This window comes from Podarcis vaucheri (genome assembly GCF_965113315.1).
Source record: "Podarcis vaucheri genome assembly, chromosome: 1".
In the NCBI taxonomy this organism is placed as follows: Eukaryota; Metazoa; Chordata; class Lepidosauria; order Squamata; family Lacertidae; genus Podarcis; species Podarcis vaucheri.
In genome coordinates this window covers 45105187-46211342 of record NC_138759.1, presented here as the reverse complement: position 1 = coordinate 46211342, position 1106156 = coordinate 45105187, and the positions used below count along the sequence as shown (strand labels likewise).

Genomic DNA, 1106156 nt, shown 5'->3' with positions numbered 1-1106156 from the left:
TCCCAACAGTGAACCATCTGCTTTTTGCTGGTTGAGAGAATGGTTGCTTCTTGAAAACACTGAAGTGTTGGATAATGGCAAATGAAGTTGATAGACTATAGGGAATTGGCAGAAATGACTGGCAAGATCCGAGACCAGGGTGAAGAGTTGGTGGAAGAAGATTGGAAAAAGTTTAAAGACTATTTATAGAAATATTGAAAAATTAAGGAATGTTAGAAAAATGTTGGAATGAATTACATGGCTTTAGTAGAAATGTCATAAGGAATTAAGTATAAATAGATTAATAGAAAATTAAAGGAAAAGTATGGTAGGAATGTGTTAAGATAATTATAGAACAGAAAACAGAGTAAGCTGGAAAGGAATTGCTGAAACAAATAATAGAAGTGGAATACAAAAAGGGAGGTGTGAGGAAGTCGCTGGAAATAAGAGAATGAAATATAAGATATTGAATGAAATTTGATTTATTTTATTGTTGTTGCATTGTTTTGTTAGTTTAATGTATTGTATTGTATGTGTTTTTTTCTTTCTTTTAGTGTTTAAATTTTTTGGAAAAGTAATAAATATTATTTTTTAAAAAATTGGAAAAATATCTACAATGTATGTTTTATTATTAGTGGTCAATCACAGGTTCTTGGCTCATGAATTGGTTTAAACAATTAGGAAGGAAGGAAGGAAGGAAGGAAGGAAGGAAGGAAGGAAGGAAGGAAGGAAGATATTTCCATTCTAAGCAATCAAAGGCTTTAAGGATGTGCCATTGGTGCTGCCGGTCCTCAGGAGCTCCACACGGTTGTGGCGTTTGCCATCTTGCCTTGCCGGAACTCTCCCAAGGTTCCATTTATTAATCTTACTATCCTTATTGTGAAACAGAGAGGAAGTTGGTCTAGCAGGCAGTGACAGAGCATGTCTCCATGCCGCCCTTTGTGTGTGTGTCTGTGCCCTGCATTGGGGTTGGAGTGAAGTGCGGGGATGAATGGAGCCCACCACACCCACCCAGTCCCTGCCACCGCTGGAGTGACACCAGCCCTGAGTGGCATGATTGTTGCACCCTTCATGCACTGCCCTCCCCAGATTTGAACCTTGCTTCCTTCAGAGGATGTACAACTGACTTCAATATCAAAATCATATTAAGAGTGACTTCAGCATCCTATTTAGAAAGAAAGAACAGGGGCTGTGAGGACCTCATCGTATTATCCCCATGCATTACTTTTAATCATTGGTTTCTTAATGCACCCTAACATTTGATTATTAAAAAATGTTTTATGTTGAACAGGTGCCAGTGGTGGCTGTCATGACAACAGGAGGAGGTGCCAGGGCATTCACAGCTTTACATGGCAACCTGTATGGTCTTCAAAAATTGAATCTTTTAGATTGCATTTCATACATCACTGGATCATCTGGCTCCACATGGTAAGGATGGTGCAATGACAAGTTCCCTTTTGACATTTCTATGGTCCATACTGCAGTGACTAAACAGTGGTCCATATATGGCTGCCCAGAAACTTTTCTGTGAAGGGGAACATGGAGAATAGCCGGTGTGCTGTTAGAAACTTGCCAGGTTTGAAAGTAAGTAAAGTGGTGCTAAAAGCTCACAACACAGGCTTAGCCTATAAATCATCTGTTGGGTCCCCTCCCCCTTTCTTTTCTGTAGAATAGTTTCTAAAGCAGGCATAGGCAAACTTGGCCCTCCAGATGTTTTGGGACTACAACTCCCATCATCCCTGACCACTGGTCCTGCTAGCTAGGGATGATGGGAGTTGTAGTCCCAAAACATCTGGAGGGCTGAGTTTGCCTTTGTCTGCTCTAGAGGGCAGTGCACCATCAAGTGACCAACCAGCAACTGCAGGCAACTGAAATAAAACGTCCATTGCTGTTAAAATGTTTGAAATTTTGCAGACAAATAATTTCATAATTCAGTAGAACTTTTACTGTGATACTGAATAACTAATACTGAAGAAAGGCAGTTTCTTTCTGCGCTCGTAATGCTTGTAGACTGTGCTCCATTTATATCAACATAACACCAAGGAAGGAAATAAGCAACTTAACGTGCTGTAGAGGGAAAATCTCAGGCATTCAGAAACTCAGAGAATAAAGTGCTGGATAGGGTAGGGAATGGAGGGAGGGAGTGGAGGGGGAAAGCGAGGTAAGCTGATACATTACTAGAGCACCAAATGAATTATTAGTCATGAGAGGCAATGAAATTATTGATATATATTATCTGTTACCATAATAAAGATTACCATAATAAAATTAAGATTAATTAAATTAAGATTACCATAATAAAAGACAAAAGTGGAAAGGACCTAACAGAAGCAGAAGACATCAAGAAGAGGTGGCAAGAATACACAGAGGAACTATACCAGAAAGAAATGGATGTCTCGTATACCCCAGGTAGTGTGGTTGCTGACCTTGAGCCAGAAATCCTGGAGAGTGAAGTCAAATGGGTCTTAGAAAGCACTGCTAATAACAAGGCCAGTGGAAGTGATGATATTCCAGCTGAACTATTTAAAATTTTAAAAGATGATGCTGTTAAGGTGCTACACTCAATATGCCAGCAAGTTTGGAAAACTCAGCAGTGGCCAGAGGATTGGAGAAGATCAGTCTACATCCCAATCCCAAAGAAAGGCAGTGCCAAAGAATGCTCCAACTACCACACAATTGCACTCATTTCACACGCTAGCAAGGTTATGCTTAAAATTCTCCAAGGCAGGCTTAAGCAGTATGTGGACCGAGAACTCCCAGAAGTGCAAGCTGGATTTTGAAGGGGCAGAGGAACCAGAGACCAAACTGCAAACATGTGCTGGATTATGGAGAAAGCTAGAGAGTTCCAGAAATACATCTACTTCTGCTTCATTGACTATGCAAAAGCCTTTGACTGTGTCACCACAGCAAACTATGGCAAGTTCTTAAGGAAATGGGAGTGCCTGATCACCTCATCTGTCTCCTGAGAAATCTCTATGTGGGACAAGAAGCTACAGTTAGAACTGGATATGGAACAACTAATTGGTTCAAAATTGGGAAAGGAGTACGGCAAGGCTGTATATTGTCTCCCTGGTTATTTAACTTATATGCAGAATTCCTCATGCGAAAGGCTGGGCTGGATGAATCCCAAGCCGGAATTAAGATCGCCGGAAGAAATATCAACAACCTCAGATATGCAGATGACACAACCTTGATGGCAGAAAGTGAGGAGGAATTAAAGAACCTTTTAATGAGGGTGAAAGAGGAGAGCGCAAAATATGGTCTGAAGCTCAACATCAAAAAAACGAAGATCATGGCCACTGGTCCCATCACCTCCTGGCAAATAGAAGGGGAAGAAATGGAGGCAGTGAGAGATTTTACTTTCTTGGGCTCCATGATAACTGCAGATGGTGACAGCAGTCACGAAATTAAAAGACGCCTGCTCCTTGGGAGAAAGGCGATGGCAAACCTAGACAGCATCTTAAAAAGCAGAGACATCGCCTTGCCAACAAAGGTCCGTATAGTTAAAGCCATGGTTTTCCCAGTAGTGATGTATGGAAGTGAGAGCTGGACCATAAAGAAGGCTGATCACCGAAGAATTGATGCTTTTGAATTATGGTGCTGGAGGAGACTCTTGAGAGTCCCATGGACTGCAAGAAGATCAAACCTATCCATTCTTAAGGAAATCAGCCTTGAGTGCTCACTGGAAGGACAGATCGTGAAGCTGAGGCTCCAATACTTTGGCCACCTCATGAGAAGAGAAGACTCCCTGGAAAAGACCCTGATGTTGGGAAAGATGGAGGGCACAAGGAGAAGGGGACGGCAGAGGACGAGATGGTTGGACAGTGTTCTCGAAGCCACAAACATGAGTCTGACCAAACTGCGGGAGGCAGTGGAAGACAGGAGTGCCTGGCGTGCTCTGGTCCATGGGGTCACGAAGAGTCGGACACGACTAAACAACAAATTATCTGTTTCAGGAATGGGGAACCTGTGACCCTTCGGATGCTGTTGGACTCCAACTCCCATAAGCCCCAGGCAGTCTGGCCAGCTGTCAGGGTTGGAGTCAGTGTCAGTCTAGCAACATCTCTGGGCCGCTGGTTCCCCACTTCTGATCTATTTGCTTCCTGCACACTCACCCATGATGCTAAAACTCTCATTAAGGAGGAGAAAGAACATGCACAATGTATTAGATTAGGAAATGAGCCTGTGTAATGGAGTGCCTTGTTTAGATGTGATAAACTGACATGCTGGTTAATATGTGGGAATTTCTTGTTCATCAAGGGAGCTCATTGGTTGTCCTTGGGCATTTTCTTATCTTTTATGTCATTTATCTTTTCTCCAGATACAGGGTGGAGGTGAGGCTAAATCCCTGATCTAAGCTCGTAAGAGAAAGGGTGGGATTCAAATATAAATCATTCAAGATATAAATACTGTTGTGGTTTTTATTTTTGTGAGGGGGCAGGCGGTGGTTAGCTATATGGTGCCTGAATCTCTTATAATTCCTGGATCTCAATGGAGAACTCAATTGTTGAATTAGCCAGACAAAGTACTGCCTAAGCATGGTCATTATTCTGACAAAGGAAGTGGCCTTGTGCCAGAGGGCAAATGAGTGGGTTGCCTCCCTCACCTGCCTGGTAATGAGAAAGACAAAAGCCAGTGTTTGTGAGTGAGCTGATCTTTGAAGCATATATCCTAGATACACCATAGTCTTTGCTGCCCCTCATTCCAAGGAAAATGAACTCTGCATAAGCGCCTGAAATCCCTGGGATTTTGCACTATTCTGAGACAAGGGTGCCTGTATGATACAGTGGTGCCTCGCAAGACGAAATTAATCCGTTCTGCGAGTCTCTTCGTCTTGCGGTTTTTTCATCTTGCGAAGCACGGCTATTAGTGGCTTAGCGGCTATTAGCGGCTTAGCAGCTATTAACGGCTTAGCGGCTATTAACGGCTTAATGGCTTTAAGAAAAAGGAAACAAACTTGCAAGAACTCACAAGATGTTTCGTCTTGCGAAGCAAGCCCATAGGGAAATTCGTCTTGCGGAACGACTCAAAAAACGGAAAACTCTTTCGTCTTGCGCGTTTTTCGTCTTGCGAGGCATTCGTCTTGCGAGGTACCACTGTATATGGTTTATTTACACATATATGCAACCTAAGCCTACGATGGAGGGGCTCACAGCATTAACACCTCAGAAGGTCTTGCTTCTCCCATAGTCACAGTGTTGGATTCTAGCAGTCTCTCACACTCTCTGGCTTCTGCCTGTTCTAGCTCAGCTTACACACGCACTTACACTTTTAACCCAGCACCTACACAGGGACAGCTTATTCATTTAGAGCAAGTTTCTGGTCTTCACAATCTCTTCAGGCCTTCTTCTTTCTCCTTGGTGCACTCTCCCAGTCCCAGTTCCATACCCAGACAGAGTGAACGAATGAAACTTTATTTGCGTCAGCCCTTGGCCACAGCAACAAAAGAACATTGTGATGCACACAGAACCAAATAAAAAGTCAATTATATAGAACACAGTTTAGGGTCCTGAATCAGCAATCAAATCTATACCCAGACAGCTTACTCAGTCCTACTCAGTCCTTACACTTGGCATGCCTAAGGTGATGGGTTTCCGACACGCCCGGGTGCGAGCGTCAGTACCAGAGCTGCCCTGCTCCTTGTGGCGGTGTACAACAGTATACGCCATCTAATGCCACTGGCTTCATGGCCAACCCGGAAGTCTTTTATTTTCAGTCCCTTATGGTTGCATTTTGTTTATCTTTAGCCATTATCCAGTTTTGGGAGGGGGGGTTGTAGTTTTTTTGGGGGAATATATATATGTGTGTGTGTGTGTGTGTGTGTGTTTTGGGGGAGTGTGTGTGTGTGTGTGTATGTCTTCCTTTTTCCTTTTGCTGACCGCTGAGCTCTTTCCTTAGGCTTTGACGCTATTTGCACTGAAAAATCCCATGGGCGTATCAAATTCCTTTCAAGCAACAACAACAACCCAGCCAACTTTTGCATTGTTTTTCCGGTTTTTCATAAAGAGAATTGGTTTTTTTGTTTTTTTGTTTTGCTTTACTGATAATATTCAGTATGTCTCATAGCAATTTATTTTACACTCCCATTATTTTACACTTTCGGGAAGTCACCATCTCTCAGCCTAACCTGCTTCACAGGTTTGTTATGGGAACAAAATGGAGACAGGGAGAGCCATATACGCCACCTTGGCTCTGTGGAGGAAAGGCAGAATATAAATGAAAAAATGAATAAATAATTCCTCTCCCCTAGGGCCTTATCCAATCTTTATGAACATGCTGACTGGTCACAGCAAGACCTTTCAGGAGCAATTTCAGAGGCTCGCAAGAGTATCACCAGATGCAAGCTGGACTTGTTTTCTCTCCAAAACTTAAAGGAATACAGTGCTGCACTGGAACATCGGCAAACGGAAGGCTACAAAACATGTGTCACTGATCTTTGGGGACTTTTCATTGACAAAGCATTGAGCAACGGGGTAATATATATTTCTGTTTTTATTCATTTTCTATTTTCTGAAATTAAATCTGAGAGATGATGATGACTCACAACATAAAATTTCAAAATGAGAACTCTAAATGCATAATAAAGACAAGAACCAAGAGCAAATACAAACCAATAACCCCATTTAAATGGCCCTGGAATGTTAATCAGTCACTGGCCTGGTTAAAAAGGAACGCTTTTATTTGGCCCCTAAAGATAAATAATGAAGGAGCCAGGCAAGCCTCTCTGGGGAGAGCATTCCACAAAAGGGGAGCTACCACAGAAAATACCTATTCCCTTGTTGCCACCTTCCAGACCTCTCATGGCAGAGGCATATGAAGAAGGGCCTCAGATGATGATTGCAGGGTCCAGGTTGGTTCATATGGGGAGAGGTGGTCCTTGAGATATTGCAGTCCTGAGCTGTTTAAGGCTTTATCGGTCAAAACCGGTACTTGGAATTGAGCCCAGAAACTAAGTGGCAGCCAGTGCAATAATGCCAGGATCGGCGTAATGTGCTCAGACCATCTTGTCTTGATGAGCAACCGGCCTGCTGAATTCTGCACCAACAGCAGTTTCCAAATTTCCTTCAAAGACAGCTCCACATACAATGCTTTTCAGCAATCTAATTCAGAGTTTACCAGAGCCTAGCCAACAGAAGTTGCCATTGGGTTGAATCTATAGCTGCTCCTGAAATTGTCCACCAGTCCTACTGGCTAGCAGAAAGCTGTGTGTGTGATTTCACAAAATATTTTTCAGGCAGCGGCTGAAATTCTCTTAATATTTTAAAGGGCCCCCAAAAACACATTCTCAGCTAATTCCTTAGAGGAATTTCAACCCATCTTTCACTTCAGATGAGGCCTGTTGGGATGTGAACAGGGCCTGAGAGGTGGTGGAGATGAAGTGTTTTTAGATATGCGGATGAAATCAGGGTTAGGGATTAAGCTTGTCTTCTCACCACCCCTTCCTAATATTTGTTACTGCCTATAGGATTGGATTTCCTTGCTGTTTTAATAATTTGGTGTTATTTAAACCATTATTTTTAAAGAGATGCAGCGACACACTCTCAGGGCAGAAGCGTGCCCTGACTCACGGTCAAAGCCCCCTGCCTATATACATGGTACTCAACACCAAGGACAACTATAGCCTTGCAGAATTTAAAGGTAATGTTATCCATATTGCATTTGATTTGAAACTGAAAAAGCTCCCACGGTGACTTGACTTACTATTGACTTTATGATTAACACTTTTTCATATTTAATGTATTTATTTATATGCCACTAAATGCCACAATAGGCATATAAACGTTTTACAAGTATAAAAACTAGTTACATAAGCAAGCATGAAAATCTGCTCCAAAAGATCCCTTTTGTATTGAGGGATCTGTAAAAACAGCACCCCTTCATAGATTGAAGACCTTTAGAATGCAAGGGGGGCAGATTATCACTTCTGTGCCTTTACGTCACACCCTGATAGGTCTTGATCTTGAGAAGAGGTGTTTACCTATCCTTTCAGCATCCTAAGAAAGAAGGTCCCTCTTCCAGCTAAAGCAAGATAAAATTAGTACCTGCTCATGGGACATGAGGTGGGAGCCTAGCTGAGCTGTGTGAGATCTATGCTTTGCATGTCATGGCACCAGTAAGGCCCGGGATGGGGAGGCCAGAAATATCTTCCCCTTCTTACACCAGGAGCCTTCTTTATTTCCAGAGCAGGTCATGTGACCATCCAGAAATGTTTGCACTTGCACCCAAAATGGTGATTCTATGGAAGCAGAAGGCCACCTGATCCCCACTTCTTGGAGGTGAAGTTCAAAAGAGAGCCAGTGTAGTGTAGTGGTTAAGAGTGGTAGACTCGTTATCTGGTGAACCAGGTTCGCGTCTCCGCTCCTCCACATGCAGCTGCTGGGTGACCTTGGGCTAGTCACACTTCTTTGAAATCTCTCAGCCCCACTCACCTCACAGAGTGTTTGTTGTGGGGGGAAGAAGGGAAAGGAGAATGTTAGCCACTTTGAGACTCCTTCGGGTAGTAATAAAGCGGGATATCAAATCCAAACTCTTCTTCTTAGATAGCAGTTCCAATTTGGTAAGGTCAAATTAGCCAAGCCACCATAAGAGAAAGATAGTGGTAACAACTTGGTGACAAGGAACACAGATGACTGCAGGTAGTGATTGGGCGACTGCCCCTTTATTTCCCTGGATTAATCTGCTTTGTTTCCCATGCCCTTGGATGTCCACAAAGTCTAGGGAGTGTCTTGGATATCCTCACTTTTCTGAACAAGAGGGCTCTTGCTTCTTTTTAATGAAAAGGCTGTTGTGCAACAGATCCTCATTATTGTGGCAGAGAGGAGTTCCGCAAACAAAGGATCCAACCCACTATTTATGGTAGCTTCCCTACATCTACCGCTTTAAATAATTGTAGCTGAGTTGAATAATTATCTCAGATTATTTGAAGACAATCTTGTAATACATTTAATTAAGATTTAGCCAAACTGGGGTCCTCCAGCTTCACTGCTCTTTCTGAATGCTACAACATTGGGGAAGCATCTTGGCAGTTTATGGAGGGCTTGTAAGAGGATCAAGAGTACAACAAACCTATCACTTGCAGCGCTAGTATACCCAGGAATTCCCAGTATCTGGGGTGCTTTGTTTCTTCTGCTGAACCCCAGAATGTGGGCATGAACCTTTGCCCTAATTCTGATGGAAGATAATGTCACAACATCACATAGCATCATCATGAAGTCAAAGAGAGTCAAGTCAATGCTATCTGACATCACTTTTGAGCTTTCTAGGAAGGTAAAATGGTGCCCACCAGCTGAGAATTGGGACCACAAAACACAACTCTCTCCTCATTGTGAACTGAAAATAATTTTTCCTCAGTTTTTAAAATATTTTTTTGTATCTGTTCTAATAAAACATTGTGTATAAGGTTCTGCTTTTCTTTCTCTTTTCTGACATTCAGGTCAGGTCATATATCTGCTATGATAAATAAGTTACTCAAAATGCAACAATCACAAACCCAGATTTCACCAAAGCAAACTTTTAATTTGAACCTATAATTGCTTTTGTCCTGTTATAGAATGGATGGAATTCACTCCTTTTGAGGTTGGAATAATAAAATATGGGGCCTATGTTCGTGCTGAGGACTTTGGAAGTAAATTCTTCATGGGACGGCTGATGAGGAAACTTCCAGAATCTGGAATCTGTTACATGAAAGGTGACTTAAATTCTCTACTTTTACAAACATGAGCTGCAGATACCATTTTCAAGATACTATAATGTTAAAAATCCCTCCAATTCCCATTAGAAGAAAAAAAATCTGACTGTAGCATGAAGGTTTGTTTACTGCATAAAAATCACAAAGGCTATTCTACTCTACATACTTGCTTAGCAATAAGCTCCACTGACTTTAGGATAGTGTGAAAGAGTTTAGCTTTTACTGAGGCAAATAATTGCCCAGTTCAGCTTATTCACTGAGGAAAATTTACACAATGTAATTTCTACATCCCTTGCTTACTTCATGTAAGCAACACTTATGTAGTTGCCAATCAGTATGCAAAACAGTACATTCTGGATAAAATCAGAGTGGTGTAGCAAAAACCAGCCTGATTTCACATTAAACTATCCATGCACAGATAAATAATATAAAACAAACAGATGGGCATTAACCCTACATGCATCTTGGAAGTAATATTGCTAGGAGTCTGATCTCATATGCATGCATTTAGTGTGTCTCCCTCAATTTACACTTGTTCCTAAAGGCTTTTATTCTGTTTCCATCTGCTCAACTATCTGCTGTGTTAAAATATTTTTAAATGTTTAGCCTGTTTACTAAAGCAACTCTTCCAAATTTGGTATCATCTATTAATTTGGCACATTGTCACGGTGTCATCTAAGTAATTAGTGAACTGAAGCCTATATAGCAACTAACCCTCCACAACACTAATTCATTCCTTAAGACAACTCCATTATTGTTTTGCCTTGAATATTCACAGGACTAGTAGAGTCAAAGTTTACTGTCAGTGGCTAGAGGAGAACTAACTTTGCTTCCTGGATTGTAATAATAATAGGGGTTGCTCGTGCGTAAGTTGCCGCCACTCCTGGCTATGTTGCCTTGTTAAACCTTTTCTGTCTGGACAGCCCTTCACTTCGTGGCTGTTTCAGTCGCTAGCAGAATCCGTCAGTGGGCGTTTCGTAAACCTTTTCCAGCATAAAAGCTGTTTGACGCCAAGTCTCCTCCTACTCTCCCTGCGCGGAAGTCTTCTGCGCAGGGAGGGTGTGGGTAGTGGAGGACCTGTGCTCTCCCCGCTGGTCTCCGGCGAGGAGTCCTGGAGCCCTCTCGCCGATTCCCCCATCTGCCCTCCTTTATCCCTGGTGTTACGCTGATTTCCTTCCCCAGCTGATGAGCTGCCTCTCTCCCTGCTGGGCCCTTCTCCAGCATCGCTTGGGAGCCTTGCCTCTGCCTCTGGCTCCGATGTCAGTTCCCTGACATGGATTGTATTCGGTAATAGTAATGACAGAGTCAAAGGAAGGTTGCAGGTTGTTGGAAACTCAATTGAAGAATTATCTTCTTTGAGTTAGAGTGCCCAATTCAAACCCTGATAATGTTGTGAAGGACATTGTAAAATGTCATCTTTCTTTGAAACACTTTTAAAACACTGAACCTCAGTTAGTCCTCACACACCTTTCCAAGGGAACCAAGAAAGATGCAAAATGATTTTTTATTTTTTATTGCAAATATCTGGTGTGAGGGCTTTCATACATTGTGCTTTAGGTTATTTTCACTTTGCTTTTAGCTTTCCTGTCATGCCTTCTCCCTCAAAAGGTGTGGCTCACCTGGAGCTTAACATAGGTGTGGCTAATCCCTGGCCGGAAGACCCAATGAGACCAACCCCAAGCAATTTTTGGTGCCCCCCCACAAGACCCCATTACTTTTGGTGGTGACAGCGGAGGGAAAAAAGAAAGTAGTCACAACAAACTGGGATGCAGATCGCCCCTTATGATGTTTGCACTTCTTACTTGATTTCTCCCTCCTTTTCTCTAGGTGTGTGGAGTAATGTATTTTCTTATAACCTACTGGATTCCTGGCGTGCAATTGATTCTTCGGAAGAAGGTCTGTGGTACCTGCTTACCAGGGACAAAGTACAAGATATTGGTTAGTCATCCATGTTTCGTTTTACATTTCGTTATAAAATTTAAAATTCTTCTTCATCCTGTCCCTCCCCATAGTATGCTAATTATGTACTTAATATATTTTTAGGCCATCCTTCCTGGTAAGGAATCCCAGGGCTGCACATTTTTAAAGTGCCTGGGTCCCAAATTGTAGAAAGCTGATTTCAACACTAGCAACTTGAGTTGGCACATTATTGTTATTTGATTATTACCTGCCGTTCGCCAGAACATCCTCAGGTGATATAATATGCAGCATAAAAAAATTACAATCACCACCAGAGTGAGTTCTAAAAATATACATATCACCAGTGCTTTTTTCTGGGGGGATGCAGAGATACGCATACCCCTAAACATTTTGTGAATCTAACGGGAGAAGAAACTAAAATTTTTAAAAATTTTAGTTTCTTCTCTAGCATGGTGAATCATCAGTTCCGTTGCTACCCCCGATGGCGGCCTCATTTCCTGTCACTGTGTTTCCTGAGTCTCAGATGGAAGCGAGCGTTTAATGTGTGAAGCAGCGTGGAATGTGAATGTGTGGTGTTTTGCTGATGAAAGTTTGCCCTCATTGAAAGTTTGGCAGTATTTCAATATGAGTAGGAAGATGTTGGTGCACACAACATCATGGCAATGTGGAAGTTACTGTGAACTGTCAGCTGTGTAATATGATGTAATGCATTTTCTTTGTACTTTTGTCCATTTACTGTATTTATTTTTCCTGTTTTGAACTATTTTTTTAAAAGAAAAAATGCACTGCATATCACAAGTGTCACAGGCCAGGGTTAAGAGGTATGTCTTCAACATACAACAAAAGCTGTACAATGAAGGTGCCATGCACACCTCTGTGAGAAAGGAATCCCACAATTTAGGGGCTGCCACAGGGAATGTCCCTTTCCCAGGTCATCTCCCATGAATCTCAGAGGGAGGTGGAGCTCTGCAGATCTCAACGCTTAAGAGGTTCTTTAGGGAAGGTACAGATACTTGGGGTCTAAATTGTTTTGGGTTCTAAACAGTAGTGTAAGCACCTTGAATTGGCCTCAGAAACAAACTCACAACCAGTGCAGCTATTTTTTAAAGCACTGGTTATATGAATTCTATATGTGAATTCTAAAGCGATCACCAGCCGATAATCTGCTGAATTTTTAAAATAAAATACTGTTTTTATTTATTTTCATGGTACAGAAGATAAATTTTGAGAAAACAATTGTTACAACAGTAAACAGGTAACTTGTCCTGATAAAATGACTTTTATCATGCCTTGTGCTAAAATTTCATTTCTTTAAGAGATTGTGGCCCCTTTTCCATATTTTGAGCCAGTTGAAGTTTTCCTAGGCATCTTAAATTATTAGAATATATATAATTTGCCAGCATGAGAAATAGATTAAGAAACAAAAGATGACAAGGATTTAAAAGAGGACGGGGCATTATATATAGATTATATGGGAAAAATATTGTAACAAAAAATAATGGTAACAGACTGACAAAAAATAACTCAGCAGTAGCGGTCATAATGTGGGATTATATAAGGTAATGAAAAGAATTTAGTAGAGTAAGGAAACACAATTGAAAAGGTAGAAGTTAGGAAACCAAGGAAAGAGTGTAAGGGGAATTAAAGATAACATTTGCAAGAGTCAAATAAACTGGAGGAATAAGTAATGTTACTACTAATATTCTTTTATATATGTCTTTTATTTATGTTATTTTTCCTTCTTATTAGCCTGCATATGACTATAACACAGTATGAAAAGCTGTGTGTGTGTGTGTGTGTGTAGTTTCCTAGTCACCTTCAATGGCACTCCCTAGCACTGCACATTGCAATAATCTAATCAGTAAATTACTAGTACCATGTCCAAGTCTTCTCTGTCCAAAAAGGAGCCATAGTGAGTGAACCACCCAGAACTAGAAAACAATGTATAGTGCATTGGCACCCAGTGCATCTCTTTTGGAATCAGTGTCACATGGTCCCAATAGGTTAAGCCACTAAGCAACCTGGCCACTACAGTCTGCACAACCAGGGTTTCTGGATCATCTTTAAGGACAGCCTCACACACAGCATGTTACAGTAATCCAGCCATTAGATTAATAGCGCATTGGCCAGTGTGGTGCAGTGGTTAAGAGTGGTAGACTCGTAATCTGGTGAACCGGATTCATGTCCCCTCTCCTCCACATGCAGCTGCTGGGTGACCTTGGGCCAGTCACACTTCTCTGAAGTCTCTCAGCCCCACTCATCTCACAGAGTGTTTGTTATGGGGGAGGAAGGGAAAGGAGAATGTTAGCCACTTTGAGACTCCTTAGGGTAGTGATAAAGCGGGATATCAAATCCAAACTCTTTTTCCTCCTCCTCCTCCTCCTCCTCCTCCTCCTCCTCCTCCTCCTCCTCTTCTTCTTCTACTACTACTACTTCACCTGGCTTTATGGGAATGGCTGTAGCTGGTGAACCAGCTGGAACTGGGAAAAGGCTTGATGTGCCACTAAGGTCACTTTGGTCTTCTAGTGACAATGTGGACTCTACCGTTGGTTCCTATTTCCCTCACTGAGCAGCAACTGCAGTCACAAGACATTGTTTTGCATTCCACAGTCAGAGTTACTGTTGGATTCCCACGGGAATGGGAGACTGGATGTGACGTTCACTGGTTTCCTGTTTTTCGCTGTTCTCTCAGTTTCTTTGTTAGAGAGGCGGTTGCTTCTCTGCTCTCACAGAGGCAAGATGCATGTTTGTATTCTCTCAGCATAGAGTGTAAATAAAAATTAAGAATGTAGCACATACTGCTTATCCTTCTGCTGTGTGACGACGCTCTGCTTGGGCTCAAGATAAGACGAGCCTGTATCAGCTTCAGATGGGCCGAAGCTGGTCAAAATCTCACATCTACCACCTCTGGACCTATGTTCCCTCTTTCCAAGGGAGTACAACCCCATCCAGAACACGCTAACTATCTAGTCCTCAGCTACAAGAACCAACCCAACCCACAGGACTTAACATCTTGTCAGGATTAAGCTTTGGTTTATTTGCCCTCATCTAGCACCAATATACTGACAAAATTCTTGTCTAAGCTAGCAGCAGCAAATATATCGATAGATTTTGCAACTTCCATTGCTGTATTTTCAAAGGAAGGCAGTGCAGTTTTATGCCCATAACAAATTAACCCTTGGGAGCAGGTATGTGGTTGTGCACATATTGAACACACGTAAATGGGGATTTGCCTGTAGTGCAGAGCTGATCTCTTCCACTTTTCCCTGAGCTTGAATTTAGATTTATTTGCCGGTCTGGTTGGCTTGGAAGGGTGGCATCATCTTGTTCTTCAGCTCAGGCAGCAAAATATCTTGGGATAGTCCTGATGGTAAGGTATGTAAGGAACAGCCTGCACCCATCATGAGGAATGAACTCTGCACCTCACCTACCTACTTTTATTAGGGTTTAGCTGAATGTGCAGAGACTACCTCTGTACGCATTCATTTTATATGAACAGATACCTGAATATGGCTTCCTCAATATGGTATATATTTGATAAATATACAGCCGTCACATAATCGGGGAAAACCCTGATTATTTCACTATACATCAGTTCATATCATTGCATGTGTTCCTTATGACTGCTTCAGTAAATAAAATTTACCATTTATTCTGACTTGCAGAAGAAAGACCACCTCAGCCACCAAAAGCAGATGAATTGAATACTCACTTGGTTATCCCTGCCAATAAATTCATGAAGACCCTTCGTGAAGTCTTAACACAAAGGATAACAACCTCAAAGTTCTACAATTTCATAAAGGAATTCCAATTAAATGATGGATATATAGATAATAAAAACTTTGCCATATGGAAAGGTACGTGGTCACGGCTTGACTAACCAAGTTGACTGATCTCCAAGTTTTAAATTTTAACTGGGTTGATGATAATTGAGATGAATTTTTTTTAAAAAATTATTTATGCTTTTCAGGTTTATACATTTCACTAATTTGACAATCATTTTAACATTTCAAAACTTGACTTCCTTCTCTCTCTTTCTGCAGTTCTTTAAATTTATTTTTAATATCTTCTGCATATCCAAATTAACTTAGTTTGCTCATTTATTCATCTACTTTAAATATATACTCTTATCAAACTTCAGGTTATTACAACAATCCTGCCAGTGTTCTTATATGTTTACAATTTATCTGTAAATATTCAACAAACCATTTCCATTCTTTTATAAAAAAAGTTTGTTATCTTAATTTCTTATTCGTCCGGGAAGTTTCACTATTACTGCATTTTTCATAAGTTTTTGTATCCATTCTTCCTTTGCTGGGACTTCTGCCTCTTTCCATTTTGGGGCAAGTAACATTCTTGCCACTGTAGTAGCGTACATGAAGAAGTTTCTGTACAGTTTCGGTAGTTCTGTCCCTATAATTCCAAAAGAGAAGCTTATGGGATTTTTTTACAAACATTATTTTAAACATCCTTTTCAGTTCAGTATATATCATTTCCCAGTAAGCTTTAACCTTACTACAAGACCACCACATGTGATAAAAAGAACCTTCTTTCTCTTTACTTTTCCAACACTTATTTGATTTAGATTTATACATTTTTGCCAATTTACTCAGTTTCAGATACCATCAGTATATCATTTTCATATAATTTTCTCTTAGATCATAACATACTGTCAATTTTATATCCATATTCCACAACCCTTCCCATGCGTTCATATCTATATGATGACCAATATCTATTGCCCATTGTATCATTGAGGATTTTACTTGCTCATCCGTTGTCTCCCATTCCAATAATATCCCAATATCCCAATAATATTTTATACATTTTAGACAGCACTTTTACATTACATTCCAGCAGGTCTCTTTCCAGTTGTGATATTGTTGGGGAAGGAGTAAAGGATCTCGAGCTTTGGAATGCAAAGCTCTTTTTAGAACTGCAGACAAATACAGAAAACTGTGAAAGTGTATATTAATCAAAGTAGCAGCTGACTATTAATTGCTAACCATGGTATTTGCCTTTCAGATACTGTTCTAGACACTCTTCCCAACCAGCTGACAGCTACATCAGAATACCTGTCTATCACAGATACTGCAGCATATATAGATATCAGCTACCCACCACTCCTGAGGCCTGAGAGGAAAGTGGATGTCATTATACATTTAAATTATTCTTCAGGATCACAAACATCTGTGAGACATTTTTAGTTTTTGAATCTTTGCTTTCTAGTTTTATATTGATTATGAGCCCTAGAGAAAATGATAAGCATCAGTTGATGTGTTCTTATGTTATAAACACCACTTGGAGGCTGCTTGAAAATAGCTTCTGCTCTGCATGGCAATGACTCCCTGTCACAGTGTAATGTAGCTTTGTCTCACGGGTTGCCCCCATTTTGTGAAGCCGTTTCACACCATTACCAGTTGAAACATGATGAGCTCATACACATACTAAGCTGTTCTATATGGGCTGATCAGAACATGCTGCAGCAGCTGCTACACACAACTTTTACTGAACTGCCTCCAGTTGGAAGCCATAGCTTCTGAAGTCCATAGTTGGTTGGCTTTAAAAAAGAAGCAACTTCAGTTAAGTGTAACCTTATTTTCAAACTCCCCAGTTTCCTTACTCAGCTGTCACTCTAACCATCTCACCCTTGGTCTTCACAATAGTTGGTTTCACTGATAAATTCCCTAAATTGATATTAGGGCAATTGTAAGTATATTTAAAATGACAAAATTTAAATCTGAAGTTGATAAAACAAATTAAAACTTCAGCATTTTGCAGGTCATTTTACTACACGATAACATTTAACTGGCTGCTTGACAAAGCCAGCCCTGCTGGACCTATAATAGAATCATAGAATTGCAGAGTTGGAAGGGACCCCAAGAGTCTTTTAGTCCAATCCCCTGCTCTGGTCAGACCTCACCTGGAGTACTGTGTCCAGTTCTGGGCACCACAGTTCAAGAAGGACACTGACAAACTGGAACGTGTCCAGAGGAGGGCAACCAAAATGGTCAAAGGCCTGGAAACGATGCCTTATGAGGAACGGCTAAGGGAGCTGGGCATGTTTAGCCTGGAGAAGAGGAGGTTAAGGGGTGATATGATAGCCATGTTCAAATATATAAAAGGATGTCATATAGAGGAGGGTGAAAGGTTGTTTTCTGCTGCTCCAGAGAAGCGGACACGGAGCAATGGATCCAAACTACAAGAAAGAAGATTCCACCTAAACATTAGGAAGAACTTCCTGACAGTAAGAGCTGTTTGACAGTGGAATTTGCTGCCAAGGAGTGTGGTGGAGTCTCCTACTTTGGAGGTCTTTAAGCAGAGGCTTGACAACCATATGTCAGGAGTGCTCTGATGGTGTTTCCTGCTTGGCAGGGAGTTGGACTCGATGGTCCTTGTGGTCTATTCCAACTCTATGATTCTATGAATGCAGACATCTCAGCTAAAGCATCTATGGCAGATGGCCACCCAACTTCTCCTTAAAAACCTCCAAGATTCAAGTACCAGTCTGATTGACTAGATGGATTCTCTATCCTTTCTCTCCCTCTCTCTGTAATATCTTATTCTTCATGATAGGCAGCAAAATGAGATAGTCCTTGGAGCAGACTACTCATTAGTTATTAGGATCCACTATTGCAGGGGTATGGCCCCTCTGTTTCCTGCTTTTCACCTTGGTCTTTGCTACTTTCCCACTACCATTGAGTCTTTGTCTTAGTCCTGCTTCCCTTCCTACTCCTGGCTTGCTTTTTGTCACTGTGGCCTTCTGAATTGTGGACATAAGTTAAGTTTTTGTGATTTTGCTTTGCTGCCTGGATTTAGACTTTTTCATGATTCTAAGGATTCATGGGACTAGTCAGTCTATGACGATGATCATACAGTGGGACATTAGTGAAACATGTGGGTTGTAACTAGGGTTGGGTTCAGCAGGCTATGAGTTATTTTTTTGTGGGTTGAGAATTCAGTTCTAGATTCACATCCCACCCCAAGGAAAATCTGGGAATCAAATTTGGATATCGGAGAAAATGTCCTCCCCTTGTCCCTGGACACACACACCTGATATATAGCCAGATAATTTTATTCACATTAACAAAAGGCACCAGCAAGAAGAATATAGCAACAGACAAATCCACAAGTATGCCCCCAGGTTCAAAACTTCCCACTTCTGACTGAGGTCAAATGTGTCCCTGAAAGTCTATGTCTATTGACCTCACTTACAGTTATACCAATGATGCAGTCAGTGAATTGGAGTCCCTATCTCACACTGCCAAGACAAAAACAAACAAACCAACAAACCCTGAGAACATTGCAATATACAGTGATCCAGCAGGTGGCTCAAGCAGTTGTAGTGTTGTGGATTTCAGATCTTGTAGTTTCCAATGGAATCCAGACACTGGGACAATGCTCTAGAATTTTATTGAAAATTCAGACCTGGGAAAGCTGGCCTCCGTAATAAGACAGCATATAGTTTGCACCACCTTTGATGTAAATGTTCCAGGTAGCCAATCAGAAACTGCTTACCAAATTGTTCCATCTTCATAATGCTTTTGGAATTTCCATTACATGAGGACTACCCAATTCAGACCAGTTGGCATATTGTAAGAAAGAACTGAACTGGGAAATGTGATTGGCGATAAAGCCAAATACAGTTATTCCCCAGCAGGGTTCCAGAATCCCAGACACTCTAGATCAGGTGTGGGAACCTGTGCTCCTCCAGATGTTTCTGAATTACAACTCTCATTACCCCAACCATTGGTCATGCTGGCTGCGGCTGATGGGAGTTGTAGTTCAGCAACATCTGGAGGGCCACAGTGCCTTCCCCCCTGCTGTAGTTGATGGCACAGGTTTATATTGGAATGGAGGGTTTCTCTTCTGTTCTGTTTTAACCTCCAGTGCTAGTTCTTCTTGCCTTCAGCCTACTTCTCATCAAAAGTTAATCACGTTCTTCTCTCACTTGTCAACCAGATGAGAATTAGCCAGGCATCTTAATGATTATCTGTATTTTTATTGTTTAAATGGTGTTTTATGATTTAACGGAGTACACTTCCCGATATAGTTCCATCAAAATACTTTGATATACAGTGGTACCTCGGGTTACATATGCTTCAGGTTACATACACTTCAGGTTACAGACTCTGCTAACCCAGAAATAGTACCTCGGGTTAAGAACTTTGCTTCAGGATGAGAACAGAAATCGTGCTCCGGTGGGGCGGCAGCAGTGGGAGGCCCCATTAGCTAAAGTGGTGCTTCAGGTTAAGAACAGTTTCAGGTTAAGAACGGACCTCCGGAACGAATTAAGTACTTAACCTGAGGTACCACTGTACAAGTTAATGCTAAGATAGTGAGTTGGGAACCGGTAAATAAGTCCATAATTCAAGTTTGATCTTTCACTGTGGACTCGCTTAGACAACCATTAAAAAGCAGGAATCTCTCATCTCCAGATCCTCATTTGCTTACTCTTGAAAGATTTATTTATGTAATGTGTGTAAAGCAGTTTGATCACTCTAAGGAGATCAAAATGAATCCAAAGAACACACTCTGCTCCGCTAGAGGAGCAACACCCATTCACGGATTCCCAGGTTTGTCTCCACCTACCTACACACACAGGTGCACATGAAGTCTGCACATCATGGCAGGAAGTGAGGTGTATGGGAAGGTCTCAAACCTAAGCATCTTTGTACCTAAAAAACCAAAATAAATTATTTTAGTAAGGGTGAAGTCTCATTTCAGTTTTTGTCTTATGTCAACCCAGTCTTTACAAGAAGCCTCCAGATACTTTGCAAAGCAAGGAATTCCTTTCCCCAAAGTAGATCTGAGTCATATTAAGGATAAGGATCTGAAGGAGTGCTATGTCTTTGAAGATCTCGAGAATTCAAAAGCACCCATTGTGGTTTTCTTTCCTCTGATAAATGACACATTCAGAAAATATAAAGCACCAGGTAAGTTTGTTTGTTTACTAGCAGGGAGTGCCCAGAGCTGCCTGGGAATTTTTAGAAGTAAAAATATATTGTGGGGTTTTTTTTAAATGGATAGTGTAATGTCTGAGTTTTGACACATCACATCAAAAATCGGGGGAAGTCATACCAAAGTCATCGCCTTCACCTTAGGAACCTTTGTACTGGGTTTAGCAGTGTTATCTTGGAAGGCATCCATTTCTCATTTACACCACCTTTTCACCCAAACAAGGACCCCAGCCCCCAATATGCCACCATATTAACATTGGGGTACCTGTTCATGCAAATACCTTCCCATTTTGGATGGGTACTTTTCCCGTGAGTCACACACTGCAGAGATAGCATATTCATTGGATCTCATTTCAAAAGTGCCACTGATCAGCTTTTGCAAAGAAGAAGGCAGCACATGCAGAGAGTAGTGTCAGTCATGTGATAACGACCTTTGTTTTGCAGGTGTGGAACGCAGCCCCTCTGAACTGAAGCAGGGTGATGTTAATGTGACTGGACCTTTTTCTCCATATGGACTCCAAAGCTTTACATATACAGAGGAGGATTTTGATAAACTGGTGGGCTTGACCAGCTACAATATTCAGAATAATGAAGATTCGATCCTCCACGCTTTGCGAAAAGCAGTAGAGAGAAAAAGACACCAAACAAAATAGGCATTATAGGGAAACCTATCCAGAAAAGATAGATGCATAGCTTTTGCATTAAGTTAATAATAATAATAATAATAATAATAATAATAATAATAATAATAGTAATATATGAATGATAATGTGCTATGTTTTCCACAGATTAGTTTATCTTCACTGGCTTTATTGTTGTTGTTTAGTCGTTTAGTCGTGTCTGACTCTTCGTGACCCCATGGACCAGAGCACGCCAGGCACTCCTGTCTTCCACTGCCTCCCGCAGTTTGGTCAAACTCATGCTGGTAGCTTCGAGAACACTGTCCAACCATCTCGTCCTCTGTCGTCCCCTTCTCCTTGTACCCTCCATCTTTCCCAACATCAGGGTCTTTTCCAGGGAGTCTTCTCTTCTCATGAGGTGGCCAAAGTACTGGAGCCTCAGCTTCACAATCTGTCCTTCCAGTGAGCACTCAGGGCTGATTTCCTTAAGAATGGATAGGTTTGATCTTCTTGCAGTCCATGGGACTCTCAAGAGTCTCCTCCAGCACCATAATTCAAAAGCATCAATTCTTCGGCGATCAGCCTTCTTTATGGTCCACCTCTCACTTCCATACATCACTACTGGGAAAACTATAGCTTTAACTATACGAATCTTCACTGGCTACCTCAGCTTAAAATAGTCTTACTGCACTTTGAAAATGTATGTAGCCAAGTAGTTTGCAAACCATTTGCTCTGGAAACCTAAAAGAATTTGACTTAACTGCTACTCAGGACTTCCCCGTGCCCCCTGTTATGTACAGTGGTACCTCGGGTTACAAACGCTTCAGGTTACAAACACCTCGGGTTCCAAACTCCACTAACTCAGAAGTAGTACCACGGGTTGAGAACTTTACCTCAGGATGAGAACAGAAATCGTGCGCTAGCAGTGCGACCGCAGCGGGAGGCTCCATTAGCGAAAGTGCGCCTCAGGTTAAGAACGGTTTCAGGTTAAGAACAGACCTCCGGAACGAATTAAGTTCGTAACCAGAGGTACCACTGTAATTGCACTATAGAATCGCAAGCACTGGTTTAAAATGTATGTATTTATTTAGAAGTAGTTATAGCCTGCTGAATATTTTTAACAGGTGGGAGTCGCCTAAGCATCCCTGTCAGTGGAAGCCCAGCACAAGGACTTTCGCTTGCAGAAATGGGCTCCCCCACTCCTTCCTGTGCCCGTAACCTTAGCTGTAATTTTGAAGAAGATGGTGGGAGAACATCCAGAACAGCGCACCTGGGCGGAGAGGAGAGGTGAGGGTATCATTCTGTCTAGAGAGGTGAAATACTTGTGCAGACAGAATGACTGGAAGAGCACGGCATTGAATTCCATCTAGACTCTCTCAGCAGTGCATTCCTCACCCCCTCCCCATCCCATTTTTTCTTTCAAACCCAGTATCATTAAGAAAAATGCAGCCTAAAACCAATATAACAGCAATATAAAAGCAAATTGAACATAAAGCAGGGGGCAATCTTATAGGCCAGGGAAAGCAAATAATGAATTTGAAATCAAATGTGAATTTCTCAAATGCTAACTACAGTTAGAAGTTAAAAATAATGCTTTGATGAAATAATAGTTTTTAATTGCATCTTAGTAATTTATGTGTCATAACTATAGATCTATGAGCATACAATTCATTTGGCTAAAGTTTTAAAGTCTGAATAATCATTGGCTAAATATTTGTGTGCCTCTTTTGAAGCAAGTACACGTTTGTCTTTATGAAACAGATTGTAAATTATCAATATAAGGCAATAATTTTTCCTCCAGTAGTTTTACATATGGAGGGATTCTTCAGGGAACTGGTAGCATATTATTTATTAACAATTAAACTTGCAGGCTGCTACTGACCTCAAAACGGTGTCTGAGTTTTTCTTTTTCTTTTACACAAGGCTGCCATGATAAAAAATCAGTTCAGCCACAATCTAGAAACTCTGAAGGGGTAAACAGGAAGAGTATAGTGCCAAAAGATTATGAGATAGAACTGTTCTTAACCTCGGATTTCAAGAGAGCAAGGCTTGCTGGAGTTCCCTAGGGAAAGAATGTCATACTATGGCCTCAGTTCCAAATGCAATTTACTAACTAGATATGCCCAATTGAAAACAGTGCAAGATGTTTCTGAGCAAACGTGCTAATACATTCCCCACAGCCTGTTTCTGGGCAGTACTGAGCCAATACCTCAGCTACTCTCCTGAGTTCCAGATTTCCCTCAAAATATCTGGATGAACTGCTAAGCCCATTTGTAGTTTTCTGCTGCTTCCTTGCTTCCTCGACTGGCAGGAAGGAGGGACTGCACAAGCTGCTTTCACCAACTGGCAGCTCATGCACAAACTAATATCACTCTGTTGATGGTTCAGTTCTATATTATTTATACCACCCACACCAGCGAGCTCCTTGGGTGGTTTTACCATCATTGCTTCTTATGATTACACATATTTTCCCAGTTTGAAACTTTTAGAGAGAGAACATGACAGACTTGCTCTGTCAATAGTTTTCTGTTTTCTTGGGAAATTGGAAAAAAGTGGTCTAATATCAGGGAAGCAGGATGTGACCTTGAGTTTTCACCTGGTGGTGTTGAGGGGAAACATGGAGAATAGCCAGTGTGCTGTTAGAAACTTGCCAGGCTTGAAAGTAAGCAAAGTGGTGGTTAAAAGCTCACAACACAGGCTTAGCCCATAAATCCTCTGTTGGGTTTCCCCGCTCTTTTTCTATTCTGTAGAATAGCCTCTAGAGGTCAGTGCACCATCAAGTGCTCTACTTGCAGACAACTGAAATAAAATGCCTGTTACTGTTGAAATGTTTGAAATTTTGCAGACAAATAATTTCATAATTCAGTAGAACTTTTACTGTGATACCGAATAAATAATACTGAAGAAAAGCAGTTTCTTTCTGTGCTGGTAATGCTTGTAGACTGTGCTGCATTTATAGCAACATAATACCAAGGAGGGAAATTAACAACTTAATGTGCTGTACAGGGAAATGAGGGGCAGGTGGGCCTCATCAACCTGGGAAGATAGCCCATCTAGGAAAAGGAAAACTGATCCTAACTTTCCACTGCCCTGTGGCTATACTTATCTGTGAGAGAGACTTCAGGAGTAAACCCTGATGAATAATCTCTCTTTGCTGCCTTGCAGAACATCTTGTGGAGAAGAAAAGGCCATTGACGAAACCCTGCACAAATCCAGAGTGGTGGCAAACTGTCCAGTCTTGGGCCCCAGGAGAGGTCATTCAGTGCTGCTAATGCAGCAAAAACAACATAGGAAGCAACAGTTACAAGTTATAAGCTCAACCTGATAGGCGTATGGTAGATTTTGATGATGGGAGAGATCATTGTGCCTCACCGGTCAGCTACTCCAATCAATAAGGTGCTGACCTATCACTGTCTTCCTGCTTCAATGGGTTCTGGGAGCTCAAAGAAGCACTAGACAAGTGGACTGGTCTACTGCACGAGGCAGCAAAGAAAAGAAAAGAGATTGCCTTTACTGCTGATAGCACACTCTTCCATTGTCTCTTGAGACAGACGGATGCCAGCAACCACCTACTGCTATGTAGAGAGCAGTAGGACTCTCCCTTTATATTCCTACATCTACACTAGATAAGTGGTGTGAGATTATTTTCTTTGGAATCCACCCAAAGGAATCCAGCCAGACCAGAACATCGATGGTTAAAACGCAAACTTGTTCTTAATTAAGAAACTTCCAGAACAAGGAGTCATTATATAGAGAGTTGCTCTGGTGTTCCGACATAACATACTTGACTGCCCTACGTGTGAGAAATTGCAGTCAAACGTAACTATGAATATATGCTTGAATATGTGCATGAAGGGGTTAAGGTCAGAGAGGTCTATTCCTAGACTCAGCTAGGTCACACCCCCTTACCTTCATGAGGGAGGAAATGGAGCAACTTCTCTTCCTCTCACACAATCTTCACGCCATGTAACTGACCAGGACAGATACATCTGAACTTTCTCCAATGTTTGAACCGCATGTTTGAAACCATGCTCTGCAGTTTGTACCCAAGAGTATTCTACCCGTGTTCTCCTTGCTGCTGCATGGAACAATGCATGAATCAGACCTTTGGATTTAGTAAATAAAGCATTTTAAACTGTACAGTTTGTGATCTGTTCATTGCAAGAGGGATAGAGAGTGGGGGACAAGCGCTGTAAGAAATTAATCGTGATATGAAAGGGGTCTAATAGCCAGTATTCCATGCTAAACTGCTGCTTAATTTTCAGTGTGTTTTTAACTCTGCTTGGGGCTCTGTCCCACTGGAGAGTGTGCAAAGCCCCGCGCTTTGAATCTAGGCACCCAGATGATTCTTTTGTTAATTACCCACACGTGGGTAAGATCTATTTTCCCTCCACACTTCTCATATTCATAACAGCCATCTTAACTCTCACAGATGCTTTCATTATCCCTCTTGCCTCATATCCCCTCAGCCTCTCTGTCTCCCACAGCTCCACTCTCCCCACTATGGCTGTCGTTTCCCAACCAACACTCAGTCATTCCTTCTAACTGTATCCAATATTCCATCCCACTCACCCACTGACAATTGTACTTCTGCTAGCTCTTCTGTCACACATACATGCAGGTTGTCAAATGCGAAGTGCTGGTATGAGAAGGAAAAATACAGGTGTATACAAGGATAATTCCCTGGATGCAGAAGAGGAGATGTGGCTGCCTGGAAGGCTTGCTTAGTGATATAATGCCACAGTTCTGAAATACCCTCATCACTGAAGGCGGAACCAGCTTTGACTATTTTTCAGGATGAACTGAAGACTCTCCCTTTCTGTTAGATCTTCTGAAAGGATCATTATTTGCCTGAGAGTTAATTGGTTGGGAATGGTTGCATTTTGAAGTATATTATATTGTCCCTTTTATTGTTTATTCAGTAAATTGTCATGACCTAGTCTGAGCTTACATGTGATGAGGGGTGGGATATTAATTTCATAAACAAATAATAAACAGGCAACTCAGCCATGGAAAATGGTGGACTGGTCCATTGCAGAATCAAAGAATAATAGACTATAGAGTTGCAAGGGACCCTGAGGGTTGTCTAGTTCAACCTCTCGAAATGTAGGAATCCTGTTCACAGCCGTCCTTCGGTGGCCTCAAACCACCAAACCTCTGGTTAACAGCCAGACACACTGACCCATTATCACACACAAAAGCCCTAACTATAACAATGTTGTCAGCACATGTCAGTCATCTTTTTCTTTTTGAGCTAAAAAGGATCTGAGACTTTGACATGCTTATAGGCATTTTAGTATTTAAAGTAAAAGGCAAAGGACCCCTGGACGGTTAAGTCCAGTCAAAGGCAACTATGGAGTTGCTCATCTCACTTTCAGGCCGAGGGAGCTGGTGTTTGTCCACAGAGAGCTTTCTGCATCATGTGACCAGCATGACTAAACCGCTTCTGCTGCAATGGAACACCAGGACGGAAGCCAGAGTGAATGGAAAAGCCATTTACCTTCCCGCCACAGCGGTACCTATTTATCTACTTGCACTGGCGTGCTTTCAAACTGCTAGGTTGGCAGGAGCTGGGACAGAGCAACGGGAGCTCACCCCATTGTGGGGATTTGAACCACCAACGCTCTGATTGGCAAGCCCAAGAAGCCCAGTGGTTTAGACCACAGCGCCACCCATGTCCCTATTTTTACCTTTACCATTTAAGTCTTTATACCAGCAGCAACCACTCACCCACAAGTGTCCCCTGATCTTTCCCAGGTTCCCAGGATTATTTGGATTAATGACTGTTTAAATTGGTATGATACTGCCTTAAATGTATAGTGTCAATAGGGCCACAGAAGAATTCTCCTTATCTAGCAGGAAATATTTCTAAAAAACAATGGCATTCAGTTTGAATTCATTGTAATGGATTACTATCATAACCTAATCCAGGTTAGGCAGGAGACTGTGCTGCTCCTTTTGACAGTGTCTCAGGTCTAATTTGCCTTTTTGAAAAATCTTTTTTAAAAGAACAGTTAATTGCCATGACATACATTGCAAATAGCAACTAATTAATGTGTTTGAAATCTTGTTTCATGTCACTAACCTCTCCCTCCGCTAAATTGCCTCTGTGTGGGTGCAGGATATCCCTTTATACCAATGACTCATTGGAATTCATGAACTTGGAATTATGAGGCACCTAAAATGATAGGAAGGAAAGTATAACAGTCAAACCATAATTCTCAATGGGACAAGTATGCTAGTCATTTAAGAACCAAAAGGCTATCTAACTCAACATCCTTTCCCCATAGCATCCAACCAGATGCCTCTGGGTTGCTCACAAGCAAAATGTGAAGACAATAACCCTCTATCACCCCTATTCCCCACAACAGATATTCAGGGGGCAAGCTGCTTAACCCTGGAAGCAGCATACAAAAGAACACCTTCTCCCAAGCTCAGAAGTGGTGTGACCACTGGGAGCTGTCTGGCTGACATTGCCCCACGACAGGGTTTTTTCAGTGGTGGTTGTTCTCCAGTTGTGGGATGCCATCCCCGGTGAAGTGCGCCTGTTGGCACCATTATTAACTTTCAGTATGAATTTGTAGAACATTCCGCTTTAACCAGGCCTTGGGTGAGACACAAGACCTATCCACCTTGGAAGACTGGCAGATGCAACTAATAGACTACATGGAGATGGCGGAAATGACTGGCAGAATCCGAGACCAGGGAGAAGAGTTGGTGGAAGAAGATTGGAGGAAATTTAAAAATTATTTGCAGAAATATTGTAAAATTTTTGAATGCTGATGACATTGAAATGAATTGCAGGGGTTCTAGCAACAAGGCAAAATGTAAGATTGGATTAATAAATAGATAAACTAATAGGACATGAGTTTGCTGAACTAAATATTAAAAGGGATACAAGAACGGGAGACGTGAGGGAGTCAGGAAAATAAGTTAATTAAAGATGAAATTAAGAAAGAGGGAAATTTTGTTTTTTTCCCTATATGTGTTTTTCTTTTTTTTTCTTTTTCGTGTTTAAAGTGTGCATTTTTGTATTTTGTAACTTTGTATTTTCTCTGTTTTTGTATTTTTCTGAACTTTTTTATTGTTAAAACTTAATAAAATATTGATTAAGAAAAAATAACCAGGCCTTGGGTGGCTGAAGAATGCTGTTTCTGTCAACCTCGAGATCATTGTTCAGAAGAATGTATTTAACTGTAACTGACTTGTGACAGTGAATTCCATAGTTTAGATGGATAGAGTGATTTTATTTGTGTCTTATGCAAAGCATAGGGATAGTACAGATACCTACAATCCAAAAACTAGTAGCAGATATAGATTCCTGCTAGGACAAACACCAGAGAAGCAAATTTTTGGAGAGCTACTGCAAAAGTGGTTGTCACCTTGCTTGTAATGGCTTTATTGTGGTCTGCCAACAGATCACAAGTCATATCTGTTAGGGTCCAGTCAGGGCCACGGGTGCAGGCAAAGGAGGGGGGCAAAAATCAGCTAAAAATATGTCCGTAAATATCTATTACTGCCTCATAAGAAATGGTTTTAAATAGAGGGTGAATTGAATGGGTGGAAGGGGGAGTGGAGGAGAGGTTAGGAACGCAGTCTGGACGGTTCTGCCAGGGATGCAAGATCATCTATCTACGGTTCTGGGTCCAGTCAGCTCTTGTTCTCAAAAGGTCTCTGGAAAAATGCACTCTGAGATCTCTATACAAGGGACACTGCAAAAGCTAATGTATGACATCTTTCACCTCCTCGATAACACAAATGCTCACTGTGCATTAGGAATCCCCTTTATACTTTCCTTCCAAAAAGGCTGAAGGCATTGTTTGGAAACACAGGGCAGTGAAAACTTTCCTAAAGCAACGAAAGCTAGGTCTAGAAAATACTGTTGAAAATATTGATCTCTCCTCATTAAAACTTAAACCAAGGAGAAAACACTTGACTGGCAGGAATATTTTCATGAGAATCTACCTAAAAAACTCTGTTTCTGATGAAAAAGTGTACCAGGGAAGTCTGTTGTTTAGTCGTTTAGTCGTGTCCGACTCTTCGTGACCCCATGGACCAGAGCACGCCAGGCACTTCTGTCCTCCACTGCCTCCCGCAGTTTGATCAAACTCATGCTAGTAGCTTCAAGAACACCATCCAACCATCTCATTCTCTGTCGTCCCCTTCTCCTTGTGCCCTCCATCTTTCCCAACATCAGGGTCTTTTCCAGGGAGTCTTCTCTTCTCATGAGGTGGCCAAAGTATTGGAGCCTCAGCTTCACGATCTGTCCTTCCAGTGAGCACTCAGGGCTGATTTCCTTCAGAATGGAGAGGTTTGATCTTCTTGCAGTCCATGGGACTCTCAAGAGTCTCCTCCAGCACCATAATTCAAAAGCATCAATTCTGGACTTCCGGAGGCGGCGCGTTCAGCAATGGCGGTCCTCTTCAGTCGCTGAAGAGGGGCTCCGCGGAAAAGGGTCGTGCGCTGCGGCACAGCGACGACCCAGTCAGAAAAACCACGGGTAGAGTGAGCCCGTGGCCGTGGGGTTCGGCAGGCACCAGGAGCGACCTCGGAAACGCAGAAGAGACCCCGTAAGGGGTTTCGGAACGTGGAGGGGGTAGCGGTGCTGTGAATCCATCGCTCTTTCTGCGGAAGCGAAGCCGCGCGGCTGCTGCTGATGGGCGCTGACCTTTCTTCTTTCAACAATTGAATCGAAAACAACATACTCGTGAGTAAGAAACTTGAGACTTCATCTGAACTTAAATTTGGCGAAATTCGGCTGAAAGCGGGAGACGCTAAAAAGGAAGTCAGTCTTCCGGCTCTGTTTAAAGTATTAAGCAAAGACTTTCTAAAGCGGAAGCGTTGAAAGGAATTTAAAAGAAGCTGGAATATACTTTGCAAATTCGGATTTGATTGCTTAAAAGTTAAAGAAAAGTTATACCAGTTTTATAAGCGGATAAAGACTGTGATTCTTTCTTCCATCTATCTTTCTGTGGATTACAAAGTTAAGAAACCCTGCTCTCGATCTGTCTGGATACAAAGAAACATCGGACTGTGGTAACTATAGATAAAAAAATATAAAGTTACACTGGGCTACTTTGTGAGCTGTAGAAAAGGAACTGTTGCATGCACCTTTGTAAAGAACTTCTACTCTCTGCAGTTAAAACTGAACTTGGAAGGTCCCCCCTCTTTTGGATTTTATTTGATTTTCCTTCTTTTCTGCTGGAATTTAATGGTGGAAATTTCCTATCCTTCTTCCTAATTTCTTGGGAGCTCCCCCTGTTGGATTGTGGAATTATTAGTCTCTGAGAACTGCTGTTTGATTTGGAATTTTTATGTCTGGATGTTTACTTTTTTTGGATTGCCTTTCCCATGGGATTTACAATTTGACCTTGACGCTTGGACAGCTGTGGAATGAGTGGTGCAGGAAAAACAAGGGCTGCTAAGAAAGCAAAACAAACTGAACTTTTGCAAACAACTTTGCCTGTGCAGCCACGCAGATCATCTGTTCCTATTGTGACAGGTCTGCAAGAAGGACATCTCCAGCAGCCAACTTTTGGGGATATGGCTGCAGGAGGGCTAGACCCTGTACCTAAAGAAATATTGGATCAGTTGGCAGCGTTAAATAAGAAGGCTGATGAACAAGCAGCTAAATTTGAGGAGCAAGCGGCTAAATTTGATAAGGTGACAGCTACAATTAATAAACTGACAGACCAAGTCGCTCAAAATACACAGGCACTAGGGAATATTGAAAAAAACTACAACAGAAAATCGAAAATTAGCTTTGGAAGCAAATACTAAAGCAGATCAAAATAAAGAAAGGATTGAGGAACTAAGAGGAGAAGTAAGACCACTGAGCAGACAGGTCACTGAACAACAAGCGTACCTGTCCATGGCGGAATTGAAAAACAGGGAGAGCAACCTTAGGCTGAGAAATATCCCAGAATCAGAAAAAGAAGATTTGACTGGTTTTTTGACAACAGAAATATCCAAGTTCTGGGATCTGACAGAAGAGAAGGACTTTAAAATTGTTACCGCTTTTAGATTGGGAAGAGTGGCTAAGAAGGACAAACCAAGAGACTGCTTGATCATTTTGAGATCTAAGCAGGAAAAAGACAATATACTCGGCCTACATTTTAAAAATTCATTGGTAATCCAGGGAAATACAGCAGAAATCTTCAGAGACATACCAAAACAGCTACTGGATTTAAGAGTTACATACAAAGACCTGGCGAGCCTATTGAGGAATAACACAATACCCTACAGGTGGGAATTCCCTCAAGGACTATCTTTTTCCTGGAAAGGGAAGAAGGTAAGAATCAGAACAGCAGAAGAGCAAGAAAAGTTCTTAAACGATCACGGGGAGGACCTCCGGAAAGGGGAAGGAGCCTGGCCACCTCCTTCGTTTGGCTTTAACCCGGTTCCACCTCCAGTCAAAGACGATAAAGGAGAAGCCCCTACCGGCTAATAAATTGATCCAGGATGTCTCTACAGCTTCTCAGCTGGAATATTAATGGCGCAAATTCCCCTGAAAAAAGGAAAAAGATTTTTCACATATTGAGAAAAGAACAATTAGATGTTATTTGCCTTCAAGAAACTCATGTGTCTAGGCTCCACAGGAGAGTATTAATTAATAAGAGACTAGGCCAAGAATTTATCTCATCAGACAAAGTCAAAAAAAGAGGAGTAGTGATTTATGCAAAAGAGAGCCTAGCACCAACGTTGGTGTTTAAAGACGAATTTGGAAGAATTTTGGCAATTGAAATACAAGCACAAGGAGAAAAATTTTTGATAGTAGGAATTTATGCACCAAATGATGGGAAATCGGAATTTTACAAGAAGCTGCAGGAGATAATGCTGGACCATATTGACTATTCTAACATCATCTTGATGGGAGATATGAATGGGGTTGTCTCCACTTACATGGACAAGTCACAAAACCAAAATTTGACCAAAGATGGCAGACTCCCAAAGACTTTCTTTGAACTCACAGACAATATGGACTTGACTGATATTTGGAGAACAAAGAACCCTTTAGGTAAAGAGGGAACATTCTTTTCTGAAGCCCACCTATCTTGGACAAGAATCGACCAAATCTGGATATCTAGAGGACTGGCACCTAAGACTAAAAAAATAGAGATCTGCCCTAAAACCTGCTCCGACCATAATGCTTTGAAAATGGACTTGAGACTTACACCAGCTGGATCCTTCAGGTGGAGAATGAATGACTATTTATTTAGAGATCAGGAGATTGTGAAGCAGGCCCAAAAAACGCTGAAAGATTATTTTGAAATAAATTTGAATACTTCGGTGGAAAAGAGAATAATCTGGGACGCGAGTAAAGCTGTTATGAGAGGGTTTCTGATACAACAGAATTCTATCAAGAAAAAACTTCGGAATGGTAAAAAAGACAAGATCTTGGAGAAGATAAGAGATGGAGAGAAAAAATTGAGACTAAACCCAAAATCAAAAGAGGTTTTAAGAGAAATAAAATTCCATCAAGCACAATACGCGAAACTAATAAATCAAGAAGTTGAATGGAAAATTAAACAGATGAAGCAAAGATCATTTGAATCGGCAAATAAATGTGGGAAGCTGCTGGCATGGCAGCTGAAAAAGAGACAAAAATTGAACTTTGTTACCAATCTCGAGGTCGAAGGAGAATGTATTCAGAAACCAGAAGAAATTAGAAAGTGTTTCCAGAGATATTTTAAAAAATTGTTTACCCAAGGACACCAAGCAGAGACTGAGATAAATCAATTCTTAAAAAGTCATGGCCTGCAAAAACTAACACAAGATAAACAAACAGCCCTGAACTATAAAATAACACAACAGGAAATTGAAAGTGCCATTCAGAATATGCAATTAGGCAAATCCCCAGGTCCAGATGGGCTTACCTCCAAGTATTATAAGACACTGAAGGAGTATTTGGTTCAGCCACTAATGGAGGTATGTAATCAAATTATGGAAGGGAAGGGGGCACCAGAATCGTGGAAAGAGGCATTCATCACTTTGATACCAAAATTGGAATCTGAAAAGACCCAACTTAAGAACTACCGTCCCATCTCACTCCTAAATGTGGATTACAAAATTTTTGCTGATATTCTGGCAAATAGACTGAAAAAAGTTTTAAACGAAGTAATACATAAAGACCAAGCAGGCTTTCTCCCGGGCAGGCATTTGTCTGACAACACCAGGAATATTGTCGACGTTTTGGAGTTATTACAGACAAATATGAACACAAAAGCAGTTTTGATTTTTATAGACGCAGAGAAGGCCTTTGATAATGTATCTTGGAAATTTATGAAGAAAAATTTGGAAGGAATGGGAGTGGGAAGGGCGTTCCAAAATGGTATTGAAGCAATTTATTCAGAACAAAAAGCCAAATTGATAGTAAACAATGTGGTGACAGAGGAGTTTAAAATTGAAAAAGGGACACGACAGGGATGCCCCCTATCACCCTTGCTATTTATTTCTGTCCTGGAGGTGCTGCTGAACTTGATTAGGAAGGACCAACAGGTGGAAGGAATACAGGTCGGAGAAAAACAATATAAATTGAAGGCCTTTGCAGATGATTTGGTTTTGACAGTACAGGAGCCAGAAACCAGTACAAAAAGAGCCTTAGAGTTAATTTCTGAATTTGGTCGAGTGGCGGGATTTAAGCTGAACAAACAAAAAACCAAGGTTTTGGCAAAAAATATGACTTCTTCAGAAGTAGATGGGTTTCAGAAGGAAACAGAATTAAACGTGGTAACAAAAGTGAAATACCTGGGGGTTAATTTGACTGGAAGAAATTTAAATTTGTTTAAAGACAATTATGAAAAATGTTGGTCTGAAATTAAAAGGGACTTAGAAATTTGGTCAAGATTGAAACTTTCTTTGTCGGGAAGGATTGCAGCAGTCAAAATGAATGTATTGCCAAGAATGTTATTCTTGTTTCAAACCCTCCAGATCGTGGACAGAGTGGAATGCTTTGGAAAGTGGCAGAAGGATATTGCGAAGTTTGTCTGGCAGGGCAAAAAGCCCCGAATAAAATTTAAGATATTAACAGATGCAAAGGAAAGAGGGGGATTTGCCCTGCCGGACTTAAGATTGTATTATGAAGCTGCATCCTTCTGCTGGATGAAGGATTGGTTTCTGTTAGAAAACACAGATGTCCTAGATCTGGAAGGGCACAGCAACGCTTTTGGGTGGCATGCTTATTTGTGGTACGACAAGGCAAAGTCTCATAAATTGTTTAAAAACCATATTGTCAGGAAAGCTCTATTCATTGTCTGGACTAAATACAAGGACTTACTTGAAAATAAGACCCCGAGGTGGTTATCACCGACGGAGGCCAAGGCCATTAAACTACGTAACATGGAGAGTGGCTGGGCAAAATATTGTGAGTTAATAGAAAGAGTTGGCGATACTTGGAGGTTGCAGAGTTTCAAAAAATTGAAGGGAAAGGTGCGAGACTGGTTTCATTATGCCCAAATTCTAGAGGTTTTTAAAAAGGATAAGAAAATTGGTTTCCAGGTGGAAAAATCAAAACTAGAGACAGAATTACTTGAACCTAAGACTAAAGTGCTTTCAAGAATGTATAACTTGTTGCTTAAATGGAACACTCAAGATGAGACAGTTAAATCAGCTATGATAAAATGGGCACAAGACATTGGGTACAACATTATGTCTGAAGACTGGGAAAGGTTATGGACCACCGGTATGAAATTTACGGCATGTAGTGCCCTAAAAGAAAACATTATGAAAATGGTATACAGGTGGTACATAACCCCAGTTAAACTTGCAAAGATATATCATCTGTCTGATAATAAATGTTGGAAATGTAAGGAGGCTGAAGGTACCTTTTTTCACCTCTGGTGGACATGCCCGAGGGTGAAGGCTTTCTGGGAAATGATTTATAATGAGTTGAAAAAGGTGTTTAAGTACACCTTTCACAAGAAACCAGAGGCCTTTCTCCTGGGCATTGTGGGCCAGAGAGTGTTAAAGAAAGATAGAGTTTTCTTTTTATATGCAACTACAGCAGCAAGAATCCTTATAGCCAAACATTGGAAAGCACAGGAGCTACCCACGCTGGAAGAGTGGCATTCACAGCTGATGGACTACATGGAACTAGCTGAAATGACCGGCAGAATCCGAGATCTGGGAGAAGAAGCGGTGGAAGAGGACTGGAAAAAATTTAAGGACTATCTACAAAAACATTATAAGTTATATGAATGTTGAGAATCTGTCAAGTTTTCGGGAAAAACATGCTTCAGTATTGAGATTTGTAAATGGTGGAAATTAAGTTAGGACTTTGAAAAATATAAATTACAGACTATATAATTAAATGAAAGCACAAAAACACATAAAATAAGGTATCAATTTGCTGTTTATTTTCATTGTAAAGAAAGCAGGGGATGGAAGATGTGGGGAAGTCCAGTTGATTATGAAAATAGATCTGGAAAAGTGAATTTTTTTTCTTCTTTTATAATTTCTTCTTTTTTCTGTAAAACTGCTTTTGTTGTGTTAATGACGATGTATTTTGACCTTGGAAAAAAAGCAAATAAAAAACTATTTAAAAACAACAACAAAAGCATCAATTCTTCGGCGATCAGCCTTCTTTGTGGTCCAGCTCTCACTTCCATACATCACTACTGGGAAAACCATGGCTTTTACTATACGGACCTTTGTTGGCAAGGTGATGTCTCTGCTTTTTAAGATGTTGTCTAGGTTTGCCATCGCCTTTCTCCCAAGGAGCAGGCGTCTTTTAATTTCGTGACTGCTGTCACCATCTGCACTAATCATGGAGCCCAAGAAAGTAAAATCTCTCACTGCCTCCATTTCTTCCCCATCTATTTGCCAGGAGGTGATGGGCCCAGTGGCCATGATCTTTGTTTTTTTGATGTTGAGCTTCAGACCATATTTTGCGTTCTCCTCTTTCACCCTCATTAAAAGGTTCTTTAATTCCTCTTCACTTTCTGCCATCAAGGTTGTGTCATCTGCATATCTGAGGTTGTTGATATTTCTTCCGGCAATCCCAAGATGAACCCAAGATGAACAGGTCATAGTGGAGAGTTTTGACCAAACGTGATCCACCTGGAGTAGGAACCGGCAAGCCACTCCAGTATCCCTGCCAAGAAAACTCCATGGACAAAGACAACCAGGGAAGTCTAGGCATCTTCAAAATAATATTGTGACAATGTCGATGAGTAAAGGGCCCATCCACCTTTGTCACGTTGTTCTATGAAACTTTGTTTTTGCCTGATTATTTTCCTCAAAATTCACCAGTCTTTTCCCATGAAGTATGGTCACATTCCTCTATTCTATGTATTTTTTTTTCTGTATTTGTTGTAAGAATAAGAATGTGACTGTTTACTTGTCATTTTGTTCTGTAGTACATTTAATTTTCCCATTGATTTTGTGCATGCCAAGACTTCCTGCTTTATGCATGTGACATACTAACATCTGGGTAATCTTGGGCTAATCCATCAGGTTTGTTTAGATATGAGATAGTTTAGATATGAGATACCTCCCTACAGTGTAGGATGCTGGCCAAGATGCAAATCCCATCTCATTATATTGTTGTATGGTTTGCATGGTATGCTTGTTAACACTTGCATTTGAAGTTACTCCATCAACTCTGCAGAGTGATTCAGATATATTTGCAACATTAACATTGCAAACTCTGATAATGTTATTACACATAAGGCAGGCGGGAATGACTCCTAATCATCATAATCAGTCAATGTAAAATGTAAAACAACAGGTGATCATCACCTGCCATGAAATTTTTGTAGTAAAACAGAAGTGGCTTTACATACTTTTTCATTTAATGAACCATGTAATAGGACAAACCCACTGTTTATTCAATAAAAATGTCTTTCGTTTAAGCTAACATAGCTTTAATTTTCACCCTCCCATTCTGATGAAGTAATGTTCAGCTGGTGAAGCTTGTGTCAGTGTGTTAATACAGTGGTACCTTGGTTCTCAAACATAATCTGATCCGGAAGTCCTTCCAAAACCAAAGCGTTCCAAAACCAAGACGCGCTTTCCCATAGAAAGTAATGCAGAATGGATTAATCCCTAAACAGCAATTTAACATGAATTTTAACTATCTAATGAGACCATTGATCCATAAAATGAAAGCAATAAACAATGTACTGCAGACACACAATCAATCAATCAGCAGCTGAACTGGGTTCCACAGAGTCACAAAAACAAAAAGAAAACAAAAAGAGCCACACAAACGCAAAATAAATAGCAAAAACTGACAGACCTCAGTGTAACACTCAAATCGGAAGTGTGGCACTCAAATCGGAAGCATAACACTCAAAATGGAGCACGTTGGGCTTCCGGAAAAAGTTCGCAAACCAGAACACCTACTTCCGGGTTTGCAGTGTTTGGGTTCCAAGTTGTTTGAGTATCAAGGCGTTTGAGAACCAAGGTACCACTGTACTGTGGTTTTCAAACTTGTTCATGTCATGGAACTGTTTCTATATATATATTTAACACCTGTGCTTTTTACTACAGAATCCCTGCACATTCCAGAGGATTCTGGGAGAGAATTGCGGTGTTTGCTTGGTTCACAGCAGGGCAGGAATAGTGAACCTGTGGCCCTCCTGCTGCTGCTGGACAATAACAACCTTCATCATCCCTGACTGTTGCTGGTGAGAGATGGCAGCCAACAACATCTGGAGGGTGACAGGTCCTCCAGCCCTGATGCAGGGGGTTCTCACTGAAGCCCATTATAAACTGTGAGTGTGCCCTAAAACACACCCGGCTCTCCTCTGTGGTTGCCATTTCAGTATTCTTATGAGATCAATAATGCCAGAAGTGTCACCTTCATTGCTAATTTTTCAAATGAAGAAAGCCCTGGGAAGTTTCCAAGGACAAGTCAGATGTTGCCAATACTGAATTCAGTACCCAACAGCCTGGTTGGGTGTAAGGCAGCGTTCTGCATCCCTGGCAACCCTAGGTGATGCTGGCAAGCCCTGGCTGAAATTACTCAAGTTTTATGCAATTAAAGCGAACTACTGAATACATAATCCTAGCTAGAGGATATGCAAATCTGTGAGCTACTTTAAGCTGTTCCGTGGCATGAATGTAAAAATGCAACTAAAAATCATGCTGCATCTACCACAGCACACTGCAATTAAAAATCAATAAGAGATATGCCAAAACCCCCAGCATTTTTCAAGAGGTCCATGGAAGAGAAAAATATGGGAGTGACTGCCATAAATCACCATAATATAAAACAGAATAAATGAAATGATATAACAAACGTGGTGAGAAATGAAGGAAAATGAAACATAAATCAGTAAAACCAACTTATATAAACCTGGCAGTCAAGCCCACAAATGGCATAATTACTTAGTTTGAATCAGAGGTCAGCAACCTAAGGCCCATGGGCTGGAAGTGGCCCATGAGGGTCGCTTAACCGACCCATGAGCTGCCCCTGAACCAAGCTGCCTGCTTGCTGAGTCCCCGCTGCTGCGCTAAACTGCCATGGCGTGGCACGGGGACTCTCTTTTGTGGCTCCAGAAATCGCTTCTGCGCATGCCGAGATGCCAGAAATCGTATCTGCACATGTTCGCAGCGCCAGAAATCGTTTCTACGCATGCCCAGATGATGGAAATTGCTTCTCCACAGGCACGATTTTCGGCATCTGGGCATGCGCAGAAGCGACTTCCAGCACTGCGGACATGTGCAGACACAGTTTCCAGCATTGTCCTGCGCCAGCCCAGATCTCCATGGGAATGATCTGGCCCATGCCCAGTAAGCCTTGCCAACCCCTGGTTTGAATGAAGTAATTGTGTCCCTAGATTTAAAATGGCATTGTATTAGTTTTCAGATTTAGTTTCTGTAAGCAACAATTAAGCATGATAAGATGTACAAACAAAATAACTGAGACTTATAATCCAAGTTTTGCAAAAGTGTTACACAGTTTAGCTCATGCCCTGGCTAGCGCTGTTAAGAAAGTAGCAACTCTTTTCAGTAACTTCTGGATAGCCTTGTTAAAGCAAAATAAGCCTAACTTTTGGCACAATGGTTAATTGGAACAATTTTCAACTGAACCAGCAAGATATTTTAAGCGTACCTATTATCTGTGTATTGGCATTGTTGATACAATGATGCTTTAGACCAGGCATATTTGGACTGTGTACACATTCCCATCTATTCTGCATCCAGCATGCTTCCACCATTGCCTTGTGAAGCCATGTATGCATTATATTAGCCACAATCCACATCTATCCTGTAGTCTCCCAAGAAATACTGCATGTTGATGTGTCTCTCTCCACCTGCCCACAACAGATTAGATTTGTAGCCAAGACATATGAAGACATCCATGCCCCCTCTCCACCCACACGCGTGGGCAGTGGGCAACTTGGAAATGCATCAAAAGTACCGATGCTTACAATGACATGCAGATGCTATCTGAGATGCAGGGTGTGGGTGCTGGATGACCTCCCTGCAGTTTAAGTTGGTAATGTGTACACAACTTCAGTTTTGACTAACTTAAGTTCACTGATTTCAGTGAGTCTTTTATGAGCATGACTGACTCGAATACAAATCTATGTCTGTTCACTGATTTTTAAAGTTTTGTCTGTGCTTTAAATATTTTTGATTCACAACAGGGGTGCCAATTTCAATAAAATATGGGGGGCAGGTAAGCCCCACCCACATAATTGATCACAAGACACAGTGCACACACAGCATTTGAATGGCAATGCCCATCAATGGAGGAGGGCCCTCAAATATTTTATAGGGGACTGAAGGGACCTCGGCCCCTAGGAGTTGGTTCCGATGATTCACAATCTGTCTGTCAGTCTACTAATTCATATAATTGGATAGCTTCATCACCTCTTTTAGATTACTATTGTAAGGTGTCTTCAGTCTGTGCATGTTGTGGGGTAAAAGTTTTAAATTAAACCACAAAATTTATCTCACAGGAAAACAACACCTGATGATTTCATTATCTAGCACAAATCGGGGGAAAGGAGGTGAGATGGCTATGGAGAAACATCTCTAGGCAGAGCCTCCTTCGTAATTAGTGTTCTTTTCTCCTTCTTTTCATCTGAATTGGGTCACTAGAATTAGGGGAAACTGCTTTGAAATCGCTCAGAAAACAGCTGCTACCTGAGGGAGTATTCCAGCCTTGAGAGAAGTTGCTCAAGTTAATTTCTTTATCTAGCACAAATCAAGAGTTCTCAAGTAACTACTGCTTGACTGTAAACAGAAATGGGAGGGAGGGAGATTAAGAAAGTACCTTTCACAACTCCATTCCTCTAGACAATGAGCCTCTTCCTTTTGTAGCTATCTTATGAACTTCCTCTTCTACCTGAGTAGGAGAAAATGGGCTGGCATCTACATTCCTAAAGGGCGGGCCTTGAGTTTAGTTTTTAGATGCCTCCTCAATTACTGTTGCCAGCACAACAGGCTGTAAGGATGTTTCAGGAGCACCTTCCAGCTCAACTGCCTTTCCCAGCTAAACATGCCTTCAATGTGCCGACCAAAACAGCATGCTGTTCCAGTTCATGTCAGGTAGGCATTCTATAAAAGAAAAAAGTATATGGGTCTACCCCCTACCCAACTCTGGATATTTTATTGAGGGTGGTTGACTTTCTGTTATTTGAGCCACCCAAGAGCTGATTTTATGGTTTTGTTCTCAATATTTTCCTTTTCATTGCTCTGTTATAAGTGTTCTCTCTGTTTTATATACCTGTATTTTTCCGTGTATAAGACAATGTTTTTTGCAAAAAAAAAAAAAGTCAAAATTTGGAGGTCGTCTTATATGGGAATGGTGAATGCACAGGGGTTTAGGCTTGGGCTCTGGGGCGGGTGGCCCAGGTGGCCTGATCTCAGGTTCAGGTTGGGGTTCACTCTCTGGCATGGGCATGGGTGGAGTTGCTCAACAACTCAAGTTGTGTCCCTGTGGTGCCCACCCCCTGCGCCAGAGGGTAATGCTCTGCTGCTTAGCACTTCCACCAACCATTCCACCACTGATGTTTAAATATATGGTACTAAATATACTGGTGCTTTGAATATTTAAGAAAATATCAACATTTTTCAGTTTTATGCTTAAAATAATTGGGTTAAAAAAAGGGGTCGTCTTATACAGAAGGGCATCTTATACACGGAAAAATATAGTACATTACAAAACACTACATTGCAGGAATAGCCTGGTTCCCAAGGGATCAAGAACTGGGGTTGTTGTTGTTTTGCCTGCTAACCAGAACAGCAAAGAGAGACAGGTTGTTGTCTCCACCTAACTATGTTGCACTGTGTATCTTGAGGAAGATAGTCAGTTAGCAGAGATGGAATACAAATAGGATGTAATAGAGGTTCTCTGAACAAGACTGTCTGGGAAAGTAGGTTACAAATAAAGTGGTACCTCCAGTTACAAACGGGATCCATTTCAGAGGCCCAGCCATATCCCGAAATCTTTGTAACCGGAGGTGCCTCTTCTTCACTTGTGCGAGGCACACAGAGAGCTTCTGCGTGAGCGCGAGCGGCAAACCCACTTCTAGCCCTATACGGCCTAGGACCCTCGTACCTACGGGACCGCCTCTCCTGGTATGCCCCACAGAGAAACCTACGGTCTGCAAATAATAATATCCTCAAGGTCCCAGGCCTCAGAGAGGTTAGGCTGGCCTCAACTAGAGCCAGGGCCTTCTCGGTTGCGGCTCCAATCTGGTGGAATGCTCTGTCACAAGAGACTAGGGCCCTGCGGGACCTGACATCTTTCCGCAGGGCCTGCAAGACAGAGTTGTTCCGCCAGGCCTTTGGTCAGGGCGCAGCCTGACTCCTTCCTCTGGCAACCTGCACAGAATTTTGCTTAATTGGTTGCCTTCAATTTGATTTAATTAATTTTTATAATGAAATATTTTTAGATTGTGTAACTATTTTACTGTTTGATTATTTGATTGTTGTTAGCCGCCCTGAGCCCAGCTTCGGCTGGGGAGGGCGGGATATAAATAAAATTTATTATTATTATTTATTATTAGGTTTGCCACATTTGCAACCCCAAAGTTACGTAGCCCAAGGGTCCACTGTAGAGTCATTACTGAATGCTTGGAAACACCAAGATTCCTTAGACTTGCCAGTTGGGGCTTTGAGAACTGGGAGGAAAGTAACCCCGTGAGGCCCTGGCTTGGCTTTCATGCCAGAGAAGCAGGAGGGGAACATAAGGCTTCCGTAGAATGTAACATTTCTCTACAGACGCATCAGTTCTTTCATTCTCTGTTTCATTCATTTCTCCCATAGTTTAAATAGAGAGAGTGTATAGGTACCACAATGGTGGGAATCCAGATGGAAAGTTTTAAATGCAAAGGTTTGTTCAAAAACAACAACCCAAGCATTCATGCTTTGATGACTTAGACTGTAAGCCTATACACACTTACCTGAGACGTGGGTGGCGCTGTGGTCTAAACCACTGACCCTCTTGAACTTGCTGATCATAAGGTCGGCAGTTTGAATCCGCATGATGGGGTGAGCTCCTGTCACTTTGTTCCAGCTCCTGCTATCATAACAGTTTGAAAGCATACCAGCACAAGTAGGTACCGCTGTGATGGGGACGTAAACAGTGTTTCCGTGCACTCTGGCTTCCATCACAGTGTTCTGTTGTGCCAGAAGCGGTTTAGTCTTGCTGGCCACATGACCCAGAAAGCTGTCTGCAGACAAACACTGGCTCCCTCGGCCTGAAAGTGGAGATGAGCACCACACCCCATAGTCAAATTTGACTGGAATTAACCCTCCAGGGGTCCTTTACCTTTTACCTTTTATGCACTTACCTGCAAGCAAGCTTCTTGGATTTACTTCTGAGTAGACAAGTGACTGCACTTTAAAACTGAAAAGATGGCATTATGCCAAAGGGAAGGGTGTCATTTACATTCTTTTGACCTTTTCCTGCAACTCAGCATTCCCAGTCAAGAATATGTGCCCCAAATCATCCACTGATTAATTTTTTTTTTTTAAGTGTTGGCTCTCACTACTTGCTAAACCAGGTATTTAATAACCAACACCTCTACTTCAGAATTTCAACATTTATTCCTGTTTGAAGTGCATGCTATTGCAACATGATAAAGTTGTTGGTTTACATACACAGTTTATCTTTTTAAACGTTGACTCCTTTCTGTCCCTTTGCCTCCCTCACAGGACTTCAGTATAAATGCTTATCCAGTGGAAAGCCTGGGAAATGAACCCATGAACCTGTGCAATGAAGTGCACTGTAATTCTCAATACAAGGTACAGTGGGCATTTAGAATTGGGGCAAGGGTGCTTGTATGTCATCTCTGGAATGAAAGAATCAAAGAAGGGTAAAGGATGAAAGCTACTTACCAAGTATCTGAACAGATGAACAATAAGGAGTTTTGGATGTGGGACCTTTGAATTGGTTTGCCTTATTTATATAGTCTCTGCAGATTTTCATCTGTTGCAATTGTCCCATAACTTTAGAATCTGCTGTTCTGAAGTTTATGTGTTGAAACTTCTATTATATTTCAATTTGTGTCATTAGGATTCTTACCATAGTATGATCTGGGCCGTATCCTGTAAGCTCACTTTGGGCACATGTTCGATGTGTACACATGATAAGTTAGTTAAAGTGGGGACAGCTTAAAGGGAGATAAGGGGCTGTATTTCCCCACCGATTTATTTACTCATTCATTCATTAAAACATTTATATTTCATTCTTCTCATGTAAAAAAATCACTCTTCGTATTTTTCAAGATGAAACATTAACAAAACTACACACACAAACCTACAGTGACCAGCAGTTAAAAAACCGTAGAAACATTGTCCGCCACATAAAATAAAACTCTTCTGGAATAAAAAGGTATTCAGTAGCTGGTGAAAAAAACAGTGAGGGAAGAGCAACCTGTACTTCAGATGTTGCAGTCACGAAGAAGACCCTGTCTCTTGTCCTATCTAGCTGGGCTTCCCCCACCCCAGGAGGTTCCCAGAGAATCCCTCTCCTGCTGATCCTAGAGGTCAGGATAGCATGGGAGGACAAGATCCTTAAGGCACCCCAGACCAAAAGATTTAGTGCTTGAAAGGCAATGGCCAACATTTTGACTTGCGCCAAGGAGAAAATTGGAAACCAGTACAGTTGTTCCAAGATTGGTGCAATGTGATCCTATGGTTAAATGTGACCCACCAGGAATTTTGCAGCTGCTTTGGGGACCAATGGACACTTCTGCAACTTCTTCAGAGACAGCCCCATATAGAGTGTACAATTCAGTAACCCAGCATAGATATGACTAAGGCATATGCTGTCATGCCCAGGTCTCATTGCCACTGGAAAGTCTGCAGCTAGAGCTGCCAAGACTGGCGTACCGTTATAGGCTCACATCCAGCAGATGGTCCAGACTCTGAGGTGTTATCTTTTTAAAGTCAGTCTCTAGCCCTTTGACAATGAAAGCTATCAAGCAAACTTTGTAGGCAACCATTCGAAGCTACTGATTTCTGAAATACGTTACTGCGCCTAGTAAGTAAAGTCAGAGCTATGGATGGAATGCTATTGGGAAATTTAGTGTCACACAATTATTAAATAAACCTCCAAATGACTTCAGAACGACCCAGGAAATTCCTTCTTCAGACAATGGAGAGGAAAATTTGACGTTGGGTTTTTTTATTATTATTATTATTTGAGGGGAGGGGAGTCTTTGGTGTATGTCTCAGGGTGCTTCCAGACTGTCACTATTGGGGGGGGGGAGGTGAAATTCAAACACATACTGGCAAATTCAGGTTGCACGATTATTGTTGATTGGGAAGTCCTTCACAACAAGCCCACTTCCCCAAACGATAAGGCTTCTGCAATAAGGAAAGTGTTGGGGGAAAGGGAGTGGAAAGTGTGGAATCACGCTTGCTTTGATGCAACAAATCTTGCATTGCAAACAAATCAGGATGAAAGTTCATTAAATAGTCAACAACAACAATTTCCCCTGCAAATCGGGATGAATGCTCAATAAACAGGTTGTCTGGAAGCAAACTCACACGAGCTTTTCTCTGCATTCAGATAATGCAGGAGGACTTTCTGGTTCATTTTGACGTTTCTTCAAAACTTTCTTTTGCTTGCCCTAGTTGAGATGTGGTTGTTGCCAGTAGAAAACAAATGAGAAATCCAGGTTTTTTGTGTTCAGGTGACTGGGTAGTAAGGTGTTCACTCAAAAGCAAAAGGATGCAACAATGAAAGGATTTCATGCTCTAACTGTTAAATAAATTCTGAACATAAGTATGAAAACATAAAACCTGTAAGTACAAATCAATTGCAGGATTGTTGTTGTTTTTATAATGGTTAAGGAAGTGTGGGTTATGCCAGCCTTGTGAAGTAGCTCAGTAATACTAATACTGCTGTGGGGAACTGAGAGGAAGTATTTATTTAATACACTGCTTGATTGTAAACAGCAGCAGCACCCTCAAAGTGGCTTACAAAAAGATAAAACAAGAAAATCAAGAAAAGTGCACAGTGATACTTTAGAAAATACAAAAGTCAAAATATTAAACAAATTAAAAGTAGTATATGACTCCCTTGTAGCCCATTGTGGTTATGCCTGGAATTGTTCAGGAGAATTGGGAGAGTCTGTGTGGTCCCTGGGCTGCTGCCTGGATGCAGTAGGGGGGTGGAAGATAAGCTGAGCTCGAATCCTGCCAAGATAGTGGCAATGTAGGTAAGTGTTTCAGATAAATTGGGGAAGGAAGGAAGGAAGGAATCATAGAATCGTAGAATCATAGAATCATCGAGTTGGAATAGACCACAAGGGCCATCGAGTCCAACCCCCTGAAAAGCAGGAAACACCATCAGAGCACTCCTGACATATGGTTGTCAAGCCTCTGCTTAAAGACCTCCAAAGGAGACTCCACCACACTCCTTGGCAGCAAATTCCACTGTCGAACAGCTCTTACTGTCAGGAAGTTCTTCCTAATGTTTAGGTGGAATCTTCTTTCTTGTAGTTTGGATCCATTGCTCCGTGTCCGCTTCTCTGGAGCAGCAGAAAACAACCTTTCTCCCTCTTCTATGTGACATCCTTTTATATATTTGAACATGGCTATCATATCACCCCTTAACCTCCTCTTCTCCAGGCTAAACATGCCCAAGGAAGGAAGGCAGGAAGGAAGGAAGGAAGGAAGGAAGGAAGGAAGGAAGGAAGGAAGGAAGGAGATTAGTCTGGCATGTCTTTGTTTTTGAGAAATCCATACTGAATCTTAGTAATCACAGCATCCTTTTCTAGGTGCTCACAGAACGACAGTTGAATAATCTCTTCTAGGACCTTTCCTGGTATCAAACTCACCGGTCAGTAGTTACCAGGGTTTTCCTCCCCCTCCCACCTTGAAGATGGGGACAGCATTTGCTCACTTCCAGTCTGCAGGAACCCCACTTGATCTCCAAGAATTCTCAGAGATTATAGACAGAGTCTCTGAGATGACATCCAGAAACTCCTTTAGTACCCTTGAGTGCAGTTCATCAGGCCCTGGAGATTTGAATTCATTTAAAGTAGCTAGGTGATCCTTTATCATCTCTTTTCCTATCTTGGGCTGCAGTTCCATTCTTGCATTATTAATTCTGATACCACCAGTTTGGGCGCTGCTTTTTTGGGGGTAAAGACAGAGACAAAGTAGGTGTTGGGTGTTCCACCTTCTCTCTGTCACCCAATAGCATTTCTCCATCTTTTCCATGCAGACGACCTACTCCTTGCTTATTCTTCCTCTTGCTTTGAACATAGCCAAATAAACATTTTAAAATTACCGGTATTTTTAACATTGTGTATTTTTACCGGTATTTTTAACATCTCTTGCAAGCCTGAGTTCATTCTGAGCTTTGGCCTGCCTGACCTTCTCCCTGCAATAGTTGGCTACTTATGTATACTCTTCCTTTCTTATTTCTCCTTTCTTTAATTTCTTACACTTCCCCTTCTTACAACTCAGCTCATCTGTAAGCTCCTTATGCATCCACACTGGTTTCTTTCAGTGCTTCCTACATTTTTTTCTTGCTGGAATTGTCTGCCTTTGTGTCTTCGGTATTTCACCTTTAAGAAACTCCCACCCTTCTTGGACTCCCTTCTCTTTGACTATTTCTAACCATGGGATCTCACCCAGTAGTACCTTAACCTTTTTGAAATCAACTTTCTTAAAGTCCAGAGTGCGAGTCCAACTGCACTCAGTTTTTCCTTGCCTTTGTATAATTAAACAGTAGAGGTCATGATCACTTCCTCCTAAGGTTCCCAGTACTTTCACTTTGTCACTCAGTTCCTCCCTGTTAGTGAGGACCAAGTCCAAGAGAGATGACCCCCTTGTTGTTTCTCCCATCTTCTGGGAAGCGCAATTGTCAGTGAGGCAATTGAAGAATTTGTTGGACCTTACATTCTTGGCAGAATTTGCATTCCAACAGATATACCACAGTAGTTCAAGTCACACAACTCTCCTTTTTTAATGTTTGGTAATCTGCTGTTGGAAGGCATCATCCAAGTCTTCAGTTTGGCTTGGAGGTCTATAGCAGTAAGGTGGCTCTTGTTTCCATCTTCTCCATTTTTTACTCTTTTTTTTTTTTACTCTCAATCTGCCTTCCATACACCAAGTCATTGATCTATTCGCAAGTGTACATATCATTTGCATACAATGGTACTCTTCCTCTCTTCCTGTTTGGTCTATTCCATTGGAACAGGTTATACCCCTCAGTTTCTACATTCCAGTCACGAGTCTCATCCCATGAGGTTTCAGTAATACCTATTAGGCCATATTGGCAACCTTGATTAAGAGCTCAAATTCTTCTTGCTTGTTTCTCATACTCTGCATTAGTATAGAGACAACTGAAACCATAAGACTTTCATCCACACACTGCTACCTCTGTTCCCCTCAGAGTGACAGGAATCATTCTGTACACTATACTTTCCACTGGCACCTCAGTGTGTTCTGGAGTTTGCAACTACTGTTATTGCTACTCTGGCCAAGAAATGTCCAAAGTTAGGGCATGGAATTAGTTTTCCACTCCATTTGTGCCCACTCCCCAACTTTGATCTGTGGAACTGGCACTGCTACAGGTGCCACATAATGCGATTCAGCATTTATAAGAAATCATTTTTTAGTTTAGCAGCAACCATACTTCGGAACTCCCTGCCTTAAAAACCCCCCCAAAAAACCCATGACAACAATTAAATTAAGAGCGGTAGTCTCGTAATCTGGGGAACCGGGTTCGTGTCTCCGCTCCTCCACATGCAGCTGCTGGGTGACCTTGGGCCAGTCACACTTCTGTGAAGTCTCTCAGCCCCACTCACCTCACAGAGTGTTTGTTGTGGGGGAGGAAGGGAAAGGAGAATGTTAGCCGCTTTGAGACTCCTGAAGGGGAGTGAAAGGCGGGATATCAAATCCAAACTCTTCTTCTTCTTCTTCTTACACATTCAGCAATTACAAATTAAAGAAACAATACAAAAATAATGAAAGTAAGATCAGAATTAGAGATGGAAAGGCCTGGGGGGAACCAGAAAAATGAGGGGGAACACCAATTTTATTCCTCTTTTTCCTCGTTTTTCCCATTTCCCCGCTCCCCCCCCCCATTTCCCCCGTTTCCCCCTGTTTTATCCTGTTTTCCCCCCAAAGCTGTTTTTTTCCAGAAAAATTGAAAAAAACACACAGTTTGATATGGTTTGAATATTCCACCCCCCCTCATTTCTTCCAGAAAAAAAAAACAGCTTTGAGAAGAAAATGGGGGGGGGGAACAAACACCCCCACCCCAATTTTCTGTCCCCCCCCCAGGCCTTTCCATCTCTAATCAGAATTACAACCATTTGTAGTACCCTAATACATTAAATACTGATATTCAATATATGCCAGATTTGTTTTGGTTTCTCAGACAACTCCCTGGCTAGTGACTCTGTATGTTTTCTGATACCTGCTTAAAATATTTTTATTTATGCAAACCTAATCAGACATTTATATTTTGTTGTGTTTTAATTTCTTTTACTGTTAAGTTGAATGATGTTCAAATGTTTTTAACTGTTTCAAACTGTTTTATTTATAAAGTACTTGTAAACTGATTACTGTAGAGGTTTTACTATAATCAAGTGGTAGATACATCTTGTTAAGTAAAATAAATAAGTATAATTATTCCAGGGATTTATTTTTTATCAGACTTCTCCCCATTAGCTAATGTGCTGCTATTATCTCTTTTTTAAAATAATTTTTATTGAGTTTTTTCTCTTATAACAATATCTGCAATCATTACATTACATTCAAGTTTCACTTTCCCCCTTTCCCTACTGACTTCCCTCAACCCCTGTCCTTGGTTTATTACCTCTCATATTACAATCTGCTGTTTGTATATACTTCCATATTGTCGTACTACAGTGGTACCTCAGGTTAAGAACTTAATTCGTTCTGGAGGTCTGTTCTTAACCTGAAACTGTTCTTAACCTGAAGCACCACTTTAGCTAATGGGGCCTCCTGCTGCTGCTCTGCCGTTGCTGCACGATTTCTGTTCTCATCCTGAAGCAAAGTTCTTAACCCGAGGTAATATTTCTAACCCGAGGTAATATTTCCAGCAGAGTCAGTAACCTGAAGCGTATGTAACCTGAAGTGCATGTAACCTGAGGTACCACTGTATTATGTTCTTTGTTCTTTACAAATAAAATTGCAAATGTTTATTTAAATCCTGCCAGTGACTCTATTGTGCTGCAATTCTCTACATTGGTGTCAGATTTGTACCCGTTGATGAAAAATTAGGTCCAACCTGAGAACCATGAGAGTCCAAATGACACAGAAATGGACTTGAACTGGAAACACCTTGTTCCATGTGCCTGATGAGCCATAGATGGAAGAGATTAGAGACGGGCAAAGTATTGTCTTTCAACTGCAATTCCCCTTATGTAGAAGATTAGTGGCCCAGCTCATAGAGATGTTATGAAGACAAACCAGATAGGGACTATAAATCCCCATTTGAAGTGCTATATAAGTGATAAATAACAATTATGTCAGCAGCAACCTGCCCATCAACTTCACTCAGAACCCCACCCACAGGAAAGAACAGTTAGGAGAAGTGCTTGGGAATGCTTAGTTCTGATGACGAGGATTATGATCTAACACCTTTCCTACAGGGAATGATGAATGGAATTTCATATCTAGAATGGCTAGATATCTGCAGCATTATTTTTTTTTTTAAGTTACAGATAGGTAGCCGTGTTGGTCTGCCATAGTCAAAATAAAAAAATAAAAAAAGCTCATACCAAGAACTAACTGCCAGTGTGGTGTAGTGGTTAAGAGCGGTAGTCTCGTAATCTGGGGAACCGGGTTCGTGTCTCCGCTCCTCCACATGCAGCTGCTGGGTGACCTTGGGCCAGTCACACTTCTCTGAAGTCTCTCAGCCTCACTCACCTCACAGAGTGTTTGTTGTGGGGGAAGAAGGGTAAGGAGAATGTTAGCCGCTTTGAGACTCCTTCGGGTAGTGATAAAGCGGGATATCAAATCCAAACTCTTCTTCTTCTTCTTCTAACTTAGTTGGTCTTTAAGGTGCTACTGGAAGGAATTTTTTTATTTTTTAAAACACACACACACACACACACACACACACACACACACATTAAGGGTATAGGAGGCACCTTCTTTTGGACTTTAATTAAAAAAGAGTAATATCACATGAGAAATTACGTCATAGCTTCCAGCTGAATTCCATGTGACATTTAGAGTGAACAGGAAAGATAAAGGAATTGCATGACTCCTCATAAGATGCACCCGGATATCAACTGGCCAAAGAATGTCCCTAAACCTCTGAAAGCAGAAGACAGGGAATAAATGTCAGCTGAAGCAGGCATCCATCAGTTGTCCAGTTGCTTGAAGCATCAGTGCTGGGTGTTATTTAAAAGTGAAACAAAAGAAAACAAAACAAAACGGTGGGGTATTAAAATGAATTTAATACCCCAAAGAAAAGATACTTCCATAGTGTTGAATTCATTCTTGCTTGTTGTTGTTGTTGTTTATTTGCTTTTGGGTCAAATGTTGTTTGTTTAGTTATAATGGAAGAAAGTGGTCTAAACAGAATTAGCTATTTGGAAATCAGTGACTAACCCTGGAGTAATGGTGGTTAATTCCAGCTTTCAGAGCTTTCATTATTATTTGCTATTGAAAACTGATGTCACTTGGTGATCTGAACATGCCAAGGACATGGAGAATGTGTGCTTCATTCTTTAGCCTAGGCCAGGGTTTGTCAACCTGGTCCCTACTGCCCACTAGTGGGCATTTCAGGATTCTAGGTGGGCACAAGCTGAATCCTCCTTCCATCGAGTGCTGGTGGGCGGTAAGGAAATTTTGCCATCAAGAAAGATGCATTGGTAGGTGGTAGGTATAAAAAGGTTGACTTCCCCTGGCCTAGACAATTACTTATATGTTGTTTTGCAGAATTATTAACCATTGGTTAGCTTGCTGCTCTGCTAGGTACTTGATTATCCAAACACAATTTAATATTCATCCTTTGCTTTTTTTTGCTGTTTTTCAGCAGCTGGAAGAATTTCCTTGCAACCTGCTTACTGTAAGAGTCATACGAATGAGAAACCTTCGCCAAGCTGATGTCTGTGAGTATTCTTCCGTTCCTGTTTCATTTTGCTTTTAGAGTTCACTCACTCTTGATAGTTTGCACATCTAGCTTCATATGCACTGCAGGATTTCATAGCTGACAAAATAAATTGCATAGGAAACTGTATTTATATCAGTGCCCAAGTATGGCTTGCTCATAAACTCTTAAGTTGGGTAAGATAACTATTTGCATTGTTTGTGGGTGGAAAGGAGAACAGGAGAATAAACTGGTTTGCCTGGTTTGCCTTGCAAAAGATCTGGTGAAAATATGGAACGGGGGAAAGCAGAGTGGTAGGGATTGTTTTGGCTTAGGCTGCAACCTCTACACATTTACCTAGGAGTAAATCCCATTGAATTTAATGGGGCTTATTTCTGAGTTGGCATGCATAGGATTGCACCATTAATCACAAACAGGTAGATCCCACATAGTGATGCTAAAGGCATTTGAGTAGTCCCGAAGTTTATCTGAAATGTCCACCAAATTGGTCTCTTTAATATAAGGAGGTTCCTGAATAAAGGAGAAAGAGCCCTCAGATATTCTCACAATCACTTTTCCTCAGAGAACTTATATCAGGTCATGTCCAGGCCAGGATTATCTACTCTGACTGGCAATAGCTCTCCAATCTAAGGATGGGGAAGAAATTCAATGCCATTCACATTTAAAGCTGAATTTATCAAACAGCCTTCAAAATTCACACTTATCTGAATCTTGTGCCATTAGTGAAAATGGCAGACAAACAACATTATATTAGTAGAAATTGCTTGCCAAAATGCTTACATTAGTCGAAACTGTGTACAAAAACATGTTTATTAGGAGAAATTCACACTAAAATGCTAAATAATTTTCCTGAGCATCTTTTTAAAAACTGCAAATTGCAGCAGAAATGGGAAGATCAGGTTTTAGGATTGGGAGAACGAGAAACTGAAATAACAGGTATTGGCAGATCCTTCCATCCTTACCAGCGTCTTAAGCAAAGGCCTTTTCCATCACCTGCAACCTAATCTTTCTTTTAACTGAAGATGCTACAAATTGAACCTGAGGAATTGTGCAGGCAAAGCACATGCTCTGCCATTAGGCTATGTCCTTTATCTCAAGAGAGGGGCTCTCCATGAATAAATCAATCTCTAGCCACCTATATGACAGGCACGAATACTGGCCACTGTACTAATGTGGACCTGAAGCCCTCCCTGCTTTATGGAGTAGTGAACTGTCACATAACCCACAGATCTAAGGGATATCTGAGATGTCAATCTCAAATAACCTAAAGTGGTAATTATGGGCTTTGTTTCCTCCTGCCCTTATGGAGAAGTCACCAGAAGCCTGCATCCAGGAGGTAGTGCACCACACGATGTTCAGCCCAATCATATGGAGATATTCAATCCAGTTCTGCATGTCCCTGGGAGCCATTGACACCAAAAGGAAGACTCTATGCATGGAGTACCAGTTTATAAATGTGACATCACTTGCGTGAGGGCAATGCCCATGTAGAATAATTTAGTTGAATGCTGCCCCATAGAACGTGGAGTTGGAAGAGACCCTGAGAATCATCTAACCCAACTCTCTGCTATGCAGAAATCTTCTGCATGGTGAATGACCATCCAACCTCTGCTTAAAAACCTCCAAGGAAGGAGAGTCCACCACCTCCTGTGGGAGTCTGTTCCACTGTCAAATAGCTCTTACTGACAGAAAGTTGTTCCTGATGTTCAGTCAGAATCTCCTTTCTTGTAACTTGAAGCCATTAGTTCAAGTCCTACCCTCCAGAGCAGGAGAAAACAAGCTTGTTCCCTCTTGCATGTGACAGCCCTTGAGATATTTGAAGATATCTATCAAATCTCCTCTCAGTCTCCTCTTTTTCTGGCAAAACATACCCAGCTCCTTCAAGTGCTCCTTCTAAGGCTTGATTTCTAGACCCTTGATCATTTTGGTTGCCGTCCTCTGCCCATGTTCCAGCTTGTCAACATCCTTCTTAAATTGTGGTACCCAGAACTGGATACAGTACTCCAGGTGTGGTCTGACCAAAGCAGACTAGAACAGTGCTATTCCTTTTACTGGGCCATTCTGTTGATGCAGCCTAGGATAACATTGGGTGGTTTTTTTTTTTTTTGTCTTTGTTTTGTTGCTGCTGCTGCATCACACTGTTGACTCATGTTAAGCTTGTGGTGTACTAAGACCCCTAGGTCTTTTTCACATGTTTTACTAGAGAGTCAGGTATTTTATATCTGTGCAGCTGGTTCTTCCTGCCTAAATCTAGAACCATACATTTGTCCCTTTTGAAATTCATTTTGTTAGTTTGGGGCCAGTTCTCCAATCTTCTGGTTCCATCTTCTGTAACATTAGCTACCCCTCCCAGTTTGATGTCCTCTCAATTCCTTTGTCCATGTTGTTTATAAAGATGTTAAACAATGGCAGGCCCAGGACAGAACCCTGTGGCACTCCACTTGTCACATTTTTCCAAGGATGAGGAAGAACCATTAGTGAGTGCTTAGTTTTGAGTTGAATGTGCTTAAGGACACACAAGTGAGAACCCTGGCTTATCAGGGAGAATTTCCAAGCAAATTCAGTCAAATATATTGAAAAACCCTCTTCAGACTTTTGAGCTAATTGTGCAAAGATCCAAAAGAGCAGTTAGTGTGTCACAATACATCGGAGGTGGACCTTGCATGTGAATTCTGTCCCCACCCCCAGCATAACTCTTCATGCGTTAGGCAAACATCTGAACATTGCTACTGTCTTTATAATTTACTTTAGGTTTCTGAAATAAAATAGTAGTTCACAGGGAACAATGTGCATAGGACAGCATGATATAACCACTGAAAACAACAGTAGCTGCAAATATCAATTGTATCTGTAGGATTTATTTCTATTCTGGACAGGGGACAAATAAGCAAACAAATATGCAGTCTGTTTTCCAATGTTTGTTTTCATTAAAATTCCCTTACATTCCTACTTACAACCCCTCTTCAGACTTTCCCATATGAAAGGCTGACATGCAACCCCCGCCCCCCCGCCCGCATAAATACAGTTTAGGAACTTCTGAATAGATTTGCAACAAATGTATTTGTCAATATATTGGAAATGGTCATATGAACAGGAGTTGCAGTTGGTTTATTTGCATACTGTCAGGGGATGATTAGCTGCTTGTGCTTAAAATAGTGCCCCTTCAGAGTTTGTGCGGTCCCACAAACCTCTGTGTGTGACAGAGCTCCTCAGACATGTCTGCTCTAGTCACTAGTAGAGTCTGACAGTGGCTGCCTGCGGAAGCGCTTCCAGCAAAGAAGTTCCTTAACGGAAACGCGTCTCCTGGACTCACGACGTGGCAGCTTCCGGCGAAGCAAGGGTCTCCCTGCAGTTGCTTCTGACACCTCCCCGCTATTTTCGCTGGAAGTGTCTCTCACCCCTTTCTCTCCCCTGCTGTTTCCTGCCTGGGCTGCTGCGTCTCTCTCAGCATTACTGAGATCCTCCTCCAGAGACCCCTCGCTCCCCCTCCTTGTCCCTGCTTTAGCTGCTGACTCTCTCCCAGTCTTTGGGAGCCCTACCACCTCCCTTTCCTCTGATGTCAGTTCCCTGACATCCACCTCCCCTCCAGGGCCCCCTTCTCCCCCGCCCCTACTCTCTCCTCTGGGCGGTGAGGAGCTGAAACCCCGAAAAGAATCCTCTTCATCTTCAGACGTCTCGAACATTTCCCTCCATCGGTCTTCGTTCCGACTCGCTGAATCCTCCTCCACCTCGGAATCAGAGAACCCCTCCAACTCTTCTTCGTCGGTGGTGGCGAAGTATTCCCTCCGGAACCTCGCCACTGGCTGGGGTTTTCGAGGGAATCTCTGATGAAAAGCTTCAATCAAAACCTCGTCATCTACATCCTCTGCCCTGACCCAGGTGTTTTCCGACTCCGGCTCCCCTTCCCACATTACCAAATACTCTACTTGCTCTCCCTTCCACCTGGAATCGAGAATCTCCGCTACATGGTAGCTGTGTTCTTTTTCCTCCATAGCTGGTCCCCTATTGACCCTCCCCTCTCTGTCCCCTATATACGGTGACAGCAACGACCTGTGGAACACTGGGTGCAACTTCATGTGGTTCGGTAACCGGAGTCTGAAAGCCACTGGGTTGACCTGTTGCGTGACTTCAAATGGGCCCAGTCTTTTGGGTCTTAACTTCTTACAACCTCCTTTAAATGGTAACCCTTGGGTGGACAGCCACACCTGGTCCCCCACCCTAATGCTTTCCCCTTCCCTTCTGGTTTTGTCTGCCTGCCTCTTATATTCCTCCTTCGCCCTGTTTAAATTAAGTTGGAGCTGGCGATGGATCGCTTCCATTTCTTCAACGAACTGTTCTGCGGCTGGAACGCTCCAGTTCTCCCCTTCCCCCCCTGGGAAGGCTCGGGGATGACACCCGTGATTAGCCAAAAAAGGGCTCATTCCCGTGGACACGTTCTCTGCATTGTTGTAGGCAAATTCTGCCAACGCCAGCTTCTCCACCCAATCATTCTCTCTGTCATTCACATAACACCTCAAATATTGCTGGAGGACACCATTAGCTCTTTCCGCCTGCCCGTTGGTTTCTGGATGACGGGCAGTAGAGAAATTCACCTCTACATGCAATAAGCTCATGAGCTTCCTCCAGAACCTGGAAGTAAATTGTTTCCCTCGGTCAGAAACCACCCTCAAGGGGGCGCCATGCAGCCTAAACACATTTTCCACAAACAATTTAGCGGTTTCTTCCGCTGTGACCGCATGTGAGCAGGCTATAAAGTGGGCCATCTTGGTTAACAGGTCTACCACAACCATGATGGCTGTTTTCCCTTTGGACCTGGGCAGATCAGTCATGAAATCTATTGCCACTGCCTCCCATGGCCTTTCCGGCGTGGGTAGTGGTTCTAATAAACCTGCCGGTGCCCGCCTCTCCCCCTTGGCTCGTTGGCATCGGTCACACCCTCTCACATATTCCCGCACATCTTCCCTGACCTTGGGCCACCAGAATTCCCTGGTAACCAGCCACATGGTTTTGTGTTGCCCAAAATGCCCTGCTGTGGGGCTATCGTGCAGTTGCTTGAGTACCTTTTCCCTCAATTCCCCTTCAGGTATGTATAACGCTCCCTTGTAGTACAACGCCCCATCTCTCTCCTCAAAACCCCCGGGTTTGTCTCCCTCCCTCCTGAGACCCCTGAGTTTGTCCTGGGCGTATTCATCCTGCACCGTTCCCTCTACCAGTTCCCTTTGCCCCACCAATGCCGCCCCACACACCCAGCGGTCCTCGGGAATGACATGGGTCTCTTCGGGTGCACCCTCTCCCTCCAAATATTCAGGTTTGCGTGAGAGAGCGTCCGCCCTAACGTTCTCCGGGCCTGGTACGTAACAAATCTCAAAGTTAAATTTGGAGAACTCCTGGGCCCATCTCAACTGCCGTTGGTTGAGCACTCGCGCAGTTCTCCAATACTCTAGATTCTTATGGTCCGTGCACACTTGCACCTTCTGTTGTGCACCAATTAGCAGGTGCCTCCATCTCCGGAAGGCCTCATGAATCGCAAGAAGTTCCCGGTCGTACACCGTGTAGTTCCTCTCAGATTTGTTCAGCTTTCGCGAAAAGAAGGCACACGGTCGCCACTCTGACCCCTCCTTCCCTGGCTGCAGAAGAAGCACCGCCCCTATGGCTCTGTCAGAAGCGTCTGTTTCGACCCTCAGCTTTTTTTGTAAATCCACATGTAGAAGTTGTTCATCCGAGGCGAAGGCCCTTTTCAGTTCCTCAAACGCTCGCTCCGCCTCCCCCGTCCAAACAAACTTCTTTTTACTGCTGAGACAGTCCGTGATGGGCGCCGTCAGGTGGGCGAAGTTTCGGATGAACTTACGATAAAAGTTTCCAAACCCTAGGAACCTCTGCACATCCTTCTTGGTCTTGGGTGTTTTCCATTCCAGCACCGCTTGAACCTTGCCGGGGTCCATGGCCAACCCCTTGTCTGACAAGCGGTACCCCAGGAATTCCACCTCCTTGGTATGAAACTGACACTTCTCCAGTTTCACCCACAGTCTGTTGGCTTGCAGCCTGCTCAACACTTCTCTGACGTCTCTCACATGTTGCTCCTCATTCTCCGAATACACCAACACGTCATCTCAGAAGGCCACGCAATTCTTGTAGAGCAAAGGCCCCAGTACGTGGTTCATGAAGGCTTGAAAACACGCGGAGCCTGTTTGTAATCCAAAAGGCATAACGAGGTATTCAAATGCCCCCAAAGGGGTGAACATGGTGGTCTTCCATTCATCCCCTTTCCTTATACGTATCAGGTTGTACGCCCCCCTTAGGTCCAGCTTTGTAAAAATCTTTCCTTTTCGCACCCTGGTCAAAATATCATCAATCCTGGGCATAGGAAAAGCCGCCGGCTCTGTCACTGCATTTAGGCGCCGAAAGTCACATACCAGCCTCGGCTTGTCCGTGTTTTTTTTATCCACAAAAAACACTGGGCTACCCCCCGCTGCCTTGGACTCTCTGATGAAGCCTCTCTTCAGGTTCTTGTCAATGAACGCTCGCAACTCCTGCATTTCCCTGTCTGACATGGCATACAACTTGCCTACAGGAAGCTGTGCTCCAGGGAGTAAATTGATCTGGCAATCAAAGGGCCTATGCGGGGGTAGTTGGTCAGCTTCCTTCTCGCTGAACACGTCGCTGAGATCAGCATACTGTGGTGGCACCTTCCCCTTCTCCATTACTTCAGTCCCTGCTAGGGTGGCTTGGGCCCCTGCTGACCCCTTTTCCCCCCTGCAGTGTTCTAAGCAATGTGCTGAACCGAAGGAAACCACTCTTTGATGCCAGCCCACCAGCGGATCATGTAAGGCTAGCCAGCTCATTCCCAAAATAATGGGAGCGCCTCCCAAGGTGGCCACATTAAACGCTATCAGTTCTGTGTGCCTTGCCACCCTCATTATCATTGGGACGGTCTGCAAGCTGACTCCTCCTCCCAACAGTTCCCTGCCATCGATCGTGGTCACCTGCAGGGGGTTGCTTAAAGGGATAGTCTGTATCTGATGTTCAGCAGCAAACTCCTTGCTCATAAAATTGCAGGAGCTGCCTGAGTCCAACAGCGCCTTTATTTTTAGGGGGTGTCCATTTTGCAGCTCTAGCGACACTTCAATCACTAGAGCAGGTCGAGGAGCTTCTGGCACGGGCACTTTCACTGCTCTTTGGCCTGGCTGCAGTGCCCTAACTCTGGCAACCAGGCGTTGGCTTTTACCTGCTCCGTTTCTCCCTGCTCTCCCCCCTCAACTGCTCCCACCATCCCTTGCCATTCCTTCCTCTGGGGGCAGACTCTGGCAAAGTGGCCTGGCTGTTGGCAGAGATAGCATTTCCGGGCTCCCTTTCCCTCCTTCTTCGCCCCCTCACTGGGCTTTGAAACTGCGCGCGCGCGGGCTGTTCCGATTTCCATCGGCTCTGCCGGCGGGAAAGCTGGCTCAGGAATGTCTGGAATGCGTAACTCCTTCCAACGTTCCCCTCTCCCTTCCCGCCTCTCCAAGGCTCTTGCCTCCTGGCGCGCTCCAATGGTCAGCGCAGATTTGGTCAGCTGATCCATAGACACCGCCCTGGGGCTCCTGGCCAGCTCGTCCTTCACAGCTGAAGAAAGACCTTCTTCAAATAGCATCTGAATTGGTGCTGCCGCTAAATCCCACCCCAATCTGTGAATCAGCATGGTAAATTCAGTCCAGTACTCACGGACAGATCTGCTTCCCTGCTTGCAAGCCATTAGCTGTCTGCGCACCACCCCTTCCTCAATATCGCTGGAAAACATGATATCCATTGCACGAAAGAATTTCATAGTGTCCTTTAGGATATCGTTGTGCGTTGCCATCAGGGGTCGAACCCAGTCCCGCGCCCCCTTCTCAAGATGCCCAATTACGAAAGCAACTCGCGATTCCTCATCAGGGAACTCATCAAACTGCACATTCAGGGCATATTGCATCTCAGTCCTAAAGGCATGGTAATCCTTGGGGTCCCCCCCAAACTTCTGCACCAATCCTGGTACCTTTCTGGGGAACTGAGTGGTTCTCCCCTTTTTGTCAGCATCCTGAGCCCTTCTCTCCTCGAGCCTCGCCGTCTGCAGCGCAAGTTGGACCTCCAACGCTCGGTATCTTTCTTCCAAGCTTGGACCAGCTCCACCCCCTGCTCCTCCGGCTCCGTCTCCGGCTGGGTCGCTCATGATGCTTTCTCCTGCACAGGCAGCGTACAGAGACTGTCAGACTGCTGTCAGGGGATGATTAGCTGCTTGTGCTTAAAATAGTGCCCCTTCAGAGTTTGTGCGGTCCCACAAACCTCTGTGTGTGACAGAGCTCCTCAGACATGTCTGCTCTAGTCACTAGTAGAGTCTGACAGTGGCTGCCTGCGGAAGCGCTTCCAGCAAAGAAGTTCCTTAACGGAAACGCGTCTCCTGGACTCACGACGTGGCAGCTTCCGGCGAAGCAAGGGTCTCCCTGCAGTTGCTTCTGACACCTCCCCGCTATTTTCGCTGGAAGTGTCTCTCACCCCTTTCTCTCCCCTGCTGTTTCCTGCCTGGGCTGCTGCGTCTCTCTCAGCATTACTGAGATCCTCCTCCAGAGACCCCTCGCTCCCCCTCCTTGTCCCTGCTTTAGCTGCTGACTCTCTCCCAGTCTTTGGGAGCCCTACCACCTCCCTTTCCTCTGATGTCAGTTCCCTGACACATACCTTTTTGTTTTGGGTGTTCCCAAATTAATGGTTTATGTCTCTATGATTTTGGTTTAAGTAGCTTGGCATTAATGTTAGGGTGGATACAACAACACTGTCATGAAGCTTCCTACATTGCTTTATATAATGTGGCCACATTATCATAATAAATGAACTGAGCTGAGATGTAATGAGCCTTGTGTGGTCCTTCTGTCTCATGTCTTCTTCAGTATTGCTGTAAGGAGAAGTCTAGAAGCATTTGTTTCTGTTTCTGTTTAACCACAGTTTGTCCTTTAATTTGTAAATCAACTAACTGTGGTTGATGTAAATGAATCTGAAACATCATAATGTTGTTTGCGGCAGGCCAATCTGAAACCATGGTTTACCATGACATCCAAATGTAGCCAGTGTATTTGAATTACCCATCCAACAACATAAGCCAGGACTGCACACTGTAAAATGTAACACTTTCTTGTTGTCAAGGCCAATGAAAAAGGAATAATGTACATCAATTGGTCACAGTGTAGAGATTTATTTAAATTGTTATCTGTGGTAGCTGTCTGCAGTTCAATTCATTTTATATCTAATAAGCTCACAAATTTGTGTTCTGAACTAGGCAGTTATGAGTTTGGGCAACATAATCAGAAAATTGTTGAATGGTTTCATTCAATGACAGGAGTGGGGTTTGAGATGTGTGCCAAAGTGATCTCACTTCAGCAAAACCATTTAAGGTGTATTTGCCCTGATTTCCAAACCATGTTTGGGCAAATATTGGGAAGGGTGTCTCAACCAAACCCTTTTTCTTTGTCACTTCTGAGTTACTACCATGCAGTGAGGATATGGACAAAATGCAAGCTTTGCAGTTCGTAATGAAGAAATTGAAACTTGTGAGAGGAAAGAATCAGATTTCTGTGCTAATGGCTCCAGATCAAAGTGCATTGAAAGGGACAACAAATGCTGACAACACTACTTATTATGCTATTCTTCTTTTACACAGTAAGCCAGTCTGATTGTTACGTGACCCTCTGGTTACCTACTTCTTCATGTGAAAAAGTGCGGACCAAAACTGTTAATAATAGCAAGAACCCTGTTTGGAATGAAACGTTTTATTATAGGATTCAAAACCAAGTCAAGGTGAGAAATTGAGCTATTCCCCTTTCAGTTGTGCACTGTTCTGAGCTGGCTTTTACAACAAGATAATACTATCACATGTGCATTCTTCTCCTGCTCCTAATACGGTGGTACCTTGGTTTAAGAACAGCTTAGTTTATGAACAACTTGGATTAAGAATGCTGCAAACCCGGAAGGGGTGTTTTGGTTTGTGAACTTTGCCTTGGAAGCAGAACATGTTCCGCTTCCTGTTGAGTGTGCTCCATTTGTAAATTGAGTCCCCCGCTGCTATGGGAAAGCACGCCTTGGTTTAAGAATGCTTTGGTTTAAGAACGGACTTCCGGAACGGATTAAGTTCGTAAACCAAGGTACCACTGTCTACAGGATCCTTTGCCTGTTTTTGATTGCAAGACATCTGCATATGTGTGGATGGGCAGTATCCATCAGCAGGGCAGTGCAAGCAAGGCTTCATTGCTTTCCTGTCTCCCCAACACAACATGCTGCTGCCAGGACTGGGAGGGGCAGGAGCAGTGGAGCTTGGCATGTTGTGGGTGCAACACTGACAACCTCCACTTGGCTCTGTTGCCCAGTCTGCACCATCCTGAGCTCCTGGTTGTCTTGCCATCCCCCCCCTTTGGGGCAGCAGGCCATGGCATTGGGAAGATGGGAGAGCAATGCAGCCCCGCCCATGGCACCCCACTGACTGCTATTGTGTTTGTGCAAGGCATCACTGGAGGGAGAGGCGCAAGGTGTGGGGAACTCAGCACTGTGCAGATACATAATGCCAGGCTTAAGGGAATCCAATCCTCCTCCCTCAGGACAGGCTGCCAGTAATGGAAAAAAACCAAGAAGGTATTTTATTCAATATTCACAGAGATGTAGGACGTTGCCTCTTAGATAATGGCATTGATCTGAGTAAAACCCCCATCCCCTCCATCTCTCCTATTATACGTCATCCCTGCGTCGGCTGATCTGTGCTTTTTGCCTCTGAGCTTTCTATTCTCCTACTTTCCATGCCCGCCAGGTCCTGGGAGAGGGGGGATCTGGAATGCTTTCTAAAGGCTCTGAGTCTGTCAGCTGTTTCTCCCCGGTGGTGCTTCTTCTTCTTCCTGCTTCTCTCCCAATATTTCCCAGCTTCTCCCCTATGCAACCTCTGAACTATGACCTTCAGCAAACCACTCTTGTAAATCTATATTGTCTCCCTCTTCTCTGGGAAGTGCACCATTCCTCCAATGTCCAGTCCCTGACAATACTGGTTAAGTGTGTAAAATTGGCTGTGCTGCACAGCACTGGGCTCTCTCTCCCCTTGCCCCTGTTCCTCCAGTAATCTTCAGTCATGTGCTGTGTTCAAAAGCCAGGGAAGCAATGAAGTCTCATCTACATTGCCACACAACTGGACACTGCTGCCCATAACACTTCTTCTTTGCCTAAATGGAGGATGGAATTTGTGGAGAAACTAGAGTACATATTGCATCTATTGGTTTGTCCACTGTTGCCTCGGACACTGCCCGTCACTAGTGTGTGACCTTTGGAAGGTTGCCCAGAAGTGAATGACACCCTGAGAGTGGAAAAAGGTTTCCTACTCCAGACTTAGAAGACGATTCCAAGTACCTCACTGTTCTTATGGTTGGCATCTGTCTTGGGAGACAACGGAAAACTGTAGCTTTGGGGTGAAGTCCTACCATTGTAGTTATAGTGCCTGATGTGGCTGTACAGAACGATATAGGAGAGACATGGTTTTTTTTGCAGGTGGGGCAGATGAAGGCTACTTTTATAGACACAGATTATATCCTGCATCTAATATATTTAACTGATTCTCACAGAATTTGTTAGAGATGTCTGTCTTTGACGAAGATCTTTTCACTCCAGATGAGCTCCTCTTCACTATATCCTTTGATGTTGCTCGGCTTCCACTTGGTGAAAGAGTTCTCATGTATTTTAAGTCTGAACCACAGGTGAGATCTGAACACCAAGGTGGCTTGTAAGAACAAGATACTGTTGTGAATTTGTGGGCACTAGACCTCTATAATGTTTTACTATGTGTTTTTTAAATGCGTTGTAAGCTGCTCAGAGTGGATGCGGAAACACAGCCAGATGGGTGGAGTATAAATATTATCGCCACCGCCACCACCATTATGTCCGGATGAAGCTAGTGTTCGATTTTAATCAATGCTTGGAGTATTAAGACTTTGTGCTAGACTGTGTGTATTTAGCCAGACCCATGTGTATTAGGCTGTGTGCTAGACACTTTTACTCCCTTGGAATCAGCAAGAATTTAAAGCTAATTAAGCTAGGCTAATATTTCTGTGTTGAGGTGATAGGCTTGGGTGATGAGCCATTAAGAAGAACAAAGGATCAAGGGATTCCTTGTGAGGAAGCAAATCTCAGTATAGCCAGTATTGAACTGGATGAGCCAATGGTCTGACTCACTATAAGGCAGAACCCTATGTTCCTATGTGTGTCCCCCAGCAACTCTGCAATGTGACAATTTTAATTTCAGAAAGAAAGGAATTGTGTGCAACCATTTCTTCTTTTTCCTTTTCTTTCTTCTTGGAAATAGAAACAAGAAGAGCTGGAAATTGAATTTTTGGTGGAACCTGCGTAAGTATGTCAAACGCTTAAATTTTCTACATTGATTTCACTTTTAAAATAACATAAAAATAAAATGTGCATTTATTTCAAATAAATAAATATAATTATCAGGTGCAGAATTAAGGCAAAGGTAAATTAATAATGAGGATCAGAATTCCTGACCTTAGTATACAAAGATACAGGCAGTTATGGAGCCAAAAGAGAGCTACACAAACTCAGAATGTAGCCAGAATTAATTTTTGAATCTGAAATTTTGTTTTTTCTGCTGCATTTCAGTGTTTCCCATTTTGATTTTAAATTTTGTTTGGATTCCAAAGACAATAAATAAATTTTGTTGGGAAATGTTAGGACAAAAGTGTTCTATGTATTAACTCAAAAGCATACTATAGAACGACCTTACTGAAGTTAAGAAGCAGGAAGAATATCTGCTGTAATGATGAATGTGCTACCTAAAATGTTGTTTTTATTTCAAACAATCCCAGTTAACAGTGAGGTGGGACAATTCAAAGATTGGCAAAAAACATTATTGAAGTTTAACACATGGGGGGGGGGACACCAATAATTAAATATAAACTACTTACAGATACAAAGGAAAGAGGTGGATTCTCGCTGCCAGATTTGAAATTATACTACGAGGCATCCTGCCTTTGCTGGCTGTGGGACTGGATATTATTGGAGAACACAGATTTATTAGATCTAGAAGAATATGATAATTGAAGTTAAGAAGGTTTGAGTCTGGTCAGCATTACCTGAGAATCTGATACATGTCCCCTTGAGTTGTGTGATGGAAGAAAGGTGGGATATAAATGTATACAATGCTGCTGAATTAGTTGGATAAAAATGGAAAATTTGGTGAGCAAACTGAGCAAAACTGTTTGGTTGAAAACATAGTTATCGCTAGTAGGTTTCAGCTTTACTCACAACATTATTATCACCAACATGAACATTGCTTGCAAATGTTCCCTTCGTTCCCACCCCCCACTCTTTCTCACATGGGGAAGGATGCCTCACTTCCATCTCCTATAAACAGATGGTTGGTGCTGATCCCTTGCTTGAAGGATACTAGATCCAAATGACCTTTTCTCTCTCTCCCAAAGAGGTGATCAGCACCGATCATCAGATTGGTTAAGAATTATCTGTGCAGGCACAAAGCCAGAATTCACTTGATCTGGGCAATTTTACCCTTTAAGAATTCCATGATTAATAAAAACAGATTTCTAAGACATCAAACCTCCAGAAAAGTTATAATTGACTGTCATTGACTTTATGTGACATGGAGCCATATGGGAAGGGCTTGATCCTGTCAAATGTAAGGAGCCTGGATGGGAAGCAGCACAAGTATTGGCCATCCACCTCTGCTGTATGGTTTTGGTGTTCATGCCTACATTTACCAGACTAGTGTATGCTGGAGCCCTCAAGAAGCAGCAACCATATTGCAACTTAAAAGTAAGAATTGGGCTACAATTTAGGTTCATGGAAGCTAAAGCAGTGTTAAAACTCTAGGGTAAATGGATCTGTTGCATTTTCTTTGAAGGGAGCCCATTATTGAGGATCAGACTGGAAAGAAACTTTTGTTTGCCCTGCAGGTGTAATATTTTATCATTTGAAAGTACCTATACTCTTATATTTGTTTCCTAGGCCTGGCCCACCTGAAACCATCATAACAAATGGCGTCCTAGTGGTAATTTTTTATTTCTGCAATTTATCAATGCTGATAATACCTGTGTGATCTAAGAAACTGTTGGTTCCTAGCTCAACCTCTGAGAGCACTCTGCTACATCAGCCTCAAATGTGTTAAATTTTACTACCTAAAAATGGAGCTGAAGCTTTCAGTAAAAAAGATCTCTCTTCTCTCTTTGGCGATCACGCGTAGCCGAGTAAGATTGTCTTCCATAAACACAGTTTTAACAATGAGTCCGTAAGTGACTGTGGAGGCCAATTCTGGACCCACACATCCTTCCACAGTGGGGACATTTGTTATGACGAGCGCCAACGACTGCTGGACAAATTACTGACTAATATGCTCCAGTGTGGTTATCAAGATTATACCTCAACGCAGGCTTCAAGGAAGGAAACCAAGGCGCAAAATCAACACTCAAGCCCTTCAAGATCCCATTAAGTGGGATTGCTTCCAAACAATTCTTAAGGACCACCTGCTTCTAGTAAAAAATATAGAGGGGGGGGATACAAAATTCCAGAAATTTGAATAACGAATATAAGAACTCTGTAACATAATAACTAAAGCAGATACCAAAAGTCAAAATAACATTTCCACAACATATGGAGAACCATACAATAATATGGATATAATGAAACCCCCTCTATACAGTACATGGGTTGTGCTTATGCTTCTTCAATGCTGCTCTTTAGATAACTAAAATGCTAATATACAATCTTCCTAATGCTCATCAGTCAGATTTTCTGGAATGCCAATGCCAAACACATTTCAGCTTGGCAGCCTTCCTTAGTAGCATATTTTCTTACGCTACGTCTTCTAAGAGTTCAGCCAATTGATATCCAAATGTTGTTTGAGACAGGGTTAAAATTCAACATCTTCAGTAAGTACAGGCTTGCAAAAAATTACAATGATCAGTGTAAAATTATAATGCCCAATAGTAATTGAAGGTTCCTATATTGGCTTTTAACGGTACTCAAGCAAGAGTGATATTTGGATATAAATTAGCTGAACCTCAAGTATAACATGCAGTGTAACAAAAACTGCCAATTCCAGCTGATCCCTGTTAATTTTGTTTTTTGCTCATTTCTGCTACAGTGTCGTGAGGTTTGCGAATTGAAAGCAGAGGTGGACCAGAAGAAGCCCCGTAAATCAAGTGAGTTTATTTGTGTTGTGGTAAAGAAGGGGGATTTATTAACCTCTGATACTGATATACAGACTAAACCAGACCCAATGCAAGCAAGTCTAGCAAATTCTGCTTTCCTTAATCAACACCATGGAAGTGCTTTCTGAAAGCTGAGAAGCACAAGAAGAAGGTAATAGACCCTACATGAAATAAACTGTGATCTTTCATTGGAGGGCAATGCTACATTTCCATAGGGACAGCAATAAAAAGTGGGGGGGGGGAGGACCTTGTAGTTCAGAATGAATGGCTGCTAGAGTATTACAAGCTAGAGTAGAGCAATCATTTTCCTTTACCCTATTGACTTTTGCCTGAAAATGTCATGCTCCAGCTTCCCAAACTCTCCCAGGTTTCAGATTTCAAAACAGCAATTCAGCCCGCTAGGCATCTTTAGCAGGCCTGGAACACCTACTAGACAGTAAGGAGGAGCTGAGGGAAAAGTGGGGCAAAGTCACCTGAGAAGGGCAGTTGGACCACTGCTCACTCAGTAGTGGGTACAGCCCATCTTTATGAGCACATTACAATATTCTAGCCTCTTTGTGGGCATTTCACTAACATTATAGAGGAGAACAAATGAGAACAGCATTGTCTGTGCAGCCCTCACTGTGAGGGTTGCAAAGGTACCTTTGTGCACAAGTGCCAAAGCGTCTGGGAAGTTGTTTTTGCTTTATGAGGTACTTTCCAGTCATTATGGTGCTGATACTATTATTACTTGCAAGCTGAGAGCCAATCAGGCCAGTGCATTATTGCTGTTCCAAAAGGGAGGTGTACTAAAGATGGGATACAGTGACTTGAAGTAGGCTGTCCAGAACCTGGCTGCGTTGTGGGGAGGGGATGAGCAGAATGTTTTTGCTATGCCATACTGGAGTGTGAAGTGGAGGGTGGATATGATGCCTTCCTGGAACAGATGACCAAGCATGCAAAAGGAAGGGAGATAGTAGTAATGGGGGACTTCAATTACCCGGATATTTGTTGGATGTCAAACTCAGCCAAGAGCATAAGGTCAAACAGATTCCTCACTGGCCTTGCAGACAACTTCATTGTCCAGAAAGTGGGAGAAGCAACAAGAGGAACATCCATTTTAGATCTGGTCCTAACCAATGTTGATGACCTGGTTAGTGGGGTAGAAGTGGAAGGATCATTAGGCGCGAGTGATCATGCTCTTCTGAAGTTTACTATACAGCGGAAAGGAGCAGCCAAGCATACTAGGACTCAATTTCTTGACTTTAAGAAAGCCGACTTCATAAAACTTAGGGAAGTGCTGGGTGAGATCCCATGGACAGAAATACTAAAAGGAAAGGGAGTTCATGATGACTGGGAGTTTGTTAAGAGGGAGATACTAAAAGCACAACGTCAGGCAATACCTATGAGACGGAAATATGGAAGGTGCCTAAAGAAGCCTGGGTGGCTATCTAAAGAACTTTTAACTGAGTTAAGATTTAAAAAGGATGTGTACAAAAAAATGGAAAAGGGGGGAAACCACCAAAGAGGAATTCAAACAAATAGCCAGCACGTGTAGACACAAAGTCAGAAAAGCTAAAGCACAGAATGAACTCAGGCTTGCTAGAGAGGTTAAAAGCAACAAAAAAGGCTTTTATGGGTATGTTCGTAGCAAAAGGAAGAACAAAGAAACAGTGGGGTCACTCAGAGGAGAAGATGGTGAAATGCAAACAGGGGACACAGAAAGGGCTGAACTCCTCAATGCCTTCTTTGCCTCAGTCTTCTCCGATAAGGAAAACAATGCCCGACCTGAAGAATTTGGAGCAAATGATTCAGCAAAGGAAACACAGCCCAGAATAACTAAGGAGATAGTACAAGAATACTTGGCCAGTTTAGATGTATTCAAGTCTCCAGGGCCAGATGAACTGCATCCAAGAGTATTAAAAGAACTGGCAGATGTGATCTCAGAACCACTGGCAGTCATCTTTGAGAATTCCTGGAGAACAGGCGAAGTCCCGGCAGACTGGAGGAGGGCAAATGTGGTCCCTATTTTCAAAAAGGGGGAAAGAGAGGACCCAAATAATTACCGCCCAGTCAGTCTGACATCAATACCAGGGAAGATTCTGGAGCAGATCATTAAGCAAACAGTCTGTGCGCACCTAGAAAGGAATGCTGTGATCACCAATAGTCAGCATGGATTTCTGAAAAATAAGTCATGTCAGACTAACCTGATCTCGTTTTTTGACAGAATTACAAGCCTGGTAGATGAAGGGAATGCAGTGGATATAGCCTACCTTGATTTCAGCAAGGCATTTGACAAGGTGCCCCATGATATTCTTGTAAAGAAACTGGTAAAATGCAGTCTTGACTATGCTACCACTCAGTGGATTTGTAACTGGCTGACTGACCGAACCCAAAGAGTGCTCATCAATGGTTCCTCTTCATCCTGGAGAAGAGTGACTAGTGGGGTGCCACAGGGTTCTGTCTTGGGCCCGGTCTTATTCAACATCTTTATCAACGACTTGGATGATGGACTCAAGGGCATCCTGATCAAATTTGCAGATGACACCAAACTGGGAGGGGTGGCTAACACCCCAGAGGACAGGATCACACTTCAAAACGACCTTGACAGATTAGAGAACTGGGCCAAAACAAACAAGATGAATTTTAACAGGGAGAAATGTAAAGTATTGCACTTGGGCAAAAAAAATGAGAGGCACAAATACAAGATGGGTGACACCTGGCTTGAGAGCAGTACATGTGAAAAGGATCTAGGAGTCTTGGTTGACCACAAACTTGACATGAGTCAACAGTGTGACGCGGCAGCTAAAAAAGCCAATGCAATTCTGGGCTGCATCAATAGGAGTATAGCATCTAGATCAAGGGAAGTAATAGTGCCACTGTATTCTGCTCTGGTCAGACCTCACCTGGAGTACTGTGTCCAGTTCTGGGCACCACAATTCAAGAAGGACACTGACAAACTGGAACGTGTCCAGAAGAGGGCAACCAAAATGGTCAAAGGCCTGGAAACGATGCCTTATGAGGAACGGTTAAGGGAGCTGGGCATGTTTAGCCTGGAGAAGAGGAGGTTAAGGGGTGACATGATAGCCATGTTCAAATATATAAAAGGATGTCACATAGAGGAGGGAGAAAAGTTGTTTTCTGCTGCTCCAGAGAAGCGGACACGGAACAATGGAACCAAACTACAAGAAAGAAGATTCCACCTAAACATTAGGAAGAACTTCCTGACAGTAAGAGCTGTTCGACAGTGGAATTTGCTGCCAAGGAGTGTGGTGGAGTCTCCTACTTTGGAGGTCTTTAAGCAGAGGCTTGACAACCATATGTCAGGAGTGCTCTGATGGTGTTTCCTGCTTGGCAGGGGGTTGGACTCGATGGCCCTTGTGGTCTCTTCCAGCTCTATGATTCTATGATTCTATGATTCTATGATTCTATAACCTGTTCTCACAGTGGTCAACCAGCTGCCAATGGGAAGCCTGCAAGCAGGACCTGAGTGCGACGGCACTCTCTGTTTCTGCAGTTTCCGTTTACTGGTATTCAGAAGCATGCTTCCTTCAACTGTGGAGGTAGAACATAGCCCTCGGTTATGTGCCCTGCCTTTTTCCTGCCCCCTTCTTCAACTAATGAGCAAGATGGTTTACCTGAATTCTATCTGCTTGGACAAAAACAATAGACAACAGCAAATCTGAAGGAGGCTTGCAGTATTATAATTTTCTTTTCTCTTTTGGTGGTCAGTAGAACACTTAATCCAAGCAAGTGTTCATGAACATAATGCAACACTTTCCTCCAGACCGAAATTAGTTTTCCAGCATAATACCTGGTAATACCATGGTAGCCCTGAAGACAGGTGCACATTGTCAGATCCATTTAAAGCAGGGATAGGGAACTGGGGCCCTTCCAGTGTTGTTGGCTAATGACCAGGGATAATGGGAGATCCAAGAGCACCTGGAGGGCCACAGGTTACCCATCCTTGATTTAATGACTAATCCTAGTCCACATGTTGGAGAACTTCGCAGTGCACTTTCCTCCTGATGTGCTGAGTGGTTTGAGAGCTAATGCTTTCCCTTTCCCAAGTGGTTTCTTTTAAAATTAAATGTGTTCATCCAAAATTGTTCATTGTGAAAACAAATGCAATGGCAGGTTTCTCTTCATGCTTTGTCCCCTGTCTTTAGAGAAAGACCTTGCGCTTTCAGTGAAAGGTTCCTGCGAAGGCACTCACTGTTTTAAGATGGGTTCGGATGCTCTCATTATACCGCCATGCCCCACTACGTTCCACTATGTCAAGTACAAGGATCCTGCAATGGACATTATGCTACCAAAGAAGACACACTATAATCCTGTAAGTCAACTGATTTTAATAATTGAAACCATAAAAGTTTCCCTTCAGAAGAAAACAGTACAAGGTTTTTTTGACCAGGGTGATCAGGTGGGATTCAGCGAAATTGTTGCATGCACAGAAAAAGATCTGCTGGCACTATGGGACATGAGGTTGAATCCTGACAAGACAGAAGTACTGTTTTGGGGGGACAGGAGGCGGGCAGGTGTGGAGGATTCCCTGGTCCTGAATGGGGTAACTGTGCCCCTGAAGGACCAGGTGCGCAGCCTGGGAGTCATTTTGGACTCACAGCTGTCCATGGAGGCACAGGTCAAATCTGTGTCCAGGACAGCTGTTTACCAGCTCCATCTGGTACATAGGCTGAGACCCTATCTGCCTGCGGACTGTCTCGCCAGAGTGGTGCATGCTCTGGTTATCTCCCGCTTGGACTACTGCAATGCACTCTACGTGGGGCTACCTTTGAAGGTGACTCGGAAACTACAACTAATCCAGAATGCGGCAGCTAGACTGGTGACTGGGGGCGGCCGCCGAGACCATATAACACCAGTCTTGAAAGACCTGCATTGGCTCCCAGTACGTTTCCGAGCACAATTCAAAGTGTTGCTGCTGACCTTTAAAGCCCTAAACGGCCTCGGTCCAGTATACCTGAAGGAGCGTCTCCACCCCCATCATTCTGCCCGGACACTGAGGTCCAGCGCTGAGGGCCTTCTGGCGGTTCCCTCATTGCGAGAAGCAAAGCTACAGGGAACCAGGCAGAGGGCCTTCTCGGTAGTGGCGCCCGCTCTGTGGAACGCCCTTCCAGCAGATGTCAAAGCGATAAACAACTACCTGACATTCAGGAGACATCTTAAGGCAGCCCTGTTCAGGGAAGTTTTTAACGTTTGATATTTTATTGTATTTTTGGTTTCTATGGAAGCCGCCCAGAGTGGCTGGGGAGGCCCAGCCAGATGGGCGGGGTATAAATAATAAATTATTATTATTATTATTATTATATTATTATTATTATTATTTCCTCCTTGCCTCCCTCCTCTGCACCTCCCCATGCCCTAAATCTACTCTGGATGGTGAGGGAACCAAAGAATAGGTTTGGGGGATACAGGAGAAGGAGAGGTGAGGAAGTCATGTTGTGCTACTGGACCCCATTCCGTGTGCATACCCTATTTAGTGCTGCATTCAATTTCACCCAATATTTCTCCTTTTCCTCAGTTTACCTGTTCTTATAGCACCAAAACCAATGTTCTACCTGTCATGTTGAATTCCCTGCCCATGGGAGAGAAAGTACCAATAGTGGAGGTGAGTGCCATTTTTCAGTAGTAGCATTCTGAAAGTATTAAACCAGTAGCAAATAATTCCTAGACTGAGTTGATATGGCAACAATTATGGTGGAAAACAAGGATGGCTCATTACAATCAAACCCTGAGGTAATTCTACCTGCCTCCCCAGAACCTGAGGATTCTGGAAAGCACTTTATAGGTTCCTATTGAAGAGGCGACCTTTTCTTCTTGAAGCAAGCTTGCTTCTGTCCACTCAAAATCCTAGGGAATCCCATGGGAATGGCATAAGACATTCTGGGTGCTTCCACTGTTCTACCTTGTGGAATGTATGAATGAACGAACTCCGAAGGATTAAAATGTAGTCCCTTTTAATAGTAACTTTTATAAGACTTGGCTCATACCAGGGCTGAGTCCAAAGGTTAATGCTTCAGATTATAAACTAACTGGGGCCCAGAGGCTAGATAGTTTCAGTAGTGGTCTTTGTGATAAGGAAGAACCATGGAGATGCCCTCCAGACTCTGTAGCTGCATTGCTGCAGCTTAACTGCTTAGGGCAGGGCTGCAGTAAGATGGCAGATGACATCCACCTTTCTGTACAGCAACAAGTTTCAAGTACTTTTTGTCATCAAGCACTCTGCCTGTTTTCTCCTTTGAGCTTTGACACAAGAACTTTCTGGATTCTTTCTATTTTAGGAAAAGCTATCAACCTCCAACTTTTTTGAAAGTGTACAAGTCTCAGCTATCGCCACAGGGGTGCTGTTACATTGAAATGGGTGGGGGCAATCGCAATCCACATCTGCAAATAAACCTACCCTGAGCAATCTCTCACACAGAGGTCCCCACACTCCCTTACATAGTTGGAATATATAAGGAGGAGAAGTTGAGAATTATGAGATGGATTGAAAAGCAAATTGGGATAGAGGGCATCAGTTACATCACAAAACAAAATACAACCTGGAATTCCTCCTCCCCAAGAGAAAATGATGTGTGCACATACACTTTTTTTGTCTGGGTAACAAAAATTAAAATCTATAGAAGGAAACCATTGGGCCAGAGTATTTTTAAAACAACAACAACACAACAACTGGGATATTAACTCTGTATGTGTCACATTTGCAAGGCAGCAAAAAGTAAGCATGCACTCTCTTGGGAAGGGGGAGGGGCACGCAAAATTGTTTCTCCATCCCATGTGACTATATTGATTAAGTCTCTGAGTAAATGTAAGTGATTTCACAAGTGCATTTTAACATTAACCAGCAGCAAACAGTATTGTGGTGTGCTGCAAGTAGTAAATGCCGCAAGTATGCATGGTCCCACTGACCTAAAGCCATACCCTGCTCCCCGTAGGGAAGCACATCTAAGCCATATTCATGCAAAATTGGCTGCAAGTTGTGGGCTGAAATTGACCTGAAGCCACAGCGTGTCCCCTTCCCAGTGTGAGGTAGGAAAAAGAGAGCAGCTTACATATTCAGGTTGAAAAAATAAAGCCATTTCTAGTCAGTTTTGCATGTGTGCGCTCACCCCATTTCTCCATCAATTTGTGGTTTGTTTGTTTGTTGTTGTTGTTTAAAAAAACTGTACTAAAATCCAAATTTAAATATGTATTTATTTCAATGTATGAATTTCTAAATATATCGTATCCAAAAATGCACACTTTAACATGTGTGTGTGTGTGTGTGTGTGTGTATGTTTGTTTGTGTGTTTGTGTGTGTAAAGGTAAAGGTGCCCCTGACCGCTGGGCCAGTTGCGGACCACTCTGGGGTTGGGCGCTCATCTCGCTCTATAGGCCAAGGGAGCTGGCATTTGTCCGCAGACAGCTTCCGGGTCATGTGGCCAGTGTGTGTGTGTGTGTGTGTGTGTGTGTGTGTGTGTGTGTGAGAGAGAGAGAGAGAGAGAGAGAGAGAACCATAATTATGAGGATTGAGAATAATTATGTTCTGATCTTCACATTAGTCTAGGAGGTGCAGATCAAGTTCATTCACAGTAGAGTTCTCAGAAATTCAGTTCCTTAAGCAATCTGTGGCCACTATGTGGAGCCATTTTCCAGAGTTTTTTTCTTCCTGTGAGAAATACCATATTATCTTATGGTAGCCTGTTTATGTGAAGTGGCTCACCACATAATCAGGACATCTTTCTCCACAACAGTGTAAACATCTCAAAAAAAAAAAAAAGTATTGCCAGTGCTGAAGTAATATTTAATCACAACTTCAGTCAACTTCTGTGTGTGAGAGAGAAGGTGGGGTTTTTACATCTAGTCCTTCACTTCAAACAATTGGAATGAGAGTTGTTGTTGTTGTTGTTTAGTCATTTAGCTGTGTAGTAATATTAAATTATGATTGCCCTATGTGACATTTACTTCCTGCTTTTCAGAAGAAAAAGTACAATTTGCATGTGCAAGTAGATGACTGGTAAGTATCCTTAATGATTAATTTTTTGTAGTGACAATATGAAATAAGTTGCCTCTCATAATTTTGGATGCTCTTATGTGGTTTCCCCCCCAATCAATCAATCAATCAATCATTTATTGCATTTGACTAAAAGCCATTACAAATCCAGTTACAAGTGGTTTTTTGAGGGGGGAAAGGTATTTAAACACCACATTTGATCTTTGACAGTTGCCAGAACATGATTAGAATATTGTATTCTGTTAAGTTGTGCGCGAACATATCAGACAACACAGCGATTCTTCCAAAGCAGCTCTTTATTTGTAAGCTGGAACAGAACTGATCTGAGGAGCTCAGTCAGCCTGCTTATATAAAGCTCCAGAACAATGTAACTGTTGCCATTTTCTAAAACTATCCAATCACTGAACGTCATTTTCGATCCTTCATTTGCATAACTATCTACAGTATCCCCCTGCTGGCCCAGGGTGAGAACTTCAGTACATAACATATTCATTTTATTAGCCTGATAAAGGGAATCCAGGGAATATAACATGCAACACAGGATAATGTTTCAGAGCAATCCTAACACCCCACTTCCTGCCAAGTAAATAATGCTGTCATTTTAAGATTTTTTAGAATGGCATCTGCCATACTTGTGTCTATTATCTTTGACTGAAGCTGTGGTTTTACTGTGAAACTGCAGTTTTAACGGCAAGCTACCTTGTTTATTTATTTATTAAATTTATATACCCTCCTACCCCAAAAGATTTCAGGGCAGTTCACAGAATAAAATACAAGACAAAACAAAAATAAAACAAAAGTAAATCATGTGTGATGTGCAGTCATCAGAAAATAAAAATATTCTTATAAATTTTAAAAGTTATATAAACAATAAAACAGTATTCTAAAAAACCTTTCTGGGCATTCAGTATGCTATTGTGTGAAATAGCCTCAACACACATTAGGCTATGTGTCTATCTATGCCAAATAAACTCAAATAACCCAATTTTATTAATAACGTGCACAGCAAACAACTTACAAAAGCAGGTGATCAAATACTTAGCTGTATAGAAGTTTGACTATGAGCAAGATAAAATAAATGTTATGGAATGGCAGTAAACAAAGCTAAGTGGGGGCTCCTTCCCCCCTCCACCTTCTGCTGAAATTAGACTAAACAGGATTAGGATTCAGCATTAATGCCTGAAAAAAATACTAAGGTTTAATCAGTTTCTCAACAATGTGAAAAGTAGACCAGTTTTAAATATGGAGTCCAGGGGCCAATCTATCAAATAACACAATGCGCAGTTGGGGCAGGACAATAACTGAATTGTCTATGGTTATTTCCCATAATATGATGTTGAATGATCCCAAGCAGTAATCTATTCTGTTATATTTCTGCTTGATAAAATCCTAAGATTTCTCATATATTTGGATAAGATATCTATATATAATGCCTGTGTATGTTCTAGTCATTGTTCCTGCCCAGCAGACCTCGATGTGCGCTTGGGATATGACATATGCCCACAGGAAGAAGAGTTCTTACACAAACGGAGGAGACATGTTGCTCAGGCTCTGAAGCAGGTTCTCCAACTAAATTATGACTTGCAAGATCATGAGGTATGTGAAATGGGATGCTGATTTATGCTAAGGGTAAATTTATTATCATGTGGAATTTATTATCTTGCCACATTCCACCTTTGTAATTGCGAGACCATTGTATTTTATGTTCTTCTTCTTCTTTGGCGATCACTCGTAGCCGAGTAACATTGTCTTCCATAAACACAGTTTTAACAATGAGTCCATAAGTGACTGAGGAGGCCAATTCTGGATCCACACGTCCTTCCACAGTGGGGACATTGGTTTCCAGGTGGGAATTGATCACGGTGTGGATTTGCCAAGCGTGCCTTCCTCTTAGCACATTTCTCCCTTACATCCTGAGTTTGAATGTCTTCAAAGCCCATGACACCTTTGGTAAAGGCTGTTCTCCAATTGGAGCACTCACTGGCAAGTGTTTCACAATTTTTGTCCAGTGCTGGTGTTTTGGTGTACTGGTGCATTCATTGTTTCCAGCAGTTGACTGGGATACAGTGGTACCTCGGGTTAAGTACCGTATTTTTTGCTCTATAAGACTCACTTTTTCCCTCCTAAAAAGTAATGGGGAAATGTGTGTGTGTCGTATGGAACGAATGCAGGCTGTGCAGCTATCCCAGAAGCCAGAACAGCAAGAGGGATTGCTGCTTTCACTGCATAGCGATTCCTCTTGCTGTTCTGGCTTCTGAGATTCAGAATATTTTTTTTCTTGTTTTCCTCCTCCAAAAACTAGGTGCGTCTTGTGGTCTGGTGCGTCATATAGAGCGAAAAATACAGTACTTAATTCGTTCTGGAGGTCCGTTCTTAACCTGAAACTGTTCTTAATCTGAAGCACCACTTTAGCTAATGGGGCCTCCCGCTGCTGCCGCACTGCCAGAGCACGATTTCTGTTCTTATCCTGAAGCAAAGTTCTTAGCAGAGTCTGTAACCTGAAGAGTATGTAACCTGAAGCGTATGTAACCTGAGGTACCACTGTATCTCACAAGTAGCTGCCTATGTTGTATAAAGCATCTCTGGCCATCATTTCACCACCTTAGAATTTCCAAATGGGGTAATGCCACCCACTGCCAACTGTGAATGCAATATTCTAATTCTTGGCTTACCGAATGGTATGTACTATGTATCACTTCCCTAAAAATGTGTGGGGTTTTAAAAAATTTTGAAGGCACATTAACTAAATAAAGTGGATTGGCCACATTCTACAATAGCTTAAGCCAGTGATGTACCGGTAGATATTTAAGTCTCCTGGTACCCACACAGCCAATCAGCCTGTCATCAGGGTTTAAAAAGCACAAGCTGGTTATCTAGGTTTGCAAAGTAACACGCATTGAGCTATGCAAGTCCCAGCTATCAGCTGATCCTCAGGGCTTGAGCTGTGCAAGCCCTAACAATTGGCAGTTTGCCAGGACTAACACTAGCCAAGACCTGTCATTATGGCTTAGGCTATAATCCTAAACACGTTTCTCCACTGAGCTAAAATAGTTACAGATATCTGTGTCAAGCAGGCCAACTTTATTCTTCCAGGGTTTAGCTCTTTTGAAACCCCTTTGTGATAGTGAATTAAACACTACAGTTCCTAAGGCCTATGCACATTTTCCTGAGAGTAAACTCATTAAACTCATTAAACACGGCTTCTGTGGAACCTTCTTCCACATAAACATGCATAGATATGCAGCCTTAAATTGCAACCATTCATCTTCTCACCTGTGTAGAAGGTACGCCATTAATACAACAACTGTATTGTAAGCCGCTGTGTTTTAACTTCCATCCTCCTAAATGTTTCATCCTGCGGTAGTTATATATTGATTTCTTATGCCTGTGTGCCATACAGGTTCCAGTGGTGGCAGTCATGACAACAGGAGGTGGGACAAGGTCATTCACAACAACATATGGCTGCATTAGGGGCCTAAAAAAATTAAATCTTCTAGACTGTGTAACGTACATGTCTGGCTTGTCTGGCACTTCGTGGTAAGTGGAACCGTCATGTGGAGTCTTTTAAATCAATTAGGACTGTTAATGAATGAAGAAATGACATACTGATCACACCTGCCAATACCATAGTGCCTTTATACAAATCTGTGGTATGAACCCAAGTGCAGCACGCATGGATCTCTTAGCCCTGGACTTAGAATTTTTGACTTGTGGAATACAGTGTTTCATATATGTGTGGTTGTGTGCTTACTTTTTCCTTTTTTTTTGCCCTTGAAAGTTTAGGCCACAGCACGCCACTTTTAATTTCATATCAATGCCTTATAACAAGGGTCAGCAAACTTTTCCAGCAGGGGGCTGGTCCACTGTCCCTCAGACCTTGTGGGGGGCCGGACTATATTTTGCCCCACAAATAACCCAGAGATGCATTTTAAATAAAAGTCCACATTCTACTCATGTAAAAACATGCTGATTCCCGGACCATCCACAGGCCGGATTTAGAAGACGATTGGGCTGGATCCGGCCTCTGGGCCTTAGTTTGCCTACCCATGCCTTATAATATCAAGAGATATTATTATTCATAATTATTATCAATAACAGTATGGATGAAAAGATATTATTATTAATAGCTTAGGTCATAAAAATGTTTACGTCTTTTTGTTTTGTTTTTCCCCAGGGCCATGACACACCTGTACAGAGATGCTTATTGGTCCCAGAAAGATCTTGATGAAAAAATAAATGAGGCTAAGAAACAAGTGACCAAGAGCAAGATGGAGATGTTTACCATGGAGCGCATGAAATATTATTATCAACAGCTGAGTCAACGGAAACAAGAAGGATACAATACAACATTTATAGATCTCTGGGGGCTTGTCATAGAGTATCTGATAAATGATGGGGTACAGTATCAAATCTTTCTTTTTGTTCTAAACATTTGCCAATGCTATGAGAATTCTGGAGGAAACTGCAAATAGTACAGGGGTACCAGGGTGGAATCCAATGTAGCATCAATTAAAGCCAGTGTGGTGTAGTGGTTAAGAGCGGTGGACTCGTAATCTGGTGAACCAGGTTCGATTCCCTTCTCCACATGCAGCTGCTGGGTGACCTTGGGCTAGTCGCACTTCTCTGAAGTTTCTCAGCCTCACTCACCTCACAGAGTGTTTGTTGTGGGGGAGGAAGGGAAAGGAGATTGTTAGCCGCTTTGAGACTCCTTAGGGTAGTGATAAAGCGGGATACCAAATCCAAACTCTTCTAAATGTTCCTTCATTGCAAGGAGTTCTTCCACATTCCAAAATCTGTTCTAGGAGTTCTCCCAACCCCCTGGAGTAGATCTGGGAAGGGCACACATGGGGATTATTATTATTATTGTGGGGGGAGATTCCTGTTATGCCAATGGATATCCTTATACTGACCGGACATGGTAGTTGAAAATCGCCCCAGGAGACTCTAACGTGATAAATATTAAGGTTAAATTATTAGGGTGGTAGGCACTTAAAATATCTATAGGATGATCATTCCAGGGTGGAATGTCAATAATGTAAATGCTAAAAGGGGGGGGGGTCAAATCTATGTCCAAAGAACCTTATTAATGTGACATGTTTGCATACACTCAGGATTGCTACTGGTGCCCCTGATCTCCATATATTTCCTGGAATATCTCAACAGAATTTACAATAAACGTGTTGAGGTCAGAGTGAGGGGTGCAGCACAGACATATATCCAGGTTTCATTTCTGAACAAATTTCACTAACCTAAGGCTTGTTGTACCATCACTTCTGTTGGGATAAAGTGTCTGATTTAGCCACTCGTGGCCAGGGGGGTAATCAGGTGATATTAAGATGTTGGTCTGCATTAACAGAAGCACGGTGTCCAGCCATTGAGAAGCAATCATCCCACTCTGTTCTGTACTGGTCAGAGCATCTGGAATACTGGGCAGCACATTTTAAGAAAGACTTTGAAAACTGCAGTGCATTTAGAGGGGGGCAACCAGTATGATGAGGAATCTGGAATCCAAATACTGTGAGGAACAGTTTGAAAAAGCTGGGTATACTTAGCCTGGAGAAGGTTATGTGGATATAGGATAATTAATCACAAATATCCTGTCCTGTACTGTCGAAGATGGGACAGGGTTTGTTCCTCTGTTGCTCCAGACAGCATGACTAGAACTAAATCTCAGTTGTCCATCTGCCAAGGATGCTGCTGTCACAAGATTCCTACCCAGAGCAGGAATTGGACTAGATGAGCTCAGGATTCCCATTCCACTTCTAATATTTTATGATTTAGGTTTATTTTAGGCATTGGTTTAAACACTAAGATGATTTGCCAGTTGTTACTGCATGTGTCTGTTCCATGGCTTTGTAAGTAACGTTTCCCTCCTCCCTTCACAATTAGAAAGATTGCCACAAGCTTTCAGACCAGAGGGAATCTTTGACAGATGGACAGAATCCATTGCCCATCTATGTGACCATCAATATTAAGGACAAATACAGCACTCAAGATTTCAAAGGTGAGGGGAAAGAGTAAGGAAATCAAATAACGTGTTCTGCATTTGAAGCTCTTTGGAATCCATGACATGTGAATGACAAAAATCACATATTTTGCATATCCTCATACGGATAAAATACTGGTTTTAGGCTGAAACTTGACCCATAATATTTACAAAGCCATAGCCTAGAAATTTAGCATTATATCTGGTACCCTAGCCTATGATACGGTCATGGTCGCCTCTTAGTCAATATTCCACTATCTTTTCAGAGCTAATCAAATATTTAAAATACTCAAACGTTGGCATCAAAATCGGAGGTCAGTTCTTCTAACTGCTTAGCATTTTATTTTTAACATTTAATCTGACTTCAAGTTTCCTATACATGTGCAAATATATACACTTGCATGTGGTATATCTGTGAGAAGAACATAGCTCCCTTTTATGCTTGTAAAAAGGCTCATTTGGTCTGAGATGGAAATAGGTGGGTCAAACCTTCTGCTTGTTTTGTGTGATACTGTGGGCAGCTGATTGCAGTGAGTGTTTTCGACTGCTTTATGAATTTATACGATTCTGTGCCATTTCATTACATTTATGCTGCAGCGAGTAAACATCTTGGGGAAATTAGCAGAAAATAATACCCAAGAACCAAACTATTACACAGTTAGGTCCACAAAGCCAATGGCCCTTGCAATACAGCTGTATACTCAGAAGTCCCATTGCGTGGCGATTCCCGCCCCCTCCCAAGGTGGAATAAATAAAGACACAGGACACCAGAATTTATGTTAATGGGCGAAAAATGGCCACAACTTGATTGATTACAGGTAAGAGCAGTATTGGCTTTAGGCATTGGCCCTATCAGACTAACCGGTATAACCGGGAAGGGTTAAGCACCAACAGGGGGAGCCCCCGAGATGCACATCCCTTTGCGCTCCCCGAGGGGTTGCCACTCGGGAGCGCGCTTTAGGCCCTAGCCTCCATAGGTTTCGGACGAGGCGACGCCCCCCGGAGTCCTTTAACGAACTACCCTTCAACATTTGGGGGAGGTGATGGCGTTCCTCCCCCCATCTCATTTGCATAATAATACCCCTGCCAATGCCTAACCCCCCAAACCAAAGGTGTTGTGATGTTTTGCTACGAGGTAGGCGAGAAAACCAAGTGGCTTCCAAAATATAGCCAATTAGCCAAATGGAAAAACTCCTACCAGGCCCCTTGCTGCGCCCAGCCGAAGCCCATAGCAAAGTCCAGATGAGAACCTAAAGGGCGGGAGGGTGGGAAACCGCAGCTGCTGAAAGAAAAGAAAGGGGCGAGCGTGGGTTGCCCCGACCTTAAATGCCCCTTACAAGTACCACCCCTGCCGCCAGCCGATTGGCTGGCGCGGTGAATGATGAATCTTAATGACCCCGGGATTCCCCAAGTCCCGCGGGGCTGCAGCCAGCCCTGCGAGGGTGTGAATGGAGCGTGAGCCTGCAACCCCCCCCTTCGTATGTCAGGAGTGGCTTTGCGTACAATGGGGCTTACATGCAAATAGGTATACAGTGGTGCCCCGCAAGACAAACGCCTCGCAAGACGGAAAACCCACTAGACGAAAGGGTTTTCCGTTTTGGAGGCGCTTCGCAAAACGAATTTCCCTATGGGCTTCCTTCGCAAGACGAAAGCCCATAGGGAAATCTCCGGGACAGCGGGGAAGCGCAGCGCGTCTTCCCCACTGTCCTCGGACCTCCTCCGAAGCCTGGCGGTGGGGCGGAGAGACCTCCTCCCGCCGCCAGGCTTCGGAAGGCTCCTCCGAAGGCTGGCGGTGGGGCGGAGAGACCTTCTCCCCGTGCCAGCCTTTGGATGGCTCTCCTGAATGCTGTTCTGAATGTTGGCGGTGGGGAGGAAAAACCCTCCTCCCACCGCAAGCCCCGGGAACAGAGGAGAAGCGCTGTGCCCCTTCCCCTCTGTTCCCGTACCTGTCCTGAAGGCTTGCGGTGAGGAGAAAAGCCCTTCTCCGCACCGCCAGCCTGGCAAGCGGTTTCCATAGGAACGCATTAATTGATTTTCAATGCATTCCTATGGGAAACGGTGCTTCGCAAGACGAAAAACTCGCAAGAAGAAAAAACTTGCGGAACGAATTAATTTCGTCTTGCAAGGCACCACTGTATATAGGAGAGCACCTTTATGATGTAATTCTGTGTAAGTTCCTTCAGGTTCAGTGCATTAAGTATGTATAGCAGATGTAGGGAGCTTTTGGCTCTCCATATTTTGCTCACCTCCAACTTCAAGTATGGCCAAAGGCCAGGGATGATGGGAGTTGTAGTTCAGTGACGACTGGAGCACACATCACGTTCCCCACACCTGATGTCTAGGGCTTCAGCCTTAGACTTAGAATTAGGGGAGTAAAAAAAAAAATCCATTCTTAAACTAGCCGGGGTACTAGCCAGTGTTTGCTTAACCACTTATTCTCACATAAGGTAAAAGGTAAAGGACACCTGAATGGTTAAGTCCACTCAAAGGCGACTATGGGGTTGTGACCCTCATCTCGCTTTCAGGTCAAGGGAATCGGCGTTTGTCCACAGACAGTTTTCCAGGTCATGTGGCCAGCATGACTAAACCGCTACTGGCGCACGGAGGACCGTGATGAGTGCCAGAGTGCACAGAAACACCATTTACCTTCCCACCGCAGTGGTACCTATTTATCTACTTGCACTGGCATGCTTTCGAACTGCTAGGTTGGAGGAGCTGGGATAGAGTAACGGGAGCTCACCCCAACGCGGGGATTCGAACCGCCGACCTTCTGGTCAGCAAGCCCAAGACGCTCAGTGGTTTAGACCACAGCGCCACCCGCATCCCACGTATTCTCACATAGACTAGCCTCTATGTGTGAAGCTATTTGACTGAAATTTTTGGTTTAAAAGATGTTCTCTGACAAATCATACCTGGTTAATAAGAATCAGAAAGAAACCAAGGGGGTAGGTTGTTGTTTTTTACCTAGTGTGGGTGCAGTACCTGTGTGTTGCCCTCTGGGCTCAACAGAGATCTGTTTCTCTCCTCCTGCTGCACATACAGGCAGATCATGCACTTGGGACAACACAGAGAATGGGAAGCTGGTCTTACATGACCTGCAGAGGCCCATTTAGAGCTTATCCACACTTTCCTTTTGCACCACGCTTTCCAGGCACAAGTCCATACTAGAAAGCTCCATGTCCGAGCTCAGTCGGAGGAAGCATCAATTCTAGTTGTCTGCAGATGGCCGTTTGCTCCACTTGAGCTTTAAAGAGCAGGTTTTTACAAGGCAAAAAAAGGGGGGTTGCTTGAACACAGCATTCTAAGGTACAGACCATGCTTTGGAAAAGCGGTGGAAAGTTAAGTGTGTGTAAGCCCTTAGTTTCATTATGTTTGAAAGTCACCTTCTCTGCTCTTACAGTATTTTATTTCCTCTGATTGTAGAATGGATGGAGTTCACTCCCTATGAGGTGGGGTTCCTGAAATACGGAGCATTTGTGCCTTCAGAAAACTTTGGAAGTGAATTCTTCATGGGCCGCATGATCAAGAAACTTCCAGAAAGCCGAATATGCTATCTCCATGGTAATGTATTTAACTGCCTTATGGGAACGTCAAAGTATTGTGATAACCTCATTAGCAGGAGTAGTTACTGTTGTGGCATCTCTGTTCCCCTTCTGTAGCCAAGGAAAAAGGTTTGAATAATAATAATAATAAATTTTATTTATATCCCACCCTCCCCAGCCGAAGCCGGGCTCAGGGCGGCTAACAACAATAAAACAGTAGAAAAATACAACACAACACAACACTCTAAAATCATTCATTATAAAATTAATTCAAATCAAGCCACTGGCAACCATTGGGCCAGAGCTCCGTGAAGATTGCCGAGGGAGGGAGTCAGGCTGTGCCCTGGCCAAAGGCCTGGTGGAACAGCTCTGTCTTGCAGGCCCTGCGGAAAGATGTCAAGTCCCGCAGGGCCCTAGTCTCTGGTGACAGAGTGTTCCACCAGATCGGAGCCACAGCCGAAAAAGCCCTGGCTCTAGTTGAGGCCAGCCTAACCTCTCTGTGGCCTGGGACCTTCAATATGTTTTTATTTGAAGACCGTAAGTTTCTCTGTGGGACATACCAGGAGAGGTGGTCCCGTAGGTATGAGGGCCCTAGGCTGTATAGGGCTTTAAAGGTTAAAACCAGCACCTTAAACCTGATCCTGTACTCCACCGGGAGCCAGTGCAGCTGATATAGCACCGGGTGAATGTGATCCCGCGGTGAGGACCCCGTAAGGAGTCTCACTGTGGAATTCTGTACCTGCTGGAGTTTCTAGGTCAGTCTCAAGGGCAGCCCCACATAGAGTGAGTTACAATAATCAAGCCTGCAGGTGACCGTTGCGTGGATCGCTGTGGCTAGGTCAGGGCAGGAGAGGCAAGGAGCCAACTGCTTAGCTTGGCGGAGATGGAAAAATGCCGCCTTTGTTATAGCTGCAATCTGCGCCTCCATGGAAAGGGAGGTGTTGAAGATTACACCCAAACTCTTAACGGACGGTGCTGGCACTAATTGCGCCCCCGCAAGAGATGGGAGTTGCCCACCCAATCCCATATCGTCCCAGGATCTCTGTCTTCGAAGGATTTAGCTTCAACCTGCTCCCACGTAACCATCCACCCACAGCTTCCAAACATCTGGTCAGTGTGTCTGGGGCCGAGTCAGGATGGCCATCCATCAACAGATAGAGTTGGGTGTCATCAGCATACTGATGGGAGCCCAGCCCAAAACTCCGGACAAGCTGGGCGAGGGGGCGCATAAAGATGTTGAAAAGCATCGGGGAGAGAATCGCACCCTGAGGTACTCCACACACCAAGGAGTGGCGCGATGACAATTCCCCCCCAAGGGCCACCCTCTGTCCCCGACCAGAGAGAAACGAGTGCGGCCATTGAAGGACTGTGCCCTGAATCCCCACGTCAGCTACGCGATGGTCCAGGAGTTCGTGATCGCCATGTCGAAAGCTGCTGACAGATCTAGAAGAACCAGCAGCCCCGACCTGCCTTAATCCAGCTGTCTACGAAGATCATCTGTTAGGGCAACCAGAGCCGTCTCGGTCCCATGACCAGCGCGGAAGCCGGACTGGAATGGATCCAGAGCCAATGTTTCATCCAGAAACCCACCAAGCTGTTCAGCAACCGCTCTCTCAATCACCTTACCCAGGAACGGAAGATTCGAAACCGGGCGGTAATTGGATAGATCTAAAGGATCTAATGATGTTTTCTTTAAGTGCTGGCACACCACTGCCTCCTTCAGTTCCCCATGGAATGTCCCCGTGCCAAGGGACAAATTGATGATATCCCCCAGGAGGGCCCACACCTTGTCTGGACACGCTCTAATCAGCCAAGAATCTGGTCCATCTTAAAAGAGCATATCAAGCTTTAGGGCTACATCTTCCTGGGGCATGTTTAAATGACTGCTTTTGTCATGCTGCATCCTGAGATAATAATATCATCATGCAACTTGGATCTGCTTGCCCAGCAAAACATCTAGCAATCGGGCTCACCCCCATTTCCTTTTATGCCACACTGTATAGGCACAGGTCCATGTCTGAGCATTTTCCTTTTTCCTTTTGTCCTGCCACTTTCCCCACGAAAACCTGCTCTTTACTGCCAAATTGGAACAAATGACAATCCAAGGAAAACACAACTGCTCTTTCTGCTTTACTTTCTGCTTTCTTCTTTACTTTCTGCTTTCTTTACTTTCTGGCAGAAAGAGAAGGACCAACCACAATGCACCCTCCTTTCTACCTTGACAGAGATAACTCATGGTCATTCTTTATAAACTCTGGAGCTTCTTTCCTGCCTTGAAGAGCATTCAGAGTCAACCCGCTGTCTACTGTTTCCTAGCACCCCCATGCCTAACAGTGAGCTCATCTTAATTTCTGCACAGCTTCATATAAAGAGCAGTCTCAAATTATGCTGCTCTTTGTATATCTTATCAGACTCCGCATTCGAGATTGCAAACCAAAAGCAAGTGTAGACTGATATTTCTGTTAGAATTCCTGCTCCATGACTGCAGTAATGGGATTGTTGTCTATCACATGACAGTATATGTTTTGACTCCACAGAGTGGGAAGTGACGGAGACAAGATGTTTGTGTTACTGTGTTCCGTGAAGTGGGACTATTGTCCCGTGTTCCTTTTATCTTTGCTGTCTGATGCTAGAGAGAGAGGGAGCCATGTTGCAGTGCTCCATGTGTGTTTATGTGTAAATAAAGTAGATTAGCCAAAATGCTGAGTTGCTGAGGTCTGTCATGCAAGGTGCGCAAACTCTGCGGATCCCTCCGCAGTCGTTGGCATTGGTCGCTGTGATGTTCGGGCTGAAGAAAGCTTTTGAAGCACCCGGACGATCGACCAGGAGGGAGCGAACATGCCAGTTGGGCATGTGTCTCTCCCAGGATCCTACTTGAGTGTAGGACAAGCTCCTGACAATTTCATCCATTCAGAGTGTAGCAGTAAAAGTTGTGACTGTGTTGTATCCCCCAGCTTGATTCATTTGCTCAGTTTATAGATGTTAATCTGCCTGCCGGGCATTAAAAACAGAAGTTTAGACTATGTTTTGAGTTAAATATGCTCATATTCATGCATTCATGGTTGACTGAGAAGAACCAAGCAAGCTGAAAATAAGAGTCATTCTCAACTGGTTTGCCTTGAGGTCTTATTTAAATTTATTTGTGTGAACTCACTTTTCTTGTTCCCCATCTCTCTCTATCCCCTCATAGGTATGTGGAGTAGCATATTTTCTTTAAACTTGTTGTATATCTGGAACAGAGTTAATGATTCAGAGGAATTCTGGCACAGATGGACTCAAGACAAGTTAATAGATATTGGTAAGCTTTTCCTCTTCATGCATCTGCTTCCTCCATTTCTCTGCTGTTAAATTGGTTGACCCAATATGCTACTTTAAGAGATGGAGGTTGGGAGTTATTTTTCCTTTAAAAACAACAACCATTGGGTGTCAATTTGGACGCACAATTTTCATTCTCTGTGGGTCTTCCGAATAATTTACTGTAAGCACAGTCGGGGTGTGTGTGTGTGTGTGTGCGCGCGCATCACAGCAAGCCTTCTTTAAATGGGTTGAATAGTGACATGCCAAAACGTAAGGCATACTGACTGTGCCTGTCTCTGATGAGCCACGATGTATTTGATATAGCAAGACTGGAAAACAAGGAAGCCACTAGCCTCATAGCTGTATGCAGTAGCAGCTGGCTACAGTGGGGTGCTGCTACCTCAACTGATCTCTGGCCAGTCATGTTGTTGCTGCTTACTGGGAGGTAGAGGGGTGCAGAGAGTTTGGCATGGTGCTGTGCTGCTGCTAGCGTGTTTGCACTGTGCCAACATTGCAACTGCCTCCCCTTCTACCTCCAAGTAAGTAGGAGATCAGGCGAGTAACATCCTACCATGCCACCTGTTAAAGGTTGTGTGCCCATACCTTTGGATAAAATGTCTTTTGCTTTTGATTTGTCTCAGAGGTGCATAGCGCGGTCCACCTCGGAAGACAACTTGACAATGTATAGTCTTAAAGGGAGGTTACACACCAGGTGAATTGCTGGCATGGTATCTGAGCTGCCTAACCATTTTGACACTTCAGCCGAAAATGTGAAGCCAAAACAATATCAAAGCAATCTGGTTCAATGCTGTCAGTAGTGATGAAGGTCGGAGACTGTTATGCACCTATGTGGACACATGTATGAAGTTACAGTGCTCTGTTAGGAAGCAGATCTCATTAAACTCAATGGGATTTACTTCCAAGTTAATACGCTTAGGATTGGGCCATACGTTGTCTTTTACAGTGTTCTTGCAGCAGGTTTGCTACTATATAGCTGTCTGGTAACTGAGTTGTCTAAGATTCGGCTTAGCAGCAAATCAGAGCATAGTTAGTGACTGCTTATTTTGTCACCTTTTGTATCTTGTTGCAGAGGAAGAGCCTTATTTACCTACAAGGCCATATGAAATAAGGAGCCGTATGTACGTCCCAGCCGGAGAACTTGCCAATAAGCTCCGAGGGGTCTTGACTGATCGCTTTTCTGTTGCCCAATATCACAATTTTCTGAAGGGTTTTCAGATGCATAACTACTACTTGGAGAATGAAAATTTCAATAGATGGAAAGGTAAACAGGTTTATATAGTTGTCTATTGAAGCCACTGTTCAGTATTAGAACACTTGCTTTCCATAATCAAGGACCTCTGCCTGAGCATGGAGAGACACTTCCAGACACAGCTGACGCTGACAGTATGAAACTAGATAGCTCTACTGGGTGCCTTCCATCTGTTTTGGACTACAGTTTCCATTTTTCCTGACCATCATCCATGCTGGTTGGGGTTGATGGGAGTTGTAGTCCAGACTTCTCTAGACTGTTTTAGATTATACTGACCAATGACTTAGTGTTTTGTTTTATTGGTTATATTCACAGTGTTCTATTTTACAGTTTTATTATGATGCCTATAAATGGAATTATTATTAATAATAATACTCAGAAGGTGGCAATGTACAAAATCCAACCTTTCTGGAATTTGATATTCCAAGAAATTAATAAAATAACAATAAAAAAATTGGAAGTCAAACCAGAATTAGCTTTATTAAATATATCTCAAGACACCCATCTGGATTTACATAATAAAGAATTAATAAGCCAGTTATTACAAGCAGAGAGGTGCAACATTACCAGACACTGGAAAGACTTTTCTGGCACAACAATAGACAATTGGTATGATACAGTTTGAGAAACAGCTCTTCTTGAGAGATTAAAAAACAAACTACAGTTGATACCTGGACAGATCAAGAAAGATGGTTGGACCCCAGTGTGGTTTAATTTCATAGTAAAGGTAAAGGTACCCCTGGCCATACGGGCCAGTCGTGTCCGACTCTAGGGTTGTGCGCCCATCTCACTTAAGAGGCCGGGGGCCAGCGCTGTCCACAGACACTTCCGGGTCACGTGGCTAGTGTGACGAAGCTGCTCTGGTAAGCCTGCACCAGCGCAGCACACGGAATCCCCGTTTACCTTCCCGCTAGAAAGCGGTACCTATTTATCTACTTGCACTTAGGGGTGCTTTCGAACTGCTATGTGGGCAGGAGCTGGGACCGAAGATGGGAGCTCACCCCGCCGCGGGGATTCGAACCGCTGCCCATGCGATCGGCAAGCCCTAGGCACTGAGGTTTTACCCACAGCGCCACCCACGTCCCTTTATTAATTTCATAACATACCCCAGTATTCCAGAAAAGGAGCAATCCCACCCCCATCCCCATCAGCATTTGGTTCGATCTTGTTGATCTAAATTAATAATAATAATAATAATAATAATAATAATAATAATAATAATAATACTCAGAACTAAATCCCACTGAGTTCATTTTATTCCCAGGTACCTTGCTGTAGGCTTGCATCCTAAATGCATATACCTAGTAAGAAAGGACAAAGGTAGCAGGCTGTCTTCTGTGTTAGGAAGCTTTACCCACAAATATTTTGAGAGGTCAAAAGAGGGTTGGTGGAGTTCTATGGTTCTGATAGGTTCCAAAGCCCATAGGACAGGAAACCTGGTTGGACTACAATTCTCCACCATTATGGAAAGCAGACCACACACTCTGCTCTAAGTGATATTTGAATTCTCCTTAATCCAGTGCAATTTACTCCTAAGTAAGTGGCATATGACTGCAGCCACATTGTCATAGGTAAAAATGCCCTATGTATTTTAATTTAATTGGGTTCCAAATTAGGCAGCAATATTCTTTTATGATGCCAAAAATATATTTCCTTTCCAGCTACGGTGTTAGACGGATGCCCAAATCAACTAACGGAACATGCAGACTCTATAGGACTGGTGGACGCTGGATTTTTCATCAATACAAGTTGCCCACCACTTTTAAGGCCAGAGAGGAAAGTTGATGTCATTGTGCATCTGAGTTACAGTGCAGGCTCACAAACACTGGTAATAGGTTTTGTGTTGTTTGTTTGTTTAAGCGATATATTTCAGGTTTATGTGGAAACATTGCGACATATTGCCCAAGGTCACCTCTCTAATTAACTGTCTGTAGCCAGAAGGCCACAGATTCCTCACCTAACTATAAATCAGGGGTATCCTCCCAATGTTGTTGCAATACAGTGCCCATCGCCCCTAACCACTGGCCATGTTGGTTGGAGCAGATGGAAGTTGGAGTCCAACATCTGGTGGGTACCAGCCTGGCAACTCCTGCTCTAAAATATCTGAATCTCACCTTGAGCACATTCTGGTGAGAATTTATAAAAGACAATAATATATTTATTTACCTATTTAACAAACAAAAATTACATACCACTTGAATGTAATAAAACTGCTACGAGGTTTATAATAGCATAAAAGATATGGCTGATCACACATCTACCAACCTGCAGCAGGTTTTTTTCCTTTGGGTTGCAGCAAGTTTAAAACATTACCACAGGGTGTGTGTGTGTTTTTAAAAAAACCCTAAATGCAAATTTTATTCTCCAGTAGGTAGTTAGATAGAAAACAATGACTAATGCAATGAAAGAAAATACATTCTGTTGATGGAAGTAAAATCTTATCAAGGCAATTCCTGGGAATTCATCTCACATAAATTTTAGTCTGCTCCTCCTCTTTAAGTCATTAATTCCCAAGCTTAGATAATATTAATTTATAGGATCCATGTGCCAAGGCCCTGTGACCAAGCTGGGGGAAACGAATAACCACACTGGACAAAAGCACATTGGGTTTTGGGTTTGAATAACGCCAAAGCTTCATTGGTTTCAGCAGTGAATGGTTTGGCATAGGCCTTGAGTAAAGCCATTGCTATTCCACTCCAGCACATCTGCTGGAAGTGCATTTAAGCGTAAACCACATCTTGGAAGGGGTGCCTATGACCTACATCAAATAGGGGTACCCCCTACCTGGGGTCTCTGTTGGAGGAGTGGTATGGCCCTAGTTCCCACCTAGGCATTGGACAGAAACCATTCCTCCTGGATCCTTTTGGATACTCTTTACCAAGGAGGGGCAGGCAGGGGCTACAACCTCACTTCCATGCAACTTACTCAATGCCTAACCATCACCCAAGCTGAAATCAGCTCACTGTCAAACCACTCACGCCTGCAACCAATCCCTGATAGCTTCTACGATGTCATTTAGCCAGATTTTGTTGCCTGCTTTTTTCTTTTAATGAACCTGAACACCTTAGTATCATCAGCAAACATGGTCACCTCACTGCTCACTCCTAACTCTAAATGGTTTATGAACAAGTTAAAAAGCAGGGACTCTGCTTTCTACTTCCCCCATTCAAGGAACTATTCATACTGTATTTTTCGCTCTATAAGATGCACCAGACCACTAGACGCACCTAGTTTTTGGAGGAGGAAAACAAGAAAAAAGAAATTCTGAATCTCAGAAGCCAGAACAGCAGTGAAAGCAGCAATCCCTCTTGCTGTTCTGGCTTCTGGGATAGCTGCGCAGCCTGCAATCGCTCCATAAGACGCACACAAATTTCCCCTTACTTTTTAGGAGGGAAAAAGTAAGTCTTATAGAGCAAAAAATATGGTACCTTGTGCTTCCTGGGTATCTCAGTTTTCCACATAGATTTTTTTAGTGGCATGTGATTGCTTTTTAACATACATTTCTTGTCTTCTCTTGTTTTAACTTTCATGTGAATGAAGCCCCTAGAGCAAGCTTGCAAGTACTATATCCAGCAAGGTATCCCATTTCCACATGTTGTCCTTACGGAAGAAGACAAGAAACATCTAAAGGAATGCTACTACTTTGATCAATCAGATGTCCTTGGTTGTCCAATCCTGGTTTTCTTCCCATTAGTGAATGATACCTTCCGTTATTACAAAGCACCTGGTAAGTTATTGACAATAGCTAATAAACTCCACCCTAAGTGACAGTTATATCCAGTGCTGTCAGGCAAAACAATTCCTGGAGGTGGGGAGATTTTTGCTGGACTTTCCCACTACTGAGAAATCAATTAATTCCTCTGAACTGAATTGTTGCAATCTGTTGTAAGCCATTGTGCAAATCATTTGATTGAAAGGCAGCATATGAATCTTAAAAATAAAATATTTAAAATAAAATACCAAATCTCTGTGGTAACAACCCTGAAGTTTCAACCTCTGAATCTTGACTGACTACAACAAGCTCTAAGGCACTGGAATGGATCCAGGGTGCAGACTTAGTCATGCTTAAGAGTAAAGTAAAGGTAAAGGGACCCCTGACCATTAGGTCCAGTCGTGGCCGATTCTGGGGTTGTGGCGCTCATCTCACTTTATTGGCCGAGGGAGCCAGTGTACAGCTTCCGGGTCATGTGGCCAGCATGACTAAGCCACTTCTGGCGAACCAGAGCAGCGCAGAGAAATGCCGTTTACCTTCCCGCCAGAGCGGTACCTATTTATCTACTTGCACTTTGACGTGCTTTCGAACTGCTAGGTGGGCAGGAGCAGGGACCAAGAAACGGGAGCACACCCCGTCATGGGGATTCGAACCGCCGACCTTCTGATCGGCAAGTCCTAGGCTCTGTGGTTTAACCCACAGCGCCACCCGCATCCATGCTTAAGAGTAGACCCACTGAAATCAATTATACTTAAGTTAGTCAGTAATGTAAGTCCCATTGATTAAAATAAAAGCCCTCTAAGCATGACTAAGTCTTTTGCTTCTTCTGTTCATACTTTAGTATGGTCAGAATAAGATGGTGCCAACAAATACTAATCCAGCCTTGAGTGTATGTTCTTATAATTACAATGATATTGTGCATTATTTAATATGCTTTATTAACTTCATTATATTATCTACACTCAACTACTTTGAGACCCTCTTAAGTATAAAGAGATATCCAAGCCTGATAAATCAAATCAAAATAGGGCATTAAAATTGTGGTAGATTTATTTTTTTATATAAAAAAACACAAAGCCAAAATTGTAAATGAACCATTCTAAGAACATTCTCATTGGATTAATACACATGTATGCTTCGGAAATAAGCCAAATATCTAACCATTAATAACTCGCTGTTTCTTTATCCTAGGCGAGAAACGCGATGGTGAAGCAGAGATGGCTGCAGGAGATGTTGATGTTTCCACCTGGAAGACACCATACAATACTTACTGGCTCACATACAGCGATGAAGATTTTGACAAGCTAGTAAACCTGAGTGAATACAACATCTTGAATAACGAGCACCTGATTCTGCAGGCTTTGCGTTCTGCTGTAGAACGGAAAAGGCGGCATTGATGGAGACAGTATAGATTGACTGGGGAGCTTGTGGGGAAGGCAGAAGATCAAGTAATGGTTGGCTAAAGTTACTGATTAATCTGAAGGCTTCAGTGGAATTTATTTCATCTCTCTTATAATGACTGTTTCATATTTCAGCAGGGGCACGGTAAGCTACAAAGGCCCACTTCTGGATATATTTAATAAAAAATTGGGAAAAAGCAGTGTATTTTAAGAATGCATGTTCTGTCTACTAAACACACGCACAATTCTATGGCAGAATGATCAGCACAGGTCAATTTGTTGCACACATACAAACCTACATCTGTAAAGCAAAGAGAAAGGGTTGTTTTAATACCAACATATTTTTTCTAAAACCCGTAGTTTGGCCAGAGATATAAATGCTCCTAAGAGATAGATACTGAAATATAGAATGGGGGAGAAGGTAATATTATGGATATAGTGACACATTAAAAATGAGGGCAAAAGAATGCACAAATTTGCATAAAATTAATATGTGCCAATGTGCATATCTAGGTGTAAATTTAGAAATAATTACTATAATGTATACAGAAATGTATACAGATTTCCTCATACTGGGGAAAACTGTGACCAGTGTGCTTCTTATTCTGCTGTTCAGATGTTAACTACTGATGGGCAGCTCCAAGATCCTTGCTCTTGCTTCTTATGGTTTTTTTTTTTATCTTTGAACTGGGACTTCAAACAGAGGACTGCCCTCTGTAAAGCAGAACACAAAGCCACTGGGCACCCTAGAGGTTGACTTTCCACTCTTCTTAAATGTGCAGCAATTTGTGACAAAAAGAATCATTGGAGGTTCATGCGGTCCTACAATTGCATACCCTCCAACATGTCCCAGAGGAGAACTGGGATATGTGTCTTTTGGGGCCATGCTCCTGCACAAGTCACGTGACTTGTGCAAGAACATGGCCCACCCAAAATGGGACATCCCAGGATCTAATCCAGGCATTGGCAAACTCCGGCCCTCCAGATGTTTGGGACTACAATTCCCATCATCCCTAGCTAACAGGACCAGTGGCCAGGGATGATGGGAATTGTAGTCCCAAAAATCTGGAGGGCTGGAGTTTGTCTACGCCTGATCTAATCAGTAGCCAGGATGGTTTTTGTAATTCTGGGATGTCCTGCTTAAATCAGGACAGTTGAGCAGGATATATGACAGTGTAAACCTGGACCAGGAGAAGATAAGATGTCAAGTAGTGTTAAGATAAAAATGAGTAAAATATTTAAGTGAAATTACAATGTGGACATGAGGGCTCCTCCTACTCATGCAAAAAGCTGACAAAACAGAAGAAAGCCGAGTTTCAATAAACTTAGAGAATTTTTCCTGGGGTGTTCTGCATATTTCTGAGTACAGAAATTTGGACTACTTGCATGCAGTTGCAAGCCAGGCTCTGGTGGAGTATCTTTTCCCACTGTACACTGGAGATTCTCCTTCAAAATAACATGCAAATCCTATTGGGATTTCTGGGACTTGTAGGCAGCAGGAAAAGTTGTTCTACCAAGGCCTAGGAACATCCGCCACCTTTTCCCGTCTAAATGCACACTTTCAGGTGAAACAGCAGGAGCCCATAGGATCGAAGGGAGCACAGTCCTACTTATTTTGCTTGCAATGAGCCTCAAACATAACTGAGTTCACTTCAGTCCTACCTGCAAGCATCTTAGTAGGAGGGCTCAGCTATGCCACTGCCCTGATTGAATCATTGGACCTGATTGAATCATTGGCCCTACAAATCTTGATGTTATTTATTAATGCATGCACTGCTTTATGCCAAAATAAGCAATTTACAGTTATAAAAAACAAATTGCAGAAGCACTGAAATATAAACAACCATAATTAAAGTACACAAACATGCAATAAAACAGTCCCATTAAAAGAACACAGTAATTAAAAGAGGCGACTCTGGTCAAGAGATGAAGGGAATGCCTATGTAAACAGGTGTGTCTTCAAAAGCTGGCAGAATGCCAAGCAGGAAGTGCATCCCATAATGCCAGCACTGCCAGCAAAGAGACCCATCCCTGTGCCAATAGGCTCACTTGGCTCTTGAGACCACCAAGTCCTTCAAGGACAAAGAAGGTTTCAAGACCAATGCAAAATTACATACCTGTTTTCTTCAGAGGGAGTGCAACCCTATCTAGAACAAGCAAAAGCCCCAATTCTTGAACCTGGGACTCACTTACCCCCCCCCAGCATCTCTGTCTTAGCAGAGTTCAGCCTCAGTTTATTGACTCTGCTGCATCCAGAAAAGGATTCACCTTGTGCATAGCATTGGGGACAAATCTGCTCCCTAGCAGCAGTGATTTCACAACGTATCTGCAACACAAATATCATCATGCCACTACTGCAGCACAGTCACAAAATGATTGCACAATAATGACCGCTCCCCGCATAAAACGGGGGGCGACCTTTGCATGGACGTGCACAGCCCCTGGATCTTGAGCGGCTCCATCAACACAGGCTCAGCTTCGCCTTCCCCCAGGTGGGATACCTGGAGGTCTCCGCCTAAATCAGTCAGTTGCCCAATCCCGCCTGGGGGAAGCGTTGCCAAGGAGACCAGGCCAGGTAGGGGAGGGACTACCTGCCCACACAATAGAGGGATGATCTAACTGGGAATCATAATCATGCCACTACTGCAGCACAGTCACAAAATGATTGCACAATAAAGTGATACACTGTGTTCCACAGCTTTTCAGAATCATGCTGCAATAATTAGTGTTTCGGGAAGTAAATTTGGGAAGGCTTTGGGAATATATTTATCAGCAAATGTATCATATAAGACATTTGCTGTGGCAAAACAGGCAACAGGGGACATACTTCTCAGTATGAACCTGACACAACTTCCCAGGTTGTGTTCTCTCCACCTCTCCGATCTAAATACAGTGGTACCTCAGGTTACAAACACCTCAGGTTATAAACACTTCAGGTTACAGACTCTGCTAACCCAGAAATAGTACCTCAGGTTAAGAACTTTACCTCAGGATGAGAACAGAAATTGCACGCCGGCGGCAGGAGGCCCCATTAGCTAAAGTGGTACCTCAGGTTAAGAACAGTTTCAGGTTAAGAACGGGCTTCCGGAACGAATTAAGTTCGTAACCACAGGTACCACTGTAAAAGCAAAAGCATAAAAGTTATTCTCTCATTCTCAACAACTCCAATTATATCCAAGTCCCCATTTTAAATAGTGATTCCACTGTGTTTGCCTAGGGATGACTATCAATTGTTGCTCAGAGGTTAATTTCGCTATCCTTGTCTGATTTTGGATTTTTCACCTAGAGGCTTCACTATACGTTGGACCCAAGAGACCATTTCTCACCCGACAGCCAGTACAAGAAAAATGTCTCTCCCTGGCAGAGAAGGTCCTATGGCTTCTTAGCGATACTAACATTTCGTTGACTCACAAAGTCACCCTTTTTGCTCTGGTGGCCAGAAAGATCAGAAAGAAGACCCTGGACAATATAGCATTGAACTGTAAGGGAGAGATCTAAATAGAGACTATTATTCGTGGCATGGCATCCCTTTATGTGTATTTATTTTTTATTCAGATTTGTCATGGTCAGTGGCTAGTACATTTTAAAAACTACCTAGAGACTTCCCCTGCTGGCAAAGTGTTAGAAAATGTTAGGGAAGAAGATGGTGCAAAATGATGTTCTCTCATTCCTCGCCATACAACACAGTAGAATAAGAAGCCCTGCTCTTAGCTGTGCCCTTGACTGCAATGATATAGACTTGGAAATGGAATTTTCAGAATGACTTTTCAATATTTTTAGACCATGTCTCATGTAGTTTGATTGCAGTATTACTTCAGAACAGTCACTAGTAAGGCAATGCTGGGATACGTTTCAGCAAAGGCTGCTAAACCAGCCTAGGGATGAGTTAGTGCTGCATCATTAGTGATTTCTGGAACTGGAACTTCTTCAGGATGAATGAAATAATACCTGTTCCCTATTGCAAAGGACATAGGCACATGACTCTGGAATTAACCCAGGTTGAGAAGTAGGCAACTGTAAGCATAAAGCTCAGTTTAAGGTCCTGAATCATCATGCAGTATCAACCATCATTCCCCAGAGTAGTAGGCAATTGGATTTATATTTCGGTGCAAAGTGATGTCATAGGTGATCATGGCTTGTGATAATTTAATAGAAAGTCCCAAATGGGATCTTCAGAGGGATACAGGAGTTAGTGTAACCTTTCATAGAATCTTTCATAGAATCATAGAATTGGAGAGTTGGGATCACGAGTGTCATATAGTCCAAACCCCTGCGATGAAGGAATCTTTTGCTCAGCGTGTGGCTCGAACTCACAAGCCTGAGATTAAGAGTCTCATGCTCTAACAGCTGAGCTATCCCAGCTGAGCACTATCCCTGCTAGCTCAAATGAAGATACAGGTGAGCTGGACACGATGTGAAAGGATGGCAGTGGCTGTCAAGCATTATACAGATACCCACAGCGGTGACACGAAAGGCAGGATGCTGAAATGTAGGGCAGGGCTCTGAGACAGAGGGAGGGAGAACAGACAGACATTTGAAGGATTTATAGACCACAGAAAGGCTACAGAGCAAGGCAAGTGAAATAAAGAAACTTGGGGAGAAAACGTCAGATTGAAAGGTGATATAATGTTAAAGGTGAAAGGGAAGGAAACAAGTTAGGAGAGAGTGAAGGAGAAGAATGTGGGGGTTGGGTGGGAGGAAACCACTATGCACCGTAGGGGCTGTGGATGGAAAGAGCTACAAGATGGAAAACAGAGTAGCTTGCACTCCCTGTGATGAGAAGGGTACCTAATCCCAACTGGTGAAGGTCTTACTGGGTGATCTCTGATAAGAAGAGACAACCTGAACTTCCACTTGAGGTGCCATGGAAGATGGCTGAAAATTCCATCGCTCCGGCTCCCACGGGGTAATTAGAGGCTGAGATGGAAGTAATCAGCCTCCCAAAATCTTTCCGGGGTACGGGAGGACACAGTCTCATCCGCGGATGCCCAATAAACCAGTCCCAATTTCGTAAGGAAGGGGGGGCTGGGGGCACTGGATGGAAGCTCCCAAGAGAGTCTGGCTCTCCTATGAGCGCATCAAGTTTCATTTCTTAAGATGAAAAATTGGATTTAAGTTTTGGACATGCTTTGAGCGAGGAGGAAGAAATTCTGCTGCTGCATCGTGAGTGTTGGAGAAGGCCTCTCCCTCCTCAGGCTAATTCCATCCGGCCTAGGGGGCGGGGCCCAGGCTCACCTTCGCCACAGCTTTAAGAGGCCTCATTGAGGCCTGGGACATCGCTGCTGCTGCATCGTGAGTGTTGGAGAAGGCCTCTCCTTCCTCAGGCCAATTCCATCCGGCCTAGGGGGCGGGGCCCAGGCTCACCCCCGTAATAGCTTTAAGGACACTGGTGCTGCTGCAGCACATGTTAAACATGTTTATATATATTTTAAGATGTTTTAAAGGTGTTTTTATTGTTAACTTTGTTGTACCACCGTGAATGGTGGTTTTTATCTATGTATTTTTGTTTTGTTCCGTTTTGTTTTGTTTTGGGGTCGGACATTGAGTGGGGTGGGGATTGGTTTTGTTTGGGCATAATTGTTTTTGGTTGTTTGTTTTCTATTTTTTAAATGGAGGTTAGTATGAGGCTTGGGATTGCTACCGTGGAGGGGCGAGGGAGGTATGGCGGTGGGGGCAGATGTTATAGGCGAAGGGGATCGAGATACGGATATGCTCGTACCCCTTCCAATCTGCGCCCCATCCCGAGGGACGAGGGTAGGGTGAGAAAGGATTACTCACCTCCGTCACTGGTGTTGTGCAATGCCAGGTCTATAGGCAACAAAACCGCTACCCTGCGAGATTTCTTTACCTCGCAGGGGGTTGACCTGGCTTGTGTGACGGAGACCTGGGTGCGCAAAGGGGTAACTGTTACCTTACGAGAGATGGCGCCCCCAGGTTTCTCCGTCCTCCACCAGTCACGGACTGTGGGCCGGGGGGGAGGGGTGGCAGTATTAATCTGGGAAGATTGTTCTTTCAGGGCTCTACCATCGCCATCGATCCCCGGCATTGAATGTGTTGGCCTAGTGTGGGGCTCCGAGGAGAGCTTGGCTGTCTGGCTGGTGTACCGGCCACCTAGCGCACCAGCAGCCACCCTGTCAGGCCTGCTGGAGGCGGTGGCCGGCTGGGCCTTGGAGTTCCCTAACCTATTGGTATTGGGAGACTTCAACTTCCACGCTGATGCCACTCCCTCCTCACAGGCTCTGGACCTGGTGTCTTCCATGGCGACACTAGGGCTCTCCCAGTTTGTTTCGGGCCCCACACATCAAGCAGGCCACACGCTGGATTTGATCTTTGGCGCCGGTATAGATGTGATCATGTCTCCTTCGATGAAGGTGCCATGGTCTGATCACTACGCTCTGAAAGCCAGGATTGACTTTCCACCCCCACCCTGCTTAGGTGGCGAGCCGATTTGGGCTCGCCCGCAGAGGCTGATGGACCCTGATAGATTCCGTCAAGCCTTGCGGGACCTTTCTCCCCCTGGCGACTCATTGACTGAGCTTGTTGAGGGCTGGAATACCCAGCTCCTGGCAGCCATCGATGAGATCGCACCTAAGCGCCCTCTGCGACCCCGCAGAAACCGGGCTCCCTGGTTTACCGAGGACCTTCGGAAAATGAAGCGGGACCTCAGACGGCTAGAGCGAGTATGGCGGGGTGCCCGTGACGGAGCCTCAAGAACATCTTATAGGGTTTTTATGAAAACCTATGAGATGGCAGTGAAGGCCGCTAAGAAGTCTTACTTCTCGGCCTCCATTGCATCCGCTAGCTCTCGCCCGGCGCAATTATTTAGTATAATTCGGTCTTTAACGTCCCTTGAAGGACAGCCAAATTTAAATAACAATCTGACATACAGCTGTGAGGCATTTGCGAGCTTCTTTGCAGAGAAGGTCCTGTTGCTCCGCCATGACCTCCCTGCCAATTTGGATACAATAAAGGAACTGGAGGCCCCTCGACTGTCCTCGGGTCCAGTATTGGACCACTTTGACTGGATATCTCCAGCCGATGTGGACAGATTCCTCCAAGCTGGAAAGCCCACCACCTGTCCTCTTGACCCGTGCCCGTCATGGCTGATTAGAGTGTGTCCAGACGAGGTGCGGGCCCCCCTGGGGGATATCATCAATTTGTCCCTTGGCACCGGGATATTCCCAGGGGAACTGAAGGAGGCGGTGGTGCGTCCGCTCTTAAAGAAAACATCACTAGATCCCTTAGATCTATCCAATTACCGCCCGGTCTCGAATCTTCCATTCCTGGGTAAGGTGATTGAGAGAGCGGTTGCTGAACAGCTTGGTAGGTTCCTGGATGAAACATCTGCTTTGGATCCATTCCAGTCCGGCTTCCGTGCTGGTCATGGGACCGAGACGGCTCTGGTCGCCCTAACAGATGATCTCCGCAGGCAGCTGGATCGAGGCGGGTCGGGGCTGCTGATTCTTCTAGATCTGTCAGCAGCCTTTGACATGGTCGATCACGAACTCCTGGACCACCGCCTTGCCGACGTGGGGATCCAGGGCACAGTCCTTCAATGGCTGTGCTCGTTTCTCTCTGATCGGGGACAGAGGGTGGTGCTTGGGGGGGAATTGTCATCACGTCACTCCTTGGTGTGTGGAGTACCTCAGGGTGCGATTCTCTCCCCAATGCTTTTTAACATCTTTATGCGCCCCCTCTCCCAGCTTGTCCGGAGTTTTGGGCTGGGTTGCCATCAGTATGCTGATGACACCCAACTCTATCTGTTGATGGATGGCCATCCTAACTCGGCCCCAGACACACTGACCAGATGTCTGGAAGCTGTGGCTGGATGGTTACGTGGGAGCCGGTTGAAGTTAAATCCTTCGAAGACAGAGGTCCTCTGGCTGGGGCGGGACGATATGGGATCGAGGGGGCAACTCCCATCTCTTGCGGGGGTGCAATTAGTGCCAGCACCGTCCGTTAAGAGTTTGGGTGTAATCTTCGATACCTCCCTCTCTATGGAGGCGCAAATTACAGCTATAACAAAGGTGGCATTTTTCCATCTCCGCCAAGCTAAGCAGTTGGCCCCTTATCTCTCTCGCCCTGACCTAGCCACTGTGATCCATGCGACGGTCACCTCCAGACTGGATTATTGTAACTCGCTCTACGTGGGGCTGCCCTTGAGACTGACCCAGAAACTCCAGCGGGTGCAGAATGCCGCGGCGAGACTCCTTATGGGGTCTTCGCTGCGAGATCACATTCATCCAGTACTATACCAGCTGCACTGGCTCCCGGTGGAGTACAGGATCAGGTTTAAGGTGCTGGTTTTAACCTTTAAAGCCCTATACGGCCTAGGACCCTCGTACCTACGGGACCGCCTCTCCTGGTATGCCCCACAGAGAAACCTACGGTCTGCAAATAATAACATCCTCAAGGTCCCAGGCCTCAGAGAGGTTAGGCTGGCCTCAACTAGAGCCAGGGCCTTCTCGGCTGCGGCTCCAACCTGGTGGAATGCTCTGTCACAAGAGACTAGGGCCCTGCGGGACCTGACATCTTTCCGCAGGGCCTGCAAGACAGAGTTGTTCCGCCAGGCCTTTGGTCAGGGCGCAGCCTGACTCCCTCCTCTGGCAACCTGCACAGAATTTTGCTTAATCGGTTGCCATCAATTTGATTTTAACTAATTTTTATAATGAAATATTTTTAGAATGTATGATTATTTGATTGTTTATTTGATTGTTGTTAGCCACCCTGAGCCCGGCTCAGCTGGGGAGGGCGGGATATAAATAAAATTTATTATTATTATTATTTATTATTACTCTGCCAATTAAGCCAGCCACTGAGATGCCAAAAAAAAGTCTGAGTGGAAGAAGGATTAACATCTAAGTTGGTATGTTGGAACGGAACGGAAAGGGGGGGGGATAAGCCTCTCCTACTATTGTACTCCTACTATTGTACAAGCTGGATTTCGAAGGGGCAGAGGAACCAGAGACCAAATTGCAAACATGCGCTGGATTATGGAGAAAGCTAGAGAGTTCCAGAAAGACATATACTTCTGCTTCATTGACTATGCAAAAGCCTTTGACTGTGTCGACCACAGCAAACTATGGCAAGTTCTTAAAAAAATGGGAGTGCCTGATCACCTCATCTGTCTCCTGAGAAATCTCTATGTGGGACAAGAAGCTACAGTTAGAACTGGATATGGAACAACTGATTGGTTCAAAATTGGGAAAGGAGTACGACAAGGCTGTATATTGTCTCCCTGCTTATTTAACTTATATGCAGAATTCATCATGCGAAAGGCTGGGCTGGATGAATCCCAAGCTAGAATTAAGATTGCTGGAAGAAACATCAACAACCTCAGATATGCAGATGACACAACCTTGATGGCAGAAAGTGAGGAGGAATTAAAGAACCTTTTAATGAGGGTGAAAGAGGAGAGTGCAAAATATGGTCTGAAGCTCAACATCAAAAAAACGAAGATCATGGCCACTGGGCCCATCACCTACTGGCAAATAGAAGGGGAAGAAATGGAGGCAGTGAGAGATTTTATTGGTTATCTCCCGCTTGGACTACTGCAATGCGCTCTACGTGGGGCTACCTTTGAAGGTGACCCGGAAACTACAACTAATCCAGAATGCAGCAGCCAGACTGGTGACTGGGAACAGCCGCCGAGACCATATAACACCGGTCTTGAAAGACCTACATTGGCTCCCAGTACGTTTCCGAGCACAATTCAAAGTGTTGGTGCTGACCTTTAAAGCCCTAAATGGCCTCGGTCCAGTATACCTGAAGGAGCGTCTCCACCTCCATCGTTCTACCCGGACACTGAGGTCCAGCACCGAGGGCCTTCTGGTGGTTCCCTCACTGCGAGAAGCCAAGTTACAGGGAACCAGGCAGAGGGCCTTCTTCGTAGTGGCACCCGGCCTGTGGAACGCCCTCCCACCAGATGTCAAAGAGAACAACAACTACCAGAGTTTTAGAAGACATCTGAAGGCAGCCCTGTTTAGGGAAGCTTTTAATGTTTGATGTATCATAGTATTTTAATATTCTTTTGGAAGCCGCCCAGAGTGGCTGGGGAAACCCAGCCAGATGGGCGGGGTATAAATAATAAATTATTATTATTATTATTATTATTATTATTTTACTTTCCTGGGCTCCATGATCACTGCAAACGGTGACAGCTGTCACGAAATTAAAAGACGCCGGCTTCTTGGGAGAAAAGCAATGACAAACCTAGACAGCATCTTAAAAAGCAGAGACATCACCTTGCCAACAAAGGTCCGTATAGTTAAAGCCATGGTGATGTATGGAAGTGAGAGCTGGACCATAAAGAAGGCTGATCGCCGAAGAATTGATGCTTTTGAATTATGGTGCTGGAGGAGACTCTTGAGAGTCCCATGGACTGCAAGAAGATCAAACCTATCCATTCTTAAGGAAATCAGCCCTGAGTGCTCACTGGAAGGACAGATCGTGAAGCTGAGACTCCAATACTTTGGCCACCTCATGAGAAGAGAAGACTCCCTGGAAAAGACCCTGATGTTGGGAAAGATGGAGGGCACAAGGAGAAGGGGACAATAGAGGATGAGATGGTTGGACAGTGTTCTCGAAGTTACGAACATGAGTTTGACCAAACTGCGGGAGGCAGTGGAAGACGGGAGTGCCTGGCGTGCTCTGGTCCATGGGGTCACAAAGAGTCGGACACAACTAAACAACAACTATTGTCCTTTGCTTCATTATAAGTTGGCTCCTATGGGTGGGAGTCAATCACATACTGGTAAACTTAGGTTGTACAATTAAAGTTTACGGGGAGGTCTTGTGCAGCAAATTCAATTCCCCCTAATATTTGCCTTTTTGAAATAAAGGAAATCAGTTGGGAAATACAGTGGAAAGTGTGACAAAACACTCTGATACAGCATTGTCCAGCTGATGGGGGGGGGGGATCAGAATGAATAAACAGAAGCACCTTGAGTCAAAACTACAAGCAAACACAGCAGTTATGTAAAACAACAATTAAGGTAAAAAGAAGTTGTGCCAAGTCTGATTTTAGAAATCTCCAGGTATGCCTACTGGTACTGTGGCTCAGGCACAAGTGAGAACAAAACAAGTGATGTGATTTTAACCAGGTATTATGTTTCAAAGTCACATCAACCTGTGATGCACTTCCACACATAGATAATTTTGCTGTGATATTACTCAAAAGGCTGAAGGCAAAACAGATTGTGAGCCATCTCTGCCTTCTCCATCATGTGTCTAAACTCTCCTTTCCAATTCCTGTGACCCGGGATGACTTTGTTATAACCACTCTTTTCAAATTAGCTTTTAAAAGTAAGCTGTAATTGCAATTGCTTGCATGTCTAGAGAACACACTATGTCTCTATTGTGGTATTTGAGGTGCCCAAAACCTGTTATACAGGTATTATCAGATGAATCTGAAGCAGGTGATTCTTCTAATTTTGAAGTTATTGTGCATGCAGAAGTCAAACTCAGATTGGTACATCATCTTCCACACACTCAGTTCTTTGGCCTTGTGATCTGAATGATTAACAAACCCTACTTCTCTAGTTTCATGTAGAATTTGCCAACTGCCCACTCTCCAAATGTACACCTATTTGTTCTTATGTCCTCCTCACTTTAGTAGCTCCTAGTCAGCCAGGACGTAGGTGTGTTTCAGTTAATTACATAGCATGTTCTCCCTGAAGGAGAGGACATGTTGCGGTGGGGTCCGCTGAGTCACCCCTCTGTTGCCAGACAGGGTGGCCCAAACTGACCCCAGGCAATTGATGGGGATGGGGAGGGAGGCTATAGGGAAATAAACAACTATCTGACTTTTAGAAGACATCTGAAGGCAACCCTGTTTAGAGAAGTTTTTAATGTTTGCTGTTTTGTTGTGTTTTTAATATTCTGTTGGGAGCCACCCAGAATGGCTGGGGAAACCCAGCCGAATGGGAAGGGTATAAATAATAAATTATTATTATAAGACTGGAATTAAGAGATTCCTTCCTCCTGCCTGGCACATGCATACAGATACTTTGACATGGAAAGATGACCATCCAGCAAGGGAGATCCATGCATAGAGCCTGGGGAGGTGTGCATTTATAGCATCGGGTGGCGCTGTGGGTAAAATCACAGAGCCTAGGACTTGCCGATCAGAAGGTCAGCGGTTCGAATCCCCGTAACGGGGTGAGCTCCCGTTGCTCAGTCCCTGCTCCTGCCAACCTAGTAGTTCAAAAGCATGTCAAAGTGCAAGTAGATAAATAGGTACCGCTCCAGCGGGAAGGTAAATGGCGTTTCCATGCGCTGTTCTTGTTCGCCAGAAGCGGCTTAGTCATGCTGGCCACATGACCCAAAAGCTGGAAGCTGGCTCCCTCGGCCAATGAAGCGAGATGAGCGCCGCAACCCCAGAGTCATCTGCGACTGGACCTAATGGTCAGAGGTCCCTTTACCTTTACCTTTTTACGTGACTAACAATGTTCATCCTTCCAGACCCTGCTGCTCAGAGCCAGTATGGCATAGTGGTTAGAGAGTTAGAATAGGATCTAGGGTTCAAATCCTCACTCCACCATGAAGTTCACTGGGGAGCCTTGAACCACTTGCCAACTCTCAGTCTAACTTACCTCACAGGGTTGTAAGGGTGATATGGAGATGGAGAGAGCCACCTTGAGTTTCTTGGAGGAAAGGTGGCATATAAGAGACATGCAATAATAAACAAATATAATTAAATAAAAAGGACAGCTCTTGAGGACATAGTTTCAGCCAGTTTAACCCGGGAGAGAGGACATTCATTTCTGATCCAAATCTGTGTTAGGAAAACACATGCATATTGTATTTCAAAAGAAAACTGGAGGGTGGAGGGAGATGCAATAGCGTAGTTTAGAAGGAAAAGGAACACCTGTTCTTAGCAACTTCATTGCACCAGCTCTAGCACATTTAAAGACACTTCACGCTGACTCTTGTTCCGCGTAACAACGGAGGTGGGAGGGAATATTTTTTTGTTTCTGAAACGAGAGGGTGTGTGGCTCTGAATCACTTTTGAAACAGGCGTTTATCCACCTCTGCCAGTTTAAAGCCTGAAAAATGTGTGTGAATATTTACAGTCTTATCCTTGGCTCCATCGAGAACATTTAGCCTGCACAAACTTGCACGGAAAACAATAATGGAAGCATGTGGAAGTTTATCACATCTGGTAAGTGTCATGGGTATTCCGGTTCAGATAGGCGGAGCAAAAAGCAGATTGTGTATGTTCTTTTCATAGAATAGAATCATAGAATCATAGAGTTGGAAGAGACCACAAGGGCCATCGAGTCCAACCCCCTGCCAAGCAGGAAACACCATCAGAGCACTCCTGACATATGGTTGTCAAGCCTCTGCTTAAAGACCTCCAAAGAGGTCTTTCATTATAAAATTGTGGTGCATCTGTTGTTGTTTGTTAGCATATACGCACTACAAAATGACATTGGTTTTGTACCAATTAACTAGGGAATGACAGCAGGAGAAACTTGTTGTGCTCACATTCTCCTGCATGGTGTTCTATAGGCATGTTTCATTATGGGATGCTGGTCTTTGGTCTGATTCAGCAGGGCTCTTCTTATGGCTGAGGATTCTGTTCCATGAGTCTTTCCCTGCCCCCCAAATTACAGTTTACAATATTCCTTGGGGGACAGAAAATGATTGTTCAACCAATTCATGCTTTAAGTCGCAAGGTATTTCACAGTGAAGATGCTTGTTTTTATTTTGGTTCTTTTGTCTTTGTTCTTTTTAGTTTTTATTGTATTTTCTTTGAATAGTGGGGCAGCTGCTCAGCTCAATCAGGAGGACACGAGACTCTTAATCTCAGGTTTGTGGGTTTGAGCCCTTTGATGGGCAAAAAGATTACTGTATTGGCAGCGGGTTGGAGTAGATGACCCTCGTGGTCCCTTCCAAACATTTGATTCTGTGATTTTGTTATCTTTAAAGTCATTAGCAGTCTAGGCATTGTGTGTGAAAGGGTGGGATACAAATCATAAATAAATTAGGATAGTGGGGAATGGGCCCCCCCCCCCCCCCGTGGATAGAAAATACGTAAAGTATTGGCTTTGAGTGTGGCATTTAAACTGCTAAATGGTCTGAGCCTAGGATGCCAGAAGCAGGATCTCCTCTGTGTAGACCATTCTAGCTTTGAGATCTTTTTTCTAGATGACATCAAAAAGAAGAAAAATTCAGAGGCTGTTTTCTAGAACATTTTAGAAGAGTGGGGAGGAGAAAGACTACATACACAACATACATTTAAAGCACTCCTGCAAAAGAAAAAAAAAAGAATCCTGTGAAGGCAGCCCTGTTTAGGGAAGTTTTCATTATTTAATGCTGTATTGTTTTTAACACTCGATTGGAAGCCGCCCAGAGTGGCTGGGGAAACTCAGTCAGATGGGCAGGGTATGAATAATATATTAGTAGTAGTAGTAGTAGTAGTAGTAGTAGTAGTACCACCCATGTGTTTACACATTGGGGCATGTGAACCTGCTAGCTGCCGCCCCTTCTCTTGTCTTGGGAGGCCATCGCAGAGCAGCAACATTCGTGAGGCTTCTCTTTCCTGTCGCAAGCCCTCAGCTGCAACGCAAGAGAGGAGGGTCAGCACCGAAACTCCCTGGCCAGGCCCTCCACGATCCTCCAGAGAGGCAGGCGGGCAGGCAGGCGGGTACTTGATGAAATGGGATCCTGCATATTTAAGAGCCCCTTTGTCTCTGAAACATCCTAAAGCAGTGGCGGGTTTGTCCCACATCGTCGAGTGCTGTGTGCAGTTGAGGAAAGATGGAATGGGGCGGGGTGAGAGAGTGTGGCTCCACATGGTGCTCTTCCCTGAGGTGGAGATGGAACCTGGCGAGGCAGGGGGCGCGCACAAGAGGATTAGCATGCGTGCCAAACAGTGCTGTACTGTTACTCACGGTAACAGTAAAAGGGAGGTCTGGGAGGAAGAGGGGGGTGAGGAGTGAGGAGGAAGAACAAGAGTGAGCTCCCTTTGCTCTGATGAACAGAGGAGGGCCGGATCCCCAGTGTCTGTTTGCTTCAAAGTTCAAGGAGGCCCTCGCGCTAAAGGGGGCCGGTGCTAACGTTGCTACCTCACAGACTCAGATCGGCTCCCCGCAGCAGCCATGAGTGGGCTGCCTGGCATGATGTTCAGATGCATGTAGCGTCCTTGTCACAAGGGAGTGCTTGTGTGGGACAGTTAGTTGAGGAAGAGGGAAAGGGGCCATGTTTAATTTGGGTGCTGCCTTTCTCTTTAAGTTAAAAAACAAAAAAAACCCTGGCTATTCTGCCAAATTTAAAAAATCCACCTGGACAGAAATTTTAGCCCTGAAAAAGAGGACATGTCCAGGAAAAAACGGACACACGGCAACCCTAATTGATGAAAATATATGAGTGAAACGTAGTGGCAACAATTTCAAACCAAGGACTATTTGTTGTTGCGCTTGCCCTGGTCAAAGATGTTTCAAAAACGTTATTTTGAATTATGCCGATGGGAACAAATAGCAAAGATCTGTTGAGTAAAATTACACTTTTATTTGCACTTGCCACTCCTGCGTCTTACTCTAAATGCTAGCAATTTTATAATTATTTCATAATTGAGGCACTAGTCGTTCCTAAGTGCAACAAGTGGATACACTTTCTTCTTAGCAGGGACTTGGAGCTTATCCACCCTTACCTTTCCTGGAGGCTTCCCAGGCACAGTCCATGCTTTAAAGCTCCCTATTTGAGAGCTCTTTTTAGTGCTGAATCAAAGTAATCCACAGAAAACCCAAATTGCCATTTGTTGTGTGGGTTTTTGCAATAAGTGCTCTGGGGCAAAGAAAAGAGCTTTACAGCACAGACCTGTGCCAGAAAAGCATGGGGCAAAATGTAAGTGTGGGTAAGCCCTCAGACTACGGGCACTTCAATCCTATTCCGCACTAGTAAAGGCCGGACAGCCCCGTGGTTTTCCATTGATCTGAGGGCAATGAAACAATCGTTGAGATGGCTAGAGCGCCGGTGGCGGATAACTTATTCCGAATCTGACCGGACACAGGTTAGAGCTCAACGTCGAGCCTACCAAGTGGCGATAGCGATGGCGAAGAAGAATTTCTTCACCGCCTCTATTGCATCTGCAGAAAACAGCAGCAGGAGAACCACTTTTTCAGGTGGTTCATAATTTAGCGGAACCACCTGCAACATCGGGGCCCAGTATGGGCCACATGATCTCCTGCAATGATTTTGCAAAGTTTTTTGCAGATAAAATCGCTCAGATTCGGGAAGAAGTAGACTCCACCGTGGGAGCAGGGCTGGGGCAGGAGAGTGCTAGAGTCCTGTCTAGTCAAATTGCGTGGGATCAATTCCAATCTGTTACCTCCGAGGATGTGGACAGGCTGCTTGGACGAGTGAAACCAACCACCTGTCTCCTGGATCCTTGCCCATCCTGGCTTATAAAAGCTAGCCGGGAAGGACTGGGCGATGGGCTTCGTGGGGTGGTGAATGCTTCCCTCCGTGAGGGAGCCTTCCCAGACCTGCTGAAAGAGGCGGTTATTAAACCGCTTCTTAAAAAAACATCTTTAGATGCGGCCACGATGGCCAACTATCGCCCAGTCTCAAATCTTCCATTCCTGGGCAAGGTGATTGAGCGAGTGGTTGCCGAGCAACTCCAGGCACGCCTGGAAGAAGCGGACCATTTGGATCCCTTCCAGACGGGATTCAGGCCTCATCATGGGACTGAAACTGCCTTGGTCGCACTGGTTGATGATCTCCGGCGGGCTAGGGACAAAGGTGAGAGCTGTTTCCTAGTTCTCCTGGATCTCTCAGCGGTGTTTGATACCATCGACCATAGCATCCTTCTGGACCGTCTTGAGGGGCTGGGAGCTGGGGGCACTGTTATACGGTGGTTCCGCTCCTTCCTCCTGGGCCGTGTTCAGAAAGTGGTGGCGGGGGATGAGTGTTCAGACCCCTGGGCTCTCACTTGTGGGGTGCCTCAGGGCTCTGTCCTCTCCCCCATGCTTTTCAACATCTACATGCAGCCGCTGGGAGAGATCATCAGGAGGTTTGGGCTGGGTGTTCATCAGTATGCGGATGATACCCAGCTCTACCTCTCTTTTAAATCAGAACCAGTGAAGGCGGTGAAGGTCCTGCGTGAGTGTCTGGAGGCGGTTAGAGGATGGATGGCGGCTAACAGATTGAGGTTGAATCCTGACAAGACAGAAGTACTGTTTTGGGGGGACAGGAGGAGGGCAGGTGTGGAGGATTCCCTGGTCCTGAATGGGGTAACTGTGCCCCTGAAGGACCAGGTGCGCAGCCTGGGAGTCATTTTGGACTCACAGCTGTCCATAGAGGCACAGGTCAAATCTGTGTCCAGGGCAGCTGTTTACCAGCTCCATCTGGTACGTAGGCTGAGACCCTATCTGCCTGCGGACTGTCTCGCCAGAGTGGTGCATGCTCTGGTTATCTCCCGCTTGGACTACTGCAATGCACTCTACGTGGGGCTACCTTTGAAGGTGACTCGGAAACTACAACTAATCCAGAATGCGGCAGCTAGACTGGTGACTGGGAGCGGCCGCCGAGACCATATAACACCGGTCTTGAAAGACCTACATTGGCTCCCAGTACATTTCCCAGCACAATTCAAGGTGTTGGTGCTGACCTTTAAAGCCCTAAACGGCCTCGGTCCAGTATACCAGAAGGAGCGTCTCCACCCCCATCATTCTACCCGGACACTGAGGTCCAGCACCGAGGGCCTTCTGGCGGTTCCCTCATTGTGAGAAGCAAAGCTACAGGGAACCAGGCAGAGGGCCTTCTCGGTAGTGGCGCCCGCCCTGTGGAACGCCCTTCCAGCAGATGTCAAAGCGATAAACAACTACCTGACATTCAGAAGACATCTTAAGGCAGCCCTCTTTAGGGAAGTTTTTAACGTGTGATATTTTACTGTATTTTTGGTTTTTATGGAAGCCGCCCAGAGTGGCTGGGGAGGCCCAGCCAGATGGGCGGGGTATAAATAATAAATTATTATTATTATTATTATTATTATTATTATTCTGTGCATTACAATCTAGGGGAAGAAAATTACTTACATGTAATCCCCAGTTGTATAGGAAAATTTGCTCTCATGAGCAGGGCTCTCGTCTCCTAGGGGTGAGATTTCTACAGCCTAGCTCAGGGGTAGGTTGCATCATGATCTCCAGCTGTTCTTGGATTCAAACACCCAACATGGCCAATGAATGATGGGAATTATAGTCCAACAACATCGGAAGGGAACCATGTTGTGTGCAATAGCTGCCTTCAAATATCTGAAAAGGTGTCAACCACTAAGTAGGTGGAGTGAGATTTGTCTTCTATTGCTCCAGGGCAGGACTAGAAAGATCTGTCAGGTATTGCAAGAAAGTCAATTTCAGCTTAACATTACAAGAGGCTTCTTAACAGTAAAAGCTGTCCAGCAGTGGAACAGACTGGGGACATGGCTAGAAGCTGGAGGAGATCCAATATTGAGAGGATTGGCCTGGATGACTTCGAGGGTCCCTTCGACTCTATGATTCACCCCCAGAACTGTAGACAAAACTATGCCCAAACCATTCACTGTTCAAGATAACTCACATCCAATGCCCCACTTCCTTGCATTGGTGTACATACCTGCTCTCAGAATACATTGGATGAGACCATTAATGTTTATACCATTGAATTCTAAAATTAGCCAGAGATGGGGCAGTTGTATGCTTCCCCCAATAGCCATTAAGCACACTTTAATAGTCGTCTATGGTTTTCGCCTGCTCAGTTCTTCTTTCCTCATCACTTTGATTCCCTGCTTTCAATCCACATTTTCATGTTGACTTTTGTACACGATTTGCATGCAGGTAGAAACATCACCTTGTTGTCTGCTTAGTGTAAGAGTGATCAGAGCAAAGAATCTCCGGCGAGCAGATACCCGTAAGTAGCTTTCCTATTCCTTTGTGGTGGGCTGGAATGCAATGAGACTATGGTGCCCAGTAAGGCTTTCACAGGCCAGTCTTTTACAGTGGTACCTCAGGTTACAGACACTTCAGGTTACAGACTCCACTAACTCAGGAATAGTACCTCGGGTTTAGAACTTTGCTTCAGGATGAGAACAGAAATCATGCGGCGGCAGCAGGAGGCCCCATTAGCTAAAGTGGTACTTCAGTTTCAGGTTAAGAACGGACCTCTGGAACCAATTAAGTTCTTAACCAGAGGTACCACTGTACAGTGGTACCTCGCAAGACGAACGCCTCGCAAGACGGAAAACCCGCTAGACGAAAGGGTTTTCCGTTTTGGAGGCGCTTCGCAAGACGAATTTCCCTATGGGCTTGCTTCGCAAGACGACAGCCCATAGGGAAATATCCGGGACAGCGGGGAAGCTCAGCGCGTCTTCCCCACTGTCCTCGGACCTCCTCCGAAGCCGGGCGGTGGGGTGGGAACGCCTCCTCCCGCCGCCGCCGGGCTTCGGAACGTTCCCCACTGTCCTCGGACCTCCTCCGAAGCCGGGCGGTGGGGTGGGAACGCCTCCTCCCGCCGCCGCCGGGCTTCGGAACGCTGCTCCGAAGCCGGGCGGCGGGGCGGGAACACCTTCTGAAGGCGGGCAGGGGCGAAAGTCTTTGTCCCCCCTGCCTGCCTTCCCAGGGGCTTTTAAATCGCCCCGGACAGCGGAGAAGTCCTCCGCTGTCCCGGGGCGATTTTAAAATGCCGCCCGCCAGCATTTTAAGATCGCCCAGACAGCGGAGAAGTCCTCCGCTGTCCCGGGGTTTTTTAAAATGCTGGGGGTGGGAAGAAAAGCCCTTGTCCCCCCCCCAGCCTTCAGAAGAGGTCCGGGGACAGACTGTCCCCGGACCTGGTCTGAAGGCGGTTTCCCTAGGAACGCATTAATTGATTTTCAATGCATTCCTATCGGAAACCGTGCATCGCAAGACGAAAAACTCGCAAGACGAAGAGACTTGCGGAACGAATTAATTTCGTCTTGCGAGGCACCACTGTACTGAAAAGGAAAAGGCAATTACCCTGACCCATGGCCATGCTGGCTGGGGCTGATGGGAACTGGAGTCCAACAACTTTCCAACAGCCACTGGTTCCTCATCCCTGTGTTGGAATATTGATACTGGACATTTCACTTAATATGATGTTGTGAATTTTCTACAAATTCTGATTAACTAAATCTGCATGTTGCACTTTAAATAATCAGGGATAATAGGAGGTGTAATACATGGAAAGAAGCAGAAGTCCCTGTAAACAAAGAATGGATACAAAAACCTATGGACTATGTAGAAATGGTGGAACCTACTTGAAGAATAAGAAATCAAAATAACAAACTTTTTATAAAAGAATGGAAATGGTTTATTGAATATTTGCAGATAAATTGTAAACAGATAAAAACATTAGCAGGATTACATATTGTAATAACCTGCAGTTTTATAAGAGTATATATTTACAGTAGATAATTAAATGAGCAAGTTAAATGAATTTGGATCTGCAGAAGATATAAAAAAATAAATTTAAGGAATCGCAGAAAGAAAGGGAAGGAAGTCAAATTTTGAAATGTTAAATGAATTGTAAAATAAATAAAATGTATAAATTTGAAAAGTATAAATAAAAAAACCTATAAAAAGGAGTTGTAATACAGTGACATCTGGAAGGCCACAGAATCCCGACCCGTGTTCAAACAGAGAATTTTTTGAAAGGATATTTGCCAACATTGGGTATGAATTAATTCTGTACAGATATCAGCCCAATGCACAAAGTGATATATATATATATGAGTGATATATATACAGTGGTACCCCGCAAGACAAACGCCTCGCAAGACGGAAAACCCGCTAGACGAAAGGGTTTTCCGTTTTGGAGGCGCTTCGCAAAACGAATTTCCCTATGGGCTTGCTTCGCAAGACAAAAGCCCATAGGGAAATCTCCGGGACAGCGGGGAAGCGCAGCGCGTCTTCCCCACTGTCCTCGGACCTCCTCCGAAGGCTGGCGGTGGGGCGGAGAGACCTCCTCCCGCCGCCAGCCTTCGGAAGCCTGCTCCAAAGCCTGGCGGTGGGGCGGAAAGACCTCCTCCCGCTGCCAGCCTTCAGAAGGATGCTCCGAAGCCTGGCGGCGGGAGGAGGGCTCTCTGCCCCACCGCCAGCCTTTGGAAGGCTGCTCTGAAGGCTGGCGGCAGGAGGAGGTCTTTCCGCCCCATCGCCAGCCTTCAGAAGGCTGCCCTGAAGACTTGCGGTGGGAGGAGGGTTTTCCTTCCCACTGCCAACATTCAGAATGCCGTTCTGAATGTTGGCGGTGGGGAGGAAAAACCCTCCTCCCACCGCAAGCCCCGGGAACAGAGGAGAAGCACTGTGCCCCTTCCCCTCTGTTCCCGTACCTGTCCTGAAGGCTTGCGGTGAGGAGAAAAGCCCTTCTCCGCACCGCCAGCCTGGCAAGCAGTTTCCATAGGAACGCATTAATTGATTTTCAATGCATTCCTATGGGAAACCGTGCTTCGCAAGACGAAAAACTCGCAAGAAGAAAAAACTTGCGGAACGAATTAATTTTGTCTTGCGAGGCACCACTGTATATTTAAAAAATAGTTGCAAGGTATACAGTGGTACCTCGGGTTACATACACTTCACGTTACATACATTTCAGGTTACAGACTCCGCTAACCCAGAAATAGTACCTTGGGTTAAGAACTTTGCTTCAGGATGAGAACAGAAATCGTGCTCCAGTGGTGCGGCAGCAGCAGGAGGCCCCATTAGCTAAAGTGGTGCTTCAAGTTAAGAACAGTTTCAGGTTAAGAATGGACCTCCGGAGCGAATTAAATACGTAACCTGAGGTACCACTGTATTATATCAGCTATCACACAGTTAAAGTGCTACTTTCTCTCCCAACAGTAAGCCATACTGATTGCTATTTGACCCTATGGCTGCCAACGGCTTCTTCTGAAAGGTTCCAGACAAAGACTGTTCAAAATTCTAAAGACCCAGTCTGGAACGAAACTTTCCATTTCATGGTCCAGAGCAAAGTGAAGGTCAGAAACTGATGGTCACTCCTTGTTGGTATATCATAATCTCACTGAAAGTGATTTCTTGTGAATTTGAAACGTGCCTTGATTTGTAGAAGATCACCAGCTCACAGAACTGAGCAGTAGAGTTCCAATGTTAGTGTCATGACACAACTTGCACAATAGGGCAGTTGGTGTTGCTATGCCTGTTGTGGCTTTGCGCCGATTCTAATATATGCATACAGTCCTTTACAAATCCTATTGTATGTGAATGATTGCTTCTTTGAAAGAATCATCAGTCTTCTCCCTAATGTGTGAGTTTTCCATGTGCAGGGAAATTTGGATGCATGGATGATTTCAGATGAGCAGTCGCTCATGCACATAGGCTCACATAAATATTTGAATTTGCTTCCAGGACTGATTTAAATTTGACAGTAGCCCTAAACAGTGGTGGAGCTTCATGCTCCGGCACTGGGGGTCGGAGAGCAGGCAGGGGCGGGGCTCGCATGCGTCCTGGGGGCATGGCGCGCCGCCGCAGGGGCATGGCGCATGTCCTGGGGGTGTGGCGCCCAGCGCAGGCGGGGTGGCAGCCATGATGGCACCCCACTGGGATCATGCTGCGGGGGCAGTGCACTCCCCCCGCACTCCTCTTCCTCTGCCAGTGGCCCTAAAGAAGATCCCAAAAGTACTTATTCAGGTTATGCACACAGTTGGTTTAACATTTAAAATCTTCATCCCACGCACTGGCTACATGCATGAAATGTCTACACAACTTCATCGTACATCATTAGTGCAAGACTGTTGCATATGAATGGGATGAGTCACTACATAGGGAGATTCCACCTTACATGATTGCCACCTCATTTAGAACAGTCCTTAGATATGCCATAGGTCAAGTGGGGAAGGTGTGGGTCAGCAGTTTCCCAAGGTCCAAAGACCACAGAAGCAATGATGCTGTTGATGGAATACATGCCTATTTTTGAAAGGGCAGGGAATTGAAGGTAAATGTACCCCATGCCTAATTTATATTCCCAATTATCCAACTCTTTTCTAAATTGAACATGTTTGGCCTCTTCTTGCATGGAATTCCATGCCATTGTAAAATGTTTTCCTTTTCGGTCTGGGGTATACAGAACTGTAGAAAAGCTGTACAGTTCTTTTAGCATTTATTTATAGGTCTTTTCTCTCCTATCAGAACATGCTGGAGCTGGGTGTCTTCGATGAGGATGTCTGCCAAGATGAACAACTTTTCACTATTCGCTTTGACATAGCTGGACTCCCACCAAATGAAAAAGTGCTCTTGTCCTTTAAGTCCAATCCAAAGGTCTGTATAAGCAGAAAGAATGTTTAACAGGGCAATCCTATGCATGTTCACTCAGAAGTTCAGTAAAAAATTAGTCACCAATAAGCTGGTTTAGCCCAATGAGAAAGGAAGTACCGTATTTTTCGCACTATAGGACGCACTTTTTCCCCTCCAAAAATGAAGGGGAAATGTGTGTGCGTCCTATGGTGCGAATGCAGGCTTTTGCTGAAGCCTGGAGAGCGAGAGGGGTCCGTGCGCACCGACCCCTCTCGCTCTCCAGGCTTCAGGAAGCTATCCCAAGTCTTGCAAGCCGGGCGGGATGTCCCGCGGGCTCGCAAGGCTTGCGGGCAGCAGCCTGCACCCAAAAGCTGGGGACAGCGGGGAGGCACAGAGCCGCCACCCCGCTATTCCCCGACCTGATCTGGAGGCTGGCGGGGGGAGAAGCAAGCCTGCTTCTCCCCCCCACCATCCCCACAACCTCCAGATCAGGTCGGGGAAAAGCGGGATGGTGGCGCTCCGCCATCGCGCTATTCCCCGACCTGATCTGGAGGCTGGGGGAGGGAGAAGCAAGCCTGCTTCTCCCCCCCCCACCATCCCCACAACCTCCAGATCAGGTCGGGGAAAAGCGGGATGGCGGCGCTCCGCCATCCCGCTATTCCCCGACCTGATCTGGAGGCTGGGGGGGGGAGAAGCAAGCCTGCTTCTCCCCCCCACCATCCCCACAACCTCCAGATCAGGTCGGGGAAAAGCGGGATAGCGGCGCTCCGCCATCCCGCTATTCCCCGACCTGATCTGGAGGCTGGGGGAGGGAGAAGCAAGCCTGCTTCTCCCCCCCACCATCCCCACAACCTCCAGATCAGGTCGGGGAAAAGCGGGATGGCGGCGCTCCGCCATCCCGCTATTCCCCGACCTGATCTGGAGCCTGGGGGGGGGGAGAAGCAAGCCTGCTTCTCCCCCCCACCATCCCCACAACCTCCAGATCAGGTCGGGGAAAAGCGGGATGGCGGCGCTCCGCCATCCCGCTATTCCCCGACCTGATCTGGAGGCTGGGGGAGGGAGAAGCAAGCCTGCTTCTCCCCCCCACCATCCCCACAACCTCCAGATCAGGTCGGGGAAAAGCGGGATGGCGGCGCTCCGCCATCCCGCTATTCCCCGACCTGATCTGGAGGCTGGGGGGGAGCCTCCAGGCTTCAGGAGAGCCCCACCGCCAGCCCCACAAGCTCGGGGGACAGCGGGAGAGGCGCAGCGCGCCCTTCCCGCTGTCCCCCGACTTGTCTAGAAGGCTGGCGGGGGGAGAAGACTGCTCCTCCCCGTCGCCAGCCCCGCAAACTCGGGGGACAGCGGGAGAGGCGCAGCGCGCCTTTGCCGCTGTCCCCCGACTTGTCTAGAAGACTGGCGGGGGGAGAAGCCTGCTCCTCCCCGTCGCCAGCCCTGCAAACTCGGGGGACAGCGGGAGAGGCGCAGCGCGCCTTTGCCGCTGTCCCCCGACTTGTCTAGAAGACTGGCGGGGAGAGAAGCCTGCTCCTCCCCGTCGCCAGCCCCGCAAACTCGGGGGACAGCGGGAGAGGCGCAGCGCGCTTTTGCCGCTGTCCCCCGACTTGTCTAGAAGACTGGCGGGGGGAGAAGCCTGCTCCTCCCCGTCGCCAGCCCCGCAAACTCGGGGGACAGCGGGAGAGGCGCAGCGCGCCTTTGCCGCTGTACCCCGACTTGTCTAGAAGGCTGGCGGAGGAAGAAGCCTGCTCCTCCCCTTCGCCAGCCCTGCAAACTCGGGGGACAGCGGGAGAGGCGCAGCGCGCCATCCCGCTGTCTCCCGACATGGTTTGGAGGCTGGCGGAAGGCTTCCTCCTCCCCCAGTCCCACAAGCTCCCAGAGCGATGCCAAAGCTGCGCGCAGCTTCGGCATGGCTCTGGGTCCCGTTCTGGGGGAGGGGGAAGCTCGGGCTTCCCCGCCCCAGCCCCGCGCCTGGCGGGGGGGGGATAATTTTTTTTTTGCCTTTATTCCCCCCCCACATCTAGGTGCGTCCTATGGACCGGTGCGTCCAATAGTCCGAAAAATACGGTATTATTATTAAGTGGAACTTGTTTCTGAGTAAACATGTTTAAGATTGTACTGTGATGTGAATAGTATTTGTTGCCTGAAATGTCTAAGTTCCAGAATTCACAATCTTGATAGGTAATTAAGTAAAATAACTTAGCTGTAACGTGTGTATTATTTAGGGATAGGGGGGATTTTGATTTGGTTCTTGTTTTAGTATGAACCCACCTAATTGGCACTTTGCGTGGACAGGCGGAGTCCCCAGATCCCGAGCGGTCCCCCCATCATGTGGAATAACGACTCAAGACAACGTGCTATGGGATTAAATTGGCCACAACTTTATTAAATTTCAAATGTGGGTAGACCTTGGCTCAGGCATTGGGCGTTTTCCCTCCCCAGTCCCCAGCCGGGGACCTAGGGAGCATCAGGGTTATCCAGTGTGTGTGGCGGGGATGGGCCGGCTCTGGAGAACATATGTTCAAGCAGAGATAGCCGCCCCCGTTAAACCGCCGCCACAGGGGACAGCAATGACGACCTTTCAGCGTACGGTCAAAGCCTCCCTTCAGAAACCCCTTTAACGGGGAACCCTGGTATCGCTGCCGCAAAGAAGAAGATGGACTAAAGGATTCCGCCCAAGGCCTGATACCACCAAAGTTGTGACGTTTTGCTACGGGAAAGGCGAAACCTGCCAATGCAGGGAAATTCCTTTCCGGCCCTTTAACAGCGACCTTAACGTAGCAGCGCCTGCATACCTGTGAAGAAAAGTTAACCTGCAAAACCTGTGAAGAAAAGTTAACCTGCAAAATAAGACATTAACAGAGGGTGGGTAGGGTGGGAGAAGCTCTGGAGCCAAGTGAGGATTCCCAGGTAAGATCCTCCCTCTATTGTGTGGGCAGGTAATCCCTCCCTACCCGGCCTGGTCTCCTTGGCAACGCTTCCCCCAGGTGGGATTGGACAACTGACTGAGGTAGGCGGAGACCTCCAGGTATCCCACCTGAGGGAAGGCGAAGCCAAGCCTATGCTGTTGGAGCCGCTCCAGATCTAGGGGCTGCACGCGTCCACGCAAAGGGCGCCCCCCGTTTTAAGCAGGGAGCAGTCATTCTGAAACAATACTTGAACCAAAATGCACCTATCCTTTGAAATTCACACTTCTCTGAATTTTGTGAATCAGTTCTCCAGTAAGATATTGATGCAGAAATGTGCATATAGGTAAAGGGGGCATAAAAATGCCTATATTTGTGAAAATAATGTACAAAAATATGTATAATGGGAGAAATCATACAAAATGCTGAAAAAATGTCAACGCTGACAAATTTTCAGCAACGAAAAATCACAGGATAATACAGAAATGGGGCAAAGTAAACATAAGAGTTTCTCATGTTTATGAACAGGTGCACATCCATATCTGTACTACATGTAGTTTGGTTTTATAGTGCTCTCTTGCAATACAAATGCAAAACACACACACACACACAAAACCCATTGCCCCCATCCAGCTCTGGTACCATTCACATGGAAGTTGGCTCTCCTAGCTGGATGAGAAACAGTTTTTCAAGCAAGATGAGGTACATGCAGTTTTCTTCTTTAATCCAGAGTCTTGTGCTGTATGCATGTATACCTTTAAAGAAGCTAAATTTCCAGCTATCAGCTGTTCAGGAGAGGAAACTGGATTCAGTACTTCATCCACCACAGCTCTCCTTCCCCAACAAGAACTGATAGATAGATTTGGGCCTTGGCGATCAGGGAAGTTCAGGGGTGCATAGTACTAAATAAAATATGTGTTTGTGGGAGGAGGGGTTTATCTTGTATTTTTATCTTGTGAACCACACTGAGATCTTTTGATGAAGATCAAAATCTAATAAATCTAATAAAATGACAACAACAACAACAACATACTAGCCAAAGTAACCCATGGGAAATTTAAACTGATTTTAATGGAACTAGGTTGCACCTAAAAAGTTGGTGAGAAAGGAAACATTGTCAAACTAAAGAATTTTGGTATATAGAAAATAAATGGTGATCAAAAGAGGAAAACATGATTATAATTCCCATGCCTTTTCCCAACCTCATCATTCCCCCTTCTAATTTTCCATGACAACTGTCATACGTGTGGCTATAAGGAATTGCTGACAGTATATGTCAGGTCTCACTAGTCTGCAGTTACATACAGTGGTACCTTGGTTTTCAGACATAATCTGTTCTGGAAGACCGTTCGAGTTCTGAAACGTTCAAAAGCCAAGGCACAAAGGGCGGTCTGCAAATTTAATAGAGAAAATTTGGGGGGGGGACCCCAGTGGAAGCCATTCAACTTCTGAGGTGCGTTCAAAAACAGAAGCATTTACTTCCAGGTTTTCGGTGTTTGAAAACCAAAACGTTCGACTTCCAAGACGTTCAAAAACCAAGGTACCACTGTATTTTGTAGTCTAGCAGTGCAGAGTCTGTTATTAAAAGGGTTTAATTCACTGACCACCCTCTTATTTCAGGATCAGGAGGAGCTGGAGGTGGAATTTGAGTTGCGAAACAGGTGAGTAAATTCAGATACTACAGATTACTTAAAGCAACATGCCTTACCCTTCTGATAACCACAATGTAAATCCATAAAAATGAGTTAATTATTAGAACTCAGGGAACATTGTCAACATTTCTCCCAATGACAGCAAAAGAATCATGTATTAATGCTCCAGGCCTGGCCAGCATTTTGACAAAGCCCCATAAGAAATGCTGTATTTTTTAATTTCCTAGGCTACAACAGCAAAGCTATGGTATCTGGTATGGGGAAGGAGAATCAAAAGCAGAGAAGTTGTCAAATTCAAAGCCTTACTGAGCTCATGCCAGCAGACTGGAAAGTCAAGTCAAGTAACCTTTATTGGCATCACATAGGAACATTCAGAATACAAACAGAATAAATAGGCCAGTGTGATCTCGTCGCCATTTCAACAGTACAGGACTGGAAAGTGTATTTTTCTTTATTTTTTTTCTCCTTCTGCCAGCGTTGAAAATAAAAAAATTGTCTGAAGGGAAAATAAGTATGGCGGCAAACTTGCCCTCACACCATTCAAGGACCCCTCTTGCTCTCTCTGCTGTTGAACACTGACAGCACCTCATCAATAGTTCCATTTTCAAGAGGAACATAAACATTTTATTACATGAATGTATATTCATTTATATTCCATTTATTTTTCAGCTTGAGTGTTCCTGAAACCATTGTTACGAATGGAACTCTTGTGGTAATTTTGTTATTTTCTGTCTGCTTTCTTGTACTTTAGATATATAGTGCAAGGGAAACAAAGAGATTATAAATTATATCAAAATTAATGAATTATTATATACTCTCTGAGACAGGAATAGTATAAAACTGAACATAATTTTCCTACTGAGCCATCAGACATCTTCTCCTGTATGGGATGCTTAATTACTTGAGCGTTCAGTTGAAGTTATCATGACCTTTCCAGGCATGTGATAAACCCTATGGATACTTATTTCTGGAATAAGTCCAGTAGAAAGAGGTCTGTTGCAGCCCTAGTAAAAATATATAATCTGAGAAACGGGTTACTAAATGTGACAATATATTGATAAATCCAACCATTATTTTTAATCCAGTCAAGTGTGGGTAATATGTCATTGGTCATTCCTGATAAATTTACTGTCCATTTGGATTTGAGCCTGACTGAATAGGTCCCAGCAGAACCCAGCTTAGCCCTATTGGATGTATTCCCTGTTTCTTTAACCACAGACATTGGGTTTTTGTTCCTTTGAGAATTTAAAATATGGGCAAATATAAATACCATCCATAATACATTTGTCTGTTCTTCATGGATTGAGGTTCTGAAATTAAACATTCCATAAAAATTGTGATCCAGGTGGCAAGCCTATGGCCACAACTTTCTTACTTGCTTCCTTTTTAAAAAAATGCTCTTCTTGTTAAAAAAAATTAAATCAATACATTGGATCCAAACTAAGTTGTGTGTGTGTGGGCTCATTAATTTCAATGAGTTTGGTTGTAAATTGCTTTGGGTTGCCTTGGGCAAGATGAAGCAACTAACAAATTTAATAAATAATAATAATTTTTAAATGGGTTTAATTAAGTGGCGCTGTGGTGTAAACCACTGAGCCTAGAGCTTGCCGATCAGAAGGTTGGCGGTTTGAATCCCCGCGATGGGGTGAGCTCCCATTTTTCGGTCAACTCCTGCTCACCTAGCACTTCGAAAGCACGTCAAAGTGCAAGTAGATAAATAGGTACCGCTTCAGCGGGAAGGTAAATGGCATTTCCGTGCGCTGCTCTGGTTTGCCAGAAGCGGCTTAGTTATGCTGGCCGCATGACCCGGAAGCTGTCTGCAGACAAACGCCTGCTCCCTCGGCCTGTAAAGCGAGATGAGCGCCGCAACCTCAGAGTCGTCTGCGACTGGTACCTTTACTTTTACCTTTAAGTCTGAATTGTAATCAAACACTATATAAAATTATTTCAGAATCCTTGTTTTTTCTGTACTGTACTGTATTTGTGTTTCAGTCATTCAATTTTGAAAGGGATTGATTATTATGCCCCCCCTCCAAATGCTAACTTTTATATGGCGAAGAAAGTAATAAAAGGAGGTTTCAACTAGATTCTAAACTTGCAATGTTCTTCTGTCTTCTTGTATGCCTACAGGCTCGTGAAGTTTGTTGTTTGGAATTTGAAGTAGAGAAGAAAAAAAGACAGAAATCAAGTAAGATTTTCATCATAGTAATAATGTTTTCAACTAGTTTTCAACTAGTAATAATTATTTTGAAGAATGTTTAAAATGAATTAACACCATTGTTTTAAATATATAGAATGCCTAGTAAAACTTACCTAATCTTATATAAAGCCTAGTTCTCTTAAGTTGATATTTCTTCATACTGTATCTTTCATCAATATATTCTGATCATTACATTTCTCCTTCATTAGCCACATCATACACTCCAACTTTTGCAAGGCTAATATATCCCATACATATTTCTCTTGATCCAGCAAGGGAGCTTTGTATATAGAGGCTGTGTGCGAATGAAGATTCACCTCTAAGACTACAAACCTATGCACACTTACTTGAGATCAAGTCCCACTGAACTCATTGACACCTCTGAGCAGTGCTTTTTTATGGTGGTACGCATACCCCTAAACATTTTGTGAATCCAAGTTTGGCCTCACTGAGGGGCAGTATTTCAATACAGTGGTGCCCCGCAAGACGAATGCCTCGCAAGATGAAAAACTCGCTAGACGAAAGGGTTTTCTGGTTTTTGAGCTGCTTCGCAAGACGAATTTCCCTATGGGCTTGCTTCGCAAGACAAAAACATCTTGCAAGTTTGTTTCCTTTTTCTTAACACCGTTAATACAGTTGCGACTTGACTTCGAGGAGCAACTCATAGAACGCGGTGTGGTAGCCTTTTTTGAGGTTTTTGAAGACTTTGGTGATTTTTGAAGCTTTTCCAAAACTTTTCCGACACCGTGCTTCGCAAGACGAAAAATTCGCTAGATGAAAAAACTCGTGGAATGAATTAATTTCGTCTTGTGAGGCACCACTGTATGCGTAGGAAAATGAGAGTACCCCTGAACATTATTTTTTTTAGAGAAAAAGCACTGCCTCTGAGTATACATGGAGAGGATTGTGCTGTGAATGTGCCTTTGCATTCAAAGGGTATTGCTCACCTCCTGGGTGAACGAATATTTATGATGGATGGGAATGCAATGAGCAAGGCAAATTCAATAAGGAGCTGTATATATATTTCACTGTTCATATTTGATTTCCTCAAAAGTATAGTCTTTGTTCTGAGTCTTGTTGTTTAGTCGTTTAGTCGTGTCTGACTCTTTGTGACCCCATGGACTAGAGCACGCCAGGCACTCCTGTCTTCCACTGCCTCCCGCAGTTTAGTCAAACTCATGCTGGTAGCTTCGAGAACACTGTCCAACCATCTCGTCCTCTGTTGTCCCCTTCTCCTTGTGCCCTCCATCTTTCCCAACATCAGGGTCTTTTCCAGGGAGTCTCCTCTTCTCATGAGGTGGCCAAAGTATTGGAGCCTCAGCTTCACGATCTGTCCTTCCAGTGAGCACTCAGGGCTGATTTCCTTAAGAATGGATAGGTTTGATCTTCTTGCAGTCCATGGGACTCTCAAGAGTCTCCTCCAGCACCATAATTCAAAAGCATAAATTCTTCGGCGATCAGCCTTCTTTATGGTCCAGCTTTCACTTCCATACATCACTACTGGCAAAACCATAGCTGAGTCTTATCATGGTGCAATAACAAGGCCAAGTTAACTAACGGAGCAAGTAATATATAAATTAGTGATGTGGATGCCATTAAGAAATCTGATTTTTGCAGAGGCCCACTTTGAGTTTAGCACAAAAAGTTATTGCAAGCAACAGACCTGACATGAACATTTTTCCTTCTTTCTTTCAGAAGGTGAACTATCCCTTATGATGAAAGGATCCCATGAAGGACACCAGGAGCTTAGTTCAGGCCAGTCCTCATTCCACTATGCCAAATATAAGCACCCGACAATGGATGTTAAACTACCGAAGAAGGATCTAGATTATGCCTTTGTACGTTATTCATCAGCCGAACACTAAGGGCTTATCCAGTTGTCCCACTCTTTCTGGGCCTGCACTTAAAATCTCTGTGTCTGAGTGGTTTTGTGTTTTTGTTTGCTTGTTTGTTTGTTTGTTTGTTTGTTTGTTTTGCCCCAGAGCTTTCCCCCATTATAACCTGCAATGGAGCAAACATCCATTCAGATTTTACATGGATTGCCATTGCTCCAACTGAGCTTTAAAGAGTGGGTTTTAATGGGGAAAGCTCCAGAGCATAAAAACAGGGGGAGATGTGCTTGAACATGGAGCTTTAAAGCTCAGACCATGCCTAGAAAGAGAGGAGGAATTGTAAGTGTGCATAAACTCTAATGATAAAAAGGTTCCTTTTTTCATTTATGTTTTATTTCCGGGGGGGGGGGGCAGGGGATTAATTGTGAAAGCCACTCTGAGAATATATATCATGTGTTGTCAGGGAACTGACATCAGAGCGAGAGGCGAAGGAGAGGCTCCCAGATTCTGCGGGCGAAGGACCCAGCACCAGGGGGAGAAGCAGCTCGGTAGAGGAGGAAGGAAATCAGCGCAACACCAGGGATAAAGGGGGGCTAATGGGGGAAGCGGAGGGAGAGATCCGGGATTCTTCTCTGGAGATCAGTGAGGAGAGCACAGGCCCTCCACCACCCACGCCCTCCCTGCGCAGAAGACTCCCGCGCAGTGAGAGGAGGAGGCGACTGGGAGTCAGACAGCTTCTATGCTGGAAAAGGTTTAAGAAACGCCCACAGACAGATACTGCTAGCGACTGAGACAGCCATGTGGAGATGGGCTGTGCAGTCAGAACGGTTTAACCAAGGCAATTAAGCCCCAGAAAGGCGGCAGTTTACGCACGAGTAACTCATACCCATTACATGTGTATACTAAAGGGAGAAGCATACAGTTTTTTAAAAATAAAAAGATACGGATGAGCGGACTTCCCCCAACCCTCCGGAGCAGAATATAAAGGTGTGCAGGAAGATGCTGAAGGGTGGGGTCGCCATATTTCAAACAGTGAAAATCCAGACAGAAAAGTTGTTGAGCACTGCCGACATGGGCTGCCATATGGATTTTCCCGGACATTTTACCAATTTTCGCCCAGCCACTGTATGGCCACCCTACTGGAGGGAGAAGTGGAAACTGAAATCCTGTTCCATAAGTGGAAGTTCTTTCTCCTCAGGTGCAAACAGCATTGGATAAAATCCTAGACATGCAACTTTGCACTCTTTCTCATAGAAACATGTGGGTTTTTTTCTTCTTCCAGGGGCCAAGCTCTTATAACAGGAAAGAAAGATCCCTCAGAGTGGATATAAATTCACTTCCTACAAGCAAGAAAATAGTGCTCGCAGAGGTGAGAGTCAGTTGCTGTCCTCCTGAATATTGCTTTGAATGGATTCTTTTGGAAGAGAAATAGCCATCATTGCTTGCTTCCATAATCTACAGCGTAAGGGGCCAGTTTATCACTGTCATTGTTAATTGTTAATATAATGATTAGGTAGACTGTGGCCTCTGCATCATGGACAAGGCCATATGTACAATGCAGTAAAAAAATATTTCAATTCCAAAGTAAAATTCCAAAGCTATCTAAATCCTTAAGTCTGAATCAATTATTGATTTATGGCTTATTGAATCACTTGCTTCTTATTTTGTTGCTTTTGAGGAATAATGAAATAATGTAAAAGGATCAAACTATGTATCTTTGCTCTGGCACTTTTAAATCTTTTAACATATTGCTTAACAAATATGATAAAAGTCCTATTTTTTTTTAAAAAAAAAATCTAAATTCTGAGTAGAAATTGTAGAAAGAAGGAAGAACTTCCCCTTTATTTATGATTCCCAGAAAGGCAAATTTATCGACCTGTTTCAATATGGGGGTGAATATAAATTTAATCAATTAATTCATGAGTCACTCAGAAGCCAGTTTATTGATTGTTACAGCCTTAATTGGTTGATAGACACTGTTGTATGATTCCATTTGGTCTGCAATATTAAGGAAACCAAACCAATTTACACCTCCTGGATTAATGCACTGATCAGATTATAATTAACCTTCAGATTTCTCACTTCCATGTATTAAAATGTGTACATTGGGGGCAGGGGGGAGTATGCAAAAAGGTATTTTGTGATAAAATGCATATTTAAATTTTAATTTCCATGCAGATTTTAAGAGGGGATCACATCTTAATGTGGAAATGGGATGGAATGGATTTGTGACTAACCACATAGGATACTAACACAGATCAGCAATAGACTGATCCATCCCTGTTATGTTATAAAGTGGGCTGCCTAGCCAATTGAAATAATTGTTAGAAATTATAGCATTTCTTTTTACCCTTTATCTAGCTCTAGTCATGCATAATCAAGATGCTAACATTTACTTAGCTGCTTGAGAACATAGAAGGGGATTTGCATTGGAATGTGTATCCCATTCAAAGTAATATAGCCTGTATAGAAGAGGAATGGGAAATCTCAAATACAGCCCGCCAGGTCTCTCTGTTCAGCCTGTGTGACTCTCCCCAGGCTGCGTACCTCACAGGCCTTATTATCCTCAAGTACAGTATCTTCCTGTACGGAATGTGTTCTGTAACTGTGGTACAGTAATGCCTCTTATCTAGATGAAGGACGGAGAGGGGTGTGTGGGTGTAAATGGCTCACTTTTGCATAATGTAGCCTACTGTACAAAGGCCAGGTCAATTGCTGCATCCGCTGTTGGCTTCTAGGCCATATAGAAGGTTGTTCAAAAAGGTGAGAGGCAATGTGACTCTCAGGCTGAAGAAAGTTCCTCACCCTTGTATCCTCCTTTCAATATTTATCTGAATTTGTGTTAAGATTTATGCCCAAGTAAGTGGAACGTGTGAACCTAAGAACCCCTGCCGAAACAAACCAAAGAACTATCTAATACAGCATTCTGTTCTCACAGTGGCCAATCAGATTCTGATGGGAAGCCCACTCACAGGTGGGGACTGTGCTGTTGTGCTCAGGTGCTGCTTTCGGGCATCTGATTGGTCATGGTAAAAACAGGATGCTGGGTTAGACAGGCCATTGGCTCAATCCAGCAGGCTCTTCTTATGTTCTTAGGACCTACGTGCAACCACATCTCCCCATTTGTGATGCCCAGAAACTGGTACACTGAAGATGGAACATGGTTAAGAGCAAGTGATAGGCTTCCTCTCAAGGAATTCTCTAATCCTCTTTTAAAGCCACACAGGATGGTGGTGAATTCTGGTGCCTCTTTTTCTAAAAGAATAGCACTGATGGTGGCCCATCACTACATCATGTGGGAGTGAATTTCATACTGAATAAGTATTATTATTATTTTTTGTCTTTCTTGAATCTTCCAAAAGAATTCTGTTTACATGCATGCATCTTCAGAACTGACTCAGGGCATCTATGCACCTTGTTTCAAAGGGAGGCAATGCATTCCTAGGAGTGAAATTTGAGTTTGCATTCTGTTTTTGTTTTTTCAGAATAAAAAAATGGCATTGCATGTGAAAACAGAAGTCTGGTAAGAGATCCTTCCTCTGTTGGATAGCTATAATCTTAACTATTTTTCCACTTGTCTGTCTGTTGGAGAAATATTCTTACAGGAGATTAGCCATGTGTTCAGGATATTAGTCATTTGTATGCAGTATGAGCACTGTACCTAACATTTATTGAATAAACAGAGTTTACATCTATATAACAAGAGTCACATTTTATACAGAGAGGGTTGATGGAGCCTATAGCTTTAGAGCTCTAGTAAGCCACACTTTTGTGGTGTCGATCTGCTTAGTCTTTGTAATCGAAAGCACTGATGTGTAAAAACCACCACATAGACCCTGCTGCCTTGTGAAAGCAAATGACTTGATGCCCCGTGAGGCTTCGCCTGCCACACATTTTGTTAATTGGTCAGTTCAGGGATGTTGGCAAGCAGTCTCTAAGCTTGACTCTTGGATGAGTAGCACCTTTTAAAAGTTCTGAAACAGATTCTGAGATACAATATGCCTGTGTTCCCCCTACCACCCTCTGTGTGGCTATTCCAGCCAGACTGACCTAGATGTGCGCTTGGGATATGGCCTTTGTACACAGGAGCAAGATTTCTTGTGCAAAAGGCAGAAGATTGTTGCTGGGGCGTTGAAAAATGTTCTCAAACTAGAAAAGGATCTGCAGGATCATGAGGTACGTGATGCAGAACTCTGGCTATCTCTGCTGTATGAATTATCACAATATGTGGAACAGAAATTGCAGAGAGAGTCTGGGAGCAAGAATAATGTGTGTCATGGTCAGCACACCACTGTGTGCTGTGTGCTCCCATACAAAGTTGCTTTCCTGTTCTCTGCAGTGATTTAGTGTTACGGTGTCAGAGTGCTGCATCTGAACTGGCCACTGTGCGCATGAGGAATAATTCACCAACGATGCCATCTTTTCCAAGGCTTGAGTGAGCGCTGAACTTTCCAAGCAACTGCCCAAAGCGGTATCACATTCATGCCATTATTCATTCATGTGCCCTGCTGAAATTAGCTTAGTTGCCCGTTCTATTTTCTCATCCTCTGAGATGAAAGCAAGCATAATAAAATGCAGGCTAAAAGGGCTGTAGCTCAATAGCATAACATCTGCTTGCATGCAGAAGTTCCCAGGTTCAGTCCTTGGCATTTCCAAGTACCGTATTTTTTGTTCTATAGGACTCACCGGGCCATAAGACGCACCTAGTTTTAGAGGGGGAGAACAAGAAAAAAAATTATCTCCCTCTCTGCGCAGCACCCCTTCAGCAAAGCGGCAAGAGAAACAGAGCCCCTTCCATTTCTCCTCCCGCTTCGCTGAAGGGGCGCTGCGCAGAGAGGGAAAGCTGCGCAGCGCCTCTCCAGCGAAGCGAAGCCAGCAGAGCAAGAGGGATCGGTGCGCACTGATCTCTTTTGCTCTCCTGGCTTCAGCGAAAGCAACACGAAGCCTCCGGAGTCTTCTGGCGGCTATCCCTGAAGCCATGGAGCCTGTATTCGCTCCATAAGACGCACACACATTTCCCCTTAATTTTTGGAGAGGAAAAGGGGTGTCTTATAGAGCGAGAAATACGATATTATTTATTTATTAAATTTGCATACTGGACTCTGAGGTCCAGCTCCGAGGGCCTTCTGGAGATTCCCTCCCAATGAGGTGAGGTTACAGGGAACCAGGCAAAGGCAGAGGGCCTTCTCGGTAGTATCACAAGCAATGAGAGAGGAGCATTAGCTCACCATAGCACATGTATTTTTCTTGCTTCTGACTACTTCACTCAGATTGCTGTGCTGCCTTTAACCCTATTGACCTCATTAGACTGAAGCAGAAACTAGTTAGTAAGTTCTCCACCACTGAAAATAGCAGCCTTGAATCTGCTCCTTTTTTTTGCCTTGTGACATTTTATCGTGTTTTTAATTTTCTGTTGTGAGCCGCCCCAGAGTGGCTGGGGAAACCCAGCCAGATGGGTGGGGTATAAATAATAAATTATTATTAATGCCCTTCATCCAAAGATCCCACAGAGGTTCACAACAGAAAAATACATAATGAGAATTCAAAATACATAATAAAAACGAAACAATAACCTCCCTCCCACAAACGCATTTTAAAAGCCATAGAATGTTATTCAGCCGAAAGCCTGGTTGATGAGAAACGTTTATGCATGGTGCTGAGAAATACTCAATGCAGGTTCCAGGCTAGCCTCTCTGGGAAGGGCATTCCACAAATAGGACTGGGAGTGTCTCCAGTCTGAAACCACAGAGAGAGATACCATGGGCCCATTGAGTTCAGTATTTTCTACCCTGACTGACAGGGACTCTCCAATGGTTGATATGTTTTGATATTCCTGACACATTGGGCATACTGAATGTTTCAATAAACATTTCCACTTTTAGCATCAATTGGAGGCTTCCCATTTTTCCTTTGACTTTTTCGGCTTCTTGTTGTTGCCCCTTCCTTTGCATGTTCTGCTGATCTCGACAACACCAGTGGTGATGACATTTAATAATAGTTATTATCTATCAGGTTTCCCAGGCTTCAGACCCATGTAATGAGTTAAGCATGCAATTAGTAAAGTGACTGTTAAAGTAATTGCTTAAGCATGCACTAAACTCTCCCATTGAAATCAGCAAGACTTAATTAAAAATGAGGGGTTTAAATCAGTAGTCAGCTAAAGTTTTCATCAGTTGTGGCACAGAGAGCAATTTTATTTATTTGATTCATTATACTTTTATACTGCTTAGCCAACTGTGTTCTCTTTGAATTTTAATCAGTGCAGGAAGGAGCAGTGATGATTACTAGGGTTGAGATTTTTAAGAGCACATGACTGCTCGAAACCAGTGGAGCACTAATTAAACATCCCATCAGCACAAGGATATACACTTGGGCAATGGAAGTTTCTCCCCACTCCTTCTCCCATTCCTCCCTTAAATCTGTTCTGGGTTGTTTCCCCCACCCCCAACTCTCTGGACCAGATTGGGGTGTGGGGCAGAGAATGAAGTTGTTGAAAGTGACCTTCCATTCAGGAGTGGTAGCTGTTGTTTTCCAAAATTACAAGTTATATTCCAAGTTTAGATTGCTTCAGGATCTAAAAAACCCCACCCCTACTAAGGTGTTCGTAATGTGCAAATGTCTTCAAACAGAATAATCAGTTCACTGGTTAAAAAGCAGCTTCTGCAATTTATTTTATTGATTGACAGCCATAATTAAAATACTTCAGTTTCTTGTGCATTAGCCTGCTTTTTCACAGCCATCTCTAATTTGTTTTTTTAAAAAAGTAATATATTCCTTACATGCAAATTAATTTCAAAGGGGGCATACATATCATGAGATGTGTGACATGTGTGTTGCATGTCATGATTACATATTTCAGACAGCTGTCCAAATATGTATACAGTCATGCCACACTTCATGTATTACCATAGATGAGATTTTCTATTCAAATTGGTAAAACGTGTATGAAATTGTGGTCTGCGAATAGGCTTATGTAGGGAAGGAGAAGTTGTGAGATGGAGGAGACTTTAAAGAAGGCATTGACCAAAGCAAATGAATGAGAGGGATGTGAGAGAGATCGTATTTTCAGTTAGCCTGGTTATGGAATGCTCTGAACTGATATGCAATGTCTAAAAGAAAAATAGGCTAGCTGTGAAACTGGGTATGAAGCAACTGTTTACTAATATCACAAACTGGCAGAATAACTGCCTGAATAATAATGAAGAACAGCTGATTCATTCTTTGCAGTTTGTAATTTATCTCTATTATTGATTATATTGCTTAATTAATTAATTACCACCTTTATAAAGGCTCTGTGAAGTAGAAAATATTAACAGTGAATTATCAGTTTCCACTTTTGCATCATCAAGCATGATGGGTCCTAACAGCACATTTCTTTCTTGCTGCCAGTCTCTTCTAATCCAGAAATAGATTAGCTGCAGATTTACTTTGCCAGATCCCATCATACCACAGCAGGGAGGCCAGACCCCTCATGGGTTCATGGGGCCGCCATCTGCACAGGGGTCATTATGGTGTCCATATGTGAAATGTCCCTGCATCTTCGTGTGCTCTAGCTTGCTTTTTTATGCATTGCAGGTTCCAGTAGTTGCAATTATGACAACAGGGGGCAGTACAAGATCACTGACTGCGTTCTATGGAAGCCTACGAGGTCTTCAGAAGTTAAATCTCTTAGATTGTGCTACATACTTAACTGGTTTGTCTGGCACAACATGGTAAGGACACAGACATTGGGTTCTATGTAGAGTTATAGAAGTTAGCCTTGTTTGATCTGTAGGTTACTTAACTGCTTGGCTGAACATAAAAGGGAATCACTGATCTATATCAGTATCAAAACTCTGGCTTGCTATTGTTTGTGAACCTTTTCCAGTGTTGTTCTAACTTGAAGACACAGGAGCCAGTAGAGTCATTTACATACTTGGCTGGATCTAGACTTGTTTGCAGTGAACTTGCAGTAGACCCACTGAAATCAATGTTAGAAGTTAAATGTGATAAAAAATAGCATGGCACCAGCCCTTTCATTAAAAGCCATCAATTCCCCAAGAATCTGTAGTGATGCAAATAAGACTAGAATCTGAAGTTGCCAACTAAATGTATTTGTAGGTTTGGAATAGACAAAAGAAAGTTCCTCTTTCCATAACTGTTTATCAATAGCTAGCAGCTATGATCACTAAATAGAAATCCCATGTTGAGAGAGAGCATACCTTTAGAATACCATTAGGGTACAATAGGAGAGCTGTTGGCTTATGGACTTCCTAGAGGCATCTGTCTGGCACCGCTATTGGAAACAGGATGTGTTGCTAAAAGGAACAACGCCCAAATGGATTCCAGGATCAAGCAACATAGCAGCCCTCATCCAAGCAAAACAACTGGAAGGTACCAAACTGTATAAGCTTATGTTCTCACACTGTCCCTCCATGTCTTTCCTTTCTCAGGACCATGGGGAACTTGTACAGAGATGCTTGTTGGTCCAAAAAAGATTTGGATGAGCAAATCAAAGAGGTGAAAAGACATGTGACCAAGTGCAAGCTGGATGGCTTTTCCATAGAGCGTTTGAAATATTACAACAGACAGCTGCATGAGCGGAAAGAAGAGGGACAAAAGACATCCTGTATAGACCTATGGGGGCTCCTTATTGAATATTTGTTACATGATGGGGTACAGTACATTTGTTACTTCCTGTGTTTATTTTTAGCCTGTTAAATAGCACAGATCATCCAGGCATACTGGATATAACTTAGACATTTATAAATCTAGGCCTTTGAGTTGGGAGAGATGCTAGTGTGGAAAAGCTAGGCTGACAGGAACTGAGTTTGAGAGGGTCACTGCTGCCATCATAGTACACTCACAATTTTGTTGTCTCGTGCCCCCTATGGTCAAATAAATTTTTGTGGATAATTGAAAGAATACGGGAAAAAAAACAAAAACCAACCCACAAAGCCTGTTGTGCCAGAGGCAAAAGTAGGGTGAGTGCATAAGGCATGAACAATCATCTTTCACCTTGCACTCAACTGCCTCAAAAAATAATCTGCCTCCAGGCTCAGCATTAAAAACAACAACAAATAAACAAATTAATATGATGCTTAAATGAAACCTTCATTATGCTCAGAGATGTTGCTCCTCAGTATAACAGTCTATTTCTCCCACAATGTGATGCCAGAATCACACTGGACCAGTGGTTTTCAACCTGTGTGCCATGGCACCCTGGGGTGCCTTGAATGATGGCCAGGGGTGCCACGGGCAACACTGGCCTCTGTCCCTCTTTCCTTGCCTCCCTCCTCTGATGCCCTCTCACATCTCTGCCTCCCCAAGGCTTGCACAGTTATTTGTTGCAGCAGCCCTGGCTACAAGCTCCACAGGAGAGTGGTGCCTCTGGGGCTGGCCAGGGGGTCCTGGTTGCCAGAAGCTGAGGTGGTCTCAGAGTAAGCAAGCAAGTGGGTGAGGGAGCCCAGCCAGCCAGTCCGCCAGCCCTTGCTTCTGGGAATGGACAGACAAGTCCCAGGCCCCTGTGGGGCAATGTGAGGAGGCATCTTTCTCTGGGGCTGGGGGAGGGAGGAGCTCAGAGACCAGGGGTGGCAGCAGCGGCTGTCTGGAGTACTCCCAAAAAGAGGGGAGAGGAGATGAGGCTGAGGGAACACTCCATGAGGGTATTTGAAAAAGGGTGAGGGGCTGCCAGTTCTGCAGGCAAGGAATGACCTAACTGGGCTCCTGAGCCCCACAGGGGTGCCGCAGAAAGAATGTAGTTGGTTAAGGGAGCCGTGGACTCAAAAAGTTTGAAAACCTCTGTATTAGACCACTTTCTTTTTCCTGAGCTAATCTTATATTTCTTTCAATCAACACAGAAAGACAACCATAAACTGTCTGATCAGCAGCAAGCAATTAATGAGGGCCAGAATCCTTTACCAATCTACACTGCAATCAGTGTGAAAGAGAAGTACAGCACTATGGATTTCAATGGTAGGATATTTTTGTTTTTTAATCTGTCGCTAGATACTCATCTCCAATTGTTTTTTGTGAGAGAAAAATGAGGGAGTAGGAGTTTGGTATTGCCTCATGATTGGAAAGCCACCTTAACCAACTATGTAAAAGTTGGGTAAAGGTAAAGGGACCCCTGACCATTAGGTCCAGTCGTGGCCGACTCTGGGGTTGCGGCGCTCATCTCGCTTATTGGCCAAGGGAGCCGACGTACAACTTCCGGGTCATGTGGCCAGCATGACTAAGCTGCTTCTGGCGAACCAGAGCAGTGCATGGAAACGCCGTTTACCTTCCCACTGGAGTGGTACCTATTTATCTACTTGCACTTTGACATGCTTTTGAACTGCTAGGTTGGCAGGAGCAGGGACTGAGCAACGGGACTCACCCCATCGCGGGGATTCGAACCGCCGACCTTCTGATCGGCAAGTCCTAGGCTCTGTGATTTAACCCACAGCGCCACCCACGTCCCAAAAGGGTACAAATGTAATAAATACATGAAGTCCAGAGGCAATATGGGTATCATAACCCCACTGAGAATGCTGTCCCTAAAGATGTGTAGAAACATAAGAGTGATCACTCTAGCATACCCTCAAACTGCCCTGATTTTCCAGGGGCAATCCTGGAATTACAAAAGCCATCCTGGCTTCTGATCTGATCCTGGAATGTTCCGCAACTGCTGATCCCGGAATTTCCTCCACAACTGAGCTCAAAGAGGAGGATGAGCCAGAGCTCCTGCCAAGCGACGGCAGATGTGGCTGTGAGGGGAGCATCCTCTTGCCTCTCCATGGCTGCTGCTGCCAACATCCTCCCATGGGCAGCTTGTAGCGGCTGCTGGAGAGCAGGCAAGGAGGAGGAGGAGAGGCTGCTGCTGCTACAAGACCCAGGCCCGTGTGACGCGCTGGCTCTGAGGGGCTGGCTGAGGGCAGGGCTGCCCTGGGCAGGAAAAAGGGGGAGTGGAGCACAAGGAGTCTTGATTTAAAATAACAACAACAACAACAACAACAATGCTTTGTGCATCTGCGTCTAATCTTGCCCCTTTCTTACATTTATTTATTTGTGTGTGTTTTTCTTTTTGTAAATCTACCAAAGAATGAAATAAAACTGGGACAGTGGAGGGCATGTGTTCTGTGTCCCATTGGTGTGGTGGTGGGGGGATGACAAAAATGGGGGGTTGAGGAGGGTCAGTTGGGGGGAGTGAGAAATGTCCCTCTTTTCATCCGAGGAATGTTGGAGGGTATGCTCTAGCTGGCTTGCAGTTTCCACCTAAGGTCTGCTTCAGAGTTGAGGCTTCTCCACACTTACATTTTGCTCCATATTTTCCAGCTACAGGTCCACACTTTAAAGCTCCATGTCTGAGTGCTCTCTTTTTTTGCACCAGAAAAACCTGCCCTTTAAAGCTGGAGCACAACAAATGGCAATTTGGGCTTTCCTCAGATTGCCATTTGCTCCAGTAGAGCAGTAAAGAGTGGTTTTCGTAGGGAAAGCTCCAAAGCAAATAAAAATAAAAATAAAAAATAGAGCGCTTGGACATGGAGCTTTAAAGCACAGACCATGCCCAGAAAGCACAGAGGAAAGAAAGGTAACTGTGGCTAAGCCCTTATAATGCAATGACCTAGTTTGCACATGACATTTAACCAAGCTATGCTTTAATGTGAGCAACAAGTGTGCTACTGCACACTGTGGTTTCTTTGGACAGGGCGAGCTATAAGTTAAGCTAAAGAAGAAAATGTGTCTTAATTCATAGATGGGGAGAGGGAGAGAGGAGAGAGAGAGAGAGAGAGAGAGAGAGAGAGAGAGAGAGAGAGAGAACACTTTGCTCATGTTCTTCTAAATGTGATTGTAACTGCAGAATGGGTTGAGTTCACACCCTATGAAGTGGGGATACTAAAATATGGAGCTTTTGTCCGTGCTGAAGATTTTGGAAGTGAATTCTTTATGGGGCGTCTGATGAAGAGGATTCCAGAGACTCGGATCTGTTACCTGCAAGGTTCTTATTATTTTTGTTTAATAATGAAGTAGCAATAATATAACCGATTTAGCAATCAAGTCCATGTAGTATGGGTAGTAACCGAGCTGTATGATCTGTCTAAAATCGTATTGATGTACATGAGCATGTAGGGTATCTGAAACCCACACCAAAACTGTAATGTATTACCTTTTCTATGAATAGGTCAGTTTAAGGCATAAATGCAAGCTGGAACATAAAAAGGGCCTGCTGGACGAGGCAGCCTGTTCCCACCGTGGCCAACCAGATGCCTGTGGAAAACCTGAAACCAGAACATGAGCGCAACTGCACTCTCCTCAATTGTGATTCCCAGAAACTAGAAATATCAATAAGCTACAACTGCAGCCCAAATTGTCACTCAACCAGTTCCAGTCATTGTTTAGTATTGGTAGAACTAGTCTAGACCATGTGAAACAAAAGGAAAACAGACTGTTATCTTTAATGTTAAGTTCAACAATCTTTGTACAATAGTTCAGGTACCTCTATACAATTGTACCCCAATTGTACGGCCTCGGTCCAGTATAGCTGAAGGAGCGTCTCCACCCCCATCGCTCAGCCTGGACACTGAGGTCCTTCTGGTGGTTCCCTCACTGCGAGAAGCAAAGCTACAGGGAACCAGGCAGAGGGCCTTCTCGGTAGTGGCGCCCGCCCTGTGGAACGCCCTCCCATCAGATGTCAAAGAGATAAACAACTACCTGACATTTAGAAGACAGCTGAAGGCATCCCTGTTTAGGGAAGTTTTTAATGTGTGACATTTTAAAGTATTTTTAATCTTTGTTGGAAGGTGCCCAGAGTGGCTGGGGAAACCCAGCCAGATGGGCGGGGTACAAATAAATTATTATTATTATTATTATTATTATTATTATTAATCCTTAAGAGCACCTTAGAACACTCAGGATGCTACACAGAGATTATCTCAGTAATTCAACAACATTGTAGGGTGGGCCAATACTACTGTCCTCCTATGGGACTGGGAACTGAGGAACAGTGACTACCTAGTGAGTTCATAGGAGAATTGATATTAGAGCCAGGAGCCTTGTAATTCATAGCTCATATGTCACAAGCAGTGAGAGAGGGGCATTAGCTCACCATAGCACATGCATTTTTCTTGCTTCTGACTACTTCGCTAAGATTGCTGTGCTGCCTTTAACCCTATTGACCTCATTAGACTGAAGCAGAAACGAGTTAGTAAGTTCTCCACCACTGAAAACAGCAGCCTTGAATCTGCTCCTCTTTTTTGCCTTGTAGCCTAACAAGATATCGTCAGGTGAATTTCTCTATCCCTACCTAACTTCCTTGGCTGGCATTTCTGGAGTCAGGGAAATTCACAATGCAATGATATCACAGCAGAAAGAAGAGATGCAAGCCTTGTGCTTTTGATGGCTAGAGAATCTCCCATAGCTTCAGTCACTGAGTATTTGTGCATGACAGAGGCCTATACCAGGAGCTACTCTGGGCCACCACCCTGATGTCTGGCATTATTTGTTCAGTGTTAAAATAACTTTGCATATGTTATGTCAGGATCCCTTCCATTGTAACAAATGCTAAGGTAATGTAAATGAAGTAAGGATTGAAACAATGCTTATAATCTGTGAAGGGATAATGGTTTGTCCAATGCTACCAGTGAATTGTGTGGGTGTGTGGCTCTGATTCATAATCACAGTAACGCTCACAGAGTCCCCTGATTAGTGGAAAGAAAGGCAAACATGTTCTGAGTTTACACGCCCACACAACTGAAAGAATACACCCTGTACTTGCCTTAGCCAAGCCATTAAAGCAGAATGGGCAAGCCGCCACAAATAATCTGCTGACACGAGGGTAGGTACAGCAGAGGCAAATGGCGGCAGGGCAATTGATACATTGTCAGCACAATGCCAGGCATCAGAAGACCTGGGTGTCTCAAGACATGGAGCATGTGTGGCCAGTGGTAGCCTATTTAAGGCCAATGAGGCTGCGGACAGGAAGGAGATGCCCAGAGTTGAGCAAGACTGCAGTACTGGAAGGGCGGAGGAGGAAGAACTGCCTCCCCACCCAAGCCTGAGGTTACTACAGGGGTGGCTGTGTGATGCAAAGAGAAGACTGAGCACAGTGCATAGAAGATACAGCACATATGGCAGAGTGTATGGAAGCCCTCCAGGACCCTTGGCAAATAGTTTGCAGCCCACAGTCAATCTCTTCTTCTGACCACATGGTAGTAGAGGATTCCTGCTGTGCCCCAGTCCTCTAGGGCAAGCCTGCGGAGAGTGGGGGGTAGCCAGGCGCACACTTGCCCCAGGTCTTGGGCGGCTAAGTTGGACAGAGGGCCTGCCAGGGGCCTGCCAGACTGCCTGCTCTGGGGCATGAGCTACAATGGCACAAATGGAATTCCTAAAAGCAAGGACCGTTCTGCCTTCATCTTCGTTTCTTAAGCATGCGTCTGTTTGAACATGGAGATTGCAAATGTGTGCTCTGATTAAACAATGCAATTTACTGCAAAAATTAAATAGTATTTTTTCAGTAGAATAATGCTAAATTGTTATCAATTATCCCTCACTGTACAGGCATGTGGAGTAGTATATTTTCCCTGAATCTGCTGTATTTCTGGAATGATTCTCAAAGCCCAGAGGACTTCTGGCACAAGTGGACACAAGACCAAATAGCTGACATTGGTTAGTTATTTTCCTAAGTGGCCTTTGACCTATTGATGGTGTTCTAAACTGATCTGTGAGCAATGAACAAATATTTTGGAACTTTGCTGCCTGTATATTATTAATGTTGGCTCCTTGTAAGCACATTTGTCTAAATGGTTTCAGATTTGTCTAAATGTTTTCAGATTTAGTCATTCTTGTATTAGACAACTGAAGCTCTAAATTGTGTGTGTGTGTTTGTGTGTGTTTAATGTTAAACGATGATTTTGAATGAGGGCTCAAAATGATTTTCTGCCTTTGCTGATTGAGCAGACACTTTCACAAAATATTTCTCTTTTGGAAAGGATTGTAGTTTCAGAAATTTATAAATTTTATAAATTCATCGTTGCTGCTTTTCCTTTGTAGATACAGAGCCTCATCTACCCACTCGACCACATGATCAAAAGACACATCTGTACACCCCTGCTGGACCGCTATCCAGTGCATTTAGAGATGTGCTTACTGATCGCCTATCAGTTGCCCAGTACCACAATTTTCTCAGAGGTCTCCAACTGGACAATGGCTACCTTGAGAATGACAGTTTCCGTAGATGGAAAGGTATTATCATTTGGGATATATATATATTCTAATGTAAAAAACATGCTGCCTGAGCTCAGTCTGAAATTAGAATAAGCACACTGCTTGCCAAGTCTCCTCACTCAACATTCCACCCAAATGTCCAGTCCATGGGTATGTCGTGTTATTGTTTGTGCACATGCTAGATCATGCTATGGACTTGAATGCATTAGGTGGCAGTGGCTGTGTGCTAACTGAGCTTCAATGGGTCTTTGCCTAGTTACTGTGCCCCTCCTATGAGCCCCAGGCAGAGAGGTCAAGGGTCAAGGCTGATGGGAGCTGTAGTCCAATGATATCTGGAGGGCACTACATTGGCTATTGTGTAACCCATTATATAGTGTTGATGCTTTGTTCCTAAATTCACTACATGAGGTGCTGTGCATTAAAGTGTATTTATACTTTTTCGGATTAATTAGCTGTGACCTTACGAACTGCTGTCCTTGTTTAATTGGTGTCTCCAAAGCACAGTAATGGCATAAATCATCTGATAATGAGACATATATAATAGCATTGCATTGATAATAGCAAATAGAAATGATTCTACATTGGGTTATAGCTAGGGTTGCTACCTCTTTTGGGAGGGGCTTGCTCCCATGCCTTTAATAGCAGCTCAGAAATTAAGAAGGTAATATCTTGACTCATTACTTATATCAGTTCCCAGAAAAGTTGCATTTGTTGAATTCGTGCCACATACTTGATAGTGCTTCCTTTAAAGAAGAGCAGAGCTGTAATTATCATATAAATATTCTAAAAAATAAATGAGATTCCACCACCACCACCACTCTTCTCGAAATGGATAGCCACTTTGCAGAATATTCTCTGAATAGTCTCCATCTCCCTCCTACCCCAATGCTTTGGAATGATGCTAGGTCCAGGGCATTTTGTAGGATGCAAAATGGTGACCAGGCTGCCATGCAATTGCTGCCACTGCTATCTACAGCAAGAGCAAAAAATCTTAGGAAAAAAGACAGAAGCTGTGCTATTGCAATTGCCAATGGTTAGCCCCCACACCCAAGAAACCATTGGAGAAGTTCTTTGCCCCAAAATAGGTGGAGAATTTTTAGAAGTCATTACTGGGCAGCTCAGTTTGGGGGCCTGTGTTTATTAAAGCAAAGCCTAGTTCCACCCTTAGGCAAATAATTGAAACTTTAGACAATATTTGGAAAGCACTCAACATCTGAAACTGAAGAAGAGAAGTTGTAGGAGAAAATTTCTAAGTACGGCTCTTCTTTAAAGTTGAGTAGGAACAAAGGAAACTTCAGGTTGGAGAAGATTGCCTCTGTGGCAATGAAAACTCGGGCTTTCTGTTCCACTTAAAACTGATTCTGTTTTGCCATTTAGGTACTATACTCGATGCTTCTTCACCCAATCAGCTGACTCAAACAGAAGAGTACTTGTCACTAGTAGATACTGGATTCTTCATCAATACAAGCATTGCACCTATACTGAGAAAAGAGCGGAAGGCAGACATTATCATACATCTAAATTACAGTGCAGGATCACAGAAGTTGGTGAGAAATGCATCTTTCCCATTTCTGCCCATCTCTATAGATGATGAGTATCATAAATCATGGCTATAGCTAAGTACAGTCATACTTGGATCCCGAATGCCTTGGCTCCCAAACAAATTGGCTCCTGAATGATTGAAACCTGGAAGTGAGTGTTCCAATTTTCAAACGATTTTCAGAAGCTGAATATCTGGCACAGCTTCCATGGCTTCTGTTTGGCTGTAGGAACCAATCAGAAGCTGCACTTTGGTTTCTGAATGTTTTGGAAGTCGAACGGACTTCCGGAACAGATTCCATTTGACTTCCAAGGTACGACTGTATATTACAGTCCAATGGCCCTGTATCCTTTCCCTCCAACTCCTATCTTCCTTCGGACATATCTAAGGCAAGTTTCAGTTGTGGGGGGAGGAGAGAGAAGAGAAAAAGTACTGGAAAGAGGAGGTCTAGAAAAGAAGGTAGGGAGGAAGCTGAGAGACGAGAGCAAGTTTGACTCAGGAAACAAGCTGCAGGAGTAAGAAAAGACTAGGAGAAAGCCCTTGAATAAGTTGGAGGCTGGGGTTACTGTAAATGTCTCTGACTGTGAATCATCCTGCCCTGAAATCTGAATTGCTATGATGTCACAGAATGTTCAGGAGAAACTACTAACACAGAGCCTAAGGACACAAGGAACACATTGTTTCTCGTAGGACAGGCTGTGCAGAGAAGAGACAAGATGAAATAATTTCCCCTGATCCCTCACCTACATATGAGTCCTTTGTGTTACCTCTTAGTAGCTAACATTTCCCCGGGGAGTTTCAAAGAGAGTTCTGGTAGGTGTCTGCTCTTGGAAGGAAATTGTACAGAGAAATGAGTACTGAATTTAAAATAAGCCTTTCCACATTTAGCATACAATTATATTACTAACCACCCAGAGTGGCTGGAGTGACCCAGTCAGATGGGTGGAGTATAAGTAATAATAGTTATTACTACTACTACTACTTTTTTCCACCTAGCCCCTGGAACAGTCGTGCAAGTATTGTGCAGAACAAGGTATCCCATTTCCCAAAGCTGTGATACATGAAGATGACAAACACTTGAAGGAATGCTATTTGTTTGACAATGCAGAGAATCCAGAAGCACCAATATTAGTATTTTTCCCACAAGTGAATGATAGCTTTCGTTACTACAAAGCACCTGGTATGTCATTATTATTATTATTATTATTATTATTATTATTATTATTATTATTATTATTATTACAGTGGTGCCTCGCAAGACGAAAAGAATCCGTTCTGTGATTCTCTTCGTCTAGCGGTTTTTTCGTCTTGCGAAGCAAGCCCATTGACGGATTAGCGGATAAGCGCTATTAGCGCTATTAGCGGCTTTTAGCAGCTTATCTGCTGATCGGATCAGCTGATAAGCGGCTTAGCGGCTTAGAAAAAGGGGGGAGGGGAAAAAACCAGCAGGAACTCGCAAGACATTGTCGTCTTGCGAAGCAAGCCCATAGGAAATTCGTTTTGCGAAGCACCTCCAAAACGGAAAACTCTTTCGTCTAGCGAGTTTTCCGTCTTGCGAGGCATTCGTCTTGCGGGGCACCACTGTAGTATTATTATTAGTAGTAGTAGTAGTAGTACATTATACTTACAAAGTTATATTTTAAAAGGCAGTTCTGTATTTAGTGGTTTATTATCTACGTGTTTACAGATGAGGAGAAAGAGGATAACAGAGGAAAGGGAGACACACAGAAAACCCATTTCCCCCACACATTTTGGAAGCAAATAAATTCCTCTAAAAACCACTAGAGTCAAGCGTCTGTCCTCAGAAATGACAAAATCTGCAGATTTGAACTCAGTTATATATCTTATGAGGACCCACAACTGTGCATCTTCTTTAGCACAGCTAAGGAAGTCTAGCTTCAAAGGAAGTACCGCCAGTGCCAGCCTTACCATGGCAAGTCTAGCTGACATTGGCTGAGCTTAACCTGGCTTTTTGAAGTTGAATGGACCTGCCTCCTAAAAGCTAATCCTTCCCACATTGTTCTCTAAGACCTTGCTGTTAGGTCAGGCCTTTGGAAACTAAGGTGCAGACGATGCTGATCATTGGGCTGCTGTCAGGGCAAATTATATTTAAAATGCTAGCTTTAGATATGTTGTGATGTATTTTAATTTTCATTTTTAACTAGCTGCTTGTTTTAATTATTCTGTATTTTATAATGGATGTTTCTAAAATGTTGTAAACCACCTTGATTGAATCCCAACTCGGGAGAAAGGCGCGCTAGAAATACATTAAATAAATAAAGAAGTTAAATCTGTATTCATGAGGCAGTGTGATAGTCAGATGGATGGCACTGGCAGGTGGCAGAGTTTGCTCATCATCTGGTAGTGGTGGCTACCAGCACACTAATAATTCTCAGGCACCTTGCACCAGGTGTCTTCTTCAACAACTCTGCATTTGTAATGCTCATAAACTTGGCTCACGGAACCCCTTAACCTCCTCGGTTCCTCATTAGACTTATCAATTCCTGAAAATGCCTTGATTATCTCCTTGGATCAGAGGTGTGAGGCATGCTGTTTCATCAAGATCTCACTGTCCTTCATCTTTTTTTGTTGTTTTGTTTTTGGTTGAATAAAACTGTTCTCAACACTATAGCAGAGTTGTAAATGGAACCTCCTCTTCTTCAAGGTTGTCAGCAATGGCCAAACTAGTCACTTCGCAAAATGCACAGTGTGCAACTAATTCTTGTTTCATTCCCCTGCTTTATTTAATGAACTACAGGCACAGGGCCCCCAGATTGTCATCAAATCATCAGCTCCTTTTTCAGCCACGATCCACAACCTTCCCCCACCCCCAGGGATGTCTAGAAGACTTTGGAGGAAAGCTCCCATTTTTATCCTAAGCTTCATAGCTATGCCAAGGAGGACTTTGGTCCAGAGCATAGCTGGAGAGGGAAGGAATACACCTCTTCTCCCTGTGCGCTGTGGTCCTGATGACAATTCTAGATAAAGCTATATAGATAGAGATAGATATAAGTAGAGGGGGGAAAGAGATAATTGCTTGCTATTCACTGCAGAAAAGCCCCTTGTACAATATATGAAGGGTCTTAATTTCCTAGCATTGATGTATCAAGCCTCAATAACAGTACCACTAGTATACAATCCAAGAAATTCAGTTTTTAAACAGTAGTAGTAGTAGTAGAAGAAGAAGAATTTATATACCACCCTATACCCAGAGGTCTCAGGGCAGTTCACAAAGAAGAAAACATGTCTTCAGTCAAACAGAACAATTCCCACAGGAAATCTGTGTGCCTTAGCAGCTGTTGAATATGCATGTATGAACTTAATTTTGGTAAATCCCATTCTTACAGCACTACCTTACTGCAATTTTTTCATAGGTGTTAAACGCTCTCCATCAGAAATGAAAGAAGGCAAAGTCGATGTCTCCAGTAACTGCACCCCTTACTCTACCTACTCCCTGACATTCACTGAGGAAGAGTACGATCAACTAGTGAAACTGAGTGAATACAATATTCTGAATAACCAACGTATGATCCTGGAAGCTTTGCATATGGCAGTGGAACAGAGAAAAAAACTGAAGAAATGCACGAAATGAGATGCTGGAATATGGACCCAAGCTCTCTGAGCGCTCGTAAACCTCACTGAACTTTGGTTTGGGCCAAGGGGTCCTACAGGATAAGCCAAGCAATTCAGGATGTCAACAGAAGTATCTTTTCCCAAGACTGCTTGTGCTTTTTTTGAGTGACTGAGATTCTAAATCAGCATGTAACTTATTTGAAAACTCAGCATCGGCTGTGCTGATTCTCCCAAGTTGGTTGCTGTGAATCTATCTGTACTTAGCAGGATTAAGGATTATTGTGTTCGTATCCTGTCCATGGACTTCCCATAGACATCTGGTTAGCCAAGATGAGAACAGGATGGCAGACTTGGATGGACTTTGGCTCTGATCCAGCAGGGCTACTATTATGTTCTTATCTCAGGAACAAACCAATTGTCATGCAAAACTTACAATATAGCTCCAGATCCCTTATGTAACAGGTACCATCTCTTACATTTCATTTCTGGGTTTGCCCTTACTATTGGACGGGGGAGGTGCTGACATTTAAAAGCAACCTTCAGTGATCTCCCAGCACATCCTTGTGTGTGTTTACTCCAGCGTAGGAGCTTATCCACACTTCCACTTGTGCCATACCAAGAAAGCAGACTGGAACTGTGTGCATGCTGAGGCTCTCAGCTTCTAATCCTGTCCTGGAGGGCCCTCCTTCTCCTGAGGTCCCTTGATGACTCAAGTCTCCTGTTTCTAGCCGCTCCCAGCTCATCCCTTCTGCTGACTGCTCCTCAGTGTCCCACCACCAGGCTCAAGACTCTAAGGTATCATCTTTGGAGCCTTCCTAGGGGGCTTTTGGGAGGCAGGATCCCACTACTCCTCCTCATCCAGCCTGTCCTTGACAACTGCTATAGATGTGGAGTTTATTTAACCTGCCTATTCTGAGATAGACCAATAACAAAAGGAATTGGGTGCCAATGTGGGGCTGCAGCTGCTTTGTAGGAGGCTTTTAAGTGGCAGATTCAGACTGTGCCACATGAAAAGCAGTGTTTTGCATGGGAATGCACAGTGCTTGGCACCATTAGAGTTGCCACCTATCCTGTATAATACAGGATTTTTTTCTGTATTTCAATGTAAAAAGCTGTGTCCTGCATTGATACAGTTTTCTCCTGTATTTCGGGTCATGTGTGTGTGTGTGTGTGTGTGTGTGTGTGTGTGTGTGTGTCCCTCTCTGTTTCTGTCTCTGTCTCTCTCTGCTAAGTTAGGGATCCTCTCCAAATACATGTGCTTGAATGGGTGTGGGAAAGGACATGCATTTAACCTCTGGGTAGCCAAGCACAGAAAGATTTACAAATTTGTGTGTGTGTGCACGTGCGTGCATGCATGCATGCGTTTGTGTTAAATTCCAAAGGGGTCATCCACTTAGGCTGCAATAGATTGTAATGGATTGCTTTTGAGTCACTTCAGCACCAGATTGGGGGGGGGGATCACCCCCAACCACTCCACCCTGCCCTATCCTGTATTTTGCCAGAACAAAGGTGGCAATCTTACAGAACTAATTTGTATGTAACGTTGGAACATCCTGTGAATTCTGGTAATGATTTATGAACGTTGGAACACCCTGTGAATTCTGGCAATGATGTAGAAACACATAACTGAAACGGAAGGCTTGGCACCGTACACACGATTCTGTATCTATAAGTAGCAAATGGCATTTCCAAAGTCAACGCGACTAGATTATTTTAATACTTTATTTATTGACAGCAGCCTGAACTCAGCAGTGTGGCTTGTGCTTCTGCTGCTGCTCTGTTTGGCTTTTGTGGTTAATTCATCAATATTAAAGAAAACATGCTTGTTGGCTCAAGTTATTATTTGTAAGATTAGAAAAATAAAACCTGTTGGTTCAGTTGGATAATAATGATGAACGTAATGGAGCGTATCTAGTTTCTGACTTGAGAAATGCTCTTCCTGCTTTTGGGCTTCTCATGAACATCTGGGAAAACAGGTTGCTAAGCTAAATGGGCCACTGGCCTGAATTAAGAGGGCTTTTCTTATGTTCTTATGAGCAGTACATTTCTAGCAGCTTTCTTCAAGTATTCAATTGCAGTAACAGAGCAACCTGAAAGCTGACTCAGTACTCTGAGTATCACATAAATACTGCCAAATAAAATGGAAGTCAATAAAATCTCTTGGATGCAGCCATGTTTCCAATTAAGAATGCTTAATTATTCTCAGGACAACATGTCCTGTTGTGCAACAGAATCATGCTTCTGTCTCATGTTCATCCATCAGTATCACCTCAGTCTTTCTACCCAGCACAAATGTCTACTCAATCGCTCAACTTTTCCTAATTAAATTTGGCAGATGTCCATCACCCACTATCTGCTAATGAAATCTCGGGGATGCATTTCTTCTTCGATTTTGAAAAGACTATTAGCACTGAACCTAGCAATGCATATGATTGCTTCTACAAAGCTTACGTTGGAGTAGGGTTGCCATGTGTCCGAGAAATCCCAGACATGTCCTCATGTCCTCTTTTGAGGGGCCAACATGTCCATCAGGGTTTTTGTTTACATTTTAAAGGCAATGTCCTGGTTTGGGGTCTTTTTATTTCGGAGGGGGTTGGCTCAGGTGTAAGCAGATTGGGCTTGGGCTGCTCTACATGCCGTGGCCGGACCGAGCCGGGAAAGAGGCACACAGGCGTGACAGCAGCCCCACGCGCCTCTATTCCTTTCTTGGATGGGCAGTGGCTCAGGCTCTATTTTGCTCTTCAAGATATGGCAACCCTTCATTGGTGAGAAAAAACGTTTTCAGCCTGAGGGCCTGAGATTTCTTCTTGCAGGACCAGGCATTGGACTTCCTATACCCCAGCCTGTGTAATAAGAGACCAATAAGACTGGTTTGGGGTCAAAACAAGCCACAACTTCATTGAATACAGATGAAAGAGGTTTGGCTTGGGCATGGGGCAATCGAAATACTTCCGGCCCGCCGGCCGGAAGTGACGTATGGTCAATCCAGGCGGCGGTTCCTAAGACTTACATCCAATAGGGTGACCCCCGCAGGGACTGCCATCTGGGGGAGGAACAAACAGGCTGAGCCCCAGGTGCTGGCTGCTTAAACGAGCAAGGGGCAGATCCGAGGGAGGCCCACAATCAGCTCCATTGGCTCCGCCCCCAGCACAGCCCAAGTCCCAGCCTGCATCCCCATTTGCCAAAGCAGGGTTCAGGCTAGGATCCGGTTCCTGATAGGCAGAGAGGGCTCATGCCCCCTCCCCTATCAGGAAGGGCACAGCCTCCTCCATCCCGCAAAGCCACAGCCCACAAAGGGTGAGTGGGCTTGTGCAAACTTCTGAGGGTTGCATCCTGCAAGTGGTTGGTGGGCAACAATGTTTGGTGGGTGGAGCTTCCTATGAGACTACAAGAAGCAACACTGCAGCCACAAGAAAGCCATCTGCACACACTCTCCATCCTCCATCCAAGCAAGAGGCATCATCAAAGTTCAAGAACCTGTTTCAGCCTCAAGGAGGCTGCAGATGTGGACCAGAGAGGTATAGCCCAGAGAAAGGACTATTGTGAAGAACTGATGTTCCCTTTGGAAATAACTGGTGTTTAATTTGTCTTTGTAGCCTATTAATCTATATTTCAGGAAGGGAATGCTATTGTTGCATGCCACCCCAAACTCCTACCAATGTGAAATTCCAGAGGTTCCAGGCACTCAGTCAGGGTTTGCGTATCCTTTTGGAAGTGAAGCACAGTGGAGACTGTGGTGTCTTTATGATATATGGTTTATTTACACATATATACAACCTGAGCCTAGGATGGAGGGGTACACAGGATTTACACCCCAATAGGGTCTTGTTTCTCCCATATCCACAGCCTTGGATATCAGCAGAAATCAGCCATGGCTCTTACCATCTCTCCAGCTTGCCACCTTTACCACACTACAACACTTGGTGGAATCTAGACACATAAAAAAAAAGTTGTGAAAATGCTTTATAAAAAAATGTTTTGAAAAATGTATTGAATTTGCCATAGCTCACCATTGCCATCTGGTGTCACATTTGTATAATGCACTTTGCAATACAAAACGATTTATTTGTAGCTGTATAGCTGAGTCCCTTTTTCCTCCAGGTCACATCCCAGCCAACTCTAAACCCCTGCTTTAACTCTAAGCTGGAGGAGTGGCCCCATCCAAAGCAGCCTCCCTTTAGCTTTCTTCACAGGCCATCATCTTCCCTTTTATTTTCTTAATGGCTCATAATCCAAGGTGATTACCTCATAAGGAAGCTGGCCTGACTTATTTGGCTTTCAGAATTTGATTAAGTGTCTGGCACCCACAAACTCATAATGACATCAATGGTTATTTTACTTTAGACTGTTGTCCAGTAATTCTGGCAGCTGCTGTAGCCATCATGTGATTCTAGCTACAGCTTGAACGTGTTGGAAAAACTTAAGATTGCTGTTCCTTGAAGTCGGGGATACATTCCATGCACAAAATTGCATGTTGTTGTGTTTATGTGGGATTACACAGCCCACAGTGGGTGGAGTGGGTTACAAATAATGCAATAATGTCAAAGGGAACTACAGCAACTGACATACAGAATCCATTATCATATGGATCTCTTAGATTCACTTTGCTGCAGTAATACATGTACATATCATGTTGATGCAATGATAGGGAAGGCGTCAGAGAGACATAACTTGTTAAGAAGCCTATTTGTGGCGCAGCAGAGGTTTTGGCCCTGATAAAATACAAGAGCTGCCCATCACAGCTGAGAAATTTGAGGTCAAGAAAAAAGCACAAACTCAAATGAACATTTAGATTTGTATTCAGAAAACTAATAGAATTTGCTAAAAGGTAGCATGACTCTCTTAGAGCTGCATCTCTGGTGATAACACGAATGCAGCTCGCAAACTCATGCAGACCAGTTTGACTGGTGAGTATTTGGTGACCTTTATATTTTGCATTTCTAATTTACACAAAGTAGATAACAGATAGATAATGCATATTATGAAAAGCAAAATGTACTGAAAGCAAAAAAGGACTCAGTAAAAAAAGATAAGGAAGAAGCATGGAGCAGCAATGAAGTGGAGGGAAGTCGATACTAAAGACTGACTTAATGTAGCAGTATTATCTGATGTTGAATTATTTTGGATTCATGGTGTGTAGCTTATTATGTCTTCAATAACGTATGGATTAACTGTATAAATAATGAAACTCAATAAAGAATATATGAAAAGAAAGAACAGACAACCATTTAGCTGGAAGAGCCAGAAGGTAAATTGGAATCTACCAGAGTAGATCTCTGGCTTGTTTTCAATAGATTGGCAAGGGCTCCTGGCTCTTATTTATTTAGCAACAGCAGCAACAATAAAGAATATAATGCTGAAATTAAGAAAGCTGGGGGGGCAGGGATGGATTCTCATGTAGACGGACTGTGAGATCCATTCAGTTTTGGTGCTCAAAACCAACCCCTGGGCTCAGGATTGTTTTGTTTTAAAGTGTATTACTTTTGCACTAGACTTCAATCTAGAGTAAAAAACAAAGTTGATCCTGCAAGCCTAAGGTGTGCCTACCCTTGCCTTAAGACACCTCATGTCTCTACAAATGGCTGAAGGAAGTGGGATAAATGTTGTTCCACTAGAGGACAGGAGATCCCACTGGCAAGAGGCACTTAATAACACCAGAATCCCCACGGTACACAGAAAGTTGCACTAGTGTATTCTAATGCAGGGATGAGGAACCTGTGGAACTCCAGAAGTTGTTGGACTCCAACTCCCAGCAGGGCTAGTGGTCAAGGATGATGGGAGTTGTGGGGCAAGAGAGGCCCTATGTCCTTACTTTATCTAAGTAACACATAAAATCTCTCTCCCCCCTTCGCCCGATGATGCCTTTGATAAGTAACTTACAGAAGGGAGGAGATGCTACAGGCTCTGCCTAAGATGCTGGGTGAGGAGACTTATTTCTGGGTGGAGACATAGGAACAAATTAAACTCTCTCTCTTTTAATATAGTCACCAGGTGTTCTAGAGCTGTCTCTCTCGCTGAAGCTTTTAATTATGCTTTATTGGAGAAGTGCATTTCAGATCTCAAAGATCTGAATGTTGTGGTTCAGCCATTTGGAGCACAATATATTGATATGGCATTAAATGCAGCCCACTGAAATGAGCAGGATCCCCCTTCAATATTGCATGCACATGTACTCTGAAGAACTCTGTTATGACCAAAGGGTACAACATTGGGTGGTATGTAAAATTAGCCGAATAGAATTTCCCTTTATGTGGCATATTGGATGGCTTTGTTCACAGTCAACGTTTGATAAATCACACTATTTGGGGAAATGAAAATGAATTTTCCCTGACACCAACCTTGTCATTGTTTTGGCACCAGCCCCCCACCCTTTTTTGTTTGTTTTTGCTTTCACATGGATTTGGGCAGCACCAATGATATGGTTGTACTCTTAAATCTACTTTTAATAATGTTAAGGTGATTTTTTTTAAAAAAAATAATTGATCATAACTCATTTTGGGACTTTCTTAGTGGGAAGCAACATATAAATCTAATAGGTAAAGATAAAAGGTAAAGAATCCCTGGACTGTTTCGTAACATCTACCTAGAAGAGTGGGATAAACTCTGGAAACAACATATTAAATTTACGGCCTGTGTGACACTTAAAGAGAATTTAATGAAAATGTTTTACCGCTGGTACCTGACTCCGGTTAAACTAGCTAAAATGTATGGATCCTGTAACAAATGCTGGAAATGCAAGGAGAGGGAGGGGACATTCTACCATATGTGGTGGGAATGCCGAAAGGTCACAGAGTTTTGGGAGAATGTATATAATGAACTGAAGAAAATGCTAAGATATACCTTTGTTAAAAGACCTGAAGCGTTTCTGCTAGGTTTGGTAGAAAAGGAGATAAAAAAGAAAGACTACAAACTGTTCCAATATGCAACAACGGCAGCAAGGGTCTTAATAGCTAAAAATTGGAAACAAGAGAGCTTACCGACAACGGAGGAATGGAGATCCAAACTATTAGATTATGTGGAGATGGACAGGATGACAGGTAAAATTAGATATACAAAAGATCAGAGGTTTGTTAAAAATTGGGAAAGCTTTACGAAATATCTGGAAAGCTTAAGTGATGAACAAATAACACTAGTAGGTTTCAGAGGTGCTCTGTAAGAGGTAAAGGGTAATGCCAAAAGAAAACGGACGAATGAGAACGACTTATGGCATTACAAACATGGAAACGCGGATATACTGTTTATTGTCATTATGGACGATTCGTGGAACGACTGAAGGAAGTCTTTTTTCTTTTTTTTGGTGAATGATATGAGTTTGATACAGCTTATTTTGTGTTTTGACTTTTGTAAACCAATAAAAATTATGCATGAAAAAAAAAAAAGAATCCCTGGACTGTTAAGTCTAGTCAAAGGAGACTATGAGTTTGTGGCATTCATCTCACTTTCAGGCCGAGGGAGCCGGCGTTTGTCCAGACAGCTTTCCGGGTCATGTGGCCAGCATGACTAAACCGCTTCTGGCATAACAGAAAACCATGATGGAAACCAGTGCGCATGGAAATGCCGTTTACCTTCCTGCAGCAGCGGTGCCTATTTATTGACTTGCACTGGTGTGCTTTCGAACTGCTAGGTTGGCAGAAGCTGGGACAGAGCAATGGGAGCTCACTCCATCACAGAGATTCGAAATGCCAACCTTCTGATCGGCAAGCCCAAGAGGCTCAGTGGTTTAGACCACAGCGCCACCCACATCCCCTCATAAAACTAATAAATCTAAGCTCTTCAAAAAAATTACCCTAATATTCCTGGGGAAAGAGTGAACCTTTGTAGTGCACTGCGGTTTACATAAAGCTGTTATAGAAATATATTATACAACCACATTTGAAATACTGTGTCATGTTCCGGTAGCCTCACCTCAAAAAGGATATTGTAGAGTTGGAAATACAGTGGTACCTTGGATGTCAAATGGCTTGGCTCCTGAACAAATCGACTCCCAAATGCTGCAAACTCAGAAGTTAGTGTTCCGGTTTGTGAACGTTTTTTGGAAGCTTCTGCAACCAATTGGAAGCCGCGCCTTGTTTTTCGAAGAGTTCCAGGAGTCGAACAGACCCCCTGGAACAGATTAAGTTTGTGAACCAAGGTAACACTGTAGTTCAGTAAAAGGCAACAATAATGATCTAGAGCAGCAGTTTCCAATCAGTGCTCCACAGAGCACTTGGTGCTCCACAAAGCATCTCCAAGTGCTCCGTGTAGAGAATGGAAATAAAAATAAATACTTGCCTTTGGCTTCACGACTCAAAATATTTGGGAACCACTGATCTAGAGAATGGAGCAACTCTCTGATGAGGAAAGGTTGGGACTTTTTGGTTTAGAGAATAGTTGAGTAAGAGGTGACATGATAGATGTTTATAAATGGGCTTGGAGAAAGGTCCTACTTGTGCAATTTCCTCTCGTTGGCCTCTGTAAAACCAGGATGCCTGACTAGATGCTCCATTGGGCGATCCAGCAGGCCTTTTCTGTGTTCTTATGATGTACTTATCCTGCCAAGGGCAGAGGAAGGGGGGTGGGGTGGCGGGCTGTTGGGAAACGCCGAGGCATTCATGGTTATAATCAGGAGCCTTACCCAACTCTACTTGCATACCATCCAATTGTCCCTATTTCCCAGGGACAGTCCCAGAATTACAAAAGCCATCCTGGCTTCTGATTGGATCCCGGAATGACTCTATTTACCCCAACAGTGCTGCCACCGCCAAGTTCAGGAAGGAGGATGAGCTTGGCATTTGTCCCAAGTGGTGGTAGTGGCAGCAGCTGTGGGAGCATCCTGTTGCCTCTTCATGGCTGCTGTTGCTGCTGCTGGCCTCCTCCTTTGGGCAGCTTGTGGCAGCTGCTAGAAAGCAGGCAAGGAGGAGGAGGGGCTGCCACGCAGGCTCTGAGGGGCAGGCAGAGGGCCAGAAGAAAGAGGGAGCGGAGCACAAGGAATCTTGATTATTTTGGGAAACGCTTTGTGTGTCCACATCTAATCTTGCCCCTTTCTAAAATTTATTTACAGTGGTACCTCAGGTTACAGACGCTTCAGGTTACAGACTCCACTAACCCAGAAATAGTGCCTCAGGTTAAGAACTTTACCTCAGGATGAGAACAGAAATTGCGCAGCGGCAGCAGGATGCCCCATTAGCTAAAGTGGTACCTCAGGTTAAGAACAGTTTCAGGTTAACAGACCTCCAGAACAAATTAAGTTCTTAACCTGAGATGCCACTGTATTGGTATGTGTTCTTTCTGTAAATCCCAAAGAATAAAAATGTTTCTATTTTCTTTTTCTTTTTTCTATTTCTGCATGCATTTGTATTGGTTACACACACACACGAGAGAGAGAATGAAAAATAAAATAATATAAAATAGGGTCTAAGGGGTTTTCTCAGGCATGTATGCTGTGTCTTGTTGGCGTGGTGGTGGCGACACTCGCCCTTCTTCTGAAAGGAAATGCTTTGTGGGGGGTGAGGGAACAGGACTCAAAATGGGGGCAGGGGTTGAGGAGGGTCAGTTGGGTGAGGAGTGGTAAATCTAACATATGATCTACCACTGAGTTACAGCCAATCCCCTGTTGTTACATTTATGTGCTTCACAATACTGTGACAGGCTAAAATAATAAACATTATTGTAATGTGGCTGTGATAACATGGGAGCGATGGCAAAAGAATACATTTTGTTTCCTGGCCACAAAGAATTGCCAACCAAAGTTTAAGACGAACTGCAATAGCTAACAATAGTGCCAACTATCTTATGGGCCCAGCATTAAATTGATCCTGCGAGTGGCCTTGAAAATCAGAGTAACAAGTTGGACCTGTAAAAAAGGAAAATGTTGCAGTGTAGAGTGCTCCTTTTCATGGAGCCTGCGAGCCCCTTTCCAGGATATTCCATTCCATTTTCACTCCCCCTGGTTTTTGGATTTCCCCCTGCAACAGCACTCAGGTACAAAAGGCAGGGGTGCCAGTTCCTGGGGGTCCCAAACAGCTACGTCCCCAGGAACTGGCACCCTTGCCTCTTGTACCTGAGTGCTGTTGTTGTAACTACATAGATAAGTGTCGGCATTCTCCCTTGAAGATCATAAACAGAATATAACAGATAATTGTGTGGTAGCTGAGGTATGCTGGGGCTTTGCTTCTCAGGTAATTTCAGAATATGTAGTATTAAAATATCCACCCCTCCCCCGTTTATGACCTGCAGGGATTGTTACATGTGACTAACCCAGGCATTGTTACCGTATTTATGAGTAACCAGCCACATCTGGCATTTGAAGTGGTGTGGAGAATTGCAGCAACTGGAGCTTCTCCTTTGAAAGCAATTAGCTAATCATTTAAACAATGTAAAGGAAGCATTTGTGTTTTCTTTCACACTATTACTTCAGCCCTGTAAGCAAAATATTAAAGGCAAGTGAGTAATTAACACAGCTGAATTACTGAAACCAATTGCTCAATTGAATTAACCTAGGGAAAAAATGGTTTCAGGATGACTATTCCTTTGAAAAAATTAGCAAATAGTATGAACATCAAGACAATTCCAGCAAACTGGCCACTAAATAACACATGGGTTTGGATCATGAAATGGAATTAGAGGTGAATAATGGAATATTGTGACTGCTGAGACTATTTTATTTTATTATTTGTTGCAAAAAGTGAAATTTGGTTCAAATTTTGAAGTTCCCTCAAAGCGGAATTGTGTTTCAAAAGAGTTGGCAGATGTCGCTCAATTACAAACGGTGAAGCTGAGTACATATACCAACTGTTTTGAAATAGCCAATCAGAAAGACCTTTATTGATTTCAGTGTCAGTGCAACAAGCATTCTATAGCAAGGCCCTTCAGATGTTTTCTGACCCTGACGCATCTGAAAAGCCTCAGACTCCCCAAGTCCTATCATCTCATAAGATCTTTATTCCCACAATATTTCATATAAAATCATTTTTTGTAATCTAAACTGGCTCCCTTCTGGTTGCCCTTCTATTAGCAGATGAAGATCGGTTGTTTAGTGTTGTAACAATTGTTTTCTAGAAATTTATCTTCTGTAGCATGAAAATAAAAACAGTATTATTATTTTTAAAATAAGATTTTTATTCTGGCAGGCATTTGAGAGCTGATTGTTTAGGAAAGGGCTTTTAATAGTGCTGTACCATCATTCAGCCCAGACACAGGTCCAGCGCCAAGGGCCTTCTGGTGGTTCCCTCACTGCGAGAAGTGAGTTTACAAGGGAACCAGGCAGAGGGACTTTTCAGTAGTGGCGCCTGCCCTGTGGAATGCCCTCCCATCAAATGTCAAGGAAATAAACAACTATCAGACTTTTAGAAGACATCTGATGGCAGCTCTGTTGAGGGAAGTTTTTGATGTCTGAAGTTTTATTCTGTTTGTAGCGCTCTGTTGGGAACTGCCCAGAAAACCCAGCCAGATGGGCATGGTATAAATAATAAAATTGTTGTTGTTGTTGTTGTTAACTATCTGTTTGTTAATAGGTTTTTTAAAATATGGTTTTAATTCTATCAGTGTTTAATTACTTCTTAACTTTTCTCTTTAATAGGTTTTAGCTTTTTGTATTTTATCTGTGTTGTTCTAATTCATGTAAGCCACCATCTGGGGAAAAAGTGGGATATAAATAAATATTATTTATTTTCTAATAAATACAAAATAAAGGCGATAATTGTAATCGCCTTTAACCCCACAATAACATTATGGGAAGTCAAAATAAAAAAATTTCTTCCTGTAGCACCTTGGTCTTTAAGGTGCTACAGGAAGAAATTTTTTTATTTTGACTATGGCAGACCAACACGGCTACCCATCTGTAACTGGAATTATGGGAAGTAACGTTGTGTTTGCACCACTATAAAGAAACCCAATTGGTGAAACTATAAGCAAAATCTGGCCACATAGGCACACCTAATCATTTGTGTAGGTTTAAGAAGGCCAGATGCACATTCAAACACAATTTTTAAGAAATTCTATCACAAATGAAACCAATAGGGGGTATGTGAGACTGAGTGGGTCCTGTGGTCAGCACATCTTTATGGGAAGGAGTGATCTGAACTGTAAGAGATAGGGTGGGAGTGTGTCCTACTTTACAGAGGACACTCCCCCATTTGAAAGGCTGGCAATGGAGAGCCCTTCCTTTGAAGGAGTCCTCTATTAGGCAGGCTAGTCTACCCAAGTCCTGTTTATAGATCAAGAACCTTAAGAAGGGAGAGCAAGCACCACAAAGTTGTTGTTGTTTAGTCGTTTAGTCGTGTCCGACTCTTCGTGACCCCATGGACCAGAGCAGGCCAGGCACTGCCTCCCGCAGCTTGGTCAAACTCATGCTGGTAGCTTCGAGAACACTGTCCAACCATCTCGTCCTCTGTCATTCCCTTCTCTTTGTGCCCTCCATCTTTCCCAACATGAGGGTCTTTTCCAGGGAGTCTTCTCTTCTCATGAGGTGGCCAAAGTATTGGAGCCTCAGCTTCTCGATCTGTCCTTCCAGTGAGCACTTAGGGCTGATTTCCTTAAGAATGGAGAGGTTTGATCTTCTTGCAGTCCGTGAGATGTATTTTATTTCTATTCAAATTAGAGCAATTATTTCTATCTTTACTGCTATGCAGAAAAATTAGAAAATGCAAATCTCTGTTTATTCTTCCTTGGTAATGCATAAGTTATTGGGTTGTTTTGTTTTTATTATGTAGTTTGTGATTTTATGTTGTAACCGCCCTGAGACCTGTGGGTATATGGTGGAATAAAATTTAATTAACAACAACAACAACAACCAGACTTCGGGGGCCCTTAACATGGTGCCACCAATTAATGCCATTCTTAAAATACTTGTTCATGAGCAAAAACCAGTGACCTGCAGTTGTGGAATCTATGGAACATGGGTTTCCCTTGTTCTAGGTCTGCTGACACCACACACACACACCTTTCTTGCAACAGTCTTGTGCACGGTGCAAGCTAAGTGGGTGGGGATTCTTTCTGCTTCTGAAATCCCAAAAGAGGTGGGGCTCTGACTCAGTGTTTATAGCACCTGCTGTACAGCTTTTACCCATTCCGAGGTCTGTAAATATCTTTCACAGCTACATACCAGAAGTACTCTTAATAGCATGTGGCAGGAATCCAGTGGTTTCTACAATGGGATCGCCTGCTGTTTTCCCTCAGGTAGGCATAATAAAACCAAGTGGCTGCTATAGGGGCTCTGAATGTGCTGCACTTACATGTATGCATGCTATTTCCTTTTTTTCTTATCTGGATTGTTGATACAAAGCCAGTGCTTCTTCCATATCACACAAGCCTTTGCAGGGGGGCAGCCTTTCATTAATAGACTGGCTATTTCCACATTATTAGTAACTGTGGCCTGAGAGGTACAAAAAGGGCAGAGTGTAAAGGAGAGCTTTTGTAAATGCAAAACTCAAATGTAATACTGTGCTCTTTATGCAGCGAAGTGAAACGAGTAAAACAAGCAGGGCACATATCTTCAGGGTCACCCTCTCAGAATGCCATTAGCACCTGAAATTAAGCAGGAGACAACAAGGTCGGGCTTTTTCATTACTAGTGTTTTGATTATTCAGTTTCCATCCCTTAGGAAGTTGATCTGGTACCTAACTTGTTGGCTTTTAAGGGACAGGTTAAGATTTTTTTTGTTGTCTCATGCATGTTAAGTGAAATTATTGTTTTCAGATCTGATGGGGAAAGAAGCCACATTTTAAACATTGTAATATAGAATGCAATCCTCATTGGGTTCAGTGAGACTTAATATCCAGATTACTGAATATACAACTTACGCATAACTGCAGAATTATTATTACTGTATTTTTTCCATGTATCAGACTAGGTTTTTCCCTTTAAAAATAATGTAAAAAATTAGGAGGCGTCTTATACATGGATGGGACGCGGGTGGCGCTGTGGGTTAAAGCCTCAGCGCCTAGGGCTTGCCGATCGAAAGGTCGGCAGTCCGAATCCCCGCGGCGGGGTGCGCTCCCGCTGCTCGGTCCCAGCGCCTGCCAACCTAGCAGTTCGAAAGCACCCTCGGGTGCAAGTAGATAAATAGGTACCGCTTACCAGCGGGAAGGTAAACGGCGTTCCGTGTGCTGCGCTGGCTCGCCAGATGCAGCTTTGTCACGCTGGCCACGTGACCCGGAAGTGTCTCCGGACAGCGCTGGCCCCCGGCCTATAGATGTGAGATGGGCGCACAAACCCCAGAGTCTGTCAAGACTGGCCGGTTCGGGCAGGGGTACCTTTACCTTTACCTTTTATACATGGATGCATCTCTTACCCCCATTTTCTTGAATCTGAGTCCCCAAAAATAGGGGGCGTCTTATACACAGGGGTGTCTTATAGATGGAAAAATACGTTATTTTATTTCTTTGTCTCTGAAGAATCTTATAATGGCAGTTGGCTGAACCTTGTCAATAGGGTTCTTTAGGCATATGTCTGGCTGCTTGTTTTCTAATGGGGTCAAATGTTTTTCATGAGTCAACTGATGTGATCTTGGGAGAAGCAGTCACTTGTACTCTCCATCACAGAGACTTCTGTGTTCAGTAAACACAGGGTGGCAATTTGTCCTGCTTTACAGAGGACAGTCCTCTATTTCAAGGGTGGCTGAGTCCAAGTCCATTTTAAAGATAAATAACCCTGAGAAGGTAGAACAGGGGAGCTAAAGTTGCTCACTAACCAATAGCACATAGACAGTGTTGTATTTCAATTTAAATTATAGCCACAGTTTCTAAAATTGCGTCAATATGTCTACATTTTATGCAACTCTGTGTCCTTTTTTGTTATCTATTTAGTGATGAATATGTAGCCACCCGAAGTATTTTTTTTAAAAAATGCAAATGTAACAAAGAAAGAGAGAAGAATGGGAAGGGGGGAATCTATCAGCTCACCCTAAAAATACAGTGACCGCCAATACATTCACCTTAATTTAAATATATGAATTGATATAGGTCCTCCAAATGCCAGATAGGTATCCACACAAAGCTGACATTTATAAGGAAGGTGCTCAAATATAGCAGGCACAGCGGGGCCCTCACACCATTGCATAATAGATGGGTATTTGCAGTGCCTTTTTCTCTAAAAAAATATATGTTTCGGGGTGTTCTCCTTTTCCTACTGATATTGAAATACTGCCCCTCAATGAGGCCAAACTTGGATTCACAAAATGTTTAGGCATATGCGTACCCCCCCCCCGAAAAAAGCACTGGGTATTTGTAATAAACTCCCTTCAAGAATGGGAATTATGAGAAACGGAGGAAAACTTTATCACCCCTCCCACCCAACATTGTTCTTTCTCTTCTTTTTGGACAGATTCTAAATAGCAAAACAAAAACCTCGGGAACTGTAGCTGTTCAGTGGATGCACCAGAATACTGCCCAACAGGATGCTGAATGCAAGGTACTGTTGCATGGAGAAGAACACAAAAGAGTGTGACTTAATGAAGGGTTTGCTTTTATTTTGAGGTATTTGAGCACACTACTTGCAAGGCATCTGCAGCTGGAAGTGTGGAGCAATTTTATTGGCCAAATTCCCTGAGCATTCACACCTTGATTATTTTCTTTTCTTTTTAAATGGTTTCATAATGCATCTGTTTGGAAACAGGTTTCATTTGCTTCCTGGAGTTTCTGGCTGCTTAAGATCGCAGCCTATAAATCTTTCGTTGGAAATCAGTCCGGCTTATTTCCACAAATTAGTGATGTCAGCAATGTTTGTAATTCCTTGACTTGGAATATGAAGCTCAGTTACAAAATATCCACCTTCAATACTAGGATGCACATTACAGAAGAAGTCTCCTGACCCTTCCACCTCCTTCACCTGGTGACATCTGCTTTGGTGGCAGCAGAAGAGAGGGGGGAGGTTTCTTTCTTTTCCTCCTCTGTTCCATCTCTGTCCCCATGGTGCTTGGAGTGCTGCAACTGTACTGGGTGTGTGTGACAATTCTGACCAAATATTGAACACTTAGGCAGAAAAACAACAAACCATCTCCAAATGTTTTTCTCCACATTCTTCATTTTTGCTATCTATCGAGTCCGAGACATTTTGGCACCTGAGGCAAATCACAAAATGGTTCTTCTCCCTTGCCAGCAGAGAAAGGGGTGAGAGAGGATTTATATCAGGAACAAGGAGGGAATAACAATCTACATCAGGAACAAGGAACAATGAATTTTTTTCAGTTCATATAGAAATTTTAAGGTGACAATTGGCACTTGGTCACAGCAATCCATGACTGGGCCTTCTTGGTTGTGGCACTACCAATTTTGGAATGCTCTTCCTAGGGAAAATCACTGAGTCTGATATCCTTTTGGCACCAAGTTAAGAATTTGTTTTTATTTTCCCAGACCTTTTAGTGTCTTTCATTTTATCTGGCATGTAGATTTTCTACTGCTCTGTTATATGTTTATGCAATTATTCTTGTTTAGGAACTATAGGAAGATTTGAGCCTGGAAAGTGGTACACATAGAATACTCATACAAATACTCATAAATTACAAATTGAACCTGCGGTTGTTGATTTTCAGCACATGCACTCTGTGATCCAGTGGCGTAGCGTGGGGGGTGCCAGGGGTGCCGGCCGCACCGGGCGCAACATTGGGGGGGCGCGTTTGGCTGGCCCTTCGCAAGACGAAAGTCCATAGGGAAATCTCCGGGACAGCGGGGAAGCGCAGCGCGTCTTCCCCACTGTCCTCGGACCTCCTCCGAAGGCTGGCGGTGGGGCGGAGAGACCTCCTCCCGCCGCCAGCCTTCGGAAGGCTGCTCCGAAGCCTGACGGTGGGGCGGAGAGACCTCCTCCCGCCGCCAGGCTTCGGAAGGCTGCTCCGAAGCCTGGCGGTGGGGCGGAGAGACCTTCTCCCCGCACCAGCCTTTGGATGGCTGTCCTGAAGACTTGTGGTGGGAGCAGTGGCGTAGCGTGGGGGGTGCACCTGGCGCAACATCGGGGGGGGGGCGCGGAAGAGACTCGAGTGCTAAAATCCACGGGTTAGGGGGCGCAAATTACTTGCCTTGCCCCGGGTGCTGAGAACCCACGCTACGCCACTGCTGTGATCCATTTGGAAATAGTTTTGAAAGGCTCTTAAGGTCTATTCAGTGTACTATTTCGAAGTGGTGACCAGAGATGGGAGTGAGACCTTGCTTCTTCCCCTCTCTCCACAGACATTGTTACCACTGCTGTTGATACCACTGTGAATAAGTATGGTTTACACAGGAAAAGGAAGGGCAATGTGGGGTCTGTTGGGTGCATGGATAGAAGGGTAAACTAGGAATTCTTCTCTAGTGTGGATTTTAAACTGAAATTGTGAGGGGTGAGGGTGCTGATAAGCTAGTAAAGCAACACTCCGGGCTTCGCACCATCTCTTCACAAGATTTATTGTTCAGCTTCAAAGCCGTTTACGAGAGATCAAACACATACATCCATACTCAGCTATCCAGATGAGTCATCTGACTTTCGTCTATGATGCTGCCAACAAGCCCAATCTCGGAAATGACGTTTCCTTTTCGTTTTGCCCTGTGAATGGCTGGGTCCTGCTTTAGGCTCCCCCCTGCCAGTTTCCCCTTCTGACGATGAAGAGACACTGCTGAATGCTGGCTAGGGCTCTCTATATTTGTCTCCCTCCCTCGTGGTTTCCCCTGCAGCTTCCAATTCCTTGACAGAAATGGAGAGAAATTTGGAACCTCATAACGTTCACTTTCTTTGAGATGGGCGTTGTATGCCCAGAAAGCTTATGAATCACAAGCAATACATTCAACACTCGAAAGGTTCATTTGTATATTTTGTCTTGTTCTGCAGAGTACAGAATCACCATGCTATCTGCTCACAGTAAGAATCATACGGATGTGGAATGTCCGCCGAGAAGATTATTGTAAGTATTTTCATTCTTTTACTATGGCTTCTTGTTATTCCAAAATATTGAGCATGCTTGAGCAATAATGTTAACCAAAGTATTACATAACTTTGCTAATGCCATTTATCAGGGGATGATTAGCTGCTTGTGCTTAAAATTGTGCCCCTTCAGAGTTTGTGCGGCCCCACAAACCTCTGTGTGTGACAGAGCTCCTCAGACATGTCTGCTCTAGTCACTAGTAGAGTCTGACAGTGGCTGCCTGCGGAAGCGCTTCCAGCAAAGAAGTTCCTTAACGGAAACGCGTCTCCTGGACTCACGACGTGGCAGCTTCCGGCGAAGCATGGGTCTCCCTGCAGTTGCTTCTGACACCTCCCCGCTATTTTCGCTGGAAGTGTCTCTCACCCCTTTCTCTCCCCTGCTGTTTCCTGCCTGGGCTGCTGCGTCTCTCTCAGCATTACTGAGATCCTCCTCCAGAGACCCCTCGCTCCCCCTCCTTGTCCCTGCTTTAGCTGCTGACTCTCTCCCAGTCTCTGGGAGCCCTACCACCTCCCTTTCCTCTGATGTCAGTTCCCTGACATCCACCTCCCCTCCAGGGCCCCCTTCTCCCCCGCCCCTACTCTCTCCTCTGGGCGGTGAGGAGCTGAAACCCCGAAAAGAATCCTCTTCATCTTCAGACGTCTCGAACATTTCCCTCCATCGGTCTTCGTTCCGACTCGCTGAATCCTCCTCCACCTCGGAATCAGAGAACCCCTCCAACTCTTCTTCTTCGTCGGTGGTGGCGAAGTATTCCCTCCGGAACCTCGCCACTGGCTGGGGTTTACGAGGGAATCTCTGATGAAAAGTTTCAATCAAAACCTCGTCATCTACATCCTCTGCCCTGACCCAGGTGTTTTCCGACTCCGGCTCCCCTTCCCACATTACCAAATACTCTACTTGCTCTCCCTTCCACCTGGAATCGAGAATCTCCGCTACATGGTAGCTGTGTTCTTTTTCCTCCATAGCTGGTCCCCTATTGACCCTCCCCTCTCTGTCCCCTATATACGGTGACAGCAACGACCTGTGGAACACTGGGTGCAACTTCATGTGGTTCGGTAACCGGAGTCTGAAAGCCACTGGGTTGACCTGTTGCGTGACTTCAAATGGGCCCAGTCTTTTGGGTCTTAACTTCTTACAACCTCCTTTAAATGGTAACCCTTGGGTGGACAGCCACACCTGGTCCCCCACCCTAATGCTTTCCCCTTCCCTTCTGGTTTTGTCTGCCTGCCTCTTATATTCCTCCTTCGCCCTGTTTAAATTAAGTTGGAGCTGGCGATGGATCGCTTCCATTTCTTCAACGAACTGTTCTGCGGCTGGAACGCTCCAGTTCTCCCCTTCCCCCCCTGGGAAGGCTCGGGGATGACACCCGTGATTAGCCAAAAAAGGGCTCATCCCCGTGGACACGTTCTCTGCATTGTTGTAGGCAAATTCTGCCAACGCCAGCTTCTCCACCCAATCATTCTCTCTGTCATTCACATAACACCTCAAATATTGCTGGAGGACACCATTAGCTCTTTCCGCCTGCCCGTTGGTTTCTGGATGACGGGCAGTAGAGAAATTCACCTCTACATGCAATAAGCTCATGAGCTTCCTCCAGAACCTGGAAGTAAATTGTTTCCCTCGGTCAGAAACCACCCTCAAGGGGGCGCCATGCAGCCTAAACACATTTTCCACAAACAATTTAGCGGTTTCTTCCGCTGTGACCGCATGTGAGCAGGCTATAAAGTGGGCCATCTTGGTTAACAGGTCTACCACAACCATGATGGCTGTTTTCCCTTTGGACCTGGGCAGATCAGTCATGAAATCTATTGCCACTGCCTCCCATGGCCTTTCCGGCGTGGGTAGTGGTTCTAATAAACCTGCCGGTGCCCGCCTCTCCCCCTTGGCTCGTTGGCATCGGTCACACCCTCTCACATATTCCCGCACATCTTCCCTGACCTTGGGCCACCAGAATTCCCTGGTAACCAGCCACATGGTTTTGTGTTGCCCAAAATGCCCTGCTGTGGGGCTATCGTGCAGTTGCTTGAGTACCTTTTCCCTCAATTCCCCTTCAGGTATGTATAACGCTCCCTTGTAGTACAACGCCCCATCTCTCTCCTCAAAACCCCCGGGTTTGTCTCCCTCCCTCCTGAGACCCCTGAGTTTGTCCTGGGCGTATTCATCCTGCACCGTTCCCTCTACCAGTTCCCTTTGCCCCACCAATGCCGCCCCACACACCCAGCGGTCCTCGGGAATGACATGGGTCTCTTCGGGTGCACCCTCTCCCTCCAAATATTCAGGTTTGCGTGAGAGAGCGTCCGCCCTAACGTTCTCCGGGCCTGGTACGTAACAAATCTCAAAGTTAAATTTGGAGAACTCCTGGGCCCATCTCAACTGCCGTTGGTTGAGCACTCGCGCAGTTCTCCAATACTCTAGATTCTTATGGTCCGTGCACACTTGCACCTTCTGTTGTGCACCAATTAGCAGGTGCCTCCATCTCCGGAAGGCCTCATGAATCGCAAGAAGTTCCCGGTCGTACACCGTGTAGTTCCTCTCAGATTTGTTCAGCTTTCGCGAAAAGAAGGCACACGGTCGCCACTCTGACCCCTCCTTCCCCGGCTGCAGAAGAAGCACCGCCCCTATGGCTCTGTCAGAAGCGTCTGTTTCGACCCTCAGCTTTTTTTGTAAATCCACATGTAGAAGTTGTTCATCAGAGGCGAAGGCCCTTTTCAGTTCCTCAAACGCTCGCTCCGCCTCCCCCGTCCAAACAAACTTCTTTTTACTGCTGAGACAGTCCGTGATGGGCGCCGTCAGGTGGGCGAAGTTTCGGATGAACTTACGATAAAAGTTTCCAAACCCTAGGAACCTCTGCACATCCTTCTTGGTCTTGGGTGTTTTCCATTCCAGCACCGCTTGAACCTTGCCGGGGTCCATGGCCAACCCCTTGTCTGACAAGCGGTACCCCAGGAATTCCACCTCCTTGGTATGAAACTGACACTTCTCCAGTTTCACCCACAGTCTGTTGGCTTGCAGCCTGCTCAACACTTCTCTGACGTCTCTCACATGTTGCTCCTCATTCTCCGAATACACCAACACGTCATCTAAGAAGGCCACGCAATTCTTGTAGAGCAAAGGCCCCAGTACGTGGTTCATGAAGGCTTGAAAACACGCGGAGCCTGTTTGTAATCCAAAAGGCATAACGAGGTATTCAAATGCCCCCAAAGGGGTGAACATGGTGGTCTTCCATTCATCCCCTTTCCTTATACGTATCAGGTTGTACGCCCCCCTTAGGTCCAGCTTTGTAAAAATCTTTCCTTTTCGCACCCTGGTCAAAATATCATCAATCCTGGGCATAGGAAAAGCCGCCGGCTCTGTCACTGCATTTAGGCGCCGAAAGTCACATACCAGCCTCGGCTTGTCCGTGTTTTTTTTATCCACAAAAAACACTGGGCTACCCCCCGCTGCCTTGGACTCTCTGATGAAGCCTCTCTTCAGGTTCTTGTCAATGAACGCTCGCAACTCCTGCATTTCCCTGTCTGACATGGCATACAACTTGCCTACAGGAAGCTGTGCTCCAGGGAGTAAATTGATCTGGCAATCAAAGGGCCTATGCGGGGGTAGTTGGTCAGCTTCCTTCTCGCTGAACACGTCGCTGAGATCAGCATACTGTGGTGGCACCTTCCCCTTCCCCATTATTTCAGTCCCTGCTAAGGTGGCTTGGGCCCCTGCTGACCCCTTTTCCCCCCTGCAGTGTTCTAAGCAATGTGCTGAACCGAAGGAAACCACTCTTTGATGCCAGCCCACCAGCGGATCATGTAAGGCTAGCCAGCTCATTCCCAAAATAATGGGAGCGCCTCCCAAGGTGGCCACATTAAACGCTATCAGTTCTGTGTGCCTTGCCACCCTCATTATCATTGGGACGGTCTGCAAGCTAACTCCTCCTCCCAACAGTTCCCTGCCATCGATCGTGGTCACCTGCAGGGGGTTGCTTAAAGGGATAGTCTGTATCTGATGTTCAGCAGCAAACTCCTTGCTCATAAAATTGCAGGAGCTGCCTGAGTCCAACAGCGCCTTTATTTTTAGGGGGTGTCCATTTTGCAGCTCTAGCGACACTTCAATCACTAGAGCAGGTCGAGGAGCTTCTGGCACGGGCACTTTCACTGCTCTTTGGCCTGGCTGCAGTGCCCTGACGTTGGCAACCAGGCGTTGGCTTTTACCTGCTCCGTTTCTCCCTGCTCTTCCCCCTCAACTGCTCCCACCATCCCTTGCCATTCCTTCCTCTGGGGGCAGACTCTGGCAAAGTGGCCTGGCTGTTGGCAGAGATAGCATTTCCGGGCTCCCTTTCCCTCCTTCTTCGCCCCCTCACTGGGCTTTGAAACTGCGCGCGCGCGGGCTGTTCCGATTTCCATCGGCTCTGCCGGCGGGAAAGCTGGCTCAGGAATGTCTGGAATGCGTAACTCCTTCCAACGTTCCCCTCTCCCTTCCCGCCTCTCCAAGGCTCTTGCCTCCTGGCGCGCTCCAATGGTCAGCGCAGATTTGGTCAGCTGATCCATAGACACCGCCCTGGGGCTCCTGGCCAGCTCGTCTTTCACAGCTGAAGAAAGACCTTCTTCAAATAGCATCTGAATGGGTGCTGCCGATAAATCCCACCCCAATCTGTGAATCAGCATGGTAAATTCAGTCCAGTACTCACGGACAGATCTGCTTCCCTGCTTGCAAGCCATTAGCTGTCTGCGCACCACCCCTTCCTCAATATCGCTGGAAAACATGATATCCATTGCACGAAAGAATTTCATAGTGTCCTTTAGGATATCGTTGTGCGTTGCCATCAGGGGTCGAACCCAGTCCCGCGCCCCCTTCTCAAGATGCCCAATTACGAAAGCAACTCGCGATTCCTCATCAGGGAACTCATCAAACTGCACATTCAGGGCATATTGCATCTCAGTCCTAAAGGCATGGTAATCCTTGGGGTCCCCCCCAAACTTCTGCACCAATCCTGGTACCTTTCTGGGGAACTGAGTGGTTCTCCCCTTTTTGTCAGCATCCTGAGCCCTTCTCTCCTCGAGCCTCGCCGTCTGCAGCGCAAGTTGGACCTCCAGAGCTTGATACCTTTCTTCCAAGCTTGGACCAGCTCCAACCCCTGCCTCTCCGGTTCCGGCTGGGTTGCTCATGATGCTTTCTCCTGCACAGGCAGCGTACAAAGACTGTCAGACTGCTATCAGGGGATGATTAGCTGCTTGTGCTTAAAATTGTGCCCCTTCAGAGTTTGTGCGGCCCCACAAACCTCTGTGTGTGACAGAGCTCCTCAGACATGTCTGCTCTAGTCACTAGTAGAGTCTGACAGTGGCTGCCTGCGGAAGCGCTTCCAGCAAAGAAGTTCCTTAACGGAAACGCGTCTCCTGGACTCACGACGTGGCAGCTTCCGGCGAAGCATGGGTCTCCCTGCAGTTGCTTCTGACACCTCCCCGCTATTTTCGCTGGAAGTGTCTCTCACCCCTTTCTCTCCCCTGCTGTTTCCTGCCTGGGCTGCTGCGTCTCTCTCAGCATTACTGAGATCCTCCTCCAGAGACCCCTCGCTCCCCCTCCTTGTCCCTGCTTTAGCTGCTGACTCTCTCCCAGTCTCTGGGAGCCCTACCACCTCCCTTTCCTCTGATGTCAGTTCCCTGACACCATTTTATGGGTGAAATTAGGATTTCTGAACGTTTAAGTGGTTTTCTCAAAAAATAATCTATACAGTGGTACCTCCAGTTATGAACTTAATTCATCCCAGAGGTCTGTTCTCAACCCAAAACCGCTCGTAACATGAGGCGTGCTTTCTCTAGTGGCACCTCCCGCTGCTGCCACACTGCTGGCATGCGACTTCTGCTCGTATCCCAGGGCATAGGTTGCAACCGGGAGCATCTACTTCCGGGTTAGCAGAGCTCGTAACCCGCAGCGTTCACAAGGGGGATGGTATGTAACACGAGGTTCCACTGTATAGGCACTGGTGGAGGAAGAGGACTGCGGGGGGAACGCACCGCCCCCGGCAGGGTGCCACCGCAGCTGCCCCCCCACCCGTGCCCCGCCCCCCAGGACACGCGCCAGCCCTGGTTGGGAAAGTTGGGACTCCACAGCACCATCTGGTATCACAGTGTTATACTGCATATACAACACATATAAAACACTTTTTCTTTACCAATCTAGTTCAGTCCTAGGTGGCCTTACAAGCCACTATCTCTCAACCTCAATTTCCATTCTATATTATGGGGACAATAATGCCAGTTGAATCACAGGGTTGACTTCTTCGTTTGAGTAATATGTGGGAAATTCTTTGATCATACTAAAGCACTATATTAATTCTAAGAATTGTTATGGCAAAAGTTAATTCAGGAATAATAGGTTCTTCAACTGACATTAACCTCATTGTTGTACACATGAAAAGGGAAAAGTGGATATATAACTTCAGGGAAACTTTTTATGAACCAGGGGTAAAAATGATTTTGTTTTTCTACTTAGAAGTGCATATGTGATGTGCGGACATACTATGTGGGAAGTAATTATGGTAAACTTCGACATGTGAACATAGCCTTTGAAAAACTACAAAGTAAGCTGTAGCTATCAGATGTAGCTAGTAATTCAGTTTTCACCTGTGGGAGTATTATTGCATCTGATCTTCTCAACAATCGAGACAAAGAATGTTTCTCATCCAAGTTAATTACATCTCTAATAAAGGACAACATAGGGACATAGCTAGAAAAGTGTACCTAACTAAAGCTTTAACAAGGCATTTATTTCATGTGTGGTGGATGCACCCAAAATAAATACTACTGTTTAGCATCTTTTTTATCAATAGCCTAAAGTTCTATCTTAACTAGTCAAGTAAGAACATCAAATTGTGGTTTGAGCTTCCTTAGACAGTAATGGCTTAAAACTACTTGTCTGCTTTCATATTCTAAGTGCTCATTGAGGCAGTGTATTCTGTCTTGATATCTGTGAAGGAACATAGGAAATTGTCCTTTACCGAGTCAATTGGTCCATCTAGCTGGCAGCTGGCTGAATGGCTGTGCAAAGTTATAGACAGGGGCCTTTCTAGCCCTACCTGAAAGTGTCAGGGATTGATTCTAGGAACTTTTGCATGCAACAGAGATGTTTACCACTGAGGTATGGCCCCTTCTCTAGGAGGCAGAGCAATGGCTGTCAGTTCACTTGTCATCCTGACAAACTCAAACGATAGTTTGCAAAACCCTTTCAGACTTCAAACCCCCTCAGTTTCTAATTCTGATTTAATGAACAATTTGCTAATTCAGACATCATACTGAACTATTGTAAACTTCACTGGCATGATGTCTGAACTGAGCCAACATTGTGGTTGCTGCTGAATTGGTCTCCCTTCTGAAAGGTACCAACTTAGAGAATTTTTTTAAAATACAAGAACATAATAAAAAATTTACAAATTTATATCCCACCCATCTGGCTGGGTTTCCCCAGCCACTCTGGGAAGAAGAGGAGTTTGGATTTGATATCCCGCTTTATCACTACCCTAAGGAGTCTCAAAGCAGCTAACAATCTCCTTTCCCTTCTTCCCCCACAACAAACACTCTGTGAGGTGAGTGAGGCTGAGAGACTTCAGAGAAGTGTGACTGGCCCAAGGTCACCCAGCAGCTGCATGTGGAGGAGCAGGGACGCGAACCCGGTTCACCAGATTACGAGACTACCACTCTTAAGATATATAAAAACACAACAAAACATCAAACAAAAAACCGAAATATTATATAAAAGCAACAAACAAACCAATAAATCAATGCAGTCGTCCCTTGGTTCTTGAATGGCTTAGTTGCCCAACAAATCGGCTCCTGAATGCCGCAAACCCAAAAGTAAATGTTTCGGTTCATGAAAGTTTTTTGGAAGCCGAACGTACGACACAGCTTTCACTTGAGTGATGGGAGCTCTTGCAGCCAACTAAGCATTTAACCAACACCAACCTGACAAAAACAAACCAGAGGAACCAAAATTAAAACCATTTAAAACATTTTAAAATATCTTTGCCAATTGCTCCAACACAAGAGTTGTTCCAGCAATGTCCCAGCGGCCTCCCGGGAGCCTCTTTTAGCTGTTTAAGGTGAGTCCGGGCTCCGCCTCCTAGACCAGGTGGAAATGGGCCTTATAGCAGGGAGCGGTCTTCCTTCCAGCACTCACAGCAGCAGAATTGTGACAACAGTGCATAAGTTCAGTCTCCTCATAGAAGCAGTGATGGTTTGTTTAGTTAGTTAGTTAGTTAGTTAGTTAGTTAGTTAGTTAGTTATTTCATTTGTTTGTCACGCTTCATCAGAAGATCGCAGGGTGGTTCACAACATGAGAATACAAGATGAGATTACAGAATACAAAACGAAAACAAACCAATGCTCCATTCCCACAAACACATTTAAAAGGCCATGGAATGCTAACCAACCAAACGCCTGGCTGAAGAGAAACATTTTCGCCTGGCAGCTAGAGATATGTAATGAAGGCCTCCCTGGGAAGAGCATTCCAGAAATGGGGAGCCACCACAGAGAAGGCCCTTCTCGTGTTGCCATCCTCTGGACCTTTCACAGGAGGCACACAAATAAAGGTGCTCAGATGGTGATTGCAAGGTTCAGGTTGGTTCAGATGGAAAGCGGCAGTCCTTCAGCAGTTAAGGTACTATCTTGTAGTTCATTTGGAACAGTTTCATTTCGACTGAGTGCCTGGGTTCAAGGCCTAGACCTCTGACCTGAGATCTCCTTAGTGGAGGAGCAGGAGGAGGACTCCCTGCCAAACAGAACTCCTGCACTTTCGTGATCCCTGCCACAGGACTGGAAGTTCCTATATGAGCTGCTAAGATTCCTGGCTGTCTCTCATGCCCTCCTTTATCCACCTCAGGGCCACAGGAGCAAGACAGTGAGCCAGGCAGAAGTTTCAGAGCCACTGCTAAAGTGCAAGGCTAGCTGCATGTGAGGAGGTGGAAGTGCACAGAAACGCCTGCCTGGATCAGGGCCTGACTGAGAACTGGGGAGGGATGGAGTCTACGGCTCCTATATAAACTCCCAGTCTGAGCTACTTCATTGTGCAATAGTCCCAGCCTGGGTGAACAGATGTTGAGCCAAGTCAGATTAGGCTTTCTGAAACAATATGTAAATCGAAGCCCAGCCACCCTTCAGCATTTTCACTTTTCCAAATTCTGCACTGCAGTTTGCAATGTGTTAAAAAATGCTTGCTGTGTGGCAAGGTATGCATGAAAATGTATAACAGTGAAAGTAACATGCAGTAATATGTAAATTAGCAGGCAAATTTGCTTTGCCCAAATATTGGGAGACATTTTTGCAAAAATGCTGATGAATTGGAAGGAAAGAAAGAAAGAAAGAAAGAAAGAAAGAAAGAAAGAAAGAAAGAACAACCCAGAAACTGATGTGAAGTGTGGAGAATTGAACTTAAGAATGGAAAAAATGAGAGAATGAGAAAACCCCAAAATGACAGACTCACCCTAGTACAGCTATCTGACAATATAAAGGAAGCAGTGCTTCTCTTGTGACTAGATCAGCTGGATGCTATCAACTAGGGTAAAGAATTCTTGGTAGTTCAATCATTTAAGGCAAGACAAAATCTCTATAAAAGCCCCACTGCATTTACAGAGTATATTCTTGTGGTTTCATGGTTCTTTCCAGCTGGGTGAGGCAGCAAGTATTGCAAAATGTGCCCTCTTGCTTAAAACTGTATGGGTTTTCAGATGCTTTAGATATTCCCATCTTGCACAACTGGATTTCCATATATGCAGGTAATAAAAAACAACTGCCACCAAGCACATTTCTGCATCTCGCATCTTCATCTAAATCATGACAAGGCTACGAGTTTAAGAGTGCAATCCTATGCATGTCACCTCAAAAGTGAGCCCCATTGAGTTAAATGGGACAGGATAGGATCGAAAAGTTTCAACAGTTCAAGTTATGTTGTAGAGCTTTGAAGCAAGACTACTCCAAGGTAAGTCCTGTTGAGTTCTGTGTGGCTTAATCTCAGGTAAACGGATATATGATACCAGGCTGCAATCAGTATATCCACTTACCTGAGAAGAAGGTCCACTTAATTCAATGGGATTTATCTTCAGTAGACATGTATAGGATGCACTGCTCTTCTTTTTAGCATTAGATACAGTGGTGCCCCGCAAGACGAATGCCTCGCAAGACGAAAAACTCGCTAGACGAAAGGGTTGACGTCTTGCGCTTTTTTCTTAAAAGCCGCTTGAAGAGGCGCAGTTGCGACGGACCGTGCTTCGCAAGACGAAAAACATCGCAAGACGAAAAGACTCGCGGAACGAATTCTTTTCGTCTTGCGAGGCACCACTGTAATAAACACAAGCTCACTGCTGGCTAGTAAGGTTGTTACTGCATGCAGTGAGCCACCAAAACTGTGGTAATTTCAGTGGTCCTTTAGAAATGGCAGTGAAGAGATGATCTCTGGTTAGCAAGGACAACTTCAGTAGTGTGCAGAGGGTAAACCAGATTGGAGTGGGTTCAAGACTGATTGGAAGAGAGAAAATCAAGACAGCAGGAGTGAATTAAGATGCAATGGGAAAGAAGCTCAGCTGGCAGTGAGATGATGAGGATGGGTAAGGCTTTTGAGAAAAGGGGTGTTGAAGAAACAGTGACAAAGATGAACAAGGTAGGGAAAGAGTCAGAGAAGAGAAACAGTTGGGTGATGTGGGTGGGTGATACTCTGAAAGAGGCAGCAGATAATAGGATAAAGATCAGGTGGCAGTTCAGGTGAGGACAGCAGAGTGAGTCTCTCATCATGAGATACTGGGGTAAAAGGGGACGTGGGTGGCGCTATGGTCTAAACAACTGAGCCTCTTGGGCTTGCCGATCAGAAGGTTGGCGGTTCGAATCCGTGTGATGGTGGTTAGCTCCCATTGCTCCATCCCAGCTTCTGCCAGCCTAGCAGTTCAAAAGCACACCAGCGCAAGTAGATAAATAGGTACCACTAAGGCAGGAAGGTAAATGGCATTTCCATGCACTCTGGCACTTGTCACAGTGTTCCGTTGCACCAGAAGTGGTGTAGTCATGCTGGCCACATGACCCGGAAAGCTGTCTGGGGACTAATGCCAGCTCCCTTGGCCTGAAAAGCAAGATGAGTGATGCAACCCCATAGTCACCTTTGACTTCCAGGGTCATTTACCTTTACCTTTTTTACTGGGGGGATAGCAAAGAAGTTAGGGAGATGGATGAGGGTCACTGAATAGAGGGGTAGAAATATTGTGGAAGATGGTATCAGTTTTATAAGTGAAGGTGATGAGTTCCTGGCACAGAAGAGGCAGGTGTTACTGTAGCAGCAAAGATAAGGAAGAGGCTCCAGAGGATTGTTAGCAGGGGTGTGGATCAGGGTGGTGTAATGTTGTTTGGCCACATAAATGACAGAGGATAAGGAAGGACAGCATGAATGTAAAGTGAGCCTTTTGATTTCCTTCATCCTCATTTAGCAGCCTGAAAGAATGAGTAGAAATTACAAAAGAAAGCAGCAAGCCAAAGTTAGGCGCCAAGAGCACAAATTTATCATGCCTACAGATGCAAAAAGGTTGGGGGTTGGAAAATGTATTATTAAACTCATCTGCATCCTGAAACAGGTTGGGCTCAGCAACATTATTTCAGTGCACCCAGAATCTTCTCTCTCTCCCTCCCCCCCATCACCACCACCTGAGGTCAACAAGTTAGAAAGACAGAAGGCAAGCTGAGATTTATAAGATACATAAGAAGGTGGAATGGAGGAATGGGGAACAACATCCCACAGCAACAGAGAGTAGAGCCCTAAATAATGGCTTTTGAAAGCTTCTGAAGCAATAACAGGGAACACATTCTCTCCCAACTGCTTGCCCTTATTGAAACATGGCCGCCCCTCCTCTGCTGCCCTGTCATTTGGAGGCCTCTCTTCATCCCACACACCCTGCTCCAGTGCCAGAAACACAGACCTCTTGCCTAATCCCTGTTATTGCTTCAGAACTTCCAGAGGGGTAGCCATGTTATTCTGTTGCAGCATAAAGAATATAGATGCAAATTAAATGCAAATTTATTAGGATGCAATCCAGTTTTCGTCAACCTGGTAACCTCCGGATGTTTTTGGACTACATTTCCCATCAGCTCCAGGCTATGCTGGTGGGGCTGATGGGAGTTGTGGTCCAAAAATCTGGAGGGACCCAGAACTAGAGCCCACTTTTATCAGATGCATGGAGTGTTATGCTAAACTGGGAGGTATGTTTGTGTGTGTATGCAATATATGTTCTTTTGTGTGTGGATGTGCGTGCATGCAAATACAAAATGTCTGCAAACTTATTATATTATATCTATATCTCAGGTTTTTTCTCTCCAAGGAACTCAAGGTGTTTTTCACACTTCTCCCCCTGTCCATTGAGCCTCACAACACAAAAGGTTAGGCTGAGATGCAGTGATTGACCCAATTTCATTCCCCAGCTTTCATGGCTGAGTGGGGAATTTGACTCCTGGTTTCCCACCAAATCATACACTTCATGCATCTGATGAAGTAGACTATAGTCCACAAAAAACTATGCCATGATAAATGTGTTAGTCTTTAAGGTGCCACAAGACTCTTCTTTGTTACACTTCAGAGAATAATAATAATAATAATAATAATAATAATAATAAATTTTATTTATATCCCGCCCTCCCCAGCCGAAGCCAGGCTCAGGGTGGCTAACAGCAATAAAACAGTACAACAGTACAACACAACTTTGTTAAACTCTAAACTGATTCTGATTTTTACCTAATAATGTGCTGGAACGGAGCCAATCTGTGTGTTTAGTGCACAAACATAGAAAGAGGGAAGCCTGCGTAAACCCAGGGACGAAACTAGGATTTATTTCACCTGGGTCAAAGACCCAGTTTGGCAATCCCTCTCTACACACATTTGCATACACACACAGGCTGAGAGCCTCAATGGTGCCCCTTTGGCGGCTTCCCCCGGGGCAAAATTCCTGGCTAGCCCCACCCTATATAGCTATGGCTCTGCATGATCCCCAACTTCTATTCACAAAGGTCATAAATGGGCACCAAGTAGGTCATTCATTCAGAAGCTTCTTTGGCTAGGAAGGCACTAAGGAGGTCAAAAGAGTGACCACAGCAAAGTTGCAGCTGGATCTTGATAAGATGCGGGTGAGGCACAAAACAGAGCACATTTCCTGGTTGGCAATGTCTGACAATGCCAAATGTGCAACCACAATTCTTTGTTCAAAGGAGGAGAGAATCCTCAGTAGGATGGATGCAAATAGGCAATAAGAGCCTAATTGAACCTGCTGCTTCTTAACCCACACAGGAATTTAGAAAGAGCAACAGCTGTTTCTTTAGTTAGCCAAGAGATAACCTCATCTCCTATATTTCCAGTGGGGTGACTGTGTTTGTCTCCTGTGGCAAAAATAGGACAATCCAAGAGTCTTGTGGTACCTTAAAAACAAGAAAACATACTATGGCGTAAGTTTTTGGGGGCTCGCTTAATCAGAAGCACATAAATAGAGCAAATTGAAATTGAAAGCAAGTAAACACAGACAGTGTTGGGCTACAGCACATTTGAATGACTTAGGTTGCAAGCCTAGAACAAGGTGGGCCAACTCTTCATACCAAGTGGGCCGCAAGTGTACTTTGACACGGAACCTATGGGCCACACACTGCCATGTGGGGGGGGGAAGAGAGGCCAAAATTTGATGCCCACCCCCCTCAGTCCTTGCGCTGCCTTCCCAAAGCTGGCTAAGCAAGGCATTGAGCTTTAGGAAGGAGCCACGAGGCTCTGGCCAAAGTTGGGAAAGCACTAACTAGGCTTTGGGAAGGAGCAGGGAGGACTCTAGGACCTTTGTCAGAGCCCCCATGCCTCTTTCCCAAAGCCCAGCGCCTGGCTTACTCAGCTTTGGGAAGGCAGTGTGAGGGCTGAGGAGAGCGTCAAATCTTGCCAAGGGCTGCAGGACTTGTGGAAGTGAGAGAATTATAGCAATGAGGAAAAATGAATACATTTTTTCAAAGCAGGATCTCCAATAGATGTGTCTCTGGCTTTCTTCCTCTCCTCTTCTTAATTTGCCCACATTGCCTTTCATCATGACTGTTCCTCAATATAGAACCACTGAGATGGGAATTTGAGGGCTGGTGCTTTGAGTATGGCTCTTGCCTATACATTTAAAAATGCAGCTGAAGAAATTAGGTTCTTAATTTTGGATCCAAAGCCTTGTTTCCAAATTCTACACCACTGGGATAGACAGACAGACCCCACTATTGACATAGAAGAAAGTCTACCTCCTTCTTTTTGTGCATATATTTGTGGAGTGGGAGAGGATTTTGAGTGGAAATAAAACTGAAGTTCATGTTTAATTAGATGGGAACATGCAGTGGAATGTTGCTCTAAGGATATTATTTGTTCTGTTTGATTTTATATTTGACATGAGAGGGTAAGTTGTTCATCTGCCTTTTATGTAAGTATAGAATGAGAGTTTGCCTCCTGCTGGACAAAATAGAAATACAGTCATACCTTGGGTTAAATATGCTTCAGGTTGAGCGTTTTCAGGTTACAACCCGCGGCGACCCGGAAGTAACGAAACACGTTACTTCCGGGTTTCACCGCTTGTGCATGCGCAGACGCTCAAAATGACATCGCGTACATGCACGGAAGTGGCGAAATGTGACCCGTGCATGCACAGGCGTGCTGTCACATGTTACGTTCTACTCAGGATGCGAACGGGGCTCCGGAAGGGATCCCATTCGCATCCAGAGGTACCACTGTAATGACCTCTTGAATGAGATTTGCAGCAGTAAACATTGCTCCCCGCCCAGACTTTCTCTCTTTTAAAAATGATTTGCCATACATTTTCAAGAATTAAAATGTGTCAGCATAGTTTTCAGAGCTTGCTTCTCATGCTCATGATTGGGAAACAGCAAAGCAAAAGCAACTAGGCATTGTAAGCAAGAGCAACTAGAGTCAGTCCTGGATTTACAGAAGCCATCCCAGTTTCTGTTTTGGTTCCGGAATGTCCCACTTTCCCTTAGGACAGCCCTATTTTCATCAGAGAAATGTTGGAGGGTATGGTAGGATGTTCCTATTTACATCAGAGAAATGTTAAAGGGTATGGAGTTATGAAGTCCCTGAGCCAAGGAGATAAGTAACTATGCAACCTTTAGAAGACATCTAAAGGCAGCCCTGTATAGGGAAGTTTTAAAATGTTTAATGTTTTATTATGTTTTTGTATAAGTGCCTGGGACAACCCAGTCAGATGGGCGGGGTATAAACAGTAAAATAATAATAATAATAATTATTATTATTATTATTATTATTATTATTATTATTATTATTATTGAATAGGACATCCCTATTTTCATTGCAGAAATGTTAGAGGCTATGTTGTAAGTCATTAACCATGATTTACGAACTGGGCCACTGTTCCCAAAGATCAAGCTCTCCTCTTGCAATAGTTAAGAGACACGTGGTACACCTTGAAAACATTGAATCTGCTACCCCCCACAAGATTGAACTAAATCTTCAGTCTAATCCAGTATGCTAATCTCATTTTGGCCATAATTATAACTATGACTTACTCCATATTCTCCCCTACAGTAAGTGAAACAGATTGTTATGTGACCTTGTGGCTTCCTACGGCTTCATGTGAGAAAGTTCGTACCAAAACAGTGGCAAATTGCAAAGATCCAATATGGAATGAAACATTCTACTTCAGGATCCAGAGCCAAGTTAAGGTAGGATAAAAGATGGTATATGCATAGGTTCCTCTAGGAGAATCATCTCCATGTTGCCCTAGTTATTGATCTTCTGCATCTGTGACCACTTCTTTGTTTCACTGACTTTAAACTATGTACTAAAGAGTCCCTTCTAAATAAACCTAGGCTAGGATCTTGGCTTCTCCTTTATCGCAGCTTCCTTTCTTTTGCTGCCACCATTTTGAAATGTATCTGCTATTCAGATACACATACTGTACGGTCATTATATAATGCAGTGCAATACAGATCTCCACATTATTAGTTGTTCTACACAGGAGTCAGACCAGTGGCCTATCTAACACAATATCACCTACAGTGTCCGGCAGCAAGTAACTCTCTAGGGGTCTTTTCAGTTTTACTACCTGAGATTTTTATTATTATTATTATTCTAACTAGAGGTGCCCTATGATTCAATTTGGGGCCCTTTCTCATGTAAGCGAGTACTCCTGTTTGATAGAGCCTTCCCACAGGTATACGTAGCACACTTCTGTTTCTCCTTTGTAGCCCACAGTTGGACTAAAATAGCCTTCTCTCTCTCTCTCTCTCTCTCTCTCTCTCTCTCTCTCTCTCAGCTTTGTGTTTCCATTATTCATTCATAATACTTTTTAATTTCTGATTCCAGAATGTTTTAGAATTGACTGTATGGGACGAAGATGTTATTCGAGATGATGACTACCGTGTCATTTTTTTTGACATAGCTAAAGTCCCCTTTGGAGAATCAGTTTTTATGAAATTTGAATTGAATCCCCAGGTGAGCAAGCATAGAGATCAATCCTTAACTGAGCTTTCTTTGCATTTCTCGCATATTGTCCTGCCAGGTACAGGTAGGTTTAGAACACTACAACACACACGTAACTGGCTGTAAAGTAACATAACATTATATGTAATAAAACTGTAATTTAATCGTCATATCAAAAAATTGCAAAGCACAGTTCCTGGTGGCAATAACATATATTACTATTAACCTTCTATATGTATTATTGTTGTAAAGTCCAAAGATTGTCAAGTCCAACAATTACAACGTACAGTTCCTGTTGGCAATGCCATTTCATACTGATATCTTCCTTCTGCATTGTCCTATGTCTTGAGAGTGTAACAAATGGAACTACTTAGTAACAACAAGGCAGCTGATGATAGACCAATTCTCAGGATACACCCTTGTTTTGCCCATCGGGCTTCTTCAGTGACAAGGTTTCCGGGAATTTTTTCATTAGGTTTTTTCAGCCGAAAGTAGTCCACAGGAACGCAGAAGTTGCCCATCAGGGATGCTCCGGTACAGTGGTACCTCAGGTTACAGATGCTTCAGGTTACAGACACTTCAAGTTACAGACTCTGCTAACCCAGAAATAGTACCTCGGGTTAAGAACTTTGCTTCAGGATGAGAATAGAAATCGTGTGGCGGCAGTGCAGTGGCAGTGGGAGGCCCCATTAGCTAAAGTGGTACCTCAGGTTAAGAACAGTTTCAGGTTAAGAACGGACCTCCAGAACGAATTAAGTTCTTAACCTGTGGTACCACTGTACAGGTGGTAGCCGTGTTGGTCTGACATAGTCAAAATTTAAAAATTGTCCAGTAGCATCTTAGAGACCAACTAAGTTTGTTCTGGGTATAAGCTTTCGTGTGCATTCACACTTCTTCAGATACTTCTAGACCAAGGATGAGGAACCTATATTCCCAGAACTGTTCTCTTCTCCAAACCATCTTTGCCATGCAACCTAACACCCTCATATGTGATTAGCCTCCCTCATGAAATTGGCACCCTCTAACAATTAGAGCTTCCTACTCATTAGATACAAAACCCAACAAGAAATACCAAGGTATTGCAATATGTGGGACATGTCTGCTCAATGGCCATTCAGCCTACTAAGTCTGCTGATAGGGCTGAAGAGTGGTCAGTGGCAGAGGAAGGGGGTGCGGTAGGTGCGGGCCACCACGGATGTCACCACTGAGGGGGGTGACAAAATGCCGGGCGGCACTCACCGCAAGGCTGCAGAGATGCAGTGGCTTGGGCGTGTGCAGGCTCCATGATACCCAAACAGTCCACCCACTGCCTCCACCCCAGCTGTAGGGCGGCTGAGTGGGAGGAGGCAGGCAGACTCCAGAGGCCCCGTGGTGTGCCCTGCCCCTATGGGCGGCTCACGCCGCCCAAGGCACCTGAGCGGCTTCCTCTGCCACTGAGAGTGGTACTACATATCAAGGCGAGATTACCACATGGACTTAATTTACATCAGGAGACCCTGTTGTTCTCATCATCCGCAATTTAGTTCTATGTAGCTATATACAGTCCCACGCTGAGAAGATTTATAGTGACATATGCTTCATTTTCTAACCTTTATCATATACTTAGCCTTTCAGCTTTGACAAAGAAATCCATCTGAATCCTTAAATCCAAACATTTTATTTGAAAATGCCATCTTTTAAAAAAAGGAAAGAAAAATGTACATACTGTGAAAAAAAATTACATAAACCAGAGGCGGGTTACCTGTGGACCACCAGATACTGCTGAACTACAACTCCCATCATCCCTTGCCTGCACGGTCAATGGCCAGGGGTGATGGGAGCTGTAGTTCAGCAACATATGGAGGACCACAGGTTAGCTGCTCTGAGTGTGAAGAATTTGGGATATTCACTGTTGCTGATGACCTAGACACCAAACATATATGAAAAGAGGAATCTGTAAAGCTAATATATAGGACTCATAGTTTAACAGCAGCAACAAACCTGACCTTATTGTGCACATCTGAACATACAAACATGGGATTTTAAACCTCTGTATTTAAACAAACATGGGATTGTTAAACCTTGCAAATTGGGATTGGGCATCATAGTCAAAAAGGTGAAAACAGACCTGAAAGCAGCAGTTCTGCATGTTTTTTCAACTGCCCTATGGTGTGGTGCAATGGGTCAGTGCATCCAGCTATTAACCAGAAGGTTGGTGGTTTGAGCCCACCCAGAGAGGCTGGGGCAGGATTCCTGCACAGCAAGGGCTTGGACTAGATGACACTTGGGGTGCCTTCCAGTTCTACAGTTCTATGATTCTATGAAAGAAAAAAGGGTGTGTGAGAGAGGAGTGCTTTTCACCAAGCTCTTTTTCTTTTTCAAGTTCAATTTTCAACATTCAGTTTTAATTTATGCAATAAGATTGGGGGCGGTGTTAATCTTTGATCCTATTCCATGCCAGGAAAGACAAATTCTCAATGTCTGTGGAACAACTATTTGCAAAATTTGTGCCATTTATGCTGCATTCTAATTTTCAGACACATGAACAATTGGAGGTTGAATTTGCACTGGAGAATATGTAAGTAACCCAAGTACTGTAGAAACCGATTACTATAGAAGCCTGTCTTCTCTTGTACTATAGAAGCCTGTATTCTCTTGTTTTTATTTTATCTTATTAAGAATAAGGTCTCTTGTGTTACTCAGTGTTTTAATGTTCGCTGGATATTTCATCGGCAATCATTTGTAGCCCATCTTGTAGCCCATTTGTAGATCATCTTGTATGTTGGAGAGTGGGACAGAAATGTTTTAAATCTAAAAGTTACCATCAGAAGCTAGTGGCCATAGAATGAGCCTAATTGTATAAACTTGCTATTTATAAAAATTCAAGGTGATGCAATTCAAATTAGCTATCCATCTCCTTTCCTTGGTATAAGCGAGGAACTTGTTAATGGGAGGAAGTTTTCCTTTCTTTCAACACATGTACCTACGTAGCAAATAAAACACACCTTAGCGTGTCTTCAGATGTCAACTTTGCCTGTGATGATTTCCATAAACTGGTGAGCAAAAGACGACTTCCTCATAAGAACTCTGATTTACATATTGCTTCCTCTTCTCCTTGCACTAATCCTTCCTGTGCATCTGGAGTAGCAGAGACCAGAATTTCTTCCATCAGGACTGATTCCCTCAGATGTCTAGTTTGCAGGTGCCTGGCATACAAACACGATAATGTATTGCTTTAGCTCAAAAGCACTATGGTTGCTGGATAAAAATGATATCAGGGATTTGTACCATTTCATCAGAATCTTCCCCTTGGGTTACTATTGGGTTACTACTAAGAAGAGTATTCAAGCCGCCATACTTAACCTAACAGTAAGTCCCATTGAACTCAGTGGTGATTACATCTGAGTAGGCATGCATAGGATTGTACTGGAAACAATTTTTAAAAAATAGAGCAGTATTATTTTGAAATAATTGCCTGGTGTCTCCTACAAGAACTAAGCTGTCAATGCAAGGCAGAAGTTAGGGATGGGTCATATTGCTACAAGGTTCTGAATTTCCTTGTCCTGGGAATTTTGCAAGCATAAGTAGTGTGTCGTGCTAGAGTCACAGGCAAAGAAACGTGGTGATGACAAAACAGACTAGATTGTGGTGATGTGGCAGTAAGATGATCTGAAGGATCTACGAATTAGAACACTGACCTGATTAACCCAGTCACTTGGCTTTTGTATTTTGAAATCCTCATCAGTAGAGCATGCCTAAAATCTGCTTAATATGATGATTGCCATCGTTGCTGCCATTCACAAGCACAGCCTTGCCCTCTGGCTGAAACCAAACCTTTCCTGTGAAGCAGTCAGAATTTAGGAACTCGTTTCTCGGAGTGACCAGGGACTCAGCTATACAGCTGCAAATGAAACATTTTAAGTTTGTTGTAAAGCGCATTATACAAATGTGACACTAGATGGTGATGGCGAGCTATGGCAAATTCAATTTATTGTTCAAAACTTTTTTTAAAAAGCATTTTCACAACATTTTTCTTATATGTGTGTAGATTCCACCTAGGGGTATTGCCATACCACCAGCCTCCTGATAGTGTTGTTGATGCTACTTACCAAAACTAGGGGGGAGCTGGGCAGTGGAGGGGGTCAGGACTGGAAGAGCCAATCCCATCTGCGCTCACATGCATCCTTGACCTCACTGCTGTCCTGCCCCCACACCATTCTGGTGAGCAAAAGCAATGTCTCTGTTGGGAAAGCAGCAGGGCTGGCTAGTCCCGGGGGGTGGTAAGCAGCAAAAGGAAAAGGGCAAAGTTAAATTCTAAGACATAAGTTGACTGTTCAGCTCTAACTTATGTTTAACAATTGTGCCTTAAATCATTCACATTGTAACATCGTGTGTGTGTGTGTGTGTGTGTGTGTGTGTGTATCTGTATATTTATTTCCTAGATGCGGTCCAGCTGAAACCATCATTACAAATGGAACAATAGTGGTAATTTCCATTTCTTCATGTATTTACTGTGCAGTACCTCTGGGTTGCAGGAACTCTGTAAACTACCTCTACTTAATGTTGACTGAACAAGATCCTGAGTGAGAGGACAATAAGTTTGACTTGTGTCAGTGTGAAAGAGAATTCTTAGATATAGGTATGGTGGAATATTGAATATTGAAATGCAAGCAGCACACAGTGTATGGGAGAAACTGCAGCTTTCTCTCCTCCACCCGCCTCTTTTTCATTCACACTCTTATGATATGCATACCATGGGAGCCAAATCAGATGTTAGCAAATCAGAAAAATAAGTTTTGGGTGGTCAGAACTCAACTTGGCTACAGTAATATTTGAATTGGCTTCCCATGTGAGTTGACTCAATCATGTGATACGTGCTCACATCAGGTTAAATACCAGATATGGAATGTATGCATTGGCCCATACAGATAAATGCACAAACTGTGTCAAAAGAACCGATGTATGGAATAGTGAAATGAATGAATCTCAGTATTAGGACACCATGAGACAGCAAAACCAAGTAGCTGCAATGGACTAAAATCTTCATGACATGAAATATGATGAACACTTCATTGCAAATGTCACCCATCATCTTTTCCTTTCAATGCCATCACTAGGTTTAAAAGAGGTACACACACAAATCCAGGGGGTTTTTGGAGCGACCTTTAAAAGTGTCATTTCTAACCGCCAGAAGTACTCTTTGAGATCTCACTTTGAAAAGCAGTCAGTGACTAGGCACAAGAACTCTGGGATCTGCCTGTGTACATTTGTTAACTCTTCTTTATATAGTAAGTTATGGAGAGGTAATTAACATGGGACTCTCTAGGTGTTGTTAGACAGCAATTCCCATCATATGCCTGAAAATTAGCCATTGTAGCTGGACCTGATGAGAGTTGAGTTCAGTAACATCTGGAGGGTATCACATTATACTATCTAGCAATAAAATTGCCTTCAGGTTTTGGGCAATATTCATAGTGGCTGCATCCCCAAAAAGCCCACTTATAATTAGGTAATTGTGAAAGTGGGCCCTCACATGTCTGAGAATTTAGTTTAGGAAAAAGCCATGTCTTTCTCCTCACAAAGCAGGCCCTGTACCATGCAAGTACTGCTGTCAAGTAATGTCTGCTTGGGGGAGGGGTGTGGTTCACATTTCCTAGAACAATTCCTTAGTCATTTATTAACTTGATGAATCTCCAGAGCTCATAAGTTTAATTCAATCAATTAAAAGCATCAAGTGAGAACATGAATATATGTAGTGCTTTCTTTCTGGGGAGACCCCGGGGTACACATACCCCTAAACATTTTTTGAATCTTTGTACCTTTGTCCATTTACTGTATTTATTTTTCCTGATTTGAACTAAAAAATGGTGATTTTCTTGAGTCAAAATGAGAGTACCCCTAAACATTTTTTTCATTTTGTTAAGAAAAAAAAGCACTGAATATATGGCATTTGGCCAAATAAATTAAGTTTGTGGTTGCATAACATTCATGGCGCAAACTGTGAGATGAAAAATGTTATTCACTACTTTGTGGGTTGCTTCTGTTGCAGTGTCGTGAACTTTGCTGTTTAGAGGTTCAGGCGGATCGAAGGAAACGGAAGAAAAAAAAGAATACGTATTTTAAACGTGAGGGTTATTCCTTCATTAAATGCTTTTCCACGCTGCCACCCATTAGACCGGATGAAAGAGGCCTCAGGTTTGGAGTTCAGGTGCTAGGTCCAGTCTGGAATGGGTAAAATTGCTAGCAAACACACTCAGGCATTTTGCTGACATGGCTTCCACCTTAGATGGTACCATAATATACTTTGCAATGTCAACAGCCCAGACTGAAAGAGTCAAGTTTAATGTCTTCAACCTCTGTCCTCGTGAGCACATCACATTACACCATGGTGTAAACCAAACTATGGTTTAATGTGAGGAAGCAGCTTCCATGGCACACCGATGAAACAAATCCGAGCCTGAGCCTATGGTGTGTTTCTCTCTCAAAAACCATTAAGTAGCAACCAAGGTTTGTTCTTGACTTGCCACCAGAGGGTTGTATGGGGAAAGCAGTGGAGGTGGCAGGGCAGGTGGGGAGCCCATGGCGGTGGTGCCTCAGGACCTCACCCTCCTTAATGGCTGAGCCAGCTCTGGTACCATGTCTCTATAAAATCACTGTTGTCTTTCCTACCTGTTAAGGCTTTAACTTCCTGGATCAATTTTACTGAAAATGCTATAGTCCGAACTTTTTGGACTATAGCAGCATTTGTAAGAGTTTGTCTAATTTATTAAACTCCAGAGTGCCACCTGTTCTTGAAATGCCCATTTCCCCAGATTGGGACAAGGCAGATTTTGATGTAGAGATGAACTGTTAGGCTCCCTGAAATGGTTTTTAAGGTTAGGTTTCTAAGCATACCTATAGTGCGATCTCATGTGTCTTCTCAAAAGTAATCCCCATTGAGTTACATGGACTTTACCCATAGGCAGGAGTGCAGAAGATTAAAGTCTTAGCTGTAGATACATTCCATCTACTTTTCTGGGATCAGGATGTAGAACAAAATGCTAAACAGAGTTAACTGGAACTAAGACCCACTGAACACAGTGTAGCTTACTTCTAAATAAATGTATACAGGCTTGCACTGTCACGATAATGAACAAAACAGCATAAAAAACTTTCACGAAATGCATGTCTCAATCCACATGAAGAGATCTCAGTGGCATGGAAGTTGATATTATTTCTGAGAGGGACGCAAGTGGTGCTGTGGTCTAAAGCACTGAGTCTCTTGGGCTTGCTGATTGGAAGGTCGGCAATTCGAATACCTGCAATGGAGTGAGCTCCCGTTGTTCTGTCCCAGCTCCTGCCAACCTAGCAGTTTGAAAGCACACCAAATGGCATTTCTGTGCGCTCTGGCTTCTGTCACGGTGTCCCATTGCACCAGCAGTGGTTTAGTCCTGCTGACCACATGACCCGGAAAGCTGTCTGTGGACAAACGCCGGCTCCCTTGGCCTGAAAGCCCGATGAGCGCCGCAACCCCATAGTCGCCTTTGATTGGACGTAACCATCCATGGGTCCTTTACCTTACCTTTTATTATTTCTGATGGTTGGGGGTTTTTTAATTAAAAAAAACTGCTGTGCTTCCTTTTTTCAACACTGTCCTCTTTTTCTTTTCTTTTTTTAGAACAAGATGTCAGATGTACATTGAAAGGATCCTTTGAAGGAACTCAAAACATTTCATTAGGCTGTGTCTCCAACTTGCATTTCACTGATCCTTCCCTTTTCCACTATGCCAGGTTTAAGCAAGCAGAACTGGATCTTCTACTCCCAAAGAAGAGGTCACTTCCCACCTTTGTATGTCATAGCTGAGCATGGTAGTAACCTGGATAATTTTAGTTAGTCGTGCCTTTTATTGGGAGAGGTGTTTTAAAAAAGCAATTCTGTTTTTAAAGAGGCAATCTCTTTATTTTCAGTGTTGTTGTTGCAACTCATGTGGCGCTAACGCTTACAAAAACAGGAACCTGACTCTGCCTCTGAATGCACTTCCCACTGATCAAGATATAATCAAAGAAGTAAGTACTCCTCCTCAGCCCCTCTGTACTTATGCTGCAGGGTTCAACAGGGTTCTATTCATTCTCTTATGCTTTTGGACATCTATAGGAAGCCGCTGAGAGCCATCATCCAAATATTTGAAGTCAGGTGTTCATCAGTATGTGAATGGCACCCAGCTCTGTCTCCATTCCATCTGAAGCAGCAGCATCTGTGCGGATGCTGGACTGTGTCTAGAGGTAGTAGCAGGGTGGATGAAGACCAGTAAACTGAGACTGAAACCTGATAAGATGGGGGGCTTTTCCTGGATCCAGGAGCTGTATAGAGGGCCTGTTCCAGATGGAATTGCATTCCTCCTGATAGAACAGGTGCATAGCTATGAGAGGCTATTCCTAGTCCAGCTATGGCCCTTCTTGGTCCACCATAGCCTAACTATAGAAGTACATGCTCAAATAGCATTACATTTAGACTAGGAATAGGAAGCCTTTCCCTTCTGAACATCTTTTTGATAGCCACATGCCAGTGGTGACTAGGGGGGACCAGAGGCAAAGATCGACAGATCAATGAATATAAGCTTAACCTTTGTGCAGCAGACACACACACACACACACACACACACACACACACACCACACCTCTGTCCTCCATCCATTGAGAGCCAGTGGGGTGTAGTGGTTAAGAGCGGTAGTCTTGTAATCTGGGGAACCGGGTTTGCGTCTCCGCTCCTCCACATGCAGCTGCTGGGTGACCTTGGGCCAGTCACACTTCTCTGAAGTCTCTCAGCCCCACTCACCTCACAGAGTGTTTGTTGTGGGGGAGGAAGGGAAAGGAGAATGTTAGCCGCTTTGAGACTCCTTAAAGGGCGTGAAAGGCGGGATATCAAATCCAAACTCCTCTTCTTCTTCTTCTAAGCAAAACGTACAAAAGAACTGAAGCAACCACAGACAGTTTAAACAATATATTATATATTATAATATATTTTTTATATATTATAATGCTATATATTATAAAATACACAGTTACATGTAAAAAACACTGCATTAATATGAAGTTACTAATATCCACAAATCAATATCCATTCATTTTCCTTCTGTCACACCCTCCCTCTCCTCACCCAGGGTCCAAACAAACTCTCAGCATACCAGATGGGCTGGTGGAGTGTGTGGTCTGGGAAGATGGGGCGTGGTTGAGGAGGTGTAGCCTTGGGAGATCTGACCTCTGGGCCTGAGGTTCCCACCCCCATTTTAAACTATTGCAGTGTGATCTATGCTGGTACAGAATGTGACTTCCATGTTATTAGCCAGCAGTACTAAATGTTCGGGACGCGGGTGGCGCTGTGGGCTAAAGCCTCAGCGCCTAGGGCTTGCCGATCGAAAGGTCGGCGGTTCGAATCCCCGCGGCGGGGTGCGCTCCCGTTGCTCGGTCCCAGCGCCTGCCCACCTAGCAGTTCGAAAGCACCCCCGGGGGCAAGTAGATAAATAGGTACCGCTTACCAGCGGGAAGGTAAACGGCGTTCCGTGTGCGGCTCTGGCTCGCCAGAGCAGCGTTGTCACGCTGGCCACGTGACCCGGAAGTGTCTTCGGACAGCGCTGGCCCCCGGCCAATAGATGTGAGATGGGCGCACAAACCCCAGAGTCTGTCAAGACTGGCCCGTTCGGGCAGGGGTACCTTTACCTTTACCTTTACCTTTACTAAATGTTCACGGATCCTCAAGGAGTTACATGGGCTGCCTATTCACTCCTAGTCCCAGTTTGTATTCCAGAGTTAACACTTAAAAGTTTTCTATGCCCTGGGATACAAATATTTGAAGGAATGCCTTTCACACTACCTGCTGATCCATTCCTTAAGGTTATTTAGGGAGGCACTGCCTGTTGTTCCCTCAGTGGGTACAGTTTGTTGTATGACAGCACAGAACAGGGCCTTCTCTCATTTAGAACTCGCTTCTGTTAGAGATCTGGTTGTCCCTCACATTCATCGCTTCTAGGCATCAACTTAAGGTGTAGTTTTTTATTCAGGCCAACAGAAATAGCTGATTTAAGGATTGCTTCCTTTGCTGTAGCATTACCACTTTGCTGTGTTTATTATTTTAAGATGCTGATGTTATTTACTGGCTTTATGATTAATTGCTATATTGTATTTGAATGAATTGCTATATATCACGCTGGCCAAATATTCTTTCAAATACTTGGGTCCCAGGCTAATGTTGTGATGTCATCACATTACGTTTCCCCCAAGTGAAGCAAGCATTGAAAAGTACCATAAGGGTACTATAATGGGTGGAATCCAATACAGTCGTACCTTGGTTTTCGAACAGCTTAGTTCTCAAATGTTTTGGCTCCTGAACTCCGCAAATCCAGAAGTGACAGTTCTGATCTCCTGCAGCCAGTCAGAAGCCGCACCTTGGTTTTCGAACGTTTTCAGAAGTCGAACAGACTTCCAGAATGGATTCTGTTTGAGAACCAAGGTACGACTGTTTAGCATTTTTTTTCCTGTCATAGCAAGGATTCATTTTTGCACCACAGAACTTTCTCTCTCTCTCTTCCCCCACAACCCATGTGCCCCTGTTCTAGGGGGTTTCCCCAAACCCCTGGAGCAGATCTGGGGAGAAGCATGGTGCATGCAGGAGGAAAAGTGTTGCACAAACAGTTGGGTTGCACAAACGTTGGGTTGATGGGGTGCAGTAGTTGAATACTGCCCAATGGGAACAGGAGGAAAGCTTGACATGGGGCTGCTATCTTCACTGGCCTGCATGAAACAAAACCACTATAGTGTGTGGGACTAGTTAGAGAAATGGATGGTCCTGTGGAATAACTGCAACCTTAAATACATGGGAGATGCCCTGCCCACATCCTTCCTAAATATTATCACAATATATAAACTGCAGTCACATTTTCCAGAATATGTTGAGGTCACTTTATAAGTCAGTAAAGGTACTAGAATCACCGACTGCAGAATGAAACCAAAATTATGTACATGATGTTGTGAATTCCAAATTTTAGAGATTGTCAACAATCATTAGAAAGAGTATAAAAACAACACACAGAAACCATCTCCGATTTTTGACATTCACAACAGCATATGCAAACCTGGCATAGAACAGGAAATATATTTTGTCTATTTTTGGAAGTTGGGAAGGCTTTTATGATATGACATAATTGATTGTATTTAAATTCTTAACTTTTAGGACAAAGAAGTTAATTTACACTTCAAAGCAAAGACCTGGTAAGATTCAGTCGAAATAAAATAATGTGGTTTTTGGCTCTTCCGCTTTATCCATTTTTAGAAGATGTGACCAATTCCCCCCCCCCCCGCATATTTACTTCACAGAACATTACCGTAGCTTTGTGAAGCTTAGATTCAAGGAACCAAATTTTGGGCCTTCAATTTCAAGTTGAGAAATCTCCTCTCAAATATTTGTATATAGTTTTGACTTGAAAACTGGAAAATCTTAACATATGCCAAAAGTAAATTTAGGATCATAATGAATATGTTTAGCACTAACACTATGACTTTGAAATTGTACTTCTCAAACCCCTTTACTACTGTTTGAGAGTCATTACATTCAGAATTATAGTCCTCTTCCAATAAAGCGTGTCCTCCCTAAAAGAGGGCACGTGTTGCGGTGAGACCTGGAGACTGACCTCCTGGTTGTGGGTGGATATATTGGATAGCCACAACCCCCAATTGGTAGGTCCCTTGTTGCTGGGCTTAATCTGGCCATGGGGTGCAGTCTAAACAGATCAAGTGACCCAGAGCTTCCTCTTTCGGCTTGTGCATCGGAACACCCGCCCACCTCTCCCTACTTTTAGGGCATTTTCGCAATTGGCCTTCCTATGCTGCCATGTGCCGTCTGTCGTTGGGACAGGGGCATGGCAGGAATTTTCCCCACTTGGCTGATTGGCTGTTGCCATTTGGGTTTCGCCTGCCACGTAGCAAATCGTCACAACTTGTAAGGTTACGGATAGGCTCTGGTTCATGTGATAGGGATGGGAGAACGGTCTCGCCATCCCTATGTGAAGGGTATTCCATTAAAGGAATCCAGGGACTCAACTTGGTTTGGTCAACCCCTGAGAGGGGGTTGTGCCTGTGCCTGAGTCCAGGGGAGCATCGGGGAGTGAACATAGTCTGTTCCTGGGCTTTTCACCTACCTCAGGTGTTCACCCCTGGCTGACCTATTCTGGTGCCCTGCATCAGCACTGCCTGCAAGGGTGCAGGGAGCTAGTCGAACCAGAACCTATGCAACCACTCTTCTGTAATCAATAAAGTTGTGGCCTAAATTCTGCCAAAAACCAAAACTAAAATTTGAGTCAAATGTGTGTTTATTTAGGGGGGAGGTTTCTGGGTCTGAACACGCAATGTGCTCTGCTCACCATTATAGAAGTGGAGGAAGAGTTTTTTGCAACTAAAAAATGTACTTTTAAAATTTCTGCACTATCGTGAGTTGGATTTGAGGTTTTCTGGTTGGAGTTAAATTAACATTGCATCATCTATCAGTTTGGCCACAGCCCAGCATCACACATTATGCAAAGTGGTTTACATTTTTGAGCATCAATGGATGCAGACCTGCCCATTTTCAATAGTGCTTTGCACAAGTATCTGGTTGGCCACTGAGAGCGCAAAATGCCCTGGACCAGTTGGACCTTTGGTCTGATCTACCAGGGCTCTTCTTGTGTATTCTGAAAGTTCTGCTGTATGATACATTTTCACCTGTGTTACAGCACATCGGGCTTAGATGTTCGCTTGGGGTTTGATCTCTGTCCAGAGGAACTGGAATTCCTGCAGAAAAGGAAAAAGGTTGCTGCTGCTGCCTTTAAAAGGGCACTACAGCTTGAGGAAGATCTGTGTGAAGATGAGGTAAGGGGGAGGTGCACATTTTACATATAATTTGATCTACTTCTGCAAGCAGATTAGCTGGCAAACAAACAGGTGTAGCAGTTCTGCACACACATACCTACCTGTGTGCTCTAAAAATCTGGACCCATCCCAGGAAAAAATGTCATCAATCTTTTTCTAACAAAGTTTACAATTTATGCCAGCAGTGAATATTACCTCAATGTGTACTCTCATATCCCATCTTTCCCCCTGAGGTCACTGCTGGGCAAATAAGCTGGGCTAGTGCTGTTTCCCCAAGTCAGCTAAATTCCTTGTGACCTGGATTCCAGGAACAAGACCTGGAAGGCTTTTCCGTTTGCATTCCTTTCTGCTGCTCCCATTGACACGCTGTTTGAAGCTCCACAAATCTATTCTATACCTGCCCTACTGGCTTGCCTGCATGTAAGGGCTCTGCCAAGAACCTGGGAATGGCTCCAGGGAGCAGTGACTTGCACAGAGTTCTTTTTGAAATGTTATGGCTGTAGCTCTCCAGATATTGAAGTACCAGCTGTATCTATATTTTGTAGCAGCTTCTATCCTTGATATAATTATAAGACCCCTTCCCTTTATAAACCATCCTAATGAATGTTCTGCTTTTTTCTATATCAAAACAGGTGCCAGTGGTGGCAATTATGACGACAGGAGGGGGGATGAGAGCACTTACAGCATTATATTCCCACCTGTTGACTCTCCAAAAGTATGATCTTTTGGACTGTGTTTCATATTTTACTGGCTTATCTGGCACAACATGGTAAGGAAATGTGAGCAAAAGAGTTAAGTAACCCATATTTATGTCCACGATGCAATGAAATGAATTAATATAACAAGATGTTCCTTATGCTGCAGCGAGACTCCTTACGGGGTCCTCACCGCGGGATCACATTCACCCGGTGCTATACCAGCTGCACTGGCTCCCGGTGGAGTACAGGATCAGGTTTAAGGTGCTGGTTTTAACCTTTAAAGCCCTATACGGCCTAGGACCCTTGTACCTACGGGACCGCCTCTCCTGGTATGTCCCACAGAGAAACTTACGGTCTTCAAATAAAAACATCTTGAAGGTCCCAGGCCACAGAGAGGTTAGGCTGGCCTCAACTAGAGCCAGGGCTTTTTCGGCTGTATCTCCGATCTGGTGGAACACTCTGTCACAAGAGACCAGGGCCCTGCGGGACTTGACATCTTTCCGCAGGGCCTGCAAGACAGAGCTGTTCCACCAGGCCTTTGGCCAGGGCACAGCCTGACTCCCTCCCTCGGCAATCTTCGCGGAGCTCTGGCCCAATGGTTGCCAGTGGTTTAATTTGAATTAATTTTATAAGGAATGGTTTTAGAGTGTTGTGTTGTGTTGTACTGTTTTATTGTTGTTAGCCGCCCTGAGCCCGGCTTCGGCTGGGGAGGGCGGGATACAAATAAATTATTATTATTATTATTATTATTATTATTATTATTATTATTATTATTATCAACCTTATCATGATGGGGAAGTGGTAGCTACAGTCAACTTTCAGTAAATATTGGTTCCTTTGGAGAAACTTGTTTGTTTTTGAAACTAATACCCTGTCTTTCCGTAGTATAATCAAGTCTAGAGAAATAAAACACAGTATTAAAAACAATAACAATTTAAACCCATTCAATACAATGGATTAAAAGCAGCTTGAAAGACAGTGGCAACATAAAAAAAGTGAGAGCAAATTTTGCAAAATCTCACTGATTTGTTTTTTTAAAAAAAAAAACAAAAAACAACGTTATTGCTGCTCATTTAAAGGAATGCCAGAATGGGATTAAGTGGATGCCTCTAAGGAGGGTTTTTCCAAATCTTGGTCACAACTGAAAAAAGTACTTGTGAGTATCCACTGGCATAGCTCTGAAGGCAGGAGGAAAAAGCAGGTGCCAATGCTTATGTTATTCTGGTTACAAACAATTTTAGGGCAGAGATGGAGAACCAGAGGCCCTCTAGATGTTGAAGGACTGTAATTTCCACCATCCCCATCCATTTGCTAAGCTAGCTGGTGCTGGTGGAAAGGGCTCCAATAACATCTGGAAGGCCACAGGTTTCCCACACCATATATAGGCTTTTAAAGGTCAAAACTAGCAGCTGGAATTGAGCTTTTGAACAAATTGGCAATAAGTATACCTGGTACAAGATCGCTGTAATGTTATCTAATTAATTTGGTTCTAGCCAAAACCAGCTGAAACATCTGGGCTATCTTCAGGCGCAGCTCCAGGTAGAGTGAATTACAGCAATCTAGGTGGATGGATTTTTATTCTTTTTCAAATCTGACTGATCACCAAGTTTGGGATCAGAAATGCACTTCCTTCCTTCCTACTGTAGAATGGTCAATGTTGCTTGAATCATCTCATGCTATTAATTCTGTAGCTTTTTTGATGTAGTTTTGGTTACCCATCCCACTTTTTAAAATGGAAGTGCTGGGCTTTTAACAACTGCATAAGAAGCAGAAATCATTAGGTAAAGCTTTGTCTATTATTCCATATACAAATCTTGATTGTGGTCATTAGTGAAGAAGAGTTTGGATTTGATTTCCCGCTTTATCACTTCCCGAAGGAGTCTCAAAGTGGCTAACATTCTCCTTTCCCTTCCTCCCCCACAACAAACACTCTGTGAGGTGAGTGGGGCTGAGAGACTTCAAAGAAGTGTGACTAGCCCAAGGTCACCCAGCAGCTGCATGTGGAGGAGAAGGGAATCGAACCCAGTTCACCAGATTATGAGTCCACCATTCTTAACCACTACACCACACTGGCTCTCAAAGTAGTGAAAGCTGAGTTATCATCTTTGGCTAGCACAAATGGCCAATCTTTTACTGGGAATGCTCCAATAATTGCTGCTCTCAATACAGTTCACATGGATCCCCCAAACCTAGAACTCAAGTAAAGACATGGCCACAAAGTGTCAAACACCTACATTTCATGTTTCTCCTCTTCTGAACCAAATCTGTATTTACTGTGTTTCTTTCCAGGACAATGGCAAATTTGTATGATGATCCTAATTGGTCACATAAAAATTTAGAAGAGCCACTCGTTGAAGTCCAAAAACAACTGAAAAAAAACAAGTTCCTTGCCAGTTTTTCCCCAGAACGTCTAGCATACTATTCAAAGGAGCTGTGGCAGCGTTATCAAGAAGGGCATCATATCTCTTTTACAGATCTTTGGGGACTTATCATTGAAGCCATGCTACACGATACGGTATTATATACTTTACTCTAAAAACACCAGCTAATGCCTAGTTTTGATTAGGGGTACAATCTAGCAAAAATGAAGCATTTCAAGTTCCATCATACTCAGAGTAGACCCACTGAAATTAATGAACTTAAATTAGTTGTGACAAGCTTAATAGTTTCAACAGCTTTACTCTGATTAAGTCAAATACATCCCAACAGTGTTCAAAATTCTCATTGTTCTAGGCACAATTTTGTGACAGGCAATTTCATTAGCATGAGCAGTTTCTGAGCTCTGGGCGCAGTACGGCGCCTAAGATTTCAGATTAAAAGATTTGCAGAGTGGAAGGAAAAGAGGACCCTTTTCTGCCTTCCCACTTCCAGCTACTGCCTGAAGACTGGAGAAGAGACCCTCTTAAGAATATTAGTGTGGGGTGGGGGTGGGCAGGGGAAGGACTAGACCATGTGAAAAATGAACATAATATTTTAGCTGTAGTTCATTCGTTTTCAGCTTTGTAATCTTGGTATAAAAAAGCATGCCTAGACATTCTGTTGTTGTGCCCACAACCAAGGTTTAAGGTGCCATTTAGCTGCTAGCTTTCATATCTCAGTTTCTAACACTGCATCCCAGTAAGATCAAGTGAGGCATCTGGGCAGGATAATTTTTTTTAGTTACAAAATAGTAGCGTATATCACAGAAGTGCTTGATTCCATAAGAATAAATTACCCAAAGACAGCAATCCTAAATTACTAGTAAAATCCATTTTGTTTTTTCTCCACACGGAAAAGTGCTAGGTAACGGATGGTATTCAATTAAATAATCGCAGAAGTGCAAGAATTACTGCTAGTGGAATAGGACTTCCCTCCATCCCCTAATCTGCTCTAGAGATTGTGGGAACACACACACACTAGAACAGATTTAGGGAGTGGGCAGACAGAGGAGAGGAGGGAACATTACGTTTTGCAAGGATTGTGATGATCATTGTGCTGATGGAATGAGCTGCTTAGTGCTTCATTGAACACAATCCCAACCATGCTTCTTAACATACCAAAATATAATGTCAGATACGAGTGTCAGCTTGGCCCTGGGGTTGTGGGTGCCATCCAGCATGCATGGCTGTAGGAATGAAAACTACACATGGCCCTGGCACCAAAATTTGTGGGTGCCCAGCCCCTTCATGGGGAATTCTGTGGGTGCTTGGGCCCCCAGGGAGTTGGCACCTACCAGTAGGGGCTGAGGTGGGAGCACTGTAAATTCTGCCTGGGCGCCATATTGTGGAGGTGTGGATGGAACATCTATATCAATCCTCATTGTACACTGTGATGTTTGGTGTCTGAAGTCAGAAAAGGATATACGTGCACTGCAAATAGTTGGGTGTTTATCATACATTCGATGCATATAGGAATCCTTCAGCTTTCACGTGTTATCCCACACGAAGAAACTCCATATGGTGCAAGGGTCATGGGGCCACACTGCTCCCAATCACAAGTCTAGCCAGTTCACACTTTAAATGTACAGAGGCCAAGGATGGAACTGGACCAGGCACAACTTCAGGAATAAGGATTGTGGGACAGCCATGCTACCCTTTAATTATGTGGGGCCCATTTGCATGGAATGAAGTGTGAATGGGGGCTTATGAGCCTCCTCTAATCACTCCCATCAAATGATATTGGCGGAAGGGATATCGCTCAGTGGTAACAGCATCTCCCGGGGGGGGGGGAATTCCTGGCATCTCCAGGTAGAAAACCCTGCCTGAAACTCTGGACAGTCACTGCCACTCAATGTAATCAGTACTGAGCTAAATGGACCAGTTGTCTGGCTCATTATAAGGTAGGGTGGCCATATTGCAAGAAGTAAAAAGCACACAAACACACACTTCCTGGTTCTGTTCTGGCAAAAACCCTGACATTTTGTCAATTTTTTGAAATTCCTGTTTGGATCCCGAACTTATGGCAACCATGTTATAAGGCAGCTTCCTAGGGAGGTTTCTCAAATAAACATTTGTTTGTACAGAAAATGTTAGCAATACGCTCTTCACAACTGTGTCCATTGTTTGAGTATCTGTACCTTTCATTAAGAAAAGATTTTTCAATGCAGGAAGCCTCAAGCTCTTTCAAAAACCTTTCATTAATGTTCATTTTGAATGGGGTTGGGCAGAATTTAATTGCACGTATCCCTTTTTGTTTAGAAAGAACAACTGAATCAAAGTAGGCTAACACACTAACTTAACACAATGGTTTGGGCTTCGGTTTAGAGTAAGATGCCATCACTAGAGTATAAATTCTAGAACAGCCTCTTACACCCTTTTCAGCTACATTAATTGCTTCTTTCTGCCTTTCACAAACAGGTAGATCAGAATAAACTCACAGATCAGCAGCGGGCGTTGACTAATGGCCAGAACCCTCTGCCTGTGTATCTTTGTCTCAATGTAAAGGAAAAACTAAGTAATCGGGGATTTAGAGGTAATTGCAAATATTTTATAAATATATGCTTGCATTTAATTCTCAAACAGTAGAACTGAGGACTAGAAAGGCTGGTTCATGTAATTTAGGAATACTAAAAGATACTCTTATGTGGCTTCCTTTTTAGAATGGTTGGAGTTCACCCCATATGAAGTGGGATTTCAAAAATACGGAGCCTACATTCGTGCTGAACATTTTGGCAGTGAATTCTTTATGGGTCATTTGATGAAGAAAATCCCAGAATCACGGATCTGCTTCTTGGAAGGTAATTAATAGGGCAGTCCTATAGACACCTATTCAGCAGTAAGTCCCATTGAGTTAAGAACATAAGAAGATCTGGCTGAATCAGACCAATGGCCCATCTAGTTCAGATTAATTGACACAGGATTGTAGCTAATAATAGTAAAATACTTTTATTTTTAGGAGTATTTGAGTCTTTAGCACAGAGCTCTAGCAGATTATAAATAGTTCTGTGTACAGTAAGGTTCTTTTGATAAACAATCTATTTGCCACTGCTATGAGCACATAAAACCTACTCTATTTAGAATTTTCCTATGTTTGGCTTAAAACACTGAAAGACTAAACATATTTGGGACATATCTGTCTTATTAAAAAGCACATTTAAATTAAGTGTGTGCTTAATTATCATCTACTGTGACCAATATGTATTAGAAGAGCATGCACAAAACATTTCCTATACCTTGTTGCTGGCAAATAGGCACTTCCACATCCTATATGCAATTAGCAAGAGGGTGGGAATGCATTTGATGATTGGACCAAAGACGCAAAATAAATTATGATAGTTCCATAACTGCAGCGTTTGGAGTGTTGCTACTAATGAGCTACATCTGAGCTACTTACTTAGATGTTCTTGATAACCAATAATTTCAAATCCCATCATGTGTTCTGTTCTAATTTACCAGTAGGTGGCTCTGTGTGCTTATACTAAGAAACTATAAATTATAATGATGTAGCAATCTTAAAACATTTTATGTGTTCATAACTAGAACAGAGCAAAAACAACTTCCTGGATTTTTTCACCCTATTCATAGGCAGCAAAAATGGGTACCATTTTGTCAATTATTCTCTGGAGGGATAAGAAATTATCCAGTTTCTAGGAAGTGTGCCTCACCATTAGGTGTGGCATGTACATTGCTTCTTCTCTCTCTCCCCTTCCAGCATTTATATCCTTTTTTTTTCCCCCTTACGGTGGCAACTGTGTTGGCAGCCTGGCCAATGTCCCCAGCTTAGCTTTGTTCCTTAGCACTCTTGGGTGATCTTCTGAGAAGTTTTGGCTCAATTCTTGTTCAAAGTCTCTTATATACATTATCTCAGTATACCCTATCAGTCTTGTAATGTATACCAGTATTAATATATTAGCATAAACAGAAGGCTGAGTAGAGGCTCTTCCTAAAGGTTCATGACTGAGGTGAGATTTGAACCAAGAAATAGACTCGCAGCTCACCCACTTTTAGGCACTATGTAACATGGGCATCTCAAACATGAAAACTACACAAATTATTCCCAACTTCTTCCCTATCACAGGAATCTGGAGTAGTGTATTTTCTATAAATATAATGGATGTCTGGTTTATGAGTGTTAGTACGGAAGATTTTTGGCAGATGTGGACACGAAATAGAATAACTGACCTTGGTAAGTTACTGTTCAATTTTTGTTTCTGCTCTGTTTATTTATGGGGACAGAACATTTATGTACTTTCCTTCTGTAGTCCTATTTATGTGCTATTTGTGTGTATGTTATAGCTGTGTTTACTTGGGAGTAGTGCTTTTAGCCTTGCCTCTCTCTTTTCAGTAACCATCACAGTTGCCCATAAAGCAGCTCTTAACACACAGGCTTCTGCCTGTTCAGGTGTTCAGATCATGCACATAAGCAGGAGCTTGCTTTTTGGGGTGACTTCACGGACAACTGTAGGCAACCTGTGGTTATCAGAAGAGAGAGACCTGATGTCAGGGCAGGGCAAAAAGTAGGAACATGACTATGCCCTACATGTGCACAACACATCAGTGGGCCTTTTGTATTTCAGTGATGTATTTTACAATTCTTTAAGGCAATGCTACAAAACACACCAGTAATTATTAGTGCCATATACAAAATAATCACAAGCTTACTTTGGCCTGGTTTTGGCCCTGGGACTGACTTTGTTGCCCTGCTAGGTGACCTTTACCAGAAAAGAAACAGGATGGTGTGTACCTGTTTGCTCTGCTGTCCTTCTGGGCATTTTCCAGTATCATAGACCACAGGATTTCTCCGGATTGGCTAGCTAGTCTGGGGCTGAGATGGCACTGTATTGTGATGATTCCAGCCCTATCTGGAGCCTGATTCCAGAAAGTGCCTCTGAGGGACTCCATCTTGTCATGGGTCCATCTTGTTACAGTGGTGCCCTGCAAGACGAATGCCTCGCAAGACGGAAAACCCGCTAGACGAAAGGGTTTTCCGTTTTTGAGCTGCTTCGCAAGACGAATTTCCCTATGGGCTTGCTTCGCAAGACGAAAACGTCTTGCGACTGTTCCGATTCTTTTTCGCTTCCCCCCCCTTTTTCTAAGCCGCTAATAGCCTTTTAGCCGCTAAGCCTTTAATAGCCGCTAATCTGCTAAACCGCTAATAGCGCTAATCTGCTAAGCCGCTAATAGGGTTGCTTCGCAAGACGAAAAAACCTCTAGACGAAGAGACTCGCGGAACGGATTATTTTCGTCTTGCGAGGCACCACTGTATCCTTGTGCTGTTCATCACCTACGTTAACCCAATGGGAGCAGCCATCCACAGTTTTGGAGTACTGTCCCCCATAACTCCATCTCTTAGTTCTAGCAGATTCCAGAGAAGTAATGGGGATTCTAAACCAGTGTTTGGGATCTGTACTGGACTGGATTTGGACAAAGAAACTGAGGCTAAATCCAGATAAAATGGAGATACAAATGACCAGAAGAGAGCTAGCCTACAACTGGTGATACACAGAGTTTCTGATGGGATAGCACTGTGTCTGAACAATCAGGTGCATTGCACTGAGATGCTGCTGGACCACCCATGCTCTTAGAGGAGCAATGGTTGTCTGTGGCCAGGAACTTCAGTGCATAGCTTCAGCTGGAGTTCTAGTTACACATTTTCTAGAACAGACAGATCTGGCCAGTTTCACTTCCCTGGGCACATTTTGGCTATCATCTACTGTAATGCAAAGCTCTCTACAGTAGGTTGCTTTTGAAAACTAAGGAAATGGAAGCTGGTGCAGAATGCTGCTGCCAGAGTCTTGCTATTCAAAGCATATAACCATTGCTATTTGATCTGCAGTGGCTCCTGGTGTGTTTCCGGACCACTGGTTCAGACCACTGGTCCTCACCTTTAAAAGTTCAAGTGCTTCAGGTCCGGAATCCCAGAATTCTGCTTTTGATTTAAGATCTGTTGTGAAACATTTGTTCTGTGTGCCACCAGCATCTGAGATATGCAGGCCATGGGCTTCCTCAAAAGGCTCATCTGGCTCCCTCCTTTTTAGCTTTTTGTATGCATTCTGCTTATGATTCAGTTTGATTTAGATTAATACTCTGTTCCTTGGGATCACAGCTTTTTGTTGCATCATGTATCACTGCTGCTTGTTGTTACAATAGCATTTTAAATATTTTAGTGGTGTTATTCTGTTTTTATTGCGGTGGTTCCAAAACACAAGTTTGCAACAAAGTGTAAATCCTATATGGTGCCTGTGTTAGCAAAGACATATTTTTTTAATCAGGTACACTTTAAACAAAATAGTTTTTCTTTTTTTAAATAAAGTATGACAGTGGTAACAGGGACATATTGGTAAAGTATGACTTTGATTTTCTAAGTAAAAGGAACTAAGGACTCAAAACCTCATTTAAAAACAGTTTACCCTATTGTTACTCAATACTGACAATTAGCACAAGGGTGGGGGAACAAGTGAATATTATACTGACTGGATGAGCTTAGAGTGGAATACTACCAACAAAGGTGTTTCCCAATGTTTGCTTCCTGCAACAGTGATAACACATTTGAGCTTAACTCCTGCAAATCAGATAGGGTTTGGGCTGGATCTCATGGCTATTGCTGCCAGTCCAAATGGCTAGTAAATGCTGGCCCTATACAGCAGTGCAGGTTATATCAACAATAGATGACACCTATGACATATGTTGGTGCAGAACAGAGCTGGGGTAACAGCTGTCTACCTACATGATGCAGGCAGATGAAATGTTGCACATAATCACATTAAGAAACCATATATGAAGCAGACCATATATAAGCAGACCAGCTTTGGAACAGTATTTTGGAGTTTTAGGTAGATTTGAGACAAAACCAAACTTGTAGAAAGCCAAGATGGTATGGGGAAATGAAGCACAGTAAATTCCAAGGATCTCATAGCATGGTTACTATTTTCTAACATAGGGAAAAAAATGCATTTCATATGTTGTTCCTTCTACAGAGGAGTGTCCTTGGTATCCGTCAACAGATAAACTCCCTACCCGTATGCAGTATCCTCCGGACAGCCTTGCCAATGCTTTTGAAAATGTCATTATGTGGCGACCAGCAGTTTCGGTGGTCCCTAATTTTCTGAGAGGCTGCCCGATGCACAACGAATACCTAGAGAGCGAATTTTCAAAGTGGAAAGGTATAGCAAGAGCTCTTTTTTAAATGAAAGTTCCCTTGGGTTAGCTTGCTTGGCCAATACCTAAAGCCTTCATATGGTAATCAGGGAGTCTTTAAGGACTGACCATTTCATCTTCTTCCAGAGGGGAAGGACTTCCTGGGTAGGCAACAGAAACTGTGTGCTCTACCCAGTTACTGAAAGGCAGAAGTTCAGAGACCAGAAATGGACAGTCTCTTGAAATGTCATGAGTGGGGAGAACTATATTTTGAGTGCATTTTCTGTTTCTTTATGTTCCCCGTAGGAGCAGCACTGCCCGTTTCTGACCACAAATTCATTTCTTTCAGACTGTGATCTTGATACCTTTCCGAACCAGCTGACAGGAGCTGAAGATTACCTGTATCTGGTAGATAATGCATTTGCCTTTGAAAGCAGCTACCCACCACTCATGAGGCAGGGAAGAAATGTGGATCTCATAATACACTTAAATTACAGCGCAGGATCACAAATAATGGTAAGTAATCTTGAGCACAGCTTCCCCCCCAACACAAATAATGGGAGTGTGCATAACTTATTTGCTTTTGACAGTCGGTTACTCATTTCTGTCCCTATCATACAAAGAGGAAGTTGATGGTCTGTACCCTGTGCCTTCTCTTCTGTTGAAATCATCTTCCTGCAGCTGTTTCCTCCATCAGCAATACCAGGGCTGTGAGAAGGGGAAACTGACAAATGCTGTCTTTCACACATCTTCCCTGTCAGATGGAAGAGAGATAAGATAAATATTCTGCTAGCTTTATTCACATTGCACCACGGCTTCTGTGAGAGCAGTTAGGTCCACCAAATCAGTTTTTTCTCTTCTAGACAAGTTCTGCTGCTTTTTGTTTGCATGTACACAAGGCATATATTTGGAAGTCAGTTCTGAATACACAAATAAGGAGGTGACTTTTGTGTGAGAGCTGTTAAAAGCCTATGCACAGGATGTATGTTCTCAGTCCTGTTTGCAAGAACAGTACCAGCCAAGTTTCCAGACCACACTGAGAAAAACTTCTTTCCCATTCTTTCTTTCTTTCAGTTGCAAGGAAAAGGCCTTTTGCTTTGATACTGCTGCTACCACTGGGACAACTGTGGATTGATTTATTTTATGAGATTTTTATAGCACTTTTTACCAAATGAAAGGTCCCAAAGCAATTAATCCCCTTGAAGACTTACTTTCTCAAGGGCTTGGGGGGGGGCGTTTCTTCTCTTGCCCTCAGCACTCCTTTCTCCAACTCTTCCTCTTATTTACTCAGAACAGAGATGGAAGTTCTGGGAGTTGAGCAAGGTTGAACAAAATTGATATTAATGGGTGGGGTTCTTTAAGGTTTCCAATCACCCTACAAGCTGTTCACATAGTTAAGTCTGGGCAACTAAGGGCACCCTTCTCCCCAAAAAGAGATGGTTAACAATATAATTAGTTTGTTCTGCAGCATAATAGAATCTCAAAGCCCTTTAATGGAGAATTTAAGATGACCTTCTGGTCACAGGTGAAGTGCAAACTCTGCAGTGTCCCATGTTGCTGGGATTGGGGAAACCAGAGATTAAAAAAAAAAAGTCTACGAATTAGGCGTGTGCGAATGCACTTCCAGTCTATCAAGTAATGGCTCCACTATTAAAATCATGCTTGGATTTTATCCCCCTTACATAGCCTCTGGAAAAAGCCGCAGAGTATTTCTCAGAACAAGGAGTCCCATTCCCTCAAATTATACCAAAGGACGATGGTGATCTGAAGGAATGCTACTTGGTGGGAGATCAAGAGGGCCCTGAAATTCCAATAGTGCTTCTTTTCCCCTTAGTGTGTGACACATTCAAAGAGTATAAAGCGCCTGGTAAGTCTATACAAGTCTGATAATTTTTGCTTTTCATTACATTATGATCAATTCTGTTCTTTGACTAAGTTGGAAATCTAAGAGAGTTGTTTCAAAAGGAAAATGAAGAAGCAGGGGTAAGACATGCTTACTACTAAACAGAAGCAGTACACAATTCAGGATACGCCCCCCCCTTCCCCCACCAGTCATATTCTTTGCAACATCGGAGGTGACACTGGGCTGTGCATGTCCCATGCACATGTGGCTTCAAGTGCTCTTCTAAAAATACTGCCACCCCAAAAAGCTATCGAGTTTTTTTCTGCAGTTGTACTTGGGAGATGGGAGATGTCATAGGTCTTCTATGCCAGCATTTGGACCAAAGCATTGATTTTTGAGATAGCACAGTCAGCTGGATGAAGTATTGCACTCAGACCTAAAGACCCAGTTTTAATTCAGTCCGGTCTCAGCCACACATTCCGAAAGAAGATTCGGGCACACTGCTTCTGTACTGAGGAGAAAATGAAATAAAGGGAAGAATAATTACACTCCAACAGAATGATTTTCCAAAAGAGACGCTTTAAAGTCTGTAATGCATTTTGCTGTACAAATTATTGAAGACAATAATAAGCCTTCCCTATTTTCCTCACCAAGATGATATCTTTATTTCTTTCCGGGTTATTTCCCATGTACATATACCTCATGCATGACAATTAACAATTTATATATCTGAAGAAGTGGACTCCTGCCCACAAAAGTTTATGCTGAATTAAATCTGTTAGTCTTTACGATACCACAAGACTCTCTGTGGTGTTTGCTGCAACAAAAACCAGGCTATCCCTCTGAAATAAAACTACCTACTTATATATTGTTTTTAAATCTTAGGTGTGAAACGAAGCCCTGAGGAGATGGAAGATGGTGATATTGGTGATCTTACCAGTTCCTTTGGACCATATGATGTATATACTTTGCGGTATTCAGAAAAGGACTTCCAAAAGCTAGTAAAACTTTGTGAGTACAACATCCAAAATAACATAGATTTGATTTTCAAAACTTTGCGTATAGCTGTGGAACGGAAGAAGCAGCAGAAGAAGAGTTAACAATTTCAAAATCCATGGCAAACCTTTTAGCGGAAAGAGAGCCTCAAACCTCTGACATTGTTCAGTACAGTACTAGGGAGTAATCGGCATTTCATTCCAGAAGGAAAAACAAAGAACTCAATCAAACAAATATTAAAGTCGCTGTTCAACCCCTTCAGGAGGAAATACTGGATATTAGAAATTATTAATGAATACTGTAAGTCATTCTACTTTTGTTCTTCATAGACAGTTCTGTGGCCGTACATTACATTATCATCTTGGAAGCTACTTTTAAGTGCTCTGAACAAATTATTGTAGAAATACACTGTAAAACTTCTTTCTTACAGTGCTATTTATGCTCTACATATCACTCCCTTTCCCAGTGCATTTGAGGTGTTTTATGTATCGTTTCATGGTTTCTGTACAAATTATGTAAGAACAAGTGTTTTGCATAAAATTGTTTTGCTGAAATATGAGTAGTGCTAAATGATTTTTATTAAAACAAATAAAACCAGTTTCTGGTACCTATGCAACAGTATCACTCTGGAAAAGTCTCCATGTGCAGGAACAGGCAGTACTCATACTGTTCTATCTAAGAATCTTCATTGGATGAATCTGATTGGTCCTATGATTTGATAGGGAAGGAGGGAAAGCTGTTCAAAACTGTCGAAGAACATGGTGCTGATCATGTTTTGATGCTGGGGCGGTGGTGGTGAATCCTTACACATCAGTGTTTACACAACAGGATGATGGGGCAAAGATTCCTGGCTACTGGAATAAGGGTGATTTCTTCATATAAAGGTAAAGGTAAAGGACCCCTGGATGGTTAAGTCCAGTCAAAGGAGACTATGGGGTTACAGCGCTCGTCTGGCTTTCAGGCCGAGGGAGCCAGCATTTGTCAACAAACAGCTTTCTGGGTCATGTGGCCAGCATGACTAAACCGCTTCTGGTGCAACTGGACACCATGATGGAAACCAGAGCACATGAAAACACCATTTACCTTCCCGCCACAGTGATACCTATTTATCTACTTGCACTGGTGTGCTTTTGAACTGCTAGCTTGGCAGGTACTGGGACAGAGCAACTGGAGCTCACTCCATCACGGGGATTTGAACTGCCAACCTTCTGATCAGCAAGCCCAAGAGTCTCAGTGGTTTAGACCACAGCGCCACCTCCATCCCTATCCCATCCTCATTCTTTATATAGCACCCAGCGCAACAGACAACCCCCACAAAAAAGTCTGTATCTACACACAGAGACTGAGAAAAAAGAAAGATGAATGATTTTTATTTAAGAGAACTAGTCCTGGGTTTAATGCAGAGATTGCATGGCTAAAATTTATAACATAAAGGGTTTCGTTTTGCGCCTTCAGGAAATCATTTTCTGCATGTACAAAAGCTGCAAGCACATTTCATTAACTGAAGATCTTACCAGCTGGTGCACTAGTAGTTCTCAGAATGCACAAGATTTCAAATAAAAGAAAAGTAGATTTAATTCTACATGGGATGCCTTGTGCCCATCTTCAGAAACAGACTGAATCACTATTCAGAGAGCCAGTGTGGTGTAGTGGTTAAGAGCGGTAGTCTCGTAATCTGGGGAACCGGGTTCGCGTCTCCGCTCCTCCACATGCTGGGTGACCTTGGGCCAGTCACACTTCTTTGAAGTCTCTCAGCCCCACTCACCTCACAGAGTGTTTGTTGTGGGGGAGGAAGAGAAAGGAGATTGTTAGCCGCTTTGAGACTCCTTAAAGGGAGTGAAAGGCGGGATATCAAATCCAAACTCTTCTTCTTCTACTACTATTATTCAGCATTCATATTGCCAGTCCATACTGGATAGGGATGGGAATTGTACTGTACCAACAACAAACTTTTGTTGCAGGAAGATACATCAGCTCTTCCATTGTGGGAAGATGTCTGGGTTCTCACAAGTAAGATAGATAGGATGGCAGGGCATAAAAATCTTAGGTAACAAGGATCTCTTTTACACTATCAAATTATTAAGCATTAATATTAACATTTTTAGATTCAGAACCAGAGCAAGATGCCTAACATTTCACCTGCCAAATCAATAATTTTGGGGATATGCTGCAGTGTTACATTTATGAGATGTAAGGAACTGGTATTCAAAATGAATACAGATTCTGAGATGCCACCATAATTGCAAGCTGTTGTGGAAAACTTTCATATTCAGTGCTAATGCATCTAGCTACAAGCCTTGCAAGAACCCTACAATGCAGGGAAGGGGAACTTAGTGGCCTTCCACCTGTTATTGGACTACTACAACAGCCACCAGCATAATCAATGGTCAGGGATAATGGAAATTACAGTCCAGCATCTCAACAACTACAGTTACCCCTGCTGTAAGGTCAATTATTATTGTTATCCCACATTGTAGGTGTGTAGCTTGGGTACTTCATTAGAGACCCATGCTCTCTGAGGCTAGGAGTGCCTTTTACCAGCTTTGTCTAGTTTACCAGCTACAGGTGTTCTTTTCCAGTGTAGTCCATGCACTGGAAACCTTGAGGCTGGATTACTGCAAGGTGCTCAGTGTGGGGCTGCAGAAGGCACCTGACATGTGACACCATTATTAAAACATCCTTTAGCACCATCAGCTGTGTCTTGTGGAACCCTTTGCCAACAGGGATTCAGCAGGGACCCTCTATTTCCACTTTGCTGAAAACTTTTCTATTCTGTCAGGCTTATGCAGGCAATTAACAACACATCTTTCCATAATAATCAGATCTGGTTTTAAATTTTTTATATGGTTTTCTTTATAACTGTTTTAAATCACCCTGATGGGTTGTTTTTTTATGAATAGTGGTATATAAAAATATTTTAATAACATGAATAAATAAGGGGGGAGGTTTGAGATTGACTTGAAAAGGCCACCTAGTTAATTCAGGGTAGAGGGAAGATTTAAACTAGGAACATCCTTGTGTGTAGCTCAGTCTCTTAGTCACCAATTCCTATCACTGAATGGTTGCAGTTGGTGAATGTACTATGACAAGCTGAGGACTTAACAGGAATTGCAGGGAAGGGCATGATTTAAGTTGCCCATTGTGCAATAGTATGAGATTCTGCTAAGTTCTAGGGTCTAGATAGGACCCAACACCAAACCTGAGAATCTCAGCATGGCAATCCAATTACTGTAAAGCACTGACTGCAGAGATTTGGGGTAAACTGAGCAGGAAGCTTTGGTGTGCATCCCCAAACTTACCGTAAGTTCACCAAGCCTTCCAGGATAAGTCAAGAAGCTACTAGGGTCTTTGGAACCCTTGGAGGAGTTATTAATTAAGCAACTAGGAATTGCTTTTCTTCCAATGCCAATTAATTTCTCTCACCCAGAATTCTTTTTTACTTCAATGTGGCCAATGCCTATTTTGAACTAAGAGAAGGGGTGAAAGCCTTATGGTATACATTTGCTAACCTAATACCCTTTTCCAGGGCATGATAAACGGTCACTCGCTTGATCAGGCTGATTATGTTCCAGCCCATGCTGTTTTTCCGTCTCCCTCCACTCCCAATCTACCTGAACCCTCAACACTCCAGAAAACTCCGTCCTTAGGAGGTTGTTTCGTTTTAAATTAAAAACATATATTATTCTAGATACCTGGGCATCTCCAGACTGGTGGGATTCCCCCAACCAGGTGTATTCTGCAACATGTTACTGATGCAATAATAAGCCATTAGCAGATTTATAGTTGACCATCCACACATCATTCTGCTTTACTAAGTTATGTGATGCTTCCCAATTGACGACACACTATTGCTACCCAGAAGGTCACTCTTGCTCTATGGCGCAACAAAGTCTGGGAAAACAAAACCGGCAGCATTTGTGGTATGAAAAGTTACAGGACTTCAGCAGAAAGCTGTGGTGCATGCTCCAGAATGAAGCAGTAGGTCTGTACCAAAATCTTTGCAGGTGCAAACAGTGCTGAGAGTGGGATCAAGGATAACCACTCTGTTTTACCATCTTGGTTGGTGACAGATAGAGAAATAATGAATGCACAAGAAAAAGGAGCACAAGAAAAAGGCTTCTGGACAGGGACTAGTAAACCTGTCCAAAAATCGGGCAAAAACAGAGGAGGCAGCAATGGCTCCTTATCGAAAGTAGCCCTCTGTGTTTACTTTTCTCTCTTGGTAGTCAATCGAGATAATTATTTATTGTTCATTCCTGTATTCCTCTCTTCCCTCCACAGGGCCCCAGGATGGCTAACCACCACAAAATACAAACACGATAAAAGCAATAGTTACGCTATCAGTAAAATTTTTTATGAATAATTAAAACGTAAAACAATGAAAAATCAAGCTATAACTGCTAGGCTCCTGTCCAGTTTGTCCTATTCTGGTAAAACAAATTACATTTTTAATTACGTCCATCTGGGAGAACCACCAATTTTGAACACAGAGTATGTTCCACAGATGTAGCATGAAGAAGGCCCTGCTCCTTAATGGGACTGTAAACAGACTTCTCCTCACCCCCTGATTTTCATAGCCTAGAGGGAGCACACAGGCAGGGCTGGATTTAAGTTTGATGAGGCCCTTTATATGTCCAGCTGTCCTTTGTCAACAACAAATTGTCACTGTTTTTTTTTGTGTTGAATATATGCTATATAGTAATTTATGGACCTAATAGGTATCTAAAGACATGCAACCAGTCCATGCAGAATGTAGGCACCCTATATATAGAAATGAGCAAACCAGTGATATTTTAGGGAGCAGGCTAGCAGACAGGGCCCATTACTTACATCACAGGAGCCTACACAAAATACACCATTGCTGTATGTAGCTTTTGTTTTATTTGTTTTTTATCTTATATTTTGGAAATGTACATATTTTTTTCCCTTTAATTTTTTGGGGGGGCCCCAAGAGAGTGGTCCGTATAGTAAAAGCTATGGTTTTCCCAGTAGTGATGTATGGAAGTGAAAGCTGGACCATAAAGAAGGCTGATCACCGAAGAATTGATGCTTTTGAATTATGGTGCTGGAGGAGACTCTTGCGTGTCCCATGGACTGCAAGAAGATCAAACCTATCCATTCTGAAGGAAATCAGCCCTGAGTGCTTACTGGAAGGACAGATCATGAAGCTGAGGCTCCAATACTTTGGCCACCTCATGAGAAGAGAAGACTCCCTGGAAAGGTCCCTGATGTTGGGAAAGATGGAGGGCACAAGGAGAAGGGGACGACAGAGGACGAGATGGTTGGATAGTGTTCTCGAAGCTACCAGCATGAGTTTGACTAAACTTTGGGAGGCAGTGGAAGACAGGAGTGCCCGGCGTGCTCTGGTCCATGGGGTCACGAAAAGTCAGACAACTAGAGAGTGGGGCCCTAAGCTATAGCTTGTTTAGCTTATACGTAAATCCGGCACTGCGCACAGGCATCCAGGTGGGCAAAGGCAGCTGCTCATGCAAACTGCAGCTGCTGCCACCTCTCACTCACCTGTGCACTTCCCCTTTGGGTGGCATAATGGTGGGAGCTGAGCGTAGGGAGCCCAATTGTCCCCTCCACCTTGAGAAGCAGACCGCGAGGAAGTAAAGCCTTCCAGCGCAGGAAAGTACTGTACGGAGAAGACAGGCAAGCAGTAGTAGTTGCCCCTTGTCACCATCACTGAGAATTGCCAGAGACCAAGGTTCAAATCCCTAGTCAATCATGAAGCTCACTGGTTGACCTTGGGGGCCAGTCACTGCCTCTCAGCTTAACCTAGCCTCACAGGGTTGTTGTGAAGATTAAATAAGGAGGGAGGAGAGCCATGCACAGCACCTTGATCCCCTCCCCGATTGCTATGCCATCCAGAGAGCGAGTGCCGGAGGAGCCTCCTCTCTGTAGCAGCGACAACAATTATTATTATTAAATATTTATACCCTGCCCATCTGGCAGAGTTTCCCCAGCCACTCTGGGCGGCTTCCAACACAATATTAAAATACAATAACCTATTAAACATTAAAAGCTTCCCTAAAGAGGGCTGCCTTCAGATGTCTTCTAAATGTCAGGTAGTTGTTTATCTCTTTGACATCTGATGGGAGGGCGTTCCACAGGGCGGGCGCCACCACCGAGAAGGCCCTCTGCCTGGTTCCCTGCAGCTTTGCCTCTCGGAGTGCGGAACCGCTAGAAGGCCCTTGGTGCTGGACCTCAGTGTCCGGGCAGAACGATGGGGGTGGAGACGCTCCTTCAGGTATACTGGACCGAGGCCATTTAGGGCTTTAAAAGTCAGCACCAACACTTTGAATTGTGCTGGGAGCCCCTTGCCTTGCTCGCCTCTCCTTTCCAGTCAGCACCAGGGGGAACTGGGCTCATGGAGAAGAGCAAGATCCCTATAGTAACCTCACCATAACGTGGAGCCAAGCCCCGCCCCTCGAAAGCAGCTCTCTTGGGTGACCGAGAGAAAACTGAGTCTGAGGTGCTTCCAGCCTCCGCCCCGCCGACCGAGAGAGGCCGGCGCAGAGCGAGGGCGGAAGGCACGGAAGCGGGGAGGAAGGGCGGGGCTCGCCGTCTGCCGGCTCGGCCTTCCAGTGCGGACAGCGGCGAGGCGAGCGAGGAGGGAGGACGGCGGCTGCGTCCTATTACTATTACTACTGCTGCGAGAGGCGGTCGAGATGTTCAGCTGGATGAAACAAGGCGGGCGCCACCGGCCCGGGGAAGGCGAGGACGTGGTGGAGACGGTGACGGGCGGCCTGAAGGAGCTTTACGCGAAGAAGCTGCTGCCGCTGGAGGAGCACTACCACTTCCACGAGTTCCACTCGCCCGCGCTGGAGCCCGCCGACTTCGAGAACAAGCCCATGGTGCTCCTGGTGGGCCAGTACAGCACCGGCAAGACCACTTTCATCCGGTAGGTCCGGCGCGCGCGCGCGCTCGCCGCCTGGGGGAGACGCCTCCCGGCCTCGCCAGGCGGCGAAGGGCGCGTCACCTCAGGCGCGCACGTCTCCCTTCTGGCCCAAACTGGCCCATCTCTCCCTCAGTGAAGCCCCAGGCGCCTCCTCCTCCTGCTGCTGCTGCTTCTGCTTCTTCTCCTCCTCCTCCTTCTTGTTATTAGTCTAAAGGTGATATATATATATATATATGTACATGGAGGTCTTCTTATAAGGTCCGCCACATGCCTTGGCTGGGCTCCTGTGCCTGCAACCACAAGGGGGAAATCTTTCAGCTGCTCCGTGTCTCCTTGACCTGCCTTTGGAAGTGCAGGAGGGGTGAGGCAACCCTCTTGTCATTTCTGAGCAAGTAACTGAAATATGACTAACTTCCAGGTCATTGCCCCACAATCGTTTGAAAAAGTGACACCTGCCAAAGTTTGTTATATCGTCCTTTATATTTATAGCCTCTCTTTCCTCCAAAGAGCGCAAGGTGGCCTTCGCCATCTGTCCTCACAACAACCCTTTAAAGTAGGTTATGGCGAAAGGAGGTGACTCACCCAAGGAAACTCGAGAGGATTTCGTGGTCAAGTGGGAATTTAAACCTGGGCCTAGTTCAACCATTGCACCTTGCCTATTAATTCCAAAAATGATTAGTAAGTTTGGGTTGTAGGGGTTTTTTGTTTGTTCCTTTGCTGTGTGGTCCACTTGATTACTGTTATCCATCGCTGTCATAAAAGTGGGGAGAAATAAAGTAAGCACCCTGTGAATGGTGCTTGTATGTATATTGTCACATTTTGGAAATGTTTAGATACATTATTGTTTTATGGCAGTATTTTTAATCTCTTCAGTGGTTGCTGAGCTACTTTGGAAGGAAGGGCAGGATGAAAATTCAGTAAACAATTATAACATCCTTGGATCAGTCATGATTTGGAAGGCATGGGGTTATAAACCCCAATGTATGTATGCTGTTGAGGGACGCGGGTGGCACTGTGGGTTAAACCACAGAGCCTAGGACTTGCCGATCAGAAGGTTGGCGGTTCGAATCCCCACGACGGGGTGAGCTCCCGTTGCTCAGTCCAAGCTCCTGCCAACCTAGCAGTTTGAAAGCATGTCAAAGTGCAAGTAGATAAATAGGTACCACTCCGGCAGGAAGGTAAACGGTGTTTCCATGCGCTGCTCTGGTTTGCCAGAAGCGGCTTAGTCATGCTGGCCACATGACCCAAAAGCTGTATGCCGGCTCCCTCGGCCAGTAAAGCGAGATGAGCGCCGCAACCCCAGAGTCGGTCATGACTGGACCTAATGGTCAGGGGTCCCTTTACCTTTACCTTTTATGTATGCTGTTAACTATGATAGCAAATACTTGAACTGGCCATAAGATGTGGAGGTTTGGTGAATTTCAAAAGAAGGGTCAGTAGTAGCGAATGGTGATGGGTTGTCTTGTTTGTCCCAGCCAGCCTAACTGGGCACATAGGTGAACTTGAGAGGCATTCCGCTCCCGTCATCACTGCCTTGTTGTGAATGTGTTGACGATTGTATCTGTGTGGATATGCCTCCCTTTTGGGGCAGTGTGTTGAACTAGGATAAGCTTCAGTGTTCTGTCTGTTCTATTGTTAGGGTCTTGCTGCGTAACTACCATATTCTGTCTGTCTGAGTGAACAGCACAGGCCAGCCCACTAATATTTTTAATGCTTTGTAATCCAAGTATAATTCGTCTTTCCAAATAACATGTAAGATAATGTTCCCATTCTGCAGACTAAGAGTTCAGGTTGAGAGTATATGGGCTGTACTAGCTCTTATTGCTAAACAGTGGCAGTACCGTACTTAATCCAGTCTGTGCCTCCTCACAAATTGGGCATCTTCCCTTGCCATCTATTATGTATTGTGGTGTTTTTTTCCAGTAGTACGCTGAACTGGATCTCTACTTTGATTCAGTTTGCATAGCAGAGCGGTACCTTTCTTTTTGTCATGACATGTAGGGATTCTGGAGCCAAACTAGTCCCGCTTCACAGATGCTTGCATACCAAATATTCCATAAAAGCTGATGCTGTATAATCTCTAATTTTCCTAGATATTAATCCTGTTAGTACTCTCCCTTGCTGTAGTGAATATTCACTGCACACATTCCCTCTTCTTTAGTCCCACATAGCTCATTGGTTAGTACACATGTGAGGGCTCTTTTTTGGTGCATGTGCATGGAAACTAGTCTACTGCATAAAAGTAAAATTCAGATACATTTTCTCTTCCAGCTTTTCTTCTGGCCCTGCCCATCAACAACTTACAAGCTCAGGAAGGTTGCACAGAAAGGATTTTGCCCCATTGGCTGAAAAAGAGCCCCAATGTGTGTACTAACCAATGCAAGATACATTGTCATAGTTCAAGGACATATTCTAGCCAGGTAAATCCACTCAAGAAGGCTGTGAAATAGGGTCAGTGAGGGAGAATCTCAGAGGCTAGAGAAAGAGACCTGGAAGGTCACATTTGGTTCCCATGCTTGAGGCTTCTCATCCCTTGGTTGGTACGTCAGAGTGTAGCCCTTTCAGCATTTTACCTTTCTGACATCTCATTGTCCAGTTATCCTGAGCTTTAATATTTACCTTCACAAAGTCAGTGCTACACCCCATAGGTAAATATCCCAGGAAGTTTTTCTTAATAGGCCTTAACTTGCAAAAAAAAAAAAAAAATTCCACTTGCAAATGTCATCTAGAGGAGAAGATGTGTTAGTATTTTGTCTTGTGACAATAGCACATGCATTACTAACAAATGATGTGGACTTTAGTCATGCCATTATAAATTAGTTAGGCTTTAAGGTACCACAAAACTTTCCAGTTTTGCTTTCAACACCTAAGGACAATTAGATGTAAAGATGTTGAAGGAAAGGGAGGTGGCTAAGGAAAATAGTGACCTTGAGGTTGTAGGTGCTGTTGTGATGGATACAATAAGGAATGCCTACTGCTGTGCAGAAGAGTGTACAATATTGATGACTGAAATTATGTAACATGGGTTTTTTTAAAGTGTCCTTTAAACCACATCTTTGAATTTCTTTACATTCCAAAGCTGTACGGTACACTTGCAGTAACAGGTTTCCTGACTTCAGACCACATCTTTGATTCTGCCATTGTGTTTTTCTACTATAGCTGTGTTTTCTTCCTCAGTGTTTGCCTAGACAGCTTAGAAACGAATATCAAATTTTGATTCAAAACCCTAATAACTAGGTTATTTTACAGACAGAACTTAAAATTAATGTAGAACAAATAATTTTATTTCTGGGAAATTCCCTTCCTTCCTTTTTGCTTTTCCTTGTACAGGAAAAACACAACTGAACAATTTGTATATGTTGCACATTACATTGTATATGCATTATACTATACATTACTTAGTTGCATTCTTCTTTCATTTATCAACACACTGCTCAGACTTATAACTTGTCTGAAATGTTCACTTTAAATTATTGCAAAGGTAACTGTAGGCATTAATGGAATAAGATTTTGACTAATTACGGTACTTTTATTAACAATTTGCTTGTAAGACATTTTTGAATTAGATAGAATGCCAATTTTCCTTACTAGGTTGCAAACAAGTAGACACTTCTTTCACAAAGTGTTTTCTTTTTAACAGATATTCACATCAAACAAAAGTGCAATGTAATTTGTCTTTATTGTAAAGCTATACAAATGCCACAAGATATATGTGAATATCTGGAAAATCTAGACACTCCACTCTATTCTCTTCTAAAACTGCTTTTTGGGAATTTTGACCATTCTTATTTGTTCACTTTTTCATGGTCAGCTCAGGGGAATGATACACATCTGTTGTTTCTGAAGATGACTTAGATGATTTGTATGTAGGTGGGGCATTGAACAACCAGTCAGCCTTCAAAACAACAAAAAAGCATTGTTCAGAAGCAGCAAACTCTTTAATGGCCAGTTAGAAGCCTGGAGAAACAAAATTGTTCTAACCTGGCACCTGAAGGTCATTGGGTCATGCACCAGGTAACTGAGATTAAGAATCTGATATGCCACCACCAGAAATACCATATCCCTTGTAGTTGCTCACCTCTTCTCTCCTCACTCCCTGATTGTACAGAGAAAGGTTAGTTTGTGAACCAGACAGTACATGTTTGGGTTGATTGTGGCTATGCTTCTACCAGAAGGCATAATCACATAAATATTTTCTGGTTTGTTGCATGCGCTTTCCAGTTTATGGTATTTCTCCTCCATTATTTCATGTATGTAAAATGTGGAGAAATGAGTATGAAACAGTTTTCTCTCTTTGACCTTTTTAGTCTGATTGTGAGGCAGAACAGAGAGTGCCCACATTTCGCTGTACTGCTGAGATTTCATGCGCTCCTTAACCTCCTCACTTTCTATTCCTCCTTACTGGTTTCAAATGCCATGTGTTTTATTGCAAACAGGATTTCTACTCTTCAGCAAATCTAGTACCACAGGACTGGTCTTTTCTTTTCTTTTTTTCTTTTTTGCTTGTAAGTCAAAAATAGTTTTTAGCCTGGTAATTCAGGGTGGAGTGCTCATAACAGAGGAAAGAGATAGGCCCTGATGCTCTGCACTGCCCATCAGAACAATTTATGGATTCAACTCACCTCATCCTAGAAGCCCAGCAGTGCAAGTGAAGCATTTCCATATTGCTGAAGCAAGTATGCTTCAGACTGGTTGTTTTCAAATATTTCCCTTCAGGATAAACTTTCCATAGTGGGCCGCAGAACCTCTGCCTGCCTGTCTGTGATGGAACCTCTGTGTATTAGAAATGTTTTCATTGTGCAGCTTTTAATTATGAATAGGAAGATGACTGGTTAGCAACCTCTCTAGAGTGTAATGGATATGAGCAATATTTCTTATAGCTTAAAAGAGTTAGCACAAACAATAATTTAACAATTAGAATAAACCAAAGTACAAATGAAGTTAGCCTCAAGCCCTTTTGTTACATTAAGTTGTTTGTAACTAGCCATAAGAAGTTCATTTCGGTCTATTGACTCTCTTGCCCATGTTGACCACATTCAAACAAGCTTATGACACAAAATATGATAGCTTGAATCAGCTCTTCCTCTGCTTCCTGGTGTCTTTCTTTTTTATTTCTAAGGTTCTGTCTTCAGTTTCTCCTTCCCCTCCTAATTGTCACCAAGTTACCCCCCATCCCCACATCTTTTCCCCACCCCCTTCCCTCCCTTCCTCTTTTACAGCAGTCTATGTGCTTCCTTTCACTTGCCCTTTTATGACTTCCTAGGAGTAGGCATTCCATGATTGACTTATGTGGAGCACTGGTTGAGCTTAACTGGGCCTCTTCATTGTCCTGTGTGAACTAACATTCCACCTGGGACACACCATACCCTCTGCTGCGACTGAGCAAGTGCAGGAAGGCTTGTCTGGCATTACAGATTCTTCCCACTGTGGATTCCCCAACATTCCCCGGAGTGGAGTTTGAAAAGTACTTCTGTGATTACCACAGCAAGGACTCAAGGATAACTCTTAGCACAGTTCTAGTTTGAAGCTCAAATTGAACTGGGCTTCAGGAAAAATTGACTCCATTGAGCTGAAAGAGGATGGGGGTGAGAATGAAATGTGAGCAGAAGACAAAGAATCAATCTTCAGATATCCTCAGGATGTCTGTTGTGTGAACTACTCTACATTTTGCAGACTATCTTAAAATAGCCTTCCTGTATATCACTCTATGCCTTTGAACTTTTGCTCCCCTGATACCTACTGGCCACATAAATCCTTGCTTTTCCTGTGTTAATAATATAACAGAGTGGAGTGGGGAAAATTCACTTTTGTCCGCTTTTATTGTACTCTGCCTCTATTTTTTATGAGCAATTTGCAAGTTGAGAAGGAAGATGGTAATGTGTGTGTGTGTGTGTGTGTGTGTGTGTGTGTGTGTGTGTGTCTACTTCTTAAGGCACTAGGTTCTCAAACCTCTGACATGGAGCAATTTAGTTCAAGTTAGTCCTGTTCATATTTACTTGGAAGTAAGTCCTGCTGAGTTAAATGCTATTAAATGTGTTTAGGATTGCAGCCTGAAATACTGTATCAGAGCACAGGTCTATCTTGTCTAGCATTCTCTCCCCAACATTGGTTAGCCATATACCTTGGGAAGTACACAGGTAGCAGAACTGTTCACACATTACAAGTGAGAGATCAGCTGTTTCAAGTCCATGGTGTTTTTGTTCGGTATCCTTGGTTTATCCTAAAACTTTTAATTAAAAAAAATGGGGGACGGGACGACTAATGTTTATCATGCCATATGGTGGTTAATTAATCCCATAAAGTACTTACATGAGGTGTAATGAAGGAAATGTTTCATATTCTGTATCCATTCCAAATATATCATTCCTAACCATGTACATATTTATCTATATTTTATCTATGTTTATATATTTTTCTAAATGAAAAAAGACCTGTCTTGCTCAGTCTTCTTCCACAGGGAAGATTATTTATTTATTTATTTATTTATTATTATTATTATGTGTTTATTATATCCCACCTTTCTTCCAAGGACCTCAAAATGGCATAAATAGTTCTCCCTCCCACCCCATATTATTCTCACAGCAAACCTGTGAAGTAGGCTAAGAGACAGTGACTGACCCAAGGTCACCCAGTGACGTTCATGGCTGAATGAGGATTTGAACCCTGGTCTCCCAGGTCCTACCTAGCCTGACATATTGTAGAATAGAACACTGAGCACTACACAACATGGGCTCCAACCCCTAAATCGTTTTAGTTGCCTTTTTCTGTACCATGTCTCTTAGAAATTTGTTGATCAGAACTCTTCACAGTGTTTTAAATATGGCTGCACTACGATGCACCATGATACATGAAATTAAATATTCATTCCCTTTCCCAATATTTGAATTTGGCTTGTTGCTATAGCACCCAGAGCTGATGTCTTAGTGAATTGCCTATTAGCACAGATAGCATGTGAAACTGGTTGCAGTATGGTTGCCTAAATGTACCAGGGAGGGTGGGCTGCTTTTTAAAAACAAGAACAAAGTTAATAGAGCACAAATACAAGGAGCTGAAGCTTTTCTTTTATTGACAGTGTGCAACAGAAATACAGAATTTCTGTCCTGCAACAATAAAGAATTCCTCGTATCTTCTATCCTGCCTTTATTTCCCCCCTGTGTAAAGCAGGAAATGGATAGCCCAATAAAATGTTGCTAGGTAATTGTTTATGGATGTGGGTAGTGGAAAAATAATTGTCACATGGTTTATTTGAGAGCAGATTGGAAATAATGCTACTTGGCATGCCAGCTATAATTGAATTCATCTAGCTTTTATTGTGGCTGTCAAAGACTGTTAATTTTTCATTTATGTTACTAAAATAAGTGAATTATATCATTCAGGGAAACGCTGAACAAACATAGTGATTTTTACATGTTTTCTCTTTAGGACTGGCAACCTAGGCAACTGACTAGTCCAATATTGCTATTTGTCTGCCTATTAGTTGGCCATGATCAAATGCTCCATAAGGCAAAAATGTTGCTATGTGGGTGACAACCGAACTTGTTTCTGTAATCAGTCTAACTTTCAAATCTGATTGATTAAAGGGTTGTTGGCTCTTTTGTTCTTATACATAACCATTCTTTTACAAAAATTTGATCAACCAGCTAACTAACCAAATCTCTTTCATCTAGCCGTAGGGCCTAACCTTTTTTTTACTTCTGTACACTCCCATAGATTTTATTTGCAAATAATGGTGAACTTACAAGCCAGCAGCAGACAGAAGTGGAAATAGAGTGGGTGACTCAGTGATGGTGACAGTTGTAGAAATCCCCATTCAGGGAGAGTTGGCTGCTGATCTTCCTACTTACTGTTAGAAGGGTTGCCCTTCATGTTTTGTGTCTCAGTTTGTTGATTGTTTCAATTTTAGTATTCTTATTTCCCATTCCACAGGTATCTGTTGGAGCAGGATTTTCCAGGAATGAGGATTGGTCCAGAACCAACTACAGATTCCTTCATTGCTGTCATGTATGGAGACACCGAAGGGAGTGTTCCAGGGAATGCTCTTGTAGTAGACCCTAAAAAGCCGTTTCGCAAACTCAGCCGTTTTGGAAATGCATTCTTGAATAGGTAAGTAATGGTGGGTGGGAGAACAATTCTTGATGCTGTGTGCAGACTTGTTTTGTTCTTGGGGTTGAATTGCACTCAATGAATACTCCCAAGATGGAGTGCTAGAGTACTGTAAGTATTCATCGTATGAGTTGCTTGTTGGCTGCAGCTATGAAGCTTTCTCCTCCCTCAAAGTATTGAATTCAATGTTTTTAAAAACAAGAAAATCCAGAAATTATAAATTATTGGGCATGATCTTTTAAATATGTGCCCAGCCCTCTTCCATTGATCAGATTGTCCCTGCTGTTTGCTATCTTGGGAGTAGAATATGTCTACATTCCTTAGTTTTGATTAAAATAATGGCAGGTGTGTGTCAGTGGTGGAGAGGCGGCTGCATATTGCATATTTATTTATTCCTTCACCATTTTTCTTTTCATTTGTCTCCTACTCCCATGAGAAATGTAGAAAAATAAGTGATCAAAACAGTTGTGTGTTTTTTTTAAAAAGAAAACTTCTTTCTGTTAGACTAAATTACATTATTAGAATTGCTGTGATGCACATCTAATATTAATGCTTTTAAAGCAAAAGCTCACAAAATGAATGTCCTTGTAGAGCAGGGTTGGAGAATTAGATCCATATGACAGCCTGAATCCCTAGTGCCTTCCTGCCCACCTATGGGCCAGCTTTCGACAGGTGAGTGGGACTAGCATATGATGTCAGGGGTGGGGCAGGCAGACATAGCTATGGATGGCAAAAGGCTTCACAAGGCCAGATTGGGACCCATCTCAGACCTGATTAGGCCTGCTGGCTATGGGTTCTCCAGCACTGCCTTAGAGCACTGAGTAAAGACCAACACAAAGTTTGGGTGCATGCTGAAAGTAATGTGTGGGTTTTTCAGAAAACAATGAGACTTCTAAGTGTAAATAAGAATTTCAGTTTTATCTAGCCCCATGTAGTACTTTCAAGTACAATATTTAAGGGGGACCAAATGCAAACTATATTAGTGCTTAGGTTTCTTTAATAGGCACTCCTCGGATGTAACTGGGGCAAGACTGCTCCACATTATATCTGTACCGTATTAGTAGTTGTCATTCTGTTGTTACTCTGCTGTATTCGCAGTACCCCTTGTAAGTTCTGAATGCACCCATTTAAGTGGTTGAAACAGCTTCTGAGTAGTGATTTCTGGAGGGGTTTGGAAGACCTGCAAGGATGATGACTCAAAACTTTCCAAATAGTAAATGAAAACCTTTGAAAAATGAATAAATGAGCCAAGAAGAATATTATTTGGGGGTGAGAGCCATAAACTACTTCTCTCTTGGCTGTGGGTGAGCCTCACACTATGGAAAGGGCCGTGAAAATATTAGACCAACTCCCATAGCAATGACTCAGGCTTTGCATGGTTTGTAGGTATTTGCTTTCTAGCTTGCCAAATACCAGAGCTGCTCCAGAGCAGATAAGACACCCTGGAAGTTTGAATGCCTAAATACATAAATTTAAGCTCTGTATCTCACTTTGTCCATGGAGTTTTCTTGGCAGGGATACTGGAGTGGCTTGCCAGTTTCTGCTCCAGGTGGATCACGTTTGGTCAAAACTCTCCACTATGACCTGTCCATCTTGGGTGCCCTGCACAGCATAGTTCATAGCTTCTCTGAGTTATTCAAGCCCCTTCGCCACAGCAAGGCAGTGACCAAACTGCGGGAGGCAGTGGAAGACAGGAGTGCCTGGCGTGCTCTGGTCCATGGGGTCACGAAGAGTCGCACACGACTAAATGACTAAATAACAACAATCTCACTTTACTGCCATTAATCTGCTAAACGTTGGCTGCTCTCTGCGGGCATTGGTGTTTTGACTGATAAGCTACATTTTTAGTACCATGTTACTCTGTTTTGCCTGTAGTTATCAGCAGGTACAGCATGCCAATGAGTTCATAATGTTCTTCAGGTTTCCACCACCACCCATTGATCAAGGAGAGCCCTAAAGGGGTTCATTGGTCACCATTGTGTGTGTTTGTTTCTGGCAGCATAAGTAAGAGACTGAGAAAGCTTTATGATGAAGTATTACTGTGAGGCAGATGTTTTCCATACCTCTCTCACTCTTGACGTGGAAACAGAGTTAGAGCTACAAGCTCCAATTCCGCTACCCTGGCAGGAGCAAAGCAACGCTGCTAAGTTTTGTTAGCTTTGCTTCACCCCCTCCTCAGGCCCACGCCATTGCACCCCCACGCCCAATATGTGGAACCAGTTTCTAAACTCTGGTTCTGCTTTTGTGGCATGAGCAATGGGAAAGGGAAGACAAGGGTGGGGTGCATCCTGTTCTCCAAGGGTACTCACACCCCTCTTCGGCTTTGGTTGTTTTCAGTCATTCTCTGTGGGGTTTCTTCCGCTCTCCCAATGCACATAGAAACAAACTTGCCTAGCTCTTTCCAATCAGATAGATGCTGTTAAACATATTGTTACACAGGGCTGCTCCTCACTTGTAAAAGGTTTGTAGAATGCTAATTTTAATAAGTCTATATTAAAACTCCAGACACCTTGCATTTATACTGCTATATGATGTCTTTCCCACTTTTTTACTTTTTTGCTGCCCTTACCCCCTTTCCTATAAATAGCTTAGCTGTATTGCACAGTGCTATCTCCTTATATCACTGCAGTTCTTGTTTTTCTTGTAAAACTTGCTCCTACTTCTTCATTGCTTGGCTTCCAGAAAATTTTAAACATTGTGTCATTGTTTAGCTGGAATAAAAGAGCTCAGTCTTCTCCTAATACTGGCTTCTTTAGCTTCCAGTAATACTCAGCTGAAGTCAAAAGGATTTTGCAGAAAATATGATAGCTCAGGAGGAGGAAAATCACATTCTCTAGAATATGTTGTAAAACATTCCCCCCCCCCCAGTTCAATCTTAAATCTGGTTTTAAAGCTCTTTTTTAAACAATCTGATTTTTAAAAATCTGAAGCCCACACCATACAAAACATCAGTGATTGCATCCAACTTTAGATGCAGTGAGAGGTGCATGCTAACAGGAGGGTGAGAGATTTTTGCCATGCCTTCCTCCTCCTGCAGCCTGGAGCATGCTGCAAAATCTGTTCTTAAGGGTCAGCCAATCCCCCAGAACAGATTTGTGGGGTGAGTATCATTGAGAGCTGCAAGGAGGAGAAGGATTTGCAAAAACTGCCACCTCTTCTCTTCTGTTAGCAAATATCTCTGTTTGAGCAACAGCACAAGGACAACCAATAGGATTGCACCCTAGGAATTATTTTTTTAAAAAAATGGGGGAAGCAGTATTAAAAGTGCATGAAACTAAACAGCATACCTTACTCCACCTGGTATGTTTTGCTTGCTGTGTTTTCTTAACTTGTGCACCAGTGTGAAAAGACTCTCTTAACTAGAATATGGGTTAGAATTTGTCAATAGCCATGTGTGTTTTATAGCTTTTGGCCACTTTTTCCCCTTTCAAGAATGAGGAAGAAATCTTACTCTTGCTTCTCCTTCACTACTTGCTGTGGTTGGTATGTGAGAAATTGGGGACCAGATGCCCACTCCATCATGAACTGATCTGTCGTTTCCCCCCACCCCTTTCCCTTAGCCCATCTCATATTTATTGTAACATTAATTCAGCAGATCCAAGTCACAACTGTAACCAATGATTATTCTCTATGTGGCATGGCTCTTCCTAAAACTACATGAGTTTTGTTTTTGTAGAAGGATGCTTTGATAGGAAATCCTGTGTGTATTGAGATAATGTTCTCAGGAAAGAAACAAGTCCATCTTGACAACTGATCATTTGTACTGACATTGATCACAGAGAAGAGAATGTCTATAATACAGCAAGGCTTTTCTTCTTTTTGTATGGCAGGAAGGTAGTTTAGAATAACACCCCTCACAAATTGCAAGTTAGTGGGATGGTAAGAAGGGTTACACCCAGCCATGCATTCAATGAGCATGAGAAGTGCCCCCTGCATTTCCCATTGCATGGTAGAGTATTTCCATGTGAGGGGGGGGGAATCTCAGGATATTCGCTCTTGGAATTTTACTTTTAGAAATATGGCAGCCCTACATGAAAGAGCCCTTTCTCACATGTATGGCTGAAGGGGAGGTGCTAGTCCACATGACTCCACAACCCCCTCTTGCATTCCTTTAACTTTCAGAGTGGTTTCTTTCTCTGCATATATCCATATAAACACATATATAACTTCTTGTTGTTGTTTAGTCGTGTCCAACTCTTCGTGACCCCATGGACCAGAGCACGCCAGGCACTCCTGTAGCACCCTGCTTGTGGTTAACGCTTACCTGGAATGAAATATTCAACGCAGCAATAGAGAAATTAAAATAATAATTTATTTGTCAGACAAATAAATGAGAGACACAGTGGTATATGGATACCAAAGCTCTGCCCACTCCAGCCCTGATGGCCAGCACTTATATTTCCTCAGCCCAGCCCCCTTGCTCCTCCTTTGGCTGCCTCTGTCCAATCAGCCTGGTTGAAATTCCTATTGGCTGTTTGCTAGAACCAATCATAAAAGATACACCCATTTCCTATTACCTTTTATGGGAGACAAAGAGCTATATTTCCTTCTATCCATAAATGGCAGACAAGTAGCCATATATCTAACATTTGCCTCGACAAGGCACCTTAATTATCAGATCATCTTTGCCCTATTGCCCTATTCACTCCAAAACAGATGGCTCATGGTTTTAAATTTTTATCTTAAACAGAGATCTTGGGTTCACCTTCTCACACACCATCAATGAAATAAGAATCTAACATAAGAATCTAACATTTCTTACTTTCTAAATCCTTTGCATAATTTCATTTAAGCCAATATATTTCATACATAACATATATAGATTTTTAGAAGAAAAGGCCTTTTCAAAGTAAAAAGGAACTTAGTAAAAACAGTTTCCAAAAGCAACCCCTTAAATTTACACACACACCCTTTCAAGCCAGCTGCTGTTTCTATTAGCTCTTGCCCTTTAACCTTATGAAAATATGGCTCAAGTCTAATGGGAGGCACCTAGTATTATTTTCTGTTAAACAATAAATCTCACTATTTACCAACTCTTAATTGTGTTTTTGCAACTTGATTGTATTCTGTAATATGTATGGTCAGTATGACCTTTTGCTCCCAGCCTGTAATTTTACAACCCTGAGGTACTGCTATAGATCAGGGGGGCCCCTTGATCAAGAAGATAAACAACTGCCAGAGTACTCAGCCAGCTGCTTTATGTCTGGCATGAAACACACAAGCATCTGCAAATATATCTTTTAAGCTCATTTTAAAATACAAGCCTTGATCAGATGCCTCATTCCTATCTTCCACTGCCTCAAACTCATGCTGGTAGCTTCAAGAACACTGTCTAACCATCTCATCCTCTGTCGTCCCCTTCTCCTTGTGCCCTCAATCTTTCCCAACATCAGGGTCTTTTCCAGGGAGTCTTTTCTTCCCATGAGGTGGCCAAAATAATGGAGCCTCAGCTTCAGGATCTGTCCTTCCAGTGAGCACTCAGGGCTGATTTCCTTAAGAATGGATAGGTTTGATCTTCTTGCAGTCCATGGGACTCTCAAGAGTCTCCTCCAGCACCATAATTCAAAAGCATCAATTCTTCGACGATCAGTCTTCTTTATGGTCCAGCTCTCACTTCCATACATCACTACTGGGAAAACCATAGCTTTAACTATACGGACCTTTGTCGGCAAGATGATGTCTCTGCTTTTTAAGATGCTGTCTAGGTTTGTCATTTCTTTTCTCCCAAGCAGCAGGCATGCGTATATATATATATATATATGCTTTCGTAGATTTTCACGGGTATAGGAATGCAGGTTTTGGTGTCTTCGGGTGTCTTCCCGTGTAAGAGTCGGGGTGTCTGTGCGACGTTTCGACGAGGTCTCACTCGTCATCTTCAGGCTGGTGCTTTCGGCTTCTTGTTACTGGAACAGAAATCAAGGATTTTCTTGCTTTTCCTAGAGGTCTGAAAACTAATATTAAAATAACTGGGCCCTTTTGTTTTTCTCTGTAGGTTCATGTGTGCTCAGTTGCCCAATCAGGTTCTGAAGAGCATTAGCATCATAGACAGTCCCGGCATTCTTTCAGGAGAGAAACAGCGAATACGCAGAGGTGAGCTTGTTGCTTTGTTTTATCTATAGTAAAATGTATGTCCCACACTTTGCCCGTCCCAGAGAACTTACGACAAACAAAACAACATCAGGTTCTTAATTAAATAAGTAGTGCAGAAAAATAATTGCAGGGACTAGTGACCTGTTTTGCTGTACAGGCTAATCCAGCTAATCTCTTGAGTGCTTGCTCTCTATCAGCTTGGCGACAACATGGTCCAGTAACATTCCTGGAAGTCTCTGGTGCCTTGTTTTAAACTAATGCCTGCTGAATGGATAGGGACCAGGTTTTATTAAATCCATGTTTTGCATTCTGTTGTGCATATGTTGGTATTGCTTTCTATAAGGTGAAAACTCACAGCCCTCATCTTTATACAACTAGAGTTCATTTTTTCAAGGAGACAACAGAATATATACTGGTAGCAGGATAAAGGGTCTGTTTCAATGCTTGACCTCCCAGTTATCATAGTTCCTCCTTATGGAGGCTTATTCAATGATCCAGTTCAAAACAAGCTGTGGTTTAATGTGCAGTGCTACTCTTCCCCAACTCCTCCAGCTGCTGGGAATCAAGCCAGACTCTGGCTTGTTGTGACGTCTGAATCTGAGCTCATGGTTCATTTCTCTCATCCTGACCCAACAAACCAGGCTCATGGTTTATTCTGTTTTGGAGAAGCACAAGTTTCTGTTCCCTTGCATTTTTGTCCAATACCAGGCTGGAGGATAATATTAATTTCAAAACTGAAGCAGAATCTGTTGGATTGTTAAATGCAATGGAGCTCTTAGATGTCAACTCTGTGTGAAAGTTCAGTATTTTACTTGTTGGATCAGTTGGATCTCTCTCCCTCCCCCCCCCCTCTCTCTCTCTCTGTGTGTGTGTGTGTAAAGGGACAGAAACACACACACACATATATATATACACACACACAGAGAGAGAGAGAAGCCTCATTTTGCTTTCCAAAATGAAAATGTTTATTTTAAAGACCACCCAGCTGCTTTCCTTGAGCACTTACATAGTTATCTTCTTCCTACCATTTCCTCTTCTTGGCTGATATCTGATTTGCCAGTGATATCATATAACCTCTCCATCTGTCAGGAAATCTCCTAATCTAGGGTTCTCTCTTTGTGTGTGTGTGTGTGTGTGTGTGTGTGTGCGCGCGCGTGTTTTAGAAGGTCTATTTCTTAATTAACTTAAAAACAGTGACTACATTGGAAGTGATCCAGCCAAAAGTAATGGCAATTTTTTTTAAAAAAGCAATAGGAAAACTAGGTGCATGATTAAATATTACTTTGAAATTCTGTAATAATTGATGACAGAATTTCTGTCAGATAAAAGTTCTACATTTTGTGGTTTAAAATACCCTTTGCATCATCAATGCTAGCATGAACCTGCAAGAAGTCTCACTGAATGCATCTAAGGTATCTTGAGTTTGCCCCAATGCAACATCTGAACTTGCTGTTTTCCCAAGCATTGTAAAATTATGTCCAGACTCTTCTCAAAGTTACCCGTGTTAGAAAATTAAAATTACTTCTAAATAATTCTAAGCAATATCAGATTTTATACCCTCCCCTCTCTTCCCCTCTTTCTCTTTCAGGCTATGACTTCTGTCAGGTTCTGCAGTGGTTTGCTGAGCGTGTTGATCGTATCATCCTCTTATTTGATGCCCACAAACTTGATATTTCTGACGAGTTCTCAGAAGCAATCAAAGCATTCCGGGGTCAGGATGACAAGATCCGGGTTGTGTTGAATAAGGCTGACCAAGTAGACACCCAGCAGTTAATGAGAGTCTATGGGGCACTCATGTGGTCTTTGGGGAAAGTGATTAACACTCCAGAGGTGTTGCGAGTCTACATTGGCTCTTTTTGGTCTCAGCCCCTGCAAAACTCAGAGAATCGAAAGCTGTTTGAGGTGGAAGCACAAGATCTGTTCCAGGACATCCAGAACCTACCACAAAAAGCAACAGTGAGAAAACTGAATGACCTTATCAAGAGATCACGACTTGCAAAGGTAAAATTGTGGGATAAAGCTTGGCTTTCCTTGAGCACTTCTTGGTGAAGTGCCGTTTTTGTTATCTTCTCTGCTTTCTGTGCAGCAGTGGACAGCCTCTGTAAAGTGAGTTGAGGTGACAGTATTAAATCAAGGTATTATTGTTTTACTTTTATGGGAGGAAAGGAAACTTTCCAGACCAACAGGGACCTGTGGTCCTTAACTTATTCATAAATGACTTGGAGTTCAGGATGGACAGAAAAAGATTGCTGATGACAACAATTTTCTCAGGTTGGGGTTCAAAAAGGGATTGCAGGGAACTCCAAAAGATCTCTCCAAATTGGGTGAATGAACTTTAAAATGGCAAATGCCGTTTCAGTGTAAGCAGCTATAAAGTTATGCACATTGGGGCAAAAAAATCCTAACCATATGTGGAGTCTGAACTGGTAGTGGTTTAGCAGGAAAGACATCTTGGAAATTTTAGTGGACACCCAGTGACACTTCTGACCTAGTGTGCAACAGCTGTGAAAGGAAAGGACAGTTTCTCAACCCATCCTCCTTCCTCCAATCATGATCAGCCCCTCAAAAGCTCATCCAGAGAGTCTGGGGCCCTCCTGAACAATCTGGGATGGGGTGGTGGTGAGGGCATGGGAAACATTCCTTTTATAAACATCTTTATCTTAGGATCAAAGTCCAGTTTTGGACAATGCTCCCCACCCCAGTCTCGTGGGGCTTGAAGGGGTGTTGTAGCTGACTGCAAGGGTGCATGGATAAGAGGTGAAACTTTGCTTCCTTGAACTTCCTTAGCTTAACATAGAATCTAAGCCAAACTGTTAATTGTCTAAGTGGCAAACAGAGTTGAAAAGGAAGTTTGAAATGACTTTAAATGGATTCCAATCAATACAGCAGTTCTTTTAGAGCGCCACATTCTTTCTTTCTTTTTGTGGGTGTTTGTTTTCTTTTATAGAAAAGCAAAAGTATTATGTAGCTTCTCATTTTGATGTTGCTTTCCCCTCCTAAGCATACTCTTGAAATTCCTATCATGTTAGAATATTTGAGTCAGTCAGTTGTCAGCTCCCTATCAACTTCAGGGTCTTATCAGCCGCTCTGGTATTCCTTGTGCGCAGTGTGATAGGTCATATTTAAATGCTTTGAAGGCTGAAAGCCTCATCTGTAAAAGCACAATGGGGGCTTTGAAGAAATGTAATTGGTTAAATGAGGCAGGGGGAAATACTATTGAAGGCATTCAGCATTTGACTTCCCATACTCCTTGCATCAAAATCTTGTCATTCTATCATGGATCACATTCAGTAAGAATGTAGAAACTTGCTGGATCAGTGTCATAATTTGCACAAAAATAATATACAGACACCATGTTGTAAGCTCATTTGCACATACTTGATCAATACATCCTAAATGGATCCTCACCTTCATTCTGTTACAGTAGCTCGCTCACTCTTGCTTGCTTGCTTGCTTGCTCGCTTTCTCTGATCTTTGCTTGGTTCTTCTCTATGTTCCTTATGTCTGTATTTGTCTGTCTATGTAGTTAAGTGCTTGATGTTTCTGCTTCCCATTGTATTAGATGGGTGATTAAGTGATGGACAGGAAGATGGGTTGTAGGGTTTGTTCTTGCTAAAGTGAATATTCAATAAACTTTTAAAGTGATTCATTTCAATCAGTTTACTGTCCATGGTAGGTATGATACATAAATAGTAGCTTAATTTTTCATAGACAGGAACTGCTCTGCTTTCCTCATGGCATCTCTTTGTGGTTGTCTTTAAATACAGAGGCAGCAAATATATAACACACACTTCTATTTTGGTTACAAATAGGTAGCCGTGTTGGTCTGCCATAGTCAAAATAAAAATTCCTTCCAGTAGCACCTTAAAGACCAACTAAGTTAGTTCTTGGTATGAGCTTTCGTGTGCATTTGGTATCTGAAGAAGTGTGCATGCACACGAAAGCTCATACCAAGAACTAACTTAGTTGGTCTTTAAGGTGCTACTGGAAGGAATTTTTTTACTTCTATTTTGGTTACATTCAATCCATATCATTGGCCTTGCTCACATGCCACTTTAAACCATAGTTAAACTTAAGTAAGCTATGGTCTGGCTTAGCAATACAGCTGAACCTGGGCAAACAAACCATAAGCAGAAAGCTAAGAACAAACCTTGGTTACAGCTTGTGGTTTGTTTGGAGAAAGACAAATCACAAGCCCAACTTTGGGTGTAACACTAAACCTGACCATGGCTTGTTTCCTGGCAGTCTAGCAGCAGCAGGGGAGGAGTGAAAGGCGCGTGGCTTTAGCCCATGCACAGCTAAGTTTAACTATGGTTTAAAACTGATGTCAAAACCATACATTTTAACTGATAGATTTGTATTATTATTATTATTATTTTTGGAGGGCGGGGATGACAACCACATAGGTTAAATTCATAAAAGGTTTTTGAGCAAATAATATGCTTTCCCTTAAGGAGGCCCTACCTTTCTTTAACGTAGTCATTATCTGCCATCTCAGCCACCTGTATTTGCATTAAGCTGCAAAGCGACATCTCAGTAGTTTTCCTGGCTACCACTTTTTTCTCTCTTTCTTCAAGAGACAGAATGTTATAATCCCTTTTTTTTTTCTTCTTTTGGAGATGGGGAGCAGTTTTTGCAAAGCTAAATTGAGTGTCAATTATATGGAATGTTTAGTATTTGTGTATTTTGTACAATACAACAAACATTAAACTGGTGTCTCTTGGGGGTTTTTCTTGTTCACATCTGTTGTGAGGTAGGAGGCATGAAAATCACTGCTAACTTGAATCACCTGCTGTTCTGTTTTAGGTACATGCTTATATCATTAGTCACCTGAAGAAGGAAATGCCTTCGGTATTTGGAAAAGAAAATAAGAAGAAAGAACTGATCAACAAGCTACCTGAGATTTATATTCAGTTGCAGCAACAGTACCAGATCTCACCAGGGGACTTCCCTGAAGTCAAGAAAATGCAGGTGCAGTACCTCAACAGATGGATAGTTTGTTTACCTCTAATTATTTCAATCACAGCTTTATCATAAAAAACTCTACCAAAAAAAAACAACATAGCTTTATCTATTGTATAAGGAAATCAGACGCTTAATTTGTTTATTCAGTACATTTATTTCCTGCCCTTCAAGGTGTCATGCATAGTTATCCCCCACTCCTTTTTTTAATCCTCACAGATAATTGGTAACCTCGTAGTTGAATCTGGCTCGAAATTAGGACCATGTAGAAGGCACATCAGTGGGATTACTAATAAGGCATTGCTAAGAAATGGCTGTTGTTTCAGGTTTCATAAGCCTGGACTACACATGAGCCAAGCTACACATGATCCTGAGTTGCATATAGTATTTTGCCTTGAAATGGGATTTTTTACTTTACAAATCTATCTTGTGGTGGTGGTGTCTTTATGTGAAACTGAAGTTCTGTGCAGAGGGAGGAGGGGGAAGGCTTTAAAAGCTCCCATCTCCAGTGTTTTTCCCCCTTGGGATCTCAAGAGGTAGTGGGGGAAATCAAAACCCTGTAGGTGCAGATACCAGTACCCGCTCCCTGGGGGACTTTGGGGGAGAGAGCTACTGAAAGGGTAAGGGGTCAAAAGCCCCATTCCCCATACTAGTGTTCTACTTGCTATTGTAGCCTCTGCAGATGCATTTGGTGGTGTTGGGACTTATGGCAGAACTTCTAAGTTTGGCGTTGAAAGGTATGTAGATTATGAGAATGTCACCAGAAAGTTAGTCATATCTCTGCTTCTCTTCAAGTTGCTCAATACCCTTCTGAAACAGAGAACAGCTGAGACAATTGAGAAATGAGTTGCTAACTGAAACTGTCACTCCATGAACAAACAAAAAAAGATGTATCTTTAAGAATATCATCCAGTAATTAAGGCTGACTACACAGCCATTGTTGTGGCTGTATTGTGGTAAGCTGATTTTTTTGCAGGCTGTCCCAGAGTGGCAAGTTTCTCTCTGGATTCACATGCAGGCACCTCTTCAGATCATAATTTGGCCACAAACTGGAAGCCATTTGAAATGTGTGTTATGACAAGCTGTGACTTTCACTAGATAATTCCACTGTGCCAGAACTGCCTGGAAACATCAATTTAGGGTGATTTTGTTATGCAAGAACAGCCCTAAGAGAGCCTCTTTTGTAAAGTAAATAGATAAGTAGGGGTGCAATATAAGAACAGCCCTGCTGGATCAGACCAAAGGTCCACCCTAGCCCCAATTTCCTGTGCTCACAGTGATCAAGCAACTGCCTATGGGAAGCCTACAAGGAAGGCATGAGTATAATAGCACTATCTGCTTATGATCCCCAGGACAATATTTAGAGGCATCTTGTCTTGGTTCTGGGAGTAGTCCTTGGATGGCCATCATGACTAGTAGCCATTGATAACCTGAGCCTTTGTGAATTTATCTAGTCCCCTTTTAAAGCTTCCCAAGTTTGTTGCCATCTCCACATCTTGCACAAGCGAATTCCATAGTTTATCTGTGTCTTTGCTGGTACAGGGTAAATGTTTGTAAGTACATGGTCTTACTGTCAACACTCTGTTGTTTCTCTTCAAGTACCTTGGCTTCCTTCTATCTAAAGCATTTCACAGAACTATATTTTTGTGTTGTTTTTCTATGGTGCAGCCTGGGTAAATATAAACATGGACATAGCTTCCTAAACTATTTGTATTGAAGGCTTCTTTCATGCAACGTTCATTCTGGAATCATCCTTATTCACACTTGACAGATGCCAAGAATTTTATCAAAGAATTGTTGAACAGTGTTCTTACTTGCAATCATTGTTTTTCCATTTCACAGGAGCAGTTGGAGAACTACGACTTCACCAAATTCCATTCTCTGAAGCCAAAGCTGATTGAAGCTGTAGATAATATGCTGGCAAACAAAGTTGCCTACCTCATGACTCTGGTGAGCCAAGAAGAGCGTAACATGCCTGCGCAGAAGGTTCAAGGTGGGGCATTTGATGGCAACACAGTAGGACCATTTGACCAGGGCTACGGGGAAGGTGCCAAGGAAGGAGCCGGCGAGGAGGAGTGGATTGTTGCCAAAGATAAACCTATATATGATGAAATCTTTTACACTCTCTCGCCTGTCAATGGTAGAGTCTCGGGGGCCAATGCAAAGAAGGAAATGTTGACCTCCAAACTGCCCAACAGTGTCCTGGGAAAAATCTGGAAGCTTGCTGACTGTGATAACGATGGCATGTTGGATGAGGAGGAATTTGCATTAGCAAAGCATCTTATCAAGATAAAACTGGAGGGATATGAACTCCCCAGTAGCTTGCCTGTCCATCTGGTACCTCCATCGCACAGAAAACCTTTGCGTGGGGCACAGTGATGAACGCATTCTAAAAATGTTAAAAGTTCAGTACCTGTTACAGTTAAAGATTGTATAACACACTTGAAGGTAGGGTTCTTGTCAAGCATTTTAGGGCCACTTCAAACACTGAATCTGTCCTATATGCACACGAAAAAGCACAGAAGCTATCATGTACCTCATGCACTGGGGAGCGATGCTTAGTGGCAGTTTTCTCATATGTGCATTTGTGCAACATGTATATCTTGTAAAATAAACATGTGTATAGTCATGGCATGTGTCATGACAGGCTCCATATGCTTTCTGGCATTTGAAGTGGTCCTCAGTTAGATGCTGCATTCCGTGCACATTACAGGAACTGGCAACATAGCACAGGGATAAACCTATGTTAATAGATCTGAAGGCCCCTCAGTAAAAGGGCAGCAGGGGGAGTGTTTCTTACAAGTGCCTTTGAAAATTACCTTCTGGTTTTTGTGGGTAAGGTTTTTGACATTTTTTTCCACTGTGTTTACAATCAAAATACTAAACTGGGATTGAGCAGATGTAAAAATAGTTGCAACTATATACTAAACAATACTTTGATAACACAATGCAAAACTACCTTTATTCTTCAAAAGGAAATCTAACATATTACACTTCCAAGGAGGCAGGAATTTGTTCACTAATGATACTTGAAAAGAAAATCCACCTTCTGCAATTCCATTTAGAGATTGAACGTGCTTCAGTTCAGTTTTTTTTTTTTTTTTTTTTTTTTTTTAGCCAAAAATTAAAGGCCTGTCCTGGACTAGGCTTCTTTACAAAGTTGCATTTGTTTGGGGAAGGAGAAAAGGGGAACGTATGCATGGAAAGAGCTTTCATAAGAATATGTAATTGTATTTAGAAAATCAACAAATTACTATATTTGAAAGTTATATATATTTAAATTGACGTTTTAAAACTCTTACAACTCTTTAGCTACTGTAGAGGTTATCACTGTTGTCTCTGTATAAGTAGAATATATATGAAGAGCCCTGCTGGATCAGGCCAGGGGTCCAACAGTGGAACCCAGTGTCAGGACATGAAGGCAATAGTCTCCGCATTGTTTACCTTCACATCTGCTAGTTGGAGGTGTGCTGTTCCTAAACATGGAGATTCGTTTTTAGCATCATGCCTACTAGATAGAACTAGTCTCTATTTATCATAGGCATTTTTCAAGCTATCAAATACAGAGGCCTTTGCCACATCTTGTGGAAATGAATTCCATAAGTTAATTTTTGTTGTAATACTGTGAAGCCCCTGGTGGTTGGTTGGTTGGGTTTTTTTAAGAAAAAGAATAATGTGCATTATATACAAATATTGACACCTCTGTTCACTGCAATGATGATTTGCAAAAGTCCATTTGGAGGGCTTAATCCCAAAGTACGACTTTGCTGAAAACACACCTACATACGTGACAGAGCTACTTTGCAGAATATATATATATATATGCATGCTTGTGTCAGTGGAGGGTGAGGTGACTTAAATTGGTTGATTGTAGTTTGCACAGGTTAAAGTAGTTTGATCTACTAATTCTAAGGCTTTATTTTTAACATGCACAGGAAACCTTCCTGTATATTCTAACCTACAAAGTGTTATTTTCACTTCTTTCATTTATGGACCACCACTAGATTATGACTGCCTTGTGGCATGAAACCTGTACAGTGGAATGCATCAAGGGAGGGCTACAGCAGTCTAGCCAAAAGGCCTGTAGGTGTCCTTTCATGAAAGACAGAGCAAATGAGTCAGTTTCTCCTGTTGCATCAGCAAAGTACTATTGATTGTATAAGTGATTATCACCTGTGGACCCAGTCTGAGCAACAAATGATGTCACCCAGAAATCTTCACACTTTATATGAAACTGCCTTATACACACTACTGGTCCATCTGTCTTAGTATTATCTACTGTTATCTATTCTGGCACTCCAGTGTCTGGGGCAGGGTCCTTCCCAAACTAGTAACTTCAGATCTTTCTAAACTGAGTTGTCAGGGATTAAACTTTGAACCTGCTTGAAAAGCAGAAGGCCCCTCCATGTGTTATGTGGAGATCAGCCTATCCCTATACAGTAGCTGAGAAACTTAAGACTGATGTAATCATCATCTTAGTGCCTCCTGTTAATGCTATAGTTCAGTGAGAAATCAATTAACAAACTAACAGCTCTGTTTCTACTAGGCTTGTGTATGTTCTTTGTTTACAGGCACAGACATCACTCGGGATAAGTAGCATAGGCTAACTTAGTGTTCTTCTTGCTTTCTGGGGCTTATGGATTTCAGAACAGTTTATTTATTTTTTGGCCAGGATTGTGATGGGATAGGGGGAAGAATGGGGAGGGTGATGGGGGGAGGAGAGAAAGGAAAGAAGGCAAATGAGTCAAGAGGCCAGACTTCAGAAAGAAGTTTGTTCATGTTCTTGTTGCACCTTGAGTCTTTACCTGCTCCTGTGTGTTTATTTCGAGACCACTCTTTGACAACGCTTTATTACCTTTTCAGAAGAAAACTGAAGTCACTGAATGCTAGCAGATAAGAGACTGCAAGATCAGATTTTATCTGTTACATCACATATAGGCAGAATATATTATTATTTCTCTTACAGCTAAGATATCCAATTTCACTCCTATTTAATTGACCTCACGTTCTGGAGAAAAGTCTCTCTCTTGCTGCACTATCTTTCTCTAGAACAGTTGTTAGTATTTATCTAAGCATCTGCTTTTCTTGTGCAATTTCCTCAGATCGTTGTTTCTCCCCACCATGAAATCATTTTTCCTGTTATTTATTATCCTGCAGTGATTTTAGAGGTTTTGTAACTGAAATGTGCTGCAATTTCAGTCGGCTAAGTCGAAGCAACCATCTTTTTGTCAACTACAGTGTCAGAATTTTTGAATGACTTTTAAACGTGGTAGAGTTGCGGTTTTAGGTAAAGGCACACAAATAATGAAACTTGTTTGCTTGTTTTGGCTATGATCCTTATTATTTCAAGAACCCGAAGTTTTGATCCATGAGCCTCTTCATGCGGCTTCATACTTGGTGTAAGAATCAGTGGAATATGAAACATGACTGATCTGGACATCTTTTTTCATGCTTCTAGAGTCTTTTGTGAGTTGCCCTTATGCAAATCTCCCTTGTGGCGAGCTCCATCCTACATTTATAACACACACTGCAATGTAATGCAGCCTAATCCTTAGTTTCCAAAGCTAGGCGAGTTGGGCAGCACAGCATGGCCATTAACAGAACCCCTTATGGGTGAGTGTGTTTTTCCGAACTAAAGGATTGCTAAATTGGCTATTGGATCCATAGAGGCCACAGCCCAAAAGGGAGAGCGCTTCTACTTACACTAGAAGGAATACAGTAATTGTTGGAGGGGGCCTTGTATGCCATGTAGCGCTGGATGCAGGACATCCAGATGTGGAACATCTGCAACTGATGGTGGACCAGCCACTGCACCCAGCAAGGGAGAGCTGATCCCTAGAAAAATGTTTCTGTGAAATCCCATCCAGCAGAAATCCGCCTTTCTGAAAATAAATGATGACATGCATCTGGGGTTTTTCTTCGTGCTGGGGTATTTCAGAAACATAAAACTTGATAGTGAATTCGAAACTAGCTACTCACAAATGACATGTTTCCGCATGTTTCCAGGACATATGTGGCCTGGAGGTTTTGAAAAGATGTAAAATCTGGATTTAGAAAAGAATCGTTCTTTCTTCAACTCCTTTTCATTATCACTCAGATATTGTCATCTTCATTATACCTGTTTGTAATTAGTTTTCTTTCCATAGTCTAATAGTTCTAAACATCCTCAAGGATATGAACCACTTTATTTAATCAGAGTTTCTATACCATTATTGTTACATATTTATAGATCCAAGATCAGGTCACTTAAAAAAAAATAACAATGATTGACCAATCCTTATATTACTGTGAAATATTTCAAGTGTCATCAAGAGAATATATATTATTGCTTTTTGTTTGCTAAGGTTCAAATAACAAAACTCTTGGTAGAAATATTAATTTTCTCCCCAAGAGCTTAAATTCATTGGTGTTGCACTTTGATTATCTGCACGAATCATTACAGACGCTGTAATATATTTTTGTATATGTTTATAAGATTTCTCCTTTTTGTGTGTAACAATTCTGGGAAATAAAATTCACTGTTTAATAAAGTTACTTGCATGCTTGTGGTTGGTTTATTCATTTGTCTATTGCTGTGGAGGGCTGCTCTCCAGTGGTTAGAAGGTAGTATTGCAGGAGCTGGACTTGCTATATAAAAGTTCTAGAGCTGATACAAACTCAGTACTGAACTTGGTAATTTGGTATTATTGCATTGTACCTTTTCTGGATTTAAGTTTTTAAAATATTATTGCCAAATTATAGACAGGAAATTGGAAGATTTCAAAATTTTACACCATAAACATATCATTTTCAAACCTTAAAAAAGTGGTTCTTTCAAACCTTGAGACCACCTCCTCTCCCCTCCATGGGTTCCAATTCTATTTTTCCCCCCTGCATCTTTTCCTGTAATCTATTATATAATCGTAAGTATCCAAAATCCATGTTACATTACAAGTGTCATTGTATTCCTGCCAATGATTTCAACTGTTTACAGTGATGTCTCAGATATGTTAGAAAATTATTCCAGTCTTTTAAGAATACTTGGTCTTCCTGATTTCTGATCTTTCCCATCAGTCTAGGTATTTCTGCATATTCCATCAGCTTGGTCTGCCACTCTTCTCTGGTCGGTACTTCTTCTTTCCATCTCTGGGCAAGAAGCATCCTTGCTGCTGCTGTTGCATACCTAAACAGTCTTTTATTTTCTTTTGATAGTTCCGCACCTGTAATGCCTAACAAAAAAATGCCTCTGGTTTTTAAACAAAAGTTATCTTAAACATTTTTTTCCAGCTCATCATATATCATTTCTCAGAAAGCTTTTACCACCCCACATGACCCCCACATATGATACGACATAGCCTCCTTCCTTTTACATTTCCAGCATACATTTGAACTGGTTCTAAACATTTTCACAATTTTGTTGTTGTTGTTTAGTCGTTTTAGTCGTGTCCGACTCTACATGACCCCATGGACCAGAGCACGCCAGGCACTCCTCTGTCTTCCACTGCCTCCCGCAGTTTGGTCAAACTCATGCTGGTAGCTTCAAGAACACTGTCCAACCATCTCGTCCTCTGTCGTCCCCTTCTCCTTGTGCCCTCCATCTTTCCCAACATCAGGGTCTTTTCCAGGGAGTCTTCTCTTCTCATGAGGTGGCCAATGTGTTGGAGCCTCAGCTTCAGGATCTGTCCTTCCAGTGAGCACTCAGGGCTGATTTCCTTAAGAATGGATAGGTTTGATCTTCTTGCAGTCCATGGGACTCTCAAGAGTATCCTCAATTTTCTTCGCAATTTTGCTAGGTGTCAAATACCAACGGTACATCACTTTCATATGGGTATGGAACTACTTCTGACCACTTACTCCCAGCTGCATAATCAACATGCAGTGGTACTGCTCAACTGTGTTCGGATTGGTAGCAGCCACAAACATCAACCTCACACTCAAGGTGGCCCTGAAGGGCACCATAAATTCAAAATGCTAGACTCCTCCTCCACTGGCAACTGCCATCTCATGCTCCAGTTCCGTTGGTCAGCATTTCATGCTCAGGCTGCTTGCCCTTGAGTGAGAACAGCAGGACAAGAACCCTTTTGCAGTGACTCCCCATCCTTCTGGAGCCCTCAGGAAACCACCCATCTTCACTGTCCCAGCTCAACCAGCCCATGATAGTTACTTCTCATTGAGGAACCAGAGGGTTGCCTAGAATTTAGCATACAGTTTGCAAAGCTATGCCTCAAAAGGAAAGCTCACTTATTCCTAGCATCCAGTGGTGAAGGAAGGCTCTTGGGCACCTAGGGCGGTGCGCCCAGGGGCAGGGTGAACTGCCCATGGGGCAGGGCAGGGCGCGTGGCACTCACAGGTACGGGGCATGCTGTAAGGCCTCAGCCGCCCTACAGCTGGGGGGGAGGCAGCAGGTGGACAGTGTGGAGCCTGTGGGCGCCTGAGACAGATGGCTTGGGTGCGCTGCAGGCCCCGCAGTGAATGCTGCCTGCCATTTTGTCACCCCTCTCAGTGGGGACACCCAGGGCGAACCGCACCTACTGCACCACCCCCCTTGCTACGCCCTTGCTAGCATCATCACATTTTGCTTGTGGCTGCATGCAAGAAGAAACCAGAAAGGAAAGTGAAATGCTATCTCTTTCCAGTGAGGTCCGCTGCCATTCACTTATTGTACAATCTTTGTGGGGGTGGAGAAGTATAATCTCTGGCTTATAGGAGCAGAAAGGAGCTAATGAGACAATCAGTTATGTGAACAAGCTATTTAGAAAATGATTAAATCAGATGTATTATGGAAATTATAACACATGGCTGCCCGATTCACAATGCAAGGTTACCAACTGGTGTTTCACAGGAGGCAATAAAAGTGTCAAATCTTGAGGCTTTTGCCTGAAGTAAAGGTAAAGAGACCACTGACCAGTTGTGACCGACTCTGGGGTTGCGGCACTCATCTCGCTTTATTGGCCGAGGGGGCCAGCATTTGTCCGCAGACAGCTTCTGGGTCATGTGGCCAGCATGACTAAGCCGCTTCTGGCGAACCAGAGCAGCGCACGGAAACGCCGTTTACCTTCCCGCTGGAGCGGTACCTATTTATCTACTTGCACTTTGACGTGCTTCCGAACTGCTAGGTTGGCAGGAGCTGGGACCGAGCAATGGGAGCTCACCCTGTCGCAGGGATTTGAACCGCGGACCTTCTGATCGGCAAGTCCTAGGCTCTGTGGTTTAACCCACAGTGCCACCCTTTGCCTGAAGTACTGAGTCACAATTATTGCTTTAAATGGAACTGTAAACAGATTTCCTAACATAGTTCAGGTACAAAAGAGCAGAACATCACTCCACTTATTGGAAACTGGAAGGGCAGCCATTTCTTTGAAGAACGTAAGCCTGTTGCACAAGTAGTGAAAATTAGGGGTAGCTTGTTTTCTTTTGATCATTACTCTCAGGTCCTGCTGTGCTCCATTAACTCCTGAAAATCAGCTGCCTTAGCACAAAATTTGATGAACCTGAAAGAATGCTCAAATTTCTTTGGTTCTTTTTATATGATTGATTTTTCTGTGTTTTTATATAGAAAAACAGTTCTTATATTTATCTGTAAGCTGCTTTGAGTCTTTGTCAGGGAAAAAGCAGGGTGTGTGTGTGTGTGTGTAATGTCTTATTTTATTCACATCAGCCCAAAGAGTCATATTATATGGAATAAACCTCTGGCAGGCTAGCTGCAGCCAATGGCCCAATATTGTAAATTAATTTATGAAATGAAGGCTTTCTAATTCCAACACTTGGTATTTATTTTTATACTTTATAGAATTACCTTTATGGAATTACCTTTGTCATTTACAGCCTTGTACTATGGGCCAGGTAGTGACTGGAATCATCTACTCCAACTTAGCGTGGGAGGTCCATATTTTCTTTATCATGAGCACCTGCCAGCATCAGAGCCCAACTTCCTGTTCTAGTACATTATGTCAGCATCTGAACTGCTGCAGATAGATCATAACCATTCTGCTGAGAACCTTTACCCCCAATATTCTAATGACCTTTTCCCTCTCCAGCCAGGTGTAGAGTTTTCATATAGATTATAAATACTTTCTCACTGTCACAGTATTCAAAGGTCACTTTGTATGCCAGAATAAACCAGCAGTTCTGGAGTAAAAGTGTTTATTCTATTGAAGGGTGTCTTGCTGGCTTTCAAAGGGACATCTTTACAAGGCTGGGTAAGTTTAGACTTCAAGGAATTCCTTGGCTTTCTGTGGATGGGGCAAAATGAGGGTATAGGCGTTTGAGTCATCTCAGAATTGCTTGAAGACAAATGTTATCCTTGCGAGAAGGTACGTTCTTACAAGTGACAGGCGAGATGTTCTAAAAAGAACTGACAGTCCTATTGTATGGTACTGCATGTGCAAAAAAAAAAGTAAGTGAAGAAATGACAACAGAAAGCATAATCATTTTTAGCTGATTTTGGTTGACAAATGATCCAGTCATTTTGCTGGGACCAGAGATTAAGCAAGAGAAAGGCAAGAAGGATAATGTATCTTCTTCAGGAAGAAAAAAGTACTGGGGACTTCCCAAAATGTGCGGGAGCTGGTGAATTTTGGGCAAAAATCCCTCCTTCTGGCAGTTGCCTTGAAGGGTGAAAGGGCTGCTTCAGAAAATTAGATTTCTGTAGCTTTTTGAAAACAGTTAATTCTCCCATTGTGCGGGAGGACCCTTGAACTTGTTATGGAGTCCTGTGTATGAACTGAAAAGTAGGGTCCCAGCATTTTGTCTTTCCAGAAGTACATGTCGCTGGGATATATTTTGCCAGCAAATAGTGACCATGATCATTTAAACAATATTTGAGCATACTTCATAAACAGTAAATCAGGTCTGAGGAGGCTTTGGTTGTGGGTCATCTACCACATCCCCTAAGACCAGATCTGACCACAAAGATCTTTCAAGCACCACTATTCAGTCACTGCGCCATAAAAGTTGGTTGTGGGGAGCCCAAGTACATTTTTGGGTGAACCAATTGTGTCCTGTGTGTTGGATTTGTTAAGTAAGAAATGATGCCATCACACACGAATGCTAATTTTTCTGAAGTTCTGATGAAGCTAATCATCAAAGAAATTATTTTTTTATATAGCAAATATTAACTAACCTAACCAAGTTCATATTACAAATGGGGGGAAGCAAGGGAAATGGCTTTAAAACACAAAGCCTCTCCTTGGTGTACAAATTAGCCAGGCAGAATGCTGGTGTCTTTCTTCAGAAAGCACAATTACTTAGAAACTAGTGCAAGTGGAACCAGAAAAGCAGGCTGCCATTAAGAGCAAACTGAGTTAATATACAGTATGAGGTTTACCAAGGAGTCCAACACTCTTGTGTATGCAAAAGATACCTCTCCTCAAGTAGGGGCCCATCAACAGGAGGCAGCTACTTGTTTGGGGAGCCCTTGCCCTCAACTCAATCTCTGGAACTGCTTCCAAGATCTCTTTGTTAGTAACAGGAAGCTTAGACTGAGCCAGACATTTGGTCCATCTAGCTCAGTATTGTCTATTTCAAGGGTTCCCAAAGTATGGTTTGTGAACCACATTCAGGTGGTCCCTGGCGTGTCTGCCAAAATAAAATTATAAACCATGCAGCTTCTAGTACGGCCTGTTACATACAACAAGCAGGCAAACCATTAAGTTTTCAACCAAGACCCTCAGAAATATTCAAGTGGTCCATGGGGGCAGGGGGAGCTTGGAAACCTCTGGTCTAGACTGGCTGGCAGCATCTCCTCAGGGTTTCAGATAAGTAGTCTTTCTCATTCCTACCAGGAGACGTCAGGGATTGAAACTGGGACTTTCTGCATGCAAAGCACACTACCATTGAGATTGGCCACTCCCCAAAAATGCTAACACTGCATTCTTTGGGTGTAATCTGAAGTTCTTTGTCTTTCAATAAAACCAGGAAAGAGAATAGAAGAAAGGCATGCCCACCCCCACTATTTCTTTTATTTAAAGTTGAAACGCCAAAACTAGTATTACAGTTTGGTTAACACTTTAATCTGAAACCTTTCCAAAATGTATTCAGCTTAATAGAGATCTTCCTTGGTTGTTCTCAGCTTATTAGTTGATGGGTAGCAGCACCCACTTCCTTTTGGCAAGAAATGCATTGCAGGAGGTGTGAAATTGGTTCTGACCAGAGAGGAAGTGAAACGGAAGAACGTGGGCTCTCAAATTTGGCTGGTAGTTTTCTGTTGAATGCATAATCTGGTACACATTCCTTGGCTTCAAGAAGAACAAGAAAGCTCAAGAATGCAAAAGAATTGGCAGCAAGCTGGGGTGGGTGATGCATGGTTATTTTTCGAGGAGTCATGCTGGAATGTTTCTGTGTTTAGGGCACCATGGAGGAAGAATATGTACAAGGACAGTTCAAAAAGCTGCAGGAGCAGCGTATGACCATGCAGAAGAAAACATTCACCAACTGGATCAACAATGTGTTCTACAAACATGGTGTAGGTACTTTCCTCAAGCTCCTTCAGATGTGATCAGCTTAAAGACTTCCTTGGTGGAGTGACAAACAACTCATGGAAAGCCCCTGACAAACTTTATCCATACAATATCATTAAGTGTGAGCTTTAACAGTGTAAACAATGCATTTTGAACTTCCATTGACATCTAAAGTTACCACATTCAAGATGGCTGCAAAACAAACACCAGCCTGGGCAAAGCATTAGTGCAGCACCTGGAACCATTGTGCCTTAGCACAATTTGCTATTACTTAAACATTTCAGTGACTTGACAACTGCAATTTCCTGGTACAGGTAGAATTTCCACAGCTTCTCAAACTCTGTAGGGTTTCAGTCAAGGCCTTTTACCCATTCAGCTGTGAGTCATCAGGTTGTACTTCTTCTCAAGATGTATGTGTCATCCTTAATGCTTTAGTTTACACCAATTACAAGCTAATATAATATTTATGACTAGGCAGTCAATGTTTTAACATCAACCCAGAAGGTATTTCAGCTGTCAGAGCTGGACCAAGACATTTTAATCATTCATTCATTTACAGTAATTCCATTTATTAATTGCTCCCTCAGAAACATCTCAAAGTGATTAACAGTGACCGCACCAATAATGAAAGCAGTAAAAGCAATTCCATGTATTTTAAAAAAACAATTCAAATCCAGTACAGATAAAGACTGCAGTGACAATAAAATCTCCACTTAAAAGGCTTTGACGTGCACCAAAAAGATGCTAGAGGTGGCACCTGTCTGATATGTGAGAGAGAGGTTCACAGTTGGTGCCTCCACACTAAAGGCCTGATTCCTAGTCGTAGGGAACAGACCTCTGGATGAGATGGAATCTGCAGGAGGCCCTCTCCAGTAAAAGCACAGTGACTGGTTGGGAATTATAAGGGGCGAGATCAGATATCCAGGTACCAAGCCTGGTATCAAGGTTTTGCATACATGTGCTAACTGCTTGAACTTAGCCTGGTAGCGAATCGGCAACCAGAGCTACTGCTTTTTGTTGCAGCTTCTGGAACAAAGATTGACTTTTTAAAGTTGCAGTCAGAAGCTCCAAACTGTTGCTATAAATGTATTTTAAACGAAGATTCTGGCAGCGTATCAGCCAATGGATTGAAGGCTGCAAATATTCCAGTCACCCTTTTAGCTGACTAGAATAGGGGATATTTGTCAAGACTCCACAAAGGACACTGTAGGTAAAGGAGTATAGAGAAGTTGTTCAGACCTACCCATAGTTTCTTTCCATGTGAAGTCCTGTTCAGAATATTAAATGATGTGAATTCAGTTGGCCCAGAAGCAAATAATTTCTCTCCTCTCTTCTCTTCTCTTCTCTTCTCTTCTCTTCTCTTCTCTTCTCTTCTCTTCTCTTCTCTTCTCTTCTCTTCATGCCAGTCAAACAGCAATTACAGCACTTGCTTGCCATTATCTATCCTTGTGTGACATCTGTCCATGTCATTGGCTGTGAAATTTTGGCTGAATTCTTTGATGCTTCGTTTGCAGGTGGACATTAGGATTCATGATCTCTATACTGAACTGAAAGATGGCATTTATCTCCTGCAGCTGTTAGAGCTGCTGTCTGCTGAGCAACTGCCCAGACCAAACAAGGGTAAAATGAGGGTTCATTTTCTGGAGAACAACAGCAAAGCTATCCAATTCCTCAAAACCAAGGTGAGAATGTAAAGGTACAATGCAGACTTGTCAAGTTGCAGGACAGTGTGCGGTTGCATATTTATAAATTTATGTTTAATCTATAGTCCGTCAGGTGTCATTGGTACACAAATTTAAAGAAATTCTCTTTAAGAGTAATGTTAATTAACAGTAATGGAACAGTTTTAAACCATAGTTCCATAGAAAGGTTAAAGTCTTCCCCCTATTTCTTTTTTAATGTTGGAGATAGTTGATATATTTTGATAATTGCATGTGTTCTGTGCTTTTCCTCAGCCACTCTTGGCAGCTTATAGCATATCTAAAAACATAAAACATCAAGCATTAAAAAACCTCCTGATACAGGGCTGCCTTCAGATGTCTTCTAAAAGATGTATAATTCTTTATTTATCTCCCTGACATCTGGTGGGAGGACATTCCACAGGGAGAACGCCACTGCCAAGAAGGCCCTCTGCCGAGTTCCCTGTAACTTCGCTTCTCGCAGTGAGGGAACGACCAGAAGGCCCTCGGCGCTGGACCTCAGTGTCCAGGCTGAATGATGAGGGTGGAGATGCTCCTTTAGGTATCCTGGGTCGAGGTCGTTTAGGGCTTTAAAGGTCAGCACCAACACTTTGAATTGTGCTCGGAAATGTACTGGGAGCCAGTGAATTTCCTTTAGGACCGGTGTTACATCGTCCTGGCGGCCACTCCCGGTCACCAGTCTAGCTGCCACATTCTGGATTAGTTGTAGTATCCGAGTCACCCTCAAAGGTAGCCCCACGTAGAGCACATTGCAGTAGTCCAAGTGGGAGATAACTAGAGCATGCACCACTCTGACAGTCTGCGGGAAGGAAGGGTCTCAGCCTGCATACCAGATGGAGCTGGTAGACAGCTGCCCCGGACACAGAATTGACCTGCACCTCCATGTACAGCTGTGAGTCCAAAATGACTCCCAGGCTGCTCACCTGGTCCTTCAGGGGCACAGTTACCCCATTCAGGACCAGGGAGTCCTCCACACCTGCCCGTCTCCTGTCCCCTCAAAACAGTACTTCTGTCTTGTCAGGATTCAACCTCAATTTGTTAGCCACCATCCATCCTTCAACCGCAGATTGGCAAAGTTGACTGGAACTGATGGGAGTTGCAGTTGAACAACATCTGAAGGGCCATAGGCTGACCACTTCTGCTTTATCCATCCATCCCTCCATCTGTTCATTCTTTAAAAAGTTCCCCATGAGTTTCCAGGGCAGGCTACAACAATGTAAAAATACAACATTGAAACTAGTTAAAACAAGTTTAAAGCCTCAAGTTGTAGAAAGTTGTGTTTTTACATTGTTGTAACCTGCCCTGGAACCTCATGGGGTTTATAGAAACAAACTGACAATGGTAATAATTGCTGAAAAGCTACATTTGTGCATTTGACAGGTACAAGTGAAAGTAATTGGACCTGAGAACATTGTAGATGGGGACCGAACTCTCATTCTGGGTTTAATGTGGATAATTATCCTCAGATTTCAAATTGCATCCATCAGACTTGATAAGGTAAAACTGTTCTTTAATAGCCTTTGTGCTCTTTGCTTTGTGAGAATGATCAGCTCTTCTGTTGTTCCAAAATGTCCTTGATCCCCAGCAAACTGAAATTTGACTCTTGGGTTTCTAATTAGATTGAAAGTCTAGTCTAAGTAAAGGATTCAAGTGTTTACATGTGAACAGGGGAAGTGGCAGAGAGAGAGCCTCTTTAAAAAGGTAAAGGGACCCCTGACCATTAGGTCCAGTTGTGACCGAGTCTGGGATTGCGGCGCTCATCTCGCTTTATTGGCTGAGGTAGCCGGCGTACAGCTTCCGGGTCATGTGGCCAGCATGACTAAGCCGCTTCTGGAGAACCAGAGCAGCACACGGAAATGCTGTTTACCTTCCCGCGGTACCTATTTATCTACTTGCACTTTGACATGCTTTTGAACTGCTAGGTTGGCAGGAGCTGGGACCGAGCAACGGGAGCTCACCCCGTTGCGGGGATTCGAACCGCCAACCTTCTGATCGGCAAGTCCTAGGCTCTGTGGTTTAACCCACAGCGCCACCCGCATCCCTAGAGCCTCTTTACTTGAGGGTAATTTAACTTTAACTAGCACAGTAACTCCCACCACCACCACCAACTGTAACATGCATCTAATAATAAGTGGTTAATAAACTGTAGAAAGAAATTGCCTCACTAAATTTATAATCATAAATCCTTACATTTCAGTTTGTGTAAAAAAAAAGGGTTTCATCCTACAGCAAACCTGTGAGAAGTTTTCAAATCTGGATATGTTGTTGCATGGCAGATTTTCAGTTATATATGCAATTGTCCTTTGAGGTTTTTCTCCTTGGTGTGTTTCTAGGAAGAGTTTGGAGCTAAAGCCAATGTCCTTTCTGCCAATGATGCCCTGTTGGTCTGGTGCCAGTATAAGACTGCCAGCTACCCCAATGTCAATGTGAAAGACTTCTCCAAAAGCTGGAGTGACGGGTTAGCCTTCAATGCACTCATTCATGCTCACAGGTAAAGGAGAACTAGGAGATCCTGCAGCAGTAGCTCAGACTTTCCTGTAATTCTTTAATGGAGAAGGTGATCAAATCTGACAAGCTGAATAATTTTTTGCGGACAATATCATGTTAGACAAATGAAAATTATTTATTAATGAGCTCAGAAAAGTTACTAGAGATAGAAAGGTGCTTTTCAAAAAATGTAAATTGGATTCCACAAGGATTGGGATGGGTTGGGATAAAGAATTGGGAATTTCCACAACCTTTGGTGCAGGACTTCTGAGCTCCCAAAAATAGGTTTCTCTCTCACCTAGCCCTTAACATCAGAGGCCAAGTTCATGCCGTGACACCAAAACCCACCTTCCATCATGCAACAAGCTGTTAGGGGCTTGAACTGGGCAATAGGGATTGTTTCTAAAGTTCCGATTTCAGTTTCTCTTCCACCTCCCATGGTGTCCTTTGTGCTTCCTCTCTCTTGCCACCACTTCCCAGGCAGAAAGAAGGGAACAGATGGAACCCTTATGCTTTCAAAACAAAAGAGAAAGAAAAGGGGCCCATTTATTCCCTTGCTAATGCCTGATCAGATTTCCTGATCAGCCTCCGTTGTCCAGAGCAATGAAGGTGGTGAAGGAGATTGTCTGGAGCTCTGCTCCACAACAGCTCCCTGTGTTAAAGAATAAAGTCATTTTTTACAGGAAGGATGTTGTGATGACTGTCATTGAAATGGTGTCATTGTATGCTCACCTACTGGGAGGAGCTGGTCCCTAGACCTGCTTGCCGTAGTCTCACCCCAGCAGCACCCCCAACAATGTGGTCTGACCCAAGACACACCAGGAGCTTCCTAGCTAACTGGAGATTGAACTCAAGTCTTCTAAATCCAGTTGTGGCTCCTCTATGCTCCTCCCAACCTCACTTGCCTCATTTAACTATGCGTACTGGAAATTCCATCAGCTCAACCAGAGGGAGAGATTAGAAATGGCCAACCAACACCATTCTTTGGGCTCTGCTGAGAGACCAGCTTCAATGGAGTCTTCCTCTTTCTGAACCGCTTCCATTTCAGATGGCCATCTGAGAACAGATGCCTGAATCTGCTTGTTTTCCCTTTTCCACCCATTCCGTTTTCCTTATGTGCCATGTCTTTCAGATTGCAAACCCATGGACCAGGGCTGCCTTGTTTTCATTTGATCTGATGTAAGCCTTTTTGATTGAAAAGTGAAGCAAAAGAATTGCTTGAATAAATAAAGGGTAGTGAATGGAAGATTGAAATGAGTATTTCTCAGGCACGCCTGACTTTCCATGCAAGTCTTGGTGTGCACCTCATTTCATTTTCGAAACATAACCTTCCTTGTATGTTTCCCCATCACCCCTTCTTTCATCTCCACAGGCCTGATCTCATCCAGTACAGCTCCCTGAGGCATGACCAGCCCATCATTAACCTAAATAATGCCTTCACTGTGGCAGAGAAGCAGCTGGGAATCTCAAAGCTGCTGGATGCTGAGGATGTGGCCATGCCATTTCCAGATGAGAGATCCATCATGACTTATGTGTCATTCTACTACCATTACTTTTCCAGGCTGAAGCAGGACCAGACTGTCCAGAAGAGGCTCACCAAAGTCAGTGCACTGCAATCACATAAATTAGCATACCCTGTCTCTCAAGTAAATTCTCTCCACAGGAAAAATCAGATGGTGGATCAGTTCTAATGTATGCAATCTGTGGATAATGCCAAGGGCTTTTCACAAGAAGAATAAAAGTCAATATATTCCTCTACATTCAGCTTAAGGAAAGCCCTCCATGATCAAAAGGCAAATGCTTATGCAGTAGGAAAATTCGTTGCAGTTTGTTTCCTTTGTGTGGGGCAAATCTCAGCAGGTTTTCACCACTTTGGGCTCACCTTCATATAAAAAAAAATTCAAGGGCACCATGGAAAGGCAGGCAAGTCCAATAGGATAAGTTCTGGCTGAAGAACTAGGTAGATCTTTGCCAGTGCCAAAGGAGCCAGCCAGAAGCTTTATTAAAGAGGAACCCCAAAATCTGGGATCTCCTTCAAACTGATACCAAAGTTTTGTAATTGTTTTGTACCATTCTGTGGAGCCAAACCTAGCTTGGGTATTGCACAGACCTGAAGGCTTTCACAGATATAGTGACTGTGGAAAGGGACAGAAACACACACACAGTACACATGCTCTACTATTTATTCCCATATATTGCTGCACCGCAGGTGGTTGGACCTTTGGGTCATTTCCAACTCTACAATTCTATGCTTCCATGATATTCCCATTGCAAGTTTTAGAAGAACCTAAGACTAGCTCTGTTGGATTGGACCACTTGCCCATGCTATCCGGCCTCCTGTTCTCACAGTGGCCAATCAGGTGCCTATTGTAAGACTTCTAGCAAGACCTGAATGCAATTGTAATTCAGAAGCATACTGCCTCTTACAGTGGCCGTGTCAGAGTTCTGCTCTATGTGTGCTTCTCGCTTTAATGGTTTTCCTTCCCACTCGGATTCTCTCTCTCAGGGTTCTTTCATGCAGAGCCTTCTCCTTCTTCTTCTCCTCCCTCCCTTCCTAAACAAACACAGGGAGACATGATAATCTCTCGCTGACCTCAGTCACCCTCAATAAGGCAGCTCTGAGTTCCCTAATAGGATTGTGGCAGGGAAGCCTCCCTTGTGTCAAAGCAGCCTCAGTATGCGCTAAGACTAGTGGGTGACCAGGGAGTGCAGAGGGAATCCATGCGGTGAGGTAAATCTCCCTCCCCCCACCCCTCTCCAGTGACCATGCATTTGTTAGGATCCTTCAGCGAGAACTGGGTGCGATGGCAGAACATACAGCACTCAAGGTTGGTGCTGCTGTTTTGCTCCTTCTCCTGCCCATAGCTGGGCTTGCTTTGTTATTTGTGTGCTCTGAAATGGATGCAAGCAGATTAGCACTCATTGGTTTTTGTTTGGTTTCAGCACCTTCCTCATTAACGCAAGGAAACAACTGGGGGCCGGCCGAGGCCTCCTCAAGAGTGACATGGAGTGTTGTCCTGCGCTGTCTGTTGTAGTTTGCTGTAGTTTGGGGGATTTCGCTTTGAGCTCTTTAGAAGCTAGGATTAAGAAGTCGAAACCGAAAATAGCAAATGAAAGGGGGGGCAATGTGAGAAAGATGGTTACTTTTTGCACTCTGGCGATGCTTCCATAGGGTTTGTGTCCGGTGCTGAATGAACATGACTGTCAATCAGTTCACACAAGGAAGGTGCAGGTATTTTATGCTTAATGCTGATACTGTAGTTCAAATTGACTAACAGAATCAAGACTTTCTCTGGTAATGCCGAACCCTGTGCCGGATGGTACCATGTCACAGAGTCCCCTCTCATCATATTCTGATGGGTGCTTCTGATATTAGTTACGGGAAGCAACTACTTGCAGGCCACTATCAGAGAGTTTTGGCAACAAATGCTCTACTGTAAAACTGGATCCACTCACATCAAAGAAGTGCTGCAATTAAACGCGTTACAAACTTTGTATGAGAAATCAGGTTAGCAAAAACAGAACTCCACAGCGCCATCTGGTGTCACAGTGTTAGAATGCACAAACAACACATATAAATCATTTTTTTCTTTGCCAGGGTAGCTGGGTCCTGTGTTTAAATTGAAATGAATGAATCCAAGAGTCTTCAGTAAGGTTGTGGATTCCTAACCAACAGTCAAAAACAGAAAATTGCAGACTGGTGGAGGGAGTGTATTTCCAGATCTTTGTTTAAATAGTAGTAGTCGTAGTAACAACAAGGTTCAGCAGTTGAATTGCAGAGGGTGATTATCAGAGTTTGGTTATTTATGGTAAAACATGTGGTGATAACGTTGAACCCTGCACCTTAAAATCCCAGCAGCACTATTTAGTGAAGTACTTGCCTCTTTCTCTGGTATTAAAATGTATCGTGAGTCCCATGGAAGTGTTGTGGAGGGGCTGAGTGGATCCAGAAAAGACATGGAAGGTGCTCAGAGAGTGGGTGCTGGAAGATCCTAAGTAGGGTCCCAGTTGGCAGCAGGTCTTCAATTCTAGGCTTCAAGAGGGGCCTGATCCTAGCAGCAGTTTGTGGGAACGATCCCCCAGCAGTTTGAGGAAAGGAGATCTGGGCCCCAGGAAGGGCTGTGGTAGTGATGAAAGAGTAGGACAGTGTGGTGTAGTGGTTAAGAGCGATACACTCGTAATCTGGGGAACTGGGTTTGCGTTTCCGCTCCTCCACATGCAGCTGCTGGGTGACCTTGGGCCAGTCACACTTCTCTGAAGTCTCTCAGCCCACTCACCTCACAGAGTGTTTGTTGTGGGGGAGGAAGGGAAAGGAGAATGTTAGCTGCTTTGAGACTCCTTCAGGTAGTGATAAAGCGGGATATCAAATCCAAACTCCCCTTCTTCTAGGCCTCCCCTAGTTGTGCCATGGCCTTGAAGCAAAGTAGGAGACTTCTAGGACTGCTTTTGTTTTCTAGATATATTTGTTTCAAATATTTATATACTTCTATACTTCTGTTCTTTAGAAAATATTGTCAGGTTATTGAAAAAAATAATAACACAGTATATAAAACAGAAAACAGTGAACTCCACAAAATAGAATTCCACTCACTCAACACCCACACAAATTCCACACCCACTAATGCGCTGCTACCTCATTCTACATGACACCTACACTTGCACTCAGACTTACAGGCAAACACACACACACACACACACACACCCTCACTCTTAACAGTTACTGGTTTCAATAATCTTCTGGGTATATACAGAAAAAGACTGCATTACCACACTTGGCAGCCTTTAACACCAGATCTAACCTCATACCACCCACCCAAACACAAATTCAGATTTAGATATGGTTATTATCTGTGGCTAAGGAACAAATCTCTCATCCTCGTCTCAGCCAAAGCCTGGATTGACTGAAGTCAGTCATAAAACTATGCTAGGTTATATGATTAAGTATTTTATTCTCTCCCCCCCCCCTGCAGATTGTGTTCTTCTTGAAGGAGACAGATGACTTGAAGTTCCAGTATGAGCAAATGGTCTCAGAGCTCTTAAAATGGATAAAGCTCAAAGTGGTGGAACTGGACGATCGCTTCTTTCCCAACTCCCTCAAGGAGATGCGTCTTCTCATGGGCAACTTTAAGACCTTCCGCGTTGTGGAGAAGCCTCCCAAGTACCGGGAGAAGGGAATCATTGAAGCCAATTTCTTCCACATCAGAACCAAACAGCGAGCCCACAACCAGCGTGCCTACCTGCCTCCTGAAGGAAAGACACTGAGAGATTTGGAGAAGGAGTGGGTTGCTTTGGAGAAGGCAGAACACAACAGAGGAAAAGCAATCCAGGAGGAGCTCTTGAGGCTGGAGAGAGTTGAGCAACTGGTCCAGAGATTTCTGAAGAAAGCAGCTGTTCGTGAGGCCTACTTGGAGGACATGAGAGGGATAATAAAGAAGCAGAACGACTGGCAGCCTGAGAGTGTGGAGGAACATCAGGCAGCCACAAGAAAGCTTGAAGCCATTGAGGCAGATATGCTTTCCCGAGACCTACGCTTCAAAGCACTGTCTAAGATGGCTTCAGAAATCAAGCAGGAGAACTACCATGGCAAGATCCAGATTCAAAAGAAGTGAGCTGAAAAGTGGCAGTGTGTGGTTTTGGAAGGTGGGAGAAGCAGGAATAGCTTTAAGGAGAATTAGAAGGACACAGAGAAAACAGTTGTGTTGGTAGTATGAATTATGTAGCTCCCCTTTTCAGAAAGGCATCAATGATAGAGATAACAGTGGCAATGGATTTCACCACCATGCTTCACATTCGTGCTTTTGAATAGACAGTGGACTGATTTTTTTTTTTAAAAAAAGAGAAACATTCTGCTTTTTTTCAAATAAGAAGATTTTTCAGATAAAATCTTGGGAGAAAAGCCTTCTCCATGTTTCAGCACTGGGCGAGGCATGTTATGGGTGAAACAAGGGCCTTCTGTGCAGTGTCTTCTCATTGGCAGAATACAAACCTCTTAGAATTGTGGTTAAAGCCAGTGCTTTTTTCTGGGTTTACTCAAGGGTACACAGCACCGGCTCCTTTTTTTCTAGAAGAAAAGCACCGGTTAGATACAACATTTCAGTGCCAGTCATTTTCAGTGGTTTAGTTAAATGAACTAGCCACATGGGAATCATGAGGGAACTTAACAAGGGCCTACATTTTAATTGTTTTCCCTGCATTCCTTGAAATACGTAGTTCTGCTCAGAATCTTTTGATATACCATGTTGTTGTTTTCCCTCCCATCCAGGCAAAATGACATTGCGCATCAATGGCAAGACCTTATGACCCAGCTCCAGAGACAAAAACACTCCTTGCAGGCGATGCAGGAAGGCCTGGTGCTTTTGAGGGACATTGATACCATTACAGAAGAACTAAGAGGGCTGAAGGTATCTCGTGTTATACATTTTACATGTTAACAAGCACATTGTTTTAGTGACAACTAAAGACTGCAATTGATGTCATGTTGTGAAAGAACATCGTGTCTTCAGGTCTGAAAATAGGCACATAGTCATTGACATACCGGGCTTCTTTGTTTATTCAATAAATAATAATAATACTGGAAATAAATAAATAAATAAATAAGACGTAGGCATACGATTGTCAATACAAACTTGATTTTCCAGGGACAACTAAATGAAAAATATTCCACTTGCCAGAATAATAGAATACGGACTTGAGGCTAAGAGCTATAGATTATCAGCATGCACAAAAATCTGTTCATTTTTCCTTTACATTAGGTTAAAAGGCCTGTTTCTTGCAGTGAAAGCCAGTTACATATAGATTATAAAACTGAATCCGTACAGAGGCAGTGCATACAGGCTTAATTTGAGCTTAAGTTTAGCATGGCTTCCAAAGCCAGGAGTAAAGGTAAAGGTAAAGGTACCCCTGCCCGTACGGGCCAGTCTTGACAGACTCTGGGGTTGTGCGCCCATCTCACTCAAGAGGCCAGGGGCCAGCGCTGTCCGGAGACACTTCCGGGTCACGTGGCCAGCGTGACAAGCTGCATCTGGCGAGCCGGCACCAGCGCAGCACACGGAAACGCCGTTTACCTTCCCGCTAGTAAGTGGTACCTATTTATCTACTTGCACCCGGGGGTGCTTTTGAACTGCTAGGTTGGCAGGCGCTGGGACCGAGCAGCGGGAGCGCACCCCGCCGCGGGGATTCGAACCGCCGACCTTTCGATCGGCAAGCCCTAGGCGCTGAGGCTTTAGCCCACAGCGCCACCCGCGTCCCTAAAGCCAGGAATACCTATGACCATATAACTGCCTTCCTTTATCATAACCTATTTGGTCCCACACTTCTGGGATTAGGAGAATTCAGGTCAAAGGGCATGACTTCTAGGCAGTCTAGCAACCAGGCACAGTACATGTTGGAAGCTAAGCACTGTGCTTATTATCGCTATACCCATTTGTAATATGTACTGTATGTGGATGAAATTTGCCTCTTTTCTTTGAGATTAGTGGGCCTTGGATACCATCTGATGATTCCTAGCTGACATTGGGTGATAATTTACCATTGCATGAATGTAACAACTTGATAAACTGTGGGCATCAGTGATATCCTGCCAATAGTGTAGACTCCTGCACTTTAGTGCAAGTCACCATTCCCTTATTCTTCTGATTGTAAAAACTCCTCCCAGAAGTTGAAAGGATTATTAGTTTTATAAGTGGCTACATGCATATTATGGTAAATTTACCACCAGGCAAATAGTCATCCGTAACTTAGCCATTTTCTTCGCGCAGGTTCTTGAGGACGATAAACACCATTTCTATTTCATTTAATTTCCAGAGTCTAGTGAGTTCCCAGGATTGTGGTAAACAGCTCCTGGAAGCCATAGATTTACTGCAGAAGCATAAACTGGTTGCCTCTCAGATCTCTTCCCTTGGGGAAAGGGTCAGGCATATCACTGAAAGAACAGAAGTGATTGTCAAAGGTAAATCGTTCAAGCCAGATGTGCTTCGAGCTAAACATCAGATGCTCCAGCAGCTGCATCAAAACCTTCTGGATCTCTGCAAAACACGGTAAATTTCTTCTTTTTGTGACTCAGTTCTTCCTGAGGAGGCTGGCCAATTCTTTTATTTAAGAAATCCAGGAGTAAAATATCCTAATTATGGGATGTCAGGGGTGTTTGTATGAACCCCCACAATGAACATATAACAACAACAACAACAATTTTTTATTTCTACCCCACTCATCTGGCTAGGTTTCCCCAGCCACTCTGGGTGGCTTCCAACCGAATATTAAAAACAATACAGCGTCAGACATTAAAAACTTCCCTAAACAGGGCCGCCTTCAGTTGTCTTTTAAAAGTAAAACAGTTGTTTACTGCCTTGACATCTGTTGGGAGTTCCACAGGGCGGGTGCCACTACCGAGAAGGCCCTCTGCCTGGTTCCCTATAACCCCACTTCTCACAGCGAGGGAACCGCCAGAAGGCCCTCAGTGCTGGACCTCAGTATGGGGGTGGAGACGCTCCTTTGGGTATACTGTGAAGTGGATAGCTGGTCATGCCCCTCTCGTGCCAGCATGGATACTGTCCCCATTCCCACAGCTGTGAACACTTGGTGTTAGTGAGAAGGGGGCCCCGCACACCCACTGACATTCAGCATTAGCAAGAAAAGTACCTGTAATGTGTATGGGTTGCTCGTGCGTAAGTTGCCGCCTCTCCAGGCTTTGTTGCCTTGCTAAACCTTTCAGTCTGGGCAGCTCTTCACTTCGTGGCTGCCTCAGTCGCTAGCAGAATCCGTCAGTGGGCGTTTCTTAAATCTTTTCCAACATAAAAGTTGTTTGACACCCAGTCTCCTCCTACTCTCTCTGCGCGGAGGTCTTCTGCGCAGGGTGGGCGTGGGTAGCGGAGGACCCGTGCTCTCCCCGCTGGTGTCCGGTGAAGAGTCCTGGAGCCCTCTCGCCGATTCCCCCATCAGCCCCTCTATATCCCTGGTGTTGCGCTGATTTGCTTCCCCATCTGCGGAGCTGCCTCTCTCCCTGCTGGGCCCTTCTCCAGCATCATTTGAGAGCCTTCCCTCCGCCTCTAGCTCTGATGTCAGTTCCCTGACAGTACCCCATGCATGTTCAGCAGTAAGTCTATCAGACTCCCCAACTGAGAACCCTGAGCTCACGCACTGGGGTTTCTCTGCCTTCTGTTTGGATTGGATTTGGATTCTTATCTTAAAGTTATAAAGGAATTAATTCACTGCTTCCTTCGTGTTGTTCAAATTCATTAGGTAAAGATAGTTGCTTTGAAGCAGAATTGAAAGCTGCTTCCTTAAACCCAAGGACAGTGGTACCTCGGGTTAAGTACTTAATTCATTCCGGAGGTCCGTTCTTAACCTGAAACTGTTCTTAACCTGAAGCACCACTTTAGCTAATGGGGCCTCCTGCTGCTGCCGCGCCGCTGAAGCACGATTTCTGTTCCCATCCTGAAGCAAAGTTCTTAACCTGAGGTACTATTTCTGGGTTAGCGGAGTCTGTAACCTGAAGTGAATGTAACCTGAAGCGTATGTAACCTGAGGTACCACTTTATGGATTTTATCTGAAACCAAAGAGAATGCAGAGAAGTGTCCAGGGCACAACTTAAGTATAAATAAATATTTCAAATGTGGCCTACATTGGTGGCTGGTCCAGTTTAGGGAAAGGAAGCCTGATTAATCCAGATTCCAGTATGCTGGAAGTACTAGAAAAAACATGATGTGGCTTTATAAACATTACCAAATGCATCTCTCCCCCCCCCTTTTGGAATAGACAATATCAGCTGGAAAGTGCTTTAAAGCTTTTTGAGTTTTTCCATGAGTGCAAAGAAGAGGAGCTTTGGTTGTCTGACAAATTGAAGCTGGTGACGGCGGGACACTTAGACCGTGATCTCAGTCACATTGCAGCCTCACTTCAAAGCCATAAGGTTAGTGATGTGTAAATTATTGATCGCTTGTGCAGGTTTTAGAGGGCTTTCAGAATTTTCTAGCTGAAATATACTCGGAGTCACGTAGTGATTTCATGCTCTTTATTGCAGCTTGTAAAACAGTGAATGTATTTCCCCCCAGACCTCAGGCTTTATATACATTATCTACACAATGGGTTCCATCTGATTGGATGATTCTGCTTCCCTCCTGGAGCCTGGTTGGGCTGCTCCTGCAGGCCAATCAGTTGTTACATTCTAGGATCCTACCTGCCTAATAGGCTGATTAACTACCTCCTGGGGTCTGATTGGTTTGCTCCTGCAGGCCAATCAGGTTGTTGCATTCTAGGATCCTACCTGCCTATTGTTCTAAGATCCAAGCTTAGTACATGACACTAGCGTTTCTGTTTCTGTTTCTAGTAGCATAGATACTAAAGTATACATTCAAAAGATTTATAACAGTTCTAAAAAGGGGTGGGGTGGGAACTGGTGGTGAAGGAATATGTAAGATCTTAATATTATAAAACTCTTTGTCGATGAAATGGAAAATTGTTAGAGATATGAGGTCAAAGTAACTTACAAATTTACCAATATTGCTTGAAATGTGCAGGCATAATCAGCCCAGAGCCAGTGAAATTGACTGATTATACTGTTCTGTTTCAAGAGGTCTAGGCAGACAATGGTATCACCCTATTTGCCTCCTGATAGGTTTAGCTAGTTTGATGTGACAAGAACAAAGAAGCCTTGAGTTAAGCAATCAAATTCTAAAAGGGACTTGTTTCTTTCTTTCTGCTTTTCTCTTTCTGAAATGTTATTTTATTTGTTTGCCTCCTTAAGGGTTGCGAGGGTTGGATTTGTTAGAAACACTGTTTAATTTGCTTATGTGGAACAGTATATCCCTGTTGTTGCATTTGTGATATGCAAATTGGTTAAAAGAAACCCAGGCCATAGCCAATTTGCCTGATAGCCAAATTCCTACCCAGCCCCGCTAATACAGCAACCACCACAGCCATAGCAAGGTCAAATCAATAAGTAAAATGCAAAATTAATGGAGTGGGTGGGTGGGTTGTGTTAGCAATTTCACACCTCCGAGGCTGCACTTTGTGATTAGTGGAAATCACGCAGTCTGTCTGAAAGGAAGAATGAGAACCGGATACAGTCCTATCTGTATGTATTACGTGATGTACTTTCACTTTTGCCTGTTCTCTCTCAGAGCTGGATGAGAGAGAGCACCATGATTCCTTGTCTGTGTGATATAGTGTAAATAAATACAGTGGTACCTTAGGTTAAGTACTTAATTCGTTCCGGAGGTCCATACTTAACCTGAAACTGTTCTTAACCTGAAGCACCACTTTAGCTAATGGGGCCTCCTGCTGCTGCCGTGCCGCCGGAGCACAATTTATGTTCTCAACCTGAAGCAAAGTTCTTAACCTGAAGCACTATTTCTGGGTTAGCAGAGTATGTAACCTGAAGCGTATGTAACCTGAGGTACCACTGTAGTAGTTCAGAACAACGATGCCTCTTTCTTTTACTGTGTCAAGAGAGGCGGCTAGTGTGCATAAATCAAGTTGGTTTATGTCACTAGAGCACCCTGGAGAAGAACGGGGTGCCTTTTCCAGAGCTATGCTCACCGGAGGACACTCAGAGATTGGGGAGGGGTGCTGCTGATAGCCCAGAGAGTTTTCCCAATATGGTAGCAGAACTGATGAAAAAGAGCGGGTGTCGGGGGCCGGTGCAAACTGTTTAAATCCCTCCTGGGAGCTGAGCTGAAGGAAGCCTGATTTTTCCCTCAGGCCTGCTTCCGAAGAGCCCTGCCCTCAGCACCAGCCGGCCATTGGCCAATTTGGCAGGTTGGCATGGAGCCAGATTTCAAGCTGGGAGAGTGCGCATTTCCAGCATCCCAGCTCTGCATGGGGGGGGGGCAGGTACTGGCTGCCCTGCAAGGCCGTCGCACCCTAAAAGTGGTTAAGCGGACTTGCTGATGTTACATTAGGGATTAGTGTCATAGCTCTGTTTATCTTCTTATTTTCTGCGACAGTTGCTTTGCCAGTTATGACGACCCAGTCATAAGCCAGCTATTGCGACATAGTTAATTCCTCCTGCTGCCTCCAATCAAAGTACTGTATGGCTGAAAACAATGATGTTCAGCTATATTTGATTGCACAGTCAATGTTGGTGGTAGGTATAATACAATTTGCATAAATGATTTCACCAGAGAAGATCACTTGACTCATGCGAGTGGAATGGTGAGATATGTTATTCCTTATAGTTATCACTCCTGAAATAATAAAGTGGATAAAAGAAGTGAAAACAGCATTCAAACTAGCATGACTGGGTTTGGCTTCATGGTGACATCCAGTAATTATGACCCTCTGACTTCCACCTGGCAGGCTTTGCAAGCTGAGTGTGACTCCCACCAACTGATTTGTTCTAAGATCATATGCCAGGGCCGGGAGCTAGGTCAGAAAAACCCTTCAAATCAGAGGAGCATCCAGAAGGAGACTGACAATATCCAGAAATTGTGGCAGCAGCTCCAAGATGAGGTGGCCAGACGTAAAACCAGTTTGGAGGCAGCTTCTCTCATCAAACAGGTATGTTGGTCTGCAGCTCTGTTCAGATTGAACTGAATTGATTATTATTAAGAAGTCTAAACAAGTTCTTAGCCTGTCCATTAAGCTTGGGAGGTCTTGTTATGTTAAAACAGCAACAACAATAGCACAGCCTTGCATCTAAGCACTTGTCTAATTGCCACTGGGATCAAGGAATTGCACACAGGTGAGTGAGCAGGCTAAGAAAAGAGAGGTGGAATTCTTGGTCTCTCATTTGCACCTGGCATAAAAACCAGGAAGGCCACCACCAGCAAGTCGTTGATGGAGGTAGGGTTCTCTCTGCCCCACTTCTTTCACCTCCCAGAAGCCTAGCTGAATTTTTCTCAGGCAAGTCACTTATTTACAAGGTTGCAGTAACAGTAATGCTCAAAAAGAACCAGTCTTTCTTCCCTTTGAGTCTTGAAGAAATTGTTGCTTTCGTTCAGATTTGTTACTCTCCTAATGTGATATTGCTAGTATGTCACAAGCAGGCAAGATATAACAATACAAGTGCCCTATTTCCCCCCTCAGTACTTTGCTGATATTGATGATGTGGAGTCTTGGATGCAGGAGCAACAAACCCTGCTAGCTAGCAAAGATTACGGGAAGGATGAATCCAGTGCAGAAGCTTTGTTGCATCGCCACTTTCGTTTGGAGAAAGAGATAGCTGCGTATTCTTCCGAAATAAACCACTTGGATGAGCAGGCTCATTCTGTAGCAAAGCAGGCTGCATCAGTGGTAGGTAGCCCTTATCCTATCTTTTTATCACATTTCTATTAAGTTACAGATCAGTTTGGCCCAAATATGGTTGCTATTGCTGATGAACCCAAATAAAACCAAAGCAGACGCAGACACAATTTGGTCTGTTAGACTGAATTAAACAATTCCTTTCATCTTCAGTTCCTGTGTTGTGATATTTCCCTCAAAACACCATTTTTTCTTTCTGTAGAATTGTGCCTTCAATCTTCTTATTTTTATGTTTACTCAATGTCCTAGAATTGTATGCTAATCAGCCTACTGTTGTCCCATAATATCTCATACTGACTTTGTAGAACGTGAAGTATTTGTATTTTAAACCACCTGAAAGCCCTATCCTCATAGAAGTAACTCAGATGAGGTAAAGTCGTTTTGAATATTTTGTGAAAACTGTCCTCACCAGCCAGCCTGGAAGTGCTGGAAAATTTCTTTGGGTGAAAATGATAGGAGCCATGGCCCAGTTTTGGGAGCTAATTGGAAGATGTAAAGTTCAGATTTAAATTTTTAACTCTGATAATGTGACTATTTGCTCTAAAACCGTGATAGCAATTTTGTAACATTCTCAGCTATTGTTCTCACATCTGTTGCTGTTTGAAAAATATTCTTTCAAATGCACACACAAAAGTGGCCTTGTCACATCTTAACTGCAGCCATTTTAGAGAATAGCCATTGTATTTCTACTGCAACGTCTGGTGGTTAATTCATTTTTAAAACTCAGAAACACTTTTAATTTGTTTGTTCCCAGGCTATTTAGAGATTCTGGGAATAGCAAAGTAAGATACAACATTCCTATAGTTGTAAAAGGTCTTTGCTATCTTCAGACCTTGCTATCCTAGATGCAACTTAGGCTATGTTCACATTACCATTTACTGTGGCTCCATTGCACTCCTACTGTTGATGCTTGAAGCCAAGAACACATGACACTGGCCACAATCCATATGTTATCCTGTAGTTTGATGTGTTTCCCTTCAAACCAGCTTCCATCTGATTTGAAAACATGAGCTGAGGTATGTACATTTGAGACAGCCATCATGTAAACACACATGAGAGCTTCATGAATAGGAGTTCAGGGGTGGTGGTGGTGCAAACAGGTCATGCACACTGGGGAGAGAAATCCCCACCCCCTCTCTGGTGCACACAGCAGTGTGCAAATGTCTAATGTGTACATGGACAGAAATCGGCATCTTAAGCTAAGGCTACGTATTGAAATAAAACTGAAAGTAAATTTAATTTGAACTTGTGAGCAATGCCAGTCTTAAAAACACAGAAGTCAGTTTTTTTGTATATTTCTTTTGACAGATGGTATCGGTGCCAACAGCAAACACAAAGATCCATGGCAGCACAGTCCAGAGGGTAACGAAAGCGCCAGCAAGTCTTTCTGTGTCGTGCATGTCTGCCCAAACTACGCCAACAAGTCCATTTGGCTCTGATCCTCATTTTGTTACAGAAAACATCTGGAAAGCTCAGAATAAGATTAATTTATTATATGAAAAACTGCAGACCATGGCTGAGGTATCAAGTTTTTCTCATAATATTTTGAGTTCTCCCTCTCTTTTTTAAAGACATAGAGTAATTGTTTATAGAATTGCATTGCAGCCTTTGGTTTCTGTTTTTTTGCTATCCTGGCTCCAGATATGAAAACTTAATGTAGCTTTTAGAGTTTACTCTGCAGAGGAGATACCAAGAATCCTGAAATGTGTTGCCGAAGACTGGTTTTTATATAACTGAATGTGCTAATTGCCCTATTGCAAAACCTCCAGGTGGGCAATATGTGAGAAACCTGACAAATTCTAAAAAACAGCATCCCTGCCAGTTTCCTCCAGTCATGAAGAAAACCAGGTCAAATGGAAAAGGCTGACTTTTTTAAAAAAAAATGCTCAGACTTATAGCAGGGAAATGTTTTAGGGCAACCACCAAGAATAGCTCTCTACAACAAATGGTGCTATTAACAAAGCGTTTCATGTCATTCTTAAATTCATCCATGAGTGAAGACAAATGTTTGGGTATGCTGGCCCAAGCCATTATATCCTGAGACTCTCTTCTCAGTTTCTCCTGAGAGAAGAATTTAATCTGAAATCTATGGACAGTAGCAGAATTTCAAATATATAATGACTCCCATCTTCCACATGTTTCACATTTGACAGTACTAATGCACAAATCTTGGCATAGGACTACACAAATAGCTAACTTTTGGTGATTTGTTGGTGCCTCAGCTCTGAATTTGTTTTTAATCTGTTACCCTCATATACTGCCTTTGTGTTGATATATTTGTATCAGAACATATTTATTCTCATACAGTGTTTGGATACTTATTCCTACAGCACAGGAGAAAAGAGTTAGAAGAAAGGATCCGACTCTATCAGTTCTACAGTTCCTGTGAAGAATTTCGGTCTTGGATGGATGACAAAGAGAAAATTGTCCAGACTATTCAGCCAGCAGCAGATAATGTGGAGACTATGCAGCATAAATACCAGGTGCTGTTTCCACCTACATTTTCCCTGGCATCCTTACTCAGAGTCATAATTTACTTCAGTCTGTCAGTCAGGGTTGAATTTAGAGGAACCATTTCTGATTTTAGGATAAAAACGACAGAGATATGTTATGGGGGGGGGGACTCCCAGCAACTGTCAAAAGCCTACAAGGTTAAATTGAGGGGGAAACAACCCTATTCATTTCAAATTCATTTTGTTGCAGTTCTAATACCTCATAAACAAGGCAGTATTAGGAGCACAGGCTAAACAATTAGCCCTAGAAATGGAGTTGTGCCTTTGACTTGCAAACCTACATAGTACATAGGTCCGTTTTATTGTTGATAACAATAGTTGTTCGGTAGTCAATTGCTATAAATATAGGCACTCTGGAAAATAATCACATGTGGGCCAAAATCCCAGGAGGGTGGTATTAGGCTGCTACCCCTGACCCATGCTGAAAACACTTGGATGGAGCAGAAGTTGAAGTGCGTTAAAACAGTATCAATAAACTCTGAGAAGATCAAGAGGTCTTGAATTGTTTTCGAACCGGGCTGAACTTCTCATTTTTCCAATCTTAAATCCAGTTCTCCACATTTCTGCATAAATGAATTTTTTTTCAGTGTTTTAGTGTGGATTTCTCTTAATAGACACATTTTTAAACCACTCTGAAATTTCCTGTTGGTATAAAACTGTTGTTTGTCAAAGTGTGGATTTTCAAAGGAAACATTATTTCACATCTCTTGCTCACTAAAAAAAGAATGTGGACTATCCACTTGTTTGCTTCTCAGAGTGTTAACAGGAACAACTAGGTAAAAGTGAAGCATCACACCACTGAAGTTAATGTGGGAAGTAAATTAAATCTGTTTGGGAAAGTAACCTGAAGATAATAACCTTGAGAGAACTTCCAGAGATGCCTGTCTGTAGTAGCAAAAACAGAAGTTGTGGCTTCTGAAAGACTAGGAAATTTATTATAGCATGGGCTTCAATTCACTTCATCATAGCTCAGCTGGCAGGGGTGTGGGGGTGGGGTGCCAGGTATAGGGGGAAGAGGGGGCTTCCCCAATATTTTTGGGCAAGGGGCAGTGTCTCTCCCCAAAAAATAAATATTGAGGGGGCTGCCAGGAGCCAGGCAGCAGCTGGAACAATAAATATTTTTGCTTTTGTCCTCTGCGCATCCTGCCCCCACCCAGCACACACCGGGTGGTGCCATGTGATGCATCATGTGGCTACGTCCCCTCAAAGGGGGGGTCAGCGCCCCTGGTGGGTGCTCACACACACAAATGTTGTAATCAGTGCATCAAACAGCAGGGAAATATTTAAAAAGTCCATGACCATTCTTTGTAAACCATTACATAAGCAAAATGACCATTCACAAAAGCAGCAGTTGGTGATCTCAGTTCACGCCTGATACCTGAGAAGTAAACACCCTATTCAGTTCTAATTCAGCAGTTTCATGCTAGAATTTCAAGGGGAGAGACCCTAGATACTGATGTGTAAAGCAGGTTACCAAAGATTCTTTTTGTTAGTTAAATTCTATAACTTCAAAGAGTTAAACAAGAAATTATTGCTGCTGTCTTTGTTGGTTTCTGTTATTCAGAGTTTTCTAACGGAATTGGCTACTGGGAAGAGACAACTGGATGAGATCAGTTGCTTAGCAGATATGTTTTCAAAGAGCAGTCCTGGAAAACAGAATGAGATTCATGTCTATCAGAAAGACATAAATGCGAGGTAAATGGTGGTTCATATATAGAGTTAACCCTGTGATGTCTAAAGGATAAGCTTTACTTTTAATGTAACTTCTGGTTTAGACATAGTGTTTTCTAGAAGGTGGTTGTTTTATTGATGAATTGTTAATTATTTTATTAAATTTAAGTTACAACTGTATTGTTCTTTTTGAGGTGCCTGTTTGCTTGCACAGACGAGAGCAGGCTACAAACTGAAACCACCATCGTGTTTTTCATAAGAATATGATACACATGTTGAGACACATTAACTTTAGAGTAAAATGTCCCTGAACATGTGCAGAGTTCCTTTCTCTCATCATAGTCCAACAGCATAGTCACCACTGCAGCAGCCTTATTTACGGTACTTTTTGGCTCTTAGGTGGGAGCGCTTGGAAGCACTAAAAGACGAGAAGGGCTCAATGCTGATTGGCGTGGCTGACGTGAAGACGTTCCTTCAGGATTGCCAGGACACTCAAGGGCTGCTACAAGACAAGATGGACCGCCTTGAGGACTTAGGACATGGGAACATGCCTACTGTTCTGTCGGCTGAGGCGCGCAAGCTGACAAACTTTGAGCGAGAGGTCTTAGTGCTGGAGAGAAAAATTGAATACCTGAAGAGTGTCGCCAAATCGTAAGAAACCAGCCCTTTGGTGCATTGTAGTCGGTCCTGGGGGCCCTGATTTCAGGGGGATTTAAAGTAAGAATAGGGAGATCTGGTGACTACTTTGGTAGGCGTGTATTCTGTTCTTGCTGGGTAGCAGCAAGAGTTGCTGTCTCTGGGTGCAGTAATGGCTTCCTTCCCTTTTTCAAACAGGTCTTCTACCTTATTGAATTATTAGGAACTTGGATCTAGTTTGGTTGTGGAGAATGAATAATCCACAGCGCTTGTGGTCATTGATAGGATTTAGAACATATCATACAATTCAACAACCCACAGGCACCCCCCAAAACACACACACATTAACTGTGTACATGGGAATTTGTAGAGAATCATGGTACATTTTAGGGAAGTTTTTAATGTCTGATGTTTTATTGTATTTTTAATATTTTCTTGGAAGCCACCCAAAGTGTGGCTGGGGAAACCCAGGCAGATGGGCAGAGTATTAGTATTATTATTATTATTATTATTATTATTATTATTATTATTATTATTGCTGCCCACGTTCAAAGCCCCATAGCATGCAGTATATGGTTCCCTCCTTTTCCTTTTGATGATGATAAGCATTCTGTCCCACCTTTCATCCAAGGAGCTGAGGGTAGCACTCAAGAGAAGGAAATGTTTTTGCTTTTCTCCAGCACATCCAACCAAATCTCCCAGCTGACATTCCTTGATGGATACCGGTGGAATACAGTTCAGGTCATAATGAACTTGATCTGAGCCCTAACACTAATTCAAAAATGTGTCTTGGCTTCATTATACAGGATCAAGGATACCAATCCCGCAGAGAGCAGGGCCATAACAGAACAGGTTGAAGATATGGAGGAGCTCCTGTTATTGCTAAAGTCAAAGGCAGATGAGAAGGGGAAGGCTTTGCAAGTAGCACAGGACCAACAAGCCTTCCTGCAAGACAGCCGTCGACTTCTGTGGTGGGCAGATGCCATGAGAGAGAAAATGGCCAGCGAGGAAATGGGGGTAGATGTGGCCTCTGCAGAGCTGCTGCTAAAGGAACACCAGGATTTGCTGAAAGAGATACACAGTCAAAACCACAGGTAAAGATCTTCTTCAAAGGTGTATGAGTGTGTACCAATTCCATATTTTGCAAGAGAGGCATATAAAAGAAGTCTGGAAAGGAGAAGACCCTGAAGTAGGGTAGCCTATATGGTGTCCTTCATACATTGTTGGACTACAATTCCCATCATGTCTGTGTTGGTTTGGTAAAAGGGGAAAATACTAGATATGGGTATAATGAAAAAGGAGAATTCCCTGGATGCCTAGATCCAGGTTTAGGGCAAGTACTCTTTGGTGAAAGAGCCTCAGCAGAGATTTAAAATCACAGAACGTGCAGCAAAGTAAAATGTGGAAATATAGCCTGTTGGGCCTTTAAAATACCCCTTCAAAGTTGCTTCCAAAGTCCCCCCACTTCCCTTAGAATAGAAAGAGACAACACACTGCATAAGTTAAAAATGGTTTCCTTCAAAGGTTTGCTTCAAACTCTTCAAAGGTCAGATTTGTGTGCTTTTCCATACAGCAACAAGAAAAGACAGGCAGAATAACTTAGGTTCCAATAAGTGGTAAATGTTTCTGCATCAGTTCTGTATCAGGAAGTTTTAAATGTTTGATGTTTTAGTATGTTCTGATATGTGCTGTGAGCTACCCAGAGTGGCTGGGGAAACCCAGCCAGATGGGTGGGATATAAATAATAAAATTATTGTTGTTGTTGTTGTTTTATTATTATTTATTATTAAAATTATTTGGCTGACGAATGAGTGATTTTAATCTCTGGAATACAGATGTTAGCAGAAGGAGTGCTATTTTTAATGTAAATAAGTTTATAGAGTTTTTAATTACCGGGTACATCAGCTTCTTGACACAGATGTGGCATATGCACACAATAAAGATTGATTTATTTGCATCAATGTTCAAAACTCCCATTGTTCTAGGTGCATTTTCAACAGGGAATTTCATTAGCGCAAGCAGTTTCTGAGCTCTGGGCACAGTAGCGTGCCTAAGATTTCAGATTAAAACTGCAGAATGGAAGGAAAGGAGGACCTTTTTCTGCCTCCCCACTTCCTGTTACCCCCTTAAGAATATTAGGGGGGTGGGCAAACCATGTGAAAATGAACATATTTTAGCTGCAGTTCATTCATTTTCAGTTTTGTATCCTTGTTATTAAAAATACACGCCTAGATGTTCTATTGTTGCACCCATAACCTAGGTTTAAGGTGCCATTTAGCTCCTAGCTTTTATATTTCAGTTTCTATCACTGATTTGCATAGAAACACAAAGATGGCTCGCTTAAGGCATGTGGTCTTAACTTGGAACAGCCAGCTTAGACCTCATTGGTGGTAGGGTGGAAATCAGAGAACAAAGAGTTTGGTAACCCTTCCTCCCAAGGTGATATGGTGTGACCTAGCTAAACCTGGCAGGACAGCTTACTCTATGGTCTTAACCCCCTCAGTGTTAACCATGTTGGTTATATGAGGCTAATTTATCCTACATCTTCACCAATTGTTCACCATGCTGGCTGCAACAGATGGAAGTTTTAGTCCAACGATATATGGAGGGCACCATGTTAATTAACCTTTGTCCCATAACATGTTTAGCACTCTTACATGGTACCAAATACTGTTCTACTTGGGAGGGAAGAGCATGAGACCTATGATGGGTATCCTTACTAAACTTCTGGTACTGTATGTGTATATTGCTATGTACATGTTTGAATTGAATGATATTTCAAGAGTTCATTGTATGAAAATAAGTTAGACTCATCAGCAAAATGACATTGAATATCATAACCAAATGCATACTTTATTTACATCATCAGTGCAAGCATTGTATTTAATTCAAATTCCAGAAACTTTAAAAACAGAGTTGTTTCCAACTAAGCTAAACTCAGAGTAGACACACTGAAATTAATGGACCAGACTAACTTTAGTCCACTTATTTTAATGGGTCTACTCTGAGTATGACTTAATTCGATACCACCCATGGTCTTTCCTCAGAAAACATCTTTTTATTGCTTTGTCCTTAATATAGCTATTTATAGATCACATTTCTGCAAGTTTCCAAAAACGAAAATTGAAGACTGAAAAAGTAACAGGTTTCCATGAATAAAGTACTGGTCATTAAAATAATTTATTCTTAAGGAAATATGCATTTTCTTGATGAAGATGTGGTTTTCACTTATGACAATAATACATGCCATTTTCGTGGAACTTTCACAGGTTTAAGCAGCTGCAAGAGTTGGGTCAGAAGATAATGGATGGCCCATTCAACACCAAGGCTTTGGAAATCTGTGAGTCTGTGCAAAAGCTTGCTCAGCAAAGGAATGAGCTAGATGAATTGTGGGTAAAGCGGCGCAAGAAGCTCCAGGAAGATGTTGAACTTCAGAAATTTAACAGAGAAATCAATGGCATCCATGCTGCTCTCTCGAGCCATGAGGCCTTTCTCCAAACTGATAATCTTGAGGTAAATACTTATCGCTACAAAGCTGATCATATTTAAATTCAGAGTAGAAGTTAGTAATTTGTATCTGAGGTAATAAATTATTGGTATAAAAATATTTTATAAAAACCTTTCATGCTACGTTGGATCTCATCCAATATTTAGAGTTAGGATGAGATATAAAAATACCACAACAAATACAAAACACACTTGGTTTTTTGCAGTTTAATCTTGCATATATCTGAGAATGGGGATCATTAAGCCATGCTATTAATCGTCCCCCACTAAAAAAAACCTCAATGTTCTCCTCTGCAGAAAACTGAGACAGCATTTATATATGTATTTTTATATACATCTGTTATACACGCATGAGTTGTATGAGTAGAGAAAATTCCTTGGTTTCAATGATGATGTGTTCTGATATCATGGAACACCTTGTAGTGAGACATTAGCAAAGCCTAAGTTAGTCTAACTGGAAAAACCTAGGCATGTTCACTGACAAGTTTATTGTGAAGGCTGCTTGCTTGCACAATGAAGAAGGCTGAGTTAGAAGATATGCCAGAGATAGTGGCTGTGTTTGAACGTCATGTAAGCAATGGTTTATTGGGGTGAGAATTAATTTAGCTCAGCACTGGGCCTGTATACCCCTCTTCCCCTTCCGTTTCCTGACACAACTGAAAGTAAGAGATCAGAAACTTTTTCTTCTGTTTTTGATTCACCACAGTTTGCCATGTGCTCTGAACCCAACAAAATGTGGTTAACCTTAATTATGGTTTATTTGAAACTTTAAACCATGGTTTATGAAGTTACCTTGTTTCAATTAACTAAGGTTTACATTAACCACAGGTTAGGCTTTTAATATAATGCTGAACTTAGGTTAATCAGAAAGAAAATGAAATGTTCTAGTCTCCTGATTACGGCTGCGCCAGAGGAAGAGAGGGGTCTATGGACGGCCTCAGCCCTAGACTTGCCTTGGTTTGTTGCCATCAAAATAAGCTATAGTATATTATGACTTAAAACATATCTGATGCCATCTCCGAAACTGCTGTAAGAATAATGAAGTTGTGAATTTTAATCTGTTTTAGTAATTTGACTTCTGGTAAACTGTTTTGAGGTTTTTTACATGATCAAACAGTGTATAAATATTATGAAATAGATAAAATGATAAATGAAGGAATAAATATACTTGCACCGTGATGTGGGATTAGGGCTAATTTGAACATCCGTACCCCACCTCCTGGACTTCTCAGTGTTTGGTTGGATTCTAGGGAGGTTGGGAATCTACCCAAAGATCAGGAGAATACAATGGACATGCAGTGCAGAGGAAGGAGAAAGTGAAAATTCAGAATGAGAGGATGTTTACTAATTGAAGAGAAGGCTGAGGGCAATCTTTCAATTCCCCCTGTCTCCTTAACATTAAGAAAAGGCAAACGGCTGCATTCAACAACCTGCTGCCAACCGAATGGTACTGGGAATGTTGTGATGTTGGAGCATAGTTCTTGGGAACATCTTACGTGGGACATGATGACCATCTCCATGGACAGTCTTGCATCCTCACATATCAACGTTCTCAGCACCATTTGCAAACCTACTGCTGAATGCTAAATCACCTGACCACCTCATCCCTCTGTAAATCCTCCACCCACTCAAAAGTGCTTTGATTTTTGTAGGAATCTGCCAAGTTCACAGAAGTTCTCATCACACCTTCATTTGAAGGTTGAAGGTCCAGTGAATGTGGGAGGTGGGGTCGTGCTCAGCCAACGTGGGGTGTGGTCATGCTTGTTTTCCATATCTTCAGGACCACGTTGGTTCTATTCAGAGCCTCCTGAAGCGGCATGAGGATTTTGAACGAGTGCTACTGGTGCTGAAAAAGCGAGTAAATGCAGTCAATGAGCATGGATATCAGCTGGTGGAAAGGGGCCATTTTGCTTCTGACACGTACGTATTTGATTTTCATTTTTCATTTATTTAGATCTGGAAGACAGGAAAGACCAAGGCCTATTCATGCATGATATTAAGAAATACATTAGAATGCCCTTTACATTTTTTGTGTCATGTATTAATGCCATTAGATTTTATTCCTTTGTAAAAGGAATTTATACAGCATTAGCCTGCCTTCCTTTAGCCAGAAAAATCCAAATGTCTTATACTGAATAGCAGAGTAAGCTGTGGATTAATTTGAGTTAGATATTCAGCTATCCTAAACTGCCACAACACCCTGTAGATCAGTCTACTAAGGTACAAAGAGATGAAATGTTTTACCAACTTTGCAAATTATTTCTGATAGAGCTCCTTGCCCACAACCCATGTAATACCTTTTGGAGAAGTTGAATCTCCTCTTATTTCATTTACAGGATTGAGGAGAGAATGGCTGCCATACGAGAGAGATGGAAATTGCTAATTAATAATAATGAACAGAGGAAGAAGAGGCTACTAGCTTCTCTTCTATTACAGGTTAGAGGGCAGTGTATCATAAACCATATGTAGAGAGATTGGAAGGGGTTTGCTTGTTTGCTTTGTTTGTTTGCTTGCTTGCTTGCTTGCTTGCTTACCTAGGTTGGGTATTCTCCAGTTCAGGAGTACCTAACATGGTGGCTTCCTTTTGTTTTGGACTACAACTCCTATGATCTCCAGCTGTCATGGCCAAGGTCAGGGGTGATGGCAGCTGTAGTTCATGACATCAGATTATATAGTGGTTTGCAACCAGTGTGTTGTGACACCCTGGGGTCCCTTGAATGATGGTCAGTTAGTGCTGCGGGCAACACAGGCCTTTGTCCCTCTTTCCTTCCCTCCCTCCTGTTGCAGCAGCCCTGGCTACAAGCTCCCCAGGTGAATGGTGCTTCTGGGCCTGGCCCTGTGGGGCAGGGTGAGGAGGCACCTCTCTTTGGGGCAGGGGGAGCAGTTCAAAGACCAGGTGCAACGACAGCAGCTGCCCGGAGGGCTCCCAAGAGAGGGGAGAGGCAAGGAGGCTCAGGGAACACTCCACAAGGGAGGGTGTTCAAAAAGCTCTGCAGGCAAGGGGTGACATAACTGGGCTCCCGAGCCCCACATGGGTGCCGCAGAAAGAATGGGAGCAAAGAATGGTCAAGGGAGCCATGGACTCAAAAAGGTTGAAAAACCTCTGGATTATAATATTCAGAAAGAGCATATAGTTTATCCTAGAATGTGGCTGGAGTAACACATATTTAAAAGCTTCCCCACAAAAAAAATGACCTGCATGTAGACACTAGCATATCAGGGAGAAGGTTAGGCCTGGATACTGGTCTTTGACATGTTTGCTTTCCACAGCAGATCATTTTTTGACGCAGGGGAACATTGGGTATTGTGACCATTCACTGGTGTTCTAAAGTGTAACCTGAAGAGTTCACCTGGGACCTGTTTTAAAGGATGGGTATATTGTTCTTAAGCTTTCTTTGCAGGGAGTGTGCCACTTTTGTATTCTGCATTGGCATGAAATAAATGCTGGTGATGTTTATAGCAGACTTTAATACGTTAAGGGATAAGAGGCATTGTGGATCAGCAGGGACATATTATCACACCAAGTTCTTGAGGGATTGGCCCAAGTTTGCCTTTAATGCCCACTTCATCATATATTCCAACTTTCTGATAAGAGAGGGTTCACCTAACCTTCTCTAAAAAGAGTATTTTTACCAGTATGCAGCTGTAGGAGAAATTTCAAAATAAGAATCAACCATAATGTTTTTCTGTGCTGTGACTGCAAAGGGTCGGGTTCACAGGAACATCCCAGAATGTGACATTAAACGTTGTAATTGAATACACACTATGTTTAATGCATTTTTGTTTTTATTGTGTTATCTGTAAATATATGTTTTAATGTATCAATATGTACATGGGGAAAAAAGAGATTTAATGCAATTGTAGGAGTTCACTCACGACACTGCTGAGCTCTTGATGTGGATGGAGGAGAAATACAAGATAGCATCAGATGAGTCCTACCGTGAGCCAACAAACATACTACGGAAGCTCAAAAAGCATGAAGCTGCAGAACAAGAAATGATGGCCAATAAGAAGCATTATGTGGAGCTGATGGTGGTAAGGCTGGTCTCATGGAGACATATTGATAGCCAACAATTCCTTGTTTGATTAGAACATTTCAAATTTAAGTAAAACAGTTCTGTGCATATTTCTGGATTCTAATAGCAAACAATCAGGCCTGTGCTCACATGCACAGCACACAGCACTGGATCTGGAATTCTGTGTTTCTGAAAAGCTAGTATTAAATTTTTGTTTTTAAATTAAATTTCTAATATTAAAACTGAAAACGTGTTGGCGCTTTCTGCAGAAGCATAAAACTAGGCTTTCAGGGGAAGCAAAGTACAGAGCCTCAAAGAACTGTGCATATCAAGTATATTGCTTACTTTGCTGTTTGTAATATCACTTGAGATGCTTGCATATAACACTAAAAAGCAGAAATTGAATTTTAAGAATAAAAGAGTCTAGTAGCACAACAGTTACAGCTATGTATTAGGAAGAATGTTCTAAGCAAGTGTTTGTTTGTATGTATGCATGCATGCACTTCCCCATCATATGGTGTTAAGAGATGTCAAAGTTCATGCAAAAGAATGATGGGAAGCAGAGTTTTCTTACAGCAAAACAGATGAAAACAACACACTGCCCTTAAGTTCAGCTTGAATTTCAGCCTTCTGAAATCAGGGTCACCAATGTACAGCATTCTTGGTTTGTTCAGTGACTGGCTAGTGAGCATCGCTTTGCAGTTTTTAGGATACTGGCTTCTTCTGCATACAATGACTTTGACATAAACAGAGTTTCCTGCTTGGCAGGAAAGAGTTTCCTGCTTGGCAGGGGGTTGGACTCGATGGCCCTTGTGGTCTCTTCCAACTCTATGATTCTATGATTGATTCTATGAGAGGCAGGTAGGAGTAACCAGAGCTACAGGAGTTTTCTCTTGACCAAATGCACTGTCTCTCTCCAGGCTGGAAAACAGCTGGTTCAGGATGACCACTATGCTGCAGATTCCATTCAAGACAAAATGTCAGAGCTGAAGAAGAAATGGGAGAAGCTGTACAGCAAGATGATAGAGCGAGGAGACAAACTGAGGCAGGCCGGACAGCAAGAACAACTTATGGAACTTCTTGAGGTCAGGGGCAAATGCCTTTCCGCCAGGAAGGCTAGGGCTGAACTGAGTGCCATTGCCACTGTTCATAAATTTTAAAAGATCGTTGGCCATGTTGGTTGGGGCTGATGGGAGTTGAAACCCAACATCTGGAGGGCTACAGTTTCCTCTTCCTGTATTTAACCAGTGAATAGTTTTAGGTTCTCAAACTAGTAAAGAAAATGTAAAGTAGCGGAATATTTGAGCATCTGCTCTGCATGCAGAAGGTTCAAGCTTCAGTCCCCAGGCAGGGCTGGGATTGTCCCTTGTCTGAAACTCTGAAGAGCCTCTTCCAGTCAGTGTCAACAGTCATGAGCTAAATGGATCAATGATCTGACTCTATATAATGTAGTTTCCTATGTTCCTCCTATGACAGCAGAAAATGAGCATTCGCAGTGCTCATAGCAGATTCGGCACCAAGGAATAAAAACCAAGGTGCAGAGCTTGCTGAATGGTTGCACCAATTCCATCCGCGCCACAGAGAATTTATGCCAGAGGAAAGAGAGCAAAGCGGGGAATCATCCACATGTCACTATTTCCCCTTTAGGATGCTGAAGAGAAGATAGAGAAGGTTGAGAAGAGTCTTCGAGATGCAGAGATGGGCCATGACATGCGTTCTAGTCGCAATTTGCTCAAGGAACACAGTCAGCTGGAAAACGAGATGCAGGGATTGGCTGAGAAAATGAGCTCGATTGTGTTGCATGCCAAGAAAATGGCTACAAACCATTTTGACAGTGAAAGGATTCTGGATGAGACACAGAAGTATTTGGAATGGTGGGTTGCTCTTTCTGTAAACATAGTGCATTGTACAAGGCTTCATTATTCTCCTGTCCATAAGGATTTACTTTTATATCTCAGTTTGATACTGCTTGTTCCACAGAACTCAGAAGACTACTTTAACAATAGAATAAAGCATGAACTTTTTCCCAGCCAGAATTTGCCAGAACTCAGTTTGGGCACCTCTCAGGTGGGCGCCATTGCCATTCTAAGAGAATGAGAGAGGTATTCATAGTGAGTTTTGGCACCTCTTTCTCTAGAAATATAACACTGGAATAAAGCCAAACATAACATAAGCAGGTAATGCAGAGAGAGCTAGTATGGTGCAATGAAAAGAGTACTGGGCTTGGATGTGGTGGAAAACTTAAGAGTCAAATCCCCACTTTGATATGAAGGGATGACCAAATCATTATCTTAACCTAAAGTACTGTATTTTTTGCCCCATTAGATGCACCGCCCCATAGGACGCACCTAGTTTTTATGGGGGGGGGAATAAATAAAAAAAATTAATTTTTTCCCCAGGCGCGGGGCTGGCGCGGGGAAAGCCCGAGCTTCCCCCGCACCAGCCCCCAGAACAGCCTGCTATCTGCAACCCTAGGGAGCCGCACCATCTCCCCAGGCTTGCGGAGAGCTGCGTGAAGCCCGGGCGCACTCTTCAGCACGCCCCAGGCTTCGGAATGCAGGCAGCTCTGCGCCGGGCTCCGTAGGGTCGTGCAGAGCTGAGCGACGCCCGGGAGCGCAGGCAGCTCTGCTCAACCCTTCGGAGCCCGCGTGTCTTCGAGCCAGTCTCCCAAGGGTTGCACAGAGCTTCCTGAAACCTGGAGAGCGAGAGGGGTCCAGGCTTCAGCGAAAGCCTGCATTCGCCCCATAGGACGCACACACATTTCCCCTTCATTTTTGGAGGGGGAAAAGTGCGTCCTATAGGGCGAAAAATACGGTATCTCACAGGCTTTTTTTTGCAACAGTAAAATGCTGATCAGCTTCCCTGTTATTATTAGCTTGCCACTATTCTTTCTTGCTTCCTTCACCAGATTATTAACAGGACACAAACACACAAAAATCATTTTCGTCGAAGTATGATAGGAGAAGTGACTCTGCTGGCTTCTATAATTCATAACATTCCCAACATGCAATTTTGTACTGATTCTTCTAATTAGTTTTGGCAATGTGAGTGTAGAAAGCAAGCTGGGTGCAGAAGATTAAAACCAACATTTCAGAAATAATACATTATTACAGAGGGGAAGATATTTCACTGACAGCTGGATCACTGACCTTTTCTTTGTGACTCATCAATTATGTTGACTAATAAGAATGTTTGCTTATTGAGGGGATCCTTCATTTTCTTGGGCTGAGTGTGTGAACTTCATTGTTTTAACATCTGGTTCACAGGTTTGCCTCTCTCCAGGAACCTCTTGCTGAGAGAGGCCAGCTGCTTCAGGCCAGAGTGGAATTGTTCCAGTTCTACCATTACCATGACATGGAAATGAAGTGGATTAGTGAGCGGATGTCAGTGGCCAGTTCCACAAACCGAGGCCAGTCCTTGAACGTGGCTCAAAGCTTTCTACAGAAACACAAGGTGACTCCTCAGTTCTGATAGCTGCTGTCACAAGTTTACAGCATGTTTTCTATTTCAGGATGAGATGAATAGCTGATTCTCCAACCAGCTGGACGATGTTTCAGGAGACTTTGCTTCTTTCCCTAGCTGTAGGGTTGAGATCTGTAATGGTAAACAAGTGGCAGCCTCCTAATGCCATGGCAACATGCTTGCTTGATTGTTCTGTACTTTAGCAGTACAGTGGTACCTCAGGTTACAGACGCTTCAGGTTACAGACTCCGCTAACCCAGAAATAGTACCTCAGGTTAAGAACTTTGCTTCAGAATGAGAACAGAAATCCCGCGGCGGCGGCAGCGGGAGGCCGCATTAGCTAAAGTGGTACCTCAGGTTAAGAACAGTTTCAGGTTAAGAACAGACCTCCAGAACGAATTAAGTTCGTAACCTGAGGTACCACTGTATGTGACCTCCAAAAGCATAGTGAAGCTGGAGACCACTGGGCAACTCTAGATGCAGAGAGCCTTGTGCTTAGCAGAGAGAGGAACAAGGTACCTTCCAACCTAGAAATATGGCTTTAATGAATTATTTTTGCTGCCCGCCACATTCCAAAAGAGGGATATCCTCGAGCTTATCTGATGGCATATAGGAACTATTCCATAATTGTATCACTTCATATATATATTTAACATAAGTGAAGTGGTGTTTAGAAAGGCTGTTGCTTTTTTTGCTATCTTTTCCTCTGCCTTGAATAATCAAAACTATTAATAATGAAAAAAGAGAGTGCCACCCTGAATATAACAGCTGTGCTTGCCAGAATCACATTGCACTGGAATATAAAATGGCTGTTTCCCTATGTTTCTGGAATTCCCTTTTCCTGCAGACTCAACAAAATATGAGCCATAAGTTTTTGCAGAAGTGCTACGGTATGCATGTTTAGTATTGTTTTTAATTATTTGGTTTTCAGTAACTGGAGGGGGTAATGGGATATTACTACATTAATTGGTATTTTATGCATTTGTTGCAAGTTACTGCTCTTGAAAGCATAATAAATTTTGTGTGCAGATGAATACCTTTGAAAGGAGCTTACATTTGGGTTTTGGACTGGACAACTGTGTTCCCACAGCAGTGTTTTGTAAACAGATGAACAGCAAATGTACTATGCCAACGCATAGAATCATCTGAGGATTTACCAGCCACTGAAAGAGAGAGAGAGCAGAATTAGGGAGCCTGTGGCGTCCCAGATGTTGCTGGACTACACCTTTCATCACCAGTGACATTTGGTTATGTGGCCTGGAGCTGATGGAGTCCAACAAAATCTCAAGGGCTACAGGGATTTATACCCCTGCTATAGACACTCATTTTAAATGGCTTCAGGGGATGAAGAAAATATTGCAAATATGTGCTTAGTGAAAAGTTGGATCATTTACTAGTAGCACTGCACAGAGATTAGCGAGCATAGAATTTGCAGTGGAAATGGAGAAAAAAGAAACCAAATTTCCTTCGGGTAGTTTTGTTGACTTTATCTATTACTTTCCACAACAAAAACTTCAGAAACAATTTACAACAGGAACAAAATGCAGTAATGAAAATATATAGTGTTTTAAAAGCATAGAATAAAAACATCCAAACATTTGGTGCTTGCAAAATGCCCAAGAAATCTAAAATGCCTGGCACCTAAATGATGATAAGTTATCCCTCTCTAAGACTAGAGCTCATGGACATTCTGTGAAGATAGATGTTGGAAGATTCAGGTCATATAAAATAGAGTTCTTCTTCATTCAGTGAATCATTAAACTATGGAACTCGCTTCCCCAGGAGCCAGTGATGGCCACCCACTTGGATGGCTTTAAAAGAAGATTGGATGAATCAATGGAGGATAAGGCTATCAGTTGGTACCAGCCATGATGGCTATCTCAGCCTCCCAAGTCAGAGGCACTAATGCTTCTGAATACCACAGAAGAGGAGAGTGCTGTTGCATCGGGTCCTGCTTCTGGGCTTCCCACAAGCATCTTGTTGGCCACTGTGAGCACAGAATCCTGGGCTAGATGGACCATTGGCCTGATACATCAGGCTCTTGCTCTGTTCTTATGTTCGCACATGGAAGGCCTTCTTGGAGACAACGTTCCATATAGAAAAGGCCTCAATCACCACACTCTGGATCTGGCATGTAGGGAAGGGCCTCACATGACAACCTCAGGATCCAGGCAGCTTCAAATGGGGGAAAGGTGGCCCTTCAGGTATAGGGGTCCAAGCTGAGGACATTACTCAGTTTCCCTAGAAATCTTCCATATCAATGTAATAAAGAATGAAATAATGGCTATTTTCCCCTTCCTACTTGACTGGGTGATCGTGCATTGCCAACATATTTTAGAAGTTACGTGAATAATCTGTTTTTACTTTCTTCTCTCGAAAGATTTAGGTCAGAATGAAACACCTCAGCTTGACAATATTCAGAACGTAAGACACATGTTTAAACTTAGCTCTGGTGTTACGAGTGACAGGAAGCTTTTTTAAATGTTTATGCTTCAACATGACAGCAATTTTAAAAAACCACATACGGTTGAAAAAGGCAGTGCAGGATGGCAATCCCTCTCTAAAATTTCAGAAACCAAAAGACATATTTCCTGATTTTATTTTTGCTGGATAAAGGCCAGATTTAGCACCCTGTGCTAAAGCCAATGTAGCAAATAGAAAAACCCCGATTCTTTGTTAGGAGTTAAGAAATAGGGTAGTAACTTTAATCCATCAAGCATTCAGCTTTCCAGAAAGCCTCTCCTCCTACCAGAGGGGAGGGGTTGTGAGTGGGAGACGATTCCCGCGTCATGCAGGGGGCGCTCCGCCCCCTGCATCAACTCCAGGGCTGGTGTGCCACGCCCCTCCCCGGTTGGATACCCAATAGGGAAGCTCGGCAGGGGCATGGCTTGCCGTTCAAGTGCGGCCGCGCCAGCCATCCCCGCCATTGCACACACATTTTCTTCGAGTTTTATCCTACTAAATGTTGCCTGTCTGTTTCTAACTATCAGTGGCTACTAGTCAGAAAGCAGATCAGAGACAATACGTTCTCAATTGCTAGTTCAAGAGAACTAGCGATCAAGAGAAAGGAAATGCTATTGCTCTCATACCCCAATTGGCCAATGCAGGAAACAGGATACTCGAGTAGATAGGGCTTCGGTCTGATCCACCGGAGCTTTTCTTATGTTCTTATCTTACATGGCAAATGATTTTCACTCCTCTTTTCCCACACATGCTGAAAAGATCTTTCTGTTTACAAATTTATTTCACTTCTGCACTCCTATAACATTTAGACCCCACAGAACTCCAGCCCCACAAAATGTGTGTTTTTCCTTCCACATATCTCCCTACAGTAAGTTCCTTTTCCAAAATTAATTTGCAAGGAGATTCCCCTTCCAAAAATGAATTTCCAGGCATTTGGATCATCAACACCTACATTATTATTTTTAAAATAGTATTTGACCTTTTAGACTTTTGGGGGTTTTACTCCAGAAATAACTTGGTGGCTCTGAAAAATGGAAAGCACCTTCTAAGTTGTTATAAATGCCTCTTTTTACTACTTTTAGCCCTTACCTCTCACCTTTCCATGGCATTTCTGCATGTTTTTCTTCTACTAGGAATTGCAGGTAGAAGTGAATGGTCACAAGCAGCAGGTCTCTAGGGTTTTGGAGATGGGAAGAGCCATGACAGATAGCAAGCCTGTCCCATCTCAGAGAGTAAAGGAAAAGTGCCAGGAACTGAGCAAAAGCTGGCAGGAGCTGGAGGAAGCATGTGAGGAAAGACTCAAGCAGCTACAGCAATCTGTTGCCTTCCATCAGGTATATTTCACTATATATTGATTTCACACAGTTTGCAAGCCATGTACCTTAAGTGCACAAGGTGCCAAAGTTCTATAGGATTTGAATGAACTCTGTGTGTCTGCTGTAACTGAGTAACAGTTTGCAAATGTGGGGTTTCCACTGTTGTCTTTTTAAAATTCAGGAGGACATATTCCTGTTCAAATGAGCCTATAATCTAAAAAAAAATAACAAAAGGGAGACAGTGACAGAAAAGGGAAGTGAAGGCAGGGGTAAACAGAACAGAATCTGTGTTATTACAATCACATATTCTTAGGCTTAGATACAATCTGGAATGGAGATGAAGGGGTTCTGCCAGAGCAATTTCCCTGCTTCTTCCCATTCCACATCCTTCCCTCAGATTTTCTCCAGAAGGTTGTCAAAACCCCCAAAACAACACATGCTGGATAAAAGGAGAGATTACAGAATAATCTCCTTAGCACTACGTTGAATTCCGCCCTCTATTTTGCGTATTTCAACAAGCTTCTCATTTTGCCCACGGAATCGATTGCTTTTTAACTTGTAACAATAGTATTTTGCAGGAAAAGTTTCCCTAGGGAGAAAAATAACAATAACCATTATTTTTATTTTTTTAAATTACAAAGTACTTAATAGATATCTTGGACCTGGAGAGTTGGGTGGCAGAGAAGTTCCCACTGGTAACCAGCAAAGAGTGTGGCAAAGATGGCGCTGCAACTCAAAAACTCATTAAGAAACATAAGGTAATTCTGTGCACAGTCTGCCTCCCCCACCACCCCTGCCCCAATGAATGTAGCAGGTATTATTGAAGAGGTTGAATAATAATAATAATAATAATAATAATAATAATAATAATAATGAGGTTGAATAGTTTCTTTCCTAGCCTGAGGTTACCCTTAAGGATGCCTGCCCAATGGACGCACACATTGTGGAGGCTAAACTTAAAATGGCTCTGTCTTGATCAAGGTATAGCAGGTCAATGTTATATAATATTCCAGCACAGTGAATCAACTGCATGTAGTCCTTCAAAGTGCACCCCAGTCCCCAGAATCTCCCCCACCCTCTCTCCCTTTGTCCTAGGAGAACCCTTGCTGCAGGCCTGTGTTACAGAGCCCTGCTAGACTGCCATATGTAAGATTTCTGCCCCCAGAACCAGTTCTGTAAGATTTAATCATGAAGTGATAATGCCCTTTCCTTAGTTGGAAAACAGCTATAATTCTTCTGGCAATAGCTTAGCCTTTCCAATAATGAGTCATCCATATATTCAGTATATTAATTGGCTCCTGCAGTTTGCCTGAAGGTGGCAAAAATTAAATACGCAGACTGTTTGCTTTTGCCAGGAATAAATCTGCTGGAAAATGTCTGGCCTCAATACCCTTGTTTTAGTCTCAGTCTATTTGATGTTTGTTGAAGCATTTGTTGAATCAAATATAAACTGTATAGAAATACATAATATATAACGTGTATGATGATGAATATAGTATTATCAATAAAACTTCTAGCCTCATATTCGCACCTCAGCTGTTGCTTCTCAACTTTGTATGTTTGGCCTCACTTTGCTTTTCTATTAGGCCCTGGAGCATGAAATCAACATCTATCAGAATTTAGTAATGGAACTAGGCGAAACTGCCAAAACGCTGCCCCTCTCTGGCTCCATCCACTATGATGAAGTTGACGCACCTCAGGAACAAGTTCAGTCACAGATTCAGGAGTTGCAAAATATGGCCATAGCAAGGTAAGAAAATAACAGTCCCAGTTTCTTTGTATGGTGTTTTGTTGGGCTTTGATCTTCTGCCAAACCATGTGAAAATCAATAGCAAAGCTTCTGATCCCTTCAAGAGGCTTTTCAGGCAGGGATGGCCCTGCCATTAGGCAGAGTGAAGCCATTGCCTCAGGCAGCAGATGCTGGGGGACAGTAATTTCTCCCAAGCCCTGCCAACTCGGCTGTTGCCCTCTGTTGGAGATCAGAGCTATGTGTGCCACAGGCCTATCAGATACCCCTAAACTAGCCTGCTGCCTTCGGGTATGCTGGAAGATGTCATCCCATTGACACCAAGTGTTGAAGTAAGATCCAGCTGGCAGTCCAGTCAGCTTCTAGAAAAGGAATGGGAGTGGGGGACATATCATAATTCATCATGGGCCACAAATATCTTGAGCTGGCACTGGCTTTTGATCATGCTTATTATTATTTCTTAAATTTCTGTACCATCCTTCATCTAAGGATCACAGGGTGGTTCACAATATAATGTTGATGAATGCATATACAGTACATATTGTTGCACACTTCCTACTTCTCAGAACAGTGGACAATCCCTGAATCATTAGTACTACTCAGAGTTGGTTTCCTGTGAATGAGAGAGTATTGGAAACCTATAATGTTTTGATTTGTTTTATTTACCAAGTGGAGACAAATAGCAAGCACTCTTAGAAGGCAGCAGATGTGCTTCTCCTCCATCAAATCTCCAGAAAGAGGCATTGTTCCAGACAGAACTCCCAGAAAATATTGGTGGGGTGTGTGTGTGCAGGGAGTGGAAGTCTAACAGGACTTTGTTAGACAGAGGTTGCAGTGTTTGTTTATTTCAGGAAATTATACCCCATTTTTCACTATGTATCTCAAAGTAGCTTACAGAAAAGTAAAAAAAGGTACGATATAAGAAATACCAGTATAATTGCATTGTGATTCATACTTCAGTCTTGGATATACAGCTCAAGTCAGTTCTCTTGAAAATTCACAGGAATCAATTTCCTTAAGTATAACTATGATATTGATATGTATGCAGTGCAAGTTGAGGTTAAAGAGCATATCAACTGACCACTGTACACATTCACCAGACCTCATGGAGAATGTATACATAATACACCCATGAAGAGAGAATTGTGCAGGGGCGCCGACTTATAAAAAATATTGGGGGGGGGGCCATGCTGGTCAAGGAAGGCTCCCCTCCTCCAAAGCAGACCCGATCCAGGCAGCTCCATAAAGCTCCTGGAGAGAGGCGGGGGGGGAGCGCGGAGAGACAATGCCAAAACTCAGGGGGCTCCTTGAGCCAATTGCCAGAGATGAGCCCTGCAGGGGGAGGCAGGGTCCTCTATAGCCCACCCCAGCTGCCCTTCTTGTATCTACAGCCAGTTTGGCAGGGGGCGGTGGAAGGGTCTGGAAGGAGCGGGGACCACCGCGGAGCACACATACCGGGAGCTGGAGAGGCGAGGCCCAGCCGAGAAGGGGCCAGCCCGGAAGGCGCCGCTCCCGCGACGCCTCTTTGCTCCCGGGATCGGGGCCGCCAGCTCAGCGCTGGAGCCGAGGGAGCCCCCAGGCAGGCCTGCGAGCAAAGGCAGAGCCGCCGGGCGGTGGCCGCTTCTGCAAGGCGGCCGGAGAAGCGGGGACCCCCTCCCCTCCCCACGTCCCCCCCACTCGCTCCCCCCTCTGAAACTTTGTTAACACTTCCACGCTGAGCCTCTGACAATAGGGGCGGGCCGAGGGCACGACGCGGCTGGGCCCTCTGGACTCGCGCCCCCCCCCCCAGATGTTGCGCCCGGTGCGGCAAAGCATAATATAACTAATAATTTTCTTAAATTATTGGGGGGCAGAGCCCCCCCCAACGAATTTTTGAGGGGGCTCGGCCCCCCTCAGGCCCCATGGAGTCGGCGCCTATGGAATTGTGCACATTTCCCAGTCAATATGCACAATCCAACAGGCCTAGGAGAAAGTGTATATCTCAACTGAATTTAGTACATTCTCTAGCTATCATGCAAGATCCCCAACAGACTTTGGGGAACGTACATATCTCAACTGCATTTGTATAGTTCCCAGGTAATTTTAGACAGTGGATTTAATGGTCTTATGATTTCCCTCCAGCCCCTTTAGATGGTTCATTTATTTCACTTACTTCAAAATGTGATCAGCCAGCCCAACTGGTCATTCTGTTGAGTGCAGCCTTGGACATCTGCTGCAAAAGTCCTCCTGCCTTGACAGCACTGTTGCTATTATCTATTTCTCTCTCCAAAAAAGGGGCAAAAGGCTGGAGGAGACTCTTACATTGCATGACTTTCTGAGGGAATATGAGGATCTGGAAGACTGGATCAGTCAGCAGAAGCAGGCAGCCAGTTCCGATGGCTATGGGACCAGTTATGAACACGTCCTTGTAAGTTATATTATAAAGACAGCAAGATATATTAAAATGCACCCTGCTTAACAAAGCTTTGTTACACCAATATATTTTGATGGAAACAACTACCTAGCTCTGATGAGCCTTCATAAAGAGGATTAGCTGTAATATCAAGAAGTGAATTAGTTTTGTTAGCTTTCGCAAGCTGACAATTTAGGAATCTAGCAGACTTAAGATGGATTGTGCAAGTGGTGAAACCATTGTGGCTGACTTGTGGTTAATCATTATGCCAAATCCTTTGTAAGATGTCAATGAAGAAATGATACAATAATTTCAGGGATGTTTTTCAAATGACTGAATAAGCCATGCAGAAAAGTACAAACAGTATGCTTGAGTGAAATAAGTTTGAAGGGTTATAATTAACCTGGTTGATAATCCTTTCTGAAACACTCTCGGTTTTTGTTTCCCAACAAACGTTTGTAATTTGCGGATGGGTGGTTTAACCAAAGTTGAAAAGCAGCAACTGCTGTGTTTGTATTATCTTTCACCTTTGAAAAGTTCCACAGGCTAACTTAAATATTTTTTAAAAAACATTAAAACAGGAATATTAAATAAGCATAATCTAAAGTAGCGCTAAAGTAGTATAATCTAAAGGACGCGGGTGGTGCTGTGGTCTAAACCACTGAGCCTAGGGCTTGCCGATTAGAAGGTCGCGGTTTGAATCCCTATGATTGGGTGAGCTCCCGTTGTTCAGTCCCAGCTCCTGCCCACCTAGCAGTTTGAAAGCATGTCTAAGTGCAAGTAGATAAATAGGTACCGCTCCGGCGGGAAGGTAAATGGTGTTTCCGTGCACTGCTCTGGTTCACCAGAAGCAGCTTAGTCATGCTGGCCACATGACCTGGAAAAACTGTCTGTGGACAAACGCTGGCTCCCTCGGCCTATAGAGCAAGATGAGCGTGCAACCCAAGTCATCTGCGACTGGACCTAATGGTCAGGGCTACCTTTACCTCTGCCTTTAAAGTAGCAGTATAAAAACAATCTACCAAAATAAAAAAAGACAACAGCAGCATAAAAGCAATGTAGAGAGATGTGTTTTTTTATGGGAAAATAAAAGTGATCTTTGCCTGGCACAAAAATGACATCAAGGAAGGCACTAGGAGAACATCCCTGGGGATAGTATTCCATAATCAGGGTTCTGCAAGTGATTTCTTTCCCCCTTTAGCCACCCCTTGTCACACCTTAGATCATGGAGGCACCTGACGAAGTGCCTTTGTTGATAGACAGTGACATGTGGAGACAAGTGGCCCTTCAGGTATCCCATTCCCAATTTCTGAAGGGCTTTAAAAGTCAAAGGCAGTGTTCTAGTCATGATAGACTAGCCCGGGCACATTCAGCTCCCAAGAGACTGCAATCTACTCCCAGTATAAAAAAACTGGCAGTTATCTACCCATTGTCATTGGAGAGAGGATTAGCATGCGTGGGGTGGGTGGGTGGAAGGGGAGGATTGCCCAGAGTTATTGAGCTTTTTTTAGGAGGGAGTACCCAGAGTTGTTGAACTTTTTTAAAGGGGGAATGCCATAAATCACTCAACAAAAAATCCACCACTAACCACCGCACGCAGCGCAAAAGCAGATGTCAAACAACTGCCCATGTGATGTGACAGAGAGACAGAGTGAGGGGGCGGAGAGCGGAGACCTTCATTCCCCAGTTTTTTTAATCCCGCGATTGATAAGGATCCCACGATTGACTGCAATCCACCAGGATCACCCGGGGATCTACCTGTTGATTGTGGTTGACCGGTTGAACATGTCTGAACTAGCCTGTTGAACTCCCATTGAACTTGCATTGTGAGATCAGCAACTAACTTTATTTATTTATTTATTTATTTATTTATTTATTTATTTATTTTCAACCATTGGCATGCTCCTTAATCGCAGCAGTCTCTAAGCAGTGCACAGGAGACTCAGTACAATGAAACTTCCCATCTGCTGGAAGAAGAATAAGTAGTAGTAGTAGTAGTAGTCTGACCTAATTGGGGCTGGTCTGACCTAAACTGGGAGGGATTTCCATAAAATTGCGGCCACAATACTAAACACACAGGTCCTGCTGGGTAGAAGTCATGCATCTGAGCCATAGGAGACTACTAACTCACCTGAAGATGTCAGCACTTGGGCAAGGATATATTGGGAGAGAGCAAGGCTGAGCTATTGCTAGATTTAATTGAATGAAAAGTCAGAGCAACACAGAATGTTTGGAACAATGCTGATAGCTAAGAGTGTGTGTCCCAGAACTGTGTGTGTTTCTTCTGCCTGCTCACTCATTGTTTTCTCTGAAAGCATCTTTGTGCCAAATATGAAACGCTCCAGCACCAGATGGAAGTTGCTGCCAAGAGAGTTGTTGCATCCTATCAGCTAGCAGAGGATATGGTGGATCGTGGCCATTTTGAATCCCGGGAGATTCGGAAGAAACAGAAACAGTTGCGGTAAGAGGAGATCTTCTGTCCGCTTGGCTTTCTCTTCCGGCAGGGAAATAGGAAATGGCCACATCCAGATCCTTGCTAATTAAATAATATATAAGAAAGATCTCAAAGACCAAAAGCTTTCTGAAATGATCTTCATCATGGTTTCTTTAACACACAAAGCTGGTCCTTCTGATTTATCACTAACTTGTGAAATACTGATCAGCTGACAGTTGACCATTCCAAAGAAGTGTTTCATTGGCCCTTTAGAGTTGTGTGCATAGGACTGGCCTTGTCCTCTAAGTTGTGTGCATAGGACTGGCCTTGTCCTCTAAGACAGCAGTGGAAGGGAGTCTTCTTCCCAACACCACTTTATGCCTAGGAACAGGAAGCGGTAAGGAAGGACAGAACTAGCTACAGCTGTTGGAGGCTGGAGCTTTCCTAGCTAACTGTGTTACCTTGAAGAAAGGTTCCATTGTTTGGGACTTCTTCTTTAGAGGAAAAGCAAGCAATAGATACTGTACAAAACTATGCATACCAGCCCAGTTTTCATGTATCACTAAGCCAAGCAATGGCTTAGCACAAACAAGGAAAAATGGAAACACTCGGGACATGGGCATGGGTGAGAGGAAACCATGGCTGTTTTCTTCCTCTAGCCTTCCTGCTGCTTCACTAAGCCATAGTTTAACTTAACATGTTGTTCAAACTCAGGCTCATGGTTTAAATATCTCCAGACAAACCATGAACTGTAACCAACCAAGGCTTGTCTTATGGTTCATAGTAGAAGTCGAGAACCTCCAGACCACGGGCCAATTTGGCCCATGAGGCTGTTTTCCCCAAAACCACACCCATTTATCCCACACCTGACATCATATGTGATGTCAGGTGTGGGGCAAGCAGAGATGTGGCTGGATCAGCTGTGCAGTGGAGTTCCCCATGAGGAACCCAATCACGTAGTCATTCCTTGCAAAAAGCAGGCTTGAAGTCACTGCCCATCACCTGATAGGTGATGACTTCAAGCCTACTAATCAGTGGCACTTCAAAGCACCACGCAGGTCTGCTTGCAATCCTGCATGCTGCTGTGAAGTCTCAGTGACCATCACCTGATATAATTATGATGCAAGGTGTATTTATATCATCTGATATAGTTATGAGGAGAGGAGATAAGGAGCTGGCCCATTGACAGATCCCCATTGCTGGATTATAACATGTGTTTGTTGTGGAACTGCTAAGCCATGAGCCTGGGATCAACAATATTTTAAGTTGTCTAAAGATGCTTTCAGCATGCATAAACAACCAGAACCAGCACTGGTTCCATTTCATGTTTTTCAACCTGTTTCCCTCATCAGGAACAATTGGGATGAATTGCTGGAGATGATAAAGTTTCAAGGCGAACGACTACAAGATGCTGAGTCAATACACAAGTGTCTGCAAGACCTGATGGAAGCCCTTGTCCACACTGAGGTTATAATCATGCTAGAAAATATATGGATTGGGTATTTTGTTTCTGCCCATCTACTGTGTCCTATGAGGGCCACATTAGGTGTGAAGAGAAGAGAGTTATGCATATGCATTAGCATAATCTATCCCGGCTTTCCCATACTTGGCACTCTATATGGGCAACTGTCACAGGAGTGTGCTGGTCAGAAATCACACAGTTCAAAAATGGAGTTAACTCTTTATTAGCAAAAACACAATCTCCACAGACATGGACAAGTGTCAGGCCTAGTGAGCAGAGCAGATCATGCCTGGTGGTCTTCCTCCATGAAAATCAGTCAAGACTGAAAGTCCCCATCTCTTCATGGCCGTCCCCTCTTCTCCAGGGCTTTTTCCAAGCAATTGGAGACTGTGCCTGCATGCAGCCAACCTTTCCACCCTTTTCATGCCTCCTTGTTCTGGGAAACAAGCAGGGAGGGGAGCTTGTCACAGCAGGAGGGAGAGGCACCTCTGACTCTTAAGCAGCCTGACTCATCTCTGCATCTTGGCCTCCCTCATCCCACCCTCCTGCTGCTTCAGCTTCAGCCTCTGATTCTGAGCTACTCTCTGCCACAGACTCTCCCAGCTCACTAAGCCCTGTTACCTCTTCAGCTTCTGACACCTCCTCTTCCCAGTCTTCTCCCTCTGACCATGCATTGTTGTCCTGGGCTCTGAGCTTTCTTCCCTTGATGGTTCCCCAGCTGGTTCCTCCCTCTGCGTCCAATCAGGCCATGACAGTAACAGCAACAAAATGTAAAATTACAGTATGATATAGATAGATAGATGATAGATGATGACAGATGATGATGATGATGATCGATAGCTAGATAGGCCATAAACATGTAAAAGCAAAACAGAAAAACAGCAGTCGATAAACTAAATATAAATAAGCTATTTACTCACACACTTGCTCCATGCACATCCCAAGCTTGGTAATTGGTTTGCCTGGATGAAGGTGCTGAACTCTCCCCTCCCTAACCTCGTTCAGACTGGCTCAATTCCAGCAATAGGGCTGGGCTGGGGAACAAAGTGTTTTATGCAGTGGGGTGCTGTGAGGCAAGGTGGGAAGAGTTTAGCTCTCCTCATCAGTGTGCTTCCCTTTATGGGGAAAAAACAGGCACACAACCCAGCCTCCATACTATATGTGAATGGGAACAATATGTGCATAAGTACACCTGACTGTTCTGACACATATGCTGTGGATTAGCTTTGCATTTCCCTATACTATTTGGGACCAATAAGATTGTTCATACCTTACATACCAAACTGGTTGATGTATACTGCATGAGGGAGCAGGGGCAAAGGAAGGTGTTGTGACACCCGGGGCGGGCATCGCTACATAGGACGCATGTGCGGCATCACTCTATATATGATGCATGCGCCATACCTAGTGATGCCGCACATGCGCTGTATAGCGGTTTGCCGCCGGCGTCATTCCAGCGCTGTACAGACGGTGCCAGGATCCCTCCGTTGCCGCCACAGCCGCATATGGAGGATCCTCCATTTGTGGCTACAGCCGCAAGCAGAGGATCCTGGCACTGTCTGTACAGTGCTGAAGCGGTGCCAGCGGCAAACTGCTATACAGCACATGTGTGGCGTTGCTATGTACAGTGCATGCATGCAACGGCGCACGTGCAGTACTTAGCGGTTTGCTGCCGGCGCCGCGATCCTCTGCTCGCGGCTGCAGTTGCAAACATAGGATCCTCCACATGCGGCTGTGGCGGCGCGATGGCTGCTCGCACCACCGCAAGCCCCAGACATGGAACCTGGGTTGTACTGCCCCCATGCCCCCCTGTTGTGACGCCACTGTGAGGGGGGCCTCCTTTGGACACCATCTCATCAGGAGACCCAATCTGTACAATGCAGGGATGATGAATTAGTTTGATGGCCCTTCCCCTTTGAAACTCCCTCCCATTCTCTTTTCGGCACCTGTGCAGATTTTTATCTCTATTCTATTTGGAATTGATTTTATCTATATAATTGTTTTATATGTGTGTCTAGTGCATTCTGAAATTGCTTCAAGATGCTTCATAGGAAGTGATTTGTGAATGAAATAACAATAATATATTTACCCTTTGTTTCAAATAATCAACCCATTAACGGCAAGCTTCCCCATATTATTTCACTAGGAGAAGTCCAAGGCCATCCCTGATGACATTGCTAGAGACCTGGGTGGTGTACAGTCCCAGCTACGCAAACTTGCAACCCTCGAGCATGAACTGTCTGGGAATGAGCAACAGGTAAGATACATAGCAGTTCACAGATGGCAATTGGAAGCCAAAGCCCCTTCTGGCATCTCATAATTTGCTCATTATCTTGTCAGATGGTTCATTCCAAAACAATAACTAGACATTTGTAAAAAAAAAAATAATTAAAAATCTGATTGTCTATCGTCCCATTTGCATGACAAAACTACTGCTTTTTTATTTTCATCAGATCAATGCCACCATTGAGTTTATTGAATTTCTTGTGAAACTAGAATAAAAACACTTGGGGGGGAGTTACCCACTTCTCCACAATATGATTTCATATTGTGTTATTAGGTTAGGTTTTTCAAGAAGGCTGAGTATGAGACTCTCTGGTGCCCTCCCTTCCTGTGCATGTGCTATGGCATCCTCCTTATTCTTTTTTTGCAGCTGCAAGAACTGATTGATGCTGCAGATGGCGTGCTTTGCCGGTGCTCCAAAAGTCAAATGCAGGAGATACAAGAAAAGCAGCAGGCAGTGGTAGAGAACTGGGAGTCCTTGAGGTGCAAAGTGGAGCAATGTAGGGAGCAGTTAGAACAAGCCTGCAGACTGTACCACTTTCAAACACAGGTGAGCATTTCAGTGTGGTAGAAATTGAAGTCAATCTTTCATCAGACTCTTTCCACACTTCTCAATTACACACAAAAAACCCGATTTCACAGAGTTAATAGGTGGGTGTATTAATATATCTAATGCAGTACAGTGGTACCTCGGGTTACAGACGCTTCAGGTTACAGACTCCACTAACCCAGAAATAGTACCTCAGGTTAAGAACTTTGCTTCAGGATGAGAACAGTGGCAACAGCAGGAGGCCCCATTAGCTAAAGTGTTAAGAACAGTTCCAGGTTAAGAACGGACCTCCAGAACGAATCAAGTTCTTAACCCGAGGTACCACTGTAATCTGCATTAGGAGACATGTAAGGGTTGCTTTAGGGGACAGAGAAGATCATGAGGCCTATACATGCTTATATCAATGATGCTCAATGCTTTTTTTCTGGGGGTACTCAAGGATATGCAGTACGGCACTTTTTTCAAATGTTAAAAGTGTGGCACTTATTGTAACAACTTCCTGGTGAGTATCACCACTTTTTTCTTTAAAATAAAAATAAAAAGCACTGGTGTATGCTCTATAGCAAAGGAAATGCAGTGTTTGGCCTCTGAGAATAACATGCAAGTGTTAGACAGGCAGTCAAAGGTTGCACACCAGTGGCAATCAGTAGAGAACACGCATTCATATGTATACAGAGAAAGAAACGGATGGACAAACAATTTTCATGGAGCAAAAGTCATCTCCTAGAAATTTTAAGTGGATCAGAAAAGAAAACTGGATTATCTATTCCCACAACTGCAAACAGAAAATCCCAGAACATCACTGTAAAAATACAGAGATGCACTTCTTGCATATTGTTTAGCAAGATGTGTGTTCTGTGGAACAGCACGTCATGACATTAACATTGGTGTTTATCTGTAAAAAGTCTAGGGACACCCCTTCCTAGTTCTGGCTTCAGAGAAACTGCAAGAGCATACTTTGAGCAAAACAGAGTGACCACAAAAGTTCCATGTAAAGAATGGGATGTCTGTTCCCAGCAGCAGGCTATGAAACTCATCAGTGCCACAAGCAGCCACAGGTGGCTTATTCTAGCTGTCATTTTCATTTCCCATCCATTTATTCAACATTGCCAATCCAAGCTATAGTGGTTAAATCCTACTTGGGAGTAGACCCATTGAAATCAATGGACTCCAGATACTCCCATTGTTTTCAGTGGGTCTGAGCATGGCACAGGTGGATACAATCCATAATCCTTGGCCTTCATCTTTTATTTTTGTCTTGGCTTTCAGGCACGAGACTATTCCTCCTGGGCATTAGAAATGATGAGAGAAATGATGATGGAGGACAAAATTCGAGACATATCTACTAGTGACCTGAAGCTGACTCAGCACCAGCAGCTGTTGGCAGAGATTGAGGCCCGTGATGACATGTATGAACGTGTGCTACAGCTGGGACAAGAACTGCTGCTGGAACAGAAAATGCCAACGAAAGACGTACGTAGGCATAATGTGGACTCATCATCAATGCACATTGCTCACCAGTGTTTCTAGAGGTTGCCTTCCTAACCAGTTATCCCTTTTGTGTATGTGCTGCAATTAAACCATCAGTGAAGATATAATCATAATGACTGAATGTTCCTCAGAGGGAAAATGGGTTACTGAAACATATCCAGATCCAGGTTTGTGAAAACAGAGAGTTGTTTCCTTTTTATAAAAATCTTGAGCCCTAGTAGCATAGCCAAGTCTGACACATAACAAGCATCACTCACACTGTTTTGTGGATTATCATGGGCATTTTCTGTTGTTTTCTTATATCAGATCCAAGGCACATTGCAGGCACTGTTGGAAGAAAAGGACAACGTGTACCACAAGTGGGCAGAGAAGAAGGAATGGCTGGAGAAGATCCACCTTCTGCAGATGTTTTACAGGGACTGTGAGCACCTAGAAAATATCTCAAACTCACAAGAGGTAGGTAAACGGTGGCAGTATGATGGGATGCAAAGAAGAGCTGGATGAGGCAAGCCTTGTCATCTCTCTTGTATATACATACACACACAAACATGCTTGTGGTGGCAATGTTGGACATAAAACAGCAGAATCTCGTGGTATCTGAAAGACTTAACAAATCAGTCACACAGTGCATAATTAAACTATGGAATCCGCTCCATTGAGAAGTAGGGATGGTCACTAACTTGGATGACTTTAAAAGAAGATAAGTCTATCAATGGCTATCCACAATGGCTATGGCTTACCTCAGAGGTGAGGAACCTCTTTTGGCCAGAGGGTCAGATCTCCACACCCCTGGCAGGGGGACAGGGCTGCTCATCTTTCAATCATCACTTGCCCCAAATAGCCTAGTGGGCCAAAAGGGAGGCCTGGTGGACCAAGCTTGGCCCACAGACCAGAAGTTCCCCATCCCTAGTGCACCTCCACTGACCAAGGCACCAAGGTCTTGAGGGCCCCTTTGCCTTTAGCATAAAGCTTGGGGCATTTATGCCTCAGGAAACTTAACACAACTACAACTCTGGAAATGTTGAATCTGACAGGCAGCAGTTGCCTCACCCAGTAGCACCATCCCTAGAAGGAATGGGTCAAGGCTCCAATTCCTAAGCATAATACCTTATGTTGTGCCTATGCATACAACTGAAATCAAGTCCTTGTCCCTGAAACAGAGGAGCCACTGGAACCTCAGAGGACTAAGCTTCAGATGAAGCTGCCTAGGGAATCCTGTTGATTCCAGCTCACATCATCTGTAGTGGAAGTGGCCCAGCAGTGGCTGCAGGGCTCTGCCAGGGAAAGAATAGGAAATCGCCCATGTTTCACCAGATGCCTCTGGTTGGGCTGCATGAGCCCCACTGTTCCTTGCCTTTTCTCAGCCCTTAGAAAGTTATGCGGAGCCTGCAGCCCTCCAAATGTTTTTGGAGTGCAGTTACATCAACCCCAACCAGCATGGTCAGAGATAATACACCTTGTAGTCCAGCAACTTCTGGAGGACCACATTTTCCCAAACCCTCCGTTAGCAGAAACAGCATCCCAGTGATGGTTAAGGGCAGACTGTCTCTAGGGAATGGGGGAGAGAAAATTAATTCAGATTGCATTTAGAGACAAATGTATCAAATTCAGACTTTCCCAAACAATATGAGAACCAAAACACAGCTGTCCTTTGAAATTTGCACTTATCCAAATGTTTCAATGAAGTTCTCCAACCAAACAATGTTTACAAAAATACACATATTAAGAGAAGGTATGCATAAAAATAGATATATTAATGGTGTCACACTAATCAGCATTTACTGATCAGGCTTAGCCAAGGACTTACCTTCAAATGCAGAGCGTTTATTAGATAAAATGTACCTTTTTATGATTCACAGTGGGTGGTGACTTTGAAACCTACTACATCTGTACATAAAAGTTTTCACTAGGTTCAAAGTGAAGTTTTCCCCTCGGGCGAAACATCTGAGGAATTTCAGAGGAAGCCAAAACAGTTTTGATAAAACGAGAAACATTTCTTAGAGAAGCTTTTGCACATTCCAGACTTATAAGTGTGGAACGTTTTGTGGAAAGTTCCTAAACAGTTACGTACTAAGGATGTAATAGTGCATTTGCTCACCGATGCCATGTTTTTTCCGCATTCTCATCTATTTATTCTGTTGCTAATGTATTTAACATACTCATGCCATTGATGCCATGTTAATACAACTCACCATGTTGGACCTTTGCTGCAAAATGCAATGAACACATGGTGTATCACTTAAAACCCTACTTTTCCATTAGCTCTATCTCTGCCTAGGGAATGATGAGGAGTTTATAGAACTTGGATGCTAAGGAGGTCTCACCAAATTCAGTTTGGATCATGACCCAGATCGGTCTGCTCAGTCTAGTCTTATCGTTAGGATCTCATCACAAGATGGTTTGATAGCTGCAACACTGCCTCTGTCAGGTTTATTATTTTATTTTCATTTTACAAACCTGAACTTTTGAATTGGATTGGAACTCCCATGATACTAATGCTATTATTTGCTACATTGTGTAGAGAACCCTATGCTAGACATTAGACTTGCTGAGTTGTGCTTCCTGTCTCTCTCGTGGGGACCTTGCCACCCTGAGATTATTGTTTTATAGAGCCTCGGGGCCCTCTGTCTGGGTTAGGATAACCACCCAGTTAGATGAGGATTAACCTTTTCCTTCCTGACAAGAATCCCCCCAAACTGCTACTTACTTTGGGAAGGAAGCAGCTATTTAAACTGATAGCAGCGGTTAGCTACATAACATGCTCCAAGACTGGTGAAAGGAACTGATGAGGAGTAATGAGAAGGTATGAGGCTCTAGCCTTGCTCTCACACTGCTCTCCTTTGAGACTTCACTAGGACTGAATTCTCAGGATGCTAGACATTTGCCAAGTAAAAAAATATGTTCTTGCACAACTGAAATTGGGGGAAGGGGAACCAGTCCTGGTTATATGACCTTGACTCCTCCCACCCCACATTAGAAGGACCAAGTTGCATTTAAATATTTGCATTTTCTCACTGCATCCACAAAGGCTTCAGGTGGAACTTCCTAGTTACTTTTAGCAGAAAGGTTGATAGTTTTGGTTGGCTCAAGCGATCCTCTTTTTGAAAAACTTTCTGACTCGGCAGTGTGCAATGTGTCATTCTCTGTATTTTTGGTAGGGGGGTGTTGATGGTGTCACAAACACAGTCACATGAATGTGAATAGGTGGTTTTATATATATATAATCACTGTGGATACAAGCAGAGCCCAAGCTGTTCATCATTTTGAACATGGGCCGTGCTGTGCATACCTTGATACAGAGACTACCCCTGCGGTGGTGTATAGTGAAAAGCATTCAGCAGTATTCTGAAAGAGAACTTTTCCCCATTCGTTCCCTGTGCCAGTGTGACGGTATTGACTATGTGCCAGCATCTTAGGTTACATCCAAGTTACTTAAGCCTTCGAAGGATTTCAGCAAGGTTTAGCCTAGGATTGCTTAGTTCTAAAGTAAATAAGAGCACATATGGAGGAAATTAGGCAAACATCTATCTTTTTTATTACTGGCTTTCTGGTGTGCCATTACTTGGAACGGTTGTAGGAAATTCTTCTACGACCTGTTAAACAGAGATCTTGCTATTCTGAGTGCAGATAGGCAGTGACTGAGAGAGGGAGAGGAATACAGCTCTCTTGCTTTTAACAACAGCAGAGCACATTGCGATCTGCTGTTCTCAAGGCAATGGAAGTGCTGGTGAGCTAGGCGCTTAATCCGTTTATCTGGAGAAATTGTAATAAGGTCAGCATCCGTCTTTGGATAGCATTTCTGGTTTGACTTCTGCCTCATCGCTACTAGTTTAGAGACTTGTTCTCGTTCATCTCTCTGTCTGCTTCCTGCACTCTCTTGACATGCTGCAGACAGGATAAATACCGCCAGTTGTGCTGAAGGAATACTGCTTCTCCTTCTTCATTCAGTTACAGATTCTGTATCACTTCTTTTTTGGAGAAATATTTATTTGCTCTTCACCTCTCCTTCACACTCAAGAGAGAATGGAAATTTCCAGTGCCAACAGAAAAAGGATGAAAAGTGTGTTTTAAAATACAGACCACAGACGCGTCTCCAGCTTTGGTCTCCCGAATTTAGGATTAAAACTGCAGGATGTCATGCCCGGACCATCGCAGCAAGACTTCGACCACACCCATCTATATTTCAACTGTGGAAGTTATGCTGTCTTCCAGTCAAGTGACCCCATCGCTGGCCCCCAAATCAGCTGTCTGGGGCAGCCCTTTCCAGAGGATGCCACCAGTAGCAATTTTATCAGACTCAGCCTGGTATTTCCCAACTCATTCATCACCCGCAGATACCTTGCCAAGAAATGACATCTCACCGTCTCACTCGCTATCTTCTGAGGTTTACAGCTCAAGGCTGGATATAGTCTTGGCACATACAGATAAGGGGAATGGTTTCGGGAAAGACAACAGTTGTGTTAATCCTCCTGGCATCAAGTCGGTGTGCCCTGCACTTCACAGAGATCCTCAGTACAATGGTTACAGCAGTGTTGGTACCCAGTCATCGCTCATCTCCAGCAAGCAGTGCTCAGGATGCGACTGGAGTGCTTGTGCTTCTTCTCCTGATCACACTAGTTCCATGCAGTTTGCAGTACCTTTCCCGCCTGCTGCTGCTTCCAGACCTCTACCATGTTGGACATCACGCCTGGATGTTTCTCTGTGTGCAATTCCATCTCAGAGCAAAAAGCTACATACAGCTCTGACACCTTGTAGTTCAGAGCTGCCAGTCCGGCATGGTTACAGCCCGTGCAAAGCTCAGCTTCCAGATCTCCATGCTTCAGTAAAGCTTTATATTTCAACTTGCAGTATAGCAGTAAAGCCATTTAGGACTTCTTCTCAAGTCAGCAGCCATGGTTATTCCAGTCTTTTTTTACCTCGTCGAAAAAACATGTCGTCAGCATCTTCCAGTCTTGCAACAGGTCCTCAGATGACCCATCAAGCCATCCCCTCAAGAAGCTCTGCAGATCTTCAGATTACACAGCTTCATGTCACCTCCACGGCTAAGTGCCCTGGTCTTCCCCAACAAACAGTTTCCAGAGAGATATGGTTATCTCCAACTACAGTGTCTAAAGGAGATAATCCTGTTGGCAAAAGGACTGTGGCAAATGCACATTTAGATCCTGATTTGGTTGTCTTTCAGAACCGTCATTCAACCGGCAAAGAGTTTGGGAGGACCTCCAGCGCTAGGATAATTCCAGATTGCCATAAGGTTTCCAAAATAACCCTTATACTTGCCACCCCTTGGTCATCCTTCCCTATTCAAGTGATAAAGGAATTCAGGAAAAGCCCAGCTCCTTCAGTCTTCATCAGAGCATCAGGTTCAAACACAAGTGTTCCAGTGTTCCAGACAGATTATATTGGCTCTGGCTTCTCACTGTCAATAAACCCTGTTTGCTGTCCTGAATTCCAACCTTTGCAACAATATGATGCGAATTCACAGTCAAAACCTTCCAAGGAGCCAAACACTATAAGGAATGTGGATCAAGATACACTTGTGACAAACATACAGGCACGTACAGCATCCCACAGAACTGGTGAGAATGCATGGTGTCCATCTATCTCTGTAAAAATTGCTTCCTTTGGAGCTGGGCGGAGAGTGGTGAAGATTTCCATTCCATTTTAGAAACCTATGAAAACAAGCATAACCGTGATTTTTTATGTTTAAATTGAATTTAGTATCTGTTCAACTGTTGTTCTTTGTTGCTGTTGCTTTTTTCTGGTAGTGGTGAAGAAGGCGACCCAATGTAATTCTGTTTTGTTTTCCTAAAGTGGAGTTCTTTGTTTCTTCCTATGAACAGCAAGACTGTGGGGGCAGATTCACTCCTTTCTTTAGATAGGTTTGTCTGTGTTCCTAATTTTAGATGCTAACTTGTCAATTGCTGCTTGAATTTTACTTCTTCTAGCTTTCACCAGGAACAAAACAAATGTGGGTTGTAAGAAAGACCCAAAAATATGAGTTTTAAGGGGGAAATATTTGTGTGTGTTTGGTTATGTCAAAACTCAGCTCATATGGCTGAATTTCCCCTGACTAAAATATGTCTTGAAAGCTGGCTGGCTACTGACAGGGTCTCTCATCCCATCAGTTTCTGGTTCTGCCAGCTACCCATTAAATGGTATAATTGAAAAGAAGTCTGGATGCTTTAAAAGCTAAAGTGCTTGGGAAGTTTTCTTTTTCTTTCTGTACATGCTATATTAGCCTGTCAGCCAGCTGAAGAAAGGGGTGTGTGACCTGAAAACCGGTCATTATATAATTGGTGGTGGTGGGTAATTTCTATCACGCTAATCTCATTACTAGCCTGGTTGATGGGGGTCGTTATGAAAATTTAAAAAGAACACCACCATTTTCTTTTGCCTGCTGTGTCCCAACTCCTTGCATATAAGCTAGCATGTTGGGAGCTGGAATTTAAAAATAACAACCCACCTATACCATTGGACTCAGAGTGGCTGCCGGAAAGGTTCAGGATTCAGCTGAAATGATCTAAAACCTGTTGAAAAGCCCCAAACCAAAAGACATTTCTACTCATCCATAGTCCATTGTGTAATCTCATTATGTTTGTCATTGCTTACGAAAAAGGTTGTTTTGTTTGGGGGGGGGAAGTATCACCTGATTTTTCTTATGTCTTTTTCCATAATGTTTTCATAGTGAGACTAGCAGAGAGGCAAAGGGTAGAATTTAATCTTAGGTCATGATTCTGGGGCTCTGCATTCTACATCTCTATACATAGGCTCAAGATGCAAGCATCTTGACATTGCCACCGTGCCGTACCTTGCAGAATATTTCATTTTCCTGGGAAAAATGTTTCAGAAATAAATCTTTTTATGATGACAGAAAAATGTGACTCGGCGTGTTTATTGAAACCTAATTCTGTTGTTGTGGTCCCTGGAATGGAGCAGGGAAAGCCCTGCCCCGTAGCCAGATGCAAACAGCTGTGCTATATGAATGGATGCAGGGAAAGTGGGAAGGAAGCGGAATCTCATTCACTACCCCGTCCCAATGCTCTACACATTCATATGGCTTTCTGCACAGAGACCCTAAAGGCATACAAGCTTTTATGCAGGTAGGCTTTCAATGTGTGGCCTGTACCCTGAAAAAATAAAAGGGCATAAACCCCATGCTCACAGCATATGTGCATACAGTTTATACACTTGCAGGCACTGTGTGTGGAGTGTTAGGTCAGGGCTGACACGCAGGACCAATACATGTGTTGAGTCACCGCCCATCGTTATTTGGAAAGGGCACATGTGTATTCCAGACAAGCACATTATAATCTTGCTCAGCTTGAGATAAAATGGCATCTGAAGGGGGCGAGTGGGAAATCCCATTTATAATAATGTGTAAAGTGCTGTTCTGCGAATATTTGTTGCATTTCACATCAGCTGGATAGTTATGGTGCAAATATTATTTCCATATAGGAAAATGGCAACATGTTATGCAGTCTTTAATCATAGGTACATGCTGATGTGGATATGTTGTGGAAGTAAATTTTAGTGTTTTAAGGAAATGCTTTATTCTGTAGTTTAATTTTATTTTATGTTTTAATGCTTATATTTTAAAGCTTATGTAACTGGTTTTTATGTCAGCAAACTTCTTAGAAGCCTATTTAGGGGCTAAGCTCTTTAATAATAGTAATAAAAACACACATATTTACATTTTAAAAATGCATCTGACAATATCAATATGTGCCTTATTCCACCCTCTATCTGATATAATACTAGATCTGGTGTACAGCTCCTGAGTCTCAGTGAAGTCAGCAAGACTGGATTCCAAGTGAGCATGCACAGGATCTAGCTGAATCCATTCCTGTTACTGAGGACAACTTAGTAAATACATTTTTCTGCATGTCATCAACACTAGCTAGATTTATTACTGCAGACTTGCACAACCTGTGGTCTGTATCAAGCCAAATGCAGCCCACCAACCACATATGGCTGGCTGCCAAGGATTCAATAGATCCCTTGTTTACATTGCATGCTTTTAGGGAGTGCAAAAAGCAGAGACGATATCAAGAGGAGCATAATATATTGCTGATGGACTGTGTTCAACTTGCCAGGCCACAAGCTGTATAAAACTGTACTACTGCTAATGTAGCTCATCTTGTTTTGACGCAATTGTGGTCAAGCAGAAGCCATGCAATGTTTAGTAACAACAGAGATCTGACAGCTTTCAGTGTGACATTTAAAATTCCACAGACGTATAAAGCTGGTAGCGGTTTAGTTTTGCTTAACTAGACCAGCAGTCCATCTGCAATTGACTTTTCCACATACAACTGGAGTTTTAGATGTAGAACTACAAAACATCAGGCTCCAAAGGGCACTTTCATACTGCCATACTTTTGTGTCTATCACTCATACCTTCAGACAGATGCTGTTATGCATCCTTTGAGTCATACGAGTGCAACTTCATGTCCTATCACAAAAGAAAGCAGGTAGACTTTGATAAATAGCAGCAGCTAAATAGCATTTTCAAGCAACAAATCTGCTACTGTAACTTCCAGGCATCCAAATTTCCCTGAGCAAGCAATGCAGCTAAAATGGCCTCACTGAGTGATTGATTTGACTAATAGTGCAATAACCATCCGCAATCTTAATTTTATTTTTAAAATATGCTTTCAGGTTTGTTAATGAATATAGCCTGACAGCTTCTCATTCCTCAACATTCCTTATCCCTTGAAGACCTTTTAGCCAAAAGACAAAATGTAGTACAGTGACACCTTACCATCTTACAACCCTTTTACCACTTGCTGCCATTCCACTGCAGGTGTTATTTGAAGAATTATGCCTTTCCATTAATATGCATCTTCATGTCAGCGTTCCACTGAGCGATGAGAGACATTTCTTGTTCCTCATTTTAAATAGTCTCGGAAAAGAGAAAAAGGTTGTGGTTTTTTTCAAGGAGTACCCAGATGTCCCTACTCTTTCAATGGATCAGACAAATTATGTATGTTCTTTAGAAAATATACAGTATAATCTGAGGTTACTGGAATCTTTTGAACACCTAGCCTTTGGTGACACACATTCAGGGAAGTAACAAGATATGTCCCAATAACTCCTTGATCAAATATAACAATCTTAACCAAAAGTGATTTTCATTATTCACAGACATATTTGAAAAGCAGTGACTTTGGGAGCACAGTAGATGAGGTGGAGCAGCAGATCAAGAAACACGAGGCTTTTGAGAAGCTTCTGGCCTCTCAGGTTGAAAAGGTAAACACTTATACGATCCTGACCTTAAAGGAAGGTGTATTTAGGTTATAGGCAAATGCCCAGTTGGGTTCTTAAGAGTTGGTTAAGAACTGGTTAAGATAATTGAAATAATTTCTGTGCTAAGTGAAATCAGTCAGAATCATGGCTACAAGAGCTGATTCACGCCACCATTTGGGGGATCCGTTTTTTTCAGTGTCTTTGGAAGTTCTTCTTGAGACAAAACGTCTGCTAATTTTTGAGGGAAGACAAAATAATTTCAACAGGTATAGGCCTAGGATTGGTAATAAGGGCGTTTTTCAGCCGGAGCTCAGCTCTGACACCTCTCGGGTAGGCACCATTGCTATTTTAAAAGAGCAAGGGAGAAGATAATGGCGACCTCCAGCACTTATTTTTCTTGAAAAATAGCACTGGTATAAGACATGATTTTTACTGGCACAGCAGCCAGGATGGCTAAAGAGAATCGGCAGTTTCAAATATCCAGCATTTCTGATTCCCTCCAATTTCATTAGGTTGAACTTCAGACTTGCATTTCTAAGGATCTCTTTTGCACCTATATTACCTTCCAGTAGAAAAAAATAATACTTTGTGAACAGGACAGGAACCCTTGATTGATTATGTATATCACATGAACACACAGCTTTGATTTTAGGCTTGTTTCCTTCTCAGGAATTGTCTCTTCAGGAACAATCAAGAAGGCTACAGCAGGACAGTGAACTGGAAAGAAAACAGATCGATCTCAAGCTCAATGCCATGTTAGAGAGAAGAAGATGCATCAAAGATCTCTCTCAAAGTAGGCAAGAAAAACTGCAGATAGCCCTTCTGCTGGCTCTTTTCTACCAAAATCTGTCAGAGGTGAGAATGATGCTATTGCCAAGATTACGTTTTGTAATTCCCAAGTACTGTAAAGCCCATTTCTATTAATCATGTACCCATGGTAGTGCAAAGAATGTGGTACATAATAAAGAGTATTACATTATGAGAGCCACATTTATTTATTGGGGAGAGAGGTCATCCCACAATGCTCCTGTAACATTTTGATAACCATTTAGTGATAGCCATATAGGGATAACCATATAGGGAGGTTTGATAACCATATAGTGATAACCATATAGGGAGGGCCAATCACACAGAATGACCACCCAGCTGGGTTTGGGGGTGTCTATTCCATTAAGTGCATTCACATCATTGGCCTTATCCAGATGGTTATGACCCTTTGGATGAAAAGCAGGAGGCTGAACCCAATGGCTGCTGTATTTTCTGATAGAATGGCTTGCTATGTGGACCAGCTGTATCAGTAGTCTGAGAATTCCATAGATCAAGTATGGAAAAGCTGTGCACATCTCCTCCAGCCCCCATGGCCAATGGTCAGGGATGCTGGGAATTGTAGTCCAACTAGGGACATAATAAGGCATTGTTTTCTGTTCCACCCTGTATTGCCTTCATGCAGCGCTATTTCTGTCCAGCTGCCGTTCATCTAACACAAGAAGCTGGGTTATTTGTCTCAGTGACCAGTGTGGGAAAATTATGTAACCTAGGTTGTTTATAACATTAATTAGGTAAGTTACACTGTCAGTGTGTTGTTCCACCCTGTTCATTTCAGTGTAAAAGAAACACAATGCAAATGTGAAAGCAAAAAAGACAACAAATACCTCTTGTATTTGCTAGATTGATTTCTGTTCTGGACATGAGACAAATAAGCAAACAAGAGCAATATCTGCCCCTGTTTCTATTTTTATCAGAGTTCTCTGACATCTCTTAAGTCCAATAATATGTTGTGGTGTATATGTCACAGGTTCCCCATTCTTGCCATGGAGATATGAAGAAGTTAAAACTTGCCATTCTGAAAGAATCTGTACTTTTGTTAGCACAACCATGGATCGGCTTTCACTTTACTTTTTCATTAAATTTAGCCTGTTTTGAATATGCCCTTGGATTATCAGAACACGACTGGGGTGATCTTTGTCTTTGTTAGTTAGATTGATAGGGAAACCACTGTGTTAAATTCATGTGACTTAAGACACAATGATGTCAGTGTTACATAGAAGGCAACAGCAATATGTGTGAAATACTAACCACACTGATTCTTTGGTGACAGGCAGAGAGCTGGATTGATGAGCGCATGCAAAAGCTGGAGGATCCATCTTTCCAAAATCTTACCAACCTGAGTGACAAAATGAAGCTTCTGCAGAAACATCAAGTATTTGAGGCTGAGATTCTGGCTCACAAGGATCTAATTTCTACTGTTAACACGGTGAGTATTGAATGGAGGTGCTGTGATCTTTAGGTCCTGTAGGGGCCTTCTGCAACTGTCAGATCAAAAAATGGAATAGCCTTAAAACCTTTTACCGAAGAAGAAAAAGATTGAAGAGCCTTGAAATGAAAGTTATTGTTATCCCCCAATGTGTAGATCTCTTCAGGTCTCTGAATTTGCTTGTCTCCATGTACTGAAAATGCTTGGTTACAGCTTGTATGAATAAACAGTAGTTACGGTAATTGCTATTGAGAGAGGCCAGTTCTCTCCCTATCTGCAAAAAATAATATAAAAATAAGTACAAATTCCTGGTTCTACCATGTCCTTGACAAGAAGCAGCAGCTATAAGGAAGCCTCTGGAAATTATTCATAAATAATAATGGCTCTCTCAACAGCAGTTTGTTTTTTTAAAAATGGGGTCACACATTTTTAACCTTATCCACTTTCACAGAGTCATAAATCTATATGGAACTGCAATGGTTGTGTTGTCCAGCCTGTTTCCTGTTGCTGCAGGAAACCTGCTATTACAGGCCCACATCCCTGATAGTTTGGCCCTGTGTCTCCCTGGTGTTGAGCTTTTCTTAGAAACATATGGAAATACTGTGTTTCATCTTTTTCTTCTTATTTAATTATTTCCTAATTACATGAAGCAAGGAGAAGCCTTATTGTGCCAGAATCACCCGAAATCAGGGGAAATCCGTCGTAAGACTCGTTTGCTTCAAGAACGGTGGGAGACACTGAAAAGTGCTGTTGCTGCTCGTGGAAAGATGCTTGAAGACATTAGGGATTTCCTGGAATTTCTGCAGAAAGTGGACCATGTAGAGGCCTGGATCAGAGACAAGGTCAGTGAATTTTACTGGCTAGTTGCAAACTAGTCATTATGTGACTCTTCTGTAGACTATTATTACCATTTTCATACATTTATAGCTAACATGTTTTCTGTAGTTGCAAAGTCTACAGAAGAGTCACATAGTTTTATTTATTTTTGAACATTTCTCTGCAGTCTTCCCACAGCAAATGCATAAAGTATGTTTAGCATGCAGATCAAACATGCACATGCATTTTTAAACACATTCTGGCTTATTTCAGACATAACCTAAACCATGGTTTATGTAACCCAGCAGACTAATTGTTTGTTTTCTGCCAACAAACCATGACTGAAGCCATTCTTTGTTGTTGGCTTGTTTTAACCATGGTTTGGTGTTGCATCTGAACCCAACAACCTTGCTTAATCATGGTTTCTTTGGCTACCTCACAGTAGATCATCTCTTTAACAAATCAAAAAGTATCCGTTTTAAAGTGGTCTCCATTTTCCTTCTCTAAAGAGCTGTCATGTGAATTTTCTGATGGATATGGAGCTTTTTGCCAGCTACTTACAGGAGCATGCTGGAAATTCATTTGCGTTACGGAAAATGGCACCTCTTCCTATAAGTACAGCACATGCATGGAAATCCTTAAGCACAAAGCTTTAATCACAGATAACTGTGACTTAGACTTCTATTGTTTTGGCTTCATAAACCCAATGCCTTTTGAGACAGTGGGGATTCAGTTGTCCTCCTTTGTATTAGCATCTGCATCAAACATCAGGTTCTCTTAATACCTTTACCAGAGCAGAATGTAACACAGCAGATGTAATGTTACCTGATACAATAAAAAAGCATATTGCCACTCTCAGAATGGGAATGACTTATAGGGGACAGAGTGGGAAAATACCCAGGTGATAGGTGATGGATGTCATCTGTTGATACCCTGGACCTGCATTGTGCGTGAGATATTAATGGAATGCTAATTTTACTGTTTTTCTTTTCCCAGGAAGTCATGATTAATATTGGTGATGTGGGGAATGACTATGAACACTGTCTGCAGCTGATGAAAAAGCTGAATGAGTTCCGAGGAGCATCAGGGGTAAGAGATACATTTCCAGATTCACCTTCCTCAGCTGGATAGCATCTACCATATTTTTCGCTCTATAAGACGCACCAGACCACAAGACACACCTAGTTTTTGGAGGAGGAAAGCAAGAAAAAAACTATTCTGAATCTCAGAAGCCAGAAGAGCAAGAGGGATCGCTGCGCAGTGAAAGCAGCAATCCCTCTTGCTGTTCTGGCTTCTGGGATAGCTGCGCAGCCTACATTCACTCCATAAGACGCACACACATTTCCCCTTACTTTTTAGGAGGGAAAAAGTGAGTCTTATAGAGCAAAAAATACGGTAACTTTTCAGCGAGCTGTTCAGACCTATTTGGCTGCTGCAAGTGTGAGTTAATACAATGCTAGATTGGTCTGCGTAGCTCTTGTGTCTACCTGCTTTAGGTTGAATCCACCTTATTTGCCATAAAGATCATTTGGCATAGGTCAGTGTCTCTTACAACATCAGTCAGCTATCCTGTAGCGGGAAGCAACCTACAAAGTTATGGGCCTAGCATATGTTTGCTAAAATTTTAAACTAAATGTAAACTTTATGTGAAAAACCCACCACATATTTTCTACAAGAAAATGAAAATGTGATTCTAATTATCCATCCAGACACTCATATTTAGTTGTATGGTGGAACACTGAGCATTTGACGGGAATTTTGGCATTAAGTTGCAGTCCCGTTACATTGAGCATTTGGGGCTAACAAGGAATTAAACCCTTTCCTGCTCTGTAGGAAACTGTATGACCACCAAGAGTTCAAAGTGAGATATATGCCCAAACCAGGCATATGTGGACTTTCTAGCTTTGTTTGAGACTTATGGGAAGTCCTACCATTTGTGCAGCAAAACTACTTGTTGCACCAACATTACAACAGTATTTCCCACAGCAAAGGCATAAAGTATGTATGACATTACAACCATGTACATGCATTGCATTTTTTAAAATAATCACATACATGAATCTGGGGGCCCTGGCCAGATCAGGCTTCCAAGATGCATGCAGTCTGAATGCTTATAGATGTCAGGATATCACCCACACTTCACGTTTGCCAAGAGAAACGCTGGTCATAACAAAGTTAGAGATGTCTTGTAACTTGAAGTTCAGCCTCTGATGAGCCAAGACCAGGTTATGTGTTATACACATCAGATTTAGCAATCAAGTTAACCATGGCAAAACTCTTTCTTATTTCTAAATATTGTATACCGTTCCTTTATACATTTAATTGCTTGAATATAATTAATGTAATATAATGTGGGTCTGGCAAGATCAGCTTTCAAAACAATACAAGCCATTAGGAAAATATAGTAACACTTTGAGCAAAGGCAGCATGACATGACAGCTGCTTGGTTCATCTTTCTCTGCTGTGACCTCTCAGTTTCTTCATCTCTGGTGCTGAGTCATCAGGACTGAGTTGACTTATAGCTCCCCGGAGCTTTGCTAACTTTGGCACTGAACTGAGTTGAGCACTTGTGGCCAGTTGCTGTGTGGTGATAGTGGCCCATTAGCTGGCTCTTTCAGTTTTCTATGTGTGGCCATCTTTCAGACATAAACAGAGTTCACAACCCCAGTGCATGGCATCAATTTTGACAGAAACAGAAAGTTTGGGAAGAGCCTCAGTTTTCTAGCAAGCAGGGTTTGGAAACAAATGGAACAATCTGAAGCTGGATGATGTTTGCTGGGGCTTCCCTTCTTTTCTTCTTCACTCAGAGTTCTTCCTGTTATCCAAGCATCTTTGGACTATGGGCCTCTCTCTCCTAATGGCAGAAGGAAAATCTGTATTGTGTCTATAACAACCCTTAGAAAGCTGGGATCTTGACAAACTTAAGTTTCCTTCTACAGTGCTTCCCTCTTCCCCAAAAATATTGGAGTGAAAATGCATCTGGCAGTTCTGGGCAGTATGCCAGAACTGTCCCATTTCAACTGCAGGAAATCAGCAGAGCTAGACCAGGCAAGGCTAAACATTTCTTGGTCCCTTATGCCTTCGACAGAAACCTGTTGGCTATAGCAGAACAATAAAATCCATGACACTCAGTGATAAAATAATGCAGGGATGAGGATGGAGATCATTTTTGTTTTATGTCATAATTAGAACAAGGGTACCGGACTTTATTTATTTATTCATTCATTCATTCATTCATTCATTCATGGCTCACCTTTTACATGCATCTCATACTGACTAGCCAGAGTTAAAAAGAATGTTCAATACAGTACAAGGGGAAAACAACTAAATATAACTTTAAAAACTATACAAAATTAACACTTAAGGCAAAGACCTTTTCATCCAGCTGGAAAAGCTTGTCAAAACAAAAATGGCTCCCAATAGCTTCTGGAAAGTAGCATAGTAGGTTCTGCATAGTAAGAGCTGTTCTATATGTGTAGATGCAGAGTATTAATGGGCATATGAGACATCTTCCTGAAACACAACACAAGTGATATCTGCAAGGTCAAATGTGGCTGCCATCCCTCTACACCATATTTCCCATATTTCCCCCCTCCTGCACTGTTGGCTGCCATCACCACCCATGCCAATCTCCAGCTGCTACTTGATAGCCCTTAGCCTACAATAGATATTATTATTGTTTTGATCATTTGATACTTGCTTAGCTATGGAGTCCAAAATGTGAGCCTACCCCAGAATGAATAGTGAATAGTGGTATGTATGTATCGCAGTGCATAAGGTATCAATACTGCTTTAACTGATCCCTACCCACCCCCAAGGCTCTGCTAAACCCATGATTAATGTCTCCTTGCTCCTTGTGTGAGTTTATTGTACTTACTGCAAAGCTGAAAATTTGAGTACCGCAACAGAACAGTTTGGCCTTCGAAACTATGTACTGTTCAGAACTGGATATTGATCGTGATCCAGGAAAAGGTTCGTCACAATGTAATCTGTGTTTGATGTGTTGTAAGCAGATATTTTCATTTCCAGTGTGCATTGAAACAGACAGGAGGTGGTGGTTTCTGAAGAATGTTATTCATGGAGATGATCTGGTTTGTTTTTCACTGTGAAGCGATAATAGCTATGTAGAAAAGAGTGGGCACTAACTAGTCCTACCGCCCTCCTCTTGAAGTGGTTTTACAGGGCTCAAAACTACACAGCCTAATCTAAAATAGGGGGGGGGATTATGTTGCTTGTCTGCTGTGCAATTTGAATTGAGTTGGTTTCTTCCATGTTATGGCAATGCTGCTAGATTCCTCCTTTGCACCTTTGGGCCAAAGAAGACATAACACCATTCACACATTTAGCAACCACATACATGTTTGTTTAGAGCAAATTGCAGGCACTGGGGGCCAATTGAGATCAGGGCCCCAGTAGGAGATGTCAACCCCTCACTGTTATCCTTATCTGGATGACCATTCTCCCCCTCTTCCTGTGCTTGCTGTTTGCAATGGTCCCAATGGGAATTTCCATTACAAAATAAATGGCAATAATGTGGGGGGCATCAAAATAGGACTATAGCAGGGCTCAAAGGGTTAAGGCCTCCCAGCCCTCTGCTGCGATCTTGATTGCCAGTGCCCACATCTGCTGTTTACGCTAAAACGAACCAGACACCATTCATACAGTGACTAATGATGTTATGTCTAGTTTGTCCCTTTTGTCAAGGGTCGCATTCATTCAGAGATGTGAGCAGAACAGCAGAGGTTGTATTACTGAGATACTCTGGCAGAATTACATAACTTTTACTTAATCACTGTTTATATATAAGCTGGCTGTTTCTCTTTGGTGTTGGTCATGTAGGGAGTGACAGTGGACGATGCCCACATCAAAGCCATCAATGTCCTTGCTGTGAGGCTAGAGAGGGAGAATAAGGAAGAGATGAAAACAATATACCAGCGCCGAAAGCAGCTGAATGAGAGGTGTGTGTATGCGAATCTATAATGATGTCCACATGGGGGATGAACAGGACAATCAAAACTGAACAGCTTTAGGGCCAAAGAGGAATTGGTAGTGCCACCTGCAATGATTTAAAAAGAGACAAGACTGATCTTAACATATGTATTTTCACCATTCCTAACTATCCTAACCATACTCTCATAGAATCATGGACAGGTGCTGTTAGAACAAATGTGATGTTCAACTGGGCAAGTTCCTCTGTCCAAAGATTTCATTTTTCCCACAGGGATTGTATTGAGTTTTCAGCTTTTAGCAAAGGGAAGGGGGAATGCAAGAAAATAAAGCTGTGGGGTGAACTACAAGATGTACGCCAAAGGAGAAGTCAACCATCATTCTTAAACCCACGTTTATTCCATAGGATAAATGATCTTCAGTTGTCATCAGTGTCCACTATTAACTCCCAAGTGGTGAGGCTTCCTTTATGACAACATTTCCAAAGCTGTCTTTCACAGCACCCTGCTATGCTTTGAGCACAACCCATAATGCCTTGCTAATTGACCTTGGCAGCCAATTAGCATGCTGGTGCCAGTGGTGTCAGTACTAGGTCAGACTAGTCTCTAGGCCAGTACCTCCAATCTTGGCAGAGAGATATGTGGTGAACAACAAAAGGCAACAAAATTATGAGTGGAGATCAATGAGCATGATATCTTCCTAGCCAGTTACAGGTAGGTAGCCGTGTTGGTCTGCTGTAGTCAAAACAAAATAATAAAAAAATTTCCTTCCAGTAGCACCTTAGAGACCAACTAAGTTTGTTATTGATATAAGCTTTCGTGTGCATGCACCTTAGAGACCAACTAAGTTTGTTATTGGTATAAGCTTTCATGTGCATGCACACGAAAGCTCATACCAATAACAAACTTAGTTGGTCTCTAAAGTGCTACTGGAAGGAATTTTTTATTTTATTTTTTTTTTGTTTTATCTTCCTAGCCATGTACTGTACTTTCTCAAGCTGTTCCTAAGACAGCTCCTTTCTGCATCTGGCAGGTTTCCAGCCATGACCTAAGATAATCCACAGAGCAACTTGGGATTCATGAATGCAACTTAAGTTTCCTTGCAGCTTGGAGACACACAAAAAAATCCTATAGAGAAGTTCTAATAGGCTATAACTTTGCAGAATAAAGCTATTAAAATGTATTTTCTTATGGCTAAAATTAGAAAATTCTGTCTTAGAACAACTAAACTTAGGCCACCAAGCCACCCGTACCAAGCAAAGTTATAATCATGACAGCTTACATTTAATTAATAACTCCACATGTATTCTTCAACTTTTCACTTAACCACTTTTTACATATCTTCATTTCCAATTGTTTAAACGTCTACCTAAGCAAAGCAGGGCAGTGGCTGAGAGGTCTCATAAACCAAAGTGCAGGTTTTGAAAGCAGCTTCTGATTCCCATCTTTGAACAGTGTGATCTGCTCCAATAAAATGAATTTTTTTAATAATAGGTGGAACAGTTTCCATGGTGATCTCAAATCATATAGAAGGAAGTTGGAAGGAGCTCTGGAGATCCATAGCTTGATCAGAGAAATGGACGATATCACCGAAAGAATAAGTGAAAAGGTGATTTCCTTTGTTATCAAATTTCCATTTCTATTATCCCCTTGGTGAGTTCCCTAAAGTGATTGAAATTCCAGTGACCCCAAAGTAGCCACAAAGTAGCAAAATGGCCTATTCTCTAGAGACATCTTGTCATAAGTAGGTTCAGTTTAAACTGAACTTGTTCTGTAAACTTTACAGTGTATATAAAATGATCCAAAATTATTGTTGTTATTATATGTTTATTTGTAAAAAGGGTAAAGGGACCTCTGACCATTAGGTTCAGTCCCTGACGACTCTGGGGTTGCGGCGCTCATCTCGCTTTATTGGCCAAGGGAGCCGGTGTTTGTCTGCAGACAACTTCCGGGTCATGTGGCCAGCATGACTAAGCCGCTTCTGGCAAACCAGAGCAGCACACGGAAACGCCGTTTACCTTCCTGCCAGAGCGGTACCTATTTATCTACTTGCACTTTGACGTGCTTTCGAACTGCTAGGTTGGCAGGAGCAGGAACCGAGCAACGGCTCACCCCGTCGCAGGGATTCGAACCGCCAGCCTTCTGATCAGCAAGCCCTAGGTTCTGTGGTTTTAACCCACAGTGCCACCCACATCCCTTATGTTTATTTGTACCCTGCCCTTTTCCCCCAGAGAACTCAAGGCAGGAGAAAAGTGTCAGCTTCTTCCTGCAATATGGCAGGCACCAATGATGGTTTGTTTCCATTGTTTATGAATAACCAGCCTTTTTACACTGGAGTTTGCAAACCATTGATTCTAGCTTTTTATGGACGCCCATGCTATGAAATGCATATTCCATGACGTCTTATAATACTTAGGAAAGAAGTTGAAGATGCTTAAAAGAACTGAGCTGTGATCTTTTCTTTCTTTCCCCTACCCCCACCACACAAATGTCTTATTTCCTTAAGAGTGCACTGATACAAACACTGGACTATGGGAAAGATATGGAAAGTGTAGAAAACCTAATTCGAAAACATGAAGAAATGGAGAGGGAAACTGGTGTCATTCAGTCCAAGATAGAGGTAAAAAATAAATAGTTTATATCCTGAAATGCGAATAGTAAATACTGTATGGACACATCCATTGACATTTGTCCTGCAGACAATTTTAAGCTAATGCAGTAATCATGTCGCATCAGTTTACAATGGATCATGGTTTTGTAAAGAGGGTCTTGGGGGGCTAGTTCTGTCATATTACGTTCCCAGTAGTTTACTTTGTGATCTTCCATGGATGGTTTCATTACTAAGATTATTTTTCTTGTCTTTCTTTGTGTATTATATTTTGTGACCAGAAAAGTAGGGCATAAATGTCCTAAATCAAGAGTTTTTTTAGAAGGGACCATTACACAGTGTGCTTATACTTCTTTCAGGCTCTGGAGCTAGAATCCTTTCCACTTTGCAAGAGGAATCCGTCTTCCATAACCGACAAACTGACTATGAAGCAAAAGGAAATGAAAAACAATTGGCTACGGCTTCAGGGCCAGACCAAGCAAAGGTAAAAAATACTTAGAACATGGTCACCTCCATCCTGTAGACCTTGTTATCCCAAGAATGGGGAACCTCTAACCCAGGGGCCAAATGTAGCCCTCTAGAACTCTCAGTCTGGCCCTTGGGAATCTCCCTAGGCCATATAGTACTTCTTACCAGTTCTGAGTTGCACTCTTGAATGTTTTTTTTCCTGTCTAGAATGTGACCTTGGACGTTTCATAATGTTTCTTCTTTGTCTGGTGGTGGTATTGTTTGTTTGTTTGTTTGTTTGTTTAATAAATATACCACGTTATACCCAAAGGTCTCAGGGCTGTTCACAGAAAAGAACACAATATATAAAATAAAAGCAATAACCCAATATAGAAACTTGCCTACTGTACAAAGGTATAATTCTGCTCACATTTGCCTCTGGACCCTCCCACTGCTGGCATATAGCCTCCACTAGAAGACTTGGGGTGGTATCCAGGTTCCAGGTTCAGGGGGGAAATTGAGTACCACTCTAGCCCTGCTACCATGAGTACCATAATATGTCTACACCACAAAAGATGTTAGGGGCAGAACTTGGATGGAATGTACATGAGTTGAGTTGCATCTAGGTATGTGTAGTGTACTTTCATATTTCCTTGTTTGTTTGTGTGTGTGTGTGAATGTCGCTAAAGGAGAAAATGTAATTTTATAGGTAACGGATATGCAAGGCTCTCCACACATGGCAAAATATATGTTTTCCTTGCTGCCTTGAGTTCAGTTTGCAAGCTTCTCTATTTACTCTGAACCTGGCTCTATTCCAGCAAAGATATGCTTAGGAATTGTTTCCATGCAAGAAGTACTGCTGGGAAATGCTGCAGGTAGGTCCAGTCAGAACTGCTATTAGATTGTTCTTTGTGTGACAGGGGTGAGAAATTGGCAGCCTCTTACCAGTTGCAGAAGTTTAATTCTGAAATGAAGGAACTCCTGGACTGGATTCAAGAGGTCAAAGGTCGAATGGAGGCTGGTGGTCTTCCTAGAAGTCTCGCTGAAGCAGAAAGTATGATTGAAGAACATCAGGAAAGAAAGGCAAGTATGAATCACATCAGCTGGCTATAGGCATCCTGATCATGGATTCCATTGCCTCATTCAGGATCAAGCTACATAGTATATTTAGCACATAGCCCGCATCTACATATTGTGCCTTTTTCTTACTCAGAAGCAAGCATAAGGAGCCATTCTGAATAAGTACTGTGGGGAGGGGAGATCACTTAGGTACTTATAACACAGCAGTTTGACTTCACCCTCAGAGGCACACTGTCTCTTGAGACAGATGAATGCCAGCAACAGTATTAAAACTTCTGTCATTTACTGCAAACTTTTCAACGACAACAAAAATATATTGACTTGGAGTGGGACCAACTCTATGCTCAGGCTAGAGAATGGATCATTTGTTTTCTATATTTATTAGCTCTCACGGTTTCCTGTGCAGTTTCAGTGACAACTCAAAGACTAATGACTTTCCATATAAATATTAGTATTGGAAGGTACTCTACAGAGCCTGTTTTTGTCCCCAGTGACCTGTAATTCTGGATAGCTGTATTTCTGCACGAACATTTGACATCAATCTACCCAACATCTTTATAGGAAGAAATTGAAGCACGAGGGGAAAGGTTTGGGGCACTCAGCGGCTATGGTCAAACACTTGCCAACTCCGGTCATTATGCAACCCCTGAGATCCACCATTCCCTCACTGGACTTCAACAGGCCTTGACTGAAATGATCCAGATCTGGCAAGAAAAGAATCTGAAACTGCTTCAAGCCGTGGATTTGCAGGTAGGTGGACAAATGGTCTGAGACAGCCAACCAAGACCAGAGCAATTGCTGTGAGGAAACATCTGTCAGTAGCTGTTTCTGGTTGATAGATGGAGAAAGCGGTAGCCTTAGAATTATGGACTCAAAGGGGAAGAAGGAAAGAATGCACTTAAAGAACTGCAATATGTTGCTGCTTTTGTCTTGGTTCAGTGAACTAAAAATGGATGAATGTCAGTTTCTTCTTTTTCTAATCTTAGTTTTCCCCATTTCTGCATGGTTGTTGTTTTAAAGTCCACATGAAAAATTCACATACATTGTTTGTTTAACGCTTCTCTTAATATACACATTTTTAATGCCTTTCCTCTCAAATATAATTCACTTTTGCATACAATTTTCACCAATGCAGATATTTTTGTGTACAGTTTCTTCAAATGTATACATGTGCACATGTTGTTGTTGTTGTTGTTAGGGAATTGTGTTGCAAAATCCAGAAAAATGCAAAATTGTGTTTTGATTTGTTTATTAGCCAAAGTGAAAGCAAATTAAGTAGGTTTGCATTAAAATGTGAATGAGTGCAATTCTCCCACATCCCTACACTAAACGTATCTTCAGCTCAAACTGAAACCATCAGTTAACTTTGATAAATCCTCCTGTTTCAATTTTGGGCAGTGTGTGTCTGTGTGTTTCCCTAAAATGCATAAAACAAATATATTTTGCCAGGCTTGATTTATTTATATTTATATTTATATTTATATTTATATTTATATTTATATTTATATTTATATTTATATTTATATTTATATTTATATTTATATTTATATTTATATTTATATTTATATTTATATTTATATTTATATTTATATTTATATTTATATTTATATTTATATTTATATTTATATTTATATTTATATTTTGATATGGCTTGATTTATAAATGAGCATAGCTGGAACTCACCTTGGTCTAATAGTCGTGTTTATGCCCTTTCACATGGAAGCTATTTTCTCTATTCATAGATATGTAGAAAATGGCTTCTGTTTCTCACTGAGGAGACCATGGCACAAAGCATCCATTGAGGAGCACTCTTTCATTCATTAGTGGTTTACTTAGATAATTGACAGAGCACTTGAATTGCATGTAGAAAGTCCCTGGCATCTCCAGCTAAATGATAAGGTATCAGGACATGTGAAAGACCTCTTCCTAAGACCCTGGAGAGCAGCTGCCAGTCAGAGTAGACATTACTGGATTCAGCAGATGTATCCTCTGGCATAAGACTAATTCCTAATTCCTGGTGCAAGGGGTGGGGTGGAAATCCAGTCACCACTGGATATAGTAATGACTCTGAATCGTAGAACTGTCTGCTGTGCTGCTTTTTAATATTAGCAATGACTTGTATGCTTATAAGTAATGTTAGATCTTCCACCGGTACCTATCCTAAGCATATTTTCTTGCAAGTAAGCCCCATTGTATTTTGTGCTGTCTTGATTTTATTGGGAAAGAGCTAACTATATTTCTCTCTCCCACACACAGACATTCTTAGGTTGTGTGGAGCAGAATGAAAGCTGGCTTAGCAGCAAAGAGGCCTTCTTAGCAAACAAAGACTTGGGGGTAAGAAAAATGAGCTGTATGTTTTCAACTAGAGGGAGAAGACGTTGGCAAAGAGTAGAAAGTGTAAAAACCCTCCTTTAAAAAAACCACCCTTCGGAAAATTTACTTTTAGCTTTTTTGTGCCAAATGCACATGGGATTCCTCACCTTTTGTCTCCTGCTACCATTGGCTTTATTTAGTAGTTTCCTATTCCTCACTCTCTCCTCTCTAACACCGTCCTCCAGACTGCCTTTTCTTTCTAATGCACATGTATTGGGGCAGCCTCTGAAAACACTGATGAATTTCAAAGCCACGTAGTCAACCAGAGCTTTTGATGATACCCCCATGTTCTGTGGTCTTGCATTCAACAAGCAAAACTATCGCGACCCACTGGAAAGTTTAGATCAATGGACATTTGAATCCTGAAATAAAAGCTTCCCCCCGTTTAGACAGTGGACCCTAAGCTCAGTGGAAGAACAATTGCTTTGTATGCAGGAGGTGCCAAGTTCCACCCCGGGTGTATCCAGTTAAATCGACTGACACTGACTAGATGAGGTGAGGTGAACCCTGGGTCCTCCAGGAGTTGCTGAACTACAACTCCTGTCAACTTCACCAAGCATGGCCAATGGCTGGACTGATACAAGGTTGTTTCCTATGTTGCCGATTTTTGCCATCCTCTTCAGGATTCTGTATCCAGCGTGGAGAGCCTGCATCAAAAACACATGCAGTTTGAAAAGGCCCTGGAAACCCAGCTGGAGAAGATTGACATGATGGCCTCACGTGCCCAACAACTGAGGGACAGCCAGCATTATGACTCCGAGAACATCATGAACAAGTGCCAGGCAGTTCTCAGGAGGTAGCACCTAACCTTTTCCTCCCGTGCTGTCTGTAAAATCTCTCCTAGCAAGAGTAGAGAATCTCAGGCTCGGGGGAACCACTGTGGCCCTTCAGCCTTCTCTCTCTGGCCCTGGACTGCACTCACCAGCCCCTTTGAGTGCTTCTGCTCAGTGGGAGTGTGGCCTTGAATTGTGCTGATGCTTCTTGCCTACCAGGATGGGTGATAGAAAGATGTGTGTGTTGGGGTATGTTCTGACTTTTGAGTGGAAAGTGTGTTACATCTGTTGCTCTGCTCATGTTTGCCTCTAGCGCCCCCTGCTATTTGCACGTGTCCCTGGAAGGTTCCCCATGGGGGAATATGGCTGTCTGTCTGAAAAAGGCTGTACGCCCTAAACAGAGACCCATCTTTTAAACGATTTCTTGATTACCTACCACTCATCCTATGGTATTCCAGTTCTTCAGAAGCTCTTTCAGATAAAAGTGCATTTACTCAGCTACCAGTGCCCCACTTTGGGAAATGTACATAATATTTACAGGTGTTCATAGCACTAGGAATGTCTGGGAATATGTGCTTCAGATGTGCTCATTTTTGGATGCTACTCTGTTAGTGACCTTCCTGCCTCCTTGCCAGCCCTGCTCAGTTCTGTGGTTCTTGGATTCTAGTGAGATTATCTGTCCCAAAAGTTAAGCATATATTTTGAACTCATTTTGGAAGTAGATCATGAGAAAGTTCAGTTAACCACCTGTGCCATCTTATCACCAGCAATGTTTCTTCTTCTTCTTAGAAAGGAGAGGCTTCTGGAAGTTGCTTTAGCTCGCAGACGTCTGCTGGAGCAGTCGTGGCTACTGCAAAAATTTCTACGGGATTCCTTTGAGGTATAATCTATTTTATTTGCCAAGACTAACTTAAGCCATGATGTGAGATCCAATTAGCATTGTCTGATATGAGGTAATGTGTGTGGATGCTGGGAGAAAGAAAATGGACCGAGTCGTGGAACACCTTGGAGTGAGAATGGCGCCTCATGGGCTCTGCAAACATGAAGCCTTTCTGCAGGTGTCGGTGATACTCTGTGAAGTGTAGATAACAAGTGAGATAATTCACCCCTTATGGAAACATACCAATGCATTGCATACAAATGATGCCAGGATCAATCCGTTGCATCTCCAGAGGGTTTGATCTTAGGGAGACCACTGTCTGAAACTCCAGAGAGCCACTACCAGAATGAATGCCTGAATGGAGATCTGCTCATGGGAGTAGGGACCTTGTTACTGATTGGGAACCTGCTTGTGTGGACAGAGCCCTTTCTCTGACAGTTGTACGTGTGGGAGCTCCTTCCAGGTATTCGGTGTATATGGAGACGGAGAGGGCTGGAGCCTGCCATCAACCATTTCCACACATTAATTAGTTACAATAACTGGAGGAGAGCAGATAGAGGAATAGTTCTGAAAGAACTCTGGGGGATTTCTTAATTGTATGTCATCCTGGGTATTAATGCTGGAGTGTGACCTACAACATTTTCTTTGTGAGTCCTTTTCCTAAGGGTGCTTCCAGGCAACTTGTTGTTGAGCAGTCACTCTGATTGGTTTGCAAGGAAGCCAGATGATGTTGTGTCCAAAACAAGTGTCATCCCACATCTTCCACTCTATTGCATTCTCCCTTATCACAAAAAAATCTGCTGTTTGGGGGAAGCTCACTCGTTATGCAAGAGCTCCAAATCAGCTTCTGCTGTGCAACCTGAATTTGCTGGTCTGTGACTGAGCCCCACCCAGTAAATACTGTCAGCCTGGAAGTGCTTCCCAAAGTGTGAAGCCTGATGGAGGAAGAAAAGACACTGCCAGCCTTGTTTGCTTGTTTCACTTCCTTGTTGTTTCTCCCCCAAGGTGGCTGCCTGGATGAATGAAAAAAACAGCATTGCTCTGGATGAGAGCTGGAGAGACCCAAGCAACCTTCAAGCCAAACTGCAAAAGCAGCAGACTTTCCAGGCGGAGATTGTGGCCAACAGAAGCCACCTAGATAGTATCAAAGCTGTAAGTGTGAAGAGGGGCTGCCAGAGAAGTCTGGTTCACCAAAGGAATGCTTGGCCATCAGAAATAAAATTACTTGAGCTTAATTATGAGTCCCAAGGAAGATGAGATTGCTTGAAACTGTTGATACTTAAGGATGTAGTTCAGAAAGATGTTGCCCAATTCAGAAAGATGAGCCAACAAGAGAAAAGACTTTGATTTTCTTTGTTTGCAGGAAGGAGAGAAAATGATCCAGGAGGGTCATTGTGCCTCTGATGCCATCCAGTCCAGGCTGCAGGAAATAGATGAGCTTTGGGATGAGCTGCTGCAAAACTGCCATGAAAAGAGAAGGAAGATGCAGGATGCCTACAAGGTGAAGCAAAACACTGGGGGGGGGGGTGACAATAGAGGAAGGGTGGTGTAGCTGTGGACTTCCAGATATTCCTGGACTACAACCCTCGACATCCCTGACCCTTGGCCATGCTGACAAGGTTGATGGGAGGTGCAGTTCATTGCCACCTGGAGAACCACACATTCCTCACCTTTGCTTGATTGACAGGTTGCCAATTTAAAAGTCAAGGTTAGCCAAAGGAAGGATTTGCCACCAGCGGTATAAATAATGTGAACATAATTATGAATCACATGGAAGATAGGGTCGCTTGAAGGTGCTGATATTGAATAATTTGGTTCAGAAAGGTGTTCTCAGGTTCAGAAGGATGAGCCATCAGAAGACGGCTTTGATTTTCTTTATTTGCCAGGAGGAGAGAGGAAAGAATTACTTAACAAATGTGTGGTGTCTATGCTTGCACTCATAAAAGGGCTCTGACGAATCCTCATTTGGTCTCCCTCCCTCCCGCCGCACTTCTAAATGTCTGTTTACATCTGGGTTCTTTCCTCTGGATTCAGGCCTTACGTTTCCTACGCACTGTGGACGATGTGGAGAAATGGCTGGAAGATCTAGAAAGCGAGATGAAAGCCCCAGAAGGCAGCAACAATTTACTGGTTCTGAATGATCTCCTAAAGAAGCAGGAGGAATTGGAAGAAAGCTTTGTCAGCTATAGAGACCAGGTGCAAGGCCTTATCAATGCAGTGCAAGAATTTCAACAAGAGAAGCATTTTCTGGCAGATGAGATTGAAGAGAGGGTTGACCATGTGGTGCACAGGTGCTTGAATAGTTTTTCCTTTTTCCTTTCCTCCTCTCTGTGTTCTTTCTCCTTTCTATTGTCACTTTTTTCTGTTGTCACCCTCCGCTTTCCATCTCTTTATTATTTTTGAATTCCTCATCTTGGCACTTAGGTTTATTATCCCATAATCTTCCTTGTACGTCTCCTTCTGGCAACTCCTGCAGCCAAGTTGGTGCCAAACGTATTGCTCAGCTTTCTTTTGGACCACATCAGTAAAGCTGGGGTGGTCTTGTCACCTGGGCATCCCAGGACCTCCACACACACCGCCCCGGCTTGTCCCCCAGGGAGGTCACTTCAGTGCTGCTAACACAGTGGCTTGGCTTCACCCCTGGAGGCACACTCCATTGTCTCTTGAGATAGACGGATACCAACAACCTTCCTTAATACTGAAGTGGAGGCTTCATTTTGACTCTCCAGGTACAAAAGCCTTAGGGAGCCACTCCAAGAGAGGCGGGGGGTTTTGGAGGCCAGCAGACTTCAGTACCAATTCGTCCAGGATGTCAGTGAGGAGTTGACCTGGATTCATGAGAAACTTTCCCTGGCATCCTCCAGGGACTACGGCCAATCCCTTACAACTGTTCAGAGCTTACAAGAGAAGCACCAGGTAAGGTTCTATAGTAAGGGCAGGGAATATTGGAAATAGAGAGAATGGAGTTTCTCCGTCACTGTTCCTTAACCATATCTTTTTGCTAAAGTATCACTGGCAAGCATGTTTGCTGCCTTCCGCCCCCATCCCCCATGTGCTTCAGCAAGGTGCATGAACACTTCTATTTCGATATAAAAGAGACAAGAAATGAATAGCTCCTTCTGCTGGAGGGAGGGCCTTTGACAAAATTCCTCTACTTCATTCTTTGAGCATTTTGGAATCTCTTAAGAGTGTTGGTGGATGCATGGTTTTGACCTTACCTTATGTAAAAGAGAAAACATCTTCATTTTCAAAATATACTTTATTTTGTTGTATCTATCAGAATTTAGAAAATGAGATTAGCAGCCACAACGCCTTAACTAAAGCGGTGATCAGCACTGGGCAGAAGCTGGTGAAGGGAGGCCACTCTGCCTCACGGGATATTATGGAACAGGTGAAAGAACTGGAAGTTTCCCTGGACAGCCTGAAGGGTGAGGCTCAGGAGAGAAGAAAGAGACTCATGCAATCTTACGAAGCTCAGCATTTCCTCACTGAGGTAAGATAGGACTGGGATCTCATGTTCAGGTTTGATACCTTTTAAAGGATCGAAAGTTTTCTGATCGCTTGGTTGATAAATTATTAGAGCTTGAAGCATAATTAAAACATGGAAGCCATTACCTTGCTAGATTTTACTGTTCTGCCTTTCTAATAATTTGTATTTTATTTTATTGTTGGTTGGTTGCTTGAAACAGTGTAAGTCGATATGAAATTCTTGTAAGGAAATGCCCTCGTTTGCCATTTCCCTGACTTAAATCAACTCCATGTTTCTATTAGTCATTGGATAGATGGGATATGTGTCCCAATATCATACCTGTCCTTTCTCCTCCTCCTTCCCAAGTTTCAGACAAGCAATTTAGATCGGGGCTGCGGCCTGGGATGAGAGTCGGTGTAACCTCCTATCTCCCAGCAGCAGATTTAATCCAAATCCATTGTTTTCATAGTTGCTTTATATTGCTTTTCAATGTTTTTATGTTGCTGTACACTGCCCTGATGTTTTACAGTGGTACCTCAGTTTACGAACTTAATCCATTCCGGAAGTATGTTCTTTAACTAAGGTTACCAGATTTTTTTCAAAGAATCCAGGGACACTTATTGTTCGCTACGTACATGTGAATGCTGAAAAAGCTGTAAATCCGGGAACTGTCCCCAGGAAACGGAGACGTCTGGTAACCTTATCTTAAACTGAAACTGTTCTTAAACCAAGGTGTGCTTTCCCTAATGAGGCCTCCCACCGCCAGTGCCCTTCCACCATTCAGATTTCATTCTTAGACCGAGGTAAAGTTCACAAACTGGGACACTACTTCCGGTTTTGTGGAGTTCATAAACCAAATTGTTCGAAAACAGGACTGTTCTTAAACCGAGGTACCACTGTATATAAATTCTTTTATCAGACAATCAATCAGCCTATTGACACTCCACGGCCTTTAATGAAAGAAAAAGACATTGGGAGAGCCAGTGATGGATATCTCATTTCAGAGAACAGAGATTTCTAACAGAATTCTCAGCACCCTAACCAAACTATAATCCCAAGGATTCTTTGGGAAATGCCATGTGGAATAAATCTAATATAATTTAGTATTTAGCAGATACCGCTCTGCCTCTTTAGGCTATAGCCTTGACATCAAACTAGGCATGCCTAAATGTGTCATTAGAAACTACATCAGGGTTTTAAAAATGCTTTAATAGGCCACAGGCGAGATTTTTATCAGGACTTTAGTACACAGGGAGAAGTAGTTTTAACTTTTCCTCCCCAGCTGCAGTCGCAATAAAAATTGTCCATGTTCTGCAAATGGCACTGATGGGAGCGTTTTTCCTAAAGATGATAAAAGTGCTGGGGGGGGGATTTTTGTCAGTGGTGCAGCAGGGGAGCAAGCAGTTAAATCCTATTTCCCAAAGTGCTATGATTCTGCTGAAAATTGCCCCATGTCTGGTATTATTAACACAGGGCTCATCCACGGCTTGTCCCTTGCTCTAGAAAGCATGGGTTCAAGAGGTTTTCTGCTAGTCCTGTGCTTTAAAGGCATGGGTCCAAATGGTTTTCCATTTGCCCTGCTGCTTTCCCTGAGAAAACTACTCTTTACCACTGAATTGGAGCAAACGTCTTTCCATGGAAAAACCTTTTGACCTTTGCTGCAATTCAGCAGTAAAGAGCAGTTTTCCTGGGGGAAAGTGACGGGACAAGCGGAAGTATGCACAAGCCCATAGTTTCTAATGATGCATTTAATGCCACATCTCATTTAGTCCTTAGTGATTTATGTCACTGTTAAATATAGATTTGTTTTGCTGGGTTGTAGGCCGGGGCCTGTTTCTCATTCAAGTTTGATCGCCATTGCATTTCTTTTAAGCTTTTGGAAGTGGAATCCTGGGTGGCAGAGAGAGGACTGCTCCTGGAAACCCCTGATTATGGGAGGAATGAAGAATCGACTCAGGCACTGCTCCGAAAAGTGGATGCTGCCAAGCTGGACCTGGAAGGATTCAAGCCCAGAATGGAGAAGCTGAGGGAAACAGGAATGCGCCTCTCAACAAGCGACAACCCAGAGAGGTAGGCGAGTCAAACTGGTTACCGATCTTCTTCACACACGTAAATGCATACTGACTATGTGTATGACGTTTAAGGCTGTCTCTCTTTGCAAATTGCGAAACTACAGAAGCGGGCTAGTAGCTCATTAAGCTGAGCCGGCTCTTTGTTCTGGGTGGTAGATCTCAAATGAGCCATGGAATTCTCCCTCCCACAACAGATATAATAATAATAATAATAAATTTTATTTATATCCCGCCCTCCCCAGCCGAAGCCGGGCTCAGGGCGGCTAACAACAATAAAACAGTACAAAGGTACAACATAAACAACATTCTAAAATCATTCATTATAAAAATTAATTAATTCAAGCCACTAGCAACCATTGGGCCAGAGCTCTGCGAAGATTGCCGAGGGAGGGAGTCAGGCTGTGCCCTGGCCAAAGGCCTGGTGGAACAGCTCTGTCTTGCAGGCCCTGCGGAAGGATGTCAAGTCCCGCAGGGCCCTGGTCTCTTGTGACAGAGTGTTCCACCAGATCGGAGCCACAGCCGAAAAAGCCCTGGCTCTAGTTGAGGCCAGCCTAACTTCTCTGTGGCCTGGGACCTTCAAGATGTTTTTATTTGAAGACCGTAGGTTTCTCTGTGGGGCATACCAGGAGAGGCGGTCCCGTAGGTACGAGGGTCCTAGGCCATATAGGGCTTTAAAGGTTAAAACCAGCACCTTAAACCTGATCCTGTACTCCACCGGGAGCCAGTGCAGCTGGTATAGCACCGGGTGAATGTGATCTCGCAGCGAAGACCTCGTAAGGAGTCTCGCTGCAGCATTCTGCACCCGCTGGAGTTTCTGGGTCAGTCTCAAGGGCAGCCCCACGTAGAGCGAGTTACAATAATCCAGTCTGGAGGTGACCGTCGCGTGGATCACAGTGGCTAGGTCAGGGCGAGAGAGGTAAGGAGCCAACTGCTTAGCTTGGCGGAGATGCACATTTGTTTGCATGTGCTGGTCAGCTGTTCCTATTTAACTGAATGGAAGCTGCTGTGTGGAGAGCATTTCTGTGCATAAATCAGAATGCACACACAAGCAGCTTTGAATCACAGTGCATGAATCTTTTTATACCGGTTATATGACTATTATTATAGTGCCTGTGTTCCCTGTATTCCTTTTAAAAGACCCATAACTTGATTTTTTTTTCTCTCTCTCCCCCTCTTCATAAAACACAGCAATTATGAGCCACACTGCATTAGACAATTGTTCTATCTCAGTTGTCTTAAAATGCACAGACAATGGCTTTTAATAATAAATAAATTTTATGGCATATGACCATCTTTTGTAGATTATTAATTCATGCAATACAGTCCATGCTGTCTCTCCTGTATCATTGCTCTCCAAACAGTTCTTTGGGGACTTTTTATTCTTCAATAAGTTGTTTTTTCAGTATCCCGTGTTAATGATCATACTCTAGCAACCTTTTAAGGGAGGTTGGGGCGCATCCCTCATATCATATTGCCTGAATTCACCAATAAATTTATTTTGGTTTGCAAAATACTACTTTTGACCTGTGTTGAATGAGTTAGATAGCCCATTTTCCATGAGCAGGATGCCATCACAGAAACAGAAAAGGGGCCTTTCTTCGTTGATATACACTGGTTTTTCAGCATACATAAATTACAAAGGATTTCAACCAAAATGAAAGCACCTGCACTCATTCTGCAAATCAATACTCTGCCTGGGAGCTGGGCATTTATGCTACTGGTACAGACAATGCATGTTTCACCTTGATGTATTACTAAGCTTCAGATCAAGACTGATACTTTCACTGGTAGTGACAGGGGCTGTGCTGGTGAAAGGTGCAGGATACAGTAATTGTGACGTGAATCAGTACAGATTTCCCCCCCTCTAAGGCTGTTAACTTTTCCCCCCTAACAGCTCCACTATCCTTCCCAAGCTCCAGGGTGTTCTCGAAGAGTATCTCTCTCTCCTGCAGAGAGCAGAGAGCCAGATAAAAGCGCTGCAGGAGCAATATCAACTGCATCAGTTTGAGAGGGAGACCCAGCTGGTGGACGCCTGGCTTTCGAAAAAGCAGAGCACGGCTGAATCAGATAACTACGGTCAGGATTTGGAGGATGTTGAGGTAAAACAGATTTTATCTCTTGCCAAGCAGGAAGACCTTGGCCATTTTATAGCTGCAGACATCACTGTGTCATTGAAATACATTTTAGAGACTGACATATCTCCATAGAGAGCTCTGGATGGCATATGCTGGTCACTTTCAAAAACTGCCCTAGCCATTTCTTTTCAGAAGTGAGTCCTATTGACTGCAGTGGGACTTGCTCCTTGGTATGTGGAGCTAGGGTTGCAGCCTGTGAGCAGTAACATTTAACATTTATGAAAAGTAATGGAATAGCCAAGCTTTTGGCTGTCATCAAACTCTTATGTAGGTGCCAAAAAGAAATCCCCCTTACCTCCATGCAGCTGGACCAGAAAAGATTTGTTTAATAAATAATAATAATAAAATTTTATTTATATCCTGCCCTCCATAGCCAAAGCCAGGCTCAGAGCGGCTAACAGCAATAAAAGTAAAGCAGTTTACATAAAATCACAATCAATTGATTGAAATGCATTCTAAAACCAATTCATTCTAAAATCAATTCAAAATCAAATTAATGGCAACCATTGGGCTAGAGTTCTGTGAGGATTACCAAAGGAGTGGGTCAGACTGTGCCTTGGCCAAGGCCTGGTGGAACAGCTCTGTCTTGCAGGCCCTGCGGAAAGATGTCAAGTCCCGCAGGGCCCTAGTCTCTTGTGACAGAGCGTTCCACCAGATCGGGGCTACGGCCGAAAAAGCCCTGGCTCTGGTTGAGGCCAGCCTAACCTCCCTGTAGCCTGGGATCTCCAAGATGTTTTTATTTGAAGACCGTAAGGTCCTCTGTGGGACATACCAGGAGAGGCGGTCCCGTAGGTTTAAAGTTTGTTTGCTTGTTCTTAAATCAAGTGACTTTCCAAACTCCAGTTTACCACTTCTTCGATATTATACCAATAGTATTGTGCTTTTGTAGGTATTAGAGGTTCTGAAAAAGCTAGAGATATAATTTATCTCCCTATCCTACAGATTTTGGAGAAAAAGTTTGAAGATTTTATAAAGGAAGTAAGATCTCTAGGACGTGCCAAGGTTCTTCTGATAAATGACTTAGCATCTCAGCTCAAAGGAGCGTGTCACAGCCAAATAAGTGATATCCAGAAAAAGACTCAACAGGTCAATGACACATGGGAGAGATTGCAGCAGGCCATCCAGATAAGGGCGGAGGTGAGGTCCTAAACTTTCTGGTGTCTTGACTGATTTGTTACGACACTGCTGTTATTGAAGTGCATTCATACTCTATGAGCCTATTCAGACATACAATTTGTTGTGATGAGTTAATCATCATAATCCAATACCCTGGGCTTTTTGTGACAGTACTTGCCAATATGGAGTACTGTCACCTCTTTTTCTTTTTTCTTTTCCTTTTTGCTGCCCATGTCAGCCATTTTGTGCTGGCACCAATAAGTACCAGCACCTCATTTTTTTATTCAGAAGCTCAAAAAAGAAAAGCACTGCCAATACCCACAAATCACATGGAGAAGCCTGCCCACTGTGCATGTTTATAATTCCTGTAGTCATTTCAACTACCAATAGGGCTGCCAGTTTCAATTGATAATGCATATCACTGAAGAGTAGATACAACTGATTCCTCCATGTGGTCCTCTACAACAAGATGGATCTGCTTGGCAAACCAACCTAACTTCTGAATCTCTGAGCCAGTTCCATGACCTTTAATTTCTTTTTAAAAAAACAAAACGATGCAGGGGCATGGTTTTACATAGGATCTAATATCTAGAGTAAGGGACGTGGGTGGTGCTGTGGGTTAAACCACAAAGCCTAGGACTTGCCTATCAGAAGGTCGGCGGTTCAAATCTCCACGATGGAGTGAGCTCCCGTTGCTCAGTCCCTGCTCCTGCCAACCTAGCAGTTCAAAAGCATGTCAAAGTGCAAGTAAATAAATAGGTACCGCTCTGGCGGGAAGGTAAACGGCATTTCTGTGCACCACTCTGGTTTGCCAGAAGCGACTTAGTTATGCTGGCCACATGACCCAGAAGCTGTACACCAGCTCACTTGGCCAGTAAAACAAGATGAGCGCCGCAACCCCAGAGTCAGTCACGACTGGACCTCATGTTCAGGGGTCCCTTTACCTTTACCTAATATCTAGAGTGACATTTAAGATTGTACCATGCATAGCATTCTAGCTGCAGTTTTCCTGTTTTCATGTCTGCTGCAATACTGTGACCGTAAGGCTGGCATTGCTAACACATCTTTCCCTTCATCAGAATCTCAGAGCTGCTCATGAGGTTCACCAATATGACCGTGATGTGGATGACCTAAAGGGTTGGATGCAGGAGAAAGAGGCGGTTGTGGATAGAGATGATTATGGCTATGACCTGCCAGGTGTGCAGACTCTCCTCAGCCAACATGAGGGACTCGAGGTAAGTGGAATGGACCACCTTGAAAAAACGACATCAAGGATAGCCAAGATGGTGGCCTCCAGATGTTGTTGGGGTCCCATCAGCTCTCTCAAATCCCAGCCATTGTGGCCAGTGATCAGGCATGGTGGGACAACATCTGGAGAGCACCACATTGGCTACCCCTGAGCTGGCTGCATGATGAATGAAATCAAAAGATCCTGAATTTTCCTTTGCAGAGGTTCCAGCTCTTGTACTCTTGTTGTTCGTTCCCTTCCAGAAATAAGTTCTTATTTCACTTTTACAGAAAACACTTCACTACTATGGATGGACAAAAGCAGTTTCTATTTGGTCCACGTCAGTTTTCTTTGTTGGTTCATAAGTTTGTTCTGTCCCATTTCTGCATTATTCCTTGGGGGGCGGTTGTTAAACTGCATGAAGATTTGGATTTTGTGTGCATGTTTTAGTTTGAAGTACACATTTTTGTGCGCAATCTGGCTTTTTTAAAAATAAAAAATCATTTTAACCCCACTCCTAAAGTTGTATTTAATGACTAGCTGGGATGGAAACTATTCGGATAGCCTAATGGAATGGGCTGCTGGGAGACACTGCAGGGAAGGCCACAGGCAGATGGTCTCACTACAGAGGTGATTGAATAGCCTCACTTCCCTTCTCTGCTCTTAATCAACGACCTGAAACTCTGTAGCTTTTTGGGGCTGAGAGCTGTTTTTCAAAATTTGAAGAAGTAGAAAAAAGCAAATGAGAACTGCTCTTTGATCTGTAAATTAGTATGAGAACTGCAAATCAGGCTAGTTTGTTTCAAAAATGTGGACTGAACAAAATCCTTGAGCACATTAACTACACGTTCAGGCTGGTCTCTGAGCTTACGGGCCACCTAAATTTAGAGTTGCAGGCCCACATCTGCCTAGAATTCATGCAATTCCCCTTAAGCCAAGTTAATTGGGGGCAATATTTGTGAGACAAAAAGGTTATTTGCACATTTCCACCAACTTTTTTTATTTTTAGAATTCAGAACTTCTCTAGGTTCACTCCACTTTATAAAGAATTCATATGCAGTTATGAAATAAATAAATAAATAAGAGACACCATATCCTGCAGACTTCAGTTAACTTCCCTTGCTGTGTTCCAGAGGGAATTAGCCGTCATTGCAAAAGAGCTGGAAAGGATCAGGGGGGAGGCCTGGCGTCTTGGCCGCCTATACCCTCAGCCCAGGAGTAACATGATGAAAAGACTAGCAGAGGCAGATGAGTGCTGGGAGCTACTGGACAAGAAGTGTCTGGAGAGAAAGCAGAAGCTGCAGCAGGCAGAACATGTTCAGATCTACTTCAATGACTGCAGAGAACTAATGTACGTACAAGCTGAACAAATGCACAGTATGAAGATCCTTGGATGTGCTAAAGCAATAAAGGTGGAACATTGGCACCGTAAAATCAGTTTATGTCAATGGGACCAATATGCGATTGTAACAGAGCAGTTTGTGTGTGTACTTAATTTAAAATATACATGCTGTTTTTCCAGCAACAAAATAGAGTCGATGGGAAGGCCAGGGGGGCATGGGGGGTTTCCAGGTTTTTCCAAAGATTTGGGGGGGGGATAGGGGGGGAGTGTGTGGAATATTCAAACTATATTGAACTGTTTGGTTTTTTTCAAAAAAAAATTAAACAGCTTTGTGGGAAAAGTGAAAAAAAGGGGGGACTGGGTCCCCCCCCCACAATTTTTCTGGGTTTATTCCAGACCTTCCCATATGAAATCGTTAGAAACAACATAGATAACCGTTTCAACAATAAAAAATGCAATTCATCAGAAAAAACAAAGACAAACAAATAAATAACATGTAAGGTCCCTGCAGCCTGGAGGCAGGCAAATGCTGTCCCCATCTTTAAAAAAAGGGGGGGAGAAGACCAAGGTAACTACCAGTCAGTCAGCTTGACACTGATACCAGGAAAGCTGCTAGAACATTTTAGCACCATTTCGAGCTGCCATAATCCCTCTGAGAATTGTTTGGGTGCACTTTAAGTACAATAGAAAGCTATTGTGTGTGCACTAATGTTGTGAATGAAAAAACTTCCACCTGCCCTTTGAATGAGTGGAATCCCTTCCACTTTTATTCATGGCCAAAATATTGGTGCTCAGAGCCTCCCCTTTGGTTAACTCCTTTAGGGCCTGGGCCAAGGAAATGCAAGCCCTGATTATATCCGAGGAACTGGCCAATGATCTTCTTGGTGCTGAGCTGCTTATTAAACGCCATGAGGAACACAAGCGTGATATAGAGATGCAGTGGCTGAAATACGAAGACTTGGAACAAGCCGGAAACAACCTATTGAAGGCTGGGCACTTTATGTCCATAGAGGTAAGCCAGTGTGGTGTAGTGGTTAAGAGCAGTAGTCTCGTAATCTGGTGAACCCGGTTCGCTTCCCCGCTCCTCCACATGCAGCTGCTGGGTGACCTTGGGCCAGTCACACTTCTTTGAAGTCTCTCAGCCCCACTCACCTCACAGAGTGTTTGTTGTGGGGGAGGAAGGGAAAGGAGAATGTTAGCCGCTTTGAGACTCCTTCGGGTAGTGATAAAGCGGGATATCAAATCCAAACTACTACTACTACTACTACTACTACTACTATTCTTCTTCTTCTTCTTCTTCTTCTTCTTCTTCTTCTTCTTCTTCTTCTTCTTCTTGGGTTAGATATTATTGAATGAACTGATTGAGAAGAAATTAGTTAGGAACAGCAACTCGGGATACTGAAAAGGGCCAAGTAACACATACAGTAGTACCTCGGGTTAAGTACTTAATTCGTTCCAGAGGTCCGTTCTTAACCTGAAACTGTTCTTAACCTGAAGCACCACTTTAGCTAATGGGGCCTCCTGCTGCCGCCGCGCCGCCAGAGCACGATTTCTGTTCTCATCCTGAAGCAAAGTTCTTAACCTGAAGCACTATTTCTGGGTTAGCGGAGTCTGTAACCTGAAGCGTATGTAACCTGAGGTACCACTGTAATGTGGCCCATCTCTCAAATGGTTTGAGCAGGCTACATGATCAAAAACCCTATCCCATAGTCTTGTCTCCGGAATGAATTCTCCCTCTCATCCAGGAGCCCATGTTACCCAGACCAGCAAAGTTGCTATGCCAGGTACCTTCAAACCACCCCTTCCATCAAGGGGAAATATTTTGTCCTCAACCTCCTGCTGTGCCTTCCCAAACACAGCTGAGACATAACTAGATGTTTTAAACAGCATAGCTAACAACTGTGTCCAGTTTGGGTTTTTTTTACAAATGCAGTACTAAGTGCAGGAATACCGATTTTCACCAGGACCTCAGGGCTTCCATCCTCAACCACAAATGTGATTAAAAAATACCCTCCATGCTGCAGTTAGCCTGGGAGGAGACTCTCTTTAGCACTGATTTGCTTCAGGACTACCTCAAAGAGATTTTTTAAACCTAGTTTGCCAATGAGATCTAAAATTACTACAGCACATCTTGCTCTTGTGCTTCCTACATGATGTGGATGTATGGACTTTGGAGTTGGCAGCCTCAGCCACACAACATGGAGGAGCCAACTTCAAGTTTATTCTCAGCAACAGCAGCTCCCAGAGTGAACTTGAGCACATATCACTATCTGCAAGCATTCCCTTCTGTTTGGGCTTATTGCAAGGAGGATAAAATATGGATGTGGTGGGTAAGGTTCTCTTAGGCCTGACTTCAAAAAGAAATAAAAACTAAATTAGTAAATCTCCGATCTTGTGATCTAAAAGCATAAGCTGTGTTGAGCAGAGCAGAAGTGCAACCCGATATGGAGCAAACAGGTCGGGTTTAAGGGCCTTGGGGGCTTCCTCAGACATGTGGTCCTTTTGCAGACTATTAGGAAAGGGGGGAGAGGAGAGAGCTTCATTTGAAAAGCACCCCACGGTCTTGATATCTATGTAACTTCATACACTGACCTTTACAATGATACTCGACTTGCCTTGTGTATAATTTGTAAGGAGATCTGCAGATCATGGGGGTAAGAACATCTTCAGAATTTGTTAAAAGATCCTGTTGCTCTTATGGACGTCACTTTACATACTTTGAGAAACCCCACTGTGTTTCTGTTTCTGTTTCGAAAATAAAAATAAATGCTACTCGCAGAGCAGGAGAACAGATGGGCTTGTCTTATCCAACCAGCAAACCTGAAAGTGCATGGCAGGCCTAGGAGAAAGCATTCTTTGTAAAGAGGATAGCTTGGGCAGCTTGTGTGCCTAAGGTTTTTTTTTTACTGCATGCAATGGTGTGTGTTCCAGGTACATGCAGTTTCACTGAAAAAAATGCTATGTTTGAAATTTGTCTGGGTGAGTAAAGGTGCCCAAAGTCTGTTTTACAGACTTTGTAAAGCAAGGGTGGCTCTCCAGGTGTTGTAGGAATATAACTCCCATCATTCTTGCTCTTCTTGAATCCATTCTCATTTTTAATAGCGTAATCCTGCTAATAAGAATAGCAACACTCAAGCAGACATTTCAACTGGAACCTTTGCAGTGGTGTTTTTTGACAATACAGATGTTTTATCTTTCCAATATCTACTGATATTTGGTTGATTCATTTGTTTAAATCTATCATTTTTTATAAGTAACTTTCTGTGGTTTTGCAAAATACAAAACCATACTTTCCAAATGGACACAAGGGGAGGTCATATATTCAGTCCACCTTTTGAATGCCAAATAAAAATGTTCACTTCCTTTATCTTCCTCCACCCTTCCTTCAATTTAAATCTTGGGAATTGTGAATTGTTCCCTGTTTAGGGAAGTTTTAAATATTTGATATTTTACTGTGTTTTTAATATCCTGTTATAAGCCACTCAGAGTGGCTGGGGGGGCTGGCCAGATGGGCAGGGTATAAGTAATATATTGTTGTTGTTGTTGTTGTTGTTGTTAATTACTACTATTACTGCAGATTGAAGAGAAGCTCTCAGAACTGTTGGAGCTAATGAGAATGGTGCGGGAATGCTGGGACATGAAGAAGGATTTGTACGAGGAAAACTGGGAGATCCAGTTACTGAGAAGAGAGCTGGACCTAGCTGAAGCTTGGATGACAACCAAGGAGGGTTTTCTGTCAGATCCTAGCTATGGGGTGAGTTAGGTTAACATAAACTTAAATGCTGGCATGCTTTTCTGGATACACAGCCTGCTTAGCATAGCACAAGGCAATTGCTAGGCTAATTCCCAGCACAGGGTGGTCTACTCCAGCTCCCTGTGCAAATGTTTCTGCTCCCTACAAGTGCCGTGTGTGTGTGTGTGTGTGTGTGTACACGCGCATGCATATTGCACTGTGCGGTCACCATGTCCTCTGCTGGCATGTGGTCCATGGTCAAGACTGAATGTGACCCATAGACCACAAACGGTTAGCCACCCCTGTCCTACAGCAGGAAAAACACCTTTGGAATCAGTGGCGGAGCTTCATGGGTGGGGCAGAGAACAGGTGTGGGCGGGGCTGGTGTGTGTCCCAGGGCGTGGCGCCCAGTGCGGGCAGAGGAGCAGCCATGATGGCACCCCACAGGAATCTTGCTGCCGGGGGCGGTGCACTCCCCCTGCACTCCTCTTCCTCTGCCAGTGTTTGGAATATATCATGGCACAGGGCTGCAGCTTATGAGTATGTTGCACAATACTCATTGCAACTGATCTGTTGCATAATACTTAGTACAATGGAAACTGTGATTGTAGACTGACTGACTCTTCCGGCCACATGGCAGGAGCAAATGCCCAAATATTATTGCCTCCAAAATGTTCAAGATCAAGATGCAGCCCCTTTAATGAGGAAACTTAAAATGTCACACGAGCCTCGTCAATTTCAAATGAAGCTTTATTCCCTCAACCAACTTTGAACAATTTCAGCCTCTTCCGTTTCCCATCATTGCCAACACTTCTCTCGTGGTATTTCTGTTTCAAATGGTCGCCTCTGTTGATTTGCTCCCATCCCCAGCATTCAGTCTCTGATGTGGAAAACCTCTTGAAGAAACATCAAGATTTTGAAAAAATTCTAAAGGCCCAAGAGGAGAAATTCGCGCAGCTGAACAGAAAGACAAAGGTAATGTAACAGAAGCTGGTGAATGCTTCCTGGGGCAGGCCATGTTGCACAAAGGCAAATTATATCAATACCTCTCATTATCTTTCCCAATAAAGAGTGGGACCCTGTGGTTTCGCAGCTGAATTTCTTGTTAAGATGGATAGCCCTCAGGTATCCTCTGCCTTTCCCCAGGTGTATATAACAGCCAAGGAAGGTCAAGGCAGAAAAGGGTGAATTGAAAGAGAAAACATGGTGAGGAAATGCAGCTGCTGCCAAACACCTTGCTGGGATTTTCCTGCTTTCTCTTTTGTAGTTTCCCAAATAAAATATAGGTACACAAAAGCGTATATTGGGGGAAAGTGTATTTAAAAGTATGTTTAGTGAAAGCATACCAAAAGGTGTTATATGAGGGGGAAATTGCTTACAAATGTGATAATATATTAGGAGAAGGGCATGCAGACAAATTATACTGTGAACATTATTTTTTTAAAAGGTGCAAACTAATGTGGCAACGGAGCAAATGAGAAACCAAAATTGACAGATTTATGTAACACACCCGTATACCCGCCCAAATTATAGCCTGATCTCGCTGGTTTCACCTCAAATTGTATTTGTGGCAGGCAGCCTCAATAGTATCTGTGGCAGGTATGTCCATGGCTCACAACTACTTGTTTTTTTACTTCATTTTCATTCAGGTACACTTTTTGTTTCTTTCAGAGGGAACTGAAACTATTGAAACAAATTGATGCTAAGGAGAGTGGGCAACGAGAAAAAGGGAAAGTGATCAAGGTTCCCTCTCTAAGAAGAAGATGTTCAGACAGGAGAACATCTCACACGAAACATCTTGATCCGAAGCGAACTCAACCATTGCCATCTATTTCTTCGACGGACACATTAAAGATTCCCCTAGAATGTGGTGTGTCTCCTACGCAAAAGTCCAAAGAGAATTTGCACAAATGTGGCCTTGGAGAAGATCTAATGTTGACCGACTCCAGCAATGTCAGTTCTCCTTCATCAGTGTCGCTTAGCCTACAAAATTCAGATTTAGGAACTCAGACTTCTTTGGTGTCCTTGTTACCCTCTAACCTAAAAATCCAGCCAACTGACAGTGATTTGGTGGTACCACACGCTAGTGATTTCAAACCATCAAATATGAAAAACACAAACGATGGCACTCTCTCTGATGTAGAAACCAAAAAAGTGAGGACTGTGCCCACGAGTGAATCATTTGACATTTATCCAACTTTGCCATCCTTGGATTTACCTCCTGAGAGATCAGAAACTGCTTTTCAGGTAGGTTGCCATTTATCTGCGCCCATGGCAACCCCTACACTAAATGAAAGCTACATAAATCTATAATTTGTTTTTTCTATGTTAGAAATTAAAGGGTTAGGGGGGATACTGGACACACCAAATACTCACTGGCAGCTGATAACTCTGTAATACGTGAAGTGGCCCTTAACTATGGGATATTAATTAGTGCTATAATCAAGCATTCTTCCAACCAATTTAAGATCTCTGAAATTGCCTTGTGGATTCCAGGTTCCTGCAAATCAGCAGAGCATGGAGGGTTTCCTAGAAAAGAGGGATCAGATTCTTCCAGGAAGAAGACAGGTAACCACAAGTTAAACTGCCAAGGGAAAGATGAGATAATATATAAACAGAACAGGCAAAGCATGTTAGCCTAATCTTCTTTCCCATTTTGAGGTGATTGTAACAGGGATTCTTGGGTGGGGTGGAGGGAATCAAGAAAACTCTTGATATAATACCTGTGGAATTACCCTTGCTAATCCCCATACACCTATCCCTTCCTGAGATTTCCCCTCCTTGCTCATTTTTTCTTATTCCATGGGCAGAAGGATTTTGCATCAGGACTTTTCCTCTCCTCCCCAACAGTCCCTAAATCTTCTCCAGAAGGTTGGGAGAAACCCCAGAACAGAGGTTGGGGGCATGCAGAGCAGGGAGGGGAGTCCAATTGTGCAATCAAAAGTCATTCTGCTGGTGCAATTGTTTAGTTGAATACTGCTTCACCCATCTTTTACCCAACCTTTCCACATCCCATCTTCCCCCCTTTGCCTACATCCTAAGTAGCCTCATCACATTATGTTCACATCACATTGATTGGTTCACATGACATTGATACAGCTAGTTCCAAAAAAATCCCATTGATTTTGTTTCATTCTCTTACTTACCCTTTTCACACTGATGCATTTTAAAGCTCAGAGAGGATTAAAATACTTCAGATTTTTAACACATTTGGAAATCTCACCTTTGCCCATGTTAATTACTATATGTTTAATAATTTGTGGAGAAGCTTGGCCATTACAACGAGGAAAGGGAATCTGCAGCCTTCCAGATGTTGGATTCCAACTTCCATCAGGCCTAGTCAGCACATCCAATAGTTAAGAACGATGGAGGATGGAGTCCAACAACATCTGGAAGGCCACAGGTTCCGCTATCCCTGCCTTACAAGACTCTCTCCCTGAACTGTATAGCTCAGCTATTGCAAAGCGTATCCTACTATCCAGCTGCATGGTTGAGGCTAAAAACAAAACACTGTACATTAGATGAATGTAATCAGAGTAAAAGCAAACCATGAAGTGATGAATAGCCCCCAGTGATTCAGTAATAAGCAGCACAGTTGATGTTTAGAGGTAATAGGTTTTATGACTTTTGTAGCCAATGTCAAGAGCTTGGAACAGATATTACGTTAAACTTGGAAGACAAAAACTTGACATCTACAGGGATGAAAAGGAAGCATTCCAGGTAATTTGTGTTTCCATATTTCAGTTCTTATTAAAGACTGTGTTATTATTAGTAGTATTTGGTATTTTATGCACTACATACATGTCAAAATGTCTTCTAATTCACACACACACAAATGCTGAAAACCTACATTCCTGGCAAAGAAATATTGAGCAATAGAAATCTGCCTTGAAGGTGAGGTAGTCTTCATCTTTGGTATATTAGCTGGACACAGTTGTAGATGAATATATCCTAGGGCAGCAAAATTCAGAAATCTGTTCCTTTAAAAATAGGAGCTGGGTCATGACCCCAACAATGTTCAGTATTGTAAGTGATGATCCATGGTACAGACAGACAGACAGAGCCAGTAAGGTTATGATACTTAGTTATTTGTTAGTGCAGAGAAACATGATATTGGCATATAACCCTACAGTAGTGGCTTTCAAATTTTCTGCTGTTAATGTTCCCTTCCATATCAGTTTATATGCCAATACACTCCTTTCTGCTAAAGTAGGTTCTGTGGCATATTCAGGATTAGTCCACCTGAAGCTTTAGCCATGCCTCACTGTCACTCCACATATATGGAGAACAAGCCCTGGGAGGTACCAGATGCTCCCCTGCACATCACAAAGGAACACTGAGGGCTTATTGACACTTCCTCTTGCCCCTCTGCTTTCCCTCAGGGAAAGCTGCTCTTTAGTGCTCCATAGGACCTAATGACAATGTGGGTTTCTCCATATTTGTGTTTGCCCCTATTTAGAGTTAAAGAGCAGGTTTTCCTAGGAAAGGAACAGAAGAAGGGGAAACCCACTCAGACCCATGCCAAGAAAGCATGGGTCAAGCAGGAAATCACTTGGACCATGCTTTCTAGGTACAGGACAAGGGGAAGTGTGGATAAACCCTCATAGTGAATGATGAGCAGTTTTTCAAGGAAACTTTTCCTGCATTATTGACACCCCAGCTATACAGGATGAGTAAGTGTTTAAACCAGAAAAAATTGGATTGAAAGTCTTTGGTTATCATCTCTTCTTCTGCCTTGCCAGAATACAACTCCAATTTCATCACTTAGTATTGCTGGAGCCAAGTGTGAGAAGTTGACGGAGTATTCTAGGAAAGAACACGCCTTCAGCCTAAGGTACATCAAGTCGGTGATGCAAAGATCCAAGTTTGGGGCAAGTACTCTTTGGTGAGAGAACCCCAGAAAATCACAAAACATGTGGCAAAGTAAAGCAAGGAAATTTAGGCTGTTAGGCCTTTAAAATCTCCCCTTCTAAGTTCCTCCCAAAGTTCCCAATTTCCCCTAGCAAAGAAAAAGACCACATGTTTGATACGTTAAAAATTGTTTACTTACAAATTCTACAAAGGTCAAATTCATTAGCTTTTCCATACAGCATTCAGGAAAAGTTGCACAGGCAGTAAATATGACTTAGGAACTTTCATCACTGTAACTAAGTTATTGATTCCTCTTCTCTCAAGGTGAGAGGGAGTGACCTCGCTAAGTCTGACAGGACAGTTAGCTCCTTCATGTTTGTTAAATGAGGTTGGTTATCCCACACATCACACACCCAGTCTAAAACATGCATCTCTGTGTCTAGACTCATTTGAATGTCGTTTCCTTTATCCCAACGAAACTGCAGAAATTAGTGATCTTTTTGTATCATTACATATTAGTCGTCCTTTTTTTTGTCTGTATCCTTAACTTTATCTCAAAAGAAAAACCCAACTGAAAACAAAAGAAGAGAATTCTGGGTTTTCCTATACATAACTTATTGGGAAAGGCTACCCCAGAACTCAGTCCTCCTTCAATCTGTGACTTACAGGTTGAGTGATGGATCAGAGTACTACTTCGCAGCACCTTCTCAGAAGCTAATGGAAGACTGGGTGCAAGCATTATGGACTACATTAGGTAAGGCTGTTTGATTCATTTTATGCAGCATTGCCCTATTTCTGCCCATGTGACATTCCCACAAGATGCCTCAACAGAGGTGCATAATTGTACAAGCAAAAGACACACATACTGAAGTACCCCAGAGTCTGATACAACATAGAAAGCTGCCTTATACCAAATCAAACCATTGGTCTATCCAGCTCAAAGAGCAGAAGCTTTACTGACTGAAGATAAGAAGAACAACAGTTTGGATTTGATATCCTGCTTTTATCACTACCCTAAGGAGTCTCAAAGCGGCTAACATTCTTGTCAGGGGTTCAGGAGCAGAGGCGAGGGCAAGGGAGGAAACAGAGAGTGAAGGGGAGGAGTCCGAAGGAAAGATGAGCGATGACGACGACCCGAGATCTCCGAGTCTTTCCAGTGAATCGGAAGATTCACAGAAAGGAGCGCCAGTGACCAGAGCAAGGGAGGAGCTTAGGGGGACACCCCAGGAAGAAGGGACAAAAGGGGGTTCAGAGAGCAGCAGTTGGAAATCGGGGCCAACATCCCCAACAGAGCGCAGTGGGGGAGAAGGGCGCCAGGCATCGGGATCAGGCGGCTCGCCGCAGGGGGGAGGACATGAGTCAGGAGTGGCTACACCTCCATCGGAGAGAGAAGAAACGGTCAAACGGAAAGTGGGAGGTTGGGTGCGCGCGCCAAGTTCAAATGCACAGGAAGGCGGCACAGTAAGCAGCCCGGAAAGGGAGCCAGGTCCTAAAGCCCGCCGCAAGGAGACAGAAGGGTCCGGGGGGTCAGCGTCAGAAGAGTCCCGGAAGGAAGAGACCACGGGGGGCAGAGGGACCCAGAGAAGAACGGTCAGGAGGAAAAGGTGGAGTAAGGCTAGGGTATTAAGTTGGTGTATAGGAGGCGGAGACTCAGACAGAGCTTCGCCGGTCTAGCTTATAAGACGTAGAGTTGCGCGCTACAGCTTGAAAATGGAAACTGTAAATCAATAAAGACTTTTATGCAGTGAATGCTGGCTAGCGTGATCCTCTGTGAGCTCGGATCTGGAAGCAGCTCTGACAGTAAGCTCTGTCTCATAAAATCTTGGCACCTAAAACCTAGTAGAAAGGGGTGAAGACTGGTGCCTACTCACGAGCTCACGAACGGCAGACAAGATGACTGCCGAACAGCAGATATCGGATCTGCAAGAAGCAGTGAGGCAACTGAATGCCGAGGTACTCGCATCCAGGAAGAGAGAGGGGGAAGCAGCCGCCGCCTACAAGGATCTCCAGGTCAGGTTGGAAATGCTTACGAAGCAAGGGAAACTGACACCCAAACCGGAGGGAATTGGGTTGGGGAGAAGAGCAGGCGGTCTAGTACAGTGGTGCCTCGCAAGACGAAATTAATTCGTTCCGCAAGTTTTTTCTTCTTGCGAGTTTTTCGTCTTGCGAAGAACGGTTTCCCATAGGAATGCATTGAAAATCAATTAATGCGTTCCTATGGAGACCGCCTTCAGACCAGGTCCAGGGACAGTCTGTCCCCAGACCTCTTCTGAAGGCTGGCGGGGTAGAAGGACTTTTCTCCCCACCGCCAGCCTTCAGAACAGCCTTCTGAAGGCTGGCGGTGGGAAGAAAAGCCCTTCTCCCCCGCCAGCCTTCAGAAGAGTTCCCGGAGGGCTGCCTAGGCTGTGGATAGCAGCATGCTGCCCCGCGCAAGGGGCGCTCTTAAGCAGAGCGCCCCTCGCGCGGGGCAGACATTCGCAGCTTGGGGAGCCCTGCAGGACTTCCCCGCAGGGCTCTGCAAGCTGCGGATAGGGGCAGCAGGCTGCTATCTGCAGCTTGGAGAGCCCTGCGGGGAAGTCCTGCAGGGCTCCCCAAGCTGCGAATGTCTGCCCCACGCAAGGGGCGCTCTGCTTAAGAGCGCCCCTTGCGCGGGGCAGCATGCTGCTATCCACAGCCTAGGCAGCCCTCCGGGAACTCTTCTGAAGGCTGGCGGGGGAGAAGGGCTTTTCTTCCCACCGCCAGCCTTCAGAACAGCCTTCTGAATGTTGGCGGTGGGGAGGAAAACCTTCCTCCCACCGCAAGTCTTCAAAACAGGTCCGGGAACAGAGGAGAAGCGCTGCGCGCCTTCCCCTCTGTTCCCGGACCTGTCCTGAAGGCTTGCGGTGGGAGGAGGGCTTTCCTCCCCACCGCCAACATTCAGAATGCTGTTCTGAATGTTGGCGGTGGGGAGGAAAAACCCTCCTCCCACGCAAGTCCCGGGAACAGAGGCGAAGCACTGCGCGCCTTCTCCTCTGTTCCCGGACCTCCCACCACAAGCCTTCAGGACAGGTCTGGGAACAGAGGAGAAGGCACGCTGCACTTCCCCGCTGTCCCAGGAGATTTCCCTATGGGCTTTCGTCTTGCGAAGCAAGCCCATAGGGAAATTCGTCTTGCGAAGCCTCTAAAAATCGGAAAACCCTTTCGTCTTGCGGGTTTTTCGTTTAGCGAGGCATTCGTCTTGCGGGGTACCACTGTATCTCACTTCGATGGGAATTTACAACAGTACCCCAACTTCCGAGCAGATGTACAGTGTGCGCTGCAACTGCTGGACAAGGACTTTAGAGATGAGCAAGAGAAGGTGGGGTTTATCATGTCCCATTTGCATGGAGATGCTAAAGCATGGCTGCGCAATTTGTGGAGAGATAAGGATCCGGCGCTCCAAAGTGCGGATGCCTTCCTTAAAGCGATGGATGCGTGCTTTTTATCAAGCATAGACGTGGATCTTGCCCGGAAAGAGGTGCACGGACTGAAGCAAGGGAGGGCCAGTGTAAGGCAGTATCATGCCCGCTTTTTTGCACTGGTCAGTGCCCTGGAATGGGACAGAGATTTGGCTCCAGTCAGAGACCCTTTTGGGAAGGCTTGAGCGGAGCGGTTAAAGACGAAATTGCGAGGGGGGAGAGACCCCGGACCATGCAGGAGGTCGTTCAGAGGGCGCTGACGGTTGGGGTGCGGCTGGAGGAACGTCCATGGAGCAGGGACGAAGGGCGTGGAGGGCGCGAACCAGCGAGAGGGTTCTCCTTCGTTCCCAGAGAAGCAGCGCGTGCGCAATCCACGCCTCCGCCAGGAGGGGGAGCGGAACCTATGGAGGTTGGCGGTGCTAGGGCTCAGTCAGCAACCAGAGCCCTAGCGCCGGGAGCAGTCAAAGCGAAGCCTCCTAGAGGGAACCGGAAATGTTACATCTGCAAAAGTCCTCAACACATGGCGAAAGAGTGTCCCCAGAGGATCCACAAGCTCAATGCAGCCTCTGCAACGGTGACTGCAGCTACTCAGCACGGAGACTCACAGCAGGGAAACGACGGAGTCTGGCTGGAGACAGAGGCACTGGGGCCCAGCCAGACGAGTCAGTGAAGCAGTCCCCAGAGATTTGGCAGCCCACGCAGTGCCGGCCAGATCGTTGGCAAAGAAGAAGCTTGGGCATAAGCAACTGGGGCCCTACCAAGTCGAGGCACAGGTCAACCCGGTGGCCTTGCGGCTGACACTTCCGGAGGGATCCAGGATGCATCCGGTGTTTCACAGATCGGTGCTCACTCCCTACAAGGCTCCTCACAGATTTCAGGAACCGGGAACGGCACCGAGTCCGCTCCGGAGGGGGACCGAGCAGGGGGGAGTACCGCAGGAAGAGCCCCTCAACGAGGTCACAGAGATTTTGGACTATAGATGGGGGGAAGAGGGGGTAGAATACCTTCTCGCCAGAGAGGGCACCCCAGCCAGTGCCAACAGCTGGGTGCCAGGCTACGCTTTGGAGGAACCTCTGCTCAAAGAAGAGTTTCATGCCCTCTTCCCGCACAGGCCCATGCCAGCCGAGTTTTTCGACGACTGGCTTTTCACACCCACGCTTTCCGCCAGCACGTTCATGGGGTTCGACTCGGATGAGGAACCGACACTGGAAACGCGTTCCCCGGAGGGGTCACCCTCGGGATCTGCCTCAGAACCCTCGTATTGGTGGGATGATCGACCAGAGGAGCAGTGGCGCAGGAAGTGGCTGGAGGGTCCAGCTCGAGCGACGGACCCGGGAGCGACCGACGCAGAGACTGATGTGGACGTGTTCGAGGAGGATCTTGGGTTCGAGCATGGCGGCACAGAGATGGAAGAGGAGTTGACCGTCGTCGACGAACGCAAGGAGGAAGAACCGGAAGTCTTCAGCTGGATGCCCGCCACAGGACGCGAACTGTATCCGGCATTCGTCCCCATGACGATGGAGCACCCAGCACCCACACCTGAAGGAGGGGAGGGGGAAAGGGGGGGCTTCGAGGGGGGGATGGATGTCAGGGGTTCAGGAGCAGAGGCGAGGGCAAGGGAGGAGACAGAGAGTGAAGGGGAGGAGTCCGAAGGAAAGATGAGCGATGACGACGACCCGAGATCTCCGAGTCTTTCCAGTGAATCGGAAGATTCACAGAAAGGAGCGCCAGTGACCAGAGCAAGGGGGAGCTTAGGGGGACACCCCAGGAAGAAGGGACAAAAGGGGGTTCAGAGAGCAGCAGTTGGAAATTGGGGCCAACATCCCCAACAGAGCGCAGTGGGGGAGAAGGGCGCCAGGCATCGGGATCAGGCGGCTCGCCGCAGGGGGGAGGACATGAGTCAGGAGTGGCCACACCTCCATCGGAGAGAGAAGAAACGGTCAAACGGAAAGTGGGAGGTTGGGCGCGCGCGCCAAGTTCAAATGCACAGGAAGGCGGCACAGTAAGCAGCCCGGAAAGGGAGCCAGGTCCTAAAGCCCGCCGCAAGGAGACAGAAGGGTCCGGGGGGTCAGCGTCAGAAGAGTCCCGGAAGGAAGAGACCACGGGGGGCAGAGGGACCCAGAGAAGAACGGTCAGGAGGAAAAGGTGGAGTAAGGCTAGGGTATTAAGTTGGTGTACAGGAGGCGGAGACTCAGACAGAGCTTCACCGGTCTAGCTTATAAGACGTAGAGTTGCGCGCTACAGCTTGAAAATGGAAACTGTAAATCAATAAAGACTTTTATGCAGTGAATGCTGGCTAGCGTGATCCTCTGTGAGCTCGGATCTGGAAGCAGCTCTGGCAATTCTCCTTTCCCTTTCTCCCCCACAACAAACACTCTGTGAGGTGAGTGGGGCTGAGAAACTTCAGAGAAGTGTGACTAGCCCAAGGTCACCCAGCAGCTGCATGTGGAGGAGCGGAGACGCGAACCCGGTTCACCAGATTACGAGACTACCGCTCTTAATCACTACACCACACTGGATAAGGGCTGTAGCTCAGGAGCAGTGTTTAAAAACTAATCCTTCTTATTAATTGTCTTTCATCCATATTATGTATTTTTTACTTGGGTTCTACAAGGCCACCATAACAGCCTGCGTTCTCTGCGGAATGAACTTCTAGCCACTACAAATGCAACGAGGCCTCCGATAAAACCTTGGATCTCTGCAGCTGGGAGTTCTGCCAACAAGGAGATTACCAAAAGTCTGCTTCTCAGGTACACACTGATTTTGTATATGTCGGGTCAAATGTTACTTATCCATCATCTTTGTAAAGACTGCAGTAACCTAAGTAACATAGATTGTCTTTTACGGCATAGATATGCCTCTACATCTTATAAACACTCCTATCAGAAATGATGACAATACGTACGGGTCATCCAGACTTCATTTTGTGCCACATTTCTGGGGACAGGTCCATGCTTTAAAGTGCCACATTTCAGCACTCCCCCTGCAGTTCTTTCACTGCAAAAGCCCACTCTCTTCCACTGAATCAGAGCAAACGGCAATCTGCTAAAAATCTGAATTGCTGTTTGTTCCGATTCTTGTTAAAAAGTATGTTTTCACAGGGAAAGCACTGGGTGGGGCAAAAACAAAACAAAACAGACAGCGCTTTAAACGCTGGGCAAAAGGTAAGCATGGACAGGCATGTTGCTGGAAATCATGCTGGTGGAAATTATTAGGATCAGGAATGCCAGTGTCTTAAAACCAGCACTTACTTCTGCCAAATACCTCACTGAAATCTCTGCCCATTCTTTCTCTGGATCAGGCCATCCCCTGCATGACACCTCCACGGGACTTGCGACAAAATGATTGATGGTTCTTTGTTTGGTTTCTTGCCCTTAATATATTTACAGTTAAGGGTGTGATATACTGTAATTAATTTAAACTTGTATTTGTTATCTAAGTTTTCAGCAGAGGAAAGCTAATATCTGTTTAATACTGTTTGTTGATAGGAGAACACCTTCCTTCAAAGTTGCAAAAGGAAAAAAACCTGTTGGAAATCCCCAGGAATCAGGAGAATTGACACAGGATTTTAGTATAATCTTTGCTCAGGATTCTGAAGATTCTGGTAATAATGGGGAAAAAATTCTTTTATTAAAAATATAAAAATACACCTAAGAGGGGAAAACTACATAATATAGAAATGAAAACATGCTGTGTAATGTTGTTGCTGTTGTTGTTGTATGTTTGTTTGTTTGTTCATATTTTTTTTCCCTGACAGGAACTCAGGGCAGCTAACATATAAAAATACACCATATTATTCTGCCATATAGTATAATCCAGTTTACTAATCTAATATTTTGATGATATTTTGGCCATTGACCATAGCAATATGCAAAATTCTTACCAGTCAAGTGCACAGATTAATTGCTTTCTTCATGGTACATACGTAAATTTGATACAGACCTCCTCTGGCTTCCATAAACAGAATTAAAAGCATTATTATTAATCTATTATCAGTTCTCTCATCTTCTTTCATTATGAAAACATTGAAGGTGGTGGAGAGTAATAGAGGTGTAGGATAAATGATTCATTCAATTAGGAGATGAGAACTGTACTTTATCTAGGTCAGGCCTCCCCAATTTATAACCCACTTTGGTGAACAGAGCTCATCAGACGCATACTGTAGCCTGCTAGAGCAGACCTTTCCAAACTGTGTGTCGCAACATTCGTGAGTCATCTGCAGTGTATAAGTGTATTGCATGAACGCTCCCCGTGCTCCTTGCGGGACTGGAAAAGGGTTAGTTTAACCTCTGCTTTGCTAGTAAAACTGAGTTACTGTCTTGTGAAATGATGCATGTCTAAAAAGTGTGTCATCAACATGAAAAGTTTGGAAAGCTCTGTGCTAGAAGCTTGATAAACTTCCAGCAGTCCCAAGTCAACAGATTTTTTCAAGTCCTTATTTGTGACTTGAATAAACCAATAGTGATCTATAAATATTTTTGATGGTAGCTTTACTCAGCCACAGGACCATTAAAGGTAAAGGATCCCTGACAGTTAAGTCCAGTCACAAACGACTCTGAGGTTGCGGCGCTTATCTCACTTTACTGGCTGAGGGAGCCAACATTTGCCCACAGTTTTTCCATGTCATGTGGCCAGCATGACTAAGCCGCTTCTGGCGAAACCAGAGCAGTGCATGGAAACGCCATTTACCTTCCCGCCGGAGCGGTACCTATTTATCTACTTGCACTTTGACTTGCTTTCAAACTGCTAGGTTGACAGGAGCTGAGACCGAACAACGGGAGCTCACCCCGTCACGGGGATTCGAACCACTGATTTCCAATCGGCAAGCCCTAGGCTCAGTGGTTTAGACCACAGCACCACCCGCGTCCTACAGGACCATTAAAGATGTGCTAATAACTCATTTCAGATGTTTCTTCGGTGCACTCCGTGGAGTCTGATCCAGTAACACTGTTGATGTCCAGTCTATCAGAGCACCCTCAAAGCTATCATAAAGCACAGCCTTATCCTAATGGAGGAAAGACAGGAACTCTGGATCAAGGAGTCCAAGGTAAAGTTTAACTGCATTTAGGCAGAAGGGGGCAATTTTCTGGGTAACTTGAGATACAATTATACAATTCATAAACATCAGCTTGAAGGGGTGGTTGCACTCATTTTGTGCATATGTTAATTTCAATTTAACACATTTAAACACACATCCACCCTCCATCTCTGTTTTATCCCTGAGGAGGTGTGGAATGTATCAACTAAGAAAATGATATAGTCCATGGGAAATGTTGGTTAAAATGTGAGATTATAAATTAGGAGGAATCGAGTGGAAAAACAGGGTTGGCTAGGAAATATATCAAATTCTTAGGGGGTTGGAATAATGAACTGAGGAATCTGCTCCAATTACACGCCTCTGTGTGAAATTCCTCCTTGTTCTCATTACATATTTGGCCTTTCCCCAAAACTTAAATTCCTACATTGGGGATGTATGTCAAACACAGACAAATCACCCGCCAACAGAGCCTGCAAGGCATTCAGTAAAGCAGCTCTGTAAAATGCTGTGTCAGTTCCAAAACAACCACTTCTAAATCACCAGAATAGGAGCCAAGTTGATTTAGCAGATGCTGTAGTATAAGGCCTGATAGCCCCTTAGTTTTTTTACCATTATAAATTCTGCTTCTGCTCCTTGAGTAGTGGCAACCCAGGGAGATCAGACATAGAATTTGGCACAGGGTGTCACATTGATGGGTGGTTATTCTTCCAGGAGTGCATTATGACAGCTTTTTAGCGTGATGGGGAAAGGTAATAGCTCAGTGGTATTTTTGCATGAAAGGAGCCCAGGTTCGGTCCCTAGCATAGTCAGGTAAGGCTGAGAAAAAAATCCCTTGTCTGAAACCATGGAGAGCTACTGTAAGTCTCTATAGGCAACACGGAGCTGGCTATTGGCTCAGTTAGAATACAAGGATCCTGACTAGCACGAGATTTTTAAGTTCTCAGGTAGAAGAATTTCCCTTTTCCATTAGGAGGCCTTTTTGGTTGCACCATTGCCTAATAAAGGGTAGTTCCCCAGCAATATATAATAAGGCCATCTCTGCAGTTGCACACTGGTTGTGAAATATGCTTCCTCCTGAGATTAGGCAGGTGCTGACAATGGTTAGTTTTTCAGGAGCCAAAGCTGAACCAAAAACTGAAGTAACCAAGAGCCTAGACACTCTGCAGAACCTGGGGAGAAGAGAGCCAGAGATTGATGTCACAAAGCAGAAGAAAAAGAAAGAGAAGAATGTCTTCAAAAAGCTTTTTAGCAAGAAATAAGAGCAGCAAATGAAAGAGAGTGCTACAGTTCTGTGGATGTGCTGGGTTCTTCTTTTGACTACACCCTATTGCCTTCACTAAGTAAATAAAACAAGAAACAGTGCCACTGTCAATAATTCAGCACCAATATATTTCAGACTGTAAACCATATGGATTGAAAAGCCATAAAAGTGACTGTAGACTGGCTGCTTTCAGCATACTTATTTTTTTAGAGGGAAGTACTGCTAGAAAGGATGACTTAAGCCTCCTTCACATATTAAACATGTGAAAGGGTCTTTGCGACTACAAAGAGCCTCTCCCCACTGCTGGCCCATCCCCTTACATTAGGCTGTTGCCATCAATGGGTTGTGCATTAAAAATGCACTATCGTAAGAGAAAAGCATGAAACTGTTTGCGTTCCTTCATTTTAATGTTTAGAAACTGTTTTCCAGAGAGAACTAGGTTTTAGATAATACATAGAATGGAGACCAAATTTTATACTGATGTTTCTCTAGTTTAAACTAATGGAAAACATTTTTTCATATACCATACCTCTTTAAATAAAACTGACCCCACACGAAGATTTACTGTTGCAACTGTTTTATTATGAAGTTACAGTCACCACATAGTAACTGCATATTTTTTTGTTCTTCCTGAGATACTCTTAAAGCAAAAATAAAAAATAAAAAAATTCCTGAGTTCCTTCCTAGTACACTACATCTACTTCTATTTATTTTGCCTTTATTAAATGTGGCAATGCTTTATTTAAAACACACCAAAAATGTTTAACCTTGACTGCTTTAGAACAAAATTGGTCATACTTTGTCTCTTAAGTCCCTATTCTTTATATTTCAAATTTCTTGACAAGATGATGAAAATACAGTGGTGCCTCGCAAGACGAAATTAATTCGTTCCGCAAGTCTCTTCGTCTTGCGGTTTTTTCGTCTTGCGATGCACGGTTTCCCATAGGAATGCATTGAAAATCAATTAATGCGTTCCTAGGGAAACCGCCTTCAGACCAGGTCCGGGGACAGTCTGTCCCCGGACCTCTTCTGAAGGCTGGGGGGGGGGACAAGGGCTTTTCTTCCCACCCCCAGCATTTTAAAAAACCCTGGGACAGCGGAGGACTTCTCCGCTGTCCGGGCGATCTTAAAATGCTGGCGGGCGGCATTTTAAAATCGCCCCGGGACAGCGGAGGACTTCTCCGCTGTCCGGGGCGATTTAAAAGCCCCTGGGAAGGCAGGCAGGGGAGACAAAGACTTTCGCCCCCCGCCCGCCTTCAGAAGGTGTTCCCGCCCCCCCCCGGCCCGGCTTCGCAGCAGCGCTACGAAGCCCGGCGGCTGGGGCAGGTGTTCCCGCCCCCCCACCCCGCTTTGGAGCAGCGTTCCGAAGCGGGGTGGCTGGGGCAGGTGTTCCCGCCCCCCCACCCCGCTTCGGAGCACCGTTCTGAAGCGGGGCGGTGGGGGAAGGTGTTCCCGCCCCCCCGCCCCGCTTCGGAGCACCGGGAGAAGCGATCTCCCCGCAGCCCCTTGCTTCAAAAGAGGCCCGGGGGCAGTGGGAAGCGCTTCCCGCTGCCCCCGGACCTCTTTTGAAGCAAGGGGCGGTGGGGAGAAGCGATCTCCCCACCGCCCCTTGCTTCAAAAGAGAAGACCCGCTGTCCCCGGGGCAAGCTTCATTTTGCGAAGCAAGCCCATAGGGAAATTCGTCTTGCGAGGCAACTCGAAAACGAAAAAACCTTTCGTTTTGCGAGTTTTTCGTCTCGCGAGGCGTTCGTCTTGCGGGGTACCACTGTATACCATTTCTGGGTGGTCTTGCTTTTATATGAGAGATGCAAATACTTTTGAACCACATTCTGAAACAGTATAAATCATATTACCCCAAATAATTTCTGAAGAGTGGATATAATTTGCTCCAGCTGAAGATCTGGTTTTTAATACTTAATGTTCTGTGGAGACAAAATTCTTCTGACACTATTTAAGGCTCTGACATGCCTACCCTCAGGTTTATAGTAACATCTTCCAGAGCATTCATAAGCAATGGAAACCAGCTTTTTACAGGGTATGTTCAATTTACAGCAAACATGTTGAAGGCTTCCTTTTTAATTATACAACATAACTGTTTGCCATTGCATCCCCCAGCAGGTTTTGCATGCAAAGATAGAATCACCAACTGTGCACTGCTTGGGTGTAACAGGTTGCCTCATCAAAGAACCAGGCATGTGGAATCAGGGCACCTGACATCACAATTCATTTAGAGGTTTTGCTGATCTCTGCCAGTCCAAATAGCGATATTATAGTGCCAATTTTTTAAAAAAATACTACCATTGTTAGAATCAGCTGCCTCGAAGCACCAAAAGAGCAACATTTATTTATTGAGTCAGATTAGCAGTTCATCTATCTAGCCTAACACTGTGAATGCTTACCACAGCATGTCTCAGACGCATTTTCTGAGCGCATCAGGTAGGTGCTATTCCCAGCCCTAGAGTAAGGATACCAGACGTCCCCGGATTTACACATCAGTCCCCATACAAAATCCACTGAAGTTGAAAAGTGTCCCCAGATTCATTGAAAAAAATCTGGTAACCTTACCCTCAATAAATCTCCAATTAAGTGTTTGCAGAGGATACTTAACTCCCTTCTGAATCACTTCTATTGTGGCAAATTTAGCTATAGATTCAGGTTTAAAAGGATCAAATACAAGCAAAAGCAGTCATGTTGTGGACTGAGTTTGTTGAATTTAACTAGCAGATCTGACTAAACACGGAGGCAATACAAGCAAACAAGGCAATATTGCAAATACCGTATTTTTCGCTCTATAACACGCACCTGACCATAACACGCACATCGTTTTTAGAGGAGGAAAACAAGGGAAAAAATATTCTGAATGAAACAGTGGACGTATCATTTTTGTGCTTCATGCTGTGGCCACAGACATGTGATCTGATGGTGAATTTGGGGTGACCCAATGCAAAAATCCTGAGAATCCCTGTGGATCCATGCTTTGTAACCACGTTTTTGCACCATTGCAGCCCCAGGCAACAGTGGGTGCGTGATTTTTTTTGGGGGGGCAGGCTGTAGCCATGGACATGCTATGTGCTCTGATGGGGAATTTTGGCTGACCCAATGCAAAGATCCTGAGGATCCATGTGGATCCATGCTTTGTAACCATGTTTTTGCACCATTGCAGCCCCAGGCAACAGTGGGTGCGTGATTTTTTTTTGGGGGGGGGGACAGGCTGTAGCCATGGACATGCTATGTGCTCTGATGGTGAATTTTGGCTGACCCAATGCAAAGATCCTGAGGATCCATGTGGATCCATGCTTTGTAACCACGTTTTTGCACCATTGCAGCCCCAGGCAACAGTGGGTGCGTGATTTTTTTTTGGGGGGGGACAGGCTGTAGCCATGGACATGCTATGTGCTCTGATGGGGAATTTTGGCTGACCCAATGCAAAGATCCTGAGGATCCATGTGGATCCATGCTTTGTAACCATGTTTTTGCACCATTGCAGCCCCAGGCAACAGTGGGTGCGTGATTTTTTTTTGGGGGGGGGACAGGCTGTAGCCATGGACATGCTATGTGCTCTGATGGGGAATTTTGGCTGACCCAATGCAAAGATCCTGAGGATCCATGTGGATCCATGCTTTGTAACCACGTTTTTGCACCATTGCAGCCCCAGGCAACAGTGGGTGCGTGATTTTTTTTTGGGGGGGGGACAGGCTGTAGCCATGGACATGCTATGTGCTCTGATGGTGAATTTTGGCTGACCCAATGCAAAGATCCTGAGGATCCATGTGGATCCATGCTTTGTAACCACGTTTTTGCACCATTGCAGCCCCAGGCAACAGTGGGTGCGTGATTTTTTTTGGGGGGGGCAGGCTGTAGCCATGGACATGCTGTGTGCTCTGATGGTGAATTTGGGGTGACCCAATGCAAAGATCCTGAGGATCCATGTGGATCCATGCTTTGTAACCACATTTTAAGTGGGGAGGGAAGGAAAAACACAGAAGGCTAAGAATGCAGGAGAGGGCTATAACGTGAGGAAAGGAAGGCAAAAGTTTCCCCCCACCCACCCACACAAGCCAGCCAGCGTGTGCTCTCTCTCTCTCTCTCTCCCTCTTTAAATGGAAGAAAGCATATTTGAATGCTGTGTGTCTCCAAAAACAAAAAGCAGGAAGTCAAATCAGAATTTTAAGCCGAACCTGTAATCTCTCTTCCCTTCACAAACATTGTTCCTCCGGAGCAGGGAGAGGATAGAAGGACGGACGCTCTGCTTTCCCCTCTACGTGCCTGGAGGGGAGGGGCTTTCCCTGCTCTTTGTTCCGTTTGAGCAAACACAGTAACGAAACAGAGAGGGCGGGCAGTAAGACCCTGAGGCAGAATGCAGGAAAGCTGCCACTTCCTCTCTCACGGAGCTCCCTTCTCCCTGAAGCGCGGTTTGATTTTTGCCTCATTTTTCGGCTCCAGGGACCACACATTCGCTCCATAACACGCACAGACATTTCCCCTTCCTTTTTAGGAGAAAAAATCTGCGTGTTATAGAGCGAAAAATACGGTAATTATAATGGGTTTCATTAAGTTATAATACTAAATTATTTTAGCAATGGTGGTTTTTATTCACAGCTGAAATGCATCAGCCCTCTTTAAAATAGGAAATGGAAACAATAGTGATTAGCAAAGGAACAGCAAGAATATCTGTATGGTATGATGTAATTGCTCATAGTGGAATTGATGCAAGAAAGCTCCACTCTTCACAGTTTCCATTGGTACTGAAGTCCAACACATCTCCTTCATTTCCATTAGAGTTGCAGAGGGTCACCATTCAAAGTATTATAAACAAATCCCTGTGACCTCTCAAGTTAACGTATCAACAATGTCACCCCTTGCAATACAATCTCAGCTACTTACTGACTTGGTAACTTTAACTGAGTGTCGTCCAGCCCCATCAGAATCACCTCCTGAAGCTCTTCCTGCTATGTTCCTCGCATTGTTCACAAGCTACAACCCAGGTATGTGACCTTGAACATGGATGGCTCAAAAAATAGGAATATTAATAAATAAAGAAGCCATCTGTTCAAACTAGGCAGGGTGGGAACTACACTTGTTAGTGTTCACTGCAAACTGTATGGTATGACTATGCCTTAGCATAACCTCCAACAATGTAAGTGTTGGGGGCTAATTGGTGCCCTGCTCAGGGTGACAGAATTTCCTTCTAGCCTGAGACCAAATGTTTTTCTTCTTCTGTATAGCATGCTGGATGGCCTGGAGGATGTGGTCTTCGCTACAGAGGATGTTATAGGTGCACAGGTTTAGTAGTCTGTCGAAGTCCTCCGCACTGTAGGTTAAATGGATTGTTTGGTAAGGCGAGTCTTTACCCAAGTTTACTTCACATCCACTCATTTCAGAAGGAGTGCGTTTCACTCCTGAAAGAAAGAAACAAAATAATACCACTGGTAAGCAAACCTTACTTCATTCAGAGTTCTGTACTGCATTTTGGTTGGAAGTGTCAACGCTTGCTAAACTGGAAACAACCAACAGCAACAAAACGATTCCACATTACTCTACCTATTCCATGCTCTCCTTGTTATGCACGACCCAATTTGCTGAGCAGTAAGAAATTCCAAAAGTACTATAGGGTTTTCTTTTCTTTTGGGCAAGACAACATTGCACTTTTAGGGTATTTTTCCAATACTCATTTCTGCAAATCCAAGCAGCATCCCCTTGAAACTTTCATTCAGCCAGCTAAAAGTCCCAAGAAAAGTTTCTCCTGTGATAGCAACAATGCATCTTTGCAAATTCTTTTGTTGTTGTTGTTTGCATCTGTGTGCTCTTCCAAGTATGCATTCATATGCACAATTTACCCTAGCACATACATTATTTTACATACTGCTTGGCTGGGGAACTGCTGTGCAAAATTCAGAGAATGGAATCTTGAAGGGTGACTGTGTTTGGGTTCGCATATTGTTTCAGAAAATGCAGATTACATAAATTGGCCTTTAGGAGCACACTGAATCAACTCCCCACCCCAGCCATAGGGGCAGAGGTAGAAGCCAGGGGCATTCTTTTCCCAGGCCTCTGAAAAGGGTGAAAATGTCCATAGTGAATAAATAGTGTGTGGTTTCTGCAAACAATTTTGGAAATGACACCTATAGAATCTCACCATGGCTGGGGCAAGCTTTGGAGATAATTGCAGAGCATTCCCTCCCTCTTTGAATTTCGTCCAATCTTATGCAGTATGAAGCCCTACTATATTTTGCTATTGGCAAGCCTCCTGCTTGTACAGTTTTACAGCTGCCATGTGAGCCTGTAGCTCAGAAATGTGTTACTGTCTGGGATTCATGTTTGCTTGTCTCCAATTAACAGTTTGGGGCCAAGGTGGAAGACTGCAAATCTTGACTCCGGCATTCTTTCCATATACTCTCATTGGCCTTTTATTGGAAGGAAAGTGGAATCTTATGTTAGGTCCAACCCATTCCCACATTTACAATTTGGAGTGATGGATTCACTACACACAAATTCCAAATTATGGCTATTTAAAAATAGATTGCTTACTTGCTTCTTGTGTTATTTAGCTGCTTGGGAAAGTTGGAAGACACAGCCAGAGTCTATTATGTGTAAACAATAGCTGGCCTAGCACTTCTGTAATAAACCTCCTGCCACAAAACCTATTGGATAACTCAGGGGTCAAAGTTTGACTCTTCCCCAGCCTTTCAGCTATTCCACAACCCAGCTAACTAAATGCCACCACTGCTCCCAATTCTGGGACATATTCGCATAGAACATAGTAAGATGCATATAAATTATGCCAGATATATATTGGGAATGCCAATTTACTACACAGCAAGATACAAAAAAATCAATCAAGCCATTCCTACTTCTCACCCAGGGTGTACACACCCCCCTTCCACCTCTCATCTGGGTGGGGTGGGGTGGGGACAGGTTTTTAGTTATTTCAGAGACCTGTGTTCAGTGAGTGGGTGGGTGGGTGTATAAATCCGCAAACCTCTCTCCTTCCTCTCTGTGTTGCTGGCAGGGGAAAGTGGGTGTATGGGAAAAAAATCCTGGTGGGTGCCAGTTTTCCCCAGAACTCCCTCCAAGTAATGCTATGTCAACATGCACCAACATTTCAAGGGGGGGGATGGCAGGCACCAGCGAGGGTTCCTAGTGATAGAAGCATCAAATGGATTAAACAAAAAAATTAAATGGGGGGAAAAAGACTGAGAAGTTCAGACTAGAGATTGCTATTAAAAATGTATTAGGCAATGGATGCTGAATTTACCTGGTGCCTTGTACTCCTTGAAGGAGGCACATACTAGAGGGAAATAAATCAGAATTGGCGCTTGTGGGTTATCTTCATCTGAGAACACATAGCACTCTCTGGGATTCTTCCAGTCTTCTTCGGTTAGGTCAACTTTTGGAAAAGGAATACTTTGCTGTTCGCAGTATTTGGCTGTCAAACGTATTTGCTGGAGAAGACACAAATCAACACTTTCTGTTTATCAGAATTTAAGTCAATAGTACGGCACACTGAATTAACCCATGATTGGCCACCTAGAGAGGGCTGAAATGTGGGGTGTGAATACAAAACACATAGGTAAAGGTAAAGGTACCCCTGCCCGTACGGGCCAGTCTTGACAGACTCTGGGGTTGTGCGCCCATCTCACTCAAGAGGCCGGGGGCCAGCGCTGTCCGGAGACACTTCCGGGTCACGTGGCCAGCGTGCCAGAGCCGCACACGGAAATGCCGTTTACCTTCCCGCTAGTAAGCGGTCCCTATTTATCTACTTGCACCCGAGGGTGCTTTCGAACTGCTAGGTTGGCAGGCGCTGGGACCGAACAATGGGAGCGCACCCCGCCGCGGGGATTCGAACCGCCGACCTTTCGATCGGCAAGCCCTAGGCGCTGAGGCTTTTACCCACAGCGCCACCCGCGTCCCACAAAACACATACCCGGATACAAAATACAGGCTACTGTTCTATTCTCTAAGATGCTTTGACAGCAATTGTTATAGGAAAATGATATTATTATGATTACTTTATTTATATCACACCCATCTCATAAATTTAAAATTAAAAGTGAAAAGAAGTTTTTAATGTTTGAAGTTTTATTCTGTTTTTAGTGTTCTGTTGGAAGCCACCCAGAGTGCCTGGGGAAACCCAGCCAGATGGGTGGGGTACAATTATTATTATTATTATTATTATTATTATTATTATTATTATTATTACCAAATGTGTCCAATAGGCTTTATGTGTGTGTATTACTTCTGTTAACGAGAGAGAGAACACCCAATAACAACAGCCTTTTAAATCCCAGCCCGGTGACTTTTTTACAGGGACCACACAATTCTTTTCAGAGCCAGTGGGAAAGGCATCACCACTGTGGCGCTTGATTCTTGAATAGCAAGGTGGATTCAGAGGTGGAGTGAGTATACCAAACCCACACCCCTATAACTCCCTGCATTAGCAAGGAAGGGACTCCACTAACTTGTCCTTATAAACCGCTTACATACATACCTGCATCATGTTCCAAAAGCTGATTTTATGACTCTCATTAAATCTACTTCCACCTCTCTTAGGTGTCATGTTTGCTTCAGCAAGCCCCACCCCACCCCCCAGTTTGTATGTGGGATATTCAGATCCAGAGTCAGCATGGCAGTTCCCTTATAAGCTCTGAAACTGCTTTAAAGTAGATCCAATAATTTGTCTACCCTGCCTAATACTCTGACTGACAACAGTTCTCTGGGGTTCCCATTACCCCTTTAGGTAAAGGTAAAGGGACCCCTGACCATTAGGTCCACTTTATTGGCCGAGGGAGCCAGCATTTGTCTGCAGACAGCTTCTGGGTCATGTGGCCAGCATGACTGAGCCACTTCTGGCGAACCAGAGCAGCACACAGAAACGCCGTTTACCTTCCCACCGGAGCGGTACCTATTTATCTACTTGCACTTTGATGTGATTTCGAACTGCTAGGTTGGCAGGAGCACGGACCGAGCAACGGGAGCTCACCCCGTCGCAGGGATTTGAACCGCCAACCTTCTGATCAGCAAGTCCTAGGCTCTGTGGTTTAACCTGATCCTTAACCAGAAACGCCAAGGATGGAACCTGCTGAACTATTGTTCCTCTCCACAACCGTCTCAAAGCTTCCTGGGATGCCACCTTGCTACAGACACTGGGATGGAAAAGCCATATAGAATTCATTTCTTCTTACCTTGAAGGGTGAACTAATGTCATAATTCACCATGATGATGACATCCACATTCCTCTCTGGCTTAAGGAGTGGTGGAATACTGGTGTTAACAAAAAAGCCGATATCTATTAAGCACAGTGATTTGTCCACTGGTGTCAGCTTGTTAGGAGAAGCATCAAGCACAGTATCTGAAAAAAACAAGGTTTAAGGTTTCTTATCAGCATGACCGTGAGAAAGATGATTATGTCAAAGTAACATGGTAGCAGGTATTAACATCCATCACTGGTAAGATTTGCATTGTCTTTTCATAATAATTCACCTTGCTTCTACTGGGTAAACCCAGCAAACTGAGCAGGAGTTGCACAAGAGCACTCCCCTTGCTATAAAATGAAAATTACATAGGACCGTGGTTCCCAAACTCATGGACCAGTTGAAAATTGCTGAGGGTCTTGATGAATTTTCTGCTGGCTGTAGAAAACTGAGCTAGTTGTGAAGGGCCAAAACCTTTTAGGGAACCATAGTTATTAGTTACCTCGCCATTCAAGAAATTCTTTCTGTTGCAAATAGTCTTTATGAAAGTCAAGACTTTGTAGGAAGTTGTGAGTTTCCCCTTTTAAAGGACGATCAGTTAGAATATCATTAAAGATTTCACCAAGTTTTCCAGGCCCACAAGTTGGAGGCTTATAGATCGAGAAATATCCTTCATGTTCTTCACCTGAAATAAAATATTGAGGAAGTTAATTTCTGGAAGCTTTCCCTTCCCTTTCCAGAACATAACACTTCAGGTATTTTTCCACACAACCATGTTCCATTGATAAAGGCATCATCCAACTGGCACACTCTTGGAAAATGAAAACAAAAGCCAATCACTGACGCTTGTAAGTGGGATTCACAACCAAAAGTTGCAGTGTATCCTCATCCCCCTGATAGGGTTCCTACCAGCAAGGCTATACTATAACCTCCGCTCTCAGTTTCATGGTTTTCTCTTCAAACTCGCAGAGCCTTATTCAATTAAATTGTTGTGCTAGCAGAAGCCAGCAGATCATCCTTGTGCTGACAGAACCTTAGCCTTTGAGCTATGTTGAATGGAAGCCATGGTCAACATGGCTCCTGGATGCCACTGTTTTTGCCCTGGAAGGGAAGGGGAAGGAATTGAGGAATTGGGATGTGATGCAAGACTGCCAAATCGAGACTTCAAAGTTTTGTGTCCTCTGTCCTATGAACCAACCTGGCTTGTGGCATCACAGAGGGTGGCCCATAGAAGCAGTCAAAAACATTTTTAAACATTAATTTTAACATTAAGTTAATTATTTATGTGACAAATTTGAGAAGGGAATAAGCATGTTGGGGGAGCTGCATGCAACCCACAACTGTGCAAGCAAGAATAAAGAGGTCAGTACTGGAGCTCTTACTTTTGGCCAGGTCTTTGGCCCATCGATCCCAAAATTCTTCTGTCGTTGAAGCAGTATACAGCCCATCCATAAGATTCACACAGAAGATGTTAGTCCAGATACCTGTAAATCCAAACACATAGAAAAATCATTGTACTAGCCCAAGTTAACCACCAGAATCCGGAGAATCAGTGTCTATATGCTCAGTGAATAAACAAATTATTTGCCTTAGCACCAAGTTATTAGTCACACTACCACAAGAGAGGCCAAATGTTGCTTTATCACTGAAACACAGGAAGTAGATTCAGATCATTACTTTTTCAACCATTTTGTCAGTCTGCTGCTCTTGAAAGTAATTTGTGAGTGGCAAAGGAAAATGAACACTGTGCATTTTTGGTTTGCAATGAAAGCATGAAAGGAATTGGTTGTTCTTTGTTCCATACATTAGTTGCCTCTATTAGCACTGCTAACAATACTTTTAAACAACAGCTGGAAGGAATGCAGTAAGAGCATAATCACACCATGACACACTCAATTACAGGAGTGTGGTGTCTTGGGAAACTGAGTTTGTTCTTTACACAGAGATAGAATCTTGTATAAGCTACATCGTATATCAACAATGAGGTATAACATTATTAAAAATAATATGAGAGATATGCTTGTACACTGGCATCATTTGGTTGTCATGAAGCATTGATAACATTGAAGAACGGAGATGTGCAAGGATGTCAAAAGGCTGATAGGTTTTCTAGTTTAGCTTATGAATAAACAGATCACCTTCCAGATAACAAATCCGGGATTCTGGGATCTTCTTCACTAGCTTTCCCATGAAGAATTCACTATCAAAATCTTCTGCACGAATGTTGACACCATATTTCTGGAACCCTACTTCATAAGGAGAGAAGTCCACCCATTCTGCAAACAAAATGGTGTACAGAAGGTTAAATGCCTCTAAACTTTATAGCTAGTTCACTAACATAAAAAGAAGCAGAAAAGAAGTAAGCAAACATCCTCAGTGGGCATTCTTGGTGGAAGAACTAGCATCATCAGACAGCAAACCTTTGAGTCCCATTTTTGTATCTTAATGTAAAGTCTGACTAGGGTAGTAAATGATGGTCTAAATTAAAAATAGAATAATTTACCCTGCACTGTATTTAAAGAACAAAAGGCCAACTAGCAGAGAGCAACAAAAGGTGTGCAAAGGAATCACCTAAGATCATTCAAGCAAGATTTTGGATGACAAAACACTGACAATTTTATGCAACATCTGGAATATGGGTACAGAAAACACCACCTACAAAAAAGTCAACATGGGATACAAGGTAATTTCTTCTTATTTCACATATCATCATTTGAAATTTTGAACTATTGGTTTTCATTACAATTTTTAAAGACGTTAACATGGAAACAGGCTCAGGTTTTCAGGGAAAGAAAGCAGATAATTCCAAATCAGGGTTAAAGCCATTGAAAAGGAATCTCCTAGAAGCCAATAGGAAGAGACGTATAAATATTATTCACATTAGGACTCTAAATACCAGTTTGATATGACTGTAAGCTTTAAACTGAAAGAAAAATGCAATCCAAACTCCCAATTACAAATTAAGGAGACTCTTGTTTAATTTGACCTTCTGAAGGTCTACTCTAAGAAATGGATTCCCCTACAAAATAGAAGCAACTCAACTGCAAAACCAAATGACATTTCTCTCTGTCTTTAAATGCTCAAAGCATTCAGCAGCAGCATCAAGGATTCCATTCAACAACAGTGAGGTTAGCATGACAACACCTACCTCTGAAATCAAAGGTGCTGACTTTGTCTTTGACATTTACAGCTGTGTAGATAGGCAAAGGGTTCTGGCCTTGATCCAAAGCCTGCCGCTGTTCTGAGAGTTTACTGTCATTAAACTAATATCAAAGCAAATGGAAAAAAACAACATTGAAGCCAATATCTCATGAGCATCCAGTATCAAAAGGATGATTATGAAACCATATTGATTCCCGCCCCACCGCGCCCCCTGCAATCTAATACTGACTTTACTCTCTGCAAGTATATATGCTGTAAGCTGCCCTGAGTGGCAGGGGAAACCCAGCCAGATGGAGAGGGTATGAATAGGTCTAGATAGTTATTAAATCTCATTGTCTGGCCATTTTTTCTGAGTGAAAGGTTAATGTTGGAATAGGAAAATGAGCTTCCTACTGCCCCCCGAAAAGAAAAATCCAATCTAGAAATAGCAGGTGTGCCCATTCCCTTCCTACCATATATGAATCTGTCTTCTATGGAGTCATACCATTGGTCCAAGTGTTCTCTATCCAAACATGCAACAGCTCTCCAGGGATTTTCGAATCACCTAACTATCACCTTTCACTGGATAGGCCAAAGACTGAGTATAGCAGTTACTGCATGGAAATAATGTGATCTACCCCTGAACTATAGGTCTTCTACACACACACACACACACACACACACACACACACACACCATCACCACCACTTCTTCACTGATAAGATAGGGAAAGCTCAAATGCCCCAAGGAATACAACTTTCTCTCCCCGTTTACGTCATAGCACATGACAGTAAAGATGCTTAGTTGCTGTTATGTACCATAAGTCTTGGCCTCTTGCAGGCTCACCAAAAATTGAGCCAAGGGCATTTCACAACAATTTGATGGTGCTTGTTTGGTGCTAGCCTTTAGCAGATGAGTTTAGGGTAGCATGGGAATTGGCTTGGCTTAAAATTTCCCTCCCCACTCCAACGAAGAACATGATTTTCATGTTTAAGATGAATAGAGAAACAACCCCTAGCCCGCCAATCTTTCTATGAGTTTCACTCTGTTCTTTTCTTGTAGAAATGTTTTAGGGGAACTAGTAACTAGTTTCAGAATGGTTTTCCTTGTGCACCATTTCCTTGTGTACAGTTCTTAAGATATGATGGGAGGCAGCAATCCAATGCACATTTACTGGGAGTAAGTCCCATTGAACTTAGTAACGCCTACTTCTGAGTTTATCTGTGGTTCAACCCTGTGCTGATTAAGTCAGCATAAATATAAGCACTACCTTTCAAATGCTGCTTTCAATGCTCTTTTTTTAACTGAACATTTTAGGTAGGTTCCAGTCGTGTCCGACTCTAGGGTTGCGTGCTCATCTCGCTCTAGAGGCCGTGAGCCGGCTCTGTCCGAAGACACTTCCGGGTCACGTGGCCAGCGTGACAAAGCTGCAGCTGGCAAGCCAGCACCAGCACAGCACACGGAAACACCGTTTACCTTCCTGCTATAAAGCGGTACCTATTTATCTACTTGCAGTTTGACGAGCTTTCGAACTGCTAGGTGGGCAGGAGCTGGGACCGAACGACGGGAGCTCACCCCGTCGCGGGGATTCGAACCACCGACCATACGACCGGCAAGTCCTAGGCACTGAGGTTTTACCCACAGCGCCACCAGCATCCCATATCTGAACATTTTATACTTGGGCAAAAATTATTAAAGTGCTCGAACCACTACTCAGGGAGTGCTCTGTGGTGTGCAAAGTTAATAGCACTTGCAAAACCTAAAATATTGTCAAAGGGGAAAAGATGGCTCTTGCAAACAGTGTAACCTAAAGCTGTGTGAGAGTCTTTCATGGTTTTCGTTGACTGGGAAAAAAACTGCCTCCATCCGCAGGGATTTGTCAACAGGTAAGCCCTTGTGACTACAGAGATCCATCAGAGCCCCTAGTTTAGGAATAACAAAACATTTAATATACATACTTTATCATGTAAGAAAGCTTCTTGAACAAGGGCCCAGAGAGCTGTAAAAGATCGATGGTGCCCCCTTTTAACCCTCTCAACCAGCTCCTTGTGATAATACTTCAATCGATCGATGGAAATAATATCTATTTTGCTCTTCAACATGCTGCTTTTAGCTACTTTGATAGCTTCTTCCAAATTTTCATGTGACCAATCAGTATTTCTGTACAAGTCTGTCATAGTCCTAAGAAAGGGAGGAGAAAAAACAGCATTTACAGAACAAGGATGATGATTTTATTTACCGTATTGGCCTCACTTTGCCCCCAAATTCCGACTGTGAAAAGTTAAAGTGTGGCTTATATTAACGACCTTACGGTATGCAGCCAGGAGCGCGGGGCAAAGAGCACCAGGAGCGTGGCAAAGCGCCGCCTGCCCCGCGCATCCTCTCCCCCCAAGGCCGGGAAAGGAGAGAGGGGAAAGGCTGCTGGCAACACTGCACGCCCCCGCCCCCCCCCCAGTATGCAGCCAGGAGCAGCAAGGAATGGACTGGCTTATATTCAGGTATTTTTTAATTTTTTTATTTCCCCCGCTCCAATTTTAAAGGTGCAGCTTATATTCAGGTGCTGCTTACATTCGGACCAAATACAGTATACCCCAGCTTTTTCCCTCCTGACAGGGATTTTTCTGCGGCCTCAAAATGTCTTCATTTCAGGGCGCTGGCACTAACAGGAACTTCCTACCCCCCTGGGTGCCATGGGGACTTCCATAGTGGCAGAGGCTGATGAAGTCCAGCAAAGGGTCACTTCACCTTACCCCAGAGGTGTAGCAAGGTGGGTGCAGTGGGTGTGGTCCGCCCCGGCTGTCACCTCCGAGGGGGGTGACAAAATGCTGTGCGGAACTCAACGTCTGTGAGAGATGCTGTGGCTTTGGCACATGCAGGCTTCCCGCTGCCGAAACGTTTCGCCCACCGGCTCTCCCTCAGCTGTAGGTGCCACTATGGCTGAAGGAGAATCGAAACTCAGGTTCCTTAATTTTGTATCTATTGGCTCACATCGCAAAAATTTATTGGAGTGTGAACCAAAATACACTAGTCATGGGAAATCCCACTGAGGTGTATATTTGTTCCACTGACCTTTAGAATGTAGAATGTTAAATGGATTGTGCCCAGTACAGCTGGGATTCTAATTAAATGTGACATACTTTCCTAACTCCTTACCATGTTGACCCAGAAGCAGTGGTGATATATGAAATGCAATCCAAAAGGTTGAGTTTCTGGAGTGCTAGGAGATGACCATAGAATCCTGACATGGCTCTGACTCCGCCTCCTGTTGCCATAACAGCTATCACGGGGACCTGTTAAAAATATATAAGCAATGGCATCACCAAAAATATAAGTGATGACCTCAGAAACCCAAAAAAATTCATTATAAGACTCTGCTTAATGTGACCAATAATTAGATTAGAATTTCAAAATCTTGGCTTTCCAGCATCCATACAGAACAAAATACTGGTTGGAAAACAATGAAATACAGTATGGTAGTGAACTGTGAATTAAAGGTTATTTTGTTTGATCCCTAGAATAAATTATAGAATGTCCTGCTCTCTTAATCTCATTTGCCCTGTGAGGCAAATCCTGACTTTATAGAGGATGGAATGTGGAACATTGGCCAAGAACAAGGTTGCTCACGGCTAAGGTGGGATTCAGTCTCAAATCTCTCATTTTGGCTCTCACTTTGCATGTGCAAAACTGTGCTATCCTATATGAGTGCAGAGGTTATGGAACAGGGCCCCCACTGAATTTCTGGATTTATTTAAGTTGCAAAGTAGACAGTTAATGGGAATTCACACAAGACAAGAAGTTTGCGTGACATCAGAATTGTAGTTTTCAGGACCTCCCTTACAGTACATGAACCTTCACACTTCACAGGTAGTCCTATGTCAAATACAAATCCATGCCAACAACAATCCCAAACATGTGAGTCACCAGATATCTTCCAAACAGATCATGGGATGCTAAGACGCACCTCGTCCTCAAACAGTCCTCGTCTCATATTAACAAGCTTATTCAAGGCATCAGCAACGATCTTCTTCCTTTTGCGAAGGAAGTCCTGCTCATCAGCACAAAGCTCATATCCCAAACGCACATCAAGATTCTGTGGACTGGAACAGAGTTACAGAGCCATGTCACTGTGGAGCAGATGACAGGTCATTTTTACAGTAGCTGCAATTACACAAGCTTCTATCAACAACTAAGACTCATCAGTCAAATTCTGAACCAGAAAAACAAGACTCCCATTCAAGGCATGTTATTATTTATATGGAATTGCTGTGTTGCCTTGGTGGCCTCCTCTTTTCACACATCAGGTATAAATATAACCTTTAAATGGGAACTCCACCTACTTTTCATATATTATTTGTAGGCCTGAAGTGTTTAATTCGTTTAAAAAACGATGAACTGATAAATTGGGCAGAATATTACATAGATATACATAATTTTAAATACAATTCCAAAGTCCAAATTATGGGAATACTTTTAGTAGGTCAGCAATACATGTTTGTTACAAAATACTGTGCAGGCTTTCAGGTCCTCCAGAACTCTTCATTAGGCTTTGTGGTAAACAAAATGGCAGTGAGCAAGAGGAGGAGGAAGGGAAGAGGGAGGAGAAGGAGAAGGTTGGCTGAATTGTGGATGAAGTCTGTGCTTAGTCACTGAAGGGAGGATATGAGAGGAATTCACAGACATTCAAATGAAGTTCTATTAGGTGCTTTGTAGGGCTGCTGTCCGGGAAGAAGGGAGTATATAATGGTTGATGCCCCATTTTAAAAAAATATAAAATATAAAATCCAGCTGTGCTCTATAAGTTACACAGAAATGAGGCCAGCAGATGTGATCCCACTCACTCACTCACTCAGCCCCATGTGCACTCATTGTAAGGTTTTCAATCTTTATGTCTGTACTAAACCAGATGTATTGACAACCATTGTGTACTTGTACAGACACAGGTCTGCACTTCTCCCGGCTTCAGCTAAGAAAGCTACATATAGTGTGGGTAGAAGCAAGTCTTATGAACTTTAGAATAAACCAATTAACTGTGAGGTACAAAAGTGGGGCTTTCTTTATTTTTATCTTCTTGCGCAAATTCACCCAAACACCACCATAATGTAAACTAAAATACAACCACATACATCATTACACAGAGGAGGACCTCTTGGGAAGCAGACCAGCCACCCTCAAGGAAGCAGGGGTAGCATTAGCAGGGGGAAGGGGGGGGGGAAGGGAAGATTCCTTACAAGGACTCCCGTGGGACATACTCCATTTTAAAAATGGCAACAACAAAGAAGTAGTGCTTTCTATTTCTTTTAAGAGCTTTACTTCTGTTTAGTTTTTAAAATAAAAATCAGAAATATTGGTGCTCCTGAGCAAATATCGTTTTGTGGCAAGATGGGGGAGATATTCAGCATGCAAATGCAAGGAATCGGCTTTAATACAAGGAGCAACTGGGAAGATGCAAATGCACATCACACTCAAATGATGCAGTGCAATTAAGAAATGCCATGGCATGACCTGACATGACATTAGCTGAACCACAGCAGTTCTACAATTGTAGAGACGCCTGCTTATTAAAGAAGCAAACTGTCTCCCGTCCCTTCCTCATGTCCTCAAGGTAGCCAGGCCAGAGCACTTTGGAGAAAAAGCAAGTATCTTACCAGTCAATTACCTTGAGGTACAACTCCAAAGCTCCACCCTGAAATGAAACAATATATGTATGAAAAGAACAAAACCTGACAAATAAAATGGAAAAGCCCTGATCGTGCATGATAACGGATCACAAATGAATCACTGCAGCTATCTGTGCTAAGGAGCTGTGATTGCCCTATGTCTGTTTATGAAAGCAATTATAAAAAACAATTAAAGATGGGAGAGAAATCAAAGTTTGTTTGCATTTTAATGAGAAACTACCTAGTTTACACTTCCCAGACCAATACAAGAACCAGTACAAAATAATGTATGTTTCAGGGGAAAGTATGCACACATTTGCAAATGTAGCATAGAAATATGCATTATAGTAAAGAGATGTGCTTTCAAAAAAGTGTGCATAGGTCAAAATGATATACAAAATTGTGTATCTTAAAAGAGAAAATTGCACTATGTAGCTGATCAATTTTCATGCTGCGGGAATGTGGAGAACTGAATTTAAGATTGGAAAAATGAGAAACTTAAATGGACAGATTTTTCTTTGCTCTGGATTCTGTGTTTTCTTGAAACTACATGGCAGCAACTTCCTTGTGGGGCGGTGGGGAATGCAAACTTATGAAGCAGCCCTTTTTTCCTATTCTTGAAGTCCGATACCAACCACAGAAAATGATTTTCTGCATTGCTGGTCTTTCTTGAGATTGTTTTGGCAGGAATGTGAAGCCAATAAGCTCACATGCTAGGGCTGTCTTCAAAGAGTCAAAACACTGGGATGTGGAATCTTTTTTGTTTCTTACTTCATTTTTGTAACTTAACTCTTCTGTCTCAATACTGTCATCAGACTGATGCATAGAAAAGAGCAGGCCAAAATACAGTGGTGCCTCGCAAGACGAAAAGAATTTGTTCCGCGAGTCTTTTCGTCTTGCAATGTTTTTCGTCTTGCGAAGCACAGTCCGTCGCAACTGCGCCTCTTCAAGCGGCTTTTTTTAAAAAGTGCAAGACGTTTTCGTCTTGCGAAGCAAGCCCATAGGGAAATTCGTCTAGCGAAGCAACGCAAAAATGGAAAACTCTTTCGTCTAGCGAGTTTTTCGTCTTGCGAGGCATTCGTCTTGCGGGGCACCACTGTACACTGCTCTGCCTACCATTCAGGAAGTTGAGTCTCCTTAGTCCCTTCTTCCTACTAGGAGTAATTCTTCTCATCAGTCACATCTAGAAGCCAGAATAAAGCTTCCATTATGCTTCTCTCTATCTAGAGCAGGGGTAGGCAACCTAAGGCCTGGAGGCCAGATGCGGCCCAATCGCCTTCTCAATCCAGCCCATGGACGGTCCGGAAATCAGCGTCTTTTTACATGAGTAGAATGTGTCCTTTTAATTAAAATGCATTTCTAGGTTATTTGTGAGGCATAGGAATTCATTCATATTTTTTTTTCAAAATATAGTCCGGCCCACTACATGGTCTGAGGGGTGGTGGACCGGCCCATGGCTGAAAAAGGTTACTGAACCCTGATCTAGAGGGAGATAGGCATGCTGCTACCTGCCAGAAAACAGGGGTGGAAAGCGTTCAGCTAAGCCACCCCTCGTTCCACCCACTTCTGGTACTGAAAACTGTTAAGTTGTGGGTGAACATATCAGACAACACAGTGATTCTTCAAACAGCTCTTGTTTATTCACAGGCCAGAGCAGAACTGAACTGAAGGGTTCAGCCAGCCTGCTTATATAAAGCTCCAGTACAACGTTACTGTAACAGCTTTCTAAAACTATCCAATCACTGAACGTCACTTTCAATCCCGTATTTGCACAACTATCTACAGTATCCCCCTGCTGGCCCAGGGTGAGAACTTCAGTACATAACAAAAACAAACTCCTAGGCTCAGCATGTGCTCAAAGGCAGCTTATTGTTTAATTCTAAATGAGCAAAAGTAGATACAACCACTCTGACATTTGCCCTGCCCTTGTCTAAATGAGAGTGTCACCCTACTGCAACATATCACAGTTTTTAAAAAAATGAAGATGTCTTCTTACAGTTTGGAAAGTGATATGGAAACACATTAAAAAAGGAATAGAAAAGTTGTTTCGAAGAGCTCTTATTAAACAGAAGCAACACTTGCCTCTAGCACAGGTAGAGTTACTTTGACTTGTTGTCCCACTGGAAGCAATTTCAAAGGCAGAATTAAAGCGTGGCCTGAATCGTTCTTCTCCTCACATGAAATACTCTGGGGAAGAAAAGAAAACATACTGTATAGTTTTTACCCAAAGGTACCAGACGTCGAAACTACATTGAAAAATGAAGATCTCAGATAAGAAGCATACACTGATTTCATGTCATGTTTAACCTGCCTCTCGGCCATAAAATGGGCCTTAGAATGAGTGAAGGGAAGCAGTGGTGTAGCGTGGGTTGTCAGCACCCGGGCCAAGTCAAGTAATTTGCGCCCCCTAACCCGTGGATTTGCGCCCCATAGCCCGTGGATTTAGGCCCCCTAACCCTAACCCCCAGATGTTGCGCCCAGTGCGGCCGGCCCCCCTGCACCCCCCACGCTACACCACTGAAGGGAAGCTATGTGTTAATACAAGGACCACCTTAGGGTTAGCATTCAGCCTAAAGAGAGCTGAGCAGCCATCTCTTTGAACCAGAGGCATTGTCCCGGATTTCCCTTCATACTGTACTCTTATTGTTCACTAAAATATCCTCAACAATGGTTTTGACAAAGGCAAAAGTAAGACCATTACTGGATCATGATGAAGTGCTTTTCAATATAGCACAAACTATATTTGGGCATGTTTAGCCTGGATAAGAGGAGGTTAAGGGGTTATATGATAGCCATGTTCAAATATATAAAAGGATGTCACATAGAGGAGGGAGAAAGGTTGTTTTCTGCTGCTCCAGAGAAGCGGACATGGAGCAATGGATCCAAACTACAAGAAGGAAGATTCTACCTAAACATTAGGAAGAACTTCCTGACAGTAAGAGCTGTTCGGCAGTGGAATTTGCTGCCAAGGAGTGTGGTGGAGTCTCCTACTTTGGAGGTCTTCAAGCAGAGGCTTGACAACCATATGTCAGGAGTGCTCTGATGGTGTTTCCTGCTTGGCAGGGGGTTGGACTTGATGGCCCTTGTGGTCTCTTCCAACTCTATGATTCTATTCTATGATTCTATTACAAATGTATTTATTTGATTTAACTATCCTATTTGACTTTCATAATGGGTTGAATTACTAGATCAAGGCAGAGCACTTTATCATTCTTTGGCTACTGTGCTAATTAGGACAGGTTTGCTAGTTAGACATGCAACAAGTAGAATAACTGGAGATCTTAACATCAATACAATTTGGATTTTCAGGAACTATGGATAGTATCCAACTGTACCACCAGCACAAGAATAATTTCTAGGGCAATGGAACTCCCCCCCCCCATCTCCTATCCCCCATGCATGACACACACACCTAAAATCTGCTCCAGAGGGTTGGGGGAACGCCGAAAACAGATTTAGGGGGCACATAGCGGGGAGGAGAGGGAGGAAATGTTCCATTGCACGAGTAGAAATTCTTGTGCTGGCAGAAATATTTATTTTCAGTACAGTAGAACCTCGTTACATACCACCCTCCTTACAAATCCTTCGGGTTATGAGCTCCGCTAACCCGGAAGTAGATACCCCTTGTTGCGAACTTTGCCCTGGGATGCGAGCGGAAGTCGCATACAGGTGACATGGCAGCAGCGAGGGGTGGGGTGCCGTTAGCGAAAGCGTGCCTCATGTTACGAGCGGTTTCCGGTTACAAACAGACCTCTGGAATGGATTAAGTCCACTGTACAACATTTCAGGATTCTTTAGCCTCAGGCATATGCTCCTGTAATTGCTGAGCACTCCTTTTACTTTTCTAATACTACCTGTGGGTATAGGATAAAAGACAGTGGCTTTTACCTGAATGTTGGCTTTCAGCACTGGCCCCCAGCTCTTTATGCAATGAAAGCAGAAGGAATCTACATCTTCGGACGTCTTCTGTGTCCCTTCATAAGACTCTCGCATGGTAAGCACAACATTTTTCTTGGCTAAAAAAATTAATACTTTAATCATAAGTTACACATTTTTGTTCACAGACAGTTTTTAATTAACCAGTTAAACTCTGTTTAGCATAGTTCTATACAATCCTGATCTGCAGTGCGCTCTCTCTCTCTATGTATATTTTACTGTTCCTTTGCATGTGTGAGAGCAGCTAACTGCATATTTATATGAAACTTTCATCTAAGCTTAGTGAGGCTACGTCAAAAGCCTTGCTATATTCCAGATACATTATACATAAACTATACATACTCAATATGAGTAACATCCACAAATAACGGGTTATCTTTATTTTATTTTATTTTATTTTGGTCTGCTAAACTTCATACTTTGCCTATTAAGAAAATTAAATTGGCCTGGGTTAAAATTCAAGCAAATATTCAAAATCCACCAAAAATGTAACAGTCACCACTCATGATCTGAATTTTAAATTTAAAATCTCACTTTTACCTCACAACTTTAGCACTTCAGATTTGTTAGCATTTCAAATCAGCTATGAAGTAGTGCAAATTTCTCCTAATATATATGTGTTTTTGTGCAATTTTGCCTAATATACACATTTCTGAAGAGCAATTTTCCCTAATAAAATGCATTTTGTATGTTATTCCCAGGAATATATGCATTTTTATTCACACTACACCCCCGCATATACATTTCTTTACATATTAAATGGGTAGAGAACCACACTGCAAAATTTGGAGAAGTGAAAATCTTGATACATTTATCATCCTATTGTATTATATACAATTTATGATGCCATAATGCATTTGTTGATTTTTAGGGTATCATAATACTCTTTGTTTCGTTTCTCTCTCTTTTTTCTTTTGTAAGATACTAATATGGCTACCCCTCTGGAAATAATTGCTTACTAAGCATTCACCTCTTGTCAGTTCTCTCTTACAAATCCTCCCCTCAAGAAACATGAGTTTAGAAACCCATATTTCAGCTCCACCTTTTATGCAGACATCTGAACCTTCAGAAAATATGAGGCAAGCATTCAACATCAAAATTTGCAGATAGAGGAGGATATTGAGGAGACAATTCATTGCATCTCTAAGCTTGACCTAGTTAGGGGTGGTTTTTGTGTGTTTTTTTGCTATTTCTCTCATGAAAATTATGTAAAGTAGATAGAAATAGTAGGCCTGTCAGTTAATTCAGGGATTGCTGGACTACACTGATCATCCCTGACCTTTGCCCATGATGGCTGATGCTGATGGGAGCTGGAGCCCTCAACTTCGAGAGAAGCAAGTTGGTACCCTAAACTTAGTTAAAGAGATCTCAGCCAATTCATAAATTTATATTTCATCAATTACATGAGTTTGCATAAAACTAAAACAATAATTTTGAAGAGAAAAGCATACATATGGCAAATTTAATGAGTCACAGCTGCAGTCTTAGAAGAGGAATTCCCTCCAGTGTGATTAATGGATTAAGAAGCTATTTAACTGACTAAAAGGCAACAGTCATTAGACAGTCGCCAATTAGGCAGCAGGTTTATTATTTTTTTTTTAATATAAATACTTAGAAATACTTTAAAGTAGTTGAATATTTATAGCTACTACTCTTCTAAGATAGCATCTGCCTTCTGCCGTATTTATCTTCTAAATAAACTTACAGCTTACATCACTTAAAATTACAATCTCAACATCAGTAAAAAAATAATACAGTCAATTAAATGTTGCAGCCCTAGTAAACAATATATATTTAATAACATATATTAGTGGTAAAACACTAGCTGGCTACGTGCCTAAGAGAGAGAGGCCAACCTTTCAAAAGCTTCTCATTCTCTTCTTTCTTCACCTTTACTTCCAAGATGGAAAGTTCACGAGCCTATGAAAACAAGGGCACAGAGTAATAATGTTGATGCCTGAATGCTTGGAGGAAAATACAAAGTATTTCTACAATCAAAGCCATCTGTTTATTTCATCCAAGCAATTTGTTTAAGTAATATGATTGCCAGTTATTTAATTGCACCATTCTTGCCATTCTCTAATTTCTCTCTCTCTCTATTTGCTAGCACTTCATAGAATCCCAAAAGGTGATATTCAGTGTTTGTCATATTCAGAAAAGATCCACTGAAATCAATGGACAAGTAATTTATGTCCACTGCTTGTCTCCCCTAGACTTTCAGTATTTGTATTTGGAAATGTATGCTGAAGCACTCTATTGCCCTAGCATGACAAATCCACTCTTTTATTTAAAAAGAAAATGCTTTTTGTGGTTAGGAAAGTGACAGGGGGGGGAATGATTAACAGGGAGACATATGAACGTAAGGGTAAAGGTAAAGGGACCCCTGACCATTAGGTCCAGTCGTGGCCGACTCTGGGGTTGCGGCGCTCATCTGGTTTTATTGGCCGAGGGAGCTGGTGTACAGCTTCCGGGTCATGTGGCCAGCATGACTAAGCTGTTTCTGGCGAACCAGAGCAGTGCATGGAAACGCTGTTTACCTTCCCACCGGAGCGGTACCTATTTATCTACTTGCACTTTGACATGCTTTCGAACTGCTAGGTTGGCAGGAGCAGGGACCGAGCAACGGGAGCTCACCCCGTCACGGGGATTCGAACCACCGACCTTCTGATCAGCAAGTCCTAGGCTCTATGGTTTAACCCGCAGTGCCACCCGCATCCCTCTTGACATATGAACACTATGCAGCAAATAAGGACAAATGCTCTTTATCATTTAATCTCCACATAAACAAATCAAAACAAGAGCTCAATAATGACCAGGCATAGTCTAATCTTTATGTAAGCCTTGTGCAAGGAAATCGCAATGAATGCTCAGTAAAAAGGTCACCTGGAAGAGCCTTCAGTGTGTCTACCCTGAATATGACTTCATTTATTCATCCACCCATCCCTTTAATAAAAATATTTATATACTGCTAAAAATACTTATAAAAAGTATCAGAGCAGTTTACAACAGTTGTACATAAAACCACACAATAAAAGCCATATAAATATTTTAAAATCAGAGATCAGCTTACTATTATGGAAAGATGTACTCTCAATTGCTTGCATAATCCTGAAAGAATTAGATATTACCAAGAGTGTCCTCTTTCCTAAAGAGTTACCATCTCCAACAAGATAGAATAAATAATTATGAATCAAGATAACTTTCAATACAAAGAAATCTTACCACTAAAACACCATTGGAAATCAGTTGCTCGAGAGGTCCTGAACTGGAAGGTAGAGAGGAGGGGAAAGGGTGATTAAATCTGAGCCTGGTAAAGTCGTTGATATTTAATAAAGTAGCATTTTGGAAATGACTGACAAAGAGCAATAGTTTTCAAGGTACTTAATACAGTGGTACCTCCGTTTTCAAACATAATCTGAAAACCAAAAACTCAATAGCCAACAGCTAGGCCTCAGGATCTTGCACTCAGCAGAAGCTGTGTGGCATGTTCAACTTCCAAGGCGTGTTTGAAAACCAAAGCATTTACTTCTGGGTTTATGGCATTCAAAAACCGAAATGTTCGTCAACGGAGACATTCGAAAACTGAGGTACCACTGTACATGGAAGTCTGACCACATAGCTGCTGGAATCCTACCCTACAAACCAAAAATGAAATAGTCAGGCAAATCACAAAGTGCTCTTGTACTATAATATGGAGAAGTTGGGGAGAATTGCTATTTATTTAGTAACTTGCATTCTATTTTTTTATGGGGCAAATTCAAAGTAGTTGATTTAATGCAATACATAAAAAGAGCAATGGGGAGAGGCATTCCACAAATCAGGTGGAGTACTGAAAAGGCTATATTGGTTAAAGATGCTGCTATAGCAAAGGAGAATATTGGTTCATCAGAGGTGGTATCTTGACACTATACAGTATGTGACCAATTACACAAAAATGCAAGGATGTACCTTTCCTATTTTTGATGTATTGTCATGAATGATAAAGAAAGAAAGGTAGTTCATTATTCTCAATATAATATAGAACTACTACCCAAATATGGCAGCGTAAACAAAACCAGAATATTAAGATTCAAATGTAGACAAAACAGAAAGAAGGAATAGTGGTGGAGACATAGTAAAACCACGAGATTAGCAGAAACACACTAGATAACAAAAGAAAAGTAGGAATTTCCAAAAATATACTATTTTTAGAATCGTTTTCTTGCATCTAACAAACCACTTACGTTTCTGCCAACTTGAATTCCACTTCCAGAGATTCATAAGCATGAGGACAATCTTCTTTCTGATAACACAAAAACCAATTACTAATGCTCATTTATCTACTCAGTGCAGTAATTTCAGTCATCAAGGACATAATTGACACTTGCCACTGCACTCCCAAACCCTTCAATCTGGCAAAATCTAACTAAGCACACCTGGAATTCAGGCATTGGAGGTGGGGGAAGAATTTAGACTGGGGAAACAGGGCAGATGAAAGGGATGAGATGTCACCCCCTAGTGAAATTAGTAGCGCTGCACAGCTGTTCTGAAGCAAGGGAAAAGAACATCCACATCATATTATTTATTATTGCTAGTGTTACCTAAAGTCTTTTGGGTTCCCTCAACATTTCTGCAACTGCCTGAGAAAGAACCTCCAAATTCACTTCCATTTTTACTTGGACAAAACCCAGTTAAGTAATTCTCTAAGGAAGTAATTCTCAAGCAGTCAGCCAAGACCTGGGAGTGGGCCATGGGACACCCAAGACATCCTCACCTGTCTGCTCTGCCTGCTAGCTATTCCATGGTTTTTCAGTTCTCTGCATGTTAGTTAGTTAGTTTTAGTTAGTTAGTTAGTTAGTTAGTTTCGTAAATGTGTAGACAATAAATTAACTTTCTGTCCTCACCTCTGGCTTTAAGGAAAATAGCTCAAGAGCTGTTGTGCCAGGCTGGACTTTTTCCAAATCAAAAAAGATAACAAAAAGTACATCATCTTTGTCGGTTAGATTGGCACTACAGACCTCCAGCTGTAATATATTCTAGGAACAGAAGAGAAGGAAGGTTAGAATTGTATAGGGATAGAGTAGAAATTCAGTTCAGGTGTCCTTTAAAACAGAATCTACCAAAGCAGCACATTTCGAAACAATATTCAAACCCAAACACAACTATCCTTTGAAATTTGCACTCACCTGAATTTTACCATACAGTTTGCCAACCAACCAATATTTGCAAAAATGCATATATTAGGGGGAAGTGTGCATGAAAATGAATATCTGGTGAAGATAACTGACAAGAATGCATTATATTAGAGGAAATTGCATGCAAAAAATATGTACATTAGTAAAAGCAGCATATATAGCTGTGTTTAATGGAAGAAATTGACACTAAAATGCTGGTGATTTTTATGAGCATTTTTTAAAAAGAAAGTTTGCAAATTGCTGCAAAATGTGGTAAACTGAATTTAAGATTATCATTTTTCCAAAGTGAGAGAACCAAAATGGATGCACCCTTCCATCCCAAATCACACATGGCGACCCTGCCTCCCAACATCCATACATCAAGCAACATCTGAAAGTACTTATGTATGTCATATATTTACATATTTAGGGACCACTAAGGCAGCTAGTATGTTTGTTTAAAAAACAAAAATTAAAATAATAATAATCTGAATTTGGTAAGAAATACAAGTGTAGATATAACAATAAGAACAGAACCAGCATTAAAAAGGAGGGAGAAATTCAATCATCATTAATGCCAAAGATATACAGAACACCAGTTTTCATTGGAAATCTAAATGCCATTAGGGAAGTCAGAAAATTCATTCCCCATGCTAGAGAGCTGCACAGTCTCGGCAGGAAAGCCAAACCTGGTACTCTCCAAATGTTTTGGACTACAACTCCCATCAGCTTGAACATTCTATGGCTGTGCTTGCTGGGGCTGAAAGGAATTGGGGTCAAAAATACCTGGAAGCACCAGGTCAATGAGCTATTTCATATGCTCACCAATCAGACTCTGCTGGTTGTGGAACCCTGAGAAGAGCCTGCCTGCATCAAAGGCCTGAGAGATCAGGTAGCATCACAGGAGGTGGTGAATTCCTGGCCCCAAACCATATAAGACTTCAAAAAGCACAAGTAATCAGGGCTTTGATTTGGTCTTGGACACAGAGAGGGAGCTACTGGAACAGCATTACAATGATACCTCGGGTTAATAACTTAATTCGTTCCGGAGGTCCGTTCTTAACCTGAAACTGTTCTTAACCTGAAGCACCACTTTAGCTAATGGGGCCTCCCGCTGCCGCCGCGCCCCCGCTATGCGATTTCTGTTCTCAACCCGAAGCAAAGTTCTTAACCTGAGGTACTATTTCTGGGTTAGCGGAGTCTATAACCTGAGGTGTCTGTAACCTGAAGTGTCTGTAACCCGAGGTACCACTGTAATCTACAAAACTGGCTGCAGTCAAAACCAGCAGCAGCAACTGAAGTTTCCAAGCCCTTTTTAAAAGGAAGCCCCATGCAGCAGAAGTTGCACTATACACCAAACTGAATTTGGACTGCTGGAATACCAATATTGGCTTTAGAAAGGTATGTGCATGCGTGGTCTAAGCTAAACATCAAAGGTAAAACAATATCTCTAACATGAGCATTTCCCCCCTGTATTGCATATCACACACACACACACCATCCACTTCCAACTAAAAGGTATAAACTCTACCCCTTGTCTCATTTTCTGCAGCAGTACCATTCTGACACTCTAAAACGCAACGTACCATAAGCATATAACAAGCCTTGACTCTGCAGAATGACCACTCCCCGCATAAAACGGGGGGTGACCTTTGCGTGGACGCTCGCAGCCCCTGGATCTGGAGCAGCTCCATCAGCATAGGCTTGGCTTCGCCTTCCCTCAGGTGGGATACCTGGAGGTCTCCGCCTACCCCAGTCAGCTGTCCAATCCCACCTGGGCGAAGCATTGCCAAGGAGATCAGGCCAGGTAGGGGAGGGATTACCTGCCCACACAATAGAGGGAGGATCTTACCTGGGAATCCTCACTTGGCTCCAGAGCTTCTCCCACCCTACCCACCCTTAATTAATGCATTATTTTGCAGGTTAACTTTTCTTCATCGGTTTTGCAGGTTAACTTTTCTTCACAGGTATGCAGGCGCTGCTACGTTAAGGTCGCTGTCAAAGGGCCGGAAAGGAATTTCCCTGCATTGGCAGGTTTTGCCTTTCCCGTAGCAAAACGTCACAACCTTGGCGGTATCAGGCCTTGGGCAGAATCCTTTTGTCCATCTTCCTCTTTGTAGCGGCGATACCAGGGTTCCCCGTTAAAGGGGTTTCTGAAGGGAGGCTTTGACGGTATGCCGAAAGGTCGTCACTGCTCTCCCCTGCGGCAGCGGCGTAATGGGGGCGGCTATCTCTGCTTGAACATATGTTCTCCAGAGCCGGCCCATCCCCCCCACACACACACTGGATAACCCTGATGCTCCCTAGGTCCCCGGCTGGGGACTAGGGAGGGAGAACGCCCAATGCCTGAGCCAAGGTCTACCCACATTTGAATTTAATAAAGTTGTGACCAATTTAATCCCATAGCACGTTGTCTTGAGTCGTTATTCCACATGACGGGGGGACCGCTCGGGATTTAGGGACTCCGCCTGTCCACGCAATGCCAAACACAGAATCACCTGACATAGCTATTCTTTTGCCGCAGGCAAAGTGGCTGGTGAATATGTTGGAGAACTGCTCCACACACACAAACCAAGATGGATCCTGCTGCATGGAGAGAAAAAGGGGGGGATCTACTGATTCACAGGAACACAGGAAGCCACCTTATATTGAATCAGAACACTGGGCCATCTATCCCTGTGCCAGCTACACTGACTGGCAGCGGCTCAGCAGGGTTCCAGCCAGGGAGTCATTCTTTGTTCTACGGGCCGATGCTGGAGACTCAACCTGGGTCACTGAGCATGAAAGGGAGATGCTCCACCACTGAGCAACAGATCTTCTGAGAGTCAGAAGAAGCGTATCCACTGCAGAATCTCTGAATGTGTACAAAAGGCTGCCACACCTAACTGTTACCAGATTCTGGGAGGATTTAAAAGGTTGGATTACAGGTATAGGCAAGCCTGGAGGTTATCTTTAGTGGGAAAGCTTCCATATGAATTGAAAGTAATTATGGGACCAGCATGATTAGCTGGTGGGAGAGTGCTATGAATTTAGCATCTTTGATGATGACAAAACTAATCTCCACCTTCCCATTAAATGAGGGTTGAAGTAAACTGCTCTGTTGTTAGAGTCAATACAAGTTGGTATGTATTATGACTTGCACATACCAGCTGGGGGCATTCTTATGACACTTGAGACCAAAGTGTCTAATGACTAGGGAGGGCGGATTTAGTTTTGTTTCAGGAAAGCTAATACTCCCGGGGGGGGGGCGGTTTAATCCCCCCTTCCTCCATTTAGGGTGGCCACTTATGCATTGTCCAAAATGTACTCAATATAGATAAGACTGAGACATTGTTAGTTCCCTAGACCAGATGAGTAGGAGGTTGTCTGCTCTTGATGTGGTTACGCTTCCTCTGAAGGAGAAGGCTTGTAGCTTGGGGGTATTCCTGGATCCTTTGCTGTCGCTTGAGGCTCAGGTGGCCTCAGTGACCCGGAGTGCCTTCTATCAGCTTCGGCTGGTGGCCCAGCTATGCGTCTATCTGGAAGGGAAAGCCTAACTACTGCTGTCTATGCTCTGGTAACCTCAAGGTTAGATTACTGCAATGCATTATACGTAGGGCTGCCTCTGAAGATGATTCGGAAACTTCAGCTAGTGCAGAATTCAGCAGCCAGGCTGCTCACTGGAGCAAGACAGTTTGAGCATATTACACTGATCCTGGTCCAATCGCACTGGCTACTGATTAGTTTCTGGGCCCAATTCAAAGTGCTGGTTTTGACCTATAAAGCCTTAAACGGCTCAGGACCGCAATACCTCAAGAACAGCCTCTTTCCATATAAACCTACCAAGACCCTGAGATCATCTTCATCTGCCTTTTCCTCAAGAGGTCCAGAGGATGGCAACACAAGAAAGAGCCTTCTCTGCCGTGGCTCCCCATCTGTGGAATGCTCTCCCCAGGAAAATTTGCCCGGCACCTTCATTATACACCTTTAGACGTCAGGCAAAAATGTTCCTTTTTAACCAGGCCTTTGGTTGATTTGTGGGGGGTATTGGGTTGTTGTTGTTGTTTTGATTATTTACTTTGTGGTTTTATATTTTGATTTTATTCTGTGAACCACCCTGAGACCTCCAGGTATAGGGTGGTATATAAATTCAATAAATAATAATAATACCACCAAAAAAAAAGGCAAAAGAGGACACTGACTTCCATAATTTTTGCATGTGGCGATTCATATGTATAGTTGCAAATTTATATATAATTACTATAATTTAAATTTAAAAAACAGTACATGCTACCCTAGTGTGAAAGACTTGAGAGCAGGTGAGCTGTGTGGCTACTTAGTCTGCTCCCCAGGTGTTTGCAACTTCAAGGCCCCTAATGCTCCCTTTTCTTAGTGTCCTTTATCTTTTTCTTCCTTAAAAGAAAGGACCCCTTCAAAATAGTCCTCTGTAACGTAGAGCACATGGGCACCACTTGACCACCATTCCTGCTCGGATCCCAGCAATTATCAGACCTGCCCTCAGCCGATGATAATAGTACTTTTAAGCCCTGCATGTGAAATGTGATTTACGGTACCTTGCTTGGCCCTAAGCACAAGCTAAGCACAAAACTACCTGCACACAGGCATTTTTGTCACACAAGCACCCCTGCATTAGAGGCAACAATTTCATTTTTCCTGAACGTTCCTAAATCAGACTTGTTTGGAAAAGCCATTTATTTTATCTTATTGCATAATGTTTTATGTCTTTATCTGCCCAGCAGGTTTTCCAAACAAGTGGTGGCATGTTGAATAGCTTACCTTACCTTGATCTCAGTTTGGATTCTAAAATAGAATGTCTCATTCCAGACTGGTTTATCAGAGTTCTTCATAGTTCGGGTTCTAAATTTCTCAGGCGATGCTGTCGGCAGATGCAAGGTCACGTAGCAATTAGATGGAAACACTGCAGCGAGAAATGGAAAAAGCTTTTTAACAGTTGTGACTGTATATTCAACTGTGTCTTAAGCCTTAGGGGCAAATATGGGGATGCCACGTCACTTTGTATGGGACAAACTGTGGGAGGGGCATCTATTTCTGAATATATTTTTGCAGTGGAGGTCTGAGCTGGAATATATCTGTGATATAGGGAACAGAAAAATTTGGTGGTGGTGGTGAAGCCTCTGGCACCAACTAGATGACCTAATGTGATGTTTTAGAACATAAACCAATATTCTTGCAGTTATAACACCTAGTACTACTCTTACCGATATTGGTACATAATGCGGGTGGCGCTGTGGTCTAAACCACTGAGCCTCTTGGGCTTGCCAATCAGAAGGTTGGCGGTTTGAATCTGCATGACGCGGTGAGCTCCCATTGCTCTGTCTCAGCTCCTGCCAACCTAACAGTTCAAAAGCACACCAGTACAAGTAGATAAATAGGTATTGCTGCGGCAGGAAGGTAAATGGTGTTTCCGTGCACTCTGGTTTCCGTCACAGTGTTCCCTTGCACCAGAAGCGGTTTAGTCATGCTGGCCACATGACCAGGAAAGCTGTGTACAAACACCGGCTCCCTCAACCTGAAAGTGAGATGAGCGCCACACCCCATAGTCGCCAGGGGTCCTTTGCCTTTGCCTTACATAATATCGCTGTTCAAATTGTTGCAGCTGAAAGCAATGTCTAGTGTTAGGAGGCCTCTTTCTCACACCTGCATTGTGCAAAATGCACAGGCTACACCTGTGCAAACTGATGAACAAGACCAAAAAACTGGGTCCTTTTGACTGAAACATCACCAGTTCTGAGCAAGTGCAACAATGGGGGGGGGCACTGTGCCATCAGCAGCAGAAAATATATTGAGTGTGGGGCATAGAACGGCAGAGTGCATTTCAGGGAACGGGAAATGTTACATTTCTGAAACAGAACTATATATTTCTCATTCATGATACCATCCTAAATAACCCTTGAAAATGTATGTCCTATTTATTTTGATGGCAAATTTTCAATTAAGCATACCAAAATTACTTAAGGGGATAAACTGAATCATGATAATTAAGAAAAGTGAGCTGAGTGTGTGAAAAATTCCCTTACCTCCAGTGGTGACAGTAATCCAGCATTTAGGGGTGACAGACTATTTCTTGGGAAGAGAGTCCCACTGGCAGTGCCTATGAAAGTTTGTAGGGGTGCAGGATCATACCATGGGAAAGAGGCTCTTGCAAGATTGAATGTATGCATGGATGTGAATTCTGTTCCACCTAAAACACTGGGGACATGTTCAGTAATGTTTAAGAACTGGATGCCAATTCTCTTAAAAAGGTAAAGGGACCCCTGACCATTAGGTCCAGTCGTGACCGACTCTGGGGTTGCGGAGCTCATCTTGCTCTATGGGCCGAGGGAGCCAGCGTTTGTCCGCAGACAGCTTCCGGGTCATGTGGCCAGCATGACTAAGTCGCTTCTGGTGAACCTTCCCGCTGGAGCGGTTCCTATTGATCTACTTGCACTTTGACGTGCTTTCGAACTGCTAGGTTGGCAGGAGCTGGGACCAAACAATGGGAGCTCACCCCGTCACAGGGATTTGAACCGCCGACCTTCTGATCGGCAAGTCCTAGGCTCTGTGGTTTAACCCACAGCGCCACCTGTGCTCTTTCAGATCTTTTGTTATTTAATCCAATCCAAGATTCCTTATTCCTACATTGCTATTTTATCCAATAATCTTGCTGCAGAGTTGGGCCCAGTGGGGCAATGAAGGATGCACAAAACTTACATGAAATTCCTGAGGGGATGATATTGGCTTTTATAATTCTGACAGACACCATGGAAACTGGAAACAGTTGTTTCTGCAATGGAAGGAAAGCCAGTGAACTTCACATGAAAAAAAAATTAGTAAGAATTCTGGATTTATTCCCACATGACAGAGATCACCCAAAGCCACAAACATTGCCCATCGGGCCCCGCCAAAGCTTCTTTCTCATCCCATTCCCATTTCCCTAACACTGCTGGACACTTCCCTTGGAAACCTTAGAAACTTCTGATTAGTGAGCAGATGATGAGTAATGGTGAACAAACTTCCCTTAAAGGCAGATGTGATCTTGCCAACCACTGCAATGCAGAGCCACAAGGAAGTGCTGGGTGTTGTTAAGTGTTCAGGCCCAAGAGAATGCAGGCCGTAGATGAGAAGGCTAGCTCAGTAGTCTGGAAGCACAGCGGTCCACTCTGTTGATCAGTCTCAGTGATATGTGACTCAGACAGAGAGAAGGAAGTATATTAGAAACATTTGGGGTATTGGAATTATTATGTTACATAACCCAAAACCGAGATGGAGGGAAGTCAACTATTATTTGTGTTAACCGATGTTTGTCTTCTGGTTTGTTTATATTTTCTGTTTTGGCTGATGTTTTTCTTTTTTTTTTCATTGGTGTGTTTTGTGTATTTTTATTTTTGTTGTTGTTGTTTGGCATAGAAAATCAATAAAAAGATTTTTTTTAAAAAAAAGAAACGTTTGGGGTATTAGATGGGTCCTGTGGTGCCACCTGACCAAGAGCATTCTGGGCTGTTAGAGTGTCCCAGTTGGCTCTGACTGGAGTTCCCTCCCAAAAAAACCAATAGCCCTACTTGATTAATGCAGAAACATGACAAGGATGAGCCAGGACACATACCTTGCTTGAAAAAAATGTGCTCTCTAGAATATTAGCCAAAATCCTTTGTATGTAACACCCAGGAATGTCTCAGCAGACAAGTCAAAGTGAAATAGTTTATCTTATTATGTCCCTTATGAATGCCTCCATGTTGTCTCTGCATGAACAGAGAGCGAGTTTGCCTGTCAATGGCTTCAAGGCTTGAGATGAGAATGGGCTAAGGGCCATTGTCAATGGCTGGCATAGTAAGGCACCCACTAAGGGTGGGGACACCCCACAGGAGGCCCACTGACAAGGGGACCGCCTGGACCGGGACCTACTCTTCACCATGGCTACCATGCCTCTCACTATGACAAACAAATAACAGTATTGATGCTGAGGAGGAAATGTAGCAGCTGCTGCCTGCTTCCTCATCTGAAAAGGCCAAGCAGGTGTAACAGTGATGAGGAACAGCAGGTGGCAACAATGAGAGTGAGGAGATAGTCTCACAGAAAGAAGGGAGTATTGAGGTGTTTTGGCCAAGCTTCCCCACCACCAAAAGAACCTGCAGCAAGCAAGCACTGACTGGGAGCCCTGTGAATGTGACATGGGTTCAACTGAAGCTGCTAATCAGAGGAGGGGACTAGAGGCCATTACAGCTGGGCTCATAATCATCCTGACCTAGGATGGTAAAAGAGGCTAGTGGACCAATGTGGTACCAACAGAGAAGTATAAAGACTGCCAGAGTTGAGAGCCCATGTGGTGTGGGGGTTAACATGTCAGACTAGGACCTGGGAGACTCAGGTTGCCATCAGCCATGAAGCGTATGGTGTGACCTTGGGTGAGGAACCATTTCTCAATCTGGGCAAGAGTCCTTTCCAGGGCCGGATTTAGATTTGATGAGGCTCTAAGCTACTGAAGGTAATGGGGCCCTTTATATGTCCAGCTGTCTTTTGTCAACAACAAATCGTTGCTGTTTTTTGTGTTGAATATACGCTATATGGAAGTGAAAGCTGGACCATAAAGAAGGCTGATCACCAAAGAATTGGTGCTTTTGAATTACGGTGCTGGAGGAGACTCTTGAGAGTCCCATGGACTGTAAGAAGATCAAACCTGTCCATTCTGAAGGAAATCAGCCCTAAGTGCTCACTGGAAGGACAGATCCTGAAGCTGAGGCTCCAATACTTTGGCCACCTCATGAGAAGAGAAGACTCCCTGGAAAAGACCCCGATGTTGGGAAAGATGGAGGGTACAAGGAGAAGGGGACGACAGAGGACGAGATGGTTGGATAGTGTTTTCGAAGCTACCAGCATGAGGCAGTGGAAGACAGAAGTGACTGACGTGCTTTGGTCCATGGGGTCACGAAGAGTCGGACACGACTAAACAACAACAACAACAACATACGCTATATGGTAGTTTACGGACCTAATAGATATAGCCTACAGGATGGTGGACTAGATGGGCTACTGGCCAGATCCAGCAGGATTATTCTTATGTTCTTATCCAGACAGCCTGGTTCCAGACTGTCTGTGGCCTTCATACCTTCTGACATCAACCTGCCCACACACATCTTCCAAATAAACAGTTTGTGCAATACAAAGATGACAGACAGTCTGACCAGTGTTTCTGGATGAGATTTCATTAAAAAGAAATTATGAATTGTGGCTCTGCTGCATGGCTTCATTTACATGTATTTGCAGTTGTGTAATTACAAACACATTACTTTAAGAGGTGGTGGGTGGGCGAGAGAAAAGCATACTCTAAGAACAATCTGTTTGTGTTCCTTCTTTAAGTTCAATCATGTCCATGGGCAAAAAGTGCTGCAATATCTTCTTCAGGATAAAGTTGAAAGAGAGTTGGAGTTATGCAAGAAATCCCTAGATTTCATTGGCATTCATAATGGTGAAACTTAGATATTGGATCTAGGCAGAGCTATTTTTTCAGCAGGAACTCGCCAGGACTTAGTTCCAACACCTCTCAGGTGGGCATCATTGTCACTCTAAGAGAATGATGGAGGTGTTTGTGGTGAGTTTCAGCACAAATAGGCAACTAGGTTTGCTGGCTTGGGACAGGGTTTCTAGTGGGAGGGGTGTCCCTTCCTGATACAATTCAGGAACTTTGGAGTGGCCCTGATCCAACTTGAGACAATTCAGAACTGAGATGACCCAACCCTATCAGTGGCCATTTACAGCAAAATCATGGGTTGAACTGAAGGCTCCTCCACACTTCCTCTTGTCCAGCTGCTTTCGCCCAGGGAAAACCACTCACTAGCGCTCAGTTAGAGCAAAATTGCAATTCAAATTCTCTGGATTGACTTTTGCTCTGATTTAGTGGGTTTTCGCTGGGAAAGGAGTGGGGCAAATGGACAACTGCTCAGACACATGCTTTCTAGACGCAGGACAAACAGAAGTGTAAGACAAGCCCTGAATCAGTCTAATTCAGTTCAGGATCCAGAATTTAGCCGAAGTGGAATTTAGCCAGCCCCAGTTTCTAGAGCAGGGATAGGAAGAAGGTAGACCAAGATCTACTGGTCGGTCTCTTGGTGGTTTATAGTAGTTTGACAATGGTTTTTGACTCCCAATTCTTTTACAACAGCAACAATAAAGCACTTTCCACCTAAATTTTGCTGCTGCAATGAAGCTTTCTTTCTAATCCAGAGTGGATTTTGGGGGGGTGGAAGGAATGTGAACTCGATTCACATTGATAGGCTCAAAATCTGCTCAGAGGAACCCTGCACTCTGATTCTAACTGTATGTCTTATGAATCTGACTCTCTGGTTGGTAGAAAGAAAAACAAAGTAGATCCCTCACTCTATGGGTATTATGTTGGTGCCGGCTTGGCAGGGCCTGATATGCCTAGCTTTAGATCTTGAGTTGATTCCTTGCAAACACCTAAACAACTGAATGGAATAGTTCACATTGTCTTTAACTGAAATACCCTTTGACCTCCCAATTTTTCTTCATACAGAAATTTCTCTAGCTTTTCTATGAGAGTATCCTGTTTCAGAACCCCAGGACAATCCAATGAGAGTCAAAGGGAAGCACTTCTTCCAACAACACACATTTGGGCTATGGAATCTGCTGCCACAAAACATAGTTCTGATTCATAAAAAAAAAAAAAAATCAGCATTCCATCCTTTTATTTGAAATGGTTCCCAGCGATTCAAATTATGAACGCTGGAGTCAAAATGGCAACATTTAAGTCTTCATCTTATTGTTTTGAAATTTATCCAAAAGTTGAGTTACATTTTAAGAGCCCTTCAACATTTCAAAGTCAAGATTTTGATGTCAATTCCAAAATTCAGACAAAAGCAGAATTATTGGAAACACAAAGCACAAAAAGGCTCGATCTGATGGGAAAGAGGCTTACTTGTGACGTCTTGAAGTTAGACAGATATATACATAGTGCTTATATAAGGCTTTACGGCAGGGTCTGGTTCTTAGTCTAAAGAATTTCAGTTGATGACACCACACTAGTTACTTGCCCTCATTTAATCACCATTTATAACTCTAATGAGCTGTTCCAGGCAATTATGTTATTACTTTGCACAGTCATCTACATGCTTCTATTTCTTGCATGTTTTCATTTGCATATACTCTGCTGCTACCCTCACTTCCTTATACATGCTGTCTGTTGAGCAATCTTAGGAAACCTCATTTCAAGTTCCCTCTTAGCAAACATGGCACATCTTTCCACATTCTGAAACTCTCAAGATTTCTCTTCCCAGACTTGTGTCTTATTTCTTGCCTCCAATAATTAATAGCATACTGGCGAGTTCTTATGAGCTGATTATTAACTGATCTCTGTCTACTTCACCACCTTCTTCATCCAGAATTCTGGTTATTGGACTTTACTCTTATTACTATTGGTAATATTACAGCTGCTGTCTGATTTCCTATGTCTGATCATAGGTCTTTTGACCCCAGCCTTGTCCACTCTGTCAAGCAGCAATTCTTCAGAGCCTCCTGCAGAAGACTTTCACATCACCTGCTACCTAACCATTTAATTGGCAATGCCAGTAACTGAACCTGGGACCTTTTACATACAAATCATGCATCCCACCACTGGGCAACTGGGCAACTTCCTTACACACTAAAAAGGCAAAGTTGCATTTTAATACTGTAAACAGCACAAAGAACCAGTAGGATGTGCTGAATCCAATTAAAAATGTTGAGTCTCTTTTGGCAAAGTTAAAGCCTATTAATGCCCATTGATTTTAATGTTTAAAACCAACCTCATTTTTAAAATGTCTACCATTTGCATCAATATACCGTAAAAATATTCAGTGCCTCAGCTAAGCAGTGCACTTTATTCATTATGACTAAAATAAAAAAATTCCTTCCTGTAGCACCTTAAAGACCAACTAAGTTAGTTCTTGGTATGAGCTTTCGTGTGCATGCACACTTCTTCAGATACACTGAAACAGAAGTTGCCAGATCCTTCTATATAGTGAGAAGGTGGGGAGGGGTATTACTCAGAAGGGTGATGGGAATCGGAGATTGGCAGATAGCTGAGATGAGCCTGTTGACGACTCTTAACGACTGTAATAGGTCTTACAGGAAAAGGCAAGGGGTGAGAAGGTGAGAAATGGCTTAGTCATGTATAATGAGATAAGAATCCAATGTCTCTGTTCAGACCAGGTCTCTCCATTGTTTTAAGTTTGGTAATGAGTTGCAATTCAGCAGCTTCTCTTTCCAGTCTATTTCTGAAATTCCTTTGTAGTAAAACAGCTACTTTGAGATCTTGTATAGAATGTCCTGGGAGATTGAAGTGTTCTCCTACTGGTTTCTCTGTTTTGTGATTCTTGATGTCAGATTTATGTCCGTTTATTCTTTGGCGTAAGGTTTGGCCTATTTGTCCAATATAGAGAGCTGAAGGACACTGTTGGCATTTGATGGCATACACAATGTTAGACGATGAGCAATTAAATAGTCCCGAGATGGTATGTGTGATGTTGTTGGGGCCAGTTCATTATGACTGTTTTTCTAGACTTGAATGACAGTCAGCACAACTAGATTATTGTGCTTAGTTTTAGGGTTCTGGAGGAATTGAAACAGCAGGGGCAATAAGTACTGGTATTGAAGGGGTCCAAGTTCATTTTTAAACATGAACACCCTTCCTCCCCCACCCCCAATATGCTATAGAAGTTTTTTCACTATGGAAGGCTACTTTTTGAAGCTTCAGGTTGCTCCCATTTACCAATGTATTTTTTTAGTCTCTGGCACAGATCTCTGAAACAGGAAATGAGACAACTTGGCAGTTAAAAAAAACACCCCCAAATTACTAATCCTTTCTTCTGGCTGCAGGTACCTTCTCTAATATTCATGAATGAGCAAATTCTTTTTGAAGGACCAAGATTTTAAAACTGAAAAAGTCAGGTCCCAGATATACAGATATCTATGCTAAAAGAGCAGCTACGCTGATGATGCAAGAGAGGATTGCCATTGTCTAATAAACACATTTTATTCTGCTTCTGATAACTGGGGGCTAGTTTGAATACATAGTAAATTGATGAGTAGAATCTTGTTATAGACTATTTTGTGGAACAGCCATTTTTTTGTTAACTGCATTTATATCCCAACTTTTCCTCCAAAAGCTCGGGATGGCGCACATGGTTCTTTACACCCCTCTGTCCTCTTTTAATCCACACAACACCCCTGTGAGATGGGTTAGTCTGGGAGCCAATGACCGGCCCAAGTTCACCCAGGGAGCTTCATGGCCAAGTGGGGATTGAACCCTGGTCTCCCAGGCCCTAATCTGGCACTCTACACTAGGCATCCCCAAACTCAGCCCTCCAGTTGTTTTGGGACTACAGCTCCCATCATCCCTAGCTAACAGGACCAGTGGTCAGGGATGATGGAATTGTAGTCCCAAAACAGCTAGAGGGCCGAGACTGGGGATGCCTGCACTACACCATAGCTATTATTTAGCAATTGATCAGGAATAAGCAATTTCAACCAAGCCAGGAGCTTTCTGAACAAGCTTGGGCTTACTGCTAACAACAATTTTCATCATCGTCATGAAATGAATATTCTACAAGCCCTCAACATGGTCCATAACAACATTACATGAAGAAAGATCAAAGCAGCAGTGAGGTTGGGGGGGGTGCAGACTCTGCACAATGGTCCTGTTAGTATACCCACACAAGCCCAACCTCCCTGTCACTGCCACTCTAAACACAGATACACACAGAGAGAGAGAGACACACACGGTAATCAGGAGCTTATATTGCTGCAGCTCCAGCACCACTGAGCAAGTTGTTCCAGATGCCACTATCCATGCACAAGAGAGAGGAACTGGCAGCCTTGGGGGGAGAAAAATAAAATAAAATGGGGCACTCAAAAACAGGCCAGAAAGACTGAGCATGTTAACTGGCCAAAAATGCTGGCTGACTTTGGCGGAGAAAACGGAAAGAAGCGGGAGGGGGGGGGGTTGGAAAGAAATATCCCTGGAAGAGGCTGGTTGGCTAGCTGGCACCCTGAACAGGAGCCGGGGCTGGCAAAACATTTTGCAGCCCAAAGCAAAGGGTTAACTGGCTCCCTGTCTGCCCCTCCCCTCTACACACACAAGCCAAGGTACATAGCACCCAAGTTCTTTTGGGACCAGAGGCAGAAAATCCTACAGGTGCATCTGGTTAGTGGGGTAGAAGTGGAAGGATCATTAGGCGCGAGTGATCATGCTCTTCTGAAGTTTACTATACAGCGGAAAGGAGCAGCCAAGCATACTAGGACTCAATTTCTTGACTTTAAGAAAGCCGACTTCATAAAACTTAGGGAAGTGCTGGGTGAGATCCCATGGACAGTAATACTAAAAGGAAAGGGAGTTCATGATGGCTGGGAGTTTGTTAAGAGGGAGATAGTAAAAGCACAACGTCAGGCAATACCAATGAGACGGAAACATGGAAGGTGCCTAAAGAAGCCAGGGTGGCTATCTAAAGAAGATAAAGATTGTTAAAGATTGTTAAGGAGCTACGCCCACACATCCAAGAACAGATCCTCACCAACACACCAACAGAACCTCGACCAGGAACTTTCTATCTTCTACCTAAAATACACAAACCAGGAAATCCAGGACGCCCCATCATTTCAGGTATTGGCACTATTACAGTGGGTGTCTCCGGTTATATGGACTCTGTGCTCCCAGCTATGTACGTGACACCACAGATTTTCTGAAGAAAATACAATCTTTAAATAATCTTCCCAACAATACTATACTAGCTACTATGGATGTGGAATCTCTGTATACCAACATCCCACACAACGATGGTTTACAAGCTATAAGGAACACCATTTCAGATAAAACCACAGCGGACCTTGCCACCAAACTCTGCCAATTTGTCCTTACCCACAACAACTTCAAATTCGGTGGTGACCTATTCCTTCAGATCAGCGGCACAGCAATGAGCACCCGCATGGCCCCACAGTATGCCAACATCTTCATGGCAGATTTAGAACGTTTCCTAAACTCCTACCCACTCAAACCTCTCGTGTACCTGTGATACATTGACGATATTTTTATCATCTGGACACATGGTCAACAGACCCTGGACACCTTTCACCAGAAATTTAATGATTTTCACCCCACAATCAACCTAACAATGAATCAATCTATGCAAGAAATACATTTTTTGGACACTACTATAAAAATACAGGATGGGCGCATAGACACCACCTTATACCGTAAACCAACTGACTGACAAACATATCTACATGCCTCTAGCTACCATCCCAAACATACCAAACATAGCCAGGCACTACGTTACAGCCGCATCTGTTCCAATTCTACAGACAGAGACTCTCACCTAAGAGATCTACAGCAAACCTTTTTAGAACTAAAATACCCAGCAGATGAAGTTAGACAACAGATCAACAGAGCCAGACTGATACCCAGAGAGAACTTGCTGCAAGACAGACCCAAAAAAGAAAACAACAGAACACCTCTAGTCATCACATACAGCTCCCAAGTTAAAACAGTACAACGCATCATCAGAGATCTACAACCTCTCCTGGACAATGACAGTTCTCTTTCTCAAGCTCTGGGAGGAAGACCTTTCATTGCCTACAGACAGCCACCCAATCTTAAACAACTCCTAACCCACAATAATACTACAACCAGACTTAACACGGACACTGGCACCAGAGCCTGCAATAAACCCAGATGCCAACTTTGCTGCCACATACACCCAGACAACACCATTACTGGCCCCAACAACATCACACATACCATCTCGGGACTATTTAATTGCTCATAGTCTAACATTGTGTATGCCATCAAATGCCAACAGTGTCCTTCAGCTCTCTATATTGGACAAACAGGCCAAACCTTACGCCAAAGAATAAACGGACATAAATCTGACATCAAGAATCACAAAACAGAGAAACCAGTAGGAGAACACTTCAATCTCCCAGGACATTCTATACAAGATCTCAAAGTAGCTGTTTTACTACAAAGGAATTTCAGAAATAGACTGGAAAGAGAAGCTGCTGAATTGCAACTCATTACCAAACTTAAAACCATGGAGAGACCTGGCTTGAACAAAGACATTGGATTCTTATCTCAATATACATGACTAAGCCATTCTTCACCTTCTCACCCCTTGCCTTTTCCTGTAAGACCTATTGCAGTCGTTAAGAGTCGTCAACAGGCTCATCTCAGCTATCTGCCAATCTCCCATTCCCACCACCCTTCTGAGTAATACCCCTCCCCACCTTCTCACTATATAGAAGGATCTGGCAACTTCTGTTTCAGTGTATCTGAAGAAGTGTGCATGCACACGAAAGCTCATACCAAGAACTAACTTAGTTGGTCTTTAAGGTGCTACTGGAAGGAATTTTTTTATTTTGACTATGGCAGACCAACACGGCTACCTATCTGTAAAGAACTTTTAACTGAGTTAAGATTAAAAAAGGATGTGTACAAAAAATGGAAAAGGGGGGAAACCACCAAAGAGGAATTCAAACAAATAGCCAGCAAGTGTAGACACAAAGTCAGAAAAGCTAAAGCACAGAATGAACTCAGGCTTGCTAGAGAGGTTAAAAGCAACAAAAAAGGCTTTTATGGGTATGTTCGTAGCAAAAGGAAGAACAAAGAAACAGTGGGGTCACTCAGAGGAGAAGATGGTGAAATGCAAACAGGGGACACAGAAAGGGCTGAACTCCTCAATGCCTTCTTTGCCTCAGTCTTCTCCGATAAAGAAAACAATGCCCGACCTGAAGAATTTGGAGCAAATGATTCAGCAGAGGAAACACAGCCCAGAATAACTAAGGAGATAGTACAAGAATACTTGGCTAGTTTAGATGTACAGTGGTGCCCCGCAAGACGAATGCCTCGCAAGACGAAAAACTCGCTAGACGAAAGGGTTTTGCGGTTTTTGAGCTGCTTCGCAAGACGAATTTCCCTATGGGCTTGCCGTTTTCGTCTTGCATTTTTTGCAAGTTTGTTTCCTTTTTCTTAACACCGTTAATACAGTTGCGACTTGACTTCGAGGAGCAACTCATAGAATGCGGTGTGGTAGCCTTTTTTGAGGTTTTTGGCAATTTTCGAAGCTTTTCCAAAACTTTTCCGACACCGTGCTTCGCAAGACGAAAAATTCGCTAGACGAAAAAACTCGCGGAACAAATGAATTTCGTCTTGTGAGGCACCACTGTATTCAAGTCTCCAGGGCCAGATGAACTGCACCCAAGAGTATTAAAAGAACTGGCAGATGTGATCTCAGAACCACTGGCAGTCATCTTTGAGAATTCCTGGAGAACAGGCGAAGTCCCGGCAGACTGGAGGAGGGCAAATGTCCCTATTTTCAAAAAGGGGGAAAGAGAGGACCCAAATAATTACCGCCCAGTCAGTCTGACATCAATACCAGGGAAGATTCTGGAGCAGATCATTAAGCAAACAGTCTGTGAGCACCTAGAAAGGAATGCTGTGATCACCAATAGTCAGCATGGATTTCTGAAAAATAAGTCATGTCAGACTAACCTGATCTCGTTTTTTGACAGAATTACAAGCCTGGTAGATGAAGGGAACACAGTGCATGTAGCCTACCTTGATTTCAGCAAGGCATTTGACAAGGTGCCCCATGATATTCTTGTAAAGAAGCTGGTAAAATGCGGTCTTAATTATGCTACCACTCAGTGGATTTGTAACTGGCTGACTGACCGAACCCAAAGGGTGCTCATCAATGGTTCCTCTTCATCCTGGAGAAGAGTGACTAGTGGGGTGCCACAGGGTTCTGTCTTGGGCCCGGTCTTATTCAACATCTTTATCAACGACTTGGATGATGGACTCAAGGGCATCCTGATCAAATTTGCAGATGACACCAAACTGGGAGGGGTGGCTAACACCCCAGAGGACAGGATCACACTTCAAAACGACCTTGACAGATTAGAGAACTGGGCCAAAACAAACAAGATGAATTTTAACAGGGAGAAATGTAAAGTATTGCACTTGGGCAAAAAAAAAAATGAGAGGCACAAATACAAGATGGGTGACACCTGGCTTGAGAGCAGTACATGTGAAAAGGATCTAGGAGTCTTGGTTGACCACAAACTTGACATGAGCCAACAGTGTGACGTGGCAGCTAAAAAAGCCAATGCAATTCTGGGCTGCATCAATAGGAGTATAGCATCTAGATCAAGGGAAGTAATAGTGCCACTGTATTCTGCTCTGGTCAGACCTCACCTGGAGTACTGTGTCCAGTTCTGGGCACCACAATTCAAGAAGGACACTGACAAACTGGAACGTGTCCAGAGGAGGGCAACCAAAATGGTCAAAGGCCTGGTAACGATGCCTTATGAGGAACGGCTAAGGGAGCTGGGCATGTTTAGCCTGGAGAAGAGGAGGTTAAGGGGTGATATGATAGCCATGTTCAAATATATAAAAGGATGTCACATAGAGGAGGGAGAAAGGTTGTTTTCTGCTGCTCCAGAGAAGCGGACACGGAGCAATGGATCCAAACTACAAGAAAGAAGATTCCACCTAAACATTAGGAAGAACTTCCTGACAGTAAGAGCTGTTCGACAGTGGAATTTGCTGCCAAGGAGTGTGGTGGAGTCTCCTTTTTTGGAGGTCTTTAAGCAGAGGCTTGACAACCATATGTCAGGAGTGCTCTGATGGTGTTTCCTGCTTGGCAGGGGGGTTGGACTCGATGGCCCTTGTGGTCTCTTCCAACTCTATGATTCTATGATCTCTCGTGAGTAAAAATGAAACAATAATTAATTATATAAGGAACTATTTGCTGCCCTTCCATGCCACCCAAACACAATTGCCTAAGCATTGCCCAAGGGAGGGTGGTCTTGGCAGCAGGAATACCATACTACCAAGTTTGCTGAGGCACAAAGTGAGACGCCGTGTTTTAAATTAGCTGTGTTTTCTGAGAAGCCAGTAAACTCTGGCAGCAAAGATGTCTAGAGGCATCATCCGTCTGCATGTGTTCTTGCTATACAATTAAGCTTTGGTAATAACAGCACTATGCAAATGTGTTTTACAGTAAGCTCTAGTCACCCTAGTTATGTAACTCTTAAACTATGTGTTTGCAACAACAAAATCAAAGCACAAAAATACGTTTTTTTCCTTAACGTGTTTTCTTTTTTTCATGTCCTTCCCACGCCCAGTGGCTAAAAGAGGGGAGAGTGTGGCCTGCAGATGCATTTGCTTCCCAGTTCTTCCTGTCTCCCACTGCTATCCAGTCTGCTCCTACATAGCTTCTCCTGTCACTATTCCCTCCCTAGTACATACTCTGAATGGCTGCTGAGCCACAGCATCCTGCACCCTCTGCTCATAAAAGTACAGGGTTGATCCTCTTGCAGATATGCTTCAGGAAACAGAGGGCGAAGTGCCCACTTCCTTTGCAAAGAGGGAAGCCTGCTTTAGTAACCGACTTTCTCAACAACAAAACCACACTTCTTTCAGTTACTGGCAAACGCAAGCTTAAGTGTCCCTGACTACTGGGCACTCGTTTCTTTGTGACAAGGCATAATGCTGAATGTGGTGCGCATTGGGTCAAGGAGCAGTGGAGGAAAGCGTTGCTTATAAACCCTTTGGAGCAAGCAAGCATGCAATTAACTCCATCCATGTCTCCAATGGCTCGAATCGTATATTTAAAATATATATTAAGGCACTGTTCCTACAGCAAATGACTAATGCGGGGGAAGAGCTTGGCCTGAATACAATCCATGTCTCTTTGGACAACAACTCTGTCTGGGATCAGTGGCGTAGCGTGGGGGGTGCAGGGAGGGGGTGGCCGCACCGGGCGCAACATCTAGGGGTTAGGGTTAGGGGGCGCAAATCCACGGGTTAGGGGGCGCAAATTACTTGCCTTGCCCCGGGTGCAGACAACCCACGCTACGCCACTGTCTTGGATATTCACAGATATTAAGGGCATCCAAATGTGTGTTCGTTTGATCAGGAAATATGCTTATGGGACCTCACCTCCTCCAGGGCCAGGCTCTGTGGACATCACTTCCGATAGCTTTACAGCAGCAGTGCTGGTCCACATGTGACTGCAGCATCCGAAGCCTGCTTTCCCCACTTCTGCCCACCCAAATCCGTTTTGCAACGTGGTTGCAAGAAATGAGCAAGCAACAAATGAACATTATAAAGTATCCATGCAGTGCATTAACATGAAACAGTTTGCCTGAAGCATTAGGGGTAGGGTGGGGTTTTTGAATTGCTGGTGGGTCTATTTGTGGGATTCAGTGTGAAGGAGAGAGCTGTTGGGCTCACCTGAAAGGGGGGAGGTGTTTAAAGGAACATCTGTACACACCCAAATAGATCATGAAGTCTTTTCTAGGTAACTACTCATTAGTGTGCTGTAGCTCCAACGCTATAAACCCAGCTGCTGTGTCTCAAAAGAAGAGAACAGGGACTCAAATACTGACACTGCTAATAATAATAGTAATAATTAATAATAATAGTTATTATTATTATATTTATTTATTTATTTATTTATTTATTTATTTATACCCCACCCAAGTGGCTGGGTTTCCCCAGCCACTCTGGGCGGCTCCCAACAGAATACTAAAAAAACAATATAATACCAAATATTAAAAATTTCCCTAAACTGGTCTGCCTTCAGATGTCTTCAGGTAGATGTTTATTTCCTTCACATCTGATGGGAGGGCGTTCCACAGGGTGGGCACCACTACCGAGAAGGCCCTTTGCCTGGTTCCCTGTAACCTCACTTCTTGCAGTGAGGGAACCGCCAGAAGGCCCTTGGAGCTGAACCTCAGTGTCTGGGCTGAATGATGGGAGTGGAAGCTGGTATACTGGGCCAGGCCTTTTAGGGCTTTAAAGAGTTGTTGCTGTTGCTGTTATTATTGCTGCAATGGCATGTCCTATTCTTTAGTTCCGTAAAGGACTCCCAACTGAGGATGCCAAGGTAACTCTGATAAGCACCTTTAATCCACATTTGCCTGATCCAGCGAGGGTGACTTATGTAAGGAAGCCTCCTTCCAACACAAACACCTTGCGACACACAGACAGTGTTCCCAGTGGAAATAAGCACACGACCCAACATCCAGGCTTGTGTGCATGGCGATCCCTGTTATATTACATCGATCCCCTCACTCAGCATTGCCAATGATCAGACCTGACATTCCCGTAACTGGATGGGAGGGGAGTTTGGAATCCAAGAGATACCCACACCAACCAGAAGGGTGCTCAGTACTGCAAGTATTCTCTGTTCAGCACATATGTTCTTGGAAGTCTTTCTATATGTTGATGACTTGCAGTACACATGTGCACATGAGGATTCAGAGCATGGGGCAGGTATGCATCGATTCAAAGAAGATTCAAAAATACTTTCTATCTCATCCACATTCTTCGTTGTCAGTGTCCTCCCTGACCTCTTCCCCAAGTGTTATCTTCTGTACCTAATCTCTGATCTGCAAAACAGCAATCACCACCCAGGCTGCTCCCGACATGTCTTGCTGCTGGTAGTTACACCATTTTCCATTTTAATAGCATCCTGGTGCACTTAGTGCTAGCATTAAAATAATTTGTTTTTAGGCTAATTAAGATGGAACCGTATTACTTTTGAATTCATATCCTGATTTTCTGTTTGACTGCTTTTGCTATGTTTGCAACTTTTTCATGTTAACAGCCACCATCAGTGTGGTTTTAACTACAGAAAGCCAGCATACAAATAAAATGATAGTATAATGGCTGGATGGATAGGATGGGGGCGTTAATTGGGTTCTTTTTGTTTTCATTATGTATTTTGTGTTTTTATATTGTGATTTTATGTTGTGACCACTCTGAGATCTGCGGGTCTAAGGCACTATACAAATTTAATAAATAAAATAAATAAAAATATATGACCTTAGATCTAGGGTATTGCCACTGTGATTACAAGATGCTGGACTAGATAGATCTTTCGTCTTGATAATGAATGAAATGGTGTGCATCCAAAATGTGTCAAACTGGCAACCATAATTCCTGCTAGAATTGAGAAACTAAACTGCCAACAGAATTCCGCAAGTAGGTTCTGCACATCCCTAACATGAGCACATGTGATCCCCAGTTGTATATCTTCTCTAAATGGGTAGAGAAAGACTGACAGAGAGAGAGAAATGTCAAAGCTAAATGGCCTTGAAATGCAAAAGTACAGCCAGTGACAAAAGCTTATGACATAAAATTTGGCTGTCTTTAAGGTGCCACGAGACTTTTTGTTATTTTTTTCCTGTAGCTCCTGAACTGTCAAATTGTCTTCCTTTTCATATACTTTTTAAAAACAACATGTTGTTAATAAACCCCCTGCTGCCATTGTTAATAAATCTAATAAATGTGTATTAGTTTTAAACAGTTCCTTTCATTTCAAACCAAATCCCATGCTTGTACCATTCTGAATCAAATGGTGCAGAGGCACACCTTTATCTCACAGAGCAGGAACCAGTTGCTTCATTAAAACTCTCCCCGAAGCAAAACCATGCCTGCTACTACATCAGACATACATTCCAAAAGTTGTTTGAACATGGGCATTTTCAGACTATTCAGATCCAGGGAGGAGTTGGGTACACCCCCACCCACCCCACTCCCCAGATAAAACAAAATATAAAGATAAAACAAATTGTGAGAAGTTATTTTCCTTACCTTCTCGGCTGCGGTCCCCATTCTTGGGAAGTCGTAGCGCCACTGTCATCAGCAATGCTTAACAACAGGTTAACAGGCAAACTGCATTCAAAGGTGTTGCTGCTGCTCCATATATGTCGCCTCTGAACTCCGCCTACTATGGCCCTTGGGCAGGAAGGAACAGTGTATGCTGCCAGCATGTGGAATACTTGAAACACACAGACTTTAGTGCCATAAAGCCAGATGAAGTAATTTACATTTCCTGAAACACAAGTCCTTCCTCTTTCAACAAGCCCTCTAAGTCAGGGCGGTCCAACCCCCAAAGACAAAGTGGGCTGCAAGAGTTCTTCAAGACAGAACCCACAGGCCACACACTGAATTAAATTTCCATATTGTTCATGAAAGTGTTTTGCAATGTAGTTAATATTATTTAATATACACAATATGTTTAAATATATATAATTAAACAAATAATAGATTCAATATATTTATTCATTAAACAAATGGAACACACAAACTCAGGGTGGTTCCTAGATAGATAGATAGATAGATAGATAGATAGATGATAGATAGATAGATAGATAGATGATAGATAGATATAGATGCACTACATGAAAATGCAGGAGAACCCAAGATTGGGGTGTGTGAGAGAATCCAACCCCTGAAATCCCAAGCAGGGAGATCCGAATGCAGACAAAGTGACCCCCAAATCCATGGTCACCACATCCCATCTCTCCCCACACTGTTGCAGTTTGGAATATACCCTTCCCTGTCCACCGTGAGTTTCCTTGTCCTTACCTATACAGTGGTACCTCAGGTTAAGTACTTAATTCGTTCCGGAGGTCTGTACTTAACCTGAAACTGTTCTTAACCTGAAGCACCACTTTAGCTAATGGGGCCTCCTGCAGCTGCCGCGCCACCGGAATACAATTTCTGTTCTCATCCTGAAGCAAAGTTCTTAACCTGAAGTAATATTTCTGGGTTAGTGGAGTCTGTAACCTGAAGCGTATGTAACCTGAAGCTTATGTAACCTGAGGTACCACTGTATGTGTTTATGTGTGCTTTTGATGTGAGAGGCATTAGAGGTGGGGATCTTAAAAATCCCCCCCAAAAAAATCTAAAATCAGAAGCCCTCGTTTGCCCCCACCAGGCAGGTTTTTCTGCACAGCCAAGATCTACCTACCCTGATCACCTCAAACCTCTGCTGCTGCTCCCTACCTCACTGCTCCCCGTTCTCCAGCAAACCCCTTGACCCGTGCACAACAGAGACAATGAGGAGCACCCCCAACTCAAAAGCAGTGGCAGCATCACTGCTGGGTCTCTACTGCTCCGGGGACATGAGGGCAGCTCTTGCCTAGCCCTCTGCTCCCTGGCACTGATGGTTGCAAGCCAGTGCCAGATTTAGGGCAGCGCGACTAGTTTCCCCACACAAGACATGCTGAGGGACATGTGTGAAGGAGGCATGAGGGACCCAGGAGCCACTTCCTGTTTCCTAGACTCCTTGGGACTGCCAAAAAAAACGGAGTTTGCATGTTGCATGTGGCCCAGTAATCCAGTAGGCACATCTCTATTGGATTTGAATTGGTTTCATACATGTGTTGTTATTGTTGCTTTAGATTATGTATGTGTGTGGGTGTGTGGTTTTTTAAAATGGTTTTCATATATAATTGTTCTGTACACATTTTGATTGTATTTTAAATCAGTTCATGGCTCCACCCGGCCATGAAGCTCGCTGGTGTCCTTTGGCCAGTCACTGTCACTCAACCTTCCTCAAAGTTAGACTGTTGTGAGGATAAAATGGGAAGAGCATAAATAATGTTCACTAGCTTGAACAGGAGAGGTGTGGTATAAATATAGAAATAAAGGTGCCTCGTTGGAGGCAATTAAATAAATGAAGCATTGAATGTTCTTCGTTCATATACACTGCTTTATGTCATGCAAGCCTCAACAATGTTTACATAAAATATATACACCAATAGTAACAAAATAATTGAAATATCACAAAATACAAAAGATACATAATCTTTCATAACAATTAAGCTACCAGAAATATTTTGCTAAGCAATATTGCAAAATGTGTATTCATTTTCAAATTCTCTATAGCAAGCTGTATGGTGTTTTTCACATGCTGAAGTGTTCTTGGCAATGTAACAGATAAAGGCGTAATATGTATGTGCTCCAGCAAAACTCCCAGTGAACTCTGTCACGTGGCTGGGTTGTTTCACATTTTCCTTTGGCATCTCTGCTCAACAGAAACATAACTCTTTAGAATACGTCTCTGTGTTATTCTCAGTATCACAGTAAATCGGATTATTTTACAATGATTCCCCTGGTCTACTCTATTAATAACATGCACATGTATCGTTCTTGGAGGCTTTTTTGTCTTCACATTTGGTATATCTCCACCTTTAAAAATAATAATTCTATATGTATCTTAGCTGCCAATTACCTCAAGCCTTTTCCTGATGTGTATTAGTGAGAACATACTGGGGAGGGGAGAGCAAGCGTAGAGATCTGTCCCAACCTTGATCTATGTGTTCCATATGCGCATACACACATGGGTCACATGACAGCCTGATTTGCATGGGCTACGTGATTTGCATAGCTGAGTAGCTGAAGCTGGGCAAAAAAAAGCTCCTTTTGCCGTGGAAAGAAGCCTATATCACACTTATACCGAAAACTGAGTCTGAAAAGACACAACTTAAGAACTATCGCCCCATATCCCTACTTAATGTGGATTACAAAATCTTTGCAAATATCTTGGCTAGAAGACTGAAAAAAGTTTTGGCAGAGGTGATACATAAAGACCAGGCCGGCTTTCTCTCTGGAAGACATCTATCGGACAATACGAGGAATATAATTAACATTCTAGAAAAGCTACAGGGGAACATTAACACAAAAGCAGTCTTGATTTTCGTAGATGCGGAGAAAGCCTTTGACAACATTTCTTGGAGTTTTATGAAGAAAAATCTTCAGGGGATGGGGGTTGGACAAAACTTTGAAAATGGTATAGGTGCGATATATTCTGAACAAAAAGCTAAATTGATAGTAAACAATGTGGTTACAGAAGAGTTTAAAATAGAGAAAGGAACACGACAAGGTTGCCCAATTTCCCCATTGCTTTTCATTTCGGTCCTGGAGGTTTTGCTAAACATGATTAGAAGGGACCATTTGATTCAAGGTATCCAGGTCGGAGTTAAACAATACAAACTTAAAGCTTTTGCAGATGATCTCATTATGACTTTACAGGAGCCGATATCCAGCACTAAGAGGGCCCTAGAAGCAATCCAGGATTTTGGTCAAGTAGCAACTATGAGAAATGCTGGTCAGAGGTGAAAAAAGATCTAGAAATTTGGACGAATCTGAAGCTTTCCTTGCTGGGTCGAATTGCTGTTATTAAGATGGATGTATTGCTGAGAATGTTATTTTTATTTCAATCATTGCAAATTATTGATAAGATGGACTGTTTCAAGAAGTGGCAAAGAGATATATCTAGATTTGTCTGGCAGGGCAAAAAGCCCAGAATAAAATTTAAGATCCTTACTGATGCTAAAGACAGAGGGGGGTTTGCCCTGCCAGACTTTAAACTTTATTATGAGTCAGCAGCTTTTTGCTGACTGAAGGAATGGCTACTTCTTGAGAATACAGATGTTTTGGATCTTGAAGGGTATTGTCAGGGGTTCAGGAGCAGAGGCAAGGGCAAGGGAGGAAACAGAGAGCGAGGGGGAGGAGGCAGAAGAAAGGATGAGTGATGACGACGACCCGAGATCTCCGAGTCTTTCCAGTGAATCAGAAGATTCACAGAAAGGAGCACCAGTGGCCAGGGCAAGGGGGGAGCCTAGGGGGACACCCCAGGAGGAAAGGGCCAGAGGGGGCTCAGAGGGGAGCAGTTGGAAATCGGGACCAGCGTCACCAACAGAGAGCAGGGGAGAGGAAGGGCGTCAGGTATCAAGCGCTGGCAGCTCACAACAGGAGGGAGGGCACGAGTCAGGAGTGGCCACACCTCCATCGGGGAGCGAAGAAACGGTCAGACGGAAAGTGGAAGGTTGGGCGCGCGCGCCAAGTTCAAATGCACAGGAAGGTGGCGCAGTAAGCAGCCCGGAAAGGGAGCCAGGTCCTAAAGCCCGGCGCAAGGAGACAGGAGGGTCCGGGGGGTCGGCGTCAGAAGAATCCAGGAAGGAAGAGACCCCGGGGGGCAGAGGGACCCAGAGAAGAACAGTCAGGCGGAAAAGGTGGAGTAAGGCTAGGATATTAAGTTGGTGTACAAGGGGCGGAGACTCAGACGGAGCTTCGCCGGTCTGACCCATAAGACGTAGAGTTGCACGCAGCAGCTTGAGAATGGAAACTGTAACTCAATAAAGACTTTTACTAAATGATCGCTGGCTAGCGTGATCCTCTGTGAGCTAGGATCTGGAAGCAGCTCTGACAGGTATGGTAACATATCTGGGTGGCATGCATATTTATGGTATGGCAAGGTAAAAGCACATAAGGCATTTAAAAACCATATTGTCAGGAAAGCATTGTTTAATGTCTGGACAAGGTACAAAGATTTTCTGGAGAGTAAAACCCCAAGGTGGCTATCACCTATGGAAGCGAAAGCTTTGAAAAAACTCAACATGGAGGCTAAATGGCCAAAATATTGGGAAATTTTAGAACAGGAAGGTGACAAACTGAAATTGCAGAGTTATGACAAACTTAAAGAGAAGGTGCAAGACTGGTTACATTACTTTCAAATAAGAGAGGTTTATAACTTGGATAAAAAAATTGGTTTCCAGGTGGAAAAATCAAAGTTAGAAACAGAATTCTTAGAACCCAATGCTAAGATACTTTCAAGAATGTATAATCTGCTGTTGAAATGGAATGCTGAGGAAGAAACAGTAAAATCTGCAATGATAAAATGGGCACAAGATATAGGATATAATATTATGTTTGCTGACTGGGAGAAGTTGTGGACCACCGGGATTAAATTCACGGCATGTAATGCCCTAAAAGAGAATATTATGAAAATGATGTACAGGTGGTACATGACTCCAGTCAAGCTTGCAAAAATATATCACTTGCCCGATAACAAATGTTGGAAATGTAAAGAAATTGAAGGTACATTTTTTCACCTTTGGTGGACGTGCCCAAGGATCAAGGCTTTCTGGGAAATGATATATAATGAAATGAAAAAGGTATTTAAATATACTTTCCCGAAGAAACCAGAGGCCTTTCTCCTGGGCATAGTTGGCCAATCGGTGTTAAAGAAGGATAGAACTTTTTTATGTATGCTACAGCAGCAGCAAGAATTCTCATCGCAAAGCATTGGAAGACACAAGACCTACCCACCTTGGAAGAATGGCAGATGCAACTAATAGACTATATGGAGATGGCGGAAATGACTGGCAGAATCCGAGACCAGGGAGAAGAGTTGGTGGAAGAAGATTGGAGGAAATTTAAAACTTATTTGCAGAAATATTGTAAAATTTTTGAATGCTGATGACATTGAAAGGGGTTCTAGCAACAAGGTAAAATGTAAGATGGGATTAATAATAGATAAACTAATAGGACATGAATTTGCTGAACCAATTTTTAAAAGGGATACAAAAATGGGAGACGTGAGGAAGTCAGGAAAATAAGTTAACTAAAGATGAGAAATTAAGAAAGAGGGAATTTTTGTTTTCTTTTATATGTGTTTTTTTCTTTTTCTTTCTTTGTGTTTAATGTCTGTATTTTTGTATTTTGTAATTTTGTATCTTTTTCATTTTTGTATTTTTCTAAACTTTTCTATGGATAAAACCTAATAAAATATTATATATATAAAAAAGCTCCTTTTGCTTGCATTCTTTTCAGGCCCTCTTTCTCTCTCTTATCCCTGATATACACCTGAGACTGAGCAATGCCTGCATTCCATTCAGTGTAACCTCCTTCCCCATAGGCCATGTTCCATTTCCCTGTATCCCACACCGCTCTCAGTTGCCTTGGCTCACTTCCAAAATCCTCACATTATCCAGGGTGTTTGCAGAAAGACACTTAATACAGTAAGCAGTCCTGAGGTCCCATAAGTGGGTCGCTCGCAACAAGTTTTTTATTTTCTTAATTTATTAGATTTTCCCTGGAAAGGGTAAATTCAGATTATTATTACTATTGGGGGGGGGGGAGTAGTGTGGGTTGCCATTCTGATAACAACCATTTTATGTGGATGCTGCAGGAAATCTTCCATGCACAAGGTGCAATGATCCCACTGGAAACGCTAGCATGGAAACACCCGCAATTATTTTTCCTCGTTAGGCTTTTTAAAAAAATGATGGGAAACCTTTTTCTTCTTCAGATAGTCACTGTTCTGCAGCATGTATTGTAGTTAAGTTGGCATTTTTGGTCCTTAAATTGGACTTTGCACCTGGATTTCCATAGAGATCAGCTACCATACTTTTCCTATGTAGTTGTGCCAATTTGCTGTCATTATTAGACATACGTAATTCTTTTGTGAAGAAGACAAGCTTTCTCTGCCTTCGGTGCTTCCTTTTGCTCCATCTTCTTGGAGCAAAGTGGACATTTTTCTGGTCCCCAGGCACTTCCACCAATGTTTCTATGTACAGTCAGTTCCCCTGCCAAACTTTGCTGGGCACACCATTTGAATGGCAATGCCTATCAACTAGGGGCAGCCCCCTCTAATATTTTATTGGAGGTGCCGGAGGAACCTCAGCCCCTAGGAGCTGGCTCCTATGAAGAGGCTGCAGGAGCAAGGAAGGCAAAGGAAGGGAGGCATTAGGAAGCCAACACGAGGAAAAAGCAAAGACTAGGATGGAAGAGAGAGGCTGTGAGACAGGGAATCATGTGACAAGGAGGAGAGGAAATCAGGAAGTAAAATGCAGAAATAGAGCAGGACTTTAATTGCAGGTCCAGTGCTATAGAAAAGCTGAACCAAGCAAGCAAGCCTAGCTACACTGCAGGGAACATTCCAGAAGGATTATTCCAAACAAGCTGTAAACAGCATTTCCAGTCCTCATTCACCATACAAGTATATCCAAATTGGCTGACTAAAAGCCACCCAAAACAAGCAACAAAGTTGAATGGAAAGAGGTTCCACAGAGTCTGCTTTCTAATATATGAACTCTGTTTGTGACTGAGTCGTGAAGGAAGAGCCATAGCTCAGGGGTAGAGCACCTGCTCTGCCCATGAAAGGTTCTTGGTTCAAGCCCTGACACCTTCAGCTGAGAAAGCAGAGCCCTGTCTGAAACCCTGGAGAGATGCTACAACCCAATACGGACAGTACTGAGCTAGATGAAGCAAGGTCTGACTCAGTATAAGGCAGCTTCCTACGTGCCTCTGGGGGTATTGCTCAAGATGAAGATAGGGGAGGGTGCAGTGGTAATACAGGTTCCTAGCCACATCTGTCACAAGTTTCCTTTCTGGAATAGCACCAACTTTTATAACAACCTGAATTCTAATTAGTAAAGCTCTTAGGTCTGCAGTTTAGGTGTATATTTCATAGTGCAATCTATGTGAGAATTGTCATCATGTGCTCATTAAGGAATGTTCTTCCGCAGAAAATGCCAAACATAAAAAGCACCATTATATCCTTATAACAATTTACATCAACGGAAATATAGTCATACTCAGTGTGGACGCACTGAACTCGATGGACTTAAGTCAACTTTATGCACTGATTTCAACAGGTCTACCTGGGTATGATTTAGTCAGATACAACTCAGTATGTGTAGTGCTGTGCTAATTGCAAATTATACACAATCCTATGTAACTGAACTTTAACTGTCCTCACACCAATCCAGAAAAGGAGAGGATACTTGGAGTGAAAGTGCTTAACTCCCCCCCCCCAAAAAAAAATCTGTTGTACACTCCAAATGGCTTACTATTTATACCCCCTTTCCCCTAGTTGGCTTCTTACTCAGTACAGTATGTATTTGGGAGGGAAACTCATGAGTGAAACAGGGTGGAGGAGGGAAATTTGGAGCAGAGAAGTCAACAGGTTAAACACAGAGAGGAGGAGGAGAGAGAGCTGCTGCTTTTCTGTTCCCAGGACCAACCAAGTAATTTTTTGCAGGATATGTCAATTACCCAAGGCCAGCTAATTTATTTTGGGCCTGGAGCAGAAAATCTCATGAGCAGCTCTTCCCTGCATTCTTGACCGTCAAAATACAATAAAAAACAACCTAAACATCTAACAATTTGCTGCCTTCTCAATAAACTCCACATTAGCTCGTTGAGGTAACCACTTCACTTTGCCTAATCTACTTGCTCCTCATTGCCCTACCTTGGCCATAGGGAGGCAACCAGGGGTTCAGTATTCATTTGATTCTGCTGCTTGGACTCCAAATCCTATCACACAAATAGCCTCCTTCAAAATCTCAGCTTTATTTTTCAGTTTCATAACTGCAGATGGAAAAAGGAAATGAGAGTGAACGTTACTGCATGGAGTCTGAACTTTGGCACAAAATTTGGTTTCCTAAGAATCATGGCTTTCCCCCCTCAGAAAATTTAAATACTTCCAAGTCCCACTGATTTCAAACAAGGAGTTAAGCACATGCCTCACTATCTCCAGCTAAGGACTTTAGTTGCCATGTGGGTTTCAAGAAAGGTCTGAAAGCATGCCAACAATGTCTGCTGAAATCTCACCCAAGATGGGCTTGAAAAGGGTTTCCTGCAGAAAGGGAAGATTCCCCATTCTCCCCACAGGGCTGTACCATATCTTGTCTGTTGCCAGGGCTGTTGCCCAGCCTTACCAATTTCACTCTTGTAATTTGAGCAAGAAGGTTATGAACATACAGAACGGATCACAGCACAGAATATGTGGCATCTTTGCGTATCAAACCTTGTTTTTTGTGGAGATTCAACCTCCTCTTTTCCTCTGAAAATGCTCTCCCTCCATGCTCTTTTTCCAGATTCTTGTAGGAAGTGCTGACCTTCGAAGTACAGTGTGCAAAGAGGATTCCAAGGGCCTGTGCTGCAGCAGAACTATCTAGATCCCTAAGGATTTGTTAGGATCCCCTTTTGAATATTTAGTATCAAAAATAGAAATCTAGGTTGCATCTCAGCAGGATATAAAACATTTGGTGATGATTACGTAAAAAATAAAACCAAATGAAATGCCTCCTGAAGAAGATCCTAGGAACTGCTGTTTTAAATGTGCATTTAATGCTTTCTTTTGAAATGTTAATATTTGCTATGTTAAATGTGCCTTCTGTACTTGACCTCCTTTGTAACGTTCTATTTTGAAGTCTTTAAGATAATATTGTAGTTTCCTGTTAATTATGACGCTTTGAATGTATTTGACTTTCTTCAGCAACATTTTATTCTGGATTGTTTTGTGTGATGTTTTAATGTAGGTTGTAATCCGCTTTGAGATTTTTTTCTTAAAAATATAAAGCGGCATAGAAATAAAATGAATAATTGTAATAATAATTGTGATAATAATACATGAGGTTACTGGCATCAGCAGCGTAGCGTGGTTTACAATGAATTACCTATAAACTACCGGTAAACCCGATAAAACAGCAGCAAAAATACACGAGACATTTAGTCAGCTGTTGTAGCGGGAATGCTCAATCTTTATTCATGTTTCTTGGATTATGGAATATGATACAATAGGTTCCTTAAGAATATACTGTAATCCAGCAATTATCCTATTATGCTGTCAAAAGATAGTTAACCTTAATTATCACCAGGAAAAAGCCAGGATTAGCTTAGATATTATACAGACACCCTGATTCTAAACACTGTTCAAAGAAATGGAAGAGGGGGCTTAATTTTCTCAGACTGCTTTGAGAATGAAGACATAAATGCCTGTCAGAGCAATACAGTGGTACCTCGGGTTACATACGCTTCAGGTTACAGACTCTGCTAACCCAGAAATAGTGCTTCAGGTTAAGAACTTTGCTTCAGGATGAGAACAGAAATCGTGCTCCAGCGGCACGGCGGCAGCGGGAGGCCCCATTAGCTAAAGTGGTGCTTCAGGTTAAGAACAGTTTCAGGTTAAGAACGGACCTGCAGAACAAATTAAGTACTTAATGCGAGGTACCCCTGTATATACAAATGCCCAGGCAAGTGAGTATAGAACTGCAGCCTGTAACACTCGGTTCTCTCCATGATAAGAAAAAGCATCATGTTACTTTCTGGGGAGAAATACTTCAAAGAAGTGCCATGGTCAGATCACTTCCTGGTGCAACTGGACTTCTCCGCGACCATTCCCCTCTGCAGGGAGGTGGGACCAATTCGGATGGTCCGCCCCCGCCACTTAATGGATCCAAATGGTTTCCAGAGAGTGGTAGGGGATGCTTTATCCCATGTTGGTGGCCTTTCAGCTGATTCCCTGGTGGTCCCGCTGGAATGCGGAGTTAACCAGGGCTATCGACTGTCTGGCTCCGAAGCGCCCTCTCCGATTGCATGGAGCCCGGACAGCCCCGTGGTTTTCTTCGGAGCTGAGGGCGATGAAACAATCGCTGAGACGGCTAGAGCGTCGGTGGCAGAAAACTCACTCCGAATCTGACCGGACACAGGTTAGAGCTCAACGTCGAGCCTACCAAGTGGCGATAGCGACGGCGAAGAAGACTTTCTTCACCGCCTCTATTGCATCTGCAGAAAATAGTAGCAGGAGACTCTTTCAGGTGGTCCGCAATTTAACGGAACCACCTTTACCACCGGGGTCTTGTAAAGACCCCAAGATCTCCTGCAACGATTTTGCAAAGTTTTTTGCAGATAAAATCACTCATATTCGGAAGAAGCTAGACACCACCGTGGGAGCAGGGCCGGGGCGGGAGAGTGCTAGAGCCCTGTCTGGTCAAGTTGCATGGAATCAATTTCAATCCGTTACCCCCGAGGATGTGGACAGGCTGCTTGGACGCGTGAAACCAACCACCTGTCTCCTTGATCCTTGCCCATCCTGGCTAATAAAAGCAAGCCGGGAAGGGCTGGGCGATGGGCTGTGCGGGGTGGTGAATGCTTCCCTCTGTGAGGGAACATTCCCAGATCCGCTGAAAGAGGCGGTCATTAAACCGCTTCTTAAAAAACCATCTTTAGACCCGGCCAGTATGGCCAACTATCGCCCAGTCTCAAATCTTCCATTCTTGGGCAAAGTGATTGAGCGTGTGGTTGCTGAACAACTCCAGGCACGCCTGGAGGATGCGGACCATTTGGATCCCTTCCAATCAGGGTTCAGGCCTCATCATGGGACTGAAACTGCCTTGGTCGCACTGGTTGATGATCTCCGGCGAGCTAGAGACAAAGGTGAGAGTTGTTTCCTAGTTCTGCTGGATCTCTCAGCGGCCTTTGATACAATCGACCATAACATCCTTCTGGACCGTCTAGAGGGGTTGGGAGCTGGGGGCACTGTTATACAGTGGTTTCGCTCCTTCCTCCTGGGCCGTGTTCAGAAAGTGGTGGTGGGGGAGGAGTGTTCAGACCCTTGGGCCCTCACTTGTGGGGTGCCTCAGGGTTCCGTCCTCTCCCCCATGCTTTTTAACATCTATATGAAGCCGCTGGGAGAGATTATCAGGGGGTTTGGACTGGGTGTCCATCAATATGCAGATGATACCCAGCTCTACCTTTCTTTCAAATCAGAACCAGTGAAGGCGGTGAAAGTCCTGTGTGAGTGCCTGGAGGCGTTTGGAGGATGGATGGCGGCTAATGGATTGAAGTTGAATCCTGACAAGACAGAAGTACTGTTTTTGGGGGACAGGGGGCGGGCTGGTGTGGAGGACTCCCTGGTCCTGAATAGGGTAACTGTGCCCCTGAAGGACCAGGTGCGTAGCCTGGGAGTCATTTTGGACTCACAGCTGTCCATGGAGGCGCAGGTCAATTCTGTATCCAGGGCAGCTGTCTACCAACTCCACCTGGTACGCAGGCTGAGACCCTACCTGCCCGCGGACTGTCTGGCCAGAGTGGTGCATGCTCTAGTTATCTCCCGCTTGGACTACTGCAATGCGCTCTACGTGGGGCTACCTTTGAAGGTGACTCGGAAACTACAGCTAATCCAGAATGCGGCAGCTAGACTGGTGACTGGGGGCGGCCGCCGAGACCACATAACACCGGTCTTGAAAGACCTACATTGGCTCCCAGTACGTTTCCGAGCACAATTCAAAGTGCTGGTGTTGACCTTTAAAGCCCTAAACGGCTTCGGCCCAGTATACCTGAAGGAGCGTCTCCACCCCCATCATTCTGCCCGGACACTGAGGTCCAGCGCCGAGGGCCTTCTGGCGGTTCCCTCATTACGAGAAGCGAAGCTACAGGGAACCAGGCAGAGGGCCTTTTCGGTGGTGGCGCCCGCCCTGTGGAATGCCCTCCCATTGGATGTCAAGGTGATGGACAACTACCTGACATTCAGAAGACATCTTAAGGCGGCCCTATTCAGGGAAGCTTTTAATGTATGATATTTTAGTGTTTTTTGGTTTCTGTGGAAGCCGCCCAGAGTGGCTGGGGAAACCCAGCCAGATGGGCGGGGTACAAATAATAAATTATTATTATTGTTATTCAGTTGTCATTAAGAAATTATCTGAACTGCCAAGCTAATGTTACCCAAAACTAGTGAGCTTCCAAGTGCAGATGAGGCTGGGATCTGGACAGCTGCATGTTCTGGGAGTTATGCAGTTTATCACACATTTGTTTTATTTGCGAACTTGAATCAGATCACCATATTGGGATTTCGTCTTTGCAGAATTTGTGTTATTTTGTGGCAGAATCTGAGTTTATTTTAACATAGGGGATGCCTGACCCCGCCAGCAGTTCCTGTACTAATTTTTAAATTGACATTCCTGGAGACATACACTTGTTTTCTCCACAGACTCCTAAAGCTATCACTTTTATTTGACTTTGTTTATTCATTATTAAACTAACTGGCTGGTGTTTTTTGTGCCAATTGCCTTTCTCCTTCATCTGCTTTCAAATGAAATCTCGCGCTTCATCTTACCCCTGTGAAAAATCATCAAAACCAGAACAAGATGATGTCAGAAACAAACAGAAAAGAAAACACATTACTGGGACAAGAAAAACAAATAACCATAATCTTCAAAAGCAGTTCAGCCAGTCATAGGGCTGCCATACGTCCGGATTTTCCCTGACATTACTGGGATTTCAAAGGCGGAATTAGCATCGAGGGGGAATTTCTGAAAGGTGATGCTTTGTCCTGGATCTTAGGCAAGTAAATCAAAAAACTGTACGTTTTATGGGTCTTCCTAAAAAAGCTCAACAACTTTCTGGGTGTCCTGGTTTTTACTTTTCGAGATATGGCAACCCTAGTCATGTTTTGAGAAGAGTAAGTGTTCAAACACGTATGACAGACGTACTAATGACTTATAGCTCCCTATTTGATGGCTCAACTAGTATGGAAATATCTCCTGTATTAGAGTTGTCAGCTTATAGCCAGAAGGGATTGGCAAATATTTGTGAATGCATGGAAGCTGTTGATGCAATTACAGGCAAGACAGACTAATATTCCTTTCACTAATTATTGGAACTGGAAGCATCTGGCATATCAGCAGTACTGTATTAAAAAAAATGGGTCAAAGGGATTATTACTAAAGATAATTGTCTTGGCAATGAGGAAGTATCATGCTGGATTTGAGAAACACAACTGGAAATTATACACATTTCTAGATTCAGTGATGGAATTGCTCTGGCAGAGATGAGTGGCCAGTGTCATATGTAGGAGAGCAGGAATTAGGAACTGCACAAGCAGCACAGGATCCAGTGTGGTGTAGTGGTTAAGAGCGATACACTCGTAATCTGGGGAACTGGGTTCGCGTCTCCACTCCTCCACATGCAGCTGCTGGGTGACCTTGGGCCAGTCACACTTCTTTGAAGTCTCTCAGCCCCACTCACCTCACAGAGTGTTTGTTGTGGGGGAGGAAGGGAAAGGAGAATGTTAGCCGCTTTGAGACTCCCTAGGGTAGTGATAAAGCGGGATATCAGATCCAAACTCTTCTTCTTCTTCTTCACCCAGTTTGGGATGACTCCTCTCCTCCCACAGAAACCCTGTAAGAGACAGCCTGCAGTGTTCAGTGAGTCCCCCTGACCTCTGGAGATGCTTTTCAGGGAGGTATGAGGGCAACAGTGGAGAGGGAAACTTCAGTGTGCAGTTGCGAGTCTTCCACTCACAGAACTTCGGATACAGTCCCATGACAATTATCAAGCTGATGACTAGAAATGAGAAATGGTGCTTGTTGTTGACTGGCTAGTTATTATAAGTTACTTTGAGGTCATTCACATAGAACAATAGGATGAGTTGGCGGGTGTGCTATATGCCTGAGTTCCTCTGAATTCCTGGATCCAGCAAGGATTCAATTGTTGGAATAGCCAGGCCAACTTCTTGTTAGTGGGTTGTTAGGACAACAAAGGAAGTGGTTCTGCACCAGAGGGCAAATGCGTGGGCCTCCTCCCTCCACTGGCTGGTAGTAGTGTGTGAGAGCTATAAGTTGAGGTGTGTGAGCTAGAAACAGGAAGCAGGCTGAGCAGCTGACAGACAGAGTCATGCCTGATTTCTGCTGGGATCCAAGGCTGTGGGCCATGAGAGAAGCAATAACTTAAAGGTAACAGGACCCCTGACCATTAGGTCCAGTCGTGACCATCTCTGGGGTTGTGGTGCTCATCTCGCTTTATTGGCCGAGGGAGCCGGCGTATAGCTTCCGGGTCATGTGGCCAGCATGACTAAGCCGCTTCTGGCGAAACCAGAGCAGCGCACGGAAACACCATTTACCTTCCCACCAGAACGGTACCTATTTATCTACTTGCACTCTGAGGTGCTTTCAAACTGCTAGGTTGGCAGGAGCAGGGACCAAGCAATGGGAGCTCACCCCGTCATGGGGATTCAAACCGCCAACCTTCTGATCGGCAAGTCCTAGGCTCTGTGGTTTAACCCACAGCACCACCCACGTCCCTAAACAATATGTTAGTGGGCTGTTAATGCTATGAGCTCCTCAATCATAGGCTCAGGTTGCAAATAAACCATATATTATAAAGACAACAGTTTCTGCCGTCCTTCATTCCAAGGGAATCGAAGCAGCTGGGACCCCTGGAATCTTGCACCACCCAGAGATTGGGGTGGGGTGCAACAATACGGTAAATAAATAAATAAATGTCATATGTAAGCACATGCTAATTTATTCAAAGGCATTCCTGGAATTTACTTGTAATAAATGCCAATATGTTTAGTTCTCTTTCCACATACTGCTTATTGTTAGAAATAGCTGAACTAAGTATATATGCAACTAAATATATGCCCAAGGGACCAAACCTGTGTACTTAACGAAACCATAAATATTGTTTGAGCCATGTAAATATATCACATTGTAATTATGAGGTATCAAAAACCAATCACAAACAAATGTTCTTAAAATGGGGATGGGGAACCTATGGCTCTCCAAACGTTGTTGGACTCCAACCTCCAGCAACCAATGGTCATGAATGATGGGAATTGTAGTCCAACAAGATCTGGAGGACCACAGTTTCCAGTCCAGTCTTAAAATATACTGAGGGGTTGTCTGGGAGGGGTTATATAATTTAACATTGTATATATCCAAGAGCAGGCTTTAAAACCTTGTTGAGAATCTTGCTTTTCCTGAAATCCCTTTGCTCACCTCATATGAAATGGTGCCCACATGTATCCCTAAGATCTCCCCCAAAGGTTAAATAGAGATTTACCAGACCAGAGGGGCAGAGACAGTCCTCTGTAACTATGGGGCACTGTTGTGCATGCAATGCCAAACTGAAAGGAAGGAGGCTGCCCTTACACTCCCTGAAACAGAGGCCCGTCCCAAAATCGCACCATAAATACAGCTGCTTCTTTTTTGCTGTGAGCCCTGATTTGGCATAGTCAGCATTATGTTCCTGTTCCCAGACATGCAGCAAAGGATATATGCTGGTGGAAGACAGAGGGATAAGCAGAAAGGCTCTTCCACCAGCTGTCCTTTTTCATCAAACACATCTCTACATGATGCAGCATTCATATATGTCAGTGATGATGTCATCGCTGGATGAACTGAGGTTAAAGGGAACTTATATGGATTCCTCTCCCTTCCACAGATGCACAGCTAAGAATATCTTAACTGCACCCAGGGCTTTGGCTCATTAGCTCTCAAAATAACTTAAGGCCTGAACCTGCTTCACTTAAAACTTACTCTGAAGGGACGGCCGCCACTAACTGAAAGGCAGCTCAGCCATGCTGTTCAGATTTCACTCAGAAGTTTCAATGGCTGCTCCGTTTACCAAAGAAAAATCTATATTCAACAAGCATGGAATTAAGAGGCTGAGAATGAATAAGCTGGTAGAATTTCTGAGGAAGGGAAATAGACTATACCACTTCAGACTTCAGAGTGTATGCCACATTTCAGAATACATATACTACATTGCAAGTTAAAAGAGGAGGGGAGGAAACAACACCTTTATAGCACTTATAGAACCTAGACTGTTACACTGGCCATTCCCATCCTTCCTGCAGACAGAGTAACCCTAGAGGCATAGCAACCCTGCCCTAATTTATTTAGTTTTCCACTACACTCCAAAGCATTCATAATAATTCCAAAATCCCTCCTGAGTGAAGGTTAAGAAGGCATGCAAAGATCAGAAGTCCAGGACAGAGCGATGAAACAGCCAAAATCAGATAATAGGGAATCTCCAATTGCATACCTAGTTTTTCATACTGACACACCTTTACTTACTTAACCACCCAAACCCAATGCTTCTTTCTCCCACCCACATTCTACTGCCATCCTGCTCTGACCCACCAAGAGCCTGTCAAGCAGCAGCCAGGAAGGCAGTGCTCCACCTCAAAAGCCACAACTGATTAATATACGATTAGGATAAAGACTCTCCTCCCTGAAAGAGAGGGGAGTGGTTGTGGGCGGGAGCCCGAGCACCGCCCAGCAGGGGGCGTGGCCCCTGCCTCCAGCTCACCTGGCTGGCGCTCACGCCCCCCCCCCGGTGGCCACCCAATCAGGTGCCGCAGAGGGGGCGTGTTCAGCAGCCTTTTGCTGCAGCACCAGCCTCTCCCTGGCCTCATTCCTCCTCCTCGTCCCCTCGCGAGTCACCCACCCTCCACTCCCTTTTGGTTAGGGCTTAGGTCATTGGCCTTGCTATGGACCTTAGGTTGGTCGCCCTGGTTGCCCGGGTGGCCTGGTAGGAGTTTTTCCATTTGGCATTAGGCTTTTTGGTTTTTTCACCTACCTCGTAGCAATCGTCACAACTTTTGTGGTATTGGTGGGTAGGTTAGGCATTGGAATAATGTGTTGTGGTGTGTGGAAGTGCTAGGTGTGGCCATCACCTATGCCTTCAATTTTTAGGGGTATTCCATTAAAGGAATCTGGGGGTCGTGTATTCTGTCCGATGCCTGCTTGGCGGGAGGCCATGGCACAACCCTCGGTGACAGCAGGGGTGAGCCTATAGTTGGATTAGCATCAACAGGCTCCACCTACTGGTGAATAAACCCACTTGTTTCGATCCAATGCCTAAGCCAGTGTTTCCCAACCTTTTTTGGGCAAAGGCACACTTGTTTGATGAAAAAAATCTCGAGGCACACCACCATTACAGCCCCGTGACGTCAGCGTGCAGCGTCACGCCGGGAGGGACGCACGAAAGTGTAAGTTTCAATTTTTTCCCCTCCCCTCCTGTGTAAAGGGGAATGCACTCTGCTAAGTAAAGGCACTTGCCACAGCAGCGTCAACGTCACAGCACCCACCGGCACCCAAGAGAGAAGGGGTCTCAGCAGCCCTTTTGCCAGGAAGAGGAGCAAGAACGAGAGGAGGAGGAGGAAGAGGAAGAGAGTCCCCCCCCAAAAAACATTCTCCTTTTGATCTTCCTTATTTGCAATTCCTCATTGCAAAACAGCGGTTGATATACAGCTGATTTTTTTGTTATTACAGTCCCCACCCCCTCACCTAGAAAAACACCACCTGTCAATTTTATTATTATTATTATTATTATTATTATTATTATTATTATTATTATTATTATTATTATTATTATTCCCCGCCACTCTGGGAGGCTGAAGCCCTTTAAGGCTTCCTTCTGTCCACTCTCTGTGAATTACCTGCCCGGAGCGGGTTTCTGGGGGGGGGCGCTGCTGCCGGTGTCCTCCCCGTCGAGTCTCGCCTTGCCCGGCGCGTGGCGGCTGCCCTTTCCCACACTCTGCCGGCTGCGCTGCCAAGCCCCGCGGCTCGGCCTGTCAGCGTTACCGGGCTCGGCGGGCGGTAATTCCCGAAGAAAGCCGGCGGCGCTTGAAGAGCTGGCAAGCCCCCATTTGCATGTCTGTTTTCCGCAGCCCTTGGAGAGGATTAAGTTCCCTCCTTCCTGCCGGGGAACCTCCAAGCTTTGGGGGTGGGGGGGAGGAGGCAGCAAAGCGAGGCAGGAAGGAGAGCGCGGCTTGGCTCCTCGCCGCCGCCGCCCCGCCTCTCGCCGCTGGACTTGCCCGCCTCCCTCCAGGCAACATCTTGCGGCACACCAGGCAACACCTCGCGGCACACTAGTGTGCCGCGGAACAGTGGTTGGGAAACACTGGCCTAAGCCAATACCTTTTCATTGCTGTAATCAATAAAGTTGTGACCTTTTCTAGCCCATCAACCTTATATCACGTGTCCTTGTGTCTTCATTTCACTTCGCGGGGGTCGGGTCCTCGAACCACAATCATTATTTAAATGTTTATTAATATTTGCAGCCTACTGGGGGGAACCCTGTGTTAAGTGGCGTAAGAAGCAATACATATTTAATAAATGTCAGGCAGATTTCCTTTAATAATACGTAAGAGTCACACTTCCAATTTATCCCAAAGTTTTAAAGTTGGCCCTGTATGGTATATAATGGGGAAACCATCTCTGATGGCAGCTACTAGCCTCTGACTCTTTGTCTATATCCATTTCCCTGTTCTAAAAAAGAACTGGCTCTTCTCCATAACTTTATATGGTAACTTTGCTAATTGGGGCCGGGAGGAGAGATGGACATCACTCTTCCCATTTATGTCCGTGGCCACTGTTTCCTCCTCTGTGTAATATTAGTGTTGGACATATTTTGTACTTGAGTGCCTGCTTACAAGCTCCTGTGGTCACTCTCTATAATGCTTTTGTCCCATTTGATCAGGCTCTGAAACAGGGTCTCCCTAAGTTCACAGGTCTGCTTGAAGACTTATTTAATTCATCAGAGCTTAATTGGAGCCATGGATTGGTTCTGAAAACTATGTTCAGTGCCAGGGCTCATCCCCAGAACATAACAGTGAAATAATAATGAGAGGAAGAGTTCCATGTAGAATGCCCCCCTCTCTCGGATGAATAAATGGCCAATCCACAGGGCTAGAGCCTAGGGGGTGCACCTTTCCAATAAGATTCTAAGCAGCTGGGCTGAAATGGTTGGGAGTGGGACTCCTGATCAAGCCCACCGGTAACTAAAGCCTCCTGTTCATCTCCATGTCTCTTGGGCATGCCCACGTCAGAGGTCATCATTGCTAGTGATCACATGTCACACTTCCTCTTGGTCAGTCCATAAGGGCTACAAAGAATGCAAGGAGCAGATAGAACAGGGCAAGCTAGGATGTAGAACTACCTACAAGGTATTCCCGACCTGATGCCTGAGGGGGAAGTGGGCATCCAAGAGGCTAAACTCTGAACCTATAGGAAACCATTTACTCTCAAACTCAAGAGCAATGTAGCAACTTCAGGGAGGGACAGAGGTGCTCAAGCCAGAGAGGGAAAGCCAAATTCTGAGTCCAGTGTGGGTGTATTTTTAGGCTGGGGTGTAAGTGAAGCCTTTTTGCTTCAAAGCTTTTCCTTCATGTTTCTTCTTACCCGCCTAAAGGAATCTGCAGGTGCTGTGATTCTTGCATGGCACTGTAACCGCATGAGGCAACCAATGTTGCCACACTGAGAGTTTCTATCATGGGAGGCTTACCCATCGCACAAACTGATAAATCCATTTGCTGAGAAGCTGATTCATTTCCCAGAAAGACTGCACTGCAGGGATAGGACTTTGTACTAGTATCATAGGTGCTGATGATCCAATGCCATTTTCAGCACCCTGTCATTGCAGATTATTATTTTTCCTCCCTCCCATTTTTGCAACACCCCACCCCAAGATTAGCCCCATCCTGTGCATGAATAGGTTCTGGATGCAGTATCCGTATCCCCTGTTTGTACAGGTGACCTATTTCCTCCTCAACCTCTGGACAAACCCCTGCATTCCTCCTGACCTTGGAGTCCCTATATTATCCCCACTGCCCATCTGAGCTACTCCAAGTGCCTTGGAAACACAGTTCGACAAACACGGGCCCTCCTTTTGAACATGGAGCTGGAGAGGGGCTGAAGACGGCTCCCAACACTTCTTTGTGTATCAGAAGAGTTTCAGAGGGCCTCAGAATGACAGTGCCACTCTCTCCCCCCAGCTCCGAAATCAAGAGGACCACTTCCTGCTGCACTTCCAAGGCACCCCATGTACAGTGGACCCTCTAGTTATGTACCGCTCTGGATACGTAACTTCCGGGTTATGAACGTGGCATTTTTGCCATGCGCACATGCTCTGCCTACAGACTCTTTGGGTTGCGGACGGACCCCCTGAACGAATTTAATTCATATCTGGAGGGTCGACTGTACAATGTCCCCATCCTCGCCATACTTCCAAGCTTGAGAGATAAGCAAGATATTACCGTATTTTTCGCTCTATAACACGCAGATTTTTTCTCCTGAAAAGGAAGGGGAAATGTCTGTGCGTGTTATGGAGCGAATGTGTGGTCCCTGGAGCCGAAAAATCAGACAAAAATCAAATCGGGCTTCAGATTGCTGAAACGGAACAAAGAGCAGGGAAAGCCCCTCCCCTCCAGGCAAGAAGAGGAAGTGGGTGCTTTCCTGCATTCTGCCTCAGGGTCTTACTGCCCACCCTCTCTGTTTCGTTGCTGTGTTTGCTCAAACGGAACAAAGAGCAGGAAAAGCCCCTCCCCTCCAGGCAAGAAGAGAGGAAAGCAGAGCGTCCGTCCTTCTATCCTCTCCCTGCTCCGGAGGGAACAATGTTTGTGAAGGGAAGAGAGATTACAGGTTCGGCTTAAAATTCTGATTTGACTTCCTGCTTTTTGTTTTTGGGGACACACAGCATTCAAATATGCTTTCTTCCATTTAAAAGGATGAAATCCTTAAAGAGTGTTTTGCCTGTAAATTCATGCGATCTGGAAGATTACAGTGTCTGTACCTCTTAAGGGATGGCAAAGCTTAGGTTTTGCTGCTAAATAGTTCTTAATGCAGTTTAAATGCTTTCTTCTGTCAAGGCAATTAAAAAAAAATAAATATCAGGCAGCCGGAAAACATGCAGATGGGAGGGAGAGAGAGAGCGAGAGCGCGCTGGCTGGCTTGTGTGGGTGGGTGGGTGGGGGGACTTTTGCCTTCCTTTCCTCACGTTATAGCCCTCTCCTGCATTCTTAGCCTTCTGTGTTTTTCCTTCCCTCCCCACTTAAAATGTGGTTACAAAGCATGGATCCACATGGATCCTCAGGATCTTTGCATTGGGTCACCCCAAATTCACCATCAGAGCACACAGCATGTCCATGGCTACAGCCTGCCCCCCCCCCCAAATCACGCACCCACTGTTGCCTGGGGCTGCAATGGTGCAAAAACGTGGTTACAAAGCATGGATCCACATGGATCCTCAGGATCTTTGCATTGGGTCAGCCAAAATTCACCATCAGAGCACATAGCATGTCCATGGCTACAGCCTGCTCCCCAAAAATCATGCCTGGGGCTGCAATGGTGCAAAAAAGTGGTTACAGGGATTCTCAGGATTTTTGCATTGGGTCACCCCAAATTCACCATCAGATCACATGTCTGTGGCCACAGCATGAAGCACAAAAATGATACGTCCACTGTTTCATTCAGAATATTTTTTCCCTTGTTTTCCTCCTCTAAAAACGATGTGCGTGTTATGGTCAGGTGCGTGTTATAGAGCGAAAAATACGGTATTACACAGAATTTCAGGGGTGCATAACATGATGAGGTACAGCACTTCCATTGAGAGGATGGATAGAGCCCTGGCAGCCACAAATTTCTGCTTAGTTACCAACAGGCAACCCTGTTTAGGGAAGTTTTTAATATTTGATGTTTTATTGTGTTTTTAATATTCTGTTTGGAGCCACCCAGAGGGGCTGGTGAAACTCAGCCAGATGGGCAGAGTATAAATAATAATAATTAATAATAATAATAATTAGTGTGGCACCATCTGCATATGCATCTATTGTGCCATGCATTAGTGGCAGTAAATCATACCTTTGCTTGCACAAGTCACACCCATCCACTTACAAACCATCTATACTGTCAGTGCTGCTAAGCAGGAGAAAAACCACCTGGCACAGTATATGCTAGTAAAACCTGTCCTCTTGCATCCCTGTGGGCCTCTGCCATTCAGATATTATTTATGACCCTGCATTGCCTCACAAAGCCAAGTTAGCTAGTCATTTCTTAATGTGGGATATGATGCTCATAAAGGAACGCCAGCAAGATTACATTTGAAGCACTAACTTTGCTTAACTCATGCACCTTCACACCTGAAGTATGCATTAATAGGTTCAATTTCCTCAGTTCCTTTTGACAGTCCAGAGTTGCTTACACAATGATTACACCCAGCACTGATGACAGTAAATTTATTTATTTTATTTATTTACTACGCTTATATCCTGTTCTTTCTCCCAAAGAATCCCAGGGCAATGAGAAAATAATAATAAAAAAATTAAAAACATTTCTAATACATATTTTATATTCATTCATTCACACCCAGATCCATATCTTCCAATCCCATTTCCTGATGGCCTAACTTAGAAGGGAAAAGGGGTACTTCCATTTCCTCTTCTTCCATTATTTTTCCAATAGTGTTGCCAGTGTTTGGTAGCTATTTCCTCTAAATTCATTCCAAATTATACACAGTCCTTTCTTTCTCAGCTCTGTCTCTGCCAACTCAGGATATTTCTTTATCTCTTGGTCTGTGATTTCATTCCACTCCTCCATCACCATAACTCCTCCAGGTACCTGTATGGAGGTCCTCTCCAATTCATCATCTACTGTCTCCAACTTTACCATTCCACTCTCCTGTTCTGGCAGTCCTTCGTCAATACTGTTTTCCAAAGGCTCTATGTCTTCTTTAGCCTCAGCTTTGTCTAGTTCATTTTTACTCACCATTTTATACATCTCAGCTCTTTCTGAGTGCTTTCAGTTGCTCATCAAGCAGTTACTGCACGATGCCAACAGTCAGTGGGGGTGTTCAACAGTATTTTTGCCATACTGACTGCCTGAACCCAGGCCAAACCTTACGCCAAAGAATAAATGGACATAAATCTGACATCAAGAATCACAAAACAGAGAAACCAGTAGGAGAACACTTCAATCTCCCAGGACATTCTATACAAGATCTCAAAGTAGCTGTTTTACTACAAAGGAATTTCAGAAATAGACTGGAAAGAGAAGCTGCTGAATTGCAACTCATTACCAAACTTAAAACCATGGAGAGTGGGGTGCCACAGGGTTCTGTCTTGGGCCCGGTCTTATTCAACATCTTTATCAACAACTTGGATGATGGACTCAAGGGCATCCTGATCAAATTTGCAGATGACACCAAACTGGGAGGGGTGGCTAACACCCCAGAGGACAGGAGCACACTTCAAAACAACCTTGACAGATTAGAGAACTGGGCAAAAACAAACAAGATGAATTTTAACAGGGAGAAATGTAAAGTATTGCACTTGGGCAAAAAAATGAGAGGCACAAATACAAGATGGGGGACACCTGGCTTGAGAGCAGTACATGTGAAAAGGATCTAGGAGTCTTGGTTGACCACAAACTTGACATGAGCCAACAGTGTGACGCGGCAGCTAAAAAAGCCAATGCAATTCTGGGCTGCATCAATAGGAGTATAGCATCTAGATCAAGGGAAGTAATAGTGCCACTGTATTCTGCTCTGGTCAGACCACACCTGGAGTACTGTGTCCAGTTCTGGGCACCACAATTCAAGAAGGACACTGACAAACTGGAACGTGTCCAGAGGAGGGCAACCAAAATGGTCAAAGGCCTGGAAACGATGCCTTATGAGGAACGGCTAAGGGAGCTGGGCATGTTTAGCCTGGAGAAGAGGAGGTTAAGGGGTGATATGATAGCCATGTTCAAATATATAAAAGGATGTCACATAGAGGAGGGAGAAAGGTTGTTTTCTGCTGCTCCAGAGAAGCGGACACGGAGCAATGGATCCAAACTACAAGAAAGAAGATTCCACCTAAACATTCGGAAGAACTTCCTGACAGTAAGAGCTGTTCGACAGTGGAATTTGCTGCCAAGGAGTGTGGTGGAGTCTCCTACTTTGGAGGTCTTTAAGCAGAGGCTTGACAACCATATGTCAGGAGTGCTCTGATGGTGTTTCCTGCTTGGCAGGGGGTTGGACTCGATGGCCCTTGTGGTCTCTTCCAACTCTATGATTCTATGATTCTATTCTATGATTCTATGAGAGACCTGGTCTGAACAAAGACATTGGATTCTTATCTCATTATACATGACTAAGCCATTTTTCACCTTCTCAACCCTTGCCTTTTCCTGTAAGACCTATTGAAGTCGTTAAGAGTCGTCAACAGGCTCATCTTAGCTATCTGCCAATCTCCCATTCCCACCACCCTTCTGAGTAATACCCCTCCCCACCTTCTCACTATATAGTAGGATCTGGCAACTTCTGTTTCAGTGTATCTGAAGAAGTGTGCATGCACACGAAAGCTCATACCAAGAACTAACTTTGTTGGTCTTTAAGGTGCTACTGGAAGGATTTTTTTTATTTTAACAAATATAGAGTAAGCCATCTGTGTCAGCAATGAAAGCATTGTGTTGACTGGGTTTAAACTATTTTGATATGATTCTTGATCAATCTACACCTCTGCATCCCTGTTCCATTTCTCTCTCTTCACAAGTCATGTACACAGCCCAGTTGCTTAGACAGGCAGGCGTCCTGGGTCATCAAAAACAGTGGGCAAGTTTCTTTGAAGTAGTTTCCAATATGTTAATCTTAGGATGTTAATCTTAGGGCCAGGAAACAGATCTCACATGAAGGTGATAATGATCGCTGTCCTCCTGGCCATCCTTCTTATCATGTATATTACTTGTTTATCACCTCTGGGGTTGCCAAATGCTCTTCTTTGTAATTCTGTTCTTTGTTTACCCTGTGCTTAATTGGTTATGGTGGTTTGTATAGAATGTCCTGGGAGATTGAAGTGTTCTCCTACTGGTTTCTCTGTTTGGTGATTCTTGATGTCAGATTTATGTCCATTTATTCTTTGGCGTAAGGTTTGGCCTGTTTGTCCAATATAGAGAGCTGAAGGACACTGTTGGCATTTGATGGCATACACAATGTTAGATGATGAGCAATTAAATAGTCCCAAGATGGTATGTGTGATGTTGTTGGGGCCAGTAATGGTGTTGGCCGGGTGTATGTGGCAGCAAAGTTGGCATCTGGGTTTATTGCAGGCTCTGGTGCCAGTGTCCGTGTTAAGTCTGGTTGTAGTATTATTGTGGGTTAGGAGTTGTTTAAGATTGGGTGGCTGTCTGTAGGCAATGAAAGGTCTTCCTCCCAGAGCTTGAGAAAGAGAACTGTCATTGTCCAGGAGAGGTTGTAGATCTCTGATGATGCGTTGTACTGTTTTAACTTGGGAGCTGTATGTGATGACTAGAGGTGTTCTGTTATTTTCTTTTTTGGGTCTGTCTTGCAGCAAGTTCTCTCTGGGTATCAGTCTGGCTCTGTTGATCTGTTGTCTAACTTCATCTGCTGGGTATTTTAGTTCTGAAAAGGTTTGCTGTAGATCTCTTAGGTGAGAGTCTCTGTCTGTAGAATTGGAACAGATGCGGCTGTAACGTAGTGCCTGGCTATATACAATGGACTGTTTGGTATGTTTGGGATGGTAGCTAGAGGCATGTAGATATGTTTGTCGGTCAGTTGGTTTACGGTATAAGGTGGTGTCTATGCGTCCATCCTGTATTTTTATAGTAGTGTCCAAAAAATGAATTTCTTGCATGGATTGATTCATTGTTAGGTCCTCATAGCAATCCCACCTGATCACTACAGTTAAAATGAGGTTCTAAGCAGCTGCATGTCAAAGGAATTCAGGTCAGCAAAGCAGTGCCATGAGAGGAAGTGTTTAGCCATTTTCCCAGTCTAATCCCTCCTCAAAACTGTTATTTGCCTGGTGGAGAAAGATATGCAGGTACCATGGTACAATCTAAACTGGATGCTCTTTCATTTCTGAGCTATTTCTGTGCCAGAATTCCTCTGGAAAATAGCTGCCTGCAAGACGGAGTTGTTCCGCCAGGCCTTTGGTCAGGGCTCACCCTGACTCCCCTTTTCTTTTTGTATAAAAACTTATGTGAAAGAGGCCTCCCAGCATTCTCACAGGCCCATATAAGATCAGCATAAACAGTTGGGCCGATGAGCACTTACTGTTCCCAACCCTAACCCTGAGGAAAGCCATCTAATTAGACTTTGATTTGGACCTGTTTTAGGAAGTGCCGTATTTTTTGCACCATAACACTCACTTTTTTCCTCCTAGAAAGTAAGGGGAAATGTCTGTGCGTGTTATGGAGGGAATGCCTACGGGTGGCATGCCTACGGATTTTCCTCCTCTAAAAACTACGTGCGTGTTATGGTCGGGTGCGTGTTATAGAGCGAAAAATACGGTAATTTAATTATTGTTTGATTTTATACTAATGTTATATATCTGATGTTAGCCGCCCTGAGCCCGACTTCGGCCGGGGAGGGCGGGATATAAATAAAAGATGATGGTGTTGATTATTAATATTATTATTATTAGTGGTTTCACTGCAGTCTCTCCTAGTGATTAATCTGCCTTTACTATCTGGGTGGAAGGATGGGTAAATGACAGATAGAAGGGGTGATAGGCAGATCACAAGAGGATGGACACGTAACGAAAACATTACAGGTACAGAGTCTTCATCTAACATTGCAAGCTGTCATTACTACAAACATGAAAGCTCTCCAGTACCAAAGATTTTTAAATGATTATGATTTAATTCCTTAATTTATACTGCCATCTTGTGTTCACCAAATGAAAGCCCAGTTGCAAGACTTGCACTTCCATGTACAGCGTCATCCACACTCACGCTTTCCAGGCACAGGTCTACACTTTAAAGCACTGCATCCAGGCACTTTTTATTTGCCCCAACAAAATCCCATTATTTAACACTGTATCGGAACAAATGATAATTCGGATTTTCCATGGATTGCTGTTTGCGCCTCTTCAGAGGTAAAGAGCAATTTTACAGGGCACTTTAAAGCATGCTCCTAGAAACACGGTGAACCCTAAGCCAGGGGTGGGGAACCTGCGGCCCTCCAGACATTGTTAGACTCCAAATCCCACCAGCCACAACCAGCAAAGGCAATAGTCAGGGATGATGGGAGTTGTAGTACATCAAAGCCTCAATGGTCTCAAGTTTTCCATACTTGATGTAAGCAATTGGAATACAACATATTAAGCAAAAACAGTGCAATGACACAGAAAATGTTGTCATTGCAGGAAATTATATAGACTGCTCCAGCTGACAATCCCTCTTTCTGTGCTGGAGGAACCGACTTCCACATGCCTTTCACTTAAGGGGAAGCAGACACTTCATCCAAAGACAAGTACATATGTGTGGGTTCCCCATGTCCCTAAGTTCAGAATAATGATGCAATTTTAATTTTATTGCTGTTGTTATTTAAATTTCTTGCCCACCCTTCACCCTGAGATCGCCAGGGCAGATTACAACAATTTGTAATACAATATTAAAAGCAGTTTAAAACTGCTTACAATCACAGAATTAGGGCGGGTCCTGATAATATACACCTCAAAGTGTGAAAGGCCATGGTAAAGCAATGAAGGTTCACCATTCACTGAAAATGGGGACTGAATTGAAAAATCCCACCTGATTTGATTCATATTGATTGTAGCTGTTTTTGTTACCTGCTGGCTTTTCTCCTTTCCACTGCTGTCTGCAGAGCTTGCAAAATCAGTTCCCTGTTATTTTGAATGTTATAGTCACTCAGGTTTATAAGTTTGTTGAATTCCTCCTCGGTGTAAGTCAAATTTGTCATTCTGTATGGTGAGTTTAAACTAGTAAAATCCACCTCTCCCTTAGCCGTGTCTGCAGAAGTTCGCCTAATTCCTGCACAAAGGTTGCCAAAAATGGATAGTATGGCGGGGGGGGGGGGGAGAGAGAGAGAAGAAGAGATTGGGTTAACACTGTGTCTGTAAAATAGTATCCCTCTGTGACGAGGATGCCCAAATTCTGTATTGTTGAGAGTCACTCTATTCTCCAGATAGCTGTCTGTCTATAATAGAACACAACCTGGAGGCTATTACATATAATATGTTCAGCACAATCTAGCAATAAAGACACAGAGCACAAGTTGGCCATATTTCGGACATTACAAATGCATGACCAAACATTGACTCTCTCTCATGGATGCACACAAAAACATGTTTTTCTATCTTGATTGATATTTCATCAGAGGGGTGGGGTGAAGGATAAAATAGTTTAATGGACTATATGTGCTTTTGGGTTGTCAGTGACATTATTTATTAGAGCAGCAGTGCAATCTATGCATGTTTACTTGGAATTAAGTCTCCCTATAATCCTGTACACACTTACCCAGGCTGTAACACTCTACACATTTACCACAGAGTAAGCCCTATTGAACTCAGTGGGGCTTACTTCTGAGTAGATATGCATAGGATTGTGATGCAAGGCTTGCTGCACGTCTTACAGGTCTAATCATTACATGTTTGTACACTGTGGCACATAACCGAATGTATTCTCTTTTTTACATGTGAGAGCCCGGCTTGTTATTTTATTGACTGTCTGATCACACAGTTCAAAACTAACAGACCTGTTTCTTATATATGCTACCTGAAGGTAGATTTGAAAAGGACCATGTGCCAAGCAAAAAAGGGACTGTAGAATGTTCCCACTTGTAGAGCTATCGTTTAAGTCTGACTTATGTGAAAAGGCACTGGCTACAATCTAACAGAATGTTTTTAGCATGCTGAACCCCATGGATTTCTGTAGCCTTAAGTATACTTAAATTCTCTGTTTGGGCTATCAAATTCTTCCATTTAAAGACCAGTTGTCAGGGCTGCCTCAGGTCTCAGCTCACAAAAGACCAACGCCAGGCTCTTCTTATATACAAGGATGTTTATTGCAGTTCATTATTGGTTCCACAACCGAGGCGTGCAGCCCCGCGTCTCTTAGGCTAGACGTTTGAAGTCCCCTCTGAATCGGTCCCGCCCCTACACCAGCTTAAGAGGCTTGTGCTAGTCCACCTCTTCCTGTCTTTCCTTTTCCGCAGGGTCTTTCTGCCCCCCTGGGTTCCTTCCCTCCTGCTCTCTCCTGAAGCGGATTCCTGAGATGCCTGTTCTTTGGGGCCAGGCTCCTCCTCCGGGCTCTCTCCATTTCCACGCGCCTCCACATTTGAACTTGGCGCGCGTTCGCTACCCCTGACCTTCCTCTTGACACTTACACTACTCCCTGTACTACTCTCCGCCCCTTCCGGCAGGACGTCCTGCCCCGATCTCCTTCCCCTGTCTCCTTCCTGCTCTGCTCCGTGTGTCACACTGGGAACTCCACTCTCTTTGCTTCGTTCCTGCTGGGAAGCCGGCCCCGATCTCCCACTCCCACTCGGGGTTTCCCTGCTGCTTCCCTGCTCCTGGCAGGTCCCCCCTGTGACCCCCCTTGGCCTGACTAGGGGCGCCCCCTTCTGGGAATCCTCCGATTCACTTGAGAGACTCATGGAAGACCTCAAGTCATTGTCATCCTCTTCCTCGCTGTCCTGGGATTCTTCCCCATCGCTCTCCGTCTCCCCCCTCACCTGTGCCTCTGTCCCTGAACCCCTGACATCCATCCCCCCTCGAAGCCCCCCCTTCCCCCTTCCCGCTGCTCGGGCGCAGGTTCTGGGGGCTCCGTCATTGCGGAGGTCGCTGCCGGACACAGGTCGTCGACGTCGATCTCCTCTGCTTCCAGTTCATTGTTTGTGTGCTCGAACCCATGGTCCTCTCCCAACATGTTCACGTCCTCCCCTCCCCCTGTTGCCTGGGTGGGGTCTGCTTGCCAAGGACCCATCCGCCACCTCGTGCGCCATGCTGAGCCTCAGTTGCTGCCCTTCCTCTTGGCCCTCCTCCTCTTGACTGGTCTGGATGCAATGCTGCGCGCAGTAGGACGAGCCGAAGGTGAGCTGCCGCTGGTACCACACCATGGTTGGGCTGTGCCTATCCAGCCAACTCATGCCTAACACTATAGGCGTGTCTGACAGGCGAGTGACGTTGAAACTGATGATTTCTCGGTGATTGCCAATCTGCATCACCATGGGTGGCGTCTGTTGCACCACCTGCCCACCCAGCAACTTCCTGCCATCCACCGTGACGACGTTCAAAGGCAGCGTGGCTGGTAGGAGCTCTATGCGATGCTGCTTGACGAAGTGCACCCCCACGAAGTCTGCGTTGCTCCCACTGTCAATTGTAATGGGGACTTCCAGGGTGCGTCCATTAGGTAGCTGGAGAGTTGCAGTGAGCTGCACCACTGGCTTAGGTGGCAGGGGGTCTGTAGGCTGCAAAAGCGCTAGGGACTGCCCTACTGACTCGCCTGGCTGTGCCCCAGCATTTCTGCTTCCAGCCAGGCATTGCCGTTTCCCTGAAACTGCTCTTCATGTTGTGCTGCTGCAGTTACTGTTGCTAAGGCTGCAGTGTGCTGCTGGAGCCTCTGGGGACACTCTTTGGCCATGTGCGTCCCACTGTCACAGATGTAACATTTCCTGTTCCCTCTAGGAGGCTTCTTCTTGACTGCTCCGGACGCTGGGGCTCCGGCCGCTGACTGAGCCTTTGCACTCCCCAGTTCCATCGGTTCCTCCCCTGCCTGCAGCTGAGGTGAGGGACGCGTACGTCCTGGATCTCTGGGAAAGAAAGGAGGCACTCTAGACGGTGCGTGAAGCTGGCTACCCCCCTCATTGCGCCAAGGGCGTTCTTCATGGCGTACTCCAATGGCGAGCGCCCGCTGCACCACGTCTGCCAGGGTTTTAGGTCTGTCCCCCCTTGCCAGTTCGTCTTTCACAGGGCCAGAGAGCCCCTCCCAAAACAAGTCTCTGACTGCCAGAGAATCTTTCTCCCATCGCAGCACATTCAGCAAGGCGAAAAAGCGAGCATGGTACTGACGTACTGAAGCCTTGCCTTGCCTTAAACCATGCATCTCCTGGCGTGCTACATCCACATCCACGGTAGATTGGAAACAAGCGTCCATGCATTTGATAAATTCATCGGAGTCCCTTCGCGCAGGGCAATCCTCGCGCCACAGATTGCGCAGCCAAGCCCTCGCTTCCCCATGCAAGTGGGACACAATGAACCCCACTTTCTCCTCCTCATCTTTAAAGTCATCGCGAAGCAAATGCAACGCATATTCTACGTCTGCTCGAAAACTGGGGTACTGCTTCAGGTTCCCATCGAAGTGGGCCACCAAGTTGCCTCCCCTTCTGCCCAGTGCTACTCCAGTAGATTTGGCCCCCGGGAACCCCACTTGGCATGCATGATCCCACCTGGCTTGCAGATCTTGGCACCGCTTCTCCACCTCTTCCCCCTTCTTCTGGGAGACCACTACCTCAGTGGTAAGCTGGGAGACTGCGTTGCGTAGCTCAGCTATCTGCTGCTCCATACTCATGGCTGCCAAACTTCGTGAGCTTTGCAAAAAAAAATTTGCGTATCTTTGGGAGGGGACTTACTGTCAGGGCTGCCTCAGGTCTCAGCTCACAAAAGACCAACGCCAGGCTCTTCTTATATACAAGGATGTTTATTGCAGTTCATTATTGGTTCCACAACCGAGGCGTGCAGCCCCGCGTCTCTTAGGCTAGACGTTTGAAGTCCCCTCTGAATCGGTCCCGCCCCTACACCAGCTTAAGAGGCTTGTGCTAGTCCACCTCTTCCTGTCTTTCCTTTTCCGCAGGGTCTTTCTGCCCCCCTGGGTTCCTTCCCTCCTGCTCTCTCCTGAAGCGGATTCCTGAGATGCCTGTTCCCCCCTCCTTCGTGCTTTGGGGCCAGGCTCCTCCTCCGGGCTCTCTCCATTTCCGCGCGCCTCCACATTTGAACTTGGCGCGCGTTCGCTACCCCTGACCTTCCTCTTGACACTTACACTACTCCCTGTACTACACTCCGCCCCTTCCGGCAGGACGTCCTGCCCCGATCTCCTTCCCCTGTCTCCTTCCTGCTCTGCTCCGTGTGTCACACTGGGTACTCCACTCTCTTCGCTTCGTTCCTGCTGGGAAGCCGGCCCCGATCTCCCACTCCCACTCGGGGTTTCCCTGCTGCTTCCCTGCTCCTGGCAGGTCCCCCCTGTGACCCCCCTTGGCCTGACTAGGGGCGCCCCCTTCTGGGAATCCTCCGATTCACTTGAGAGACTCATGGAAGACCTCAAGTCATTGTCATCCTCTTCCTCACTGTCCCGGGATTCTTCCCCATCGCTCTCCGTCTCCCCCCTCACCTGTGCCTCTGTCCCTGAACCCCTGACACCAGTATATTTGTCCTTCTCTTTTCCCTGTTTGTAATATAACAATGGAGACAAGCTGCTAACACTCTGACTTGAAAACAGTTATTTTGGCAAGAATCCTCAATGAAAAGCTGGGGGAACATCAGAGAGGGAAAGGATTGGTTGAAGCTCTTGTGTGGTATTGACAGGTACAGGCCTTGTGGGAGGTGGTGATGAATGTCCTGTCCTTTGGAAATACTGTTCCTACACCACTTAGCAAGAGGACCTGGGTAGACTCATTTGGTTGGAGCATGGTGCTAACAATGACAAGGTTGCAGGTTTGATCCCCATATGGGACAGCTGCATATTAATCCCTGCATTGTGGGGGCTTGGACTAGATGATCCTCAGGGTCCCTTCCAACTCTACAATTTTATGGTTAGGCAGTGGCTTCTTTGCTACTTGGTCCCCTGTCTCATAGAACATGACCAAAAAGTTCAATACTAACCAGGTTTTTTATACTCCCTAAAAGAGTTGTTCACTAGTGGGAAGTGAAGTATGATTGGAGCTTCTGTGTTCTCTTTGTCCTCAAAAATGTAGCATTCCTTTGGATTCTCCCTGTCTTCTTCAGTCAGTGCAATTTCAGGAAAAGGAATATCCTGGTCCAAACAGTAGTTGCCCATCTGTTCTATAGACTGCAGAACAAAGAGGAAAACTAGAGTTTAAATAGCAAAACTAAGGCCATTTCCCCCCCAACAGTCCTCATCTACTATTGTCAAACCTAACTAAAGCTATAGAGGAGAAAGCCACTGCTTTGCTGTTCAGGTAAATTTAGTCATTTAGAGAGAACAATATGCAGGAAGAAAAACAGACCATTTCCCCCCTTCTCAGTCATCTAGGAATCCATGGTGCTGACATGAACTCCCTATGGATGGATGCACATTATATAGGTGCTTATATGTTGTAGGTCATTGGCAGAGGATCTGCTTTGCATGTATAAAGTCCCAGATTCCATCCTTGACGTCCCTGGGTAGGGCTGGGGGAGATCCCAGTCTGAAAGTCAGTGAAGACAATATTGAGCTAGATCAGGGGTCAGCAAACTTTTTCAGTAGGGGGCCGGTCCACTGTCCCTCAGACCTTGTGGGGGGCCAGACTATATTTTGGGGGAAAATGAATGAATTCCTATGCCCCACAAATAACCCAGAGATGCATTTTAAATAAAAGCACACATTCTACTCATGTAAAAACATGCTGATTCCTGGTCCGTCCACAGGCCGGATTTATAAGGCGATTGGGCCAGATCTGGCCCCCGGGCCTTAGTTTGCCTACCTATGAGCTAGATGAACCAGTGGCTTGACTCAGTATAAGGCAGCTTCCTATGTTTAAACACAGAAACTGGTTTCATGCAACTCGCATCACCATATACAGAATGAAACTCACTTTATAATTGGATCACAGGAAGACTTCCATGTTTAATTTGGGAGCTACTCTACAGCATGCTTAGCTTAATATTTAATCTAACCCTCTTAGGCTAGCATACAGGAATAAGGATTTCTTTATGAACAATTTGTATGCCCCAAAACATTCTCTAGTCCAAAGATAAAATAAGAATAATCTTACATTAAACCTGGTCTCCAACAGGTTGTAGTCGAGTGATAAGATAACATCCACATTCCTTTCCTTTCTTATCAATGGAGGGCAACTGGTATTGATGAAATATCCAGCATCAACCAAGAATAGCTCTTTTTCCTGAGGTGTAAGAGAGTTGGGGCACTGGTCCAATTTACTGTCTGCAAGGCAAGTATTTCTTGCTATTGTGATCATACAGGACATGCTTATCTAATATACACCAATGAAATACTGAAAAAACAAAACTTATGTTCGTTTTTGATGGGCTGCTTTATGTCTTGTTAGTCTTAGCATTAATCAGAAAACAAGCACCTTCAGCGGTCTATCCAAACTAAACTGCACTGCGTACTGTGTCAAGGCTTTATTTGACTGATTAATCACTAGTACTAATGCTGAGAAAACAAGTACCATATTTCATCTAGCATGACTGTATTTGTACATAATTTGGTTGTAAGTTACCGGTACTTTGGGTTCTCTTGGGCAAGATAAAGAGACTAAGAAATTTAATAAGTATAATACATACATACATACATACATACATACGTTTCCTACAAGGATATTGTAGCAAGGTGGTGACTTACATGACAAAACCTGGTGAACATTTATAGTGCAGGAAGGGTTTGGCTGGGTTCCTCCCAATTTCATGTGCTGATTTATTTACCTTGCCACATGGAGAATGTTTCATGTTGGTAATAGTCCTTGTGTAGCTGGAGACCTCTCAGAAAGTTAGGTTTCTTTTCTCCTATTGGCCGACTGGTCAGAATTCCATTGAAGATGCTGGATCTGTTCATTGGTGGAATGAAACAAGCTGTGTGACATAGAGAGAGCTGATTTATAGAAGCCCTGTTGACTTTATCTTGAAGAACAGCAAAAAGCACATACTATGAGAAATTCTAAATTCTGATGCTCAAAAACTAACACCAACACTATGTGCACTAGCTGTTTACTGGTCAAAGTAGTCATTTGTGAGGTTTGGACATCTTTTATGTTCAATCAAACCTCCCTTCTTTATGCTGCCACACAGAACCTGGGCAGATGGCATAGCTTCTGAAGAAGGCGGATTCTGAGCTTATAAATAAATAAATAAATAAATAAATGCTTAGAATAGAAATTATGGTTCTGATCTACTCTTACATCCAGTCCAGATAGTCCATTTGTTTGCACTCAATGTATTTCACACTTGCAGCAATGCTTTGTGCATTAGATGTGACATGCACACCCTGCACAATCACACTAACCCACACATTTCTATGGATTGCAGCCAAAGACTTTAAATGTAATCAAAACCATTTAAAGTAGCATGTGCTTTCCTAGCAAGTCAGGCAGAGAAATCAGGTATATGTGTGAAAAACAGCCCCACAGAGATGGATGGGTAAAACCCACAAATTAGCTACAATGTTCAGATTATGATCATCTGCTTTGCAGATTCTCTGCTGTATCTGCACAGTGATGCATTTTATTCTTTAGTTCCTTCTCTGTTGAAAAAATGCCACCGAACTAACAGAAATTACCCAGGCCACTTCTTACCTTCATCCTTTTCTTGGTCTGGGAAAGGCCACTGCCAGGATTTGTATAAGTGGTGAACATCCTTCAAATTCAAGGAAAATATGTTACTCCAAATGCCTGTAAATGTAAACATATTCAAAATGAAGACTTTCAGCACCTCTCTTTGTCATTCTCAATCCCTAAGAACTCACCTGGTTATCTGGATGCTAATTAAAGAAGCATGGATCAGCCCTGCTTGTTTCTCAGTTTCTGTGAAATAGGTTGATGTATTTAAATTCGAATCTTACGACAGCCCCAGAAATCCCTACATCTGTGTGAGCTTTGGACATGAAAATGAGAGCAGATCTGGCAGCCCTGTACTCTCCCCATTCCACATCCTTTTACTGGCACTATTACTTAGATAAGTGATTGCCAAAATGGGCAGTGCCACCCACTGGGGGGCAGTGGGGTTACCTAGGGTGTCAATAAGAGGCAAGGGAGTGGCAGAGGTGTACATGACTATCAGACTTTGAAAAGTTGGTGTCACTGGATGAGTTTCATCAATTTTGTTGAATTAATTAAGCTAAGTAGTTTTAGTTGGATTTTGAATAAATGTGTATTTTTTTGTTACTGTTTTGAATTTTGTTGTTTGGTAATCTTCCTTAGTGGGTCATGCAAACTGCTATTTTGAATAATGCCTTTTAAAGCATAGGGGGCACTGGGGATGTATTTATGGAACGAAGGGGTTTGCAACCCCCAAACATTTGGAAACCTCTGACTTAGATGGTGCTGAGCTGATATGAAATGAGAGATTTGGACTAGTTAGGTGATAGTATCTTGGTGGACCTTTGCCTTCAGCTGTTACCTACTTTGTGCTTTCAAGATAGGAGTTATAAGTCTAATAAAAAGTGAACAGGCCTGCAATGTTCAGGATTATTTGGTGGACGGTTTTTGCTACAATTTCAACAGGCCATTACTTCCTATATGTTCTTTCCACACTTGTCCTTTTTGGTGCAGCAAAGGCTTTGCTACTCTGCAATCAGCTGGAAGCAGCATTTAGCTGAGAAATTAAGGGACTGAACTTCCAAAGCATCAGTTTTTGAAAGGCTGACTTAAAGGGTTTTCTGCATCACTTGTAAATTGGACTAGATGGGTTTTGAAAACTCTTACAATGCTATGATTCTGTGGAACTTTGCAGAGCTTTTCATATTGGTGACACACTTTTTAGACATGCATCATTTCATGACACATTCATTTAACCAGAGGTTAAACTAATCCCCTTCCAGCTCTGGGAAGAGCATGGAGAGCATTTGTGCAACACACCTACACACTGCAGCCAACACACAAACGTGTTGCAACACACAGTTTGGAAAGCTCTGATTTAGAGGATGGTTCAGGCAGGCAGCTGTCTTGCAGAGGCAGCCCATTAACTAGCAGGAAAAAAATGAAGAAACATCTACTGTCAGATATAGACCCTGTGGAGGATGGAGAGCAGGAGGAAGCAGGGCTCTCTGTGTGTGTGCTGTGTGTGTGTGTGTGTGTGTGATTGTCCAATATAGTTAGATAGACATGGAAGGAGAATACAGGGGAGGGTCTGAGCTGTTTTTTCTTCTTGCATGTTTTAGAATTTCCCACATCTACGGCACTGTATCAGCTCAATGCTCAAGAGAGAGTTACAGATTTTTGATAACAAGCTACACTTACTATGGTAATACTAATATTGAATTTGGCAAGATTGGGACTCAGTTTGGCAATTTTTCTCACCAAAAGATAACTTTCCTCAAATCAAAATTAAGTCACCTTCCAAATAGCAGATCCGAGACTCTGGTCTCTTGTTTATTAGTCGTCCCATGAAGAAATCACTTCCAAAATCCTCTGGGCAAATGAAGGCCCCGTACTTAGAAAATCCAACCTCATATGGGGAGAATTCACACCATTCTATAAGCAGAATGAGAGAAGAGAAGTGGAGAAAAATATACCCCAATGCCTAAAATCAGGAGAATGATGAAGACAGAATTGCTCTCTTTGGGTGAAATTCAGGAAAGGTTTGTACAGAGCAGAACCATTGAAATGAATGGACCTAACTTAGTCACATTCATTCATTTCAGTGGGCCTACTTTGAGTAAGTCTTCATTTTGGCTGCAGTTCTGAACTACATACACACTGAAGCCCCCTGATATGGTTTCAAGATTTCAGGTGGTTCTACTAAAAGACACCATACCATTGTTGAGTTGCTTACCTTTAAATTCACAAGTGCTCTGGGTGTCCTTCTTGACATTGAGGGCCAGGTAGATAGGCAATGGATTCTGCCCCTGAGTCACAGCCTGTTGCTGACTAGAAAGTTTGCTATCACTTTGCTAAGAGGAAATGATGCAATGAAACACAAAGAAAACAAGAAGAAATTCAAAGGCAGAAAATAAATTATGAAGCAAGAGATGCTTCCAAGCCAAGCAGCAGACAGCATGGTTGGGTTGTGGCCCTCACCTGAACCTCTGCTGAGTCATGTTGCGGCTGCTTACCGAGCAGTAAAGAGGGAGCGGCCAGGTGGTGGCAAGGTCAACATAGTGCAAATACACCGGCAGGAGTGGTGGGTTGGCTCCACTGGTGCAACCACCATAACAACAGCCCCTCTGGATCGGGTCAATGGCCCATCTAGTCCAGTTCTCACAGTGGCCAACCAGATGCCTCTGAGAAACCCACAAGCAGGACCCAAGCACAAGCGCACTCTCCGCTCCTCTGGTTTCTAGCATCTGGTATTCAAAAGCATACTGCCTCTGACTGGGAGCAGAGCCTCCTCACCCTCTAGTTCCCAGTAAGCAACAACAACGCAATTGACTGGAGGTCAGGTGAGTGCTGCCACCTCACCAGGCCATCTGCTGCTGCCCAAGAGCTAGAACGACCGCTCCCTGCATTAACTGGGGGACGGCTTTTGCGTGGTCGTGCGCAACCCCCTCCAGGGACTACTAGACCCCCAGCAAGGTAGGTGGCTTCGCCGCCCCCCCCCCAAGCTGGATACCTGGAGGTTCCCACCTAGCCTTGTCAATCAGCCAATCCTGGCTGGGGGGGGGCGCGTTGCCAAGGGAATTGGCCAGGTAGAGTTAGGACCGCCCACACTCACAATAGAGGGTGTAACTCACCTGTTGGTCCTGTCAGCTCCTGAACTTCCCCACCCTGCCCTCCCTCAATTTATGCCTTCTTTCACAGTTTAACCTTCTTCTTTACAGCTATGCAGGCACTGCTGCGGTCCTAGATGGTCGCCATTGAGGGACCAGGAAGGAATTTCCCTGTATTGGCAGGTTTCACCTTCGCCATAGCAAAACGTCACAACTTTGGCGGTTTGTAGGCCTTGGGTGGAATCCTTTAGTCTATCTTCCCTCAGTGGGGGGGGGGTGAAGCAGTGACACACACCCCTGCAGTGGCGATCCCAGGGTTCCCCGTTAAAGGCAAGGCACTGGCCATACACCAATGGGTTGTCAGTGCTCTCTGCTACGACGCGGCGAAATGGGGGGGGGGCGGGCTCTCTGCTTGAATAGACGTTCTCCAGAGTCAGCCCAATCCCCCCACACTTTGGATAACCCTGATGTTCCCCAGATCCCTGGCTGGGGACTGGGAGGGATAAATGCCCAATGCCTAAGCCAAGGTCTTCCTACATCTGAGAATTTAATAAAGTTGTGGCCAATTTCAATCCCATAACACGTTGTCAGGTGTCATTATACCTCCTGGGGGTTGCCTGGGCCTTGGGGGGTCTCCGTCTGTCTAAGCAATGTCTGGAAGGAAAGATGAAGACACTTAACATCCTTAGGGTAAGAGGGTCTTTGGAACACATACCTCGTCATGGAACATGCGGTCAATTATAAGGGACCATACATCAGTAAAATAAACCGAGTGCCCCTCTCGAGCTCTCTGCCTTAGCTCCACATCATAGCGCTGTAGGGCCTCCAAGGAGAAAGCACTTGACTTGCTCCTAGCAATATATTCCTGTGCTCTGTGGATTGGACCCATCAGGTCCTTTTGAGACCAGTCAGCATCTTCATACAAACTTCTCATTGTCCTACAGAAAAAATAACACCTTCAGAACAAGGCAACACTATAATTTAAACTGCCTTGTAAATTACACTCACAAAATCTACCCTCCTATGAATAGGGCCCAAAAGTATATTGTAGATTACATGAATGTAGATTACATGTTCGATTTGGAAGGGATGCTTTAAAAAGAAACCAGGGGAGGGCGGGCTAGTCAGGTTTGGGACTATGGCACACAGGGAGAGGGATGAATGCTTTCCCAAACCCTGCACCATGGTGCCTAATACAGTCGTACCTTGGTTCTCAAACGCCTTGGTACTCGGATGTTTTGGCTCCTGAATGCCGCAAACCTGGAAGTGAGTGTTCCACTTTGCAAACTTTTTTGGAAGCTGAACATCTGATGAGGCTTCGCGGCTTCTGATTGAGTGCAGGAAGCTCCTGCAGCCAATCGGAATCCACAGCTTGCTTTTTGAACTGTTTCAGGAGTCGAACGGACTCCCAGAACGGATTAAGTTCAAGAACCAAGGTACCACTGTACTGTACAATTGTTTCTCTCCCCGAAGCTGACATTTGCCATCAGACAGAAGTTGTTATTGAAGCTACTGTTGGCGATAAATATTTTTTTTTAAACCCTTCCACATGTGCAGCAACCTCAAATCTGACCGGGCCTCTCCAGCAGCTGCTATTTTTCACAGTGCTAATTCACATTACCATGTTGCGCCAGATGCTCCAGAGAGGTATGTCACACAGTCTAGAAGATTCAGCTTCTGAAGGGCAGAGAGGTGTCCATACAAAGCTGACATTGCTCTGGCTCCTCCTCCTGTTGCCATGACAGCAATCACTGGGACCTGTGGCACAAACAGGATGGAGTAAACAGGAAATAACTGTGCCTAACTTGTTCGGGATTACCAGTCAAATATCTAAATATTAGTAAGTCAGGGGTAAGCGACCACAGAGCTTTATTGCTAGATAGGCAGGTCCATATCATAGGAATATATAGTCATACCTCAGGTTATAGATGCTTCAGGTTCAGGATACAGAAGCGCCGAAACCCGGAAGTACCGGAACAGGTTACTTCCGGGTTTCGGCGCTTTGCACATGCGCAGAAGCACCGAATTGCAACCTGCATGTGCGCAGACACGGCGCTGCAGGCTGCAGGCGCTGCGGGTTGCAAACGTGCCTCCCACATGGATCACATTCGCAACCCGAGCGTCCACTGTAAATGGTGCAGAGAGAGCTCTGTGTGATGTCATTTCCCCTGTTTCCTGCGATGGGATGAAACAATAGATTTTTAATTCTTTCTCCTTCCTACCGCCTCTCTTTCACTCCTTTCCTCACCTTCGATGCAGATGCATGTCTGTGTGCGCTAATCAACCATATATTTTGAAACCTAGAAGAATTTTGTCCTGCATAGTTTTCCTACTATCGTTGCCGTGGTCCAGTGCAAGACTGTTAAGCTTACTTTGTAAGCTGTTTGTTGCCTGACTCTTTTATAGAGAGGGAAACCAAGGGGAATTGCTCAGAAAAGGAAAGGCTCCTCAACCTAGTTCCAAAGCTTCTATTTTCATTATGAAGGATGGGATTTTAATGCTCTGCTTAACCCACACACGTGGGAAACTGGAGAGATAAATTGTAATTAATATTTTCTCTCTTAGCCATCAATAAGCCATCCCACATAACCTGTATCCAATGTCAGTAGGCCATAACACTTTCTTTCCAGGGGGTGGAGGGGGAGAGAGAATACCAGTTCAATGAATAAAAGGTATTAATTACAAAAAGCACACATTTGAAGCTTACTCTTTTTTTCTCCTCAGGGGATGTCTATCAGAGAAAATGCATTTAAGAGCGTCTGCTTTTCTGTGGGTCCTCTTTGTCTGTTGACTCTATTTTCCTTCAACAATGTGTTGCTACAGTTGATTTCTCTCAACAAAGCAGCTTCTCTGCAATACCCACACTAAATAAACTGCTTTAGTTCTATTTATATATTTTTGCACTAACATGAGTAGCTTTGGGTCACAAAATGAAGCACATGTACCTCATGTCCTTGCAGCTCCTGCTCCAGCAGAAGAACCTTTTTCAGAGCACTGGCAACCACATTCTTGCGCTTAGACAGGAAGTCCTGCTCAGCCCCACAGAGATCACATCCCAAACGCACATCTAAATCTCCTAAACTGGAATAAAAAGAAAGAAATGCACCTCCCTTTGTCACCTGATATACGGAGGTAGAAAGCAGGGTTGTGCAGCTATGTAATTTGAAACTGAGAACTTAGTGTGATAGATTTTGTGTGTGTGTGTGTGTGTGTGTGTGTGTGTGTGTGTTGTCATTGTTGTGAGATTTTAAAACATGAAGCTGGCCTGGTACTCAGACAAGGACTAAAATGTGCCAAAAATGAAGGTAAGAAAGGAACAGACTCTCATCACCATCATTGCTAGGCTATAACACTGGATAGTCTCTGACGGATGCAGAAAGAGATGATATGAATGGTATTTGTTCCAACTAATTATTGGGCTTTCTTAAAGTGAAGTGCATGAGTATGTGATTTGCTGGACTGAGCTGGAAGTTTTTACCACTATACAGAGCCAAGCTGAACAGACAAGAATTTCTTATTTGATTTGATTTCAATATAATAATAAATAATAATTTCTCACCAGTCATTGACCTGGAGTTGCAGCTCCAATTCTGCATCCTGAAAATGAAGATGTTGAGTTTACCTATGTTAAGGTACTAAGCAAATGCACTGTGCAATGTTCATAAATATAACACAATAGATTGTTTATTACCAATCCCAGGGTTTCATTTTCATAAACATTTCCAAGCATGGCACTTGTGGGTCTCTTAAGAGCAGTGGAAGAGGCATACACCATCCCAAAATCTAGGTAACTGATAGATTATTTCTTAACCACTAGACTGTTTTCTGTTTATTAAAGTTCTAAATATGGGACACAAAGTAGAGCTTTGACAAGGGGGAAAACATTCAAATTTAGTAATCCAGAAAACAAAGAATTAAATCCTGATATGGACATAATGATATCATTCTTTGAAAGGAACAATGAATTTACAAATCCCCTGTTAAATTTCAGAACTAATGTGTGGTTTTATTGGCAAAGAACTACTTCCTTCTTCTCTTCTGTGCCAAGAAATTACTTCTATCACACTTGAAACTCAACAGGGCAGCTCAGTTGGTAGATTATGAAACTCTTAAACTCAGGGCCGTGGGTTGGGCAAAAGATTTCTGCATTGCAGAGGGTTGAATCAGAGGACTGCTCTGGTCTCTTCCAACTCTACAATTAAATGATTCTATGATAAAGATGAAGCCACATACCTTTGATAAAGACAAGGCTACTTTTGTTTCCTCTCCTGCAGGGAGGGATTTCAGCAACACACTTGGACATTCAGTAGCAGCGTCTCCAAGCCATTTCCCCACAAAGGAATTACTCTAAAACGAATCACAAGAATGTAAACATACTCTAGAACACATCGCAAAGGAAGCAAAATGAGACACATCTGAGGCTCTAGATACTGACTGCTTTCAACACTGCTGCCTGTTCTACATATGAATCCCTCACTGTTTGGCCCTTACTATATAGGAGAACAGGAAAAGCACACTCTGCCAGCAAGGACATTAAAAAAATGTCTTTATTAAAAGATATTCATGTATAACAAAGGTACATATAACATCTCTATTTCAATTGATAGAGTCCTTTCTACAGGTCAGTTACATTCTGTGTGAAACACTGCTGTCACAGGCATTGTGAGGTTGTGGGGAGAGAGAGGAGGAAGAGAGAAGGGGGGGATAATGATATTTAATTCTTTTGCATAGTGTATGCAGAGTTTTTGTGTCAGCATTACGTGGATAGATTCTTTATTTATTAAAGCACACCAAGGGTCCAATTTCTCAGCAAGCTTCTCTGTAATGGTCCTTTAGTGCATTAGTTAATCTGGCCCCTGCAGGTACACTGAAGAAAGCTGTCCTTGGTAAGCAAAGTGTTACCTTCGTACTGGCCTCCAGTTTTGGCTCCCAGTTCTTCACACAGTGAAATGTGAAGCTTTCTGACTCCTGGCTGATCGCTTGTGCTTCTTCAAAGGATTCCTTCACCACAAGTTCAATATTTTTATTGTCTAGGAGAAAGAATTATTTTAGTTAAAATATTTCTTTACCTCCCTTCTTCAGTGCAAAGGTGTACTTAAGAATATACAGTACAAAGGTGTACTGAAGATATACAGTACTACTTTACTGTATATTCTTTCCCCCATGAAGCTCAAAGCAGTGTACATGGTTTGTCCCTGCCTGGAACCTGAATTTATCCTCACAACAAGACTGAGAGATAATGAATGGCCCAAGTTCACTCAGTGAGGCTCTTGGCTCAGTGCAGATTTGAACCCTGGTCTCCCAGTTCAACACTCTTAACTGCTATACCACACTGGTTTTCATATGAAAATAATTTTAAACAATGCAACAAAATGGTACAAGACAGGCTGAAAACAAATGGTGGAATTCACTGTCATGCTCTTCTAGTCGTTTTGTTTTTGAACAAGTGTTCCTACTTGACAGACAGACAAACTGATACCCTCTGTCCTCCCTACACACACACACACACACAGAGAGAGAGAGAGAGAGAGAGAGAGAGCCAGTTGACCATCCCACTTTTACTGTACTTTGCAGTTGCGTGCAGCATGTCATGGCATTACAGTGGTACCTCGGGTTACAGGGTTACATACGCTTCGGGTTACATACGCTTCAGGTTACAGACTCCGCTAACCCAGAATTAGTACCTCGGGTTAAGAACTTTGCTTCAGGATGAGAACAGAAATCGTGCTACGGCGGCGCAGCAGCAGCGGGAGGCCCCATTAGCTAAAGTGGTGCTTCAGGTTAAGAACAGTTTCAGGTTAAGAACAGACCTCCGGAACGAATTAAGTTCTTAACCCAAGATACCACTGTATAAGCAAGAGAGATACAGCAGCAATTGCATTTACGAAAACTACCAGTACAGTTACGCCTTACAATTGAAAAGAGGCTTCAGTGGAGATCGCTCTTTGGTTGTCTACTTAACAAATTCACAAGAATGGGACTCACTTTTCAAACACTCCTCATTCTTCCACTTGTCCATCTTAATGTCTAAACGTGAAACCTCACGGGCCTGGGAAGAAAACATAACAATCATAGAAGGTTGAATTCACTAAGCCTGCTGTAGTCTGAAACAGAGGGGTGGAATCTACACACATATAAAATAAAAAAACACTGTGAAAATGCTTTGTTTTCAAACATTTTGAAAATTACATTGAATTTTGCATAGCTCACTGTCGTCATCTAGTGTCACATGTGTATATTGCACTTTACAACACATCTTTTGTTGGAAGCTGCCCAGAGTGTCTGGGAAAACCCAGCCAGATAGGCAGGGTATAAATAATAAATTATTGTTTAAAACGTTTTATTTGCAGCTGTGTAGCTGAGTCCTGGGTGTGTGGGGTGTGCAGAGTTATTTCTGAAGAGGACACAGCTGTGGGCAACCTGAGGAAACTCCATCAGATCTTGGTGCCTGACCATAAACACAAGAGTGATCAGTGGACCTGCTTTGTTCTGAGAGATTTCAGGGTTCCATTTGTTCGGTCTCTGAGTCAGAGCCAAGGTGGAATTCTGGGTGAGAGCTAAGATGTGTTCAGGAGGCATGCTAGAAGTAGAAGGGGTTACCATCAGTTCTAACATCAGTATATAATTATTGGTGCATTCCATTGGTGATTTTATTGCATATCTTTTAATATGCATGGGTTCTTTTAATTGGTTGCATACTGCTTTAACATAATGTATTTTTCGCCCTATAGGACGCACTTTTTCTCCTCCAAAAATGAAGGGGAAATGTGTGTGCGTCCTATGGAGCGAATGCAGGCTTTCGCTGAAGCCTGGAGAGCGAGAGGGGTCGGTGCGCACCGACCCCTCTCACTCTCCAGACTTCAGGAAGCTATCCGCAAGCCTTGGGAGCCCGTGGGAGTTCCCGTCGGGCTCCCTAGGCTTGCAGAGAGCTGCCTGTATCCCGAAGCCTGGGGCGCGCTGAGCTCAGTGCTCCCCAGGCTTCGGGCTTCGAGCAGCTCTCCACAAGCCGGGGGAACCCGGCGCGACTTTGCGCTGGGCTCCCACGGCTTGCGGAGAGCTGCCTGAATCCCTGCGGATAGTAGCCTGTTCTGGGGGCTGGGGTCGGGGGAAGCTCGGGCTTCCCCTGCCCCAGCCCTGCACCTGGGGGGGGGGAATAATTTTTTTCCCTTTATTTCCCCCCCTCCAAAAAAACTAGGTGCACCCTATGGGCCGGTGCACCCTATGGGGCGAAAAATACAGTACTTTATATGTTAAGTGGTATACAAATGATCTAAATAACAACAGTAACTCCTTTTAAGGGGAGTCTTAAGGAGTAGGTGGTCGATGGAAGGTAGGTAATAGGTAAAAAGGTATATCTCTAAATGGTTTGCAGCACATAACCAAGGGTTTCTGATTCCCAATCATTTAACAATTACAGCAACAAAAAGGCTTTTCTCCACTTCTAAATTAGGTTGCCAAGATGAATAATGTTTGGGGAGGATGAAACAAGGAGTTGATTATTGTGTGACTCGGATCTTTGCGCTCAGTTCTGGTACTGAAAACAAATTCCTGTGCTGAGCCTATGCTCAGGGACAGCTTGTTCCTTAATTCTATGTTGCCCCACCCCCACGCACACGCACCCACACCATCACCACTGTCTTGCACTTGCATCTTGTTAGTAGACCTTAATGTTCTAGTAAAAAACAAAGCAGAACCTCAAAACGTGGACTTTGCCATCCAAACGTAACCTATAATGTTCCTTTTGCCTATTCTGATCCTGGAAGATTCCTGTATTTTTCTTTTAAATTTTAACCTGGAATCAAACATGACAGGTTATAAGCAACTACATTGGTTAATGTTTTCCGTATTATTTCTGTTTGGCTCTATTCTGTGTGGCACTGTTCATTAATAATTTCCATGCTCTTTCTGCTTGGCTTACAATGTGAGGCGCACTTAGCAAAACAAAGTCCAAAGTTTCAGGTTTTCCTTTAAAAAAAAAAAAAAAAAAAGCTCAACAAGTTTCTGGTTGTCCTGATTTTTATGGCAACCCTAGAATTCAGGCCGACTCTACTCCATAGCTAGGCTTGCAAATCTTCCTGCTCTTGTTCAAAACTTCCACCAACACCTGCAGTCTGCTCCAAAACCTGCCCTCCCACAGTTTCTTTAAGGTGTACTTTCATTTAAAAATAATCATAAGACTTTATATAATCACAGCATTTTTAATGTGCAAAATTCCTTTTCATCATTGAACTTGGAAAAGGTCTGTGTCATACATAATTCCCACTTTATAAAGACATATAATGGAGGTTGAAAAGACTGTGATCTGCCCAGGACTATTTTTTCCTGATCTTCAAAGGCACCGCACTGTTGCTCTGCTAAAGTATTTCCGTTTATTCTACAGTACAGGACCATTTCACAATTAATTATTTGCTTGGAATGACTATCTCAGGACTCAGCTACATTAGTAAAGAAACAACGATTTGAATGCGCAATAAACATGCAACACCAGATGGCGCCAGAGAGCAGGAAATTTTAAAACATGGCTTTCCATAGATTTTTTTTTCTTTTGTTAAAACGATCTAATTTCTGACTTACTTATAGCGGGGTTTTTCCACTGTGTTTAGATCCACCCTCAGACATTTGACAAAGACCAGTATATCATACAGATTGTTTCTCGTTTGCAACTACGTTGCTCCTATAGGACCCTCCTTATTTCTGTAATTTTAAGTTGTGGTCGTTGCTTGTTGGCTGAAGATTACAGGGCAGTTTACAAAACACAAAAATACATACCATAATGGCAAAGAAAAACAATAACCCCCTACAGTTGAGGTATATACAGTAAGCCTTCCGCAGCCCATGCCACTGAGGCAATCTCTAGCAACAGCAATGGATCCAAAAGTATCCCCCCCCCCCATTACCTGCCCTTTCAGGGGCAAATGAAAGATGTAAAGGAAAAGTGAAGCTGTGTGTCATCAGCATACTGCTGACAAAGTACAGTGGTACCTTGGGTTACAAACACCTCAGGTTACAGAGACTTCGTGTTACAGACTCCGTTAACCCGGAAGAGGTACCTCGGGTTAAGAACTTTACCTCAGGATGAGAACAGAAATCGCACGGCGGCAGCGGGACGCCCCATTATCTAAAGTGGTACCTCAGGTTAAGAATGGTTTCAGGTTAAGAACAGACCTCCGGAACGAATTAAGTTTGTAACCAGAGGTACCACTGTAATCCAAACCCCCCTCAGTGGTTTCATGCTTCAGTTATTTTAATTATTGCAACCTGCCCTGGGACCCTGGAGTGAAGGGCAGGTAGTAAATTACAATTTTAAGAAGAATATAAGAAAGATGCTGATTGTAGTTAATAATGGGTCTTACCGTAAGGATGCCATTAGTAGCAATGCTCTCAAAGCCCCCACATCTGGGAAAAATATAAAAACATTCAGCAACAAAATGCATGTTACATTTTTAATGCGTAGTTAAATATCCTGAAATCTAATTTTGAATCAACCTTCCAATACATTCATCCGTTGAGTTTTATTCGTCCCTCGGGAGAATCAGCATTTGCTGTTTAACGTAATAGACTAGGCCTTCATAACTTGCAATCCAACCAGGTGTACACAACACCTCAGCAAGAACCTAAAAATTATACTTTGTGAGTGGTTTTGACACTGTGACAGAAGCTGAAGAAAAAAATACTGTGCAGACAAGCTGTGTGGGGGGGCAGGTGCAGAGCCACTGATCTAACCGAACTTGGTATTAGGTGGCTCCCTATGTTCCTGCGTTCTAATAGTATGTCAAACTGCAAACACATAGAAATTAAAAAAAATTATATTAGAAGGGTGGATGAGCCTAGCTATTGATTGATTGATTGATTGATTGATTGATTGCTTCCAACTGAGATGATGTCTATTAACTCCATTTTATAATCAGAGCAATTCACTCACATGCTCTCCATCTTGAATTCTACTTCAAGGCTCTCTGGTCCCTATAGGGGAAAGAACGAAAAAGAAACGATGGCATTGTTAGCTCTGAGCCCAGCCCACACAGAGTTTACCACTTGTTGCCTGAGGGAACAACTGTTTTAATTGTACGCTAGCCTGAATAAATTATACTTGCTCACTGCATCAGCCCCTTTTTCCCACGGGATGCTTCTGTCTGTCAAATAGGCCAAGTGATACAACCCTCCAAGGCAAACCCTCACAGAAAACTCCACTTGAACAACTGTTCCCAGAACTAAGGTCGAAGAGTAGCCAAAAACTGCTTTTCAGCAACTCAAAACAAAGCAGCCTATGAAATGCATTTTTGGAAAGGGAAGAAAATTATCATGATTGACACTACCTGCATGTGTCATAGCAGTGTCATAAAACTGTACAGTTTTCCTAATTACTGCCCTCTAATTAAGTAAGGAAGGGTTGTAACTCATTTTCTTTGCATGCAAAAGTGAAGATAATACTGAGCTAGTATTATGGTCTGACTTTGTATAAGGCAGCTTCCTATGTGCCTAGAATAAGCTATCAATTCAGTTTAATCTCCCTCATTGCAGGCCACCCAGAAAACAAATCAGGTAAATTAAAACGAACGGAAGGATAAAGATAATACAATTTCAGCTCTCTTCCTAATTAATATTATTCATACGTTGCACTATATTTTTTTACTATTGTGTAACTGGCTCTGGGACCTTTTGGTGATAAAGGCCCCAAATACATAAATAAAGGATATGTTGTGTCAATTCTCACCTGACGGTTCAAAAGTAAGTCTTCACAAATAGTTTCCCCAGGTCTCACTTTAGCAATATCGTAGGCAACCATGAATATGAGATCATCTTTGGTAACCATGTCTTCATCGTAGAGCTTCAGTTCCAGCACATTCTGTGCACAGATAGGAAAGGCATGAGAGAAGGCATATAACTCCATTTCACAGCATGCTGTTGAAGATAGGGTGGACTTTCTGATTGCATGCTATTTTAAGGAGTGGCCATTTCTTCCAGAACATGCCATTCCCACAGAACGTAACGGATATCTCTTAAGCCAGAAAGCACATCTCCAGAATGTTCTCTGCTTTTGAAATTCTGCCCTTGAAACCTTAAATGTGTGAGGCCTCAGCACTGAATGCTTGCACTTCCTCTCTGCTTTCCATTTACCACACACTTCAAATTCACAGAAACCAATCACCAAGAGTATTCTAGTTTAAAAGCTGCCTACCTTGACCTCAGGTTGGATAAAGAAATGGAAGCTTTCATTCCAAACAGGATTACTTATGTTTGAGATGACTTTCGTCATCATTTGTTTATTTGAAGCTGATGGCAGCCGAAGGCTCACGTAACAATCAGAAGAAGTCCCTAGAGCAAAACAAAACCACATCAATAATCATTATTTGGTGCTTTATTATCATTAGGTAATAATAGGGTTTTGTAGGCTTTTCTGCAGAGGGGAAAATACAGGTTTCCCAGTCTTCCATCCAATACTTTGAAGAACCGTCAAAAAACAACATACTGAAAGAGATGCAGAACAGTGTACATTCTTGTTATAGAGGTTCTGGACTCCCAAAAAAAACTCAAGATAAATGCAATGCAATGAATTTAACAACTCACTCACATGGGTCTCTTGAAGGTATGTGTCGAGCCTGGATGACCTTCACAGAGAGCAGGTAGAATGGAAAGGTTTCAACCTTTACAGAAAACAAATGTTGCTGAATTAATTGTGCAACTTGGGTACTTACATCAAAAAACAAAATATTAGTCATTTCAGTAGAAGGATAGATTGAACATTCCCCCTAGTTAAAAATAAAGATATCTGAAATTCCTATCATTGTACAGAAAAAAAATACAGAACTATGACTGAGCCTTCCTTACTCTGTTCCAGAAACATTACTATTGTAAAAATATTTGGATACTTCCCCCCCCAAAAAAAAGCTGTGATTATTAAAATCACCTATAAAAATATTTAATTACACACTTCTCTCTCATAGCTTCCACTTCCATCTTCCTTTGTCATTTCAATATTAGCTGTTATTGACCATGTTCCTTAATTGAGAATTCTCTTCAAAAGCACTTAATCTAATTAGCATTGAGTTCTTTAAGTCACACCGATTCCTTCCATCAGTGGCTTTCTTGTGTTGGTCACTAATTATATAGTATGCATTTTGTTATATTCTCCATTGAAGTATTAATTTCAGAACAAGCATCCATGTGACCTGTAACAAATACCACCTTTCTGTCATGCCACTACACCTGGTCACTTTCTCGTCACTGATTTCAAATTCTTCATCCGTTCTTATTCTTATGATTTTCTCGAAGGAGTGCCCAGCTCAAGGTTTATCAGATGACATGTGATCCATTTTCAAATGATTTGTAGGCACCTGAACGTGTCTCTGCAAGTTTGCTCATGGTCTGAAGACATATACGTGACTCAGGATAGTACTGTGACCAAAGGCAGCAACGGGACAGCGTCTATGAGGCTGAATTGATTTGTAGCTTCCATCATTCCATTGGTTTGGTCTTTATGAAGAGCATTGGTAAGAAGATTGCCGTCCATATGGTCTTGCTGTTCTACATTTCACTAAATTTGGACTTTTGATCATGAGAAATATTTTGTGACTTCATTAATACTGGGCAGCATTTGATGGCATTTAGATCAACAATTATATATTCTAATATCACTCTCTTGAAAATATATTTAAATTAATTCATCTCTTCTAAAGTCAGGTGCCCTTACTTGTTTCTGAATCTTCTTTTTCTTTAGTTTTTTATTTATACATTTCATTAGTTTTACAATCCATTTAAATTTTCAAAACTTGACTTCCTTTCCCCTCTTTCTGTGGTTCCTTAAATGTATTTTTAATATCTTCTACATATTCAAATTCATTTAACTTTCTCATTTAATTATCTACTGTAAATATATACTCTTATAAAACTGCAGGTTATTACAATAATCCTGCTAATGTTTTCATCTATTTACAATTTATCTGTAAATATTCAATAAACATTTTCCATTCCTTTATAAAAAGTTTGTTATCTTGATTTCTTATTCTTCCAGTAAGTTTCGCCATTTCTGCATATTCCATAAGTTTTTGTATCCATTCTTCATTTGCTGGGACTTCTGCTTCTTTCCATTTTGGGGCAGGTAACATTCTTGCTGCTGTAGTAGCATACGTAAATAAATTTCTATACAATTTAGGTAGTTCTTTCCCTATAATTCCCAAAAGAAAAGCTTCTGGGGTTTTTTTTTTGGGGGGGGGGGGTTATACACACCCCTCAATCTGCTACACCAGTGTTTTTCAACCACTGTTCCGCGGCACACTAGTGTGCCGCGAGATGTTGCCTGGTGTGCCGTGGGAAAAATTGAAAAATTCGAAAGATTTTTTAAAAAAATAATGTCACATTTTCGCCCACTAGGCGGGCGCCGGACTGTGTCCACCCTATTTTCCATCTGTCCTGGGTGGGGATCAGATCGGATGGGATTGGATGAGAGCGGACAGGCGGTCCGCTCTTATCCGATTCCACATAGAGAGCAGCGGGGCTCTGACATCTCCCTCTCCGCACACAGTGCGGAGACGGAGCTGTCATCCGCCGGCTCAGCGGGGATCAGCGGATCGATCCCCGCTGAGCAGAGAACAGTCCACAACGTTTTTGTTTGCCATTAAAGAAAAAAATATTAAACCATGCTTGAATGTCGGAACTGGTTACTAAAATTTTTGAATCCCACCACTGATGTTGAGTGTTTGTGTTTATTTGTGTTTATTTGATTCCTATTCAAGAGAATTACTTTATATATAGTCAATATAGGCACAGAGTTAAATTTTTTAACATTTTCTAATGGTGGTGTGCCTCGTGATTTTTTTCATGAAACAAGTGTGCCTTTGCCCAAAAAAGGTTGAAAAACACTGTGCTACACTAAAAATCTTACATGGCCACTTACGTATTGTGGAAATTCAGCTTGTCAAGTATTGTGTTTCCTCTGCAGTAAGGAAAATCATGTCCAGCACTAGTAAAGAGTTAAAATATTTGATTAATCTTACCTTAGGCATTAGAATGTCCATTGCATAGATGAGAGGCAGTAGCGATGGGCAAGAATCCAAGTATTCTGCTGTGTTAGGTACCCTCCTAACTTCCCTCTTTTTTTTGATTAAATAAAATGACTGGTGCCAAAGAGCTAGTGAGATATTATATACACATCCCAAGCTCCACCTTATTTGTGACTCTTCGGAGTAAGAAATGCCATTCTTTTTCTCACATCTTATTTTTTTGAATGGGTGTTCATTTCCCTTAAATACACCCAAGATACATGTATTGACATTAAGGTGTGGTTGACACAAGCAGAGTCCTATGCTGGGAGACTGGACTGTACCACTTCAGTTCTTCAATCTTTTCCCACAAAAGTCTTTATGAATACACAAAATGTAGCACACTATGGAGAAAAGTCCATTCCCTGCTGTGCTAGTTTTATACTTGAACAGATTTTAAACACACACACACCCTGTGAACATCCAGCAATTTAACAACTCACTCCTACTGTGTGTTTGGGGCAAGCCTAGATTTTAGCTTAAAATACATGAGAGAACATCAGTTTGCAAGCGGAAGTGTTTTTAGTTCATTCACTTAAGGGAAAGGGCAAATGGCATAAACTGGCCATTTCATACATTGCCACTTCCTTGAACGGCCAAGCTGATGATCAGTTCAAAACTTTGAGTGGAATGAATGGCCCAGATCTGGTTAAAATCCATAGCAGGATCCTCTAAGGATGTTGCACTCATGTCAAAAGCAGGTGCTATGTCAGCTTTTGACATATAAAATGTGTGAGTTTAAAGAGAATAAGAATAATGCACTTTAATACTCCTACATATAACTGGAACAGGAAGGGGGTATTAGTTTAATAACTGATCCTGATGGTTTTGTTTTAAGCAAGCAAACTTCTTGGCAGAACTCAGTTTCAAGTTAATGTTTAATCTGCAATTTCCCATACGCTTCGGAGGAATCAGAAAAGAAGGGTTAAACATTTATACAGCGTTAAAAACATCCACGGGGTAATGCATGCTATATATATATATAAAAGCTCTCTGAACATAGTTTTAGATTCTTTATTTATACTCTCTCATTATACACACACCCCAACTCTAGGGGATTTACAAAAATCTTTCAGAAGCAGCAATATCACATTAAACTTCACAAAATCCCTGTGGAGACAGCTCTCTCCACTTTTAATTACATATAAAGAAATGTTATCATTACAAATTGCTTAATGAATAGAGCTATACAAAGCAAAGGAAGAACAGTGACATAATTCAAGAGTGCGGCAATTTTCACGCACTACATATAAATGGATTGGTAAATGTGGGTGGTAAACATGATTATACTTTCTCTGCCAAAAAATCAAAGTACAGGCTAAACCAGAAGTGGAGAACCTGGCTGTGATCTCCAGGTACTACAATCCTGCTCCCATTACTCCTGGCTGAAGTTCAGCAACATCTGGAGGGGTGCAGGTTCTTGGACTCCTCCTCCAAGACTTACATCTGAGTTGACATGCATAGGATTTCACTTAAAGTTAAGAGGAATATTATTCTCCAGATGTAGCAGTGGCTAAAACAGGGCGCCATAAAGTCCATAATCCCAAACCAGCCATTACACCACACTAGCCTTCTGTTAGTTTTATAAATAGTCTCGGCAGTGTAGTTACTCTTTCTTTATTTCTAAAACAAACGACTACACTGAAACAAGAGGAAATCATGTTTATTGTTGGTAATTTGTACCATAGTTTGATGACTTCTCCGTTTATCAGTGTTGTTCACTTTTCTCCTAAAATGATTTTCTAGATCTGCTACTGTTTTGTATTCCTAGACTCCAATTGAATACATACTTATCTGGGAATACAGCTAATGGAACTCCATAGGGCTTACCTCTGAGAAGACAGGTATCAGATTGAACTATTAACGTGCCCTACCAAATGCCATCCTCTGCCCCATTTATTCTATTGACTTTTTTATTGTCATATCAGGAAAACTTTCTCATCGAGCCTCAGCCAGCAATAATGCATTGCATTATCACCACTCCCTTTCGCTGAAGAGATCTCTCTGTCAAGCCATTCTCTTACCAGGTACCAACAAGGTGTATGGATGCTACATGCATATTAATGTACTGATTAATTAATTAAGGTTGATCTGAAATATAATAAATGTATTAAGATGTAAGGAAAGCAACAGGTGTGTAAATTTAACAGGCTTTCTCAAAATTTTGCTAAGTGGTAGGGTTCACAAGAAGGTCTGGCTTGATATGAGTAAAGAGATTGATTTCTTTCAAAGACCTTTTTGATGGCATGAGACAGGAGGAAATGAAGCGGCCAGGTGAATGGAGGATACACCCCTGCAGGTGTGCTAGGTATGACCTTTCTCTGCCACATGACCAGGGCACTAGTGTGCTGGTAAACTTGTCATGCCTTTGTTTGGCTGCAAAATGACAAGTTATTTCAAATCTGAGTTCTAAGATGAAGCTGAATAGATCACACTCATTACACTTATATCCTGACAAAGTGCTCATAGTATCGCTACGTGGTAATGAGGAAAAAAGCACTCCCCCTGCTCTTAAGAGAATCAGAAACTGAAAGGGGCATATAACTGCCACAGTCGGTTTCTGGAAGAGCCATTGAGGGAAATGTGCTTTCACCAATTCCCTTGGCTGAGGTCTGTTGTGCATTACTAGCGTACCTGGTCGTGGCTGAACAGGTAGGCGTCGCACCTGTTCTCGACATCTCAAGTGGGATGTGCACATTAAGAACCAGCTCCTTCACACATGTACAAAACCACAATCTACAGATTACTTTTAATGGTGGAATCCAGCAGGTGTTGTCTGAAAAAAGCCAGTATCCTCTGCCAGGCATCTTCCTGTGCTTTTGCATGTTCTCTCCATTTTCCTCCCCAGACCACGAGACATCCCAGTGGCCTGTGAAATGAGGAATAGCACAGGGGCAGATAGGGGGGCTCTAAGAGGTGCCCTGCCCCGGGGTAGCAATAGAACTCCACACGGCACCCACTCCGCCTGAGGTGTCCAACGGCTTCTCGACAAAACGACTCACTTGGCCAGTTTCTGTCATCCTGCCCTGACAGAAAAAGGAAGTTGGCTGAGGACGTCTCCACAGGGATGCGGCAGTGCCAGGTAGCTGGGTCTTTGGGATCGGCCATGATTTCTGAGAAATCCACAACTCCGGGATCACCGGTGACCTTAATCTTGTCCAGGTCCCATGGAAAGGGAGGAATAGTGAGCCCCTTCACTCGCAGGGGGGTAAAAATATTAACACCTGAGCCAGAAATGCTGACTGCCGCTCTGATACCTGGCCAAAACGTAGCTAGAGCAAGGGCAAGATCTGCTCCTTTGGAAAGTCCTAGGACTCCAATCGCTGTAGCTCTCACCTGAAACAACAGTTGGATAAGGACTTCCGTCAGCTCCATGTTTGTCAGTTTTATCGCCCTTTAAAAAAGCCTACTGGTTAGAAGGATTTAGCGCTATGCGGCAATGAAGAAAAAAGGACTCCCCCTGCTCTTAAGAGAATCGGAAACAGAAAGGGGCATATAACTGCAGGCATCTACTGAAGACAGTATATTAAGTGTTGAAATAAATAAGTATGTCGTAAGAATTATAACTTGTGCTTGAGCTGGATTTTACCTCTTCCCTCCTGCTCCCTTTTCCTCATGTGTCTTGTCTTTTTAAATGGTGAACTTGAGGGCACGGAGCCCTCTTAGTACTTGATCTCTTTTAAGCCTCTCTGGGAGCCTTTTGGCATAAATGCATTAAATTAAATAAAACAGGCAGCACACAACACCAAAGAACTGTGATTCTAGCAAGCCTCTTACCTGCTGCTGTTTCCGCAAGAACTCTACAGCCTCACCAAAATAGTCCACTTCAAAGAACTCTGGGAAAGTTGGCAAATCCTCAAAGTGCATGTAAGCAACAGCCAGCGTAGCAAAACCTCGGCTTGCCAGAAGACTGGCTCTGTATTCCACAAGACCTCCTCCACTTCCATACAAATCAATGAGTCCTGGGAACGGTCCGGGGCCTAGAAAAGGAATTAACTCATAAAAAATGGGCTTATGATCAGAGTATGGTATTGTGCAACTCAAGAATCTCCTCTTCCTAAGGGATCTGCTCTCCTCGCTGTCCCACTGCCATTATTAGTGTCACTGGTGGGAGCAATTATTCTTGCCATAACTTGTTTCTAATGGAGGCTTTTAGACTGCTGCTGTTGACAGCGATGCAGTTTTCATGGTGATGTGTTTATGGCACTATTGGTGTGTTCAGCTCTATTTTATTTTTCTGCTGTGAGTTCTTCTTTATAAGCTGCCTTGAACTTATCATAGAGCAGTGGGCTACAAATGCCCAAATAAAATTTAATAAATCTACTGGGTAGAGCAGAGGTTAGGAACCTGTGGAACTTGGCAGTCTCCCTCCCCACCATCCTCACAACCTCTGGGGAAGAAGTCCAAAGCCTCAAGATAGGGTGGCACAGTGGGTTAGTGCATCTGACTGTTAACCAGAAGGTTGTTGGTTCGAGCCCACCCAGAGGTGGCTGTGGGCAAGATTAGTGCATGACCCTTGGGATCCAACACAACCATCCTATGAACTCCCGAAGCTGGTCGAGGCTCTCTCCGTCGATTTTGTATGGGCAGGAAGGGAAGTGCCCGCGCTTCCGAGGTGAGCCATTCAATGCTCATCCGAGGAGCGTGGCAACCTCGTGACCCTCGGGGGGGGGGGGATGAATGAAGCTCACCGGGTGGCACGAAGAGCGTGGCTCGGAGTCTGCCTTCTCGAACCGGGATCCTCTCCACCCCGTCGGCCAGAAAGCTCCTCTCGCTGCAGCACTCGCCGAGGAGCCGCCCGGAGACTCCGCGCCCGTCCAGCACCTCGTAGGTGACGCGGAAAGGGCTGCGGACGTCCCTCTTGGCCAGGCGCTTGGAGGGCGTCTGGGATGCCAGCGACCACAGCAGCCCCATGGGCTCCACGCCGGAGTAGCTGCCGCCCAGCGACGCCGAGCGGCTGAGGTCCAGCTCGCCGCTGCTGCCCGCCCGGTAGTAGGCGAGCGACTGGAAAAGCTCGCCGCTCTCGTCCACCAAGGATGCTCGCAGCGTCACCTCCTGCAGCGGCCCCAGACCCTCGACTTTCACTTGGACCGGCTCGTCCCACAGGCAGCGGGGAGAGGGCAAGACCAGGATCCTCGCCGCCATCGGGTCTGCCTTGCCGGAGGGAGCAGCCTCTTCCCCAACGCGCCGGCAGTTGTCCTTCGAGCAATGCTTTTAGAAAAAGGAAAAAGACGCGCGCCGCCCGGTAACTTTTGCTCCCAGGCTAAAGTCAAGCGGGTCTTTGCAAGCTGCCCACAAAAGGAAGCGGTGTCGCTAGGGCTTCTGGGAAATGTATTTCCTAACTCGCTGGTGGGGACACACTTTGAGAGGGAGCTGCCCGTCTCCTGAGAAGCGATACTGCCTGCCAGCTCCAGGTGAAAGAAAACGAGTTTGGGCAGGGGATTAGCCCTTGTTTGCTCCTGAGGTGCTTGAACCTGCTTGCCCTCACGAATTGTAACGTAATAATTGGTCTTCTTGACTTCGATCGACACAATAGTGAGCTCTGCAGCTGTCAGGTAAAGATAAAGGGACCCCTGACCATGAGGTCCAGTCGTGGTCGACTCTGGGGTTGCAGCGCTCATCTTGCTTTATTGGCTGAGGGAGGCGGCGTACAGCTTCCGGGTCATGTGGCCAGCATGACTAAGCCGCTTCTGGTGAACCAGAGCAGCGCACGGAAACGCCGTTTACCTTCCCACCGGAGCAGTACCTATTTATCTACTTGCACTTTGACGTGCTTTCGAACTGCTAGGTGGGCAGGAGCTGGGACCGAGCAATCTGAGCTCACCCCATTGTGAGGATTCGAACCGCCGACCTTCTGATCGGCAAGTCCTAGGCTCAGTGGTTTAACCCACAGAATTTGGTCAAATAGGCGATTCCTTAGCCCAAAGCTTTATATGCCTTGTTGATTAAAGCTAAGGTTTGCTTTTCACATCCTTCGCTCACTTCAAGTTACCAGGACTAAACATCAGGAAGAATTTCCTGGTGGTAAGAGCAGACTTCAGAAGGTGGAGGACTCTCCTTCCCTTGGAGGTTTTTAAGCAGAGGTTGGATGGCCATCTGTCATGGATGCTTTAGTTAAGATTCCTGCAGGGGGTTGGACTAGATGACCCTCAGGGTCCCTTCCAGCTGCATTCTATTGTAGTTGAAGCTTTCAAACAGTTGTAAAGGACAGTTTTACACTGAAAACATGGCAGTCGTCAATCCATGAGGTCACCAGTATTTATTTCCGGGAAAGAGTATAGCCAACAGAATCTTGGTTATGTAAGTGATGAGATGATAAAAGCACTCCTGGTGGCTGCTGCAAACACTTGTGACCACAGGAGTTGACCACATCCTTAACAGGCAAAAAAAGGCCCTTATTAAATAGCAGCCTGCTATCATAATTTCGCTCTTGTATTGATTCAACTTCAGGTTATTAATCCCCATCCAGCCCACTAATAATAATAATGATTTTATTTGTACCCTGCCCATACAGCATATACAGAAACATAATAAAACATCAAAAACTTCCCTATACAGGGCTGCCTTCAGATGTCTTCTAAAGATTGTATAGTTACTTTTCTGCTTGACATCTGATGGGTGTTCCATAGGGTAGGCACCACTACCAAGAAGGCCCTCTGCCTGGTTCCCTGTAATATTCCTCCAGAATATTCATACAGATGATCTAATGTACTGAGGACAAATTAGGGGCCTGTCAATCTCCAGAAATGGACTTTCCACCAGAGGAACTACATCATCGTGAAGCCTGACTGAAACAGATCCAGAAAATGTGCTTCATCCGTGCAGGTGCTTGATCTCAACGGTTACTTAAGGTAAACCACCATATAAGGTGCCATTTTGTTCACAATGCCATGAACATCCACATGATGTTAAGCTTCAGTGACAGCAAAACAATTGTCAGCAGCAAAACAGTTGCCTTTTGTCTTGATTTAATAGGCCATAATTAAATAGTTCGCATTCCAGCCGTAGTTCCACATCAGTAGGTTAGCTGATCCAAGGCCCTAAGATTTCTGTACTATAACTTTTGTGAGAGAATCCAGCAGCTGATAATAAGAGTATTTTAGATCATATTCCATGTCATACCAATAATTCACTGAGGGGGAGAAAAAAGAAAATGATATAACTTATCATCTGTCTTTGGAAAAACTCATTTTGATAGTTTTCAGCTCAACACAAAAGCTACAAATCTTTCCATTGTTTGCCCCAATCTCAATAAGAAATAGAACTTCAGACCTGATTAATACATTACACAGTAGCAATATGATAGCCATTGGAAAATGAAACTATTCAGCCAATTTTAACTATGTTATTGTGACCAGCTGAAAAACAGGAATTTTTCTGGCATGGCTGAAATCACCTCAATGGCTACTGCACTGCTAGTAAAGTGGTACCTTGGGTTACATACGCTTCAGGTTACAGATGCTTCAGGTTACAGACTCCGCTAACCCAGAAATAGTACCTCGGGTTAAGAACTTTGCTTCAGGATGAGAACAGAAATTGTTCTCCGGCGGTGCAGCAGCAGCAGGAGGCCCCATTAGATAAGGGGGTGCTTCAGGTTAAGAACAGTTTCAGGTTAAGAACAGACCTCCAGAACGAATTAAGTACTTAACCCGAGGTACCACTGTATAACATAGAAATTTATCCTCATAAAGGGTGTTATTCAGGATTAGTCCTACTCACAGTAGGCCCATTGAAGTTAATGGACATGACTTAGGTTTATTCATTTCAATAGGTCTACAGAATACAACCGAGAAGATTTTAAGACATTCAAGGGGCTTGGTAGTAGACATGGATTCAAATCACTGAGCAGCTATGCTGTTGCTGGGTGGCCTTGGGCTATTATTTTAGCCTCAGTTTACCATCTGATGACCTTCCACATCGGTGTTCAATTGCATTCCTGGTTGTCCTGGAGCCTGGTTTTGGTGAAGTGCAAATTTATGTAATGGCTCTGTTAATAAATTAAAAAGCAGGATAATAATCTTTTTTTTCCCCTACATCAACAACTGGCCCTATTAGTACAATTAATTATTGCCGGGATGCTCTTCTCAGCTCAACACCACAAGGTGGTGCTGATGCTTTTTATAGTAACAATTTTGGACATTTTGTAAGGAAACAGAAAGTAAAACAAAAGCACATATTTGATCCACAGTACATAATCTGCACAAGCCCCATTTGAAATGAATATGCCCTTGTGCAACTTCTACCTGAGTTCACACAAAAGTTGTTGAATTGTGGCCCATGTTGATTAGTAAAAAGAAAAAGGAGGGAGAGATTTGAATTTTCCAACTGAGGTCCCAAATTATCTTGACACTCTTTAAGCTTCATCTAATCAAACACTACCGCTCGGGTCCCGATTTGCCGTTCCACAAATGCAAAGACTCATTCCATTTACAGAACAGTCTTTGATCAAGATGGGAGGTCTTTTTGATGGGAGGCAATTTTGGCTGACTCTCTTTTCCCCTTGCACCTTCCTGCATCATCTCCCGCTCAACACCTCCCCCACCCTTCCACTAGCAGAAGTGTCCTCTAAGCAGAATTTTGCCCACAAGATCTCCAGATCCAAGCCTATATGTAAAGATAGCTAATTCTGGCTGGAAATGGTATAAATAAATCCAACTGATAGTAGACTGAAGGAACCACAAAACCTATCTTGAAGAAGAAACATGACATGTGAAATTTGGTGTGCTTGTGCATGCCACACTCCTCTCACCTGCTATGCAGCCATGTGACTGCTGAACATGATGGAACCAGAGAGAAGGAAGATACAACATCTCTCCAGACTTCACAGTGCACCGCAAAGGCTTTGCCTGGGCATATTCTGGAAATCGTTCTAGATCTGGATTTAAAGGATCCAATGGAATCCAGGGCACCTATGAAAGGTTATGGAACAAAAGAAATGCTCTATTTAACAAGAGGAATTGCTGTATTACTTCAGAAATTTCCTTATTTGGTAACAAATACTTGAAAAACATCTAGCAGTGTATTCCCTTCTAACTATTAGGTAACCCAACATTCCATTTTTTCCATCTCCCTGGAGATTAGTATTTGCCTAAAGCAAAATCTAAAGATTGGGTGGTGGTGGATTAGTGACAGGAATACTGGCATGTAAAAATGGATTTGCTAGAGTTGCCATACATCCGGAATTTCCCGGACATATCTGGAATACTGGAATACTGCAGTTGGCAGCAGCGTCCAGGCAGGAATCCCTCAAATGTCCAGGAAAATCTGGACGTATGGCAGCCCATGTAGATAGTGCAGTTTTTGCTGATTTTCCGTTTTAAAAATTCAGAAACATAATATTTTTTGGCTCAAAAAGAAAAGGGGGGGCTCTCTCCAGATTTTCACTGTTTGAAATATGACAAACCTAGATTTGCATATGTACTACATATGTTTAAATTACTTTTTTTTCTTTTTATTTGGGAGAGGAAATTTTGGCTGACTATTGACACACACATTCACTATGCATTAAAACCACCTCCCCTATGATAATAAACCCTGTGATCTTCCCAGGTTCGTCAACCTGGGAAGGTAGCCCATCTAGGAAAAGGAAAACCCTGATCCTAAGCCTCTGCTTAGAAGAAAAGACCAAGGAGTAATCCCTACACAAATCTAGAGTGGAGTCCCTAAGATGGTTGGATGGTGCCTTGTACACCTCCTCCCAGCAATTCCTGCAGCCAAGCTGGTGCGAAACGTATTGTTCTGCTTTCCTCTGGACCACATCAGCAAGGCTGAGGGGGGTGGTCTTGTTGTCTGGGCAGCCCAGGACCTCCATACACACTGCCCAGGCTTGTGCCTTGGGGAGGTCACTTTGATGCTGCAAACACAGCAGTTTGACTTCACCCCTGGAGGAGCACTCCACTGTCTATCAAGACAGATGATTGCCAGCAAAATTGCTATATATTGCTTATTGTTATTGTCAGAGTTGCTCCCCGATCCTAGCTCACAGAGGATCACGCTAGCCAGCGATCATTTAGTAAAAGTCTTTATTGAGTTACAGTTCCCATTCTCAAGCTGCTGCGTGCAACTCTACTTCTTATGGTTAGATCGGCGAAGCTCTGTCTGGGTCCCCGCCTCCTGTACACCAACTTAATATCCTAGCCTTACTCCACCTTTTCCGCCTGACTGTTCTTCTCTGGGTCCCTCTGCCCCCCGGGGTCTCTTCCTTCCGGGACTCTTCTGACGCTGACCCCCCGGACCCTTCTGTCTCCTTGCGCCGGGCTTTAGGACCTGGCTCCCTTTCCGGGCTGCTTACTGCGCCACCTTCCTGTGCATTTGAACTTGGCGCGCGCGCCCAACCTTCCACTTTCCGTCTGACCATTTCTTCGCTCCCTGATGGAGGTGTGGCCACTCCTGACTCGTGCCCTCCCTCCTGTTGTGAGCTGCCAGCGCTTGATACCTGACTCCCTTCCTCTCCCCTGCTCTCTGTTGGTGACGCTGGTCCCGATTTCCAACTGCTCCCCTCTGAGCTCCCTCTGGCCCTTTCCTCCTGGGGTGTCCCCCTAGGCTCCCCCCTTGCCCTGGCCACTGGTGCTCCTTTCTGTGAATCTTCCGATTCACTGGAAAGACTCGGAGATCTCGGGTCGTCGTCATCACTCATCCTTTCTTCTGCCTCCTCCCCCTCGCTCTCTGTTTCCTCCCTTGCCCTTGCCTCTGCTCCTGAACCCCTGACAGTTATGAATTCTGTTTATATAACATTTAATGTTTTGTATTGCATGGATATTATGTTATATATTTTTATATATTGTGTATTCTGTGCTGTCCTGTAAACCACCCTGTGGGCTTTTTGACAAGGGATGCATATGAAAAATAGAAAAATACAATAAACAATTATTTGAACATGAGTGTCTACCCATATTTGCCAACAGCATTCTTACCCTTTTTAACCAGATTTAATAAATGGGGTAAATAAATATTCAAAAAAATCAAATAGAGGTGTGCTGTGAAGAAGCCCGACCCAAAAAACAAAACAGGCCTCAACACTTCATTCATTCATTCCCTCTTAGCAGCTGCCCTCAGACAGTACTTAACACAAAAACCATTACCTTCTCTGCAGCTTTGTCATCCACAACTTCAAATGACCCGCTTTCTGCTATGTGGTAGGTTGCTGATGGATACAATTCTGAAATGTGAAGCATGAAAACTGTTGGAAGAGGGCATAGAACAGAGGCAAAGAGAATGTCAATGTTAAGCATTAAAAACAGACTAAAATTATAGGGGTAGAATTTAGTTTAGCCAGGCACTTGCTGGGAACTGGCTTTGAGCATAGTATCTTTTATAAAACCTGAAGACAATCCAGATGTTAACATGACTGGACCGCCCTATGTTTTTACTTTCCTAAAAAATACCCACATATTTGTTGCTGCTACTAGCCACAATGTAGAAATATTAAACAAGCATTAAAATAAAAAATCCTCCCATGGTTAGTAGCAACGTCATGGGCAGGGGGTTTAAACGGTGAACTAACCTGAGTGCAAAACATTAGAATCACTTCATCCTGGATGACAATGATTTAAATTGTTACCCCCACCTCAGCTGCTTTTCAAGAAAGGGGCAAAGGCATGGAATCCTCAGGCCCAGGGACCAAATGTGGCCCTCAGAGCTCTCTATCCGGCCATTGGGACTCTCTTTAGGCCACAGTCAAGCTCTCCTCAGGCCACTTCTTTTACTGGTCTTGCTTCACACCCAGCTTTTTTCCTGGCTGGAATGAACTCTGATAATGCCTCTTGCTTGCCCGGATAGTGGATAGAGATTGGTGTGTGAAGAAACTAGCCTACTGGACAAAGTGAAAATTTATATTCATTGCTCTGCCCACTTTTGTTTCTGACCCCCATCCTCCACCCACTGTCATGAGCTGCTGGAAGGGGATGCAGTCCTCTCCAGTTATAAAGGAAATCTGACCCCCTGCCGCATATTAAAATGTTGCCTAAATTCATCCTCCTAATTCTAATTTCTCTCAAAATAACAATAGTATGCATCTTACTTCACCACCCTCTGCTCCTCAGAATACGTACCATATGGGATGAAGGGACGATCACTTGGCGGATGCAGCAGAAAATGTTTCTCTCCAGAGATCACACAGTACAAGTTTTCATAATGGTCTTTATGTACTAAGATTGGAGGGGGGAAATGAAAGGTTGGGGGAAAAGAAGGATAGTTTCTTTATCCTAAATATAGTCAGTGCTAAAAATACTCACAGCAGTATGAAAGCTGTAAGAATCTGCATTTATACCAGCACTAGGTGCGATTGCTTTTCTCTACACACCAAACACCAAATTTTAGGCATTTGATTTTCCAAACTCTGTTTAAAATCTCTCAAACTGACAGATTGGCACTGAAGCTAGTGGTATGAAGCTCCACGTGGGGAGGAAACATGTGATAGGCAGTGATTATAGAGTGCAAAAAGCCCTAGATAGACCTCAGTCTACACTAACTTCAAGGAAAGCCAACTTCAGTATAGCTAGATGTTCAGAAGACACATACAAGTTTTCTAAAGGAATATCTTTGCCCATCCTTGACCTCAAAGCCAATAATAATAATAATAATAATAATAATAATAATAATAATAATACATTTATTTCATGGTACATACAAGATGTCACTGCAGCAGATTCTCCCAGCCAGAAATTAACAGCGTCAGGCTTCTTTCCTATATGAAAAAGAAAGAAGTAATAAATCTGAGAAAAATAATTTCTGTTGTCTTGTGCTTAAAGATCCCCATATTAAGACCTTTCTGCTAGACCTTTATTAAGAAACATGGAAGGACAGGCTACTAAAGGCCCACCTACACAATAAAGAACAAGTTTATAATGACAATGATCAGAGACCTCCAAGTCTATTAATCTACAAGTACTGTACATCACAATTTGTACAGCTTAGCATTTGAATGGAAATTGCATGCACAATTACAAAGCCATCAATTCATCTCTCTCTACAAATTCATGAATTATGCAATGTTTCAGAGTATTTCAAGCCAGAATGTGAATTTTTGCTGCAGCATTCATATTCTTTTCAGGTGGGCAGGCGGCCAATAACAGCAGAAAAGTGCATAACTTGAAACTGCTGGATCAGTTGTAAGCACTGCATTTAAATGGACTGTGCAACACATAGATAAAATTAAGCTTTTGATATTTACCAACGGCCTCACTCATCCATGGTATGTCAGGCTCCACATCTCCCATAAGTTCAGGGAATTCTTCAGTTAAGTTCGAGCACTGCTTTTGCACATAGAACACCCCTGGAGAAGTTACTTTTTTCTCTACAATGTCCAAGAAAGCACTGAAAGGCATGTGTCGTTCCTCTGGCATAACAAACCAGTCCTGATAAACTGCATCAGCATAACCATTTGGAGTTACTGCCACACTCACCAGCTTGGAGTTCATTATTTCCCTGCACCAAAATACATCAGACGTTCACCACTATGCAATAAATTGCAATCTAAATGCAGACCTCATGGCTACAACATGCAGCCTAATTTTTGGACTTTAATTTTTTGCCCCTCACATCCCGCCTTCAAACCCCTTGCTTTGTGTAACATCAAGTCTAATGAAGAGCTACGTAGAACTTGAAAGCTTGCTCACTATTTTGTGATATTTTGGTTGGTCCTAATGAACACAAGTGTCCAGCTGTAGATTTTGAATTATTTTCTTTTTTTCTTTGCCTTTTATTGGTCATCCTGGTGTCTAATGACTTAATATTGGTGCCCAGAAATTGGAAATACTTTCCCACCCCTGGTCCCAGTTCCCTCAGGTACAACAGCCTCCCCAAGCTCCTTCAAGATGAAGACTAGGATACTAATTCAATAAATAAATAAAAATCATAAATAGTAAAATAGCCACAACAGTTCTGACTAAATTTTCCCCTGTGAAGCTGATGACTTCATGGAGGGATTTGTTTTTGCTGGCAACTCTCTTATTAAGAAACATCATCAATAAATTTATTTCCAGTATTTCCATGTTGTGCACTTTATATTTGAAGCTAGGGCCTGCCAGGCAGATTCCTACCTCAGGTAAGCTAATGTCCACTTCTTCAGAGCTGGCCAATGGTTGACTGCATTCCGAATTATACATGGCTTGTTTGGGCAAACCCATTCCCGATAGAACTCCAAGGGGGATGGAAGGCTATCAAGATATGGCACAGAATCTGTGAAACTCAACTCTGTTCAGGCAAAAGAAAAAACGCTTCCGTGAATGATCGTGTTACCATTTCAAGGACTGGCCTCATTCACATGTCACAGTTAATCTTAACTATGGTTTAAAGGTGAATGCATAACAAGCTGATGCACAGGGCTAAAATTTTGGACACTTCACTCCTCCCCTACTCCTGTTGCTGCCGTGCTGTTGACAGCTAAGCCATGGGTTTGGCTTAAGAGTTACATCTGAATCTAGACTCATGGTTTTGTTTCCTACAAACAAACCATGAGTCGTAAGCCGAAAACAATAACAACAACAATAATAACAATAAGTTCTTGGTTAGAACTTATTATTTGCTTGGAGCGAAGATCCTGGGCTCTTCTCTTAGCCTGCAGCTTATTTTAAGTCACAAAAATGAGACTTTCTCAACAAGCTTCACTTTTCAAAATGTTGGGTTGGGCAAGGTTTGTTGATTATGTCCATGCAGATACCTGTTCAGCTTAGTTTCAGTTTATTTGTTTTGGCAATTAGAGGTAGCATGTGTTTATACGATATATACAACAATTAGGAACTTGGCATCTAGGACTTACTTCAAATATTGGTACAGACATTCAAAGAACAGATACAAGAATCCGTGGACATGCTTAGCCACAAACTTAAAGGCTGCTGCACATGATACACAATATACAAATTCCATACGGATACACACAACATATCCTGTGGTTTAATGTACTGTGCACACAAGGCCGGCATCAAATACTGGCATCACTGGGCGCTTGCTGAGGTCCGTGCCCCAGTAGGGGACCTGCTGCCAATCTCCGATGCCTGCTGTCTGAGGAAGAAGTGGAAGGAGCAAGAATACCTAGCAGTCTCCTTTCTCTGGATGGCTTGTGCAGATCTGAGGAAGAGGCAAGCAGTAGCAATAGCAGCATGCTCAGCCACAAAGCCCCACTGAGGGCATCTTACCCCAAAGCCAGCCACATTCTGACATGTGTGCATTCGGCAGGGACCTGTGGCTAGTTATTTGAAATTATCCAAGGGGCTGGGGGTTGGGAGAGGAACTTCAAGTTGACATATGTGCTCAGTGCCGGATTTATGTATAAGCTAAACAAGCTATAGTTTAGGGCCCCACTCTCTTGGGGGCCCCCAAAAAAATTAAAAGGAAAATAAAACCCTGGATGTACATTTCCAAAACAGAAGATAAAAAGCAAATAAAATAAAACCGACATACAGCAATAGTGTTTTGTGTTGTGTAGGCTCCTATGATGTAAGTAATGAACCCTCAATCATTTTAAGTTAGAGCTTAATAATTATTTCACTATTAATATACTTCTCCTTAATTGTATTTCAGTTCAACAATTACTTTGATAAAATACATATCTTGTTATGTGCAAATGGCTTTAGATACCTATTAGGTCCATAAATTAGGTCCATATAGCATATATTCAACACACAAAAATAGCGACAATTTGTTGTTGACAAAGGACAGCTGGACGTATAATGTTTTAATGTATTATCAATCTCTTGTTATTATCCTTATCATGGGCCCCTATTACCTCCAGTAGCTTAGGGTCTCATCAAACCTAAATCCGGCCCTGTATGTGCTCTAAGACACGTGCAAAACATGTGCTCGACCACTTATGGCCCTTTCCAGACTACTGAAGGCTTGCCCCTGCAACGGGAAGGGGATGCCCCGGATAAGCTCCCGCTTTCCTCACAACCCCTAAAACAGTAAGGGGGGGGGTCCGAGTGAGTGCATTTTTTCGGGTCCAGAATATTTCACTTTTGAGAGCTGAGGTAGGAAAATGCAGACACCTCGAAGGGAGCCGTGCGGTTTGAACCTCTGCGAGGTATGGTAAATCAACGCGCCTTTTTCTTTTCTTTTGCGGGCAAACACCTAAACGGCAGCGGATAACCCGATTGCACTCCGAGATAGAAATCCTGTCAGGGAAGCAACATGAATGCTGCCCGCGCGAGGAGGGCGATTAACCTCGCCCGCCCGTTTCGCCCTCCCCGCTCTCTTCCCCTGCGAAGGGCCATGCAAAGGTCCTCCCTTCCGCCTGGCTCACCCCTTGCCTCGGCCGGGAAAGCCTCCAGGCAGCGCCTCACCGCCCGCAGCGCCTCCCCTTCCGCTTCGCTCTCCGCCATGGCGGGAGCAGCTGCTCCTTCAGCAGCAGCGGCTGCGTCTCCGGCCGCCTGAGCCGCGTTTGGGTCCGGCTTGCGCTCCGCCCTTCTCCGGCTGCCCAAGAAGAGGGCTGGCCTCGCCGGGCGCGGGAGAAACGAGGCCCGCCTCCCTACGGGCGAGCAAGAGGAGAGCTCCGCCTGCCATGTCAAGATAATAAGCTCTCCTGGTTCGGGTTTATGTCAATTCGCTGCTGTCAGTGGCGGTTCTGGCTCTCTTTTCTCATCTAAATTCTACTATAACAAAACAAAAAACTTCATTGATGAATGAGGAGATTTAGTTGTTTCTTGTGGGGTGGTGGTCCAAACTTGGCCAGTCAAGATTGAGGCCAAAGTTTTTTTATTTTCAAATTTGGCATGAACCTTGGGACATTTTGGTGCTGAAACACCCAGTCAATTATTATTATTTATTGAATTTATATACTGCCCTATACCCGGGGGGTCTCGGGGTGGTTCACAGAATAAAATCAAGATATAAAACACCAAAATACCTAATAAAAATTAAAATAACCTAATAGCCCTCTCAATCCTCAATCTTCAATCACTGATCAAGGAGGAGCAGGCTAATGGAAACAATTTTTTTGTTAAATAATAGAGCACCTATTACTACTGGCCACTGTGTGACTAGAATTTGTGTAAACAAAGCAACGAAAACTGGAGAAAATGGTATTTGTGCCTCTGCCTACTCCTGCCCATGGAAGCTGGTTGTGATTCAGCATTTGTTCTATAGAAAGGCAAGTAATTTTTGCTCTAAAGGCTCTTATAAACTAGTTGGTAGTGAATGCTGAAAGGTTTGTTTTGGAAATATAGAATCTGGCCAATCCAGCATGATCCCACCCTCTGCAAAAAAAAAACCATGTTAGCAAAAACTCCTCCAACACAGTGTTTGCTTAGCTGGATCCTGAATGCAGCATTGATCTTACTTGAACACTGCAACATGAATCTGAACAATGCAATGTGTCAAAAGAAATGACAATGCTATTACTACAAAGGGCAAGGGAGAAGGGAAGGCCAGGAGGAGGAAAGGACAGAACTGTTTTGCTATAAGAATGTGAAAACCCTAATAAACTATAAAAATGAATCAAGGCAATAGCACTGAGCAACAGCATGAAGACAGCTTAGTAACAAAGGTTCACACTTTTTTTTATTGAAACTACTTAAGACGCAGAGTACAAATGAATACAGAATTAAAAATAGCCCCAGAAAGGTGGCTCACAGTGCAAAACCCCCACAAACATAAAACAATTGTTTCAAATAATTAAAAAAGAAGACATTTTAAAAGATTTTTTCCCCTCTTAAAGCCAAGGTAGAAAACACACATTTATAAATAAAAAGTTTCAGGGTTGTTATCTCCTTTTAAACAAGCGGAGAATAGGAAGGGAGTGTTGAAATAACACAGGTAAAAGGGATGTTTATCTGGTGCCTAGACTTAACTTAGACATGCTGAGTAGACATGGCTTATTCCTTAAATTGCTGCTCCATGCATCACAGTCTGTGATCTACAGCAGATTAACTCAATATGTAAGCAGCCCAGCTCCAGAATATAATATACAAACAATACAGGATTCTGGATACTCTAGTTATTATCTATAGAAAGAGCAATCTAGTCACAACACTACCTGCCTGAAGGTCCACAAGGCAGCTATTCACCCCTCCAACTGATTTATTTATTTATTTTAAAAAATTAAAAATACTGGATGCTACTGGAGGTCCAGTGGCTCAACTTCTGTGTTGATATGCGACAACGTTGTTTAAAATGCTCCGATGCATACACTGGCCATAACAGTAACTCTTTTTGCAGAAAGAAATGTATTCCGCATCAGTTGAGCAAAAGAGGAAGCTAATCCTTTCTAACAGGCCCAACTATTAGAGGTGTCACTGAAAAGGATTGGATGAAAAAGGGGGAGAGGGGTTAATAACAAAATGGCCATATATTGTAGCACCAGTTGCATATACCAATAGCTGGTGTAAACACAATTTTGGCTTTCAAATGTCTCCTGTGTTTCTGTAGAAACAACGAGAGGTCATTTTGTCCCATTCAAGTGTACAGGTATTCTCTTTTCTAAGGACTCTCCTTGAAAAAAGGAAACAGCATACACGAAGAATAAAATGCAAATTACACTGTACAGAAACATTTCAGAAAGCATGGATAGAATATGTCAGCATGGCATCAGTGATGAGTTCATGGTACATACTTTCTCCATTTACCTTAATACATTAATTTGCATGCAAACATTAAAAATCAGTAGAAGTGGGCCAGGTTCAGATACTACATGCATTTCTGTTTCCACAACCCTTAGATTATCTGTTGAAGTTTCCTAATAGGGCCAGAGAACATCTATAATAAAGCCAAATAATTTACATGCAGTTCAAAACTAAAAGTAAAGCAGGCTGACATTTAACTATCAAAGTGTTTTCCTTAAGAGGAAACAGTCTTTCCTCCCGTTTCTTCTCAGCAACAAATCCTTGGGACAGAAAACAAGATAGCTAAGAAGCTAACACGCACCAAATGGTTTCAGACAACTGGCTGGCTGAGGATAGTCACTCCTAAAACCTCCCCAATTCATGGATATAATAGTGGAAATGAAGGGCCCATTAAACTACTTCCTTTCTTTTTTTTAAAAAAAGGAAACACCTAACAATTCTCATCTTTTAATTTACCTAAAATTCATTCTCAGTTCTACTTAACTATGTTCTGCCTCTTTCCTGTAAAAGCACCATTTCAAAGGAACCATACTCTTAGCTTTGAACCAAAAAGATTCCTTTCCCTACTACTACTTTTCTAGAAATCTTGGCCGTTCTATTCCATGTAACATTAAAAACTACAGGCCTGCCCATACATTCTTGCATACCTACTTACTCAAGACCACAGTGCTAGTTCGTTTCTACACCCATTTTCCACCTTGATCCATGAATACAGACAGTGCTCAAGTAATTTGAAGAAAATTATTTTGCAGAAACGTTTTGACAGTAACATTGAACTTTGTTTGATATTGCCTTTCTCCCAAGAGAAACCCAGAGGAATCACCTACTGGGTAACTGTATCAATAAGCATTGAGGTATTTGTCTATCAACATCTTGATTCTGCTGTCACACTAATGCATTTGACAACTTTGGAAGTTAAATCAACACAAAGAACTTCAATATCTCCCTTTCTCATACAAGATGTCTGTGTTGGAAATATGGCTCTTCTACCCTGAGTATATGTGTGTCTCAGAACAGGAAAATTTCCTGAGCATTGAACACTTTTCACAGCCTAATGTGAACAGGGAAATAAAAGTTATTTTGCCTAAGACCTTTCCTGGCATGTACACTCAGAAACCAAAAAAAGCCATCTCAATTTTCAATTAATAGATGTCCAAGGAGTATCTTTCATGTGACCCATCCTATTCCTTTGCCACAGACATTGCTCTATTTCATGCTCACTCATGGACGGAAAACAGTAGCAGAATATCAGTTCTGATGAATGTATCTTAACTACCATTCAGAGAAGTGTATGAGAGAGCAAGACTGCCAGGAAGTTCTGGGAGGGACATACTAAAAAGCACAAACAACATTCCAGGTCCCTAATCTTGCAGTTAATTTATGGATGGTTGGCTGTCCAGCCAGCCAAAAAGAGGGCTGCTCTATAATAATATATTATGAGAGCCAACCAGTCCCAGAAAAGAAGCTACGCTGCAAGGTTCCCAGTCCTACAGTGCAGTGAATGAAAAATCCCACATGAGAAGTGCAAGGGGGAAAGCTGGTGAAAAAGACCCAGGTCACCAAAGCAATTTAGTCAGATGATCAGATGGACAATAGTAGATGCAGAACTGCTTTTTGACCAGAGAGAATAGCTCAAAAAATTCGGTAGGGTAGCTATTTCTGAAATATTTTTATCAACCAGTACTCTGGGAATATGGTTTGATAATTCAGTAAACAGGAAGAGGAATTTTTAATCTGAGAGCACCTTCTAGGATAAGCAATCTGAGAGTCAAAGCCGTGGACTAATGAGTTTGGGAAACTATGGCAAGTTTTCATTGAACACAATAAAACTCCATGCAATCTCATTCCCACCCCACTGACCTGCTTTGTTTTTAATCACAAAAAAGGAAATGAAAATAGTTACATCACAACTGTCTAAATGTTCTGTCCAGTCACATTTAATTGGTAGTTTTCTGGTTTTAGCAATGGAGACATAAAATGGGTCTCCCTCTTGGGATGCTAGGTACATCTCATGCTTCACTTGAGCAGTACTTAAAAACGGGTGTCAGGCTCTCTTTACTGACAAATTTATTTAAATTTATGCTAGAATTAAACTAAAACTTTTTATCTAATAAATGCTATAGCAACCCTGTGTCTCTCCCCCCCCACCGCCCAAAAACATCATCTGAAGAGCCCAGTATACAACACCAGTTGAACACCACTTCTAATTATAACTTTATAAATAGAATTTAACAATTCTTCAATTTAAAAAAACTCCTTAATGTAGAGGTCAAGTTTTATATAAAATGTTGTACAGTTCTTGCAAAAGCATTCATGTTTGCAAACAGTCTTGTAACAAATCTCCTTAGCTTGGTCCAAAGGGTGTGCTGTCCTCTGGAAGCAAGTGCAGGTATAGGTATATAGCATAGGTTTCTCTTTAAAACAGAAGGCAAAACAGGGAGAACAAGACTGTCTTTTTTATAGAAAAGAAAAGAAAAAACCTATGAGTAAAATTCAGCAAGGCAGGCTGCAGCAAAAAGTAGTTCAGAAATTCAGCCTGCCAATCTACTAGTATAGTTATGTTTACTGCAACAAAACGTGTGGGAAAGACGTGGAAACAGTCACAGCTACAAAACGAATGTGAAAGGTTTAGAGCAATAGTCACAAAAATAAATTAATAAATAAAATTTTAACACTGTACATAGATCGAGACAGCCCTGCAGAAGGAGTGACTGGTGCCATCTCAGTATTTTTCCACCAAGTCAGCAATTTCAGGCCGAGCCACAGTCAACTGAGTCTGTAGGAATTTTTGTTTTAAGTGTTTTGGCTGGAATAAAGTTTCCAATAAGTTTTTCTTAACGCCACCAAAAAAGAAAAGGAAAAGAGAGAGAAGTGGGCACAGAAAGATTAGTACTGTGACCAGCACATTTCTGGAAGCCATAAAATGACCCCCTCTTAACAGAACTGCTTGAGGAAAAAAATATTTCACCATTGGATAAAAGTCAACAATAGCAGTCATTCCAGGTTTTCACTATGTTAGTTTTCCCTGTGTTGCTGTCAGTTTCTTCATTAGATGTTTGTACCCCTCTCTTCTTTACAGTTTTTTATCCATACGTCGTTCAACAGCTTGCAGCAACAGCTCTGAATATTGTTCCAACAAAGCAAGAGTTTGCTCATCTCCAAAATGCCGAGGACTGGATAAGGTGGAACCACTTCCCTCACTGACTGGCATTACAGTTGAGTCGTGTGGCTTCGCCAACACTTCTTTCTCCCTTTGAAGTTCTTTCCCATCCTTCAGGGAGTCTAGTTCTTTTTTCATCACAGAGAAGGTATCAGTCAAGAGGCCAGCAATCTCATTTCTATCGGCTGAAGACTCCATGTCAGCAGACACCTGCAAAAAAAGTGGGGTGGAGGTGAGCAATATTTTTATTTTATTTTAGAAACACAGCTTGTTCTGTGTTGAAGGCTTCTGGTTGGTAGCAATGAAAACAACCAAGTCCAGTGCTTTGAGATCACCAGTGTAGAGTTTGAGGGTCCCTAACTTCAATCTCTGTAATCCCTCCTCTTTCTTGTATGGGAAAATACCTGGGAGATGCATGGACTTCTCACTTCAAGCAGCAGCGACCACAGTCATATCAGCTACTCCTCACACCTGACCCATTGCCCCTCCTTTTCTTCTTCCCATTCCACCTACTCTCCCACAAAAAACTAAAAATATCAACACAAAACTTTCAGCCTTTCAAGTACATTCTCCAATCCGTCTCAAGCACTGAAAATTACTAAACATGTTGTCTGCTTGTTTCTCCATTAGATTTATATCCTACACTTCCTACCTGGGCAGCAAACACCAAAGTGATAAAAGGTGTGATAAAACAAAACATGTTAAATACATATTTAACTGCAATCACATGCCCTCCCAGCAGATAGTTTCAGGGCTGCCAGGAACCTTCCAGGCATCAAGCACCTGGGTAAATGATTTTATATTTCCCCTGAATGTTAAAAATGAGGGAGGCAGAGACACCTCACCCGAGAGGGCATTCCACAAATGAGGAACCACTACTGAGAAGGTCCTACCATGATGAATTAATACTGTGCAGCAAGTGAGTCTGAATTATCATATATTTGTGTATGAAGTGTGCAAAAGGTCTTGTGCCTCATAGGGATTCTCATACATGCATGAGAATACCTTCTTGTCTGGCAACCCCAATCAAAATCAATTTAAAACAGTAACATTCAATCATCATCATCACGCTTTTGCAGACTCAGCAGTTGAAAGCCAACCATTGAAAGCTCTGTCTCTCTGTAACATCTGAACTGGGAATGGCCATGCTGGGTCAGCATCTCACTTAAGTTTTGGGCTGAGTTTAAACCCTGGCAAGAGAAAGGTTCTGCAGGTGTACAATGGGTTGTTTTTACTTATGAGATTTTCTACAGAAATGAAAATATGGATTAAAATGTATAAAGGGCTGGGGGGCGGGGCCTGGCATTTTGGCAACAACGTTGTGTAACCACTGCAAAAAACACCCATGTGCATGAGAAACACTATTCTACAATAAACTCCCATCTGGAAGAATTCCTTGCCACAGAATGGTGATCCACACAACTACTCAAAGGGCTTGTAAGTACACAGGTATCTGCTCCAGAACGAAAATTTAGAGGACCTCTGCTTGCAGTCTTAACCATATGTTTCCAATTAGTCTAAGATAATCACATATAAGTATTAAGATCCAAGTGACTAGCTGGAATGAAAGCGTGACTTACCATATGGTATAGATGGATGGCCTTGCGCATACTGTCTTGGAGCTCAGACACAACGTGCTTGCATTGCTCAATGCTGACTGAAGAGCCTCCTGTTGGGGGGGGGGGAGAGACAGAATACAAAGGCGCTAAGTAGAACACAAGTACCATTCCAGCCCTGCCCACTGTCCTGAGACGGTGGGAAACCCTGCAGAGAATCTAGCCATTTCATACATTGGCCTCACCCACCCATCTCAATAATTCTTTAAATCCTTGCATAAGACTGTTCATTCTATACTATGCACTAACATGAATAGAGAGCAACTTCTCTCATAGGAGAAGTTGTTAAGCCTTTGAAGGGAGCCAGTCTTAATGGTGCTGTGGCCTGCATTGCTGCACCTAGGAAGAGGGCATTCTCTATAGCTGCACCTGAATATCTCTTCCCCCAAAGATATAATGAGCATTTCAGTGGCACATTTTCTCTGGCTGTTAAAAACATGCACTGTGAGAAATTAGCTTCATAGTTTTAAAATTCCTGTGAAGCCAAAGCAGCCATCCCAAAGGGAGGCTGCTCACTGCACCATTCACTCTGCTGTTGACCTAGCCTCCTTCCAAATAATCCTCCAATGGTAACAGGAATTTCTGCCACAACTCTGCATCATATGTGACTGAATCATTCAAACCATTCCGTATTTAGAGATACAGATTATTTCCTGCCATCATGAGAGGCTGCACATCGCGTTTCTGCTGCCAACCCATCGCTCCAGACTTGCCTCTTTCCAATCAGGAGGCAGATCCCAAGCATGATACAAGCAGGAAACACACAGTAGATTCCTCTGAGGACGGAAATACTTACTCTCCAAAATTAAACTGAAGTGCAAATGTAAAAGTCTACCTCCAAATTTAATTAAGAAAGCAGCGTGCCAGTGTTATTAGAAGTCTGAGAAATACTTGCCTAAACAAAGAACTTAACTATACATTAGGAAACATAATTCAAACAGGCAACAAAGAAGCATATTTCTTTTATAAGCATTCTAAGGGTGAGAAACAACATGGGGTAGAGGGATGATTGAGGGAAGCACATTTCAGCAGTACATTGCTATCCTGCCCTTATTTAAAAGGCAGGCAACTTTGTCTGCTTGGTTGCCAACTCATTAACCAAGCAAGGTCGGACATCTGAAGGCATGTAGTGAGACAAAGATGATAGACATAGAAGTGGGACACACATACACAGGCATGATTCGACCTTTATTCTGTCCTCCCGCATCATAACTCACATGAGAGCCACTTAAAAATCCTCCTAGTAAATAACAAGTTAAAACAAAAGGTCTGTGGGTTTCTGAAGTGGGGGGTGGGGGAAACACACAAGGAGAGGGGTTGGTGCCAGCTAACGCCTCAGATCCACATGGTCTTCATCTTCTTGTTAATTTACAGTGTGAATACATTGTCTTCCATTATCTTGTCTATTACTCTTGCTAAATCAGAACACGAATTGTTCTCATACTTCAAATCCCACAGCATTTTCTTCCATAGATCTCAACGTACTGTTATCAGTGAGAAGTATGTGCACATCCAGCAGATGGGAAAAGACTGAGAGCAAATGTTTAGGTAACTTTGTACCAAAGTTACATGCAAGTTAATAGCAGAACAGAATATTAGAACTCAGTTTCCCATCCATCCCTCCTATTGCCCAGAGCCCTGTGCTTTATTCATCTGGTTGCAGCACTTTTTATATTAGCTACAACACAAATTTTATGGAATTGCACAGCATTAACTGCACAGCCTGACACAGGAAAAACAGTCACTCAGGTGGACTTATTAAATGCTGCTTTATGTTGATGATACTTTATGGGAAGGGGTTTGGGGTTGTTTTTTACACTGAGCTTACATTTATCTTCTTTAGGGATGTTGTGATGTTTTATTAATTACATGTTGCCTTTTATGATGTCTTGTAGATTTATTGGTTGTTAGCTGCCTTCATTGCTCAGAGATGGCAGAATATTAACAAAAATCAAACTTCTTTTTAACACACTCTAGTGAGCGTCTCTCTCTTCATGTTTCACACCTTACCCATTTGCAGGGGTGTGTCAGTAAAGAAACATGCTACATCTTAGGAAAACATTAATTGCCTCTTCCTGTTAAAGTGATTCTATTTCAGGGGATCTTCAATATAGGTAAAGGTAAAGGGACCCCTGACCATTAGGTCCAGTCGTGGCCGACTCTGGGGTTGCGGCGCTCATCTCACTTTAGTGGCTGAGGGAGCCGGGGTGCAGCTTCCGGGTCATGTGGCCAGTATGACCAAGCCGCTTCTGGCAAACCAGAGCAGCGTACGGAAACGCCGTTTACCTTCCCGCCGGAGCAGTACCTATTTATCTACTTGCACTTTGACGTGCTTTCGAACTGCTAGGTGGGCAGGAGCAGGGACCGAGCAATGGGAGCTCACCCCGTCACGGGGATTCGAACCGCCAACCTTCCGATCGGCAAGTCCTAGGCTCTGTGGTTTAACCCACAGTGCCACCCACGTCCCTGATCTTCAATATAAACCAAGTCAAAAAAAAATTGGAGTGGCTTGTGGTAGATGACCATGCATTGTATGGCATATAACCATCAAATGCAACTGAGAAAAGGCCTGTTCTGCTGTTAGCTAACTAACCAAACATGCTGCAGGCACATCTTTCCAAGAGAGAACTGGACTCCAAAACTTCACTCTGGAGCAGCTTGGAAAACCTGAGAACAGTGGGAATTTACTTCCACAAGCTCCAGACATGATTTGCCCCACACCTCAGCAGCAATGGCTGCACATTTAAAATAAGCAAGGGTACCTTGAAGAAAACTTGCCATTTTTAACTCAACTAATATATTCACATAGGATATTAAGGGTAGCAAAGCAACTACACATTGGCTAGCTTTGTTTGCCAGCCATGTTCTCTATATATAATAAATGAGTTCTTTCTCTCATTAGTGTCAGTCCAGGATTTCCCTTTTTACAAGTGAGCACAGGAAGACACTGTTGGCAGTGATCAATGGAAGATTATGAAACAAATGATAAATAACCTTACCACTGAAAGTCAGGCAAAGGTTTTCCTTCACCTAGTGTACAGCTTTACTTTAAAACTATATATTCACTCTTGTGCTAGTCCTACCAAGTGGATCGTCGCTTGAGCCACAACATTTGCTAGAGCTAACACAGAACACAAGACAAACTGGAAGCAGAAACTGAGGACAGAAAAGGAAAAAAAATGAATGCCAGATTGAAATGTCTCACCATTGAAAGGATGGCTTATGGAACGAGACAGGTGCAGACAGGACGAGACAGGCCAGAAGCTGGATGTAAAGAAATGTGATGGAAGTGTGAAGCGATTCACAAAGACAGGAGACAGAAGGGGGAAGAAGATTAGAGATGGGTATCCGTGCACACCTGAGTCCTCTGCCAGGGCTGCCACAGTTGTGGGAGACCTTGGCCTGCTTGGTTCACATGAGCAAAGCTCAAGCTGATTCTCCGGCACACAACCAGTGCTGCCAATTATCTCTTTGCATCTCAGTGGTCTGTATTCTGGAGATTTTGGGTGCAGACCATCTGAAAACTCTTTCAGTTTGGGGTTAGTAGCCCCCGGTTCAAGCTGGACTTGGACTTGGGTCCTCAACAACGTATGGTTCTCTTTTAGAGTCTCTGTAAAGGGACCTGCTGGGCTACTTTTACCAAGGCCTAGTGGCACAGCTGCTTGGTTTTCCAGCTTGGAGGCCCATCCTTCAGGAAATGAGTGCTTCTTTATACCAGTGCCAGCAGGTGACTGGGGAGATTCCAGCAGTGGTTTTGATTTGGCAGTCGGTGAGAAAGAAGCCAAAGTCGGTCTGTCAGGCAGAGATTTGGGGATGTCAAGGATCAAATGGGCTCGGTTGGAAGCTAGCTTGCTGTGAAAGGATTTGGGTGATGAAGAACTTGTAGCTTGCTGAAGAGGAGGTTTCACGAGGCCATTCTCCTTCACAAGCGGCTTGTTCTTCTCAGTGTCCCCTAAAGGATTCAACTGTGTCTTCTCTGGTACTTGAGGGCTGACCTTCACCTCAGCCAGGTGTTCTGCAGAGTCGCCAAGGCATAGATTCTCTCCCACAGATACGCTGCGGGACATCTTGGCCATGAAGCTAGTGGTGGGGCTCATGTAGGACTTTGGTTTTGCAGCTTTGCTGTCTTTGGCTTGCAGAGAGCTGGAGCCATCTGTCTTCAATAGAGTTGCAGACAGAACCCGACAGCTATTGGACCTTGGATCTTTCTCACCTACCATTAGGGTCTGAGGACGTTGCCTAGCAGAAGGCATCCCTCCTGGAACCTTATCTGTGGAAATGGAAGAAATAAGTGCACAAAACTGGTCTGGAGACAATCAAAATAGCTCCAGCTTTTTAATGTCATTACTATTTCATTTCAGCTCCTGGATGAAGCACTAGACAAAACAACTATGTTCAGGGAATCATGTTGAGCAACTGCCCCATGTTCCAGACACCCTGTTGTCTCAATTTCTGACTCAATATGTGACCAGAGATAGCACTGCATATACTGTTTTAACCTTTGCTCTGTGTGATGGGGATTATTGCAAACGCCACCTCGTATTTGCAAAAAAATGTGTTTGTTTTACAGCAAAAAGCAGTCAGAGGGCTACGAACAAAGGCTTGGGAATCATAGGAATATTAATAAAAGTAGGTGTGGAATGCTTCTTTGATTGATGCAGAGCATCACACAAAGTAAAAGCAGCCCCAGTTATACATGCAAAACCACACTAAGGCTGTAAGTGGGAGAGTTTCACTAGGAGTGTTATCTGCACAAGCTGCACTAAAATAAACGGTGATTCCATGACTTTCGCTTGAGTTCCCGTAAAGGAATTTCCAGGTGAACTGCTCCTAGTATCTCTAACACCTTTAAACAATTTGTGCTTTCCAGAGGAAGCAGGTTAAGTCCTCCTCTTGCCGTCCCCAGTGACAGCAATTTTTTCTGCGTTTCTCCAGCTCAGGTCACCCGCAAGGCATAGAGGAGGTACCTGTGGTGTTGACAGGGACTATCTCCCCCGCCCGGCTCCAAAGCTGGTAGATAATTGGCTCTCATCTCCAATGCTGGGCAGATTTCTATTTTGGAGGCCTTTTGCTTTTAACGATTTCCACAATACCCAGCCACTTCCTTACCATTATGAACAAGGTCATGAACTGACTGGGATTTCCTCATCACCACTGCCCCATCACTATCGGGGAAAGGCCCAGGTGGTCTTCCAGGACCCCTGTTGATCTCTAACGCAGGTTTCCTCTTTCTCTGCATATAGAGTGATCTAAATGAATTAACATCGTTTTGGAAGATGCCATTCTCCAGGGCCATGTTCTGGTGGTCAAGCCCATTTTTCAGCAGTTCAACAGAAACTTGCTTCTGAAAGTCAGGCAACTCAGCGGGCTTCCGATCCAATACCAGATTTGATGAAGAAAGTGACAGTTGCCTATAGAGACAAAGACAGGGCAGAATATATAAAATCACAATACCATCACCATTTGAAATAAAAATAAAACAGTGCTATGTAGCTAATTTGGGGCTGTGGTTCCTGCATTTAAGGGGGTTGGACTAGATGACCCTAGGGGTCCCTTCCAACCCAACATTTCTATGATTCTACATGACAACAAGACAAGCTCTTACTGCCAAAATCCTCATAGAAACACATTTTCCCCTTGGATGTATGGTGAACATAGACTAATCATAGACAAGACTACTATATAGGAGGGTTAAGTGAAAGGGGGGAAACGGAGAGGTTTCAGCAAGGGAAGATAAGCCATAGTTATAATCAGGGTTAAGGTTTCTCAGCTCAGCATGCTACTGGATTCAGGCCCTCACTTTAGTCCACTTAAACGCTCTAGAGAAAGAGACCTGCACTCATGGGATATCTGTGCCTGCTTTTCCGTCTCCTCTTCTACCTGAAAAGCAGGATGTTAGCACTAACCTAAAGGCCTCAGCATACAGTTGTAGGCAATCAGGGTAGACTGCTCTTCTGTTTGCTGCTTTAGCAAAAAACCAGAACCATGTGCTCAGTAAACCCTAACATTCATAGACGCCCTTTTCTAATACACAAGATCACAATTTCCAGCCCCCATCAGATTTAACAGGCTTCCTGAAATAATAATTTTGTAAAAAAAAACTAATGCAGTGTCTGGAGTTTAGTCAGCAAAACAAGGAGTTTACTAATGGAAGAAAACCAGATTAAAGCTCATTGGTAAAGCAAGACTGAATAAGATTTTTTCACTGTCCAAGCTGAATGAAATGCAAAATCAATTTATAGCGCATAAATGGTGAAGAGTAAACCACATGGCAAAATTTAGTTCTTATATCAGCTAAAATGGATTCATCGACACAGCTGTGAAGTTCGCAGGAAGACTGAAGAAAGAGAAGCAAAGACAGCCACCATGATTGAACATTGGGGTACTTGGGCCTTTCCAAATCACCCTCCCAAAACAGACGCAGTCTTTTTATAGAAGAACCTGGGTCTTCAGAAGAGCAAGCCTTTTTTGCTAAGGTGCACCAGGAGCAGAAGGTTAAAGAGATGAGGCTGTCATGCCTGAGCCAAAGCAAGGCCGGACTCTCCAGCAGTAAGGAAAACTGTGACTGTACCTGAGAGCAGGAGACTGGGACAGAAAGCGAGAAGAAATACTGTTTTCCGTTCTCTCCAGAGTCCTGCATGATCCACCTACGAATTAAAAAGGGGGAAATGTACACAAATTAGGAGGTTTTCATTGTACAGTTTTGTTGCTGTAGACTGCTTTGATACATGTTTTTCTGACATAGTAGCATATACATATTTTATGAATGAATGAATTGCAATGGACTCTAGTCCATCAAAGCTTATGCCAGAATCAACTGGTTAGTCTTTAAGGTGCCAGATACTCTTGTTCTTCCAATTCTACGCTTCATCACAACGTTTAACATTGCAAAGTCTACCACTAGGGGCCACTGCATTTCTACTCAATTCCCAGCACAAACATGAGTCAAGTCAGTACTGTATTACTTTGCCCATAGGTCAGCAAAAAAGAGGAAGCTGCCATTTTGACAAGGCTCCATTCATTGTGCCACCAAACTTGCAGGAGGTCTACAGGTATTATTTTCTCTATTCTACCAATGACATTTGCTTCCACAGTTGTCACAGGAGAGTCACAACAGGTGGGGACACTGATAGTCTAAAGTAGATTTAGTAGGAATACATTTGGGAGAATCACAAAAAGGTCAAGAGTTGCCACTGGTTTTGAAAATGTACCCTTTTCACCGTTACTGGCGAGGGTCTCAAAATGCTGCTTGAGGAACTTCTCCTGATCTGGAGTCCTGGGGACATCTCCTTCCAACACACCAGTGCTGACATCCTCCTCATCCTCTTCTCCCACCTGTTCATCCAGATCAGACGTACCATCCACACTAAGAGGTTCTGTACTCTCAGAATCTAAAGTGGAGAACATGACACAAACATAACTCGCACAACAATGTAGACTGCAGGGAGAGGGTTCAGGTTTGTGGTTGGCCCTGAACTTGGAGCATTTTATTCCTATGTAGGAATGGTGGGAGTTCAGGAAAGTAGAACAGGGAAAAGGTGGCCTTTCCTGATTCCTGAGAAATTCTTGCTTAATACAGAGAGGGGGATTAACACCCCACTGTTTATTTAACCCTGAATTCTGCATGCCACCCTTTGCTTGGGTACTTAAAATAAGTTGTTAGATGCTTGAACAAGTCAGTCTCCTCTCCCACAACCCTCCCCAGTTGTTAATCCATATGAGAACCTCAAACCTAAACTGGCCCACCAGGTCTCCCTATTCAGTTTAGCCCGAACCACACCCACCTGTGTCCATCAAATGACACCAGATGTTGGACAGGTAAAGCTGCAATGCCAAATTTGAAAGGAAGAGTCAGCAGTGCACTCTAAGCATGCTCCCAATTCTTCCATTCCAGCAGCTGCTTCCATTTGGTGTCTTTCTGTGGCTCTGCCCACTGCACTTGCTGTTTGGCATTGGGGAAGGAAATCTCCCTTTGCCCATTTGGGAATGTGGTTGAGAGCTTTTTGTGTGAATGGTGTTGTTTAGCTCTAAATTTTTTGGGGGGTGGGTGGGGTTCCTGAGAGAAAGGGGCAAATCCTGGTTTGGGATTTCGCATATACATATTTTTGCGGTGGGGAAAGAAACTTAGGAGATGGTTGTTTGCAGCAAAGGCCATGCACCAGCTGTGAGATGTAGCTCTGGTCCAGGAGAGCCTCTGTATATCAGTTCTCCCAGTAGGGCTAACCTGGAGGTACCACAGAAGAAAGATATTCAATCACCCACAAAGGTGCAATGAGAATATCAGAGAAAGTCAAATGTCTGCCAGTATTTCAAACACGTATCAGACGCATGCAAAACCTTTTCATCTGGAATGCTTTCTGGTGGCCAAGCTTAAGCTGGCCTGGTGTGGTACTTGTTTTTGTTTTATATATTTCATTTTGACCCCTTCTTGTCCCTGCTATCTGTAGGTAGCATCTTGCTGAAGTTTTCAGAATGGGGGTGGGGCACAAGTCCAAATAGTTAAAAATATCTCACCTTCATTAGGGCTTGAGAGGCGGCTGCTGCTGTAATCCACGGAGCAGGCACTGTCAGGGCTGTGTTTATCTGGGCACCCGTTGCTGTGGTAGCCTCTACCTAGTTTCCCATGGGGAAGTGCTTTTACCTGGAACTCGCTGAGAGAGAGGGGAAGAATCAAGTGTGAGAACCAGCATTGACAACTTTTAAACTATTACACCCTTAAAGACCTTACCTGTGCTACTAACTTCCCACCATTGCAAAAAATAAGTTTTGTAATGCCTAACCTTTTCACCATTTATGCACATTTTGCACTTCATAGAGCTTGTACAGTGACATTTGGACTTTCCCCTTCCATTTCCATTATTCTCTCTCTCTCTCTCTTTCCTTCTCTCTCTCTCTCGTATTTTCCTCATCAACTAAAAGACACTCAAGAGCCACATCCACAGAAAAATTGAGGCCTAAGCTACCATCTGTGTCTATACCATATGTGAAAATCCTTACAGATAACCGAGCCAATGAGAGGAAAAACCAGTTTGCATATGGCATTTTAAGAGACTCCACACATCACCATGACAACAGCTCTCGGTCCTAACTCCAGCAGTGTATGTTTAGCTTAACGCAGCTTCTCTTAGCTCCGTGGCTGAAAGAAAAGGCTTTCTGTTTATGGAATACTTGGGAGTTCTTTTATGTTTAAATCCGCCTAGTCATTGCGATTGAACTCAAGCATGAAGGTCACTAATGCTGAGAATATTATTTACACTAACTGTACCACAGCTTGCAAGTTCTGTGCGTGCCGTGTCCATCAGGCTTCCAAACGCTGCCCAGAATGACCTCCCCCCACTGCCTGACAGCTCCAGGAGTCCACAATCTGCTCTGTTTAAATCTTAGAACTGTAACATTAGAAACATAAAGCAGAAGTGGCGGGGTGGGGGGAGGGGTGAGGTGAGGTGGGAAGAGCACTAATAGTCAGCCTTTTTATATATATAAAAAAGCACCCTTCAGAGTGTAACAGCTTGTGGAGGCGCATCCACAGCCCACAATCGTAACACTGTACGTTGGAAGCCGAGGAAATGAAACAGCTACAGAGGGAAGGGAGAGTTAAATGTTATAATTAAGGGAGAGATCGCTGGAAGCAGGCCGAAGTCTCTCCGGTTTCTTCCAATATTTTTATTATACCGCATGACTCCTCCAAGTCATGTTAGTGGCATCTCCAAACAACCACTGTTTTAGTTGTTTTAAGAACAAGCTCGGGCATTCTCTTACTAAATTCAAAACCAGGCAAGCGTGAAAGAAGAGGACGGAGAGCAGGAGAGGACAAGAAACTCACAAGACAGTCATCCAAGGAGAAATCTGGCAGCAGTAATTCATATGTACGACTTGCTCACAAGCAAAGATTATGTTAACGGGCCTCATCTCATTGCGGCCTGCATGCTACAGTCAGGCCAACATTTATAAAACCCACCAGTAACTTTGGAATGTGGTGGACAGCATGGTGCCTCACCCAGATCATCAAATCATTATTATTATTTTTCCTTTGGGGAAGGGGGGGGGCGGGCATACAACCTTAATTAGCTAAAAGCAAGGCGCAAAAAAGGAATTTTTTTTTTTTACCTGCTAACATCTGTAGGGTGCATCTCATCTTGTTCTGGGTAAATGACACATTCCTCGCTCTCCGAAGGTTCCAGTTCCTGGGGGAAAATCCCCCCTTCACAGGACACAAGGCGAATAACTTGGGGTCGAACACAAGGCTGGTTTTCCTGAGAAGCTGCAGAGCCTCCAGCCTAGAATATCAATGCAGAAACAAAGCTAGTTTAGCTTTGGTAAAGCATCATGCAGAAAAATTGCAGTTAACAATGCCACTTCAGAGAGGCATGAGCCAACTCATTAGCCTTATCCACCTGCCTGCCAGTCGGGCTACTGATTCTGTTCTAAGGAGCAAAGAAGCAGAATATCTTTTATTCATGGTTTTTATATTCCTACAATTCCCAGCAAACATTGGTCTGGCAGCTGATTGGTCATGATGGTTGCTCCATCTAAAGCCCAGAGCAGGATCCAATGCACTGCTTTACTACCCACGTAATATTATCGTATTATAGTATCCCCTGGTCAGAATTCAAAAAGGTCAGAGGCTTCGTTGCAGAACGCCATCCCTCCCATGTGGTAGTTTCTCATCTCTTGCATTAAGAAGGGAAGCTCTTACATTGTTGACACACAGAGGGAGATCTGGACGCTCTTCTTGGTCATCCCCATTGCTGACCTGGGAAAGAGAATCTCGGCTGGCAGAGCGGGAGACGGAGAAAGACTCCAGCTGCCGCAAGTCAAGCATGGATTTAACCGTCATCTCTAGGCTGCCTGTGGGTTGCGACCAACGACCACGCTGGCGAGGCGCCTTGCTCATGGTGGCCTCCGAACACTGAATCATTGCCATCTCTTTTGCCTAAAGGAAAATGAAGTAACTTGTAAAAAGCAACGCCAAAGGAGCAGGACTGAATTGTTAATGAATCTGCTCAGAGGAGCAGAATGCCACAGAGTTATCATAGCAAAAAAAAAAAAAAAGGAGATGAAAAGGCAAGGCCAGAATAAGATCTCTTAAAAAGGACAGTCAGAACAAAATCATAGAGATAAGGCAACAAGAAAGGACATGTCCTCACTATGTTGTGGTGCCGTTATTTAAACATTACACATATTTTCAGTAGTATCTAGTTTCACCCACCAGTGCAAAACCTTGGGATATCTGAAAGACCTTGGGTTTCAACAGAACAGATAACTGCTGCTTGATCCTAGGAAACTTCTCCATGTTTTTCCTAGAAAAGCATGGGCACCACAGTGCTGAGGCACCCCTCCATCCACACAAGACTCCTGGTTGATTTTTTGAAATTATGTTTTCTCTGTTTTGCCTGATTTAGGGGCGGAGTTATGCACATCACCAATTTTTCTTCTGTCAAATGGGCATTTTGCGGTGCTTGTGATAGCTGTAGATTTCCAAATGTGTCCCTGTCTTCAAAAAGGGTTTGGCCGAGCACAATGGCCTCTGATCAGCTGAGGAGATAGGGTGCTCCTACTGCACTTTTGAGTAAAATATTTAGTCTGTGTCAGAGGATAAACCAGGCCAGAGGGGAGGAGGGAGAGGGATGGGCATCTTATACCATTTCTGATGGCATTAAGCCTCAAGAGGCACTGGTTGCATTCACATGTCATGACAAATAATAATTACCGGTTTGCAGAAAACAAGTCAGTTGTGTTCACTTTGGTTCTCCCTGCCAGCACGCAGGATGTAAGCTCTGCTACCTGCATAGCTGACAAGCTGATGAACAAGCTTGTCTTGAAATAGGTGGCAAGGTGGTACTACCAATTCAGACATGATCCATTCCGTTTTGGGAACACATTCCTACTGGAAGCATCCATGGCACTCTCAGAATATATGCCTCTCAATGCCAACCAGCTTTCTAAGAATAAATGACATCTTCTCAGCAGTCCTCAGCCTGTTTAAGGAGATCTGCAGTGGAGAGCCTAACACAACAAAGAGGTACATCTTGTACCTAGCAGGTAACAACCTCCACACAGTCGGTGCACTGGAGAAGCTGAAGCTGCTAGATATACTGGTAATTGAATCTGTGTATGCCTGGGCATTTAGAAATTGGCAGGCTATAGAAAAGGCGTGGTGTGAAGACTACATCAATATATCATGCATCTTAGGGCAGGCTGACTCTGTGAATATCCATCTGCTCTTCAGCTGTTGTTCTTACATTTCAGAGGTGTTGGGGTTTTTTTTAATGTATTGAAAACTCACCCTCCTCATTTCCCAGTGGGAAAAGCTTCTTGAAAGAGAAAGATCTGGATCTAGGAGGAAAAAAATACACAAGTCAACAAAGCTGATTTTCTTCCCACCATCACAAAGCTCTTTCACACACAATCTGTGTGCAACATCTTTGATTAAACAAAGATAAATCACAACAGAACCCATTTCTTTTTAAGCCCTATGAATATACGCATTCACATATCACTCGTTTTAGTAGGTTAATTAAGTAGTAATCTGCTTAGAATTCTTATGATTCCCTAGTGGAAATAACAGCACCAACTTCCCGTCTCAGCTTTGTCAGCTGTTGGCACAGATATACATTCAGTTGGACAATCTCATATAGCCATTGTCCTAGATTTCGTGCCGGGTTCATTCTGAGTCATTTTCTGCCATACTCTCTCTACATGAATTACTCCAGGGCCACAACTGTTTGGAGAAACACTCTGTAAGAACTGGAAACGCATGCTGGCACAATTGTGGGGAATGGCTGCCAAGTGTGCTTGTGCGCTGCTGGTACACAGTACTTTCTCCTTGCAAGGACCATGAGGGCTGTGTGAAGAAAACAGCAAGGAACTGTGCAAGCCCAGCTGTCAGCTTCTCTCCTGGCTCTTTCTTTATTCCCTATCTTTGGGTTAAACTTCCTTCCAGAATACCATATGCTCCTCTTCCCATATACCTGAATCCCTTTCAGTGTTGCCATTAGTCTGCACTTGGAAGGACTGCAGCCCATGTAGCTCATCTTCCTCATTCCCTTCATCTTCACCATCTTTGTCACTGTCCGATGACAGCACTGGCACAGATGAGAGGACAGAGACCGACTCGTGCCTAGAAAGGCAGAATGAAGAGAAGCATTGGCATAAGGTATACGGTGAGCATCAACATTATTTATTCAAAACACTCTTGCGCACAGCTCCAGAATGCCACCATTAAGCCACAGCAACTTTAAATGGGAGGGATGAAGATGGAAATTAGATGTAAGTCTTTCTGACTTCCAGAAAACTTACCTTAAAAGTGCTACTGGTCCACAGATATGGTGAAAGCATATTAAAATGGCTAGAAACACACATCACCACAAATCCTTAACATAGCACTCTGAGGCACCATTAAGCAATTTTCAAGTCCCATCGGTTTTAGTGGGAGAGTTGCGTGCACATATAAATCTCTCCTACTAATAATCTAAGGCACTTGAAAGTTATTTATTTGTGCCTTTAGATGTTTCTTCTCATCCTTTCGTGATTTAATTTTATAAAGCACAATATGAATTTTGTTGTGCTGCACAGAGGCAAATTTGATCCCTGCAGGGAAAGGAAGGAAGGTCAAAGAATGCAGTTATGAGAAAAGACAGTTGGCAATGTAAGACCAGCGCACCATAACTCAGTGTTATGTTGCACTGCTACACAATAAAAGAGTGCTTAGAATACCTGGGATGGATCCTTAATCAAAATGGATAAGGCAGGCATTCCTGGTATGAGCTCTGAGCATAAACCTTCCCCAGAGAGACTCACATTTTCCCCTTTCAGGCAAAGCAAGAACTGAACCAAAGCAGCCAAAACTGCCCATTTCCAAGAAATGTCACATTTAAACCCATTGACATCACACCTATTCCATGACTCTGCACAAGGAAAGCCATGATTGCCATTAGCAACTGCTATGAGTGCTGCAGGTAGGTGTTTCGAGCTAGGCATTATTCTGGAGACAAAAATAACTTAATCTACCAAATACAGGGCAGCCTGGAGAGGGAATAACTTTCCCTGCAATGTGCAAATTGCCAGCAGTACAGAAATAGGGCTAAGGGGCACCAACTTATTTTCTGCAAATAGAGAATCCTTATTTTTCAAATTAGTCCGCTCTTAAAACACTGTCCTGAGTCATCTAGAATGACTGCAGGGGGTGGGGGTGGCTTGCTGAGCCTGCCTTTGAGCAGATGGCCTGTTCCAATTGCCTTTGGCCTCCCTCAGTGCTGCACTTCCAAAATATGTTAGGGATTGGGGACAAGGTGTCATCCATGCTCTGATGACATCACACTCCATCAATCCATTCCATCTGAATAAGCAAAAGCAGAGCAGGTGTTACACCAGTGCCAAGAGACAGTAATGGGCTGGTCGAGTGTCAATAGTCAGAAATCCCTGACAATCTACTATGAACCACCCACTCAAGACTTCAACTGCCCCAGATCTAAAAACATCCAGAATAGTTTGCTGGATCAGGCCAATGGTCCATATAGTTCAGCAGCCTGTTCTCCCAGTGCACAACCAGAAGCCCACAGGCATCAAGCAAGATCTGAGCACAATAACACCTTTTCCTGTTATTTCCAGCACAGGAGCTGCAGAGGCAGATTATAGCCATCATGGCTAGTAGCTGTCAATAGCTCGCTCCTCTATGAATTTCTCTCTCCACCCCCCAAAGCTTTTAAAGAGGATTAGACAAATAATCTATGGAGGCAAGGCATAGATCATGGCTGTCTGTGGTGAAAGGGCGTATGCATCCACCTATCTGGGGCTGTGGTGATCTCTTTCAAATGGCAGCAACCTTTGAGAGCAGGAAAATACCAGCAGTAGTAAGCAATACAGGCAAGGCTTTTATAAAGTGCTTTGGGTACAGGCCTGCGCTTGAAAAGGAGTGAGGAAAACACCAGCAGGCCATGCCTTGAAGGAGCTGCCTCCCATGCAGTTGATGCGTTAGGTGTGCTTCCACATGCATCAACCGCAATAACATTTCCACAGTTGTTGCTGGTTGCATGTGCATCACAGATATGATTGGAGAATTTTCCATAAAAGGGGGGGGGGGCTTATAAACACAGGGTGTAACTTGTTTTCTTAGGCACTAAGAATGCTAACTTATTTTTTTAAAGCTTTTTTAGATGGCATGCGTATGTATATTTAAAGAAATTAAATGGCATGCCTTGTTACAATGATATTTAGCCTCTTCATCCAGGCTACAGTCAGCACTGCGTTGATTCAGTGCCATGCGCTACTCAATGTGTATCGGTTTGCTTTACCACTTCCACCAAATAATCCCACCAACTCAGTTCTTCCACCTGTCAGGTGAGCATCATTGCCATTCTAAGAGAATGAGGGCAGTGTCCGCGGTGAGTTCTGGCACCTCTTTTTCTAGAAAAGTAGCACTGAGTACAAGCGATCTACCTTCAGCACAGAAGTGCTCATCAAAGCCAACTTTAATTCTCTCTTGACATGTACACTTCATCCAAAATCACCAGGAAAAAAGAAGAGAAAACTATAACCATGATCTTAGTTCATAAAAGCCTTTAAGCTTCACAGCTTATGTTTAGATAATATAAAATATTTCTTGTTGAGAAGGGGAAGCTTTCATAAGGGGAAGCTTTCATAAGGATAATTGGACAAGGGAGGGGAACAACAAGAAGAAAGCAAAATGTGTTTTTAAACTGTATAAATCAACCTGTGGTCCTCCACATGTTGTTGAACTACATTTCCCATCATCCCTGACCATAGGCAGTGCTGGGAGTTGGGGAGTCCAACAATATCTGGAGGGCTATACATTCCCTACCCCTGGTATAAACATTGGCCTTAAAATCTTCTCCCACTCCTCTCTACAAGTAAAACAACAACAACACAGCATTATTTGCCTGCAGGTCTCAGGGCAGGTTGAAACAATTTAAAATTAAAATTAAAAACAGTTATAACAGAGTACAGTAACAAAAAAATCATCATCAGGAAAAAAGGAATCCAACATAAAAATCCCTGCCCTTAGAATCTGAAACCTGAATAAAACATAAACAAAAGAATTTTTTTAAGACGTACCACGAATTAATTCATTATTATGTAAATAGATGCAGGGATCCATGTGAGTCTCAGTGACTATCAGATGCACATTCCATCACACTGGTATATATATATCAGGAACACAGTCTTCCAAAAAACCAAAACAACCACCCTGGCTGAGAAAATGTGCAGTGGGCTCCCATCTTCTCTCCTCACACTCCCCCCACCCCGTTGTATTTCATTCTCTCATTTTCTTAGTATGCTCTAACTATAGTTTGCTGCAACATCCAAATTTGTAACCACAATTAGTGGCACTTCCAAAGTATGGTTTGCAATCAACTTCAGTCCAAACCAGGCTTGGAGGGAAAGTACTGTCCATAATTTTCTGAGTCATGGCAAACCATGATTTGAAATACATTGGAAGCAGAGGAGGGAGAACATGTGGCCAATGGCACATTCCTAAACCTGTGCTTTGTAAGAACAGGTCCATATTATATCTGCTAAGAGGACGGAGAACATGACATTTCAAACTGAAGCATTTCCATTCTCCCACTTGCCACATCAGCAGAACATAATTCTCAGAACATTCCACAAGGTTTATGCTCATTCATTTTGTGGTGTTCTCAGTAACACTACCAAAGGCACTAGCTGGCTTCCAAATGCATCTTACATCCATCACCTCCTTTCTTATACCAAGTTTAAACAATGGAACTAGAAAGGTGAGCTAAAAATATCACAGAGCAATTAAAAGATTTCTGCAGAACTTTTCCCTAGCTACACACGAACCAACATCCTTACAAACATCAAGCAGCAACAAAATCGATGTACCGGTAACCTCAATCCAATCTAAAATAAATGAATACCCATTTTAAAAAAAGTTTCTTACACAACTTCCCCAGCTTTTAAGCTCCTTACAGTGAAGCTTACATCCTTCCGACATTCATCAAGCAGTGCTCCTCAGGTCTCTCTACTCATATCCAACAACTAGGGCCAGTGCAGGAAACAATCCTTTTAAATGCTGACCAGACAGACAGCACCCAGCTTAATCAAAGAGGTCACCAAACGTGTTTTCCAACAAGCTGCAGGGCTTGGTATGTGGCAGACTCAACCTTTCCCAGCAAGAGCATGTGACAAGCAAGCTTTATAATATTGACTGAAACTGGCAGTGCCTGACACACAGGCTGCCCCTCCAAAAAGGCAAAGGCTGTGTGTGCAGCTGCTGGAATGGCAAAGAGTTTGCTATAAAAAGAACACTGCTCCACAGCTCCAGCAGTTTTGGCTTGAAAAGGCTTCTCCACAGCAAACTGCTAAGGCATAGCAGGGAAGGATATTACTGAGGCACCAGCGGGATTTAATGTCAGCAATGACTCAGCAGGGATTAGAACTTTGCAATACCAGAGCAAATAGAACAGAGCACGTTTGAGCACATGCAAAATGCTTTCCTCCTCAACTACCTCCCCTTTTCTGACAACAAAATACTAGATACTGTTGGACTCCAACTCCAGCCCCAGAAGGCACAGCCAATGGGCAGGAATGGGAGTTGTAGTTCAGCAACATCTCGAGTGTTACCTGTTTCCCCATCCCATCCCAGCTAGACAAGTTTGTTCATAGCTATACAATCTGACTATTGCTACCACATACAGACAAACCTCGGTTGCCGAACGTAATCCATTCCGGAAGCCCATTCAGCTTCCGAAATGTTCGACAACCGAGGCGTGGCTTCTGACTGGCTGCAGTCAAGCGGAAGCTGTGTCAGATGTTCGGCTTCCAAAAAAAGTTTGAAAACCGGAGCATTTGCTTCTGGGGTTTTGGCGTTCAGGAGCAAAAACGTTCCAAAACGAAGGCATTTGGGGACCAAGGTTTGACTGTACTGTATGTTCCTTTGTACTGACACCCAGACATCTGGCTAACACCACTCACGTGATCTTCCTTTGCTCAGAATAGAATTCTATGCTTGAGCAAAGGCTTTCTGAGAAACATGCTGGATAATGGTAGATATTTTTAGGCTAAACTAAATAAAGCACATACCTAAGGGACAGCGTGGATGAGAAAAGAAAGTAAAATGAAGCCCGCACAACCCTCCTCAGGCCTTACCCTCAGGCCATTCTGGTGAGGCTCTGCTCTGTGCCCCTATTTTATTATTATTATTATTATTATACCACACCCTTCATCCAAAGATCACAGAGCAGTTTACAATATAAAAACACAAAACTATATAGCATAATAGCAAACAAAAACAATAGCCCTCCCACACACAGTTTAAAATGCCACAGTTTTAAAGGCCTGGGAGAAGAGGAATGTTTTTGCCCAGCGCCTACAGATATGTAACAAAGGCTCCAAGAAAGCCTCTCTGAGGCGAGCATTCCACAAGCAGGGCGCCACCACAGAAAAGGCCCTTTCTTATGTTGCCACCTTCCAGACCTCGTGTTGAGGAGGCATATGAAGAAGGGCCTCATATGATGAACCAGGTTGGTTCATATGAGGAAAGACGGTTCTTGAGGTATTGTAGTCCTGAGCCTTTCAAGGCTTTATAGATAAAAACCAGCACTTTTATTTGGACCCAGAAAATAACTGGCAGGCAGTGCAGTCAGGCCAGGATCTGTGTAAAATGCTCAAACCATCTTGCTCCGGTGAGCAACCTGGCTGCTGAATTCTGCGCCAGCTGAAGTTTCTGAACAATCTTCAGAGGCAGCCCTACAAACAACACATTGCAGTAATCTGACACAGAGGTTACCAGAACATAGACCACAGAAGTTAGGCTATCCCTGTCCAGATAGGGGTGCAGCTGAACCACCAGCCAAAGCTAATGGAAGGATGCAGAAGTACCCCAAGTTATGTACCAGCTCCTTCAGAGGTAGTGTAACCCCATGAAGAGCAGGCAACCTCCCATAATGTTACCAGAAGAACATAAGGTATGACAGTGATATAGATTAGAGAGCCCATAGTTGTTTAATGAAAACCCCTTCGTACAGATGCAGAACTATCACACAAGTTCGTAGTCTCCTGTCATCAACAAATGCAAAGTAAAACATGGGGTGGAATAGTGATCTTCAGCTAATGGAAGAAGTTAGCCATTGAAATGCTCAGCAATTTCCCCAGTATTACCCCACACCCTCCAAAAATGTACTCCAGTGGGTTGGGGGACCCTCTGGAGCAGACTTAGGGGGAAAATCATTGAACATAGCTCACCCCCTCACTATTCTGCTGATGGACTCTTTCCATTAACAAAGGAATGAGGAATCTGTGGCCCTCTGGAAGTTGCTGTACTACAGCACCCATCATCCCTGACCACTGTCCAAGATGGCTGGGGCTCATGGGTGTTGAAGTCCAACAACATCCGAAGGGCCACAGTTCTCCAACCCTGCATTAGAAGATGGCCACATCTGGGGGGGAAACGTAAAGGACCCCTGGACGGTTAAGTCCAGTCAAAGGCAACTATGGGGTTGCGGCGCTCATCTCGCTTTCAGGCTGAGGGAGCCGGCGTTTGTCCACAGACAGCTTTCTGGGTCATGTGGCCAGCATGACTAAACCGCTTCTGGCGCAACGGAACACCGTGACGGAAGCCAGAGCGCACGGAAACACCGTTTACCTTCCCACCGAAGTGGTACCTATTTATCTACTTGCACTGGCGTGCTTTCAAACTGCTAGGTTGGCAGGAGCTGGTACAGAGCAACGGGAGCTCACCCTGTCACGGGGATTCGAACTGCCGACCTTCTGATCGGCAAGCCCAAGAGGCTCACTGGTTTAGACCACAGCACCACCTGCGTCCCTCCACATCTGAATTTCCACTTGATTATGCAGCCAGTAAACACCTCTTATTACTGAAAAGTGTCCACAATGGCTTCCTCCTACCTGGCAAGCCCAGCTGGTTTGCCTGGCTGTGCTTTCTCCGCTTGCTTCCCTCTCTGCTTCATGTCTGCCAGGCGCTGCCGCATGTTGATGGTCATCTCCGAACTCAGACGCCAGATGAAAATGCAGCTGTAAGCAGGAAACACAGAAACAAGTCTTGTCTTGCTCAAGAACCGCCAATTCTACCCAGATACACGTTCCTGGAGAAGATTCGTTCTCCTGCAAGTTTCTATACCCTCCTCAATAGAAGCTCAGTGCCGTCTCCTCAGTGTACCTGCCTGATGCCCACTGCTTCCCACCTTCATACTGACACTCCAGAAAGCCCAGGATGCACCTCTTTCCCCATAATTCTTCAAATATTATCACACCTCACAGTGGGAGGCCTATGTTAATACTCTTCCAATGCACAGAGTAAAGGCCATTGCATATCCACCCCATTTTTTTTAAAGTAACTTTTAAGCATCCATACCCACTGATGAAAGGAAGATCTAAGGCAGAAATATCCCTTTGCTTACCTATCACCAGAGACCGAGATCAAGTGTTTGCAGTCATTGCTGAACATCATCCCAGTTACAATCTCTGTAAATGTCAGAAGGACAAAGAGAACAGATCTTGAAACACTGTTGTGTGCAACGACTTCAAATGAACAGCTTGGAGTTCTATGACCATAAGCCCTACAGGAACCATTGCCTAAACCTTACCGATTGCATCAGTTCACATGTAATACCAAAACAAACCTGGAGGATTACAGAGGGCAGGAGGCAAAGACAAAGCAGCAGGCGGACTGATCCTTCCCTCACCAGAGGACCCACTACTACCAACTGTCCTGTGTGGAAGGGAAGAGGGCAGGTAGGCAAAGACAATGCCAGGTGCCAACTCCTGATGAAGCCAGGCTAGTTCTCTTCTAAGTATGTGGCTTTTAATGTATCAATTGCGTTTTTAAAAAATTATGAGCCACTTCGAGGCCACCAGTCAAAAATCATATGAAACCATTCAACAAATCCACTATATGGATTAATTAAAATAAACTATGCCACTGCTGAAACACCTAAAGGGCACCTCATTTGCAATTGCACCAGTTCACCTAAGTACTCAACATAGAGAAAAGTGTTATTTCTATGAAAATATACTTTAACAAATGTGGTACTACCAAATGTGGTACTATAACATGCTCCCTTCATTTAAAAAAACAACCATGGAATGTAACTCACTAAGAATTTTCAAGCAACATTCACCATCAACAAAGGCTCAGTGATTTACCTGAATGCCCGTACATTGTGGCCACGCACTCGCCTGAGTAGAAATCAAAGATAGAAAGGTTCTTGTCAGAGCAGCTTGTAGCAATATAGAGACCAGAGGGATCTGTTTGCACCTGAAACAAATGACACAGAACAGAGAAAAAAAAGAATAACAAAATATATCTGTGCTATGGTCTCTTGGCTTTAGAAAGTCTAGTTTGCAGGATTTTGCTAAGTGCACACAACCAGGTGGGTATGTTTCATGGTATGAGCATTATCCAGGCCAGAGGATAATAATGCATATTTTGTAATCACATGCTAACCAAGTTAACTAAAAAGCAGATGGGGCTTTGGATCCAAACTCTCCTCTTCTCCCCCCAAAAAACCTTGAAGGGAGGGTAGAGTTCACCAGCCATGTAGCTGGTATATACATACTAGGCATTAGAGGTCAGGATCCCCTCAGAAGAATAGGATTTATCTAATGTTAGCATTGTTCTAGATTCTCAGATCTCTCCACCCTGGCAATATTGTCATCTTCTGTGTCACAGATTTCTAGCAATCTGCTTTGCTGAAAAAATCTGGAAAGCAAACAAACTGATCTGGCTAGGAGAGGTGCTTCCTGAATCAAGGCTAAGAGAGCCGAGAAACAATAAACAAAACTGTTTTGGAGACTGAATGCAAAGTTATTGTATATGTTTCCACAACACAGCATGCAAGAATCATCAAAAGGGAATAGAGGAAGTGCCCCAGGATAATGCATGACGTGCACAATGGGGAGAATGTACCATATTCAAATATGCTTATTCAGCACCACCGGATTTCTTGTCCATATGGATCAGTTTAGAGTAGCAGCAGATAAATTATCCACAGATGCCACTTTAAAACACAGCCCTTTTATTGAGAAACCCGAAGCCAATACTTATTTATTCATCCCCGTTTTTAGCGCAGAGTGATTCTTATGGATTTTAACTACTTACTTTCTGGAGTAATGGTAGTAATTTTATCCACATCTTTATAATGTTATCTTTCATTTATACCCAGAATGTATTGAGAATAGATTATCCATTCTGCAATTTGCACAAACATACACCAGCAACAAATGACATATTCCCAAACATAAGGTCTTCACATTGCATGGAATTAAGTTGAAATCTAGCCCCTCAATCAGAGCACCAAATCAAGCTGCACATAATAAAAAGCACACACAAGGAAAAATGGAGCCGTGGGAGGCAAAACCGATAAAGGCCTTACTTTAATGAGGGTGCCATCTTCACTTTGGGATCCCTTGTACAGCTTTTTTTGCTTCCCACTGCTAATGTTGAAAATCCTGAGAGGGAAACAAGACATTATCATTAATAAGGCCTTGCTATAGCAGAACAAGAATTGCATCTCAGGACTGTAATACCTCAAAGCACTGCCTCTCATATAAACCGACCCAGACTCTGCATTCATCCTCTGAGGCCCTTCTTCATGTGCCTCCTCCACGTGTGGTCCGAAGGGTGGCAACATAAGAACAGGCCTTTTCTGCAGTGGCTCCCCATCTGCCGAATGCTCTCCCACGGGAGGTTCAGCTAGCACCTTCATTACATATTTTTAGGAGCCAGGCAAAAATGTTCCTCTTTAACCATTTGGCTGATGAATATTCTACGACCTTTTAAATGTGTTTGTGGGAGGGGCATTATTGCTTTGTTGTTTCCTCTCGTATTTTTATCTTTTGAACTGCCCTGAGAAAGCTAATAAAATATAAAATAAATAAAATCTAGTTCAAACAGTGAGTGGCCAGCCAAATATCTCTGGGAAGCTCACCAGACAGACTTCTAGCATTTAGGACCTCTTGTCTGATGGGTCTTGAACATGTGACAGTTTCATTTAGCCCTAAATAGCTATTAGCTGTAAAGATCCACCTCCCTTTCAAAAGAGATAGCTAAGCTAGTGGCCACTCCACCTCCCCATCCGACGCTATTCAATCACATAAGTGCTCCTGCCACTCTTCTCTTGGGATCATAGCATCAGAAGGGGCCTCAAAATGACACCTACCCTAACCCCTGGCCAGTGCAAGAAATCCTCTGTCAATAGATTTCTGCATACTGTCTTTGCATTAGGTGTGACTGAATAGTGAGAAGAAGCTAGTCCCAGGCATTGGTTCTTTGAATAGTGAAGTTGGAACAAGTCAGGCACTCACAGGATGGTTTTCTGATTAGTAGCGCCTTCACCCACCTTCCCCAACCATATGCTGTTGGACTACAACTCTATGTAACCAACCCTAGGATCTTACAGCACAAGGCAAGGGAGGAAATCTAATTGATTGACTGATTGATTAATAATAATAATAATAATAATAATAATAATAATAATAATAATAATAATAATAAAAAACAACTCCCACCATCCCTGATCATTGACCTTGGTGGCTGGGGCTGATGCAAGCTGCAGCCCAAAAATCTAGAAGGCACCAGGGTGGGGAAGGTTGGTATACATAGGCCAGGAAATCTTAAACATTGATTTGACTCCATTGGTCATGTTTATGAAGAAATGACACACTGAGTTCAATGGAACTTGTTCTCAAGTCTAAGCTAAGGAATAAAAGGTTTAGATCCCAACTAGTGAACCAACCTGATATTGCGGTCCTGGCATCCAATAGCAGCATACTTCCAGTTAGGGTCCACATCCATGTCGTACAGAGTGGTCTTCCTAACAACATGGTGCGTACGAGTAAAGAGAACCCCATCAGCTGTCTAAGTGCAAGAAAAAACAGCAGCAATGAAGACCGGGGCGCTACAATGATGACCCCCAGGGTATTCTTTCCAAGCAAGAGATAAAAGCGCCCGCCTTCGAAACAGTTACATAAAGAGGCTGAAATTATACAGTGGCTGAATGGCTCCATTACTAGCAGGCCTCCTGCAACATAGTTTCTTCTATTTTTTTATTATTTTTTTAAGTCAAGATAGGAAAGAAACAAGGCCTGGACCACCATCCAAAGCCTTTCCTCTCTTCTTCGCTCTTAAAACAGCTCTACTCCAGAAGTTACATAAAGACAGAATACTCTAATGGAATTACCTTCTGTGCAGTGCGGAAATAGATACTCTTATCTGCTCCACAGCTGATCATTTTCACCTTTCCATCATTGGCTAGAGAAGGAGAGAAACAGGTAGGCCCATGAGCAAGCGGACATGCAATACAAAACTTAGATTTCTTCAGTTTATTTGTGCCTTACAGTCCTTCCTGTATATGGCATATTACTATTCCTGCCAGTCTGTGTTTTAAAGCAGCCTTCTCAAACATTGTGTTTTAGAGTACAGGCTCCATCACCATGGCTGGGGCTGATTGGACTTGCAGGCCAGAACAAGTGGAGAGCACCAGGGTTTGGAGATGATATTTTAAGGTTGTTTTTTTAAAAGCAATGCACTTTTCTACCCTAGCAAACCAGGCTCTGTTCCATTTGAAGGAGCACAATGGATGCCAGAGTGAAGAATAGCAAACAGGCCCATTTCTGTTTGATTCTCACTACCATCCTGTGAGGTAGGGCAGGCTGAGAAAGCATGGCTGGCCAAAGTGTACCCAGTAAGCATCTGCACAGAGGTTTCAAATCCAAGTTATGTATTGCTACACCACACTTAGTTAACCCATACAATCTCCCCAAACCACTTTAGAGGTTTTACAGTATTTACAATTAGGCGATATACAAATTTTGCTAATGAAAAATCTGAACCGCGAATAGAGAGTAAGTGTACCACATCTGCAAATAGCTCCACATCACCCATGCAAAAGAGCCAAACCACATGTGATAGGAGAACACAAACCAAGGTCAATTTGGCAGGGGAAAATGGCGAAGATAACTTTCTGATAATGTGTGAACATAGACAGCAGCCTTATACCAATTCAGACCATTGGCGCATCTAGCCTAGCTCTCCAGAGTTTCAGACAAGGGTCTCCCCACTCCTACCTCGAAATGCCAATGATGAAATCTGTGACTTTATGGATGCAAAGCAGATGCTTTCCCACTGATCTGTGGCCCTTCCCCAACTGAACGCTGAATATGAGCAAATGAATGTTTTGTTGCATGATGTCTGCTGCACTAACCAGTTGCCTTTCCTCTACTTGGAAAGTTTGCAGTATTCCAGAGGCAGAAAGGAAAGGAACCAGAATGTTATGGGAAGTGGGTACCCAAATGCAGCAATCAGCTATGAAAACTGTCAAATGTCTATCAGCTACTTGTAACTGCAATGGGGAACATTTGTCGAGTTAACAAAGACAGTTGCACTTGACCCCGTTACCTGCAAACTTCACAGCTGTGATAGAGGACGAATGCTCATCCAGTGTCTGTTGCAGGCTATAATCCTTCCCTGCATCCAAAACATGAATCAGTCTGTCTCGACTGGCTGATGCTAGAAGCTTCAACCCTGTCATAAAGATATGAAATGAGAAAATCCTTTAGTTGCTAATGCATTTTCTCAAGCTGGACTTCAAAAGGACTGCAGTATGTTGTGATACAATGGTGCTTTCCTCATGTTGGAGGATGGTTGGTGGTTAATGGACTGAGGTTGAATCCCAACAAGACGGAAGTACTGCTTCTGGGGGACAGGGGGTGGACATATGTGGGGGACTCCATGCTCCTGAATAGGGTAACTGTGCCCCTGAAGGACCAGGGGCACAGACTGGAAGTCATTTTGGACTCACAGCTGTCCATGGAGACACAGGTTAATTCTGTGTCCAGGGCAACTCTCTACCAGCTCCATCTGGCACGCCGGCTGAGACCCTACCTGCCTTCAGACTGTCTAGTTATCTCCCACTTGGACTACTGCAATGCAGTCTACGTGGGGCTACCTTTGAAGATGACTCAGAAACTACAACTAATCCAGAATGCGGCAGCTAGACTGGTGACTGGGAGTGGCAGCTGGACCATATAACACCAGTCCTAAAAGATCTGCATGGCTCCTGGTACATTTCCCAGCCCAATTCAAAGTTTTGGTGCTGACTTTTAAAGCCCTAGATGGCCTTGGCCCCGTATACCAGAAGTACTGTTTCCATCCCTGACAGAGGTCCAGGGGCCTTTTGGAGGTTCCTTCAATGTGAGAAGTGAAGTTACAGGGAACCAAGCAGAGGGCCCTCTGTTAGTGGCACCCACCCTATGGAATGCCCTCCCATCAGATGACAAGGAAATAAACAACTATGAGACTTTTAGAAGACATCTGAAGGCAGCCCTGTATAGGGAAGTTTTTAATGTGTTTTGTTTGGGCAGCATACAGCAGTAGCAGCAACAACAACAACAACAACAACAACAACAACAACAACAATGTTTCATTCTGCGATTAATTTTTAAAAGGAGCAATGGCCTATATGTGCCTGTGGCTTTAGTAATAGACTACTTCGTCTCCTTCAAATTTTATATCTGGAACTGAATGATCTCTGCTAACAGAGCTAAAGAGTTAAACTCAGAATGCCAATCTGAGCTAATCTTACCTGTCTCAGGTCTGGAGTACTCAAGGCAGAGGATTTCAGAATCATGAGCTTCCACCTTCAGCATTTCTCTCAGGGATTTCAGCTCATAGATCCTGAGAAGAGCACAGTCAGAGGGTCAGAAAGGACCTTTCAGTATTGCTACAGAAGTTTAGCCTTCTTTAATAATAATTTAAAAAAACCTTACCTGAGAGTACCTATCCTGTCACCTGATGCCAGGTGCTCCCCAGTAGGGCTCACACAGACTGTACGAATCCCCACTTTTGCATCTAGGGCCTGCGTGTCAGCCTTGTCGGCACCCCCACCAGTGTTATATTCTGTGTCCAGGAGGGTCTGAGTGTTTTCATCTACATATATAATTTTCATCAAGTCCTGATAAGAAAAAGAACAAGACGTTCCTTATGTTATGGCTTTATCTATAACCTGCTACACAGCCCAAAAGCTACCCCAAAGTGGTGAACAGCAGGAGTGTTTGATTATACTGGTTCAGGCACTTTGGGCGCTGGTTCTTACATAACACAGTAAATACGTGGAACAGAAAAAGGATCCATACAGGCTACAACATGCCAACAAAATCCAAGGCTGCTCTCACAAGCAAAACTTAACTTGGTTGCTGCATTTCAGAGCAACATTGCCTAGATTGCACATTTGGTATAAAGCTGGCTGCTCAGCTCCTTTTGTCCTGCATTAAGAACAATCCCATGTGATGAGTTCCAGACCAAAATATGTTCTTACATTGCTCAGAATGTTCCGATGGAGAGCCGCCCCATGGATGTTGGAGCTCTCTGTGTTCCAGAGGCGGATGGTGTTATCAGAAGAGCAGGTGATGAAAGAGTTTGGGGGCAAGCAAGACTGGTTGCTATCCTTCACCTCAGGGTACACCTGAAGACAGGCAAACAAAGCAAAGTAAGAAAGGTATCACCTGTATTTGACAATAAAAAAAAGGAAATGCATTTGCACCAAACTGAGGATGGTGAAATTCAGGAGAGAACAGGGCTCCTTGCTGCTAAACAGATGTGTTGGAGAGGTGACTTTGATAGGTATGGCATTTTTACACCCTGCAAACCAAGCCACTTCTGCCAAAATTCCTTGTTCTACATAATCATTAAAGAGCATGAGGCCTGCCCTGTCCACGTTTGAAAGTGGTCTCCCTAGGCAAATTAAACCTTCATTTCCATTTATATAAAATAACCTGGCCAGAACATGACGGCAATTTGTCCTTTAAATAGGAGCCCTGCTGTTACATGATAACACTCCAAATGGTCATTAGAAGTAGAAAGGAGCAAATATCTTTAAACACTCTTGCACACACCACCAGGGAGCAGCACTCTGCTATTGCTATGATCCTTTGACACTCTGGCATAACTGAAACCAGTACTGTACTGAGAAAAGGAGGTGATCTGAAATGCCTACTTAGTTCCCTTTGTTCCTTTTCCGACTAACCCCCTAAGAGAAAGTTTCTGGATGCACAAAGCAGCAGCACTGTTGGGATAGGTGCTCAGTACACATCTACACAATGGAGTTGTGGAGTTTTTGAGTTAAAAGAGAGAGAAACTATCTTATTGCCACTGCACAAACAACTGCTCCCCTCAGCTCCCCCCACCGCAAGGCAACCTTCTTAATCCTTGCTTACCTCAACGTTCCAAACACAAGAGGAGTGGTACAATGCCGAATAAACCTTGCCCACTTTCTTGGGATCCTTGACATCCCACACATACAGGCTGTGATCGTTGTAAACGCAGGAGAGCCACTGGTTATTGGGGTCAAAGGTCAAGGCAATGGTGTCTGGATACTTGGCATCGGTCACGTTAGAGAAGAGCCGGCTGTGAACAAAAAGAGGACAATGATGAATTGTTGGAAGAACACGGAGGGTGGAACGAGAAGTGACAAAGTATAACAAAGCTTGGGCAAGGTGGTTGCTTATTTTGCTGGCCACCACCTGCTATTTCGGCCTTTCCCAACCTGGTGTGCTTCATGGGTTTTGGGATTACAAGTCCCATCAGCCTGAGCCAGCATAGCCAGGACAGATCCAGGTTGGGAAAGGCTGACCCAGTTAATTCTACATTCACATAGTTACACTTTATCATATAATTACCTTGCCCATTTATAGAATTCTTTCCAGTGTTCAGAAATGCTTCATACACAATTATCTTGTTTTAATTGTTATTAAGCCCCTGTAACCCAGGTCTGTATTGTAATCGTATTTCAATGGAGTGGGCAACTGAGAGAGATTGTCTGGGCTAAGGGTAAATATTGCACTTGTGGCAGAGCGGATTCAGTAAACCTGCAACTTACGTAGGGGTTAAGTTCCAGGGACTGTGCCTAAAGCCAAAATCACAGTAGTCAAAACCCATTAGGGGAGACAAAAAAACATGAGCCACAAGGAAGGAACCCAGTCAAAGGAAAAGTTGATGTGCAGTGCCTGCTTCTTGTGCCTCCAAACCAGAAGAAGGCAAGCAGCAATTCACAAGCAAAAAAAAACGGTTCTGTGAGGCCCGCTCATGAAAACAGCTCTACCCCTCCAGGTGCAGAAATGCATCTTGGATTTGAGGGTTGCATATGCTTACAGTATACATAGGCATTCTCACTCTCCTAATGCTATGGATTGTCTTCCATTGAAATCTCAAACTGCCCAGGCTTATGGGAAAACTTTATCTTAAAAATATTCCGTTAACTTGAAAAAAGAAAAAAACTTTTCAGAGTTTTTCCATTGTAGGAAATGAAGCAGTCTGAAGGGGGCACACACACCACCCCCCGTGTTTTTGTTTGTTTGCTTGTATATGTGTGTGTGTACACCCGTACATGTGCACACAAGTGAGCAAGAAACAGAGTGCTTACAAATAAATCTAGGAAAGGTACAGTGGTGCCCCGCAAGACGAATGCCTCGCAAGACGAAAAACTCGCTAGACGAAAGGGTTTTTCGGTTTTACGTTGCTTCGCTAGACGAATTTCCCTATGGGCTTGCTTCGCAAGACGAAAACATCTTGCGCTTTTTTCTTAAAGCCAGTTGAAGAGGCGCAGTTGCGATGGACCGTGCTTCGCAAGACGAAAAACATCGCAAGACGAAAAGACTCGCGGAACGAATTATTTTCGTCTTGCGAGGCACCACTGTATTAGGGTATTACTAGCCCACACATACCTACATCAGTCATTTATGACGCATCAAACACCCTTAAAAAAACCCAGAACCATCTCTTTCCAGGTCACAGAAACCTCTCCAGCTAATCATCTGGAATCTGCCACCACCATTCTTACTCCATGGACATGGCTGCTTACAAGGTGTCCACATTTGAATATATTCTCCTATGACTCTTGCCTCTTCCCTTTTTCTCCTCCCTCTACCAACAGTCCATTAGCAACATTTAGTTTGTAAGTTCCTCAGGGTAGGGACTTGGCTTAAGTTACCCTGTAAAAAGTGTCACCTTATGGTGATGCCCCTATATGCAAACAGGTTGAGTGGGAAAACAGGAAAAATAGCAGACCAGGAAAACTGAGGGGTAGAAACCATCAAGCTCTAAATAAGTTACCAATCTACACTGATTGCTTAGTGCTATTATTCATTGTATGGTCCCTATCTCAGAATCTCATCAGATTTTGAAGAAACTGCTGCATGTACATTTCCCTAGGGAGAGCAGCAACAGACCCTTATAGTAGCATTCAGACATCTAGAACAGCAACTGAAATGCAGAGAATATCAAATAAATAATATGATGTTGGGTTTTTTGATAAAAGGCGCTAGGGCAACTGAAAGGGTCAGATTTTGAGAACTAGCAGACCAAAGAATGTAACAGAGATTGTACTGAAAGCCAAGTAATTAATGAAGCGTGGGCTGTCAGAAGGGCTCAAGACAAGCATCCCACAAAGAACCTATTGCATGAAATGGTTTTAATGATGTCTGTGGCTTTCAGCTTCCTTTCAAATGAAAAAAAAAATGCATGCAGCTATGTTTGTGATCAGCTCCCAAGCTCCATACTTTCAGGAGCCACGTAATTTTGGCTGCTCAGAGAGAAATTATAGGCATGGGACTGGCAGAAATTGCTTCTGGAGGAAAAAAGAGCCAGCACAGTGTATCGCTGGCCGAGTGCTCCAACAACACGAGGCTTTGAGAAACGGAACAGACTCCGCGTTTGATGCCCAGCTTCCCATTTCAAATAATTGCAGTTTTAGGATGCAGCTCTCATTAGCTGCTCAAGGCTGCATTCTGAGCAAAACTGTAATCCAAACACGTGAACTACAGTGGTGCCTCGCAAGACGAAAATAATTCGTTCCGCGAGTCTTTTCGTCTTGCGATGCTTTTCGTCTTGCGAAGCACGGTCCATCGCAACTGCGCCTCTTCAAGCGGCTTTAAGAAAAAAGCACAAGACGTTTTCGTCTTGCGAAGCAAGCCCATAGGGAAATTCGTCTAGCAAAGCAATGCAAAACCGAAAAACCCTTTCGTCTAGCGAGTTTTTCGTCTTGCGAGGCATTCGTCTTGCGGGGCACCACTGTATTAATGTGGCCAAGAGATAGGAGTATGCACAGTCATGGCTTTCTCGGCTACAGCTGGACAGGGCGTATCACTTTTTAATCTGCAGGGTAGTTGGTCTTTTCAGACCCAAGAGCCAGTGCATTGAAAAGGCACTTGCCTTGTGCATTTGTATTTTTTTCTGTCATTCTGGGCTATTCTAGAGAACCAGTTTATTGCGCACTCAACCTGATTTGCTTGCCCAGAGCAAGATCGTATCTGGTCTTCATTGAGAATTTGTTCTCATTCATTTTACTACAAATCAACAGTCATCCTGCATTCATCCCAATTTCCTTGTGGGATGTTTACACATTTTCCTGTTAATAATTCATTCATCCTACACTTTTCAATGCATTTCACTATTAGTCTCCTAACTGCAAAAAGTCAGTTTCTTTTTTAATTTGGATTTGTTGTGCTAGGATGACAGAACACTTTAATTCACTTGAATTGTGCAAACCCAGATTTCCTGGTATGTGCTTGAATCTCTCCTGCAAAATGCAGGCAATCAAGGGACTCTCTGGCTAACAGGGCAGCAACATGCGAATGGTCTAGCAACTTCAGCTAGCAAGATATTAAAAGATGCTGCACACAGGCATGGAGAGGCTGAACAAGGAATGCTTCTTTGCATCAAGTTTGTTTCTAGAGAAATGCATATTTAATTAAAATACTTGGAAGGGCAACAAAAGAATGCTCTGTTGTGTGTGCATACCAATGCATAGCTCCAACTATCCAATGATAAAGAGTCCAAGGCAAGCGCATTCTGCCTACTTAAACTCCCCAAAGCCTACTAGGACGATGGCAGATTGAGACTGGGGCACAGGAAGGGAGAGAATACTACAAGACAAGATTTGGGTGTAAAGGCACAGAAGGAACTGCTTTAGAAGGAAGATGGGAGAAGTCAAATTTGTAGGTCACTGGAACAGCTGGTACAGCTGCTTAGTCATATTAATGCACAAAACTACCTTGTACCTGGTCAGACTATTTGCCTGCCTATCCCATATATGCACTTGAGCAGCACCTTTCCAAAGCAGGGAACTCTGCAGATGCCACATATCTAACCTGGATCCTTCTACATGCAATGCATATGTCCTACTGCTGAGCTATGGGCCCACCTTCACTTTCAATACAGACTGAAAAGCTGAAACACCAAGCAGGCGCTCTTGCCATGACTTTGAGACATCGTACAAGATCACAGATTTTGTTATGTCAAAAGAGGCTCGTGGGCCTCTCCCTTTTCCTACCTGGCTTCCGTGACGCTGGCAATATCCGTCCCCAGGAAGTGTGGCTTGGGGAGCGTAGTCACAAAGTGAAGGTTCAAAGGGTTAAAAATCCGCACCGTGCCATCCGCACAGCCACAGAAGATGTAATCGTGGTTCACAGAGATGCAGTTTGCCACAGTGGTCTGAGGACACAAGACACCCACATGAGCAGCACATTCCTTAAAAAAGCACCACATTAAAAGCATGACGAGGTAGAAGGAAATCAGGGTGGTGGGGACAAAGAGGGACGAAAGTGAAGAAAGTGAGTAATATGAAATGAAATGAGTAATATCAAATGAAAAGAAAGCGAATGTCCTTTCCTAGCAGTTCCTTTCCCTCCTGCAAGTCACAAAATTATTTACGCACCATACTGGGGCAATATTCCCCTGCATCAGGAGAGGAAATGAACCCTGCCAAAACACACTTTCTGGCTTAGACTTTGTCCTATTCCACTAAATATTCCCCCCGCTATTACGATTTGCACCATCGCAAAATATGACAACAAATGGGAGGCATGGTGTGGAAGTGGGGTGCTGGAGGCAACGATGCCATTCTGACTTACTGTGAAGCTGTCTGTGTTCTAAGTAAAAGAGAAAAGGTGATTTCAGTGCAGAAAGGAAGGAAAGGAGGAGAGAGAAAGAGAGACATTCAACTTGGAGAGTGAGGCTCCTGTTTAAAAAAAGTAATCACACACACATGCAAACCTTTGTGTTTTACCATACTACAAGGGAGAGCACGTTTTCAGTGCGGTTCAGCATCAAGCTGTCTAGGTGTCTATTCATCACAGAACTAGTTATTACCTCTTTTTAGACAGAAAACGCATCTTGCACAATTACAACCGTACAATTCTATGATTCTGTTATTCTAATTCAGTTTGTAATGCAGGTCGGTCACAACTACTAGGGCTTCTGCAAATCAGCATTTTTCAGATTCAGTTACTCATCTGAACTGTAGCACCTTCTGGGTGGCTACAACATATCTAGAAACATAATAAAAACATCCTTTCTTCCATATATAAGGCTCCCAGGCAGACTCCTTCCAGGCCAAACCTAGATCTGGTTAACTTCATCAAGGTTCCTGCATAGCATGCCTTCAGACCAAGCGTGCCCCAGCTCCCAGGACAACAGCTTGTGGGCTTAGTGCATTCCCATCATCATCAACCAAGAGTTCCAGCTTCTGAACTTACTCTCAGCTCCACCCACTTGTCCAGTAGCCTCTTCTCGTTGAATTCACACAGGAGACCTGAGGAAGTGATACAGAAAGTGCTGTCTGCTTTTTTGCCCCTGCCGCATGCCACATCTGTGAAGAAGTTGTTCCTTAGTTCCCCAAGCAAACCGGAACGTCCGAGCAAAGGAACTGTAGCATTCACCTGGTACAAAAGAGAAAAATATGTTAGAAGATTGCTGTACGTTGGTGAGCATAAATGCTTTGAACAGGGCATGTGCTACAAATAAATCCACCAGTTGTATTATTGGGATATATTCTAAAATCATGTTTTGCTAGAAGACAGGACAATGATAACACTTTCTGATAGCAGTCTATGCTGCAATCAGTTCCAAGTCAGGAGGAAATCAACAAGACTGAATTTTGAGAATATGGGACGCTGTCCAAATGATAAAACTAGCAAAAACATAGTAAGAGTAAGAGAAGGAAGGCAGACTGACTATCAATTTATAGAGAAGAGGGTCCCACTGGTTATGAACTGGTGTAACAAAATGCAGGAAAATGTTGAACAACATGTTTTATTGAGAAAATTGAAAGCATGAAGGTAGCCTCTGTTTTTAAAATGAAAATATTTACAAAATAGCTGAACACTGCTCTTATAAATCTACTATGTTGCTTCTCATAAAAAAGAAATAATTAAAAATGTTCTGAAGAGAACTTCTCAGATGCACTCAGTGAATATTATAGGATAAAGCTTTTTATTTTTCCATGGCCAATATCATCAATAAAATGCACAACAGATTATCTGTATTTCCAAAATTGTTTAGGGCATGGCAATCCATCAGCCAAGCAAAGCAAAACCTTCTGTAGAAAATGCATCCTCTCTCCCCGTCTCAACAGTTCCTTCCCATCACCCGCATATATGCAGTTTCTCATTTGTGCCTCTCACCTTTGAGGTTTTGCTGTCATCCAGGTACCAAAATTTGATGTGCCGGTTTCCAGCTGTGACAAAGTAGCTGCAATCCTCAGAGAATGACACTGCTGTCACTTTGCTTGAGACCTTATTGGCTGCTACAACAATGTTTTTCTGGAAAGAAAATGTTCAAGCAAATCAAATCTCTTGCTGACCAAAGAGGTTCCATTTGCAAATGTAAGTCGTGAGTGACAAATCACAGATTTGTACTTCACTTGCAGAAATGGGGTGCGAAGACAGAAGGGCAGAGGGGCAGAAACAGCCATCTTCCCTTTCCCCTTCATGTGCTCAGTGTACTCCCAGCAAAGAGCCCACAAGCAACTGGGGACCTCCTTTTTGTTGCAGAGTTCCCCTTTGGACACATAGGGCTGCATCTGACTGAATTATAATCAAAATTAAACCCACTGAAATCAATAGAGACGGCTAAGAAAAATCCATTGATTTCAGTGGTTCTACACATGAGTATGACTTAGTTGGCTACATACCTAATATGCACATTTATGTATCTATAAGGTATGCAGACTGACATAGGTTGTGCCCTTCAACCCCCACCTCATCCCTAAGCATAAAATGACACATTTAAACAGCAAGAGTTCTGTAGCTTGAGTCATCAGCACATACTCATCCCTACCTTGGGATACCATACATTTAGGCTAAGGGACACCACCATTCTTCCTTTCTAAGATAATGCTGTGCATGGCTACATTTAAAAGTACCCAGATGTATAAGGTAAAGGTAAAGGTAAAGGGACCCCTGACCATTAGGTCCAGTCGTGACAGACTCTGGGGTTGCGGCGCTCATCTCGTTTTATTGGCCGAGGGAGTCGGCGTACAGTTTCTGGCTCATGTGGCCAGCATGACTAAGCCGATTCTGGTGAACCACAGCAGTGCATGGAAACACCGTTTACCTTCCCACCGGAGTGGTACCTATTTATCTACTTGCACTTGAAGTGCTTTCGAACTGCTTAGGTTGGCAGGAGCTGGGACCGAGCAACGGAAGCTCACCCTGTCGCGGGGATTCGAACCGCCAACCTTCTGATCGGCAAGACCTAGGCTCTGTGGTTTAACCCACAGCACCACCCAGGTGTGTATTTTACCACAAATATAACACATATCTTCCAGACACACACGATAGAAAACGTCCAGGTCACTGCAGCATCTACTAACTGACAAAGCCTCTATGGTTCTATGATTCTAAGACATAAAATTTATAGCATCTTTGGTTGGCTCCAAACCTTGCTTATAACACTGCTACTTCAGCTTTCACATAATAAAACTGTAGTAATATGTGTTTTAAGCTCAGTATGCACTCTGTCTGGGCACACTTTCCTTTATACCATGATAAACATAGATAGAAGGATTTTACAGAAACTAATTTCAAGATGATAAAGCTGACAGCATTCTCAATCTCCCCTTTTCTGGAAGGGGAAGAAATGTGCGCATTAGACTCCCACTTGATTTGGTATCTTCATGGAGCATCTGCAGGTAACTAAGTTACCAAGGGAAGGGTTTTGCCTAGTCTATCACCACACACAAACATAAACTCTCACTAGCCCAGAAAAAAATATATCTGATTAGGACCTTAAATAGATATAACCAGGAGATGTATTCACATGCCTGGTTATCAAAATTCATGGCGGGGGGGGGGGGGTTTGCTTATGACTAAATCTGACCTATCAGAATAAAATATTTTGAAACAAGTGGATTAACGTGGATAGGTAAGACATAGTGAAACATCTTACATGGCAAAATAGCCCAAAGTCAAATCCTTGAACATGGCTAACATAACATGCTGAACAGCAGGCTATACACATAAAAACGAAATAAGCAGGTTATTGCCCCTCACCTCTCAAACAGTCTAGTTTGTATTAGCTTGGCACAAAAAAGGCATTCTTGTCTTCCTTGTGTTAAACATCTTATGCATGAATTCCCACATGTAAACAAGAAAGCTGAATACATATCAACTTTTGCAGGAAATAAAGTACACTCTTGTTTAAACAAAAAATGCCAGTTTATTTGTTCATCCGATCAAAGGATTCTCTCTCCCTGGAGAAGCAACTTTTGCTATCAGCAATAACAATTGTAAAAAAGCGTTTCTGGATATCACAGGGAGCAAGAATAATTTAAAGACCTTGGGAGGAGACACACACACACACAACTTTGCTACCAAAGAACCCAGAATGAGTATCACCTTTTGAAAAATAAAATAGGTATCTGACAAAGATATTAATGCACTGGTTCTTGTTTGCCGTGTGTGTGTGTGTGTGTGTGTCAGGGAACTGACATCGGAGGAAAGGGAAGTGGTAGGGCTCCCCGAGACTGGGAGAGAGTCAACAGCCAAAGCAGGGACCAGCAGGGGGAGCGCGGGGTCTCTGGAGGAGGATCTCAGTAATGCTGAGAGAGACGCAGCAGCCCAGGCAGGAAGCAGCAGGGGAGAGAAAGGGGTGAGAGACACTTCGAGCGAAAATAGCGGGGAGGTGTCAGAAGCAACTGCAGGGAGACCTATGCTTCGCCGGAAGCTGTCACGTCGTGAGTCCAGGAGACGCGTTTCCGTTAAGGAACTTCTTTGCTGGAAGCGCTTCCGCAGACAGCCACTGTCGGACTCTACAAGTGACTAGGGCAGACATGTCTGAGGAGCTCTGTCACACACAGAGGTTTGTGGGGTCGCACAAACTCTGAAGGGGCACTATTTTAAGCACAAGCAGCTAATCATCCCCTGATAGCAGTCCGACAGACTCTGTACGCTGCCTGTGCAGGAGAAGGCATCATGAGCGACCCAGCAGGAGCCGGAGCCGCAGGGGGTGGAGCTGGTCCAAGCTTGGAAGACAGATACCGAGCATTGGAGGTCCAACTTGCGCTGCAGACGGCGAGGCTCGAGGAGAGGAGGGCTCAAGATGCAGACAAGAAGGGGAGAACCACTCAGTTCCCCAGAAAGGTACCAGGATTAGTGCAAAAGTTTGGGGGGGACCCCAAGGATTACCATGCCTTTAGGACTGAAATGCAATATGCCCTGAATGTGCAGTTTGATGAGTTCCCTGATGAGGAATCCAGAGTTGCTTTCGTAATTGGGCATCTTGAGAAGGGGGCGCGAGATTGGGTTCGACCCCTGATGGCAACGCACAACGATATCCTGAAGGACACTATGAAATTCTTTCGTGCAATGGATATCATGTTCTCCAGCGATATTGAGGAGGGGGTAGTGCGCAGACAGCTAATGGCTTGCAAGCAGGGAAGCAGATCTGTCCGTGAGTACTGGACTGAATTTACCATGCTGATTCACAAATTGGGGTGGGATTTATCGGCAGCACCCATTCAGATGCTATTTGAAGAAGGTCTTTCTTCAGCTGTGAAAGACGAGCTGGCCAGGAGCCCCAGGGCGGTGTCTATGGATCAGCTGACCAAATCTGCGCTGACCATTGGAGCGCGCCAGGAGGCAAGAGCCTTGGAAAGGCGGGAAGGGAGAGGGGAACGTTGGAAGGAGTTACGCATTCCAGACATTCCTGAGCCAGCTTTCCCGCCGGCAGAGCCGATGGAAATCGGAACAGCCCGCGCGCGCGCAGCTTCAAAGCCCAGTGAGGGGGCGAAGAAGGAGGGAAAGGGACCCCGGAAATGCTATCTCTGCCAACAGCCAGGCCACTTTGCCAGAGTCTGCCCCCAGAGGAAGGAATGGCAAGGGATGGTGGGAACTGTTGAGGGGGAAGAGCAGGGAGAAACGGAGCAGGTAAAAGCCAACGCCTGGTTGCCAGCAGGGCACTGCAGCCAGGCCAAAGAGCAGTGAAAGTGCCCCTTCCCCAAGTGCCAGTGCCAGAAGCTCCTCGACCTGCTCTAGTGATTGAAGTGTCGCTAGAGTTGCAAAATGGACACCCCCTAAAAATAAAGGCGCTGTTGGACTCAGGCAGCTCCTGCAATTTCATGAGCAAGGAGTTTGCTGCTGAACACCAGATACAGACTATCCCCTTAAGCAACCCCCTGCAGGTGACCACGATCGATGGCAGAGAACTGTTGGGAGGAGGCGTCAGCTTGCAGACCATCCCAATGATAATGAGGGTGGCAAGGCACACAGAACTGATAGCGTTTAATGTGGCCACCTTGGGAGGCGCTCCCATTATTTTGGGAATGAGCTGGCTAGCCCTACATGATCCGCTGGTGGGCTGACATCAAAGAGTGGTTTCCTTCGGTTCCGCACATTGCTTAGAACACTGCAGGGGGGAAAAGGGGTCAGCAGGGGCCCAAGCCACCCTAGCAGGGACGGAAGTGATGGAGAAGGGGAAGGTGCCATCACAGTATGCTGATCTCAGCGACGTGTTCAGCGAGAAGGAAGCTGACCAACTACCCCCGCATAGGCCCTTTGATTGCCAGATCAATTTACTCCCTGGAGCACAGCTTCCTGTAGGCAGGTTGTATGCCATGTCAGACAGGGAGATGCAGGAGTTGCGAGCGTTCATTGACAAGAACCTGAAGAGAGGCTTCATCAGAGAGTCCAAGGCAGCGGGGGGTAGCCCAGTGTTTTTTGTGGATAAAAAAAACACGGACAAGCCGAGGCTGGTATGTGACTTTCGGGCCCTAAATGCAGTGACAGAGCCGGTGGCTTTTCCTATGCCCAGGATTGATGATATTTTGACCAGGGTGCGAAAAGGAAAGATTTTTACAAAGCTGGACCTAAGGGGGGCGTACAACCTGATACGTATAAGGAAAGGGGATGAATGGAAGACCACCATGTTCACCCCTTTGGGGGCATTTGAATATCTCGTTATGCCTTTTGGATTACAAGCAGGCTCCGCGTGTTTTCAAGCCTTTATGAACCATGTACTGGGGCCTTTGCTCTACAAGAATTGCGTGGCCTTCTTAGATGACGTGTTGGTGTATTCGGAGAATGAGGAGCAACATGTGAGAGACGTCAGAGAAGTGTTGAGCAGGCTGCAAGCCAACAGACTGTGGGTGAAACTGGAGAAGTGTCAGTTTCATACCAAGGAGGTGGAATTCCTGGGGTACCGCTTGTCAGACAAGGGGTTGGCCATGGACCCCGGCAAGGTTCAAGCGGTGCTGGAATGGAAAACACCCAAGACTAAGAAGGATGTGCAGAGGTTCCTAGGGTTTGGGAACTTTTATCGTAAGTTCATCCGAAACTTCGCTCACCTGACGGCGCCCATCACGGACTGTCTCAGCAGCAAAAAGAAGTTTGTTTGGACGGGGGAGGCGGAGCGAGCGTTTGAGGAACTGAAAAAGGCCTTCGCCTCTGACGAACAACTTCTACATGTGGATTTACAAAAAAAGCTGAGGGTCGAAACAGACGCTTCTGACAGAGCCATAGGGGCGGTGCTTCTTCTGCAGCCGGGGAAGGAGGGGTCCGAGTGGCGACCGTGTGCCTTCTTTTCGCGAAAGCTGAACAAATCTGAGAGAAACTACACGGTGTACGACCGGGAACTTCTTGCGATTTATGAGGCCTTCCGGAGATGGAGGCACCTACTAATTGGTGCACAACAGAAGGTGCAAGTGCGCACGGACCATAAGAATCTAGAGTATTGGAGAACTGCGCGAGTGCTCAACCAACGGCAGTTGAGATGGGCCCAGGAGTTCTCCAAATTTAACTTTGAGATTTGTTACGTACCAGGCCCGGAGAACGTTAGGGCGGACGCTCTCTCACGCAAACCTGAATATTTGGAGGGAGAGGGTGCACCCGAAGAAACCCATGTCATTCCCGAGGACCGCTGGGTGTGTGGGGCGGCATTGGTGGGGCTAAGGGAACTGATAGAGGGAACGGTGCAGGATGAATATGCCCAGGACAAACTCAGGGGTCTCAGGAGGGAGGGAGACAAACCCGGGGGTTTTGAGGAGAGAAACGGGGCGTTGTACTACAAGGGAGCGTTATACGTACCTGAAGGAGAATTGAGGGAAAAGGTACTCAAGCAACTGCACGATAGCCCCACAGCAGGGCATTTTGGGCAACACAAAACCATGTGGCTGGTTACCAGGGAATTCTGGTGGCCCAAGGTCAGGGAAGATGTGAGGGAGTATGTGAGAGGGTGTGACCGATGTCAACGAGCCAAGGGGGAGAGGCGGGCACCGGCAGGTTTATTAGAACCACTACCCACGCCGGAAAGACCATGGGAGGCAGTGGCAATAGATTTTATGACTGATCTGCCCAGGTCCAAAGGGAAGACAGCCATTATGGTTGTGGTAGACCTGTTAACCAAGATGGCCCACTTTATAGCCTGCTCACATGCGGTCACAGCAGAAGAAACCGCTAAATTGTTTGTGGAAAATGTGTTTAGATTGCATGGTGCCCCCTTGAGGGTGGTTTCGGACCGAGGGAAACAATTTACTTCCAGGTTCTGGAGGAAGCTCATGAGCTTATTGCATGTAGAGGTGAATTTTTCCACTGCCCGCCATCCAGAAACCAACGGGCAGGCGGAAAGAGCTAATGGTGTCCTCCAGCAATATTTGAGGTGTTATGTGAATGACAGAGAGAATGATTGGGTGGAGAAGCTGGCGTTGGCAGAATTTGCCTATAACAATGCGGAGAACGTGTCCACGGGAATGAGCCCTTTTTTGGCCAATCACGGGTGTCATCCCCGAGCCTTCCCAGGGGGGGAGGGGGAGAACTGGAGCGTTCCAGCCGCAGAACAGTTCGTTGAAGAAATGGAAGCGATCCATCGCCAGCTCCAACTTAATTTAAACAGGGCGAAGGAGGAATATAAGAGGCAGGCAGACAAAACCAGAAGGGAAGGAGAAAGCATTAGGGTGGGGGACCAGGTGTGGTTGTCCACCCAAGGGTTACCATTTAAAGGAGGTTGTAAGAAGTTAAGACCCAAAAGGCTGGGCCCATTTGAAGTCACGCAACAGGTCAACCCAGTGGCTTTCAGACTCCGGTTACCGAACCACATGAAGTTGCACCCAGTGTTCCACAGATCATTGCTGTCACCGTATATAGGGGACAGAGAGGGGAGGGTCAATAGGGGACCAGCTATGGAGGAAAAAGAACACAGCTACCATGTAGCGGAGATTCTCGATTCCAGGTGGAGGGGAGAGCAAGTAGAGTATTTGGTAATGTGGGAAGGGGAGCCGGAGTCGGAAAACACCTGGGTCAGGGCAGAGGATGTAGATGACGAGGTTTTGATTGAAACTTTTCATCAGAGATTCCCTCGGAAACCCCAGCCAGTGGCGAGGTTCCGGAGGGAATACTTCGCCACCACCGACGAAGAAGAAGAGTTGGAGGGGTTCGCTGATTCCGAGGTGGAGGAGGATTCAGCGAGTCGGAACGAAGACCGATGGAGGGAAATGTTCGAGACGTCGGAAGATGAAGAGGATTCCTTTAGGGGTTTCAGCTCCTCACCGCCCAGAGGAGAGAGTAGGGGCGGGGGAGAGGGGGGCCCTGGAGGGGAGGTGGATGTCAGGGAACTGACATCGGAGGAAAGGGAAGTGGTAGGGCTCCCCGAGACTGGGAGAGAGTCAACAGCCAAAGCAGGGACCAGCAGGGGGAGCGCGGGGTCTCTGGAGGAGGATCTCAGTAATGCTGAGAGAGACGCAGCAGCCCAGGCAGGAAGCAGCAGGGGAGAGAAAGGGGTGAGAGACACTTCGAGCGAAAATAGCGGGGAGGTGTCAGAAGCAACTGCAGGGAGACCTATGCTTCGCCGGAAGCTGTCACGTCGTGAGTCCAGGAGACGCGTTTCCGTTAAGGAACTTCTTTGCTGGAAGCGCTTCCGCAGACAGCCACTGTCGGACTCTACAAGTGACTAGGGCAGACATGTCTGAGGAGCTCTGTCACACACAGAGGTTTGTGGGGTCGCACAAACTCTGAAGGGGCACTATTTTAAGCACAAGCAGCTAATCATCCCCTGATAGTGTGTGTGTACAAAATTCAATAAAACTATTTGCAGACAAAGGAAATAAAATAGTTATCTAAAACATAGTAAACATGCTCTTTCATCTTATGAAAGTAGTACCCTGGCTCAAGGGTAGAGCATCTGCTTTGTGTGAAGACATTCCTAAATTCAATCCTTGATATGCCCAAATAGAGCTGAGAATGTCCCTGTCTGAAACTCTGGGGAGCTGCTGCTAGTCAGATGGAACAATTCTGTGACTTGGTATAAGCCAGATCACTGGTCCATCTATGTTCCAGTCTAAAGTATGGAAAAGGAAGAGCCTGCTGTGATATTCCATTGTGTGACATTAGATAAAAAGGAGAGGAAGTAGTGAAGATAGGTGGGCCATTTTCTTTCCAATGAGGCTGCTACCAGACTTTAGCCTGCTTATTCCAAAAATTAATCTTAACCCCACCACCACTACCCGCAGATTCCACTTCTGCTAATGTGAATACTAAAAAGAATCTTCTTATAGTTTTACCTTCCATGACCATACATTGACTATCATGTCATGTTGGTAACCCACAGACACAATGTACTTGGAGCTCGGGGAGAACGCCACACACGCCACACCATACTTATGTTCGTGAAGTTCAGCCACCTGAGTCCGTTCAGCAACATCCCATACTCGAACAGCAGGCATGTGCCCACTCTGGAAACGAGAAACAACAATGGCAATGAACAGAGGCACTTAATACAAACCTTAAAGCCAGTGGCAATGCATCCACCTACATATAAATTAAATACACTTTGCAGTGTGCATGATGAGTCAAATGTGCATTTCTGCACAGAAATCTTCAGCTAAAAATATGATTTATTTATTTTTCCCTCTATAAAGGATGATTTGCAGCGCTAAAAACACCCATTCTTATGAAGGAATACAGAGGGGATGCTGGAAATTACAGTGTGGTTAGCTTAACGTCTGTTCTGGGAAAACTAGCAGAAAGTATTATTACGAGTATCATTCCCAAGCATATAGAAGAAGAGTCAGCATAGGTTCTGCAAGGTTAAGTCCTGTAACACTAACCTTTTTGAGTTATTTGTGACTGTTAGCAAGAATATAGATAGATATAGATAGAGACAAAGTATTCTTTCACAACCCTTTAGGAGAGGGGACACTCATGAAAACTCCTAAATGAGGGAGAAATTTATGCTAACTGCAGCAATCTGTAAAGAAAATGAAGAAATAATATGAAGAACATAGTTAAATTAGCCCCATAAGTGACCATATTATTTTGGTTAAGAATGAATGATGAACAGGAACGGGCTTTGTTGTTGTTTTTTAAAAGAACCCTTCTTTTGTTCCATTAACACCTTTCTCTAGTACCGCAACCAAAATGAAGCACTTTATTTTAAAGTGAAATATAGAGAAGTACAAGCGCGACAGGCAACTCCTACTCAACAGCTTCCTCGTGATTTTACAAAAGCCTGCAAAAAGGTGGCCTTCTAGGTAACATCACCATGGCAACCAAAGAGGAGCCTTTTTCTAGCCAGGGTTAACTGAGCCTCTTGATAATGTGCAGGTAAGTCTCAGGTGCAGAGAACTGTCGAAGAATAAAATGCCTGTATCTTTATATATACGTATATTAAAAAACCAAACAAGCATGTACCTGGCACAATGGCCTAGCTTCTCCATTAAATAACAACCTACCTATTACATTTCAAGCTATCTTCACGCATACTGGCAACACGTCATTCCTCTGCCAAGAGAGCGGCACTGTTTGCCAGTCGCTACTGGGTCAGCTTCAAGGTTCTTGTGTTCTAAACAACTTGGGGCCAAAGGACCTTAAGGACAACCTGATCTCTTATGCTCCATCTTGATCACTGAGATTCTTTGATGGGGCACTTACTGTGGTTCCCCATGACCCTGAGGTTCGGTCATAATTTACATGGGACCGATTCTTCTGTGCGGCAGGCCCTGGCCTGTGAAACTCCCTGCCAGAAGCTCTGGCACGAATTATCCCTGCCTGATGTTAAACATCACGAATTATCCCTGCCTTCTTTTAGACATCACCCAAAAACAGTGTTATTTAGATAGGCCTTTGAAATGTGAATTTTCCTTTAGCCTACTAGTATTAATGGATGTTTTTATTGGTGTTTTGTTGATGATTTATTGTTGTAATTTTTGCATGGGGTAGACCGCCTTCTTGCATTTTTAGGAAATTGTGCTTTATAAATATTTATATATAGTAAAATAAAGCTGAGATTTCTACACACACACACACACACGTTCTTCCCACCAGATGTAGGAAATATCTCTCATGTCTCACATTTTATTTTCATGTACAGGTGCAGACAGGTCAGACTACCACCAGCAGAACAGTGCATTGGGGGAGGAGAACTGAGATTGTTCCATCTGGAGAGCAGAAATGCTTGCTCTGACAGAACTTTTGTATTACTGAAGCACTGATTTCCACCTATAGTTATTATTACATAGGAGGTTTCTAACATTATGAACATCAATGGAGAAAGTTGGTAGAGATGGTTCCTGCTCTGGAGAGGTTCAGTAGAAGAAGAGGGAGAAAGAACATTTCACTAATTATTTCATTAATTATTACTTGTCTTTTTGCAGTGTGGGGAGGTAATCATCTCTTAAATTTGATATTTAAAGTCCAAGGCATCTGGGGTAATAAAAAAAAAGAAATGTTTGTGTGCAGGGCCCAATGGGAATCCACCTCAGAAGACATCTCTGGCAGCCATCCAACATGGACAAGAAGAGGACAGTCAACATTTTTGTGGGCTTCCAGCATTCATCAATTCAGGCTTCATTACACTTACAGTATGAGCATTGTGTATCTGGTCTGCATTAGAAACTGAATGCAGTCATCTTTGTCCTCCTTTTATGCATCTCTCAAAGGGAAAAACTTTCTGCCAGCAACTAAACCCAGCCAAAGCCACAGGCACCAGGATCTTTGTCACTATTCTCAAGGCTTCCTTCCAAATGTGCTTTCCTTTCCTCTCTTAAAAAAATTAAGTAAGACTGTTAACGTTGTTCTCTTTGTATCCTGAGGGGTGAAATCCAAGGAGGAAAGCAGCAACAGGGACCTTTGGTCGACTTCCTCTGCTTTCTCCCTTGAACGAATAAGGGGTGGGGTGAGGCATCTTTAGGGCCCTCAGCTAACTCCCACCCTGCAAATCCAATCTGTGCTTTCATTTGTCCAAACGTCTGATCCTCGCTCCCTAGAAAATAGTTTTAAAAGCAAACCTACTGAGACCAGATAAGCAACTGAGCTCATGCAGGTTTCCTCTTTAAATGCTTTGGCCAAATTGTAACACGCTGGCAAATTCAGAGTTCCCTTATGGATCTTTTAATCAGATAATCATACATTCTCAATGTAAAACACCCCTCCTATTCCCCCACGCTTGGGAGAGAGGGGAATACTTATCCCTTTTTTATCTAAACACATGGACATATTTTCCTAATAAGATAAGGAGCCGCCTTATACTGAGTCAGACTAACAGGACATCTGGGTCAAAATACGATTCTAGGGAACAGTAGATCTCCAGCATCGGAGAGGTATTTTCCAGGGTTTCCATCTAAGATTCTATAATCTTATCCTGTAAGACAGAACCTCCTATAGGTGAAAAATGTGATCTGCCACTAAACAATGGCTCTTCCCAGATCCCAGTCACACATTATTGATGCTCACACAGTTCCTCCAACTCTAGAATCTTCCAGCATTTACTGGGAGAGAAGCAGTTTGCTCTCAAAATGAAAATCTTCCCTGCTCTGAAAGATTTAGAAAGCACCCATCCATACTAGCTATTCCCCATGCAACCCTCACTCCCATCAGGCAACTCTTTAATGGAGCCAGGGCCCTCTTCTTCAATCTGGGAGGACAGGAAAATGCCTCACTCAAATCCAGCCTTTTTAGTCTGTTGGGATAGTTGTGAGAAGGAGGCATTTGTATCTCTGGACCATGAGGCCTATCAGTTTCCTATGTGAACATTCAGGCCGTCAGTCACCATCACTTACCTCTCCAGTAACCAGGTATTTTCCATCAGGAGAAAAAGCAAGGGCTGTAATAGTTTTTCTGTGTAAAGAGAGGAGAGCTTATTGTGAAACAGTACTGACACTGGGTGAAGAGTTGATGAATTTTCAACTCCCACACAAACATGTAAGCGGGTTTGTGTGAATGAAAACATAGCCAAGACAGTCTTTGCCAGGTGAGCTTAACCGTGTTAAGTAATTCCAAACGTTGCGCTCTGAATCAGTGAGATGCTGAAGAGATACGACATACTAGAACAAATTGTGGCTTTAAAAGCTTTTCATGCTTTAAGGTTTGGCTGCAGGTATGGGTGTGCAAAATAAACATGGAAGAATTCCTTATGCATCCATGTGAAGCCGATGGTCTCTCTCTCTCCCGGATACTTTGCCAACTAACTTTATTTGAGCCGTTAATCTGATAAGGAGCCATGCCCAGAGGAAAGAGGGGTTCTATCCAGAACAACAGCCTGGATAATTTCATAACACATTATGACAGAAACAGCAGCATAGCCTGGACACGTAAGAACATATTCTGATAACGGGTTTTTTGGTGCTATTCTTAACAACTATACCTGCTGAGGAACCTTGAACAATTTAAAACTATTTGTATCAGGTAAGAAGTCATTTAAACTTCTCTGTACTGTTTTGGGGGATAGGGAGTAGATAGGTGTAGGGGACTCCCTGGTCCTGAATGGGGTAACTGTGCACCTGAAGGACCAGGTGCACAGTCATTTTGGACTCACAACTGTTTGTGGAGGCACAGGTCAATTCTGTATCCAGGGGAGCTGTCTACCAGCTCCATCTGTTACGCCAGCCAAGACCCTACCTGCCTGTGCACTGTCTCACCAGAGTGGCACATGTGCTGGTTATCTTCCTCTTGGACTACTTCAATGTGCTCTGTATTGGGCTGCCTTTGAAGGGGACTCAAAAACTACAACTAATCCAGAAGTGCTGGTGCTGACCTTTAAAGCCCTAAACAGCTTTGGCTCTGTATACCTTAAGAAGTTTCTCCACCCCCAGCATTCAGCCCAGACACTGAGATCCAGCGCTGAGGGCCTTCTGGCAGTTCCCTCACTGCGAGAAGTGAAGTTACAGAGAAGCAGGCAGAGGGCCTTCTCTGCAGTCATGCCTGCCCTGTAGAACGCCCTTCCATCAGATGTCAAGGAAATAAACAGTTACCTGACTTTTAAAAGACATCTGAAGCCCAAGGAAGTTTTTAATGTTTGAGGTTTTTTGTATTTTATTACTTTGTTGGAAGTCAACCAGAGTATCTGGGGCAACCCAGTCAGATGGGTAGCCTATAAATAATAAAATTATTGATTATTTTTGTTGTTCAAGGGGCTCTTGCATTTTCCTTCCAAAAAAATGGACAAACCACCACTCAGAGTTCTGGGTTTCACTTACCTGGAACTATTCAGAATATGATGTTGCTTATTTTTCCTGGGGTTGAACAGCACGACAACACACCTAGAAAATAAGAATTTTCAAAATTGAGAAAATGTACACAATACCTTTGTGACTGCAGCTGCCCCCCCAGTCAATAAAATTCAATAAAAAGATATAGCAAACTGAGGTTCTGCCCCCCCCAAACAAAAATTCTGGCTACATCCATGATTGCAAAGCCAGCTACAGGATTACTTTTTAAGGGAAAGAAAGCAGATGTGAGATCCCCCAATATATTCTTCAATCACCAGTCGCGCAGCAATTCCCTGAAACTCTCAGAAAGCAAGGAAATGGGGACACTTCAGAATTCTCTGCCAAGGAATGTTCTAGATTAGCCATTGTGGCTGTACAAAGACACCAGCAGAAACAGCAGCAGGTGCATGCAATCTAGGTCCTTTCTTCCAAGGAGGGCATACATGGTTCTCTGCTGAAGCATTTGTTCAAGGGAGCCCCCACGGTGCAGTTTATTGGGGGCTTGCTGCTTCCCATAGATGCAGGTTTAGCTCCCACAAAGCATCCGCCACATCAAAATGTTACACCCTTGATTCTCCTGTTGTTTCTACTTATCCAGTTTTCCACAGAAAAAGTGGCTTGTATCCAAAGAGGCACAAAGTCTGTCAGTGCGAGGATTTACTCTTGTGCAATGGGGCTCCCCCACTTCCCCACACCCACCTGCCAAATTCATTCTGGGGATTTCACCAACCCTCCAGAGCAGATTTGGGAAGGGTGTGGGGTGCACACGTGGGAGTTCTGTTGTGCAAATGTTAATCCTTGTGCTAATGGAACAAGGACATTGAACACTGCCTAGCAAGTGTGGATCAAATAGGGAAATAATACGGGATGGCTTTTTGATGAGGACAACTCTGTGTGGCTGCATGAGCAGCCCCAAGACCACAATAAACTGCCATGTGGAAACCCCCGATTATTTTATACATTTCCTCCCACTTTATTATGGTTGGTTGGTTGGTTGGTTGGTTGGTTGGTTGGTTGGTTATTTCCCCACCTGTTTCCCCGTCAGGGACTCAAAGCTGCTTACAGGTAAAATAAAACAGCTAGATAGAAAAAGAAAGAAAAATAATTAAATATCCATTTAACATGCTCTGGGTAAGGACAGGAGTGGCTCTGTGAGTGACACAAAGGCCAGCCAACCAGAATTGCACAAATTATGCTTCTGTCACAAAATTGGGGTGGGGGTGGGAGTAGAGGGACACGTTTCCTTCACACCCAGTGAGTACGGTTATGGTATATTTGCTTGAAATGAAGTGAGTGTACTTCCATAATGGGTTCCCATCTGAAATAATGCATGCCTGTACACACAACCTACTGTATAGTGTGTGTGTGTGTGTGTGTGTGTGTGTGTGTGTGTGTGTGTGAGAGAGAGAGAGAGAGAGAGAGAGAGAGAGAGAGAGAGAAGGGTGAGGAAGATAAAGGTGGGATATGGGAGCTCCCCCATATAACACAAAACCAAAGCATCAGCTCTGGAAAGAATGAAAGGAGGGGAAGATTGTGTTTTCTCATTAAAGTTAAATATAGGAACAGAACGGTAAGGAATCAGACGTCAGAATCACAGTTACATGGGATGTGACTCATTCAATAATAGCAGCTCTCTGCACCTCTCCCCACCACACTTTCTCCTTCTCTCACTTTCTGCAAATCATGTGGTTTTCTAGGCTTTAGCCCTACTTTCTGATTTGCTCTCTCCCTTGCTAGGCCTGCTTCTCTGTCTTGGTTCATGTCATCTCTCCCTATAAACCTTCTTCCCCCCAAGTTCTCCCTCAACATCTTACTATTGCGGCCAAGTTTCTTCTCTCCCATTCTGCTGACACCTCTCTCTTTTTTCCTTGCTATGTTCCCAAGTGGGGCAAGCAGAAATATTATCGGTGAAGTTTTCCCCATTGCATTTTTGTCCTTGGAAATGCTTCACCTGTAGAACTTATCGCTCGGCAGCTTTTAAAAATTATTGCTATATGTGTTCGGGCCCCAGAGTTTGTGGGTGCAGGGGGACCCATAATTCCTGGAATTAGTAAAATTTGGAATCAATCAAGGTTTGAGTAAAACTGTGCTCCACACTGTGGGGATAAGTTTAGGAATAACGAGCCAGCTGGGTTCAACATAGCTAGCTGGGGATAAGCCATTCAGAAACAAAGGCTGAAATGGCCAGTAATTAACCCACCAAGAGAAGCAATTCACAAGGCAGAAGACTCTGCCAGGGACCATGGTGTAGCCAGGATTTATGCTGGGGGGCAGGCTTCGTGTTGAGGGGGCAGAACGTCAGTTAGTTAAGTATTTTTATTGATTTACTTGATGGGGGGCACCATGCCAGGGACAGAGGGGAAGGTTGCCAGGATTATAGTGGGCAAGGATATAAGCGGAAAGGGAAGTCACATTTGGCAAGGGTTTGTGAGAAAAAGAAGAAGCAATGGGGCAGAAGCCATTCAGGCCGATTGCAGCAGGCTGGGGCAAAGAGACACAGAGATGGCTGTCTGGCTGCCTTTGAATCCAATGCTGCGCTTCCGTAGGAAGCAAGCACCTCTTGAGATGTGAATGCTGGAAATCCCGGCTCCACCCGACTCAGGCTGTATTTATATGTCAATAAAACCATATATCATAAAGACAGCATGGCCTCCGCTGTGTGTCTCATTCCAAAGAGAATGCAAACACTAGTTAAGTGCCAAGACCCCCGGAATCGCACACGCTCAGAGACTTGGGTGGCCCATAACATCATGCATGATATTGACAGGGAGAACTTTTTAGACCAGACCCCAGGGATCACCCAATGAAACTGAAGGAAGGAGCAGGACAGGCAAAAGGAAGTCCTTCCCACCCAGTCTCCGATTGGGCGTGGTGAGAAATGGGCGCATCTCACATGCTTAGAAGCACGGACATGGCTGGCTCACCCATGAGGTGGACTGAGGCAGGGGTGGTGTCTCCATGTGTGCCCCATCTCCCCCACAATGGAGAAGTCAAGTGTCAGCGGCTTCCATCTAGATCTCATGAGTGCTGCGAAATCTCACAACAATCACATTACATGAGAAAGGCACTGCAAATATTGAGCTATACATAAAGTTTTCAAAATGCATGAAACTGCCCCTGCTGACACTGAGCATTTCATTCACTGCAAGCGTGTCACACATCATCCGCAGCTGGAGCCTAGGAACACTTGAAAAGGGATATGGGATGATATCCAATGCCCAAGGCTGCAGGTCATTCTCGTAACCCTAAGCCAGGGGCAGCTTAGCATTCTGTGCAAATGAGGCCAGCACAACACAAGCACAGCCCAATATCAAAGGATCATATGGTCTTCTGTTATTTTTTAAAGCATCTGTGTCTATAAATTAATCACAGATAAGGCTCTGTGTTATTACTATTATTATTAGTTAGTTAGTTAGTTAGTTAGTTAGTTAGTTAGTTAGTTAGTTAGTTATTTGCTGAGTGTGTTGATCGCTTTATCTTGTCCAGGGCAAACCCAACCCAAAGTGACTTACAACCAAACAGACAAACAAAACCCCCACAAAGATACATTAAAACCAAGAGAGGGGAAGTACATTAAAAACATCCCCCCACCACTTCTTAAAGGCCACAGATAGTTAAAGGCCAAAGTCCTGGTTAGGGAGGAAAGTTTTTGCCTGGCCCCTGAAGATATGAGGGACCCCAAAAATGCACCTATTAGGATGGTCCTCCCTTGGGGGCTGATGGGTCCAATGGGCTTCCAGGTGGCCTGGGGGGATTTTTCAGCTGCTATGACTAATGCTCCTGTCGAAGCCCTGCATGGAGAAGGTCCCAGATTCAATCCCTGGTGTCTCCAGTTAAAAGGATGTCAGAAGGGGCTGAGAAAGTTCTTGTCTAAGACTTTGAGGAGGCACGGCCGTGGAGCAGACAGTACTGAGCTAGATGAACCAATAGCCTGACTTGTATGAGACAATTCTATATGAAGGGCATTCAAGACACTTACCCTACAGCCAATAAAGCAAACAGACAGAAATAAGTGTGATGACCCACGCTTCATTAACCTTAAAAGTCCCCCATATGTACACAAGGACGCGTATTTATCTAATAAAAACAGCATCTGCCATAATTTTCTGAAAAACCTCATAAAGAATTGAGATTCCTGCCCCGCCGCCCCCCCCCCGCAATAAGCAAAACTCTGCTCAGTTAAAATGCTGTGCTGAAATCTCTAATCACCAGCCTCCTTGTGGTGTGTGGACATGCATTTCATACCTATATTCACCAGTTTTTCACCACAGTCAAGCAAGGATAGAGCATGCAGATTCCCCCCCCCCCCCAATACCAAAGGGTATAATCAAAACTTGTAAAGGCAGGAGGCAAGTTACGCAACTAAGGGGATTTAAGACGCTGCTTTAACAAGCTTGCAAAAAGTGGCTAGTCTTCTCACTAACCACCCTCCTCCTCCATACACCTCTCATTTGCTTTCTTGGCCCTGTCCAAAATTACCCAATTGAAAAGGGCTTTCCCTTCAGAGCAACACAATGCAGCAGCAATGAAACCAGGGTTAGTTGTAGAGAAAAGGAGATAGCGACTACATCATGGAGCACATTTATCCACAGGACCACTTCAGATATAAGATATATATATAAGGAGTATGCAAAATGCAGATAGGTCACCATGTGCAACTAGGATTGCATCCGTTTTGCTGCTTCTGTGTCTCAACAAAACAGGCACATATGAATCATCATGGGCTTTGCAGTTATGGTGGGTACACAGCCTTACAGGTTTTTCCTAACACATGGGAAGCAGCCCTCAAAGTGGTGAACATTCTACACCAGCCCCCCTCTGATGTTCCAATAGCAGCTCTGCTGCTGCATCTCTGCTTATGGCAGTACTACATATTAATCCTGTTGCAAGAAACAAACATTGGGACTGTGCCATTATCTGCAGCCAACACATCAGGTGGGAATTAAAATACGTACGGTTAAGCATCCATATCCATGCCTCTGAAAAACCTGACTGGTCAGGGACTCCCAAATAGCACCTGTATAGGGTGTTGTAAGCATGCAAGTACGTGCACTACATTGTGCATCTACTGTAGAACACGTCCGTGTAGCCCCAACGTTTTCCGCAACAGCTTTTATTTGCTTTCCCTTAATGACAGCTTGCACAAAAACTTCAGCTCATCACTACAACAATTTTCAGCATCAAATCTGTAAGAAACCCCACAGGACTTTGTCAGGAGGTACCTGTCAAGCACAGCTTTGGGGTTTCATCTGCTGAAGATGCATATCTAAAACAGATGTGATGTTCCAACATTTGCTATGACCTCAATATGGAAAGCCAGAAAAATATTGGCGAGTATGTAATAATGCTGAAGACGCTTCTGAACCTATCAAAATATACGCTGTTTCAGAGAACCAGATTGTCAAATCATTTCAAACCCAAAAGTTTTCTTAATTCCATAATACTCATTTTCTGCAGATTTTCCAGTGTTGAAAGAATCTATCTTCTGCTCCAGCTGAACCACCTCAGCAAAACAGGCATCTGGCCCTATATGCACTATATCAGAAGCTATTAAACTGTAGTGCATAAGCTCCATTCAGCAGGGTCCGTGAAAAAGCTGCAGAACAGTCAAGACTATCTGTTCCTACCCATGCACTTGATTTCTTATTTTGACAGTTGAGACAGAGGCCATTTTTGCCCATAGCTAGATTATCAAATAGACTAATAATGTCCTGTCCTTATTATGACCCTGATGCCTTCTACAAATGTTTGTACTTTGATTTATAGGGGGAAAACACTTAGTTTGTCAAGTGGTCCACCAAGAAACCCCTAGCATTTTTCAAGCAGTCCACAGGAAAACATTTGAGAACTTAGGAGAAGTAGCAACCAGTGGCGTAGCGTGGGGGGTGCCAAGGGTGCCAGCCGCACCGGGCGCAACATCTGGGGGGGCGCGAGTCCAGAGGGAAGGGACAAGTTCCTTCCTCCGCCGGGCTCCCCGCCGCCACCGCCAGCCTTGCGCCCTAGCGCGTGCGCGCCCCCCGCCGCCGCTGCGGCTGCGCTCCACTCACTGCTCGCAGGAGGAGCAGCCGCTGCAGCAGCGCCGACGCCGCCACCGACGCCTGGCCGGCACGGGCAGCCTCCGCACCCCGACGCGCCGCCGGGCCTCGCCGCGCCCTGCGCTCCCCAAAAACCTCCGAGAGGAAGCCGGTGGGCGGGCGAGGCCCGGCTAAGCCTCTCGCCAGCGGGTTAAGGGGCTTTCGGTTTTAAAAGGATTAGCTTGGGAAGGGGGGGGGCTGCTCGCCGGCAAGCGCCTGCTCCGCGTTTCCAAAGGCGCTCGCCATCCGAGGGACACGGAGCGCTTGCAAGGAACGGGCTCCGTGGAGCAGGTTAGGAAGAGATCCCTTCCCTGGCAGGCCGCCGGCTTCGCCAGCTGTTTCCCATTCACGATCAAGAGGAACTTCAGCCTGCTTTCAGCTTTGGTAGAGGGAATCTAAGCAAGGGGATGGAGCTGGTGTCCTGAGGAAAGGCGGCAGCATGGCATGGCAAGGAGAGAGTGGACAGAGAGGAAAGTTTTTATCCCTCTCTCTGTACAATATAACTCGTGGGCATCCAGTGAAGCTGAACGTTGGAACAGTGGCGTAGCGTGGGGGGTGCCAAGGGTGCCGGCCACACCGGGTGCAACATGGGGGGGGCGCTCACACTCGGGTGCTAAAATCCACGGGTTAGGGGGCGCAAATTACTTGCCTTGCCCCGGGTGCTGACAACCCACGCTGCGCCACTGGTAGCAACACCAACAAAATAAAATAAAATAAATTCCTTCCAGTAGCACCTTAGAGACCAACTAAGTTTGTTATTGGTATGAGCCTTTGTGCGCATGCACATGAACGCTCATACGAATAACAAACTTAGTTGGTCTCTAAGGTGCTATTTTTTAATTTTGTTTCAACTGCGGCAGACCAACACGGCTGCCTACCTGTACCAACAAAATAGTGGAATTAACATGCACAAAGAAAAACAGGTGATACCTGAGAAGAGGACATAAATTTTGTAGCTTCATTACATTACCCAGATCATGAGATAAACCCACACCTATTAATCTCTGGAGCAGGAGGCAGGGATCTCACTGATAAAGCACGCACTAGCTTATGAAAACATGTTTTAGCAATAACAATTTTCCCACAAGTGACTTGTTTGTTTTTAAAACGGTCTTATGGTAGCATCTGTACCAAATACACACACAGGACCTCTTGCAATCGACCAACAGAAGTAAAGGCTGAGGCAACAAAATACAAGAATCAACACGAATTGTGTGTTTGGAAAGCTAGAAAGAAATTAAAGACACTTATTGTGGACATTATGATGCCACATTGTAACTGATGATATTACAAGAGATATGAGATTGATGACTATCGATTTATTTTTTAATCTGTCCTGCATTCCAAAGTCTCGGAGGAGGCAACTATATTAAAATCCATTAGTAAAACACTATAAAACACAAAGCATGGTTGTAAAAAACGCCTTAGAAAAACCCTGCTCATTCATATTCAAATGTTTTTCTTACTTATGAGATTCTTTATCACTATGGGTAAAAGGCTCCAAATCTTTTATCTCTGGAGAAGCAAGAGGAAGAGGGAGAGAAACAAACAATGACTCTCAACAAGTCCTTGTTCAAATTTTCAGCATAGAGGCAGTTGCTGGCTGACAGTAAGAATGCATGCTCCCTCACTTGCACTCAAGTTGTGAGAAAAATTACAGTCCATGCAAACCCATCAGGTTCATGCTGTGGTTGCAAAGGGTAAATAACATTTATTTAGTAATATTTAGTATGTTACTCTAATTCAGTCTTGCAAATTAAGAGTAAATGAAAATGTGATAAATACTAGTGAAACAATGAGTGTGATCTATTGGAATGCCTGCAAAAGTCTTCCACGAAATAAATTCAGTTGCCATCTTCACAAAAAGAAGGCAATGGTTCAGTTGCTGTGGAAATGGGAACATCTCCCACTGAAAGTGAGGGCAAAGCAGTTGCGCAAAATTACCTAGATCCGTTTCAGCCAGGATTTATAAGCCCAGTTTTCACACAGAAACCATGGTATCCTTCTGAAGCGGCTGTTCGAGTTAAGGGTGGAATGGCACCACTTTATGGTGGTTCTGGTCCTACTTGGATGGATGTTACCAGAGGGTGATGCTTGGGGAGTGTTCTTTGGCCCCATGGAACTTTCAGTGTGGGGTTCCTCAGGTACAATTTCATCCACCATGCTGTTTAACATCTACATCAAACCACTGAGTGGAATTATCTGGTGCAATATGCTGATGACTCACAGCTCTATTTCTACTTTACATCTGCAGGTGAGGCATAGTCTTGCCTCAATAATGGACTGGATGAGAGCCAATAAATTGAAGCTTAATCCAGATAAGGATGTTAGTGGGTGGTTCCCTAGTCTAGATGGATGGGAGGTTAGCTGCTCTTGATGGGATTACACACCCTCTTAAGAAGCAGGTACTCCTGAATCCTTTACTGTTGCTTGAGGCTCAGGTGACCTCTGTGGTGTAGAGTGTCTTCCATCAGCTTTGGTTGGTGGTTTGGCTGCACCCCTATCTGGGACAGGGATGGCCTAACTTCTGTTGTCTATGCTTTGTAACCTCTAGGCTAAATTACTGCAATTTGTTCTATAACATCAGCTAGTAGCAGAGGATTCAGCAGCCAGGTTGCTCACTGAAGCAAGACAATTTGAGCATATCATGCCAATTCTGGCCCAACTGCACTGGCTGCCAAATACTTTCTACACTACACATCATCTTAGCCAAAAGGCCGAGAAGAGGGCCCAACTCAAAGTGCTGGTTTTGACAGTACCGAGGGCCTTCTGGCGGTTCCCTCGCTGTGAGAAGCCAAGTTACAGAGAACCAGGCAGAGGGCCTTCTCGGTGGTGGCACCCGCCCTGTGGAACGCCCTCCCACCATATGTCAAAGAGAAAAACAACCACCAGACTTTTAGAAGACATCTGAAGGCAGCCCTGTTTAGGGAAGCTTTTAATGTTTAATAGACTATTGTATTTTAATATTCTGTTGGAAGCTGCCCAGAGTGGCTGGGGGAACCCAGCCAGATGGGCGGGGTAAAAATAAATTAATTTATTATTATTATTATTATTATTATTATTATTATTATTATTATTATTATTACTACCACCTCTCCCCTTATGCCTTATGAACCAACTCAGACCCTGCAATCATAATCTGAGGCCCTTCTTCGTGTGCCTTCTCCACAAGCAGTCTGGAGGGTGACAATACAAGAATGGGCTTATTCTGTGGTGGCTCCCCACCTGGGGAATGTTCTTCCCAGGGAGATTTACCTGGTGCCTTCATTACATTTGGTGCCAGGCAGAAACGTTCCTCTTCTCCTTTGAGTAACTGGTGCCTTTGTCTAATTCAACAATATAAGGCCTTTTAAACTTTTGTGTTTTTATACTGTAAACCACCCTATGATCCTCGGATGAAGGGTAGCATAAAATTTAATAAATAATAACAACAACAACACACAATGATCTCTGATTGACTGAGATCATGACATAGAAGGGAGAGAGGGAGAGGGAGAGGGAGAGGGAGAGGGAGAGGGAGAGAGAGAGAGAGAGAGAGAGAGAGAGAGAGAGAGAGAGAAGCAGCTCTATCCAGTTAAAGAACTAGTCTGGGGAAATGGCAGGTGGTAACAGGTGCAAAAAAAAAAAAAAATGAAGGTATGCATTTTTAAGAGAACCTCTCCTAGCAAAGAGGGCATTTTACACCCTGAATTTACTTGGGAGAATTTGGCACAGCCTCAGTTCTCAGCATTAACAACAACACCTGCCTAAAAACAACCAGCATAACTCTTCTTTGTTCAAGTATCAAATAGACAGATCCACAACTCATCCCAAAGCCATTGCATAAACAGAAATGGTTCCATGTTTTCTTTCTTTCTTTCTTTCTTTCTTTCTTTCTTTTTTTTAAAAGATGAAAACTGCTTAGGCTAAGAAGAAACAGCCATCTCATCAATAATAGCTTATCACAAGAAAGCAGCACACAATAGCTATCAAGACAGGCAATACATTAAATGATTTAACTCTCTAGGCTTTTATTCAATTAATTAACCCACACGGGAAATCGTACAGAGCAAGTAAACGGTGCAGTACGGAGCGTGTGCCCTGCCTGCTTTTTCATCCCTTTCAGCCTACAGTAAGCACTTACACACATACACAGTCACTCTGAGAAGTATATCTATCACCTGTAGCAGATAAAATAAGAGTATGGTAAGCCCACAACTTACATGCATTTAACTTGTGTGCATTCAGCTTTACAGGCTTGGCAAATATATATATATACATATACTTAAAAAGGTGGGTGGAAAGGGGGCAGGCATTGGGGGGGGGGAAGACTTTGGCAATCCCACTCACCATTGCACCCAAAGTGTTTTGACTATATGTGACTTTGGCTTTAGACATGATCCCTGGAACATAGACCCCCATGCAGGTTTGTGGGGTTACTCTAATTTTCCCACTATGATTGGTTTGGTGCTTTGCTTTCTTTTGACCCCCTGCCCTGTCTAAACACTGGAACTGGTTATTCAAAAATGTGCTGCCATTGCAGGAAACAAGAGCCGTTACTTTCATATGTGGTGGTCATGTCTCTCAGCATCAAAATATTGGAAAATGTTTACAAAATGAATATCTTAAATATAACAGTACGAACATGGTGCTGGATCCATTATTTCTGTTGCTAAACTTCACATATTGAATTAACCCCCTATATGATTGTGGCAGAAAGAATGAGATATAGTCAAACTTGGAGAACCCAGAAGCTACCTTTGTGCAGTGACTGAATTAATAAGCTCTGGGAATTAGCTCTAATGCCAAGTTAACATATTATTTATGATATGGGGAAAACGGTATGAGGAAAATAAATTTGTAGAAATACGGTCTCACTTTATAATATATTGACAGAGAAATATGCTCTAAACAAACAAACTGTGTTTCTAACACCAAGAATCATATCAGCTGTTTACAAAAAGAAGCACTAAGACAATCCAATGAGAAGTCCAAAATATGACAAAGCTATGAAAATAGCTTTATTGAACACCAGTATAATTTACAATTTATCCACTTATATTCTTCTGTATAGTAATGTTCATAATGACAGATGTACCATACTGTACTTCTTACTGGCTTGTTTGTTTTCTAATGTAATCAATGCATTCAGACATATTATGAAATTCTTGACAATTTTAATTTTTTTAATTAAGATTAAAAAGAGAGAGAGAGACCTCTGAAATATGCTCCTATAAAGTGGGGAAGGCTGCCTTCTGACTAAGACAAGGGCCACAAAACCAAGAACCAAAAATCCTGCTCTGCCAGAATGGGAAAGGGAGATCACAAATGCAGGTTTATCAGCACTGTACAAAGTAAATTTCATTCTAAACTATTAGAGCAGATTCCTTCACATACAGATATATTCACACAAAATCCTTGGAAGACGCCTGCACTGGATTTGAAATGTGGGAAATTCCACATTGAACGTGCCCCTGAAATGATGCAAATCAGTCTTCCCCTTTTTTCCTGCTAGTGCACTGACATATTGCCTACATTTCTGAAAACACCCTGTTTAACACACATACCTACTGCAAACATGTAAACCTTTAAATATTAGCAACCACATCAAAGTCACCCAGAAGAAAAAGAAAATGACAATTTTTTTCATTACAGGCGAGTCCCAGTTTCTAAGAAGTGTGTGTGTGTGTGTGTGTGTGTGTGTGTGTGTGTGTGTGTGTCTCTAAAAGGTTCCTGGGAGGCACCTTTAGCAAAGGCCATAGGCCAGTCATGCACATGGAATTCAAGTTCTCTCCCAATCCCAGCCAGTATTTTTCCTCTCCTTGGTCTTATGCAAGCTCAAAACTTGGCTCTAAAAACAAGTCACGTTGCTACATGGCATAACTGTTCCTAAGGATGTCAAGTTCTTCTCAGGTAAGGGGAGAGGAGAGAACAGGTCTTTATTACTGCCTGTACAAGCACAGTGCTTCCAGCTTTCATAGGATATTCTGACTGTTCCTCCCTTGTTTCACAAGCACCAAGGAAACCTTAAACTATCCCTTACTCTAGAGCATCATAAACATGACCGGGCCTAACATACCATGCTGTAATGCACTCCAGATTCAGAGAATTCTGCAGAACAGAAGAAGCAGGCTGGTTATTTCCCCCCACCTAGCAAGTGTACTTTGATGGCCTCACTTCCAGCTATCCGTGGCAGACAACTGTCACCTGCTTCAGAGAAAAGTGTGAAGATGTAACAAAACATTTGAGAACCATACGCTCTCGTTATCTCTCACTTGGATTACTGCAATGAGCTCTACGTGAAGGTGACCCGGAAACTACAACTAATCCAGAATGCAGCAACTAGACTGGTGACTGGGAGCGGCCACCGAGACCACATAACACTGGTCTTGAAAGATCTACATTTAAAGCCCTAAACAGCCTCAGTCCAGTATACCTGAAGAAGCGTCTCTACCCCCATCGTTCTGCCTGGACACTGAGGTCCAGCGCCAAGGGCCTTCTGGCGGTTCCCTCACTCCAAGAAGCCAAGTTACAGGGAACCAGGCAGAGGGCTTCTCGGTAGTGGCACCCGCCCTGTGGAACGCCCTCCCGTCAGATTGTCAAAGAGATAAACAACTACCAGACTTTTAGAAGACATCTGAAAGCAGCCCTGTTTAGGGAAGCTTTTAATATTTAACAGACCACTGTATTTTAATATTTTGTTGGAAGCCGCCCAGAGAGGCTGGGGAAACCCAGCCAGATGGGTGGGGTATACTGGTAAATAATAAATTGCTGTTGTTGTTGTTGTTGTTGTTATACTGGACAAGATTTGACCAGCTTTCTTATCAAAGAATAAGGTCATGGAGTGAAGGCATTGTTTTCACAGATGGCGCAGTATAAGCTTTGCTCTTAGCGGCTTTTGCAGAAAGACTTTCGGAGTTTCTTCAGCAGCGCACAGTGCTGTACCGTGTTGTGTGCAGGGATCCACGGCTTGTGTGCAAAATTGCGTGCAAGGAACTAACCCCAACAGCGGAATTTGAACAAGATCTCTCTCCCATCTCACCACCAAGATTTGCAAAATATAAGAACAAAGCACTAGCTCTTCCTTAGCATCTTTCTGCCCAAAGCATGTTCAAATGATGAAGTAAGTAAGGGGTAAATCAAGGGGTACTCATTCCACTCAAGTCTTTGTTGTTACATAAAGTGTGGTAGCCTACTTACTGGCAAGGCTTGGTCCCTGGTATCTCTAGTCAAAAGAATCTCAGGTAGCTGGTGCTGCAAAAAGACCCCCACTTGAACCAGCAGGCTTAGAAAGCCATTGTCAGTTAGAAAACACAATACTGGGTCAGGTGGATTAATGACAGCTTCATACATTGTTTTTAATGTAAACATTTTCCAAGAACTACTTCAGATGTTACTGGACCTCCCAGGAACACACAACACCAGGTGCCCCCTTCCTCAGAGCCTGAGACACACCAGCGTGCCACCTTGCCCCCACGATAGTGGGTGCCCGGGAGTGTGCTGACATCACTGCTGTGTGCAGGCGTCACTTGAACACGTGGCAGGGGGGATGCTGACGCCACACACACATGCTACGGGGCCTGCTGACATGACACCAAGTGGAATGGGGGGGCAGCTCCCTCCTTTTTTACAATTGTGGGTGCCCGGGCACCCAGGGCCCTGCATAGTTGCCGCCTATGAGATCCACTATGCTACTATTTCCAATAGTCTGGAATCAAGCATAGTAAACCAGATGATTCTTCAAAAGGCAAAAATCATACCTGGATTGTTAAGTTGTCTTTAAGCCGCCCAGAGTGGCTGGGGCAACCCAGTCAGCTGGGCGGGGCATAAATAATAAATAGAATCGTAGACTCTTAGACCCCCTGTGATGCAGGAATCTCAGCTAAAGCATCCATGACAGATTAAAATAAAATCTTATTTTTATTCTAATATTAAAATAAAATTAAAACACCCAAACCACCACTGTGAAGTCACTTAGCAATATTTGAAATGCAAGCTTAAAGAAAAGCAGCACCAAGACACTGGTGTCTGCAGAGAGTTCTAAGCATCTATTTCAAGTGAGAGGTTAGAAGTTGCACTTATTAAAGCCCTGGAATTATTAGTTTAGGATCTAGTTTATGGCCATTGATGTATCACTATATCAGATGTAATTTCATTTGTATCAAGGCATGCAAGGATCAATTAGTATTACAGTAACAGGAAGTTTTCCATGAAGGTCTGCCTGATAATCATGATGTTTACCCAATTACATTAGGAAAATGAAGGGTATTTTCTTTTATCAAGGCACCCGCAACTTTATAGGAAGTTTTCTTTCTACATTCAAATTTAGCAGAGGCAGAAGGAAATAAGACTCCACCTCGCTGCCAATGGGCCCATTTTATTTGCAGTTGGTTGGTGGCTACTGTCCCTCCCTCCTGTGGTCCAAATTAGAACACTGGGTAGCTTGTGTGGCTTCTCTTTGGCACAGGGTAAAACCGAGGCCAGCTGCAGGAAAAGTTATTCCAACCACCGCATTCATGCGATGAATGAAAGGGCTGCTATTGCCACCTTTTAGAGAAGATAAATCCTGCCTGTCTCTGGCTCTACTTGGATATTCCCACATCATCAACACTGTAGACCAGTGTAAATACTGGAGTACTGGAGTGCCACTGGGAACAAGATCTGCTGGTTCAGGGCAAAGACCTACCCAGTCCAACATTCTGGCCTGGCCAGCCAAATGCATATGGGAAGCCTGTAAGCAGAATCTGAGCACAAAAGCACTCTCCTCAGAATTCAGAGGCAGCACACAGCCATCACAAGAAGATTAGTAAATGGCAATGAAGGGTGAAGGGAGTCCGTAGGGAGAGCATGGCCAAAGGGACAGCCTTCACCAGACACTGGTTTGTATCTGACTGTGGCTGCAAAAGCAAAATCCGGTGGAAGTTTGGTGCTCATTTCTGTGTTATTTGCTTCCAGGGGGGAAAAAAATCTGATTGCAACACCATTAACCCAGAAAATCCCAATAATTTTCCACTGCAATTTCACATGACCAAATTTCGGGTGGTATCTTGGCATACAGTTCTTTTCCACCATTTAAAATTTAGCATGGCATGGCAGTATATTGATCAAAAAGCTGCAGTTCCATAATGTAACAGGTAATGCAGTGTAGAATCTGAGATAGGTTTGCTAGCATTATAATCAGGAAAATTAATGCACTAATCCCCACATATGAATGTATCCTAAACCTCTGTTAGACAATGATAAAGACTGTTGTCTGACAGACCAATCCAGAGTTGCCCCACTTTTGCCATACACCCCATCATGGGTTGATAAGTAACCACAATGTTACATATCAATCCATAGTAACCACAATTCAACATGAGGAATTCATTCAACATGATGGATCACAAGTCATGTGCTTTTTTATTTATGAGAACACATCCAGATTTTAAAACAAGTATTTTGGAGACCCTTGTTTTTAAACATTAGAAATGATGTGTGTTGAAATAAAACCAAGCATAATCAGTTATCTCCCAGTTTGTGACACGGGACCCTCACACAGGCAAAAAGGCTAGGCTGCTTGTGTTTCAGCTGAGCAAAATATTTATTTCCTGCAGTATTAGCAGTGACACAAAGTCCTCATAAGCCTTTTCAGACTATTCTTATCTAAGAATGTGATGTGTGCATCTTACAACTTGTCCAAGAAGTTGATTTTCCATTTATCTGATCCTTCGTGTCTTGCCCATTATGAAATCACCTACATACCAGGAAAGCTGACAACAGAGGGGTTCTTTAAAAAGGCGGACCATGGAAATATATATATATTTACATGCAGCTGAAAAGGATTTGGGAACAAACCAATGGCCACAGCTGGGAGAAAGAAAAAACACACACATACAGCTCTCCACCATTCAGCTTACAATGAGATTTACTGCTCAGTCTACTAAGACTTCATCTCTACATGTGCTAAGCAGATTTCTGGCTAGAGAAACAGTGAGTAGTATCCACTTCTCCACCCCACCCCCTGCCTTGGCTGTGACACAGATGGCTGTCATTTTCCGGCTGACTTGGGTTATGACTGACCTACTATGCACCTCCCAAGCTCAGAAAATGCAGGTCCTGGAAGTCCATGACTCAGGAGAAAAGAGCTGCCCAAGTTCAGGAGGTTTATGCTAAGCAGCACAAAACTAAGTCATTATAGAAGTGAAGGTTGGGCGAGGGGTGGGGGAGAGAGAGAGAGAGAAAAGTGGGAGGAAGAGATCACATGACACTTTGCACTCTGCTCCGTGATTCTGCAGCTCGTGCTGGTATCAGAACTTAAGAAGAGGAAGATCTTGCCCTTTCCAAGTCCAATGTGCACACTGCAGACATTTGTTCCAGCATTACACATGATTTGTGCCCTGACATGACCCATCTTCAAGGGCTAGATTTCTCCTGCAGCTCAGTCTAAAGATCCAAGCTAGACACAACGGTGGAAAATTTCAATACTGACCTGCCTAATCATGGAGACAGGTGAAGTCTAGTTGGAGTGGGGGTGAGGTCACACGTGTAAAGCATGATTTGTGGCGGTATTTTTGGTTGCCTACTTCTTTGGGGGTGCATTGCCTGATTTTCATTGTCTGTGAGGGGTTTTCTTGGGGACGGGGTGTAGATATTGTTGCCTGCTGCTGGGTGTGAGTCAGTGGGAATAGCATCACCAGTTCTTTCTTATGTCAAATGGTTATTTTGTGGTGCCCATAACAGTTTCTTAAATTTCCAGGTGTGTCCTCAGCCCAAGAAGGTAGGGGACTCCTGCTCTATGACACAATCCTTCATGACACAGTTCTGTTTTGTTTTTGGCCAAAGCTGAGCAAACATCCTAAAAATATGCCTTCTGTACCAGCTGTCCCACCACTATCCACCAAGCCACTTCTATCTCTTAAGAAGTATCTTCTCAAAAGTCTTCAATCAAAGTCTGTCCTGGATCATTTCATTCCACTCTTCCCTCACCTGCTCCTATGCTGCCATCTTACAGATACTATTGAAGTCTTTGTGTGTACAGCTATATGCACAAAGGCTGTCTTGTTACAGAAGCTTGCACAGCACACTTGGAGCAGAGGAACATGCAACATCAAGGTCATGGTTTCTCTGTGGAGCCCCACTCCTTGCTCCCATGTTGAGTGACATGGGATCAAAGAACATCAGAGCACGGTTGATGTGTTAGCAACACCCACATATAGGAAGAGGCCATGGAAGTTACCTTCCATGTAGTATTTAAGAGACACAATCATTTGGGATCCATGGGTACATTTGCAAGCTGGAGAAACACACAGGCACAACACACACAGCACAACCAAGTACACACAGCAGCCTACTGTATTGCCTACAATAGAATGATTCTTCCAAGCCTAATTTCAGGGACTAAGGGAATCTTCTGTGGCTGCATGTCTGCCCACAGAAGACATGTTGCCAATGCCCAGTTTAAACAGTATACAAAGCAGCATTATGTTCTCCGAGGGCTCGTCCGCACTTCCTCTTGCCCTGCTCCTTTCTCCCATGGGCAAACAACTCTTTTCCATTCAATCGGAGCAAATGGCAATTCAGGTTTTCTTTGGATTGACATTTGCTCCAATCTAGCACTAAAGAACGGGTTTTCCGCGGGAAAGGAGCAGAGCTCAGACCCATGGTTTCTGGGCATGGGACAAGCAAAAGTGTGGAAAGGTCCCAGCTGCTGGAATACAACTCAGGCCTATGTGGGTAACTTACAAATTGCCAGACAAAGCAAGTAAAAAATCACATAAATGGAAAAGAGACCTATTACATACAGTGGCGTAGCGTGGGGGGTGCAGGGGGGGCCGGGCGCACCGGGCGCAACATCTGGGGGTTAGAGTTAGGGGGCGCAAATCCACGGGTTAGGGGGCACAAATTACCTGCCTTGCCCCGGGTGCTGACAACCCACGCTACGCCACTGATTACATATATATCCTCCTTTGCCTCCATGCTCCCCCTCAAAATTAATTTTTCCAACCTCCTTATGCAATAGATCAGACTGAGAGATGGTTAACTAGTCCTGCAACATGGCTGAGTGGGGATCTGAGCCCGTTTCCCAGATCCTAGTCTGCCACACTTAAGTGCTACACCATGCTGGCTAATGATCAGTGTAGGAAAAGTGGGTTGGGGTCAATGGAATGAGAGGATTTGTTTCCATAAGAAAAGAGTCAAATAAAACCATGGTGTATGCCCCCCCCCCCCAATCTGGCTTGGCATTCCTGCTACACTTTTTCTTTTTTTGTATTTTTCTGCAGCAATCTCAGAGGGTTTCTTAGTTTTGTTTTACTTCTTGTTTCTAGGATACAGAATCTCAGCAGCGATGTCAACAAAACACACACACAACACAAGTGCATGCATGAGGCAGAACAGGGGTGCGGGGGGAGAAGAATTAGAGAACTGCAAGCAAGCTAAAATTATTATTTTTAAAAAGAGAATCAACTTAGGAACATAACAAGAGCCCTGCTGGGTCATCCTCCAACTCAGGGGGAGCCAGTATGCTGGCCTCCAGATGGCCTTGGTCTCCAACTCCCAGCAGTCCCAGCCACCATGGGATAATGGGATAATGGGATAATGGAAGCTGTATTCCAACATATGGAGAGCACCAACTGCACTGTTTAATAAAATAGGCAAGCAAAGACAGTTCCTACTTTTCCAAGTTTCACTCAGCGCTGGTACTAACCTTTCACCAGTATCATTTTTTGGTAGCACACCAGATCTGACAGGCTTGCTTGCACGTTGTTCTAGATTTTAAAAATCTGAAGGCATTAGCATTTGGAAGTAAAATTTTGTATATGGCAATATATGTGTCCTGAATTGCTGCACAAATGCAAAATTAGCAAATGCAGCTTCAGTGATACTAGGAATAATATTTTGAAGTTCAAAATATTTTTGGCAGCATATAGCTAGGAGGTACCATAAATAAGGTATTTTAGGGTTAAGAGATTTTATAGAGCAAGCATAGGCAAACTCGGCCCTCCAGATGTTCTGAGACTACAATTCCCATCATCCCTGACCACTGGTCCTGTTAGCTAGGGATGATGGAAGTTGTAGTCCCAAAACATCTCAAGGGCCGAGTTTGCCTATGCCTGTTATAGAGGGGGGAAGGATTAAGATTCACAACAAGTTTTAAAGGCCTGTTCTTGGATACATCTTTTTAGCAGTTGTATTTTTAAAAAGGGATTGCTCTTAAAACCTACTGGTCTCAGCATTCCTGAGATCCCACTGGCATTTCCTATGCACAGGAAGGTGGAGCCAGAAGGGTGTGGGCATCACACTGGCTCCAGAGAAGGAGGGACCTAGGATCGTAATAATCTGGGCTATTAAGATCCCAGAGACAGCAGGTGCCAGAGGTGCTGAAAGGATTTACAGGCTCCAAAACATATGTGAGTAAATGAGTTCAGCCTTTGGCATCCACCAGAGTCCACAGAAGAACTGACACAATATTCCAGGGATGGGGAACTGTCTAAAAGGCATTTGTCACTTGTATATAATTAAGACACACACATGCCATACTGCTGTGCCTCATTATTAATGCAAACCCAACCGCAAGAATGCAAAGAGCTTAAGTACAGGGAACTAACAGAAGTCATGGGAAGCCAATCACTTCTCTAATTTTTCGTAACAGGCACATAAAAGAGGAGAGGAAAAGAGAAGAGAAAACTGTGTGTTGGGCACAGAAGAATTAAGCCTGAATGCAGATCTTGAGAAATAACTTAATGCTTTCAGGGGGGCGGGGCTGAGAGAAAAGCACTTCTAGGACTGCAAAGAATTCCCCAGAGGCTCTGAACCAAACACTTGCACAGCAAAATCTGGGAACAAAAAGGTGTGGTGCATGGTGGGTCAGCTTCTGGCACCAGGATTGTCGATGCCATCTCCTCACCCTCAGATTTTAGTCCTTTACCTGGAGACTCTGAAGTAGGGCTCAATAAGAGGCCACGCACTAGGGCTGCCCTACTTCCGGATTTTCCCAGACGTATCCGAAACACTGCAGTCGGCAGCAATCTCTGGGCAGTAATCAGGCAAATGTCTGGGAAAATCCGGGTGCATGGCAGCTCAGCAACTTTTCTGTTTGGATTTTCACCGTTTGAAATTTGGCAACCCTAACACACACATCACCAAAAGAGAAGAAATGCAACACACACACACACACACACACACACAGAGAGAGAGAGAGAGAGAGAGAGACAGATGAGAGGGCAGATTTGCATAAAAGTCTGTATATGCTAATTTTATATGTATAGTTGCACATTTGGAAATATTTACTGTAATTTAAAATAGAAATACATCAATATAGAGGGGAAGACTGTGGTAAAGTGACTTCTGTGCCTCCTCTGTCCACTGTCCTGCTGATGGGCAAATTCAAGGATCATGATCTCCCTTCTTAAGGATTCTGTATTTTTAATATGGGCTTGAACGGGACAATCCTCCAAACAGAGGACTGTCTTTTGTAAGTAATGAACATGAACACCCTGTGGCTCAAGTTCAAGTCAAATAGGCAGGAGAGCCAGATCCCAAAGAAGGTCGGGGGGTGGGGGGCTGCAGTTTTCCCAGCAGATGCTGTTACTGAACCTAGAAACCTCAATATCGCCCACCTGACATTTAACAATTGCGTGTAAAACAAATATAGCTTGCAAATCTAGTTTTATTAGGATTTGCACTTTTATTCAGCAGAAGCCAGTACAGTATTCAAGTGTAATGTAGCTCACATACATTTAAAGAAAAACAGAAAACAGAAATAAATCTAACAGCATAATAGCATTATTTTGGTGGTACAGTACTTTCACGAGATTTTAGACTTTTGAAGGATCAATCCATGTTAACAGTTAAATAAAAATTGGTGCTTTCAAACACAGTAAAAAATAAAGCACTGTTACATAATTTAGCCCTCTGGCTAGAGCAGCAAGGGAGTTGAATCTGGGGACTGCCCTGTGATTTAAATTAATGTTGAGTCAACTAGCAGGGTATCTGGAGACGAACAGATCAGAACTGAAGCATATGCTAAGAGCTATATGGCAGGCACCCATGCAGGGCCAAGGACACTGTACTCTGGCTCAGGACAGCAAAATGCACATCAAGAAGAATGGGTGTTCTGCTTCCCATTGCCAGAGAGAGAGAGAGAGAGAGTTTAAAGGAAGCCTCAGAATGAACACTCAAGAGAAGCCAGTGACAGAAGCCAATGCCGTTTCCCCCCTTTTTCTTTCCTCCCTGCATACTGCCAAGAAGGTATAAATCCCTTGAGAACAAGATAATAAAACAAACTGACCTTGCAACCCAATTAGGTCTGCAAACTGTTTCTCTTGTGTGTTTTGGGCCAATACAACTGCAGAGGATAAACTGAACACAAAGCGTTGTCTTGACAGTGACAAACTTTATCAGCATCACAAAGCAGCTAGGCATAGCATAGAAGCAGGCGGCTGTTCAGCCAAGGCACAGAAGGGCTAGGCTTCAGACAGGAATCCTATGCAATGGGCCATGGGGGAAAGATACCACCTTGATTCCATTAAGCAGGATCATTTAACCACATAACTTCCCCAAATCATTTCAAACAGAGTCAAAATAATGTTTTGGCACTACTTATTAGGCTCAGACTTGGCATACGTTCTTCTTGATGATGGAAATTGCCAGCAAATTAGTTTTTGTTTAATAGATGTGCAACTTCACAGGAAATGCCTCAGAGAAATTTCACAGGAAATTCCTCTTACCAGTTTCACACTTCTGAAAAAGCCAAAAGCTGCAGCAGAATTTTGCAGTTTCCCCACTTTATTAAAATGCCATTAGCTTGAATTTTTAAGATAATACAAAGGAAGGACACGCACCTGCAACACATGCTTGCTTATCAAATGGAAAACAAAGAATTCCTGCCATTCTACTGCAACCCAAATATTACTGTGTAGGGGGATGAAGCTGCATACATGCCCACTGAGAGAGAATCAAAAAGAAACATTGACTTGAAGCAAAACTGCGCCAAAGCAGTAAAGCAACCACCTCTCCAGCATTTAAAACTTCCATATTTCAAAAATCTACTGTGAGCAGATACTCATTTAGTAAGGCTAAGAATCATCACACTTTTATAACAGCAAATGCATAATATTCTAAGCGAAACCAGTTTCTGGGAATGAAAAGAGTGCTGTTACGCTAAGATGCTACTTTCAGGCTTTCCATAGGCATCTGGTTGGCCATTGTGAGAAGCACAAAATGCTAGACTAGATGAGCCTTTGGCCTGATCCAGCAGTGCTCTTTCTATGCCTTCAACAAGATGTAGTCAAAAGCCATTCATAAACAATTGAGAAAACAGCAAGGCATTCTGGATGACTGCAATAATGATGGCAGGGAATATTCCACCTTATTGCTATGGACAATCCACCTAAATAAAAAAACCCACGTTTGCAGCAGAAGCAAGACATGCCAGAGCCATCATCTCTCCAAAAGGCAAGAACAAGGGATATCAGACATGGCTTCAAAGCAAGCACAAAATTTTGATTCCTGTACACTTCCTTTGGGGTGGGGAGATGGAAGATTCCAGTACGCTTGGCCTTGCCTCATTTAGATTTGCTACAGGGCTCTCTTTCATCTCCTCCATGCTCTAACAGTGGGTTGTTTTTATCTTGTGATCTTATCAGCATTCCTCTAGCTTCCCTCAAACATCCAAAGTGAGGAGACCTCCAGTTCCACCTCAAATTTAACATATTCAGCATTTAGACTGCAACTCTCGTGTAAAGCGTTAACAGAACTTTAAAAGAGCAGCAGAGAAATGCCATGGGTAGATGTTTTGGCTTGGACCTGGAATATCTTGGTGGCTTTTAATTTTTAAGCACTTGTAGACGACAGTAGTACTCGTACCAAGACCTTTTCTTACACCCATACCTCAGATTCCACAGCCGCATCCTAGAAACCAATTTTTTTTCTGGGGGCCCAGCATGTGAGCAAATTGTACAGTAGCTCATTTAAATGTATGCAAATTAAATATCGCTAAGCACTGACAGTAAGCTTAAAAACCACACAGGGTGACAAAAGCTTCTCTCAACGGCAGTCACATGGCAAGCCTAGCTATGACAAAAATGATTGCTGTGCTACCCGCATTAATAGGCATATTGTTGCCAAACCGGCAGCTTTCTAAGATTGGCCTCGATTTCTTCTCTTCCCACTCCAAACTAATTATAGGCACCCAGATGCATTAGCAAAACTAAATGCCAAAACAAACTAAATATCTATCAAGCTCTACAATCACTGTTCGGCACTCAGCATCACCTTTGTCAGCTTTTCCAGCTCCTGTTCCCTTATGCACATGATAAAAATACAGGGAAGCTGTATTCAGGCATTCCTGAAGATCCCAGAGATCTGCCTCCAACATGGACTTACGTACTTCACCCCTCTTAAACTCCGGACTCCCCACTTATGGAGCAAAAAGCATCAGGTCTCTCAGAGGAAGAGGGAGCTTCCCACCTGTCCTCATTTGTGTCTGACTGTCCAAAACAACAATAATAATAATAATTTTTTATTTATATCCTGCCCTCCCCAGCCAAAGCCGGGCTCAGGGCGGCTAACAACAATAAAATAAGACAACATTTTAAAATCATTTCATTTTAAAAAATTTTTTTACTTCAAATCAAATTGAAAGCAACCATTGGGTAGAGTTCTGAGAAAATTGCCAAAGGAGGGGGTCAGGCTGTACCCTGGCCAAAGGCTTGGCGGAACAGCTCTGTCTTGCAGGCCCTGCAGAAAGAGGTCAAATCCCTCTGCCAAGGATGACAAGGTTCAAGAGCACCAGAGACAGTTGTTCAGTTCCATGGTTATACCCCAGCATGCTTGCAGGACCAGGCATCAGACTTCCCATACCCCAACCCAAATAATAAGAGAAGAAGAAGAAGAAGAAGAGTTTGGATTTGATATCCCGCCTTTCACTCCCCTTTAAGGAGTCTCAAAGCGGCTAACATTCTCCTTTCCCTTCCTCCCCCACAACAAACTTCCGGCCCGCCCGCGGAAGTGACGCGTGGTCAATCCAGACAGGGGGTCCTAAGACTTGTATCAAATAGGGTGACCCCCACAGGGACCGCTGTTTGGGGGAGTGCCTTCGGCCCTGGCCCCACCTGGGCATGCGGACATGACCACTACCCCCAGATCCCTTTAAAGGGATACCCCAGCATTTGGAGGGGCAGGCAGAGTCTACAACTCCCCCTCCATCCAAAGCAAAGGATTGCCCCAATGTCCAACCAGTTGTGACGATTGCTATGTGGTAGGCAGAACCACCGGGTCGGTGCCAATTAGCCCAATGGGCAAATTCCTACCCAGCCCCTTAAAGGATGGCAACCACCATACCTACAGCAAAGTCATTGGCTATCAGCTTAAACCGAGGGTGGCTGGGCGGGGAAACCCGGCGCAGGAACAAACAGGCTGAGCCCCAGGTGCTGGCTGCTTAAATGGGCAAGGGGCGGATCCGAGGGAAGCCCACCGTCGGCTCCATCGGCTTCGCCACCAGCACAGCCCAAGCCCTGGCCTACATCCCCATTTGCCAAAACAGGGAGCAGGCAAAGATACGGTTCCTTATAAGAAGGGCACAGCCAGTTTGAACTCCCTCAAAGGGGTGAGCGAGTTTGTTGTCCTTAGGAGCCTGGAAGGGAAAAGGCAGGTGGGAAGAGCCTTGCCTCTGCTTCAGAGGCCTGTGGGACCCAGGACTCTTCCAGTTCCCTCTCATGTAAATATATCTTAACAGAAGATTCACTCAGAAAGGGCAAACAAAAGCAGCATTGCACAATCACCACTGGAAGCTTTTGCCACTGCATCTAACCCTTACTGAGAACAAGTCAACCCAAGCCACATACTAGTGCTTATCTCTAGATTATTATTGAGATAATAAGAATCGTTTGGACCCACTTAAATAAAAGCTGGAAAGAACAGTGAAAGCTCCAGAATCAAAAGAGTGACCAGGTTCTCTCTGTCTGCATGAATAAAGGAACTTCACACATCACAAAACTACCCGGCAGTCTTATGGAGCATCTTCTGATTGAACAGGCAGCCAGAATCCATCTAATTTTCACATTTTCATCATGTCCATGTTCAGCATAGTACCAAATCCAATTATTATTATATTTAAAAAATTAACACTTAGCTAAGAGCTAGAGGAGGAACCCTAGAGAATAATTTAATTAGTTATGATAGGTAAAGAGTCTTCCTTGCAGCAATTTAAAACTACCCTGCTGATGTTCCTCATAATTGGAGGGAGTTTTATGAGGCTCTTATAAAATGCATCACTCTGCTACATGACAGATTTGGCATAAGCTGTACCTTTAGGCTGACAACGTGCATTCCTTGTGTAACACCCTCAATGACTCACCCAGCTGGATAAGCAACGAGACCACTCTTTGGATCACAGGCCAATCCTCTGCCTCCAGAGACAGTGATTCCCAGCACTTTCTCCAAGGTCACCTAGTCAAAAAGAGAAAAAAAGAAAATGAGATTCATGCAGATTGAATTCAACTTCATGTAACCACAAGCTTCAATTTGTGTGCATGTGTGTGAATATATATTGTTTCAGTGGAGACTGGAAGATGCACATAATCAGCAAAGATGCCATCAAGTGTCAAGAGCTGTTCTCTTGATGCAGATGACAGACATATTTAGTAGGTTCTGTGTAGAACAAAACAACAACAACAACAACAAGCTGGTCCATAGCCAGTGTTTTGAGAAGGAGATTTATAGAACTATCACAGTAACTGAAACCAACGGAAAAGCATGGGAAATACTGGGAGGGAGGTTAGATAAAAAAGAAAACTACCAAGCAATGGACTACGCTGGTCCCACCCAAATCCCTTTTGCGTGTCTGATGTAGCTTCCCCAAGAGATATGTAAAAGCATTCAGATTCAAAGGCGAGTATGGGTCATCTCTCTTTCAGGCCAAGGGAGCCAGCATTTGTCCGAGGCATGTGGCCAGCATGACTAAACCGCTTCTGGCACAACGGAACACCGTGACAGAAACCAGAACATATGGAAATGCTGTTTACCTTCCCACCACAACAGTACCTATTTATCTACTTGCACTGGCATGCTTTCGAACTGCTAGGTTGGCAGGAGCTGGGACAGAGCAACAGGAGCTCACCCCGTCACGGGGATTTGAACCGCCAACCTTCTGATCAAAAAGCCCAAGAGGCTCAGTGGTTTAGATCACAGTGCAACCTGCATCCCTCCTTTAAGGTTATAGGACTCATACTTCCTTTGCCTGAAGCCTCTGAATCCAATATTCCCAGCCAGGTAAGAGTTATTTCTAAACAAATTACCAGCAGTTTTTTTAAAAAAAAATAACTTCACTGCAATCACACATTTGCAATTAGAGACTGGATAAAATAGCTTAACCAAGCCCAGCCAATTAGCTTTATACATGAAGAGCAAAAATCTGAACCCAAGACTTGTACACCCAGACCTAACAACCTGCCCATTGCATCACACACATTCACGTACTGCCAATCTGGGTCTTGAATCCTGCCTGCCAAACAGTGGCAAAGTAGCCAGATACATGAGGGAGCAATTCATGTAGGCTTGGGTCAGAAGAACAGTGAATGGCAGAAAATGTATTAATAAATGCTAGCAAAAGGCTTCCTACAGAGTTGCACCATGATGTTGTCAATACCCCTTTCCCTTGTGCTTTAGCAAAGTGGTGTTTGGCTTTTATTTATGGTGAACATACATTATTCCTCCAACAATACTATTTGCAAGATTTTACTAGACTGAATGTTGACTCTTCTGTTTTTAGTTACAATAGTTGGTTTATATCTTTTGTCACATTTCCAAAAAGCCTGTAGGGATGGGTGGCACAGTTATTAATCTTCACGGTTATTAAAAGCTGTCCTCTAGAGATTCCAGCCTTCCAAAACAAGGAAAGTCTCCCACACTTAGCCTTGCTAACCAGCTTCAAGGAACACCTAAAGACGTCAGTGGGAGCCGATTGCCCAGATTTACCCAAGAAGGTGCCTGGTTACAACAGCATTTCTTTTCACAAGATCATTTCCCATTCCAATAGAATTTCCTAAGTCCTTTCTTCATATGTTAATAGCATAGATAGCTTAGATTCAAACTAGTGGCCTAAAGGGAAAAGGGTTTCAAAATCTGCTGCCAATCTTTTCCTTCTCTCCACCCCTGTGTCATAGGGTTCACATTCTCTTGTGCCGGATGCCTTGCAGCAAGAAAGAAAAAGCCAAGAAGATAAAGATCCCACCATGTTGCAAAATCAGCATATCTTTTGAAACGAGATTTTCAGAAAATTAAACACAAGCATTGTTCTTTCTGCCAGTATGTATTTCTGGAGGATGTATTCATACAGCCATGCAAGCAAGAGCTAAGAGGTAACTGTGGATCCTCTTGTGGTTAGGTACAAATAAAGGGACAGTTCTCCAAATGGAAGGGTGTAGAAATTAGAGTCCTCCAACACTGCTGCAAGGTGTCCACAGGACAATTCTATATGTACCTTATAATTGCTTTCAGATACCAACCCTGCTACAACATACAATGTTGCCAGATTCCGCACAGCAGCGCTCAAAATTCGTCGGACAATGACCTGTGCCGCAAACTAGCTTTAATGAGCACTCATATCAGAGTGCTCTGTAGATTGATAGCTATAGTCTTATATATACTAACCTCTTATGATCTGCCACTCCCGTCTAATGTTCCTAACCCTTCTTTCAGACTTTGCTAGCTTCCTTTAGATTTTTATAGACTTTTAATTCTTTTTAGTTTTTCAAATCATTTTTCAGATTTTAAATGATTGTAACCCCCCCCCCTTATGCTGATCTATGGCCGTAATAAAGATTTGATTGATTGAGAGTCCTCCAAGGATCAGTATTGAGATCTGTGCATTTTAACTTCTTCATTAAAGTTCTTTATTAAACTTCTTCTTGATTAAACAATCACAGGTGAACAGTGAGGTGGCCAAGTTTGCTAATGATACTGAATTGTTCAGAATTGTTAAAACAACAAGAGATTGTGAAGAGCTCCAAAAGGACCTCTGCAAACTATATGAATGGGCGGGAAAATGCCAAATGCAATTTTAATGTACGCAAGTGTGAAGTGATGCATGTTGGAACAACAACAAAAAATCTTAATTCCACATATATGCTCATGGGGTCTGAACTTATACTAACTGAGCAGGACTGAGATCTTGGAAGTCATAGTGGAGCTTGAGGAAGATGTTGTCACAGTATGAGGCAGCTGTGAAAAAGGTAAATTCCATGCTAGCAATCATTAGGAAAGGAACTGAAAATAAAACTGCCAGTGTCAGAATGTCATTATATAAATGTATGGCACCACTGCATTTGGAATGCTGTGTATAGCTCTGCTCAACTCACCTCAACATATATATTGTCATATTCAAAAAGGTTGCGAAATCACCTCAAGAGTTCCTTATTTTATATAATGCTACAGAGACAGCTCACTGAGAAATCTGAAGCTAGTAACACTGCTGGCCTCCCACATCCTAGGTAAAAGCAGAAAATCACAAACTCTTGCAGGCACCCTGCACCATCAAATTACTTCATGCAATGAGATACATGGGCATATGAAAAATATGTTAGATGAACCAGGCTGTTCTCACATGGGGGAACCAGCTGCCATTTTCAGTATTGTTTTTGCATTTTCATTAAACTAGCCCATAGTCACTCCCCTCCCTTCACCACCTACTCCAGAGACAGGCAATATCAAACAGTCTTTACAACACACAAATATTCCTGGCAAATCCCAACCATACACCAAGATGTGTAGCCGTAACACATATGCCTCCAGGTCAAAGAATGTAATGCAATCAATAATTTCATTCCTTAACTCAGTAAGAAAAGACCGTGTTCACTGTAATCAATAGATATGCATACATCAGTAACATATGGGCAAATTACTTTTTGCATGTGCAACTCATGAAGTGCTTAGCCATCCTGGAAGGGACTGTGATTACTTCATTTTCAATGCTTGATTTTAACAAGGTCTGCGAGACATTAGGAGACATCTTTCTAGCAGTCAGGCATTTCTGTCATTTCACTCAAAATGACAGTGCTCACTCAACTATCTCTGGACCCTCAAAACCCCGCAAAATCTATTTGACCAGAGACTACACTGGGATACAAAAAATGAACATGTACTCCCACAGGCTACTCTGTCATATTCCCTTCCAATCTTTGATGAGCTGTGCACAGACTTACACAAACTAGTGGTTTGGTCAATTAACGGCCCTGACTACACAGCCTGAAATACCTGTGGAATTGCCATGCCATGCAGGATGGGTGAAAAGTGAGCAGAGAAGAAGCACAGGCACTTGGCAGTTTATAGGAATCAGCCATGCTGCAGACACAGTACAAGCAGTCCCTCAAACACACTCTAGACCAGGGCAGCCCAACCTTTCATACCAAGTGGGCTGAAAGAGTACTTCGACATGGAACCTGCGGGTCATACACTGCCTTGTTGCACGGGTGCAAGGCAGCACTAGACCAAAATGTGAAAGCCCCATGCCCTAAAGCCCTCGTGCTGCCTTCCAAAAGCCAGCTAGGTCCTAGAGCCCTCCTACCTTCTTCCCAAAGCTGGTTCAGAGCAAGTCCTAGCTAGACTTTGGGGAGGAAGCCAGAGGACTCTAAGTCCTTGTCAGAGCCCGCACACCTACCTCCCAAAGCGCAGACTTTGCTTATCCAGCTTTGAGAAGGCAGCTTGAGGGCTGGGGTATGTATGTCAAATGCTGCAGAGGGCTGTCAAAAAGGGCCTTGGGGGGCACATGTGGCCCCCAGGCTGCATGCTGGACTGCCCTGCTCTAGACACAAGACCTGTCAGGCTGCCCTCCAGTTTCAATTACAAGCTGCTACAGATGAAATGGACAGAAAAAGGTATGCGCTTGCTCACCCTTCCTCCATTGCAAGTGGTAACAGTTAGATCTGTGGAAGAATAGCAGCACAAGCAACGTTCCACAGAGTGCGATTTACTGTCAGAATGCACATGCTAATACAGCTGTACAACAAAAAGCTTGCGCTGTTACATTTAGCACTGCTGGGCTTCATTTGGCACATTCACCGAAGAACGCTAATTACAGTGTGCTGTTCCGCTTAGGGGGGCTGTCAGCATTTCCACTGTAAAGCCTTCATTTTGGGATCTTATAACACATCTGTAATGTATTCACTTGGAGCTAAAGCTGGATGCTAAAAGGGCTGGCACTCTACCAGGTTTCTCTGCTTGTTTAGGATGTGTGCGTGTGTGTTTGTTTTATAGGGTTTGGTGTTTTCCATTTTCATCACAAAGATCTGAGAAGGAAATTAAACGTGGAGACTAAGTTATACGTTACTCAAGTTAGGGAAGAAGAAGAAAATAAGCAGCTTCAACTTCCATCCTGAATGCACATCCAAACATGCACACCCTTCTGTTTGGTATTTTCCAATTCAAAATAGATTGGTGTTTTGTTTTGTTTTTGCAACATCGTAAGAGGATCTTTCAATTTTTCCTCTTTCCCACCTGCAGTTTCATTTCCTCTCTCGGGAGTTGGGCAGACATATTCCAACCACCCTTCTATAAGACTTGGACGAGACTATAATTAAAAGAGGGACAAAGCAAGCCTATAGCAAGGTTGGAGACAGGCTGGAAAAACCAGAAGTCTTAACAGAGCCATTGTTGCCCGTGGCACAAACACATTTCTTTTGATGCTGCTATCACTTCTGATCAAGTTTTGCAGGCCTTTGAAGCACAACTAAAGACAGAGACAACACGGACAAAAATTGCCTCCATCACCTAAGAAGGTGCCTTAAGGACAGAACATTTGCCCCTCTAGCCCAGTATTGTCTAGGCTGAAAGGAACCATCTCTCAGGCAGTGGTCTCTCACATCATCTGCTACCCAATAACTTTTAGACTATGTCTCCTCTTACTTACATTTTCTCGAAACTAAAAAGGCTCAGCTACTGCAACCTTTGCCCATAGATGAGTTGCTCCACCGCCTTGATCATTTTGGCTGCCCCTTTCTGAACCTTTGCCAACTTGACAATATCCTTTTTAAGCCGAGGTGACCAGATCTGCACACAGTATTCCAAATGCAGTCATACAACAGATTTGTATAATGTCCTCATGATATTGGCAGTTTTATTTTCAATTCCTCTCCTAATGAACCTTAGCATGGAATTTGCCTTTTTTCGCAACTGATTCGTCTAGGTCAGTACTGCCTACTCTGACTGGTACTTCGACACCATTCTCCTCCAACAGAAGGCAGGTGGTGTTTCCTTCCCAACACACATCTCGCTGTTCTTCAATCCCATATTAATGGCTTTTCAATCAAACTTGATTGGATCACAGCTACTTAGGATAAATCTGCTATAATTTGGAGGGTTGCAAAGTAGGAACCCCCGTGCATGTCAAGGCAAAGGGTGCCTAAGCTAGTGGGGAAACCAGTGTTAAACATGTTAATTAGAAAGAGGGTTTTTATACTCATGCCCCAACAACACCTGTGGTAAAGAAAGAGAAGGAGAAAAAACATGGGGCCACATAGGATGCTGCCATCCCGCTTATACAGCAAGCATCTGCTTGTCCAATTGAACTTCTTCCTTGTCTTCGCTCCCCTTCAGTGCCCCCCCCCATGTAGGAGGGACCTCAGGAACAGAATTTGAAGGCGGCATGGAGAGAGGAGAGGAAGTCCCATTCTCTGTGTGCTGCATTATTATTATTATTTTCCCATTTAATACTGGCTTAACATTTTCATGGAAAATCCAATAAATTAAGGGGGGGGAGACAAGGAAACATTAACACTGGATTAAATTGGGGAGTGGGTTGAGGAATATGGGACAGTATTTTGAAGAAGATGGTGCCTTGTAGACACTGCTCAAACACTGCATACATGAGAACATCGTTTCCACAATAAACTGCCTTGTGAAGGCATCCTCAGAAGGAAAGACTTTGGAGTAAACATATAGAGGAATACAATGCAAATAAGCAAATTTCCTCAACCGAGGCCTGCGGATAACCCTTCTCCAGATAATAATATCTGAAAATTCTATGTTTCTCAAGCAACCCTCAAGAAGATGGGATTTAGCAGTCAGCTTGTCTAAGAAGTGATCCAGGCTTTTGATTTTTTACATTATTTCATGCATGGAACCCAATCAACCATGGACTAAATCAATAACTTAGACCAGGTTCAAAGCATTTCAAGTGCAAATTCTTAGCTGACTATTATGCTTTGCATCACAATGGGTTTTTCTTTTTCTCCCCCCCCCACCTTTTCTTTCTCTGTCACGCAGACACAAGTAGTTGTAACAGCTCCTTTCCTTTTAGATTTCAAGGTGCAGCTCTCCCACATCAAAAGTCCACACAACCAACCCACTGCAGTAGAGTGTGCTGTGAAGTTGCAGGGGGATATCAATCATTTATGTTGCATAAAGCCAATAGACCCTTATGTATTATGAATCTCTTGCACACACGAAAAACAGGGGTGGCAGTGAAGGGGGGGTGTAATACAAAATGCTGACAGCTTCTATTCCAATCACTCTGCCAGCTGACACTGTAATGTATGCGTGGGTGTGCCTGCCAATTTATCCCCAGTTTGAGGCAGCTAAAACATTGCAAAATTTGCCTGAAGAATGGAGAGCAGAGAAGGACACATTTGAGAGGAAATGTGTTCCTTGGCCCACCTTTTTCCACTGTGGCCTCACAATGTTTAACCTTGACTCTCACCACTCCAGTCTCATGGCTATTCTCCACCTCTCATTCCCATTATACCATATTTCTGATCAATTAGCCAAGGGATGAGGGAGCCCGTGGTCCCTGTGGCATTGCTGGGCCTCCCACTCCCATCAGCCCATGCAGGCATGGCCAATGGGTCAGAGATGGTGGGCAACATCCAGCAACGTCAAGGAAACAGGCTCCTCCTCCAACTGCACAAATTCTGTGTGCTGAATCTGTATACCTGGGGTATAAAAGCCCACAGAGAAACAAAAGCGGACATGGGTGTAGGGTGTAGCGGGGGGTGGGGGCAGCTGCCCCCCTAGAACAAGTAAAACAATAGAAATACTTAACTTACTGACCAATCACTTCGGTTCTTATCCAACAAAAGTCCTGCCCCCCCCCACCACCACAAAAATCCTGGCTACTACGCCCATGAAAGCAGAGGCAGGAAAGCAAAGCACTGATGCTGAAGAACAAAAAGGCAAATGGGTGATAGCAACTGAAGCCTGCCCACACTCACAACTTATCCCCCTGTGGCATCCTCTTCTCCTGCCCCGTTGACCTACAAAGCACTTCTCCTCCAAAAGTTCACCTCTAGATATCAGAGACCAGCTAGGAGCAAAGTGACATCAGGAAAAAGGCCTCATTACCTATCAACCCATCCGGTTTCCTCACCCCCTGGTTAGCTTATACATCGTTGTCTGACCCAAACATTCCCTGCCCACTCAGGGTGCCAATGACAACTTCTGCTTGATGGTGGAACATCGCATTCATGGAAGGGGCTTTTCCACTTCGGACAGCAGCACAGAAGGGAAGAATTAGACCTGGCCAACACCCTGTGGTCCAAAACCTGACTTGCCCTCCTTCACTCTGCAGCCACTATTTTAAGAGGAAAGCACAGGTGTGTGAAATATAGTCACGCCCTCCATATTTAATCTGCTTTGGCCTTATGAGTGAAGCAAAGCAAAGGTGGCATGTAGCCAACAGGATCAGATTCTTCCCAACCAGGTGCCCTCCACGTGTTTTGGACTAAAGCTCCCATCTGCCGCAGCCAGGGGTCAGGAAGAATGCTAGAGGGTACTTGTTTGGGGAAGGCTATTCTCGATTATCAGACTAGCAAATAAGCCTGGCCTACAAAAGCCTGGCACAGGGAAAGTGATTAAGAGAGGGTTTCATATAATCTTCTATAGACAAGCCTCAGCCAGATATGCCCAGAAGCCACACCTCTCCCCATACTGTCCATATATTTAGTCCACATATTCAAGACCCACAGCAGCACTTGAATCTCAGCTCTAGATGCAGTAACAGAAATACACCCAGGTTTTCAAATTAAAAATATCCAGAGCAAACAGAAACAGCTTGGGCTGGGTTCCCTGGACTTCCAGATGTTGCTGAAATACAACTCCCATGATCATTTTCCATTGTGGGAGATCTAATCCCACAACATCTAATGCAGGGGTAGGCAAACTAAGGCCCGGGGGCCGCAGCCGGCCCAATCGTCTTCTGAATCCGGCCCACGGACTGTCCAGGAATCAGCGTGTTTTTACATGAGTAGAATGTGTCCTTTTATTTAAAATGCATCTCTGGGTTATTTGTGGGGCATAGGAATTCGTTCTTCTTTTTTTTCAAAATATAGTCTGTCCCCCCACAAGGTCTGAGGGACAGTGGACTGGCCTCCTGCTGAAAATGTTCACTGACCCCTGATCTAGAGGACCAAAGTCTCCCCATTCCTGCTCTACGCATATGTTTCTATGTCAAAAGTACCTGGCCTTCCTGCAGATCAACCAAATTTCTATTTATCCACCACTACAAAAATAAAATAGGAATCTATGAACAAGAAAGGAAAATTTTCATGCAGCAAAGCAGCCACAAATCAAAGCTTTGGAATAAAAATCAAGAAAAATGAAGCATCTGGTGGAGTTAGAAAAAAGTCTAAAGCACTGTTCCTATAAGTAATGTTCAGTAGTTTTAAAAGACTGTTTGAGTCATTTCTGCAAGAGCAATGAAGGGGCTACGATTTATGACTGTTAGTCACCCCTTGATTATGAAAGCTGCCTTTCCCTCTGCTGATTATTTCTGTTTCATACCAGAATATCAGTGCTCATAACTAGAAATGAACAGTCAAGGAACAACTAAATAGAAAATGGGACAAGACCCACCAGAACTGTGCTAGGTTAATGCAGCTTTCCTATGGAAGGGAATTTCACCTGCCAAGCAGATTGTCCAGTTGGCAGTTTTGTTACATTAATAAATAAACACTGTCTTCAATTTGTTTATTTAGATAAATTTATAGCTGCTCTTTAGTAAAATCTTCCAGAGGGAGATACAGCATAAAAACATATAATACTTAATACAACAAAACATACTGAAAACTCAACCCACAACAACAGCAACTCAAATTTACATCACAGCACTGCGAAATGAAGTGTTGTGTGGTTAGGGGGGAAACAGCTGTAGTATCAAACTGCCTCATTTCACAAAAACAAATATAATAAATAGTGTGATTCTACAGTAATTCCTTAAGTAGAAGCTCTTCACTGAATAGACTATATAAAAGAGTGAGTAATAGCACCATTATCCTGTTCAGTCCTAAAAGGGACTTTTGAAAGCTATTTTCCTTTAACTATGGCTATTTTCAGCTGATGTTTCCAGTTCATTGGAACTCAGCATCACTACATTAAAGACAGTTATCACTGGCAGCTGTATGACCAACACTAGAAGAGCCCATGCTTTGTGCACATAAGTGTGGTACTGTCTGTTGAGCGTAGGGGACTTATACCTTAGTTTATTGGGCCATAGATTGTCTCTATGGCTTTAAATATATACAGACCTGCCCTTGTGTGATGCTCAGGGATACAGTTGTTTTGCTGAGAGCACACAACACACCCCATTTCAGAACAGCACTAAGTTAGGTAATATTTTTAATACAACAGTCTATGCACCCTTTCTTCCAACCTGGAATTATTTATCCACAGAGAAAAAATATCTTGCCTGAAGTGGCCTTTAAAGAAGACATTTGACACAGTACGTTGACTGAAGAAGGGTGTGGTGGTGAATACATCAGCTTCCTGAGGGTTTGCAATGCTATAATAATACTTTATTTTTAAGAATCTGAGAAAGGTGGATGAATGGGTGGAGTCAGCTAATATGGATCTCAAAAGGTGCTGCGGCTCACCTTGTTAGCTCAACCAATCCTGCATTTTTAACACTGATCCTTTTAGATCTCTTTCAGTGTACTTCCTTTAATCACTCTCGCACAAGCCCTGCATCAATCTCCCTCTCAGCTGCAAGCAATTTCCTCCCGTCTTTCCTCCCTGTTGAATAAAGCTTCTTATAAAGGAGGGGACATTATCTCCAAGTGCACTTCCAACATCTGAGACTTAAGCCCCTCCCCACATCTGTTGTTCAGCATAAATGCTGACCGTGCTACATGTACAGCTGGTTGGAGGGGTGGGGGGGGGCGAGGAGAGAATGCACAATCCTCGAAGATACCGAATCCCTTTTAAAACAGAAAAAAAACGGGAGCCAAAGACTAGTGGCACATCACAACCAGCCTCTTCGCTTTTGCTTCGTGTACAACCAGTCAGCTTAGCAGTGAAATGCTTAAGAGAGTCATTGTGTTTGCTGCCATCCAGCTCCATGCAGTAACACAGGGAAGGGGATATAATCACAGCAGCAGAGCACACACTTTGAAAATAAATGGGTTCCTTGCCATTTCAGCACCGCTTCACATGTTACAGAGATTATGTACTTATGTACTACTGGTTTTCCTCTTAACATGGAAGCTATATTATACCAAGCTAGTCCATTGCACCATCTAACTCAGCGTCATCTCTGACTGGCAAGGTACTCCCCAGGTTTTCACAGACTGGTCTCTCCTAGTCCTTCCTAGCCGGGATTGAACCTGAAACCTTCTGCATGCAAAGCAGACGCTCTACCACTGACCCATCATCGGATGAGAAATTCCCAAACCCAGACTTAAATCCAAACCACCACCACCATCCCTCCACTTCCTAACTGAATCCAGGAATATCTACATACTGGAATTAAGAAGTTCACTTAGAACAGCCACAGTTTTTGTTAGAAAATATGCTCTGATAAATCATCTCTGACATTTAAGAACCATTTTTGATGTGAAAACTGAAGCTAGTATACAAAGGACCCACAGGGCCTTAAGGTATTATCATCATGCCGCTTCTCTCACTTCAGTCAGCACAAGTTGTGCCACAGTTAAATGCAAGCAAGCATGGGATGGAGCTCTAAAATTGACTTTGGGGTATGGCAGGGTTTGGATGTTCTGTCCAAAACAATAAAATTTCCCGTAGATGTGTATCACATCCTCACCTTAGCATCTGTCATTTTGATTTCCAGGCTGCACCCATTTTAATATTGTACACGATTTTACTTGTCATGTCACTGCTAAACAGAAGGCCCCACAGGCAAGTAATACTGAACAATGGACAGATTGTTTTACTTACATACACCACACAAATCTCCTCCTGGTCTGTATTTCAGCAACGTCTACAAGGAGCTTTCTGTCTCTTGTAAGAAAACGAAAAGCGGGGGGGGGGGTGTCCTCACCTTGGAGAGTTTGCACAAAATTCAACTCTAAATGCATGCCAAAATCATTCTAAAGCATCATGGGAAATGCTTAGCAACAGGTGGCTTCCCCACAGAGAGTTCCTGTGCTAAGCAACCAGCACGAATCATCTTTCAGTAGTGCATTAGCACTGACCACCTGGACGCTCATTAGTGAATAAAAACATCCATTTGCTTGCGATATTGGAGGCAAAGATTCCACTATAGTGTGTGGAGTAGCTTTCCACCTTCTTCTTCTTCTTCATCATCTTCTTCTTTGAATTTCTATACCGCCCTATACCCAGAGGTCTCAGGGCGGTTCACAGATCAATCATCAAAACTGATAGCATTGCAAATAAGCTGGTGCCACTTTGAATCATGCATTCAATAAATCAAGCAAACAAAATGAGTTTGCATAGGCAATTTGCATGCATTTCATGCAGACGGGAAGAAGGCAATGAGAGAAAAAGCAAGAATGACTTAATTCCTGTAAATGGATGGTCCCACGCAACTGCTCAGAATTTGAAGTCATCAGAAACTTGGTATCAAAAGATTCAGCAATGTTAAAGGCTTTGGCTTTAAAAATAAGGATGTCAGCTTACCCTCCTCACTCTTTATACAAATGACTATGAAGCCCCCAGAGCACCAACTTTAGGTTCAATTTGAAAGTTTACAGTCATCTCACACCCTATGTTTTAAGGCACACACTAAAAAAAAAAGTAAAGGATGAATGTGTACTGAACAGGTACACTGAGAGCACTGTAACCGGCTTGCCTATTTTTATGTGTGAAATGACCCTATGCAGTTCAGGTACTGCAAGGAAGAATTTGCATGATCACAAAAGAATACAGTTTGCTTTCTCCTAACTAAGCAGAAGCACGCCCTCTGGGTCTTTAACAATGAGCAACTATGAATCAATGGACTCGCACTGTAGAAATGAGGAAGTTAACTTTGCAACCTGAATAACCATTCCTAACTACAGTACTTGAATAGTTACTTGTTCTGCGCTATCAAGCCCACACATGTTTTGCATCTAAAGTGGACACAATCACTTCCATTCATTAAACAAAAAACTGGTTCACCCTGTTAAGGATTGCAAGAACAGTGGAATGATTTTGCATGGCCCGGTTTGTATGTTGCATTAAACCATAGTTAAACAATGGTTTCATGTGAACAAGCACCAAGCTAGCGCACACTGCTCAAGAGTTGCCACAGCACTCCTTTCCTGATCCTACACTATATGGAAGCAAGCCAGAATCTGACTTACGGTGAGGGAGGGAGGGACGCTGGAAACAAACAAACCACAAGCCCTGATTCAGATGCCATGTCAAGCCAAACTTTGTGGCATGCAACTGGACCTATGTTTCCAGCTTTTCATAAGGGCCCTATGAAGTAGATCATGGTTATTTCCACATTAGCATGGAGACTAGTGGCTGAGAAAAATAGTGACTAGTTGAAGGCCATAGGCCGAGATAAAAATGGAACATAGGCCTCAAAAATCCAAGACCAGCACTGGCTTGTACCAATTTAGCACAGTCTGTAAAAATGGTTAGTCTTCATGTTTGGGCCCTCCCCCCTCTTTTTTTTTAACACAGGGGTTTCTGGTCCTCTTCCCAAGTTCCAAGCAGAACATAATAGAGCCCGTTACAGCACAGCCATGCCACCAGAGGCTTTATAGGTCAGCTTGAAAAGGCTCCTACTTAATTTAGCTCTCAAGGTCATTAGTTCAATCTGGAGCACAGCAGCAGGAACCACCACATAAGCTATGAAGTAAACTGTGTTTGCACATTTAAGCAAACAAATATAACAAGCTACACACCCTGAATTTGTACATCTGGTTCAAGCGAAGGCGAGGGACGGCCACCAAGACGAAACCCTTTGCAGCTGCAATTGGAATAGGAAACAGGCCTGCTCAGTGTAACTTATGTTTGAAGGGGCAGCAGAGGCCTGCAGTGGGGATAAAGGCAGCAAGATCCAACTATTTCCACTACTTTCAGTAAGATTTGAAGCTGGCATGTACCAAGCCAAAGCACTGGACCAAAATGCACTGGAGCATTTTCTGGCTGCAAGTGCTCCCCAGGCAGGAGTCTCTCCCAGTTTATCACCTGGAGATGATGGGGACTTTTTGCAATGCAGCCCAACAGCAACGGACAGTAAAACCACCAGGGAAGAGGGTCCATCAAGCATAGGAACATAGGTACATTGTCAGATCATTGAGTGGTTAGTCCATCTAGTCCTATATTACCTACACTGACTGACAGTGGCTGTCCAGGGTTTCAGGCAGGGTTCTCTTCCAGGCCTACCTGGAATGAACAGGCAGTACTCCAGGTGCAGGCTGCTCAAATGGACAAGGGTCGGATCCAAGGGAAGCCCACCATCAGCTCCGGCCCCTGGCACAGCCCAAGTCCCAGCCTGCATCCCCATTTGCCAAAGCAGAGTGCAAGCTAGGATCCAGTTCCTGATAGGCAGTGAAGGGCACTGAAGTTCAAGCTCCCTTGTCGGGGCACCAGGGAAGCCTCTGCTGTCCCGCAATGCTGCTGTACAAAGAGGGTGAGCGGATTTCTGCATACACAGCAGCACCTCTACCCAGAGAAGGTTGGGAGGGAGCTGAACAGCAACCAGCACGCAGGAGGCTCTCACCACACTCAGCAGGAGCCAGGGTGCTCCTCAGTGTTGCAAATTGGCTCCCGCCACCCTCCAGCAACCAGTGCACAGGAATCCCCTGGCTCTTGCCAAACATGGAGGAAGCAAGGGCACATTTCAGAGTGTTGCTGCTCTCTCAGCTTCTCCACCTGGGGTGAGGGAAGATGACTGGCAACACGGCACATTGAAAAGCCTCCCTCTCAGCAGCAGAAGTGGTGGGGCGAGCGGAGTGCTGCCTCTTGCACTTCCACCGCCTGAGGAGGGCACTTCAACCAGCTCTGGCTTTAGCACTTCCCTGAGAGCAATAACCTCTCGTTTCTTTTAACTTGATGCAACTGCAAAACAAAACAAAGAAACAAGGAGGCTGACAAGTACAGTTGTAGCTCGGAAGTCGAACAGATTCCATTCCAGAAGTCTGTTCGACTTCCAAAACGTTCGGAAACCAAGGCGCAGCTTCCAATTGGCTGCAGGAAGCTCCTGCAGCCAATCAGAAGCCACAGAAACCATGACAGATATTCGGGTTCCAAAGAACGTTCGAAAACTGGAACACGCACTTCCAGGTTTGTGGCGTTCAGGAGCCAAAACATTTGAGTCGCAAGGCATTTGTCAACCAAGGTACGACTGTATCTAACAGATCACAATATTCTACTGCAAGTCTGTGTTTTGATTTGGTGTCCCGTAAGTTGCAGAGTAGCATCAGCTTAAAATGCAAGAAAGCACACACTCAATAACAGCTCTGGACACATGGAGAGGCAGCTGATTCATTTGTGCCCTCTGGCTTTGTGGTAAACCAAATGGCGCATGTGTGCACACACAAATGAGAGATGCTTGTGGGGAATGAGGTTTTGCTAATCCAACTGCAGAGCCAGAAGCTGCTCATCTCCCATTGTCTACATGATCAGGTGGCACTAGTCTTAACGAAAGGGGTTTCAATACTGCATGCACAACGCATGCGCCACTAGCACTCTGGCCTCACATTTCTTCTGCCACAAAGATAACCAGGAATTCATGAGGGTGGCTTGTCATTTCAAGAACAGGAATGAGAAGGTGTTATGGTGTGGCAGTTCATTAGGCCCACAATGCATGGTACTTATTGAGGAAGAAGAACCATAACCATAATGGTGGGAAACGGTATGAAAGTGCTTTCCAGTCAGTGTTAGAAACTCAAGATATATAAGCTAGGCTCCAAATGGGTCCTTAAACCAGGGTTACAGTCACCAAAATGGAATGCCTAGCTGCCATTTGGGGACCAGACAGCTTGCAAGTCGTATTCTTCAATACAACTTTTTTGTGTCTGAAATTTATTCTGACTGTATAGATAAAACCCTCCCAGCTCAGTAATGGAGCAACGCTGCCTATAAAGTTCAAATGGAGGTGCTATTTCCAGGGAACCATACCATTTCTAGATTTACTTTTTAAAAAGGACACCTCCTTGGGGTTTGATTATATCCTGTTGAAAAAATAGAGGTTACTTCATAAAAGACAACTAGGGAAATGAACAGCCCTGCCTCCTTTACACTTCAGAGAGAGCAAAGGGGCCCATATTATTGGTACATACACTGCTGAAACACAGCTATTGTTAATGGTTAAAGAAACAAAGAGGCCCCAGAGTTTATTTCCAGACAGATGTAATCCAACACTGGAGCACATACATTCAGACCACAGTGGTTGGAAATAGCTTCATATAAATGCCCTTACTTCTGCGGCTCAGCTAGGAAACGGCTTCGTTGCCTCCCTCCGCAGAAGCAACGCACCAAGGAGCTAAACAAGTTGCTTGGCAGCTGCACGTCCCTGACAGATCTCTGCTCTGATCCCAAAACAGCTTTACACACATTCATTTTCCTAACAGTCAGCTTTTTGCCATTTGCAAAATATCGCTGAGGAAGCTTTGATCAAACACACACACAACATTGGAAGAATCCATGAGACACGGGGGGGAGGGAGAGAGAGAGAGAGAATGTGGCCATCGTAAGTTTTGAATTAACTTCCGAAAATGTAAAAAACATATGCAAGCTGAAACCAGTTAGCTCCTGAAGCCGTGGTTCAGCTGGATTTAATGACAGTTCTCACGCTAATCTCCATGAAGATAGGATGTGATTTGGGTCAACAGATACATATTTCCACTCCAAAGAGAAATTGTACATCAGGGTGACATTTTTCAGATTCTTTTTCAAACAAAGCCAACAGACCTCCTTCATTCCAGTTCAAGAGAACAGGAGTGTCCCTGCTGGATCAGACCAAAGGCCCATCTAGTCTAGCATCCCATTTCCCAAAGTAGCCAACCAGATGCCTGTGGGAAGCCCACATTTTCTGTTGTTGTTCTCCAGTAACTGTTTTCAGTATTCAGTATGGTGCCTCTGATCTTGGAGGTAGCATCTAGCTATCAGGACTCTTAGCCATTGGCTGCATACACACTGAAGGCTTACAACACAACTAGGTCATTCTTTTCTCAATTTGGATCAAGGTGGCTTGGGGGGAAATGCATCAAAACCTAGTATTTCATAAGAACTGACAAGATAGATATGGACTGTGGCTAATGTTATGTGCATGCACTCCAAACTAGCAGTGGGAGCACACTGTATGCAGAGTAAACTGGAGTGTGTACAGAGCTGTTGATCTTTTATTTGCTTGGAAGTGCAGGTATTTGGCACCTCCCCCAAATAAAACCCACAGCCCTTCCTAAAAAGAAATCATGTTGTAATCTGGCTCCCACAGACTCCTGATGCTGCGCCGCAGATGGCCAATCCAGACACACAGAAGGAAAAAATCTGCCACTGTATGGGAAGGATTCCCCATCGCTTCCTCCAACACACACCCACAAAGACAGTCCAAAGCTTTGGAGCATGACTGCAAGGCTGCACCCAAACCAGAAGACTAGAAGAAGTCTTGAGGTTTGTTGGCTGGGGTAAATAGAAAGTACATGCCTGATGTGGGAGGAACTTAACACTGATATGGAACCTTGAATTGGGCAGCTCAGTGGTAGAGAAACTGACTTGAATGCAGAAGGTCCCCCTGGAGAGCCGCTGCCAGTGTTGGCAATACTGAGCAAGAGGGACCGTTCATCTGACTCTGTATAAAGCAGCTTCCTACATCCCTACAGGAGCACTCTGGCTCCACTATTGCTTCCATCTGCTATGCAGATGGGAAGGAAACCAGCATGGAATGAAACAACGGTGGCAGCCGTTTCCCGAAGGAACCCCATGCTGCCATTGCCCCCAGATGGAATGTCAAAAGGCCAAAGGCTTTCCAAAAGAAAAACACACATACAGAACAAAAGCTAAGGCAGAGCTTGAGCTGGTTTCATTATTTTGAAGTTGGATCTTATAGACAAGCACACCCTCCTTTCACTAAGATATGAAAAGTTATACAGGGGGAAATGAGCTCCACCAACCTATTTCTTATATAGGTCATGAATCTCAGCTTATAGGGTTCTCATAAAATGCAATAAAACTATTATATAACCCTTACAGCCAGAGAAAGTCACTGCTTGATCTAGGAAGAGGAGGCATCCCATTTTGGGGTCTGGTGGGATGATGTAGACACACTGCATTAGAACCTTGGATTTCTCTTGCATTTCTACAGACAACGTTCGCCTTCCTCCTTGGGGACATGTCAAAACAGCTTTTGAGTGTGAAAATCCATACATAGTCTAACCTTTTTATAGCAATGCAGGTGCTTGTAGATGACCTGTTTCTTGAGCATTTGTCATGATTTGCTTGTGGCGAGATAGGACGATGTTGCCTCAAAGCAAGTTATTCCACACTTTCCATTGTATTTTCCCATCACTTTCTTTACTGTAAAAATACACATATTTGGGCGAAGCAGATTTGTTATGCAACCTGAATTCACCAGAGTGCGACTGAATCCTACCCAAAAATGGCAACAATCTAGAAGCCACCTTCTCCTTTTTTCAGCCACCCATTGCATTCTCCCTCCCTCCCTCCCTTCCATCTGGATGTCAGAATTTTTTATCTAAGTCAGTCAACATTCCAAGGCAACCAAGGCCATGTTGCAGTTACAGATAGGTAGCTGTGTTGGTCTGCCATAGTCAAAATAAAAAAATTCCTTCCTGTAGCACCTTAAAGACCAACTAAGTTAGTTCTTGGTATAAGCTTTCGTGTGCATGCGAAGGAATTTTTTTATTAAGGCCATGTTGGTTTGGGTTGGGGGGGTCCACTTTGCTAATTTCCCCCCCAAAGTTGTTAGCATCATGGCCAACCTTGGGGTTGTTCTTGAATCTACGGATACATCTTTCTTGGGCTATTTCACCTAAATTTGTTCCAGCACAGGAAGGCTTGAAATGGAAATAGAGGTTCCAGTCTGTAGTATTTCATGCTTTGGGTTATTTGTCAACAGCTCTGCTACACTTTATTGAAAGAGAGGAGATGACACATAGCCTGCCCAAACCAGGTGTCAATCATCCGTAATTGCGAAATAAGATTAAAAGCCTGTGTCCTCGTGGTTTGATCCCTTGCCACTTAAAAAAAGTCCAATTATCTGGACTTTGCAGGATGTCGGGCATCATGTGGTAAGTCACATTAACATCATGCTCCCCTCACCCAAGTGATCCAGCTACGCAAACATTACTAGAGCTGTGCATGATCCAAGAGACCAGCAACCGCAGCCTAGCCAATATAGTGCCCTCCAGATTCTGTTCGCCTACAGTTTCCATTGGCCACAGCCAGCATGACTAATGGTTAGGAATGGTGACAGTTGCAGTCCAGTAACATCTGGAGGTTGCCACATTGGCTACCCTGACTTAACATAAAAAAATAGGTTCAAGTTTCACTTGATCACCTTCAACTCAAAACACAAGGGTTCTGTTTACAGTTTATCTGATCTAGGGCCGCTGCTTGCACTTTTCATCTCTTTCGTTTGGGGGAAAGCTGCTAAAGCCATCTTAAGTTAAAGAAGAGAGCGTGGCAGTGAGAGGGAACATACACAAACCAGGCCTGGAAATACATAGCACAGCACAGGGAAAAGGCGAGGGCTGCATTTTGTTGTGCATGCATTTTCCAGTACTCATTCTGCAAGGTCTCCTTGCATATTCTGATTTTCAGAGAATAGGTGCTTCCTAGGCAAAAGAAACCCATCCACCTCCTTGACATTTTATAAACAGATTCCATTCATAAATCTTTCCTCCTCTCCTAACTGCTTCTGAACGCTGAACACCGGAGTAATGGGATCTGCTCTTCTCCCAGTGCAAAAGTGCCTAGGCGCAAAATATCCCCCCTCCCCCAGAGCTAAGCACTTCAAAAATAACATGCTCCAGCCCTCTGGGCTCTCCCCCCCCCCAAACCCCATGCAGCTCTGTCCTAGGAAGTCTGGAAATTTACAACAGTGTTTACACTTCACTTGCCTGCACCAAGGCGCATCAGGTTGCTCCTCTCAACAAACCAAGGCCCTGGGAGCCAAAATAAAGCCAGCTCAAAAGAGAAGCACACCCAACGGTTGCCAACAAACCTTAAGGCAACAACAGGTGATGGCACACACCAGGGAGCTTCCCTCATTCTTTTAAACCTCCTAGAAACAGTAACCAGTAAAGCAAGCAAACCCAGAAGCCTCTGGGCCTGCAGCTCCAAAGTGTTTTTCATCCAGAGGAAACACATGGAAGAATACGTACTGGATTTTTCCGTGTGGTATTCCTTCATAGAAGAACCTCACTAAGCTCAAATGGACTATTGTCCCAGAAGAAATTTTGAAACCAAACCTGTGGAGCTCACATATCTCTTTTGTGGCTGACGGTGACCGCCCAAGTCTTACTTTTGGAGATTATGCTAAAGACAAGTATAGGAACAGTAAGAGTCACTTGTGTGTCTTTCCACACTTCACAGTAATATACAAGTTACTTGTCAGCCTTGCCATGAAGACTGGGGCAGGGGGGAACAGCATATAAAACTACTTCAAATAGAGTAAGACTCTTGGTCCAACAAGCTTGGAACTGTCTACCTCAGAGTCTCCCAAGGTCTTCCAGATCTTGTTGAAGTCTTAATTCCCATTAGGCTCAGCTAGTACTTGGGCAAGATCAGAGATGTAGTCCATCATCATCAGAGGTTAGCCCCTCTGGTCCACTGTGACTTTTCCAGGACTACCTCCATGTTCTGCCAGGGTCTGAACCTGGGACCTCCTCTATGTGCAAAGCACAGACCTCTGAGGGACAACCCTGTTCCTCTGCCTTACTTTTCCATGTTGAAACTTACTTTATGCACTGCTTGCAATGAATTTTTGCAAAAACAACCCACTGCTCTGAAACAAGATCTGAACAAAATTTATGAATAATCATAGCTTCATTTACTTTTGAATTGTTCACCTGAATCCAAGGTCTCAGATATTTCAGTGCATGTACTTTTGCACACCACAAGATTCAGGGTTGTTGTTTTTTATCTTCATTCCTACACACATACCATATACGCCTCATTATTCTCACAAGTGTTTGGAGCAAGATTTCTGAAGGTAGTTTTACACACAAACAAGGTTAAAATAGTATGAGAATGCAAATATTACAAGGTACATGGCATTGTGATTTCTTTTTTGAAGTGTGATACAGACAAGTTATCACAACAATAGTGGCTCATCGGCAAAATATTTGGGAGCAGAACTCAGCAATGTCAAATCAAGAAGGATTACAATTAATTCCAGGTTTAAAGTAATTTGGCAACAAACCTTATTATAAGAAACATCACAATCTTGGCTGTTTCTTAGTCAGGCCCAGTTCACTGAGCCTAAGCTTCCACAACCGCTCAGCATGAACCACCACTGACAGGACCGGCAGCAATGGCAGCAGATACCTTCTATGCTTATGATAATATTTTATTCCCTTGCTAATTATGCTGTTTTAAATGTGCATTTTATATTTGACTTCCTTTATTAAAGTTTTCTTATGAAATGCATAAGGAACCTTTTGTTAACTTTGTTGCATTAAATATGCATTTTGTAGCTGACCTCCTTTTGTAATGTTTTATTTTGAAAACTTTAAGATAATATTTTGGTTTCTTGTTAATTATGTTGCTCTGAATGTATACTTTATATTTGACTTTCTTCAGCAATGTTTTATTCTGGATTGTTTTATTTGATGTTTTAATGTAGGTTATAATATTTTTCTTAAAAATAGAAAGCGGTATAGAAATGAAATGAATAAACAATAGTTACTTTTGGAAGCACCAAGGGTGCTTTCAGGCAACTGTTTATTGAGCATTCATTCTGATTTGTTTGCAAGAAGATTAGACAATGTTGGCTATTTATTGAACATTCATTCTCATTTGTTTGAGTGGCGGTTAGAGATGATGTTGCATCAAAGGAAGTGCTATCCCAAACTTTCAAGTGCATTTCCCCTTCACTTACCAAAGTCTGAGGTTTTGTGAAAGTGGGTCTGTTGCGAAAGCCTTCACAATCAACTATACTTACACAACCTTCATTTGAATCCCACCTGAAAATAGTTACAGTCTGAAAGTGCACAAAGTGTCTAACAATCTACAAAAACATTACGAGCAGGCTGGGGACATTCTAATTATATATGTTTTAGAAATGAACTTTTAGTAAAAATAAGATCTTTAATTAAAAAGGCAATTAACTAGAAGAGCAATCCCTAAAGATAGTCCGTTTGAACTAATCTGAGATTATGAGGCATGCCACTTTCAAGTCTACACTTGTCTATTGTTTTAGATCCCACATGCAAACACAGGAAAGAAACCTATCCCAACTTTTCTTAAAAATTACATACTTGATGATATTCAGTAGCTATTAGACTCTACATGGGAGGACTGCGGTCATTTTACTACTCGTTCAGAAGAGATAGTTTTATTGGGGGCAGCTTCTCTCATCCTTTTTGCAATGGTGTGTAGTGTTGCATTTAACAAAATGTTCCCTGCTTCACAGCTATTTAAGGCACAAGGATCAGTACTGTATAGTATTGCATCTGGCAGCCTCACTTCAATAGTTATGATGCACAAGAAGACTGTATAAGCCACCTTTCAACAAACATTCTCAAAGCAAAGCACAATAAAAAAAGTCATAAACAGAGAATCACAAAATTTATCAAGTAACTGGGACAACAGAAATAAGTGACATGATTCAGGTAACAGCCTCATACATGTTTACCTGGGAGTAATTCTCATTGATTGATTTAACAGGGTTTATTTTTTAGTAGATTGCATTGTCTCTTAAAAGCAAGCGCCTGTTCGAACAGCCAAAGACATACAGGACTACCACAAGCATTATAATAAATTACATTCATTCTGACAGTCAAACCAGATCTTGACTGGGACCTTTCCCTCCATGCTATAAGTTAGCCCTGCTCACAGCCGATATTTTCTCCTAGGAGTAAAACTTAATAGCACACATGGCGCAATCCACAACCTCACTAATAAAAGAAAAAAGACCCCAAGTATTCCAATCACAGAACTCATGTCACTTTAAAGTACAGTGGTACCTTGGTTCTCAAATGCCTTGGTACTCCAACGCCTTGGTTCCCAAACTCCAAAAACCCGGATGTAAGTGTTCCGGTTTTCAAACATTTTTCGGAAACGTTGGCTATTGTTTCCGGGGCACCTGCACCAATCAGAAGCTGCGCCTTGGTTTTTGAACATTTCAGAAGTCAAATGGACTTCCAGAACAGATTAAGTTTGGCGCTTTTGTTTTTGAGGCTTTTAAGGGTCAATTTGTTTTTGTGACTGTGTGAAACCCAGTTCAGCTACTGATTGATTGATTGTGTGACTGCAGAAATGGATAAAAACTCCCCATCCAAACAATGACTATCATCAGTGCAGGTAATAAAATTTAATTTTTATCATCTACAATACTGTCTTATTTTATAGTACAGTACATTCATTATTGCTTTTATTTTATGGATCAATGGTCTCATTAGATAGTAAAATTCATGTTAAATTGCTGTTTTAGGGGTTGTCTTTAAAAGTCTGGAACGGAAGATTCCATTTTGCTTTACTTTCTATGAGAAAGCGCACCTTGGTTTTGGAATGGAGTTCTGAAAGGGATTAAGTTTGAGAACCAAGGATGTATGGAGCCATTGGCTCACAATGCCTGTAGGGGCTATGGGTTCAGAAACTGACTAACAAACCCATAGCATTGACTAGACCCTTCTGATAGATATAGTGGCTGGAATAATAGCTGAAACTTTCCTTTTTTTCCTTTTTTTGGCATAATTTAAGTATGGTGAGTGTTGGACTACAATATACATGCATTTAGGTAAGGGACCCCTGACCATTAGGTCCAATCATGGCTGACTCTGGAGTTGCGGCACTCATCTCGCTTTATTGGCCGAGGGAGCCGGCGTACAGCTTCCGGGTCATGTGGCCAGCATGACTAAGCCACTTCTGGCAAACCAGAGCAGCGCACGGAAACGCCGTTTACCTTCCCACTGGAGCGGTACCTATTTATCTACTTGCACTTTGATGTGCTTTCGAACTGCTAGGTTGGCAGGAGCAGGGACCAGGCAACGGGAGCTCACCCCGTCGCGGGGATTCAAACCACCAACTTTCTGATCAGCAAGTCCTAGGTTCTGTGGTTTAAACCTAAATATATATATATTCCAATAAAATTAAAAGATTGGGAGCAGATAGTGTTGCAGGGTAGTTTTCTGCCCCAAGTGTCTACCAATGAAATATGAAACTGAAATATATGGCCAGTTTTATGGAGCATTTTTCTACCCCAAAACCAATTCAAATGTGTCTCAAGCTGGCAAAACATCCCAAAATAACACCACATGCCTACTGACAGTCTGCTTCCTTGGGTTGGTTTTTGCCTGAAAACTACATGAATGGCATGGGACTATTTTTTTTTTTTACCCCAATAGGCAAATTGTAAATGGTAAGTGGTTGAAATAGGAGGATATTGCTTAATACTGTGTAAGTGACAATAGGTCCGCTTCTGTGTAAATTCTGCAATGAACAGTAGTAGTAGTACAGGGTAGATTTCAACCTCATTTTGGACTATTGGTTGGTGGTTGGACTATTTCTAGCCCACTTTCCATAACAACAACGAGTCTCAAAGGTGTGTTGTTATCACAATTATTAAAACCTTGCACATATGAATCAACAAAAATAAAACATCAGAAAAACAATACTTAAAAAGCAATTAATAGAATAGTTGTGGGACAATGTCTTGCAGCAAGTTAGGTGTTTCATAATCTAAACTAGAATTTTTAGGTAGTTCCCTCCCCTTTAAAAAAAACAAACGACTGGCAAGCCATTTGTGGAAAGCAGCCCAGAGCAAATGTCAAATAGTAAAAAAGACACACCCTGGCAAACAGGACGTTTTCAGAAGGGATACAACAAGATCATGCTCTTGCATAAATTCTTGCTTCACAGAATATATCACATCAAGACACTAATACTGGGGGGCGGGCGGGGGGAATGGAACACTGAAGCAGATCACCACACATTTTGCTTTTATAAAAAAAAGTGACTGCAGCCAAATTCTGTGCCTTTATTAGTTGGTACACACACACACACACACACACACACAGAGAGAGAGAGAGAGAGAGAGAGAGAGAGAGAACAGTATTCAAACAATATTTTAAAAAAATATTCACTTAATAACAACTAATATTCTGCTTCACTAAATTAATAAAGATCCCAAAGTATTCCCAACAAAACATAGCTCTGAGATTAGTTTTGAAGTATCTGGCATGAAAAAAGGTCTCCAGCAGTAGATTAATAAAAAATCACCTAATGCTTTGCAATGCTGCCTACCTAGAATGGACAGTTAATTCAAGAAAATGTTTGAATGCTGCATTTGCAGACAGAAGTCAAGAAGGGAGAGAACACAACAGGATGCCAAAACTTCACTCACTGAACCCTCAATTTTTATGGGATTCTTAGAGTTTTTTCATGGGCCGGAGTTCTGGAATAGAACCAGAGTAGAAGGCCCTTGTCCGAAGTGGAAAGCCTTCCTCCTGCCTTTATGCCAGCTGCCTCCAGCCCTTTCCTTCACCCTCCCAAAGGCTATCTACAAAGTGCATCTCTACGGCTTACCGCCAACAGGGACAAACAGCACAGTAAAGGGATTATCGGTGAGAGATTATCCCCGCCTCCCAGTGCTGAAAGAAGATGGAAGCCGAGATCCAGGCTGAGAAGCAGCTCAGGGTTTTAGGAAATGTCTTGTCTTGTGGCAATTCGGAGTTGCTTATAAGAATTATAAAGCAGCAGAATACTTGCAATTGTAATGGATTACTTTGTAATACGATGGCCTGGTAGGCTTTCGTTGATTAGAGCTTATAGGAGCAGACAGTTACCAAGAAAGGTCCAAATAGCTCAGCATCATCTACGCTGACTGGAAGGCACTACAGGGTTTCAGGCAGGAGTCTTTTTCACCCCAGAGAGCTGCCCGGAGGACTCCCAAGGAGAGGGGAGAGGAGAGGAGACCGAGGCAACACTCCACAAGGGAGGGGGTTCAAAAAAGGGTGAGGAGCTGACAACTTTGCAGCCAAGAGGTGACCTAACTGGGCTCCTGAGCCCCTCAGGGGTGCCACAAAAAGAATGTAGTTGGTCAAGGGAGCCGTGGACTCAAAGGTTGAAAACCTCTGGTATAATATATAGCAGTATTTCCATTTCCCTAATACCACAGGCAAAAAATCTTAGTGCCAAACAGACCTATACACCACAAAAAAACCCACAAGATTCCCTCAAAGATGCAAAACGTGAGAAAACCTAGCTGTTGTCGTCATTTTATATTTGGGCTGCAGCGCAACTCTGTGACCACTACAACTGTTGTAATTTGGGGGTCATCAAACTAGTTGCCAGTTAAGGAAGGCCTAGTATTTTAAGTACACAACTCGCACCTGCAACAAAAGTTTGCAGTGCGGAATGCCCCTGCTCAGTGTTCCAGATAATGGGCATTGAACTAATTATATACAAAGATAAAGCTTTTAGAGAAATAAACACATTGAGAACATAGGGTTACAGGCAACCCCAGTCTCTGCTGAGCGGTAGCAAGTGTCCAGGGGTCTTGACAGTTAACCAGGGTTTGTGTTCCTTAGGAAGGAGGCACAATGTCAATGAGTGTCCCACTAGTGTTCCATATGGCTCCTTTCATAGCTTCAGCAAGTTTGGGTTCAAAGCAGTAGCACGTCATGGCCCCTGGTCTCTCAGTGCAGCCTCTTCCATCCAGTGCACATGGATTTCTGCCCACTTCCTGCTCCTTCTTCCCAGAACCCCCTGCTCCTAAAACCTCAGTTGTAAAAGAACACCCTCCTTTCTTGTGGTGACATCACACATCCTATTACCCAGGCAACCTCCCCCTCTCTCAATTCTTCTGTTTCTCTCCACTTCTCAGCTGAGGTAAGGACAGCATCTTCAAGGTCAATTGTTCTTAATGGCCCTGTACTTAGTTCTCCTTGGGTTCTTAACAGCATCCCTATCAGCAATCTCCTAAACAGGAGAACTGGTTCAGTCAGTATTTTTCACTGGCCTGGCAACTTCCCTTCATATTCTGAAAATCAGCAAAATTCTACCTCTTTACTAATTTTAGGATTATGGGGACTCTGTCCTCCACCACAAATTCATAACCATATACTGTATCAGGTTTGAAAGGCAGGAAATCCCACACGGTGCCATTCATCTTCATAAGATGTCGATTTCTTCCACACCTGAGTGCTAACACCATCAAAGTGCAGCGACTCCATCTTTCACAGCACCTCTAGGTACTGATTTTATGATTCCCTTTCACAGATAAATCCCACCCCCTAACATTGAAGACAAGGAGGTAACACTAATAATCCCCCCACACACAAGTGACCACTAGTTTAGTCAGTGACAGCAGACATGATTTGTGGCTTAGTGACTTGAGGAACTGTCTTGTAAACTAAAAAAAACATAGTTTTAACCTCACCGTTGGTGAGAGATTTGTTCTCTCTTTTCAGCTCTGGCTCCTGTCTGGCTCATAATATTAATGGCAGTGTAGTGCAGGAATTACAGTGGTGCCCCGCAAGATGAATGCCTCGCAAGACGAAAAACTCGCTAGACGAAAGGGTTTTTCGGTTTTTGTGTTGCTTCACTAGACAAATTTCCCTATGGGCTTGCTTCGCAAGACGAAAACGTCTTGCGAGTTTGTTCGCTTTTTTCTTAAAGCCGCTTGAAGAGGCACAGTTGCGATGGACCGTGCTTCGCAAGACGAAAAACATTGCAAGACGAAAAGACTCGCGGAACGAATTAATTTCGTCTTGCGAGGCACCACTGTATTTGTTAGTACACTGTTACTTTTACAACCCCTCTTTTTCAGTCCAGCCTGCATTTTCACACTGCTTGGTCTGAGACACAGGTGAAGACTCACAATATTTAGTAATCTCTAACATTTCCTAATCCTAGAAATTATGGGTACCTTTGCACCCACAAATCCTTGAACCTTAAACCAGTATTAATATTTTCATACGTTATCTGTTTCAATCATTAGGACACCTCTTCTATTAGAATTACATAAAGAGCTGCCTTATAACATGAGATGGTGACCACTACCTGTATTTCATAAAACCCAGAACTGTCTATCCAAACCAACAGTGAATCTACAAGGTCTTCTGTAGATGCCTCTCATAGCTCTGCTACCCAAGAACTCTTTTTAAAATAATGATGCTAGGGAGTGTACCTTATGCTTGCAGGCATGTGCTCTACGTAAGAGTCCCACAATGGAAACAGGAAGGTGTGTGTGTGGGAAGTCCATAAGCAGGCCATGAACTCAATAGCACTCTCCCATTCGCAATCCCCAACAACTGGTAATCAGCAATATGGCATTTCTGATCCTGTCAATAATGTATTCATAATCATGACTTGAAGCCATTGATACATCTGTCCGCCTTGAAAGCTACTCAAATTGGTGGGCATCCCCACCATCTTTCAGCTTTTTGGCATTTTCTTATCCTCTTTAGCACACTTTTAATTCCTTTCTTATCTAATGATCTAGCCACTTCCCTAGCTGGTTTCTTGCTTCTGGTGCCATTTTTAATTGTTGGTCTCAAATGTTTTTAGAGACATGCTTCTCAAACTCCACTACTGAGCTGCAGTCTCCTCTCTACTGGATCAAGGAAATCAAGGAAACAACTTGTACCCATCATGCTTTTTTATTCTCTCACACCCATCACTGGCCTTTGGAAGGAAAAACAGTAGTTATGCCATTTCTACCAGGCAGCCCAAATTCCACATGATAGTAGCCAGAAAAGGAGAATTATACCAAGCCAGTCTAGGTCACTGAGGTACACACCATATACTTAAAGTACACTCCCCCATCTAAAGTAAACCTGGGAACTGTAGTTTGTTAAGTGTGCTAGGAATTGTACCTCTTTACGAGGCAAACTACAGTTCAGGGGATTCTTTGAGGTGTAAGGAGGGCGTGCTTCAAATGTATGGTGTGTGCATGCAACCAAGGCCTACAAAAAATGGAAGCAAAGTAATTTAAATTTTAATACTGCAATTGCATCACTTCTAAGCCTTAGTAAAGACAGGGTGCCAGGTTTATTGTTACAAACCCCGCAACCCAACACATTGAAGACCACTGGGAGGGCAGTGAAACCATAAACAAAGCACAAGCAGCATAACGTACCAACAAGCACCAGGGGCATGTTCATTACTTCTACTGCCATGAACTTCTGAGAACAGTATGTGTGTGGACGAAAGTAAACACCATATCGTATAAGACTAAAGTAACTAAAGTATAAGACTAAAGTGAATACCCAAATATGCAATCCAAGCACACAGTCACCCCTAGCCAATAACAATCACTAAAACTCCCATGGCAGATGACCCAGTTTGGGTGCATTATTCATGGTCTCTGCATCCAAGCTGTTAGTGAACATCACCATCTTCCTTACTTGGCATCAAGATTTTGTGGGTTTAACTGATTTTCCCCTCCCCATAATAGCTGACAGACCTTTGCGGAAAGCATCAGTCAAATAACATTCTGTACATAGATTTAAGGCACTAAACCCCAATACCTCCTATACATGAAGATAAACCGTAATCATTGTAGAGTCTTGAGATGATGGCTGCATGTCTTTTTAACTTTCCTACGGCAGATTAAAGTTTTTGACTACTCTCACATGGCTATGCAAGCTCAGTTTTCACAGGGTGGATATTTACTTGGAGACACCCCCAACTCATCCTGTGCAGAAAGCTCAGAGAGAATGTCAGATCCTTCCCCCAACAAAATTCAAATGTACTTTTGATCATAGGAAGGACTCCAACGTTTAAGAGAGCCCAGGTATACAGGTTTAGGAACAAAAGCAGTATTCCTCTACTATAAATATTTCCTGATGACTCAAGGAAAGCAAAGACAATGAGGAAGGCCTTTTCATATCAAAAAGCATAAACAAAATTCAGGTTTTGGATACAAGGGGTGTACAGACACATTGTTATTACAGTCATTTAGCTTCGGAAAGCACTCTATTATATGCACATTCAAGAGATCTTTTGTGAATTTACTTCCTCCAGGTCCTCATTCAAGAATTGTCTTCAATCCAGAACTGTTTCTTCCTCCTTTCCACTAACAGGTTGTCTGCTCCGCAGGGTAGCCAATTTATCTCACCCCACTCTTCTGTTCTTTAAAAGATTAACCCATTAATCTCTGACAAGGATGCTGGATGGAATAGCAAAGCTTTTCAAGGTACTTACATATGTATGTGGCTGGCTTAGCCCAGCCTATTTTAGAGTGAGGTGAATCTGTCAGATCATAGATCATAGAATCATAGAGTTGGAAGGGATCCTGAGTATCATCTAGTCCAACCCCCTGCAATGCAGAAATATGCAGCTTTGGTGTTACCAGTCCTGTGCTCTAACCAACTAAGCTATCCCTTGGTTTCTTTCGGTTTCTCGTTTTTCCAATCTTAAATTCAGTTCTCCACATTTCCACAACAGTTTATGATTTATTTTATGAATTTCTCATGTAAATTCAGCAGATAATTCATCATCATACACATTTCTGTATGCAAATATGCCTAATCTATACATTTTCCCAAGCACCCTTCACTAAAGTAACACATTTTGTATGCTGCTTTCATAAATGTATGCATTCTATGGACACTTTACCCAAGTATATTATTATTATTAAACTTTGTATATGCATGTTAGTACACATCACTTGGCTGGAGAACCAAATTGCAAAATTCAGAAAATGGCATATTACAAATGATGTATTTGGTTTGGTTCATGTACTGTTACAGAAAGTATGGATTTGGTAGGTTTCTCTTCAAATGCAAAGTGAACAGAATTTCTGCCCCATCCCTTACCCTACTATGACTTTTTGAAACAGCCTCCCTGCACTAACAGTCCACGATCTAAACCATGGTAGGCGAACTAAGGCCAGGGGCCAAATCTGGCCCAATAGCCTTCTAAATCCGCCCCGCGGATGATCCAGAAATCAGTGTGTTTTTACATTAGTAGAATGTGTGCTTTTATTTAAAATGCATCTCTGGGTTATATGTGGGGCATAGGAATTTGTTCATTCCCCCCCCCAAAAAAATATAGTCCAGCCTCCCACAAGGTCTGAGGGACAGTGGACCGGCCCCCTGCTGAAAAAGTTTGCTGACCCCTGCTCTAAACTGTACAGTGGTACCTCGGGTTACAGACGCTTCAGGTTACAGACACTTCAGGTTACAGACTCCGCTAACCCAGAAATAGTACCTCGGGTTAAGAACTTTGCTTCAGGATGAGAACAGAAATTGCACGGTGGCAGCGGGAGGCCCTATAAGCTAAAGTGGTACCTCAGGTTAAGAACAGTTTCAGGTTAAGAATGGACCTCCAGAACTAATTAAGTTCTTAATCCAAGGTACCACTGTACTTCATATGGAGAGGCCACAGCACTACACTCACTTATAACCGCCCCTCCTCTGTTCAGACTCCTTGGTCTGAGAAGAACCATCACCTCAGCCCAACATCTTCACATAGTCAATAAGTCACTACACACCTGGAGAATTTTGAACTTGTCCTCCTCATCTACATACACAAGATTACTGTCTACACAGCCAATGAATGAGCCATTGGTATGGACATAGGGGTGGACCTTGGTGATGCGATGCCCTGTGTGAAGCCAAAATTTGATGCCCTCTCCAGCCCTGGCCTTCCCTTCCCAAAGCCAAGTAAGAGGCATCAGGCTTTGGGAAGGAGTGAGGAGGGCTCTGGGACCCTGTCAGCTGGGCAAGCAATTATCTGGCTATAAGAAGGCGCCCACCCCAGTTGCATGCCCAGTGCTGGCGAACTGGTGGCACTGCCCTAAAACCGCCTCTGGTGGGCATCCTTTCTTCTGCTAAATGCCACATGCCCTCATGAGATAACTGTAAACACAATCCTATTCATGTCTATTCAGTAGCATCCAGGAAAAGTATGGCACAGGCTAGACCCTCTCTGTTTCACTATTTTTTCACTTAAAGCAAATCATTCAAAAATTGCACAATCCACTTGCCACCTCAATGTCAGGGTCCATTCTCCCACTTCATATTGCTCCCACCTCATTCAGCTGCATGCAAGGACCAGGTCACAAACAACCTGAGTTAAGAGAATCAGAATAATCAAGGCTGGGACTTTTAAGAACATTCTACTGTCCTAATCATTTCCACTGTAGGGCTTAGGAAGGCTGAACTCAAAGCTTTCTAGCTGACATTATAACATTTGGCTCTGTCCAAGAGATTTCATTTTAATCACATTAAGTCAAAACTTACTGAAGCTGCACTTTGAGGAGTTGGGCTTCTTAACTGGAACATTCAAGGAATTGCTTGAACACAAATCAGCCTGCAACCTATAATCTTAATTCTTAAATCACTGAATTGCACTCCATTTTCTCTTTCAACTATTCAGACTTCACTGCTGAGAGAAGTCATGGGCCTTCCGTTAGCAACTAGCATCACCAAATATATTGTGTACAGAACGGGCCTATGTCCAACGGCACAAATTCATTAACAACTTCAAAGAAGTCCAAGGGGCATGGCAACTGCTTGATCTGCATTGATAACATTGCTATCTAGGAGAAAGAAAACTCTGATCCTAAACCTCCGCTGCCTTGCAGGATATCTATGGGAGAAGAAAAGGATAAGGAGTAAAGCTGATGCAAATCCAGAGTAGAGTCCCTAAAATGACCAAACGGTGCCATGTACACCTCCTTCCAGCAACTCCTGCAGCCAAGTTGGTGTCAAACATATTGCTCTGCTTCCCTTTGGACCACATCAGTGAGGGGGGCGTGGTCTTGTCATTTGGGCAGCCCAGGACCTCCACACACACTGCCTAGGCTTGTGCCCGGGGAGAGCACTTCAGTGCTGCTAATGCAGCGGTCTGACTTCATCCCCAGAGATGCACTCCATTGTCTCTAGATACAGACAGATGCCAACATTAGTTATCCTGGGGCATAAAGAAAAATAACCTAACAAAAGTTCTCAATACCCACTACTTTTTTGCTGTGATATTTTGACATAGTCAAGAGTAGGCCTTGGCACCTTCCTACCCAACTCACATTAAAGTTTGAAATCATACAGCAGTGTAAGCTATGACTTCAAACAATTTGTCTCTGCTGGGTCCAATCCAGTAATTCTGTGGTAGTTTAAGAAACATTAAGGTCCAAGACCTGGCTTTGGGGGGGAAATACTTTTGCAGGCTTTTGTACATATGCCTAGAGGTCAATGCAACCAACACCCGTTTCTTACATTTGTCCGAGTAGGAGACACATATGTTATTTATATACACCGCCTGCAAAATTATTGTTTTCACCTAACTCATGAGAGTCCTGCTTAAGCTTAACCCATCCGCTTCTCTTCTAAAGATACTGTGGAAGGGAGCCAGTTGGCCAAAATACAGCTCTTCATCTTCCTTCCCTGTCTCCCTCAGACCCACAAACAGGTTTCTCTAATCATCTTCCAAAAAACCTCTTGAAGACAAAGAAGGTACCACACTGACTGGGAAGTTCGCCACCGCAGACCCAGTCATTAATTAGGAAGCATCCTTCTCTAAACAAGCCACAGCGCTTGAACACCGGGAGATGAAACACACACAAACTCAGTTACCAGGTTGAAAACTGAGTAAATCAAGATCAATCAAGCCTGAAGGGCATCCTTCAGGCCTGAAAGAAACATGCCACATTCTTATCTTTGAAAGCTGACTTAGCCAGTACACTAATTCAGATAGTCACCGGCACCCAGTCACAATCTGCTCAAAGCTGCCCCGTTTTACTGAACTAAGACAACCTGAGAAGTTATTGTGATTAAAGAGAAGACCTTTTTCAATTGGTTTGCCAGACCAGGACACAGTCTGGACCTTTGTTAGCATTAAGATTAAGATAAATTTGTGGAGAATAAGCCTATCAATGGCTGCTAGTCATGATGACTATATACTACCTACATGATCAGAGGCAATGTGCCTCTGAAGATTGGTAACAGCAGCAGGAGAGGGCTATTACCTTTATATTACTTACCACGTAGGGTTTTTTTCCTGACAATAAGGAAGGATATACATTTTGTTAAATGAAGTGGTATTAAATACTAGTTTTGCTCCAAGTAGACTCACTGACATTAATGGGCATGACTAACTTAGGTTCATTAATTTCATTAGGTCTATTCAAGTAGGGCTAGTGCTGAATACAACCCTAAATAAATAAATAAATGCCCTTAGTCACTGTCGAAACAGGATGCCGGCTTAGATAGGCCTTTGGCTCTTATTTCCCACAAAAGAGTTGGGGAACTTGTGGCTCTCCAGATGTTCCTGGACTACAACTACAACATTGGTAACAGCAGCAGGAGCAGGCAGGAGTTGGAGTCCAGCAACATCTGGAGGAGCAGATGTTCCTCTGGGTCTAATTGCCTCCACCACTGGCTGAAGCAAGTGAGATGCCTCTTTTCCCCTCATCAGGCTATGGAGAAGGACGAACAGCAAGACCCAGGAAGCAGCAGTTCAGGAGTGGTAACTTCACTATGTCGAATCAGTTCTGTTCAAGCTAAGATTTCCAACTTGTGACCTTGCAACTCTCCTTTTCAAATGGTTTTCATGTTTGCCCAGCTGACAGCATCCGCAGTGTTAACCAATATGCAAGAAAAAGTAGTGTGTTAAGGAAAATCACTTGAATTATCAGGCATGCTGAGGATCCTGTTTCATGAACTGACAATCTCTTAACATTACTGTTCTCTTCAAAGAAGTAAACCAGGCTGTAAAAAACATAAAACGCCACATATTTTTTTTAAAAAAGTAGGATATTGGGGAGAAATGTCCTTACATATGTTTTACTACGTGTACATAGTTGTGTTTATTATTTTTTATGTGATTATCATTTATTTTTGTTTGGAGGAGCAGTCAATACCTCAGCCTTTTCCTGTAGTCTGAAGTACAGCCAAGACACAAGTTTTCCACCTCAGTGAGAATTAGGCTTTTCAAACAGCAGTTTTCCAGGTGGAACCAATAGCAAAGATTAATATACCTGTTACTCCCACTGAAATATGACACTGCGCTTCAGAGAGGCAAAACTGGAAGGAATTCCAAGGTTACATTTGTACAAGATGGTCCTGTCCCATCACCTTCCTCAAGCAAATCATTTTCACAAAGTAGAGGTTACAGATTGCCAGCATTTGCCCATTATTCTACAGGATTCAGCTGTGGGACTGGGATTCTGTAGTAATCAGTTACCAAGTAGTAATTTACAATAGTACACCGAAAGGTAAAAAGGTATCCCTGGACGGTTCAGTCCAGTCAAAGGGGACTATGGGGTGCAGCGCTCATCTCACTTCAGGTCGAGGGAGCCAGCATTTGTCCACAGACAGCTTTCCAGGTCATGTGGCCACCATGAATAAACAGATTCTGGCACAATGGGACACTGTGACAGAAGCCAGAGTGCACAGAAACACCGTTTACCTTCCCGCCACAGTGGTACCTATTTATCTACTTGCATTGGTATACTTTTGAAATGCTAGGCTGGCAGACGTTGGGACAGAGCAATGGGAGCTCACCCCATCATGCAGATTTGAACCATCAACCTTTCGATCAGCAAGCCCAAGAGGCTCAGTGGTTTAGACCATAGCGCCACCCAAATCCCTAATAGTTCACCTATCACAACTTGTTTACACAGTCATCTACACTGTCCAGCCAGCTGGTGAGGAGAATGTTACCACACTTTTGCACTTAATTAGACATCTGGGAAGCAGGGGACAGGTAAAATTTACTATTGCAATAAGTCACGGGAGCGACAACAGCAAAGGGCGGAATATACATTTCTAAATGCATTTCTCATCATTTGACGGGGCCATTCAAGAAGTTTCCCACGCTCCTCTTGTTAAATTACGTCTTGATAAAACAGGAGGCATTCGTCCCATAAAATCTGAGTATCCTAACCTCTTCCTTTTTTAGAAAGAGCACATTTTTTACCATCATGGTTACAGAGATAAGAGGTGGCCAGGACTCTAGCAATCGGGGGACACTATATTTCATAGCTTTCCTCATTTTGTCCCATCTACAAGATAACTCCATTCCTATGGTATCCCATTATACCTGTCTTTTACAATAATCACAGGTGGCATGTGTTGCTCAGAATGGACTATGTGGGCCTCATGTGTTGTGTGCTTCTGTATACAATTAACTTTTACATCTTGTTGCTAGCCCATCTCAAGTTCTCATCATTATTTATTATTATTATTAATTTCTATACCGCCCTATACCCGGAGGTCTCAGGGCGGTTCACAGAACAATAATCAAAACTGATAGCATTGCAAATAAGCTGGTACCACTTCTAATCGTGCATTCAATAAATCAAGCAAACAAAATGAGTTTGCATAGGCAATCTGCATGCATTTCTTAGTTTCCTTCACAGGGAGGAGAACTGTAAACTAACTTCAGATGCATCCACATCCAAGTTATCATCTCACAGACAACTGCAGGGTAAGAAAGAATGAGCCAAGAAATTACCGCACTTCCACATAATCAGGAAAAAAAGGAAGAAGAGGAGAACAGACAGATGCTTTCCCTTAAGAACCAGGCAACTCCCACTAGCCAAAACAGTAACACTAATACAGTATATTAGAAAGGTGTATGCCTCACTAAAGAGCGTTTTCGAAACCCTGCATGTCTTGAAAGCACATGGGCACATTAAGAAGAGTCTGGATACTTTTAAATTTTGCAAAACTGGATTTTGATGACTGTAGGTGTTTCCAGGCTGTTTTTTTGAGGATGGGATTCAATCGCATTCCAGCAAATTCAGGTGGCCCAATGAAAATGGACCTATGCAACATACCCACTTCCAAAATAAATAAAAGCAAGCCATACTTATTGCAATAAGGAAAGTGACAAGATAATGCTCTGGAAAGTGTGGGACAACAGTTGATTATGTAACATCATATCAACCTCCCCACAAACAAATCAGAACGATTGTTCAAAAAACAGGTTGTCTGGAAGCTACTTTCAGTTGAAATCCTATATGCTTATCTTTTGAGCAGACATGCAGAAGATTGTACTGTGGAGCTTACACCTCTTGAGTAGGGAGGAGGGCTTGAAGAATGGATTTTTTGCACCAAGTAGACCAAAGGTCAGCTGGCTATAAAAGGAGGCCCTTCCACAAAACGTTGAGAAATAAACCCCATTTATTTATATGGAGCAGAGGGTGGGAAAGCAAGCCTTATCATTAGATCATTATTCAAGTAACGACATCGGAAGAGGAAAATGCAGCTTTCATAACAATTTTAAGCTGTACCTCTGAAATAAGAGTATGCTTACTTTCATTTTATACTCTCCCATGGGTACTGGGTAAGCTTCTTATAATACAGCAACAAACCCATGCACAATCCACCTACTGGGATTTATTATTCTGAGAAAACATGCAGAGTGTCAGCTGCAAAATTAAATACAGAAAGTACCTTGCATGACATGCCAAAAACTGTCTAAGAAGTACAAGGTGCTTTAAGCAAGCATTCATCACTAATTAGTTATAATTAGAAGCAATTACATTCATTTTACAGATGGGAAAACTGAGGCACTGTTTCGTGTGCATGTTTTTCCTTAATGCAATACAATTAGTCAATGACAAAGCATCCAGGAATTTGGGATCCCAGCCCCCAGTTTTAATTATTACGTATTTACTATGTGGCCAAGCTGGTTGTTCCTATTTTACTGTCCACACAAATTAAAACAAGCTTATCCTCTGAAGGAGAACAGAGTCCACGGCTCTTTCTGCCCTACATTAATCTCAGGAAAGCAAACTGAAGAATGTGCCATAAAACCTTTGCTAGAAGGTTTGCTAGAAGAGAGAGAGAGAGACACAGAGAGCACACATACCACTATGGCCGCTATATCTCAAGGATGCACTGCCTTAACACAGGCTTAGTTCCTTGACACTTTTAATCCTGTTCATTAAGCTTAATCAGTCATGTGTCAAGTAACACCATAAGCTTCAATAACAAAGGCTACATCTCTATACTACCTGAAAAACATTAGGGTAGCATACACACTTGTTGCTTTTGAGAGGTGCCCCCAAAAGGCATAAGAAAGGTTTGTTTTAACCAAACAATCATTTGTTCCACACTTCCTTGTGTGAGAAGAGCCAAAGGTGTTACATCCTGTCTTCCCTTCCAATTGCCTGGGGGCCTTACAACACCTATCCATGTGCAGCACATCCTGAAGTGCCTTCATCGCCTTGCAACACCTATCCATGTGCAGCGCATCGTAAAGTACCTTCTTGCACATACAGTATGGAAAAGCAACCTTTAGGCACACCCAGACAAAGACCATCATTGTCTTGCCGGCTGTGCTACGCACAGGTCAGGAAGACAGGCGAAACCAGCACCGCTATTCCATAATATTTAAGGGCCACCCTATATGACATCCCCCTACACAACCAAGCATTTAGCCAAAGGTGAGGCTTTCAGGAGGATGCAAAACAGTTTGAACGCTCACCTTTGTACTGATGTCTTCCCGCTTGCTCCCTGGCTTGCTCCTTCGCAGCTTGATAGAAGGAGATCGAAGCAAGTTCTTGATGCGGCTTGTTATTGTGGAGCCTTCAACCGACATCATAGCCTTCGTGGGGAGGTAGCCCTGCCCCCCTCTCAAGCACTTTCCTCCTCCACCACCCAGTCAGGGGTTAACACGCCAGAGGAGTTAAGGGGGCCATTTCTGTCCAGAGACTCCAGATTGCGTGCACTCCCCTTTTTCACTTCATCATAAGGCTCCCGCTTCAGGGCACAATTGCTGAAAGCTTTTGTATTACTACTATTCCAGATACTTCCTTTGTCAGTTCAAAAGACTCGGATCAATATGGACCTTTGGGGGAAGAAAAGAGGGGAAGAGACAGCAAAGCTAACATAAGCCAGTAACACATCTTCAAGTGCATCTCGGCTTTTTCTAACAGAGGCTGAATGGCAGAAGCCATGCATCAAAGGTCACTGAATTTCATCAGGATTTGTGGAAAATCCTTTCCCCACCAGCATCGCCATATGTAAGGAAGCATACTTTAAAGAGCCAGACAGCTTTAAAGGGGTGGGGGAGACCACTGTAATAACCAGTTCACTACAGATGTCAGGATTTAAAGTTACAGCATGGACCCAGTCCTCCCCCCACCCCACCCCCAAAGCAATCTTAATAGTTAGTCCCCCACAACTGAAGCAGTCCTTGAAGAGATCCATGCAAGGGAATAGCATAGCAGGATCAGGACCACATCTCCTCCTCTCCCCGCCCCCTTGCACTGCCCGTTGTTGCAGTATTCACGATTTTAAAATAATGTTGAGGAATGGGCATCAGATGCTGCATATGCATTGGGCAAATAAACTTGCTGCCATTAGATCAAACGTTTTTAGCCTAGATTTTAAATATAACGGATATCTTCCAAGTCTAAAATAGCCGACGGTTTCGAACACCCCCCGCCCCCTTACTTATCAAGAAGAAAATCTCCACCAGCCAAGATTGTCAGGCCCAAAAAACCTTCCGCACCTCAGGTTGATGAGAGCTTCGGGACGGGGAGGCAAACCTACCCAGATTTTTCGGCAGAAGTTTGCGGTAATTTTGTTCCTCCCCACCTTCCTGCCCGCAAATGCGCGAAGACGAAAAATACCCGACCATCGCATAAAGCCTTTCCCAGCGCATTCTGAACCACCGTTATTCAGGGGGCAAATTCAAACCTTCAGGACATTTTTTTTCCCCTTCTTAACAATAAGCCAACGACACAAACCGTTTTGTTGGTTTTTGTTGTGTTTTTTTTAAGAAAACCACTACATGGCTCAACCTTTGTTACCTTGGCGAAGAGGCAGCGGCGCTTTGCGGAGCAACGAGAGGAGATTAAATGGGATTTCTCTGCCCGCTGCCCGTCCATGCAGCCGATTTTTCCTTTTTAGAAAAAGCCACGGTGGGATTTAAAACGCACGCGAAGCGCCCTCGCCCTCCTCCTCCCCTGAACTCCTTCTCTCGCTTCGCAGGGATCCAGACCGCACGCAGGCGGGGGAGCGAGAGGCAGCCAGCGGATTCAAAAACTACGAGGAAGGTCGGGAGTTCCTCTTGCAGATTTTTATTTTAAAGGGGGGGGGGGAGGGAGGAAAAAAATTGCTAGCGGGGAGGAGAGACTGGGAAAGGGGGCCGGGCTCTGCCCTGCTCTGCTTCCCCGCCGCCTGCTAGTTGACAGCCGAGAGGCTGGAAGTGGCCGGGGCGCCCGTGCAGGGGAGGCTGCCAGGCTCTCTTTCAGCCGGATCCTCCCCGAGGGCTGCCTGCCGTGTCACGGCTCTCCTCCTCCTCCTCCTCGCTCAGCTGTCTCCTCTCGCCAGGTTCCGGGCTGGCCACCGCTCTTCTCGCTTCCACGCTCCAGCCCCTCCGCCCGCTGCGCTTGTTGTATCCCTTCTGGCGCAGGACTCACGCTGACAGATCCCAGCCAGCCAGATTCCGCGGCGGCGACGGTGGCCTAGGCAGGCCAAACCGCGAAGCGGAAAAGGAGGACGGAGGAGAGGAGAACCTCGAGACCGGGTGAAGGAGGGATTAAGGATTCGACCTCAGCGCCCCTGTAGGGAGGAGGAGGCGGTGGTTACCTTCCTTTCCAACAGAGGCAGGCCGACCTTGCTTCACCCTCCCCGCCAAGTCACCTCTTCGCAGGCAAAAAAGGAGCCGGTTTGGCCAAGCCCGACCCAGCCCTGGCTCCTCCGCCAGCTTCCTTCGCAAGCGGGCACGTTTTAACTTGCCCCCGGGGGCTAAACCGGAGGCGCTGCTTAGTGGGTTACTAAAGAGCACGCCGTTAAATCGGGTGGCTAACTCTTTTCCACGCCCTCGCCCCCCGCGGCAGGACCCCTGTGCCTTTAACAGCTGCTTGGAATGCAGAAGGAGAACCGTTTCCATTACCCCAGGGAAGAAGAGGTCATCTCCTGCCCAGGCCGAACTGCTACACCTATAGCATTGCCATTAGCTAGTCTAAACCAGGCTTCCTCAACCTCGGCCCTCCAGATGTTTTGAGACTACAATTCCCAGCATCCCTGACCACTGGTCCTGCTAGCTAGGGATCATGGGAGCTGTAGGTCAAAAACATCTGGAGGGCCGAGGATGAGGAAGCCTGGTGTAAATTCTCAGGGGCCTTTTTTCCAAGCTTGCCTGGCTCCTGGCTGGATTTTCCAGTGGTATTGTTATTTTATTATTTATTAAATTTATATACTGCCGTACTTCTCGGGGTGGTTCACGAGATAAAAATGAAAGACAGAATGCAGGCATTTCTACTTTTATCTAATTAGACCATTTTTGTAGCATCCCTTCAATCAAGACCTAGTTCCCTTGAATTTCAGATATTTTTTAAAATGCCGCTCCAGTGTGTACTCATGCATAATAAATGCAAAATTAGTAGTGATCATGACTCTAGAGAGAATTATTCCCTATGCGGTGTGAACTGCCTATTTCTTGCAGTAATAAATATGATACCTGGAATTATATCTGATATTAGTCTGCATCCTTTTAAAAATGCACACAGTCAGATCCGATTAAAGTTTGCTTGAGAACATCCCATACTGTTCAGTAGGATTTACTTCCTGAAGAAAGCCCATGAACATGAAGGATGTTTGTAATCCCTGCATAGTCTTACACTGCAAGTGCCTGCATTGGTTTCCATATTCTAAAACAGTATACCTTACAGCGATAAGGCTGCTGTAAACACTTACCTGGGAGTAAGCAACACTGAACACAGTGGGGCTTAGTTTCAAGTAAACATTTAGGAATTGTGCTGTGGAGGGAGGTTTCACTCAAAATTCTGTCATCTGGGCTACCATTTTGTTCCAAAATTTAACAAAATTATGCCAACGGTTTTTAGCAGATACAGTGCTTGCCGTTTTTCTGTGTGTACCCCTTCTTTCACTGTTTTGTGCTTCAGAACTTTAGTGAACATTTTAATATATGCAATATATTTCATTTTTTCCAAATTAAAAGAGGTTGGGTTGGCGAGAAGGTGGGATGGCACCATTTATTTGGCATTTATTTAAATAGTCCATTTATGGAATTGTTCCCTTTCGTTCCCTCTCACCTCTTGTGCTAGGTTTGGCTCTTAATTCCTGGCTCATTATCTGATCCTAGCTGCGTATCCTTGTTTATCTACTGCCATTAAGCCAGACTTCCCTGGTTCACACACAGTGGGGAACTCTGGCTTAATACAATGCAGTCCTGTTTCCATAAAACATAGTTTATGATACTAAGAAAGATTTTTGAACCTAGATTATAGGTTCAATGCAATTTCACATTTTCAAAATACAGACATTGATTCATCACCTCTATACTCCTGTTTCTGGGTAGCAATGACTTCCAGGGAAATATTATACATTCCAGGTAGATGGCCATTCAGACTGGTTAAGGTGACTCTTCTGTAGCTAATTGCCCATTAGTCAACTTGAAAGGGTCAGCCCTGTCATTAGGCATAGAACAGCAAACTGCTTATATTATAATTTGTATTTTTAGTGTCCAGGAATGAGAGAGGCACATGTTGTAAGTTTCTGTTTCAGGTGCCGAAACGACTTTACCAACCTTAGGTAATGCACTCCTTGACTTGGAGCATTATTTGCTGCTCTATGTCAGACAGCAAATATTTTGTTTTGGCTCTGAACTTTGATTATATCCATAACCCACCAGACTCAGATTGCAACCTTATTCTGGTTCGTCAGAAGTGGCTTAGTCATGCTCACCACATGACCCAGAAGCTGGCGAGATGAGCGCCACAACCCCAGAGTCATCTGCGACTGGACCTAGCGGTCAGGGTCCCTTTACCTTTACCTGCAAACAAGATGCACTGAAATCTGCAATACATATTTCTGAATAGACACCCTTTACTATTTTAACCTATTGCTGTATAGACTGGGCCTGTTAATTTGGCTTCAGTGTGGTGTAGTGGTTAAGAGCGGTAGTCTCGTAATCTGGTGAGCCGGGTTCGCGTCTCCGCTCCTCCACATGCAGCTGCTGGGTGACCTTGGGCCAGTCACACTTCTCTGAAGTCTCTCAGCCTCACTCACCTCACAGAGTGTTTGTTGTGGGGAGGAAGGGAAAGGAGAATGTTAGCCGCTTTGAGGCTCCTTAACAAGGGAGTGAAAGGCGGGATATCAAATCCAAACTCTTCTCTTCTTCTTCTGAAATTTGTCCAGGATCTGGTTGCCTCTTTTATCTTTTAATTGCTACTCCTAAAGGATGGGTGGGAAGAGAGGGCAATGACTCATCCCCCTATTTCTAACTAGCTGGGTTGGGTCCTTGGATAAGGGAACATGCACCTGGAAGCCCAGGGGAGAAACAGTTGTAATTCCCAAGTGAGGCCTGCGGCTGAAAAGCTTCACAAAGGATGGGAACATACTGATCCACACCTTTGTAATCAACAGAACCTGTTAGTTTGTTTGTGATAGAGGTGCAGGTTGGCTTGTTCATTTTAATGCTTTAGGCCAAGTCCTGACAAAGGTTCTAATCCCAGCGCTGGCTTTTTTTGGAAGAACGTTCCACTGAACTTGGCGAGGCTTCCTTCTGAGTAAACATGGTGGGTGTGGGTATGGGGGAGAGAGAGAGAGAGCAGTTAGAAAGTGCAGTGCTTGCCACACTCCCTGAAAGGTTATCACTAAAAAAAACCTGGGCGTGCAGTATGTTATGATGCGCCACTACCTCATAGGAGAAGAAAGTGGCTGCCCCTATGTGCTTTGGCACCAGAGGCCCAGGTGTCCACAGTAGCTAGGAATGCCTTTTACCGACTTTGGCTGCTATTACAGCTGTGGCTTTCCCTTAGACTGGGATGGCTTAACCACAGGAGTCCAGGCTTTGGTAATTTTAATATTGGATTGCTGCAATGTACTCTATTTTGGCCTTTCCTTATGGTTGGTCCAGAAACTAAATAAAAAAAGGTAAATGAAGAGAAAGTACACACATGCCCCACTTTTCAAATGCTTGCTCTACATTCATTCATTCATTCATTCATTCATTCATTTATCTGAATACAAGGAATTAGTACCCAAATCTTACTATACACACCACAGATTCAGATATCCGAATAGCTGGAGTTTGCCTGCTTCCTTATTTGCTTGTGCTTTCCTGGTAGGTGGCAGCCATTTGGGGGCAGAAACTAGGGAGAGAAGGAGATTGGACAAATTAGTTTTTCCTTTCTCTCTTTTGTTGGTTGGCTGTAGCCATGTCGGGAAGCACTAGAGAAAGGAGAGATTGGACCACTCACAGATTTAAAATGTTCCCATGGGGGAAAAAATCAGAATTGTCAGCTCGTGATACAAACTCTCAGCTACCAAACAATTTCATGGGAACCCACAGCGTTCAGAAAGCAGGACCTGCATGAACTTCCTTGCACAGGACAGAGTTAAACTGTGGAACTCACTCCTGAGGGAGTCATGGCTGCCAATTTATTATGGCTTTGCAAGAGGATTAATAAATAAATTATCCAATTAAAATAAAAAACTAAAATTAAAAAAACCCAAATTATAGTCCAAATTATAATTATTAATTTTTCGGAGCTCCCCACAGTCTGGATCTCTGAAGCATATCTCCACATATCAGTCCTGCCTCTCCTTGTTGTTTCCATATTTTCCACATCTTGATTTTGACATTTTATAATTCTCCGTCCCTGAGTCCACGATTCTCAATCATGTCAAACATCACCTACTTTCATCTATCGAATACAGCTTTGTTAGTATATATTTTTCCAACTGTCTTTTTATCAGGAGTATTATGATTTGATATATTAATTGGATGTTTTTTATTGGAAAATCAATAAAAGTGATTATAAATAAATAAATAAATAAATTCGTGGAGGAGGCATGGTTGGAGGCAGCAACTGAATACCAGTAGCTGGAAACTACAGGAGGGGAGAGTGTTTCTGTGCTTGAATTCTGCTTGCGGGTTTTCCAGAGGCCTCTGACTAGCTTCTGTGGGAACGGGATGCCGGACGCGATGGACCATTGCCCTGATCCACCAGGTTCTTTTTGTCACTACAGAATGTTGCAGCACAGTTGCTGACAGGAATGAAATATTACACCTCTGCCCAAAGATTTGGCTGCCAATTTCATTACCAAGCCAAATTCAATGTGATACTTTTTAGCGTAGTATAGTATTTATTGTTTTATTTATTCGATTTCTGCCCCACACCTTATTTCAAAGGAGCCTAGGGTGGCAAATACTAATACAATTTAAACTTCTTTTAAAAACAGTTTAAACCTCTTGGGGCTCCAACTCCCATCACCCCCACTTTAGGCAATGGTCAAGGGTTATAGTTGTATTCCAACATCTGGGCACCTAAGTTTGAAGAACACTTTGCTATGATATGCAGCCAACGTGAAAATTGTGGAATGCGTGAGATATGGGTGAGCCACACCTGCAGATAAGCCAAAGCCAGGCACTTGGAAAACATCTCATACTATTATGTAGACCATCTGGTTGAACTCCTTGAGCCAAAATTCCTATATATGCAACTATCCCTTAAAACACTCCCTAGTGTATTTTGCTAGACCTCTTATAAATTCAGGGACTCTTTTGTACACGCACACAGCAAAACACATGGCACCTTGTTGTGAGTAAAAGCTGTAATTTTATTTTTTTATTTTTTAAAAGCTAAACCAGCACCCACCCCTTGAAGTATACCTATGAATGCTGTCACGCTGGCTACATTTCATTAAATGGACACACTGCAGAAATTCACACTTCAGCCTGTGAGTCACATCATGCCTAAGGCCAAAGGATATCCGGCAGCACACACCTTTGGCTTATTATGGCTTAGTGTAAAAGAAGAAATGAAAGAGATGAAGCCATGCATGTTGTCACCTCTGCTAACCATAAGCAGCAGTTTACCGTCTTCTCATTGTGTGTGTATGTATAATTGTATGATCTCTTCTATCCCTTAAATATTTTAAAGTCACAACCTCTATGGTACTCACAGGTGGATATTATGCTCCAAATTCATGTTTCTTAAAAAAAAGGGGAGGGGGGAGAGAATCTTGACCATGATGAAACATCTTGTGTTACATTGTTAGTTTTTGGGTTTGTTTGGTTGTTTTTTTTAAAAAAAACTTCAGTTTCTTTGTTCTTTCAACTAGCAGTCTTACCAGACTATTTATTTCTGCACTCTGTACCAAACTCCAACAACAATAATAAATATAATTGCCTACTTACTCTTTGGGACCAATCAAACCATATACCTCGGTTTAAGAACAGACCTGTTTACGAACTATTTGGTATAAGAACTCCGCAAAACCGGAAGTACTGTTTTGGTTAGTGAACTTTACCTCGGTCTATGAACGGAAGCCAAACAGTGGAAGGGCACCAGCAGTGGGAGGCCTCATTAGGGAAAGCGTGCCTCAGTTTAAGAACGGCTTTGGTTTAATAACAGACTTCCGGAAAGGATTAAGTTCATAAACCAAGGTACCACTGTATTTCTACTACACAAGCGAAGACAAAGGAATAGAATCTGCCTGCTCATATGATGCTGTTGTGAAATTCTCCAAAGTAGGCAATGCAAGAATCTGTAGAATGATTCTTAGCTCATCCAAAGAAATTTTCTAGATGCCAGGGAGCTGAACCAGCTATAATATCCTAAACAGATAGTGATAACATTCAACAAGGCAGAACAGCCCAAAGTAACATTTCTTCAAGCCACGAGAATAGGAAAAAACGGTTCATTTGACAGATGAAAAGAATTACAGTAGAATGCAACCCTAGAATATAAATGGACACGAGGAACTGCTTTTTTTTTAAGCGTGTGGGGAGGAGATAAAGGCCAGATATAAATATGAGAACACACTGACCTTATGCAATATTTCTTTTTGTTGTTACAGAAATAAAACCATAAAAGCAAATATTATGTCAGAAAGAATAATGATTTCAAGAGAGTTTTGCATACAAGCCAATGAGGATTGTCAGCTAATATCCATTTAGAATGACCTTGTTTATCTCTCTGTTGTAGGCCAGCCTTCTCCAAGCTGTTATGGGCTACAGTTTCCATCAGCCCCAGCATGGCTAATGGTCAGGGAGGATAGGAGTATTAGTCCAAAACATCTGAGGTTACCAGCTGGGGGAAAGCTACTGTATGCTTATTTATTTGTAAACCGCAGGCACCCAAGACAACTCTCACAGTCCTTATTAAAAAGTAAAGGACCCCTGGACAGTTAAGTCCAGTAGAATTTGACTATGGGGTGCAGCACTCATTTCCGCTTTCAGGCCGAGGGAGCAGGTGTTTGTCCGCAGACAGCTTTTCCTGGTCATGTGGCCAGCATGACTAAATGGCTTCTGGCACACAGAACACCATGACGAGTGCCAGAGCGCACAGAAACATCATTTACCTTCCCGCCACAGTGGTACCTGTTTATCTACTTGCACTGGTATGCTTTCAAACTGCTAGGTTGGCGGGAGCTGGGACAAATCAACGGGATCTCATCCTGGATTCAAACTGCCGACCTTATGACCAGCAAACCCAAGAGGCTCAGTGGTTTAGACCACAGCGCCACCCGTGTCCCCTCAGCCAATAAATGACAGAGCTTCTGTGACTGCTGGATAGTTCTTGGTTGTATGCCACCCCGGTCTTTGAAAGGTGAGAGATTCCAGGCACTTACCCAGGGTTCAGTTTCCTTGGAATGAGGGCCAGTGGAGACTGTGGTCTCTTTAGGATATATGGTTTATTTACACATATATACAACCTGAGTCTAAGGCAGAGGGGTTCACGGTGGGAGATTAGCAGCCAAACCTAACAAATGCATATGCTTGCTAGTTTGCCTGAGAAGCAGCTAATGCCACGGAGCTGTATTGCTGATAATCAAATACTCAGACCATAGAAATACAATTGGTAGAGAGGGCTCTGTGTGACGTCATATTCCCCTCCTCTCCTGGAGAGGAAGAAGCATATAAGACCTCCTGTTCCTCTCTCTTCTGTTGATCAGAGTTGTATGCAGACATGCCTCTGCTTGCTCGAGCTTTAGACACTTGCCTGAAGCTGGTTATACTGTAAATAAATCATTTTGGATAATAAAGCAAGTATATCTTAAAGTTGTTGCCTGATTTTTTGTTAAGCGGGGTAAGGAGGAGGAAGCCAGCTTACTTTGCAGCTGGACTTGCTCAAAAACAGGGGTTTACAGCCTCATTCCTATGCTTTTAAATTGGCTGCCGATGATGGGATTTTGAAATTCTGTTCTACCTACACACATGGGGGCCTGGAGGGATAAACTGAATTACTATATCCTCTCCTTTTCATTAAAACCCATCCCACATTAACACCCCAACAGATCTTGCTTCTCCATTAGCCACAGCCTTGGGTTCCAGCGCAAATCAAGCACTGGTCTGTATTCAGCTTCTCAGCCTGCTTTATTACTGCTCAGCTCTCTCATACAACTCTGACCACTGTCTTTCTAACCACCAGCCAGGCGAGAGGAAAATCCCACCCATTTGCCCTATGGTACACAGCAACTTTGTTGGTTGTGCTAATCATGGTGTTTAAGTGGCCAGCTAAGACCACTGTATTGCAACTGTCTAAAGTGACTAGTTGTGACAGCTTGCTCTCATACCTCTATCCCCAGAGATAGTAAAGGTAAAGGGACCCCTGACCATTAGGTCCAGTTGTGACCGACTCCGGGGTTGCGGCGCTCATCTCGCTTTATTGGCCGAGGGAGCCGGAGCGGTACCTATTTATCTACTTGCACTTTGACGTGCTTTCGAACTGCTAGGTTGGCAGGAGCTGGGACCAAGCAATGGGAGCTCACCCCGTCGCGGGGATTTGAACTGCCAACCTTCTGATCATCAAGTCCTAGGCTCTGTGGTTTAACCCACAACGCCACCCGTGTCCCCCCACAGCACCACCCATGTCCCATCCCCAGAGATACAGGAACTCAATAATTAGAAGGGACACAGGGCATGATGCAGACTGACCCAAACCTGCAACAATATATAACTGATGCACATTTCAGCTTCTTTTACTGCTTTAACAGTAGAATGTGATAAATTGGATCTGCCACAATTCTGCATTCTGGGAAGTAGGTTGAAGCTCATTTTGTTCATGGTGAAGCAGTAGCTTAAGTATTTCACTACAAGCCCATATTGTGAGTCAGTACATCAACCTTCAAAAAGTGGGTTGACTGATAGCATGCTGCCTTACAAGCTGTGTTTATGATGCAGAAGCTCTCTTCTCCCTCCTTCATCTTCCTGCAAGCAAAACAGCAACCCAGATGAATCATTTCAGTGAAATTCCTAGCCTGACTGGCCTACAGGTCACATTCTAGCTCACACCAATGAACAGAGCAACTGATTCTTAGAGACACTTCATGTTACCTCAGGAGAAAGCTGTGTCCATACAAAAGCACTTGAAACCAAACCCATGATAGCCCTTAATCCATTGTGAGTTTTATACATCCTTCACCACACATGAGATTCAGCTTTCAGACCATGATGGGAAATGTCAGAGAAATAGTGCTTCCCAATATTATTTCTTACAAAAATATTCATCACTCTTTCAGTCCTACTTTGATCGCCCTGCCTTCTGTCCTGCCAGTCCGGATGGGCACCAGTCATGACTGGTGTTAGGACTGCAGCCACACAGGTTGAGCTGCCTTATAGTTAAAGGGCTTGGAATTAAGCCAGAATTATATGAATAGGACCTGCAAAACTGAAATCCCTATAAAATGAGCAGATCCCTTGCAAACTCTGAGGTAGCCCAATGGCATCTGTATGCAAAGGGGATTAGACTAGTTGATCTGTATGCCTCATTTACAAACATTTAGTGCCCAAAGCTGTTTGTGTGTGTTGAGCAACGGAGAACAGATATAGTGCATTGATATGGACTGCACGCCAATCTAAAGCAATTGGCATCACCTGGTGGCAGACTTTGAGAACAATGTGGACAATTTTCAGCCCTTGCAACCCTCACTCCGGCAGAGGTTTATGTTATGACGCTCACTGGGTCACCTTGGGTCAGTTATTCTCTCATCACCAATCCACTCCACATGGCTGTTGTGAGAATAAAGCAGGGAGGGGAATCATGTATGCTGCCTAAGGTTCATGGGAGGTAGATTGGGGTAAAGATTAGATGTTCATGGTTGTTAGTCAACAGCATCTTTCTAATGCTGCTAATGAATATATTTATAGAATCATGTCTAAATAATAAATAGCAAAACGAAGGGGCTTTCTCTTAAATTGAAAATGTAAGTCAAGTTGGCAATCACTGATTATACAAAAATAAGGGTGACTTCAGAAACTGGCTCCTTCCAGAAACTGGACACTCTTCCAGCAGCACAACCACTCCAAGTTGTCTTAGAGCAGTGGTGGCCAAACTTGGCCCTCCAGCTGTTCTGGGACTACAATTCCCATAATCCCTAACCACAGGTCATGTTAGCTAGGGATGATGGGAGTTGTAGTCCAAAACAGCTGGAGGGCCAAGTTTGGCCACCACTGTCTTAGAGGTTCCATGCTGCAGTCATTGCCTTGTTAAGTTCTGTATAAGTGAGGCTATCAACCAGCTCTCTCTCTCTCTTTTTTATAAGATATTTATTAAGATTTTCAAAGCATTACAAAATAAAAAGGAAAAAATACAAAATTTTTAAAAAATGGTTAAAATCTTTTTTTAAAAAATTTTGTATTTTTTCCTTTTTTCCTTTTTATTTTGTAATGCTTTGAAAATCTTAATTAGGAAATGTTACGCTTCTGCAACTTGATTAGGTAAATGATAAAGTAAGTTATGACAAAAAAAGGAGACAAATTTGAAACAAATATATTATGTTTATTATAAAGGTATTAAAATTGAATTACAATTTTTGAAATTGGTAACATAATAAATTGAAAGGTACAGTAAGTGGTGAAATAAGGTAATAAATTGCTGATATTGTTAGTTTAAAGAACGCAATGTTGGGAGGACGTGAGGAGGTCCATTGGAAGGTAACCTATAGAAAGATGATTTGAAACATATTTAACTTTTTCTTTTTCTTTATTCTTCTTTATTTTTTAAAAAAACTGTTTCTTGTTTTCTGCTTTGTAACTGAATTTGTGAACCTATGGAAAGAAACGCAATAAAAAATTTATATATATATAAAAAAAATGGTTAAAATCAACTCCATCTTTCCATTGCTTATTTTTCATTAGCTTATTTCCCGGACCTCCTCACACCTCCCTTTTTTGTATTCCAATTCGGTTTGTTGGTTCAGCAAATCTCTACCCTCTTTGTTTATCCTAGTCTTTAATTTTAAAATATTATGACATGAAGTTTTTACCTAAAAAATCCATTTTTCATATTCCCTTATAATATTACAGCTGAAAACCGCTTAATTTCTATCCAACATCATTCTAACATTCATCAATTTTACAATATTTCTGTAGATAGTCTTTAAATTTCTTCCAATCTTCTTCCACTGACTCTTCTCCCTGGTCTCGGATTCTGCCAGTCATTTCTGCCAGTTCTATATAGTCCATCACCTTCATCTGTCATTCTTCCAGAGTGGGTAGCTCTTGTGTCTTCCAGTACTTTGCAATAAGTATTCTTGCTGCTGTTGTGGCATACATAAAAAAAGTTCTGTCCTTCTTTGGCACCAATTGGCCAACTATGCCCAGGAGAAAGGCCTCTGGTTTCTTCAAGAAGGTATATTTAAATACCTTTTTTCAATTCATTATAGATCATCTTCCAGAAAGCCTTAATCCTTGGGCACGTCCACCAAAGGTGAAAGAATGTACCTTCAGTTTCTTTACATTTCCAACATTTATTATTGGGCAAATGATAGATTTTTGCAAGCTTGACTGGGGTCATGTACCACCTGTATACCATTTTCATAATATTCTCTCTTAAGGCATTACATGCCGTAAACTTCGTACCTGTGGTCCATAACTGTTCCCAGTCAGCCATCATTATGTTATGTCCAACATCTTGTGCCCATTTAATCATAGCCGATTTCACCGTTTCATCCTGAGTATTCCATTTCAACAGCAAGTTATACATTCTTGACAGATTCTTAGTTTTGGGTTCTAACAGTTCTGTTTCCAATTTTGATTTTTCCACCTGGAAGCCAATTTTCTTGTCCAGATTATATGCCTCCATTATCTGATAATAATGAAGCTAATCTCGCACTTTGTTTTTTAATTTTTCAAAACTCTGCAATTTCAGTCTATCTCCATCTTGTTCCAAAATTTCCCAATATTTTGGCCATTCGGCCTCCATATTGAGCCTTTTCAGAGCTTTCGCTTCCATCGGTGACAACCACCTTGGGGTTTTATTTTCCAATAAATCCTTATATCTTATCCAAACATTAAACAGTGCTTTCCTGACAATATGATTTTTAAATGCTTTATGTGCTTTGACCTTATCATACCACAGATATGCATGCCATCCAAATACGTTGTTAAAACCTTCTAAATCCAAAATGTCTGTATTTTCAAGAAGTAGCCATTCTTTCAACCAGCAAAAAGCTGCTGATTCATAGTAAAGTTTAAAGTCTGGCAGGGCAAATCCACCCCTTTCCTTTGCATCAGTTAATATCTTAAATTTTATTCTGGGCTTCTTGCCCTGCCAGACAAATCTAGAAATATCTCTCTGCCACTTTTGAAACAGTCCATCTTGTCCACAATTTGCAATGTTTGAAACAAAAACAACATTCTAGGCAATACATTCATTTTTATCGCAGCAATACGGCCTAGCAGTGAAAGCTTCAAATTTGACCAAATTTCTAAGTCTTTTTTCACTTCCGTCCAACATTTTTCATAATTGTCTTTAAATAAGTTCCCATTTTTGGCTGTCATATTAATCCCCAGGTATTTCACTTTCTTAACCACTGTCAAGCCTGTCTCATTCTGAAACCTCTCTCTCTCAATCAGTGTTAAATTTTTCTCTAAAACCTTGGTTTTTAACTTACTCAGTTTAAATCCTGCCACCTGACCAAATTCTTGAATTAATTCTAAAACCCTTTGAGTACTAGATTCTGGCTCCTGTAGCGTCAATACTAAGTCATCTGCAAATGCTCTCAGTTTGTACTGTTTAGCTCCGACCTGTATACCTTTAACCCGCTGGTCCCTTCTAATCATGTTCAGCAAAACCTCCAGGACCGATATAAAAAGCAATGGGGAAATTGGGCAACCTTGTCTTGTCCCTTTTTCTATCTTAAATTCTTCCGTCACCACATTATTTACAATTAGTTTAGCCTTTTGTTCCGAATAAATTGCACTTATACCGTTTTCAAAACCTTGGCCTACCCCCATCCCCTGTAGGTTCTTCTTCATAAAACTCCAAGAGATATTATCAAAAGCTTTCTCCGCGTCCACAAATATCAAAACTGCTTTAGTATTTATGTTCACTTCTAGTTTTTCCAAAATATCAATTATATTCCTCAAATTGTCAGACAAGTGTCTTCCCGGGAGAAAGCCCGCTTGGTCTTTATGAATCTCTTCCATCAACACTTTTTTTCAATCTCTTGGCCAAAATGTCTGCAAAGATTTTGTAATCCACATTAAGTAATGATATGGGGCAGTAGTTCTTAAGCTGAGTCTTTTCAGTCTGTTTTCGGTATAAGTGTAATGTACACTTCCAGGACTCTGGTGCCCTTTTCCCTTCCAATATTTCATTGCAGACTTCCTTTAAAGGCTGTATTAACCACTCTTTCAAGGATCTATAATATCTAGAAGTCAGCCCATCCGGTCCTGGAGATTTGCCCAATTGCATGTTTTGGATGGCACCTTCTACTTCCTGTTCAGTTATTTTATAATTCAACATTAATTTACTTTCTTGAGAGATTTTTTGTAATCCATTTGTCTTCAGAAATCGGTCTATGTTCTTTCTGTGGCCCTTGTGTGTATAGTTGTTTAAAATACCTCTGGATCTATCAACCAGCACTCTCATGCAAATGCAAGTTCCAGGACATTCTGAGCTCTTAATAAGAAGGAAGCAGTACCCACGGTGCAAATTACTGGTAAGTCATGGCAGTGGGTACTACACAAGAACTCCAAAAAAGATGGGAGTTGACAGTTGCCTGTCAAAGTTGCTCTATGGGAGTGTTAGCCCTTCCATTACGACGCGGACTTGATTTTTTTGTTTCGCCCAAAGGTATCCATTACTGATAGGACACAATTCTACCTTATTCTTGCTACCTGAAAGTTGGAAAATGCAGAGTCAAGGCAGAATGCCAGTATCCCATCTTCCCCACCAAGACCCCACCATGGTCTTGGAAATCCACATTCTCAGGGAGTCCCATCCATGAACTATTTAGCAAGGGAAAAGGTACAGTTCTGCCAAAGAGGGTGGTGTGTATCATAACAACCTCCCTCTTCTAGAACTTTTACCGATTTGCAGCCACTTCACTAGGCTACAGTAGACACAACATGGTCCCAAATGAGTCAGCGGAGTGCCTAACTGCTATTTAGCTCCTCCTCTTCCAGAACTATCTTCCCTGGTCATTAAACATTTATGTAACTCATTAATGCCTATTTCCTATTCAGACTGTTTCCTTCCTATTCAACAGAGCAAGACTTACATTTTATAACCATTACTACAAGGAATGTGTGATGTAACTTGTACCCAATAAACATTTTTCATATGCCTTCTTTCAGAGAAATAATGGTTCATGGCCAGCTTTTAGCTGAAGACTATTTATTTTAATATTACACATTCTCCATTTTATAGCTACTGAGATAGGCTCTGTGGTTAAATGTTTACAAAAATACCAGTTTTGGGAAAAATTCAGAAAAAGAGAGAATGTACAGTAAAAATGAAATCTGGCATTTCTTTATACATTTTTTTTAAAAAAACATTTCAGCCTATTTACAGATGTATTAAAAGTCAAATATCCAGAAATCTTGGTCAAATGAAAATGTGCCCATTTCATTTCAGGGTTTCAGTTGTTCTCTCGATTACAAAACACTCTCTATGAAATTCATAATCTTGAAATATTATTTACAAAAATCCCCATACATAATTTTCTAGACTATATTTGAAACAAAACTCATAGAACTGTTTTAGGATGTACTTGGATTTGCCTTGGGGCCAAACACATATATGGAGGATGAGAGGAAAGAGATAAGGTATTCAGTACTTTGAAGATCCTTGCTGATGACTTACGCAGAGTTTTCCCTCTAATTCTTCGATGCCTATTGTTAAATTACAATGCATACATACAGTCCCTCCAAACCAGCCGTTTTGTCAAAAAGTAAGATGTCTTTAGTGGTATATTTTTCTGTCAGACCCCTATCTGGATTTTGAAAATAGCTTGATACAAATAGATGGTAGCCAAAAAGGGCTGAGGGAAGAAGCAGAAAAATTGAGGAAAAAGTGCCCCAATGAGAAGTGGAGTTTCTAGCATACTGGTGGTGTCAGTGCAGACAAAATGGGAAATTAGCCAACTGAACTAATTTTGATCTCTAACACAGAAGTGCTGGAATAGATTTTAACCAAGCAGGTTAGGATTACCATGCTAAGTTCCCTTCCAAATCCTAAGGCAGTGAATGAACATCATGAAGCATGCAAGAAATGAGAACTTACAAAAAGACTGAAGACTACAGAAGATACTGGATTGCTTCCTCCATTACATTGACAGAGCCTGCATCCCCATCAAGAACTTTTACTTTGTAGAATAACAAAGCAAAGCAAATGTAAAGCACATTGCTAAGGCTACATTTCAAAGTGAAGGTCTGGCATGGAGGGAGAGCATGTCTTAACCATTTCTCATTTTGTATCCTCTATCTTACCCCAAGCTGCTTTTAGCCCCATTAAGAAAAATATATTAATATCTGTATCTTTCCCTAGTGCAGGTAAAAGCATTTGGCTGCAATTTTCTGTGAAAAACTGAACCAGGCAAGAGAATAAATCCTGGTTTCCCTGTGCTGTTTTTTTTACTTTAAATTGGGAGTTTCAGTGGCTACACAGTATATCTAATCAACATCATGAGAAATAATAATGAAACTACCCATCATGTGCAAGTCCATCCCAATATACCTAACCTACACACAGATGGAGAGTGGGAGGGGCTTAATGTATAGTGCAGGACACTTTCCTGTATGAGCAAACTGGACCTTGTGTACTACTTTTAGCATGTATGCAGAAGACTGCCTATTGCCAGCTGGTTGAGCCTGGAGATAGGAGCTTCAAATATGAGTAAATCACAACAGGGAGTGGGAAGCCTTAATACTTTCTGCCAGGATAGCTGGAACACAGATCTACATTGCTTTGTACAATTATTCAAGACAAGAAAAATGCAGCAATTTTCAGATTTAACAGTGATTGACCTGTTCAGAGCACTCAGACGCCACGTTAGTTCTCAAAATTTCTTATTTACAATCATTAGAAATAATCATTAACTTTTTGATATATATGAAATGTCATTATTTTATGTATTTACAAAAAAAGCCTGTGTACAAAAATATACGATCATTTTATAGTATGAAATCCTTTCACATTCACTAGGTTAAAAGCGAAGCCCCCAAACTATTCAATTTATAGATATTAGAGGAAAAAATACATCTTGTGCCTCAAATGCTTGTATGAGGCCCTTGAGTAATATGTTAAGATATATGTATATAAGCTATTCACAGTCCTGAATAATTTTTCTGAAATGCTAAAAATGTTTGAAAATATCTCAAATGGATGCTTTCTGTGACTGTCAGAAAAGGGCATAATTTATCTGACTAGTCTCTTACTCTTGATTGAATGTCATCTTTTACCAACCAAGTTCAAACACCTAGCCTCATATATTACATGCACGCTGGCACATGCAACCTAAGAATCTAGATGTTGGAGATGTGTCATAATTGAAGTTCTGATTAACTATGAAAGCCTCTGAAAAATCAAACATTATTACCAAAAAGCACCTGAAGGTAAAGCCACAATACTATTTTGATTCTGCAGCCTCAGGTGCTAAAGTGAGTGTTTCATTACCGTCCTGACTTGGACTAGTCACTGGCTGTGCAGTTTTTATCTCTTTTGAAGCAACGGGTGCCAATGAAGGCATCACCTTAGTATTCTGTCCCTCTGATTCTAATGGAAAGTTAGCAGCTTTTAATCCAAGTGGTGCCAGTTTGGGCATAGGCCTCCATGCCATGTCAGCTTTGCCAGCTTCCAGGTTAGTTTTCATCTGCAGAATGGGAGGTGACACACTTCTTGTCTTTGCCACAGATTGCTCAGTTTTTCCACTTCCACAACTATTTGCCGCCGAGTGATCAGGATTTGGGTCCTTTACTTCAGATCCTAACATGATTTTTAAAGCATCAGAATCAGACGAAGGATCTCCCGAGTTCTTGTTGCCATCAGGTAGATCATCATCAGCCAAGTGAAGCAAAAGAGGAGTTATGGAATCACTGCTCTCTTGAACTATAGAAAGGTCCTTAAAGCTCCCACTCATGGCACCAAATGGAAAGGGAGAGCCTTCTGCAGTAGTTGATTGCCTGCGACTTTCCATATCTCCTAGAGAAAAGCCAGAGCTCAGGGAGTTGGGGAGTTCTGATATGTCTGAAGCATCGTCATTCAACTGCTGATTGAGAAATGCAATTTCATTCAGCAGGGAGGTGAGGGTTTCATCTGTGTCATCAGTCTCCTCTATGCCCATTAAGTCACTTGCATCCAGGGCTGGTTCATGTATTGCAGAGGCTACTTTTTGCAGCTCCGTTTCTATCCCAGAGTCATTGGGTTCATTAATTTGCAGCTTTTGAAATGAAGATTCTTTTGATTTTTGTCCATCACTTCCCTTGTTCATCTGTTTTAACCTTGCCTGATTTCCGGCTAACTCTTCAGGCTTTGTTGCAAATGGTTCTGGGGATGCCTTCAAACTAGAGATGTTTGTTATTTGTGGGAAATTCTCTTTTCGCTTAAGAGAATCATGTACTGCTCCAGTAGTGCCTCTCCCTTTTACAGAAGAAGGTTCTGCTTTTTCTGGTGACCGAAGATCAGTAGTTTTATGTGATACTACCTGCAAGGAAGACTCAGGTGTCTGGGAATCAGTATCCAAGGTTACATCAGGATTCTTATTTGCATCCAGGTTTAAATTTGTATCTTCCTCAGTAGCCAGTGATGTCACATTTACTATTCTTGGCATCATGAATGAGTCTTCACTTTCTGTAAGCCAGAACAAAGAAAGGCCTGTTAGAATACTGGAGACAGGATTTGTCCTAAACGGCTTCTCCAAGTGTAAACCACTTATCACTTCAACAGATCTCCTTCCTTGTTAGCCTCTATCTGTTCAGGCCTTATTAACATACCCTGAAGTTAGGGGGGGGGGGATTGCCCAATCCGCATCACTTCACAGTTATTTATAATAAACTTCATTTGCCATTTTGTTGACTACCCATTTTGTTGGCGTTTGAAATACAGGGGGTCAGCAGTACTTAGCTAATTGGGAACCACTGCTCTAGATTATTTATGAAGTTAAAAAACACCAAAGTATTACTTGGGGGATCCCAAGATTTCCCTTCTCCGTAAAAACTATCCATTTATGCCGCCTGCTCTTTAAGCAGTTGCTGATTCAGAAGAGGACTACCCTCTTTCCATAACCCTGATAACCAATACTCTTGAAGAACTCCAACAGCTGGGCGAGGCAGGACTTCCTTTTGCAGAAGTAGTAAAAAACATTTTCCTTCAGCAGGAATCAGGGTGGCAAGCCACATTTGGCCTGAGGGTCACTTTCACCTTTGGCCACCCGCTGTCCTTGAATGCAAGACTCATGTATGTGCAGTGTCCCCTCAAAAGAGTGGTTTGCATCCCTTTCAGGGTGAGGGGCTGGGTGTGTGTCTACTTTATTTCTCCTTTTTCTTTTTACAGTCCCAATCAGTGGACTGGCATGTGGACAAAAAGTAGAGCGGGGGGGGGGGGGACAACAAATTAGGACCCTGGACTGGGGTAAGGAAGTCCTATAAAAAAAGCTATTTAATAATAATTTCCACTATTTAAGCTGAGCAGATGTTAAGCTAACTGGTGTGTCATTTCACAGATTCTTCACTGAACCCATTTAAAAAGCTGTGTTACATCAGCTACTTTCTAATTCTCTGGTGCAGAAGTCAATTTCAGGAACAATCCTCTGCTGCCTGTATCATTTCTGGGGCAATTCACACTATGGAAACCTTGGGGCCACTGACAACAACTACTCATAGGTCCAGGCATACATGCCTCATCCTCAGAGGTGCTGGATGCCAGTTGTTCATAAGGTAATCTTTATACTGCCAAATACACCCCTACCCCAGCACTGTACATGTGAATATAATGAAGTTTTTGTTACTGCAGCCACATTTTAAAGCAGCACAGGCCACATTTGCATGGGAACACCTGTGAGACTGGAGACATACACTATGCTATGAACTTCTTTAGCTACAGTGATCGCAGATGTTGTGAGTCTTGTGGGCAGTGCTGGAAAAGTCTGAACTGTACATTTTTGGCAACAAAGGACTGTTGAGGTGAGACAGTAATATTTATTACATCCTGACAGGCTTATGTAGTTGTTCACATTTCTCTTGAGTAGCCAGTCATTTTTGTGACCATTCTATGCTTCTTTTAAAGGTTTTTTATGTTGCTGTACACTGCCCTGATCTTTTGAAAGAGGGTAGTATATAAATATTTTTATAAATCAATTAAATACAATAGGGAGAAAGAGGAAGCCGGTAAGTTATTGCAGTTAGAATTCATTTTTTCAGTGCCAGAAATTTAGTAAGAAACTAATGCAACTATACCTGAAGTGAGCTCTGGAGCTGTTTCTGCAACTGGAGTGAGTGAGTTACTGGTTACAGCAGACAAGGTAATGGGAACTGTGGAGTTCGGAAGGATACCTTTCACTTCCACTGGTACTGCTGAGCCTGGCAACTGAATCATCACAGAAGCAATACCTTATATTAAGCGAGAAACAGTGAGTTAACTTTCACTCGTACTATCAAGGAAAAAAATATTAAGCAGAGTAGCTATTATGGTAAACACATGGTTTCAGATAAACATTTTGTTTCATCTCATCTAGTAACAGGTACCATCCACAAGGTTCCTTGTACTATTTGTATATCAATATCTCCTTGATATTCCTTCAGCAAAAATCAATTATCTACTTCTCTAAGGAATAGATACAGAAATAAATATTACATTTTTTAAAATATCAAGACTGGAAATTGGAAGAGACAACATAAGAGAAATATTTTTCACTTTTTATGAAGTATGCTTGCTTTTAAAAGTTCCATTCAGAAATAGTCATGCATCCAGCTTTAATTTTTCAGTCATTTTGTGACCCTTACCTGGCTGTCCTGTCCCATTACTGCTGTCAGCCTCTGATTTGAGTTCAGTTTGCAGGAGTGTGGAAGGGAAGGCAGCAACTTGTCCTGGCACCAAGGGACTCTTGAATGCAAGCACCTGGCCATTCGCTGTCATTACTAGGCTAGCATTTGTTAATGTCATGGGTATGTCCCCTACAAGGAAGTCAAAAGAAAGATGTGTGAAGATAAGAGTGTAAAAAGTGAAGCAGTGTTATATATATCAATATTTACTTCACCAATCAACCTCATGGCATTCAAAAATGTAACCCACTGTTACCAATACAAAAAAATTAACAACACACAGCAAGTTTTAAGCAGTAAATGTGAAAACAAATTAATTTAGCAGAAAATATTAAAATAAGATGGCAGTAACAAAGTACTGTCTTACACAGGCTGAACTATATACTAGAGGTATGTGAGAATCACATGTTTTCTATTGGTAAGTCTCCTTACTTTTGTTTTAATTAAAAAAAAAACTTGGACTATGCATAATATAGCAGGCTACGTGAGACTTGCAGATACAATGCTTCCAAGAATACCCTTTTGCTTAGATTCCCATTTGTGTGATATTCAACTAATCAATGTTCACTTAGCTTACCTGTGGCACAGCTTCCTTTCCTGGAAAGTATCAATGGTTTTGTATGCTTGCTGGACAAGGCTGCTGGTTTCATCTCTTTAAAGAGAGAAGAGGGGCTGTTTTCCACTGAGGGCTTAGCAGTCTCCAGAGTTTCAACCACATCCATAGGTTCTGCTTGCTGCTGCTTCTTTTGTGCTTCTACCGCTTTCTGTTTTGCATAAATGTATTCTAGCTTCTTCAAGACTACTTCCTGTGTCTTGCCTACAGAGGAAAGGAGTAGTCAAGTTCTCCCTCATATCTAGCATACTTCCCGAAATTAAACATGCAGTGTTTCATAGCACAAAACTTACACAACATTACTTGACAAACCTAGACAACTTTACAGCTCTTGGGGTTTAATTTCCATGGAGTAAAAAACTTCAGCAACTTAGTACCTTTCATGTATTTGAAATAGTAGCTCTTGGAACAATCCCAGGATCCCCCCCCCCCCATATCCCAGAGGCTCTCTTCAGGTTTTACGGCTTTCTCTTTAATGTCAACTCACCTGAAAGGGCAGATACTTTACGAATCAAGGTGTCCTGCTTGCGCATCAACAAGTTTTTCTGACCCAAGAGTTTGTCTGCTTGATCTGTTAGCCCCTGTATCTCTTCCAAGGCCTGAAAAAGGACCAAGGACCCACTTTTAGATTCCAGTAGAATATACCTAAAAGTAAATAAAGGCAGCTTCTCTTTCTTCCTACTTATGTGGAAGAGAGATTGGTGAAAAGTTAAACAAAAAAACTGCAAACTGTTTCTGCTACATTCTGAAGATAGATCTCCTGAGAGCATTTTAGAGGAAAAAGCAGCACTCTACAAAGAAAGCAAGCCAAATACCAGGCAAAAACAGAGTGTGAATGGTAAACTGCAGTTGTTTTGCTTTTGTTTTTACCAAAGGTGCTATGAAAAAGAATTGATGAGACACAAAATAGGCACTTAAGAGGTTTTCAATTGCTATTCACATGTCTTTTGAGTTTCTAGTATGTAATACAGAGATGAAATGCTCAGTTGATTAATCCATTTGATTAATCAATTAAAACCTTTTCATAAATTTAAAATGTGTCTCTACTTAATTGGGAAGATCTTTTGAAAAGTAATAGCTTGACAAGCAATTCTTAAATATCCCTGTGAACTGCCCTCTTAGAAAAGGGACCACTCCCTTCTCTCACGCAGAGGATGGGATGCCTTTTTTTAATACAGTGGTACCCCGCAAGACGAACGCCTCGCAAGATGGAAAACCCGCTAGACGAAAGGGTTTTCCGTTTTGGAGGCGCTTCGCAAAACGAATTTCCCTATGGGCTTGCTTCGCAAGATGAAAGCCCATAGGGAAATCTCCGGGACAGCGGGGAAGCGCAGCGCGTCTTCCCCACTGTCCTCGGACCTCCTCCCGCCGCCCGGCATCGGAACGAAGCTCCGATGCCGGGCGGGGGGGGGGAAGCCTTCTCCCGCCACCGGGCATCGGAATGAAGCTCCGATGCCGGGCGGGGGGGGGGAAGCCTTCTCCCGCCACCGGGCATCGGAACGAAGCTCCGATGCCGGGCGGGGGGGGGAGCCTTCTCCCGCCGCCGGGCATCGGAACGAAGCTCCGATGCCGGGCGGGGGGGGGGAGCCTTATCCCGCCGCCCAGCATCGGAACGAAGCTCCGATGCCGGGCGGGGGGGGGGGAAGCCTTCTCCCGCCGCCGGGCATCGGAACGAAGCTCCGATGCCGGGCGGGGGGGGGAGCCTCCTCCCGCCGCCCGGCATCGGATGGCTTTCCTGAAGACTTGGGGTAGGAGGAGGGTTTTCCTTCCCACCGCCAACATTCAGAATGCTGTTCTGAATGTTGGCGGTGGGGAGGAAAAACCCTCCTCCCACGCAAGCCCCGGGAACAGAGGGAAAGCGCTGCGCACCTTCCCCTCTGTTCCCGTACCTGTCCTGAAGGCTTGCGGTGCGGAGAAAAGCCCTTCTCCACACCGCCAGCCTGGCAAGCGGTTTCCCTAGGAACGCATTAATTGATTTTCAATGCATTCCTATGGGAAACCATGCATCGCAAGACGAAAAACTCGCAAGAAGAAAAAACTTGCGGAACGAATTAATTTCGTCTTGCGAGGCACCACTGTATAGTTCCTTCCATGAGACATATAAGCATTAAAAATTCAAACAAAGCATTTTCTCCTTGGAATGACTGTTCTTGCTCAAAAATCCAATTTATGCTGATTTATACCACTAACAAATCAATTAATCAATCAATAAAAGATTCTTTAGTCAGGTGATTGCCATGATAGTAAGTTGATGAATAGTAACTGCAGAAATGTCCATCTCTTTTTCTGTCAACATGCAACATTGTCCTGCTGCCTCCCTCCAAGCTATAAAATACCTACCTGTTTCAGGATGAAACATTTGGAAACCTTGGGGACCATCTGCAATCCTAAAGTAGCCTTAAGTTTTTCAAAGAGTCTCCTCATTTCCTTACGACGGCGACGTTCATTTGCTGTGTGTGTTTCGCGGTAATTCGAAAAGGTTTCTTCCTCATTCTTTGGTTTTTTGTTTGGCAATTCAGGTTGTGGCTGAAAAGCAAAAAGACAGCTCCTCTTGGGAACAGTGCAAAACATAGAGACATGCAGCCCAAACAGTGACTCGTATATGTATAACTTTAAGTCCTGGTCCAGCATTTCAACAAAACTGAACGGAACTTTTAAAAGGTGGAGCTTAAGGAGGTATCTGACTCTGGAGATGCTGCATGGGAAATGAGTGAGCCATGAATGAAGCACAGCAAAAGCTACTGATTCTCAATTAAAACAATGAGTGTTACCAAACCTAGGCACAACAACATGTGCGAGGAATGCCCTCAGCGGTGGTGATCACAAGTAAAGTCCAAAGTATATAACAATGGAAGAGTATGAGCAACCCACCTGAGCCAATGATTCACTAAAACTAACTATTAAAACTGGAACAGAAACACCAGCAGGCAGAAAAACCCAAAATAAAGGAAAAATCTCTAGGTGTTAGAAACGAAATACAGTGCACGCTCGGGTTGCGAACGTGATCCGTGCGGGATGCACGTTCACAACCCGCAGTGTTCGCAACCTGCGTCTGCGCATGCGCAGGTTGCAATTCGGCGCTTCTAAGCATGTGCAAAGTGTGATTTAGCACTTCTGTGAATGCGTGACCGCCAAAACCCGGAAGTAACCCGTTCCGGAATTTCCAGGTTTTAGCGGTCCACAACCCGAAAAAACGCAACCTGAAGCAGCTGTAACCCGAGGTATGACTGTACGTTTTTAAATATTGAATTTCTTGCACTTGGATTCCCCCCCCCCTTTTCCTCTCTTCTCTACTGACCCAGGGAACAGCAATGAGTGCAATGGAGAAGCACATAGCAATGCAGACTCTTCTGCAATAGCCAGCCCTTGGAACCTTCATTTTCTTGTTCTGGATATCTCATAGCCAAGCTGGCCACCTATAGCTTGAGAGCAGAACTAGATGCTGTTAGCAATGGCACCCCCATACAGAGCTCTCCTGTTTTCCCCTGCTTTTCGACATTCATACTCCATCTCACTGGAGGAGAAACACTGGTAAGTCTTACTAGGTATTATGGAGGTGGAGCGGAGCATGACACAGGATTTGCATATTGCATGCTAAACAGCGGCACATCTTGCTCCACCCTTAGAGACAGTAAAAAATAAACTGGTGCATCTTTGGCAACATGTATTACAGAGAAGAAGAAAAACAAGTAAACAGACGTGTGTCTACCTTGGGAGTCTTGGCAATCTTCTGACTAGAATGGTCATGCACAGAGTTCCTGCAAGACAAAAATGGATGTCATTTTGGTTGTGCGGGTTTCCAGTCTGGTTTATCTTAAGACACATGGATGCCTCTGTCCCTCAGAGGAGCAATTCTTTGTCACAAAGGACTAACTGCTTGTCCTGGGTCCCTACGAAGAATCATCTTCCCCCCCTTCAGAATGGCACCCAAAACCCTCATTCTCCATGGCAGTGTGGTGCAGCTATAATGTCTCTGAAGGTATCCAGGTCAACTACCTTGGCCTCAGGGAAACAATCTTGTTCCCTGATCCACCATGTCTTCTGTGGCAGTGGGGTGCTGAATGGGGCCCCAAGCCTCTTCCTACAAAGAGGTCTCATTAGCGCCTAGGTCAAGTGGGATCATTACATTTTTAATGATCTAGAACTACATAATTGATGGTAAAAATATTACAATTATTATTATTTTAACTGCTTACAATTGTTTGGATAATATGACATGGGCAGCTGTAGCTTTCAGCCGAGCAATGTTAATTTGCTCTGTAAGTTCCTCCACAGTTTCAATGTCCACATTCTCCTCTGATCCGTTAGATTCACTTTCACTCTGGAACAAGATTTAAAAGACAATGATCAACTTACAGACAATTCACAGCAAGACATGCTAGCTCTTTTAAAAAAATAAGTACGTAAGAAAAAACTACATCTTTAAGAAGTGATGATATAATTCACAGCAATTTTTCTATGCAACAACTGCATTGGTAAAATTAAGTATTTTTAACACTAAAGCAGATATAACATTGATATAATGTATTGAATCACTGAGGAAGTATAGAAGAATTCATAAACGTAAAAATATAAGCAAACAATAATCAGTTTAATCTAAAACTTTGTATTGTAAACAACTGAAAACATGATAGTTTGTCCTTGCAGTGTTAGGCACAGTCTTTTGTTACTACTCTCACGTAACTGTGGAATGCATTTACATTCTGTAGATATAACAGAAATGTTCCATATTGTAAAAGGAACAGGCAGAGAAAAGAAAACAACTTCATTTTAAATCACAAGGTTTTTTTAAATAAACCTGTTAATAAAAATTAAAAATACAAATCATACAAATCATAAGAAAATAAACAAGTTATCCTGAAGCAAAGAAAAGTTAGCAATGGGGGAAGAAGCATGCTGAATCTTGATACCAATTAAAAAACCCACATATGTTCAAGGTGTAATAGAAAAATGGTGGGCGGGAAAATGGATTTAAGTCAGTAGGTTTTTTTACAGGTACTATGTAACCTACATAGTTACACATTTTAAATACATTTTGTTACATCATGTACATGGAAGCTCAATACTGTATATCTTATGATCTACATCCTAGATATTACCTTGAGAAGCCAGAGGTCTCATTCATTCATCAAATGATGAATGACCTACTCTTGCAGGTTAGTTCTTTTAAATTGTCAATTTGCCCAGACTTGAAACTTAAGATTAGAAACAATGTCAGTACCCAACTAACTTGTTCCACCAGCACAAGGCTTTCTGACTGTGCAACATAATTTCCCCCTTCACTCACACATGCCCTGTGCCCTCTCTAAATCCATTCTGAAGGACTAAGTGAAAACCCAGAACATTTTTTTTTTTTTTTTGGGGGGGGGGAGTTTCTTAGCACTAGAGGATATCAAGATCAGCAACATACTAAAAGGTAAATACCGGTAATAATAATATTTTTAGAATAGTTCTTCTACTGAAACTACTCACTTTGGAAAACAACTCTTATTTTTTGTATAATTGGCCAAGAATACAGTTCTGCACTATTTAAATAGTTTCCTCCTTTATAAGGCAGTGATTTATAACCCTAAGTCCACCCCTGCCTTGTAGTTCTTCATTGTTCTTCCTTCCTACTACCTGCTCTGTCCTCATCACAGTTCTTAATGTCTTACCTTTTACTTCTTTTTACCTACTTAATGTCTGTGGCTTTCAAACTTTTACTTACCTTAAAACCAATAAATACATCTGATCACAAACTACTAATCAGGAGTAGTACAAAATCATAGGATGCAGGCACAAAATTTTACGACTTGTGCTTCCAATTTAAAGATGTACTCACCAGTGTTTCTACATTCACTATATCTTCACTTTGATAGCTAGATGCCTCGTCGGCCATCTCATCTGCAGAATCATCTGTTTTTTCATCTTTTTCTGTATTATCCATGGTAATATTAATAATGGCAGGCAGCGAATCCTTTCTGTGATAGCTGGTTTTCAGTATATTCTGTTGTTTCTCACATTTAGGAAATTTCTTTACAAACTCATCGGCACCATTCTTATTTTTGTTTTCCAAAGCATCTGAAGGCCTCGATGTTTTGCTCCAACTTTTGCTAATTTGAACAAGGCCATCTTTAACAGTCAAGTTATCTTTCTGAACACCAGTATCTCTTTTATATGAAAATTCTAGTGCATTATTTACATATTTGCTTCCCAATGTGGTATTTTGGCCATTTGCACTAGTAACCTTATGCTTCCTTCTGACCGCGTCTCTATCCCTCTGTGCTGCCACAGAATGACCCTTTTCCTTCATGTTTTGCCCTAGTAGTTCCTGGTCTTCATTTCCCTGTGGACTCAGATATGATTTAGTTTTTTCCTCCAGTTTTTCTGCACAATTCGTTTGTACCTTGCACTCATCCCAAGGCTTCTGAGATGGTTCAATAATCATTTCCTCATCTGTTTCTAATTGTTTCTGTTCAACTCCTTCTGAATCAGTTGCTGTGCTTTGTGTTTGCTCAGAGTGCGCTTCTTCCTCGTTTGAGTTCTTTAGTTGTGCTACTTTCTGCTCGATTAATGCATCATGTGCAAGGACTGCAGTTTGACTGCAACTCTCAGTAACGCTCTCAGAACTACATGAAACTTCATTTGGGGTGTCTTCAGGATGTTTAACATTAGCCACCACTTTATTTCCCCCAGACTTTATTTCCTGGCTGATGTAGGAGTGGTCCAATGATGCAATCTCAGGCTCAAGGATAGGATCATCACTTGACAATTTTTCTAAGATTTCTGCATCCTTCTCGGCTGTCTCTGAGGTTATAGCATTCTTGTCATGTGTGAGCTTTTCACAACAGGGCTCTAAATGGTTTTCTGGCAACTTATTTTCTTCCTGTCTGGAATCTGACATTGTGACTTCTGACCCCATAGCCTCCACCTCTTGTAAGCATCTTGTCTTTCCTTCTGGCTTAATTGAACTCAACTCATCTTTCTGAGATGTGCTATTTACCTCAACTTGTTTCAAAATGGAATTTGGAACTTTCTTCTGCCCTGGAACCTGAAGCAAGGCAAAACTGCCTGACTGAAGAGCTATTAGATGATCTGCACTATCTGGTGTGTTGCTGGTGTCGCATGTTATTTTAGAATCTGAAGTTGTCTGACTAACTCCCAAAGGAGAAATCCTCATAGTCAAAGTGCCAGCCTGTAAGACAGGAGAAATGACTGGTTCTGTCTGAGCAGTTGAAATAGGAAGTGTGGACCCAGATCCAATGGCCTGTGACGTCTGGTCTGTAGGTGGGACCATGGTTGAAGCAGAAGGAGCTTCAACAGCACAGGACACGGCTGAAGCAGGAGACATGGATAACCCTGAAGGAGCTTCAGTGGCAGAAGATATGGGTGAAGCAGTAGGGAGCACAGGTAACATTAATGGGGTCTCAGTGGTAGGGGTTCTTGGTAATAGAGAAGCTTCTGTGGTACTAAGGGGCATGGTCAAAGCAGGAGGGTCCTCAGCAGCAGTGGGCACAGGCAAAATGGAAGGAGTTTCAGCAGCAGGGGGCATAGGCGTAATGGAAGGGGCAACAGACGACCCCAAAGGAACCCCAGCAGTAGGGGGCACAGATAACATCAAAGGGGCAGGGATGGTTTGGATTCCAGATAATATAGACGCAGCTGCAGTGGTTGCCGTCTCAGGCAAAACAGACATGGCCTTTGTTGTTGTTGGAGAAACAGACAATACAGGAGGAGTTGCAGACAGAACCGAAGCAGCCAGGGTGGTTGGGATCACTGATGAAACCACAGAGGACTGACACACAGATACCTCAGGAAGCTTAGAAGGGCTTGGCAACCGGATTTCTACAACAGATCCTGTAACGAATTGAGAAATGCTATTAGTAATTCTTGGCACCTAATAACTCATTTTTGTTTGATGAAAGCAAACTGTGCATAGTTTTGAAAGGGGGGAAAACATCTGTTTCGTTTTTGGCTCACTGCTCACGGTTTCTCTCAAAACAAACCATGAGCCTGGGTTCAAACATATGACAGTGCTCTTTGGGGAGGAAAGGTGGGATATAAATTTAATAAGTAATAAACTCTGACTTGTTTCCTGGCAGCGCAGCAGCCAGAAATGCATTAGCTATGAGCACCTGCACGTCTTCAATTGGGTTATACCAAAGTTTAGTTTCAACTATGGTTCAACATTATGTACAAACCAGGCTACAGAAGTCATTGGAAGACTTCCTCTTGCCCCCTGTGGACTTGGATGCAACTAGCTACCTTGGTGGTGGGTGATGGCCCTATTATTAGAATACTCTTCTGAGGGAGGCTTGCGTGACACCTACTCTGATGCCTTCAACCCTAGTACTTAATTTTCCTAAGACGTTTATTTTACGCTGCTCTGATTTTACAACTATTGCCGCTGCGATGCATATTTATATCGTATTTGAGATCTGGCCTGGAAGCATTTTATATTAAAAGGCAGCATATGAATTACAATAAATTTTAAAAACTAACTTTAGGCACTGAACAAAAATAGATGCACAATTATAGGAAACTATGCTTCCCCTCCCCCAGTATTTAACTGCTCTCTCTCAGAAAATAAAATAAATAAGATGTGCAGGATTCTGTACCTGGATTACGTAACATTACGGGTGATAAACTAGGCTGGGGTCCTGTAGGTTGGAACTGGTGCAGCGGAACAAGCTGGATAATCTGCCCATTGGGGTGTCGGTAGAGATTCACACCAGCAGGATTCCTTAGAGGCTGCAAAATCATTCTCTTCCCCTGAGCAACTTGCGTGTTTTGCTGAGGTCGCAATGTAGGAGAACTCTGAGGTACTGGAATCAAAAGCAGCTGTGGTCCCATGCGTTTCTCTGCTCCAGGAGACAATCCTGGAGGGCTTGTAGTACCTGCCATATTAGGAAATAACACTCTTCTTAACAAAGTCCCATTTATACAGCAAGATTTGCAGAGCATTTTTAAAAATACAACAACAAAGAAGAATCTATGTGACCAAAGTTCCATCAGTTCCTACATTCTGCTTCCAGCAGGTATCAGACAGATCATTATGAGGAACTTGCAAGAATAATATGAAAGCAACAGCTTCTGCTGTTTGTTCTAGCAACTAGCATTTAATTCCCCAACTGGAAGCAACTTCCCAAAAGCAAAAGTGGGCTCGAAAGAATACAAACCCATTTCAAACAGTTCTTACCAATTTCCCCCAAGGCATTTCTACACACACACACACACACACACACACACACACACACACACACACAAGTTCATGCCAATACACTAAAGTCCTTTTTCTTCTAAACCAGATATTCTCATACTTTCTACCCACAAGGAAGTCTTTTTGCATCAACTTTGCTGTGCATAAGTTATTTGGCAGACAAGTACTGAACCACTGCACACAGCAAAGGAGAGATATGAAGGTTCTGAAGGAGGAGGGGAAAAAAAACAAGGAAAAGTTTGGAAAAGAAACTGCCATCATCTCCACCCCCCTCCCCCGGGGTCCTTTTATTATTATTTTTTGCAGCTGAAAATTTTGAAATTTTGATCAACACTGAGAAAACTCATGCAAAGTACCGGTATTTTCTCATTTGAAATGAGTGAAATGCATTTTAAGGCAAGGCTTTATTCACTCAAAAAGTCTGCCAAGCACTTCTGTCTCTCATAACAGACAGACTAAGTGACAGGTGTGTGGACCAGCAAGAACTGGCCCATCAGTAAGGGTACCTTACCTGCTTTTTGATTCGATAAAGGACTTTTGTTAATTCCTGAGAGTCCAGGAGCAATACAGCTAACTGGCGAAGTTGGTGTGGGCACCGAGGTCACGGATGCAGTTGTGGTTAAGATTGTAGATAGAGATGCTGCAGAAACAGGAATACCAACGGTTGATGGGCCTATTCCAGGCAAAGCTACAGTCGCAACTGGCGTAGCAATTCCAGGTGATTTTGCTATTTTAACAGGAGCCCTAGTAGCTGTGGCTGACACAGTTCTGTTTTCAGGTTTTCCAACAGCATTTGCTTTGGCAGTGCCAGAAGAGCAGGGAGCTTTGTTACAGGGTGCAGGGCTAGCAGTAGTTCCAGCAAGTGATGACACAGTAATAGCAGGAGGAGTAACTGTCGTTGCCCCAGGGGAGAGTGGCATAGATTTGATATTAAATTTCTGTGGTCCTGTCAGAGGTTGGCTTATTCTAGTTCCAGGGACCTTCTGGTGTAGTGCCCCAACGGCGCTTATAACCAACTGAGACGCCACATTGTGTAGTAAAGGCCGAGCAGCTGAAAAGAAAGGTTTTCAAAGTCAAAACTATTAGCAGTTTTCATCTTTCCATTCCACAAACGATAACAGCACTCAACCTAGTTTTATGCTAAGGCCTGACTTTTCCAATTAACGCTTACTGGTTACACTGCCTCATTTTCAACATATTGCACCTAATGATGTGTATAATGTTGCTGCATGTGGCAAAAAAAAAGTCTCAAAGCATTTTGATGAAGGATATTACAGTATATAAATAAATATGAACACTATACTCTCACATTCCATGCTTTTTATGCTTTACAATTCAGACAATTTATAATACAGAAAATAAGGTTTCAAATTACCTATCTGCTTCTGTGTTGAGGCATGAGCATTTGGTGATGTTACAGTGGAAGTGGATGTAGTGTTACTGGGAAATGGTGTTTTGGAAATTTCTGTTGTGGGCACTTCAGCTGACTGTGGCTCAGAAGCAGCAAGCTTAGCATCGGACTCTGCCTTGGAGATTGCAGTACTGAGTGTTGATAGGTCAAGCATTGTTGGTTGCAGCCTGCCTGTGATATAAGCAGCAAGTCGATTGGCTGGATGCAATGCTCCCATCTGTCCTAGAAGCAGTTTGGCTTGAGGGTATTTTTTACCATTAACCTGCAATAAAAAGAAATATACAAACACTTGATAACCCTGTCTTTTTTTCTTTTCTTTTTAACAATGCCTGGGATCCAAAGCACTAATTAGGCTCACACAAGGAGCTCTAGCCCAGTTCAGTTCCTTATTCCTCCACCCTCATTTAGATAGTTGACTGCCAATGCCACGATATGTTTGAAATTTTATTCTGTCTTAAAAGGTCACCCAGTAAGTTTAATGGCTGATGAAGATTTAAACTTGGGTTTTCCCAGTCCTGGTCCAACACTCAGTCTAGCCATTACACAGACTCAGAATACAAATTCTATTTACATGTACAAGCAAAGACATGTAAAGACAATCTGTTCAACAGAGCTTACTCCCAATAAAGTAGGAACAGGATTGTAGCCTTGGTCTCCAAAACCCTGAAGTGCTAGATTTCCAGAGAGAGTGGGCTAAAAGGTTCCCAGCTGACCACTCCTCTATCCAGTAGATCAGGAAGATCCAGTGTAATTTGACTTATCACATACCACAGGGTATTTATTTTATACTGAGGGGGACTACTGGCCAATGCCAATGAATGTTATCTAACCAGGTCATACTCAGATTACATCCACTAAAATCAATGGGCTTACATAATTTAAGTCCATTGATCTGAATGGGTTTACTCTGCATATGACTAACAGTGGTTATCACCTGGTATCACTGGAGATAATAATTGGTTTAATTCAGACAGTGGTCCGGTTTGCACATAATGCTAAGCCAAACCATGGCTAAGTGAGAAAGCACTGAGCATATGGGTACTCACAGGAAACATTGTGGTTGCTTTCATCCACCTCTGGTACTGCTATTCAGAGCTATGTCACGGTTTAAATTAGCATTATGTCTGAACCTGGGCTCATAGGTTGCCCCCCAGAGATAAACTATGAGCAGTAAGGCAAAGAAGAAACTATGTCTACAGCTTGTAGTTTATCTGGAACTAAATGAACCTCAAGCCTCAGTTCAGACTTAATGCCAAGTCAAGCGATGGCTTAGCTCTGGGTACTGGGGCAGCAGCAGGCTTCACGAGGAGCAACACTGGGCTGCCAGAGACTGGGGCAGGAAAGAATTTGTCAGAGGATCCTGTGCAATTCCATGGCATATCTCAGTTTCACCCTCTCCAACATCCTACAACTGGAACTGAAATATTTTCAAAATTATCTCAAACATGGACCCAACCTTTTACTGCACACTGGGGATATGCCAGAATGACAAGATACTCTGGACAGCTGGCCTTGGGGTTCTGTTGCTGCCTTCTGGCCAGGGAGTCAGGGCATTGGGGCTTAGAGCCTCCTCTTTCTCCTCTAGTTATAAGATTGGGAGACTGCCCTCCTGGCCCCACAGGAAAGGCCTACGCCCTGCTAGCTGTATTTCTCCACTCAATGAGCAAAAGATACACAAGGAAAAAAAAACTGGCTGGTGTCCTAAAAATAACACATTAAAAAATCATCAAAGCGTAAGAAACGCAACCCACCTGAATCAAAGATGAGGAATTCAAATCAGATTTGCATGTGTAAGCAATCAGCTTTCCAGCAGGAGAAAGTCCAGCATAAAAAGGTAATCCTTTCTTCCTCCTCTCCCGTAACATGCCAGCTGTTAAGAATGTGATATTTTCTGTCTTTTTGCATGGTGACAATCTATTATCAGAAGCCTCCAAAACAGAAATATGAGCCTTTTCACCCTTGTTTTGACTGGATAGCATGGAGATTTTCACCCGGGAGGAAAAGACAGGAGCGTTCTTCTCATCCCACGTTTTGGTTTCAGATTCTAGATCAATAACAAAATTTCCTACTTTAAGGGACTTGGGCATCTTACTCTTGACATGCTGTGACAGGATGTTCAAGATCTCATTGCGATCTTCCTCCCAGTTGCAATCAGAAACAATCTCAATTAGTTTGGTTGTTCCACCTCGTGTAGTATGATGTACATATGAAGTTGATGGATCCCCAGCACTACAGGAAAACCACCAGGTTTTATCTGGGGGAAAATGGAAACAGGTTTCTGTAGTGTTGCAGCAGCAGAGGAAACCAAGCAAATTAAAGACTTGGGCAACATTTCCTAATTAACAATGCCTAATTAGTCCCCATGTCTAAGAAGTGGGCCCTGTTCTCCACCCCTTGTCCTCAATGAAATATTTCTATCTGCCAGAAAGGTACAGTGGTTACATTATCATTTCTTACCAAGTTGCAACACTATCAGTTTCAAAGGTAGAATGGCCAAAAATGTATCAAAGGGCTGGGGAACCTTTTGCAGTCCTGGGGCCACATTCCTCTGTATGGTATCTTGCAGGGGCCACATTCCAGTCCTGAGCAATGTCAGAGGCAAAAGTGGGCTGAGCAATGGATGTGACTCAAAACCTTTGCACACTAGGCTACATTTTAGCTATGCAAGTCACAGATTTCTACATATATCTTTCCAATCTTGGCAAGCAAGAGACATCACCACAGTTCAAGGATATGTGGGGGGGGGGCAGCGAGGGAAGGATGTTTCTGTATGTCTCTGTGTGTATAACTGTAAGTAATCAAGAGTGCTTGGGTCAATCTCCTGAGATGTGGCACAACCAGTAGCATTTTAACATAGGCAAAACAAACGACTAAGCCCATCTTTCTCAAACAATAGGAACTTGAACTACTCTTCTGAACTCACTTAGGTATACCCCTCCACCACAAATGCTTGTTCCACAAGCTGTCCTGGGAACACCAATAGGTGTTAAAGTACAGGAAATGAATTATATAAGCATGCAGAGACCCTGAGCATAATTGATTGTAAGCATTCCACTGCTGTGAAAAAAATAATCTATGGTCATAATCTAACAATGACATTAGAAAAGAATGTGATAGCCTAACACAGCACATGGGGAAACATTCAAAGACAGCAGCAGCTCTTCCCTGCTTCTCTTCTTCCTAGGTTAATGGGAATGTGGTCATCCCCTTATAACATTATGGATAAATTGGGGGAGGTGGGTTAACCACCCAGTTCCCTTACTGGAACACTTTCCAGCCCTCTGTTATCCCACTGCAAGGCTGCCATGCCTGTTTATTTGAAAAAGAAGGAGTAGGTTCAATTGTCAACTGGCCAAAAGAAAGGCTTAATGTATCGCATTGTCACCTCCCGCCTCAGAATGTCTACGAGTCCCACACTCATCACCTATCCTGAAAGACCTACTCCAGAATTTGGGAATCTGGGGACAAAGTTCATGTTTTTAATTTTACCTCCGGGCTCTTTATCATCTTCCAAATCAAGTGGCTGGGGCTCAGGATCATGCTCCTGGGAAAAAGATTTAAAAGAAGAGGAAAAGATAAGACGGGGGGGGGGGGAATCACATTTCCAATAATAATATATATTTAAATACAGAGTTCAAACCCCGGAAACAAATGATGAGAAATATGGCAGTTGTGCAAAGTTTTTCATCAAAGAGCAGAATACCAGGCATGGCTGGACCCCATTTTTTGCCATATGACTACGATATATGGATGCCTGGGAGTATGGGCAGAGAATGTTATAATGTTTCTTGCCAGCTAAACTCTAAAAATACCCACCCCAACCCCTCCCATCCCCTTGTGGCTGATAATAGCTCCAGAGGGTAATCTCCCTTTAGTCTCAATACCAGCCAATATGTGGGCAGGGAAGTGAATGCACCTTCCGCAGGAAAATAGAGGGAAGAAAAATGTTAAACCTCTCCCAGCATTCTGCAATAGCAATGAAAACCCTATCTTCTATTCATTGTTCCTGCAGCAGGGGTCAGCACACTTTTTCAGCAGGGGGCCAGTCCACTGTCCCTCAGACCTTGTGGGGGGCCAGACTATATTTTGGGGGAAAAGGAAAAAAAAAACGAATTCCAATGCCCCACAAATAACCCAGAGAAGCATTTTAAATAAAAGGACACATTCTACTCATGTAAAAACACACTGATGCCTGGAGTGTCCGCGGGCTGGATTTAGAAGGTGATTGGACCAGATCTGGCCCCCGGGCCTTAGTTTGCCTACCCATGTTCTACAGCATAGTTTTTATTTATTTCTTAACTCTATATATTGCCCTTCCTACCCAAGGAGCTCAGGGCAACAACCAAATCTGTGATAAAATATTTACACATATTTAAAACATTCAAAGCATCTAAAAACTTTTAAAATATTAAACCCAGTAAAACATTTATAGATTTATGAACAGATCATGGGTCTGGTTAGGCTTTAAACAGAAAAGGTTTTCTGTAGGTGTCTAAAACAGTATAATGAAGGTGTTTGTCTGATGTCATTATTTTTTACTCAGAGTGCATTAATAAAGGAAATATGAGGGCACAACATTTTACCTTTTCAATGTGTTTTTCAGAATTCCAAGGGCACGTCTGTTGCTGCTTTTTCTCCTGTTTTTTACGATCATATATCCGAACACGAGCACAAGTCATCATGCTTTCAAAATATATATAGACAGGGTCCTTATCCTCTTCTCGAATCTATAAACCAACATAAATGGACATAAATGGAAAAGCCTCACTGTTCCACCATTCCCTTTATCCACTTTTATCACCAAATAACCTAGACAAAATGCCAAAGGGAGCAGCTAGATAAAGATTATGGCAGAATCCAGCTGGTCCTCTTAGTGATGGTGCTCCAGCAGATGTTCAATAACAAAAGGGTGGAGGTGATTTCCTGCCAATTCCTCCTCCCACTGTAGCTCCTAATGCCCCCCGACAACTGTTCTGTGGGGCTGCAGGGAGGAAATAAGTATAACCTTCCTCCCTTTGTCCATTAGCAGATGCCTCCATCTGTTCAAAACCCCTTGCACAAGGGTACTATGTGGATACAACCATATAATGCTTCTGAGAAAATATTTCCTCTGTGCAAGGAATTTAACATAGGACAGACAGTTAAGTATATTTCACATACTTTATCTGCTGGATAAAAAGGGCTCTCTCTAGATCAGAGTTTCCCAAACTTGGGTCTCCAGTTGCTTTTGGGCTACAACTCTCATCATCCCTAGCTAGCAGGATACTGTTAATTCTTCACTTTCCATTCCCCCATGTTACCAGTTCGGTACACTCCCAATATGTTGGTTCACGTTCCCATATTAGAATTAAAGAACAAATGTATTGGGTTGCCTTTGCCATAAACAAGTGGACTACTCCTGATTCACCTTCAAAATCTCATTTCTTTTGCTTACCACTGGATTGGGTCTAGGCGCATAAACTCGTGCTGATTTGACTCCACTGGTAGCAGGTTTGCCTTCACCAGCTGCAGGTTTGCCACTGGGTGTTAAGACCTCTGGGACAGGCGGCATAGATTTTGCTGGTTCAATAGTTGATGGTGTTGGGATGTAAACTGGTTCTGGATCCATTTCTCCATCTACTTTAACCCACAGTGGAAAGTTCTTAACAGGCTTTTCTGGCTCTGTACCACATATAGCTAGTAGAAAGATTTAATAATTTATTGTCTGGCAAAGAACACCTACTCTAATATAAAAATATCACACAAACATTATCCAATGAGAAAGATGACCTATTTTTTATATTATGGAGAAAGAGCTCCAAGCTTGAGTAATTTATATGCCCCTGGGTGAAAGGGAAGTTTAGGGCAGAGACAGAGAGATACACACAAAACCTCCTGGTCCTATGCATGTTATCGCAGATGCAAGCCCCCTTGTGCTAAATAGGTCTTACTCCCAGGTAAGTATGTAAAGGATAGCAGCCTGTCCCATTAATGCCAAATGAGTCCGCTGATTAACATGCACCACTAGTTTCAATAAAATTAAGTTGCAATTAGCTTTAGATGAACTGAAACCCATGTATACTGATATTTTAAATGTCTTATGGACAAGTTTTATTTCCAAATTCTCATTTGGTACTTAATTCAGAAACACACATAATTACAAACACCTACAAAAAGAAGTAGCTGCTTGCTATTGATTATACTTACTATATTCCACCTTTTTCTTCTTCTTCTTATCTTTAAATTTCAGTTTCTCTTTCTTCTCCTCTTTTTCCATCACCTCTTCCTGTTGTTTCACTTCACTTTCGCAATACAATCTATTCCTTCCACACAGAGACTCCTCCAGGATCTTCTTTTCCTTTGAACTTCCTTTAACTAGGACTACCTTTCTTTTTAGGCAAGCACAGCCAAACATACAGTCCGGCTTGCGGCAATGCGTAGGCTGACGTTTCTCAAGAGCTAAGCTAGAACAGATGCACCCAAGCCGGCAAAAGTCATTGTTGCATGGTGGTGCTCGCCTTTTGATTATTTGGTGGATAGGTTTGTTTTTTAGTGAAGCCTGAAAAATGTAGATACATAACTCTTCTCAAATCTCCAGATAAGTATCTGCATACATAATTACCACAATGTAGATTCCTGAATTACATGATACAGAATTATGTATGTTAATAAGCTACAATTCAGATCCAGAGGGAAGCTGTATTCAGTCAATTGCCACAAAAACAACAGCTTTTAAGGTGCTGCAAGATGCCATTGTTTTTGCTGAAATAGACTATCTGCAATACATAAGTCCAGCAATAATGTAGCCAATAGAATGGGGATGTGCATTTGACCAATGTAAATGTGACTGTATTTTTAATCAGAAGTGCATCTTATCTTTATAGTCATTAATCCAGAATCCAATATATGCAAGTGTAAGTCTGCTTTAAAACAGCTGCACTAGTTTCCAGTTATGGGGTGTTAGAGGAGGGCTGGTACCTCTGGTGGGGGACGTCATGCTCCTTCTGGGGTAGTTTGTCCACCTGCGCTCAGCTTTCACCTGTGGGTCCTAAAACCTGTCAGCATGCGACAGCGGCCACATCCCAGGAATGGCTTCAATTGGCCAGCTTAATCAGGTGACGGTAGCCAATGGGTCTCATACCCTTGGTGAATTAGGGGCTTTCCTCGCATGCAATTTGCTATTGCTCTGGCAAATAGAGCAGATGAGACCAATAATGGGTTCCATGATCAAGGTGGGTTCTGCACATGCTGTAGAGGAGTTAGGCTCATCAACCTGGGAAAGTAGCCCATTTAGGAGAAGGAAAACTCTGATCCTAAACCTGCACTGCCTTATGGGATATCTTTGCAAGGAGAAAAGGCTAAGGACTAAACCCTACACAAATCTGGAGTGGAGTCCCTAAGATGGTTGGATGGCACCTCGTACGCCTCTTTCAGGCAACTCCTGTAGCTAAGCTGGTACCAAACGTATTGCTCTGCTTTCCTTTGGACCACATCAGCGAAGCCAAGAGGGGGGTTTTGTTGTCTGGGCTGTCTAGGAACTCCATACACACTACTCAGGCTTGTGCCCTGGAAAGTCACTTCAGTAAGCCTAATGCAGTGATTTGACTTTGCTCCCAGAGGCACACCCCACTGTCTCGAGACAGACAGAGGCCAACATGTAGTTGCCAGCTCCTGGACCCAATTCACTGGTGTTTAAGACCCTAAACAACTCAAGTCTTTCAGGTATTTGAAGCCTATCTCCATCCCAACAGACCCTCTTGTGTATTAAGATGTTTGTAGTTTCGTCACCCTTAAGAGTGGAGGGAATGATAACCCCAGGGATGACTATCTCTTTGGCTACCCCTAAATTGTAGAAATCCCTCACCACAGAGGTATGTCTATTAACACCATTATTCAGAAATGGAAAATATGTTGAAGGCAAGTCACCGTTAAACTTTCATGAACAGAGTAACTCACCTGAGCAGTGAGTAAAGTAGACAGAGATAGGTCTGCTCGTTCTTCAGTAATGTAAGTCCGTGGTTTACCATCCCACAATGCGCAAACCTCCAAATCCATCAGCTTCAACTGAGTCTTTGATAAACTTGGCAAGCGATTACTCTGTTGCTGCTGCTGTGCCTGACGCTGTTTCCCCTGTACATTTTCTTCTGTGCCTGATGCCATGAGAGCATCTATCTCACTAATTGCTTGACTACTTGGCTGAGACTTAGTGACTTTCTCTTCCAAAGCTGTCAAGTTGCGTTTCTGCTTTGTTACAACAGGCAAACCTATTGTAGCCTTCTGGGGTGACTTTTCTTTGCCTCTAGAACCTGCTTGCTTTTTATTCTTAATTTTCTCTCTCTTCTTTCTAGAGACAGAAGGCACAGAAAGAGGCTTGAAAGTATAAGAGCTAGTAGTAGTAACACTGGATCGCTTTTTCAGAACACTATCTAGTGTCCGTACATAACTGGTGCTTTTAGTTGGAAGCTGGTAAACCACAGGACAACTGGATGTACTAGGAGAGAATTCCATGCTCTTTTCCATTAACTTCCCTTCATTTTCCAAATATTCATCAAGCTTGTCACTGCAGAAGGCAGATCGATTCTTCAAGGAGCCTTCTAAAATGCTACCTGAATAATCACATAAATCCATTTTCAATTGAGTATTGTCAACTTCATTATGATGTGTTTGCATAGATTACATTGGTAAAAGCTTTAGAAACTGATGTACAGAGTAGCTGTGGTAAGAAACATTGTCCACTATAGAAGCAGAAAGGTGGTGGTGGGGGGTTTAGTGCTGTTTCTGGAAGTCTTCCAGCTCTCAGAAACAGAAGTAAACAAAAGGGGGAGGCACGTTGTACACAAAAGCAAACTATTTCTCAATAAATGTCAAACTTTATTGGTGATTGTAATTTGGAGAGGATCCTTTCCTTCTTCAGGGGCTTATATAAACAATCATATCAACTCTATACATTGGCCCAGTTCATACAGAGCTCTAAGCCAAATCAAGGCTAAACACAAAGCAGCAAATATGTAGGTTTAGACAATAATTCTACCAGGTTACAGCTACTGATTAACAGTGTACTTAGGGGTTTTGTAGATGGAATAACCCAACTAATCCATTATGTTAAGTGACTCTGGGGTGCAGGTGTCTGGAGAGTTCATTTCCCCATTTCATTTGGCTCAGAGAAAGTAGCAGGAAACACATCCTAAATCTTACCTTCATTTTTTGAAGAACTATGTAACTTCCCTCGCCATCCTTTTATCTTTGTGAAGTCATTCGTCTTTCCAGTCCTGGAAACAAAGGGAAGCCCAGTATCTGGTGGGAAAGACAGTCAAGCTAGTTTTATGTGCTGCTAGGTAACAATTTAACAGATTATGCTCTTACAGTATATTTTTACATAAAGAGCCTTCAGAACCATTACCTTTAAGCACTGCCCAATCCTATGCAGAGTAAGGTGTTTCTAACTCAACTAAAATTAGTATGGTAAAGGCGTGCTAAACTGTACATAAATATTTAGCCTCAGTTTACCCTGCCATATGGGACCAAACAATTAATCGTAAATGCATCTATTGAACAGCAGATCTTTTAGGCAAAGTCAAAATTTCAGTGCTAACATAACAGTGAAGTGTTCCTGGTTTATTCTACCAAAACAGAAATGCTTCTTCTAAAGACATAAAGCTATCCTGTAACTCAAACTTGAAGCTTCATTGTAGTATTAAGAAAGATGGTGACTTACCATAAGAACTGGAATTGGTCCTTACGTTTTTCCACAATGTGTATTCATCAGAATAACTTAGTGGTAGCTGCACACCCAAATATTTTAAATCAATGCTCATTGTTGGGTCCACTAAGTTCAGCTTTAGTCCCACTACAAGAAGAAAATGCCATATAGAAATTATATACAGCATTCATAAATGCAAAGGTTGTACATACTTCACAGTGCTTACACTTACCTTCCCGAAGACTAGGATGTATCACTTGCTTGTATTTATAAGACTTCAACTCTTCCAACAATTCTGTTTCCAGCTGTGGTATTCTCTGACTGTCTGTGAAATACATATTTAAATTGCTTAGATATCTTTACCATTTCTGATTCACTTGACTAGGCATTATTTACTTTCTACCCCAATCCCATAACACACACAATACTCTTCCCCCAACAACTCCTAAAAGAGAGAGAGCAACTGGATGAGGGCAACTGCACTGTCTCTCAACAGTACAGGGTCAATGCCAATTGTTTCTCATCTCTCACCTCACTTAGTGCTCAGTATTTTAAAGTATTGGAGAGAGAAAGAACCTCAGACGCTGGACAACATGCTTAGCATTTCTATGAAACTTGCAAACCTCTTGCAGCAGAGACAGTGGACTTAGGGACACTGTTGAGTATTAATGTAAAAAATGCATTATAAAAATGTGACACCAGAGAGCGCTGTAGAACAGTGATCTTTTGCCTATGGGAAATTGCATTGGGAGCTACTTTCTAGTGTGTGTGTGTGTTTTTTAAATAGCGTTTTCCAGATCAGTGTAGATTCAGCCAGGGACAACATGCCAAAAAGAACTGGTCAGGGCTCATCCAGACTTCCTTTTGTGCCATGGAAAACCTGATTGCTATTTGCTCTAAATCAGCGGTAAAACGTGGTTTTCCCAGCGAAAGTGCTGGGACTAAAAGAGAGATGTTTGGAGACTTCCGGGTCAGCGCCATCGGTGAATGGCGGAGTTCCTCCGACCGGAGGAACTAGCTCCGTGAAAACTGGGTCTTCCCGCCGCGGCGAAGGCGGGGACCCGCTAGAAATCCAAGGCGGAGGAAGCCTGGGAATGTGGGGTTCGGCAGGGCACCAGAAGCGCCCCCCTACTCACCGGGAACCCCTTTTGGGGCGCCGGATTGAAGCGGGGTGAGTGGCGTGGTGCTGCGAACTGATTGCTACTTTCACGGAGTGAAGCCACACAGCCATTGCCGGAGAGCGCTGACTTTTTCCTGTGGACAATTGGTTTTAAAACAAGTACCCGTGAGTAGAAACGGAAAATTGGATCAAGAAATATCTTAATTTGGCATCGAAGCAGGAAGGTTCAAAACAGGAAGTCCGCCTTCCGCTTTTTGTATATAGACTAAAGCAAAAACTTCGTAAGCTAAAGCCTGGAAAGCTGTCAAAAAAGTCTAAATTTCCTTCATTCAGAACTACTGAAACCCCCTTGGAAGCAGGAGAAAAGGGGGGGGGATTTTGTTTAACCCCTGCAGGAGAGGGAGTGAGAAGGATGAGTTTCCACCGTCTCTAACCTGGGAACGGGGTGTCAGAGACAGAAATTGTAGGTTCATTGACTGTGAATGGAACATTTTGACAGATAATTAAAGAAGAGAAACAAGCTGATTCCAATGTTGCCTTTTGCATCTTAAAGAAACAAAATATCCGGAAAATATCTGAAAAACGAAAGTAATTTTCCTTTGTTGGACTTGCCTTAAAAAAATAAAAATAAAAATAAATGGATACAAATAGAAATTGTCTCCTCTAGAGGGAGCTTGTTAAATTGTTGCAGCAGTATACTTGAGGACTCAACAGCTGTGAGATTAAGACCATGGGAACAGTCTTTTCTGACCTTGCCTAAAGATGAGCTGGGAGGAAGATTGGGTGCTTGCCTTATGCAAGACAAGTGCCCTGTTGGAACAGATGCATGAGAAGATGAACTTGATGAATGAAAAAATGGATTTGACTGTTGTGGCTAGTAACTGTGGACAAACAGGGAACATTGATACAGAAATTATTCAGGGACCAACTCATGAATCAGTACTGACTGAGCAAGAACAGAAGATAATGGAGGAGGATGCGGTTGCACCTCAAATAATACAAATGGAGAGACCCGAGGCCCTACAGGAGCATAAGCCGCTGTCATTGAAGATTGAAGTTGGAATGGGCCAGGGGGAATCTGGTGTTGAGGAGGTTCCTAACTTTGGAGAGACCTTGAAATATGTTTTTAAATATTTTTTGGATTTTATCGAGGACTGTGGGGAGTGGGGATTGGGACTTTGGGGAACGAGTGGGTTTGATGAAGGAAGATGGAGACAATTCTGGGTTGGAACCCCCCAGAGAACTACTCCTCAATGAAAAAGGAAAGGAATTAAGAAAGAGACCAACAAAAGACAAGGAAAAGGGCAAGTATAAACAAGAAGAAGAAGAAATGCAGAAGGGACATGGAAGAGACTTAAGGGCCTCAGGCATAAGGCTTCCAGGTTGATGGACTAGATGGATTGGACAATAAGGACTGACACGATCCGAGACCAGTTGGATGAAGTTTGGAAGAAAATTTATAAAGGAAACTTTTTATTTAGGGAATTGGCTAAAAATTAACGAATATTAGGGAAAATGTTGGAATGAAACTATATGACTCTAGCAGAAATGATATCAGGAGTTATGTATATTTGAAAACTAAGATTTAAGCTTCAAGGTATTTTAGGGTAAGATAAGGTTAAATAAATTAAGGCAATTTGAATAATAGAATATGGGGAAAGATGGTAAGGATTTGCTGAGCTAATTATTAAGTTAAACTGTCAAGATAAACTTTTTAACAAAAATTGAGAAAGATGGAAAGAATTTGCTGAAATAATTAATTAAACTAGAGTACAAAAAGGGAGGTGTGAGGAGGTCAATGAAACAAGCAAATGGAAGTTATAGATATGTAATTTGGTTGTTTTCTTTTTTCTTGTGTTTTCTTGTGTTTTCTATTTTTCTTGTATTGTTGTTTCTTTTTTTTCTTTCTATGTATTACAGTGTTGTTTTTAATTTTTCTTTTTTCTTTATAACTTTGAAACTACTAATAAATATTATTTTAAAAAATAAATAAATAAAAGAGAGATGTTTGGACATGAAGCTTTAAAGTCCAAACCTGTGCCCAGAAATGTGGCAAATAAGGAAGTCAGGATGAGCCTTCAGCTCTGCTGCATTTGCTCGGCTTGGCAAATTTGAACATTAGACCACTTAGGGAGAAAGAGAAGTATCCATAGCGCCAAACTAGCTGAGAGTTAAATGATTCTCTGCATCTAACATGTAAGGTTTTTTGTTTTGTTTCTAAAGTAGACTGAACCAGCTGGGAAACTGTACACCTGATTTGGCCCTTAATAGGCCATTTTAATACTCCCATTATTACCTGGATTAATACATGCATCCAGTGAAGAAGTATGTATATTCTGCAATTCTTCTTTTTCACATGTAGTCAGAGAAGAAGTCTGAATATTCTGATTTTTTTCTTTTTCTTCCACTCTATCAACATTGTGGATATCCAGGGCTTCCTAAATGTAAAAAGAATAAAATATATGCATTGACAAAACACTATTCTAGGTTTATTCCAGAGACAATCAAAAGCTCCAGGTGGTGGGGAAATTGATGGTAGAGCAACTACTACATCCAGAGCCCTGCTGGCTACATGTGGTCAGGTCAGGAGCAGGGGACCCAATTCCCCACACTTGCCCCCTGCTTTTGTTTCTTTATTTTCCTTTTTCCAATGAATACAATTGTAAGGAAATTCACTATACTAGCACTAGGGCTGTTGTTTCAGGATTGGTTTTGGGTAATGTTGGTTGAATGGGGTGTCTTAGAATGTTGTAGATCTACATACCACCACCGTTCCCCAAACACCACATTTTGGTCCCCTACTAGCAGTCCCTAGAGGTTTCCGTATGTGTACCAGATTGCCTCTGGCAAAATGTATGTCACCCCACATGTGGATCTATTCTTCCTCTCTTCCACCCTGAAGACCCCTCTAAACTTTCTATCTGCTTCAAAGGTTTGGGGGACCCTCTGAAGCAGATTTTTGGGGACTGTAGAGGTGACAAAGATGAAGTCCTGCTGGGTGAAAACTCCACTCAAATACCACCCCTTGATAAACAGTGTTGCATACCACCCCAAGCCTCGGAGTCCAAATCATTACATTTGGAGCTAATAATCAAGAGTTTTATAATATAGAAAGCCACAATGCAAAGCTTAAGCAAACTCCAAGATCCCATGATTCAATGTCAATTAAGAAATACGTCTGCAGGTTTTTAACTTAATGGCTTTTATAATGTGACTTAGTACTTCTAACAACTTTAAATTTCAGAAATAGAATTACCTTGGATGCAAATGATACAAAGAGTACTCCGTCCACATCCTCAAGGTCGGGTTTAACATCCAAATGGATATTGCCAGGTCCGAAGGAGGCATAATTACTTGTTGTAATAGACTTTCTAGTGTATTTAGGTGGTCTTCCAACTTCAGAAAACCTTATTTTCCGTGGTCTTCCTCTTTTACGTGGGCCAGGCAACCTAACCTTTTGGTTACCAACAATACTCTTGCGGGAAATATGGTTCTTGAATGCATTTGTCTTCCCTCCTACTAAGTTAGCTAAAGAAGGGCCACGGTATGCAGTAGCCTTAAGACCACAGCTAGATACTTTCTTTGTTATGGTAAGACTGTTACAGGTTTCAGTATTTTTCCATCGCACATCTCTTGCCGTAGGTGATTTGTGTGGCACATTATTTTCAGATACCTGTTTTCTAGTTAGCATTTCCTCTGTTTCCAAAGATGTAAAGGGGCTGGAGACACTGTTATTTTCAAAACAAGTAGGCAAATAATCCAATGGATGACTCAAAGGTGATTCTGCGCTCCTAGAAAGAGACAATATGGCCTGTGAAAGAGCAGAGACCTTTACTGTATTCTTGGTAACTGAACAGGGTGCTAGATAGACTACAGGCAACTTTCCACTATCCAGTTTCAACATCTTTGCTTTGGCAACACCCAGCTGGTTGGTCTGTGGTCGCTTACGGGATTCAGATTCCATTTCCTTCTTGCCTACTTCCCTGTGATTCTTTCGCCGCTTCTCCAGGATGGAGTCAACTCTATTTGAATATTCTTCTGCCATGTTACGTGCTTCTTCCTGCTTCACATCTATTTCTTCCATACATACACTTGGCCCATAATCATAGTCATCTGCAGGTTCCTCTTTAACAACAACATTGATGCCTCCATTTGAGTTCAAAGGGGATGCCACATGAGAGTGACTCTGACAGGGACTTGCTATTGGACTAGACAAGAAAGGGGGGAAAAACAATTGCGAAGTAGTAAAAACAGACAATAAAAAACCTGAACAAGCAATATATCGCCTTTTTTCTTTAAGACAAATTTATACCATACAAAAATTAATATCTACAATTCAGACTATCAACAAAACACTAGCACCAAGGTGAGCTCTAACAAACTTTGCCTAACAGATATATCTACATTTAGGTCACATCCTCGTTTAAATGTTTTATTTTTCATTATTTATTTAAGGAAACTTTAACATACAATCTCTAAAGGTGGATAATCTTGAGAATACTCTAAGCACTAATTTGCACACATACACAAAATACGTCTCCTTTAAAAAACCCTATTATTCACAATGAACCAACAAGCAACTGTCACCTCACATTTGAGAGATTACTGGACCACATTAAATCACAATAGAGTAAGAACAGCTGACAGTCAGAAACACAGCTAAGCTACAGCAGACTGTAAGTTAACTATGTTAACAAATAACTAACAGTAACTCTTACAACTTTATGTACGCATTCAATTACAAATGAAGGTTTTCACTCCCCTCAGGACAACTAAACCTAGTTAGATGATCTAGGGCTTCATGTCCTGAGGATAGTGGGCCTCGTATCTTTCTTCATGCACTAATTTTCCAGTAATTAATTGTTATTGTTATAACAATACACTATACATATTGGGTCTTTGCTACAGAGCACTCAACAGAATGGCACAGTTAATTTTCAACTGTGTTTTCATCCAGACCTTCCTAAGTTTTGTTCCCCATGCGCTTTCTCTTCTCAACCCACATTCACTTTTGTAATGACTAGTTTTAAGCTTCTTTTAATCGTATTATGGAAGTAATTTTTTAATACCAACTTACTGAATAGGTGGCATGCAAATATGTTTTAACAGAATATCCTTTCCAAATAGTCACTAACATCCTGCTTTCTGCCTCAGTATTCACAACTGGGATAGTGCAATTACTTTGAATTCAGTGCAACAGCATATTGCTTAAAACATAAGGTTTAGAAAACTCTTTTGTAGCTTTTACCAAATGCATAGGCTTGTTTCATTTATTTATTTTAATAATAATAATAGTTTTATTTCAGTGCTTAATTGTTTTTAACAAGGGCTTTTTCTATGTTTCTAGCATTTCTCGTTTTTAAATTTATCCGCTTTCAATCCTGTTGGGGGAAAAGGTTAATTATTATTATTTATTCAAAATATTTATTATTAGTGATGAGAAAGCAGTAAGAAAAATCTACAGTAAATCTGCTTTTGTGCTGTTCTCAATTTAATAATCCATTCCAAATAAACCAAATTGTTATTTCCATACACTGCCCTTGATTTTTTTTATTTATTTTTTTTGCCTCATATTATGTGTTCTGCTCCCAGCCCCAACCCAAGCTTTGCCTGAGCTTACACTATGAATCACAGGGCCAATTCCCAAAGGAATAAGTGTTTCTGTAACCTAACCATTATCAACTGACCATGACCAAAGAAACCCTTCTTCACTGACCATGGCCAAAAAAAGAGAAGTTTAGAAGTGTATTCATCAAAGTGAAACTAGAAAAATAGACCGCACTAGTGACAAAGAAGATACAAGACTGTGGTACTGGCCCCAGGTAACTGGCTGTAAAATAAATATCAGAGTCCTGCGGTGTTGATGGCACCAGGGGGAGTTCTATCACTACTGCTAATTTTAAAGTTGAAGAGGGAAATTCAGAATAAAGGCAATTAATTGGTACAGCATGTTTCCTTCAGCAGGTCATTCAATATAGGTTTTAATGAGTTAGCCCAAACCCAACACAGTCTTTTCATGGGCCATGCTGTTTTCTTCCTTGGCTCAAATGCATGTAAGAGCCACTTTACTTTTTGTCCTTTGCAGCAGCAAATCAACAAAACCGTAGAAGGGCTGTAAGACAGCTCAAGGTTATCTGTTACGCACTTGCCATGTACTGAGTGCAACAATCACACTTGGTACCCGGGGCCACTCCCAGTTCTACAGCCCTGAATTATTTCTCCTTAGTGCTTAAATGTTTGGAAATGTTTCTACAATGCTGCTGCTGAATATAGGGAATAGGCAGAATTTGGCTCCCACCAGCTAAACCTGCCTGAGCTACTTGAATGTTTAGCAAGAGATTCCACACCCACATGTATTCCAACTGCTTTGGCTCAGAAGATGTTGATTAATCTGAGTACTTTTATAGCATACCCTTCATCAAATGTTCTCAGAGCAAGGCACATACAACACACTAAAAACAATTCAATTTAAAAATTAAAAAGAGAAAGGGGAAAAATAGCACATCCTTAAAATGAGAAAAACCCATGGGGAAACACACACAGGCATCTTTACTTAACATACCACACTAATACTGAATATTGAGCAAAAGCCCAGACAAGAAGATCCTTACCTGGCACAAACATGACAAAAATGTCCACATACTCATCCTGTGTCCCCATATAATCTAACTCTCCCAGAGCAGGACAACAAGAAGGGCTTCCTGCCTTGATCTAAGGAAATGATGACAAGCTGACATAGGATGAGGCATTCATTCATATATTTGGGTCCCAAGTTATTTAAGGTTTCATAGTCAACACCAGTACCTTGACTATTGGCACCCAAGGCAGACCTTTTAGACTCAGTGTTGCATTATTTCAGTTCTGAACATTCTGGCAGCTGCAATCTTCAACGGTTGCAGCTTCCAGACCATCTTCAAGGACAACTCCAAATAAAGCATATTAAAATGATCCAAACAGGAAGTTACCAGAGAACGGGTAACTGTGGCTTTTTCTCCAGTAACTGGGAAAAGGCACTCGGCACCACTGAACTCACTTTAGCCTCCAGTGACATTGCTGGATTAAGGAATACGCCTGGAGTAGACTACGCATCTGTTCTTTCTAGGAGAGTCGGACCTCCTCAAGAATAGGCTGTCTATTCAATTCCTGAACCCCATTCACCCACAAGGCTCAGCTCTCTTTATCCAGCTCATTACTAATGTAAGGAACCATTCCAACATTACACAGCCTCAATTGATTCTGATGATGAGAAATAGAGCTGGGTATCTTGTTGACACTTTGCTCCCAATCCCCTGGTGACCTTCCACAGCACAACTGCCATGTCGCCAAGTAGAAGTTCCTGCTACTTTCTGAAATCAGCTCTGCAGGTGGGACTGCAATTTCCCTGCCTCCAGCTTCCAAACCACAGAGCTGGTCCAACAAGATACTATGGCTAGTGCTAGCAAAAGCTACTGAGAGGTCTCGCAAAAAAGGTGACAAAGGACATTTTGGTGCCAAAACTAGACTTCAGTCCAGACTGAAATAGGTGCCGTCACCTTTCTAAATCACCTTACCCCCAAATTATAGATTTTTTGGTGACTAGGAAGTAGTTATCACAAACTGCTAGATCTAAGGAGTTTCTTAAAGAATGCCTGCACCACTGCCTTTCAAGACAGTGGGCACTGCCCTCTACCTGTAAAGAGGAATTTATCACCTCCTTGATCCACCCAGTCAATCCCCTCTGGCTATTAAAAGTCAAAGGGCAAGGGTAAAAAAGATGGGTATCCTTAGCTGAAACTGATCCCCAACAACCTGACTAGATTAATGATGAAAGTTCTAGAATCTAAAATCTACTTTCACTGGATTTGCAATAATGCCAGCATCAAATTCAGCACAAATATAAGTGACTTCACCATCGAAGTGCCTCACAAAGGCTCCAATAACATCACCTGTGGGCAAGATTTCAACAGCTCTTTAAACTCAAAATAGCTTTGTTGGATGGCTACTTGAAGGCATGGTAAATGCCTTGGAAAAGTGGCAAAATACAGCAAGCTTCACTTTTGCAAGCTTCACTTTTGCTGTTTGTTACATGATACCTTGTTATGATGATGGCACGTTGAACTTTTACAGAACAACTGTAAGCATGCTTTCTCAGAATTAAGGCCCACGGTGTTCCAAGATTTACTCCTAAGTAAGCAAAAGAATAAGCAAACACATTGAAGTTTTTTGTAGATATTCCTGGATATTACTTGACTTAAACAACCTTCTTGCTTTTATTTTAGGAAGTATTGACCTGGCAGTGTCCAATGTTTTGCCCTCTGCCCCTGAGCTTGTTGAGTAACAGTCTTTCTAAATGGGTAGAATATAAGGCTGGGATATTTTTTAGCCAATCAAAGGCTGCATTGTTTGCTTTGTTGTTGTTGTTGTTTAGTCGTTTAGTCGTGCCCGACTCTTCGTGACCCCATGGACCAGAGCACGCCAGGCACTTCTGTCCTCCACTGCCTCCCGCAGTTTGATCAAACTCATGCTAGTAGCTTCAAGAACACCATCCAACCATCTCATTCTCTGTCGTCCCCTTCTCCTTGTGCCCTCCATCTTTCCCAACATCAGGGTCTTTTCCAGGGAGTCCTCTCTTCTCATGAGGTGGCCAAAGTATTGGAGCCTCAGCTTCACGATCTGTCCTTCCAGTGAGCACTCAGGGCTGATTTCCTTCAGAATGGAGAGGTTTGATCTTCTTGCAGTCCATGGGACTCTCAAGAGTCTCCTCCAGCACCATAATTCAAAAGCATCAATTCTTCGGCGATCAGCCTTCTTTATGGTCCAGCTCTCACTTCCATACATCACTTATATGCGGAATTCATCATGCGAAAGGCTGGGCTGGATGAATCCCAAGCCGGAATTAAGATTGCCGGAAGAAATATCAACAACCTCAGATATGCAGATGACACAACCTTGATGGCAGAAAGAGAAGAGGAATTAAAGAACCTTTTAATGAGGGTGAAAGAGGAGAGCGCAAAATATGGTCTGAAGCTCAACATCAAAAAAACGAAGATCATGGCCACTGGGCCCATCACCTCCTGGCAAATAGATGGGGAAGAAATGGAGGCAGTGAGAGATTTTACTTTCTTGGGCTCCATGATCAGTGCAGATGGTGACAGCAGTCACGAAATTAAAAGACGCCTGCTCCTTGGGAGAAAGGCGATGGCAAGCCTAGACAACATCTTAAAAAGCAGAGACATCACCTTGCCAACAAAGGTCCGTATAGTAAAAGCCATGGTTTTCCCAGTAGTGATGTATGGAAGTGAGAGCTGGACCATAAAGAAGGCTGATCGCCGAAGAATTGATGCTTTTGAATTATGGTGCTGGAGGAGACTCTTGAGAGTCCCATGGACTGCAAGAAGATCAAACCTCTCCATTCTGAAGGAAATCAGCCCTGAGTGCTCACTGGAAGGACAGATCGTGAAGCTGAGGCTCCAATACTTTGGCCACCTCATGAGAAGAGAGGACTCCCTGGAAAAGACCCTGATGTTGGGAAAGATGGAGGGCACAAGGAGAAGGGGACGACAGAGAATGAGATGGTTGGATGGTGTTCTTGAAGCTACTAGCATGAGTTTGATCAAACTGCGGGAGGCAGTGGAGGACAGAAGTGCCTGGCGTGCTCTGGTCCATGGGGTCACGAAGAGTCGGACACGACTAAACGACTAAACAACAACAACAACAAAGCAAAAGAATGCAGCCTTTGATTGGCTAAAAAATATCCCAGCCTTATATTCTACCCATTTAGAAAGACTGTTACTCAACAAGCTCAGGGGCAGAGGGCAAAACATTGGACACTGCCAGGTCAATACTTCCTAAAATAAAAGCAAGAAGGTTGTTTAAGTCAAGTAATATCCAGGAATATCTACAAAAAACTTCAATGTGTTTGCTTATGCACAGTTCTTCCTCCAGAGAGTGCAATGGCAGATATATATTTTTCAGATCTGCTTTGGGTGCTTGAAGGGATTTCTCCATAAAATAACCTCAATATAAGGTCAATATAAATACATTGTTTAACTGATGAGTGTACAGGAAAATATTCATATGGATCACACACTTGAACATTTCCAAAATAAAAGGGAACTCCTCCTACCACATGTAGGAATAAGTGCATAAGCAGTACAGGGGAACAAATTAAAAAATAAAAAATTCCTTCCAGTAGCACCTTAAAGACCAACTAAGTTAGTTCTTGGTATGAGCTTTCGTGTGCATGCACACTTCTTCAGATACACATCTGCATGCACACGAAAGCTCATACCAAGAACTAACTTAGTTGGTCTTTAAGGTGCTACTGGAAGGAATTTTTTTATTTTGACTATGGCAAACCAACACGGCTACCTATCTGTAAATTAAAAAAATGTTCATTGTGGCTTAATATTGCCTACTGCTGCAGAATGCTGCTTATTCTGCAAAACTTGATTTGCCTTCCTTTTCTAACTATAGGCAGATATCTATAAAAATATTGTTATCAAAACTATAATTTGTACCCAGCATGGTTAGGAGCAGATTATTTATCCAAATATTGATCACATATTAAAAAGAAACTTTGAGCCTACCTTTCAGGTGCTTCTTGTTTTAATATCGGACTATCACACGTATCTGTTTCCATAAAACCCAGAAAGTCATGATATGGACTGATAGATTCTCTATCCAAATCTGTGTTACACATTGCACTAAGTGATGTCTCTAAATCCCTCTGCTCTGGATCAAAAATTTCACTTTCAGTGAGATGTCTGTGATGGCTTGGAGAACTATTAACGCTACCTCCTTCCTGGTCTGAGCTACCATTTTGCTTCACATCACGCTGAAATCTACTGCTCAGGCCATCATCCCTGAACCCTTTAGCAAACGGGTTGTAGTCTATTTTCAGTTGTGTAATTTGTATGTTTTGATAGGCAGTCACAGCAAAGAACTCTGTCTGTGGGAAAATGAAGGTATGGACATCAGGACCATTTAGCTGAATAACCTCTGTGGCTTTGTCAGCAGGCACCAGGTGTAGCCGAGGTAGATAGCGGTGCATAGAGTGCAGAATGATATGCCCTTCCTGGTCCAAGGTATTGTTAGTAAGTTTGAGTTTGTAGAAAGAGACTGGCTGGTGCATCCAGTAACGGCCAGTAGAAGGTGATTCAGGGTGAATGAATACTCTTCCCAGCACATGGGGTTCTGCTTTCCCACTGGGCTCCCAACTATGGCCATTCCATTTATAGCGTAAGTTGTCAACAGGAGAAATATCCACAACCAAGATATACTTCAGCTTGGAGTCTAAGCCTGTTATCCAGTATCGACAGTATGGAAACATCCGCCTTCCCTGCTTAGTCAAAATCATTTCTGTGCCGCGATAGTAGAACTCATTCCACATATTGTTGTTGTCTAAGGTAACAGTAATGCTTCCTGAGGTGCAATCTGCTGGAAGGCAGGTCTTCACTTTCGATTTTAAAGGTGTTGCTATACTGCCAGCAAGGCCATTGTCCTCTTGATTTGAAACTAAGTCTCCTTGGTCAGCTTTTCCAGTGATCTGCGGCTGTTTCACAAGAACATAAAGAGCAGGTGCTGCATTGGGTGGTGTTCCACCATCCTGGTTCCCCAACACAACTGGCTGATTCTCCATTATGGACTGAAATTTCTCCAAAGATTTCACAATACAGGCAAATTATTCTTCATGTTCTTCATTCTGGAGGGGGAAGTCAATGAAATATGTAACATCCATGTAATGTGAGCAAGACATTATACATGATAAATGATCCCCTCAGAAGTTATCACAGTGACAGCCATTACACGTAAAACAATACATTGCTACTGTCAGCTTCCACAATGATTTCGACAAAATTTCGCCACTTGGAAAATGTACATTCATGGCAGAGGTAAAAATTTTAACTGAGATTTTCATTTCAAATTATGTGGCAATTAATTCAAAGGTCAACAAACAACACAATAACAAAAAATATTTAGAAGTAACCACAGAAGCAAAAATAGTGGCTGATGTCTAACTGTGGTGTCCTACTTGTGCAACAGACTTTTGCTTGTACAAACTGGGCTTTCCCTTCTTTTCCTACCCAACCCCCAGCACAGCAAAAATTACACCAGGGATGCTCCAAAGCAGCAGAAGAAAAGCATGAGTTCTTTGAGGAAAGATGGGATAACATAACAGGGTTGTGCTGCTACCTAAACATTAGCAGCAATTGCATCTGAAAATGTGTGTATAACCTAGCCAACCATTTCACCTGAATTGTACAACAAAATATGATTTTTACTATGGCACTGTAGAACTTTAGAGCAGCATTACTATTAAATCACATAACTGGTATTCTAAATGCATGAAATTAACCTTAAGGAACAAGTTACTGATCACAACCTTAAATTTGTTTTAAAGATTAAGGCATAAAGAACAATGTAACATACATTCTAAGGAATTATTCTGAGTTAGCTTGGAAAGTATCAATGATCTACTTAGTACAAGAAATGTAATAGTGTAGCAATTTTCCATTTGTTAGTACATTAACACTAATATAAAACAAAATATTTACTCTAGAACAAATCCATTCAACTCAACCGATTGTATTCCAGAGAAAGATGGCTCGGGGCTGTATTTACTGCCGCTATCAGAGCTCTGTCACACACAACTACAGAATCCACCAACCCTAAAGTACTTGTTATATTGTTTCCAACCTGGAAAACTGGTGTTCAAATCCCTACTCAACCATGAAGCTCACTGGGTGACCTTGGGCCAGTCACTACGTCTCAGTCTAACCCGCCTCATAGGGTTGTTGTGAGAGTAACATGAAGGTGAAATAATGTACACCACCTTGAGTGCCTTAAAAGAAAGGTGGGATAAAAATGTTGTATTAATAAATTCTAAAATGTTGGGGTGGGAGACTGCACATTAGATGTATACAAAAATGTATTGACTTTATCTATTTTATAAACATTTGTAAAATTAGCTTAAAATACAGCATGTCAAGCGCTGTACACACACAACACATAACCAACCAACCACTGTGATGGAGTTTGCAAACAACGTCACAAGGCTTAGACAACGTTGCTAAAGTTTATTCATATTTTTACTTCCTACACTGGGGTTGTCGGGGATTAATACTGGCTTGCCGATAAATCATAACAACAACATCCACACTTTGAATCTTTCCTCTCCTCCATTAAGCAATAATGAATGGCGGGGAGTGGGGAGAACTGGAGAATGTTTTGCCTTTCAGAAATGACGTATGAGCCAGAATCTAACTTCCATGTCAACATTTCACACCTGTCAAAATGAACCTAAACGCGATTGGCCTGGAAGTAAGCGTTACTTACTTCCTAGTAAAGGGCTGCAGCGTTACAGAGGTTTGCACAGGACTCGCCAACATCTTCAAGTCTGTGCGAAAGCGCAATCGAGGTCCTTGCCCGTGTTTGTTGACATTTCAACCTGAAAGCTCCCGGGCAGTCACGTGCTCCCGAAGGAAGCGACCCGCAGGGATCCCGTCAGGATCGCCCTCCGAGGCGAAGCCCCGTCTCCGCTTCCCTACTCTGCCCTAAGCGCAGCTTCGCAACCCGCCAGCCGAAGGAACATATGCTACCAACATGGACGGCGAAACCGCCATAACGCTGCCGAGTGCGAGGGGCGGGGGAGGAAAGAGAAAGAGAGGGAAAACGGCGGCGGCGGCAGCGAGCGGAGCGAAAGTCAAAAAGGCCCCGAAGCTTCTCAAACTGGGCGGCCTACTCGGGAGCTCGGCATGAACGTGCCCGACCCGAAGAGCAAGGGGCGCAGCGCCCCACCGGCCCCCAGCGAGCCGAAGCCTCCTATCCCGAAGCCGCCCGGGATCCGCCTCGCCCTCGCCTTCTGCCTCGGCGCAGCCGCTTACCCGGGAACAGCGCAGCCGCAGCGCAGCTTCACACGGCACGCGGAGGCGCCTCGAACTCCCAGCCCCCGCGTGGCGCCGAGGAGCCTCCCTGACACGCGAGGAGCCGCGCGCGCGCGCCGCCTCAGAGTTCCCGCCCCTCCTCCTCCGAGGCTTCGATCCCGCCCGCTCACTCGCTCATGGCCTCCCGCGAAGGGGTGTCGATTTTCTCAGCTGGCAGGTGGTGTGCGGGACACGCGGAAAACTGCGCTGGAGTCACTTCTGGGGCACGCGCGCGAGCGAGCGCGCGGGTAAATAAGAGCGAGGCGTTCCCCTTCCCCGCCAGTTACCGTGAGATTGTGAGCAGGGCGGGTAGAAACCCCTCACCCCTCCTCCTCCTCCTATGTTCACAGTCAAAAATCGTGTTACCCGACGGACAGAACGTGCGCACGCACCCATGTGACGTCGCCGGCGCGCCTCGAGCGGCGCACGCGCCGTGCGGGCCCGCGCACCTCCTCCTCCTACTCGCCTGCAGGCTGTCACGTGCCCGCGGCTCGCCTCTGCCCCCTCCCTCCCGTCCTGTTCCCTTTTCGCGCTTGCCCGGTGAAGCTGCGCCTGAGGTAGTTCGCGGCTACGTGAACTTCCGCGCCTTTTTCCCCCGACTCCTCCCCCTCAACTGTCGTCCCAAAAACGCACACGCTCCCTGACGAGCGGAGGTCGGTTGTTTAACGCTGCTCGTGCTTCCGAGGCCCTCCCTGGAGCCCTGCCCCCCCCACCCCGGACGTTCACTCGAGGCTCTTGGGAGCACAGCGTACCCGGCCCGCCGCTGCTCACGGCGCAGAGCTCGGCCCTTCCTGCCCTCCGCTCCAGCAGAGGGTTGGCACTATGGCGGGCGCCCTCGGGCCTTGTGCCAGCCTCTCACGGGTCGCCGTGGGAAGGCGCGCGTGTCGGGCTCCCTCGGAAGAATCTGAGGAGAGACGCCGAGCTGAGGCCGAACCGCCCCGCATTTCTGGCTGCGCGCTTCCTGCTCCTCTCGCTAAGGCAGGGCTGTTCATTGTTCGTGGCGCGTGAAAGCCACGCGAGGATTTCCCTTGCCCGCCCGCCAAGGCGCTCGTGCTCTGAATGAAGGGCGCCTCGTCGTGCCCACGCAAGTCCTGCATCTCTGAAGGATCTCCTCGAACCGGTTCAGATGCCGCCTTCCGTCCGTCCTTCCTTTTTATTTATTTATTCCGTTTCTTACCCGCCCTTCACGATAACGCCTCAGGGCGGGTTGCAGCACCCACGGACTTGAACGAGCTCTTTTGTCCATAATGTTCTAGTTCTTCGATATCCAGAAGCGAAAACCTCTTTGCAATCCCGTTATCTGCTTCGGCTCAGAGCATAAAGGGCACCCAAATATTAGCCAGGAAACAATGTATGTTAAAGAGAACAGGCATTACATGTTCCTTGCACTATTTAGTTATTTAAAATAAATCTTCCCTACTTTTTTTAATGGTGTGATGATTTTATTTATTGCTTGCTTTTTTGTTTTACTGTCATCAGTTGCCTGGGGTGTATTAACATGAAAAGGCAAATTTAATCATAAATAAAAACACAGATACCAAATACTAACCCGGTTGCTTCATTCTAGGCCAATTTAATTTTCTAAGCTGCCATCAAGAGCAGCCCCAAATAGAGCACAGTGCAGTAGTCAATATTTTAGACCTCTTTCCAGGAACCTGGTATATCAGCCAAAATTGATAGAATGTGCTCCTGACTAGCCTTAGCATGGCCATCTAGGAGAGGGCCTTAATTTGGGGAGGTGGGACCCCCACCCAATGTAGGGCAACCAAAATGATCAAGGGACTAGGAACCAAGCCTTATAAGGAAGAGTTGAAGGAGCTGGATATGTTAAGCCTGGAGAAGAGGATACTGAGAGGAGATAGCCATCTTCATCTCAAAGGCTGTCACATGGAAGAGGAAACAAGAACAGAAATCGCTCCAGCGGCGCGGCAGCAGCAGGAGGCCCAATTAGCTAAAGTGGTGCTTCAGGTTAAGAACAGTTTCAGGTTAAGTACGGACCTCCAGAACGAATTAAGTACTTAACCCAAGGTACCACTGTAAACTGAAAACACTGAGGAAGTACTGGGTGGGGAAAGAGGAATAATCAAAAGTACAATTGATTCACCCACCCCAAAATACTAAAATAAATCATCTGTGTCCCCAAGTGGGGTGACCTGGAGCCCAGTTTATTGAATTATCCTTGTATTGGCTAAACTTGGAATTCACAGGAAGCATCAGGATGGATTAGTGTTGTTTGAGGGTGGCATGTGGATTATGCAAATTAAATGGGAATGCAAATCCTCCTAATTGAGCTACCACCTAAACCCAAGGCATCTTCCCCTGAGGATGGAGTTGGATCCCTAGGTCATGACAAACTGTCTTGAAAAAGTATCCAGGACATGCTGCCTGCTGGTGTGCACCACTAGTGTAAATCCTGGATCAAGTCAGGATTTTTGGCTTAAGTCTTACAAACACAGTGAATAGGAGAGGCAGTACCAACTAAGAGACCTAAAAACACTTTTGAAGGTTTCTTATCTCAGCAGTTGCAGATGTGACAATGTGTTCTCTTTAAAAATAGTATTCCCCTACATCAGTGTTTTTCTCATCTATGCAGGGAGTTCAGTGTCTGTGACTGCCCAACTGCAAGAGTACACCACACTGGGGCATGACTGGACGATGGCCAGATGTCAATCTTCACCTTACAGGTTGTATGGCTCAAGCTGTGTGTAGTCAGAATAAAACCATTTTGAATACTTTATGCACATCCAAATTAAACGTATAGAATGTAACAGTGGTTTTTAAACTCTGCCACACATTTCTTATCCTAGATCATGTACTTGTTTACAGTGTGTGTTAATATGAATCTTCCCTTAGGTGGCTTACACTTCACCTTGTCCTATCCTCAGGATTTAAAACGTATCACATTGCTCTCCTTAAACTAATCTAGCTGTATCAAGATATTTTTTTAAAAAAAATTCAGTGCTTAGATTCATTCAAACATCAACAGTGTGTAACTTTTGGTCAAGATGTTTACTTTCTCTTCTCACCTTTGTGATTTCTAAAAGTCATGATATTCCATGGCTGTACCCTTTTTAAGCTCTATTAGAGTTCTAAATCAAGACTTTAAAGAGTATTTCAGCCTTTTTAAGTGACTCTCAAATGTACACAATATCTCTTTCAATAACTATGCAGAGAGCCTGCAACTGTACCCATCTAAGTTAGTACACTGCATCAATAGTAGTTGATAAAATATTACTATTTTACTAAAATACATACATTTCGCTTCCAGGACTCTCTTTACTGCAGTGTTTCCCAACCTTTTTTGGGCAAAGGCACACTTGTTTGATGCAAAAAATCTCGAGGCACACCACCATTACAGCCCCGTGACGTCAGCGCGCAGCGTCACGCCGGGAGGGACGCATGAAAGTGTAAGTTTCAATTTCCCCCCCTCCCCCTTGCCTTCCTTCTGTGCCAACCGCCAAAAAGCCAAGAAAAAAGCCAAGACTTTAGGGCAGCAGGTCGACACGGAAGAAGCTCCTACCTAAGGACAGGTGCGACGGCCGTGTCCTCTTCTGCCACACTTGGCAGCCCTGCCTCACGGTCGTGACTCCCACCCTGATTTCTCCCCGCAGGTCGAGCGGCACAGGCAGCCCAATGTGTCCAGCCCAGACACAAGCCCCGCTTCCCCACTCTAGATCCTGAATGCGACCAAGTGCTCTGGACTCCCGAGCAGGGTGGGAAAGAGGACTCGCATCTGGTAGCCTCCGGGCTCCTCGCCTGCTCGAGGGATGGCATTGCAGGCAAGCTGCCGGCCGTCGCCATCGCCGCCCCCTCATGCGAGTGGACCTGCCCGGAGTGGTAGGCCGGGGGAGGCTCACTCTCTGTGGGGATGTGGCCCGCACGCGCGGCCCTGCTTCCTCCTGCCCAGGGCTGAGCTCCTTACCCGCGATCTAGGTCTCGCGCACGTGGATCCCACTTATTCCGAAGCTCGCGCCACTAGCCGGGGCTCTCACACCGTGCCAGGGCGAGGCGGCGTGGCCCACTGACGTCATCGCGGCTCGCCGCCACCCTCGACTTCCCTGTTCCCTCCCCTCCCTCGGGTCGCTGTGGTTACCGAGGACTGCAAGCTGTGGTTACCGAGGACTGCAAGGACTGCAAACTTCGCGCATGCACAGGCCCAGTAGCGAGCGGCGATGGGGCTAGCCGGAGAAGAGAGGGCGAGCCCCCTCCGCTCCGGCCCTAAATAGGGCAAGCCACGCCCCCTCCAGCCAGCCGATTGGCTGGCCAGGAGGCGTGGCTGGATGGGATTCCCCTGCTCTCGCGGGGGCTGAGACCAGCCCCCGCTCACGTGGGGAAGGGCGTGATGCCCGCAGCCCCACCTCCTGGGGCAGGCCCGGAAGTGGCTATGCGCGAAAACTTCGCGCATGCGCAGGCCCAGTAGCGAGCAACGATGGGATGTGGGAGGGAGGGAGCTCGCCGCTCCGCGTGTGCTCGCCGCCGCCCCGCCTCTCGCCGCCCGACTCGCCCGCCTCCCTCCCACGGAACACAAGGCAACGTTCCACGGCACACTAGTGTGCCGCGGAACACCGGTTGGGAAACACTGCTTTACTGTATGTCCCATGGTCACTAATGCTAATGTATACCATATATGCAAACGCCTCCCCTACAGTATCTAGACAATGTGATGCCTGCGACTTTTGCACTAGGCAGGCAACATGCCTATCACCAACCCCTTATGAAGTCTCACACCTCTCAAAGGCATATGTGGTTATTCAATCATCAGGAATCTAAACAGAATGTTTAACAGTAAAGACAACAGAACGAGACCCAAGCTATATGTTATGCAAAGTAGTATGAAGTTCTGCTCTGCCTGAATGGAATGTTCTTCGCAAGGTGTCCTTACATTTGGACTGGCAGCTGAGGCTTGAGGCTAGCAGTGGCTTCCCCAACATGCTCATGGGAAGGGAAAACCGTAACACTCATCCTCAGCTGAGGGAAGGCACTGGCAGAGTTCTTGCTCCTTTTGCTTGTATTTCCAACAGATAATGGAAGGAATAAGAATCTCAGCTCATCACAGCCACCTTCCCATGAACAATAAACTGCTTAGAATAAGGTAAGCTTGAAATGGCTCCTGTAGAGCAGGAATGACAAGGGGGAAGGGAGTTTCTCTGGTCATTCCTGCTAGTGAAGATAGCTAGTGGAAGGGGCCCTTTGTGCAATGAGGCACCTATGGGCACAATGGTCTTTCCCATGGTGCTTCTGTGCCCCCCAACTCACAGCCCCTTAATCATGAGATGGCGAGGGTAATTATCTTTCTCCAGTCCAAAGTACAAAGAGCTGAAAGAGGGCTGACAAGTGATGCTCTTCCCAGCTCTGAGCTTTGCAAGGCTCAAATTCTACTAGGTCCATCTTTTACCCAAATCCCTCTAAAAAGTGAAGTATGTGATATGCACATGGTTTCTTTGTCTCAAGTGTGTGCGCTCCTACAGCACTTGCTAAAATGGCGATGGGCCTAAAAACATGGGTGCCCCCCCACCTAAGTGTTTGATGCAAGCAGAACTGAGCTATTTACATAATAAGGTAAAGGCAAATGACCCCTGGACAGTTAAGTCCAGTCAAAGGTGACTATGGGGTGCAGTGCCCATCTCGCTTCAGGCCAAGGGAGTTGCCGTTTGTCCACAGACCGCTTTCCAGGTAATGTGACCAGCATGACTAAACTGCTTCTGGCACAACAGAACACTGTGACGGAAGCTAGAGCACACAGAAAGGCCGTTTACCTTCCCACCACAGTGGTACCCATTTATCTACTTGCACTGGTATGCTTTCGAACTGCTAGGTTGGCAGAAGCTGAGACAGAGCAACAGCAGCTCACCCCGTCATGCAGATTCGAACTGCTGACCTTCTGACATAATACATATCTTACCTTCAATGTTTTATATAGCTATATTCAAAATTAAGCAGAGTAGTTGAGAGAAGAAAATTTGCTAGATAAGACAAAAGCTGCCCTAAATGTGTAGTGTGATGGATGTGACTCTGAGGGGAAGGACCCTTACATTAAACTTAATTGCACAAAAGCAAAATGTAACTAGAACTGTAGCATGAAACAAGGTAGGTATTCTTTCAGAAGATTCTTTGTTTTGAATTTGCTATTCAAAACAGTAGTAGGCTATCAAAAGGAATTCACATTTATTGGTATGATTTATGATTGGAAGAAAAAGTACTAATTGTTAACTCTGCTTCAGTACTCCCTCCTGGCTTGAAGTTTCAATCATTAGCAAAACTACAAGAATGAATTGTATAAAACTACAAAATAACTTTACTTTACATTTCAAAGCTGAGTTTCTATAGATTCTTTGCTGTCGCTTACAAAATGAATTTGAAACATCTTGCAAATAACAATTATTGTTGAACAACCTGATCAGAACTGTTTAATTTACCTGTAGCAGGGTAAAACAGTTTGCAGTGTTGCAACTAAATTGGTATCAGAAGTTTGGCAAGAGGGAGGAGGAACCAGCCAAAAGCAATGAACAAAGAGTACACTGATTGTTACCTAAAAGTATGGCCTCCTTCAGACACAACCACAGGCATGTGGAAGCTGCCAAACTTGTCATGTTATTTCATGTGACTGCACCATACATGTGAATACTTAAATCCTGTGAATTGAGCCAATTGCACATCTCTTCCCCTGGCCCTCATATTGGGAAGGTGGCAATCAGCTCTGCTCATATAGTTGAGGTAATAACAATCTGCAAATACTCCACGGCAATGTGGAGTAGTATATAGGGACCCAATTCCCACTTGACAGGATTTAGTTTGTCTTATAAATAATTATATAGTGAGATGACAGGACTTATGTATGCATACAAACATGCTTGTTTTTAGAGCATAACCATTCTTTTGAGTAAACTGTGGAAGAAGTTTGGGACAAATAGATATAGTCAGTCCTCTCTCTAGGTTGCATACATTTTAAAAATGATAGAAGAGAGGGAGGATTGGCAAATGAAAGTTTAGAGGAACATATAAATTTGTAGTCTGAGGGCGAGCTGGGAAATGACACTCCCACTGATTTTTATTTATTTTTTAATTTATAACTAAATGTTAAATTTTTGTTCCACTTCCCGAAGAGAACATGTGACAAAGTCATTCTGATTTCTTACAAAACTAATTATAATTATATAGCTCTATAATGATATAGAGCTATATCATTAGTTAATTTTGGCTCACCCAAAGATTTTTACTAGGAATTTAGTGTATCCTTAATCAGACCATTCACAAAGATCACCTAGCTTCATAAATTAGACACAAACCCCTCTATTCAAAGTGGACCATATGACCTTCAATCCATGTATGTGTTGAAGTTTTCTGAGAAAATAGGGCATGCACCTGCCAATATGTTTAAAATTAAAGCTGCAGTATTATTTTGATTTTGCAAGGACAGTTGCTAATGTAGGTGTTACTTTATAGACCTGTCCTTGACTGCTGAATGGGCAGCTTTTAAATCAACAGATGACACGTTTGCACCAACAGGTGCCAGCAAAGGCATCATCCTGGTGTTTTGCCTTCCTGAATCTAATAGGAAGCTTGCACTTTTTAGTCCAAAGGGTGCCAGTTTGGGCATGGGCTTCCACTGTGTGTCAAGGTGGCCAGGTTCCATATTAGTTTTCATCTGCAGAACTGGAAGAGACACATTTGTAGTTTTTGCCATGCATGGTACATTTTTCCAGCTTCTCCCACTAGTTGTTGAAATGTTACAATTTGGGTCCTTTACTTCAGAGTCCGGCATTAAATTGAAAACACCCGATTCAGATGAAGGATCTCTCAGGTTCCTGTCACCATCAGTGAGATCATCGTCTTCCAACTGAAGCAGGAGTGGAGTTACAGAACCACTACTCTCTTGCACAAAACAGAGATCCTTATAGCTCTCACCCAATTTGCCAAACTGAAAGTGAAAGCCTGCTGCTGCAGCAGCTGATTCCGTGCAGTTTCCCATACCTTCCAGAGAAAACTCAGTGCTTGGGGAGTTGGGAAATTTTGATCTGTCTGGGGCTGCATCATTCAGCTGCCGATTGAGGGATACAATTTCATTCAGAAGTGAGGTGAGTGTTTCATCAGTGCCATCATTCTTTAGGTCCATTAAGTCACTTGCATCCAGTGCTGGTTCAGGTATTGCAGAGGCTACTTTTTGCAGTTCCATTTCTACCCCAGAGTCCTTGAGTTCATTAATCTGTAGCTTCTGAAATGAAGAATCCTTTGACTTTTGTCCCTCACCTCCCTTGCATATATCTTTTAACCTAACCCGATTTCCACTTAACTCTTCAATGAAGAGCTTTGTTGCAAATAATTCTGGGGATCCCTTCATACTGGATAAATTTACTATTTGTGGAAAACAGTTTTCTTTTTCGCTAAGAAAAACTTGAGCTGTTCCAATAGCATCCCTGTGTTTTCTGGAAGACAGTTCCGCATTTCCTTCAGACTGAAAATCAGTTGTTTCCTGCAATACTATCTGCATGGAAGGTAAGCATTTCTGGGAATCTGTATCCAGAGTTGCATAAGGTTTCTTATTTAAATCCAGGAGTAACTTTGTATTTTCTTCAGTAGCCAGTGACACCACATTTACTATTTCTATTTCCTTTGTATTTTCTTCAGTAGCCAGTGACACCACATTTACTATCTTTGGCATCATTAAGGAGTCTTCATTTTCTGTAAGTAAGCCCAAACAAAGATAGGCCCATTAGAATACTGGTGAGAGAGGAAATGGGATCTAAAGAGCAACCTTTGGCACTGCTAAAGCCTGGAGGGATACTTGTAAGATTCCCCCCCCCCAAACGTATCACAGATCTGTCAAAAAAAGTCCACCCTGTTTCAAAGGGGCTTGTTAAATAGCATGTGAGGCTACTGTTTGAAAAGTAAAAACCTAAAAGCTTTTATTCCATCTGAAAAACAGAAATGCTAACTATAAGAGATCAACTGCAAAAAGGAACAGAAGTGTCCTATATGATGATGAACCAAAACACAAATGTGGTGTAGTGGTTAAGAGCAGTAGACTTGTAATCTGGTGAACTGGGTTCGCTTCCCCGCGCCTCCACATGCAGCTGCTGGGTGACCTTGGTCTAGTTACACTTCTCTGAAGTCTCTCAGTCTCACTCACCTCACAGAGTGTTTGTTGTGGGAGAGGAAGGGAAAGGAGATTGAGACGCCTTAGAGTAGTGATAAAGCGGGGTATAAAATCCAAACTCCTCCTCCTCCAAGCGGCAATTCACAAGCCACAAGAGCAGTGTGCAGAGCCACCTTATAGGAATCAGTATAATTCTGCCCCTCCTGTCCCTCTCCCAGCCAAGCTGTTCACTCTAAGGAGATGCCTTTCTGCACCTCCCCAGGAACAGCCAGCTGCTTGTTCTTCCTTAGTTTCCTGTGTGTAGCTCTATGCCTTTCCTTTGAGTGAAAGGCTTGGGGTAGGATGCTGTATGCCTGGCAATGTAATGGAGGCCCCAAGCTGCCTTTTATGGGATGGCTCCAAAGAATAAACGGACATAAATCTGACATCAAGAATCACAAAACAGAGAAACCAGTAGGAGAACACTTCAATCTCCCAGGACATTCTATACAAGATCTCAAAGTAGCTGTTTCAAAGGAATTTCAGAAATAGACTGGAAAGAGAAGCTGCTGAATTGCAACTCATTACCAAACTTAAAACCATGGAGAGACCTGGTTTGAACAAAGACATTGGATTCTTATCTCATTATACTTGACTAAGCCATTTCTCACCTTCTCACCCCTTGCCTTTTCCTGTAAGACCTATTGCAGTCGTTAAGAGTCGTCAACAGGCTCATCTCAGCTATCTGCCAATCACCCATTCCCACCACCCTTCTGAGTAATACCCCTCCCCACCTTCTCACTATATAGAAGGATCTGGCAACTTCTGTTTCAGTGTATCTGAAGAAGTGTGCATGCACACGAAAGCTCATACCAAGAACTAAGTTAGTTGGTCTTTAAGGTGCTACTGGAAGGAATTTTTTTATTTTGACTATGGCAGACCAACACAGCTACCTATCTGTAACTGGGGATTTTGGTTTCACTTTGTATAAAAATCGCCTCCTTTCTGCAGCCTACCTGTGACACTGCTTCTGTTCTTGGAACATATCAATGGTTTCGTATGCCTGTTGGACAGGATTACCGGTTTTGTCTCTCTAGAAAGAGAAATGGGGCTGTTTTCCACAGTGGAACTAGTAGTTCTCGCTGTTTTAATGATTTCCACCATATCTTGCTGGTTCTGGTTCTCCTGTTCTTCTAGTGCCTTCTGCTTTGTAAAAATGTATTCTAGCTTCTTCAAGATCGCTTCCTGTGACTTGCCTACAGAGAAAACAAAGAGTTGGATATCCCTCACTTTGCAATTCAAAGGAACAAAAACACACATTAGCTCAAAATACAGTATTTCATAGTGCAAGATTAGTACAATTTCCAATACACATGGCACGCAAGGATATAGTTAGCAAGCAGAACATCTTTAATAGCATTTGCGTCTTTGAAAGTATAATCCTTAGAATCCTACATGAACAATTCATCCCAACCACTTTGAATCATCCTAGTATTCTCCTATGATGGAATTTCTTTCTTCATCTACATGTATGTTTGGTTTTGTTTATTTTTTAAGAAAACCTGTCCATGAAGTCATCTCACCTGAGAGTGTAGACACTTTACAAATCAGGGTGTTGCGCTTGCACAACAGGAACTTCTTGTGGCTTGTCAATTGGTCTGCCTGATCTCTTAGCCTCTGGATATCTTCAGTGGCCTGGAAAGGGACAAAGAGGTCATTTTTACATTCCAGAGCAATACGGGGGGGGGGGGGCAGCTTCTCTTCTCTACTCTCAAAGCACCTTAAAAACAAAGCAATGGCAGAAACTTTGCAGACATGTTAGTGAATCAGCTGCATTAAAAATATTAGGGCCTTTGTGTATATTAGCAGAGCAAGCTTCAGCTGGGGACAGAGGAGACAAGGCAAAAAAATGCTATTGGTGGAAATAATTATCTTCGCAATTTGCCACTACAGTTAACTGGCTAATGTACTCAAGAGAAAGAAAATTATTTTTTTTAAAAAATATATTTATTAGCATTTTCTATAATGAAACAAAAACAAAAATAAACAACCACAACAACAACAAATATAACATACAAAAATGTAAAACTTAAAAACAATTAAAAACACATAAAGTTTCAATTGCTTATTTCTTTTAACTTATTTCTCAGACCTCCTCACACCTTCCCTTCTTGTATTCCAATTCAAATTATTAGCTCAGCAAATCCTTATTACTTATTTCTCAACTTTAACTTAATAATTTAATTTAACATATTATTATTTTACTTTTTCTCTTTCATCCATTTCCTCAATTTATTTTTGCTAACCTTATTTTCATTTAATTTAGTTCATTTTAAAAAACCAATTTTACCTTATCCAAACTTAAACATCAATACTTATACATCAATACTCATTCTTAAAACATTTTTTCTAAAGTCGATCCAAATTCCCTTCCACGAATTTCCCAATTTTCATACAAATAACAAAACAAAATAAAAACAAAACAAATTATAATTATGTACCCTTTGGATTCCCAAACTCCACCCCCCTTTCCCGGTTTCAGTCCCCAATAAATGTCTATCAGTCTTAATCTACTATCAGCCTGGAGATCTCACATCCGAGGCTCTTAATTCTCTCTCAATTCCTCTCTGCTGGTTTTTTTGATAGTCCTTAATATTGAACACCAAATCTCGGAGAAGCTCTCAAGAGAAAGAAAATTAAGCCAAATGCATTTGTCCAACATGGAGCTGAGTTGCTGTGGCACATTAGAAACCCCCACAAAAAAAAAAAGTATCTCTCTTTTTTATATCTTTCAATTTAAGATTTTTCATCTTGCTGCTGTTAAAAATCAAGTTCTCTTGATGAAGAGGCATTTCCTTCCACATAAAGCTAAATGATGAACCATGTACCTGCTCAAGGAGGATGCGCTTGGCAATGCTGGGAGTGCTCTGCAATCCCAAGGCCCCCTGCAGTTTTTCAAAGAGTTCTTTCATTTCCTTACGCCGACGCTGTTCATCTGCTGTGTGTTTCGGGCGATAAGAAGTCATGCTTTGTGTCCAATTCTTTGGTTCTCTTTTCCAGAGTCCAGATGGCTGTGGACAAGAAACAGCACTTTCACCAGACAGGAAAAAAATATACAGTGACTGGTATAAATACTTGGGATTTTATATTATCCCCCAAACCTGGGCTTCTGCATGTCTCCACAAAGCTTGCCAGATGCTGGATGGGAATGCATGAATAAGCTAAACAGCTGTTTGGTTTTGAAGGTGCAACACTGGAAAACAAAGGAGCCACACAGGCTACTGTGCAACAGCTAGGATTCTCACTTGGGTCACCAAGGGGGATGGGGAGAATGAAAAGGGCCTGACTACCAATCCTGTCTCATGGCACGCGCATAAAACAAACAATGCCCTTATGTAATTAAAAAAAACAACAACAACCCACTACCAGTCAATGTATATTTCAGCTGGAATACACACACCACAAAGACACAACAGTAGAAAAGAAATGTATATTCACCTTAGGGGACTTTTCCATCACTTTACTTGAAGAGTCATGAGTAAGATGCCTAGAAGGATTTAAAAAGAGAAGTTGTATTTAGTTGCACAAGTCAGTCTGGCTCAGATGATAGCTTAACCTCAATCAAAACTGCAAGAAAACTTTCTTGTGCCAAAAGGATCAGGAAGTTGTGCTCTGGTCACACAGGAAATGTCCCTGCTCTGTCCCCTCCTTCTGCTGTGCCCTTCTTGCTTTCTTATTCTGCTCTGCATGCTACTCAGTCTCTTGAAGTAAACAAATGAACTAACCAAAGGTTGCCTGAAACAGCACATCTTAGGCTCTTAGTACTCTCAAAAATATAATTTGAACTAACATACAAATTAAAGGTGCCCTATATAGCTGATAATATTTTTTATTTTTAAAAATTTAATCTTTGACTACTAACATTAGTGATTAGGAAACAGCACATCAGGCTATTTGCCCATCTAGCCCAGGACTGGTCCCAGGCTGAGGTTTTCTGATCTCTTGATTCTTTTAAGTGGAGATGGCAAGAATCTTTTTCATACCAAGCAAGTGGTCTATCATCAAGCCAAGTTACCAGGGAATAAATTTAGCCTACAAGTGTGTACAGTCATAGCAGGAAGGAATTCCCACATTACAAATCAAGGTGCCAAGTCTGCTGTGTAGTTGCAGTTTCTTAAGAGACATTAGATTTCTTTTCTCAACCAGTGAATCCAGCCCTTCAGCCATCTGCTTGATTGCTCTGGGTTGGAAGAGGAAGGGCTCTGTAGAGGGGTCAAAAAGGGCTGAATTTAAGCTGTGGTTGCAAAGGTTGACGTTCTACATTGCATCCGTGAAAAGCGGTTCAGAGGGCAGGCCACCTTTCCAGCCAAAATGGTTCCCCAGTCCTGTCCTAAAGGTTATGTGCTAAGTATATTTTAAAAAGGGCTTCTGGGTGACGCATCATTGCAAAGTCTCACTATGTGAACCAAATAAACCACAGAGCAGAGCCTTGGACTGCATTAAAATTAACTATATCTGCTAGACATAATAAAAAATAGCACAATGCTAAAAATCCATTTGCTGGTGTGTCTTTGTTGTGGTTGTTGCTTAAAAAAACTTGCTTACAACTGTCTAGGAAGTAGGGCATGAGCTGCTGTAGTAATAATACTGTTCTTTGAAAACTCTCCAGGTTCAGTGTTCATTTTCTTGTCACCTTGACTGGAGTCCCTTCCATTCTGAAACAGAACATTAAAAAGGCAGTTAAACTCAGTCCTGCAGAGAAGCTCCAGTCAGGTAATGTTTCATTTCAAACTCAGAATGTGGTGTGTTTCTTCCATGTGCTAGCAGAGAGGAGGCAACCAGCACAGACAGATGTGTTCATGGTAAACCATTTGCTATGGTATATTGTGACATGGAAACTGGCCTATTGCCCAAACATTAATGTTTACAGCTGCTCAGGGTACAACTGAAGAATGGTAATAAAGACCACTGTTTTAATGTAAAGTTGCAACAACTTGTTAAAGTGTATAAAATTATTTAACTTTGGTGTTCTGAAGATTAAGTAACAAATTGAGTCTTACCAATTGAGAAGTATCACCTGCAGCTTCTTCAGGACAGTTAACATGATGTTCCTTGTTGTACATCGCTGTAATGCTATAGGTGTGATCTAACGATACAGCATCAGGGTGGAAGATGGGAGCATCACTGGATAATCGCTCTACAATTTCTGCATTCTTTCTGACCATCTCTGAAGTAGTAGCACTACTCTCACATATGATACTTTCAGTATGGAACTCTGAAGGATGTGCTGGCAACTTATTTTCTTTTAATTTGGTATTGTATATTGTGATTTCTGACTCTTTGGCCTCCACCATTTTCAAATGTGGTATTTTTTCTTCCAGCTTGACAGAACTGCACTCTCCTTGCCAATTGGTATTCTTTACCTGGAGGGATACAACAAGATGGACAGTGGAGTTTGGAATGTTTTTCAGCTCTGGAAACTGAACTACTGTAGTTAGCCTAATACCACAAAACAAAACTCATCTGTGGCATTTGTCAAGACTCCATACACTCCAATTTCTGACTGAGTCATGAAAATATTTACACACTTTTTAACCACAGAGGAAGTTAAATTCTCAACAACAGAATTTTTGCAAGAAGTTCAAATTCTGTGAGGAAAGTTAAGTTTGGATGGTAAAACTGGAGAAATTAGTATAAAGAGAAGTTAAGGAAAGGCAAACAGTAGAAAATTTACGCACACACCTTGGACCCAAAGATCCAAGGCAAGTGACAGCAGCAATCTCAACTGGTCACAGTGGTTTCCATGGTTCACAAATAAATTGTGTTATAGTAAAAACATTTTGCTGCCAGATTTGTTTTACAAATTAAAGGGGTGTGGGATGCTCACCAGTGTTTCAGTCTGGTGGTCAGAACTCCCATCAATATCTTCCTCTGCAGAATCATCTGTTTTTTCACCATTTCCTATATCATCCTTGGTGATACCAAATGACATAGGACCATTTTTCCAATAGTTGGTTTTAGATGCATTTTTTTCTAAGCATTTAGCAACTGGATTCTGGGATGATTTGCTCCAAGTTCTGTTGGGCTCAGCAAGGTCATCCTTAAAAGCTTGATTCTCTCCCCGTAAACCAGAAAGACCTTTTTTATAGCAAGAAATGTTACAGTTTTCCTGAACATTAGCACTACTGTTAGGAAGATATTCTTGGGCACTATCCACACACGTCTTTCCTGGTGTGTAATTCTGGTCCCTTGTACAGCAGATCTCAAGCTCTCCTCTCTCTGTTTCCTTGACATTTTCTATTTGCATGGAGTCACCCCTCTCTTTCCAGTGCCTCCTTAGCAGTTCAAAGTCATGTTGATTTTGCTGCTGACTCTGAAGCAATTTGGGCCTTTTCTGCTGCTGCTTTTCTGTATGGCTCATGCTTACAATCCGCTGCAGTTTACCAAACAATGTTGGCTGTGTCTGCTTAGGTCCTTCCGAATCAGTCATGGGCCTTTGCATTTGGGCAATGTGTGTTTGCTCCCTATTTGAACATTTCATATGCGGAGCCTCTTCCTGACGTGTGGGGCTTTTCTGTAATGTATCACACACAGGAACGTCCGTTTGCAAACCATCTTCAGCCTCATCTGACATACCTTCAATGTACCTCACATGCTGCTTCTCACTGCTCACAGTCACTTTAACTGTCTTACTTGGCTTCCTGCAAACATATGAATGGTCTGCCAATATCGTGTCTGATGGAATGTCAGGATGCAATAAAGGTTCCCCACTTAATAATTCTCCCCCTGCATCCACGTCGTCTGGAGCAGTCTTTGTAGCAGTTGCACTTTTGTCAGGAATAAACATGTCCCCTTCTTCCTTCACCCGCAATGGCAAATCCGTAACAGCTTGGTCTGGCTCTGCACTACAGACTGCTGAAGGAAAGATAACAAGCAGCTTTAATGCTCTAATCAATGGAATAGCAGCGAGAAGAACCGAAACAAATCCTGTGCTGTTCATTTTACCTCTAGTAAATAATAAACTAGGCAAAAGCTGGGAAAGGAGCAACAAGTAGGAGCGAAGGTCACATCACAAGACTCCAATTGATATCAAAGTGGGAAAAAGCAAGAGCTTTGAAATTTAGCGCAACAAAGAAGACACTGAAAGTGGCATTCTTTTTGAAATCATTCCATTACCCATCCTGAGTCATGAGTGGTGTTTGTTTTGTAGCCCATGAGGGAAGGGAGGGATCCGTGTGCTTAGGGGTTCCCTGAAGTATGCAGATGCCAAAAAAACTGAAGGAAAAAAATGAAAGGTGTTTTAAAGGCTTCATAAGGACTGTGAATGTGCACAGCAAAGGAAGAATAATAAAATATCAAAACAATCTTAAAACATCCTTCTACATACATCAAGGTCATGAGAAGTAAAACACGCATGGCTCCATCGCCCACTCAATTACCTTGGGATGCCTCTAACTGCTCAGGCCATTTCCTACTTTATCACTGTTTCCTTAGCAACCAGGCCTTCAACAGGGTTGTTGACATTCCCGTCCCTATCTGTTCCTTGGAAACTTTCAAGGAGATGCCGGATTTCACTCAAAACAGCCATAGTAAAACACCGAGTGACCATCTGTGGCACTTTCAGGGTCAGATAGGAAAGGAATGCAGCGTAGGAGTCATAAAATGCAGGCAAACCAAATCAAGCCTAATACATTCTAGCCAAAGGTTCAAGACAATCAGTATTGGAATTTTTTAATTTTTTAAGAAAGGACACCCTGGGTCTTGATAATTCTTAAATCAGCACCATTGCCATTCTAAGAGAACAAGGGAGGTGCTCATGGCGAGTTCGGGTGCCTCTTTTTCCAGAAAAATAGCACTGTAAATAGGCGCTTGTGTTGCAGGTCCAGTATATATATATATATATATATATATGCTTTCGTAGATTTTCACGGGTACAGGAATGCAGGTTTTGGTGTCTTCGGGTGTCTTCCCGTGTAAGAGTCGGGGTGTCTGTGCGACGTTTCGACGAGGTCTCACTCGTCATCTTCAGGCTGGTGCTTTCGGCTTCTTGTTACTGGAACAGAGCCTGTTCCAGTAACAAGAAGCCGAAAGCACCAGCCTGAAGATGACGAGTGAGACCTCGTCGAAACGTCGCACAGACACCCCGACTCTTACACGGGAAGACACCCGAAGACACCAAAACCTGCATATATATATATATATATATATATATATATATATATATATATATATATATATACACACACACACACACACACACACACACACATATCAAATAACTTCCCAAAAATGGATAAGCCCATCGCAAAGAGTAACATAATAATTGTACGTGCATCCTTTCATGTGGGAGACAGGGGAGGAAAGACTGAAACATGCAATAAGCGGCAGTACCCTCAGTGGTGAAGAGCTTCCTAAACGGAGCAAGAGAAAAGGTAGGGGAAATCCATGCCACAGAGATGAATGGGAGGGCAGAGTGGCTGAAATTTGTAGGATGACTGGGTGCTCACCCATGGGAGGAAGCCAGGAGTGTAAGGGTTCAGCACTAAAGGGTGCCAGTAGGGCAGATGTTGGAGGAACAGTCCTCTAATTCACTGCTGATCATAGAAACTTAAAAGGCAGGCATAGCACCTTCTCTGTCCCTCCACCCTCATCTAAGACTAAAAAAAGAAGACGTAGCGATTGACATTTAGAAATCCATGACTCCCCTAGCAAGGATATTCTGAACACACATGTAAAACAGAAATGGAACCATATCACTGAAATAACGTCAGGTCACCACACCAGCCTGGTTCACCCATCATGGTAAACCAAACCATGGCTTAGAATGAACCTGTGAGTGTTCCAAAAGCAGCTTATTTATCCCCAACCTAAGATAGTACATACACACATACATTTGGTTAAAAAAAACCAACCAGCAACAAAGCACACAAACACACATGGTGTGACGGAACGAAAAAGGCACATAAAAGGGGGGGGGGGAGTCAAAAGAAATAATAATCAGATGTTTTACCAGAGAAACCATGGCAACATTTAGTTGCAGTTTCCATTTATATTTGATAACAGTAAGTCAAGATTTAACACACCTGGATAGTCCAGAATGTTTATTCAGCAAACTCCCAGAAAAAATTTTTTTTGAAAATGTTTCGAACACTTTTCTAGTAAGACTTACATTCATCGTTGCTTCTCATCTGTTTATTAACGTGCTCCAGTTTCCAATCCCTTTTTCCGTTGCAGCATTCAATAATTTCACATAAATATTTTTTCAAGCTTTTCTTGTGCACAGAAACTCCCTTTAACAGGGCCACCCTTTTCTTCAGACAATCAAATGTGCAATCTGTCTTGCAGGAAAGTGTAGGCTGGCACATCCCAGAAGCTAAACTAGCACAGACACACCCAAGCTGGCAGGTGCCACTGTGTGCTGGATCTTGGCTGCTGGTTATCTTACAGGTAGGCTTGCTTTTGAGTGAAGGCTGAAAGAATATACAAATATGTATCTCAAGAATTTAGGCAAGAACCTACAAACAACAGATTTTGAACAAACATAGTGTATAAGATCAATTACACAACACTTTATGATACATAATTTATACCTTGTCCTCAACTGGATGGTATAAAAATGCACAAAAGATGAAGGGAAACAGGATTGTACCCCATGTGTAACAGAAAGTGAAAACTAACATCCAATAGCCTTTTAAAACACAGAACATGGAAGCATTAATGTTCAAGATTATCAGCGGAGAAAAGAGGACTGTCCTGTGCAATTTTCATTTGTTTCTTCTGCTCTTACTACTGTTTAGAGTCTGATCACAGTTCTTCTAAGCAGGCTAAACCAAGCCAATTTGATCATCATTCTGCAAGCAGCAGTCTTGCTTAGGGTTCCACAAGGGTCATTCACTAGACTGTTGGTTCAGAATCGCAAAGAAGTCTTGCGAGACTCGCCAGACACTTTTTGTTGAATAAAATGGATTTGTCTTGTGCATGGGAACATTCGAATCCTACCTCCCCCCAGCAATGGTCTTTTATAGGACATTAACGCAAATAAAGTGTAATTATAAGAAGAGCGTGCTGTAGCAGGCCAACAGCCCATCTAGTCCAGCTTCCTATTCTCACAATGGCCAACAAGATGGCCGTGGAAAAATGTGCAAGCAGGAGCCAAGTACAAGAGCATTCTTTCCCACCTGTGGTTTCCAGCAACTGGTGCTCAGAAGCATTACTGTACAGTCATGCCTCGGGTTACAGATGCTTCAGGTTGCATTTTTTCGGGTTACGGACTGCCGAAACCCAGAAGTACCAGAAAGGGTTACTTCTGGGTTTCGGTGGTCATGTATGTGTAGAAGCGCTAAATCACGCTTTGCACATGCGCAGAAATGCCAAATTGCAACCCATGCGTGCGCAGACACGGCACTGCAGGTTGCAAACACTGCGGGTTGCGAACGTGCCTCCCGCACAGATTATGTTCGCAACCCAAGCATCCACTGTACTACCTCCAGCTGTGGAGACAAGGCATAGCTATCATGGCGAGAAGGCAATGACAGCCTTTTCCTCCATGAGAGTTACAAAGGAAGGCAAAGGAAACGGCCATTTCAACTTACCTGAGGGCTAAGCAGAGATGCTAGAGATAGGTCTGCTCGCTCTTTGGTAATGCAAGTCCGTGGCTTCCCATTCTGCAATGCACGACCTTCCAATTCCATTAACTCCACCGGAACCTGCTTATAAATGAATTAATGTCACCACATTTTTACCTGAATCTGAGCACAGAGTATCAACACTCTCTCTCTCTCTCTCTATATGACAATATTCCTGCATTGCACAGGAATGCAGGATCCTGCTGCAATTCCATGATTCTGTGGCTCTGAGTACTTCGTAGCAGTGCAGGGTAGTGCAATATTTTAAAACAAGGATGAAGTTTATGTTGAAGTACTGCAACGTGAGGATGTATAGCAGTCATATGTGCACATAGTGATATTTGGTCCTGCTCCTACTCAGACTAAACCTTTTGAAATTCATGGACATTACTAACTTAGGTTCGTATATTTCAATGGGTCTACTGTGAGCCAGACGTCACCTGAATACAACCCTAAATTGGTTTAGAAATGTGAAAACAAATCCCAGAAGTTACAGGTCACACACCGTGAACTTATGAATAATTCTAATGCATGAAGACAATACAAGTTCCTTTCTTTTCTTACGCTATTCTTACTGTGCCAGTTACATTGCATGTGAAACAGAATTAAGAAATCCTAATGGCCCATCTGAATTTTGCAGATGATCTGCAAGGACATGGTGGTCATATAAAAATGAAATAGAAATGGACATGTTTTGCCTTGTAATTTCTGAATGTAACTTCTTTACTATGCAGCAGATATGTATACTGAGTTATGTATTTCTCTTTGTTTTTCATGCTTTTCCCAAAAACCAATGACGTATACCTTCCCCACCTCCTGCAAAATAGTCAAAAAAGGATTGCAAAAGAAAAATGACTTGTGAGTGTGTGGGTCCATTTCTAGCATATGCATATCTAACCAATGACTAAATGGTAAAGATTATTGAAGCTTACCTGAGAGATGATCAAAGTCTCCAGAGAAAGCTCTGCCCATTCTTCAGTAATACAGGTTTGTGGCTTCCCATCCCTCAAAGCACAATCCTCCAGCTCCATCAGTTTCATCTGAGATAAATGCAGTGGACAGCTACTCTGTTTTGGCTGCTGTGCTTGATGCACAGTTATTTGCTTTCTCTGGATGTTTCCATCTAATTCTGGCACATGCACATCATCATCCACTTGGCTATATGATCTAGACCTATTGATGTTTTCTAAGGCAGAGAAATCATGCTCCTGCTTTGAAGGCACTGTAAACTTTTTGGAAGATTTTACCCTGCCTCGAAAAGTTTTTTGTTTATTCTTAGTTTTTCTTCTCCTTCTAAAAATGGAAGGCAGAGAAAGAGGCTTGAAAGCGTAAGTGCTGGATGGAGTAATGATGGGTTTCTTCTCTGGAACTTTATCGAGGGCTTGAGCACAGCTGGTACCTTTGGATGGAATCCGGCAATCCATGGGATAACTAAACAAGCTTGAAGAGAATCCCATACTTTCCATTAGCTTTCCTTCCCTTTCCAAATATTTGTCCAGTTTATCACTGCAGAAGGCAGATCGGTTCTTCAGTGAGTCCTCTAAAATGCTACCTGAATTAATCCAGAATATGACATAGAGAAAGAAGTCAAACACAACCTCTGAAAATACTTCAATCCCAGTTCTGGCAGAAAAGGAAACTCACAAAAGTTTATCTAAAAATTATCAAAAGATCTCCTTTCTGCAGCATCACGAAGGGTATATACAAAACCAATGTCCTACCTTCCTGCTTAGAAGTGTTGTTAAGTCTTCCTTGCCAGCCTTTTATCTTTCTAAAATCATTGGTTTTCCCAGTCTTGGAAATGAAGGAAAGGGCGGTATCTAGAAATGAAGGTAGCAAAGCAAGTTTATTAACGAGGCACAATATTCATGTCTATAAACAACGGTATACGTATTCAACTAAAAACTAATCATCACATGCATTTACTGTAAGGGGTACTCAACAAGCGACAAGGGCCAGAGTAATAGCGAAGTTAATTCACCAAAAATTCCTTCTAGAAAATAATAACCAAAATAAGAACAGTCACGTCCATTCCCAGAGGGCTCTACAGTTGCACATACTATAGAGAGCACTCCATTTTCCTCCAGAGATGAACCTTAGCCTTCTTCCCAAACTTGGATCTAGAGAAAGAGGAGACAGGAGTTTCCCTACAGCTGCATAGCACTTTGGAACACGGCTGTATGAAGCCCAGTACAGCTGCAAGTACGATCTCTCTCAAGCTTTAAGGTTGGGAAGAAATCTGGGGGTTGTTTTGGTGTTCCACCTCCAAAGCACTCCAAACACCTCAAAAATATGGTGGCAAAATGTATGTACCCCCCACAAAGTCTCGTCTGAACAGTCAGACCTAACAATGCACAATTTACATAATTTATAGCTTTGTTCTATACTGTTTGCATCGTGCGGTGATAATGTAATTTACTAAGACAATGGTTGTACATAGAAAATACAATGAATGGGTTTTTTTTTAAAAAGTTTGCAAACCAACAAGCTCCAGCCTTGCTTTCTGGAGTTGGGAGTGCTGAGACTGCTGTCTGCCACGAAGTTTCAAGCTCCAGTCTTCCTCTCCAGCAGGAAATAGAAAGGGGGACACAGACTGCCCTCTCCATTGCTTCCAAGACTCTCTGAAATGCAACTGTGCGGACAACATATCCTGCCATCTCCCTGTCCCAAGCTGGAGAAGAGGGCCAGAATATTCCCACAGCCTGGAACTCAGATGGAGAGCATGGGTTGTGCCTGACCTCGTTCTGTGCTGCAGCACAAGGTCAGAAGTGAAACCCCATGACTTGTGAAGTGAAACTCTCATAATATCTGGCTGGCCAACAAAGGGCAGCCGGGTTTTATGGACTCTGCTTACCATTCTAACATTTCAAAAAGATACATTATATTTACCTTGACAACAGAGATCTGTCACTTGGTTTTCCCCAAATACATAATCCTTTGAAGGTCTCAGGGGAAGCTGCACACCCAAATATTTCAGGTCAATGCTAAGTGTTGGGTCCACGGAACCCAACTTCAGCCCCACTAGAAGAAGAATACCCCACGTTAGAGATCTTTAAAAGCACGAAGAAAAGCAGGGTGGCCAGTGGTTGCCAAACTAGCACACATGAAAGTCTTTGCGGGCAGGCCTCCCAAACTCTGAGCTTTCGTAAATGTCTCTAGCCCTCTTAAAAAGAAAGGTATAAAACAAAATGTGTAAATACTCTTCTAAGTAATTCATTTGAAATGAGTCACCATGGCTCCTCCTACCTCTCAGTGTTTTTGGCCAAGGAGCGAGTCAGAGCTGTGATTGATAAGTGAGTTGTTTAGACACCAGGCAGCAGGAATCCATGGGTCCTAAAGAGTTGCTGTTTCACTTCCTATACACAGTCGTACCTTGAACACCTTGGTACTCGGACATTTTGGCTCCTGAACGCCGCAAACCCAGAAATGAGTGTTCCGGTTTGTGAACATTTTTCGGAAGCCGAACATCCAACGCGGCTTCCAATTGAGTGCAGGAAGCTCCTGCAGCCAATCGGAAGCCACACCTTGGTTTTCGAACCATTTCAGGAGATGAACGGACTCCTAGAACAGATTAAGTTCAACAACCAAGGTATGACTGTAGTGTAGTTTTCCTGCTCCCGTCTTATTTTCTAATGAAATCTCCTTAGTTTGTCTTTTGTTTTAACCTAGCAACAAGGATACACCTTTCTTATAGGGTGTTTGTCTGATTCTGTAGACCCTAGGAGTTATTTTCTGCAAATACTACAGCAAATAAGAGTGGGCAGACATTAACTATCCCTACTTCCTCAAAAAGGCAAATGTGAAAACTTTACAAAGAGGTTGAGGTCTGCTGTACAGGAACTAAAAACCTGACATTCATTAAGAATTTGCTGAATAGTTAACTTAAAGCACAATGGTATTTCAGCCTACTCAGAAGTAAGTTTCTATGTTTACTGGAGCTTACTCTTGGGTAAGTGGGTTCACTGATAGCAGCCTAGGCTTTGATTTAGGCTTGGCATTTGAGAAAAACATGCTTCTTGTGATGGGCAGAAATTCAGGTAAAGCCTTTTCTAGTATGGAAATGCAATTATTATAAGAATCATAGAGCTTCACTGCGCCAGTACTCTCCAGTTTGGGTTGTGTCATGCTCCCCACACCAGCCATTTCATGACTGGTGCCCCCAGCACTCTCAAAATTTGAAATGTGCTACTAGTTTAGAAAGGTTGGCGACCTCTGAGAGAATCTATAAGCCACCAACTCCCTCAAGCACAGGTGAAGGGCTCTAATACGAATGTGGGCAGCATTCATTAATACAGTGGTACCTTGGTTTACGAACCTAATCCGTTCTGGAAGTCTGTTCTTAAACCAAAGCATTCTTAAACCAAGACATGCTTTCCCATAGCAGTGGGGGGCTCAATTTACAAATAGAACACACTCAACAGGAAGCGGATCATGTTCTGCTTCCAAGGCAAAGTTCACAAACCAAAACACCACTTCCCGGTTTGCAGCATTCTTAATCCAAGTTGTTCATAAACTAAGCTGTTCTTAAACCAAGGTACCACTGTACAATGCATCAAAGTTTAGCTGAATAGACCACAGAGAACACACATGAGAAACAATATCTGAATACTATGTTCTAAGGGCGATATCGAACTAAACCGTTCTGTACAGCTCAGTCACTTCTGGCTGTACAGTGGAACTCCCCTCTCCCCTCTCTGTATTCCCCTGAAATCGGTTATGGTTCTCCCTCAACCCTTTAGAGCATTTTGTTTGGGGTGGCATGAAGAGAGGAAAGGGATGAGAAGTTATGTTGCACGGCCAAAGCTGTGCTAGCTGAACTGTTTTGTTAGATGCTGCTCTAGATAACTATCACAGCAGCTGCGGAATCTATTGCTGATAACATACCTTCTTGAAGACTAGGATGTATCACTTGTCTGTGCCTGAATGACTTCAAATCTTCTAAGAGCTTTGTTTCCAGAAGTTGTAGGTTTATTTGAGAGTCTGTCATAGAACAAAAAAGTATTATTGACACATACAAATATCAAAAAAAGTGTATCACATTCTAACATACAAATAGTAAGAATGTGATACACTTAAAAAAAAACAAAAAACCTACTGTTTGCTTAGCAGTCTTAATTTCTCCTGCACTAAGGCCGCCCCATCAGTGTCAAGAGTACCTGAATCATATGTAGTCAGGAAGGAAGCTTCTCCATTCTGTAGTCCTTCTCTTCTCCCAATTTTATCAAGTCTGTGTTTATCAAGAACTTCCTGTACATAAAGAGGGACTACAATAAGTGTTAAATGCTTAAGCAAAAGTGGCCTAGACACCCTACCAAGAGTCAAATTAATATTAACAAGATTTAATACATACTAGAGCTGAATAAAATGGTCTGGATTTTAAATTCTGCATGATCACATACAAAAGGCAAGGTCACAAGTACATAAAAAGAACACCCTGCTGATTCGACCAGAGGCCTATCTTGTCTAGTGTGCTGGATGCCTATGAAAAGCCCAAATGCACACTTCCCCTGATATTGAAGTCATTAACATCGCCTTCTCCTCCACAAATTCACCCTTTTAAAGCCATCCACACTGACAGCCATCACTTCATCTTGTAACAGAAAATTCCGTTGTTTTTACTATGTACTGAATGAAGAAGTATTTCCTTTGGTCTGTCTTGAATCTTCCCACATTGAGCATCATTGGACTGCTCTGGGTTCTAAGTATTCTGAGAGGGAGAAAGAAGCCTGCCTGTCCACTTCTCCACACTATAATTTTTACACACACCCATCACATCCCTTCTTAACCCACGTTTTTATTAGACTAAAAGCCTCAAATGTTGTAACTTATCAGTGAGCTGCCACAGTCCCCACTTTGGTTGCCCTTTCCCAACTCTGTAGCATCCTTCTTGAGGTGCGAACACAACCGTACACAGAACTCTCCAAATACGGTTGCATCACAGGTTTATAGAAAAGGATTATGGCATTGACAATTTTATTTTTTATTCCTTTCCTAATGATACCCAACATGGTCTAGACACTCACATTCAGAGCTATTGAAACTGAAGAGCGTGAGCGTCAAAGCATAGAGGTCCCGCCACCCCAAATCTGCAATTTTCACAATTAAAAAAAGAAATGCACATTTAGCTTTCAATCTGTCTAGTATAAACTATGCTAGACAATATTAAATTTAAATGATAGATTTACCTTTGATGCAAAGGATGCAAAGAGGACTCCATCTATATCCTCGTAATCAAGCACGAGCTCTGGCTTGGCAAAATCTGGTCCCACATTGCTTGTCATAGCAGACTTTGCTGTGAATTTCAGGGATGGTTCAGTCTCAATCACTTTACGTGGTCTTCCTCTTTTAGGTGGACCAAACAACACATAATCTGCTTTCTTATCAAGACCCCTTCCCAACACAGCCTTCTTGACTACATTTTTCTCTTTTCCTCCATGAATAAATTTGGTTGACGTAGGGGGCAAGAGGTTGAAACTCATTGCTTTTTTTGTTACCATATGGCTGCTGTATGTTTCAGTATTTATCCATGGCGCATCTTTGCCCAAATAGCATTTCTCTGTGTTATTGCTTCTGAAATGAAGTTCTTTATGTTTTGCTTCCACAACTTTAAGCGGGCTAGCTAGTTGGTTATTTTCAAAACAGACAGGCAATGAATTTACTGAATGATTCAAAGAAGACTTCTGTGTCTTATAAGAAGACAAAAGAGCTTCAAGAACAGAGATGGTCATATTCTTGGTGGTACCACAGCACTTTAAGGAGGCATCAGGCACTGTCCCACTACCCAATTTTAAAGTTTTGTCTTTGGCAACGCTCTGTGGTTGCTTGTGGGATTCAAGGTCCACTTCTCTTCTTCCTATTTCATCACAGTTTTTCTCCAACTGTGTCTCTGAAATCTTGTTTCTATCTCTACAGAAATATTTTTCTGTTGCTTTATCAGCGCCTTCCCGGTTCATGAGTATCCTCTCTGTATGTACCCTTGGCCCATAAACATAGTAATCTACAGGCTTATCTTTAATGGATATACGGATATCATCATTTGAGTTCAGCTGTGATTTCACACGGGAATCCTTTTCACCAGCTGTTGGACTGGAGAAAGGAAAACAAAAACTAGATCAATATAATTGCAGAAATTAAATAATATCCTAATCAATTTATTTTGTCCAGTTTATCATGCATTTGTATAAAAATTATGTATCTGCTGTTATTGCTAAGTAATGCAAAACCCTAATAGCTGTGCAGTTTATATATAGCTTTAGCAGCTTCCATTACTAGTGTGAAAGTAAATCAGCCTTCCTTTATCCATCAATCAATACATACATCATTCAGGTTACCTGTGATACCATATATATTTTCTAAAGCAATACATTTGCTGGATGAAGAGTTTGGATTTGATATCCTGCTTTATCACTACCCTAAGAAGTCTCAAAGCGACTAACAAACTCCTTTTCCCCTCCTCCCCCACAACAAACACTCTGTGAGATGAGCGAGGCTGAGAGACTGCAGAGAAATGTGACTAGCCCAAGGTCACCCTGCAGCTGCATGTGGAGGAGCGGGGACGCGAACCCAGTTCAACAGAGTACAAGTCCACCACTCTTAACCACTACACCACACTGGCTCTCTGGATGCTATAGTCTCTCTGGATGCTATAAACTCAGACCAAATTTTATTTTAGTGTCACAAAATTATTTCCTTCTGTATTCCCATCTTCTTTTGGTTGATTTGGAAGTAAGTTCCAGTGAGACCTTCTCCCAATTAAGCATGCATAGAATTTTGGCCTCATGTACCTACCTGGAAATAATTACTTTTAAGTAAGTATGCATAGAATGGGACTGACTGCCAGCTTTAGTTTAGCATTTACAGTGGTACCTCAGGTTACAGACGCTTCAGGTTACAGACTCCGCTAACCCAGAAATATTACCTCGGGTTAAGAACTTTGCTTCAGGATAAGAACAGAAATCCTGCGGCGGCAGCCGGAGGCCCCATTAGCTAAAGTGGTACCTCAGGTTAAGAACAGTTTCAGTTTAAGAACAGCCTTCTGGAACAAATTAAGTTCTTAACCCGAGGTACCACTGTATTTATTTAAATCAGAGATGGGGAACTTTTTTGATCCCACAGGTCAGATTTTGACCTGGCCACACCCTGTAGATCAATTTTGACATATGGGCAGGACAACCTACCTGTCAATCTCAGGACATCTGTATGATGCCACATGATTGATAAGTGGGTCATCCTGCCCACCTGTCAAAATCACTTACACTGGGTTCCGAAGCGCCCAACAGTCAACTGGGAACTGCAGCCAGCTGGCTGCCAGGCACTTGGAGAGTGACAAGCATAGAACTGGCAAAGTGCATCTACATGCAGGTTCCCTTTATGCTCCAATCCTATGCACACTTAATTGGATGTGGGTCTCTCCGAATCAAAGAGCCTACTTTACTTCATATTATTTAAACCTATTTCCTGCACTCCCAAGCCTGCGCCCGCACTTACTAATGAAATCATTAAAAGTTACTTCTTTAAGCTACCACTTTAAACGGATACTGCTGGGACTTCAATCTGACCCCTCTGAATTCTAGCACAACATTAAAGAACTCTAATGCCCATCAGTATTCTGATCATGTATTAGGTGGCAACTACCACCTTCTTTTTCTAGGACTACAACTCACACCAATATGGCACAGAGGAAAACACACACACACCAGGTAGACTGCATCAGATACAAAATGCCATGCTGGCCAAAGCAACCACTTATCTTGACTTTCTGTATCTGGCTGCAGCCAATCACATGCCACAGCAGAGTTTTAGAAGTAAGGGGAAACGACAATATTCACCTTCCGTTTCTCCCCAGCATCTCACTATTGTAAGAGTATGATGATTTGAGCTGGTACTTTCACAGAGCTTTAATTTTTTTAGCCCCCATCTCCAATTCTGCATGCTATCCGCAGTGATAACAGATACAAATAGCATCAAAGGAATGACATAAGCACACTTAGCACTAAGTGAGTCAGAAAGCGGTGCAGGGAGGCCAGGGCACTCACCGGTGGGGAAGATCTCATCTGCAGGCTTAATGTGGCCCAAAACACATCTCCAAAATACCCAACCAAGCCATTTCTAATAAATTTCACCGATCCATCAAACGGCATCATGTGACATCTTCTATCAACCATTTTGAACTGCCTACCATATGCCACAGCTTTCCTTGGGATCGCCATAAAAATTATGTATTCTACATACAGTTCCCACAACACTAAGAGCAGCCAAGATTACCAACATGGGGCTGGAATGGTTACAACATTTTGGGTGTTTAAGTGTAGGGAAAAGGTAGGGGACACACACACACACAAGATAAAAGCCTATAAAATTTTGCATGGTTTGGGGCTATCCAATGAAACTGAATATAGAATGGCCCCAAACCATTTAGGACACAGCACATGTTAAACTATGAAATTTGTTACCATGAAGTGTAGCAATGGCCACCAACTTGCATGGCTTTAAGAGGATTAGACAAATACATAGAGGACAAGTTTATCAATGGCTACCAGCAATGATCGCTGTGTTCTACCTCCACCATCACAGGCAGTAAGCCTCCAATTACCAGTTAATGGGAATCACTCATCCCCAATAATGATAGATATGCAACTGTACCATTCAGACGCATCACATTTTGTGTCTGGAGTAAATGTTTCTTTCTCCAAAGAAGTTTTATACATCTTCCAAGCATTACATGAAGCATCTAGGTCTCTTTGCTTTGGATCCAAAACATCACCTTCAGTGAGACACCTGTAACTGCTTGTAAAGTTAGAAACTCTATGTCTTTTCTGCTCTGGGCAATCATTTTGCATTGCCTTATGTTCAGGTCTGCTGCTCAAACCAGCTTTCTTGAACCCTTTGAGAAATGGGTTGTAGTCTATTTTCAGTTGTGCCATTTGTATGTTTTGATAGGCAGTCACAGCAAAGAACTCTGTCTGTGGGAAAATGAAGGTATGGACATCAGGACCATTTAGCTGAATAACCTCTGTGACTCTGTCAGCAAGCACCAAGTGTAGCCGAGGTAGATAGCGGTGCATAGAGTGCAGAATGATATGCCCTTCCTGGTCCAAGGTATTGTTAGTAAGTTTGAGTTTGTAGAAAGAGACCGGCTGCTGCATCCAGTAACGGCCAGTAGAAGGTGATTCAGGGTGAATGAATACTCTTCCCAGCACATGGGGTTCTGCTTTCCAACTGGGCTCCCAACTATGGCCATTCCATTTATAGCGTAAGTTGTCAACTGGAGAAATATCCATGACCAAGATATACTTCAGCTTGGAGTCTAAGCCTGTTATCCAGTATCGACAGTATGGAAACATCCGCCTTCCCTGCTTAGTCAAAATCATTTCTGTGCCGCGATAGTAGAACTCATTCCACATATTGTTGTTGTCCAAGGTAACAGTAATGCTTCCTGAGGTGCAATCTGCTGGAAGGCAGGTCTTCACTTTCGATTTTACTGGTGCTGCAAGGCCATTGTCCTCCTGATTTGAAACTAAGTCTCCTTGGTCAGCTTTTCCAGTGATCTGCGGCTGTTTCATGAGAACGTAAAGAGCAGGCACTTTACCCAACGCCTTTCCACCATCCTCATTCCCAAAGGCCATTGGTTGCTTCTTCATCATGTACAGTGTTGTAAATTATCATATCAACTCCAAAGTTGCAAGAGTTCTGACAACCTTTCCCTCATGGCCACCTTGTTAAGAAACAACAAAATACACAATAAATATTTGCAGAGAAAAAGTAGACTTGAAATAAGAACATAAGTGGAGAAGGAAAGCACATGTGATTTCAGCAGCATGCCCCAACCCATACACATTTAACCATAGTTTAGTTTAACCGAGGTTTAATATGATGTGTAAACAAGGCCCAGGTGTTTCAGCTAATTAGAAGATTGGGTGGTCAGAACAGATAACATTGTTGCACACCACCCCAATCTCCAAGCGGTGAGAGATTCCGGAGGTTGCAGGCACTTACCCAGAGATCGATTTTGCAGAATGAGGGACAGCAGAGACTGTGGTGTCTTTATGATATATCATTTATTTACACTTATATACCACCTGAGCCTACAATGAAGGGGCTCACAGTATTAACATCCCAAGAAGATCTTGCTTCTCCCATACTCACAGCCTTAGATTCCAGCAGAAATCAGGCATGGCTCTGTCTCTCAGTCTGATTCTAGCTTCTAGCTCTCACACACATCTCTGGCCTTTGTCCTTCTCACCAACAGCCAGGTGAAGGAAGGTGAAGATATTTGCCCCTAGATGTACAAACCAACTACAGAATAACAGCTTCCCTGTAGAAAAATAGCAGATAAATTTTAAAAAGGCATTAAAACACACACCATCAAAAACAGATAGTAAAACACAATTACACTTTTAACCCAATACCAGTAGAGTACAGTGGTACCTCCGGTTACGAACTTAATCTGTTCCGGAGGTCCGTTTGTAACCGGAAACTACTAGTATCCTGGGGCAAATTTCGCAACAAGGGGCATCTACCTCCTGGTTAGCGGAGAGCGTAACCTGAAGCATTCGTAAGGCGAGGTACCAGAGCTACATCACCTAAAGGCCTTGCTCATTCTTTTCTTTGTGCCACTGCAGCACGAAGAAGCTTTCAAACACAGAGTTATCAGAACAATTCCAAAAAACCCATTAAACAGTTCCCATCACCAACAAGCACATATCAACCGCATTTCAAAAAGCAAAACTTTAAAGAAGAATTCATGCTGTAAATCAATGCACAATACCCAAAGGCACAAACCCCCACCCAACACACTCTTTGTCCTGAATTTCACAAAGTTCATATTTAGTGCCTCAGAAGGGGAAAGTAAAGTAAAGCAACACGCAGTCAAACACCCTTCCCCATTGGCTACATAAATTGTTTATGTGAGGTGAACAAATCAAGAAGGGGCCAACTCTGATGTTGATCTTCTCTGCATAAGAAAGGTACCGTGTTGGTGCATCACGCGACCTAACCCCACTGCCTTTGCAAAAGCTACCCTTTTCTAGGAGGGAGTTCCGCCGACAAGAATTCAGACGGACTTGCGCACGAGACAGCGGTTCTTGCGCGAGGGGCGGGGAGGGCTGCATTTCCAGCGTCCAGCAGGCGCATAACCCAGCTGAACACGACGGAAAGCTACCAAAGGAAGCTGCTCGCTTCGCTCCTCTTCGGTTTGCTGCCATTCTGTTTACACCCGCACCTCAGCCAAATACCTCAAGGAGGCTTCCGTTGCGTCGAATCAGCCCTGCTCCTGCCCCACAGCCTGTGTTGCTCAGGTGTCCCTCCAGACATCCAAACCCAAGTGCAGCCCTTCTCGCTCTCAATTGGGCGGGACTCGGGAGACTTGCACCCCAACTTCCCGCACCAACAAACCTGGGGTGGGAGGGAATGAATCCGCCACGCGGGCGCTAAACTCTGACCGACTCGCTCGCCCTTTCCACTCTCCTGGAGCCAATCCGGGGCTTGGTCCCGCCCGCCTTCCGGATGTTTATGGTCGGTGGCTCTTCCCATTCCCCCCCCCCCCGCCGCCTGGAAGTGGCGAAGGAGGCACGAGGGAAGGTGAGCGCCCGCGAAGGAGAGCCTTCCGCTGCCCGCCACCCCCGACCCGCAGCTTTACTTCACGCCTACCTGGCGGGGTCTGCGCCCCAGGTGCCCCCCCCCCCAGTCCCGCGCGCGCACACCTCCCGCTGCAGAGGCAAGACAGACACGTGGTGCTGCTGCTGCTGCTGCTGCTGCCAGGGGGACACAGACCGTCCGCTCGCGTGACGTAGAGCTTCCACGGCGCGGTCCGACGCGCGGTCACGTGTACGCCCTCCCCTCCCTTCGGACGGGGCTCCTGAGGGCTGCGGTCCTTACCTGGGTCGGCTTGGGAGCGAGACCCGTGGAAGGCGCGGGGTGGGGCTTGCTTTGGAGCCCGCAGGGCGGAGCTGTAAATGTAAATATGGGGGGGGCATGAGGGGAAGTGGAGCAAAAGGGGCGCGCCTGCTGCTGGCCTCGTCCCACCTGCCCAGGAGAATGGCGCTCGCTCCCTGTCCACCTGCTCGCGCGCCGAGCCTTCCCTGGCTGGCCTCGCGCGCGCCCCCTCCTGCCGGGCGCCCCTGCGCCTTTCGAGTCCAAACCTGGCAAGCACGTGGGAGCTTGATCCCCGCGGAATGTGGCTCGCTCAACTCTGTGGACTTGCTTCCGAATTTAAAATGCAAGGATTGGGTTGCGGCAGCTGGCAGATTCTTTATTTTTTAAAGTATTTATACTTTTCAGGTTTATACATTTCATTGTGACATTTCGAAACTTGGCTTCCTTCCCCTTCTTTCTGCGGTTCCTTAAATTTATTCTTAATATCTTCTGCATATCCAAATGAACTTAATGTGCTCATTTATTCATCTTCTTTAAATATATGCTCTTATGAAACCGCAGATTGTTGCAATAATCCTGCCAATTTCCTTACCTGCTTACAATTTATGTGTAAATATTCAATAAACCATTTCCAATTGCAGCTTGCAGATTTGGGCTGCCTTTTTATTGCTACCCTAAGTGACTTGGTGCTTGGATTTTTCTTGCAGAGAGCCATCGGCCCATGGGCATAGCCAGGATTTATTGGGGAGGGGCAGGAGGCCACCCTCCTGTCATCATCCCTTGTCTACCAGATTCGGAATGGAATGTCTCAACAACAGGTGTTTTAAATTGCTTTCTTTTGACCCCAAGTGCTCAGAATAATCTGTCAAAATTTTCTACCATTTCTACTTTTTGTTAAGTATTTTTCTTTTATTTATTTGATGGGGGGGGCAGCTGCCCCCTCCCGGCTACACCCTTACCAACAGTAATGGAGCAATGACAGCATAGGGCAGTGTGTTTTGTACACCAGGGAGGGGAACCTGTTCCAACTCGCATCGTGCTGGCTGGGCCGATGAGAAGTGGAGTTCAGCAATCTGGGAAGCAAAAGGATTATTTACACTTGGTACTGTATATTGTTCACCCCTTGAGGAACTGTATCTAGTCATGACGTTCTCGGATATACATACGCAGTGAAACAGCCACATACTGATTTAAAACATGATTGCAACCTAATCATGTAAGAGATCAAGGTGAGCAATGGTCCAAACTGAACTTGCTGTATAAAGTTCACATCCAGGGTGTAAGGAACTATAGAACTAGATTGGATTTTTGGTGTACAAAGTTTTTGCTACACATACCGGTAAGTATCTGTGATATGGCCCTAAAACAAGCCTTCAAAAGATATGTGAAGGATTTGCCACCTTCCATAATGGAAGAACAGTCGTCTTACAAAGGTCCCCAGTTTTAAAAAAAAGGGTGAAACCACAATATATTAAAGTGGTCTGTGTATAGAGATTACCAATACTGAATGCTTATTACAAATATTTTGTACCATTCTAAGGAACCTTTCAGGGCAGCTTATAAAATTAGAATGCAATACTTACAAATAAAATCTATAAGAATTAATTACAAACCAGCAGCACAAAGATAACCTAAAACAAATCACTGAGCATATGGTTCAGTGTCTTCTAGTAAAGGATGTTACCAGAGCTTATCTGAGCACAGATGAAAAGCAGTGTAGAAAATCTTCACTAGCCATTTCTCACACAGATGGATAACCAAATGTGGATTGTACGGAGGCAATGGAGATCTGAAAAACAGCAGTGGCCTATTTCAGAAATAAAGTACAAGCAAATGTGATGTTTGAAGTTGTCCAAGAAGTTGGCAGTGGAACATGTGAAAAGGATATAGGGGTCTTAGTAGAACACAAGCTTAACATGAGTCAACAGAGTGAAGTAGCAGCAAAAAAAAGCAAATGCTATACTTGACTGCATCAACAGACATCTAATGTCCTGATCAATGGAAATAATATTACCACTCTGTTCAGTACCTGGAGTACTGTGCTCAGTACCTGAAATATACTCGGAGTCGACAGTGGATTTCATGCTCTTTATTCAGCTCATAGTAGTGAGGAGGAATGGAAGTTCCCCCAGAAAGAATGTCTGCTTTATATACATTATTTACACAATGGGCCCCACGTGATTGGCTATTTCTGGAATTCTCCTGTAGGCCAATCAGGTTGCAGATTCACTTCCACCTGGAGCTGGATTGGGTGGCTCCTGTGTTCTAGGCTCCTATTGTTCTAGGACCAATCAGACCTCTGCATTTTGAATCCTATTGTTCTAGGACCAATCAGACTGCTGCATTTTGGATCCTATTGTTCTAGGACCAATCAGCTGCATTTTGGATCCTATTCAACTCAGTACATAACAGTACCAAATTTACAAATTTAAAAAGGTATTGAAAAGCTGGAACTTGTGCAGAGGAGGGTGATGAAGGTCATCAAGGGTTTGGAAATAAAGCCTTATGAGGAATGGTTGAGGGAGTTTGGTATGTTTAGCCTGGAAGGAGCTGATAGCCACCTTCAAATATCTAAAGCAGGCTTCCTCAAACTCAGCCCTCCAGATGTTTTGAGACTACAATTCCCATCATCCCTGGCCACTGGTCCTGCTAGCTAGGGATCATGTGAGTTGTACGCCAAAAACAACTGGAGGGCTGAGTTTGAGGAAGCCTGATCTAAAGAGCTGTCATATGGAAGACGGAGCAAGCTTGTCTTCTGATCCGGAGGGTAGGACCCAAACCAATGATTCAAGTTACAAGTAATACATCTATGATAAGTAATATGTCTTTTACACTTCCATTTTCTGAAGGATAAAAAAAAAATTAAATTAAATTAAATTAACTCAACAATGCATTCCCAAGACTTGGGCTTAGTGCAATTGAAAACACTTTCTACTTCTCAAGAAAAAGAAGCAAATTCAGAATATTTACAGTAGGGGATTTTTTTTTTTACATCAGGGAGGCCTTTTGTTATCATTCATGAGTAACCTCCTGGGGGCTGCATGCCACTGGTAGGCAGAGCAAAAGTGGGTAGAACAATGACTGTGACTCTTGGTGTGTATGCTCCAGCAATGTAAAAGCGGCTACTACGCCTCCTCCCTCCCCCAAATCTCCCTATCCAGGCAAGCAAGAGGCATTGAAAGACACATTTCGGTCAAGCAAAAGCACTCAAGAAAGGCACAGAACAGAGCCAGTGAGGGGCATGATGTGGGGAAGAGTCCTGGAGGCCAGCTAGAGAGGACTAGAAGGCCACATGTGGCCCTCCAGGACTGAGGTTCCTACCCCATCTTGACAGTGCCATTTAACAGCCCTTCCTTGTCTCTTGTTAAACAACCTCTACCTTTGTTTCTCGTTTCGTGTTCCTTGGGTGGTGGATAACAAAATGTGACAGTCGATAAGTCAATTCTGAAAGGACTTGGAAGTATCTTGACAGAGAGCCTCTTCATAGCATCAGTCTCAGATCAAATATTCCACAACAGGAGCAGAGCCAGCCCAGTGAAGTGAAGTGAGGTGAAGAAGAATTTCATGCCCTGGACAGGCCGTTGAATCTTATTTCAATACTGGCAATGGGATAGTACCCTCTGTGGCACCTGAGGGCAGCAGGCAGGTTGTGGGGGCACAGAGCAGGCTACTTGGCATTCACAGCTCTGTCCTCCAAGAAGTTACAGCCAGGGGGCTGCTTCCCAGCATCAGCTGCCTGAAGCAATCGCCTCACTCTGTCGAATGGCAACACCAACTCTGATGAAGCTTTGAGAAGTTGCTGGCATGAGACTTCACAAAGCAGCACTTGATGAATGGTTTATAGCAGGAGGAAAGGCTTCAGCAGCTGCAGTGCTAAAGTAGTCATGCATCATGAGAAAGCTGGTGCACTCTTATCCTTCCCTTCAATTTTGTCTACTCAACCTTGAGAACAATGTTTTAAGTAGTAGTCTGATATTGGGAGAGGGGACGCGGGTGGTGCTGTGGGTTAAACCACTGTGCCGCTTGGGCTTGCCGAATGAAAGGCCGGAAGTTTGAATCCCTGTGACGGGGTGAGCTTCTGTTGCTCCGTTCCTGCTCCTGCCAACCTAGCAGTTCAAAAGCAGGCCCAAAAGTGCAAGTAGATAACTAGGTACCGCTCTGGTGGGAAGGTAAACGGTGTTTCCGTGCGCTGCTCTGGTTTCGCCAGTCATGCTGGCCACATGACCTAGAAAAAACTATCTGCAGAAGCAGACAAAAGCCAGCTCCCTCGGCCTGTAAAGCGAGATGAGCGCCGCAACCCCAGAGTTGTTCGCGACTGGACTAAATTGTCAGGGGTCTCTTTACCTTTGATCTTGGGAACAGTCAAGTTTGTTTCTATTTTGAAACTTTTATAAAAGCAACGGTAAAGTGATGACATGAAGGGAATAAAAAGCAAGCACTAGGACACAGTACATATTTTATTTTAAAAAAGCATAAAAACTAATGACATGCTTCAGAAAATTAGATTTTATATATACACTTGCTCTGCTTGCTAGGTGGCTGCTGCAGGAAACATAAGCTGCAATCTGATGCACATTTGTTTGGGAATGAATCCCACTGAACTCATGAGACTTAATTCCGAATGAAAGAGGCACAAGTGGGAACTGCAACAAAAGGTTGCAGCATGGACTGCTTCTGTTTAGGGTTCCATCCCACCTCCCCACAGTCAAGCAGCATTCTAAGCCACTGAGCATGCTCAGGCCTCTTTAGGGTCCCTCTTAGGTTTGTTTTCCCCTTCATTATTTTTGGTACTTAAAACTTTTAACCTGTTGATACTTCCCTCTTGTGTGTGGGTGATGCTGTTCTGATCACACAAGCAAAGACGCTCACTCTTGAATACTGGAACTAAAGGGTCAGTCTGTTAAACAACATGTTTCACACTGTTTGCTATGAGAGCACAGGTATGGTGACAAGGCAGCACTTGGTTAAGAACTATGTTCTCACCAGTCTCCTGTAAACATGTTTAGTAAACTTGACGGAGGCAGGGCATAATGTCTAACAAACTCCACTCGACACCCATGTTGAATTATTGCATAGGCCATTCATTGGGAAGGTTTCTGTAGGACAATTGCTTTGACTGTCTTAATTCAATCAGGTGAGTGTCCATAAAAATCCCAGGTCCAAACAACTGCAGTATGCTGCAGAATTTCCACGCTGGAAATTGCAAAATACTTATTTCACATATGCATTCAGACTCAAAAGTATAATTTGAAACTTGGGCTTCTATCACAATATTTTGTAGAGGAACTGGTGGGTTTTGTTAAGTAGATAGAGGAACTGTTCTAATGTAAGTTTTTGATCCCAAATCTACTGCTTCATTCCAGAACATAGAATATGGCTTTCTCAGCACTGACTGCAGAGAACCCTTTTTAACTCATAAAACCATTTTTAACTCATACCACCAGCACCACATCTATTACTTGCTTTTGGTAATATAGTGTTGTGATGATGGGAAGCCCATATGCACACCAGATACCACGGGCAATAAAAGCATACCACTGATGATGTTTGCACAAATCAAGAACTTTCCCCCTAGCTCATGCTGTTTCTTTATTATTATTATTATTATTAATAATATTATTATTAATTGAATTTGTATACTGCCCTTCACCCACAGATCTCAGGGTGGTTCACAACCTAACAGATTTATTAATACGTGTAATATTTCTATGCTTGTTTTTCATGAAAACTCAATGCAAACCATCAAACCTTTAGCCACTCCTTTGTTCACACAACCAGCATGGTTAATGTTGCATAAAAGGAGAGAACAGGGCCTAGTTCCAGCTGCATAGCCCACACCACCCCTGCCCCCGGCTTCTGTTTCGTAGTCATGCTGAAGGATGGTGCTAGAGACAGGGCAGAGATGGAAAAGCTTTGATGAATTATTGACTCTGCAAAGTTCCTGGCACATGAGAGTGACCACTCCAGTCTTTTAACCATCTAGAAAGGCATATATGAACATTACTGGTTAACACCTGAAAGTGGTAAACGGGTTATGAGAAGGGGCCTTGTCAGTGTCTCTCAGGAGGATTTGTTTGGTGGTTTGAATTCCAGTAATTCTAGATTACCTTGTTTCAGAAGGGGCAGGAAGAAATGTAGACCGAAAAATAATTTAAAAATTGATGCACCCAATGCGATTCTGTGGCTGCATATTGAATACTGCTGCATTAGGGAATTTTTCTAACAGCTCAATAAAAATTCAGGCAGCCATGGTAAGGTGTAATGCCCTAGGCATACCTTATGTTAGGAACAGCAAAATACAAAAACACTGACTGATTTACACATTGTCAAAGTAGTCTTCTTCAAAGCGCATGTTATTCTTTTCAGTTATGATTAATCAAAACAGGCTTATTGGAAAAATGAGAGCTCAAAAATGAACATTTCCTTCTGTAAGGTTACCAAAATACGTGAAGTTATGCTCCAATGCAGTTGAACCTCTGCAGAATGCTGGAACAACCTCTAATGAAGTAAGCCAGTGATTCTCAAAGTCTTTCTGACTGAAAACTACTTCTCTGCATGTAAAGCATTCCATTGGTACCTACTGAGTTTTTCTGCTGATGTCAACTGAGCAATTTCCTTGCTGCAGCTAATATTAATTTTTTTAGGATAAAATTTATAAAATAAACGTCTGTTTTTAATTTAAAGTTCTGCCTCTTACTATCATTATAGACCTCCTTTTCGTATATGCACTTTTTGTACTTTGTCCACACAGCGCTATCCTAGACGTGTCTGCTCAGAAGTAAGTCCCACGGAGTTCAGTGGGACTTATTCCTACATAGGTAAGTATTCTACTGCAGCCTTAGTATCAAATTTTCCCATGCGCTAACTGCTTGTCCTACACTGGTCTCTCAAAGTCTGTTTGAAGTTTGGTTTCATCTGTATGCATTTGTCACCCTGTCACAGAGTTTTGCTGACAAGGCAACTGTGCGTACAACCAACTTCATGTCGAACATCGAAAAGCAAAGAAAGACAAGAAAACCCAGTCCTGCAGTGTGGGAGAAGGCCAACTCTGCAGGGAGATGTCAGAACAGCCTTCACCAACTTGGTGGCCTCTAGATGTTTTCTTCTACAAATCCCACCGGCTGCTCTGCCTGGCGCTGATAGGAACTGTAGCCAAAAAAGATCTGGAGGGTATCAGGCTGGCAAAAACCGTGCCCGCATGTTGTTGCTTAGCTGCAATGTCAGCCTTGAGGAATGCTTCCATCCAACAACCAAATACTGTAACAATCTGAGAAACGGCGCAAGATTTCTTCATTGTACAGAAGCAGCCAGTTTGAGAACCACTGAGGTAGACAAGAGGACTAGGTGGTACTGCTAAACTACTGTTCCCCCTCACGCCCTTAAATACAGTATCCATCAATAGCAGATCATTTCCCCATCGCATGTGCTGGTCCCAATCTTCCTTGCTCAGAGCAGGAAAATCTTACCAAAAAAAGAGAGAATGTTGAGTAGCACCCTGCTCAACTCCAATATTCCGTTATCAACTCGGTTGACGAACAGGCATTCGTTGGCTGTAAGTACAGACTAGGCCACTCCCACTGGATTTCATTTCACCATTGCAGGAAGTTAGTTTCAGAAGGCCAATAGGTGATAAAGATTTGTGGTCATTTTGAGCATGAGCCACAGCAACTCAAACAGCTGCAGAAGTAGCTCATTTTACAGCTACCTATGCTGGTTAAAAGCAGCCTACAACTGTCTTTGTAAAGCAGTACCAGATGATGATAAAAATGCACACATCTTATTGGAGGAGAGTGGAGTGTCATTTCCCCCCCTCTTCCTTTCAGGCTAACATCGTTTTGGTCCCATCTCCAAATCATAAAGAAGGCTCCTGGCTTCCCCCTCAGGTGCGTCCGGATGCCTTTCGCTTTCAGCATCACTCCCAAGGCACAAGGGGCTCATGATGTAGCGATAGTCACTCGTGACAGCGGCAGCAGCTGCTCCTGCAATGTTCGCGTCACCGTCCAATGTTCCAAAGGGACAATCCGTTGAGGGGTCATTCCTGTAAGCTTCTTGTGGCTTCCCAATGTTGACATACAAGGGGTCCTGACTGGATGAGAGCAAAGACAGTCTGGCCAAGATCATTTCTAGTTGCAGTTTCAGGGCTCCGAAGCTGGGGCGTAGTTTAGGTTCTGAATGCCAGCATCTGCACATGAGATCGTAGCTGCACGACAAACAGAACAAAACAAAATGAGAAAAGAAGCACCTCGGGACAACCAAAGGCTGTGTAAGCTGCACTGGGAACATATATTTATATTTTAAAAATAAAAGCTGCATACCAGTGTGTGTTCCCTCTGCCCAGTGGAACACAGTGGTTAAACAGATTTGTTTCTGTTTTGATTGCAAAATACATTTTCAAAAACACGTTGGCAAAAGCACATTGAAGGCAAGCTGAACAGTATCAAAATAATATGGAAGAATCTCAACTAAATCATGCAACCCACCCCTCTGTCCATTAAGAAAGCATTCTCTACAATGGGCACAGCCCAATGGGACTTCCTCCTATCTGAGCTGGCCCAAAGTATGGCTGTATTTTTGTGGAACTTCAGTTTATCATAGTGTGGTCTGCACTGTAGAAAAAAATGTTCATGTTTGGAAAACCAAATGGCTTAATAAACTACTCACACATCTTCCAAGCACTCCAGGGGCTGTTTCAGTCTGTTTCCACTGATGAGGTAGTTGTAAATTTCTGCATTCTCAATGCCTGCATAAGGAGTTTGCCCCCGCGTCACAATTTCCCACATTGTCACACCAAATGCCCACTGAAATACAGTAGGGGAGGGGGGAAATAATAGTTAAACAAATGGGAGAAACATATTTCAAAACAATTTCAGGAGAAGAAACATGCTTAGAATATCAGTCTTTTTTTCAGTCTTGCTCCCAGTATAATCGGACAGAGATGATTCCTAGATTTCCTGTTCCAGTACAGTTCAGTTTGAGTGTGTCAAAGGACTGTGCTTTCATTCATAATTTTCTATCTTTCCTCCTTCTGTAAATAATCCTAAATAATATTAAAAGCGGTTCTTTACCTGCACAAACTGAGGATCATTTTAACAGGCCCAGAAAAAACAACTAACTGCTAATAGGTATGTACTGTATTTTTTGCTCTATAAGACTCTCTTTTTCCCTCCTAAAAAGTAAGGGGAAATGTGTGTGCATCTTATGGAGCGAATGCAGGCTGCGCAGCTATCCCAGAAGCCAGAACAGCAAGAGGGATTGCTGCTTTCACTGTGAAGCGATCCCTCTTGCTGTTCTGGCTTCTGATATTCAGAATATTTTTTTTATTGTTTTCCTCCTCCCAAAACTAGGTGTGTCTTGTGGTCTGGTGCGTCTTATAGAGTGAAAAATATGGTACCTCATTGCTTTTTAAAATCCAGTTGTTAAAGAACACAAACATCCCTCTTCGGCCGAGGACTACCACAACATTACACTAGAGGGAACAGTCTTCTTTTTGCAGAGCAATCGTGCTATATTAACAAAATGTGATATTTGTATCCTTACATGGGAGCTTAGGGTAGCATACAATATGACAATCAGTTATCTTTCTCAGTAATTGCACCATGTTAGAACTGTGTGAATCGTATTGTGATGTCTCCGGAAGCTGCGCAGAAAACCAAGTTATAATGGGCAGCATACAAATGTAAGAAATGCGTTCTTTCGTTCTTTCCATTATGTGTTTGTGTTGGGGATGAATGGGCAGGAGAGGGCTATTCTTTATGGGCTTCCCAGAAGCAACTGGTTGGCCACTGTGAGAAACGAGATGCTAGGCTAAATAGATCTTTGGTCTGATCCAGCAGGGCTCTTCTTCAGATCATAGAAAAAATGATCTTCTCCACAGAACACTGTGCCTCTGGCCCACCGTCTAGTTCCCATGACTCAGTGTTCTTCCCCTGCCTCCACTTCCCTCCCTTTCCGCTGTTGTTTCCCTAGCGTCAAAAGCACCATGTGTGCCCTGATGACACGATATAAAGAACAGTAACAACTCTGCAAACGCTTCTTTTGTTTCATGCTGCTTTATGTTTCAGAGCTCCGTCACGGCCCTGGTGACGTGCAAGGCACTTTCACACGCACACCACACTTCGATTTTGCAAAATTGCCAGCATTGGCTTTGGACTGAGAAGCGTGGTGCTCCCTCATCACAGGCAAATGCCACAGAAAGGCAGCTTGGCCAGCCCTATGCTTGGCACTGAGAAACGCTGAGCACAAACGTTGTGTGATATTAGCCCAGGGCTTCCAAGGTGCTTTGCTCAGTGTTTCCCAGTGCCAAGCATAGGGGTGGCCAAGTTCCTTTCTGCAGGGATTGCCTGTGCAATTGAGCCTCCCAGTTTCCATATACATATCCCTTGACCACAGCTGACATCACATTTGGGGCAGGTGAGTGTGGCTTGGGGAAAATGGCCTGGCAGGCCAAACAGAGACCTGTGCCAGGCCAAATTTGACCTGGCAGGCTGGAGGTCCCCACCCTGGCTTATGCCTGGATAAATGTGATCGTCTTTAAGGTGCCACAAGAATCTTCATGGTTTTTGCGGCAACAGAATTTGTACGTAGGGAAACAGGTGCTCCTGGGAAGAGCAAAGAAGGCTCACCACATCACTATGTGTTGTGTAGAGATTGTCCGCCAGGCTTTCCAGGGCAAGCCACTTCACTGGCAGCTTGGAGGCACAGCCCTGGCGGTAATAGTCTCCACTATAGATTTTCTTTGAAAGCCCAAAATCAGCAACGCACACGTTCATGTATTCATCCAACCTAAAGGAAGAAGAAGAAAAAAGAATTCAAGCAACTTGGCATACGCAGGAAGAAAACAACAAGTGCAGATTTCTCCTTCAAACACTACCACCTTCCCTGGCTTGCAGAGTTTGTATTTGGATTTGATATCCCGCTTTATCACTACCCAAAGGAGTCTCAAAGCGGCTAACATTCTCCTTTCCCTTCCTCCCCCACAACAAACACTCTGTGAGGTGAGTGGGGCTGAGAGACTTCAGAGAAGTGTGACTAGCCCAAGGTCACCCAGCAGCTGCATGCGGAGGAGAGGAGACATGAACCTGGTTCACCAGATTACGAGTCTACCGCTCTTAACCACTACACCACACTGGCTTGAGAGTCTCACAGTTACAATTCACAAGGCTAAGTATGCTTAAGACTATTGGTGAACCTGAGTCATCAGCAGCTAACACCTGCTCAGTAGCTGGCATGACTGGTAGTCTCCCAGTTGTTTACCTTAGGAAGTGAGCTACCTATGTCTAAAGGCCATAGTGGAAGAGCAGCTGCCTTGCATGCAGAAGGCCCCAGCCTCAATCCCTGGCATCTCCAGGTACGGCTGGTAGAGACTCCTGCCTGGACAGCCATTGCCAGTCAGTGTAGACAACGCAGAGCTAGATGAACCAATGGTCTGCCTCAGTAGAAGGCACCTTGCTATGTGACAGGGAGAGGATGCTGGTTTCAAACGGATGAGGTGATTCACTTCGGCTTCCTTCCTTCAAGGAGGAGTGAGAAGAAGCAGGGGAGCCATCAGCTCTTGAAGGGCCCAACAGGGACAGCCCCTTCCCCATCTTTCCCAGCAGCTCCTCAACGACCTGCACACATCCCCTGAGAGGAAGGCTGAAGAGGCCAAGCTCATGAAGAGGCCACTGATATCATGAGAAAAACCCATGACAATAGCAGAATGGTACCCAAGCATATGTCTGTGTAACAAAGTTGCTATAGATTTTTCCAGTTGCTCCACTTATCTAACTGGTCTAAATTTTCTAAACACCTCTGCATACTAATATTCGTACCATAATACCCAATCCCCACAGAATGGGATAGGAGGAAGAAGAGGGTTTCTGCTTAGGAACAGCCATACACAAATCCTCCTTATGGTCTTTTAGACTTGCTTCTGACACTTTCATGGCCCTGTTTGATTTTGATCTGCCTCGTCTCAGTAAAAATAAAAGATGGGATTCACTTGACAAGCCCTATCAGTGGAGCCCTGTGCAAGGATTTCTGCTTATGCAACAGGGCTCCCTGAACAAAATAAGTCTTGGGGGGGGGGAGGTCATGAGAACCCCCCCCCCAGGACAAGATTCAGGGGAGGGGGATTCTTCCATCTGACAAACTAAAATGCTTGTGCAGAGGGAACATTTGTCACAGCGTGATTCTGAATTCTTCCCATGTTTTGAATTTTATATTGTGTTACACTTTTGAAAATTGTTTGCCACTTGAGATTTTTCTTTTGATTGAGAGGTATATACATTTGCTAAATAAAATAAACAATAAATAAAATTTGAGGCGGGGGGGGGGGATAGCTTTTTCCTTTATGTATCTTTCTTTAAAAAAATAAAATTTATCCTCTCCTGCAAGCCTTCCCACATTTTCCTTTGTTGAAACATTTCTCCTCGCCTTGTCTTTCTGAGTCAATGTCACCACCTTCCTGAAATGGTGGGCAGTCTAAGAGATGGGTTATATGAGCTCGCTGCTTGTCTTTTAGGTTAGTCACATCTAAGAACTTCAACAGGAGAGTACACACCCGCAGGGAATATATTGGGGGAAAACATGACAAAATGGCACAGGTTCAGGCTGGGGAGTTGGGAAGGTGTGAGGCTCATGCCATGGAGAAGTGTGAAAGATGCATCCATGATATTAGCGCAGGGAAGGGAAGTCTGTGGCCTTTCAGATGATATTGGACTCCAACTCCTATCAGCCTCAGCCAGCATGGCCAGTGCCCAGGGATGATGTGGGCCGGAGTCAAGTAATATAAGGTAAAGGGTAAAGGGATCCCTGACCATTAGGTCCAGTCATGACCGACTCTGAGGTTGTGACGCTCATCTCGCTTTATTGGCCGAGGGAGTTGGCGTAAAGCTTCTGGGTCATGTAGCTAGCATGACTAAGCTGCTTCTGGCGAACCAGAGCAGCACACGGAAACACCATTTACCTTCCCGCTGGAGAGGTACCTATTTATCTGCTTGCACTTTGACGTATATAGGCAGCCAAAAGTTCCCCACCCAATCGTTTTCAGAGCACTCATGTGGCGTTGGAAGGGAGGCAAATCACATTTTCCTTGTCAACTCAAAATACTAGTCCGAATGTTGGGAAATTGCAACTTTCCTGCAATGGATGTATTAGCAGCAGGCAATGTTGTTTGGATCTCCTGCAAGAGCTAAGCAATCAATGAATTGTTTCATTGTTCACAAAGGCTCTCCATGACCTAGTTTCCTTCATGGACTTAAGTCAACTGCAACCACACCTGGGGAGCCTTGGGCTTTCCCAACTGACCTTTTCTGTTTCTCTTAATCTCTGCAAATGTTTCAGTTAACCAATAAGGACTTTGTGGACTTACATGCAATTCCGAGCAGCAAGGTCTCTGTGGATGAAGTTTTTGGAGCTCAGGTACTCCATGCCACTAGCAATGTCAATCATAAACTTCAAGAGTGTCTGAAGAGGAAGGTTCTGCGGAAAAGAAGAACAGTTATTAAATGTGCAATTATTGGACAAACTGCAAATGTTTCGCCATGCTATGTTCAGGCATTTTCCCATTCGTTATCAACTCCAGAGATGACAAACTCTGGTTAGAATAGCCAGGCTGGATCTAGACACATCAAAGAAGTGTTTCAGTTAAATGTGTTGCAAACGTTGTATGAGAAATTGGGTTAGGAAAAATGGAACTCCACAATGCCATCCAGAATGCATAAACAACGTATAAAAAGCATTTTTTCTTTGCCAATGTAGCTGAGTCCCCAGTCCAAAGGACTATATAATTTAAACAATCTTACTGGCTAGCTCCAGTCTGACTACATGCCCCTCTGGGCATCCTTTTATTGTGCAAGCGTGATTATTTGTGCTCATCATGGGTTTGTGCTAATTGCATGGGATCCCACACTCAATACCATTTGCCCCTGCAAAGGTTTCAGGGCAGGCATTCTGTTTCGTTTCCAGTCAGTGCAGTTCACATACCTTCCTGCTGAAATCCTGTAACTTCTTATATCACAAATGTTCTGGTGGTTTAATCAACCTGCTTTTGTTGTGCTGTAGTTCCCAACAATAGTGCAAAAAACTTTGGGGAACCAACACAGAACTAATAAAGCAGAATGGTGTACGGACTGCCTAGTATAAGGCCACAACTAATGCACTGTTACTGCATCCATTGCATTTAATAAATGTTGCAGAATACAACTGCAAACACACACACACACACATGTCTGGAGGTGCCCTGGATGAGCTTTACATGTTTATATGCTGAGCAATGAACAAAGCTTGTAATTTGTCTTCAACTGACAGCAATAAGTAGAATGCCTGAACTTAATGCAGAGTATAAGAGGTCTGCCCCAATACAAGAAGATGCATAGTGTACATTCAACAAATAAAGACGTGTGACCTTCCAATTAATTATTCTGTGAGAGATCTGGTATGAGAGAGAATCTTACAAAAGGGTTTTCTCCAATCCGGGACATCAGTAGAAAAGAGTGAAGGTCTCCATGCTTCATGAACGGCAGGATAACCATTGGGATTGGAAGCCGGCCTTTAGGGCGATTGCGCAAGCTGACTCCTGATATGAGAGAAGAAAAGAGCAGCTAGCAAGTATAGTCATCCCTGATCACCTGCCCAAACCTATTGCCTTCCAGATGTTTTGGACTACAGTTTCTAACGTCCCTGACCATTGGCCTACTAAGTGGGGCTGGTGCAAGTTTCAGTCCAAAACATCTGGAGGGCACCGGATTGTACTCCTTTGTTCATAATCTGATAAAAATGCATTGCTATTTTTTCTGGAGGGCTGAATGTCTAAACCTTTGGTCTGATCCAGCCCCTGCGTTCAGTGATATCTATTTTTATTTACTACACAAGAATGTGTAAGCATTAACGTGTTTCCAGATGTTAACCATTCTCCTCTAAGTTGTTGTCAGAAAAAGCTCTGCACTTCACAGTGCCATATAGTATAAATCCAAAAATGGACTTTTTCTTCCTTCCCTTGAACCCAGGGACTTCCCATTTAGCGCAACAGGATAGTGTGTGCTCCGAGGTCCCATTTCGTAACCTGCTCACCTAATGCATCTCTGTCTACAGTGCAGTGAATGTAATTGTCTGATATATAATGTTTATTTGTTGGAGAAATGAGTGTCAGAGAAGAGAAGCAGTGTACAGTGGTACCTCGGGTTACATACGCTTCAGGTTACATACGCTTCAGGTTACAGACTCCGCTAACCCAGAAATAGTACCTCAGGTTAAGAACTTTGCTTCAGGATGAGAACAGAAATTGTGCTTCAGCGGTGCGGCGGCAGCAGGAGGCCCCATTAGCTAAAGTGGTGCTTCAGGTTAAGAACAGTTTCAGGTTAAGAACAGACCTCCGGAACGAAGTAAGTACTTAACCCAAGGTACCACTGTACTGTTACGAGCATTTGGAATGTGAGAGCTTGTAAGTTCTCAGAGAATTTATAAAACAGGGCAGTACATGACGTTACTGCTGCCGTCTCCCAGTTTAGCACTGCTAGGAATGGCTAGCATGGCGGGGTGGTGCCACAGAGCCACTCTTCCGCCACTTGCATGACTGTTGCTAACTGGGATAGTGCAAGGGCAGTGTGCCCATGCCCCGCTGCCCTTGCTGCTGGTAAGTGGCCAGGATGGCATTGTCAGGAGCTGTTGTGCACAGGAGCTGTGAAATATGCTTTTGGTGCTAAATACGAGATGCAAAAGAGCTCACCAATCAGTTTAGTAACGTGCGGATGGTCAAACTCTTTCATGCAGGCAGCTTCCCTCAGGAATTCCTCAATGTCATTGGAGGTGAAGATATCCGCTACAATAAAAGAAAAGAATGCTGAGGTTTCCTTTTGAACTAGGTGGGAGTAACTTCCAAGGAAACAAGCAGAAAAATTAGAGCTCCTAGAAGCATTGGCCACCCTTCATTAAATGTTTGCACTGAGAAGCATACAGACACATTATATATTTAACAAGATTCATATAATGTAGTAAGACAAAAGAGCTCTAACTGGGCTTACAAGACTGTCTAAAATATTTATTCAGAAAACCATTTAAAAGAAACCTGTAGCCACATTCACAACATACATTTAAAACATTCTTATTCCACTTTAAGAGTCATGACTTACCTGCAAAGAATCCTAGGAAATGTTGTTTAAGGGAATGGAGAGTTTTTAGGAGACCTTAAATCAGGTTTCCTCAACCTTGGCCCTCCAGATGTTTTTGGCCTACAACTCCCATGATCCCTAGCTAGCAGGACCAGTGGTCAGGGATGATGGGAACTGTAGTCTCAAAACATCTGGAGGGCCGAGGTTGAGGAAGCCTGCCCTAAATGAACCACTGTTTTCAGAATTCTTGGGGGCAGGAAGCATCTTACCTGGAGATGCTGGGGATTGGGTTATTGTTATTGTTTTGTTTATTATTTTGGTATGTATTTCTGTGGTTTAATATTGTAATCTACCCTGTGATCCTTGGATGAAGGGAGGTATATGAATTTAACAAATATTAAAATAAGATAAAAATTAAATCCGGTACCTTTTGTATGCAAAACACATGCTCTACCACTAAACTATGGACCCTTCCAAGGATCACAGGCATAGTAAGATATGTAGTGACAATGAGGCACTGGGAACATTTCAGGGTCCCTAGATATTACTCACCTTTGAGCATTTTCACTGCAACCTTCTGGAGAGAGCCATCAGGCAGCTTCAACTGACCCTCTCTTACAGACCCAAATTCCCCTAATAAGGATCACAAGAAGAGAACAAGGTAACATTAAGCATAGTGCAACTGATTTTTAATCCAAGGGGCCATTAAGGATGGAGTGGTTAGGTAGAGGGTCTCTTCCAATGAAACACCTGCTGGAATGATATTCAAAGAGGTAAGTGGGCAATATCACAATGAAATTCAAATCTACTCTTTCTTTCTTTCTTTCTTTCTTTCTTTCTTTCTTTCTTTCTTTCTTTCTTTCGCGCGCTCTCTCTCTCTCTTTTCTGGAAATATAGACAATTAAGAGCCAGCAGGAACTTAGGGCATAATTCAACCAAAGTCAGCCAAAATCAATGGAAGTTAGAAGAGCTCAGTTTTGGCTGCATTGTGCCTCTGGTTCTTCACTGGAGAGCCAGTGTGGTGTAGTGGTTAAGAGAGGTAGTCTCGTAATCTGGGGAACCGGGTTCGCGTCTCCGCTCCTCCACATGCAGCTGCTGGGTGACCTTGGGCCAGTCACACTTCTTGAAGTCTCTCAGCCCCACTCACCTCACAGAGTGTTTGTTGTGGGGGAGGAAGGGAAAGGAGAATGTTAGCCGCTTTGAGACTCCTTCGGGTAGTGATAAAGCGGGATATCAAATGCAAACTCTTCTTCTTCTCTTCTTTACCAGGCAATGAAATACCGAATGGTGGACAAGGACATGGTGGACAAGCAGTAAGCTAGAGCAGTCATCTCCTTTAAACCTTTCTTCAACTTTAGCCTGGCTCTTATTGCTTTCCCCTTTCCCCCTAACAACCTTTCTGCTCTCTGTTTACCTCCCGTTCATCTCCTTCTTTTTCATATATTTTACAAAGTCCTCTCTACCTTTTCCTTTGCGGAATCTCTTCCCTTATTTGACTTCTCAAGTTCCCAGGGTACCTCAAACTGCCAACCATAGCTCTACACTGCTTTTATTGGGCAGACTAAAGGATATACAGAATTATTGTTAAGACCCAGATAAAAGACAGCTTCTAGCCACATTGGGATTAATCCCAATAATGCAAGGGTGCAGAAAATGTGGTCCTCCAGAGGTTGTTGGACTACACCTTCCATCATCCAAGGCCCATTGGTCAAGCCTGCTAGGACTGATGAAAGTTGGGAGTACAACAATATATGGATGGCCACGAGTTCCCCAACCCTGGTCCAGGCTCTGGTTCACACTCACCTTTGCCTAGCATTCTTCCTAGAGTAAACTGTTGCTCCTGGATCAGGACATCTTTCAGTTTGGTCTTCAAGTCATCACTGATACCTATACTGTCCACTGGAGAAACAAGAGAGAAAGGAAAAGGGGCATGTAAGCACACAATCTCAGTAAACCTAACTGTTCCTATTCCCTAGAATCACGAGGTTTCATCGTACCCACAGATGGTGTTGAGTAAGACACCGACTTTGAAAGATGCTCAGCCTTTCTACTCAGAGAGGATGTTTTTTTTTTTCTTTTTTTTTTTCCATGCATAATTTTTTATTAGTTTACAAAAGTCAAAACACAAAATAAGCTATATCAAACTCATAACATTCACCAAAAGAAAGAAAAAGGACTTCCTTCAGTCGTTCCACGAATCGTCCATAATGACAATAAACAATATATCCGCGTTTCTATGTTTGTAATGCCATAAGTCGTTCTCATTCATCCATTTTCTTTTGGCATTACCCTTTACCTCTTACAGAGCACCTCTGAAACCTACTAGTGTTATTTGTTCATTACTTAAGCTTTCCAGATATTTCGTAAAGCTTTCCCAATTTTTAACAAACCTCTGATCTTTTGTATATCTAATTTTACCTGTCATCCTGTCCATCTCCACATAATCTAATAGTTTGGATCTCCATTCCTCCGTTGTCGGTAAGCTCTCTTGTTTCCAGTTCTTAGCTATTAAGACCCTTGCTGCCGTTGTTGCATATTGGAACAATTTGTAGTCTTTCTTCTTTATCTCCTTTTCTACCAAACCTAGCAGAAACGCTTCAGGTCTTTTAACAAAGGTATATCTTAGCATTTTCTTCAGTTCATTATATACATTCTCCCAAAATTCTGAGACCTTTCGGCATTCCCACCACATATGGTAGAATGTCCCCTCCCTCTCCTTGCACTTCCAACATTTGTTACAGGATCCATACATTTTGGCTAGTTTGACCGGAGTCAGGTACCAGCGGTAAAACATTTTCATTAAATTCTCTTTAAGTGTCACACAGGCCGTGAATTTGATATGTTGATTCCAGAGTTTATCCCACTCTTCTTGGTAGATGTTACGACCGAAATCTCTGGCCCAGTGTGTCGTTACCGCCTTAACCTCCTCGTCGGCTAAGTTCCAATCCAATAAGTACTTATACATCTTAGATAATATTTTAGTATTGTTTCCCAAGATCTCAATTTGAAATCTGGAGCTTTTATCAGCGTAGCCTTTATCTTTGGCATCTTTCCTAAACATATCGTTTATCTGGTGGTAATGCAGCCAGTCATATACTAAAGATTTTACCTCCTCATACGGCCTTATTTTCCACTTGCCTTCCTCTTTCATTAACAGTTGTTGATAAGTTGCCCAGTTGATTCCCATATTAATCTTTTTGATAGCCATAACCTCTAATGGGGATAACCATTGGGGTGTTCTGGGTTCTAACATATCTTTGTATCTTTCCCAAACCTCCAACAGGGGGCCCCTGAATATATGGTTCTCAAATCCCTTGTGGCCCTTCTTTCGCCCATGCCACAAATAGGCATGCCACCCGTATCGGTTATCGTGGCCCTCTAGGTCTAGCACTTCCCTATCCTCTAATTTTATCCATGTCTTAACCCAGCATAAACAAGATGCCTCATAGTATATTTTCAGATCAGGTAGGGCGAAGCCTCCCCTTTCTTTCGTATCCGTCAATATTTTAAACTTTACTCTCGGCTTCTTCCCCTGCCAAATGAATCTAGAGATCTCTCTACGCCAGGCTTTAAATATCTTTGTGCCTTTAATAATTGGGATATTTTGAAAGAGAAATAGGATTCTTGGTAGTACTGACATTTTTATTGTGGCTATTCTACCCCAGAATGACAGTCTAAGCCGGCTCCACGTTTCTATATCCTTCTTAACTCCTTTCCAAACCGTTTCATAATTGTTTTTGAATAGATCTATGTTTTTTGGCGTTACCCATATCCCTAGGTATTTCACCTTCTTTGTTACCTCTATTTCTGTTTCTCTTTTTAATTCCTCAATTTCGTCTACCTGCATGTTTTTCACTATAATTTTTGTCTTCCTTTTATTTAGTTTGAAGCCTGCTACTTCCCCGAACTGATCGAATTCTCTAAGTACTTCTTTTGTTGAATCCATTGGATCTTCCATTGTTACGACTAAGTCGTCTGCAAAGGCTTTAGTTTTATGTTCGTGTTGACCGACCCTGATGCCTTTAATTCCTTTGTTATCTCTGATGGAATTCAGAAGAACCTCTAGTATCATTATAAATAATAGTGGGGATAGTGGGCATCCCTGTCTTGTTCCTTTAGTTACTGTTAATTCTTCCGTCTCTACATTGTTTATTATCAATCTTGCTCTTTGTTCCGTGTATATTGCTTTTATCCCATTGAAGAATTCAGTACCTACTTCCATATGGTCCAGTTGTTTCAAAAGGAATTCCCAATTTACATTATCGAACGCTTTCTCAGCGTCCACGAATAACAATATACCTTGTTTATCGCATCTTTCTGTTAGATATTCTATAATATTTATAATATTTCTTAAGTTGTCTTTCATTTGCCTCCCCGGCAAGAAACCGGCTTGGTCTCTGTGGATACTGTTTACCAGAATAACTTTAAGTCTTCTTGCCAAGATTGCCGCAAAGATCTTATAATCTATATTTAGTAAGGAGATCGGCCTGTAGTTTTTAATTTGCTCTAAGTCTGTATCTTGCTTTGGGATTAGTGTGATCAGTGCCTCCTTCCACGTCTCCGGTATTTCTTTTCCCTTTAAGATGTTATTCATTACTTCTTGTAGTGGGTTCAGCAGAACCGATTCCATCTCTTTGTAATATCTACTAGTGAACCCATCTGGGCCTGGGGCTTTCCCATTTTTTAAATCTCTTATTATTGCTTTTATTTCCTCCGCCTCAATTGGGGCATTTAGTTTCTCTTTATCTACTGCGGTAATCTTGTTGATGTTCTTAGATATAAGATATCTCTCTATTTCCTTCGTCTGATTCTTTCCTGTATTCCTAAAAAGTCCTCCATAGAAGTCCGTAAAGGCTCTCCTTATTTCTTTTGGTTTGTTTATCTCTACTCCTTCTACCACTATCCTATTTATCGTATTTTGTTCCTTTCTTTTTTTCAACTGCCAGGCAAGAAGCTTCCCTGTTTTGTTTGCGTATTCGAAATTCCTCTGTCTCAGTCTTTTAATTTTCCATTCTATCTCTCTGTTTATCAGCATTGTATATTGGGATTGTAAGACTTTTATGTTCTCTTTTAATTCCTTATTTTTTGGGTTTTTTATTAGTTTCTGCTCATTCTCTGCTATTTGTTGTATAATTTCTTTTTTCCCTTTTTCTCTTTTTTTGTTCTTAATTGCACTCTGTTGAATAAAGAAACCCCGCATCACCGCCTTACCTGCATCCCATACCACCTTTGACTTTATATTGTTGGTTAGATTATCTTCGAAGTATTCTTTTAGTCTGTTTTGAGCCTTTTCTACTATCTCTTGATCATCCAACAGATAATCCTTCAATTTCCATCTAATTAATCTGCTTTCTTGCCCTTTCAGTTCCATTTTTATTGGGTTATGGTCCGAAATTGTTCTGGCCTGAATCTCCACCTTTGCGGATCTTGGGACTAGCTCTTTCGAAATCCATATCTGATCTAATCTTGATGATGAGTCATTAGGTTCTGAATGGAAGGTATACTGTTTTTCTAGGGGGTATTTAAACCTCCAAATGTCTACTAAATTACAGTTTTGGACTAAAGAGAAGAAGGTTCTAGGCAGTTTCCCTTCTTTACTTTTTGTGTCCCTCAATCTGTCCAGTTCTAGCGACACCACGCCATTCATATCTCCTAGTAATATAATTTTCTGGTCGGCGAAATCGGATAACCTTTCTTCCAGCCTCCCATAAAATTCTGACTTATTTACATTGGGCGCATATGTTCCGACTATTATTATCTTTTCACCCTGCCAATTTATTTGTACCGCTGATATCCTTCCTTCTTCATCTTTGAATAAGTGTTTCGCTTCAATTTGTTTATTTATATAAATGACCACTCCCCTCTTTTTGCTCTGGTCTGAGGATATAAATTCATTCCCCAGTCTTTGGTTAATCAGAGTTCTTTTATGTTTCCTCGCTATGTGGGTCTCTTGGAGACAGATAATATCCAAGCCTTCCTTCTTCAAAATGTGCTCGATTCGGTTCCTTTTTCCTTTATCATTCATCCCATTAACATTCCAACTAAACACCTTTAACGCCATTACGATTTAATTACAAAACGGGGAGAAACAACTGTTGCTTCCTTTTATGCTTCCTCTTCCGTCCCTCCTCCCTCTTCCCCCTCCCCCCCCGAGCTCCCTGCCCCCCGACTCCCCCCCCAATCCCGCTCCCCCCCTCCGCCCCCCTCTCTTTGCGGTTTAAGCTCTTTATATTTCCTTAGAGATTTATCTGTTTCTCCTGGGTTGGTCAGTTTTTGTCTCTTGCTCCTATAGGTGAAGGAGACGCCTTCCGGAAACTCCCATTTAAACTCAATGTTGTTTCTTTTGAGAATCTGTACCAATTCTTTGTAGGAGTCTCTACGTTTGAGAAGCCTGACAGGAATGTCTTTAAAGATTATTATATTAATTCCTCCAATATTAAGTCTTTTCTCTCTATTCTTGTGGAGGATCTTATTTTTTATTTCCTTGTCCTTGAATATAATTAGGCAGTCTCCTACGAATTTTTTATTTTTTGGGAGCTTGGCTTTCAGCCTAAAAGCCGATTGAATTGCCTTTTCTAGCTCTTCTGGTGGTATCTCCAACCAGAGGGCTAATTCTATTGTTAATTTCTCCTTTATATTTTCTCCCTGAGTTTCAGGTATTCCTCTCATCCTAAGATTAGCCTCCCTCTGTCTTAGTTCATTCATGGCAATCCAATCTTTCAAATCTTCCTGACTCTTATTCAAATCCAGTATCTCAGCTTTAATTCTTTCTTCCTCACGTCTTACTTCCTTCAGTTCTGCTTTTGTCTTTTTTAAACCTTCCTCTACTGTCTGTGTCCTCCTGAATACCTCTTTCATTTGACTTTTCAGTTCATTAACTGTTTCGTCTAGCTTTTTATCTACATCTCCAATTCTATGTTCTACTTGTTCTAATTTACGCTCCACACTTTTCTCGCTCTCTTTTATCTCCGCAAACATTCTTAATATCTCTGCCCTGAAGTCCCCTTCTTGCTTTGATCCCTTCCTATCCACCGGCGTTCCACCTTCAGGTCTTTTCCCAGTATTTGACATTCTTGTATTTAAAAGGTAGCCTAAACTTAAAACACAGTATGATTACAACGCTCCGGAGCAGTTACCTGTTTGCCTTATTGGCCCCTACCCTCAGTTTTTTAACAGTCTTTAGGTTGCACGGAGGTTGGCTAATTTAGCAGTCAATTTAGAGTCACTGAGTTGCAAAGAAATCGGCTTATTCTTTTCGCCTTGATGTAACCATGGAGGTATGCGTAGAGTCCTGAAGTCTTGGAGTACTAAAGGCTGGAGGGATTTATATTCGCAAAAAGGGATCTATTTTCAGTCGGCACGGTGAATTCTTAAAGTTCTTTCAAGTAGGTTAGTTTTGCTAATTACGAATCAAAAGTTTTCCCATCAAAAATCCTCAGTCCGTCCTTACTGAAGGAAACCGTGGGGAAGAGAAATGAGAGAAGGTGGGGGGGAAGAGGTGGGGAGGCGGAGAGGGGGGCCGGGGTAGTGGACGCAGGGCTACAGGGGTGAAGGAGAACAGAGAGCGGAAGATGAGGTTGATAAAAATTTCAGTCGCAGTAAGTATTCTGTCCGCTAGGTGGCTCTCTCTATCACTGCTAAATTTTGTATGAAGGCACACGGCATGAGTAAGCTGGGTAATCCGACAACACAGAGTAAAGATTTATTTCCCAATCGTTCACACCTTTGAGCAGTCTCCAGGAGTTAGGTAACACAAACACATCCTGCTCTTCACTGTTGTTTCTGGAGACAGATAGAAGCACATCCACAAGCCTTTTTAGATCAGGTACGTCTGTGTTAGTTTGCAACTGTATGCGTTTTCACTCACTAATGGCGCCGCCTATGCCTCACTTCCGCTTGCCCACTGAAATTGCACAGTGGGGGTGGCGTTCCGGCGTCCCTTTTTGGTTTTATAAATGGTTTTGCGTTAATAACTTCGTCTTCTGTTCCCTGTTTAAGCACCTCTTTTTAAAGAGTGTCCGTTGTTTTTTATAAAAGACTTTCAGAGAAACAAAATAAGCACTAGTGGCAGCACGATACTCATCTCTCTGCTCTGCTATTTCTCTGCGTTTCTATCGATTCCTGATAACGGCTGGACCCTTTAGCTTTGCTTTTCTCTCCCCGGGGTTTTAGTTTAAAGTTTCATAAAATATTTGACCTTCACCTTAAGTCCGTTCCCGGTTTTCATAATCTTGGGAGCGGAGCGCTAATCTCCAGCGAGGACTGGGCTGTCCGCTGTTCGGGGGGGGAGGAAATGGCTGCCTGGGACCAGTTGCTCAACGCCGCTGTTCTCCTCACCTTGCACGGGTTGCCTGACAGCGGTGCGAGCTGGTCTCTGCCGGCTCCCTGTACCTCCGGACACCCTCCGGACGTGTTTCTGGGGTGCTCTCGCCCTCTAGCACCCCCTTTTTCCCCCGTTTGTCGGACTGGGTTCGCGCTCCTGGCCGAATCCCTTCTCGCACCGGAGACGCGCGCCACCGGAAGTCCCAGAGAGGATGTTCCTCTCTGGTACTGGGATGGGGAACCTGTGGTCCTCCATATGTTGTTGGACTCAAATTCCCACCAGCCTCAGCCAACATGACTACAGGTCAGTAATAATGAAAGCTGAAGTCCCGTTAACATCTGGTCCCCCCCCCTGTGCTATTTGTATGTTCACAATTGCTGCGACAGCAATTCCCTTTTCTAGTCTTATGAAATATGAGAGGCTTCAAACTTCCAGAATTATTTCCTTGCTTTGCACCACCGCCCATTGCTATAGTTTCAGAGAATTTCTCTTAGACAGCTAACAGGAAATAAGAACAGTTTAAGCAGCAAAAACGAATCAGACTTGCACCAGTCCGTTTGACAGACGGCCAATTGAGAAGCAAACTGTGGATGATAAATCACAGCTGTTCGGAAACCATTAGATCTTTGAAGTTGTGGACTATCTGAACTTCCACTTGAGGTATATTATAAAGGCTATTTTGTTCACTTCAAGTTTAAATTCCATATCTAGGTCATGTCTAAGGGATGTCTAAGTGGCTAACAAAAAATAAAACCAGTTAATACACTTTAAATGCTATATCAGCAGAAACCAAACCAAGATAAACGCAAGTAACATTAATTAAATGCCTGTACGAATAAGAAATATTAATCAGTCTCCAAAAGGTGGCAAAAGAAGACATAGGAAGCTTACTCATATAAGGTATTTCACAACATGGCTACCAAAACTGAAAAGTTGATGGTTCTTGAAGCCCTATATGCAACAGACCATGGTAATCAAAGCAGAGTTGCCCCCATTTATCTTGAATGTTGGGAAACCTATGAGAGACGAGGCTTCTTATAATTGCAGTACAGTACATCTTGATAACTTAAACAATTTATGAAATCTAGGGCCACAATTATATGCGTGTTTATTTGGAGGTTAGCAGCACTGAAATCAATGAGACACGAAACCCAATCCTAACCACACTTATTTGGAAGTAAGGCCCATTTTGGTCAATAGGGCTTACTCCCTAGTTAATATGCAAAGGATTGTCATTCTGTTTCTAAACCATAATTAGGATTAGGCTAGAGAAGGAAAATATTCCCTTGCCTCCATCTCAATCCAGCAATGTATGATTTGCCTGCTGAAGAAGTCAATATACAAATTGCAGAGTTAGATAGGGGATTTTGACTATAGTATCTTGGTGGATTTCAAAGTTACATCTGAGGCAAGATGAGTCTTTTGTCAAAGTCTGTCAGTGAGATCACTGTGTTCCTTTCTTAGTGCCTGCATGAGGAACGTTTAGTGTCTGACAGAAATAATGATAAAATTTTGCATGGAGTAGCAGGGGAGAAAATAGCAGTTTGCCCTGAGAGCCTTGGAAACTCATCGGATCAATGGGATCTGTAGTAAAGAATCACTCAGAACATTTTACCTACATGTTGCCTCAATAAGCTCTGGGCCTTCTCTGTTGAAAGATCTCACGGCTCTGAAATGGACGACTGGATCCCCTCCCACCACACTGCCAAAGGCATGACTAAAAGAAGCAAAAAGAAGCAAAATGAAAATCTCATTACCGAACTATCACTGGAGTGCTACGAAGGTGCATTGTTGTTCCACATACATATACAACAGCTTAGAAACTCTCTGAATTTCCAACAATTTCATCTCAGTGATGCTGTGCAAAAGGTATGAGCTCCTTGGGGAGGCCTTTCCAGCCTCAGGTTTTCCAAAGGCTTCAGGAATGAAGAGGAGCACGGGAACAGTATCCACCCCAGCAATAAAGGAAGCTGCTTTATACTGAATACCAGGCCATTGGTACACTGTACTCAGGATTGTCTACAATGACTGACTGACAGCACCTCTTCATGGTTTCAGACTGGAGCAGGCTTCCTCAGCCTCGGCCCTCCATATGTTATTGGCCTACAACTCCCATGATCTCTAGCTAGTAGGACCAGTGGTCAGAGATGATGGGAATTGTAGTCTCAAAACATCTGGAGGGCCGAGATTGAGGAAGCCTGGACTGGAGCATTCCAAGCCAGGCCTGGAGATGCTGGAGATTGAGCTTGCATGAAAACAGATGTTCTAACACTGAGTTATAATTGCATACAGAGTTCTGTGAGCTGTGTTTCTTTATCTCTCTGTATTCCTTTGCGTGGTGTTCTACCTCTGAGCTACAGCAAGGAACACTGGGACTACTGAAGCACCCACAATGCTGCTCGTTGCCAAGACAGCTCCCTCTCTTCCCCTTAGTCCTCCTCCCTCTACTGTCTCTAACAGCAAACTGTAGCGTGACCAGAGCAGAGCAAGCTATATTGGCCAGCCATGATGCATTATTAGGCCAATGATGGGTAGCCATGTCCCTCCAGATGTTGCTAGACTGCAATGCCCATCATCTTTGACAACTGGCCATGCTGGCTGGGACTGATGGGATTTGGAGACCAACAACATGGGGAGGACTGAAGGCTCCCTATCCTTGTGTTAGCTGCTGCCACAGGCAACGGCACTTCCTTCTTGCCCTGTTCAGTTTTCCTGCTCTAAAAGCCAGCTCCACTTTGTAAATAGGAGAGGTTTTCCTCAATCCGACCTGGGTTGCTACATCGTTATTGGCAACCCTGTGATGCAATATGGTTGCATTAATGCATCCAGATTAAGAGATGATGATGACAAGAACTTGCCCAAAGCGAGTTTCTTTTCTTCTTTTCCGCAGCAGGATGAGTGCCAAGGCAACTGCTGTGACGAGTGCAGTAAGAATGCCTAATACTACAGGAACCCAGGATGTGCCATAGGGAGGTTGTCTCTGTCCTCCTGTGTACAAGAGAAATCCTCAGTGAGGCAGGAGGAAATCACATTTAGAAAATTGCAACTCAAATCCATCTTAAAATGGGCATGTTCCACCATTTAAGTGGAAGCAGACACATCTGTCATGTTCCAAAGAACCTGAAAAAGATGTTACAGCAATAGAGTGTACCTTGTTGTGACAGGACATCCCAGCATTTGAGTGGCAGCCACCAAGCATCTTCAAAACCTAACTACAAATCCCAGGCTTGGTGAGCATATTCTGAAGATCAATGGGCTCCTTTATGAGGAAGGGCAGGATATACACTTAGGAAATAAATAAAAATAACTAAGAGCTGAAACTCGTTGCCCAAAGCCTCAACAGGAATCTGATGAAGAGGGAGGAGGAATAAGGGCCAGGATAAGGTTGCTACAAAATCCTTTATGCTAGCAGAGGAAATAATAATAATAATAATTTTATTATTTATATGCTGCCCATCTGACTGGGTTGCGCCAGCTGCTTTGAGCAGATTCTGGCAAAATATAAAAGCAAGTATGACACAATTTACATGGGTAAATGGAGATGGAGGGTGCAGGGATTGCACAATGTTTTTGGAAGTGTCTACTGTGGTCTGTGAAAGCAGCACTCAAGTAGTCACTACTGAACTTGCTTTCAGTCCCAGATGCAATTGCAGCAGCCTTTTAGGATTGGCCTTCAGCTATTGAAGAGAACAAGGAAATCTTAGCAGAACAAGGAACTTGTAGCAGGAATAATCTGCATACGAGCTGCCCGGGGCATAGGAAATTTCCTGTTAAAATGTGTTGTATCAGCAAAAGAGAGGGAAACTTCCCCACTCATCTCTTGTGTATGGAGTGTTTTTCCGTTGTGGCACACAGTATTATGCAGATATTTTGGAGTGCTGTGATATAACTTATTCGTCCCCCCTCCCATTCTCTTACCCTAAGGCTGTGCAGAGGCCTTCTGAATATCAGCATAAAGAAAGTGGGGGAAATTAGATTATGAAATCCGCCAATTTGTAAGCATCCCAATTTAGACTAAAGCTATAAAAGCCCAAGACATGTGATGATGAGGAAAAACTGAGCAATGCTTGTTCTCTGCCAGTCCATTTTTATTGGCTAATACACAATCTTGCTAAAACTGTATCTGTAGACAGGAAAATCCATTTAGCCTCCTCAGATGCATGGATACCCGACACCATTCCACTCAGATGTCCATATTCTTAATCCTGTTCCTAGCTATATTCAGCCTCACTCTTCTCCACCCCATGCTTTTCTCATAAGAGATGCTTCTATTCACCTTTCTATTTTGTACACCTTCATGTTGATACCACAACATTTGGGCTGTACTCTATTCTCCCTTGATTTGCTGCAATCTATTCCCTTTCCGCTTACACATCTGATTATGTGCCCTTTAAATTCCAGCAACTTTCACCTCCAGAATCACTCTAGAAAAGCTAGAAGCGGGTGGTATATTACTGCTGGGTGGTCTTTGGTCAGCCCCCTTCTCCCCCCCCAAACCTTGCAAAATATGCTGCAATTGATCCCAAGAACATTTAAGACTGTGCAACCAACAAATGGCAATTGAGAGAGATTGAGCACACTTGCACACACAAACGAAGAACGCATAATAAAATTGCACTTAAAATACAAACAGTGGTTTTTATTTTAAAAAATTAAATTGTGGGGCTAGTGCAGACGGGCAGCATTTTTCACCAGGAAATGCTGGAGTAAGGTGGAATTCTATCTCAGCAACAAAGAAGAAGACAAGTAACATCATTACTCTGCTAAGTGTGAAAGGTACACACCCGCAACACCAGGAGGAGAAATTGGTATTTTTGATTTTTTTTTGTTTCGTTTTGGCAAAAGTGGGAGGTTCACCATCAGGAATACACCTGTGGTGCTGACACCATGAACAAATGGTCTTCATTCTCTGGTCTGCTCTATAGGGAGGCAGGAAGTCTCTAGCCCTTGCCCTAGAACCATGCTTACTAAAAAGAACAACAGGGAAATGTCCACTAGCTCAATATTGAACCCAAAAAAGCTCTCCATTTCCAGACTGCATCATCCTACATTAAAAATGTTTATTTCACATGTTAGGTAAAGGTAAAGGGACCCCTGACCATTAGGTCCAGTCGTGACCGACTCTGGGGTTGCAGCGCTCATCTCACTTTATTGGCCAAGGGAGCCGGCGTACAGCTTCCAGGTCATTTGGCCAGCATGACTAAGCTGCTTCTGCGAACCAGAGCAGCGCACGGAAACACCGTTTACCTCCCCGCCAGAGCAGTACCTATTTATCTACTTGCACTTTGACATGCTTTCGAACTGCTAGGTTGGCAGGAGCAGGGACCGAGCAACAGGAGCTCACCCCGTTGAGGGGATCCGAACCGCCGACCTTCTGATCGGTAATTCCTAGGCTCTGTGGTTGAACCTACAGTGCCACCTGCGTCATGCCACTTTAAACCCACAAGTTTTGTGTGTTGGTTAAAAGTCCGAATTAGATACAAAAACTTGCACTTAGCATCACTTGCAGAAGCACCTGAGGGCCAGGCGCATGTCATCACCTTTGGGAGTATTCCCATGTGGATTGGGGCTGTTGCGTTGTGAGAACCCACATCTCTACCCCATGTTCTTGGTGGCTATTGCTAGGGGGCAGGCATGAAAGCTCCCTATTCTTCTTCTTCCAAAGTTAAAATGTCTCCAGTGTTCCTGTGGAAATCACAGCACACTCCTTCAAAATATAAAAGCTGGGACGGGACAAAGGCAGCCAAATGCAGTGCCTTCAAACAGACTGGGCACATCGCCATTCAGAAAAAGGACCTTCTGATGCATTAAGAACATGATTGGCATGAAGTAAATGACACAATAGTACAGTGCCAGTAGTAGTGATAGCCACAGGTGGCACTAGAAGGGTGGCAGGGGAGACAAGTGCCCCACGAACAGGGAGCTGCCCCCATTTGCCTCCCCATTGCTAGACTCCGCCATTTAAAATATACTGTTATTTTTCTTTCAGAGATCTTAACATGTGGGACACAACTCACCCACCTAAAAATATACCTTGCCCCTCCTGTGCCACACATACACCCAGTTGTTTTCTGTTGCTGACACTGATGAGAGCAACAGAAAGAGCCTACCAGACCCTTCCCACAGCCCTGAAGGAACAGGGCGCAAGGCTGAGGGTGCAGGCTGAGGGTGCTTCAAATAAGAATGCGCTTGGTTTCCTCAAACAGCACCATTAAATCTTTTTATAAGCTTCCCCACCCGTATGCTAACAAGCTGCCCCAGATATTTCACACGCAGTGGGAACTGGAAATGCCTATTCAGTACCAGCTAGATAATTCTAGAAAGTAAGCAATTTTTATTTTCCACCGGGCTCAAGCGTAGAACAAAGTTTCATTATTTTTACAGATCTATAGTTTTGGTGTGTCAGCATTTCCGTAATGAAGCTTTATTTTCAAGCGTTTATAAGCTCAGCAACATACTGTGTTAGGTGTGGCTGTGGTTGGGACACAAACAAGCCTCAGGCTGAGGGAGAGGGAGAGAGAATGTGTTTTAAGTCCACTGAAATAATTGGACTTGAGAGCGCCTAACTTTGTTGCCTTCACCTACAATCTCTCAGCCCTGTTTTGACATCAGTCACATTTTCAATCCTGTGGAAGATGTTTATTTGTATTGTTTCGCTCTCTGCTATGAAGAAGAGCCATAATTAGCAAAGGAAGAAAGGGTGGTTTTAAGACTAAAAAAAAAACCCTGAGGAGTGTCTATGTATTTAAATATCTGTGAGGAAAAATGGAACAGCAATTTTGGGTAGGGGTGGGGGAGGAAGCAGCACAGTGAACCCTGGGGGGGGGAGTGCAATGTGGTACAAGATTTCCCAAGCTCCTTCCTCACTGCTGAATGTGCCATCCATGCACAGTGCACAGATAAGTAGGGGATCAGAAAACATCATGCACAGGATTAAGAGTTGCAGATTTGGAGTGCCCAGTGGTAGGGAACACACTTTGCTTGCACAAGACTCCAGGTTCACTCCCACAATCTCCAGGCAGGGCTGGGAGATAATCCTTTCAGAAACCTTTTAAGAGCCGTTGACAATCAGTGTCAACAACACTGAGCTAAACGGACTGGTATAAGACCCATTTCCTATGTTTTCAAAGAGCTTTGGCCTGCTTCACACCTTATGGAATTATTACACACAAAGCACTTCTGTATAGGAATGTACAGTGCTTTTTTTCTGGGGGTACGCAGGGGTACGCATACCCCTAAACATTGTGTGAATCTTTGTATTTTTGCCCATTTACTCTATTTATTTTTCCAGATTTGAACTATAAAATGGGGATTTTCTTGAGTCAAAATGAGAGTACCCCTAAACATTTTTTAAGAAAAAAAAAAGCACTGGGAATGTACATCCATCCATATATACACACTTTATTGTTCACAATCAAAGCCCCCACAATCCACAAACAGAACCTTCAGTGTATAGGAATTAACACAAAACCTGGGTGTAGAGGAACCTGTAAGGATTCTGAGAACTAGATTTTTCAACGCACATGCACAGATTTTTTCAACTCAGTTGCAGCTGACTTTGTTTCACTTTGCTTTTGCTAGATTGCTCCACGTTGTTCCGCTTCAGTCTCATTCCGTTAAAAAATGCAACACATGCAGTTCTAAGTGCTGGGAAGAGCAGAGATAGAAAAACACGGTGGCGACCAGCAGCTCATTGCAAGCACAGTACTAACAGTGACGTAACATTTTCCTCGAGGAGAAGATGCAGTTATAAAAGAAGAAGCTTACAGCACATGCAACTCACCTATTAAATCTTCAGCTGTAAGCAGCAAGGGTTCACTCCAAGGCCCGCAGCCTGCTGAGTTGAGTACACACACCCTGATGGTAAGATCTCTTAAGGGATTCCACATAGTGAGGTTGGCTCTCGTCTCCTGTACGATCATTTCCCCCTGAAGCAAGCAAGCAAACAAAAACCCATTGGTGATCAGCACTCATTTGGCACTTGCTTATAATACCACACAAGGAAGCTGTAAGGCTCCCTGAATGCAGGTATACTTTTAGGCAACTCCAAAATTTTCTGAACACTGAGATTTCCCAAAACCGATTACAGTGGTACCTCTGGTTAAGTACTTACCGTATTTTGCGCCCCATAGGACGCTCCGGCCCATAGGACGCACCTAGTTTTTTGGGGGGGAAATAAAGAAAAAAATTTTTATTTCCCCCCCAGGTGCAGGGCTGGAAGAACCAGGTCGGGGAATAGTGGGAAGGCACACTCTGCCTCCCCGCTGTCCCCCGAGCTTGTGGGGCTGGCGATGGGGAGAAGTGCGCTGATCCCGGGATTGCAGGCAGCTCTGCGCTGCCATCCCGAGCGGGGCGGGACTTAGCGCCCTGCTCCCGATGGCCGCGCAGAGCTGTGCTGAGCCGGGGACTACAGGCAGCTCTGCGCAACCCTCGGAGCCGGTCTCCGGAGGGTTGCACAGAGCTTCCTGAAGCCTGGAGAGCGAGAGGGGTCGGGGCGCACCGACCCCTCTCGCTCTCCAGGCTTCAGCGAAAGCCTGCATTCGCCCCATAAGACGCACCCAGATTTCCCCATCATTTTTGGAGGGTGAAAAATACGGTAATTCATTCCGGAGGTCCGTACTTAACCTGAAACTGTTCTTAACCTGAAGCACCACTTTAGCTAATGGGGCCTCCTGCTGCTGCCACGCCGCCGGAGCCCGATTTCTGTTCTCATCCTGAAGCAAAGTTCTTAACCTGAAGCACTATTTCTGGGTTACCAGAGACTGTAACCTGAAGCGTATGTAACCTGAAGCGTATGTAACCCGAGGTACCACTGTATACTAATATATTGTGCCTGCATTGCTTTTTTTATTTTACTTTTATTAAAATTCCTAATAATCAATGCAAGCTTAGCTGCAGAGGTACAATAAATACTTGAAGAGATGTGGGATTGTAATCGCTCTCTCTTTTTTTCTTTGTCATATTGTAGTGCCTACAAACTCTGTGACAGCCGCATTAGGAGAGGAGTGGGGGGTGGGGAGGAAATTCTCCACTCCTTAATGAGTATGTTGCACAAAATCAAACCCAGAACAGACTGAGGATAACATATGTTACCACCTTCCAGTTTGACACAAACCCATTCCTAAGACTTGCGCGTGGCTTTTTAGGATTCATTTCCAAGCTGTCAGTCTAGAACACAGGCAGCTAATATGGTGCTGTAATGATATTTATTATTCATTACTTTTCTATATTCCACTCTTCTTCCCAAAGGAGTCCAGGGCAGCAAACAAGAAGTGATAATGACAATAACAACATCTTTAAAACCATTCCAACGCAGACGCAGTCTGGGAAAGATCTCAACTTAAAATGCTTGTTGAAAGAGGAAGGTCTTCAGTAGGCCATGAAAAGACAACAGAAAGAGGGCCAGTCAAATCTAAGGGGAGGGAATGCCAGAGAGTGTTGCTGGACTACAACTCCCATCAGCCCCAGCTAGCATGGGCAATGGTTAGGCATGATGGGAACTGGAATCCAACAATACCTGGAGGATGCCAGATTGACTACCCCGGTCTAGAACCTTCCCTTAGCACTAAATTCAAACAGTTTCTCGCTCTGAATTAATTTTATAATTTACTTTTATAATTGATGGTACAGTGGTACCTCGGGTTACATACGCCTCAGCTTGCATACACTTCAGGTTACAGACTTCGCAAACCCAGAAATAGTGCTTCAGGTTAAGAACTTTGCTTCAGGATGAGAACAGAAATCGGGCTCCGGCGGCGCGGTGGCAGCAGGAGGCCCCCATTAGCTAAAGTGGTGCTTCAGGTTAAGAACAATTTCAGGTTAAGAACGGACCTCCAGAACGAATTAAGTACTTAACCCGAGGTCCCACTGTAATTTGAGATACAGCTCAAGATATTGCCTGGCAAATCTGGAACAAGGAATAGTCTGTGACAAGCAGAATATGATGAATTTTATTGATCCAGAATGTATGATTAGCCTTTATCAGCTTCCTCCTGATGAATCTACTATCCAAGTTGCTCTGCCTAACACAATTTTTACACATGACAAGACAGAGAAGCATTGTGTTCTACTGTTCCTGACACAAGTGACAGAACCATTGTTAACTGTTGCATACTATGAAAAAACGTAGTCAAAAGTCTATTCTAACTGATATAGGTATTCCTTTCTCATTAGGGAGGGATACAGGCAGAAATCCATTTAAGCCTCATGTGTGAAAACATTGGCAGTAGGCTCAGATCAAAGAAAGTCCTTTTGCATAATTTGCATTAATGAACTTGTGGGATTCGTTGCCACAAGATGTGGTGACAACCACTAGCTTTGATGGCTTCTTCAAAGGATTAGATCCATTTGTGGAGGATAAGTCTATCACTGCCATGAGTCAACATAGCAGAATGAAACTTCTCTTTTCAGGCATCTGAAGATTTGTATGTACTATACCTTTAAACTGTGCTTTTTTTCTAGAAAAAGAGGTGCCATAACTCACCATGAACAACTTCTTTGTTCTCTTATAATGGCACTGGTATACTCACAGGCACATTCCGGCTGAAAAAAAGTGCTGCCTTTAAAGCCTATTCAAAGCACATTCTTTCCCGCAAAGAATTCTGGGTACTGTAGTTTGTTAAGGGCTGCTGGGAATTGCAATTCTGTGAGGGGTAAACTACAGTGTCCAGAATTCTTTGATAGAAAGAGTGTGTTTCAAATGTGCATTTAAGTTATAGTGTGTACACAGCTTGAGTATATCAGATGACTAGGACAAACAACAACGGATGGTCCTCATTATCATGACCTGCTTGTGAGATCCCAGGGACTGGCTCCTGTTAGAACAGAATTTGGACCATGCTCTGACCCACCAAGGCAATGTTTATGCTGCTCAGTCTGTTACCTGAGTGATGTTATCTTGACTCCACTCCAACCTGTATCCCAGGGCATTGTCCCTATGCATTTCTGGAGCCACTGTTTCCCATTCCAAAATCAGACAAGAATCTCTTTGGATAATGTGTACGTTTTGTGGAGTACTGTTTGGTGCTGTAATGGAAAGAAAATCACAACATATATCCTGTTGTTAGAGAGAGAGAGAGCTCTCAGGAGCAGAGAGGTATGGAACAGCCTTAGGGCAAAAAGCTATTTCATTTCCTAGGTCCCTTGCAAATTCACCAAAGGGACTCTTGAGGTCCTGGAACATCTAAGATTCTTCTTCTCTCCTGGAATAAGCTGTGAATACTGGGAAATTCCAGCATCACCTTTATACCTGCATAAACTAGGAACACCCTCACATGATTTGCCATGAGTAAACTACAGTCTAAGGCACAACAATGGCAAAAAAATGAAGCTGATGGCCAATTGTTTGAATCAACCATGTGAATTATATGGTTCTTGTATTTTGTTGCTACAATTGGAGATGCGGTCAAGTTGTTCAATGGTTTTCTGCATAGCTTAATGAATAGCTTAATGGGAAAATGCTTCACTATTTCCATGAAGCCATGTTCTTACCTAATCCCATGGTCTGAAAATAGACCCAGTCTGTAAAAGGGGAGCTGCCCAGTTCATTAGTGCACTGGACCCGAGCACTATAATTGGTAGAGTGCTTTAATCCTGGAAAAGCCTGGGAAAAGGAGGGGACAGGGACAACTTCTGTGGAAACTTCATCTTCCTGTAGCTCAGCCACCTGTTGCAGAAGGGAGATAAAGCAGATATGAACACACAAGCCAAATACACTCTCATAGATTTAACATAAAATGACTCATTTTTTTTATGCCATAAATCTTTAGGAGAGTTGCATCCAACAAGTAATACATTTCACATAATCTTGGCTTCACAACATTGATATGCAATGACTAATTCTTCAAAATGCTAGAGGCTGTAAGAAAACCATAAACTCTAGAACAACGTCTTGGGTAGGAGACACTTGCTTGGGCATGTGGGAACATTTTGTCCCATTTAGAGGGCATTCCCTATGGCCCAAGAGTTTTGAAGACGGTTATCATCATCACCAGAGGGACGCGGGTGGCGCCGTGGGTTAAACCACAGAGCCTAGGACTTGCCAATCAGAAGGTCGGTGGTTCGAATCCCCGCCATGGGGTGAGCTCCCTTTGCTCGGTCCCTGCTCCTGTCAACCTAGCAGTTCAAAAGCACGTCAAAGTGCAAGTAGATAAATAGGTACCGTTCCGGCGGGAAGGTAAACGGCGTTTCCATGCACTGCTCTGGTTTGCCAGAAGAGGCTTAGTCATGTTGGCCACATGACCCGGAAGCTGTACGCCAGCTCCCTCGGCCAATAAAGTGAGATGAGCGAAGCAACCCCAGAGTTGGTCACGACTGGACCTAATGGTTAGAGGTCCCTTTACCTTTACCTATCATCATCACCAACTGCAGCCCTCCAAAGAGCCCAAAGATACTCTTTCTGAGCCTCATTGGAACTTTGGCTTTCTGAGCCTCCCAGCAATTGGCATTAAACTGGTCCCTTCCGCCTCCCCACCTTTTTCTCTCTCTTCTAATTGAAGCAAGACTTCAATCAACTGCACAAATGGGAAAGCAATAAACTCCATCTGTTCAGCAACGGTATGATAGACTCTGGGAACTGCTCATTATCAACAAAACTGTCTTACAAACCAAGGATACAGAAGAAGGAAGACTATAAATGAGCTACATTTTGAAGTGACAGTTCAACAAAAAATAAATAAGTGTTCAACAAAATCCTTCAAGGCTTGCAGTTATGTGCATTTCTAGAGGAACTTAATTGTTCGCCCTGATACAGCGCTCTGAATCTGCATTTGGCTTTGTGTGCTCAGTTAGCAGAAGGAAATACTCCTCCCATCTAACACTATTATCTTTTGCTGCTTATCTAATAAGATGCAATTTGTAGCTGTGTTCTCCCACACAGGATAATGGGGGGTTTGGATCTTGGTTCCTTTTAATTTGACTTAGCACTTTTGTATGCCTTTTTTTTTTTTAAGACACACCTGCACACTGAATTGTAAAGAGAAGCTTAATCATTTAAAAAAAATTATTGTTTGAAAGTGGTATGATAGAATTATTGTTTTCTATGATGTATGGAAAGGGCAGCTGGCACGGCACCCTCCAGTTCAGATAACAACTCCCATAAGCCCAGTCCAACAACATCTGGAGGGCACTACATTAACCATGCTCCTGATGTTCAGTCGCATTTGTTTTGTCCCATTGCCAGCTTTGGTCAAACATACAGTGCGGGTCTGTGAAGCTATAAAACCTGTTAACAACAAACAGTGGGGTGGTGTTCCTGTGTGTGGGCATGACATACGGAACGTTTGCTTGTGTCCAGCGCTACCAACAATGCTTTTTTTCTTCAGGTACTCAAGGGTATGAAGAACAGGCACCTTTCCCCCCCCCCAGATGTTAAAAGTGTGGGTACCACTTTTTGGCTTAAGAAACAACAACATTGCTTACAAGAATGACAAACATTCTGTCAGCTAGGTAAAGGTAAAGGTAAAGGTACCCCTGCCCGAACGGGCCAGTCTTGACAGACTCTGGGGTTTGTGCGCCCATCTCGCATCTATAGGCCGGGGGCCAGCGCTGTCCGGAGACACTTCCGGGTCACGTGGCCAGCGTGACAAAGCTGCATCTGGCGAGCCAGCGCAGCACACAGAACGCCGTTTACCTTCCCGCTGGTAAGTGGTACCTATTTATCTACTTGCACCCGGGGGTGCTTTCGAACTGCTAGGTTGGCAGGCGCTGGGACCGAGCAGCGGGAGCGCACCCCGCCGCGGGGTTTCGAACCGCCGACCATTCGATCGGCAAGCCCTAGGCGCTGAGGCTTTTACCCACAGCGCCACCCGCGTCCCTTCTGTCAGCTAGAGGCAGGTAGAAATATGGGTCAGTGGACAAGAGCGCCTGCAAATAAAAATCAGAGCTGAGAGGTACTCAACATTTTGCCATTCCCCAAGGCCCTATAACTGAGGGTGGCTGTCATGTCTCCTGACTGGAGAGCGAAATCCCTCTTTCTTTTTCCCTTCCAGCATGGGACAGAAAAGCCTGGGAAGCTTAGGAAAATGAGGCTGCCTGAGGAGGTTGAAATCTGAGCTGCTCTCGCTTTGTTCCATCCCCCCCCCCTCCACTTCACCGGTTGCAAATAAAAGAAAAGAAAAAGAGAAATTTGGAAGGTTGTGGGAGGGACTCAGAAGCCAGACAGATTTGCATTGTACAGTGACTGGTGGACGTGCAAACCAGGAAGAATAGGTTGTACTCGGCGGGGCAAGCGTGGCATTCCAATGCACAGGAGGAAATTCATTCTAATCTGTCAAGGCACAGCCTCTCTAGCAGAGCGGCAGCAGCAGAAATGGTGCGAGAAAGAAGAGCAAAGCCGCTGTGTGCAGAGAGTCACGACTCATGTCATCATCGCCATCTCAATGGGTTCTTTTATTTCATGAAAGTAGTATGCACAGGCTCCTTCCGCAACCCTGCCGAAGCAGAAGGAAGCTGGATCAACTCAGCCGTTTGCTTTTGTTAATTCCCTTCCAAGTCAGAACGCTGACAATGGTGGCAGTGCAGGGAACCCACCCTCTGATGCAATAAGCGGGGAGAGTCCAAGGAGATCGTGCTGTTTTTAACCGTTCACGTCTTTTAAGGATGAACTGAATGTTGTTGGGACTGCTGTCATGATGAGCTGGGCCCAGAGCCTGGGATCCAGAGATGTCCTGTGCATGGGTGCCCAATATGCAGAAGAAGAAAAGAGTTGGATCATTCCCCTAGGCCATAAAGGGTTTCCAGGTATCTGGGTGATTCTGTGCCCCCAAGCTTTCCTCAGCAAGAAGGGTGTCAGGATCCCACCACTGGACCTTGCAGAGAACCCCAGTGCAACTTAGGACCTGGGAGAACCGAACAAGTCCCAAACAAACGTCTTGCTTGTGCTTCCAATAATCTATCTGTGTCCTGCCCTGGTCACTGATTCTCCCTCTCTGCCACCTGGGCTCCAAGAGCAAAAGCTGCAGCAGACACAGTGGGAATCTCAGAGTTGGCATGAAAGGTGCCCGGGTGCCCAAGTGTCACCTTGGGTGCAAAGATCAATTCAGGAAAAGCAAGACTACTTAGCTGTGAACAATGATTCAGTAGATTAATCTTAGAAGGGGAAGGAGGAATTTGCAGTGAAGATACAAGCCTCTCAATCTCCTCTGGAGCCTTGCTGGGTTAACAGTTCTTTCTGAACTCCTCTGGGCTCACTTAAAAAGTTCCAGAACTCCTTGGTTTCTGCTTCCGCACTAGGTGCCGACTATGGGGCAAAGTCTGGGACTCTGCCTGGGCAAGAGTGATCTTTATTGGTTCTGGCTGGTAGTTCTTGCTTGACAGCTGTGCCTATGACTCATCTGTGACAACAGCACACCAGAGAACAGCGTGAATTGGTTCACTCGGAAGATCAATTAAATGGACCAACTTGACATGATGAGAGAAAACGTGAGTTAAACAGAGCTGGCCTTACTAAAGCAGTTGCGTAATTGCTTCACCACGTGTTCAGTCTGCAGTTTAAGCCTTACTTACTGTGTGATCTCCCCAACACCCATTGTTCAGCGGTTGCAGTGGCACTGCAAATATAGGGCGAGTTGCCAGCCAGGCACTTGTCGAGCAAGCATAAAACTACCTTACTTGCTGGACAATGCACAGAATCCACTCAGCTCATACCGAAATTCAGTCACAGAATCAAAGAATTGTAGAGTTTGAAGGGATCCTGAGGATCATTTTGTTCAACCCCCTGCAATGCAGGAAAATGCAAGTGTGCATTTGTTTCAAACTGCTGTGCGACCCGCAATAAAGTACCAATCAATGAACTGCCATTTAGGCCTGCATGTTGCCAACTCAAAAATATGTAAAGTCACCTCCAGAATGTCAGACAGGAGGGATTCAAGCACATACTGGAAATTTAAAAGTGCAACAGATCCACTAAAACAAACAAACAAACACACTTTTCACATGAAGAAGAAATCCACTGAAACGTGTGGGATGAACTAATGATTAATGGGAAGATGTACAAACACTGGTCAGTAAAATCAAAATGAATGCTCATTGCTGCATACCTGCAAACCTATCACAAGAGATGCCCAAAAAAGATCAGCCACAGGTTTCACATAAGCTTTATGCAAGAAAATCTGGATGAATACTCAATAAATAGGTTATCTGGAGGAGCTGTAAGTTACATCAGAAGTTAAAGACTTCTCTGGGCACTAAAGCTAAGGCACGTGGTACCACAGGCTTAGTCTCATGCCAGCACTGAACACTGGGGAAGGACTACGTAAAATATGTATAGTATCAATATACGGAACAACAACAACAATTTTATTGTTTATACCCCATCCATTTGGCTAGGTTTCCCCAGTCACTCTGGGTGGCTTACAGCATACATATAAAAAATTGTAAAACACCAGAGGCAGAGATTACATATACTTTATTAGTCATTGGATGCAGTCCTTTTAAAAATAGCAGAAGTCTCTTGACCATCAATAGGTCAGTTCCCCAAATTAAAAATAAAATGGGACATTATGTATTTTATTTTGCCTATGAACGCATGGAATATGTACTACTAGAACTTACAAGTGGGATTCATCAGTGTGCCTGAGAAATGGCTCTGTGCATGTACCATCACACAGCACTCCTCCATGCAAGGGGAGAGGGATTCAAATTGGTCCAGGTTCATTCTGTGCATGGGAGAGCTCTATGCATGCACATCGTATCATCACTGTACAGCAAACTAAAACTTTGCAATGACACTTGATTATCTTCCTATGCAGGGTCTTTCCAAGTCAGTAGTTTATTTTGGTCCATGCTGCTCTGGTCACAAATTAAGCACTGCATCCTTTGAGGCCAGTTGCCCACAGAATTTCTGGGTAGAAAAGCCCTGCCTCCAGGGTCCCAGACATGCAAAGCAAGCGGCTATCTAGCAAAACATTTCCTGGGTTTGACTGTTTGCTTTGGCCAAGGAGGTATTATGCACATGTCACATACCTGAACTGTACAAGAATGAAGTGGAGAACGGCCATCAAATCCTGGCAGCCAAGTGATACTGGCATTGTTGCTGGTGATTTGAGTTACTGTCACATTGAGAGGTGGAAAGGGGAGAGCTGAAAAAGAAGGACGGGTGCTGTTTAGCATATGTAGAACTGAGCAGATATTTATATGGAAATGTGCAGACGCTACAGTCTGGGAATTTGGATAAGGTCCCTGAGAGGTGCTAATCAAGCTTTGTATGAACAGGGGTGGCTTGCACATGGCATTATAAATCCTGATTAACACTGAATAACTTATTCTCTTTATTCAGTGTTTGGTATTTAAACAGATATAGCAAACACAGAACATTTGACACAGGCACTTCTCAAAACATTCTGCTGTGGAATCTGAGATGCAAGCAGTGCTAGCCTGAAGTTCCTAAAACCTTTGCATAGCATCTCTCTTGTCAGAGGGGCTGGAGTGCTGGAACATGGAAGCAAAGCCTAGTCCTTTTAATAGGCAGATGGTAGAACTGATGTGCTAGGAGTTAATTTCCACTAATTCCTATTTTAAACACCGAAAGTATACAGGTTTGGGGAGTTGTTTTTTTGTTTTGTTTTTTTTTAAAGAATTCCAAGTAGATCTAGGTATGTTTGGGCCAATTTCATAAAACAAATGCAAACTTGTCTTATTCCTCTTATTGAACAACTACTACAATGTCATTCTGGACCCAAAGCAGTTGGGTGGTGTACATTCACATATGTATCCATGTGGCTTACCAACGTTTAAATGCTTTAGTGCTAAGCCAAAATCCATTCTTTTTGTTGCACTTATACGCCCCTCTGAAGCTCAGAGCTCACATGAGGCTTCCAAGCAGCTGACCAGGCCAAGACTCGCTTAGCTTTAAAGGAGCAATCACATCATTTGCCTTTACAGTACTTAAACTTAAAATCTAGGCTCACATGGGAGAAAAACAGGAGAAGCCTACTGTGGAACCAGGTAAAGTACTGAACCAGCCAGTGGTGAAGGAGGAATGGCTGATGTTGCAAATAGCTAATACTTCAGTGATGTGAAACACAGAAGAGGCTTGAGATTACTGTACAAGTCAAACCACAGGTTGTGAATCCTGCAGAATTTTAAAGTCCATCTGATGGACTTCCAGCTCCATATAATATGTACACCAACTGAAGCTACTGAACACTCTTCATTACTCCATGTAGAATGTGTTAGTAATTTAATCTTGAAGTGACCGGGTCTTGTGTAACTGTGCCATGATCAAAATTTTCTTTTTTAAATAAAAAATTTTAAAAGCTGGAGTTGCCACCGATGAAGCTGGTCGAGATCACAGCTTCCTCCTGCCACATCTCTTTCCAGGAGCCAAGCTGGGTTCAGAATCACTGAAATCTGTTCCAGATTTAGATTTGGAGCATGGGAGGTGGTGCAGTGGGCTCAAAGGGGAAGGGAGAATGAATGGAAATTGCTTCTCTTTCTCTTACGTTAGCAGATGCCTCTGCAGAATGGCATCCTTGGACTTCACCCAGAGGATTTGCACTAGGGAAAACTACATGTGTGCGTATGACTCCCTGCTTTGAGCCATCTGCAATGTCTTCCTTGGCTTGTTTTGTTGTCTTTGAACCACGTCAGCCCAGGCTGTTTGCCCTTCGCTTCTTTTACTGCTCTGGCCCCCGCTCCTCTGATTTACTCCCAATCTTCTCACTCCATATGTTCCCTCCAGCCCACCCCTTCCCTGCTCCCGTCATCTCCTGCTCCCACTCTTGGCTCAGCAGTTCCATTCATGCTGCCACTTTCTCTTGAAATGGTTCCCCACACCTTGCCAGGATCCTTCTCCATAAATCCACTTTGCCCTTACTCTCCGTTTTGTTTCCTTGCAGCGCTGTCCTTTGTCTTGCTTCAAAGATTGGTAAACATGGCTATAAACTCTACCTAGATGGCCCTAAGAGGCAGCATCTCTTTATCTCTCGGCAAGCTTCTAGGGAGAAGGTGGAAAGGTGTTCTTGCAGCTTGCCCTGAACTGAATAGAAGAGTGCTGCTGCACCCACCTTCTGCTTTTGGGTTTCCCATACGCATCAGGTTGGCTCCCATGAGAACAGAATGTAGGACTGCATAGGCCTTTAAACTCATTCACCTCTCCTTACATTCTTAACAGCCAAATGTTTTGTCACCAACATGTGTGACAGTGCAATCAGTCCCAGTTCTGTTTGGTAACAATGGTCCTTTATGTTGAGGGGGGGACACGGTGCAGTATATTCCTCGGAATGTTCAAAGAACTCTGCTGCATCAAGCTAAAGTTCCATCAAGGCCAGAAATTTGTTTCAACAGTATCCAGCTTCTGGAAGGAGGATGTAACAACGCTTTGCATGTAGAACACCACAGGTTCACCCCTGGGTTTCTCCAGTGATAAACAAGACACAGATGCATAGGAAGCTGCCTTCAGATCTAATTGTCCACCAAACTGAGTATTATCTACTCCAGGGGTTCTCAAACTTGGGTCTCCAACTGTTGTTGGACTACAACTCCCATCATCCCTAGCTACCAGGCCCAGTGATCAGGGATGGTGCCAATTGTAGTCCAAAAACAGCTGGAGAGCCAAGTTTGGGAAACCCTGGTCTACTCTGACTAGCAGCAGCTCCCAAGGATCTTGGGCGAAGATTTTACCATTACCTGACATCCTTTTTCCTAAGACGCCAGGGAATGAATCTGAGACCTTCTGCATGCAAAGCATTTGTCCCACCATTAAATTATGATCTCTTTACGACTCTTAACGAATTCAAGCAACTTAGCATATCCAGGCGATGCAGGAAGTAACAGTAGTTGAGGGCTCCCACCATCCCAGACTGTTGTCTATGCTGGCTGAGGCTGATGGGAACTGCAGTCTAACAACATCAGGGGGGCATCACATTGGATATCCTTGGTATAAGGTCAAGGAAGCCAGAGCCCTCCACAGGTGCAATTTGAAGACTGCAGATGAACCACCATCAGCATCCAATGGCTGCTGGGTAGCTGATATGAGCTGCAGTCTCCAACTGTTTGGCTCAGAAAGACTGCCTGAGGATGAGGAAGGATATTGATTTCAAACTGAAGACATGATTCACCTCACCTGGCCTCCTCCAGGAATTTATGTGAGGAGGAGGAGGAGAAGCCAGGGAGCTTACACCATCAGCTCTTGAAGGAACCAACAATAGCCTGAAAGAGTCTAGGTGGGGAAGCCCCTCTCCACCATCTGAGGCACTACCAAAAGATCTGCTGATGAGCAGCCCAGGCCTGAGGACTCACGCCATAAGCATCAAAGACCACCAATGGCCTGGGTGAATTCAGTTGGGACAGCTCCTTCTTCATTTTCACAGTGCTGCTTATCAGACCTATATGGCCTGTGAAATGCATTGAAGTCAGAACAGGAAGATCACCTCCTGCAAAAACCACCATCAGTCTGAGAGAATGCTACTGTTTTATTGTTTTACCTTCTGAATCTTTTATTTTGTATTTTAAATGGTTCGAGTGGACAATACTGGGGGAAGACACTGGTTTGGACAATACTTGTTTCCTGCTTGGCAGGGGGTTGGACTCGATGGCCCTTGTGGTCTCTTCCAACTCTATGATTCTATGATTCTATGATTCTAACCCACTGGTTTGAATCAGTGGCCACATTCCAATGGTGGGCAGAGCAAAAAAACAACAACAAAAAAAACCCCAAAGCCATTTTTTTTAAATGAGGGGAGAAAGAAACAGCCCTTTGAAAATAAAGGTTCTGGTAATCCTCATCCACAACAATGCACCCATATAAAATGAACTAATCGCATTTTGCATTGCTAAAAAATATGACCAACCAACCAAAACAAAGCTGTAGATTTGCCCTAAAAATAAGAAAGAGCGTGAGTCCCTCCTGGCCTGCAGCTACTTTAGCTTCTTATGAGGGGAGGAAACACCGCAGGAAAGTAGCAGTTGTGAAAGGAACAAAAATTATTAATAGGGCTCCAAATTACCAGCTTTAAATGAGAGCTTTGGCATTGCAAAGCACAGAAATCCACAGAAGCATAACATTCCTGAAATTTAATTGCCCTCACGGTGATCTGCCTCCTCTTGTTCCCTGCAGTTCACGAGATGCCAATGTATTGGGGGGGGGGAGTGTGGGTGTGTGGGAGGGGAGAGGAGAAAAGAAAAGAGAGGAGAAGGTTTGGGGTGGTATTTTTGCTACGAAGGCATCAAACTTGTGCAGAAAAGGAAGATTTCCGTGTTCGTCCTCTGCAGATGACATCATTGTGGCCCACCTTCCTACCACAAACAGTTCTGATGCCCCAGTTCAAGGAAAATCTGTTATTTCGTGTCACATCTTCCCTTCCTGTGCCAGTTGGGGTTTGGGTTTGATTGCAAATTTTGCTGCAGGGACACAGGCCCGCATACCAAACAGTGAGCACAGTGCTTTATTTCATTTGCTGAGAAGAGAGAGAGAAGGCACTGCTGGAAAGCAGCTCAAAACTGTTCCTGTTGGGGGGGGGGGGTAGAAGGGAGGCAGGGAAGGAGGGAGAAACAGAAACTGTTTTTCCCTGCTTTCTTCCCACTCCTGACAGTCCATCCAATTTCCTTTTCTGGAATAACAGGGAAGGATCTCTCTCACCTTTAATCTTCACAGTGGCCGTCCGGGATGAAGACAGTCCCTTTATGTTGTGGGCTTCGCAGGAGAAAACTGTGCTTTGATTAATACCTGGAATACAGCCAAGAAGTGGGAGAGCAGGAGGGGAAGGGGGAGAAAGAGAGAGAAATAAGAAAGCAGCACACAAAACTGCTGTACAGTATAATAATCCCCCAGCTTCAACCTCAAGCAGAATTTCAATTATGTTTGACACGCAGCTCAGACTCTCTCTCTCTCTCCATGTGCAACTTTTGGGGGCTGAGCTGGAAGCGGATCAAACTCACATGGATTTGGGTGTAATTAACATGTCAATCGGTTTTTTCTTTTCTTTTTATAAAACAGGAGGAATGTGGCACAGAGAAGCCTGCACTGGAAGCTCCTTCTGCAAAATATGAAAGGGAAGGGCAGGAATGGGCTGGTGGGAGGGCAGCCCAAGTACTAGGCTGTTAGCTCTCTCATTGTTGTTATCTCACTGCTGTCCTTGGCTGGACTCTCTCCTATTGTTTTGCTGCTCTTAAGTTAAGGCTTGTATACTCTCCATCCCTTTGTTTGTGCAATGCCTAGGAAAAGAGGGTGCTTGGCCTGGCCAAGGTCTCTGGCTGATTTCAAATTATACCCTCGACCTCCACTAGAAACAACAGGCACCTCTGTGTCCAAAGGCATGATGACTACATTGCAGCTTGATTAACGCCACTGAGATTCCACAACTCAGTGGCAACAGGATTATTTAATCGGCAGTCACAGAAATCAGTGCTTTTGTCTCCATCGTAATGAAGTGCTCCTTGTAAGCATTCACACGTAAATGTAGCGTTCTTCCAAGGGCACACTAATTGTGTCCTCTGGGAAAGAGGTCACTAGCTGCAGTTAACAAATTACTATTTCCTATTTTCAGCTTTGCGCTTTTTATTGGGGAATGCATGTACACACCATTAATGGGTCTGTGCAATGTTGGCCTAAGAGTCCAGAAACACATTGTAGGTTTCTGGTTGTTAATATGGGCATGAGTCTGGAGCGTACAAAGCTGCAAAACTAGTACCTCCCCAACCAGCAAAGACAAAAACACAGGGCTGGGAGAACTAATTCCCATTAGGCCCAGTCAGCGTGGGCAAATGACCAGGGATGATGGGAGTTGTAGTCCAGCATCTGAGAGGCCAAAGGTTCCCCAGCCTCGCAATAGCACAACTTTTCCTGCATCTGTCTTTTGTCAAGTTTAGTAGTTATATACAGTGGTACCTCGGGTTAAGTACTTAATTCGTTCCGGAGGTCCGTACTTAACCTGAAACTGTTCTTAACCTGAAGCACCACTTTAGCTAATGGGGCCTCCTGCTGCTGCCGCGCCGCCAGAGCACAATTTCTGTTCTCATCCTGAAGCAAAGTTCTTAACCTGAGGTACTATTTCTGGGTTAGCGTAGTCTGTAACCTGAAGCGTATGTAACCTGAAGCGTATGTAACCCAAGGTACCACTGTACAGTACTTTGGAAGGGGTGGCGGGGGGAGAGGAATCCAGCCTTCATTTAATCCTAGAGTTACACTTCAGGTAAATGTTATTTTTCATATGGGCAGCAGCAGAAGACAAAATGTCTGCAAAGGGATTTTGGTTTTGTCTATACACCAGAATATGAGTGTTTATATAAATAGTCTTTTAAAATTGAGGGTTTCAACACAAGGCAGAAAACCGCCCTCTCAGATTGTCAAAACTGAAACAATAATAACATTCAGATGACAATGGCCCCATTTACAGTAGACTACACCATGTACTACATTTGAAATCAGGCCCCTCCATTTTGTAGGGTTACCATATTTCAAAAAGTGAAAATCCGGACAGAAAAGTTGTTGAGATTTGTTTGTTTTGCCAAAGTTGTTGAGCTTTTTAAAAAGTAATTCGCCAAAATCTACACTTCTGACATGGGTTGCCATACACCTGAAGAGCAATTCAAAATGGCTGCAGACAATCTTCCCACCCAGAGGAATCATAAATACCAGGCTTTCTCTTTGCTCAAAGAAAATGCTGGTAGCAAGCGTCTCTGGACGAGCAGCAATGTCTCAAGGTGCCTGTAATTATGACAGGACTGAAGGTTGCTCAGTCAGGAAGGGAATACTTATTGGAATGTTTACTTTGCCCTTTAACACACATAGGGATTAAGTGACAAAGAACAAGGCCTCTGGAATGCCACCTAACTCAGCATTATTGACATCCTGCTCACAGGAAGCACTAAACTGTTGTTTAGAAAAACTGGGTCCTTAGACTGGACTCAGATGACTTTGAGAGCAAATGATAGATTTCTTTTTCAATGTATTATTCTGTTTTTCATTATTATTTTTTTAAGGGCTAGTTTACTTTTTATGTCTCTAGTTTTGTGAAAGACAAAACAATTATTTCAAATTAAAAAGCGGAATTGGGCCACTCCTGGTGAAGCTTGCCAGAGAAATGACTCTGAAGTTTCTATCTGAGCTTTTGCCTGCTTCACTGTCCTTGGTTCAGGACAAACCAGAGTCTGAAACAGTAGCTGAGGCTGCATTTTAGGAGCGTGATGCACTGACAAAGCATGTCTGAAGTAAGCTTGCATTATCCTTGCTGAAAATTAGGAGTAGGAGTGGAAGATCAAAAGATGGAGACAGATGACAAGATACATTTTAAAACACAGGGTGATATATTCTGGCTGATAACAGATCGAGCAATGCTAAGAGCATTGCTTTTTTTGACGGTGGTAACACCCAAAATGTCCCCAGTGTTTTCCAGGTACAAAAAGAAAGGTGCAGCAATCCAGCGTTTGAAGATAAATCAACTGACTGCTGAAATGTTGGCCCTGCCCCACTTCCCCACCCCCTCAGCTAATTATTATTTCCTTTAAACATTTTGCTGCTCTTTCCTGCAACACCAGCTCCCCACACCCACACGCTTCTTGCATGCCTCAGGAACTGTGTGACCCAAAGATAGCACACGTAGGTTCACCTTCTGATCCTTCCTCTTCCCTTCGGAGAAAGAACCTACATGCAAAGCTCCATGGCCCTTCTTCCTTGAGAACACAAATGTCAGTCCTCCTATAACTTATAAAAATCAATTGTTTATGTTGCTATCAGCAGCCAGATTGGTAATAGCCCAATACTGGAAAGCATCAAAAGTTCTATTTGCTAATTTATGTAACATTGCTTCATCTGAATGTCTGGTCAGACAAAGACATGTTGTCTGGGCCGAAGCCAATTTGAGCAGTTTTGATGCGGATTGGTCTCTATTTGTTGTTGTTGTTGTTTTTTACTATATAAATACTCCTCCCATGACTCAGTCCTCGTTGTGGTTGGTCTACATACATTCATCTTAAAAGCTTGAGTGTATGTAACGACATCTCTGTGATTTGTTTTATACTGAAATGCTGTTTCTGTTTTTATGGTTATGTGTTAGTTTGTACACATAACCTGTGTGTGTATTTGTGTGTGTGTTTGCTTTCCATGCACGCTACATCTATCATGGGCTTTCATGCAAACTGCACTTGCTGAAATTCCTTCCTCTACCCAACTTATTAAAGCTGCAGGAGACCTGCCTTCGATCTCACCATCCTAACTGCTGTTGTTTTGGGATAAAGGAGATCATAATAGTGAGGGTACATGCAAGAAATCTGATGACTCAGTAGGATCAACCCTTTGTCTATGACATTAGGACAAAATGGGGGAGAGAGTTTCTGGTGAAAGTTTTTGTCACGTTACACTGCTGAGTTAGTACCAAGTCCTTCCTCTACTCCTTTCAGTACGAAGGTCTGGGAAGGTTGTATAGCTAGACCACAGAGTTCTAACCAGGTTCATTCAACTGCATAGGAATGTTTCAGTAGCTGCGAGTTTCCCATTGCTGTTCTGTTCTATTATATTTCCCTTCAGCTGCAATGGGGCTGGCTTTTTGCCACGCTGGAGGAAACAGAAGCACTCAGAACAGCTTAAGGCATTAGAACTGATAAACCAATTGGAAAAAATTAAAATCTGTTAACAAGAATATACACCAAGAAGAATGCCTAGAATGAGTGGAGCATGTTTTTTTTGAGAAGGTGTATTTGTTCTGCGGTTATCTAGTTTGCCCCACATGGAAATTCCATAGAAAATTTACCAGAGGTAACCTCATCTTTGGTGACCTCTACTGTATACAGTCGTACTTTGGTTTTCAAACAATTTGGTTCTTGAACATTTTGGCTCTCAAACCCAGAAGTGACTGTTCCGGTTTGTGAACTATTTTTGGAAGCCGAACGTCCAATGGCGCTTCCGCGGCTTCCTATTGGCTGCAGGAGCTTCCTGCAGCCAATCAGAAGCTGCACTTTGGTTTCTGAATGTTTTGGAAGTCGAACAGACTTCTGGAACAGATTCTGTTCAACTTCCGAGGTATGACTATACTAGATACTTGCTTTTTAGTCTCCCGTAACACCAGCAACATGACACTGGTGCAATTTGTATGGTCTCTTCACCAGCCACTCCACTCCTTTTCTAAGACCCTGATTTATCCTAGGAGGAAGCCTTACCTGGCACATGTAGGGTGGAGGGGGAGACGTCGGAACGACCAACTTTGGAATCGCCCATCCACCAGACAATTGTCACTGGCTCAGGTGGGCCAGCTGCAGCACAAAATAGTTGGAAAGGAGTATTGGGGATTACAGACAGATCTTCTGGCTCAACAGTGAAGTAAGGAACACCTAGAAGAACAAAGCATAAATGTTAGCAGTGGGAGAGTTTTCATTATGATGTGCTGAAACCATTTCTTTAAATTCTTTCACAGTAGTTTGTACAGAACATTGGCTGCCAGGGCTCTTAAAAAAAAAACCACACATATTTTAAGAAGTGGAACATTTTACATTTATGGTACATCTTTGCCCTTTTCTCTTTGGTTAGAGCTGCCTACAGTACAGAATCCATTTTGTCCTGTGCACATTTACACTATGATATAACTGAGTGGAATAGCAGTAGGAAAGGTTATTTTTAAAGACTGCCTTTTTAAAGACTTCCTGATGGGCTTTGAAATTATCAGGCAGGGGCCCCAGTTAAGCAGAGCAGCAGCGGAGGCTGCAAATGCATGGCCCTGGCTGAAAAGTTTGGATATCACCAATCAGCTGTTTAGCAGAGGAGGAGGAGGAGGAGGAGGAGGAGGAGGAGGAGGAGGAATGGTGGTGGGGACCAGATTCAATTCTCCATTTGTTCTCCCAAGCAGATCAGTGAAATTCCAGATTTCTAAAAAGTGGCTTCATTATTACCCTTGGGAAATGCATGTGTTTTTATTACTGTAACCCGTCCTGGGACCTTAGGATGAAGGATATAATAATAATAATAATAATAATAATAATAATAATAATAATAATAATAATATCTGTTTGCATAGAGAATTCCATAGCTGGTCTGAGGCTAGGAAATTATTAGTCAACACACTCTATTGGAAGAGTACCTTGCTTCAGTTTTATTGTGGCTTTAAAAGCTAACTGCTTGGAGAACAATGCTACGAAGTGGAAAAATTGAGAAATTGTAAGAATAAATGCCAAGATATTCATTAGTAATAATACACATATAAAACACCTCTCATGGTTCCTAAAGAAATGTTTCAAAGACATAATGAAAGCAATGCCTAACTTCTAAATACAGTCACTGTTAATTAGAAGACATACTATTCTTTTATGTTCTGACTTTGAACACCTTTCCTTAGGGGTTTTAGGAATATATTAAAAATGCATTCGCAGAGTCATGCTGAACCTGGAGCCATGCCTTACTCTAAACATGAAATATAATTAATACACATCCTGTATTATTTTTCAAAATGTCTGTGGGAAAAAGGAGTTTTGTCAGACAGTAACTTAGCTAAAAACCAACTGCTTATTTAAGACAGTAACTTTTTTGCTAGGACTCAAAAGGAATATTGAAAAATTATAGTAGATTGCAGATCTAAATACCACAATATGAAATTTCAGAGAAACCAAAATTTTTAGTGTGAGAAGGCATAGCTCAAAATATACTAAAAATGAGTTTTGAGGTTAATTTGATTGCAAGATAGACCTGTTCTGGGGAACAACGTGAGTTTCTCTATGAAAACCATTGTTCAGAGTTGGGGAATCTCTGCATTTGGCCCACCAGGCCATTTCCCCCAATCTATGCCCAGCAGCCTCACACCTTACATCATATGGGACATCAGGTGTGGGGCAGGTAGAGATGTGGCTAGGGAGCAGGGCTAAACTGATATGATCAGCTGATATGTAGGGAGTCAGATCACATCTCCCTCACTCCTTTGACAGGTGAGTAAATGTGCCCACCTGTCAATCACATGTAATCATTGTGGTGTCGCATGATTGACTTGTTCTGCCCACCCGTCAAAGTTGGCCAAGAGGGTGAGTAAAGATATGACCCACTGAGCCAAAAAGTCTCCCCACCCCACCATGGTACCTCCGTGTGATCAAAGTTGGATCTGGAAATGCTGGATCTTGGATGAGTGAGACTGATGGCCATGACTTATCTTGTTCTATTTTCTATATACAGTAGTCGTCTTAAACGTTCCTGCTGAAGTCTTAGTTTCAGTTTTTATCCTGAACTGTCCCTTGCTCACATTGGTGGGAGGGTATCTAAATGACACAATCTTGTGCCACTCTCATTGGTCACGTTCACACATCACAATAAACTGGACTTTCTGGCTTTGCTTATCATGGCTTACTAAACAAGAGATGCTTGCTTGACCATGCTGCCCAATTGCTCCTCCCAATTGGTGTAAGCGGGAGAAACAAACCAGGAAGTTTGGGTTTCATCTGAAATAGTGTTCATGGGTTGTTGTTCCCTAACAAGCTGCAGTTAAGAAGCGAACAATAATGTGGTTAAGGGCCAGCCCACCCATGAGGCAAGGTGAAGTGATTGCCTCAGGCAGCAGGCGCCACAAATGCAGCAGATCTGGCCTCTCAGGAATGCACCATAATCTCTGCACAGGGACATTGCAATGCAGAAGTGAACTTAAAAATTACACCACAGCTCTCCATGAAGCAGGCCAGAGGTGGAGTTAAGGCTGCATGACCAGTTCTGCCACACTGGGTGCCAAGCCTAGGGGTGCCACAGGGCATGGCAGCTATGACATAGTGAACTGAGCAAAGCGGAAGGCAAGAGATGGGGTGGTGCTGCTGAAATCTGAAAGACCAAAGTCTGCCTCTGAGCAGGAATAAGGAGGAGATCGAGTTACCCATTCAAACACCTAATAACTTATGAAGAAGTAACTAAAGCTGCCTCTACACAACTGGAAACTAAAAAAATCAACTGGGACTTCAACCAAATGAAGACAAGCAGCTGAGAGAACAACCATCAGCCACAACGTTTCTTTATTTTCTATACAACTACTAAGCTATGTATTACTTTGTATGGATAGGTTTTGTTATTTGAAATTAAAAATCAGTTAAAACGAAAAGAACAAAACACATCCCCACATCTCACAATGAAATCAATGCAATTTTTAAAGTGCTTAACTTTGGCAGGATAATGCCACAAGGAGATATTTAGACCGTGACATCACAACTAGATTAAACAAAGGCAAGGCAAGAGACCTTGCTAATGCTTCTCACTTTCAAGTCACCTGACCGCTGATTAACTATTTGACCATACACAAATATAGCAATCATGCAAACAGATTCTGATAACACTGACTGCTTGAAGCATGAGGTTTTCTGGAATACACAGCACCTGAAAGCTCAGTCCCATCATCCTGTGGAAGTTTTGCAATTCCTGAAAACAACGGCCATTGTGCTGCAGATAAAGCCATTATTCTAGACGTGACATTCTTTTTGCTTCTGGCTGATTTCAACAGGGCCAGTCCAACCATTATGCAGATTGAGGCAGGAGCCTCAGGCAGCAGGTATTGGGACTGTGCAATGGGCAGTGAGCAGGTGTTTGCCTACAGAGCTGCGTGTGCCGCCTGCCCTGCCCTGTGCCCTCAAAGCTAGTCTACTGTCCACAAGTGTGTTGGAGCACACTGTCCTATCATCAATATTTAAGCAAGAATCAATAAAGTTAGCATCCATATGTGAAACAGGAGTGTGTGTTTCTTGCCCTTTGCCTCAGGCAGCAAATGCCTTGGGCCAGCCCTGAATTTCAGGTACAATTCAATGTAAAACACAACAGTCAAATATTGGGGAGAGCAAAGAATATGATAAAGACCACATGTCCCTGGGTAAACAGAGCGGGAAAACAAGACTTTCCTGGAAACCGATTAGAAGAGGAATTGCAATATGGTCAGATGTCATTCTGCTAATTTCCAACATAGCTAGATAGATCCCACGCCAAACACCATGAGCTGCTGTTGATATCATGGCAAAAATAAGTAGACAGAAGACCTATTTGATATGTGGGATCTCAGGCAATCAGCTTATTATTAAAGGCTCTAAATATAGGTTTTGAGGTTCCGTTCCTGTGCTGATAAACACACCTGACAACACTCCCTGTCAACACCTTTCATGCTCTCTGTTATGTAAGTACCTGGAAATAGTTGCCCTTCAAAATAAGCTATTCAAGTTAGCTATATTACTCAAAACAAGATAAAGGAAATGAAATTAACTACACACACACACACAGCAACCAGGCCACAGGGTAGATACCGTCCCCCCGCCCCACCACTGTAGTACTTTTATTTGCTTATCATCCAATCTTGTTTACTACTGTGGACACACCTGTACAATAAAACTATGATAAGCTCCTGAGCAAACTTTCTTACCATCAAATATAAGTTTCCTCTTTCTGCCCTTTTTATTTATGAGAGAGGATGATGGGTGAGTTCTGAGTCATGGAGTCCCTGGTTCAAATGTCTCTTCCGCTAAGCCATTCATCAGGCGGCCCTATGTATCTCAGGTCTAGCGCAAACATGAACACACACCTGTCATTTGATACCTGACAGTGTAACACAGTAAAGGCAAAACTGCATGTTACGCAGCAGATGCATTCAACAGCCTCATACATTTTTTAAAAAGCAAGGAGGCCGCAAAATTTGAGCAGTGAGGGGAAGGGGAGCTTAATACGGCACGCTTCGCTCTGACAACTCCCTGCCAGCATGCAGTGCTTTTCCACCCTTAGGAGAAAAAGATAATGAGTACTTGTGCCTTTGCCCAAGCAAGTGGGAAAGTAGCTGGGAGGTATTTTGAGCAAGACAAGCAACCAAGGGGAAAAGATTTTAAGAGGCTTCTTCTCCCATCACTCTTTGACACAGAGGTGCAAAAAGAGAAAAGTTGGAAGCCTGCTGCCTATGTTTGGCATTTTACTCTTAGCTCGCTCCTTGCTGCATTATTCTTCCAAGCACCAAATAACACATATGTTCCACATTAGGAAATCTTGCTTCAATATTGGGAACCAATTTTAAATGGCAGCTTCTTTCGTTTTAGCTCCTAAATAAGAAACGTAATGCCAAATCTTATAGCCCTCTGGCGGTACTGGCTCTAAATTCAGTAAAATAATTTCTTAAGTACAGTTTGACCTTTAGATTTCGGGTTAAGGAAGCAGAAGCCGGTTAGCTTCTGAATAGGTTATATATATGCAGAGTGTTTTTATAACAAGGATGCCAAAGTCTAATGGTGTCTCTTTCAAGTCAGACATACCTGGACGGGCAGCAGACGGGTAGCAGACTTTGTGTACGTTAGCAATGGTGTGCTATTTCATTACCAAACAAAATTGTAAGAGAATATATGAATGCACAGTATTCTGCAATATTACAAGGGTTTTACATGATTATCACTAATGGCTGCTCATTAAGATTTCAAGGATGCTCACTCATCCTTGCTGCAGACCTTGAAGAGCAGGAGAAAAAAGTAACCCTCTTTGTATGCTGAAACATTTTCCTTTGGAAGGGCAAACATTTTCTGAGTTGCCATAAAGTTGACACAAAATGCTTATACAGTGCATATTCTATTGCCCTGAGATGTACAATGCTATTCTATGGCGACAGGCTCTTCATCAGGGCTGCAGATGTCTCATGTTATCAGGGATGGGGAGCCTGTGACCCTACAGATGTTGTTGGAGTCCAACTCCCAACAGCCCCAGCCAGCATGGCCAATGGTAGGGTGAAGGGAGCTGTAGTCCAACAACATATGGAGAGCCACAGATTCCCACATCCCTGCATTTAATTATTATCTGCAGTGCATTGGCTTTGTCCTTCGTTGTGCACCCAGACCTTCCAGTTCTAAAAGCTTTGCTGGAAATGGCACATGAGCAGTTCATCCTAGTTATCATCCCTGCCCATCTCAAATTGGATACCAATTCATAGGACGAAATATGTGCATTGATTAAAATGCTGCATGAAAAGGATAACTGATACAACTGTGTGGCCATGGCAAGACTTCTTATTGCAAGCTGATTTAATCAATGTAATACTGCACATCGGTAAACTAGGCGGTGAGGAGAGACATAAGCTGAATATTGGGGCAAACTTTGCATGTGCTGCATTCTGAACAAATGAAGGATTGGTGGACCGCTAACTCACTGGGGTTACTCTGCCAACAAGATCAGATAACTCCGATAGAAATCTGGATGAGGAACAATTCTAGTATTTATACCAGGCCACGCCAAACTACTGAAACTAAATTCTGCCCTAATGCATCTATGTGAGGGTCATTGAACTGAGGCATCCACCATAGGCTGAATGAGCCTCCCCTTTTCCATCGTCCCCATATGCACCATCCCCATCCATCGACATAGGGATGGTGCAGCTAAATATGGCCTCTACACAAATAACATTCATTGTGCGCAGGCATAAATATGTGGTCAATTTCATAGGGAAAATCTGGCAATTAGCCACACAATTGGGTTGTGCATTGGGTTTTATGTGCGTAAGACATATTTGGATGTATTGTCTTTGTGTGAATGACAAGGGTTTGAGATCTGCTCAAGCTCCCCACCATACGATTGGACAATACCTTCCAGCCTATTTGATCCCAAGGAAAGAAACTGCTGCATGGTGGCTTTACCATGTCAAAAAACAACAACAACAACCCACAGTAGGAAAAAAGATCTACAATGGAAAGTGAAGCTACATGAAGAAATGGCTCAATATATTTTGATGCCTAAGGCAGAAAATTCATACTGCACCCCAGCCCCACCCTACTCCTGATCAGCTGCCCAAGGCAGACTGATTCATCATGCCTGATAGTATAGCATCCCCTTTAGAACTGAAGCTCCTTTCTTTTCAGATAATGGGAGGTGACTGAAGAAAGATCATTTGCTCTTTTGTAAAACAACAATCCTCAAGCTGAAAAACTTGAAAAATCCAGTTATGCATGGGTGTGGGTGGGTGGGTGGGTGAGTGAGAGAGAGACAGAGAGAGAGAGAGAGAGAGAGAGAGAGAGAGAGAGAGAGAATGAGAGGGGATAATGGATAAATGGGGTATATGTTTCTGGTGTGTGAATAAGAAGGGATGCCTGAGAAAGAGAATGAATGGATGATGGAGAGGAGAAAGGGGCAGAGAATGAAAATGGAGTGGCAGACAGAGAGAGAGAGAGAGAGAGAGAGAGAGAGAATGAGAGGGGATAATGGATAAATGGGGTATATGTTTCTGGTGTGTGAATAAGAAGGGATGCCTGAGAAAGAGAAAGAATGGATGATGGAGAGGAGAAAGGGGCAGAGAATGAAAATGGAGTGGCAGACAGAGAGAGAGAGAGAGAGAGAGAGAGAGAGAGAGAGAGAGAAAGAAAGAGGAGGGGTGAGTGGCAGAAATGGATGGCTGAGTGTGAATGGGATGTGCATGTATATGCGTGGCTAAATGGAGTGTACAGTGGATTGGCAGATGTGTGTGATTGTGCATTTGGCCTTGCCTAAATTGGGCACTACTGGCATGTGGCCTCTGGATGATAGTTCACAAAGGAATACAGCTCTTGGGTTGAAAGGGATGCCCTGCCCTTGCACTAAGCAGCAATTTGAACTCATGCTCATCAAATGTTCTGTTACAGAATCTTTTGGTACCTTAAAGATTAAAACATGTACCATGGAATCAGTTTAAGTGGGCGACACTCCACTTCATCAGATGCATCTCTCCTCAATCGCCCCGTCATTCTCTTTCTCATACACCCATTCTTATCCACACTGCACAAGCACATATCCTGTTCATCCATCATCCTCCTGCTGCCACAAATCTGAAGATACCTTTATTTATATTTTTTGTATTTATAGAGCCACAAAAAGAGTGTGGCCCAGTAACAGCAGCTCAGTTACTGTATATACAGAATAACAAGTAATTGTTCCACCTTCAGACGGTTAATTGCAGTCTTATCGTACTCTCCGACCCTGATAGAAATTTGCCTCCATCAATGACACTTATATTTATCTCCAAGCAAATATTTAACATAGAATTCAGCTGCGCTCCCTGGCAGCTTGGCCAGTAAAGGGTCAATAATTTGCTGTCAAGCTCCAGTATAGAAATTGCAAAACAGAAGGGCCTGTTCCACCTAATGGTTGTGGCAAAGGCACACCCCTGAGGACAAAGAAAGGATGTATTATGCACTCCTGGCTTGGGAGTAACAGGCACCTCCTTTCTCTCCAGCGTGGCAGACAAAGTCTAAACATACACCTCTGCATTACATCCAGGCACCAACTGCCACGGGAGATTACATCTCTTCTTCTTAAAAACAAACCACTATGAAACCTCAAATGACTAGGAAATACGAAGTTCTTCATGGAAAAAGACAAATACCTGAAGCAGCACAGTATTCTGAGCCCATGCTGGGACACTGATTCAGCTGTGAGTCAGACAGGAGAGCGCTGCCTACTCCATCAACGATGTAACTCTGCTGCAGATAGCCTGCAGCCGCTGCAGATTCCCTTCCAGAGAGCGTGCAGATCTGACGCTGGCAGCTTTATGAGGTCTGCTAGCATCATAACCCTGGAAGGACGTACAGCTGCAAATGCAGGGAGCCACCCACTCTAAATGGTACATATTTATGTTGATGCCAGGCCAGAGTGCTGTTCAGTGTATCCTCTAGGTCTGTGCGTGCAGTCTGTGTGAGCCAGGGTGATGCAGACTAGGACCTGGGAGACCAGGGCTTAAACCCTCATTTGGGTGACCTTGTGCCAACCGCTGCATCTCAGCCTAACCTACCCCATGGGGCTGTGGTGGGGATTAAATGAGGAGAGGGGGAGCCATGAGCTTCTTGGAGAAAAAGGTGGGATTTAAATGCAATAAATTATAACAATAAATACTGTGTAAAACCAGTATGCTGTCAGTCTGGGCAAACCTGGCAGATGAAACCCTACATGCCTCTCTAGCACAGTTAAAAGCATGGCTCATGGGTAAACAATGGCTGTCTCGTGAGGTTCTCCCTGGCATTGGAAACATGGGTTATTTGAAGGCCTGAGCAATGAGCCTAGAAAAACCACTGCAGCCCTATATTAATCAAAAATTCATTTTCTGTAAGGCACCAAGGGACATTTAGAACCAGGACTTCCAGAGTAGCTGACCTCTAGCACTTGGTCTTCTATGTCACTAGCATTCTGATTTCTAAACCAGGCAGGTTAGGCTGTATTAGTGAAGGCTGCTTTCTAGGCTGAGGTACCGTTTCCATTGCTCTCATGGGACACTGTAGTCTAGGCATCCCCAAACTCGCCCCCCCCCCGATGTTTTGGCATCACAATTCCCATAATCCCTGACCATTGGTCCCGTTAGCTAGGGATGATGGGAGGTGTAGTCCCAAAACATCTGGAGGGCCGAGTCTGGGAGTGCCTGCTGTAGTCTGAAGGTGGTCAGCTGACCTGAAAAGCCAATAGAGACACACCCAGTCTTATAAAAAGTATATATTTCCAAGCCAGCCCCTTAATCTGAGATGCCTGAAGCTTGCCTCCTGTGGTACCTAACTTCCAGGGCACCTTTCAATTATGTCTCTGCTTCTGGTACTTTAGTTCTGCCCAATCTGGTACTAGACTCTGGTCTCTCTCTTTGGCCATGTCTATTACCACTAACCCTGTGGGGTTGTCAGTTTTCTGCTTTTGTTTTGCCTGGTCCAGTACCTCTCTCTGACCATGTCTTCTGCTTCTTACTCATCTGACTAGCCCGTAACCTGATGCAGACTCATGCCCCACAGCAGCCAATTGCAAGGCTAAGCCCTAGAGTCTGACATTGTCTAAACATGCATATGGAGAAGCCAGAAAATGGAAGACATGGATTCTCATATCATCTGAAGGGTCAGACACATATTTTGGTAGGCTCTCTGGAGCCCTCATTCTATAGTTAACCTATCTGACATCACACTCACCATTAAAACATTATAAAGATGCTAATTCTAGCTGTTTCTTGGGCATGCTTTCAAATGAAAGTTGGCAAACATAATGTTGGAAGCACTCAATATTTTGCAGAACTAAAGACCCAACAAAAAATTGTGTGATAGGTCCCCTACACCAGCTACCACTCTCTTCTGATCTTTAGATGGTCGCTGCGACAGCATAATTGTTTTGGTCATAGCAGCACAGACACTGGAAATGAGCCAACGTCAGCCAGGCAGTCTCTTCTCACAATTTCCACATGCAGCCAACTATTGCGTCCTCAGCATGCCTGCCTTGGGCAAGAGCCAGTGACAGGGCCCTTACCTTCCACAATGAGCCACACTTGCTGTGATTCTTCTTTCTTCCCGTTGGTCTCCACTTGGCACCAGTACTTCCCAGAGTCTTTCCGGTCCACAGACTTCAAGCTAAAGTGTTGAGAGAGCGATGAATGGTAAATGGCACTGTGGCATAAACAAGCAGCTGTCATCACAAGCTCTTCCAATTCCATCCAGTGATCTACAAACATTGGAGCCATTTCCAAAATAGGAAATCCCTCCTGCTTCAGCATGTACTCGTGTGATCACAGGAAGCTGTCCTAACTACAAGGCCCCGGCTCTATTTGGCCCATTACTGCAAACAATTGCCCAAAGCCTCACACAGAGGCTTTTCTCACATCTGCAACCCAGGTTTATGTCAGCTGTAGATGCCAGCAAATGAACCCAGGACTTGCTGAATGCAAAGCACAAGTGTCACCGCTGGTTTTTGGCTCTGCAAAAGGAATGCAGTTTGCCATATCCTGAGAAGCACTTGTTTTCCAGGATTCCAGAGAACATGTTAAATTGTGGCCTTACAGTGGCCCATGACTGCATCCAGCCTGAATATGCAGGGAAAGCAATAAACCATGTGGCGAGGCTTCCACATATTTGTGTGGGTACCACAAAGCAGAAGGAGCTCTTTAGAGAAGATTAGCCAATCAGTGCAAAGCATATGCCATAACACAAGTGACAGAAAATAGGTCAGGAACATAGGAAGCTGCCTTGTCCTGAGTAAGAATAATGGTCCCTCTAGTCCTCTACTCTGCATATATTGTTGGGGCTACAACTCCCATCACCCCTGATCACTAGCCATGCTGGCTGGAGCTGATGAGAGACATGGAGGGCACTACGTTGTGCCTCCCTGGTCCAAATTGATTGGCAGGATTTCAAAGACGCCCTTCCCCAGCCTTAGCTGGAGATGCTGGCGAACCTGCAAGCAATACTCCATCACTGAGCTACAGCCCTTTCACCAGAGACATATGATTTTGGAGACTGAGACAGAGATTGGAGGAGAGGTTACCCTTTTCAAAACAGTGAAGGAATCTTTAGCACCCACATGGGAGAAATAAGTGCTTATCTTGAAATACTGCACGAATTAATTAGCCAAGTGCCATGCAATTCCTGTTTGCAGAACGTGACTTAGCTAACTCCCTGGTTCCAGGAAGTTTAACTGTCCTCATCTTGGAAGAAAGAGTCTGCCAAGCCGCTCTAACCCTGAGACTGGAGTCTAAAAACATGCGGAGAAAGCAAATGTTTTGGTTAGACAAGAGCGAAAGGGAAGGAGCAAACATTCCCTCATCAAGGTGATGACTCAGAGCTGGAGCTCTTCATCTCTGGCCTTATTCAGCACCGCATAAACCTAAATAAATATTTCACATGCTAATCTTTTCTTACAAAGTGGGAAGCAGGGTAGAGAGTAACTGAATGCATAGAATGTTGCTATGAACCAAGGGAGAAATTCTGTCCACAGTTCCTCAAGTTCAGACACATATGTCAATTTATATCAGACTGAAAACAGCTTTGTACGGCTTCAGCTTGCGATAGCCGCACGACAAAGCCAGTCCAGCCCCTACCAATTCCAGCTGTGGCAGATCATCACAGGGTGACCATATGAAACTCAAGTCATCAAGTGTCATTCTGATTGGGAAGGGACAACCAGCAGCTCCACTCTCAGCTCTTCCCGATCCGCCTATCAATTTGCTAAATCAGACATCAGTGCAACAGCCTACAGGGTATTTAATTAGGGCTGCCAGAGGTGCTATTTCAATGCTGTTTGCTGTAATGCAGCAATATATCCTCTCTCCACCCATCCCGGCTCCTTGTAAAACAAGTGTTTCCAGGAGCACATTTTCATTTCAAGGGCTCTGTTGGGAATCCAAGATTCTCAAGTAACTATTTAATTCAAAAGGCCTCTGGAGAGATGGATTTGGGAATAGGTAATTCTTGTATATTTCTGGCAATTGTTGCAGTAATTACAGCACTTGCAAACAGTATCTGGAAAGATGACTGGCACTTTTCCTCTCCCACCCCCAGCCCACCTGCTGTACCTGTCCCGCCGCAACATCCTAAGCAAACTACCCTTGAATATTTTACCCTATGATAATTGGCCCAAATGCAGAACGCTTGGCTTGATCTAAATGATGGAGTAAATGTGCTGGAACATCTCTTGTGGGGATGACTAAGACTTGGTTTGTATGACACATCCTCTCCCCTCCCAACAGGATTCCGATCTAGTCTCAGAAGTCTGATTTTAATTAGGGCATCTCTTTTTAGTCAGAGACCAGGAGAGAAGGAAGGGACATGGTGGGAATAAATGAGAGCAAGGAAACTTTTAAGTACATCTCCAGTTTTGCCGCAGAGCACATTGGAACAAACAAGGGGAAAGGGGGGCTGTAAAGCTTTCCTTGTCATTTGCCTTCAGGCTAGGCCAGAAAAGGGGAAAGCTCTCAGTATCAGAAGGACAGATACAGCATGAACATGCAATCAGTGGTGGCGGAAACAACATCTGCTGCCAATGCTGGTCTTAGAGAACCACACAGGGGAATTGAGGGAAGGGCTGTAACTCCGTGGTAGTGCACTTGCTTTGCAGAAGGTCCCTGGGATAGAAGACCTCTTCCTGAAACCCTGGACAGGTGCTGCCAGTCAGTGTAAGCAATACTTGCGGTATGTAGATGGACCAAGGTCTGATCAGTATAAAGCAACTCCCTACATCCCTAAGGAGCTTAATAGCCTCTCTGGGCCTTCCTGCCTAATGGAGCTACCAAACATGAGAAAAGGTTGGGCTGGCCATTTCAGGCGCCAGTACACCTCAAGATGTCCTAGACTGGACTGGAATGGTTTTGGTCAATGGTGCATCCTCTTTGACTGCATTAGTGCTATATAATCAGGTGCAGGGAACCTTTGGCCTTCCAGATGTTGCTGAACTTTAGCTCCCGTCATCCCTGTCCATTTGTCCATTGGGAGTTGTAATTCAGCAACAAGTGGAGAGGCACAGGTTCCTCACACCTGCTATATATGACTATTCACAGTAGCTGATGACATGGCGAGGCTCTGCCACTCACCTAATTGTTGGCCGGTTGCATTGCTGATGCTTACCTGGAGGTGGAGAGGTAATCTGGTGGGGGAGGAGGCTGGTGTGGTGCCGATGCAACAGTGAGTTGAACCAATCTGGTGTTCCCACTGGTAGGCTTGTACCATGCTATCCTTGCCCTTCCCCCTCTACCTCCTGGTAAGCAACAGCACTGCGACCAACCAGAGGTTATCTGAAGAGGGCTCCCCCACCATGCCACTTGCTACTGACTACTCTAGACCAAGCCCCATTGAGCAGATTGCAGTGTACATTTCCCCCCCAACAATTTGCTTTTATTCTGTAAGCCATCTTGCAAGCCTGTGAAAAATTAGAGAATGGAAACCAAACTGGTTTGGTTTGGCTCAGATCAGCTCCTCCTTCTATAGCAAAGTTCTGCACCAGGCACAGAAAGCAATGCAATGCGAGTTTTTAAAACACTGGGTCTTAGCAAATGGACTGCACCTGCCCCTCTTCTTTATCAATTAACCTTGACTACAACAGAAGCCTTTCTTTTGCCTGAACACTCCTGTGGGAAATCAGCCCTCCTGGCCAATCTTAGGGAGGAATCTAGTCCTCTCTGCCTCCCTCCATTCCCAAGGTCCCACACACCAAAATTTTATATTGGGGTGATGAATAAAATAGGAGGTGGTCATGAAGATAGTGCTGAGTAAGGCTGGGTAAGGTCCCACACACCAAAATTTTATATTGGAGTGATGAATAAAATAGGAGATGGTCATGAAGATAGTGCTGAGTAAACCATTAGAAAATGTGGGGGAAGGAGCTAAACCTCATTTTGACCAATGAAAGCCTTGTTCAGACTACCTCTGGTTTCTGATTTTTTTTTACCAGACTGTTGCTCATTTGCCTTTATGCTTTCCTCCACAACTGGAGGGTTGGTGTAGCTGCAGCATAACAGTTACGAGCTATGAATCAGAAAGTCTGCAGTTCGGATCTCACCTCTGCCATGAACTCAGTAGGTGGCCTTAGTAAAGGCACTCTCTCAGCCTCAGGCTTCCTATCTGAAATCTGGGAGGTAATAATACTGGTGCACTTACAGAGTTACTGCTTGGATCACACTAGATCACATTTGAGCGCTTTGAGGTACTATTCAAATACTTAGTATTATTATCAGCTACAAGAATGGGGAAAGGTCTTAGGCACACACCTGAGATTTTAAACAAGGGAAGACAAAAAGATTTGGGTGGAATTCCAAGGAGCCAACCCCATATTTTGCACAGCAAATATGTGGAATGCACTGAGCTCTGACTCCAAGTGCCATAGAGTGCAACAGTTAGGACGGGGGAGACTAGGATTCAAATGTCCATTCAACCACAAAGCTCACTAAGTGACCAGTGGTCTGTCACAGGATAAAAAAATGCAGGTGGTAGTGAGGGTGGTGATAATGATAATGAAGATGATGATAGTAATTAATAATGTAATATAACTTGGAAGCCCTTGATCTGTACATCAGTCCTACCTGAGGAACCCAATCCAGTGTTCTTCATCTACCGGGATGTACACCTGGTCTACGCTCTGTACAACAGCTCCATCCTTGATCCACAGCATCTCTGGGTCTTCCATTCCCTCGAGGCTGCAGTTCAGCTTCACAGGCTGTCCCTGGGACACCTTCAGTTTGACTGGCATTCCAGTAGCCTTTGTACCTGGAAGAAAGCAACCTCCCTCCTCTCCACACCCACGAAAGGGGAGCGAGGAGGTCGGGAATACAGCAAATTAGCCAAGGTTGGTGGTCCGCAGTGCAACAATACATCCAGAGAACAGAACATGCAGGCACCTGAACGCCTCATCAGAGCTTTATTACATTTGCCGAATGATTATAGAATGAGAGTACAGAAATTCCAGTTAGGGAATAATGGAGGAGGTTAAATCCATGCAGGGCTTCGTTAACAACATGCCAATCTGGAGATCAGCAGGGTGAAAGCCATACAGTAGCAACCTGTCAGTGGTAGATACAGATGCAGAAGACATCCCTGCAGCTGTGCCCTGACAATGCTTTTTGAAAGTGCTATTCTCAGAACAGTAGCACAAATTCCGCCCAAAATTCTCTCTGGATTTCTGGCTGCCAGCTAATATTCATGCACTTTTGGGAAACTGTGGCTTTTGATCTACGCCTATGAAAAGAGCTGACATTTTAGAAAGTTATTCATGGGGGGAGGGGTTGTTCGGCAAGCACTTTCTCTTTATTGCAAAAACTCCCAAGCAGTTTTGCAAACACTACGGATGAAAAGGCTGGTGAAGAGCCTTGGCATGAAAGGAAACTAACCATTTACAGAGCATACTTTTCTCCCTTTCCTTCTTAATGTTGTGCTGTGGGATTATTTCAACCAGTAGCCAGGCAACCCCCAAACCCAGGAGGCAGTGCCAAATTTCTGATCTCATTCCCCATTTGGATGAGTGTCACCAATTCATTTGCAGGTGGTGGCGTTTCTCAGATTTCCTTTGGGGTGGAGGTGGAGGGGTTCGACGCATTCAGAATGTGCTCCAGGGCTCTCAAATGTGTTTAAGTGAGTGGGTGGAGAAAGCTATTGCGTCCACAATAAGAAAAATGTATGGAATACGTTAGCTGCATAAACACTGATGCAAGCTGTTTGAACGCTTGGGGAGAAGATGAGCATATGTGGGAAGGAAGAAAATAAGCAAGATGGTAAATAAGCTGCAAGGTAGAGGATTAAAATGTGGCTGCCAATTTCCAGAGAAGACCAGGCCTTTTGTACCATCTCTGCTGTAGGTATTAACCATTGGCAGAATAGGAAAGTGCCAGCCGTCAATTTCCTATCCAATTATTGATGGGTTTTCATCATAATAGTCTTTATTATAATAGTTTTGTCTTGAGTTTCTGCAACTACTTTGTGCAGTGCTGACTTTATTTATCAGCTTCAGCATGCCAATGGAAAGGGGGCGAGTATATAAATTCCATTAAAAATAAATAGGCAGAGGGTTGTATCCAGTGCTTTTGTTCTACTTGCACAACAGGCTTCCACTTATACAACAAAACTTTCCCCGCTTCTGCTCTCCCCTGGAGTCCCCCACACCCCCTCAAAATATGCTCCAGAGGATTGGAGGACCCTCTGGAGCAGGTTTTGGTGACACACAGAGAGAGGAAGTGGACGTTCCATGCATGAGTGGAACTCTGTGTGTGCAGCATTGTTTATAACCCACAGCAAACAAATAAATAAATAGTATTTACAGCACGAGAGGCAGTGATGGTTCACTCTGTTTTAACATGTTGATTTTGGAAGTAGCAAGTACTAGATCTTCCCCAGAGTAGCCTTTTCCTCTACTGTAACGTGCTGGGAGGTGTTTGTTTGTTGTTGTTTTTAATGCCTTTAGAGGCTTAGTGAAGGATCGAATTTCTACCACCTCTGCAGCCAACCATGGCATCCCATCAAGGGTATAAAAGCCCCAGGAGGGAAAATACAGATTTCAGATATCAAAATGCACATAATGGGGCTGAATCATTCTGATTTCAAGGAACACCCAAAGGTGGAGATTCATTGGTGCTTAAGTTGATGGTGAGACACTGCACATGAAGCAAACACTGTACACCAGCAACAGTACCCAACAGTCCGATGAAAGTAAATGAATTATCATGAATAGCACTTGTTTTTCTGGAGTCTTGCTAACAGGTACTTTTCTCAGGACCCAGACATGAACTCTCAACAAGAGCCTCAACTCCAGCCCTCTAACTTCGGCTGCAAGGATAAGGTTCCCCAAAATGTTAAGCAAGGGAGAGGGAGTCACCAGGGAGAATAAGATCATGTCTCAAATTAGGACACAGGCTTCCTTCACCCCTCCTCTAACTCCCTCTCTGAAAGAAAGAAATGTGTATGCACAAAGCACACAGACATCCACGGTCACAGAATGTCATCAAGCCTGCAACATGGGAAAGCTGCTTAACAACCCTCCCTTACTCAACAGCGGATAGCAAGAGTATCCTGTACATGGGAGCACATTGTAAGTAGCATGTTTTATGCAGAACCCAGAAAAACTCTGATGATGCACAGGCAAAGGCAATGAAGGGCTTTGTCACATTTGTTAGCGAACACCAGACACCGCACTCTGCCTAATGTCTCTTCTGGCCAAACATCTGTGATATATTCTTCTTGATGGGACCAGAGCTTTGGCACATGGAGCAAGACAAACCCAAAGTGCAGAGTATGCAACTCCCTACAGTGGATGAGTTGAGTAACCGTTGCAGTGGTTACATTTCCCTTCCTGACAGGTGACCCTCCAAAAAACTGACATTAGAGGAATTGCCACTGATACAATGGGCAGCTAGGCTGAGGCATGCATAATGGAACTAGGTGGGTGATAGCACTCTTTCTTCTGTTTACTTAAGTAGCAATCCTCAAGGAGAACCTTGTAAAGGGAACTGTTGTGTGCATCTGCTAACCATGAGTCACCCCCAGGTTCCTCCTGTTCCTCCACAGGCAACCAGGCAGCCATTCATAGTGCACGGGGGAAAGTAGGCACCCTGTTCTCAGTGTCATGCAGACCACAAGTGAAGCCCACCACAGAAATGACCAGTAGGAAGCCAACTATCCCCCTGGGGGCCTGCAACAAATTGTCCTCCTTGGGGCTCCTTTGATTTGCCAGACTGCCTGGCAGCAACGTATCAGGTGCAATAGGACACAGAACTGAAATGTGATGATGCACAAAGTTTATCTTTTCCCCCTCTGTAGGACAGCTTTCAAAGGCAGAGGAACTACATCACTCAGTACTCTACAAGTGAGGCTCCTCATTAAAAAACAGTGAACAGGGTTGGTGCCAGAGCTGAGTGGGCCCCCAGCGTAATGTTCCTCATGCCCCCTGGCAAAGCTACAGCTGCATAAGTGACTTTGACAAGTGGGTGGGTCCCTATCAGCTGACATCATGACACCAAATGATTGACAAGTGGGTTGCTCCACCTACCTGTCAAAGTCTGCCCGCAGGGGCAGGGACAGAGATGAAGGTAGCCCTCTGGGCAAAAACATTTCCCAACCCCTGCTTTGGATGTGCGTTGGATTGCTGTTCTATTGACCCTACAGCAGACTGAGCATAGTACTGTAACTATCACCTAGTTACAGGTCCCAGGGGAGAGTTCAGATTACTGAATGTTCCTCTATATAGAAAACCAGCCCATGAGGGAGGAGGTTAGGCTCTCCAACACCTAATTCTCTAAGGGTGGTTCCAGATGTGTTTTCCCAGCAGTGATGTATGGAAGTGAGGGCTGGACCATAAAGAAGGCTGATTGCCGAAGAATTGATGCTTTTGAATTATGGTGCTGGAGGAGACTCTTGAGAGTCCCATGGACTGCAAGAAGATCAAGCCTATCCATTCTGAAGGAAATCAGCCCTGAGTGCTCACTGGAAGGACAGAGCCTGAAGCTGAGGCTCCAATACTTTGGCCACCTCATGAAAAGAGAAGGCTCCCTGGAAAAGACCCTGATGTTGGGAAAGATGGAGGGCACAAGGAGAAGGGGACGACAGAGGATGAGATGGTTGGACAGTGTTCTCGAAGCTACCAGCATGAGTCTGACCAAACTGCGGGAGGCAGTGGAAGACAAGAGTGCCTGGCATGCTCTGGTACATAGGGTCACGAAGAGTCGGACACGACTAAACGACTAAACAACAACAACCTTTTCTGCAGAAAATCCAACAGGCTTAAAAAAAAAACATTCTGCTTCTAATAATCCACTCATGGTACCTGAACAACCTCACATCTGAAAGCACCCTATGTCAAGTGGGATTTTTGTATGAAGGCGCATTCATTTATGTGAGCTCTCAACAGCAGTCTGAAGTGCCCAGACACAGGTTTACCACCTCAGGGAGTACTAGGCCTGCCGTGACACTGGCTTTCCAAGATGCCCCGCTAGGATGTGCCCAGGGTGCCAGGACCATAGGATCCCCCTGCGTACATAACTTAATTGCATTCATATTTCTATGGCATGCTAGCAATTGCTCATATCCTACATAAGACTGATAAAGTAATTAGGAGATTTTTTTTGTCTGTGCAACAGTAAGAACATGAAGCTAGTGTTAGGGGACCCAACTGTGGTTAGTACAGCCCACCTGCAAAAATCAGTAATGTTATTCCCTACTAGAGAACCTCTGTAGGGGAAAAGCATGTTGTTCTTTTATTGGGACTTTTATTGGATTACAAAGCCTGTTAATTCACTGGTTCCCATGCTGCACTCCTTGTAATTTTTCTCCCTTTTGTTGTTCCTGTAAACTTAGTGGAAATTGCTAAGAGCGATGAAGCTGGCAAAATAATACTTTATGTTCAGACGCAGCATTTGTTGTTGTTGGGCTAAGGAATTAATCATGCCACTAAGAAACATGATCTAACCCCTTATTATTTGATTCAACAATGACATAAATGGTGTGTGAGTGTGTGTACCAGAAAGCATCCTCCCTCTCAGCTCTCCCTCTAACTGAATATAACAAGCCCTGCATAGCCACGCCACATACACATAAAACACACGCATGACATGACAAGCAATCTTATGAAATGTAGGCAGCACCCTGTGGCAACAAGACTGCTCAGCTTTCAGTAATGCACTTGGCTAACAGGGTTAATAACACACAAGCATTGATATATCTGGGAGGCAACTTAAGATTTACATTCCCACCTTCAGCTGTGGTTCCAAGAAATCACAGTGCAAGTCACATTTGAAGGAGTGTACTGGGCAAAGTACAAGGAGGATGGATTTTGCACAGAGAGAAGGAATTTTTAAGGGATCAATTGGCTTTAGTCTTCTTTTGGCGCTTGATGAAAGGAAAAGGGCGAATGGTTAAGCGATAGGAAGGTTTGGAAAGAGCAGGGATTAATTTTAATATATATTGAGTGTGTACACATGCACACACACATACATATATATTCCCAATTTCCAACCCTGATTGTTACCTAATTAAGCTCTTACGCACAGAGATAATTAAAACCTAGTCATTAACGTCTCTTCACAATGTAATGATTATGGAAATCAAAAGATGTTGCTCAATTAGGAGGTGCAGCTTCGCAATTCTTACAGATTTGGACTCAAGAAGCAGTGTGGCTCTTAGCCACCTGCCTTTCCTAGCCAGATGGCAGCTGCTTAGAGAATTGACAACAATTATGTAACTGTATACAATTATATTATGTAGGAAACATAATAAACATTCCTCGCAAACCGGGATGGCTTTCTCTGTTAGTTCAGCTGACAACTTGGCAGCCTGGGAAGTTAGCTGAGCTGCTCCACCTTTTGGGTCCAATGTGGGCAGAAAATCCTGCCCAACTGCAAAGTGTGTCTTGTCATGAAAGGAGGAAATGGCATGACTGGGAAAGAGACCTTCTACATTTCCCCACCACCCCTGACAAACGCTCAGGAGGAAACAGTGCAGCACTGGGAACACCCTGTGAGTTGTACTTGCTTGCCAGGCCTGGTTCCTATGGGTCTCTGCCTTTAATCATCCACTGTTCCCAAGACAATTAGGGAACAGACATCTATTTCTTTACAGAAACGATATGCTATCTAAACTTGACAACAACCCAGTGCTGCTAAGTTCTTTTGCAGCTTGTTAACTTTAATTCTCTGAGAATGCAGATTACTGCCAGAAAAGGAATCCAAAATGCATTCTTAAGGGAAGAAAATGGGAAACTGGAGAAACATGTCTGCATGGGAGAGCAATCTTTTCTCTCAGATGCCAAGTGTGCAGGACCAGAGCCCCAGATCCTTTGCGTATACTGTAGAGGGGACCTCAGAGTTGGGGGCTCCACATCATGACCATAACATATGGGAGCTGTTTATTATGTCAATGAATATGGGCTCCATGCTAGAACCTTTGGACTATCTTGCTCCTGACATGGAGGCTCTTCATGCAAAGGGGCACATTGTACAGCATGATAGCCACCATGCATAGTCAGCAGCAGCAGCAGCAGCATTTCCTACAGGTTCTGGATAACTGCTGTAATGACTGAACTGGTCCACAACAAACCTGGAACTTGGAATGGACCATAGCCAGGGGTGCCTAACCTGTGGCTCTCTGGATGTCATAGAACTCCAACTCCCACCAGCCCTAGTCAGCGTGGACAATAGTTAAAGATTATGGGAGTTGTAGTTCAACAACATATGGAGGGCCACAGGCCATTCACTCCTGCCACAGACTTTTCTCACCTTTCCATATTTTAAAGAATATTTGCAGACTCTGATTGGCTGGAAATTGTATATAATGCTGGTCAGTTTTGTTCCTGGTTATGATGCTGTCAACTTTATATCATAGGGAACTGAAAACATGGCACCATAGGGTACTGTCAATGTGGTGCCAGTGTATTAGGTTTGTCTTCCAGCCTAGCCTCTGTTGTCTTTTTACTCTCATCTACTTATGCTTGCTCAGCCAATGGACAACTTTGATTTATATTGACTCCAGCCTTCAAGCACACAAAGCACCTAAGCTTGGAAACTGATGCCTGACAGCTCCCACCTAAAACTGTCAGCACATGGCCCAGACAGAACACGACGACACTAGACATAATTCAGGGAGAGTAACTCCTATTCCAGTACAATAGTGGGAAAATGGATCATCACAGTTATCAAGGCTAGAGTCAGCAGGTGTCCTGGATCTGTTAATGTACCTTGCTGTGTCTTCAGATCAGGAGCTAGAAACCTGAAGACTAGCCCAGCCAAGAGCATCAGATTCACCTACAGGTGGGCTCCCGTCCTATCAAGCAACACTGAGAAACTGCACCTTGTGACAGCATGCCACATATTCAGTTTCACTCATTAGTGCTTTATTTAGGCTAGTTCAATTCCACAGGAAGATGAATTCTCAATATAAATGTTTGGAATCCTTTCAGTTGTCTCCCCAACCGACTATGTCTATTGGAGGTGAAATCATGAGATACCTGTAGAAATGAATAACCACTTTACCTTCATGATGTATACTAACCATGTAACTCTATGTATGTTTTCTCAGAAGTACCGGTGAGTTCTGACTGGGCTCACTAGGACTTACTCCCTAGTAAGAGTATTTAGGATTATGTTATGTTAAATAAAGGAGGAAATATTGCTGCAATGGAAATATTCTGTGATTGCAGCATTCACAGGAATGTCTCTTTTTATTCCATCACCAAATGGGTCACAATAGACAGAACACTGTGCATTCCCAAAATACCCTATGAATACAATGAATACTCAATGAGCACACATGGGGATTTTAAGTTTCCCAAAGTTTTTTTATCACTGGTGTGTGTGTGTGTGTATCTCACAGATATCTTGCTATAATGATGAACACATGGTTACACAGAAAAAGGAGAAGTTACACAGAACAAGGAGGTCAATATTGAAATACAAAAATATAAGTTATTTTTATTAATTAGGTGGCAAAAGCCTTACACACATTTAAAGTGCCTGCTCAATAAGCAAACCCTAAGATCAAAATTCCCAGTAATTATTACACCAGTCAAAGCAAGTGGTCTTTTAAAGACATGAATATTTCAAAACAGATGTACTCCATAGATTAGCTGCCAAAATATGGCTTCAAGGAATGTCAATCCAATCTGATATTTTCTGACTTTCCCCTCCACCTCCAAATATGCCAGCCTCAGAGCAGTCCCCTTGGGGCCAGTAAGTGTTGCTGTGCCCTCACTCAGGACCTCTGGAAAAGTAATGAGGCGCTTAAGGCACTTAGGTGAAGAGATCATATTTCACAACAGGGGTGTGAGATCTGAAATCGTGACAGCTCCAAGACTGCATTCATTCTCTTTGGAAGAGCTGGCTTTCTGCAGATAGCAAGGGGCCGTGGGGAAGCGAGTCAAATTCAGAAAAGCTTGACTCTGCTGCAGATACTATTGATGGGCACAGCAACAAGGTGGAAAATGAAATAATAACAATACACAATCCAAATAAAGGATACTCGACAAAGAAAGTAAGGGGCAGGGAAGAGACACATTCCCCCAATTAAGTTCTGTAATTTGTTTCAGCTCAGACCAGCAACTCTGATTTAGACCAGCTCCACAACACACTGGGATGTATGGCCGCTGTACTTAAGAGTGGCAGCCAGCTCTTGTTCCTAACTCTTCCCGGGAGTCCCTTCCGGGAGAAAAAGTGAACTGTCAACGCGAGGGGTTTTGTTTGTTTGTCTGCTGAACCGCCCGAACAAGCCAGCAAAGGACGGGGTTGGGCGCGCGCGAGGCGGAGGGATTCCCATTTCTGGATCAAATCAAGAGGGCATTTTTAGACCAGATCCGCGCAAGAGGTCAGACCTGAGCAAGGGCTCCCACAGGGACAAAGTTGGGGTGGGAGGTGAGGAGAGGCATCCCCCACGAGTCCGGAGAGGGAGCGCGGGGAGGAGAGTAGCAACCAGCCAAGTAAGTCCATGGGGTCAGCCATGCCTTCTCCGCCTTACCTGTGACAGCCGCGACGTCCCGCAGAAGGAGAGCCCACAGTGCCGGCAGCAGCAACAGGAGTCCCCGGATCTGCATAGTCTGCTTCATCTCCATCTCTTCCACATCATCATCTTTGTCATCCTCCTCCACGCCGGGTTGCCTCCGCTCGCTTCCAAGGAAGAAATGAAACGGGGGTGGGGGGCGGGGGGAGAGGAGGCGAACGAGAAGGAGAGGCGGTTTGGGGATGTTGGGGGGAGAGCGGGATCGGGAGGGAGGGAGGGGAAGCCACGAGGAGAGCCAAAGCGATGCCCTCAAATTCGGGAATGCGCTGGGCGCCTCCAGCAGCAGCAGGGCTGGGGGTGCCGCCGCGTCGAGGGTCTCTCCTTCCCACGCGCGCGCTCGTGAGAGAGGGACCTGGCAGGGCAAGCGAGGCAGGGGAGCCTGAGGTGGCGGCAGATTGGGGAGCCGCACCAGCGCTCGCTCCCGGCTGGCTGGCTGACCCGCCTCCTCCTCCGCTCGCTGCGCTTGTAATCCAAGATCCGCGAGCCGAGGAGTTCCCCCCCTGCCGGCCTCGCGCGGTACGCGGAGTTCAGTCGGCGAGCAAGCGCCGCTCGCCTCGGCCGGGCTCGGAGCTCCCCCTCTCGCCGCTTCTGCTCTGCCGCCGCCGCCGCCGCGACTTCCTTCAACAAGTCGCCTTCTTCTCCTCGCCTTCCTCCTGCTGCTCCTTCTCCGCCTCTTCTCCTCCAGGAAATGGCGCTTTCGCGAGGCCACACGGCAGAGCCCGGCTTCTCATCGTGACATCACCGGCCTCATCATGAATATTTATCCAGCCCGTCTATTTATTGCCCTTCTCCCTCTCTGCTCCCACCCGCCTCTCCGAGGGGGAAATGGCGGGCTTCTTCTCGGGGGTGGTCGCGGCCTCTCTACGCCTTTGGAGGGAGGCGCGAGAGGGGCGCTGGAAGCGCGCGCGCCAACAACCCCCTGTTGCGCCAGCAACCCGGGGAAAGAGACGCAGTTTCGTCGCGCTGGCCAAGTCGGCCTCACCCAACATTCAGATGAATACACACATTGGTGGTTTCTAACAACGGGAAAGGAAAAGCCAGTATCAGACACCAAGCCCAGTTCTGAAATAAAGTAATACGTTTCCTCCATGCAGGAACAGCCGGGGAGGAATGTATACCGAGTATACACACGTGGCAGTTTGAAAGCATGAAGCACCCGTGTGGCTTTGGGCGAGAAATCACAGATCTAAATTCTGTCGTCCTTAGTTATTTCTTTCAAAACCTGCATGGATTTTATGTTCTGCATTTTAAGTTTCTGGACCATGTTTAAAGGCAGCCCCACAAAGAGCACATTACAATAGTTGAGTCTTGATGGAACCAGAGCAACTAAGGAAGGGCCCATCCATACCTTGGCGTAATGAGGACTGTGAACCCCTTGTGTCTCTCTTAATTAACACCCCATCTTGCATGTGGTGCTCTCTTCCAACTACCCATGGGGCAAAAGATTCCTGCATAACGGGGCTGGACTAGATGACCCACAGATCCCCACTAGATGACCTATGGTTCAGCTGCTCTCCCACAGTTCCCATGATTCGCCATGCAATCAATGTAGTTCTCCTATTTGGATTTTCAAAGCATAGGAAATGGGTATGTAGGAATTAAAGGAGCTGCAAGGGTTTCACAACCCACATTCAAAGTGAGGTCCTTTCTCTTGATAGGGTTGAGATGGCATATCAGCTGGTTAAGTTGGCAAAAGTCACTTCTCACTACTGCGTAGTCTAGGAGGGGCCCCCACAGCTGTGAACCTGGGCTCTCGGGAAGTGAAATCCCATGGGGTAATCCAGAACGCGGCAGCTAGACTGGTGACTGGGAGCGGCCGCCGAGACCATATAACACCGGTCTTGAAAGACCTACATTGGCTCCCAGCACGTTTCCGAGCACAATTCAAAGTGTTGGTACTGACCTTTAAAGCCCTAAACGGCCTCGGTCCAGTATACCTGAAGGAGCGTCTCCTCCCCCATCGTTCTGCCCGGACACTGAGGTCCAGCTCCGAGGGCCTTCTGGCAGTTCCCTCACTGCGAGAGGCCAAGTCACAGGGAACCAGGCAGAGGGCCTTCTCGGTGGTGGCGCCCACCCTGTGGAACGCCCTCCCATCAGATGTCAAAGCGATAAACAACTACCTGACATTCAGAAGACATCTGAAGGCAGCCCTGTTCAGGGAAGTTTTTAATATGTGACATTTTAGTGTATTTTTCATCTTTGTTGGAAGCCGCCCAGAGTGGCTGGGGAAACCCAGCCAGATGGACGGGGTACAAATAATAAATTATTATTATTTTTATTATTATTAGAGTTTCCAGGGTTCTTTTCTACGCTTGTATCATATAGCAACTCTTACTCACATTTTCTCTGAACTAAAATTTCTTCATAGGTGAGTTACTCCATCCCTTTGATCATTTGGGGTGCTCTTTTCTGATTAGTTTTGTATTCATTTGTAGCCCCTTCAAATGAATGTACACATGATGTTGTTGGGGGCTACAGCACACATCAGCAGGAGAGGGTAGAACTGGCCCACAGAGTCCCAATGACATCCCCCCACGCGTGGGGCCCTCAACTTCTGACCCCACTTTTTTAGCTCCAATATGTTAGTAATTGATTTCTTTGTTTCTCATGAATTTGGGATTTGCCCAAATATTGTCACAATAAATGGGAACAGAGTAAACATTCTGACTCGTAAAAATTAAATGAAACAATGTTCAAAATTCATATACAGTGGTACCTCGGGTTAAGTACTTCATTTGTTCCGGAGATCCGTTCTTAACCTGAAACTGTTCTTAACCTGAAGCACCACTTTAGCTAATGGGGCCTCCTGCTGCCACCGCACAATTTCTGTTCTCATCCTGAAGCAAAGTTCTTAACCTGAAGCACTATTTCTGGGTTAGCGGAGTCTGTAACCTGAAGTGTATGTAACCTGAAGTGTCTGTAACCCGAGGTACCACTGTGTATATAGTCACCTTTGCTTACCTCTCACAGAGACTGAGATTGCAAGAGTTTCTTCATAGCACAGGGAACATAGATACTGACACAGTCATTAATATTATAATGAAGGAAGATGTGGTTTGGAGGCATTTAGAGTAGAGAAGCAACAGGCAACTCCTCTTCCTTTGCTATTATTTCTGAAGCAAATCCCCCTCCTGTAGATGAATCCAAAGCAGCTATTGGACTTTTATAACACAAGTTTGTGTGTATAACTTGAAGTTTAGGCCTGTAATGAGCAAAACTATAATGCACATAATCCCTTAGACTGACATTCTGGCTTCCATTGGTAAAAAGATCCAACCCCTCCCCCCCTTTTTTTTACTGCAGCCAACTCTGCCAGCCTATAGCATGTCTCACATGCATTTCTAGTCTGTTGCCATAGCAACAAGAACCTAACTTCCCTCCCACTTCTTTCTGCCAAGTTGGTTGTTGCCCATCAACACATCAATGATCTGGAATAATGCCCTAATTTCTGTCAGATTAACTCATGGGCTTTCAAGTAGCCATTATGTCTGTGTCTCTCCCCCCCCCCTTAGTTCTGCCTAGTAGTTAAACATTTTAAGAGTGCTCTGTTCAAATTACCCTTATTTGCATAGGAAATAGAGACCTCTTATTAACATAAGATTCTATGATTGGTTTTTTAATAAGCCCTGTTTCTAAAGCATTGAGATCCTTACAGGGATTTTGCCAATTTTGCCAATCATTGAGGTTTCACCTGATAAAAGGTCACAGCTCTAGTTCCCGGGATGTTCAGATTTGCAGGGATGTTCAGATTTGCAGATCAGTATTGATATTGTTATAAGAAAAAACTGTTCCTTTTCCCTTATGGGGTACCCAGTAAATGTGTTTGTTCCTGCTCATCTGTCCTGAAAATCTAGGTAACTGTATCCAAATGGCTGCTTCCTGTTCCATGGAATCCTTTGAAAGGACGAGCCTTGTTCTTTTTAAGCCAACTTTCCTTACCATATTTCTACATGCCTACTTTCCTTTTATGATTTAGTGCCACGTGATTCTGATTTCCTAATATAGAATCTGTTGTTTTATTTTACTGCACTACCATGCTTACGGATTTCAGCCCCTGTGGCATAAAATGCTCCGTTCTGTTATCTGTTTGGTTTTTACATGACCAAAAGACAATTCAAAAAGCATTTAAACCTATTGAAATCTATTGAAATCACCCATTTGATGATTACTACTTTTTCTGAGGCTAAAATCTCCTACAAGGCCCCCCAAACTTAAAAAATAAATAAATTGTAGAGCATTTGATTTAAATGATTTTTGGGACTTTAAGGCTGCAATCCTATGCACACTTACCTGTGAGTAAGTCCCATAGAACTTTAGACGGCTTACTTCTGGTAACTGATACGGAACGGGGGGGGGGCAATGTCTTCTTCACTACAATATATTTGCTCAATTTCTCTAGGACTCCATCACCCCTCCCCTGTCCTCCATAATCTCTCAAGTAATACTGTCAAAATCCTGTTACAATGTATCCACTCTGTTTCTGCTTTTGCTCTCTAGTACAGAGTGGCTTAGAAATCACTGAAATCTTCAAAAATTGATATAAAATCAGCCGTGGTTCTGATCTGCTCGTTCTCGGTGCCATTCAACTCAGTTCCCCTTGGACTCCATGATGCTATCCCCACTTCCATAATCCCCGAAGCGGCAGGTCACGTACACAGGAACTTCTTAATCCTGTCAGATAGTCTTGCAAAATCCTTCCTTCGGGCAATATTAGGTGGCAGACGATGCATATCTCTGACCCATTGTCTTGCCACCACCGGTACTCAATAAATGTGTATCTATGTATATTTCCCGCTCCGCATATCCCCCCTCCCTCATCCGAAAATGCTAATTAATGTAATCCCACCTTTTCATAATGTATTCATGACGTGTAAAGTATATTCATGATGTAACTTGTGAAACCCAACCTTCCCATAATGTATTCGTGACGTTTCATGCACTGTATTCTGGGATATGGAGGGAAATCTCAAAAGTTCATGTCACCCCTTTCTGGCTGTTCAATCTCGCCTTGAACCTGTTGCGCAATAAACTTGGATCTTCTGCAGTTTGCTCCTGTGTCCGGCTGAGCTCATTTTCTTCCGCAGGGACCCACGGACTTAGTCCGATGAGCTGGGTGGCAGAGTAACCCCGCACCCAGATTTTAGCCGTAACATAACTCATTCTTAGGATTGCACTAGTATGCCATCCAATGAACATAGCCTGAGTCTGTTCTAGGCTGCTGTGGAAAGCTTTGTGCAGAGCAAAAGGCAAGGGTACCACTTTTAATAAAATGACGAAGGCAGGCAGTTATTTTAAACTCACTGGTGACGTGTGGCACTTTAAAGGTGCCTGCTTGCTAAAGCAATCTGTACGCGTTCAGCTTAATTTTCTCTTTGTAAACATGGCAAGTCCTATTGCGTCCCAGCATGCAAAGGGGCCTGGTTAGAATTATTTTGCTCTGTTAGTTGCCAAGCCTGCTCTGCAATCATACTATTACTCATATCCTTGAGGAATCCCTAGCATTGGAACAATGCCAAGCAGACTCCATGACTGGAATAAGAATGTGTGTCTCTTTTGCTCCTGTTCAATGGAGAATCACCAAAAGAGAGGCTGATAAACCACATGTAGGCAAGAGACTGAGGAGATGTCCTGGTTCTCTTGGGGCATGACATCCTTTGAAAGGTCTTGTTCAGAGGCACAGTGTTCTCAGGTACTTTCTTAGGCTATTAAATATATTCTTTGCATATATTTGTTACCAAGCTCTGGGTGGTTGTTGGTTTACTAATGGTTTCTTCTGTGTTGGGCTTTTGTACTTCACAATGTGCTGTTTTTCATGGTCATTATGGATTTCTGTGAAATAATAATGATTAAAAAACAACTCACAATGCTATTTGGTTGAATAAGTCCCCTCAAAGTCCACAACTGAAATGCATGTTAGTGAAAACTGTAAATAAATATAAGCAGAGCCTGATTATGGGAAGCACTTTTTAAAATATCAGTATATTTTTATGAATTTATTTTTCTCATTATTTATTTATTCAATTTAGATTCTGCCCTTCCTCCCAAAGGAGTGCAGGAGTTACACATGTATATTTTTCCATATGCAGACAGTATTTGTGCTTTCAGATTAATGCCACCTGGTGCTCATTTAAAGTTCTCTAGTGCATACCACTCTTGCAGAAACTGGGCATTAACCTGGCTTCCAATTACTCTGTTGGCAATGCAATCCAGAGCTTTAATGAGTTGTGTTGACATGATGTTGTTGCATGACATTTCTCCTGCTACTATTCCTTCTGCAATAGCTGAAGTGATCTCAGGGAAATTAATTATTTCAACCAAACAATTTTTACTTGTATTCAACATATAAACTTTTTTTTTTTTAAGATCCTACAGTTGTCTCACAATGTGTTTGCTGGTGTAAATTGGCATATGTTCATTGACTGCATTTAACTGGGGATCCATTTCATACATCCATTGATTACATTTAGAATCATAGAAATGTATGGTTGGAAGGGACCTCAAGGCCCATCTAGTCCAACCCCCTGCAATGCAATGCAGGAATTTTTCACCCATTGTGGGGCTCGAACCCCAAACCCTGAGATTAAGAGTCTCATGCTCTACCGATTGAGCTATTCAGCCTCAACTAATCTTTTGCACTGGCTAATGATTGGTTCTCCGTTAGGATTTTTACATTGTTTAAGTTTAGTAAGATGAAGGGAGTGCTTAAATCCAATGATTTTAATGGATCTACTCTGAGTATAACTTAGTCAGATATAAATGTGGGTTGATAGCTATGCGTAGTTCAGGTACCTGTGCTAAACCTACACTGTAGAGTGATTGCCTTTCAGAAAATAAAAAAAAAATGAATCAGATGGTTCTCAGATCCAAAAAAATATTGTACTGATTTCCCTTTTTCCTTATTCCTTTTAAGTGAATAAGAGTGAATCCCATTGCGTGATGGGTGACAGGACAATATCTTCCACCGCACCAGAGTGTGCTAGTGGTTGTCTGCTCTGAAAACAGATTTGGGTCAGATATTACACAATGGCACACACAAACACAAATCCCCTATTAGAATACAAGAGTATAAGAAGAGGACTGCTGGACCAGGCCAATGGCCCATCCAGTGTAGCATCCTACTCCCAGAGTGACTAACCAGATACATAGAAGAAGCCCTGAAGCACAAACAGTGCTCCCACCTTATGCAATTCCCAGCAATTCATATTCTCAGAGGCATATTGCCTTGAACAGTGGAGGAACCCACTTCGTTAATGTTTTTGTCTCCTCCTTGACTTCCTTGCACACTTTTTAAAAAAACACACGAAATATTATAATATGTTGGGCTACTGGATGGAATGACTGTTCTAGGAATTGTTAACATTGGTTGCCAACTAATTCCGTTCTTCTGCTTTTGATCCACTTGGTGGTGATTATGATTGTGCTCTTAGAGGTGAAGACCTTGCAGCTCTTTTAGTTAGTTTTGGTTTGCTAACAAGGGCTCTGTTATGCTGTATTTAGTTCATCGTTGCATTTGATTACATTGGGTGTTTCTAACCAATTCTTCTTGTAGAAGCTTTGGTATAAGATAACGATTCCGTCAATCATTATAGTTTAATTTAAAACAATGTTTTATTTATCAATTGTTGGATTTATATCTCTTTTCCAAAGAGCTTTACGCAGTGTACCTGGATTCCTTGGAACACACCGAGTGCCGGATTTACGTATAAGCTAAAAAAGCTATAGCTTAGGACACCCCACTCTCCTGGGGGCCCCCAAAAAAATTAAAGGAAAAAACTGGATGTACGGTACATTTCCAAAATATAAGATAAAAAACCAAATAAAATAAAACCTACATACAGCAACCGTGTTTTGTGTTGTGTATGATGTAAGTAATGGGCCCTTCCTGCTAGGCTGCTCCCTAAAATATCACTGGCTTGCTCATTTCTATATATAGGGTGGCTACATTCTGCATGGACTGGTTGAATGGCAACATGTACAAATGGCTTTAGATACCTACTAGTGAGGCATCAGGCATAAGACTGCATTTTATTAATGTTTGATCAGGACTTGTATATTAAAGAGAGAGCTCAGATTTTCAAAAGTTTCAAGCCAGGCAGAAGACCAGCAGTTTATAACCTTGGTAATGTTTATCCTCCTAGACAAGGGCCCCTTTGATTGATAGCAGAAAACAATTCTCAAAGTCGTAAAAGCTGAAATTACAGACTGAGTGAGGACACTGACTCTACATGTTACAGAAGATAAAAAAGGCAGAAATAAATATAATTAGGAATGAGTAAATAGTAAAATAATGCCAATGTGCCTCCCAGTAAAATGAGCCAGATCTTCTTTCTAAGGTTAAAAGGCCAAGACCAAATGGGGAAGCATCTAGCTGGCAAGTCTTTTTTTCTAATGGGAAAAGCAGCTGGCTGAAGGAGGGGTTGTAAACTGGAGAGGCTTCTTTTGAAGCTGTTTTTTTACTGAGTTCCTTTTTACTTTACAAAGGCCTTATTCCTTTTAAAAGGCTACCTATGTTATGTATTAAATATATTGTCTTAAATGTAATTATGCAAAGGATTTAAGAAATGCTAGATTTCATATAGTTCTAAGAGTTGTATTTTGAAATTAAGTCAGCCACCAGTCTTGCCCCCCTTGCTAGACAAGAGACGCCGTCCTGAGCAGTCCTGATATATTAGTTGTCAGACATTTGTTTAGAAACCTTCAAATGAAGGAGATCTTTCAATGTTGATGTGAAACTCAAGATCCTTGACATATGTTTAAGATAAAAATTTAAGATTAACCATTTGTTTTAGAAGGCAATAGGGCAAGGAGGGCAAGAGGTGAGCTGGTAATTAAGATGCCTTGTTGAGACACATGTAAGATATATTACTACTTATTTGTCATTTATAGATGTAACAATATATAGCTCTTTGTGTTCCATATAAGGACAGGAGGATATGGGTGTATCTTCTAGGATTGGTTCTAGCAATCAGCCAATAGGAAATTCAACCAGGCTGATTGGACAGAGGTAGCCACAGGAGGAGCAAAGGGGGCTGGATTGAGGGAATATAAGTGCTGGCCATAATGGCAGGAGGCCAGGCCAGAGCTTGGTAACCATATACCACTGTGCCTCTTATTTATTTGTCTGACAAATAAATTATTTTTTTAATTTCTCTGTTGCTGCGTTGAATATTTCATTCCAGCTAAGCGTTAACCACAAGCAGGGTGCTACATTTTATGGTGCCTGCGACTCGGATAAGTGGTCTGCTGGAACGCAGCCCCTTCGCCTTACTGGACGGGGTACAAGAGAGAGGACAACTGATTGCCTACCCAGCGCGCACTGGAAAAATTTTTCCAGGGGAACGCAGCAGTCTCGTCTGTCTGATACCCTGCCCACTGACGGCGACGGACCGGGGGGGAACCAGAGAAATAAACAGGGAACCAGCTAAGGGTAAGTGCACTAAGGGGTTTTGGCCCTCCAATTAATTGGGAGGAAGAGAAGTCCTGATCAAACTTCTGCGTCTCAGTAAAGGGGAACTGAGTACGCTAGGTGGCTGGGTACATCAGATGGTGGTCTGGTGGGGGAAAAGGGAAGAATGGGAGGTAGAGTGTGTGGTGAAGTATCTGGTGCATTGTATGTGTGAGAAAGTACAGAACAATGTGTAGCTGACCTAAGTGTGGAGTGAGTACTACTTCGTTTCCCAGTAAGGTGTGTGTGTGAGTGACTGAGTGGATACTTCACAGGGCCATACAAAGGGAGTTGGGGGTTCAAAGGGGGGAAATACACCTTTTGAATGTATGTTAAATAATTTTAAGAAAGCCTTCTCAGGGGCATATGGAGTCAAAATGACGCCAGAGCGCCTGAGAACGTTATGTGAACTAGAGTGGCCGAAACAAAATACTGGATGGCCATCTCAAGGAACCTTTGATATAAATTTAGTAAGCAAACTTTGGCCTAACATCGCCAAAGAAACTGGAGGGTGCCCAGAACAATTTTCATATATAGATTCCTGGCTGAGCACATTAAATAAAAATCCCCCATGGATAAGGGAATGCAAAGTCCAACGATGCAAATTATTGGCTGTAAAAGCCGAAGCTAGGAAAGGAATCTTGCCAAATAAACTCAAACCCATTTTTGAGGGACCAGAGGAAGAGGTGCTTCTATCTCCACCCTATGCTACCCCACATCGAAGGGAGCCTAATTCAAACCCTCCACCAGTTGTAACCCCAAGGCAAGAAAGTGGAATGAATAATGGGGGTGGAGTCACAGAACTTGATTCCTTGATAGATTATGATAAATATCTTCAGGAGGCATTGGAGTCCTATAATGAAGCCCAAGCAGAAGTGGTTATTCCACCTGTGAGTCCCAGTAGAACTCCATCTACAGTCTCTTTTAGTGGAATAACTGATTGCCTACCCCAAACCCCTGTACATCCAAGTCCTAGAGAATTATTACAGAAGTTACAGGGAGACCTTAATCGGTCAGCAAGCAATACAGCCAGGCGTATAAGGCTGCTAAAAGAACGCCTTGGGACAAATACCATCCCCTATGATTTGAGGCCCCTAGAGCAAAGCGAAGAGAAAGATCACGTACTAGCCCCTCTCAGAAGAGTATTTGATGCACTTGAGGAGCCTGTGCTGGTTAACGGGCAACCCGGACCACGGCCACCTCGAACTTCGACCCTCCAGTACATTCCATTCACAACTACGGATCTGATGAATTGGAAAACACACACCCCATCTTTTGCAGAAAAACCTCAGGCTATGATGGACTTGGTGACTTCAATAATAAATACTCATAGTCCTACTTGGACAGATTGCCGCCAGCTCCTGAATACTCTGTTCACCACTGAGGAAAGGAGAGACATAATTGAAAAGGCACAGATATATTTGCGTGAGCAGGCCAGAGTGGGAAATGTTTTTAATATTGACCGTCATCTCCAGGACAACTTTCCCTTGGAAGATCCTAATTGGGATCCAAACAATGCAATTCACCTGGCCAGGCTTAACACCTACTGCCAGATGCTTGTGCAAGGTATCTGCAGGGCATGCCAGAAGCCCACTAATATGTCTAAAGTCTCAGGAGGGTAGACGTGTTACCCATAACACTGTTTCGTGTTCGGTGCACACCCACAAAAAGACTTAAGTTGTCACCTTTTGAGCTCCTGTATGGGAGGCCGCCCTCCTTTGTTCAGGATATTCCAACTGACCTCAAACAAATAGGAGACCATGCGACACAGGGACAAGTGCAATCTCTCTCCCGTGTTTTTGTCTCTCTCCCGTGTTTGTTTGTTTGTTTGTTTTTCTTAACAGGTGGGCCCTCGAGCGCACGCCGTGCAGCATTGCCGAGCCGATTCATCAGCTCCAGGCTGTTATAGCATATGGGTGAAAGAGTGGAAACGAGATCCACTTGAACCTAAGTGGCGTGGACCTTACACCGTCTTGCTCTCTACTCCAACAGCGGTGAAGGTAGCTGAGGTGACCCCCCTGGATTCATCACTCCCGTTTGAAGAAGTCCGAAGGCAGTTGGACATGCAAAGGTGACCCCTCTAATCCTCTTAAACTGACTCTCTCCAAAAACCCCTGTATCTAGCCCTACCGGGAACGGGCTAGGTCACGGGCAACATTAGACGACCGGCCTGCTGCAGCCACAACCTGGAAGCTGGCTGACCTGCGCACGCCTGAAGCTTGAGGAGCGCCTGAACCAGCGACTGTGAGCGGAAAGATTCTCTTATACAATTGATTGACTGCCCCCTTGTGGAACAATTATCAGAGATATTACACATTGGGGATCCTTGGGATATATGTTTTGGTCTTGGTGGTTCCCCATTTCTGTCACTGGGGGAATTATATTGGGACTAATAGTTTTATGCTATCACAATAAGGTAATCTTTTGTGAAAGGAATGCATATGCTAGATATCAACATGATTTTATTATTAATCCTGATCCCTTGGAAAGGGGAAGGGTCCTTGAATCTGACCAAATTGACTAAATATGGATTCCGCCATGACCACAATATGTGGGTAGGTTTAGCTGAAATGGTAGCCAATGTTGCAAATAGGACCAATTGCCTTGTTTGCTCTCTTGGGCCAGATGATTCAGAGGGAGGTATGCCCTTATTACCGATACCATTAGATGCCATTGGTATGGTAAGCGAAATACCACACCAAACAGAAGTACAGAATTTCCCCGGATGGAACTCAACTAAACCATTACGAGTTATACCTGTACAAGGGGAATTCTGTGTACATAAATCATCAGATGCAGCTGATTCTACTATGATAGGCTCTTCTCATTGTCACTATACCTGGGATAATATTAAGAATACCTGGGCAAACGGTACTACCTATCGAACTCGGAATGCCTTGCCCTGTGCACCTCCTTTTATTCATGCATGGAAAGTGGTATGGAACATAACTGTGACAGAAAAAGGCAATCTAACATACTGCACTGTGAACTCTATACCCCTTGTGATATTTCGCCTTATGCACTCCACATACCAAAACCCTCAGACCCGATGGTTGTGGTGGATATGTGGAGAATGGGCATACAAGAAACTCCCTTCCAAATGGAGTGGGACTTGTTTCCTGGGATGGGTATTACCACCAATGTGGATTACGCCCACTAGTTCAACAAAGCGAACACGAAGAAACGCTGATATTTCTCATATAGCAGGAGGAAGTACCCAAAGTTGGAGCGGTACTGATGATTGGCCACCAGAGCGCATTATAGCCTATTATGATCCTGCCTCCTGGAATCCTGGTGAGCTCATACAAGGGGCACGGGATCCTATTTATAATCTAAACAGAATAATTCGATTGCAAGCAGTAGTGGAACTTGTAACCAATGCAACGGCCCAGAGTTTGAGACTTATTGCACAACAGTTGGATGAAAGTAGAGCCGCCATTTTGCAGCTGAAAATGGGAATGGATTATGTACTTGCCAAGCAGGGAGGCCTATGTGGAGTCTTGAACTTGACAGGGAATGCCTGTTGCTTTAACATTTCAGATAATGGTGAGGCAATCCGTGTGTTGGCCACAAAGATGGAGAATATAGCACATGTCCCAGTACAAACATGGGAAGGATGGGATATGGGATGGCTCACCAATTGGTTACCTAATGTCACAGGACTCAAAGGGATACTATTGTCTTGCTTGTTTTTCTTGACAGTAGTGGTAATGGTTTTATGTATGATGCCATGTATCATTTCATGTTTTAGAAGTACAATTAGCAAGATGGTTTCAAATGAAACTCTACCTCATATCATGGCCCTATACAGAGCTTTACCTCAGGAACATGATGAAGGTCAAGCTATCAAGGACACTTGGGATGAAGGTCCTTGAGCTTGAAAGGGGGGAATGAGGCATCAGGCATAAGACTGCATTTTATTAATGTTTGATCGGGACTTGTATATTAAAGAGAGAGCTCAGATTTTCAAAAGTTTCAAGCCAGGCAGAAGACCAGCAGTTTACAACCTTGGTAATGTTTATCCTCCTAGACAAGGGCCCCTTTGATTGATAGCAGAAAACAATTCTCAAAGTCGTAAAAGCTGAAATTACAGACTGAGTGAGGACACTGACTCTACATGTTACAGAAGATAAAAAAGGCAGAAATAAATATAATTAGGAATGAGTAAATAGTAAAATAATGCCAATGTGCCTCCCAGTAAAATGAGCCAGATCTTCTTTCTAAGGTTAAAAGGCCAAGACCAAATGGGGAAGCATCTAGCTGGCAAGTCTTTTTTTCTAATGGGAAAAGCAGCTGGCTGAAGGAGGGGTTGTAAACTGGAGAGGCTTCTTTTGAAGCTGTTTTTTTACTGAGTTCCTTTTTACTTTACAAAGGCCTTATTCCTTTTAAAAGGCTACCTATGTTATGTATTAAATATATTGTCTTAAATGTAATTATGCAAAGGATTTAAGAAATGCTAGATTTCATATAGTTCTAAGAGTTGTATTTTGAAATTAAGTCAGCCACCAGTCTTGCCCCCCTTGCTAGACAAGAGACGCCGTCCTGAGCAGTCCTGATATATTAGTTGTCAGACATTTGTTTAGAAACCTTCAAATGAAGGAGATCTTTCAATGTTGATGTGAAACTCAAGATCCTTGACATATGTTTAAGATAAAAATTTAAGATTAACCATTTGTTTTAGAAGGCAATAGGGCAAGGAGGGCAAGAGGTGAGCTGGTAATTAAGATGCCTTGTTGAGACACATGTAAGATATATTACTACTTATTTGTCATTTATAGATGTAACAATATATAGCTCTTTGTGTTCCATATAAGGACAGGAGGATATGGGTGTATCTTCTAGGATTGGTTCTAGCAATCAGCCAATAGGAAATTCAACCAGGCTGATTGGACAGAGGTAGCCACAGGAGGAGCAAAGGGGGCTGGATTGAGGGAATATAAGTGCTGGCCATAATGGCAGGAGGCCAGGCCAGAGCTTGGTAACCATATACCACTGTGCCTCTTATTTATTTGTCTGACAAATAAATTATTTTTTTAATTTCTCTGTTGCTGCGTTGAATATTTCATTCCAGCTAAGCGTTAACCACAAGCAGGGTGCTACACTAGGTCCATAAATTACCATATAGCATATATTCAACACAAAAAAACCCAATACAATTTGTTGTTGACAAAGGACAGCTGGACATATAAAGGGCCCCATTACCTTCAGTGGATTAGGGCCTCATCAAACCTGAATCAGGCCCTGAACACACCTATCAAAGTCATGGTGAGGCCCAGATTGGCTCAGTTTCAGAGATGCAGCTACACTGAGCAGATGACAAAAGTGGGAGAAGAGAGGAAGTTGGGCATCTGTTTTGAACACTTCCTTTTGATGACACTATGCTTTCCTTTTGCAGTGCAGGCACTGCTGTTAATTCATTTTGCCCTGTAAAACTACTGAATATTGTAATTCAGATATAATAAAGGACTGAAACCAGTTTGATATCACTGAAATCAATGGATCTAAGCAGATCTCGCTACAAATACTTTGGTTCAATGCACGTTATAGACTGGGCTGCTACTCATGCTGGAAAACAATGATTGAATGTTGTTAAATATAAACAATTGTTTGTAATAACCCGGAACACTTTAAGAAATGTGTTTTTGTATTTTTCTTCTTCCAGATTTTCAGTTAATAGCAGACATAAATAATAACTTTAAAGGTGCTAAATAGTACAGAAATACCAACATTTCTTTTGATATACACATGTGCACCTGTTTTGTTCAGCAGGAATCCAAGTGCTGGAACAAAGGTAAATTGGCTGTTTCTTAATCCCTGGCATAACCTTTAGCTACTATAAAACAAAGCTTTTGTGAGGTCATCCCAAGCAAGCATACCTGTTCTTTTGCATGCAATACAGTTTCCTAAAGGAAGTCTGCTGCGGACTCTTACTGAGCTGTCTGTCACTGTTACCCTCACTTCAGTTTGTATGGCAACTGGAGCCTTATCTGTTCTTCTGCACTAGTTTGTTTCCTGGGATATGTCTTGGGGACTCCTGGTACCATTTATTCTAGATCCCTGATGAAGTCACTGTTTAGTGCTTCACTAATGAGGTTGATAAGCAGAGGCACACAAAAGACTCAGTGATTGCAGCTGCAGAGAGGAATTAGTTCCCCTTACTCATTATGTCCTCTGCAGTGCTTATCAAGAGGTCTGGATCAGCAAGCTTATCAGGACATATAAGCTAGTTATGTATCCTTTTAAAAAAAGATTTTATTTGTATATTACTGATAATTGTTTCATATATATCTTTTGTATATCATAAAAATCACCACTTAGGGATGTTTTGATCAAGCTGCTTAAAAATTGTCAATGAAACAAATAAGTAGAAATTATCACTAACCCGACAACAAGCATCGGACTAAAGCTGGCTAGTGATTGCAGTTTGTTAGGACAAAACAAACCATGGTCATGTGTTCGGATGACATACAAACCTTTGTGGTTTGTTTGCCCACTCACATGAGAGGTCACAGTTATTCCTTTAGCAGACAAATCTTTGCCTTGGTTCGCTGGTGGAGTGAAGAACAGGACAGTGAGATGGCATTCAAGCAGCCTAGGAATCTAAATCCAGAATGACTCCTTGCTCTGCTTCAACAATGTGATGCGTTTTAAATTTCTTGGTTATTGGTTTATTTTGCAACCAGTACATTCAGGATCTGATGTTAAGGAGTGTCCTGAAGAATAGATACTATTGATTTGTTATCTGTGTGGTCTAGGTGAGCTTTGATATATAGTGGAAGGCATGTTCGAACACAAAAGGACAGGGAGAATTCTTATGTCTTCTTAAGATTCTCAGAGGACCAAAACAAAAAGGAGGAGGAGAATGCAAACTAGGAACATTCTGTTGGGCTGAGTGTACACAAAAATGATGAGCGTGGTGATTTCACCTGGGTGGTGATGGCTTGCCTTGCCCATTCCAATAATGGGATTTCTAAGACTTGCAAACATTGCATAGCAAAATTGCACAATGACAACTCTGACTAGGGATCACGTTGCAACTTAAGTGCCTCTTCCCTGACACAGCTAAATCTTTAAATACTCTGGATTCTTGCAGTGCATCTTGCATGATGTGTGTTGTTCTCCATGCTATTCTCTCCCCTCTGGTTGCTGCCCCCACCTATGTCTGGCGATCTCAAGTAGCTGTCTAGGTGCCAGAAATTCTGCCCTTGGCTCACCTTAAACATTTCTTCTTGATGCCAGACTTCACTTGATGTAGTGCCACTCCAGCACATGGTAGGAAATTTAGGTGGTGGCTTGCTGGCTCCTAGTCGCTCTGCACTGCTGCCTGCCACTGGCACCGGGTAAGCTTGCTGGAGGGGGGGCACTGCTGCAGGAGAGACTCCATCAGAGAGGCCATTGCCCAGTGTTTCTTCAAATCTAGACCTGCCTCTGCCCCTGCCTAATTATACCACATAGCCTTGGGCCTGCCACTCTCCCACCTGCACTTTGAAGTGTTACCACTCTGGTGCAGTGTTAACGCATGAGTTGCTGTTTGTGCAGTGGTTTCCAAAGTGGATAGTACCGTCCCCTGGGAGGATAAGGTAAAGGTAAAAGACCCCTGGACAGTTAAGCCCAGTCAAAGGCGACTCTAGCGTTGCGGCACTCATCTTGCTTTTCAAGCCGAGGGAGCTGGCATTTGTCCACAGACAGCTTCCCGGGTCATGTGGTCAACATGACTATACTGCTTCTGGCACAATGGAACACCGTGACAGAAGCCAGAGTGCACGGAAACGCCATTTACCTTCCTGCCACAGCGGTACCTATTTATCTACTTGCACTGGCCTGCTTTCAAACTGCTAGGTTGGCAGGAGCTAGGACAGAGCAACCGGAGCTCACTCCATCGCGGGGATTCGAACTGCTGACCTTCCAATTGGCAAGCCCAAGAGGCTCAGTGGTTTAGACCACAGCACCACCCACGTCCCCCGTGAGAGGATTATGTAGGTGGGCACTGGAGGTGTAAATGACTATCACACTTTGAAAAGATTGTATCGCTGATCAAATCAAGGGTATATAGTTGCGCGCTGCCCCAAACTCTGAGTGGTGCAAGATTCCGTGTGTTCCAGGCACTTACCCAGGGTTCATGTTTCCTTTTGGAATGAGGCACAGCACAGCGGAGACTGTAGTGTCTTTGTGATATGTGGTTTATTTATACCAGTATACAACCTAAGCCTGTGATGGAGGAGTTCACATCGTCAACACCCCAAGAAGGTCCTGCTTCTCCCATAGCCACAGCCTTGGATTCCAGCAGAAACCAGATCTCTCTCTCTGCCTTTCCACTCTGGCCTTTTGTCTTTCTAACTAACAGATAGTTGGGGGAGAGAAGCCCACCCATTTGTCCAGCTTTGCTCCCTTAATGACTCATACTTAGTGAGCAAAGTACATGAACTAATGTCAGTGTATTGGAAGAAGCAAGATCACCAGTGTTTCATTGGATTGGTCATGTTCGGATGCCTGATTATCGTCTTCCAAAGCAACTACAGTGGTACCTCGGTTTTCAAAGCATTTACTTCTGGGTTTTCAGCGTTCGAAAACTGAAATGGTCGACTTCCGAGATGTTCGAAAACTGAGGTACCACTGTACTCTGTTCTGAACGTAAAAATGGGAAGCATGATGATGGTGGTCAACAAAAGAGGTTTAAAGATTCTCTCGAGGCAAATCTTTAAAAAATGTAGTATAAGCACAGATAACTGGGAAACACTGGCCTGTGAGCCCTCCAATTGGAGAACAGCATTTACCAAAGGTGTTACGAACTTCAAAGACACTCGAACTCAGGACGAAAGGGAAGACTAAGAGGAAGGCACATTTGGCAAACCCTCACTGTGATCAACTCCCGCCTGGAAACCTATGTCGCCACTGTGGAAAGACATGTGGATCCAGAAGAAGAAAAAGAAGAAGAAGAAGAAGAGTTTGGATTTGATATCCCGCCTTTCACTCCCCTTCAGGAGTCTCAAAGTGGCTAACATTCTCCTTTCCCTTCCTCCCCCATAACAAATACTCTGTGAGGTGAGTGGGGCTGAGAGACTTCAAAGAAGTGTGACTGGCCCAAGGTCACCCAGCAGCTGCATGTGGAGGAGTGGAGACACAACCCCGGTTCCCCAGATTACGAGACTACGGCTCTTAACCACTACACCATGCTGGCACTACACCAGAACTGGCCTCCATGGTCACTTACGGACTCACTGTTAAGACCATATTCATTAAAGACAATCTTACTTGGCTACGAGTGATCGTCAAAGAAGAAGAAGATTTAGCGAGCCATTACCAGGCTGTCCTGGCTATTCCAGCAATTGAATCCATGCTGGAGCCAGGAATTAGAAGGGGGCCCAGGCATTCAGCACACGCTCACTCACAAATATATACACAACTCAATACTGACTCAATGCTGTAGCGATTCAGTCTTAAATATTTCTCAAAATTGAAATGCGATACAGAAAGAACCACATATTTTAATATGGACTCTAATGTGCCTCCATAATTTAGCTCGTTTGTCCATTTATGTTGACTGATGGACAATTATGTTAAAACTGGGCATGTGATAATCCATAAGAATGTCTGTCAAGATAAAGGCATCATGATGTAAGCCTTCAGCTTATATAATAGAATACCATTTAGCTACCAGGAAAAAACCCAGAAAGACTTTTTGCACTGTTTCCCGTGCAACCAGCCAAGTTGTGTAAGACAAACTCTGCGTCTTCTGTGGTGAAAGGAACACACCATTGCAAAACAGGATCATTATACCAAAAGGAATTATATTTCAGGTGATGCAACAGTCAGTGCCGTAAGAAACGATCGTATATGTGCACAGATATGCATATATAATTATCTACACATACTAGACACTACAAATTTCAACATACAGGTAGAAATAATGGAAGCGAAGACTCACTCCCTAGTTGGACACCGCTTGCTAATGACATTTGCTTTGCTGTGGGGTTGGAACACTTTGCTCTGAAAAGACAACAAATAACATTTGGCCAACGAGGATCATCAGCATTCGCCGCCCATATAAAAAAATCGCTTCCCAGGGTTTCTTCAGTGTGTGTGTGAAGACTGATGATGGGAAGGGAATTGGTGTTTTGAAGTGGTCCATAGCTGTACCTGAGAAGATCACACAAAAATGAACGTTTGATTTCATCTCTGCTCATCGTGTTCCTTGCAAGGTGTATGGATTGGAAGTGTGAGAGTGGACCAGGGTGCATAGCTTAACACACCACATTCTGTGTTTGAGGACAAGAGAAAGAAAAGCAAAACTTAAAGTGCCCAAGGCTGCTCTAATACAAGATTTTTACATCAGCACCTGATTGGCACTAAAGGATGCTTAACATAACATGGCTTTAAAATCCAAAGGGTAGAAGCAGAGGAATCAGGGCAACAAGGGTGGACACCAGGGCCAGTGACCATATAGACAGTAACAGTCATTGTGAGTCAGTGAGTCAGGCTGTCAACCAGAAGGTTGATGGTTCAAGCCCACCCAGAGATAACTGCAGGCAGGATTCCTGCATTGGACTAGATAACCCCCTCCCTGGGGTCCCTTCTAACTCTAACATTCTTCTCTATGATTCTAAGATCTAAAGAGATTGAGTGAATATTCAGAAAGGCGAGGAAAGCTGTGTTTCCCACGCTTTTTATCAGAGGTCAATGCTCATGATCTTGATTCAGTGTTAGCTGCTCAGCCTCTTTTCATATGAGCCATTGTCTGAGGAGAGCAGGGTGCTGGTGTGGTCCAAGAGGGAGAGCACTGGACAAATGACCTGAGTTCAAATCCCTGTACAGTCATCATAGATTCACTAGGTCCCATTGGGTAAGTCACCAGAGAAGAATAGCAAGCATATCCTATATCACAAAGAAAAAATGGCAGGTGGCTCAGTCCCTATCCACTGGAAGTCCCCCCCTTAGGATCACTCTTGCCTATAGGATGCCATAGAGGACCCCCCATGAGCTATTTGGAGGAGATTCCCTAATCATAGTTTTCAGGGCAAACTGTGACCCATCTATGCATCTCATCAGTCTATCTAAAAGGGAATGGGTTTTGAGTTCCCCTGACCTTCTGTGCAGCCCCTGAACCCTGAAACACTCTTTAGGTTTTTACATGATTCCCTGAAACAAACTCTTTGTTCATTGGGCCCCAGAAACCCTGAAGCCACATGGAGGATTGGGGAACACACAAAACATTTTATTTTATTTTATTTTATTTTATTTTATTTTATTTTATCAAGGATGATGGCATGGGACCATAGAGATGGCAACCAAAAACAATCTCTTCCATCATTGGGCATGTAAACTGAAATGGGAGTTCAAGTTAGTTTTGTAGGGGACTCAAAACCTGTTTCATATGATTGGGGGTGATAGGATAGTCATGTAGAGGGGTTTCAAGCCATCATGAAAACCATATTCCTGCTCATCAAGCCCTTAAACCAAAATGGGGTTCTGCATCACATGATATGAACACATGGAGGGGTCATAACATATGTTGAAAGCTGTTTAGGGTAGTACCTCAAAGTGGCCTATCTTCCACAGCATCCTTAAAGCAAAAGCAATCCTAAGCGGGGGTGGGACTTAAAATGAAAAGGAAGTGGGGCAGCTGTCACCTTTGGTCTGTGATATGAGATATGCACCTCACACATATCTTTTTCACTCATGGACTATAGCATCAAGTAGCGACTTGCAGGTTTGAGTATGGTATCACCACAATTAAAATTTCATAATGCAGTTTCCCCCCCATGGAAACAGTTCTGTGTTCACATGAGTCAGCTAATTGAGTAATGAGACATACATTGAAGCATATGCGTGCATGAACCATCTTCTCAGTTTCCTATATGTAAAATGAGAATCAGAATCAGGATAGGTGTTGAATGGGTCCTTGAAGGTCCTGTAGCCAACCCGCGTGGGCAGGGCAGGATATATCAGCTGCTCTTGTTGGGTTGTTCTAAGGATAAACAATATAAATTCTATAATGCATTTTGCCCACTAGAAATATAATCAGAAACATACATAAGACTAGGATCCCAGCACTGGCACATAACTAAGCCTCCACATTTGTTCCGGCATCCTATCTAAACCTCATTGCTGGTGCACTGACAACCTTTGCTACTATTGAAGATTCCTGCTTTTTCCACCTCCCTTGCACGGTCTCCTGTGTTGTGAGACAGGATGAGTTAGGCAAGAAATAGCCATGTAGTGCCCAGTTGTCTGTCCAACACTCCTTATAAAAGGTGTGGGACCCAGATGCTCCAATTACCACTTCTGCCCCCGCAGCTAAAGCCAGCTGATCTTTTCTAGCTCCCCAGAGCTCCTGCCCAGTTAAATCTAGGTTGAATGGAAACAGTTTATATCAGAGCCAGCTGAAAATGAGGATGGACGCTTAGACTAGGTGTTCTCAGGACAGACCTTGGAAGGACTGGAATCACCACAAAGCAGTGTCACCCAATGCTAACTCAGACAGCTGCTCCAGAAGGATATCATGGTCAATGGTATTGAAAGCCGCAGAGAGGTTGAGGAGACTTTACAGGGACACATTTCCCCTGTCTCCCTCTCCCAAGAGGGGTCATCATACAGGGTAACCAAAGCAGTTTCTGTGCCAAAACTGAGCCTAAACCCTACTTGAAATGGATCTAGAAAACCAGTTTCCTCCTAGAGCGCCTGGAGTGCAGGGAAGTAGGAAGGGGGGGCAGATCACCCTGGGTGCCCTCACTGAGGGGGGTGCCATTCAGTGCGCCACCTGCCAAGCCTACCCCATCTGTCGGGGTAAGGGGGGGAGCTGCGCCACTTTGCCGGTGGCATTCCCCCCTCCCCTTTTGTTTTGACAGCTTGGGGGAGGCTTGGGAGTCGTGGGTGGGTGATGCGCTGAATGTCCACCATGGGCAGCTCACTCTGCCCCTGGTTGCAGGGCGCGCATGCTGCTCCAGGCACACAAGCAGCTATCCTGCACCTGGGAGGGCACCCTCCACGCCACGCCCCCCTCAGGAGCACGCCTGCCCTGGGCAGAGAGGGCATATGCTCCGCCACTGTTGGAGCATACTGGTTCTCTTTTCACAGTGATGGGTAAAGGTAAAGGTAAAGGGACCCCTGACTATTAGGTCCAGTCGTGCCCAACTCTGGGGTTGCGGCGCTCATCTCACTTTACTGGCCAAGGGAGCTGATGTACAGCTTCCGGGTCATGTGGCCAGCATGACTAAGCCGCTTCTGGCGAACCAGAGCAGTGTACGGAAACGCCGTTTACCTTCCCACCGGAGCGGTACCTATTTATCTACTTGCACTTTGATGTGCTTTTGAACTGCTAGGTGGGCAGGATCAGGGACCAAACAACGGGAGCTCACCCCATCACGGGGATTCGAACAGCCGACCTTCTGATCGGCAAGCCCTAGGGTCTGTGGTTTAACCCACAGCGCCACCCATGTCCCACAGTGATGGGTAGAACATGTCAAACATGTGGATGCCAAATGCATATACTTAGATGAATGCAAAAAAGAGGGGGAAATGAAAAAGAGAAGTGCATAAGAATGTGGGAAGTAAAGGGGAAAGGCTGTATTAAAGAGGAAGATGAAGTTAGATGGAGAAGGGAATTTCAGACAAATGTTTGAGTCATGTCTTGCGATCCAGTCACAATAGTTTCCCCTGGGTGGAAATGAGATAGCAAAGGGCAGGATTCAACTAACTAGTGTTCCTGGTGGATGCTTGTGAAAGGACTTCCTTTAAGACAATGGGGTTTTCTCCCTCTTCTCCTTCTTACCCAGGTAAACCCCAGAACGGCAAGCAGGGAGAAGAAGGGAGAACTGAAAAGTGTGCACTGACAGAACAATTGCCATAGCGCTACAATGAACTCCTCCCAATGTCACCATGGGTGGGTTCTGCCACCTCATATCTAAATGGGGGCTAGTGTTGCATACTAGACAGTGGGCGGAGGGGGGTCTTCAGCTGAGGAAACTGGAGCACAGATTGCTATTCAGACATGGAGCTCACTGAATGGCCTTGGGAAAGACATTTTCTCTCCCCCTGGCCCAAATCCTTAAGTTAAGCACTTGGTTGAGCTATGGAATTTGCCACCACAGCATACAGCAATGGCTGCCAACATGGACAGCTTTACAAACAGATAAGACACCTTCATGGAGGATAAGGCTATCAAGAACTACTAGTGTCTAGGGACATCATGATGTCTAGGGACTACCTCCAGCTTCAGAAGCACGTTGCCTCCAGTTGCCAGTTGTTGGAGATCACATGCAGGAGAGTGCCATTGCCCTCATGTCCTGCCTGTGAGCTTCTCGTGGGCATCTAGTTGGCTACTGTAGGGAGCAGGAGGATGGACAAGATGGGCCTTCTGTCTGATCCAGCACCGCTCTCCTTAGGTTCTTACTGTTAAACGGGATAATCCCATGTTAAAAGAGGCTAATTCCATGAAGACTGCCCCAAGCTCCTTGGAAGAAGGGCACACAAAGCCTGGTCAGTTTTCAGCACCGGTTAAAAACTCTTTTATTTGCCCAGGCCTTTGGTTAAATTTGCTAATTTGTTCCTTGGTGGAGACTCACTGGATCAGCCTGACTTGCACCGGTGCTCTTTTAACATTCTTTTGGTTTATGTTATTTATGTTTGGATCCTGTATATTGCATCCTATCCAGGAATTGTTTTAATGAAGAGTGGAAAACTTTTAACTTAATAGAAACAAACAAAACACGTGAACTGGCTTAGAACTGACCCTTCATAGGCTTCTGGGGGAACATGCTTTCCTTATTTGGAGAAGTGGGCAGCTGGGACTTTAAACCAGTTGCATCCCACAGCCGTCCTAGTATTGCTGTCACTGGCAAGCAGCCTTCTGGCAGTGAAGTTGTCCCGGGAAAGTGACAGGGTGCCCTTTCATAGTGATGTTTCCAGGCAGGATGCTCGGCGGAGACAGAAGTGCCTCGCTTCCTGGCCTTCAGGCCTGTGCACAATGAGCACTGGGAAAAACCGAGCATCGTGGTAGGTGGGTGGGTTTTCGTTGAGGGCCAGTTGACTTGAGTGGGAGCAGCACGGGTCGTCCTGGCCGCCCCGGTCAGCGATGCTGCTGCTGCGGCTCCTCCAGAGGCCTGTCCTGTGAGAGCCATGGATCCGGCACAGGGAGAAGCGGCTGGTGTTGAGGGAGAGCTGCGAATTCCCGCTGCAGCTGTGGAAGGCATGTCGGGAGAAGATGGAGGAGGTGCTGGAGGCGTGGTGGCAGCGCTCGCAGCCCCGCGTGATCTCGCTGTACCTGCACATGGAGTAGCCGTTGCAGATGGGAGAGCTGGTCAGCTCCATGAGCATCGCCTCTGAGTAGCTGGGGATCAGCTGGCGATTGGTGCAGATGTGCCACTCGAGCTCTGTGCTGTCCTGAGTGCTGACCCTGGGGATGCGATATCTGTACAAGGGCTCCTCCGCCCCGGTGGGCACTCTGTACTCCACTCCAAGGAGCTTCTCCACGTGGTAGTGCACATAGGCAGTCCGATACTCTATGAAAACTCTCAGCGGCCACGAGACCATCATCAAAGCAGCCACCCAGAACGTATAGTGGGACACGTACCATGGGAGGTGATCAGGGTCACCGTAGGCCATCATGAGCTCTTTGAAGTCTATGTTCCTGAGCTTCATGCCTTCCCTGACCTCCATGTAGTCATCTAGCCCTTCGATCTCTGTGAAGAAATGAGCCCTCTGTGTCAGGTAAGAGTTCTCAGACTCTGTGTTGGCGAAGCTAAAACATTTGGTGAATTTCAGTCGGGTGGCTGAGAAACATTCCAGGCCCATGAGCTCTTTAGAGATGTCCTTGAACCCACAGTGGGAATAGTCAAACTCAGCTTCAGCCACATGGGTGTTGACTCTTTCATGGTAGACTTGGGTGGTTGTATAAGCATCCCCATTGCGGTACCGAGTCACTTGCCTGGTTCGCCGGACAAAGTGGTAGCTTATGGCCTTCCACCATATGCATGGCGTGGCTTGCTTCATCCTGGCAATTCGGTCATAGACACTTTCCACGTCAGCCTTGTACTGGAGTTCACTTTTGGCGCGGCAGTGCCAGCACTCCACCAAGTAGACTACGTAGAGCATGGCTAGGAACGCTAATGGAATGTAGACATAGCCGTCAGAGCAAGGGCTGTCGTGGTAGATCATGGACTTGCCTTTGAAAGAGCTGTCAAAAGTAAGCTTAGTGACTTGTGTGAGTTGGCACCAAGCTACAGCTCCCAGGCAGCCGTACATGAGAATGGAGAGAAGGAGGCATTTCCAGTGGGACTCTCTGCACATGGAAGAGCTCAAAGACTGCTTGACTGGTTGTTGCTAAGAATCAGGCAGCAAAATAGGAGATGGGGGTGGGGAAAGGAAGAGGGGAGAGAAAGAGAGGATTTGTTGTGAGATCATTTTAAGTAATTTAATATTTTTTACGGTCAGAGACCAGCTTATAAAACACACTTGGGGGTACAATCCCAGAAGGAAAACAAACATTTAAAACAATGTACAACAATAAATTTAAAATTTATATACGCAATAAGCATATAGACACTTAAAACTTTAAGATAAGCTACCACAGAGAAAGAACCCAGAGTCACCCATGGAACCGAGTTTGGGAATTTTCTTAACGAACTACTTTGGGTCTGGGGATGGTCTGCACCTACAGATCTGTACACAGAATCTGGCAATCATTCAGGTCATCTTATGATCTTTGTCTAACAGGAAAAAGTCAAATATTTGCTTTTCCGGGAGGTCAGCAAGCCTCACCAGCAGGGGATCAATGGTCTCACTACGTGCCTCTTCATAAAAGGGACATCTAAAGAACAAGTGCTCTGGGCTTCCTATATCCCCCAATGAACAGGCGCAAAGTCTCGGAGCACATGGGACTTTTTAAAAGGATCCTTCCAGGACCAGCGAGGGCAGAGCCAAGCTTCTGGCGAGTGTAAAAGCCCTTCTTGCATTTTCGGATACGAGAAAGAGGAGAGATGCTGCCACTGCGGCTATATGTCTCTCAATTTCTCCAATTTTATAGTTGGGGCACCTTGAGCAGTCCTGTTGTCTCTCGGTGTCTATGATTCTTTGCCTGACTGTAGCTTTTGCCTGGCCCAACCCCAGACTTAGAAGGCCTTGAGGAGCTAAACCCAGTTTCTGAAGGTGTTCAGGTATTAGATGCAATATTTTAAATTTCCTTTAAAAAAAAATTGGATCTAGTGTGCTGGGGGAACAGCTCTTCAACCCCCTTTAATTGAGCAAACCTAAATTTCTTCGGTGTGCACTTGAATCCTTCACACAAAATGCTGACTATTTGCAAACACCTTGATACAAGCTGGATGCAAGGCTTGACCCTCGCTGAGTGGATTTCTGCCTCTTGGACCAGCTCCTGGTCATTAGGCTTGTGTGATACACCCACACACCAAAGAATAAAATGCTTCCCAATCCTAGTCCCATTCACCCCAGTTTGACAAATTTATTCCTAGCTACCTTTATTGTACATATTGCTGCTTTTCACAGAAACGAAATGAAAACGAATATAGTGAAAACAAAAAACCCCACCCCTGCCTAGCATCAGAATGTGCAGCTGAAGAGATGTTTGCATAACGGTTGCTACATACTGTTATCTATTTGCAACAAATGAATCGGCCACTCCCGAACCTTACAAAAAGCTTTCCAAGAGCAACTCATTTGAAGTTAATAAATATGCTAATGGAAACATGCTAATCACTTGCACTTGCATCAGTCATCGTTTGTTTACTGCTTATGGTGTGAAAACTTCTGGTGCAGGACTTGTTTCAGGTGGATTATATAAATTGCTCTTGTAGTTATTATATTTACAAACCTTTCAGAGGGTGCAGATTTAGAACTGGAATTTCTAGTACCTTTGCCACATGCATATTACCACACAGGCAAATGAGCAGAAAATCTGGTATGAATGATTTATTTCGTTTTTCAAAATATATTCAGCCCAGCTGCATTGCTGCTCATTCTAAGATACACCTGTTAAGGCTTAAAATGTTCATTCGTTTGCAGCTTATTGAGCATTGGCCACCTCATGAGAAGTGAAGACTCCCTGGAAAAGACCCTGATGTTGGGAAAGATGGAGGGCACAAGGAGAAGGGGACGACAGAGCACAAGATGGTTGGACAGTGTTCTCGAAGCTACTAGCCTGAGTTTGACCAAACTGCGGGAGGCAGTGGAAGACAGGAGTGCCTGGTGTGCTCTGGTCCATGGGGTCATGAAGAGTTGGACACAACTAAACGACTAAACAACAACAACAACAACAACAAAGCGTTGTAATCCCAAATTAATTGCATGACCCTGGCCACCAGTCATTTTATAGGGTTTCAAAAGTTCTGTCAATGACTGAAGCCTAGAATCTAGTTCACAACACCTGTTATTAGCACTTGTACACACTCTTTGCAGCCATAAATGAGGTGCTGAAGAGTAAATACCAGCAGATTTAATAACCTTTGATACTTCTAGATCAGGGATAACTGGCTTCTAGCCAGTCAGTAGCGCTGTTTTGCCAGATCTTCATGGGATCTCTGTTGTATTGTGCATGAGAGGATGAATCCTTTTATTGAAATTAGCTGAGCTTGTCTGGTTTCATAGAATGTTCAGATGCAGAACACTTTGTACTCCTGTGATGGAGTGAAAGATTGTCAGTTTGGCTGGCACTAAACCTCATTCAGCTTCAGCATAACCAGTAAGATTGAGAAGAGATCTTGAGACACGGGAAAGCTAAGGGACAGGGAAGTCAGGGGCAAAGAGATTGAAGGATTCCCAGTCCTGATAGCCCTGAATGTTGAAGACAGTTGCAGACTTTATCTAGCCTGCTTAAAGCTGAGTGTGTGGTTCCCAGGATGGATGAGAAAGGCATTCTTGATCTTCCTCTAGTGATATAAAGTGACAGTCTGGAAGGACTGTGATTTTCAAGCATGTTTTATGATTACAGCATCCACCCATTTCTCAGAGAACTCCCAACAGGTATTCCATTAAAACCAGACAAAATTGTAGTTACTTTTGATCTCGTGACTTTGATTGCTACATACTGTTCCAAGCTAACCTAACATCATTCCAATTTACTGATACTCTTCTCCCCCCCACAAGATATCAGTGCCTGAGAGCAGTGCTTTCACATGCATAGATTCGTATTAAGCTCTGCAAGAACTTTGAAGGCTGCTTCCTGAAATCAGATCTATGCATCATGTAGAATAAGGCAGTGAAATTCTGGACTCTCCTAGTTTAAAGTCTCAGCAAGTAGAGTCTTTTGGTTTGGAGATTTGGGGTTCTTTGGAGTACATACTGGGTGAATTCCACTCTTCAGCACCCTACAGCAGATACCCAGTATTGTACCCTACAGATGTTGTTGGATTCCAGCATCTATCAGCCTGAGCCAGTGTGACAGTGATCAGGGATGATGGGAGTTGTAGTTCAGAAACAGCAAACCAGCACCATCTTGGCTCTTCCTGCCCTACAGTATAACCCTCCAGATCAGCAACTGGCCTCCTTCCTCAGCCTCATCAGGAGTTTGTCTCAGTCATTCTTATTAAGCCATCTAGGATCTGCCTCTGGTGCTCGTAGGCATCATCTTCTCAGGGTCCATAAATACCTGGTTGGGAGGCTTGGGAGTGGCCCAGCACACCTAAGAAACCAAGCTGTGAGCCTCTGCCATAAACAAAATAAAACAGCTTTAGGGAGGATTTTCCCACAGCACCTGGAGAAATGTTGTGTTTATTGCTTGTTACTGGGTGTGCCAACAAGTTGTTCTTTGCTGCTGGACAAGTTTTCAGAGATCATTAGGCAATCTTTTCTTCTGTAAGCTGAACAGGGATGTTCCTTGCCTTTGATCTAAAACGAAAAGAAGGAGCCTGCACACACTCAATGCCTTTGCAGTTTTATAAATGGAAAGGCATTTGTTTATTCCTGCCCAAAGACTGTACCTATCTCGTTCCCACCACTTTCCTTGCAAAAATCATCCTCTCTCTCTCTCTCTTTGCCTTTTTAGCTCTTGCAAGACATCTGCTTCCATTTCATTAAATTGAGGTACCAGATAGACTAGAAAAGGAAGGCTGTGAATGGCAGGCTGGCATTCTAGGGAACCAGGGCAGTGTGGCAGATGGAGTGTTGGTTGTGAACCAGGAAACCTTGGATTTAATGCTGTGTTCAGCCATTAAACAAACTTGGTGGGTCTTCTTGAGCAAGTCACCATCTCTCAACTATCAAAGGAGGTTGTTGTGAAGGTAAAACAGGAATGCTTAATGTACAGGACTCTAAACTCCTCAGAGAAGGGGTGAGCAAGCGGCCCTTCAGATGTTACTGCGCCCCAGCTCCCATCAACCCTAGCCAGCACGGCTAATGGGCACAGCTGATGGGAGCTGTAGTCCAATGCATGTCAAGGGTCATGGGTTCACCCCTGCCTTAGAGGAGAGTTGGGGTAAATATGTGATAGATAAAAACTCTTTGTGATGCCCAGACTCTGTGAATGGGCACAGCTCTACCAACTGACTCAATCTGAACACCCACATTTTTGGTCGCTGCCCAAAACTGCAGCAGCAGAACTTTGATGCACACTTGCAATCCATCCAGGCTTTCTGAAAAGGAAATTGGAGAAAGGAGAAAAGAAGCTATACTTTTAAAGAAACTGGCTGCAATCCCTTCACAGAGTTCACTGGCTGAAATTAATGCTAAAGCTAGTAGGATTTTGATAGTCTCAAAGTACATCCCTATATGCCTCACCCATTAGAAAGAAATCCTGCTTGCCACTTAATGTAGACGCAACAGAGTCCTGCAGCCAATAACACAGGCTCAAGTGCACCTAACTCTTTATTAAATTGTTGCCCGTGTCAATCCTTAACTAAGCTGTGTACACATTAGTGGCTTAAAACACAGCTATCATTCTTTTCTTAATTTGATTTGAAGCTGGTTGGGGGAAAAGTGCATCAAAATGTAATATTTCATAGGAAACAACAGGTTAGATGTGGATTGTGGCTAATTTGTGTACGTATATCACTTCCCAAACCAGGAATGGGAGCGCACTGGATACAGAGTAAATAGGAGTATGTATACAGTCGTGTACATAGACTTGGAAGTAAGTTCAATTGTGCTTATTCCCAAGTAAAAGGGTAAAGGGACCCCTGACCATTAGGTCCAGTCGTGGACGACTCTGGGGTTGCGGCGCTCATCTTGCTTTATTGGCCAAGGGAGCCGGCGTACAGCTTCTGGGTCATGTGGCCAGCATGACTAAGCTGCTTCTGACAAACCAGAGCAGCGCATGGAAATGCTGTTTACCTTCCTGCCGGAGCGGTACCTATTTATCTACTTGCACTTTGATGTGCTTTTGAACTGCTAGGTTGGCAGGAGCAGGGACCGATCAACGGGAGCTCACCCCATCGCGGGGATTCAAACAGGTTGCTTCTGATTGGCAAGTCCTAGGCTCTGTGCTTTAACCCACAGCGCCACCCGCATCCCTTATTCCCAAGTAAATGGTTACAAATGTTTGAAGTCTTACCCAGCACTCATAGCATGTCCTAAGAAAAGCCACTGCCTCTCAACTTCCTTCCGCAAAATCAAAGTAAGAATACTGTTAATATGGATTATAGAGAGAGGATATGTAGTGCTTTAGAAGATGGCTGCATTTGTATGGAGCCTTATTAATAGGTAGCTTCCTTGAGTAATGAAAGGATAGCCACTAATTTTTGGTCCTGCTTCCAAAGATTTTGCATATTCTGACTAATGGGCCATCAGAAGGCAAACACTCCAGAGCAAACAGATATAGAGGAATGATAATAACACTAGAGAGGAGTATGAACTAAGTGGATCAATCTTCAAGCACTACAATCAGGGATATGGGGTGTGTGTGAGAGAGAGTGAATCAGTCTTTGTTCGGAAATATAAACCTAGAATGAGGCAGCTATAAAAACGCAACCAAGATTTTGCTATTAATAGTAGAGTGATGCTAAAAGAAAGCTGCCTCCTTGCATTTCTTCTGTAACAAATGGACCAGCTACCACCTCTTGTCCTGGGCTGTTTTGCCACAGGGAAGCAATGATTGCCATCCAGCTCCAAACACACACACACACACACACACACACACACACACACGGGAAGACCATTTCAGGCATCAAATGTGGATGGGCAAAGAGATGTTAGTAAGGAGGGAGAGAGAGAGACTCAGATAAGGATCAATGTCCTGTGCTTGAATACACTTAAGACTAAATTGAAAAACAGCAGTGTGCTTTAAGTTGGGATCTATTTTCTGTTTCAAGCTCCACAGTAACTACAGCTCTATCACCAATACAAAACAAACAGCCACTTCTTCATATCTTTCACTGCATGGGCAGCCAACGTGGTGCCTTTGAAATGTTGTTGGACTATGTCTCCAACCATCCCTGTCCAGTGGGCATGCTGGCTGGGGCTGTTGGGAACTGGAGTCCAATGACATCTGGAGGGCCATAGTTTCCCCCCATCTCTGTGTCCTGTAGTGGGTGTTACATTTATCAGATGCAATAGAGTATAGAAAAGTAATGTTTCCTTCTGAGAACAGGAGGTGCCATAAGATATTTACACATATTCAGTGAATGAAAGGATGTTGTCAACAAAACCTTGTTGAATTCATAATGCTGAAATGTTTTCTATATGTTGTTATATTTGCTATTATGTTGTTGCTTTATTGTGTTATTATGAAATTGTTGTTGTAATGGTTGATTTGTTGTTTTCTTTGTTGTAAGCTGCTTTGAGCATGATTCTTTTTGTGAAAATGTGGCATGAAAATTGTGGGATAAGCAGTCTCATATAACCAACATGCTTAAGTCTAATTAATGCATGAAGGAGTTAATACCATAGAATAAGCTGTACTGCCAGGCTTAGTTATGTCACTTCCCTTATAGTTTTACTACCTGTGCAACTTTTCTGACTGATGTATAGAAAAGCACATGAACCAGACCTTTGAAGAGTTTATAAGTAAACCAATATTAAACTTACCAAACGTGGTCCTTTCCTATGCTGAGGGAAGAGGGAAATTTTTGGAACACACTTGGGAGGATACATTTTAAATGTCTAGCAGCCTATATTTCCATACTTTGCTTTGCTGGGGTTCTCTCACCAAAGAGTACTTGCCCCAAACTTGGATCTTGACATCTAGAAATTATTCTTTCTATATGTATATGTTGTGATCCAACACGAATAAACTAATGAATGAATGAATAATGGAGAGCAACCAAGGTAATGGGGAACGTATGGGGGAAATGGGTCTTGTTCTTGAAATTGAGCTTATATTTGGCTTTTCCAGTATTATTTATTTATGATGCATATTTATAGCCCACGTTTTATCAGAGGATAACTCTGAGCGGAGGCCAGGAGTGAGGAGGACAGCTGAAGGAAAACCTTTTAGGCATTCAATCTAAAAAATAATTAAACTGAAACGCTAACAATACTAAAACGGCAATCAGATCCCCAGGAAACTGACTAATCCTTGTGAGCAGATTTCTGTATTTTGGCAGGCAAGAACAATACAAACACAATACAAAGGCAGGTGTTTGGGTAGCATAGCTTTTTTTGTTCACTGCTGTTCATTACTAATATCAAGATACATAATTAAGTGTGGAAGAGACAAGCTTTCAAATTGGCAGTCAGTATTTTTAGACATTGGAGACCAAGCAAACATTTCTGTGCTTTTTAAATTATAGGAAGTACGCTTACATCATGTCTCTATATTGGCAACAGGAGGCAGGCCGAGCTAATTTAAAACTTCCATTTTTATATTTGCAGTATCATGAGTATGATCTTGCCCAACAGAATAGATTTCACTAATACACATCCTTGGCTCCTTGAAGCTCCCTCTCTTTCATTTAAAAAGATTAACTAATTTGATTCTGCAGCTCCCATGTTTATATTGAAATGTAAGTGGCAAGTTAAAAGCAGCCCTGGACTACAGCCATTTAATACTGCAGGGATAAGTGAGCAAAATAAATAACATGATCCAAAGAGCTGCGGGCTGAGCTGGTGTTTATGCTCAGGAGTTCCACCCCTTTCCATTAGTCCTCCTCCTTCTATAGCCTGACTTTCCTCCTTACAATTCCAGAAAACCAGGAGTCTTCCAATGTGGACTCCAATGACATCTAAGGAGACAGTGTCAAAATGGGTCCAAAATGGATGGGTATACAGGGTCCACTGGGAAATAACCTGTTTGAATAATGGGGCTCATTTAAATTGTCATGGCCCCACTCAGTAAGCCAGACATGTACCTTGTTGAGGTCCTCCTCAACAGTGTGAGTGTGTGCAATGGAGGCTCTGGTATCACGAAGGAACATGGAATTGTAGAGTTGGAAGGGTTATCTAATCCAACCCCCTGCAATGTAGGAATCTCAACTAAAGCATTCTTGACAGGTGGCCATCCAACCTCTGCTTAAAAACCTCCAAAGAAGGAGAGTCCACCACCTCCCAAGGGAGTCCATTTCACTGCCTGACAGCTCTTATCATCAGAAAGTTCTTCCTGGTGTTTAGTCAGAATCTCCTTTCTTGTCACTTTGAGTCACTGGGTTGAGTCCTCCTACCCTCTGGAGCAACAGAAAACAAGCTCGCTCCATGTCTTCCATGTGACAGACCTTTGGATATTTGAAGATGGCTATCTGAAACCCAGGGGGGCAACAACTAGCAGTGTTCTTCCAGATCATCTCAGGTGCAGCCCCACCTGCCAGAGATGCTGAAGGGCCTTCCAAAGAAGCCATGAGGAGCACAAGGGTGCAGGCTCTGAGGGCAAGAATGGTCACTTCAGAGAGGCCCTCCCTGGGAAAGGCAGAGCTTAGTTGGGTCTGCACAAGAACGGAAGAGCTTAATCCATCTCTATCTTTGGGGCCAGTTGCCAGCATTACAGCTGGCATTACAGCCCATGCCCAAGGAAACATGCTTCTTTAACAGATGGATTGAAGCCATCCTTTTAGCAGGATCTGTCTTGCAAAAACTTTGCCTTACACTGTAGGCTACTGACCATAGCCAGAACTGGACAACTAGACTTAATCCAGAGATCCAGTCACTAGCACTTACAGCTAGTGCTGAAAGGAATGTTTCACTTTCAAAATTTTGTGAATTCCCCAACCCAAAGAGGGCAAACCGAAATGTGATAGGAAGGGGCAGCCTTATGTTTTCCCCAGTGTAAAATGGAAGGCTTGTGGTGATCACATTTCAAAACTGAAATTAGAACAGCGGCGTGTGTTTGCATTTACAAAGTCAGATTTAGCTTTTTAAGTTTATTGTAGTGTTTCTCATGATAACATGTAGTATTCACATATCACTTTTAGCTTTTTTTTTAACGGCCACATACAATGTCTCAAAATCAACAAAAGTCTAGTGGCACTGTAAAGACCAAGACATTTTATTACCGCATGAGCTTTCTTGGATAGAGTTCACTGCATCAAATCCAGGGGAAATGATCCTCACTTGTCAGTTTAAACAAGAATCATGGGGCATGTTGCTCAATTTTCACAGGGGTATAAAGTAGAGACAATGTAAATATTGGAGTGAAAATGACAACAGAATGCAAAAGTATAGTCCATGACAATTTGGTTAGAGCTCAAATATATGCACAATGGCAATTCACATCCGTAATTGGTGATTTCTCATCAGTGCCAAGATGATTGTCTTAAGTGACAATACAGCTAGAACTTAAATATATGCAAAAATGAGCACAGTGACCCTTCCACAGCAGCAGTAATTGGTGATAACAGCACTTCTGGGTAAATTTATTGTTTTTGCTTGAACAGACTAACATGGCAACCCCTTTGGAGACTGATATTGCCTCAATATTCCTTACAACAACTCTCTGAAATAAGCGAATATCCTTATCATCTCTTTATTACAAATGGGAGGCTGCTACTGAAAGATAACAGCTTACTTAAGGCAATCCAGAGGCTCATAGCTTAAGTGAGATTTGAGCTAAGCATTTCCTAACTCTGTTAATCTTTGCACTACACTAGCTCTCCAAAGTTTCATAATTTACAGCCACTAGTTTAACAGAAGTAGGTTCTGGAAGGGACATAAAAGGCATGTGTGAATTTATGTCCTAAGGATTTCCCCTTTATTTGGGATTGCTCAGGGTTATTAAAAAGCTTTGGCCTAGATCTACATGAACGTAGACTTGCTATTTGGATACTATTCTTTAGGAGGGAATGACCACTGTGTAAAATGAAAATGATTTCATGGAAGAAATAATAGTTCAAAATATTCCTATGGTGATATTGATCAGATGTTATTAGCTCACACAGATTTAAGAGGTGGTGTAACTGATGGCTGCTGCTCTCAGCAAGGTGCCAATGTGATAGCCCCATGAGTCTCTTCCAATGCTCATCATGTCTTAAGGCCACAAGGCCAGGTCTGAGTGTGAGACATGCAGCTGCTCAAGTTATGTCAGTTGCGACAGATCTGCCATTTAGCAGTAGCATGGCAAATGATGCCTGTCCATACGTCCATATTCCAGAAATTTTCACTGAACTCATTGAATAAGACTGACGTGTTATGTTTTAATAATATATTTTTGGATATTATGAAACATAAAGCTGACGTGCTCATTTGAGAAACTTTGCCCTTCCATTTGTCACAAAAGTCATGCTTGATAGGAATATCATAGCATATTAATGATATAGTTACTTTGAGCCCTACCTAGCCAAAGTTATTCACACCCAAGTCCCATTGATTTCAAGTGTGATAGTTGGTCATGGATGGCACTATCTCTAGATCAAATCAAATTTCACAGGGATAGCCATTCTAGTCGGTTGCAGTAAAAACAACGAAGAGCCTCGTGTCACCTTAAAACCTAACCCATTTATTGTGGCACAAAGTTTCATGAGAGATGCACAGTGAAGTGGGTTATGTCATAACTGAAATCAATGGAGCAACAAAGTGCTTAACTTTGTGCCCCATATATTATTTTATTTTCTTATGCTGATGTTCATAACGTTTTGTATCACATATGTTTGTATGATCTTTTAATTATGTTGCTGCAGGCTAGTTTGTTTTTAATTGTAAAACCGAGTGGGTTTTTGTGTGCGTAAAAGATTAAAATAGTAAGATATTTCTGCAATGGTGTAAAATCAGAAACAGTTCTTTATATATTGCCTAATATTAACATTTAAAAAAATATAATATAAAACAACCAAAGCACCAAACATACAACCATTGCTGATTGTTTAGACTTTGTTGACATGGTTGACACTCTACAGAAAGACACACACACACAAACACACAAATCTTTGCAGACTGCTTTATGACCCTGATGGAGAAAAGTGATTTGTTGAGGTCAATCCACCAGAATGCAGCAGTGCATTTTGGAAACTCAGCTGTATCAATCCCACCCAGACAGCAGCAGAACCCTTGTTTTGACTTTCTTATAAGAGAAAAGCAGAGGTTTGTGTATCGAATGAAAAAAGCCCCTTAATTACTAGGATGTGCCTTTGATGTTTGTGCAGGACATTCGATGGTGCGGGATGATTTCATACAAGGAAGGAGGGAGAGAAACCCAAGCTTCAGTCTTCGGAGCTCCTTAAACCTGGATTATGGTGGAGCATATTCAGGGTTTACTCCAATTCCAGAACCTCGGAGAGCTCCCTGCCCTTGTATACCCGTCGCTTGATCGCTTTTGACTTGCTGGAACCTTCATTCCAGCTGGCTGCTTACTGCCCCAGCTGAGCATCCGCAAGGAAGAAGTCTACACCACAACTTATCTCCCTCTCTCCCTCTCCCGCTCTCCAAACCTCCTAAATTTCAAGGGGGTGGGTAGAGGTGGAATACGAAAACGGTTCTTGTCATTTAGTGGTGCGGCTTTTCCTGACCCGTTTCTTTTTGCGGCAATTTTGCTTGACTTTCACCAACCCGGAATCTGAAAGCACCCTAGTCCCGGCTTTGACCCAGAGCTCATCCCTCCGATACCACACTAGAGTTGAGTGAGTCTTCAAAATGCACAGCTCCACTCTCGCCCTCCAACTTGTGTGTGTTTGTGTCTCCTCAGGCATACGACACTGCATGTCAGCTTGTATACAGATACTCAATCACACGACTCCCCCCTTCAAAATTACACACACACACACCAACAACCAACAACAACAACAACCACCCAGGCTCCCCTTTGTCCTTGTCCTCCCCTTCGTCCTCACCTCCTCGCCAGCCGCTGTAGCTGCAGCTCCTGCTTCTTCTGGAGTATTTGCGCTTGTTCCAGCGGCTGGCTCTGGCTCCCCCTCCGAAGACATGCTTTGCCATTACAGATCTCGCTGCCCTACTCGCGCGTCTCGATAGAAGCCAACAGGACCGGAAAGTTCCTCCTCCCCGGGAGCCAGCGAGCAGGCTGGCTGGCGGGCCGGGCCGGAGTCCAGGTGCGGGCCGGGTGGCCCCTACGGGACCTTGCCCCTGGACTGCCGCAGGTCGCTGTCCATGGTGCTGAACGATCGCCTGGGCTTACCCGCTGCCAGCCAGCCTCCCAGGGCGGGAACCAATCCGGGCATGGAAAGAGAGGCACCGGCGCGTTGCGTGGTCCCCTTCCAGGGCAGCCTCGGCGCTTCGGGCTCGGGGGCTCCCGCTGCCGTGACCATCGGCTGTCTGGCAGGTCGGCAAACAACACTGCGGCTGCTCGTTAACTTTGAGGCGGGCAGCGGTGGGGAGGGGGGGTGAAGACGCGGAAGGCGCCTCTGGCGAGAGGCTGGCGAGGATGCCTGGCCCAGGGAGACGGGTCCCCCCCCCTCCTCTCGCCGGGGACGGTGCAGCCTCAACCTTTGCGGTCCCCAACTCTGCAGTGGAGCCACTGGGCTGCCAACTTCGGGCTTCCCTTTGCCTGTGGGTTTCTCTCTCTCTCTCTCTCTCTCTCTCTCCCACTTGGCATTCCCGAAGCTGGCCGTAGGAAAGCAAGATCTCCCCGAGAGCGATTCTCCTGCAGAACTCCGGGGAGCTGACGGCATCTGCCCAGTGCCCAGCTGGCAGCAGGGTGGCACGGAAACCTGACTCCTCTTCCCTAGCCAGCTAGCGAGCGGGTACCCCAGCCAGAGCCATCCCAGAAGCCGAAGACACCATTCAGATCCCCCCTGCCAGGACTAGAAGCCACAAGAGGCCTCTCCTGCTCTTCGCCGCCTCTGCCAAGAGCCAAGTGCTTTTGCTTCGCGGGAAGTTATGCGTGATCCCCATTCAACACTTTGGGATCTCGGGCATCATCTAAGAGTAGAACTCTCCCATAACTGGGTCTGGCTTCTGCTCGGGTAACTTGTGGCTAGTTCCCTTCTGATCCCACTGATCCTATGATCCTGCAGTAGGGATGTTGTCCTTCATCTCCTAACAGTAGCAATGTGGTCCTGGATCTCTCTGTCTCTCTTTGGGTGGGTGTGGTGGTTTTAATTTTGACACTGTTTACTTACAGCAGTGGTTTTCAACCAGTATGCCGTGGCACCCTGGGGTGCCTTGAATGATGGAGGACTCCCAAGGAGAGGGGAGAGGCAGAGGGAACTCTCCACAAGGGAGGGTGTTTGAAAAAAGGTGAGAGGCTGCCAGCTCTGCAGCCAAGGGGTGACATAACTGGGCTCCTGAGCCCCACAGGGGTGCGGCAGAAAGAATGTCATTGGTCAAGAAAGCTGTGGACTACAAAAGGCTGAAAACCTCTGACTTACAGTGTTGTATTGAGGGTGGCATTTAACTAACTTCTGCTCAGAGTAGACCCATTGAAAATAATGAGCATGACTAAGTTACATCCATCAGTTTCAGTGGATCTACACTGAGGAGCACTTAGTTGAATACCCCTCCTGAGGTGGTGTTGTGGTTAGGGAGCTGGACTAGGGCTAGGGAGCTGGACCTGGGAGACTAGGGTTCAAATCCCCATTCATCCATGAAGTTCACTGGGTGACCTCGGGCCAGTCACTAGGTCTCATCCTAACCTACCTCACAGACTTGTTGTGAGGATAGAACAAGGAGGAGAAGAAGCATCTTGAACTAACTCCTTGGAGGAAAAGGTGGGATATAAATGGAATATTCAAAAAAAGTGGTATAAAGTATTTAATTAAATACATAAATTATGCTGCTGCCATCCCCTCACCCCAAGGCATCCCTCTTCTGTTATTTAGCAAAGGGGCTAGGACACCAAAGCGAAACAAAACAGCCCCCTCCCCAATTTCTGTTTCTGTCTGCCTCTCGTCCAGGAACGCTTGTACCATTTGTTAGTCTTTAAAGTGCCACAAGACTTTTTGTTGTTTTAGCTGCAAGTGACAAAAGCCACATTCACACCATACATTTAAAGAACTACGATTCCACTTTAAACAATCATGGCTTTCCCCAAAGAATCCTGGGAGCTGTAGTTTGTTAAGGGTGCTGAGAATTGTTAGGAGACCTCTATTCTCCTGACAGAGATACAGTTCCTAGAGTTCCCTGTAAAGAAGGATTGACTGTTAAACCATTCTGGGAATTACTGCCTCTTGCCCCCTCCCCTGCTGTGCCCCCTTCCTTCTACCACTGCTATGGCTCAGCTCTTAGCAAACTCGGCTGGAGCCAGGGCACTCCTCAAAGTGCTGTACCCCGGGAAGGTGAGCAGCAATGCCACATGCCAGAACGCCTTTCTCTTGGCAGCAGAAGTGGTGGGGTAGGTGCTTTGCCCTCTGGAAGCTGAAAAGAATAGCACTGAGTGGCCACTGGCATACTTCAGTTTGATTCCTTCCAAATGGTCATTGGGATCCACTTCAGCTTCTGAATGGTCATAGAAAGGCATCCTCCTTGCACACTCTCTCCCTCTGCTTCCCTTCTTCTAAATATCACTGGGCACGTATTCCCTTTTAGGTGTTCCCTTGCATTTCCAATCACCAACTTCCACCACTACTTTTTCTGCTTTGGTGAGCAGGGCAATTGTCCCCATTTGCTGCCTGCATTCTCAGATCAGAGTGCTTATTCTCTCTCTCTCTCTCTCTCTCTCTCTCTCTCCTGACCAGGAATATCTGCGGTGCCACCACACTGCTGCCTGTTTGTTTCATGTCTCATTACCTTTGCAGCCTCTGATGACCCTTCTCATCCAAGCTGTTTCTCCTGGGCGTCCTGAGCAGGCTTTCCTTTTCATTTTGGGAATGGATATTCATATGCCACTAGCACTTTCAAAAGCTCAGCCCTTTCCTGCAGAACCCCCAACCTTCAGTGTGGGGATCTAAATACAGAAGACCTTGTCCTTCCCTTCCCTTTCTGCAACAGAAAAATAAAAAGTGCCCATCAGAAACCTGTGGCCCTCCAGATGTTGTTGGACTCCAGCACCCATCAGCCCAAGCAGGCATGGCTGTTGGCCCGAGATGATGGCAGTTGTAGTCCAGCAAAAACTTGAGGGCTCCAGATCCCCCCCATTCCTGTGTTAGGGACTCACAGGCCAGGGCATAAGCTGCACCGCTGACTCAGGGGGGTGATCTATGCAGCTTCAGCACCATAGGGAGCAGACAAAGAGCTGGAAAAGGTTTAGGTTTAGCATTTTTGGGGGCAGTGGTGGCTGGTGCTCATTGGGATTAGCAGGGTGGAAGGCAGGGAGGCTGGGCGTAGGTGGGGCTATAGCCAATGAGAGGCAGAGCTACCTCCTGACTGGTTGCAAGTAAGAAGGCAGGCAGGTGGGGGCTGGTTGAGAGCAGGCTGAGATAATGGGGCAGTGTCCCTTTTGAGTTTTGACCCACCGGGAAACCAGGAAGTAGCAGTGGGGAATCCAGACAGATTCAGGAACAGGGAGGCACCACGGCTGATCATCCTGCAAACTGTTCCTTCTTGCTTCTTTTTACAGCACAACAGAGTCTCAGGGCAAAGAGACCACAGCAAACAGATTAACTGATGGTGTAATTTACTAAAAGCCAATTAGGGTGTGCCGAATTAGGACTGAGGAGTGATCCTCCCGACGCTGCTTCAACCCACAGCTGTGCCCTGTCACACATCTATTGCTGTCAGGTCCCTCCAGCCAAATTAGAGCACAGCACCATTCAGCAATCTGGGTGCAGCATCATTGGCCTCTAGTGTGCATTGCCACAGGTAAACGCATACACAACATCCTCTGCCTTGGGGCTCTTTGTAAAGGAAAGGAAAGTCCAGCCAAATTACTTAATTTCTCTGAGCACAACTGTACTGATTTTCAGCATTTGGTGACTGTGTCCTCCCCTCATCAGTTTGAGTGTTCATTATTATATCACAGCAGCTCAGCCAAGGTGGGGGCATCACAACATGCTCAAAGTTTCATACTTTTCCTGTTGGGGCTACTTCTCATATAACTTTTTAAACGGGTTCACTTTCCTTTGTCAAACACCGTGCCTGAGGATTGGTTCAAATGCAATATGAGGACATTCAGTGACCCATTCATCTGTAATTATTTCTGTCTCACCAGGTAGAAACAGAAATGTAGAAGCCAGCTTCTGTAAGAAACATTTTGTAATGAATAAAAATAATGGCACAGGCTCTCACACATGTGCACACACAAACACATACACCTTACTTGGAGATTGACATATGCTTTATGTTCAATGTTCAGATAGATATACTTCTACAGAGACATTCTAAATGCAAAAACCACTATGATAAAATAAACACAACCTCTTTAGTAAGTTGCTGGCACCTGTCTGTCTCAAGAGACAATGGAGTTTGCTACTGAGGATGAAGTTAAACCACTGCGCTAGCAGCAGTGGATGGTGTACAAGGCACCATCTACTATGGATTTGTGTAGGGTCTGATGCCATTTTGTATCCACGGTTGCAGAGATGGCCTATATTTTACAATTAAGGCTGACTTCAGAAAGCTGTCCTAAAACTGGCGAACCAAACAGAGTTTTCAAAATCCACATTAAGAAGTTAATTCTGGGATTCCATCAATGCTTAGGATCAGTGTCATTGGCATTAGCTGCCTAGGAGAGCTATCTTTCCTCATAAGCCTTTCTTCCTAGTCTAACACACATTAATTATGTATTTCATGCTAAATGTGTGATAAGTGCTTTGTGTGCAGGCATATCACACTCAGCTGCCCCCTGCTAATTTTACCTCTTAATAGCTGAACATCAGAGTGGGGCAGTTTTTCACACGAACAGAAAATGAGGATCTGGAATTAATTTTACCGAGCAGAAGCTGGTGCTGACCGTTATCTGCTGCAGCTATTTTAAGGCTACAGCTGACAACTTTAAGAGGGGAAAATCTTTAAAATGGTGATTACAACACCATTTTGAAAGAGCTTCCCTACATTTTCCACTATAGCTCATGGGGAGATGATCAAAGGGTTGGGTGACGTCCCAATCTAGGATTTAGCATACAGCCCCAAACTGCTTTAATCTTGCCTTTTGCCAGTCATGTGCATTCAAAGGAGGAGCTATGAAAACAGTTCCTAAGGACATGAGAAGGACCTACTGGATCCAGCCCAGCATTGTCTTCTGACAGTGGTAGGACCCAAGCACAAAAACAACCAATATTCAGGAGGGACGACTGCCTCTGACCTACCGCAGCTCTCAAACTCAGCAAGTTCGGCCTTGTGTATTTTTCTGTGGCAGGACACTTGAAAGGTTGGGAGAGGGAAAAGTGAAGCACCAGGAAGTGCTGAGACCTTTAAAAAGTAATCCCCTTCTGCTGGTAGAATAGATCGATACAGGAAATAACATGCTAAAACTATTGCAATGTACCACCATGCAGGCAGTCATTCCACTATGGAAGGCAGGTAAGGAAACCTTGATGTCAGGACTATCTCTGCAGGGCCACCAGGAATTTTGCAGTAAAAATTTGTTAGTATGACCTTTAAACTCCTTAACCTTTTCTGTCAATGTGATTTTTTTACACAGGGACCCAACCCCTGCAGAGGGATATGTGGTGAGTTCAGAAGAATGAGGAAAATGTTGGATGATAGAGGAAGCCCAGAGGGCAAAAATATGGGAGAGATTGCCTTACAAGCTCACCTCTGCGAACAACGAAAGGATTAATGTGGAAGATAATCAGAAATGGTGTCTTCCCCCAGTAAAGCCATCCCACTTTCACAAAAAAACATGCAGGCATCCTGTTGGCTGGAATGCAGTGATGGGGGTAGTTATAAGCATATGTGGTGGACACGTGCAAAGGTGTCAACATTCTGGGATCTGGTATTTGATGAAATAAGCAAAATTACTCATCAACCTATTAAAAACACTCCAGAACAGGCTCCACAGATGGATAAAATCCTGATGGTAACAGGACAAATAGCCATTGTCACCTTTTGGAAAGATAATAAAGGGGCCAGCATGGCACAAAAGGGTACGGCAAATAGTCTTAACTGAGAAACATATGCAAAAATTAAGACTAGCCAGAGGGGGGGGACGGACACAAATACAGGTTTGCCGCAGATTGGTGGAATGTTACTACCTTTACAAACAACTCAGAAAATAACAGAAAGGTCACTAAGGTGTAGTCTAACTTGTGGATATCATGACAGATTGATATTTATATCTCAATTCTTTTATTCTTCACCGTCTTTAAACTTGATTGATGTAGGATCTGGGTGTCTCATATGGGCTTTGTTGTCTGAGATTCTGGTTATGTATCTGCTTTGTATTTCTCTGGATATTTGGAAACAAGCAATAGCAATTAATTGAAAAGAAAAGTATACATTGATACACTGGCACAGTGAGTCTGCTGTTCTGCACAAGTGTAAGGATAACATTCTGCAGTCTCCCGCCAGCATAATCCTTATGCAGGTGAGACACTGACACTGCCAGGCTTGGACTCCACTCCCACTGTGTATGCTGTTCTCAAACTATTGTTGTGTGCACAATACCCAAAGGATAGTTAGAGTCATATTTCCACCTCTAAGGAACAAGTTCAACCTCCCCCCACATCCTGTTCAATCTCCTATTTCCCTTTGCATTGCTTTTCCCCACTGATCTAGCAGACAGCTCAGCGAGCCTCCTGAGACCTTCCTGTTATAGGACGCATTCTGCATGGCATCCCACATGTCCCTAGAATTGCTTCAGGAGCAAGGCTTCATTTGTGCCATATATTAGCCAATGGGCCAATAAGAGGGTTTCTCAGAATAGTTCACATGAGTTTTAATATTCAACACCATACCCTTCAACATTTCCCTGATGAAAATAGGGGCATTCTATTCTACACCAGGAAGCTTCTCCCATGTTTGATCTTGCTGAACATGTAGACATCCTATGCAAATCTACATCAGTCACCTTGACTCAATTATACCCTCTCCACCGAACCTACTTCACAGGAAAAAAATGTGTGAGGGAAGGGATTGTGTACAACACCTTCAACAGATAAATGGAATGAAATAACATTTTAGCTGTAAGCCACCTTGAGGCCCTGTCAGGGAAAAAGGCAGGATACAGTAGTAGTGATGACAATGATGATGATGATGGAAACTGTGAGACTGTTCAGGAACATGCCACAGAGTAAATCCTGTTCAACTCCGGACTTACTTCTGAGTAAAAATGCTCAGGGTTCCAGTGTAAGGCTGCCCAGTTTTAGCTCCATTGAATACCATGGGACTTACTTCTGAGTAGACAGTGTAAGGCTTCATTTACAACAAAGGAATCAACACTCCCTGCATTTCGTAAGAAATGGCTGGCTGCTGAAGCATCGCAATTAAAAAATTCAATTCAATAATTTAAAGTGGATTGGTGACCTTTCCCTTCAAAATTGTAGAAAGGGCTTTGTATGCCAACATCACCATTTCCTTCATTTGATGCGCACACCACACACACACACACACCACTTTTAATTGTTCTCTTAGATGTGGAGGGGAAGAAAAAGGAAAACTGAGACATTCTGGGATCAAATCAGAAACCGAGACAGCTTCTGTAATTCCAGGACTGTACCTGGAAAATAAGGACACTTGGAGGGTATGCAATACAAGAAGCATCCTTATGAACCTGGAAGTTCAAGACTTTGTTTTTGCTGCTGATTGATTCCCTTTCAACCAGTCTCACAGCTCAGCTTGTCTCTCTGATAACTTCTTCAGCTTCAAACCTAAACATGGCCAAAGCTGAAGTTCTGAAGTTTCATCAGCCCCAATCTGCCTCATTTGAAGCTGACAGCATCAGTTTCTTCCTTGTCATTCAAGCTCAGTGAAAATATATTTGACTCTGCTTCTATCCTGGCAGTTTGGAGAACACCCAAATCCTGACACTTCACCTTCTCTTCAGCTGTGTTCTGTGAACACTGTGAAAATGCAATTAGAGGCACATGGAATAGCTGTTTTAACTTCCAAAGAAGTTGGGACTTAATTTTTATGATGTCTAAATTCCTAACACAGGGATGAGGAACTTGTGGCCCACCAGATGTTGGACTCCCATCAGCTCCAACTAGAGTAGACGACAGTGGGGGACGATGGGAGTTGGACTCCAACAACACCTGGAAGGCCACATAACAGCATAAGAAGAGCCTGCTGGATGAGGCCAATGACCCATCCAGTCCAGCATATTGTTCTCACAGTGGCCAAACCAAATGCCTGTGGGAAACCCACAAGCAGGATTTGAGCACAGGAACACTTTCCCATCTGCAGTTTCCAGCAAGTCGTATTCATAAGTATTGCTCCTTCCCATCCCACCTGAGATACACAAAGTGATGGAGATGATAAGGCTTAGAGGTGATATGATAGCCGCCTTCAAATATCTAAAGCGCAGTCACATGGAAGTTGGAGCAAACTTGTTTTCTGCTGCTCCCGAGGGTAGGACCTGAAGCAACGGATTAAAAAATCACAACAAAGGTAATTCCAACTGAACATCAGGAAGAACTTTCTGATGGTAAGACATGTTCAACAGTGGAACAGGCAACATCAGAAGGTGGTGGACTCTCCTTCACTGGAGATTTTAAACAGAGGCTGGATCTGTCAGGGATTCTTGAGCTGTGATTCCTGCATTGGGTTTGTACTAGATGACTCTAGGGCCCTGCCAGTTCTGTATTTCATTCCTGGCTACAGATACTTCTAGGATAGGTTTGGGGTTGTTGTTTTTTTTTTGCCAGGAATAATAGCTAATTTGGTCTCATGGCTGCCTTTGACTCTAGCCATTGAACCACCTTGTTTGGGACTATCTTCATAGCTTGGCACTTTGACAAACTTCTACTGGACCCTACTGGCAATGCCTGGCTCTTGATCCTGACAGTGTTTGGGTCAGATCTGCTTTTGGTTACCTATGGCCCAGCACATTGATGCCAGGAGGGTGCATATTGCTGTATCACATGCACTGCATGCAGACGCTCCCAGACTCATTCCCAAGTATCTACTCTGCTGGTCTGGTTTAAAAAATCTCAGCAGGTATATAGCATTTTGCATCTGCTTGGCCCTGCTCTGATTTTTGTCGGAGTGAACTCACTTCTTATTTTTGTCCAGAGATCAGTCCACCGAACAGTGGGAGAAGAAGGCCTGCACTTGTCATGTTTACAAAACCTCTATGGGTTATGCTGATATTTCATAACTCCTTCACACCTTTCTGGTACTCCTGGTTTTTACTTATTTGTTCACTCTCTCTGTTTATTTTGCAGGTAGCCTCAATCTCAGGCAATTAAGTGAACTGGTGCCCAGAATCAGTAATGGACTGGCTGAAGGTCAATAAACCTTGCTCAGTCCTGACACAATGGAGTTTTGATGGTGGGTGGTTCTTTTCCTCAAGAAGGGACTGTTTCCCATTTTTAGATGTTGAACGTCCCCTAAAATTTAGGCGTGGCTAAAGCCTGAGGGCTGCAAATGGCCTCCCATTTTTAAACAAGTCTTTTAAGAGATCAGCTTAGATTATATTTTTACCAATTCTCTTCTTGCTCCTCTTCTCTACTGTCCTTTCTAGTTGTTGTTCTGTAGGTAGTGATGGTGGTGTCTAAAATTGTCTGCAGTTCTCCCCAAGGCATCCTGTAAAACTCTCCCCTGCCACATCCTGCAAAGTGCCACTTTGGCTTCCTAGCTTAATGGATCAGGTTTGCAGTCTTGGGGTTTTCATAGATCTTTGTCATCAGCTGAGGCTGCTGTGCTGGCTTCAGCAATCCCAGGGCAGAAATAGCTTCCCCACAGTTGTCCATGCTCTGATAACCTCCAAATTTCTGATATTATTGCTTCCATGTTTCACAAGCATACAGTAAGGTAGGTAGTACAATAGCTTTGTAAACAAGCATTTTGGTTTCCCTACGAATGTCCAGGTTTCGAAAGCTGCTCTGAGAAGCCTATTGGACTGAAGATGAGCAGGGCATTAAATTACAGAATAATTTTTTAAAAGAAATATTCCATTATTTGTCATGTGTAGAAACATTGGGTAGTAGAGCTGCTCAGGAACAAGTGTAATGGCTTGGTTTGATCTAATTTGACTGTTTGACGAACATATCCAGTCAGGTCTCGTTTTCAAACAGTCAGAATGACAAACAGTCCAATGGCACCTTAATGATTACTGAATATATTGTACTATAAGTCTTCATGAGGCACGGCCCATTTTATCAGTTCCACGGTCTCCTTAGAAAGATAAAATATTTCCACATCACATGGCTAAATGGAGTGCCTTCTAGGGAAGTAACCATGTTTGAACATTCTTCTTCTTCTTCTTCTTCTTCTTCTTCTTCTTCTTCTTCTTCTTCTTTGGTGATCACTCATAGCTGAGTAAGATTGTCTTCCATGAACACGATCTTAACAGTGAGTCCATAAGTGACTGTGGAGGTCAATTCTGCATCCACGCATCCTTCCACAGTGGGGACACAGGTTTCCAGGCAGGAGTTTATCATGGTGAGGATTTGCCAAACACGCCTTCCTTTTAGCACATTTCTCCCTTTTGTCTTGAGTTCGAGTGTCTTCAAAGTCCATTACACCTTTGCTAAAGGCTGTTCTCCAATTGGAGGGCTCACAGGCCAGTGTTTCCCAACTGTTGGTGTTTATACTACATATTTTTAGATTTGCCTTGAGAGAGTCTTTAAACCTCTTTTGGTGACCACTAGCATTACGCTTTCCATTTTTAAGTTCAGAATAGCTTTGGAAGACGATAATCAGGCATCTGAACAACTTGACCAGTCCAACAAAGTTGATGTTGAAGAATCTTTGTTTCAACACTGATGATCTTTGTTTCTTCCAGTACACTGGCATTAGTTTACCTGTCTTCCCAAGTGATATGTAAATTTTTTTTGGAGACACTGTTGAGGAGTTGGAGATGGCATTTATAATCGGTTCATGTTTCACAAGCATACAGTAAGGTTGGTAGTACAATAGCTTTGTAAACAAGCATTTTGGTTTTCCTGCAAATGTCCTGGTCCTCAATCACTCTGCACTTCAGTCGGGAGAAAGCTGCACTTGCAGAGCTCAGGCGATGCTGGATTTCAACATCAATGTCGGCCTTTGTGAAAAGATAACTGCCCAGGCAGGAGAAGTGATCGACACTTTCCAATGTTACACCATTGAGTTGTATTTGTGGTGCTACAGAGGGGTTGTTTTGTGCTTGTTTGGTTTTAGGAAGTTGAGCAATAGGGCAAGCTTTTTGTAAGATATTTAGGATGGTTTGAAGGTCATTCTCTGAGTGTGCACACACTATATTGTCATCAGCATATTGAAGCACTATGACAGAAGTTATGGTAATCTTATTCTTTGCTTTCAGCCTACTCAAGTTAAAGAGCTTTCCATCTGTTTGATATATGATTTCTACCCTGGTGGGGAATTTCCCTGATTTCTCCTGAACCTATTCAGAAACATACAGCTCAGTTTGTCTCCAGGGCAACTCCTGTGCATCCACATCTACAAGCATTCCGAAGTCAATCTTTTATGAATGAACTTCATTCCCCCCACCTATCAAGTTACAGGCCTGGAACATGTGTGCCCCCATAAGCAGCAGCAGAAATCATAGCTGGGCAACACCCTGGTATTGAACTGCTAAGAATGAAAGATGCTGAAAAGCTCCATAGGATAAACGAGAAACACTTCCAGTTTTAAATCCAAGAATTCTACTTTTTGAAACACTTAAAATAAAGAGCATTACAGTTCACCTCTGATGACTCTTGCGAATGAGTTCAAGCATTTTTGTCACCAGAATAATTTAAGAGACTTTAGATAACCAACTTGTTAGTTATAAATTATAGGGCAAATATGAAGATGTGTGGGCATGATTTATTGATAGATCATGTGCTATACATAGTACCTTTGACTATATTATTAAAACTGGCTCTAAAATATTAATGAAGGGAGAAATAAGGATACAGGGAACTGACAGCTTTGATAGGAAGTCTTCGGGTTGAGAGGCTCTTTAAATCTGGGTATGATATAGTGCCCGTCTGTCAGAAAACATTCCAGTGCTATCGCCCTTCTGGTGCTGATGCAGTAAAGCAAGTTTCCTTCAAAGTTACACAAGCCAAGTGTAAATATTTGTACAGTGCAATATTTCACACTGAAAAGGCTGCATAGTTGCAATGAAGGCTAGAGCGCAGGAGTAGGGAACCTGTGACTCTCCAGAAGTTGCTGGACTCGTTATCATCAGACCTAGCCAGCATAGCCAATAGCGAGAGATGACAAGAGCTGTAGCTCAATGATGTTGCAGGGCCACAGGTGGTTCCCCACTTCTGTAGAGAGGAATCAGAGCAATCAACAACTGTATCCTTCTGTTGCAGACTTTAAATGTTTTGCTCTGCCTCACTTACAAACACATGAAGCTGTCTTATACTGGTGTCAGCTCACTGGTAAAACTACCACTAGTTTTGTCTACTCTGTCTGCCAAAAGACCTCTCATTTCCTGTGTACTGTTTTGTTTTGTTTGCATGTTTCCGGTAAATATCTGATTCCTCCTCCTGAGACTGTAGATATCTGCTTCCTCCTCCTGAGACTGTGCATCCACATCTACAAGCATTCTGAAGTCAATCTTTTATGAATGAACTTCATTCCCCCCATCTATCAAGCTACAGGCCTGGAACATGTGTGCCCCCATAAGCAGCAGCAGAAATCAGAGCTGGACAACCCACTGGTATTGAACTGCTAAGAATAAAAGATGCTGAAAAGCTCCATAGGATAAGCGAGAAACACTTCCAGTTTTAAATCCAAGAATTCTACTTTTTGGCTGTGTGCACACTGGGGTCTACTCTGCATCCAATGTGCTCCCACTGCTGGTTTGGGAACAGTGTACACATGACGTTAGCCATTATCTATCCTTTTTCTATCCTTTTGTTTCTTATTAATATTGTAGTCTGGTGCATCGTCTCCCTGCCCCCCACTCTAGCTCACAGGAAACCAGTTTCAGTCTGAACTGAGAATGAAAGGGTTGCAAAACGGTATGCCTCTGAAGACTGGTTGCTGGGGATCATGAACAGGAGAGAGTTGCTGTGCTCATGTCTCGCTTTGGACTTTCCACAATGGGCATCTGGTTGGCCACTGTGAGAAAGGGATGATGGACTGGATAGGCCTTTGATCTGATCTAGCAGGGCTCTTTTTACACTACTGTATTATGTGTTAAGGACTAACTGAAACCATTATAAGCAGCTTTGTCTTGAAAGAGCTTAGAAACACAATAGACAAGAGTGGAGGGAGGTTTAAGAGTGCCTGGGTGTGCACTAAATAACACACAACATAAAAATCTGCAACCAATTCTAACATAACGGCTTTCCTGCCCTGAAGAATATTTATGGACAGTGCTACTGTGGTTCTAGTCCTGTCTATGAGGAAACACCCACAATGGTGCATCAGGTGATTGGTTTTATGCTATGGGGTTACTACAGGGCATTATTTTATCCCTAATGCTATTTGATATTTATATCTGTATCGGTTTCTCAAAAACAGGTCTTGCTAGACAAATCTCATTTCTTTTTTTCTGGATAGAGTTACAAGCTTAGTGGATTAGGGGAATGCTGTGGATGTAGTGTACAGTCATACCTCATGTTACATTTTCAGGTTGCGTCCCATGGCAACTCAGAAGTAACAAAATAGGTTACTTCCGGGTTTTGCTGCTTTATGCATGCACAGACGTGCAAAATGACGTCGTGCGCATGCGCAGAAGCGGCGAATCGTGACCCACGCACGTGCAGACGCAGGTTGCATTCTGTTCAGGTTGCGAACGGGCCTCCGGAACGGATCCCATTCGCAACCGGAGGTACCACTGTATCTTGATTTCAGTAAGATTTGTGACATATTCCCCCATGATATTCTTGTGGGGAAGCTGATAAAATGTGGGCTAGACAAGTCACTGTGTGGTGGATTTGTAGCTGATTGACTGAACCACCCCAAAGAGTGCTCACTAATTGTTTCTCATCATCCTGGAGAAAAGTGACAAGTGCAGTGCTGCAGGGTTCTCTCCTGGGCTCATTGTTGTCCAATGTCTTTTTAAATTACTCAGATGAAGGAATTGAGGGAATGCTCATCAAATTTGCAGATGGCATCAAACTGGGAGGGGTAGAATGCCACAGAAGAAAGAATCGGGATTCACAGATTGGAGAACTAGGCCAAACTAACAAAATGAATTTCAGTGGGGACAAATGTAAAGTTCTGCATATAGGCAGGAATAACCAGCTGCTCAAATATAAGATGGGGGGCACCTGGCTTACTAGTAGTACATGTGAAGAGGATCTAGGGGTCTTAGTAGACCACAAGCTTAACATGAGTCAACAGTATGATGTAGAAGCAAAAAAAAAGAGCTAATGCTATCAACATAAGTCTAGTGTCCAGATCAAGGGAAATCATAGTACAGTACCACTTTATTCTGCCTTGATCAAACTCCACTAGGAATACTGTGTCCAATTCTGGGCACCACAATGTAAGAATATTGACAAGCTGGAAGATGTGCAGAGAAGGGCAACCAAGATGACCAAAGGTCTGGAAACCAAGCCTTATAAGGAACAGTTGAAGGAGTTGGGTATGTTTAGCCTGGAGGAGATTGAGAGGAGATATGATAGCCATCTTCAAATTTCTCAAGGACTGTCACATGGAAGTTGGAGCAAGCTTGTTTTCTGTTGCTCCAGAGGGTAGGACGCAACCCAATGACTCAAAGTTACAAGAAAGGAGATTCTGACTAAACATCAGCAAGAACTTTCTGACTGTAAGAGCTGTTTGCCAGTGAAATGGACTCCCTTGGGAGGTGGTGGACTTTCCTTTCTTGGTGGTTTTTAGGCCGAGGTTGGATGGCCATCTGTCATGGATGGTTGAGATTCCTGCATTGCAGGGGTTGGACTGGGTGGCCTTAGGGGTTCCTTTGAACTCTATAATTACGGTATATAATTCTGTAGGAAAAGGAAAAGCCTAGATGCATTTTAAGATGGCAATATATACACAGCCTTAGGCTTGGGTTATTTTTCATTTTAAATATCTCAATGGTTAAATGGCTCGCAACAGAACTGCTCCATCACTTTTTGGTCACTTGCAAAGCGTTTTGGATAACCAGAGTCTTTGTGGAAAGAAAGGAAAGGGGGAAATGTGGAAAGATTCCATTTAACTCCCTGTTATTTAAAGCTACAACTTAATTGAGAGTAAGCCTGGAGGCAAGGGTTGCTGCAATTTTTTTATCCATTTAGTGTGCCTAATACAAGTTAGGTATTCTAGAAATAAATGACAAATACTGTAAATCTCTCCACACTGAAAAAAATCACAAATGTGATGAACAGTAATGGTAGCAATAACATTCAGGTTTGAATTGCTTTATTTTCATTGGGTGATATCCAGTGTTATAGACTATAAACCAAGGTCCATCGATGTCTCTGGGTCTGCTCTGAGTATGTGTCAGGAAACTGCCCCACTGCTAATTATTGGTTGGGTGAATTGTATTGCATAGAGTTTTCAACATTTCACAGTAAGAACTGTTCCTGTTCTCAGTGTAAGAAATACAAACATATTTTAAAAGAAGTGTCTTTTGAAGATCCCAGAAGCCCACGCTGCAGGGCACTTAGCCCCCATGGAATAGCATTCCTGTCAAGATACGACACACAGACACTATCTGCACTTTCCAGAAACAATTTAAGACATTTTTGTTCTGACATGCTTTCCCAGCTGGATAAATGGGTCTTTACCACAAGTGTTTACTTTGTTTGGTTTTAGTTTGGTTTTAAATGTATTTGCTGTTTGGAAGCTTTTAGCTGTTTTTAATTAACTTTAGTGTACATTGCCTTGTGACGGTTGTTTAGAAGACAATGAATTAATAATAATAATAATAATATCAGCAAGATACTCAATTTCTTTATCATTATGTCTGAAATGTAACCTAATTTTGATCGATTGCTTTAGCACTTTTAATACCAGTTATGCTGCAATCCTCAGATAGTTACAAAGGGGTACATTTGATAAGGAAAATGAACATCCAGAATGAACTGCATTCACACCTGACAGTTAAGTCACATAGCTTGACTTAGTATACCATATTCTACATGAAGAAAAGGGATATCTGAGCATTAATCTTGAGCCTGGGAGTGTGGTTTATTGCTCCCTATCAAGCTATGATCCATAAGCCAACCTATCATTGCTTCAGCTATTCCTTTTCTTGTTTCATTTATGCTAGGAGTGGGGAACTGTTTTCACCCTGAGGGCGACACTCCCTTATGAGAAATATCGGGGGGGGGGGGGGCTACATACCAGGCAAAAGTGGATGGAGTGGTGGATGGGCCTTTTAATTTTGCACAGTATTAAATCAGAGGTGTACACACACACCTGTTGGAGAAAATAATAATGTCATAAAACCGTATTTTGATGATTCCATCTTCTTTTAAGCCCATGACCTAGCTAAACTGAAAAAGGCCTGCCTACCTTTTAAGGTACAGAACTAGCTGCTTTTAGGTACTTGTATGTAGTGCATGCCTGTTCCAGAACACTGAAAAGAATAAACTGCTAGAATCTATGGTGGTCATTGTATGCCTGAAAAGAGAGTATTAGCTAGGCATGACAATTGTTATTAATCTTGAATTGTTTTATAGATAGATGAAAGAGGACACTGGAAGACATTTAATGAATAGGAAAATTAGTTAAAAGTCTTAATAAAGAAAGACACTGAAAAATGGTTATATGTAATCACATGATATTATGATGAGGGGTGGTCTAAAGAGCCAAATGATTTTGATTGGTTCAGGATGATGGCATTGAGTTGTAACTATTAAGATGGCTGTGATCCTTTGATTGGTGAAATGAAATGATGCGTGTGATCTGAAAATGTATAAAAAACATTGCCTTGAATCTGGTTCCCTGCAGCCTTCTTCTTATTTTTGAGGCTGTCCCTATGCTCATTTGTATTTCAATAAAGGCTGATCTTTTCCCCTGGAGCCGGCATTCTTTTCTTTTGGGTTTCTGTATGGGAAACTGCCAGTCTAGGAACCTCTTTTTTAATTTCCCCAACACACCATTCTCCATCCAGGCAGGCAAGAGACACAGCAACAGTTCAGAGACACATTCCTACCAGGGAAATGCAGTCAAGGGGGGCATGGAGCAAGGTAGGCCTGCTGAGAGGCATGGCTTAGGCTAGACTGAGTCTCAAGGGCTAGAGAGGCCTGGAGGACCACATTTGACCGCAGGCCTGAGGTTCCCCCACCCCAGGTTTCCTCACTTGCACCAGGGGAGGAGCGTTTGTGTGAACAGCTGAGCTGCATGCTAGCCACACACAGTATTTTTACTAATATCATTAAGCCACACTTTTTGGTTTATGGTTTTATGAAAATGCGGCCAAAGGCCACAGCACCACTGGAATGTTTTTGCACATATCAATGAAAGCCTATTTGAGTCTATGTTGCCTTATTTGTAACACATAATGTTGCTAATGGAGAGAGAAAGAGGTTCATTTATAAATCAAATGTTCGTTCTAGGCAACATTTTTACACCCATGTTAAAGACAAAGAGCAAAACGAAGAGTGTTACATGTGGGAGGAAACCCACTCTTCATAAATAATTGAATCCACTTCCCTGTTCACCAGCTTGAATGGGACATTATCTCCTCAGTTAGATCAATCGGAGTGTTAAATAATCACCCACAGGTGGTTAAAAAACCTTTTTTTTCACTGTTTGGCATGAGAAATACACCATGGAAACTGAGCCCTTTAGAACAGTTCCAAATATGTACTATTCTCCCCACACATTTACCCACTCATTTAAGTTATCTGAGTTCTCCCTCCATATCTAGTTGAATTGTGGTAAGATGCTAAGTAGGGCCTTCTCTGTTGTAGTACCTATTATTATTATTATTATTATTATTATTATTAGGCTTACTTGCACTTCACCATGAGCTCCTAGGGCAGGTTACAATCTTAAAATATAACATTAAGATCAGTTAAAACAAATTACAGTCAAGATAATACAGGTAATAAAATATAAACCTTCCTAAAATAAGTTTCCTAAGATGATCAAATTGGCACTCGGCATTCTTACTTTACGGCAGTGGTTTTCAACCAGGTGTGCCGTGGCACCCTGGGGTGCCTTGAATGATGGTCAGGGGTGCTGCGGGCAGCATTAGTCTGTCCCTCTTTCCTTCCCTCCCTCCTCTGATGTCCTCTCATATTTCTGCCTCCCAAATGCTTGTGACCGTTTGCCTCACATTCACCTTTGGGCTGCTAAGGCTGGGGACATCCTGTTTCCAGGCTCCTGTGGGGTGGGGTGAGGAGGCACCTCTCTTTGGCATGGGGGAGGTGACTCAGGGACCAGGGGCGGTGATGGCTGCCCCAAGGACTCTCAAGGAGAGGGAAGAGGAGGCTGAGGGAACACTCCACCAGGGAGGGTGTTTGAAAAGGGGAGAGGGGCTGTCGGCTCTGCAGGTAAGGAGTGACATAATTGGGCTACTGAGGATTGGAGCGTGTTTCCTCACAGGGGAGCCACAGAAAGAATATAGCTGGTCAAGTGAGCCATAGACTCAGAAAAGTCGAAAACCTCTGATTTATGGTTTTGCCACCACTTGAAAACATTTCTTTCGTCAGGAATTGTAGATTCCTGATTACGCCTGCTTGCTTTTGATATTGCTGAATCATGCTGCATATGCTTACTGCATTGTTGATTCTGGCTCTTTGAAATGCTTCTGCATATGTCAACTTAGATACCCAGTTTCCGAGTTGAAAGGCAACTCTCAAAATCTTTCTAATAAGCAAAATATTGAAGACGCACGAGGAAAGTGTTTTATGGAGGTTGCCGTCTTCTGATGGAGCCCCCTGTGGTGATTGCAGATGGACCATTTTGCTAGTACTCTGTCTTTGTTCCATCCCACCCACTTTCACCATACACTTCAGATTAAAGTTCACATTCATTTCGTAAGCATTGCACTTGGTTTTTACAAGTAATATTTACACCTGCCCACTTGAGGCCGGTGCACAATGACTGGGTCCAGCCACAAAACTGCACCGGTTCAGGATCCTACCAATACAGTATCTAACATGGTGAAGCCCTACGATTTTCTTCAGCCCTGCCATGGATTCTTGAGTTGAGATTCCTGCATTTGCACATAACAAAATACAGTGGTACCTCGGGTTACATACGCTTCAGGTTACAGACTCTGATAACCCAGAAATAGTGCTTCAGGTTAAGAACTTTGCTTCAGGATAAGAACAGAAATCGTACTCCAGTGGCGCGGCAGCAGCAGGAGGCCCCATTAGCTAAAGTGGTACCTCAGGTTAAGAACAGTTTCAGGTTAAGAACGGACCTCCGGAACGAATTAAGTTCTTAACCTGAGGTACCACTGTATCATTAACTTATTAACATACCACTATAAGTACTTTATCAAAGTAATTGTTGAACTGAAATACAATTAAGAAGTATATTAATAGTGAAATACAATTAAGAAGTTTATTAATAGTGAAATAATTTTTAAGCTCTAACTTAAGTACATCCAGCTGTTTTTTCCTTTAAATTTTTTGGGTGCCCCCATGAGAGTGGGGCCCTAAGCTATAGGGGAGGACCCTGTTGCAACAGCTTTAATAATGATCAGGCTTACTAGCCGCTTTGCTTCTCAATATTCTCTGGTTGGCCTCTGTTATTTTCTCCTGCCAATAGGAAACCCAAGTAAGGACTCTATACGGGATCTTGGATAAGGCAAAAAGGGCAGATTTTGTTTACAACATAGCTTATGCGTAAATCCGGCACTGCGGCTATGCGACCCTATTTGGGGGGCATGGAAACCAGTGGGGAGCACTTCTAACTGGATAGACATGGGAGTGGGGTGCATCCCCCGCGCCCCGGGCAAGGTCGCCGGTCGCTCCCAGCCGCTGCCGGGGCTTCCCTTCGCCGCCTCTCTCCGCATCCCAAAATGGCAGCGAAGGCGGGGCTTCGTTTCGACGCGCCGCCCGGGAAACCTCCCCATCCTGGCGGCGGCGGCGGAAGCAGAGGCATGTGCGTCAAAGCGCTGCTGGGCTGAGCGGAGGCGCCGCTGCCGCCCTCTAAGGATGGCAGAAGCAGCCCACGCAGCACAGGTCAGTGGGCATCGCCAGCAGCCTCCGCGTCTCCTCCTCCTCCTCCTCCTGGGTGGGCAGCCTCCGTCTCCCTAGCACGGAGGTGGAAGGTTGTGCCGGCCTAGGGACTCACGGCCCGCCCGCTTCTTCGGGCACCCGGGCTTTCAAGTGCCTCTGAGCATGCCTAGAGAGCGTTTCCTTCGCGGAAAACTCTTTGCATCCCGTCCCCGCACGCTTGGGACTATGGAGCATGCGTCCTAGCGGGCCGTGGACTCCTTTTAAAGACACGAGCCATAACATGGCGTTTTTATTTGCAGTGGGGCTGCCTGTGCATTCAGGCGGGTTTTTCTGTCTCTGGGGAAATGCCCCACAGCTGCAGGCTAGAATTGGTTGAAGGGGGCTTTGCCACGCATCGGATTCTCTTGTTTCTGTGGGCCCCTAATGGCGAGTTGGGGCCTGTGAGCTGCCCGTTGTATCTGCGAGGCTAGTAGAAGAGGCGATGATACCGGCATAGACAAAAGAAATCGGCGAATGACTTGCGAAGAGAGAAAAGGCAAAACCGGTTTCTGGCATGCGTGCAGCGGCACATGTTCAGCCCTGGATTTTTACCTATTTGTTTGTTTTTTTAAAAAAAAATCCCCATTGTTGTAGTAGGAGAAGCAAGACAGGAGCCAGGAAGGAACAGCATAAGTTTACCCCCTTTCTAAAGAAATGTGATGAATTGCATTTGAGGCCTCTGCTGGAAAAGTAGATTAGACGTTTAAATACACACTTTTATTTAAACAAACACAGACGTGTCCTCCCAGAGCAATGGCTTAAACCGTTAAAGGGATGCTTTGCAGATTGCGTCAGTTCCTTGTGTGTGATTATCAGCAACAGATTGTAGGAAGGTCCAGCAGTCTGAGTAGACTTGAAGTTTAAGTCTGATAATTAAGGTACTGAGTTTGCAGTATACAGAAAAAAGGAAGGAAGTACCATGCAATAAGAATACCTGTGTTGAAGTCCAGATAGATAATGATAAATATTGCAGAACACATTATATTTTGCTTTATAGATTTTTTACTTTCTTTGGTGAATGTCAAGGACAAGTAGCCAAATAACTTGCATATCATACACAAGTGTGTGATGGTTTAGCTGTAATCTTCCTCGTGATATTCTTTGCTCATTAAATTTAACAGCCTTATTCCAAATTCTGTATAAATGGAAAGACATAGGTACATTACTTGTGTAGAAAAAACAAAGGATTAGAATTTCCATGCCCAAACACTCATTTGAAGTAGCATGTGGTCTTCTATGAACTCTCTGCACTACTGTACAAGTTTAAGTGTGTTTTCCTTCTTTTTTAAAATGTAGTTTAAAGATTCAAGCCCTGGGTTTCTTCTGCCCAGAGCTGATGTGCCTTTTCATATGGCATGATGTCAGAAATGAATGACGCTGGTCCCATTCATAGACGATGACATCACAGCAGCGGTGGTGGTGGCACTGGGGTGGGGGTGGGGAGATAAAAAAGCATGAAGAAAATTGCAGGAAGGTATAACATAGCAGGGCAGTGTAAATGGTAATAATAACAATACTAATACTAATAATAAATTTTATTATTTATACACCACCCATCTGGCTTGGTTTCCCCAGTCACTCTGGGCAACTTACAGCATATCTAAAAACAAAATTAAAATATCAAGCGTTAGAAACCTCCCGATACAGGGCTGCCTTCAGATGTCTTCTAAAAGTTGTGTAATATACAAGATGCACAATCAATAGATGGCTAATTTGTTTCACACAACTCAAACAGCATTTTAAGTTCCAGTCTAGTCAGAACTTGAGTCTTACCCTTTGGACTTCATCCAGCCTACACACACAGAATATAGTTTGAACACATATAAGGTGGGTGGAATTAGTAATAGGAGTATTAATGGTGATTTCTCACACAATTTTTTGTACTCTGTTTTTAATACATGAGAGCAAAGTATATGTCTCTCGCTGATGTGCAACAGATGCATTATTTGCCCCTTACCTATTTAAAACTGGCAGAAGTGAAGGCTTAATGTTTATTTTAAAAGTGTAAGCGGCAAATAAGGCATAGATGCACAACCAATGAAGTGTGCCTGCATTTTAGTCTTATTTATTTATATGTTACTACGTTAATAATAATAACAATAATAATACTTTATTATTTATACCCTGCCCATTTGGCTGGGTTTCCCCAGCCACTCTGGGCAGCTTCCAACACAATATCAATAATAATAATAATAATAATAATAATAATAATGGTGATAATAATAATAATAATAATAATAATAATAATAATAATAATAGAGCAATAAAACATCAAACATTAAAAACTTCCCTTAATAGGGCTGCCTTCAGATGTCTTCTAAAAGTCATAGTTGTTTATTTCCTTGACATCTGATGGGAGAGCATTTCACAGGTCAGGTACCACTGCTGAGAAGGCCCTCTGCCTGGTTCCCTGTAGCCTCACTTCTTGCAGTGAGGGAACTGCCAGAAGGCCCTTGGAGCTGTACCTCAGGCTGAATGATGGGGGTGGAGATGCTCCTTCAGATATACTTCAGATATATGGTGTATATGTGTATCTATGTAATATATTTATTTTTACATTTATATTCCACCTTTCATCCAAGGAGCTCAGAGTTCCCTCCCCATTTTATTCTCACATCAACCTTGTGAGGTAGGGTAGGGCAAAAGGCAGTGAGTGGTCAACCCAATGAACTTCATGACTAAGAGGGGATCTGAACTCTGCTCTCTGAAGTCCTAGAACAAGAGCTGCTCATCTGGTGGGACTGAGCTGTAATAATAGCCTCCCAGCAGAGACATCATTGCTGCTTACACGGACGGATGAGGCAGTGGGGATGTCAGGGCTGTGCAGGTACACTGGGGGAACCATTCTTGCATTCCCGCTGCTGCACCCACACAGCTTAAGCCCCTCTGCTGCCCTGCCCCTCTTTCTGTAAAGCGGCAGTGATATGCCTGCCAGGAAGACATTGCTGCAACTCTGTCACACCAGGCAAGCCACTCCTGCCCTATCCCAAAAACGATCCACTACACCAAAGGTGTTCCCTTCAATATCTGTTTCTGAATATCTTCTTTCAGTAATGTTTCAATCTGATTCTGAAAAGAGATAAAATGAAAGAACTCTCTTCCTTGGCATGCTTCCTGCAAAAGCATTTCATAACATTTATCTTGGACCAAAGGCCTTGCATGGTTTCGCCTTCAGATTGTGAAAGTTGAGTTGCTAGGAGGTCTGTTCTGGTATCACTCTGGGCCACTAGTATTGATTGCTCTGACGTGAGGGGTGTCTGTTATTGTTTGTTGGGCGTTGCTGACTTAAAGTTGTGCCTTAAAAGTTTTAAGTTGTGCTTTGAAATAAAGGACCTCATTGGACTGCTTAGCAGTAGAGCAGTGGGAAATTTAGAAGTGCAGGGTGCTTTCATGATATAACCACCACGCCCCTTCTAAGATTATACAACAATTTTATAAATTATACAATGCTAATAATTAGGGATGCATTGCAACAATCAATGCAGGTCTCCACAGGTTGCCTTTCAGCTACTATTCTGTGCACATACATGGGGAAATGATTTGGAGTGACTTAAATTGTGTTTTCCATGAAGTTCCCTTGTATGTAACAGAACCTGCACACTGGTTTCTTGAAAAAGAAGCACCTTGTGTTTTTGGTATTCCTAAATGCTTAGCAATACAGTGGCTGTAGGACACTGGAAGGGACGTGGGTGGCGCTGTGGTCTAAACCACTGAGCCTCTTGGGCTTGCCAATCAGAAGGTCGGCAGTTTGAATCCCTGCGATGGGGTGAGCTCCCGTTGCTCAGTCCCAGCTCCTGCCAACCTAGCAGTTCGAAAGCACGCCCAAAAGTGCAAGTAGATAAATAGGTATCGCTCTGGCAGGAAGGTAAACAGCATTTCCATGTGCTGCTCTGGTTTCGGTGTTCTGTTGCGCCAGAAGTGGTTGCTGGTCACATGACCCGGAAAAACTGTCTGCAGACAAACTCCGGCTCCCTCGGCCTGTAAAGCAAGATGAGCACCGCAGCCCTAAGTCGTCTGCGACTAGACTTAACTGTCAGGGGTCCTTTACCTTTACCTTTTTTAGGACACTGGAAACAAGGACCTTGCAGGGACCTTGCTGCAGAAATAGTAATGATCCCAGACCACTAGGCCACTGCTGCCTAGGTAAGAGTAGGTAAGAGTATACAAATATGTCATATGTCATATTTTGTTCTGAAGGGAGGACAAGGACAGAAGGAAACTTTGATCACAAGTATGTTTCCCTGTGAGCGGTTGCAGTTTGCTCTGTGGTGGCCTTTTGAAGTCAGTTTCTCTAGGATATCAAACACTTGGGCCTTCAAGCCCCATAGTGCTGCTGTACATACAAAAAGTTGACCATTTTGTTGGGATTTGCTTACTATTTCCTCCACTGTGTCTGAAGCTTCCATAAATAAACTTGGGGAAAAGTGCTGTGAAGAACAGAAGAAAGGAAGGAGCACTTTAGAAACAGCCGTTTGTGCAGAAGTCACATCAAAGACAGGTGGATTGCAGAGTGTGTGTTCTGCCTCCTTCCTAAAATAACACCCACAGCAGCAATAACACTGTGTTTCCTCCCCCTTTTTGGCATGAGAATGTGTTTGCAGAGAATTGTGCAACAACTATTCTGCACAAATTTCCGGTTTCAAATGAGTATAATAGCAGGGCACCTTAATTGGGGTGGGAGAAGCCATTGACATGCCTGGGCTGTCCATTAAAAGCCCTGCTATTTGTGGCCCTTCGGGGTACTTGAAAAGTGTGTGAAAGTAGACGGTAATAAGAATTCGTCAAAAGCTTGGTTTCCCAGGTAAAGTTCCTTTCCTCCCTTTCTCTGCACCTGATTCAGGTTAACCCTTAAGCTCTGTAAAGGAAGGCTGTGACTGCAAAAGGAGAAAGATGTTGTCAAGGCCCAAGCCTGGGGAGTCGGAGGCAGATTTGCTGAAGTTCCAGAATCAGTTCCTGGCAGCGAAAGCTTCTCCAGCAGTGAAGGTTGTAAAGAAAGCAGATAAGAGAAGAGGGGATCTGGGGAGTGGAGAGGATGAGAGACCCCCATTGCAGCATGACAGGGATGTGGTGATGCTGGATGGTAAGTTTACCTTTTTTATTTCAAATTACCTTGTTTTGTATTGATGGTTTAGTACAGCCTTCCCCAGCCTAGTGCTGTTTGAATATTTTGAACTGCAACTCCCATCAGTCCCATCTGGAGCACGTCAGATTGGGGAAGGCTGGCTTAGTAGTCAAGAAAACCAAAATCACGTATTCATTGCCTGTAAGTTGCTAGGTATATTTGAACAGCTTGCTTACTGTAACCTTGCCTGCACTTGCTACTGTTCCCAGCCATCCCTCTTTCTGTTTGCAAAGCAGGCATTTTTGGTGCCAGATTGTTGTCAAGACTAGATGGCAACCCAGTTGGAATTAAGGGCATCATTTAATAATAATAATAATACAATGAAATAATGACAATATAAATTTTATTATATACAGTGGTACCTCTGGTTACGTACTTAATTCGTTCTGGGGGTCCGTTCTTAACCTGAAACTGTTCTTAACCTGAAGCACCACTTTAGCTAATGGGGCCTCCCACTGCTGCTGCGCCGCCGCACGATTTCTGTTCTGATCCTGAAGCAAAGTTCTTAACCCGAGGTACTATTTCTCGGTTAGCGGAGTCTGTAACCTGAAGCGTATGTAACCCGAGGTACCACTGTATATGCCTCCCATCTGACTGGGTTGTTCCAGCAAAATACTAAAACACCATAAAACACCTGGAGATTACTAATGCTCTGCATATGCTCTCTCTCTCTCTCTCAGACTTTCCTGATGTGCCCCCTCCACTGACACCAGCACCTCCCAAAAAATCCAAATTCAAAAGTGCCCGTGTTCATTTTGATGAGGATCCAGGAGAGCAGTTGGATCGCAGTGATCAACACATCACAGCTGTCTTCAGCAAAATAATTGTGCGTCCTGTTTATAAGAACTACAATAATAGTGATTAAACCTCTGATTGACCTGTGGTAATGATTGATAAATACTCAAGCTGGGGCAGCATGCATTAAAAATAAAGTGATATAATCCTGCAGAGTAACCCAAATATTGCACACATACATTCCAAAGCAGAAATTACGTAATTTCTAATTATACACATTTTTACTTGTTGTTGTTTAATTTAGTCTTCTTTTGCTGGGAAATGAAGCCTTCTGGGGCTCAAAGGCACATTCTGACCACTGAATTTATAGGAAGCTGCTTTGTATGGCGTGAGTGCCGCCTTACTGACAGGTGCTCTCTGACTTTCCTGCATTTCAGGTGGTTGGACTCGATGACCCTTGGATCCTTTCCAGCTCTATGATTCTATGAGGTCAATTGTCCTTCTTAGCCCTGCTGCTGGAGATCTTTAGTGTAATAGATATTCATTCATTCATTCAAGCAAGCTAGAGCTTGGCTTCATATAGGTAAAGGTAAAGGGACCCCTGACCATTAGGTCCAGTCGCAGATGACTCTGGGGTTGTGGCGCTCATCTCGCTTTATTGGCCGAGGTAGCTGGCGTACAGCTTCCGGGTCATGTGGCCAGCATGACTAAACCGCTTCTGGCGAACCAGAGCAGCACACAGAAACACCGTTTACCTTCCCGCCAGAGCGCTATCTATTTATCTACTTGCACTTTGACGTGCTTTCGAACTGCTAGGTTGGCAGGAGCAGGGACCGAGCAACGGGAGCTCACCCCGTTGTGGGGATCCAAACCGCTGACCTTCTGATCGGCAAGCCCTAGGCTCTGTGGTTTAACCCACAGCGCCACCCTCGTCCCTTTGGCTTCATATACCAAAGAGCAAAACACATGAATTGGCTACCAAAACTGTGTGTACATATATTTTACCAACATGCATTTTACCACGTCCTTGTTTCGAGGTACATATATCTGTTTAAGATTCCCTTGGTATCTGACATGAGACACATTTATTTTGTATTTGGGGATGTGCGCCCCAGTAGAAAAGGTCAAGCAGAACTTAGCCCATGTTGCGAACAAGCTGTTAGGTATGAAATTTGTGTATGAGGTCCTGAAATGACCGGTAACAGACAAGGGGGTGGGGAGGAGGCGCTTACCTGACCTTCTGGCAGGTAACTCACCGCTGCTTTCTGGGGGAGTAATCTGAAGAAACACAAACCCCTGTGTGCAAAATGTAACAATCTACAAAAATGCAAACGCAACACGCTGGACATTAGTGGATCAGTGCCCATTAGCATGATCCCCACTAGTATGAATATTTCATTGATAATTATTCACTGATGAAGACTTTATTCTGAAACAGTTGAACTATTCCGGATATACTGTCCTTTTGAGACTTTTGTGAGACGTCTTCCTTTGAGAGACGGCTTGGCGTTCCTCGCTATTCATTGATTTGTTTGATTCTTTGTTTGACTCTGATACATATAACAACTTGTAGTTACTTGAATATTTTGTGAGATGTGTTGTATGATGTATACATCATTTTGAGGTGGCTTATTCGTATATTTTGAATGACATCATAACCGATTATATATTCACTAACAGTTATTAGCACTGTGGGTTAAACCACAGAGCCTTGGGCTTGCCGATCAGAAGGTTGGCAGTTTGAATCCCCGCAATGGGGTGAGCTCCCGTTGCTCGGTCCCTGCTCCTGCCAACCTAGCAGTTCAAAAGCACGTCAAAGTGCAAGTAGATAAATAGGTACCACTCTGGCGGGAAGGTAAACGGCGTTTCCGTGCGCTGCTCTGATTCGCCAGAAGCAGCTTAGTCATGCTAGCCACATGACCCGGAAGCTTTATGCGGACAATCGCCGGCTCCCTCGGCCAATAAAGCGAGATGAGCGCTGCAACCCCAGAGTCTTCCGTGACTGGACTGGACTGGTCAGGGGTCCCTTTACCTTTACCTTTACCTTAGCTTTCTAGGAGAGAGCAGGGCAAGGGTGCCCAGATTGACTTACCCTATGCGTATGCACTGCACTGACCTCCCCCACCCCAGTAAACAGCCGTGACTAACCTGCTGGGAGGCCAAGTAAGCACCTCTGCTCCACCCTGCCATCAGTAGCCTCTGGATGTGACAGAGGCTGTCAGTCATTCTATTAGAAAGGCTGCAGTTCTCTGCTCCCTTAACTGGAAGCAAGTCTCATTGACCTCAGTTACAAATAATTATGAAGTTACAAATAATTAGTAGCCTGTTTGGATATAGGCATGTGCGGATATGCTTCAGTTGTGAAATTACACCTTGTGAAGGACACGGCTACATCGTTGTATTTGTTGCTAGAAATCCATGGGTCAACCGACGATTCAACACCGGTTTTGTTAATGTCAAGATAATGTTTTTATTGTCTAGTAAGAATTTGTTTCTGGTCTCTTGGCCTTTTTACAATTTATGCTACATTGTCTTCAAAAAAATATAATGAAAGTTTTTTTAATAAAAAACCATGGAAGTGTTGATGGTTGGCAAGTGCCTACAGTGATGCATCTCTCAAGTGACACAATTTTATGCTTTTTCTGGAGAAAGGATTGAACTGTCCTTGTCCAATGCTGATGAACCTAGTGCCTCTTTCATTCTTAGAAGTAGGCCACTCTTAGACAAGTACAAAATGAAATTTGAAGTGAGGAGTTTTTGCAACAGCTACTGTCTCATAGCTGAGGGAAGACCTGAGCAGGAGTCTTAAGGCCAAACTCCTTCTGCTGAGCCATTGTAAAGCACTGTAATGCTTTAATGAATGAAACCAGTATTCATTTGGCATTGTGTCTTTGTGGCAGGAACGTGACACAAGCACTGCCAGTGTGACCATGCCTGTCTTCACTGGAGATGCGTTTCCCAGAGTCTTTCACAGGTCCGAAATAAAAACAGAGGTAAGAAAAGCAGCTTCATGTTTATCAGCCCCCTCTCCTCCTGTTTCTGCTTTGTTTAGCTTACCTTCACCTCACAAAGTGTTTGTTGTGGGGGAGGAAGGGAAAGGAGAGTGTTAGTCGCTTTGAGACTCCTTCGGGTAGTGATAAAGCGGGATATCAAATCCAAACTCCTCTTCTTTTAGTTCTGTGTATTATGCTTCATCATAATGCAATCTGCTGCTGATGGACTTTGTTGTGCAGCCAAAAATGCTTTGAATAAATAGAGGAAGTCTTGGGGCCTCTAGGGCGTTACATAGGAGACTCGGCAAACTGGATGCAGTGAGTTACATTAAAAGCACACGTGTTAGATTTTAAGTTGTGTGGGATGAGTCTGCTAGATGGATGGGACATTGTTGGGCTTTGGTTGGATTTTGGGAGGCAGTGTCTGGCTCATGACAACCATGGGGCTTCCTTGAGGGATCACCAGCTTGACCCCAAGTGTGGGACATGCCCTTGATTTGGTTTATGCCCTTGGTGGCAAAGTCTGGAAATAGAGCATGTATTTGTGACTCCTGTTGTCATTGTCACACCACTTCCTGGTGAAGTTTAGGCTAACGGTACCGAACATGTTATTCCATATTTCCAAAGATGATGAAGGAAGCCATTCTATACCTGCTAGCAGTGAGTGGTGGATTCACATTAGTGAAGTGTAAGATAATGCAATACATTATCTATCACATTCCTTCAGTGCCCTTTACAAAGCACTTTCCTTACTTCTGTGCAGTTACGTGTGTTTCCAGTTCTCTGCCCAGTTTTTACTACCATAGTCATTTATGAATCTTAGCAGAGCCCTGAAATTACCTGGGTTTCTTCCTAGTTCAGGGGAGTCTGAACTACATTTTTGGCATGCTACAAAACATTTTCTTTTTCTGGGGTTTCTGAGGTGTGGCCTTGTGTTTGCCAGCGCCTCTGGCCTATTCACTTACATTTTCACTATGGGAGCTGCAGCCAGAATTGGCAGACACTCCCACCAGACTACTGATTGGAGCTCCAGGAGGCAACAGCTCAGAAAACAACGGAGAGAAGGGGAGAGCATGCAAGAGTTTTGTCTCCTGGGAGACAGCATGGACTTGAAGGCCTGGAGCATCTGAAAAGCTTGTTACAGGGAATGCTGTTTTGTTTTTTAAATAAAAAAGCCAGTCTTTCAAGCGCATTGCAAAGTTTTCTGTTGTGGTGTGCAATGTTGGGTTTTGCCATTTTGAATATAGAAGGTGCTACTATTTGTCTCCTTTTTTAAATATGCTGATGGGAGACATGGGCCGGGATCCAGGGAGTCTCTTCTGCATGCACAGACAGGCTTTTGCATGCTGATCAGAGCTGTTTTGGGTCTTGTTGGAGGGAAGCAAACCTGCATCCACAGAAACTCTGCTGCCAGTTTCCACACAGTTCATGGTGTGCATATCGGCTGTGCAATCTTGGCTGTAGCAATATATCATTTTTCTTTCCATCGCAGCTTCTTGGCTTAGTATCATCAAGGTGGATATGCTTCATGCTGCTTTTTTCTTATCAATAGTCAGTAAGACTCTGATAGAGCCTGAGTGTAGACACTATGCAAATTTTAAAATCCATTAGTTAGGCATCATTCATCAAATTTATTACTGTGAAATTCTTGCCCTCTTACGGTCCCAAAATCTTCAGAGATGGCTTTTCCAAGACAGTGAAGTCTGTTTATCCTCAGAAATGCAAAGCGTTCAGATAAGCAGACTCTTGGATTAATCATAGAGGCAGAGTGGAACAAGCTAGCCAGAATTTACCTACAACCAGATGCCTTCTTGCTTGCTGCATTTTGTCAAGAAACGTACCGTATTTTTTGTCCCATAGGACGCACCTAGTTTTTTGGGGGGGAAATAAAGGAATTTCCCCCCCTTTATTACCCCCCCAAAAGCAGGTCAGGGAAACCAAACCAGGTCGAGAAACAGCGGGATGGCGGCGCTGCGCCTCCCTGCTGTCCCCCGAGCTTGTGGGGCTGGCCGATGTCTGCCTGGCGTGAGGGGCACTCTGTTTCAGGGCTGCCTAGGCTGCGGATTTGTTCCCGAAGCGCCGGGCGCTCTGCTTTCAGGGCGCCCGACGCTCCGGGAAGCAGGCTGCTATCCGCAGCCTAGACATCCCTACGGGACCTCCCACAGGGCTGCCTAGGCTGCGGATGTCTTCCTGAAGCCTGGAGGGCGAGAGGGGTCGGTGCGCACGGACCCCTCTCGCTCTCCAAGCTTCAGCGAAAGCCTGCATTCGCCCCATAGGACGCACCCAGATTTCCCCTTCATTTTTGGATGGGAAAAGTACGTCCTATAGGGCGAAAAATACGGTATTTATTTTCCTCTTCCTGGTGTTTAAACACTTAACAGCGAAGTAATATATTACATCGTATCTGGGAAAGAGTGAGGAAGGGCTGTGACTCTGTCTCTCTCCACCCCCCCCCCTTAAAATTGTCTTATCTACAGCTTGCAGTTGAGGACACAATATAGAAATCCATGTTGAAGGCAGCAGAAAATCTGGATAACACATATTGACCCAATTGGAGTGGGTGGCAGGAATGTTGATGAATTGGGGTTTTTTTGTTATATGAGAAAGGCATAGGAGTGTTTACTTGCTGTTTTGTCTTCTTGCAGGCAAAATCAGCAGCTGGAAAGAAAAGTATCTTTGCTCAGAAGATAGCTGCTAAGAGGGCAGCTGAAGTGGCTCAAATATCTTCTCTTTCTCTTGAGGAAGCTGAGCAGACAAATGTAGGACCAGCAGCTCCAGATGCTGCCCTACCTTCTGAAGCCATGGAGACCCAATTCTGCAGGGGTGAAGAAGGTAAATGTTGATACCTGTGGAGCAAGTATTCTCAGTTCCCGATGGCATGTGGAAACCTTGAAGATGCTTATTGAATATTAGCATAGAGAAGCAAATATCTCCTTAAAGGGTTGTGCTGGTGAGCCCTAGCATTGAGGCAGTGATCCTGCACACAGTTACATTGGAGTAAGCACCATTGAACTCAGTGGGACTTAATGTCCGAGACTACATGCACCAGATTGTAAATCAACTCAGTGGAGTATGTTGTCAGTTTAAGTTTGCTTATGAATACCGCTCACAGTGCCCTTTGTTTCTAGATATGCCTGCTGGTAGTGTACACAGTCAGCGTTCAAGTATTGTCACTGGGAAAGGTCTTGGAAGCCTGGGAGGAGAGCAAGAAGCCCAGAACATCCACCAAGAGAACCTGGAGAAGCTGCAGTCCATGTCTCAAGAGCAGATCTTGGAGGAGCAGAAACGACTGCTGGCTCAGCTGGGTACGAACTTCTTGCGGACTTCTGTACACCTTATTCAGTGATTTGGATTAACCCCCCTCTGATTTTTAAGGATCAGGGCAGTTACCTTCAGTTTTGAAAGCACGAAACATAACATGAACTCTACACAAAAGAGCGTTGTCCAAAGCAGCAAAGCCAGCTTCAGACATGTGGAATCATTCCCAGGACTCGCTTCCACGCTTGAAGATTTCCTGTTGGCATGTTTAATTTATGCAGCCGACTTTGTAACAGGCACACAAACTGCAAAGCCTCTTTCACAGACCTCATGGGTCTGTTGAAGTGAGCTGCTTACATTATTTTTTTTGGACGGGATGCTTCTGAGACACAAATGTGATATTGTGTCTTTAACTTGCAACCTGAAAAGCAGTCATCTGTCTGAAGGCCAGGTGGGAGGGGACCTGATGAGGATATGAGTGGGGATATTGGTTTTGCTTGTTACTATGTTATGCATTTTTATATTGTCAACAACAATTATTATTATTAATAATAACAATAGTACAGTGGTACCTCAGGTTACATACGCTTCAGGTTACAGACTCCGCTAACCCAGAAATAGTACTTCGGGTTAAGAACTTTGCTTCAGGATGAGAACAGAAATTGTGCTCCGGCGGTGCAGCAGCAGGAGGCCCCATTAGCTTAAGTAGTGCTTCAGGTTAAGAACAGTTTCAGGTTAAGAACGGACCTCCGAAGCAAATTAAGTACTTAACCCAAGGTACCACTGTAATAGCGTCAGTCACTATTGACTCAAAGAATTGATGCATGCATTAAGGAGGAATTCTAATGCTGACAGTATTTTGTCCCATTTTCATGGTTATCAGATCCGGGTTTACTTGCATTCTTAAAGTCACGACGTGATGGTAGGACAACTCGGGAAGGAGAAAGCAAAAAGCAGCATGAGAGGCCAGGAAAGCTTCTTCATCCAGAAACGCAGCCTAGACCCAAGCATAAAGCAGAAGAAACTCTGAAAGTTCCTTTGTTACAGAAGCCAGTGATGGAAGAGGAGGACGGCATGGAGGAGTCACTGCAAACAGAAGCTGGTACAAGAATAGAGGATAGCACAGGTAAGGAAAAGTTACGCGTTGTTGCAATGGATGAGCAAAATGGCCAAGTTTCCATATAATATACATGCTCGTTTTTCCAGGGTTTTGATCATTGCTTCAATTCTAGAGGCCAAGTATTCTCAACTCAAATCTGTTGTGCAAATGGAACAATTGCAGGACCGTAATTTTGCTTTGTCGTACAACTAAGAAGAGGCTGTTTTACCTGACCCAACCTTGGGGGGCGTGGGGGTGGGAGACTTGCTACATGCAGTTTTCATATATTTGCTGGTGTTGCTGGCAAGGGGTGGCAGAGATGAAAAGTATGGCAACTACAGATGCAGCTGCTGATAAGAGTAGTTTTGAATGGCACCTTCACTTTCACTTCTTGGCAGGCTGCGTGTCCTTTGGGAACAATCAATATGTTTGGGTTTTGTATATATAGATATTTTGCTGCTGATGAGTCATTCACTGTGTGGCACTATATAGCAACTTTACCTGCTTCTTGTTAACATATGGCCGCTTCGGGGACTCCCCCTGCTCCCACAGTCTCTTTCAGCTACAGTCTCTCTTCTTCCACTCTTAAATGACCCTAAACCCATTTTTACTGCAAGGTGATTCTGGGACTGGCTTTTATATCTTGATTCCCAGAAGCGATGTGTTTGAAGTTAACAACGAAGCTGTAAAATTAGGTACCTGGGCAGAGGCTTTGTAGGAAGAATCAGCAAAAGGATCCGATTTGTGAGATTGGAGAACAAGGATGAACAGTAGGAAGTTTGGGGGCTGGAGAAGTATGTTAGCAATGAGTCCAGGAACCACATCACTGGCTGCTTGCACTGCAGAAGTGAGTGAAGATAAGTCAGAGCAGGTTTTAGTGGCTGCACCTGCAGAAGCTGCTAATATAGCTCGGTCTCCATTGCGGCTTCTACAGCACTGCGGGGTTGGGTGAAGCCAGTGAGAAATTGTTGTGGTTTTCAGGAAGGAGATTGACTGCCAAGTGGAGTTACTCCTCCAAACTAGAACTTGCTGTGAACAAAAGGCCTTGGGTTGTGGGTGGAGGAAGCAGATTTCGGTAGCTGCTTAAAGCTAGCTGGAATCTCTCTCAAGACAGATAAATCCTGTGAGGTTTAAGAATCCTGTGCTTAGATTATATTCGTCCTCAGCATGGATTACCTAGGCTTAAAAGGCACAGCTTGAGGTATTGGTTGATTGGCAGGCTAGAGAGGCACTCACTTTCCATCCCCTTCAAATTGTAGGAACGGGGATAATATGTGCATTGGAGGAAATACATTGTTTATGATGCCTCAAGATAGGAGTCAAATCCGTAAGAGGGACCTGTGGGCTTCTGCTGGAGCTTGTGTTCCGATGATGATAGGTAAAGGTAAAGGTACCCCTGCCCGTACGGGCCAGTCGTGTCCGACTCTAGGGTTGTGCGCCCATCTCACTTAAGAGGCCGGGGGCCGGCGCTGTCTGGAGACACTTCCGGGTCACGTGGCCAGCGTGACGAAGCTGCTCTGGCAAGCCAGCACCAGCGCAGCACACGGAAACGCCGTTTACCTTCCTGCTAGAAAGCGGTACCTATTTATCTACTTGCACTTTAGGGGTGCTTTCGAACTGCTAGGTGGGCAGGAGTCTGATGATGATATGGATCAATAATACCCTTTGTACTCTTGCCATATCTGCAGGTCCCTTTCTGTTTCCTGTACTTAAGTGATCTTGCTAGTGGCTCCAGATTGAGTTACCTGCAGGCAGTTCTTGCTAAAGGGCAGCCAAAAGCAGTTGCTCATTGCTTCTGTTATCCCCAGACAATGAGGAAAGGATTAAAAAAAAATTGAGGGTGGGAGAGACAAGGTTCTACCTCAAAGAGCTTGCATCTTAATTTCCACAGTGATGGGAGGAAGAAATGCTAGAGAGAAAGCAGAGCAGGAAAGCCTAAACATGTTGATTCACTTAAGCGCACTCAGGGCTTCATTTCACTTGCAAATGAGACCTTGAGGGGTCAGGCCAGAATCTCTGAGGCCTTCATCTTGGTCAGTTTTGGGATCCTGTTCTTTAGCTCCTTGCCTCAGCTTTTTGTTACAATAAAGCTCCAAGTGAATTCCAGAAGGGCTGCAGCTCAGTGATAGAGTAGGAGCTTTCAGACAGAAGGCCCTAAGTTCTCCAGGTAGGGTTGGGAGAGACCTCAGTCTGAAATTCTGGAGAGCCACTGCCTGCCATCATGGATGATAACTGAGCCAGGTAGGCCAACAGCCTGACTCTCCACCAGGCAGCTTTCTGTGCTTCCCTTAAGCGGCCAAACAAACCATGACCCATGAAGTCGATCCAAGAGGACAGCTAACTTCCTTGGTTTTACTGCGTTATTGGGACTGCAGAAACAAGGGGAAGGGCCCTAGCTCAGTGGCAGAGCATCTGCTTTGAGCGCAGAAGGTCCCAGGTTCAGTCCCTGGCATCTCCCCATGTAGGGCTGGTGGGAGAGAGCCCTGTCAATTTCAATCAGTGCGGAGGATACGGAGCTGGATACGGAGTTGGATGGTATAAGGTAGCTTTCTGGATTGCCAGATACCTGGCAGTCCACAATACATGCCCAGTAGTGCTGGACTCCATTGGTCACAGTTTGTGCAGACCTGCTCTTTCGTAAGCATTAATTCAAAACTTCCCTGCTTTTATTCTTTTTTTTCATCCTGTTCCTTTTCCTCCCGCCTTGTTGCATCCCTCTCTTCTTGAGTGGTTTACCTCTCCGCTGCCCCCCCCTCCTGCCCCGTCCCCATACTTGCTCTGGCTGTTTCCTTCTGTCTGATCCTTTGTTCTGCTATATTCTCTGGGTCTCCCTGCCTCATGGAGCCTGCTTAATGAGATCTTTGAATCGCTCTTGGATTTGAGCGGTGTGGTTTGGTGCGATAAGGGGTGGTGTTTACTGTTTCTCTTCTTGAGAGAGCAGCTTTAATGTGCAAGAGGAGGGAAGGGAGAAGAAGCGAGAGCAGGTGGATTAGCGCTTCCGCAAGAGCTGCTTCCCCTCCCCTGCCCACAATTTCTCCCCCCCCCCCACATTTTCATATGCTTTCCTGCATTGGGTTTTAGTGTTTAGCAGGCTGGCGCTAGAACAATGGCTTGTTAAGGTGCACTGCTTGAAGAGAAATGTTGGGTATTTCCTCTGCACCAGGATGGGGGGGGGGGAAGGGTCCTTTGAGCCTTAAAAAATGTGGAGATAGCAGCAGATTGATAGCAAAGGATTTATGAGATGGCATATTGGTAGAGGAGAAGCAAGATGTGATTGTGGAGGGAAGCAGAACTTGGTTCTGGGAGGAGAGGGAAAGGTGTGTCGAACCAAGGAAGGGCAACTGTCCGTGGGGTGACTTAGTATATCGTTGGGAAGAGAGGAGCAATTATAAAAATCAATGGAGCTTTTCAAGCTGCCCGAGGTTATGCATGCAGCACATTGTGCCCAGCAGGAGACGTATTATTAATTTTGCATTAGCACTTAGCATTGGAAAGCTGCCACTGTTGATGCCAAGGAGTAAATTCATCTTGAATAGACTTAGCAGCAGCCATGTTGCCAGAGGGAAGAAGGCAGCCTGTGCTTGCAATGGGAAGAGAGCAATTAATTCAGAAGGGGAAACCCATTCTCAACAAGGTCAACGATTTGGGCTTCTGAATCTCAAGGTCCCTCTCAGGTGGGGCCACAATGTGCTTTCTGTAACAAGGGTGCGTTGATTTATTAGACTTATATCCCATCCTTCCTCCGAAAGAGGTACAAAATCCCCAGTGGACTTTCTTTGCTGGAGTGGAAGCAGAGATTGCAGCTTGCAATCAGAGCTCAGTGACAGAGCACACGCTTCACATTAGGGGCTGGGCGATGTTGGGTTTTCAACATGGCAGTGTAGTGCCAGCCCACCTTTCCGGGCAAAGTCCGCAAGGCAGTGCAAAACCACCCTATCTGTGCCTTGTGGAGAGGGGCTGCTGGTGAGCGGCAGACCTGCCAACATCATCAAAGAGCCCCTCCACCACCTGTCTGCCTTCTACCAGGAGGGTGGGCTCCGTCTTTCTGGGAGGAAAGGCACAGCACCCCCCCCAAGGCGAAGGCAGCCAGGTGGTAGCCAAGCAAGGCTGCAGGCCCAGTGCAAGCAGGAGCAGGGGTGGGGCTCTCTCAGCTGGGAAGGGCAGGCTTTGCGCTTCCCAGCTGAGCAGTCGCGATGAGCCCCCATCGCACCACTGGCTCCTGTGATCCAGTGGCGGGTTGGAGCCTCATTAAAACTTCTTTGTTGAGGGGAGGGCAGCAGCACGTTCCTCAGCCCAAGGAGTTCAAAGAAGCAGAGGAAGGAACAAGCTGTATTGGCAACTTATCAATCCAACTTGTTTCTCCCTCTGCCAGGGCAGAGTGCACCACCGATATACCACCGAGTGAAGCTGTCATCACGGTCTCCTCTCAATACCGGTCCTGAGCGATATACAGTGGTACCTCGGGTTAAGAACTTAATTCGTTTCAGAGGTCCGTTCTTAACCTGAAACTGTTCTTAACCTGAAGCACCACTTTAGCTAATGGGGCCTCCCGCTGCCGCTGTGCCGCCGGAGCACGATTTCTGTTCTCATCATGAAGCAAAGTTCTTAACCCGAGGTACTATTTCTGGGTTAGTGGAGTCTGTAACCTGAAGCGTATGTAACCTGAGGTAGCACTGTATTGATATATTGCCCAGTGCTCCTTCACATGCAGACGATCCCAGGTTTCTTTCCTGGCCGTCTTGTCAGGTAAAAGGCTAGCAAGCAATTGAAAACACTCTCTGTCTGAGACCCTGGAGAACTACAGCCGCTTAGAATAGACAGGTAACTGATGAGGTGAGTAAAAATGAGCCAAAGCTTGGGGCTCAAATGACAGACTAAACACTAAACTGAAGTTAAGCAGGAGCTAAGGCTGCACTAGAAAAGGGGACAGGGAAGCTTGCAAGCCTGGGGTGATATCTGCACCCTCTTTCTGCCGAGGGCTAGTAACATTTTAGCCACACAGCAAATAGTGTAATAGGTTTATTACACTTGCCCAAGGACCTCTTCAACCAGACTTCCTCTTGCGCAAGTTCCACAACACTCTATGCCATGCATCCCAGAAGACGTAATGGTGCATGTGAGGGAGCCTGGCAAAAGCCTCTGTAATCTTCTCCGGTTAATGTATGTAGGAGGCATTTCTCTGCAACACCTTCCTCCTACTCTGCTTTATGCTGTCATGGTGCCGATGAATCTGTGACTGAATTGGAGTACCAGAGAGCCAGAACTTTAGCAGATGCAGTGATTTGGCTTGGTGGGGGTTGTGTTTGTAAAACAGTGCGCAGGGGAGAGCCAAGCTGCAGGAAATGGCACTATAGGCTGACTATATGTTGCACGCCCAATTCTGAAAAACAAAACATAAGCTAGGAAAGGTTCAGTGCACATTCACCATCCGGGCTGCCAGGTTGTGTTTCTCTAAAGGGGTTTCTCATCAGTTCAACAATCTGCTGATAACCCTAGAATACATAACAGTCTTCCCCCCACTGTTGACAAGATTGCAATGCTAGTGTCTGGTGGTACACATTACTAATTTGATTCAGAGCATGGTGTAATCCGCCTTCTCCATTTAGTGATTAATGGAGAGGAAAAAAACAAATACCAGAAGACTCTTCTGCTACTTCCTGCTTCACACCCACCCCACTGGTATGTTTGTTCTTCATTCCAGCATTTCTTTAAAAAATATAAAATGAATGTACAATGGTACCCTGGGTTACAGGCGCTTCAGGTTACAGACTCTGCTAACCCAGAAATAGTACCTCGGGTTAATAACTTTGCTTCAGGATGAGAATAGAAATCGTGCTTTGTTGGGGTGGCGGCAATGGGAGGCCCCATTAGCTAAAGTGGTGCTTCAGGTTAAGAACAGTTTCAGGTTAAGAACGGACTCTATTTCTGGGTTAGCAGAGCCTGTAACCTGAAGCGTATATAACCCGAGGTACCACTGTAGTCCAAAGATAAGCAATAGGTAATGGTTGAAAATAAGCTGTTATTGTAATTTTACTAGAGCTTTGTTTAACTTGATTTGGATGCTTACTCTATTACTAATTGTAAGCCCCATTGTCCTAGAACAACATTCCAGAGTTAACTCAGTAGATTTATCTCAAGAGGTTGTCAAGGTGCTAATTGTTCCTTCCATTGCTGCCTAGTCTATAATGCTAAATAATTGATCTTCTTGATGTTCCAACCATTGAAAAACTTATTGGCTATGCTCAGAGTCTCCTATTCAGTTGTTGCTGCAGAGCCAAAATGTATAATTAGTTGATTTCCCCCCCCTTTCAATTTCTCTCTGGCTCTTTGTGAAGACCAAGAATTCTAAACATTATTGCTCGTGAGACGGCAATAATGGAGCCCTCTGAACTTGCCTTTCAAGACTCTTACTTTCCAATTCTATCGGTTTTCTCTCCTCAGTATCTTTATTTTGAGATCCTTTTCTTAGGGTTGTTGGAGTGCAGTTTAAATCATTAGCCTCATGTTATTCAGTGCTCTTGATTTTCTAATCTGATTGTATTCACTCCACGTCCAAGTTGATATTCAGCTCATCTTCATTTCATCTGCAAATTTTATTAACGGCGCCATCCACTTTCCTTCTCCAGATCTTATGGAAGATTAAACTGTTGGTGGACCTTTGATGTTTATGTATCGATGATGAGTCAGTCTCTGAGCTTTTCCCCCTTCCCCTTGTAGTGTCATGAAAGCAGTATTTGATGCACTTCTTCAGCGCCACAAATGTTGACAATGAAAGTGATGCATGCTCTGCTTTCACGCTCAAGAATAACAATGTCTGCCTTTGCCTTTCCCAAAAGGTGACCTTCCAGTGAAGCCTCAGAAAGAGTGGCTCCACATGGACACTGTGGAGTTAGAGAAGCTGCAGTGGTTGAAGGACCTCCCTGAACCTCGGCAGAAGAAAACCAAAAAGGTCAGGAGAATAAAGCACAGTCCCTTCTTTCTTGCTTTCAAATTATCTTCCCCCTAGAAAATTGGTAGGTAACCTTTTTCAGCCTGAGGGCTGCCTTCCTTTATGGGAACCTTCGGGGGGCGGGGGCAGACTCTTGCCTTGGTAACAGTAGATTACATTCCAGCCATGAAAAAGCCACCCCCACACCACTTTCCATCCTCCTTCCAGGCAAGCAAGAGGCATTATCTCAGTTCAAGGAGACACTCTAGCCAGGCAGAAGCTCTCAAGGAGGGTGTGGCCTGGAAGAGTCAATTTGGCCTACAGAGAATCCCAAACGCCAGACAGTAGTGTTTGAAATTGCCCAGGCACCAGGTGCAGGTCCAATTGTGACCATGTGAAGATGTCTTGTCATTAGGTTTGGCAACTAACATCTCCACCATCTGGCTGGTGTACATCAGCAGTTTCTGCTGCCCCCCCCCCCAATATCCCAGCATCAAAATACACTGCTGCGTGGCAGCCAGCTGACTGATCTGTGGAGATGTCTTGTCTCTGTTTAATCCTGTATTGTTTTATTTGATGTCTTAATGTGTTGGAAACCGTTCTGAGACATTTTTTTCTTTAAAATATAAAGCGATATAGAGATGATGATGATGATTTTGATAATTTCACTGTAAAAGAAATTGGCACCTAGACAGTCCATTGTGGCGGCTGTAATCTAGGTTCAAGGTGTCATTTGGTGGTTATTTTATATATATGAGTTTCTAACCCTACCAGACAGAGAGGCCTGGAGGTCCACATTTGGTCCCTAGGCTGGAGGTCCCCTTCCCTAGAACATGTTGTCAGCAAAAAATGGTAAAAGTTGGCTTGGGTAGTTAAGGGATTTACATCCTACTAAGTATGAGCACAGTAGGCAATAAAGGTTATAATTTTATTTGTTTCTTTCTCCAATAGGCAATGCAGGCACGCTTCAATCTGAAAGGAGAGCTTATTCCCCCAGATAAAGACCTCCCCACACATCTGGGCCTACACCACCACGGAGAGGAAGCAGAAGTAAGGGGAGAACAGCCTTGAACGCAAGAACATGCTTGTGATCTCATTGCATGTTTGACTCTCTTTCCTGTCTTTCCTTCTTAGGTAGTCCTGGGCTAGGTGGTCTGACCAATAATGATTCTCAGTTGAAGGCATCTAAAGTACTTTCATGCTTTTAAAAATGGAAGAAGCAGAGAATTAATTACTGCTGCAATTAATTATTGCTGCTGGGAGCAAGATTTCTTTTTCTCATCACATACGAGGATGGGAATTTCCCTCACCCTCCTCTTGAGTAGCAGTAACTTATTGAACTGTAGATCCCAGGCTATTGGATAGTGTAGTGTAGTGTAGCATTCCAATGAGTGTTTCTTCTGGGAAGGCTCAGTTTTTGGTGTTTTCCTTAGAGCCTAACAGAGCATTATAAAAGAAGGGTGACTCTGACAGTAACCTCCATCTGGTTGGTGCTCAGCGACCTTGGAATATTTCCCCATCCTTTCTTTGTAGCGTTTGATGCGTCTTGCATGCTTGACTCCTCTAAAGCTTAGCACAAGCACCTTGTTGCCCCTGCAATCTGCATGTATTCCGCTATTACCTGGATTGTGTGGTGCGATTGGCAGAGGACAGTCCTGTTGACTTCCTTGCTTCTTTCAGAGTCTGTTCAGGTAAAAGGATGATGTCTCTTCAGTCGTTTGTAACTTAACACAATGATAGATACCCTAATGCCTGGATGTTTTATTTTTATGCTAGAGGGCTGGCTACTCGCTCCAAGAGCTCTTCCACTTGTCTCGCAGCCAGGTCATTCAGCAAAGGACTCTGGCTTTGCAGGTGCTTGGTCACATTGTCCAGAAGGTGAGTTAACCTTTGTAGGGGTGATGAGAGAAACGGGGTGGCCAGGTTTCTTCTGATGCCGCAAAAACCATCTCCACATACCAAATCACTTTTGGTTTTTGCTTTTTGGTTTCTGATCTTGCTCACCTTTTAATTGGCCCTAGGGAATCTCTAAATTAAGACAGTTTGGTGACACACAAGTACGTCCACAAGGTTTGATCTGAAGTGGTCGTTTTTGCAAAGTTGAAGAATGACCACGGTTCACCAACAGAAAGCTTCCTGCTGTGACAGTTCTTATTAGATGGGTCAGTGATCAAAACAGCCTTCCCCAGCCTGACACCTCCAGATGTTGCTTTAAGACTGACCACTAGCTGTGCTGCCTGGACCTGATGAAAGTTGGAGTTTAGCAGCAAAGCTGGAGGGAGTCAGCCTGGGGAAGGCCGTATTAAAATATTTTTGAAGGTTCCTACCTCCTTAATGGACGCGAGTGGCGCTGTGGGTTAAACCACAGAGCCTAGGACTTGCCGATCAGAAGGTCGGCGGTTCAAATCCCCGTGACAGGGTGAGCTCCCGTTCCTCAGTCCCTGCTCCTGCCAACCTAGTAGTTCGAAAGCACGTCAAAGTGCAAGTAGATAAATAGGTACCACTCCGGTGGGAAGGTAAATGGCGTTTCCGTGTGCTGCTCTGGTTGGCCAGAAGCGGCTTAGTCATGGTGGCCACATGACCCAGAAGCTGTGCGCCAGCTCCCTCGGCCCATAAAGCGAGATGAGCACTGCAACCCTAGAGTCGGTCATGACTGGACCTAATGGTCAGGGGTCCCTTTACCCTTTACCTATACCTTACCTCCTTAATGAGTAAATAAAACATTATTTGGATCTCTCCATATATTTTGTGGCTGACTAGACTGAAATCTTACTAGTTGTCTTCTGATGCTGTTATCATTCTATTATCTAACCTGAAAGGTTCGAGTGATGTTCTTTTGCACATTTACCTGGGAACAAGCACCACTAAAACCTAGTGTGGATTGTTTCTGAATAAACATGCATAGGAATTGGCTCTCAGTTAACAAAAGCTAGCAGTTTAATTCACTAGCGACTGCCAAATCTGCTAATGGTGAAGCTTCAGAAAAATCTGCCGCATTGTATTAATTTGTGGTTTAGTTGAATACGTTGGCTATTGGGAACAGCCAAATTAGGCTCTTAAGTGCTTTAAAGCAACGAGAAAAGGTTATGAAATCTGGCAGAAATTGGCCATAAATGTATATTGATATAAGCCAGAATCTACAGATCTTGGCTGGCTTAGTCCCCACTGGTAGACCATCAGGGCCTGATTTCATTATTGTGCTTTGGAAGCACTCACAAGGCCTCCAAAGCACAGGGCAACCGTCAGAGACAAGAGAGATGACCACACCTTGGCAGAATTCCAAGGGAAGAACATTCCCCCTCGAGGCCAGAGATGCAGCTGCCCTTGGTGTATTTAGTGATCTCATTTGTGGAGCCCTAGGGAGAAACTCAGTTGCCTTATAGCTGTGTGCATTTTGCCAGAGGATAAGAATGCAAAAGATACCAATCTTCATCATAAAAAAAAAGAAAATGTCATGATTTAAAGTGGAAGAAGTGGAATGGATTTGCTTCCATCAGTTTCCAGTCTAAGGACTTCCAGGAAAGCGTCCCAGTGCAACATTGGTGGCTGCCTTCTAAAAACAACATCTCTCTCTCTCTCTCTCTCTTTTTTTTTTTAACCTGACTTTGTCATTGTGGTGTGTGTTTTCAGGCCAAGGCAGGGGAGTTTGCCTCCTCGCTGAAAGGAAGTGTCCTGCGTGTGCTCCTTGACGCTGGTTTCCTCTTTCTGCTCCGCTTCTCCTTGGATGACCCAGTGGATAATGTCATTGCAGCCGCTGTCCACGCCCTCCATGCGCTGCTTGTCTCTCCAGATGATGAGGTTTCTATCTGTAGAACCCAAGAATCCATGTAAAATAGTTTTGAGTGTTGGTATCAGTAGGGCTAGATCTCCGTGTTATTAAGGGCTTCTGCCCCCTTCCGCTCAGTGGTGGGGCAGCTGCTTTGCATGTAGAAGGTCCCAGGTTCAATCTCCAGGCAGGGCTGGGAAACACTCTTGTCTGAAATCATGCAGAGCCACTCCCAAGTGTGGCCACATCTCCTTGTAGTGTGACTTACCACTGGAGGATAGAAAGTGGATAGAGCAATTGATGTGACTCTTAGCTTTGTGTCAGCAGACCAGCGATCCACGTATTTTTCTCCAACCTTGCCATCCAGGCAAGCAAGGGGCGTTCTCATAGTTGAAGGACACATTCCAGCCAGGCAAAAAGCATTTAAGGAGAGTATGGAACAGGGCTGATGAGGGGTAAGACTTAGGGGCTGAGTTCCAGGGGCCAGAAAGAGAGGCATGGAGAGCCACATTTGGCTCCTGAGCCTGAGGCTCCCATCCTCTGGTGAGAGAGGCTACTGAGTTAGATGGACCCGTCTCCCGACTCTGCATGAGGCAGCTTCCTCCTTGTGCGTTAAATGGATCCTTTGCGTTTTCTGTTTCCAAAAGAAGCCCTTCTGTTTCCAGAAGAACAATTCTGGGTCCATGCCTTTAGAACTTGAACTTATTGTGAATATTTGTTTGCTTTTTTTTGTTTATTATTACATTCATGTCCTACCTTTAATCCAAGAAGCTGAAGGTGGCTCACACATTTCTCTCCTCTTCATTTTATCCTCGCAGCCGCCCTGTGAGGTGGGTTAGGCTGAGGGGCAGTGACTGGCTAAGTGGGCATTTGAACTCTGGTTTCTCAAGTCCCAGTGCTGCCTCTCACACCATTTATTCCAGTACTTCCTCTGGGAGGGCTCTTTCCAAGCCTTGCTATCGAAGACACTTAGGATTTGACATGAGAGCATCCTCTCCTGCTCCTTTTTCGACAGCTGTTCAGCAGGAACTAGCTTCTTGTTTTTCACTTCCTTCCAGGAGTATCTGGACAAGACGTTTTCATGGTACCAGGGTATGACTGTCTACCCTTTTATCCCGAACGAGGGAGAAGAGGAGGTGGAGGAGGAAGATGAGAATGAGGAACAAACTCCAACCCAGAAGGCACCAGGGAAGAGACCAAAGGATGAAAACAAACCAGATCCAGAAGTGGCACAATATGATGCCATAAAGGTAAAACCTCTAGTCACTTCCAGAATATTGTCAATAAAGCAGTATCTGTGTAAAAAAACACACAAAAAACATACATACAGTGGTACCTCGGTTTAAGTACTTAATTCGTTCCAGAGGTCCGTTCTTAACCTGAAACGTCTTAACCTGAAGCACCACTTTAGCTAATGGGGCCTCCTGCTGCTGCTGCGCCGCCAGAGCACGATTTCTCTTCTCAACCTGAAGCAAAGTTCTTAACCTGAAGCACTATTTCTGGTTTAGCAGAGTCTGTAACCTGAAGCGTATGTAACCTGAAGCATATGTAACCTGAGGTACCACTGTAATCTTTTACAGATTCATAGGTTGAAGTGGAAGTTTGCTGAGCCATAATTGGGGCTTTTGTATTAGACTTACAAAATCTTATTATTATCTCCAAGGGACTGCTAAAGACCAAGATTCTTCAGCGCCTGAGATACATTCTGGAAGTAATGCGGCCTGTGCCTTTGGTAGTCCTGGAGAGTCTAGACATCCTAACGCGCATAGCAAGGCACTCTACTGAAGCATGCAGTCGGGTAGGTACCTGTGTGTGTGTTCTCTGGGTCAGAGAAGATGCCAGTTGAGGGGGAAGAATAGAAATCATATAGGAATATTTCAGATTCCTTTGATATACTTGGCCAGATGGTTAATTTTTTTTACATTGCTGTACTGACAAATAAGTGGCCTTGTTCTGCTCTTAAATATTCTCTCTTAAATGTCTGTTTTGCAGATTCTGGATTGCCCTCGCCTGGTTGAGATGGTCATCAGAGAATTCCTCCCCACCCAGTGGAATCCAAGAGTAGCTGAACCTGGGCAGTTGCTCACAAGCCTGCATGGAGTTCCATGCGCCACTGCCATGAAGCTAATGAGAGTCTTGGCATCTGGAGGGAGGAATGCGGCTGCCAGGCTGGTAAGGGCCTCTCCACTTAAGGTATTTAAACAGGGGCAGAAGTTCAAAAGATGGTTGAGACAAAAAGAAGAAGCCTGGTTACTGAGCCGCCTGAGAAACAGTTTCTATCCAAATGCAATTTTGGTTTTAAACGCAGTGTAAGGTAGCCTTTATGTGAGTATATTGCATTCAATTATGGGGTACCAGAGTTTTTAGGGGGTTAACCAGGCTGGGATAGCAGGCTTGTGGGTAGTGGCACCCGCCCTGTGGAACGCCCTCCCACCAGATGTCAAAGAGAAAAAGAACTACCAAAACTTTTAGAAGACATCTGAAGGCAGCCCTGTTTAGGGAAGCTTTTACTGTTTAATAGGTTATTGTATTTTAGTGTTCTGATGGAAGCCGCCCAGAGTGGCTGGGGAAACCCAGCCAGTTGGGCGGGGTATAAATAAATAATAATAATAATAATAATAATAATAATTTTGAATGTCTGGTGTAGATTTTTTCAATTTCGTTGTTCTGTATAGGACAATGGCAATAAAGATTATCGTATCGTACTCAATTTCCCCAGAGATGGCTGACCATCTGTTGGCATTCTCTATAGGTCCACACAGACACACATCAATTTTGGGTATAATGGAAACAAATCATGTGCTTGAAATAAGTAATGCTTGGGTTGCAGAGGGCAAGGGGAAAGTGGTTGAAGGACAGGCACTGAGATGGGAAGGTTCAACGGCAAGGAAGTGCAATGGGAAGTAAGACGAAAAGGAGTGCTCATTTTTAACGCCGCTTCCATTGATTTCCATGAAACTTTAAGACGGGGTAGAAGCAGTGGCAGGAGTTGGGGTGGTGGGGTAGCGCCACTCACCTGACCTTGTTCCGTTGTGCCATTGCTGCTTACTGAAATGCAGAAGTGGCAGGACAAGGTGGTGGCAAGGTTGGGTGTGGTGCAGTTGCACTGGCAGAGCCAGTCTGGTGTGTTTGCACTGTGCCAGCCTCCCCACCTCCTCTCCTCTCTCCTCCTCTACTTCCCAGTAAGTAGCAGCAATAGGACTGACTGCAGGTCATGTGGCTGCCGCCGCTACACCAAGCCATCTGCTGTTGGGTATGAGACCGGCTGACTCACTCCCAATGATCCATCTTGCCTAGCACGCTTCCCATAGCAGCCAACCAGTTGCACCCAGAAAGTCCACAAGTAAGGGATGCTAGCAACTGGTGTTCCGTAGTTCAATGCATGTGATTGTGGATTTAACCATCATGGTCACCAGCCATTGACACTTCTATCCCTAATGGACTTGCCCGATCCCATTTTAAAGCCCTCTCCTCCAGTGGCTATCATTAGGTGTTCCTCCTCGGATGTCCGTATGGGTTACTCTCCCCTAAGGTCCTGCATCTTACTCTGCTGTCTGCTTCTTATTCACAGCTTAATAAGTTCGAACTGAAGAGTCGGCTGGGTCGCTTCGTAGCTGAAGATCCCAAAGACGTTCCCCTGAGGATAGAGGAAGCCATAAGGATGAACACTGAAGCTTTCTGCTTGTGGGCTGTGGCCACCGGCTACGGTCAGGCCTGTGATCTCTTTGGGTGTGTTTTCAGAATAAGGCACATCTTCTGGGGTTTCTCCCTACTTGCCAAAAAAGAAAAACCCTTGCCCAGCTGCAGCATAGGAAACTTCTGCTCACCATCACCATCACTATGGTCGAGTGTGGTGCAATTGCACTGGCAGACCCAGTCTGGTGTGAACCATAGTGATGGCTCACCATAGTGGTTGATCTGCCATTCGCTTCTCCACCTGCATATTGCATTCTTTCTTTTGCAGTAGGCAGGAGAGGAAGGAGCTTGTATAAACTGCAGCAGCGACTTGGCAGGAGAGAGGTATATCTCTCCCATGTCATCAAGAACAGTAGAAGGCCACATCTGAGAAGATCACTAGGGTTTTTTTGCCCCTATTAATCTCTAAACCAGGATGGATAACAAGCGAAAAAACCCACTAATCTACACAGTTACCAGGGAAGTCAGTTTGACAAGAATCTAGGAAGCAAATAATGACTGTCTCTGGAATGGTTGCTTAGACTCCTTTTCTGCAACATCCCCTGAATGAAGGAGGTTGGAATTGAGGTGAGGTATCTGTGGGCTCAGTCACTGGGCTTGTTAGCGAGGCCCGTATCTGAGGCTTGCAGATTTGAGGCCGCTCATTAGCAGGGAGAGGTGTTGACATCTCTGGGCCAGCAGAAAATCCAGTTCTCCAGACTGGTTTTCACAAACCAGAATGGGTCCACTTTGTAATGGTTATGTATGCTCAAATGCTAGTTTTGTATCAGTGAGTGAAACTAGGTGCAGCTGATCATTGCCACAAGAACTGATCCCTAAACAGCTGTATTCAAACTAGCAACAAAAGTAAATTGGTAATGAGTGATACTCTTTTCTGCAAAGTTGCCTTGTTTTACATCTTCAAATTTTGGCATATAGGCTGTTCTGCCTGCCATGACCATGTAAGATGTTAATTCTCTTATCTTTACTGAGAAAGATGTTAACAATGTAAGTAAGGTTGAAATGATGTCTTTCGGTTGCATAGGAAAATCCTCATTTCTATTCAAGCTTTATCTTTTCCTGCTTTTAAAAAATGAACTTTTGGTTCATTTTATCAAACGCTTTGAGAAGCAGGAAGCCTTTTTTCTGCAGAATATGGGTCAGTCACAAAGTCTTATGGGAATTTGGATTGTGCTGGGAGTAAACAAATTATTTGTAACAATGAGTCAATGTCCTGTGATTCCCCCCCCCCCACCTCATACATTTTCTCCAATTTACAGGGATCTCTATCCTGTGCTAATGAAGATGGTCCCATCCCTGGCTCAATTGGCTGGCAGTTTTCAGGAGAACAACTCTCTATTTGAACTTTCTGTCCAGCGAGCTACAGCCATGGTGACGCTGCTTACTCAAGTGACACAGACGGCCGGCTGCAGGGCAGAACTGCAAGCCCAGCTTAGCAGGTATCGCCACCTTCTCTTGCCAGTCCTGTGTGTGTGTGTTTTCTAAAAAGGCACATTCTGCGGTAGCAACATGAGTTTGCATCACTCACCGGAATGCTTTTTTATTATTTATTTACTTGTAAAGGTTTTGTTTGAATTTTTAAACCAGATGTCAAGGCAGATTACAATATAATAAACAATATGCAAGTAATAATAGTTAAAGGAGATAAGAAATAGCAGGTATAACGTGAGGGAGATGATGAATTAACAACTTTGTAGTTTGAAAGCACGTCAAAGTGCAAGTAGATAAGTAGGTACCGCTCCGGTGGGAAGGTAAACGGCGTTTCCGTGCGCTGCTCTGGTTCGCCAGAAGCGGCTTAGTCATGCTGGCCACATGACCCAGAAGCTGTACACTGGCTCCCTCGGCCAATAAAGCGAGATGAGCACCGCAACCCCAGAGTCGGTCAAGACTGGACCTCATGGTCAGGGGTCCCTTTACCTTTAATGTAAGTTACAATCACACCAAAGTCCCATCTAGTCCAGCATCTCAAGCAAAGGCCTATGGGAAACTCGCAAGTAAGACACGAGGGTATTGGCCCTCACCTGCTGTTCCCTAGATGCCAGTCATAGCTTCTGTTAGGATCCTGAAATGTCCTCTTTTTTGTCCTGTGCTCTTTTTTATAATTTTTACTAATTTTTTCCAAATTACATTTCAAAAGATTCATTTAGACAACCTTAAATCAATGACTTCCCTGCTTCTCTTTCCTTGGTTCATTTTGCATACCACACATCCCTGCATATTTTACATGAACTAAACCATTCAGTAATCCATTATTACATCCATCAAAACACTGTTGAATTTATCTTAGTGCTACCAGCGTTTTTAAATGAACACAATTTTCACCCATATATTCAGTAAACATTTTCCAGTCTTCCTTAAATATATGTTCTTCTTGTTCTCTTATTCTCTATGTTAAATCTACAAGCTGTGCATATTCCATCAGTTTAAGTTGCTATTCTTCTTTGCTTGGGACCTCGCTTGTTTTCCATTTTTGTACTAGCAAAACATGGGCCACAGTAATAGCATACATCTTTTTTGACACCTGGGAATTTCCCTCTGAATTATCCCTGACAGAAAGGACTCTGGGGGTTTGGGGGGAAAGGTACTTTAAACCATTTCCCCCCCAATTCATTGTATATCATTTCCCAATAACAACAGGTTAGGGGCCCAGATTCACGGCACTTACAGGCAGTATCCCAACACTTTTACCCTTTTACAAGTCCACTTTTTGTCCAGTGCTCTGGTGTGAATCCTCGTGCCAGAGCGCTGGAGCAGAAGGTGCTTTGGTGTGTCCCTCTTGATGAGTTCCAGAGCACCTGGTCTGGCGCTCTGGGACTACCCTGCACACGATCGCCAGAGCACCGGACTGGAAAGTGCTCCCCTCCTGACATCCTGATTTGGGGGACAAAAATATTGGGCGGTGTGGAAGTGGTATACAGCCATCATGGCTAGCAGCCATTGATTTAAAAAAGCCTGCCCAAAAAAGAACGGCCTTCACAGAGGCTATCAAACGGTCATATGCTGCCTTTTTTTTTTGTCGTGGGATCTTGCATGCAGGGTTCCCATCAGACTCTAATTCAGGCACTGAGCAGACTCAGTTCTGTGTAGCTTCAGCGAAGTTGCTGCATTATCTGCTTGAAAACCATTCCCTGCCTGTATGTGTGGATGTTTTTCCTCCACATAATGGCCTCTGTACTGTGTGCTGCTACATTCCGGCAATGCAAAAGTCAGAGGTAAACTTGCCCGTACCCGGCAAGCAAGAGGCGTTATCCCATATCAAAGAGACATTCCATCCAGGCAGAAGCATTTGCAAAGCCACAAGATAAACCATCCACAATATCAGGTTGTTTCAAAAGGGTAACTGAGCGAGGGAATGGGTTTGTGAGCGCAACCTTATTATTTGCCTTTATTCTTGTTTTTAGAGAAGTTTCATTTTGAACGAGAGCTGTGGCACTCCTGCTTCTAAGAATCGAGGGTGCCATCACATGTCAGCTTTCTGCAATGGCCAAATAACACTCGGCACCAAATGTAGGGTTTGTTGAAATTCTGCCGTTAAGTGCTTCCTTACAAAGGGAAACTAGCAGTTAGTGAATTGGCTCTCTCTGAAATATAGGTGAATCAATTTCTCTGGTTTTTCTTTCAAATGGGCCATGCAGAATTCTCATCACTTGTTTTGGGAAAGTGGCACTTGAAGTGAAGGGCAGGAAAGGATTTTAAATGATGGGGGGGAGCCAGTTACCTTCAAAATGATGGGGTGGGTGGGGAAGAGAACAGGCTATTATTTACAAAGCAGCTTTCCTAAATTATATCATATGCAGCCTGACATAGTCACATGCTTGTGGTTCTGGTGTGAGATTATTATAGGCTTTTAAAACATAAGATGGCTGTTGAATATGTACAGATAAATAATAAATCCCGGGCACTTTTATGAGAAGCAAAGTGAAGATAATTTACCCATTCTTTTGTGTACAAAAATGAGTGAACACCACCACCATTGTTGGAAAATCGTTTTCGGGCTTTAAATGTGAAAAATATGGATGTTTTAATTTTTTTGTACTTAAGAGCTGTCTCTGTGTCCTGCTTGACATGGTCACTTTAAAAGCAGAATACAGACAAAGAGAGTCTAGGTGTAGGGTTAATTTACCGGAGGCTGTTTGCCTTTGAGAGAGTACAACACATAACCAAACATGATGGAAGCTTCCTGGAGACAAAAAAAATGCTGTTCTGTGAATGAAAGTGGTATTGAAGTTTCTGTCCTTTTCATAACATCTGTCTGTGCACGACTGGTGATGAGAATTGTGACAGAGCTTCTCTGGCTTTCTATAGTTGTGAGGAAGGTATTTATAAGGGTGGTGATGATACCTCAGTAAAAACTGATCACTTCGGCAAGTAAGGTTGTGACCATCAATGTTCTTTCAGTCTAGCAGTCTTGTCAGATTAATTGCCCTTCAAAGAGGCGTTCTAGTCTTCCCTGTGTGTGTCCTGCTTTAGTCCCCTATTTTTGTATCTCTTTTTCTTCCATTTCCCTCTTCTTAGGATGAGTGGGAGGAAATAATTAGACTTTGCTGAAGAGCAGTTGATTGTGGTATTCCCTAGGAATCCACTGCTGAGTCCAGCAAAACCCGAGGGTTGTTCGTGCTGCAGCAGTGGAGGCTGGCAGTGAATTTGATTGAGAAGATAATCATTTGGGTGGGTGTAAATAAATACCTGGCTCAATGAAAGAGGTTTCTCTGATGGGAGTGAATGACAGGGGTGGGAGCACTTTGAAGGAAAGCATATGGGACTGGTAGTCTGCAGGGGCAAACCAAGGAAAAAAGACTTCGCTAGAGGCGTAATGTGTCCAGCAATCAGAGAAAAGTGCTGTTGCAGTATGAGAGCTGTTCTGTGTGAATTCGGCTTGTGTCCTGCATCCCGCAAATGGAACTCTCATCGCTGCAGACATAATGGGTTGAATCCCATTGTTCTCTTTTGCTTGTGGAGGGGCTTTAAAACTATTGTGTGCCTCTGCTAGTGGAAGAGGAAGGGAGGTGACTTTTGCCAATTTCCCTTTGCAGCCCCCTGCACCCTCAGTAAATCTGTTCCAGAAGGTTGGGTAACTTTCTAGAACAGAATGGAAGGTGATGCTGCAGCCTGCTGGGGTTATCAATGAAAATCAACCCCCGCTTCTGTTTGTGGCAACATCATCTGAATTGAAAGCTTTTCTGCGAGCCGAAGGGACACCTTTAGATTGAGCCCAAGAATTATCAGTCGCATGAGTTTCTGTAATTAGGAATCAAGTGATATCTGTGCACGTGTGAAGCGGCTCTTAATCTTTGATCAGCCAAGGGCCTTGACCATTTCCTATCTTAAATTAAAACAATAAATGAATGGATGAATTTATATTCTGCTTGTTTCGCAGTCTCTTGGCAGCTTGCAAAACATCAGTGAAAATATTACAGATGGCACAAAATTGACAAATATTAAAACTGCAACTTGATGAATCATCTCCAGCCAAACAACTGCTGAAACCTTGCTTAGAAATAACACATTCTTGTTTCTTTTGCTCCCCTGTTCCCCCTCTCTCAATTACTTGGAACAAGGTCATTTCAATTCTCATCCATAAGTGGAGCTTATGACTGTTATGTTGCTTTCCCCATTTGTACTAATACACTGAGTGGTGTGTTGTTGTTTGGTTATGCTTACTCTCTGATTTTTATTTATAGTGCCATTATTGTTAGTTGCCTGGAGAACTTATCTGATATTCAGCTTAGTTTTACTGAGAGGAGGCCGACTGAAATGAATGATCATGATTAAGTTAGGTTCACTCATTTTAGTAGGTCTGCTCTGGTTAAACAGTTATTGGGTGGCATGTAAATATTGTTAGAGTTCAAATCCTGATTAATCCATGTAGTTTACTGGGTGACATGGGTCTGGTCTTCACCTCTCAGCTAACCAACCTGCCAGGGTTGTGAAGATACAATGGGGGGGGCGGGGGGGGCACCATGTATGCAGTGTGGACTCCTTGGGATATAAGTGTAGTAATAATTTAATAATAGATAAGATTAGGGCAAGGCACCAGTTCAGCTTGCTTGTGAAGCCATCTAGTTGTAGACATAATATAAACAATATAGACATAATATAAACAAGATATAAACAATACTCTCATGAGTAAAGTTTGTTCATTTATTTCATTCAGAATATCTACCACTTCTCAACAAAGCATTAAATAGTAAAACCGGACAACAATGAAAGCATCCTAAAACATGTTCCACAGTCACTGAATCTTTTAGGCTGATCAGTCAGTTGGCATTAGCAGTTTGAAGCTTACCTCTCCCCTTCATGGTTTCTCTTTTCTGTTTCAGGAGTGATCCAGAAGGCGGTGGCCAGATTCCACCTCCGCCAGTCACCTGGAGTCAGGTATCGGGCTTCAGGCCCATCATTGAAATGCAACTGAAAGGATGCCTTGAACAAATAACCCAGCTGGAGATCTGGCAGGCACTGCAGCCCCTCACAACAGCTTATGTCCTTTACATGGCAGCCTATTACAGTCACTGCAATCAGCAGGTGAGGCCTGTGAAAACCAAAGAAGCGTCTCTTGCAACTGTCTGTTGGGTTGATGCCTTATTCCCCAGTGCAACTATCTGTCCGGACAAGGCTTGGAGTGCAGTCAAGGGAAGGAAGTTCAATTGTCTTAACTGAAATGATACAGGTGCCTGTCTTCTGGGTTCCTTTGTAAATTCAGGTGAACCTTGCAGCTGGTTTCAGTGTCTTTCAGTCTTATAATTTGCCAAGCATGGTACCCTCCATATGTTGCTGGACCACAGTTCCCATCATTCCTGGCCACTGGACATCCTGGCTGGGGCTTATGGGAGTTGGAGTCCAACAACATCTGGAGGCCCTACCTTGGTTAACCTGGTTTTACTAGGATGACTCTGGACAGGATCAGCTTAATATATCTCTTCCTCCGTTCATGGGGAGAGTGTCAAAAGCATCAGAAACTTTCCAAATCAAGTGGAAAAGATTTAGCAGTAGTTTTCAGCCCCTGTTGAAATGGCCTTCAGGAGCTTTTTTGAAGCAACTACCAGTCAAAAATTCTTTATGAAATCACCAAGCAAATGAAAGTAATTTTGTTACTGATTATACTTGGATTGTTTGAGGCCTGACCATAACCAGAGCCACATATGCATTCTGTAGCTGCATTCACACATGACAGTAACCCATTGCTTGTCCAACAAGCCATGAGTAGACTCACCAACAAGCAAACAAGTCATGGGCTGTTTTTCCAGAACTTGATTTATTTTCCAGCTGTTCTTGTGTAATACTTTTATAGCTTGGTGAGCATCTGGGGTGGGATGGCCAGACGCAGCTCCTTGGTTTGGACATGACACCAAACCATAGTTAAACAAGCTGTGGTTCATAAGCTTCACTTTTATTCATTCATTTTATGTTCTTAGTTTATGCGGGGGGGGGGGGGATTACGAGTCTCCTTCTACATATCAAATCTCAAAGGAATTTACAAACCATAAAAACAACTAAAATAGTTTTAGAAACCGTACAAAAAGCAAATAAAGATATGTGTTTGTTCTGTATTGTTTTCAAATTTGTTGCCAGAAAACAAATCATGGGTAGTCTTCAAACAAGCCATTGTTAACCTAAAGAAACTATGGATTAGTATTACGTGTGAACCAGGCTTGTGTCTGAGCACTTTTTCCATTCATCCAAAGCTTATCTAGAGCAGGAGGAGTACAGTGTGCATCTCTGTATTCCTCTGTTTTGTTTGATGTCACCCTTACGGCACAGGAAAAGAGGAAAAGCTCCTGTTTGGAAGGAGACAGTGGTAGTCAACTGTAGAGCATGAACAGGAAAGAACAGTTTCCTCCTTGCCAGTTGTTCAATATATTTTGACACCCTTGACCCAGTTCTAATTCCATACAGAAAAGTAGTGATTGATCTCTATATCTTGCAAGGAGCTGAATTAAAGAGTCCTGGATTTGCAAGGGCCTGTAAGGAGACTCTTCAGCTGTCCCACTTGAAGCATTAGGGCAGTTACACCAGCCCAGGAGTTCCCAAACTCCGGTCCATGGACCAGCAGTGGTTGCAAGCTTCATTCAGGTGGACAATGGCAGATCTCTTTTGATACAATTATAAACCTTGCAGCATCTAGCACATTCAACAAACAATTGCTACAACAGGTAGAATAATTATTAAGTGATCTGCCAAGATGTCCTGCAATTTTCCTGTGAGGCAGGGAAAGAGACAATGAGTTTGATAACCACTACATTAGCCCCTTCTTGCTGTGCTCTTGCCTTGTACTTTAATAAAACATCCCTAGGCAAACATGTTTGGAGGCATTGATCATACATAATAAATCACTGTCCTGGACAATGTCATGAGGCAAAATCATGTGCCTGCAGCATCTTGAATTTAAAAAGGAAGGAAATCAATAGGTCTGACTCATGCACTGTATATGTTGTTGGCTTAATTTCAGAGTTTTCACAAAAACGCCTTTTTCCTCCCGTTTCCCCCCTCACAGCCATCAGTAAACCCCATTGACCCCTTAGAGGAAGTGGAGCATCTGACATCAGCGCTGCTGCTGCCTCTCCTCAGCCAGCCAGTCATGCAGAACCTCTGGGAAATGCTCAGGTAAAATCTGTGCCCACGTCTGTTGCTGCTGCAGCAAGCCAACAAGCTTGTGTGACTAGTCGGTTGAGCGTCTTGCAGCGGTGGTGCTGTGCTGTCATTCCTTGGGCAGCTGAAACAGTCCTGCTAGACGGACAGGGCTGTGCGTCTTCTTTCCTTCTGCTCCTGTCCCTATTTGTCTTTGGATCTCGCTTGTAAAGTCAGAGTAAATTATGCAACGTGGGCATACGTTTAACTGCATCATTTACACGGGTCACAGATTCCTGCTTTGTGGCACAGAATATTAGTTTGCCTTGGTGCAGAGGGTTCTTTATTCTTGCCAGGGTGTTACTTAATGGCCAGATCAAGGTGTGTGCTGGTGTTGGCAACAGATCATGTGCAAAGTTAGGCACCTGCATACCTCTGGAGCACTTGCTTCCAGATAACGAGGGCAAGTTTGTCTGCTCTTCAAGAGGATAGCGTTGCACTGTACGTTCAGGATTGTGCTTTCTGCAGCCACCTATATGGCAAAGCTGAAGAAGCCAAGGAATGAAGGAGTCTGTTCACAAGGCACTCTGGGAGTGGTCTGTGGGGGTAGAGTCCCACTTTGTCCGACAAATCTAGCACATGAAACAAATCCCCAATTGGCCCTGGGCTGGTCAGCAGACCCCACAGAACAGCATGTGGGGTCAAGTGGGGAATGCTTGCCTTGATGGTACTATTGTCTTAGCATACCATTGACTTTCCCTCTTTAGCTGGCAACACTTTAATCACAGGGATTTATTTTTTTTAATAAGTTGCTTTTTTCTCAGTAGTCATTGCCTTCTGAAGTATAACACCCTCTCTCTCTCTCTCTCTCTCTCTCTCTCTCTCTCTCTCTCTTTTCCACACAGGCCATGCTCTGCTGTGTGCAATCCTTTAACCTGTTCTCCAGCGCCAGAATCTCTCCCCAGCATCGTTTCTCTGAGCTGCACTGGGGGCAAACCCCCAATGAGCCTTGCAGGCTCTAAATCGCCTTTCCCTTTCCTTACTGCCTTCCTGGTGCTTGTTGATAGCATCATCACCGTACACAAAGGGCTGGTTGGCAAGGTGAGCCCTCCTGGTGTTTTGTTCTGCTGTTCTTCAAGCCATTTCTGCTAGAGACATGCTCTGTTCCAAAAAAAGAGAACAGAGGACACTTCCTGCATCTGAGAAGAAAGTGTAAACAGGACACTGTAACAGTGTTCCATTTATGTGTTTCAGGCAACCGGATGCAATAAAGCCAGGAGTTGGTTGAGCGAGCCCTGAAAGCCTAACCCTTGGGCATATGAGAGCCTGAAGTCTAGCCTTTAGGCATATAAACCCTCTTCAGGTTTTATAAAATTATAAGCATGTAGGAGGCATGAGGCTATGTGAACCACATGCAAAAACACACCCCGACTTGGCAAATTCTGTAGATGGCTTATAAGCGTGCTTGTGTACAAGCCTCCCTCCAATCTTGAACCCCAGTTGGAAACCAACCCTTACGAGGAATGGTTGAGGGAACTGAAGGAGCTGGGTATGTTTAGCTAGAAGAAGACAAGACTGAGAGATGACATAATAGCAATCTTCAAATATCTGAAGGGCTGTCACATGGAAGATGGAGCAAGCTTGTTTTCTCCTTCTGCAGATGGGTTGTTAAAAGTCTGAAAAGCCCCGGAGCAGGTAAAATTGACAGACTTGGTTAGAAAGAAGGAGCAGTAACCATAAATGATTACTTTTCCAGACAAATGGGCTCTTTTCCTATGTCTCTTAAAATGTGAATATAGCATGCATTGTTCTCTCCGGGGAAACCATCAGTTTTCAATTATCCCAGCAGACAATGAGAAGGATGTTGTAGTAGCTGAGCATATGAATGGCATTTCTATATGACAGAAAAAAACTAGCTAAAGGAGACTATCACCCTCTAGATTCAGGTAACTGACATTACCTTTTTGTTTTTTAACACAGTATGTCTCCATACTGGACGTGAAGGGTGTGACAGACTATCTGCTGCAGAGCTGGACTGCTGACCCGCCTTCTGTAACTCCTTCCTCTGCTTGGCTCTTGAGCCATGAATACCACTTTCAATATTACGTGCTTTCACTGGCTCAGAAAGTAGTAAGCTCTTTGCATCCATCTTCACTTCTGGTTTGCTTAGCCCACCCATCACCAGCCTAGAGCCCTCGAGATGTGTTTTACTACAGCACATGCTGGTTGTGACCGATGGGAGTTGTAGTCCAAAACATCTGAGGAGCACCACTGTGGCTTTGCCCATGTACTTATTACAGAACCTTCTGGGGAGGGGGCATGGTGAATGAGGCTGTGGTTCCTCAATAGAATTTGGCACCTACTGATTCACTTTGCAATGTTCCCCACTCTCCATTCCCCACCTTTGATAATGAAATGGACAAAAGAAGCCACTAGGTGTTTTTCCCCCACCTCCCATCCCAATTTGCCACCCATAAAGAAAACGTACTGCATTATCTTAGCAGTCTGCAGAGACCTAAAGCTGTCTGCTTCTACTCCCACCCCACTCCCTTGCCACCCAAACATGAGCAGGAGACTCTATCTGAAGGGACTTATGGGTTGTGGGAAAGTTGGGGGTTGTGCCGTGTGTATTCATTCACCATAAGGTGAAACTGGCTGAAAATCTGAGTGATCTACTGTGTAAAGCCCAGATTTTGACCAACCGAAGTATCTGCCTTAACTTGTCTCCCACCACGTTGCATAAACACCATGCAAAGTTGCACTGTGTTGCACTGATTCGCAGACTTCATGGTGAAAAGCCAATGTGTAGGAGGATATCTTCTGAAGTTGTTCATTAGTATAAAAAAACTGCCTACTCTTGCAGGCATAGAACATCTCCCTTTATTCCTGCCCCTGCCCTGTGTCATATCATGACCCGTATATCTGTATCAATGCGCATGGCTGCAACATTTTCACATGCTGGATTTTTGTTTCCTGTGCAGGCAGGTACTTGTCCGGATTACAGCCGGCATGCTTCACTCCATCACTGCGTTGCCATGGCATTGTTAAGCCGTTTGTTGCCAGGCAGTGAGCACCTGGCTCATGAACTCCTATTGGGCCTTGTTTTCAATGCAAAACTGATTCCGTAAGTTCCACTCCCTCTTTCCACCTCTTCCCCATTGCTCCCCTTGAGTAACCCTTCCAAAGATGAGGATGTGGAGAAACTGTTTTGGAAAAAAGGAAAGAGAGATTTACAGAGCTTTAGTTTCAGTAACCTACCGAGGAGCCTGTTCTAGGTTTCCTTGCAGTGGGAGTTGAAGACATAAAACGAGTCTTGCTGGATGTTACTAAAAGTGTGTTTAGATCATAAGCAGATGCTTATGACAAGCAGGACACAACTATCTTATCATTCTGTTCCTCTTTGATCCCCAACAATTGATATTCCGAGGCACACCGTCTCTGATCCTGGAGATAATATATAGCCATCATGACTAATACTTGTGCTGTCTACATAGCTGAAGAAACATTTTGATGCAGCTCCATGGCCTTGAAGGACAAAGGGTGACTTCTTGCTCTTCTCTGCACCAGCTGTGAAGCCTTTTAAATCTCCATGCCATCTTTATTGCTTTTCCACTTGAAATGGGAAAAGCATGGGAATTGCCATGTGTTCAGACCATTTCCCTTTCAATATATTCCTCATCCCAAAAATAAGTTATTAAATTTCACTACGTTGAGGCTGCTTATAGTCATGAGAAAAGGAATTGAATGTTTGAATCTCCTTGGAAACATGGATTCCCACGTATAAAAACTATTGGTGGCCTCCAATTTCCATCATCCCTGGCCATTGGTTGGCTGTGGTTGCTGGGAGTTAGAGTCCAGCAACATCAAGATGGGGAAGGGTGCTGTAAGATATGATAATGAGTGCTACACACTCAGAGGCCCTTTCTACATCCAGGAATCCCCTTTATACCCCTTTCTGAGCTGCCCTAGCTATTCCTGGAGGTGCATTTATTCTAGCAATCTTCTCTCTGTTCTGTTCCAGCTAGGCACTTCATACATACTTATAAACAGCACCTGCCACACTGTAGAATATATTTCCTTAGGGCAGCGCCCTGGAGTCACGCTGCATCTTTGTGAAAACGTAGATCATAAGACTGTTGGGGATTACTCTTGTGCTGTAGGAAATAGATAAGCAAATAGCAAATATCATTGCATTAATCAAGAAAGCATTGGCATTCATCACCTGTCTCCCCCCCCCACTCTCTCTTTTGTACAGGGAAGGCAAATCAGGGGGGCCAGAAGCTGCTGATTTCTCAGACCTCCTGCACTTGAGCTCAAAGGCGAAGCCAGCACAGCCAGGCTCAGCTGCTGCTGTTCCTCCCCTCCCTAGTCGTGGTGCCTTACTGGAGGAAGCATACCAGCATCTCCCACTGATCCAGGCCTGCTACCTCTCTCACTTTGCTTACTTGGAGCCCGCCCTTGTTCGTTCCAGAGATGTTTACCAAGGCCGAACACACTTAATCCAATCCATGATTCTTCCTGAGGTCAAAGGGCCAATCCTGCCTTCCGATTGGCCGTTCCTTCCTCTCATCAACCTCTATAACAGTGTGACTGGTGCAGAAACCCGGTGGGCTGGGCTGAGTTCTCTCCCACTGGAACTTGTACGCACAGTGACTCAGAACCTGCAGTGGGTCCTCTTGCTGGAGACGTGGAGAGCCAGGGTCCTTCAGGGCATCTCGGCGGCAGCCAAACTTGCAAGGCTTATGTGTGTCTTCCTCACGGGCAGCGACTTGTTCCTGGAAGGGCCTGTCCATTGCTACACAGCTGCTCTCCTCTTCCTCTACTGCCAGCCCAAAGTCCTGGATTCCTTGAACTTGGATGCTCCCCTCCCTGGCTTAGCTTCTTTCCATGACCTCTACATCAACCTCCTTGAACAGTTTGAAGGAGTCTCCTTTGGAGACCCACTCTTTGGCATCTTCGTGCTTCTTCCTCTGCAGAGGCGGTTTAGTGTGCAGCTAAGGATGGCTGTCTTTGGAGAGCATGTGAGCACCTTGAGGGCGCTGGGAGTTCCACTCCAGCAGGTAGGTCTCCCCAAGATAAGGCCTGTTTGTTTTGGGGTAGGGGTGGACTTTGGGGGGTGGGAAGCCAGCTCAAGAAAGCCCTGCTGGATCAGACTGAAGGCCCATTTAGTCCAGCATCTTGTTCTCCCTGTGGCCAACAAGATGTCCATGAAAACCCCACGAACAGCACATGAGCGTAGCAGAACTCTCTGCTTGTAATCCCCAGCAAAGCTGTCATGAGCAGTAGCCATTGATAACACTTTATGAATGTGTCTAACACTCTGATAAATCCATCCACCTTGGTGATCCTCACTACATCTTTGGGTTTAGTTATGTGCTGCGTGAATAAGTACTTCCTTTTGCCTGCCCTGAATCTTCCATGTCCCTGTATTCTAGTACTATGAGAGAGGGAAGGAAGGAAACGTATAAGGAGGCAGAAGTAGCTGGCAGGATTAGGGGGAGCATAATTCTGTTCCCCACTAGGGATGGACTGAGCAGCCTAATTCCCTCTCCACTTTTAGTTTTGCTGGAGCTCAGTTTGTCAGTTTGCATTTCTTGGTTCAGTATTGTTGCAGTATTGATCTGATGTGTAGAGATCTTTCCTCTTCTAATTAATTCAAGAAGGTTCTGGAAACTTCTCTGTGTGAAAGAAACAAGCAGAAGGTTCATGGTGTTTGGGTTATTCCTTCAGAGAAGCTGAGTACAGCTGGTTTAAACTGGTTCTGTTATCTCTTCTGTCAAGGTCATGCTGACTGTAAAAGTAAGGCCAGAAGGAGCCTGGGTTTCACTTTCTATCTCTTTTCCTTCTGGTGTGGTGTTTTGTACATAGTATAAGTTATTGTAAGTTTCAGTTAAGTCTGCTGCAACCAGACTTCTGGACAGTGCCAATCCTGAACGTATGGGATTTGTGACCATTATGCTCATTTGCCTTCAGTAGCAGTAAAGCTTTGCTGGATGAAATATTAATTGCCTCTGGTCTATTTTTGGGAAATCCTGTAACATGTTTAAGTTTTTACTCTGCTAACTATATGATGGAATCTGCTCTGGATCAATATTGAGTAGAATTACATGACACAGTCATAGGTCTGTTCCATCCTATCTTGCGTGCCTGAACAAATGCATGAAGAGCCCACGGTTAAATTTTACACACTCTTCATGTACAATTATTATTGTGTGTGTGTGTACAATAAATGTGTTTCAGTGTATTTTTCTATAAAATATACTTTTTTGAAAACATAAAATACATATTTTTGAGTGGTGTTGCTTTCTTGGTTTTGTTGCAGTTTCCTGTGTCTCTGGAGCGATACCTTTCCCCTGCTGAAGACAACCTGAACCTCCTCCGGCAGTACTTTCAGACCTTGGTCACAGGGACCTTGCGACAGAACTGGTGCCCTGTACTTTATGTGGTTGCTGTGGCCCATGTCAACAGCTTCATTTTCTCACAGGATAGCACCACACAGGTATGCAATCATTTTTTAAAGTCTGGCCCTGGTGCATCCTGTTCTTCTACCAAGCTGGTTGTGTGATGCACACAGTTCCTCCCTGTTATGTTTTGATGCTCTGTCTCAGTTGGTTATGTGAAAAGCACGCCAGCTGTTAGGAGGGAGGATCTGGATGAATGTCTTGTCCTGGGCTGTCATTGCGGACCTGGGATTTTTAGAGATAACAGAAATAGCCTGTGGCATCGTTGTTGGGTTGCCTTTTGAAGACAATATGGAAATTTCCATTTGTCCAGGGTGCTCCACTCCTGCCCACCTGCTTGTAGGAGAAGCGTGTGAGCTGCTTCACACTGTGTTTTTGAGAAATGCTTTAATTCCCTGCTCAAGAGATTGAATCCTGCTGCCTTTGCTGCACATTCCTGTTCCCTGCTGGGAACAGGGCACCCAGCCAGTGCAGGATTAAATCCTCTCCTCCTGCCCACCAGCTGATGTCAACAGTGATGTCAGCTGATGGGTGAGCAGTTGTAGTTTGGGGAAAATGGTCTCCTGGACCAAACTAGAACCTCTGGTGGTTCAAGGTTGGCCCACATTCTAAGCCATGCTTTGGCTTAGAGTGAAGTGTGAGCCAGACCACTGAATCCTCACTAGGTCTATCAGGCCACTTGTCATGCATGCCAGCAGAAAGCTGATTTGCCAAGAAACTTAATTCAGAAAGAGCAGCCCAAGAAACAAGATGTATCTGCATGGGTTCTTCTGAGCACACTAAACTCTTGAAGAAAAGGTTGCTATATAGGATATAGAGATTTTGGCTCTTGCATGTTCATTGTTGCCTGTGATGGCCAACAATTCCCTTGGGGATTCTGAAGAGTTGGATTCCTTTCTCTTAGAAAAGCAACTATAATAAGTTTAACATTTATTTTATTTTATTGGTACTTTTATCTCAGGAGGCTGATGTGGCCCGAAAAAGCATGCTCCAGAGGACTTGGCTCTTGGCTGATGAGGTAGGCACTCTGCAGCTGGCTCTCAAAACCAGTCCTCGTAATGCTACAAAAGAGAGTTTTGTGGCGTGATGAATTTTCACAGTGCTCCCAACGTCTCTATGGGTTGTTTGGTTGAGACACGTTAGTTCAGCCCATTGCCTCACTGCAAACAATTGCTCTGGTTTCTCTACTGAGTCTTCTTGCGCAGCAGCACAAAGTACACATCATTTCCATAGGAATGGAGGGATGTTGATCATGCAAACTGTTGAACACCTTTCTTACAATCGCAGTTTAGCATTAAAATGCCCAACTAAGAAGCAAGCCCCGGTCCTATATGGTATGTGACAGAGCACATTTTATTGTGTGGCCAGTTGGGTAATTTTCTGAAAGGCAGGCTGTTGGGTGAGGAATATTTCTGCACTGGAGCAGTTAAATGGAGGAAGTTCAAACCTAACCTCAGCCACCAATTCACTAGAGACTTAGGCAATCTGCTAAATGTGATTGTGAGATTCAGCAAGCACTATTGTAAGCTGATAGCTAGGAATCTTGTTTCCCCTTCACAACAAGCATTAAAACTTACAGCACAGTTCAAACAATAACTCTGTTTGCAGCTGAGGTACCAGCAACCTAATACTGACGCGCAGCGTAAATTAATAATGCAGAGTTTTTAAGTGAAAGAATAAGAACTTTACTGAGTTAAAATAAACTTCTTCATAAACAACATGGTTCAAAACAGTTTGACTGAGATTACATACTGACTCTGCTCACAACTGAGGCAGACTGACTCTGACTGAAATCTTACAGAGAACACAGAGAGAAAATGGCTGCTAAGTCACATGTCAGAGTGACTCAACAGTTAGCAGTTAGGCCTGAATAACTTTAGTAGGCCCAAATGATTGTGCAGTCCCAGCACTTCCCAGCCTGCTTTGCTGCTTCTGCTGTCATGTGTCTTTGTCACATGACAAATACTGCAGGCGTTGCAGCAGTATTAAGGTGCAAATTTCCCCAGAACAGATGTGCTAATAGTATGAACATCATGTGTTTGGGCTGCAGCGTCTGAGTGACTACTGCTTAGTTCCCTTGTGCTCCTTATGCTTTCCCCATAAGAGAAAAAGCATAGCCTGGAATGGCCCGTATCTCCAGGGTTTGAGCCATATCGGGGAAACTGCTTTTCTTTCATTCACCCTCTGCTTCCTCCTACACTCTTCAGGTACTCAAGCGACATCTTCTCTACTATAAATTGCCAAATAAAGAGAGCCCGGTGGGCTTTGACCTTTATGAGCAGCTTCCCACCATTCGTCTGAAATACCTGCACACTGTGACTAAGAAGCAGCCCAAGGAGGAGCCATTCGCATCAGATTTGTAGAGAAGAACCACAGCAGCTGACAGGGGGTGGGGTGGGGTAGCAGCAGCGCTAAGACTGGAGAGGAGGCCGGTCACCCTCCTGGTCTCTTCCCTTGCCTGAGGAGCACAACAGGAAGGGATCTGCACTGTCGGCCTGGCTTGGCCTTGGCATAGTTTCCGTGAAAGCGGCTTGACTCTTCATGATGGAAGAAATTCGACAAGCAAGTGTTTCTGCCAAGATGAAAGACAAATGATTTTAGGAAAAAAATAAAAGGTGATGCAAATGTGAGATGTCGGTAGGATTATTGGCATCTCCTACTAGAAGACAGAAAGGCTTAATTTGCTCGTAGCACGTGGTGAAATGTACAGTGGTACCTCGGGTTACATACGCTTCAGGTTACAGACTCCGCTAACCCAGAAATAGTACCTCGGGTTAAGAACTTTCTTCAGGATGAGAACAGAAATTGTGCTCCGGCGGCGCATCGGCACCCATTAGCTAAAGTGGTGCTTCAGGTTAAGAACAGTTTCAGGTTAAGAACGGACCTCCGGAACGAATTACGTTTGTAACCAGAGGTACTACTGTACCTGGAATGTTAAGTCTTATGGTTTGGCTGGAAGGCTGTAACGCAGCACTGGATTTAGGGTGGTGGTTCCTCCGCACAGGGCGCTGAGCCGAGGGGGTGCAAAATCGAGAAGATTCATAATTGAGAAGATCCATTTGGGGATGCCAAATTTTGGCCTCGTGCAGGGCACCGAAAGATTACCAGAGTCTGTCCCTGCTGCAATGACTGGGGTAGAAATATCTGGGAAAGTGGGAACTGATTCACCAGAATTGTTCATGGGATAGTGATTTGAACAAGCTGTTGAGTCCTGCAGCTGTTCTGCGCCTGACACATCTTGGGAAACGACATTAGACGTTTCCATCTCTGTGCAAAGCCACCTGTTCCCTTCACCCCCAATCTCTCTGCATTAGTTGTTTTTCTCTCTCTTTGTTTTTCTAACCATATTATATTTCATAAAGTTATCTTTCGCATAACAGGATGTTTTGGCAGCTGCTACAACTCCCCAAATAAAAAGAAGAAGAATGTGGTTGGTGGAACTTAATAAATCTGAAGGCATGCTCTGGGATGCCGTGTCAGGGATCTGTAGGGGACACACTGGGGCATGCAAACCAAAAAGGAGTCTGGGCTTGTTCCCATCACAGCTAGTTTTCTGTGATGTCCAAACTCAGCCACTGTTTGAGTGACGCCATCTAATCACACTTCCTGTGATTAGGAAGCGATTACCATTGCCTTTTTTTTTTTTTTTGCCAAGGCAACCTAAAGCAACGTACAACAATAAATGAATAACATACATTGAAACCCTCATAAAACACAGAAAAATTGTAAGACACATTCTTATTTTTAAAAGATAGGATTTAAAACCCCATTCATTAAAGGAGGCCATAGATAATGAATAGCCAAATGTTGCGGGGGGGGGGGAGTTTTTGTCTGGTGCATAGATACGTAACAGTGAGACTCCCTAGGGAAAACACTGCAGTCCAAAACATCTGAAGGCCACTGTGTTGGCTACCAGCTGCTACAAGTTTTCTTGCAAACTACAGTAGTAGTTTGGGAGGCAGAGTACCAGAGCCAAATGGGAGGTAGAGTACCAGAGCCTGCAGCAGCTCACAGGAGGAAGCAAGATGAGATTTTTGAGGGATGCTTCCTCTCTGCAAGATCCCTTGCCATGTTGGAAATGCAGTCCCTGCACCCCACAGAAGCTCAGCATGGCCAAGAGCCACTAAACTGATGTCTAGATATACAGGATGATGAGCAAGATCCGAGCAGGACAGCTGTTGACTTTCTGAATCTTGGTTTTGACATGCCTCTCTCAGCTGCAATTCAGTCCCTCATAAAATCAATGCACAATCATTGATTTCTCCCTTTCTCCTTTCCTGAGAGCTGTGAGCAACTTTACAGTTTGAATTACCGAGAAAAATAAGAACTAAGCTAAGAGCTAATTGTTTTTCCTAAATTTACCAAGCCTGTTTCCTGTTTTATGCAAGCAATATTCTGGGAACTTATGAAACTTAAAAATGAATACTAATGTTTTGTGCGTTTGGGAATAGCTTAGGTTAGATAAAGAAGAAGCTATGGCAGGAAGGTTTGCAAATATGGAATCTCCTAATAAATCTTAGTACCCTTAATAAATTACAGTTCCCCAGATTCTTGGAGAGAAGCCATGACTGCTTAAAATGGTATGCTGCCACTTAAAATTTATGGTGCAGGTGTGACCAAAGGTAACCATCATTGGCAGAATATTATGGTGTGTTCTTTCTATAAATCACTAGAGGGTGCTGCTGAACAAAATATTAGTAAAAATCCTGCTCTAATATAGAAGAGGAGTTTCTGTTTTTGGATAACCAAATTAAAACTCGAAAAACCTAGTCAAATCTTGCTTTGGTGGGTGTATTGAGCAATTGTTAGGAATTCGCACAATGGACATTTTTAAATCAAATCAATTTTTTTAATTAAAAGGACATGGTAAAATGTGCCCACCAATTACCGGTAAGTTAATCTGTACAGGAGTGAAACAAAATTATCTGTCTGGTGCTTTTTATTAGGTGTGATACAGTGGATATTAGAATATAACTTCCCTCTTCTTTTCTGCTCAGGATTTTGAAGTTAAGAAAAATCCACAGTTGGTAAAAACCTGCAATTCTATTCTGCTTTATAAGCAAACTTAGAATAATTGGCATCATATTTGGGGTTATATAATAAGTGGAGCATCTTCACAGCACGATCCTACATGTGTCTTTGCACAGAAATAATTCCCATTGGATTCAATGGGCTTACTGCCAGGTCAGTAAGTACTGGATTACAACCTCAGTTGAATGTCTCCTCTTTGATGAGTTCTTATTTGTGTTTACTGAAGAGTGGCATTCCCTATTTTTAACTGTATTCCTCTTGGACATTTTAGGCTTCAGTCCTAGATGCGCTGAGCAGGGGGTAAGCTCTACTAGAAACAGTGAGACTGTCTTCTCAATAAACACTCATAGGATTGCACTGCTACTATCTTGGTAGGAAAGCCACTTTTATTTCATATCTACGGTTTGCCTTGTAAAGGGGAAATATTTGCTAATAAGGCGAGTAGATTTTTGAAGCAATTGATATTGACCTGTTTTTCAAACGAAACATTTCAGTTTAAAGTTTACTGAAAGACATTTTGTGTAAGGCATCTTTGCTTTCTAAATCTTGGGGGAGAAAGATGCAGGAAATGGCTGCTCCAGTGAGAGATTTGTTGTCGCCGTTGCCAGTGATTTGAGTGCTCATGCCAGGCTTTCTGTGTGTGTTTGCAGTGTGTATGTGTGTGTCAGCCTGCATGATGCCCTGAGTCCCTTCCAGTTCTTGGCTTTTTGTATCTGTGAGGGTAGAATGTATGTGAGCAAGCCTGCCAAACCAGTCTAGGCCAGGCTCCCTCAACCTCGGCCCTCCAGATGCTTTGAGACTACAATTCCCATCATTCCTGACCACTAGTCCTGCTAGCTAAGGATCATGGGAGTTGTAAGCCAAAACATCTGGAGGGCCAAGGTTGAGGAAGCCTGGTCTAGGCAATGGTTGTGATGGACTAAGGACCATGATTAGCATAACCAAAGAAGTTGATCTGTGCCATAGAATGAATGGGTTGGCTTTCCCCTCACTTAGCACTGGGGGGGGGGTGGAGAGAAGGGGCAAACTGAGCTGCAAGCAGACTACAAGCTGGACACACAGGCACCCTTGCTCTGTGCTGGATCCCAACCTCTGACTAATGGATGAACAACATCTGCTATGCTCATTAATGCTATGCTCAGGTTGTATATATGTATAAATAAAATCATATATCCTAAAGACATCAGCTAACCAGATAAGCCAGAGAGGGCCTTGAACTATGTTATAGTACTTTGTATTTTTCATTCTGCATTGAATTATGTCGTTGTGTATGAAAACTTGCAGTAGAATTTTCACAAACCCCTCATGTCCTTGCACAAAGATGCACTCATTAGGCAAATTAGAAAATCACCTATTTTTACCAAATATGTTATCCTGCATAAAAATATGGCTCCATTGTCCAGGTTCAGAATGCAAAGGTGGGGCAAAGAAAATCTGGAGCTTTCCATATTTGAAACGATACAAATATTCATTGCAAAACACTAAGAAAATAACTAGATACAGTTAGTTACTGCAATAATAGTTGTGAACTAAGTCAGTGTTGCAGGGACACGGGTGGCACTGTGGGTTAAACCACAGAGCCTAGGACTTGTGATCAGAAGGTCGGCAGTTCGAATCCCCGCAAAGGGGTGAGCTCCCGTTGCTCGGTCCCAGCTCCTGCCAACCTAGCAGTTCGAAAGCACGTCAAAGTGCAAGTAGATAAATAGGTACCACTCCAGCAGGAAGGTAAACAGCATTTCCGTGTGCTGCTCTGGTTCGCCAGAAGCGGCTTAGTCATGCTGGCCACATGACCTGGAAGCTGTATGCCGGCTCCCTCGACCAATAAAGCGAGATGAGAGCTGCAACCCCAGAGTCAGCCACGACTAGATTTAACGATCAGGGGTCCCTTTACCCTTTACCTTTAAGTCAGTATTGATATTTGTGCTGGGCTCTATTCATTCATTCAGATATGGGGTGGGTCGTGGTTATCAGATACTAAATTTCAGTGAAAAATAGCTGGATAACTGGGGTGACTTCATAACCCCCCCCCCCCCAGTTTCACTTTGCGACTATTAGACATCCCAGCTACTAAGGTAGTAGAACCACAACTGTCCTGAGTCAGAGGGTGGATAATTGTCCTAGATGCATGACCAAACTGGCATTTGGTTTGTGTGACTAAGATTTGAGCTGACAGTGAAGTCTGGAGTAAGACATTTACAACAGTTAAACTAAATGTAAGGTGGGAGTTGAAAAGACGGAAGCTATATCAAAATCGCTGGACAATGTAGCAGAGAAAGCCTGGGTTTGCTGGCACATTCACAGCTCTCACTAATTGGAAATCTGAGCTGGGAGCCAAATATGGTCCCAAATGCTGAGGTGGAAATTTTCTTCTCCTTTTTGGCCATCCTAAGCTGGCAGTGCGACAGGGACAAAGGGTCTGCCTCTAAATGCCAGGGAAGGACCAGGTCCAGTAATCGCAATGCATGTTCATAATTTTCAGTATCTTCCTACAGACTGTCAGCATCTTGTTTGTATTTTAACTTTTGTAGTGTTTCCTGCTCTTCGTTCAGCCCGGCTCCCACAATCTAGGGATGGAAGGATCTGTCAATTTTGGTTCTCTAAGTTTCTTGTTTTTCCAATCTTACATTCAGCTCCTCACATTTTGCAGCAATTTGCTATTTATTTTATTTAAATAATTATGAAAATTCACCAGCATTTTCATATAGGTCACTTTGTGCTGCTTTTGTTGACTTTGAATCAGCATTTGATAATATCCCCTGGGGAGACTATGGGCAAAAATGGAAACTTTATCCTTAGACTGCAGGCTTTATGCTCTCTTGTGCAAGCTACATGATAACAACTACCTCAGAGTGCAACCCACAAGGTCATTTGTTGCCCCTGGGTCCATTGAAGAGGGTAGTGAATCGGGAGTTCATCAGTCGTCCTTATTATTCACATCAATTCTATAGACCAAACTTATGCCAAACCCAGATTTCCACCCCCTTAAATTAGCAAATCCCTGTTTTACTTTACACAGACGACGCAGCCATTATATCTTTTTCAGAAGTAGGCCTCTGGAGAACCCTTCGAACACTCTTTGTCTGCTGTACTGAGAAGCTGCTCACAATAAATTACCAAAAAGCTAAATTTTTTGTCTTTACTAAAAGGTTTACCAAACATAGGTGGCTGACTAACAACCATGATATAGAGCAGGCCAGGACATCTAGATACCTTGGCGAAGTCTTGCATTCAACAGGACTATGAAGAGTCCAGTCTGCATGTATTACTGGAAATGCCCCAAGAAGAACTACAGCCATTCTTAGGTTCTTTTTCTCGAAAGGTGGGAGCAGCCATCTTTCATTTTATCTTACATTTAGAGGCATCCATAAACCACTTGATCAAAGAATCCCTAAGTGGTAAATGTAAAACAATTCAAAACTGTGGGGATGTTTAGGGAGGCAGGAGAGTTTATATTTTTTAATGATATCCTTCCTAACTTGCGTTAGCAAGTTCTATAACTCAGCAGAGTTCCAAACATTCCCCTTTTTAAATTTGCACAGCGGTTAGCTTGTTGCAGGCTTGCTTAAGCCTCTTTTAAATATAGGATTCCTGGTAATTCCCTTTTATTCCCTCTTAAAAGAATAGACACGAGAATCTGATTAAACTTAATATAAAAGTAGTTTACTCACAGATTCATTCAGGTTCACAGATCCCTGAAAGCAGACTTAGGTTACACAAGTATATAACTATATAAACTGTCCCATAAGGGAATTAGTCCCAAGTGACTGTGACTGAGCAGTCACTTCTCCTAACATACAGGAACACAAAATGGATAAGAAGAAGAAGAAGAAGAAGAGGAGGAGGAGGAGGAGAACATGGAGGACATGTGCTCCTCTACCCAGAATAGTCCACACCCTCTTCAAGTCACATATAGTGGAAGTCTGACCCAGCTCAGGAGGAAACGGGAAGTTTTCTCCTGAGTCGAACAAAACATCTAACATGTCCACTATAGGAATGTTGTACTTGACTGCTACAAGTTTCACATCCCACAAAAACAACTATTAATATACCAATAAGATTTAATTTTTAAAAAACCAACTGAGATACATATCTTGTTTACATGCCTGGATAGGCTTGCTGAAACCACCAGTAGCAGTCAGTGAGGTGGTAATGGTGGGGTGGCCTTGTGCAACTGGTTTAAGACACTGAGCATCGCTGCCACTTAAAAGAGAGGAAGAGGGGCAAGGCACAGGGAGCTCAGCACGGGGAAGGCAATTTTGCCACCAATCCAACTGTCCTGCTGTTATGCCCATGCTGCTCCTCACCTCTCTGCCTCTTTGTAAGCAGGAGCACTGTTTGGCATCCAGAGGTCAGGTGGGACTGCCCCCTGTCTTAGCCATTGTTAAATAGTGGGTAGACATAGCAGACGACGCAGCGATTTCTCCAAAGCAGCTCTTTATTTGTAAGCTAGAACGGAACGGAGCAGCAAACAGCTCAGCCGGCCTGCTTGAATAGGCAGCCAGCTGTACAACATTGTAGCAACAACAACCCAGGGTTTCCCGCCTAAAGTAACTGACGTGGACCTGAGTAAAAACTATATACACCATACCCCTGGTGGCCAGGGTGAGAACTTCAATACAGTGGTACCTCGGGTTACATATGCTTCAGGTTACACACTCCGCTAACCTAGAAATAGTGCTTCAGGTTAAGAACTTTGCTTCAGGATAAGAACAGAAATTGGGCTACGGCGGCAGCAGGAGGCCCCATTAGCTAAAGTGGTGCTTCAGGTTAAAAACAGTTTCAGGTTAAGTACGGACCTCCGGAACGAATTAAGTACTTAACCCGAGGTACCACTGTACATAACAGCCATCCCACCCTAAGAATAGTTTTTGCCATTCAAACTGAAAGTAGCAAGCTTCTAGAAAGCCTCTTCTACATCTCAGAGTGATAGCAATGCTCTTATTGTGAGATCTGGGTGTGGGTGGGTGGGCAGCCTCATCCAAACAGTGAGCAGGTTTCCCCCCAAGCTAAACATTTTAGCACGACCTTGACAGTTATTCCCATCTCCAGAGGCCATTTTTGCCTGTCTCACCCAGGAAAGAGTGAACACAAGGCAGGATAGAAAGGCTGGAATAGCAGTGCGATGGCTGATGAGGGGGCTTGCGTTAAAGGGAGGTCAATAATGATGGGTTCAAAGAGACTTTGAAGGGGTATTTAGAAAAAGAAAAGAGCACTTCTAAAGTCAGGGGAAATGGATGGCATGATTTGCCTAAGAGAAATCAGAAGACTCACAGAGTAAACTGAAAGGTTTTATAAGTACTGTAATATGTAAACACATTTTGCAACCAAATTTGATTATGAGTCTAGGTCCCTGAACTTGAATAAGACATTACTAAGCTCAGGAGAAGGGCACATCTGATTTGTACCTCTAAGTGTTTTCCCTGTGCCATTTCCCACTCACAACAAAAGTGAATGTGCAGGTTAATTATTCCCACTGCTCTCATAGACAGCCTTATTTGTATAATTTGCTAAAGCTTTGGTTACGGAAATCTAGGTGATGATTATTTATGACATGCAGTTGAAACATACAAAGGAGAAAGTAAAGAATTCTACCATGCTTGCAAGCACAGGCTTGGGTGGAAGCTAGTATAGCATCAAAATCAGAGCAAAAATCACAACCAAGGGCCAAACTACGCACTACACTTAATGCGTAACACATATAAAATTTCCTCTTTTCACTGTTATTAATTACAGGCACACTGGGGGATGGGGAAGAGATCCTTACTAGAAATGCAATATGCCAACAGAGAAACAGTACTGGCATTGGCAGCCATTTCTGATGAACTCTCGCGAGATCTCACCAAAATCTCTTGAGATCTCATGGAGTTTGAGAGATCTTGTGAGATTTTGTTGAGATCTCTCAATGGATATCAGCGCCGATGCCAGGGCCGCTTCTCTGCCAGTGGCCCAGGCAGTGCAGCAGCTGTGCTGGCAGAGGTGCCAATATGGCTGACAATATGGGAGGAGCTGCAGTTTTATTTCTTCTGATCCAAACTTCAGTCACACTCCCCCCCACCCCCGACAACTACACCACTTAAGGATTTTTTCTCTCCTAAGAGTGGGGAGAGTTCTGATTGTATTAGGGACAGAAGAAACAGGCCTCCTCTCTTCACATAGTTCATTCCTGCCAAGGATGACATTTAAAGCCAAACTTATCGAATATTTGCACTTTCTAAAACAATATACAGTGCTTTTTTTCTGTCAGTACTCAATGGGACACAGTACTGGCACATTTTTTCTATATATAAAAACGCTGCTCCCAGGTATGGATTATTGTTGTTAAAGGCCTTTGATAAGAAACAAGCAGAATTTAAATTTGCATTATCCTATAATATATTTCTATCTTCAGACTGTTCTCTGACAGAATGGAGATTAGTGTTGCCTATTATCAGGGGAGTGGGAGCACTCATCATAAACATACTTTGTGTACCATTTTCTATAAGTGGCATGATAGGGAGAGGGAACTGTGTTTTCCCAGCAAATGCAACTTTTTGTTTTAAAGTTGGGAAAATGTAGTTTCCTTATACTAACCAAAGCAAGTTGGGGTAATGGCATTTTGATCCCATGCAACAATTTGGAAAAGGCTGCACACCTCTCAAGCAAATAACATTTGGTGATCTGGGTTTATTCTTGTCGTGGTTGCTGGTCTTCCATTAGGGTGGGGGCAGTAGATATGCGCACGCACACCCACACACCCACACCCCCCCACACACCCTTCAAAATCCTCAGGTCACTGGATCCACTTGAAGAAAAGCTGCCATAGCACTTTTAAAACCCATTTTCTTCTTCAAAAAACGTTTGCTTAAAAGATACCAGTGACATTGAAGGTGGTGGAAGAACCTGGTGATTGAAGTGTGCTCATTTTTAATTCCTTATAGGTTTAAAATATTGATAGAGGGGAGTTTTGGTCTGCTGACCAGGCTGGTTTCCTATCAGCAGCTGCACACATTTTCCCACATTTCTGTGAAACTCAGCAAAGAAAAAACACAACATAAAACACATAGATTCAGATGTATGTCAGCAGTTACAACAGAAAGGGGAAGAAACCTATTCCACTGTGCTCTTATTACATTATATTGCTCCTATATGACTGGTAGTTGGGCAGCTGTATAGGTCTTTGTTACTCTTATGTTAAACAATATGGGAGGAATTCCATGTTGTTCTGTTCTGGGGGTTCTCTCAAGCCCCTGAGGCTATTTCAAGGGGCACAGGGGGAGGGAGAACCCTGTTGCACAAACAGCATATTCAAGCACCTAAGAGAGGTTGGAGAGTGTGAGCATCTTGAACCTGGCTCCTCCTTTGTTTCAGAAGCTAGGCATCGACACAATGGAGTCTTTGCATCTTCTGAAGAATGAGAAGCCAGGCAAATGGTCAGCACCACTGGATGCTAATAAATATCCAGTATTTCTAAATCAGGGGTGGGGAAGCTGTGGCCTTCCAGGTGTTGCTGGACTGCAGGTCTTTTCATCCCTGGCAAATGGCCACGCTGACTGAGGCTGATGGGAGCTGGACTCCAATTGCATCTGGAGTGCCCCGGGTTAGCCACCCCTACTCTAAAGGGTTAACACTCCCAGGATTAGCTGTTGGCACCCTTTTACCCTGATTGAAATGAACCTACTCAGCTTTATTACTTCAATATTTCATGTCTCCCATAGATCAGGCTGCGATTTGCCAGGAGGTTTTATTGCGTTTGAAGTTTTGCATTCCCCCTGGAATGTGTGTGTGTGTGTTTTGCCAGTGGTGGGGAGCTCAACAGCAGGCCATACTGCTGACAAAATCATTTGTTGCGTTGCTTTTCCGTCCCTGCTACTTTATATTTACAAACCAGCATTGAGTTACTGCATCTTTTTAAACAGTCCCAATCCCTTGCAAGCTGTTGCCCGAATTCTCATTTATCTTAATGGATCTGTAGTGCAACATTGGAAGAATCTATCATCCTGTGGATTCCACAGTGTTCTCCTGTATTCTGGGTGATGCAAATCCATTCTGATTGGAGTGAGAGAGTAAAAGGCAGGTTGGGGTTGACCTGACACAGAGAGGCTGATCTCCTGATGCCAGCATTTGAAGGCCCTAAGTCAGGAATAGGGAGGCAGTATGGAGTAGTGGTTAGTGGTTAGTGTGTTGAACTGGGACCTGGGGGTTCTCTTAACCTACATCAGTGTTTCCCAAACGTTTTTGGGCAACGGCACACCTGTTCACCGGAAAAAAATCTCGCGGCACACCACCATTAAAGCCCCGCCCCGTGACGTCAGCGTGCAGCGTCACGCCGGGAGGGACGCAGAAAAGTGAACGTTTTTTCCCTTCCCCTTGCCGGGGTGGGAGGAGGCAGCAGAGCGAGGGACTGAGGGACGGCGGCAGCTGAGGCGGCGGCGGCTGTTGTGGTGGTGGCGGCGATAGCGGGCGGAGGAGGAGCCGTCGCCGGGAGTTGCTGCTGCTGCTGTTGCTGCTGCTGCCCGGACATGCCGGCCTCCTCCTCCTCCGCTGTCTCGCGCTCCTCCCTTTTGCGCGCGCTGCCCCGCCGCTCGGCACCACCACCGCGGAGCCGCCCCCGGCTCGACGCGGATCCTCGCCGCCGCCGCCTCTCGCCGCCCGACTCGCCCGCCTCCCTCCCACGGCACACCAGCCGGTGTCTCACGGCACACTAGTGTGCCGCGGAACACCGGTTGGGAAACACTGACCTACATACACATAAAGTCACATAGGGTTTGTGTCTCAGTTTCTCTGTGTCTCAATTTACTTCTACTTTCAGTGACTGGAAGAGGAGTTCAAATGAGTTACTGTTACCTGTAAGTCATGCTACTTTCTTTCTCCACATCCTTCCTTCAATGTCAAAAGAACTTCTCTGGCTTGGCAAACAACATGCTGACAGTGGCACCACATCACAGTTTTCCTTGATGCAAATGAGGAATATACTGTGTGTTCAATTTAAGCTCCCCCGAGCCCCCAAATGTGCAGAATCTAACCAGCTTCCTAAACAGGAATACTATCAGGTAACTGGAATTAAGTCTTGGGAAAATGGACCTTGCAACCTTTAATGACTGGAAAGGGGTCAAGACCCCCAGTTTTATGCCTCATATAAAATTTTGAATTTACAACTCATATTGTTCTCAGTGGCTGATCTGAATCATCATTTCCTAGACGGCTCTTCTATTTTAGGAGATTAATGTGGTGGTGGTAAAAACGGGCAGCAACTATTCCTTTTCCTCCTCTTGCCTAAAGGAATTTCTGATTGCTTTGTGCCCTTATACATTTTATTCTCCATCCAATTTCTTGTTCCCATGCAAAAGGTCTCTGACAAATGAATATCCGTTTTTTACTAAGTTGTGAAGATTCTCACCATTAGAGTTATGGATGACCTTTTAGAGAGATTTGCTCTGGACCTGTTATACCGAGTAGGCTGCTGTTGTGATAGACCTGCATCACTGCAGTGCTTTGATCTTCCCATCCACCACTCCATCACTATCAGTTTGCAATGGGAATCGTAGCAAGGCTAGAGAACCCTTTCAATTTGTACCTTAAGGGTACCAGCGTGTGCTGTGCTGTGCTGGGAAGGGAAGGGACGTGGGTGGCGCTGTGCTCTAAACCACTGAGTCTCTTGGGCTTGCTGATTGGAAGGTTGTGGTTCAAATTCACGCAATGGGGTGAGTTCCTGTTGCTCTGTCCCAGCTTCTGCCAATCTAGCAGTTCAATAGCACACCACTGCAAATAGATAAATAGGTACTGCTGCGGCAGGAAGGTAAACGGCGTTTCTGTGTGCTCTGGTTTCCACCATGGTGTTTCGTTGCACCAGAAGCAATTAGTCATACTGGCTACATGACCCAGAAAGCTGTCTGTGGAAAAACGCTGGCTCCCTCAGCCTGAAGCAAGATGAGTGCCGCACCCCATAGTCGCCTTTGACTGGACTTAACCGTCCAGGGGTCCTTTACCTTACCTTAACTGGCTGGGAGAGGGGCTGCAGTTTATTGCCATCTGCTTGTCCGTTTGCCAGAATAGACAACAAAAGAGAAAACATTTATGTTTCTTCACCCTTCGGGGAGTGTTACAATGCACCCTTGATCAGCTGATCTTTTCAACATTTAAGTCAGCAGGAATTAAAGAAATGAAATTGAAATCAGGAGGTCTCTGCCTCAAGAAAATAAAAGTTATTCTCCCCTTTGAGTCAGCATTTCATTATTATCTTTGATTGAATTTGTAATCTGTTCTGTTCACGTGGCCTGCTGGTGGTCTGTAAAACCTCATGGTTAATAACTTTATGAATGGTGAATTGTAAGGTAGTCACACCATTCTGGCATCAAGCTCCAAAAAGGTCAGGGTAAATAGCCTCATTTGATGCATCTGGCTCATCTGACAGGCACAGTACAGAAGGAATGTATTTCAAAACAGAACCACAGTATTATAGCTCAAGCCCTAAACCTTTTGCTATCTGAGGAAAAGGATAAAATGGCACCCCCTCAGTTCATGTACAGATGGCGACTAGTCTGACAGTTGAGTCTTCAATACTGGCAATGGAATAGCATCCACCTCGGTACCTGAGGGTAGCAGGCTAGTTCGGCAGGTACATGATATGTGTCCCCCCACCCATTATGTTCTGCCTGCCTCACTCTGCCCCATAGTATGGACAGTCTTGGTCACGTTATATTTGTCCCGCGTTCTTCAAAGTTTGCAATAACCTGCTTTGGAGCACAAGTGTCACTAGCCAGCAATGCTCAGAACATAACGCCCCACACAGGTTCTTCTCTGAAACTAGATCATTCCAATGCTAGTCCCTTATTCTCACTAAGGCCCCATCTGCACTATGCATTGAAAGCTGTATAATACCACATTAAACAGCCATGTCTTCCCCCCAAAGTGCCATCTGTTAAGGGTGCTGAGAGTCATTAGGAGACCCTGTAGTCCCCTCACAGTTCCTTGGGAAGAGGTGTTAACTGTTAAACCACAATGAGAACTGTAGCTGTGTGAGGGGAATATTTATTTATTTATTTACGTTTATATGCCATATTTCTTTCCTACCAAGCAGCTCAAGGTGGTGTACATGCTTCTCCTCCCCATTTCATCCTCCTTCACAGCAGCCCTGTGAAGTAGGTTAGGCTAAGAGATGGTGACGGGCCCAGGGTCACCCAATGAGATCCATGGCTGAGTGGAGATTCGAACTCTGGTTTTACAGGTCTTGGTTTAACCCAGGCTTCCTCAACCTCGGCCCTCCAGATGTTTTGAGACTACAATTCCCATCATCCCTGACCACTGGTCCTGCTAGCTAGGGATCATGGGAGTTGTAGGCCCAAAAACATCTGGAGGGCTAAGGCTGAGAAAGCCTGCTCTAACCATTACACCACACTGGCTCATCCGAACAGCTGTGAATTGTGGAAGCAGGCCACTCAATCCACCAGCGTTTTGTTGAGTGAACATCTTTTGTATTTTAGTCCATTTCTATTCTAGATGGTTTCTTGTTCTGTTGCTCAAGGGAGCAGGAAGGTGGAAATTGCAGGGATGCAGTTTTTGACTAAATATTAGAAGAAACCTCATAATAGTAGAAGCTGTTTGATAGTGAAACAGACTGCATGTGAAACTGGTAGGATCTCATTTGCTGGAAATATTTAAGCAGAGTCTGGACAACCACCTGTCAATGACGCTGCAATTGCATACTGACTTTGCATAAGGCAATTTCCCTCCTTTCATGTGAAAGCAGAAGAGCTTTATTTATTAAATTTATATACCGCCAGTCATCTGATGGGGCCCTGGACCATGATGCAGAAAGGCAGCACAGAAATTTATGACTTCGAAAATACAGGGAAAGAATTGCTTGTTTGAAAGCCCAGCTAGTCCTGTTGGTGTTCATCCTGCTTACATTTTGTGTGTGCTACAAAAAAGATCTTTCTGTTCTGGTTTTCTTCATGTTGCAGTAGTTGCTTAAGTAAGAACAGGGAACAAATTTAGAAATCTTTTAGAAAGTGAGCATCATCTATCCACATGATCCCAAAAGGAACATTTGGTTTCATATTTTGTAATGCTGCATTGCTTGAAAGCATTTCACATCAAGGCATTGCAAAGTGGTACACGGCCTTGGAATTTGGTATGGGCTACTCAAATGACTCGCAATCTTTTTTGGTACAACCGTTCAAATTTTTTAAAAGATCAGCTGGTGAAAACTTATCCACAGTTAAGAAATAAGGCTGGGGGTAGGGAGAAAGTTAGACAAAATAATGTCAAGAAGGGACCAAAAAAAAAAAAAAAAAAACCACACAAGGCTAAGAAGGAAGACCAGAAGCGTTGGCCCAGGAGATATTGAAACAGCAATCTTGGTTTCTGTGACACCATGCTGACTTACCCAATTGTACCATTATAACCCAGAAAGGCTTACAGATAGCCAGGTTCTGGTGATCATGCCTTAAGCCAGGTGTGGAGAACCTGGGACTCTCCAGATATTGCTGGACTCGCAACTGTGAGCCAACATGACTAATGCTCCAGGATGATGGGAGTTGTGGTCCTGCAATGGGCCACAGCTTCCCAGCCCATCCCTACCTTAGGCCAAGCCTTATGGGATAAGGTTCAGACCTTTTCCTGAATGAGGCTCTTTTCCTTCAGTAAGGTAAAGGTAAAGGGACCCCTGACCATTAGGTCCAGTCGTGACCGACTCTGGGGTTGTGGCGCTCATTTTGCTTTACTGGCCGAGGGAGCCAGCATACAGCTTCCAGGTCATGTGGCCAGCATGACAAAGCCGCTTCTGGCGAACCAGAGCAGCGCATGGAAACGCCGTTTACCTTCCCGCCGGAGAAGTACCTATTTATCTACTTGCACTTCTACGTGCTTTCGAACTGCTAGGTTGGCAGGAGCAGGGACTGAGCAACCGGAGCTTACCCCGTTGTGGGGATTCGAACCGCTGACCTTCTGATTGGCAAGTCCTAGGCTTTGTGGTTTAACCCACAGCGCCACGCGCGTACTCATATTTTTTCATATGTGCTTCTGGCAAGTCTCTGTCTGTCTGTCTCTCTCTCTCTCTGTGTGTGTGTGTGTCTGTCTGTCTGTCTGTATGTCATATATTCCCTGGTTCTTCCTGCTTACAATTGACTTGGATGAACCACTTAGTTGCTGATGCTGGCTGCTCTGTGACTACCCTTTAATTTCTGTTCTGATCCATTGCTAGTATGGGGCTGATGTGTACTGCTTCTTGACTCTAGATGTCTTCCATCATTTTTCCTAGCTTGCTTGAGAATGTCTCTGACTTCCAGAAATCAGCTCTGCTTGTCAAAACTAGGCTACCACTCTATTGCAGCTTGGGCTTGATTCTGCTGGAAGTCGGGCCTTGTGTCTTGACAGCCGTCATTACTAAAGATGAGGGGAAGGAGAAGACGAGAGAACATTGAAACCACTGTTAGCAGAAAACTTTGAATTCTCCAGCTAGCCTTTCCAGATTTGCAGAGATCAATTAACTTTGGTCAAGGGAACCAGATTATTCTAATCAGGCTTGCTATTTTCAAATAGCAAAACATGGATGATTTCAGCTATTTATTCCACGAAAATTAACAGAACAAATAAAAAGAAGTCATTCAGAAGAGATTAATGGAAAAAAGGGAAGCGCATCTTTTTAAAAATGCCAAATCATCGTCTAGAAGCCTTTGGTGTTATGAGAGGCATTCCTGGGATCATTGCTGTGCTATCTTGGACAGCTGGACCATTATCAAGATGGTAAGTTGCTGCTTTCTAATAAAACCACAGAAGATAGACCATTGAAAATGGATGCGGCACAGGGTTGAACTTGATATCATGATCTTGAAGACCAGGACTATAGCTAATATGCATATTTATATGCATTAACATAGATAGCAAAGAAGCATTCAGTTCTTTTCTTGATTTTTTTTCAGGTCCTGATTTGAGTCCAGAAACTGGAATTCAAAGTCTATTTTGGAGATGTTCATATGTAAACTAGTGCCAAAGTTTTCAGTGAACGTTCAACACACCCTTTCCAAAGCATAGTTTTTGTTTTTTGGAGTGGTGCTCTTTCTTGGACTTCCCATAGTGCATCAGGTTCGTCATCAGCTTGACAGCATCACAATCTTGAAATAATGCTGAAAGGATACATTCATGTTAAAATTATACTTACATAGCTTGTTCCCCCATTTTAGTGCAGTTGACTGCATGCTGTAAATGTGCATGAAATTTTGTTATTTGCTGATAAGGCAACATGGTGCATCCTTTCATCAGTGCCATTCCATGCACATCATTCTGCATCAAGTCAAAGAGCTTTCTTTAGATGCTTCCGCAAAATGAGTTATGGCAGATGTATTGTGGAAGCAGAGGCTTTTTGGTTGTGGCACCACACTGTGGGACACCCATCAGGTCCAGACACTATAAGTGGGATTCAACTAATGATGTGCAACAGGGCTTTTCCTCCTCTCCTTCCACTGCATGTTCCTTGCACACCCCAAAATTGGCTTGGTGTGTCAGGAGACCCCCTGGAACACAACAGTGCACAGTGGGAGGGGAAGGGAAATTGTTCTATCTGAGTGCAACACTGAGTTCTTCTCTTAGTGACTTCAGAGAGCAGGCTAAAACTTGGGTGGTGGTTTTTCCTTGGATTATGTACGTGTGTGTATATATATTTGGCCCTTTGTTAATCGTTTATTTTTGTCCTTATTTTTGTTTTAATTTCCTGTTGTTTTGATGCTCCTACATTTTGAAGTATTGCTGTGTAGGGTTTTGTTTTGTTTTTTAGTTTTTCTTGTTGCTTAATATATTTTTTCAACTCTGGATTGTTAACTACCATAGCTTATATTTGACAGAAAGGGTCTTTTCAATCAATCAATCAATCAATCAATCAATGAAGTCATTGATATGTAAAACAAAACCCAAAACAGTGAATGAATCAAGGAACATGCAAGCTTCATATGATTATATAAGTATGATATTGATTTTACTCCAGGGTTGCATGGGACAGTTTCCAAAGAACATAGATGAAATGTTTAAGACGGGGCCCCTGGAGGGGGCTGTCACGAAACAGGTAACAATTTAAGCAAACCGAAAGACAAAAATGGGTACAGTGGTACCTCAGGTTAAGTACTTAATTCATTCCAGAGGTCTGTTCTTAACCTGAAACTGTTCTTAACCTGAAGCACCACTTTAGTTAATGGGGCCTCCTGCTGCCGCCGCACCGCTGGAGCCCGATTTCTGTTCTTATCCTGAAGCAAAGTTCTTAACCTAACAACACTATTTCTGGGTTAGCAGAGTATGTAACCTGAAGCGTATGTAACCTGAAGCGTATGTAACCTGAGGTACCACTGTATGTAACTTCATCTCACCTCCAATATGAAAGGTAATCTTGAGCCATTCGTAGTTCACATATATATCTTCCCAAAGACAGGAGTTATCTATAGATGAGGAGTTGTATTCAACTAAGTTCTAATGAGAGTAGACCCATTGAAATGAATGGGCCTACATTAGTCCTCACCATTAATTTCAGTGGATCTACTCTATCTAAAGTTGGGTACAACCCCAGGCCCTCTTTAGTTCACTTATTTGGGTGGGCTTTTTTATTATCATAATTTGCTCCTCCACAATCATGCAAGATCTTTTGACTCTCCAGACTTAAGACATTTATTTAGCTTGATAGACACTACCCCGCTTAGACATTTTTTGCAACTTGGGGTGAAAAATCCAAATGACAACTGTATCTTACCATTTTATGGTGTTATTTTTAAAAAAATAAATAAATGAAACAAGGAAATGCTGGTTGGAAGCAAGAAAAAGAACTTTGCTGGAATGTACTGCCTGAAGCCACTGCTTGATTTTGTTTAATGCTAAGTCTGGCACTGCAGCACCAGCTCTGGTTCAGCAAACAAGTTTACACTGGACAAGATCTCTGAAGAGCTGCCAATTCAGAGAAGAAGTCTAAATGCAAAAGGCTGCTAAAGGACAAGTATCCTTTACTGTTATCGTTTGAGAGCCATTTCCAGAATGCAGTCCAGCGGCTAAAACACATTTGGGACTTTTAGCTTTTCTTTGTAGCCTGTTTAATTTTATTTTGGGGGAAACTGCTTGCCCAAAGCAACTTACAATCAAAGTATACATTTTAAAAAGTATACATTTAAAGTATACATTTAAAAAACACATAAAACTACAACTTGGCTGCACTTCACATATTTGTTTTGTTAACAGAGCAGAGCCAGAAAAAAAAACCAAACATAATTCAACTGGACCATCACCCAGCTAATAATCATTATGCCCCAGAGGCCAATTGAAAAAAGATATATTCAAGGTCTTCTGAAAACGTAGAAATCAGATGGGGATCCAATGGAAGGGAATGCTATAGTTCCCTCTCCCTCATGGCCTGCAAATGTTGTGAAGAGTCGTTGCAAGCAACTGTCAGCAGCCCCTTGTGCAGGAAATGGGGCAGGGAGAGGCGGTTTGCAGGAAAATGGTTTGATGAGGTTTCTGGCACAGACAGAGGCCCTGTCTACAAATACAAGGTGTCTGTAATTTTAGGAACTTAGAGCAGAGACGTCAGGTGCAATGGTGCTTACTCCCAGGCGAGTGCATGAAGAGGCACTGTGTTCTGGTTTGGCTCAGGCAGCAAAATATATTGAGCCAGCCCTGACTGTAAGTGACCATAGATTGGCCATCCTGAGCAAAGGAACTTCAAAGGGTGACTGCAACTTGAAACATCTGGATTAATAATAATAATAATAATTTATTTATACCCTGCCCATTTGGCTGGGTTTCCCCAGCCACTCTGGGCGGCTTCCAATACAACGGCTTAAAATACAGTAGTCTGTTAAACATTAAAAACTTCTCTAAACAGGGCTGCCTTCAGATGTCTTCTAAAAGTCAGATAGTTGTTTATTTCCTTGACATCTGATGGGAGGGCGTTCCACAGGGTGGGTGCCACCACCGAGAAGACCCTCTGCCTGGTTCCCTGTAACCTCACTTCTCACAGCGAGGGAACTGCCAAAAGGCCCTCGGTGCTGGACCTCAGTGTCCAGGCTGAATGATGGAGGTGGAGACGCTCCTTCAGGTATACTGGACCGAGGCCATTTAGGGCTTTAAAAGTCAGCACCAACACTTTGAATTGCACTCAGAAACGTACTGGGAGCCAATGTAGGTCTTTCAGGACCAGTGTTATATGGTCTCGGCGGATTAAAATACAGCAACAGATTTCTTTCCCAGTGCTCCATTGAGTGCTGGGAAATCTTAAGTGATTTAGGGACCCCCACAGTAATGCAGTCAAGTGGTTTGCATCTGCCTGTCTCAAGAGACAATGGAGTGAACCTCTGGTGGTTGTGAAGTCAAACCGCTGGAGAATCACAGTGCCTGCTGTGGCACAGCAACCCAGACCTAGTAATGTTCCGGGGCATTGTAGAGGGAAAATGGTGTCTGCCACAAAAAAAATGTGGAGAATATTTAGATAAAATTCTGCAAAGTGGCCTCAGATCTCAGAACTGGTTTGATAAAAATGTATTCTAAGAATTTTCAGCCCAGCTCCAGCCCGCTGTGTCACCAGGTGCTTTATCCATTGTCTCTCACAGCAATGTGAAATTCCATTTTCATTTGCCTCTCAAAATCACTTGGCCTTTTTTTGCATATTCCTGAGGAACTTTCTCAGACTACCCAATTGACTTGATTGTAACCTGCTTTCTCTGCCATTCTCTAAGCAAGCTGCAAGCCTCATAAAACAACAATAACAACAGTAGCAGCAGCAACAAGCCTTAGGGCCTCTCTTGCATAGAACTTGACTCTCCTGTTGCCTGTTAAATTGCTAAAGCTTTTTGCTTGAGGAGTTGTGCACAGAGGAGATACAGGCAGGAAGGACAAGTTAATGGTAGAGGCTGGCTAAAAACTAGGGCTGTGAGCTCCCCACCTTCACTTCGGGTCCTACTGCAGCACTACTGATCGGCCTCATTCACTGAAGATCACTCTGGAGGGCCTTTGCTTCACCTCAGACCCCAAATCCAAAGCAGTGTTCAGAAAACTGCTTTGATGGATGTTGTTCTTTACATACAAGATGGAATTAAATTTTATGAAATAATATTTTTTAAAACCCTGAAGCTTAGGTCCTATAATGGACTTGTAATCAGGAAACCAAGGTGGCCGTAAGATTTTGCAGTTTTCCTCCTACATGAAACCTGTGGACATAATAGTCCCCCAAAGGGGGATTAACCCTGCCAAATTTCAGACAAGTAGATCCAGGGTCTTAATTTAAAAAATCAAACCAGCCATAGCTAGTAAAATACTATGGATGGGGAGTGGCACTGCCTAAGAACTGAAGACCCTTCTTTATTATAAACAAGCAAACAAACAAATGTGTGTTGTCTCTTATCTATGTCTTAATAGTTAATGCATAGATAAAAGACAACAAATGTTTGTTTGCTTGCTTGTTTATAATAAAGAAGGGACTGTGCTGGGATGGAAAAGGATGAAGAAAATGGAGAACTGAGTGACCGCAGCTGTAAAAATGAAACTGCCATAGTAACTATTCTAACTGAATAAGCCTAAAAGTGTAAGTAAGACTGTGTACACACTCCTGCTTGCTCTGTGTCCAGTGTGCTTCCACTGCTGTTTTCAGAAGCGATGTAGTGGTACCTTGGGTTACATACTCTTCAGGTTACATACACTTCAGGTTACAGACTCCGCTAACCCAGAAATAGTACCTCGGGTTAAGAACTTTGCTTCAGGATGAGAACAGAAATCGCGTGGCGGTGGCGGTGTGGCAGCAGCGGGAGGCCCCATTAGCTAAAGTGGTGCTTCAGGTTAAGAACAGTTTCAGGTTAAGAACGGACCTCTGGAATGAATTAAGTACATAACCAGAGGTACCACTGTACACACATTACCTGCAGTTGACATCCTCCTCCAAACCATTGCCTTCCCATACTCTGCTCTCCCTCAGTTTTGGTTTTCGCATACCAGGGACACGCCAACAAGGAGAGGATATGAGAAAATGTGGACTGAGAGAGGCGTAATTGTGGTGGGAATCAGTGATTTGGAGGAGAATATCATGTGGACAATGGAGAAATAGGAATTGGAGGGCTATAGGGGTTTTCTTTTCGGGGGGGGGGCTTCTTCCCATGTCTTGTTTTTCAGCTGATCCATCCATAATTGTTTTGTTGTGTAATGCAATCACTCTGAACTCATTTTGCATGCTTCACAGATAAGTCAATCAATCCTAATTAAAAGCACAAACAAAGCTAATTCCCCTGGGTGGGGAACATTGGTGGCTTAATGTGCTCTTTACACAGTTCAGCTGCCCCTAATGAGTGCATGCCTTGTTGGAAGCCGTTAATGAGAGTTTAACATAATGCCATAAAGTAGTGCCTGCCTCAGGGCTTCATTGCAGAGGGTGGGTGAAGATTTGGAAGCAGATTGGTGGAGAGTGTGTGCACAATGTTCATGCAGCAGCATGGGATCTGGGTGGGTAACCCATCATTGTCCCAAAGAAGCCCCTCGATCATCAGCAAGGTCAGGTATGTGATTTAAACAGAGAGGCTGCTTTTTGTCCAATGAGGTGTGAAATAGCATTCAGAGTGCACGGCTTTATAAATATTGATTCCAAAATTGCTCTGACCACTGGCTCCACAAATAGCCTCTTCCATCTACCAAAAGGGGAAGATATGGAAAGCGGCAATGGTCCTTCATCCAAATGAATGGGAGTGTTACTTTACGCTGAATTAAGTCCCATTGAGTTTAATGTGCCTTACTCCCTGGTAAGTGAGCATCAGAGGATCAACTTCAGCCCGCACATAGGTTTATAGCATTTATTTATTCTAAAATATTTATGACCTGCTTAATATAAAAACAACCTCTATCCAGTGTACAAATCTCAATGCATAAAAACAGCAATGTAAGACCATTAAACTCCACATAATCTGTTAAATTAACAGATACAATACGACTCAGAATTACCAAACACAGCTCAACTTCAGTAACCAAATGTAGTAGCTATGAGCAACTAAATAAGTCTTTAAAATATGTGTGAAACAAATAATACAAGAAGATAGAATTTTATTTTAATAATGAAACGTACAGATAATATGGCACAACGTGGTTTAAAGAAAAATACCCAATTAAATATAAAGAATCCCAGAAATACAGAAATATTTGTTCTTTCATATCATGGCACTTTCAGCCAAGTAAAGCTTTTACAGTATTTATGAACTTGGAATTTTGAACTGTCTCTCCTGGTTGGATTGTAGCTCTGTTTGCCATATGTTCTGTGTAACTTGGTTTTGTGTAGTACAAACACAAATGGCACCTCTTGTGTGCTTAGGTGGTTTTTAAAAACACACTGAATCCGTACTAAAAAAAACACATTAATTTCATGGAGGCTGCCTAGAGGGTCTCGCTCTGGAGAGATAATATTTGTCATAATCTGATCTCTCTTCGAGTACAACCTTCACAGGTCACTGTGCTGTAATATACTGCCCTGCCTTTAATCTCCCTTCAACTAGCTGGGAAATAGTAACTACAGAGATAAAAGAAGCCAGTTTATTGTGTCTGCCTGGAACGAAGAGTGTTGGGTGCTATTCTGTAAGTACCTAGTTGTGGAATAACATTTTCGTACATGAAGTTTAAATCATGTTTGAGCTTTTCAATCATGTCCAAGTTTTCTCTGAATTAAAGATTGCTAGGCTGTTTGGCAAACTCTGTATTTTTGGGATATGTCACTATCTTCCTTCAATGCATCTCTGTAAGTATTCAGTATTATTGAACTGAATACTTAGATTAAATTCACCCTCTAATTCACTACAGGATTTGGCCTGTAGTTCTGATGTCAATAATTACATGCTGTATACACACCTGGAAGAACCATATGTATGAACCTCAGCTTATAACAAAATGGTTGGTGTTTAGAACATCTTTTCTTGTCCTTTTCTGTAATATTTTTCTGTACCTTACTATTATCTTTTTGCCAAATCACTTCTGTGGGACACAAATCACTGCCACCAAGGTTGATTCACGTAGGAAAAGTCAGCATCACCTTGGAAAGAGGACTTCACATTCTTCTACCTTTCTTTTTCTGTTTTCATTTAGGTTTTTTTATTGCATTGTCTTATAAAAAGCATGAATAAAATCTTATAAAAAAGAGGAAAAGTCAGCATAAAAGCATTTTGAAAAATTCTGGAAGAAATGTGCCAAAGTAGGAGTACTGTTACAGTTTGTGGCATTTGTGCATCATGAGAAAGTATGAAGTAGTAGTATGGAGGTGGAAATGTTACTATGAATAGGCCCCTGGTGGCTCCCAGCTCCTGTTCTCCTCTTGACAGCTCAGCTTTGGCTGTATCTTTGATAGATGCTTTGCCAGTTCAACATTAATTGGTACAGTGCCTCAGCCTAAGACCACTGATGTTTTCCGACATCCTTCGTTCTTCGTGTGTACAACCTAGAATGAGTCAATGCTACGTTAGATACAGCATTCATTTCCTGAGTTTACCTACGTTGGCTGCCTTTGACTTATCCTGCTGCAGGATTGCAAATTTGCTTAATTAACAGAAGCATCAGATTGCTAGAACTGTTAATTGCACGATGCCTGTCATGTATGCTAATACCAAGGAGCTTTCCATAAGGGCACTATGTATTTGAGTTTGGACCATCTGGATGAAGATTGAATTAGGATGTTCTTTTAGTGAACCAAAATACTCACAACAGGACAGATGTGACTCACCTCCCTTGACATTTTGATAATAAGAGAGTGATAGACATTGGGAGGGAAATTGGCAGTATATGGTAGAGTATGTTGTAATGATCCAAATATGAGCCACCACTCTCTTAGGCATCTTTTATTTGTTTAGTTTATCATTATTTAAAGCCAACATTCTTTCAAGGCTTCAATAACATTTTGGAGAGGTAATAGATTTGGTGACTATGATGTGATCATAAGGCTTGTCCACACCTGAGTCTGCATTCCCATTTAATTTGTGTAGGGTACATGATGCACCTTCAAACAATACCAAACACCTGTCAAGTCAGGCATACCTGATGTGGTAATAAACTGGGTGAAAATCAGGTTCCAAGCTTGGGGTTGCCAATTATTTGTTTTGAGGTGGGTGGATAATTTGTCACTCTCTGCTACTCCCTGTTCCATGCCCATGGCTTCTTCAGTGCTTTCATTTCTTTTTTGACTGTCTTCATAACTATTTCTGGTGCACTTCTGAGCAGAGGAATATATATTTTTTCTTTTGATCCCTCAGATCAAGCAGGCCACATTAAAAATTTCTACACTGATATATTGGGCACCTGAAAAGTGTGTGCTGAGAATTAACAATTGCTTCCATTCCATCCCCCACAGGAGTTTTGATCCCTGAAATTTGCACAAAACCAGAAAAGTGCACAAGCAAATTTACAATTGCTTGACTGTGTGCTTTTGCACGCTTCTTGAGTGGGATTTTAAAAACAAAACAAAGCGCAGGCAGCACTTTGTTAGTATTTAATAGGCATAGAATCAGCAAATTAGAAGTCAGAGTCAAACACGAAAGGGAAATGAACCCTGTGGTGCCATGGTCACTGATGTATGTCTTGATCCTGTGGCTAAAATTATAGCAATATTTCTGAAACATTTATTAGGGGCCCCCCTAATAATTTCCAATAAATGGCACTGGACTGCAACAGCACATAGAGAGTTGCTCTTTGTGGCTACCTCTCAACTGTTGAATATCGTTCCCCTGGAGACTGAGTGAAATTATCTTTTTGAAATTTACATTTTTAATTTTCTTTTTACTTCTTTTTCTCACCAGTAATACAGGTGTATGAGAGGGTCATATTTTAATCTGTAAGATTTTTAAAGTTGTTTACTCTATGCTTATTTTTGTGGATTGGTTAACACTGCTTGCCCCAAACCTTTTGGGATGAGGTAGCTACAGATCAAATAGCAAATGTTGCAATCCTAAACCCACATACTGTGGGTTAGTCCCACTGAATTAAATGGGATTTATTTCTGAGTTGACCCATATAAGATTGTGCTGTAAATACTAGAGAAAGAGGAAAAGAGCCTTCCTGAATGAGATCTATGTTTGCAACTGTGAGATCTTTAAATGCTTGTTTTCATCTCAATTAAGGCTGTAATCTGTTTTACCTGTGAGCCTATCCCATTGAAAATGGGGCTTACTTCTGAGTAGACATGCAGAAGATTGCACTGTTAAAGGAGGGAAAGGAATCTGAGAACCCTAATTTAATGATTTTTTAAAATAACCCAATTCTGCCTCTTGTGAGAATTTTGTACTTGTCAACAAGGACAGTAGTTGATTAAAATTGGTTCCTGCCTGCCTAATGCTCTGGAGTTATTGAAGCACGTGTATGTTTGCATGCAGCCTAATTAGTGCCATTACTACTGTTCTTTACTGCTTTTAATGAATGACAGATGGTTATGAAGGTTCCGCTCTCTAAAGACCGTTGATCTCTCTCTTACATGCCAAAAACAAAGTTTCAAAAAATTGCTTGTAAAATGGGATGGCTGGATTTTGTTTGAACAGACACACTGGCAATAAAATTGATGTGCTTATTTACTGCCAAACGTGGATGTAAACTGGGACAAGTTCGTCTTCCATTTCCTGTGACTAAATAAAAGTGAAGGTTTTAAGAAGTGATGGTTCACTTCTGAGGGCCTTCTGGCGGTTTCCTCACAGTGAAGTGAAGTTATAGGAAACCAGGTAGAGGGCCTTCTTGGTAGTGGTGTCCACCCTGTGGAATGCCCTCCCATCTCATGTCAAGGAGATAAAGAACTATGCAACTTTTAGAAGACATCTGAAGGTAGCCCTGTATCAGGAAGATTTTAATGTCTGACGTTTATATAGAGAAAGGTGGTATGGCATAGCCACCATTGCGAAGAGCCTGAATAGTTTTGTCCCACTGCTGTCTCTGGTCACACAGCTTCTGCAGATGTCTAAAGCCTACAGAGAGCTAATACAAATAATAAGTGTTATTGTTTGTTTCCATTGATGGACTCTTTGGTACATTTATAAAACTTATGTAAGCTGCCTTCGGTGTTTTCTGGCAATGAAAAGCTGGATATAAATCCTCATGATGATAAAAAATAATGAATCTGCAAAATGCTGCACACCATACTTTGGATTGAAGGCATGGTATTAATTTGTTTCCACTTCCCTGCTCCCCACATCAAGACAATCTCATATGAAGGTAGTGCAGATCAACTATAACCTGGGCAAACAGGAAGCTGTCTTATACAGAGTCATACCATCATTCACCTAGCTCAGTATTGCCCACCCTGACTGGCTTCAACAGATAATACAGAGGGTTGTGATATAATTGTTGTTGTTGTTTAGTTGTTTAGTCGTGTCCGACTCTTCATGACCCCATGGACCAGAACACGCCAGGCACTCCTGTCTTCCACTGCCTCCCGTAGTTTGGTCAAACTCATGCTGGTAGCTTCGAGAACACTGTCCAACCATCTCGTCCTCTGTCGTCCCCTTCTCCTTGTGCCCTCCATCTTTCCCAACATCAGGGTCTTTTCCAGGGAGTCTTCTCTTCTCATGAGGTGGCCAAAATATTGTCCTTCCAGTGAGCACTCAGGGCTGATTTCCTTAAGAATTGAGAGGTTTGATCATCTTCAGTCCATGGCACTCTCTAGAGTCTCCTCCAGCACTATAATTCAAAAGCATCGATTCTTCGGCAATCAGCCTTCTTTATGGTCCAGCCCTCACTTCCATACATCACTACTGTACTGGGAAAACCATAGCTTTAACAATACGGATCTTTGTCAGTGATGTCTCTGCTTTTTAAGATGCTGTCTAGGTTTGTAATTGCTTTTCTCCCAAGAAGCAGGCGTCTTTTAATTTTGTGACTGCTGTCACCATCTGCAGTAATAGCACAATGCAAAGTCACAGAAAAATATATCACCAAGGACACGTGGTCCACAATAAGGAGTGTAGGCAAGCAATCAAATATAGACGTAGTCTTTTTCTTTACAATCACTTGTGTGTTTGATAGAAGTAACATCAACTCATAAGACAACACCTGGATGTTGTTCCAGTAAACTCAGTGTTTCTTCCCACAAAAGGGCTTAATCATCAAGTTGATAAAACAAGATACGGAGTCAACATCTATTTCCACGTGGAATGGTTACCGGTATGTTCCAGGGAGAATACATACATTATATTTTACCTGTGCAATGAAGTCTATGTAGTAAACAAGCAATAGCCTGGAAACCTGACAAATCTATAAAGTTAGGGAAAGAATGACTAATCTAAATGCAAAAGACGTGTGGAATTGGTACCAACCACCAGCTCCCCAAGATTTCCAATGGAATCTCTCCCAGCCCTACCTTGAAGGGCTGGGTATTGAGCCCACGACCTGTTGCATAAAAGCAGGTGCTCAACAGCCCCTTCCCTTGACTTCTGATTCTCTTGTCCCCTACTGGCAAAGAAGGTATAGCAGGGAAACACAAGAGACAGCAACCCTTTTGGTACCTGATTGGCACCAGTGGTATGGGATGTTCTCCCCAGGGAAGCCTGCCAAGCTGTATATTTAATTTTTGTCATTTTCATGTCATGCCACTCTCTTACTGATCTCAAAAATATCATCTTAGGTTTCCATTGTGTATGCACGCATGCACTCACGCACGCACACACACACATGTTCCTCTATCACGGGGGTTGGCAAGGTTTACCTTGCCTGGGCTGGTTCACTCCAGCGGAGATCCCTCCATGGGCCGGATTGCACCTGCACATGAGTGTGCACAGCTGTGATTTCCGGCGTCTGCATCTGCACAGCCACGATTTTCGGCATCTGAGCATGCACAGATGCGATTTCCAGCACTGCAGAAGTGAGTCCCTGCACCGTGCTGTGCCAGTTTAGCGCAGCGCGCAGGGACTCGCCGAGTGGACAGTTCGGTTCGGGTGTGGCTCGTGGGCCAGTTAAATGACCCCCGTGGGCCGCTTGTGGCCCATGGGCCTTAGGTTGCCCACCCCTGCTCTATCAGAACAACTGTATGTTGGTTGCTTTAGTTGCTTAAACACAGAATTTGTGAGACTGCACTTTGCACTCATAAATATTCCAATCAGCTTTATGCAGTGTGCAAAAAGCAAGGAGAGTCTGTGAGATGGGGGTTATAAAAGAGTTGGCCTGTGGAATGGTGCAGTAGCCAGTTTCAAGGACTGTGAATTAAACAGCATTTTAGCTTCTACTAAAATGCTTCTATGGGAATGTGTGTAGAAATGTGTGTTAGAATTTATTAAAGAAGACAAACATTCCTCTGATACCTGAAGGCAGCAGGGCAAGACAATGGGCAGAGGAGAGAGAAGATGGAACTGGTCATGTGACAAATAACCAAACAACCAATTAATCCTACCAATGTTTATAAAAATGCGTATACAATGGTACCTCGGGTTAATAACTTAATTCGTTCTGGAGGTCCGTTCTTAACCTGAAACTGTTCTTAACCTGAGGTACCACTTTAGCTAATGGGGCCTCCCGCTGCTGCCGGGCCACCGGAGCACAATTTCTGTTCTCATCCTGAAGCAAAGTTCTTAACCCGAGGTACTGTTTCTGGGTTAGCAGAGTCTCTAACCTGAAGCATCTGTAACATGAAGCATCTGTAACCCAAGGTACTACTGTAGTCGGAAAACTGTTTCCAAAAATATGTCCATTTGTCAAAACTGCATACAAAAATGTGTTTAGTAGGAGAAACACACACTAAAATGCTGATCAATTTTTGTAAGGATTGTTTCATTTTTCAGAGAACAGAATTAAGATTGGGGGGGGAAATACCAAGACAACCAAAATTGACAAATCTTCTGTCCCTACTGGTAGATCAATGTTGCTGTAGTAAGAAACAATTGCCAACTCAGATAAGTTATCCATTTGGTTCAGTGCAGTATTCTTGAACTCGAGACTGGCCTGAGATATTTGTTTCCTGATGCAAAGCAGGAAATGCTGCCCTAAATCCCAATTCAAGGTGCTTAGTACAGTACCTTAAGCCTAGTCAAGTTATTTTGGCATCCGAGCCAGAAAAGTTTACCATTCCCCCCCCCCCAATTTGTAGAGCTAGCAACTCTGGTGGGGAGAGCCATTAAGCTTGAGGAGGATTCACTGCTGCCCCCTTCTGTAACATGTACAGACTATGCCTGATCGGCTCCTTGTATTCTTAAATTCCTTGCAAGTCAGAACATAGTTTCTTCATTGCAAGACAAGCCGGACAGGAAGACAATGACATTGTAAAATTCAGAATATTAATGATTGAGCAGTGTGTTTGTGTGAGTGAGAGAAATCCATTTGGGTTTGCCATTTGTAAGGCCTGAGACTGTAATATTGCACAGAGTTCCATATACTTTCATCCATCTTTACAGCAAGCATGACAACCTGACTCACATTAGCTAGTCATGCATGTAGCAGTCCCCAGCCATTAGCTTTATCTTTATGTGCAGTTTAGCAGGGAGCCCATCATTTGGGCCTGAGACTTGGTAGGAATGAGCATTGAAATGTAACTCCAATAGGATTTCCCCCAGAAATCTTAGTTCCATTCAGGTCACACTCCCAGGTAAGAGTGCACAGGATTGCACACTTAATGAATTGTCTGAATTTTGATCAGTCAACCAATCAATTAAACCTGGATACATTTTCATGTAAGCAAAACAACATGTAGAAGTGTAGAGAACCCCTGTATTCCAGTACAGTGGTACCTTGGGTTACATACGCTTCAGGTTACAGACACTTCAGGTTACAGACTCCACTAACCCGGAAGTAGTACCTTGGGTTAAGAACTTTGCTTCAGGATGAGAACGGAAACCGTGCTCCGGCGGCTTGTCAGCAGCAGGAGGCCCCATTAGCTAAAGTGGTGCTTCTGGTTAAGAACAGTTTCAGGTTAAGAACAGACCTCCGGAATGAATTAAGTTCTTAACCCAAGGTACCACTGTACAGACCAGCAGTGCTATCTAGAGTGGGCACTTACAATTTATAATGGTATAGTTGCTGATTTTCTCACGCTGCCATGGCGTCATCATTATTCAGTTAGCATTCCAGAATAATGTACTGAAAAACAACAACAAAGCAGCTTCATCTTCTACAGCAAAAAACCCAGCATTTGTGAAAGATCTGGAATGGATCCTCAGTATTTTCATTTCTGTGGGACATGTACAAGCAACCCCCAGTGTGGGGTTGGTGGTTTGGAGACCCCTGTTTCATGCCACTTTCCTCTGACTGGTGGGAGCTGTCAGTTTTTGAACCCAGTTCAAAGGAGAGATATGGCAGATAGAGATGACTATACTGAGTCAGCGTACTGTCCGTTGATAAGTCATTAGCAGCAGACAAGCTTTCATCACAAGATCCAGGTTTGCCATAGCTCAGGCAGACCACATAGTACTTCTTCTAATTTCCTATACTCCCACAAGATTAGCTGTGAAAGGGCTATCTCATTGTACATGCTCATAACTCTGCTATTTACTGGCTGGAGGAATGCAAAGGCCCATAAGGAGTGTGACTGCAGCCATACAATTTCTCTCAGTTCATTTACAACCCGCCATTAGTGTGGAAAGGGAAACCCCACACTCTTTAATAACAGCAACCTGTTATTAAAGGTGCAAACAATCAACTTAAAATCCCCCTTAAAAATGTCAAATCAAACAGGAACTATACTACTATAAATGTGGAAAGGCACTAAGATTCCCAGTTGTTTGGAAGCAAATATCCTTAGCTTTATCCCCAACCCACTTTTACCCCCCCTCCTTTTAACAATAGTTCAACTGGTCTTAACCGGCTAGCTCTTTTGAAATGGAAGTTCAAAGCCATTACAAACGTAGAACCACCTTTGGTATGGGCCAAATCAACCAACTACATCAGAGGTGGTGCGTATTTAACTGCACTCTGTAACAGAAAGGAAACTAGCTTCCACTGGTCTCAAATGCACACAAATATGTGGAGCATAGTCCCTGTGCTAGGTCTCCTTTTGGAATGAAACCCAAGACTCTACTCAAGTAGGAAGGAAAGTTTTGGATTGTCCTAGCAACTGGGTTCTGTTCTGAAATTCCTGTCGGCTGAATCAAGAATTGCAACAATCTAATTTTTTGGAGAAATTATTGGAGCCTACTACTTCCACCTGCTGGACCAGTATATATTGCAGCATTCTCTGTTGGGGTCCAATCCATTGATCTATAACAAATAAATATAAATCCCCCCCCAGATTTCAACACACTCCATTTTTTTTGCATCTTGGCAGAACAAATGAGGAACCCCAACTCACTGGGAGCATTCTTAAATTAAACATGAGTAAAAACATGAGTTTTTAATTAGCACATTTTGAACTTGGGGAAGAAGTGGGAAATTTTGAACTTGGGGCTATCTTAGTGTTTTGTCTACAGTACTATTTTCTTGATGTTGCTGTTGCTGTTTTGTTTTATTAAAATGCAAAATCAAGCATAAAGCATAATCATCACAGAAAACAAGTAGAAAATATCAAAGCAGAAGACAAAGGGGGGCAGAGACATTAGTAATGCATTCCAAACTTTTGTTAAAATAGAAATTATAACAAGTCTATAAAAATAAGAACACAATTAACATAGATATCCTTTATTGTCCGGGGTGGGGTACATATGTGTAAATGCATATTTTATATAGTTTTATGCAAACTGCTTAGAGGTTTTTGATAAGTAAGCAGTATATATGGCTAAACTGGAAGGCTGCTGATTCTCAGACCACTGGTTTTCGTGGCTCTCATTGTCATTCTGAATTACCAACAGCATTTAATAGTAAGCACAACGTGCCCCTTCCACATGTATCCCCAGCAGATTTGTTTTAAGTGCTCAATGGGTTAGAAAATGCTACTTTCTCAACATTGTTTCAAGAGCAATGACCCGAAATGAACTGAAACTTGTTTTTCAGAAAACAGGGCTACTCTTTGTAACAAGATAAGAAGTAAACAAATCTTGAACATGTTTTTGTCATCTGCTGTGGAAGGAATTGAGGAAGCATTGTCAGGCAGATTAATGCTGTAATGTAGAGGTATCCCGAGCACTAAACACTATAAGCTGCAGGCAAATCATCTTCCTGTTTATTAAACAGAAGGCTGAAGATTCTCATGCAAGATTCCTAACACCAGATTTCCCTCTCCCTCTCTGCCTTTCTCCCCCTCGCCTTCCATCCCAACCCCACACATCCACAGCAACACACCCCACTCTTTACATTCCATATGTCAGAGGTGGGGAACACATGCAGCCCTCCATATATTGCTTGATTCCAGCGCCCATCAGTGCCAGCTGTCACGGTCAGTAGCCAGAGAGCTTGTGTCCAACAATATCTGGAGGGCCACAGGATTGGTTCCCCACATTGACCATGGCTCTTTGGAACAACTGTTGTTAATTTCAGTACAGCAGGGATGAGGAACCTCCAGCCCAGGGACCAAACTTGGCCTGCAAGAGGCTGTTTCTCCAAACTATGACCCCACAGCTGACATCATATGTGATGTCATGTGCAGGGCAGGTAGAGACTCAGCTGCCAATGCACAGTTGAGAGCCTTAGAGTGTGCTCCCAGTTGTACATTGGCATGGGAAAGCAGGCTTTAGCTGTACAGTCCATCAGCTGAAGGGGTGGCAGCTCCCAAACATGGTGGATTGATGTCTGCAGAAAGCAGGCTCCTCTACCGCCCATCAGCTAATGGACAGTAGAACTGAAGTCTACTTCCCTCTGCAGCCCTTTTGTTTGTTCCCATGAGAAAACAGGCACCCATCAGGCAGGAAAGCAGAACGATGGGATATAGAGCTTCAAGTGGATGTCACTCTTGAGGGTACAGAGAGTGGTTTGAGAACTGTTAAGATGGGGTGCGTATAGCTGTTGCCAGCAATCTGCACAGGAGACTCCTGGGATTATGGGAGTTGTAGTTCAACAACTTCTGGAGGGCCACAGGCTCTCTACCCCTGTTGTCCTCTGATTCCTGTACTTGTCTTAATGTGTTTTTCAAGTGGCAGGTATTGTAAACAAACCCTGATTGTATTTGGGAGAGATAGATTTACCAATACGTAGCAAATCTGGGAGTCCCATTGCCCTGGGCCAAGGCACTCTCACTCTATTCTAATGCAGAGATTTTTAGGGTGGTTATTGATCCTAACAACTAGACATCATGGCCCTAAGCCATCATGCATGACAACACAGGAGCAAGATGAAGACCTCAAAACAATGTGGAAGCAACAATTCAGAAAGGGAAAAACAAAGTGGCAAACTCTGTGGTTTGAGTATATGCAGATATATATATATAGTTCTACCTCCTATTCACACCTGCCTGTAATTTATATCTCCTACGGATGCACAGACACCTACTTTCATTATATGTACCTGTCAGGGGTTCAGGAGCAGAGGCGAGGGAAAGGGAGGAAACAGAGAGCGAGGGGGAGGAGGCAGAAGAAAAGATGAGTGATGACGACGACCCGAGATCTCCGAGTCTTTCCAGTGAATCAGAAGATTCACAAAAAGGAGCACCAGTGGCCAGGGCAAGGGGGGAGACTAGGGGGACACCCCAGGAAGATAGAGCCAGAGGGGACTCAGAGGGGAGCAGTTGGAAATCGGGACCGGCGTCACCGCCAGAGAGCAGGGATGAGGAAGGGCGCCAGGGATCAAGCGCTGGCAGCTCACAACAGGAGGGAGGGCACGAGTCAGGAGTGGCCACACCTCCATCGGGGAGCGAAGAGACGGTTAGACGGAAAGTGGAAGGTTGGGCGCGCGCGCCAAGTTCAAATGCACAGGAAGGTGGCGCAGTAGGCAGCCCGGAAAGGGAGCCAGGTCCTAAAGCCCGGCGCAAGGAGACAGAAGGGTCCGGGGGGTCAGCGTCAGAAGAATCCCGGAAGGAAGAGACCCCGGGGGGCAGAGGGACCCAGAGGAGAACTGTCAGGCGGAAAAGGTGGAGCAGGGCTAGGATATTAAGTTGGTGCACAAGGGGCGGAGACTCAGACGGAGCTTCGCCGATCTAAGCATAAGATGTAGAGTTGCGCGCAGCAGCTTGTGAATGGAGACTGTAACTCAATAAAGACTTTTATTTAATGATCGCTGGCTGGCGTGATCCTCTGTGAGCTAGGATCTGGAAGCAACCCTGACAGTAAGCTCCGTCTCTTCAAATTGTGGGCATCCACGGCCTCGCGGAGAGGAGAGAAAGCGGGTGCCTACTAGAGAGCTCACGAACGGCAGACGCTATGACGGCCGAACAGCAAATAGCGGAACTGAGAGAAGCAGTGTCACGACTGAATGCCGAGGCGCTGGCATCCAGGAAGAGAGAGGAGGACGCAGCTGCCGCCTACAGGGATCTCCAGGTCAGGTTGGACGTGCTTACGAAGCAAGGGCAACAGACACCCAAATCAGAGGGGATTGGGTTGGGGAGACGCACAGGCGGTCTGGTCTCTCACTTCGATGGGAATTTGCAACAGTACCCCAACTTTAGAGCAGACGTAATGTGTGCACTGCAACTACTGCACAAAGACTTTAGAGATGAACAAGAGAAAGTGGGGTTCATCATGTCCCATTTGCATGGAGACGCAAAAGCATGGCTGCGCAATTTGTGGAGAGATAAGGATCCTGCGCTCCAAAATGCGGACGCCTTTATTAAAGCGATGGATGGGTGTTTTTTATCAAGCATTGACGTGGATCTTGCCCGGAAGGAGGTGCATGGACTAAGGCAAGGGAGAGCCAGCGTAAGGCAGTACCATGCCCGCTTTTTCGCTTTGGTCAGTGCCCTGGAATGGGACAGAGATTCGGCTCCTGTCAGAGACCTTTTTTGGGAGGGCTTGCACAGCTCGGTTAAAGATGAGATTGCGAGGGGGGAGAGACCCCGGACCACGCAGGAGATCGTTCAGAGGGCGCTGGCGGTGGGGGTGCGGCTGGAAGAACGTCCGTGGAGCAGGGAAGAAGGGCGCAGCGGGCGCGAACCAGCCAGGGGCTCCTCCTTCCTTCCCAGAGAAGCAGCGCGTGCGCAATCCACGCCTCCAACAGGGGGAGGGGTGGAACCGATGGAGGTTGGGAGTGCAAGGGCTCAGTCAGCAGCCAGAGCCCTAGCACCGGCAGCAGTGAAAGCGAAACCTCCTAGAGGGAACAGGAAGTGTTATATCTGCGAGGATCCAGGGCATATGGCGAAAGAGTGTCCCCGGAGGCTCCACAAGCACACTGCAGCTTCGGCAATGGTGACTGCAGCAACGCAGCAAGGAGAACCGCAGCAGGGAAACGACGATGTCTGGCTGGAGGAAGAGGCACTGGGGCCCAGCCAGACGTGTCAGTGAAGCAGTCCCCAGGGGATTTACCGCCCATGGACCCCCTCCCGCCCAAGCCAGTAGTGAGGCTCACCGCATCGCTCCAGCTACCCAATGGAATCACCATGGACGTGCCAATCACCGTCGACTCGGGAAGCAACGCAGACTTCATAGGGCAGGACTTTGTCGACCGGCACGCTATACAGTTGCTGCCTGCCACGCTGCCCCTGCAGGTTGTCACGGTGGATGGCAGGGAGCTGCTAGGGGGGCAAGTGGTGAAGCAGACGCCACCTATGGTGCTGCGGCTTGGAAATCACAAGGAAATCATCAGCTTCAACGTCACTCAACTGTCGGACACGCCTATTGTATTGGGCATGAGTTGGCTGGACAAGCACAGCCCGACGCTGGCGTGGTACCAGAGGCAGCTGACCTTCGGCTCTTCCTTTTGTGCTGAACACTGCATCATGCCCCGGCAGGAAGGGGAGCAAGAGGAGTCACAGCTGCTGCTAGGCACGCTGCAAGCGATTCCCCACAAGTACGCAGAATTTTTGGAGGTTTTCTGCGAGAAGGAGGCAGACAGGTTACCCCCCCACAGACCATATGACTGCAAGATTGACCTGCTGCCGGGGGCGGCGCTGCCCAAAGGGAAGCTGTATTCCATGTCTGAGGACGAACTGCAGGAACTCAAGGAGTTCATAGATCATAATTTGGAGCGCGGTTTTATCCGAGAGTCCAGGGCAGCGGGGGGCAGTCCGGTATTCTTTGTTAAGAAGCGAGACACGCCCCAAAAAAGACTCGTGGTGGACTACCGCATTTTGAACAGTGTGACCAAGCCATCGGACTTCCCCATGCCCCGAATCGACGACCTCCTCGCAAAAGTACGCAAGGGCAGCGTGTTCACCAAGTTGGACCTGCGAGGGGCGTACAACCTCATTCGCATGCGGGAAGGAGATGAGTGGAAGACAGCCATGTTCACGCCCCTGGGCACCTACGAATATAGAGTTATGCCTTTTGGATTACAAAATGGCTCCCACGTTTTTCAAGCTTTCATGCATCACGTGTTGGCGGGGCTCCTCTACAAGACGTGCGTCTGTTTCTTGGATGACATCCTGATCTTTTCGGAATCGCAGCAGGAGCATGACACACACGTCAGGGAAGTGCTGAGCAGGCTGCAGCAACATAGGCTGTACGCCAAGCTTGAGAAGTGCCAATTCGACGTGACGGAGGTGGATTTCCTGGGCTACAAGTTGTCTGACAAGGGGCTCGCCATGGACAGCACCAAGGTTCGAGCGGTGTTGGATTGGAAAAGCCCACGCAACCGGAAGGAGGTCCAACGGTTTGTCGGCTTCGCGAACTTCTATCGCAAGTTTATCAAAGGCTTTGCTATGCAGACAGCGGCCATCACGGACACGCTCAGCTCCAAGAAAAAGAAGTTCATCTGGACGGAGCAGGCGGAGCAGTCCTTTCAGGCACTCAAGCGGCTCTTCGCGTCGGAAGAACAGCTGCTTCATGTCAACCCCAGCAGGCCGATGAGGGTTGAAACAGACGCCTCAGACAGGGCCGTCGGAGCCGTCCTGCTGCAGAAGGACCCGCAGGGGGTTTGGAGGCCGGGAGCGTTTTACTCCAGGAAGCTCAGCAAGTCCGAACAGAACTACACCATCTGGGACAGGGAGTTGCTGGCCATTCATGCAGCATTCAAAGCGTGGAGACACTTCCTGATCGGCGCCAAGCACACGGTGCAAGTATGCACGGACCACAAGAATCTGGAGCACTGGCGCACGGCACAGTTCCTGAACCAGAGGCAGATACGTTGGGCTGAGTTCTTTGCGAACTTCGACTTCCGAATAGAGTATGTCCCTGGGGACACCAACATCATGGCGGACGCGCTCTCCCGTAAGCCACAGTATCTGGAGGATGCCACGCCAGCGGCCGCCATGCACATCTTCGCACCAACAGTGTGGGCGTGCGCTGCTGCGACAGTGGACCTGGAGGCGGTGCGACGAGCGTTGCAGAATGACTCCTTCGCGCAAGCTAAGATGGCAGAGATGCAAAGGGGCAAGGCGGCGACCGATGGGTTCCAGCTGAGAGATGGATTGCTCATCCGTAAAGGGGCCATCTACGTGCCGGGAAACGAACTTCGCGCCAAGGTACTGCATCAGCTGCACGACGCACCCACTGCCGGGCACTTTGGCAAGGAGAAGACGGTGGAATTAGTCGCCAGGGATTTCTGGTGGCCCGGAATGAGAGGGGAGGTCGCCGACTACGTGGCGAGGTGCGACACCTGCCAGAGGGCCAAACCAGTGCACAGACCGCCGGCCGGACTGTTGGAACCGCTGCAAACTCCGGTCGAACCATGGGAGAGAGTTGCCCTGGACTTCGTCACAGATCTGCCCAGCTCGAGGGGCAAGACGGCCGTGCTGGTGGTGGTGGACTTGTTCTCCAAGATGGCACATTTCATCCTGTGTGCGAAGGTGGCCACGGCGGAACAAACCGCCAAACTGTTCATAGACCACGTGTTCAAGGTTCACGGTCTGCCACGGTCTATTCTGTCCGACCGCGGGCGGCAGTTCATCTCGAATTTCTGGCAGAAGCTGATGGGCTTCCTAAACGTCAAGATCAACCTGGCGTCGGCGAGACACCCGCAAACCAACGGGCAAGCGGAGCGGGTCAACGCCATCATGCAGCAGTACCTGAGATGCTATGCGAATCAACAGCCTGCGACGTGGGTGGATTACCTGCCACTCGCCGAGTTCGCCTACAACAACACGAAGCACGTGTCCACGGGGGTCACGCCGTTCTTCGCCAACAACGGGAGGCACCCCAGAACCTTCCCGGGACTGGAAAGAATGGTGGAGGGGGAGCCGCAGACAGCGGATGCGTTCGCGTCGGAGTTGCAGGAGGTCCACGATCAGCTGCGGCGGCACCTGGAGCTGGCCAAACACGCATACAAGGTGCAGGCAGACAAACACAGAAGGGCTGGCGAAGAGATCCATGTGGGAGACTGGGTCTGGTTAGCAGCCCACGCAGTGCCGGCCAGGTCGTTGGCCAAGAAGAAACTAGGGCATAAGCAACTGGGGCCCTACCAAGTCGAAGAGCAGGTCAACCCGGTGGCTTTCAGGCTGGCGCTTCCGGAGGGTTCCAGGATGCATCCGGTGTTCCACAGATCGGTGCTCACTCCCTACAAGGCACCTCGCAGATTTCAGGAACCAGGAACGGCGCCGAGTCCGCTCCGAGAGGGAACCGGGCAACGGGGAGTGGCACAGGAGGTGCGCATCAACGAAGTCACGGAGATTTTGGACTCCAGATGGGGGGAAGAGGGGGTAGAATACCTTCTCGCTAAGGAGGGCACCCCGGCCAGTGCCAACAGCTGGGTGCCGGGCTACGCTTTAGACGAACCGCTGCTCAAGGAAGAGTTTCATGCCCTTTTCCCGCATAGGCCAATGCCAGCGGACTTTTTCGACGACTGGCTTTTCACGCCCACGCTTTCAGCCAGCACGTTCCGGGGGTTCGACTCGGATGAGGAACCGACACGAGACGCCAGTTCCCCGGAGGGGTCGCCCTCGGGATCTGCTTCAGAACCCTCGTATTGGTGGGATGATCGACCAGAGGAGCAGTGGCGCAGGAAGTGGCTGGAGGGTCCAGGACGAGCAACGCCTCCAGAAGGAAGCGAGGGAGAGACGGACATGGACGTTTTCGGGGACGACCAGGGTTTCGAGCACGGCGGCACAGAGATGGAAGTAGAGGTGACCGTCGTCGACGAGAGCAGGGAGGAAGAACTGGAAGACTTCAGATGGAGGCCCGCCACGGGAAGCGAACTGTACCCGACATTCGTTCCCTCGACACGGCAGCACCCAGCTCCAGCACCGGAAGGCGGGGAGGGGGGAAGAGGGGGCTTCGAGGGGGGATGGATGTCAGGGGTTCAGGAGCAGAGGCGAGGGAAAGGGAGGAAACAGAGAGCGAGGGGGAGGAGGCAGAAGAAAAGATGAGTGATGACGACGACCCGAGATCTCCGAGTCTTTCCAGTGAATCAGAAGATTCACAAAAAGGAGCACCAGTGGCCAGGGCAAGGGGGGAGACTAGGGGGACACCCCAGGAAGATAGAGCCAGAGGGGACTCAGAGGGGAGCAGTTGAAAATCGGGACCGGCGTCACCGCCAGAGAGCAGGGATGAGGAAGGGCGCCAGGGATCAAGCGCTGGCAGCTCACAACAGGAGGGAGGGCACGAGTCAGGAGTGGCCACACCTCCATCGGGGAGCGAAGAGACGGTTAGACGGAAAGTGGAAGGTTGGGCGCGCGCGCCAAGTTCAAATGCACAGGAAGGTGGCGCAGTAGGCAGCCCGGAAAGGGAGCCAGGTCCTAAAGCCCGGCGCAAGGAGACAGAAGGGTCCGGGGGGTCAGCGTCAGAAGAATCCCGGAAGGAAGAGACCCCGGGGGGCAGAGGGACCCAGAGGAGAACTGTCAGGCGGAAAAGGTGGAGCAGGGCTAGGATATTAAGTTGGTGCACAAGGGGCGGAGACTCAGACGGAGCTTCGCCGATCTAAGCATAAGACGTAGAGTTGCGCGCAGCAGCTTGTGAATGGAGACTGTAACTCAATAAAGACTTTTATTTAATGATCGCTGGCTGGCGTGATCCTCTGTGAGCTAGGATCTGGAAGCAACCCTGACAGTACCCTATACAGGATTTCCTTTTTCTTTTTTCTTTTACCAGGATCAGTGTCATTAAGAGCACTGAAGTTAGACCTTCTGTAGGTTCTGCCTTTCCCATAGAAGTGTTGTGATGCTGGGGAATTGTGTTGCCAAGTGACCTGTTGTTGTTTCTAAACCTTACTTGGGTTTCTCCCTTGCCTTTAGCAGTAGTCACACAGTATTTGGGAAGCTTTCCACAGCCTAAAACCTGCTGGTGTTGCATGACAAAATTCTGCAAAAGAAACAGGACAGGAGTTGATAGTGGAACATGGCAGCTCTAACGCACCTGCAAAATGTCAACTAGGCCAATATAAAATGGCTGAAATAGAACTTTTAACTTGTTGTTCGCTTGACCATGCTGAAGGATAAAGTTATCCCTAAGTCCTGGATCATGAAACTATGCATATCTTACAGCAATTTCAGGTTGCTGCTAGAAGTTTCCGTGCCAGCCACTGGGCCCATTGCCAAGGTTTGTTTAATGCCTGCACTGGGCTGACATTTTAGCCCCCAGTCTAATGGGAACATCAGCAGATTCCTCCCTCTCCTGGAGCCATTAATTAGAGCTTTATTGACCTCTTTCCGAGGAAATGAACACCAGAGAATCTCTTACTGCTAATGTGTGCTTTGAATCACACATTCTTGCTTTGGCCCCGGTCTCCTTTGTGTACTCAAAAGATCATTTTCCTTCCATCTGTCTACTGAATTTTTTTTGAAAGCTGCCTTTGAACTGTAATCCGAAATATTTCATCAGCAGAAGAGATATTATCAAATGACACTTTTGAGAGGATAGTTCTGTCTTTCACATCTCGAAAGAACGTAACGGTATGGGCCCCATTTGGGTAATCATTCCAGGCTTCATAAACTATGGTTTATAAACTTTGCTTCATAAACATCAGCACTAAGGGCCTCTCCCTTTGGGAATGACTTCTGGAGTATATTACGCCAGAGTTCCCCATGTTGTCTGAACTAGAGAACTCTGGTATAATGGCATTTAACAAGCCAGGATAATAAACGTGTTAACTGATATTTCCTGCTTGGGATGTAACAGGAAATTCTGGCTTAATGTTGTTGTTTAGTCATTTAGTTGTGTCCGACTCTTCATGACCCCATGGACCAGAGCACACCAGGCACTCTTGTCTTCCATTGCCTCCCGTAGTTTGGTCAAACTCATGCTGGTAGCTTCAAGAACACTGTCCAACCATCTTGTCCTCTGTCGTCCCCTTCTCCTTGTGCCCTCCATCTTTCCCAACATCAGGGTCTTTTCCAGGGAGTCTTCTCTTCTCATGAGGTGGTCTGGCTTAATACAAGCCAGAAAACAAGTGCTAAAATAGCATATGAGGAGAGGGGGGAAGTGCTAGCCCTAACACTCATTCCTAGCTTTGTAAACCTTGTTTTATGAATTCTGGAATGGTCGTCTGAACCAGGCCAAAAGCGTCTGTAAAATAGCAAGTGTTCAAGTCTGAGGTTCTTGAAAAAAGGCAATGATTAGTAGTAAATTCTGTGCTTTTCACATCTCAGGCAGAAGATGGTTCCACAAAGGCTAAGGTGCTATGTAAGCATTTCTCTTCCTACAGAAGGCCCCCTTTTAAAAAAATTTGGGCAGGTCAAGGATTGGTTGGATGCAGAGGAATGGTGGGCAGCGGCGTAGCGTGAGTTCTCAGCACCTGGGGCAACGCAAGTAATTTGCGCCCCCTAACCCGGGGCAAGGCAAGTAATTTGCGCCCCCCCTAACCCGCAAGTTGCCGCTGGCGCTGCTGCCCAAACGACGCCGCTTGCCCGGAGGAGGAGGGGGGCAGAGAGGCGAGGAAAATGCAACTGCCCAGCAGCTGCAGCAGCACCGGCGGAGGCGGGGCTGTGAAGAGGGGCTGCCTGGCGCGTCCTCCGCGGCGAGCGCTGAGAGCCACTGCCTGCCGGGCGCCTTCAGCCCGGACGCGCGCACAGCTCGGCGGTTCCGCGAGACATGCGGCTCCGCTACAGCCTGCGCCCGAGGCTCTTCGGCGACTCCGGAGGCAGCGAGCGCGCGCCCCCCAGATGTTGCGCCAGGTGCGGCCGGCACCCCTGGCACCCCCCACGCTACGCCACTGATGGTGGGAGGAACCAGCTGGGGAACAAGGAAAAAGGCTCAAAGCCCTGGGATTGGTGGTGGGACGGTGATGAGTGGTCAGAGGGAGAAGAGGGAAAAGACTCAGAAGCTGAAGAAGTAACAGGGCTTAGTAGTGAGCAGGGGGAGTTTGTGGCAGAGAGCAGTCCAGAATCTGAGGCAGAAGCAGAAGCAGGAGAGTGGCATGAGGGAGGCCATGAGGTGGAGATAAGTCAGGCACAGGCGTCTCCCTACTCTCCTGGTCTCCCAGAACTCAGGGAGGCATGAAGCAGGAGGAGCAAAGGCAGATACACATGTGCAGTCACAGATTGCTTGGGGAAAACCCTGGAGAAGAGGGGTCTCCGCAACTGCCTCACAGGGGCAAGACCTACCGAAGATGAGTTGCTGTGCTCATTAGTGAAGTTAACATCACTTACTTTGTGTGATTTGCTGCTGGCTGGCTCCTGACAGGGCATGAGCTACAGAGGCACTGTCTTGGACAAGTGCTGTTGAAATGTGTGTTATATACGAAGCTGCCGCATATGGAGTCAGGCTCTTGGTCTGTTTAGCTCAGTATTGCCTCAATGGACTGGGAGTATCTCTACGTGGTTTCAGACAGGAATCTAGCCCAGCCCTGCTCTGCCTGAAATTATCACGAACTCAACCTCTGGGGCCATTTGGCCCTCCCCACGAAAGAGCAGCAAACATTTCAGGAGGGCTTGTGCAGCAGAATAGATTATGCCCTTTATGAGTGTGCTTTATCTGGTAAGTATGTATTTAAAGTGAGATATGTAATACTGTATATTAAGCAGGATGTGTCCTATATCTGTCCTATAGCATGCAAACATACTTCGGGCAGGTAAAGAATGGATGGAAAACATGCTATGTTCATACCACACATATAAATCACATAGCTTCCCACAGAGAGTCCTATGAATGGTAGTTAACCCCGCAGCTACAATTCTCAGCACCCTTAACAAACAGTTCCCAGGATTCTTTGGGGGAAAACCATGTGTTCTATGTGTATGTTGTGTGTGCAGAGATAGTGTCTTTGAGCAGCTACAATCATTCAACCCAACATTTAAGATTCACTGTCACTTGCTACGGGACACGGGTGGTGCTGTGGGTTAAATCACAGAGCCTAGGGCTTGCTGATCAAAAGGTCGGTGGTTCGAATCCCCGCAATGGGGTGAGCTCCTGTTGTTCGGTCCCTGCTCCTGCCAACCTAGCAGTTCAAAAGCACGTCAAAGTGCAAGTAGATAAATAGGTACCGCTCTGGCAGGAAGGTAAACGGCGTTTCTGTGCGCTGCTCTGGTTTGCCAGAAGCGGCTTAGTCATGGGGGCCACATGACCCAGAAGCTGTACGCCGGCATCCTCGGCCAATAAAGCGAGATGAGCGCCGCAACCCCAGAGTCGGTCATGACGGACCTAATGGTCAGAGGTCCCTTTGCCTTTGCCTTTGTCACTTGCTACAAACACAGAATCTTCATGCTAACTTTAAATTTTAATTATTCTTGCTTCTTTTAGTTGAGCTGATACTTCTGGTTTTCATTACAAACTTGTCCAGTGGAGTCATTTTGTGAAAAACATTGTTTAGAATGGCCTTTCTCTTGGGCATTGTCGGCCAATTGGTGCCAAAGAAGGATAGAACTTTTTTTATGTATGCAACAACAGCAGCAAGAATACTGATCGCAAAGTATTGGAAGACACAAGATCTACCCACCTTGGAAGAATGGCAGATGAAAGTGATTGACTATATGACATTGGCGGAATGACGAGCAGAATCCGTGACCAGGGAAAGGAGACTGCGGAAGAAGACTGGAAGAAATTCAAGATTTACCTTAAGGACTATTATAAACTTGATGAATCTTAGAATGTCGAGATTTTACAGAGAGAAAGGGTTTGCAGTAATATAAGATTAGATTAAGAAAGGACTATGATGAATTAGGACGGGAAAAAATATTTACAAGTTGCTATAAAAATTTGGACATGAGGATGCAGAAAGGGGAGGTATGGGGAAGTCCGAGGAAAGAAGTTTATGAAAGGACATTATGAAATTATACTTGTTTGTTTGTCTTTTGTTTTTTAATGTTTGTTTGTTATAAAAACTTTTGTAAAACCAATAAAAATCTTTTAAAAAAAAACATTGTTTAGAATGTTATTTTATTAAGGCTGGGGGATGGAGCTTGTATATAGATGTTTATAGATGTATTAGCTATCTCTGATTTTTTTTTTAAGCAAACGATTATCAAATAATAAAGTTTATAGAAAAAAAATTCAACTAGATACACAAAATTATGTCAAAAGCCATGATCCTGATCTAACAAAAACAATGTTGCATTCCACTGATTTCAGTGGAGGCAAAGAATTCATGCTTAACATTTCCGGTGAAATCAGTGGGAGCTTAAAAGTTCTTAACTTTGGCTGAGCAATGGGCAGGTTTTAAAATGCAATAGAAATTGGAATAGTCTAAAAGACAAATTATCCTGCCAGGCAAACTATACTTAATATACTCCAATTTATTCTATTGAATCACATAAATTGAGCAGAGTCTCTAGACCTGAAAAAGAAGAGTAGGATGGTTCTATAGCAGATAACTTGAAAGGGAAATTTATTCTCCCAGTGATCAGTTCCAGCTCATTCAGATTGCGTTACTGCATCCTGATAAGATTAAATTAACTCTGACTCCTATAGGTTGAAATGAATGTTAACTGCATTTATGAAGTTTTTGCTTACAGGGAAATCTAATAATCAGTCATCACTGGAAGAACAAAATCCTGCCCTTTACATTACCTTTGCAGCAGATTGCTCAGTAGGACAGCCAAACCTTACATATCAGGGATGGGGAATCTTTCACCCTCTGAATGATGCTCAAAAACCCTGCCCTGCCAATGCTTTGGGATGATGGGAGCTGGAGTCAGACAACATCTGGAGGGCCACACAGGTTCTCCATCCCTGCTATATAAACTTATGAAGTCTTACACAGTTTCATGGAATTTATTCCCAAGTGAGCAGCGATTTGGGGAACCTTAGGGTAGGCTCCTTACCCTTAAAGTAACACAGTATGTGAGCTAAGTAGGATATTCTCTTGGCCTGAACTTTTTGGATATGCTTTGCAAAGTAGAAACGGTAGCCCTGGTACAGAGGTGGACCTTCTGCTGGTTTTGAGGCCCTGGCAAAGACCCAACATAGTTAATAATAATAATAATAATAATAATAATAAATTTTATTTTATTAATGCTATTTGCTATCATTTCCTTCTACTCATTACTTGTTTCCCCCCTTCTAATTCAACAGTTCTACAATCTGCAAGCAATGCAACACATGCTACTATATATAGTGCTCAAAGCATATTATGCACTTAATCTCCCGGCGTTTATTTTTAATGTATGAAAAAGCACAAGCAGCGCTCCAGAGCCAAAAGTGAAATCAGATATGGTGACTTTGATAGATTCATTCATTCTAATCGTCACCCATCAGATAGCTTGTCGCAAGGCAAACCATGTAAAGATTTATTTATGAAGCTGTTCTATGATGATGTGGCACGGTGAAGAGAATATTTTACAAATGATGTCTTTATTTAAAAATAGATAATAGAACAGACTGGAAAAGGGATTGAAGTGCAGGTAGGTGGGGACGCAATCCCTGTGTAGACAGCATACATTTAAAGCACGGACATGTACCTCCTCCCAAAATCCTGGAAACTATAATTTACTCCTACAATTCCCCCAAATCCTTAGCAAACAACAGTTCCCAGGAATCTTGAGCAGGGGACATCTTTTAAATGCATAGTGTGTATGCAGCCAATAACTAGTTTACAGAGCAAACCAGTACTTGCATACTATGGTGGATGGTATGGTGGAACTGTGCTTGCTTACCCGACTCTCCTTCAGCTGCATACTGAGGCAAAGAAGGGAGAGTCAAGGTGGGTGTGGTGCAAATGTACGAAGTGGAGCACCAGATTGGTTCTGCTGGCGTGTTTGCACTGCACTGCTGCTGCCTCCTCTCCCCACTCCCTCTCTGTCCTGGTATGCAGCAGTGACTCCGCCAGAGTGAGGTCAGGTGAGCAGCACAGCCATAGCCTGCCATCTGTTACTACTTACATTGCACTGGATTATCATAACATTCAGGCAGGCGTCAAGGGTCATAATGATAACTTTGCATAATAAGAATTTCCTCAGCTATAGTTTCTCTTCCAGAGAAGGTTACTGAAGAGACTTAAATGGAGATGAGGGAGCTGGAGGAGTCATTTTCTGTTCATTCGTCTTGGCTTGGCTGCAAATGGAAAAGCCATTGTATACTGCAGACAGATTCATGGCGCCCATTTTTCATTACAAAGATATTGATAGTCCAGTTTTCTTTTTTCCCTTTTTTTATACCACTACATCTGTCACCAAAGCAAAACAGGATAATGCAGCTTCTCTTAACACTGGGAGAGTCAGGATTTTCCTTTTTTTAAAAAAAGTTTATTTAACCCATCTTCTGATCTGGTCTGGTCAACAAACCTATAAAATATAAAACAATTTAAATGCTAAACACTAAAAACCACCATGAAAGCAAATCAGAAAGCAGTGACATTATGAAATAGTTAAACTGCTTTGAATGCCTTTAAGAACAAGGCACGTAAAAGCCAGCTGAGATGTGGCTTTGTACTCCAGAAGGAGAATGTTCTAAAACATTAGGTGCCACCACTGGAAAAGCCCAGCTTGAACTTAGCCTCCGAGGACTGTATTTGCTGCTGCAGGGTCTCATAAGATGATCTAAAGCAAAGTCCATGGTGGGTGGGTGGGAGACTTTAACAGGCTGAAACTGTTCACTGATGGTATCTGGTCCCAGGCCATTTAGGTCTTCATCCCTTCCCTTGTTCTTCCAGTTCATATTCATCAGTATTGCTCAACACACAACTACAATATCGCACAGCAGAAAGCTTTGTCCTATCTGTTGCCTCATACAAGGAGGACAGTAGAAGTGGCAAATGTCAGCACTTATCTTCTCTGTGCCACTTACTCTGACTTCTGAAAATAACATTTCAGCTACCTTTGGATTGACTTACTTAACAGAGCCTCTTGAGAAAAAGAAGAGCTGACTGAGTGGCTTTTCTTGCTTCACTTTATTTGGCTGACGCTGCCTGCCCTCTCATCGTTTACTTAGCCTCACCAACTTCAAGAAAGCATTAGCAGATGGATCTGTTTCTAATGCAAACAAAGTTGTGGAATAGTCCAAGGGAGACTGACCGTGGGGATGTGTCCCTCAGCAGCTTTTGACACAATTTACCATAGTACCCTTCTTCAGTCAGGGTTGGCAGTAAGTGCCACTGTTTCCAGTGATTTCACTTCTCACAGGGTGAAGGGGTGGAGCTCATCTGTATCCCATGGAAACTTTCTTGTGAGGTATCTGGGAGCTACTAACTTCTCTTCTGTCCCATGTGCTTTTTAACATTTACAACAGGGTGGCTAAGCAGTAACCTCCAGATGTTCTTAGAATACAACCAAAAACATCCCTGACCATGTTGGCTGAGGCTGATGGGCATGGTAGTCCAACAATATTTGTAGGTTAACCACTCTGATACATCACTGTTGGTGGAGGACATCAGTGGCTTTGGAGTAAATTGTTGGTGACAATCCTATCATTCTCCTCCAATCCGCGAGAAGCAGCTTAGAACAGGTGGCAAGCTGATAAAGGTCAATAAACGGAAGCTCAGGTCAGAGACAACAGATGTGATGATGGTAGATGAGCTCTTATACTGAGGAATTGGTGAATGGCTTACTCTTATCAATATCAGGTCACATTCCCCTCAAGGAGAAGGTTTACAGCTTGGAGATCCTCTTGAACGCAGTCTTGCTCCTGGAGTGTCAGGTGGCTCCGTGGCCAGAAGTGCCTTTTTCTAGCTCCAACTAGACAGCTCACCATGTTGCAAATGCCAGAATTTTAACTGGTTGAAGCTGCCGGGATCTTTTAATACCAATCTTCAACGACCTAATTGGTTACCTATCCACATGAGGTTTTGCTCACAAGTAAGCATCACAAGCTGCTATTTCAAACAGCAAGCTGGGACACGTGCCTATGAGGATTTCCTGTCTTGAACACAGAGATTGCAAATACTGTACACAAAGCGCAGGACAAGAATATTTAGCCTACATCAGAAAGAAAAACAAAGACTTCTGAAAGTGGTTGGGAGCATAGGCTGGGCTAGGGCTAGCCAACATGGTTTCCTCCAGATGTTAGGAGCTACAACCTCTCAGATCTGGCCAGCAAGACCAATAGTCAGGAATGATGGAAGTTGTAATTCACAACACCTAGAAATATTAAAGTTTTGGAAAGACAAATATACACCAAGAGGACCTCTAAGCTGCAGACTTCTTCCTTCAGGGGAAATGCAACCTGATCTCAATAGACTTTTCCTTGTCCAAACAAGAACCTGTGCCTGAAAAATTTCCTACTTCTAATTTTCAACTTTCACTATGGTTTTCATAAATTATCCTGGTGAAGACAAGCAAGCTTCCCAACTCATTCTAATGTTAACTTCCACCTGTGGCACAACTTCTAACTGGTCATTGAAATACTTAATCCAGGCTTCCTCAACCTCAGCCCTCCAGATGTTTTGAGACTATAATTCCCATCATCCCTGACCACTGGTACTACTAGCTAGGGATCATGGGATTTGTAGACCGAAAACATCTGGAGGGCTGAGGTTAAGGAAGCCTGACTTAATCCATTAATATTAGGGAATGGTGTGAAGGACTGAAGGGGAGCAGTAGCATTCTTTTAAGGATTCACTAAGGTCATTAAAAGCAGTCTTATTCCACTTTAACAGTCATGGCTTCTCCCAATGTAATCCTGGTTTGCCAAGGATACTGAGCTCATAGACCTACGATTCCCGGAACTCTTACACTACAGTTCCTAAGATTCTCCATGACTCTATGAAGTAGTATAAGAGCTGGTATGATACTGATGTGACCCAGTTTCATTTCTCTCCCCCCCCCCCCAGTTTCATTTTCACTCACCCCCAGGGCTTTTCTTCAGCTAGAACTGCACCTCTCAGGTAGGCGCCATTGCTATTAAAAGTGAACAAGGGAAGCATTTATGATGAACTCTGGCACTTCTTTTTCTAGAAAAATAGCACCAACTGCCATATGCTCCTTGAGAGAAAAGTACTCCAAATCTCAGATTTGTTTTTTTAAAAAGATGTTCACATTTCTTGCACTGTCCGTTTGAAACAAGTGCAGACCATTTTAAGCTCATAACACTGTTGCTGTTTGGTCCTCCTTTTGCCTTCTATTGAAGAGGATTAGAGAAGATAATGCATCAAGTATTTTCTTAGCATTGCTTTTGCTCTAAAGAACGGGAGGGAAGCTATTTGATTGCCAGCAGGAGATAGCAGGCTGAGTGAATAGGAAGTGGGCTTGCATACAGGGCCTTCTGTATTGAACATGGTCCATGCTGTGTGAGGGTTGTGTTCTTCCTACGTGCCATTAACTATGATTCCAGATAAGTGATCCTGATTCCTTTCCCCCTTCAATCTTGTGCTGCTATATTGAGCCCCAATAATCTTCTACCTACACAGGTTTAAAACAGAAATAGTGCAACTGACGTGACTGGTGTTACGTTGTTTGGAAACAGATGAAAACAAGAAAAGAATGTTAGGTACTATCAGAGGGAGAAGGCAAGATTGGGGGTTGTGCTGCAGATAAAAATAAATATGCTGTTAAGCCATTTAACAATAGCTGAAAATATAGTTCCTGAAAGTATTGATTCTCTGGGGCTTATCTCTGGTGTATGCAGCCTGATGTTCTTGATATTAGTCTTCTGTTTTCTGCAGTGGGCAAAACTGGTGGAAAGAGACTTGGGGTGTGTGTGTTCTATTATTCCCTTGCATATGTTTTTTTGAAAACTGATTTTGTCTATCGAAAGCCATGTCTGGATATTTCAGTTCCCCTGTAAAGCCCACAAACCTCAAGGACCCTTAGGCTACTCTCTTCTACTTTCTAGTTCTATGACTTGAGCTTTATTAAAAGCAACATCTGGAGTTGAGTTTAAAGCATGAGGCTCAATACACCATGCAGACCCTTCAGGGGTACCTGGCTGTCATTTAACAGTTCCATAGAAGGGGAAATTGCATGAAATGTAGCGGTCCTGGGATGTGAAAAGCCACACCACTTGGCAATACTCCCCCATGCACATGTTTCCTATGAAGGTGAGAGCTGTGGACCAGTAACGTCTGGAGAGCCACAGGTTCTTTCACCCTGGCCTAAGTCTAGCTACTTCAGAGTTAAACTCTGTAGTATCCCATAGGTTTGGAGAGAGTGCTCACTGTGTGAGGAAATCTTGCAAAGGTCAGCCTTAATACCAGGTTGTTGTTGTTGTCATCATCCATCTGTCTCAAGAGACAGTGGAGTGCACCTCCAGGGGTGAAGCCAAACTGTGATGTCAGCAGCAGCAGCAAAGTGACCTCCCTGGGGCACAAGCCTAGGCATGGAGTATATGGAGGTCCTGGGCTGCCCAGACAACAAGACCCCTCTTTTGGCTTTGTTGATGTGAAAGGGAAATAGAGCAATACGGTTGACAGCAGCTTGGCTGTAGGAGTTGCCAGGAGACGCACAAGGTGCCACCCAACTGCCTTCGGGACTCCACTCCAGCTTTGTGTACCCTTTGGCCTTTTCTTCTCCTGAGGATATCCTGCAGGGCAGTGGTGGTTTAAAACCAAGAAGAAGCAGGAATCTGGAATACTTCAACAGTTATGTTTATTGGCTAACTACAACTCAGCATAGCAGCTTGGTCTTGCTATGCAGACAAGATGAAGGTTACAGCCTATGTGAGAGACACACACACACACACACACACACACACACACACACACGATCAATCATACCTCTTAAAGAGGCTGGTTGCACTCACTGGTAACTTGGTGCTAGAAAATAGCCCAGCCTTGTTTCCTTCGGTAATTGCATCCCCCATGCTGATTTATAATTACAAAACTGTAGCTAGTGCAGCGTGTGGCTTTCATCTGCCTGGGTCAAGAAGGAGGCGCTTCCTAGCGACTTGATGACTGCATTTGGCTGTGCTCCCATGCTGCCCCAGCAGGGGGCACTATCTGCTGCCACACCTTAATCATTAGCAACCAGGCTAGTGTGAAAAACCATCTTTGGAATTAATGTTTTCTCTTGCCGCTCCTCCCGCTGCTCTCCTGATGCAGCATAAAACACAGCTGAAACTCCACTTGGCCTGTGCTCGGAACACAACGAACTCCCAGCCCAGCTTTCAAACCGATATCCTGCCAAATCTTGCTCTTGTTTATAGATGCGGTGGGGCTTGCATGGCTGCAGCTGAGAGAAGGGCTTGACCTGCCATTGGTGTCAAAGTAAAACCATGGGGCCACTCGCACTCTAGGCAAAGGGCCCATCCACAGAGGATCCCCACAGGGCTCAGCTCACAGGGGCCAGCTGCACAATAGGCCATTAGGGAGGAGTTCTTATGTGTGCCCATCCAGCTTTCCCCTCCTTGCTTTCCCTCCACAGCTTGCATGTTACTCGTGCTCCGAGTGGCGGGCGATTTTGACAGAGAGGCATCTTTGTGTTAAAACTGCCTTACAAGCTTCCATGGTAAAGTTATTAATAAACTTTGTTAGCTGCTAGCTGGGCCGTGGTTGGTATAAGGCAGGTTCCTAATCCAGCCAAGCAAAAGCACTCAAGTACAGTGGTACCTCAGGTTACAGACGCTTCAGGTTACAGACTCCACTAACCCAGAAATAGTACCTCGGGTTAAGAACTTTGCTTCAGGATGAGAACAGAAATCAAGCGGCGGCAGCGGGAGGCCCCATTAGCTAAAGTGGTGCCTCAGGTTAAGAACAGTTTCAAGTTAAGAACGGACCTCCAGAACGAATTAAGTTCTTAACCCGAGGTACCACTGCAGAGTGCAAAGCACTGCAAATATGAGGTAAAAAGTGTGTGGCATAGGGAGGACCTGAGGGGGAAACAGTGAGGCCTAGAAGGCTGCATTTGGCCTGCCAGCTGATATTTATTTTATAATGTAGTGGGAGGCAAGGTCACTGCAGCTCCTCTTGATCTGGCAATCAGGACTCCAGGTGTGCTGCACAGCAGGTGGAGGGAAGGATGCAAATGAGAGGACCAAGGAGAAGGTGCCACAGCTGTCTTGGTTCCTGACCGCATTGGGAAATTCAAAGTCCTCTGTTGCCAGGTTGGAAAGAGGCCCTTCAGGAAGAGGACCAAATTTCCAGCAAGGGTAGGTAATCGCCAGTGTTGTGTGGTGGTTGGAATGTCTGCCTAGTTTTGGGCAAAAATCAGGTTCAAATTTGCACTGAGTGGCCTTGGGTCAGTCTCTCTCTCTCTCTCTCTCTTAGCCTAACCTCCTCAGCAGGGTTGTTGTGAGGCTAAAATGTGTAGGTGAGGGACACATATGTGGAAGAAGACTGGTTGCTGGTAATAAAACTGTAATACCAAATGCACCAAACAAATAAATAAATGTGAAGAGGGGAGGAGCTGAAAGAGAAGAGGCAGTTGCACAAGTACAACAATATGTGGTTGCACACCACCCCAATCACTGAGCAGTGTGAGATTCTGGGGTTCTAGGCACTTTTTTAAATGTGCAGTATTTTTAATCTTTGTTGGAAGCTGCCCAGAGTGGCTGGGGAAAGCCAGCCAGATGGGCGGGGTACAGATAATAAATTATTATTATTATTACCCAGGGTTTGTGTCTCCTTTGGAATGAGGGACAGTGGAAACTGTGGTGTATTTATGATATATGGTGTATTTACACATAATATGCAACCTGATCCTATGATGGAGGGGTTTGCAGCATTAACCCCCAAGAGGGTCTTGTTTCTGCCATAGCTGCAGCCTTGGATTTGAAATCAAGCATCTCTCTCTGTGTGTATGTGTGTCTCGTCTCAGCGTTCAACTCTCTTCTTTATCTTTCTAACTCTAACCCCCACTCATAACAAAAGGTTTTAACTGTAAAATATTTGTTATTATAATGCTGGTGTCCAAGAATCTAGAATTATCCCTGAGCTTATTAAGATAGATAAACAAGATTGCTTTATCACTTTTTACTTCTGGAAATCTAGATTATTTTCAGGCCACTTGTCTGTTCTTTTATACCCAGTGACCTGTATGTGTAAGAGTGAAGGGGCAACCTAAGATCGATTTGGCTTAATGTTTTAGGGTCCCAAGTCCTCTCAGGGTGCCTTTAAATCCCAGTTATTTCTCTGCAGGTGCCACCTCTTGCCCAGTCAGCCAGTGGAGTTGAAACTTCTTGAAGACTGAAGAGAGCAACAGAAGGAGGTAAGGAGAGATGCGCTGGGAAGGCATTTTAGTCAGAGGCACAACATCCCATGTTCGTGAGATACCTGTACAACTTTGTAAACATAGAAAGCTGAGCATACAAATGCTTCATTTTTGAAAGTTGCTTTTATATTTCTTGATATTAAATCCTCTTGTTACAGACTTAGAGTTTAACTCACGCAGGGAGCACATAGTGTAAACAACTGTGAGCTCAAAAGACCGACTTCTTCAAACTGAAATCTCTGAAAATTAATTGAAGCACGTTTGTTAAAAATACAGAAATAGTTGGTTGTGAGTGTAACCAGCTGACTTACCGAGAGAGAGAAATTCCTCTTTAACAGTCTGGCTTTCTTACTTGAACTATGCCCTTCTGTTTTGTCAGTACACAGTATGTAAATACGATAATGCTATTACACTACTGACTCACAGCTGTTTTGTAAGGAAGTGAGGTTAAAAATATCAACTTAGGAAGTCCTCTGGTACAGTATTTGTGGTTCAATGGAAAAATAGGTATATAGAAAGGATAATTCACTGATGCCAAGATCAAAGTTTGGGGCAAATACTCTTTGATGAGAGAATCCCAGCAAGGGGGGGAGTATTGTTTTGGTTTGTTTTGCTTTTGTTTTTATTCTGTATTTTGTGTTTTTATCTTGGGAACCACCCCTATGAAGGGCAGTATACAAATTAAATGATGATGTCACAAAACATGCAGCAAAGTAAAGTGTGGAAATATATGCTATTGGGTTTAGTTACAAAGTGGTGAAAGTTCGTAAATTATTAGTATAGAAACTTGAGTGGCTTGTAAGAGTCATGCATCTGAGCTAGAGCAACCAGCTCAAACCTTTTCACTTGCTGGATTCTCAAGTATACTGAAAGGGGAACCCACTGTTGTCTTTTTAATTGTATATATTGCTTGTTTTATGTTGCTATGGCCATTGGCCATAAAGGGGAACAAAGCCTTGATTACCTAGTTCCTCCCAAGGCGAAGGGAAGTGGACATAGCTAAGCTTGGCAGGACAGCCTATTCTATGGTATTAACCCCTTCATGCATTAATTAGATTTAAGCATGTTGACTGGTTATCCCATGGTATTTACCTACATGGCCTACTCAGCAGTGGCACCAAGGTTGCGGGACTTGTTCTCCTAGGAGGATCTCAAGACAGCATCATTGCTAGGGGGCACTTTTCTCTGGGCAGAATTTGTAATGTAGGCCTGCACACAAGCAGCCTGTTGCTTTAAGACAGGTTTGGAGGAAACTGCCACTCTTAAATGCTGTTGGACTTCATCTGCCCCACCTAACATGGATAATAGCCCAACGACATCTAAATGGGCCACTGGTTTACTTCCCTTGCTTTCAGAACCCCATATATTTTATTGGAATAACTAGACATAATGTCATGATATCCCTCTCTTCACATACTCATCCACAAGTGCATCTGACTGGAAAGAATTAGATGCATCCTTCCTAATTTTCATCTTCCCAGGGGGTTTCCAGTGCTGATAGCCTTTTCCTTCAAACATTATCTGACTACATCAGTCTCATCTCTAGAGTTTAAAATGTGTGAAAATTGCAATCTCTGTGCCACTATGGATAAGTAAAGAGTGAATACTAGGCTGAGACTTGACTGTCAGTAGGCAGGGAACTTGGAAGTTTCCCCTGCTCCTGAGTAAGTTAGCCATACACTGGGGGAAACCCACTCCCTCCCACCATAGGCCAACTAAGGGTTTGATCACATTTCAGCTGGATCTCGCTTCATGAAATCCATCTGTTTAGGGAAGCTTTTAATGTTTGATGTATCACAGTATTTTAATATTCTTTTGGAAGCCGCCCAGATGGGCGGGGTATAAATAAATTATTATTATTATTATTATTATTATTATTATTATTATTATTATGTGCATTTTTCCTATTCGAATTTGCCCTCATTGGTCCACCCAGATGCATATTTGCAATTCAAGATCAAATCTGCTTGCTCTTATCCATATCTGTAGATGGTCGCTTTTGTCATTTTCCTTGAATTCTGGTTCGTTGACTTGAACACGTTAATTTAGCACAGAGAGGGCATGCCCTCAGGAATCAGCTGAGCAGCGCATCCATCTTTTTTAAAAAAAGTGTCCACCAGGAATTGCACAATAGCACACAATAGCACAATCCTAAAATGACTGGCACTTCCCATTCCAAGTCAGAAAGATGGTTGTGGGAGAAATCAGTACAGTGGCTGCTTGCCCATCACATCATCTCAGTCAAAATCAATGAAAAAAGACAGCTGTGGGCCCTGTCTTGCAATACTACTCCAATCTTCTGGTCTGTCCTCCCTAATTACAAATTATGGCCAGCTGGTCTCCAATGGTGCAGCGTAACAAGTGAAAAAGAAGAAGTGGGCAATGTTCAGGAGGAGTGCAGGTGCCTTTTGAGCTGCTTCAGGTAGCCTGTTCAGAGTCAAATTACACTTAAAAAAAATAAAATCTGGTTCCCCCTCCCCCTTTACACACACATTTGGCCTAAATTTATAGGTTTCTGGGGTGCGGCAAAAACAGTCTCCAAAGATTGCATCACATTACCATAACGTATGAGGTGGCGCTGCTACCCTGCAGCCGACCTTTGAATTCCACAACCGAAAAGCCTTGCCACCTCTGCTCTCAGTGTTCTTGGAAAGAATGCCTCTGGGAACGAGGGTGGAAGGGCAAGCACCGTAAATTACCGCAGAGCAGTTTGCAAATTAAAAAGTGCTACATAAAATAGAAATTGGTTGTAGACAACAGCTAAGTCTTCCAGAAGCCTCCCCCAGTTCTAATTCCTCTCTCCTTTGGAAACAGAACAGGTCCACAGCACCAAGGTGTAGGGGAAGAATGTGTGTATTTAGGGAAGTTTTTAATGTCTGGTGTTTTATTGTATTTTTAATATTTTGTTGGAAGCTGCCCAGGGTGGCTGGGGAAACCCAGCCAGATGGGCGGGGTATAAATAATAAATTGTTGTTGTTATGCTTGTGGCACTGAAATACTATTTTTTGTTTTTGTTTAAGGTACTTAAGTTTCTATTTGCATTTTATTCTAAAATATGTCTTTGCTGCTTTTCTGGGCAAAGCTTACCCAAAGCAGCTTAGAAAATAAAAACTACGGCCAGGATTCAATTAACCGGGTGCTTTAGCAGAAGCTAGGGCAAGGACTGCCACTAGTGTAATGGGGCTTTCCCACCTTTTCTTATCTCCTCTTGCACACCAAATGTTTTCCCCAAATCCACCCTGGCGGGTCTGGAGAACCCCCAAAACAGCATGTGGGAAGAAGTAGAGGGGGGATTGTTCCATCTGGAAGCATTGTTCCATTACTGGCAGCTTTTATAGGGTAGGGGTTTTTTTAGTGGCTGGGGCAACCCAGTCAGATGGGTGGGCTACAAACGATAAAATTACAGTGGTACCTCGGGTTACAGATGCTTCAGGTTGCAGACTCTGCTAACCCAGAAACAGTACCTCGGGTTAAGAACTTTGCTTCAGGATGAGAACAGAAATTGCGCAGCGGCGGCGCAGCAGCAGTGGGAGGCCCCATTAGCTAAAGTGGTGCTTCAGGTTAAGAACAGTTTCAGGTTAAGAACAGACCTCCGGAACGAATTAAGTTCTTAACCTGAGGTACCACTGTATCATTAACTTATTAAGCAGAAATGTGTGCTGATGGAACAATCAAGAAGAGCTTGACATTGAATCCCTCCCTATAAGTATAAAAAATCAATATCACTCAAACCAAGAATAAAAACTACAGTACAAGTATTTTTTTTAAAAAAGAAAAGAATCATGAATATTAATAAAGCCAAGAATAAAAACAGAGTCAGAGAAAGAAAAAGCTCAGAATTCCAATGACATTATATATATTTGTGTGTGTGTGTGTGTGTGTGTGTGTGTGTGTGTGTGTGTGTGCATACAGATACAGCCCTTTTAGGGCAGGTTTGGGGGACCTTTTGCCCTCTAGATGTGGTTTAACTACAACTTCCAATCACCCCTTGCCATTGGCTATGCTTGTTGGCCCTGCTGAGAGTTGTAGTTCAGCAACATCTGGTGGGCCAAAGGTTGCCCACATCTGTTTAAGGCAGTGTTTCCCAACCGGTGTTCCGCGGCACACTAGTGTGCCGCGAGACGTTGCCTGGTGTGCCGTGGGAGGGAGGCGGGCGAGTTGGGCGGCGAGAGGCGGGGCGGCGGCGGCGAGGAGAGGCCGCCCAGCGCGGGGCTCTCGCTGTCTGCCTGCCTGGCTGCCTGCGTGGCGCTGTCGTCACGGGGCTGTAACGTGCCCCACATAGGCACACGCGGGGCGGCGAGCGAGCGAGCTCCCACATCCCATCGCCGGCTCTGCACCAGGCGGTAGAGCTCGGCGAAGTCGCCTCGCTGGAAGGCCAGCAGCGTGCGCGCCTTGGCCAGGCTCTCGCCCGCCTGCGCCTCCAGGCACGGCGCCTCGGCGTCGGGCGGCAGCGAACCCAGGAAGCGGCCCAGCAGCCCATAAGTAAAAAGTGACCTTTCCCCATCTGGCATGGTGGTGTGCCTCGAGATTTTTTTCATGAAACAAGTGTGCCTTTGCCCAAAAAAGGTTGGGAAACACTGGTTTAAGGGCAAGAGCCTCCCAGGTCAGCTTGCAAATGACAATTAACAGTACAAAGTTGTTTTTTTAAATTAAAACCAGCCCAGTTTACAGAAAGCAGAACAGCAGTTTAAAGCCGAACACTTTGCAACACTTTAAATGCAGGTTGAAACAAATTTGTTTTTTAAGGTTTGTTCAGGAGAATGAATGGGTGGAGTACTCTCACGGGAAATTACATATCATCATCTTGGGATTTTAAAAGAATAGGAAATTAGGATAGTGAAAGAAAGCAGGCAGGAACCATTCCAAGATTAAATCTGTAGAGTTGGGCTGATACTTTCTGCTTGCTTGGTTTTTACGCAGTGGGACATTTGATGGGCCAGGTCACCTCACGGCTCATACTGATTTGAGTTCCAGCAGCAAGGGGTGATTGTCTCAGGAATTGGCAGGTGGCTTGCAGAAGGGAGGAGACCTCCCGAAACAAATCACAGCAGCCACTCCTCCTGGCACGAATCGTAGACTCGTGGAACTGTAGAGTTGGAAGGGACCCAAAAGGGTCATTTAGCCGAACTGTTTGCAATGCAGGGGAACTGCAATGAGATTGCTCCATCTAAGTAGCAAATTGAAAGCTGAGCTTTATTTTATGAAGGGTGTTGCTTGGTTGTTTTAAACTTATGTTTTTGTTCTTTTCTTTTTTATTTTCTACTGTAAGTCGATTTGGAGGGGTATCTGCCAAGAAAAACAGCCTAAAACTATTTTGAATTGCATTTCCTGAATGAGTTCAAATTAGTTTTGGTTCATTTTTTATTATTTTTAAAACGCTTCACGTTGTTAACTTTAACAACTGTGAAGTGTGGGCATGCAAACAATTGCAAGTTGTGATCTGATGTGAGTTGTTTTTAAAAGTGTGTCATCACAATGTTGTCGTACACCACCCCAATCTCTGAGCGGTGTGAGATTCTGGGATTCGAAGCACTTACCCAGTGTTTCCTTTGGAATGTAGGATAGCGGAGACTGTGGCGTTTTTATGATATATGCTTTATTTACACATTTATACAACCCAAGCCTGTGATGGAGGGGCTCACAAAATGAACACCCCACGAGGGTCTTTCTTTTCCCATAGCTACAGCCTTGTACTCAAACAGGAATCAGGCTCTATTATTATTACAGTGGACCCTCTAGTTACGCACTGCTCTGGATACGTAACTTTCGGGTTACAGACGCGGCAAACCCAGAAGTGTACACTTCTGGGTTTTGCTGCACATGCATGCGCAGAAGCGGCGCCTCTGCCTACGGACTTTTCAAGTTGCAGGCAGACCCCAAAATGAATTTAATTCGTATCTGGAAGGTCCACTGTATTATTATTATTATTATTATTATTATTAATAATAATAATAATAATAATAATATATATGATTTTTATTAAATTTTGTTTTACAATTTAAAACTCTCATTTAAAAATCATTAAAATATCAATGACTTCCCTTCTTCTCTTTCCATGGTTCATTTTGCATATCATAAATCCCTGCATATTTTACAAAAACTAAACCATTCAGTATTCCATTATTATATCCATCAAACCTTTTTTACACTGTTGAATTTATCTTAATGCTGCCAACATTTTCAAGTGTACACAGTCTCTGCTTCTCCTAGCTGCCCAGCCTGCAGCTTCTTACTTATAGTTTGCAGGCAGAAATCCGAACTCTGGCCTTTGTCTTTCTAACTAATAGTGAGTTGACCGGGGGGGGGGGGGGCACCCATTCGGCATCTGGCACAGAGCCACTTCCTTTGTTCCCTTCATGGCCCATACTTAGAGGGCCATTACCTCACCAGGAAGCTAGTTTAGCTATGCCAGGAATTGAATCTGTGCTGGATCCAGGAATTAGAAAGGGGCTCAAGCATGTAGCCTCCCCGACCCCTCAACAGTAGGCACAAACCCAGGGGTGGATATATAGCCATGCTCAATATGCCCGAAATCAGGGTCCACGGTACTTTAAATGCAGTTGCACCAAATATTTGTGTCGGAGATCAAAAGGCGATATTTAGGGATATTTTCTCACACCTTGGGATGTTTCCTCTCTTTGTTGTTACTGCTTCTGCCTAAGTCTTCCCTCTCCGTGCAGAGGGAATCCCTCATCTGATAATTCCAGTAACTCGCATTTCCACACACCAGATAATTAGCCTCTACAGCATGTTCTATCCCTCAGAAATCCCCCGAAGCAAATTTGCTTGTTTTGTTCCCTGCATGATGAAAAGCTAGCTTGTCTGGCAGATAGGCAGTTACCAGGATCAGAAGGAAGAGAATGGTAATTCGCTTGCTGCTGCTCAGTAAGAGTGAGACCTTTGTTGACGCTGCATGGGGAGGGTATATGAGCTGAATGATTATTATGACATTAGGGGGTGGCTAAGAGAGCACCAAGCCACTGCAAAATATACAGGGGAGCTGTAACGGGACAGAATCAATTATTTGTTTGTCAGGATTATGGAAAGCACATTATGGACACTGATTTTACAGCTATTTTTATGTGTGAATAAGTAATACTGTGATTTGCATATTTAATAGGATTGTGGACATAAATGAGATCCAAATATTCAAAATCACACTAAGCACAGATATATCTTGACATTGTCTTCTTTTTAAAAATATTCACCTGGAAAGAGTGAACAATATAATAATAAAATTGTAGAGTTGGAAGGGACCACATGAGTTATCTAGTCCAACCCCCTGCAATGCATGAATTTTTATTTTTGCCCAAGGTGGGGCTCAAACCCATGACCCTAAGATTAAGAGTCTGAAAAACTGTGTCTATTTTTCAGTTGATATTCAAAGTGGCAATATAGGAGGCTTCCAGGTTCATCCTGATTTGTTTGCTGGGAGATTACTAGATGACATTTTGTCAAGCAAATGTTATTATTCATAATAAAAATAATAATTTATTATTTATAGCCCGCCCATCTGGCTGGGTTTCTCCAGCCACTCTGGGCAGCTCCCAATAAAATATTAAGCAGAATAAAACTTCAAACATTAAAAATGTCCCTAAACAGGGCTGCCTTCAGATGTCTTCTAAAAGTCAGCTAGTTGTTTATTTACTTGACATCTGATGGGAGGGTGTTCCACAGGGTGGGTGCCACCACCAAGAAGGCCTGGTTCCCTGTAACCTCACTTCTCGCAGTGAGGGAACCGCCAGAAGGCCCTCGGCACTGGACCTCAGTGTCCGGGCTGAATGATGGGGGTGGAGCCGCTGGTATACAGGACTGAGGCCATTTAGGGCTTTAAAGGTCAACACCAACACTTTGAATTGTGCTCGGAAACATACAGGGAGCCAATGTAGATCCTTCAGGACCGGTGTTATATGGTCTCAGCAGCCACTCCCAGTCACCAGTCTAGCTGCCGCATTCTGGATTAATTTCAATTTCCGAGTCACCTTCAAAGAGCGCATTGCAGTAGTCCAAGCGGGAGTTAACTAGAGCATGCACCACTCTGGCAAGACAGTCCACGGGCAGGTAGGGTCTCAGCCTGCGTACCAGATGGAGCTGGTAGACAGCTGCCCTGGACACAGAATTGAGTCCAAAATGACTCCCAGGCTGTGCACCTGGTCCTTCAGGGGCGCAGTTACCCCATTCAGGACCATGGAGTCCTCATACCCGCCCACCCCCTGTCTTCCCAAAACAGTACTTCTGTCTTGTCAGGATTCAACCTCAATCTGTTAACCACCATCCATCCTCCAACCACCTCCAGACACCCACACAGGACCTTCACTTCCTTCACTGGTTCTGATTTAAAAGAGAGGTAGAGCTGGGTATCATCCGCATACTGATGAACACCCAGCCCAAATCCCCTGATGATCTCTCCCAGTGGCTTCATATAGATGTTAAAAAGCATGGGGGAGAAATTTGCCAGGAGGAGGGTAGTAGTAGTAGTAGTAGTAGTTGTTGTTGTTGTTGCTATACTCAAAATGTTGGGTTTTTCCCAATGCTCTCCATGCTTCCAAGAGTGAGATGTTCTTGTTTTTCAGAATAGTGTTTTATTGCTGAGCAATAAAATGTTTTAGTTATGGTCTGATCAGCAAACAGCAATAAATATGGGGACAAATTGTTCATTGGGGCACCTCCCCTCTATGCATAACTTGTTTATTAGAATAATGTGCCTTGTTCCCTTCTTGATTCATGGTGAATCCCTGTGACTTTGCAATGTAGCTGACTCAGATTCGACAAAGCACTATGTGGAATCCACATTGCATAGCCTCCAAAGTTTTAGAAACCTGCCAAGCAATTTAGTGTCTTGTTCACTGTGGAAGAAGGAGGCTTGGAATCCACTTGTTCTGTACTGTGGAAACATCTACAGCCAAAGGAAATGGCAAGAAACCATCATAATGGGTAAAAGATGCTTGTGATTGGCTTCTTTAGCCATGGGTCTTTTAAAGGCCTATGCAAGAGCTTCAGTTTTAGGAGCATCGGGAAGAACTTCCTAACAGTATGAGCTGTTCAACATTGGAATAGATTGCTTAAGAAGATTATGGAGTCTCCTTTATTAGAGGTTTTACCCTGAGGCTGGATAGCCAGGTCTCAGGAATTGATTGGCAGGAGTGGGGTGGAGTAGATGACTTATGAGAACCTTTTGAATGCTACAATTCTAATACAGCCTTCGCTAACCTAATGCCCTCCAGACTACAACTCCCATCAGCCTCGGCCAGTACAGACATGAAGGCTTGTAAATAAACACTGACCAGGTTACTCCTGTGAGAATGCTATCCCTGGGATGCCAGGCATAAAAGCCAAAATAATTGATTCTGAGTTGAGGTGAGGTTCATCTGCTAATGGCTACTGCTATCACCTCAATTCAACAGGGTTCAAGGGAATAAATATTCAACAGTACAACAGATCAGTAACTGAAATGGGTTGTGCAATTACAATGGACTGGTTCAATAAACTTGCCCTTTGACTCATTATTTCTCTGTGACCAAAGCTACTCATACTGCTAAATATTGCTAACCTGTGCATGAAACCTGATTGCAAAACTCGCAAATGGACTCATGTGAGCAAACAGTGCTCAGCTCACTTGCAAACTCGATTATTGCAAAAACAATCACCACCCCTAGTTTGAAGGGCTGTGCAGTCCAGGTCCAGTTTAAGCATGAAGACTTATAAGAAGGGAGAGCAGCAGAAGCTTTGAAGTTGTCCATCAATAGACAGTACACTGAGCAGGCACAGAGGCCACCTGGTCACAGACTTGCCCACAGACTTGTGAGATATATTGTATTCAGTAGCACTTTGTGGGGCGGTACAGGCATTGCGGCATTGCTCACTGAGTGTTGCAGCCGGTTCCTGAAAGTGAGAGCTGGGAGCGCAGTGCAGTGAGGGCATGGCAGCAGAGCCAGTCCACCTGCTACTGGTTGCATTTCTGTTTAAAGTACTTCTCTGTTTGCATAAACAAACAAACAAGGCAGATATTTTGTCCTTTTTTTTTTTTTTTGCAAAAGTGTTGCAAGGATACCCAAATTGAATTATATGATGACCATATTCAGCATGCCCTGTATCTGTCCCATAAACTAAACAGAAGCAGCCACATCCAAATACAGACGAAAGACATCTCCTATTTTATTTTCCTCTCATCAAATTACCTTCAGTTCAGAATATTCACTGTGCTTCTCTCAGCTGTAAATTTATTTATTTATTTGAAGGAGCCCAACACAAGGAGCAGTTCAGGTACATTTTCCACATTGGAAAAAGTGAGCTAAATTACATTACTGTGGGTTCTCAAGTTTGGGTCTCTTGACTTTTTAAGCTGAAATAGTCTTGGCAACTTACCCATATCTTGCTACAGTCATATGCTCCCGAAGCTCCTGAATTCTAGTAAACAAATTATCCTTGGGCTTTCTCTACAGTGTTAAGGCACAACAAAGCAAGACAGTCTGGCAACTGATGCTTGGCCTAGGCCTGGATTTGGGGGGAGGAAATGAGGAAAAGTGGAAGGGAACACTGGAAAATGAAATTAAAGTTACCACATGAATGAAATAAGAAGGGTAAAGCATTTTGTTTACTGAAACGTGCTGCAGAACTGCCAAACACACCATGCTACAATGATTGTGTGAATCTACTTTAGTGACATTCAGGACATTGCTGTGAAACCCAAATCAATGTCATTTCATGAGGAACAGTTCAATAAGTTTCCATTAAGTTACTCAGCATTCCATTCTAATTAATTGAAAGTGTGTTGAATGAATATCTCAGCGGATAATTTTTTTGGCTGACATGTTCTTATTTGGGTATTCTGGGATCAGCATGAGTGTTTGTGGCTATTGGTGTTTTTGTTTTTGAACCGAGCCTGATGCCTTCCACATCCCTCAGCAGAAATAAGATGCTTTTTTGTTTTTATTATTACTAAAGTGACAGATTAATCCAAACAGGAAGATGAAGATATTAGACATCGTTTAAATGGGAAACAGATTTAAAACGTAATTCAGTTGGAGAGTTTCAGACAGTTTCAGATGTGTTTTGTTACTGTTTGCATATATTGGATCTGACATGTGCTTGCTGGTTTTGCAGATCTGGGGAAAATGAGCCTATTTCTATGTTGGCTTGCTGGGGATGTTGGCAACCTTTTTGGGCTACGATCTTTTATTTATAGATGTTCTTTTAGGTCAAAGTCAGGAAGCTAGGAGTAGGTTATCGTGTGCCAAGAAGGCATGCCTGCTCCTAATAATTCTGATCATGGTTGCATTCCCTCATTCTTCTCTCCTCTTGTGCAGGCATTCCACACTTCCGTTTCAGTTTCCAAGCTAATTACCAGTACACCTAATGCTCCAGCTGCGCTGCCTTTTTCTTTTAACTGTTTAGCATGGAATAGCTACCTTCAACAACTCATGCCTGTTTAGAAAATACTCTTACCTTTAACAGTCCTGGTTGGTGGGAAGGCCCTTTTGGTTGGTAACCACATGCTTACAGGGTGCTGATGATTCAGGAATCCCTTGCCTCTGCTGTCATTTCTCAGTATTTATGGATAAGTGCAGCTTCTCTAGTCCATTGCCTTGACAGCCAGCAGTTCCACCTAGTCAACCATCTCACCAGTGGCTGCTGATTTGCCAACACATTGGGGACGCGGGTGGCGCTGTGGTCTAAACCACAGAGCCTAGGGTTTGCCAATCAGAAGGTCGGCGATTCGAATCCCCACAACGGGGTGAGTTCGGTACCTACTCCTGCCAACCTAGCAGTTTGAAAGCACATCAAAGTGCAAGTAGATAAATAGGTACCACTACCGGGGAGAAGGTAAACGGCGTTTCCGTGTGCTGCTCTGGTTCGCCAGAAGTGGCTTAGTCATGCTGGCCACATGACCTGGAAGCTGTATGCCGGCTCCCTCAGCCAATAAAGTGAGATGAGCGCCACAACCCCAGAGTCGTCCACAACTGGACTTAATGGTCAGGGGTCCCTTTACCTTTACCTTTCTGATCATTACAAGCATGAGCCCAAAAGAAGCTCCCAAAATTGGACGGTTTTATTTCTACACTGTCCCATATTGTGAGATGACCCAGTGCAAATGAGTAGGTTTTTCTAAATTTCATACTGGAAGCCCCCCACCCAACACACCCACACACACACACACCTCTCCACATTTTCAAGCTTCATTTCTGCAAAACCTGTGTGGAAATAGCTACATATGGAGCAGTACAACTTGAACTAGTAACTGTGAGAAATCCCTTCGTAACATAAAAGTATTTGAATTTACATAACCCAGACCTATGAAAATACTGCAGCTCAACAGAATCATTTGCAATGTTGAGAAAGAAAGGGAGAATATTTTCAATTTGTTCCTGAAATCTCATTGGAAAATACCGTACTTCCAGGAAGGTGATGGATTTATTTTGTGTCAAGGTCATGCCTTGGCATTTCTTCCTCACCGTGAAGCTAGTAGGAGGTTTGGGGAGTAATCCCTATTGACAAATAAACTTACTTCACAAGCTGTGACCCTGAAGTGAGACTACTTGTGGGTACTAAACTTGACACGCTAACACACTGGATTTACTGCTGGAACTAATGTGGAATGCACTCTAATGTTACAGGATCTGTGCTTGATCATTAGTAGTGTGTAAAGAAAAGCAGCCTCTGTGTCCTCTCCTCTCCTGAGCTTTGAAGAAACACTGAAGATGGTGCTGAAGAAAAAGGACACACAGGTCCCATTATCCAAATGCTCATTATACAAAAAAATTCACTTATACAAACACAAGAAATTAGTACCCAGACCTCCCTATACATGCTGCAGTTTCAGATAGCCTCACAGTCTGACCTGCATGTAGTACTGTAAACAATTAAGCAGCCTTAAACAAGCCTTACTTTTTGTGTTTTGCTGGTTCACTAGAAACAGCAGCTGTTTCACTAGAAACCATGATGGGAGGGAGGAAGGGTGAGAGATCAGATGAATAAGAGAAAAATTTTCCCTCCTTGCTTGACTTTTGCAAGGTTTCAGGGGATTTTCATGGGTTTTTCTGGGTTTCTCCATCATTTTGAGGTCAAAATTCCGTGGTTGGGAATGTATTAGAAATCTCCCCATAGGAATCAATAGAAATCTTCAACTTGTTATGTGAACACTTGCCTAACAAACAATTTCCTGATGCCTTACTCCAAATACCTTACTCTCTGAGGCACCAAAGTAGCTCAGAGGTGCATCCCCTTGCACTTGGGCACTACCAGGCCAGTTGGCCAGAACTGGGTATTGCAACTCGTTGAGTCAGTTCCTGTCAAGCAAAACAAGTGGTCAGTGGGGTTTTGTCTGACCCTTTAAAATAACATGTAGTTCCTCAGAGAGCCAGTGTGGTGTAGTGGTTAAGAGCGGTAGTCTCGTAATCTGGGGAACCGGGTTCGCGTCTCCACTCTTCCACATGCAGCTGCTGGGTGACCTTGGGCTAGTCACACTTCTTTGAAGTCTCTCAGCCCCACTCACCTCACAGAGTGTTTGTTGTGGGGGAGGAAGGGAAAGGAGAATGTTAGCCGCTTTGAGACTCCTTCGGGTAGTGAAAAAGTGGGATATCAAATCCAAACTCCTCCTCCTCTTCTCAGTTTTAGCAACCTGTCTCTTGAATAAACACAAAGTTGGTTGGCTGGTATCACCTTCCCCAGTCTGCACTCCCTGCAGTATTATTATCATTAGTTATGGAAAGGTTTTATTGCTACGATTTTAAATATTTGTTGAAAGCCACCTTAAGGATTCCAATGTCTAGTCCAACACCGTACTTAACGCAGGAAACCCACTACGACAGCATCCCTGGATATTCAGGCTCTGCTTTAAAACTTTTGAAAAGCAAAGGACAACTATATACAGGGCTCTGTACTGCTTGGAGGAATGTTCACATAAAATGACATAAAATAGTGGAAATTTGGGATATATATATATATATATATATATATATATATATAATGAAATGTTCCACAATGGCTGCCATCTTTTCATATGGTTGGCTGCAACCTGAATATTCAGTGAATACCTTTCCCCAGATTGCCTGAACTACTCTTTTTCCACTTAGGAATATTATTATTATTTATTGAATTTGTATACCACCCTATACCCAGAGGCCTCAGGGCAGTTCACAGAACAAAATCAAAATATAAAACCATAGGAAGCTGCCTTATAGTGAGTCCATCCAACTTACCACACTGACAGTGGCTGCCTCTTTTGCATGCAAAGCAGTTGCTCTACCACTGAGCAAATCTATCCTTCCCTGATTTGCTGGAGCAAGCATGGCTGCCATTTTGAACAGCAACAGGCAGGAGCCAAGGCTGGATGAAGGGAGTGGGGGAGAAACAGAACAGAAGTACCTTTTCCTTATTGATGTTCTAGAGCTGTGGAAGTATATCTACCTGAACAGTAATAGCTAGAGCTGTACCTGAAGTCTCAAGTCTAGCCCTCCTCCAAAACTAGCCAGTGTGGTGTAGTGGTTAAGAGCAGTAGACTCGTAATCTGGTGAACCGTGTTCGTGTCCCCGCTCCTCCACATGCAGCTGCTGGGTGACCTTGGGCTAGTCACACTTCTTTGAAGTCTCTCAGCCCGACTCACCTCACAGAGTGTTTGTTGTGGGGGAGGAAGCAAAACAATTCATTCCCCAGAATGCCTACTATTCCATTAATCAGGACCTTTAGGGGCAAAAATTAAAATTGGTAAACACTCATGAGCTCACTATGTCAGGGAACAATTTTTTTGCCTTTGTAGCAAGAGAAGAAATAATGAACTCAGTCACTGCAGCAGTACTAGACCTGGAACGGGACTTTTTATTGTGAATGAATGAAATTGCTTCTTTTCCAGTAATGGCATTGGTCCGCCCTTTTACCATCCTAAACAATTGGCTTATAACCTGGATAGATTGTAGGTAACTACATGGCAGTGCTAGCACTCATCTCCATATAATAGTTGAAAATGTTCAAATTACTTAGCAATTTTAGGTTCATTCTCCAAGGAACAAACTAGCCTTTTGGAACCTCCCCCACCCCCTGCTTAATCTGCTGCAGCAGTGATCACATCACATTGACTACAATTGGCTACCAGTTTGGTGTAGTGGTTAAGAGCAGTGGACTCGTAATCTGAGGAACCGGGTTCGCGTCTCTGCTCCTCCACATGCAGCTGCTGGGTGGCCTTGGGCTAGTCACACTTCTTTGAAGTCTCTCAGCCCCACTCACCTCACAGAGTGTTTGTTGTGGGGGAGGAAGGGAAAGGAGAGTGTTAGCCGCTTTGAGACTCCTTTGGGTTAGTGATGAAGCGGGGTATCAAATCCAAACTCCTCCTCCTCCTCTTCTTCTTCTTCTCAAAACACTAAAGAGTGGAGATGGTGGGTACAGCAGCAAAGAGGTCCCACATCAGTACCTGAAGTACCACCTCAGCTGACATTGGTTGCTATAGTATCCTTTCTCCTATTTTTTTAAAAATAAATTATATTCAAGGGGCAGCCAACCAGGTAAGTACATGGTCACCATTGCCCATTTTATTACTTTTACATAAAAATACATTATCCTTTTCTACAATAATTATTTTTTACTTTTAAAACCACAACTGGGCACTTTTATCCTTTTATTTCTGTAGCAGTGGTGGTCCTATAAGTAAGTCAAACTGCACACGCTCATAATATTTCTGCGGTTTTTTTTAGCAGGGTTGGCAAACTGTTGTCTGTTCATTTGCTCTAGCATGTCGAGAAGGTAGTAACAGCTGTAAAGCACGGAATAGCAGTGGCAGGGGACCCATGGTCTTCTTAAAGGGAGTACCATTAAGTCTAGTAAGCAGGCACCTCTAGGTGCTGCAGCAGAAAGGTTCCAATTGCCGAGTGTCGGTGCCGACACATCTATAGGAAGTGTTTGTCTATGTGTCTTCTTCCATTAGTAACACAGATATGCAAGGAAGAGGTAGAAGTTTTAAAATGCCCAACAAAAGCATAACATGGGAAGTTGCCTGAGGTCTCCATCTGCTTTTGTGCAATTGCGGCAGATAGAAAAATGGCTTGGCTATCTTAGAATATGGCTTTTCCTGTGGGGAACGTGAAGTGATAAGCAAAGGTTGTCAATCAAAATGTTCACATCTGTATGCAATTAATATAATGGAAGCTGCTAAGGAAAAATTGGGGTTTGGCTTTTACAGCCCATCTCCAATGTTAGGGGCTCCTTTGAGAGGAAGGAGTGGTATATAAATTTAATATAAAAAAATAAATTAACAAAGATGCTGCTGTCAGGGACCAGGTTAAAAAGAGCTTAGTTTGCCCAGGCTTGCATCTCCCTTACAAACAAACCCGGAGTGTTTCTGCCTAGGCAGTTTCAGGGTGGGGTGGGGGTGCTCAGCTGACAAAATCAGTTCTTCCAGCTGAATGCTAATGTTTAAATAAATGGACACACAGAGGTGTTAATAATTCATGCTGTTCTGCTTCTTGAATTTGCTGAAGGAGGTGAATGCACAGGGGGTGACGAAACCATGAGGGCTTTAGGACCCATGAGAGTCTCCCCTAGCAGGAGGTGGAATTCTTCTATAAGCCAGCAAGAGTCCAAGCATTAACACCAGAGCTCTTGCAGAGCCTTAGAGAGAAGGACTGGCACACAGGGAAGAGGGTCAGTGCTGGCAGAGAGTCATAGGGGACCCAGCAAAGTCATGGATTTCCTCCTGCAGCTGGTTCTCTGCCTTCAGCTAGTCCCCTGGACCACCACTCTAGGTAAGGCACTTGGTTGTTGGTGTATTTCCATCCCTTCCTGGTGCAGAATCTGCCTGGTGACTTAGAATTCTCTTCTTTTTCTTCATCTTTTTGAAAGTTGATGGGTGTGTGGGGGGAGTTAAATGGAAAAAGGAAATATATAGGAAACTCACCAAGTGGCTGTCACATTAGACTCTTTTATCCAGCTCTGATCATTGCCAAATAGATTTGAACCATATACATTTTGTAAATAAAAAAGGCAGACTGTCTTGCAGTGGGGTAATGCTGAGTTATGAAAACTGAAAGTGGGTTTTCCTAGCGCGTAGTGCTTGAGAAATACTGTATGGTATCTTATGCTGATGCTGAAAATGCTTGCCTCACGCTTTGGCTGAAGCTGTTTCAGAAGGGAAGCAAAAGATTGCCTCGTGCAAATCCCATGTTTTTGCTTGGGGATGCTTTTCAGGGTGAGGGATGCATAAAAGGGGGGACTTTGGGAAGGTGTACTGGAGAGGAAAGCGTACTTTCTGTGTAGGTAGTGTGGGTTGGCCGAGTGGGGGAGAGAAAACAGGTTTATTAGAGATCTTAGAAGGAAGGGGTGTGACAGGCTCCTAAAGAGTGCTATGCAAGCTGAGTTTGGAATAGAGGCTCAGTAGTTTAGGTTTGTTTATCACTGTCTGCTGTAATCTGGATCCCAGGGAGCAAAATGAAATAAGGGTGACTTGGGAACTCCAGAGGAAGGGCAGGAGAGTTGGAAGAATGGAAATAAAATTAAAATTGCTATCTGTTTGAAGGATGGCTGCCAGGAGGTGGCGGGGTGCAATTTGTTATGATATCTGTTGTATTTTTATTCCACTTTCTGACCAAAAAGGCTCCCCAAACTGTTGTGTGACATTTTTTAAAAAGCCCATTTTAAAATCTACAGTAAAATGCAATTTAAGCAGGACAGTGATAGGGTACACTTACGTACTTGAACATTGCATGCAGTACATTGTATAGGAGTCCCATGCAATGACTGGATAACTAGCTGAGAACAGATTGCCAAAATACTTGGAAGCTTCAGCACTATTGTAGAAGATCATGTTGTTGTTTAGTCGTTTAGTCGTGTCCAACTCTTCGTGACCCCATGGACCAGAGCACGCCAGGCACTCCTGTCTTCCACTGCCTCCCGCAGTGGAAGATCATAGACCTCCTCAAATCCTTACTCAGCCGTGAAGCTCATTGAGGGACCTTGGGCTAGTCACTGTCTCTTAGCCTAACCCACTTCCCATGGTTGTCATGAGAGTAAACTGTGGAGGCAGGAAACCATGTACACTGCCTTGAGCTCCTTGCAGGAAAGGTGGGATATAAATCAAGTCAATAAATAACTTTGGCTACTTAAGAATAGCTGCTTCAGTGCCAAATAAGAAGGAAAAAAGTAGCAACGGTACAAAGCCGAGAACAAAAGTAGTGCCATCTTCAAATTGGAAGTATTTATTCTTACCCTCCTTATTTCTCAATTCCTGCTTAAGATGTTGACGTTCTGACATTGTTTGCCACATCCGTCTGTCAGAAACAAAGGGAAAATAAACTACCGTATTTTTTGCACCACAACACTCACTTTTTTCCTCCTAAAAAGTAAGGGGAAATGTCTGTGCGTGTTATGGAGGGAATGCCTACGGGTGGCATGCCTACAGATTTTCCTCCTCTAAAAACTACGTGCGTGTTATGGTCGGGTGCGTGTTATAGAGCGAAAAATTTATTAGTTTGGCAGCCAGGAGTCCCTGACTTTTCTGTACAGTCCTGGCTGAGATCTATTTGTTCTTCTGAGTCATACCCCGTTTCAAGCGAGCCCGTGTTCATTTCAGCAGGGAGTTCCATTGAAAAATGTTTGTCATGAGGTAGTAACTTAAAGAGATTTTGCATGTTGCTGGTTCTGAAGGGGTTTGTGAGGATACTACTTTATTCTTTAAACCGTCACAGATGCTTGCCCATAAAAGCAGGACACAGCAGCTTCCTAAGCAGTTTGTGGTTGCCTGGCATACGATTAAAACCCACCAAACACCACGCGGGAGGGGCGCTGAATTTTAAATTTCTGCAATTTCCCCAAACTGCCTGTTGGCTTTTTAATCTCTAAACTTATTGGTGGTCCAAACAGGGAAACCAGAAAGAAGTACAGCGGTACCTCAGGTTAAGTACTTAATTCGTTCTGGAGGTCTGTTCTTAACCTGAAACTGTTCTTAACCTGAAGCACCACTTTAGCTAATGGGCCTCCTGCTGCCACCGCGCCGCCAGAGCACGATTTCTGTTCTCATCCTGAAGCAAAGTTCTTAACCCAAGGTACTATTTCTGGGTTAGCGGAGTCTGTAACCTGAAGCATATGTAACCTGAAGCGTATGTAACCCAAGGTACCACTGTATTCATAAATGTTATCTTCTGGCTGACCAAGAGGGCCAGATTAGACACATAAAAAGCATGGAACATACTACGTGGTGCAGAATTTAACCTTCTGAGAACCACAGATTATATTGTTTGAATTTTAAAAAGCAGGTTTCTAGCCCATATGATGTAGAAGCTAGGCTTGGAACTCAGGGGTCAATGAATGTGTTCTGAAACGGTCAAAGAGAATTGGGGAGTCGGTAGAATCCCAGTGGTCAGGGAACAGTTCTCTAGTGTTTGGCTCACTTCCCCGTTAGCAGAATTAGCAAAATATGAACAAGTTTAAAAGATACGCATAATTAATAAATATTTTCAAGTTGCTTTGTTTCAACCCTCCAATGTTGTGAAGATGAACTCATTTGTAATAGCCCTATTCTCATGCTATGAGTAACTTCTTATGCCCCCCACCCATACACATGGGGGGGGTTGGGTCTCTTCCACCTTCTGTATGCATTTGTGTATTCTGCAGTATTTAAATTTCGAGAAGATGATTATTCTTGAAGTTTACAATCTCCAAGAAAAATATACCGTATATACTTGAGTATAAGCTGACTTTTTCAGCACATTTTTTATGCTGAAAAAGCCCCCCTTGGCATATACTTGAGTGAGGGTCCTTTCAGGCTGCTCCTTCCTTCGCCGATGCCTTTGCCGCTGTCGGCGGCTGTGGAGGAGGAACGAGCAGACTGAAAGCAGCCCTTTCCAGCTGCTTGTTCTTCCTCCGCCGCTGCCGCCACCAGCCTCTGGTGTGGTGAACCGGTTTATACTCGAGTCAATAAGTTTTCCCAGTTTTTTTGTGGTAAAATTACTGGTAGGTGCCTCGGCTTATATTCGGGTTGGCTTATACTTGAGTATATACGGTAATCAACTTCCTCAGCAGTTGCGTTGTGTGTGAAATAACTGGCTGTGAGCTGCATTTTAGTGTTCCTGCACAAGCATTTGTGTCATGAAAAATGCATCCTCCCACCTACTCAGAGATTCAACTTCCAGAAACCCTGCAGAGAGAGATGAAACACGCTAGTGAGTCACAAAAATAACCTAAAAAGCAAAAAAGAACAAAGGATTCTGTAGCACCTTAAAAAAGCAAAGGCAAGCGTGTTGGTCCAGTGTGTGTGTGTGTGTGTGTGTGTGTGTGTGTGTGTTCATTCTAAAATCCACAGTTGGCCAATGCCTTTATTAGGACCAACCAGAATGTTACAAAACAGTGAGCAAGCTTTTGAGTTCTCCAGAGCTCTTCCTCAAGTTGCAGGCTACAGTAAGCAGGTTATTCTGAAGAACTCAAAAATTTGTTTACTCTTGTGTGACATTTTGTTTGGTCCTAATAAAGGTATTGGCAAAACTTGGGTTTTCATAGAATCATAGAACTGTAGAGTTGGAAAGTACCAATAAACAACAGGCTGACAATTATTCCCCCAAACAACTCCCCCTGCCCAGAAAATAACAAAATGGGATAGTGATTCTGCAGGGGTTTGGGGGTCAGAAAATGGGAATTGTCCCAATAAATATTGCCCTTTTGGAGCAGTGTATGTGGTTTGCAGAATTTACTTACGATAGGTTGCAGAATTTGGTGGAAGCTCAGCATGGCAAATTTGGGTTCTCTGCCTTTTTGTGGAACTGTGAGGCAAATCCTGAACTCCTGGTTCCTCATATAAGGCATGATTGATGATTGAACTGTTTTAGTGACGCTGAAATCACACTGAATTTAGTGACTGCTTTGTCCTTGTTGTTGCTACAGACCTGTACTGAGTGAGTGGTGGGATTTAGGTCCATTTATGAGGTAAATTAAACTCTTCCCATCAAAAACATCCCATTGAAACGGGAATAAACTTGAAGGGAACATGGTGTGTGGGGGGGGGAGGGAAGCTAGGAATAACAATCCACAAATCACATGCTACAACTTCTATGAGAAAACTATGTGTACCATTTCTAAAGCAGAAAGTACTAGGCTGCAAAATACTAGAAAGGGGAAGGGCAAAAATAAAGCAGTGTTGCTGTCGGTAAATGAAACCTTACTGTTTTTCATTGGCAGCGTTCTGTCCTTTGGAATCAGCGAAACAAACCTTAGTAACATAAATTCCAATGATGATTTGCTGCTGGGTCATTGTGTCCTCTTTGTAGGAGGAGTGAACTGTTTCTGATCCTCTGCACGGTGATAATGTTCATATTAGGAGAACCCACAGAAACCCGTTTGTAATTGACAGCAGTTTAGTAATTGAACACAAGAGGATGGATTGTTACAGTTCAAGCATTCTCTTGGGAGACTATGTTTGCAACAAGAGCCATCCTGTTCAGACTCTTGCTTTCAGACTTTCTTACTATGCGCAGTAAAAGCTATGGGACTCAAAAGGAATGAAAAATACTAAGAAGCAAAATATTAATGGCTGCTCTAACATAAGTGATTCCTTCCTGATGATTGCTGAATATATGGGAGTGTTATGTGGTTTGCAAAAGTCTGGGCATTTCTGTATGCGTGTACAGTTACCAGAAGCTGCTGTGTTGTTGTTGTTTTTTGTGTTGTGTGTATGTGGGAGACACAGTTGGCCCACAAGGCTTGTCCTCTATGGAGAAGAATCTGTGAGCAAAGCTTAGGTGAGAATGCAGAAAATATGTTTAAAGTGCATGTGAACACTAAACATCAGAATCTAGGTTCCAATTCCTGGTGATTTTTTTCAAGTCTGCGTTGGGACAATGAGGTAGAATTTCTAGAGTTGGTCTTCAACATCATGCATAATTCCTTGCCCAGATCTGACAGGCAGATTATGGAAAATATGCAAATATGTGTACAGTTACGGTACATACCTTTTTCAGGTTACATAATTTAACTTTCAATGCATCTGATTTTGGGTTACCTTGGCACAGAGATTTATTTGTGTGCATGAACATGAAAAATATTCAAAATCCTAGATATAAGTGTAGCTATTTTATATATCTTACTAGAACCACTGTTGAAACCAAACATTTCCCTAAAATGAGAACTTTTGTTTTATAACCCAGCACTGGATCTTTTCTTTTAAGTAGTCAGAAAAGTAATGATGAAAACTTGCATAACCATTTCATTATTGGACATTTAAAGGACCAGAAACTCGAGGTGGGGATGAGGCATGATTCATAGAAGATAGGATAGATTCTGCCTATATATGAGGAATTTCAATCTTAATGGGTTACACAACCCATATTTGCATAGATAGATGAAGTAATGTGAACCAAATGGTCGCAGAGACCCATTATCATGGTGGGTGTCAGCTGTATCTGTGAATGCTTGTTCTTGCATGTCATTTGTCCACATGAGCTTGTGTTGTAGGGTGTCTGTATGCAGATGGCAATGTATTGTATGAATGAGACGCCAAATATCTAGGAAAAGGGAATGAGTGGAGTAAAACAGATTCTGATCTGATGGAAATCTATATTGGGTTGGCATCCTTCTGTCTCAAGAGACAATGGAGGACTTTGACTTTGGGGATGAATCAAATTGTTGGAAGGTTACAACACCTGCTATGGCTGTAGAGACCGATATGGGAGAGACCTTCCTGATGTGGAAGGTGTTGTGGTGTCACACCTGGTGGTTGTAAGTTGCCCACGACTCACTTCCAGAAAGCAACATGCTCAACATGCAAGCCTAGCTGGTAGACCTTCATCTTGGTACTGGACATTAGAATCGTGGGGGACATGTTGTATCCTTCTGGGTAGTTTCTCCACCCATTGGTGCCCACCCTGCACTCGGTTCTCACCTGTGGCTCCTAGAAGCTGTTAGCAATGTGACAGGGACCAAACCCTGGATAACTGCTTCGACTAGTTGGTTAAACCAGGTGAGGGTAGCTGATGGGTCTTAAATCCTCAGTAAGTTAGGGGCTTGCCTATTCCCTGCATGTGAAGACAGGTTCCCATGGTTTGAGTGGACAAGACCAATAGTGGGTCCAATGGTAATCAACCTGGGAAGGTAAGGTAGCCCATCTAGGATAAGAAAAACTCTCATCACAAACCTCTAAATTAGTTTGGAGATTGTATTTAATAACAGTCAGATTGAATCAAATAAACAAGGAATATCCGGTGTTATGTTGGAGAGGATGCCAGTAAACCAGAAATTATGTTCGCATGTGGTGGGGGTGTAAATATGTACAATTTTTCTGGCAAAGGGTGTTTAAGGAGATAACAGAAATCACTAGGTTAAAGCTGACCGAAAGTCCAGAGGTATCAATTTACGATGGGGTGGAAGGTTTGCAGACTATGAAAGACTTGCTCACAAATTTATTGACAGCTGCATAAATTATGATAGCTAGGAAGTGGAAAGGGCAAGCAGAATATAAAATGGAAGAATGGTATAAAGAGGTGTGGGATATAGCTATTAATGATAAATTAACATGTGCCATTAAGATAGGATGGGGAATACGTAGGACAAATGATTTTGAGGATATATGAAAGGTGTTTGAAGAATTTGTACTGTTAAAATGGAAAGGGGTCAAACCATTGCAAGAGGTGTTAAAATTTTGGGAGGTTGGATAGTTACAATGGAATGGTCTTGGTGGTGGGGTGCACATTTTTATTCTTATTTATTTATGATTATTACTGTGTCAAAAGAAAAAAAGAAAAAGAAAACCTCCACTACCTTGCGGCTATGCTTGTTTGTGAGAAAAGCTTTGGGAAATCTATGTATGCAACCTTTTTATCGGTCACATTTCAAGGCCCTTGGGTGTCTTTATGGCAAGATCCATCTGTGAAATGCTTTTAACTTAAACAGAAAAAAGAATCCAAATTATTCACATTTCCATACAGTGTATTTATTTGATTGGACCATGTGCATAGCTGGAACTTTTGTGCTTCCACCCGTTTCTTCAGTCAGATCTTGTTTTCTCCTATGGAGTTGAAATGGCAATAATGTTCAACTGTGCTTATCCCCTTCCAGTAGTGTTTGCATTTACAAAGTTCACTGTAGATTATAGCACAGAATTTCCTATCAGTTAACATGACATAAACTTGGTTCAGAGGAATGAAGAGGTCTTGGTGACAAGTGTGACCAAACCTGTGAGGAACAGCCAAGTGCGTGAGAGCCTTATTAAAAGCTGGGTGATCAGTGTGTTTGTGTGTTTAATGGGATAGTTGGATATCAGAGTCCCAGGGAACTTATCCAGTCTTTGTTAAGTACCTCTGATATAAAAGTACAAGTGGCACTTTTGCAATATGGTAGCAATTTTCCATATGACCTGTGCAGGTAGAGCACACTGAGCAGAGAGGGAACGCTAGTGCAATACCTTGCTAATGGGTTCTGTTGCAGTCGTTCTGGTTTGTCAAGTTTTCAGGAGCATTTAGTCCCTTTAGAAACAACAAGCCAGACTTCCTAGCTTTTGCACAGTCTCAATCACTACCGCCATGCAATGTACCTGCTATGCCCAGAGAAGCTTGCTTGATTCCATCCCTTGCTCTGCAATGACAGTGGCTTTAGTGATGAATCTGATAGTGAAAAGGATTGACTTAATAGTTCTCCCCACCCCTTGCCTCCTGCTCCCTTATCTATCAGAGAGGCCACTGACAAGGCCCGTGCCAAGGCTGCTTTTCCAAGCGTGATTCTTCTGATCAGCAGTAGTTGTATGCATCAGAAGCCGTAAGCAAAGGAGGCCAACAAATGCTGGCAACAAGGGGAGAGAGGCAGTGTGATTTGGGAGGATGTCATGAGAGACCACCTCTTCTTATGTGAACAATCCTTGATAAAAGGTCTGTTAACAACACAATATCTATATTGAATGGAGAAAAATGACAGCATCTTCTCTTTAGGGAAGAAGGATCTGGGACACACAGAGGCACACCACTGTTGTGTGCCTAGCACCCAGTGAGTGGCAGGTACTGCCAGCTCAATGATGTCATCACAACACTAGGATAGATTCCTTACCTACACTGCCATAACTAGATTCCCAAAAGCACAAGGGGAGCTAGTCATGATTTCAGCCCTGCTCAAGTTATAAGTCAGAGATAGGATTGCATACTTAATACAGGTGATTCTTGTTAGTTTAATAAACACGGGTATAAACCGATTTAACATATTTCTTTGGCTGAAAAAAGAGAGAGGGACTGGAACCTGCTGATATCATCGGCATTTCTTCAGACTTTACACCATAATAATTATTATTATTTGCAAGATAATGTGTTTTGAACATCATCTAACTATGGAATATAAATCAGCATGAAACACACATGTGCAGAATGTTCTAGATTGTGACACCAAAAGCCAAAATTAAAACAATGCAAACTCCCCAAACCCAAAGACTAGCCACAGAAGGAAGATGAGGAACAACTTTTCTGACTTTTCCATAATGTTAGACACCTACTGATTCAAGAAGAGTTCCAAAGACAAGAGCTATACCTTTGTAAGAGTATTTATAAAGCATCAGCTAAAAAGAAATATATATTTGGCGGTATAAAATGAAATCATTAAAATGTGATAAAGTCATAAAATGCAGAACAAATGCTCAAAAAACACTGAATCAAATTAATTCTCTAAAAATGTTTGGCGAAAGAAAACAAAAATTCAGTTGCTGCCCTGTTTTATTTCAATAGCAGCAGTGTTCCAAAACACTAGTGCTACTATGCTAAAAACCTTGGTTCATGTAGAAACTAAACAAATATAACATTAGGCTTCTCAGTGTACTGATATGGCTGCTGCATAAGGAGCAAAGTAACCTGGTCCTAAGGCCATTTTAGGGCTTTATACAATGGTATCTTGAACTGGCAGCCAATGCAGAGCTTTCAGCAGCGGCGTAATATGCGGATGTGGAGCTGCTCCAGCCAAAAGCTGGGCTGCAGCATTCAGCACTACCTGCAAATTAGAATTTCCCATGTGGCACATATGGCAACGAGCCAGTCTTATATCTACCCTGCTTGTTTGTATTTGCAACTTGATTTTGAGCATAGTGATTCCTTTTTGAGAATACCCCTTTAGTCCTTTAAGTATGTGAAAAGGCATGCTTGTGACCTGTTAATGTTGTGTTTACATTTTAATATTGCATTAATGGAATGCACTCCAGAAAACATGAAAGCAATCTAACTGAAACATTTATGCATGTTTGCCATGATACTCATCTCTCTTGACTCATTTGCTTAGGGTGTTTATATACCACTTTTCATCAGCAGGTGTCCTCACAGTAGTTTCCAGAACAATAAATAAAACATGATCATTATCAAAGCATCAACAGCAAAACAGCAAAACTTGAAATGATACAATTACAAAGCAGACTCAAGGCTCAGAAAAGTCTTAAGCAAAGGCTAGAGAAGCAACAGAATATTATGGCCATTTGTGTCCCCAAGGTTCCACCGCTGGAGCACCACCACCAATAAGACCCTGCCCCAGATGCCTACAGAGCAAGCTCTGGCAAAACTGGATACTGAGCAGAGAATTTCATGGTTTACAGTGCACAGTGACACATCTTGGGAAGTAACAGAATTACCTCTAGTGCTGCATTATTTGCTGAATACAGCAAATCCCTTTCAGTGTATCAGTCACCTATCAGCGCCACTTTGCTATACAGCAATCCATTCAACTTTTACAAACATCCAGCACATTTCATTTCATTCAGATAATTTTGCCTGCCTAATTTTCAAACAGAGAGCATTCTTTCTCAGTACTCTCAAAAAGTGTTTACATACATTGGCCTTGGCGAAAGCCAGTAGTGAGCATCCACAGATCAAGAAAATAATGCCACTGAACCTCCTCCAAGGCTGGGGGGGGGGGAATAAAGGCTAATGATTTGGTGCTGTAGCACTGCTAGAGGAACACCTGTATCTTGCCCTTATTTCCCTCATGTATCTGTGGAATGTGTGGATTATCTGGAATACCGAAATACTACTACACATGACCAAACAGCTCCCACATATTTTCACAGCCATGCTGCAGTATAATTCCGCATGTCTGGTGCCTCCCCTCTTCACTGCTATATTCTTGTGCCAAGTGTCAAAAGAGGTGATGATAAAAATAAACAAAAAGTGCCCTTCTTTATTTGGCTTTGTTCAGCTGCCTGGAACAAACGAACACCAGATTCTTAATGATTTTCTGGGTTTATGCAGGGTCTTCCTTTAATAAAGAAACTAAAGCATTTTAGTCTGGAAATGACTTCAAGGCAGAGCACTATTCTAGCATGGGATGCTAGTCAGCAAGAAAAGGGAGAGGTTAAAACCCTCTCCCTGGCAGTTTGTTAAATTCCCAGCTGCAAATCTGCACATTCCAGCTTTTTAGCTGCCTTTCAATGCTGCATTAAATTATTTTTCTGAGCTGGTAAAGGTAAAGGGACCCCTGACCATTAGGTCCAGTCATGGCTGACTCGGGGGCTGCGGTGCTCATCTCGCTTTATTGGCCAAGGCAGCCGGCATACAGCTTCCGGGTCATGTGGCCAGCATGACTAAGCCGCTTCTGGCGAACCAGAGCAGCGCATGGAAACACCGTTTACCTTCCTGCCAGAGCGGTACCTATTTATCTACTTGCACTTTGACTTGCTTTCAAACTGCTAGGTTGGCAGGAGCAGGGACTGAGCAACAGGAGCTCACCCCGTCGTGGGGATTTCAACCGCCGACCTTCTGAATGGCAAGTCCTAGGCTCTGTGGTTTATCTCACAGTGCCACCCACTGGTAGGCACAGCTATAAAGTGTTCCTTGGGAGTCTTGGACAGTAGATATTGTTACATGGCCACCCCAATCTCCGCCAAGCGGCTGCCCAAGAATCCAGGGGGTTCCAGGCACTCACCCAGGGTTGTGTTTCCACTGGGAAATAAAGGCACAGCTTTTCTTAAAGGCTAGTGTCTTTAAGAAAGATGGTTTATTGTACACATTATTTACACCTGGGTCTACAGTGCGTTACATCTCAAGAGGGGCCTGTTCCAGCATGACCTCTCAAGAGGGGCAGTGCAGCATTGGAGCCCAAGGCATCCTGCACCCATGCCTCTGTCCCAGCATGCCATGGTTCAGCCCTGCATGGCATCTGCCTGGCGTTCTGGCTCCACCCTTCTCCTGTTGAAGAGGATGTGATCCCAGATCCCTCAAAGGTGATGGTGGTCTGACCTGAAAAAACATTCCTGGGACCCAGAAGCTTTTATCAACTCAGTGAAATTTGCTTCTGGCACAATTTAAACATATGTAGACAATCTATAGATAAACATATATAAACAATTTAAATATATATAGAAACAAACCAACAAATGGATAAAATTCATTGCCAATTCATTGCCCTTTCATGACACTTCAAATCAGGGTGATTTGATTTTAGATGGCAGGTGAGGGATAGGGGGGAAGTGGGGCACATTGATACACCAACAATATTTCAATATCAAGAAATGTTATTTGTTTCACGACATCACTAAAATGTGTCTATACATGTGTGAGTACAACAGTTGCAACCGCGCTGCCAGCCAGTTAGTCGTTGGCGTTTGACGAGAGTAAATGTGTTCTTAGCACAACTAAAAAATTATATGAAATTCAAAAGTGTTCCAACACTGTTTTACATCGTTTAGTTTAAATACCAAAGCTAAGTTATTCCACTCAGTAATCAGGATTCTGCATGATTTTTAAACAAGTTTAGTGGTTTTATTAATAATTGTTGGTTTTTTTGAAAATGTCCGTTGGGGCATATAAAAGGTATTGGGTACAATAGTGCCCCAATATACAAGTTTGCATGAAATCTCTAAACTCATTAATTTTGAAAAGGAAAAAAAATGTTTACTACGTGGCCAAAGTCATTTCTAAACATAATATGACTGGTTATCAAGTGTCATATCTCAGGAAAAAACCAGGATCTTGTATGTTTGTCTTCCCCATTATAGAAGATACGGCAAGCGTTGATTTCAAGGACGTTTTCTTGCCGTTGCCAAAACCAAATTTCCCAGAGGGCACATCTCAAACATCATCTCTTTATACTTTTTCTATTGACTTAAGTGGATATAATGTGCAATAGAAGCTACACGTTAAGTAATTATCTTATTTTTTATAAGCATTTCGTTTAAATTACTGTTTTTTTGACTACCTAATGTGAGTTCTTATACTTTTAAAGTTTTTCCAGTTTTTTTTTTAAATGGATAGGTGTTTGAGGAAAGATTAATATAAGTTTTGATATTTTGTTAAGAAAACCTGCCATAAAGTCTATGATATAGAATCATAGAATCATAGAGTTGGAAGAGACCACAAGGGCCATCGAGTCCAACCCCCTGCCAAGCAGGGAAACACTGTTAGTTTTGATACGTAATTTAGATTTTAAATAACAAATTGTAAGGCTGATTATGATCTCTCACAATAAAAAATGTTTTTTCATTAAATTTGTGCAAATAATTATCATTCTCATACAATTTACACTTTGTATCAAAGTGCCCCGTAGGTGAGGTAAAATGATACAAAACCCTTTTTTTTACTGAAGTCATTATATTCTCATTATCTTCTAACTTTAATGGTTCATTTGATTGCTATTATAATATTGATTAGTTATGCCATGCATCAAACCAAAAATTTTATTGACTCATTTTTGTTACATAAAATATGAGATTGAATATTTCTGTATCAATCTGCCGCTACATCTGTTACAAATTTTAATGGTTCCCCAGATAGGAAATTCCCTGTGGGCAGAAAGCTAATAAAACATCAAGGATGAGAAGCTTTACCTGATAACACTTAGTTTTCTGTGGAAATGTTGCTATTGGTGACCAGAATTTGATCTGTAACCTAAAGTAATTATTTCTTATGTGTTATGGTCAGCGCCAAGGGCAACTAATCTCAGCCAACAGCAGAGTGGAACAACCGGCAGTGAGTGAGATCTCTTTTTTGGCTGGTGTAGCTAGACTTGGAACTTCCTACACTGATTACTTCTGAAGATACAAGGACATTCTGAAGTAAAAATAGTTCCCAGAGTCCCTGTTGAGATTTCAAGTCTTTTCTTGCATGTACTAATCCACTAATTATAAACCTTTCAGAACATTTATGGTTGACAAAGTTAAAATCCAGGTGTTGGGTAAACAGGCAAAAGTCAACCATAATCAAAAGGTACAGAGGAACTGCAGAAGTCTTAGAAGAGATGTTAAAACGAGAATATCATTGCTTCTTTGTCTCCCGAGGGCTTTTTCAGGCAATCTTTCTAAGCAAACAATACGTATTTGGCCATTCTTCTTGCTCGGTTGTGACAAGGCTTTGTAAGTCACGGTAAGGTCTCAGGCAGCTGATTTGGGGGGTCAGAAAAGGGCAGCACATTGGTGGTAGTAGTAGTAGTAGTACAGCGGTACCTCGGGTTACATACACTTCAGGTTATAGATGCTTCAGGTTACAGACTCCGCTAACCCAGAAATAGTGCTTCAGGTTAATAACTTTGCTTCAGCATGAGAACAGAAATCGTGCTCCGGCAGCTCAGCAGCAGCAGGAGGCCCCATTAGCTAAAGTGGAGCTTCAGGTTAAGAACAGTTTCAGGTTAAGAACGGACCTCCGGAACGAATTAAGTACTTAACCCGAGGTAACACTGTAGTAGTTATTTATTAAATTTGTATACTACCCTTTATTCAAAGATCTCAGAGCAGTTCACAGCATAAAAATGCAAGATAAGTACACAATATACACAATAAAAGCAAACCAAACCATCTCCCTTGTTCTCTTAGAATGGCAATTACACTCACCAGAAAGGTGACGGAACTCACCTGAGAGGTGCTGGAACTGGGTTCCTGTGAGTTCCCCTTAAAAAAAAGCCCTATGTAGAATGTAAATCAGCCAAAGGCCTAGTTGAAGAGGAATGTTTTCACCTGTCACCTTAAAGATGTATACTGAAGTTGCCAGGTGAGCCTGGCTGGGATGGGCATGCCACAAGGGGGGAACCACTGCCAAAAAGGCCCATTCTCATGTTGCCCTCCTCCAGACCTCTTATGGAGGAGGCACACGAGGAAGAGCGTCAGATGGTGGTTGCAGGGTCCTAGTCGGTTCATATGCAGAGAGGAGGTCCTTGATTTATTATTTTTACTGCCAGGGAGGAAGAGAGATCCTTGTGGGATTTCCTACCTCAGGTCCCAAATAACTTGGCAAGATATATGCATCTTAACTTGCATGGGAGTGGGGGGAACTGCAAAATGTCCAGATATGTCCTCAATGTCACTACCACTGCAGAGACATTGCATCCTGTCCCCCTTTCCTATTTTGCTATAGGAAAAACACAAACGCAAAATGCCAGCATGTCGTTTGTGTGTTGGGGTAGGGTGCAGAGTGCAGTCATGTATCATCATGATGTCTGTGTAACTCGTTCTGAATAAAAAACCCCACAAGACTTTGTTCTTCATTTTGGAGATTTGGTATGGGAGGAAAAAACATTAATGGGGTGTGTGCTTTCCTGGCTGAGCCACTGCAGCAGTGAAGTCTTGTGCTGCTTTTGGTTTTTCTCTTCCTTTCTCTGACTGAGCCGCCAGGTTTTTTCTTGCAAGGGGCTAAATCTGCTAATTATAGCCCTTTCAGATCATTTATGGTTGCAAAGTTAAAAACCCAGGTGTTGGGTAAATAGCCAACAGCCATACATGCTCAAAAGGTACGGGGAAGCTATGAAAGTGACAGACTTGCTAGATATACTGCAGAAAGGGAAGTGGGGGGCATGAAAATGAATCGTCTATCTCCCTAGAGTATCTAGTGACACATTGGAGCATCTGTAGGATTAAGGAAAAATTCACCCCCTCCTCAGGCATTTTGAAGATGTTGTGCAGCTACATGCCCCTTGTCACCCATAGTCTGTTTTGATTAAAGAGCATATCGGTTTGCAAGAACTGAATAGCAACTTCAGGTAGGGAATCTGTCACTGCTTCTCCTTTTCAGTTAAGTAGTTGTGCCACTTGATATCAGCTCAAGTTTATTTCCCCCCAGCTTGTCAATTACGCTGTGCCGGTCAACTGTAGTGGCAGGTTTAGGCAGCAGGGGCAAGATGCTACCTGCTACTCTGTGTGTGATGATGTGAATAGTAACTTCTGTGCCCTCCATTATTTTAGGGTTTGGTGAAACTTCTTAGGCTAAATGACCCCTTCCAGAAGTCTAATGAGCATCACTTCCCTCATAGACATGCTTTATAGTCTTTCATGAACTATATACAGTGGTACCTCTGGTTACATACTTAATTCGTTCTGGAGGTCCGTTCTTAACCTGAAACTTTTCTTAACCTGAAGCACTTTAGCTAATGAGGCCTCCCACTGCTGCCGTGCCGCCGGAGCACGATTTCTGTTCTCATCCTGAAGCAAAGTTCTTAACCTGAAGTAATATTTCTGGGTTAGTGGAGTCTGTAACCTGAAGCATATGTAACCTGAAGCATATGCAACCTGAGGTACTACTGTATTCCAGTATCTATCTGAGAAAATAAAAGGTAAATTATCTTTAAATTATCCTGCTTTGTGTGACTTAACCTTGAATAGGTTAAGGAACAGGCCTTGAAAAAACTTGCTGAGAAGTTCCTCCTCTTCTGTGTCTCGCTAAGCAGCTAAAAACTAACATACCGGTAAATGAGTACATAACAAGTAGAAATTTAGCAGGTGAACCACCCTAAACACCACCCAAAACACATGTTGAGATTAACTTAAGCCTGCAATCCAATATATATTGCCTGAGAATGACACAGTGGGACTTGCATCTGAGTAAACAGAGAACACAGCGGGCCTTGTGTCTGAGTAAACATGTATTGGGTTGGGCAGTGATTGGGAACTTTCACCAGATTTATTTTTACTGAAGTCACAAGAGCAGTGATTGGGGGCTAGGAAAGAAGAGAAAAAGCAAACAATAAGCAAATAAGGTGATTCATTACTGGCGACTGTGTGATATAAGCCGGAATTTGTTCTGGGTTGAGGAGGAAGGGAACTGCCAGAGACAGTTATCCTGCTTTGTGTATCTTAAGCTTGAATAGGTTAAGGAACAGGCCTTGGAAAAAGCTGCTGAGAAGTTCCTCCTTTTCTGTCTCTCTCTCAGCAGAAGTTTGTTTGATTTGATTCAAGCAAGAGAGGCTACCAAAAATACGAAACAGATACATACGCACTGTATCTACCGTTCTGTTCTCTCTCTGTCTCACACAAAAAGTTACAAAATACATACTAAACAAAAGGACAACACTCCTTAAAGCAGTAAAAACTCCCTGCTTCCTCCCTGGTTACTAGAACATGCTAAAAGTTTTGAGGAGGTGTGGCCTTCAAGGAAACAACTCTGAGCATGTCAAAACACATATCTATGATTCAGAAAGGTATACCCTGAAGGAAACCTAATAATGTTGTTCTATGGTGGTATGTGTTGGCAAGAGTTGCTGTAAGTCTGGAACATGGCAGTTGTAAGCTTTGGGCTGAAATCACAGAAATGTTTGGGGAAATCTGGATATATGGCAATCCAAATCAGAAGTGTAGATTTTGGCAAAGTTCCTTAAAAATAGCTCAAAATCTTTTTTCAAAATTTTTTGATTTTGCAACAACTTTGGCAACAACAACAACTCAGTTTTTGAAATATGGGAACCCTAGTGTTGGCTGTAGCTGTGTGCTATTTCCTGTGTCCTGATAAGTGGGATTGCCGAAATCACCTACCTTACACCCACTGGTCTCCCCATCAGATGCCCCCTCTTCCATATTAGTATTATGAAGCAGACATTGGGTGGGAGCCCCCATTTTAGCTTCTGAAACATGTGTTTCCAAATTTTCAGGATGTTTCTAAGGAAAGAGTTTTCTTCAGGAGTTCCCCCCCTCCACTCCCAGCCCCCAGATTTAATATAATGACCATGATATGCAGTAGTAGAATAAATAAATAAACTCCAACCCAATTGATAACATTAGCCTAAAATATGCATGTGCTTCACAGGCCAAATCTGGACTTCAGGCTACTAGTTAGTCATCCTTGCTCTGACAGATACATCTTCTTTATGAAAAACCAGAGACGGGGGACTGAATTTACTTTTTCTGTTTGTTTCTGACATTGTTTGGTCACCCACTTCTCTACCTGCCTATCACTGACCAATGATAATACACACAGAAAAGTCAGCAGTTGTATTTTCTCTAGTGTCTGCAAAAGGACTCCAGTTATGAAGGGCTGTTTCCATTAGTGGGATGTGTTGGTACCATCTTGCTTAATCAATTCAGCCATGGTCAGAAATGAAGAGGGAGATTTCCCCAAGAGTCTTTGTTTCTTGTAGACACTCCTTCTGTGTTCCTCGCTCTTTGATGCTGTGGTGCTGATTTCATGCTGAGGTCAAGGGAGTTTGATGTGACACTCTGACGCTCGTCTAGCTTCATTTAACTAAGGCAGCCTGAAGCATCAGAAGGGTAAAAAAAGAAACTTGCAGCAGAAAAGCCTATATATAGACAGAGATTTTCCAATGGATCAGGTTTGCACTGGTACTATCCTGTTTTCTGCTAAATTTTTTCAGCATGCTGTATCTCTAATCTATAGAATTAATGGCTTGCTTATAGAAATCAGGAACATTTGCACTTCAGCCAGTGGTAACAATTCTACTAGAGGAGAGATGGAAGCTCATTCCTACTGATTGGAGCAATAACATAAAAGAAGACAAACGAACCTTAGCTGTCCAACTTTTGAATTTGGAAGTATAATTTGTCAGCCTCGTTCATTATTTTTTTTTAAATGATGTCACCATCACCCATAAGTGTGCTAAGTTTTTTTTATGTACAATAGTATATTTTAAAGACTGGGTTGTTTTCAACTACCGTGTCCTGTCAGTGCAAGGAATTTTGTTTGTGCAACTGGACTTTCCCCTCCCCTTCCACTGCCTACACCCTCCCCAAATCTGCTCTAGAGGGTTCGGGAAACTCCTAGAAGAGATCTAGGAGAAGCATAAAAGGAGGGAACAGTTCCCTTGCTTGATGATTATCCGCTGGTGGCACCAGCATTGTGGAATGCCTCACTTGCTGAGGCCCCATCTGCACTGGCTTTCTGACATCTCCTGAAAACACATGTTTTTAGGCAAGGATTCTCCTGAACTGAACCTATTTTAACTGTTTTAATTGCTATGCTCTTCAATTGCTTGTCTCACAGTTTTTAATTAAGGGTATTTTTAATGCTCAGTGGATTTGTTATTGCATATTTTAATTATGCATTTATTTTATAGTCATAAACCACTTACTTGGCAACCATTTTGGCACATAAGCATCTAATTATTATAATTAATAACAGTAATAATAATTTCTTACAGAGAAATCCTTGTGTTGCTGGAACAAGAGACTTAGCACTATGTTGATTCCACCCTATACTTGAAAAATTATTATTATTATTATTATTATTATTAGGTATTAATTTATTACATGCCCTTCATGCTCAGGCCCCAGGGCAGATTACAACAATTTCAAACGCAAATTAAAAGCACTTTAAAACTTTATTTCCTGACAAGGGGCCACATTCTCTGTTGGGGATCACATGCCAGCAATGAGGAGAGCTCTGGAGTCAATTAGAGAAACAAAATACCTAATGTAGAATGAACAACACCCCACGCCAGTTTTCAGTGGTTGCCTCAGATTAGAATTCCCAGTCCCGTGGGAAGTCCACTGGGGACTCAGCTACATTGGCAAAGAAAAAACGCTTTATATGCGCTTTTTCTGCAGTCTAACACTGTGACACCAGGTGGCGCTGTGGAGCTCCATTTTTGCTTACCCAGTTTCTCATACAAAGTTGGCTAAGTGTTTAACTAAATTGCTTCTTTGATGTGTCTGGATCCAGCCTGGGTTTGATGGGATAAATCTCAAATAAGTACACAGAGGATTTATTCAAGTACCTGAGCTTCAAAACAGCCACTCTTCTGAAAACTACAAGTGAAAGAAAACCAGTTGATTGTCATGTGCTTTGGAAACACTTTGCAAGCTCTGTGCTTGGTACACTTTGGAAATGCTGAACTGGTAAAGGAAGCCAGCTGGTTGTTGGGAGCTTAGGAAGCTCTGTGTTTGGTGCTTGGGAACCCTGCCTGAACCCATTAGCAATGCTGTGCTAGAGCTGTAAGTTTAGGAAACATGATGACCCTATGGCACCTGATCTGAGTATTGTTTATTCTGCTCTCCTGTGTCCGGTTGAAGAGGTTTCTCTGCCCCTTGCAGCACTTTACACTGGAAGCTGGGAAGTGTCTCCGTCTTCAACCCTTTCCCCTCTTTGGCGCTGGGGAAAATATACTCAGTTCAATTAACTTCTCTCCCTGCCAAGAGAAACCTCTTTCATTAATATGTACCTTGGCTCTTCAGAAATATTCCTACAGTGACCTGAAATCAATAAGAGGTTGCTCTTTTAAAGAGTACAGCTGGCAAGGAAAACAACTGCACAGCCCCTTTTACTGACAAGCTTCTTTTTGGCATTCCCTCCAAGTGGAATTCCCACTTTGGCCTTATGGCTGCTTCTCAAGAGACAGCCACACCACCTTTTTAAAGTACATGGCTTCCTCCTGAAAAACCCTGGAAACTTTGGTGCTGGGAATTGTAGCTCTGAAGGTGTATGAACTGCAGTTCTGAAGACAGTATGACCAAAATAAAACAAAACATTAGAGTGTTGCAGAGGGAACAAGTTAGATTTCTCTAGAGCAGAACTTTCATATCTTCCTCATATAACATGAGGTAAGCATGTGTGGTTCGTAACTGTGGGGTTTTTTTTAGCAATTTAGGCAAAACGTTTCCATTCTCCCCACTGTTTAACTACTGTATAAACACTGGTAGTTTAAAATATTGGCTAGCTTTCTGTTGCTTCTGCTGTTTCAAGTATTTGCTTTTGGTCTTATTTTATTTGTTTTGTGTTGTAATACATATTACAAGGGGTGGCATATGAAAGTCTTCATTAGACTGCTTATGCATCTCCTCGGCAAGGCAGTGAGGGGTGTGATTTCCATTTTAGTCAGCCTTAACTGCTGGATGTGAAGGGGAGAATAGGAAGCTGTTTTAGACTGAGTCTGACCGTTAGTTCATCTAACTCAGTATTCTCTGCACTGACGAGTTGCTGGCCAAGACATCAGTGCAACCAAGAAACCAGCAATTTTTGTCTCCTCCTTTCCTTGAGCCATTTCCATTTCAGCTGGTCATCAGAAGGACTTGTAACTAGGAACGGGTAGGGTACCCTAGTTTGCTTATTTCATTTCCCCTCCCAATTATTTTTCTTTGGTGTCGTGTACTGTTGGTTGTAAGCCTTGGGGCAGCGACTGTTTTGTTATTATTGACCTGTCCGCCACTATGATACCCTTTTGTGGTTAAAAAACAATGATATTTAAAGAAATGTCTGAACCATCCTTCATACAACCAAAACAATTCATTCACCAGAATGCCTACTATTCCATTAATCAGGACTTTTAGGGGCAAAAATTAAAATTGGTAAACACTCATGAGCTCACTATGTCAGGGAACATTTTTTTTTTGCCTTTGTAGCAAGAAATAATGAACTCGGGCACTACAGCAGTACTAGACCTGGAATAGGACTTTTTATTGTGAATGAATGAAATTGCTCCTTTTCCAGTAATGGCATTGGTCCACCCTTTTACCATCCTAAACAATTGGCTTATAACCTGGATAGATTGTAGCTAACTACATGGCAGTGCTAGCACTCATCTCCATAGAATGTTCAAATGTTCAAATTACTTAGCAATTTTAGGTTCATTCTCCAAGGAACAAACTAACGTTTTGGAACCTCCCCCACCCCCACCCCCCCGCTTAATCTGCTGCAGCAGTGAACACATCACATTGACTACCAGTGTGGTGTAGTGGTTAAGAGTAGTGGACTCGTAATCTGGGGAACCAGGTTCGCGTCTCCGCTCCTCCACATGCAGCTGCTGGGTGACCTTGGGCTAGTCACACTTCTCTTAAGTCTCTCAGCCCCACTCACCTCACAGAGTGTTTGTTGGGGGGGGGAGGGAAAGGAGATTGTTAGCCGCCTTGAGACTCCTTAGGGTAGTGATGAAGCGGGATATCAAATCCAAACTCTTCTTCTCTTCTTCTACATTCACATGCAACACTAAGCCTAAGCATTTGTTTTAACCATAATATACTGGTGCACACAGTTTAAGCAATCCTATTTAGCTCCCCCCTTAGTCAAGCAGAGAAACAACAGAGCAGCTCATTTAGCATTATGTCTGAAACGACACTCATTATTTGTTTCCTTGGGAGGTTGTGGAGTCTCCTTCCTTGAAGGTTTATAAGCAGAGGTTGGAAGGGCATCTGTCATGTATGCTTTAACTGAGATCCCTGCAATGCCGGGGTTGGACTAGATGACCCTCAGGGTCCCTTCCAGCTCTACAATTATATGATTCTATGATTCTCTCCATGATCAGGAATTCAATAAGAATTCAGTAAGAACAGTGAAAACAGGTAGAGAAAAATGGGACTCCACATTGCCATCTGGTGGCACAATGTTATCTCTTCTCTTTGGCGATCACTCGTAGCCGAGTAGGATTGCCTTCCATAAACACGGTTTTAACAATGAGTCCGTAAGTGACTGTGGAAGCCAGTTCTGGATCCACACGTCCTTCCACAGTGGGGACATTGGTTTCCGGGTGGGAGTTGATCACAGTGAAGATTTGCCAAGCGTGCCTTCCTCTTAGCATGTTTCTCCCTTGCGTCCTGAGTTCAAGCGCTCACAGGCCAGTGTTTCCCAATTGTCAGTGTTTATACTACATTTTTTGAGATTTGCCTTGGGACAGTCTTTAAACCTCTTTTGTTGACCACCAGCATTACGCTTTCCATTTTTAAGTTTGGAATAGAGTAGTTACTTTGGAAGACGATCATCAGCCATCCGCACAACATGACCAGTCCAACGAAGTTGATGTTGAAGAGTCATTGGTGATCTTTGCTTCTTCTAGTATGCTGATATTAGTTCGCCTGTCTTCCCAAGTGATGTGTAAAATTGTGCACAATGTTATATCGCACATGCAACGCATATAAGTCGCTTTTTATTTACCAGTCTAGCGGAGTCCTAAGTGACATGTGCATATTATGTTTAAAACAAACCACAAAGCTTTGTTTAGCACGTGGCTGGTGAACCTGTGGCCATCTAGATGTTGTTGGACTCCAGTGCCAGCGTGGTCCATGGTCAGAAATTAGAAGAGTTATACTCCAATGAGATGCAGATGGGCATGGGTCCCCCATCTCTAATTTAGTACAATGGTGGCTTTAGGTAAAGGTAAAGGTAAAGGGACCTCTGACCATTAGGTCCAGTCGTGACTGACTCTGGGGTTGTGGCGCTCATCTTGCTTTATTGGCCGAGGGAGCCGGCGTGCAGCTTCCGGGTCATGTGGCCAGCATGACTGAGCTGCTTCTGGCAAACCAGAGCAGCGCACAGAAACGCCGTTTACCTTCCCGCCGGAGTGGTACCTATTTATCTACTTGCACTTTGACGTGCTTTTGAACTGCTAGGTTGGCAGGAGCAGGGACCAAGCAATGGGAACTCACCCTGTCGTGGGGATTCGAACAGCTGACCTTCTAATCGGCAAGTTCTAGGCTCTGTGGTTTAACTCACAGCACCACCCGCATCCCTGGTGGCTTTATGGGTAGGCAAACTGGGCAACAATCCAGGGCCCCACACTTTAGAGGGCCCTCAGATCCTGTGCAAAATTCTGCCTTCCTCCTTTATAGCCAGTAAGTCTCCATCTGCCTTGCCTTTAACTCAGTCTCATTGCCCAAAGAAAATGTCAAGCTGTAATCCTGTGTACACACCTGCTTGTGAATGAATCCTACTGCAGGGTTTATTTCTGAATAAACATGCACAGGATTGCACTGTCTTACGTCTCTTTTCTTATGATTAGTATGCAAAGCACTGGATTTTTGGGAATGAGGCATGCGGCAGGATTTACACATGTGCGTAATTTGTGCAAAATACTATGCTGTATGAAGTTCCAAATCTCTTTTTTTTTTTATAAAATTTTTATTGGGTTTTCACATTTTATATAGACAAAGACAAAAACACAAAAAACATAAAAACAAACAAACAGAAAAAAACAACAACAAACATATATAGTTTCCAAAAAAAAAAACAACTTATTTTCTAACCCTGGTCATTGACTTCCCCCCACCCCCTCCCTTGCATCCCTATTCCCAAATTTGTATCAGCAAATTGGCATTTCCTTATCCATCTTAATATTAGTCCTTTATATATATAAAAAAAGAAAAATTAAATTTATTCTAAGTTGGACCTCAGTTCCCTTCCAACGATTTCCCATTTTGTCTTAAATAATAATCTTGTTAGCTAAATCCCATAGTCTTAAATGTTGTTGAAACTAAATTCTTCCCTCCCTCCCTTCCCCGGTTTGTGTCCCTTCCGAAAACATGTCCAAAATAGCAATTATTAGCCCGGATTCCTTACGTCCGAGGCTCTCAAATCTCTTTCAGTCCCTCTCCGCCGGCCTAGTTGGCAGTCCTTTATGTCGGTCTTCACGTCTCGAAAGAGTTCTTTCACAGTCAGTCCAAAGTCTCTTCCCATATTTGCAAGCAACTGCTGAGGAATTTCCACAAGGCATGAATTTTGAACATAATCAAAGTCAGAGTCTATGTGGAGGCCCCAATTATATTTCTTTATTTTAAGTTCCTTGATTTCATAGATTCCCAGGGCCTCCACTTTCATCTTCTGGATCTTTCGTAGATTTGTAGTAGGTTCAGTCCAATAGTCTCCTTGTTTATATTCCACAGATGTCAGCTTCTGGACAATATTTTCCCATTTCGGTTCTTCTCTTTCTTGTTTTGTCTTCTCCTCTTCTTTGGTTATCATTTCCGGCTCAGCTGTGGATTCTTTCTCAGCCAGGTTCTCATTACATTGAACAGAACTACTTGTTTCAGGATTCAAGGTCATCAATTGTTCACTCATAGCCGTAGTCTGTTCCTGTAAGATTCCAACCAAATAAAACATCCTTTCGATTTCTCCCAGTATCTTTCCATCCACAGCCATTGTAATTCCACAGATTTCCCCCTAGAGGGAATCTGGTTACTTAATATTCTTTTCTCCAACAGTCCTCTGTCTTATTATTGATTCTTTGTTTCCAACAATTTTAGTTCAATTGTAACTCCTTTTAATCCAGAGGGGTCTTAAGTAGCAATTTTTCTACTATTAACAGTCCGTTTGACAGCTTTGACAGCTGTCAAACTCTGCTCTTCTTATACCAGCTCCAAAGTAGGACACTCCCGGGCCCGGGAGGGGGGGTTGCTTACAACAGAAATATACCCCTTCCAACACTCCTCTCTCCTGCTCAAAGAAAAAAAAATTCCTTTTCCAAATCTTGGAAGTTACTGTCTTTTTAAACTCACCCTTTACAGGGTAGGCACTCCAGCTTAGTTCTTTTATCGTTGCTCTGGATTGTCTGCAAGGGGGGGGGTGCGGACTTCCTTTTAACACATCCCCCGATCGTCTCAAATTCAATAGGTGAAATTCTTAGAATCCAAATTCAATTAACTCACGGGTTCTTTTTCTCAGCCGAATTTCAAGGAAGGAAGTCAGCGCTCTCCGGTCATGGCTCGCGGCTTCGCTCAGCAGAGGTAGCGATGGACTCTCGGTGCCACGCCACCCCCCGTATCCCCTCCGCAGCCTTTAAAAAGGCTCTTTGCGAATCAGGGGGGGCGCTTAAGGCACCCACCGAGTCTTCAGTCCGCAGGCTTCCGTGCCTGCGGTTTTAAGGGTCCCCGTGTCGCCGGCACGGCAAAGACCCGTCCCCCGCTGAGCCGATTCCCTCCGGAGCTCGGAGGGAATCCGCCATTCCCAGATCGCGCCAACCCCGGAAGTCCTGAAGTTCCAAATCTCATGTGTTTCAGACAGTATGAGAAAGAGGCCAAATTGCAAAATTCTTACTATGTGTCAAGATTTCTGCCGATGCTAAGCAAACATATAAGAAAATCAGTGCCAACTTTGAAATGAATGCAAAAGCACAGTGAAAAGTCATGTTTGAACCCTCAACAGATTCCTCTTCTCAGTCTCAGATTGGTGCATGTTTGTTTGAATGAATTGTGAAAGGCCAGCTTTTGTTGATCAGCTTGTCAGGCAACGGTAGAACATTATAAACAACAGTTTGTACATCCTGGTATTCAAAATGAGTTAATGATAGATAATAGCCTGGAACTCAGATGACTAACGGCATATTACGACAATTCTGTCTTACACTTCAAACATACCCTCCATGGGAAGACATTTTTGTGCACAATAAACTGCCTTGTCACATGAAAGCAAGATAGGTAAAACAGGACAAAATATTGCAACCAAGATCCCAATTGCAGGAGAGAAAATTAGTTTTCAAAGTGAGTGAAGGAGCATATGGTGGTATCTAGAGAATGGTCATTGAGTGTCAGAGGTGATTCAGTGTGGATGTGTCTAACAATTACAGTGCCAGTTCTCATGCATCTCTAATTGTGACAACAAGGCACCATGGTGACTGTTCCATCGGCACCAGCATTGCCAGATGGAATGATCCCTCCTCTCCTCCACTTCCACACAATTCTGGGGGTCCTACTGATCCCCCAGAGCCAATTCGTGGGGGGCACCAAAGGTCAAACATAGCTCTTTTGAATTACTACGGTGATCTAATAAGCAGAATATCTCATTAAGGACCTTTATCTCTCAGTTTGTCTGCTCAGATAGCATCATATATTTTGGATGTTCTTGTTTTGTGGTTTGGTTTCACCTTCCACTGTATTTAGTATTTGACTGGAAGTTCAGGAACGTAACAATAGCCGGTTGAGACAATGGACTGGTGGTTCATATGACAAGGTAATTAATTTTTCATAATGCTGACCTGGGTCAGAAATAAAGGTTCAAAACACTGTGTGTTTAATACTGCACGAAGGGCCAAACTAGATGTTATAAGATACAAGGAATGACAGCAGTTCTGTAGCTCTTATAACAACCAGTTATGCCCTTAGCCACTATGCCAACCTGTTGCTATTATGCCATGAAATAACCTCATTCCTTGAAACAAAGCTGCTTTCCATTTATTGGGGAAGGGTGGCTGAAAATGAGCTTCAGTTTTCATTTCAAAAGCGCTTTTTAAATTGTCCCAAATGATTCACTTTGAACGCCAGTGCCACTGCTGAGGAAATGAGGCGCTCATTAGACGTATGTCTTTGTGCCAGCTCTCTCCCAGCTAGTGGAGCAATGAGAAAATAGGAACCATCCCTTCTGTCCTTCCTTCCTTCCTTCTTCCTCAGTAACTGGATTACTAGAATGGTTTCTTTGAGGCAGATGAACTAGGCTTTCTTTCTGACACCATTAATGACATTCCCCTTAGATGCTACAGAAATTGAAATGGTCTAATGAGGTTAAAAGATCAGGATGTCCTCGGGACAGTTGCTGAGCCCTCTCCACTCAGCTCAGGGGGCGCAGAAAAGGGAGAGGGGGCTAAGCATGACCCCTTTTCTATCTGGAAATGCCACAAGGGATTTGACAGAAGCCACGGTGTCGTGCAGTAGCTCTGCTTGGTGTCAGCTTGCATGCTAAAGTTTGGACTGATATGGCTTTGTCTTAATCCTCAGTTTCACTCAGGAACTGGAAGAAAGTAAAGAGCCCTCCTGCGTGAGGCTTGTGGCATCTTAAGAACTTCTCACTACAATTGTTCTTGGATGGTCTTGCTGGAGTAGAGCAGCCCAGCACCAGGCAAGGATAAAAAAAATGACTTCACAGGAACTTCTTTAGAGATAATATGGAGGCTTTGTGCATGAGTTTTAATTGCATAAAAGCAATGGGAGAGCTACAAGTTTATTCAGGCACTCTAGTTCATGCACTGGAGCTGACTCACTTTGAATGACCACCCTAAGGAGGTCAGCCTAACCCTTGGGCTCTTTCACATGGCTGGAGGGTTGTTAGGCAGAATCAAAGGGACCCATTATTGTGCACCTCTTCCCAGTCCCTTCCAGCTCCAGCATCTGAGTGAATCCGAGCATCCCATCTCCACTGCCCTTTTTAATGGGTCATCTAATGGGTCATTAATCCAGCATGTGGCAGCTAGACTGGTGACTGGGAGTGGCCACCGAGACCATATAACACCAGTCCTGAAAGACCTACATTGGCTCCCAGTACGTTTCCGAGCACAATTCAAAGTGTTGGTGCTGACCTTTAAAGCCCTAAACGGCCTCGGTCCAGTATACCTGAAGGAGCGTTTCCACCCCCATCATTCTGCCCGGACACTGAGGTCCAGCGCCAAGGGCCTTCTGGCGGTTCCCTCACTGCGAGAAGCCAAGTTACAGGGAACCAGGCAAAGGGCCTTCTCAGTAGTGGCATCCGCCCTGTGGAACGCCCTCCCACCAGATGTCAAAGAGAACAACAACTACCAGACTTTTAGAAGACATCTGAAGGCAGCCCTGGTGAGGGAAGTTTTTGATGTTTGATGTTTTATTGTGTTTTTTATATTCTCTTGGGAGCCGCCCAGAGTGGCTGGGGAAACTCAGCCATGTGAGTGGGCTATAAATAATAAATAATAATTATGATTATGATTATTAGCAGTGTTAGAATAAGACTTCAGGCATATCCTTAAGGTACTCTCACCACACTATTAGATGGGAGGGGGGCTCCTGGGGGCACTTAGGCTACATATATGTCACATTCAAAGCACATTGCCTCCCCCAGAGAATCATGGGGACTGTAGTTTATGAAGGGTACTGGGAGTCGTAGCTCTGCAAGGAGTGAACTACAGTTCCCAGGATTCTTTGGGGGAAGCAGTGTTTTTTAAATATATGGGTGCCCAATATATGCCAATCTGTTGTGGGGACCTGAAGACAGCTTGGAGCTTCACAAATCCTGAAGCTGTCCCTGACTAAAGTCACTTCCAGGCAGTGAGCAATTTGCAGGAGAGATTCAAGAACACACTATAAATGTAAGTTTCCACAATTGAAGAGAATTTCCAGGTTCTCTCACCCAAGACCTCAACAAATCCACTTTTTAAAAAAGGACTTTGGGGGATTAGGATTCTATGATTCTATGAAGGTGACAGGGAAATGCACTAAGAACTATGGGGTGGGTGAATGTTAATGGAAAGATGTACAACTACTACACAAACAAATCAGGTTGAATGTTCATTGTCACATAACTACTCTGCAAACAATCAGTATGAATACTGAATAAAGACTATGTCCAAACCTCATTGGGCAAACAAATAAGGATGAATGCTCAATAAACAGGTCATTTGCTTGGAATAGTTGGTTAACAGGGAATTCTCGGGGCATGCAGTTGCTTCAGATGTACCCTGAACCAAATCTGGCTGATCTGGGGAGATTTCAGGAGTTTGTCTGAAGTGATCCAGCTTCCTCTGGAGTGGCCTGAACAAAACTTGGGTCCTCCAAAAGTTTTCTTATAATAATAATAATAATAATAATAATAATAATAATAATAATAATAATTTATTTATATCCTGCCCTCCCCAGCCAAAGCCGGGCTCAGAGCGGCTAACAACAGTAAAAATACCACAATTTACATAAAATCACAGTCAATTAGTGGTTCACGAGTACCAGAGACACAGATAGTACGCCAGCTAGAACTGCTCTTTTATGGATATGTAATTTTATTTATTTCAGTTTCTTCTGAGATTTTAAATTTTGTAATTGGTGATTTTATCCTGATACTGGTGATTGACTGTAATAAAACAACAGTATGCCTGAAAACATCGATATATCCCCATGTTCCCCACAAGCTTACTATGTAAGGAAAATGCCTGGGAGGGAGAGGAAGTGAGGGTAATTTTGTAAGTGACAGGGAATTATTGCTACCAATTATTCCTTCATTACAAGGTTTGTCTTTTTTATGTGATTTTGGTAAAGGTGCAGGAGGAACTTTTCAGAAACTGTTCCAGTGGGGGGGGGGGTTGTTTCTGTTTTACTTTGTGTGCATATGTATGACTGGACCTGGCAGCAATGGAAGCAGAGGGCCATTATGGCTGCAAATTCCATTGAATTCTGCCAGAAAAGTTCATTGATTTCCCCATGCTCTTCAATGGGGAGGCACAAAGTTCAGGAGTGCTTAGGATTACTTAGCAACAAGAATATATATGCTATGATCACTCTGAGGATTTCAACATGACTGTACTGCAGGGTCAAACAAATGACTCCAAGATCAGGGAAGAGGCTAAGTTTCAAGCCTTTGGATAAATGTAGCGGTAAGGAGGGTGGAATGCAAGCCATTGGACTTGTCAAGTCTTTTTCTTCACCCCACGCTGCAAAAGGAACTTGCTAAACACCCTGAGGGGCAAGCATTCAACTGACATTCTGATTGATTGATTGATTGATTGATTGTGTGTTTAGGAAAAGAGAAAACAAGTAGTTTTTGGATAAATTTAGAGTCTACCTCATATTGAAAAAATTCTTCCTGAAGGAAGAGAAATGTATTTTCAGTCATAAAATGCTCTGGCTCCAGGAAAGGCAGGAAGAACAAGGGCTTCCCTCATGAAGAAGAGGGCGGCGGGGGGGGGGGAATGGTCGACTCGTCTGTCAGGCATGTGATAGACATTATCAGTAACATCCACAGGCAGATCCCAAGATTTTAATTGTCTTTATAGAATGGTTAAAGTGGAGAGACATTAAAGTGTGTGTGTGTGCATGTGCGCACAGACACATGACAGTTTTGCTTGAGGGGTTTTAAAAAGGTTTTTGGTTGTCTTTCTGTTTACAGACACAATATTAAATTTTACTACCCAGTTACAGACCAGCAACAGCTTTGGCAAAACTGGGCTCAGAAGGAATCCTCGGATATATGTATTTTCACAAATTTGGCCACTGCAGTTGTCATGGTGATTGTCTAATCTGCTGGCAATTGGAAAGCTGAGCACAGTAGAGACTCCCCCACCCACCACAATCAGGGAAGGGGGGAGGCTCAGAATCACAGCTGTACTGGACGTCCAGTGCCTCTAATGCTCAATGCTGACATCAGAAACTTGACCTTGCCCATAATACTGATTAGTGAGTGTACAGTCCTTGTGCATCAGTATATTCCAGCAAGAGGAAACTTCAACTTCCATAGCTATTTAGAGCTATAATCATGCAGGATGAAGTTATATGAATTGTTAAGTTTTCTCCTCAATTTGGCAGGAAAATGTTTATTTTTATTTTATGGTATTAGATTAGGACATGGGTGGGAAAGTATTGGCTCTGTGGTTTGGTATATTTTGCTATAAGTGAATGTGTACAGATCCCTAGATGCAAACTCCGGCAGAATACTTTCCGGTAAGAGAGAGCAGAGGTTTTAAAACACAAAAACATACCTGCAACAAAGTGAAGTGTGGGTGTTTAGGCTTTTGAATATCTCACGGTAAGTCGCTTACAGCAACTTCCGCTTTCTACCCCCTTTTGCAGCGAATAGATCAAACACTTTGGTAATTTTAAAAGAAGTTTACTTACAAACTCATCAAAGATCAAATTCTTGTGTATTTCCATATAGCAGCCAAAAAATAAAAACCCCAGGTAGAGGAACTTAGTTTACAAAGTACGGTAAAACTTTCTGAACACATGGTCTGAGCTTGTAGCAGCCAAGCACAGATGTCCTCTCAGGTTGGGTTCACATGGTGGAAGAAAGAAGGCAAACAAAAGAACTGCCCATCACTGGGCATGAGGGACCGTGACCTAGTCAAGACTAGCAACAGCTTACTCTATGGTCTTAACCCCTTCATGCATTTAAATAGAACCAAACACGCTTGTTATATGAGGCTGCATTTCTCACAGGCTCATGGACCAGCTGCAGCCTTCCAGGCCTCTCTGTCCAGCCCATAGGACTCACCCATACAGGCCATGCCCCTCTCCCCTGGTCCTGCTCTACACCCTCATTGAGTGCTCTTGCCTGACCATGTCCTTGAATTGTGATAATGCCTCTTGCTTTTCCTGGATGGATATATTTCTGATGGAATGTAGCTTTCTGTACAAAAGTGGGATACAAATCCTCTGCTCTACTCACTTCTGCTTCTGACTGCATCCACTACTGCATGTGTCCTCCAGAAGTTTGCACATAAAGTATTGTGGGCCTTGGGCTTTAAAAGGTTCTCTATTCCTGGACCAGGGGACAACTGTGGTAGCCCATTATACAAAAAAGAGAGCGGGGAAAGGAAGGAAGAAGAAAGGACAGGAGGAGAACATCTGGAGACATAACACCCACAGGGTTATTCCATTTCAGGATAGCAAAAGCTCCAATGTTTGAGTCAAAAACTTGTATAACTCAGCACATGAGATATCAGCAGCTAGTGAAATAAACAGAAAACCAAAGTACAATGAGCTTACTAATGAAACAAACTCTTTCCCTCCCTTCTTTATCTCTTTACTGGAATACTAGGATATGTTTTCAAATGTGGTGTGGAAGGAAGCCAGTCAGCACAGCTAATTCTCTGGCTTCCTTGTAAACCTTTTCTTTCTTGTTGACCTCTTTCAGTTGTCCTCTTTCAGTTGTGTATTTGGAGAGCAACCATATTCTCTTTCAGAAATGTGTGGTGTACAAAGTCCATTCTCCTATATGTCTCTCTTTACAGGGTTATGTTAGGGTTGATGTTTTTTCATGGGCCAAGACTCAATGTCTTTAATAGCTGCATGAAAGGCAGAAAGCAACATTAGAACATGACAGCATAAGAAGAACCCGTCTGGATCAGACCAAAGCCTGCCATCTAGCCTGCCATTTTGTTCCCACAGTAGCCAGCCAGATGCCTATGGGTAACCTTCAAGTAAGACCCAAATGCAACAGCAGCCTCTCTAGTTGTGATTTTTGTTTCTGTTAAAAAACAACAATCCTGGGCGACCCTTCTTCCTCTTTGGCCCAAGATTCTAGGGCCTAGAACAAACCTTTCAGTACCTGAGGTGAAATGAATGTGTCTTCGGTCTACTCCAGCAAGTAGATACACTTTATGGAAACAGGATAGGAAGGACTGATGAACACACAATCCCTGTTCAGCTCTCTGGTGATCTCTCTTGGGAGAAAGGTGCAGGAAGCAAGCTGTCAGTTAGCTGAATCATAGAAGGGCCGGTCAAAGAAAGCTTGATTTTGGATTATCTCTGTAAAAAACTAATGTATTGAAATCCTGCCTGACTTCACCTGCTGCAAAGTAGGAGATGGGGTTTGCTGTGCTGCATTTAATTGTACAAGTTGATTTTTTAAAAAAAACAAATACCAATATTGTAACGGAGGAAAGAGGAAGGCTGTAGAATTGAGGGGCACTCTTCCTCTGTCTTCAGGAGTACCTTTAAGGAGGGGGACCAGGGACTGCAGTGGATATGGGGGATCACCAACAATTGAAAGTTGTGTCTTGAGCAAGCACAGCTACTTTCAGATACAGTGGAATTGTTTCAGAGTTGCTGGTTGGTGTCTTATGTTGCTGCACCACAACCATCAAAATCAAATGTCTGTGTCTGCTCTAATGTCAGAGGCAGACATGTAGTCTCAGGGATTTCTTTCAGTTCCAAACTACTCCAGTTTCAAAAATCATATTTGCATTAAATTTTCATTCCACTGACAAAGATATCAAACTACAAGCTCACAGCCACAATCTTTGTTCAGATTTAGTAGTGAAACAGGTTAAAATTTCCATTATAGTAGTAGTCAGTAAATGTGAACTTTCTAAACATGAAGAAACGTTTTCTCATTTATTAATTTTTTTCCTTTACTAAAATGAGCTGGTAACCGCATCCATGTACTAAAAATGTTGTTTAGATCCCAATGATTGGGATATAATGGAGGACTCCTAGTGCATTCCTTCCACTTTGGAAAGTGGACTAAGTAATTCAAAACTACAACATTTTAGGATAAATTTGTACTTGTTCTTAGACAAATTGCTTGCTTCATTTAGGAAAAAGAGCTTGCATATGTAGTTGTAGTTAATGGTTTGTTTGTTTGTTTGTTTGTTTGTTTGTTTGTTTGTGAATGACAAGCTGTGTATGCCTAGTATAGCTGTACTATGCTATTTTATGCTTTCTTTCATCTTTATTCTGTTGCTTAAAATGCATATGCCTCTTGGCTTGTATTAACTACCACTCTGTCTCTGCCTGTCCAAATCCACATGTGCAGATTTCTGGAATTTGCAAAGAGGCATCTGAGGGCGTACAAATTGAGTTATCACTGAGATTTACTCATCACCGTGTATAAGCAAACTCCCTTTTACTATGAAAGTGAAAGAGATCTGTAATAAACAGCTAGCCTGAAGGGATGCAATGTTGATAGCTTTGCTGCTAAACATTTTTAAAAGTTCTTCTTACTTAATTCATTTTTTTAGAGGGAGAACTCAAGACAGTGTTTGGTGGAATAGTTCCATTAACTTTCCCTGAACTGTGTCTTGGGAGATGTCTGAGGTCATCTTTTCTCAAAGAAGAACACGTAGGTACCTGTCAATAAAAAGCTATTAATGTAAAGCACTTCTCTTTATTGCTGTCACTTCAAGTTCTGAAAACCAAGTTATGGCAATTAAGTGTTCTTTCCTCAAGTACAAAGAAGTCTTCCTCTAATCTAGTCTGTTCCAAAGGTTGTTCTCACTCTTGTAATTAATTCAATGGGCCACTCTGTGAGTCCTGAGACTTTGATGTGCTGCATAAGAACTACTAGAGTTCTACCTAGTCCAGTAGTCCATCTTCAACGCTGGCCAGACAAATTTAGGGGTCTGGATTTCAACTTCCTAATCAACCTTGACAGACACATCCCAGGCCTTCTCTATTTTTTCCAGGGAACAAGCTTAGTAGTGCAGCAGCAGATTTGGTTGAGTCATGTTAAGGTGAGTCAGAAGCAAGACAAGACCAGAACCCTGGACAGAGCAGTGGCTGAAGTGGGGCCATCTATACCCCTAAAAGGCTGTTGCCTTGTTTTACAGCTCTTGTCTGCTACAGTGAGGGGTGACAGGGGTTGCCCCGGGAGTTAATTTTCTGAAACTGTGTAGAATCTGTCAAAATCATGTCTTCAAGTCTGGAAGAAGGATCTGATAGGGGAGCTAGTCCTTGTCACATTTCCCAATATCACTGGTCTCCACATTTACCATGATCACTGATTCATCCTGTGCACTCTCTGCCAGATTGGATGATGTCTCATGTTGCCTACAATGTTTGACCTGGACAGACAAGTTGCCATACAATCCACTTGCTTGTCAGGAAATGGGGATATGTTAGATCCTACAGCCTCTGAGAACCCCCCCCCCCCAAGGAACCATAGAATTGTACCCTATGACAGTTTTTTAGTGATAAAAGCTGATCAAACGTTTTCCAGACATCCCATCCCATTCTACCAAACCAGTCCTTTAACCTTAGGAACTTATGTGGGCAAAAGGGTTTCCCACAAGCTCATAAATTCCCCCAAACTGGAAAAGTAATAAACTTGATTACATATAGCCAAAGGCTTTTGTAAACCTTACATTCATTCATACTACAAATGAGTAGTTTACAAAATAAAATGTACATTGATAACCTATATGAAATCTTTCGTAACTAAAACCTATTCACTGCATGTAAAACTGAGTTTCTGCCTGTTTACACTTAATGTTGTTTTCCCCCAGTGGTTATTATAATCCTGGTATGTAAACCTGCACTTCTTGTTAATATTTATTGCCTGTCACAAACATTTCTTGAAGTTCAGTTACCTTCATTTTGTCTGTTGCTTTATAATACCCACTTAAGCAAAGAAATCTGTCTACTATTTAATGATACAAGAAGAAAGTTAAGTTGATTAAATCCATTGTGTTTCATGAAAAACACGCCTTCTTTCACCCAAAGAACTTGGTAGATAAATCTGACACATTTTAAGCATGATAATTTATTCTGTAGTGGAGGAAGGGGGCCCTGTATTAATGCTTCTCAGGCTCTTCCCGGACATGGGGCATCTTGTTCCACCCTCCAAATTGGGCTGTTCAGCCTGTGTATCTAATCATGTCCTGGTTCTTCCTCTATTAACAGCTAAGATTGTTCGTTCTTATAGATTCCATTTAATAACTTGTTTAGCTTTCCCCATTCATAGTGAAGCCTTTTCTGCAGTGGCTCCTCATTTGTAGAAGGTTCTCCCCAGGGAGGCTCACCTGGCACCTTCATAACATACATTTAGGTACCAAGTGAAAACCTTTCTCTATAGCCAGGCCTTTGGCTGACTAACATTCTATGGCCTTTTAAATGGGTTTGTGGGAGGAGAGTTACTGCTTTGTTTTTGCTTTATTATATATTTTGTGTTCTCATTTTGTATTTTTATGTTGTGAACTGCGCTGTGATCTTCGGATGAAGGCCAGTGTGCAAAATAAACAAACAGACAAATAATGAGGTTAAATATGGCCCAGAAGCAACATTTATTTATTGTATTTGAGAAGCTGGTTGCTCAAACTGCAACTGTATACATTTTGTTTATTATAGGGGTGGGAAAGCTTCAGGTTCCTGCTGTATACTGCAAGAAGTGATGGTTCTGCTTGGGAATATGAAAAATGTATTTGAGCCTTAGATGTGGCTAGTACTGAGACAAAGGCTGATATTAGCAGGCACCTAGGACTTTAGAATATTTACGTAGCCGTAATTCATTATGACTTTGTTGTTGGTATGGTTTTAATCCTTTTCTGGGTATAAGAATTGCCAAAGATGCTAGATGTAAGCCATCTGGCATATCTCAAATTTAATGGCATTCTTGAATTGAAGAGATGGGAAGCCTCAGCAAGACACCTTTGGGTTTTTTGCAGAGAAGAATAGCAGTCTATATTGGCAGTTTAGGTGGAGCTAGGACAGTGCATGGAGGAATCTTAGGTCTGGGGGAGAGACAGGGAGGAACCAGAAGAGTAACAGGTAGAGTCAGAACTTAAACTTCTAGGCAAGGAGTTCTGGTGGGTTAAAGGTGGAGCATCTGGAGTTTGCTGGCTTCTGGAACTCAATACTGGTTAAATGGAAGACCTCAGTTGTTCACTGTTTTCACTAATGAGACCAGCGAAAACAGGGTATTCAAAATGTAGGAGCAATGTCTTGTTGATCTTTAGGGCCGGACTGGGGAACTGGATCTGGCTCATGGGCCAGATGTTCTCCCCCCTACCCCCTGTGGGCTGAATGCTTTGCCAGATACTGCTTCACAAGGGCATTCTCAGGACCCAACAATCAGCTGATGGTCAGGTCTTGTAAAGCCCCTTTCAACATGCTATCATGCAATGCACATTGAAAAAGACTTAGCAAGACCCAACAATCGGCAGATTGTCGGGTCTTGAGAACTGCCTCGCAAAGCACTACCTTGCAAGGCATTTTGCAAAGGGGATCTGAATGTCAGATCTTGAGAAGCCATGTTGAAAGCATTGGGCAAGATATTGCTCTGAAAGGCACTTCTCAAAACCAGACAAGTTTAGGGACTTCAGAGACCTAGCCTACCTTGTCCTATCTCCTCCCACCATTGCAAACTTTTCTATAAAGTGCACCCTTCACCAACCTGTTGCCCTCCAGATGTTTTGGACTTCAGTTTCTACAGTATTGGTCCAGCTAGCATGGCTGATGGGAATCCAAAACATCTGGATGCAACCAGGTTGGGTGGGGAGGACTGCCCTGATTGCTGGCTTTCCTAAAGGGAGACTATTAGCAGCATTTCACTTGAGCATTCCAAATCTTTTTGCAAGCACAATGAATCAACGACCCAGGTGGTTTTGTATGACTCTGGAAGTGTTCACAGTGACTTCTGGTTAACCTACAATTATCATCCACAGCGTGAGATATAGTGAAAACAGATGTGATCCCTGCCCCAGAGGGCATATGCATTGTTGCTGTAGTAAGATTTCATATTTACAAATATAGTGGTACCTCAGGTTAAGTACTTAATTTGTTCCAGAGGTCCGTTCTTAACCTGAAACTGTTCTTAACCTGAAGCACCACTTTAGCTAATGGGGCCTCCTGCTGTCGCCACGCCACCAGAGCACGATTTCTGTTCTCATCCTGAAGCAAAGTTCTTAACCTGAGGTACTATTTCTGGATTAGCGGAGTCTGTAACCTGAAGCGTATGTAACCTGAAGCGTATGTAACCCGAGGTACTACTGTAGTGAATCTGGTAGTGAGAATCTTAGGTTCTTGACTCATGAAAGTTTCTTTGTTGGTGTACACGCAAGGAAAAAAACGTTGTTGGGTGGCAGAGATAAATAATGCAAATGGATTACACTTCAAGGATCCCAGTCTCTTACAAGTCCATTAGTTGAGAAGACATTGCGGAAGCTTGCATCATTGTAAGCACTGCAGCATCCTTTGGCTGCCAAGGGTAGTAAAGAACCGCAGTAGGCCTGCCAGAGAATCTTTACCTACTTCAAAACTTTAGGGCACTTCTACACAATATTTGTAGGTGCTGGCACTCTAAATTAGCATCGTATGCAAGCCAAGTCATTATTCAAAATGATTGGATAATCCAATTAGCAAATCATGGGGACAATGAAGGACAATTGTTTTTGCCTGTGTAAATCATTGTCAGGTGTTTACTGTATTTACATTTTAATCGGGCAGCATTATTTTATTTTAATTAGACAGCATTGGGAAGGGGTGGGGGTGTAGGTGGGCAAGAAAGCGCATACTTTTAATGTAGAAGCTCCCATGTTCAATCTCTCATAATGCTGGGAAAGGACTCTTGTCTGAAACTCTGGAAAACTAGTCAGTACTGAGCTTGATGGACCATTGGCTCAACCTGTTATAAAGGAGCTTTCTAGCAGCAACTCCAAGAGTTTATATTGCGGGGGGGGGGGGAGTCATCTGTATAAACAATTACATCTTGGAGTATTTTCATTTTACTTATGCACTTTCCCCCCTCTCTTTTGTAGTTGTTTCTGCTTCTACGAGACCTGATGAGAAATTCCCCCCTTTCTTCTATACGCCTCCTAAGCTGTCTCCAAGCAGCAGTGGGATGGTTTCTCCTGATCAGTCCTCCCACCCAGGTATTGTTCCCATCTTGGTCTTCAGAAGCTTCCCTGAGCCTGTTACCAGTGGTGGTAACAGATTCCCCCTGTTATTTCCTTCTCAGCAAATGATGGACGTCAAACACACGTTCTCTGAATGTAGAGGACTTAGTATTTAGATACTTAATAGACCTATTCTCCATTATTGTGTCCAGTATCCACTTCAAGCCAGCTGCATCAGTTATTATTATTATGATTATTATTATTATTATTATTATTATTATTAATACCCCACCCTTCTGGCTGGGTTTCCCCTGCCACCATCAATTGTGGCATCAGACTCCATATCATAATTAAGGAAGACATCCTTGATACAAACCTGAAAGACTAGTAGAACAGCATGTTCTGTTTAATGTACTCAATTCCTCATCTTAGGTAGTGATGCATTTTCACTGCTTAGTCTTTTGTCCCAGTGGCATTCATATAGTGTGAGCAGTAAATGAACCGGACATTGAGAGTGTAAAATACAACTGAATGAGAGTAATCTTGCAGTAATTTCCCTGTAGCTTATACTTTCTCTGTATTCTGCCTAAACCATTCCCTTACTCCTACAAATAATCAGATGAATTCAATCATGCGTCTTTAGAAAAGCCTTTCTTACTCACCCATTGGTCCTCCAGAAATCATTTACTTGAATGGAAGAAGCATGCTATGCATTAGCAGACTGTAGTCTTTTAATTAGGAATTAGTAAATTATGTTTGTTTCTTCAAGCCAGGGTCTGAATGGCATGCATTCCTCATCTAAGATACAATGTGAATTCATTAGACGGGATATGGCAGGCATGTCCAAAGTCCGTTTCGGGGGCCTAATCCGGTCTGCCAGTCGATTTAATCTGGCCCCCATGGCAGTATATGTCCTGGGGTAAAATTGTAAAAAAAAGCTCAATCCTAAAAACTTTGGTTGGCCCTCACGCATGTTCACTTCATCAAATCTGGCCCTCTTTGAAAAAAGTTTGGGCACCTCTGGTACGGTTTATTTAATGCCAGCATCTCACTGGGGCAAAATCACAGATATGAAGGGCAGGATATGATTGATTTATTTGCAAATAAAAGTAACCTCCCCAAGCCCCTCTCCCCTCTCCAAAGTTTATAAGTTAGTAAATGCATTTCCCTTTCATGCCACAATCTGGGTATGATGGAAAATATGCAGAAAGAATGGTAATTTGTGTGTTTTAAGCAACTGAGAGCTATCCAGTTATAAAAATAATGGGAACTGTATAAGTTCTGATGTGGCTGAGTGGTTTTTGCCTGGGGCTAACTATGCTTCAGCTATGTTGTTCTCTTTCTGTGGATTATTTGTAGATCTGCTCCGAAAGTGACTAATAGTCTTATGCCATGTGTAATATAGTAAAACACACCATTGAGAGTACCCTTTGAACAATATTTTTAAAAACTTTCTCTTAGTAAAAAAACAAACAAAATAATAACCAGCCTCTGGACACTTGCGTCATAGCCATAACTTCCAGATACGCAATTTTAAACTTTGCTGCATTTAGGATTACTGCTTTGCTATGCTTTGCAAAGCTACGTTTTAACTAGAAAATGTTTCTAGTGTAGATTGAAGTTTAAAAGACTTCTGATTTAAAACTTAAAGCTTTCTGAACTCCAATGTAGCTGTTAGTGGTAACTCAATCTAGTAGAGATTATTGCAGTTTTCAGTGTACAGACTAATTTTTGTATTGGTGGGGGATATTTTTGTTATCCCATCAGCCCCTCCTTTGTGTAGCATGATGAAGAGTTATAGGGAACGCAGAAGTTTACACACTGCTTTGTGACATTTTGATTTCTCCAGATAAAAATGTGGCCCAGTTGTGGATTTTTAAAAAGTGTTTTTTTTCCCTTATGGACTAACTCAGCTGTGTTTTGTTTGTTTTTTATTCAAATGTGGCCACAGATCTCATTTTGTATTTTTCTGTTGTGAACTGCCCTGGGATCTTCAGATGAAGGGCGGTATACAAACTTAATCTGGGCTGCAGAAGTCATGAAGTGTTAAGTTGATGCTCATCAAACTTTGCACTACAAAAGGCTTTAAGAATATGTATTATTTGTGTTCTGGTGCCAGGATCACCTGAATGTTTGACTTACAGTTTTAAAGGTGGAGAGAGATAAAATACAAACAGAATTTTTGATCTGTCTCTCTGCTGCAGTGTGAGCTTGTTTTCCTCTCACCTTCACAAGCAAAATGACAGGGTGTGCATGCTAACCAATTGAATACAGTGGTACCTCGGGTTAAGAACTTAATTCGTTCTGGAGGTCCGTTCTTAACCTGAAACGGTTCTTAACCTGAAGCACCACTTTAGCTAATGGGGCCTCCCGCTGCCGCTGGAGCACGATTTCTGTTCTCATCCTGAAGCAAAGTTCTTAACCTGAACCCGAGGTACCACTGTACTGGCTCAGCTGTCAATTCTGCCCTCCATTATGCTATGTGGAAATTGCACAAATTTTTTTAAAGAAGAAGAAAAGAAATGCTAAGAGTGGCACATTCATGCAACTATCTGCCCATTTGCAGCATTGTTAGTTTCCTAAAAGGTGTTATTGGGATGACCAACTGCATTCTGTGGATTGGGAGGAATTTTTGAGGGGACGCGATGGAACGGGGGAAGTAGCTGGTCAGCACCATGGACAGGCAGCTGCTTCTCCAAACTTGCAAAACCAATTCTCACCCCTGAACTTGACAGCAGCGACAAAATGCATGCTTAGGACTGAACACAGTGAGGATGCTTCCAGAGCAGTCCCACTGCCCTAAAAATGTTGTATCTATTGTTAGCTTTAGAATTAACAACTGAGGTGCATCCTTTCAGAAAGGATGAGTGCACAGAAATCCCTGTGTTTATATTTTAGCAATGCTGTTCTCTTCCCTTTCTCAACTAAATTGATTAACTGTTGACTGCAACTCCAAAACAACGTTGCAGCTCTATCTCCTTGGTTGCTTTAATACTTCTTGAACATATAAACTGGGGCAAAGATTGTCTTCTGCTTTATGGTTAAAACGTTTTATGGTTAAAAAGTACAGTGACTCGTTCATTTAAATCACTGTCATCACTGTTCGTTGTAATAATAATCTTGACTAATTACGCTCTCATTTCTTGTAACAGAAACCACATGTAACTTTGGGTGGAACTGTTCCTGGGTTTCATCTACCAATGCCTCTGGAAAACCTGACTGGTTGCTGTCTTCAGTTGTTGTTCTGACTTCTCAGGAGCACCAGCAGATTATAGAGAACAACTCGTCAAACAGAAAACTAGAAGGTTGTCCATTTGTGCACAGCGCACGCATTTGTCGTTAACTGTCCTTGCCTTATTTGACAAGGTTCTTTCTTAACTGGAGTCACTGTGGTATCCAGCACTATTCTCCAGATCACATACCATGGAGGTGGGGAGGGGAAAGTTATGGATTAAAACACAAATTGATTTTTCATATGTATCCGTCATTGGCTCACAAAGATTGCAGAGGCGTGTGAAATGTTTTCCAAATGAGAACCCTCCATTCATTGCACAGCATCATGTGCTTAATGCTGTTAATATATTAAAATCATTACAATGAATACAAAAGACATATTGTAGGTTTTATATAGAGCCTCAGTTGTAGAGAACTGGCTCTTCGTTAGTTTGTGGCAGAAGAGGCTGAAGCTAACGGTCAGATTATATGTTACTAGCAGTAGTACAGTGGTACCTCGGGTTAAGTACTTAATTCATTCTGGAGGTCCGTTCTTAACCTGAAACTGTTCTTAACCTGTAGCACCACTTTAGCTAATGGGGTCTCCCCCTGCTGCCGCGCCGCTGGAGCACGATTTCTGTTTCTCATCCTGAAGCAAAGTTATTAACCCGAGGTACTATTTCTGGGTTAGCGGAGTCTGTAACCTGAAGCGTATGTAACCTGAAGCGTATGTAACCCGAGCTACCACTGTAGTGGGAATGACTTGATTGCATTCCATTCCAATAACCAGATTCAGGAGCCTTATGGCCCAGTTCAAAGGTGTGGTTGTTGATTAACACCCAGTTATCACTACCTCCTCCCTCCTGGACAATGATCTGATAAGTAAGGAACCAGGCTATTGTTCCCATATACAGTGGTACCTTTGTTCATGAGCTTAATCTGTTCCGGGAGTCCGTTTGACTCCTGAAACCATTCCAAAACCAAGATGCAGCTTCCAATTGGCTGCAGGAGCTTCCTGCACTCAAGCAGAAGCCGCATCGGACCTTTGGCTTCCGAAAAACGTTCACAAACCGGAACACTTACTTCCAGGTTTGCAGCGTTCAGGAGCAGATTTGCTTGACAACTAAGCCGTTCGAGAACTAAGGTACGACTGGTTTTTCCGTGGTCCAAAATACTTACTAGTCAGTTACTTAGTTATTAAATATATATTGCACCCTTTTCATTATCCTTTCTCAGTATGTCTTCCTCTTTCTTCCCTCTAACTTTCATCCATTCTTTCATGCACTGTAATTTATAACTATGGTTGTTGTTACTCATAACCTTCCCCCCTCCTTTTTTTTGCTGCAGGGGAAATTCTTCTCCTGAACACTAGCAGGATCTCAGACAGGTGCAAGTTCAGCCTCCGCAGCCCACTCCTGCCTTGGAGCTCAAGTTCCTGTCTCTTGGAGTTGGCCGTGCATTCACAAGGTGTCCCTCTAGGAGCACTCTCTGCTGAAAGGAGATATGTGGACACTAATCAGAGTGTAGCCATTCATCTGCAAGAAAGACGTGAGCAGGATGCCTGGTAAGACTTGGTCTTGAAATTTATTAGATTCCCCCCCCCAGGAGCTATTATATTTCTCGTATTAGAAACATTACTAATTATAATATTACATGAATATGCATATTAGCAATGAGTTAGTAGGGGGGAAACTGTTACAAGCACAGGCATTCCCCACTTAAGCACAATTGACTCATGCACTGCCATGTATATGAGCTGCACTGAGAAATAAATAAATAATTTGGTTCAAACCTGGAAATAGTGGGAGAAAGCTGGAGAATCCTCGTGGCTCACAAGGAGATCCTCCCTGGAGCCCGTAAAGGACGTCGGTGAGGACAGAGGAAGCCCCAAAGAGACCAGAGGTGCAGCATGGCTTTGTTTAGGCTGCTCAGCCTCCCCGCCTAGCAGCTGATGTGTGGGGTAGCGCATCAGCTGCAGCTTTCCCACACATCCTCCAGTCAGCTCCAGAGCTTCAATTCTAGTTGTTGATACTTTTGGATACAGTATTTTTGGTATGGATTGAAGAGAGGACATTTAAAGGATGTTTAGAGGGTGCTCCCCACTTTACAAGAATTCATTTATGCACATGGGGTCCTGGAAAGTAACTCCCATGAAAGGGAGGGTGGACGCCTGTATATTAAATCTCAAATATCACATTCCATTAAATGAGTTATACATCCTCTGAAGCCTAATGCATAACTAGACTGGAGAAATCAGATTAATTATGGAGCCAGTTGCTTGAGCTGAGGACCCTTAGTTTCTGTCAGGTGTGTGTGAAGCACCAGCAGTCTCTGGGGATGGCCTGGGTTCTTTTCATCCTGGCATTGTGAAACTGAAACGAGGCCAAAATGCCCAGATCCTTCCAAATCCAACCCCCCAATATAAAGTGCTACACAAGTTAGATAAATAAAATAAGCTCGTTTCTGAACGTCAAACCTACTCAGATCTTCAGAAATATTAGATACTTTTCTCTATTATTCTTATGTCATGAAATAATACACTAAAAATAATGCGATCCCCCCCCCCAGACGTCATGAGCAAATCTTCATCACTTGTATCAGATTTCTGAAGAAAGGGTTAAATAATCCTGGACCAGGCCTACCATAGTATTTTATATCCAAGGATGGCTCAGTAGTGATTCTTTTCAATATATGCATGCAAATAGGTTTTGTTGGAATGATAGTTTTATAATCTGAATTTTGGTTCCCAGAAAGGAAAAAAAGTCAGTTCATAAAACAGAATGTCAGGAAGTTGACTGGATTATGCATTCTGAGAAATGCATGGTTATGTTTACACATGGTTATGATGTTTTATTGTGTTTTCATATTTTGCTGGAAGCCGTCCAGAGTGGCTGGGGCCACCCAGTCAGCTGGGGTACATATAATTATAATTATTATTATTATTATTGTTGTTGTTGTTGTTATTATTATTATTAATTCAGGATAACTCTCCTTGGATACCTTCCTCATCTAGGGATTGGGGGCGGGGCTTACATAGGTTAGTGGCTGCTTTTTACAGTCTGAATTTAGGGTATGGAAAGCAGCCCTCCTGCATGACTTGGGGGAGACAGTGAAACTCCCCGCATTGCATTGAGCTCGCTGACTTTTGGACAGACTCATTGGTTTGCAAAGCGGTAAGAATGACCCATGAAGGTATGACCCACCACCCACAAACTCATTCAGACAGGAACCCACCTCTGCTGCTTATACTCTTATTAAATGTTTTGCTCAAACTCATAACGACTTTGAGCTGAGTGGCTGTTGCTTTTGGAACATCCAGGATACTGGATTTAGCTAGTGCTGCACTTTTTGATAAACTGTAGGAGACATGCAGGATTCCTGATATTATGAAACAGCTCGCAAAGGACAATAGAAAAACCAGCAGCAGTCTCACAATGCATCTCAGACTCAGTTGCACTGAGAAATATGTTCAGTTTTTGTGTGTGCAATATGTTCCTGCACAACAACACCTTTAATCTATCAGCCTTATCTTGCATCTGCTTGAACTTCGTCTACAGCTCCAGACTCTCTCTTTTCTTTTTTTTACAGGCACGTTGCCCAGAAACCTGTTGAGCCTTATATAGCTGCTTAAATGTCTTAATTTAGAAGTGAAGTCGTATTAGCCCATTTAACAAGATGTGTTCTCCTGACATAAAATCGATAGTAAATGTAATGCCAGGCTGGTTTATCTGAATTACTGCTGCAACAATCCTTCTACTACTATGTATACAAAGGGCTTTGTTCTGGGTTCCATTAAGGAAATTAAATTGGCTCAGCAAAGTTCCTGTTTGGATCAAGCCTAGAAGGAGCCTTATTTATGGCATAGGGGAAAAGCTGCTTTAGTTAGATCAAGCCATTTGGGACCTCCCAAAATTCAGCTACATAATTTAATACCTGATTAGAGCTCCATGATAGTGGTAGGCGCTCTCTCTCTCTCTCTCTCTCTCTCTCTCTCTCTCTCTGTGTGTGTGTGTACATACACACTAGGGGCTGCTGCCCCTGCTCTGCTAGTCAACCCCGCCTACCCCTTTGCCAACCAGCCTTCCCTCACACCTGACCAATCTCCCCTCCCTCCACAGCTCACCCCGAGCCACAACCCCCTTTAAAGGATAATAATAATAATTTATTATTTATATCCCGCCCATCTGGCTGGGTTTCCCCAGCCACTCTGGGCGGCTTCCAGCAGAATATTAAAATACAATGATTCATCATTTTGTTAAACCACTGTGTGAAGCGCCTTCCCCCTACTGCTGCAAGGAAGCAGTGTAAGATTCAATCACCCAGGTGAGCTGTTCAATGGAGGGCAGGAGGGACAGCTGGCCTGCCCATGAGTCAGGATGAAGCGGCTACCTCAGGCAGTGGAAGTGCAGAAGGAAATGGCCCACCTGCTCCCACTGTTTCTGTCATTGGCAGAGCGCCCCCTCTCGCTGGGAACGTTCCAGCACGTAGCATTGCCTCTCGTCTTCCCTGAAGATAAGCACCAAAGCATTGTTGAACGCTCCCCCCTTGCTAAGTTCGGCAAGGATGAGGGCATTGCGGCACAAGCAGATGTGGGGCATGGCAGCAGCGAGGAGTAAGGAGCAACATGCTCCTGTTTCACCTCAGGTGGCAAAACTGGATGGTCTGCCCCTGGTGTGAGGTACTTCAAACAATGACTTAGCAAACAACTGTGAAGCACTTCCTACATTAAACATGCCTACAGGAAGGTTTAATAGAGGGAGGAAATGCTTCACACAGAAGATTGCCAAGCTGCTGTGTGAAGCTCCTTCCCTCCCTCCATTATACCTTGCTGTGGGCACATTTAATGCTGGGAAGGAAACATTTAACACAGCAACTTGATAAACCACTCTGAAGCACCTTCACCTTCTGTGAAACAGCTTGCTTGGGCCACCTAATACCCACCCTGCTTCCTTGCTCACCTGCCTCTCTGCCTGGTGTTCATCACACTGCAGTTGGGATGTCCACCTATTGGCAGCTGCACAAACTGCAGAGCCTGACGACAGGCTTACATTTTTATGTATATGCTAAGCTGCCGCTCACACAGCGGCGTAGCGTGAGTTGTCAGCACCCGGGGCAATGCAAGTAATTTGCGCCCCCTAACCCGGGGCAAGGCAAGTAATTTGCGCCCCCCCAACCCCTAACCTGCGAGTTGCCGCTGGCGCTGCCGCGCAAACAACGCTGCTTGCCCGGAGGAGGATGGAGGCAGAAGCAGCCGCCGCCTGTGGCTGGGCCGAGGGGATGGCGGCGGCGGCAGGGTGCAGAGGCTGCCCGTGCCCGGCCAGGCGTCGGTGGCGGCGTCGGCGCTGCTGCAGCGGCTGCTCCTCCTGCAAGCAGTGAGCGGAGCGCAGCCACAGCGACAGCGGGGGGCGCGCGCGCTAGGGCGCAAGGCTGGCGGTGGCGGCGGGGAGCCCGGCGGAGGAAGGAACTTGTCCCTTCCCTCTGGACTCGCGCCCCCCCAGATGTTGCGCCCGGTGCGGCCGGCACCCTTGGCACCCCCCACGCTACGCCACTGCGCTCACAATTTCATATTCTGGGTAATATGCTATACATATTACATTGTGGAGAAAAAGATATTACTAGATGCTGGTAGGGCTGACTAGATGTAGTGTTGTGATTGCACATCAGACATAATGTACCCATGATTCAATTTTGAAGGCAGCTTGGATGCTGCGCGACAATTTGCAGTGTCGGTAATGAGGAGTGACTCAGTGCTGCAGGTTTCTGGCTACTGTGTTACACCATGACACAAGTGATACAATGATGAATCAGAACTGGTGGGCTGGGCAATGTGCAAAAGCAAAAAATGTGTTGGCATTTAAGTAATGAAAGATCAAGTATGCATATGTATATGTAACCGGTATAATTTGAAGTGCAAAAGGTTGGGCAAGATTTAAAGCTGAGAACAGTATCACAAATATGCCATGGGTTGCATATACAGTGGTGCCTCGCAAGATGAAATTAATACGTTCTGCGAGTTTTTTCGTCTAGCGAATTTTTCGTCTTGCGAAGCACGAGTTGCTCCTCGAAGTCAAGTCGCAACTGTTTTAAGAAAAAGGAAACAAACTTGCAAGACGTTTTCATCTTGCGAAGCAAGCCCATTGGGAAATTCGTCTTGCGACACAACTCAAAAAACCAAAAACTCTTTCGTCTTGCGTGGTACCACTCTTTCGTCTTGCGAGGTACCACTGTATACTATTCCATCCATAGCACAAAAGAAGTATTTTTTTCTCAATCTGGAATCATTCATGATGAAGCTCAACATGCTGCTTTCATTCTAGATTGAGTCTAGATCCTGCCATCAATATATGTGGGTGTGGTTACTTGATAGACATTTGAAAACCCTCCCCTTGCTTAGGTTATCCTTAAATTTGTAGCAATTCTTTCTCCCACTGGGAAAAATCTCAGCCATTGTTATTTTTATGAAATCTGCTAAGCTTAACTTGTTGATGGCTTTGAGTTCTTCTTGCCTGATGGGTACTGTTATATAGCTATTCACACCTGAAGGGTGTGAATTACTTTGACCACTCCAAAATGCCACATTAATGTGAAGCTTTATTTAATCATGACAACTCCTTTGATTTTTGCAGGGTGAAATGGAAAGTGCTCATTGGTTCAGTTGGAGAAATGGAAAGGCCCTTTGAGATCACTTTGATGTATTCAAGCTGTGAAGAAAAGAGTTCTGGGCTTTTGGCACTGGGCTCTTTGCATCTCAGAAATTGCTTTCATGGTATGTCTTATATTGCCATTCAGTTCTGGAAAGTCAGGATATTTGCTTTGCATAATCACAAAAGCCCAGGACTAGCAATGAGACTCAACAGCAAGCAGTGGAGTAAATATCTTTGGAACATGAGGAGCCCTTAAAAACAAACTTTTTTCTTAAATAAATGTTATGTAAAAAAATACACTTGGGTTCTGTCTTTAAAAGTTTTTAAATTGGACTAAAAATGTCCATATGTCATAATGGTGCAGTTACTACATAAATATCTAAGCAGATACATATGCACTTCTTATATTAAGTCACTCATAGGCAGCATTTTAGGGTCAAAGCAGTATTTAAATTTTAAACCACCACACTCAATAAATATAGGGCCACCAAGCATGATTTTATTGCACTAATTTCAGAATATAATAAATGCATTTTTGTTCATTATATTTTGTAAATGATTTTTTATTGCCCTTCTGAAACCCCTTTCCTGCTTTTTTTTTTAATATCAATAATGTAAGGGATTAATTCTTCTTCCATGTCAGGTGCTTTAACATACTTAGGCCAGAGAAATAATTAGTGAAAAATATACAAAGGGAAAAGAAACTTAAAACGATTTAAGCCATACTGGATAATTTATTAACATGCCTTTGAATTGGAGTATAATGCAAATACAAAGATATATGGTGGCAGGATGAAGGGAGACTTGAAAAAGAGGGCAATAAATTTTGCCTATTGATAACCAAACTGCCCCCAAGAAAACCTAATCCTGGAAAGCAGTGGTAAATCCAGTGCCTGCAAAGGTCACATCTGTGCTTTCTGGACACCGGACTTCTAAGACTGACTTATTTTCTGAATCTTAAATAATTTGCTGTCTGTCCAAAAGAATGTCTTCCACATGACTTACAATGGAGAAACAGAAAGCTACAGGACAACCCTTAAGCAATGGGAAGAAAGTTCTGCAGCTTTCTGACACTTTGGGGTTTGCAGCTTAAGGGATATGTGCATGTCTCTCATTGTTTTGATACTATACTACACTACACTGAAATGTCTCAGTGTTTCTTTGATGGCCCTTGAATCTTTCTGCCACACTTGCTCTCCTCTCCTGCAACACCAGTGTGGTGCACCACACCCTTTGAGAACCACAGCATTAAGTGATTGCTTCCATGTGTGAACCAGTCGTCACAGTTTAATTACTCCTGGCAGAGCTTTTCAATGACTTCTCAAACTAATTTCAATCCTGTTCAGATTTGGTGCAGAGGATGGCAAAAGTTTAATATGTTCTGGTATTTGTTTGTCATCAATATTAGATCTGTCTGTTGTTATGAATATATTTATTGATGGTGTTTCAGTAGTCTGGGAGAGAGCCATACCCCCGCAAATCCATGCCTAAAATTCAGGCCCACTCCTTTCTGTAGATTTACTTTAGCAACCAAGCAACAGTTTTATTATTATTATTGATTAAATTTGTATACCGCCCTATACCCGCAAATCTCAGGGCAGTTCACAACATAAAAGCTACCCTTTTATATGTAAAAAATAAACTCTGCCTCTAGATATATACATCTTTGGAGATCTTGATGTAGTCAAAAGATGGGATATCAGTATTTAAAATAAAATAAAGAATTCTGAACTGATCAGTTCATGCTGGTTTCAAGAACTCACTCTTCTGTTTATTGCTCACCATCTTCTTCCATACTCTTGTGACCAAGGAGCTCATAATGGAGCTATTATGTTTTAAATCTAGGCATTGTTCTTTGATACTCAGATGTACAGTATGTTTTTTTCCTTCCCTTCAGACAAAGGAGTTCCACATATTTCCCAATACGAGAAGGGTTCTGCCGCCCTGTGCCCACAAGAGGGCTGTGTCAGCAAACTTCAGGTCTGTGATTTCAGTACCAGTTGCCCCATCGAAGAAGAAGGTGGATCCATTTGTGGTGAATATTCCCTTCCACTTTTCTGTCCGTGGCTTCCTACTTGCCAGCTTGGTTGCATGAATATTTTGAGATCACTTGCTCACTCCTGTCTTATGGGTCCCCTAAAGCAGTGGTTGCTTGACTTGGTCCCCTCAGATCATGCAACCACAAGTTCACAGAGTAGCTGAAAGCCTCCCTACCTCACAAAACAGCCCTTTTATCCAGTGCCAGAGCATTTCTCCCCAGCAACATGTCATGAGGTTGCTCAGATCCAGTTGGTCCTAGCTTCTCCTGCCAGGACCCTGGAGATTAGGCTATTGATTCCTGATCAGGTGATCTGATGCTGGCTCCCCCTACCACAGTGATAGTAATCAAGACCACTCAGCTATGGTTTTTTAAAAGTTATATTATTGTGGTCATGAAATGTATTTAATATTCTTGTTTTGTTGTAATCTGCCTGGGGGGGCTTGCCTAATGCAAGACAGTGGTATATAATAAAAATTATTATTTATACAGTACCATTGTCGTTAAGGGCCTCCCCTTAATCATGGCACTGTACATTGAATGAGATGACATGAAAGCTTACATAACTCTTGGTGGAATTGTTTTCCATGCTTGCTATTCTTTTCTAACCAGACTCAACAAGAGAAGGCATAGTTAATTAACTGGTACTCAGCCTGTTTCTCTTCTTACTGAGATTTATGTTTTCCTTCCTACCACCAATCTTTTTCTTGCAGATCATCTACCGGAGGGGGCACATTGTTCTTTTGAGGAAGGTCCCTGTGGCTGGACATTGGGTGGCAATGTGAATTTTTCATGGTCTGTTCATGGCTTTTCAAAGATGCAGGAAGACCCCTTTGGAGCGTCTGCCTTACACACTACTGGAGGTTTGTTCCATATCTGCCATTTTCCAGTTTAGCCCGGAGCACAAGGTTCTTCTAAAGAAGTGTCAATAGAGGGACACTTAGCCCCTGCCTTGAGAGAGTGCACATCAACCCATGAGAGACATGCACATCTCCCTTAAGCTGCAAACCCCAAAGTGTCAGGAGGAGAAGTGTGAATTAATCACATTTCCTCTGTTGCCAGTTCTTCACAACATGTAAAGTAGCTCATTGCTTTCGGCAGAAATATTTCAAGACATTTGAGCAGCTTTGTGTGTGAGAGTGTAAGTGTGTGAATGAAGGACCAAGATCCACATAAAAGACCATTAGTGTGCAACAAGTGGGGGACTGCCAGGATTTTGGGAGGAGCACACTGAGCTTCCCACTCTTCCAAATAAAGTGCTGTAGAGATGTGATGGCGATAGAGAGGTATGGAGATTGCCCCAAATCTTTCTCTCTCTCTTTTTCTTCTTTTATTTCTCTTTTCTTCATGCTGTCTAGAAAAGTTCCTTCCCTTTCTTTTTGAAGAGGTACATACTCCCACCCCTTAAACACACCCTTCTCTGTTGGCTTCTCCAGTTTCCACCTTTCCTTTTATCACCGATGCTCCCCCCCCCCACCAAATGTTCTGTTCTTGTGGACATTGCAGCCCTCTTCATTCAGCAGGGTTACTGAGTAAGGGTTGTCTCCCTGCACTCAATACTTTTAAAATTACAAAGTAGCATTCTTTGCAGGGGGTTGGAATAGATGGCCCTTTGAGTCCCTACAAACCCTACAATTCTGTGATTCTGCATACCTGAGACATTCCCTGACTATATAGCAACTTTTCTCTTGGGACTGTTTTTCCGTCCTACTGGTTGATATGGGGCTACCAAGTTTGTTGTGCAATGATAGATGTACAATGGATTTTCTTTTAGAAGATGAAGTGGAATGTTAAGGTTTAAAACCTCCAGAATATCATGAAATAAATCTCAAGCTGCAATTAAAAAAACAAAAAAGCTTGAATAATGCAGATTACTCGAGATAGATGAGATTATTCTATTTCCTATTGTATCAATCGAAAGATAATTTGAATTATTTTGGCATTCGGCATTTTTTTTAATAAGAAGAACGTATTTGAGTAATTTATTTATTTTAGTTATTTCTGTATTATTCTGGCATCATCGTATTTGTTTCTTTACAGATATTGCCAAGAAACTTTAGGATTCTACCCTCCTTATCTTATAATGTTTTAAACGAATCTTTTGGGGGTATGAAAATAAGTACCCACTGTCCCCAAAGTAGGGCATGCAATAAGGTGTGGATTACTCTAGCATCTCTTTGATCCTCCGACTGGATGCTGTACCGAGTGGTCGGCCAGGCTAAGTAGATGGCCATGCCCTGTCCTCCCAGGGCCACCATGGATTGGCTCATTTGAAGGATGGATTAGGCTGGAACCTTTGAGCCTCTGTGGTGGCTGGAGGGGACAAGGAAACAATATAAAATGGTGCTGCGGGTCTGGGGGATAGAGGAGGCGCCGTGTTGGGCCGCAACCACTGCTCACCGACAAGATGGTAAGAGGCCATTTTGATCCTGCTGTCCCTATCATTGTGAAGCAGAATTCACCAAGTGCTGACCCACTAATAGTTCAGTCCATGGACAGTCAGTAAGGCATTGTATAGGTGACTGCCTAAATGACACGAGAACTTCCCTGAGCTGCTCTAGGCCTTGTGAACTTGTGCAGGGGCCTCCAGAGTGTCATACAGAGATTCAGGTTGACACATAATTTGCCTGTTCAGTGCACTGTAGATCATGCATGGCTGAGACATTCCAGAACCTGTTGGCTCCACATACAGATTATTATTAAACCCGGGTCTCATTTGCTGAGCATTCAAGCACTTCACATCTGCAAATCCGCCACTGAAATCCAGTTGCAATTTATTTTTCAGGTCACTTTTTGTATCTGCATGTAGACAGCGAGCACACAGATGGTGTTGCCTGGGAATATAGTCCTAGACTCCCAGTCAGTCTTGCAAATGGAGCCTCCCAGGTATGTTTCCCTTTATCCTTCGTCAATTAATCTGCACTTTGAGGGAACTTTTAAGGACACAAACCCCATTTTCTTTTCTTTCTTTTTTACTTTTAAAAAATTATTTGTTTTATTAAAACTGGGTGTGACTGGTCTTCTATCTGGAGCCCCATCTGTGATGGAAGCCATGATGTCCTCATTCTGGACAACCAGCTACACCCACTGACCTGATAAATAAACATTGTTTTTGAGGGGTTTTCATACTTGGCTACACCTGGTAGGGAAAGTAAGCTAATCCCTGAGTAATTCCTGAGTAATTTGCATGTGGTAGGAAATTTTAAAAAATAATAATTTCAAACTCAGAAAGATAGATAGTCCTCTCAACATATACTTTCCTTTACTTCCTCTGTGTGGCTTCAGCCAGGGTACACAGCATGAGTGTGGGATTCCATATTCTTCATACTTCCTAACCCACCGCCAGGAATTTGAGTAATCATGCCAGCTTATACATTACTTCCTCCATGCATCTGTGGCGATAGGACCACTGTGTATTGGGAATTTTATTATATATGAACCTAGCCCATCATCTTCAAATATGTGTCAGAAAGAGCCTCCTTGACAGCTGCTCTCTGTCTCTTCATTTTGTCATCAAATTCCTCTTTAGCTCCAGTTCTCAGCCTACGTTTTTGGCAATTACAATGGCACCATCTCACTCATTGTCCAAGAAGAAGGAGACGGAATTGGTGACACGTTGCTGTTGTGGGAAAGAACAGGGAGCTGGAGTGATCACTGGTATCTTATAACCTTGGAAATGCCAAGACTTCAAAACTAGTAAGCACAACATCAGTGGTATTCCTCACTAATAGAGCATAAAATGATATATAGATAATATTGTACCATCAGTACGCATGACACTTGATAAAGTCATAACGAAAAGACAGGTTCCTGCCCTGTAAAGGTTGCAATCTAAAATCTAACACTCAAAAGTCCACAGAAGGAGAGGAAGAAGATGGAGATGGGGATAAACAGAGGATCTGTGTTCCTTCAGTTCAGTTACACATACTCAGGGCTTGTCCACTCTTCTGTTTGTGCTGTGCCTAGAAAGCATGGGTCTGAGTGGTTTGCCACGTTCCTTTTCAAAGGAAAACCCACTGTTTAAAGCTAGATCAGAACAAAGGGCAATGTGGGGAAACTGTGGATTGCTGTTTGCTCCAATTGAGTGCTAAAGAATGGTTTTCCCCAGGGGAAAGCAGTGGGGCAAGAAGAAGTGTGGACAAGCTCTTAGGCTTTGTGAGGTTGATGGTGCTGCATAGCTTTACCCCCCAAAATGTGGGTTTTCAGTAGGGCTTTGAGGGAAGAGAGGGAGAGGAAGGCCATATTGCTCTGGGAAGGGACAACAAAGCAGAAAAGGTTGAACTGTTTTAAGTTAGAGATCTTTGGACTAGAATAATACATCTAGACATATAGTCGTACCTCTGCTCTCAAACACCTTGGGAGTCGAATGTTTTGGCTCCCGAATGATTGAAAACCAGAAACGATTGTTCCAGTTTTTGAACGTTTTTTCGGAAGCCAACCATCCGACAGGACTTCTGCGGCTCCTGATTGGCTGCAGGAGCTTCCTGCAGCCAATCAGAAGCTTCCTGCAGCCAATCAGAAGCCACACTTTGGAAGTCGAATGTTTCGGAAGTTGAACGGACTTCCGGAACAGATTCTGTTTGACTTCTGCGGTACGACCGTACTGGTGAAGTTATTCTGAGCATACAAACTTTAGGCTTGTAAAAGCCTGCTTCAGATTAAAGTTCCTGAATCCTTCTCCATCCCAGATCAAAATTCCTGTCTTCTTCTGCTGCCCATCCCTACCACCCATCTCTGAGTATCCTTATGGAAGAAATCTACTCAACCCCCATTCCCTCCATCCCATAGTTCAAGCCTGAGTGTAGTTGTCTCTGTAGCCCAAATGGCACTACTTTTATGCACAAGAGGGGAGGTATCGGGGTGCTTGGAGAAGCACCCAATTTGGCAGAAGTAGAAAAATAATTGGGAGGTATCGTGTTGAGGGATGAATCCCAAACAGCCAAATGAGAACTGTGTGCATTCAGTGGTCACAGAATGTTGAGGATGAAAACCAGAGGAAGGAGAAATGGAATGGTGTTTCCTGGAGGAGGGCATGGCTGTGAAACACTCTTCACCTGAAGCGCCAAGATAATCCAAACCTAATCATTTCCTGGAAGCACTGTAAGGCCTGTATGTCTGAGTTGACATTAAATGGCCTGGACTAGGACAATATGGCAAGTTACATAATGTTTTATATAAGGGCTATGCCAGTTTTTCACCCCCTAATAGAATTGGAGCGCAGAGAGGGCATGTGCCCCCGCAAGCCATATTGGTTTTTTGAGTTTCTCTGTGCCTGTGAGGTGTTACTGTCTTCCCTATTGCTACTACTCTGCAGTGCCACTTTTGAAAAAGCATCTTCATCCCCACAGCATTATGCCAGCTATTTGGAGGGACATGTTTTGCTTTGTTTTCTTGGGGGTGTAGCATGGCACCATTGATCCAGAAGGTGTAGCTATATGAAGGAAAGAAAGGACCCTTAGATGTCCTCACTCTGAAGCAGAGAGGGAAGGAACGCACTCCCACTGCCATGGCAACCAGAGTCATGCTCTCTGTCAGCTGATTATTATCACTGGCTCTCATTGGTCTCATTCCCAATGAAGGGGTACATTCCAAGGCAATAGCAACATGTTACCTCTTCCTCTTGACTTCCAGCACCATACTTTTGTCCCCCTTTAATGCTACCCCATCACCCCAAAGTGAGAGTGCTTTTTCTCTGGGAATTAAAATGTTGAGTGAAAATGTTTGGTAAAAATGCCCCCTGCTTTGGTTCAGCTGTTGTATAGTTCAGTGTTTCTGTTTTTCCTATTTTGGTATTGTATTTGTAATGTTGATCATTTTATAAGGATCTCTGAACTGTAGAGATTGAAGAAAGGGGGAGGTCCCAATCCTAGTCTCCTCCACCCCCCATAGCAATGCCTGTTGACCATTGAAGCGTGAGATTAAAACCCCATCGTAAAGCACCTTTCATAAATATATTCAATCACATTAAGATATGCTTCTTGATCTTGCATTTTAATCTATTACTTGTTAGATGTTCTGGCTTGTCAGATTTTATTTATGGACTGCTTTTTCACAACAAGTCCTAGCATGTTGGCCTTGCTGAGCTTCACTCTAATTTGAATATTTTTAGATCTCCCCAATCTGTTTGGAACAAGACTGTTTCCTAGCTGAATAAGACATTAAACAGCACTTGCTCTTCCCAATATACAATTTTCTCTCATAAATCACACTGGATTTCATCATCACCAGCAGATAATTTCCTGGTGTGACATGTACTTTTCATATTCTCCCAGAGTGCTATATTCTTATGGATTTATGTTTAGTTACAATTCTTTAAAACAAAAACAAAAACTGCTCAGCCTTATCCTTTAGGAATGGAACCTATTTTTAGCCATCCTGAATTTGCAGATTGTGCAATGATGTTTTTATTCAATGCATTAGCAAGAGAATCTGTGGCACATGTGTTAAGACTACGGTTGCTGCTGTTGTTACTCTTTAGCAGCTATTGAATCCCAACTGTGTGTTAATTAGAATTACTTCAAATGTGAACATGTTAGAGTGCTAATACTAAGACTTTTTCAAGGATGGCTCCTTGACTGATCTGATAACTGTTGACTATTAGTTTGGGGGTAGGAAAATTCAAGGCTCTGTGAAGTTTTATAGCAATATATTCAGTTAAATTTTCCGAGGCTTAGTTTACTTTCTAAGTGGGTTTACTTACTAAGTGGGAGCCAGTGGGTGTCGTGGTTAAGAGCGGTAGTCTCGTAATCTGGGGAACCGGGTTCGCGTCTCCGCTCCTCCACATGCAGCTGCTGGGTGACCTTGGGCCAGTCACACTTCTTTGAAGTCTCTCAGCCCCACTCACCTCACAGAGTGTTTGTTGTGGGGGAGGAAGGGGAAGGAGATTGTGAGCCGCTTTGAGACTCCTTAAAGGGGGTGAAAGGCGGGATATCAAATCCAAACTCCTCCTCTTCTTCTTTATTGTTCTGCTTGGGACATATGGAATGCAGCAATGTATGAAAAATGCTTAATTTTTCAGTAATACTGATTATTTCTAGTTTGTGTTTCTGTTATTTCTGTTTGCAAGTTGCTTGTTGTCATACAATGTCATACAATGTTCGATAGCCCTGCTTTCTTGTTTGCAAAATCAATTCAGGTGTTTATTTTAATATATTCTCTTTGCCTTCTTCTCCAAACATCTTCTTTGGTAAACAGCTTTCGGTTGCAGATCCGGGCCACTTGGGGTTGGAATTCGCAAGCTGACATTGCAATCGACAACATTACATTTGGTCTAGACTGTTCCTCTAATGGTGAGTTACTTCTAATGAAGGTAGCTCCAGATAGGCAGACAACATATTAAGCAATACGAGCAGTGGCGTAGCGTAGGTTGTCAGCACCCGGGGCAAGGCAAGTAATTTGCGCCCCCTAACCCGTGGATTTGCGCCCAACCCGTGGATTTGCGCCCCCTAACCCCCAGATGTTGCGTCCGCCCCCCCTGACCCCCCACGCTACGCCACTGCTGGTGAAGGCGCTGTAATTGTGCTTAATTGCGCGGCGAGGTAAAACCAGAGTCCCGAGAACAATAAGCGAGGCTGCCACAAACCCCCAGGGGTATTTAGCTGGAGGGTTGCCGCCGCCCGAAAGAGAAGCAGCCGGAGGGCCCCGGAAGAACCCGGCTCGGAAGAATCCTCGCCACAGAAGGGTGACTGGCGATTAGGAACTGCGCTAGAGGGAGCGTGACTATCTCTCCAGAGGGAAAGGCCGCAAAGGGCGCCCCACATGCTGGTCAAGGAAGGCTCCCCTCCTCCAAAGCAGACCCGATCCAGGCGGCTCCATAAAGCTCCTGGAGAGGGGGGGGGGCGCGGAGAGACAGTGCCAAAACTCAGGGGGCTCCTTGAGCCAATTGCCAGAGATGAGCCCCGCAGGGGAGGCAGGGTCCTCTGTAGCCCACCCCAGCTGCCCTTCTTGTATCTACAGCCAGTTTGGCAGGGGGCGGTGGAAGGGTCTGGAAGGAGCGGGGACCACCACGGAGCACACATACCGGGAGCTGAAGAGGCGAGGCCCAGCCGAGAAGGGGCCAGCCCGGAAGGCGCAGCTTCACAGCCGAAGCTGTCCTCGGCTTGGGGAGCCGGAGAAGCTGTCGGGTCAGGGCCCTGGCGCAGGCCTAGCCGCTCCCGCGACGCCTCTTTGCTCCCGGGATCGGGGCCGCCAGCTCAGCGCTGGAGCCGAGGGAGCCCCCAGGCAGGCCTGCGAGCAAAGGCAGAGCCGCCGGGCGGTGGCCGCTTCTGCAAGGCGGCCGGAGAAGCGGGGACCCCCTCCTCTCCCCGCGTCCCCCCACTCGCTCCCCCCTCTGAAACTTTGTTAGCACTTCCACGCTGAGCCTCTGACAATAGGGGCGGGCCGAGGGCACGACGCGGCTGGGCCCTCTGGACTCGCGCCCCCCCCCCAGATGTTGCGCCCGGTGCGGCCGGCACCCCTGGCACCCCCCACGCTACGCCACTGAATACGAGGACTGTATGTTATGTTCTTATTGCAGAAGAGCAAGTTATTTGATTGTATGTCCACAACTGCCCTATGAGATATACCAAGATCACTATCACCACATCCTTCTTTATTCATCTGGGGCATGTGCAGGGAGGAAAAGGCATGGATCACCTCATCAAGGGGAGGATTTCACATGTGTGTCAAATTACCACATCCACCCTTTAATCTAAAATCAAACTAGATTAAAAGCAGCATGTTGAAGACAAGCGTGACTGATTATAGATTAAGAAAAACTTCATTTTTGTGCTATAATTCGGTTAGTGTGTACACAGCCTTACACTTTGGACGTGTCACACAGTCACTCTAGTAGACATGCTAGAGGTTCTTCTCTGCCTACCCTACATTGTATTCAGTTAGGTCTTGCAGTAGCCAATCATCTTGCCCTATACTGTAACACCATTTTAACAGTGTGGTGTAGTAGTTAAGAGCGGTAGACTTGTAATCTGGGGAACCAGGTTCACTTCCCTGCTCCTCCACATGCAGCTGCTGGGTGACCTTGGGCTAGTCACACTTCTCTGAATTCTCTCAGCCCCACTCACCTCACAGAGTGTTTATTGTGGGGGAGGAAGGGAAATGAGAATGTTAGCCGCTTTGAAACTCCTTCGGGTAGTGATAAAGCGGGGTATCAAATCCAAACTCTTCTTCTTCTATAGCATGTTTGATATGATAATGTTGCAGAAGGAGGTGATGGAAAGGAAACAGTGCACCAGTATTTTGTGTCAATATGCATGCAGTGACATGCATGTGGACTGTTCATTTATTCAGTGAAAACATTTGTGTCCTGATGCTTTTCCTTTGTTTATTTTTTCAAAAAAATTATATGCCGCTTTAAATTTCTAAAAAATGTCCCCTCTAACAACCTGCTTTAAACCAACAAACCCATCTTAAAATGGAACAGAATGTCAGAATGAAATGCTGCAATGTGCAAACAAAAATACAATAATGATCCACATATAAAAAGAAGCTAAGAGTGGTTAACAGTGTATTAAACCAAAAAACTCAACTCTGCAAAATTATTAAAACATGAATAAGATCCATATGCAATCATTAAAACAATTAAGCATTCTGACAATAAAGCAATTAAAGGCTTTATAAAGCAATTACACCCCATCAATCTTTATTACGGTCAAAGACCAGACAACAAAAGATTTGTAAAACTGTTTGCAAACAGTGAAGGGCATTACAATATTCACAGCTAAAAGTTCTTTTGAACAAGAATTTAAACATCCTATTGAAGGCCATTAAAAATGCCATTAAATGAGGGGGCTCCAGGGCATTGGTCCCAGCTAAGTACATTTTTGAGGATGCTCAGAAGGGCCTGTAATCAAGATCTTAGCAGTGGCCAGGTTTTTATGGAAGTAGATCAGGAGTAGGCAAACTACGGCCCGGGGGCCAGATGTGGCCCAATTGCCTTCTCAATCCGGCCCGTGGATGGTCCGGGAATCAGCGTGTTTTCACATGAGTAGAATATGTGCTTTTATTTAAAAATGCATCTCTGGGCTATTTGTGGGGTTCATTTGTCTTCTTCAAAATGTTGCCCAGCCCACCACATGGTCTGAGGGACGGTGGACCGGCCCATGGCTGAAAAAGGTTGCTGACCCCTGAAGTAGATGATCCTTTACCTATCCTGTTCCCAAACTGTGAGAGGCTTTATAAGCTCATTGGACTAGGTTCAGAAAAAAATTTGGGACACTTGCTTTAATAAGGAAGACACATACAGTTTCTGAGCATGCTTCATAGAGAGTTGTGCATGGAATGCATTGTAGTAACCCAGATGTGATGTTACTAAATCAAGTGATTCCCTTGGGAATGTATATAGGATGGGCATGGCTAACGTAGTCCTCCAGAAGTTACTGGACTACAGCTCCCATGATCCTTGAGCACTGGCCAAGCTGACAGAGGATGATGGGAGCCCAACAGCACCTGGGCAACAGGGTCACAGGTTAGCCAACCTCCACAGAAAGGTTGCCAGGTTCAGCAGTCCATTGAGCAACTATGTTTGGTGACATGTTGCTCCGACTGAGGAACTGAAGTTATATAAGGGCAGCTTGGCCTATATTGGCTTCCCCAAACACCTGACCTGGCTTGACCTGGCCACATTATCCATTCCAGTCATTGTCAACGTGGCAGTGTGCTTCAGCTGGGTTCGGACCAGCAGTTTCCTCCACCTGTGAGTTGGCCCAGTGCTGCAAAGTGTAAGGGTCCATGGCCAAACCAAAGACCAAAAGGGACCATAGTTCAGTGTTTTGTAAGCACAAGGCCCCAAGCTCAATCCCAATCCCAGGCACCTCCAGTTTAGAAAAGGATGGATGGCAGGTGATGAGAAAGACCTCTGACTGAGGAGGTCTTAGAGATCTGCTGTCAGTCAGCAATGCCTAGGCGAGATGGGCAAATAGTCTGAGCCAGTATAAGGGAGATGGCAGTTATAACCTGAAGAGTTGATGTGTGCGCAGGGCATGCTAAATCCACTCTCCTCTATATCGGAGGGCAGCATTGTGCATGGGCAGCTGTGCCTCAAAGTCTTCTAGTGTGGAGGGGAGGTACACTACCTCACCCCTATGTGATAGCCGGCTGCGCCAGCGGCGGTGCAAGGCGGCCCCAGCCTAATAAATAAATTATTATTATTATGTTTAAGAGGTTATTGTATTTTAGTGTTTTGTTGGAAGCCGCCCAGAGTGGCTGGGGAAACCCAGCCAGATGGGAGGGGTATAAATAAATTATTATTATTATTATTATTATTATTATTATTAGCTGGCAGAGCGGGTGTGGCCGTGGGCCACTTAAATTCTGTGCAGCTTCTTGCTTCTTTCGTTTGGTTGGAGGGGAGGTATCCTGTTAAAGGGATCCGGGGTGTAAATACTGTCCGAAGCTCGGGCGTGGGCTAGGGCGATGTCACAGCCCCTACGGGGACCTCTTGGGGTGCCACTATCTGACGTAAGTTATAGGGCACCCCCTATCAGTGGTTTACCCTTCTGTGGGCAGGGATCAAGATATAGCCTGGCTTCACCCCAATGCCTAAGACAAACCGCTCACATCTGTAACCAATAAAGTTGTGGCCTATTTGAACTCATAAACCAAATATTCCATGTCAGTGTGACTTATTGTTCTCCTGGGAACTTTTGTGGCTCGGATGCCTTGGGACGCAAGGAAAGTTTTAAAAAGCCACCCCCAGCATGGGTCAGAAGGCAAGCCAGAGAGGAGATTTTTTCCAGGATATGTACCAGAAAACAGAGATTTCCCCTGGTAACTTCTAGAAGTTAGTGTGAATGTTGTTGCTTTTGACAACGCTGTGCAGTTGAGGGTACATGCTTCTGAAAAGCCTCGAGTTCATACAGTTACATGAATTCCTGTAAGCTGCAATTGTTTTTCCTCTGAGTACAAGCTATTTCATTCATCATCTCATCCTTTTAATTCAATTAGATCTTGGAGAAGCCCAGCAGCTCTGCTTTGCTTTCAGTAATAAAATTACTTCTCCCCCTTGCCGGGAGAGGTTTCGGATGTCATTGACAGAGCCAGTTAATAGGCAGACAAGAGGTTATGTTGGGAGCTTGCAGATAGACAGCAGGAAGGAAGGAAGGAAGCAAAAAGCAGGAAGGAAAGCCTAATTTTCTTCTTACTAGGATGGAAATGCTAATTTCCTCATATGTTCCGGCTATTCCGTTTGCCACTTTTCTCTTCAAAACGTGATATAGGAATAGTGTATATGAAGTGTGTGTGTGTGTGTGTGTGTGTGTGTGTGTGTGTGTGTGTTGAATGGGGTGGTGGGCAGTTTTTTGTATGTTTATTTACTACACGTCTTTTCCTCTCAGTAACTGAAGTTCCCTGGGCAATTTACAGTGAAAGTTAAAACCATGAAGCAGAACAATACCTAAAATCTAGAACAAAATAAAAGCAGTACCGTACAGTATCAGAATAAAGCTAGCAACAGAGGATAAAATGTCTAAGCAGCACATTCTTAAAAGCCTGGGATCATAAGAAGCTGTTTACCTGGCACTTGTGTCAATATGCAGTGACGTGCATACAGACCACACAGTATGAACACAAAGCAAGCTTCTCTGTGGAGGGCATTCCACAACTGGGGTGCCACCACTGAAAAGGCACTTCATTTGGGGGGGGGCACCTGGAGAAGGACCTCACAAGAGATTCACACTTAAAGCAGGGCCTGAAATGTAGTCCCTGGGATTGTGGGGCAGAGAATAACACTTTACAACCAGAGCACCATGCAACTTGCTTGTGAAAATGCCCTCTGATGTGCCCTCTATTGATTGGTTAAAAATCTCTGTTTACTTTTCTGGACCCAGAACCTGATCACTGGGAAATATGGGGGCTTTTCTGGCCTTTTCGTATTACCACATTCTACCCTCCAAGGGGCCCTATTTTCCAGGGACAGTCCCAGATATGACAGGTCCTGGTTTCTGATTTGATCCCAGAATGTCCCGCTTTTCCTTTGATGTCCCTATTTTCATTGGAGAACTGTTGTAGGGCATGAAGTTATCTGACGCTGAACCATCTGAAGGCAACCCTGTGTAAGGAAGATTTTTTATATGTTTTATTATGTTGTATATATGTTGGAAGCAGCCCAGAGTGGCTGTGGCCACCCAGTCAGATGGGAAGGGGATGCATAATAAAATTGTTGTTGTTGTTATGGAATGGGACACCCCTATTTTCATCAGAGAAGTGTTGGAGGGTATGTCTACTTTGTCTTTACATCATCATTCACCAGCTTATCATTGCCTTATTTTCCAAGTTCTGCCTTCGCATCCTGCTGTTGAAAATGGTACATCTCTCCTGGAGGGATATTGTATGGCAGCAAAGCAGCTGCTGCCATCTGGCTCTTTATTTACTATGATAACTGGTGCTCTAAGCACTTGGCAGGCACCATGTTTACTTTTTGAATAAGGCATATGATGCAAACTGTTGAGGCATGTAATACTTCCCTCTGTGTAATGCCAACAAAGCAACCTTTGCTGCTGTGGTCATTTTTACAGTTATTAAAACTATTTTAATGATGGTATGGTGTAAATAAAATTGCATTTTAATGTGAAACTGCCTCATTACCACTTCCCTAATCAATATAAAACCAAAATGCAGCTGTCACATTTCTCCAAATTTTGCAATGCGGTTCTAACATTTAAAAATCTACAGAAAAAGGTGTAGATTAGGTGAAAGGATGCAATAAATTCTTTTGTTGGTGAAAGTAGTGTACAAAAATGCATGACATTAGGGGATAATTTGCACAAAAACACATATGAATTTTCATGTGGACTTTTAAAAAAAATAATCTGCAAACTGATGTGTGGAAATCAGGAGAACTGAACTGAAGAATGGAAAAATTGGAAACTAAGGGACACTAAAATTGACCGATTCCTTCATCCCTATCGATGAATACTATAATTAATCAAAGAAATAAAGAATACAGTCAGAACTCAAGACAGGGAGACTTATATCTCCATGTTAGCACAGAAACAGATCTCCCTTCATCACAGGTCTGGCTAAGCTTTAGCTTTCAGCTTGGTGGGGCATCCTGTTCAAACACAGTAGCTGCAGTGAAACTGCAGAGCTCCAGCAGTTTTAAGGCTTCAGCCCATGAACAAGCCTTGGAAATCATGGCGTGGTATGTTAACATGTGTTGGGAGGCAGCAGGAGTCACCCTGTGGGAGGCCTTCAACAGCTCCCTCTTATAAGAATTCCATCAGCTGCAGCATCTTGGCTTGCCAGATGGAACAATATTCCCTCTCTTCCCCCCATATGCTGCTCCCAGGGTTCTCCTGACCCCCTCAGAGCCCATTTTGGAAGCACTAGGGAATCTCATTGTACTAGCCTACGTCCTTGTACAAGGTTTATACCAACAGGACTCATTAGCTGAATCCTGCCCTGTATATTTGGATAGGAAAATCTCTCTTTGAGGCTGAGGCACAATGTGTTTGCAGAGGTCTGAAGCTGCTTGCTACGTGTTGAGAAAACTACCATAACCTTTCTTTCTTTTTTGCTGTTGCTTCTTCTCCCTTAACACCGTGGCTATTTGGCTTGTACCCAGGGTTGACTATGACTCTTGCTTAATACAAAAGATGGACTCTTGTTATTTATTTTATATAACAGAATTTGTGCACCATTTTAATTATGGGGGGGGGAACCAAACCCCTCTGGTGCTGTTGGCCAGGGTCTGTGTCACAGGATACAGAATAATTCTCATAAGATATATTAACTTTTTTTTTATTGTAGCATCCCAGAATCTCAAGAATTCATCATTGATATATATGGGTAGCCCAATACTTCCTGCATGCCAGGAATGTGGTTGTCTGTTTGGTGAGCGAGACAGAGACATAGCCCGTAAAGATTTGAGACTGTTTAGGAAAAGGAGGGAAAGCTGTTTGTTTGGAGATGACGAACTGCCTGAGGGCAGCCGGGAGGGATGCTGCTGCGTTACAGATTGAACCAGAAATACAGACTAAAGCAGTGTTCTGGAGAATGATTTACATCCTGTGAAAGTGACTGAGTTTATTGTGCATCTCTGGATGACAGCAGCTGAGCTGGAAGGGAGTTCACGACCTTCAGCTTCCTAAGAAATTCAACTGAATTCCAAGAAGACCAAGAGCCTCTTTGTGCTCAATGCAAAGTAACTGTTTGGTTTTCCTTTTACCCAGATAGTTTATTTTACGTTAATTTCAGCTTTTGTCATAGTTATTGGCCCGGTGGCCCTATTGGAAAAGCCCACGCTATCTGGGCACAGATTGGATACAGCAAGGGAACTGTTTGGGCTCAAAGTAGCCTTTGCTATGACCAGCCTACGAGTTCACACTGGGCAACCTTGAATTGGAGATTTTGTGGGGGTTGGCTGCACATATAGTCTCTGCAGAGACAAGAGCCAGATGTTTAGTCTGTTACTGGTCTCTTATGAGCCTGCAAAGCAGTAGGCAGTTTCAGAGTCCCCTGCTGCAGGCAGTCTCTCACAAGCCATCAAAGCCACTTCTTGCAATTCTGTGGAATGCTATGTTCTGTTTCAGTTGCCGCACCTCAAAAAATCTATTGTAGACCCTTTAAAGGCACAAAAACAGCAACCAAAATGATCAAGGGGCTGGAGCAACTCCATATGAGGAAAAGGTTGCAGTGTTGGCAGCTTTTCAGTTTAGAAAAGAAAGTAAGGGAGAACATGATAGCGGTATTCAGAATTAAGTGTGGTGTGGACCAAGTGAAGTTTTTGTCTCTCTCATAATTCTAGAACCCAAATGAAGCTTCACGCTGGCAGATTCAGAACAGACAAAGGGGATGCAGTGCAAACTGTGAAACTTACTACCACCACTTGTGTGGCATTAGAAATAGATGAAGCAAATTCACGAAGAGTAAGACTTGGCTACTAGTAATGACTAGTAGCCTGCCAACCTAGCAGTTGCCTGCCAACCTAGCAGTTCGAAAGCACCCCCGGGTGCAAGTAGATAAATAGGTACCGCTTACCAGCGGGAAGGTAAACGGCGTTCCGTGTGCTGCGCTGGCTCGCCAGATGCAGCTTTGTCACGCTGGCCACGTGACCCGGAAGTGTCTCCAGACAGTGCTGGCCCCCGGCCTATAGATGTGAGATGGGCGCACAAACCCCAGAGTCTGTCAAGACTGGCCCGTTCGGGCAGGGGTACCTTTACCTTTACCTTTACTAGTAATGACAGCTCTATATGCCCTCCTGTATCAGAGGCAGTATGCCTCTCAATACCAATTGTTGTGGATCAGGAGCAGAGGCAGATTTAGGGCAGTTTTGAGCAGCACAGCCACACTGGGCGCATAGCCAATGAGGGCACCTTCTCAAAGCCCAGTAAGTGCTTTCCTGGCTTCGGGGAAGGAGGTGTGAGAGCTCTGGCAGGGTCCTAGAGCCCTTCTTCCCAAAGCCAGGCAAGTGCTTACTGGGCTTTGGGATGGAGAAAGGAAGGCTCTAGGACCCTGTCAGAGTTTTTGTGCCTCCTTCCCAAAGCCCAGTCTAAGCCACCACCGCAAAGGCTGGGAGGAGGGCATCAAATGTTGGCCTTGCACAGGGTGGCATATTACAAATGTCCACTCCTGTTTAGGAGCAGGGAAGTGCTAATCCTGCCTGCTTGTGGGCTTCCTATAGGCATCTGCTTGGCCACTATGGGAACAGAGTGCTGGACCTTTGGTCTCATCCAGCAGAGCTCTTCTTAGGTTCTTATCAGAGCCCCCATGGCTGGCTATTTATTTTGAAAATTCACACAGTTGCTAATGGCATGTATGGTTTTGTCATCAGACAGATTAACCCACTGCAGTTTCCTGACGTTTTGAGGTGGGGCTTTGTGTCCAGCTCAGATATAGAGTTGGGACCTCCGCTCATGTGTGCAACCTGCCACGTAGGGGGCTGCTTGAAATGCAGCCGCACAGAGGCAGCTCTGCAGGGCTCTGGTTATGTGGTTCCATGTGGTTCCAGTTATTCTGTTTGCAAAAAACAATGATGCAACCCTTATTTTGTTTTGTTTTTCATGGTTTGTATTAGCCTGATTGAAGTGGCTGAAACTATGCAGGGATCCCTTTTTTTAAAAAGGGATTTGCCAAGTGGAGCTGCCTCCACAAGAATTGCCTTTTCAGCTCATTTTGGGTCTATGGATCACAATAAAGTTTTGTGTTTGTGCTTTTCAGCTGGCAATTTTTGTAGTAGCTTGCACATGTGAATCAGACCATAGAAACCTGGATTGCCAAGTAATAAATGTATAGTTTTACTGTTTTGATTTCTCTGTCAGCCTGAATGCAGAAATGTGGAAGCAGTACAGCAGGCTTCCTCACCCTTGGCCCTCCAGATGTTTTGAGACTACAATTCCCATCATCCCTGACCACTGGTCCTACTAGCTAGGGATCATGGGAGCTGTAGGCCAAAAACATCTGGAGGGCCGAGGTTGAGGAAGCCTGCAGTACAGAATACTGTGCATTATCACCTGTGGTAGAGCAATATCCTACTGCACTCATTATTTCATTGGCAGACTATGGGCAGTGCCGTTTTGCAAAGTAAGGACCAAACTGGACCATACGTTCACTCTGTATGTGTCTCCTTAAGCGCAGGTTTTCTTTTTAAACATCAACTGCTTGCGTGGGGTTCCAATTCAGATTGGGACCCTCGTGTGGTGGATAGAGAGGTTTTAACTCACTAGGGTTCTCATTCAGCTTGAGGAACCCACACCAGTGATTTACATAGGGGGGAACACCCATAAGAATGAAGCTTCGGTAGCAATTTTGATGTATATTGTGGACAACGGATAAAATTATTAAGCTAGAAGAATTCTACAAATGACCAGGGGTTTGGTCAGAAGTGTTTTGACTTAGTTCTCAGCAATTCAAGAACATGACCTTCTTGCTAAGGATGACTATCAATCAGAACCTTGACTCTATAGGCAGAAGTTGATGTTTCAGCAGTTCTGAACACTCATGCTAATACCTGCCCACCCTTTGTCTCCAGTTGGCTTCTAGCCCAATTCACTGGCTTGCCAATCTGTCCTGTATATACTTCCATTGTGAAGAGGCTGATATAAACATCTCTGCAATGTTTTAAAAGCCCCGAAGATAGTTGATGCTACAAACTGCCTTGTTGTTAACAACATGTCATTTCTGGCTAGAGAGTGAAGTTTGTAGTTAAGGCTTGTTACTACAAGCGTATGAGGATCTGGAAGGAATAACTTCCCTGAAAATAATGGGTTTCCTGATTATGATGGGCAGATGATGCAAATATGGCATTTGCCTCGGGAATAAAAGGAAACTGACATATCGGTCACATCTCCGGGTGGTTTTGTGGTTGTAGGGGAAGCGCCTGCTCCAGGCTGGTTGTTTACATCCTGCGGGGCCAGTGGGCCTCGAGGGCCAACTCAAGCACAGTGTGACAGTGCCTACCGCAACACCAACATTTCCGTGACTGTGGAGAAAGAGGGACATCTGCGAGGGGTGCAAGTGTGGAGAGTGCCAGCATCAAACCGCTATACGTGAGTATCATTGTGCTGTAGCGATTGCAATAATTTTAAGGGTTTTGAATGCATTAACTCAGTGATGGGTGGGTGATTTGGGGGGTGCTGCAGCTACATAGCTGACGTCTCTTTGAAGTCTTTGATCTAAGCATGGTTTCCTTGGTGTCCCTATGAAGAGTTTGCAGCTGGAGCTGCTTTGGGACCTGGCTGTGGTTGTGTAGATTTCTTCCTAATTGCTTCTTCCCCCTCCCCCAGGATTTCTGCATACGGAGCAGCTGGAGGAAATGGAGCCAAGAACCACTACAAGCGATCCTATGGGGTCTTTATTTCAGCCATCTTCAAAATGGAGAAAGATGAGCTCCTCTATATCTTGGTGGGGCAACAAGGGGAAGATGCCTGTCCGGGGGTGAGGAACAGAGGTTTTCCACACTGGATGCAAGATAAAGTGTCAGATTGTGACAGTGGGTTAAGGGTTAGCATATTTCCAGGATACAGCTTTCCCAGTGATGGTAACTGGGAAACGGGAAGGTGGGACAGGAAGTACCTCAAATAACTGGTTCACACTAACATGGAGGTTTGCTGCTACTTTTTGCACCAAGTGTTAACTGTATTGACTCTGTTAGCCTCTTTGGATGATGCTTCAGATGATATGAGGACCGGGGGGGTTGACTAGTAGCCAGAAGAAGTGTTTGACTGTGGTTCAGATGCAGAGGTGGGTTGTGTGGACACACCTGATGGTTTCTTTGTGAGGAACATAGCTGCTCTTGAGCTCATCAAAAGTTTTCTTGTACAGCCTCAGAGTGTCTGCAATCCCACAGATTATTTTGAGGCTGCATTGCATAAAGGGGTCAAACTCTGCCATCTGATCATTTGGGTGGTTGGAAGAGTTGAGAAACTTTCTGCAGCTTCCAGCTTGCTGGCTTACACTTGACAACCTCATCTTCACTGTTGCATTCTGAACATCATCTGACCAGTTCCTCCAACCCTTCAGCCGTCAATGCTTGTCAGCCCTCAATTGGCTCATCCACATTTTCGCTTGTCTCATGCTTTCTAGGCACAGATCTGAGCAGTTTTGCCTTTGCCCTGCCACTTCCCCCCAGAAAACCCACTGTTTAGCTCTAAATAGTAACAAACATCAATCAGCAGAAAATCCTATGGCCGTTTGTGCCATTTCCTAAAGCTTGGGTTTAGCAGGGAAAAGCAGTCAGGCAAATGGAAGTGTGGATGAGCCTATATCCTCTGGATCATTCCCAGGTACCAAAAGACTGAATGTCTTGAAGGAGCTGGATATTCATACTAAAAAAGTCATTACAGGAGGTAGCTTTATACATGCAGCGGAGGCAAGTAGTAAAGCTTTCCCCAGACTGTTCTAGCTGCATGTTCTCCCTGACCCCTGGATCTAAATGACACTTTGCGTTCCTGATGTTCTGCCTGACATTCTGCCTGCTAGGCTGTTTTTCTGGTGCTAGGAGAGTTATATTTTTCCTTGACGAGTGGGACCCACCCACTGCAGCCTGAAATGGTATAGTCCAGGTAAAGGTTTACCACTTGTAAACGTAGGAGGGGGACGTGGGTGGCACTGAGGTCTAAACCACTAAGCCTCTTGGGCTTGCCGATCATAAAGTTGGCAGTTCGAATCCGTGCAACGGGGTGCGCTCCCGTTGCTCTGTCCCAGCTCCTGCCAACCTAGCAGTTCGAAAGCATACCAGTGCGAGTAGATAAATAGGTACCGCTGTGATGGGAAGGTAGATGCCATTTCTGTGTGCTATGGCTTCCATCACAGTGTTCTGTAGTGCAAGAAGCGGTTTTGTCATGCTGGCCACATGACCTGGAAAAGCTGTCTGCGGACAAATGCCAGCTCCCTCGGCCTGAAGTGAGATGAGCACTGCACCTCATATTTGAATTTGACTGGACTTAACCATCAAGGGGTCCTTACCACTTGTTTCTGCTAAATGTGTAAACTGGTTCTAAGAGAGGCTGAAACAACAACAAAACACACTCAGCATGTCTATTTTAAAATATTGATTCTGGAATTCAAAATTGATGTGTCAGCTTGGCTCCTTTCTTCCATTTGCTTTAATGAAGCTACCACATGTTGTCCTTCAAATAAATTACATTGTTCTCCAGATTGAATTTAATTGCATTTTCTACTAAGAACATGTAGGTTTTTACACACTGGTGTTGAAAGATCAAGTCCTCATTGCGTTCAAAGGCAGCATTCCTCCCTTGCCTTAAATGGAACAACCACACTTGAAGTGCTGTGATCTTCACACTAGAATTCATGCAAAACATATTTCTGCACAGATTGCATTTTGCTGGCTTTTGGCCTTCACTATTATTTATACAGTAGTGTCATTGCCTCATTGTCTTTGGCTCTGTATAAAGGGAAAGTAAAAATGAATTCTCCCTGCAGAGAACATGAAGTCTATAGATCAAATCTGAGCTTCATAAAACAGGCTTTTCGAATGTGCTAATGAGGATTTGTATAATCTCTACAAAGGCACACTAAAAAGATCAGTTAAGAATTGTCTGTCTCAAGTAACCCCAAATTTAGTCAGCCATTTATTACTCTCATGTGCTTTCCCCAACGATAACATTGGGCCCATCAAAGAAGTAAAGGCATATTAAGAGCCAGTTCACAGTTTATGTGGCAGACCAGGTTGCCACTTTTGCGCTATGCATGTCCTGGTTAATGTTGTAATGCCTGAATGAGAAATTGTTGCTGTAAAGACACAGGGACATGCAGTGAGGGCATGCTGGCTCATCAGCTTAAGAGAGAGAGAATGGAAAAGACAGGAGATTGGTTGTTTGGTTGTGTTGCCTCACCAACAAACTCTCTTTCTAAATTAGCCGTTACTGGCTTGAACTGGGCTGGTTACTACTTTTCCACACTTGAAGAAAAAACAAAGTATTTAAAATTACCTTTTCTTCTAACAAGTGGTGCTGCCAGTTTGTTTGTAATCTCTCATTTAAAATAAACAACCCCTGTCCTGTTTCAGGATCCTCAAAATGACAAGTTCACAGATGTCGTACTGCAGCGGTTCTCAAACTCCACCACCCCAAAGACCATGTGAAAGTTGCTGATGTTTCTTGGTGGTAGCAATTGTAATTCCATATAATTCAAATTGCAATATGATAGAATAAAGGAAGCAATAAAAATACAATCAAAAATCAATATGAATAGCCAATGTGATGAATATGCCATCGCCCACCTTCAACCACATATTCATAGAAATGTCATAGACATTTCTCAGTGACGCTTGCAGGCCACTAGTGGTCCACAGACCTCACTTTGAGAATCCCTGCTGTACAATGTATAAGCTTATTTAAATGTGATTTACCAATTAGTTGAAATTTGCTTTAACCGAGGATTTAAAAAGAAGACCCCTTAATTAATGGGCAGTAAACCTGCCCCAAAGCACTTTGCTGGTCTTCAGCCATTCCCTCATTTTCTCTCTCTTTCAGAGCAATGCTCAGACTGAGCAGATCTGCCTGGGGGAATCATCAGAAATTGAAGATGAGTACAAGAAAGAAAGAGGACTGACTGAATGGGCAGGCGGAGGGGGTGGTGGAGGAGGAGCAACGTACATCTTTAGAGTAAGTTCTCATGCTGCGTTTTTTCTCCAGCCTCTTTCTGAAAAGCACCTAGGAAAAGGAAAAGCCAATAGAGCAAATGCCCATCGACACACAGCAGCACCCATGCAGAGCCTGCTGTTTTGAGCTTCTGATATACCTGTTGGTGCTGAATGTGCACCGGAGGTTGCTCAAGTCTCTCTACGTTGCCATTCGTGCCTGTTGGAGGGAAGCATTTTTCAGTTGTTTATATCCAAGTCTCCTTTTAAAAACTGGTGTCTGCTTTTGAACTGGGTGTGTTCTCTCAGTTCCTTTATTGCGTTTCATGTGCTTGTGTGTGTGTGTGCTTTCTTCAGCAGCAGAAGAATGGCGCATTCGAACCTTTGCTTGTAGCAGCAGGAGGCGGAGGGAAGGCTTACATGAAATATCAGGATGGCTCCCTGGATGATATGTTCTTGGAACAGTATGTGAACAGCACAGCAGTCCCTGGAGTCAGTGGGAGGACTGGGGCAGCAGGTGAGGCTCTATAGCTTATAATATATGTTAGATTTCATAGCTAAACAAACCACGTCTGCAGTTTTTGGAGACCCCACCAACCTCATCCTGCTCTTAACCAGCCACCACCTGCCTGCTTTCCTGTGGCAGGAGGCCCCTAGAATTGATGTTGGAGGCATAGACATTCTTTACTGTACTTATGTTTCACTACCTTTGCTAGTGTAAACTAGTGGATCTATCATTCCAGGGAATCGCTGCAAACTTCCCTTTTAAACAACAGAAATTTTAACCACTCAGGTATTTAAATCTACTCCATGCTTACAGCATTAGGTAAAGGTAAAGGACCCCTGGATGGTTAAGTCCAGTCAAAGGCAACTATGGGGTTTTGGCGCTCACCTCAGTTCAGGTTGAGGGAGCCAGCGTTTGTCCACAGACAGCGTTCCAGGTCTTGTGGCCAGCATGACTAAATGGCTTCTGGTGCAATGGAACACTGTGACGGAAACCAGAGCGCATGGAAACGATGTTTCCCTTCCCACTGCAGTGATACCCATTTATCTACTTGCACTGGCGTGCTTTCAAACTGCTAGGTTGGCAGAAGCTGGGACAGAGCAACGGGAGCTCACCCCATCACGGGGATTTGAACCACTGACCTTCCAATCGGCAAGGCCAAGAGGCCCAGCGGTTTAGACCACAGCGCCACCCGTGTCCCTCAACTTTTGTATCGTGGTTCCAAAGCAGTAGTTTTCTTAGGTGGGGAGAATGTCCCCATACAGGCATACCCATGTATCCCTGAAATACATCCCTGGTCCAGTCACGTATAAGAACAACAGAACTGCTGTTAGAATTTTCTTTTGTGACCTTTGGGAAAGTGGCATAGCTCGGTGGCTATTGAATGCAGAAGGCCCTGGGTTAAGTTCCCTGCATACCAGGTAGGCCTGGGACAGACTCTGTGTCTGAATGCCCGGAAAACCACTGCCAGCCAGTGTAGACAGTTCTGAGCTTGATTGATCTGTGGTCTGACTCAGTATAAGGAGATTTGAACCGCCAACCTTCCGACCGGCAAGCCCAAGAGGCTCAGTGGTTTAGACCACCCACGTCACATTATTGTATCACAAAGTGATGTGTGTTATCAGCATGTAATGACAAAGTATTTGAAAGCTGTTTGTGGAATGGAATTCCACTTGCGTTTATAAAAGATTGAACTTTGATGCCAGTGTCTGCCTGTGAAAGTTGTGTTCTTACTTTTAACGCACTCTCCTCTGTGTGTTTGTTATAGGTGGAGGTGGTGGCTGGGAAGATACCACCAAGTTTCCTTGGGCTGGGAAATCCCTTCTGGAGGGTGGAGAAGGTGGCGAGGCCTGCCAGCAAGCTCTAGAGAAACTTCAGTGGGCCACCTCAGGTGGTTTTGGCGGAGGAGGAGGAGCTTGTACGTCTGGTGGAGGAGGTGGAGGCTACAAAGGTATGCTAGACTATTTGAACTTTCCTCTATCTGGTGCTGCCCATATGATTTGGACTACAACTCCCATCAGCCCTAGTCAGCATGGCCAACGGTCAGAGATGATGGGAGTTGTAGTCCAACAACATATGGCTGGGGAAGTTTGGACTATACCTTAATTTCAGTGTGTGCCAGATTGAATAATGACATTTCATTCAATGGAAGTTTGAAGTAGCCAAAGACTAGGAAAATCAGTGAACACACAAAACGGTGCCTCAAGAAGGTGTGATGCAGATATTATTCTCATACCTCTACATGACAGTAATCTTCAAATCTACAAGCTTCGTCCTCAGTGTTGCTGCTGTCCTGGTGAACGGTACACGCAGAGCAGTATCCTTTCCATTTCTGACAAGCAGGCAAGTGTGGTGTTCTGGATTGTGTACAAATGAAAACCCTCACCATGGAAACGGGGGGGTATTGCAATAAATTTGGTAATCATTTGTAACTCTCTACCTTTGCCCTAGAAGCAATGATTTGGGGGGTTAGAATGGGAGTATAGCACAACATTGAGTGAAGTGCTGAACAACAGTGATGTACCTGTTTCCTGGTTGCAGAACTGCAAATTGCAGAACTGCCGTGCCTCAGCAGCACTAAAAGGCCTTGTGTGGAAAGCATCAGTAACATGTCAGTACTAAAACAGTATTGGTATAAACTGGCAACCTGCCAATCCTTCCATTGGCACATGTGGTTTTTCTTTGCCTAGGTGGCCACGCCTCTGAAGCTGATGACATCACAGCTGATGGACGGCATGGTGTTTCCTTTGTGAATCCAGCTGGGGAAGTCTTCCTGGGTCCCTTGGCAGGTGAGATGCAACCCACTTCTTTTAGCACCCTCCCACCCGTTGTTGTGTGCTCTTTCTCAATTCTCTTGTTTCTGCAGTGTACATTCCTCGTCCACATACCCAATTAGTATCTCTTGTTTTAGGGCGCAGAGGACTTTTTTAAGGAGGCTTAGTTTGGTCAGAATGGAGTATACACTTTCATAGTTACCATTAAATATGTTACTTCTGATAAATGAGCCACCATAGCTGCTAGAAGGCTGTGAGAATTTATGTCCCAGGCTTTTTAGAATCATCTAAGGGGGGCACTGTGGTCTATGTCACTGAACCTCTTGGGCTTGCCGATCAGAAGGTCGGCAGTTCAAATCCCCACGATGGAGTGAGCTCCTGTTGCTTTGTCCCAGCTTTTGCCAACCTAGCAGTTTGAAAGCACACCAGTGCAAGTAGGTATCGCTGTGGCAAGAAGGTAAACGGCATTTCCGTGTGCTCTGGTTTCCATCATGGTGTTCCGTTGCTCCAGAAGCAGTTTAGTCATGCTGGCCACATGACCCGGAAAGCTGTCTGTGGACAAACATCGGCTCCCTCGGCCTGAAAGCCAGATGAGCGCTAAACCCCATAGTTGCCTTTGACTGGACTTAACCATCTAGGGGTCCTTTATCTTTACCCATGCACTATCCAGATCCAAAGGGGCATATTAGTTGCCAGATGTGAAATATATTGACATTATTTTTAGCTCTCCTACCCCACAAGGTATATGGGAAGCGGGTGGCGCTGTGGGTTAAACCACAGAGCCTAGGGCTTGCTGATCAGCAGGTCGGCTGTTTGAATCCCTGCGACAGGGTGAGCTCCCGTTGTTCGGGCCCTGCTCCTGCCCACCTAGCAGTTTGAAAGCACATCAAAGTGCAAGTAGATAAATAGGTACCGCTCCAGCAGGAAGATAAACGGTGTTTCCATGTGCTGCTCTGGTTTGCCAGAAGCAGCTTAGTCATGCTGGCCACATGACCCGGAAGCTGTACACCGGCTCCCTTGGCCAATAAACGAGATGAGCGCCGCAACCCTAGAGTTGTCCGCGACTGAACCTAATGGTCAGGGGTCCCTTTACCTTACCCCACTAGGTAGGCAGTACAGAATAGATAAGGGGGTATAACAAGGAAGTTCTCAAAAGTCACTATCTGCCCTTTCTTGGGGAATGACAGCTGCATCATCTAGTCTGAGATGTGAGCTTAGGAAAAATCTAAACTCTAGTGTGTATCCATTTCCTTCTCATTTAGTTATGGAGAGTCATGGTGAGGTGGAGATTGATATCTACGTGAATTGCAGCCACTGCCAGTCAGGTATCTGCAAGCTGGCTCCTGACGCCCACCTGCCCATCTGTATTTGTGCAGTCGGGTCCATCTTGGCCAGTGACAATGTATCATGCACAGGTAAAACGTGGAACATCCACCCAATATATATAAAAATAATCCTTTCTTTGCTTTTTCCTAGCCTTATACCATGAACCAGGGGAAGGGACATAGCTCAGTGGTAGGACTGGGAGCGAGCCCTGTCTGAAATCCTAGACAGCCACAGCCATTCATTGTAGACAATACTGAGGTAGATTTTCTAGGGACGCGGGTGGTGCTCTGGTCTAAACCACTGAGCCTCTTGGGCTTGCTGATAAGAAGTTCACCGGTTTGAATTCCTGCGATGGAGTGAGCTCCTGTTGCTCTGTCCCAGCTTCTGCCAACCTAGCAGTTTGAAAGCACACCAGTGCAAGTAGATAAATAGGTACCGCTGCTGCAGGAAGGTAAATGGCACTTCTGTGCACTCTGGCTTCCATCACGGTGTTCTGTTGCACCAGAAGCAGTTTAGTCATGCTGGTCACATGACCCGGAAAGCTTTCTGTGGACAAATGCTGGCTCCCTCGGCCTGAAAGCGAGTTGAGCGCCACACAGCCTCGACTGGTTGCCTTTGACTGGACTTAACCTAGATTGTTTTCTGAAGTGCATCTTATAATTTGGGGTACATTATTTCCATAAAGACTCCCTTCTTGTGCATGGTTAGCAATCATATGGACTTAAAAATGATGCAGCCATTTAATTTTGTTTCATTACCATGTTTGTTTCATGGTGATTTATGACTGTTGATTGCTATTAGATTTTGCTAGGATATCTATTGGTCACCAATGTGCCCATCCTGTCATAACTACCTCTGTGGGATAGGTATACCAATGGCTGTTTATCAGAATATCTAAATGAAACCCATCACGTTCAAAGGTTCTAGACCTCTGGTTACAAGTCTCGGGGATGGCCATCTCCATTTTGCTCTGCTAATGGCAGACCTGGAGAAGCTATAACCCTCCATGACTATATTCTCTTCTTCTCTTCTCCAATGCCCATCAGCCCCAGCCAGCAGGATCAGCAGTCAGGGATGATCAGAATTGTAGTCCAGCAACATCTACCTAGCTGCACATTCTCCAGCCCTAATTTATGAGATCCACAGGGTCCTGTGATTGACCACAGTTAGAAAACAGAGCACTGGAGTAGATGGGACTCTTGGTCTAATGTGGTTGACAGTTCTCTTTGCCATAAACATTGCATAGGAGCTGTGGGCGTATGATGATGTAGAATTATAGTTTTGTTTTGACCAGTTCTCCGTGAGCCTATCCCAGAAGGACAACTGCCTCTCTCACTCCTCCTGGCTGTGATTGCTGTGACTGTGGTGCTTGGAATGGCTCTCACTTGCGGCAGCCTGTCGTTTGGTAAGAAGCATCAATTATACTTCTTTTGGTGAATTTGCTCACCTTGGCCATTCACATTTCTGACCTTTTCCTACCCTTTATCCTGTGAAGGCTGCCGAGTGTTTGGAAGTCAATGTAAAAAGGTGGACTCCTCAGCATCACACAGAACCTAAGCATTATTGGACTCTTTAATAAAAATAGTCGCAATAGTAGTCATAAACATATTGTGTACTTATAAAAATGCAACACACTTTCCAGATAAATGCATAAACAGTCCCTATACACAGGGTCACGTTCTAAAACTCAAGGTACAAAAGGGGAAGGAGAAGGGAGAGAACAGGATGTAGAACATGTACAACTTTCACCTCCATTGCTAGCCTATTGGTTAGTTGAGCACTGCAATGTTTTCGTCATCCTGGGGGAAAAGGGGAAAGTGGGGTGCCACAGGGTTCCGTCCTGGGCCCGTTGTTGTGCAATGTCTTTATAAATGACTTGGTTGAAGGAATTGAGGGGCTGCTCATCAAATGCGCAGGTGACACCAAACTGGGAAGGGCAGCTAATGCTGTAGAAGACAGAATCAGAATTCAAAATGACCTTAACAGATTGGAGAACTGGACCCAAGCTGACAAAATGAATTTCAATAGGGTCAAATGTAAGGTTCTGCACTTAGGCAGGAAGAACCAGGTGCACAAATATAGGATGGGGGACACCTGGCTTACTAGCAGTACATGTGAAAAGGATCTAGGGATCTTGGTGGACCACAAGCTTAACATGAGTCAACAGTGTGAGGTTGTGGAGGTTTAGCTGTGATTCCTGCATTGCAGGAGGTTGAACTAGATGGCCCTTGGGTCCCTTCCAACTCTATGATTTCAAGTGAATGAGGTCAACCTGTCATTGCTGCCTCTGGGGAGCAAGCCACTTACAAAGATGTGGGAATAGATTCAAAGTATGGCATGTTTTAGCAGCAAGGGTCAGCACTGCTGGGACAATAAATCCCATCTCTTACTTGACAGGTGTGGTATACAGAAAATATGAACTAGAAAATCTTTGTTATAAATCTGCACTGTTTGATCAAGCTTTTTTTAAAAAAAGGCTTGTCTCAGTAAAATATTCCTGACAATGTTTTGACCCAAGGACCCTTTTCTAAAGTGAAAATAATTCAGCAAGCTATGTTTGCATTTACATTCAAAGCCCTAGCCCACCTTTCAGGTCTACCTAAATGTTTTGTGGGAGCTGTATAATTAGATCTCCTGACCAAATTTCTTACACAAAATACCTGTGTATATGGCCGGGGGGGGGGGGCTGATCAGAGCTTTGTATGCATATGTGTCACATTGTTGCAATCCAAATTACCTCTCAGATCTGTTATTAGCCACAAGCAACACATAATCAGTGTGTTTTGATGTTTCTGGATTATTTTTTTCACCTTTGAAAAAGGGTCACAAGTTGCCTTTCTCATCAGGGATTTTACAGAAGCATAAAGACCAGTGTTTCTGAGATTGATTGAACAGTGTAGCTTTTCTATTTTGTCATTTTTATGTTCTGCAAATTCACAGGTGGCTGATTTTTTTTGCAACAGAACCTCACAGTGACAAATATTTCAGGAACTAAAGTTATTTCTGCTTGAAACATTTTTGCTTAGGCAAGCCTATCCATGCATCTAGAAGTTTCATGTATTTTATCTCTTTTTGGCTTCTTTTTAGTCATTTTTGAGTGCTTTCAGATCCCTGTGTTTAATTATTTTTATTGAGAATTTTAATATTACTGTAATGTTTTGTTTTATATTTTTGTAATCTGCTTAGAGGTTTTCTTGTGGCTTTCTACCAGGAATGTTTGGAAAATACTTTATAGATTGACCTCTGGGGCATTGATGACCTAGACAGGCTTGCTTATCTATGATTCAACAAAAATTATCACAATAAATGAGCAAATCCTGCCTAAAAAAACCAGGGTTTAAATAGTCTAAAGAACGTCCAGGTGAAACATTGGAAAGTTATTATGGGCATTACTTTGCTCTTTCCAGAGGTTGGTTATTTCAGTCTTTAATCTCTGTGAACTTTTCTCTTCAGTTTACCACCATAAGAAGAAGCAGCTTGAAGGAGCCAGGGCCCGTCTCCAAAGCCCAGAATATAATCTGAGCAAAATCCGCACTTCCACTATCATGACGGATTACAACCCCAACTACAGCTTTGCAGGAAAGGCAGCCAGTCTCAGCGAACTCAAGGAGATCCCACGGAAGAACATCTCCCTTCTCCGGTAATGCCTTCTTCTTGCTAACGTCAGGCTGAAACAGAAAATGTTCAAAGGAATGAAACAGTCTTTGCATGACACTGTGAGGATAGCAGACTCCAGACAATCCTCTCTATTTTAAGGAGTGAATTTCATAAACAGGATGCCACCACCAAGAAGGCTCTCTCTTCTTCTTGCTAACGTAGGAAGAGGAATCCTAGCAGAGGTTGGGGTGTTATTTTAATGCAGTGGTACCTCTGGTTACGTACTTAATTTGTTCTGGAGGTCCGTTCCTAATCTGAAACTGTTCTTAACCTGAAACACCACTTTAGCTAATGGGGCCTCCCGCTGCCGCCGCGTGATTTCTGTTCTCATCCTGAAGCAAAGTTCTTAACCCGAGGTATTATTTCTGGGTTAGTGGAGTCTGTATCCTGAAGCGTATGTAACCTGAAGCATAAGTAACCCGAGGTACCACAGTACTAGTGGCTCTGATGTCAACAGGCTAACCAGCAGGCTTAGGATGTTACCCTAATCCTGTACCAAATGCTTTGATTATACAAATAGACCTGCACAGCACTCAGTTATACCTGAAATGAAGACCATTTCTATCCACTAAGTTAGTGCAGAATGTGTTGCACACATTGCTTAAGGTTTCTTTGCATACTTTAGATTTGGATATCCTTCCCCACCTCTCCGGGTGTCAGGCTGAAACAGAAAATGTTCAAAGGAATGAAACAGTCTTTGCATGACACTGTGAGGATAGCAGACTCCAGACAATCCTCTCTATTTTAAGGAGTGAATTTCATAAACAGGATGCCACCACCAAGAAGGCTCTCTCTCTTCAGTTGCCACCTGCCTCATATTTGATGGCAGGGCTTTGGTTGAGATGATGATCTCATCACCAGAGCGGGCTGGTGTGTAACGGTCCTCTCTCCATTTACCATTTGCCTCACTTTTCATGAGGGAGCTCATGGAGGAACCTCAGTTGCTGATCTCAGAGCATGGGCAGGTTGGGGTGGAGGAGGCATGAGTTCTGCAGATGCATGAGCAGAGGCAGAGAAATGGGAACATAGGCAGGAACTGGAATTTGGAATCATGGAGTGGTAGAGTTATGAGGATCATTTAGTCCAAATCCCTGAAATGCAGGAAACTTTTGCCTACCATGGGGTTCAAACCCAAGACCCTTAGATTAAGAGTCTCATGCTCTACCAACTGTTGTTTCAGGTTTTGCCCAAATCTCATCTCATTTCTGACTAGAAACCTCAATGGGATTTAAGTAGTCTATTAATGCAGGATTGTTGTTGTTTAGCAGCAACAGTACCCTGTTTTCTCGGCAGCAAACTTGCTCTTTTTTGAATTGCAGAGCCACAGGGTTCCAATGGAAAGTAACAAGATTTGATTATGGCTTCCCAGTTTTATTTCCTACGAATGTGTCCCATCTTGTTATTTTGAAAGACTGGCTTTGTAAGATAATGGCTTTAAGTACGTTCTTTGGAGAGCCCAAACTGACTTTTTAAAAATCTCATGTAAAGTGGTTTCTGAGATGCTTGCCTAATAGCATTTAATACCTGGTGGCCACTGCCTTGAGGAATTTGTCAAACAAATACCCACGTGGGTGGCGCTGTGGGTAAAAGCCTCAGCGCCTAGGGCTTGCCGATCGAAAGGTCGGCGGTTCGAATCCCCGTGGCAGGGTGCGCTCCCGCTGCTCAGTCCCAGCGCCTGCCAACCTAGCAGTTCGAAAGCACCCCCGGGTGCAAGTAGATAAATAGGTACCGCTTACCAGCGGGAAGGTAAACGGCGTTCCGTGTGCTGCGCTGGCTCGCCAGATGCAGCTTTGTCACGCTGGCCACGTGACCCGGAAGTGTCTCCGGACAGCGCTGGCCCCCGGCCTCTTGAGTGAGATGGGCGCACAAACCCCAGAGTCTGTCAAGACTGGCCCGTTCGGGCAGGGGTACCTTTCCCTTTACCTGGTGGCCACTGCCTTGAGGAATTTGTCAAACAAATACACACACACACACACACACCAGGGCTGCTTGGATACTTGACTGATACTCAGTGCTTAAGTTGTATATTTGTAAACAAACATCCCAAAACAGAGTAAGATTTGAGCACTCTTTCCTCACAAGGAAAGTTACCCTGTAGCAGACAGCACTGGATCTTCCTTCTTTTGGGAATACAGCAGTGTTTGCTTAACACACTCATGGGTTGTGCACGAGGTAATGTATGTCCCCCCCCGCTTTCAGGGCACTTGGACACGGGGCATTTGGTGAAGTTTACAAAGGAACAGTGGTCGGAATCACCGGGGATCCCAGCCCACTACAAGTGGCTATCAAGGTCGGTGTGCACATTAATAAGCAGAAATAAGATTTTTGTTTGCTATTGTATTCCTTCGTGAGATCCTTATCCCACTTTTCTGCCACAGTGGTAGCGAATATGACTTACAGATCAATTAAAAACAATATAAAATACCGGTAAGTCATTGAAAAAGAAACCCAGACTTAGTGTCGCAAAATAACTGTAGAAAGCATAAAGAAGCAAATTTATGTTGATGCCACCACAGAAAAGTTCCTCTCTCTGTAGAAGTGACTCAGATGTCCAAAAGTGGTGGAGGGAGCACTAGGACAAGGGCCTCCAATTAAGATAATAATTGATTGATGGGTTTGGATTATTGTTTGAAGCATGGGTCTTCAAAAATGTGATCACACCTGCTTGTGAAATCAATTCGGAAGAGGAACAGCCTTCTCAAGCAAGTCCACCTCAAATTAGGCCTTGCAACTCACCTTTGCCCTCCCTGCCAGTACTCCTACTTCCCTGATGTAAAAGCATACCTTGGAGAAGAGGGAAGGGTTATCAGGCTGAGGAGGGCTCCAAAGAGGCCCAGCAAGCCTTTTCTCTGGCAGCAAATGATACCAAGAACCACCTTTGCTACTGAGGATTGTGAAACTTGACTACAAGTGGCACGCTTTCCAGCAGGAAATAACTTACTATACATTTACTGCTGTGCAGGATTTTTTTTCTCCATGGGACTTGGTGGAGGGTAGAGAGGAGGAAGGGCCGGCAGAGTGACCTGTGGGGGGTGGCAGAAGGAAGGGGGCTGGGTTGGGAGCTCTCCTGCCACCAGTCCCTCCATTTCCTTGCAGTGGGAAACTGGCAGGGGAGTTGTCTAGATTCATCTGGGTTTTGTGAGTAGCCCTTGCAAAGAAAGTGAGTTCACCCCTGAAATATAGAACTAACAGAAGAAATGGAGCAAAATCGTATTTTCTTTCATCCATTTTTTTATAATACAGAGACAGATTGTAGCCAGCCTTTGTGTGGGTGAGCATAAAAATTCTCCCAAAACCCACTTGAATATAAATATTCCACCCTTATTCCCCTCCTCCTTCCCTCGCCATTATTCCTGTTCAGAAACTCCACAGAATAGTTCCCTAAAATTCACACTATTGTGAATCAGAATATACTTTGTTATAGATAATGAGGCTTAAGTATCAGATGCGTGCAAAGGGCATCTAAGTTAGAATACTGTGTTTTAAGATTTGTTTTCAGGGTTGTTAGATTTTTTTATTGTATTTTAATTGTGTTAGGTTCCTTGGGGGTGTTTGCAGGATAAAACACAGGACAAAATGAAGACAAGAAATGCTCTGATTAATGACTTCAGCTCTTCCAGCTCCTCGTTTTCTCCTGCCAGGAATTTATTTTCTTTGTAATGGGTTCAGCTTTTTCTTCTCCTTCTCAATAGACGTTGCCAGAAATCTGTTCTGAACAGGACGAGATGGATTTCCTAATGGAAGCACTGATAATCAGGTGTGTTTAAAAAAATTCTGCCTTGAAGTTAACAAAAACATAGCTAGAAAATAAAATATGTCTCAGGAGACTCTATTATCGGCTTGCTTTGTTTTCAGCAGCAGAAACCTTTAAAAGGTGCATATCGTGCTGAATATTTAATTATTATTATTTCTTACATTTATGAGGCATTTTCCCCATGAGGCGATTTGCAGTATAATACCACATATAAAAAGTTAAAACAATTGCATCTATAAAAACGCTAGCACAAAACAATTGCATATATATTAAAAAATGATAAATATAAAAACAGTTTAAAACAACAGCACTTACATAAAATCAATTCAGGGCCAAGATACATAGATAGTGAACCAGGATAAATATTTTAGAAGGGTTGCTGAAATTGAGTTTCCCAGTTCTCTGTTCCCTCCCCGCCCCCCGCCCCCGGAACCGGGAATAATGCACATTGCAAATGATTGTGGACCTTGAAGAAGGGTCCTGTTGAATTTCTAAGCTCACACTGCTCAGACTGCTCCTGCTGAGAAAGCGTTGTGTAAAAACCATTGCTGTTCAGTTTCACATGCCTCCAATTCATCAATAACATTCAGTGGCTGAATGTGCTCTGTAGCATCAGTCTTCCGCATATGGAGCAATAGGAAGATGCAGGTGGGCCAGTCTTCCTGGTATGCCGTCCTCACAGCTCAGTGGCCGTAGCACAGTGATGGAACACATGATGTTTTGCCTAAAGACGATCTCAGGTTCAGTCCCATTGAAATGGATCAGGTGTAAGATGGCAGGAAAATCCTGTCTCTGCCAGAGGCCCTGGATAATTGTTCCCCCCTCAAGAGTTGAGTATAGTATACTATACTATACTATACTTGACTGACAAATAGCCTGACTCTGTTTATGGCAGCATTGTATATTCTGCACAAATAGATATCTAGCCTATCCCTCAAAAACCCATGTCTTAAAAACAAGCTTAATTATTCCATATAGAATTTCTAAAATAACTTTCGGTATAATGAATGTTCTTTGATACCCTTTTTGAGACTCACAAGTGTGTCTAATGTCCCACCCTAGTGGCATGCCTATCTCTGAGCTTCTAATGGATGTAAAAAAACAACAACCTGATAGACTGTATGTGCTCAAAGAACCTAGCAGCATACAAATAATAATTGTATTGCATTTGGCAGTTCAGGATTAAAGGTTTGGCTTATTCTTGGAATTAGCCTTCTTGCCTAGGGTTCTTTGGTTGCCTTACAAAAAGTTAAAATTACAATACAACAAATGAAAATGTTGTTAAACAAGAACATTGAAGCACCATAATACAAAAGAGGAAGCAGCACTAAAGCACCATACAGGAAAATAACAGGGTCCTTTCTTGGAGCCAAAATTACATCGAGGTATGAAGCAAAGTCATTATTTCACCAGGAAAGAATTTCTAAACCCATACCACAGAAATTATTGCTGGATGTGGAACAACAACTTGCTAAAATTACTGAAAACACAGAGACCGTCAGGCTCACTAGCATAAGCAACACATAAGGAGTGGGGATTGATCAAGGAGGCAGATTTAGACAGGACCAGAAAAATGCAAGGCAGACAGGCAAAGGAGCCAGGCAAACCAGCAGGATTGGGCAGGATTCGCAGGCCACAGAGGCCTAGGAACTGACTGGCATTACATTCCCCCCAATCTTTGCCTCAGAGTAAGCGCCAGTGAACAGAGTAGGATTTAATTCTGAGTAAACATGCTTGGGATTGCAGTGTAGAAACAGGAACAACAAAAGGAGACAGGAAGGTTAGGAGTATACCAAGGTTCAGCTAAGACGTTCTAAACCATGGGTAGGCAAACTAAGGCCTGGGGGCCAGATCCAGCCCAATCACCTTCTAAATCTGGCCTACGGACGGTCTGGGAATCAGCGTGTTTTTACATGTGTAGAATGTGTCCTTTTATTTAAAATGCATCGCTGGGTAATTTGTGGGGCATAGGAATTCGTTCATCCCCCCCCCCCCCCGAACATATAGTCCAGCCCCCCCCCACAAGGTCTGAGGGACAGTGGACCGGCCCCCTGCTGAAAAACTTTGCTGACTCCTGTTCTAAACACAAGCTGTTGAGTCGCTAATCTGTCAGCAGCTTCTTTTTCCAGGAGACATGGGATAGTGGGCCATAAGACAGAGGAAAACGAATCCCAGTTATCTTACTCACATGCAGGGATATTGCATGAAGGAGCAGTGGGACCTCGGCACATGTGCCACTCACATCCCCATTGGCCTTGCCCCCTTAATATCTGTGTTTGGCATGGGTGCCTGTCTGGGAGTTGCTGAATGTGCATGGGTGCTCTTCACAACATTGTCCGTGCATTGCCACAGGGTAATGCCAGTGCTTTTTGGTGGGGGGCGCAGGGGGACGCATACTCCTTAACATTTTGTGAATCTTAACAGGAGAAGAAACAATTTTTTTAAAAAAAAAAATATTAGTTTCTTCTCTTGCATGGTGAATCGTCAGTTCCGTTGCTACCCCCAATGGCAGCCTCATTTCCTGTCACAGTGTTTCCCGAGTCTCAGACAGAAGCAAGCGTTTAATGTGTGAAGTAGGAGTTGGAATCTAGCACGGTGATTGGTCAGTTTCATTGTTACCACCTCCGATGGCGGCTTCATTTCCTTTCCCGGTGATATTCTTGAGTCAAAATGAGAGTACCCCCTAAACATTTTTTTGGGGGGGGAGTACTGGGTAATGCATTACCAATGCATTACTTCAGGTGTTGCTGGACTGCAACTCCCATCAACCCTCACCACTGGCCATACTGGCTGGGGGGGGGTGATGGGCCTTGGAATTTGGCAACATCTAGAGTGCCCCAGATGGGCAACCCCTGCAGTACAGGGCTCACTTTAGAGCTTATGTAGGAACTTGTCTTTCCCATGGCATGAGGTGTTTGTGTTCTAGGTGAGCCCAAAGATGGGCTTGAGGTGATTCTTCCTGATAGATATTCCCGAAGTTTGTTCCCCTTGACTACAGCTTGTTTTGTTCCACTTGACTAGAAGAGAGAGACACACCTTAGTCAATAGCCTTGCAGGTTTTTACACGTCCCGAGTGCCAAGTGAGTGTGAGGGATTGCATTATTTATGGCTAGGCGGATCAACCGTAATTGCTGTGTTTGGAATAAAAACTCTCCTGGAGGCAGTTGAGGGAGGGTGCCTTTGACCCACCCACCGCACCCTCCAGCTCCAACAAGCCACAAGGATCAAACAGATGCCAACTGTCTGCCTCTCTCACAAACTGACACATTGAGTGACAAGGCTGGGCAAAAGAGTGCTCATGCATTTTGTTTGTGTGGGGGTTTTTTTAAATCTGCCTGGAGATAATTTCACATTTGTTTGATTTGTTAGCTGCTCCCACTCATGGGGAAACCATAAGTTCACATCTCACCCCACCTTACCTCTTAAGGAAGTTTTGCTGTGAGTGCTTGTCTTGTGGGTGCCAGAAAAACACAGATGGTATTGAAAGAAATTTCATTTTATTGCTTGAATAACATAATGCATTCCTCTAAGACAGAGGTAGTGTTGACCTTTTTGGCAGAGATACCACAAGTCAAGTTCAAAATAGGATTGTGGCAATCTATTCCCTGGTTCAAGACCTTGCCCTCTCCCTTCCTCGGGTACCTCCTAATAATAATAATAATAATAATTTATACCCTGCCCATCTGGCTGGGTTTCCCCAGCCATTCTGGGCGGCTTCCAACAAAAGATTAAAAATTCATTAAAACATCAGTCATTAAAAACTTCCCTAAACATCTCTCACTGCCCTCTGGTGTGTTTCTTTCTTACCTCATCCTCTTAATTCTCCCTGCAGACATCACTGATTTCTGACAGAAGCTGATTTATAGAAAGAAGCCCAGTGCTCAGATTATGGAAGAAAACGTAGCAGAGGCTTCCAAGACAATCTGTTTATTGAGTGTGCATTCTGCAGGGAGGTTATATCACATCATGTCAATCGATTGTCATCCCATGCCTTCCCCTTAATTTCCCATCACTTTCCTTACTGCAAGCAAGCAAGCAAGCAAACAAACAACCCAAGTTTTTGGAAGCAGGCTTGTTGCACAAGAGCCCCAAATCAATTTTAATTGCATAACCTGAATTTGCCAGCGTGCGGCTGAATCACAATGCTCTGGAAGCTGCCAGAGGGTCTGGGGAAGGGTCATAGCTTAGTGGTAGAACACCTGTTTTGCATGCTGAAGGTCAAGGGCTCCAATCCCCAGCATCGCCAGGTAGGGCCAGGAATATTTCCTGCCTGCAAACCTGGAATGTCACTGCTGTCTACTGAGCGAGATGGGCTAATGTGTGTTTTCAAGCTGCATGTACATTTCTAACAGGGAACACTCAAATATAGAGGCAGTAAGTTTTAAAGCAGTTCAGTTAACTCGCAACTCCAATTAATTTATTTCTTGTGCTATATTTGTGCTTAATCATGCCTGCTGAGCGTAAGCAATTCCCTCAAACTTCCTTCTATTTATTCTTTAATGGCTTTGATCAGCAACTGGCAACCTATAGGCCAAACCCTGCTCTTGATTGATAGCAACGGGTACCCGTACAGAGAGGTCTATGGAAACAGCATTGGCCCTTAAGATTTGCCAGCAGACTGCTTTGGACAGTAGCACTGAGAGCCTGGCCCACTGCCCTCCCCTAGCCCTTTCTCGAAGTAGCTCTCTGGTAGAACTAGTGGCTTAAGGCCTTAGTTCCATTAAAGGAGATCCCTCGTATACATACCTGGGATACAGAAGGTCCCAGGTTCTAAGCCCCACATCTCCTGCCTGAAATCTTGGCGGACTGTTGCTGGTTGGTGTTGACCACCCTTCCATATGTTTTGGACTACAACTCCCATCATCCCTGACCCTTGGCCATGCTGGCTGGGGCTCATGGGTGTTGTAGGCCAAAACACCGGGAGAAGGCAGGCTGGTGTAGAGATCACTGATCTAGAAAAATCAACTGTCTGGCTCAGTGCAAGGTAGCTTCCTATATAACCTGTGGGTTGCAGCAACTCAGGTCTAAAATCCAAAAACTTCCTAGAGTTGTGAGACTGATAGCATTCAGTTTACCAGAGTTTAGGAAGGTATTAAGTGAAGGATCTTAGTGACTGCCTAACACTGAAATCATCCCCCCCCCTCCTCTCTTCCATGCTTCCATGGTGGCTGATGGTTCAGCAAGTTCAATCACCAGAATATTGTGCAGTGCATTGGGGTGAGCCTGCAGACCTTGCCTCGCTTCATCCTGTTGGAGCTTATGACTGGTGGAGATATGAAGAGCTTCCTTCGGCAGAACCGGCCTCGGGTGGTGAGTAAACCACCGCTTCTCCCCTTGCCCTGCTCTGGAGATCTTGCTGGTGATGCCCAGCTCCAGCCACCCAGTGACTATTTCCAGGTCACGAGGGAGCATGAATGAAACAGTTGTTCACTACAGACTTCCTGGAGTTCATTCTGTTAGGAAGTAGAGATGTGTTGAGGCGGGTAGGAAGATAAGCTTCATCATGTGAGTGGACCAAAGCCTTGTTGTGTAACTGACATGAAGCAGAAACGTTCAGTGTAAAAAACGACACTCAAACTGGTGCCTTCCAGACTCCCATGTCTCACACCCCATGTCTCACGCATATTGAATCTTTGTTTTCCCTCTCTCTCGTGGGCAGAATCAGCCATCCACTCTGGCAATGCAAGACCTGCTGAATATAGCCAGGGACATTGCTTGTGGTTGCAAGTATCTGGAGGAGAACCACTTCATCCATAGGTAAGAGAGGCTTACCTGTATAATGATTCCCCGTGTGCTGTATTTCTTGGCTTGTTTTCCAAAGAGGCATAGATGTGTTATTCAGAGGGAAGCCAGTGTGGTGTAGTGGTTAAGGTTGTCAGACTAGGGAGTAACCCACCCGCATCCTCATACTAGGGAGACTAGGGGTTCAAATCCCCACTCGGCTATGAAACCCACTCACTGCCTCTCAGTCTAACCTCCCTCACAGGGCTGCTGTGTGGAATAAATGAGAAAGGAGAAGAACCATGTACACCACCTTGAACTTGTGGCTCTTTGGAGAAAAGGGTGGGGAATAAATTCAATAAACAATAATAAAATAGGCTTAACAGCTCCAAAGGCAAATTGGAGTTGTGCCATCTGAAACAGAAACTTTGTTTTTCGAATTTGACATTGATTTTGACGCAATGACATAGTGTGGTTTTTGAGATAATACCTTAAAACAGGTTGAAACTCATTCCATACCAAGTAGAAAAAAGAATGAATTCCTGAAAACCATGTAGACAGAGGCAGAGATGGTCACAGAGCATAGCTGTCAACTTTTCTCTTTTCTTGCGAGGAATCCTATTCGGAATAAGGGATTTTCCCCTTAAAAAAAAGGGAAAAGTTTGCAGCTATGTCACAGAGGCTGACACCAGGCAAGCCTCATTTTGCATAGTTCCATCCAGCTCATTATCAGCATCTTTATCAAATGGTTAATTCCCCCTAAGTGCATCATTAGCAACCTAGATCATTCCATGCTGATGAGCTACTGCTGCTAGTTATGGTTATGTCGTGAGATAGTCCTGTTCATTCCACTGAAGGATCAGGTGTTAGCCGTGGGTATGTCTCACTTCCTTGTGAAAACAAAGGAAATTGTGTGAATTTGCATGTCGTTAAACAATGGAACCACCTTTTATTTTCAAAGACAAAACGTGTAACAGGCGAGTGGGATTTCTACTGAAGTTCAGTGGGAAACAGATAAATGTATAAAGTTTCCTTTATACTTCTGAAAACTTTTTAAAGGTGAACCACATCTCAGTGATAAAGTATACTTTTACGTATGCTGGAAGTCACAGGTTCAACCCTTTTCATCTCCATTTAAAAGGTTCAGGTGGTAGTTGGTAAGAAAAGATCCCTGCCAGAAACCAGGAAGAGCCACAGCCAGTCAGAGTAAACAGTTCTGGGCTAGGAATAACAGTGGTCTGACTCAGTATAAGCCATCTGCTTACGTTGGTATCAAACGTTCATCTTGAGAAGCCTTCTTCCTGTACTAGCGGTGTATCTTATCTTTGCCCACTAGATGGCAGTGTTGCAACATATGTTCCTGGATTCCTTTTATCCTTGAAATTACATGGGTAGGCAAACTAAGGCCCAGAGGCCAGATCTGGACCAATTGCCTTCTAAATCCAGCCCACGGGTGATCCAGGAATCAGTGTGTTTTTACATGAGTAGAATGCATTTTATTTAAAATGCATCTCTGGGTTATTTGTGGGGCATAGGAATTCGTTCATTTCCCCCCCCAAAAAAAAAAATAGTCCGGCCCCCCACAAGGTCTGGGGGACAGTGGACTGGCCCCCTGCTGAAAAAGTTTGCTGACCCCTGGTTTAGAGTTTGTAGACATTTGTAGATGTGAATATCTAGGCCTATCTATAACAAGCTTTGCCCATAAATGAAGTATAGGAGACTATTGCTGTATTAAAACAGCATAAGTAGCACTCCTGTATTTAGAGATGCCAACTTCAGTAGCTTAAAAAAAAAAAAGGATAGATAACTGTGGTGATCACACAGGGTCCCCGGACGTTTCACCGTCTATTGGTCCCTGTGCCACCACTTTATTTCTCGCTGCCACCACGCAGGCCCTACCTAGTAAAATACTGTGTCCAGTCAGGGTTAGACTGGAACATAAACTTGTTTATTTATTGCAGTTTAACAAGCGTGTGGTTTCATAAACAGTCTCAGTCAATTACAATCATGGGGTGCCTATCCAGCCTATAACTTCCGCTACCTGCTCTCACTCACTAAACCACCTCTCAGATATTTACTTGTCTTCCTAGCTCCTAACTGTTCCTGACTCAGTTTATTTTGCTACACTAACTCAACCTACCCACAGACTCTATCCCAATTCACTCCCACTCCAACCAACCACCCAACTCCCAATGAACTCCCCCTCTTCACCCCTCCCAGAGCTGGTTTTATAGTCCCTCTGATTCCAACCTCCTGGGTTCTGATTCGGTAACCTGTTTAACTATTTCATCTCCAGCACTCTCATATGTTAACGTCACAATAACGAGTGTGATAAAAGAGATGCCCTTACTAGACTGTAGCGTGTGAAGAGGCCTATGCTGATTTAACTGTGGGTGGGGAAGGAGTATCCCGATTCAGTCCAGGAAACCCTCCTCTCCTAACAAATCTGCCATAAACCAGAACTAGCCTTAGGGTGAAGTGGCAAAACAGCCACTTCAAATGGCAGATCTCAGAGGTTTCCCTGCTTACAAGCTCCATCTCTGCGTCTGCCATTAAAAAAATAACAAGAGAGTTGCTCAGTTTCTTGTTCCATTTTTCTTCAAGTAGGAAAAGGCGCAAGAGGAGAGGGAGTGCTTGGAGAGATAAGTGACCCTTTTTGATCAGCAACCAGAAGTCCCACCAGTCATGGTCCTCTTGCAGCTTTCTAAAAGCTTTTATTTGGGGGTTAATTTCAAATGGGATCAAGACTCGCTCCCTTGCCCCTGTCATTCAAGTAGTAGTCATTCATGGTAAACGGCATTCGAATAAGAAAATGTAAACAACTTGCCAGCAGTACAGGAGGGCCTGTCCTTGCAGAAGTGAGTGCTTTGTGTAATGGCTTCCTTAAGTGTGTATTTACGGTGCCCACTTGAACTTCAAAATCCCCGGCTTCCACCTCATGCTTCTGTGTCCTTTCACAGGGATATCGCTGCAAGAAACTGCCTTCTGACCTGCACTGGGCCAGGGCGAGTAGCTAAAATTGGCGACTTCGGAATGGCCCGGGATATCTACAGGTAAGATATAAAAGCAATAGGGGGCAGGGAAGCCAAACCTACCACATCCCTTCAGTGCCATGTACAGTGGTACCTTGGGTTAAGAACTTAATTCATTCTGGAGGTCTGTTCTTAACCTGAAACTGTTTTTAATCTGAGGTAACACTTTAAGCTAATGGGCCTCCTGCTGCCGCTGCGCCGCCAGAGCACAATTTCTGTTCTCATTCTGAAGTAAAGTTCTTAACCCGAGGTACTATTTCTGGGTTAGCGGAGTCTGTAACCTGAAGCGTCTGTAACCCGAGGTACCACTGTATGCATGTCTGACATCAAGCATGGTCCGTATGTTTGTGAATACTACCTGCTGGAAACTGCAGGACGAGAGCCATTCGCCAGATCCAGCAGAGCTGTTCTTGTGTTCTTAACTGCAACCAGTTTTCTTGTTCTTTTTCTCAACACATCTTGCCTAACCCACAACTGTCATGGCAGTGCTTGAAGCAACCCTCCTCCTGTAGCTTGATCTCAGACACACTTCATTGTAGGAGAAAGAGCAACAATATGTCCCCGAGTGGCAGAAGGCAAAAAAAAGCAGGCAAGGCTGTAGCTCAGGGGGTAGAGCATCGGCCTTGGATGTGGAAGTTCTGAGGTTCAAGCCTCGGTGTCCCCAGGTAGGGCCGTGAAACACTCCCTGCCTGAAATCCCACTGCCAGTCAGTGCAGGCAATACTGAGATTGACCAATGGGTCTGACTCGGTATAAAGCAGCGATCGCCCTGTGTTCTATGCAGTTAGAAGAAATGTGTGTTCCTGCCTTTCCAAAGAAACTCAAATTTGTTTGTGTTAACTGCATTTCCTGTGTATACGCTGGAATGTGGGGAAGACCAGGCCTTTACATCATCATCATCATCATCATCATCATCATCATCATCATCATCATAATTTATTTATACCCCGCCCATCTGGCTGGGCTTCCCCAGCCACTCTGGGCGGCTTCCAACAACATATTAAAATACCATAATGCATCAAACATTAAAAGCTTCCCTAAACAGGGCTGCCTTCAGATGTCTTCTAAAAGTCTGGTAGTTGTTGTTCTCTTTGACATCTGGTGGGAGGGCGTTCCACAGGGCGGGTGCCACTACCAAGAAGGCCCTCTGCCTGGTTCCCTGTAGCTTGGCTTCTGGCAGTGAGGGAACTGCTAGAAGGCCCTCGGCGCTGGGCCTCAGTGTCCAGGTTGAACGATGGGGGTGGAGACGCAACTTCAGGTATACTGGGCCGAGGCCGTTTAGGGCTTTAAAGGTCAACACCAGCACTTTGAATTGTGCTCGGAAACGTACTGGGAGCCAATGTAGGTGTTATGTGGTCTCGGCGGCTGCCCCCCGTCACCAGTCTAGCTGCCGCATTCTGGATTAGTTGTAGTTTCCAGGTCACCTTCAAAGGTAGCCCCACATAGAGTGCCTTGCAGTAGTCCAAGCGAGAGATAACCGGAGCATTTCTTACTCAGCTACTTCTGTGGGCTTTAATTTCCCCTTCCCCATCTCTTTTTCTTTGGCCTGCCAGGGCAAGCTACTACCGCAAAGGAGGGAGAGCCATGCTCCCAGTCAAGTGGATGCCTCCAGAGGCTTTCCTGGAAGGAATATTCACCTCCAAGACTGACACCTGGTAAGAAATGCCTTTGCACTGCCACTGATTTTGGGGAAACAAACCACAAGCCCAGGCTCAGACATCAGGCTAAGCCTAGGCTTAGCTTCTGACAATAGCAGGAACAGGGGAGGAGTAAAAGCACTGAGATTTCACCTTGCATACTAGCATGCTGTTCATTCATCTTTAATCCACACTGAAGCTTAAATGAGGTTTCAAGTGATGTGTGAATGAGGCCTCTACTGAGTTAGGTAGACCAATGGTCTTTGGAGAAGATGCTTGCTATGCATTTTGAAATTGATCCTATGAATTCACAACGAGGCCAGTGTTATTTGAAAGTGCTGGGCTGTTGCTGCGGAAACAGTATTTAACTAGTTGCCTTTGCCTAAACTCTGGCTTGAGAGAAGTGTGGATGAGCAGTTCAGCAGCAATAGGCTTGCAGTGATTGATCTGAGGACTGAGAAGCAGGGAGGGTTTTTAGTGTGGGACCACTAGGCAGATAGCACCCCACCCTAAGAAGGTCCTGCCAACACATTTCTGATTCTTCAAACTCCTTGAGAGGAAGGCTAAGATCTGACCAGCCAAGGCAGAGGCCACAGAAGCAAAGGAAAGGGCAGCATCATGCCATGTGCTTTGCAACTCTAAAACTATTAAGGTGCTGGCTGGAGGATAATGGATTGCATTCACTGGTTCTCTGCTAGGTCCTTTGGAGTTCTGCTTTGGGAGATCTTCTCCCTGGGCTATATGCCTTACCCTTGCAAAACCAACCAGGAAGTCCTGGAGTTTGTCACCAGTGGGGGAAGAATGGATCCACCCAAGAACTGCCCAGGGCCGGTGTGAGTATGCCTTCATTTTTACAAAATAAGGCCAGTGAGAACGGTCTGCTCCAGGACTGGGGAGCCTTTTTCCTGGAACAAAAATATCCAGCACTTGCAGACCTGATTTTTAAAGCCCAAGGGATGCCTTTGAAAGGGCTGGTTGGATCAGCAGCCTGCCTGTCCAACCCACATCCCAACCTCTTTCTCCTTCTGCCACCACCTGCCTCTCTCTGACTTCTTCAGAGGGTACCAGGAAGAGAAAACAAGGAACATTCCTCACTGTATTTGCTGTGAAAGTTAATTGCATCTCTTAAATAAGTTTTTTTAAAATAATAATAATAATAATAATGGTCTATTATATTATATGGTCTTGTTGTCAGATGTTTTCCCACCAGCTGGGAACTTGCCCATTGTAGGACAGAGTCCACCACCCCTGCCCCCCTCCATTTCTGGCTTTTTGCAGATGGGTCACCTCAAAGACAGAGAACTACTTGTGACCTGAATCATTAATCCTGAAGGGCCCACAAAAGTAAAGTCATGGTTTTGAAGTGCAAAAGGGAATGAACAACTAGGTAATTTTTACCCTCTTCATCTTCCTGCTGTTGGTTTTGTTTTGCCCTTCTTCTCCAAGTTACCGGATCATGACGCAGTGTTGGCAGCATAGTCCCGAGTACCGACCCAACTTCTCCACCATTCTGGAAAGGATCAAGTACTGCACACAGGTCAGGAATATTCTCGTGAAATTCCATGGTGCTGGTGGGTATCCAGAGTCCTTTCTATAACCTTTCAGGTCTCCCCTGCCTGCCCACCCATCCCCTGAACAGATGGAAACGCCTTATACTGGATCAGCCTGTTGTTCCCTCAGGCCCACTGAGCTCCACCCATGAGTAATAATAGGCCCCTTCCTACTGCAGCCCCTTGTGCTACTGAACATTCAGGGACCTTTCAGAGCAGCATTCAGTGCCACAAGTGGCTGCAGCCAAAAGGGAAGGATCACTTCTCTCCACCACTGAGGAAGCAGCAGGCAACAAAGGGGTCAACCACCCACACTACCATTTCGCTAGTCTCTGGCTTTTCCAGATTTAATATACAGCTCCATGGGCAGAGCATTTTCCTTGCAAGCAGGTGGTGCCATAAGGTTCAATCCCCACATCTCTAAGTAGGACTGGGAGGCACCCTGGACAGCTCCTGCTAGTCAGTGTACTAGGTTGACAGAGTGTTGATGTCCCAAGTGCCTGATGGTTCTATCCAACATGGTGCTATGTGATCATCCCACTGCAAAAACAAAACAAAACAAACCCAGTGCAAGGATTTCTGCTTGTGTAACAATATGTTCTCCCTCTTTCTTCCATGTGCTTCCCAAATCTGTTTTAGGAGTTTCCTCAACCTTCTGGGGCAGATTTGGGGAGGGAGTAGGGCATGCACAGCAGGAGGAGAGTGCGGAAGTTTCATTGCAGAAGCAAAAATTGTTGCACTCACAGGACATGAATCCCACCCTCTGTATCTGTTGGTAATGTCTAGTTTGGTCTTGTAAGCATGTTAGCGTCTGTATCGGTCAAAGTGATAGTATTTAGGAAGTTCAATATCCTTGCTTGTCTTTTAGGACCCTGATGTGATCAATACAGAGCTGCCCATTGAATGCAGCCCAACACCAGAGGATGAAGGAAGCACTATGTTGCATCCAAACAATTCCACAGGGAAGGTTCCTTTGCTGGGGAATTCTCCCCTTACCCCGCAGATGAACTTCATAACATTGGAAGACCATGATTCAGGGAACAAGTATGGGCAGTGTCCACAGGAGCTGCTGGTGGAGAACCTTGGAAACTGGATAGCCAGAGGAGCTGGCACGCCTTCCTCCAGTGATTCCAGCAATGGGACCCAGATGCAGAAACTGGAGTCTGCCGGCCAGCCAGCGTACAAGCTGAAGAATAAAACCAAAAATCTTTGGAACCCAACTTACGGATCCTGGGTCCTGGAGGGCGTCTGCCAACCCAGCTCTAAACTCAACACAACGCAAGAGCGGGAAGATTCGGGGTTTGATGGGAACTGCAGTTCCTCCCCTAGTTCTCGGGCATCACCTTCATGTCCGAGCCAGAACCACTCTCCTCACATCGATATTGGAGGGATTGAACTGGTGAAGCTGCAGAATTTCCCATGTGGCAATGTGAACTACGCTTACGATGATCTCTGCTGCGAAACAGGCAGGTCTTTGCCTCTGGCAGTGGAGCCAACCACAGTTTTGAGGAGTGCCAGCCTGCACAGAGACGGCAAGCTTTCCTTTAAGCCAGAAAAAACCTCAAGAGAGAGAGACTCTGGTCTCTCCTTATCAGATGACCTGAGTGTTACGCCTGTATAACATGGAACACTTTTGCAAAGAGTTGGGCCTCCACCCTGGGGCCATGTCTGCAAGAACAATCAAAAATGTTCTCCACCCCCTACCCCCGGTCTTCCTCCCTCCCTGTTCTCGGAACAGATGAATTAATGTTGTCTTGCTCTGGCCTCCAGCACATGCCCAATGAGTACTTGAGGCTGGTTGGCTCCAACCTACTGGTGTCAATGGTGGTGGCTGCAGGATGCAATGAAGCTACTGTTGCAATGAATGGTTCAGGGTCCAGTGGTCCATGGAGGTGTTCACATTCACCCAATCACCTCCCTGAAAAATGGTCTCTTCCCTCATATGAACTAGGTAGGTTCATATGGCAGAACCGTGAGCAACCTATGTAGGGCGGTGGTCTGCAAAATGTGGTTTCCAGCTGACTCACCACTCACAACCAAGCAGGAAATAAAACCAGCTGGGTTTGCCTTGGACTCAGTAGCTGAAAACATGTAGTAAAAATAACAAAGACAGAGAGGAGTCTACGCAAGGAAACAGAGCCAAAGTTAAGAAGGGAGCAGATCACAATTGCATTCTTCGGGAAGAGCATTAGAAACTGAGAAAACTCATTACTGAAAGAAGTTGCTTTGCACCACAGAAACTAACTAGTTTGGTTATTGATGCCTGACCTGTGGAGTCTCAGGAGTTAGCCTGCTTTGTCTGCAATGAACTGGACATTTCCTTTTAATGGACTTCGTTTACGCAGAACTCTGCTCAACGGTAGTAATTCACTCTCCCGTAGGAATACTTTTTTGTAAGCTGGAAATTTAGGGTACGATTTTTATAGATGTATATAATATTCAAAGTTCTTCTATGATGAAATGTGACAAAGGCTGTTAACTTGAAGTAAGGCCAACAAGAAGTATTTTAATTCTGAAGGGGAATCCTAACTTAATAGGTAAAATGCTGGTGTTTGTTTGGGTCATATATACAAAATAGATTCTAGAGGTAGGTATATAGACTCAGCATTGGTGAGGTAAACTGAGGAGGTGGCGAGTTGGAAACCATGTTGGTCTACTGCAGGATATAATGAGAGCTGCTGAATTAGAAAGGCCCAATATTGCACAAGTTAATTCAGGGACACATAACCCCTTTTTCACAAGAAAGCATCCAACATAAGTGTCATTCAGAGCTTGTGCATCTCACACATTTGAAAAGCAGGTAGTGTTTTGCCCAGTGTAAAATATCCTTCAGAGAGAGATGTTTGAGACATGTCCAGGGAACTACGTCCTCTGAAAGGAAGTCGCCCATGTTCTCTCATTGACTTAATCTATACTACCTTTAGGTTTTTCATAGAAAGCAGCTCACCCAAAACATGTACACAAAACTGGCCACAGAATGCATGAGAAGACCAGTTTTCAGTGCATGTGCTCAATTTCTGCTGCGACAGATGACTAGGCCAACTGGCAGGGAAGTGGGAAAGTAGAGAGCTGAAAAAGTTTTCCATGTCACACCAGCAAAATAATAATGATAATGATAATAATAAGTTGTTTGGTACAGGCTTTTTCTGTAGATAAAAATAGTCTTATCATTCACTTGTTTATTTAGTGTCAGCAGGTGGTATATAGAATGATCGCTTTCTTCAATCCTTTTCTGCTACCTGTTCCAAACATCATTTAGTATAGACCATTTGAAAAATGAACTTGTATTGAAAGAAATCACATTCATGAAGAAAATATGCATTTCCACACTATAATTACCAAATGAAAACTCTGTACAGCAGAGCTTTCCAAACTTCATGTTGATGACACACCTTTTTAGACATGCATCAATTTGTAATCGTGACACAGTAATTCAGTTTTGCTAACAAACAGGAGGTTAAACTAACTGCTTTACAGCCCCTGGAGGAGCACAGGGAGCATTTGTGTGACACACCTACACACTGCAGCTAACAGTTTGGAAAGCTCTAGGAGATGGGAAGTCATTAATGACTTCTCATGTACAGGTCACAGAAAGACAAAATCCTTGCTACTACACAATGCCTTTTCTCCTGACCTTAACCTAACCTGCAGCAAAAAGCCATGACATTTCTGCAAATCAGCCCAGGGAACTTGGTCCACAAAAGGGCCCTTAATTGCCTTGTCTGTTATCCTGCTTATCAGAACTGACTGTGTGCCTCTTTGACCTTTTCCCTCACAGAAATAGCATCCCTGTTAATCCAAACTCTGTGAACATTTTGTTTATAATTTTAAGCACACTTAGAGGAAACAAGGGCCACTGAAATCAATAGGACTGAACTTCAGAACTTTTAGTCTCTTATTACGATGATGTGATAGTTTTTCAGACCAAGGGGCGGGGGAATAGCTTTGCTGTACCTATTTTGTGCGAAGCTTTCCAAAACTACAAAAGGCAGATTCTTCATGTTTGGCTCAGCTTTTTTTCCCTTTGGGTGGTTCTCAAACATTGCATTATGCTAAGGTCGTTTCACCTATTTACTTCCTTATAATTTGATAGGTAATATAAATCATATGCATATTTGCATGCCATTTTAATCATAGATGTCATGATCTTGCACCATCCTCGTTGACACGAATGGGCACATTTCCATGGGACTCTTAGAATTGAATCAGACCCAAATACATCCGTCAGCAAAAAAGATTTCAGCCATATGACAGCAGGTGGCACGTGTGATTGAGTGAGCGAGAAAACAAACTGATGGTACAAAAGTAGAGAGCACTCTCAGAGCCTAGCTCTACAGTTCTTTTCTCCTTAGTTTAACTCAATTATTTTCCAAGAATTCCTTTAGTACTGTTCTTTTGGGAAAATAGCTCACGTGGTTTCCATGTTATATCTGTGTGATACAAGTATATAGACTTTGTATTGGCACCGTTTGCTAGAGGAGGGACTTTATAACGAAGATACCAACAACAAAATGAATTAAAATGGTTAGTGCCTCCCCAGGTAAAGGTAAAGGGACCCCTGACCATCAGGTCCAGTCATGGCCGACTCTGAGGTTGCGGCGCTGATCTTGCTTTAATGGCAAAGGGAGCCGGCGTACAGCTTCTGGGTCATGTGGCCAGCATGACTGAGCTGCTTCTGGCGAGAGCAGTGCACGGAAACGCCGTTTACCTTCTCGCCGGAGCGGTACCCATTTATCCACTTGCACTTTGACGTGCTTTCGAACTGCTAGGTTGGCAGGAGCAGGGCCCGAGCAACGGGAGCTCACCCCGTCAAACTGCCGACCTTCTGATTGGCAAGTCCTAGGCTCTGTGGTTTAACCCACAGCGCCACCCGCATCCCCAACCCAACCCCAAAATGCAATTCATGTGAGGTATGCCTGGTTGCATCTTGATTCATCCCAAGCAGGTCACTTCCTTTTCTACTAATTTCCCCTCGACTTGTGCTATTCTCTCTCTCTGTTCTGCCTCTTGCTAGGCTGAAAAACCCAGCTTTCCTTTAAATTGGGAAGTGATCGATCCCATTTCCTCCTTTGCCTTTTCCACACTGGCACAAACAATCCAAACAGAGTTTTCTATGATGGCGCTAAGAGAGCTTTGACACTCTTCACGCTTTTATACTTACACAAATTGCTTTTGATCTGCGATTACCTCGAAGAATGGCAGCACACACAGCTTGCCATCTTGCCCTTTGGGGGTCACTGTAAATATGTAAACCACATGCCTGCTTCTATGCAATTTAAAATCAGATAAAAGCGTATACTTCTATATTTGCAACACATAAATAAAGACATCCTAACACAGCTGTTTGGTCTTCTGTTGTCCACTACTCACTGGTTAGAAGGAAAATAGAACATCTCTGTTAAATAACAGTCAGCTAGTTTGTGCCCCTCACTGGGGGGAAATAGGTAATACAGAGCTTTTTTGGTTAAAAGAGAGAGAGAGAGAGAGAGAGAGAGAGAGAGAGAGATCCCAGTATTAATGTTCTAATGCAAGTGCTGTGTATGCCAGCTCAAAATGGCTGTCACATGCAGCAAAAAATAGAAGTGATGATCATACCAGCACAAAAAAGCACTGGTTCTCTATATAACCCAGACTGGAACATCAGTGGCACTGTCCACTGAGTTTTAAGATGTGCAATAGCTTTGTTTGTCTGAACAAAAGAGATGAAAATGATCCTAGAGAAGCATTACTTGTCACCTCTAGCAAACAGGCTTTGAGTGTTCTTGAAACAAATTGGACTCTACACACACAGAGCAGCAATTCTGCTTTCAAAGCACCTTCCGCTCCCCAAATAATAATAAATAAATAAATAATCCCCACACTATAATAATTTTCAATCATATCACAATGGTTTAAATAGTGGTACCAATTCTACAGGAACAGGGTGACATTTTTTTATTCGCTTCTGAAGGAGTCCTGAAGCTAACTGAGGCGAGAAATACCATATAAGCAGTTAACATGCACCTTCCAGCTTACCTCTCAAAAACGTCTTCAAATAAAGGAAAGTTCTTTGTCTCTGGCCTCATCTGGATAGCAACGTTACAAACACCTATTTTGTTATTTAAGAAAAGGGTTACTTTGCTCTTCCACCATTAAACATTCCCACAGCACTGACAGATGATGCCCTCACTACCACCCAAAAGTGTGATTCCTTTTCGAAACCTTATTAGCTAACACACAATTCCCCGCACTCTTTTTAGCCCAGATGTGTTGATGAGAACTTAAGTGAATACCATATAAAGCAGAAAAGACAACCTTTGCCACAAAATAGCAGTTTGGCAGCAAAAGAAAGTATAGCCAGCGTGCAGCACAGTATATTATTGTACCATAAAAAAATACAAATTTGCATATGCTCTTAAAAAGCAAGAAGAAGAGCTGGCAATTGTTGGAATCACAGTTAACCTTTACCTTCCCTGCTTTGTTGAGGAAAATCCATCCTTTGAAGTTGTTATTTGATAGGAAGGGTCAGACCTCTCTCCACAGACGCCATTTTTTATTTTATTTTTAACATCATGACAAGTTTGGCCCTTGGCTACCACCATTTAAGAAAGAACAGAAAAGATTAAATGAGTGGGCACCTGTTTTCAGTTAAATTTATTTGTTATAGCACATTTTGGAAGTAATAAAATCAGCCTATACACAGTTAGGATTTCAGAATATTTTTTTGCACTGTAGTGTTCAAAGCAACATCATCTGTAGATGAGACAAGCTTTTTTTCCCCTGGTTTGTAGTAGAAATGTAGCCCAAGTCAACTATTTAAAAACAAGATTCCCCATCGCTTTAGTCTATTCACAGAATCTAGGAGGAGGAAATTTTCTCATCAATGATGCTTCCAGGCAAGTGTTTATTGTAGGACTGGTGGTCCTCATGCAAGCTTTTTCCCAGCTTCCACACGGCATTTTGGCATAAAAATACCAACCTACGTCCTGCCGCCACCACCTTCTGGATTTATCATCCTTCCATGGAAAATTCAGTAACTTATTTAAACAAACAAAAAAAAACCCCTATTGAAAACAACCCATTTGCCAATATTAAGCCTCCTTGTAGGAGCAGCTTTCCTGCAGAAACACCCACAGCATATAAAAGGTATACCTGCCTTTTCTGGACTGAAGTTTCCACAAATTTATATCCTCCAAGGGACTATGAAACAGTCCTTTCCATACCTATTCAAATTCCTTGCAGTTTTTTATATTGCACTTTTCTTCCACAAATCAGTATTAAAACAATTTACGGATCCTCACAACAACCCTGTGAGGGAGGCATATTCCAGTTTGCATTTTAAAGAGGTGGGAGAAAACAGATCAGCAGACCTGGAGAAAAAGTTCACATCCTCCAGCGCAAAGTGCTACTTTATAGCACCTCCTCCTCTTCCTCCTTAAAACCAACCACATTTTTAAATAAGGAAAAAGCAATTGGAGTCCACAAGCTCTCTTGTGTTTTCACCCAATCTGCAGCAGACTGAAGCAAGCATTTGCTGCTGCAACAGACGGAACTTTTCCGGTGTTCCTGCTGCAAGAACAGTTGGAGCAAAGGATGGAGAGTTTAATGCTACCAAGAGTGGGCAATGGGGCAGACAAAATAACCAGTGTGACCCTGTTTTGTGTATGTGCGTGTGCCTAAGCAGCAGCAGCTGGCTGGTTGGGTTGGTTGGTATGGACCAGGCGGTTACTATGAGGGTGAGAATGAGTAAAGGGAAGAACCACTGAAGTCCAATCAGCCATAGAGTTGGCAAAGATGGGTGGAGAGAGGCTGTGAGATATCCAATGGTGTCAAGCCCGCATGCACAATGGGACCTTCCCTCCCTCACATCCACCAGGCCACTGTGAAATATTGCCATGACTATGCTGGATATTGACTGTATTTACATTACTGAGAAAGACAGTGCCCATATGCATTCTAAGGCCAGACGCCTCCAAATCTACATGAGAGCATCATCATAAATGTTTGCTGGCCCAGGGTAGGGTAGCAACCTGTTGGGATGTCTTCACCTTGCTGTGTTGCACTTCCAGTATTTTAAACATTGGTTTTTATACTGTGACCCACAAATAGGGCTACGTAAAAACTGACAAGCAACAATATCCAAGCTTACCTCTAAATCCCCTCCCCTTCGAACCTCTTGTGCTACACAGAAACCCTTTTCAACCCACTACTCTAAAAGGCTAGCAGATCATGGAAGCCATTTGAAAACCACTTCTGCTATCCATGCTTCCTTCCCAACACACACCCCATCACCACCAGCAACATATAAAGGAGTAGTTTTCCATTATTAACACAAAAGGACTTAAAGATAGAATACAAATTTCAAGGAACAATAACTGGTATTATTTTACAAATTGCTATTTTCAATTTTGATTTTCAGAACTGTGACCCAACTAAATCCTTTATCGGCTCTGCTAGATGGACTTTCCAGCTAATCCTATATTTAAAACACTGTCCTGGGGATAATTAATTACAAGCTTAAGCCAAAGGAGCTTGTTTCGGAGTATCATCAGTACATCTCTCTTGGGTTGCTGGTTCTGAATTCCATAATGAATGTTAATGTGGGGTTTCCCCTCCACCACCTGTTGGGCAAGAATTTGCAATGCTTTAATAAGCTTTTCTCGGCAGAAGCATGGAGCTCGACAGCTGAAGCAGCCCGTTTCTGCTGTGTGTTACAGACTCCTAAGGTTTTACTGTCCACCCATTTGTCTGCCCTCAGCAGGCCCTTCCACGGCCAGTGCAGGTTAGGCTGTAGGGAGCGAAAGACCTGCTGTTGCTCCTCCTAAAATTAGCCTCATGCCAAAGTCTGCCAAAACTGACACCAAGCCAAGTGGCAGAGGAAAGGAAGCCCAAATATGTTACCTACTAAGAATGGGTGAGCAAAGGGTATTGTTAAAAAATTAACTTCACGGGTAAATATTTGAAAGCTGGAAGATATCTACTAGCTACTCTGACTGCTAGTTTCATGTCTGGCTAAGTCATGACCATGCTGCCAGACTAGGGATCCCTTATACCTTTAGCTATGGAGCATGCCATGGGTGAATTCTGCACGATTTAGCCTAAGGCAGACTGCACGAGATAGGACCATGGGGCCATGACTACTCAGTCATCACACAATGGCCACTGGCTGCTTTCCTCTACAACTTTAAGAATGCCACGTCTGCCTGCATGGAGCTCTGGGTCATAGCCAATAATCGTGCGAATACATAACCAAACATGGCATGATTATTGGAATTGTGTGGCTGAAATGTTGAACAGTGGAGATGCATTCTGCAATACCGGTCCATGATTATCGGGGGACAATCCACGTGACTTCAATGGGGGAAAGGAGTTTTTATCACAGAATTTCCCTGTTATGCAAACTATCACCTTCACAGCAGTCCTAAAATAACCCTTTGCACATTCACCTGATACACCAAGTGGATATACTTTGCCCAAATGAAGTGCTTAGCACCTAATGTTTCAAGTGCCCAGTACATCTCTATGGGGAGAATTGTTCTTTTTTAATTCTTGCAAAAATCTGCTGATCCAAGTAATTTCAACACCAAGCAACTTGACTGGTTGTTCTGATTTCTGGATGGGAAACATTTCAATGTCACCTAAATTAGTTAAGTTTTTGCTTTGTTTACTAAATAAACCAAGTCACTAAGATGTGATCCCACACATAGTCATATGAATTCCAGCTCACAAGTGGTCACTTCTGGGCCACCGCCACCCTCGATGAAATTCAGTCTCCCCGAAAGTGACTGCTTGCTCCCTGGAAGGCGAAGTCTCTCTTGGATCACACACTTTAAAACCTGGACAGCTTTATGCACAGTCTCAGGTGAAGAAAAGGAGAGGCTAGCAATCATGAAGAAGCACTAATACAAAGCTTGGTGCAAACTGGAATTGTATGGGTTCAACCTCTGCTTCCCTATTACCATGGCAGCTCCTCTAACAGGTAGAGCTGATCCAGGTTCCTCTATAGCACACATGCTCCAATCAAAGCATGCATTAGACTGCAGTTCTGCCCATGATGAGTTTTGGATGGTTGATTAAAAATCAGTAGGACTTACCTGTTGCACAGTTGTGGTCAGGGCTGCAGGGCAGATATGTGCAAGATATTTGGGGGAGGGGCTTAGTGGCAAGCTGCACATATTTTGGCACAGATAAACTAATTTGTGGAAAGCAGTTGGCGACAAAATGGAATGGCAGAAGACGAGAAGGAACAGAGGGGTATGGAGAGTTGTGTAGGGCACAAAAACTCTTGCACTGGCTCCTGGAGCCCAAGGTGCCCTTTGGTTTCTGAAGCTTTGACAGCACTTTGTGCGCATCTTTAAACTTTTCTGCACCACCATTAAAACTAATATATATATGAGAATGAGAGTTTGTAAATTCTTCGCCAAGTTCCAAGCTGCCTGGCACACAAGTGAATGCATGGAATGGGAACATTCCTATCTAACAGTGTGAGCAGCAGCAGCAGCAGCATGAAGGTTAGGAAGTCTGCTTATTACTTCTGAAGATATTTCAGACGAGGATTCCAATATTTTCCGTCCCATGTGCTCCAAGCAACTTTCCTTCCAGGAAGTAGTTGTCCTGATCCAACGTCCAAATGTTCAGAAATTATTCTGTGTTAGTTCAATAAAACTGAAGTTAGCCCTTTGCATTCATGGCTAACCCTGGATTTCCCAGGCTCCCAGAGGCTGGCTCTGAGTTTCCACCTCGTTTTTGCAGCAGGGTAATGTCCCCAGAGTCTGGCAAACGTTTTAAAAGCTTTCCCTCTGACTGGGGAGGGGGTGTGTTGATTCTGGAAAAATTAAAAGCAACTGAGCGGTCCTATAGTGACTTTGTGCCAGTCCCTCTCATCTCTCAAATATATTTTCTAAGATGTCGATCAAATTGTCCAGTCCAAGTAAGTAGCCATCTTCTCGGTTCCCTTCCTGCCAAGGGATCCTATGATCCAAGGTCTGCTCATCTGGAAGAAGGGTAGTCTTTCCAAAATCAATGAGCCATACATTGGCATGCCCACTATCATCATGCACAAACAGCAGTGAACTTCCAATTACCTGCAGAGGAGAGGGAGAGAGGGGCTACTAGATATTTTGTGGAAAACTGGTGTCTTGCTGCTCCTGGCTCCACCCGTCATAAACTTAGGGCCAATGCATGCCTGTAGTTGAGGATTAAACAAATTCACTGAGGAATCCACTGGCCTGATCCAGTAGCCTCTTTTAATGTTCTTAAGTTTTTTATTTATTTACCAGGAGCATTTTAATACTGCTTTATATTTAAAATACCTCAAAGCAGTGCACAGATAATAAAATATACCACAAACAATAAAAGACAGAACATTTAAAAATCCAAATAGTGCATCATCCATAGCTACCAGGCTGCCCCCACCCTGTTTAATGGTCAGAAAACATCTTAAGCGACCACTGAAAGTCTCCACACACACCCCCATCATTCAGCCCAGACACTGAAGTCCAGCTCCGAGGGCCTTCTTGCAGTTCCCTCATTGCGAGAAGCGAAGTTACAGGGAACCAAGCAGAGGGCCTTCACGGTAATGGAGCCCGCCCTGTGGAAAGCCCTCCCATCGGATGTCAAGGAAATAAACAATTACCGTATTTTTCGCTCTATAAGACGCACCAGACCACAAGACGCACCTAGTTTTGGGAGGAGGAAAACAAGAAAAGAAATATTCTGAATCCCAGAAGCCAGAACAGCAAGAGGGATCGCTGTGCAGTGAAAGCATCAATCCCTCTTGCTGTTCTGGCTTCTGGGATAACTGTGCAGCCTGCATTCGCTCCATAAGACGCATACACATTTGCCCTTACTTTTTAGGAGGGAAAAAGTGAGTCTTATAGAGCAAAAAATACGGTATCTGACTTTCAGAAGACAGCTGAAGGCAGCCCTGTATAAGGAAGTTTTTAATGGTTGGTTTTTTACTGTGGTTTTATAATTTTGTGGAAGCCGCCCAGAGTGGCTGGGGCAACCCAGTCATATGGGCGGCATATAAATAAAAGAAGAATACTAATGATCATCACCACCATCTAGTTGGCTGCCTTATTTCTGAGGGGAAAACTCTCCTTTAGTTGACTAAATGATGGATCCCTTGCAAAGAGCATTATCTGATGACCTCAGGGAGTGGGTAGGTTTCTATAGCAGGTGTTGGCATTCTCTCCCAATTTGCTTAGGGCCTTCCAAACGAACAGCAGAACCTTAAACTCAGCTCAGTAGCTGAAGTAGCAAACTAGTGCAGCTCCTTTCATGGGAGTGTTATGTGCTCATAGTAGGTTACCTCTCTGTGCAACCTAGTTCCTGCATTCTGCAACAGCTTCCAAACCAATCCCAAGGGCAGCTTCCCCCACTCCATACACACAGAGACAGAAGGCATTGCAGTAATCCAGTCTTGATGCTACACTGTTTTCTTCACATGCTGCCTCCTTGGCCTTCTCTCTCACCCACTGCTCACCTCATGCCGTTTAAAGAAATTAGAAGACTCAAGAACACCACGAATTTCATACAGACGCCTCAAGTATTTTTTCTGTGAAAAGAAGGGGTGGAGGGTTGAATCACGTAACATTTTACTGTCATACAATTTTTTTTAAAACCTGGTAGATGGAGGAAATTGCTTCAGAGACTGCTTTACCACAGAGTAATTTGAGATACTACCCACCAGAAACATAAACACGAATCTTCTGAGAATGGGAGTTTCGTGAGCCAATTTTTTGGGCACATTATGTTCTTTTGGTGTTTTAAGTTGCAATTCACCCATTGCACAAGTGTGTGGGTCTCAGAGCCGGCAATTAGTGACAGCTAAACATCTGTAATATTCTCTCTGAAGGCTTTCAGCTCATCTGTTCAGAGTGTGGGAAACGCAGAATGGAAAAATGAAACTAAGTTCCCCACGACCCATGATGCAATCTGAACAATGTTACTCTGTCAATGAAAAGAAACAGCATCACACATCTGCTAATGAGGTCAGAGGTCTAAAGCCTACAAAGTACAAGGATTTTGTGCCTGATAGGAACCCTGGTAAGAGGATCAAATATCCATGTTCAGAGCTGATCTGTGTCCTTGGTATACAAAGGGCCTCACTGCAGGGATGCAGAATACAATGTGTTACCTTCCTTTCATATGCTTAAACTATGACCAACTAGAATACCACAAAGCCACAGGAAAAGTACTACTTGTAGTGTGATATTAATATTTATCAGCCACTGTTCAGCCAGATAAGCCTCCAAAATAGCATACAGCAATTATAAAATACAATAATTTTAAAACAAGAGAGAGAGATGATGCAGTCTGCATCAATGATAGCAGATCTATGTCTAAGAAAACTGGGAGTTGATCTACTATTACACATCCAACCTCTCCCCACCCAAGATGATGCATTGGGTCAACCTTTTACCCAAGTTAAAGAAAGCTTCTTAAAATAATGGATCTTATTACCAGTTGCTCTGGAGGAAGTGATGACACCTTGGCCTCCTGTATGGAAATGTCCACAGCTCTCTCTCCCTATTCATCTACCACCAGCCCTCACAGATTTAATGAGCCAGGCCAGCAAAGGGCCAGTCTCAAACTTCCAAGTATAGCTTACCAATATAGTTGTATCTCCCTTAATGAATTCCGCAAAAACCTGGAAGACTTGGTCCCGTGTCTTCGTTGTCTTGAAGTTGGTGTTACAAGTCCCATCAGCCTTCTGTAAGGAATAAAAAGAAGGGAGATGGAAGACGTCCTTCTGCACGCAGAGGAAAGAAGGGAAGGCACCAGCATGGGGACAAAGAGGAGAGGAATCTCCAAAAGGTGAAGCTGGCTGGCTTTTCCTCAGAGGCAGCTGAACTAACTCCACCAGGATGGTTACCCCGACCCTGAATATTAGCTGCTGAATTTACAGCAGTGTGGTGCAGAGCAGGGGAGGGCTGAAGGTAGATCTTTGGGTGATTTGCAGTAGAATGGCAAGGATTTCCGGCTACCAATTGTATTGGTATATTGCTATAAAATGAACCCGCTTCAACCCAAGTTATATAGCTGAAAGCTGTTCCTCTGAAAAACTTAGGGTAACCAGGAATGGATTTTTTTTGTGGAAGGAAGGGACTCCATTCAGTTCTAGTATTCAAATCAAATTCCTTGGAATTACAGTGGTACCTCGGGTTAAGTACTTAATTCATTCTGTAGGTCCATTCTTAACCTGAAACTGTTCTTAACCTGAAGCACTTTAGCTAATGGGGCCTCCCGCTGCTGCCGTACCGCCAGAGCACGATTTCTGTTCTCATCCTGAAGCAAAGTTCTTAACCCAAGATAATATTTCTGGGTTAGCGGAGTCTGTAACCTGAAGCGTATGTAACCTGAAGCGTATGTAACCCAAGGTACCACTGTATTTAATTCTAAATGGCTAGCTCTGGTCAGTGGATCTCAGGGTTCTAGTTAGGCATAAAGTAGATCCCTTGAGCTTGAAGTCTGACATCCCTGATACACAGTGCCAGATTACAACTGGAAAGACTCAGGTTCAAATCCCCACTCAGCCATGAAGCTCATTAGGTAACCTGAGCTAGTAACTCTCAGTCTAACCATAAGCTCCTCAGGTGGCAAACAGGATAGAACTGTGTTAAATACAATACATACATACATACATACATACATACATACATACAGTATCACTGAGACTCTAATACAAACATGTACTTTAGGATATGGTGTACATTATAAACAAGGTGGGCAGGATAAAAGGAACAAATACTGACACTTAATGAAAACAAGCTACGCTATTAAATCATGCTTCTGGATGCAATGCAAAAGAGCCCTAGAAAACTGATATAATTCTGCTCTGGGTTGTAATACAAAACCTATCTGAGTCAGATTTGGCCTTGTGCATGTAATATTTGGCTGCAAAAGTGTGGGCCAGCCTAACACAACAAATGTATATGTCTTGACAAGAGAAAGTTGTGAAACTGCAGTGCACATCGTGGGCAGAGATATCCAGCAGCACTCTGGAGTGATGTACTACAGCAGGCCTGTGAGGGCAGCGAAAATATCCTTTCAGTCTGTTGCCAGATGGTACACTAGAAGCACAGCACGTTCTGCAATGCCAGCACTGCACTCATTGACAGAGAAAATCTGACAGCATCCTCCACATTTGTCAGCTAACACTAAAGCATGGCCTTCTTTCCAAAAGGTTACTTTATTTGTGTACCACACGAACACACATCATCCCGATCTCACAATGGCCAACCAGATGCCTATGGAAAACCCACAAGCAGGATTTGAGAACAAAACCACTCTCTCCTCCTGCGGTTTCCAGCAACTGGTATGTATTCAGGTGCATTACATCAAGCACCAGCCATTGGTGTGAATGGGAAATACCAAGATAAAGTTCAGCTGAAGTGCTCGTGTGTGGATGACCCATGCACACAGGAAAAAAATGGATCTGTGCAGCTCATGTGCGCATTAACTTTCTGGTGTACATACAGTCTAGGATGCTGAGGATAGGGAAAGCTAGTTTAGGAAAGGAAGATGTCCCACCTTAATCCCTTCAATCCTGAAACCCAAGTTAGCGCTGGAGCTGATTGTCTCTCTCCACTGCATATAGCGTGGTTTGGTCACTGCATGCTGTGAGTTCTCCTCCTCAGTGGGTGCCAGAGGATCTACATCGATCATTTTCTTATACATGTCCTTACGCAGCTTTGGTTTCTCTCGCGCTTTAGTCAATTCCTCCTCCAAATACGTCCTGCAAAAATAATAGCAAATTGAGCACTTATTTGATACGCCCAAGAATATTTCCATGCCATTTCCATTTATCGTATAGGGAGCTCAGTGTTCGTTACATAGAGAAATAATTACCCTCTTCAAGATAGCATCACATTTCCAAGAAAACTCTGACCAATCAATATCAGGACTTTGAACTCCAAGCCACAATCCATGGCAAGGGTAAAGGAGCAGCACTGGTGTAGCTAAATGTGTGTGGTTTTTAAAAAACAAACAAACCACAATCTGTAGCCAAGGTTTGTTATTCGCTTACTGACTACAGATTGTTAGCAGCAAAACAAAGTATTATTACTAGTTCAAATGTAACACTAAGCCAGGAACCATGGTTTGTTTCCTTCAGACACAAGCAAATTTGATTTTGCTCATGCGTGGTAAGTCATTGTTTAATGCTCACCATGACGTTCAAATATGGCCGATGTGCCATCCGTTCATCAGAAGGCAGAAGGGGCTCACAATCCACATGAAGTTGAGGGATGGATCAACCCAACATCAGACTGCCATCCCCTCAAAATCACAGCTAGCAACAAGCCGTCCACAATGAGACAGCAGAGTTATTGTTGTTTAATGCCTCCCACCTGATTCCCATCTTGCAGTCCATCACACAAGGCCCTTCAAAATTAGCTAGAAGGTCATCTAGTTGCATGTAGGACTCGCCATCTCTCTCCACCACGCCATGGAAGACAGGGACGCAGGAGCGCAGTGGGTCATTCATCAGCAGTTCAAAGCACTTCTCCTCATTCTCAGAGTAGCGCTTCAGGATCGTTCCACCGTCAGCTGCCTTGAAACTCCCTGCAGTAAACAGAATCATGATAACTTGCAGCTTTCAGTCTGGTAGGAGGGAAAGGTCTCTCCGCCTAGTTTGACTGCCACACCTCTTTCTTCCAGCTGAAATACTTTCCTGGAACAGTAACATACATGCCTTGTAAAAAGAACACCCAACGCAAACAGTGCCTGTCAAAACACACACACACACACACACACACACACACACACACACACAGCATTCAGATGGAATCACAGAAAAAGTTGTCTCCACTAATCATATAAACATAAATGCACTAGACTACACAGGAGGTTAACAGGGCAAACCACATTATTACTTTGGTAGCCAGATTCAGTGATAAAATCTATGCAATGCTACCACTATGTCCTGAACTGAGCTTCATCCTGTACCTGCTCTTAGCACACAAGAGAGAAGCTATCAGTCACTGATCATTAACCAACAAGCCATGTCTAGAAGCCAAGTTGTGCACTTCAAGCATGCACACGCTCTTCCTCCAGCCCCCTCTGAATCCTGCAGCTCCAAAATTTCACTACTCTGAGGCTCCAAAGGGATCTAGTCTCAGCCACACAGCCAACAAAATGATGCTGGCTGCGACAAGAGGTACAGAGGAAGCAGCTTCCACAACTGTCGAGGCGAGTGTAATGTCAGGATCTGTTTTTGTTTCACTCAAATATCTATCAATCCACAAATCTAGTAATCCATTGCCTTCTGAAACAAATTTATACCCTAAAATGCAGCCAACAAGGCTGAACCTGAACCTTACATTGTCTTCCTGCATTGTAAGCTGGTTCATGTTAGCTCCCTCCCGCAACTGCAGAATTCTCTGTAGCCAGCATCAGAATTCACAAGGTTCTCTTGGAATCAGTGCAAAATGAGCTGTAATCAATTAATCCTATTCATTTTTATACAAGGAAATGCCTCCTGCTCCAGAGAACTCTGCACATAGCTTTGTTGACTTATGTTTTCCTTTAACCTCAGTTAGTTACTATAGGAGCACTAAAGCAACCATGCATAAATTACATCAAGTCATTTTAAAAAAGAAAAAGAAAGAAAAAGCTTGGCCCGAGATATTCCAGCCATTTCTACAAACACTACATTAAACATAATCTGCTTAAGCAGCTCCTTACTGGCCACCCTGCCAAACTTTGCTTTCCGTTCTCCGTGACATACACTTTCAGCAAATTACAGCAGTGGCCTTGACAATTTTTGTTTCTTCTTGAGAGTTTAGCCTCCAGAAACTTTCATGTGTAAGGTTGGACCACAGACTTAGATGTAGAAGCCTCCTACATAGGTCTATGGACAAGCACACACACACACACACACACACACACACACACACCCCTAGATCCTGAAGGATGCAAATGATTTACATCTATTCCAGACATTTCACAAAGAAAAAGCAACTGAGAGGCTAGTCTCATGGACAAATCTTTTCGTGCAAGCCATTGTTTAAGTACAAACACAAATCAAGTACTACAAGTTGCACAGTCAAGACATGATTACTCTTTTTAAAATCACAAAACAGACTAGGTTCATATTATTAGGAACTCTGTGCTAGCATTTCTTATCAATCTTCTGGTTACTGTCCTTGTCAGAAAAACTGACCCTGTGTATTATAGATTTTTCTTCGCGTTAGTGAAGTTAAGAAGATACCGGCTATAGCCAACCATGTTTCTGAACCGATACTAGTAAGGTTTTTCACAGCACAACAGGTAGGGAAACAATTGTTTAAAATGTCTCTTCTCCCCCTGCCCCACAATGTCTCTGTGCCCCTCTAAATCAACTTTGGAGGGTTCCCCAAGGCTCTGGAGCAGATCTCGGGGGGGGGGGCATGGAAGAACTTCTGGGGATAACTGCTCCCCCCCTCCCGGCTATCTAACCCATTCTGCTGGGCAGCACAACTGGAGAAAACCCACAGTTTTATATCAAATGTGATTATTTTAAAAAGATTTCTACAAGCTTAGAGGTCACACTGGAATGGCTCCAGAACCACAAGCAGCTCATAATCTGTCTGCTAGACAAACAAGCAGACTTAGTCAATTAATATGCTTCCTTTTCCCATCAATTTACTTATTTGAAAGTGCTTGTTGCCCACCCCCAAAGGTCCAGAGTCCATAGCATATTGACAATCAGATAGAAAAAGCAGTTCTCTTGCCAGAGATAATCTAGACATATAGGGCTGATTGGTTTGCAGTGTCCAGGTAAAGAAGGAGGACCATACTTCCCTCAAAATCCTTTCAATCCTTCCATTTTTATCAACCATTTTATTATAAGCTTCCTATTTGTACAGAGTCAAGCCAAGAAAAGTTTTCACCTGTGTGACCAGCCAGCTGCACCCAGGAGTATCGCTTCTTGAAGGGACTGATGACTGGCAAATTGACAATTGTTTTTAACGTCTGCCATGCTTTTTTCTGAAACAAAGAAAGGAAAAACCATGAGTATCGTCACAAACCACATAATCAGGCATTTGTGCACGGAGATGCAAGGTCTCCTGCTTGCACTTATGGATCCCCACTGACTTCCAAGGCCAACCTGATGTGACATGAAAGTGGATTCCCATTAAAGACAGTCTCAGTGACTCACCTAATTGAACAGAGTGTTGATCAAAGGCTAACACAGGAATAGCTAATTCGTGATGTTCAAACTCAAGTAGAGGAACACCCTGTGAGAAGGTCAGATTTTTAAAGAAATGCACAGGTCCAAAATAACAGCATGCTTGGCTGAAATGACTGGCAGAATCTGGGACCAGGGGAAAGAGATGGCGGATGAAGACTGGAAGAAATTTAAAATTTATCTTAAGATTAATGAATGCTAAAATGTTGAGGTTTTAGAAAAAAGGGGATTACAGCTGCAAAAGACTAAGTAAAAGAAAAGAATAAGGGAAAATCTGATAAAACCAAGGGGCAGGATTTGCTGAAATAAATTTGGAAATTGGGATGCAGAAAGGGGAGGTATGGGGAAGTCGGTGAAGTAAGGTTTAAGAAATAAGGATTTGAAATTATACATGTTTGTTTATGTGTTTGTTTGTTTGTTTGTTTGTATTGTGTAATGTTTGTGTTTATAAAAATTGTGAAAAACCAATAAAAAATTTATAAAAAAACAAAAAAATAACAACAGCATGCTACCTAATCCTGGATTTGGGTAACTTATTTTAAAAACCAAGTCAAAAAGCTGTATCTGCATTCTTTCTCTCTCTCACCCCCCAAATTTGCCAAAAAAATTGACAAATCAGTTATTTGAGCTTCTTGATAACTAAACATTATTCTTAAGTAAAGAGAGGTTTGGGGCGGGTGACCCAATCCAAACAATATGGAGTTACTGTCAGTTGATGGTTCAACCTAAGATGGCTGTGAAACACTTTCATTGGCTGCCAGTTCCAAAGTATAGGTGGTGTTTACCTTTAAAGCTCTTTAAAGACCTGGACACCCTAGGGACTGCATGACTGCCCACTGCCACATAGCCAGTGTTAGAAGCCCCTCTCTGGTAGCCTTGAGGTGGGTTGCAGCATCTGAGAGTGCCATTTCGGCTGTGGCACCTCACTTATTAAATGCTCTCTTCAGTGAGGCTCACGTGACATATACACTACAGTCCTGTTGGCACCAAGCAAATTATTATTTCTTCTTCTTCTTCTTCTTCTTCTTCTTCTTCTTCTTCTTCTTCTTCTTCCCCCATTTCTTTTCAGATGCCAACCGAATGTGGTTTTAATCCGCTCGTCTTTTACTGACTCTTGCCATTTTTAGCTCAGTTTTGATCAGTTTTATTGGGTGCCCCACCCTTGAAAGACCTACACTGGCTCCCAGTACGTTTCCGAGCAAAATTCAAAGTGTTGGTGCTGACCTTTAAAGCCCAAAACAGCCTCGGTCCAGTATACCCGAAGGAGCATCTCCACCCCCATCGTTCTGCCTGGACACTGAGGTCCAGCGCCAAGGGCCTTCTGATGGTTCCCTCGCTGCGAGAAGCCAAGTTACAGGGAACCAGGCAGAGGGCCTTCTTGGTAGTGGCACCCACCTTGTGGAACGTCCTCCCACCAGATGTCAAAGAGAAAAACAACTACCAGATTTTTAGAAGACATCTGAAGGCAGCCCTGTTTTAATGTTTTTAAAACATGGCACCAAGCTTTTAATGTTTAATAGACTATTGTATTTTAATATTCTGTTGGAAGCCGCACCAGAGTGGCTGGGGAAACCCAGCCAGATGGGAGGGGTATAAATAATAAATTATTATTATTGTTAGCCAATTAAAAAGCATTCATACTTCAGAGTGGGATATAACATTTCAAATAAATACATTCCTTTTCTACCTCCCCTCCGTGCGCTAGCATTTTAACAAGGCCAGAAAACGCTGCCACGCAGTGTCACCTTGCTAACACCTTTCTGTTTTAGTTGTGACATCTTTGGACATACTTCTGTTGGCCGAAGGGGAAAGTGAACAGCTGCCGTATCAACAGAAGAAAATGACCTTTAATACCACCACACGCAGAAATATGCATGGAAAGACAAAATACCCTGCTCTCCTGAACTGAAACTGGGATGATTAGTTTAATAGTATTTTTTTATTATTATAAAAGATTCCCAGAGCCCTTTTCCCCTCCCCAACTGATCAACTCCAAGGTTCCCTGAACAATTAATGTACAAAAGCATTGTTTTGCAGTCAGGAAGGCCAGAGAAGCAATTTGGCAAGCCTAGCAATTACTATACAAACATTTCACTAAGATAAGGAGCACTCCACACTGATTCTCTCTCTCTCTCTCTCTCTCTCTCTCACACACACACACACACACACACGGCACCATATCCTCCAGCTACCTTAAAGAACAGGATAAGGGTCTTGGTGGAAGAAAATGACTAGTGTCTCAGTCCAGGGCTGCAGCATTTTGTTCCACAAATAAGACTGCTGCCATAGGAACATGAATCGGAGAATATATAAGTTTTCTGCACGGATTGCTCCATTGCTAAGCAGAGTGTTTCCACTCCACCCCCTGCAAAAGCCTATGAAACTCCTATCACAGCACTTTCAAGTGCTATACCCTGTTTCTGTCCTGGGCTTTCTTCTTCCTCGTGCCCCTTTCTCATTCCACAAGCTAAAACATACTGTACAGCTCTTTAATCCCGTCCAGAAGGTCAAGCTAATAGTAAATATATTTGGGGGTGCAGAGGGATGGGGGGAAAGACACGTGTTTTCCTGCCAAGATCTCACAATTCTACTAATCACACATTTCACTTAAATGCAATCATAGGTTAAAATGTGTAAGGAAATGCGGCTTGTATAGCTGATGGACTAGTTTCAAAAGGCTGGGGTTTTTTGTTTAATTAATTACCATTAGGAGAGGGGGAGGAATCCTACTGACGAGCCTGCCTACACTGTTTAATTTTCATGACCCCTGGATCCTTCTCAAAGAAAATCTCTGCTGGTGCTCAGAGCAAAAATGATGTTGGAATTTTCTCCCCCTTCCCTGAGCTCTCGTGCTCAACGGTACAAGCCCACACAAGCCCACACAGCGCTATTATGATAGCAAGAAACAAAAGGGGAAAAGACTTTTTCTTTATAGACTGAATTAATTGCCAGTCATCCTCCTCTATTATTTCTTTTACTTTTATATGTCCTTTGAGCTGAGTTGATAATTCTAAGGCTCAATATATTACACTAAAAATCTCTGCAGGCTAGAATGTCTCACGTTGTCTTAGGAGAGCACTTTAGAATATAATTGTGTTTGTTGGATCAGGTCCATCTTATCAAGCACTTCAACAGTGGCCACCCAGATTCCTCTGGGAAGTTCAAAGGAAGTCAGGATGGTGACAACTGTCTTCTGCTACTTTACTGGATACAAGCTCTGAAGGTAGAGATCCTATTTCTTGCCAGGTAACCTGGTAACAGCCAGACTTTTCCTCCACCTCTCAGTACAGTTCTAGGTGTGCAATGATCTGAATGTGCCTAAAACAATTGCATGCAAAATAACCACGCCAGGCATCTCCATTCAACAAGTTGGCATTATTTATTGATTTATTAAATTTGTATACTGCCCTTCATCCAAAGACCACAAAGCGGTTCGCAACATAAATACAAACTGAAAACACAAAAAACAAATATAGCAGAAACAAAAAACAAATAAAGCAGAAACAAACCAATAATTCCCCCTCCCACAGACACATTTAAAAGGCCACAGAATGTTAATTTGCCAAAGGCCTGGTTGAAGAGAAGCATTTTCACCTGGCACCTAAAGATATGCAATGAAGGGGCCAGGCAAACCTCCTTGGGGAGAGCATTCCACAAAGAGGGAGCCAGCACAGAAAAGGCCCGTTCCCATGTTGCCACCCTCTGGACCTCTCACAGGGGAGGCACATAATAAAGGGCCTCAGATGATGAGTGCAGGGTCCGAATCGGTTCATATGAGGAGAGGCAGTCCTTGAGGTATTGCAGTCCTGAGCTGTTTAAGGCTTTATGGGTCAAAACGAGCACTTTGAATTGGACCCAGAAACTAATCATCAGCCAGTGCAGATGTGCCAGGATCGGTGTGATATGCTCAGACCATCTTGCCCCTGTGAGCAACCTGGCCACTAACTTCTGTTAGTGCTGAAGCTTCCAAACCATCTTCAGAGGCAGGCCTGCATTTAACCCGAATTGCTGTTTGTTGTGCTTCAACTGTAAAGAGCAGGTTGTCACAGGGAAAGCTCCGGGGCAAAAGAGAGAGACCGAGAGGCCTTGGACACAGGGCATTAAATCACAATGTGCCTGGAAAGAGCGGAGGAGAAAGCTAAGTGTGGATAAGCCCTTGATCCGCCATCCTAGACTGCTGCCCACAGCCCTCCCAATATTCCAGCAACTCTCTCTCAGAAAGAGAGAGAGCTGGAAGTCATGTCTCCATGTTGGAAACAGAAGGGATGGAGGGAGGAGAACGGTTTCCAACTGTTCCAGCTCCCTTTGTCTTTCTGGAACAAAGCCCAAAGGTGCCGAGTCATGACAGGATACACAACACTGATGTACTGTACTGAACACTTTTAAAGCTTTTGGATGCCACAACAGAAATTAAGAACAACTCCATTGACACTGGAAAGAGGAGCAGTATAGGTTCAGATTAGTAACTACAGCTACTTAGCAACGAAGTGGATATTGACTTGCTGCAAAGAAAGAGTAGAAACTCACAGGCTCCATTACTTTCCATTTTTTTTAAAAAAACACCACCACCTTGGATGAAATATGCTGTGTGATCACTGCAGGAGGACCTTGCCAATTAGTGGAAAGCGTGTTTGAACTATGCTGCTGAATGGCTGGCTTGAGTGAGCCTTGGCTTCGTCATGCTACATGAGCAGAGGGGTGTGCTTTGTTTGCCTCAAGACAGGTACAGTCATGCCTCAGGTTACAGGCGCTTCAGGTTGCGTTTTTTCGGCTTACGGACGCGCCGAAACCCGGAAGTGCTGGAATGGGTTACTTCCAAGTTTCGGTGGTCACGCATGCGCAGAAGCGCCAAATCACAACCTGCACATGCGCAGACACAGCACTGCGGGTTGCGAACATGCCTCCCGCACGGATGACATTCGCAACCCGAGCGTCCACTGTACTGGCAGAAATGAAGAGGCATGTCAGATGCTGAGCTACTGCAAGGCATTTTCACAGCAGGGACAGATGGATCCACCCTTTCCCATCTAATGCTGGTTTAGCCCTTTCAGAAAACTGGCTCAGTTTCATACCGTTCATCAGCATTCATATATATATTTCTCATATATATGAAAATCCTGGAAAAAAACAAAAAAAAGCTGGCCCGTTTTACACACAAACAAAAAAGCACTTCTTTCTGTTTAGAGCAGCTAATAATTGTCGTTTGTTTTTTTTAAAAAAACTGTTTTGAAATCGTCCCAGAAAGTGATTGCATGTCATAATGTGCGGTCCCTTCCTAGGGAATTGTTCATATCTAATGGCCTTGTAAGGCTACCAGGGCATTGTATAGAAAAGAAAAAAAATGGCTAGCATGATAAGTACATGAGGGCAGCCATATTTTTCTCTAGGGGGAATTTGCTGTTGGATGAGTTCCACCATTTTACAACAGAGCTAATGTGATCATTTGATTATCTGTTTATTGCTCTTTTCTCCTCCCAGCCCTCATGTAGTCCACAACACAGACACTGAAAATGCAGGTTCTTAACCCTTGGCACGAACTTTCTGCTAATTTATCCTTAAGAAACCCAAACTGAATGAAATAATGTTTGGCTTCGGAGACCCCACTGCATTCAGTTTGGCTGAAAGATATAGGAAGCCTCTTAGTTGCTGCAGTACACATACATCTAAGGGTCAAACTAGGCATGAATTGTGTGACTACTTACAGCAGTAGTTTTCAACCAGTGTGCCATGGCACCCTGGGGTGCCTTGAATGATGGCCAGGGGTGCCACGGGCAACACTGGCCTCTGTCCCTTTTTCCTTGCCTCCCTCCTCTGATGCCCTCTCACATCTCTGCCTCCCCAAGGCTTGCACAGTTATTTGTTGCAGCAGCCCTGGTTACAAGCTCCACAGGAGAGTGGTGCCTCTGAAGCTGGCCAGGGGGTCCTGATTGCCAGAAGCTGAGGTGGTCTCAGAGTAAGCAAGCAAGTGGGTGAGGGAGCCCAGCCAGCCAGTCCGCCAGCCCTTGCTTCTGGGAATGGACAGACAAGTCCCAGGCCCCTGTGAGGCAATGTGAGGAGGCACCTCTCTTTGGGGCTGGGGGGTGTGTGTGTGGCAGCATCAGCTGCTTAAAGGACTCCCAAAAAGAAGGGGGAAGAGAGGAGACTGAGGAAACACTCCACAAAGGAGGGTGTTTGAAAAGTGGTGAGGGGCTGCTAGCTCTGCAGGCAAGGGGTGACATAAATGGGTTCCTGAGCCCCACAGGGGTGCCGCAGAAAGAAGGTAGTTGGTCAAGGGAGCTGTGGACTCAAAAAGGTTGAAAAGCTTACAGGCTCAAGGATCCCTCCTGCCCACTTAGGTAGAATTGAATATTGCGCTCACAGTATGTGTGCCATTTCAATCACACTTGCAATGAAGTCCACGCTCCCTGCCGATTGTCCAGCCACACATCTCACATGCAGTGCACGGATGAAATTAACAATACCAGGATGTTTTCCCATCAAAACATTTAAGACCAGCCTTTGTCTACTAGTACACCCCCCATTGTGTCGTGTTACTTGCCCTTCCTCCAATTCCTCTTCGGTGGGAAGTGCTGTGTCCTCCAGATGTTATTGTGACATGTTCCAATATGTGTGGGATTCCTTCTTCAACAAAGTTTTACACCCAGTGACCAGTCATGAGTAAACCAGGGGTGGAGGAAGCTCAGGTCAAAGGCAGGCCTCGTTATCTATCTAACTCTTGAGAATTTCCTAAGGCCGCAACACGCCTCACCAGCCTAGCTCCGTGCTCTCCTGAAGTGCTTTTGCCTAGCTGGGGTGTGTTCTTGAACTGTGAGGCAATCTCTCTTGCTTGCCTCGACCAAGAGGTGTGTCAGTGTGTGCATAGAAACCTCTGGTCTTTGCATGGCTGGAATGCAAAGGATAGTGCCACTTCTGCTGCTCTGGCCATTTTTGCCTCTGGCCCTAGGCAGCAGCAGCAGCACGTGTCCCACGCCCTCGGAGGTTGCTTCTGAGGAAATGCAGCCGTGGGCTTGAAAAATGCTCCCCACCACTTAAGCAAATAAATATTTCTGTGTCATTGCTCACTGCTGTTGGGATGAAGGCTGAACAGTGACTACTGACTGGCGAGTGATAGGCATTCAGCCAATGATGCACTACAGCATTCAACACAATCCAGACCTTTTCAATACCCAAAAATATGAGGCTGTGGCATTAGCCGGGTCTTTTCCACCATGACAGTAATGGACAGCAGCAAGAGGTGTGGAACTCTGCTTTACATTTGCAGACAAGAACACAGTCACAGGTCACAGAAAAACACTGCACCACTAAACTAAATATCTATCTTCATTTGCCGCTCAGGTTTGTATACATTCTGGACACCTGTATGTTCACAGTACAAGGGACGGATGCGCTAAGTTGGGACGGAAATTGCATCTGGGAAGTCTCAAATGTCTGGATTTTTAAGCCATTCTACACCTGCATTGTACGGGAGTATTGGACACATGCTTCACATTTCCTCTCCTCCCTTCCACACCTTCATATACAGTGGTGCCCCGCAAGACGAAATTAATTCGTTCCGCAATTTTTGCCGTCTAACGAATTTTTCTTCTTGCGAAGCACGGTTTAAACGGCTTAACAAAGTCGCAATACGTTTTCGTCTTGCGAATCAAGCGCATAGGGGAATTCGTCTTGCGAGGCAAATCGCGAATGAAAAAACCTTTCGTCTAGCGAGTTTTTTGTCTTGCGAGGCATTCGTCTTGCGGGGCACCACTGTATCCTCATCCTATGTCTTCAAATCTTTGTCCTATACTACCACTATTCTTGCAAAACAGATTCATTTTGGAATCAGATTATGAAAACATATGGGCATTTCCTTAACATTCATGATAGATGCCAAGCACATAATCCGAGTTTCCTTTTCACAGAATTAGCATTTTGTTTTTGAACACACAGTCCCTGACAACCTCGCCATTAAAATGTTGTTTTTAAAACACGTGACTAGAATTTCAGAAATTATCCTCTAATGGTTCCATAAGGAGATTTCTCAGAGTGAAAAGCAGCATTTTAATGCAGAAAAAAGATGAGAATGGGTAATTCTCACATTCCTACCATATAAAACTCTATCCCAAATTGAATTTACAAACAGTTTCTGAAACAAAAACTCTCTACCCTGTCTACCCACAAGGAAAGCTGAATTCAGAATGAACCAAGCCTTGTATAACCAACTCCCAACCACTATATTAAAGAATAGGACACAAGTAGTGGCAAGGGGTCCGTACAAAGGTCCGTATAGTTAAAGCTATGGTTTTCCCAGTAGTGATGTATGGAAGTGAGAGCTGGACCATCAAGAAGGCTGATCGCCGAAGAATTGATGCTTTTGAATTATGGTGCTGGAGGAGACTCTTGAGAGTCCCATGGACTGCAAGAAGATCAAACGCATCCATTCTTAAGGAAATTAGCCCTGAGTGCTCACTGGAAGGACAGATCCCGAAGCTGAGACTCCAATACTTTGGCCACTTCATGAGAAGAGAAGACTCCCTGGAAAAGACTCTGATGTTGGGAAAGATGGAGGGCACAAGGAGAAGGGGACGACAGAGGACGAGATGGTTGGATAGTGTTCTCGAAGCTACTAGCATGAGTTTGACCAAACTGCGGGAGGCAGTGGAAGACAGAAGTGCCTGGCGTGCTCTGGTCCATGGGGTCACAAAGAGTCGGACACGACTAAACGACTAAACAAAAAAGTGGCAAGGGGGCTTTAAAAATGGGATGTCATGATTGAGTGAAGGTGGCTCTGGAAGGAAATGCAGTCCAAATATGACATCATTCCTACCATCACCACCATGCTAAAGCATCCATGACAGATGGCCACCTAACCTCTGCTTTAAAACGTCCAATGAAGGAGAGTCCACAACCTCCCGAGGGAGACCGTTCCACTGTCAAACAGCTCTTACTGTCAGAAAGTTTTTCCTGCTGTTTCCTGATGTTGCTGGATTATGACTCCCATCATTTCTGAACACTGGCTATGCTGGCTGGAGCTGAGAGCCAACATTATCTAAAGGACACCCACCCTGGCTATCACTGGCATAGACCATACGTGGGCTTCTCCCTGGCTTAAATTGGGAGGCATCTCTATGCTGCTGACTCTAACAGAGATCTGTGAGCCTACAACACTTTGTCATATGAAGACTGCTGATTGGGGGGAGAGTGAAGAAAGAAGCAGGTAGCAAAGCCAAAAGAGATTCGGCCCTCGCTGCTTCTCTTAAGCTAGGAGTGCCTCTGATTGGAAATATGTGAGCAGCTGTTCTTGAAGTCTATAAATCATCTACATGCACAAATCAGACACACATTTTGGTCTGAGACTCAGTCTATACAAAACAGGTATTTCTGGTTCCAAGGTGGCAGAAGCAGTTTACAGCGGAGAAAAGATCCCTCGGTTTTAGCCTATCTCATTCAGGAACCACTGGTAAACATTCTTCTTATGTAGATCAGGCATTAATTATAGGCTTGTCAAAAAGATTTATCCAGGTGAGATATGATAGAAGTAGGAAGGCTTTCAGGGCAAGCCGTGACAGGAGAACAATCACACATACTCGCTGAGATTAAGACCGTGAGCAGAGTGCCTGAAGCAAAGTTAGAGCATGGCCCTTCCATCGGACCACTTGACACTGGTCAAGTGTCTATACCAGACACTTCAGGACTGATGCTACTGATGGTAACCAACTCCCTCCTTATTGCTGGGAGAGTGAAAAGAACATTGCTAGTAGAGAAAAGGTTAATGCCCCTCACTCCAAATAAGGTAACAGGACACTCCAAAATCCACTAGGAAGGACCATGAAAATAATAGGCCAGCAAGTTAAATATTTATTTATTAAATTGTTTATTAAGTTTATATCCAGCCCTTCCTCCTAGAGGAGCCCAAGGCAACAGTATCAGCAAAACAAGCTTGCTAAGGACCTATTTGGGTAGCTGAGGGCTGCTAATAAAGCAAGAATGATCAAGCTGTGGTGCTTAGGAAAATAAGAACATGGAAGGTACGTAGCTGTTCTATGGAACTGAAACCATAACACACATTAAAGATTCTTTTGAGCTTCTGTGCCTGCTATTATCCACCCACCTGCCATCTATATTGGCTTATGTTAAGGATGCACATCAACTGAACGAGGACATGGTTGTCTGGGTGTCTATCTGAACAATTTAAGAAGGATGTTGACAAGCTGGAACATGTTCAGAGGAGGGCAACCGAGATGATCAAGGGTATGGAAACTAAACCTTAGGGAGAGCGTGTGAAGGAGCTGGGTATGTTTAGCCTGGAAAAAAAGGAGACTGAGAGGAGATATGATAGCCATCTTCAAATATCTTAACAGCTGTCACATGGAAGAGAGAACATGTTTGTTTTCTCCTGCTCTGGAGGGTAGAACTCAAACCAATAGCTTCAAGTTACAAGAAAGGAGATTCCGACTAAACATTTGGAAAAACTTTCTGACAGTAAGAGGTGTTTAGCAGTGGAACAGACTCCCATGAAAGGTGGTGGACTCTTCTTCCTTGGAGGTTCTTAAGCAGAGGTTGGATAGCCATCTGTCATGGATGCTTTAGTTAAGATTCCTGCATTGCAGGGAGTTGGACTCGGAGATTCTATCATTCTATGATCCTTGAAAAAAGGGTGGGATATAAACACACAGAGCTCTTTGATTTCTACTCCGTGCTCATCTGAGAGTGGAAGCAAAGACAGAGAGGCATGTACACCTTCATAAACCAAGTACAGGAAGGGAAATACGTCTAAACAAACATTTGTCGGGGATTAGTTTGCTCCATCTAGAAAGCCAATTGTTGCATTGCTAACAACACAGGCCAAAATTTGTTCTAGTGAGGCAGTGCAAAGGAGCAGCGGCAATCAGTTCAAATGGTGGGATCTGAACTATGACGTTTGCAGGGGTTCTTGATTGCTATATTGGCTTCTTCTGCTGAAACTCTCTTCTCATAGTCATTGTGTGTGCTCTACAAATAAAGTTTAGTTATGCATGCCATCATGCTCAACAACATACTGCAAAATAAAAAGAAATCCTTCCAGTAGCACGTTAGAGACCAACTAAGGTTGCTATTGGTATGAGCTTTCGTGTGCATGTACACGAAAGCTCATACCAGTAACAAACTTAGTTGGTCTCTAACGTACTACTGGAAGGATTTTTTTTATTTTGTTTCGACTACGGCAGACCAACACGGCTACCTACCTGTAACTAGAACATAGTGCAAGTCATGGTGTAAAGAATAAAATCTGGAGCAATGAGGTTTGCATCTTGCCACTTTTCTTTTATTTCAATGAATACTTTCTCATCTCTCTGCAGGCCTAACTCAGCCAGTCCTGAGATACAAACAGGAAACGAGAACCCCAGAAAGGATACACCTGCTGAAGGTTCAGTGAAGAGCAGCTGTGACCTTTAGCTACATCTTGAGTGCAGAAACCAGAATCACCCCCAGGGTGCTAACAGACAGAAGCATGCGCCCTATTGAGATATTCATGGAAGTGGGTGAAGGGCAAGCACTGCAAAATTTCATTTCAGTTTTTTTGTCAAGGATGTAGGGATGCAGAACAAGGTGTTGCAAAGTGCACACAAAGCTGGACCTATTTTGCCCCATGGTGATGAAAAATGTACAGCGAATCTCTCTCTAAAGAGTAGGGATATTTAAGAAAGCAGGCAGAATGGGTAACTGTGCCTGCTCTCCACTTTAACTTAACAGGTAAATGAGTATTCATTTATTCAGCTGAGGAATCTGTCAAACGTACTTTGCAAATCATTTAACTTCACAAAAACATTGTCAAGAATATCACTGTTCTTTCCATGTCACAACAAAGAGCTGGTTAGACAAAGAAAAAAGTGGAGGAAATTCAAAAAGTGAGGGCCCTTTGACATTTCTCATCTTCACATTGCACCACACCCAGTGCCCAAGTTTGCCTTCAGTTGATTCCTTCTGGAGAAACGGCGAGTAGCAGTAATCCTTGCAATGTATGTTAAGCTTAGGCCTACCTGTGCAATTGATGGTATTGGACTGCAAGATCCTTGTTCAGTTGTTTGCAGTATAATCTTGCTTGTTCTTTCTCTCTTATCATGGCTGTTATACAGCCCTTGCTGTACTTGAAAATGTCAATTGAAAACAAACAGCTTTAACACTCGTTAAGAACCAAACAGTACCATGATGCTAAAGATCAATGAGTGGTATTCAATTAAGTTGTAATCAGAGTAGACCTATTTTCCCAGTCTAAACTCCATTCCCTCTCCTTCCCCACTGCTGCTCTATTAGCCCTCTGATGTAGCCCTTTTCCTGTTTTCAATGTTTCTTTAATATGCTAAATCTAATCACAGTTGGCCAAAAAAAGTGAAAGCAGCAAAGAACTTCTCGTTAGAACTGTAACCAATATATGATTTTGTCCCTGTGTTCTTGGCAAGCAGCCTACTCTGAGGGCAGATAATTTTGTTAATTTAGTTGCCTGCATAAGGAATGATTGAATGCTCCAATTCAATGCAGTATTGTGACCGAACAACCTTTCCCTGCTGCAGTCAGATTGAAAGGAGGGTCAGGTCAGAGCAGTGGTTCTCAACTGGTGGTCTGTGGACACCAAGGGGGTATGTGACATGATTCACATAACAAAAACTACCCTAGAGATATCAAAATTTTCAAAAATAGGGGGTTTTGAGAATAGGGGGTCTGCAGGACTTAACTAATTGGGAATCACTGGGTTAGAGCAAGTAAGTTTGAAATGAGGAGGGGACCTGGCTCTTTCGACTACCTTGCAGACCGCTGTGCAGATAACATTACACACTGGACACGGCAAATTAACATTATTCTCAACACGTTAACTTCCATTAAGTAAGGATTCTAGAAAATTACTGGGTTGTTTATTAAATTTCCTTCACTTATTTCTATATTAAGTCTACTAGCATATTTGGGTAAAGTATGCATATTATGGCTTATTAACCATGGGCATAGCCGGGGGGGGGAGGGGGCACAGGGAAAGGCAGCTACCCCTTCCCAGATCAAGTAAAATAGGAATACCTAACTGATGAATCATGTCAGTTCTGCCCCCCAAAAAAAGTCCTGCCCCCCAACAAAAGTCCTGGCTACCTCCATGTTATAAACTCAACAGGAGTTATAACATTACCAGCATTATGACTTTCTGATGATCAGATTTCTACGAACAAAGGATAAGAATAAACTGAAAGTTTTCGTGAGAGGAAACTGTGAGGTTCCTGAAGAATCTGCAGTGAATTAGGGCTATTTAATTTCTTCATATGTCAAGTGTCAACAATGAGACAGCAAAGTTTACAGATGACACCACATTGTTCCGGATGGTAAAAGCCAGACTTGGTGTTTTGGGTAACCCACATGTGCAAAATATCCAACTTAAGTGCGTTTCCCTAAATGAATGCAGTGTGAGAAATGATAGCGCACTTTGGAAGAATAAATTCCTGACTCAGTTAGGGGTCTGAATAGTGATCCCCGCTATGTCTCTGCACACTTCAAACTTCATTGCTCTAGCCTGGCCTCCTTCCAGCAGAGGAAGGATTATCCTGCCACATGTCTATGTGAATAAGTGTGTATGTGTCAATCTTAACTTATTCTGTGGTTTATTACTTTATATCATGCCATAGGTAAGAAAACTGACATAACTCTAATATGACAGAAGACTCTCCATGATGAACTCTGGTGACCTTTGTGCAAGTCTGATTCCGGCTTCATCTCCTGGAGGGGATTCAGGAAATCTCCTGAGTACCTTGCACCTTGTAAAGGTCAGTACATGTAAACCAAGTTGCCAGTAAAGTCTACTCAAACTCCTAAATGGAGGCCATCAAGATAATGATAGGATAACTGGAAGGCAGGGAGCAAACAAAGGATGTCCAGTTTAGCCATTAATCACTAGGGAGATTTTCTTTCAGACAAATAATAGGCAAGATGGGCGAGGTGAAGTTGGGCAGGAACTCCAAGGAAAAGACAATAGAATTGCTCATCTCAAGCCCCCCCCTTCCACCTCCATGAATAAAAGGATATAAAGGAACCTTAAAATTTGTAGTCAATGGCTCTCCTAGCCCTTTGTGGCTTAGGGCCTCGTATTTACGGGACCACCTCTCCTGGTATGCCCTGCAGAGGACCTTAAGGTCCATGAATAACCATAGTTTAGAGGTCCCGGGCCCTAAGGAAGTCAGACTATCCTCCACTAGGGCCAGGGCCTTTTCAGTGATGGCTCCGACCTGGTGGAATGCTCTGTCCAATGAGACCAGGGCCCTGCAGGATTTAACTTCCTTCTGCAGGGCCTGTAAAACAGAGCTATTCCACCTGGCTTTCAAATTGAACTTAGCCTGATCTTTTATTCCCCTTCCTTCCCTCCAGTTTTCTGAACCAGGAAGGGCGGGGTATAAATAAAACATTATTATTATTATTATTATTATTATTATTATTATTATTATTATTATTATTAGCTGCAATGAGGACTTCACTCAGTGCACTCAAGGACATACCACCAGTGGCTTAGGGAGCCCCAGTGACACTAGGGCAACCCAGGGGGATATTAGCTAGTGCAATATCCTGCTTCCCCACAGCGGCCGGTCAGGGAGCCTCCAGGAAACTAAGAAGCAGAGCACTGACGCAATATTCCTCCCCTCCCACAGGTCTCCAACATGCCTTGCAGCATATTCCTCAAAACATGAGACAGTCTGTTGCTGTGTCTAAGAGCCTTTCATAGATGGCCCTCTATTAATCTGTCAAAGCCTTTTTCATTGCAGCTACTGGTCATCACCATATCCCCTCTCTCTCCTCCCCATGTGCCCCCCCCTCCAGACAAGTTGGCTCAGGGGGTGTCAGGAGAGCTCCCAGAATAGCAGGCAGGTGGAGAATGGGGCAACTGTTCCACCTGACCAGATGAAATGCTTGCACTGACATAACATTTGACAAATTCCTCCCATTGTTATCATTTGAGTGCTAAGTCAAAGCTAATTCACTGAGTTATTGCCACTGTTTTTACCTGAATGAGTGTGCAGTCTGCCCTGCTGTTTTCAGTAGTCTGTGTTTGTATGTATTCATTTTTATGTCCCTGGTGTAATGTTTTAGTGTTGCTTATGTATACAGCAGGTTGTGTACTTTATGAACATTGGCCCACTGAACTTTTAAATAATAATAATACATAAAACTAGTAATTATGGAGCTCCTTCAGAGAGGCATTAGCTTTGCTGTGGTTTGTCAAACAAGATCTAACAGACTTTGCATGGCAGAAGCGGCCACTTTATTCTTCATCTAGGCAGGTGTCTTATCTCTCTGGTTAACAGTAAGAATGCTTTGCATTATTATGCCATATGCCCACATACAATGAGCAGTCTTCATTGTAGCTGCAGGGCCAACTATGAAGCAGCAAGGGAGGTTCCTGGTTACCAAGTGAAACCATCATCTGCAGGCTAGGTCTGGTCCATACGTCATTTGTTGTTAATCATAGGATTACCACACTACACAAAATGCATGCTATGCAGGCATGCACAAACAATAAATGAAGACTTTTTCCTAGGGTAATGGTTACCTGACTAGGGAGTCACCCTTATTATGTTAGCTGATGGTAGACGTGTCAGACAGAGGTCCTACTTTATGCATCTCCAACATTAACCCACCCAGAAAGCCAACTCTGCAGTGCACATTACAATGAATCAATATGTGCTTGAGTAAACAAACCAAATCAAACTCCCAATAATGTGGAGATAAATGTCACAGCTTACTCACCACTGCAACTAACCCAAGTATATATCCCCGCAAATCACAAGGACAAAGGTATCCTTAACAATGCCTTTCCAAGCCTGTCAGTGGCTAGTTCTAGAAAGGAAGTTGTATTTCATTGCACCGCATAATGCATGGCAGTATTATAGGTGGCAGGCATTTAAAATAGAAATTGGTGAATAAGAACTGTATGCAAGATAGCTTTTTAACCGTACAGCAGGGACCCTGGTTGTGGGCTTTGCAAGTAGTTGGATGTTCTGTTAGTGGTTTTTCTATACATACATACACACATACATATATGCATAAAAAAGTAACATGGAGGTTCTGGCTGTGGGTGATAACACTCTTATACAGTGGTACAGTGTTACAAGCTTAATTCGTTCAGAAGGTCTGTTCTTAACCTGAGGTTAAGAACCTGAGGCCCCACTTTAATGGGGCCTCCCGCTGCTGCTGCTGCTGCTGCCGCCGCTGCCGTACGATTTCTGTTCTGATCCTGGGGCAAAGTTCTTAACCCGAGGTACTACTTCCAAGTTAGTCTGTAACTCAAAATGTTTGTAACCTGAGCTGTTTGTAACCCAAGGTACCACTATAGTCTCAGTCGGTAACGCATCCTAATCTCAGAGTCATGGGTATGAGCCCCACATTGGGCAAAAGACTCCTGCATTGCAGGGGGTTAGACTAGATGACCCTCGTGGTCCCTTTCCACCTCCACAATTCTATGATTCTATGAACTGCCAATGCTTGGGCAAATCATATACCAATTCAGTACCGCAGCTACCACAACGTAAAAACATACAGATAATGCTGCCGACTTCACAGAGTGGACCAAATGTTTTGATTCACTGATGCCTGTAAAGTGTTGGGCGATTCTCACTTGAAAGACAGTGTTAAAATATATCAAGACCTATAGTTTGGTATAAGAAAGAACATGTAGGCAGGAATAGGAGAGTTTTCGACTTGCTCTTCTAACCTTTGGAGAGCCACAGCTCAATAGCTCTCCCCTGACCCCTCATCCTAAGTCTCCTCCATTCTCATACCCAACAAGCCTCTGAAAGATTATGAATAGTTACTCATATAGTAAGTACTATGCATGTATTTACAAAATAAGAGCCAGACTCTGGTAAAGGAATGCAAAAGTCAATACTGTAATGCAGTGTGCTATCTAATAGGGAGTGGTGTTTACCTACAGGAAAAGCCACATCCTTCAGCAATTACTTTGCTTAATAATCCACCACTTTGATAGGGTTGTTCCCTGCAGGGTTGTTCCCAAATACTGAATCAAAGGAGAGGATTTAGTCATGCCATAATTGTTGGTTTATAGTACAAATGTGGAGTTGAAGAAGCTCAAGCAATCCCTGGCAAAGGATGAGTTTCCAAGGGCCCAGACCTACAGGAACAATGTTAAAAGTGAATGGCTGCATGGAAATGCCCTGGAACAATGCAGAGCTTCTTTCTGGTGGTGAAGTAAATAAGATAAAAAGGTGAGGTGACCTGAGACATATTTTCCCTTCACAGAGAGTACAAATGTCAGCTTAATGGGAGGCACAGAAAGAGCTCTCTGGGAGCCATGAAATGCGTGTTCCCTCCAAGCAAGAGATTGGCAAAACAAAAGTACGATGAGAATGCTAAGGATTTATACGGCATATTTGGTGTGCATGGAACCTTAAAGAGCAACATAAGCAAGGGCTTATGATCTAAACTTCATCAGACCAAGAGAAACCATATGCTTCACTTTGGTTTCAACAGGAGATGAGGGCATTAAAAACCAGTCAAAATTCACATCTCACTAATCCAGGGGTATTTATGGTTTCTGTCACAATATTCAAAACTAAATAGCAACTTCAGCCAGTCCAGCAGTATATACATACACTCAGTCACAATAGAGCTGAAGCTGCTTTTCTGAGATGAAATTGAAATTGTGTCTCACCTCTGCCCTAGAAGGCCCAGGAAGACCATGCAGGGCAAACCAGGCCACCTGCTTATGGTCATCAGTATTTGGTATTCAGAAACAGAGATAGTTAACCAGCATCTAACCCTCAAAAACCCATGCCAGCCTTTTCCATGGAAACATTGTGGAGCGGCATAAATTCTTTAGCAAAGCTCTAAACCAGTGTCTAAAGTCTAACGTGTGTGCTTAAAATGAATGTCTAGCCTTCAAAAAACCCATTGTCTACAAACCCCCATTATAGTATCCCTTCAATGTATCTTAGGCCAGCTAGCATATTATCTTACCTCATTGGGCTCAAAACTAATCTATGATAACATTATTTTTCTTGCACCGTAGCAAATGCTAAACTGCACTGATAACTACATTATTTTCCAGAACTACTCTTCACTCCCTCTGCAAACGGTAGAGGTAAAAGCATGCAGTGATTATGTGAAAGAAATTAATTTGTTTTTACTCTGATCCAGCTGCCAGAATGCAAGATTAAGGTCATGTGTGGCATACTTTCTCCTAATGTAGTGCCATTGTTCAGGCCCTTTAGGGGTATTTTTGTAACAGCCCATTTCCTAAAGGAAAGCAGGCACTGCTCCATATCCCACACACAGGTTTGCACCTTAGTTTCAACAGAGCAAGCCACAGCTTGCACAGATCCATAGGATGAAGCTGTTGGGTCGCTCCACAGGCTCCTTGGCTCTGTGGGTTTCATTATAATATGCTGCTAGTGCACTGCAACTTTTGCAGTCTTAACGGATTATGGGAAAATGCTATTGTAACTCTTTGAGAAAACAAAGCAATGCTTGATAGCAATATATAAGTAGCTATACTATACGTTTGGCCCTGGTGATTCAAATATAAAGCGAACTCAAAAGCCAAACAAAGTATGGCTTTGTTTTTACTAGTACACTAACAGTAAGCAGAATGGAATTAGAATGGTATTAGAATGGATGCTTTGAAAAATGGAAGATCACAGTATGAAAAGGGTGCTGATAGCATCATTTTATAGTTTAATCACTAGTTGGCCCGGGATTTAATTGTATCTGGGCAGACTCAGACGTTTCCTGTTGGTATTCTGTCCTTGTTTCAGATAAGACAATGAAGTTCTTGCTTAGCTCTATCCTTCCATGTCAAAAAGCAAGTCTGCATTTTAATTTTTATGAGAATTTGAAACCTGGGGAAATCAAAAACTTGTATAAACAAAACACATGTACACTCCAAAACCACTTTGAGGGTTTTTCCTCATAATCAAGTGGTACACAGTATACATTTTATGAAATGAAAAAGGTTGGCTAGTATATTGCATAGCTGCATGTCACCATCCTCTGTACAGCACAACAGAGAGGAATTCAGTGTGACACTGAGTTCACGCCCACACACCCCGCTCTTTTAAACTAGTTGTTCTCCAAACAATTTCCTACAATTCAGTCTATGCATTTGTTGTTCACGTCACTGTCAAATGCAATGTGGAACATGCTATATGTGTTCACCTGCAGTTTTCAAATCAATTATGGTGCTTTTTTTCGTAACCTATGTAAACATTATGTTAATGCTAGATCTGGTGCTAAATTTAAAAATCCAAGACTTATTTGAGTTTGGAAGCAATTGCCTTTACTCGTGCCAACTCTTGCATCTGATAATCCTTTGTCCTCCTACAATATCTAAGCCAGCAAATAACACCAAAGTCACTGAGATGCTCCAGGACTTCAGGGAAGCAAAGGATAAATACCGTATTTTTTGCACCATAACACTCACTTTTTTCCTCCTAGAAAGTAAGGGGAAATGTCTGTGCGTGTTATGGAGGGAATGCCTAGGGGTGGCGGGGGGAGGATCTGCTGCAGTCATGAGCAGAGGATCCATGGTTCCCCTTCCTTCCCTCCTCCGTGGCTTGCTTTGAAACAGCAAAGCGGGAAAAGAGCCACTGAGTGGGGAGAAGAGAGGGACAGAGAGCCTGCTTCTTTAAAGGAGCAAAGCGGGAGAGGAGCCTTCTCCCCTTAAACCCCTCTTCTTCATTATTAGCAGCATCCTTCTCCACCCACCCCACGCGTGTTCCTTGTCCCTTGAGTGCTTTTCCTTCCCTCCCCACTTAAAACGTGGTTACAAAGAACGGATCCACATGGATCCTCAGGATTTTTGCACTTGGGCACCCCAAAGTCACCATCAGATCACATAGCATGTCCATGGCTACATCTTGCACCAAAAAAATCACGCACCCACTGTTGCCTGGGGCCGCAGTGGTGCAAAAACATGGTTACAAAGCATGGATCCACATGGATCCTCAGGATTTTTGCGTTGGGCTATTCCAAACTCACTGTCAGATCACATGTCTGTGGCCACAGAATGAACCACAAAAATCATACATCCACTGTTTTGTTTAGAATATTTTTTTTCTTGTTTTCCTCTAAAAACTACGTGCGTGTTATGGTCAGGTGCGTGTTATAGAGCGAAAAATATGGTAATGAACCTCAACACAGATTGAAGACTTTTTAAAAGGATAAAACAAGCCAATACTTTCAGTGATCAGTTGTAACAAGTGCTTTGCAAATGCTGACTGCAGTTTACATATCCAAGCAGGGTAGGCAAATTAGATTTTATAGTGCAGTGACATTTGGGTCATATTGCAAGGAGCCTTCTCTTTGCTTCCATTCAGTCCATGCAAAAGAAAGTTTCTTCAATCAGCAACCAGTTCTCCAAGTAATTATACAGTAACAAAAACAAAAACAAAACAACAACTCCTCTGCTCAGGAACCAGGTGGAAAATAGACTAATGTGGGTACACAACACCTTTTGTGCTATGAGAAAATGGTCAGATGTAGCCAGGGAACTCCACGTCAACTGTATACTAGTTCTGACCTTCTGCTAAGCTAGTTTAGAGAAGCCAGTCTGGGATTTCTCCAGACAAGTAACAATATTGGCCCTATTAATTACAGATGCAGCATAATTCACCCGTAGCAGCTGATTTGTATAAAGCAGAAAGATGGGTGGTTTCCTGGCTTCCCCAAATAGGACAAGCTCTCTCCTGAACAGAATCGGACCATTGTAACAGCAAAAAGTATTGCCTTCCAACATTAGTGTGCGACTTGGAAAGACAGTCAAGGTTGTGCTAGATCAGGAAGCAATGGCTCACTGTGAATACAAAATGAAGCAAAGCTATTCACCCCAGGCAACATCCAGGAGGGGGAGGGGGGGAACCAAGGACTTCTGCAAGCAAAACAGCTCATTTGCATGCTGAGAACCTGTTTCCTCACACAAATGCTGTCCTTTCCAAGCAATCACCACAAGTACACAAATGCAAGAGCAAGGGTTTAGGCCAAGTTCGATCATCAGCCAAAGTTGCAGATCCACCGCTTTTATCACCTCATCTAAGATGCTCCACTTCAGGTTTGGTACTGTATAAAAACTGTTGCCAGTTGGTTCCCAGAAAAGCAAAAGTTATCTTCCCCCTACTTTATTTTTGGGAACAAGTTTCACTGGAGTATGAGCATCCACAAGAAGAACTGCCATGTTTTTTCCTGAAACACAGACAATTGCGTAATTTTTGAATGCAGGTATTTCTAATTACTCAAGTTACATAGTCACCTTATTAGGAATCACATACTTTTTTTGTTTTACTTCAAACATACAAGACATGGTTTGTTGTTCGGAGAATATGCAGTGGCAAATGGTTCGTGCTGTTTCCTCCTTTGTATGCAAGGGGAAGAAAACAGAAGCTTCCATTTGTGGTAAAGGTAAAGGTAAAGGTACCCCTGCCCGAGCGGGCCAGTCTTGACAGACTCTGGGGTTTGTGCGCCCATCTCACATCTATAGGCCGGGGGCCAGCGCTGTCCGGAGACACTTCCGGGTCACGTGGCCAGCGTGACAAAGCTGCAACTGGCGAGCCAGCGCAGCACACGGAACGCCGTTTACCTTCCCGCTGGTAAGCGGTACCTATTTATCTACTTGCCCCCGGGGGTGCTTTCGAACTGCTAGGTTGGCAGGCGCTGGGACCGAGCAGCGGGAGCGCACCCCGCCGCGGGGATTCGAACCGCCGACCTTTCGATCGGCAAGCCCTAGGCGCTGAGGCTTTAGCCCACAGCGCCACCCGCGTCCCTAGCACAGTGCAATTTACCACTTTGTCCAAATATGGTTCTCTTTGTATGAACCATATTTAGTTAACCAGTATCCTATTTGGGTGACTATGGTTTGTACAAACCAGTTTCTAACATTCAGATGAAACAGGCAGTTTGTCACAAACCATCAACCAAATGTTCATATTTCCTTATCTCATACATAAGGGAGAAGGGAAGAGGCGTATGCAAGCCTGAGATTCATCATGGCATCCTCTGGTAGCAACCAAATGGTTTGATGTTAAGTCCGAGTGCAGCTAGTAAGCTGAAACAGGAGCAAGCAAGGACTCTCAATACAATGCAGTGCTTATTGTGTGCCGAGAGAATTACTCCCAGGTAAGAAATGTACAGCAGGGACAGGCGAATTTTTACTGTTGAGGGCTGCATTCCCTTGAGGGTAGTAATCCACATGATGGCCTTGTAGGGGCCAAGGCCAGAGCTCAAAATGAGTGAGGTCATCCCCTTTTGGGTCTCTCTTTCTGTTATCCCTTTTTCCTTGCTACCCAGCAGCCTACAAGGGAATGGACAGATTGCTGTTGCAGGAAATGTGACCTGCCTGCCTGCAGGCGGCTTTTGACAATTAGGCCCAGGGCTGCAGATTGCCCACCTGTAGTGTACACGATTGCTGCCTTAGTCAATGTGTTCTGAGAAATAGATCACGCCAGGAGGATTGTTGTTTTGCACTTCTTTGTTGTAGAACTGGCTCATGTTTAAAGATCTGCGATGGAATGGGTTAGGAAAGAACCGCTGAACTCAATAAGCTCAAATCTTCATACAGATCCTCCTGGGGCTTGCTTAGACTGCGCCTTTCCCAGGGCTGTTGCCAAATGCCATAGAAAGAGCTAGCCCATAAAACTATGCATGGAATTAACATATTATTCAAAAAGCTGGTTATTTTACTAGACACAAACTTTCATTTCTACTTAGCTGCAAGAGGCACTTTCTCATTTTGCACTATATGCCTGTAAAGGGTTTAATTTTCCCTTTGCTTCAATTTCTGAGTGGGAGTTAGGTTTGTTTTTTTTAGAAGGTATGCAAGAGTCTACATTCAGACTGAAGTCATAGCTTCAAGCTGAGCTGAGGAATCTTTCTATCTAAGACCATGTAATGCAAGCAAAAGTACACGCAGAATTTATAAGCTAACCACCATCATATATGAAATAAAAAATAAAATGCTGCCCTTCCATTGTAATAGGATAAAAACTGCTGGGTGAGTAGTGTTATGTCATGGAATTTTTATTATGAGTGTTTTGGCTGCAGAGAGGGAAAGGGCAGCTTACATGAGAGAAATTTAAGGTCAGCCTATAAAACTCTCCAGAGGGCCTTGGGACAAGAAGGGAAAAGTTTACTGATCGTAGCTAAGACACTGAGGGCTTGTCAGTGCATTAAGCATTACAGTGGTACCTCGGGTTAAGAACTTAATTCGTTCTGGAGGTCTGTTCTTAACGTGAAACTGTTCTTAACCTGAGGTACCACTTTAGCTAATGGGGCCCCCCGCTGCCACCACACAATTTCTGTTCTCATCCTGAATCAAAGTTCTTAACTTGATGTACTATTTCTGGGTTAGTGGAGTCTGTAACCTGAAGCGTATGCAACCTGAAGCGTATATAACCCAAGGTACCACTGTACAAATGTTGCCTTCAGGTATGTCTCAGACAAGCCACTATTCTCTCAGCCTCAGTCTCCTATCTGCAATAAGAGTGTATTAATATTTACCTACCTTACAGGCATGTTATAAGGATTAGAACAAGATAATGCATGAGAAGCACTTTGAACTCTCAAGAGTGTTATACAAAATGGTGAGTACTGCTACTAGCACTGCTGCTACTGGGGAGGCAAAGGGGGGCAGATCCAAGAAACAAAGTAGAGAAAGGTCCAGAAAGGTATGGAAGCTAATAGAGAGCTCAGATGAAAGAGAAGCTGGCAAGGTCAGCACTGGACTTCACAGAAAGGATTTATGCACAAAGAAGACAAGGGAGGGAACAAGCAGTGAGTTAAGTGGTAATTATTAAGTTGGGGTGGGAAACCTGTCTAGGCCTCAAGATTTTCCCTGAGCCATGTGCCTCACCAGCCCTGCATTACACCCTTCCCTGAGTGTTTCTGCCTAGCTGGAAAGTATCCTTGAACTCTGACAATGCCTCTTGCTTGCCTGCTTGGAGGGGGAAAGAAGGGAATGTGGAAACTAGCCTACTATACAAAGGTAAAATTCAAATATGTTGCTCCACCCACTTTTGTCTCTGGCCCCACCCACCACTGGCATGTAGGCCTTGGAGAGAATACAGTCCCTGGGCTGTAAACAACAACAACAACAACAACAACAACAACAACAACAGGTTCCACACCCCTGTGTTAAGGAAAGGATGGGGATGAGGAAAGTGGGGCAGGGTAAAATCCCCACTAAGGATAGGAGCTCCAGGAAGCCATTGCAGGGATAGGAGTTGAGAAGGCAGTCATTGTTAAGAGAACTGAGAATGCACAGGGACTGTGGGTCATGGAAGCAGCCGTCAACTAAATTCTGTGCATTTGTTTGAGACAACCAGCCAGATCTTTCCTGGAGAAACATTCCAAAGTCCTATGAAAGAGCATCCAATTTGCCACATGCCATACTTGATGAACACACTACAGGGGAACTGGAAGCTTTACTGGGGCAAATGAATCTGGTCAATGACCTATATAATATTTAGCATGTTAAGAGAGGCACCATAAGCTAGTGACTAAGGCATTCTCCAACTGAGATGAAATCCCAGCTCAGGCATATCATGACTGTACAGCTTTGTACAAGTAAATTTAAAACTCCCTCAGTAAAAAAAAAAAATGTTCTCCCTCTGCAAAAATAAAAGTGGTTCCTCTCACTAGGGCTCCTACGAAGATGAATGAAACAAGTAGGACTTCCAATAGAGCTGCTACATGAAATAGGGGTTTATACTGTAGATATGGAGAGAGGCAGATCTGAACTGCCCTGTGATCTTCAGATGAAGGGCAATATTGAAATTTAATAATAAATAAATAAACTCCCCAATTGGCTTTGATGGTCATGTTACAATCAGTCTGGCAGAAATAAATCTGCCACAAATCTGAACCTGAAGCACAAACTGTTGAAAAATCTGAGTGTGTCTGGACTCTGTACCTTGGCTCATATCCATCTTTAGCCTTCGTATCCACAGTAAGGCACTTTTTGTCCAAACATCACAAAGCTCCTTAATTAATTAAACCTGACAACATCCTTCTGAAGTAACTAATAAACACTATTATTATGTGCTTCATTTTATTATGTGGCTTGCCTAAAAGCATAGAATGAGTCAGTGTAAATTATATACTTCTCTTTAGTTAATTGAAGGAGGTGGGGTTCTTTCATAGAAATGTGGTTTGTCTTTCTTCCTATATGTTGTGTAGTTTAGTAGCATCCATCCAGCTGGTAAAAATAATATTCTGGCATTCTCTGATATGTAGGGGGTGCAGAAAAAATAACATTGAATCGAGCACTCTGTATATTTATAGGAATTAATTTCCATGGCATTAAGTTGTGTCCATTGTAAGGATGTCAGCTGTCTACAAGAAGCAAATTGCTTTTTCTTATGAGAATTCATAGTTTATCCTACTCCTAAGGCTTACGATGTGTCAATACATGTCTCAATTGTTTCATAGTACCATGTCCCTAAGCTTACAGTCATTTACAACGTCTTCTGCATGTGAAAGTTCCAAAGACTTCAACAGCTTTTGTAATGACCAGCTTATTGTCAAATATATTATATATGACAAGATATTTTCACACTTCATAAAAGACATCCCTTGGTGGTCTACAAGTAAATTCATCATAAAAACAAGAGCATTTAAAAACATCAATAAAATAATTAACAGCAGAGTAGATCAATCAATTAGTGCTAAACTATTATTCTATTCATTCTCCTACACAGGCAAAGAGTGCATAACTCTCTCCAGTTACTGACACCATAGTAGGCCAAGCATGGCCAAACTTGGCCCTCCAGCTGTTTGGGGACTACAATTCCCATCATCCCTGACCACTGGTCCTGTTAGCTAGGAATGATGGGAGTTGCAGTTTCAAAACAGCTGGACAGGCAAGTTTGGCCATGCCTGCCATAGGCAATGTTGGTTAAGAGGAAAGCATCTGGAGAGAGAAGGGTTGCAGGGAAGCCAGCCTTGAGAGTGAAGAGGACCCAAACAGCCCATCAACTTTTAAATCCAGATCTCCTGCCCCATTGATTGGGGCAGTTCTTCATTCAAACACAAGAAAAGCCTACCTGGACCAAACCAAAAGTCTATCTTTTAAAAATTTATTTGTTATTTAGACATTTTCCAATACATATTTTGCTTGCATTTTTCAACTTGTCAACAGTCTTACAGTACTTCCCAACCTACCCTTCCCTGACTTCATAGATCTTTTCTTTATTAGCTACATCTCTGTTGTCCTTCCACCCTTTTTTCATCCTAAGTTTCGCCTATCTGATCTACTGCTGGTCATAAATTTATCCCTGCTTGAAAGTTTACCTCAGCACCATCTACCAACAGCCTATCTAGTCTAGCACCCTCTTTCCCACAGAAGCAAACCAGATGCTTCTGGAAAGCCCACAAGCGGAACATGAGGAAAGCAACTCTTTTTCACAGTTGCTCCCTAGTAAATGGTATTCAGAGGCACGCTGGAGATAGGCCATAACAACTATTTGCCCCAAAAGCCTTATCCCTCCATGAATTTGTCTAATACCCTTTGAAGGCCTTCCTAGCTGTAGCCATCATTCCACTTGCCGATCAGAAGGTCGGCGGTTCGAATCCCCGTAATGGGGTGAGCTCCCGTTGTTCGGTCCCTGCTCCTGCCAACCTAGCAGTTTGAAAGCACGTCAAAGTGCAAGTAGAGAAATAGGTACCGCTCCAGTGGGAAGGTAAACGGCGTTTCTGTGCGCTGCTCTGGTTCGCCAGAAGCAGCTTAGTCATGCTGGTCACATGCCGGCTCCCTCAGCCAATAAAGTGAGATGAGCACCACAACCCCAGAGTTGTCTGCAACTGGACCTAACGGTCAGAGGTTCCTTTACCTTTACCTCTGTTAAAAAAATAAATCCCCTGTTTCTCTCTTGAATCTCGCCATTCAGCTTCACTGAACTACTTTGGATGCTTTAGTGCAATTAAATGCAAATAAAAATAAATTCAAAGGATTACAACTCTAATCTTATGGGTAGAACAAAAGGCAGCAAGTCAGATCAATTTCAGATACACCTGGAGGGCAGCAGGGAAGTTTCATATTATACAGTCAAATGACTTAAGGGGAAAAAACCTACTTATTACAAGGAAAAGTAATAAATTTCTAAATTCAGCCACACCTAGGAAGAAATGAGAATGAAAGACACCATAAGCATTTATTTACCTGTGTCTTCCGTGCCTATTTTCATGCTATCCAATTAATTCTTTATACTTTAAAAACCTCCCTAAACTCTAGTAATCAAGCCACTAGGCTATCCTCCCTTTAAGTTCCTCCTCAAAACCCACTTCTTAGGTAGGCTGATCCTGAACCATCCTCACCTTACCTGCTCCTCCATTACTGCCATCACTGCCTTTCTTTGACTCCATCCGTACACCTTGTGAATTACTGAACTCTTCTGCCCTGCCTTTTCTAGTATCTTTTTTTAAAAGCCTTCTGCGCAGGAACGATGTGGTCATATTTGATTCTCAGAATTGCACTGGTTTAACAGAGAAGCCTGATAACCAACAGTGAACTCAGCTTTTAAGCTGTTGAGATGGACATGCTTTCTCCATGCGTCTGAAGCTGAGCATTATTTCAGATAGCATCCTCCATCCTTCTCCAAGCCTGAGATGCTTGCAGTGGGCTTCAGAGGGACTATGAGAATAGTAGAGAGAGCTCAGCATGATGTCAGGAATGAAACCCTGCCCTTTCCTCAATTTAGTGGCAACCGCAAATTTTGTTTTTTTGTTTTTTATAAAATTTTTATTGGTTTTACAAAGTTTTTAAATAACAAACAAACACTTAAAAAGACAAACATACACGTATAGTTTCATACCATATTTTCATAAACCTCTTTTCTTGGACTTCCCCTCCCCCCCCCCTTTCTGCATCCCAATGTCCATTATTTTTAGCAACTCCCAATTGTTACTTCCGACCTCTGTCATCTTAGTCTTCTCTATATTCTGACCTTATACCACTGTATCCCTTTGTCTCTGAAAACCACAACACTTTAACATTCATTGAGTTTATAATAGTCCTTAAGGTAACTTTTAAATTTTCTCCATTCTTCTTCCACCGTCTCCTTTCGTTGGTCGCGGATTCTGTCTGTCATCTCAGCCGATGTCATATAATCCATCACTTTCATCTGCCATTCTTCCAAAGTGGGTAGATCTTGTGTCTTCCAATACTTCGCGATAAGTATTCTTGCTGCTGTTGTGGCATACATAAAAAAAGTTCTATCCCCTTTGGACACCAATTGGCCGACAATGCCCAAGAGAAAGGCCTCTGGCTTTTTAGGAAAAGTACATTTAAGTACCTTTTTCATTTCATTATAGATCATTTCCCAGAAAGCCTTAATCTTCGGGCACGTCCACCAGAGGTGATAAAAGGTACCTTCAGTCTCTCTACATTTCCAACATTTATTATCGGGCAAATGGTAAATTTTTGCCAGTTTGACTGGGGTCATGTACCACCTATAAACCATTTTCATAATATTTTCCTTTAATGCATTACATGCCGTGAATTTAATACCGGTGTTCCATAACCATTCCCAGTCAGCTGACATGATATTGTGCCCAACGTCCTGTGCCCACTTGATCATAACCGATTTGACTGTTTCGTCCTGTGTATTCCATTTCAGCAACAAGTTATACATTCTAGATAAAATCTTAGTATTGGGTTCTAATAACTCAGTTTCTAGTTTTGATTTTTCCACCTGGAAGCCAATTTTCCTATCCTGTTTAAAAAACTCCATTATTTGACGGTATTGAAACCAATTTTGTACTTTATGTTTCAATTTCTCCTGGCTTTGTAGTTTAAGCTTATCTCCATCCTGTTCCAAAATTTCCCAATACTTCGGCCATCCGACCTCCATATTGAGTTTCTTCACTGCTTTAGCCTCCACTGGTGACACCCATCTAGGGGTTTTGTTTTCCAACAAATCTTTATATCTTGTCCAAACATTATATAGTGCTTTCCTAACAATATGATTTTTAAAAGCGCTATTAGCTTTGTCATACCATAAATATGCATGCCAACCAAAAGCATTGTTAAAACCCTCCAGATCCAAAATGTCCGTATTCTCGAGGAGCATCCATTCTTTCAGCCAGCAAAAAGCTGCTGCCTCATAGTACAATTTTAAGTCCGGCAGGGCAAAACCCCCTCTTTCTTTTGCATCTGTCAATATTTTAAATTTAATTCTGGGCTTTTTGCCCTGCCAGACAAATTTCGAAATATCTTTCTGCCACCTCTTGAAACATTCCATCTTGTCAAGAATCTGCAAGGTCTGAAACAAAAATAGCATTCTAGGCAATACATTCATTTTAATCACCGCAATTCGGCCTAACATTGACAATTTCAAATTTGACCATATTTCTAGATCTTTTTTGATTTCTGACCAACATTTTTCATAATTGTCCTTATACAAGTTCACATTTTTAGATGTCAAATAAACCCCTAAGTATTTGACCTTCTTAACCACTGTCAGCCCTGTCTCTTCTTGGAATTTCTCCTTTTCCATATCTGTTAAGTTTTTTCCTAAAACTTTGGTTTTTTGTTTATTCAACTTAAATCCAGCTACCTGGCCAAACTGTTGTATTATTTCTAGAACCTTTTTCGTACTAGTGATTGGCTCTTGTAAAGTCAAAACTAAGTCATCTGCAAACGCTCTTAACTTGTAATGTTTAGCTCCGACCGGCAACCGCAAATTTTGGAAGGCCTGGTCATTATGCCTAGAATACTGGGAAGAGCATAGCTCTACAATGGGGTCAAGAAATCTATTTACAAGTACACAGAGAGAGGAGAGGAGGGAAAGTCTCAGACCATCACTCTAAATTGGGGGGAAAACAAGGTGCTTTCAAGAGCAAGAGAACTTTGCTCCATATTGTAATAGTATCATCTTTTTTGGCAGATTGGAATCTCAGAATTCCTTTAGGATAAATAGCCATAATGGTTATGCTAATGTAAAACTGAAACATATTTTTAGTTTTCCTCCTATAATCTTCGTTCTCTTTTTCTTTACTCCATCTGCAAGCCTCATTTTCTGTAATCCCCTGCAGCTTCTTACTGACAGCACAGGGACAGATAACCAACCTGCATCAAAGTAAAAGATTATATGTAATATTACAGATGTACATCTTCACTGAGAGGCATTTGTGGCAAGGAGAAGAGTGATGGCAGCTACAAAAATGTGCACATCACAAATAGATGTGCAGGCAGAGGGCTGAAACAACAAGGGCACATGCACAGCACCCAAACTGAGGAAAAAGAGGGGGATTTGTGAAATGCAAGAGACTGGTACACATGCATGTGTGCGAATTTAGGGTGTTGACAATATACACTGGAATGTATGCAATGTTACAGTTAGGTGGATTTTGTAGGTGGCTAATGCACCATACATGGAGAATGTGCATCAATAGCTCCTCTTCAATCTGGAGAGTCATGACAAGTGGGCAGGCGACAGAGTTCTGTCCTGGGATTGTTTAATAGCTTTATAAATGGCTTGAATGAAAGAGTGGGTGCTCATCAGATCACTCTGAATTGGGTTGGGTTCAATAGCATTTGGCAGGACAGAGAATCAGGCCAAAACTAACAAGCTCGCTTTCAACAGATATAAATGCAAAGTTCTGTATTTAGGTAGGACAAAAGCAAGTGCACACATACAGGATGAGTGACCTCCGGGCCTGATAGCAGTAAATGGGGAGGGGGAATTCAGGGGGTTAAACTGATTTCAACATAAGTCAGAAGTGTGATGCAGTGCCTAAAACAACTCATGCAATTCTAGTGCTCAAACTACAACCAGCAATGGTACAGGTTCCTCTATTCTTCTTTGGTCATGCTACATACGCTTCTCAGCTATGGACTAAGTAGTTATCAGTGATTAGGTAGTGGTGGCTTCTCTTTGGAACCATTGCTTTCCTTGTTCCAACTTTCTCCAGTCATCCTCCCCACCAGCTGCTTCCCCTCTTAAATTCAGCTTCTGTGTAATCAGGAACAGGACTTTTTAATATGTCTGTTTCTACAGAGCCCGTGACAATAGAGCCCTGGCTGCCACAATACCAAAAAAATATAATAATTACTTACGTTCCAAAAGCAAACAGTGTCTAGTGATCTTTAAATGTCATGTTAGCATACAAACAGACAGGTGGTTTCTCAGAAACCTCAGGCCTCTAAATAGCCAGGGTTATTAACAACAAACAGAACAGGCCCACCGTACAAAGAGTCTGTTCTTACTAGTGACGGCTGAGTTCCACCCAGCTTAATCCTGAACTGTCTCCATCATTCCAAGCCTTCTTGGAGAGCTTTGGTAGAAAGCTCATGATTCCCCTCTGTCCCACCCTGCCGCCAAGAGAATTCAGGAAATCTAGTCCTCTGTGACTGTCACCACCTCCTTCCAAACTTACCATATATTGTGGGAGGAGAGGCACAAGGTGCATGAAGAACTGGAGTCAGCAGAGCCCTCATCATTCTTCAGGCAGTTTCACATTGGAGTAATCTAAGCTACAGGATACCTGATTATAGACAACAGATGGTAGGATATCCCTATCCGTAGAACCAAAGCTGATGGAAGGCGCTTCATATCACTGAAGCCACCCGGGCTTAAAGCAACAGTAGTGGGTTCAGAAGTACCCCCAAACAACACACTTGATCTTGCAGGGAGAGGGACTCTGGCATTCACCATTTCAAATCCTCAAATTGTAAGACTTAATACCATTCTGAGTTCCTACATCATTCTTCCACCAAGCCCCAACCTCAGTTCTCTCTTCCCAATCACAGAAGAAGCGACTTTGCTCTCAAATCTGCTTGGGTTTTGGTGTGCAATCAAAGGGCTTTGGAAGAAGTTGCTCTTTCTTTCAGTCTTTAGGCTGGTACAGTTGAAGTGCAAAGTCAATAACCTATTGCTCAAAGCCCTTGGTACGTGTTCCCTCTGTTCTACGGACCATGAAGTCATGTCAATTCAGTATCTAATTGTCATCATAAAATAAACAGAAACAATACATTCATTTATGCAGGACTTCTTCATCAAACAAGCTTTGAGGGCTTTGCAAACACGAACTGAAAGGAAGCAGGCTGCATAAAATAATTTCAAAAGAGAAATCAGTAGGAGCTGCTTCACATGTTAAATTAGATATACAGTACCTATTTCTGAACTGTACAAAGGCTGTCCCTTTTTTCACAATGGAAACACACTGCAAGAAGCCACTTACTTTATGGGTTAGAAGAAAAGATACACACTAAATGTTTAATGCCCACAGATTTTATTGTAACCTATGAAGAAAATGTCCCTAGTGAAATCATAAATGGCAGGCAAATCATAATCCATTGACAGCTCAGCTGTCTACTTTTCAAGAAAATGCACTTGCATTTGAGCCCAAAAACACCTCCCTGAACCTCACCAAAATGAACAGGAGACAAGACTGCAATACCACTTTTTTCACTGAAGCATGTGGAAAAAGCATTTACAAAGGAATGGAAAGTTAGGCCATGCCAGCACCCACTAGTAGTTGGTTATTAGGGATGCCAGGTCAGAAACATTCCAGGCCCTGAGATTTCAGGCCCAAATCTAAGACCTAGGGACAGCCCCTGTTGATGTCACAGGGGTGGCCCCTGATTATTATTATTCTTTACTCCCTCCTTTCACCAAGTCCTGGAGATGGAAGCTAATTGGGAGAGGAGAGGAGGGAGTGGAGGTCAAACCCAGACATAACTGCAGTCCTGGCCAGGCTAATTCATGCAGAACATGTCTATAAAGGTAAAGGGACCCCTGACCGTTAGGGTCAAGTCGTGCCTGACTCTGGGGTTGCACCGCTCATCCCGCTTTACTGGCCGAGGGAGCTGGCGTACAGCTTCTGGGTCATGAGGCCAGCATGACTAAGCCGCTTCTGGCAAACCAGAGCAGCGCACGGAAACACCATTTACCTTCCCACTGGAGTGGTACCTATTTATCTACTTGCACTTTGACGTGCTTTCGAACTGCTAGGTTGGCAGGAGCAGGGACCGTGCAATGGGAGCTCACCCCGTCACGGGGATTTGAACTGCAAACCTTCTGATCGGCAAGTTCTAGGCTCTGTGGTTTAACCCGCAGTGCCACCCGCGTCCTGCCAAACATGTCTATAGATGAAGCTAAAATGAACATTCATGCTTGGTGGCAATATATTTCCTGAGTACCAAAGGCTGGGGTGAGGATACACAAATAATAGGAAACACTATCACCTATCCAGAAGCATCTGAGTGGCCACTGGTGAACAGAGCTGCTTGAGATGATCTGGCAAGTCAATTACTGTATTTCCGATTACCAATTCTCAGGACACACACATACATACAGCACCAAGTGAGACAAGTAGCACTCCTCAAACTAGTTCTTTTCCTGCAGTGATCTACAACAAACTTGAATGCAGAAGAGACTTCCGTTACTGGACAGGACTAACACCATTTCTCAGAACCAAAACACAGAACTTGTCCTCGAATATGGAGAGACTGTGATGCAAATAAACCCATCTTGACACACATTTACAAACAGGTCTAACTGCATTATGCTCATCCAGAAGACCTGGGATGTATCTAATTCAACCTTTATACGAGTTACTTAGCAAAACCATACCAGTTCCTCCCAGTTAAACCTGTCTGGCAGCTGCCTCAAGTGAGCCTTGCTCTTTGAAGTATTTCTGACAACACCAACACACACACACACACACACACACACACACACACTTGAGAAGCTGTACAAGTGAATATGGGTAGGCTCTAACTGAACAACTGTTATAACGACACCCCAGCAAAGGGGTGGACAACTAATTCAGCATTTAGGTCCACATAAGGACAGCAGAACAAAAACAAAAACCCTTTCGGTTTAACATCTTGTATTAAGGGCTTTCCATAACCATCTTCACTACTATTTTGGAGGTGAATGGCTGTCGGTGGCAGAGAGGTAGACCTAAGCCTCAGACTAGTCTGTTCAGTGGAATAGACACATGGAGTCTATGTAACTGAAACTATCATACAACCAAAGCTAGCATTCAGCATTACACGTGCCCAGCTGACGGTAAATACCATCCATGTAGAATAAAAAGGATGAAAAGGCACCATGAGGGTCACCAAAAGCTGGATGATCACAGTTAATTTGCAAAGATAGGTGAAGGCTTTTGTGTTTCATTTGCACCAACCTTTCAGAGATGTCAGACATTTCCCATACAATTCTTAATGTAATAAACTCTCTGCGTATCTGAACTGAAAACAATTTTGTTTTGAACATTTTCCCCAAAAAATAGTTCTTTTAATCCCCTATCAATTTGCATCATGGCATTTTCAAAACTGATCATAATGAGAGCTAAACACTATTCTTTTTCATTCACCTCACTTTTCATTGTGGGATAGATCAAAATGCTTTTGGGCATATTTAAGGAATGAGGAAATCTACCCCCTATGCTGAGCTGAGTTGAGGGGAGCTGGAGATAGTGTTGATCTGGAAGGTGACAGGTTCCCCATCTCTGGCTTAGACGTTTGTTTCCCACACAATGTTGTGTTGTATGGAATAAGCTGGTGGTTCTTGTTCTGTCAGGAAGAGACCACACAAATACCTAGAACCAGTATTACTAGAATCTCAGGGCCACTTTATTCCATATAAGGAAAATGTGTTTTGTGAAGTAGCCATTCAGCAGCTAGTTATAGCTTAAAAGTACATGGGGAATAAAAAAAGGAGATTCAGTATGAAGAGAGCAACATACGATATTATTTGTACAATAAAAAGAGAATCGCAATGTCTAGGGATATGTCAATTCTTTCTTTATTAGAGCAGTTAGGAACCACCCTTCTAGTTCAAATGTCAATCCAATAAGAAAAACCAGAATTTTAAAACCACCACTTAAAAACCCATTAGAAGCCTTTTCGCCAACTTTGAGTAATTTAAGAAAATTACATTCTACACCGTCGGATTATGTAACTTGCTTCTGAGCTGAAATAATGGGTACTTTTCATTCACAGTTATGAAATGTGGGTGCTGTATTTTAAAATGGTTTATGACAAATGAAAACAGATGAAATAATAAAGCTGTTGACAATTAAGGCACAACCACACTCTCTAATGTCTCTACAGGCATAAAGAGGACAGTAAGACCAAGGCTAATGAAGAATCATTTGGATGAGTGCTCCTTCTCCCCCAAAATGTCAAATTTATCACCACAGAAACAAGACGACATCTAATTTTGCTGGGTACTTATTGACTGGTTTACAGGATTAGTATTCTAATTCATGCCACCCTTTATGCCCAAGGCTGTATATACTCTGTGATCTGCTATTGCAACACATGTTGAGTACGTAAGTTATTATTCTGAGAATCTCAGCTGTCTTTAAAACAAAAACAAAAAACTTAACAGTCCTTAAATCTTTGAAAACAGACTTAAAATAAGTACCGTATTTTTCGCTCTATAAGATGCACTTTTCCCCTCCTAAAAAGTAAGGGGAAATGTGTGTGCGTCTTATGGAGCGAATGCAGACTCCATGGCTTCAGCGAAAGCAACGCGAAGCCTCCGGAGCGCAGCAGGAGCGCTCCAGCTGTGCTCCGGAGGTTTCGGCTGGCTATCCCTCTCTGCACAGCGCCTCTCGACGCAGCGCCCCTTCAGCGAAGCAGGAGGAGAAATGGAAGGGGTCCCTTTCTCCTGCCGCTTCGCTGAAGGGGTGCTGCGCAGAGAGGGAGAGAATATTTTTTTTCTTGTTCTCCTCCTCTAAAACTAGTTGCATCTTATGGTCGGGTGTGGCTTATAGAGCGAAAAATACAGTACATGACTCTCTGGTGAAGTCACAGAGCCAAAAGATAGGAATAATGGGCTGAGTAGTGTTTTGATGCCCTTCAGTTTATTGCTTCATTTCCTCTCTCGGTGAGTTGCAGAAGCATCATAACACAAAATAAGGCCCATGTTCATATTTTCAATTTGTCTAACTTCTACAGATGGCAGACATCATGGGATGGGTGTTTCCAGCTACCCCACCCCTCCCCCTTGGAAGCCTTATAAGCTGCTGCTGCTGGAAAGGGATTGTGAGCAACATAATGGGAAGGGTGTTTCTAGGGCTAAGGTGAAACTGTGAAGCTCCCTTGTTCTTTGGGCTATTGGATGCTGCATGTTGTTTAATCTTGTTATATTTATAGTCTTGAATGTGGGTTTGTTATTATATTCATTTTGTTTTGCTTTTTTTGTAGTGTTTGTTTGAAATGCATCCCTGTTTGTTGTAAGCTGCTTTGAGGATGATTCTTTTGTGTGTGTAGAAAAACGGCAGACAAATAAAATGAATGGAATGGAATTTTGTATCTTCGTTTATCCTGTATATGCCTATTTGAAAGTCCAAGAGCACAGCCAAAACAATGACTCATTAATACAATTGCGACTGAGATAACAATCATGACACCCAGACAAAATGTTACATGCAACTATGGTTCGACTATTTATTTTGCCATGAGTATGTGCACTGGACAGCTGATCCTTGAACTGATTCTCTAACTGCAAATGACCCAAGGAAAATGCCTCTGAATGTCAGTCACTGGGGAACAAGAGCAGGAGAGGACTGTTGTTCTCCTATCCTATTTCTGGGTTAGAAGAGTCTGCAACCTTGGCTTTCACCAAGCCAAGGATTCAGCTTAAGTTATTAACAGATGCGAGAGAAAGAGGTGGCTTCGCCCTGCCAGACTTGAAACTATATTATGAAGCATCATGCCTCTGTTGGTTAAAGGAATGGATTAAATTAGTGAATGGAAAGTTGTTAAATTTAGAAGGATTTGATAATAGATTTGGGTGGCATGCATATCTGTGGTATGAAAAGAAAAAAAATTCATAAAGGCTTTGAAAACCACATCTTCCGAAGATCATTGATAGAGGTATGGGAGAGGTATAAAAATTTGTTGGGACCAAGACTCCCCCGTTGGCTTTCACCATTGGAAGTGATGAGTGTGAAAAAGATAAACATGAGGGGGAGGTGGATAACTTATGGAGAATTGATAGTAAGAGGGGGGGGGATGGAAAATGAAGACTTATGAAGAGGTGAAAGAATCTGTTTATGATTGGTTGCACTACTACCAGATTAGTGAAATGTTTAAAAAAGACTGTAAAATGTGTGGATATGAAGGAAAAGAATCAAAATTTCAAATAGAGGTATTGAATAATGAGTATAAAAATTTGTCTAAAATGTATAGAATGTTGTTGGAATGGCATACAAAAGATGAAGAGGTGAAATCAGTAATGATACATTGGGCCAGAGACTTTGGTTATAATATACAATATGATGATTGGACGAAATTATGGAATGAAAGGTTAAAATTTACGGCATGTACCATGTTGAAGGAAAATGTAATGAAAATGGTATATAGATGGTACATAACGCCAGTTAAATTAGCTAAAATGTATAAAACATGTAACAAGTGTTGGAAATGTAAAGAAAAAGAAGGAACTTTCTATCATATGTGGTGGGAATGCAAAAAGGTGAAAGGCTTCTGGGAAACGATATATAAGGAATTGAAAAAGATGCTGAGATATACATTTGTTAGAAAACCAGAAGCCTTTTTACTAGCATTGGTAGGTAATGAAATTAATAGAAAACATTGTAAACTTTTCCAATACGCTGTAACAGCTGCAAGAATACTTCTGGCGCAAAGATGGAAGCAGGAAGAAATTCCAATTGTGGAAGAATGGAGAATGAAACTGACTGAATATGCGGAATTGGATAAATTGACTGGGAAGATTCGATATCAGAAAGACCAAAAGTTTATCGAGGACTGGGGGAAATTTACAGATTATCTGAAAAGCATGCGTGATGCACAGACAACGCTTGTTGGTTTTGAAGAGTCTCTGTGAAAAATTAAGAAATATTGTAAAAAAGAAAGTAGGAGAAAGGAAGAGGAACGGTTAAAGGCAATAATAAGTTCAGAAATGCGTTAACAATAGAAATTTTAACGAAAGATTGGCAGAGAAACTGAGGGAAGTCAAAAATTGATGAATGTGAGAGTTAATATGAGTTGATTGTATAAAAATGTTTGGAAAATGAATAAAAAATTATTATAAAAAATAAAATAGAAGAGTCTGCAACCTGAAGCTTCTGTAACCTGAAGCGTCTGTAACCCGAGGTACCACTGTACTGTGCAACAGACTTCTCTTTTCCCTTCCTCACAATAAATGTTTCCAGAGATTTGGTTTTTAAAATATTTGCCCTGTCTTTCAGAACAGAGGTGTGTTGATATACTGATATACAAAAGAAATATATCGGTACACAGAGGCAAGTAAGTTACTGTACTGTTTCCTATTTCACTCATAGAGAAGTTAAACAGGGCGAGTGGAGTGGCACAGCCAGGCAACATCAGTAGCTCTGCTCCAGTAAGAAATGACCAGAGGAAGTGCTCTCTCTGTGTATACACATGTATGAAGCACTTTACAACTGTTCCAGCAGAAAGCACTGTAGGCTGACAAATAGTGTGGAATAGGAGCAACATGGGGATGACCCTGTGCATATAGCATCCCAAAAAGGTGAGTGCATCCCACACTGAATGCACATTATCACATCCATGGTTTGATGTTAAGTGAATGAGTTTTGTTCTTGTGTAGTCAAGCCTCCCCACTCCTTTGGCGTAACCTCAAGGAAAACAGAAGACCACTCAGATGTCTTTTGTTCTACTAGCGGCATATAAATTATGTTAAATGTATAAAAATAAAATATTTTTTCAGTTAACCATAGTTTAGCATTTTGTACAAACCTTGAAAGGTGGTTCATCTTAACTATGATTTAGTGAAACAAACGAGCTTCATAATCCATGGTTTGAAGTGGATTTGTTTTATGCTTTGAAAAAGCTAAGGTGGCAAATGTCAAACCATTTATTCTGAACCCATTCACTGTTATCATAGGAATGAGGCATGGATTATATTAATATGCAAAAAAGGTAAAAATCCACCACTGACCTCACCGTATCATCCAATACCACTTTTAAACCAAGATTACAAAATTTAGCAGCTGTCTGTGCAAAGAGATTAAACAAGATTATTTCAGACTATATTCATATTCAGTCTCATCTGACTGGTTTTATAAAGGACATACTGTTTTATAAGGACAGCAGTTGATCTCTATTATTGACACTTATTTATAGTGATGATTTTTAAATTGGTTGGTGAGGTCTCAAAATGGACCAGAAGTCATAACAAATGAGTCTTGTGTGTTAGAATATACAATATTACACATGCCAAGACAGGCCCCTTTGGCTACTATACCTGATTAAGCTCTTTTCAGATGGTTTTATCCTATTCAATCACAAGTGTGGAATAAAATGCTTTCACAGGGTTTGGCATACTCATCTTGTATCAATATCAGAGAAACTCATTATGAAGTATTATACCCTTTGACACTTCGCCAACTAAGTCATCTCTCTGGAAACCGATGACAGGCTAATATAATAAAGCTAACTTTATGCATATTTTGTGGACTAGTCTTCCAATTAACTATTATTGAAAATTTATATGTGCCAAATTGTGATTGATATGTGTCTCCTTCCATATGGCTTGATAATTTTGCTGGATTATGAATCTACATGGTGTGGATTTTGCTGACTGGGTTCTAGGGTTCTAGCTGTTACACACTGCAGGAATAATGTGATTCCTACTTTGAGGGAACGGTTGATTAAGTAGAATGAACACACACATACATACATACGTGTCTTGCATGCCTCTTTCAGGCTACTCTTGCAGTCAAGCTGATGCCAAATGTATTGCTCTGCTTTCCTTTGGACCATATCAGTATGGCCGAGAGGGCGGTCTTGTCGTCTGGGCAGCTCAGAATCTCCATATACAATGCCAGGCCTGCAACTTGGGGAGGTCACTTCAGTGCTGCAAATGCAGTGGTTTGACTTCCACCCACAAAGGCACACTCCATTGTCTCTCAAGACAGACAAGTGCCAATTATTTTATATATATATATATATATATATATGCAGGTTTTGGTGTCTTCGGGTGTCTTCCCGTGTAAGAGTCGGGGTGTCTGTGCGACGTTTCGACGAGGTCTCACTCGTCATCTTCAGGCTGGTGCTTTCGGCTTCTTGTTACTGGTTCGGATTTCTAGTTTCTCGTAGGTTCTTGTCAGCTGGAAGGTTTCCTCCCCGTAGAGGTGAGATATTTGCTTTCGTAGATTTTCACGGGTACAGGAATGCAGGTTTTGGTGTCTTCGGGTGTCTTCCCGTGTAAGAGTCGGGGTGTCTGTGCGACGTTTCGACGAGGTCTCACTCGTCATCTTCAGGCTGGTGCTTTCGGCTTCTTGTTACAAGAAGCCGAAAGCACCAGCCTGAAGATGACGAGTGAGACCTCGTCGAAACGTCGCACAGACACCCCGACTCTTACACGGGAAGACACCCGAAGACACCAAAACCTGCATTCCTGTACCCGTGAAAATCTACGAAAGCAAATATATATATATATATATATACACACACACACACACACACACACATACACATATATATATACATACACACACACACACACACACACACACACACACACACACACTATATATATTATACACACACATACATACACATATCTCACAATTCATCTCAAAGCAGTTTACAACAATAAAATATACAATATTTTAAACTTAAATTAAACTGCTGAAAGTTAAAACCTCAAGAATCTAAACTCAACAACAACACAAAGTAAAACATATTCAGGGTGTAAAGCCCCCGCCCCCGAGAAAATGTCTTTGTGGGATAACCAGCCTCATATAACCAACATACTTAAGTCTAACACATGAAGGAGTTAAGACCATAAAGTAAGCTGTCCTGCTGGGTTTTGCTCACCCTGGGAGAAACTAGGTAATCAAGCCTTTGCTCCCCCTTCAGTCTACTTGAGAAGCTCAGTGTGTAAAAAGATATCAACATTTTCAAAAGTAGGGAGTCCATGGCTTGGTCCACAGTACTTAGCTGACTGTGAACCACTGCTGTAGAGCAGCCTTTCTCAACCTGTGGATCCCCAGATGTTGTTGAACTACAACTCCCATCACCCCTAGCTAGCAAGGCCAGAGCTCAGGGATGATGGGAATTGTAGTCCAACAACATCTGGGGATCTACAAACACTTGTGAGTCATTTCCAGGAACTGAGGCAGGGGGCATCTCCCTCTCCTGTCTAGGGGTGAATATGGATGTATGCTTAAAAACAACAACCCTCAAACCACATCCTGATTCTTGTATTGTAGGGGGGCTGGACTAGGGGACCCAGGGTCCCTCCCAACTCTACAATTCAATGCTAGAATCTCCCGTAGCATTTAAAGGATTAGAAGCAGCCACAGGAGGTGAATGCCATGCATACAATTTCTACAATGAAAATTGCTGCCCCATCCCTGCTGCTATTTGTGTCCATCCATCCCGCCCCAACCTTCCCGGGGAAACCTATGGGTGCCTTAACACTGCTGTCTCAATTGGGTCTTGTTGCAGCTGTTGTTAACCATTAGAAAATCCTATTCACAGACCTTCCACGACACATTTAGTTTGGCCCTCATGTACCATCCTGAACACACATCCCTAATGCTGATCAGACTGACAGCCTGAATGAAAACTCAATCCAGTTTTTTCAGTCCTGCTAAAAGAAAAGCTTGGAACCCTACAATTATCTGACACTGATCCAAGCCACATTTCTGTACATGTTTTGCCAATGGCCTAACAAGACACTTGAAATAGCATATAAAATCTCCACCTTTCTGTGGTCACAGGTAAACAAACAGCATGCAAAGTGGCTTTTTATAATAGCTTTGCTTCCTGTATCTATTCCAACAGCATTTGGGCTATATGTAAACTGATACTGCTTTACAGTCACTTATTGTGGCCTGGGAGGGTGTGCTTGTTTTCATTAATTATATAATTGCTTTATTGATAGCCACTTTGGAGGGGATCTCTGGACTGAGAAGTAGGATAAATACCGCATTTTTGCTCTATAAGACGCACCAGACCGCAAGACGCACCTAGTTTTTGGAGGAGGAAAACAAGAAAAAAAATATTCTGAATCTCAGAAGCCAGAAGAGCAAGAGGAATCGCTGTGCAGTGAAAGCAGCAATCCCTCTTGCTGTTCTGGCTTCTGGGATAGCTGCGCAGCCTGCATTTGCTCCATAAGATGCATACACATTTCCCCTTACTTTTTAGGAGGGGAAAAGTGAGTCTTATAGAGCAAAAAATACGGTACATTTTAGTTATACATATGCCTAGCTCCCACTAAGGAACATAAAGCAAAAATATTAAGACAAAGTAATCTGGCATTGCAACATCCCAATTAAAAAAGAGAGTTGATTTCAGCTCATTTTATAGACCCAATTTTAAAAAGCACATAAAACTGCAAAACTAAACCCACGAGACTATGAGCATATGGATTTAAAGCAGCCCAAAGGTCGAATGACTCGTCTCCTCTAATCACTTGACTGTTATTGTTCTTATAATGCAGTCCCGAGAGTATTACTCCAGTTTGTGGTATCTACGCTTTATCAACATATTCCAATTCATCATTCCAATTCCTTTTTTTTTAAAAAAAAAAAGTGTTTTCCTTAGAAAAGATTCTGTGCCAATTGCTCAAATGACTGAGTTGTCTATTATTAACAGTGCTCTGTGTGCTCTCAATACGGTAGGAAAAGGAATTTGCAAAGGAAAACAGATTTCAGTTCGAGTTCCTCCAGAAAACCATGATAAGAGCTAAGGAAAATAGCTGCCATAAATGCCATGAAAAACAGCTTACTTTCCTTTTTTAAAAAAAAGACTTTATGTTAATGAGCACCTGCCAAATTGCAGAACAGATTTACTGGAAAGAACGAATTATTGCCAAAGTGGACAGTGGTATGCTTGCTAATCATTCCAAACACCTCCCAATCCCCAGTCACACACACAGCAAGAAGCAGTTTTAAAAATGATATCGAGTCAAAACGTGGGTGGGAATGAAATGCCTGCTGGTTAACACCTTTGAAAAATGTCATAAAAATCTAGTAATTATAATAATATTTAAAATATGTCCAGTTAAAAAAGTAAATAAATAGACAGTAAAGCTTCAAGAGAGGGAAAGCTATAATTACAAAGAAACTGTTGGCACCTGCTCCCTGAATATCCCCTAAATGTTTGTTTATATCTAGGACCACTAAACTGGCGGTAGTGTTGGTCAGAATTTTTTATGTATTATGGCATTATGTATAAACCAATCCACTCTCTCTCCTTGCCACACTGACAAGATGACTTAGAATTATTTGATCAAAGCCAACTAATAGTTTACCCAAAACAGAAAATATGTTGGAACGACAATGCTTACATTAAAGTAAAAACCCTGCAACAATTCCAGTGAACATAAATCATAAAGTGACGGTGGATGAACCCGTTCACACACCTGCAGGGCAAATATCCTATATAGAAGGCATGATGTGCTTCAATTCAAACTGCCTCAAAAGTTAATTTAACAAAGGCATGAGAATTTAAGCTCACCTGGGCCTGTCTGTCTACTTTCACACAAACCTAAGCTATGAAGGGGTGGAAGGAAGGGGGCATCAAAGACTTCAGCTAGTAGCGTAATCCATATGCAGAAAATGCATATACCAGAAATCCATGGGTTTAGGTGTGCCTAAAAATTGTCGCTCTAACAGTAATGATATTGGCTCACCTTATAAGAATGTAGTGAGGATCACAGAAATATTGCAGGTGAAGCAGTGGAACACTTTAAAGCACTTTATAAAATGCTAGGCACTGTCCCCCTTTAAAAGCCTGTACAGCCTGCTACAGCATAGGACACTTCTGAACCAAACCGACCATAGGACAGAATTAATCACCAACATGACCTGCATAGTGTCCTCATTCTTCCATATGCCCTTATCAGTTTGTACATTTCTAGAAGCGTTATCACTGCCAAATCTACATGCATTTACTGTGTAATCCAAATCCTGCCTATTCAGAAGTCTTACTGAATTCAACAGGCCTTACTTCCAAGGAAGCAGGGTAGCCTAGGATTGCAGTTTTGTTTTGGACCAATTTCTATTGATTTCAACAGAGTTTATCTCGAAGAAAATGCACTATAAGACTGCACTGTGGTGTTTTAAACCTCAATGCACTCAACTTTCACTGAAAGAAATAGAATGATCTTAGGCAGTTACACACAGGATAACAGTACCAGGCCTCCAACTTAAGCCAATATATTTGGGAGTAAACTCCTCTGAACTCAATCCAGTGTTAGGGAGAATTCTAAGTATACTTGGGATCACAAAGACTTGTTCACACAATAATGGTCGAGTTCACATGTACAGTAGTACCTCTGGTTACGAACTTAATTCGTTCCAAAGGTCCTTTCTTAACCTGAAACCGTTCTTAACCTAAGGTACCACTTTAGCTAATGGGGCCTCCCGCTGCCGCCACGCAATTTCTGTTCTCATCCTGAGGTAAAGTTCTTAACCCGAGGTACTACTTCCAGGTTAGCGGAGTCTGTAACCCAAAGTGTTTGTAACCCAAGGTGTTTGTAACCCGAGGTACCACTATACCGAGGTACCACCTTTGGCAAACATGCAAGCTTGCAGGCTGCTCCCAGAGAGGAGACTGCAGTTGTTTTGCTCCTCTTTTGCTCTTCCTGCTTCTTCGCTGCTATAAACTCAGCCATGTCATTTCATCTGAACCTGGGATTGCCTCAGACAAACCCTGAGTCCTGGCTTGGACAACATGCTAAGCCTAACCATGGTTTCATTGCAGCCGTGCAGCAGACGAAGAACCAGGGTCACCTCTGAGAACTTTCATGCTTGCACATTTGTGCTAAGCCATGGTTTGGCTGAACATTATATCCTCTGCAGCTTTCCTTGGATATACACTAGCATATCAAAACTTAGCTCCAGCTCATACATATATTTAACTGAGATACAGACCAACCTTGTGCCTGTATGCTCCGTCTATGAACTGCTCCTTCCCTCTTCCCTTCTTGGCATGCCATGATTGAAAATTCCCTGTGTTAATTAACTATAGTTTCCTGTTAAGATGTAACAAAACATTAATGAAGTTTGGAACAAGTCAAGATATGAAACCAACTTCAAACTGATTTCAAGCCATGGTTTGTTTCGAGTTTATTAGCCATAGTTTCCCAGTTCAGATGTTTAATAGGAAGCAATGGTTACGTAATTATCCCACGAAATAGTCAACTACGACAGAAGGAGGGAAGCTGCAGTGCAAAGACAAGGTGTATAAGCACAAAGGCTTGTTCATATCTTGGTTTCGTAAGCCAAAATATGTATTCCAAACAAGCAATCACTTCACTAATAAAGCTGGCAGCAATACCCAAGATTGTGGAACTCATGAAAAGTGCTGTAGTAATAGCTGGTATTGCTGCCAACATTATCCATAATTGCACTATTCACATGTCATGATATTCAAACGCAACCCTAGGATGCACATGGTGGCAGTGTGCAAGAAAAATATATTACATAAACTGAACCAATGGTTTACAACATACTTCATTCTATGTCTGCTAGTCATGGGAAGAGACAAAGTCATAGGGAAGGTACGGCAGCCACGAACAGTGGAAATCCTGCTTCCACCCCCCTCTGGTTGCTGGGATTTCACCAGCAACTGTCATACAACTTCAGGCTTATCTGTGAAGCTTTCCACCCACTCCTCCATTACTATTTCATTTTCTTTTCAATTTGATAACAAGGAAGTGCAAGGAGGAAGACCTCCGCAGGACAACCTTTGCTAACAAAGCTAACAGAATTATATAGTATACGTATTTTCCAAATCTTTTACAGCCTTTAAAGCTAGAAATGTGCTCTCAGACACACAGAGGATCCCGATTTCACTCTCAGTTCAAGACTCCATACTTGGAAACATGCAACTGCAAGCTGCATTATACACCCACCCCTGGCAAAGCACCGCAGAACTCAATAGACCCATCTATTCTAGTTCTCAGGTTTTCATGGAAACACTGGCAAGTAATCATACTGACTTGAAACATTCAAGAATCACCATCTGAATTATAACATACATGCTTGGCTTGAGAGTGATGAACCCCCTTGATTGGCATTAAACCATCCACTGCCTTAAAACATTCAGTTCTGTGAAGAAGCCACATGTGAGGCACCCACCATATTTGTCCACTGACAAATGCTCCCACACTAATACTTGTTACATACTACAGAAAGTCCTGGATTAACAGGTGCTCTGAACCAACATTGCTGGAAGGCAAGACAATGAGGGGAGAGAGTCTTATCACTCCCAAATTGACCTGTTTGTTGTACACTTTCATTTTTAAAGCTAGGATAGACCACTGGTCTGTTCACAGAACGGAAGACTTTGCTTTAGTATTATTCGCAGTCTTAGCTGGATACAAAACAGAAGCAGTGAATAATTTCTGTTGGTGAAACATCACAATATAAACTTATGTGCCTCACAGAGTTATTCAGTCTGCAGTTAAGGACCAGATTGCACTGGTTAAATCTTAGCTTACACACAGTGATCCTAGCATCTCAAAAAAAGAAACAGAGTGGGAGGGGAGGCAATGCTATTATTGCAGAAATCCAGGATATTAAATATACAGATGTACATGCATATGATCATACTGCTCATTATGCTGTATTCACAGCAGAGGCTGTGCCTACAGGCCTACAAATCTATCACTTATACAGTGTTTTCCATCTGCTGGAGGTGTCTTTAACAAAAGTAAACAACACTGTACTCATATGAGATCAATGTCACTGCCGCTTTACAAGTTATTCCTGCCTAGAAGGCACCACTATAAAACCCATATGCACTTTCCTTATGGAATTTACCTTGCCTGCAGGTTTCCCCTGTATGTATTTGCACCAATCTACTGATGGAACGGCATGCGCACACAGAGAAAAAAGCCCACATGCGAAATTATCAAACTTCTACACAACAGGTAATCTTCATGTAGCCTTTTTCTTATGCACACAAAGCATTTATTTCACAGCAAAGCTGCAAGTGTACTGTATAAGGCAAGTACACTTAGCCGGAAGCCATCCGCCACTGGACACAGACCAAAGAAGGGCTTACTCCAGAGTAAATATGCATAAGAGTTACACTGCGAGGCCGTAACCCTATGCACACATACCTAGGAGCAAGTCCCAGTGGGGCTTCCTTCTGAGTAGCCTAAGACTGCGCTGAGTGTCTAAGATTGCGCTGCCTGTCGGAATCGTGCAACCTGCGAAGGAACCTCGTTCCAGGCTTCAGAAGGCCCAGTGCCAAAGCGCGGCGCTACGGATTAACTCGTCGATTTGAGCTTTCCGAGGCAACTAAACTCTTGACGACGGGGCGCCGCTGCCAGGAAGGCAGCCGGTCCCGCACGTGCGCAGCGCCTGTGCCCGACACCCGGGCCGCCTCTCCGCGCCTCCGCCACGGCGCCCCTTCCTCCTCCTGGTCCCGTGCCGGGCTGTCCGTACCTGGTGCGTTTCCTCGCCATGCTCCAGGTGGACGATGCCTTGGCTCCTGCTCTCCGTGTCGCTGAGCAGGTCATCCTCGGAGTCCTCGAAGAGCGACGACGACCCGGTGGAGGAGAGCGACGACGTGGACAGGCGGCGCGACGACGACAGCAGGTCCGCGCTGAGCCAGGCGCCGTCGGGCTCCGTCCGCGGGCGCCCGGCCGGGCTGCGCTGTGCCTCATCGGCGTCGTCCTCGGGGGTGACGGTCAGCTGCGGGATCACCGGCGGCAGCACCCCGTTGCGCGGCCGGCAGCTCTTCTTGGCCGGCTCGGGCAGCTGCCTGCTGGGGGCCGCGCAGCGCGCCTCGAAGAGCGAGCGCAGCTCGCCGACGCTCAGCCGCTTGCCCCGGCCCAGCTCCGGGCTGCCGTCGCCGCTACTGCCGTCGCGGGAGCCTCGGGGCTCCATGGAGGAGGAGAACGAGCTGGAGCTCCTGCTGCTGCTGCTGCTGCCACAGCCGCCGCCCGCAGCCCAGCAACTGTGTGGGCGCGCCGCGAAGACGGCAAGCGGCGCGGCCGGGGAGCAGGAGAGCCCGCGCTGGCGGGCTTCTTCGTGGGGAAGGGCGCGCCGGAGGGCTCGAGCCGCCGCCTCACGCGGGCGAGCATGGCCAGCCCCGCGCCCCGTCAGACCGACGCTCGCCTGCTCCAAGAGCCCAGTCGGCCCATATGGGTCGCTCCAGACTGTTGCTCCACGCTGCCGTCAGGCGCCTCAGGCAACCGCGGAGAAGGAGGAGCCGCCACCAGCGCCCCGCCCCGGCCCGGCCCGGCCGGCCCGCCTCGCCCCGCTCCTGCTTGCCCTGTGTACTTTTAACTGACGCCGCCCCTGCCAGGCCCTCTTTGGTTTCTCTTTCAATGAAACTCCTCTCCCGACTGCGGCGAGAAAGGAGAAGCGCACAGCGCCCCCCAAGCCGCGCGGCTCGGCGGAAAGAAGCGCGCCTCAGGCTTGGAGGGGAACAGTTTCCCGCTTCCCCCGCCCCGAAAGCTCCCGACTCAGCTCCCAGGAAAGGGACAAAGTTCAGCGCGCTCCTCCTGCCTCCTCGCGTGGCACCAGGGGCGAGCAGGGCTCGGTTACGCAAGGAAACAGCACCGTGAAATGCCTTTGCCCACTTGGGATGGGACGGTTGGCAAGCAGCTAACGTGGCTAGCACATCACTAAATATAATAGAAATAGCATGGAACAGATAAGGTGGTCAAGTCGAAACACACTGATATAAGGCGAGAAGAGGGTTCCTTCTCCTGCTCCTTCTTAGCTAGAGCCATTTTTATGGACGAGAGGCCCATTTTCCTTCTGATTACTTACTTCAAATGCAAAGCACACAAATCCCACAGGGTCATTTACAGAATTCAGCATCCTGTTTAGCCATACAGCTGAATGAAGTAGCGTAGCCTCTCTCTCTCTTTCCCAAATCTCCCTTAAATAGAAAAATAGCATGTCAGTGAGAAGCCTAAATCAAATCCTTCTCCCCAGCACGGGGTGGTTTTCTATGTTCCTGAAAGTTCGTTTGAGAATAGGATGCCGGAGCAGACGGGGCATTGGCCTGATCTAACAGGCTCTTACAGTTTGTTTTTAAGATTAAAGAGCATTCAAAGATGTTCTTTCCCCAACCTGCACCTAAAATGGTACAGCCAAGAAAAGCTTTGTTTTTTCACACCCCTTCAATTAGTTGCATATATACCGTATTTTTTGCACCATAACACTCACTTTTTTCCTCCTAAAAAGTAAGGGGAAATGTCTGTGCGTGTTATGGAGGGAATGCCTACGGGTGGCATACCTACGGATTTTCCTCCTCTAAAAACTACGTGCGTGTTATGGTCGGGTGCGTGTTATAGAGCGAAAAATACGGTATATTACTTAGTCACTAGAGTAGCCCCTCAAATCCTTGTTAATTCACAACTGGAAAACATGCCTAATGTTGCAATCTCAGCCCCACTCACCTGGGAATAAGCCCCATATAATTCAAAAGGATTTACTTAGAGTAGACAAGGTTAGACTTGTTATGTAAAGCTGTAATTCTGTACCCATTTACTTGGGAGCAAACTGTATTGAAGTCAATGGGACAAGCTACAGAGTGGAAATGTAGTTGTGGGTTGCACCACTAAGAAGAGAAATATGAAAATGAAGCTGACCTAAAAGGCCAGAACTGTAACTCTGGGACAAAGGAAGTGAGGAAAAGAGAAGAGGTTGATTCAGAGGAGCAAAGGAACAGAAAAAAGAGGAAAAAATGTGAAAGAAGAAGTAGGAATGGTAAACTCTTTTCCTGCCCCCATCAGGGTTACTCAACATGAGTAAAAAATAAAATACCCAGGGCAGGCATAATGCAAGTCCAGCATTTTTCTGCCTTCAGCCTCCTTCTCATCACAAAAAAATACCAGAATAATATTCTGTCAAATTTCCACTCACAGAGCTGCTACTGCTACTCAATCTGGCTGTGCAAAGAGAAAAACCTCTGCAAGCCCAGAATACAAGATCCATACCCCCAACCCCCACAGAAGAAAACACACCTGTGATTGGTCAGGATGATTGAAATGGAATATCAGATGCAACCTTTAGGCAGGCAGGTGATTCAGAACAGCAGCCCAAACCCTAAGTTACTTCTTGGGCCCTGAGGGGCTACTCTGATTGGCTAGTGCTGCTGATGAGGGAACAGAATGACAAGAGTGGAAGCCCAAAGGAGTTCTTCAGGTGAGAGTTGTTGCTTTTTTTAAAAAAATGGGTTTCCACCCCCCTAGAGACAGATGTGGGAATTGCTTCCCACAGTGACGCTTTCGTGATTGGCTGGGGTGGGCAGAGAGCTGATTGGCCACCACAGGAGATGGAATGACAGGGAGTCTCTCACACTTCTCAGTTAAGTGGAAATTTAAGTATCAGAAGCGGGTAAGAGGTTGAGCTATAGTTTTAGGGTGTTATTCTGATCATTTATGGGGATAAGATACCTGGGAGGGCTGTGATCCCTGAGCCTTAATTGTGTATCCTCTATTGGTTCATTCCACTGCTACTACTGTACTTATAAAATTGTTTGTGATGGCAATGAGTATTGGCTATGCCAGCTGGGGCTGATAGAAGTCTACACTCCCCCCTGTATTAAACCAGTTTTGCTGTCAGTTTTGGTACAAGCAATGGAGACAGTTAAGTGCAGCATTTTCTTCCTTCATTGATGGCAACCAATATTCCATTTTTGGAAATGTTACCAATTGGTTGAGAGCTGTTGAAGGACATGCATGTGACCCATGGAAGTGTTCCTCAAAAATATGACATCCAAGGTCCTTTGCATTCTTTCCTTTCTCAAAAGACAAACAGCACAATCCTATGCATGTCTGCTCAGAGTTAAGTACCATTGAGTTTAATGGACTGTAACTCTCAACAAATGTGGGTATAAGATTGCAGCCTAAACTTTGTCATCAAGTGGCTAGATTCTAAAGCATCAATAAAAAGGGGGGGACCCTAAAGCACTCCAATAAATAGCAATTTAAAGTGTTTTTCCTTTTTCACACTGCTTACACTGCTTCCGTAAATTGTTACTGGAATTTAGGAATGCAGGCATCATAAATAAACCTATGCAAAAGTATCCTTTTGTGTCATGGATTGATTAACTTCAAATTTCTATGCTTAGTAGGATACTAACTAATATCCTTTAATTAATATAATTTACCATCATACCACACTCCAAACGCACACTGAAAGGACATGAACAACAATCAAATCTCAGCTAAATAAGCCGAGATAATAAGCACAAAGCCACCTCACAGCTCCCTTTGTTCAAGCAAGAAAACTAAGTTAGCCTTAGCTTCCTGTTATGCACCAACCAAAGATTATGATTAATGGTTTTCAAACAATCCATAAAATGTATACAAAGTTTAAAGTTGGCTTGTGCATCCTAGTTTGCTCAAAAGCCATTAACCATAGTTCCTGTTTTGGGATGTAACAGGAAACAATGGTTAACTGCATCTCCCTGGTTTGTTCAGTCGCTCACACTAAGGAAAGAATGAAGCAACTACATGTGTAAGGTGCCACACATATTGACTTATTAAGTCTAGATTTGCTCATCTGAATGTGACCAGAAAGTCCGCCTTTGAAAGAAGGGGTAGGGAACTTGCATCCTCGGAAACACCATGTGGCCCTCAAGTTACGTAATTATATGTGGGTGAGGTAACACAGGAGTAAAGCAGGGGGAAGGGGGAGATAGGAATGGTTGGCTAAAATAAATGGAGCAGTGAGAAGATGAGGGGAAGAACTGAGTAGCTAGAGCAGGGGTCAGGAACCTCCAGCCCAGGAGCCAAATGCAGGCCTCAGTCAGGTCACATATGCCATCTTCCCAGACCACCCCCATGACAGCTCTGCTCTGCACTCTTTTTGAGTTTTTGCCTGGCTGGAGTTTGTCCTTGAACTCTCATAATGCCTCTTACATAATGCCTTCTTTCCTGGATAGAAATAGGTATGTGAGTGTGTAGCAACTGTCTACCATACAGAAGTAAAATTTACATTCCCATTGCTCTGCCTCCTTTTGCCTCTGGCCCAACCCACCTAAGTTGCCAGAAAGGAATGCAGGGCAGGGCAGCTGTCTCAGATGTAGAGAAAGAAGCCAAGAAAGAAAATGGAATGGCCGAAAGAGGAACGGATGGCCCTGCAGGATTCTGGCTCTGGCTCTGGCTCCCTACAGATCGTCCTTATGGGAATGCAGCCTTCAACAGAGGAAAGGTTCCCTAAAAACAAGATTTTTAACTAGCAACGATAATCTTTACAATGGTTCATGAAGTGGTACATGCATTCTTACACAACCTACGACCTATTAAACAGTAGAGGAGGCAGAAAAACTTTCTTTCCCCCCCCCCCTGCGAAACACCCACACACATTTTTATTAAATCAGTTTGTCTCCAGATTCAGTTCTGCAAGTTTCGACAACGTCTGTGTCCAAACAACATGCATGATTCTCTTAAGAGTTCAAGGAAACTCATGAGGGCCAAGTGACAGTCCCACTTGGCTTGTATTCTTCCTAGCCCTCTGATGATGATCACATGGTATGGTTAATGGAGAAAGCTGTTTCTGAAGAAGTCGAAGAAAGAATGAGGTGGCGTTATGTACAGTGGTACGTCGGGTTAAGAACTTAATTCATTCTGGAGGTCCGTTCTTAACCTGAAAATGTTCTTAACCTGAAGCACCACTTTAGCTAATGGGGCCTCCTGCTGCCGCTCAATTTCTGTTCTCATTCTGAAGCAAAGTTCTTAACCCGAGGCACTATTTCTGGGTTAGCAGAGTTTGTAACCTGAAGCATCTGTAACCCAAGGTACCACTGTATTGAGCTGAATCCTAGAACAATAGGATCCAGAATGCAGCAGTCTGATTGGCCTGCAGGAGCCACCCAATCCAGCTCCAGGTTGAAGTGAATCAGCGACCTGAGTGGCCTGCAGGAGCAGCCAACCAGGCTTCTGGAGGAGGTGAATCCACAACCTGATCGGCCTACAGGAGCAGCCCGGAATTAGCCAATCACGCGGGGCCCATTGTGTAAATGTATATATAGCTAGACGTTTTGGGGAAAGTTTCATTCATTGCTACTATGAGCTGAATAAAGAGCATGAAATTCACACTCAACTCCAAGTATATTTCAGAGACAAAATGAGACAAAAATATCTGTCCAGGTATGCACTTCCCCATGTTTTGTGGGCAACGCCATTTGTACTGAGAATTCGTTTTCTGTGACCTCAAGCAGGCAGGCATGGCCCTTGGTCTTTCTGTGGGGACAGCAAACCTACCTGTAGGGTACATTCTCCAATTGCTCCAGAGAAAAGGGAACAAGAAGGAGGAAAGGAAGCCTGCTTCATCCTTCCCCAGTCTAATGCCCTCAGTATGTTATTGGACTGCATCTCCCATCAGTCCTGACTATTGGCCATGCTGGCTGATGGATCTTGGAGTCCAACAGCACGTGAAGGACACCAGGTTAGTGAAGTCTGGCATAGATAATGATCTGTCCTCGGATCACAGTGATGTGTAATTGTGCCATGAATGCACACATGCGAGCGTGCAGCTAGGGGCTCATGCAGTTCACAGGAATCATCACTCCCATGGTATCAGTATGGCTGCACGTGCTGAATAATGAACAGGCATTTAATCAGGCTATTTGAAGTGTTGTTAAATCAGCACCTGATTTGTTTCCATAGCTCTGCTGCACATTTCAGCAAAATGGAGTGCAATGGCATCCCCACCCCCTCCCACCAGCAGTCAAAGTGGAACTAGAGCTGGATTTTCAAGTACTTTGGTGATTGTGCACATGTCTTTTGCGAAGCATCTTCATCGCTCTTCATTAATTTACATATATAATTGAGCATCATTCACTTGCTGCTGAAATATCCTTAAGTCTGATGTGATGTCCATTTGGTAAGCAGACTTTATACACGGAAAGCTTCTATCTTTTGCTATAAGTTATCTCATGCCCTAAACTCTGTACTGCAATGGTTGCTGAGTTGTTCATTTTACAAATCCCCATATTGGCACACAAATCTTTGTCCTGGTTGGCATAGAGGACAGCAGATGGATGAGAGAGAAACTAGTGCTGAGCTAGTTATGGGCTTGGGGACAGAGTAACAAAGAAAGAACAAATTAAGTTGCAATGTTTTGGAAGTTGCCTGGGCGATTCAGCTGCAATACAAATGCTAGCTTTGTTTTTCATGTGAATACAGTGGTACCTCGGGTTACATACACTTCAGGTTACATATGCTTCAGGTTACAGACTCCGCTAACCCAGAAATAGTGCTTCAGGTTAAGAACTTTGCTTCAGGATGAGAACAGAAATCATGCTCCGGCGGCGCGGCAGCAGCAGGAGACCCCATTAGCTAAAGTGGTGCTTCAGGTTAAGAACAGTTTCAGGTTAAGTACAGACCTCCGGAACGAATTAAGTACTTAACCCGAGGTACCACTGTATAGCATATCCAGTTTGCCCTAGTTAACAGTAGGACAGCAGAGAGCTCGTAGTATCTTGCAACGCAACATTACACCCATGTCATGCTAGGTAGGTTTTTAAAGAAATAGTGAAACATCCCATGAATGCAAGAGGAAGTGTTAAGAACACCTTGAAGGTTTTTGTTCATATTTATTAATGAATCCTCCAAAATGGCCTTTCTCTAAATTTCTCTGAAATCATAGATGAAGGTGAATTATATCTTACTGGAATCTGTCACAGAAGGACTGCGGGCCCTCATGCACGATTAAGCAACTGAATAAGCACTTCTGCTATTTTTCTGAAGTGTCCACGGAGGCACAGAGAGATGATCCATTGCTTGACATGTCTTGAATCAAGATGGGGATGAGACTAAAATCAGGATGAAAACTCCTGTTTTCCTGCCAGTTCTGAGATATGCTGTCATATGCACTCGTACATACTGTACTTGGGTTTTCAGTTTTCTTCCTGACAGTTGTAATGTATCATTTTAGGTAATTTACTGCTGGAGTTTCATATTTCATAGCTTTTTTATTTCTAGCAGGGAAATTCCTTATAATTTAACTAAATGGTGAAAAGAAATGTATCCGCAAGTACTTTGTTGCAGGGTGGTAGCAGGTTGGGGGTGTGTGTTGTTTTTTGCTCTTTGAACATACCTTTTTGATTAAAGAACAGAAACGCAAAGCCTCCATAAGCCACATTGAAAATATGGCCATATGTTCATCACTTCTCTCTCTCTTTTCCCCTCAAGGAGGGTATTTCCGGGAAAAGAAGGGTGGTGTGAAAAAAACCCTGGCTTTTCTAGTTGTTTATAGCAAAGTTAAAAACAATTTGCATGATAGGTGCTGGACTTGTTTGTCTGAAATTTGGCAGATTTCTTACCCAGGGACATCTTCCTCATGACCCCAGTTTTTAAACTGATTGCACCACTAGAAGAGGGTGTGTGTTTTTTATTTTTATTGTAGGGGAAGCGCTGCACCCATCTTTGGGGATTTTAGCAGGTTTCATCTCCCCAGAAGGGGCAAGCATACCTGCAGTTTCCAACCCATTCTGGCAGAAAACTTCAGACTTAACAGATCAGTTTTATACCTGAATAACAAATTGAAACAGAACAGCGCAGAGCAGATCTGAAATGGATTGGGTTGTTTCAAAACACTGTGGACACAGATACAAGGCAAACCTTGTGACTACATGCCCCTACCACATATTTACTATTTTGCATATTATGGGATGTTATTACACATCCCTTAAGAAAATTTGGAATATAATTTAATTGATCATGGTTCTTCTAGAGGTGGGAACCTGTGTTTGTGGTAGTTCATACATATTTTTATGCAATCAGGAATTTGAAAACATAGTAGTCCATTTTGTTATTATTGTTATTTACGAGTGAAATACCCAGCATTATACTATGGGTGAAGTATGACTCTGTATATCCTAGAGACCTCTGAGGTGGATTCCATGCATTTCTTTGCACTCTGTATATATATAAACTTTGCAGCGTCAGCGTCATACCCCACTCAACAGAAGCCTGGCTGCCCAGTGGACCAGTAGTGGATGGTTTTGTGCCCATGGAATCATTACTCCCAAATGAAGTACAGTGGTACCTTGGGTTAAGTACTTAATTCGTTCCGGAGGTCTGTTCTTAACCTGAAACTGTTCTTAACCTGAAGCACCACTTTAGCTAATGGGGTCTCCCGCTGCCACTGCGCCGCCGGAGCACAATTTCTGTTCTCATCCTGAAGCAAGGTTCTTAACCTGAGGTACTATTTCTGGGTTAGCGGAGTCTGTAACCTGAAGCATATGTAACCTGAAGTGTATATAATCCGAGGTACCACTATACTTTATTTTCCCAAAGGACAGATTATTAGTACAGTCGTACCTTGGATCCCAAATGCCTTGGTACTCGGACATTTTGGTTACTCACTCAGAATGAGTGTTCCGGTTTGCACACATTCTTTGGAACCCGAATATCCGGTGGGGCTTCCATGGCTTCTGATTGGCTGCAGAAGCTTCCTGCAGCCAATCAGAAGCTGAGCTTTGATTTCTGAACGTTTTGGAAGTCGAACTTACTTCCAGAATGGATTCCGTTTGACTTCCAAGGTACAACTGTAATTCAGTAATGTGGAGATGGGAAAGGAGTACAGGCAACTCCCCCATTTGCAAGGGGGTTGTGTTTCAACGAACCACACGCATCAGTGTGGTGTGTGTAAGCCCACCCCGTTTCAGGGTCCAAAACAGTGCACATGCCAGTCGTTTTGCATGTGCTGAGCACACACAAATAAAGAGTTGCCTGTACAGTAAGAGGCTATATCTGTTCCTTGTCCCGTGGGTTCCCAGTTTCAAGATGACAGTCAGTCTTTGGCAAAACTCTAAACACTGACACTAATCATGTTAGGTCCCACATGACTGGATATTCCTCATAATAAAAATAGAAAATGAGAATATCTCACATATTCTATATGTGTTCATGAGGGTCTGAACTGGTAGCGAGTGACCAGGAATGAGATCTTGGGGTCAGAGTGAATCGCTGGTGGTGCTTCAGGTTAAGAACAGTTTCAGGTTAAGTACGGACCTCCGGAACGAATTAAGTACTTAACCCGAGATACCACTGTACTGCTGGAACATGGACATCAAATGAAGCTGATTGTTGGACGATTTGGGACAGACAAGAGCCAGTATTTACACATTCCAGAGTTGAACTGTGGAATTTGCTCCCACAAAATATAGTGATTGCTACCAACAGTGTCAAATGAGGACTAGGTAAATTTATGGAGGGTAAAACTATCAATGATTACTTAATCACAATAGCTATGTAACCTCCAGCGCCAGAGACAGTGTGCCTCTCTGGGAATTACAGTATTACTATTACTATTCAATTGCTATACCACTTAATATATAAAAATATATATCTAAAAGGTGTACAAAAAACTGAAGCATCAATGGACAACAAAAACAAAATACAAATACACATATACATATTACATATACAAATTACATGAATGCAATGTTGCTAATCGATATAAATCAATATCAATTCATTTTCCTTCTGACCTACCCTCTCCGCCTCCAGGATCTTGTCCAGGCTCCAAACAAACTCTCAGCTCACCCATTAAAAGTCTCACAACAAGAAGAGTTCATCGAAACATCACCCTGGTCTCTCACTCTAGACTTGCTTTTTATGGTTTCGCCCCCGTATGGATTTTTTTTGTATGTGAGGTCAGACTGGTCTTATGATTGAAGCTCGTTCCACCTTCTAAGCATTCGAATGGTTTTTCAACCCTGTGTGAATTATTTCATGTGGGGTGAGGTGTGCCTTGCTAATGAAGCTCTTTCTACAATCCGAGTACTGATGTGATTTCTCCCCTGTCTGAACGGATCATGAAGCCTGGGCTGAAACTCAACCATATATGGGGAGAATGTTGTTGCTCTGAGGTCCACCTTGCAGGCTTCCCTCATGCATCTTGTTGGCCCCTGTGAGAAGATGCAACTGGACTAGTTGAGCCTTTGGTCTCACCTGGGGTGCTTACGTTCTAAGGCAACTTTTTCTGTTTCAAGGGGAGACTGACCTCTAGCGGCTGATACTGAGGACAGAAAATGAAGGTGGAAGGAAGGGTTCACTGGCCCAGCTGAAATCTTTCGGGCCGCGCTCCTCAAACAATTAAGCTCGAAAGGCTCTCTGTGTGTACTACCTGGACTTTGAATCAGCTTCTACTCACCACAGAACAGAAGGGGCTTCAATCTGCTGGAGATTTTGGCAACCGGATTTGGAGGAAGACAACTATTTTAGCCAATTCCCTCATTCCCATAAAATCCTCCGTTCCAACTCCCCTAGCCCTGCTGAGCAGATTTTTAGGTGGCTGCCACAAGAAAGGGAAACATGTGAAAATCACCTCTCCCTTTCGTTTGTGCCCACCCCGTGATAGATATTTACAGACAAACAGAAGCGTGTGATTTTATTGCATTTTATTGTTCAGAGTTTCCTTAGGTCATGATTCTTATTTTATTTTGGGATATTAATCGTTCGGTGGTGGACAAGTGTTTGGTGGTGGACAAGCGTTTCTTGGCTTATTTGTACAATGTCTTCACCTCTTGGCCAGGCATATAAGCAAGCAGAGATCCAGATTAATGAGGCAGGTCAAGGGTGGAAAGCTGTGGAAACACCTGGAGTACCTGGCTGAAAGGAAATGTTTCCCCTTTCAGTTTGAGGATGGTTATTTCCTTGAGCACATCATATTAGATAAAGTGTTGCTTGGCAACGTGAAACATCAGAGAGACACTCAGCTCATATTTGGTAGTATATTTCAATCATTTAATCTGCATAGGAGAGTCAAGTGCTGATGAAAAGAATGGATGACAAAAATAGGTGTAAAGATGCTCTGCTTCAACTCCACTCTTAAATTATCTCCCTCAAGCAAGCTCCACTTATTCCAGATAGCATCTGGAATTGCAAGGCCTAAGGCGGGTAGGATTTCTTTTTCAAACAGCATGGATTTATCTAGCACAGAAATGAAAAATGCCACTGTAAGAATAACTGGGGTGAGCATTCACCATGAAGTCAGATTATACAGCGGCTAGCTATATTACATGAAAAACAGGTCACATACCTGTCCATTCCACTTGTTGATAACTTTATAAACGTGATCAGATAGTAGGTGGAGATGGGACACAATGTACAGAAGACCTTACCTTGAGAAAGGGAATCTTGCAGAAATGGAATGGAACAGATCACTCACATTTAAAGTTAATCCTGCAAGAATCAAAGCTACCATCGGGTGGTGCTGTTGAAATTTAGAAAAACTTTAAATGAAAGAGCAATATCTAGCAATTAATTCTGGGGTGCTGTGCTGTTGCCTGATGTACAATAAATACACAGCATACTGAAGCCCGAAATGCCATAGATCTCTAGCTATGGGTCATATTGATAATTTTCCTGATATCTGAGAGGATTGGGCAATCCTAGTTCCAAATATCAGTGGCAAGTTTCTTTGTTTCCCATTGCTGGACACTGGTTTATTCTAAAATGTATGATCATAGCAGTTACTCTGTGTTTTCTATAGTCTATTGTCTATTAAACATTCCTAAGGGAAACTTGTCATTTCCATAAATTTGGAGACTGGTTCGAACACAGTGTTTTTTCCACCATGAGAATGATTTCCTGGCGTTCTGGTTCCGGACTGCCTTAATGGAGACAGCTCCCATGACAGTGGGAGATCGTTGGTGAAGGAAAAACAAGGATGATTGAGGGTAATTGTCCTTGCAAATTCCCCCTAGGGACAGTTTGACTTAATACCTGGCTTTCGCTCCGGCATGGAATGGGGGGGGGGCAGTGGGGAGGCACTGAATAACACTAAAAGGACTTGGAATTTGATTTAATTGGAAGTATATTTGCTCAGTTCAGTTGGACGGAAGCACGAAAGAAGTCTGTGAACTAGCTAAGGAACTGATAAGGTTCATTATTGAGTCATCTGCAGTTTGACAGACCACTCTTCTTCCCTGACTGAGAGTAAAAATGGCAAAAACAGGTTATTTATTGGGACAGAGTGACTTTTGCTGCTGTTGTTAAAGTTGCAAAACAATGAAGCATGGGACAGAGTGAGGGAGAAATTTCTGGAACAACATTATCAGCTCCGCCCAAGGCATGATGGATAAAGCAAAAACCGTGGAAAAGAGACATAATATTTTACCAGGACAAGAAGAGACACCATGGACAGAATAATTGCCACATAGGAAGAACAAGGTTATAGTCTGAGTGCCTCTCCTGTAGCTTTATAAATCATTTAATGTGTTGCAGTTTGTCATTTAATTAATTGCAGTTGTTGCATAATGCGATAATTATTATGACGGGAATGTAATTGAAATTAGTATGATTTTGGAACACAGAAATAAAGAAAACCAACAACCATCAACTCTAGCACGGGGCGAGGGGGACACTTTATATAAATTATATAGTTCAGTAGTTGAACGATTTGTAATTGTATTATAAATTGGTATTGTTATAATGAGGCTATTATTGGATTGTAATTGAAAACTAATAAAAATATTATTAAAAAATAAGAAAGAGAATTATTTCCGGTGGCAGAATATACATTAAAATATATCAAAATGAAAATTAACTTAGATCCTGAGTAGCATTCTCTCTCTCTTTCTCTCTCTCTCTCATGTGTGTATTCATGTATTCCTACATACCGTATTTTTTGCACCATAACACTCACTTTTTTCCTCCTAAAAAGTAAGGGGAAATGTCTGTGCGTGTTATGGAGGAAATGCCTACGGGTGGCATGCCTACGGATTTTCCTCCTCTAAAAACTACGTGCGTGTTATGGTCGGGTGCGTGTTATAGAGCGAAAAATACGGTACCTATAGATATTTTCTGTCAAATCCACCTCAATTTTAAATCTGACATAATCATAACAAGTTGGTGGAACAAACATGGTGTGTTTAGAATGTGGTTTTCACATTAGAGAGGAGGAATGAGGAAATAATGTTATGAAATAGACTTTGGATTAGCCTCTACTCATCATCGTTTATAAATGCTTTTCTGGGCTGTGTATATACTATATTTTTAAAGCATATTCAAAGCACATTCTTTCCCTCAAAGTATTCTGAGCACTGTAGTTTCTACTCATAGAGTTCCAATTCCCAGCAACACTTAACAAACTACAGTGCCCAGAGTTCTTTGAGGGGGGGAATGCACTTTAAGTGTGCTCATTTGCTGTCATCTGCAGACCAATCGATAGACTCTGGTGTAGGGCTGTAGCTCACTGATAAAGTACCTGCTTTGCATTCAGAAGGTCCCAGGTATCTCTAGGGAGGGCTAGGAAAAACCCCTGTCTTCAGGGCACTTCCAGACTGTCACATTTTTTGCATGGGGTTCAGTCACCCACCGGCAAATTCAGATTGTGAGATTATAGTCGATTGGGATGCCTTGTGTAACAAACCTGTTTCCCCCAAAGGCTGGACTTTTTGCAATAAAGGAAGTGCCAGGAAAATGCACTGGAAATGCATTGTGGGGTGACACCTGCTTTGATGCAACATCATCTAACATCCCCAGGAACAAATCGGAACAAACACTCATCAAATAGCCAGCGTTATCTAAGTGCCTTGCAATTCAATCAGGATGAATGCTCAAGAAACAGGCAGTCTGGTAGTGCCCTAAAGCAGCATTTTCCAACCTTGGGCCTCCAGCTGTTTTTGGACCACAACTCCCATAATCCTCAGCTAGCAAGACCAGTGGTCAGGGATGATGGGAATTGTAATTCGAAAACAGCTGGAGGCCCAAGGTTGGGAAACACTGCCCTAAAGCACTGGAGAATACATGCTAGTTGGTGTCAGCATTGCTGAGCAAGATGCACTAGTGGTCTGATTCGGTAGGCTCCTAGTTCAGCACATATGTTATAACAATGAAAATGCCAGATGAACCTCCTTAAAGAGGGATTTTCCAGAGACAGGGTGCCAGCCACCACAGGGTCTTCCAGTTGTCTAGCAGACAGGAGACCAGAGAACCCAGAGAAGGGAACGGCGATTGAATCTTACAGCAAAGTTTTGTTTTAAAAATGAAAAGAATAATTAAACGAAGAGAAATCAATTGAGTAAAGTTCCTTGAGCTTCTGCACTTGGTCCTTACTCAGTTTGCTGAAGTGGTTCAGAGTGATATTGTTGTTGGTCCTCTTCTCTGTACCGTGCTTCTTAAAATCTGGATACTGGAGATCATCTGGTGCTCCAATTCTCCGGAGAACATGGTCAGCATCTTCTCCCAGTGTCTCGTACTTCCCCAAAATGTCATAGTGAATGTTGCAGGGATCACAGAGCATAAACATTGGCTTCCAGTGTATGTCCAAATCCTTGGGGGCGTGTTTCAAAACAAAGTCTACAAATTCCTGGAAAGTCACTGGATCGGTGGAGTTTGGGTTTCCCCTGAACAAGGTCTTGATCCTTTTTGCCACAGAGACGTAAAAAGGCTCGAAGTGCAAGAGCTTGTCTCTGTAAGCGGAAACCAATCTCTCTAGAGGATGCCTGGTGAACATCACTTTAATGCTGCTGTTCAGAAGTTTCACTTGCTGATCTGAAGGGTAAGAACTTAACCTCCTTAAGAGATGTGTTCTGTGGACTCTATCATGATCTACTTCTAAGACATCCCTGCTCAGGTTGAGTGTGAGGAGGAGAATAATTTTTTTCCAGTTGGAACAGCCCACCTTTGGCACTTCACAGTAGATAAAGTTGTGACTCTCGTCTACAAAGATCTGACTCACAACTTGAGGGTTTGGTTTTCCTTTTGAGAAAGTATCTTTCTGGCAGATGGTGTCCAAAGAGGCTTTGCGATCTCGTTGCCTTCTCAGCCAATCTTCTTCAGGATCTACAGAAGGGAAATGTGACCTTTGACACCATAACCAGGGAGTGAAAATCAGTAACTCAAGGAGGGCCTTAAGGAGGTTAAACTGGCCTCAACCAAGGCCTTTTCAGCTTTGGCCCCAGCCTGGTGGAACGCTCTATCACAGGAGACCAGGGCGCTGTGGGACTTGATTTTCTTTCTGCAGGTCCTGCAAGATGGAGCTGTTCTGCCTGGCTTTCAGTCTGGGCTCAGTTTGAGCCCCCCTCTATGTGACCCAGTAAGTTACCTCTGTGGCCCTTTTATCGGTTCAGGTGGGACCAACATGGATAGCTGGCCTTGATGAATACTTGAGGTTCCTGACTCCTAAGGTTGTAATTTGTGGGCAGTCATTTAATTTTATCCTGATTCTAATTTTTAAGCTGTATTTTAATCAATTGTTTGGTTGTGTTTTAATGTATTTGATATCTGATGTTAGCCGCCCTGAGCCCGGTCTTGGCTGGGGAAGGCGGGGTGTAAATAAAAATTTACTTACTTACTTACTATTAAGAGTTTTGATCCATTTTCAACATTGTTATCCTGCCACTCTATAGGAAAATTTAAACCATGTAATAGAAAATCAGAACAACAAAACTAAGCATAACCATCCAATATTCTGCTGTTTAAATATATGGCAATCCTCACTCTTACCTCTTATTTCTGTCTGCCAACTATAGAGCGTCTGAAGAAGAAAAGCGCCAAGCAGACTACTGAGGAAGAGAATGAACAACTTTTCAAGCAGGTTCTTCATAATGTTTTCCCAACAAGCCAAAGGCTGTAGCCTTTATGATGAACTCTAGGCAAACATAAATAGCAAACATTGTTACTGTTCGTTGAACCAAGAAATTAGCAACTGGTATAAAACACTTGCATTTTCCTGCATTAACCAAAGTTTGTCCCTAAGAGATACTGCTGTATCTTTAGAGCAGGCATCCCCAAACTCAGACCTTCAGATGTTTTGGGACTACAATTCCCATCATCCCTGACCACTGGTCCTGTTAACATGGGAATTGTAGTCCCGAAAAATCTGGAGGGCCAAGTTTGGGGATGCCTGCTTTAGAGGGTCTAGGCTGCGGAGGATACAGCCAATGAGTCTGCTTCAACTTTGGGTCCTCACATGTTGTTGGACTACAATTCCCATCATCCTTGACCATTGGCTAAGCTGCCTTATGACCGAACCATAGAATCAGTCATTTGGAAGGGACTCCAAGGATCATCTAGTGCAACTCCCTGTAATATGGGAATCTTTTTTGCTCAACATAAGGCTCGAACGCATGAACCTGAGTTCATGGCGGATAGCTCTGCCAACTCGAACTATCCCAGCCAGACCTGGCAGGGAATGATGGGAATTTTTGTGCAACATCTGGGAATGCAAGGTTGACAAACACTGGTTTACAGCTTACTTCTTTACAGGAGATCCATAGGAAGATTCAGCCATCCCTGTAGGGTCACTCCCGTGCCCATATCAACAGAGAATTTTGGTTGGAAATTTCCAAGTTATATTTGCCCCAAGCAGCCAAGCTTCTCTGTTATCTTACCTTCCTAGGCAAAACATAACCTTTTGGAGCCAAACCGCATGGAAGCACATGAAATGGTGATAGAACTTTCCTCTCTGGCAACAGGGGGTGAGGCCAATCTGTGCATTTTTATTTTTCCCCATCATGCATTTGGGACCTTCTCCAGGAAACATGGATGACCACAACGTTGATAGGGTTCTGCCACTAGGTGTAAAACTTGTTTTCTCTAGGAGCTTATCCACACTTGCATTTGCCTCACTGCTTTCCTCTGGGAAACCTGCTGAATTGGAACAAATGGCAATTGGGTTTCCATGGATTGCCATTTGTTCCAATTTAGCACTAAAGGGCAGACTTTATGGGGAGGCAGCAACAGGGCAAAGGTAAAACTGATAAACTATGAAACCAGGGAAGGGAGTAGAGGGAAGTCAACTCTACTTTTATCTATGTTTGAATATGTATTGTTGCTTTTATTTTTTGTTGTTTTTGGAAAATTAATAAAATAATATTTAAAAAAGAGATCGTGTTAATGATATTGCTGAAATAAGCATTATCTCAGCCAGAAATTAATTAATCCTGAATTAATATAAGAACTTGCAGTGAGACATAGCAGGGCTGGAACATTAATGGCCTGATACAGTGCTTTTTTCTGGGGGTACACATACCCCTAAACATTTTGTGAATCTTTGTACTTTTGTCCATTTACTGTATTTATTTTTCTTGATTTGAACTATAAAATGGTGAATTTCTTGAATCAAAATGAGAGTATCCCTAAACATGATTTTAGGAAGGGGGGGGGGGGAGCGCTGGCCTGATACTATGCATGTTTACTTGGAAGTAGGTATGCACCACCAATCCTGCATTGTCAGTGATTACATAGGAGTGCTATGGTATCGCAGGTAGGAAAACTTTGACCTGAGTCCTTGTCTTTTGCTATTCCTTGTCTGTTCTTGTGTCACTTCTAGAGGGCTGTTCCCAAGAGTATCCTGTAGGCTACGAAGAATATATTCAAATGCTTTCTAATTTACACCAATTAAACATCTTAATTACAGGTAATTCAGTGAGTCATCTTAACCCTGTGCATTGAAACAGATCAACAACTCTTTATAAAAAGAGGCACCGTATTTTTCACTCTATAAGACGCACCAGACCACAAGACTCACCTAGTTTTTGGAGGAGGAAAACAAGAAAAAAAATATTCTGAATCTCAGAAGCTAGAACAGCAAAAGGGATCGCTGCGCAGTGAAAGCAGCAATCCCTCTTGCTGTTCTGGCTTCTGGGATAGCTGTGCAGCCTGCATTCGCTCCATAAGACGCACACACATTTCCCCTTACTTTTTAGGAGGGAAAAAGTGAGTCTTATACAGTAGAGCAAAAAATACGGTAACTTTACAGCTGCCATTCTGCAATATCTCCTTACAATAGCCACATTATATTACATGCAATGTTTTTAATGTGCAACAAATGTGAAAAGAGTTTGTAAGAAGTGTATATAAATCAAAAGCGCAAAATTTGGTTGCCTGGAATACAGAATATAACTCATAAGACAGTTCCAGGTCCCTGCCTGTCCCTGTCTCCATCTCCACCACTACTCACCTTGCTCAGTTAAAGAACAAGCTCCTTCCTTTCATCAGATCCTCCAGTCAGCTTTCTGCAACATCAGTCAAACAGGCACCAAGGTCTCTGAGGGTTTCTTTTGTTTCATTCACAAACTCAGATCCCAGTGGATTAAGTTGAGCTTGGAGCTTTCCTACAGAGTTCCAGCTCACTTGGGGACAAGTTGCCACAGGCTCTTCCAGTACGATACAGAGCAAATACATTAAATTTATTGCATGCTGTCGTTCTGTGCTTCTTGGCACGTTCCTTCCCACAAAAGGAGGGCCACGTGAAAATGCAGCACTGTCTGCAATGTTTTTCTGTCTCTCTCTCATACCCACACCCAGTGTAAAGATCTGAAGCTCCACCTCTTGCTGAATTCTCGAGTTTGTAGGGATTCAGTGCTACCCTCTGACAGGTTCATATTTACACAAGAGCTGTGTCGCAGGAGTGATGGAACTTGAGGTGTGGAAGTCTTTTTTTAAAAAAAACAACCATCAGCATCTTGCTACGAACAAAAACAGCAACCAAGTCCCAAGCAACAGAAGCAATGGAAAGAAGTAGCACACAGTAAAGGGTAATTCAATATATTATTGCATTACCCAACCACAAAGGTAATATTCAGGCTACATTAGGAGGAGCAAACAAACCCCTCAGCATGCAATAGCCCCAAAGAATTAATATACAGTGGTACCTCGGGTTACATATGCTTCAGGTTACATACGCTTCAGGTTACAGATTCCGCTAACCCAGAAATAGTACCTCAGGTTAAGAACTTTGCTTCAGGATGAGAACAGAAATCGTGCTCCGGCGGCAGCAGGAGGCCCCATTGGCTAAAGTGATGCTTCAGGCTAAAAACAGTTTCAGGTTAAGAACGGACCTCCGGAACAAATTAAGTACTTAACCCGAGGTACCACTGTAGTCAGCATTTGGTTAGTGCCATCGTGACTGGAGAAGAAGGTACTGAAAAACCTGTAGCATGGACCTATGATACATCTGAGATCCAACAGAGAAGATCCACAGCTCAGGCCTCTCTGGGCCGCCCTTGAACAATGCCCTCTGACAGCGGCGTAGCGTGAGTTGTCAGCACCCGGGGCAAGGCAAGTAATTTGCGCCCCCTAACCCGGGGCAAGGCAAGTAATTTGCGCCCCCCCTAACCCCTAACCTGCCGATCTGAGGTGAGTTGCCGCTGGCGCTGCCGCCCAAACCACGCCGCTTGCCCGGAGGAGGGGGGGGGCAGAGAGGCGAGGAAAATGCAACATGGCCCAGCAGCTGCAGCAGCAGCGGCGGAGGCGGGGCTGTGAGGA

General features: G+C 43.6%; 19 protein-coding genes and 4 long non-coding RNA genes across 55 annotated transcripts in view; 12 read left to right on the top strand and 11 right to left on the bottom strand.

The window, feature by feature from the left end:
* LOC309541686 (cytosolic phospholipase A2 epsilon-like) overlaps positions 1-21256 on the top strand; it is a 77174-nt gene extending 55918 nt beyond the window's left edge. For all 4 annotated transcript variants that reach the window (XM_082239837.1, XM_082239836.1, XM_082239838.1 and 1 more), the window contains 9 exons: positions 1271-1407; positions 6230-6452; positions 7503-7617; positions 9530-9667; positions 11495-11605; positions 15253-15444; positions 16613-16779; positions 20337-20523; positions 20992-21256. In XM_082239837.1, the coding sequence (XP_082095963.1) occupies positions 1271-1407; positions 6230-6452; positions 7503-7617; positions 9530-9667; positions 11495-11605; positions 15253-15444; positions 16613-16779; positions 20337-20523; positions 20992-21200 (1479 nt within the window). In that variant the 3' untranslated portion in view covers positions 21201-21256. The remainder of the gene's footprint in view (positions 1-1270; positions 1408-6229; positions 6453-7502; positions 7618-9529; positions 9668-11494; positions 11606-15252; positions 15445-16612; positions 16780-20336; positions 20524-20991) is intronic.
* Positions 21257-40527: 19271 nt separating this feature from the next.
* On the top strand, positions 40528-94287 carry LOC309541637 (cytosolic phospholipase A2 epsilon-like). Its single transcript, XM_082239717.1, has 21 exons — positions 40528-40670; positions 43284-43373; positions 51610-51682; positions 61346-61482; positions 63282-63413; positions 64019-64059; positions 65689-65731; positions 66824-66881; positions 71039-71205; positions 72409-72495; positions 74846-74883; positions 76329-76476; positions 78281-78417; positions 79055-79277; positions 80770-80884; positions 84290-84427; positions 87599-87706; positions 88796-88987; positions 90637-90803; positions 92516-92702; positions 93879-94287. Exons 1-21 carry the CDS (start codon positions 40533-40535, stop codon positions 94082-94084), a joined length of 2625 nt encoding a protein of 874 aa, XP_082095843.1. The 5' UTR covers positions 40528-40532; the 3' UTR covers positions 94085-94287.
* A 12797-nt stretch (positions 94288-107084) lies between these two features.
* LOC309541732 (cytosolic phospholipase A2 epsilon-like) lies at positions 107085-151144 on the top strand (the record flags this gene model as incomplete). Of its 5 annotated transcripts, none has more annotated exons than XM_082239933.1 (21): positions 107085-107249; positions 112906-112978; positions 115921-116057; positions 117226-117354; positions 121851-121891; positions 122552-122594; positions 124013-124070; positions 125778-125920; positions 127197-127283; positions 129400-129437; positions 129955-130090; positions 133490-133626; positions 134347-134569; positions 135754-135868; positions 137736-137873; positions 140432-140539; positions 140924-141115; positions 142475-142644; positions 143634-143817; positions 146012-148802; positions 150080-151144. In XM_082239933.1, 20 exons carry the CDS (start codon positions 107220-107222, stop codon positions 146227-146229), a joined length of 2400 nt encoding a protein of 799 aa, XP_082096059.1. In that variant the 3' UTR covers positions 146230-148802; positions 150080-151144. The 5 variants fall into 5 exon arrangements, with proteins under 5 accessions (XP_082096059.1, XP_082096060.1, XP_082096062.1 ...); XM_082239936.1 differs by having other exon boundaries at positions 107244-107301; XM_082239934.1 differs by lacking the exon at positions 150080-151144 and having other exon boundaries at positions 146012-148883.
* Positions 151145-159224: 8080 nt separating this feature from the next.
* Positions 159225-207100, top strand: LOC309541650 (cytosolic phospholipase A2 epsilon-like). Of its 2 annotated transcripts, XM_082239744.1 has the most exons (21): positions 159225-159365; positions 161511-161597; positions 163983-164055; positions 179638-179774; positions 180418-180546; positions 183051-183091; positions 184956-184998; positions 186563-186638; positions 188171-188340; positions 188460-188558; positions 191719-191756; positions 193253-193388; positions 194021-194157; positions 196376-196601; positions 198922-199036; positions 199164-199301; positions 200582-200689; positions 203481-203666; positions 203990-204156; positions 205327-205507; positions 206369-207100. In XM_082239744.1, exons 1-21 carry the CDS (start codon positions 159339-159341, stop codon positions 206581-206583), a joined length of 2529 nt encoding a protein of 842 aa, XP_082095870.1. In that variant the 5' UTR covers positions 159225-159338; the 3' UTR covers positions 206584-207100. The 2 variants fall into 2 exon arrangements, with proteins under 2 accessions (XP_082095870.1, XP_082095871.1); XM_082239745.1 differs by lacking the exons at positions 159225-159365; positions 161511-161597; positions 163983-164055 and adding an exon at positions 170196-172150.
* A 4775-nt stretch (positions 207101-211875) lies between these two features.
* On the top strand, positions 211876-239068 carry EHD4 (EH domain containing 4). Its single transcript, XM_082240244.1, has 6 exons — positions 211876-213386; positions 221310-221486; positions 227479-227576; positions 229165-229577; positions 232383-232547; positions 234381-239068. The coding sequence occupies exons 1-6, from the start codon at positions 213154-213156 to the stop codon at positions 234915-234917; spliced, it is 1623 nt and encodes a 540-aa protein (XP_082096370.1). The 5' UTR covers positions 211876-213153; the 3' UTR covers positions 234918-239068.
* Positions 239069-242614: 3546 nt separating this feature from the next.
* SPTBN5 (spectrin beta, non-erythrocytic 5) lies at positions 242615-350298 on the top strand. Of its 2 annotated transcripts, none has more exons than XM_082239075.1 (70): positions 242615-242716; positions 244864-244980; positions 246490-246657; positions 248056-248172; positions 249009-249166; positions 250535-250763; positions 254133-254767; positions 255425-255563; positions 256966-257198; positions 258917-259070; positions 261458-261658; positions 262187-262393; positions 263711-263923; positions 264733-264885; positions 266480-266610; positions 266986-267237; positions 268029-268316; positions 270492-270735; positions 272510-272649; positions 273066-273165; positions 274594-274764; positions 275666-275830; positions 276393-276619; positions 278012-278198; positions 281804-282004; positions 282628-282744; positions 283573-283736; positions 286008-286140; positions 288441-288586; positions 289912-290026; positions 292168-292278; positions 292675-292854; positions 294124-294327; positions 294652-294801; positions 303487-303591; positions 304258-304443; positions 305687-305842; positions 306493-306684; positions 307655-307747; positions 311498-311616; positions 313099-313213; positions 314111-314224; positions 314572-314696; positions 315580-315742; positions 316301-316489; positions 317996-318073; positions 318736-318908; positions 319675-319765; positions 320771-320917; positions 321129-321266; positions 321800-322056; positions 322495-322681; positions 323046-323258; positions 325108-325304; positions 327201-327405; positions 328384-328578; positions 329637-329792; positions 330919-331136; positions 331950-332139; positions 334705-334881; positions 335731-335835; positions 336532-337107; positions 337357-337428; positions 338494-338580; positions 339603-339694; positions 340380-340465; positions 345763-345898; positions 346637-346752; positions 348055-348195; positions 349300-350298. In XM_082239075.1, exons 2-70 carry the CDS (start codon positions 244870-244872, stop codon positions 349443-349445), a joined length of 11880 nt encoding a protein of 3959 aa, XP_082095201.1. In that variant the 5' UTR covers positions 242615-242716; positions 244864-244869; the 3' UTR covers positions 349446-350298. The 2 variants fall into 2 exon arrangements, with proteins under 2 accessions (XP_082095201.1, XP_082095202.1); XM_082239076.1 differs by having other exon boundaries at positions 315580-315746; positions 316305-316489.
* Positions 350299-354015: 3717 nt separating this feature from the next.
* On the bottom strand, positions 354016-399325 carry LOC309541672 (cytosolic phospholipase A2 beta-like). Of its 2 annotated transcripts, none has more exons than XM_082239799.1 (20): positions 399171-399325; positions 383237-383309; positions 381307-381443; positions 376256-376387; positions 375596-375654; positions 374595-374637; positions 373229-373292; positions 371325-371452; positions 369519-369623; positions 367425-367462; positions 365741-365876; positions 364933-365069; positions 363738-363960; positions 361787-361901; positions 360777-360914; positions 360021-360122; positions 359141-359323; positions 358630-358796; positions 356703-356889; positions 354016-354846 (listed from the first exon to the last, which is right to left on the bottom strand). In XM_082239799.1, the coding sequence occupies exons 1-20, from the start codon at positions 399189-399191 to the stop codon at positions 354599-354601; spliced, it is 2436 nt and encodes an 811-aa protein (XP_082095925.1). In that variant the 5' UTR covers positions 399192-399325; the 3' UTR covers positions 354016-354598. The 2 variants fall into 2 exon arrangements, with proteins under 2 accessions (XP_082095925.1, XP_082095926.1); XM_082239800.1 differs by lacking the exon at positions 399171-399325 and adding an exon at positions 384129-384385.
* Positions 377542-451933, bottom strand: LOC309541710 (cytosolic phospholipase A2 delta-like). 6 transcript variants are annotated; one of them, XR_014223827.1, is made up of 20 exons: positions 449412-449580; positions 449019-449155; positions 448554-448685; positions 447762-447802; positions 447193-447235; positions 443825-443888; positions 442742-442869; positions 442073-442186; positions 441399-441436; positions 440785-440920; positions 439461-439597; positions 438555-438777; positions 436966-437083; positions 436527-436664; positions 434769-434864; positions 433903-434049; positions 433233-433402; positions 432121-432307; positions 426598-427276; positions 377542-377791 (listed from the first exon to the last, which is right to left on the bottom strand). XR_014223827.1 is itself a non-coding variant. In XM_082239889.1 (20 exons), the coding sequence occupies exons 1-20, from the start codon at positions 451852-451854 to the stop codon at positions 427071-427073; spliced, it is 2349 nt and encodes a 782-aa protein (XP_082096015.1). In that variant the 5' UTR covers positions 451855-451933; the 3' UTR covers positions 426274-427070. The 6 variants fall into 6 exon arrangements, 5 of the variants coding, with proteins under 5 accessions (XP_082096016.1, XP_082096015.1, XP_082096017.1 ...); XM_082239889.1 differs by lacking the exon at positions 377542-377791 and adding an exon at positions 451834-451933 and having other exon boundaries at positions 426274-427276; positions 449412-449484; XM_082239891.1 differs by lacking the exon at positions 377542-377791 and adding an exon at positions 451734-451764 and having other exon boundaries at positions 426274-427276; positions 449412-449484.
* Positions 451934-452878: 945 nt separating this feature from the next.
* On the bottom strand, positions 452879-457521 carry LOC309542141 (acyl-coenzyme A thioesterase 1-like). The gene is made up of 3 exons (XM_082240702.1): positions 456570-457521; positions 455656-455858; positions 452879-455214 (listed from the first exon to the last, which is right to left on the bottom strand). Exons 1-3 carry the CDS (start codon positions 457021-457023, stop codon positions 454615-454617), a joined length of 1257 nt encoding a protein of 418 aa, XP_082096828.1. The 5' UTR covers positions 457024-457521; the 3' UTR covers positions 452879-454614.
* Positions 457522-458118: 597 nt separating this feature from the next.
* On the bottom strand, positions 458119-468708 carry JMJD7 (jumonji domain containing 7). 4 transcript variants are annotated; one of them, XM_082240872.1, is made up of 8 exons: positions 468116-468691; positions 465918-466071; positions 465050-465303; positions 464507-464563; positions 463929-464024; positions 462960-463057; positions 460628-460787; positions 458119-459010 (listed from the first exon to the last, which is right to left on the bottom strand). In XM_082240872.1, the coding sequence occupies exons 1-8, from the start codon at positions 468192-468194 to the stop codon at positions 458919-458921; spliced, it is 990 nt and encodes a 329-aa protein (XP_082096998.1). In that variant the 5' UTR covers positions 468195-468691; the 3' UTR covers positions 458119-458918. The 4 variants fall into 4 exon arrangements, with proteins under 4 accessions (XP_082096998.1, XP_082096999.1, XP_082097000.1 ...); XM_082240873.1 differs by having other exon boundaries at positions 462960-463036; positions 468116-468615; XM_082240874.1 differs by lacking the exon at positions 464507-464563 and having other exon boundaries at positions 468116-468708.
* On the top strand, positions 467604-469901 carry LOC309542886. Its single transcript, XR_014224479.1, has 2 exons — positions 467604-467896; positions 468823-469901. It is a non-coding gene; the product is annotated as an uncharacterized lncRNA (long non-coding RNA).
* Positions 469346-588638, bottom strand: MAPKBP1 (mitogen-activated protein kinase binding protein 1). 5 transcript variants are annotated; one of them, XM_082239208.1, is made up of 32 exons: positions 588068-588638; positions 586738-587100; positions 548345-548436; positions 522941-523003; positions 521525-521582; positions 518030-518200; positions 509664-509801; positions 508737-508919; positions 508113-508130; positions 507533-507693; positions 503421-503610; positions 502523-502669; positions 501975-502159; positions 501791-501882; positions 500605-500730; positions 499388-499458; positions 498944-499065; positions 497582-497657; positions 496353-496464; positions 495608-495671; positions 495096-495221; positions 488180-488328; positions 487495-487544; positions 485905-486141; positions 485316-485485; positions 483723-483859; positions 482420-482599; positions 481780-481855; positions 480318-480619; positions 478414-479478; positions 475173-475261; positions 469346-473802 (listed from the first exon to the last, which is right to left on the bottom strand). In XM_082239208.1, exons 2-32 carry the CDS (start codon positions 586852-586854, stop codon positions 473506-473508), a joined length of 5064 nt encoding a protein of 1687 aa, XP_082095334.1. In that variant the 5' UTR covers positions 586855-587100; positions 588068-588638; the 3' UTR covers positions 469346-473505. The 5 variants fall into 5 exon arrangements, with proteins under 5 accessions (XP_082095334.1, XP_082095337.1, XP_082095336.1 ...); XM_082239211.1 differs by having other exon boundaries at positions 478567-479478; positions 485962-486141; positions 588068-588637; XM_082239210.1 differs by having other exon boundaries at positions 478567-479478; positions 588068-588636.
* Positions 588639-602840: 14202 nt separating this feature from the next.
* LOC309541330 (MAX gene-associated protein-like) lies at positions 602841-644837 on the bottom strand. 4 transcript variants are annotated; one of them, XM_082239101.1, is made up of 25 exons: positions 644818-644837; positions 641090-642204; positions 633778-634729; positions 632818-632959; positions 629634-629726; positions 629417-629548; positions 628897-628995; positions 627658-628307; positions 625909-626260; positions 625157-625398; positions 624306-624449; positions 623212-623266; positions 621474-621976; positions 619687-619984; positions 618823-619362; positions 617710-617988; positions 614934-616948; positions 613309-613433; positions 612822-612870; positions 611453-611638; positions 609600-609711; positions 609077-609316; positions 608461-608631; positions 607915-608067; positions 602841-606310 (listed from the first exon to the last, which is right to left on the bottom strand). In XM_082239101.1, the coding sequence occupies exons 2-25, from the start codon at positions 642139-642141 to the stop codon at positions 605091-605093; spliced, it is 9804 nt and encodes a 3267-aa protein (XP_082095227.1). In that variant the 5' UTR covers positions 642142-642204; positions 644818-644837; the 3' UTR covers positions 602841-605090. The 4 variants fall into 4 exon arrangements, with proteins under 4 accessions (XP_082095227.1, XP_082095224.1, XP_082095225.1 ...); XM_082239098.1 differs by lacking the exon at positions 644818-644837 and adding an exon at positions 644713-644796; XM_082239099.1 differs by lacking the exon at positions 644818-644837 and adding an exon at positions 644387-644520.
* An 18-nt stretch (positions 644838-644855) lies between these two features.
* Positions 644856-652292, top strand: LOC309542720. Its single transcript, XR_014224389.1, has 3 exons — positions 644856-645776; positions 647019-647109; positions 652178-652292. It is a non-coding gene; the product is annotated as an uncharacterized lncRNA (long non-coding RNA).
* Positions 650574-674766, bottom strand: LOC309541346 (MAX gene-associated protein-like; the record flags this gene model as incomplete). Of its 4 annotated transcripts, none has more annotated exons than XM_082239139.1 (17): positions 650574-653104; positions 654515-654754; positions 655082-655193; positions 656387-656569; positions 656997-657045; positions 658104-658213; positions 658559-658921; positions 659386-660413; positions 662668-662968; positions 664091-664207; positions 665056-665675; positions 665845-665943; positions 667013-667144; positions 669008-669103; positions 669280-669370; positions 670309-671209; positions 673766-674766. In XM_082239139.1, the coding sequence occupies 17 exons, from the start codon at positions 674764-674766 to the stop codon at positions 651858-651860; spliced, it is 6690 nt and encodes a 2229-aa protein (XP_082095265.1). In that variant the 3' UTR covers positions 650574-651857. The 4 variants fall into 4 exon arrangements, with proteins under 4 accessions (XP_082095265.1, XP_082095267.1, XP_082095266.1 ...); XM_082239141.1 differs by having other exon boundaries at positions 659386-660410; XM_082239140.1 differs by having other exon boundaries at positions 664091-664204.
* Positions 652392-659017, top strand: LOC309542664. The gene is made up of 5 exons (XR_014224344.1): positions 652392-652500; positions 652812-652918; positions 653051-653106; positions 658168-658271; positions 658880-659017. It is a non-coding gene; the product is annotated as an uncharacterized lncRNA (long non-coding RNA).
* An 8565-nt stretch (positions 674767-683331) lies between the features above and the next one.
* On the bottom strand, positions 683332-751850 carry TYRO3 (TYRO3 protein tyrosine kinase). Of its 2 annotated transcripts, none has more exons than XM_082239673.1 (19): positions 750980-751850; positions 742078-742285; positions 737541-737641; positions 727499-727669; positions 722985-723071; positions 718370-718485; positions 712898-713072; positions 712290-712432; positions 709191-709335; positions 704266-704395; positions 703027-703124; positions 694888-694983; positions 693637-693717; positions 692703-692795; positions 691432-691553; positions 690348-690457; positions 687619-687778; positions 685658-685794; positions 683332-685196 (listed from the first exon to the last, which is right to left on the bottom strand). In XM_082239673.1, exons 1-19 carry the CDS (start codon positions 751071-751073, stop codon positions 684821-684823), a joined length of 2643 nt encoding a protein of 880 aa, XP_082095799.1. In that variant the 5' UTR covers positions 751074-751850; the 3' UTR covers positions 683332-684820. The 2 variants fall into 2 exon arrangements, with proteins under 2 accessions (XP_082095799.1, XP_082095798.1); XM_082239672.1 differs by having other exon boundaries at positions 742078-742261; positions 750980-751733.
* Positions 714408-717333, top strand: LOC309542865. The gene is made up of 2 exons (XR_014224474.1): positions 714408-714853; positions 715235-717333. It is a non-coding gene; the product is annotated as an uncharacterized lncRNA (long non-coding RNA).
* Positions 751851-774260: 22410 nt separating the features above from the next.
* Positions 774261-789888, bottom strand: LOC309542025 (transmembrane protein 151B-like). The gene is made up of 2 exons (XM_082240501.1): positions 788597-789888; positions 774261-776783 (listed from the first exon to the last, which is right to left on the bottom strand). The coding sequence occupies exons 1-2, from the start codon at positions 788687-788689 to the stop codon at positions 775353-775355; spliced, it is 1524 nt and encodes a 507-aa protein (XP_082096627.1). The 5' UTR covers positions 788690-789888; the 3' UTR covers positions 774261-775352.
* An 18724-nt stretch (positions 789889-808612) lies between these two features.
* On the top strand, positions 808613-854771 carry RPAP1 (RNA polymerase II associated protein 1). The gene is made up of 25 exons (XM_082239330.1): positions 808613-808735; positions 813612-813851; positions 814574-814719; positions 817529-817621; positions 820267-820453; positions 820750-820926; positions 821763-822008; positions 828815-828927; positions 829858-829956; positions 830683-830784; positions 832537-832704; positions 833731-833922; positions 834336-834470; positions 834665-834844; positions 836244-836401; positions 837628-837807; positions 842689-842890; positions 844860-844969; positions 845839-846034; positions 846914-847063; positions 847915-848057; positions 849189-849993; positions 851256-851432; positions 852356-852412; positions 853602-854771. Exons 2-25 carry the CDS (start codon positions 813662-813664, stop codon positions 853755-853757), a joined length of 4362 nt encoding a protein of 1453 aa, XP_082095456.1. The 5' UTR covers positions 808613-808735; positions 813612-813661; the 3' UTR covers positions 853758-854771.
* A 52843-nt stretch (positions 854772-907614) lies between these two features.
* LTK (leukocyte receptor tyrosine kinase) lies at positions 907615-1022094 on the top strand. Of its 4 annotated transcripts, none has more exons than XM_082239347.1 (28): positions 907615-907678; positions 962426-962539; positions 965656-965808; positions 967064-967280; positions 972343-972482; positions 974258-974395; positions 975112-975261; positions 977184-977284; positions 977928-978094; positions 981593-981687; positions 992703-992880; positions 993118-993268; positions 996328-996459; positions 996792-996951; positions 998207-998389; positions 999129-999227; positions 1000475-1000627; positions 1001833-1001943; positions 1003992-1004178; positions 1006395-1006485; positions 1007888-1007952; positions 1013130-1013259; positions 1013609-1013706; positions 1016631-1016723; positions 1018255-1018356; positions 1019037-1019171; positions 1019785-1019875; positions 1020757-1022094. In XM_082239347.1, the coding sequence occupies exons 2-28, from the start codon at positions 962509-962511 to the stop codon at positions 1021507-1021509; spliced, it is 4104 nt and encodes a 1367-aa protein (XP_082095473.1). In that variant the 5' UTR covers positions 907615-907678; positions 962426-962508; the 3' UTR covers positions 1021510-1022094. The 4 variants fall into 4 exon arrangements, with proteins under 4 accessions (XP_082095473.1, XP_082095472.1, XP_082095471.1 ...); XM_082239345.1 differs by lacking the exon at positions 907615-907678 and adding an exon at positions 924225-924411 and having other exon boundaries at positions 996795-996951; XM_082239344.1 differs by lacking the exon at positions 907615-907678 and adding an exon at positions 924225-924411.
* Positions 1022095-1026506: 4412 nt separating this feature from the next.
* ITPKA (inositol-trisphosphate 3-kinase A) lies at positions 1026507-1087401 on the bottom strand. The gene is made up of 7 exons (XM_082240672.1): positions 1086409-1087401; positions 1038746-1038842; positions 1036223-1036436; positions 1035405-1035609; positions 1033483-1033584; positions 1032355-1032426; positions 1026507-1030951 (listed from the first exon to the last, which is right to left on the bottom strand). The coding sequence occupies exons 1-7, from the start codon at positions 1086850-1086852 to the stop codon at positions 1030748-1030750; spliced, it is 1338 nt and encodes a 445-aa protein (XP_082096798.1). The 5' UTR covers positions 1086853-1087401; the 3' UTR covers positions 1026507-1030747.
* A 13048-nt stretch (positions 1087402-1100449) lies between these two features.
* Positions 1100450-1103178, bottom strand: LOC309543060 (carbohydrate sulfotransferase 8-like; the record flags this gene model as incomplete). The annotated part of the gene is made up of 3 exons (XM_082242285.1): positions 1100450-1100547; positions 1100691-1101748; positions 1103144-1103178. 2 exons carry the CDS (start codon positions 1103176-1103178, stop codon positions 1100923-1100925), a joined length of 861 nt encoding a protein of 286 aa, XP_082098411.1. The 3' UTR covers positions 1100450-1100547; positions 1100691-1100922.
* Between the last annotated feature and the right edge of the window lie 2978 nt (positions 1103179-1106156).

What these genes read in the sequence shown, in the direction of transcription:
- LOC309541637 (XM_082239717.1), top strand. Translation starts at nt 40,533, where the DNA reads ATGCCTCCTCAATTACTGTTGCCAGCACAACAGGCTGTAAGGATGTTT. An exon ending in GAATTTTTGGTGGAACCTGC is followed by an intron (nt 64,060 to 65,688) that starts GTAAGTATGTCA and finishes TTTGTTTCCTAG; the next exon opens with GCCTGGCCCACCTGAAACCA. An exon ending in AGTATCTGATAAATGATGGG is followed by an intron (nt 79,278 to 80,769) that starts GTACAGTATCAA and finishes CTTCACAATTAG; the next exon opens with AAAGATTGCCACAAGCTTTC.
- LOC309541650 (XM_082239744.1), top strand. Translation starts at nt 159,339, where the DNA reads ATGGGATCGCCTGCTGTTTTCCCTCAG. An exon ending in AATTTGAATTGAATCCCCAG is followed by an intron (nt 180,547 to 183,050) that starts GTGAGCAAGCAT and finishes TCTAATTTTCAG; the next exon opens with ACACATGAACAATTGGAGGT. An exon ending in CGAATTTTCAAAGTGGAAAG is followed by an intron (nt 203,667 to 203,989) that starts GTATAGCAAGAG and finishes CATTTCTTTCAG; the next exon opens with ACTGTGATCTTGATACCTTT.
- EHD4 (XM_082240244.1), top strand. Translation starts at nt 213,154, where the DNA reads ATGTTCAGCTGGATGAAACAAGGCGGGCGCCACCGGCCCGGGGAAGGC. An exon ending in GGAAATGCATTCTTGAATAG is followed by an intron (nt 221,487 to 227,478) that starts GTAAGTAATGGT and finishes TTTTCTCTGTAG; the next exon opens with GTTCATGTGTGCTCAGTTGC. An exon ending in CTGAAGTCAAGAAAATGCAG is followed by an intron (nt 232,548 to 234,380) that starts GTGCAGTACCTC and finishes TCCATTTCACAG; the next exon opens with GAGCAGTTGGAGAACTACGA.
- SPTBN5 (XM_082239075.1), top strand. Translation starts at nt 244,870, where the DNA reads ATGGAGGAAGAATATGTACAAGGACAGTTCAAAAAGCTGCAGGAGCAG. An exon ending in CCATCCAGATAAGGGCGGAG is followed by an intron (nt 328,579 to 329,636) that starts GTGAGGTCCTAA and finishes TCCCTTCATCAG; the next exon opens with AATCTCAGAGCTGCTCATGA. An exon ending in AGCTGAACAGAAAGACAAAG is followed by an intron (nt 335,836 to 336,531) that starts GTAATGTAACAG and finishes TGTTTCTTTCAG; the next exon opens with AGGGAACTGAAACTATTGAA.
- LOC309541672 (XM_082239799.1), bottom strand. Translation starts at nt 399,191, where the DNA reads ATGGGGACCGCAGCCGAGAAG. An exon ending in GAATTCAAGTTGGCAGAAAC is followed by an intron (nt 374,638 to 375,595) that starts GTAAGTGGTTTG and finishes TCTACCTTCCAG; the next exon opens with TTCAGGACCTCTCGAGCAAC. An exon ending in TTTCCAATGGTGTTTTAGTG is followed by an intron (nt 373,293 to 374,594) that starts GTAAGATTTCTT and finishes TTGTTTTCATAG; the next exon opens with GCTCGTGAACTTTCCATCTT.
- LOC309541710 (XM_082239888.1), bottom strand. Translation starts at nt 449,559, where the DNA reads ATGACTAATATTTTGTTTTTTGATGTAAGTACCCAAGTTGCACAATTA. An exon ending in GAATTCAAGATGGAGAGCAT is followed by an intron (nt 447,236 to 447,761) that starts GTGAGTGAATTG and finishes TATTTTTCCCAG; the next exon opens with ATGTGGGGGCTTTGAGAGCA. An exon ending in AACTGGAGGCCAGTACGAAG is followed by an intron (nt 442,187 to 442,741) that starts GTAACACTTTGC and finishes GATTCGTTTTAG; the next exon opens with AGTAATTCCTTTGTGGGGAA.
- LOC309542141 (XM_082240702.1), bottom strand. Translation starts at nt 457,023, where the DNA reads ATGGCGGCGAGGATCCTGGTCTTGCCCTCTCCCCGCTGCCTGTGGGAC. An exon ending in CACGCTCTTCGTGCCACCCG is followed by an intron (nt 455,859 to 456,569) that starts GTGAGCTTCATT and finishes TTCCTTTTCTAG; the next exon opens with GCCCCGGACCGTTCCCAGGA. An exon ending in TCTTGCGGAAACAGCAGCAG is followed by an intron (nt 455,215 to 455,655) that starts GTAAGAGGCTTG and finishes CTGTTGTTTCAG; the next exon opens with GTGAGAGCTACAGCGATTGG.
- JMJD7 (XM_082240872.1), bottom strand. Translation starts at nt 468,194, where the DNA reads ATGGCGGAGAGCGAAGCGGAAGGGGAGGCGCTGCGGGCGGTGAGGCGC. An exon ending in TTTCCCGGCCGAGGCAAGGG is followed by an intron (nt 466,072 to 468,115) that starts GTGAGCCAGGCG and finishes TTGCCTGAACAG; the next exon opens with AGTTGAGTTTCACAGATTCT. An exon ending in ATCTGCTGCAGTGACATCTT is followed by an intron (nt 464,025 to 464,506) that starts GTATGTACCATG and finishes CTCCAATCTTAG; the next exon opens with TACATAAAGACCATTATGAA.
- MAPKBP1 (XM_082239208.1), bottom strand. Translation starts at nt 586,854, where the DNA reads ATGATGTCGGTTGAAGGCTCCACAATAACAAGCCGCATCAAGAACTTG. An exon ending in AAACCAGCTGGGCTTGCCAG is followed by an intron (nt 488,329 to 495,095) that starts GTAGGAGGAAGC and finishes CTGCCTTTCTAG; the next exon opens with GCACGAGTCGGTCTCTGTCC. An exon ending in TCCCAGTCTCCTGCTCTCAG is followed by an intron (nt 480,620 to 481,779) that starts GTACAGTCACAG and finishes TTGTCTCTATAG; the next exon opens with GCAACTGTCACTTTCTTCAT.
- LOC309541330 (XM_082239101.1), bottom strand. Translation starts at nt 642,141, where the DNA reads ATGGAGAATCAGCCAGTTGTGTTGGGGAACCAGGATGGTGGAACACCA. An exon ending in CTGAAAAACACATTGAAAAG is followed by an intron (nt 623,267 to 624,305) that starts GTAAAATGTTGT and finishes TCTTTTTCCCAG; the next exon opens with GAGCATGATCCTGAGCCCCA. An exon ending in CTCAACACAGAAGCAGATAG is followed by an intron (nt 619,363 to 619,686) that starts GTAATTTGAAAC and finishes CTTTCTTTTCAG; the next exon opens with CTGCTCGGCCTTTACTACAC.
- TYRO3 (XM_082239673.1), bottom strand. Translation starts at nt 751,073, where the DNA reads ATGGAGATGAAGCAGACTATGCAGATCCGGGGACTCCTGTTGCTGCTG. An exon ending in TTCATTCTTGTACAGTTCAG is followed by an intron (nt 713,073 to 718,369) that starts GTATGTGACATG and finishes CTTCTGCAACAG; the next exon opens with GTGGCTGAGCTACAGGAAGA. An exon ending in TTTTCAGACCATGGGATTAG is followed by an intron (nt 712,433 to 712,897) that starts GTAAGAACATGG and finishes TTTCCATTACAG; the next exon opens with CACCAAACAGTACTCCACAA.
- LOC309542025 (XM_082240501.1), bottom strand. Translation starts at nt 788,689, where the DNA reads ATGTCTTCGGAGGGGGAGCCAGAGCCAGCCGCTGGAACAAGCGCAAAT. An exon ending in CTACAGCGGCTGGCGAGGAG is followed by an intron (nt 776,784 to 788,596) that starts GTGAGGACGAAG and finishes CCTGATTCTTAG; the next exon opens with CAACAACCAGTCAAGCAGTC.
- RPAP1 (XM_082239330.1), top strand. Translation starts at nt 813,662, where the DNA reads ATGTTGTCAAGGCCCAAGCCTGGGGAGTCGGAGGCAGATTTGCTGAAG. An exon ending in ACGACTGCTGGCTCAGCTGG is followed by an intron (nt 820,927 to 821,762) that starts GTACGAACTTCT and finishes CATGGTTATCAG; the next exon opens with ATCCGGGTTTACTTGCATTC. An exon ending in TTTCACTGGCTCAGAAAGTA is followed by an intron (nt 847,064 to 847,914) that starts GTAAGCTCTTTG and finishes TTTCCTGTGCAG; the next exon opens with GCAGGTACTTGTCCGGATTA.
- LTK (XM_082239344.1), top strand. Translation starts at nt 924,351, where the DNA reads ATGGATTTCCTCCTGCAGCTGGTTCTCTGCCTTCAGCTAGTCCCCTGG. An exon ending in CCAGCATCAAACCGCTATAC is followed by an intron (nt 992,881 to 993,117) that starts GTGAGTATCATT and finishes CCCCTCCCCCAG; the next exon opens with GATTTCTGCATACGGAGCAG. An exon ending in ACCTCCAAGACTGACACCTG is followed by an intron (nt 1,018,357 to 1,019,036) that starts GTAAGAAATGCC and finishes GTTCTCTGCTAG; the next exon opens with GTCCTTTGGAGTTCTGCTTT.
- ITPKA (XM_082240672.1), bottom strand. Translation starts at nt 1,086,852, where the DNA reads ATGGAGCCCCGAGGCTCCCGCGACGGCAGTAGCGGCGACGGCAGCCCG. An exon ending in GCAGCTGGCTGGTCACACAG is followed by an intron (nt 1,036,437 to 1,038,745) that starts GTGAAAACTTTT and finishes TGTTTACTGCAG; the next exon opens with GGAGTTTCAAGGCAGCTGAC. An exon ending in AGGGAGATACAACTATATTG is followed by an intron (nt 1,032,427 to 1,033,482) that starts GTAAGCTATACT and finishes TTCTTTTCACAG; the next exon opens with AAAAAATACTTGAGGCGTCT.